Source organism: Diceros bicornis, chromosome 6 (assembly GCF_020826845.1).
Source record: "Diceros bicornis minor isolate mBicDic1 chromosome 6, mDicBic1.mat.cur, whole genome shotgun sequence".
In the NCBI taxonomy this organism is placed as follows: domain Eukaryota; kingdom Metazoa; phylum Chordata; class Mammalia; order Perissodactyla; family Rhinocerotidae; genus Diceros; species Diceros bicornis.
The window spans coordinates 44057594-45211026 of NC_080745.1; the positions used below are offsets into that span (position 1 = coordinate 44057594).

A 1153433-nucleotide genomic window follows, 5' to 3' on the forward strand; every position below is an offset into this window, starting at 1 on the left:
ATTTCAGAAGATTCATGTTCAAATCATGAGTCCTCTTCTCCATGTCAATCACAATTCTGTGTTACTTTTTATTGGCTAAAATGAATATTTCTTATTGCAGGGGAAAAAAAAGAATCTAAGCAAATTCACACATTCACTTTCAAAAACTTAATCCAAACGCATTTTGGCACCAACATAAATAAGCCTTGTCCCATTTTGCGTTGTCTTCTAAGACAACAATATTGCTTATCTTAAAACTTCCTTAACCGTATTATAAATATATCACATATCACAAATCCATATTACATTATTTTGGTTGCAAGAAGCCAGTCCAAATATTTAATGTGGATAGCTCTGAAGAGCAAAATTCTCTGCAGGTAGCTAGATGTTGACCAGAGCTGCTTGCCAGGTAGGATCCCAGCTGTGAAACAAAATCCACCCTCCATGTGGCCTCTGGAGTGATCTTGCTCCTGCCTTGCTTTTAGCCATTCAGTGGCTCTAGTACCTTCAGAAGAAAGTATAGACCAACAAGTGCCTCCATGACCTGAACTCTTCCTTCTTCTTTAGCCTTATATCTCATCACTTTTTCCATATAGAGCCACTTCAAGTTTCCTGCATATGCCTTTTTATTTTATACCTCCAGGGTTTTGCTCAAAATGCAAAATATCCACCCAATTCTCACCCATCCTTTCTCCCTTCTCTGATTCTCCCTGCCTCTTCAGCCTAAAAGCCTTATTATCATTCAAAACAATGCTTAGCCAAGCAATTTCACTTCTAGGTATATACCTAAGAAGAATGAAAACATGACTACACAGAAACGTGTACACAAATGTTAATAGTGGCTTTATTCATAATAGCCAAAAATAGAAATAACCCAATTGTCCATCAACAGATAAATAGATAAATTAGATGTGGTAAATCTATACAATGGAATATTATTTGGTACTAAAAGGGAATGAAGTACTGACACATGCTACAACTTGGATGAGTCTTGAAAACATCATGCTGAGTGAAAGAAGCCAGTCACAAAGGACCGCATATTGTAAAATTCCATTTACATTAAATGGCCAGAACAGCAAACCTATAGAAACAGAATGTCTATGTATTAGTGGTTGCCTAGGACTGGAAGGGTTGGGGGAAATGGGAAGTTACTGTTAATGGGTACAGAGTTACTTTTCAGGGGTAACGAAAATGTTCTAAAATTGATCATGGTGATGGTTGCACAACTCTATGAATATACTAAAAGCCACCAAATTGTATAGTTTACGTGAGTGAATTGTGTGGTCTATGAATTATCCCTCAATAAAGTTGTTACGAAAAACAATGCTCAGGCATCACTATCTCTGGGAAACTCTCTCTGACCTTTCCCTGCAGAATTTATAACTCCATCCTCTGATTACCTCTATCCTTGGCACATGAATTATATTGCCAATTTAGAAAAACAGAGGTCATTTTGCCAAGTATTTTATACCCATATATTAAAATGAAAATATTACGTATTAAAATTTTTAATATTTATTAAATATATTATTTAATATTTTCAATAAACCTGTGAAATATCATACTATTATTATTGTTATTTCAAAATATTTTTTGTGTCCTTATGCTATGGGAATTATTAGACACTATTAAAAATGCTGTTATGTATTTCCTCTTTCAAAGCTGTATTAATATCATATCACTTTGCAATTATGCACATTTTTAAGTGCTTCGTCATTCAATAAGACTGTTTCTCAAGGACAGACGTTGCACATATTGGCCCACAGATCTAATGTGGCCCAGTGGAATTCTTTTGTTTGATTCAAACTGACAGTGCTTTTAAAAATTTTAAATTAGTTGACACCTTTTTTAAAATCAGGAGGTTTTATGCAGAAATCCATTTGGCTAACCTATCTTGAAACTCAGAGGGCCAAATAAGATTTGACCAAAGCCTTTAAATCTGGGAAGTCCTCTCCAACTTGCCAAAGTCCTTACTCCTCCCTATTGTCTCGTATTCATCTCACTTTACTAATTGATGCTCCCTGCATAAGGTAGCAAAATGAATTTGTAAGTAACAACTGCTCCTGGGCAAGGACCATGCCCATGTCCTATTCATCTTTGCCTCTCTATAGCAACCGGCCAGCACCTGATAAGCAGCACAAACACAACAATCCTAAACTGTTACCTCTCCAACATTATAAGTGAGCTGCATTCTGGAGCATGTTCCTGCCCCCTCTCCCTTTTTTTTTCATTTTACCAGCTAATAAATCCCAAGATTACAGCCTTGCATTGAACCCTTGGTTGAAATCAGTTGAACCAAGTTCAAATCCTGACCTTCCAGAGAAACAAGAGGAAGTAAGATCTCACTTACTCACAAAACCATTAGCAAATGGTCCAAACATAATTAACAAAATGTAAGTGAGGTGTATAGATTATAAAGTTGGATCCCCTGTCACTACCCCAAGAAAAGCCTCAATTTTAGTAAGCTGTAGAAAAAGTACATGTATATGAACAATAAAACCTTACTAATTTTGATTATCCAGTCTGGGCTGGGCTGGTCCAGACTGAAACTGACCTATGAGTTTTCTATGAGGGTATATTTTGCCAAGCAAAGTAACAGCATAAATGGAATTTGTAGGAGTTTGTTTAACCTACTTAGCAGGAAAGAAAAAAGTAAGGGCTTTATTGAATTTATTATTGTTAATATGCAAATTATACTGATTAAAATGAATCTTCAATTACTTAAAATATTTCCAATAAGACTCCTTAAAGTATTTTATTGGCACCTGGTACTGACATCCGTGACTAGATACTGAACTCTACGTCAACGTTTCACTAGTTCACTGATGGTGCAGAAAATTTGCCCACTTTTACACACAGAGTTATACTAATCACATATATACAATGAAATACAATTAATCATGTATATACTGTATATACATGTAAGCTAAATCCTTCATCTACTAATAATGTTTTTAGGTAAGTATATCTTTTTAATTTAAAAACATTCATACTCATAAAAAATTAGAAGAAAGAAAAAATATTAAAATTTTCACAATCCCCATCTCCCAAAGACTAACATTTAACATTTTAGTATCTTTCCTCATAGTCTTCTTTCTATGCATATTTTCCCATAATTTTAATCATAAAGTAAATCACTTTTGCATATTGCTTCCCATTTAAAATTATAACAAATCTTTTAACGGCTGCAAAGTATTGCATTGTGTGTATGTACCATAATTCACATAACTAGTTCCCTATTATTGGACGTTTAAGTCATGTCTTATTTTTCAGATTTACTAATAATGCTGCAATTATCGTTTGGTAAACAACTTTTTTCATATTTCAAGTTATGTCCTCAGGGTAAATTCCCAGAAATAGGAATTACATTGTTAGAATCTTCATCTGGGGCCGGCCCCGTGGCTTAGCCGTTAAGTGCACGGGCTCTGCTACAGGCGGCCAGGGTTCGGATCCCAGGCGTGCACCGACGCATCGCTTTTGTGGCCATGCTGAGGCCGTGTCCCACATACAGCAACTAGAAGGATGTGCAGCTATGACATACAACTATCTACTGGGGCTTTGGGGAAAAGAATAAAGGAGGAGGATTGGCAATAGATGTTAGCTCAGAGCTAAAAAAGAATCTTCATCTGTAATGACAAACTGCCATACAGGCTGGATTGATTTCTACTCCCACCAGGTGGCAGTTCACCAACCCATTCTCAACCAAAATTTTCTCTCTGGATTCTTTTCCTTTTTTTTTTTTTTTTTGTGAGGAAGATCAGCCCTGAGCTAACATCTGTGCTAATCCTCCTCTTTTTGCTGAGGAAGACCAGCTCTGAGTTAACATCTATTGCAATCCTCCTCCTTTTTTCTTTTCCCCAAAGCCCCAGTAGATAGTTGTATGTCATAGCTGCACATCCTTCTAGTTGCTGTATGTGGGACTCGGCCTCAGCATGACCGGAGAAGCGGTGCGTCAGTGAGCGCCCGGGATCCAAACCCGGGCCGCCGGTAGCAGAGCCTGCGCACTTAACCACTAAGCCATGGGGCCGGCCTCTCTGGATTCTTTTCAACTGTGATGTGTAGGGCTGGCTGTGGACAATCTGGAGAAGTCAGAGAAGCATATCCTTGTGCCACATCATTTGCTTTTCACTCTTATCCATGCAACCACTTTCACCACCTCTATCCTGCCTCCCCATCCCATCTTCCCTTTCAGCTTGAATAGCCCTGGCTTCTCCACCCGCCCCCAACTGGACCTGCACACTCCAGATTTAGGAAGTAATGCTAAAAGGGGAGGTGTGCTCATCTTACAGAAGATTTGCATCTGCAATATTCCCAGGAGCTACAAGGCTGATGGAAGGCCTTGGGGTTAGCCAGGAACTTCCTGGGACCCTTGAATCTTACCACGTAGAAGGCTGCTGGCCTGTTTTGAAAGCATTGTTTTGGAGGAAAAGAAAAAATTGTTTTGTTTTAATGACCCTTATTTATTTTTCTTAATTGTAAAAGTAATATATGCTCCCTATTAAAAATCTGGAACACATTAGCTCTAAAAGAATTAAGAAAAAAACAAAATCATCCAGGATTGCATCACCCAGCTCAGTGCTTCTGAACACCCTGTACCCTCATCTTGAGCTCCTGTGGAGTCTGCAGCCCACAGGAGAAGCTGGGTTCTGCCTGTTCCTTTTTGATCAGCTCCCAGAAATTTGTCCTCAATCAAGTCACCAGAATGAACCAGAAGAGGCAATTTTATCCCATGTAAGCTCAAAGGGCTTTTGGTAGCCCAGGCCAGCAGTTCTGCCCCCTCGTCACTTAGAAGATAGCACATTTCCTGCGTTCAGAATTCAGTGTCATTTCCTGGAATTCAACTACCTTCCTCTCTCCACAGAGGAAGGGGACAGTTTAGAAACCCAGGCTATCCAGAATGGAAACTCAATTATTGGCATAAATGTCTTTATACTGTTTCCCTGGAGTATAATCATCAAATATCTTCCGTTTCGCTGTTGGTTTGTCATACTTCTGGCCAGACATTTGACTCAGGTCACGTTTCTGACCTTTTCTTATGCAACTTAGTTTTCCCTGGATGTGTACAGCTTTCAAACTAATTTGTTCTTGGGAGACAGTATGGTGCAGTGGTTAAGGGAGCAAGCCTTATGAGAGGACACTGTGTGAGTGTGGCCACCGTGAAACAGGCACTTTGGTCCAAGGCTGGTCGGGATGGAAAAGGGTACAAGTTCCTTGGAAGGCAATTTGGCACTGTCCATCAAAATTACACATGCATGTGGCCTTCGATTCAGTAATCCCACTTCTGGGAATTTATCCCATAGATAGACCTGCACACAAAGGAAATGAACATGTGGTTGATATTTATTGTAACATTTAAATTATTACATTATTTTATTGTAATTATATATTATATTATAATTATATGTTAATTATAATTATGTTATATTATAATTGTATATTATGTAAGTATATATTATTACATTCTATATTTCATTATTCTTATTATTATAGCAAAAGATTTGGAAATAACCAAAATATCCATCAGTAGGAGACTGGTTAAATAAATTACATGGGCATAATGGAATACTATACACATGTTTAAAAAGTAAGAAAGCCCTCTCTGTACTAATATAGTACACATTTAACACTATATACAAAAGATATATAATTCATATTATATAAAAGAGAATATATTTTTTATGATATGTGATCTATATTATATATTCATGATGTATGTTCTTCGTATATAATATGAGAAAGGCGTCTTCGAGTAGAGGGTAAGAGTACGGATTCTGGCACCAGAGCACCTAAGTCTGAACCTGGTGCCACCTCTTCCTAGCTGTGTGATCTTGGGCAAGTCACTTAACCTTTCTGTGACTCAACAGAATCATCTATAAAACGAAGATAATAATAGTATATAGGAATACCTAATTACCCAATAATAATAAGAGATAATAATACCTCATAGGGTCGATGAGAGCATTAAATGAGTTAATATGCCCCAAATGCTTAGAACTGGGTCTGACACACAGCAGAGAAACACCGTATAAGTGTTAGTTACTTTTATATTCCATTAAGTAAAAGAACGAAGTTTGGAGGTGTATAATATCCTTTTGTGTAAGAAATGGGAGAAAATAAGAACTCGTATTCGTATTTGCTTTTCTTTGCATAGAGCAGCACTGGAAAGTCATAGAGATTCGAATGAGAGTGGTACCCGCAGGAGAAGGGGGCATGGTGCCAGACGCGGATAGAAGCCAATGTTTTAACTGCATATCTTTGAATATTCTATTGACTTTTTGAGCCACGTGGATTTAATGCCTGTTCAAAAAAAATGTTGTTAGTTTTTTAAAAAAGGAGTATGGACCTCAGATTCAGGAGAGTCTGAACTCTGGCTCTGCCACTCACTAACCCCAAGGCCTGGCACAAAATTACAAAGTTTGTGACTTCTCCAAGCCTGAGATTCCTTTCTCCATAAAAATCACACCCACGGGTAATTGAGATACACCAGTAACGTGTTTGGCGTAGGGCAGGCCCACGGCAGGTGCTCAGAAAGTGTCAACGGTCACTGGTACTACCTGCTCTTCACTTTCACTTTCTTCCCGGTGCCCCCAAAGATACTGATTCTCCTCCTCCAGCTGCTGGCGTTCCAGAATCTTAGACCAGATCACCTGCGGGTGGAAGAGCAAGGCCAGACTCTGGGGTGAAATCAGAGCAGGATTCAAATTCCAGTTAAGTGCATTACTACCAACAGCATGGACTTGGGCAAGTGGCCTCAGTTTCCTCATTCGTAAAATGGAAACGATGACAATATTAATAACCACCATCCTGTAAAGTTGCTGTAAAGACTAGACATGACGTTTGTGAAGTGCCCAGCACAGCACAGGTGAGGCACTGAGTCATGGAAGTTATTGTGAGGCGGACGACAGGAGGGGCTGGGAGAGATGTGGAACAGCTCTCATTCCCCACTCCTTTTCTTCCAGTCTTGCACGCGGCTTAACTCCTGAAGGCCACTTACTAAGTCTTGTCCTCTCAGCCTCCTGAATGGAGAGCATCTGGGTTAAGTGGACACGTTATCATTCTCAACGATGCCCAATAGAACAATTTCTGGGTAAGTTGCCAGTCAAGAAAGGCACAGCAGGGTCAGCTAAACGACAAGTACAACAGCAACCCCACTTTTTGAGCACCTCCTGTGTGCCAGACATTGTCCTCGGCACTAAGGCTACAGGCACACACGAGGCAGATGAGGCCCCAGTTCTCGCTGCATCTACACTCCAGTGGACCGTAAGCAAGTCAGCACGGAGAATGAGGACTGTGTTTGTGCGGTGCTAAGTGAGATGATTACGAAGGTAAACTGGGGTGCTCAGGTAGTTGGTTTAGGATTTGAATATACTATTTGCACACTGAAGATGTCCTAGTCTCCAGTTTTTTGAAAGATTGAAGACTTCAGACATATTTTTCATGTCAGGAGGAGGGGGGAGAGGTCAATTTAGAGGTCCCACCACCAGTTTAAATCGTGGCTCCACCATTCACCCCAGCCTGTTCTCTTAGTTGACACGGTAGCAATTGAGCTGGAAGATGGCGAATTATCAAGGTCCTGACGCTCAGATCCCACTGCTCGATTCGGCATCAGTCCTAATATTGATGTGATGTCATTGCAGAATTAACCATAATATCATTTTTATGTCTTTGCAGACTTTTATTTTTTACTTTCCCTTTTGATGAGAGCCATGTGCAACTCTATGTATTATGAAGTCAGGTTTTTACTATCCTGGACACGAAAGGTCACATTTTTGGCGAGATGCGGATAAGCAAAACTCCATGTGTGTCTATAAAACTAAATAGCAATTCCAAAGTATCTCTTAGTATGAGTCCGGGATGTTTCCCAGATTTTAAAATATATAATTTTAAATTCATGATTCTTTTGAGAAATGCAGGAAAGTAAAACAAATCTTCTCTTTTATATACAAGTGCCTTAGGGAAAACAGAATTTTATGTAAATAGCTGCAGGTGGTGATGTAACAGAATTACAATAGTCTCTCTAAATTTTGGAGTTCTCCAAGTGGGCTCTGAGCAAAGGCTCTGAGTCTTTGCAAAGTCTGTTCCTTCTCCCTGGAATATCCTTTAACTTCATCCCTACTTGCACCTAATTCATCTGAAAATTTCTAATTTTCCTTTAGTTACAACTGAGACATCTTTTTCTCTGGGAATAGATCTTTCTGTGATCTCCCCAAAACTGAGTTAGTTGCCCCTCCTCTGTGTTCTCTTAGCAACCTGAGTCTTTATCAAATGATTTAAATAATCTTTACTACACTGTTTAAGTACAGTTCTTTTTCGCCCTTGACCTCACATGCACAGAATCGGTTGAAAAATAATCCTTGGTTTGTAATGCATTATCATCACTGGTCTATGCTTTTCCCTGTTTTATAATCAGTGTTTTATTTTATATGTGTATTTATTTATAACAGTATTGCACAGTAGAAATATAATGGAAGCCACATATGTAGCTTTAAATTTTCTAGGAGCTCTATTTTACAAAGTATAAAGTAACAAATGAAATAAATTTTAATAATATATTTCATTTAACCCAATATATCCAAAAGATTATCATTTCAACATATAATCAATGTTAAAATTATTAATGAGATATTTACATTCATTTTTTTCCATATGAAGCCTTCAAAATCTGGTATGTATTTTACATTTAGAGCATATCTTAATTAGTTCTAGTCACATTTCAAGTGATCAATAGTCATACATGGCCAGTAGCTACTGTATCGGACAGCACAGATTTACAATATAACCAACCTCCATGCACTCACGACTAAAAACAAGAAGCAAAATGTTACTAATAACTTCTATCTACCTATAGTCTCTTCCCTCATCCTGCTGGTTCCACTAGATGCTAAGTCCATGGAGGACAAAACATGTATATTATATAGATGCTTATGTTTCATTGTCTTCTCAAAGCGTGGTCCTCAGACCCTCGGAGTCTCTGAGACACTTTTAGGTCAGAGTATTTTTATAATAATATTAAAGTGTTATTTGCCTTTTTCACTGTGTTGACATTTGCATGAATTATGAAAGCAATGGTGTGTAAAACTCCTGGCACCTTAGCACAAATCAAGGTATCAGCCCCATACCATACTAGTAATCCTTGCAATCTTTAATGCTAGGCACCTTTGGTTTAAAAAAAAAAAAAAAGTGCTTTTTACTTTAAAATGTCCTTGATTAAGCAGTAAAATTTATTAATTTTATTAAATCTTGACCCTCGAATACTCATCTTTTTAATATTCTGTCTGATAGGAGCCAGCCGGTTGCAAGCCAGCCGCTTGCTCCGTTGCAGCAGCCCGGGGTTTGCAGGCTCAGATCTGGGGCATGGACACATGCACCGCTTATCAAGCCATGCTGTGGCGGCGTCTAACATAAAGTAGAGGAAGACGGGCACAGATGTTAGCCCAGGGCCAATCTTCCTCAGCAAAAAAGAGGAGGATTGGCAACGGATGTTAGCTCAGGGCTAATCTTCCTCAAAAACAAAAAATCTGTGTGATAAATGGAGAGCATGCTTTCAAATGAAAACTCAAATTTTGGTAAATTTGTATCCACTACTGTGAATTTCACAGCTTCTCAATATCTAAACACTTTTCTGAAGAGGTCAGTGATGATATTAACAAATGTGACTTTTTTTTTTTTTGGTTATTACATAAAGAAATGGCAACATTTGGTAGATATGTATAACTCAGGGAGGCAATATTTCCCAAATGACTAGTGTATGATGTTGACAAAATCATGCATGAGTAAAAGATCCATTCAAAGAGCGTGGTAAACCAGTGGATTTCAACGTAACAGAGAACAAGATGTTCACTGATATGGTTTCAGATTTTACATTGCAACTAACCTTTAAGAAACTATCACTTATTGTGTTTTGGTGTAGTATCAAAGATTATCCATAACCATCGGAAAAGGCTATTCAAGTTCCCCTTCCTTTTCCAATTACATACACATATTTTTCTTCATATACTTCAACCAAAAAATATACTGCAACAGATTGAATCCAGAAGCAGATATGAGAATCCAGCTGCTCTCTATTAAGCCAGACATTAAAGAAGTTTGCAAAAACGTAAAGCAAGGACATTCTACTCACTAATTTTTTTGTTTGGGAAAATATAGTTATTTTTCATAAAATATATATTATTCACATTACTATGTAACAGGTTTATTGTTACTTTTAAATAAATTAGTAAGTCAATATTTTTAATTTCTCGGTTTTAATTTCTAATACAGTAAATATTGATAGATATAACTAAAATAAAAAGCTCTTTGAGACTCTCAGTAATTTTTAAGAGTATAAAGTATTCCCAAAGCAGAGGTTCAAGAACCACTAGGCTAGCACATTTCCTAATATATCTTATATTATATTTAGCTTATATATTATATATGTTAATATATATTATAGCTTTCCTAATATGTTTACTACAGCCTTAACAAGTGATCAAAGTTAACATTACCAAAGTTGCCCCAAAGTTGCCCCAAAGTTGATGGGGGAAATCAACATCACGTGCTTCCCGATGTGATGTCCTGGGAAAGACACAACATCATTTCTGTGGTATTCCTAACAAAATGCACATGCCGAATCTAATCATGAGACAGACAAACCCAAACACTGACATTCTACCAAATACTTCGCTTGCGCTTTTCAAAAATGTCAATACAAAGAAAGACAAAGCAAAACCAAGAAAAGGTTTCAGTTTAAAGTAGACTAAAGAGACATGACAACTGAATGCCACATATAATTCGGGAGCTGCTTCTACTATAAAAAAAAAATTTAATGGCAATTGGAAAAACCTGAATAAGGTCTGTAGATTAGAAAATGATATTGTCTTAATGTTAATTTCTTGGTTTTGATCACCGTACAGCAGTTATGTAAGACAATGTTCTTGTTTTTAGGAAATGTACAGTGAAGAGGGCACAGGTGTCATTTCTGCTATTGACTCTCAAATGGTCCAGAAAACAATATGAGAGAGAGGAGGGAGAGTCAAAGAGAGCAAACGTAAAAATGCTAATTTTTGGAAAAGGAAATTCAGAAATTCTTTGCATTATTTGTGCAACTTTTCTGATAGTCAAAAATCATGTCAAAATAAGGAGTTAAATGGAAAAAAGTTTACTAAATGAATACGTGAATCAATCTCTTTGATACCCTACCTTCTTCAGCTACTGGATTTAGACGTTAGAAGGATTAAAGGAAAAAGTCTCTTAATGGTTATTATTATATCCTTATGTTGTACTAACAATATATGCTAAAAGTGCCTCCAAAATGTATCTCCCCTTGTAATTTTTGTTAAAAGAGTCTTTAGACCCCTAAAATTGAGGTTTTCCTTACACAAACTCCCAATTATTTTGTTTCTACTTTGACGTGAGGGGAAAGGACCGTTTGCCAGCCTCTAACACTGACCGTGAAGCGAAAAGAGTAAATATAAAATTACTCTTGGAAGAATTGAGACAGACATTTGCATCCAATCTTCGTTGTAGTCACCAGCAGCTGGGAGAGTTGGTAGGGAATGTTAACACAAGCTGCTTCTCAGCTCGGGGAGGCTCTTGATGACCGGGGAGGGGGTGGGACACTGTATCAGTGATTCTTCGTTCCACTTCTCTGGTCTGAGAGTGCATCGCTTGTGGCTGGACTGCTTTGGGGGTGAAAAGGGAGCCTGAGCCATCTAGGATTGGCTGAACTGTGTGTGGTTGAGTCTAGCCCTCTGTATAATTAGAAGCAGATCATGGGAGTGAGCGCAGGATTTTTTTTCAGAAAAACAACACGCCCTCAGTCTTAACATTTCAATTCTGCGAAGGTAGCCTCGCCCGCCTCCCTCTAGCGGTCCTGAGTAGGATCGCCATGGCCAGAGGAGCCGCTGGTGTTTCTGACCGTGGCTTCCCTGGTCAGGAAGGGGTTGTGAGCGCTGGCTTTTTGTTTTAAGAGCAAGAGCCTTATAAATTAGTTAATCTAAACTATGTTAAGGACATTAAAATCTAGAGAGGTTAAAGAAATCTCCCGAGGGCACAGCAAATTAAGGGCTAAGCCAGGACAGCAACATCAGTCAACAGACCCCAGTCCAGAGACCCTCCTCGGACAACTTGAAGAGGAACCGTTCCACTGGCTTCCCAAACATACTGAAAATTCCCAGAGCCATACTTAGAAGACAATACAAAGCCCTTACCCTTCACTGTGCACGGTCTGCAGAGCCCTGCATACCCCGCCCAACTCATTTCCTCCCATTCTCCCAGGCTCCATGGGCTTCCAGCACCCCGCTTCATCTTAGTATATAGAGAGCATGACTATCAGACATTAGGTTGTGCATCTATGTATCTGTTCATTGTCTGTCTTCCTCGTTAGACTATAAGCTCCATGAAGGCTGTATTTTCTTCACCGCTATCTCCCCAGCAGCTATACACGGTTAGTGTATTAGATTCCCATGGCTGCTCGAACAAATTATCACAAACTTGGTGGCTTAAAACAACAGAAATTTATTCTTTTACGTTTCTGGAGGCCAGAAGTCTGCAATCGGTTTCATGGAGCCAAAACCAAGGTGTTGGCAGGGCCATACTCCCTCTGCAGGCTCTAGGGGAGAACGAGTTCTGGGCCCCTTGCAGTTTCTGGTGGCTACCGGCATTGCTTAGCTTGTGGCTGTATCACTCCAGTCTTCCAGGCCAGCATCTTCAAATCTCTCTCTGCTCTGTCTTCACATCACAGTCTCCTCCGTGTGTGGGCATCGAGTCTCCCTCTGCCTCCCTCTTATAAGGATACTTGTGATGGCATTCAGGGCCACCCAGATAATCCAGGCTCATCTCCTTGCAAATCAGGAAACTGAGGTCCCTAAAGATTCAGTGAATGTCCATGGTCAGACAGGTGGGAGTCGTAGATGCAGGATTTGGACCCAGGTAGTCTGACTCCAGGGCCCTTCCACCGCCCTGTACAGTGTCTGATGGGCACTTGTGCTTTTATGGTTCACCTTATAGATGCCCAATTAACCATCCTTCACTAAGTCCTATTCTGGACACTGCAGGAATACAAGGAGATCAAGGAGCGATCCCCGTCCTCCAGGATACAGCCATTTGTTTGGAAAGAAAAGGCATAGAGTCAGACAGTAGTTACTCTTGTGTGGGGAAGTGACAAGAAGAGAGCATGAAGGGGCTTCTGGAAGCTTATAGTGTCGTTTCTTGATCTGGTACTGGTTACAGTAGTGTGTGAAACACTGTGTAAAAATTCATTGCTGTGCACTTGTGATTTATGCACTTTGTGTATATTACATTTTGGAAAAGGCGTAAAATGAAAGCATCAAGTCAGGACTCCAGGAAACGTAGAGGCTGCAAGAGAGGCCATAAGGCAGTCTCTTCCCACAGCACTTGGGTGTCTGGGCCATTCCCTAGCCATCTGACTAATTGCCTGACTAATTAAGGGCTATGAGGTAAGAGGGTGAGCAATTGAGATTTTTCCAGGGCCTTTCCTATCAAAATTCCCAAGGTGAGCCCACTCAAACTCAGTTTGGCTGTAAAGCAAATTTAAACAAACATTTTTAAGTAACATTCTAAAATGTTGCCAATAAGGATTAACCCCCCCAAAAAAAGAAATCTATTATTACATAAATTTGGAAAATCCTGGGCTAAACAAATTTAGATCCCTTTCTTTGCTGCAGGACTTGTCAGATCCTTTACTGTATTAACATGAACTGTAACTCTCCGAGAGAGATATATTTTGCATTTTTTCCCATTATCTTACCATGGAATACTTTGTTTTCTTAACACTTTCCAGATTAATGTTCTAAGAAACAAATTTTGGGAAATGCTACTTACAAATCCTAATTTACAGATCCAGTTCACCCAAAGATCCTGGAGACTGAAAGTCATCTTTCAAAGCATTCTTTAAGAGGCCTTTCTAGATTATTCCCACTGTCCCTCAACAAGCCAGGAGACTTGGTTCAAAAGACCAAGTAAAATATTCCATAACCTAAATGTCTGGATAAAAGATGGAAGGCAGAGGACAACTGGGGAGCATAAGAAAGTTAGGATGCAAAGAGAAAAACTTACAGAGACTTGAGCTCCAGATTATGCTGAAAAGTCATAAATTTAGACTCTTTTGGCGACAATGAATTGTAACCACCAGAGTGGTTTGGTTGAACAAAATGATTATTTACTATGAGGATACAGGGCTTTCCCTGAGAAAAGAATGGATGACTCTGAGCGTCAAGGACAAGTTTGAACCGGACGCCTGGGTGCCATCAAGGCTACCTCTCCATCGGTGCTCCTCAGAACCTTCTTCCTCTCACCTCTCCCTGTAGATCTATGTTCCTGCTTCTTGGCTGGCAAGATGAAAAATACGGTGACCAACAGTTCCAGACTTTGCATGTCACTGCTTGGCCATCTAGAGAGAGACTCAACCGACTTAATCCTAAGTTCCTGGGGAAGGGATTTTGGTTAAGCTACTAGCCGCTGTCGAGAACGCTGGGTGGGTTACATGGTATGCCAGTCACAATATGACCACGTGGATGAGGAATGTATTATGGACACCCGCATATGGTGGGGAGCTGGGCAGACCATCCAGTAGACCGCTGTTCACATTCAAGGATCCGCTTGTGTACAGCTGCTTTTTTAAAGCACTTTCTTGCCTTCTACGTAAATAAAGAAATATAATTGTTTTTGATGGCTCAGGAACTTTCAGTTCTTTGGAATCATGATCCAGAACACCAGCTGTCCTCTACCGACCTGTAGATGTGTCACACAGAGGGGAGGGGACACTGCAGACTGTGCTAGCCGTATCTGAAAATCATTTTACCCAAGTAACAAGAGAGGAGCTTGCATTTTAAAAAATGATTTGTTTCTTTTGCCTAAAATTTGAGTCCGTGAACAGAAATTTTGTTAATTAACAATATTTGTTTTTGGAAACTGGTTATTTGAAGCTTCGCTGGGCAGGATTTCAGTTGTTTTCAGCTATTACATCCTCCATATTTAATGCCATCGTTTTAAAAATGGATTGACTTCAGAAGTATTTTTCTCTTGCTTTGGAGATTTTGCACATTGGTCCAAATGGATTTTTATTTTCCATTTTAATTTATACAGTATAAATATGATATTGGACTTTGGAGTTAACAGTTTCACTGTGCAGATGTTTCTTGAAAGCCTTTTCAATCCATAGTGTTGGTTTAAAAAAAATTTTTTTTATTAACCTGGCTGCCTGCCAGACCAAAAGAAAAAAAACTATTCCATTTTGCATAGGACTGTGAGATTTTCTTTCCCTGTTCTTTCCCCACCCCCAGCCAGCTACATTATTATTAGAATTAAAGATGCCATAGTGACATCTTGTGGTCAACCACCAGAGACACAGCAAAAAGTGGTCATTGTGGGATGACAGAAGTGATCTAGTTCATTCTCCCACAAGTATTTCTTGCTTTTCTTTATTTGCTTTTTATTTACCATTTGGCTGAAATTGCTATAAATTTCCGGGTTGTTTTGATTTATGGAAAATATTCAACTTTGCCCCCATAGGAAGGATAAACACACTGTGTTCTGGAAAGGAAAGGAAAGATATAACTCTTGCTTTTGGCTTTTTGTTGGACCCCTTGTAAAAACAGGGTTGCGTAAGTTACTCAGTAATAACTCTGAAAAGTATTCAAATCTTTTCCCTAAAAACAGGACAAGAAACAATGATTCTAAATGGACTTCCATTTGTTGTTCTAATTGTAAGCTTTCAGCAACTGATTTATGGTTTGTTTACTTCACTTGTTTAGTATTTAAATGAAAATGTGTAAATAATAACACTCAATCTTTATTTCCTCTTCCTAACTAGTGTCAATGGAAATAAAATCTGATTGCATCATTCTTGAATTTTAAAAGAGTAATGTACCAAATATTATGCAGCAATGAAAAATTATGCTTACCAGAAATTTTGAAAAACATAGAAAAATATGATGTAATGTTAAAAGAGCAAGACACCAAATTATATATAAGGTATGATCCTATATACTTATCGACACATACCCATACACCTATATGGATGTAGATGTCTACACAGTGTGGATGTTAATGTCAATATCAAGGTTCATGTGGAGGAGAGTGTAGACACAGAAATAAGCCCAGAAGGAAATGTGTATACCAATTAACATTTTCTGTTTCACGGCATTATAACTAATATCAATTTTCTTATGTTTTTCTCGACTTTCTATTTTTTCTTAAATAAGCCTATCTTAAAATCATAATCAGGAAAACTATGCAGCACCTTTTTTTCAAGGATCAAGGTTCTATTTGTTTATATGTAAAATATCTCCATTTCCGGATGACATGGAAACATGGAAAAAGATCCTGCAAAGTGAGATGCCTGGCAATGCATTGAGATGAGGGAGCCGAGTGAATCACAGACCAAGAGCAAAGTCACTCAGGAAGAGTTGAGATGCTTGGGATTCTAGAAACACAGAGGCCTGTCCTGTCTCTTAGGTGCCTTCTCTGTGGAGCTGAGGACATGGGGTCTCTCGCTGGTGTGTGGGGCCACTCTCTCCAGGAGGGTTTTGCCAAGGCCTTCAGAGAAACTTCAGAGTAGTTCAAGTTTGTCCTTGGTGCAAAATATGCATCTCAGTATTTATTCACTACCTAATATATGCCAGCTGCTCTGCTAGAATCTTGACATATATTAATTCTAATACTGACTCTACTGCAAGGTATTTATAAAGGTGAGAAAAGTGAGAGTTGGAGAAATTAAGTGCCACAAAATCACACAACTGGCAGAGCTGGGATTTACACTCAGTCCCATTGGGCTCTAAAGCCCATGCTCTTTATATGACGCCTATGTCTCACCGCCCTCTCCAGCAGATGAAACACTCCACACACACTTTAGTGTCCCAGATCTCCAGAACCATAAGACCAAATTCCTTTAAGAGCCATTTAAATATATCCTGAGAGGAATCCCTGGTAGGTGCCCCTCAAATTTCACTGTTATGGTGAACACCTTTATCCACCTGCTCCTCATGTTTCCATGGAAGGAGAGGTTTTCCGCTTTACTCCCCAGGAAAGAGTGGCAAATACTCTGGTTGCCTCTCTTCCCTGTCGCTCACTAGACCCCATAGGCAGAGTGGTGTTATGTCTGATTGGTGATATTCATGAGAGTCTGACATCCACTGGCTCACACTAACCAAGTGGCAGGACCACTGCACTGTAAAGGTAACACACAGAAAGCCACCAGTCCCCTCTACGTTAATCAGTATATTATACAAAACCAATAAAATATTAACTTTTTAAACTAAATAAGTTGATTCTAAAGTTTAGATGGAAAAATAAACAAGTAAACATGACCAAAAAAATTCTGAAAAAGAATAATTACCAGACTTTTTCCAAACCAGAAATTAAAGCATATTGTAAAGCTGTAGTGACTAAAAATGTGTAGTGCTGATACGTGAATAGACAGAGAGATCAATGAAAGAGAATAGAAAGTCCATAAATAGACCTAAGGACATATGAAAATTTAGTATGTGATAAGTTTAAGATACGTTAAAGAATCATATCTCAAATCAATGGGAAAAAATAGATTGTTCACTTAAAGGTTCTAGGACAACTGGACAGCCATTTAAAAATGAATGAAATTGGATCCCCTACCTCACACATTACACCAGGAATAATTCCAAGTGATACAAAAACTTAAATGTAAAAAAATAATAGCATACTACAAGTGATATAAGAAACTATGGAAGAATTATGTTAGAATCTCAGAGTGCAGAATATCTTTGTATTTATGACGCACATAAAATAGAGGTCATAACATTCGGCAGAAAAAAATCAAAGACAAATGACAGAACTGGAAGGAAAAAATATTTGCAATTTGGGGCCGGCCCGGTGGCGTAGTGGTTAAGTTCACACACTCTGCTTTGGCGGCCCAGGGTTCTCAGGTTTGGACCCCAGGCGCAGACCTACACACCGTTTATCAAGCCATGCTGTGGCAGGTGTCCCACATATAAAGTAGAGCAAGATGGGCACCGATGTTAGCCCAGGGCCAGTCTTCCTCAGCAAAAAGAGGAGGATTGGCAACAGAAGCTAGCTCAGTGCTAATCTTCCTCACCAAAAAAAATATTTGCAATAGACACAATGCTAATTTTCCTAAATATATGAAGAATTCCTAAAAATCAACAAGGAACAAACCAATGACCTACTTGAAAAATAGGCAAATGATATTAACCAACTCTTCCTAGCAAATAAAACCCAAATGAGTCCTAAAACATGAAAAGGGTTCAGTGTGACTCACAATTGGAGAGATGCTCTTTGCAACTATCGGGAAGTATCATTTTGCACCTAGCACGTTGGCGGAAGTCAAACATTGGTAGGGGACTGTATTGGTAAGGGTGTGGAGAGACGTGCATTTTCCTACATTGCTGGTGCAAGTGGAAATTAGAACACCCTCTGTGATAGGCAGTCTGTAAATGCACATATCCTTTGACACAGCTATTCCACTTCCAAGAATTTATAGAACAAAAGACACTCCCACATGCAAAACGACTTACGTACACGGTCATTCATTGCAGCAATGTTTAAACAGCAAAAGGCTGCAAACATCAACAGGATACTGGTTAAATAAATTATAACACATCCACATAAAAGAATACTGTACAGCTATAAAAAAAAAAAAAAGGAGGAATCTCTTTATGGGTTGATATAGATAATCTCCAAGATATATTGTTAAGGTAAAAATCAGGGCTTAAAACTGTGTGTAGAATGTGTACCATTTGTGTGACAAATCTATAAAGGAATATACTGAATGTGTATATATCTGCTTATGTGTGCATAGTCTATCACTGGAAAAAGTGCTAACAGTGATTTAATATCTGGAAAGAATGGCCTCTGAATTTCTCAACTCAGAATGGTAGACCTTCGTGATGCTCAAGGCCTGCTCTCCACCCGAAGGCCAGGGGACCCAAATAGCAGAGATGTGTGAAAGGTACCCTCAAGGAGGCCTGAGCACTCCCCTCCCCAAAAAAGAGTCTTTTCAAAACACGTGAAGTTTCGTCTTTTTTTTTGCAGGGAAGGATTCGCCGTGAGCTAACATCTGTTGCCAGTCTTCCTCTTTCCTTTTCTTCCTTAAAGCCCCAGTGCATGGTCGTATATCCTAGTTGTAAGTCCTTCTAGTTCTTCTCTGTGAGCCACCACCACAGCATGGCAACTGACATATGGGTGGTGTGGTGCCATAGCCGGGAAACGAACCCGGGCCACAGAAGTGGTGAGAGCGCCGAACTTTAACCACTAGACTACCAGGACTGGCCCTGAAGTTTCATTTTTATCTTAATTAATTTATACAAATTTGGTATTCTAGTCAACAACATATTTATATTGGTTTTAAGATAAAAATAAGTATTTCTTTTTCTGGAAGGAAGAAGCACCATATGGAGCTGAGGTCTCAAATACTCACAGATGCATGGTGGCCTTCTCCCAGTGTTGGAGGCAAGAGAGACTTACTTAGAATCTACACTCACTTATTTAACTATCCACCTTTTTATGCTCAATCTTTCCTCCTGAGTTCCAAACAATAACAAAAATAACTGAGGTTTGTTGCACACCAGGCACTTGGATTAAATGCTCACAGCAATCTTAGGTTGTGAAGATTCTTATTATCCTCATTTTTAAAACAAGGAAGCAGAGGCTCCGAGTGTTTAAACGCTTATCCAGCATCACACAAGCTAAAAAGTAGAAAGGCTAAAATTCTAGCACAGATGGCTTGGACACCAAAGTTATTTCTCTTTCTCTATATCAGGCAACTTTCAATTCTCTCTGCACTGTTCTTCAGTACCCACTGAGGATTCCCTCTTTATATGGTTCTCTTTCTAGTCCTCCTCCTTGACATATTAAACCTTATATATTCCTCTGGTTTCAGTGTCTATAATTCTATTGGTTCTCAATCCTAGCTGCACATTGGTCTCTCTTGGGGAGATTTTAAAACATACCTATAACCAGAACTCACTCCCAGATACTTTGTTTTAATTGGTCTGGGATGGGGTCTAGGAATCAGTATTTTCAACCCCTAACCGCCACTCCAGGCATGTTTTATTCAACTTGGTATCCCCAGTGCCTAGTAGGCACTCCCTAAATATTTGTTGAATGAATGAATGAATGAAAGGAAGAGAGAAAAAACGAATGAATGAACTTTAGGGTAAGCGTAGAAGCCAAAATTATTTTTGGCAGTAAAACAAGTGCAATTTTGAAAGACCTAGGCTAGGTAGAGGCTTGAGATAAATGCAGAGTCATTTTGATCTCCTCCTGGGATGCTAGAGAAGAAGGAAGCTGCGTCCCTGTAACCCAGTCCAGAGCCCCACACAATGGACAACTATAAATAGCAGCCCTGAATCACATGAGGGTTATGTAATATAAGGTTCACAGAACACGGCTGCCTTTATCACTCAGGCTTAAGTTGCACTGAAATGGAAACTCAGCTGATGCCCTATGTATTAGTTTCTCCAAAAGATGAAAGCCTCCAGCATTTGCCCAAACCACCTATTGGCCCATGTTTGAGGCAGGTCGCCGGGGCCTCTCCTGCTAAGGAATCCTTGCTGTCTTTCCAGATGACAAGTAGGCAATTTCAGCAGAATTATTTTTATCTGTAAAGATACGACCAGAATTTCCCCTGATCAAGTGAAAAGGCAGCGTATATAAGCTTTTCAGACACTCGGGAACACTGGATCACAGCCTACAGGAAGGAGGTAGATACGCTGCACTCGTGTGTACAGTTCCAGAGAGGTCACTCCTACTTGTTCCTCCAGTAGAGATTAGCTGGTCATCTGAAAACCTTTGGCAAAACACCCAAATCCACTCTGTGCCATTTAATTCTATTAGAAGAGGTTCGTCATCCTCTATAAAATGATAGGGCACCCTCCCTACCTGGGAAAGGATCCCAGAGCTACCTCTGAATACACAATTGCTTCTCACTGGTTGGTAAAGGGAGACTTTGGAATAAATTTTCCATGAGCCAAAGGGTAAGTATGTGGTGGCAGAGACTGTTACCCCTATTATCCTTTTCTTCTTTAATGCACAACTAGTCCTCATTTTCCAGCCTTGCCTGCAGTTAGGCGTGGCCATATGACTGTTCTAGCCAATGGAATGCAAGCAAAAGTGACTGACATGGCACATGTCCAGACCTGGCCATGCACATTTCTCCATGTTTCTGTCTGCCTTTTTGGATGGCTGGAATGGAGATGCCTCCTAGGGCAATTCCGGAAGCCATGGGTTGAAGATGCTAGAGCATCACCAGTCTGGGTCCCTGAATGATTGCCTGTAGGATAGCCATCCTGCCATCCTTTTCATTACCTAGTGCTGTCATCAGAGCAGGAAATAAACTCCTACTGTGTTTGAGCCATTACACGTTGTAGGGTCTGTCTCTTACCGCAGTTCACCTTCCCTAAGTCATTACACTTTAGCAGCAAGGACAGGAATCTCTCATTTGCTCTAGAAGAAAAGATTGCCCAGAATGGCCTACCCAAAAACTATTTTGCCAGCCTGCCTTTGCCCCCTGGAAGTCCTAGGAGTTGATAAACTCAGAATTCTTATCTGAAGCCAGGTGTGGATGTTCACAAGGATCATCTGATTTATCTCTAATGTAGATGAGCAATTTTTCCAAATTCCATCTCAAAACACAAACACTCCATGCAAGAACTTTAGTAAAGGTCCAAACTTGAAGAAAGAGAAACTTTAAGTAAAGTTCACTTTACACTACGGGTGGGTTTCTGGAGCAGTTGAATAAGATCTTTTTGCAATTCAAATAATCACAATCCACATTCCCTACCTGAGTACTTTTTGAGTTATCGTAGACTAGCAATTCTTTTATTGAAACACAACCTATATTTTGTAGAAGCTATCAGTGATTTCAATGATATCACTGAGGTGCAAGCAGAGGCAGAATGGATAAAGAAGAAAATAGAACACTTAGATGAAAGTGAAAAATAATCTTCCTTCCAGAAATCCACTAGGGTACAGCAGAAAGGATTCCTGGGCAAGAAAGTAGGCGAAGAGTGTTCAATGCACAGACACTGGGTTAATGAAAAGAACTTACACTTGTGAGTGAAGTTGGTAGAATGTTCTGGAATTGGCAAATGGGGCACCCTGCTGGACATCTATTTCCAAATGGAAATTTTTAGCAATAGAAGAGTTGGGAACTCTGGACCCCAAATGATGCTCCTCCAACTCCAGCTAGATGAGGAGCAAGGAGTGAAGTAGGTGGATAAAGTAAGGCACTTATTTGGGAAAATAGGTTAAAAGTAACTCTGGAGACGAACTCCAACAACAAATAAACAGAAAGTGGATTCTCCAAGTATGAGCGAAAAAGTAAGCTCTTAAAACTCAAGATCTTGACAGGAAGGAAGGGCTTATTCAGCTAAGAAGAAATCTATCCTTCCTCTGTCTGTGTTAGAGAGATTTGGCACAGTCTATAAGAACTTACTCGAACTTTACCACTCTAGAAACCTTGTATAATTCTCTCCCCAGCCATCAGGGCAAATCTGAACCCAGTGACTTTGGAAAGCTTCCCAAATGAGCCTTTCAGCAGAGTTTTATATGCTGTTGAGAAAGGAGAGGCAGTGTACCTGTGGTTTTAGAGCAGTGAACCCCAAATTCTTGATTTCCTACCCCATCAGTAAAATACTATTGAGTACATATGTGTATTTATTGATTCATAAGGTACATATGTGCACTACTGTGTATAACACTAATGTGTTATACATCATATAAAACATATTCCTGGGGCCAGCGCTGTGGCCTAGTGGTTAAGTTCAGCGTGCTCCGCTTTGGCGGCCTGGGTTCGGTTCCTGGGTGCAGACTTACACATCATTTGTCGGTGGCCGTGCTGTGGCAGCAACCCACATACAAAATAGAGGAAGATTGGCACAGATGTTAGCTCAGGGTGAATCTTCCTGAAGCAAAAAGAGGAAGATTGGCCACAGACATTAGCTCAGGGAGACTCTTCCTCAGCAAAAAAAAACCAATAAAAGAAATGTTATAAGGGTATATCAAAATATTTTCTTCCTGCACCCCAGTTGGGTTGTCTTGTATACCCCATGTTGGACACCACTACCTTCAATCCTGGTCCTAGAGACCTTATCTTCACAAGAGTGATTGTACTATCAAAAAGAGACGAAAAACTCTTGGCCTGTGCTTTAGCTACGTGATATCTTGACAGAGCTGTCCCCCAGTTGTGTCTAGGTTGAAAGTGTGGATTGCCTGTTATCTAATAATGCTGCACTTGAAGACTGTTGCCTGAGTAACAGAAGAATCATGAGGAAATGGAGCCTCTTAAGGGGACAACTCATGTTTTATTTGTCTTGTCCTCCTCCAGGGATAGCAGGGTGCCCTAGGACACTGAGGACATGCTGGGTCCTCACTCATGCCTGTTGAATTCAAACATGGATGAGTAAATGATTGAATGATCAAATGAATATGTGAAAAACTTTTTTAAGCCACAGGAAAAACACAATTAGGGTGTAATCCTCACTTGTCAGTGAAATCTCTATGAATTCCTCCATGGCTGGAGGAATGCTCATCTTCTGCCACGCCTACAATCTGGAACTCCCAGGACCAGAATTCAGCTAAAGTTCTTTCTAACTTCTCATCAGGAGCTCTTCTTCAAAGGCCTTCAAGGTCTAGGCAGGTACCACAGATGCCTGAAGAAGACCAAGTAAGGCAACAGAGAGAGGTAGTGGAAACTGGCTAAACAGAGCGTGCATAGGGTCTGACACGGATGACTATCTTTTCCTTCTGGTAGGCTAAGTGCTTTCTTACCTGGGTGTCTAATGGTTTTGTGACTTCTCTCATCAACTACCTTGTAAAGCTAAAGAGGCCTGGGAACGTAGGGTGTTTTTTCTTTCTTCTGTCCCCACCATGGTCTGGTGGAATGAGAACTAGACTTGGGACCCGAACCTACAACTCTTCTACCTGACAAGCTAGATGGCCTTAGACAAGGCACTCAACCTCTGTGATCCTCAGTCTCTTCATCCAGCCAATGAGAATAGTACTACCTCCTTCAAAGGGATGCTCAGAAGAGCAAACAAGACTTTTGCAAACTGTGGTATTGTATTCAAATGTAATGAATTACTATTGAAATTAAAGTAGAGAATAAATAATTGTTGAAATGTATTGAACTGAATAGAGAGGTGATGTAATTCTTTACATTAGGCACAGAATCAAAATGTGTTTCTATTTAAGACTCCTTTTAAAATAACACATATAGAGAGAATATAGAGAGAAAAAATTAAAACGAGAGAGAGCAAGTTAAGATATTCATCAACACATCACATTGTTGTCATCAACAAGCTTGAAAATTTTGAACATTTGTGATTTTATGGTAAATAAACAAGTATTGATTAATCCTTTTCTAACTTACAGTTTAAAATATATGCTAATTGTATTTGTTGGGACATATAATATATCTATTATAAAATATTGGATTCTAAACACCATAATGGTTATCACTGGAATATTTCTGGGTAGTAGAATTACTCTTAAATTTTATTTCCTTCTTTGTGATTCTCTCTGTTCTCCAAATTTTCTTCAATAAACACATCATACAACCTTTTTTCTGATTATGAAATATTAAAAAAGAAAAAAAACATCTCCCTATTTATACCTGTCTTACTTCTGTCTTGGCCTGGTGGCTAACCACAGTCTTTTGTAAGAAAATTTTTAAATTGTGGTAGGAGATAAGGTAAGGAAAAAATTATCAAAATGACACAATCAATTCATAGGAAATATCCAATGAAATTAAAACTTGACTTAAAAATTCCTGATCAAACATCTCCTTGATCTCCTTTCTAAAAAACAAAATCTGTATAATATGCTATTTTTATGTAAAAACAGTGAAGTATAAGAGCATACCTCCATATTTGATTGAATTTGTACAAAGAAAATGTTGGGGGGAGGGGTGAAGAGGACAGTGAGGGGTAGGAACCCAGATGATGACAAGAAAGAAGCAAAGACTTTGTGTACTTTTGTTATTTTGTTTGAGTTTTTAAAACATCATATGCAAGTAATAACTATTCCAAAATACAGGTGTTATTAGAGCTGCTGACCTTAGTTCTGGGGAGTCAGCCCTCACGGTGGGTTTGCGCTAGAGGCTGCCATTGCCCGTGCAGAGATGGATGGGCAGGCCTGTGTGCCCAGGGAAGCGCCAGGCTGGTCCTGAGCTCCCTTTTCTCAGCCTGCTGAGTGGTCATGCTTGGATTTATCTGCTTCCTGTGGCAGCACAATGCTCCGGCTGCACACTGCCTGTGTGCTCTGCTCCAACCCACCGTGGCTCTCGGTTGCCAGTTGGCCACATGGAACATAGCTGGTTACATTTCAGGGACTTGCCCTCTCCAATAAACTTTCCAAGCCAGGCTCAGCAGAAACTGAAAGAAATACGTTCCCAATATAGGCTTGTGTTCAGCTGAGTCTGAAGTACAGTTGGGCTAGGAAAGCCTGAGAGGTGCCCCAGTGAAGCCATGCACCCGCCCTGCTCCCAGCTGGGATCTGCAGCAAATGGAGTCTCACGCTTCCTCCCTCGAGTCCATCCATCTATTCCAATGGGAAATGCTGACATAGGGCTCCTTGGCTACCCGGCTGCAAGCCACTTCTCGGCACACACCCTGTCCAGGGAATCTGGGTCGCAGAGGTTTGTTAATACAGGTAGTCTGGTCATACAACTTAGCTCACGACTGATGGGTCTTGTCTTATCAGCGACATTCTGTGCAGGTCAGGGCATCATTAAAACTTTGTGAGAACTACATTAAAATTAGAAACTTCCAGCCATGAAAAGACACTATTGAAAATGGCAAAACAAGACAAAGAATGGGAGAAGATATTTGCCACACATATAACACAAAGGATTAGCATGTAGAACATAAGCAACTCCTGTAAATCAACAAGAACCGAACAATCAAGAACCGGGCAAACAAGCAATTCACCAAAAGGAAAACTTGAGTGGTTAGTATATAGAAAGACCCTCAGTCTCAGGAAAAGGAAACTAAAGAACTTCAGTGAAATATTGTTTTAGACCAATTAGATTAGCAAAATTTAAAAAGTCTGACAATACTTAATACTGGTTAAGATTATAACAATGGGAACACATATATTGTTGGTATAAGTATAAATTGGTGTGCCCACTTTGGAGAGCAATTTGGAGTTGAAGATATGCACAACCTATATCTTAGGACGTAATAGGAAAACAAAAACCATTCCATGTATTGAAATGGAAGGAATTTAATCTAAGAAATTGGTTACCTGGGGATTGAAAGAGCTGAGAAGTCAAATAGCAGCCAGTGAGGCAACAAGGGACTAGCGACTTCAGGAACCCACTACCATCCCAGCCTATAGAGACAAAGAGTGGGGCTGCAGGAGACCAGGAGTTAGCTAGAGTCTCTGGGCAGCAGCTAGAATCAGGGTGGACCCGTGCAATGGAGGCTGAAGTGCAGGAGTGACACCATCTGCGCAAGAGGGAGAGAAGCACTCAGACTTCTTTCGTCCCTCTCTCTCCACTCTCTCAGCAGCACCTCTCATTGGCTAAACCCAGAAGCAAGCCAGGTCACACAGGAATCTGGGAAATGCAACCTATGTGGGTCAAGTCCCTGAGGTACAGAGCAGAGCGGGGGAAGGATAAGGAATGGATCTGCCAGAGAAAAAAACCAAAAACCCTTGCACATGGGCAAATGGAGACATATATAATAAATTATATATGTATTATAGCAGCATTGTTCATAAAAGCAAAACATGAGAAGTGTCTATTAATAGAAGAAGAGATGAATAAATTGTAGTAGAGTCATACGATGGAATACAGCAGTGAAAGCAAATGAACTATAGCTACAGTTATCAACAAGGATGAATCTCACAAAGCCAAACAAAACTTCAGAATCTTCAATATTCATATAAAGCATAAAAGCATGCCATATGAGGATGATGTTGATGAAGATAGATGATAGATAGATAGATAGATAGATACATAGATACATAGATAGATAGACAGACACATTGTAAAAGTATAAAGAAAAGTGGAAAAAGTATAAAGAAATACATCTTTTGGGGGAAAACGGAGATGTGAACAGGAAGAGATACACTGAGGGTTTCAAATGTAATAATAATGACACTGCATGATGTATACATGGGGGCAAGGTATATTCCTTTTTATAGTTTATATAAAAAATATTCCATGATACATTAAACAAAGAAGCTTGGAGGATATGGGCCTGATATGGCCCATCCCCATTTAGTGAGTGCTCAGTGCCCTTGATATGGGCCTGACTATTGTAGATGGCAGGAAGAGACTGCATTATCTGTTTTGGAGGCAGGGCTTGATGCCATTTGGCAAGTGCAGACTGGCCCGAAACCACCTTCCAGCTCTCTCTCTTGCTTGGACACAATCCAATTAGGCAAACAATCAACGTTTGCCCCCATGACTCTAGACACGCAGGTGGGGCCCATCACAGTGGCATTCTCCTGACTGTCTTGTAGATAGGGTAGGTGTTAGGCTCCTGATCACAGTCTGCTTTCGTTTTCTCAGGCCTCAAGCAGGCACTGGTTCTTTGTCTCACAATGGCGTGAAACCCATTTCAGAGCTCTTCAAGGGGTCTTTTTCAACCACTCCCCCATTAGATTTGGGTTAGATGGTAGCATTCCCAAAGCTCAGCACGGCTATCAATCACCATCCCAAAAATCTCTCTTCTCCATTCTAAGTCTTTTTTTTTTTTTGTGAGGAAGATCGGCCCTGAGCTAACATCTGCCAATCCTCCTCTTTTTTTGCTGAGGAAGACTGGCCGTGGGCTCACATCCTATGCCCATCTTCCTCTACTTTATATGGGACGCCGCCACAGCATGGCTCGACAAGTGGTGCGTCGGTGCGCGCCTGGGATCCGAACCGGCAAACCCCGGACTGCCGCAGCGGAGTGCACACACTTAACTGCTTGTGCCACCGGGCAGGCCCCTCCATTCTAAGTCTTTTACTTTTCTTTCCTTCTTGGGCTAGAGGATCTAAGCAGGGCCAGCTTCATGGGCACGTGACCTGTGCAGTCACACAGGACTCTGCACTTTGAAGGGCCTTGTGCTTGGTTTAATGCTCTGCTGTTGCTGTCTGAGATTTCTCAACAATTTTGAACAAGAGGTCTTGCATTTTCATTTTGCACTGGGCCCTGGAAATTCTGTAGCTTATCCCGGTCCTAAGAGTACTAGGACAGGTTCTTAGTAAATCTGCATATCAGATATGGAATTCTGATAACTACTCTAATAACTGATAACTATCTTACTGGCCTTAGTCAAAACAGGCAGGCAGAGTCCCAATCTAACGTCCTTACATTTATTTACCTGCTTATAATCTGTCTTCCCTCCAAGGGGATGTAAAGTTCACCAAGGCAAGAACTATTATCCCTGTCCCCTCATGTCCTAGCGCAATCTGGCTCACAATATGTGTTCAATAAATACTCGTCGGATGAAGAAACATTTATAGAATCATTAAACCTGTGCTTGTCCCAGAATTGTTTTCTAATAACTGTTTACATGAAAATCATATAACAGATTTATACAGAGGACATATTCCTGAAGAACTTGCATAACTCAATACTGATTTTTCCACAGGAATAAGTGTAAAGAAGGGAGATGCTTCCTCAAAATCTACAACTATTGTAGACTTTTGCTTTAATGTTGCTTTTTATTTTCTCAAAATTCTCGCTAACGTTTTAAGGAGTACTCGCTCTAAAATCTACCATGGGAGTTGTTTGTTTGGCCTTCTTTGTGACATTAAAGCACATCCACAGTTCATTCCAAAATGCATAATTTTCAGGCCTGTTTTTCGGCACTAGCATTGTTATTCCCATTTAACGAGTGCTCAGTTGAGACTGCTTCAGAATGTAACAATATTTCAAATTATAAAACCGAAAAGTTGGGGCCGGTCCCGTGGCTTGGCAGTTAAGTGCGCGCGCTCTGCCGCTGGCAGCCCGGGTTCGGATCCCGGGCGCGCACCGATGCACCGCTTCTCCGGCCATGCTGAGGCCGTGTCCCACATGCAGCAACTAGAAGGATGTGCAGCTATGACATACAACTATCTACTGCAGCTTTGGGGGGAAAAAAAAATAAGTAAATTAAAAAAAAAAAAAGAACCGAAAAGTTAACATAAGTACAGAGCATCACCACAGGCACTTGCAGGAGTTCGATTTAGGGAAACCACAGCCTGGCGCACACGACACTTAACAAACGATGCAGGTATTTCTGTTTTACCAGCCAACGTGCCGTGCGACCACAGCATAAACCAGTTTTAGAGATTGCCTGGCTTGCCAAACTTAAAATGAATTTTCAAAAATTGGGGGTATCTGCATTACTTCAAATTCTACACATAAGACATTACTCATAAGCTTTATATTATTTGACATTTGCATAATTAAACTCACAAATGCAACCATACTGTATGTCACTATGTTATCTAGGTTTTCATGCGTCCATAAACACACTGCTTTAAACTGAACACAATAGATAGTGGATGGTGAATAAGCAAGGAAGCAATAGCTTTGGGCAGCACCAGACGACCTAAAGGAGTTTGGGCAGCAAAATCAAACACAAAGAATACTTCTTTCTATCCATTCGCTCCACGTGGCAAATGATGGAGGAAGTGAAATATCTGACTAATACCTAATATTTAAATCCTAGACAAAACATTTCAGTGTAAATAGGGAAGTGCTTTATTTACTCTGATCCAAGTCAAAGGTAGCTGGATAATTAGTTTTCTTTAAACAACATTCAGCTTTGCTGACATCTCATTTTCCAAAAGCAGCTGTTAGCCAAATATAGTATTGTTTATTCACTCCATGGAAGGCTGTTTTTAAAAAGCGCTTCTTCTGGTAAAAATGTTGCATCACATAATTGGAGATAACAGGAAAAGTAGGAGTTGCTGTTTGTATTTAAACAAACATTTGCTCAAAAGTCCAGTTTTCTATTTGTGAATAATTCTTTTATTTTTTGCCATTAGGCACACTGAATTATTGTTTATTCCTTGCTTTTTGGCCAAGCTAGGAAATATTCCAAACACAGTAACACATGAGATATTTCTCTTGAAAAAGGATAAGAGAGATGAAGTTGAGCTCTTTGCCTTTTTCCTTTATTATACATGCGTTAGCTATTCCAGTGCCAGACAATTTATGAATACGTAATATTAACTATCACTATCATCTGATACATACTTAATTAAATTGCAGTTGGATAAAGTTTGCTTTTTTTGTATTTTTTTAGAATGTGGCTACTTAAAAATACCTGTAGCATTTGGGCTAAATCCCAGATTACCCTCTGAAAGGAAGCAGAGAATGGAAATCGCTATTGCTCTTGTGAAGAATACACTCAATACCTATCATTTACAATATGCTTGGCTTGCATGTGCTACTTGCATTGTTGGCTATTTCACTTTTAATTTCTAGGAACTGAAAATCTATGCAACTTTCTCTGATCTGACTTCTGTCTTCTTCTCCCTGATTCCTTGGGTTTTCTCCCCTGCCTGAATATTTTATCCTTAAAATGTATAATTTCTTTCTTGGCTCCACTATTGATGCTCAACTTCACTATCAGAGCCAATCTAAAAGAGAGGAGAAATCTCTTTAAACTGGAAGTCAGGAAACCTAGGTTCTATTTCTCACTCTTGCTGAAATCTGCAGGCTCCTCCTTGGGAAAACAAGGATTGAATTGAATGATGTCCAAGATCCCACTCAATTCTAAAATTTTATGATTTCACTAACTAGGAAATGAGATTTATTGCCAAAGGTGGGTGGGTCACACAGTGAATGCGGAAATTTGGGGCGGGGGTGAGGTTTGCTCTTCAGGTTTATCCAAGCTGCTATGACCTGGTAGCATGGGTAATTAAGAGCTCCAAATGTATTAATAACATTGCATTGGTCATCCAGTTCATGGGGCTTCAGATTCATGGTGACTGGTCAAAACTGTTTGGTGCTCACCAGGGAAATTGCAATCTTTTTATGTTCTGAGCCATTTTCCATTAGTGATTGTACACGAGAAGTATTTCATATAAGAAGCCAAAAAGCATTTCTAAAACTATGTTCAAATTCTAGCAAGAAGATTTAAGATAGAGCAAATGCTCTGCTTCCCATTTGGATCCTTGAAGCAGTAACACACTTCTTGAAGTATACATTAATATTTCTTGCACATAAATATGTATGTCATGATACCAAAACCATTGAGACGAATGGCTATGTTCAGTTGGGGAATGTATCTTTCCTCTCTGTATTACAAAGAATGTGTTATGGTATAATTATTCTTTTAGTTTGATATAGTTTAGGGCATTTTTATAGTATAGGAAGCTTCTAGCTATTGAAATAGCATATGCTACTTAATTACTATAAAGCTCTTTACAAGTATAAAGTACTACTAATAGTCATTAGGAAATAAATTCTCCCAATACATTCTGCTTTTGTTATTGCATTATTTCCTCAGCAGAGAAGTATAGCATGGTTTTGAAATTCTATCTCAAGGGAAGGAATGATTGTCTATAGAAAAGCATATTTACAGATGTCTACTCCTGACAAGTAGAGTAGGTACCCATGTATAAACATTCCTCACAAATTTGTAGGTTCTTTGAAATGTCAATAGGCATACATTTATATCACTACCATTCTACACAACCAATACTGGAAGCTGCAGTGAAAACAATGATTATGAGCAATAAAGAGCTTTTAAAGAAGGAAGATGCTTAATTATACAAGAATTTATAACTACAAGGGTGCTTCAATTGAGTTCTTTTAAAATTATTTATCCAATTGTTATCTTGGTATTGACAGCTCTATTAGTCAGGACTCTGAGCTTTAAACAACAGAATCCCAACTCAAACTAGATTAAGCAAAAAAACACAATTCCTACACCTACGAGGGATACTGGGGAAGCTCACAAATTTTAAGGCAGCACTGTAGGAACCAGGGCCTCGTGACCAGAACAAGGGACGTCACATACCCAGAAATCTTTATTCTTCACTTTCTCAGCTCGGCTAGCTCCGGGGTGGGGCAGATGCCTCAGGCCTCCAGTCATGTCATCCCAGTTTAGCAGTATCAGCAGAAAGAGGACTTCGTTCTCTCAAGGTTTCCATAGCAAAAAAGACCCTGATAGGTCTTGTTTAGGTCACTTGCCCATCCCTTGGACCAATTACTGCTGCCGGGTTATGGTATATTCTCCCCGATCTAATCTGGGTCACCCTTATGAACAAGGAGTAGAGAGCCAGAATTAAGAACCCCAGTAGGACCACAGGCAGTAGTGGAGTTTCCCAAATAAAAGGGGACATTGCCACCTAAAATGGGATAGGAAAATAGACTGGACTGAAAACCGCATCTTACTTTGGTGACCTTGGTTCTTTCAACCTTGAGGTAGAGGTTTGTGATAACCTGTCAGGAGCTTCAGCGCTGAGGGGTCTGCAGGCCCGTGGTGTTGGTTTTGACAACCCTGAGCTTGGTGCTCCTTGGCATCTGGGCTGCGCTGGCTTTAGCATTTGCCTGTCTTCTTCAATTCTTTCTTCTTGAGCTTTTGAAACTAAATTAATGTTCTCTTGATGGATTTATCTTGGGAACCAACATGATGCCATGGAAAGAGAACAGTTTGAAATCAAAAAGCTCTGGGGGCAGGCCCGATGGCATAGCGGTTCAGTTCTCACATTCCGTTTCAGTGGCCCGGGGTTCGCCGGTTCAGATCCTGGGTGCGGACCTACTCACTGTTCATCAAGCCATGCTGAGGAGGCAGGCGGGCCTCATAGAAGAACTAGGAGGACCTACAACTATGTAGTGGGGCTTTGGGGAGGAAAAAAGGAGGAAGATTGGCAACAGATGTTAGCTCAGGGCGAATCTTGCTCAAAAAAAAAAAAAAAAAAGGCTCCAGATCCTTGCTCTGGCATTTACTAGGCTTGTGACTTTGGCAAGCTACTTAAGCTTATGAATTTTAGTTTCACCACCTGCAAAATGAAGACGCCCCCTCCCTTACAAGATAGCTGTGAAAAGCAGAGGAAACGTATGTAAAGCAATGGCTGCCCACAGTAGATTCAAGTGTTATTGAAGGTGAGGTGCCACTGCCTTTGGGTAACCTTAAAGGACTGCAACAGTGTCTAATGCTTGAGGTACCAGACCAAGGGCTGTGAGGACAGAAGAACAAGACATGGCCCCTGCCCTCACTGGACTTATAATCTGATAAGGGAGAAAATAGAAATGCGATAAGTGCTAATATGAGGGAAAAGTGCTGAGAGTTCAAAAGAGAACAAAATTACCATGTGCCAGGAACTTGACCTACACCCTCCATCTAGTGTTGCCATTTAATGGATTTAAGCACCAATTACTGTGGCAGAAAAATAGCTCTAACTGCCCAATTTTTGTAATGTATTGAAAAAAGGACATTTAGGGTAATCCTGACAGATAGGACATGTCCTATACATGCAGGATGCCTGGCAACCCTATCTCCAGCCCCCACAACCACCCTACAATCCTATTTATATGAATATATTATTTACATAAATAATAAATCCTATTTATTATCTCCATTGTACAAGTGAGGAAATAGAGATGCTGAGTGACTTATTCAGGCCAGATAAAAATGGCAGAACTTCTAATCTCTCAAACTCTATTCTCTCTGGCTCTAAAGCCTAAAATATCTTTACACTACACCATTCACTTTTCTCAACAATGACAATGGCAGATTTAGGTTGGAATTCCAGTTCAATCTCTAAATGTATGCCTGACTATAGGTCAGTTTTTTCTTCTGCACCTGTGTGCACTTCCTCTGCAAACCCAACAAGTTGATCAAAGAGCCGAGATTCTGTTCAGTTCTCTCAAATTCTGACAACCACCCACGTAGTGATTCTCAGAGTGTGGTCCCTGGACCATCAGCATCACCCTGGAACTTGTTAAGAAAGCATATTCATGGCCACACAGGACCTACTGAATCAACCTCTGGGAATGGACCAGAAATATTTTAACAAGCTCTCCAGAAGATCTTAATGCAAGTTTGAAAACCAGACCTTCAGCATTGGAATGCTGCTATTCTGATACCTTTTTTCTTTCTCAACAACCAAGTGTATGACTCTTAAGACATGTCTTTTGAAGCTTTTAAGGTTATCTTAGAAACTTGATATTTATACACTATGGCATGGGACTGAAGATGTCTACACTTACTTCCAAATACTTCATTAAACTTAACTCCTTTCTCCAAACTGACTAAAGTTACAGTCTCTGTCAATACCATCGCTATCCCACCTTTGCCTTCTCCTAGTTGCCACTTAAGGCAACCTCCCTCTCTCCAGGGTCTTTCACACTCTGTCCCTCCATCCTTCACTTTCCCTTTGTGAATACTCTATCCATCTTGTCCCCAACCTAAACAACACCCACTACTCTTTACTCCACATTCCACAGACATCACTAATTGTCTCTGCTCTGTGTACAACGCAAAATGATCCTACAGAACCTCACAGACCTCAGTGTGAATATGACAACTGTTTAAACAGGGATGGGACTTAAGTTGACCTATTATGAACCACAGTTTGCTAAAGGCACTAATGTAAAAAAGTTTGAGCTTTCAATTCTCTTCAAGGACTTCAAAAATTATTTTACTAATTAAAAATTAGTTTAGTCTGTTAATCCAAGTCCCCAAAGGACCTTCTATTGGGCCATTTTTTAATTTTTTCAATTCCCCCCCCCCCCAAAGCCCCAGTAGATAGTTGTATGTCATAGTTGTACATCCTTCTAGTTGCTGTATGTGGGATACGGCCTCAGCATGGCCAGAGAAGCGGTGCGTCGGTGCGCGCCCGGGATCCGAACCCGGGCCGCCAGCAGCGGAGCACGCGCACTTAACCGCTAAGCCACGGGGCCGGCCCTGGGCCATTTCATTAACTCTAAAATACTATCATTTTTCAAAACATTTAATTCATATATGCCATGTCCACATAGAAATTAGTAAGATTTTATTGTATATTATGTATTAACTTCTCTGCATCATTATTGCTTATATATTTAAACTTGAAAAAATAAACCCTCCTCTAAAGACTAGGGACAGTGTTAATAAAAAACAACTGTCACAGTCCTATATTCAAGAATATGAAAGTCTTATGTTGGTGATGAAATATACAGCTCTCTTCCCTCACTAAAGTATAGACTGAAACAGAAATGGAACAAGTTAAAGGTATCACATGATGCCAATAAGCTTTAAGACAACTAAAACGAAATGAGGTCCAAAGTTGTTAAACACACCACCAACTGGTGATAAGTGGCTGCATCAGAATTAGCTTGGGAACCTTGTGAAAAAATCATTTCCTGGGATACATTTCCCAATTTTCAATTTCAGAATTTTCAGGGTAAGACCAGTTAGCCTCAGGCGTGTCTAGCATACAACCGATTGAGGAACTGCTGGCCCAGGGACCAGCTCCATTTTCAAGTTAATCAGAAGCACCATAGCACAAGCTAATTTAAAAATATGCATGAGATGAGGACCCAGTTAGGTAGCTGTCACCCAGTAACTGAAGCTGATGTACTTTAATAGGACCACACAAATATGCAGAGCAGGACGAAAAGTAGAGGTCACTCATTATAGTGATTGATGATTGTTCTACCATCTCATTTCCCTGGTGCACCAAGTGGGTTCTAAACTGATGAATTATTGACTTTTCAAACAATTAGTCTCCATGGAGCAATAGCAGTGAGGTTGCATGCTGCTTCTACCAACTCCACAGGGCCCCAAACATTTGTAACACCCACGGATCTATATATTACTGAAACAAAAGTACCAAGAAATAACTATATAAGAAACACTGATAGTTTCCATTCTACATTGGGAAGAGGGTGGGGGTGGGGCTTGGTGAACCACTAAAAGGTTGCAATCCACAATTTGAAAAACGGATCCAATTCAACACTTCACAGGTAAGAAAACATAAGTCTGTAGACGGGCCATTTCACCATCTAAATTAAATCTTTCACGTGACCTTTCATTTACCAAATTCCCCCCATGAAATCTTAATAACTGTCCACAATATGACCCAAATGACTTCCATCTCCAGGCTCTGCATTCTCTGACTGCAGGCTGGCTTCTACCAAAAGACCTAGAAAAAGGCCACCAAATCTCTCATCTTACAAGTCCCATTACCCAAGTAAGTGACCCATACTTTCTCCTCCAGACTGCAAAAGTCCCAAGACAACACAGATTAGGTACATCACTCATTACATATCCAATCAATTGGGTGTAAGGATCAACAACACAGGAACGCCTCTTCTAGCCATAGGTAATCAGGAGGAAAAATAGAGGGTCAGACAATGGATAGATGTACACTAAAAATGATAAAACTGTTTTATAGACATTTCTCTTGACTACAACAAATAATTTAAATTAGGCTGTTTATAGGTAAGAATCACAATGAGCAGCATTATTAATTAAACAATTCCCAAAGCTAGTGATTTTAGCTAAATACTTGTATATTAGAATCTTCTAAGAAGGTTGCTAATAAACACTATGTCAAAATTTGCAAATAGAGTATTTAGGTCAGACTTGAAAGCCAAGATAAGCAACTCCTTTGCCTCTGACCAAGGCATAAGAATTCACTTAGAGAAATAGCTTTCATAACCTACTTAAAAATAGGATAGTTCATAAATTTTCTAAACTGTTCTTTCCTGCCGTGGACAGCCCTTGATCTTTGACTGTAAAACTTAGCAAACTTTGGCACACTCTAATGTTAGTTTTATAAGTTACTGAAAATCTCTATAAACTTAGCATCATTTCTCAAATTTAGACAGTTTCCTCATTCTGAATGCTTAAACATTTATGTCACAAATTGAAATACCAATAGAAAATTATTCATCTTTAGGCAGGCTGTATAGTTACCATATGGCAAGAAACTGACAAGAAAATTTAAACATTCAGAGGATAAAAATACTTCAAAGCATTATGAACTTTGAACATAGCATACTTTCCCAAATTTTAGTAGTTCCAATACAAGAAAACTGGACTGTGGAAAGGTTTGAGATAATTTAACTCAATTTTTTCCCCAATTCCTGACATCAATACTAGATTTATAGTTTTATTATAGGAACAAATAGCTGTTACAGTGGGATCTACAAACATATACAGAATTATTATATTTAAATTCATATAGAACAATATTTACATTTTTAAGTTACATTTTTGAAATTAGAAGATGAAGTACAGCTTAAGCTTTACAACAAAGAAAAGAAGAACACAAGACAAAAACGAACAGTTAACAGTAAAAATATAACTATCTGTTCTTGATACAACACGTGGAAACTGTTAGAAACCTACATCTTCTTAATCTGATTGTCCAAATCATTAAAATATGGATGATTCAGGGCCATTTTGCCAGAAATTCGTTTGGCAGGATCATAGACTAACATTTTCTGTGGAGAGAAAAAAGATGAAAAAGGTTTTACTTATTTAAGAAATGAATCATTTAGAAAAAATACCCATAAAGCCTTAACTTTTCTACCAATAAGCTATAAGGTAATAATTTTAATGAAACTACTAAACGAACACTTCCATTAGTCTAACACCAAACCACATCAATGTGTCATCCTCCATACTTCACCTCTGGCTCCAGAATAACCTACTCCTTCAATCATAGCTATCTTAATAACCTCTTTCCGCTATAAATTATGGTTTAAGACACAAGCATTCAGGGCCTAGCCCCGTGGCGTAGCGGTTAAGTGCACGTGCTCCACTGCTGGCAGCCCAGGTTTGGCTCCCGGGCGCACACCGATGCACCACTTGTCAGGCCATGCTGTGACAGTGTCCCATATAAAGTGGAGGAAGATAGGCACAGATGTTAGCTCAGGGCCAGTCTTCCTCAGCAAAAAGAGAAGGACTGGTATGGATGTTAGCTCAGGGCTGATCTTCCTCACAAAAAAAAAAGATACAAGCATTCAGAGATAGCTTTAAAACCAAGACATAAATTTAAGAAAGATACCTAGTTAATTATATTTACTTTGAGAATTAAATGGCCATCTGAGTTATTTACAACATTCTTGAATTAACTATAGTGGTTTCTAATGTAGCTTCCAGCAAGTTCCAAACAAAAACAAAATTGGAGCGCAATGTATCATAAACGTAGTTAAAATGAGTCACTATATGAATTACGGTGAGACAATCTAGTATTAAAGTTAATTTACACATCACCAAAAAAGCTGAATAAAGCCTAATATTGATCTTAAATTTTATCTTGAAATATTAATCTTAAAACCAAATCAATGGGGCCAGCCCCACGGCCTAGTGTGCTCTGCTTTGGCGACCCAGGTTCGATTCCCAGGCGTGGACTTACACCACTTGTCGGGGGCCGTGCTGTGGCAGTGACCCACACACAAAATAGAGGAAGATTGGCACAGATGTTAGCTCAGGGTGAATCTTCCTCAACAACAACAACAAAAAAACCAAATCAATAAGCAGACTGGAGATACTTTTACTACCCAGTTAGCATTTGAGTTCTTATTATGTATCTAGCACCATATTAAGTGCTTTGCACGTTATCATGCTACTTAATCCTCACAACAAATGGTAGGTATTAGTCCCATTTTACAAATGAGGACATTGAGGCTCAAAGAGGTTAAGTAACTTAACTTGCCCAAGTTCAAAGAGCTAAGGAGTGAGAGTGATAAATCTGAAATTTGAAACCAAGTCTAATTCATGATTCACAGCAGTGGTTCTCAACTGGGTGAGACTTTGCCCCTCAGGGGACATTTGGCAATGTCTGGAGACATTTTGTCTTGTCACAACTGGGAGGAATGTGCTACTGGCATCTATAGGGCAGAGTATCGGGACACTGTTAAATATCTTACAATGTACAGAGGACAGCCCCCAGCAACAAAGAACGATCCAGTTTAAGATGCCAACACTGGTCAGACTAAGGAATCATGATTTACAGTATTAGACTTTTGTTTCGTTAACTGAAGTGAAATTCTTTGTGCTCAAGAATTATAGAAGTTAAAAAGACAGATTGGGCTCAGAATATGAAGACCTTTCTTTTTTTTTCGTGAGGAAGATTGGCCCTGGGCTAACATCTGTGCCCATCTTCCTCTACTTTATATGTGGAAGGCCTGCCACAGCATGGCTTGATAAGCGGCACATAGGTCTGAGCCCAGGATCCGAACTTGTGAACCCTGGGCCGCCAAAGCGGAACATGTGAAATTAACCACTACACCACCCGGCCAGCCCCCTGGAAGACCTTTCTTTTAAGTCAAATCAACAATATTGATGTACAAAATATTTGAATGGCAGGTAAAGCACTTTCAACTTCATTGTAAGCGATTGAGAAATCTGAACTGAATTTGGCGGCATGTTTTATAAATTGTGTAAGGGGCCTAAAGAGCAATTAGAAGATGTATATGATCATCTAGCAGTAGATTTTTTTTCGTTTAGTAACCTGCTAAAATGTTATTTTTTTCTCAGTCACATTACCTGAGAGTCATAAAAATTAGTCTCTTCTAAAAACTAAATATATTAAATATTGTTCTAAAACAAATTTCCTAAAGCAGGGCTAGAAATTTATTTTTCACCTGAACAAATTTTTTTGTCTTGTTTTTAAACAAAACAACTGTTAGTTGAGAACAGCAATGTAATAGAGGGGAAAAATTTTTAAGAACTACGTTAGTCCCTCTCCTCCTAACTTTTCTGATATGGAAACAAAGCAGGAAGTGAGAAATGGGAGTTCATGCAGTAAAAAGCTTTTAACTAAAAATATCAAGCAATGTGGAACACACCTATGTTTAGGATAAACTAAAAAGTTGTAAATACTGAGACAAAAAAGCTGGAAAGGAAGCCTACTACAAGTCAGCAACTTAAAAACAATAAAGGTGTATTAACACTGGCCTCTCCTTCACAGAGTATTTATAGCTACCAATCAGACTGAAAAACAAACAAAAAACCAACTAATGCTAAATCCTCAAAACCACTAGTGTTTCTTGTTATCTAAAATAGAGCTAGTAATACAGTAAACATAGCAAACATACTAGGTATGTGCCAAGCTCAATATATGTTGGTTTTCTTCCTATTTCCCAGGTGAAAGAAAGGACTTAGTACATTCAGAATTATCAATAATGTTCAAGTCAGTATAAACAGCACTCCTTACCGAGAGCAGATCCAAGCCGTTTTCATCCAAGTTTTTGACATGGGATGCTAGGCTTCCTGGTTTCCACTTGGGAAATGTATTCTTATAGTCCTGTAAAGATTCCACTTCTGGCCACACTTCATTATTGGGGGTGCCCAAAGCTCTAAAAGGCCATAGCAAAACAAAAAATTATTAAAGCATAAACATAATCTTGTTGTTATATACATGTTGCCTTTATTATTATTAAGCTCAAAAGTTCTTAACAGCTTAATTATAAAACAAAAATACCTGAAAATTCTGAAGAGTTGATCGATTTCTGAATCCCCATGGAAAAGTGGTTTCTTCGTTGCTAATTCCGCAAATATGGTACCTATACTCCAAATGTCAACAGGAGTCGAGTAGCGAGCTGACCCCAGCAGTACTTCTGGAGATCTATACCAGAGTGTGACTACCTATTACAAAGCACATTTTTACACTGAGTAAATGTGGTGCATTAAATTACCTAAATGTAAACATTGATATTTCACTAGGACTGTCCTTTAGAAGGCTGCATGATTGCCTCTGATAATACTGTTTAAAAGTCAATTAACTATACACGAACCACTATATGGAAGATAAATATTTCACTTCTAAATTCTATTCATTAGGGGGAAAAAAACTTGACAAGTAAAAGCATGAATAATCAAATAACACTTTATTAGTGGTCTAGAACTAATCTACTATTTCAGTATATATAATTTATTGCAACAGTAAAAATATCCCCTCTAACTTAAAGTTAATGAGGTCAACAGCATTTGTTTAAGCCAATGGGAACCAAATAATCCTTATTTATGCAGCCATGGGAAAAATGATATATAGCCAAGACATCTAACCGAATGAGCACTGTTATAAGTTTTGATCTGGAGATGGTCTTTGGGCCCAAGGGTAGACAACTCCACAGAAGTCACTGTTTTCCAATAATCTTTTACTCTACAATTCAACACGCCCTTTCCTTCCAGAAATAACAAATGAAATGCCAAGTCATCAATGTAACCCTGACAAAACTAGATCATATTTAGTAGCTTCTAAATATATCTGAAACAGTATCCCCTTGAGCAACAAAATCTGCCTTTAACCAATTTGATTGTGCATCAGAGAGAATCCAATCAGGAAACAGAAACCATACAGTGATTTGAATGGGGACAGTTTACTATAAAGGATTTTTAACTATAACAGGGGATTGGAAAAATGAGAGATTGACTAGTAGGAAATAACAACTCTGGATACTATAGCCAAGAAAATCCCATTCTCCTGAAATGCCTCCCCAGCATCCTCTACTGACAAAGCTTAACACCACATCAGCTGGCAAAGGAAAAGTATTTAAAGGTTCCAGTTACATTTTCACATAGCATGCAGTGAAGGGTGAGTTTGGAGCTGAGAGGCACAACGTGGAAATCTTTTTTATTGAGTATTTCTTTCTGGACTTAAGGAACAAATATAGAAAACAATCCAGCAATCTCACATACTTATAAGCACCAAAAAACACTATTCTACGTACCTCATGTGTATATACTCTAATAGGTATTCCAAAAGCTCTGGCAAGGCCAAAATCAGCCAGTTTAATTGTTCCTTTGTCATCAATCAATAGATTTTGAGGTTTTAAGTCTCTGTGTAGAACTCTTCTAGAGTGACAAAACACAATCCCTTGTAGGATTTGGTACAGGTAACTCTGGAAGAAGAAAATATAAGTTAGAAACTTAACCGTACCAAATAATTTTTTAAGTAATTTTGGTGGGTTTGTTTCAAAGATATAAGAAATTATAATGCAGGAAAATAATTTAACTCCCAAAAAAGCTTTCAGGCCATTTGAGATTAACTAATAAGAAGCATTTGAAGGTGGGAAGCCCATTAATATACAATATCACGTTTGTATACCTAAGATGAAGATGTAAACCTAAGACAAAGACCTTATGAAGACATCTATATCCATATGAACTCATTTAGTCTTCTTTTACTTATTTTTGGTCCCTGATTCTTAAGTCATAAGTTAGTTTTCTGTATAGAAGTTTCTTAAACTTTTGTTCAATATACTTTTGGCAACTCTATTTCTATCTTGAATAAGGGTGGTCTTTTCCATTTCTATCTTTTATCTTTACATATTCATTTCCTCTTTGGAAACATGGATTGCCGATTTCAAAAGAAATGACAAAGAGGATATTATGATTATATATCTAGATAGATACAATTATCATAAAATGTTTAGTAGTTCAAGAAAAGTGTTTTACAAGACACTTGTTGCCAAGACAATGTAATTGATATTTGAAGCAACATGGATATTACAGAAATGTAAAGTATATATAATCACAGTATTGACTTACAAAGTTCAACATGAAATAATAAATAAAATCAACTGGTTGGAATAACTGACTAGCCATTTGGACAAAAAATTAAGAACCCCAGTTCTTACACCAAAATAAACCTTCGATCCATCCAGAATTTAAGACAAACAAAAGGGGGTGGGGGGTAACCTACTAAAACTACTAGAAAAATATTGTCTTATATTGTTCTAATATATATGATCTTTGAGTGAGGAAGACTTAAATAAGACACAAAAGCTGCAAGTCTAAAAATCATATACAAGATTGTTAAATATATTATAAAAGTTATTGGGGCCGGCCTGGTGGCATAGTGATTAAGTTCGTGCACTCCCATTCGGTGGCCCAGGGTTCACGGGTTTGGATCCCAGGCACAGACCTACACACTACTCGTCAAGCCACACATAGCAGGGTCCCACACACAAAAAATAGAGGAAGATTGGCATGGATATTAGCTCAGTGCCAATCTTTATCAAGCAAAAAGAGGAAGATTGGCAACAGGTGTTAGCTCAGGGCCAATCTACCTCACACACACACAAACGTTATTAATGGTATATACCATCAACAAGTCAAAAGACCAAAAATAAAAAAAAAAGGAATAAAAGGAATATTATCAACATGTTACCAGTAAGGGGAGCTTAGGAAGCAGTGAAAAAAGACAATATCCTAACAGAAATATCAGTGAAGAATATGTATAGGCTGTTTATAAATGGCTAAAAATGAAAAAATGTTAAATGAAATGCAAAATGATAATAATATGCCTTTTTCACATAATAAACTGATAAAACATTAAAAAGACTGATAAAATCACATTTTGGCAGTGATGTACTAAAAAAATAACTGTTACACACCATGATGTTTAAGAGTAAATTGCTACCATTTTTTAGAGGGCAACTGGCATTATCTATCAATATTTTAAGTGTAAATCAACATGGTCAACCTATCTATTTCAGTTACAAGAATTTATCCTATAAAGTTGCATACAAAGATAAATATATAAGGATAGTCACTGCAGCATTGTTCATAAAAGCACGAATCACCAAGCTGGAAAACAACTTCAATGTCCACCAGATGAAACTGGTTTAAACAATTACATCAAAAATTTAGACAGACAGCGGCCAGCCCAGTGGCACAGTGGTTAAGTGCGCGTGCTCCACTTTGGCAGCCCAGGGCTCGCAGGTTCAGATCCTGGGCACGCACTGATGCACCACTTGTCAAGCCATGTTGTGGGGGTGTCCCATGTAAAGTAGAGGAAGATGGGCACGGATGTTAGCCCAGGGCCAATCTTCCTCAGCAAAAAAGAGGAAGATTGGCTCGGATGTTAGCTCAGGGCTGGTCTTCCTCACAAAAAAAAAAAAATTTAGACAGACAAGTAGACCCATATGTCAAATAATGTTTTACACACACATAAAAGAAAAATAATGCATATATATATTTTACATATAACACATATATTATATATATAAATAATCCCATTTCTGTAAAACAGTCTATGTGTATACACATACAAAGCTAACTACAACGATCTGTAAGATTACTAATAAAACTAAAAATGGCTACCTCTGAGGTATGATTTGGTAGAGTTGGTGTAAGGATAAGACACTTACTTTATACACTTCAGTACTTTTTTTAAAATTATACATTTATAATTTAACTGAGATAGAACAAATGCCTACAATAAATTAACCATATGAAATTGACATATTCAAAACCAGAATAAAATAAAACCACTTGCCACCACCACCCTGCCTCAGGCTTTCATTACTTTGTTTTTCACATATCTGACTGCCAAATAAGACCAGAATATCCTAGATACTTCTATAATATATATAATATATTAGATACTTATTATTATTATACAACAATAGATACTTATTATTATTAGTTTTATGTTATCTCAGGCACTACTTTTCACTTTACAACTAGAAGTGCTATCTAGTCATAAAATGGGTAACTGTTAACAATCTAAATTATAGACTACATAAGAGGAAAACGAAATATTCTTTTCATCCTCCTTCTACCTTCTAACAGTTTTTCCAAGCATATTCCCACAAAACAGAGACTTCTATAGAGTAGACTCTTTACATTCACAGTGGACAAATACTAATAAAATTAGGTAAGCATCTTACCTTAACAAGTGAAGAATCCATGAACTGACCAGGAGGAATAGAATCCAAGTATTTCTTGAGATCCATGGAAAGGAATTCAAAGATGAGATATAACCTGGAATCCTGCATAAGCACATCTTGAAGACTGAAGAATAAAACAATTGCATGAAAAAAAATAAATCTAACAAACATTTTTGACCTCTCACAAAATAAAACTATTTCTATAAATTTCACAGTAGCTATCACAAAGAGCAGGGCTGTAAGAAATTTCCTATGATAACAAATACATACTGTTTGGGGAAAGAAGAGATGGTAGCTTACCTAGTAGGGAAAACCTTAGTACTAAACTAGAGTCAGAGAAAGGAATCTCAGGGCAGCAACTGAAAATTAAGTCATGTTATACACAGGGTGCTAACTCAAACCACTTGTATTCCAAAAGAACATTTCTAGGTTGACTGCTTGCTGCTCAGAGCTTGTCTTTCCATTGAGGTAAATTATAGCAATAAATTTTAAAGTAGTATCTGACCCTAATAGTTGCTCACTATCTCCAGCCTCAGAAAAATGCAGTTAGATCCTAACTCGAACTGTTAGGAAGACAACCTCGCAAAAAACACCAGTGCAAACACTTAAAAAAAAAAAGAAAGAAAACTTTTTCATCTTATCTAGCTACCTGTCTTAGGAGTACGATTAAGGAGTCTTTAAGGAACAGAGCTCCCAGAGTGGGAGGTGACAAAGCTCTGTGAAAAGTCTTCCTTTTCTCCATTGGCCAGTTTACCTTGATTTTCCAGCCCCCAATCCTAATCTCTATCACCAAGATCCTCTAACTCTGTTCCTGCTTTAACAGCCTATTTTTCCTACGCCCAGCATTCTCAAATAACAAAAATAGTAGGGTTCTATTCTGCTCAGCAAGGTTAGACCAGAAACAATGCAAAATGTAAAAATTTCCACATTGAAATTCACATGTGAAATAGTATGAGGAAAAATGGTCATACCTGACTATATTTGGATGACGAAGTTCTTTTAGTAAAGAAATTTCCCGAATTGCAGTACTAGGAACCCCTTCCTCTTCACTTTCTAGTCTGATTTTCTTCATGGCTACCACTTGACCTGTAGTTTTGTGTCTACCCTTATACACAACTCCATAGGTACCTGAAATAGACAAAGTAAATGCCTGCTATGTGACACCCTCCACGAACTAAGATTTTAAAAAATGATTGAATCCCATAAGGTGTCACGTAATACAAATGTCTGCTGTGCCCAGATAGGAAGTATCTTACTCATATTTACTACAGCCTCATCACTTCCACAAAGAAATTGAGGGTAACTACAACCTATCACACCTGTAGTTTAGAAATAAAATTCATGTAGGCATCACAGGCTTCCCATACATTTAAATTACCAGTAATTTCCCAGCACATTTTTTAGAGAAGAAAATGGACCCTTTGTGAATTGGAATTTATCTCCTCTCAACTATCCCACCCAACAATAAGGCAGGCATAAAATACAGTGTTAAGATTTGGGCTCAGGAAATAATACTTAACAGGAGTCACTGTGACACTTTCAGAAAACTCTGTATAAGAGTGCTTTATGGCATTTCAGATATATAGTCAACAATCCTCATCCAGAAAAGAATGGAGATAAAATATTTTATTAAATATTTATTAAATCTATTAAAGTTCACATTATCTACTATAGAGTAGGAAAGCCTCACACCCATTCAGACTGATTCTGACATACAGGCTTCAGATAAGAAGCAACAGCGTCAACAGAGGGGATCGGGGGGGTAGGGGTGTGTGGATACAGGGACTGGAAATGACAATAATAAGGGAGATGGACTAGTTAGCTAAAACAAGTTCATATTCGTGATACCCATAATCCCCTAGATAAGTGCTCCTTAAACTGGGATTGGACAATTTGTGGAGGTCTTGAACCCCTTACCTGTACATAAAATTTTACTGAATAGCTTTTATTATTTTTGTATGACATCAGTGTAACTTCAAAAGTGATTAGAGTGCATTTTTCTAGAGACAAGATCTATTCTATAGCTTTTATCAGTTTCTCCAAAGGTAGCAATATTTCAAAAAAGGCTAAGAACCACTAACAAATTATTTACTGACTTTATTAGAATATTAAAGATGGTTTGGTCAGCGGCAAACTGATGTTATATAAACTTTGTTCTAATTTTTTTTAAATAGAGAAATTCTATACAATAGTCTGTCTTCCTAGATACTGGTGTCATTTTTAAGACATAATTTGACATAAAATCAATTCTATACTATTTTGATTAAATTTGGATTAGCTGTGACTTTTGGATAATCAAAATTACTCCAGATTAAAGGAGAACTGATTTTATTTAATTTTCACAACCATCCTTAAAAGTAGGTAACCTTCTGTACACATAAAATCTGTTCATTTTGCAAATCAAAACAACACTAAGATACCAACTCACGCCCGTTAGAATGGCTATAATCACCAAGACAAAAAACAACAAATGTTGGAGAGGATGTGGAGAAACAGGAACCCTCATACACAGCTGGTGGGAATGCAAATTGGTGCAGCCTCTATGAAAAACGGTATGGAGATTCCTCAAAGAATTAAAAATAGAGATGCCCTATGATCCAGCCATCCCACTACTGGGAATCTATCCAACGCACCTGAAATCAACAATCCAAAGAGGCTTATGCACCCCTATGTTCTTTGCAGCATTATTCACCATAGCCAAGAAGTGGAAGCAACCTAAGTGTCCCTCGACTGACGATTGGATTAAGAAAATGTGGTATATATATACAATGAAATACTACTCAGCCATAAAAAAAGACAAAATCGTCCCATTTGCAACAACATGGATGGGCCTGGAGCATATTATGTTAAGTGAAATAAGCCAGAAAGAGAAAGACAAACACTGTATGATCTCACTCATATGTGGAATATAAACCAACACATGGACAGAGAAAACTGGACTGTGTTTACCCGGGCAGTGGGGGTGGGGGGTGGGCAAAAGGGGTTAAGGGAGTCATATATGGGGTGATGGACAAACAAAAATGTACAACCCAAAATTTCACAATGTTAGAAACCATTAAAACATCAATTAAAAAAAAAAAAAAAAGGGAAAAAAAAAATCTGTTCATTTTTCAGATGTAAATTATACTTGCATTAAACACAAAAGTGGGTAAGTCAGTAGCACACTCATCTGGCACACAATTAAAGCAGACTCAGGAAGATTAGTTATTTGCATGATATAGTCAAATAAGCAATTCAGAACTAATTTTTTTTCTAGTATCTTACCTCTCCAAGTGTACAACCTCATCGGGTCCTAAAATTTACTCATAACAACTAATTAGCACTTAGCCAACATTTAATATTTATTGAATTGAATTTTAGACATCACAAGTGCTCTATGGGTCTCTTCTTTCTGACTCTTTTTGAACCATTATCATTTCTCATTGAACTACTGGAACAGAACTCTACCTAAACAGGGCAAAATGATTCTACTGGTTAATCATCAAAAATTATTTATGAGGGCCAGCCCCGTGGCTTAGTGGTTAAGTGCGCGCGCTCCGCTACTGGCAGCACGGGTTCAGATCCTGGGCGCGCACTGACGCACCGCTTTTCTGGCCACGCTGAGGCCGCATCCCACATACAGCAACTAGAAGGATGTGCAACTATGACATACGACTATCTACTGGGGCTTTGGGGAAAAAAAAAAGGCGGAGGATTGGCAGTAGATGTTAGCTCAGAGCTGGTCTTCCTCAGCAAAAAGAGGAGGATTAGCATGGATGTTAGCTCAGGGCTGATCTTTCTCACACACAAAAATAAATAAATAAATAAATAACTGTTAAAAAAAAATTATTTATGAGATATATGGTATGTGCTCTGAAATGAACTCAACATTATAAAATAAAAAATGTTAGATATGGTCAGGTTATACAGACTAATGGTAAGCAGAAAACCTTTAATCAACAAATGTTTATAGAATGCCTACTAAATGCCAAGTAAGGTTCCACATCATGGATATACCTACTCTCTATGATCCAAAAAGATATTTTCTTAAGGAATTCAAAGACTAATGTGACAACACTGAGATTTTTGTAATTCAGAAGAAAGCAGAGAACCATTTTGTAATAATTGAAATAAGAAAAGTCTGGATGTATTTAAGAAATGAATTGGGTTGTCAAAAAACTCAATATCGAGGGGGAAAAAGTTAGGGAGACTAATCTAAACTAGAAGCGATTAAGGAGACATTAACCATCAAATGAAATGCATGACCTTGGCTAGATCCTCAGAAGATACATGCAGAAGTATTTAAAAACAAAGCACATCTCTACAGCTTACTTTAAATGGGTCAAAAGAAAAACAAAATGCTAAAACACACATATACAATAAAGTAAATGTGACAAAACACTAACATCTTGGCAAAAGGTATTACAGGTTCATTGTATAAATCTTTCAACTGTGTAGGTTTGGAAATGTTCAAAATGAAAAGCTGAGGGAATAACTATAACTTTTAAAATCATCATTTGAATGTTTGAATTTGACCAGGTACGTGGCAGGAGCTAAAGAAAATACTGTGTGGAAGATATTATCTATGCCTTAAATTATTTCTACAAGTTATTTTTTTCAAAAACAATGTCCAGCACATAATCCAAAACAGCCAGGCACTGGAGTAGTCAAGACAATATAAGCCAGAAAAAGAAGAGACAGATTTCAGAAAAACACACACAAAAAAAACAGATAAAGTTGTTATTAAAAATTTGAGTATCTCCTATTGCTGGACACTATTGCCAGGCACTGGTCAAACAGTTGTGAACAAGAAAAATCTCAACTCTCCTGGAGCTTACAGCGTAACAAAGAAAAAGCATATTAAGGATAATGAAAAGGGAACTACAAAATGCACTTGGGCTAGAGCAAGGAGATGAGAGGTGAAGCCAGTAGAGGGTGCTTCCGGGGTGAAAGAACAGGCATTGCCAAAGACCCAGAGGTCAAAGAACAGGGCATATGTGAGGATGTCCAAGAAATCCAAATTAGCAAGTTGAGTGGAATTGGAAGAGGCTGGCAAGGGGGCTACGACATTGATGGTCGTGGAAACAGTGGTCATAGTAATAATAACAAATAGTTAACATTTGATGGTTTTCTGAGTTAAAGCACTCAAACAAATCCTTTCCATACATTATCTCCTTGTATAATCATAATCTTTTTTGGTAGGGACAATTATCCCCGTTTGCAGAAAGAGAAACTGAGATCCAGAGAAGTTAAAAGGTTTATGGTTGTCCCATTGGTAGAAATGGGATCTTGTGACTCCACTATATGTATGTAATATACTACATTTGAAATTATATTTTTAACTGCTTCTATTTGTAGTAGCAATCAGCCCTGGTGGTCTAGTGGTTAACATTCCACACTCTCACTGTCACAGCCCGGGTTCATTTCGAGGTCTGGGCACCAAACCACCTGTCCGTTGATTGTCCTACTGCAGTGGCTGCGCCTTGCTGTGATGCTAAAAGCTATGCCACCAGTATTTCACATACCAGCAGGGTTACCCATGGTGGACAGGTTTCAGCAAAGCTTCCAGACTAAGACAGACCAGGAAGAAGGGCCTGGCCGCCCTTCTGAAAAAATTGATCAGGAAGACCCCCATAAATAGCAGCAGAGCATTATCTGACATAGAGCCGGAAGGTGAGAGGATGGCCAGAAAGACCAAGCAGGGTTTCACTCTGCTATACACAGGGTCACTAGGAGTCGGAATCGACTTGACAGCACCAACAAATCTGTAGTAGCGATTCAAGTACTTTTCTCAAGAGTCAAATCTGTAGTCTCCTGTATACAGTTTGGAGTTCCAGCGTTTTAAAGAAAAATACATTTACACTTTAAGAATGCTTCTTTTTGTTCCAAACTAAAATCAATACATGAAATTCTCTGAGGATTTAAGAAAAACTACAAAGCAGAAAGACATTAGATGTATCTAATGTCTAATTACTTATTTTTAAGTTATCTTTAAATTAGTAGCAAACTTATTTTTAAATTAGTAGCAAAATTAGCTTAGTTGAGTGGATATAATAAAGTAAATTAATTTTTCAAAAAACGAAATCATAGGGGGCTGTCCCAGTGGCGTACTGGTTAAGTTCGCCTGCTCCCCTTCAAGTGGCCTGGGGTTCACAGGTTCGGATCCCGGGCGCAGACCTATGCACTGCTCATCAAGCCATGCTGTGGCAGTGTCCCACATACAAAATAGAGGAAGATGGGCACAGATGTTAGCTCAGGGCTAATCTTCCTCAGCAAAAAGAGGAGGATTGGCAATGAATGTTAGTTCAGAGTGAGTCTTCCTCACAAAAAATAAAAATCGTGTATTTCTAAGTTTTAAAAAAAGAATTTATCTCCAAGCAAACCACCACCCAAACTTGTCATTACTACCTTACTAAATTCCTTCCAGAATTCCTCCCCTAGCTTTTTTGCAGTATTTCTTGTATAAGTAGGGTTTTGGAGTACACTAAAATATAGTTGGAAATGTTCCTCAAATAGAACCTACATGAATTGGCCTCTAATAGCAAATTATTTTGTATAAGTTGTATCATTTGTTCCTGGACAGTTTAGAATGTTAATATCAAGACTCCTATACAGAAACTTAGATATTCTGAAGGGAAAGACAAAAAAACAGGCAACGGGATATTTTTACCCCTCGTTATGCCAGGATATTTTTACCCCTCGTTATGCCATATAACATTCTTTAAAAACTTTAATGCAAGTACAACAGAAAGGGAATGAGTGATTATATACAAGTTACTGTTTTAGAATAGCTTAAACATGTACACATGACAGATCATTTAAACCTAGGGTAACTAAATAGAAAATTTATTTAAATTAGTTTAATAGTGAATTATTGCAACCAATTTAGAAAGTTTAGGTAAAAGTATTTATTATCTTAAAATAATTGTAGGAGACTAAAAGTACATTATGAAACCTAACCTCTCTCCTACAACACCCATACAAGATATCAATAGTGTTTTCAAAATACAAACATCGCTTTAAGTATTTAGTATTAGAAGAATGTAAGATTAAGGGAGGATAGAGGAGGAGGCTGTCAGGGAGTCGTATCAGAATAATTTCAATTCTCTTGAAATGTAAACATTTTTATGTTTAAGTTATTATGTAAGAACATATATATTAAAGCACATTAGAACTGTAAAATACCTTAAAGTTTGGACTTTAATAAATATTTACGTCTTCATGTCACAGACATTATAGCATCATTAAATCATTTTTTAAAACTTTTATATTATTAAAATCACTCACCTTCTCCAATTTTCTCTATTTTGATATAGTCTTCCATAGTTAATCAATAGGTATGATAGATCCTAAAATGAGAGGAAAAACTGATTTGATTACATGCCACTTACTCAAAGGGTGGTTTTAAGTTATTAATGAGATACTATTTGTAAAGCATTTTCCACAATGCCTAGTGCAGTATTAATTTTCTGTAATATTAGTTATTATATTAAAACAATATTTACAAGGGAAAGGACTCCTACAGTAAGACTTTCCCACCTTTCTTAGCTCTTAAAACATTGGAAATATTTGTATATTTAGCAACATAAATATTTAGCTTCTTCCAATCAAATTAACCCTCAAATTCAGACATCAACTTACATATTCTTCCCAAACAGAAACCAGAAGTATGTTCTCTTTATGTAACACTTCTGAGGAGCACCAGTGCCAGTTATACCCAAATATTTCAAAAAATATGTTATTTGACTGAGTTTGCACTGCTTTATATTTTTACGAAGATAATACAAAAGAAACAATTTTTAAAGACATGAGCTAAAATGTGGTCACACTGCTCATCCATTAGAAAGAGTGTTTAAGGCAGCAAAAGCATATAAGTGTTTAAACTTGTTCAAGTGACAGTTTTAGTCTTTCTCCTGTTTTTAGAAGTCACATACACTAATATGATCAAGACTTTCAAGGTACTTTTTACAAGAGTAGGACTTATCACTAAGCACCCTAAAAGAAAAGGTGCAATTCCACAGATACAATTCTAATTACACCCTACACAATGTCAAGAACAAAGTAAAAAACTATATACTTGAATCACAAAGAATGGTAAAAAAGAGCTGAAATGCTGACAACCAGACACTCAAGACTTCCTCAGCTGATAAGTTGGCCATTGAAACATTAACTTCAGAGGCCCAGAGCATAATTACCTTGATTTTCTGACTCACTCATCACTGATAACATCAGTGATCAAGGTCACTCTGAGTAACCGACCCTTAAGGTCTATCTCTCACATTCATCTTCAAAATCATCCCAGAAATAAGTAGAGATAAATCTTTTTAAATGAACAAAATTGCACTAGACTGGCCATGAGTGCCAATCTTAAAATTTTTAAATTTTACAAAATGGCAATGACGATTAGGATAATTATCTTTCTTCAATATGCAGATTTAATTTGTGGAAAGCACAATAAAATTGTAGAGCTCACTTGGAACAAATAGCTAAAAGCTAAGTCAATTTCAAAGCTGGGTTCAATTACTCACCCTCCGTTTTTCTGTCCTAACAATTTTAAACCAAGGATGCAGCTTTAGAATGACTTCTAGGGCTCTGTACTACTGGCCTCAGGATGTAAAATACCCGTGGCTTAATCTCCTACCCACAGAGACCTCCAGGTCTTTAGAGGAAGCAAGACGTATACGTTAGTAATTTCAGTATTAAATAAACATTGATTGAAGGATATTAACACACACACATATGCATCTATCACTCGGCATGTCTTAGCTTTTCACCTTTTGCCAAACCACCAAGCCTAAAACAAAAAGGGGAAAAATCCAAGTTCCCCCTGGCTCTATGCCTTGGCTAAGCGTTCTTAAAGGCCCTGAGTGGGCAAGGGCCAGGGGCACAGAGGCAAGCCCGCAGAAGCCCACAAGTTAGTTCATCGGATCGGTTTTCCGGGATGGCCTGGGTTTAGGGACTGGAGTGGGTACCTGGCCCAGGTGTGGTCTTGCTTTCCACCCCCGGGGACGAGGGCAGAGCGCACAAGGGGCGGCCGGGAGCCGCAGGGCCTAGGACGGAGCCTGGCACCGCGCAGGCGCTCAGCGTCCTAGAACCACTGCACGGATTTGGCTTCACCTGTGACCCGAAAGCCTCCTCTGCCAGGTCGGCGGCCTCTTCCTGAGAACCGACCGCGACCCCAGACTGCAACTCCGAGGCCAGGGCAGCCCCAGCCCTTCCCGGAGTAACCCCGCCAGGTCTGGGCTCCCCCAAGCCTTTCTCTAAAGCCAGGCCCCGGCGTCCCTCAGACGCCCAGACCCTGGGCCCCAGATGAAGGCCCAGCCCGGCCTGGCCCCACGCAGACCCCTGCTGCCCAGCCCAGCCCAGCCTGCTAAATAGCACCCGGTTCCTCAATATCCCCCTCCGAGGCCCCCGAGCCGGCCCTGCCGAGTCGACGGCCCAAGGCATGACCCTGACCCCAGCAAGTCTACCGGCTCACTATCCCGCGGCGGCTACCACGTCGGCGTCGCTCTCCCCAGAACTTCCAAGAGCCAGCTTTGAAGCGAAGCGCCAGCAGTTTCAAACTCACCGCGCTAAAGGGGCCCGAATCCACCAGTCAGGGAGCGCGTAGACTTTCAAAGGAGCCAATCAGAGCCCAGCTACGCTTGGGCCGGGCTTCCCGGGAGACTAGAGCGCGAAAGAACGAGGAAACGGCGGCTGCAGAAAAAGCAGGAGGGCGGGCGCCAACTGAGTCTGAGCGCAAGCGCTGTCTTTGATCCCAGGGGAGCGTCGTCCTACTGTTTCTAGTCATCAAGAATCTGCTAGGTTCGTTTTTTTCCCTTCCCAATATTGGCACAATTAAAATTTATTGTACTCAAATAGCTCATCACAAAGTGATACTACACTTATAGCAAAATTCCATTACTTTCACGTCTAATATTTAAAGCTAGTGTATATTTGTCTTTTTCTAAATGGATGGTTTTCGAGCTGGGCTGAAGGAGAACATTTCAGTTACCTTAAGAAGGAGGTAGTAAAAATCTCAAAGACATCGTCAACAATGTATATCTTTCTCTCTGGGAGACCTAAGCAAGAAATTCAATTTATGTCATCCAAAAACACCTAGTAATTCATTATATCCATTTTACATTCAACATAAAGAAGACCATAAGCTTCCACAGCTGTGATGCCAGATTTTTCAATTTAGCTCAATTATCTTTCTTTTTAAAGTTTCAGTGGTTATTCAGGCTATGATATTGGCAGATACAGTTTATTACACTTTGGGCCAACTTGCATTCAGTGTCTCTAACGTGTAACATGTAACACTGTGCTTTATAGACACAAAACTGAGTCAGACACAATTCCTGGTCTAGGTGTTGGAGGTGAGAGGACACAAGGATTACTTGGAATTCTCTTCTGGCACTTATGTTGTAGCTTATGCTGTGAGGTGATATGAGAACTAGAGGAGGAAATTAGTAATTCAAACAGAGGAAGCGACATTTGAACAAAGAGTGGAGAAAGAATTGTGGGGTGGGCCTTCCAAGCAGGGGAAATTGCATGAGGAATGCACTGAAAGAGAGATTGCTGTTAACATTTTGGTATCTATACTTTAAATGCACATGTGTCCACCCACCTCAATCTCTTATTGGAATTTCAGGAACTGAGGATGGGATAGGGAGAAGAGATTCATTCATCCACCCAGGGACCAATGAGGATCAAAGACACCAGGTGAACAGATGTGAGTCTTCCCATCTAGGTGGAGAGCCAGTGCTTCAAGTGCAATAAGTAAAGGCTGCTCTGCACAGAGCAGAGAGTTACTAGGAGCAGCATGAGTGTGGTAAAGGGGAGAGGGCTCTGGCCAGGTTTCACAGCAGTGGGGGCATCTGAACTGAGTCTTGAGGAATGAAGTTTGCCAAGCAGACACATGAGCGGGGAGAGCTTTTTGGTCCATTGTGAAGAAATAATAAGCATGCTTGATGGACTGAAATTAATTCAGTATTGCTGGAACATAAATGGAGTTTGGGGGCTGGAAAAGGGGTCAGAGAAACAGTGCTAGGGAGTTAGGCAATATCCATATGTCAAAGGGCCTTTCAGGGTCATGCTAACGGATTTGGACTGCAGGATGGAATTGAAAAAAGATGTGAGTAGGGGAGTGATGTAGATGTGGGAGTTAGGAGGGAACAGTCACTACGAGGAGATGTGAGGAGGGACAGTGAGGTAGCACCAGAGCCAGGAGGACTCTGTCACAATCCCAACAGGTGCTGACCTAGGGGAGCTGGTGGTCAGTTTGGAGAGGAGAAAATGATGATGAGATATTTTGAGGAGCTAGGACCACAAGACTTGGGTGGTGGATTGGGTGGGTGGGGGAAAGAGTCATCAGGCATGACTTGGGTGTGGGCTTAACAAAGGGCCGATGCCAGTACCATTCTGGAGAGAGGCTGAGGGGCAGTTGTGAGGATGAAGTGCCACTCTGGATATTTCATTGTGAGGTACCATGGGGACATCCGTGTGGCCACAGACCGCCAAAGGCAGATGCAAGTTCCATGAGGCCTTAAGTGTACGTCATTTGGGGGCCCTTTCTAAGGAAAAGAATGCAAAATTAAGTGTGATGGGGAATATATACTGAGAATAAGAAATTATAAGATTACAAAATTTTAAAAGTTGAAAAATACCATAAAATCACAAAATCCTTAAAAAATTATATTTTACTAATTGCCTGACACGTCCTTATAATGCCTTTTGTCCTACATTTTTTGTGGGCTACAATTTTTGGAATCTATATTTGTCCACCAAGCCGATGAGCTCTTTATCTCTTTATATGACATAATTTTGTAATATTATCTATGAGAGAAAAAAGATAATTCAGTCTTTCCTTTAACTTCCTTTAATTTGATCTGAATTGGTTTTTTATGACTAGTCATTTCAAAAACGTTTTTGTGGCTTTTTATCTCCTTATTGATTATATCATATATAACAGAATTTCTGTCAAATTCGAGAAAACATCAAGTTTCTTTCCCATCTGAGCTGTTTATACTACTGCTCTAAGTTTATGCCCTACAAACACAGGAATTATTAAAATTTTAAATTTGCATGATTCTAAATATTCCACATTCCAAAAATTGTCTGATGCATTTATAATTGTTCATGCTGTCTTAACAAGTGTATTCCTGACACAAGAGAAGTTCAGTTGAGATGAGGTAATGATGTAATTTTACACATCTGATAATTGGAAGAGTTTTCCACAGATTAGCTTCTCCTCTATTACCCACTACCCACTTAGTTCCAGTTCAGATAAGATCTCTGACCCTGTGCCTTTATTTCCAGATGCCAGGAGAGTCAGCAGAATGGATAGAGGGAGTATTCTCAGAAGCTATTCCTATTTAGGACTGCTGGCAATAACTTGGGAGTGCTGTGGATAAATAACTAGATACCACTAATCTTGAACTAAATGTATCCTCACTTAACTTATCCTGAGCTGAATCCCAGCAATGGTCATGGTCCCGCCAATGCCACTGGGCAGGTGGGGAAATGTGGCTGAGGGGGAGCTGAAGTGGAAAGAAACAGCAGCATCAACAAATTGTGGTTAAGGGCCGGCCCCATGGCTTAGTGGTTAAGTGAGCGCGCTCCACTGCTGGCGACCCGGGTTCGGATCCCGGGCTCGCACCGACGCGCTGCTTCTCTGGCTATGCTGAGGCTGCGTCCCACATACAGCAACTAGAAGGATGTGCAGCTATGACACACAACTATCTACTGGGGCTTTGGGGGGAAAAAATAAATAAATAAAATCTTTAAAAAAAAAATTGTGGTTAAAATATCTTATTTTATACATTTTATGACAACATGACCATGTGAACTCCCCTCTCAGAGCACTGGAAGGGGCCTGTGCAAAGGCAGAACCCAGACACTTAAGCTTCATTAGATTCATGGTGCATTTAACTTGAAACTGCAGACCAGTTTACACGTATTTGGAGCCAGGAGAAATGATCAGGGCTGTTGTTTTAGTTGGATCTCTGAGATATTTTTGGTATTTTTTTATGGATTCCTAACGCCTCTTAAATTTTATCACAATATTGCTTATGCCTAAGTTAGGCCATTCTACCAGAACTAAAAATTTATAGTGAGAAGTAATTCTTTAAATCTTTATCTTTGTGAAGTCAGCCCAATGAAGGAGGGCAATGAATTATGAATACATCCCTAATCAATAAGTTCAGGAATTAGCATAAAAGTTCATTTTCTTTCTTTTTTTTTTTTTTTGGTGAGGAAGATCAGCCCTGAGCTAACATCTGCCAATCCTCCTGTTTTTTGCTGAGGAAGACTGGCCCTGGGCCAACATCCATGCCCATCTTCCTCTACTTTATATGGGACGCCACCACAGCATGACCCACCAAGTGGTGCGTCGAGTGCGCGCCCGAGATCCAAACCTGAGAACCCCGGGCCACCACAGCGGAGCGCGCACACTCAACCGCTTGCGCCACCGGGCTGGCCCCAAAAGTTCATTTTCTAATGGTGTGAAATAGATGAAGTTCTAATTCGACTTAAACTGTCCTCTGGAATGATGCAGGCCTGGGGTTTCACATTATGAAATATTCTGCTTCATTTTAAATGTTTACTGTAATTGACAGATTCCAAAGAGCTAAGCTACAATAATATCCTCTCACTGCTAAAATGATACAGAACATTATTTACTGTTTCCTCAAAAATGAGACAGGCACTTCAGAGTCTGGTAGCGCCCGAGGGCCTCCTTGTGAACATCAGTTATCTGGCTCTTAGCTGTGCATCATTTTATGCTGGTGATATGATACTGAAGTACGACAGAAAATGACACTCTGTCAGTTCCACTCACCAAATATTTGAGCATCTTTGGTTTGCCTGGCATTACTTGGGGGCTACTCAAGATACAAATATGAATTAGACTATCTGTCCCCCTTAAGCTTAAGAGGAGGGGCACAGATAAGAAATATACACCAAATGATTATACTTCTTTTATGCTAATTAATTAAATACCTTCCATCAGCTGGTGTTTTGAACCAAGCACTATGGGAATACAAAGTAAAGTGATGCCACATCCACATAAGACAAAAAGGGAAAGATATCTGCTGTTTCAACACTTGATAACTTTATGAAGCCCTTATTATGTCCCAAGCACTAGCTTAACTAATGGGCATACAAACAAGAATCGAATGTAGGCCTGCTCTCCAAAGCTTCAGAGTCCAGATGGGGAAATATGTAAGAAGAAAAAGATTTCAAAGAGGAAAGTAAACCTTTTTATTCAATATGACAAAAACTTCCTACTACAGGAACCATACTTGATTCTTTCCAAAAATGAAATCCCAAACCACAGGCTCAAACCACAGACTCAAAATGAGATGAGGAGGAAAGACATTCAAGTGGTGCTGTCCTGACAAAGAGCCCTTTTGGAATGAATTACCATCACAGTAGTTAAACGATCCGGGTCCAGAGATCACCTGGCCTCAAATCCTTTTGAATCCTGGCTGCTGCCTTTAAATTATCAATGGCTTTGGGCAAGTCACATCATTTCTCTGTGCTTCGTTTACTCAAATGACGATAATAATAGTACCCAGTTGTGTCATTTTGAGCATAAGATGAGGTAATCCATGTAACGCTCACTTAGATCAGTGCCCAGCCCACTGTAAGAACTTCACATATAGGATTTCTTTTCCCCAATTGTATTGATCACTATCTGTCTCTCACAAAAATACCTCTGGTGGTGAGTACTGGGACAGAGACTTGAATAAATTGCTATGGGGTCACAAAAGAGGGGAAAAAAACTAGAGGAGGTGGATAAGGCTTCATTAATGATGTGATCCTTGGGTTGGGAAGGAAAGCTGATGTTGTCAATGGGAATTGAAGGACAGGAGCTGGGTAGAACGTCCAGGCAAAGAGAACAGACATATGCAACAGACAGCACAGTGTTAGAGAGGTCCCTAGCTTGTGAGGGATTGACCAAGGGAGCTTGGTAAAGCTGAACATAGGATACATTTGAAATAATTCTTGAAATACGAGCACAACTTTGGCAAATAGAAATGGAAGAAGGAAGTCGGTGGAGTAGAGATGACTGGGGGGGGGGGCATGGCATTCTAGGCAGAAAAGGAAATATATGGTATAGGTTTGGAGAACATCCAGCAGTGGGATTTGGCTGGAGGGGAGAGTGGGTGTAGGGAGTAAATGAGAGGAGAGTGGAAAGTGGAGTTGGATTCCAATTGTGAAGAGGTTTGGAAGTCACTGTGGGAAGTTTACCAGCAGCACTTCAAATAGTCCAAGGGCAGCAACGGAAGGTTTTCTCGTTTGATTGAGCATGGGAGTGACAGGATCACATTTTCCCTTTAAACAGATTAATCTGGCAGTGCTTTACAGAAAGGATTAGTGTGGGAAGAGAGAGAAGCCAGAATGCCAGTTAAAAGGTAATTCCCTCCAGGAGTTCATAATATCTCAGACGGAGACTAACTCGACAAAGCTGAAATTTAGAAATCCTGTATGCTTGTGTGTGTATTTTTAATCTGGAGGCAGCGCTGTAAGGATATTGTGACGATGATTCCACTAGAGGGTAGTAGAGACAAATTGGTAAAATAAATGAAGCAGCTCTCATCTTTACCTGCTACAAGCCAACCATTTTCCTTCTTGTCGGTATTTTGTAATGGTTGGAGGCTTAATTCAGTTAGTCCATGGCTAAGAAAAATATGACAAGTACATTTAGTGGGTTGTCACTCTAGGCAAGTTAGTAAATTCAAGGTACACATTTTTAGAAGGCGATAAAGCTGGATTGGTAAGACCAGAAAACTAGTTGGCATTTAGCCATTTCACAATAACCAGTATCTCATTATGGCCTTGATTGGAAACTCTTCTTTTAAATTGAACCCTGTACATTAAATCCAAGTCTATTATTGATTATAGTAAAAAAAAAGAAAGAAAGAAAGAAAGAAAAACAAAGATTGGTAAAAGTTAATTCTGATGTGTACTTTTGGTTAGATAAGTTAAAAAAAGCCTATCTTCAGTATACTCATTTACAGATAATATCCTAAAATATATATTGCTATATTATATATAACTATATTTTATGCACATACATACACACACACCCTTTTGGAAAGTAATACAGCATTAAAGAACTATAATGCCCATATTGTTTTTTTAACTTAGTATTCCCTCTAACATTATTTTATCATAAGGAAATAATTCTGTATGAATAAAAGTCATATACTTGAAAAAGCTTATTACAACATTTTCTACAATAACAAAAATTTAGAGCCAACCTAGATGTCTAATAGGGAAATGGTTAAATAGGTAAATTATGGTATTTCCCTTAATTAAATACCACACACCCAGACATATACACAGCGATTACGAGTTTATAAAAGCATGAACTTATACTAGCAATAAATAGACACAGAGTTGTTCTCTCAGTATGATGGGATGTGTGATTATTTTAAAACATTTCCATCCAACTAGTTTTATGTTGTTTTTACAATGACCACACGTCGAAAGGGAATATACTGCCACTAACATTTTACTTACAATTTCAAGATATTGCCCTTTAACACTTTTAAAGCTTTCACAGTGCAAAGATCACTATATAGTAAACCTTTAATCAGAATAACTCTCTTCAATTACCTTATCTTGTTAAAAAGAAAGAAAGAAAGAAGGAAGAAACAAGGAAGGAAGGAAGGGACTAACTTGAGATTCCTAGAATGCATCTGCTATTGTATCTATAAGCAAAATATCACCGGAGTAAAATATAGTATATTTAAAGATGTATAAATATCTTCCTCAATAACTTAAGAAAAGGAATGCAAAGAGGCCAATGGAGCAAACAGAAATCTAAAATGGAATTTGTCCATATTCCAGCAGTACTGTGTGTTACTAAATATCAAATAGGCAGGTCCTAGTGTAGGAGTAGAAGCTTGTAAACTTATTCAGTCATGAAAATGTCTAAGTTGAACATCCTCTTCCACCTTTAAAAACATAACAAAACTCCAAAACTAAAAATAAACTGATCTTCATTTTAATGGCTTCTAAACACTTGCAAAGGCAATAATCACAGAATTATAGAATAATAAAATGTTAGAGCCAATGGAGTCTTAGAGATCACCTAATGAGAAATGAAGAGTGTTAAGGAGATTGAGTGTTTACATTTCCCCCATTTTCAGAGCTTTGTGTACTTATTCGTTTTGTTATTTAAGCTCCTGATAATAAATAGTGTAACTTTCTCAATATATAGGAAATGATAGATAGACGATAGGTAGCTAGATACATAGACACATAGTTAGACAGATGATAGATAGATACGTAGATACATAGATACGTAGATAGATAGATATAAATAGATAAATTAAATCAGTTTAAATGTTTCAGTATGGTAATAATAGCTGCCTTTTATAACATTCAGAGTTGATACCATTAACTGTGCTAAGCACTTTAAATGAACTATCTTTAAAAATGCAAAAATCCTATTGGTACAGATCCAGCTTTAGATAAGGAAACTGAGATCTAAAGAGATTAAATAATTTGCCCAGTATCAGATAGCTAATAAGAGGCAGAATGGAGACTTGGATCTAGGATTTTCTGACTTCAAAGCCCAGCTTGTCTACCACCATGCAATTTTCCATTTATGTGCAATAAAATAAATATGACGCTCTCAGCTGATAAATTATTGGAAATATTATTAACACTAATTTTTATAAATAGGAATTATATATTTAGTCCTCTTATTCTGTGTATCTTAATGATAATTTCATTCTAACTAGTGTGTCCTTAAAGAACAGTAGAAGTGTATCATTTTCTTTAAATAAGAATGTGATTAAACAAAGCTGAATCATTGGTTAATAGCAGAGTATTTAAAATAGTTGTTCATTATTCTTGGAACACCACAATTGTTAGCTTCAGATGAAAGAGATGAAAAACTTCAGAGCTCATTCTCATATAGCTGTAGGTCTAGCTTTTCTCCCATCACTAGAATTTTCCACTCAAGATACATGGTTATTTTCAGCGGTTTTGTGGTGCCTTAAGAACACAGAAGTGGATTAAGGTAATCCTTGGTTCATGACGCACTCTCATCATTGGTGCATTTATGGCCATTTTTATTCATATAATTATTAATTTATAGTAATAATATGATAAGCACTCATGAAACCATAACCCAACATTAAAACTGGTACCTTAACAATAGCTTACATGTGTGATCCTCTTTGCACCATCTCATTCCAGCACCACCCCAGCCCCAGGTAACTGCCAGCCTGAATCAGCATTCTTTTGCCTACATTTTTATTTAGTTTTGTCTTATCTGTACAGTCTTAAAGAGTGTGTGTGCGTGTATGTGTGTGTGTGTCTATTTCCTCTCAACTTTTTATTTAAAAATTTTAAACCTACAAAAAAGTTGAGAGTAGTAACAATAAAACCCATATACCCTTCACCTAGATTCACCAATTGTTATTATTTTGCCAAATTTATCTTATTATCTCCCTCCCTTCATCCCTCCCTCCTTGCTTCCCCATCGCTCTCTCTTTCTCTCCTGAACCATTCCTAAGTAAACTGCAGACATCATGACTCTACCTCAAATGCTTCACTATGCATCTCTTAAGAATGACATTTCCTACATAACCAAAACACCATTATGACATCTAAGGAAAGTAACACTAATTCCATAATACTCTCTAATATCCTATTCACATTCAGATATCCACGATTTCCTCAAAAATGTCTTTTCTAGATTTAAAAAAAAAAATCTGAGATACAATCAAGATATATGAATTGTATTTGTTATGTCTCTTTAGTCTATTTTAACAGTCCTCTGACTTTTATTTTGTTTTTTCTGATAGTATTTTTAAGCCAGTTTTCCTGAGATAGTTCCCACGTAATACATCTGATTGTTTCTTCATGGTGTGATTTACCTTGTTCCCGTATCCTCTGTGTTGTATACAATACCTTCTGTATTAGCTCTAGAGACTTGACTAAATTCAAGCTTAAACATTTTTGGCAAGGATACTGCATGGTGAGTTTGTACATTTCACATTGCATTCTGTCACAGTGGTTCTTTTCCTGCCCTCCTATAGTTTCCTCACATGCATGTGCTGGTCAGTACTCTCCTGAATCCTTGAGGGAGACCCTCTGTAGATTTCCAGGGTTCTCTGTACATCTCTCTCCTCCCCAGGACTTGGTCCTGTGGATGCTAGCCACATTGGTCTGTCTCCCCGGACTCTCAGCTTTGCCTCTTTAACTCAAGTAGTCCAGTCTAGAAACTGTCTCAAGTTTCAAATGGGTTGTCCCATTTGATTCCCATCTTTCTCGGATCACTGTCCTAAGTCACCTGATATCCAGTGTTTTGAAAACCGTTGTTTCATATATTTTATCAGTTTTATTATTTTTTATGGTTGTTTTAGGTGAGAGGATAAATTCGGTACCTGTTACTCCAAGCTTCCAGACAGGAGCCCCTGCAGTATTCTAGATTTTACTTTTAAATTTCTAGTATGATTTTTTCTTTAACTCAGACTTACTTAGAAGTATGTTTTTAAAGTTTGTAAATATGCAAGGAGTTATCATTTATCTTTTGTTTTTTTTTTTTTGGTGAGGAAGATCAGCCCTGAGCTCAAATCCATGCCAATCCTCCTCTTTTTGCTGAGGAAGACTGGCCCTGGGCGAACATCTGTGCCCATCTTACTCCACTTTATATGGGACGCCGCCACAGCATGGCCTGACAAGCAGTGCATCAGTGCACGCCCGGGATCCTAACCCGGGCCGCCAGCAGCAGCGAAGCGCGCACACTTAACCACTACGCCACGGGGTGGACCCCTATCATTTTTTAAAGTAATTTTTTTAACTTAAAACAGAAAACCTAGTTTTTACGATACTTGCTTGTATTTTACTTTTTATATGTGTTTGTTTGAAGTTTGTTGATGTTTGCTTTATTGGCCTGCTACATGATGAATTTTTGTAAATGTTCCCTATGAGTTAAAGGAGACTGGGTATTCTCTAATCTTAGATGTAGAATTATATATACATTCATTAAATTCAGGCCCATTAATTGTGTTGTTCAGATCTTTTTATCACTGTTGAATTTTGACAGCCTCATCTATCAATAGTTAAGACAACTGTGTTGAAGTCTTTCATTACAATAGTTAGATTTATCAATTTCTACCTATAATTCTATCAAAAGTTTCATCTTTTTTGAGAATATTTTACAATATACCTACATATTTATTATACTATATCTTCTTGGTGAATTGCACCTTCAGTCATTGTATAGTAACCATTCTTTTTTCCTAAGAATGCGTTTTCTCTTAAAGTCTATATCAGAACTGTCTGATGGAAATATTGTGTGAGACACATATGTACTTTCAGATTTTCTAGTAGCCACATTAAAAAAGTAAAAAGAAACAGATGAAATCAATGTTAATAATGCACTTATTTAAAACTCAATATATTAAAATATTATCCATTGAACATGTAATCATATAATAATTATCATTGAGATATTGTACTTTCCTTATTTTTTGTGCTAATTCTTTGAAATCTGCTATATATTGTTCACTTACAGAATATCTCAATTCAGACTAGCCACCAAGTGCTCAGTAGCTATATGTGGCTGGTGCCTCCCATATTGGACAATGCAGGTCTATATAGCTATTCCAGCTTGCATTTGGTTAGTATTTGTTTATAACTTCTTTTTCCATTCTTTTCCTCGGAGACTTTCTGTATTCTTAAGCCCGATGTCCTGGTGAAAGACATGTGCATTATTTTATGGAGCCTAAGATATATATACAATGTGGCATCTGGACAACTTTGAAATTAGGATTCACCTTACTATCAATGAAGTGTAGAAGTCTCTGTCATCCAGGTGGTATTTGCCACAGAGTTGTCATTGCCTGCATGTGCACAAGCATCAAAAGTACCAGTATCAAAACCTGAAAAATGGAAGTCAGTGGCTTGGAATTAAATCCCAAGAGAGCATAGTGAGGCTCTCTTTTAGCCCCTAAGAACCAAAAGCTTGTGGGAAAGGAGTGGGGAAAGTGTGAATTAAACATTTTTGGCAACATTCACAAAAGAAGAGTAAACAAAATAGGCTAGTTCTATGTAATTGCAAAGCTGTCTTAAGAGCCCAGAACCAGTGGCTTTTAGTTCTTTTATGGATTATTTTAGGAAGTGCTGAATCACCAATGCTCTTGATGTCACAAACAGTAACATTGTGTGAATACTGACAAATGAAAAAGTGACTCATGAGAGTTGGGTGGATGTGATGAAATTTTAGAAACACTTTAATCAATTTATTTTGCTTGTATTTTACTTTTTATATGTGTGCATTAGCTATATATGATAAAATATATGTCTAGATAAATCTAAAAAGAGTTCTTTAAACTAGCATAAAATAAAGTCTAAGTGATCTGAAAGCTTTTATTATAATTTAATTGACAGCATTTCTTGGGGCCGGCCCCATGGCGTAGCAGTTAAGTGTGCATGCTCCGCTGCTGGTGGCCCAGGTTCAGATCCTGGGTGTGCACCTACGCACCAGTCGTCAGGCCATGCTGTGGCGGTGTCCCACATAAAGTGGAGGAAGATGGGCACAGATGTTAGCCCAGGGCCAGTCTTCCTCAGCAAAAAGAGGAGGATTGGCATGGATGTTAGCTCTGGGCTTATCTTCCTCATGAGAAAAAAAAAAAGATAGCATTTCTTCTTTTTTCCTTAGATTTACATAATATAATATATATCTTAAAGTTGATGGCATGTTAGATTTGATTAAATAGGGTTTCTAGATTTCTGTTTTGTTTTTATACAATGTGACAATCTCTTTTAATTGGCAAGTTTTGTCCATTTATATTTATTATAATTATTAATATGTGGATCTATTTCTATAATCATAGTCTATTATTTCAATATGTACCAATTTTTCAGTGCTTCTTTTAATCCTCTCTTATTATATATCTTGCCATTTTGGCATGCTCTCACATCCCTTAATATCCAGAATATTAAATTTAGCATATTTATGGATATTCTCTCTCTTTCTCCTATACAGATATTACGGTGGGCAGAGTAATGGCCTCACAAAGATGTCCACATCCTAATCCCTGGAACTCATGAATATGTTACCTTACATGGCAAAAGGGACTTTGCAAATATGATTAAGGTTAAGAACCTTAAAATGGGGAGATTAGCTCAGATTATCCAGGTGCGCTCAATCTAATCAACGGCTCTTATTAAGTGGCCTTAAAAGCAGAAGAAGGAGTCAGAAAGTCAGAATCTGAGGGAAACATGATTATCTGGAAGAATGGTTAGAGAGATGCAGGGTTGCTGGCTTTGAAGATGAAGAAAGAGGGCCAAGGAGTGCAATAGCAGCCTCTAGAACCTGGAAAAGGCAAGGAAATGGGTTCTCTCCTAGAGGCTCCAGAAAGGAATGCAGCCTACCAACACCTTGATTTTATCCCTGTGAGACTTGTATTGGACCTTTAACCTACAGAACTTTAAGATAATATTTGTGTTGTTTTAAGCCACTACATTTGTGCTGATTTGTTACAGCAGCAATGGAAAACCAATACAGATACTTTAAGGTAAACACAAACACCAAGTGTTTGAAGATCTTTATGTATCCTGCATACTTTTTAGACTTGTTTCCTTTTATTTGTACTTTATCTAAAACTGTTCTCAGGAAACAGTTATGTGGTAAATTTTCTGAGGCCTTATATACTCGAGAATATTTTTACCATGTCCTTATATTTCAGCTGTATAAAAAATTCTAGACCCTGAATCTTTCTCCTTTTTTAAAAAATCGTATCTATTCTTTCTGCCAAAATTTTAGAATTTCCTTTTGAATCTATATCTGTATATATATCTATGTATCTCTCTCTATATATAGATTTTGTTGTTGTTGTTGTTGAGGGAGATTGGCCCTGAGATAACACCTGTTGCCAATCCTCCTCTTTTTGCCTGAGGAAGATCTGCCCTGAGCTAACATCTGTGCCAGTCTTCCCCTATTTTGTACGTGGGTTGCCACCACAGCATGGCTTGATGAGTGGTGTAGGTCTGCACCCAGGATCTGAACCCACGAACCCAGGCCGCTACAGCAAGAGCGCGCCAAACTTAACCACCACGCCACTAGGCTGGCCCCCTTAATTGATATTTTTAAATACATTTAATAAATTTAGGGCAAGCATTGTTTTTTCGTATTTTTTATTTTGGGGGCTTTATGTGTCTTTTGATCCTAGGTCTTTCATATTTCTTTAATTTGAGGATTTTGTCTCTATTATTTCTTCAAATATTTACTCCTCCCTATTTCTGTATTTTTCTATTTTTTTTTCCCCCAAAGCCCCAGTAGATAGTTGTCTGTCATAGCTGCACATCCTTCTAGTTGCTGTATGTGGGACGCCGCCTCAGCATGGCCGGAGAAGCGGTGCGTCGGTGCGCGCCCGGGATCCCAACCCGGGCCGCCAGCAGCGGAGCACGCGCACCTAACTGCTAAGCCACGGGGCCGGCTCCATGTATTTTTCTATTTTGATGACTCTTTTTACCCAGATGTAAAAGTATACTTGTTTATATCACCTAGATTTGTTTTTACATTTTCTTTTGCTTTTTTCTCCCCTTCCTTTGTTGAGAATTCCTCAATCCGATCTTCCAATATGCTAATTTCCTCAGCTGGATCATTTTAATATTTATCTCATCTATTGTATGTTATTTATCCTATCTATTGTATTTTCCATAACAAATTTTTCCATTTGTTTTTCTTTTTAAAATAATTTTTTTATGATGTTAATATTTTTTCTTTTTCTCTTTTTGTATATGTTTTAGGTTTATTTTAAATTTTTTGTTGTTCTAACACTGCTTCTTTTTTTTTTTAACTTTTATTTATTTATTTTTTCCCCCAAAGCCCCAGAAGATAGTTGTATGTCATACTTGCACATCCTTCTAGTTGCTGTATGTGGGACACGGCCTCAGTATGGCTGGAGAAGCGGCGTGTTGGTGCGCACCCGGGATCCGAACCCGGGCCGCCAGCAGCAGAGCACGCGCACTTAACCGCTAAGCCACGGGGCCGGCCCTAACACTGCTTCTTCTGAGGAAAGCTGTAATCACTTGTTATTTTTCTTTCTAAATAGGTATCTTGTTATTTTAGGCTGTGAGCTCCTATTCTCCTGGAAGTATTGCCTGCTTCACATGCTGGGAAAAGCCCAAGTCCATCCTGACTGGGTGTTAGGGAAGTGGGATAAGCCCTAGAGCAGACAGCCCCAGGCACCAGAAAAATCACAAGTAATTATTCCTCCCTCCATGAATGGCAGGATGAAGCTGCTTTCAAGGGAAGTACTCCTGAGACTGTGTAATTGAGCCCAAGGGTGTCAAGGAGGAGGAAGCAACTGCCTGAGATATGTCAGGGTCTGCACTTGTTTTCTCTGCTCTTCACCTGCACAGCTCTCCTGTGCTGCCCTCTGGTCCAGCATTTTCCCCCAGACTCCTCCTGACTTCTAGTTGTTTAGTTTAAGATGACAAGAATACAAACTGGTGGGCCTGGAGACAGAGACTGTTTTATCTCTGAATCCACAGGGACAAGACAGGGTCTAGCACATGGTAAGGGTCCAACAAATAATTTTGTGGTGAAATCATGATAAATTACATGAGAGTGTCACAAGAATGGTATTTACATATCAATTACAAACACATTTGGCTATTTAACAAAGATTGAACATAGAAGATAAGGCTATATGGGAAATTTGGAAAAATTTTAAGTTCATTAGGTTATTTTACAGAAATAAAAATTATTTGGTTTGTTATTCATATACATGGAAATGTCAGACAAGAAGTATTCATTTGCTATACATATGCATAATTTTATATGACCTCTATGAGGCATTCGACACTTTTTCTTTTGACACTGTGTTTTGAAAGATGCATCCTTCCCCACACCAGCCTCTCTTGTGATTTTCCATTGGTTTCTGCTTCTCACTCTCCTTCACTAGCTGATTTCTTTTCTCTCCATCATGGTTCCCCGGGTTTAATCCTGGGCACTCTCTTCTCACTCTATTCTCTTTCCTTGTATGGTCTCATTGAACCCCAAGGTTACAGCTATCACCTACGTAATGGTGATGACCAAATGCATATTTCCAATCCTCACCTCTCTTCTGAGCTCCAGGCTTGCTACCTACTGGACATCTCCACCCGGAGTTCCCACTGGTATCTTAACCTCAAATATCTTCCCCAACTAAATACAGTCTTTCCATTTTCACCTACTCCAGAAGTTTCAATGTTGATCTTGACTAACCATTTTCCTCCCCAGCCACACCTAATTCAACATATCCATTCTACTTTTTCCTTTATTTCCATTCTCACTGCTACTCTCTTAGTTTGGGCTCTCATCAATTTTTTCTTTCAATAACTGTCTAACTGGTTGTCCTCCCTCCAGTCTCTCCTCAATCTTCACAGCCAAGTTATTATTTTCCTTGAAATTATTCAGTAGCCCTCCATCACAGAGATAATAAAGTCTAAACCTATTAGCATACTATTCCACTTTCTTCACAATGCAGTCCTAGTCTATCTGATCTATCACATCTGATATCCCCAATGCTCTGCTCTGTGTTCCGATGGGCTCAAACAACTTGTGATTCTTCAAACACATCATATTGTACTCTCTCTATCTGGAATGTCTACCTGCTTTATCTACACTTTGTCGAGTAAAAAGGGTCAGCAATGTTCTGGCTAAGAGGAGGAGAAAGGCATCAAGTTTACCTGGCAGAAATGAAAGCAATAAATTCGGTAATTTCAAGAGAAACTGAAGGTCAGCCAGAACACAAGGGCGAGCAGCCTTACTGAGTGGGAGGCAAAACAAGGAGAGGAAATAGAACTATTAGTTAAAGTCTCATTGTCCATTATCCACTTCTTGTTGACCTGGCAATGATATCATCATTTTATAGTATTTATACCATAATGAGAAAACCTACGCGCAAATGAAATAAACAGTAGTTAGGGATCTTGGACTAGTTAACACCTCCTTGGAAGAAAGTCAGAGGATGATTTTGGGAGGGGTCTGTACTGCAAATAAAGAATGAAGTCATGAATGGAAAGAAAATAGTTTATGTATACACAGGATTAACTTGATCCTGTGCTTGGAGAGCTTTCTGGTATCATACACCTGTGTTTTCCCCACTGTTTTTGGTTCGAGTCAGTGTAAATTAATAAAGCACGTGGTTATAAAGGTCTCTCATAGTCCAGTCACATGTTTCTTTTTTTGTGTATGAGGAAGATCAGCCCTGAGCTAACATCCATGCCAATCCTCCTCTTTTTGCTGAGGAAGACTGGCCCTGAGCTAACATCTGTGCCGATCTTCTTCCGTTTTATGCGAGACGCCACCACAGCACAGCCTGAGAAGCTGTGCGGCAGTGCACGCCCAGGATCCGAACCTAGGCCGCCAGCAGCAGAGCCATGCACTTAACCACTATGCCACAGGGCCGGCCCCTATTCCCATATTTCTGTTTGGAAGGAAAACCCAGAAATCAAGAATGTAGACATGGGAAATGGTAGACGCACACTGTCCACCATGGGTTTGGAACAATCTAGGCAGTTTGCTCATTGACTTCCTCTTTCTGTCCTTGCCATTACTAGGTGAGGAGGGATGGAGGGGTGAAGAGGGCAGGGTCAAATTTATACAAACCTATCCTGGGGATTAGAGCAGGGAACCAATCTATAAGGAACTTGTTAAAGAAACAATATCTCCCCAAAATATAATCCTATGCTACTATTAAAAAAGGAAGGGTGAGAGGGAGGGGGGAAAAGAGAGAGAGTTTTTCATGTACCAAAATGGTATCATCTCCAATATATTGCTAAATGGGAAAAAAGTAAGATGCAAAACATGAGTATAATATATTAAATTTTGTGTAAGAAATGGGAAAAATAAGAATATATAGAATATTTGCTAATATTTGCATAACAATACGAAAAAGTTACATAATAACCTAATTAAAATGGTTTTCTATGATGGGAGAAAATGGCAAACAAGATGAATGGAGACAGGGTGTTAGCAAGATATCTTAATTATGATAATTATGATTTTAATATTGTTTTGATATTTGAAATATGCAAATGTTTTATCTATTGAAAAAATAAAATAAAACTAAGTTTAAATGTTGCTATGTATTTGCTACCTTCTAGAAATAAATCAGAAAGAAATTACCAGACAATTGATTATCAGAGAGAGAGAGAAAAAGAGAGAGGGAGAAATGTTCATTACAGTGTTGTTTCTAACAGAACAAAGAAAAATAACTCTGGGGGCCGGCCCCGTGGCTTAGCGGTTAAGTGTGCGCGCGCTCCGCTACTGGCGGCCTGGGTTGGGATCCCAGGCGCGCACCGACGCACCACTTCTCCGGCCATGCTGAGGCCGCGTCCCACATGCAGCAACTAGAAGGATGTGCAACTATGACATACAACTATCCACTGGGGCTTTGGGGGAGAAAAAAAAAAAAGAAAAATAACTCTGATAGGCAATTAACTAAACACACTATTATGCAATTATATAATGAATACATGGAACTGTTAAGAGTTATGATGTAATACATATTTATTGACAATAGTAGTGGGAAAATATGATACAAAATAGCATGCATAGTATGGTCTCTATATATGCAAATAAAAAATTGTGCAATCATATGTACCAAAATGTTCATTTGAGAATACAGGTGATTTTCATTTAACCTTTGTTTTCTAGCGTGGTTAAGTAATGAGTTAATTTTTTATGCATTAAATAAACAAAAAAGTTTAAAAAAATCACCTCTCACTGTCCCTCCCTCTACTCCATAAGTAGGCGGCCCTTCTATATTTTGTCCTATGTAGTGGCAGTAGCAGAAGCACTGACATTTACTGGATGTTTACCGAGTCCCAGACACTGTTGTAAGTACTTTAAAGGGATTATATAAGTTAATAATCAGAACAACAGTATGAGGCAGGAGTTATTATATTTCCATTCCACAAGTAAGGATCCTGAAGCTCAGTGAGGGTAAGTACCTAGCCTGGGTCACATTGATAATAATCAGTTGTGAGGGTCATAACCTAGACAGTCTGCCTCTAGAACTTTGACCTCATCACTGTGCTAGCACATTTCATACACATCTTTATTGGGCTCTTATCTCACGTTGTTATAACTGTACAATTTTGGCACCCCTTGTGCTCTCTTTAATCTTTGGGTCTCTGCAAACTAACTCAGCACCTGGCTTTTCACAGACAGCTAGATGTTTGTTGGATGAATGAATGAATTTGTTTTAAGCTGGAGAAGCAGCTATCTGGATATTATCTAGTGTGGCAGTTCCTAATCATATTGGTTGGTTCCCTTCGATGTTGCCTATCAGAAATGTCTATCTGTCCAGACACATCACTGTGAATTTCATGTTTTCGATAGTCTTGCTTTCCTGTACTGTGTAGTTGAGGAATAATTTTTCATTCTGTATACTAAGCCTGTCAAGGAAAATTTATAAAACAGGTATTGGGTACCTGGCATGTGGCAGGCTCTGTCCTGGGCACCAGCTGTACAAAGATAATGAAAACTCAGTTGTAAGGAACTCATAGGCCAGGACAGAAGGCAGGGGAGGCAGTGTCCCCAGTCATCACACATTTACAATAGAGATGGAGGAATAGACAATTCACTAGAGAACCTGGGGGAAGTACAGCTCCCTCCAGCTGGGAGTGGAGCACCCTGGAAGACTTTTCGGAGGAGGTGGCAGTGACTGAGCTGAGTTTTAATGGATGAGTAAGAATGAGGTTGACAGTCAGGGTGGACAGAAGGAAGGTAAATCAGGCAATACTTTTACCAACAGGAATTTGATGTCAAGGAAAGCCCTTTTACAGTTTTGAGAAAAGACTTCTTTGATAAGAATCCCAATAATTTATACGTGGATGGGTCAATTAAAGTAGCCAGGACAACGAGGATTTAGAAATTGCGTGCAAAGAGACGTGTGTGTGTGCCTGTGTGTCTGCAAGATCAGAAGATCAGGGAAGAAAAGGAAGAGTTATGTTTAGTGGAAAACTAAACCTTATTTCAGATCACATCTTTGTTTTCTGACATTCCTAACAGTAATTGCAGTAATTGTGACGAGGCCAGGCTCCTTCATGTTAGGCACATGAATTCCTTTCACTGACTCGTAGCCTTGTGCAGAGTCCAACTAACTTCCTCATTATTACTCATTTACTCAGTGACCAGGAAAAAATTAACAAGCTTCAAAATATGTCCATTTTTTATTCAGAGACAATTTTAGCCCTTGCAATTTTCTCAGACCAAACAAATATTCGACCAAGTATATTCGTGGCATTTGTTCTTTCTAATTCTAAAAACTTCTTTAAAAACAAGTGAAGTAGGTGGGCTCATCCTTCATGGTCTCCAGAGGTCCAGAGGCCAAAGCAAAATTTCTCCAAGTGTTCCAGAGGTGACGAGGTGGGGACCCAAGAAAAAATGTCCTGAAAGAGGACTGAGTTTATCTAGTCAAATTACCCAATTTAAAAAAAAACCTACAACTGCTTTAATTTGAAATTACATATTGAAAGCCATACTCCAGATTTCTTTATCTCAACTACTTTGCTTGTGAAGTGGAGGAGTAAGTAGTGGAATTAATTAGAGTTAATTAAATTCCAGCAATTTTAATTAAGGGGTTAAAAAACAATTAAGATAAATCTAGAAATGTTACCCAACTCCAATTAGAAGAGCAGTAAAAATCAACAAAGTAATCCAATAAACTTATTTTTTATCTGCAAATTTTTACATCATCACTACCCAATTAAGACCAAAGAAAGGGGGGGATTATATTTAAGTATGAGCTATTTGGGGAAAACATACCAGAGATGGGTAAAATCAGATTTTTATTTCTTCTGAACTTTTAGTGATTTGTATTCAAAACTCTCTCTCTCTCTTTTTTTTTTTTTTGTGATGAAGATCAGCCCTGAGCTAACGTCCACGCCAATCCTCCTCTTTTTTTTTGCTGAGGAAGACTGGCCCTGAGCTAACATCCATGTCCATCTTCCTCCACTTTATGTGGGACGCCGCCACAGCATGGCCTGACAAGTGGTGCATCCGTGAGCACCCGGGATCCAAACCTGGGCCGCCAGCAGTGGAGTGTGAGCACTTAACTGCTACGCCATGGGGCCGGCCCCTCAAAACTCTCTTAATTGAACATCTGGTAGCCTTGGGCAATTCTGGACAGGAAGTTGATAGATCTTTATGTTTAATACACAGTCATTCTTGGCACACATTAAGTGCAAAATACTAGCCTCTTGGATCTCTCATCACCCAAGGTCATGGAGAAGTTCATTACAGGGCTTCTTTTATAATGAATAGGTTTTATTTTCGCTAGTTAAATGATGAAACAGTACTGGTGATTCAGGATGGGTGTAATTTGTGTTTGATGTTCAGAGTGGTTGGTTAAATAGTACATCTCCCATCCCAAAGCTATATGTATACTGTGGTACCACCCCCTTGCAAGGCTGGAATTGCTGACGTGAAGACAGCCCTTGTTCACACACTGGGAAGGGGCTGGGAGAAGGTGACTGGATTTTAAGGCACCAAGGTTCTCTAGAAGGAGAAGATTGAGGGTTGTCTATCTGACCTGTTTACTTGATTTTCTCTTCTCTGAATCCAGTCATCAGCCTTATTTCCATCTAGGTCACCACCCCCAGGTCTCCCAACCACTTATAATTGTTCTCAGTCACTTTGATTCAGTATGAACACAAAGGTACAACTTTTGCTGCCTGCAAACATGAGGTTCTGGCTAGGAAGACTGATACCTAATATGTGGCTGAGATGGGGGCTGTCAGGGCACCTGACCCTAGAGCAAGGTTTCCTGACCTCAGTGCTATTGAAATCTGGAGCTGGATAATTCTTGTAAGAGGGCTGTCCTGTGCATTACAGGACGTCCAACAGCATCCCTGGCCTCTACTCATTAGATGCCAGTAGCAACCCTGCAGGTTGTGATAATTAAAAATGCCTCCAGACATTGCCAAATGTGCCCTGGGGAACAAATAGCCCCCAGTTGAGAACCAGTGCCCTAGATCCATGGCCCATCAGGTTTAAGGAGGAATTTCTGCTCTCTGGTAAGTTTGACGAGCATTATATCTCATTTCTTTTCATATTTCACACCTTGACCTAAGAGGAGAAAGGAATCCTCTCCCACTGCACTTCACACCCCACCATGACTAAACTGAACTGAAGCTAGCCTCCCAGAGGAGGCTCCTAAATTGCTTCTTCACCAGTTTAACAAATTTCTCCTGGTGTCACCTGGTAAGTTGTCAGTTTCTCTTGTACTGTTTTGCTGCTGGGAATCCATCTTGCTTTCCTTGCTCTTTATTTGAAGATAGAAGTTTTTTTTTTTCAGGTCTCTGGGTTACTGGGAAGCAAGAGCTTTTTTCTATGTATTCCAAGTCTCCCTGTCATACGGGTTGAAATTGCTCTCCTTGTTATCATCCAAAACCACACTCCTGAATCTTCCTGAATCCTTTCGACAGTATTACCCACACTGTTTCATTCTTTGTCAATTCCTTTTGTCCTGTCAGTCATAGTATAGGTCAGAGGTCTCCACCCAACACACCTGAGAAGAAAAGACATCCTTAACCATAATCATTTCCATGGTCATTGTCAACTTGGGAAGCAAGTTTTGCTCTCATTCTTTTCTCCTGCCCACCTACCCCTTCACCCATGCCCAGAAGTCTGGGACTGACTTAAGGAAGTGGTTCTTACACTTTAGCTTACATCAGAATCACCTGGGGGGCCTGTTGAAACACAGATTGCTGGGCCCTGGCCTCAGACTTCTGATCCGGTCTGGGGTACGGCCCCATAATTTGCATTTTAATGAGTTCCAGGTGATGCTGATGTTTCTGCTCCAGACATGGCACATTGAGAACCACTGCCATAAGGTGTGATGGCAAAGGAAAAAGCCCCCAGATAGGTGCCCACTTAGTGCAGAATCACTGATTCATTTTCCCAAAAGATCTCGACAAGTTCCATCCCACCAGCAATGCCAGCTGAGCTTGTAAAGGGCTATGAGAAAGCTTCCAGACCTCAGGGAACAAAGGAGATGGGCTCAAACAAAAATACACAGCCCTACAACTCATATACACTTCAGTTGCTCCTCCCTCAGAGACATGAATTTCCACCTGCACTGGCTTTCAGAGGGGTGTTTTGCCATACTCCTTCCACGAAAGAGATAACATTTGCTGACTTAGAAAGTTATAGATATTTATTAAGTAACTAATGTACATTCAGAGTTCTCTAAAGAAATAGGGGAGAGAACGCGAGGCTTAGAGTGTGAACCTGGGCTCTTGTCTGGTTGAATAACCTGGGCAAGTTACCTCATGGCATTTTGCAAAATACTCAATCTTCTCATCTATAAGATAAAGGACCTACATCTCTTTTCAGAGGGCCCTTGCAGTGCTGTGATTCTAGAAACACTTCCTTAAGAAGGAACCTGATAGGATTCTGGCCCTAGGGTTGGAACATGCTTAACTTGATGTGCCAAGATCTGCCTAGTCTCCCTTGCGAGGCTCAAACGCATCTGCTGCATCACTCCTAAAAATGAGGCCGTTCATGCCATTTTTTAACATACTGATTGCGGTAGGCTGAGTAATGGCCCCCAAAGATATCCAGATCCCAATTCCTAGAACCTGTGAATGTTACCTTACGTAGTAATGCGAACTTTGCAGATGTGATTAAACTAAAGGACTTTGAGATGGGGATTTATTTAATTAATTTAATAATAATTTATTTAATAAATTAATTTATTAATTTATCCTGGATTATCCAGGTGGGCCCTAAATGTAATTACAAGTGTCCTTATAAGAGGGAGGCAGAGAGAGATTTGATGACAGGAGAGGAGAAGGCCATGTGATGACAGAGGCAGGGAAAGGAAAGACAATGTGATGCGAGGACATGAACCAAGGAATAAGGATAGCCTCTAGAAGCTGGAAAAGGCAGGAAACGGATTCTCCCCTGCTGGGTCAGAAGGAACCCACCCTGCTGACATGTTGGTGTCAGCCCCATAAGAATCATTTCAAACATCTACCTGCCAGAACTATAAGAGAAAAAATTTGTGCTGCTTTAAGCCATCGAGTTTGTGGTAATTTGTGGCAGCAGCCATAGAAGACTAATACACCAAGCTTAGATCAGCATGACATCCTCCTCATATCTGAAGTGGAACCTTTCCACTGGCTGGCTGCAAGTGGTAAATTGGATGCAGGACTGATGGGGCCCCTTGTTCCAACGAATCACATTGCTTGTTCTTCAAAATTAGAGCTGCATTTCTTCAGATCTTAGGGTTTCATGATTATTTATTCAAATTGCAATGCCTCTGACAGGCACTCTGCTTTAGTAGCTAATAAGTTTAGCTCAAGGCTTGGCATATTGTGGGTACTTCCTAAATGCTATTGGTTTACTGCCAGCTATGCACAAGCGATCATGAGAACAGGATCTAGAGTTGGGAGAAGGTGGGAGAGAGCTGTCTGGGAGCTTACAGAGTGTCCAACCCTACTTGCTCAGTTCCCTGCATTCCTGCCAAGTCTATCCTAGGACCAGATACACATCATCTCATCAAGGGCCTGGAAGGACATTTTTGTTGCTATTGCAGGGAAGCTCCACAATCATTCATTCTCTTTTATTGTTTTTTTGTGTGTGTGAGGAAGATCAGCCCTGAGCTAACGTCTGCCAATCCTCTTCTTTTTGCTGAGGAAGACTGGCCCTGGGCTAACATCCGTGCCCATCTTCCTTCACTTTATATGGGACACCGCCACAGCATGACTTGACAAGCGTTGTGTCGGTGTGCGCCCGGGATCCGAACCCCAGGCCGCCACAGTGGAGCGTGCGCACTTAACTGCTACGCCACCGGGCCAGCCCCTACAATCATTCATTCCTGACTCCACCATTAGTCCTGTTAGCTACAGTGATCCACCAATACCTCCTGTGAGATAATGGAAAATATATATTGGTCTCTGCCCCCAGTTCCTGGCATGGAGCTCCTGAAACCCTTGTAATTTCCTGGGCGATAGGAGTGTCTTTTGTTCTAATGAGGTGACTCCGGGTGGGCTCCTGAATGGCTCCTGGATGAGGGCTGTTCACCAGAAAGACCAGGCCATGATTAGAAGCTTGGAGTTTTCAGCCCTGCTTCCCATTCTCTTGAGAAGGGAGAAAGGCTGAAAATGGAATTAATGATCAATCATTGCCTTCATGATGAAGCCTCTGTAAAATCCCAAAGTATGGGGTTTGGAGAGCTTCCAGGTTGGCGAACACATCCACACGGGGAGGGTGATGCACCTTAACTAACTTCACAGGGACAGAAGCCCCTGTGCTCAGGACCCTCCCAGACCTCGTATCTCCTCATCTGGCTATTCATCTGTATCTTGCATCATATCATTTAAGAAACTGATAAGTGTAAGTGTTTCCTGGAGTTCTGTGAGCCACTCTAGCAAATTCATTGAACCTGAGGAGGGGGTTGTGGGAAGCTCCAACTTGTAGCCAAATCGGACAAAAGTTGTGGGTAACCTGGGGACCTATTACTTGTGATTGGATCTGAAGTGGGGAGCAGTCTTGTGGGAGGGAGCCCTTAACCTGTGGGATCTGATACTATTTCCAGGCAGATAGTGTTAGAATTGAGTTAAATTGTGGGACACCCAGCTGGTATCATGGAGAATTGCTTGGTCGTGTGGGGAAAAACCCCACACACATTGGAAATTGCTCTCAGAACACCTTTCACCTCCAACTACAGCCTGTGTCCATAACCTTCTTGGACCTTCTTTGGCCTAATTGTTCCTGGCAGCTGACAACTATTTCCCCCAGGCTCTCACCAGGAGTCTATGGTGATAATCATGAAAGCACTAATACCTGTTTATGGAGGGCCTTCTATGTGGCAGGTGCTTTATATACAGTACCTCTAATTACTACAGCAACAATGCAAAGTAGGTATTATTATAATATCTTCTTATATATACAGAAGTTAACTGAGGCTCAGAGAGATGAACTATTTTAACCCAAATCATACAGGTGATCAATAATGGAACCCAGATTCAAAGCAAGTTCTGCCTGATGCCAAAGTCTTTCCATTTTGTTACATGTTTCTGAACACAGGAAAATGTACCCCAAGTACTTAGCACAGAGTTTGATATATGCTAAGGTCTTAATTTATGTTAGCTTTTATTATTGTCATTGTATGTCTATGACTATGGCTGCCAGGCCGAGTGTACATGGAGCACAGTAACCCCACAGGCATGGTGGCCTAGGGCCCAGCAGATGGAGAGGGCCCCTTCGGCCTTTCCATAACCCGTGTCCTTGGAGAGATTCAAAGCCACAGAGATGCTCTTCTGCTTCTTCATCTTCCTCCTTCCACATAACCTATTATTTCTAGAAATGAGAAAATAAAGGAGCTGCAGCCAAACGAGGAATGAGTGGGGAAAATGTATGCTTAGAAAGCTCCTCTTAGGGGCCGGCCAGGTGGTGCAAGCGGTTAAGTGCACGCGCTCCTCTGTGGTGGCCCAGGGTTCACCGGTTCGGATCCCGGGCACGCACAGATGCACTGCTTGTCAAGCCATGCTGTGGTGGCATCCCATATAAAGCGGAGGAAGATGGGCAAGCATGTTAGCCCAGGGCCAGTCTTCCTCAGCAAAAAGAGGAGGATTGGCAGATGTTAGCTCAGGGCTGATCTCCTCACAAAAAAAAAAAAAAAGGAAAGCTCCTCTTAGATTGAGCCCCTCTTCACCTGGCATCCTGCCAAATGGATTCCTTCTCTTCCTCCCTTTATTTTATTTTATTTTTTTTTAAAGATTTTATTTATTTAATTATTTCCCCCCCAAAGCCCCAGTAGATAGTTGTATGTCACAGCTGCACATCCTTCTAGTTGCTGTATGTGGGACACGGCCTCAGCATGGCCGGAGAAGCGGTGCGTCGGTGCCCACCCGGGATCCGAACCGGGCCGCCAGCAGCAAAGCACGCGCACTTAACTGCTAAGCCACGGGCCGGCCCTCTCTTCCTCCCTTTAAAGGCCCCCACATAGGCCTCTATACTTGCATTGACATTATCCCAGAAATCTCCACATCTGCACCTTCAACCACACACATACTGCTGTCTGAGAAACAGAAGAGCTGAAGGGCAGTGGGATTTAGGGAGAAAGTGAGAGAACCCTCACCTGAAAACAAATATCTTATTTTCTTCCTCCATCCTGGTTACTAGAACACCTCAGCATTGGCATAACTTCAGGAGAAGGTATTTCCAAGTGAAGATATGTAAAATTTGAATTGGGACAAAATGTTCTCATTTTTTTTTTTTTATAATTTTATTTATTTATTTATTCCCCCAAAGCCCCAGTAGATAGTCGTATGTCATAGCTGCATATCCTTCTAGTTGCTGTATGTGGGACTTGGCCTCAGCATGGCCGGAGAAGCGGTGCGTCGGTGTGTGCCTGGAACGGAACCCAGGCCGCCAGCAGCAGAGTGTGTGCACTTAACCGCCAAGCCACGGGGCGGGCCCAAAATGTTCTCATTATGATGGTGAAAAACAGGCCCTTGAGAGCTTTGGTCAGGTAAGGCAAGCATGTGGCACACGTGGTCCCTTTGCCCCATCTCTGACCTGTGGCAGGCATCACCAGTTGATAATGGCATTCTTCTCCACTGAACCCAGACCGATCAATTGGAGATGACACTTTAGAGGACAGTCATTTGTCTTGCCTGGAATATGGCATGGCTTTGCAGATGGGGTCTCTGGGAACTCTTCCTAAGTTGTGAATTCACTTAGCAATTTTTGAATTCTATTCATCCGTTAAAGCCCAGGTCCCATCCTACCCACTCTGGGAAGCCTTCCCTAACCATACTAATGTTTGTTTTCCCTAAATTCCTCTCCCTTGATACCAATATATCCTGGAAAAAAATCCAGATTTTGTGGGGACTGAAACTTGACAACAGCTTTGTAATATTTTCTATAAAGAAAATGGAAAGACAATTCAGTTTTTCCTCTAGGTTGATCTGAATTTGTTTAGAAAGGTTTATTTTGGTTTCATAGTAATTGTTAATAATGTCATGTAAATTTTCAGGATGTTCTCTACTTTGGGAAAACCACAGTCAATTTTCTTTCAAATATGAGCTCTAACATTTCAGAGCATTTCAAGTTTTCTGTACTGTGTCTAATCATTGACCAGATTGTCCTCAATGTCCTCACATCATCAAACTTTATTTCTAGGAAGTATGCATCAAAATATCTAAAAGTGTTGTGGCTGACCCGTCATGTTCTGGCAAAGGAAACTGGGCAGATCCCTTGGAGCACCAAGTTAAGAATGTTCCTTCCTGAGTTCTATGGACTAGAGCCAGGTATATTTACTCCAAGCCTTGTGCTAACTCTCCTACCTGTTTACAGAGCTCAGAACACACTGGTTATTTGAAAAATATCCCTAGGATTCATTCCTCTCACTACATCTAGTAAAATATCTGTAAGAATTCAAAAATATATTTTTGAATAAATAAATGAATGAATGAAAAAGCGAGTAAATGAAGAATACAGGTCCAAGCATCTCCAAGTATTCTTGTTGCTCTTTTTTCTATATTTCTTGTACTAATGGTGTTAATGGCAATGTGGCTTATTTAACTGAATTTCAGGCTTATCCTTTCAACTGCTGGGATTGGAGTCTTGGTGAAATCATAGAATGTTAGCATTGGAAGAGATCCTAAAGATCACATGGTTCCAGCCATTTTCATTGTTAATAGATAAGGAAACTGAGCTGAAAAAGGTGAAATTGTTGTCCAGGGCCTCAGAGAAGCTCTTCCAAATCCCTATCCCGACCTCTTGCCACAACTATATTCTTTAGTACATATTGCAAAACAAATGCTTATCACTTCATTTTAACAGGCTCGGAATTCAGAATCCTTTCACCTGCCTTGAAATCAATCACTTCCACAGTTTCCTCCCCTCTCTTATTTTTTATCTAAGACATTGAGTGTTTATTTAATATCTGTGCATTCAACATCATGAGAATGCAAAGAAACATGGTCCCTACTCTTAAAGAACTTATAGTCTGGGTAAGAGGAGAGACACCTATACGACCTTCTTCATGGCAGGACACAATTATGGGAAAATTCCTGTTCATTGCCCCTGAACTCAGCACGAAATAAAAATTATTTCTCTTTTAGACTATAAGTTTTTCATTTTCAATGAAACCTTTGAAGAAAGGCATTCTAAGAGTTAAATCATTTCAGCAAGACTGCTTATCTAAATAATAGAATTTCAGCCACATCAAGATGGGGCTGTAGCATTCAAGGGTATTGTTCTTTAAATGGAGCACATCATTGTCTTTGGTCATTGAACTAACTGCCCAAACATAGTTGGGGTATTTTGTTTTTGTCTGCATATGTTCTTGAGGTCATAAGTTAAGAGACGTGGAGGCAACAACACAAACCAAATGCTTCTTCAACCAACTGCTATGATATGTCTCATGAGAAATAGCCTCAGCCAGTCCTGGGAAGCAGTAAATTATGACGAGAAGCATGGGATTTTTGTGAATAAACATTTGTTCAGCAGATATTTATAAATACTTCTTGAGTCCCTAATATATGCCAAGCACTACTGAATACTCTGATGATACAGTGGTGAATGAAAGAGAAAGAGATTCTTGCTTCTATAGATCTTACATTCTAGCGGGGCAGACAGGCAATGAACAATAGACTAGCAAATGTGCATAGTAATAAGCCTGATGCAGAGAAAAAAATGGTGATAAAGCATAGACTGGAGGATCAGGGAAAGCTTCTGGGGAAAAATGATCTTGAGGCTTGAATGACAAGAAAGAGGCAACTGGGGAAGACGTGGAGCAAAGGCAGGGAAGATGCTCCAGGCAGAAGGAGTATCCTGTGCAGAGGAGATAATGTCAGAAGGGCCTGAGCATGTCTCAGATACAGAACTTAGGCTGGTGTGGCAGGGGCCTGCAGGAGAAGAGAAATAGGGCAGGAGGTAAGGTGAGACAAGCAGGCAGGGGCCAGAACATGTTAGGCTTTGCAGGCAGGATAAGGAGTTCGGTTTTAACTCCAAAAGCAATGGAAGCCACTGGAGGGTTTTAAGCAGGGAAGTCACATGATCTAACTTACATTTTTAAAGAACATTCTTCATTCTGTGAGGAGAGGAATTGTAGGGAGGAGAGCGGGAAGTAAGAAGACCAGCTAGGATGTAATGGAGATATTCCAGATGAGAGATGGTGGCCTCTGAACAAGGGTGGGGCTATCACACAGACAGACCTGGCTACTAGACTCACTAGCTAGGTGAAGCCAGGAAAGTCAGCTAGCTAAGCCCTGATTTCCTCACCCATAAAGAGAGAATAATAGTATCCATCTTAGAGATTTGTTTTGGGAATTAAGTGAGATAAAACAGAGTACCCAGCACACACTAAGTGACATTCTACAGAGCCAAAGGATAGCACACTGGCAATCTAGATCAGGAGTCAGCAAACCATGGCTCATTCGACCCACTGCTTGTTTTGTTAATAAGTTTCCTTGGAACATAGCCGTGCCCTCTTATTAGGTATGGTCGCCTTCACGGTACAACAGTGAAGTTCAGCAGTTGTAACAGAAATCATATGGCCTAAAATATTTACTCTCTGGTCCTTTACAGAAAGTTTGCTGACCTCAATCTAGATTGTAATCAAGAGTAGGAGGGGCCAGCCCGGTGGCGTAGTGGTTAAGTTTGCGCTCCGTTTTGGTGGCCTGGGATGCGCGGGTTCGGATCCCTGGCGAGGACCTACGCGCTGCTCATCAAGCCATTCTGTGGTGGCGTCCCACATACGAAACAGAGGAAGATGGACACAGATGTTAGCTCAGGGCCAATCTTCCTCACCAAAAAGAGGAAGATTGGCAACAGATGTTAGCTCATGGTCTATCTTCCTCATGAAAAAATAAGTAAATAAATACAATTATTAAAAAACAAAAGAGTAGGAGGAATGTAAGAGAGATGTACTATATCTGTACGCCTAGGGGGCAGTGTATTTAGAGAAATATTAGCGGCATGTCATATGTTATATATTTTTCAAGTGCTCTGCAAAAAAGAAGGCCCAGCTGTAAAGAGGGGATTAATAAAAGGAAGCATTTGTCATTGTCACATAAACCAACCAATAATATGATGTAACATTTATATGGTGTCTGTATATTTTCATTCTATCTGTCAATAATTCTATTAAAATAATCCACTATAGATTTATAAATTCAGTGTAAGAGAGGATAAGTAATGGAAAACATATATATCAATAAATTGGAAGAGCCATAAATAAAATTCAGAGTTCAGCCAGAAAGTCAACAAATACTAATTTAGTATTAAGTATGTGCTAGGTCCGGCCCTAGGTGCTGGGATAGACAGTGGTAGACATGACAGTCACCGTCCCTGCTTTCATGAGGCCTTGAGGCTAATGTTTCCTTTTGGGGAAGGTCTGCAGGACTGCATGTGAGTGTCTTTGTGTGAATAAAGAAAAACTCTCTCCTCCTTCAAGACACTTTATCTCCATCTGTGGAAACATTTTTAAAAAAGTGATTTTCTTAGGGCCATCTGCCAAAAAATTTAATAGAAATATTCAACTTTACTGTAACTAGGATGTAAATGGTGCTTTGGTATGGCATCCTTTTGCACTACAAAAACATGATCAATTATATGCGAAAGCACCAGAGGTATATGTTCAGAAGAGAAAGCAAGAATAATATCATAAAGAAGGAACAGCAATGGGCTGAAGATTATTTCTCTAGTTATCAAGTTTTACTAAGTCAGTGAACCCTAATTATAGTTGTATCAGTATCCTAAGAGTATCCACAGGAATTTCATATGGCTCTCCAAAACTTACAATATGAAATTTAAGCAAGCTATGTACTGTACTTGGAAGAGTGGACAAGGGGAAGAGTGTGGCAAAATAAAATGACCAGTTATAGGATGTCCCAGTGACCAGAAATCTTCAGTACTCTCTGAGAGTGCAGCCAGTTTGGGGGTAGTGTTGGGGAGTTTTGTTGGTGTTTGCATTTTCACTGAATCTAATTTATTTATTTACTTTCTGGTTTGAATTTAAAAACTTAGATTTGAAGTTCAAGGTTTTATGTCACACAGTAGTACACAATTAGAATTCCTAGGTGCAGAAGTCCCATATAAAGTCACTAGAAACAGTTTTATAAAGCACAGAGCATTAAACACGCAATTCCACTGCTGCTGGGAGCAAAGCGTGCATGGAGTAGGTCAAGGAGCTTCATGATCATTTTTTCCCTATGTTCAGGACAAAGATGAAAACATATATGAATTGAAAGCTTGGTTCTGGTTTAGCAGAATCAGATGGAGGAGAGGAAAGGGTGAAGCAAGAGGGAACCAAAAGGAGTGCGTGGGAAGGAAGAAAATACTTTAATTGAAAGTCTGTTTCTCTTTATTCTCCCAATCTTGTTCTCAAGGTGTCACTTTCTTTTATTTCTTTTCCCTGTGGCCTAGATGCCATGCCAATGAACAAAGCAAAGTCTCTCTTTCCTAAGCACCCTCAACTAGAATCAACACAGTTCATTTCACTGGGAATTCGGGCAAGGGAAATAAGTAAAGTTTGCTTTTCCTTATTAATACGTGGTTGAAAATTACCAGTTTATTTCCAGTTGCTGATTAGTTAGCTTTGCTTCTTGTTAACTTTTTATATGTATTTTTGAGGATTGATATTACTGTTATTAGTATTACCATCACTTTATATGTTTTTGAAATCTCAGACCAAAGTGAGTAGTGGAATTGATGAAAAGTTATTATAATCAAAATGTGGAGATAAAGTAAACTCAACCACACCGATCTTTTCTCTTCTGTAACTCTACTATAAAGCTTATTAGTATGCAGTTTATTATTACTATGAAGTTTATTATCCTATTTCATAAAGTATCTTGCGGTTGGGTTTTTAAAATCAATAATTAGTTATCTCAAATTTGTTGATTTAGACAGTGTTTCTCATTCCTTGGGAGACATCAGAAAAATCTCTATTTCCTTTCCAATGTTTAAGAAATTTAAGGAACTAAGAAATGGAAGTAGATACTAAAATAAGTTATCTAACCATATTCTACATGGGATTGCAGAACTTACTCTATAAATAAACATTATACTCTCATTCCAGTTGACCTTGATAAAAACACTGCCAAGCCATGATCTTTATTGTGTATTTAGAAGTATGAGTTTCTACCCAGTTGAGACCATAAATGGGGGGAAAAGCCAAAAGCCACAAGAGAGAAAACATTTTGGTCAACTTTGTGCTTGGTGAGTTGTTTTCTCTCATAAAATTTACAAATTAAGGGACGTATTTCTATATATGAACACAGTCTCCATGGGCAGTGGTAATCAAATATATATTTCTTTTATTTAAGAAATGCTTTTCTATTACTTGCTTGTTTTATAAACAAACACACACTCATTAACCACAATCTCCTGAACTTTAAAAAATTTTTCTCACAGGCTAAAACTTTCTGTATTAACTCTTATTTCCCTGTTTACTGGAGATTTCATAGACACTATGTGAGAAATTTGCTTTTCTCTCTTGCTATTGGCCAAGAGGGAAATTCCTACTGTTTAAACCTAATCATGAGTTAGAGTCTGATTATAGTAGAAACTGCTCTGGAAGGAATAGAGGGTCTAACTGAAGTTGTGAAGAAATATAAGTGTAGAAGCAGAGTGAGAGAAAGAGAGGAGAGTTCATACAGTCTTCCTTCTACTGGTGGGTCTTGAGATAACATTGGTGGCTTATGGACAGGGCATCAAATAATATTGAATCATATAAGAAGTTACCTGTTCAGTTCTTTTTCACTCCTTCTGTTAACATGGAGGAGAAAGTTTGCATCTAGTGCCAATTTTCATGCCCTCTTAACACTTGCTAAGTTTCCTTTTCAACAAAGAGAGAGGGCCTCAGGCAGAATACAGAATTAAAAAAAAAATTAACAATATTTTGTTTTCATTGTATCTGATTTTTCATTAAGATGGTAAGATAAAGTTTCTTTTAAAAATAAATTTGCTTAGATGGTAAGTAAGTTAATTGAAATAAAAAAATTAAATAATAAAGGTGATGTACAAATATTGTGAGGTGACTGAGTTTGGAACATACTACTAGAGTCCTCTAAATAGAGATGAAATCATCTTCGCCCAGACTTCCTCCATTCTTCTTTTTTATCTTCCCTTCTTCCCTCCCCCACTCTGTTCTCTTCTACCCTCTATCATTCAACAAGATGTATTGAGCCAGTAGGTAATGTGTTTGACATTGTGCTGGGCACCGCAAACCAGAAATACAAAGATTAATACATCATCATCTTCATTTTCAACCTGTTCAGTCTCACTGGAGACACAGATATGCAAACAAAGATTATACAGTGAGAAATGTGATGTGTGTGCAAGGTATAGAGTAGCCCAGAGGAGGGACAGCCATGTGGGAAGAAAGGGGAGGTATCAGATTTCGACCTTGGGAATCAGTCCTATGAAATATAGTCCAGGTTCATAAATATATCCTTAATTTATTTAGCAAACTTGTAATGAGTCAGACATCGTGTTAGATACTGGGGATTTGGACATGAAAAAGATACAGTTGAAGCTTCAATAAAGCTTTCAGTTACAAGGAGAGATAAGGAAACCAATGGTTATATAGGTCTATATCCCTTATCTGAAACTCTTGGAGGCAGCTGTGTTTCCCAATTCTGAATTTTTAGAACGTTAATGTGGTGCACAAACTGTATATTACATAAAACCCATTAAAGGGTCTGGGGCAGTACCGCGTAATTAAAACATGAATATTCACTAAATGGAATGAAGACTATAGATAGCCGCATATCCATTCAGTGTGGGTTGTTGGTTTTTGTAATTTTTAAGATTTCCAAATTGCAGAAAAGTGTGAACCTATTCTTCAAAATAACTGTATGCTGCAGGGTGTTTTGGAAGAACAAAGAAAGGGCCACGAACCACATTTTAACAGAAAAGGGGGCAGAAAGGCTTCCTTAAAGATGTATTTTCTGAATGGAATCTTGCTGGATGAATAGGAGTTAATCAGACAGAGACGATGGAGGAGGCAGAGGCCTGGAGGATGGGGAGAAGGGTTTACTAGGCAGTAGGGACGGCCTGTAGAAAGACAATGGCCTTGGTGTTAGGAGGAAACTGCAAGTAATTCAGAACGGCTGTGTGTGTGGTGTGCCTGAGACAGAGACGGAGAAGGGCATGGATGGAAATACTGAGGGAGAACAGCTGAGATCAGGTGGAAGTAGTGGACAGGACCCTTGCTAAGTTTAACCTTTATCCTCAAGGATAAAGAGAGCTACTAAAAGATTTTAACAGTGTTTAGTCACGTGAACAGATTTGAAATGATAGGAAAATCATAATATTGGATGATAGAGCTGATGCACTATGCAAAACTAAGAGGCCATTGTAGTTTTCTCGGTGAGAGGTGATGAGAAAATGCAAGCTGGCATGGTTTGGCTCATAATAATTGCTCAACAAATCACAGCAATTAGAAGGTCAAAGGCAGGGATGTAATGGGGCTGGATAAGAGGGGATAATTCATAAATATTTTAAAGAATGATTTAGGACTGGGAGAGAGGAGGGTAGAGTCTCCTCCCCTACAAGACCTCCAAGCCTCACCTCGTTGGCTTTGACGTCTGTGTTCTTGGTGTGCTACTAATAGGCTAGAAAATATAAATAGAAGGATATGGTTCTGTTGTCCTTGGGGTAGAAAAGGAGAAATAATGTGTTCCATTTTGGACATGATGAAATACGGGTTAGGGGCTCATGGAAATTGTCTTAGTTGGATTTGGGAGTCTATATTTGACAGCTGAAGCCTTAAGGTGGATGAGATCACAGAGAGACAGTGCGTGGTATGAGAAGTAAGGAAGACTGACGTCAACATCCTAGAAAATACTTTAGAGGAAGGGAAGATAACTGATGGCCATGTTAAGTGCCCTTGAAAGATCAACTGAGATAAGGTCTGGAAAAATCCTTAATGGACATGGCAAATACGAGGTCAACCACCATTTGAGAAGGGCAGTTTCAGTAGCTGAGGAGGGGCAGAGGCCCAATGTCTACGAATAAAGGAGTGGGCAAGTGGGAAAGTAGGGGCGCTGTGTCAACTACTATCCTGTTAGATACTTGGCTGCTAAAGGGAATGACAGAGAGAAGGACAAAATTAGAGGCAATCATGGGCCGCAGGGAAAGACTTTTGCTTAGTTTTAGTCTTTAATGGCAGGAGAGATGCTGCCAGACTCCCCGTTACTTCTCACAATGAGCTTTTTCAGCAGTGGTGCAGCCTGCCTCTGGAGGAAAAGTGCCTTTAGCCCGAACACAAGTGTTTCTCAGAAACAAACGGCCAGATGAGCGGACTGGACTGGAATAGCTCTGCAGGAAGCAGAGCTATAGCACGTCTTTCTGGGCTCATCTCCCAGGTACTGCTTCTTGGGCTAACTCCCTGGAGAGCTTTTGCACCTTCCTCCCTCTGTTGTCTACCTGATGGGCTGCTTGCCACTCAAGACAGTTCTTACGGCTGTCTTGTAAAATACTTGTGAGTGTGCAGGATTGTAAAATACCTGTGTGTGCGCAATATTTACCAAGGCGATGCTCTTCCCAAGCCACCCCACCACATTCTTGTAGCCTGTATTGCCTGCTTCACACATTTCATTTAGCTATTTGTGGCTAAATTCCTATGAGTGGCTGAGGGGATAAAGCACCAGGCTAGACACAGCGGAGATAGACGACAGCGGAGATAGACGACAGGGCATTTGCCTCCATGGACCATATAATCCAAAGCATAGGAATGTCTTGTTATATAATCATAAGTGGCTCTTAAACTTTTGGGGACATATAGATCTCTCTGAAAAGTTGATGAAAACTACGTACTTCTCCCCATGAAACAGCATACAGAATTTAAGCTAAAATTTCAGAGGGTTTGTGGACTTGTTAAACTCTGGTTTTTAAAACTCAAGAACACCCAAGTGAGAGAGTCATTGGCGCTCGTAGTTTGTGACCTTGGCTAAAACAACGTTCCTGAGACTCAGTTTCCAGATTGTGCTGCCTGTCTTGCAAGGATTTTGTGAGGACTAAATAAGATAATATGAATAAGTTCTTAGCACAGAGCCCAACAGGAGCTCTTGCCAATAAACGTTATTTCATCGTGATGCGTGTTATGGAGGAAGAGGGCTAGGTGTTACAGAGGATGCACAGCTAACTCACTGCTCTCTGGTTCCAGAGTTATTCAGGCATGTAGTTGTCACTAGTTGATGAAAATATTGTTGTCAGTTTCCCATATTTCTGTGGTTTCCTACCTCCCTCTAGAATTTTTGCTTTATCTCAGTGCCACCTGAACTATCACTATCTTTATTTATGGGTTTTTTGTTGATGTTGTTGTTAACTATCATACTTGCTTTAAAAGGAAACTTTGGCTTTTCCTTTTCTTTTTCCTTTCTTTTCATTGGAAACTAAGGCTCCATGGCATAGCAGTTAAGTGCTCACGCTCCGCTGCAGTGGCCCGGGGTTCCCAGGTTCGGATCCCGGGTGCGCACTGACGCATCGCTTGTCAGGCCATGCTGTGGTGGCATCCCATACAAAGTAGAGGAAGATGGGCGCGGATGTTAGCCCAGGGCCAGTCTTCCTCAGCAAAAAAAAAAAGAGGAGGATTGGCGACAGAGGTTAGCTCAGGGCTAGTCTTCCTCACAAAGAAAAAAAAAAGGAAACTTTGAATCCCTACCATAAATAGAAAACTGCTTTCACTTGCCATAAATAGAAGGTAACAGTAACAATAAACGATGAAACTAAACAACCTAAACTTAACAATGCTGTAAATTCTAGTTAGATATCAGTGCCTATCTAGGGCTTTCAGCCTGAGGTCGACTCTCTCTTTGATAAAAAGAGAGTTTAGCCAGTGTTTGAGAAAGAATAATTTCTTCTTCTTGTAAGCAGAAGAACAGAAAGAGAACTGAAAAGGGAATAACTTTCTTGCCAATGTGATTAGCTGTCGTTTAAAGCCAACTCTGCTGGGTGCACCAATTAAACGCATCTCCCCTGACTCCAGTCAGAGGCTCTCCCCTTGTGAGACACTATGTGAGAGGCAGTTGCCTTGCTCCGCACCCGACCTGAATGACAAGTTCGGTGCGGGCAGCATCTTGAAGCCAACTGTCCCCAGCCTTGTTCAGAACAGAAGCTCCGCAAAGCCTTGCCATTTGAGTTTCTAGAAACAAGGACACTCAGAGGTTCTGCCCCCTATTTCCTTGCTGGATCAGGCTGAGGGCCTATTTCACCTGCGGACGGCTTCAGAGTTTTATTTTTTAATTGGACAGGGAGCTGAGGCAATCTAGGTGCTGCTGGGACCTTGGTGGGGTGGAAGGGAGGCTATGGACATGTTTGAAGATGTCTGCCTGGCACACGGCTTCTACATAGATTGTATGCTATCGAGTAATAATAATAAAAAAGCAAAATTAATGATTTTATTTGCTTAAGCTTGAATAAGCATCACTTAAATAATCAGAGAAGACTGTTATTATTATGGAGGTGGCTAATGGAACTCTATTCAGCAGCCCACAGGAAACAGGACTTGTCCTCCTTCCCTTCCAGGAGCTATCTCCGCTGCCCCACTCCCCAGGTAAGGCCAGCCGCCCCTGCCCCTCCGCCCCGCCGCTTCTCAGACCCCCGAGCGCCGGCCGACTGGGCATGCTCGCCGGGGCCGGGCGGCCGCTGGGGAGCGGGCTCGGCCCGCCGCCGTGCCTCTACCTGGCGGGGGCCCGCCCCCAGCGCACCGGCCCGGACGGACACCTGGCGGGCGCAGGGGACGCAGCAGGGGGAGGGAGGAGACACCACGCGGGGCGGGCGCCACGGGGCCGCGCTTGGCGTTCCTGAGCCGCAGCCGAACTTTTCCCAAGTCCCACATTTGGGGGCAGGAGGAGCGGGGCGGGGAGGGGAGAGCGGAGTTCCTGGAAGGAGCAGCTGCTGCAGCCCCACAACATGGCCTCCTCCACCTCCTCCTCTCCAGCTGGCGCCGAGAGCGCCCCTCCTGCGCAGGTGAGCGCCGCGCCGCCCCCCTACCTGTGGCTTCCTTCCCGGCAGGAGCGCGCGGGGATCGGGACGCGCGGGAGGCCCGGGGCTGGGGGTCCCGGGAGCCGCAGGGGCGCTGCCTGGAGCCCGGCCCTCCCGGGGGTGCCGGGCGGCTCCGGGAGGGCGGGCGGAGGGGGCCCCGATCCCTGCGGGTCGTGGGGGTCTGGCTGCGCCGGAGGGCGCGCGAGTGAAGTTGCCGCGCGCGGCAGAGGGGTGAGCTCGCAGTCTGCCCCAGCGCCCGCGCATCCCGAGGAAGGAGGGAGGCCCCAAAGATTTGGGTCTTCTGCTTCGAAACAGTTGCCTAGAAGCAGCAAAGTGCGGCCCAGGTCTCGGGACGCCCTCACCTCTGTTTCCCGTCTTTGGGCTTCTCTGTTCTTGGCTCGCCCCTCCAACTCCGTGCCAGGCTGAACTCTTCCTAAGGACACGACCGCAGTGTCCAGGCTGCACGGTTGGTGGGGAGGAAGAAATCAACCTGGTCCTGAAAGTTACCTTCAGAGTTAGGCTGGTTTTTTTTTTTTTTTTCTTTCTCTTTTTTGAGGGTGAGTCGAGATACTTCATTTAAACCCAGTGAGAATACAAAATATACCTTAAAGATTGGGACATAGGAAAAGTGCAGACCCGTGCGGATATAGTGGCCGTGCCACGGGGTGGCTTGCGGTGGGTTTCCTTCTCTGATCTTCGAGAGCCTTCCATAGACATGCAAGTAAAATACTCGCGAAGTAAAAACCGGTGCTTGATGTGCAAAACCGCAGCTTCAAGATCAGCCTTCCTCCCACCCCACCCCCTCCAGCAGATCGCCACCTTTCCCCCCGAGGGCTTTTAGTAGCAATTTTGCAGCTGCCACGGTGTGTATAACGTAGGATAATTGGTTTAAAGCGCTCGCGTATGTTTTCATGTGCTGAGAATGTCTTCGGAAGGGGACTTAACGAAACAATATTTGTCCTTGGGGAGGGGACCTGGGGGACGGGTGGAAAGGAGAGGAGAGAGACTTAATTTTCACATACCTTTTGGGACTTTTTTTTTTTAAAACCATGTGCGTGCATTATCTATTTTAGAAAAAAGAGAAATACTACCTTTTTAAAAATAAGGCACGTTTGAGTAGCCTTGAAAGCAATAGTTTAAGTAGTTTTAGATGATGTAGAATTGTCCTTGAAACACACAAACCTCCTTACCCGTATAGTGTTTTTCTTTTAGTTGTCATCTCTAAAAATTCTCAGGGAATCAAGAGGAGGTCTTCAGAAGAAGACTCATATCTTGACAGAGTCAATTGGTAGGTTTTCTTGCTACCTTGATTCTGAGTTTTAATTTTGCTTGTTTGAGAATAAGAGTAGCGTGTCTCATTTTGGAAGAGGCCACTTTCTCTTAAAAGCACAATCAGGAGTCATCCTGGGATTACACCAGACCTTATTCCAGGAGGTTACGCCACGGCAGGTAGGCTCTGTAGGAAGACTAGAGGGATACAGTCTCCAAGTGGACACCCGTTGCTGTTTTAGCAGTTTCAGGCTTCCTTATAATCTGCTGTCCTGGGCTCAGATGCGTGCATCTTTAAGGAAGCAAATTTTTCAATATTGAAAGTGAATGTAAAGTTAAAACCATAGCTGTGAAACAAAAACTGAAATAAAGCAGTCCATTGAATATCTTAACCCAGCTACTAATATCTAGAGGACTGATTTCTCAAATCAGTGGAGGATGAGTAAATGAGTTATGAATCTGAACGGTAGTTAGATGGTTATTTATGATGGTTCTCAGTGTTCTTTCTGTTAAAGCATAAGTAAATATCTCTTTCGTAACCTGCACAGCGATGTGTTAAGCTCCATAGCAGAGAATGTGGCTCAATGTCCTTCAGACAATATAAAGACCAGTGGTGTGTTTTGGAATCCAAGGAAATGCTGTGGATTCTGAATTTGTTTGCATTTTTTGTGGTGATGGTTACATTATGACGGTGGTTTTCCTTTATCTGATACTTCAGATTTTTTTTCCCTTTTACAGTGTTAATGGGTTTATAGAGCAAGTGAGTCTGCCTAATTCTAGAATAATATTTTGGTAATTGAAAAGAACTTAATTGTTCTGGACTCTGCAGTTGTTCTTAGGTTGATTTCCAATTAGTAATTTCTTTATTTAAAAGTTATCTGCTTTTTATGCACAAAATGTATATTTTTGTAGAATGTGTTATGTAATTATAGGAAATCTTTATAATCCAAATTGGAGATCATGTGAAATTCTAGCCTATATAAATGGCATTTTTACTTTTTTGAGTAACCTAAATACCTGAAATTGATGAGACCAACTACCTGACACTTTTCCACAAGAACGATTCTGAGTTAATGAATTTTAATTGGAATATTTAGCCTTACTACAATGTCTCCAAACTTATTAAAGTCTACCCTTCTGAAAAGATCAAGGTTACTAATGATCAAATCAGGTCTGAAGTAACCTTTCCCTGTATGTATTGACTGGGCTGTTGTTCACATAATCCTACTCTTGGATCTTGCAAATGTGAATGCCAGTGAGATGTAGGGTTAATGCAAAGGTACTTGGAACAATAGGACCATTTAATTGTGATTTTTCATCTTCATCCCGTGTCAACATGTGAAAACAGCTTAAATTTTAAAAATTGCCTTCTATTCATGATATAATTTTTTTTTAAAGATTTTATTTATTTATTTATTTTCCCCCCAAAGCCCCAGTAGATAGTTGTATGTCATAGTTGCACATCCTTCTAGTTGCTGTATGTGGGACATGGCCTCAGCATGGCCGGAGAAGCGGTGCGTCGGTGCGCGCCCGAGATCCGAACCCCGGGCCGCCAGCAGCGGAGCTCGAGCACCTAACCGCCAAGCGACAGGGCCGGCCCTCATGATATAATTTTTTTTTTGATAATTTTATTTATTTATTTTTCCCCCAAAGCCCCAGTAGATAGTTGTATGTCATAGTTGCACATCCTTCTAGTTGCTGTATGTGGGACGCAGCTTCAACATGGCCGGAGAAGCGGTGCGTCGGTGCACGCCCGGGATCCGAACCCTGGCCGCCAGCAGCGGAGCGCACGCACTTAACCACTAAGCCACGAGGCCGGCCCTCATGATATAATCTTTAAAGTTATTTTGATATTATCTGCTTTCTATTGGATGTGTTTTTTAAATACTAGAAGCCCAGCTGGGTGGTTAGTTATAGATTGAAAGTTCTATCAAAGTTGAGTATCTTTTTCCTGATCAGACTTTAAAGGATGTGATAACATCTTTAAAATTTCTAGTCACAGTTGACATACACCCTGGACACTTGTCCCAGCGTGTTTGAAAGTGGATAAACAATATCTTCCAATGGGTTTATCTATTCAAAGAGACATAGATTTTTCCAGGAACCAATCAGGTTCCTGTTTGACCATAGGAGTGAGATCAGTGGCATCAAGATAGAACCAATTCTTTGATGTTTTATGGAAATGACTCCAGAATTTCCTCTCTTGGGGAGGTCCTGTATGGATTAATTAGCAAGGATCTTATGTTGGGCAAGAAGAAAGCAGTCACCTGAAAGTTACATGTTTTCAGATCTGAATAGGTGGTGGTATTTTTCTCAGAGTAAATGTCTTTAGTACTTGATAATGTATATTAATAACAGAGATTAAGTGAACTAGTGTTTGGAGTTTGTGCTTTAAAATATGAAAGAAATTATTTTGGTGTTTCTTTCATCAGGTGATACTTAGTTACTGCCATTTTCAGATACCATTGGAAAAATGGAAATATTGAAAAATTGGCCCTATTGTACATTTTGTTTTCTGGGCAGAGCATGAATATTTGAAGCTGGCCTGGTAGAAGAAAGAGGCAGAATGGAAGTTAATTTAGATGCCATTGTAGAATAAAGCTGAATTGGAAAGGCTATTTCCCAGTGTTCTAAAGATAACTGCAGTGATTCATTAGCGGCTATTTTGCCCCTCCAGCATGGACCTACAGTTCTGCGCTGTGTAGCTTCTCTGGGTAATGCCAAGGCTTGATGCCAAGGACCTGCCATACAAGTATGGGGCTTCTCTTTTTTCCCTTTTTTTCATGTCGTGACATTTTATGTGGAACTTAGCAAAAAGCAGCTCTGTGACTGCAGCTTTGCTCTTTAACATTAAGCACAGGACTTGACACACAGTAGGCCTTCAGTTAATGTTTGTTGAATGAATGATGGAATGAATGGTGAGAAGAATCTGGCATTCAGATTTAGGAGCAGCTTTAACCATTTGAACAATACTTTTGAGCTCCTTTTATGTGAAAGGCGCTCTCAGATATACAGAGTCTTGGTTTTTACTCGAGAAGTTCATAATCCAAGTGACTTAAAGTTCACATAGTATAAGACTCCCAGAGAGCCAGCACCAGAAATTTTTTCATGCCTAGATCTTTGATATTGTTTAATCATGTGCCTCAAATTTAGTTTGTGCTTTAGTGGATAATCATGAAGGAAAAATGTAGACAAGGCACCCGAGAATTTAAGGAGAAGTGCATCAAAATGACTTATACTTCCTAATTTCTACACTAAAAATGCCACAGAATGGAAACATGTGCAGAGAGGCACAGAGAACTCTCTGGAAAGGTGCTCTAATTCATTCTTGTTAATGGCTGCATAATATTCACAGTGTGGATAGACCATAATGTATTTGCTTATTTCTCTATTAATAAACATTTACTTTGTTTCTAGTTTTTTGGCCCCTACAGACAATGTGGCAAATAAATATCCTTATACATAAAAGAAAAAGTTCGTAATCCAATTGGATAGAGAAGATATATGCATCTTGAATAATAATAGCCAGGATTTCTTGTGCCTCTTATGGTAGATGCTATATACTTCAAAACAAACCATATGGTAAGTATTATTACCCCACTCCATTTTATACACCACGAAACTGAACTTCAGGAAGGCTATGTAAGTTGTAGTTGGGTAAGGGCTGAAAAGGGATTGGAACCCTTGTCTGCTTGAGTGATGCAGAAAGCAGTCATGGCGAAATCAGGAGGCTGAGAATGGAGTCACCATTCTCCAACTAACTAGCACTGTAACCTCAGAAATCTTATCACTTCTTAGGCTTCACTTTCTCTACTGGAAAAAGGAAAGAGTTTTAATAAACTATTTCTAAGGATTGGAAAGAGGAAACCTGGACTTTAGAATAATTTACTGGGGTTTTTGGGCTCTGCCATTTAATTGCTTTGTTGGGCACATCACTTAACTGTGTCTGTTTCCTTATATGAGGAACTAGAGTAATAACATCCACCTTGCAGGATTGTTCTAAGTCTTTGAGGAAATATACATGACATGTTGATATAGTATGTGCTCAGTAAATGGGAGCTGTTAGTCTATGATATCAGAAGCTAATTACATCTAGGAATGAAATTTATGTATAAAATTCAAGGAATAGATGGAGAATTTGCTCATGTACTATGAGCATATTTGCTGTACAAATTTTAATATTATAGTACAAGTAGAGTGCCAGGTACATAGTCCTTAAGAAAATATTTGATTAAATAAATGCATAGATGAGTAAATAAAGAAGAAAAAAATATTTTCCCCATTCTGTTTCAATCACCTTCCAAGTTTAGGTATCCGGGAGAAGGTTTCATTGTCTAAGCTTCAAGTTTATTTACTTATCTCCTCTCATTTGGGAGAGGAGGGAGCAGGATAATTAGAAATTATCATAACAAAAATTACAACAATAATTGTAAATATTGTTTACATTTGTAAAAACTATATTTTTAAAAGTACTTGCAGGTTATTTCTTTAAATTTATTGTCTCACAACAACCATATCAGGCAATTGGACTAAATAGTCTCATTTAAGTGAAAAGAAAAACGAGATTCAGAGGTGAACTTGTTCATGGTCCTTATGGAGCTAATAAGTGGCAAAGCCAAATGAGGGAACAGGGAATAAATAGGAAACCTTGTGTGTTGCTGGTGGGAAAATAGACTGGGGCAGCTGTTCTGGAAAGCAATCTGGCGTTATTTAAGCAAATTAACTAGTTATTCATTCTATGACCCAGCAATTTCATTCCTACAGGTGGACACTGGAATGTGTCCCACAAGTCCCCGGGAGGATGTGAGCAGGTTATTCACTGCTGTGTTATTAGTGGTGGAGGGGAGTAGGGGGTACCTGGAGGACCATTGCTGGGAGAGGGAGAGGTAGAATGGTGGAGGCACATCATGGAGTTGTCTGTAGCCATTAGAAGCAACAGGTTAGATAAACAAAAGCAGCATGAATAGATCTTAAGAATATAGTGCTTGGTGAGAAATGTTAGAGTGTGAGGTATATTTGCCGTTTATGTGAATTAAAAATTCATAAGCATAGTACAGTATATGTCTTGTAAGAACACTTACATAAAATACTCATTAAGCACATTGGAAGGCTGCCTGTGGGGCCCAGTGCATGGGAGTAGGCTATGGAGATAAAAAGGAATAAAGAAAACAATGATAATGTGCCATGAACCAGTCAGTAAGTATGGCTAACTCAACCCGCTGAATGGTGAAGTTAAAAACAAAACAAAACAAAACAACGCAGTGTTACTTGATATAGTTTGAATACCTTTTATATGATTCACTCTGTTACCACTAGGCTTAACCAAAGAAACTCTGATATCATTATATATGGGACAGATGTTCCAAATGAGATAAAATTTGGATTGGTTTCTAAAGTTTCAAGTGAAATTTTGCACAAAGAGCAACATCTTTTTCTTTTTAAAAGGTTTATAATGTGGTACACTTGAGTTGGTATAATTCAGAAATTAAGTTGCTTTTTAATTTTATATTTTGGATAATAAAGACCGATGTGTCATATAGTGCTATAAGTTTTTGCAGAATTAGAGTGTAATATGCTAAATATTTAATTCTAAAGTAATATTCAAAGTATCCTTATCATTCTCCATGGATTCAGAAGGTGCTCAGTATCCTATTAAATTTAGAAATAATTGTCTGCATGTATATTATCCTTTAAGGATCTAAGTGTGTGAATTTTTTTTTTTTTGCAGATATCTCCCCTTCTGTTGTGATATTTGTTTTCCAAGTTAAATTTGAAGTATGATAGGTCACTTTTTTGGCTTAAAACAATACAGGTTTAGTATGTTGCAGTTCTGGGGGTAAGAAGTCCTAAATGGGTTGGCAGGGGTTCGTGCCTTCTGGAAGCTCTAAGGGAGAATCCTTTTCTTTGCCTTTTCCAGCTTCTAGAACCCGCCTGCGTCACTCTGACCTCTGCTTTGATCATCATTTTGGATAGATTGCTTTTTCATATACCTTCCCTTTCTGCTCACTATTTGTGATCCTTCTGAAATGATAGTTATGTAAAATGGTTATAACTATGTTGTGTACATATTGTATATTTTTGCAACGACAACTATCTTGACTGTTTGAAAAAGTCGTCATGGTTAAAAATTCAACTCAAGATTATCAGCCTTCAAAAGCATTCATCCATCACTACTGTGGAACAGTTGCTGGTATTCGGTAGGCAAACTCTGCAGGGACAAGAGGGTCACCCAGTTATTTTATGATAGGTGTAGAAGCTGGAGAGAAATTAATGACACCCTCAGTGATCCCAGAGTCCACCTGTTTGTGAGTGGTGTGCAGACAAGAGTTTCAGGTTTACCTGTAATATGCAGAGGAAGGCCTGGCTCTTGTGTAAGAGTTTCATCTACAGAACCATGCAATAAAATGTTGACAACAAAGAATTGATTTTAATGCTGTGTTTTATCTTTCTCGACAATGTAAATGAAATAGTAAGAAAAGGGAAGCATTGCTCTCTAATAGAAGGAATACAAATTCAGAGTCTGAGGATATGTGAATATGAGGATCCTGAGTCTGATTGTGAACTGTTCTCCAATTCAGTTTTCTCATCTACAAAAAGGGGGTAATGATAACGCCTACTAGATCCATCTCAGAGTTGTCAGGATCAAATTATATCGTTAGGTAATTTATTTAATTCAAATCGCTTGGCGCCAAATGAACATATTGGTGTGGTTGTTTTATATGTTGTTTTTTTAAATGTACTGCTCTTTTCCAGTATAATACCTTTTCCGTGGAACTAATTTAGCATCTTACCAAATATGATAAGTAATAGCAAATAATCTCAGTGATGATTGGACACTTTAAAGTTGATTTCTTGAGATTTGGGATTTTTAGCATCTCTTTGTTTTGGCAATTTTTAATCTTATTAAAGCATTAGGTATACCAGGAAACTGTGCTCTTTTAGTTTACTGGGTCCAACAGAACAGGTACATAAACAATAATTAAAATCTCCTTGTAGCTCCATACTGCATCTTGCAAAATCTGGTTGGGTTGCAAAGCCGTTAGTGGGTATAAAATGGCATGGCTTAGATTGATGTGTATGTTCACTTAAGTCTCCATTGAATCGCTCAATGTATGGAACTGACCAGGCTGAAATTCTCCAGGTGTTTGAAGAATCAGTGTAATGAATTGTTATCTGAGTTGGGAAGTTTGGGTGCAGTCTATTATTCAGAACATGTATGTGCTTGGTCTTCACTTCTACAGACTATCTTCCTAACTGGTAAGATTTCTGCCTGCCTAAAGATTCTCCGTGCTCTGAGATCCAAACTGTGGTAATTCTAAGCTGTAGGTTTGCCCAGAAATTGATGAAGACTCTGGAGAGATAAGTAAATACTTAATGCACATTTATATGGATTCCTAAAGAAGCATTTTATCTGTTCGTGATAATTGCTTAAGTTAGAAATCTGAGTCATTAATGAGCCCTTTCTCCTCCTCTCATATAACGAGATACAAATACTTTCAGTTTTGCCCTACATGTGGCTTTTGAATCCAGCCCTTTCTCCAGCTCTGCACCCCTGCTTTGGTTCTGGCCCTTCTCCTCTTTCACCTGGGCCATTTGAACAGTTGCCTAAATTGTCTCCTTGCTTCCACACTGCCTTCCAGTGGACAGCTGGCCTCCTGCTTTTCTTTGCAAAACAAAGATATAATGTCATTCCCCTGTTTAAAAACCTTTTATGGTTACCTGTTATAAATAGGGTAAAGTCTAAACATCTTAGGGTTGCACAGAAGATCTTTTACCCTCTTGTCCCAATACAACTTACTATTTTTACCCTTTGTTTTTTCTGAAACATCTGACCTTGTGACCATGCTATACTTATTTTTACAACCTCTCCCCAAATGGATTGTGCCTTCACATTCTTCCATGCCTTTGTACAAGGTTTCTCTGCTAGTTTGTGCCGTTCTCATTTTTCTTTCCTTGGAAAATCCCTACTAATGCTTTGATACCTAGCTCAAATGTCCCCTCTTCTAGGCAACCTTCCTAGACTTCTGCAGATGGTGACAGCCACTCTATTTTCTACAGTGTTGTAGCGCTTCGTGTACATTTGGCTGTCATGGCATTTATCAAGTTTTATTGGAATTATTTATTTACTCTCTCTTCCCTAACTAACTGGACAGTGGGCTCCTGGAGGGCATGTTTACGCCGTTTCTCCATTTTTGCATCTTCTTTCCTCCATCTAAGATCCAGCACATCTGATGCTCAGTTTATGGTTGTTGAACAAAAAGATGCTTGGCAATTGGACACTGTTTGCCAACACGGTCTCCCGTAGGACAGTGTTGAGGCTACTTTGACCTTCAAACACCTTCAAAAAATATTTATATTTAAGTCAGATGTATATATATCATAAGATTTTAGAAATGTGTCAGAAATCTGGCAAGGGTATACATATAATGATAGTATTTAATAATATTTTTATCTTTTGGAAGGTTTGACTTTGCAACCATTTTCTGCTAAATAGCATAGTGTGGTGTTTGGATCTTGTAGTAGCTGTGTGCCTTGGGCAAGTGAAAGTCTCTTCTCAGAGACTTATTTCTTCATCTTTAAATGGGGGTGCAGACCTCACAGGATTATTGAGAGCATTAAATGAGATCCTCTGTGGAAGGCAGGCACTTAGCACAGTGCCTGGCACATGGCTCTTATCTTTTGGGCATCTAGTAATAATATTGAGTTTACTGTGTGTTTAATATCCGTGTTAATATGTGTTAATAATATGTATTTCTTCTGTTTATTATCCTAGTAAGAAAGGGGCTGTTTTCATAAATTCTCTTTTGCAAAAGAACATTGCATTCTTTTGCTTCAACTTCCTCCTCTTCTCCCTTTCTCTTACCATAAAATGGTGGGAATTTGTCCAACTTTTTTCTTTCTTTTTTTTTTTTTTTGTGAGGGAGATAGGCCCTGAGCTAACATCTGTCAATCCTCCTCTCTTTGCTGAGGAAGACTAGCCCTGGGCTAACATCTGTGCCCATCTTCCTCCACTTTATATGGGATGCCGCCACAGCATGGCTTGACAAGTGGTGCGTCGGTGCACGCCTGGGATCTGAACTGGCGAACCCAGGGCCGCTGCAGCGGAGTGCGTGACTTAACTGCTTGCGCCACCGGGCCAGCCCCCCAATTTTTTTCTTTAAAATGATTTTTTAAAAGGGATTATTGAGGGCTGACCTGGTCGTTTAGTGGTTGAGTTTGTGCACTCCGCTTCGGCGGCCCAGGGTTTGCAGGTTTGGATCCTGGGCGGGGACCTACGTACTGCCTATCAAGCCATGCTGTGGCAGGCATCCCACATATAAAGTAGAGGAAGATGGGCATGGATGTTAGCCCAGGGCCAATCTTCCTCACCAAAAAAAAAAAAAAGAGAGAGAGAGAGATTATTGATATAATCAGTTGATGATAAAATAAAGCTAATCTCTGTCCTTCATGCTTATGATGGGTAGCAGCTAAAGTCTATGAAGAGTACAGAGATCGCATGTGTAAAGCAAAAAGCACTATTGTCTGCTTTTTTTTTAAACCTATACTTTATTTATTTATTTATTTATTTTGGTGAGGAAGATTGACCTTGAGCTAACACCTGTTGCCAATCTTCCTCTTTTTGCTTGAGGAAGATTGTACCTGAGCTAACGTCTGTGCCCATCTTGCTCTATTTTGTACGTGGGACACTACCACAGCATGGCCTAATGAGTGGTGTGTAGGTCCGAGCCCGGGATCCGAACTTTCAAACCCCAGGCCGCCGAAGTGGAGTGCATGAACTTACCCACTACACCACCGGGCCAGCCCTATTGTCTGCTTCTTACAGCCCCTGATCCAATGGTATATTCTTTTGATTGGTTTGCAAAATTTATAACCAAGTGATATAGCAAATGGCATCATAATTAAAGTCAGAAGAAAGGTTAGAAGAAAATCTTCATGGTAATGTGACAAGATATTATATCTCTAGCATGCAGAGAGCTCTTAGACATCGTGAGGAAAAGGACAAAGTACCAAAAGGAAAAATGGTCAAGGGGTACAAGCAGACATCTTAGAGAAGAGGAAAAGCAACCAGCCAATAAACATGTGAAAAGACATTAAATTCACAAGTCATTAGAGATTAAAATGACTAATTTCTCTTTGATAGCATTTTATCTATTAGATTGGAAAGAAAAAATGCCCTTTGGAGTGTTGAGGATATGGACCCTTCCAAATGTGGCTGACTTGAGTGTCAGTTGTACTACTTTTTTTTGTGGGGTGGGGGGTTGGGGGAACTTAAGCACACTCTTTATCTATTAAAGTAAAATAAAAACATGCTTACTCTTTGCTGCAGCAACCTAGTTTTGGGAACCTCTGCTATAGAAGTTAAAACATCAGTATTTTAGGACATATTTACAGGAATGTTTATTACAACAATGTTTGTAAAGCAAAAAAACTGGAAACAAACTAAATTTACCTTAACGGGAGTGGCTGGATGTATTATGGTTTCTCTGTATTAGGGAATATGATTAATAAGAATTTAACAGTGAGTTAGAGCTACACATAACAACATAGTTAACAGAGTAAACTGGAGGGATGTGCATTATTTATTGTGAGTGTAGCATGATCTAATTTTGAAAACAGAAAGAAAAAGGACAATCAAACGGTTGATTTGTATCTTAGTTTTCTTATCTGGAAAATAGGCATAATCAATAGTACTAACCTACCATAGGGTTGTTGCAAGCACGTAATTGTAGAGCTCAGTGCTTGGTTCATAGTAAGTTCTTTTTATTGCTGTGTTTAAAAGTTTCATATATATTTATTATTGTTTCTATTGCATAAGTAATACATGTTCAATGTAAAGATATCAGCCACTGTGCTTCTGAACGTGTTTTATACATAGCACACCGGGGTCAAAGGACGAGGCTGCTCCCAGATGAAAGTGGTGCTGTGGGGCTGTGGCCGCACTGGGCTCGTTTTCATTGCCCTGGAGACTGAGGGGTCGGTAACTTCCAGGACCCATGTAGGGCTTCTAATATGTTACCGGAAGTGGAACATGCACAAAGGACGTGGACATTTTTATGCCCATTTTATTTTTTGAGTTCAACCAAATCTTCCTTCAGATCACAGGTTTCATTTCTATCTATCCGAATTGTACAAGAGGGCCTGCACCCTGAACTTCCTACAGCACAGCATTATCACTTTTTTTCTTTACCTTTGTCACTGTGATTGGTGAAGAGGGGCTCCACATTGTTTTACTTCGTGATTACAAATTTTTAATCAATGTAAAAGTAAAATATGGAATACTAGCTTTAAAAAAAGGTCCTCAAGGGATCAAGGGCGGAGGCGCTAATACCTGACAGCCTTACACGTCACTCGCTGGATAAGAAGGTGGTGTTGGTCTCGGGTCTTTTTATTTGTCCTGGGAGCTCAGCTACTCACCGTACATTGCCACACCTTGTGCTTCTGGTGACAGTTGTGTAATCTGTTATTAAACTGAGATTCAACATGGAAATCTCCATTCTGAGATTTTTTTCCTTTAATATTGACGAATGTGAAATTGTGAGAGAATATAGAGTGCAATGCGTGACTTGAGTGGAGGGTTGAGACTTATTTTCTTGGCTAGAGATCCAAAGAATTGTCCTTACTATGTCTGAAATTTTCTTCCTAAATAAGCAGTATTTAATCGCATAGTTTACTTTGGCAGTACAAAGTTTGTTTCTCCGAATGCTTGCTTTATTTATGAGACGCTAGACTTAGATTGCAGCAATCATTTTTTTCCACTTTTTAATTTTCCCTTAATCAGTTTTTCTCAAGAGATGGCAAGAAAATTAGTAAAAGAAAAAGTGAATTCAATACATAGAATAGGGCTGGCCCCGTGGCTTCGAGGTTAAGTGTGCGCGCTCTGCTGCTGGCGGCCCGGGTTGGGATCCCGGACGTGCACTGACACGCTGCTTCTCCGGCCATGCTGAGGCCGCGTCCCACGTACAGCAACTAGAAGGATGTGCAGCTGTGACATACAACTATCTACTGGGGCTTTGAGGGAAAAAAAAAAATAAATAAAATTATAAAAAAAAAATACGTAGAATAACATTTTCTAACGTTCTTGGATTTTAGTGTTAGAATTTTTGTGGGATATAGTATTAATGATTGTTGATAGAGATTATCATTGTCAGGTCATATTCATGTTTTATAATAGGTGCACAAAAAGCTTGAATACATGAATATGTATTATATGTAGCAATAGTGTATGATCTTTCAGAGGAGACTATGACATTCCTAACTTACAGTCTGAAGAAAATTTCCTAATGTTGGAGTTATATTTGTGTGTGTGTGTGTGTGTGTGTGTGTGTGTGTTTTCAGAGCTTGCATGCCTTTATGCATTGTACCTTTAATTTTTCTGACACTGACACACCTCTTTGTGCCAGGCAGTCTGCTGGGTACTGGATTTAAAGTGGTAAACGAAATACCATCTTTGCTCTCAAGGACCAAATTAAAAAAAAATTAATAGACTTTATTTTTTAGAGCAGTTTTAGGTTTACAGAAAAATTGAGTAAAAACTAGAAAGACCTCCTATATAGCACCCTCTCCCTCAACCCCACAGTTTCCTGTGTTACTAACATCTTGCATGAACATGGTACATATCTTATAGTTGATGAATGAATATTGGTACGTAATTATTAACTAAAATCCGTAATTTACATTAGTGTTCGCTTTTTGCGTAGTGCAGTTTTATGGGTTTTGACCAATGTATAATGCCTGTATCCTCCATGGCAGTATCATACTAAAAGTCTTCTGTGCGCCACTCATTTATCTCTCTCCCCTCCTCCAACCTCCTGGCAATCATTGGTCTTTTTACTGTCTATAGTTTTGCCTTTTCCAGAATGTCGTATAGTTGAAATCACACAGTGTGTAGCCTTTTCAGACTGGCTTCTTTCACTTGACAATATGCATTTAAGGTTCTTCCATGTCTTTTTGTGGCTTGATAGCTCATTTCTTTTTCCTTCCTTCCTTCCTTCCTTCCTCCCTCCCTCCCTCCCTCCCTCCCTCTCTCCCTCCCTCTGTTTTTTGGTGCTAATGTAAGTGGTGGTGTATTTTTAATTTCAAATTCTAGTTGTTCATTGCTAGTATATAGGAAAGCAATTAACTTTTGTATAATTACTTTGTATCCTGCAATCTTGCTATAATCACTTATTAGTTCTAGGAGATTTTTTGTTTGTTTGTTTTTGGTCAATTCTTTGTTCTTTGGCACTTTCTACATGACAATTCATGTTATCTGTGTATAGAGACAGTAGCTGTGAGTTCCACTACAATGTTGAATAAGAGTGGTGAGAGAGGACATCCTTGCTTTGTTCCTGATCTTAAAGAGAAAGTATCTGATTTCTCACCATTAAGAATGATGTCAGCTATAGGTTTTTTATAGATTTTTAAAATCAAGTCTAAGTTCTCCTATTCTTAATTTTCTGAGACTTATTGGCTACTGTCAAATACTTTTTCTGCATCTGTTGATAAGATCATATGATTTTTTTCTTTAGCCTGTTGGCGTGATGGGTCCCATTAATTGATTTTCAAATGTTGAACTAGCCTTGCATACCTGGAATGAATCTCACTTGGTTGAGATGTGTAATTATTTTTATACATCGTTGGACTTGGTTTGCTAATGTTTTGTTGAGGGCTTTTGTATCTGTGTTCATGAGAGATACTGATTTGTAGTTTTCCTTTCTTGTAATGTCTTTGATTTTGGTATTGGGGTAATGTGGACCCCGTAGAATGAGTTAAGAAATATTCCCTTAGCTTACTTTTTCTGAAAGAGATTGCAGAAAATTGGTATCAATTCTTTCTCAAATGTTTTATAGATGTCACGAGTGAACCATTCTGAAAGATTATTATTTCTGTTTATGAAGGTTATTAATTATTGATTCAATTTCTTTAATAGATATAGGCCTATTCAGATTACCTATTTCTCCTTGTGTGAGTTTTGGTAGATTTCAAGATATCTTTCAAGAAATTGATCCATTTCATCTAGGTTATCAAATTTGTAGGCATAAAACTGTTCATAGTATTCTTTTATTATCCTTTTGATGTCCATGGGACCTGCAGTGATGACTCCTCTTTCATTTATGATATTAGTAATTTATGACTTCTCTTCTTGTTTCTCGGTTAGCCTGGCTAGAGCTTTATCAGTTCTATTGATCTTTTCAAAGACCCACGTTTTGGTTTTGTTGATTTTCTCTATTGAGTTCCTGTTTTCAATTTCATTGATTTCTGCTCTTTTAATATTTCTTTTCTTCTTTTCTAGACTTATTTTGCACTTATTTCTCTAGTTTCCCAAGCTGGAAGCTTAGATTACTGATTTCAGATCTTTCTTCTTTTTTAATATATGTATTCAATGCTATAAATTTTCCTAGAAGCAATGCTTTCACTGCATCGCATAAATTTTGATATGTTGCATTTTGATTTAGTTCAAAATATTTTACATTTCTCTTGAAATTGCTTCTTTGATTTGTGTGTTATTTAGAAGTGTGTTGTTTAATCTCTCGTTATTTTGAGATTTTTCAGCTATCTTTTTGTTATGGGTTTCTAGTTCAATTCCATTGTGATCTGAGAGCATACTTTGTGTGATTTCTATTATCTGTATTTGTTAAGGTGTGTTTTATGGCTCAGAATGTGGTCTATCTTGGTGAATGTTCTATGTGGGCTTAGAAGAATGTGTATTCTGCTGTTGTTGAATGAAGTATTCTATAAATGGCAATTAGATCCACTTGTTTAATAGTGCTGTTTAGTTCAACTGTTTCCTTACTGATTTTTTTCCTGTTAGGTCCATCAAATACTGATAAAAGAGTGTTGAAGTCTCTTCCCCATAATAGTGGATTCGTCTACTTCTCCTTGTAGTTCTAGCAGTTTTTGCTTCACATATTTTGGCGTTTTGTTGTTAGACGCATACACATTAATGATTGTTGTGGCTTTTTGGATTATTAACCTTTTTAATCATTATGTAATTCTCCTCTTTATCTGTGATATTTTTCCTTGCTTTGAAGTTAGCTTTTTCTGAAATTAATATTGTTATACCAGCTTTCTTTTGATTTGTGTTAGCATGATATATCTTACTCCATCCTTTTACTTTTAATCTATGTGTGTTTGTATACGTAAAGTGTAAAGGGATTCTTATAGACAACATATAGTTGGGTCTTCTCTTTTTAAAGCATTTTGACATTTTCTTTTATTTTTTATTTTCCAGTAACTTTATTGAGATCATAATGGTTTATAACATTGTGTAATTTCGGGTGTACATTATTGTTATCAGTTTCTGAGTAGACTTCATCATGGTCACCCCAAGTAGCCTAATTATTGTCGGTCACCATACATATGTGTCCCTTTACCCCTTTCACCCACCCCCCACCTCCCTTCCGCTCTGGTAGTCATTAATCTTTATCTATGTATTTGTTATATCCCAGATATGAGTGAAATCCTGCAGTATTTGTCTTTCTCTGTCTGGCTTATTTCACTTAACATCATACCTTCAAGGTCCATCCACGTCGTTGCAAATGGGATGATTTTGTCTTTTTTTATGGCTGAGTAGTATTTCATTGTATGTATATATATATACACCACATGTTCTTTATCCATTCATCAGTCGGGCACTTGGGTTGCTTCCACGTCTTGGCTGTTGTGAATAATGCTGCAATGAATATAGGGGTGCATAAATCTCTTTGGCTCATTGATTTCAAGTTCTTTGGATAAATGCCCAGTAGTGGGATAGCTGGATTGTATGGTATTTCTGTTTTTAATTTTTTGAGAAATCTCCATACTGTTTTCCATAGTGGCTGCAACACTTTGCATTCCCACCAGCAGTGCATGAGGGTGTCTGTCTTTTAATTTGTGTATTTAGACTATTCATGTTTAAAGTGATTATTATTTATATAGCTAGGTTAATATCTACCATATTTTTAATTGTTTTCTATTTGTTGCTCTGTTCTTTGTTTCTTTTTTGTTTTCCACTGTTTTTTTTGCCTTCTCTGGTTTTAATTTAACAGTTTATGTGATGATTCCATTTTCTCTCCTCTTAGCATATAAATTATGCTCCTTTAAAAAATCTGTTTAGTGGTTGCTGTAGAGTTTGTAATTTAAGTTTACAACTAATCCAAGTTTACTTTCAAATAACACCATCTGCTACACAAGTAATGCAAGTAATTTATAATAGAGTATTCCCAATTCCTCCCTTTCATGTCTTATAACATCGTTGTCATTCATTTCACTTATCCATAAGCTGTAATCACTGAATACATTTTTGCTATTATTATTGAACAAGAGTTGTTATTGAACAAACTCTTAACCTGTTAGATGTTAAGAATAAGTAAAAGATTTTGTTTTACCTTAATTTACTCTTTCTCTAACACTCATCCTTTCTTAATGTAGATCCGAGCTTCTGATCTATATCATTTTCCTTCTCTCTGAAGAACTTCTTTTAATAGTTCTTGCAAGGCAGGTCCACTGGCAACAAATTCCCTTAATTTTTATTTGTCTGAGAAAGTCTTTATTCCTCATTCCTATTGTAGAATAATTTCATTGGATACATTTTAGGTTGATAGGTTTTTTCTTTTAGGGCTTTAAGTATTTCATGCCACTCTCTTCTTGCTTGCATGTTTCTGAAGAAAAAGCAATATTATTTTTATCCTTGTTGCTCTTTAGGTAAGGTGTTTACTTCTTCTAGCTTCTGTCAAGATTTTTCTCTTTGTCTGATATTCTGAAGATTGAATTTTATATATCTAGGTGTAGATTTTTTGGTATTTTTCATGCTTCGTATTCTCTAAGCTTCCTGGATCTGTGGTTTGGTGTCTGTCATTAATTTCTGAAAATTCTCAGCCGTTGTTTCCTCAAATATTTCTTCTATTTTTCTCTTTCTTCTCTTTCTTACTGTTATGCATATGTTACATTTTTGTAATTGTCCCACAGTTTTTGTATATTCTATTCCATTTTTTTCCCATTTTTCTTTTTGCATTTTAATTTGGGAAGTTCGACTGAGATATCTTCAAACTCACTGATTCTTTCCTTGGCCATGTCCAGTCTACCGATGAACGTATCAAAGGCATTCATTGCTACTATAGTGTTTTTGATTTCTAACATTTCTTTTTCAATCTTTCTTAGAGTTTCTATCTTTCTGCTTACATTACCCATCTATTCTTGCATGTTGTTCACTTTTTCCTTTAGAGTCTTTAGTACATTTATCAGTTTGAAATTCCTGTTCTAGTAATTCCATCTCTGTCATTTCTGAGTCTGGTTCCAATGCTTGCTCTGTGTCCTCAAACTGTGTTTTCCTTTGCTTTTTTGCATACTTTGTAATTTTTTTTTTTTGATAGCTGATCATAATGTATCAGGTAAAAGAAACTTATCAATAGGCCTTAATTATGAGGTTTTGTGTTTACCTTGCTGGAAATTAGGCTATGCTTAATGTCTGCTGTAGCTGTGGTGTCGTGGGCTAAAATTTCCTCTAGTTCTTGTATTTGTCTCCCCATTGTCTTTGGGTTTCCTAGAGACTTTCTTAACAAGGGTTAAGGCTTGCAGTTAATCAGTTGTAGTCTCCTGTTATCATACAGGAGGTAGATTGATTAGCTCTCAGTCTTTTAGTGACCCTGTGTCCCTGGGCTGTGACCTTCAAAGTGTTTCTCAGCCTTTCTTTTCCCCCTTAGGTGAGACAGGAAGCCTAGGGCGTGCTGGAGTTGAGTATTTTCTTTCCTCTGGGTAGGTTAGGCTCTGGTAAAAGCCAAGTCAGTTAGCTCTGGCTAATTAGTTTCCCTTGAGGGCAAACTTTTGTTAAGGAGAACAGACTGTGTGTTTTAAAATGACTACTTTTCCCCTCCCTCTGCCAGAAACATGAGGGGATTTTCCTTCAGGGTTTTTCCTTCAGTCTTTACCCTGATAACCTAGTGGGGTTCCTGGAGAAAATGAAAATATGGGGGCCCTCCTAAGACTGAGACCCCTGGAGTTTTAAACTCCCAAGCCTGTCCACTGAGCCTCCAGCAACTGTCAATCATAGTTGAAGTGTTTCTACTGGTACAGTCTCTGGAGTTGGGCTTCTGCTCCCAGGAAGCTGTGATTATCTGTATTTGCCTGTCTCTCCAATTTTAGGGGTGTTGACTTGCCCTGTAACCTCAATTTTCTGATGGATCTAAGAAGAGTGGTTGATTTTCAGTTTTTTCACCTTTTTTCTTGTTGTGAGGACCAGAATGATGACTTCTAAGGTCTTTCCATTTAGGACCATTAACTGAAAGCTCCCACATTGTTTTTGATGATTATTTTACATGTTGGAGCTCATACAAGGTGGAAAAATTTTAAAATAAGTAAGTGGTCCAATAATATGGCAAAATTATGAAAGGTGATAGTTTAGGTCCTCAGCATAGAAGTTAGCACATATTAGCAACTTAAGGGTTTGAATTGAATCAAAACATTGAGACAGTGAATGCCTTTTCTTTAATCATTCTTGGGTAAATGCTATTTAAGCTTATCCCAAGGAACTTCTAGAGTGGTTCCTGATACAAGTAACAGATAATATAGAAAATAAGTTAACTCGCCAATACAGGCTTACTGGGCATAGGAGTCAGATGGGATCTACCTTTGGTTGGGGTAGTGGGTGAGGTCCATACAGACTGCCTCAGAGGGTTGAGAATGGTAGGCTTGACCAGACAAACCCAGCTACCATGTTGATTTGTTCTTAGTCTGATCAGTTTATCAGATGAGGAATTATCATGCAAGACTTTGTTTGACAGAAGAGTGATCTGTGACTCTGTTAAGTATGAAATTGACTCTTTTCAATAGAGTTTATATTATCTATGAATAAAGTCTTTACTCTTAGCAGTTGGATATAACTCAGTAATGACAGATGGATCTTAGGGAACTGTTTAAGTTGTTTGAAGTATTTTATTCTGGTCACATGACCCAGTGCCCTAACTGAGGTGTGCACCTGACTATTCTTTGCCTAAATTAGGAGTACTAGAAGGTGGAAGTAAGCATCTGATTTAGAGCCATTTGATGCAGTTCCCAAGTTCGTGGTTATCTCATTTTGCCCCACCCTTCCTCTCTGTGCAGAATCTGGGCTACTACTTTGCCAAGGGACACTTTTAGTGCAGAGTCCACCAAGTGACTGTCTTTTGTGCATTGTTTTTCTGGCCTCTCTTGGGTTCCTTGAAAGTAGTTTTTCCTATCTTGTGTGCTTTCTAAGGAAAGAAAATAGTTATCTAGATATTTAAATTCCTGACTCCAGTTGACAAGGGTGATTTTTAAAAAAATAGCTCATTGAAGTTTGCTGCATTTCCCTCCCTTTTTTTTTGAACAATAAGAGCTCACATTTATTGAGAGTCTACTATGTGCCAGCTGTGCTTTTAAGATCATTAGTTGTATTAACTCATTTGATTCTTACAACATTGCTATGAGATAGGTGTAATTACTGATTCCATTTTATGGATGAGGGAATTGAAGATTAGAGAGATTAGAGCAATGGATTAAGGTCACAGATATAGGAGGCAGAGCTCAACTTCAATCCAGGCAGTCTGGCTTGGATCCAAGAGCCCCTGATTATTATTGTTTTTTTTTTGCTGAGGAAGATTTGCCCTGAGCTAATAATATCTGTGCCAATCTTCCTCTATTTTGTATGTGAACTACTGCCACAGCATGGCCACTGACTAGTGGTGTAGGTCCACACCCAGGAACAGAACCTGGGCTGCTGAAGCGGAGCACACCAAACTTAATCACTATGCCACCGTGGCTGGCCCAATGATTTTTTTGCTGTATCTGTGTACCACATTATTTAAGTATTATTCTTTAAATCAGCTCACATTTTACAAATATAAATTATATCACTATTATAAATTAAAAATCACTATGGCTTTCCTGAAATAGAAAGTAAACATAAAAATCATGATGAAAATAAAACGGTGTTACGAAATTCCAGATAGACACTGTAGTTTGCTCAAGGCTTTGATCCAAGAACTGCTTTCTCTTTTTTGAAAGGCAAGATTAGCATTTGTTGAAGTGTTAGTCTCCAAACTAAACTGTTTCTCCTTGATGTAGTAAGAGGGATTCAGGGGCCGGCCCCGTGGCATAGTGGTTAAGTGCATGCCCTCCGCTGCTGGCAGCCCCAGTTCGGATCCCGGGCATGCACTGACACACTGCTTGTCAGGCCATGCTGTGGCGGTGTCCCACATAAAGTAGAGGAAGATGGGCACGGGTGTTAGCCCAGGGCCAGTCTTCCTCAGCAAAAAGAGGAGGATTGGCGTGGATGTTAGCTCAGGGCTGATCTTCCTCAGAGAAAAAAAAAAAAAAGAGGGATTCAGAGGTTGTTGAAAAAGGAGTAATTTCCTCCCTAAGTGATTCAGTATTTATAAGCCCCTTTCCTTCTGTTTCACTGACTTGGGTGAAATTACTCACTTGTTGAATCCATTCATAAAATGCAGCAGTGTATCATTCATCACACATAAGAAGCCTCTAGTAAGTGACTGGCACATATGTACACAAAGATTATACAGTGAATCGCAGTTACCATTATTCTTAAAATCCAGACATCCTATTACACATAGGGACTGAATTTTAAAAATAATTTTGTTAGGATTTATTTTTAGATTAACCTAGCTTAGAGGTCTTCCTCCTTTCTCTCTTGGGTGCCACATTCTCTTTCACTTATATAGCACATATTCCTACCTCTCCAGACAAGACAATACCAACAACAAGTCTTAAATGCCTCCCCCGCATTTAAAAACAAACTTGCATGTTCTTAAATTATTTGGCACTACTCTTCACTGCTGACAGTGCACCACCTGGAATCCGCAGGACAAAGGAGAAAGAGAGTGTGTAGATGTATAAGTTGTGGACTCTCAGGAAGGTGACCGATTATGCTGCAGACAAGACTCATAGTGCTGGCGTGTCCTGTACTACACCCTTATCACTCTATTTCTTTCCTTTAGTCCCAAACATTTTAAAAGTGCACATATCTTATTTTTTTTATGATTAAACTAACGTATATTCATTGTGGAACATGTGGAATGTACAGAAAGTATAGGTAAAACAAAAGGAATCCTGTCACTCAGAAGTGACCACGGCTAAATTGACCACAGACTTTCTTGGAGGAGTAGCGTGCACTTGCTTTTTCTATTGTTTTCGTTATTCACTCACTCAGCCACTTTGCTCTCGCAGGCACTTTCCTGTCATTTTGTCTCTTAGTAGCCAAAAGATTGTGAGGAAATCACTAATGTCTCTATACTGCAGCTTCCTCATCTATAAAATTGGGATATAATTTACTTTATAGTGTCATTGTGAGCATTAAATGATCGAATGCATAGACAGCATTATTGTCTGAGACAGAAAGCTCTAAATCAGTGCTGGCTGTCATTATAATTGTGCTCCCATCAAGAAAGATGGAATGTCTGCCCCATGATGCTAGCTCACGTCATTATCTTTAACTGCAACCAGCTCCTGCCCCAACTCTGCCTTTCCGAATTCTGCTCATTCTTCAGGGCTTAACTCAGATGCCTTCTCTCCTGTGAGTTTCTGTTTTGACCAGTCCTTCCCATAGATTTTGTTTTTTCCACCTTTGGTGTTGTACTTTCAGCATTATGAAAACATGGAATGCATAGAATTACAGTCTTCTTTTGTGTTTTGACTTAAAGAGGGGGTTCCTGTGTAGGGAGGCTGGATTGTCAGGTGTAATAGCAGCAAAGAGACTTGGGGCAGATGGAAGATTAAACTGTGGTCAGTTATTGGGATTCTAGACATGACCAAGGTTTGAGTATTTGGCAAGGTTAGATTTAAATATGATACAACTTCTGTGGTGGAGTTTATTATTAGGAAAGGAAATCCCAACAGCAAAATATACAAATTGCTAGCTTTATTTTTTTTTTTAACTGATGCAGGGAAATTATTCTGTAATCACCTTGAATTTTTTTAAATTGGTATTTTAAATTCTATAGTCATGTGTAGTTATTTCTAGGTTTATCAGAATTGTGTTTTTTTAAGTTTCAGGAAAACCTTCTAGGCTGGGCTAAGTCAGGGTATCTGCAGTTCTGTCACATTCTAATAATTATTGTAGTGTTTTTGTTTGGTGATTTTAGACTTAAATCACGTTAACAAGTTTAGAATTGAGGGTTTAATTTTACATACCTGCCCCATACTTGTGTATGTATTAACTCAAGGTAAGCAGTCTCTTAAATCAATTGAAATGTGAAAACCTGGGTTTTACGGTGAATGGATAAAATATCTTCTTTTAAATATAGGGTTTCGTATTGACTTTTGAGGATTCAGATTTCAAAAGTGAAATAATTTAATGTAGCCTGCTAATAATTTCATATTAGAGCCTCTGTAGTCTAAAATTAGTTGTTACATGATACAGATTATTCATAAGAGTGATTCTGACCAGAAGGTTTGTGGTTAGAGTGTTTTGTGTGCGTGTGTGAGGACGATTAGCCCTGAGCTAACATCTGTTGCCAATCCTCCTCTTTTTGCTGAGGAAGATTGGCCCTGGGCTAACATCCATGCCCATCTTCCTCCACTTTATATGTGGGACGCCTGCCACAGCAAGAGTTGATAAGTGGCGTGTAGGTCTGTGCCCGGGATCTGAACCTGTGAACAGGTGGAGTGTTTTTTATTTTGGCAAAAGTGGCATTGCCTTAAATATTAATCGTGAACTCCTAGAACTTATAGTGAAGGAATACTTACATATGTGAACATATTTACATATTATTATTAAGTGTAAAACATGAGTATATATATATGAACGTATGCACATATATGTATGTATACATATACACGTGTGTGTACATATGTGTGTAAGTGTGTGTATGTATTCATACTCAAGAATATTTACTGCTATAGATATTGTCTTTGTTTATGTCTCCACAGTATCACAACAGTTTTTATTTGCTTTGGTTTCAAATATATAGTCCAATTATGTTCGAATGTTACAGATCAAGTACAAATTAGTTTACAGACCTGAGTTTATTGTGCTTTAAGTATTTATTATGTGTTCTACAAGTTGTTTGACTTGATCTTGTTAATCAAGTCTAGTAAACCTGCACAATTTGTCCGCCAGAAACAATGGCAGTAATTGTGGCAATCTTGAGAACAAACAACGCGATGGAGAAAAGTGTATTTACTATCCACGAACACCTAAAGTTTTATTAAACCAATTATATCCAGATTACACTCTAGTCTATGAGGGGGAGTAAAGCAGTGTCCAAACTCCTGCAGAGTCAGGAAATAAGCACTTCTGGTAGAAAACAAAACTGGGAAGGTTCTGACGATACCAGAGATTAAACGTCCTTATGCTCCACGACAGCGCTCGAGACAGCTTTTCCCTGTGATACACGTGCTTGTGCAGTGCTGCTTGCTCCAAGGGACGCACTGGTGTTCTTTGTAAGTCGATATTGTGGGGAAAATGCACATCTAGTGCCTAACTACACACCCTGTAACCACGCCCCCACTTCCCTGAGTTATACTATATTTGAAATCTGAGAGGAACAATAACTGTCCAGTGCATCCGGATTCCTTCCTTCATTCACAGTCGCTTCCTCGAATGACCTTTGTACTTCCTCTTTGTGGGAAAAGGGCAGGAGGACAACATTATTAAAGTTCTTTAGATCTCTCTCACTTCACCACCATAATCTATTGCTTTTTCTGAGGTTATCTTTTCTTTTGAGTTTCAGGATATAGGCCTTTTCCTCTAAAAGCTGTTTTTTTGATACTTGTTTTTTGTGTAATTATACTAAACTTCTGTCAGAGTTTAGGCCTATGTTGATTGCTGCTGTTTATGCGGGCTAAGTAGTCAATCAGCATTGATCAAAATGCATTGTAGAGCTGAGGTTTTTTTTATTCCAACAGGTATTAAATTGAGATGGTGTAAAAAGAGAAGCAAAACTAATATTGGTGTGGAATGAAATGATAAAAATACCATACTTGACATTTACCTAGTATAGTGACTGAAATTTCTTGGAGGCTTAGCAGCATGTTGTTTGGTTTTGGTTCCACCTCCATATTATCAGGCTTATGCTATTTATTTGGCAATTCAGAATTAACTTTTGGAGAGGCCATAAGGTGTAAGGGTTGAGAGCGTAGACCCTGGAGTCCGACTGTCTGAGATTGAAGCCAGGCTCTGCCACGTGTTAGTTCTGTGACTGAGTGGTTACTTAACTTTGCTAATCCTCAATAAAATGGAGATAATAGTATTCCAGTTTTTACCATTGTTGTTAATTCTTGAAACTTTTACAGCATCCTTCACTTCCTTGAGGTTCACTGATCTGTAGATTAAATTCCAAAACCAAAACTGTTTTGGAGCTTTGCTTGAACCTTGCAGGAGCTCATAAGAGAAATGTCAATCTTTAATATTGAACAAATCAGGTATTAACGATAACGTGTGTCCTACCATTATATGGCAATGATGGATATAAGTGTTTGAAAATTATTGGCTTTTAAGAGCTTCTTATTGTTCAGCCCCAGAAGTACCTTATGCATGCTCTCATTTTGTATAACTTAGAAGGTATGTTTAAAATGTGTTTTCCGGATATAACTGATTTCTAGTGTATCTCCTTTTTTTTCCCCTTACTTCTCCATTTCAATTTGAATTTGTTTTACACTGGGAGGAAGCCCTAACTAACATACTCGTTAAGACCTGTTTTAACTGTCATCTTCCCATGAGTGAAAGTGATCTTGAAACCATTGTCTCCTTTTTTCCCATTCTTTCTTTTGATCTTTTGATAAATTTATCTGGTGGCAGGGTAATAATTGATTTTTCTTACCAGACTTTGTTTAAGACGTTATTTTAAAGGCTAGTCTTCACCTTGTTCCTGTGGATCAATTTCAGGGTCTCCTATATATTGTTCTTCATCTACTTTAATGGGTTTCTCTGCTCTGTAGGACGCATTTGGTAAGTAAGTTTATGGCAAAGATCAGCAGTTTTTCTGCAAAGGGCCGGATAGTAAATATTTAGGCTTTGCAGGCTGTAGGGTCTTTGTCATAGCTACTCAACTCTGCTGTTGTGTTTTGAAAACAGCCAAAGATAATACACATAGACAAAACATAAATGAATGACTGTGCCTGTGTTCCAATGAAGTTTTATTATGGGCACTGAAGTTTGAATTTAAAATAACTTTCATGTATCATGAAATAGTCTTCTTTTTCATTTTTTTTCCACTATTTTAAAATGTAAAACCATCCTTGGCTCAATGGGCTGCACAAAGCCAGGTGGATTTGACATGTGTTGTTGTTTGCAGATCTCTGGTCTGGTGTCTCATCTTTATGATGAATATAGTGGTAGAAAGTTATCCATAAATAGTAGTTATGATACTGAACCTCTTAATCTCAAGTTCATGTGCCCAATGCACAGTAAGCCAAACACTGAGACATTGGTGTTTGGAGATGGAGAAAGGTTTATTTGAATTGGCCAAGACAAGAAGGTGGGAACATGGGTTCTCTCAAATCTGCCTTAACAAGAGAAAAAGGCAGAGGTTTTTATAGAGCTAAGAGGTGTGGCAGGAGGAGTTTTGGAGAAACAAAAGGGTAATTAATCTGTGTTTCTTTGACTCCTGATAAGCCCCTGGGCAATCTGACTTCTGGGCGTCAACCGGCAGCTGGGGGCTGCTTATCTGGTGATCCTTGAAGGCATTCTCTTTCTTCTGTAAAACAAGCTCATAAATCCTTGTGACTCTTGAGTTACCCCTCAGGTTAAACAGGAAAACAGCAAACTGACAAGATTAACTTCTTTTCATAACAGCTCAAAAGGTAATCTTATTGAATGTTTACAGTAACCCTCAGGTACCCAGCTTCAGGTATTATTTTTCTGAGTATTTGCTCCTTTAAAGTACTTAGTAGTAAAAATATAAGACCTATGGTGTTCCAGTTAGGTATTGTTGTGTAAAAAATCATTTGAAAACTTAGTGGCTTAAAACATCAGTTTTTTCTTATTTCTTATAGGTTAGTCGGTAGCTTTGGTTCAGCTCACTTGGGATTTCTTATGCAGGCAGTGGCTGGGGCTAGGCTGGAGTCATCCAAAGGCTCAACAGCGCTGATTTCCAAGATGACTGGCTCACTTGGCTGACAATTCATGTTGACAATGGCTTTCAGCCGAGAGCTAAGCCTATGCAAGCCCTCTCCATGAGGTCTGGACTTTTCACAGTGTAGCAGCAGGGCTCCAAAAAGGAATAACCTAAGAGAGAGTCTTCCAAGAGACTCAGGGGAAGTTGTAAGCCTTCTTAGGACCTGTCCTAAGAAGTCACACAGTTTCAGTTTCTTTACATTGTGTTGCTCAAAAGCAAGTGTTAGTGCTAACCCCAATTCAAGGGCCTAAAGAAGGATGTGAACACCTAGAAGTATTGTTCACTGGAACAATGGAAGACTAGCTACCGTATGTGGGGCTGTTCATCACTAAATTCAAAATAGTGATTGCCTTTGGAGAGGGTAGGGAAAATGGACAGAGGGGAAGATATAATTGGGGAAACATTATATTTCTGATATTTTATATTTCATAGTAGGTGGTGGCTATGTAATTGTTGGTTCTATTTTTTCTTATTTTTTTGGTATTGAAATATTTCATAATAAAATCATATACTTTTTATTAAAGATTCTGTAGCATCTTATTTTTGAAGAGCTCATAATTAGAAAATGTTCGTCAAAAATAAATTTGCTATTTAGAGGTAGAAATCAAAAGCTTTGGTTAGCTTTTTATCATGGAAAATTTTAAACATATACAAAATTAGGCAGAATTATAGAATAACCTCCCATCTACCTATTACCCAACCTTAACGGTTACAGACATATGGCTAATCTAGTTTCATCTCTACCCCACCTCCTGTATTATTTTGAAGTAAATTAAAGGTATCATAACATTTTAGCCCTGAATGTTTCACTTGAGAGGTAAGAATTAAAAATAAAAAATTCTAGCCTAACCATAATATCTTTTTTTTTTTTTTGAGGAATATTGCCCCTGAGCTAACATCTGTTGCCAGTCTTCCACCTTTTTTTCTTTTTTCTCCCCAAAGCCTCAGTACATAGTTGTATATCCTAGCTGTAGGTCATTCTAATTCTTCTGTGTGGGTTGCCACCTCAGCACGGCTTGATGAGCGGTGAGTAGGTCTGCGCCCAGGATCTGAACTGGAGAACCCCAGACCACCGAAGCAGAATGCACGAACTTGACTGCTGCACCACCAGGCCAGCCCCCTAACCGTAATATCTAAATCTTAAATAATACCTAAAACTTATATCACACTCAAAACTTCAATAATTCCTTCAGTGTTACCAAATATCCAGTTTTAAGTTCAAATGTCCAATTGTTTCCTAAATATTATAATATTTTTTTAATCGTTTGTTTTTTTGAATCAGAGTCCTAAAAAGATCCCCACATTGTGCTTGGTTGATGTCTTCCAAGTCTCTTAATCTGTTCTTTCTCCTTCTCTGTTTTTTTTTCTTTTTCAATTTATTTATTAAAGAAGCAACGTCCTTTTTTTTGCCGATTGCATCCCTATAGTGTCATCGAATGTGTTCTTTTAGTTTCTGTATTTCTTGTAAATTGGTAGTTGGATTTAGAAGCTCGATCAGATTCAGATCTTTTGTTTTTTTTGTTGGTAGAACTTCATAGATTGTGGCATGTTCTTCCATGTGGAGGAAAAATAATGCCTGGTTATTTCTTTATTGAGGAAAAATTCGGAGATCCAGTAATTTTTAGGAAGTGCAAAGTGGTGATATTCTGATTCTAGAATTCGTTCTTCTTTTCCAAATCTATAATTCATTTTCTTTTATTAGCTGAAATATTACTATAAAGGAAAAAAATCCCTGTCATCCACTATTTGCTCATTTTTTGGTCTAGTTCATAGAGGAAGTTTTCTAAATAACGAATTAGTTCATGGTTGCCTTCTATCTTACATCTGTATCTCTCCTTTTGCTCACCAAGAATTATAGTTTTCTAGGCCCCCAGGAATGATAAGACTAGAATATCAAACAATTACTCTATTGATTTATTCCACAGTATACACTCAACAGTCTCAAAATAACAATACCAATACTACCACCAACAATATGATTATTGTAAAGTGAGTTTTTTTCCCCCAATTCTTTTTGTCTGTGAGTATCCCACTTGGAATATACAAATTACTTGTTTTAAAATCCTTTGGCATAGTCTTTCTCTGTATAGTTAGGCTTCCAACTGGCCACACATTTAAATTCATTTGCTTCTTTTTATTTTTAGGAATTTCTGCTTTAAATTTATTTTATAATTATGTAAATTATTTATCTTCCTTCTAACCTGTTCCTTCCCTTCTCCTTTAATTAACCGTTTTAAAGTTTATGGTTTAACTTTTTCATTGTTTTTAACATAATAGGCCATTTTTGGTATATATTTATATATATATTTGCATTCTTTTTTTTAGATAAATGGTAGCGTATTATACACACTTCTCCCATCTTTCTTTTTTTTATTTAACAAGATATCCCTGAGATATGCTTCAGAACTGCGGAGAACTCCACTGTGTGAATTTACCGTAGTTTTATTTAGCTTGCTACCTCTTGATGGACATTTGGATTAGTTTCAATTTTTTTGCTGCTATAAATAGTCCTGCCATGAATTGCCTTGTCTTTTCATGTGGGTTTTTTTTGTTTTTTGTTTTGCCAATGTGCATTGTTTCATGTTTTGCTAATATGTCTGAAATAAATGTCTAAAATGAGATTATTGGGTGAATTGAGTGAATATGTAATTTTGCTGAATATTGCCAAATTCCCTTTCATAGGGACTGTGCTATTTTGCCTTTCCACTAATGTATGAGAATGCCTGTTTTCTCACAGCCTCACCCATGGGGAATTATCATCAAACTTTATTTTTACCAATTTAGTGGGTACAAAGTCACATAGTTTTAATTTTCATTTCTCTAGGAATGTCGCGCTTTTTTTTCATATGATTGAGTCATTTTCCTTCATTTTTTGCTCAGCTGTTTAAATGATATAGCCCGTTTACTATATCATTACTGATCCTTTTTTCTTCTATTTTTAAGAAAATCTTTATATATAACTGATATTCCCTTCATTTGTGGTAAAAATTTTAAGTACTTTTTTCTATTTTGTCATTTGTCATTTTACTTTTTTTTTTTGTGAGGAAGATCAGCCCTGAGCTAACATCTGCCAATCCTCCTCTTTTTGCTGAGGAAGACTGGCCCTGGGCTAACATCCGTGCCTATCTTCCTCCACTTTATATGGGATGCCACCACAGCATGGCCTGACAAGCGGTGCGTCGGTGCGCGCCTGGGATCCGAACCTAGGCCGCCAGCAGCAGCGCACGCACACTTAACTGCTATGCCATGGGGCCGGCCCCTACTTTTCTTGTAATTTCCTTTTATGTTTGGTTTTTATTTTTATTTTTAATAATTTCTCTCTTTGTCTTATTACTTTTAGGGTTTGGGTCATAATTGGAAGTTTTCTCCATTCCTTGGTTATAGAGGAATTCATGCAGGTTTTCTTCTAGTATTTATATAGTTTCATTGTTTTGCATTTCAATTTCGGATCCGTTTGGAATTTATCGCAGTATATAGTATGAAGAATGGATGTAACTTTATATTTTTTCTATCTAGTTATTAAAACATCACACCCCTCAAGTGAGAATCTGTCTTTATCTAATATTACATTTGCATTTGTAATTGGAATTAATTCTGGGTTTTACATTTTGCATGATTGGTCTGCCTATTCACGTGTCAATAGCAGACTGTTTTAATATTAGAGACTTTATGTTTTAATATCTTGTAAAAGTAGCCACCACAACTCCATCTTCTTTTGCAGGATTTTTCTGACTTTCTTGTATGTTTGTCTTTTCAAATGAACTTCAGAATTGACTTGTCTAACTCTAGGGAAGAAAGAATGGTATTTTTATTGGGATTGTTTTAAATTAATAAATTACCTTACAACTCATGTCTTTGTGATGTTGAGTCTTCCTAACCAGGGTGTGTTTTTCCATTTCCAGTTCAAGTCTACTTTCATGACTTTCAAGTGTGCTTTATTATTTTCTTATTTAAATTTTTTTTTAACAGTTTTATCTATTTGTGAGGAAGATCTTCCCTGAGCTAATATCCGTGCTAATCCTCTTCTTTTTGCTGAGGAAGACCGGCTCTGAGCTAACATCTATTGCCAGTCCTCCTCCTTTTTTTTTCCCCCCCAAAGCCCCATTAGATAGTTGTATGTCATAGTTGCACATCCTTCTAGTTGCTGTATGTGGGACGCGGCCTCAGCATGGCAGGAGAAGTGGTGCGTCGGTGCGGCCCGGGATCCGAACCCCTGGCTGCCAGTAGCGGAGCGCGTGCACTTAACCGCTAAGCCACGGGGCCGGCCCCTTATTTAAGTTTTGAACATTTTAAATTATGTGAAGACTTTTGATTCATGAGACATCTCATGAAACTTACTATATTAAGCAGAAAAACTGAGGATTATTGCTTTAGTGGGTTGCATTTTCTCTATATGGGAATTATTTGTGTCCTTGATATTATCTATAGTAGATCTTTTATCCTTGATATTATCTATAGTAGATCTTTTATATTTGTATTTAGTTTCTTTGTTTCAAGTCATTTTTAACGCATCTGTCTTTAGGAAGCAGAAAGCTCTACACCCTGGTCCAGTAAAAGAAGAAGAACAAAGAAACCCACAAAAAAACAAAGGCTGACTGGGAGAAGGAGGGTAGGGGAAAAAGAGAGAACTGTCCAGAAACCTAGACTGTGGATGGTGTCTACATTTAAATATAACATTTATATGAACTTCTAAGGCTGTAGTCTTTGTATGCCCTAAAAGAATTTGGAAAACTATTTGCCTCTTTGTACATTTTTTAGTTAACATCTAATGTTTTTACTATGAATTTAAACTGTTGCAAATGATGTGATTTCCTGTTTATGGTAAGCCTTGTCACTTAAAAATGATACCATTACATCATTCTTTTAAATGTAGCCAATGAAATTGAAATAACATAGCAATTTTAAGACCTCTGCTCATCCATTAAAGAAATATAAGCAAGATCTTTAACAGCCAAATTTTACATTATTCCTTTTTCTCCTTAAATGTGTATTTTCTTCCCCTTCCTGCACAGAATTACATTGTAATGAAATACACTTTTATGCTAACTTTTTTATTGATCACTGTATCATACTTCTTGGCAATAAAAATATATATAAATTTAAAATAATTATTTAAAAAATTTTTATGACCGTAAGGCTTTAAGTGCTAAGAAATTTTCTACTGTATTAAGTTACCATTATCATTATTAACAGTATAAAATTTATCCAAGTGGCAGAAATGTATTAAAATATTTGAGAATCATTATATGTTTTTGAAAAGCAAAATTTTATTGGAAATGCATTTTTTGAAGAGATGGATGATGCTTTTTTTATTACTTCTTGTTTGAGTATTACTTATCACCAGAATAAAACAGGAATCAGCAACAGTTCCCTTCCTATTTCTGTTTTTATAGCTTGAGAAACCTGGTTCACATGAGTAATAAATGGTAATAAAAAGGAGTTTTATCGTAACAGTGTCATTCAGTTCTTTGACCTGCTTCTACATGATGTGCCAAAAATCACGTAGCAATCTATTATCAGAAATTACTTTTGAGGATCAGCTAACAACTGGATTATGCCCTTCCTCAGCCTTGTTCAAAGCAGAGAATTGGAAATCACCTTAATTGCAAAAGAATTTGTTAATCAGACAATAAGGTCATTGGCTTTCTCAAATTGGCTGCAGTAAAATTTGAGCTGTCCTTAAATTTGGAACCCTAGTGATTATAATACCCTGAGGCCATGCACCCTAGAAAGATTTGGAGTAGGAAAGGGGTTTGCCCTTTTTTTTGTAAATTGGGAGGGGAGGGGAGTTAGGGGAAGAGAAGAGGAAGAGGAAGAGAACTGGTACTCTCACATATTCTTATTCAGATCAATTTTAGGAAAGAGTAGGAATGGAAATTGAGAATCTGGAAAATGATATATAAAGATATCCGTGTTCTGTTTTGTCATCTTGAACATTGTAGAGTACATGTAGTCCCAGTTTGAAGACCCCCATTCTAGGCAGCCCTTGAGAGAAGGGACAATCCCTTGGGCTGCATTGGTCTCATCTAACAAAAAGAACTACAACAGTTGGAGGTCAGTGTATTGATATTGTCTTCATAAGGTGTTTTATACAAGATAATATGTGGCCAGTCAAAACAAAACAAAACAAAAGCCCTTAACATTAACAGATACCTCACCAGATGGCAAGTAAGCACATGAAAGGATGCTCCATATCATGTGTCATCAGAGAAATGAAAAACCAATAATGAGATACCACTACATACCTATGAGTATGGTCAAAATCTGGACCACTGACAGCACCACAAATGCTGGTGAGGATGTGGAGCAGCAGGAACTCTCATACATCGCTAGTGGGAATGCAAAATGGTACAGCCACTTTGGAAGACAGTTTGTTGGTTTCCTACAAGACTAGACATACTGTTAACATATTTGCACTCCTTGGTCTTTACCCAAAGAAGGTGAAAACTTAGGTCCACACAAAAACCTGCGCATGGATATTTATAGCAGTTTTATTCATAATTGCCCAACTTGGAAGCAACCAAGATGTCCTTCAGTAGTGAATGGATAAATGTGATACATCCAGACAACAGAATATTATTCAGGACTAAAAAGAAATGAGCTTTCAAGCTGCCGAAAGACATGGAGGAACTTTAAATGCATATTAGTAAGTGAAATAAGCCAATCTGCAAAGGCTATACAGACCGTATGATTCCAACTATGTGACATTCTGGAAAAGGCAAAACTATGGAGAGAGTGAAAAAAAAACAGTGGTTGCCAGGGGCAAACAATGAACAGGTAGAGCACAGAGGATTTTTAGGGCAGGAAAAATACTCTGTGTGATGCCATAATGATGGATATATGTCATTATACATTTGTTTAAACCCAGAGAACGTACAACACCAAGAGCGAACCCTAATGTAAGCTATAGACTTTGGGTGATTATGATGTGTCTGTGTAGATTCATCAATTGTAACAGATGTTAGGGGATGTTGATAATGGGGGAGGCTATGCATGTGTGGGGGCAGGGGACATATGGGAAATCTTCGTACCTTCCTCTTAATTTTGCTGTGAACTTAAAACTGCTCTAAAAATTAAAGTCTTAAAACAAACAAACGACACATATGGGGTTTTAATTCTGTCGAATAATGTCTATGTCGATCTTAAATAATGTGGTTCACATAACTTGAGTCAGTCTAGTTGAAGACTACTTGAATTTAGCTAATTAGGAGGAATAGAGGGTTCATGAGCATATTCCTTAGAGCTGAGGCTGTTTCTAATAACCCATCTTATTGAGCTTAAGAGAGAGGAGTGAGCTCTTTCCTGGTGGGAATGAATTTATAGTACAGGTATGTGAATGCATTCGTGTGTTTTGTCAGAAGACTTTTCAGAACTGCTGCGTTAAATTATTCATTCTTAAATATTTCAAAAACCTCAGCTGGGCTACTGAGGGAAAGAGGATAACAGATGAAGGCCTTGGGTTAGGGACTGAAATGCAGTGCTATACTTGGTGTTGGTATGTTGGCAAAGCCATCTGTGTTAGACACGCAAGAGACATGATTGACATTTTATATTGAAAGGTCAAAGAGCCTGACCTATATTTTGGTTGGGAAAAATGGTCGTCTCACTTCACCTTTTGTGAACAGCAGAGGCATCCCTCTGTAAGGCGAAACGTTCTTTAAGAATTTGCTTTTGCTCTCCTGGTAATTTAAATAAGTGAGAAGTGGCATGTTCCCTGTCTGCCGGGTACAATTCTAAGTACTTTACATTGGTCCTTTCATTTAGTCCTTGTAATAACTCTATAGAGTTCATACTGGTTTTATCTTCTCCATTTTACAGATAGGGAAACTGAGGCATGGTGTGATTAAGTAATTTGCCCAAGGTCACACACTAGTGAGTGGTAGAGCAAAGGATTCAACATCGACTGTTCAGCTCCCAAGTCTCTGCTCTTAACCATTGTATTATGCTGCCTTGAGGTGTTTGAATAAAACCTCATGGAGCAAAGCTTCCCAATCTGTGTGCCGCAGCATAGTGAATGGGCTTCTGATATACCGATCCTCTCAGTCTCAGAGCTGGCGGGAGGTGCCAGGCCAGTTTGCCCATTGCAGTGAGTGGTGTTTTCTTCTTACCTGGAATACCAGTCTAAATATTATTTTATGTGTCAAGAAATGGAAAAGATTGGGAAACTGCCACAAGGTGTAGGAGAGCTGACTTTGATCTGAAGGATCTGTGGGCAGATGCTATAAATTGACTATACGTCCACTAAGAAGAAAAACACACAAACAAATTGACCTGTTGAATGATGTCATTAATATAGTCTGTCTGAATGGTGAAGCAAATCTGTATGGATTTAATCCAGGACTTACAAAATAGTGCCCTGGGGGCAGATTTAGCCTGGAGATCTCTATAAACAACTTTGTATTATAGCCCAGCACAATATTTAAACAAAAATAGAATTTGTATGCCTTTTCATGGGCCAGGAACACTCAATAACAGTGTCTACGGCTGCGGTACCCAGAAGCTTCACCCTTTGCATTTTCCTGTCTGGCTTCTGATGCCTTCTGAGTGTACAGCTCTTGCTTAATCACTCGAAGGAGGTCGTAGGTCATACGTGGTTGGTAGGCCGTATTAATCATCTTTTGGTTATTTTCACCAGAGGTTTGGTGGGGCTGGGGGTTGGCAGCACTGGACTTATCCAGGCAGATTAAAAACATGTCTTGGCACCAGCCAATTAGGAGCACCAAAACAACAACTACAAAATCCTCATTCCTTTCTTCTTTTTTTGCAAAATTGTTTGGAAAAAATTTATTTCATATTTCATAAAAAATATCAAAATAGTTTTAGAAAACTGTATTGCCTATCGTATAAGTAAGTGCTCAATAAGTTGTATTTTTTTTTTTTTTGTGAGGAGATCAGCCCTGTGCTAACATCCGCCAATCCTCCTCTTTTTTTGCTGAGGAAGACGGCCCTGGGCTAACATCCGTGCCCATCTTCCTCCACTTTATATGGGACGCCGCCCAGCATGGCTTGCCAAGCAGTGCGTCGGTGCGCGCCCGGGATCCGAACCAGCAAACCCCGGGCCGCCGCAGCGGAGCGCGCGCACTTAACCGCTTGCGCCACCGGGCCGGCCCCAATAAGTTGTATTTTTTTGTATTTATTATTGGTAAAATCCAAAGTACTTTGGAGCCAGCCCTGATGGCCTAGTGGTTAAAATGCAGCACTCTCACTGCCTTGGCGGCCTGAGTTCGCTTCCTGCTTGGAACCACACCACCTTTCTGTCGGTAGCCATGCTGTGGCAGCAGCTCACATAGAAGAACTAGAACAACTTAAAACTAGGATATACAACCATGTACTGGGGCTTTGGGGAGCAAAAACAAGAGGAAGATTGGCAACAGAGGTTAGCTCAGGGTGAATCTTTCCCTGCAAAAAAAAAAAAAAAAAAAACTACTTTGGATTTCCTTATACTGATATCTCAGTATTGTTTTTAATTTGAATTGCATATTTTGAGAGGGAAGGAGACTATAAATCTTGCACTGGAGAAGTGACTATCTTCAACCTGTAAAATCGCTCTTTCACAGCTCAAGTCTGTATAATGTACCTGTTATTATGATGGATTGTGGCTCTTTAGTATATCACACTAACTCATCTTCCTTTAAAAAAGGTTTTCTTAAGTTTTTCTAATATATAAAATTATAGTGAATGTATAATGATCACCTGTGAATCCACCAATCAGCTTTATGAAATCCTACCTTTTTTTTGCCACATTTGCTCCAGACAGTTTTTAAAAATAAGTTACATAAATACTGTTTATCCTTGTTTTTTACTCCTTTCTAATCTGATTTCTTTCTCATGGCATGCCCAGAAGTACTATATCTTAAAGTTGATATTTGCTATTCTCAAGCATGTTTTTATACCCCCATGGCATGTTTGCATCTGTAAAGAATGTATAGTATTATTTCAAACTTCATATAAATGGCTTCATACTCTACGTATAATTCTGGACCTTTTTTTTTTTTTGCTCAACATTGTGATTTTGAGATTTATTCATATTTATATATACAGCTCTAGTTCATTTTTAACTGCTATAAGTGATTTCATTTTATAAATACACCTTTATATAGGCATCCATTCTCTGTTGATAATCATTTCATTTGTTTCCCTTTTTTCTACCTATTATGTTAGAAACTGAGAGTCAGCCTTGCGTAGAGGCTAAAAGCAGGGACTCAGGAAGTCTTTTCCGGTTCAGATACTGGTTTCGTATCTTTGTGGCTGCACAGCCTTGGGCAAGTGACTTCACCTCTCTTACCTCAGTTTCCGCATCTGTGTTATGCTGTGTTCACACAATGGAATGTTATATAGCAGCTGAAAAAAATGAAACATAGCAACATGAATCTTAATGAACTATTGAGGGGGGATGGGCTGGCACATATAGGTGGTTAAATGTATGTTATTGTGAAGATTCTTTCTTTTGGATACTGAGTTCATGGCTACTTGTGACAGCATTAATGTAATTAACTACTTAATAAGTAGAAGTAGGCCATTCATGTATCTATGAGGAGATGGTATCATGAACAAAGGCTGCTGATTAATTGAATGTTTAGTACATGAGGTCCAAAAATGAAATAAAAAGTAAACAGGTGATAATAATAGTACCTAACTCATGGAGTTGTTATGAGGATTAAATGAATTAATATTTATGAAGAACTTGGAGTATTGCCTGGCACGTAGTAAGTACGTCCTAAGTATTTGTTATATAAAAATATAGAATAATAAACAGCAATGAAGGGTCTTGAAAAATCTCTCCTTGAGTGCTTGAGATTCAATTTTTCTAGGATATGTAACTAGGAGTAAGTAGAATTGCTGAGTCTAAGGGTATGCACATCTTTTTGTTTTTTAAGCCATTGAGCCGTCCCCCCTCACCTCCCCCGCCTTACTGAGGTATAGTTGACAAATAAAAATTGTATATATTTAAAGGATACAACATGATATTTTGGCTTTACAAGATATTGCCCGATTGCTCTCCAAAGTATTATTACTAATTAAGTTTATAGCCCCTCCGTCACCCAAGTGTTTATAAGAGACAACATTTCTCAATATTCTTTCACCACTTGAAATTGTGAGGTTTTAAACTTTTTGTCAATTTTTGGTTGTTAAATGAATCTCTGTGGTTTTAATTTGCTACATTTCCTTGATTTCAAATGAGGTAACTACTTTTATGTGTTTACTGGCCATCTTAAGTTTCCTTTTTTAAAAATTGCCTAATTATATTCTTGACTCTTTTTCATTAAAGGTTCTTTGTGGTTTTCTCATTGATTTGTTAGCCATCTCTATATATTCAGGGTCTGTATCCTTTCTCTGTTTGGGTTGCACATAAGCATTTAGTCTGTGGCATTTTGTTAAAGATTTTTTTATAGCGTCTTTTGATCAGTAGACTTTTTAACATTTAATATGATTGACTAAAATTTTTTTTCTGATTGGAATTGTTTTCAATTTATAGATTAATTTTGGGGAGAATTGATAATGATATTTGATTTTCTCATCCATGAAAAGATTTTTACTTTGGACATTTCTTGCTCTATTTATATTAGGATTGGTCTATAATTTTCTTCTGTATTTTTAAAGTTCTGTTTATATATTACTTTCCATTTTTATATATTTGGAGCAGATGTGGTTAATTGGCGGGTTTCTGTCTTCACTTTGTTCTTTCTTTCCAGTTCTTCTTCGCAGATCTCATTGGCTTTCAGAGTTCCAACTTTCACCTGTATGGAAACGAACCTTCAGTCTCTCTTCATAGTTTATTTAGTCTTGCTTTTAATTCTCTAGGTCATCATTTTAGGCACTTATTTTCTATTCCTATTTTCAATTACAAATAACATTGTCCTTTCTAAAATATATTATCAATGCTTTTTAGATTAGCTGAAATTTTGCCAAGCTTCTCTTCATTATTATGGGTCATTCCTATATTATTAACATGCAGTAGATCTTTAGCAAATGCTAATAATTTAAGATTGACTATACTTTAAAGCTTCTTAGACTAAAGTTGTTACAGTTAAAAGGTCTTTTATCAAGGGAAATGAAAGCAATTTGACTTCAAATGTTACTGGGTATTTTGCCTTTACGTTGGTTTTTGAAAGGGTGTTGGACTGTTATGCGTCATAAACAGATTAGACTTTTGCCTGAAAAGCATTCATCTCAATTTTTTCATTAAGGAGGAGTACAAACAATATACTTAACATTATTACATGTGTGTCCATTCCTCAAGATGCTAGAACGTCCTTTGGGCTCTGTTTAAGGCAGCTGTGGCCTCTCTAAGTGGATGGAGCAGCTGCATTTTTCCATATGGGCGTTAAGCAGTCTTGCCAAGAAAAATCTAAATGATTTAAAACACTCTCTCAGTCCAGAACGTTAACAAGAATTTTCTAATGATTGAAGGAGGGGCGTTAAAAATCATGTTCACATCTTGTAAGCAATAGTAATCAAAACAGCATGGTACTGGTACAAAAACAGACACACAGATCAATGGAACAGAATTGAAAGCCCAGAAATAAAACCACACATATACGGACAGCTAATTTTCGACAAAGGTGCTAAGGACATGCAATGGAGAAAGGAAAGTCTTTTCAATAAATGGTGTTGGGAAAACTGGACAGCCACATGCAAAAGAATGAAAGTGGACCATGTGCTATCGCCATTCACAAAAATTAACTCAAAATGGATCAAAGACCTGAAGGTGAGACCTGAAACTATAAAACTCATAGAAGAAAATATAGGCAACACACTATTTGACATTGGGTTTAAAGGAATCTTTTCGGATGACATGCCTACCCAGACTAGGGAAACTAAAGAAAAAATAAACAAGTGGGACTTTATCAGACTAAAGAGCTTTTATAAGACAAATGAAACCAGAATCAAGATGAACAAACAACCAACCAGCTGGGAGAGAATATTTGCAAAACATACATCTGACAAGGGGTTGATCTCCATAATATATAAAGAACTCACACAATTGAACAACAAAAAAACAAACAACCCGATCAAAAAATGGGCAGAGGAAATGAACAGACACTTCTCCAAGGAAGATATACAGATGGCCAATAGGCACATGAAAAGATGCTCAACATCACTAATCATCAGGGAAATGCAAATCAAAACAACACTAAGATACCACCTCACGCCCGTTAGAATGGCTATAATCACCAAGACAAAAAACAACAAATGTTGGAGAGGATGTGGAGAAACAGGAACCCTCATACACAGCTGGTGGGAATGCAAATTGGTGCAGCCTCTATGGAAAACGGTATGGAGATTCCTCAAAGAATTAAAAATAGAGATGCCCTATGATCCAGCCATCCCACTACTGGGAATCTATCCAACGCACCTGAAATCAACAATCCAAAGAGGCTTATGCACCCCTATGTTCATTGCAGCATTATTCACCATAGCCAAGAAGTGGAAGCAACCTAAGTGTCCCTCGACTGACGATTGGATTAAGAAAATGTGGTATATATATACAATGGAATACTACTCAGCCATAAAAAAAGACAAAATCGTCCCATTTGCAACAACATGGATGGGCCTGGAGCGTATTATGTTAAGTGAAATAAGCCAGAAAGAGAAAGACAAACACTGTATGATCTCACTCATATGTGGAATATAAACCAACACATGGACAGAGAAAACTGGACTGTGGTTACCCGGGCAGTGGGGGTGGGGGGTGGGCACAAGGGGTGAAGGGAGTCATATATGGGGTGATGGACAAACAAAAATGTACAACCCAAAATTTCACAATGTTAGAAACCATTAAAATATCAATTAAAAAAAAAAAATCATGTTCACATCTTGTAACTGGAGCTTTTTGTTCTGGTAACACCCTGTCCAAGAGAATGACAGGATAATAATGAGGATGAGTATTATCCAACATTAAGGGTTATCGTATTTGTCCAACTGGTTCCCCCTCAATTCCAAGAGAGTGATTGTTAGTTCTCTCTTTATTTCATGTGTTAATACTTTTCTTGCTATATCGAAGACTGAACATTTATTTTAATCCCACATGATGACTTGATATAAACTTCTATTTGTTGGCATTGACGAAATAAACACACAAACAAATTATTGAGGATATGTAACTTAAAAATATTGTTAGAGAGTTAGGGTATTTCCATGAATTTTAAAGAGTACATTTATCCAAAGTAAATATATCTTTTTTTTTTTGTGGTAATAGAAGAAATGACTCTATGTAATTGTAGTGTGCAGAAAGGCACATGGACATGGGAATTGAAGACCTGGTATGTAGTTCTGGCTCGGCCACTTACTTTTTTTTTTTTTTTTTTGTGAGGAAGATCAGCCCTGAGCTAACATCCAATGCTGATCCTCCTCTTTTTTGCTGAGGAAGATAGTCCCTGAGCTAACATCCGTGCCCACCTTCCTCTATTTTATATGGGACGCTGCCACAGTATGGCATGACAAGCGATGCGTCGGTGCGCGCCTGGGATCCGAACCAGCGAACCCCGGGCCGCCCAAGTGGAGCGCACGCACTTAACTGCTTGTGCCACCGGGCCGGCCCCTTGGCCACTTACTTTTATTCTCTGAGCCTCAATATGTTAATTTGGAAAATGAGGCTGATGCTTATGAGAATTAAGTGAAGAAATGACTGTACAGGAGTTTAGAAAAGTATAAAAGGAGAGCAATGTGGTGGATTTTGCCCTTTATAAATTCAAAATAGACTTCTCAGAGCTTTCTGGCTTTTAAGGTAGTCGGGAAAAGGCAAACTCTATGTTTCTGAAAGGAAACCCCACTTGCAAAATATCTTCACAGAGAAATTCGGGAACATGTTTCTAGTTCGTCTTCCCTTTTGGGGATAAAGACAGAGTTCTCTACTATGTCTGATGGTGAAAGTGATATGGCTGTGATTAGCCCCCCATTGATTAGCAAGTTCGATGCTGTTGGCTTGGCTTCTCTTACTACTCTGTCCTTGCCAAAAAGGCTTGCGCTTGGCTCTATGAAGTACATACTACTATTGATTCCCATTTTATAGATGAGGAAACTGCGGCATGGAGAGATTAACAATCGGCCCCAGGACACATGGTCAGAAAGTACTGGAGCCGGAATTTAAACCAGGCAGTCTGGGCCCAGAACTCAGGCTCTTAACCACTGCACCCTGCCACGTCTCATCAATGGGGAAGATGAGTTCAGTTTTGGTCTTGCTGAGTTTGAGGCACCGTTAAGACATCTAAATGTAGAAACCCAGTGGTTTGGAGTTTAGAAAAGAAATTTAGGCCACAGACATAGATCTGGGAAACATGCCTGTACATGATAGTTGAACTGTGAAAGGAAGAGGAAGTAGAGCGAAAAGAGGAGGAGGTCTCTTCAGAAAACCAGTGTTAGAGAGCCATCCCGAGAAGACTGAGATTAGGCAAGAATACAGAGTTAGGAAGAAAACCAGGAATAGTGTATGGGCTAGATATTCAGTGACATCTTCATCGGGGTAACTGGTTTTAAAAGGACCTCAGTTCTCCTTTCCCCACTCCTTCCATGACTTGGAGCCACTGGACCATGTGAGCACTCATTGCCTTCTTCCTGGTCCTCAAGGCACCCACATCTTCTGTGGTGTGTCCCTTTTACTCAGGCCCCAATTATACTTTAGTGGATTATTTAATCTCTCAGACCAAGTTCTTTGTCTGCCCTGTCCCATGTGTCATTTTGGGTTTTTTAGCATGCATGCAGTCTGTGACACTTATTCAGTTCATTGCCCTCCCTGGTTGTATAATCAATCCAAAGACCTGTGTTCTAACTCTGTATCAGTCTGTGGACCCTGCAGTTCCCTACCCTGGACACTCTTCTTACCAACCATCTCTCCTGTTCCCCAAAACCCTTTGCTCTGTGATCTCCACTGTTGCTTTTCAGTTCAACCTGTTTTCTTTGATAAGCTACCCAACTCTTAAAACCCAATCTTAGACTCCTCTCATTAACTGACTTCCATAGCCATGTCCCAACACTGGATTAGGCCTATGGTTGGCTTGTTCTTTTATTTTCTTCTTCTGGACCTCAGAACATTATGGGAAAAAAATTACAGACCTGCATTGATTCAACCTCCAAAACACCTTTTTATATTTCTGAAACTTTCACATCCTAATCATGTCTTTAACTTTGTCTTAATATGCAGTATTCTATAAGTGAATAATTTATATCACTATTGAATAAGGCAGAATAAAATAATAACTGTTTGCTAGCAGCCTGATAGCATTAACCATAATAGCTTTTGTAGATTTTATTTAGTAATGATATCAAATATATGTTCTAGTAAATAAGACATTTTATAAATTAAATATTTTTAAATATATATATTTTTAATTTGAAGGAGGAGAAAGCCATATTCACTATTTAAGCTAGATAAGTAGTCTTGGGCTTTGCTTAAATTTATACTTTTAAATATACTTATGCATTATGGTTCTAAGGCTACTCCAGTCTTTCTTATTTTTATTCTTCTGACTCAGTGTTTTGAAATTTAGCCCACTAAGTTGCTTCTTAAGTAATCTTATGTTTTTCCATTTTTTTCCCATGTTAAAGCCAATATAACTCTCAGCATGAGATATCCTGTTTTACTAAGCTGACAATTTTAATTCTCACAAAAGCCTTATCAATTTATTTTCTTATTGAATTCTGCAACCTTAATATACTTTAAAATACAATTTCTTTACGGTTTTTGAAATTTTAAAACTTAACTCTTAGAGCTCTTATTACTGCCTTCATGTCCATGGAGAATAAGAAAATTATTCTGAAGTTAACATTGCCTTTTTTCTCAGCCTGCGTTTTACATCATTCATTCTCCATCTGTGAGGATAAAACCACCAGCTCACAGACAAACTACCTCATTTCCATTTCTTCCCCAATTTAGTGTGGCAAAGTACTGTCTGTAAGTAGGGCAGTCTGAGTAGATTTGGGCAGCTGGGATGGAACTGAGCTTCTGTGACAAAGGACCAGTAGAAATCTAGCAGAGTCTGGCATTTTGAAGGACTGTTGTGCTTATCATGTAAGGAAAAGCTAGTAGTGTTTGTGTCTTTTTTTTTTTCCTTCTTTTTTTGTAGCTGGGAAAGGATTAGTTTGGGATTCAGCCTCTAGGTGAGATTGTGAGAAATAGCTTGGAATTCAATACTCCCTGGAGACCAAACTTAATGCTTGATTGAAAAGGCTGGTGCTTTTATCATTCATAAATAATTTTAAATCCTCCATAACCGTTTTCAAATCTAAGGCATTCGGAGATTCCAAATACACATTTCTTTGAAAACTGAAATGGTAAGGTTGCCAACTTTGTAAGCTGCTTATTTGAAAAGGAAAACTAAATGAGTAGATTTGGGCAGCTGGGATGGAATTGAGCTTCTGTGACAAAGGACCAGTGGAAGTCTAGCAGAGTCTGGCATTTTGAAGGACTGTTGTGTATCACCACAGCCTCTCAACCAAAGATTTTCTTTCTTCAGTAAATTTTAAACATTTAAATGACACAATGTATACTAATGCCTTTGGATAGTAATATGTACTGATTTAAATCTAGATGTAAAGTGATGTGTTTTTACTGCCGTATACCTACAAATAAATACATTTAGTCCCTCTGTTCTTTTTCTTGTCTTGGCTCATCTTCCACTTGACTGTCTTACTGCATGTGTGTCTTATTATATTGGAGTCAGTCAGTTCTTTGAAGGAAGAAGATAGAATATTGCTGTTTCTTTGATCTAATTTGTTTAGGGGTATTGCTGATTCGTTTTCTCTGGACTATAAGTTTACTGTCACACTCAAGGGCACCTGGTCTCAGCCAGCCTTTGCCCTGGGAGCCTGTCCTCAGCCATGAACAAGCATCATGGCGGCCCCACCTAACCCTCAGACGTGGTTGGATGGATAAGGAGTCCCTGTGGTTATAGGTTTTCATCATTGTGAGGCACCTTTAGTTTTCAACATTTTGTACCCACTCTAGTCATTCCTTTTTCAAAATGACACTGAAGGAATCATGATCATTAATGATCTTATAAGTATATTGCCTGAGATTTGGAATTTACGTATATTAGTGTTTTATAATTGACAGGTATTATTTTTACTATAGAAATGCAGAGGTAGATTTTTCAACAAATACGATGACTTGTTAGTATGTGTCATGAACACAGGTTACTAAAGATGTGTATAATAGAAGTTAGTTTGTAATTCTATTAGCATATACCTATAATGATTTTAAGGAAATGTAGAATAATAAGCTTGTGTATAAAAGTGATCGTCTAACCCATATTTTAAAATTTAATAAGCATATGAACACACACATACTTTTAAACTGGTTTCTATAAGTTTCATTCCATTTTATTGATAAAAGGTAAAATGTTTTCTTTTCTTTTTTTTTTTTTTTGTGAGGGACATCAGCCCAGAGCTAATATCCATGCCAATCCTCGTCTTTTTTAGCTGAGGAAGACTGACCCTGAGCTAACATCTGTGCCCATTTTCCTCCACTTTTTTGGACGCCGCGATAGCATGGCCTGACAAGCGGTGCGTCAGTGCGTGCCTGGGATCCGAACCCAGGCTGCCAGCAGCGGGACGCGCACAATTAACCACTACGCCTTGGGGCCGGCCCCTAAAATGTTTTCAAATGACTTGCAAGAATTATCTGCTGTTAGTTTGGTAATTTAAATTTTTCATTTTAAAATTGCAACACCAACTATTTTGCTTTGTTATAGCATTTTCACTTATTTTATTGACTATATTATGATGTTCTATATCAAAATGAAATAAGCCTTACCTTTTGTGGTGGTCATAATTTTTATAATTTCCAGTGTACAGATGAAATAGAAGAAAATGGAATATTCTTATTTTTGAGATGAACCTGTGTTTAGATATATAAGTGGTGCAATTTAACTTTTAGGTTACTGTTCCAAATGTAGATTATGTCTTTTTTTTTTTCCACCCAAATTATCTTAATACTTTAGCTTCTTTGTTGGCTTCATTCGTGGGGGATGGTGGCCCCAGATGTGTAGAGAAATGTGATAGCTAATTGACCTTCGCATAGCCTTATGATTTCCTACCATCTTTTGGGACTAGCGTTCCATTTGAGATTTGAAGAAAGCTATGGACCCTCTCTTGAGAAAAATACACATGTTTATAAATGCAAAATTTAGTATGCATTTCCAGGCATTTTATGGACTCTGGCTTAAGACCCCTGTTCTATATATAGACACTGTTTCTGTCTAATTAAGAAATTAAGTACCCAAATTTAGTATACATTATGTAGTATATGTTATTGTCCCATTTCTACAGAACTACTTTGCCTTCATTAGAAAAATATTTATTGATTATCAATTTTGTGCATATTATAGAATTTAAGTGTTGAGAAGAAGCCAGGAATTTTCAGGGAAGCAAAAATCTATACTATCTGCTATACAAATTTAGAGAAGGACAAATTGTGTGGGCTGGAATGTTCTTGGGTACATTGGGTTGAATTAGGCTTAAGAAGATTGAGAAGATAGGTAGAAGAAATGGGTCACGCTAGCCTGGCGGCAAAGATTTAGTGATGGCCTCAAACCCTTGAATCCTTGTATGTTTAAAGGGAGATAGCTTGATCCTGTCAGAATGGATGTGTAGACTAAAGCAGTGGTTTTCAAATTTGTGTAATGTAATGACTCCTTTTAAAAGAAAAAATAATTATCATGGACTGTCAGCGTTGACTTAAATTTTTTACATTTAATGTTACTTAAATACATAAAAGCACAAAACTTGGCTTGAACACTTTAGGCTTATAATTCTTGTGCAATTGTAAAACCCAAAACTGTTTTATACATCCCATACAAACAAAATGACACAAACAATGATAATGATATGTTGCTGCAAATAAATCACCACTTCCAACGCAAATGTGGTGCTGACCACTGGCCATTATAGCGTGGGTTCTTTTGAGTTCAACATGCCCATGCTGCCAGGACTCAACTGTATGATTTCTACTTTTGTTCTTTATTTTTAAATCAGATCATAAATATTTGAAATATTACTGCCTGATGTCAACTGGATTGTGAACATAAAATGGGCGTAGTATTCACGTACGAGACAGCTATCCAGGTGATTCAGAGGTATTTGTATTAATTTTTTAAAGATTACTATTGGTATGGTGATATAAATCAAAATAGTGGTTGCCTTTAGGGAGGAGATTGCTTAGAAAGGGGCACAAGAGAAATTTCTGGGGTGATAGAAACTTTTTACATCTTGATTTGGGTATTATTTTCTTGGTTGCACACATTTATCAAAACTCAAATTATATACTTTAATTCACTATTTGTAAATTTTACCTTAATAAAGAAAAAATTTATAATTGGAAGAAAGACAAAATTAGAAAAAATTTTTTTACAAGAATTCTTATATTCTGAGAATAGGTCCATGGATTTCAGTTTGGGACCCACAATCAAGGAGGACATTCCAGGCCACTGAACAACATTTATGACTGTGTGTGGCTTGGCCCAAAACCATGTGCTGTTTCCTACTGAACTGAACCAAACTTGACTGTGCATGAGCAATGAAGACGCTGTGCTCAGAGTAGAGACAGCGTAAGTGGTGTGACTTATGCCACCAAGTCCGTTGGGCCATCTTGATTCCAACTCAACCTTCTAATTCTCTAGTACTCCTCTGTATTCCTTCTTCTACCTTTGTAGCCACATGGGAGAAGAGAGTAGCCATAGTAGCCACATGGGCGAATAGAGAGGAGGGTGAACAATGCAGAAGGAAATGGATTGAAGAGAGAGACAATCAAAAGAAGACTAGAGTTTATTAGATGCTTTTGTCCTCAAAACCTTTATTTTCACAGTGAACATTTCTGGGAGAGGTCAAAATTTTAAAAGTGACAAATGACAATGACAAAAAAAAAATTTATAAAGGCAAAAATGGCTGCAACAGAGACAAACAGGGTACTGAGTTATGGTGTAACCGGGAAGACCTGCTTAGATGAGGATGCCAAGGAAGACCTCAGGAAGTGACCTTTAAGTTGAGACCAGATGGATGAGTAAGAGCCAGTCATGTGAAGGGCTGGGAGGGGAAAGGGAGAAGCCTGTGCAAAGGCCCCAGGGAAGGAAAGCATTTGACCTGTTGGAGGAATCGAGAGGCGGCCAGTGTGACTGAAATGTAGTAGAAGAGAGGATGGTGAGGCACAATTGGAGGCGTAGGCTGGAGCAGAATCTTGCAGGGCCTGGTGGATCATAAGGAGTTGGATTTAAATATAAATGCCATGGTATATTTGCATTTAGGTTCAGCTGCATATAATGAAAACCCCTCAAAAAAGAGTGGTTTATATAAGATAAAAGTTTATCCTTTCTCTCTCTTTCTTATGAAAGGAGTAGGAAATCCAGGGTAATCTGGGACCCAGGATTCTCTTGATTCATTTATTTATTCAACTGTTGTTGGCTCTACTATGCTATTGCATGGCTTCCATCCTGAAGGTTACATCATGACTTAAAATGGCTGCCATAGCTCCAGTCATTACATCCTTGCTGTAGACCAGAAGAAGGAAAGTCGCAGGGCAAAACGGGGGACTCCTTCCAGCTGATCAGTTCCCTTAAGTAGCCTTTCTAGAAGTCCCACACAACATCTCCACTTAGAGCTAATTGGCCAGAACTTATTCACATGGCCTTCTTCAGTTGTAAGGGAGAGTGTAAACTTCTGTTTTGAGTGAAGAACACCCAACTAAATATCATGTCCCTCTTGCTTAGGGTAGGGGAAAGTGGATGTTGGGGCAGGAAACCCGCAGCCTGTGCCACAAATGGAAAGCCACTGAAGGGTGGAAAACCAGGAGCAACATGATGGTTTAAAAAAAGATTACTCTGGCTTCTGATGGAAAATGGCTTATGAGGGGGAAAGAGTAGGAGCAGGGAGGCCACCGAGGAGCCTGTTTTAGTAGTTCAGGGGTTACATAATGGGCCTGGACTAGGAGAGTGGCAGTGGTGATAGAAGTGAGTGGATCTGGGCTAGATGTTAGAATTCAGATCTACAGCCCTTGGTAACAAGGGAGGTGTGAGGGGAAGGGAGGAATCCAGAATGAAATCCAGGTTTCCTGCTTGAGCAACTCTGTGAGTGGCCGTGCAATTTATGAAGATGGGGAAGACCAGTCAGGGAACAAACTTGGAGGGCAAATTAAGACGTTGGTTTTGAGTATGTTAGGGTTGAGATATCTGTGGGAGTTGTCGAGTAAGCAGTTGGCCATATGTTTCAGGAATTCAGCAAGGAGGTCAGAGTGTATCCGTTGTGTTTGTAGCCATAGACATGTTTAAAATCACCCAAGGAAAGAGTATACAGAGGGAAGGGAAGCGGGGGCCATGACCTAGCTCCAAGGGATGCTAACATGTACAGGTTGCATAGGAAAGGGGCTGTGAACAGAAGACAGAGAGAAGGAGTGGCCAAGGAAAACCAGGGGTGTAGTGTCGTGGAAACTTGGAAAGTCAGGGCTTCAAGATGGAGTGTTTCAGTGATCCAAGGGTGCTGAGAGGCTGAATAAGATACAACCAGGAAGGCATCCATCAGACCTGGGAACCTGGAGGTCATTGGTGCCCTTGATAAGAATGTTTCAGTGGGGTGATAGGGATGGAAGCCAGATGGGAATGGGTTCAAGTGTGAATGGGGACTCAACAGCACCTAACTGCCATATATAGAGTGTAAGCCTCTGAAAAACTGAGAGTTCATCACGATAGGAAATTAAAAGCGCTCAGTAGATAATGGAAGAAGCACAATGGAGCCGATAAAATGAGTTTAAGCTGCTGCCTGCTAGAATGCAGCTGAAGAATAGCTTTTGGAACAAAAGCACAGTTCGTCAAGTTATTAAACACTCACCTTCTGTGCTGACAGTTGTCACAAGTGGACATGGTTCTGAGGAACCTGTTCCAGAAAACCTGTTCTCTGCTTGTAGCTCACAAGTACAATCGATTTAAACAGAGCCTGAAAGGAGAAAAACCAGTTTGACATGTATGTGGCAACAACACAAGTCCAATCCTTTAGACCCCTTCTCGAAACCAGGAGATCATTAAGTGAAAAATTGCTGGCCCCCAAAGCTACAGCAACGTCATTTCTTGTGTTTTAAGAGTTTTTTTTAAAGAATCTTGAGCAAAGCTTTCTAGATGGTAACAAGCTGAGCCTGGCTAACGTGCACCTGCTTGAAACCACTTTCTGCAGTGAAAAAGAAGGTCTCCAGCGTTCTCTCTACATTTCTTCTATCCAGCAGGAGTGAGTCATATCCATATGATTAAGAAATTCCTGGTACCTGGCAGCAAGAAGAGCCCACCCCCTGATGTCAATGATGTGAAGATGGTCCACTGATCTGTATGTTGTGAAGCTGGTACTTATTTATGAGTTGGTCGGCCTCTGTGGATTGCTGTGTCCCTTAAGTACTGTAATCAATACCACACTGTAGTGGTCCCCAGTCCTGTGAATAGTTACTTCCTAACTCACATTTCGGGGGCACCTTCTCTACTCAGAATCTTAATTCTGTCATGAGTAATGGGAGAGAAGGCAGGCCAGAGTGCAAGTTAGATCCTTAATCTGATGAGTTATTTCTGGCTCCTCTGCATAGTCTATCCTGCTGTGGAGGAGAGAGAACTTATGTTCCCTGAGCTTCCTTTTCTCTCTCTTTTTAGGAAGTGAAATGCGGTTATTGGGAATAGGCGAAGGAGCAGGATTACATATAGTCCCTAATGTAGTGGTCTTCAAAGTGTGATCCCCAGACCAACAGCATCAAAGCCGCCTGAGAATTTGCTAGAAATGCAGTTTTTTTTCACTGTAACCCAGATACGCTGTATCCAAACCTGGGAGGTGGTTCCCAGCAATCTGTTTTCACAAGCCCTCCAGGTGATTCTGTTGCAAGCTAAAGATTGAGAAACACTGCCCTAACCAAAGAGATAGATTCAGGGCCATTCCAGAATAGGGGAAACGGATACAAATTACTAGAGATAAACTGGACCCGGACTGACTGTGTTGAACAGCAATACAGATCTACAGGCTCTGAGGCCCTGGAGATGTCCTTGGTCTACCTGTGTACTCACTGGAAAGGAAAGAAGGGAAATGGAGAGAGTCTTGGTGGGACTGTGAATTAGATGGAAGAACTGGAGACAGCTGAGTAAGATACGTTAGGTTATAAAGGGGAACAGAAAAATGACAGGGTCGTGAAGTATAAAAATATACATAAAAGATGTTTCCAGAAGATGGTCCACCTTCCTATATCTAAGACTTTGCTAAGTGTTTAGAGATTGAGAGCTTTAATTTTCATGAAATTTTTTCATTTCACTGCTTTGGTTTCCTTTTTTTTAATACTCAAAAAATGGTAAGAATCATTCTATTCAGCAAAAATTGCTTTGAATATGTTAATATTTTGTTTAATTCAGCAACGCCTGTAACACACTTTTGGTTTTTTTTTTTATTTGTAGTTAAGAACATTCTTGTTTGACTATGAAGACTCAGGAGGAGACTTTTCTACATCCTCTTAGTAGGAAATAGAGAATTCCTTTCTCTCGCTGACATCTGGCTAATCCCTGGAGTAGGGTGGCTCTCTTCCTCTCATCTACAATGGCTAATAACCACATGGTGCATGCCCTATTTCCATGAGTGTGACCAGATTTGAACCCCACTCCTGTTGTGCGAGGACACATAACAAATGATGCTACGGCTTTTTTTTTTTTTTGGCGGGGAAGAGGGAGGAATGCATATCCTAACTGCGCTTTCAAAGTGCCTAGATAATGAAATGAGAGCTTTAAAGATCTTAATAACTTATTAAAGAAAAAAGACATTGGCAAATGTAAATTTAAAAAAATTTTTATATGAACTTTGATTTTATATCCAGAAATCCAATCCATAGCTAATAACATAAGTGAAGGATATACGTTCTTTAAAAATATGCATAAGGAAACTTGTTTTATTGTTAAACGAATACAACATTTTCTTTCTCACATCTTACTGTGAGGAGTGTTGCTGTGTTATCACTTTGCTGCCCTTGCGTTGCTGAGTATAACTCGTGTGTTGAGAGCAGTTGCATCACTTTCGTGTGCAGCGTAGATGATTTCATTTCTTTTTGATCTTTTCCTTATTAAAATTTGTATTCCAGGATAAAATTAAAAGGAAATTGAGGTAGGTTTGCCAGATTTAGCAAATAAAAATACAGGATGCCTATTTAAATTCAGACAAACAATGAATAGGGATTTTTTTAGTGTAAGTATGTCCCATGCAATATTTAGGGCATATTTATATTAAAAATTTATTCATTGTTTATCTGAGATTTAAGTTGAACAGAATGTCCTGTATTTTATCTGACAACTCCACATTGGTAGTAACTCTAAAATTATAATGTCTAAGCACTGAAGTCATTCAGAATTGCCCCAGCTATTAACTAAAAGTTTCTTGAAATAGTCTTGGGCTTAGATAATATTGACAGTGGGCCATGTACAGTTTTAGGCATGCTTGAGGGAATCCTACTCTTCACTCCTCAAGAAATCACATTAGAATGCAGTGAATGTGAGTGGTAGACTTATAGGGATAATCTTGACGACATTATACATTTTTTACAAAATAATTTTTGGATAGATAATACATAAACACCCCTTTTTTCCTCTCTTAGGTTTTCTAAGTATATAATAAGTGACCTGTTGGTGTTTTTAAAAATTGTGATGAAATACACGTAACTTAAAGTTTGCCATCTTAACTGTTTTTAAGTGTCCAGTTCTGTGGCATTAAGTAGTTTCACATTGTTGTGCAACTATTACCACCATCCATCTTCAGAACTCTTTTCGTATTGCAAAACTGAAACTCTGTACCCAGTAAAGAATAACTCTCCATTCCCACCTCCATCCAGCCGCTGGCAACCACCATTCTACTTTCTGACTAAGAATTTGACTACTCTAGGTACCTCATATAAGTGGAATCATTCAATATTTGTCCTTCTATGAGCGTCTTATTTCACTTAGCATAATATCCTCAAGGTTCATCCATCTTGTAGCATGTGTTAGAATTTCTTTCCTTTTTAAGGCTGAATAATATTTCATTGTATATATACACCACATTTTGTTTATGTATTTATCCATCAGTGGATGCTTAGGTTGCTTCCATCTTTTGGCTATTGTAAATAATGCCTCTGTGAACGTGGATATACAAGTATCTCTTTGAGACGCTGCTTTCAGTTCTTTTGGGTGTTTACCCAAAGGGAAATTGCTGGATCATATGGTAATTCCGTGTTTACTTTTTTCGAGGAACTACTATATTGTTTTCCATAGCAGCTGCAACATTTTACATTCTCATCAGCAGTGCACAAGGGTTCCAGTTCCTCCATATCCTCAACAACACTTGTGACTTTCTGGGGTTTTTTGGTAGTAGCCATCCTAACGGGTGTATGGATACCTCTTACTTTTAAAAAATAAATTACTGAAAAATTTAGTACTTTGTTATTGGTAACAAATTATTTGGTTCAAGTGCACTAGTTTGTCGTTACCTGGTAGTTGAGAACTGATACTCTTTTCTGTGATTTACTGGGTTGGCAGGAGAAATTATACTGGGATTAGGTTGGAGAAACTGGATGTCTTTTCCAGAATATCCCAAGATACTCCTAATAGAATGGCTTCTTTATTATTAGGAGTAATAGATACTCCCAATAGAACACTAAAATAGAATTTTGCTTCTCATAAATTTCCAGAACTTCAACTGTTTATATTAAAACAAATACTGAAGATAGAATCCACATTCTAGTGCAAATGAGTGTTTTGTCTGAAGTAACCACCCTTCCCATTGTGACAGTGTGATGGCCCCAAGATCAGGATTCATGTCTCAAAGGATTCGTTCAATCAATATTTATTGAGCATCTGCGACCTGCCTGGCACTGTGTTTGGTATTGAGGACACAAGAATCAGCACATTTTGATTTTGTTCAGTGCTCATCAGGCATGATGATGAGCATGTTTGAGGTTCTCAGGAAATGCTTTTTGAATAGAATTGCATTTGGTATTTTTGTTGTTTTGTGCTGTCTCCAGTAGTTAAAAAAAGTGAGAGAAAACAACACTACTTTATTTTTATTTCCTTAAATAGTAATAAACTTAAAAAAGAAATTCTTACAGTGTTTCTTAGCCTCCAGCAGTCCTCAGAGAGCAGGCTTCTTCTCGTTTTGTTGATGAGGAGACAGAGGCTGTTAGGAGACCGTTAGGTCCCTTGCCTGAAGACTGAATCTAAGCACCTGATAGGGCTGGGAAAGCAACTAAGTCATCACAGTCAACATTCTCACTCTTCCCTTCTGGATAGGAAAAACTTCCTGTGTTCCTATTTTATAACATGGTCCCATAAACATTTATCATTGATTCTGTGGTTGTCTTGTTTTTTTTTTTTTTTTTTTTTTTTTTGCTGAGGAAGATTTGCCCTGAGCTAACATCCATGCCAATCTTCCTCTATTTTTTACGTGGATCGCTGCCACAACATGGCTGCTGACGAGTGGTGTAGGTCCGCGCCCAGGAACCAAACCTGTGCCCCCGAAGTGGAGTGCATGGAACTTAACCATGAGGCTACAGGGCCAGCCCCTGTGGTTGTCTGAAGGCTTATTCTTTTTTAAGTAAATTGCATATTGGATATATAAGTAAATTAAAGTCCTCTTATTTTACTCCTCTTACATTCTGTTAAGCAACATTTGGCAGCTGTGGACTTGAAAATATTTCAATTTCATTTCAAAATTAATGATTACTTTGTGATTAAATTGAGCACTATCATATATATGGCATGAAGGAAATATTTTTGCAACACTTTTAAAAAATATTTTATATTTGCCTTATTCAGTGGGGGTCATTGTTGGAATTTTGAGTCTTATGCTTTTAAATGGATCCTGGAGTCAATGACTTTTTAGATTTTAGGTCTGTCTGAATTCATGAGCGTTCTGCTAACCATTTTGGCCTGCAGCAGTTTCTTTTAAGCTAATTTATTCTGTTTTTTCTCAGTGCTTTGAGACTTTAAATGGCTAACTTTGCATGAAACAAGCTTACACTAGGACCATCTGGTGTATCAAGGTTCTCAACTCATTTGATAAAATGTTTCTGGAATGTTCTCAGCTGTGTAAACAAATGTATACCTTTATCTGGATATCTTGGATTGTATCTTAGATTTAAGACAAGGTCATTGCTTCTCAGTTTTTGGCTCCTTGTTTCACAGAACATGATGACAACTGTCATTTCAGACACAATTATAAAACCATGCCACAGTCAAACCTCTTTTGTACTTTGCCCTAACTTGCCAGTGTTATTAATACAAGAAAGTTGACACTCAGCTCTTCTCATTTATTAATCCCAAACGTCGAGGTTAGAAATTCTTGAAAGTGCTAGATTGGATTGTAGGCTGAGTTAGTGTTAGGGTTTGTGCTGCCTCATGTGTCCTGTTTCTGCCTGCCTCCCTGACGTGCCCATGGGAAGCTGTGTGGGTGGGTAGCGTCTGACTGTACTTATGTTCCCAGCACGGCTGCTTGTTTGGCCTTGTGAGACAGGCAGAGTGCAGTGGGGGGAGAGCACTCCGCTAAAAGGCAGATGACCCGAGATGCATTCGATTTTGAGTAAGCCCCTTAATCTCTCTTCATTTCTTTATTTTAAACAGTAGCATCTGCCCTGTTCTAACTACCTCACCGCTGACTGTTGTAAGGATAAATAAGATATGATTTGTGAAGGCTTTGTAAATTCAAACCCCTGTACACAAATAATTTTTATGTATTAATTTAGAGAAATGGGTTAATGTGCCACCTACTTAAGGTGACAGAATTAAAATAATTTATGTTAAATAGTATTTTTGTAATTTCAAAGTGTTTTTACGTAGAGGTCTCCTTTGAGAGTTTTAACACCATTGTGATACGTAGTGCAAAATGCTGATATTTTCAGACCTATTCTGGGAATAAGGCAGCTGAGGAGTTTGGGGCCCTGACTGAGGTCCCAGGTCAGGAGACTCAGGGTTAAGACCCCAGGGCTTCTCTCCAGCCCTGAACCACTGTCACACCGTGCTTTCCCTTCATGCTCCTGAAAAGGTGTAAGAAAGTCATCGCCTGGCGGTTTCACATTATCTCCTTCAGCTCAGCCCTGTAACGCTGGTAAAGGTTGAGCTGCTTGGGTTGAAGAAAGAGACCAGGGGCTCAGGGACCAATAGCTGCAAAAATCTGCCTCTGCCCTCACCCTCTGACCATTTAGGAAAATCAGTAGCCCAGTGTCCTTTCCTCATTTGATGCTTATAGTAGCTTCTTGAATCAAAATTTTAAACTCCTTTTTTTTTTTTAATTATAATTTTATTTATTTATTTATTTTCCCCCCAACGCCCCAGTAGATAGTTGTATGTCATAGTTGCACGTCCTTCTAGTTGCTGTATGTGGGACGCGGCCTCAGCATGGCCAGAGAAGCAGTGAGTCGGTACCTGGTGAGTCCGAACCTGGGCCACCGGCAGCGGAGCGCACGTACTTAACCGCTAAGCCATGGGGCCGGCCCCAAATTTTAAACTTCTTGGTGGCTGAGAATATATACATAGGAAGGAAGGGCTTCATGGCAGCAGTCTGACTAGGGGGAGGGGAGGATGTGTGCTGTTTGCCTAGCAGACACATTATTTTTACATGGATTTCTCATTTATTTGAGGGTAACTTTATGGGAGAAGTTTCTGGAAGGAGGAGGGGAACAGGAAGTATTATCATGGACTCTTATATTGTTTGACTTGACTTCCAAGTAGATTGTTCTTCAGGACTTTTCAAGGACCTTATGTAAGGCTTATTTGTATATCCCACGAGGTCCTACACAGGTGTTCTGCAAATATCGGAATGACCAAATGAATAAAACATAAAGGAAAGTCCTGGAATAGTTTCATAGTTTATCTGAAAGGCCACTTTAGTAGTAGATGGTACTCTAAATATATTCATCCATTCAACAATTTTTTTTTTCTTTGTGAGGAAGATCAGCCCTGTGCTAACATCTGCCAATCCTCCTCTTTTTTTTTTTTGCTGTGGAAGACTGGCCCTGGGCTAACATCCGTGCCCATCTTCCTCCACTTTATATGGGATGCTGCCACAGCATGGCTTGCCAGGCGGTGCATCAGCACGCACCTGGGATCCAAACCAGCGAACCCCAGACCGCTGCAGTGGAGTGTGTGCACTTAATCGCTTGTGCCACTGGGCTGGCCCCTCAACAAATATTTTTTGAGCACCAGCTTATGCTAGACACTGTTCTTGAGACTCAGGATTGTGTAGTGAACAAAACAGGTTCCTATCCTCTTGGAGCTTACATTTATGTTTTAGTTTAGAAAAGATAAATATTGACATTTGGAAGGAATTAATTCGTAGAGTGTTTATTCTAATTACAACTTACTTGAGGAAATTATCAGTACACTTTATATATTTATCTTGATCAATGACTTAGAGTACGTGTTATGAAGTGATGACAATAATGAATGTGTATATATGTATTTACCAGTAAATTAGATTGTTAGAATTTGGTTCTAGTGATCATATAGCTTTTACTTTTTCATCTTTTTTTTCTTTGTTTGCTGAGAAAAATTCACCCTAAGCTAACGTCTGTTGCCACTTCTCCTCTTTTTTTGCTCAAGGAAGATTAGCCCTGAGCTAACATCTGTGCCAGTCTTCATCCACTTTATATGTGGGTTGCTGCCACAGCATGGCTGATGCATGGTGTAGGTCGGCACCTGGGATCTGAACCCACAAACCCGGGCACCGAAGCAGAGCACGCTGAACTTAACCACTATGCCACGGGGCTGGTCCCTACTCTTTCAATTTTCTCTAGAATTTTGTGGCAGAAAGATTGATAAAGGATTTGTTGTGTTCTTTTAGGGTCTCCATGTTCTCTATTGATCTTTTTTTTTTTTATCTTTTAGTGCATAATGAATATATTCATCAGATATGAATTAAGCACACACTAATTTAACTTTATATCTCAGTATATCGGTGGGACAGTTGAAAACATATTGTATTCCTTCTCATTGCAGGACAATCCCACAATTAAAGTTGGCTAGCATGTCGTCAGTTTTCTTAATCCTTTATTTTTTCATTCTTATTCTCAAAATAAACTCAAAAGACCAATAAAAAAGGAGGTGAAAAATATCTTCACAATTTTCCTGATTTGTTTATAATTAATATTCTTTTAGGATGTGTTTTTGTTTCATCCAAAATTTCACTGGATTGATTTAAGATAGTCTCTTGAGCTTTCGTTCCTATTCTTGACAGCCTGTGTGGTATAACAGTTTAGAGCTAAGACTGGGACCAGATGACCTGGTTCAAGTCCCACTCTGGCTTTGTTTGGGAGATAAAAGCACACATTAGTGTTAGAGTCAGCTCAAAAAACTGAACTTAGAAGAGGTAATAATGCTTTTGCAGCTCCAGCTGAGCCAGATGGAAGGTGAGGGTGCCAAGGGGCTCCCAGCAGGTGGCAGGGCGTCATTTGTGTAGACGTTGTTTTGGGATGCCTTTTCTGGCAGCTACACCTGGAGACAGACCATTTGCCATTCATCTGACAAATGGCTACTTGGATCTTTTAATTCTGCAGGGTTGCGTACAGTGAGCTGGTCATTAGTGTGCTGGGAGTTCAGAATCCAAAGTTAAGAGACAATAGGAATAGATAAAATAGGTTATACGTTAGTAGAATCTCCTTGGAATCACTGCTATCCATAAACAAAGATGTGGAATAGACAGGTGAAAACAATGACATTTTTGTAGGCTAAAGGGAAAGAAAGAAACTAGACGGGCAAATGACTGGGTCCTTATAATCTGTATCTCTGGGCATGGTGCCTTTTATAGACTGGAGAGACTCCCTAAAGAGGATTAACTTGGTAGAAGGAAAAAGTAATGCCTAGAAGTTACAGTAGTAGTTTTATTTCTGGCTCTTCTTCTTTCATTTTCTGAGAAACTGTTTCTTTAGTTTTATGAATGAGGATTTAGAAGTTTCAATATACTACTTCGATAATATTTGCTTATATACTTATATGTTATTTTATCAGGCAAACATAAAACTGTCACCTAGACACTGTAACCTACAGTTCCATTGTAGATAGTCTTCCAGATAAAAACAGCTTCCCTCTCTCTCCCGCACCCCCAACCCTATTACCTCTCCCTTCGTAGTCCGTCCTTCACATTGCTGCCAGAGTCATCTTTCTGATTACTTTACTTTTTTGCTCAGAATCTTTTTGTGGTGGTTCCCTATTTTCTACAGAACTAAGTTTGAACTCCTTGGTATACTTTCCAAATTGGTTTGGATGTGGGGTGTGTGTGTAGGGTTTTTAATACTCTGAGGTATTTGCTCCTTTTAGTACTTTTTAGTACTCTGAGATATGTGCTCCTCTTCTCTCAAGATTTTGAGGCAAGATCAACTCCTGATTCCTGAGATAACCCTTAAACATTCACACTGTTCAGCTCATACTGTTTTCTTGGCCTCTAATGGTCTCCACTTCTCTCTCTAGGAGAATCTTACGTCTGCTTTAAGGCCCAGATTAAATGTTACCTTTGCTGTGAAGCATCGCTGGTTCTGCTCTAGGATGAAAATTAATAAAATGTTCCCTTCTTCGTGGCATTTCTGCCATAATCCTCAGAGGAACACAACAGAATCCAGAGTTGCTACCACATATTATCTTATTAGACATACAAAGAAACAAGAACGTTTGCCCTACTCAGGCAGAAGGCAATGGTACCAGAGGCAACTTGGGTGCATAGGAAAGAATAAAGAGCACCAGAAATGGCAAATATGTGGGTAAATACAAATATGATGACTGTTACAATAGTAATCATAATCAGACAGGTGTTTTAGTTAGTTTTAAGTATGACTGTATCGCTCACCAGACTGAGAGGAGAGATGCTGCTAGTTGATGCATCTTTGCATCCTGGAACAGCACCTAGAATAGTACCATCCATGTTTGGTACTCATTTGATATACTTATACAGAGTTATGTGTATTCAAGAAGTGTTTTAGTGCCTGTCTGTGGTAAGAGCTTCAGTGGATAGGAATGTGAATGGAAGAGGGTCCCTGTCCTGAAGCAGCTCAAAGTTTAGTATATAAACTATCATCTAATCAGAAAAATATATACCACAGGAGAGGCATTAACCAAGAGCCCAGGCAGTATAGAAGGAGCAACATACCTACCTACCTACATACTTACCTACTATTCTGTCTATATAACAAAAGTAATCTCCAATATGGCTAAGTTTTAAGAACAGGCAGATCACTGATTAGATAAACAAATCCTAAGAGTTTAGCGGAAAGGAGATTTGGGAATATTTTCTCTTATTTGTTGCAAAGTATTCTGGAAGTAAAAGGTGCCCATTATTAGATTCCTTTATACCCTCTGCTCCCTGTATAAGTGTTAATAGCTCTTAATTTGACTTTGTTTACACTGCATCCAATTGTCTTTCTTGCTCTTAATTCCCCTCCCCCCCAATTTTGCGAATTTTATTCTTATGACAATGTGTCTTAAAGCAAAGGGCAGCCTTTTCCTCATTCACTTTAAAAATTATAATATCTTTTTAAAATTAATGATAAACTAATCATTTTTACTTTTTATTAAAGATACTCTTTTTTATTAAAGATATTTAAGCCATTTGATGTATAGTCATTATGGTGACTTTTTAAAAAGATAAATAACCATTATGTACTTTTGAGTTATAAACTTATACAACTGCCAGCTGCTTCTAACACAGATTGAGGAGTGATGTGCTCACACAGACTCTCATTCAGATAACAATGATAAGAACAGAGTAAAATAATAATTAAAAATAAGAAATTACAATTATTTAAAGATGCTGGAAAGTGACACAGAGCAGACAGACACTGGAGGAAAATTTAATCTCAAAAAACTGATTGAAAGGGGTCAGAATTGTGAGTTTGTAGCTTTCCGGCCCAATAGCCCTTTTCCCTGCCATATCTGCAGTGGCAAACTGCAGGCTTACTGGCTAAAGGTAGCAGAGGTCGGAGATCAGGTCTGGAAAAGCACCTGGAAATTTAAAGGGGAAATCCTGGCAGCAGTAGAACCATAGAAAATGTGTAGCTAAAGATGCACATGTCTGTGGGAGACTCCAGGGAGCCTGGCCAAAAAGACCAGGAAATACATTAGGAAATACTCTCAGTTAAAACAAGCAGGAAGCTCACAGATGTGGCACCACTTTTAAGAGGGAGGTAATTTTCTCTCTAGTCTCTATTTTTGAGGGGTCTTTTTAACTGAGAGTATTTCCTAACAGTGTTGAAGCTTATGGGCTTGAAATATCAGAAGAGAGAGCCCAACGTCAGCAAAGCAGCTGGAAAATTAGAGCAGATTTCATAAAAGCAAGAAAATCACAGAGGTGAGCCCCATCTTTGCCCAAATCTTTGACTTATTGACATATTATACAGCATAGGTGAGATCCTCAATGGTTAACCTAAAAAAGCTTCAGTGGGAAGCCACAAGAACAGAGCAAGCTGTTAGTGGCTACATAGCACATACTGAGTAGGTGACAAAGTTTGCAGGTGTGATTCAGGAAAGTTAACGGCCTACTAGACCCAAAGACCAATAATCCTCAGAGGAACATAACAGAGTCCAGAGTTGCTGCAATATATTATCCCACTAGACATGCAGAGAAACAAGAATATTTGACCTGTATTCAGGAAAAAAACTTCAGGCAGAAGAGAAATGATCTCAGAAGAAATTTGGATCCATAGGAAAGAAGGAAGAGCACCAGAAATGGTAAATATATGGGCAAATACAAAAGAGAATGACTGTTTAAAGCAAAATTATAACTCTGTATTAATGGGTCTATAATGTATGTAAATATATGTGTGACGATAATGACACTAAGCATGGGGGCAGGAGCAGGTAAGTAGAAATATACTGTTGCATGATCGCTGTATTTTACCTGAATAAATTCAATGTTTAATGTAATTAAAGAGGGGTATTTTGAAGATGTGTATTCTAATTCCTAGAGCAACCACAAAAATAATGTGAAGATATAGCTAGAAAGCCAACAGCAAAAATAAAATTGATCTTTAAAAAGCCATTTGATTCATAGAAAAGAAAGCAGGAAAGGAAGAACAAAGGAACAAAAGAAGTAGACAGGATAAATTAACAGACACTAACAAGACAGACCAGAATACAGTCATATCAATAATTACATTAAATGTTAATGGACCAAACACTGCCATCAAAAGGCAGAGATTCTCAGACTAGCGAAAATAAGAAAACAAAGGCTGACTTTTGTTCTCTACAAAAGATGCATTTTTAATAAAAATGACACAATTATATTGGCAGTAAAAGTTTGGAAAAAGATATACCATGCAAATAGTAAGCAAAAGAAAGTTGGAGTGGCTGTCGACTTCAAGACAAGAAGTAATATTAGAAGTAATGAGGAATATCTCCTAATGATAAAATGGTCAGTTCAATAGGAAGATACAACAATTATACATGTATATGTACTGAATAATTGAATTTCCAAATATATGAAGCCCCAAATGACAAAACTGAGGGGAGAAATAGACACAATCATAGTTGGAAACATGTCTTTCATAACTGATGTAACCAGACCAAAAAAATCACTAAGGATATGGAAGATCAGAACAACACTCACAATCATCTTAATATAATTGATACTTATAGAACACTATGTATAACCACTGCAGAATACTCATTATTTTCAAGTGCATATAGACTCTTTTCCAAGATAGACCATATACTGGGCCATAAAACATGTTGCAATATGTTTTAAAAGGTTGAAAACTTACAGAATATGTTCTCTGACCACAATGGAGTTAAATTAAAAATTAACAACAATAAAACATCTAGGAAAGCCCCAAATATCTGGAAATTAATATCTTACTGCTAAACATCCATGTGTCAAGATATCAAAAAGAAAATTGGAAATATTTTTAGCTGAATGATGAAACACAACATTTCAAAATTTAAACAAGTAAATTATGTAGAATGCAGCTACAGTAGTTCTTAGAGGGAAATTTATGGCTTTAAATGTTTATGTTAGAAAAGAAAAGAAATATCTAAAAGCTCACACCTTCAAACCTTAGGAAACTATGAAAGGAAGAACAAATTAAACCCAAAGCATTCAGAGGGAAGAAATAATAATGATAATGTTGGAAATTAGTAAAATTAAAAAAAGACAAACATGAGGAAACCAGAGGCAGATTCTTAGAAAAGATCAGTAACATTGATAAAGCTCTATGTAGACTGATTAAACAAAAAAATAGAGAATAATCTGTAAAAAAGCTACTAGAACTAAGAAATAAATTTAGCAAGGTTAAAAGATACAAGAACAATATACAAAATCAATAGTGTTTCTATATATTATCAATAAACAATTGGAAAATGAAATAAAAGCACAATTCTGTTTACAATGCTGTGGAAAACATGAAATATTAAAATGTGTGCAAGATCTGTCAGTGCAAAGTACAAAAACATTGCTGAAAGAAGTTAAAGAACACCAAATAAATGTAAAGATATATCATGTCGATAAATTGGAAGACTCAGTTTTCTCCTTAAATTGATCTGTAGTTTCAATGCAATCCCCATAAAAATTCCAACCTATGATAGCCAAAGCAATTTTTAAATAGAAGAAAAAAGTTGGAGGGGCTGGCCCCGTGGCTTAGCAGTTAAGTGCACGCACTCCGCTACTGGCGGCCCGGGTTCGGATCCCGGGTGCACACCGACGCACCGCTTGGCTGGCCATGCTGAGGTGGCATCCCACATACAGCAACTAGAAGGATGTGCAACTATGATATATAACTATCTACTGGGGCTTTGGGGAGAAAAAGGGAAAAAAAAGGAGGAGGATTGGCAATAGATGTTAGCTCAGGGCCGATTTTCCTCAGCAAAAAGGAGGATTGGCATGGATGTTAGCTCAGGGCTGATCTTCCTCACACACACACACAAAAAAGTTGGAAGAGTTAACATTACCTGATTATTATAAAACTCTGGTAATCAAGACAGTGGTATTTGAGAAAGAATAGACACATTTGAGAAAGGATAGATCAGGGGAATAGAACAGAAAATCAAGAAAGAGACCTACATATATATTATCAATTTTCATCAAAAATGCCAAGGCAATTTAATAGGGAAAGAAAAGTCTTTTCAAAAAATACTACTGAAACAACAGGAAATCTGTGTGGAGAAAAATGAACAGTTCTTATTTCATATCATACTCGAAAATTAACATAAATTATAGCCCTAAATATATAAGCTAAAGCTATAAAATTTTAGAGTAAAAATAGAAAAATTTTTGTGACGTTGGAGTAGGCAAAGATTTCTTGGGATATAAAAAACATGATCAGGGCCGGCCCCATGGCTTAGCGGTTAAGTGGGTGCGCTCCGCTGCTGGCGGCCCGGGTTCAGATCCCGGGCGCACACCGACGCACTGCTTCTCTGGCCATGCTGAGGCCACGTCCCACATACAGAAACTAGAAGGGTGTGCAGCTATGACATACAACTATCTACTGGGGCTTTGGGGGAAAAAATAAATAAATAAAAGTAAAAAAATAATAATAAATAAAAAGCATGATCATAAGAGAATATAATTTATAAAGAGACTATTATCAAAATAACAACTTTTGCGCTTCAAAAGACATTAAGGAAACAAAAAGATAATTTATAGAATGGAAGAAAGTGTTTTCAATATATATGTCTGACTAAGGACTTGTATCTAGAATATGTAAAGAACTCTTGGAACTCGATAACAAGGCAAATAACAAAAGTGGTAAGAAATTGGAACAGACACGTCACAAATGAAAATGTATGAATGGTCAATAAGGATATGAAAAGACGCTCAACACAGGTGATTTAGGGAAATCCAAATGTGTAAAGGTCTGCATTTCTAGAAGTCATCCAGGTCCTGCTTCTTGTCTGCTCTCTAGAAGCCCCCGCCAGGTCTTTCTGTACTACAGGTTTTGGTATCTGTTTGGTTTTTGCTCCTGTCTGTGCTTTGACTTCTGGATACTTCCTGGCTCCAAGCCCTCTGACTGGGACCTGTCTGGTCCCATTTCTTTGCCCAGCTTAGATTTTTGTAGATTTTTCCTGAAAGAGAATAAACCCCTCAGACAAAAATATGGAAACAAACTGGTGCCTTCCCTCTCCAATGAAAACCTTCCCAAGAATTTCAGTCCTGAGCTAATAATGATCTTAGTGGTTGTGCTTGACACCGTCGTGCTCCCGCTTATGCCTCTGTCTCGAGTTTCTTTTCTCCTTGGCTTTTTATAGTATATACTTTAAATAAAGTATAAAGAGTACAAGTATATTTTATGCTTTATAAAACATAAGGCCAAATCTGTTTGTTCTTTCTCTCAATGACCTTTTTTTCAAGTTCTTTAAACATCTCTCTCTCTTTTAATTCTAGTGTTAAGTCTTAACTCGCTCAATACCAGTTCTTCCAGAAAATTTGTTTTGTTGTTTTTTTACAGGTGGGAATTAAACAGCTCTCAGTAAATTTAATAATGTTTTTCTTAATGGATATTATATAAGGTTTTACCATCTAGTTTTTAGACTGGCATCTTTTAACTGAGTATGGTTCGAGCATTTGTTTTCTTGTGTGCGAGGCCAGAATGCCTGTACCAGAAGGGACTGTGGGTGGCATTTAACAAACACTTACATAGTGCTTACTATATGCCAGGCACCATTCTTAGTACTATTACACATATAACTAATTTAGTCTTTACAAAAACCCAGTAACATAGATGCACTGTTATATCCCCATTTTACCAATGAGGAAATTGAGGCAGAGAGAAATTAGGAAATGTGCCAAGGTCAGACAGGTAATAAATAGCAGAGCTGGGATGTGAAGCCAGAGTCTGGCTCCAGGGTCTATCTAAATTGCTAATCTGTGCGGCATTAAATAGCAAGAAAGCACGTGTTAATTCCCAGTGTTATTGCTGAAATGGATTAGAATAAGAAGTTCATTTGCATTTTACTCAAAAATGTTTCTTGTGTAGGTCCTTAATCTGCCAAATTAAGTGTCTTTGTGACTTTCTTTAAAGTTTTGGGCCTTGTATGATAAGCAGTTCTTGTGCCGACTGAGGCCCTTGCTGAAGCAGTTTGACTGATTTCTTTCCATCAAGTGTGGTGGGCTCATTTATGTCACAAGCTGGAGCCACCACTGGTCTTGATGTCCTCACCCTTTAACATGGACAAAACGTCTGTTTTCTGGCTAAGAACGTTTTCTAAGACTGCATTACATCAGCACTAATAGTTAATTTTATTTCAGGGCTAATTTTATACAAGTAAATACTGTTTTTGACCTTTCATGAGAGTTACTCTGGAAACTTCGCAGCTAAGTGGAGAACAAAGTTGTGATGAGATAAGACTGTTGAGCAGTCTACTAAGTAGGGTCACTTAGTTAGCTTGCTTTCTGTCCCACACAGTGGCTTCTCCACACTATAATCCAAAATCCTACCTTTATAAAATTTCATTTCTTCACAATGTCCTTAGCAGATGCTAGAGAATAGTCACAATTATGAATATTAAAACCATAGAGGCCAATAGTCTGTTATACTTCACTTAGGGAACAAAGTTTGCCTTAAGTTTGTTTTTACAGACCTAGCACCTGCTTTTTAAGAGAATAGATCTTATTCACCTTTTCTTAGCAAGTACCTAGTTAGCTTGGGGCTTTACAGCAGGGGTTGGCCAACTTTTTCTGTAAAGGGCCAGATAGTAAATATTTTAGGCTTTGTGGGCTACGGAGTCCCTGTTATAGCTACTCAGCTCTGCTGTTGTAGCTGAAAGTAGCCTTAGACAACATGTAAGCGAATGGGCGTGGCTGTGTTCCAACAGCCACTTAGAAACTTTGTTAGAAAAACAGGGAGATGGCTGGATTTGGCCCATGTGCCATTGTTTGCTGATCCTTGCCTTAGAGCATTGGTTTTGCAGCTGTAACAGTCAGAAAGATAGGCTGCACCGTGGTAACCAAGTTCTTCAAGATCTCAGTGACTTTATCCATCAAAGTTTATTTTTTGCTCATATTTACTGTCCGATGGGAATTGGCAGGAGGTTTCTGCTCGTTCTAGACACCCAGGGACCCAGGCTGATGGGGACGTCATCTAGACATGTGCTTCCATGCAGCAAAGGAAAGAGAAGGTGACAGATCATGAACTGTCCCTTAAAGCTTCCAACTGGAGGTGACACATTTCATTGGCTAAAACAAGTCGTATGGCCACAGCTAACTTCAGAGGGAACAGGGAGATGCAATCCTATCATAAACCTAGAAAAAACAGAAATGGAATATTTGTGAATAGCTCAAGAAATCTTATGTGGAAGATAAGAGATAAAACATAAAACAGCATGAAAACATAAACGGAGAGCTGCTCAGGCAGAAACTGGGATGGGCTTGCTAGAAACCCTCAGGGGTCTCCTAGAGCTCCGTAGATTATAGTTGAAAGCCTCTGCTTTAAAGAAAACCACCAGCCTAACAACTGGGAGAATTAGTTCTAGATTTCACAGGTGTGTACCAAAAATGTATTGGACTGATTTCACATTAGATATTGTCATTTCTGGAACAATTCACTGACCTTGTTGAATTTTTATATTTTTACCCTTAGTATTTCATCTTAAGAGACTTACCTAGGATGTTATGGAAAATACTATTACTACAAGAATATTGATGTTATCTGTGCTTTAATAGGTTAAATGATTACTATGGTAAAATAATTATACTGTTAAAAGAACCATAGAGGCAGTGCACTTAAACATTTTTTTTTGTTTTAATTTTTTGACAAGGCACTTTTTTTCCAGCTTTATTGAGGTTTAATAGGTATACAAAATGCACACAATTAATGTATACAATTTAGTGAATTTGGACATACCTGAGTATACAACACTCAGGTTACCATCACCACAATCTATGTAATAAACATATCCGTTACCTCCAAAATCTTTGTTTGTTTTGTGGTAAGAAAACTTAACATGAGATCTAGCCTATTAAGAAATTTTTAAATGCTCAGTACCTTATTATTAATTATAGGCAGTATGCTGTACAGCAGGTCTCTGGAACTTAGTCCTTTTGTATAACTGTAACTTGGCACTTTTTGATCTATGCATTAGGGGTTGGTGGTGATACAGGTGGTATGTTGATGGCAGGCTCACCAATGCCCAAATCCTGGCTTGCTCTATGCTCTTCTTTCCCACACAAGTTCCTGGGACAGCATATGCCAGAAAAAATGGCAATCTGAGAAGAAAAGTGCCCTCTCTTAATAACTGGGAGACTGTGTGGAGTAGCTTGAATCAGTGTCTTGGAACCAGCAGAGTTAGGTGGTTCTGCATAGCAAGTTAGCAAGGAGTGTTCAGTTTCCAAGAAGAACGCTCCGTCCCATTACACTCCCTGATGCACAGAACCAGGGAGAGACGTAGGAACATGGCTTTGTACCTTCTTAAGGTACACTGACCCTGCCAGGTTGGTTATGATTGCCCTGGGCTCTGGCCAAGAAGATTAGCCAATTCTCCTGGGTAGGGGGAAGCGGGAGCAGGCAGAGCTTGGAAATAGGTGGATCAGAGGTGTATCTGGAGTGGGAAGAGGGACAGAAGGAGTACCTGCTCCCCACACAATTTTTAAGAAACTTTTCCCTAAAGGCAAACTATTTGTTTCTTTCTTTAAAATTTCTAAAACCTGGGGCTGGCCTGGTGGCGCAAGCGGTTAAGTGCGCGCACTCCGCTGCGGCGGCCTGGGGTTCACCAGTTCAGATCCCGGGCGCGCACCGACGCACCACTTGTCAAGCCATGCTGTGGCGGCGTCCCATATAAAGTGGAGGAAGATGGGCACTGATGTTAGCCCAGGGCCAGTCTTCTTCAGCAAAAAGAGGAAGATTGGCAGATGTTAGCTCAGGGCTGATCTTCCTCACACACACAAAAAATAAAATCTCTAAAACTTGTTTTCAGTTGAAAGGGGGAAAATTTTCCTTTATTCTGTGATATATAATGAACTAGACACATTTTTATCCCATAATTTGTTACTTTGTGCAAGTGATCATTATGAGCAGTAGTAAAGATATAATTTTTCCTCACTTTCCAAAGTCCACACAGTACATGCCATAAAACTTTATCACAGACAGCTTTTTTTACTGTTTGCAGACACTATGAATTTGGAAATTTATTAAAATCGAGCTTCTTTTATAACATATAAGTGTTTTTATTATGTTTAAATTTTGTTATATGGCATTTATCAGATATTTTACTGTCCCAATTAATAGTCAATGGGGTTGTCCGATGATATGACTGAAAAAGCTCTCGGAGAAAATTTAAGGAACAACCAGTAGATGGCAGCGTGGCGTTGTACTTGAAATAAAGCTCCAAAAGGCATTGTGTTGCAGCTGTAATGTCACATTATTAATGCAAAATGACTTCATATTTCATTTAAAAAACTACATTTTAATCAACAACCACATAGCTTTTAAGTGAGTTCTGAGCAAGCAATTTCTTCCTTGCTTATGATCTGTATTACATCATTTTGGGTGTATTAACTTTGCCTACGAGAGCAGCATCCTGAGGTTAGCAATTACACACTGTAAATTTTCTCTCTCCTTTCCACAATGCTCAGCACAACGCTAGGCACATAATTGCTCAACTACTTGGTCACGACTGTTGTGGTTCAAAAATGATTCAAGTGTTTTACTGTTATTATGCTTTCTATTCAAAATATAGTCCTGTAAAGGCCTATATAGTCTGTAAAGACACACACGAATGTACAACACACACAAATACACCCCAGGGACGATGCTGCATAATATAATTTTATGTTGGAAACTTTAGTATGTGAGCCGTCCGTGTTCTGCCTCTACCCCATCTCTCCTCTGCTTTTAGCCAAATGTAATAAAAGTGCTGTCTGCCTGCCCTTGTCTATACTTCTTGCCAACCGTTGACGCAGCCATCCACTTCATTTTGGCTTTGACCCCCATCACGCCACCAAAACTGCACTTGTTGGGTTACCATGGATCTCCATGTTGCTAAATCCAAGGGACACACTTCCTTGCCCTCAGCAAGTTCCCACACTGGATTCCCTGGGCTTTCAATGTACTATTCTACATTTTCCTATTCGCCCTTCCTTTTCCAGCAGCAACTGCTTAGTGTTCATTCAATTCCTCCTCTTAGACAGTCTGAGCTAAATGTTGAAGTTCCTCGGGTCATGGTCATCTCTGACATCTTTCTCTCATGTCCCTCAATCAAACCACCAACTTCTTTCCATTACTGTGGCTCCCACCCAGGACAAGCCACGGGGCCTTTGCCCCTGGATTGGAGCAGTCATCTCTTAATGGGTTTTCTTATGTCCCAACTTGCCTTCCACCACATTTCTGTGCCTTCTCCACATTTCTCCAGTAAGGGCTTTTCAAAAGCAATGTCACTTCTCTTAGTGAGAACACTCCCAAAGCTCTCAATAAAGTCTCAAATCCTCATCCCTGCACTGTGTATTCTGGCCCTGCCTACATTTTCAGCTTAGTTGGGAGCCATTCTGCTTCAGTCAGTGCACTCTGGGCACAGGAGCCATTTTTTTTCATTTTCATGCAAGCCCTGGGCTACCTGCCTGCAGACATTGAAGCCTGTTGTTCTTTCTGCCTGGCTCTTTGAGGGCTCTCAGCCCAGTGTCAGTTTAAATGCCTCTTCCTCCAGAACTCCTTCCCCGTCCCCACAGACCATATTAGGTCCTCCTGCTGTGACAAATTCTTATTTCACACTGCATTTATTTCAGAGCCTTTATCACAACTCTATAAATGAAATTTTACATAATGACGTGTTCCTTCCTAGACTGTAAGCTGTTACTGCCTGGTTCTCTGTTGTATCCTGATTCATAACAAAATTCCTAGAACAGCCCAGGCTCGGATAAACACGTTAAACAGCATTAAATAAATGCTTCAGGAACTTCAGAAACATTTCATTCTCAATTTCTAAAGCTTGACTTTTTTATTGTCATAGATTACCTATCAACTTATTAGATCAATAACTTTGGTAAGAATATTGTTGCTAGAAATTTGTTGAAAATTATTACGTCTGGGGCCCGCCCGGTGGCGCAAGCGGTTAAGTGCACACGCTCCGCTGCGGCAGCCTGGGATTCGCCGGTTCGGATTCCGGGCGCGCACCGCTGCACCGCTTGTCAAGCCATGCTGTGGCGGCGTCCCATATAGAGCGGAGGAAAATGGGCATGGATGTTAGCCCAGGGCCAGTCTTCCTCAGCAAAAAGAGGAGGATTGACAGATGTTAGGTCAGGGCCGATCTTCCTCAAAAAAAAATAATAATAAAATAAAATATAATTATTACCTCTGGCTGGCCCCATGGCTTAGCAGTTAAGTGCGCGTGCTCTGCTGCTGGCAGCCCCGGTTGGAATCCCGGTGCGCGCCGACGCACCGCTTCTCTGGCCATGCTGAGGCCGCCTCCCGCATACAGCAACTAGAAGGATGTGGGACTATGACATGCAGCTATCTACTGGGGCTTTGGGGGAAAAATAAATAAATAAATAAAATTATAAAAATAAATTAAAATTATTACGTCAAAATGAACTTTTTAGAATACCGAGTGTAAAAAGTGACTCTGGGTTTTTTTTTGTTTTGGATTACATATCAGTTTTTTTAATAGAATACATACCACAAATTTTTATTTTGTTTTGTGGTTATTTTTTTATTTGCGTATAACAGTGGACAATATAAATTAGATGATAAAAGAGAATTTCAAATTCTGGGCATCAAAATAAAACCTCATTAGGAAAAGTTGTTTTCTTTTTAATTTAAGGTATATGAGAATTACATACATCCTAGCCTACATTTCCAGATATATTCTAAAATTAAATGAAAAAGGCATTAAGATATTTGTATAAAAGCCCCATCATTTTTAAAGTAAAATTTTAGTCCTAATCAACTTGTGGACCACAATTACTTCTAAAAATATACCTAAGTTTTGTGTTCAGCTTGAACACTACGGAAGAACGGCAATGACTCATCATTATATATTTTTTTAAACTAAAACCAGCAGTAATTCAGGCCTCAGTCGGAGAGCATTTCTTTTCTAAATCAACTTCCTTGGATAGCTTTTCTTATTGATTTTAAAATTGTCTGTTGGCATAATAAGTATTGAATACCTCCCTGCTACGCGACTCACAATTCTACTTTTTTGTAAGATACATGATCTCTTCCATTGTCTAATCTAGGAGTAGAGGGGGAGGATGGGTGAAGAGGATCAGTGTGTGGCTGTAGGAAAATTATTTGCCAAGAGTAGTGTAACCAATCCCATAAACCAAGCTGTAATGTTTAAGAACCCTGTACTCATGATTAGACCTATAAGTCTCTTTGCTGCGTTTTTTTTTTTCTTTTTTCCGCTACATCTCTTTCCACAAAGAGAAATGTGGTACTTTTAAAGATAATTGTTCCTTCTTTTGGTTCAGGGAATAATTTCAAACCTTCTGGTTTTTATTTAGCGGCGTATTTATTTACTTAGAAATCTATATAACATGGAGGAAAAATCTTCTTGGCTCTATAATGGAAATTTAAAAAAAAATCTTGTTTCATGCTGCATGAAAACATTTTAACAAGTGAGTTGAAATATATTTTAAAGGCTGAAATAACATTTAGAAGAATCTACCTTGTATATTTATTGGTTTTGGTAGCTACCCTGTTCTTCTTAAGTTTAATGCCATTGTGTACATCCTAGAGGCGGGTTATTTTCTCTGGAACTTCTTTCAAGAGAATGGCCGTGCCTGATGGTCCAGTGCCAACATGCTGGGCATAGACAAAGCCAAGAAAAGGGAAGTCATCTTATAATTCATTATTCTTTTCTCAAAAGAAAAACACAGGTAAGCAAAACAGAAGTTAGTTGAAGTAACTCTTTTACATTATTTTGTATTAGGGTTCTTTTGATTTCTTCTGGCAGAAACCACACTCAAATTTACCTTAACCAAAATGGAAAATAATTAGCTCATGTAAAGGAAAGGTCTAGGAGGGCATGTTTTAGGCATAGCTAGATACAGGGGCTCAAGTAGTACTGTCACATCTCTATTTCTTTCTCTTTGATATGCAGCACAACTTTTGTCTTGGTAGGCTTTTGTCCCAGGAAGGCATTCTCCATGAAAGACGAAGATAACTCCTGTTGGTCCAGGATTACTAGGCCCTCAGAGAGAGAGAGAGATCTTCCAGCATCCATGTAAATCCCTCAACAAGGAGCCTGATTAGCTCTGCTTGGTTCATTTTCCATTCGTGAATTCGTCAGTGGGTCTGGGGGAATAGGGTTACCCTGGTTACCTCACGTTGTGGCCCTCACGTTGAGAGCACTGCCACTGAGAAGGGTTGGTTCCCAGAAGGAAAAACGGGAGTTCTTTTATCAGATCAAGGAAGGGTTGAGAGACAAAAGCCAGATGGAGCCAGGATACCGTTATTATTAACGTTTAGTCTGTGCTTGTTGAGGAAAATTGTGAAAATACAAAAAATATGTGGAAGAAAAGAAACCTGACCTCTAATCACGCCATCTGGAGAAAATAACACTTAACATTTTAAAATATTACATTTGTAGGTGTTTTCATTATGTAGTTGAATTTTTTATGTCTATTTTCAGTTCTGTCAGGTTTTGCATCATGTGTTTTGAAGCTCTGTTATTGGATTGTAGATTATTATATCTTCTAGGTGAATTGACTCCTTATCATTATAAAATGTCTGTCTTTTTCCATGATAATATTCTCTATCCTGAAGTCTACTTTTCTATTATGAATATAGCACCTCCAACTTTTTTTCCCCCTTGGTTAGTGTTTTTATGGTGTATCTTCACTCATCATTTTACTTTTATCCTGTCTATAAATTTTAAGTGAATTTTTCATAGACAGCATATAGTTGAGTCTTGTATTTTTATCCAACTTGACGATCTCTGCTTTTTAATTGGAATGTTAAATGATTTATGTTAAATATAATTATTGACATGATTTGGTTTACATCTATCATTTTGCTGTCATATATTCTCTGTTATTTTCTTTTTCTTTTTTCTTCCTTTTTTGGGGGAATAATTGAGTATTTTTTAAGATTCTGTTTCATCTTTTAGCTTACAAGAAATACCTCTCTATTCTGTTTTACTTTGTTTTTTTGTTTGTTTATTATAGTCTAAGCAAGGATTATAATACACATATTTAGTATTTTATAGTATATCTCCAAATGATATACTACCAGTGTAAGAACTTATAGCAGTATACTTCCATTTATTCCTCTCATTTTTTTGTCTTGTAGCTGTCACACATTTTAGTTCTACATATGTTATAAACCCCATACTACATCATTATTATTTTTATGTTAAACAGTCACTTATATTTTAAAACAGACTAAAATATTTTAAAAATGATCTCTTATATTTTCACACATATTTCCCACTTTGGGCACTCAATTCCTTTGGTTAGATCAAAATTTCCATCTTTTAGTGGAGATCTGGTGGTGATAACTTCTCTCTCTCTCTCTCTCTCTCTTTTTTTTTGATCTAAAAACATCTTTATTTCTTCTTCATTTTTGAAAGATATTTTTGCTGGATGTAGACTTCTATGTTGACAATTTCCTTGTTTCAGAACTTTGAAGCTAACATTCTACTGTCTTCTGTTCACTTAGTTTCTGACAAGAAGTTTACTGCCAATCTTATTTTTGTGTCTCTTTACGTAATGTGTCTTTTTCCTATGGCTGCTTTTAGAATTTTGTCCTTATCACTTTATCATTCATTATCAGCAGTTTGATTATGACATGTCTTTGTGTGGTTTTCTTTATGTTTATTCTATTTGAGATTCGTTGAGCTTCTAAAATCTATAGACTTACAGTGTTCATCAAATTTGGAAAATTTTCGGCCATTATTTCTTCAAATATTTTTACACTTCTCCCCTTTTCCCTGAGACTCCAGTTACATATATGCTAGACTACCTGATATGGTCCCACTGGTCACTGATGCTCTTTTTAATCTTTTTTCTCTCTGTGCTTCATTTTGGATAGTTTCCATTTCTGTCTTCAAATTCATTGATCTTTTGTTCTGCAATGTCTAATATGCTGTTAATCTCATCTGGCATATTTTTGACTCTAGAATCATCAGCATATTTTATCTGTATAAATTCTATCTGGGCCTTTATAAATTTTTCCATTTCTCTCTTTATTATGGTTATATTGTCCTTTATGTCCTTGAGAATGTTTATATTTATAATAGCTTTGTTAACAGTTTTGTCTGCTTATTCCATAATCTCTGTCATGTCTAGGTCTGTTTCTATTTATGTATTTTTGGTAATCGGTCATATTTTAGTGATTCTTTGCATACCTGGTAATTTTTGATTAGATGCCAGACATCAAGAATTTTACATTGTTAAGGTTTGGGTTTTGTTATATCCTTTTAAAAAGGGTTGGTCTTTTTGTTATGTCATACAATTAAGTAACTTGCAGATCAGTTTAATCTTTGAGGCTGCTGATAAATTTTGTTAGGGTGGGTCCAGAGTAGCCTTTATTTTTGGACTAATTTAGCCCCACCTACTAAGGCATGAGTCTCCTGAGGACTCTACGCAATGCCCCATGTATTACAAAGTCTTTCCCCTCTGGCTGGTAGGAGCATGAACTCTTTCCTGCCTTTTATAAGCTCTAGGCATTTTCTAGCCTGTTGGTTCTCTCCTTCACTTCATGAAATTGCACACCATGCGTGTACAGATCTGTACTCATTAATGATTCAGTGAATCTCTTTTCAGATCTCTGGAGCCTTCTGTGCAGCTCCCTTCTCTTTTATACTCAGCCCCACATATTATAGCTGGCTGTTTCCTCCACTTAGTGAGTCTGCTGTGCTGTGTTTGGGTTCTTTCTTTGTGTACTGTGGCCTGAAACTACCTCCAGATAGTGAGTTGGGGCAATCAGAGGGCTGAACTTACTTTTCCGCCTTTGCTTAGGGATCACTTCTTAGTTTTTAACATCTGAAAAGTGTTATTTCATATCTTTTTGTCCAGTTTACAGCAGAAAATAAATTCCTGTAGTTGTTAATACTTTGAGTGGAAGCAGAAATAAAAATATTATATAATTGGGTTTATTTTATAAATGCGTATTTCATTTAATATTATATCATAAAAGTTTTCCTCAGATCATCAGGTGTAATGCCCTATTATTCCATCCTAAGGATCATCCATAATTTATTGAACTCTTCCCCTAGTTTTAGGATATTGCACTTGTTTTCAATTTTCCAGTATTTCGAAGAAGGTTATGTTAATCATCCTTGGATATGAGTCTCTGTTTTGTACAGCCAGTTATATCTTTGTGATATATTTATTGAAGTGGAATTATTGGGTGGAAGGGTTTGAGAATGTTAACACCCTACAAATGTGTTGCTAAATAGTTTCTGGAAAGGTTATAACAACTTCCCGTTGACGTTGTATGAGAGTGCTCATTTTGCTACACCCTCAACAGCACTTTCTGTTTTATTCTTTGCATGAACATAAATTGAATGCAATTACAGTGTGAGGTCCATTGCCAGGAAGAATTAAGTCAGCTTCTTTCCCCAAAGGGCTCATAGGTGAGTGATAGAGAGAGGCAGTAAATCAATCACCAGGGTATGATAAATTTTGGAAGGGGTGATCAAATTATGCTTAGGAAGATCCCACAAAGGTGAAGTTTTCATTAAATATTTGAGGGTGAGTGGTTTGCAATAAGGTCAAAGAGAGTAAAAAATGTTAGAAGGGTTAATAGGATATTTAAGGTGACTGAAGTTTGAAACAGCATGGCATGTTCACCCACTGGATTGGCTGGTACCAAGGGTATGTTTGGAGTGAGAATGTAGTAGGAAATAAAGCAGGATTGGGAGGCAGAAAGCAGATAGTGAAGGGCTCTGTATGGCCTTGAGCAAGTGAAACACATACTCCAATCTTCTACGTTTCATGGGTGTACTGAATCCTTACATATAGTAAAATTCAACTTCTTACCAATGGCTTTGTTTTTCTTACTCCTCGCAAAGGTTTCCAAAGTCTTTTTATACCATGGATTTAATCTGAGAGTTAACACCCAGCATCTAAATACTGCAGCAACTCTTTTTTGTTGTTTGTTTCGAGAGCAGGTTGAGGCCTTGTCTCTTCTTGTAAATTCAATAGATTTGATTCTTTCTTGTCTCCTAAACAGCGTGCATTGCACTCTGTGCAGGCATAGCCCTGCCTGGAGCAGTTTTCCTTGAGCTGAGCACAAGATCTACTCTTTATCCTGGATGGATGTTCTTTCTGGGCCAGCTCTTACTAACTCAGACTTTCTTGGGGTGAAGGGCTTATCTTGGCTGTGTGCCTCATTAGAACAAAAGCAAACCGTAGGTATTTTGTACAGTAAAACCAAATGTGCGTTAAGCAAAATTTAACCATCACACAAAAAGGAGGAAGTGGAAAAATGTCAAGAACAGAGTTGAACTGGGACTTTGGAGATAGGCCTAGTTTCCAGCCTGCTGAGTGATTAATAGCTTGAATGATCTTGGTCAGGTCACTTAGCTCTTTGGGCCTCTGCTTCTAGATTAATGAAATGATCTTTACATTCTTGACTAGTTCTAAACTTTGAGTATATAAGCAAGGGTTAAAAAAAAAGTTAGAAAAAGGATAAACCAAATTCCTTCATTTTGGGTAGAAAAATTAAGTGTGTGTGTCCTATTAAAAGAACATTTAGCTATATTCTGTAATGATCCAAGTTTCTAGATTATCAAGATCTTTAATAAATACAACTCCAGTTTTTTAACTAATTATCTTCTCACCATGATGTGCCTGTCAACTTAATCTGAGCAAAATATATTGGGTTACTTTTCATTTATCTTAGATGCATAGCAGATATTTAAAATTGAGATGTTTTACTAGGACTATAGTTAAAATTAAGTGCTTAGGGCCGGCCCCGTGGCTTAGCGGTTAAGTGCGCGCGCTCCGCTACTGGCAGCCCGGGTTCGGATCCCGGACGCACACCGACGCACCACTTCCCCAGCCGTGCTAAGGCCACGTCCCACATACAGCAACTAGAAGGATGTGCAACTATGACATACAACTATCTACTGGGGCTTTGGGGAAAAAAGGAGGAGGATTGGCAATAGATGTTAGCTCAGAGCCGGTCTTCCTCAGCAAAGAAAGAGGGGATTAGCATGGATGTTAGCTCAGGGCTGATCTTCCTCACACACACACAAAAAAAATTAAGTGCTTAAATAGGTGTCAAATACTTCCTTGAGAGACCTCAAATTACAAGAGTTAAAATCAGGTTATGTGTCATTGTTGTGCACATCTCTGGCCTCTTTCCATTTCTACTTCTGCCATAATTCTAAGGCTTTTACTTGTCTTGCCATGTGAGATGAGAGAAAAGGCTCTCTGAGGCTGTGTACTATAATTTTTGTGTAAAGTACTATTAATCTAATACTTCAGTTACTTTTGGCTTAAATAGGCTTTTTTGTGTGCTATTTTGGGTATAAACTATAATAATTTATTTTAATGACTAGGAACATTTTGAGTCCTAAATAACAGACTTGTGCTTGAGTTGTGGGCAAATACCTCTTCATAATTTGGAGACTACTTGTATAGAGAGTATATTTAAAATGTCCCATGAATGATTTGGAGCCGCTGGTATGAAATCAGTTATAAACTGATATGGTTTTCAGTAACTATTGATGAGGTTAGGTGTACCAGTCCTTAAAAGGAGTGAATAGCAAGAAGATTGTTATACTTCTTGCTGGTTTATCTCATTTTATAGATTTTTCTGTTAGAAATGTTTGCTGCTCTCATGTTTTTATTGACCGCTTCTAATATGATTTGTGCTGGGACTCTGGTTACAAAAGTTTGCTCAAATTACAAAAAAAGCTGAGGATGTAGAATCTGAGGATGTCGCAGAAAGACTACCCTCTGCAGATAGGAGAACAGAATTTCGGTGTAACCACCATTGTGAATGATGAGAGGTCTTTCCACCAAGACTGTATCTGGAGGTATGGTAGGGTGGAGAGTTGGGGAGACTGGAATATGCCTGAAGTATGACCCCTGGGTTATTTGGTTTTAGAAATACTTGAGTTCCCAAAATTATAATAAAATAATGTTTAATATTCAAATAATCAGGTTTCTTACTAGCTGATTTTTCTACTCAAGGTGTAAATCATAAATTAAAGTTAGTTTGTGAGAGAATTTTGGAATACTTGACAATCTTGTACTATTTCCCTCTTCCTTTTGAATTATCACGTGTCTTTAGAAATTTCAACCCAACCAAACAACACTCAAACAGAAATGGCAGACAAAGAACTTCGAAAGTAATTTCAAAGATTCTACATTATTCTGTGGCTGTAAAGCTTGGCATAGCTTGTATATAGACTGAGTGAAAAAATTGCAGTTAACCACGTCCCACTCAGTTATAATTGAACTCAATGCAGAGTGTATTATAATTCAAATATGTATCTCTTATTTAGATTCAAGCACTAGAATTTATTCAAGTTCCATGAGACTCGTGTTCTATTTCTTTGCCCGTCTTATGTTAAATCATGATCTCCTTTGTGCTTGACTCCGAGGCAGGAAGCATTGGTAACACTTGTTAGGCAAAAACAACAGCCAATATTCAGTGGAAAGCATAGACATTTGGTGGAAAGCCAGAACATCTAAGAGCTAGAACATCATCGCCCATCCCCACTCCAGCTCAATTCCTTTTTCTTTGTTCCATTTCATTGGATTGGTGAGCTAAAATTTAAAGCAACAAGTCTTGACCATGTTTTGGATTGTATCCAAATCTATACATTTGTTTAGATTTGCTTAAATGTTTATACCCATTGTATAAGTTTACATGCTTTGAAATTATCTAGTCGCTAGTGTTTTCTTTGTGTTAATGTGTTTTTCTTTATTTTTAATTTATTGTATAATGATTTATTGTGTTTGCCTAAAACAAAACAAAGCAAAAACAAAACTGCAGCAATCTATCATTAGAAAATAAATTATTCCTAGCCATAGAATAGTACTTAAAAATAACCTTAAAAGAGTCTTTGTGACTTATGTTTTTTTCAGTCTGGGAGAGATTATTTTCACCTTTTGTTTAGTATGCAGTTCTTGCATGAAATAAATAGCTTAAGCTTTACTATATTTTGTTCTTTCACTAGTTGTGCTAATGATCATTTTTAAACGGCATTCTGATGACTGTGCTGTTTTGCATACCTGCTAAAATTGGATTTAATCTAGGTAGAAATCCCGTTCAATTTTTTGTTGTTGTTGAACCTGATGTGAATAATATTAAACTTCTAAATATAATTTTTGTCTGAATTTATTAAATTTCTGCTTAGTGTAGAATCTGTATACACTATTCTGCCTTGAAATAACTAATTGAGATGATAACCCCAAAATAAACTATTAAAAATTCCCATAGCTTTAATTTTATGTAATAAAAATTGACTATCAAAGCAACATTATGCAGTCTTAAACTAAAATATACTGTCTTAAATGTTATACTTTTCTAATCCTTTTCTTTTCTTTTGTTAACAGTAAAGGTTTTTAGTAAGCAAATGTTTTGAACTCTATTGAGCTGTGATATAGAATTTTAAATACTATATGTAAGTGTTGTCTTATAAATAAATTAGAAGAGATTGAAAACATAATGGAAGGGTCAGTGTCTTGCTGGTTGTAGGAACAATTTGTCTTTCATCTAAATGAATATGTAGTGTATGAATTACAAAACAATATAACACTAAGTTTAAATGATGTTTTCAAAAAGAAAGCTCACCTTATTTGAGCTGAACGTCTAATTTTGTAGATAGGATTTGAAGGTGGCAATTGGTGGTGGGGAACTGGTTGTGGGGAAGACTGACCTCACAAAAGGTTGGCCCTCCCCTCCCCCAGGATCTGTTCCATCCTTATCTCTGGAATTAGTTTCATGGCCAAGACTAGACTCTGAAGCACTTGATACGATACTATCTAGGCCTGAAGGTGTATTCCCCTGTTAATTTAAACAGTTTGGAAATGTAAATTTTAATTTTCTATAGCTTTACCAAAACTAATTAAACACACAAAGATAAAAAATTAGACTTACAGTCACCAAAATATTAACAGGATTTATCTCTGGATGATAGGATTAGAGATAATTGTTATTTTCTCTAAACTTTTTCATATTTTCCAAAATTTCTGTGATGAATTTGTATTAGTTTTATCATAGAAAAGATAGTTACTTCAAAATGTATTTGTTTGGATATGTATTCTTCCCTTTGTTCTCTCATTATCACACAGATACTCTTAGTCTAAATCTATTTTTATAATTTTGATATATATGACGATTTTACAATTTTTATGTATATTTTTGATGCATGTTTTGAAAGAAGAGCCTGTGTTTGGATTTTTATAAGTTTTGTGTTAATGGGCAACAATTAATGAAATAGTATTAAGTAGTTAAAGGAAATCTGTGACTGTGGACTGGGAAAATGTTTAATAGGCAAATCAGTACAAAACAGAGCTCCGATTCCTGTCCATCCCTTCCTGCCACCCCAGACCTGTTCACCCCCTCCTGTTTCCCATAGTAGATGATGGTGTCATCAGCTACCCAGGTGTTTGTGTCAGAAACTTGGGAGTCATAACTGATTCCCTGTCACTCTTATCTCCTGTACCTAAATCCATCAGCAAATCCTGTGTTCTCTACCTCCAAAATATATCTCATATATGTCCATTCCTTGCTGCCACCATTGCCACTGCCCTAGTATAAGTCATACCATCATCTCACACATGGACAGTGTTGGCAGCCTCCTGTCTGGTCTCTCTGTCCAATCCATTATCCACACAGTCATAAAAACATGTCCCTCCGTTGGTAAAACCCATTGTACTAGTAACGACATTTACGTTCTTACCAGGACCTCGCTTTGGTCCTGCCTCCCTTTTGGTTTTCATGTCGTTTATCTTGTCTTATCAGCTCTGCTGACCTCTGTGCTGTTTTGTCAACACATTAACTATTTTCCTACTTTAAGGTTTTATGATGACTGTCTCCTCTACTTGACTGTCCTTCTCTTCCCGGGGCTGGATCCTTCTCATCCTGGAAGTCTCGCTTCTTCCTTCCTTCAGGAGGGGCTGACCTACAACCTGACCTAAACCAACACATCTCTTCTCACAGATCCTTGGTAATCGCTTCACTCTGGTTATTTTCTCTGTAGCACTTTCACAATCCTTAGTCACCTTTGTTTACTCGTTTGTTTTCTGATGTTTTCTGCAAGAACATAAGCTTGTTGAATGCAGGGACCTACTTCTCTGTCTCGTTCTGTGCTCTAACACCAACAACTGGCAACATAGTAGGTGCTCAGTGAATAATTGTACATCAAAATAGTTTGTAATGTGCATGGATTTTTGTATGGATCTGTTTTTTTAAAAAAATATAAAGAGGAACATTTTAGTTCTTTTTCTTTAGCTGCGACAATAAATTTAATTTTTTCCCAGAGTGCTCCTGTATATCTAGCACATTTTATAGCAAATTGGTAACAAGGAGGAGGTGGATACCATGCCCTTTGACAGATTAGAAAGTGACACTCAGATTAAACGATTTGTGCACATTCGTATGCTGGAAAATGGTAGAATAAGAATCACAGAGGCTTTACTGTCCTTTCAATACAACATATTTTGCAAAAGAGAACCCAAGGCTTTTAGAGGTTAAATGATCAAGATTACACAGCCGGAAGTTTTGAAAAGAATAGGAACTAGGAAAAGAATAAGCTCTAAACAAAGTGCCCCTGAGTTGCTTCTAGGTTCCGTTTGGATTTTAGCATGTAGGTCTTTTGCAACTGGGAAAATAAATATCTGTTTTTAAAAAAAATTATGATTCTTTTTAAAATATGAATTACATATTTTCACATATAATAGTACATGGATGTGACTTCTTTAAGTACCACAGGCATTAGTTTTTCCAGAAAATATTTCAAATATGCCTTTTATATTTTCTGATTAATGTCTTTGAACAGTGATATTGTTTGTTAAGTATGCAAAGGCGTCCATAACATTTGTAATAAATGTTACATGAGGTTTTTGGTTTCCAGACGTCACCTCTTTAACTCTCTGTTGCTATGGGTTTTCATTAGTATTCCGTGGAGCCTGGTTGCCATAGAAAATGTGTAGTTGTAGAGGAGTTACCATGGCAACAGTCCACCATTATGTATTTTTCAGTATCATCTAGCTGGATATGATCGTGAATCTGAATGATATTTGTTTAGGAGTCCAATGATGAAAAATAAAACAAACAATATTTTAATATCCTAGTTATCTCCAACAGATATTTTAAATATGAAGTCTGTTACCCTTTATTTAAATAAAATAGAAATGAAAGCTGCTTTAAAAGCTAGGTTTTAGCAGCCATTTAACTTGATCTCTGGAGATACTAAAAATTTAAATTGGCTTAAATGTGTGACACGCACATAAACTCCCATGTAATAAAGCTCCTTGTCAAATAAGGATAAGTTTTTGTTTTAATCGGCTCCTTGGAGACCTTGAACAATAGCAGCTCAGGTGAATGTGAGAAGATAAAGAGGAGGAAGTGTAGTTTTTGTCTTTGAAATGGAACTCAGAAATAAAGAAAGGAAATCACCTGGTGACTCATTGCTCTGTGTAGCTTTTCAAAAGAAAGAAAAAAGCAGGGAAACTATCTTCAGTAAAATGGCAAATCCCTTGGTTGAAGAGAAATTTTAAACATACTATTTGAAAACATTTTGATATATCCAACCCTTTAGCAATTTTGAAATTCCTAACTGATTAGGAATGTTAGGCATATTATGTCAATTGTCTACAAATAACCTTCCTTATTTTCCCCTTGATAGAGTGACACCGTTATTTTGTCACAAGGGCAAGAAGAAAAAGTGTTATGATAACAATTCAGCAAATTAGATCTAGATATATTAGAAATTAAAAAAAGTTGAGTGAACTTCAAGTTCTATAATTTAAGTTTTGTGATCTGGCTCAATTTTTTTTTTCTTTCTTTCTTTCTTTTTTTTTGTTGTTGTTAGGAAGATCAGCCCTGAGCTAACATCTGCCAATCTTCCTCTTTTTTGCTGAGGAAGACTGGCCCTGGGCTAACATCTGTGCCCATCTTCCTCTGCTTTATATGGGACGCTGCCACAGCGTGGCTTGACAAACGGTGCATCGGTGCACACCCGGGATCCGGGCCTGCGAACCCTGGGGCCGCCCAGGCGAGCGCACACTTAACCACTACACCACTGGGCCCGCCCCTCAATTTTTTTTTCTGAATTGCTGCTATGGACTGAATGTTTGGGTCCCCTCCAAATTCATATGTTGAAACCTAATGCCCACTGTGATAGTAATAGGAGGTGGGACCTTGAGGAGGTGTTTATGTCCCTTGTAAACGAATGGGATTGGTGTCCTTATAAAAGAGACCCCAGAGAGCCCCTTTGCCCCTTCCACCATGTGAGGACACAGTGAAAAAGACTGCCATCTATGAAACAGGAAGCATTCTCTCACCAGACACCTAATCCGCCAGCACCATGATCTTGACTTCCTAGCCTCCAGAATGGTGAGAGATAAATGTTTGTGGTTTACAAGCAACCCAGTCTGTGATATTCTGTTATAGCAACCTGAATGGACTAAGACAATTGCCAAGCCTTACTCCGGAGTAGTGGAAAAATGTGATGTTGGGACTCCTTGTTTTGTTTTCTTGAAGCCTTGTAATGTGGGAGCTCGCCAGCAATCTTCCCCTGAAGCTTTTTCTTATGGGACATGTAAGGATAGCCCCTTCTACAGCACAGTAGAGGCTCAGCACAGAATCGTGGTGTCATAATTCAGGACTTCGGAGAATTGGCGAGCATGTGACTTGCTCTTGGATAACCATGGGGTACCTGAGAGAAAAGTGTAAAATCAAACAGTGTTTTATCAGGTGCAGCTTACATGGAGGAAGTATGTGGAGTTTGATAGAAAACATTTAAAAAGCTGATCTTCTAATCCATGATGTTACTGTATCAAGTAACCCTCTTGCAAAGAGTAGCTTGCAAGAATTGCCAAGCTGTGTAGTTCTCAAACAATGATGTTCATCTATAAATGGCATTTGACACACAGTCCTTATAGTTTTACAGATGAGGGAATTAGTAACTTAATGAATATTATCAATCTAGGATGGGAGTATTGAGTTTGACAAGAATAAAATGAAATACTTGGCATTTAGTGAATTAAGCGTTTATTTTTGAGAATGTATTCGAAATATGTTTGTGTGCGTTCATTTTCTCTGCCAGAGGATACCTCAGAGCAGTGGGTAACAGAGAGCCATGCTTAACAGTGTGGACTTTGGAGTTGGACGACCTGGGTATGATTCCTGGCTTGATCAGTTACTAGCTCTGTGATATTGGACAAGTTAATTAACCTCGGTGGGCCTCAGTTTTCTCATTCATATAGTGGGGATAATAACAGTAACTATGTTATAGGTTATTGTGATAATTACGTGGATTTACATTTGTAAAGTGCTTCGAACAGGACCTAGTACACTGACAGTGCTGTATAGTGTATGTTAATTAAAGTGGAAAGAATTAGGAATGTTGGGGTTCAGAGTCACCCAGCTGATGACAGCTGATCAGAGGGAACTTGGATAGAATCAAAGATTCATGTCAAAGAAGTCAGATAAATATTACCATAAGTAACGAGCTTGTTTCATTTTTTTCGGATTTAAAATTGCATACAAGACATTAGCTTAACATTAGTAGCCTTTTGAAAACACTGTATACCAAGGTTCCATTTGCTAGCAAGCCCACTCAACAAGGATTATTAACCTTCATCTTTATCATCTTCAGTCCCTGTATAGAGGTTTTTGGTGGCAGAATACAGGTGCCTTTTTTTTTTTTAATGAGGAAGATGAGCCCTGAGCTAACATCTGTTGCCAATCTTCCTCTTTTTGCTGAGGAAGATTGGCCCTGAGCTAACATCTGTGCCCATCTTCCTCTGCTTTGTATGTGGGATACCTGCCACAGCATGGCTGGATAAGTGGTGTGTGAGTCCGTGCCTGGGATCCAAACCTGCGAACCCTGGGCCGCTGAAGTGGAGCATGGGAACTTAACCACTACACCACCGGGCCGGCCCCTGGGTGCTTTTTTTTTTTTTAATGGCAGAAGATAATGAGATCAAATCAAATTTGTTATCATGATATATTACCCTCCCTTGCCAGTCATTTTTTTCCCCTTGATGGATTTTGAGTTGATACTTAACAGAAAAAATAGAACAGAAGATTATAAATACAGTTCTTTCTAGAAGTTGCAGTTTGATTTGCTATAGTTAAATTCCTGTTATGGTAATAGATCAAGGTTGCCTGTTTAAATCAGAAATCATAGCTAATCCACAGCCCTGATCCAGATTCTCTTGTTTCTTGTCTGGTGTGACCCTGGACTGAAGGAACCATTTACTATTTCTGATTCACTGCTTTCAAACGTTTCTGTCTTCAGTCCTTTGCTTTTCCTCCTAAATTTGGTAAATTTCAAGTCTCTGATCTCCTCTGTCCTGTCTTTTCTAGGTTTTTAATTTCCTTCATCCAGTCTCCTGGTTCCCCTTTTACCTCTATGTGGATATCTTGACAACCATCCTGTCATCATCCTGGTCTCTTTCTAGTCGGGCCTCAGTCTGACTGTAGCTGTGTTTACACTGGAGTGCTCTGCTATAACTTCACATAGTCATGTGACCCCAAGCCCTTTGCACTTCTTAACTCTGCACAACTCTACCTCTTAACCCCATTCCCACTGTCTTTTAAAACCAGTGCCGCCGCCTCTTTTTTTTTTTTTTTTTGTGAGGAAGATCAGCCCTGAGCTAACATCTATTGCAATCCTCCTCCTTTTTTTTTTTTTTTTGGTCTCTTTTTCTCCCCAAGGACCCAGTAGATAGTTGTATGTCATAGTTGCACATCCTTCTAGTTGCTGTATGTGGGACGCGGCCTCAGCGTGGCCGGACAAGCGGTGTGGTGGTGTGCTCCTGGGATCCGAACCCGGGCCGCCAGTCGCGCAGCGCGCTCACTTAACCGCTAAGCCACGGGACCAGCCCCCAAAAAACCAGTGTCTCTTCTTACCTTTGTAATTCTCTCAAGGTATTAGCATCTCCCAGACACCAAGGCTTAGTGTTTTGGAAGATCTTTGAATTCAGTATAATTAACGGTAGGCCTGCCCAAGCCTTTACTGCAGGGGATTTTAACCAACTGGCTGTGAGTAGAATTTTCAACACCCCTGAATTTGGATGGAAAAAAAATTACTTCATTTCAGTAATCTCTAAGTCAAAATTTAGCTTTTCCTATAATGGATATAGGTAAGAAACCATGGGTAAGAATATATGGATTAACAGTACCTGTGACTTTGCCACCAATAGTAATTATGAATATTTTCATGTTGTATTCCAGTTGTTGAGGCTATCTTAAAATATCATTTATACTCATAACTTCTTCAAAATTACAGTTGTTATTAGACCTGCCACTAGATTTATACAATTTAATGCATTAATAAAGAAGCACTTATATTATTTTATCATAAATTTGTTTTTAAAAACATTTTGATAACTGTATTTCTCTATGTTTGGTTTTCTTTGCAATCCTATTTTATTTTATACCTTTAAAAGCATTATTTTGAGAAGGGCTCCAGAGGCTTCGTCAGTCTGCCAAAGGGGTCCATGGTCCAAAAGATAGTTAAGAACCCTGTTTTCCTGTAACATGTGGTTATACAAAAATTGACAGCCATATAAGCTTTGAATGGTATTGCTTATTTGTTTATTCATTCAGCATTTAAAAAATACTTACTTATATCTCAGGCATTATTTTAACCAATACTTTATCTCAGTTTTTAGAACCAAAATGCTATAATTTTATAAGAACCATGGGTTGTTTTGAAAGATTTTTAATATAGCAAAATAAAGATTAAGAAAAAGATAAATTTGTGCATGCTCGTGTGTGTGTGTGTGTTACCTTCTAGTGTGATTGCAAATAACAGAGAACTAAGCAAGCTTGCCACCAATTTATCAACCAGGATTAGATTGAAGATATTAATAAACTGGAAGAGTGGAGATAGGAAATGAGGGGGGAGGATGATCCAGGTATAATCAGAGACCTGATTGAGCACATTATCTTTAGCGGCTCCTTACATATAAATTAAGTACTTTGGAAAATAAGCTGATTTGGATTATCTATAGCCATGTAGCAAAATGTTCTCAAGCTCTTTGGGTCATCTGGGGATTTTAATTAGTTATACTTCTTACTCCTGACCTCCATTATCTTGGAGGATCGTATACTTGCTAAATAAAGAAATTAGCTAGGGAAAATGATTTAGTTGAATTATATTTACTGTCTTGCAATTCGGTTATCTATTACTTCATAAAAAACCACCCGTAAGTGTAGTGGCTTAAACGACACTGTATTATTATCTCTCATGACTCTGAGGGGCTCTTGCCTGGGGTCTCTCATGCAGTTTACAGTCATCTAAAGGCCTTACTGCTCTGCGTGCTCAAGGTGGCTTCTCCACTCACGCGCATCTGGTGCCTCAGCACTTCACCTTGTGGCCCCTTCCTCAGCAGAGTGGCCTGGATTGTTTTATGTGGTGGCTCAGGTGCCAAGAGGCAGGAGGCGGGGCCTGCCTGTCCTCTTAAAAGCCAGGACCACCGTGGACACAGCATCACTTACGTTCTATTGGCCAGACAAGACCCAAGGGGTGAAGGAACAGACTCCACCTCTCAATGGGGGCATTGGCACGTGTGCACAGGGGAAGCAGAAATTGAAGGCGCAGAAAGTTCTCGTTTCCACTGCTTCACCTTGCTTTCCTTCTCAGACCAGCTCTTCCTTCTAATTCTCAATTTTCATTTATTAATAATTTAATTGATTACTTTCAGGCTAACTCTTCTTAGTTTCTTATGTCTAATCAGGTCTGTATCCATTTTTGTTTGTTTGTTTTTTTCTCTCTAGGGCTCTAGCATCCATTCCTCTTCAATTTCACCACTGCTTTTTAGGCCACCATAACTTTCTCCTGCACTGTTATGGAGGCTTTTCTTATTTGTTGCTTTAGAGTTTGGAAGTTCCCAAGACCACCCTCACTTCTGAGACCAACTGCAAGTTTGGGTTCCCAAGATCAGCCTCAGGTTTGATAATCCTCTAGAAAGACTCCCAGAGCTCTGAAAGCTGTTATACACACGTTTGTTGTTTACTACAGCAAAAGCACACAGATTCAAATCAGCCAAGGGAAGAGGCGCATAGATTAGGGTCCAGGAGAATTCCAAGTGCTCAGCTTCCATTGTCCTCTCCCAGTGGAGTCATGCAGATAGTCTTACTTACTTCTCCTGGTAATCATGTATGATAACACACATGGAATATTGCCAACCAGAGAACTCACTCGAGCCTTGGTGTCCAGAGTTTTCCCTGAGGCTCAGTCACATGGACTTGGTTGGTCACACAGACATTGTTGACTGCTCATGTGGTTAACTTTAGTTTTCAGTCCCTCCTGAGATTGAGCTGATACCATGTGGCCACAAGCACCTCACCATCAATTACCTTGTTAGTATAGCCTCTGTGGTGTGGCTCAAAGCCCCAAGGTAAACAAAGCCACTTTTATCAGGCATGATATTACAAGGATTTAAAGGTCACTTCCCAGGACCTGAAGGAACAGTCTAGACCTCTCTTCAGGCAAAGTTCATCCTTTACTGGAGAGTTACTCTGTCTCTTTTCCTCTCCATTCCATCTAACGTGCTCTCTTTCTAATAAATAGTCTTAGTCATGTCACTTCCCTGCTCAGCAACTTATGATATCTTCTTCATACACTTTTGTCCCTATCTTCCAGATTTTACAGGTGGTTTTGATTATAAATATTCTCCTTTCTTGGCCCCATAAACCAGTAAAATATCAAAGTGATCTCAAATTTCTTAATCGCCCTATGTTTTCCTAACTGACCTTTGTCTTTGCTGTCTTCTCAACCTGCAGTGCCCTTGTCCATTCAAAATCCTGTGGTCTCATCCACGTGCCCGATTATCATGAAGCCTTAATTGCTTAAAATAGATTTGATTCCTCTTTGGATCCCTTTCCTTGTACGTCTCCGTGACACTTGCTATGATCTGCCTTACATTGAGGTTATTTTTGTGTGTGTCTTATTCTCTTTATTAGACAGCAACCTCCTTAAGACTAAGGATTGTGCCTTATTCCTCTTAATATTCCCTGTAAAGGCCAATAAAATGACTGCAACCTTGCAGGGGCAGAGTATGTGCAGAATTTAATTCCTGTCTTTTGGGGAAGATTCAACAAACATTTAATGTCACAAGAACAGTCTCCTTAAAATGGTGGCTTCTCTATTGTACTCAAGTGCCAAATGAGCATTGTGGCTAATAGGGCCTCTTTAGTTTAGTTAACCTCCAGCTCATTAATTTCCCTGTGAAACAGGGAGCTAAATGGATAATATCCACAGCAGCTAATCAATCTTATTGAGCATTTACTATGTGCTAAGCGCTCTACATCCATCACCTCATTTATCCTAACAACCCTTTAGGTAGCAGCATAGTCATCATTGTATTATAGATGAGGAAACTGAGGCTATGTTTCAGGTTTACTTACTCTAGAACTTATACTTTTCACCATTGTGTGATAGATTACTGCTAGATTGAGTAAGCTTTGCCTCCTTTTGCTGCAGTTGACTTTGATCTTGCATTTATTTTTGCATAGTGATCAAACGTAGCTCTTGCCTGACTGTGTTAAACTTCACACTTTGAGTTGCCACTACATTATCAGTGGAGTGAATGGATCAAATCTGTTATCTGTTAGCAGTAGTACTTATCTTTATTCTTTACTTTACAGAGCCTTGTTATATTGCTTGAGTATCATTTTGGGGAAAAAAAAAGTATAGATCATGTTAGAAACATTTTTTTTTAACTAGCTCCAAGTTGCTAACAGTAATTGTGCCACTTAGAGTGTTCTAGTAGTTCTTTCTAAGTGTATTAGTTGGTCTGAGTTCACCAAGTGAATTATGACTCTTCTCAACAAGTTGGTTGACATTATGCTTCTGGAACCTGCAGCGAATCATGTGACTCCAGGAATGTCTGGGATGTTGGTTTGTCAGTGATAAATTGTTTCACTGCTTGCTAATGCAAGAATATTACAAATGTTGAATGTCTCAGTTTATTTATTCAAGTATATTGGAAATGATAGGAGATCTGTCCTTTCTGAGGTTTATAACAGGCTTATTTCCTGAAGCAAAGAAAAATAAAATGTCAAATTCAGGGCAAAACAACCTAGAATTTTAATTATCTAAATGAGTAAGGGAGGTAGTGTTGCTTTTTAAAAATGTCTTACTGTTCTAGCACCCCTCTTTCATAAAAGTCTTTAGAGTGCTTCATTCCGGTAGGTACTTCTCTTGAACATATTGGCAGGTGCATTTGTGGGTGTAAGTGAACACATTGCATTGTGTTGCCTTGCACAGTTGCAGTGGAGAAATATTTGCCCAAATAGCTTTTCTGTAATTTAACCAGTGTTATTTCAACAGAATAGATTGAGGGCAAGTTAATAGAATGTCTAAGAGTAGGGCTCTGGAGATAGAATTGGGTTTGAATGTTGCCTTTGCTATGAATAAGCTGTGTGACTTTGGGCAATTTAATATAGGTGTCAGATTATTCATCCGTAAAATGGGAACAATAATAATTCCTACCTCATGTTGTTTAAAAGATTAAATATGTTTTGTGCTGGACATATGTTAAATGCCTAATGGCTCCAAGGGGCTAGTAGTTGTTTTATTTATTTTTATTGGAGAAAGTATCAATTTTCATTCTTTTTGTTATTAAATAGGCATTGCAGGGAAGAACAAAAAGCAACGACACAAATAGTGGTCTTTTAACAGGGTTGTTTTCAAGATGTCACACTTGATTCAGCCTTTCTCTTCCAGGTGAGGTCTTAGCCAGACTGTCAGATCTCCTCTGGGGGGAATAAGGAAAAAAGATGGTAGGACCAGATTCTAGTGGTCAACATATAAGAGTTTTGAATGCTTACCTAATTCTTGGTATCAAATGAAAATCTTTTGGAAACTACAAGTTATTGAAATTCTGTGGACTATCGAGCCACACAACCTGGGTTCAGATCTAAGCTCTGTTACTTATTTACTGTGTAACTTTGGGCAAGTTACCTACTCTCTCAGTGCCTCAGTGTCTTTGTATGTAAAATGGAGATAATAAAAGTACCTATCTCATAGGATAATTAGGTGAGGAACAAATGAGATAATACTTGTAAAGCCTTTAGAATACTTACCTGGCATGTAGTAAAGTAAGCACTATACAAAGATTAACTATTATTATCTTATATTGATGGTGCTAACACAGCTAAACTTGGTTTTTCACACAACTATAATGATGGATATGCATTTTGAATCATGGATGGAGTAATTCTTTATTATCATAGACATTGACTAGCTGGATATATATATAAGAAATATGTCAGACATGGAAAAGTCATAAATTCAAGATTTCCTTGGAAATAGTCATTATTTAAAAGAAACTATTCATAAGATTGTATATAGTTGTTATAAATGATATTCAATCTATTTTATTTAGCATTTGAGCACTATAATAACCTCCAGTCCTGCCTTTATAAACTCAGACATGATTTGACCTATGTTTCCCTGTTTGCCACCTTAAGAGATTATTCAGTCAAGGAAGAAACAAGAATTGTGTAGGACAGTCTCAAAGTAATTACCATGGACTTCAGAATAGTCTTGTTGGAGAACAATTGCTGAGAAATAACTCATGATTGCCTCTGTGGCTTTTGTAGGGGAGGAAGAGAATTCCTCTACCCCTTCTAGGTCCTTCTGGCTGGTATACGAATTAAATTGACATGAGGCAGAATAACAGGAGAAAATCAAACAAAGCTTTATAACGTGAATACATGAGAGAAACCCAGGAAAGCTGAGTAACACGCCAAAATGGCCCAGCTGCCAGCTTAAATATCGTCCTCAGCTAAGGACAAAGGAGGATATTGGAGCTAGTGGTTTGGGACTTCAAAGGGGGAAAAGGCAAGTCACATGGAGATGGAAATGCAAATGTTTGGTAGACAGAACTCTGATAAGAATGGGCTTAGCAAGGACGCTCGCAGTCGACCAATACCCAGAGTTATCAATGGTGATGGCCCGTCCTGGGGACAGGCCTTTTTTCTTAAATTCTTTTAGACAGGTAGGGGGGAACGTCCAAGTTTTTTTCAGTCTTTTGTTTTTAAAAATAATCAAGGCAAGGCAACGAGAAGCATTTTGGGGTAGCCAATTCTGATCCCCCACACTCTGATAGAAATTATAAAAGTTTAGTAACCAGGGGTTCTAGAGACAGTGGGAGCCAATTCAGGAAACAGGAAGAATAAGTCTGAGGTTCAAGTCCTGTTGCTGCCACTTACTGAGCATATAACGCCGGGCAATTTGTTTGTTTCTCCACTCATCGGCTTCCTCTTTTTACGATAACAATGAGAATGTCTACCCTGCTGTTCTCACAGGATTGTTTTCCAGGCCTAATAATATAACATGTGAAATCCCTGGCCATGTGATTGTGCTTTACATTTTTATTAATGTCAAGACAAGGTGCACAACTAAGCATTTTTGTTTCTCAGTGGAACCATGGGTACATGACTTGGGCTATGCGAAGAGAAAAGCAGAAAGGATATTTTCTTTTTTTTTATAATTTTATTTTATTTTTTTCCCCCAAAGCCGCAGTAGATAGTTGTATGTCATAGCTGCACATCCTTCTAGTTGCTGTATGTGGGACGCGGCCTCAGTGTGGCCGGAGAAGCGGTGCCTCGGTGCGCGCCCGGGATCCGAACCCGGGCCGCCAGTAGCGGAGCGTGTGCATTTAACCGCTAAGCCGCGGGGCCGGCCCAGGATATTTTCTATTTAAATTCTATTATACTAAATTTAGTTATAATTAATTTAATTCTATTTAATTTGTTCTAATTCTATTTAAACACATCACTTTTCCTCACAGCATGTGATTTTGACCTGTGTGGCAGAATGAGAACAGGGGAAGAGGAGCTTAGATTGGGGGCTGGGTTAAGGGAGAGGAGAGGGTCTTCGTTACCAGAAAAGTGTGGGTGTAGATGAGTTTTGTCAGCCTTTGTCTTCCAGATGAGCTCTTAGCAAGGTCTCCTCTGGGGGGAATAAGGAAAAAAGATGGTAGGACCAGTATGTTTTCCAGTACAGAGAGGTTTGGGAGGGGGAACATCTGGGGTTCCGTTAGGGAGAAGGGAGAAACCTGGCTGATAAAGGAGCTCTCCCAGAAGGGGGCAGACTGACCTGGAGAAAGAGTATGGCCTGGATGATGACCTTCTAGGAAACACTAGGGTCAACTTTGATTGAAGTTTGATTGAAACGTTGATTGAAAACTGCAACTTTCTTCTCATCTGCAGTTTTTATTTCCTGTTGATTTTTCAACAAATGTGAGCATAGAGCAGCACAGAAAGACATGTATTTATTTAGGATCAGGCCAATAGAAGGAAAGCTTGCCCTTCCAAAATACAGTGAGTTGGAGGGAAGGGAAAAATTCTGATCAGAGCTTTGCTGGTGGCCATGAAAAGGAAAGCATGTGGGTAAATGTTATTTATATTTCGTGTTTCCCCTAACAACCCTAATGGGTTCATAGAGAAGGAAGAGATCAGAAGGTGCCACTTAAGCCCTCTACTCTGGCTTTCTCCTTCTACCCTATCTTTTATCATCTCCATCTCATCTGCTGCGCCTCAGTCCTCTTCCTTCAAGAGTTTCTATTTTGCTTCAGAGTCCTACCCTTTTCTACCTCACTATTTGTGCCCTCAATGGCCCAAAGATATGGAAGTTGTTTATTCTCCCTGTGTAGGGGATGACTAGGAAGGAGTCCCAGCCATGTCCCTGATATCTCCTACTAAATTCTCTTTCCTATACAGACATTGATGAATATTGAAATATTTCTGCAGGTAATAATGGATGATCTAAATTCCTTAAGATCAGCTGAGAAATTAGCCATTCTTTACATTACTTTTATAAGATGATATCCTAGTGGGTCTAGATGAATTTATATGGCTAAGTTTGGGACAAAACATATTGCTGGGTTGGAGACTGACTATATTACAGGGTAGTAGCATGGTTGCAATGGAAAATAAAAATGCATTGAAAGCAGACAACTTGGGTGTGAGTTCAAGCCCCACTGCGTACTGGCTGTATGACTTTAGGCAACTCATGTTACCTCTTTAAAATTCAGGTTCCTCTGGGGGATGGAGATAAAGATACTTAATCTCAAAAAACTAAGACTAGAAGGATGCTTCTTCAGTATTATAAAAACTGCTTGCTTTAAACCCATAGCCAATATCAAACTCAATGATAAAATCCTAGAATCTTTAATATTTTAATCAGTTAAAAGACAAGGATATCTGTGTTCATCATTACTTTTAAACATTGTTTTAGAAGTTTTGTTCTATGTAATAAGGCATCCCAAAAAGAGAGAGATAATTGTGGGAAGAAAAGAGCATCCTAAGACTAACTGAAATGAAAAGTGAGTTGGATCTATGTAGAGAACAAACAGGTGAGAATAGCCAAGAAAATTTTGAAAAAGTGGGTGGAGATATTTCTGCTACCAAATATTGTATGTTCTACCAAATTTATACTGTGAGCACAAGTATTGTGCTCAAGAATTGACAAATGGATCAGAGGAAGAGAAATAGAGAGTCCTGAATCTGGTGTCCAACCATTGACTTATTGAGCATGCATGCCGTGCTAGTGCTTTCTGTAAATTACCTAGTTTAATTCTTACAACAGAACTGTAAGATAGGTATTATTATCCCCATTTTATCTTTTCCTTTTTGTTTTTTTTCGTGATAAAGGTCGGCCCTGAGCTAACATCTGCCAATCCTCCTCTTTTTTTTTTTTGCTGAGGAAGACTGGCCCCCGGGCCACTGCAGCGGAGCGTGCACACCTAACCGCTTGCACCACTGGGCCGGCTCCTATTATCCCCATTTTACACATAAGGAAACCAAGGTTTGCAAAGTTAAAAAACTTACTCAGGTGTCAAAACTGACATTAGAGCTCAGAGTGAACCTCAAAGCAACTGTGCTTAAAGAGAATCTTACACAAATGAACCACAAAGGAATGAGTGATTTTACCAGTGGTGCTGGGGAAAAGACTGAGAGATAGAGTTGTCAGAAGTCACATTAAGTACTCACCTCACACCATACCTACAATAAATTCTACACAGAGTGGATAAAAAAGGGGCTAAGAGTAAAAGGTGGTGGCCGGGGTTGGAGGGCCAGTATAAGAAAATTTAAGTAGCTATTAAATTGAAATTGGATTGGGGAAGAACTTTCTAAGCATAGAAACCATGAAAGAAAGGAAACCGTGGAACAAAGTAAATAACCAATAGGTTTGAGTACATAAAATTTAAACTTCTGTGTGTTGAAAACCATTATAAACCAAACCTAAATGCAAATAACAGACTGGGAAAGCAAATGAAAATATTTATACAGTTATGATACACAAATCACTACTATCTTTATTGTATAAAGAGCTCTTACAAATCAATAAGAAAACCACAGATTTCCTAAGTAAAAATGGTCAGAGGCAATAAACAGGAGAATTACCATAAATTTTTAAAATTGTTCAAATTTAACAAGAATAAAATAGCTAAAAAGTAGATACCATTTTCACTATGAAATAAAAAGTATTTTATGAAAATGTTAGGATACATTTGTGAACGTTTTGAGAAATAGGAACTGAGCTACACTGCTAATTGTCCCTTCGGTGGGCAATCTGTAGATTTTTGTCCTTTTGGTGAGTAATGATAGACAAGTGCCAAGGAAAAAGTTTATTCCTTTTCTTCAGAAATTCCATTTTGGTCAATTTCACTCACGGTAACTAGCAGATATAAAGTCATAATTTTTGTATAAGAATGTTATTGCAGTGTTAGATGTACTAGACAAAAAGAAAAAGAAAACGACTTAAATAATAAATATCAGGAAATGTTTAAACAAATTTTGCCAAGTGAATATGAAGATTAGGATGCAGCTATTAAGATGGTGTTTTCAAAGACAATTATATGTAAAAATGATTCGATGTTAAGGGAAAAGGGCAAGATATACTGTATATGTGGTATAATCCTAATCTTTTTAAAAATGCTGTGTGTTTGTGACTGTGTGTATTGAAGGGAACAACAGAAGATATTAATTTTTTTCTAAGTGGGGTGATCATGATTGGTTTTTATTTTCTGTAGTTTGCATATTTTCTGCAGTGAATATATATTGCTTTTCTGATTATAAAGTTACTGTTTTATTTTATTTTTTTTGTGAGGAAGATCAGCCCTGAGCTAACATCCATGCTAATCCTCCTCTTTTTGCTGAGGAAGACCGGCTCTGAGCTAACTTCTATTGCCAATCCTCCCCCATTGTTTTTCCCCAAAGCCCCAGTAGATAGTTATATGTCATAGTTGCACATCCTTCTAGTTGCTGTATGTGGGACGCGGCCTCAGCATGGCCGGAGAAGCGGTGCGTCGGTGCGCGCCCAGGATCCGAACCCGGGCTGCCAGTAGCGGAGCGCGCGTGCACTTAACCGCTAAGCCGCGGGGCCGGCCCTAAAGTTACTGTTTCAGAAGTTGTGAAGGTTGAATAAGAAAATATGGCTGAGATACTAAAAATAAAGTAAGGTTTTAGAAATATTAATTTTCTTCTATTTTCGTTTATTGAAACCTCAAATAGAAACCTCAGATTTCAGATTTAGTTCTTTATGATTTGATAGTGGATTTTTAAAAGCTGATAAGATCAAATAATTTTTGTTGCATCAATTTGTATAGCTTTGGGTAGAGTTGAATTAACTAATGCAACCAGAGAGCTAAAGGCACAAAGTAGAATGTCCCTTTCTTCACTTTCTACATATTTCTTTACATTCCAGTTGGAATAATTTGCATCTTGCACGTATTACTATATCGTAATAGGAAATGAGGTAAATGCATTTTTCTCCTGATGGAATGAAGTTAGCATTTTGTAAAAGCAGAAAGTCAGCCCTGACCTTCATCTTCAAGTGCCTGTACTCAGAGTGGCTCCTTAGTTTTCTGTTTTGAGGTTGTAATAATATTATAGAAATCATGTCATCTCTTGCATAATCAGGCTTTTGGCTTTTACGTGCCTTGTTATTCTGGTCCTTGGTACACAGTATTTGGTGTAATGAAGTTTGAGAGAGAAAATGGGTTTCTCATAATAGCTGTGAAGGAAAATGTTATGGGAAAATGTTATTATGCCAGCATTGTCACACAGAGGAAAATTTTTTTGCATTACCTTTATTATAACTGTTAAAGTTGTATCTCATGGGCGTATTCACTTCAAGCTGAGTGTCATACTTTTTGTGTATTTGATACAACTTCGTTTTTAGAAATTCTGTTCAGATTATTGATGCCATTGATTTGGTGTGTATACTTGAGAGCTTTTCTTTATTGCATAGTTATCCAAGCATTTTCTGCTGACTTCTCTGACTATAACCCATCATTTTCCTCTGTATTCCTTTTTAAGGCACTTCCTATATTTTTAAGTCTATTAATAATAAGCATTTGTAAACTACTGTCATAGTAAATATATGAAACTCTTTCATGTTTGCTAAATGTTTGTTTGTTTTTAGCGTGACTGTGGATCCTACTATTTACGAAGATTTAGAATGTTAAAGAAAATTAAAACTGAACTCAACAAATATATTACTTTTGGTTTTCCTTCTTTGTTATAATTATAAACATGGACTCATATGAATTTCTTAAGTGATATGCTACTTTTTAACCAGTTTATTCTTATTTTTTTAAATTAGAGAACAATTTGAATGCTTTTATAGTTTTGCCAAGTGGGGCGACCTGGTCACTTGAACACGTGCTCATGGTAGGATGGTAGCTTGAGGATTTTCACTGTGTTCACATCTGGTCCCCAGCTGTGCAGTTTGAGGTTTGATTTTATGGCATGTAAGAGTAGCCAGGTCCCCTGAAAATTGGTATAGCATCAATTTCTCCATTTACAATGCCATGAAAACCAAATGCTTGGCTTAGCTCATTAGTACATTCTCTCTCTCCTGTTTGAAAAGCCTACATGGAAGTCCAATTGTGATCAGTTGTTTGCTTCTAGATCTGGAATCTTAGAATAAGGAGAGCCAGTGTGATGATTTTAATAGTGAAAGACTTTAAGCCATGAGAACCTGAAGTGTCTGTCTCACCTTGAGGGGTATTCTACTCAGTGGACTGAGCAGGGACCTTTCCCCTATACAGTGATGAGTAAATGCTGCAGCTCTCCCTCTCAGCTTCCCAGCTTCCTAGAGTCTCCACCGTTCATGTTTCTATATACTCATAACATCCACTGATCTTTCTGCTTTTAGTCTGGAAGGTGTCCATTCTTTTCAAACGGCAGGCTAAGGTAAGGGTTAGGACAGACTGCATTTGAATGTCAACTCTACTTGGCTCCATGCTCTTGGACAAGGTACTGAATCATTCTATGCTTCATTTTTCTCCTTTGAATATAGATTAGTAATAGTACCTACCTCATAGGTTTGCTGTGAGATAAAACATTTAACTTAGTGACATAATAAGCTCAATAAATATCAAATAATATAATTCATACTCTTATGGCTTAGTATTTTTTCTAAGGTGACTTTTACATTCATATTATAGATTTTATTAGGTTGAATTATGTGAAATTGCCATTTTGGTATATCAAAAATAGTCAAACACCTGCTATTTTATATGGCTAAACCCAATAACAATTAACTCATAATTCTATTTCCTATCTATGGAAACTTTAGTTATTTTGATTCTTTAACACACCTGACTACCCTAATCCTTTGAAATACAGGTGCACTTGAATTATTTTCCTTAAATGATGTTATTTTGTTGTTGTTGTTCAATGAAATGGTAGAGTAATACTGATTTTTTGCCATGAGCTGCTCATAAGAATGATAATGTAGTCTATTGAGATTTTTACATTGGTTCAGTAGGCGTTTCTCATCATGTCACCAACAGGGTCCTGATTCTGCAGGATGTTGTAATGTTGCTGGTCAGTGTTATTTGTGTCACTAGTGATAAGCTAAAACCAGATTCTTCTGAGTCCTACACTTAATTTCATCTTACCCATGTATAATATATCTGACCTCTTGAAGAACTTTGGCATTTTTAGGGTATTTTATTTTCCAATAATTTTAAGGGACAAAAGTATAACTATCTTCATTTTCTCAAGTTAAAAAATTGAATCATATGTTAAATAATTGGACCAATAGCATGGATCCTGTTAATGGTTATACAGAGAGTTGAACAGAGAGCTTCATAATTTCAAGGCTAAGGTGGCTTTGATAGGTTTGATTGAAAATTCTCATTTTATATAATTGGATAAATAAAAATCTTAAGAGGTTGTCTGAAATAATAGTGGCAGAGTCAAAACAGGAATGGGTGTCCCCCAGCTTCCCCCATTCCTACTCTATTTCTAGGATTCTCTGGTTGCTCAAAAGCATTCTCTGACCATGTTTTAGAATTTTAAATCTAAACCATTTTTAGAATGAATGAAACATGACTTTCACCAATACTCTGACGAAGAACAAAAATATATGTTGTCACATCTCAAGACTGAAATATTTTTATCTTAAATCTTATATGGGAAGGAAACAACTGTTCATTTGTGGATTTAGGACTTTCTTGTTCTGTTCTGCTCATGTTTTTGTGCACAGACTGACCTCCTTCATCTAGCTTTAGCCATTTAAACAGCTTCTGGAATGAATGTATGGTTATGCTGCCTTCTGTAGCAATCTTTGATACATGGTTTAAATGCTATCTTTACTGAAGTACTGACTTTGTACCTGTGATATCAGAAGACATGAGGCAGCTATTGGGAATGCCGGGCTGAAATGATTTCTCTAGAGGCTCCAACACCACCAGGAATTCAGTTAGGTGAGTGACTGAAACTGACTGGGACAAAAAGAGGCTGGGAGTTGATGCGTTTTATCCCCAAACTGGAGGGTTTCTTCTCTTTACATTTTTTGGTATCTTAGGAGTGTCTCTTCTGGCCTCTGTCTGTTTTGGATATAAAATCAGCATTGGTGCTTTGGACCCCTGACTGGCTTGTCAGCTGAGTTTACCTTCTTTCTTTCTTGTCACAGTTTCAAGGAATATACCAGAAGGCAGAGATCTGAACTCTAAAGAGGTTCACTGCTCGGCACCCACTCCAGCTCCTCCATCTCCAGTCACTTAATGGTCCAACCCACTGTGCCAAGAAAAGGATGTCTGGGGCCTCAGGAGGCAGCAATGAATCCTTTTTCAGAATCCTTGTTATTGAATCCTCTCACTCAGTTAAAATATTCAAGTCCTTCTGGGATTAGAGAATGAGAAGTTATGACTTCATAGGACACAAATTGAAGGGGTGGCTTGGATGAATTTAATGAGATAAGAAAAGTGTCAATAAAAATTAAAGGAAGCTCATTTATTATGTCTGGTATCTGATTCTTTCTTCGTTTTCCCTTACTACTTCTATAATGTGTTTTTATAGAATTTGAATCAAATGGCAGCATTTAAAAAACCGAGGTCACTTTCTAAATCTTGTATGCCAAAGACCTGCCTGAGCAAGCCTTTGATTTAGATGTTTGTAAATGTAACTTGACATCTATAGATAGGTGTGTTACCAGAACATTGGATTTACTTTATAGAAAGGATGAAGGAAAGAGTGAGCTTCTCTGATAGAATTCTTTTGTCTTTGAACTGAGGAATATGAATAATCAGGAACAATGCTGCATCATGTCAGGCGAAGTCTGACTCCTGATGACACAATTCTAAGAACTGTCAGAATTGACTCATGCCCAATTTAAGGGAATGTGTTACAATGAGGCTGACTAAAAATACCTGGATGATTGCTGTTGCTTGCAGAATTTGTTTTCATTCTGTATTCAGAACAAATCAGAGCTACCACAATGCAGACATGATGTTGCCCTGAAGGTCTTGACGTGGAGAGAGTGACTGATACCAGGTTCAGATGTGAGAGAGTGTTGGCCACATCCACTATCATTTCACTTAGCCTCAAGACGATCTGACAGCTGAGATGTGTCTTTCCTCTTTGCTCCTTCAGGTGGGCCTTTCATGAAGGTGTGTTAGTCAGTAGGAAGAAAAGACTCCTATTTTCATTTGGGAATGTCAATCCCTAAACACTTTTTTGTGACATGGAAGGAAGACATGTTTGCTTTGATTTCTGTTCTAAAGAGAATAATGTTATTGTAGGCCCTTTAAAAAATGTGTTAGGGGGGCCGGCCCCGTGGCTTAGCAATTAAGTGTGCGCGGGCTCCGCTACTGGCGGCCCGGGTTCGGATCCTGGGCGTGCACTGACGCACCGCTCGTCTGGCCATGCTGAGGCCGCGTCCCACAGAGGGCAACTGGAAGGATGTGCAACTATGGCATACACCTATCTGCTGGGGCTTTGGGGAGAAAAAGGAGGAGGACTGGCAATAGATGTTAGCTCAGAGGCTCAGAGCTGGTCTTCCTCAGCAAAAAGAGGAGGATTGGCATGGATGTTAGCTCAGGGCTGATTTTCCTCACACACACAAAAAAATTTAGTAAACAAACACATTGTCCAACTATGGTGGTACTGTTAATTCTAGAATTGTTTTAAATTCCTCCTTCCAGAGGGCAGGATAGCCTAGTGGGAGCCTGGCAGACTAGTTATTGGTTAGGAATTGTGAAGGAGTTGCCTGATCACTTTAGTCCTCAATTTTCTCATTTTAAAAGGGGAGTAATAACAGGTAATTACCTTGTAGAGTTGTTATGAAGATGAAATGAGAATGCACCATTCTCAGAAAAGTTCCTGGTATATTATGTGTTTGATAAATGTTAAATAACACCACCATCAACATGCAGATGCCCCTTCCTCTTTCCTTTTCCTTAACTAATGACATTCTAAGCCCATCTTCCATGTAGTAGCCTTTGAGAAAATGGTGCTAAAACTGAGAAAATTATGAGGACTTAAAAATTATAATAGCATAGTAATGACTTAATAGACAAGAAGTTCATGATGGATCCAGAAATGGTGCTTTAAAATTCAGTTTCAAAATGGTCCAAGTTTCTTCCCGTGGATGCTTGTCTGGCCCACATGTTACACACCTCCATATCCATTTGCAATATTGTAAAAGTTGGATCAAAGTAGATGAACAGGATTTGAGGATGTTAATCTTGTTTTGGTCTTTAATGATGTATGTTTATCTATCTATCTGTCTGTCTATCTATCATGTGTGTTATCACTATAGGTATAGATAATATAGATATTACTATATGTAATATATGTTTGTATGTATACACATGTGTTTGTATGATGTATTCTAATGATTTAAGTTAGAACTCTAAAAAAGTCTGCATAATTCCAGATCCTTGCTGAGCCTCTTGATAGGAGTATCTCTGCTAGTTCATCCCAGGGGGAGGAGCTTCAGTGTGATAAATACTGGTTATTCTAAGCTACAGTGATGGGTTTCTTTCTTCACAATAGCGTATAATGCATATCATCCACTGCTTGGTCTGTAACTCTCAACTCAAGAGGTTGTTAGAATAAAAAGTGATTCTGTCTCAGGTCAGAAAGAAAATAGAACACATATGTATTCTTTCTTAGGTTCATGAAAGAGAAAAAGACTTCCTGATGTAGCTGATTGTAGTTTGTCTTTTGAGCCTATAACCAGTCTGCTGATACTTAATTACTTCAAATGGTGCAGTAAAGAAGAGTGAAGGCACTGACATTTCTTGAGTGGCCATTGTGTGCTACATGGTGTTAGTGCATTTGATTCTTCAGTGATTCTGTGAGGCTGGTTCAGTTATCCCCAATTTATGGATGGGGGAACTGAAGCTTGAAGTAGTTGGTAAATAGCAGAGCTCTGATTTGAACCCAGATCCAACTGAACCCCCAAATCATGCTCTTTCCAGGCCTATGCTGTCTGCTGATACATTAGATTCTGAATAAGGAAGACCAGGAAAATTGTTCAGTTTTCCAGATGTGACATTTGAAGTACTGGCCCTGGCTGGCCACAACCAGGGGAGTCAGCCAGTAGCTGCTGCTGCTGCTAAGAACTGTGGGAGGCAGGATCCCCCCCAGCCATAAGTTCCTCTTCTCTCTGTTCTCTCCAACTCTTCTCTGGTTTTGGGAGATTGCCTTGCTCTTCGCTATTCATCTTAGCTCTGTGACTTCTAACTTGCCTCCTACCTCCCACCAGAGTTTTAACATTCCTTAAATTTGCTTAATAACTAGTAAAGCCATCTTGGAGACAGTTATTTACTTCACTTATTTATTTCAACTTTGATCCAGTGTTTTGAATATCCAGCTATAATTTGAGGCATGTATAACCTCTTGAGAAAGGAGTCAGCAATTAAGATGTCAGCCTTGTCAGGATTCTTGAGCTCTGTGCTGATAGGTACTTGGAAATGATATGGATAGAACATATGCTAAAACCTTCTGGTATGTAAATATGTTGCTCTTTAACGGAAAGTTTCTAGATTCAATAGGCAGCCTTTTGCAATGATTTCGGTATTCTGGGTTGGATTCTGCCTTTCTTTGTAAGATTTTTTTTTGTATTAGAAAGGGAGGAAATGTAAGAAGTGGTGTAAGGAAAAGTGGATGGGCTTGACAGTCAGATTGATGTCCCATCCCTCAAATTTGAGTCCCATCCCTCACTAGCTGAGTACCCTTAGGCAAGTCATTTTACTTCTTGGAGCTCTGGTCACCTATCTGTAAAATAGATGTGATACCTACCTCATGGGGTTGTTTATAACACCTGTTATGGTACATCACTGAGCAAATATTAGTTCTTTGCATCTTGACCTGGAAGCTAACGCTTTTTTTAAGTTTTTGCCTTCAATGAATGAATGTGTATGGGGGAAAGACTGATTAAATAAACCCTTCTTCACATAAAGACTGTATTTCCTTTACAGTTCTATATCTGTTCCATTTCAAATAAAGATTTAAGCTCTCTCATTTCCCTGATACCTCTGCGTGAGATAAGATTTGAACTCAATATACAACAGCTTGTTGGGTGTATTCCATACATCTGTTGTGTGCAAGTGTTCTTCCTGCCGGATCTGGGGTGCATTGAGTTGAGAGTCACATTTTGATGATTCCAGCACATTTATCGTGACATAGGTGATGCTTTTGAAATTGTGCAGGAAACTGAAATGACTAATGTGGCGGGTCAAGGCTTACAGCCATAGGAGAAAACACTTCTTGGCTACGTGGGGACTGTGTTCCATCTCAGATTTCTCTTCTCTCGTCTGTAAATTTTGTGCGCTCCCTGATGAAGACTGGCTTTTCCAACTGCCTGCCTTATGAAGTAAACTCAGCAGTTTCTGCGAATGATGTTAAATATACCCAAACAAAGGTTAACAGTTCATGAGTACAAGCTTAGCAAGATTTCACCTTAATCAGCTATTAGACATACTCTCCAGTATCTAAAATTAAAATTGACAACTCTTTTTTTCACTTTTAATTCGACAGATATATGAGTGCCTTTTATATACAAGGCATACTTTTTAATGAAAAAGTAAATATTTTAATCACAAAATGAGGGAAGACTTTTCTCTCTACAGAAATATATGTCTTAGAAAGGATTATGTGTACTTTTCGTAAATCATCTCGAAACCAATTAATTTGATTAATCAAAAGCTTTTAAAGTATTTTTAGTGTTGTACTGTTATTAGTGTTCCAAAAGAAAATGTTCCCTAGCCCAGTTTACAATTATGTTTATTTTTGTCCTAATTCAACCCCTGAAAAATCTAAGAAACGCATTAGTTTTTAAAATCAGGAAATATAGGGAACTGAAGAATGACTACCTTTCATTTTTATATTCCTTTTCTAATTGTCGGTATTGTTGCCCATCAACAGCTAGCACTGAATTTTCTGATGCTCTACAGTTTAATGATAAAGCTGCATTTTTATTTTCCCAAACACTTTTTTATAGACAGAAATATGCTGAAGTATGTTACTCTCTACTAATAATTTGGAGCTCTGGAGTAATCAGTACCAGTATCACACCCCTACAACATGACTTGAGGAAGCAGGAAAAGTTGCATAAAGTCAGAAAGTATTTAGAAGTTTGTATATGCTTTCTGTTACTTTGTTTGGCATTATTTGATTTTTAGACCATCCTTATGAAATGGGTAGAGAAGCTCTTTTTTTATTGCGGTAACGTTGGTTTATAACATTATATAAATTTCAGGTGTACATTATTATATTTTGATTTCTGTGTAGATTACATCATGTTCACCACCCAAAGACTGATTACAGTCCATCACCACATACATGTGCTTAATCACCCCTTTCACCCTCCTCCCTCCCCCCTTCCCCTCTGGTAACCACCAATCCAATCTCTGTTTCTATGTGATTGTTTGTTGTTGTTTATATCTTCTACTTATGAGTGAGATCATACGGTATTTGACTTTCTCCCTCTGACTTATTTTGCTTAGCATAATACCCTCAAGGTCTGTCCATGTTGTCACAAATGGCCAGATTTCATCGTTTCTTATGGCTGAGTAGTATTCCATTGTGTATATATACCACATCTTCCTTATCCATTTGTCCCTTGATGGGCACCTAGGTTGCTTCCAAGTCTTGGCTATTGTGAATAATGCTGCATTGAACTTAAGGGTGAATGTATCTTTACGCATTCGTGTTTTCATGTTCTTTGGATAAATACCCAGCAGTGGAATAGCTGGATCGTATGGTAGTTCTGTTCCTACTTTTTTGAGGGATCTCCATACTGTTTTCCGTAGTGGCTGCACCAGTTTGCACTCCCACTAGCAGTGTATGAGAGTTCCCTTCTCTCCATATCCTCTCCAACGCTTGTTGTTTCCTGTCTTGTTAATTATAGCCATTCTGACGGGAGTGAGGTGATATCTCATTGTAGTTTTGATTTGCATTTCCCTGGTAGTTAATGGTGTTGAACATCTTTTCATGTGCCTGTTGGCCATCTGTATATCTTCTTTGGAGAAAAGTCTGTTCAGATCTTTTGCCCATTTTTTAATTGGGTTGTTGTTGAGATGTGAGAGTTCTTTATATTTTTGATATTAACCCCTTATCAGATATATGGTTTGCAAATCTCTTCTCCCAATTGTTAGGTTGTCTTTTCATTTTGTTGATGGTTTCTTTTGCTGTGCAGAAGCTTTTTAGTTTGATGTAGTCCCATTTGTTTATTTTTTCTATTGTTTCCCTTGCCTGGTCAGACATGGTACTTGAAAATAAGCTGCTAAGACCGATGTCGAAGAGCATACTGCCTATGTTTTCTTCTAGAAGTTTCATGGTTTCTGGTCTTATAGTCAAGTCTTTAATCCATTTTGAGTTAATTTCTGTGTATGGTGTAAGATAATGTCTACTTTCATTCTTTTGCATGTGGCTTTCCAGTTTTCCCAACATCATTTATTGAAGAGGCTTTCCTTTCTCCATTGTATTTTCTTGGCTCCCTTGTCAAAAATTAGCTGTCCATAGATGTCTGGGTTTATTTCTGGGCTCTTGATTCTGTTCCATTGGTCTGTATGTCTGCTTTTGTGCCAGTACCATGCTGTTTTGGTTACTGTAGCTTTGTAGTATATTTTGAAATCAGAGAGTGTGATACCTCCAACTTTGTTCTTTTTTCTCAGGATTCCTTTGGCTATTCAGGGTCTTTTGTTGTTTCATATAAATTTTAGGATTCTTTGTCTATTTCTGGGAAAAATGTTGTTGGAACTTTGATAGGGATTGCATTGAATCTATAGATTGCTTTAGGAAGTATGGACATCTTAACTATGTTAATTCTTCCAATTCAAGAGCACAGAATATCTTTCCATTTCTTTGTGTCTTCTTCAGTTTCTTTCAGCAATGTTTTATAGTTTTCAGTGTACAGATCTTTCACTTCTTTGGTTAAGTTTACTCCTAGGTATTTTCTTCTTTTTGTTGCAATTGTAAATGGGATGGTATTCTTAATTTCTCTTTCTGCTACTTCATTATTAGTGTATAGAAACACAACTGATTTTTGTATGTTGATTTTGTATCCTGTGACATTACCGGATTCATTTATTATTTCTAAAAATTTTTTGATGGATTCTTTAGGGTTTTCTCTATATAAAATCATGTCATCTGCAAATAGTGAGTTTCCCTTCTTCCTTTCCAATTTGGATCCCTTTTTTTTTTCTTGCCTGATTGCTCTGGCTAGGACTTCTATTACTATGTTAAATAGGAGTGGTGAAAGTGGGCATCCTTGTCTGGTTCCTGTTCTTAGAGGGATAGCTTTCAGTTTTTCTCCGTTGAGAACGATATTAGCTGTGGGTTTGTCATATACGGCCTTTATTATGTTGAGGTACTTTCCTTCTATACCCATTTTATTCAGAGTTTTTATCATAAATGGATGCTATATCTTGTCAAATGCTTTCTCTGCATCTATTGAGATGATCGTGTGATTTTTATTCTTCATTTTGTTAATGTGGTGTATCACATTGATTTGTGGATGTTGAACCATCCTTGCATACGTGGAATAAATCCCACTTGATCACAGTGTATGATCTTTTTAGTGCATTGTTGTATTCAATTTGCTAGTATTTTGTTGAGGATTTTTGCATTGATGTTCATCAGTGATATTGGCCTGTAATTTAGAGAAGCTCTTCTTAGTGTAACTTTATAGACAAAGAAACAGAATCTCAGCTTACAGGACTTACACAAAATCCCATAATTGACCTACCTGTGACTAGAGCCTGGACCTTGGTCAAGTGCTTTTTCCACCGTCCCATTATCTGAATCGCTCATTTCAGAGACCACACTTCCCTGCAAGAAGCAGGCAAGCCCTGTTCCTTGGTGGCCTGAACATTAAACATTAATGGATGGAATCTGTAACTAAATATAGAGAAACTAACAGCAGTCCACCAGTGCACAGGAATCATTCTATGTATGTCTCTGATTTTCCTTTCTTTAAGAGCATTTGGGTCTGGACTCATCACACTTGGTAATATGTATTGTTTACTTTTTCTCTGTGGAACCTAGATGGAGTCAGACTGAAAGCTGGCCCATGCCTATCAGTTGTGCTGATGCCCGTAAGTTTACTGATTATGTTTACCAGGCTGAAGCTTTTAAGAGGAATCTATATGGAAATGAATTGCTCATTTTAGGGACTTGTCCAGTGTTGTGATCAGCTATATTCAAGGATGGTAGAAGATACTAAAAGAATAAGTTATAATAATGTGTTTATTGGAAAACTAAGACAGCAAAACCTAAAATAAATCTTGTTCTGTTGCTCGGTAGTAATCTTGGGAACAGCATAGAGATTTGACTACAAATGGTGGTGTGTATGAAGAGAAGGTCCACTGTCTACCTTCTAACTCTTAGTTAATCACTCTTAGTGATTTAGTTTTGTGGAGCTTGATTATTTAGTTTCAGTGATAAGGCATACTTCCTATAGGTGTTGGAGCCTTTCTTTCCCATACTGGAGTTGTCTACTTAGAGCATGGCTGGTGAGGAATTATTGTAGAGGGCCTCAAAGCATTAGAGAACTTTCTTCCAGATCTTTGGTTCTAGAATCCTCAAGGCCATTATTCTGTCTTCCTTTTTTTCTTTTGCAAATATAGGTAATCTTGAAAAATATTCTAAGTAGTTAGCTTCTATTTCCACAGCTCTGGCATGGAAATTTCTTACAGACTAGAAATGCTGCTCAGACTGGTTGCTACGCAACCAGGGGAGGAGTTCACAAGCTTTGTCACAAGGCAGCAATCAAACGAGAGACAATATTTTCTTTTGATTACTTTTTTTTTTTTGTCAGCTCTTGTTTTTGATATTGTGTATTTACATCCTTTGGGGAGTTTTTATTTGTAGAAATGCCTTTTCCTGAGCAATTTTATTTGTTGAAGGCATTTTGGTTTGATCTTGCTAGAAGATTGAAAAAAAGGTGAGCCCCATCTCACAGGCAGTAGGTGTTGAAATTAGGCCTTGAAGCAGAAAAAATAGTTCTTGTAAAAACATGATGGAATCAAATACTGCTTTAGCCACTCTTTTGTTAAGAAAACATACATGTAGCTTTGCATTCTTCTACTTCAAGTCTTTATTTATTGTGCCCTTCTCCGACATAAATCAGTGGCTTTGAACCTGCAGTACCTTCAGCTCTCTTGTCCTTGAAAGTCATCTCTGAATAGAAGACCACTTAAACCTTTATAATCAGGATTCATTCTGACGGAATTCTTTGGTGCCATCTTTTGTGTAAATCCTTCTTGACCTTTACAGATTTTGTCTTTCAAATACTAACAAACCAGCTTTGAAACAAATGCTTGAATAAATGCTTGTAACCAATATTTATATTTTCAATTATCCATTTTTAATTATACCTTGATGTTTATTGAGTGACGCTGAGGGATGTGCCTCAGAACTGTTCATGGTACTCTTATAGGTAGAGAAGAGGAGGTGGGAAGAAAAAATGATACAGATCTTCTGCAAGTGTCCCAAGGGAGGAGAAGATGGATTGTAGAAATTGAATATCAGTGAGCTTGATATTGATATCTGGCAAAATTGCAGCCGGGGTTACTGGATTGATAGCTTGTGATGACTAAGAAGAAGTGATAATTAGGAGCCAACATGATTTCACTGGGAAGAACTCATGTGGAATTAAACCTGCTTTTTTTTTTCTGGTGATTTTACTATGCTAGTGATTCATGTAATTCTCTAGCCACTGGATATGGATTTTAGTAACACATTTCATGAAATTTCTTACGATAATCAACATTTCATTACTGCAGTTCCTAACTTTTATGCTTAAAATAGCATTCAGCATTTTTTTTTCTGCAAATGGCTCTCTGTGCATATTATTTGAAGAAATGAAACAGAACATTAAAACTGATATAAATTTTTTTGAAATTCTGGGATATACCATTCGCATATAAACATTACCATTTGCATTTTCCCCTTGTAATTTGGCCTACTGTGGGAAAAACATTTTGTTTTTTATCTTTTAAAGTCAATATTTAGTGTCTTATTGCATGAGGTCATGCTTGTATTTTATGTCAGAGCGACTCAAAGCATTCAAGATGAGCTTATCTTTACCAGTTGTGCCCTCCCAAAGCAAGTGGGATTCCAGTTCAGACTTTTGCCACTGCTGGGGTTTTGCGTACAGAGTGTCAGTGTGTCAATGACTATTGGAAAAAGGCCTGATACCTTGTCTTAGTTTCCGTACTCCCTTTGAGTTCCGTTTAGAAAAGTGGGGAGTGAACTCTTTTAAATCAAACCATAAAACAGTAGTTAGGAGCGCTGATTTCTTTCGTTTCTTCAATCTACAAACATTTGCTGAGTAGGGTCCTTCATGGGTTTGAAGACGAGTGGGGCAGATGCATCCTTGTCACATACTCACTCTCACACTGACCTTTTCATAGACCCTTTTAGTGAACTGATGAAGCCTATGAACCCCTTCTCAGAAGAAAAATTTTAAATACATAAAATAAAAATAGAAGAGAAGTTAATTATATCGAAACAGTTATCAAAAGATTTAAAAATTGTGACAGGGCCGGCCCGTGGCTTAGTGGTTAAGTGTGCGCGCTCCGCTACTGGCGGCCCGGGTTCGGATCCTGGGTGCGCACCGACGCACCGCTTCTCCGGCCATGCTGAGGCCGCGTCCCACATACAGCAACTAGAAGGATGTGCATCTGTGACATACAACTATCTACTGGGGCTTTGGGGGGAAAAATACTATTAAAAATTGTGACAAAGTGATAGGTAAGTAATAGATAGACTTGGTTAATGCATTAAGTAATAAGATCTAGCAGAGGGTTTAATATCGCAGTATTTTTGAAATCATGATGAATTTAGGCAGTATCACAAGATATCTGCCTGTGATAGGAAAGTAATTTTTATTTCTGTTGGTGACAAGTCACAGGTACTGCTAATACTCTGGCCTATATTGTGCCTATATTTATAATGGAAGAAGATGCTGGATTTTAGTGAGATGTTAGTGAAAATAAAGATAGACTTTCCCCATCTAAGATCTATCCACAGACCCATTGAGGGAATCTATGTATCCAAATTAAAAAACCCTGTTTACATGTTTACCATTGTCACAAAAGTCATTGTCTTACCAACAAAAAGTAAAATATAATATTAATATAAGATTATGATATATCCTTTCCGGATGGTAAACTCTCTGGGATTAGAATCCTTGGGGATATTCCATGTATGTAGTTCAAACTATATTAAGTGTGTATAATAGGAGAGACAAGTGAGTTTCAATCATATCTAAGGTCCATGTGGCCTACTTATCAATAGAATAGAACGGTAAATCTTTACAGAAGATGCCAAATGGCTGGGCGTTTTGCCGGTCTTCCATTATATTGTTGAAGGAACATAAGAAAGAAAGACATAGTTTAAATAGAGAAATTTCATCTAAACAACCTGTAAGAGGCCAAAGGAGAATGCCCAGCTCATTAGTGAATAATGCCAGTAGTCGTGTTGAAAATCTCTGTACAAGTAATAGCACTGATTTCATAGGTATTTGTGAGTTAACACATGTATAATACTTAGGAGTCATGCTTGATACATAGTATTAGTGCTATTATTACTGTTCCAGCATAAGTTATTACTACTTAAGTTTTACAAATTTGTTATGCCGGCCATAAAGCTGCATTTCTTATTTCAAAGAATGATTTTTACGTATAAAACAGTAATGATTTAGGGCCTTATCAGTCCGTGATTATGGGATGACATCAGGGACATATTTAACTTATTTTTTCCATAGGTAGTACATAAACATTACATAAATTCTCAAAGATATAAAAGTGTATATATAGTGAAAAGTAAATCCTTTTTGCTTCCTTTTACCCCAGTGACCCAATTTCCCTCTCCAGAGGCAATGTTTTACACATAAAGTATTAGATTCATCTTTAAAGGGAGATTTTTGCATATACAAGTTTGTGCATACACACGGGTAGCCTTTTTAGTATAGAAATGATTGCATGCTATACACTGTACTTCACCCTGAGCATATCAATAAATACGGTATCTTTGAGATCATTCCAAATAGAGTTGCATTGTTTTTTAAATAAACTTTTTATTTTAGGATAATTTTAAATTCGCTGAAAACTTGCAAAGATAGTACTGAGTTCCCATACACTCCTGTTTTCCCTCCTGTAAGCATCTTACATTACTGTGGTGCATTTGTCAAAACTAAGGAACCAGCATCGGTGCATTGCTTTTTTTTTTTTTTAATTTTATTTTTTCCCCCAAAGCCCCAGTAGATAGTTGTATGTCATAGATGCACATCCTTCTAGTTGCCGTGCGTGGGACGTGGCCTCAGCATGGCTGGAGAAGTGGTGTGTTGGTGTGCGCCCAGGATCCAAACCCGGGCCGCCAGCAGCGCAGCGCACGCACTTCACCGCTAAGCCACGGAGCCGGCCTCGGTGCATTGCTTTTAATTAAACTCCACATTCTGTTCAGATTTCACTAGTTTTTCCCTAATGTCCTGTTTTTTGTTCCAGAATCCATATTACATTTAGTCATCTGTCTCCTATGATCTCCTCTAGTCTGTGATAGTTTCTCAGATTTTCCTTGTTTTTGATGACCTTGACAGTTTGAGGAATGCTGGTCAGGTATTTTGTAGACTGTCTCTCCAATTCAATTTGTCTGACGTTATCCTCCTGGTTAGATTGGCATTGTGGGTTTGGGGGAGCGTGACCACAGAGGTGAAGTGCCCTCTCACCACCAATGTCGAGAGTATGTGCTATTAACCTGGCTTGTCACTGATGATGCTAACCTTCGTCACCTGAATGAGGAAGTGTTTGCCAGGTTTTGCACTATAAAGGTACTTTTTCTTCCCTTTCCATACTCCTTTTTTGGGGAAACAAGTCACTAAGTACAGCCCATACTTAAAGGGTGGGGGCTGAAGTTCCACTTCCTTGAGAGGGGGATGCCTGTGTGTGTGTGTGTGTGTTTAATGACTTTGTAATAGTCCTTTGGACTTTACGTAACATGTGAAAGTCTATTTTTGACTTCTATTCTCTCCACAGTAAAAATCAGATCTAGAGTTCCAAAAGATGCCTCCCCAAATCTAACCTCTCCCTCCATATTTCTTGTTTGGGGAAACCTCTCTTTCGCTGCCCAGAGACCTCTTTTTGTTTGTTTCTAATTTTCTAATTTTTTTAGTCATGCTTGTGCAGAGAGCTGAGTTCAAAATAAACAACGTGCTGCTTCATTGGCTTTGCTGATATTCATAGATGATAATTGCTAAGCTACCCACCTGGCAGTAAATTATTTGCTTCAGGTGACCAAATAAAGCAGTTCTTCATAGAGCCACATTTTTGAAATTAATTTCTAGGGATGCTGTTGTCTTATCTAATGTTATATGTAACTTTGTACCATAAATCTGCAGTATGTGCTCATATTTTGGGGCTCTTTATTAAGTTAACAGATATTTATTGAGCTTCTGCTATGTTCTAGCCGTGGTTTGGTTTTGAGTAAGACACATCAGGTGCCTGATGTGAGGCAGATCATGTTTCTAATGGGAGACATAGACAATAAACACGTTAAAAATTAATGGAAAAGATCATTTTAGAGAGTGCTTTGAAGAAAATAACCAGGCTGAAGTGCTAGCGAGTTACTTGGTCGTGATGGTTACATAGGGGCTGCTTTTGGTTTTGGGGTCAGTGAAGTCTTCAGGAGATGGTGGTTGAACTGAAGCCTGAGTATGCAGGAAGACCAGACATCTGAAAATCTGGGAGAAGAGCATTCCAGCAAAATCTGGAGTTGGGTGTGGGCTTGGTGAGTTCCAGGAACAAAGAGAAGGCCAGAGTGATATAAGTGAGGACAGAGTAATGGGGAAAGGCTGTGGACGTAGCCACGGCCTGGTCCATACCAGGCTTCACAGGCAGAGTTACCTTTAATGGGAAGTCTCTGTATGATGTTAAGCAGGGGAGTTACATGATCTGATATATGTATTTTAAAAGAAATTGCTAGGTACTGTGTGGAAGACAGATTGTAGGGGAGAGTAGAGGAGACAAGAATACCAGTTAGGAGACCATCGTAAGAGTCTATGCGAGAGACGGGTGATGACTTGGACTAGTGGAGTAGCAGTGAGATGGACAAAAGTAGATGGGTTGGGATATATTTTGAGGATAGAACTGCCAGAATTTGTAGATGAATTGAATTAAATTATTACAGCAGAGGGGAATCAACGAGAAAGATAAGGTGGTGATGCCATGTAAACGGCCTCAAATATAGATCATCTTTCCTGTGAGTCTAATGCTAGAAAAATCTGGCATAAGAGAAGTATCATCGGCCTTCTATTTTCAATTAATACTTTAAAAGAAGAGTGGTATCAGATATCCGCATTAACACACCAGGGCTCAGTTAGGGAGCCATGTCTGCTATAACTTAATTCACACATCGGTGATGGAAGAGGAAACTTGCTTATCAGGTTAATGAGCTCTTAATTTTTATTATCTAATAAGTCTGCCATAACTACCAAGCCCACAACAGTAAGAATTTGTCTTTGGGGGTTAATAACAAACTGGGGGAGTTAATCATCCCATTTGTTTGGTCATTACTCCTCAGGAAATTCTCATCTTAATAGTAATGTTTTTGATGTAATGGTCACTGTGAATTGCTTTTATGTCGTAATGATTGTAATATTTGGCAAAGCAGAACAAGTTTCTATCATATATTGATATTTAACTTTGAAATCACTGAGAAAACACTTAATTTTTGTAGCTGTTACCTTCATGCAAAGTGCCTTTTGATAAAGGGTTTTACAAAGGTTTCTTTGGAATGAATAACTAAATGTAGTCATAGTTTTGACATTTTGACTTTTATATAAAATACAACAATTTATTTATTTATTTATTTATTTATTTTAATTTTATTTATTTTATTTTCTTCCCCCAAAGCCCCAGTAGATAGTTGTATGTCATAGCTGCACATCTTTCTAGTTGCTGTATGTGGGACGCGGCCTCAGCATGGCCGGAGAAGCAGTGTGTCGGTGCGCGCCCAGGATCCGAACCTGGGCCGCCAGCAGCGGAGCACGCGCACTTAACCGCTAAGTCATGGGGCCGGCCCACAGCAATTTATTTTATGAGGACTTGGAATTTAATATTATAACAATTGGTTTGTTTTAAATTTTCAAGGTAATATTTTCTGTGCTGTGTGAAGAAATGTTAATATAACGAAAACCTCATTAGTTGGGCTCAATTTAACGTTTTTGGGTAAAGTAGGCAAGATAGGGACAATTTATTTTTGTATTCTAGAAATAAGGGTTTGCTGAGGAACTGATGAGGTAAAGAGAAGGGAAGTATTTGCCTCTTTAATAAACTTTTAAAAAGTACCACATAGGGCCAGCCCCGTGGCTTAGCGGTTAAGTGCACACGCTCCGCTACTGGCGGCCCGGGTTCGGATCCCGGGCGCGCACTGACACACCGCTTCTCTGGCCATGCTGAGGCTGCGTCCCACGTACAGCAACCAGAAGGATGTGCAACTATGACATGCAACTATTTACTGGGGGGCTTTGGGGAAGAAAAAAAAAAAAAGGAGGAGCATTGGCAATGGATGTTAGCTCAGAGCCGGTCTTCCTCAGCAAAAAGAGGAGGATTAGCATGGATGTTAGCTCAGGGCTGATCTCCCTCACAACATACATACATACATACATACATACATACATATACATACATACATAAATAAATAAATAAATAAAAAGGTACCACATAAGTAGATGAATTTCACCAAAATTAAAGTTAAACAAATGGGTATTGTTATGTTAACTATCTATGGTTCTTGTCTGTTTATTAGAGCAGGTGTAGCTGTACTTTAGTTTGATAACGTTTAGTTAACTTGTGTTACAGTGTGCCAGATGTTTCTGCATCACTGAGTGTTGTTTTTGTTTTTTTTTTAAGTATAATATGCTATAAGTTGAAGTGGGTTTCCCTATCAGAATGTAAATTTCAAACAAAGAATTCTACCCACATTTATTATTTGGAATATAATTAACTTTTGTATGTTGGATATTCTATTTTTTTTTTCCCCTTTTTCTCCCCAAAGCCCCAGTAGATAGTTGTAGGTCCTAGTTGCACATCCTTCTAGTTGCTGTATGTGGGACGCGGCCTCAGCATGGCCGGACAAGCAATGCGTCCGTGCACGCCTGGGATCCGAACCCCGGGGCCGTCAGTAGCAGAGCGCGCGCACTTAACCGCTAAGCCACGGGGCCATCCCCAGATATTCTTTAGTGTCATCTCACTGAAAGTTTTAGGAGTGTTTCAGTGAGTGAAGTCCTGAGATAGGAACCAAGCTTCATGAACTGCTTTAAAATATACACTTTAAGAATTATGAAAATAAAGAAGAAATATTAAAATTGCTTCAGTCCTTATGAGGAAAGAATGTTTTGATATTTTATCTTGTTATTCTTGAGAATGAATGGTGGTTCTTACAGCCCAAAGAGATTTTATTCTCAAAGCTGCATGGAGTAAAAAACCAAACCAAAAGTTGCCATTATGAATTATGTTGATCCTTTGATTACACTTACTTGAACAAAGAGGAAAGCTCTGTAGAAAGTGGCATGATAGATATAAAGATGGTAATGAAGCAGTCCTTTCCTAAAGAATTTAAGCCTAGTTGTGGAATGAGAGGCCTGCTCATGTTCTATCTTGGACTCTTTCTGTGCATCTCTCTTCTATCTTGAACACTTTCTCAGAAGAGTGAATACAACATGCTAGGAGAGCATACAGTAGGACAGACTAAGTCCAGCCATGAGAAGTTCCATGGAATTTGACATTTGAACTGATTCTTACGGGATGGGTAGAATTTAAACAGGTGGAAATGATAGGGAGCAAAAGCAATGGAGATGGGAAATGACAGCACCTTTTCTGGCTCTTCTCTTATAGCCAGGGATTGTGCCTGTGTCTTTACTGGTCACTGGGCAGCTCACAGAGTGCCCTGAACAGAGAGGCTGCTGAATAAATACAATCGCATGGATGGACAACGCGTTTGTACGCTGACAGTATACAGGTTACTAATGTGTGTTTAAATCAGTTAAACAAGGTGACATAATCACGTGAAGTATATTCACATTATGATATTTTGGCAGTCTGTTTTATTCACTTCACATCTCATTTGCAATTCCTGATTTGATTGCTGCAAATCAGAAGAAAGAAAATCTTTGGCAGGAGAAAGAATTCATAAGGATTTCTCTGGATAAATGTTGATAGACCTCTCTGAGATGAGTTTTTGGTTTCTAGTCTTCTGGTCTAGGAGTCTGTAAAAGGACAGTTGATTTAATGTTTCTGTTTTCCTACATTTGGGGGCTCACTCAAATGGAGGAGAATGCTAAGAACTTTAAAAGAATACATGTAAATAGCTGTATTTTTTTAATCAGGAAAATTCTATGTTCAGAGTAAATCCGTTTATGTGATATGGAGTCAATTTTTTAATGTAAATAGTCTTTTTTACAATTTACTGGTTTAAAAAACTTGATTTCTAATGTATCTAAGTTTTAGGTTTCTAAGCTTCTGGTCTACCAGGAGTCTGTAAATGAATGGTTGATTTAATGATTCTATTTTCTTATATTTGGGGGTTCACTTTAGTGGTGGGAATCCTAATAAGAGTTTTAAAGAATACATTTAATAGCTTAATTTTTTTAGTCAGAAGAATTCCGTATTCACAGTGAATCCTTTCGTATGATATGGATTCATTTTTTTTTTACTTAAATAGTCTTCCTATAATTTGCTGGTTTCAAAAGTGTACTTTTGTATATTGGATTTGCTTAAAATGAGATGTGTTCAATATCCTGTTGACTTTATATTAAGATGATCAGTGCATCCAGTGGAAAAATCTATGAGTACCACTCATCATTTTATTCTAAAACCCCATCAGGTTTAGAGGTTAGATAATCTGGAAAATTATTTTTGACACAATATAAAGATATGAGTTGTTCAAATGGAGCCCACAATGAGCTAATGACTGAGACGGTATAGGACTGTTTCCATGTTTGATTAGAACAAGCATTTTTTTTTTTTTAAACATTGATTTAAAAAAAATTTTTTTTTTAAATTTTTTCCCCAAAGCCGCAGTAGATAGTTGTATGTCATAGCTGCACATCCTTCCAGTTGCTGTATGTGGGACGCAGCCTCAGCATGGCGGGAGACGCGATGCGTCGGTGCGCGCCCGGGATCCGAACCCGGGCTGCCAGCAGCAGAGTGCGCGCACTTAACCACTAAGCCACGGGGCCGGCCCAGAACAAGCATTTTTGACATATAAAATATTGCTTTTATTAATGATCATTAACAATGGATTTTTGGGGGCAGATTTTAATTTCAGTGTTGGTATTTCATTATGGTTGAGTGTTTAGCCATTTCACAGCTTGTTAAAGATCTATTTCAAGCATTTCTTTTTCCTTCTGAACAGTTTCCCAGTATCTAATTATTAAGAGAATATACAGTATGTAGAACAAATTCACATGTGCAAAACTGGCAATCCCAGAAGTGTTATATTCTTATTTGCATTACAGTCTTATTCATGTTGGGTAAAATCCATGTATTTCTCTCAAATTTCTTTTCTTTTCCTCACTGAGCTTCTTAGCAGAAATGCTGTACGTGATACTGCAGGCATGCTGTTAGGAATATTAAAAAGGCTAAGAACTTCACGCTGAAGAATTATGTGGAAAGAAAAGACTCAGCACAAATTGTCAATCTGTTCTCTCTCACCTTTTAGGTTCTTTGACTTTCTTGTTGGCAATATCTTGAGGAGAATGTGGAGCTCTTTTACCTGCCATTAAAAAAAAAAAAATTGATCTTCCAAGGATTTGTTTGAGTTGACAGGACTATGCTTAATATCAAGGTCTGAACATTTTATTTCTTTCTCTAGAATGTTCCAGGCCCTCAGACACCAGAGATTTCAGTGGGTCCTTACCTTGTTGGAAGTAGTAACAATCTAAAGGATGCCATTAAGCCAGAATCAGCCTGCGGTTGCTAATAATTACCTAAAAGGAGCAATTACCATTCCCCATAAGGTGATTGCAAAGAAACCAGAGAGCATGTATTTCTCAGGCAAAATCAAGGACTAACCCTGTAAGCTTCAAAGACCTCATCATTGTGAGGCTATTGTGATGTCATCCTAGTCTAAACAAAAGTATACCTGGAATAAAAATAGGCTTGCTATGAATATAAATTTTCTGCAGATAAAATACAGGCCAGAAAATGGCAAAGATCTGTAAAAAATTCTCTGTGTTTGCATTTTACTTCTGTAGATGTATATCTGCATCAGAAGAAGAATATATCCTCATCCTTATAGGTAAAATGCAAAAAGCATAATAGTGAATAAGTTAATAACATTGTTTTGCAAAGTGCATGATAATCAATGACTTCGTAACATCTTTTTAAAAGAATGAGACTAAAAAATTGAGGTCCATGTTGTGATCCATTCTCTTAGAAGAAGTTATTAAAGTCTTTAACTGAAAAATGGATTTATTTTTAAAGAAAGCACCTGAAGGACCAAGCAGCATACATTGGATCATTAAATATTGTCTAGTCTGATAGAAGTGAAAGCTGTAGTCCAGGGATTAGCTTTAGATCGTGCGAGTCTTTCCATGGTGATAGCCCCTGCTCTAACTATCTTCAGATAGAAAGACTGAGGGAAAGGTAGGTAGAAAGATTTATATAGGTAGATGGACAGGTTGGGGGGAAGAGGGGGGAGAGAGAGAGAGAGAGAAACAAGAAGCTAATTATTTTAGATTATTCTCATGTTCCATACAAAAATCAAAATAGGTAATTCCTTGATAAGCTTTAGTTATATAAATCTCCTCTATGGATGTTGGTCATTGACCCAATGCCAGGATGTAGAGAAGAAAGCCTCAGCGGGACTATATCAACGTGTGACTTATCCAAGTTTGTGTTTTGGGGCACGTGGAAAATAGTATCGGTTCCACGTCATCTATCTTTAATGTATAATGTAAAGCACTAAGTAAGTGCTTTCACTATAATAGCTTTTGAGTCAAAGGTTACAGGCATTTCACTCACAGAAACCTATGCAGACACTTTCATTTATGTGTTTTCATTTTCTAGGTTTTTTGTCAGCAGAAAAATCGCGATTAAAACTTGAGTGAGGAAAACCTGCAGTTCACCACAGTTCCCTTGAACAAGAGTATTTTTCTTAGAATACTTTCATCAAAATTACCTTTAGTACATACTTAATTTTCTTATAGTAAACCCAAATTTGGCCAGCCAGCCTTAAAGGTCCTAAAGGAAATTAATAAACATTGTTCATACTTGTGAAAATATTGAGAATGCCCAGAAAGCAGTAGGAGCCTGAAAAATCATGATTCTTATATCATTTTCCTTTTCTTTTTCTTTCTTTCTTTTTTTTTTTTTTTGGTGAGGAAGATTGGCCCTGAGCTAACATCTATTACCAATCTTCCTCTTTTTGCTTGAGGAAGATTGTCCCTGAGCTAACATCTGTGCCAGTCTTCCTCTATTTTGTATATGGATGCCGACACAGCGTGGCTTGATGAGTGGTATGGAGGTCCGTGCCTGGGATCTGAACCTGCAAACCCTGGGCCGCCAAAGCAGATCATGTGAACTTAACCACTACACCACCGGACTGGCCCCTCATTTTCCTTTTCTTGATTATGGATTAAAGAGTTTTATTTGCTACATAAAAAAGATTTGGAGCTGTTATTTGCCCTACAGCTACATTTTACATTTCTACTGTACTTTCAAGTACTTGATTCTCTTTATAGTGAGTTCTTAGAGATCAAGGCAAGACATCCTGGGAAAGAAATCCAGGAATAACATTTTACATAAGGCAATAATTCATATGTTTTGATTAAAACATGTTTCTTCACTTCCTGGCTGCAGGACAGGCACAAAATGTTTTAAAAGGATAGGAAAAAAATTCTCATCAATTCCTTAGATTTGAAGGTAACTTTAATGGTGAGAGTTAATTAATAGGTGCATAAAAATCCTTAAGATTAATTGTTCTGTTCACTTAAGTATCAGTTATCTTTCTAGGCACTGCTGTAGCCCTTGACAACTCTAAAGATTTCTATGTGGCATTGATCTTAGCAAAGACATATAGGGGTTATTCATACCACTTGGCTAACAGTAAGACTAAGTAGGTTCCAAAGAGAGGGAAGCAAAGGGAAAAGAGCCCCCCAGTTTCTTTCCACCCATTCTCTCCACCAGGATCTGTGTCTTTGGAAAGAAAGTTGGACAGCATTTTCCCTGGGTTAGTTGTGGGATATAATCACCTATAGCTTCCTGTAGTATTTAGCCAGTCAACAGCCCAGAGAGCCTACCAGAACTGTTGGAAGGAGTGTGTGAGGGGAACACTCTCCAACTCTTGTCTGTCTTAAAGACAGTCAAAAGTTTCGTCCAAATTTTGAGTAACTCAGCTACTCAATTATTCACTTGACTCCTCTCCCATCTCTCTGAGCCTTACTTCACATGTTGACTGAATACGATGTGCACTCAGGCACCATCATGCACAGTAATCTTTGTGCTTATCTTCTAGTTCATATCTCTATAAATTCTGTAATTTAAAGTCATTAAGTATATTGTTCTTGCTTACAAACAACAAACTGATTCTGGCTAACTTAAGCAGAAAAAGAATCTATCAAAGGATATCAGACAGCTTACAGAATTGAATGGAAGTCTGGAGAACAAGGCTTGGAGTTATGGCAGAAACAGAGGAATGTGGGCAAGCAGAGTAATATAGCCGAGGTCATGCGACAGAACATGTCCTGGCTAAGATTTTACTGATGTAGCTTGCCATGATCACTGCTGGACACTAAACCCTATCGCCACTTCTGTGAATAACCTGCTACTGCCCCTATGCTTTGTATCTCTTGCTCTTTGGCACATGTGTGTCCTACAAGGCATCTGGGATATCTGCTGGGTCTTCAGGGACTCTCAGTATGATGTCATCAGTGTCATTAACTGTTGTGATATCCTGTAGCTTGGCAAGATGTTCAAAGTTCTTGCAGACTAAGTGGTGGAACACAGCCAGAGTAGATGTGGCCCTAGGGCAAGACACCGAAGGTGTCACAGCCGTCCTTACTAGGTAAAACAGACTGCCTCTGGTGTTTCTGCTTTTTAGATCCAGCATTTGCACAGTCAGCGGTTGCATAGTGGGTCCCAGGGGCTGAATCAACTTGTTCTGGTGAGCAGACCATGTCTGGAATGGCAGGTAGAAGTCCATTCAACACCTGATTAAGCATATAATCCGCTGCTATTCTTCAAGATCCATTTGTTCTCTGTACAAATTAGGAATCACCATCTCTGCATCTCTCATGTGTTTCCTGCTGTCATTAATCTCTGCTGTCCCTTCTGGGATGTTATATTCTTTAATTACGATTTTGATCACAAGGAGAACTAGCTCAAAGGGCTTCCACTTGGCTGTTCCTAGCAAAATAACCTCTATCTCATAGTTCAGTGGGTTTTTTCTTAGGAATATCTGTATTAACTCTGCCCTTAAGAACTGAGGAAATAACCACAGCATGGGTTTAGGTGCCACTGGGCTTAATGTGAAGTAGATTGGGTCAAAACTTCACTTATAACTTGACCCCCAGAAACCTCCACCCTGACTGTTAGACTGCAGTGTTTTGTGCCCAGAATTAGTTTTGGCTTAGAGCCAGCGCCCCCGAATTCCTAAGAGGCCTGGATATTTTCCTGACCCCAATGTCTATGTCTGCTAAATGGCCACCAAGTCCTTTGAGGAAGGCTAAACAGAAGATTCATGAACTGTATTTATGTTGTTACTGAAGACAGATATATAACGTTTGTTAATGTCGTTCATCACTTTAAAGTTGATCTTAAAAATATAGTAAAATAGAACCATTAAATCTGAAATACTCAGTTCCCAGTTATTTGTGTGACTTGACTGGCATTTCCATTTATCTTGGCCTATCTTCTTTTCAAGTTCTTAACATGGGTTCGTTCTACTTTCACTATAGCCTAGAAGAGGTTGGAAATTATATACTTACTTTTTCCTTCCCTTCTTCCAAATAGGTTGGTGGCCTATCTTCCAGGGAGGTGGTGCTTTCTATTCCTTGCAAATGAATAAGAAACCAGGAGTAAAGGAAATGGAAAACTGCCATGCTGTTCTATGCTTAATTTTTTGAGTGGATCTGCACCGTGTTGATTCATTCTGTCTTTTGACTTACTTATCATCAGCATACTCTAAAGCCTTAGGTTGGAGAGGCAGTATTGCTTGTGGCTAAGAACTCAGCTGGACTGCCTGGCTTGGAACTCCAGTTCTGCTGCTTACTAGTCGTGTGTGTGATCTTAGACAAGTCATTTAATGTCTCTAACCTGTTTCTTCATCTGTAAAATGGAGGAAATAGCACATGTCTTAGAGGCTTGTTATATAGATGTAATAATATAATAATTGTAACATGTAGCATTCAATAACTAGCTAATATATTTTTTTTAATTTATTTTTCATTATAGAAACAAACAGTAAGTAATAATAAATGTAAATGTTTTTAACTTCCATATTGGGTTATCTGTGCTGCTGATTTTCTTAAGAGTTCATTTATCTGGCATATATTTCTTAAATACCTACTATGAGCAAGGCACCCTGATTTTTACAGGACATGCTCACCTTGACCTCAGATTGCTGGTTGGCTGTTGTTCGATGACACAGAGTAGTGGAAAGCTTTGTTGGAAAGCTTTGTTGGTAAAATGCTGGGCGTATAAAAGTTGTTCCTGTTTTTTTTTTCCTGAGCTTCCTCCTATCCTGAATTCCTCAATGCGCTAAAATTTAGCCGTTGTAAAATCTTTAAACACTAAATCCATATTGTTCCATAGAAATATAATGTAAGCCACAAATGTCACATATATAATTTTAAATTTTCTAGTACCTTCATAAAGAAGTAAAGTGAATGAGATGAAATTAATTTTAATAATGTATTTTATTTACTCTAACATATCCAGAGTAATATGATTTCAACGTGTAATTAGTATAGATAATTATTGGTGAGGTATTTTACATTCTTTTTTTTATACTAAGTCTTGGAGTCCAATGTGTATTTTACATTTACAGCACATCTCTATTCACATGCACCACATTTCAAGTGCTCAGTCACCATGTGGCTAGTGGCTACTATAGTGGACAGAGGAGGGCTAAATTAAGTTACCCGATTCCAAGAGTTAGTCATGAATTCTTCGTTAAACAACTTTAGACTATTCTCCGATCCTTACTTGAAGGGAGAAATACAGAAAGAGAAAGTATGAACTGACATTATCTAAAGGGCATTTTCAATATGTGCTTTTGATAAAGCTCATCCAGGGTAAACATATAAAAGGATTGTGGATCAAAGACCATGTTGGGTATTTTCTGAAATCCAAATAGCAGTTAATGATTGTTAGGGAAGAGCTAAACTGTGGAAACTTAAAGGAAGGTTATTTCTTTAGTTATTATTCGCTGGGAAGAAAATTGACAGCTATTTAGTGATGCTGAAAGGAAGCTGGCTGAAATAGTAAATGTTTAAAAATGAGTGTGATAAAGTACCCATAATAGTCAATGAAATCTTTTTCCATCTGAGACCTTTTAGTCAGAACACGATCTTTGTGAAAAGGGAGAAATTACAGGATTTTTTCTTTCTGATTGGGATACCAATGTCTTTTTTCTTTAAACTAGTTATATGGTCTACAATGGAATGAAGTCAGTAGTGTGGAGATTGAGGCACTCTCTTTTTTCATGCCTTCTGTTGACAGAGTTTTATCATGCTTCACACCACTGTCATCTGTGACTTCAGTTGTCATCCATAAGGTTGATCCGAGTCAATGTGCCACCTGAAACTTTAAAAAAAGTCCTTCAATAACTTAATTTATTAGAACAGTCACACAGACCATGCTTATATGATGTCATTATATGATGTCTTCTATATGTAATGACATAGAAGAAGCATAAACATTTAATTTTTAGGCATTCAAATTTTTGGATCAGAATCATTAGGAATTCACATGAGATTAGTATCATTTTTTATTTTGCCTGGACTTTTTATTATAGACAATTTCATATATATGCAAAATTAGAGAGAATAGGATGATGAACCTGGGTAACTTTATTTAGCCCAGCTTCAACAATAATTAACTAATGGCTAATTTCTTTCTCATCTATAGTTCTATCCCCTATTACCTGGAGGCATAATTCTAGAATCATTGATAATCCATCAGTAATTTTAGTATCCTCAATAAAATACCACATCACACCTAAAATTTAATAATTTTAATATCATTAATCACTCAGTCATTGTTCATATTTCCGTAATTGTCTTTTTATATAGTAAGCTTGTTTGAATCAGGATATAGTCAAGATGTACATATTGCGTTTGGTTGATAGGCTCAATCTGTAGGTTTCCTCCTCTCCTTCCTCCCACCGCCTTGCAGTGTATTTGTAATAAAACTAGATAATTTGTTCTGTAGAATTTCTCAGTCTGGATTTTGTTGATTGCATCCCTGTGATGTTGATTATCCTGTGCCTCTATCCCCTGCATTTTTTGTAAAATGGTAGTTAGATCGAATGTTTTGACCAGATTTAGGTTTGATTTTTTTTTTGGTAAGAATATTTTGTAAGTGCTGTTGTGTACTTTCATGTGGAAGCAGGTAATTTCTGGCTCTCTCTATTTTTGTAACATTAACATTGATGAACATGTTCATGTGTGTCATCAACCTGAACCATCCAGCCGTTATAAAGTTCTCCATCTACTTTTCAGCAAATAGTTTTAGCAGCCGTTGATGGGCATTACTTTGATTCATCATTTCATTAGAGACTACAAAATAATGATACTCTAGATCTGTTATTTCTTCTTAATTTATTAGCTGGATTATTCTACATAGAGAAATGTTCCTTTATCAACAATTTGGTTAATTTGAGATGTAGTTTGTACACCAAAGACAGGATTAACGTTTTGATTCTTTTTCTATATTTAATAATTTTCAGAATGAGTTTGTTCCCTAAGGTATCCTCCAAAGGTAAATATTTTTTTTTTGTATCATAATTCATGGATTTAAACATATTTGATGTATTTCAATCCATTCTATTTATTACTCTTTTTGATGCCCCACTTCTCCCCAGTGGAAGCCTTTTCAAGTTGGCTCTGAGTCCTTTTAAAGTGACCCCGGTGGACTTTTATAGCTTCTTTGCTTTCTGAGATGCCAAGATGTTCCAGGCTCATCTTACATTTCTCCGCCTCAGATCTTGAATCAGCCATTTTTCCAGGGAGTCCTGGCTTTTTAAGTGAGTAAATGGTATTTAGAGAACACACTTGGGCACCTCAAGTTTTAAGCTTAAGGAATTTTCAATTTATAGTCTGTATTAGTTAGGAAAACTCTAGTGAAAGTTGCCCCAATCGCGGTGGCTTAGTGCAATCCGAGTTTATCTCTAGCTATTACATTGGCAGACAGTCCTCCACACAATGATTTAGGGACCCAGAATCCTTTTTTCTTGTAGCTCCAACAACCTGTAGCGCCTCAGCATCCTCTTCTTTCAGCTGAGAGATGCAAAAAGGGAAAGTGGAAAAGCACCTGTTTTTTAACCACTTTGGCCAGGAAGTTATACACATCATTTCTACTCTCATTCTATTAGTGAGAAGTAGTCATATGGCCCTGCCTCAAAGCAACATTGTAGTAAAGGTAGTCCCTGGCCAGGGAACTCTACACTGTAGCAGAGCACACATCTTCCTTGAATATCAAGCTGTCTCTGCCGGAGACTAACTCTTTTGCCCTCCAAAATCTTCCCCACTTCCTCCAAAAAGACTGTCTAATCTCAGTCAGTTACTGCATCCGGCTCAAAGTATAGCATCTTCCTCCACCCCAGATCAATATATAGTGGTGGAGCATAGACAGGATAACCTCAATAAACACTCCCATTTGGAAAAGAGAAGAAGGAAGTGGGACACAAATCCATAGAAATTTTGGAATACTGTTTGGTATGTTTTATGAGGTCTTCCTGCTCTGGCATTGGATGAAATTCCTTGATTAGACTTGAATTCTGCTCTCAATTGCTACAAGTGACTCCCTGTCCATTGCTCTCTATGGCTCTTTCCTCCACTCTCTAGAAGATTCATCCTTATCCATTTTCATACCTGTCCATATTTGAAGTGGTTATTGAAGACTGTTCCATCATTGGGAGCTATACATTTTTTACAGTCTGCGTCCTATTCTTGCAAGTTGGAAGGTGACTTTGGAGATTCAAAGTTCTTTTTTTGTAAGGCTGAGAATGTCTAAGTCGTTTTTAGAAGAGGCTCTGATTTCTTTAGCAATACAATTCTTTCAAAACCTTGGTAGGGTCATATCCTATCATCTGTATGTTACAGTTGGTTCCATGTGCCAGTAACCTCATCCAAAGGTCTGTTCAAGGTATAACTGTCAAACATTATTTTTTTGCTTTCTCATTCCTTTGGCTATAGCTCTCATTTAGCAATGGCTGTTGAGAGGCCACCTGAAATAGTAGGGAGAAGGGCATATTCTTAATCTGATCTTTGCCCCAAGGAGGAGTCTCAATGGACCTTTGTCCTCAAGGCCTTTCTCATTTTTCTGTCTTACTGTTTGGGGGCTTGAAGCACTTGGCTTTTCCATCCTGGCAACTCACCAAGTTTCTGGACATCCTGTATCCTATTCTTTTTTTCTCATAATTTTTACCTAAGCTCATCTCTTTTCTTCCAAAACCTTGCTAAATGCTGGTAATAACAACCAACACATGCAAAACGTACAGACACAGCCAGCATGCAGTCTGCCTTTCACGTTACTACAGGCGAGATTTATCAAGTGTTTCACCACTATATACACCAAGGATCTCCAGGTTTCCAGTCTCTAGCATCAGTTTCCTTGCTGCCTGCTCCCTGAATGCTAGGCCAATTTTAGATATTTGTGATGGCAGTGCCTCACTTGAAGGTACTAATTTCTGTATTCGTTAGGGTAATGCTAGCTGCTGTAATAGAGACTGTCACAGAATTAAAGAATTTTAGAACTACAAAAAGGACTTTAGAGATCATGTAGTACATCCAACTGCTCTTCGTTTTAGGAATCAGGAACCAAGATGAGAAACAGTTGAGGCTTGCCCAGAGCCATACTGTGACCTGGGCCTTAGAGGTCTTTGCCCCTTATGCTTCTTGGCTCAACCTGGCACATACTAGAGACTTAATGAATGTCTTGAACTGAATTGAGAATGTATAAATCTAAGTCTATTAGGGCATCACTGAGGATCAGACAAAAAGAGAGGAAGGAAGGAAAATTCAAGAAACAATTGGAACTTCAGTAAAAATGCCTCAAGAAAGATATAGATTACAAGACCTATAGGACTTTGTTATGTATATCTTTTTTACATACATTTGCATGCTTTTAATCTTAATCAAAATGCTAAGGACATTTTGATGACATAGTTTTGAGATAGCTATTTTGATGTCGTCTTAATAGTAAGCCATTTAATATTTAGCCCCCAAACACTACTGAATAATTGACCCAACATGTTCTCTTAGCCCTGGTTCCCAATCGTCCTGTCATCATTTCTGAGCTTCTAGTGAGGAGGGAGGGCGTGGGGGGTGCAGATCATATTTGGGATGAGATGGGCCAAGGTTAAAGAAAGGGATGGTTTGAGGAAATAAAAACCACCATCTTTGTATTTTGATGCTGTGTGGGAAGTAGCCTGCTGAGATTTCTGTGTCAACACCCTCTCCTACACCACATCAAAATGTAAAAAGGAGTGCAAATTTTAGATAGCATAACAATTTTAGCATAGGACAATGTCTGGTATGCCACTGGGCTCTGTAATTCTGTCGTTCATTAATCCAGGTGGTATTTATGAAGCACCTGTTCTGTATAAGGCCCTGTGCTAGCACTTAGAATATACACAAAACATGATACAAGCGTTGTGTCAGGGCATTACAGATGACATAATTTATTGAGTTTCAGAATATTGTACTAGACCATAATATTGAGCATAACATTTTCGAAGGTGATAAAAGTTTGCATGGACGTAGATGTAACTTGAAAACTCTTAAATACTCTCTCTTCTCCCATGTAGGTAGAGAAGACAAGCTTGGAGTCAGTTTCTTTGGGAATTTTTCCCACCCTTCAAACCTGCAGGAAGGCTTGGTCAGATGGGTAGGCCAGATTCCCTGTGAAGGTGTTCTGTTCACTTATTTGGGGACATTTTCAGTTTCTGGGTGAGCACATATTTAGGTTTTAAGTCAAAGGCAGTGTAAAAGTTGAATCTGCTTTTGTGAAAATTTTTTTACAGCTTATGTTACAAGAGTTGAGTAATAATGCCTGCATACTGAGGTTGTTTGGAGTGCTTTCTTAATAACTTTGTAGGAAGTTGTAGTGAATAATGCCAGAAAATAAATACTTACTGAGAATCATACTATAAAGATTAATTATGTCATGATAACCTTAATTTATATGGAAAAATTCTCATTCTTTTAAAAGTCTTTTATAGAGGGGGTTAGGAAGGAGCGGAATTTGGACATGTTTATTACTGCAATGTTGGGTTTGAGTTAATTAAAGATGGCATGCCAAAAAATGGTGTGTGTATGCTGGCTGTCATCTGAATAGGACTTTTTAGAAACTCATTTAGATATCAGTTGTAGTTTCCTAGTGACTTATTCATTTCTCATTTTGATTTAGAGTAGAGGCTATGTGTTTTTCAGTCCTCTGATTCTTAGGCCTAGAAATAAATTCATGTTCACTGATTATCCTGATAGACTTGAGTACAGTCACAAAAATAAAATTCACAAAGTAAGAAATGAAAGTCATTAGTAAACATGAAGAGATTCAACTTTTCTATCAATCAAAGAAATGCAAATTAAAATCCAGCATAATTATTTTTCTCTTGTCGATTTGGCAAATATTACAAAAGACTGATGCTAACTTCTGTTGGTGAAGGTGTAAGTACACACACATCTTTATACACCGTTGAAGAATGTTTAGATTGATAATGAATGATAAACTCCGGAGAAATGTCATTCTTCCTGCTAATCCTGAATTTTCTCAATCATCTTACCATGTCTTAAATATATAAACCATTTAAAATTAGAGGCATATTTTTGTGTCAAAAGCATCAGTATTAAACTTAATCCAAGGATGATTGTGAAAGGATTGACATTGCCTAGAATTCCTCACTTTAAGAGGAATTTGTGTTCTCACTTATTTGGTTTGAGGACTATGGGTCAGGCACCATGACAGATCCAGAGTACCATGTGGCGATTGATACAAACTAATTTTAAAATTAAGAATATAGCCTTAACTTTGTAATTCTTACTTCCAGCTAATCTCAGGATTAATTAAGACATGATGAAAACATCATTCATTGGCTGGAGCCCAGGCTTGGCTTTAATGGCAACATCATCTTTGACCATGGGGCTAAATGACACAACGCCCTGGTTTCACAGGTGTGTGGGTAGAGGCGAGGCAGGAGACTCCTAGAGCAGCTATCATGATCTTCATTCCACCAACTCTCTGCTTCAATAACCAATTCCTCTTTCATTATGGTTTCTCCTTTATTTTTTGATTTTTGCTACTAGAAAAATCTCTCAAGCCCTTTCCTTCTCCTATTCCATGAACAAGTGATTTCAGGCATTTGGGCCAACAATTCTTAAGCAAAAGAAAACAACAGGTAGGAGATATGCAGACATACTCGTCACTGTATCGTGATGTATAGTCAAAGTAGCATTAACATTAGTATAAAATTTTAAGATACTATGAGATATGCCTTAAGTTAAAGTTTTTAAAATATCTATTTTTTTAATCCCGTTTATTTTAGTAGGTGAAAGGATAAGGGTCTCAATATTATTGTGTTGTTGGAATGTGGAGAGTTGAGAAGCTGCTATTTTGGGTGGACATTGATGAAAAAGGATGCCAGTAGAGCTGTATCTGGCCATCTCTTGCATAGCTTTTCCACAGCAGTAAAAGAAAAGCCAGCAGAACTACTGACCTCATTTGGGTATGGACCCAAAAATAAGCATCCATAGTTCTCAATCATTTTAATATTAGCATTGCTGGAGATTATCTTTTACAAAGCAAGGGAATGTCTTTAGACTCTGTCACCATGGTTCTTTTAAAATCATTTAGGATCTCTATTGTTATTGAGTAAAACATGGATTTAGGGAAGATCAAAGGAATGACTCATCAGTCCGTCACTTCACAAAAGGATGTATATCTGGCATGTAAATATCACCAGGCCTCTAAAGAGAATTGTTAGCCTCGTGAAAGAAAATTACCCTGTTCAGAAAATCATGCTGATGAAAATGCAAAGGTTCAGGGAAGAATATAAATAAAAAGCAAACCACCCATTTACAATCTGTATCTCTTTGAACATTCTCTCTCTCCCTGTTTTACTTATCCACTTTGTTTATGTCATTAGATTTTAATGGGCACATGCTGAATAATCAGGAAAGAAAGAATACCCAGAACAAAACAGGAAAATCCTGCTATGGTCCTGCCTGAAGGTTCTGATGCATTGTCAGAAATGGAACTAGCATATCAAAACTGTAATTTCACAGATAATGTTGCTTAAAGCAAATCTAGGTTTAAAAATTTTTATTTTAAAAATGTATTAGTGAGTAGTACAGGTGGCCATTGGATACATAAAAAATCATGTGGGTATTTGAGAATGGGCTGAAAATTGAGACTCAATTCGTAGTCTCATTCTACTTCACCTTATGCTGACACCTACCTGAATTTTCAGTTGCTCTAAGCAGATGTACAACTGTCACTGTGTATCATTTTTCAATATGAAGACTCAAAGAACACTAGAAGCTTGAATATGTGGAACGTGTTTCTTCAGATGTTTTCACTCACATTAGAAATATTAAGACGTTGTATAAAACACGGTGGCTTTGATATGATACTTTTCATGTTGATAAATCATCACTAGGGACGATCCGGAAGTTTAGGGGCTCCGGCACATTGCTTGAGGCAGTGGGCAAGCAAGAGGATGAAGCAGTAGTGGTGATAATAGTGGAAGCAACCAAAGGACGATCCTTAGCCTCAGGCAACCCCAGTCTGTGGGTTATTACCCACGTATTTCCTGTCATACTCTTTCTTCTTTCTCCTCTCCCAGCATTCGCACAAAATAGGGCAAGGTAAATACCAAAACAACACAGTGAAGTTTCCATTAATTGCACCCAATGAACCCTAGTTACGTAGTTTTCTAATTTAAAGTAAATGCATAACTATTGAAGACAAGTTTGCTTACCATTGAATATTATCTCAAACCTCACTGTGAGCTCCCTTTACCCTCTCTGGGAGATACTGGTGTAGTGGAAAGGAAGTCCTTCAGAGGAGGAGTTGGTAGAACTGCTTCTGGTCCGGGTTCTGCTATTAACTGGCTGGGTGACCTCAGGGAAGACCTGTCAGGGCCACAGGTGGAGGAAGAGAGAATAACATCTCAATGTTTCACTCAGTTCTAAAGATTCCAGGGTTTCCTGAAAATAGCTTATTTGCCTGTAGTTTTGTCTTTAACTTTACAAGTATTTTAAACATTGAGGACTAATGAATGGTATCAAGGGAATGCCGTTAGTAAGATTTAGCAACTACTTTCACTTGCCAACCAGCAGTGTAACTTACAGTAAGTACATGACGTCACAGCCTTAAAAATAAAATTAGTCTCTTCATGTAGGTATTTCTGCTGAACTTAAATGGAAAGCTTATTTTTTACCTTTAATTTGATGTACTTTAATTTTAGTCAAGAGATTATATTGTGTTAATGTTTTCAAGTGATTTTTATGCAGAATATAGCTTAAAAATTTTTGCTTCCTAATCATCCGAGCCCCGCTATTTCTCCTATGGTAAGCCACTTTCATTTTAAAAATAGATCTGTTCTACAGCACTTCACTTGGCCCTGCTTGTTGTCCTCTTATGCGAGTTATTTAATTTAAAAATAGAACTGTCTCAGTAGATCTGTATCAACTAGTTATGGTCGTTTCTATCCGGAGTAAACTCTAATTAGGCAGTCAGTTCTGTGGAGTCATGTTTGGGAGCATTATAATCCAGTTATGTTTTCCTCTCTGGTGACCTGACAGAAGAGTTTTGTTTCCATGTTGACAATTTCAGTGTATTTAGCTAGTAAGTTTTTTCTTAGGCTAAATTTAAGTTTCTCAAAGACTGGGGGAATTTTATGATCTGGATGAAAAAGAGATTACCATTGGAAATTAGTTAACATTTAGCATTTTTGGAACAAGTAATCTCCCTTAGACTGTTTTTAGATCAATCAAATTACTCTTTTCCCCAGTGCAATTTCAATTTAAAATGCATTGGTACTTCTTTGGGCATATTAAAAACAATCAGTATTTCTGTGAATGCATATTTCTAGAGTACCAGTATAAGAAATGCCAATAAACAATAATAAGGAATAGTTTTTCTATTTATTGTCTAAATTGTTTTAATTTTCAACCTCTAAATGAAATTTGTCTGATTTTACAAAGTGAAAATATGTTTCATATTTTTAGAAATTTAATTACTATTGATTTTGTGATGTTTTAAGGCCTTAATTCTAACACAGAAACTCTGTTTGCTTTCTTATGGACTTTTAGAGATGTAATTATTTGTTCCTTCTAAAAAGTCTGGAACTTACCAACTTACAGAAAATGAACATAAAACATGTTGTACATCACATTTATTATTAAATTAAAGCTTAATACATTTTGTTGCTTAAGTATACAACCTGACATTTTAAAATTAGTTTTTGAAACTAGACTTTCCATCAGGCCTGATTATACAATGTGACATCTTGAAATATTATTCATCAGATTTGTGAGTTCTTCATCAGTAGGGTTAATTCCTCCCTAAAATGATGTTTCATAGAATTTTGCCATATAATCGTATCTTTAAAAGTCCTGTTTTTTTCCCATCAACCAGCAGAGAGCACTTTAGTTTGTAATATGAGCATTGTATATATAAGTAAAAAAAGTCAAGATCATGTTTATCAAAGAAATGGGCAGACGATTATCTTCAGTCACAAACTCATTCATTTCCTATCAATTCCAGTTCATTTCGTCAATTTCCCAAGTTTTTCATAAATTTAAACACACTTTTATAGTTTTAGAAAGTCATTATAATGACGTTTTCCCCAAACACATTCTTGTGCTATGTACTTGGCCAGACAGTTTCATGTTAGTTGTATTTTGCATATTTTATAATCCTAATTAATTTGTAAATTTTTACATGAATGGACTAAATTTAGTCTCAATTTCTGCACACCTTTGATTTTTTTTTTTTTTTTTTAAAGAGGCTCATCCTCTGTGGATACTCAGTAAATAGGTGTTGACAGAGATTTTTCTAGGGAGGTGATTCAACCCAGTAAGTCTTTAGACACTGGAAATCAAAATGTCAGGATTCTGCTATAGATGGATGCGCTATCTCTGTTGCTTGACCAGTGAGGAATGCGAACATTTAGGCAGTCTGACTGCAGTCCACCTGCTTGCATTCTGTAGCTTATACCGGATTTGTATAAAGCACCTGCCTCGCTCTTGTGCCTCAGAAGTTCCACAAGTAACATACCCAGGCTTATCTGATTAAAGCAAATGAATGATACAGGTGGTGATGGTACTGCCAGTTCCCCAGATTTCCTTGTGTTTTGAAGAGGAGCCAGGGTTGAATCACGGAAAAAGTTGAAAGGTTTATTCTGCCATATTATGATTTTCTACCATTTATTGCCCGACAAGAGGAATGTTGAGAAATAGTAGCAGAAAGTGGGAACTGCGGGTAGGTAGCAGTTCAAAGTCTAAACAGAAACTTATAACATGGGTTTAGATGCCTGACACCATTCAGAATTCTGGCCACCGCAGACATGCTGAGATGTGTATTATTGTAATTAAATAATGTGTGAACCTCATAGTGGAAAGTAGCTCCAGTCGCTAACAGTTTGCAAAATCCATGTAACTCTTGGCAGGGTCATTTGTACCCCTGTCCCTGGCCTGCTCAGCCATGGGGCAGCTATCCGAAGCATCCTTCATACTCAGGTCTTTCTAGGGGACTGGTGGTTCAAGGTGTAGGGGAAGGAATGTTGGTTGTGTGTAGACACGACCTCCCTTTGTATGATAGGTAAAGAATGGGGAATATTTTAGCATAAACATTGGTCCTTTTGGTTCAATATTTCCTCAAACCAGTGCTAAATCCTCCCACACACATCATTGACAATTAGGCCTTGGGACGTGTTTTTCCCTGTAACGCTGTGCTTTATGTTATTTTAATTCAATTTTTCCTGAATAACAATGTTCATATTAATTTTAATCCAATTTCTCCTGAATAAAAATGTTGGAGTGAGGAAGTAATATGATTTATTGCTGGCTTCTGAGCCCCTAAGGGTGGATCTGACCCTACTCTCCATTTTCTTCTGCCCTTTCCACTTGTTCCCCTCTTCCTGCTCCACACCTGTGTCAGTTAACTGCTCGGAGAGAGCTGTTTCCATCTTAGTGTTGCCTGTGGTAGCTCATAGAACCTTGTTCCTTCCTGAATCAGGATGTATCTGGCCCTTTTCGAGAGATACTTACATGACAGCTTCTGCTGGTAATTCAGTTCTGTTTAAATGGATGGAAGAATGGTGAGGGAGTTTCCACCCAGGTGTGAAGCCCCCCCAATACCCAGAAAACATCCCGAAGCCTTGGGATCAGGATGGTGTGCGGTGTGCAGTGTGTAACTTGATCTGAGAGCAGCCCTGCCCTAAACACAGTCAAGAAGCACACAGTGTTTCTGCCACGTAAACAGCAGCTTTGCTCTTAGTATTTCCTGAATATTCTGGAGGGCTTCTTCTTGGTTGGTTGGTTGGTTGGTTGGTTGATATATTCATGGAAGGAAGTCAATGCTTAAATATGAATGATGGCAAATTGGGTATGAGGCCTTCTGTAATTAGCCCTTCATTAGAAATCTTTACTTGAAGATTGGCAATTTGCCCATCTTTCTGCTTATCAGATAAAAAAAGTAACCATGGAGAAAGTGTAACCTTGAGTTTCTCTGGTAGTAGTAGGTCTCTTTTATTGTTTGAATCATTGAGTGTTTTTTACAAGCCAGTAACCTGATCTTTTATCACTCTCGGACTGCCTCTCCTCTGGTATGCCCTGATGCATTCAACACATGTGTTCGTACGGGAGGCTAGCAGCCCTGAGAGCAATTTACATTCGGCTTCCCAGCCTGTGAGAAGCAGCAAATCAGCCTCTGGGAAGGCTTCAGAGACTTGTCAGCAGTCTAGCTTATTTCTGTGTGTGTGAGGGTGTGTATGTGTCTCTCGCTCTTTCTCTCTCTCACCCTTTACAGGCTGGAATCACTGTGGAGGAGCAAGCCACAAAGTCTTGTCAAGATTTTATCTCAGGGTAATGATTAGTTAAAAATGAAAGGCTAAAATATTGATTTTCTTTAGAAGAATAATTGACTGTTTGATGTAGAGAACACCCAGTTTCTTCCTGAGGAAGGCTGAACAGGGCTACATTAGCAGCCGGCAGCTCCCTGACAGCAGCAGGGGCTGGGTTTAAGCAGCGGCTGCCTGCCTGGGGAGCACCCGTAAATGGACTTTGGTCTCAATGATTTGACTCTTTGTCGTGGTTTTGGATGTTGGAATACGGGCAGTGATCTCCTGTCTTTTATAAATTCACCTGATTTAAGGAAAGATGAGTGAAGAACCAAAGGAGAAAAATGCAAAACCTGCTCATCGGAAAAGGAAAGGAAAAAAGGTAAGAAATGAATAAGCAACATGTTCTCTGTATTGTTCTCTGCCTCTGGGAGGAAGTGATCTTCAGGCTGAATTTTTAAGAGATTGGATTTTAAGAAGCTGGTAGAATCAGAATGCTTTTGTTTTTCTGGTCTATTAATGGGTGTGTTCTGTGTTGGAGAAAAACATCACAACTTGGATACATTGCTGAAATATTTAAACAGTTAAATATAGTCATTTAGATTTCACTGAAGTGGTGTGTTTTTCATAGTGATATTCAGGATTATTAAGTAAACACATGTCCTAATTATGTGGGTGGGTGTGTTTTTTTTCCCTTTAAATTTTCCAGAATGCTTGTTAATCAACAGGGTACAATTACTAATAGATATTATTATGGTATAGATGTTTAGCTTTAACACATATTTTAGGCAAACTTAGAGAAACCTATAGTTATACTTTAAAATTACAGCATGGAGGTGAACTCCATTTTAATTATTGATCAGCTTATGGCTGACAAATCTCAGATTTGCAGTCGACTCTGCAGTTGTACAGCTGTATGCCTGATTTGTCCATTATAATTTATAAAATTAATTTTGTTTTCCATGTAAGTTGAAGAGTCTTCAAAATATCAATAGATGATTATTGTAAACCTGTAGATTCATCGTGGTTTTCTTGAATGTGTATATTTTAAAATGTGCTCCTAACTTTTTAATACATTTGAAATGGGGGAGGGGGGGTAATTATCCAGGTCTAGCATTTGCTTTTGATCCATTGTGGTTTGTAAACTGGCTTCCATAGGGCGTGCCACCAATGGAAAAGACAGTTGTGTATCTATAACAAAGAGAAACAAATCCCTAAAATAGGACTACAGCTCATAACTATTCAGGGAAAATGTGTACTATATATTTTTTATCTGCGAGCAAAATCTTCAGATATTATATTTTAATTACTAGGACTGTTATATAGAATTGTGGCTTTTTAAAATGCTTCCCTGACCCAATGTAATAAATGCTCAGCCAATGGACACATAGAGAATGACGGTTATAGTAGAGAAGATTAAAATTTCAACTACTCGTTGAACTGTCAGGCAGTTAAAAAATTTTCATAATCTGTTTATTATTTATGAAAAGATTCATTTGAATACGGTGTTCTTAAAGGAGCTACTATGAGCAGATTACTCTGAGGACACATTTATGAACGTGCCAACGTTCAGGGCAGTGGTTCAACATCCTATAGACGGTGAAGCTGTACAGACTGGCTTTAAGTCAGCCTTGACTTCTCGTACATTGTCTCAGCAGGGGTTGGTGATGTTGTAAAGGTGCTATTCTGATTTCCCAAGGGAGCAGGTCACAGCTGCACAGCACAAATGATTTGTTTAATGCCTGGCGTAGTGGTGCTGGTCTCAAGGAAAGCTGTCAGCTTTGCTTATGTTTATGAGATATGGCCTTAAGTGTCTGACAGGATCCACTATGATTCTGAACACAAGAGTGTCACAGGGAGCCCAGGCGGACATCATGAGCCACGACAGCGCAATCCAGATTAAAGTGAGCAACGCCTGAGTTGCTTATAAATCATTGAGCTTTTATGTGACTCCTTAACTGGGCATTTTTTTCCTTTCTTCCTTGAAATTTTCCCATCTGTGTTCCATTTCTCCTCATATAAGGTAATCCTACTCAGAGCCCAGTATTAAGTCATTGCTTTGAGTCCATCTCTCTTCCATTCTAGACTCTCCCAACTGCTGCCAGGGTACTCTTTATGAAAGCCTTCATCATCACACTCTGCCCCAGTACCTTCCAGACTCCCTACTGCCTGCTTAGTGAAATCCAAATTCCTGACCACGAAGCTTGAGGCCCTTTACAATCTAACCTGCACTCACATCCCAGGCTTTTCTTTTTTTCTTCGCTATTTGCTTCATTCGTATCTGACTCCATCCAAACTGGAGTCTTACCAGTCTGTGAATTAATCCATTTCTTCGGATGCTTGTCCTTTGTCCATGAAGAAAGCATTTCTGTGCCAAGGCGCTTGGTGAAATCCTATCCATCTGTGAAAGTGCAACCCAGATCTTGCCCTCTTCTTGAAATCTGTTGATTCACCCTGGTTAGAAGTCAGTCTTCTAGACTGACACAGCACTTTATACTGTCAGGACACGCGACACATTCTGCTTCTTTTTCAAGTTATCATGTACCTGCTCTGTTCCCTTGAGCACATTGAACCTACCAGTATTCACATCAGGAGGCGCTCAGCATACTCCTTGTATGGAGTTAACACTAAATAAATGTCTCATTGGATTATCTCTACCATTTACTGACCAGAGTTCACCAAGAATTTTCGGTGTTAGAGCAGACATATATCAAGTAGGAGATGTCTTTGAAATGAATAGGTCTTTTCTTCCCATATTTCCTGGTTAAAGGATACAATATATATATATTTTTTTGCCTTTTAAATACATACACACGTGTGCGCGCGTGTGTGTGTGTGTGTGAGATTTCCACATCCCCTGAACCAAATATTTCAGGTCTCTGGGTGTCCCAGATGACCTACACTGCAGCATTGGTGGGTGTGGTTACAGGAAAACATTTCAGGTGGGAAATATATACAACTTGCCGAATTCTATTGCAACGAGCTCCCCGAAGTATTTTAAATATTTCCTAGTTACTTATGGAATTATTTTAATATAAAATTTGGTGTGGAATCCTGTTTGTATGAGAATGTGTATCAAAATGGCCTTAAAAATTATGGGTTGATGTTGAGTGTTTTCAGAACGGATCACATGCTTAGGGCATTTGGGTATAAAGTCTCTTGTGAGACATATTTAATATTGGAGTCAGCAAGATAAATGTGATGGAATCATTATATTATTCCTTTGTTAGCACAGAGTATTTTGTATTTTGCCCAGGGATCTAAGGATTCAAATTGATGTTAGGAAATTTTTTTTTTCCTAATAATTTCTAAATCTTGTTCTGGAATGTGAAGAGGGAGGGTGTGTGTGTATCTATGTGTATCCACATCTCGTAGCTCTTTATCTCTCTTTATGCTGGTTATGAGAGAAGGATTTACTAAATTTCAGGAGCCCTGAGTTCTAGTCCAGTCCTGCTTCTAACTTGATATCTTTCTTTGAAAGAACAGTCAAACTCTTTATCTATAAAATGGGGATCATGTACCTGGTACAGCTGCTACGGATATTATGAGAGTTAAAAAAAAAAAATCATTAAGACCATATTTTTCAAAAGAGGTTTTAAAACAATAACACCTAAACTCAAAGTGGTTGCCATCATGGAATTTCCAACTTGCTATAGAGCAGCTGATTCTATAGTAGAAATGACAAATGAGGACATATTGCTCACCTGATATTATATTGTCAGAAGTGTTTAGTTTAACCAGCCGTGAAAGTTAAGTGTAAAAAGTGATATTTAGTGATTTTTTGTGTGTGTGAGTAAGATCAGTCCTGAGCTAACATCCGATGCTAATCCTCCTCTTTTTGCTGAGGAAGATTGGCCCTGGGCTAACATCCGTGCCCATCTTCCTCTACTTTATATGGGATGCCACCACAGCATGGCTTGACGAGCGGTGCATCGGTACACTGGTGCGCACCCAGGATCCGAACCTGTGAACCCTTGGGCTGCTGAAGCGGAGTGCATGCACTTAACCGCTATGCCACTGGGCTGGCCCCAATGAGATTTTAAATTTATCATCCGTATTAGTTAGCTAGGGCTGCCGTAACAAAATACTATAGACTAGATGGCTTAAACAACAGAAATTTATTTTTTCGTAGTTCTGGAGGCTGGAAGTCTGAGATCAGGGTGCCAAGCATGGTTGGGTTCTGATGAGAGCTCTTCCTGGTTTGTAGGTAGCTGCCTTCTCACTGTATATGCAAGTGGAGAAAGAGATCTCTTTCTCTTCTTATAAGGCCAGCAATCCTGTTGGATTAGGATCTCACCCTGTGACTTCATTTCACCCTAATTACCCTATCTCCAAATATAGTCACAATGGGGGTTAGGGCTTCAACATATGAATTTGGGGTGGGGGGGGACACAATTCAATCCATAGGAGCATCCAAAGAGTGTGTTGTCCAGATTCCCAACTTAAATGTGCTTAATAAAACATGTGATGGTGATTGAAGTTCTTTCAATTAATTTAGTTATTTAGCAGATGCTATGTAGTGGAGAGCCTTCAGTTACTGGACCAGAGCCAGCTATGGTAAACCAATCCGTGTAGGAAGTGTTAAGGGTACCAAATAAAGGTGAATTCAGGTTCCAGTAGTGGCAGAAAGGAGGGTGTGGTAAATTCTATTTGAGGATGACATTAGGATCATCCTAATGCTATCTATCCCAAGATAGATAGAGGAAGGCATGCTTGAATGGCTGTTAAAAAATGTGTTTCCCAAGTGCTCCCCAGAGGGTCAGAGCCTTCCAGATAGAGAGTATGGCATGAGAGAGAGAGAAAGATTTGAAGCAGTCTCGTGTACTTAGGAATCCAAACATTGTTTTATGTGGTTGGAAAGTAGAGTACAAGGATGTGTTATTGCAAGATATGAGAATGGGGAAAAAGGTAAGTATCATCTCAAAGAGTTTAAGCTCAAGATCTCTTTTTTGTCCTGGGTTCACTGGAAGGCTTTGAGCAGATGAGTATCCCAGTCAGATTTGCTTTTTAGAAACACATCCCTAATATTTGGTAGAAATGCTAGGTCTTTATTTTACACTATCATTCCATCTGGTCAGAATGTATGTCATATAGTTTCATCACCAATGATTCTTACGGACTTGGTCCCTTGAGTGTTTCATTCAGTCATTGTTTGTTTTTTTTTTTGCTTTAGTGGCAGATTGGAGAAAAATACTTAGATATTTAGGCCCTTTCAGGGATTGAGTCCCATTGCCTTGAGTTTGCTTATTTTCTAAGGAACTTCAGTAAAGAGATTTTCACCATTTCAGTTCAGTTGCCTTTTCCATCTTAAGAATTCAAAGTAACTTACTTTAAGTTAGTTTTTATAGTTTGTGTTTCTTCTGAGGGTGGAATTCATAACTCGCTCTCTTTCTTCCTTTTCTCCCGTGTGCTTACCGTTTGTGTGAGAGCTGTTTCTTCTCTGATGAAGCTTAGATTATCCAAATGTATGTTCATTTTTTGAGGGAGAGTCAAGAAAATGTCCATTTCTGATTTTCTTTCAATATTCCTAATGCTGCTGGAATTTCATTCTTGAATTCTTTGGTTCCAGAGTCTTCAATTAGGGTGCATTGAATACACAGTGTCCTCTTATATGGTGTTGTGTGCGGGCGCACCTTGAGCACACAGCACTTGTGTTGACCTGTAATTTTCATGTTGTGTTTGGACATTGCTCACATTGTTCATTTTGCTCTACAGGCACATAACCTCTCGAGGTCTTTTGTTGGCAAGTGAGTTAGTTGAGTTATGGTTCACTGAGTAGGATCACGTCTCCAACGCACTGTACCTTCTGAGGCGCTAATGATATACTCCACGTCAAGTAGCTTTTCTATCCTTTTCCATTTCACTGTGTGTATCACTGTCAAATGTTTTTTCTTTTAGTCTTATATAGCTAGAAATTTAAAATGATTTTTATTGTCTTCTTATTATTCCTCTTGGTTGTTAATCTGACTTTCACAAATGCTATCAACTTTATAGTTAATAGGCACCTAAAATGTTTAAGTGTCTTGTGCATCCATATCCATGAAGCAGAAATTTTGACTTCTCCAATAATTAATTTATAATGGTATTTTCTTGAGCTTAGCATTGGAGTTTGCTCATTTTAGTATGCAGATTTCCATGTTGTCTTTGCCCAAGGTATTTGTGTGTTTGGAACTTTCTTTCTGTAGGAAAAGATAGACTGGATTAAGAGAACCTGGGAAATTACTTCTTGATTTCAAAATTTGATAGAGTAATAGACTCTCAATATAATTTAAAAATCAAATTTAATGAGGTAGATTTACCTGGAGATTTTCTTCAAATTTTTTATTAAAAAGAGTGCAGAAGAAACTTGATATAAATTTATTTTATGTAGAGCAGCCTTGAGGCACAGACTCTGAACGTGGCTTTTAAAGTGAGACACTGATATTCCACAGGTTTGTAATCCCTTCTCCATAATTCCAAAATCCAAAACGAAAAACTGAAAATTTTTTCCTAACTTCTTTGGCGGCAAAATCTGACCCAACCTGAACTCATTTGGCAGCAAAACCTGTTCTGACCTTACGTGAAGCTATTTATAGTCTTTATTTACCCTCCTTAGTGTGAATATTCGTACGTTTTGCTGCAGAAGTAAAAATTCTTTGCTTATGGGGTGCTCTCCCAAGATGCTGCTGGGGATGTCCATAATATTGGTATATACCTTCCTAAGATCTGAAAAGGTGTGAATTCCAAAGCTTTTCTGGCTGCAAGAATTTCAGATAATGCATTCTGAATCTGTGCTGAGTTCTGAGCTGGGACTGATGATGAGCCAGTATGAGTAAATGTTAGCTTGGGGTGAGAGGGCTTGTTTTTGTCTTTAACTAATTCCAGATAAGGTGGTACTCTGTAATGCCAGGCGCTATATCAAAGGTCCCTGCTACAGTTTTCAGTCTTGTAGGAAAAAAAAATATTTCCAGGAGCATTCTAACAGATATTGGCTTCGTTGGTAATAAATCGGCACATTTGGACAGGGTGGTTTTGAAGATGATATTTATAAAAGCTGGTTTTCGGGGGTTTTTTTGTTTTTGTTTTTAAAGTAGTGAATTGTGGCTTATCAATAAGAAGAAAGAGAGTCTTAGTATATTGTTTACAAAATTAATTTTCTGTTGTTCATGACCATTTAATGAGGTCATAAAAATAACTCAGGTATATATTTTTTGAAACAAAACATATAGACTTTGGGGAAATTATCATTTGATCGAATCATTGTGCCTACCTGCCAAGAAAATAATATTAATTATATGAAGGATAATTAATTTCCCACAATTAGCACATAAAATGACTTTATCATCCTTCTTAAATAAAAATTTCCATTTATGGGTATATTTTTATATAACTTAATTTTTGAAAGTTTTCATTCTATTTTTTACTCTCTGTTACACAGTTATAAATATAAAGTAATTTATTACTTGGTTATGTTAATAGCTTAACATCTAGAAGTTTCTCTCAACTCCTTATTCCTCTATTAATTTTATAGCTCTAGTCACTGAAATCCATTGGTCCTCCCACCACCAGGGAAGTAATAGGAACAAAGCATATTTAAAACATGCTGTCATAAGATATCTCTTTAATGTTTTTAGAGATACCAATTGATATACTGGCTTTAACAGTGTCTTTAAGAAAAACAAAACTCTCAATCATTTATGAAGTTTCAATGCTTCAATAGAGTTTAGATTGTGAAACTCAGAACATAATTAAGCAGTTTGCTGAATGTGGGCTGTCTGTGTAGATAGCCTCAAAACTTGCATTCCTCACTCCTAACTCACTAGTCTTTTAAATTATGTTCCACAGCACATGAGATTTATTTGTCTGGCATTTCTACCGTGTGTGTGTGTGTTTTAAAATAAAGTATAATTGTGCAAAACTATTTAATAGATCTAGTTCATTATTTTGGTGCTGCCTCAATACCGTACCATTTATTCTTTCAACAAATATTTTTTGAGCACTTAGTATTCCAGGTGCAAGGGATTCATCAGGGAACAAGACAGACACTAAACAAAGTGGACGACTAGCAATAAGTTAATATAAAAATTACACGACAGGCTGCTATAATGGAGAAGTACCCAGAGAAGGGGCAATTCCTAGAGCCAGGGTGGCAAGGAAGGCCTTGCTGAGAAGGTGACCCTTGAGCAGTGAGCTCAGTAACGACAGGGACTTGGTCAGCTCTGAAAAGATGACATTTTAGGCAGAAGGAACTGCTTGGAAAAAGGCCCTGTGGTGTTTGGGTCCTGAGAAAGGAACATTGCTTTAATGGATGCTCCCAGTTGGCCTGAACTTTAAAGATTTCTACACATAGCCCTCAAATGTTTTTTTCCTCCCGGAATGCAGTCAATGTTTTGTAACTTTTAAGGGTAAGGAACAATATTTTAGAGAGTCAGCTGGGGATACATGATACCTGAACAGTGTAGCACCCATTGAACTTGGGAGAATGATGAACTTTTATTCTACTCTTCAATGCTACTCATTGTTAGCCACTGTGACTTAAGTACAGAGATGAATTTAAAAATTTCTTGCAGAAACCCCCATTTCTTAAGCCTTCAATTAACACTTACTTTTACCTTTGGTACATAGTCTACTTGGTAAAATAGAAATACAAATAAAGGCATACATCAAAAACTGAATTTAATAAGCCTTGATATGATGTTTATGCACAATAATTTTTGCAAATGGCATATATGTAGCCAATGAAATGTACATTGCCTTAGAAAACAGGCTCCACAATTCTAAGCACTTGTGTCATATTTAATGTCAGCATTTTGTGGGTACTTAATGAAAAATTAAACAGTAATTATAGCAAGCCAAGCTAATTCCTTGACACTAAGCTTAACCTTTAGATAATTTATTCAGGAACACTGTGTAATTTCCCTTTGTTATTTTCATGATACTGGCTTATTTAGTCTTTATATGCAGTGATTTCATCACTAGATCATTTACCTCGGCATTTTACAAAATTGAAAAATCTCTTTGGAACATTATCATATTATCTGAAGTGAGGATTTCACCATTTTTTAATCTAGTTCATTTGAACATAGAAGGAACAACAAAAATACATACAGAAGTTGAACCACAGTGGTCTGAAAATTAATGAAAAAGATTTTGTGCGTAACTACAAGTAATATAGTGAATCATGTGTTCAAGTAAATATTTATGAATAACTTCAAAGTTTCTTTTTAAAAACAAAAGCAAGTGCAGTTATGATTTTATGGATTTCCACTCCACTGCCCCCACAGAGATGTTTATCAGAAATTTAATGGATTGCCTCCTACTATCCATGTGGGGTTATTTCACTCAATCTGTTGTTTGGACAAATAGAGAAGCACAGGAAACAGCTTGGTTTCAGATATTTGAAGTTCCCTGTTCTGACCCATTGCGCAGGGCTCATCCTCCTCAACTGTTCTTTATGTCTTAAAATTAGAAAAAACACACAGGGCATTTATGAATGTAGAATAGCAATAATAGGTTCCAGGATTCTAGCCTTTCTTTTTAAAAATTTACTAGAGATGGCTTTTGATGAATTCAGTTATGTGAGTGTGCTTGAAATAGGTGCTAGGAACTCACATCAGCACGTTAGTACTTGATAAGTTTTCACCGTCTTTCACAAAATTTTGCTATTTTAGGAGATGTCTAGAAAATGCTCTGAAAATGAAGGAAGGTCCTCTATATTATCAAAGTGTAAAAACTACACAATATTAATTTTAATTGCTTAAATTGATGACAGATTTTCTCTCAGTAGTCCACCTGATGAAGATGCTTTTAACACTAGTCCCTTGTATCTGTATAAAAGGTCTTTTGGGGGGATAAACTTCAGGCGTTATGTTAGAGTACTTTGTGTAGATTATAAATATGCCAGTCAATTATAGTTTTCTCTTTAGAAAATAGATACGCTAATTCAGCTGCATTAAACTAATGTGTCAACATGTGCCTTTTATCTTCTACTTTTAAGGCTTTCTCGTAATCTTTAAAGTGAAAGTTCTCCCAAAAGTATTATGATCATGGGCTTATGGTCAAAGGAAGATGCTCTGCATGGTGAACTGGCAACAGCAGAAAATGGAATCACATACACCAGAGTTCGAATCCTTGTTCCACCATTTAATAGCTATTCAAAGTTACTCAAGTTACTTATATTTCCTAAGCCCTTGTTTTCTAGTCTGTAGAATGTGGGATAGTTTGCTTACCTAGAGGTTTACTGTGAGGGTTAGAAACAGTGTATGTCAAGTACCTAGCACAGCTCTTGGCCAAAAGTAAACATACAGCTAGAGAAGCTGTTGTCATTAGTGTTAAAAGCATTGCTAGTATAGGATTAGTTTGGGTACTACTTATATGAAGAAAAGCAAAATTTAAGGGATATAATTACAGTTCATTGTTTCCTCAAATTAGAATTTTTGTGTATCATTTTAATTTGACTTGCTCTCTTTTCTTCTTTACAAATCAGAAGATCTTGTTTCATGATGGTAAAATTAATTTGTAATGTTGATTTCCTTTTTCTTTAATAGTAAAGTTAGAAATTTGTCTTCTAAATATAGCAATCTGTTAAAAAATTATCTTTTAAATTGTTTTAGAAAATTACATATTTATCTTTAGGGAAATTTTGATTTAGCAGCAGTTTTATGGAACATACTACATTATATAATCATAAAAATTGGTAGAAATAGTTCATTATATTTGTGTAATGTTAACTTCTGCTGGTACATGTCAGATAGGATTTGGATTATTAACATGAGTATATTAGCATAGCAATGTACAGTCACATGTCGATTAACGACAGAAATATGTTCTGAGAAATGCATTGTTAGGTGATTTGGTCCTTGTGTGGATATCGTAGAGTATGCTTACACAAAGCTAGATCTATAGCCTAATACACACCTAGGCTATATGGTACTACTCTTACGCGGTCCGTCATTGACCGAAACATCATGTGGTGCATGATTGTATATTTCACTCTTATATTTGTGCTCTAAAAATCCTTGTGCTCTGTATTTTGTTTAACCATTTAGGATGAGGGAACAGGGTGATATATAAGGAAGAATAATGCATTGTGGGTTTTCTTCTTTCTTTCTTCTGCTCTGGTGTAATGACAGCAGGAGGCAGTGTGGTGGAAGGAAGGTGAGATTGGAAATTAGCTGATATTTACATTGAAGACATTTAAGACAATATATATGGAAATATAAAAATGTTCATTGAGTTCATCTGTGTGATATTGAACTGAAACCTCCTATTTTCTAATCTCTGAAATGTAGTTGAACCAAATGATACCTATGATGATTATGAGTTTTAAGAGACAACTTTCCACCAAAGATATTGAATTCATATTTTCAAAGCAATAGTGTCAGAGGTGAGACTTGGGGGCAGAGCTGTGTGTTTGCTGAAGGGAGGCAGAGGCCTGAGAGAACCTCTTCTTTGTAGTTATCTTCTATTCAACATCTCTAACATTATTGTGTCTCTAACAGTTTAGCCACCTTATTTACCACTTCGCATTCTAGTGTTTGTATTTTTATAGTTGAGGTGTAAAGAAAAGAAGGAATGTTTCCTAATCTTTTCTCCTTTCAAGTAGAATTCCAATTGTCGTTCTGTTGTTATATTTAACAACATGAAACATGAACCACGTAACCACATGAAACATTCTGAACATAAAGCATGGGATCTAAAATAGTTTTAGAAAGAATACCGTATTTAATGGCAAAGTAAGTAGCCAGATTCTTTCATTTTGGGGCCTTTCATAGAAGTCCCCTCAGGGACAATTCGTGCAATGTTTACATCTAAATCACAGACAATTTGCCACTCTGACTTTTTTTTTTTTTGCAGTAAAATACTCATAACGTAAAATGTACCATTGTAACAATTCTAAAGTGTACAATTCATTGGCGTTAGCTACATTCACAATGTTGTGCAACCATCACCACTATCTAGTTCCAGAACTTTTTCATCACCCTAAATGGAAACCATGTACCCATTAAGCATTCACTCCGTATTCCCTCCCTCCCCTTCCCGTGACGATTATTAATCTGCTTGCTTTCTCTATGAATTTGCCTATTCTGGATATTTCATATGAATGGTTTATGGTTTATACAATATGTATCTGTTTGTGTCTGGCTTCTTTCACTTGGCGCATTTTCAATGTTTATCCATGTTGTCACATGTATCAGAACTTTATTCCTTTTTTTAGCTGAATAATATTCCATTGTATGAATATTCCACATTTTGTCTATCCATTCATCTGTTGATGGACATTTGGGTTGTTTCTACCTTTTGGCTATTGTGAATAGAGCTGCAATGAACATTCATGTACGAATTTTTGTTTGAACACCTGTTCCAGTTCTTTTGGTTATATACTTAGGAGTGGTATATTGTTCATATATATAGTAGTTCTATAAACATTGTAAAACTTACTGAGTAACTGCCAGAATGTTTTCCTCTGATAGGTTTTTATAGTTTGACTTCTATTGTATTCATATTTCTATATTTTATTACTTATCTAGTCACATGATATATTATTCTTGTGGAATTTTTTGGGTAAAATATAGTGAAACTGTGTGTGTATTCATCATAGAGAGATGGAAACGGTGGTAAAGCGGTTTGTGGAAAAAGACAGTGACTGATTTAATGCAAATAGAGGAGCCACTCGTGGGCTTTTAGTGAATGGCAGCAGGTATATCCTAAAGCATCAGAGAAAAGTAAAATCATGTGGTAACATTCCTGCTGCAGACTTTTACTTGAAATAGGAACTTTGAACAGTGAAAGAACTGAGAAGAGTTTGTAATTTGTTACATCCCTTAGCACAAGTAATTGACTCTCCCAGAACAAACTGCATGAACTGGACTCTGTTCTTTATAGTAGGTCAGAAAAATAGATGGTGCATTTAGGCACATCTGGCTTAAGCTTTCTCACAGAGAGAAGAAATTTAGAGGCTTAAAATATCAGACATCCTCTGTGTTGCATATGTTTATGGTTAACTTAATTGTGGAGCAAATGGTATATAATTCTCATTTCATAGTGTAGCGTCAATCATTCTCAGTTGTTTTTCTTTTAATATCTAGAGTGAGAGGATGCCCCTGGGCAATGTTACAAAGAGGTTTCTGAACCAGGTGGGCTGTGACTGACAACTGTAGCCATTCTTTTGATCAACTTTTTTGGGCAAAACTAGGTGAGCTGCACCGCTAAGAGTGTCCTTTAAGAGCTACTGAATAAGTGATTGTAATAGGAAGAAGGTTGACATAAAAATAAACAAGAATTAACTGCTTGGCTCTGTGGTAGACACTGCAGGAAAGAGAAAAGTATTGGAAAGCTATTTGCTTATGGGTCACATGATCTTTACTGAAAAAGCAGGAAAATTCTCGAGATATTAGGCTCCTAGAGCTTTTCTTGGTGGGGTAGGTTTTTTGTTTGTTTTCTTTCTTTTTTGATGCTACCTAACCTCATGAAAATATACAGTTAGTCAAGTTATTCCACAGTCCACTGGGCAAAACTGGTGTTACCCCATAGGGTACTTTCTGGTCGTGACATGTGTTACCATATTGAAGATTTAGAATTAACTATTCAAGAAAGCCATTCAAAGTCTGTTTATGGTCTTCAGATACAAAATACAATGCAGCTTTTGTGCCTGAATGCTTTTAAATTTTTTCTTGCCTTAAATTTATAACTAGAAAGTTTCAACAATTTCATTTCTAAGAGGATATATTCCAATAAAATGTGGCCTCCTTATCTAAATGTTTTTTTAAAATTTCTTTCTTTAAATTTATTTATGACTGGAAAATTTTACAATTTCTATTCTTATCGTTTTTCTCTTTATTTCCTCTCCTCTTCTGTAAGAATTTTGGAGTCAGATCCCTTTTAAAAATAAAAGAAATACAAAACTGAAAAGTTGGGCATATTTTATTAATGCTGAGAGAATCAACTTAGAAGCTATTTTGTATTTTCATTCCCAGATAAATTTTTCCCTGAATCTCTCTTAGGGGCTTAGGTGATACAAATATGTTGACTCGTGATATCGATATGATATCATAACATATAAGAGTATTTAGTAATTATATAAACTGTATGTAATTATCAGAATACTATAATAAAAATAAATGGTCAAGTATGGTTGATTTTATCAGGAAAATAAGTTTGCTAATAAACAGATGTAGAAGAAAATCCACATTGGAATACACTTTGATACATATCATTGAAGATGTCAGCATCTACTGGGTTTTGAATTTTTTAATGAAATTCACAGTGGTTCTTGGCTTGTCATGTACTTTAAAATGTCATTTACCCCATTTGATTGAACTATAACACCTCCTGTCATTGCAGTTTCTGGCTTCATGGTCTGGGCGCTGGTCAGCAGTAAGAAAGATATCATTTGTAGAAAGATGCCCCTGGAAAGAAAGGCTTGGGATTTAGCACTTGAGGGCTCTTTCCTTGAGATGCCACCAGTTTGGAGTGGGCGGAATCACCTGTGGTTACCCGCACTCCTGGTGAAACACACTGTTGGGCTCCACGGACGCTGCCCTGTCCCTGCTCTCAGGGACATTGTAAGCTCACAGGACAACTACTTCAGAATTTTACTTAGAGAAAGAGCTCTAGGTGACGTAGTTTGAAGGGTAATACCTGTAAAAAAAATAAAAGAATAACCTGAGACCAGTAAGGACACAGACTTAAGGGTGTATTTTGTGCTGGGGTGTATGACTTGGTGTTTATGTGAAAATGCTTTTCTGGAGAGAGCTTGTTTTGAATCAGGGTGATAAGCTCTTATGATTACAGACGTAGAAGTAATATGAATGAATAAATGGGGGCTAGTGTGGCCAGATTTACTAATTATTTAAGAAAAGCCAGACGTCTGGATTTCTCTGTGAAATCTCTTGATATTGAAATATTGAAACTAATTAATGTTTTTTTTAAAAACAGTACATGGCCCAAAACAATCAAGCAAACAACCCATCAGTACAGTCTCTTGGACTCCAAGTTTGCACCTCTGTTTTTAGCTGTGTTATGAAGAGCTGGCTACTGTCTTCAGTTCTTTCTGAGTAGAACCTTAGAACTGAGTTCCTGTGTAAAGAAGCTCTGTGGTAAATGTTTATCTAATGTATATCTATCGTCCTTTATTTTATTGATTTTTAATAAAATTTTTTTACTCTTTGAATCATTCAAATACTGATACCAGATTTTACCCCACCACCACTGCAGTCAAGGCTCATTACAAAAGTGATTTCAATGAGCACTGTAAACATTACATTCCTCGAGGCACTGAATAGATGATTTCAAGTGGTAGAAGTAATAGAGAGGCTGTGGCTGGAAAAATCTGGATGATGCTTGAGGAGCTCAGGAACTTTAAATGGAGGCTGAAATTTCAGATTTCCAAATTAGTATGTGTCAGGTAGGAATTTATTTTATTAAAAATGTATTGCAAATCAACTATTTCAGAAAAATAGAAGGTGAAATTAACATTCCCTGAATCCCTGCTATGTAGCAGGATTTAGTCTATGAGATTTACGTAATTTATCTCATTTTCTTAAGTCCTACAGCAAACCAATGAAGTGTTTTCTTCTATTTCACTAGTGACTAAGCTCAACCTAAGAGAAGTGTCTGAGTTCACCCAATGGGTATGTGGCAGACCCAAGATTCACAACCTGTCCAAATGCAAAGACTGATTTCTTCTTTCCTGCCCTTGAGTACTTCTCTGTTTTAAGGAAATTTGCCATTTAGGTGGTGTAATTAAATTTCAGTCATTGTAATTTATCAGTTGGTTTTAACATAAAGTAAAGGAAGCAGAAATACCTGCTTTAGTAGATTTAGCGAAATAATTCAGTTCTTTACACTTTATTACTACATACAACAAATTTCTAGGATTCTGTGGCAAACTAGATTCATAAAAACAGCTCCAATCTCACATATTTGGAGTTCATGACTGATACATGAACAGTAGTAGCAAGTAAATCTATTTTCACTGAAGTGCCATATCAAATTCACAAGGTGTCCAAGATCCTTACCAAAAACATATGTTAGTACTGTGTCATTATACATAAAGCTTTAAAGCTGGTGATATTTATATTTATTGTTGTAATAAAAGCATTTTGTTGAAACTTAACATATATGTATATTTTAGTTGGTTGTGAAAGCTCAGACATGGATATTTAAAACGTTCTATGTTTTCAATCTTATTAAATACCTAGTTGAGAGCACAAAAATTAGCTTAGATTTTATAATTATAGGATAGGAGATATAGGAAGACTCTTATTTCTAATTGCAGATTAACAAGAAATGAATATGAATATCGTATTTCCTCAGTTCTAAGAGGCAGAGTATCTTACAAATTTTAATGTCTCTGCAATTGGGGTGCATCTTACAATCCATGAAGTCTTACCCTTGCTGTTGTCCAGATAGCAGCCATGATATACTTGTCAATATATATATATATTTCGTATAATTCTTTTCAAAAAGAATAAATTTGGAAGTTTATGTGATAATGTGTCGTAATTTGATAGTATTTTTTTCTTTATGTTACATTAAAAATGGCACATCTTGTAATCAATGGCATCTTAGATTGATGAAATACAGTAGTGAATAATCAACTTTTCAAATTAAAATTCCAAGCTCAGAAATAGTTTGTACTTTTATGACTAAAGTTAGAAACTTAATGCTGTTAAGTTTCTGCTATAATATGCTATAATACTACTGTCTCTCTAAATTATAATTTTAAAAATGCTATTTAGTTCTGGAAGATAATATTTTTCTTCCATGTTAAACTGAAGTCAAAATAAATATTTGAATTGTACATATCTTCACGTTCTTTCACTTTACTTTGTAAATGGCAGTCCAGGGGCCTTCAGTGTGCACCAACTTAAACTTGTAAAGAAGACCAAATCAAATTAAAAATATAGTAATTGAATGGCCTTGATATTAGTTGGCTCTCACCTTAATTCCTTCTGTAAATGTATTTTCATCAATAATAGCCCTTTCTTTTTCTTTCAATCTGATTCTTATTTTTTTAAACATAGATGTCTTTTAATCTGTTGTTGGATTTATTGGCCATATATTTTTATTTCAAAGCACACTTTAAAAGTATTACAGTGCTAGATGTCCTTGAACAGTTTCTAAATTCATGTATTAAATATTGTTGAGTTGAAAACGCAAGCAAACAAAAAATCCAAACCAGGCATTTTCTTGTGTGGTATATTGAAAAGAGAACCGGTATCATGATATTGGTAAAATATATGATTGAAGAAATAGGAAATATTTAACTTTATGTGTAGAAAATTCTTGATTAGGATACTACTAAACCTTCTCTTAAACTGTAGATATACTGAAGTGATGTGACTTCACTTCTGAAGAGACACTGAACATATTGGTTGGCATATTAATGATATGGTTGGCATATTAATCAGAAGTTCAAAAAGGGCTAATATTCAGTGTGTAAGTAAAAAATAAAAGCACAAATAAAAAACCTTGCCAGTTTATGAAAATGCCGTGCAATTATAGAGTAAAATTCACTTCACTATAGCAATGACTTCTCCAAAGATAGATTAGCTGCCATAACATGCTGTGTTCATGCTTTTCTGCTGGACACATAATGGTGGAGTTAAAAATAATTTCTTTTTAAATCTTTATATTCTTATTTTTCAGTCTGCCATTTTGTTTTATGTTTATCTTTTAGAGAAGATATTTTATTTTATATTACTTGTACTTTTAAGAGTACAAGTAATATAATCTGTCCTAGAAATACCAGAAAATACGAACAAAGTTTCTTTATGAAAGCATAGTAAGTACTCTGGCTTATTTTTTTGAAGGCATTCCCTGTCCTCTACTACTCTCCTTATAGATACCTGTGCAGACGACCCAGAGTAATATGCCACCTAGTGACCCCATTAAGAATTCACAATTTCCAATCAACAACCCAGCAGGCATTAAAGCCATCTCATAGTATAGGTCTTCATCAAAATGCTTTTGAATGACATCTGTATATGTATTGTTTTGGATCTTCTCTTTTATTTATACTCCCAAATGTCGATCATGATGAGAATATTTGGTTTGGATGTAGAAAAAACGTCAACATATAATTTAGTTCCTCCTGACCTAATAAGAAATGTGATAGTCCTCAATAGAATCCAAGTTAAATGGCCAAATTGTCTAGAATTCTGGGAAGGTTAATCTACTTGTGGCTGGAATCAAGTTTAAATGAATTTAAAAGACATTGTAAGCATTAGTTCAACTAACTATGAACCTTAGGGAGAAATATTAGGTCTTTTCCCTGATAGAGAAATGAGAGTCTTAGTCTTTGAACAGCATTTACATTAGTTGTAAGAGAAATGTTGTGTTATTATGGTATTTGTACTCTTGAAGAGCAAAAATAAAATACTAAACTATAGTAAATTAATATTTGAACAATATTTTAATGACGTTCCAAAATGCGATACATTATTGAGTCAGAAGCCATAAGCCAATTATTAATTATTAACGTTTTAAATTATAGTTTTTGAAATCTGTTTAAAAGTTGTTAAATATTTTAGACTCATGGTGTGTAGCATCTCTTGGAAAACTATGGTATTTCTGTGTACATGCCAGTCACCATGGTGGTGTGTGTGCATGTGTGTGTGCATGTGTGTTTGGAACATGCCCTTCTCTCTCCGTCATATGTGTGGCAATGTTTGATTAGCTTGGTTTCCTAGAGAATGGTATTATTCAGAAGGACTGATAAATAAAGACTTGGTTTCCTATTTAATTTCTTTTGGAATTAGAATACCCAGGAAATTGCCATTAGTGAGTTTGACAATTATGCTTCCTGGTATGGGTGTGATTTGACTTTAGGTATGTAGTTGTGGAGTAAATGAGCAGAAGCTATAAAGGCTGATTATAGAATGCCCTGAACTCTCAGCTTCAGTTTCCTCATCCATAAAAATAGGGATGAGATATGTCTTGTCTTCCTCATGAGATTGTTTTAAGAATTAAGTGAGATTTGAATGTGAGTGTGTTCTATGGTTTATAATTGTAGAACAGTAGTAAAGAGGTAAGTTACCATAATAATCCTGTACTATAGTATTTAAGAATTAGCTGTAATATGTGAGAAATGGAGTGATAAAATATTGCAATCAATGGGAACTAGTACAATATGTTTAACTACTTAAGTAGATAAGTTAAGGATGTTAATAAATCAAGGCCTTCGCCCTCATTTTGGACCATGAGAAAAGTTATTTGGGAGATATGTAAAAATGGGTTTGAGACTTGGATTTGAGACTCATTGGTTATATAAGACAGGTGGTTTGATATTTTCTGAACTATCTATTATTATTGGATATTGTGAATGTCCTCTGTGAATGTTTTAAATACTTACATTGGGAAATTTTCCCATTTGGAAGAAAATAATAAGAACCTGTCCATAGGGCAAATGGTGCTCATTATGCCATTCCAAACTTGTTGTGTGTTCCCTTTGCAGTGTCTTGTAATTTTGACTAATAATTTCCTTTTTGTATACTGTTCTTTTTCATAGAAATTTAATAAAACCTAGGGCTGTGATGTCAAGATGGCCCCACCCTTTCCTGTTGCCTGTGGTTTCTAAGATGGAGTTTTATAATATTTTTTAAAGTTTGAATAGACGAGAGCCTACCTTTTGCTCTGGCCTGTTCTTAAACACATTGTTAATTTACTTAATAAGGGCAATTCTCCTCTTCTTTTTTCTCTAAATATATATTTTTTTCTGGTTAGCTGCACAAGTTGTTCAAAAAATTTCATTGAAGGAACTGTTGAAGAAGATGACGAAGAAAAGGGAGCATGTGGGTGAAGGAGGTCAAACGGAGCAAACTTCCGGTTACAAGATAAATAAGTCTTGGGGATGTAATGTGCAGCATGGTGACTATAGTTAACAATACTGTATTGTATAGTTGAAAGTTGCTAAGAGAGTAAATCTTAAAAGTTATCACAAGAAAAAAAATTGTATCTATGTGTGGTGATGAATGTTAACTAAACTTATTCTAGTAATCATTTCGCAATATATACATATATGAAATCATTCTGCTGCACACCTAAAATTAATACAATGTTGTATGTCAATTATATCTCAGTTTTAAAAAACTTGTTTAAAAAAAGGCAGTATATGCATATACGGTGGTTAAAAGTATGCCTGGTTTCAAATCTAAGCTCTGGCATTTACCAGCTGTGTGACCTTGGACAAATTACTTCCCCTCTTTGTGACTCAGTTTTATCTTCTGTAAAATGGGGATAATACTATTTACCTTATATGGTTGTTATGAGGTTTACATGAGTTAAAACATCAGCTGGCACTGGAAAGTACTACTTGAGGGTCTGCCAAATAAAGAGGCCTGATATTGTACCCTTTCTTGATCTTTTCTTTTGATGTGATTGTTTACTCTACATGGCTTCATTTTGTAACTATTGTTTTTCCTTTTGTGTACATTCTGCCTCTTGCGTTGCAGAAATTAAGCTCAGTAGCTTGTTATAGGAGGGGTCATGTGCCTGGAGGAAATGAAGACAGTGCAGGAATAAATAGGCAGTTAAATGGAATAGAATCTTAGTTTTTGCTAAGTTACAGTCAATACAGAATATACTGGAATATGATAGTTTAGTCTGAAGTTTCACAAAGTTCCTTGTGTTTGCCTTACATTTTTTTTTTTAATTTTTTTCCCCCCAAAGCCCCAGTAGATAGTTGTATGTCATAGTTGCACATCCTTCTAGTTGCTGTATGTGGCACGTGGCCTCAGCATGGCCCGAGATGCGGTGCGTTGGTGTGCACCGGGATCCGAACCCTGGCCACCAGCAGCGGAGCGCGAGCACTCAACAGCTAAGCCATGGGGCTGGCCCTGCCTTACATTTTTAAATGGGCAGTCATTTCTGTGAACCCTCTTACATTCAGGGAGAAGCTCTAGAGAAATGCAATTGCTTTCAGAAGGATAGAAATGGAATTAAGGATTGCAATAGTATTGCATGGTAAGTAAAATTATGAATGTACAAATACTTTGTCAATTATAAAAAGACTATCAAGATGTTAGTTATTCTGTCTGTCATATCTTTTCCCTCCTGCAGAGGAGCCTTGCTTTCTGGAAGACATGACAAGGCTTAGCAGGTTGGTTTGCAGAGCCTGGTGTTTCTCAATCCCTCTGGGCTGAGGCCTCCTTTTGAAAATTCATTATAGCATCATCTTATAAGTGGATGATGATGGCACAGACCTAGGATTGTGCCAATTGTATAGTTTAATGATATAAACTGAGGTGATCTTAATCATGCAATGTGCTTAATTTGAGGAAATCCAAATATCATATACCCAGTTCTTAATTTATAATGCCCTCCCTGTGTCTATCCTGATCTCTGACTTTGGATACACAATATCCTTTACTTTGATTGGCTAAATGCATTAGGCTAAATCTAGTGTTTCTTTCAATCCCTTGAAAATCTTACACATTCACGAGAATCATGAGAACATTTCTTGCCATCATATTTGTAGCCTTAGAGGCTTCTTGAATATTTATTTTTCAGGTTTTGTAACCAAGTTCTGTAACACTTGCACAAAACTGGCCAGAAATCCTGGTAACCTAGAACTGTTTTATTCTTCATTTGATGAACCATAGAACTTCAGTTTGGGAAGTACCTCAACACTTAGTTCAATAAAAGATGCCAGCATTCTCTACAGAGACCCGTAGATGGAACGCAAGATAATATTGCTGTCCCTGGACAGATCATTTCCGAGGCTGCTAGTTCTCTCATCTCACTTTTCTGTTCTTCCCTGTGACATTGGTCCCTTCCTTGCCTCACTTAGTTCCCATCTCTTCTCTCCATCTTAGCTCCATCTGACCTTGCTGATCCTCTTTCTAGCACCCGTAGACTTCCTTTACACTCTTGATTGCTCCTCTTCCCACCCTAATACCATCAGTATTCATCATGATACTGATTTTCCTATTTTATGTATCTTTTGTACTTAATGATTAATGATTGTTTAGTTTTTTGTTTTTTTTTAATGCATAGGTCTTTGTAGCTAAATTAAGAGAACCTTCCTGGGACGAGCCAAGCAGGGACAATCTTAGCCAAAATAACACGGCACTTGCTTCCATTTTCAAAAACGTTGTCTACTCCCTATAATGCTGAATTCACTAGAAAATCAGATAACTCTGCACCTACTACTGAATTCCTTTAAAATCCTTTAAATGAAAGGGTTAAAATCCTTGAGGATTTTAAATGGATTTGTGTTACAATATTATTTGTTGAGACCGAGTAATATGGAAATTTTTAAACATCTGTAATGAATATTTAGACTTGTTCAGATGTCCTAGGTTAAGCAGTATTGTAGATTAACACAAATAAAATGATCAAGACATCCTTATAAGAAAAAAATGGTTAGAACGTATTTATTTTACATTATTTTTGTATTTGCATGTCGTTTTAGATTAAAATCTAAGTCTGTCATTTTAAAGTGAGTTGTCTAATAATATTTTCATATTTGTAACTGCCGTTTAGAGATAACTTGAAGTTCAGAGCAAAGTCATTATTTTTTAAAGGAAGAATTTGTTAACCTGTCAGCACTGAAAATTATTAATGGTGATTCAATATGAGAGAAAAATGGAACGCAATGTTTCAACTGAAATCCTGAAGAAAACAGAAACGTGGCAAGGGTGGCAAATGAGAATGTTATATTCTTAGTTTATACATTTAGGATTTAGTGATCATCTTTTCACTACTTTTCTTTACCTCTCAGAAATTGTAATGGTGTCCTAATATTAAATTTTAATATAATGGCATCGGAATCAGATAGTCTATTGAGTTAAAGAGTCATATCTCAAAAAGGGTTGAAATATTATAACACTAATATTCTTTCATACCAGGACACATTCAGTGGGGTCTTAGAATAAAGTGTATGTGGATATTTACTGATGCTTCCCCATTATTTTTGTTACCTTCGGATATTGCCTTTTACCCAATACATTTTGCTTTCTGTATATTTCTGGGCATACAGCTTACACATATCTAGAGCCTGCTGTATCTTTTGTACAGTAGCAAGCCACAGGGAGACGTATAGACAAAGCCCCCTCCCCCACATCGTCCTTCCCCTCAATGAGTTTAACGTTCTTATTGAGAGGAGGGGAAGTTGAGCAACAATAACAACAAACCAAGTAGCATATAAAGCAAAATGGAGGCAGAGACTCTGTCCTATAAAAATTTAGAAGAGAGAAGAATTGAGTCTGGGTAGAGTGGTAGGGAAAGCCCCATGCTGGAGCTGAGATTTGAACTGAACCTTGAAGAATTGGACAGTTTTAATTAAGTAGGTGAGAGAAAATAGACATTGTGAGAAAATGGAATTTGTATTTTAATTAATTAAAAATTACTGAATTAACAATTGGAAATTTAGGTAAAATTTTGTGAGATTTTTAAAAAACATTAAGAATTAAGTAACACATGTACATGATACGAAAATCTGAATGTATAAATAAATAGAGGTACATACACAGTGACAAGGAAATCTCTCTCCCAAGAGACAATCACTATTACCAGTTTCCTTCCAGAGACAGTCTGTATATGCTCAAATGTGTGTCTGTCCATCTATCAATCCTAGACCTGACTTTTTTCACGCAGAGATGCCTTGTTCTTTGCTATAGCTCATCCTGTTATACGGAAGTGCTTACTTTATTTAAGTACTTTAACCACTTACCTACTGGTGGACATTTGGCTTCATCTTGAGCTTTTACAAATACTGCTGCAGTAAATACCTTGTACATTTATCTTTGCACAAATGTGTCGCTGTGTCTATGGAATACATTCCTAGAAATGTAATACTGGGAAGAAAAGATGTGTGCGTTGTCAGTTTATAGATGTTGCCAGATTTCCCTCCACAGAGTATCTTCCATTTTATCCTGTGTCTTCCTATCAATAATCTGTGGGCATTCCTGCTTCCCTACAGTCCTGGGATCATGGAGCGTTGTCAGACTTTTTGATATTTGTCAATATGAATGGTGAAAAATGTATGTCACTGTAGTTAAATTTGCATTTCTTAGTTTCACAAGATTTTAAGTAATATAAATAGTGCAGTTCCTCATGGACTATTTAAAACAGGACATTTAAAAAAATTGTTGTATATTTTTTACTAGAAGGATTACTCATTGGAAAAGTTTCAGTAACAGCTAAAATAGTCATACTAAGGTCAAGCTGAATCTTGTGGGTATGTGGGCTACAAAGTACCTCTACATTTTTCTGGCTTCCACAGTTTTAAATCCCGTTAAAATCAGTAAAAGGGAATGTAGTGTTTCAAACCTCAGCCTGGCGCTGAGTGGGCTCTCAAATGCTGGAATGGATGACCAGTGAAGGAATGGGAATCTTAACCTTTGGAAGGTGAGAACTCAAAGGTTGAAAAGATAAATGTCTTGTTCTAGTTTTATTCTCTAGTCATCTAATTATTTTAATTTTCTCCACCCAAAGACTAGTAAAAGAGAGAATGAAGGAACATGCATTATATTACCCTTGGTGTCCTGAAACCATAAATAATATACTTTATAGATAAAATGGCTCTGGGTTTCTTTGTGTGATTTTTTTCCTCTGTCTTTATATCCACACCTGCTACGAGGCATTTCGTAACTTAATAAAGCTGTAGGGTTTATCTTTTTACTTAAAAAAAATGCTTACAAGGGAGAATACAGCCAATCCAAACATTCTTAGCATTTTTTCATGTTGTGGACGGCTGTACTGATGGGAATGCTATCCCCAGAGTAAGTGAGGATTAAGGTGGGATTTTAGGGTAAATTTCTGCTATTGTAACTGTGATTTGGACCTCAGACACAATAAAAGAACCAGACAATTGCTGGGGGTGGGGACTTCTGTGTTTTTTTCTAAGCACCATCAAATGAGTCTAAAATTCACAGGAAGAGGAGAAAAGAAATTAAAAAAAAATTACAGCCAAACAGTTGGTAACTGGTGTGTGGTGTTCACAAGTATGAGAGGAAGTGAGAGGACGTTTCTTGGCACGACTGTCATATTCCTAAATAAACTACAAATATGTTTACAAATTAGGAGCGCACCAGTCGATGACAGCTCAGTCCCGAGGAAGTGGATGTTGTGTTGGGTGCTCACAGATGGAAAGCTCTCACGAGGAGCTTTGCCTGCTGTGCCAGATAAAAGAATCCTCACAAATACAGCAAAACTCCGGTCACCTGTTTCTGCAGGACAGTCTCTGCTTTATTCTTAACCTGAGTACAGTGATCTCCCAATTTAGCCTTTTGGGGAAAACCTGTCACGGTGCTATGACAACCCTGTTTTTCTTTCCCCAGAGGAGCGCCCTCCTTTGCCAAAGCCACATTCTAGCCTAGAAAGTAGTGCGACTTCCTCTCTAGCCACTTTTAGGAGTACTCTAGAGAGTATGGGTGTTATTCTTCGGGTATTTATAGCAAAGGGAGTTAAATGAAAGCTGGGGGCTGTGGTGGGATGGGGATTATTTTTAGTACTTTTAGCTCTTTGTGCCTTTCTAAAACTGCCAGCTTTTATGAGCAAGATGTGAGATCATTAGGTTTCTTTCTTTACAGGACTGGAGTGCAGTTAAAAAAAGAGAAACAAAGAAAATTTATATTCCCTCACATTTCTAAATCTATGAGTGTGCTTACAGTTTTCATATAGTTGAACGTATCTTTGATTTTCTGCACAGGCAAGGATTGAATGTAATCTCTTGGTTTACTGATGCATCCGTGTGAAAAATGTTAATAATGTAGAAGACAACAAATCAGAAAACAAAAATCCCCTTTAATCCTGATCTGAGGAAATCTCCTCAGTGAAGAGTGTGGAGGAGAGCCTGACAGACATTTCTTTGCATATTCTGATTACATGGATGTATAAGTGTACACACGCATATGCTTATTTTTGAACCTATAATAGTATTATATGTTCTTTCCAGAAGCTTTGCTTTTTTCCATTTGCCAATATATTCTGATCATCATTGCATGCCAGTACATATAGGGTTACCTAAGTACTTTTTAACTATTTGGTGTTCTGTTATGACTGTACCATACTTTAGTAAACCAATGCCTTTTGATGTATATTTATGTTATGCCCAAATTTTCACTAGTAGACTCTGCTGCAGTAAATATCCTTGAGACATGTAAGAATGCTTACTCATGCAAATATTTCTGTAATGTGTTTGGAGTGAAATTTCAATATGCACATTAAAAAAACTGAAGACTTTAAAGTGAGCAAATTGGCACTGTCATGACAGGTTTTTCCAAGGTAGAGTTATTTTAGGAAACCAGGCAGATCCTAAAGCCAGTGGCCACATTAGTGATAGATCCCATCACCTCTCCACTCAAGGTGCCATGAGGCAGAAGTCTGCCCAATCTCATGCATTTTAGAGACATTCTAAGCTGTCCTTTGTGGAGCTCTCCCCATGGTGTCCCTTTGACTCACTGTCATCCCATCTCCATCCCATGTACCTTGCCCACCATACCATGCGTTCTCTTAGCTCACAGTGTTTAGGATTAATTTGATAAATGGATTCCTAATACGCTTCCAGATGGAGCTAGGTTAGCAATTTAACCCAGTTGTAATAACCATGTCTTATAAAGATAAACCCATTTGGATTACTTCGAGCAAAAGAAGGAAATTTATCTAAAAGATCCAAGACCGACCTCATGGACCCCATGGGCTTAAAATACAGCTGTACCTCCAAAGAGACTAGAACCGGGAACTGGAAAGCTGTGTAGAACTGAGGTCACTCCATCTCCACAGGACTATGTGGTTTCTCATCTCTACTTCTCTGTGCTCATCTCCTTCATTCTTTGGATGATCAATGGTCTTGGCTCACCAAGCAGAAACAAGCCACCCCAGGCCATCTTTACATCACTGCCTGGTTCAGACACTTTAAAAGGTAACAGTCTTGGAGTCCTGATTCCGAATTCCTAGGACAGAATATTTTATTGGTTGGCTTAGTCATGTGTCTACCACTGGGATAGGGAATTAAGGTGAAGGAGCATCAACATGCCTGCAGGTTTCTTCTTATCATTCACCTCCTCCTTCTCAGCTGTTACTGACTCAGAGAGCGCTTTCCCACCCACTCAAAATGTGCCTCTTGCCCATGACTTTCCCCCTCATGACTGTGCATTATTATTTCATGGCACTTGATCTTGGACTACTTACTTTTTGTCTTTTTCTCCCATCAGAATGTTAGTTAGGGAACATATTCATTGTATTCATTGCTATAATCCCAAGGCCTAAAGCAATGCCTCATTCACAGTAGGCACCGAATGAACATATGCTGAATGAAGACACAGATGAACAGACCTAGAAGACACATGTGTCTTGCAGAATATCTTGCAGAGGCTGTCCCTTGGGGATTTTTAATAGCTAGTGAAATTGTACATTTCAGCTTTTCTGAGAGCTATTTTCTCCTATACGTGCATTTGACTACTTCTCTTATTTAGAGAACCATGTATTTCACTACCTCCTGTTTTAAAAAGGGTTTATTGGCTTCAAGTTGCTTACAGTTTTATTAATTTAATTTTCACAACAGCCATACTGGATGAGGAAGTCAGATATCATTTTATTTGGTAGAAGCATTAACTGAGATGCTGGAGGATTATACACTTTGTCCTAAAGCCAAACACCTAATAGATAATGGATTTCGTTCTAGAACCCAGGTTTTCTGATTCCTATGCTGGGGTTAATCTCAATAATCCCTAGCTCCTAGGACTAATTATTTGGAGTTGACAAGGAACTTTTAGATCAGACCAAAGGTGCTATTTCTTAATAAGGTAAAGCAAGGGACCGTTTCAAAAAAATCAATGGCATTATAGCGTATACCTTTTTTTAAAAAAAAAGTTCCTGTGAAATCAATTAATACACGTGAAATTTCTAATAGTAAGAGTTGTATTTTCATAAATTTCTGTTTTAATATAGTGTCAATATAATTGTGACATTTCAACTGTAAAATGTTAGTTTCGTATTTATATTGATGGCCTATTTTATACTTCTCTTGGCTATGGATCTCTGAAGATATATTACCAGAGAACAAATGCTGTGAGATTGGTATCCTTCTTCATTTAGCTGTGCCACTACTCATTTGGTTGCTCTTAACAGAGAGATTACTGTGTTGTGTATAAGGAACTTTATGGATACAATTTGGGTTGTTGAAATATAAAAAACCAACGATAAATACCAAATTGAAATGTATATGCCAAATATTTCTATTAGAAATTGTGGTTTCAATGACTATAATACAGAGATTATAATTTTAAACATACTACTTCTTTTGAGAAAATGTAAAAGTGGTTAAAAGGGACACTCTTGGTATGTGTCTCATCCAGCAGTAAACGTATATTTACTATTTTTTATATGGAAGGAGATAGTTCCTGCCTTTGGAAGTTTTAAATGCAAAAGGAAAAGTTACATTCAAAAAATAACTGCAGAACCACACGGCATGTTAAATGTATATGAATGTTCCTTTTTCATATCTGGCCCAGTGTTTGGTGGATTTCATAAAATATAGAATAGACTATGTAGATATTTATTGAATGACTAAATAAATGAACAACTGAATAATTGAACAAACTTCCAAGCAGCGTGTTAAGGCAAAAGGCTTGAGGAAGAGGTAGGTTTTTAAGAGGCAATGCAGGGGCTAGAAGCTAAGTATTCCAGGCAGAGGGAATTAACAGGAGTAATGATTTCCCCTTCTAAGGAAACGAAAAATAATGTACTATAACATAAAACCTCCTGACAAACACGTAACTCTGAGGTGCTGGTCATTAAAAATCTTGTACCCTAGACTATGGGACAAGTCTAGGGTACAAGACTTAAATTCTTAAGTGGTAGATAATAGGTTGTTTTAATTTGGAATTCCATAGAGCAAATTTCCCCTTATTTGTTATTCTTGTTCACCGCTGGTTCCTTTTCTTTGCCTGACTCAATTTCAATCACCATCCTGAAATATCTACTCCACTTCTGAAAACAACTGTCAAAGGACATGTGATCCAACCCAAATATGAGACTGTGGTTAGCAGCCTCATGGTTAAAGAATAACACAAAATTGAAGTATAACCACGTTTTCCCTGCTCAGAGTGAAATGGTGTTTATCTGAAAGTATTTTTGATGTGCTCAGATTCCTTACTGTTATTTTAAAAAACAGTTTAGAATTTATTCATTACGCTAATACATTTTAAATTTATTTTCTTATAAGAATGACTCATCATGAATCACACATTATAGGAGCATCTTAGTCATTGTACACAAATGAAATGGTGATACAAAAGAAAATGAAATGTCACCTTGTTTGTTCCATGATGTTAGGTGTGGCTTACAATTCAGATTTGATTTGAGATTGTATCAGATGGCTAATGCAATTACAATTTCATCTTATTTTTGAAAATCAAGTATGAATTTTTTTATTTCTGTGAAATAAGGCTGATCAATAATAATTATTCCATTTGAGCAGTACTTTATTTTCCTAATATAGAAAGTCATAAGGACACTTTGTTTCCATCACATACATTAATTTCTATTTTCTTCTCTAAACTTCAAAAGCAAACTTCTCATTTAGGTCAGTGACTTGGAATGTTATGAATATAATACAGCAATATATATTAAGAGTGACTGATTAATCTGGTGATTTAGGTGGTAGAAATTTTACTTAATGCCATCCCTTCCTCTATTTTTTGTGCATGAGATGCTCATGTGACAGTTTGAGGTCCTCAATTGAAGATGTTCTCTATTGTTCTCTTTAGAAGTACTTTTATATCATAATCTTAAAATAATTGTTATGTTCAAGAAATACGTGGAAAATCGAAAACTAGATTTGCATCACATTAAATTGCTGAGTTGTTTAACACATCACTTTTTAATTTTTTCCCCAAATCTCATACCAACTGTTTAAAAGCTAAATAGCTATAACAAGGCCATTTCAGAAAATAAGATAACTGTTTTCATTCTACAAAATGACCATTCCCTATTGAAAACAAAAGTCTTGTTTAGTTGAATGTGGAATTTAAAATCTTTTCCCCAGATTTTCATTTCTTACAATTCCTTCCACTGATACGTGATTTTTTTTGTGTGCCATCTTTTTTTCCTGTATAATTTTTCTTGAAGCTGAATGTCAACATTAGCATTTTCTGGCTCTTGCTGAAGCAGACATTTCGGTTAATGCTTCTGCTGGCTTTGTTTCAGCCAACTGAAGAACTTGGATTGTAATTATTGGGATTACTTTAATTTAGAAAAGTGCCAGTCCCTTTTTGTGAGCGTGATTTGTTCTTGCATACATTAAATTAAAAGTTTCTATGGCCAGCAGACCTGTCTTCTTGGCTCTTTAATTCTTGGATGCACCATTATTTCAAGAAGAAGGAACTAGAAGAAAAAAGATATGACTTATCATTAGAGATGAGACAGATTCAGTTGTGGAAATCTTTGTCACCAGTTGACCCCCAGTTAACTGGTTGGAAGCTTCTTGCTTATCCTTCCTTTCATGGCAGAAGTGGCCATGTTTGTTATTTATATAGTTCATCTTTTTTGAGGTGGCACAAGAAGATCCCAGAAAAGGGAATTTTGTACATAAACTTGTTTTGGGTGTGTTTCAGGATATTCAGAAAAGAATGTCCCTCTACTGGAATGTGAAATGTTTTAGAAACTTCCCCTATTATTAATTTTTTTTAACGAAAGAAACATTTTTGTGTTTAGTTTGTAGAATTTTATTTGAAAGAATTTGGGGAGGGGCAGATGCACTGCAGGTGGCATTTGTCTCATTTTTTGCTATTACATCATTGTAACAGTACACGGCTTTTTCATGCATGCTTTTGAAATTTGTGTGTTATTCTGCAAAACAAGTTTTCTGGAGTTTAACAAATGCCTTGAAGATTATTACATCTTTAATATAAGATTGTTAAATTTTTCATCTGCAGTTATAAAATTACCTGTGACTAGGATTTTGACAGGAGATAATTATATATTATGATTGGTTTAATAAGAGAGAGAGAGTTTGTGAATTTCTGAAAAATGATATAATCACCTTGTTAAAAGTAGTTTTTAGTCATTCCTAACAACAACATAAGCATTTTGTAAAAATACTTGTAACCATATAGAATTCTTTTCTGCTTTTTTGCTATTTACAATGGCTATCCTCAAAAAGAAAATAATTTGACTGTTATTGAAAGCTTAAATTTAAACAACAAATTGTTCTTTTCAAAATAATAGTTGTGATTGTTTTGGCTGGAGGTTTCACACTGTTGCTTTACCAATATCTAGAGCAGTGTTTCTCAACCATTATTTCATTCTCTCTCACCTAAGGAGCCTCTTAAACAATTTTTTTTTTTCTAATTGCCACCACCAATGAAATTTTAATGTGATAGATATACTGTATATCTCTTTATATACTGTTTGTATATCTGTGCTTTATATGTAAAAATAATGTCTAATATTTAACATTGTTTCACACTCTCCACCCCCTCACTCCCCGCCAGAGAACCAATATTTTCCCTGTTGGGGGCAATGTGGCCCCATTGAGAATGCATGGTCTAGAGTAGACTCCACTCAGCCGTGAGGTAGGATTAATATGAAACCAAGAAATTGCGGCCCCTTTTCTTTATTGCTAAATAATGTGGAGGATACATAGTTTTCTTACATATAACATTAGCTTCCTTGTTGTGTTATTCCACTACATATAGCTAATCAGTATTTGCAACTTATGATTCAAAGGGAAAATAATAATGGTCTCCTGAGATAAAGGGGCTTTCAGAGCCTTCTGAAGGAAAGGGAGCCTGTACCCAGAGAGGACTAATTTGGCTGAACATCATTAAATTAGAAATTTCAGATGACCTTATTTTCTTCTACTGCTAATAACTAGAGAAGTGAAAATTACGGCATTTCCCAGTCTGGATTTGGCTTACATAGTATATTAATTTAATATCTGGGCAAAATCTAAAAGGCCACTGATAGTGATTGTGAAACTGCCAACATCAGAGCCCAATAAAAGTTTTATTGTTTTTAAAACCACAAATGCTGGGATTTAAGGTCACCAGCCTCTAGTGACCTGTATTCTTGGTGGTAAGACTCAATGGTTTGACAAAAAGAAATATGTGTCTCCAGGTAGCAGTCCCGCAGCCCTAGCTACGGTGAGCACGGCTGGCCTCTGGCAGTTGTGTAGATATTTACCCAGCTGTGATGAAATTGGGTTTGGTTTTGAGGCTCTATGAAGGCTTCACAGTAGAGGCTGATTGACACTGATTGATCCTGCTGGGGTTCTTTTCTTGAGTTTGCTCCTTGCTGAAAGGCTAGGGAAGTATTTTTCCGTTCTATAGCATTGGGACTTTTGTCACAAGCCAGTAGTTTACTAATTGCAGTAATAAGACACATGCATTTTCCCCATACTTGAAGACAGGAAGTTGTCATTTTAACTGTTACGGCTGGTTTATGGCTATGATTTCAGACTAATTACAGTTTTCTCACATATACTAATAGCTCTAACTTAGAATTTTTTAATAATCGCACTCTCAGGTGGAACTGACAAGCTTCTGAGAATGGAAACTTTGTATATACCCTGGAGGAAATTTAGTTGTTGCAAATTTAATGCTCTGACCTACTATAATGAGATGTATTATTTTTTTTGAGTGCTTCTATATTTTATACATAGAACTCTTTGAAACAATTTCAAGTGGCAAAAAATATATACCTTGAAGACTTCTTTGACTTGTTATTTGCAATTTAGAATGCCCGTTTATCTTTTGTATAGTTGACCCTTGACCTTTGCAAATTTAACAGCATAGTCCCAGCATTTCCCAAGTGGTCCAGAATAATCTGTAATTTTGCTGAGACATGGATGTGTTTGGAGTTCTAGAAGGTTGCTGTGCAGAAGCAGGTGACTTGGTGAGCAAGTCCATCCGTCCACTCAGGGCCTACTCTCCATTGCTTCTTAATTGTCCTGTAGTCTTTGTTGCTTGCACACGTGGAGGAAATTATATGCAGGAGGGATTCGTGAATTTGAGGAGCCATAGAAGTTTCTCACTCTTCTAGTTATGCATGTCAGCACTCGACTGTAATTGCTACTAAGTTGGAATATTAGTGATTCTTACCATCCACTGGAGATTCTAATATGGCCCTCCTGAGAGTCACCTCCATAGTGCTGGGTTGTGTCATAAAACCTCAGGTGTGTCAGGGCAGGGAAAAGAAGTTGAGGAAAGAAACCAACTTGAATGAGCCTTGAAATATAACAAAAGAAACAAAACCCCTTAATTTCTTATTAAATATTTTCATATATCCGGTGTTTCCATATTACAAGAAGAAATTTTGTTGATATTTGAATGGATAATAGAATGAGGTTTGTTTTTTTTTTTCTTTGAGGAAGAGTGGCCTGTGCTAACATCTGTTGCCAATCTTCCTCTTTTTTTTTTTTTTTTTGCTTTTTTCTCCCTGAAGCCCCAGTACATAGTTGTGTATCACAGTTGTAGCTCTTCTATGTGGAACGCCGCCTCAGCGTGGCTTGATGAGCAGTGAATAGGTCCATGCCCAGGATCTGAACTGCTGAACCCCGGGCTGCCGAAGCGGAATGTGCAAACTTGATTGCTATACCACCAGGCCGGCCCCAAATGATTTTTTAATTAAGTCTTTCTTGCAAATTTAAATAGAAGTAGAATTGTGTAAAGGGGCTTGAGAACAATCTCTCTCTTCCTCTCCAATTTTCTCCTACACCAGCTAATCTTTTTACATTATAAATTTACCTTTGGAATATAAAACAACCATTTCCTAAACATAATTCAGCCTGTCTCATGACAAAAATAACATGCATTACAAATAATGGGGTCAGAAACGAATTCATTTTTACTCTGTGCTTTGTTTCCCCCTCACCTCCCACTCCCACTTGCTCTTTCCAGTGTCACTGATACTTCCCCTAGAACCCACAGAAATATCTCCTTAACTCCACCTCCTGTGATGCTACTAAGCCATAATGTCCTCTAGCTTTACCTTTTGTTCCTGAGAAGCGCGTGTTAATACGCGTGAGCGTGTTTTAGTGGATTAGATGAGAGTGCCTATGCTGGGCTGCAGAGGAGCCCAGCGTGGGGAGCCTGGAGCCCCCTACCTGGAGGAGAAATGCCTCTCATTGGCCTCTGGGGAGCTAAGCACCTCATGGCTTCCCCAACTGTAAAATGGTGGGATTTTCCTGGATCCCACAGGTCCAGTGCAGCTCTCTACTTGTGAATCTTAGTCAGTTCTATCGATCTGAGTCACACCTTAATTTACACAGCCAAGGAGCCACTCTCTGTCCCGGGGCCTGATGCCATCTCCATTTGGTCTCATAGTCCAGTCCAGATTGGGCAGCAAGGTCATCGGACAGGAGCTGTCTTGATGAGAGCAGTGGTTCTCAACGTTTAGAGTTCAAGGATCAATTTCACATACAAGAAATGTTGGAGGAACATCTTAAGGGATTAAATTGCATTCCTTCATGTTGCACTCTTTATTTTTTACTTTTCTGCTAGAAGAGAACTGTTCGCAGCCCTGATGAGGCTGTCTTACATACTCCTGAGGGTACCTGTTAAACATTTAGCTGCATCTCATATTAATTACCCTCATTAGGTGTACCCTACCCAATATTGCACAGCACAACCTGCTCAGCTCAGAGTTCTGTCTCACACCTATACCCATAAAATTTTGCATCTTCATTTAGAGCAAAAATTATACATAGTGACCGTATTTGTGAACATGCTTGAAAGGGCATGTAGCATCCTGGTTGAGAACCATTGGACTAGAGTGAGGAGTGGTTATCAAAGTGCTCAGGCCAGTAGCAGTCAGCAGCAGTGTCACCTGGAACTTGTTAGAAATGCAGATTATCAGCCCTCTCTCCCCATTCTACTGAATGAGAAACTCTGCAGGTGGGATAATGCAATTTGTGTTTTGAGACAAAAGATGCCCCAGGTCATTCTCAGGCATGCTAAAGTTTGAGATCCGCTGTACAAAGAGAATTATTACCAACATATACTCAACTGAGAAGCCTAACTGTGAGAAGTAGGCATGGAACTGTGTCTCTTTAGACTGCTATATACTAATTAATCTCAGTAAAGCATTTGGATTGATCACAGCAGACTTTGGTTTTAGGAAGTGATTCTTAAACTCTGGCTTGTGTCAGATTCAGCCTTTTAAACAATACACATTCATGTGTTTCCAGGACATTGTAAATCAGTCTAGGATGGGGCCCAAGAACCTGTTGAAATACTCCAGGTGTGTCTACAGCCCGTCTGCCACGTGTTTGTGAATCACCAACCTAGAGCTGTGCTTCTGAGTGAGCATTAGAATCACCTGGAGGCTTCTTGAAACAGATGCCTGGTCCCCCTCCCAGAGATTCCTCTTCATTAGGGATGGGATCAGGAATCTGCTTTTCTAACAGGCTTCCAGGTGATGCTGGTTCTTAGATCTCAGATCACACTGATCTAGAATGCTGCCATGACTTCTGAGCTCCCAAAGAGATGTCACACCTTACTTACATAAGCTCACCGTGAGTTGTGATAATCTCCTCCAAGTCTTCTACTTATTTTTATTTCCCTTATTTTTTGAAATAGCTAATATATTCACATAAATGAAAAATTTTTAAAGTATAAAAGGATATAAAGTGAAGTATCCCTCTCTGGCCCACAGCCACTGATTTTTCCTTGCCAGGCAACTAATATTGCTAGTAAATTGTGTTTCTTTTCAGAAATGTTTATGTTTACATGGGCACACATAGATAAATGTACATATACTGAACCTCCTTTTTAATGAAAATGCTAGTATGCAGTGCTCTGTACCTTGCTTTTTCACATAATAGATTGTGTGACTCCATGTCAGTACGTGGACAGCTCCCTGGTTCTTTGTGTGGCCACGTAGTCCTCATTGTGTGATTGTCCCATAATCTATTTAAATAGCCTCCTACTGATGGATGTCATTGAATTGCCAGTCATGAAGTTCACAAACAACCAAAGAGTAGATACCCAAAGTCCAAAAACCTCATATTTGAGCAAATTGCCTGATACTCTCCATTAGCTCCTGAAGAAATCGCTTTTTGGCGTTGTCCAATAATTATATTCCCATTGATTCTAAGTAAACAAGAACAAAGTTTAGTTTTGATCAATGTAAAATATAATTTTTAAAAATTGCCATTAAAATATTAAGTGAAGAGTTTAATCTTGTTTTTTCACAGAAGTAGCATCTGGCTCAGAGAAATTAAGGTTTACAGCTAGTAAATAGTGGAGCTAAGGTATTAACTCACCTCTTATTATTTGAGTTAGTATTAGAGTTGGTATTAACTAACTCCAGCACCCTGTGCTTTCCCTCATGACTATCCTCAGTGGGCCTAAGACCGTGGGGATTCACATCCCAGGCCTAGTGCTCCCAATCCGTATGGCCTCTGCACCTTCCTCAGCAGGGCTGGTTCTAGGGTGAGATGAATGAGGCACCTTGGGCACAAGATTTAAGGAGGAACTCACTCTCAGAGTCATGCGCTTGTGCGCTACGCACCCCGTTCACCTCACCAAGTCAGACTTTGTGCCTTCGTTTCCTTATCTATAAAATGGGCATAAAAATCGCATCTACCTCATAGGGTTTTTTGTGTGTGTGAGGATTAATGATACTGAGGATTAATGGAACTTATACACCTAGCCTACAGTAAATTCTAGCTCAAGTTAGTTATAATTAATGTTCAGTTTCTTGGTTATTCACTTACATAGAACAGTCATGATCCTGCTTAAATAAGTGGGACTCTGGAAGCTAAAAAGTATTTTTAAAGAGCAAAGGAGTATTTTTATGGCTTTTCGTGAGATTTCTTTCATGACCTAACTTAGATAGGAAGATCGTGACATTGCCTTTTAAGTCATCATCTTCTAAAGATCTACCCCACAGAAGCCACCGTCTGAGCACTGAGGTTGGCTTCTGTCTCGGGGGCAGGGGCAAGATGGCAGGGCTCTGGAAAAGTTGGCCTGCCCCAAGCAGTCAGGCCAGGGCAGGCTTTCTTGTAACTCAAGTTTTGTTTTCTTTCCCCTTCAGAGGCAGGAGGAATGGGGGAATCCCAACTCCTATTTAATGCCAGCTTTTATTCAGTTCCTTTTGAGAATTCCCTCCTTCCCACACTTCCTCCCACTCAATACCCAAAAATATTAATGCCTGAGAAAGAAAGCAAATTCTGAGGCTTTTAAGTATTTCAAAAATGTCTGTCATGTATTTTTGTATATTTGTAAATTGTTTAAAAAATAACAAAGCTGGTGTTTGTGTGTAGATGGTGATGAGGTCTAATTGCTATATTGTCACATCTTATATATGCCAATGCCTGGTGGGAACAAGACAAACTGATTCATGATTAAAAACTGTTTAGCTGATGTTTTTAAGGCATGTTTTTTCTTTTCTTGAAGAATGTGCCTCAGACCACATGAGTAAATGAATATGCGCTTGAACTTGGCCATTTTTGCATTTGATAGGAGGAAAGTGAGCTCAGTTAGCACTGTATGTATATATGTACATACCTAGGAGTGTGCGCACATGAGCCGGTATATCATCAATCTTAATTTTCAAAAATAAATTGTACTGATTCAACCTGTATCACTGTGTGGGAGTGATGCATGGAAGATCAGTGTGCATCTGGGAAGACAATCCTTTGGCTCCTGATTTCGACTCTCATTGTGTTTATGACTCAGCATCTGAGAACATTTTGTGATCTGGTGTTCAGAGCCTTCTGAAAGCCTTTGCTTGGGAAAAGTGTACCCAGGCCTGATGACTGTGTGCTAGGCTGGCGAATCTGTGACTGTTGTTTTGGTGCTTCACAGATGTGTTTTCTCTCACTCTTACTGTCTATCCCCAGTTTAGCTTGGGAGAGTGGCTGCTTCTGCATTCCCTTGTGAATGGGTCTTTGCACGTGCCTTCCGTACATGGCATGGTGCTGTCATGAGTATCCTCAGTGGGTTGGTAGATCACAACATTCATGGTGATGATGAACCTGTTTTAACAGATGGCTCAAATGTGAAACTCATGGAAATGTCCATATTGGGTTAGCGTCTTGGCGTTATTATAAATGTTAATGTCAACCATCTCTGTTCTCTGGGCCAGTGGTGTCCACACTATTTTGATCATTCACTCCGGTAAAATCAGCACATGCACTCAACACATAGCAATGGTTCTCAACAGGGGATGATTTTGTCCCCTGGGGAACAACTAACAATGTCTGGAGACATTTTGTTTGTTACAAGTGGAGGGGCGTGTATTACTGACATCTAGTGGGTAGAGGAAAGGGATGCTGCTAAACGTACTAACTGTATGGAACATCCCCCCCAAACCAGGAATTGTCTGGCTTAAAATGTCGATAGTGCTGAGGTTGAGCAACCGTGATATACAGGGTGAACCGTATGAAATTGCACACAATTTACACATATTATGTTGAACCGTATGAAAATGCTGAGTCTGTCAATTTTTATTTATAAAAATGGCAGTTTCATATGTTTCAACATATGTGTAATTATAAATTGGATGAATGAACTACTCTACCAAGAAATTATTTACATTATAAAATTCACAAAATAGCCTCTTTTAAAAAGGTTATTAAAATAAATATAGAGAGAGTTTTATTATTGTCTTCCTGCATCCCTGTGGATCATTTGGCACAGACCCCGCCTTGGAGAGTTCTGTTCTGTCTAGACTTTGGTTTAATCTGGAGTTTGAAATGACTGCCGTCAATTTACTATGCTAGAGCGTATTGTAATGTGTTCTTTGGTCCAGTTAGAGGTTCTTGGGTGGTATCTGGGGTGACTGGCTGCTTCTTGTAGGGCAAACCTGTAGGAATATGGGCTTTGATCGTGTTTGCCACCGTCAACGCTGCTCAATCAGAGCAGCTTTCCCCAGCAAAGACTTAGACATGGAGCTTGCATTTAGATCGCATCTGAAGAGAGGAGTTAGCAGGCAAAATTGCACTTTGAAAACCGCTGCACTGGACAGTGACCTTCTGAAGTGCAGGGACTGTCTCTTTCTCTGTGTCCTCAGTATGTGCACATAGTAGCTGCTCAATAAATGCTTTTTTGAATGAGTTCCAGAGGACATTCTGCTTGAACTGAGGCGAGGAGAGTCTTTTCTCTTAATAACATCTTCTGAAAAAATCTGGTTTTCCTGTCGTTTTTATTCTTGGGGAGGTTTATATGCTATTTTTGCTTTGTTGGTTTATCAGGTGGTATTTATTAAGAACTCAGGTGGGTGTGGGTGTTTCTGAACCCCCCTCTCTCTTTTGTATTCTTAACTTTTCTGCCATGAATGTGGATTACTAAAAACAAAAGACTTCTACTGCATATGATTGCATGGTGTGCATTGATCCATGAAACATGTTGAAGGGATTCGGTGCTTCTATCTCAGCACTTAAGCGAATGGATAAACGTTAGACTTACCTAGGGAGGTTTTAAAAATGCAGATGCCTGATCTGGGGTAGGTCTCTAACATCACTATATTTTAAATGGCACTTAGGTGATTCTAGCTTTCAGTCAGAGCTGAGAGCACTGATTTAGAAGTTAAATACCATTTGTTTCCTGCATCTTCTTTTTTTAATATAGTTGCTTATCTAGCACTTTATGTAAAAGGTCTTCAATATTTATATATTTAAGTGAAAAAAGCAAGTTGTGGATATATATGTATATGTGTGTGTATACACACACACACATATATATGACACGGACACTCACATATACATGTATTCAGGAAAGAATTTATGGAGAGAACGAAATTTTTAGTACTGATCCCTTGGGTGGGATTCAGAGTTTGATGTGGAAAGGAGACTCACTAATTGTCCAGTTTGCATTTTTTTCCCATGAGCATATTTAAAAAAACAAGAGCAGAAACAACAAATAACCCTGTTACCCACTTACATTCTTTATTTCTTCATGTTACTCTTTTTCTAAATACTCCATTATAGATGTCTCATTCCTTTTCCACTATATTGACATAATTTCTTTGGAAATCTGTTGAAAACAATATTAATTTGTCATTGGGAAAAAGCTAGTTATCTGTCTCCTAACAACCTCTTTACAAAGAGTCTGATGTATTCTTGTAACAAAGACTTTTGTTTCAAATTCTTTATGGGTAAGCATATTATAGTAAAGAGCTGTTTTGTCACAATAGTCTGGAATAATCACTACTGACGTTTTTATGAGTCATCACAAAATTCAAAGAATATCGGTGTGATGGAATGCACAGTAAAAGGGACTCCAATGTATAGAATCAGGGCATCAGGGATAATGTTATATTTTATAGTTGCCTCAGCTGATGGTACTGTCTTTAAACTTGCTACTGATTTCATTGTTCCAGTAACATTGATGCAGTCTTTCCAGAGAACCCACATTACACTACCCTGAGAACAATCCATTTAATACGTCTATTGTGTAGCAAGGAAACTAAGTTTCAAAAGCCCTTCTAATTTTCCTGTCACTCTCTGTGGAAGGATGAGTGTATTTGATTTCCCTGAGAGGACCCCATTAACTCAGGAAGGTTTACAAGTGAAAAAATACCATTAGGACGGGGAATTCTTTCACAGCTGTCTTGTTTCATAAGGTCGTGAGGAGTCAGCTTTTCTGACAGATCCCACATAACCTGGGTTAGCTCACATTATGTTTTATGGCTTTGCTTTTTAAGATTCAAATCTATCCTTTCTCTGCAGTCTCTGAAATGGCTTGATCAGTTTGGCCTGGTTTTCCTTGACCCAGCATCAGACTGTCTTGCCCAGTTCCTCTTTGCACAAATAAATTACAGCCTTCACATGTGTGCAGAATAATTGAGCTTACAGTAACTCGTGTTTGTGAGGTGCTTGATCATTTACAAAAGGCGTTATCACATTCGCTCGTCACAACACTATTGACGTAGGCATTCTGTTCTCTCCACGTTGCACATGGGGCTCAAGGAAGTTAAATGATTGTCCAGATTCACCGAGTTTATACAGCTAGAATCAAAATACATGGTAAAGGTGGAAAAAAAATCTCTTTTTCTTGGCTTTGATAGTTGACAAAATCCAATATGACTCCACCCAAAAAGGATTGCAATTACAAAGGACACCCTCATCTCAACTTTTGGTATCGCTGCAGTTCAGAGCACACAGTAGCCTTTCAGCAAGTACTTAGTATCTTATCTCTTTCCAAAGATGCCTAATGCTGAGTTTTTTTAACAGCATGCTCTCTTTCATTCAAAAGGCACTAATAGTTTTCTTTAACCTTTCTAGCTTTTGTACATTTTTGAAACAGTGTGTAGCGATTCTGCCCGGTGTACTTTGCAGTTATATCAATCAACAGTATTTGCATGGATTTTCTGAGTTGCTGAAGGACAGTTGTGGTTATTAATATTGGGAATCTCATTTGAAATTTTTACATGGTTTCTGAGAGTGAAAATGATAAAATCCTCTCTTTTCAAGGTGGATGTTTTTATTTATAATAGGATCTTTTGAGATTTTTGCTCAAAATGAGAACTTTCTGTTTACATATGTAAGCTGTGCTGTAATTTTAGACATAAAAAATTCTTCCTACAATTGTCCATTAAAGAATTGTTCTTTGGGGATGGGGTTTCTACAAAGAAATTAATGTCAGATAAAATTACTATAGGGAAAATAAAGTGTTTAAATTATATATGTTTTGGTGTTGAATATCACAGTGATTTAAATGAATAAAAACTGACAAAGGACAATGTTTTGTTATTCAGCTTGGGGTGTCCAGTTACATTGCAAAACAGCTCGCTTTATGGGATCAGTTTATCATGTGAACTATAGGATCATGGACTTTTCATGCTTTTGGGGTGATTCTCCCCTTCAACCTTGAGAGTGTACCCTTACAAGAGCTTGAGGTGAATAGAATTTTGCTTGACTGCAATCTCATGTTTTTCTTTTTGCCATGATTTAATGTATGGCTTTATTTAGCCAGGGGCTTCTATGGTATATACTCTTCTATGGACTACCCTCTTCAGTGCCAGGCTCCAGGATGCTGCCTAATACAGTGTTTCTCCAACTTGCCTGATCTTTAAAATTAACTTGGATGCTTGATTAAAATTCCCAAGACCTTCCCTTGGAGTCAGGATTTTAGTTAGTCTAGGAGATTCCTGTTATCAGGAATTTGTAACCCTTTGGTTATACCACTATGCCTAGGTCAGGCAGTTAGTGGACCTAGAGATAGCGAGGATGGTATAGGTGGGAGAAATAAAGGGGAGGCCAGAGGAATTGGATTTCTCACTCCCTTGTGAACATAGGCATTCTATAGCATCCCTCTGACTTAATACAAGAAAAGACCTGGCCACAGCCTTGTATACGTTTTGAATAGCTCAGTGTATGTTTACACATATGTATGCAGATGTTCACATTTGTTGTTTTTAAATAGCTGCCATTTGTTAAGCACCTGGTAGTTCCCACATAGTGTCTCATTTAATGCTACAACTTTTTTTTAATGGTGGTGACTAAAAGAGTACGTGACCATATCTTCATTTATCAGTAGAAAAATATGTCTCTGACAAATTATTTTTAGTAAATAAATGTTTTAATTCACAAAGCTCTTTTGCTACTTATGTATACATCAAAGTTGTAAAAGACTTTGAAATAAGCAAAAAAAGATTACTAGGTGTCTTTTCAGTGGAATATTAGGTGATGTCTATTGTACTCTTCCGAGTTATCTAATTCTGTAGAAGCATGTATCTTTCATTATCTTTAACATAAGTTGGAGAAAACTAATAGTAAGGCAAATAAATTTTGTCTTATGGAGACTCAGTTGACACCACCCATCTTCCTTGTGGAAGAGGCTGGTTTAGTATCTATTAATTCATTTCAGCATTCCCGATTGCTTATATATGTGTTTGTTCTTGGCCTGGTTGTAACATCTTACTGGTTACCTCATTAATTTAATGACTTCTATAAAATCTTTGAAACACGTTCATTTTACATTTGGATAAGATTCATCATTTTAACCTTTAAAAATTTATCCTTTTAGTCATATCATCCTTATAAAGCTTTATGAGGATATATAAAATGGGCATTATTATCTCCATTTAACAGATGAGAAAAATTCAACCATTGGATGACATTAGGAACCTCTAATTATCCAGAAGATCTGGATGAATACCTAGGAGCTTTTGGTTATGCTGGACCAGAGGATCTGGAACTCAGCCGTTTAGAGTGGAAGCTCAGATAGGCTAAAGCCAGACAGTGGGCAAAAATCCAAAACCTGGGTCAAGGATGGAAAGGAAAGTCAAGTGTCAATGATTTAAAGAAACAACAGTTGTGGGATATAAGGCCAATGAGCCAAAAATTTTGGATCTAGCAAAGGGGCTAGAGAGTAAGGAGCCCATGATGAAGCAGAAATCTGGCCGAAAAGCATGCATTGCTTACAAAAATATGTCTTGATATGGAGCCTTAGCAGTGCCAGAGCCATTATGTGGTCCCGTGTCAGCAGGAAACAACCCCAGCGTGGGCATTTAAGCTAAGCATAAAATTGGAAACACCTGGCCAAACGGAGGCGCTTGTGGGTTGAAGCAGGCAGGGACTCCTGATAACTAGATAAGGACAATGGCCTTTGGCTGGGCTCAGCTGCAAAGACTTACATTGATTTTTAGCCATGTGGTTTATTTCAGAAAACTGCACACATTCCCTAAATCCCCATGGACCTGACATTTTCTTACCACTCTGATTAATCGAACTGTGTTCAAAGCGAAAGAAACTTCTCTGGCCAAGCTATTCTTTCTTTCTTGATGGTAGCAATGCTACCAGGTCTTTTTTTTTTTTCCAGTTTAAATTATTCCTGAAGTTATGTTTGCTGCCATGCTAATTTGGAAGCAAGGAAGGTGTTTTGGTAACTTTCATTGTCTGTTGCAGAGAATCAAGAAATGGTGATGTTTTGGAAGTGATTTAGGAAATGTGAGGATTTTGTAATTACTTTTTGGGGTAGGACCATCTTCAGATCAAGGCAACCCTTCTCACAGCTTTGATCAATTACATTACAAAGAAAAAAGTGATTCCAGATTAGGCCCCACATGGCTTGTAAAAAAATCATGCATGATGGTTTAACATGTAAGATGTTCAAGTGACTTAGGTGCTTTATTTCACACCATTATCCAATGATGCAGCCACTGTTGTACATTAATCTCTAATTTTTACTATGAGATCTTGCCAAGGTAACTCATCATGATTACGAATGAACTGTAATCAGACCTGTCATGAACTTGCTTATTATTTTTTGCACTCAGATCTTGCTCTCTCCTCAGAACTCCAGGCTTTATTTAAACTATAAGATACTTAATGCAAGTATTTTTTCCCAGACTACCCACATCAGGAACCTAAGTAGCTAATGGCTTATAAGTAGAATACTTCTTTGCTATAGCTATATTAGGTTTTTGCATTATATAATGTACAATACATTCCTTTATATGATGGAAGTCTCTGTAATAGATAGTTTAACAAGTTATTTGCAGTATGATGTAATTATTCTTAAAATAGTACACTGTGACTTAAGGCAGATTTATTAGAATTCAGGAGATGTCAACATACTGGTGGTCTCCTACAAAGAAGAAAAATAACTCTATTATAGCTGATATACAAAGAAAAGAAAATGATAATGCCATGATTAGTCACAGGCATGATTTATATTACCCCCAAAAATGATGAAACTTGGCTTTATTCACCAAAGGGCTATAACTACTTTAATTTTTGAAATAATGGATTTTGTAGAAAATAATGGCTGGTTTGCTGATGAAACACAGTACTCATGATGCAGTGTTGAGCTACTTTGTGAATAAAATTTTGAAAAACAAAATATTTAAGACAACATTGCAAAATGGAAAAGTGATTAGGACTTTTGGGTCAGGTATAAATTCAGAGAATTTGAAACATGTCACTCTATGTGTAATCAATCTATGGATATCTAAAGACTGGTTTTGATTTTTACTTTTGCCAAGAGGTTGTGTCATACAGGTTTTCAGAAGGACGAATTTTTGGTTTGCCAATCAGTAGGATTTAAGTGGCAGCAGTAAGCAGAAACCTCATAAGTACTCAAGGAGTAATACAAAAAATAGAAAAGTCTGTGCCTTCACTGGAGTAGTTGATGACCTACATGGCAAGGCAGAATATATGGACAAAAATTCACAGAAGAAAAAATATTAAAAGATTGTTGATGTACTGGAAATTGTATACAAATTGGGCAGGCTTTTTAGAAGATGTCTTGGTTGAAAAATTTTTCATCTTCATTTTACTCCTTTGAAACGTCCTTTAATTTCATGATTTCTTTCTATCCCTGTATGTGGTTTGGAATGAGAATGGGATTTAATCAATAGACCTGAGCTTGTATCTTATGCCCACCATTGTCTATTGTTATGTGCTTTTGTATGTATGCTTGTATTAACATTGCTTAAGTTGACCCATAATCAGAACACAACACCTTAACCACTTCATGACAAAGAAATTTCAGTAATCTCATAACTGATTGACCATTTAACCCATCTTGCTGAACACACACACATACACTGGGCTTTGATGTCATCCATATTTCTCAGTGTTATCTTTATGATCTACGCCTTTGTTCTTACTGTGGTGAGGCATAATAAAATTAGCACCAGAATATAAGCTCTTTGAAGGCAGTGATTCAGTCTTTTTTTACCCCATATCCCAGTGCCTAGAATGGTGAGTGGAACATAGTAGATGTTGCATATACATTTGTTGGCTTTGGTAGAATTAGAAAACCTGGGATGAATGCCCAGGCTTGTTCTTAGCTAATTGTCAAGTCTCTTATCTTCTCTGAGAATCCACTTTGAAATATCAGAATTGAGAGAGGTCACTTTCCTATCGGTAAAATGAGTGGCTGGAGTAAGATAAGTTTCTCCAAGATGCTTTGCAGTTCAATTAATGGAGAAAATGATTTCTCCCTCCTCTAAACCTCTGTAACATATTTTCATTTATCCTTTCTTTTTATTAATGTTTCAGCCTTGGTTTGACTGTAAGCTTCTGCAGTACAGGGACTTTGCATGAACATGAATTGTGTTTCCTATAGAGCTCCTGCCTGGAGCCTTAAATATATGACACTCTGGGATTTTTTTGGTGAGTGGATAGACAGCAGAGCTTGTCTGTATTGCAAAAGGTGCCTCGAGGCACAGAAGCAACTTTGTCAGCCTCTATGCTCGAGCTTGTCTTTCTTTAATGTCTCACCCGGGGCATTGGGTTTGGGCCAAGGGCACCTCTCAGCTCCTTGGATATTGCAACCTTGCTTTTCTTTATTCCCCTTATGCTTTAGCCTACAGCAAGGAGGGAAGCAAAGGTAAGATTCTCTCGCTGTGTTCTCCAGCATCTACAGGAAAGGCTTTTATGATGAAGGAAGAAAAAACTTAATTTCCCATGCCTGAAGCAGGAGGCAACCCCGTTGAAAGGAGGCTGGGAAGTGAGCCAAAGATGGGGAAGCCATCCAGTGCTTTCCAGCAACACCAAGGCTGGAGGTCCTTTTATCTTTTTGGATTAGCTATGAATTATCAAAATGCCTACAGGCATTGTAAACCAGATTTGCACATTGGCTTGGATAATTAAAAGCTGTTTCCATCAACAAATTTGTATTCAAGCCATTGGTTGTCTTCAGGTGAAAACAGCCTTCCTGTCATTGAGGTTAATTAGTGTGTGTGTGTGTTTATCTAGGAAGCTGAAGAGAATGGCTTTACAAGCAATGAGACGAGTTGGAAGGGAGGGCAAAGTGGTAACCAAATAATGATTAGTCTTTGGTAGTCAGCTAGGCTGGTGTGTGCAGTGTATCCCAAACAGGTCAGATCATAAGACTCATTTGGGGTACGCATTCTCAGGGCTCTCCCCTGGAGATTCAGATTCATGGATTCTGCAGTGCAGATGGGAATCTGGATTTTTAACAAGTGCCCCAGGTGATTCTTATTATGGGGTAAGTGTGAGAAGCCCTGCTGCGTGCCTGCCTATTCCTAGGAATTTAAAGAAGCCAGTCTGCAGTGGTCACGCCAGAGAGCATGGGCTCAAACGGGGTCCACGCAGCAGCAGTACAGCCCTGTACGTGGTTCGAGTGTCTCATCTTCTGGAAAATAGGAGCTCACTGTTTTTCCCTTTTGACATTTGCTGATATGTTCCATGTTATTTGAAGATAGAAAAAGTAAGTGAATTTTACATAAATTATTTGATGACTACACCAGAAACTTCTGGCAATGTGGGATAAGTTCTTCCATGATTTCTGTCTTGCCGCAGGCCTTAGATTTAGATTTGGCTCAGGTGACCTCTAGGGTGGTGTGATGCTAAGGTATTTTGGCTAGTCTAATTAGTAGCCAACATTTATTAAATTTTGCTATGTTCCAGGACTTTGCTAAGCCAGGGACTCATGCCACGTAAGCTTCACAAACTCCCTGGGACGGAGTGTTGTTCTTATACTTAGGATGGGATGCAAGTGGAAGCACAGAGAGGTTGAGCAACTTGCTTGAGGCTACACAGCCAGCCAGTGTGGTGGTTCTCTGGTTCTAAGCCTTCCTCTCAACCAGTACCCTCTGTTGTATGCTGGGGAGGGAGTCCCCAATGGTTGGTCTGTGTGTACCCTTGGGACTCATCTTAATTGTTGTCTTATACAGAGTGCACTTATTGCTCATTTCTTGTTAAAAACAGATTCTTACGTTGGTCTATATTTTACACTTTACGAAGTACTTTCAAATGTAAAATTTTGTGTAATCCCCACGATAATCCTGAGAGGCAAGTTTTGTAAATGAGAAAACCCAGTCTTAAAAAGATAATGACTTGCCCGGGGTCCCGGTTATTTCTTTTATTTTACTTTTTTTTTTTTTTTTAATTAAGCTTTTGGCGTAGGAAATAAATACACGTGGCACAAAATGCAGTTGGTACAAAGAGTACCTGTAAAAGCCAGCTGCCCTTTTACCCGGATGTACTTCCAGTCGCCATGTTTCCTTCCCCAGATGCAAAACCGGCTCTGCTGATGCCAGTCTTGTGGTTTCCCCACCACTTGGTGGCTCGCTTCTGCAAAGCTTTCAGTCATCTTATGTCTAGTTTTCACTCCCAAGTTGGACTCTGATTGGTTGGGTGCCTAATATTTTGAAAGACTCTAGCAACTTATTCCTATAGATAAAATAATGTGGTTCCTTTTGCTTTGGCAAATCTTTTCTCACCATCTCTACACCCCGCCCCCCACCCCCCCATACCAACACGCCAAACATGTAAGTTTAGTTGTCACTAAAGTTGATCACAAGGGAGAATTTTCCTTACCTAAAAAGGGGAAAGGGGGGTGGGGTGGGGATAATGCCGTTCTTAGACCCCTATGGTAATTGCAGACCTTAGGAAAATGTAGTCAACGGAAAGAGCTTTGGAATAGAGCTTCTCGAGGCTTTGAGTCTACCAGCTGTATGTGATCTACTCTGAACCTCGGTTTCTTCATTTGTGAAACTGGTAGGATTGTGAAGATGAAATGAGATTTACCAGAACAGGTTCTGGCTGTCAATACCTGTTCTCTCAGTCATATGAAATTATATTAGCAGTTGGCTGTCCTCTTCTTTTGGCAAAAGGCGCTTGATATTTTTTTCTCTTTTTCAGAGCCACCCTTATAAACATTTGATAATTTAAGATAAAGCACCGCTCTCTGCATGTGGGTCTTCTTCAGTGTTGTGGAATTGAGTTCTTTGATGACTGTTGTATCGAGGTGACCTAGCACATTAATGTCACTTCCTCCTTGGCCATCCTAAGTAGGTTCCTCCCGAGTTCCCCATTATTATTTTTATTTATTTATTCCCCGTCCCCCCCCAAAGCCCCAGTAGATAGTTGCATGTCATAGCTGCACATCCTTCTAGTTGCTGTATGTGGGACGCGGCCTCAGCATGGCCGGAGGAGCGGTGCGTCAGTGCGCGCCCGGGATCCGAACCCGGGCCGCCAGCAGTGGAGCGCGCGCACTTATCCGCTAAGCCACGGGGCCGGCCCCCCATTATTCTTGACAACGGTTCCCTATTTATTACTATCCCTATTATCCCTATTATTTATTCCCTGCCCCTGTGAATTTCACTCTAAGCACTGACCACAGTTGGTACTGACCAGCACATTTATTGGCTTCTTTGCTTGATGTCATCTATCTCCCTCATTAGATTGCAAGCTCCCTGAAGGCAGAGAATATGTTTAGTCTATTCACTGGTGTTTATTCAGCACTAGCAGAATGCCTGGAACTTGCGTGGTCCCAAAGATACCAGTGGAATGAATCGTTTTTACCAATGTACTGACACATTCAGTGTTTGACAATTGGTTTGCTTCTAGTTGTCTCTGTTTAGCTGCTTTCTTTGACTTCTAACCCTAAGCAAGACAGAATGTGAGGAAAGAGGAGTTTCTCATGTCCCAGTGCTATAGCCATGAATCCTGTAGCGATTTCCTTTGAGAACAGAACTTGGTCTTGATAAGGGACAATGGTGGTTCTAAAATACCCTGCTGGTTGTAAACCACTGGGATACTCACAGCCTCATGTAAATCCCAGACACTGATATTTTGATAATGATTTATAATTACATCAAACACTTTATTAAGATGAACTAATTAAGCATAATTCTGGGCCTTATCTATTACTAATTTATTTTGAAAAATTATTTCCCTTCTGGTGGGCCCAAAAGGTCCTGTGTGAGCATGATGATCCACTTTCTGGATATATCACTTCTTGTAAAATCTTAATTTCACCTCATTCTGAGCCAGACCAGACACTGTTTGATGTGCACAGGCTGGAACCACTGGGGAGTGTTTATGGCTGATGCTTCCTGCAGTCGCACTTTATTCCCTAACTAATAAGAAAACTGGAAAATAGTTGATAAATTGATTTAATCATGTCTGCCCTTGTTTGGCCTATGATGTCAGCTGCTTTCTGAAAGTGTTCATATCTGCATCACCCCAGAATGTCTGGCACAATACATTACCTGTTACAGGCTCCTGGTCAGAACGTCTTGAATGAATGAATAGTATTGGTCTAGTATTCTTGTTTATCATTAAGAGTATTTAGCTTTAAGCTCAACATGTTCACATTTATCTAATGGCAATAGTCTTCTTTTTCTTTTAAAAAAAATTTAGCGGTTTTATTTTAGAGATCTAGTTAGAGTCATCAACCAAGGATACAGCTCTTCAGAATAGATTTTGACATTTTATATGAAATCCCTGAGAAGCAGTTCATTAGATGCACCTTTCATTTATTTGCTATGTATTTGTTAAAGAAAATTTGGGTTCAGTTAGGTTGACGTAGTTATAAGCCACTTGGAAACATATCACTAGACTAGTGATACATCTCATCCTCTAGTGGCTCTGACTGTTTTCGTATTTGGAGAGCTTCTTTATGGGTGATCTCAAAGAAGAAAGGACCCTGAAGAGAAAGACAGTCGCGGTGTGAGGTTGATAGGCAGTGAGGGAGAGTACAGAGGGTCTCACTTTGCTTTGTGTTTCCTCTGTTCATTTTGGACTCAAAGGAAGAGAAACCCACTCAAGAAAGCTCAAATAGGAAGGAACTTATTTTTAAGGCATTAAAGGAATATATATTGGGGAAACCGACTGCAGGAAGCAGAGTTGTTACTCTGAGAATAGGAGGACCATCAGGCAGCTACACTGTCTCCTTTTTTGTCTGAGTGGCACGGTCTCCATCTCAGCTTTCCTCTTTCCATGTGCTTCGTTGCTGTTTTTGTTCACAGACAGGCTTTTCTGCTCATTCATTCACTTCCACATGACCCCACATAGCCTCCCACAATGATTACCTCTGCCTCCGATGGCTGGCTGACTTGGTCTCTGCATTTTTAGTTCAAATTGGGCTAGCATTGATCAGGAATCTATCTTTGTTCCCATTGACTCTGCGTAGGATTTGGGCCTCTAGTACTAGTATGGCTGCCTAGGCCCATTCCTCCAGGAGGGCCTGGGGTGGAGGCAGACTCTCCCTGAAGTATATGAGAACACAGAGGCAATGCTCCACATAGCTATTTAAGTTTTTTCTTTTATATTAGATTGTCCTTGATCATTTTAGTAATTTCTGGTGTTTCAAACATTTGTTTTTGAATAAGGTGCTGCAGATTACATGGAATATTGCCATCCAGTATCTCACTTAATCCCTGAAATATTGCTGTGGGTGGCATATCCTAATCCTGATTTGGTGGGTGAGCAAGTAGGCTCAGGTGTATGAGGTGGATCTCTCAGGGCAGTACCACTGTGGGTGGGCGAGATGGGATTCAAGTTCTCTGATCAGTGTGCAGCTTCACAGATGTCTCTAATCCAGACTTTTATTCATATACATGCAATCAATTAGCTAGATCACTAGATGTTTCTATTTTTTAAAAAAACGATGTTTCTCAAATTGATCTTGCAGCTAATAGTAGATAATTTTGAGCAAAGAAACGTTAGAACTGGGACTGGTAATCAACCAGGTGAACCCCAGACCCCATTTTCCTTGCTTAATGCCTGAACCTTACAGCTTATTAAATTCTGAATATCATTCCTGATTAGAGTTTTTTTTGTTTTTTCTCTTTTGGAAACTTTCATTTTATCAACCTGCTGATTGGTCTATATATACTTTTTAAGGCTGTTCTAATTCTGTAATAACTACTTGTTTCTTACTACTACCTGAGTTTGTGCTATACATAAGAATGTCTGTTAAAAAACAAATGTTTCCCCTTCTGTGAATAATGTACAGTGCTTTAAAAAATGTTATACAGATGGGGTTTCTAATTTTTCACAGTATGTAGAAGGCAAACAATAAAGTACATTTAGGGGAGGTTGGTATGTTGTCCATTGGAAGCCCTTCGACTGTCAAATTTGAACCCATATTTCATTTTCAACCTTTTTTTTTTTTTTTTTTTTCCCTGCTCAACAGTAGCCCCCATTCCAGCCCAACACTCGTTAGCTTCCAGAGACTCATCCCCCTTCACTTTTCACCTCTTTTGAGTTTCACTTCCTCAAGGAAGCCTCACTGGTTCTCTCTGCCAACCTGGAGTGGTCTCTGCCTGGTCTGAACTCCCACAGAGGAGATCATTTACCATCAGAACAAATAGTTACCCACTTACGAAGTAGAATCTTGATTGGTAGTTGGGTTTTTATGTTTAAATATCCCCAGCTAGCTTTTAAGGTCTTTGCGAGCAATGGCCACATCTTATAATCTTTGTGCCCACCACAGCGCCTCACACCCAGATGTGTCTTCATTCATTTATTGAGCCATCCTGTGGATCAAGTACTGTTTTAGATGCTAGAAATACAAAGATAAATGAGCTGCTCTCTCTATTAACAATTTCATGAGGGAGGCAGACACAGTTTAGTGAAAAAACACTAATGGAAGTATGTCCCTCTTGAAACAAATTCAGATTTCTTTATTGGTGTTTCATTCCTTATCCAATGAATTGAGACAAAGCTATTGTTTTTAACATTAAGGTTGTTCGTGATTAGAAAATTCCTTGGTGCATATTTTCAATGAAAATTAGTAAGAATGAATCATTTAAATTATGCAAATAATTGTTCTTCCTTGTTGTTTCTATCTTTAGTTTCCTTTAGTTGAATTCCCCAGATCACCCCCAACACAGCCTGCCATTACTGCTAGTTGCCAGCTATTTCTGCAGTGCTTAACCCTACTTGGTCATATATATATATTCAAAATAATTTTCTCATGCCTAGTATTTCTCTGTTCTGCATCAAAACTGTAGTCAGTCCATAATATTGTTATATAAAATGTTATTCCTTCAAGAACAATTTTTCCAGACTGTCAGAAATCTTTGAAAGGATCATCCTCCCATTAAATTAAGAGACCAAGAATGTCTAAAGCCAGGAAATTATTGATAGCATCCTAGGCCAGCAGCAAAATAGTTCTCCTTGCATTGCAATGAATAATTGATTTTGCTTAAGAATTTTCATTTCTCCTGCAGAAAGATCTTTTTGCTATTTCCTCAGTGTGAAAATAACCTCTGGCATATACACCATGACACTTGCCCACTTGGTGGTAACTTTTAACTTTTAAAACCAGTAGGATTTTTTCCACTAATTGGGTGAATATTTCCTTTCAGAATTCTTTATTCTTTAGTTAAAAAATTTTTCAAGGAATGTAAGCATTGTTGATGCAGAGGGCAAAAAGAGCTCAGAATATGAGTGAGTGTTGGTTTTCAAATATTGCATTAAGATAACTGATGGAAAATGACCCTATTCAATTCTGTTTTTATGTTTGTTGTTTTTGTTTTGTTACTTCCCTATCTCTAGGAAGGTGAAGATGACTTTTTCTGACTGATATCTGCATTGTTATACTTTTTTTAATTGATGGAAAAGGTCAAAGTTCTCTGAAACCAGTGACATCTGTCTCTGTCCACGAAAGGTGATTTCCCTGAGTGTCATTCATAGTGAAGTTGGACATTCTATGCTCTATGGAGAGCTGCTAATGTTTCCAGAACGTAGATAATTCCAGGATGGGTATTTCAGTCTTGACTCAGTGGGCTTATGCCTGAGATTTGTTTATATTCATGGTTGAGATCTTTAAATGTTTCAGAAATTCTGTCACTACCAGGGACATTTGAATCCCTCTTTAGAAGGGAAAATATTTTGTATACTACTCAATTTGCAAAGTCTCCTGCCATTAAAAAAACGTGCTTCACCACTGTCCTGCTGGTGGTTGTGTGAAGGGTTGAGAGGGTGGTAGGTAAAAAGCAGGAGTGCAGTCTGGTACTATCGGGACTGGGTTTATCATCTCAATATTCTGCTGAGAGTTGAGGTCTGGTCTCTCAATGAATGTGCATAATAAGAAGCTGGAGGCCGTGTTTAGTCATCTGAAAATGCTTTGAAAATAATATTCTGAGACACATGAATAGCTATTTGCATAAAGTAACTCCTGTATTAAGGATATTCTCTATAAGATACTTTAAGCATTTATTTTACTATAGCTGCTAAGAGCTTTTATTATGCAATTCTGGAATGGAACTTTATTAGTAGAACAAAGCACAGATGCATTAGTGCTATTCTTCTACCACAACAATTACCTACCATCTTGTGGAATTCACCAAGCTACGATTTTTGGAGCTGCTCTTCTCATTCTTTAGTCTGATTCCTTTTCTTGTCCTATTCCCTCTGCAATTCCCCAACAACTAAAAGTTATAGCCGTAGTAACAAAATGCCCATCCCAGATATAATTTTCAATGACCAGTATTCTCTTGCTAACAAATTTAGGGCAGAAAAGAGAAGAGACAAGAGAAGGTTTGGACAATTTTGATCATTTCTCTTTGAACTAAAATTGGCTTATAAACAAATATACATTCTTAATTTCTCTCCAGAGTTCAGGTGTTATCCAGAACAATCAATGTGTGTGGGACAAAGATCTAAAATATAAATCATAAGAAAGAAGGTTACTAGACTTGAATGTTATTTTCTCCATTTTAAAGAAAAATGTTCCTACTGCATAGACACATATCTCATATTGTCCTTATAGAGGAGACGGTCAGTCATGCAGTTATATGGAAGCAGGTGGTCCAAAGAATGTCTTATGGTCTGGAGACCTGGGCTGGAATCCCAGTGAAGAGCCATGTTGACTTGGGGCTTCTCATACTACATTTCTAAGTCCCTGTTTCCTTATCTGTAAAATAGGAATCATATTATCTTTTTAAGAGGATTTTTACTCAAGTCAATTCAGCTGCGATATGTGAAAATGCTTAGCATTGTACTTGGCACATGTTAGGTAATCATTGACTATTACTTGAATCAGATCCTTTCTATGATTGGCCTCAATGAGAAGGATATTAGTGGGGAAAAAAACCACACACGTACCAGAACAGTCAAAGGAATATTTTGCCCTTCAGAGTTTTAACTCTAGAAAGTACTATGTGTATTCAAGAGATACTTGCCCTGATTTATAGATATGTATATATACCTAAATCTTTTTTTTTTTTAAAGATTTTATTTATTTATTTTTTCCCCCCAAAGCCCCAGTAGATAGTTGTATGTCATAGCTGCACATCCTTCTAGTTGCTGTATGTGGGACTCGGCCTCAGGATGGACGGAGAAGTGGTGCCTCGGTGCGCGCCCGGGATCCGAACCCGGGGCACCAGCATCGGAGTGCGCGCACTTAACCACCAAGCCACGGGGCCGGCCCACCTATATCTAATTATGTGTCTACCTCCCTGTTTATCTATGTGATAACCTTGATGAACGCAAGTATTTTGTAATGGTGAGTTTGATTTTTGAAAATGTTATTTGGCGCTAGGTGAAGGACTACTCCTACCAAGTAATATGGTTTTTAGTGAAAAATAGAATGTCACCATAAAGTAATGCGACCATTGTCTTGTGAAACTCATATATGTCTGAACATACAGTCGTTCCTAAAAAGGGTTCCAAAAATAGTTAGAGAAATAGCTACTGCAGAGGAGTAAGCACGTATCTTCCATGTAGGGGTGCATTGAAAGGAGGTAAGACACCACTGACTGTAAAAGGTTCTGTTATGTATATTTATTATATTATGTAACATTCTGTATATCAGCTATCAATCCTGTGAACAATCCTTGAAGGAACTTTTGTGAGGCCAGTTTCAGAGTACCAGTCTAAGGACAAATAATGATTTGATACTTGCCAACTTTGACCCATTGAAGCATTTTATTTTTATCAAGCATTTATTGTTAATAGTTTATTCTAAGGGAATGATGTTCTCTGTCTTACAGAAATCAGCTATAAAACTGTATTATTGTCATTTTGATGTTTTTTGAAGTGCATAATTATAGACTCTTCCTCAGTCTTTCAGTAACATGTCAAAATGAGTCCCAGGAGGGAAAGAACGTGATGTCTTGACTCGGAATCTGTGAAATCTGAGTTGATAATAATAAAAAAATACATATCTTTATTCTAGTTTTGTCACTCTTGGCCCTATGGCTTAGAGCAAGTTTTTAAATTTCTGTTTCTTAACTTCTCAATATATAGAAAATGAGAATAATACTAGTTCTTGCCTCAAGAGTTAAAACAAAATGAGTTTGCACAAGTAAAATGCTTTGGTACTTGGCACATGAGAAGAGCTCCAAAATATTAGCTGTTACTATGGTTTTAGATAGATAGATATAGATATAGAGATAGTTTGTTTACATTTACTTTTTTTTTTGTTTGTTGTATGTCCCTGGTGTATGAATATTGAGACAAGAGGAATGTTCATGCTAAAACATACCTCTGAGAATGTGCACACTGAAGTGTCTGAGGGCAAAATACTTCAGGGTAGCAAGCAGTGGTGGTGTTTGCTGCTCTATTTATGGCTCTTGTAGCTGTCAGTTGCCTAGGAGATCATTGGCAAAATCCCAGCAATAACTAGCACCATGCTTTCCTATAAAGAAAGAGCTGCAACTGATCTAGTGACAATCGTTAGATACTTCTTAGAGAAACACCCTCAAGATCTTAGGAGATTTCTATTTGCATTTCCTGTTTTATTGTCCCATCTGTTCTTGAGCACACTGTAGAGGAATTGTTTATCAACTCATCATAAAGAAAACACTGACTTCACTTCTGCATCCAATTAACTTGTACCTGTTAAAAAATTCATAGTTATTGATGGGGGAAGGAATCTTCTGTTTCCAAATGGTGTTATTAAAGGCCACAAGGTTGTCTTTTTCTGTATCACATAATCTGCTTTAAGTCAAAGCTAATTAGCAGAGATGTGAGGAGATAATTGTGCCTTCATGATTAGAGAGTTTTAAACCTTTGCTTTTCCTTTTGCAGGTAAGTGAACAGGGCATTGGGCATCGCTCGTTACGATTCGCGTCTGGCTCTTACTCATGTTGCTGTTTTATGGACTAAAACTCAACAAGGCAGTTAAAAAAAACACTGGTATGCAGGTACTGTGGATACTATCGGAGTGTGTGTTCTAAGAGAGATGGTAAGTGTTGTCCGTTTTGACCATTCCTCGTGCTATCAAGCTGGGCAGACCCGCTCCCTTTCCCCTCCTCCCAGCAAAAGGGGCTCTGTCAGTTTAGTGAGCATCTCCGGTTGGCACAGCTGAAAGAATGAAAAATGAGATTCACTTTGCAGGGCTGTTTGATCTGCTTTGTTGGAGGACAGTTTCTACCAAAAGGCTGAAATCATTTGGCATTGTCGGTGTTTTAAATGAATCTGTATCACAGCACATTATATTTCACATCTGGCCAGTTTGGAATGAAATTTAGAATATCATGATACTATAGTGATGTAATCATCACAAAATGGTCTTTGTAACTCTGAGAAAAGAAAAACTCTAGGCCGAAAGAGAAGAGTCTAATGTCCCACCCAAAGTAAAACATTCTAAATTAATAGTTGCCTAAGGACTAGAGTATTATTAGATCCCTTTTTTGAATTCACAGTTCTAAATCAAGCAAGTGTAATTGGAGTTTCCTTTTTAAATATTCGGCGACTGTATTTACTATGTAGATGTTCAAATATTAAATCTATATGTAGAAGAGAATCTAAAAGCATTTTAAGCTAAATAAGAATGTGAATTCCTATTCAGTTCACTGTTGAAAAGATACACTGTCATTAAAGACGTTTTTAAAGTATTAAGTAGCTTTTAATATTATAGGACTGTTATTGCTAAATCCTTTACATATTTCCATTGTAGTTCGTTCTCTAGGAGTTAAAAGTCTAGTGACAGTTTTGCCTTTTTTGAAATTTGGAGTTCAGCTTACTAGGTGGCCATTTCTTTTTGTTGAGAATAATTATTATTTTTTCACTCTGAATGATTAAAAATTAGATCAGAAAGGTTATATTTAAATATAAATTTTTGGTTGTGTGTTGTTTTCATTTATTAATTTGGAAAATACATATTGCATAAAAGTATTTTTTGAAACATGCATAAGTGTATTCAGGTTGACATACTTAGAAAGTACTTGGATTCATTGATTTCTTATTTATTATAGCTTCGTCTGGGATAAATAAATACAAGTATTGTCATTATCTTTAGAAATTTTACTCCAGAGAAGCTCAACATTGAGTATTCCAAATGCTGATATATTTCAGTTTTATTTTTTTCTAAGAGGATATGTTTAGATGGTATGTATTTGAGGATGATTCTTTTAAGTCTTATTGTTATGCTGCTGTGACACATTAATCTTTGGGGCATGATTCCTTTAATAGAAAACAAATTTCCTCTCAAAGCATCAAGTTTCGTACATCTGACACTTTGAAACAGCCAATTTCTAAATGCTGGGTGGATGTGTGAATAAATCTCATTTTATAGTGGTTATTATTTTCTCGGTAAAATGTTTTTCACATTTCACAATTGGGGAGCTATGATTTATAAATAAATGGAATATTATCTTTCTCAATTTATTTGCCATGTAACTACTTTTACAGCTAATGGGAAACATCATTTATAAAAAACACATAGAATATAAAAAAAGGACTTGCAAAATTAGACCTTAAAAGTATTGGGTGTGAACCTCAGACCTATGAAATCTTTAGTTCACCTTCTTCTGGACTCTTAAATCTTTTATGTTGTAAGTTTTATTACTAGTTTACTCACCAGAAATAAAAATCTCAATCACCATTATGCTTTTCCCCAATAAACCTCATATTATCAGTTCTTCAAATAGTGGATTTCACTGAGGCACTCCTAGTCATACAAGTTTTCAATTTGGATTAGAAGCAAAGTCATCTCTACATCACTGAGCTGCTGAAATTCAGAGCCTTTGATCTTGGGGAAATCAGGGCTTCTTTTGAACCCTCCAGGAAGCTTAAAGATAACTTGAAATACTTACTAAACTGTGTTTTATGTTTGAAGTGTATGGTTCACACCATATCATCTTGTTCAGTCCTAGAAGATGCCCTAGCCATGTCTTTCTCTAAACAGAGGTTCAGAAATAGCCAAAACTGTTCATCTTGGGTGAGCTTTCTAGAGCCACTTGATAATTTCCTTGAATGATTTTGTTTGCAATGTGTGCCATTTGCAGTCTTTTAAATGGGGCTGATGGTGACCAAGCTGTTTTCCTTGCAAGAGCTGAATCATTTTGGTGTCCTTAATAGCAGGACAGTGCCTTCCTTTATTATTAAAATAATTCCACTAGATGGGAAGGAAATAATTGTATTTGCATATTTTCCTGTGCCAGTGAGCATTCTCATGAGTTTTATTGTTTACATTTGAAAGCGTGAAATAATCACCCAATTCCTTTTCTGCTCTGTTGTGCTCTTCTGAGGAAGTGCATTTGGGGGGTTTACTATGAATATGAACAGTTTCTTAATTGGATGAGGAAACTTGATCCAGGTGGCTGTAGAAGCAGGTTGTTTTTGAGAGCTGGCTGGACAAGTTTGAAACTACCCCAGGCAGTAATATTCACCTTTTCCCTGTGTGGGGCAGTTTCACCATGATAGATTACTTGATTTATTTGGGATTATAAGATATTTTTTATTGTTGTTGGAAAATACAAAATCGAATTTTTGTAGAAAATCAAAAGAAAGATTTTTTTTTCTAAAATTTCTAACTCATTTCAGAGTTTTCTGATATAGATACTGGAAATTTGGTGGTCTGAAAGAAATTGGAAGATTGTGAATCAGTTGGAGTGGGGAGAAAATTAGGATAGTAATTTTCCAGCTGCACCTCTGGACCCTGCATTAATTGATGGATTTTGCATTATAAGTATCTGTACATGTTGCATATCAAATAGCTACCAGTGAGTTTGGAAATGTCAGTAAATAAGGTTTAACTCATAATCGTGACAAGGAAGAACTTTTAGTTGTATTTTCTTTGTAATTTTCCAAGAAGAATAGCTAATGCTTAATTTGAACAATAATTAGCCCTCATGAGTTAAATATTAAAGATAAACTAATGGAAAATATATCTTGGTGGGCAAAACAGGAAAAGATTAACATTTAACAAACTTAGTCACGTAAGTTTTTTTTAGTGTGCAAGTAAAATGTCAGCTCTTTCAAAAACATAATTTTATATATCTGCTTTTTATGTTATAATTTTCAAAGATAATGCGTTTTATAATTCATGTTGATTCAAAACACTATGTACAATAGTTTTATACATTTAGAGTTCTAGATTGTCTCTTTAAATAAAACTTTTTAAAAATTTCATCATACACAAAAGAGAAAACTATCTAATGAATCCTATCATCCTGGATTCAACAATTATCAACATATTTGCTCTCCTTTTTTTGGAGAGGGGGATACTGAGGTATTTTAAAACAAATTTTAGACGTTATATCATTTGTTCTTAAATACTTCGATGTGCATGTTAGAAAAAAGAAGACATTTTCTCACATAACTGCGATAATATTTTAAAAAGGGACATTTTGGGGCTGGCCTGGTGGCGCAGCGGTTAAGTGCGCGTGCTCCGCTGCGGCGGCCAGGGCTTCGCAGGTTCGGATCCCGACGCACTGCTTGCTAAGCCATGCTGCGGCGGCGTCCCATATAAAGTAGAGGAGGATGAGCACAGATGTTAGCCCAGGGCCAATCTTCCTCAAGAAAAAAGGGGAAGATTGGCGTCGGATGTTAGCTCAGGGCTAGTCCTCCTCACAAAAAAAAAAAAAAAAGAGGAAAAGAGTGCTTCGTTAAAAAAAAAAAAAAAAGGGACATTTTCTTTAATAACCATAGTAATATTATCCCTCCTAGAAAATTCATAATCATCCCTTCATCCCCTCTAGTATCTCATCTATATTCAAACATCCCATATAGGCTCAAAAGTTACTATTAGCTAGTTTGTTTGAATCAGGGTCCAAACCAGTTTCCACGTGTTGTATTTGGTTATGTCACTCAAGGCTTTTTGTGTGTGTGTGTGTGTGTGTGTGTGTGTGAGGAAGATTAGCCCTGAGCTAACATCCAATGCCACTCCTCCTCTTTTTTTTTCTGAGGAAGATTGGCCCTGTGCTAACATCCGTGCCCATCTTGCTCTACTTTATATGGGACGCCGCCACAGCATGGCTCGACAAGCTGTGCATCGGTGCGTGCGCGGGATCCGAACTTGCGAACCCTGGGAAGCCGAAGAGAAGCACGCGCACTTGACTGCTACGCCACCTAGCTGGCCCCACTCAAGGCTTTTAAAATTTAGAACAATTTCTACTCCTCCCTCTCCCCATTTTTTTCTTGCCATTGACTTGTTGATGAAACCTGGTTTGGTGTCCTGTAGAACAATCTACATTCTGCATTTTTCTGATTTCATCTTAGCGGTGTCCTTTAATTTGTTCCTCCATCCCCCATACTTACTGTCTATTAGAAGTTGGATCTAAAGGATTGATTACATTCAGTTTTAATATTTTCAATAAGAATACCTCATAGATGAGGCTTTGCTAGGTCATCTCAGCATCCCAATCACTTTTGTTTAGTAATGAACTTCATTTCGTTCCATTCTTCAAATGGACTTCTTACGGCAATATTCAAAAGTAATTTCTTTCCGCAAAATGCCTTTTCCTGCCCATTAAGTCTTTATTGTAATTAAATGCTTTAGAGTGAGTAGTCAACTTCAGTTAATAAATGCATGAAATACCAGCAGCACAGTGGACCCTTTCATCTCTCTAAATTGGGCCATGCATAAAGAAAGCTGCATTCCCCATATCTGTCATAAACTGGAAATGACCAGCCAGACTGAACCTGCTGCCCACACATTGCCCTGCTGTGAGCAGGTAGCTTCATGCTATGGAGAGTTATTAGTGACAGAGACCTGCCTTTTGGATCTTTTGATGTCCATCAAGGTTTTACTCCCATCATTATATTAAGATGTCTTTAGGTATTGGATAAACATCCAATACATGTCATTTAGGAATAGAATAGATCACAGGAAAACATGATGATAAATGTTTGGTTTGCTTATAGATCTTGCTAGATCCATTTTGTTTCCCTTAGTTTAATATTTAATTCATTATCTCATCTACTTCTACTCTGACTGTGAAATCCTCACTGTTAGGATCATTCTTTATGGGCTTTCTGGAAATGTGAATTAGAATGGAATGAAGATATCACATTACTTGCAAAGGATAACATATAAGACTCGCTGTTCTGCAACCAAGATGATGGTCCCAGTGGGCACCATCCAAGGAATATTTTGACCTTGGATGGCCATCTCGTCTGGGGAATATTGCCTGGGACTCTGGACACTTGGGGAGCAGCTTGTGAAGACCTAGCCCCATTGTAGAAGTGAGGGAACTTCAAAAGGAGAATGTGAAATCTAATGGGATTATTGACTCTGGTGTCTGATAAACTGAGTTATATTGATAGTGCCTATCCCAGGCTTCATGGCATGTGGAAGGAACAATGGATTTAGACGTGAATAGACACTGAGTTCTAGTCCTGGATTTCAGGCCATACAGCTTGGTGGTCAGAAGCTCAAACTCCAGATTCACATTGAGTGGATGGAAATCGCTGCTCTTGCATGTGACCTTAGAAAATTTACTTGACTTTCTGAGAAGCCTCAGTTTCCTGACATGTAAAATGGTGATAATAATAGACCTTGGCCTTACAGGGTTATGAAGATTTAGTGAGACAATCTGAGTAAATGCTTACAAACTTCTGGTACTTAGGAAATGATAAATAAATGTCATCACTGCTGTTTTATTATTGATGGTAACTAATGGTTGTTCCCTTCATTAAGAACTTCATAGCAAATGCTGGCAGAGAGATATATTTATAAGTTGCACTCCCTTAGCTTTCAGGGGTTTTGGCTAATGATAGTTATTTCATTTAAAAGATTGCTCTTTGTATGCCAAAGTCCTCTAACGATAAAAACTAAATTTAAAAAGTTTAAAGACAGCGTGTCAACAGAAGCACAATCAACCTGTTTCCTGATTTTTTTCTTACATCAGTAAAAATGGAAGTAAATTTTCAAATAGATATGTAAAGTCACGTATATAAGGCTACATACTTAAACATGCATATGTAATTGATTTTTCTTTTTTCTAACGAATCCATGTGATGAACCATTAAAGTTGTATTTATAACAGCTAGCCAGAGAGCTTTCAAATATTCTGCCAAGTGTCTTATGTAGATATTTCATTTAATCTTTATAACAATCTTGTAGTTTGTGCCATTATTATCCCATTTCAGAGGTGAGGAAACTGAGGCCCAAGGTCACACTGCTAGAACATGGAAAACCCAGGATATGATTCAGGTCTGTCTGACTCTGGAGCTGTATTTTATCTTCTATATGTACTCTCTGCTTTTTGGAACCTGTCACAGTCGAGGAGCTTCTTGTTGGCTTCTGTTTGCAATTGTGATATATACTTTCATGAGGGAAAGAGTAAGTGTTTGCATCTTGTGGTCTGAGAGTTTCGATTGTGGCTGTGACCATTTGAACCGTCGCTGCAGCTCTAGTACCTTGGTTACTGTCAGCTCATCCTTGAGGCTTCAGACAGCGTTGTCTTTTAGCTAAGGCTTTTCTAGCTAGTCACAAGTTCTAGATAGAGCATTTTCTGTTATTTTGGTTGAATTTAGGATATTCTGTAGTCATTTAGGGAAACATTTGAAACGTGTCCTCTATTAAAGGACTACTTTTCATTTCTAAGCGCTGCCCCTTGTATGAAGAAATAATATTCTCCTTTGGCAGCACTGTGGTCTGTAAAATGGAAAGAATAATGCGCTTCCCCAGAGAAAGTTAGTTCCTGTAATGTAGTTTGCATTCTGCTACAGTGCAGTTTAGAATGAGTGTTCAGTGCTGGTATGTTAACTCTGCCCTCTCCCCTCGCCTCCTCTTGAGTGTTCAGTGATGATATTTTAACTCTGCCCTCTCCCCTCACCTCCTGTCTACTCTCAGCTCCCTGTTGTCCCCACCTCCTTCCTGCTTGGCTTATCTTAAAGTGAAAAGCTCTTAGAAATGTGTTGATTTGGGCTTGCAGAGAGTTTCCTTATTGGCAAAGAATACTTTTGAATATAGAAGTTTCTTTGTTTTTTGATGATGTCCTTTTTAAAAATTTTTTAATGATCGAATATAATGATTACATAATTAAGTTGAGCCTGTAAAGTCCTGGAAGGCAGAATATTTATATGGTTTATTTGCATCTCTCAAGGTAGATAGTATTTTCAAATAGTAGTATTTGTTTAATAAAGGAATAAAATCACCACAATCAATCGTGTAATTGAGAAGTGCTATATTATGTATGTATGTGACAGAGAGATTTCAAGGTGAGAACTTTAGTCTTTCAAGGAAAGGTGTTAAAACCCTCTAGAGCAGTGATTCTCAAACTTTGGCACTGTAGGAATCACCTGAGGGACTTGTTATCAAGTGTAGATTCCTAGAGCTCACCAGTAGAAATTCTGATTGGGTAGGTATGGGGCAGGGCCCAGGAATCTGTATTTAAAACAATATTCCAGATGTTTCTGTGCTGCTGATCCTCTTACAACACTTTGGGAATCACTACTTTGGGGTTCTTTGTTGTATCACTCTGTTTTCAGAGCGTCTGCAGTTACTGTTAAGATAGGGCCTGTAAAAAACACTGTAGGAACACTGTAAGAAATTAAATAGCTTCTGGAACCCCCCCACCTTTCCTTTCTTCGGCACCCTCCTCCCCCTGCCTTTTTGTGCGCAAGGTATCTGCTATACTCAGGTTATCTGTGTTTCAAATATATTCCCAATTCCTTCCACAAATCAAAACTCTTGTTTCTTCATCATGCTTAGCTAGCTATCTCCAATAAAAACCGAAAGGCTATTTGTTACCCCTTCCCAAAGTGCGATTTACAAAACCCGGATGAGTCACTCTCATGCTGAAAATTTGTAAGAAGACAGATGTGGAGGATGGGCATGGGGGCAGAAATGATTGGAGTCAAGGATCAGTCTTCTTGGAACTTCTCCAATCACGCAGCACACATCAGACTGATCTGTAATGCTGTATTGCTAGTAAGTAAACCCAACCAGGATTATAGCTTTTTCTGGTCAATAACATATGCAGCGATATATACAAATATTGAATCAGTATGTTGTATACCTGAAACTAATAAAATGTTATATGTCAATTGTATCTCAATTAAAAAAAATAATAGCACACGCAGCAGCATTACCTGAGGGTAATTGATTCGAGCCCTCTGGTTTTTGAAAAGGGCCATAGTTGTCTGTTTTATAATGAATGGCATTTAGTTAACCTAGATGTTTCTGAAAGTTGTTTCTGATTTCTTTAAAATAATTCAGGAGGCGTGTGGGTGGGAGGGATTGCAAGCAGTCTGGCTGAAACAAGATTGTCCTTACGTTCATCATCAGTGAAGCTGAGGAATGGGTACATGGTGGTTAATTATACAGCTGTCCATAGGTTGGGTGTGTTTGAGATTTCTTATAATAAGACAGTAAATTAAAAAGAGCTTAAAATGTTCCACTAAACTTGGCCAAGCTCTCCTTTTTGCTGTCTTTGAACGCGTGCCTCAGACATGCAGTGTTCTGATGCTCTCAGATTCCGGCTCCTCTGCAAGCCATGCGTGTACACGGCAGAGCTGAGCATAGGAGGGGAAGATGTACCAGCATCACGGGAACATTTGGTTTTAAGTAACCTTTATTCAGGTGGTGGTTTCCCTCCACTTCTCTCACATTTTAATTTGGACAGAAAAGGTCAAACCAAATTGATGTTCTTTTGATGAGATGGATGATGAGATTTCATAATGTTTCATGAATTGTGTATAGTTTTTAAAAGAGTTGAGCTTTTGGTTTTCCTTTATTGACTAGTTATGAATACATGTATTGTATATATGACTAACCCTATAAATCATACACTTGATGGAAGACTGATCATTGCTATTCTCAGGTACCCAAATGCAACTGAATATGAGCTATCTAAATTTCTTTTTGCATGATATAAGTAAGATTCTGTAAATTTTCAGAAATGATTGGAATGGCTTTATACATGACCTTTTTGAGAGATACTGCATATTTTTGTCAAGTAACCAGAATACTGACTAATTAATTTTTCTGAACATGTCTGGGCTGCTAGACCCTGTGAGGGCAGGAACATGTCTTAATCTGTCTTTTCTCCCCTGCACCATCCTGGAGGACCATATAACAGGGACCTTGACTAGAACAAATAGATGAGGAGTGGTTAAAAGAACTGCCACTCTACCATACTGTGATTAAGAAGATAATGTGACTGGATTGTTTTAATTAATCTCTTGATGTGACAAGCATATATTCATTGTAATCAATCATTTTCATTGGGTTAGTGTGAAGTGCTTCTAATATCTTTATTCTTAACATGGGTATATTGATCTTCCTACAAATATATTTTATTGGCTGCATTGAAATTTGGTATTTTAATGACATACAATAATGATTTTTTTGAATGGCAGTCTGCCTGGCCAAATCAGTCAAGTCATCCACTATTAAAGATAGTGGAATGGGGTAGAATGTTGAATAAAAGAGTCAATTCACACATTGCAAAACTTATTGTAAAATTAAATGTAAAAATGAGCTAACTTCAAATTTGCAATTTCCTTCCAGAATATTTACTTCTAAACCGTAATATACCCAAATTCAACATATTTGAAGAACTGCACATCACAAAGAAACAGTGCTTTGTAAATGGAGTTTATTTTCTTATGAAATTCTATTTGAGCTATAAAAGCTCAAGAGTATGTGAAGAGCAATTGTTCTACTCCCACATAGAAGGTGAAATACACCCTGCGGTTCAAGGATAAAGAAAGGAGGAAAAGGTCTGGGGGTAGACGTGTGGAAGTGGAAAGAGGCTTAGGAAAAAACTAGAGGAGAAAAGAGGATGAGAGGCAATTTGGAGGTAGGGACTGTGGGTAGGTTGTCAGGAGTCTGACAGTGCTAATGGATGCTCCCACAAGGAGAACACACACTGCAGATTAAACCTCTGAAAACATCTGCTTTTACTGAGAGATTTTGAAAGTTCTGTTGTCTGAGATAGAGGGGTGAAATTTTACTGGTGATTTGTAGCAGCCATATTTTGTCTTGCTGAGTTTATTGTGCTTTGCATGGTATGTCTAATCCCTGTATTATGGTTCAGGACTCTGTGCTTTTCCAGCTTTGATGTGCATCAGAATCACCTAGGTGGTTTGATAAAGCTGTGAAGGGGACCTGAGCATCTGGTTTAAGGTAAATGTCTGCAGCACTAATCAACTGAACATTTTTTATAGGTGAATATTATTACACAAAATCCCAAGCAAAGGAGCCTTCTCATTGTTCTTTATAAGCCCCTCGAGAACCATGTATGGGAATACCAAAACGAAATAAGAACAAAAGCTTAATAAATTGATCATGCATATATTGAGTTCCCCTCTAGAACTTTGCTTTGTACAGTTTTATGCTCACTTATATCACAAAGTGAAAGAGCAAAATCTGCACACATGGCTTCCTGGGACTTCAGTTTCTGTGTTATCTGTTGTTGGCTTTGGGATTGAGCCTTTTTAGATGTAATTAAGTGAGTACTAGGGCAACCACAATCACTCTGAGTGTGCTATTGAGAGAATTGATATCAGGCATACATTTATTACAAATCACTTGGGCCATGTCTTTTGTTTTTTTCCCCAAAGCCTGTGTTGTATTCAAAAAGAAAAATAAATGCTTCCTGCAACAAGTCTTTTCTCAGGGAGAACAAAACGTCGGTGATAGTCTAAGTGTTGGTAAATTGTAAGGCTGTGAAGATGTTTTACAAACAGGTGAGAAATAGGAGACCCAGGCCCTCTTCCTCCATCTGCCTCTGAGGTACCCTCCAGCCAAGCGTTTCAACCTTACCATGCCTTGTATCTTTCTCCTTTGTGAATTAGAATGATCTATTTTGTGTGTGCCTCAAAAGATTGTGCAAGGAATACCAAATGGGAGTGCAACATGTCTCTTATCTTGGAAGCAAGGCTCTGTTGCCTTTAAAGTAATTAAAGTTGAATAAATTGAGTCATAATAATAAGAAGGAAAGCTAATGTTCGTATGGAAGATTTCCTTCTTCAAGTCATTTTGGAGAAAAGTAAGCAGATTAGATTTCCCCTGAGATGGAATACTGTACAAGTTTCTAATTATGAAGAAATAATAATTATAAAGAAATAGGAAGCAGAATACATTAATTTTGCCTTGCTTGTTTTAACAATGTTTTATTCTGAGGTTATCTTCAATTATTTGGTAGCAACCAAATTGCTGAAAACATAGGAAAGGGCTTCATTCGTGATTCTGCCATCATGAGCGTGATGGAGTCTGCCGAGAACATGTGGCTTTAATACCTGGAGAGGTGGAAGGAAGTGTTTCCTATGTCCCAGTACTTGTATGAATTGGTGGGCACTGCTTAGTATGTGGTTACTCAGGGAAACTCTTGGGCTCAATGGATGACAAGAGAGTACAACAAGAAGAGTTCTATGTTGAACCTTGGTGGTATCACTAATGGTCCCCCCCCCAAATAATCAGTCATTCATCAGGAGAAGCAAAGAATCATTCTTACTTGCATGCATTCATTCAATATTAGCTCCTTTATGTGCCAGTCACTATGCTGACCCTGGGCATATCAATTAGGAGCAGGCAGTTTTGCTATTCTTGAAATCTGGGGGTGGGGTGGCGGGCACAAAGAAAAGAAAAAGAAAATGAAACGTGCACATCAGGGATCTGTCCTTAATTTAGATGACATCAACCTATTAAATGCCTTTTGGAATAGGGATTTGCAAAGACAAGTTAATTATTAAAGACAAGCCTCTGGGAGTCTTCTAAAGAATTCGTAACTAACGGTTGCCTCTCTGCTTGAGGTGTGATGTCTTTTAACTCTCTTTGCCCCACGTCATGTTATAATTATATAATTGCAATTTATTTTTTTTCTTCTCCTCCCTCTACCCCTTATACTGGAACTTGCTGTAAGATTATAGAAATTTCCTCTGATCTAAGTATTAAAACTTACATCCATTGCTTTTCACAGTGCTTCATAAAAAGGCAGCTGTCATGTCATTGTTTGGTCTTCAATCAGACTGTTGGTCTTTTGCTTTTTGCTGGAGACCTAGGTGCACAGTGAACAACTGAGCACTGCACTAGAATTACGAGACTAGCTATCATGAGTCATGGGCTCTGTATTATTTCAATGAGGACTTAAGCAAGAGGTCAAATGGAGAATATTCTAGAAGTGTTCTTCTCAAACTAGTGTGTCTATCAAGCACCTAAGGATCTTGTCCACATGCAGATTCTGATTCAGTAGGTCTGGGTGGAGCCCACGAATCTGCTTTCAACACACTCCCAGGTGATGTCAATGGTGCTGGTCCATGGACCCTACTCGAATAGTAAGGTTCTACAACTATGGCCTAAGCCTTAACCTTAGTATAGTAGTTTTATGGGATATTGACCTTGAAGTGTTAGTCTTGGTTTATAATGCTTTGGATGGAGCTTCTTAAAATTGCCCCATCAGTCTACACTGCAAGACATTGCCATTTGTCATTGATCCGAACTTTTTTGCTACTTTGTGGACATTTCTTGTAGGAGGTAGTGGTTTCAATCTTTTATAAAAGAATGAGGAGTGAGGATTTACATGGTTCTTCTTGCTTTCTGCTGTTATTCTGATCCTTTGGTGAAGGCATTATTAGATTTCTCAGTTCCTTTTAAAGCTAGAGTTATCCAGGCTTGTAAATGTCTTCACTAATCCCTGTAGAATTTGTCTTATTCTCTGGCAATGTTGTAGAATGATAGTCACTGTTTGCATTAGGCTATATCTAGATCTATATTTATGCCATCAAATCTGTTATGTCATCCATAATATCAACTTAGTAATACTTAAAAATATCAAATCATGTTCCCACAAAAATGTCGATTCCTATATCTTAAAGTATATACTTATTGAATGTAACTGAGACCATCTCCTATGGTAACTAATTCAAAAATTGATCACTCAAATTTTTAAAAGGAAATCTAAAAGAAAAACACTAACTTATTGGAACCAGTTTTCATTCACTCTATGAACATTTAGTTACCGCAAACTATATGCTAGGCATCAGGTTAGACTTTGGAGAGAGAACAGATAAATATTTCATCTTTTTATTATTTTTAATCATGCGTTTTTTAGTTCAGTGATCAAGAAAGATGGAGAGTGCCTATGTCAAGGTATATAGAAATACATATCAATATAAGAATGTTTTTATACGTATGTACATACACATGATTCATAGATCAGACAATATTTCTATTATGCTTTTCTTTCCATATTGAAATTTTCTTTTCTCTTGGTTTCAGTAATAGCACTGTCTCGCCATTTACAGTCTAATGATTTCCTTCCATCTCCAGCATGGATACCTTTTATCAGTCAGGGTGTTTTCTACTTCAAGTAATAGAAACCCTGACTCAATCTGGCTCACACATTAAAGACAGTTATTTTTTCACATAACTGAAAGTCCAGAAGTAGGACAGCCTTCAGATCTGCTTGATACATTAGTTCAGCAATTTCATTAAAGGTCTATTTCTTTTCTCTCATATAAACAAGGAAAAATTTCCTAGAATTTCTCTCACCGTACTTCTCTTTGGCCTTAATTGGGTCCATGTCTATCCTAGTTACTAGCAGGGGAAATTAAATGATCATGATTGACATATTGTGATCATTTATGTTAAGATAGAATTGATATTGGGCAACCAACCACAGTGTCCACCATCGTCTTTCTCTGCCAACATTAAAATGTTATATTCCCAACGACTGTGTTCTAGAATCTCTTAAATTCTCATTGTATACTCTCCCTGTGTAACTCTGTCCACTCACATGGCTTAACTACCACCTTTATGTGTGATGATGGTTCCCACATCTATGTATTCACTCCAAAATATTTTTAGAATTTCATATCTACATAGCCAGTTTCTTCCTGGAAAACGCAACTTGAAACTGTGAACAAAGTCTCAAAAGTCTCAAATTCGGTATAGTCCAAACTTGAACTTATTTGCCTTTACCTAAAACTCCCAACTCCTCTACTTCCAACTTGACAAGTCATTTAACCTAAAACCCCAGGAGTCATCTTTGACCACTTAATCAGTCAGTAACCAAATTCTGTTGATTCTTCTTTCTTATCTTCTCTTGGTCTGTCCTCCTCCTCCTTTCCATGTTGCTCCTGCCTCACTTTGGGGTCTTGTCATTTCTGGTCATGAGAGTTGTCTTTTAACTGATCTCTCCATCTCCACCCCGTGCTGCTTCCTCTTGCAATTTCTTCTTCACATCTACTAAGTCAACTTCCCAAAGTTATATCTGATCGTGATATTTCCTACTTACAGTCAGCAGCTCCCCTTTGTCATGTGAAATTCCTTACCATGCCATCTCAGAATCTTCCATATCTACCTCTTTCACCTCATCTCATGCCCTGCCTTTCCCGGTACCCTCGTCTTCAAAACTTGCATTTCGGTTAGCTTTTCTTATTATTTTTCCCCAAACATATGGTGCTATTTCTGATAGTGGCTGTGTTCATGCTGTTTCATTTACTTATTTTTTATGCCTCAGCTCAATCATTATCCCCTTTTAAAGACCTCAGAACTCTTCTACTCCCTTCACATCCCCAAGAGAACTGAGGAGGATGATGTGGTGGTGGTGGTGATGATGATGATAGCTAGCATATAGTGTGGGCTTACTATGTGCCGGCCAAGCACTGTTCTAAGTGCTTTATATATATTAAGCCACACAAAAATACTATGAAGTAGGCACTATTATATCTCTATCTTATAGGTGAGGATACTGAGGCACAGAGAGATGAAGCAACCTGCCCAAGGACTCAGACAGTAAGCAGTCACATTGGGATTTGACCTTAGACAGTCTGCCTCTTGGGTCTATGCTCTTAGTCACTATACCTTACTGTATCTCAACCATTGGATCAGTCTTTTCTTAGGCAGCATTGTACCTTGGACATATTTTTATTCTTGCACTTAAAATATTTCACTGCACTGTCTTTCCTGTCTAATTTCCCCAAATATACCAAAAGTTCCTTGAAGGCTAGAGCACTTCTTTTTAGATCTAGTCCTAAACACTGTAGGCATAAAGTGTTATTAGGGTGAGGATGGAAAGGAATAGAAAGAATGTTTGGTATAGTATTTATGTATAAAGAAATGAGTCATACATTTCTCTCAAACATTTTAAAACAGTTACTTAGCTTTGCATTCATAGTGGCTGGGTCTTTGAACAGTTTAGTGTCTTTAGCAAAGAGATCTTTCTGCATTTTGCTGAGTTTGAAACTTATGAACAGATGATTTATTCAGGACACATAACCCACATTCCCTCACTATTTATGTTTCTTTATCAAACACAAATCAGTCTCTAAAAAGACTTATACATGAATGTTCATTGCAGCTCTAGTCATAATATTAAGAAACTTGAACCAGTCCAAATATCCACCAACAGGCAAATGGATAAACAGTGTAGTGTATTCATATAATGGAATTCTGCTCAGTAATAAAAAATAAAAAGAAATGAACAGGATACCATGCAACAACATGGATGAATATCAAATGCATTATACTGAGCACAAGAAGCCAGACACAAAAGAGTACATACTGTATGATTGCATTTCTATGAGGTTGTAGAACAGGCAAAATTATTCTTAGTTGTATAAATCAGATCATTTGTGGCCTGAGTGAGTGAAGTGGAATTTATTGAAAAGGGGCAGGAAGGAACTTTCTTGAGTGATGGAGATGCTTTATAATTTGTTTCGGGTGTTGTTTACATGGGTTTAGATACTTATCAAAATTTATTAACCTGAACACTTAGAGTCTAGGCATTTTATGTTAATCATATGTCAATTTTAAAAAATGGTGCCAGTAGCTAATAAGGGGTGTGGAGGTCAAGAGGGATTTCTTTTAAGATGGGAAAGATAACAGCAAGTTAATATGCTAATAAAATGATCAAGTTGAAGAAAATATAGTGAAGTGATATACTTGAGTAGGAGAGAGGATAGGATCAAGTGCACAAGTGGAGGGACTAGCTTTAGAAAGGTCATGGATAAGGCAGGGTATGTAGCTGCAAATGACGGTAGGTGGTTGGTTGTGTTGTTCCAAGTCTACACAGGTCTTCTTTGCTTGACTTTTCTGAGACAAGTAGGAAGCCAGGACAACAGTTCATAGTGAGGGTGGAGGAGGAGGTGCAGGAGGTCTGAGACAGTATAGAGCAGTGGTTGTTAAACTTTCTCATGCATCAGAGAAGCATGATGCATGTTAAAACAAACTTGCTGGGCCCCACCCATTTCTGGTTCAGTAGGACTGGGGAAGACCCTGGGAATGTGCCAAAGAGTTTTTAAATGATGCTTATCTGGACAAGACTCTGAGAACCACTGGTGTAGAGCTTTCATTTTGATAGCTGAGACAATTGTGCTTTAGATGAGTTTATTTTATTATTCAAAGTGCTAGAACTGTGACTAGTAAGTAGGCCAGGCTGCTGCCTCCAGCCTGGACTCATCCTATGTACCCTTTCTGATTTCAGTAAGGAAGGTGAGTGGAAAGCAGTGGGGGCCAGAGGTGAAGGTAGGGGAGGACACAAGGAGGGAGAGGTCAGAGAATGGGGAAGCTGGGACTACTAAAGCAAATCTTACTAAGGTCCCCTTGGTTTACTGTGCCCTGTGCCCTGATAGATAAATGTGGGCAAGAAGGTTTTGCCCTGTTTAGTATACATGAGCATAGGTTTGGATTATAGGAAGGCTTTGTTTTGTTTTCTACATATGGAGAAAGTTTATTCTTAGGAAGTTCAGTAATGAAGATATGATTACATTTTTTTGAAAGGCTGATATTTATTTCATTTGCAAGAACGTGCTTTCCTTTGGACCCAGTGTATATACTCTATATCATGTATATTGTAAATAACATCATATGAAGGTGATAGCAAAAATATTGTCCATAAAGTTAATATTTAAAGGCCTTTTTAATTATATATATAAATTTTATTGAAAAGCAATGGTGAAATGTGACTTGAACTACGTACACAGTACACCAGTTAATATATCTGTTTATTTGCTGAAAAGGCTACATGGAAATGTGTTAAATATTAGCTGTGGCTTTTCTCTGGGTTGTGTGACCACAGATGATTTTTGATCTAATTTTTCTGTTTTTTAATGCTTCTAAAATGAGTATAATTTATTTTCATAAGAATATTATTTAAAAAATAAGCTACATTCATAACTAATATAATAACATATAACATAATATAATAACTAATAACAAAAACTAATATTTTAGTGCACTGGCTTTGAGTCCTGGGTGCCTGAGATATTATCTATGAACAAGTAAAATGTGCCTGTCCTTTCAGAATGTATATTTTGGGACATCAATGACTAAACTCACTGGATCTCAGTGAAGCTATTGATCGTACCCCATATTTCAGCATGGGGTAACTGCACATTTATATTTAGATTTGAAGTAGTAGTATTCACGTTTATGTTGTATGCCCCTTTTGGAATATAAATTTCTTTGGATTGACTATTGTCAATATATTCTACTATGCCATTGTAGAAATTGTCATTTGTTTCAAAGGTAAACACTTATAACGAAAGTGCTGTAATTTTGACTGGATAAATTATTAAGTGCATTTTGTCAGTATAATAATATAGTATATAGTATCCATTTCTGTTTGGAGTCTATTCATAGATATGAGCAAAAATTGCCAAGAATATGTTTGGTAATGTCAAATCATATCAGATAAGATCAACTCTTGATGTAAACAACTTAGCCTCTAACATATGGTGTGATAGTCTGATACATGAATAAATAAAGGCTTTCATAAGAATTCTTCTTGTCTAAACATTTGGTTTAAAATTACATTTTTCAGCAATAGAAAGGAATGAAGTACATGCTATATGCTACGAGATGGATGAACCTTGAAAACTTATGCTAAATGAAAGAAGCCAGACACAGAAGGCCAACATATTGTATTCTTCCGTTCATATGAAATATCCAGAAAAGAGAAATCTGTCGAGACAGAAAGTAGATTCATGGTTACCCAGGGCTGGGGAGGGGGAGATTGGGGGTATTTACTAATGGGTATGGCGTTTCTTTTGTGGTGATGAAATGTTCTAAAATTGTGGTGATAGTTGCACAATTCTGTGACTACACTAAAACTATTGAATTGTATGTTTTAAATGGGTGAATTATATGTCAATGAACTGTAACAAAAAATTTTTAAACAATTCTCAACATCTTTTTGGGTGCATCTTATTCTTACTTTGTTGATGGATGTATGGCACTACAGACTTTCACTGAAGTGTCCTTTGCCTCTCACCTTCCCACTCCTCTTCCACAGCGTGTGTAAACTTGACTGAGCATTTATACTTGAAGTGGAAAAAAAAGACTTTGCCTAAGGGAGTTTCTTAAATGAGTTACTTTTGGCGAACACCTTAATTAGCTGATACACAAAGAAAATCCAGATAGTATCTGTCTCATATAATCAAACACGTTAAAACTTGTTTCTAATTGTCTACCCTCTCCCACACCTCTCTTTCCTGTCCCTTACTTTCTTTTGGTGTAGTAGAAAAAGCGCTCAACCTGGATTCTGTTCCTAGGTATAATTTTTCTCATCTCATAAGAACAAAGTTTGATTAGATGCTCAAGATTTCCAAAGAATAACTCATGAACCAACAACATCAGAATTATCTGGGGAATTTATTCAAAATGCAGATCCTAAGTCCAATATCCAGAGATTCGTGGGGTTCACCAAATGTACTTTTCAAGTCACAATTTCTCGGCTGGCACTTGGAGATATGCATTTTACCAAGTATTCCTCCCTCTGACCCCCAATGATTCTTCTGTGCACTAAAATTTGAAAATCACTATTAATTGTTTTGTTCCCCCCAAAGCCCCAGTAGATAGTTGTATGTCATGGTTGCACATCCTTCTAGTTGCTGTGTGTGGGACGCGGCCTCAGCATGGCCGGAGAAGCGGTGCGTTGGTGCGCGCCCTGATCTGAGCCCTGGCTGCCAGTAGTGGAGCGCACGCACTTAACCCCTAAGCCGCCAGGCCGGCCCAATTATTAATTTATTAAAGGTCCTGTCCATCTATGATGCTCAACCATTGTTCATGTCTTCTCTGTTTTTGTTTGGTTTAGTCTTTCTGGGTATTAGGAAACTCCTTTGCTTTAGTCTTTGCTTAATGAAGAGTTGGGCCAAAATGGTTATCTGAGATATTTGATTTATTTTTGAAGACTGCTTCTAAAATATCTTACTTTTTTCTTTGATTAATTTACCTCCTTGTTTCTCTTCTATTGATACAACATATTGGGAGATTCTAGGTGATGTGCTAAATACTAGATATTCTTTGGTATTCCAGGATGAATAAAATATACTAATGTCTTCAAAAAACTTACAGTATAGATTTCTCACTATGTAGTTTAGTTTTTTTCCCTCTCTAAAGAATTGGGGGGGCTGGCCTGGTGTAGTAGTGGTTAAGTTCATGTGTTCCGCTTTGGGGGAGGGGTTCACTGGTTCATATCTTGGGCATGGACCTACTCACCACTCATCAAGCCATGCTGAGGCGGCATATGACATAGAAGAACTAGAAGGACCTACAGCTAGGATATACAACTATGTGCTGGGGCTTTGGGGAGACAAAAAAAAGAAAAAGAGGAAGATTGGCAACAGATGTTAGCTCAGGGCCAATTTTCCTCAAACAAAATAAAAGTAAAGAACTAGGTCTTTTTTTCCCTCCAACTGCTCACGGCTCTAACTTTTAGAACAAATAGTGTGTTTGCATTATTAACTTTGGGAAGGAAGCCATGTGGCTCCTCAGCTTAAAAATTTATTATTGAGCATAAATGGCATGGAATTTTAGTCAAAAAATATTTTATTTATGAAACTATAAATAATAGTACAGACTAACGTTTACCATGTAACTATTTTGTTCTACTTTGAAAAATATCTTTTTTTTTTTTTTTGTGAGGAAGATCAGCCCTGAGCTAACATCCGTGCTAATCCTCTTCTTTTTTTTTTGCTGAGGAAGACCGGCTCTGAGCTAACATCTATTGCCAATCCTTCTCCTTATTTTTAACCCCAAAGCCCCAGCAGATAGCTGCGTGCCATAGCTGCACATCCTTCCAGTTGCTGTATGTGGGACGCGGCCCTAGCATGGCCGGAGAAGCTGTGCGTGGGTGCGCACCGGGATCCGAGCCGGGGTGCCAGCAGCGGAGCACGTGCACTCAACCGCCAAGCCATGGCCCCTGAAAAATATCTTTTAAATGTTGTATTACTGTGTGTGCTACCGACAGTTGGGGAGACACATCTCTTTGTGTTTGCATGACTAGATCAATAAGAGAAGTTATTTATCTAGTATCTTTTATTATATATTGTTAAAGAATTTTTTCTTAACATTCCATGGCTTGGAGTATTTTAAGAATAAAGTGTTGGGGGCTGGCCCGTTGGCTCAAGTAGTTAAGTGCTCATGCTCCACTTTGGCGGCCCGGGGTTCACGGGTTCAGATCCCGGGCGTGCACCGACGCACCGCTTGTCATACCATGCTGTGGCGGCGTCCCATGTAAAGTAGAGGAAGATTGGCACAGATATTAGCTCAGGGCCAGTCTTCCTCAGCAAAAAAATAGGAGGATCGGCATTGGATGTTAGCTCAGGGCTGATCTTCTTCACAAAAAAAAAAAAGACTAAAGTATTGACTGAAGATGGATTCCAGAATAAAATCAAAGTTTGAAATTCAAATATGCTTGTAAAATTTGATCATACTTTTATTACTAATAACCATAATTTTTTTTTTTGCATTTGTGGAATTGCATGATTATTGTTTTTTTTGTTTTTTATTTTTTTTTATTGATGTTTTAATAGTGTTTAACATTGTGAAATTTTGGGTTGTACATTTTTGTTTGTCCATCACCATATATATATCTCCCTTCACCCCTTGTGCCCACCCCCCACTGCCATTGCCCCTGGTAATCACAATACAGTTTTCTCTGTCCATGTGTTGGTTTATATTCCACATATGAGTGAGATCATACAGTGTTTGTCTTTCTCTTTCTGGCTTACTTCACTTAACATAATACCCTCCAGGCCCATCCATGTTGTTGCAAATGGGACGATTTTGTCTTTTTGTATGGCTGAGTAGTATTCCATTGTATATATATACCACATTTTCTTGATCCAGTCGTCAGTCGAGGGACACTTAGGTTGCTTCCACTTTTTGGCTATAGTGAATGATGCTGCAGTGAACATAGGGGTGCATAAACCTCTTTGGATTATTGATTTCAGAATAACCATAAATTTTAATAGAGGCTTTAATCTTTTCTTTAAAACTGATAAGCAACTTGTTTGCTATTCTTTTTCTTAGCGTGTAGGTGAGAATTGAGTGATTATTCTTCCCGTTGCGTGTATTTACATCACTGCCAGGGAATTCCTGTTCAGAGAGACTGTGTCTAGTGTGTGGGTACAGCTCTTGCCAGTTTGCACAACTGGCACCTGGAGCATCAGCCTACAAGATATGACGTTCCATTCTTTTTGAATTAGGTTTTACTTTTTAGTCTCTGACTAGGCCCTCTTTCGTCAAGAGTCCCCGCTACTCTTCCTGCGGCATTGGTTTCCTCTTCTTTTTTCTTCTTCATTTTGCCAACTCATTCTTCTTCCTTTATTCTCTCTTAATTATAACTTTCCCAATCCCCTCCCTTTTTAGTATCTAAAAGCCAATTTTTAAATGTACTACTTAAAATTTACAGCTGCTTTAGAAAGAATGTTCTCAACGTGCCAGTCATGTTCATATTTTCCATGCCTCCTACGTTATCATCACTCTCCCAGCAAACACCAGGTCGAGAATACCAGACACTGTTCAGAATGTTGGAGATACACCATGAATCGGAAATCCACAGGCTCTGCCCCAGCAGCTCGCACAGCTAATTATAAATCAGTACCGATAAAAAAGTACAGAGATTTGTTCACGGACTGTGGGAGCACTAGGTGGGGACTCCGAACCAACCCAGGAGAGCTGTGCTCTGAGGTCATTTATCAGCAGCATCTTCCCCACCTGCCTGCCTCCCTCCATCTTCCCCAGAGGTCTTGTGTCCTTTGTTGGTGTCCCTAGAACCCTCTTATGCTAATCTTAGTCACAGAACTGAGCACATTGTTAAACTCTTCCCCGAAGATAATCCCTTCCACATGACTGGGACGTGACTCGAAGATTCCCTGCCTGTTTGCATGGCTTCATTCACATCCGACGAGAGAGGCCAGAAATAGACTTCTCTTTGCCATTCCATCAGTCAGACTTTTTGAGACCTAGAGCCTTCCTAAAATTGGAAGTGTCATAATCTATGGTGAGCACTGGATTCCTGAACAGGTGTAGGCATGGGGAGAAACAGATTTTAGCCTGTAGCATGTTAGAACCAAGGAGACCTTGGATGGCATGTAATAGAATCCAGTCATAGTACAGATGATGAAACTGGGACTCGAGTTGAGTGACTTGCCTGAATTTACACAGTAAGAGTTATATCCAGCACAATTACCTGCGTCTCCTAACTCTTCATTTATTCCGGTGCTCTTTCTACCATTCTACTTGTTGAAATTAGTGGCTTTTTATTATTTTTCTTTGGTGATTCTCATGGATTATAACACCAAATTTAACTATACTGATGATATAGTTAAGTAAATGTCATTTTTACAAGTGCAAAAATATACACATATATATGTGTATGTGTATAGTTTCAAAAATCATTAATTTACTTGATATAAACATAAAGGGGAAAGTAACATTGGGGTCATCTTAAATTAATTGTTAAATATAACCATGTAGTAATTTCTGGAAAGTTTAACTTAGAATTAGAAATTCGAAAGTCTCAGTTCTGTGGCTCATTATGTGGTAGCTGGATGTTGCTTGGATTTTGTGTTTTTATTTGCACAATAGTAATACTGAATCTATCATCAGGGTAAAAGAAGTTAATACTTTCAACTAGTTAAACATTCCTGTTTCTCTTTTTTGTGTGTTACCTAAGCTCTCTACTTAATTCTCTCTGATAATGAACAACCTAGAGTTTTTTTAAGGAAAATAATATAATGAACCACTGTTAACCCATCATCCAACATATCAGTTATCAATTCATTGCCACTCTTTGTTCATTTGTCTCTCCCATCACAATGCTATCTACTTCTTTATTTGTTTGTTTGTTTATTTTTTGCTGGAGTACTTTAAAGCAAACCCCAAACATGTTATATCATCCATAAATACTTTTGTGTGTGTGTGTGTGTGAGGAAGATTAGCCCTGAGCTAACATCCAATGCCAATCCTCCTCTTTTTCCTGAGGAAGATTGGCGCTGGGCTAACATCTGTGCCCATCTTACTCTATATGGAATGCCGCCACAGCATGGCTTGAGAAGCGGTACGTCAGTGCGTGCCCGGGATCGGAACCTGCAAACCCTGGGCCACCGAAGCGGAGCGAGCACACTTAACCACTGTGCCACTGGGCCGGCCCCCGTAAATACTTTTGTATGTATCACTATTAGATAAGGACTTTAAATATTTTTTAAAAACCATTATTTTGTGTAAAATAATTCCTTGATATCGTCTAATACCCATCCATTCAGATTTCCCCAATTGAGTTTGAAGATTTGGATAGTGACTCCCTTAGACTGGCTTTCTACTTTTATTAATTAACTTGATAATCTTCACTCTCATTGTGTCCTTTGCTTTGTAAGCCCGGCCGTCACAGATGTCACCTACAGTTGTTTCTCATTATTCTCTATTCTCACTGACTTTTAGTTTTCCTTGTGATCTCTTTTCTGAATGTGCCCATCTTACATCTCTGCTGAATGCCTTGTACATTTTTAATAATTCCTCTTTAGCACCATTGGTGGTGAATTTTAGCTATACTTGATTATTGTTTATTTAGTCTCTTAGTCGCTTTGAGACTCTGTCTGTAAAACGTGGCCAGTACTTGGACATGGTTTTGTTCTATATGTATCTTTTGCAAGTCTGTACTTGCAAATTCTTCGTCAGGGGTATAGACAAACACGCAGAGTGTGCAGTTGACCTGGGTCCAGGGTTAGAAGGTAGCCATAACAGTTCCTGGGGTCTGGAGGGAGAAATCATTAGAAAAGCATTTCGACTTGAAAAACTGTTACATCCTTAAAAGCAGAGACATAACAAAAATTTATTCTGTATTATTTTCAAATTGCTATGACATATGATACAAAAATGAGGAAAAAAGAGAAAAAATGCCGGTTATCTTTTGTAAGCATACAAAAAGAGCTATGAATGGAGCCCATTGAATCAAAGCCCTGTTTTATTCTATTTCTCACCATGCAGAAAGTTATCTTTGCAGGAACATCAGCACGAAGAAAGGAGAAAATGGGCATGGAGTGGAAAAGGACACATTGTCGTTTACAAGCTTATCCTTGGGATGCCGTAGCTATATATTTGGTGAAGATTATATAGGATCCCACATGTAAAAATATTTTGGAAATGTTATTTAGATATTTTCATTTTCAGGATTAATTTTTTGTGATAGAGAGATTACAGGTAGAAGTCACTTTGCGTACTGTGAATCATGATTTTTCATTCTTTTCCCAGGAAAAATGGTGTCTTAGGGTGATTCAAAGACTGGGCCCTGGAGTCAAACAGACTTTGTTTCAAATCTCAGCTCTGCCATTTACTGACATTTCTTGTGGCTAATAAGATACACAACTTTGCCAAGTTTCAGTTTTTTCATCTACAAAATAGAGAAAAAAATACTTATTATAAATTGTTAACAAGGATTAAACAAGATAATGTACCTAACAGAGCTTAGCACTGACACATCCATGTTAAGCACTGGAAATATGTGGTTATCATGTGTCCTTTCTTAATACTCAAAATTTAGGTTAATCCTGTGATTCATTCTTCGATTTTTCTCGATGAGCCTGTTTCTGTTACATAATCCGTTGTATTGTATTTCTTTTTTCTTTTCCTTGGAATCAGAGTCTCTTCTCTTGGATAAAATCATAAATATTTTTTATTTTACTTTCATAGAAGGTATCTTAGATGTTGGTAGAGGGTAGTTGTGGTTGTTTTGATTAAGTTTCTGAGACTTGCAAATCTGATGAAGAAGGTTTTATTTTAAGATGGTTGGGGATTAGATGAAGGAAAGACTGGGCGTACCTCTACCTTGGAAATTAAGAGATCTGAGTTCTGCCAGGAACTAGTTCGTTAACCTCAGACAATTTGCTTAATCTTTCTGTACACCAGTCTTCTCTATTATAAAGGAGGGGTTTGGAATAGGTGGTGGGGCAGATGCTTCGGGTGCCAGCACCCTATGATTATCACTGGGCAGGTAGAGATACACCATTTGAGTCAGAGAGAGCAAATGAGAGCAAGGCTTACGGGTGGGAGTTGGGAATTAAGGAACAACAGGAAATGCCATAAGGCATTACTTTTCAGAATGAAGGGAGCAATATGGGGAGTAGGAGGAAATGAGAGAATTGAAGAACAGAAAAGGAGAGCAGTGCCAGGACTTTAATCTGACTTTTATATTTTGAGCAATGCCAGGATTTCATAGCAGTGTCCAGTATTGCTCCTGGTAAATGCTTTTTTGAGGGGAATATTATTCAGTGAGTGTGTAGTAAAAACCCAAGATCTGGGGAAGCGCTAGGTCTTTGAAACTCATTGGTGATGAAACTCATTGGTGATGTTTTGGTGTCGGTGCTAGGATGCAAATGGAGGTATAGTGTGATGGCTTTTGCTCTCAGGTTTAATAGGAGCTTCAGATATGTGGCTTGTGTTTGTAGCCAATAGGAACTATGGAATTTCCCTCAATAGCCAGGCAGCAGAATGTAAGACATGGCTTTGGCTAGAGGCCTTGACGTTAGTCGTGCTGAAAGATATGAGGATATCACTTTTAAAATGTGCTAATTTGCCTTGTGCCGGTCTTTCTATAGAATTTCCAAAAATTCTCATCATGATAACTTGGGATTGAACATAGGCAGGTAGAAGGATCAGCATTTAGCAGTAAAGTACTCCTAGCTGGTCTTTGGCAAGTAATATCTTCTGTTGTTCAGGCTTATTAAGGTCAGTTTAGGCAAACTTGAAAGGAAAATTTCATAGGGATGAATAACCAGGGAGATTGGATGGTTACTTCCGCAAAGCTTCACAAAACAGCAGGGTCTAAGTGAGATCATTAGCTTCTAAAATCTGTTGCTTAGCTTGGGAGTCCACAAGCATCATTTGTCAGAGTATTCATTGACAGTCCAATTCAGGAAAACTGCTCCTAACAAACCAGATCTACAGGATGCCAATGATGTATAAACCAACATGATAATTTATGATGAGACATATGAATAGAACCAAAACTTTTGTCAACTGTTTTCCATTCAAAGGAAAATTTACCTGGAAAGGCCATTATTATCAGAGTTTGCACAGAATTTGGGGAAATGGTTGAATGACCTTCTTGACCAATATCATCAAATTGTAGTTATCATCTGTAGTTCAGGGACAGATCTACCAAAAGCACTGACCGTCCAAGCTGACTGACCAGGGAGCTCCCTGTGATCACCTTTCCCCTGCGTTATTTTCATGTTCCTCATCTTATATTAACTCTGTCTTGTTTATCCCTGTATTTCTGATTTATAGCAATATACTTATCACATATTTGCTGAATTATTGAATGAATGGTAGGTGCTCAAGTACATTGATTTGAATTTTGTTGAAACTGAATAACAATCAGTTTGTTTTTTGTAAGGAAAATTGTCCCTGAGCTAACATCTATACCATTCTTCCTCTGGAACATTGTGGGATGCCTCCACAGCATGGCTTGATGAGCGATGTGTAGGTCCGCGTGCGAGATCCAAACCCATGAACCTGGGGACTCCAAAGCGGAGCGCACAAACTTAATCACTATGCCGCTGGGCCGGCCCCAATAATCAGTTTTTTTCAGCTTTCACATCATCCTTTCTTTCACGTCTTCTAATTGGAGTTGAATGTTGCCAGATATCTGAGCAACAAGATGGGTTACTTTGTAATCTTGCCCATTAGATGTTAATTCGTCTAAGTTGCATTCTCTTTTCTCCCTTCTAAACATTTTCCCTATGTGAATTCATATGTTCCTGTGGTTTTAAATACCTTTAAAATGCCAATGATTCCTATTTGTAAACCTAATAGATCTTGAGCTTTCATGGCCATTTCATACTGAACATGACCAAACTAAACTCATCATAGTCCCCCAGATCTGCTCTTCTCTAGAATTCTTCTGCAGTAATGACTCAGGTGTTCATGTTGGAACCCTAGGAGTAATCCTTGACCCCTCTTTGTCTCTGCTCCTCTACCCATTACTGGTGCATCAGTGCTCAAAAGTAGCCACATTTCCTAAACAATAGTTTTATTTCACCTAGGCTGTGCCTACCATCTTTTCTTATTTATGGGTAACCTCCAGATATACTCAATAGTTGCCATATATAATGTCGTGGAAGAAATCAAAGATAAACAAGACCAAGTCCCTCCCCTTAAGAAATTTACAAGGGAAAAAGACTTGTTAGACAAAAGTTGAAAACAAGTCAATGTGTAGTAAGTAATTAAGTGTTAAGAAATCCTGGAGGTTTATTGGCTGTATATTAGAAGGCTTCAGGGTGATTTATGTAAACTGGGCCTTGAAGGGCATGATTTTGATGAACATAGTTGGCAAGGTCCCCATATATGTCACCGATCTATTAAAAAAGATCTTTAAATAGGAGTGTCCCCACCTCTTTAGGGCTGTTCAGTTCCACTGTTGCCTTGTAGTAAGGAAATATATTTCACTTGATGACTTAGAAAAATATTTAGCTGATATATAATTCTGTAATTTGGTCCTATGATTTCTAAAACCCTCAAAACCCAGAAATGAGGCAGTCAGCATATCTTTTCAATATACACTTTTGTTTTTTAAGAGGAAAAGTTATTCAGTTGCCGTGATCTGTTTTTTTTTCTTTTATTTGAATTTCAACCAATTCCTAGTACAACCAATCACAATTTTAGTTCAACTTGTTAAAGATTGGTGAATAAAATAAATCTTGGAAATGGCCTTAGTTGCATATATCTAGAGATATTTGGTTAATACAGCTAATTAGAAATAGCTGCCTTTTCTAAAAAAATCAACAATATTGATAATAATAAAAACAACAACCATTTTCATGTGCCAAGAACAGTATTATCTACTTTCCATGTGCTACCCTGTTCAGACTTCATAACAACCCTGCAAGGCAGGTATGGTAATCCTTATTTTATAGATAAGGAAATTGTCAGGCAGGTTGTCACCCAGGTCTTCTGACCCTAACGCCTGTACTCTTAACCAGTAACATTTGGTTGTCCATGCCTTGTATTAATGAAATATATTGTTTTGCTTCTTTTAACAAGAGTGGTTCCATTAATGACAATGATTAGCTCAAAACCATCATTTTCTCTTCTCACCTTTCTTATACTTATCAGACTAACAATTATTTGTCAAGGTGTTTTAAAGTATCAGAAACTTATATCCTTCTTGTACTACTTTTTATTGTTCTCAGAAATAATTTGCTCATATTAAAAATGATCTATATATACTTGAAAGAACTGCCATTTATTCTATCAATTGTCTTTAAATCTTGATGTCAGGTTTGAAACATAGAGCTATAATGGTAATTTCACCAAGTCCCATTAGTCACTCTTCATGCCCTTCAGTTTTTGTTTTTACCATTGTATAAATCCTCTATCATATAACCTACTAATATAGCTACAGAATTTTTTTAGCATTGCTAAAAATTTTTTAGCATTGCTGAAAATGTGTGACTCTTATGAACAGAATTAGAAAATAAGAGAAATGGCAACTCTCTAATGTTTTGAATTTGAACTTTTAATAGGACCATGAAAAGGACCCCATTGGATCAGACTAATGACCTACCCAGCTTCATTTGCTAAAAATGTTGAGTGTTGGTTGTTTCACAGATGGACTCATAGGAAAATCTCCTGTCCTAAATGTCGTATCACAGGAGAGAAACTCATCTCTTGGGAGAAGAATAAATTCATTATTAATCCCCAATCTCTTTCCCCAAATGAAGCCTTGTATTTCTTTTCTCTTTAAAAGAAAATCTTATTTAGTGGGTAACGATAGTTGATTTCTTACATAATTATCAAGTATGAATTTTAAACTTTACTTTACCTGCCTTCATATTATCCTGGAATGTTCTTCCTGTGGGATAATTATAGATTGCATGAAACTGCTTCAACTTGTCCGTTTTCAATCTCTTTCTTAATCTTGTTTTTGTACTATGGAAAGATTGGGGACATACACTTAGATTTCCCTAAATGGTTTTTAAAGTGATTCTATCATCATTTTTGCTTACCTGGTCTCTCATTTTGATACTTTTTATGTGGGAGTTTCTTGGACTTTCTAAGAGCTTTCTACATTTATGCCTTTTGCTTTTAGATTCAAGTAACCAAACTGGAGCCAGCATTTAATGTCTTACTGCTCTTGTTGGTTGTAACAGCCCTGTAACAGGTCATATTTTCTGTTCTTCTTCATGTGCCTGGTGTGTGCGCACGTGCATGCGTGTACTTAAATGATTGCTTTGCATTCACCTGTACTTTGTGTCCCAAGATCTTTTCTTCTTTAGAAGTTAGAACATAATTCAGGACCTAATAGTACAGGAAAATGGTTTCTGTGATTCTTTTATATATTTTCCTTGTTGAATTTTGTTGCTCATTGTATTTAATTTGGGTATTTGGCCTTGTAAGGTCTTGTTCCAGTTCCAATTGAGCATTATGATCTCTCCTTTTTTCAAACAGAAATTGGCCATTCCCCTTATGTTTCTCATTTGTTGCCATATTTATTCCTTGCAAATTAAATCCCATAATTACGAAGTCTCCAGGGGGAAAAGTTTATTTTTATCAAAGGTCCTCTGTTGCCCATCCACCCTACCCCCCACTCTTGAAATTAAAATGTGTATTTTAAGTGGTAATTTTCTGTGACATGCAGAATTGTGGAATTGCGTATGCTTTATAAAGGGGGTTCATTTGAAGAATAGAAGTGACCTTCTTGGTGGGTGTTCTAAAAAATTGTTTGCAGGCCTAATTTCCTTTTGTGCTTTAGCAATCTTGAAGCTGAAAGATGCTCATAAACAACCTTTCATATTAATTTAGAAGAAAAAAAAATCCTCTCCATTCATGGTAGTATTATTTCCAACTAGAGTTGGAAAATGCATGGTTATTTTTTCATTTTGCATCCATAATCTAATTTAATTTTTAAGTGAGGACCTCATTTTACAGATGAAAGAACTGAATCTCCAGATGTTCCTTGACTGATTCAGGTTGATATAGCCTATAAATAACAGAGCCGGGATTCAAATCCAACTTTTTGAGTATAAATCTAGTATTCTCATCACTAGAGCAGAGCTACAATTTTGGAAATTGCCCCCTTAAACTTCATCAAAAGCATATGGTGAGTGTCTACATATAATTTTTGGCATTGCATAAGATAGTTTAAAATAGAGAAACTACCCTTAGGAGCTTATAGTTTTATAGCAAGTTTTTTGTTAGTTGGGACAAAACAGTTTCTGCCTACTTTTCATTGTTTCTTGAACAAGTTAAAATCATTTAAAGAGGGTTGTCATAATCAGCAATGCTTGGAGAAATTATATTACTGTTTATCCCCAAATATACAATTTACATTATCAAATCACTTGTGGGCTGTCACACATTTTGAATTTTGGTGGGTCTTGAGGTTACTCCTTTTGTTCCTTCAACTGTAATACCTCCTTCCCTCTTCATTATAAAAACTATTCTGGAGAGCAAATGTAGAACTCCATTGTTCTTTTTTCCTTTATTCAATCCTTTTAAAAATGTTTTATTTATTCTTTCATTCTGAGATTTTCGCTACCAAGTTCATGACAAATGTCTAGGTATCATGTTATTTCTCTTAGCTTTTGGTCTCACAGCTGAGGACAAAATATTATTAACGCAACAACAACAAACCACCAAGATGCGATTTCTGTCAAGTCCTATTGTTTGGATTTAATGAAAAATTTCCTTTTAGTTGTTTTCCTCTCTGCACATTGGTCAGAGATGATACATTGGAATTATAAACACTTATTTTTAAAGCTACTGCTTTTAGGTTGAGCTGTCGTATCTATTGGCTTGCTGTATCGTCAGTGCTTCTTGGCTACTATGAAACCAGATTTTTTAAAAAGCAATTGTGTGCCATGAGACCAAAATAAATGTGGTGGCAAGAAGGACAGACGTGCTGGTGGGATATGGCCAGAGTCTTTGAGATGGGCTCTCTGATTAGAGAAAAATGTATCCGTGCATAATTGGGAGTGATGATCTTTACTAAAATTTTCTCTTCTTAGAGGAGAAAAACGGTTATTCTAAACTTCATAACTGGGTTTTGTTTACAGAGCTGATAAACTATTTCAAAATTAAACTCCGTGGCCTCCTTTTTTTAAAACAGTTTCTCGGATGCATTTGTTTGAGCTAGGAAAAATGTGTATAATATAGAAATGGAGAAACTTTCTCACTTAAATAGGTAAAATCTGAGTTCTGTTGTTAGTTCTGAAATAGGACTAAAACATGACCGTGCAGCTGATGTGACAGACAGAAGCCAAAATTTATGGGCACGGCTAACAGTAGTAAACAGGAAATGCAGCTCTTATCGACAATTGGTAACCATAGTTACAGCGTGATTATTATTTTCAACTTGGATTTATATAAAATGGAGACATGGTAAAGCATGTCTTGTCATGGTTTATCCCATGTGTGTTTTTCCGATGAGGAGTATAGTCAGTAGTTATAATTATCAGTGGAATCCATTTGCTTTTTTAAAACAGAAGGTAAGATTTACGTCCAAGGTTTCATTTTCATTCAGCATTAGTATATAGTGGTATATGTGCTTCAGTGCTTTTGAATGAGTCAATGCTGCCACCAAGTTTTATGAATTTTTTATTTGAATTTCTGATTGGATTTGAATGGTAGCTCCTGAATTGAACGTATTTCAGTAGATAAGACAACGAAGATTTGAGGCTATTTACAAAATAACATTTAGATTATATATGTGCATGTGTATATATGTATATATATGTGTATATGTATATGCTATATAGATATATGATGATATATATATATATATGATAATTTCTTTTTTAGATATAAAAACTTTGTAGAGGGCCAGCCCTGGCAGCCTAGTGGGTAAGTTTGGCATATTCTGCTTCAGTGCCCTGGGTTTGGTTCCTGGGCATGGACCTGCACCACTCGTCTGTTGGCGGCCATGCTGTGGTGGAGGCTCACATACAAAAAGAGGAAGATTGGCAGTGGATGTTAGCTCAGGGCAAATTGTCCTCAGCAAAAAAAAAACCTTGTAGAAAAAAATTTAAATGCAGAAAAATATAAAGAAGAAAATAAAAATCTCCTATATTCTCCTGTTTAGAAATAACTGCTGATCATGTAGTAGTATATATGTGCTAAAAAATCTATATATACTTTTTTCTATGAATAGACACACACGTATTTCTTTCAAAATGAACATGGAATATTTTAAAACAGTATTATTCCCTACATAATAATTAGGTTTTAAATTTATACTGGAAAAAAAACCCTAAATCCTACAGAACCTCTTATCAAGTCATTTTCTTTCTTAACCAAAAGAAAAATTTTAAGAGACTAGAAAAAATGAAAAAAGGAAAAGGTCTAAGTCCTTTGAAAGCCCAGAATTGCTAGAGGCCCAAGTATCAACTCACAGATTCTGAAATCATCAATCTTACTGTTCTGTTGCACATCCTGGAAATTTCTAATATAAACCTGGGAAATGTGTGTTTCGTTTGATTTCACCCCCTGCTCCTGCCGCTGACACTCCTGCTTTCGGAGAGAAGCAAAGCCATCCTGAGCCCACGCTCTTGTTGGCTGCCTTCTCTTCAGAGTGATGTCAGCAGTCTAAAGGAATTTGGCCCTCCTCTCTGGCAGTAGAGTGCCTGAAAGATCTCTAACTCTGCCTGTGCATGGTGGGGGCGGGGGGAGCACTGTCTCCATAAAAAAATTCGCGCATCACCATCCTCCCTGGGTATGTATTTATCTCCCTTTCCTACACTCCTCAGACTTTTTGAAAAACTCCTAATGGACGGTGAGCTTACATCTCTCCCAAACTGGAAGAAGCTTGAAATTCCTTTGGAAATTTTGGAAAATTTTCTCTTACTTTAGCAGTTCATGTGAACTTGGCATTCTAGTCTACCGTAAGTCAGCATTTGTTTTGGTAGAAGGATAATATGTCAAGCCGTTACCACCCACTCCTCCCTAGGTTAAACAAACACCCCAAGAAGATGTCCATGTTTATCCTTGGGTTTTTTTTTTTTTTTTTTTTTTTGGTGAGGAGGACTAGCCCTGAGCTAACATCCGATGCCAATCCTCCCCTTTTTTTCTTGAGGAAGATCAGCCCTGAGCTAACATCTGTTGCCAATCCTCCTCTTTTTGCTGAGGAAGACTGGCCCTGGGCTAACATCCAGGCTCCTCTTCCTCTACTTTATATGGGATGTCGCCACAGCATGGCTTAACAAGTGGTGTATCGGTGCGCACCTGGGATCCGAACCTGTGAACCCCAGGCTGCCAAAGCGGAGCTCGCGCACTTAACTGCTGCGCCATTGGGGCGGCCCTTATCCTTGGGTTTTTATACTCCAATCTCCTCATCTCCCGCATGTGTCCTTGAGGTTAAACCCAAGTCATTCATTCGGTGCAGTCCATCACCTAGTGTCCTGTGTGAACACTGTCCCTACGATGGGAAAGTGGTGCCCTTTCTTAAGGCGACTTTCATGCTCACCTTTTTGTTATTTTTGTAGTAGGGTCACATTTGAGACGAGCATTATTGCCTCTGTTTTTTTTCTGAGTCGTGTTAGTAAACACAAAACCCCGAAGTTACATTTTTGCATTTGAATATAGAATTAATATGTAGACAAAGAATGCTTAGGCATCTGGAAATTTTAAAGCATTGGAAAGTAGATTTGTATCCTGGTTTTTCTTTATAAAGTGAATAAGTGTAGGCTCTTCATGTATTTATTTGTAAAAATAAAGGTGTAAAGAAAATCAGTGGCAATCCTATCACTCAGACAAAAATCACTTTTTTAGGCATTTCCTTACAGAAATTTTTTTCATTCAAATATGAGTGTGAATGTCTATGGGTGTGTAGAGACATGTCTGTGGGTAGTACAAAATTGGAATGGTGCTTTAGATTCAGTTTTGTATCCTGTTCTTTTTATTTGATATTATATTGTGAGCATTCGTTGTGAGCATTCATATATTGTGAGAATTCACATATTCATGTGTTGTGAGGATTTGGTGTCATTAAATATTCTTCGGTTGTGCTAAAAATATTCTCAATTGTGTACTCTATTACTTACACATTAAATAATACCTACTTTACAGCTGTGTGTGGAGGGGATGGGAGACTCACAGACGGCATGGTGTAGGCTTGGTAAATGGTTGTTGCTCCTGTTATCAGGGTTTTCAACTTGTTTTCCAGAAGCTTTATGTGCACAATTGAAAAGAGAGAATGCCCTCACAACAGCAGTGAATGCCATGATTTTACAAATATGGGATAATTTGAAAATCTCAGCTTTTCTTACTTTATAATGATGAGTTATTCATTCACCTAATATTTAGTGAGTTTCTACCATGTGCCAGGTATTGTGTGAGCAGTCCCATCCTCAAAGAATGTGTAGTTAGTTGCATGACCCAATTCTGTTGAAAGTAGCAGTGCTTAAGACATGAATGAGTATTTTAGGGGGAGAAATATTCATTGATCTGATAAGTTTGCAAAATACTGTAACTGTATCTCACTCTTAGAGACTCACAGAACTTAAGTCTCTAAGAAGTCTTGTAGGAAAAAAACCCACAAAACAACCTACTGTTTAGCTTCATTTAATCAAGCATTTCCTAAACTTGTCTACTCACAGAAATCTTCATCCCAACACGCTAGGATTCTCTCGAATTCTCCTAATGAATACAGTAAATTATTTAGCATCACAGTATTTTGTGATTGTTTCTATGTATTTATGAAATCATTTATTTTAGGTCTGGGTTGAAGGTTGGTTGTTACTGGAAAAATCAATATGGTGGTATACATTACCAGTGGATGTTTTTCCTTGTTTTGAGTTAGTCTCAAGTAATAGCATAAGGACTATCAATACCAAAGTGCTATCATGAGATTTCAGCACTGCTCCGTAATTGCAATGGTGCTTAACCATGTACATCTGCTTGAAGACAGTTCAATTAGTCTCTGCCTTGAACCTCTGAAGACCTCTTTCCAAGTCTGTTATTTGATCTGTCATAAGCATGACTTGAAATGCTGAATTAGAAGCGACTTGATCTGATACGATCGTCTTCTCTAATACTTTTTCTAAGTTTCTCTGAAATTCTGAGAGTGCGAGGGCTCTCACTGATAATGACTCCTTATTAAATATTAATATTATTAATCTGCTATTGACTACTTTTTGTAACTCTTCTCTCAAGAGCCTTTATTAGCAGCACCGGTAAGCTCCAATATGGATAGGGTGGTACCATTAATGAAAGCAACATTAACAGATATTTATAAGTCACATTTCCATCTCGGCTGACTTATTTATTTGGTGTTGATATATGTTTTCTGGTACAGTATTTCAGAAATGTATCCTGTTGTCAGGCCATGGGTAAAAAAATCTGTTTTGATGTATACAAAGTATGGGAAAATTGGTAGATTCTTATACTATTGATTCTTATACTATTAAGTTATTTTAACGTTGTTAGAAGACAATTTGCCAATTTTTTTGATAGTTAAAATGTATATAGTCTTTGAACAATTTAACTGTTGGAAATTTATCCAGTGAACATCTTCATAAAAAGAAGCTCCCAAGATAGTGTACAAGGATAGTCATTTCAGCTTTGTCTTCCTATAAGGTATTAAATAAATGTCATTATGTCCCTGCAATTGATTACCAACCAGCCATTAAAAAGTATAAATGTATCTTCGTGGGAAGATCTCCAGCATATAATACTAAGTGGATAAAAGAAAGATGCCAAGTAGCTTATACAGAATGATACATTTTATTTAAAATTAATAACACTAACAAAAAGGTTATATGTACACACACATACATATGTGTGTGTATATAGGGGCTTTTCTTTCACTGTGCACAATTATATACAAGAACTATACACAAGAACTGTTGGCTATGTCTCCTTTGGGAATAGGGACTGAGTGGCTTGTATTTTGCTTTTTGTATTTTTCTGTATTTGAAATTCCTAACTAATTGCATTTATTTATTTATTTTTTGCTGGTGGGGGTTATCTGTATGTGTAATTTGGGGTCTTTTTTGGTAAGTATTAGATGAGATAACATATGTAAATAAGCATAGAGCAGTGATATGTTGGTATTATTTCAGTATGATTTTTAAAAAATCCATGTTGTTCAGAAATAAGGGCCAGAGAAGATGAAAAAGAATATGCCATGGAAAGTCAGAGGAGTGGAAATCAGGGAAAAGATATGAAAAGAAAGATTTGTTTAAGAAGTGTGGGGAAGAGTGGCCCCACTCTTTTTAACTTCACTCACTGCATTTTTTTCACTTTTAAGTTTAATTCTGTCAGTCTTACTCTTGGGTAGTTGTGTTTCTACCTTATTCTTTGACTTCTTTATTATTGAATACATCTCTACTCTGTGTTGGTACATTTTCTCCTGCTCCCGATTACTGGTCCGTGTGGCTCTTAGTTGTTCTCATGTCGGGTTAGGATGGCTTTGAGGAGGAATTTGAGTGTGGTTACCAGGTTGCCATCAGCATTTATCACGTGCTTGCCACTGTTTGGCCGCATAGTTGATGCCTTCCAGCAGCCTAACTTCTGAACTTCCTAACATGTGTACTTCTCCTTATTAAGTCAACTAATTCTGACATTGTCTAGCCTTGTATTAGGAGACAGTGAACTGCTGGACTTTTTTTTTCAAAAAATCATCATGAAATTGCTCAACCATGATACTTCATTGACATAATTGGAAAATGTGTAGTATTGCATGGTAGAAGAAAATATTGACTTGCACGATAAACTTGTGGTTTATTTATTGTCATGATTATCTAACTTAATTTACTAAACACAGCTCCCCTACTGTGCAATTGCATAATTGAACAGCTGAGACCTACACAGTTATCCAAACTGACTACTCCCTATCCAATTAAACAACATTGAGCTATAACATTGAGCTATAAAATGCACATTTGCCCTGTGATATTATATGTTTCTTGAAGCTCAAATGGTTGATATCCCACCATTTCTGTGATTGTTTCTGATTTGACTGGTTAGTAAACCAAAGAAAATCCAAAGTACTTTGCACACCAGTAAGGAGGATAATTATAAATATTTCCTTATCTACACAAGGAAAACAGTGTTCAACTCTTATTCTGGTCTCTGTTGGTTTCTGTTGGCTTTTCTCAAGTTAAGAGCTTGGGGAAAGAAATTACACACAAATAGCTTCTCGTAGAATTTATCTGTGACTATTCAATCTAGTTTCTAAAGCTCAATGCTGTGATGCCTCAGTTCCGTGTATGTATCACAGTTGATTAGGGGAGAGAATTGGTTACATTGGCACAGATTCATTTTCCAATCTGGTAAGTGAAAGGATGTGACTCATTGGTAATGTGTTGATAGCCAGTTTTTAAATATTAATAAAAGTACACAATTGTAAAAGAAATACTATGTTCAGCTCATGTTCAATGTGAGTTAAAAGTGGTATATAAGATGATGACCACATATTAAATATTAAATATTTAAAAGAATATTGATCAAGATTAGGCTGCCTTAGTATTTCATTTTAGCATTATCTTTTATTTAATTAATGTACGGCACATATTATTACTAACCAGTGTTTACTAAGTCATGTAAGGTATCATGTTGAAGTGCTTTAGTTGTGGTATCTCATTTATTCTCACCTTAATATTGGCTTCATCATTAGCTCCATTTTAAAGAAAAGTAAATCTGCCAAGTTCACCCAGCTAGTAAGTGGCAGGGCTAGGATTTGAAACCAGGCTAGAATATGTTTGTGGATGAATTGATAACCATAGTAAACAAGAGATTGGTTAGGGGGCCATTGGGAATGAAATAGGAAGAGAGAGAGTCTGATCTTAATAATGTAAGATCTTTATAATGTAGTTTTGCTCTTTGAGTTGAAATGTAGATTTGTAGAATATCAGGTAGCCATACTTAAATATGAGTGCAGCCAAATTATTGCTATTTCAGAACTACAATGTACAAAAATCTGTTTTGCTTAATTTACAAATGAGAGTTTTCCCACAACGTTTTGGGCATTATGTATTTTAAGTATGTATGGTGTTAGATCACATAAATATGTAAAATTTTTAATATTTTTTTCCATTTTAGCTAAAAATATGTGTTTTAAGTTTAATTTTGTCTTAGTTACTAATGTCAACATTGTGTATATGTGAATTCAATTTATCTTTCATTGGTTTGTGACTCTGTATTTATGAGTTTTTCCCAAATTATGTATTCATAAAGTCTGTAAAAATTCCAAGGAATAAAATTATTTTTTATTTTTATTATTTATTTATTTATTTTTATTTTTTTGTGAGGAAGATCGGCCCTGAGCCAGCATCTGCCAATCCTCCTCTTTTTTTTTCCTGAAGAAGACTGGCCCTGGGCTAACATCCATGCTTATCTTCCTCCACTTTATATGGGACGCCAGCACAGCATGGCTTGAACAAGCGGTGCGTTGGTTTGCGCCGGGGATCTGAACTGGCGAACCCTGGGCCGCCGCAGCATAGTGCGCGCACCTAACTGCTTGCGCCACTGGGCCGGCCCCCCAAAATTATTTTTTTGTTTTTGCTTTTAAACTGGTTTCCTTTTACTTTAATAACATGTTCTCCTCTGCCATGAGGAAACAATATGAGTAGATATTTTACCTGATTTACTTGGAAATATTTTTGGGTTAAAAAAATAATATAATGCATCTATAACATAAGGACTCAGAGGAGATGATCTCTAGGGTTGCTTCCAGCTCTACTTAATATTTGGATTCTAATATAGCCAGAAAAATAGCTTAACTTTACAAATATCTTGAAATACCCTAACCCTTTCTCCTAAGTCTTCTTTTTTTCTTCTTTTCTATTGAAAACTGTGTTCCCATTAGGAGTTCTTCCATTGCTGTAAAGCATTTTGTCATGTTTTACTATTGAATTCCAGATTTTCAGAAATTTTGAGAATGGATATCTCTGCCTTCTAATACAGAGCAGAACCCTGAAATGTTGCCTCCGTGGCAGAAGCAGGCTAGCTTCTCCCTCTCCCTCTGATCCCACTCCTGTGCTTATTTGACTTTGGTTTAATTACGGCCCAAAATTCTTCCAGAGGAATGGCTTTCCTTTCTTCTGCACTCAACAGTTTCTTGCCTTATGGACACGATAAATGATGACTGACCAGGAATATATTAATTTTTGCTGGACATTGAATGGGTAGACATGGATTTATTTTATTCCAGGTAGCTTGGAAACCATAAATATTGTTCTGCAATTTTGTGCAAGGTACATGGGAATTTTCATGGCCCACATAGGGTCCAGAAATCCTGAGTTTCTTCCCTGTTAGACCTGAGGGGAATATTCCTTCAAATGCTTCCTGGAATTTTGTAACTGACTGGTAAAACTCCTACCCAGGTCTCAATAGTAAATGAAGAACTTCTCGTGAGAATCTAGTTTACCATAGAAACATGGCAAGAAAATAAAATAGAGCTCTGCAACATTTGCTCTGGAGAGCCTAACAGATGTAGGATGTGACTCATTGATTTCTAGATAGAGAATGAGCTGCAGCAGGTGAAAGAAATGTTCTTATAAGCATTATTTTTTTTCATATTTTAGGGTGTAAATTTGCATTTTTATGTAGCATGGGTATAAAATTCTACACATTACAACCAAATTATGAGTGACATTTGTGTTATAATTTTATTGTTGAATATTTGCCATGAGGCAGTTTGACACTGGGGATACCAAGTAGAGTTAAGCATATTATACTAAGTTTTTAAAGAGAAGAAATAGAGCAAAAATGTTCCATCTTCATATGCTAAAGAGAAACAATCAAAGACACTTTGGCAAACAGTAGTTCCTCAGTACATTATGTCGGGGTGTTCTGTGCATGTGGATCACTTTTAGTTAGATAATGTTTAAGATGCTTTAGTCAGAGAATACTCTTGTAAAGACTTTATATCTCCCTGCCCTCATAAAACAAGACTTTATGAATCTTTGACCAATTATGGCCAAATCTTGGAATAATTAGCAGGTTCTTTGTCCACTATTATTACCTGGTTTCCAGAAAATTATCTGTTAAGCAAAAAGTATTTGTTAATTTGAAGCACCACATTTTAAAGCAAGAAGTGAACAAAAATGTTTATAGTTGAAAATGTAAAAACAGAAGCAAAAAACCCCTAGTAATCTCATACATAGAATTTTTCTTTCCTGAATAAGTAATTCATATTGTGCTCACTTCTTCATTAGCTCCACGATACAAGTTGTTCCAATAAATGGTGACAAAATCACCATTAGCACATTCAACATCTAGCATTATCTCCCAGTAGACTTTTAGCTGTTTCTTCTTCATGTGTCTGCCTAGAGTCCCCACAAGGGAGGTGCAGAGTTTACTATAGCGTGGAGATAAATTCTCCATATTAAACAACGCTGATCTTCCTTGTGTTTCTGGACCATTTCAAAGTTTAAGTGGAGTGCATTTCTTGGCACAGAAGAAAGAATTTTTAGTTCCTCAGCAAAGAATTAAAATGTCTTCTTGATGGAATGAAGCCGTCACTCCCTGTGGAGCACTATATACAAGTGGAGCTCCTCTCCTCCAAACAAATATAACATTTTTCTAAAGGAGGAAAAGTCGATTCTATTTTATTATGTTTGTTTATTAAATTTAGGCTCAGAAAAAAATGGAAACGGGAAGTTGCAAAGAGTATCAACTGTTTCAAAGAAATCTGGAAAATTCTTGGGTATTTGGTTTTTTTAAAGCAAGATTATTAAACTATGACAGCTGAGAATGAAATGGAGCAGTTCTGTCCTGTCAGACTTTCCTCAGCTTCTGCTTTGACAGGATTGCTAGCCTGGTTGATCAGGGAATTTCAGTGTATGTTCGATAAGATCACTCTTTGTTTTCTTATGGAAAAGACGGAGAAATGCTAGGAAGAGAGAGAATGGTAAATAGTTGAATGATCCTATCTAAAGATGACAGAGAGGTTTATAAAAACATGCCACAAGATTCTGTTTTGGGCCTTGATCTAGCCACCATTTTTGTCAGTGGCCAAGATAAAGTGTAGACAAAATGCTTCTGAATTGCACATCCTCCTGAATCTGGGACACCAGGAAATATATTGACTAACAAAAAATGTTGTAACAAGACCTAGAAAAGTGGATGAAGGAGATGAATCTTAAATGGGGGTAAATGGAACCTATGGAACAAGTCCAAAAGAAGAGAGAAATTTCCTAGCTATTGAACCTAAAGAGAAAGAATATAGGGCAGAAGTTCTCAGCTTTGGTTATGCATTAGGATCACATGGGTAGGTACCTGGGGAGCTTTTAAAAAATGCCAATACAGGGCCCCACTCCAGCCAATTAAGTCAGAATCGCAGGGGGTGAGGCCCATGTATTGGTATGTTTAAAAATCTCCCCAGGTGATTTTATTGTACATCAAAGGTAGAAAACCACTGATTTTGTTTATTTTGTGGATAAATTAGAAACCCAACAAGGAAGTAACAGTAAGATGTCACTGTCCACTACATTTGTCTTGATTGTTAGACCACAGTTAGACCACAGAAAAAAAGGAAAGTGTGTACAGGAAGAACAAGATGAAAATGGTGAAACAATTTAAGTTCTTCTTAAGAAATTATAAATGCTTAGATGGTTAATGTAAACATATATAAGGCAGTAAACATTTTTAAAGAAGAGATCTCAGCATGCATTTTTTTAAAAAATTTTTTTATTTATTTATTTTTCGCCAAAAGCCCCAGTAGATAGTTGTATGTCATAGCTGCACATCCTTCTAGTTGCTGTATGTGGGACGCGGCCTCAGCATGGTCGGAGAAGCAGTGCGTCGGTGCGCGCCTGGGACCCGAACCCGGGCCGCCAGTAGCGGAGCGCGCGCACTTAACCGCTAAGCCACGGGGCTGGCCCAACATGCATATTTTTATACCCAGGTATATCAAGGAAAAGTCTTCTGGATTACTATTCTGAGGATGTTACAAAAAAATATTAGGCTATATCATCTATAGAGAATCAAAATATTACAGACTTTCTTGCAAGAAATAGGGGCCTCATTAAAACAAGTCTTCTTTTGACAGTTTGGGGTTGTGCGTGTGTATCAACCCTTTTTGCTATTTTTTTTTTTTTACTTTGTCAACAGACTAGTCTAGAATGTAGAACCCTGGCCATCTACTCATGGAAAAGCTCTGATTTCTACTAGTCCTTGACCAAATCTTCCAATTTTGCCCCTCGTTAAATAGTGTAGTAAATCTCTTCTTTCTTTGAGTTTCTTTTTCGGAGTACAATCAAATTGCACATTCCTAAACTTGTCCTTCCACTGTTATTCCTCTGGTTCCTGTGGGCACCCAAACCACTGAGTGCTTCTTTCCCATCTGAGCAATGTTCTAAAGAACCTCCCCTTTCTCCTCCATCTTGAGATAGACGGGCAGCTGAGGCTGGCTTGGTGATGACAGAACAGGGAATAATGTGAGAAGAGGCTATTTTCACTTCAATCTCTTTACTCTGTCAGAACTGAAATGTGTGAATTTATATTCGATTGCATGATTCTTGACCTTGCCCAATTTGAGCTTGCAAGGGAGTCATTTCAAATATTTGTGCTGATACTGAGCCGTTTGAATAATAGTTATACTTGCCCAATTATTAACTGGTCCTCAAGTCACTGATGGCCTTTTCCTGATGACTGTGTTGCTGTGATTTTTGCTTGGATACTGGAGCCCGGGGCATACACCTAGACTAAGAAGTCTACCCAAGTATGTCTTACGTACATAGAATTCTCTTGAAGCAAATGTGTTATTGGCCCCATCCTGGCTGATAATCTTTCTTCTCCCTGCTTTGTTGATGAATCTATAACATCAGGAGATGAAATTCTCCATAATGGATGTTTGGACATTCCTGTTAGCAATCAATCTATGCATTGAAATTATCATTTTGGTCCAGTTATTTTATGGTGACTCTATTTTAGTAAAGCATTATTTATTAACATGTGTTAGTTATTTTAATTCTAATTATTATTTGGCAGTGTAATAAAGTAGCATGGGAAGTATAATATCCAATAATTGTTGTATAGTTTGAGAAAAGAGTTTTTCGCTTCAGACTTAATATCAGAGAAAGAATGCTCGCTGCATGAGGGAGTGGGTCAGAAACCAGAGCCTTCATTTTCATGAATTGTTAGCAGCCTGTGATAGGATGTAACACTATGGAGAGGCCATACAATAAAGGCCAATGGGACTATTCAGGGCTGATTTGTGCAGTTCAAAATGGGCATGCAGTGAGAGTTCTGTGACCTGTGCTCAGATATGTCCTTGCTTCCAACCAGTCATTGACTAGGAGAAGTCACGACTTTTCTGGGCTTCAGTGTCTTTCTCTGTAAAGAGGGAGTATTTGACCTAAATAATTCCAAAAATCTCTTCTTACTCGAAAACTATGGTATTATAATTATAAAGCCATATCCCACTTATATATGGTATTATGCCCTAGAATTGTATTGTAATAAGATTTAGAAGTAATTTCAATTTTCTTCCATACTTAGAAACTTGCAGGTCTGCTTGCTTTGTGTTGTTGGCATTTTTACATAGAAAATATGAGAATAAAAAGAATTCTTAGGATTATGGGCGATAAGGATTCTGAAGTACAGTTTTTGGGGGGTAATACTTTCAAAATCAGGAGAACTAAGACATTTTCCCTCTCAAGTCTTAGAAACTTCAATGTATTAATGAGAATATAAATTCAACATAAATACAGATATAAAGTGATGCAAAACAGATAAGCCAGTGGTGTGACATCTGAATAGTGCCCTTCAGAAAGCCCTGGAATCGCCAGCAGAGGAGACAACATGTTGGTTTTTTAAGATATATTCGAGAGACATAGGAAAAATGAAATGATGTTATCTGTTGAAACTGCATGATTTCTGTTATGTTGTGAACAATAGAACTGCCCCCCCGACCCTGCTTGTGGATACCAATTTAAATTCTGGGAAAATTAGTTAAGAGTTTGCATTGATTGTTTCCAACTAGAACAAGGAGCATAATAACGCAGATGTTGTTTTTTTTTTCGGTGGCGGTTGTTATTGCTGTTGTTTTAACGTAATTCTCGAAGACCATACCTTTTCTAAATTGGATGTGTTTGTTTCTGTGTTCTAACAGTACTTTCTGGCAATTATCTTTTGTGCCTTTAAATTGCTTAGGTAAGTACCACGCAAAGTTGTATTTCCTCCATGAGTTTCTAATGATTCTTGCTTTCTTAAATATTGCCTTTCTGGCTTCTTTAGTTTGCTGAATCATTGCGTATGCCTCTGGGAGACATGTAGTTACTTCCCAAAGGGTTCATTCCTGGCAAGAAGTGATTACCTACATGTTAGCAGCTGAGGTGTTTCTGCTGTTCGGCTTCTTTTTAGATAAATCACAGTTGTTGCAGAGCAAGTGTACAGCTAAGCTCAGGAACAGGAGATTTCATGGTGGATGCGCTCAAAGGAATTGGTGACGTGTTCTGTGCTGGCTTTTATCTTGAGACCTTGTTGCAGATGTCACAGGGCGAGAGTGATAAAACCATTTTGCTCTTTTGAGCTGAGGCGTTGGTTCCATTTCCCTCAGTCTTGTATCTCATACACTGGACTCTACTTCTGAAGCTCCTGCCTCCAAAGCTGTTGTATGTTTCAGAGACACAAGTGCAGGGCATTTGTCAAAGACCAACTGGAAACACGTCTAAGAAAGTCTGTGTAGGTTTCTAAAAGCAGTAAATTACTGGGGATGTCCTCATCTGTACAGTCTGTTGAAGAAATTCAGGGTGATTGATCTGAGGTCACTTTGGTTAATTAAGCTCATATTCTATAAAGTGGCTGCATTTTACTTTCTGGGTGATAAAGACTGGGAGAGCTTTATGGAAACAGTTTTAAACGCCATCATGCATCATTAATTAGAGCTGACAAAAGAAGCAATCAGTCAAAAAGAGAAAAGACCTAGAACACTGCTTCAGCATTGAAAGCAGATGATTATAGTAAGGTACAGGAGGGTCTCAGGCAAGTGCAAAAACAGCTAAGGCTGCAGGATCTGGAAAAGTCCACGGTGCCTCACTCATCTCATCCAGGTATGTGATTGTCAGATGGAAGTTTCTAGTTAGTACAGGACCCAGTGGTGGTTTCTCAGACCTGCCAGATCTTACGGGGTTTTGAAGTGAGGAATATGGCAAAAGACAGGCGCACGAGCTATTTATTACAGATGTGGACAGCTTTTAGATAAAGGAAACACTGAAAATATTGGCAAAGGCTTGTGACTCTCAGACCAAGACACTTAAAAGTCTATTAAACCTCACAGGAACAGAATCCCATATTGTTGTTTATATAACACATCTGCCCTTTGAAAAGCGGATATATTTGTTCCCTATAAACCAATTGTCCTCAGGTAACGTTGAGTACTTCTCAGTTTGGGCTCTCTAGGACATATGCACCATCACTCATTTTGATGTACTATGTTTTGTGGTACTTTTTAGTTTGCTTTTTATCTCATATAAAAAATCCCACCCATATTTTAAGTAGAATAAGTGACATCATTTACATTTTTTTGCCAGTAACATTAAGGCAAATTCAATTCTCTTTGATAAAGGAGATGACGCATATCCATAAACTCCTTGTGTTTTTTGGGTATGAATAACAGGCTTTTTACTTTCACTGTATTATTTATAGACCCTAAAACATGAGCCCAATTTTTTCATCTTCTTGCGGGCAAAACTCTAGTGAAATGATTGGGAGCTTCAGGTAACTCTGGCTCAAGTTACTAACTTTCTTTGGCTTCCATTCCTTTAGATTACCTATTGGTACGTGGTGGATATTTTTACTTAAACTTATTTTTTCTGTTTCTCTTTCATCTATTTATTCAAAGTAATATTGCAAGTTCATGAGAAGAAGTAACCTTTCTCCTTTAATCTCCTCTGCTCCCAAAGGGCAGAACCAATCTCCTTCTCCTGCACATTCTTGCTGAATTCTCTCAGTACAGCTGTTGTAACGTACAACCATTGTACATGATATCATAATCAGCTGGCATTTGTCTGTTTCTTCTCTAGATTGTGAACTCCTTTTCTGAGGAGGTGAGTACCTTATCATTATTCATCACAGCGACCTAAGCTGTACCACACACATAGTAGGATTCCAGGAAATGTTAAATTGTATGTTCCTTTAAGGGGAATGATGGAACTTACTATCAAATATGGACCACCTAGGCTGCTAGCGGATCTCATTTCCTCAGCTTACTTTGGCAATAGGAGATTGCTGGAAGAAGCTAGTATCAGATGGAAGAACATGACAGAAGGGAGTACACTTCCATTTCCCAGCAATTTCCTTCCTTACTCGTAGGATGCCAATTCGGAGAAGATGCTTTTTGCACAGAATAGCACAACTTGCCTGGAAAATTTTTACCTATAGGAAATAATAATAGCAACCAACACTTTTTCTTGATGCTATGTGCTAGATAATTTCAAAGGTACTTTCCATCCCTTTCTTTGTTGAATACTTGCAATAACCCTATGAAAAAGATTGTATATTCTTCTAGGTATGAGACTATAGAGAGACAGGTTAAGTAACTTACCCAAGACCACGTTAGAAATCTCACAGCAGACCCATGATTGAGCCTTTCTGATCCAGATCACATCTTCTCTTAACTGTATTACACTGCCTCCCACCACACTTCACCACGAATTTGCTCTCAGGCTCAACTGGTTGTTGGCAAGGTGCACCAGACTAAGAACAGTGAGGACCCAGGGATTAGGCAGATGTGAAGGGAGAGCTGCTTACTTTAATAATAAAACAGAACCCAGAACCTTCAAAGAGAGTCTCTTGAAGGAAACCTTGAGGCCGTAACTCTTTTACTCCCAGTTTCATCTTCCCCATGAGGCTACATCCCTCCATGATGCTCAGCCACCACCTTGCCCCAAGGAGACGCTAGTGATCTTTTTATGCTGTGACTTAAGGGGTAATATGAGGTAATCCCCTCCTTTGATTCCATTAACATAGCAGAGACCACTGGAACTTGCTAAATGCCAAGGGAAAACAAAACTGATTATAAACACAATTTGCAAACATATTAGCAATCTAGTCTACAAATTCCAGGCTTCTGTTTTACCTGACTTCACCTTCTGTCCATTTCCTTCAGGACTGGCAGATCCTTTTACCTCTGTCCGTTTCCTTTAATATCCATATATTAGCACCCTGAGTCCTGATGTTTTTTCCCATTATGAAGACAACTTTTATTTACTTAGTATATAGACAGTGTTTGCACATGTGAATTTGTAGGCCTTCTGTAATTGCTATCCTCATCATTTCCACCCCTTTCTGGTATCCACAGTTTAATTCTAACTTTGCACATGTTTAGCTTCTTTCTTTGCAGAGGATATTGTTTTATCACCCTCTGCTCAGGAGCTCCTTCTGAGTATTTGTGACAAACCGTGGTTAAGGCCGAGGTAAAGAGGCTCTCTTTGTCTCTCATTTAACGCTAGCTTACAGGTCCAGCTTCTTAAGAGATATGCCCCTTCCTCAAGTGATTGCCTCCAGGAGTGGAAACCCACCAATGTGTGGCCCGTTGGCTAGAATAGAAAAGTCCCAAGTAGAGTTGATAGTTGAAGACCCAGGCAGGAAAATGAGCACAAGGCCCAGGCTCGGGATAGAGAGGAGCAGGAAGAGGAATCCTGTTCAGTGGTAGAGGGTGGTCAGACAATAGCTAAGCTCGATTAGCACTGGGAATCTGACACCAGGAAGCAGAGACCTAGTTTTGGAGATTGGGATTTGGGAGTCAGACGCCAGCCCCTGAGTTGAGTTTCACAAGGCAAGTCTCGAGTTTTGGAGGAACTTGGGTAGAGGATCAAAGCAGGGCCAGCAGCTAAGACTGAGTTGATGTTGGCTGATGAGGGCCAAGGCTGGTGCCAGAGCATGCTACAGAGTCATCCTGTTGATAATCACAGGTCCTCAAATGTAGGGAGTCAGAAGAATACATGGTATGCATACAGATGTGTAATCAAATTACAATGATCAGTTTCAGTCTTACTCATTATCATATTACAGTTTGATCACTGGTTAGTTCATTTAGGGAGAAATGTTGGAAGGCAGCAGGAAGATGAGAGAGTGCTGGAACAGGTGTATTTTCTCTCTCTATCGGATCAGGCTAGGAGGTAGGTAATTTGAAAAAAAATATTGATCAGTGTATAATTTTCTTACTCACGGGAAAAACAGCCCTGTTGTTTTTGTAATATAAAGCCTAGAAACTAAAGGTCCATGGGATCTTTTTGGCTAGTGATAGGAAATACGGTGATTCACTCTGAGGAAGTGAATCAGAATCTCCTGAGGAAGGTGAGCTATTTTTGTTTATCCAAAGGGGGCACTGGTGGCTTGGCTGCTAACTGGATTTTGTGCCACCTCTCACAGGCATTTTACTTTCCTGGTTAGATGCAGGAAAAAAGAGTGTGCTTTCAGAAGGAACCCCTGGCAGGTATTCTCCACTAATTGGAGGGCTGTTGATTCAGGCTTTTTAATATAGACAGACCTCCAAATTACGTTGCGTGCATGACATTTGAAAAAGATGACACGCTGAGCCAAACGAGCTGTGAAGACCTGGCATTCCCTGCCTATGCTGCTCGTAAGATAGACTCACCTTTGGCCAAAAAAGACTCGGGTGGATAGATTGAGGAGGGAACTGCTTAAAAATCTCATTGCTGATGCTCTCACCCATATCATCATGGTGTCCCCTAAGAGGAGTAACTCTTAAAGGAAGTTAGAGTGGAAAAAGGATTGACACCGTTAAAGCCTAAGAGAGATTCATTCTTAGATGAGCAGCCAAGACTGAGTTGACATTTCCTGATGAGGGCCAAGAGAAATGCCAGAGCCTGTGACAGGGTCAACCTGTTGGTAGAATCATGGTGCCTCAATTGTAGTTAATTAGAAGGATATATAATGAGACAGGCACGTAATTAAAATTACAGGGAGTTAACTATTTTATTAAAGTGAAAGTAATTTATGAGTGTGATGTGGACTAATGATTTACATTTATAAGCAAAGGAAATTTTAAACTGTGTTTAAATAATAAACGTAATAGTTTTAAAGTGACAAAGTATAAACTATTTAAAAGCTATAATTAAATACAAAATGTTAGACTGTTGAAGCCCCTAGTGCATTAATTTTTGTTGCCTGTTTGAATAATTTTTTATATACTTTGAATAAAACTTGTATCATCATCTATGTTTAACTGAAGAATATCTTGACATAGCAGGTGAAAAATTAAAAACTATTACTCTTTGAAATTACTTGTCTGTAATAGGCATTTTTCAGTACTGTCCAACCAAAAGGCAAGTACAGACATAATTTGAATGCTGAAACAGTATTATTATCTACAATGTTCAGTCTGAAATTTGGGGGTAAGTCAAAGCAACCTCATTATTCTCATTAACACTATAAGTGAGTAAATTTGGTAGTAAAATTAGATTTTGTACAATTTTAAAAAATATTTTATATTTATTTCATTTCATTCTTGTATTCATTTTATTTCATTCCTAGTTACAGGTTTTTTTTTTTTAATGAGAATCAGCCATGAGCTGACATCCATTGCCAATCTGCCTCTTTTTGCTGAGGAAGATTAGCCCTGAGCTAACATCTGTGCCCATCTTCCTCTGTTTTTTATATGGGATGCCACCACAGCATGGCTTGATGAGGGACACATAGGTCTGCACCTGGGATCCAAACCCGCGAACTCCGGGCCGCCAAAGTGGAGCACGCAAACTTGCGGTGGGTGGCGCAAACTACGCCACCAGGCCACCCCCTGTAAAATTTTTAATACTTAAAAACCTCTTATTTGTTCTGTACATTGAGAGTTTCTTATTAAGATTTTGTTTGAAAATGGTTACATTGCTTTAAAATCATTTTAACAACAACAACAAAACAAACGTTTGGGCATACCACACCAAAGACTGCTACTTGTGGCTACATATTATAATACAGAAATGTAGTTTTCACAATAATTTACAACTTTTTCAAATTTAAGAATGTGACCTTGCTTTTCCCACTTGTTCAATTTGTTTTTGAGTGCTCTGACAAAAAATTATTTGAGAACCTGGTCACAGTGCTGTATAATTTTTTATTATCTTAACATTAGATTCTTTTGTGCCTGAATTTTCTTGGTAATAACTCATTCCATTTGTTCTTCAGGCCAGAAAGCTTATTTGTGAACTTCAACACTGTCAAGTAGGGAGAGAGATTATTTTGTCTTTGATTATCAGGTAGAGTCAAGTGGAAGTGAGGAACCTTTTTGTGTATGTACTAAAAACATCATCCCAGGATGTCCTACTTTGGGCAGAGCCAAAGGGTGGCCTATTTTCAACCTAGCGCATTGAATGGGGCTTCTCTTTGGCGGGGGGCATCCTGTAAACCGACCTCCCTGGCTTCTTCCCTCTTATAAAGGAAGTGCTCTTCCTGTCCTTATCAATGTGGGGGTTACAATTTCATGGGGCTCTGAAGCCACGAGACACATGAGAGATCCTGAGAGGCTGGGCTGGCATTAATAGAAACTGAAGGAAAAAGCCGGAGGGCAGTCTGTGGATAGGAAAAGAGAAGGAGAGAAGTGTCATTCTAGATTGTACATTACTTTGACTGACTTTCCATGGATTGTGCTTTTTCTCCCCCTCTTATTTTCCATCATATATAACTCAGTAGCTATAATGTCAGAGAAGTCCAAAAATAATGTTATCAAAAGATGTAGTCCTTGAGAGGTTCCTACTCGGAGTCAACGTGACAGTTCAGTAGTTATAATTCCAACTGCTATTATGATTTTGCAGATGGAACAGAAATACAAAAGAAGCATCCAATTCCCTGTGAATTTAAATTCACACTTGCAAAAGAGAAGGGAAGAGAGTGGTGGATAAAAATGGTTTTAAAAAGACCTAATTTGCATATAAGAAGGAAAACAAGCCAGCTGTTTGATTCATTATCCTTAAATGATGAGAAACCTATAAACCCGTCATGTTTGATCTGACTATAAATTTATATTTCATTTGTTTTCAGTGTTTGGTTACCAACAGTAACCAGATTCTCATAAATCAGTGCTAATGGGAATATGCCAGATGACTGATAATATTTAGGCATAAAATTTGAAAAACTATGTTATAACTACTTCAGAAACAGTCACAATCTGAGAAGTTCCTATTTAACTATATTTTCTTTGGTTATTTCCTGTTGGTTGGGTCTGGTGTCACAAAAGGTCCATCTTCAGTCAGAGTAAAGAGGAAAACAAGGAAAAATGTAAAGGAGGGTTAACTTTCTTGAGTATTTATTTAGCCATTTGTTCTTGTAGTCTTCTAGATCCTGTCCAAATCCCAAGATCTTTTACTGTTTCGCATTGAAGTCTCTAAGACATGGAGAATTTGGTAGCAGGACACAGAGAGATAAACCTGAGACATATTTTTAATTCCTTTAAGGACAGAACACCATGAGAACAATTTAAATGGCTGGAAAGTTTATTTAAATTAAACAAAAATTCTTAACCTGAAGGAGTAGGAATATATTATGAATATAGGTCATAGGATTTTATTCTCCAGAAAGTATCTGTGACAGTGTAGTGAAAAGAGGAGAAGAGCGCCTACTGTGTGCTGGCATCTTGCCAGGGTTGTGCACAGTCAGTCCTCACCTCCAGGGTCGCACATTATTATCGATACTTTATGCGGGAGTAAGTGGACTCAAAGGTTAAGCAGTTTGCCCTGGTTTTCACAGCTAGTAAATACTAGAGCCAAGATTCAAATTCAAGTCTTCCTGTTTCTAAAAGTCATGCTCTTGAACCACTCCACCATGTTGGTTCCCCTAGAGATAATTTTTGTGAGTTTGGTTCTTTGAAGCAAACAACAAATTTGACTCACAGAGTTTCTTTCAGCCTCCCACTGCTGTGTGAGACAGAACAGACATCTCACTGACAGGTCAGCAGTTCCCTGGGTACCACAGGAAATGTATCCAGGATGATTCGAGTCGAGGTGTAGGTGATGGCATCCTTCACTAAAGCTGTAAACACTTGGATTACTTGAATTCAGGTTATGTGAAACTTTCCAATAGTCACAAAACAAACAACCTTTCCCAACAAAACTTATAAAAGGAGAAATTAGAAGAGACATCAAAATTCTACAGGTGACCTGTATACAATTTAGATCAAGAGTATAATTTTTGAAAACCCATTTAAAAAATATAAAATCTATGGGGCTGGCCTGGTGGCATAGCGGTTAAGTTCGCACACTCCATTTCTGCGGCCTGGGATTCATAGGTTCGGATCCCGGGCGCGGACTGACGTACCGCTCATCTGCTGTGGCAGCGTCCCCTAAAAACTAGAGGAAGATGTTAGCCCAGGACGCATCATCCTCAGCAAAAAGAGGAGGATTGGCAACAGATGTTAGCTCAGGACTAATCTTCCTCACACACACACAAAATAATAATAAAAAAATGTAAAAAATAAAATCTTGTGGTTGAATTGCGCTTGAATTTCTAGGTATCTTTATAAAGTTCTGAAAGAGTTAAGCTGAGAAGACTCACTTTGTGAACTGCATTTGGCATTCATTACTCTTCAGTGATATTAAACGGGCTCGTTACAAGGGCTCTCCCTCCTTTAAAAATTTTTAAGACATTGCAGGCAAAAAGAATATTCTCTAAGGTTCCTCTTCATTCACCGGGTATAGTGTATCAAGAATACTAAAAGAGTGTAATGGGTGATTCTTCAGTGATGTTTCCTTTTGAAAGATCCAGCAGAGAGTACTGGCTGGGACTTAGGCCATTGCTTCATTCTTCTGGTGTGGCTTTGCCATTCATTCCTGCATTTCTGTGAGCTGTGGGTTGCCATTCTTGTTGGCGCCTCTGTAGAATATAGACGTCTGTAAGAGGGTCCTGTCCACGGTGAGAGGAAATGCTGGGCTTCCTGATGTTATTTCCAATGCTCACCAACAATCTCTCTGGAAGAACAAGATCACCGTTGCTCTTGGTGGTGAGCAGCCACTCTTGTATCCTGCCAGACCTTCCTCCCAAAGGAACAACACTGGTTGCTATGAGGAAACCACAATAGAAGAACTGTTGGTTCTGAGGGTGCCTGTAGCTGCAGTGGTTACACTGAGATCAATAAGGGCACATTCCTGGCAGCGTGAATGGCAGAGAAACAGTTCCTTGAAGTTTGTCCTTGGGGAAAAGGGCAGTTAAGAGTGTTCCAGAGCTGATCGGTCACTCTGCTGGTTTACACTGTGCTTTCTGCCGGGGGATGGATCTCACTATCCCCAGGATTATCAAGACTTTTATAAGTTTAAAGATAACATTTTCAATGAATTTGCAGGAATGTGTTATTCTGTCGTCCCCCCCCCCGCCCCCCCCGAAGGCAAAGTACTTCAGCAGAGTTTATGGAGCGAGATGTAGAACGCGCCTGACACCTAAGTGCTGGTGAGACTCCACTCTGTAGATGTGACCTTGCCAGAGGGCCTCCACTGTATGTTCAGTGTCCTAGAAGATGGTAGAAACCCTTGGGATATACTTGTCAAATCCTTCAGTGATGGCAAGAACCACTCAATTCCTTAAGTGACTTTTGTGTCTCGAGCAAGGTTGAAGGATGGCTACGCACACACCAGCAGAGTGTGAGTGGTGAGAGAGCCCAGAGACGACTGCACTTGGAGCTGCCCCAAGGCCCGACATTACCATAAGGCCACTAGTCCTGCTTGGGAACCAGCAGATTGCCCTGGTCTGGGTGCTCATAAACACATTTATGGGTACAGGCAATTGGGAATGTAAAGAAAAAACAGAAAAAAAGGATGATTCCATATTCTGGGCGGGAGATGAAGTTTACATTTTGCTTTCCCCCTCACGAGGCAGCCTTGTGCAGCTTTCCATGTTTCCTGGACCCCCATGCGTTCTTTGAAAGGCAAGTCCATGTGAAATAATAGCACCAGCTGGCACCAGACCAGCTGCCAAGAGACTTGGGTCCTAGTTCCAGCCTCACCAAGTTCTAGATCAACGGTCTTGAACAAATAACTTCACCTCTCTAAAGCCTTAATTTAACGCTCATGTCTTTTTGGAAGTTTTATGAGTTTCCTAAGGCTGTTGCAACAAATTACCACAAACTAGGTGGCTTAAACAGGAGAAATTTATTCTCTCCCAGATCTGGAGGCAAGGAGTTGGAAATAAAGGTGTCAGCAAGGTTGGTTCCTTATGGAGGCTCTGAGGGGAGTCCGTGACACACCTCTCTCCCACCTCTTGGTGGTCTCGGCAGTCCTTGGTGTTCCTTGGCTTATAGCCGCTTCCCTCCAGTCTCTGCCTCCCTCTTCATGTGGCCCTTCCCTCTGTGTGTCTCTGTGTCTCTCCTTTCTGTCCCTTATAAGGACACTGTTCGTTGGATTCAGGGCCCACCCTATCTCATCTCAAGATCCTTACCTTAATTACATCTGCAAAGGCCCTTATTCCAAATAAGGTCACATTCTGAAGGTCTGAGTGGACATATCTTTTTTGCATTCAACCCACTCCAGGAGTGGTAATCTCTGCTCTGCCTACTGCACAGATCTGTGTTAGGAAAAAGTGAGATAACACACAGGTAAGTGTTTTGTGAAAGGTGAAGTGCTACATCTTAACTCTTGTTATTCTCCAACTCAGAGCCTTTGTCAATGCCCTGTTTTATACAAGAAAGTCCCTCTCCTATTCTTGTATTCCGTTTCCGTTATGATTGGATCCTAAGCTATCTTCCTAGATTCGTTTCCTATCATATTCCCTAAAGTATCTTATACTCCAGCCCCAAGAGATTACTTATTTGTTGAATCATCGTGTACTTTTATCCCTCTTAATTTTTCCCACTTATTTTTCCACCTTACTCTGAGCTCTTGCCTCTCCTACTCATCTTTTAAGGCTGGGCTGATATCCCACTTCTTTGGCTAACTGTTCTTCTTTCCTTAAGTTGAAATTTTTCTAGGAATGTGCTGGAACTAGCTCACACTGACTAGAGAGAACTGAATGCTGACTGTTAAATATTCACTAATACTCTGGCAGCTTGAAATCAGCCGTGGTGGCAGTATTTACATCATGGAAGTTGGCAAATGCTGCAAATAAGAGCCCTTCTTTCCTTCCTTCCTCTCTCCCTCCGTCCTGTCCTTCCTTCCTTCCTTCCTTCCTCCCTCCCTTCCTCCCTTCCTTCCTTCTCTTTTCCTCTCCTTCCTTCCTTCTTCCCTCTTCCTTCCTTCCTCCTCTCTTCCTCTCCTTCCTTCCTTCCTTCTTCCTTCCCTCTTCCTTCCTTCCTTCTTTCCTTCCTTTCTTCCCTCCTTTCTTCTTTCTTTCTTTCTTTTCTTCTTTCCTTCCTACTTGCCTCCCTTCCTTCCTCCCATCTTTCCTTTCTTCCTTTCTAGTACACCACTAAATTTTTCCCTCCTCTGCACCCCAAAGTACTTTGTTTTTACATCTATTTTAGCATTTTAAACATTATTGTATCTAGTTATTCAAAGAGCTGTCAGTTCTGCTAGATTTTGAGTTCCTTGAGGCCAAAGGAATATTCTGTGTTTTATAGAGTTGTCTTACATCTCATAGCACCTGCTATGGACTGAATGGTGTCCCCCACCAAATCCATATATTGAAGCATTAACCCCCAATGTGACTGTATTTGGAGATAGGGCCTAGAAGGAGATAAGTAAGGCTAAATGAAGTCATATGGATGGGGCCCTGATGCAATAGTATTAGTATCCTTCTAAGAAGAGACACCAGAGACTGGGCTTGGTCTCTCTCTCTTCTATGTGAGAACATAGCTGTTTGTAAGCCAGGAAGAGAGCTCTTACCAGAAACCTAATTGGCTAACACCTTGATCTTGAACTTACCAGCCTCCAGAACTGTGAGAAATAAATGTCTGTTGTTTAAGCCATCCTATGGTATTTTGTTATAGCAGTACGATCAGACTAATACAGCACCTGATACATACAGGACGCTCAATAAATGTTTGTTAAATTCAGTTGGATAAAAGAATGAAGAGTAATGACAACCAACATTTATTGAGCCCTCTGTGCCAGCAACTTTGTAAAGCAAGTACTGTTATTAGACCCATATTATAGATGGTAACTGAGGCTTAGAAAGGTGAGTAGTTTGTTCAGTCACACAGCTAGTAGGTGAGCCCAGAGTCTGATTTAATAGCCTAAATTCTTAAACACTATGTTAAAATTTTCTAGAATAAGATGAAATTTCCTATCCCAAAACTCTGCCAGCCAGTAGAGTAGCCACTAGGTAACTATTGAGCAGTATAAATGTGGCTAGTCTGAATTGAGAGGTACAGAGCACATACCAGGTTTCAAAGACATAGTATGAAAAATTAATGTTAAATATTGAAATAGTAGTATTTTAAATATATTGGGCTAAATAAAATATATTAATTTTTACCTTTTTAATGTGGCTACTAGAAAATTTTAAATTATACATGTGCCTCATTATATTTCTATAGACATGAAGACTGTTGTTTCCTAGGACCTGGGAACTCGACTCCAGCTGCTGTATTGTGCCAGCATTCATGTCGCCAAAGAGATTGACACTTACCTTAGTATAGGGCTAACGTGTGCTAATTCAGAGACTATGCCACATGTCTCTAACTTCCTCCGAAGTTTGCTTTGTGGTCATTTCACTGACCCTTTGATACTAGGCATTTGTAGTGGATAAGGGGAGAAAGGCCAGTGCTTCAGTCAAATTGGCATCTTGTGAAAAGGTCAGGCATCTAAGGAGTCATGGAACAAGGTTGGAGCCTTTGGCCAGAATATTCTCTCTGAATAATCTGTGAATATCAGTTACAATAAATCTTGTGTCTCCTCAGTTGGAGGGGAGCCACAGCTCAAAGAAGATATTTCAAAGGAATTAGTAATCAATTCCTCTCTTCCTTTAGGGCAGGAAGCTACTTCCAGTAAACACAAAATAGGCCATGCTGGCATCCTACAGCTCTCCCGACTAGAAGGTAGAGGTCATGGGGATGGGGAGTCACTTCCAAACAGATGAGGAGAGAAAATATGTGAAGCAGGTAACTAAGACTTAGCCGTTCTATCCCCACCAGGTTATCACAGGAGGCAAGTAGCAGGGGAAGATGATGTATGATTTGTGTAAATAGGTCACATCTTTTGGAAAACAGAAAAAACAACACCATTGAATGTCAGTAAATGAATCCACCAGTCTCTCTGTTTTTCTGTTTCTATGTCAGGGGAGTTTTCATACATTCCAGCCTGAGTCAGAAGGAAAGACAAGATGTGAGAGCCCTAATGTCCGGCCTTTCTAATGAGGAAATAAATTCTGAAAATGTTATGATGGCATTTCATGTTTCTCCAGAGTGCTATAGTTTCATATAGTTATTTTGAATTTTCTTCTGTGCTCTAAGTTTTCTGATTGTCAATTCCCAAAACATCATGAATCTCCCTGATTTTGCAGGCATAAAGCCCAGACATTTGTGCCCAAGCTGTGGTGTTTATGGCTGTCTCTGGTGAGCAGTTGCAGAATGCTGCAGGAGGTGCTTCCTGCCGTTTCTTCTCTGGATTTGCCGGGTGCGTGGAACTGAGTCCTGTCTAAACTCCTGTGTTGTGAATGAATGGGCTCTGACAGGGGGTCCCGTCTGCTCCTCCTTCATTTGTAGAGCACAATGTTAATTTCAAGCGTCCCCATATACAAATATCATTCTTCTAAAGAGAGCAAAACCATAGAGCTTTAGAGATGATGAAGATTCTTAAAATCATCTAGGATCACCCCCTAATTTTTAAAGTTAAGTGACCCAGCAAGGTTCAGTCGCTCAAGCAGAGTCACATGTCTAGGTCTTTCTCCTCTAGCCTAGCCCCTCCCCACTGTACCCGGCCCTCACGTTTCACTACACAACCTCTAAGTCCTCATTTCATTCATAGGAATAAGCTGGATGGCAAGATCCTGATTTTAAATCAAGGTCAGGAATAAGTGACTGTCATTTTTTGGCACTAAGTGTGAAAATCTGTGCATGACACGCTTGGCCCAGTGAACACCTAGTCTCACAATGACTTCGGAATTCCCAGCTGTGCCCTTTGCCTGCACAGACATCATTTGTTTTAGTTCATACAGATGACAAAACTAAGACACTGTTACTGGAGGACCACAGGTGCTTCTCCTTTTTGTTGAACAGGAAAAAAGGTGAACTTCAGTATCCTTCAAAAGGTGTGTTTCCTTAGGGAGAATTATTATCCTCTCTAGCAGCAATAGAAATGCTTCTATTTTTGCCTTTCCTGAACCATCACCATCCTTCTCAACACACACAGGGCTGATGCTTTATCTCTACTCTGCCTTTGTTCAGATATCACCCGTGTCACAGGCTGTGACATTTTTAGAATGATTTAAAATGTAATGCCTCATTTTCTTGGTGGTTTTCTCTACCTGGGGGAGCCCCCTACTCTTTGAACACACACGTCTCCCTTTCCCTCAACTTGGACAGACGCCTGTGATGTGGTCGTGTGGCATTTGGCAGAGCGGTTGGCACTGGGAGAGTGCCCAGTCTCACAGTCCACTGGTATTTCCTGTCACTTGTGGAATCTGTTTCCTATTACCTTTGGTAACCCATGGAGGTTTGTATTTTAAGCAGATACTTCCTGCTTCCGCAGCACTTCTCATATACAAGACAGAGTAATCTGAGGATCAAACAGAATGAGTAAATGGCTAAATAAATTAATCTTAAGTGGCACTTTACTCTCAGGTGCCTCTTGGGTGCCATGTTATGATTTTTTTCAAAGGTTTTCATTGGTGATAGTAGTTTGGGGTAAGACTTAATTTGTCTTAATAATATAAAACCTTGCTGTATCCTAGTCTCTTCCATGGATAATCACCCAAATTTACCTTTGAGGTTGGAGCTGCTTTTCAAAACCTTGACTTTGCTTTTTGAAAAAAAACAGTATCAGGCTCAAAGCCTGTACATGTTATCCTCCCTTGGCTGTATAGAAAAGATCAAAAGAACATACAAGGCGGGAGAGAAAGGGGAGTAAAATATTTTGTTTTGCTAAAGCTGTGTCACTGAATGTCATTCTGAACCCAAAGAAGTCACCAGAAAGTCTCTAAACCTATAATTCATCTATAAACTGGGAACTCATATTAATTCATGCTAATTGTAGGAATTAAGAGATGAAGAGGATAGGGAAGCATGCTGAGAATATCAGATGCTACCCAGAATTAATACTAATTGATCCCAAGTCAAGCTGCTTAAGCCTTGCAGATGAACGAGTTCCTGGGGCATAATGGAGCACGCCCTGAGATGCAGTTTTCTCAAGCTCACTTGGCCCTGGATGGGTGCATTCCATTCTGATGGATGAGATATTTGCTTCCTGAGAGTGTTTTCCTTCACTGCAAGAAAAATTCCTCTTTAAAATATACCTTTTTATGGTTGAGAAACACAAAACCCTCCATGGTTTAAAATTCCAAATGGCTAGCCACTGTCAAAAGTACCAAGTCATCAAAGCGCCCAGGCACCAGCTCTGTGGTCCTTTGAGGATGGGTATTTATAGCATGCTGCAGAGAGCCTCTGCTTTCTCTTCCTCCTCTTTCCTCGGAACAAACGGGTTGTAATTTTAAGAACAGCGCTAATGGAGAAAAATGTCGATAATAAATGTCAGTGGTTGCATTGGGCAGGTATAAAACACATTAGCTCTCTGGATTTGCATGCCCTCCTTCATGTTCTGTGATCATAGGAGAGAGCCTTCGTCCACACTCAAATGTCTACGTTTTCATCATTGATTAATGTGCTGATGACAGGCCTGGAAAACGAGATGGAACCCTGCATCAGCCCCTTCAAACATTGCCCTGATAACCCGATGGGCCAAAAAGCCTGAGAACCAAGGTGCATTGTTGAGGTTACTATTCTGATTGGGAGTTATCCAGAAATTCTTGTTTGAAGCTGTTATGCCATAATTTAGGAAATTTTGTTTGCTGATGATGTGTGAAACCTGCATTTGCTAGTGAGACTTGTAAAACCAAGAATGGTGTTTACGTCTGAATTTCAGTTCTCATTTTGCAATAAGGTGGAAGGTGGGGGGGACAGACTAGAGGTGAGCTAACCCTGGACTCCTGAGTTTTTTTTTTAAATCAGTGTTGTCAGCTTAATAGGTATTTATTGTGATCCTAGTATGTGCCCATCACCAAGTTTTATCTTTTTACTAAACATGAAATTTCAAATGAATTTTTTCTTGTAATCTAGAACATTGTATTGATAGGTGCCTCAGAATTGCTTCAAAATCAAGTTTATTAAAGGATAAAACTAGCTCTCAGAACACTGACTGTTTCTTATTTTACTGTCACATCTATATAATTGTGATGCTAGCAGAAGGAATTTATCTTCAAAACAGTGAAAATAAAAAAAATGTCATTAGAGTTTTAATTGATCAGTATCAAGATTGTACTGGATTCAATTGGAGGAGCTACAAAGTTGTAACAAAACAACGCAGAAAATTAGAAGATCCTCCAGACACCACGTGGACATCCACGACCTTGACTGACAAATTCACGTTTTAAAACTTAAATGTATGTTAACCGTATTCAAGAAAAAAAGTAGGAATGTTTTTCTTAGCAATTTAAAAACTTGCTTAAAAGGAACAAAGAACAACCACTCCCTCTAGTGACAAATTATAGATTAGCAACAAAATGAAATTTGGTTAAAATTCTGAACACTGAAGAGGGAAAGCCCTGTGTTTCAGATGAAACGTGATTGATGGCTGAAATAATAGAGATTAAAATATGGAAAAGTGGGTGAGTGGAAAACATTTACATGGTGTTTTTAAGTGTTAATAGCCACTTCTTGTCCAGTCTCTCTCTCCTTTCCTTTATTCATAATATTAGCTTTTTTTTTTTTTTAAAGAAGCATCATGTCATGTGAATGGGTTCAAATATGAAAGCTTGGAGATTGATTTGGAATTATTTCACATTTTTAAACTTCACTAATAGTTTTGCTCTTTAGCGAGGGTTACATATGTTAGTTCTGATACTATGTCACTTGCCAGTTTCAGTTATAGTGGTGCACAATAAGTGGATGTAAGGTAGAAGTCAAAAAAATAAACCCAAAGAAGAAAATAAACACATATAATGTCACTACTCAGAAATATCAATGTTAACATTTGAAATATATGAGTATCTTTTCTCGTTTTTAATGAAAAATTCTGATATTTTCATGCTAAATGTCAGTGCATAAGCAGCATTGGGGTGGCCCCCTAGTTAGATGAAGGTGAGTTCGAGGACCTAATATACCTCGGAAAAGTGTAGGGTTGAGTATATTCTGATATAAGTACACTTGATATGGATGTGGGCTTCAAAATAAGCAGTGGCTGCCATCTTGCCTAACACATGCCAGTGGGTCAGAAAGTGTTTGCTGAGAGAATGAATGGGATAGCCTCCTATTTAAACAGAGCTTTGAAGAGTAGAAAGAATCTCAGGTTGAGCACGGCTTTTATGATTGCCTAAACCAAGAGAGACATCATTTTCTGATTGCCCCCAAGCATTTGTTGGTATCACAGTAGGGCTCTCTCCTTGAAATTTCAAAGGCTTTGGTATTTAGTCTACTCTTTAGTGCAATTTCCCCCAGAAGGGATGATGTTTTAACTTGAAGTAAATTGAGCGCAAGGTAATGGGGATTCTGAAATCAAGTTTAGTTGGGAGTGAGCATTGAAAGACGTGATAGGGCAATTTTGGAAATTTATGGTTTATTTTTGAAAGGCTTGTGCAAAATCACTTTTTTCACTTTCATCGTCTCAGGGACCTGGCAAGGAATCAGATGCAGGGCAGAAATAGCTAAACATTTCGTCTAGGTCATCAGACAGCAGTCCTCACCTCCTCAACTCCATCCTCACCCCCGCCCTACTCCAACACACACACACATACACACACACACACACACACACACACACACACACTCTCTCTCTCTCTCTCTCTCTCTCTCTCTCTCTCTCTCTCTCTCGCTCGCTCTCTCTTTTATTCTAACCGGCATCCTTTGTTTCCCCACCGCTATGCCTTTCCTTCACTTGGCCACTAGGGGGAAGTGTTGTGAATAGCAAATGAACACGCGTAGGACTTAATAGAGATTTATTGTACTTACTAGAAATATAAAATTATATGTGTTATATTTTATTTACTTAGGTTGGATATAAACATTTTATAAACCTAAGTAAGTTATTGAACACTAAACAGATTTTTATAGGAATTCTTCTCATGTAATTGTTATGTATGTGTATAGAAATCTGCATACAGCATTTCTGAGAGAAAAATGCTAAATTCAGGAAGTAGAGATTAAGCTGCAGAAACTTCACTTATTAGCAAAATATCCAGAGGACAAAATATAGCTTTTGATAACATGAATTAGAGTTTTCACTGTATATAATACTAACTCATTATATAGTACTAAAAGTAATGCTTTCATTTAGAAAGATTTTTAAAAGTATATTAGGATTGGGCTGGCCCCATGGCTTAGCGGTTAAGTGCGTGCGCTCCGCTACTGGCGGCCGGGGTTCGGATCCCGGGCGCGCACCGACGCACCGCTTCTCCGGCCATGCTGAGGCCGCGTCCCACATGCAGCAACTAGAAGGATGTGCAACTATGACATACAACTATCTACTGGGGCTTTGGGGAGAAAAAGGAGGAGGATTGGCAATAGATGTTAGCTCAGAGCCGGTCTTCCTCAACAGAAAAAAAGAGGAGGATTAGCACGGATGTTAGCTCAGGGCTGACCTTCCTCACACACACACACAAAAAGTATATTAGGATTGTAATCCTGGATTTTTGATTACCAAGAAATTATTTGTTCTCCAGCTCTTTTTAGCAACTTTTCTCACCTGTTATGTCAGTCATGGAATGATATTTTGATTAATGATTATAAAAATAGTAATGTCATTGAAAACCAAGTCTGAACAACGCATGAGGAATGGTATTGTAAAGAAAGGAGAAATCACCCACAGTCCATGTCACCACCCAGATGTGACCACTGTTACTTTTGGTGAATATCTTTCTAATCTTTTTCCTACCTTCTGTTTCTTCCCTCATCCCTTTGTTCCCCATCTTCCTGCCTGTAGGCATTAACCCTTAAATTGACAGTGCCTGCTCAGATCTGTCTCCTGAGTGCCATTCGAATGTCCCACAAGCTCCTCCAACTCAATACCATTTTAAAACCGGTTTGTGGAGAGCCACCCCTTTTTAGTTTTCCGTATATACTGCCTCTAATATCAGTTCCAGTTGTCAAGGCAATCTGCTGACTCATACACTGTACTTCCCACATGAATTTAGGCTGTTGGATGAAATGTACGTACTTTTTGCCACATATGTCTGTCAACGTTGAGAACTCTCAAATTGTGCAAAGGAATCACCCAGGGAGCAAATCTCTGTTCCCCACTCCTGGAGATCCTGAGTCAGTGGGTCTTTGGTGGGCATCTCAGGAATCTGCATTGTTTCCCAGACTGCCCCCACTCCCAGGTAATTTGGTACAGCTGGTCTCAATCCTGCAGTTCGAAAAGTTCCACATAATGCCGAGGGCAAGCAGGTGAACATTATTTAAGTTGTTATTCTCTTTCTCTATCTTCCTCCTACTCTCCCTCGTTTTTTTTTTTTTTTGCATAAATTGTTGAAGCAGCCAAGCTTGTGAATACCCGCTGACAGCTTGAGTGTTCTGTGTAACATGGAAGGTTCCTGGGGGCGCTCAGCAGGGAAGGACATATTGAAATGTACTTTGTACAGATTGAAAAACTCAGTATGCGGGATGTGTTAATTGTGTTTTTTTTCCATGAAGTAAAATTTGCTACAATTGGTTTCAGTTTTCACACAGGTTTTTTAGCTGCTGGAAGTAAGATGTCCAGATAAGTGGGAATTGAGGAAAAAAATAAAGTATAGTCGTGAATTGTCAGAGCTGCAAGGACTTGAGAGGTCATTGGAACCAATGTTCTTATTTTATGGAGAAGGAAACGAAAGCCCAGAGAAGTGAAATGTCCTGCCCAAGGCCACACAGCAAGTTATGGTCAGAATCAGATCTAGAACTTAGTTCTTCATGTCAAGTACCACCTCTGTCTAGTGTTCTTACCCTAGATGGGATGGCATCCCTGAGGCTCACAAGGGTTAAACATTTAATAACTACCCCCCATGGTCCCTGGTTCCAGTGTTTCACAACCCCAAATAAAAGTTCTGAAACACGGTCTGTGTTACTTAAATAACAATTTTTATGCCAATCTATACCATAGGACTCTGTTTAATGTAGCCTTTTTGATAAATAAGATGTTTCCTTCCCTAGCAATATGTAGGAGTAGCTCCACTAAGCCACCACATTGAATCATATATTCAATGGAGTCAGATCCTACTAAGTGGCTAAGGTCTAAAAGTCAAGGCATATCAAAATTAGCCTTGAAGAGCTCTGAGTAATGTATCATCTCTCAATAATTTCAGCAACACCAGCTTTTCTTCCAGCTTGGGGATAGAGCTTTGTTTCTTTGGTCGAATTAGTTGCTTTGTGTTTCAGGATCGTGTTAGAAGAAAAAATACTGTTTTTAACACTAGAATCACAGAGGCTCCCACATCCTGCAAGTCATGAGACTTTCTGAGGGCACGATAGACTCTGCTCGCTTGATTTGAGGGGACTTGGGGAGCATATGCTTATATGTGGAATGGCTAAAGGAATTTTCCACGCTTTTACAAGTGTGTCCCACTCACTTCCAGTAGCAAAGGATCAACTCATTTGCTCTTGGGAGAATCAGAAGTGAAGTGTTGCAGGGGAAAGACCCCATAGCTCCGATGTGCTTTTCCTTATGGTGAATTATAGAGAGCACAGTCGTTATCTTTACCCATTCCTTCCTTGAGTAATTACTGCTGGCTGCTCAGGACTCTACAGAGGTGTTGTACTGTCTGTTTGGTTCCTCTCTTAAAATGTACTTTTTCCCCCCTTAATCTGACAACCAGCCAGACGGATCATTGTGAGGTCATTAATGGCTAAAAATAGCTTACACATTCACATTTGCCATCTTTCTCCCCCTACTTTGCATTTTAAACTAGGCTCTAACTAGTTTTAACTTGCTTTAACTCAAGAAATAGAGCACCAGACGTTGGAATGTCAGGAACTAGGGTAGGGGACACAGTAGAGGAGGAGGAAATTGGGGGAATCAACTTCAGTAGGAGCCTCATATCTTGTCCTTTAAACGTAGGCCTAACGTCAGGCAGGGTTGGGGCCCCGTTATTTCCGAAAGTAGAGTCCTGGGGTTTTTTATGTCTGTCCTTCTGCTCATCCCAGCCTTGCTCCCACGTACAGGCGTATAACTCTGGAGGAGAACAACCTGGTGTATCAAAAGTTATTTTGAGGCTATGTATCCAGACAGTACTGATTAATCTAGGAATTAGATCGTGTAAAGTACATGCAATAATCACATGTAGGGGTCCTTGTGAATTTCTGGCTAAGGTAGGTTTCAGTCTCCTCTCAGCTTGAGTAGACAATTCAGATTCTCCGTTTTGAAAAAGTAGTAAATAGAGCCTTGCTGTTATAATTGTCAGACATTTAACGGAAGCACGGAATCTTGGAGTTTATGAGAACTTCAGCGCTAACTCATGACAGTGTGATGAATGGAAAGATATGCATTCTGGAGGCAAACTTCAATTCAAATCTCACTTTCTGTGTGGTCCCAGATAAGATACATAATCCTTCTAAGTCTGTTTCTCATCTGACGGGACGATTAGGACGAAGAGATCTGACATGTAAGCTTGTTATGAGTGCTTGTTCTAGGTCAAGAGATTACTAAATTCATATCTCTGCTCCCCCTGCCCCTTATGCCTGATCTGGGAATCCTTTCCACCATTTCCGTGTGCTTGAGTATTTCCAGAGACCAGGAACTCATTAATTCTTTGGACAGCCATTTGCATAGTCTTGGAGCTTGAGTGTGTTCATTCATTCTTTTATTCAATAATAGTTATTGAGCCCCTCCTTGGTGCCAAGCATTGTGCTAGAAAGACTTTCTTTATATTGAATTCAGAGTTGATATCCCTGTAACTTCTCCACTTGGCCCCTTCTTCTGGTCCTTGCAACAGTGCAAGCTTCCCACATCTTAGCCCTTGGGCTAAGTAAGGACAATCCTCATGTCTTCATGCCTCTTTTCTTCGAGGAAGTGTCTTCTGCTCTGCTCTCCAGTCCCCTCACTATTCTGTCCACCAGCATCTGGTTACATTTCAATTTTTTATTTTCCTTAAAATGTGGCACCCAGAAATCCTGCCCCATCTGCAGTTCGGCTAATGCTGAGTCCTCTGGGACTCTAACTTCCTCCAGTTAGGGCTGTCTGCCTGGCATGATGCATTTGAAGACTGCATTTGCTTTCACCCATTTTTAGATAGTAATTGTGACTTTTTGATGCCTAAACAAGTGTCTAACCACACTCTGAAGTCAGTTGTAGCTCTGTGAGACAGGTGCTCTGAAGAAGGAACAGTGTTCCAGGTAAAGGGAAGGAGCAGCATGTGGGCCTCTGAGCGTGTAGGGTGCTGATGAGGATTGTGCACTGTGACCTCAGTCTACACCTGACTGAATAAATTAGACATTGTGTGCAATACCGTGAGTATGTCTGTTGTTGTTCTCCTTCTAAATCCAAGACAATATTTGTGGATTAAGATACATTATATTGATATGACACCAAAAACACAAGCAACCAAAGAAAAAATAGATTGGACTTATCAAAATGAACTTTTGTGCTTCAAGAGACACCATCAAGAAATGGAAAAGACAGTCACTCTCCATTTCTCCCTTCTTGCAGCCCTTGTCAACTACTAATCTGCTTTCTGTCCCCCTGGATTTGCCTCTTCTGGACTTTTCATAGAAATGGAACCATACAATATTTGTCATTTTGTGAATGGCTTCTTTCGCTTAGTACAGTATTTCCAGGTTCATCCATGTTGTAGCATGTATCAGTACTCTATTCTTTTTAATGGCCAAATAATGTTCCATTATATGGATATATCATTCTGTTTATTCACTAGTTGATGGACATTTGCATTGTTTCTACTTTTTGGCTATTATGAATAATGCTGCTATGAACATTTGTGTACAAGTTTTTTTTGGAAGTATGTTTTTAATTCTCTTGGGAATATGCCTGGGCGTGAAACTGTGGGGTCATCTAGTAACTCTGTCACATTTTTTGAGGAACTGCTGAACTGTTTTCCAAAGTGGCTGCACCATTTTACATTTACATTACAGCCATGTATGAGGGTTCCAGTTTCTCCATATCCTTGTCAACTCTTGTTTTGTGTATCATCTTGATTATAACTATCCTGGTGGGTGTGAAGTGGTATCTCATTGTGGTTTTGGTTACATTTCCCTGATAGCTAATGATGTTGAGCATCTTTCATGTCCTTGTTGGCTATTTGTATATATTCTCTGGAGAACTTTCTATTCAGATCCTTTGCTCATTTTTCAACTGGGTTATTTCTTTTTGTTATTGAATTGTAAGAATTCTTTTTATGTATTGTAGAATTTTTACCTGAGGAAGAGTTTTGAGAAAGGCCTTTATGCTGATTGGAGCTTATCTAGAGAAAATATTTTATAAGGAAAGAAAATGTGCTTTTGAGGTAAGAAAAATTAATAGGGAGACAGAACTACCCTTGTTGCTCAAGGCATCAGTTATCTATCTTTTTGAGAGGTGGGTCATTATTTCCAATGTAAGACATCATTTATATAATATCAGCAGGAAAATAAAATTTATTTACAAACTTTCAAAAATAAACATTCGAACAACCAATACAAAAACAGATATCAACCCATAATCCTCTATGTCTTGTAATACCAGAAAACAATATATTAGAAAAAAAAATCTTGAGCAAAGCCTTATGACCTTCTCTGAAAAGGCTCTTGTTTCTTGTGTTATTCCAATTATCACTGTTAACATAATACAGTTCTCAGGAATGAGGTTGGACCAACGGACTAGGTACAGGATTGAGGTGATCACAAGCCTCTTTTCTGGAAGGTTTAACTATAGCTCATTGCCTCATGCACTCTCTTGGTTACTTCTGGTGGCCATTCTCACAGAGCCTTACATAAAATCGTGTTTGGAGAAAAAGTAAACATGCTTAAAAGGAACCCAAGTTCACATGAAACAGAAATTTTTATGTTAATCGAAAATGGAACATCAGTGAGTATTCAGTTATTTGGAGAGTGCTCAGTGAGAAATTCTAATGTGTAAAGTCATTGCAGAAATGCAAATTCTGAAACCATTTGATTTGAGCTTCTGCAAAAATGCATGTACTGGACTAAAGAATGAAAAATTGAGTACTCTAGAGTGATGGTGGTGGTGGTGTTCCTATCAAGTTATCCTTTTTCAAGTCTGACTGTCTTCTCTGAATATTCCACAGGGTGGCAGTGCAGGAAAGCCATATACTGTTAAATTCTCTTCAGGGTGAACATTCTGGTACACATTTTTAATAGGGCCTGCCAAAGAAAGTCAGGCTCCCTACCTACAAGACTGTTTTTTGAACTAGGAGTTGATGATAAACTGGGTTAGATTTTTAAAGTAAAACATAAAATGGAAATTGACTAACATTACACATTTTTTCGCTTTATTTTGGGTGTGTTTTTTTTAAACTCATAAATATTCTTTACACAGTAAGTTCATGTACGTTATTCATGTGATTTGATTTATTTTCTTTGCCATATTCTGGTAACCCCATAGCCAGTAATTAGATGATATTGCTTCCTAATATTGCAAATGTGGGCTGTGACAGTCACATATATAAGAATAAATTTTTGAAAACCAAAGTTAAGAGCTCTTACACATTTTTATATATTGTGTTGAAATTAGGATGAATATTCATGAGTAAAGGTAAAACTATATTATTTAATCAAGAAATATGAGAAAGCATAGAAGTGTTTTTGATATTCCACAGAGATTTTGGATCTTTAACCAAGACCTACCTTATTATACATAGCTTTAAAGGTATTTTTAGATTACTTTTTCTTGTATACTCTATTTGCTTCACTTTTGTGAAACATTTGACTTTTTTTAAGTTAATAAATGTAGCTGATACTTGCTGTGAATTTCTATAAAACCTATTTGATACATGTCAGGTCTAGAAAGTTTTACCAGCTGGGACAATGCATAGTAAGAGAGATTCAAAATTATTCTGCAGCCCATGCAAATCCTGCTGGCGTATCTGACAAGGAAAGCAATACTCACCTGACCTGCATTTGATGTGTACTCAGGATTTGGAAACAGATTAAGAACCTGGATAGTGTCTGAACGATTATATCAGTGATGTAGTAAGAATGTTTTTCTAAAACTGTAAGCATCATCAAGTAATTTCAAGCCTTTTTCCTGTTTCCTGGTCCCATCTCTGCCCTTCACTCCCCTCACCACCCATTCATTTCCACTGTTTACATTTTCCTCTTCAGTGTTCTTCACTTGCCTTTTTTATGTTTCTTTTTTATCTACAATTTCTGGCCATTTAGGCTGTGATTAGTACTTGAAATGAGGTACTTTTTAAAAAAATTAAGATAGACTTTATTTTTTAGAGCAGTTTTAGGTTCATAGCAAAATTGAATGGAATGTACAGATTGCCCATATACTATCTGCCCCCACATACAGCCTTCTGAGTCGGGTAGTTGTTTAAAGAGCATTGGGGTTAGGTGCTTGTCATTATCACATGTCTCAAAGGAAGCTCCGTCTTCATGGCCATCCACTGGCTGAGGGTGGAAGAAAGAAGGGAATTGTTGATGGTGGAATGTCCTGTTGCAAGATGAAAGGCCCGGGGCAAATTTTCAACTCGTTCCTAAGGCTATAATAGTTCATTCTGTAAATGACTATCTCAGAATGTGGTGGAGCCACACTGGGATAATTTCTCTTGGCAAGAACTTGCCCCGCTCTCATTATTACTGTAAGATCTTAGAATAATGCCGATAAACATTTCATTCCTGGACCCATGTAGGGTCTCCTCCCAGGCTTCAGCCTTAATGTACAAGAGTTGTAATATTTGGTCTCAAGCTTTTTTGGCTTTTTCAAATGCAACTCAGATGTTTTAAAAGTTGTCCATTTTTATTGTTTTGTTATCATTATTTGAGAAGGGAAGTACCATATTCCTCCATGTCTAGTCAATTCCTGGAGTTAATAAGGAATAAAATAGACGTCTTCGAATGAAGAGTACAATGAAGATGATTAACTTTATAAGTGTTAGCAGGTATTGTCTCAGTGCCACCCTGAATCAAAGGAGGGCCTAGGAAGTAAGTATTGGTTACAGTGCATTGAATCTTAGCTTGTCAGAGCACCTTCAGGTCAACTCTCTGCAAGTTTATCCTCAAGAAAATACAAAATACCTTATAGACCAGCTCTCTCCTGGGCATTTAGGACACATAACTCTCAAGGCTCTCATATAAAGCAAGAGAAAAGCTTGTTTGAAGAAAAATAAGCATTTGTATTTTAACTGCAGTTGTTAAGCTATTTCACCATTTGTGAAGATGGCAGCCCAGGAGCCTTGCACAGAGGAATAGTCGTTCTGCTTCCTATGAACATTAGGCCTACCTGCTGTGAAGCTGTCAATATCCACTTTGCAAATAGCTACCAGAACAGTGCTTATTGATCACCTCTTTAGACATATTTTAGGCTTCGTTGAACGTTCTGAATTTTTACTTCAATCCGTGAGATAGGTAGGGTAGAGTATCACATAGAGACAGTTTGTGGTCCAGGTGGCTTGGAAACAGGCTAACAAGCAGATGGATAGGAATGAGTCAGAAGGGCAGAGACACACAGAGAATCGTTGAGAAGTATATGGTTGGACATGGGACATTTTTGTGTCAGATATTGTTCTAGAATTTACATTTTAATGATAATAATAAATCCACAACTTAACATTAGTTATATGCTAGGCCCTATGATAAATCCTTTATGTGCATTAACTCATTTAATTCTCAAAACACATCTATAAGGCACACGTTTTTTTCCCTGTGTTTATAGATGAGGAAACTAAGGCTGAGAGAGGTTAAATTTCTTTAGCGTGGGGTCACACAGTTAGGCTATAGTAGAGTTAGAATTCAAATCCAAGTCTGATTCCAAACTTAAGATTTTTGAGTTAAAGATGTTTTTGAAACTCTGTGAAACTGATTCTTTCAGGAAATGGGGGAACCAAGAGTTCATTATTTTTCTCTCATTTCCCTCAATTTAATTGACTACATTCTATTCTAACAAGTAAATTCTCTGGAAAAATCATGTGTTAGTTCAGGCAATTATAATGAAGTACCATAGACTGGGTGGCTTATGAACAACAAAAATTTATTTCTCATACTTCTGGAGGCTGGAAGTCCAAGATCAGGGTGCCAGCCTGGTCGCATTTTGGTGAGGGCTCTCTTCCAGGTTTTAGACTGCTGACTTCTCATTGTATCCTCACGTGGCAGAATGAGAGCTAGCTAGGTCTCTGGCCTCTTATTAGGGCACTAATCCCAATCATGAGGGCTCCACCTGCATGACTTAATTACTTCTCAAAGACCCTACCTCCAAATACCATCACAGTAGGGATTAGATTTCAGCATATGAATTTAGGGGGGACAAAAACATTCAGTCTATAACAAAACAATAATAATATGTGTAACTAGGATGACTATACCCATGGATTGCCTGGGGAGAACTCTGTTCACATCTGTTGCCCTGGTGTCATTATTAGTAGCACTCCCTTTCACTCTCAATAGTGTCCCAATTTGGATCACAAATTATATGGTCACCATACATATAACCTCCTCATTTCTTCCAGAGTAGATCTGAGAAGAGAAAAGACCTGTCAGTTTGGAACCTATGAGCAGATGGCTGGCCATCTCTCTTGCTTCCCTGTGGACCACCTATCCCACCCCACTTCAGGCATCTTTAGAGAAATGACAACTTTTGGTCTTTGGACTGTCATGAGTCTAGATGTTATGCACTGCAGATCAATGAATTCTGGACTGATATTCCCTCACAATCCTGTATCTAAACACCTTAGTTCTCTCTCCTTGATTTTCTTGACAGTCAGCCTTCTGGCAGTGTCAAAACTTTCTGTCCAGACTTCTAAGCGCATGAACCATTGACCACTCCACATCCAATCAAGGATGCTAGTCAAATGTGTGGGTCAGAAAAACTTTAAATAATGGCTCTTCTAATGAACATAACATTCTTTTTAAAGATTTTATTTATTTATTTTTTTCCCCCCAAAGCCCCAGTAGATAGTTGTATGTCATAGCTGCACATCCTTCTAGTTGCTGTATGTGGGACTCGGCCTCAGGATGGACGGAGAAGTGGTGCCTCGGTGCACGCACCGGGATCCGAACCCGGGCCACCAGCATCAGAGCGCGCGCACTTAACCACCAAGCCACGGGGCCGGCCCATGAACATAACATTCTTATGGACCAAATAAGACACTCAAGTAAAATTTCCAAAAATACAACTTTATACGATTGTTTATGACTTGTACCTATAAGCACATCTGGAGCCACAAAGGATAAACAGATACTCTTACCAGTCGTCAGTCAAGTAGGATGAGCAGTTTCCAAACTTTTGTTTTGCCTTTGAGAAAAAGAATATGAGGATAAAAGTAGTAGACTTTTTTTTTTAGTTTCACTTCATTCTATATTTTAACTCAAAAGTGATGAAATATTAAATAATGTATACTATTAATAACATATTTGCATATGGTACTCTGGTTTTTCAAAGAAATTTTGCATCTGTTACCTTATTTGATCTTCCAACTCTCCATTGATTAAAGTAGGGCAGGAAATTTTATCTGTTTTTATAGAGGAAGCACCGGAGCTGGGGAGAGACTGACTTTCTGCCACTTGGAGGTAAAGCCAAGGCCAAAACCAGGAACTGTCCCCCCAGACCAAGGCCCTTCCACCAAACCAAAGGAAGCCTTGACCGCTCATTTCCATTTCAACAGCACATTGACCCAAAAGCTTAAAAATCGTGCTTACTTTGATTACACGCATTTCTTGGTTTTTGCCCAAAAATACTAATCTGTAAAGAATTCTCTAGAGAAAATTATATCCACTCTATTTGGAGTGAGGACATCCTTTTCTGGTTGGAATGGTTACTCATTTTTTTCCTCCTTGTCTTTCCCTCCTAGTCAACATCTCAATGCCTAAGTCTCTTTTACCTCTTCTCTTACTTTCTCCTAACTTTTTAGAGAAGCAGGTAGGAATATAGGCTGCCGCGAAGAAGAACAAGAAAAAAAGCACCTCCAGTTTTCTTGTTGACAAGAGACTCAACGATTGTCAGTTAGTTGGGTCTGGCAGACTACAGAGATTCCGGATCATAACTTCAAAACCATATGACTTCATATCTGAAGATGGGGACCCTGGGGCCTGTCATCACATTAAATTTTGGCAGTAGAATTACAGCCAGATTTTAATACTGACCTTTTGGGCTGCCAAATGCATTAGTCTTTAATATTATCCAATAAAACATGTAGAAGTCTCAACATAAAGAGCCGTCCTCATTCCTGGAGATTGGATAGGAATTGATATTGAATTGCCTTTCTCACAACACAGAAGGCAAATTCAGACATGTCTTCCTCTTACCAAACGGGGAAAACCTCCATGTCGAAGTTTCTCCCTTGCTTGTGCATATTTAGTGCAAGTAGAGGCGGTTTCCAAAATGTCGTAGCCCATTCTATACCCATGGAAACTAGGTTGGAAACCACCCAGCTCTTTCTGTTATGCTTACACGTGAGAGGATAGTATTGATTTATTCAGGGAAACTCAGCATGTCTCATATCCAGGTCTTTCTTAAGTCTTAGGATGTGATTTCAACACCAATGGAGTTTCTGGAAATGAGTGCCACGTGACACTACCAGTAAGTCCGTGTTCTCAGGGTTGGGGTGTCATTCTTACAACTCTGGCACCACTGGGACTGATGTCACCATATAGTGATGAAACAATCAAGTCACTTAAATGGTGACTGTGAGGAGCAGTGAAACCGTGGGAAGCAGCTTGTTTTGGGAATGTTTTAGATAAATGACTTCTTTTGGCTTTTCTGTCTCAGTATTGAGCCACTAAAGCAAGTCACAGCACCCTGAAAAATTATGACTTCTGTTTACAGAGGCTAACTATATTTCAAAGGAATGCTGAGCATGGAATCTAGGAATGGCTCTACACGCTTAGAATTTGATAGAACTGTACTCCTCATGCTTGGTTGTGTTTCAGTCAGCCTCATTGTTTGAACTTCATTTTTCGATATGCCTGTTTAATTCAGTGATGGTCCAAACAGGTTTTTGAGGGACTTTACAAACAGCTATGAAGAGTTCATGCCTCGACTCACTACATGAAAACGCAGTTCAATTAGCCATTCAGAATTGGGTATTAGAAGAAATGAAGCCCTTGGAAAAAGAGATGTAGGTGGTTACTCCTGATGTGGCCTCTGAGGCAGTGCTGATGGCCTTCTGAGCTGAGCGCTGGCCGCTGCCTCAAGGAACGAACACAAGGGTGCCTGGAAGAGTTGAGGCCTGAGATGCTCACTAGTAAGTGTATTGTCTGACTGCTTATGCAAATATGTTCTTCCCAGAAGGAACTTGGGTGGTGCTCACCTATTTCATGCACTTGCATAAAATCTGGATTCTAGTTTGGATCTACATCTAAGTCACCAACTCACCTGGTGACCTTGGGCAAGTCACTTTGCTTCTCTGGGCATGAAGATTGGATACCATCAGTATTTTTCCACTTTATTTCTTTTATTAACCCATGATCCCTGTGAAAACATAAAAATTTCAGCCTGGCCCCATGGCCGAGTGGTTCAAGTTTGGCGCCCTCCTCTTCAGCAGCCTGACTCCCTGGGTTGAGATCCCTGGTGTGGACCTACTCCACTCACCAGCCATGCTGTGGTGGTGACCCACATATATAGTAGAGGAAGATGGCACAGATGTTAGCTCAGGGCTAATCTCCCTCAAGCAAAAAAAAAAAGAGGAAGATTGGCAATGGATGTTAGCTCAGGGCAAATCTTCTTCAGGACAAAACATAAAAATTTCATGCCCTTGCTGTTTGTAAAAATCACAAAATGCCCATGGTGACTACAATCAAAACAGTATCCTATTGAATGTTATTTTTGAAAGATATGTGCCAGACTCGATTCTCATAGGCCATTTCTTTCACTTCCCAAGTTTGAACTCCAGATGTTTCGGAGGGCTCTAAAAACCCTACATTCTCCGTCATGAGACCTATTGATACAAAAGTGCTTTTAAAAGAAACCACTGTTTGGTTTTCTCTTATCTTAATGGTTCATTAACAAGAATGTCAGGAAAGCTCACTTTACTGTTTACTCTGATTGGGTGTGAACTGACCTGGACTTTCCCATCAGATGCCCACACATGTACAGCTCAGAGTCAGGATGTGTCTGCTTGCTCTCTCTCTCTCTCTCTTTCTCAATACCTTTCAGTAGTTAATTTGTAACAGAAAGAAAGGTTTACTGCCATCTTCTTTGATAATCTCTGGTTACTTACTTGATTTGGATGTCGCATTTTGTTGACTCGGTTACCTGCATTGGAATTTGGGTATAAATGTTGCCCTGAGTCTGTGGATTCTTCTCAGAATGACCTTCGTCAAATGCTCTGTTAGTTTTCCATGTGGTAACACATTCTTTATCACTTATTTTGCTGGCTTGATTGCATAAAATGTTAGAGCTGGAAAGAAACTGGGAGTCAGATTCAACCCTCTCCTTTTTACAGGTGACAAACCGAGGCTCCAAGTTCACTACAATTGAGCCTTTCTGGGCATCAGTCATTATGATTTGCTTAAACTGCAGCCTCTCTCTTGATCTGGTTATACGATGCCTACAGGTTTTCGTAGGCACTATTCCCATCAGCTGTTCTTTACATATTGGCTTCCTTCATAAATGTAGAACTTGAGTGACCTAATTGAAGACGCTGATTTTTGTTTTGCTGAAAGCTTCTAAAGCTATAAATAAGTAATTGTTGGATGATGCTTGATGGCCTTTCAGCTGAAACAATAATCTGGATTGATAGAGTTTCTTTCTTATAAGAGCTAAAAGTACCTCTTACGTATTAGCACATTTATCTTCAGCATCCTTGTGGAACCACAGGGACAGATTTGATCGTCTGGAGGATTCAACGAAACTTGGAACAAGGTGTTCCAAGTTATGTATCCTGCCCGTATGCTTAAATCTAAATTATTGGAATTAAAGAAAGTATAAGGCAAAGTCCTGACTTTTGACTAGTTGTCTTGATAAGATATACCATTACAAGATAAGAAAGAGAACATCAGGAGGATTTGTACAGGTCACTGAATTATGAAAGGTGGGCGGTGGTAATGTCACAAATGGAGGTAGCAGCTACATATAGGGACACAAAAGCTACAAGAGCAAGTGGGATAGAATATAGATTTCCGTTAAAGCAAGGAGATGGGAGAGAGGAGAACTAGGTTTATGATAGATAGCAAGGCATCAGTGAGATGAGAGTTTTATTGGCCACACTCAAAGCAGGAAGTAAGGGGAGACCAAGGGAGAAGGTTAGAGAATGCGGTGGGCTGCAAAAGTTAAAATACAATCATCTGAAGAAGAGGAAAATTAGTTTAAAATTGGTATACATTTGCATACCTCTTCAAGCTTTTTCAAAGTATTTTTACCTCCCTATGTAATCTCTAAGATTTGTTCTTAGTCCAGCAAAAGAGTCCGTTCTTTTTCTTCTTTATAGACCTGAAAGATAGATAGGATGATTAGGATTGTACCCATTTTAACAGATGAGAAGACTGAGACTCAGAGACAATAGGGGGCTTTCTTAAGGTCACGTGGTAAGTCGTAAAGACTAAACAAACCTAATATTGCTTGATCCTCTGGTAACTCACACTCATCATTCTATTTCCTCTTCTTCCCCTGTTGTTATCTCAAAGCCTATTTGAACTGAAGCCCCAGACCCAGTCCTTAAAGTGGCTCTTGCTGACTTACCTCAGTCATTTCCTTGCATGCCAAGAAGCCCCACCTAACATCATTAATCTTTCATGGCCTACTTGCTATGTATGTTTTAACCAAGGCAACAGCCTGCCTAAGGAACAAAAACTTAAATTTACAGAATATGAATCTATTGTTAGGGTTGTTTATTTAAGCAAGGGCTTTAGCAAGCATTAAAGGCATCTGATAAAGAGCACACTGTTAAATGAGCGTGGTTCCCAGAAGTGGAAGGAAAGGCAGAACCTTTCCTACTTATAGGAACCATATATAACTGCTACAAGGAATCTATTATTTAAACGCATTGGACTTGAAAATACATGTGGAAGGGGAAGCAGAATTACTACATATTCTATTACTTCCCAATGCTTATTTTATAGTATTATCAATGTAGTAGACTCCAAACTCTTTTTCCTGCCTCTCTCATTGTCCTCTGAACTCAAATACGTCTTGTCTGTACTGCGAGAGGTGTTGGTCTAAACATGAGTCTCACACGTCATATACCTACTAAAACCCTTCTGTAGCTCCCTATTTGCCTAAAGCAACAATTCACTGTTCTTAGCTGGATGTACAAAGACACCCCATCACTTAGCCTACACCCAGCCCTCCAGTGTCTCTTCTTGTCCATTGCCTACTTTGCAATGTATGACCACCTTGCTTGTATTTCCACAGCCCCCTCTGAAACGTCTCCTTTTCACATCTACTTCTGTTCTCTCTGCCGAGGTATCTTTCCTCTCTATTATTAACATGACCAGCTGTCACTCATCCTTCGAGATTCAGCTCAGGCCTTGTCTGGTCCAAGAAGTCAGCCCTAAACTGTACCTCTTTGCCATCTCCAGCTGACCTAAGGGCCCCTCTTTGGGGGTCATTTACCCCTTTGTGTGTACTGTTCTGTAATTGAAATGATTCATGGAATACATTGAAATAATAATCAATATCTTTAAACTTCATTGTTTACCATGCATCATCACTGTGTTAATATCTCTTTAATCCCTGTAACCACCTAATACTTGGCATGTAGGAATTAATCAGGAAAGGCTTGTTGAATAGAGTCAATGAACCTATGAGGGAGGGATTATCTAGATTTCGCGTATGGTAAAATTCAGTTTCAAAGTGATTTTGCCCAAGGTTCACAACTGGGAAATGGGGGAGCTAACTCTATACCCCACTGCATACAGAAGTTCTGCTTTAATTTCTATCTGCTCCACCAGACTGTACGGACAGAATTTAAGGTGCCAAGTACAGAAATGATAGCTTTTTTTCTCATTGTCTAAAGGCAAGTATATTAATATAGTAGATGCTCAAAAATGTTCAATGGAATTGACCTGAATTCTCCTCTTATACCTCTTTTGATTATTTTTATTTTGGAGATAGGGCCCATCTCTACCTTTGAAATATACAAAAGATCATTATTTAAACTATGTTATAGCCGATAGACGTTCAAAAAAGACTTGATTGTTTTTTCCCCTAAAATTAGTTTCCTAGATCCTCTTATTTGTGACCATGTCATCCAGCTCCCAGTAACTCTGAATATAATGAGATTGACCATATAATTGATCACACTTTTGAGAATGAAAGGGAGTGCTATTAATAATTACATCAAGGGCCCGGCCTTGTGGACGAGTGGTTAGAGTTACACACGCTCCACTTCAGTAGCCTGGGTTTGCAGGTTCGGATCCTGGGTGCGGACCTACTCCCCTCACAAGCCATGCTATGGCAGTGTCCCACATATACAATAGAGGAAGATTGGCACAGATGTTAGCTCAGGGCAAATCTTCCTCAGCAAAATAAAATAAAATAATAATTACATCAAGAGAATAGATGGGACCAGCACTATCCTGGGCAAACCAGGATGTGTGGTCACCCTAAGTATATGAATCACAGATAGGAGAGACTAAATCTGATGCTTTTGACCAAGCCCTTCAATTAGACTTGTGTTGTCTTCTGAGTTTCCCATAGTGTAGAAAAGCTCCAGCTGTCTAGCACGCCTTTTCAAAATGTAAAATTCCTAGAAGAAATCTGGAATGGCCAAAGAAGTAATATGTACTTGCTAATATTAATATGCTTACATGAACCTCAAAGGTTATTTTTCTTTAAGACCAACATGAGAGGTAATTTTTATGAAAGGGTGGTAAGAGAGTTGTTTGAAACCAGTGCTTTAGAACTCTAGTATATAAGCCTTTCACAAGAATACTGTCAAATTTGGATCATTGTGTAAATTGTGTATTCTGAGTCTTCATACCATTACTAGAATGCCTTTCTAGTGACCTCCTGACTTATGTAATGGGTCATAAAATGCCATGGAGAATAGGGACCAGCTATCTTATGGGTAAGAGATAAAATGTTTGGCAACGTGGAGCCACTGGCAAAGGTCAAGTGTTTTTCCTGGAATACACAAGAACTTTGCTTTGTTGGTATGTAAGAGATCAAGGCAGTTGTCCTCAAATAGTCACTCTGGCCTGAAGAGTATCCATATGAAGATTGGGCCAACCACAGACGTTATTGTTGACACTGGGAAGCAGTGTATCGCTATAGTCTGATTACTAAAAGTTCTAGTAGTAAAACACTAGAGTGTGTTGTGAAAATAAAAAGACTGAGAAGCACTGTTACAGAGTAGGAATTCCATACTGCTCTATCCCACCTTATATTAAGATTTTTTTTTTGACTCAGAGGCAGCTGTGGATTTTTTTTCTCTTTCCCTCCTACTTTGTCAGTAATCCAGGAAAGGTCATCTAGAGATACTTAAGATGGAAAGAGACCACAAACAAGTTTTTCATTCTCAGTTAAGTTTATCTTCTTTGGTTCTCTTTTTGTGCTACAAATATATTTAGGACATATACCTGGGCGAATTTCACTAGATTGGTTTTCAGCTGGACTAATACCACCTCCCTAGAGATCTCTGGGAATCATTTGGAGGTGTTTTGATTGTCCCAGTGACTGGAGGGGCACCATTGACGTTAGTGGGCAGAGGTAGGGATAGTAATCACCATTCACACTTCAGTGCACAGAATTGTTTTGCTCAATAAAGAGTTGTCTTCTCCCAAATGTCAGTAGTGCCCCATTGTGCAATGCCTTGGAGAGCATGTATTCTGGTTTGAATAGCATATATTCTGTTTTCTCCATATGTATGAAAGGTGAAACAAAGTCTTCAGGTTTCAAAGTCACTGAAAATCACTCTTGGGTGAGCTTTTTATTCTGTTAGTGTGATTATTTGACTAAGAACTTTTTTTTTAACATTTGGCAGAGCTCTCTTTATTAGCTTGTCCAATCTACCTACTGCCTCTTTGCATTTTTAAAATTTCCCTTATTGCAACAGTTGTAGAAAAGCCATTACAGATTAGGAGGAAAAAAAGAAACAGACCACATTTATGAACTAAATTAATGAAAGGCAAAAAGAAAATGTTTTGCCCAAGCTTTGTGACCTAGAAATGAATAAAATAATGTGTTGCTGAATCCAAATAGAACTGAAATACGAAAGATAAAAGTCTTATGAAAAGATGTTCTTAAAAAGATGTTCCACCTCTTGCCCCTAGAAGCTTAGATTTTAGGCAGGTAATTATGATTATTTCAACTAACTTGGATAGCAACATAGGGTCTGGATCTCTTGGCAAGTCACCCAAAGTTTAGAACAGTCTTTCTCAGTTAAAATTTACATTGATAATCACATGTGAAAGCAGAATAATTTTGAAGGTAGAAGATGTTCAACACCTATTTGCTGGCAGTTGTGTGAATGAATAAGTAAATGTATGTATGTATGTATATATGTGTGTTCCTTGTGGCTTTTTTAGTAGCCAGAATTCTGTGGCTCTAAGCCATAGCCAAGAGCAATTAAAGGTAGAATTGTTCTGGGGAAGACTTTGGTGGAAGTTATTCAAAATTAAAGGCAAGACCAAGTCAACATTTTAAAAATACTCCAAGCATAGATCAGAACCTGAAAATAGATGACTTCTTCATCCCTGAATCTCAACCCATTTCAAAGCCCTGCTATATAATGTCCGCATTGGACTTTTGTCTAATCCTTTCTATATTTTTATACTACCTAGTTCTGACAATCCACTTTGGGGTCTGGGCCTCCAAACAAAGCCACATTTCAACGAATTTTCTCTTTTTGGTCATCAGCATATTCTCTAAATTAATTGAAGCCTGTGGGTTTTAAAGATAGACCTGATTGATGCAGCTTGATTACAATGACTCAGTTTGAATTTCGGCCCAAATGCTATGTTTACAGTGTAAGAGTATGGTTGGATTTTAACAATATATTTTTAAAGGTCTATTGGAATTACTTGTATTCGTTAGCACACTCCTAGAGTGCCTGTCTGCTCAACATAAGAGCTAGAGTTTCCCTTAGCTCTCCCCTTAGAGAGAGGGCCTGAGGGGAGCTACTGAGGAGAAAGGTGATGTCGCAGGACCATGCTGCTCTTGTATCTACAGAGACCCCCTTGGTAGCAGTGCACTTCCTCTGCTCGTTGCCCCTTGCTTGATTTCCCCTTGAGAAATCAGGATCTGATTTCTCCATTCCCACAGGCCAGTAGGTGGCGCAAATGCCCCCTCCTCACTCTCCATCAGTCACTGCAGTTCGCGTGGAGTGCTCAGAGGTTGTAACCTACCACCACCCCATCCCCTGAGTCCATGTTATTAAAGAAGACCTTTTCTTTCCCTCCACTTTTTTATTGTGGCAAAATATATATAATATAAAATTTGCCATTGTAACCATTTTAAGTGTACAATTCAGTGGCATTAATTATATTAACAATGTTGTATAGCTATCTTCACTATCTATATCTAAAACTCGTGCATCATCCCAAACAGAAACTCTGCACCTGTTAAGCAATAACTCCCCATTTCCTCTCCCTCCAGTCCCTGGTAACCTCTAATCTGCTTTCTGTCTTTATGATTCTGTCTGTTTTAGATGTTTCATGTAAGTGAAATGACACCATGTTTGTCATTTTGTGTCTGGCTTATTTCAGTGATCACAATGTTTTCAAGGTTCATCCATGTTGTAGCATGAATCAGAATTTCTTTCCTTTTTATGGCAGAATAGTATTCCGTTGCATGTCTGTCCATTCATCTGTTGTTGGACACGGGTTGTTTCCACCTTTTGGCTATTGTAAATAGTGCTGCAATGAACATTTCACATACGAGTATCTGTTTGAATACCGGTTTTCAGTTCTTTTGGGTGTATACCTAGTAGTAGAATTGCTAGGTCATATGGTAATTCTCTTTAACTTTTTGAGGAACCACCAAACTATATTATTCCCTTTTGGGAAAGGGGTCATCTCCTCTCCCCAAGTCTGGGGATGGCAAGATGTATTATTAGCGCTTGCTAGAGTTTATTTATACCTCAGAATCTGTGTCTTATGTGTAAACACTGCTCATTTAGAGGGAATAAAAGGATGTCAGACCTAGATAACAGCTCATTTTGATCCAGACTAATACAAGGCACAATATTGTCCTGGAGACATTTTCTTCATATTTGCTTACTTTATGGAACATCTACTTTCTCTGTTCGGGGTGGACTTTCACTGTATTCATGTAGTAAACTGACCAGTGCCTGTACCCCTAGCTGTACAATTTACATTCTGAAGAGGAAAGATGGTAGTAACAAGGCTGGGGTCATTTTCTCTCTTTTGATGCTTATTCCTAAAGCTCCTTCTCTCTTCAACTCTCTTCTTCCTAAGGGCAGATGTTTCTGTATCCCAGGCTGTTAATGTGGGTTGTACCTTGAACAACGTGTTTGCACAGTAAAGAGCTGGTAAATTTGTATAGCATTTTGTTCTGTCTTTAAATAGGCTCGTGTGGACATTTAATAAATTGTGTGGTAAAATATGCCTCTGTGGGTGCTGGCCCGGTGGCGTAGTGGTTAAGTTAGCGTGCTCTGCTTTGGCAGCCCGGGGTTTGTGGGTTTGGATCCCAGGTGCAGACCGACGCAGTGCTTGTCAACCCATGCTGTGGCGGCATCTCATATAAAGTAGAGGAAGATGGGCACGGATGTTAGCCCAGGGCCAATCTTCCCCAGCAAAAAGAGGAGGATTGGCAATGGATGTTAGCAATGGATGTGTGTGTAATCTTCCTCACACACACACAAAAATTAGATGCCTCTGTGGTATTCAGACAAAGAGAATCAACCCACTTTGGGTGACTATTCGAGCTACTCTTCAGGTCTTCCCTATGGTGTGTGAATGGAGCTGCTCCGGTGCGTGGAGCTCCCACCATCAGGAGCACCAGTACAACATTTGCTTAATGGTATCAAGGTGAACATGTTAATCAGAGATTGTCCACGTAAGATGTTTGGTTTTTGTTAGTTAGTGAGAGATCGTTGACTGATTTACTACATCTGAGACTGAAACCCTAATGGAAAAGCAGAGATAATGGCTGTTAGAAGATATACACTAAGACTGTAGAGGAAAAAAAGAAAAACAAGGCTCGGAGAGAGTAGATATAAGAAAACGACTTTCACAGATGAACATTGGGGTTATTATGTTGCGTTCTGATGTTGTGATTTTACTGAGGTCTACGTGCCTGTGAAAGTGTGGTCTTCTAGGAGTTCTTTCTAGGGTCTGTTTTCTTTTTTAAAAAAGGCAGGTACCTGAACCAAAAGTTGGAAATCAGAAGGCAGGCTTTGGTAGGCAGGAGAAGGGACTCTGTTTCCCCTGCATGGCACAGGCCCAGAGGGCCCCAACATGCCAATGCAGACACTCTCTGCTTTTGACATTCCCTTGTCTTTAGTGATGTCTTATTTTAGCAAAAGGGAGATGAGCCCAAGGGGGAATGTGAAGCTCAGTGGCATAAAGACTGGGGTGCATGGAGATTTTCTGCCAGCCCTGGAGGGGCAGGCGGACTTGATATATGCAAGTTTCCCAGCAGACTCGGGAGATGGCCCCGGTCGGTTGACTCACAGCCCAAGTTTGTAGCTTCCTACCAGGTCCTGTGGCTTTGGCTTCCTGCAGTTATAGGCTGTTAGAGTTGGAGAAGGGGGCCTTTGAGATCATTTAAAAATCAATCATCATTTTATAAATGAGAAAAATGAGTTATGTGCCATGTCCAAGTTCACATTTCCAGCTAATGACCAAGGTGAGGCTGAACTGAGGCTTCAAACTGCTGGCCCGGGACTTTTCTATTAAATTCATCTCTTTTCAAAGGATGTGTTTTAGAGCTTGTGGGACATTTATAAATGTTTCCAAAACTGTAAAATTTCATTTGAGAACACAGATGTTTACATGCAGTAGAAGATTGAATTCACACATTAGCTCTCTGAAGCCATCAAGTAGAGAATTTTTGTTTTAATCTAAAACTTGCGCTTAATTTTTCAGATTAAAAACACTTAGGAGGGAATTCTTTTCTCCTGATATAGATTGTAAATAAAACTATAACATTTTTACTTTTAAAAGTAATTTATTTTACTTATAAAAATATAGATTTAGAACCTGGGTTTTGATCAGTTTAAGAAAATGGAACTTGATGAAACTCAGGATACTGCATACCTCTGAAAAGGTCACCCTAAATAAAGAGGACTAAAATAATTTAAGTTCTCTGAAAATTTATATTTAGAGTTGCCAGTAAAATACAGAACATTCAGTTAAATTTGAATTTCAGATAAACAGTAAATAATTTTCTCTAGTATCAGTATGTCCATGCAATATTTGGGACATAGTTATACTAAAAAAACTTATTTGTTGTTCATCTGATAGTCAAATTGAACTGGACTCCTGTATGTTATGTGCTAAATCTGGCAACCTTTTCCTATTATATTTATAATTTTTGACAATTTTATTATATTTTTAGATTTTCTTGTTATATTTAGATCATCAACAGTTTAGGTACTTGGTGTTACAAAATGAATAGAACATCTTTCCTTCAAGGAATTTTGAGCAGACCTGAACAGATAACGTTAATATTGCGCTAAGTGCAGCTGTGAGAGCAAAGAAAAAGGGTTCTGGCCAACCTAGTGGTTCAGGGAAGGCTTCCATAGGAAATGATAGCTGGTCTCAGGTTTAACAGATGAAGGAACGTTAGGTGATGAGACATTACTTCCAGGCAGAAGCAATGGAAACGGTGAGAGCTAAGAGGCATGAATCAGCACGGTATGTGTTTGTTGAGGATCTAGTGAGAGTCAAAGAGTGGAGAGAGCTTTAAGCATGGTTAGAATTATGCTTCCGACAGACCATTCTGGTGTGACCTCGAGGGTGCATTTCAGGAGGACGGGATTGGAGGTAAGAAGGTCAGCTGGGAGGCCACTGCAATAGTCCACCTCAGAAATGACGCGTCAGAATGAGTGCTGTGATAATTGAAAGAGATGAACAGACCAAACAAATATTCCAGACACAAAGTCACCAGTCCTTGCTTGTGAGTTAGATGTGGGCCTCACAAATAGCAGGTGATAACTAGATAGGTGTTTTCACTTCAGGACAACAGAAGTGTATTTGTGGTTAAATCCTGTACAATTTTTAAGAGACCCTTTCCATTCTAATTATTTAATGTGTTAGTTTTTTTTTTCCAGGTGATTATCTTGATAGTGTATATACGTGAATACCTATTTAACCAGGCAGGTGAGAATGGTCTAAGGGTAGTCAAGAAAAAGACACCGGTACTCACTTTCTTAATGTTCCTTCTCCAAAGTTCTCTACAGGGAGTAGGATCTAATTTATTTCTCTTGGCCTTTGTCGTGGCATCATCCACCTGCCATTCTGTCCTCCTCCAGTAGTGCCAACAAGCTTTCCAGGAAAATCACAGAAGTTCGTGTAGATTTTCACCCGCTCTTTCTGCGGGATACTGACCACTTCAGAGGAGGCACATCAACCTTTCATTTATATCTTTTGCTGGTTCCATTGTTCGGCTACAACCTCCTCCAAACAATGCATGCTCAGACGTCTGTTTTTGAGTTCAAAACTATTACATGAAACACCAAGGCTATGCAGAATTCCCGTGTTCCCAGGAAATGGGTTTGCACTATTCAACTAGCTTCACAAGCAGATCAGCTTCTCTATTGTGTTTATTTCAGGTGTCAGACCCTGGCCAGGTTTATGACTTTTTCTCTAACCCTTGAGGCACTCAGTTTTCTCTGCTGGCCCAGTGAAGTTCCTCTTTCTCAAACCATCTGAATCTTAGCTTAGTGAGTCATTTTTCATCGAGACACCTTCCAGAACCTTCATGTCTAACATCTCTCCTTTAGGACCCACTTTCCCCCTTTCTGTACATGTTTCTTAGAGATCTCTTATAGGTCTCAAACTTTTTCTTGCCCACTCACCTCTGCTCAATTAATGCAGTTCTTTTCAGTCTGCTGGATGCTGCAAAATGTCCTACATCAAATCTCCCTGCCTTCTCTAGAGGTCTGCCCTACCTTCCTGCTTCTCTCAGACATCCTTTCTTTACCACTAACTCCTTTCCTTCATAGTTACTCTGTTAATCTCAGACAACAGTCTACTGTCAGGGCCATTTTTCTCGAAAACAATTTAAAGCAAACTTTATTATGGTATAATTTATATATATAAATATATATATATGTTAAAATACCCAGTTTTAAATGTTCGGTTTGGTGAGTTGTAACAAATGAGAACCACATGACCACCAGTGAAATCAAGATATAGCACATTACTGCCCAATGAAACTTTCAGTGGCAATAAAAATGTTCTCTTCTGTGCTGTCCAATACAGTAGCCAGTAGCCACATGTTGTTATTGAACATTTGAAATGTGGATAATGTGGCTGAGGAAATGAACTTTTAATTTGTTGAATTTAAAAAATTTTAATGAATTTAAATAGCCCCATATGGCTACTATATTGCACAGCCTGGATATAGAACTTTTCCATCACCCCCAAATCTCCCTAATGCCCCTTCCCAGTCAATCCGCCCATCCCTACTCACCAAAAGATACCGAATTTTCTTACTTTAGAACTTTATATAAATTGAGTCATATTGCTTGTGCTCTTTTATATCTGGCTTTTGAAAACAGTTTTATTGAGATATGATTCACATACTACACAGTGCACCCATTGAAAATGTACAATTCAATGATTTTTAGTATATTCACAGATGTGCGTGCATCTAGCTCCTTTGACTCAATATGTTTTTAAGATTCATCCATGTAATTGCATGTAACAGTAGTTGTTCATTTTTATCTATTTTCTACCTTAATAGAAACCAAAATGTAAATTATGATTACTGTATCCCAAGCTGTGTTTGTGTCCACTATTTGAGCAGGATTCGTGAAGCAGGAACAGCTATCCAGCCCCTATTGCCTGTTGAAATCCTTTCTGAGATGCTATTTTCTTTGCAGCTTGGCTGAAATGTTAGGAAAACTCCGTGAGTTTTTTTATTCACTCTCACATAACAAAAGGCCTTTAGTCACTCTCTGTCACAAGAATGCTTCCTAAATGTTTTAGGAAATTAACAGATTCATTCAAGTATAATGATAATTTAAAATCTGGGAACTTCATTGGAAGTTAAAGCCTTTTCCCTCCTTCTAGCTGGAGCCTGCTTGGAAGCCTGTTGCAGGGGACAGGAGTGTGGCGGTTTTGTCCCCTTTTTCTCACTGTGCATCTGTCATCTCTCGCCAGCTAGCTAACCAGGTCATGGCCACCCTGGCACTGGAGCTGGTGGAGGGAGAAGACGAAGGGACTACCTTTGTCTGGGCAATGGGTCCCTCTTAAAGGAGGAGTTTAAAGGTTCTTCTCTTTGTGCTTTGCAGATGATCAAAGGTGCCTCTTTGTAATTTTCAGGGAGTCCCCTTTGAAAACATTCAACTGCACTTCCCATAACACAGGCTGGTCACTCATTTTCCCTTCCTCTGCCTCTGGGAATACTGGAGGCATGCTGCTCCTTCCAGAGGTCCTCTTGGGCTGGATCTCCAGTAGCTCCGGACTGTTTTCAACCCCGTGGCCCACGGCTGAGCACAAGAAACACCTGGGCACTCTGGCCTTGCTGCAGGTGCAACAGGGAATTGTGGGCAGCCGCCTGTGCAACCTGGTTCCTTCTTTCTCCTGTCTGTTGCCTCCTGTCAGGAGCCACAGCCTCTTGCATGGGGATTTACTCAGCCCCTGGGACTCCAGAAGACCTCCAAGGAAATTCCTTGACTTTGCTCTCCCAGGGTGGGGATTACTCAGAGCATATTGACATCTCGAATGATTCCTCCCTATTCTTCAACTGTCTGCTCTCAGCCTCTCTAACGTCTCTTATGGTCTGGAGGTTAGGAGTAAATTAAGGTCACAAAACAGGCTCTCAGATACTCCCTTTGCAAGTGCTGCTTTGGCGTCTCATGCCTCACTCTGAAAGGTGCAGGTGGTTGCCACCAACTTTTTATGCCCTCAGCCACAAGGGAGATTGAGGCAATCTTATGTTAACATCCTGTTAAAATATACAATGTTGATGCATATGATTTTGCCAGCATTACGCCATCGAGCTTTCTCCGGTAGTCCATGGCATATAGGGGACAAGGCACATTAATATAAGCCTTCGCCCTCCAAAGCCCATTTCTTCCCAGTGGCCTCTTTCCCTGCTCTCCAAAGGAGATCTCCCCAGAAATTGTACAGCTCCTTGTTTGTACTACTTTTTATTTTTGTAATTTTAAGATCTTGTCTTTTCCTGTAGTTATTTGTGAATATACCTTGTGTTTGTTGAATTGCACTGAAGATCGATCTTTATTATATAAAGAACCTTGTACACTTCTGAGAAATACTCATGGATTTGTGTATTCCTGTTATCTTCTGGAGACAACTCCACGTGAGAATGGGGAGTGTGTTCAATAGCTGAGCACAAAGAGGCTACAGTTGAGTACCTCCCTGACTAGTGGGAGGTAGGTTTAGGGACTTGCTGAGAACAGGGTTGAATCTATGTACCGGAGCAGACCTCTTGTAGGCATGTTTTACATAATAAATATAAATGTTGCTAAATTAAAATGCCGTTGTTTGTGTTCTGTGAGAATAATAGAAACTGTCTTTTTCAAATTACAAATGTTTTAAAAAATGGGCACAAAATAATAGTGCCTATATTACAATGTCCATATTTTTGTGCTCAATTTTCATTATGAATTACATAGCACTTAAAAGTATATTTTATTTATTAAATATTCATTAAATATTCTGCATCATTCTGAATAAAACATTTCCAACTCCTTTTTTTCTGAAATAAAATTGCTTTTCGTCCATACTTTTGCAGGATTATATACTTATTTCATTTTGCAGAGCTTCCTAGATTTCCTAAAAGTTAATGGTATTTGTTGGTGAACGATGTGGTTTTGCAATTCAAGTGATAGGTCTTATGGATTTTTATATTGTCTCCAAAGAGAAGAGAAATTACTTAGTAACTATCCTGGGGGCTAGATGAGAAGCTTGTCAGTATAATAAAAATTTTATCTATCATCTTTTCAAAACTTGTTCTGTAGAGCTTAACCAGAGTTACTTGGCATGGAAGTATTTCAGGTACTAACGTAAAGCAACATGGTGGGCACTGCTTTCACATATCATGAATTCTTCACTTGTGTATTATGTGGCATAACATCAGAAGAGGAAATAGACTTCTTTTATGAACTCAATATCCTTTCTAGAAAGTTGGCCAAAATAAAGTCTTCATTCAAGGTCATAAAACTTTAGTGAGAAAAAAGTGGCTGGAATTGCTACAATCCCCTTTTATAAAAGGGCTCAAGATTAGTATCATAGAAATGTGATGATTATTTTGTACTTCGCAGTTCCATTTTGTAAACTCAGACTTTACTATTTCACAACTTGGGGAGAAAGATTATTAGCAGACTTAATGGATGATCTGTCCTTTTATTGATTCATTAATTCTTTCAATTTATTATTGAGTCTCTTATGTATAAAACATTGTGCGAGGTGGGAATAAAAAGATAAATGAGGTATGGAATCTGCTCTCAAGTGACTTTAGAGAGAGATAAGGTGTGCATATTAAAATAATCATAATCCTAAATAGGAAATCTTGATTGTCATTAGAGAAGTAAAACTGATCAGTTAAATATTGCATATTTTCTCTGTGCTGGGTATAATAATTAGCAATGGGGATACCGCAGTGAAAATGATAGACAGTGTCAGTTCTCAGGGAGCTGTTATGGCTCAACCTTCCAGTAGCTGGGTAGTAATTAACAGATTTTTTTTTAACATTTGCATAGTTAGTTTATCTACTGGTGGCTACCAACATTTCCCCCATTGCTTCCTAACTAGCAGCCAATGAGGAATGCCTCTCCCCACATACCTCGCACCAGTATCGCTTTTAGGGCTCTTTTCTCTCTTGGTTCTTCTGTGGTGCTCAGAAGCCTTGTAGAGATTCAAAAGTAGTTTCTCTTCAAGAAAAATTGTAGGACTCGTTATATGTAGACAGTACACAGCCGAGATGAATTGCCCTGGCTTTTCTTAGTCTGTTTTTTTAACCACACACTTTTTATAGCACTTACTAGGATAAACACTTTACAAATATTAACTCACTTTATCCCCATAAAAACACTATGAGTGCTTTCTTCTATATCCTCATTTCCACATTTTATAAGTGTGGAAACTGAGGCACAGAGAGGTTAGGTTGCTTGTTTAAGGCCTTTCTTCTAGTAAGTGGCAGCACTGGGGTTTAAGCTCAGTGGTCTGGTTCTGGAGTCTGGGCTCATCTCTACTGCCCTCCGGCACTTCTTCCCCCTCAACCCCAAGTTTTACTGAGACATAATTGACTTATAACCTTGTATCAGCTTAAGGTGTACAGCATAATGATTTGATATATGTATATATTGCAAAATGATTGCCACGGTAAGTTTAGTTAATATCCATCACCTCATACATTACATTTTTTTTTCTTGTGATGAGAACTTTTACAATCTATTCTTTTAACAACTTTTGCTTCTTAATTTGTGTTCAGATGTCCCCAGCTTGGTAAGGTTGGCACACAGGTGCCCTACACCTGATTGGGGTCTGGCTCTCTTCCATTGTTCCCTGTGTCCACCCTTCCTGAGTGTTAGAAGGAGACTACCTTCAAACTGGTCCTTTCTCCCCACGACTGCTCTACTAGAAATCCTGCTTTCTTGGTTGTTGTTGTTATCTCATACACACAAAAGAACCAGCAAGAAAACAGAACGTATTTATCGTTAATGGCAAAACAACTTTATCTGGCATAGAGAAGTTGAACATTTCTCTGTTCAGGTTGCCCTGACCAGAAAGTACAGTTATTGCTAATGTGTTGTATATTTCAGATTGAAACATATTTTTCTTCTGAACCCTAAACATAGTTAGTTTAACTTTTGTCTTTTCCAAGTAACGAAAACAAAATATTTTATATAAAAAAATTCACAGACAGAAGATAAGAACTGCTTTATCTCGTCTCTTCCCAACTCTGTAAGTCAGTGTAGCCTGACTGCTAAAACAAACAGCCCCCAAGTCTGATACACAGGTGTATTTCTGGTTCACAGCACAGTCCACTGTGGCTTGTGGAGGGGCTGTGCAGTCACTTGGAGTCTAGGTCCCTTCTAGTTTGTGGCTCCATATCCACCAGGCCCTTGGAGCCCCTCATGGATCCTTGGTAGCTGGTTAACAGCCACCAGAAGAGAGGGAGGGAGGGAGATGAAGATCGTGTGAAAAGTTTTTGAGGGCCGGGCCTGGAGGTGCCATTTATCACATCAATCTGCATCCCCTTCCATTCTCTGTCACATGGTTCACGCAGCTGCAAGGAGGCTGTGAACGGTGGTCATCATATGTGCCCAGAAGAAAAATGGAAATTGTATGGAGACTGTCTAGCCAGTCTCTGCTATACTAACCAAAGTTTCCTAAGCACAACTATTCTTGGTTGTTTTTCTATTTCCTTTCTCCCTCCCTCCCTCCCAGCATTCCTTCCAACACATATTTAATGAGAACCTCCTATTAAGTATCAAGCACTCTGAGCTCTATGGAATACTATTGTGAACAAAAATAGACATTGCTGTGGAACTTATAACCTGGTGTAAGGAAGTTAGACACTAATCAAATAATCACACACAGAAAAATGGCAAGTTGCAACCAAGACTAGTGCTATGAAGGGAGGTGTGTGATACCATGAAACCTACAGTGGAAGTGGTTTATTTTGTCAGGATATCAAGCATATAGTACTTGAGCTGATACCTGAGGGATGAGGTGAAGAGTGGAGGCCGGGGGGGTGGAGGAGGGATCTGCAGAAGACCAGAGTGGCCGGAACATGTGGAGTGAGGAGAACATGTGCAAGATGAAGCTGAAAGGGAGGTGGGGGTCAGACCACATGGTCCGAGACATAAGGGAGGTGGCAGAAGCTTCTGTCATGTGGATGACAGTGCCATTCACTGAGCTAAGGAACAGTGGTAGACCTGTGGAAGGCACATGATGTGTTTACTTTTGGGTGTTGTTGAGGTTGATACATCCAAGGGAAGATGTCAAATAGGCAGTTGAATTTTGGGGTTGGGAGCTCAGAGGAGGGGTCTGGACTGTGAGTCACCTAATGTAGGTGATGATTAAAGCTGTGGCTGTGGATGAGGTGGCCTAGGCAGAGAGTATAGTGTGGGAAGAGGCGAAGGCCCAGGATGGAGACTTGAAGGATTCTGATGTTCAATGGGAAGGCAGGCTGGGTCTGCAAAGGCACGGAGGAGGAGCCAAACTCCTTTACAAAAGCTACTTCTAAGCTTCAGTTTCTTAAAAAATAATAAATAACTAACCAATGGAAAGCAAATCAGCCAAAGTCTTTACACATTCATCTTTTTTTTTTTGTGAGGAGGACTAGCCCTGAGCTAACATCCGATGCCATTCCTCACCTTTTTTCCTTGAGGAAGATTGGCCCTGGGCTAACATCTGTGCCCATCTTCCTCTACTTTTTATGGGATGCCACCACAGCATGGCTTAACAAGCGGTGCGTCGGTGCACGCCCAGGATCCGAACCTGCGAACCCTGGGCTTCCAAAGTGGAGTGCGCACACTTAACCGCTGCACCACCAGGCCGGCCCCTACATATTCGTCTTTTATCTAACTCAGGTTTTTTTTTTTTTTTTAACAAGTAACATACAAGTAGACTGATATTCTCTACCATGTGACATGTGCAGAGATGTTTGCGGTAAGTTCATTTCAGAAAGGATCCACTAATACCCATTGATGAGAAAGTTTAAAATGATACTATCATTTTCTCTTGGTCGTTCTAGAACTGGAGAAGTTGCTGTTTGGGTTGAGTGAGAAGCTTCATGAACCAAACTTTCAAGTAATGCAAAATGAGACTGCATGGCTAGAGTAGTGAAGGGAGACTTTTTTTTAAATTTTTATTTTTATTGAGGTATAATTGACATATAACATTATAGTAGTTTCAGGTGTATGACATAATGATTTGATATTTGTATACATTGTGAAATGATGACCACAATCAGTCTAGCTAACATCCAAGACTTGTTAAAAATCAAACTAAAAAAAAGGGAGAAATCAGCTAGAACCCCACTGCAGCAGTAGCTCTGTCTATAATTTTAGGAAAAAGGAATTTGAACCCAGCTGGCAACTTGCAGTTAGGATTTTACTTTTCCTTTCTTCCTAGGTATATTGACATTGCTGCCTGCTTAATGAGGACAACAGTGTCAGGCAGAAGCCACATAATAATAGCATTGCTCCGTGCCTGTTTGTTTTCTGAGCTCCTTACTGTTGTTAATTAGTTAATGCACCCAGTGTTATTAGCTGATCGCAGAAGCACATCTGAGAAGGTGGAGTCTTTACTCAGAAGGATCTGAGTTAGAGTAAAGGCTTGGCTGGGGAAAAGAAAAGGGAGAAAGAAAGAGAAGAAACCCCAGCTATAGCGGAATGTTTGCCATCAGGCCCTGGTGGCTGATGTGTTTTCTACGTGTACATTGGGAGGAAGTATCTTTTCAGATTGCACATTATTCTCTAAAGGAGTCCGTAGACTGGTGCCTTCTCTCCTTTTTAGTCACCCCTCCAGAATCCTTCTTTCCAGTTATAATGACAGAGAAATCTTAAGCAGCGTGGCTGGTAGTTAAAGTATAATGGCAAAGTTCAAAGTTGAAAGAGTATTTCGTAGGAGAGAGAGTCCCTAGCTCTTTCCACAGATTAATTCTAAAGAAGCTAGGAATAAAATGTGAAAACATCATGTGGGTGTGCTGGAAAATGAGCTGTCTTGACAGATGGTGGGTGGGGGTTGAGGGTGAGAATCAGCAAAAGTTGTTGATCCTCCACTGCATGCAGGGCAGTGTGGAAAGTGTGGGGGTCGGTCATAGGCAGTGAGCCCCCTCGGCCAGTTCTTCACAGAGATAATAATGAAGTGGCAGAGACAGGAAAGGGTACTGGAAAAGGGCAAAGTAATACAGAAACACATTAAACAATTGTCATCAAATATACATTCACAATATTTATTAAAAGACTCCAAAATGCTAGGTCTGTGCTAGATAGTGGCTCTGCCACTCCACAGCCATGGGACTTTCGGAAACTAATATAATTACTCTTTAGCCTCAATTTACATAATTTGTAAAACAGGAATTGAAATACCTACCTTACAGGGTTTTGGTACAGATTCATTGGTTAATTTATGTAAATCCTGGCAAATAGTAGGTATTTCATATATATTGAATGTGTGAATGAATGAAATGGTCAACAAAGTGCCTGGCACGTGATAAATGCTCATTGAATGGCTCTGTTATTGTTATTATGGTATTATTTCATAAGCCATTAGAGGGGGTGGAAGACTTATCCCTTGTAACCTAATGTTTGGCTATACCTGCAACTTTGCCCATTGATATATTAATTAATTAAGAGATGGTGGAATAATGTGCATCCGCACGATTCTGTAGAGGGGAATAAGTTAGAATTATCAGCAGCATTTTGCTGCCTCAGTTGCTTCAAGGTGTTGGAGAGAGGCCAAGGATTAAAGCACGCAGAGGCACCACACGCTTAAGGTAAAGCTTGATTTTTAGTGGGATTTTGGATACAAATAACACACAGCTTGGCAACAAGAAGTAAATGAAATCCTGCAGGTTGGAGAAATGGCCTGAGAGAAACTCAAAAGCAGGAGTTTGTTTACTTAGGTATGCAGTGAGGCAGAGTAACTGGGACCTCCACGTGATATAACAGAGTGGAAAACCTGGAGGGCTCTCAATGAATTTCTATCTGAAAGCCTAGAAAATGCAGGAAAAAAATGATGCAGTTCCATTTACGATACAACGGTTACAGATATACTGAACAAAAGGTCCACTATGCTTGATTAATTTGGTCCAGCAACATTAAGCAGCTTGTTTTCTTGTTATAATTCATCCAGGCCACTACATGAGATGTAGTGGCAAAAATAGTGAATGAGAGAAAGGCAAGGTAATGAAAAAAACCAACATTTATTGAATATCTGCTATAAAACAGGTACTATGCTGGTGACATCATAAGAATTATCTAATTTTCATAGTAACCTCATGTAGTAGGTAAAACACAGGTTGGTCTGATTCTAAAATCAATTATCTATAACTTCTGTAATGAGAGAACCTGAATTATCATCTAGGGATCAGCAAACTATTAACTCATGGGCCAAATGTGGCCCCTGCCTGTTTTTGTAAATAAAGTTTTATTGGAACACAGCCATGTCCATTTATTTGCAAATGTCTATGGCTGCTTTTGTGCTACAAAAGCACAGTTCAATAGTTGTGACAGTGGCTGTATTGGCCTCAGATATTTACTATCTGGCCCTTTATGAAAAAGTTTGAGGTCCCCCAAACTGCTAGTTTACTATTTACTGCCTTAACACTTTGGTCAGGTCCTTTATGAAATCGGTGCCCTATGTTAAACAGAGTTGATGATACCAGCCTTGTCTAGTTTACAGGATTGTGAGAAAGTAACCTCTTGTATATGAAAATAGCGTGGAAACAAAAGTGGTCTAGCATGTAGTATCAGTTACTTTTTCTCCCAACATGCTATTAAGAAAATTTCAAATACACAAAAAAGTTGAAAGAATTGTACAATTGTACAATGAAGAATTGTGTATTTGTTTTATTACCTATATATCCATCTAGCAATCTCTCTATTCACCCATCAATTCATCTAATTTTTTATACATTTCAAAGTAAAGCGTAGACCTCAGTGCAATTAACTGCAGATCAGTATATGTTTACTTTTTTTTAGGCAAAATGTACATACAGTGGAATGCACGAAACTTAAGTGTACTATTTGATAAATTTTTACAAGTGCATATACTTGGTAATACAGACCCTTGTCGAGATATAAAACATTACCATCACCCCCAAAAGTTCCCTCATGCTCCTTCCCAGTCAGTTGCCCCCCCACCCCACTCCCAGAGGCAACCACTATTCCGATCTTTTTCACTCATATGGGTATGCAGTTGTTCTGCACAATTTGTTCAAAGGACTTTCTTTTCCCTATTGGATTGCTTTGTGCCTTTATTATAAATAAATCAAAGATATAACCGTAGGTCTATTTCTGTTCCATTGATCTATTTGTCTATCTTAACACCAGTACCATACTCTCTTGATTATTGTGGTTTAAATTCAGATAGTGTAAGTCCTCCAACTTTTTTATTTTTCAAGATTGCTTTGGATATTCTAGGTCCTTTACATTCTCATACAAATTTCAGAAAAAGCTTTTCTATTAAAAAATAAAAAGCTGGTGGAGCTATGATTGGGATTTCATTGAATCTATAGATCTGAGGAAAATTGACAATTTAACAATATTGGGACTTCTAATGCATGAATGTGGTATATCTCTACATGTATTTAGTTCTTTAATTTCTCTCAGCAGTGATTTGTAGTTTGCAATGTGGAGGTCTTGCATGTCTTTCATTAAATTTATTCCTAAGTATTTTAGGGGTTTTGGTGCTTTCAAAAGCAGAGTTTTTTCTTTTTTTGAATTTTATTTTCTAATTGTTTTCAGCCAGAATATAAAATACAGCTGATTTTTTGTATATGGAAACCAAGCTAAAGTTACTTATTTGTTCTAGGAGTTGTTTTGTAAATTCATTAGTTTACATCCTAATGAATTTACACAATCATGTCATCTGTGAAAAGAATCAGTTTTACTCTTCCTTTCCAGTCTTTATGACTTTTATTTCTTTTCTTTGCCTTATTAAACTGGCTAAGATCTCCTATATAATGTTGAACGGAAATTTTAAGAGTGAACATTCTTACCTTGTTCTTACTCTTAGTAAGAAAGTGTTCAATATTTCATCGTTATGTATAACAATAGTTTTTGTAGGTCTTATACGGACCTTTTTTATCGGATTGAGGAAATTTCCTTCTATTCCTAATTTGGTAATTTTTTTTTTTTTAATTTCATAAGTAGGTTGAATTTTGTCAAATGAATTTTCTGCATCTGTTGAAATGATCATGGAATGGAATTTTTTTCTATTATTGGTTATTGTGGAGCATTGTCTTGACTGATTTTTTCAAATGTTAAACCAAGTTTGCATTCTTGGGATAAACCCCACTCTATTACTAAATTTGATTTTGCTAATATTTTCTAAAGCATTTTTGCATCTATCTTGATGAGAAAGATCATTCTGCATTATTTTTGTTGTTGTTAATTTCTTTGTTAAGTTTTGTTAGGTTTTGGTATAAAGGTTATGCTGGCCTCATAAAATGGGTTAAAGTGTCCCCATTTCTTCTATTTTCTGATACAGATGGTGTAACATTGATATATTTCTTCCCTAAACAACTGATAGAACTCACCAGTGAAACCATATGGATGTGGAGTCTCCCTTGTGGGATAGTTTTATATGATTTCAGTTTCTTAAAAAAACAAACAAAAACCCCATAGGCTCTTAAGATTTTCGTTTTCGTCTTGTGCCAGTTTTGATCAGTTGCATTTTTCGAGGAATTGTCTGTTTCATCTAAATTTTCAACTTATTGGCACAAATTCATAATATTCACTTATCTTTTTAATATCTGTAGGCTTCATAGTGATAGTCCCTCTTTTATTCCTGGTATTTACAGTTTGCATTCTCTGACTTTTTTGGTATCAGTTACTTTTACTGTGTAACAAGCCACCCCAAACTTAGTGACTTAGAATAATAACCATTTATTTAGCTGTGGAGGAGTCTTTGGTCAGCCGGTCTGCTAGGTAGCTCTGCTTCTGGGGCTTAGGTGGCTGTTGGCTGGGGCAGTGGGGTGATGGACCACGTGTCTCTCATCATCTGCCAGGCTAACCCAGAAATGTTCACCTGCTGGCTCAGCAGTGTTCCTAGAGAGAATGGAAGTGTGCACATCCTCTTGAGGCTAAGGCTTGGGACTAGCACAGAATTGCTTTTTGTCCACATTCTTTTGGCGCAAGCAAGTCACAAAAACAACCCAGACATACAGGATGGAAAAAGAGACTCCACCACCAGTTCCAGACACGTGTGAATGCAGAACAGGGAAGAATTAGCACCATTTTTGCAATCTACCACATATTAAGTCATACTGTTATAGATGAATTGTTATGAATTTAACAGTTTTGTGTAAGTAGTCTGGTCTTATCAGTATTGTGTTTATAGCAGTCTTTGTGCATCTTTCTGGACTTTACAGAACATTAAGTTCTTTGATATCTCATCAAAAGCAACATAATTTCTCCCATTAATACTTTGGGAGATTTTGATTGTTTATATGTTTTTGTTTTATGTCATTATATATTTTGGTTATATACACAACCCAAACCAGTAAAGATTCAAGCTATTTTTTGGTCTGTAATACTTTAAGAATTCAAAATGTGACACTGGCAAATGGTATCATGGATATATTGACTTGTGGCTTAAAAAACAGATTGGGTCCTAAATGATTCTCAGCTGTGGCTAAATTGTAGGTAAAATAAAGGTAAGCAAATTTACCTTAGCATAGGTAATATATTTCTATAGGTTTCTTGTCCTGCCTGTCAACAAAGCAATTCTTGGATGCAGAAAATATAAGTAGAGTTGGGAACGGGATGAAAGAAATGCAGTTTAATTCTACCAATCCCTAAGTATGTATTTAAGCCTAGCCAGTAAGTGAAATTGGTTTCACCTTTCTAGAAATTGACCTCTCGAAATTAACCCTAAGTTACTTATGGGTGTGCAAACTCATCTGGTGATAAGAGTAGTCATTTATAGCATTGTTTCTCTCATGGAAAAATTGGAGACAATTTAAATGTCTAATAGAAGGGGATTGATTTTTTTTTTTTTAAATGGCATGTTTACCACATGGAATATTATACAACCATTTAAAAGTTATAAAAGCATATTTAGTGACTTGCATGGATGTTCATTATATATAATTAATATATAATATATATTTAAAGGCAGATTATGAAGCTATTTGTATGATTATATTTTTGGCAAAATAGTTACATGTAAATACATGTATACATAAAGAAAGGCTTGGAAGAATATACAACAAAAATGTTAATGGTGGTTATTTCTGAATGGTGGCAATGTGATATTTTTCCAGCTTTATTGAGATTTAACTGACATATAACATTGTATTAGTTTTAAGTATACAACATGATGATTTGACATATGTATATACTGCAAAATGATTAACATAATAAGTTTAGTTAACATCCATTACCTCACATAGTTGTAATTTTTTTCTTGTGATGAGAAATTTTTTTTCTTGTCATAATAGTTTATAACATTGTGAGATTCCAGTTGAACATTATTATTTGTCAGTCACCATATAAATGCGCCCCTTCACCCCTTGTGCCCGCCCCCCAACTCCCTTCCCCCTGGTAACCACCAAACTGTTCTCTCTATCCATGTGTTAGTTTATATTCCACATATGAGTGAAGTCATAACAGTGTTTGTCTTCTCTGTCTGGCTTATTTCACTTAACATGATACCCTCTAGGTCCATCCATGTTGTTGCAAATGGGACGATTTTGTCTTTTTTATGGCTAAGTAGTATTCCATTGTATATATGTACCACATCTTCTTTATCCAATCATCTGTCGATGGACACTTGGGTTGCTTCCACTTCTTGGCTATAGCAAATAATGCTGCAATGAACATAGGGGTGCATAAGCCTCTTTGGATTGTTGATTTCGACTTCTTTGGATAAATACATAGTGGGATAGCTGGATCATAAGGTATTTCTGTTTTTAATTTTTTGAGGAATCTCCATACTGTTTTCCATAGAGGCTCCACCAGTTTGCATTCCCACCAGTGGTGATTGAGGGTTCCCTTTTCTCCACATCCTCTCCAACATTTGTTATTTTTTGTCTTGGTGATTATAGACATTCGCATGGGTGTAAGGTGGTATCTTAGTGTTGTTTTGATTTGCATTTCCCTGATGATTAGTGGTGTTGAACATCTTTTCATATGCCTATTGGCCATCTGTATATCTTCCTTCGAAAAATGTCTGTTCATATCCTCTGCCCATTTTTTGATTGGGTTATTTGTTTTTTTGTTGTTCAGTTGTGTGAGTTCTTTGTATATTATAGAGATTAACCCCTTGGCAGATATATGATTTGCAACTCCATTCTCTTCTTGGCTCCTTTGTCAAAGATTAGCTGTACATGTGCGGTTTTATTTCTGGACTTTCAATTCTGTTCCATTGATCTGTATGTCTGTTTTTGAACCAGTACCATGCTTGTTTTGATTATTATAGCTTTGTAGTATATTTTGAAGTCAGGGATTGTGATGCCTCCAGCTTTGTTCTTTTTTCTCAGGATTGCTTTAGCTGTTCCGGGCCTTTTGTTGTCCCGTATGAATTTTAGGATTTTTTGTTCTATTTCCATGAAGAATGTCATTGGGATTCTGATTGGGATTGCATTGAATCTGTAGATTGCTTTAGGTAGTATGGATATTTTAACTATGTTTATTCTTCCAATCCCTGTGCATGGGATATCTTTGCATTTCTTTTTGTCATCTTGTGATGAGAAATTTTAAGATGATCTACTCTGTTAGCAACTTTCAAATGCATAACATAGTATTAACTGTAGTCACCATGCCGTACATTACATCCCCAAAACTTATCTATCTTATAACTGGAAGTTTGTACCTTTTGACCACCTTCACCCATTTTAGCCACCCTCACCCCCTGCCTCTGGCAACCACCAATCTGTTCTCTGTATCTGTGAGTTTGTTTTTTTTATTGCTTTTTTTTGGATTCCACATATAAGTGAGATCATATAGTATTTGTCTTTATTTGTCTGACTTATTTCACTTAGCATAATGCCCTCAAGGTCCATCCATGTTGTTGCAAGTGGCAGAATTTCCTTCCTTTTTCTGGCTAAATAATATTCCATTGTGTATATATTCCACATTTTCTTTATCCATGCATATGTTGATGGACACTTAGGTTATTTCCATGTCTTGGCTATTGTGAGTAATGCTGCACTGAACGTGGGAGTGCAGATATCTTTTTGAGATAGTGATTTTGTTTCTTTTGGATATATACCCAGAAGTGGAATTGCTGAGTTATATGGTAGTTCTATTTTTAATTTTTTTGAGAAACTTCCATAATGTTTTCCGTAGTGGCTACACCAACTTACTTTCCCACCAACAGCACACAAGGGTGCCCTTTTCTCCACATGCTTACCATCACTTGTTATTTTTTGTCTTTTCAATAGTAGCCATTCTAACAGGTGTGAGGTGATAGCGATATGATTTTTATTTTCTTGTTTTCCATCCATGATGTGAAATTTTTAGAATAAGTATATTTTGAAGACATAGGAAAAATAAATAAAAATCACTTAAAAATCAGAATTATTTGTATTTTTTACTGCCAGTCTATATTTAAGTAGAGCAATTACGCTTTATATAACCTATGGATTCACCTAAAACTCGAGATGTGCTTATGCAAAAGACTGGTTTTATTGCCACCCTAATAGAACATGGCATCATGAAATGCAATAATTACTTTAGGATTTTTTTTCTGTTATCATTTGCAAGTACTCATAAAAACTAGGAAAATTCTTTTCTAATACACATGATATTTTTATTAAAAAAAATCGTTGTTTTGTGAAAAATACTTGTAAAAGTTTTGGTTGGAAGCAGAATCAGCATTCTGACTCCTTTCTTAGAACTTGAATATTCAGAGGGTCCAGAGTCTTTAAAAAAAGTCAGTTGGCTGGAAAATTATTGTTAAACGTAGACACAAGTATTCCATCTGTGTTAAACTGCTACCCATAATTCTGTACTTTTCTTGACAGTCTGATGAGTTCACTGGCAGGGTGGCATACATTACATGTCTGTAGCAAGTGGTGTTTCTGTTTAGCACATCTCACCGTTATCACTATTATCCTGGTGGAGTATAGACTTGGGCCAACTTTTACCAGATTTTAGTACCACGGCTACAAAATAAAAAAACCTGTACTGAAGATTTTGATATATATTTTATTCTCATTGAATAGACGGTTTAGGCCAGTTTCTGTCGAGGAAAGGGTTAATGTAGTGTGCAATCTGTAATGCACAAACACGTCTACAAGAGGGCATTGAAACTTTCTGGGACTCAAATTAAATTTGATTAAAAATTCTCTCCAGTGTATATTTAATTTCAAGTGGGGCATAGTGTTGTGAAATCACTACTCTGCAGAATAGACCACAATTTTAAAATTTTTATTGATTGATTTTATTTGGTTTGCTTCAGGAAGGAACAAAACGTGGCTGGGTGTGCAGAGTCGAGTGCACGGTTTCTTGGGGTGGGAGGAAGTCCTGGGGAAAATTCAGCACAGTGCGGTCACCGCGGCAGGTCTGTGCCTGCAGTACATTGTATAGGCAGCTTTTTCCATGTCAACACCTGCTCATTAGGAACCGGACCAAGACTCCCAAAGAGCTCTCAGATGGCCCGAATTTTGTATCCCTGCCAATCCACGCTAGAATTTAATAACAACCTTGAGGTGAAACTTGGGCCTTTCCTCATTGCTAATCCCCAAAACCATCTGGCCTTTCCCTTTCTCTGCATAACAGTTCAGTATATGGGGGGGGGGAGGTGGGAGAAGGGGAGCAAACCAATCTTACATTTCTTAAAGGACAATCCACTCTCCTTCAAAGCAGCTAGAGTTTCTTTTAGGTCATAAACCTAAGCTTGTTCTTTCCATAGCTTCCACATCTTTAATTGCCAGATAATTGTTTGAAATTTACTCCATTCATTCACTATTGACAAACCTCCAAGTTTAGTTCTTTTAATGAAATAAAGCCCAAGAGAAGCTTTATAAGTCTGTAATCATGATTCAGATATTTTAAAAAAAGGGTCATGCATTTTCTCTTTAATTTTTCATTATGTTTAATACAGTATTAGAAATATGGGAGATACTCCATAAATATTTATTCCTGTGCCTTTCTCTACACAGGAACTGATGTAATTTAGCAGGAAATATATAGGATATAATAGGAAATTACAAATAAAATATAAAGCATGAGAACTTCCTCTGCCCTGCCCCCACCCCAGGGGAGGAAATAGAACATAGATGGTGAACCAGATGTCCTGTGCACTGCACAGAGAATATCACATTTGTGGTCCTGTTGGAGGCTTACTCCAGGGCAGAAGCCCATCAAATGGAATGCCATACGGAATCAGCTGTACTACTTAAAATTGTTCTCACTCTTGCTCCGCTGAGCACTTGTCGCATTTGGGTGTCTTAAACGCATGTATTGGATTTTGCTACTTCAATAAAGGAAGTGCCTAGTAAATATTTGTAAATGAGTGAATTAATAAAGAAATTTTATTTCTGTGTACATAGTATAGAAAACGCCCATAGCAACATGTCTTTCTATCATTTAGATGACAATTATGTTCAAATACAAAGGATAGATTTCCATACTTACATGTATGCACACCTATATGTATATATGCATTTGTGTATGCACATGTATATTCAAATAAATATCCCAAGCATCAGGTTTTGACCCTACTGTCCATTCACTCTCTTTCTCAGAGACCCTCAGAGTGGTACGTCACTAACAACCTGATGCCTGAGAAGAGAGGTCAGCAAATTATGGCCCTCAGGCCAAATCCAGCCTTGTTTTTGTTATCGCTTGCAAGCTAAGAATGGTATTTGCATTTTTTTTTTTTTTTATAATTTTATTTATTTTTCCCCCAAAGCCCCAGTAGATAGTTGTATGTCACAGTTGCACATCCTTCTAGTTGCTGTATGTGGGACGCGGCCTCAGCATGGCCAGAGAAGCGGTGCGTCAGTGTGCGCCCGGGATCTGAACCCGGGCCGCCAGCAGCAGAGCGCGCGCACTTAACCACTAAGCCACGGGGCCGGCCCGGTATTTACATTTTTAAATGATAGAAAACAAATAAAAAGAAGAATAATATTTGATGACATGTGAAAATTATATGAAATTGCAATTTCAGTATCCATAAATAAAGTTTTATTGGATCATAGCCACATTCGTTTGTTTACATGCTGTCTCTGGGAGCTTTTGCACTACAATAGCAAAGTTGAGTAGGTGGGGCAGAGACCATCTGGCCTGCAGAGCCCAAAATATTTACTATCTGGCCCTTTACAAAAATGTTTGCTGACCCCTCATACGACAAATGAGCAGGATGAAATCTGCCTGAATCAAGCCACACCTCACAGGATTTGAAAAGATAATCCCCCCACCCTGCCCTTTTTCTAAGAGTAATTGGAAAAGAATAAGAAAATTGTTCTCAACTTTTGTGTTATTTTAAAGGGCTCATAATTTTTTCCCCCCAAATATGTAACCTTATGTCCCAAACAGGATTTCTTTTTTTCTTTTTTTTTTTTTTTTTTTGTGAGGAAGACCAGCCCTGAACTAACATCCATGCTAATCCTCCTCTTTTTGCTGAGGAAGACTGGCCTTGAGCTAACATCTGAGCCCATCTTCCTCCACTTTATATGGGACGCCACCACAGCATGGCTTGACAAGCGGTGCCCCGGTGTGTGCCTGGGATCTGAACCCGGGCCACCAGCAGTGGAGTGCACACACTTAACCGCTACCCCACGGGGCCGGCCCCCCAAACGGGATTTCTTGAATATTCGAACTTAACTCTTGTGATTATATCCGGACATGATATAATGGAAGGGCAAGTAAAATGGTGTAAAGTTGTAGAGCATAGAAAAGGAAGCTGAGTTAGTCTGATTTACAATTTGTCTTCTGAAGCAACATGGAAGAGAAAACCTACCAAGACTTACCAAGTTGTAGGTCAGGTAGAGAGAGGGGGAATCGATCCCAAACACGCTGAGGGACCCTCGGTCGCCATCTGGGTGACAGTCAACCCCAACTCGATGATGCCTTGTGCTTACATGCACTGTTTTTGTCCTCTGTGGTGGTCATGTTGCTTCATAAACATTAGCTGTTGAAACATATTGGTAAGAAGCAGGTGTTAGTTCCATGTTACAGAAGGAAGAGGCTGTAAACTCTGCACGTAGCTCTTTCTGTGGCAGTAAGTCAGTGCCAAAGCCAAGACAATAGAAGATTTTTTTCTTTTTGTCAGACGTAAACCTCTACATGGCTGATATGGTCCACAATATGATAAAGATTTATTACTTGAGCTTTAGTGTGAATATTTGACAGATTTCCTCTACAGCATCTGGCAGTGTTTCGTTGCTGTTAACCTACCCTTGGCCACTGTAGTGTGACCTCATGAGTCAACTAATTAGTTACTTCACTCTTGAAAAATACGAACCTTTGCTTTCTTTTGTGCACCACTCTATCCCTCATATACAAGGTCAGCAAATGATCACTGAGCAGGCCAGCAGTTTCCTGAATCTTCTGATCCTATCTCCTTCTTCATACCTTTGCCTTTTAGTTGCCTCTTAAAAGAAAGTGAACTTACTTTCCTTATATCTTGAGCAGAACACACCAGCAGAAGACACACACATGAATCAGTCATTGCAGGGGCGGGCCCCGTGGCGTAGCGGTTAAGTGCGCTCGCTCTGCTGGCGGCGGCCCGGGTTCGGATCCCGGGCGCGTACCGATGCACCACTTGTCAGGCCATGCTGTGGCTGCCTCCCACATAAAGTGGAGGAAGATGGGCAGAGGTGTTAGCCCAGGGCCAGTCTTCCTCGGCAAAAAAAGAAAAAAAGGAGGAGGATTGGCATGGATGTTAGTTTAGGGCTGATCTTCCTCACAAACAAACAAACAAACAAACAAATAAATAAATAAATCAGTTATTGCATCCTCACCGTAATTGTATTTCAGTGTTACAGAGTTTGTATCCTGGGGGAGAGACTGGAGAATTCCTTTCCTTTCACGGATATTGAACCAGGGACTCAGGAATGCTGAGGGACTTCTCATAGCTGCTTGTAGCAAAGTTGGCGTAAGAGCTTTCTGCTTTTCTTGCTTGTTTACATTAGCTTTCCTTTGGGCCAGCTTAGGTATGATTATTATATAAACACTAAATAACAAGGGTTTAGTGAAATAGGAAAAGAACATCATTTCATAGAATATGTTACGTTTGGCTGTGAAACAGACTTGTTTCCACAAGACACACACATTTATTCCATTACTCAGTGGCCATGCCATCAATCTTTTTGGAATAATTATTAAACTATTAGTTAATAAAAGGTGATGGGAGCTACAATTATCCAGAAAATTTAGGAGATAAATGATACAAAAGCATATCTATTGTTTATCTTCAGTAATAAATATATTTGAACTGAGCACGTTACTTGAGAAACCATTCACATTCACTATCAGCCGCTGCAATCAGTTTCTTGGTTTAGAGAGCTATTTGGGGGGAATTACTACCCTAATAGAGTGGAAGACTCAACTCAATTGGCTTCTCACTATCTTGATTTATTTTTCCTGGAGAATCTAAAAATGGAAAGAAGTAGAGTCCGTGAACAATTGTTCCCTGTCCAGTCACTTTCAGTTTAGTCGTACTGCTTTGCAGTAGTCTCCGCTTATCCACAGGGGATACGTTCCAAGACCCCAGTGCATGCCTGAAATGCAGATAGTATGGAACCCTATTTATACTATTGTTTTTTCCTATACATACATACTTAAAGTTTAATTTATAGATTAGGCATGGTAAGAGATTAGCAACAATAACTAATAACAAAGTTGGCTTTGGGGTCGTTATTAAGTAAAATAAGCGTTACTTACACACAAGCACTACGATACTGTGACAGTGGATCTGATAAGCAAGGCAGCTACTAAGTGACTAATGGGCGGGAGCGTGTACAGCGTGGATACACTGGACAAAGGGATGATTCATGTCCTGGAAAGGGTAGAGTAGGATGGCGCAAGATTTCATCATGCTACTCGGAATGGCACATAATTTAAAACTTATGAATTTTTTATTTCTGGAATTTTCCATTTAATATTTTCACATTGTGGTTGACTGTGGGTAACTGAAACCATGGAAAATGAAACCATGGATAAGGGGAGACTACTATATTTTCTTTGAAACATTTGTAACTATATGAAATTATGTTCTTCATTTATTTGTTTACTTGTATATTCCCTCGTCCCATACTCACAAGAATAGAAGCTGCACTATTGTATCACTAGCACCTATCACAGTGCCTGGGCCATAAACAGAATTCCATTTGATCTGTTCCATGCGTGAGCAGTTGGCCAGTTTGACTAGAGTTTGAGCGCTCGAACTGTGAAATTGTAAATTCTGTGGATAGGAAAGAAAGACTTCATACCTGACCTAGAAAGCATTGTTCTAAGTGCTCTTCATTGTATTTTATACACCCCTAGCGTATAAAATACACTATACAGCCATAGTACCTGTATATGTGTGGTATTGTCAGGTTACTTGTCTCTCTCTCCCATTGATTACTTGAGGGCAGGGACCAAGTTTTATTCACCTGTATGTCCCAGGTGCTGAACACGGTGACCCTCAGAGTGAGTGAGCGATTCCATGAGTGCATGAATGCTTGTTTTCACACAGGTGCCTGAGAACATACTGGATTTTTATGCTTCACCTGTTCAAATAGAAAGCATGATGACTGATTGCTAAGTGTCTTCTAATGCTTGTTTGGAGAAATATCTGCCCTCAGGAAAATAATTTCTGGCAAATTGGGCTCTCTTTTTGTTACTATAAGCTCTTTATATAGACTAGCACTGTCTAATAGAAATAGAGTGTGAGCCACACATATAATTTCAGTAGCCTCATTTAAAAAGCTTTTAAAAAGTGAAAATTATAATATATTTTAACTGAATGTAACCAAAATATTTTCATTTCATCGTGAATCAATATATAAAATTATTAGAGGTGTTTTACATTGCTTTTTTTCATACTAAGTCTTAACATTGTGTGTATTTTATTTCAGTTGGGGTCCTAAATTATCCTCAGAAATACTTGATCTGTATTTTCTTTCATAAAATTTAAAGTTTGAATAGTAGATTCATATATCCAGATTGTTCCAAACACACTTAGATGTGTTGCAAAATCTGAATTATGTTTTTAAATTTAAATTTTTAAATTAAATAAAATTAAAAACTCAGTTCTCCAGCCACACTAGTCACATTTCAGTGCCCAATAGCTAAATATGGCTAGTGGCTTCTGTACTGGCCCTCACAGATTATAAACTCTTCTTAAACAAACCTTTCCTGTATATCTTCCTTGATTTCCAAACGCCGGCAGGCACACTACTGTCATCTCAAATCACAGCACTTTGGATTTGTGAGAGGATAGCTTTGAAGTCATCTGGTCCAGCTGCCTCCTATGGGATCAGGGGCCCAGAGAGGAGGTGACTTATCCAATACATTTTGTCTGCCCACCACTCTTGGTTCCAGCTTTGCACTCAGCGCTCTGCCAGGCTCTACCAGTCTATTCCTTTGGATCGGACAGAGACCAGCGATGTGCCTGTGGGGGTCTTTCATGCTCGGAGAGGGATCCCCTCCTCTCTGCCGGCCAACGTGGGTGTGGTGGAGAGACCTTGGGGAAGCCATCCCTCTGTGCCTGTGTCTGGCTGCTCTTGTGAGGTGGCAGAAGCAGCTGGCAGCTTGGGGTCAGCTGGCTGTCCGGTGCTGAGGTCAGTCCAGTTAGTTGGACAGACAGGCTGCTCCAGGGACAGAGGGCAGACCGAGTGCTAAGACAGATGGAACTGAGGCCAGTGCTCATTTATCCAAAGGTGCTGCCCCCTGTGAGGAGTATGGAAAGGACCACCAGGCCCTCAGTATTATCCAGTCATAGGCTTTTTTTGGGAGGGGGGGACTTCATGTGTCTCATCTGAAAATGAAGAATAATATGTGACTATGAGTTGAGAATTTCCCAGGGTGCCTTTTTGTCATTTATAATCATTGACAGGTTTAGTGCTTGTTTTCTTTCTTGTTCTCCACATTGTTCAGAACCTACTCAAAGTCTCTTGACATCATCTTTATCTAGGATGCCAAAATTAATGAAATGACGATGGATCCATTTTTCTTTGTGAAGGAAAAATATTTTGACTCTCTCTTAGGTGAGGCTGCTCTGCTTCTGAGAAAACTGATGTGGGTGAGCATGAAATAGTTTTCATTCCATCAAAACATGCACTTTCCTCATTACCAAGAGCTGGGGATAGGGTTGGGAAGGTACAGCCTCCCTGGCAGACTGGAACCGTTTCTCTCTTTCTTTTCTTTCCTGCTCCCCATCCCCTATTCTTCTTATGTACTCCCCATCCTCTACTTGTCTACATCACTACATAATATTTTTCCAATGTGTACAGCTATTGTAACTTCAAAATTACCAAGTGATAGTATCATCTCTATAGAAATCACATACATTGTTGTTTGTGTCAACTCAGCTTAATGATGTGGAGACACAATATAAAATGACAACCGAGTGGTCAAGTTATTAATTGGCTGATGTAATGGTCCAAGTTTGTCTTGAAATCCTGGCAAGGTGTATGCCAAAATTGAGGAGAAAAAGTTTCCTGGCTGTGGTATCTAACGTTTATAAAACATCCCAATGAATTGATTTAGTTTTAGTTTCAGTGGAATATTTAGTCCTTGGATTAGATTTTTTATGATTCCAGGATTAGAAATTATTTGGAGTGTAAACATGACTCCAGACGCCAAACTGGAAAGTGATTTTTACTCTTTGGTACTAGTTTTATGCTGTAATAATGCACGGACAGGAAATACTGTGAATGAAACTTGTTGCTTCTGGTAAGAAATCAGGAATTATTTTGGACAAAGTCACGAGGAAACTTTTAACAGGAGGAGTCACTTTTTAACACAACTTCTGGTAACAAAGGTACAAGCAAGGAAAAGACCAGAACTCCTCCTTGCTGCAGTGGGCTGGTTTTCAAACTGTGCTCACCCAAGCTGCCTTCCGGAGGAAGGGTCGGGGAGCCAAAAAGCTGGGGCTCGGACACCATGCCTTCAATTCAGCCGAGCAGCTCCACTGTTATATTTATTGTAACTGCCTTTCCTAGAGGGCCTATTCAAAGAGTTCTGTTTGAAAGATCACTCTTTTCCTTTATTTTGAAAGGGTGGTTTAGGAATTCTTATACCTGGGACTTTTACAAAACCAGAACAGATTTTTTTTTCTTAAGGGAAGTGGCTTAAGAATTGTTTTTCCTGGGCCGGCCCTGTGGCTTAGCGGTTAAGTGCTTGCGCTCTGCTGCTGGCGGCCCTGCTGCTGGTTCGGATCCCGGGCACACACTGACGCACCGCTTCTCTGGCTATGCTGAGGCCGCGTCCCACATACAGCAACTAGAAGGATGTGCAGCTATGACACACAACTGTCTACTGGGGCTTTGGGGGAAATAAATAAATAAATAAATAAATAATTAAAAAAAAAAAAAGAATTATTTTTCCTGAACTTGCAATACCTTCGACATTCCATGCACAGGCCTTCTCTATCCTGTACAACTTCTGTCTGTTACCCTCATGGCCCGTATCAGGGAGTAGGACTGGGGAAGTTACCCTCTCTGGGGGTGACCATTGGACCAACTGACCCTGCATGATTGTTTCCGATGGGGTGCTTGCTATGATGCTATTTCTGCATCTCATTCTCCTTGCAGCCAGAGACCGGCCACTCTGCTCAGAGACATATGCTTGTATCGGCTGCACAATCAGTTTTACTTTGAAGATTCATACGAATTTTGTAATCTCCCAGGAGAGAACAAACGCTCGAGACTTAAGTGGAAAAGTTTTATAAATCTTCAACCAAAGAATACAGTTTTTAAACGTTCTTTTCGTGTTTCAGTTCCAGCTATGATAAGGGCTTGCTTTCTACAATTATTGGCAGAACTGTCAATTCAGTTTGGGAGGAAAAAACTAGTCTGGGAGGAAAAAACTAGTATTTGTGGCTGTCTTGGGTAAATGCCTTTATGTTGAGAATAAGTACACAGGGAGCTTGAGTGTTACCTGTCGAGGTGTCTGCTGGGTAGGGAGAAAGGGACTCAGACTTTAGTAAGAAAGCAATCAAAATCTCCGACCCACAGGGCTGCCTTCCTTGGCGGTCACTCTTAAAAGTTCTAGTTTAGAAACAGAGGACAAAAGCCCACATTTTCTGTAAGAAAGAAAATCTAAACAAGCTATGCCTTAGAATTAATTTTTGATAAGTTAACCGCTTACTGAGGTACTGCAAAATCCAACATAACAAAATATTCATATTATTTCAGCATAAAAGTCATGACGAATTCTCAACTTCTTAACATTTTGAGGAAGCAAAGAATTGTTCTAGAGAGAAATGTGTTGAAAAATACCTGTGGCCTGTTTTCCTAATTTCCAACTGTGCTTCTGCTAGTAGAGATCAACGAGAAAGTATAGCTTTGCCAGTCTCAGATGGAGAAGTTACCTTGATCCGGGTACTTACTTATAAATATATTTTAAAGTATCATTAATGTCTGTAAAGGAAGAAAAAAAGAAGGTTCAGGAGCCAGTGGGGAAACCAGCCAGTTATTTAGCTGGCTGTCCTCTTCAACTTGCTGAAAATAAGGAAAGGAAATTGTATGAATGTTCCTCCAAAGTACAGGATGATTTACATAAGGAGAGAGCATACAAAAGTTTTAATTTTTGTTCTTTTCTCCACCCCACCTATTATTATTATGAAAAAAAATTCTTCTGGTAGAAAAACACTTATTTTTCTTATGAAGATCTAAATATGGTTTATCACTGTTGCATCTGAGTCACATTTAATTCCCTACCTTCATTTTCCCTTCCTTTCCGCCAGACGATGGGTTCATAGGCAATGGAGAACCTTTCTGGAACTCTTTCTTCATAAAGATACTTTCTGTGAGAGAGCGAGCACGTGAGCATCAATGCATGCAGTAGGCCCTTGGGAACTGTTGGACCAGAGTGGTTTTCACACTGTTCGCAGTGGGGCCTGAGAGGAGTATGCAGTCCGCTTGTAGTAGGAATGGAAAGCCGTGGTCCCGCATCTTTCCCTTCCCATTGTCTGTCACTACCTGGCAGAGATTGTAAAGCCGCCTATAAAGGGAGGAGGAGGAAGATCTTTGCTCTCCAAATCAGAGATATAGTGGGTAGGCATGGTTTGCAGGAGCTCACACGTGGGGCTCTTTATGAAGCCTGGGAGCAACAGCTCCAGAGAACCCCCACCAGATCCTCGCACGGTGCCTTTGAACTTCTTGCTTTGACCATCACATGCTTCAGCAGTCAGTCCTGCAAAGCCAAAAGCACTGATCTCCAAACTTCTAGACTTCTGGTATTGGAAGCACACCTGCTAAGTCTTTTCAACAGAGCATCATCTTTTTTTTCTTGCTCATTTTCTTGGTGAATTTTGGGTTTCTTACCAGGGCCCAAATGTTTTAGGCTCCATCTAACATTTCAGCCGTTACTTGCTAAAGCTGTGTGAACACCGTTTGTGTATAAATGATTCCTGACTTATTAAGTTTCTTCCAGTGCGTGCATCCTAGCAGAAGATACCCCAGCAGGCCTTGAGCACTGCTGCTGCTTCACTTCCCATCATGAATATTCAGAGGCTGCAGTCATCGAGGACTCAGGTGGCAAAAATAGTAAGGTGATTGAAGCAAACCCCAACATGAAAGCCAAATGTACATTTCAGCGACTCAGAAACCCTGATTACAGCACAGATTCCCCATTCTCTGACCCTCGGACCACATGAGAGGAGAGTCCTGGGGAACTCCCCTGAATCAGACATCTGTTCCATACACCAACATGCTCACGTCTTTCTGTTGATGTGTTGTAATCAGCATTTCGTTTTTAAAAGACAACAGGCCCTTCTGTAGTCCTCTCCCACAAAATGCATTTAGGCTGACAGTCCAGCATAAAGGACAGACTGTTGAGACCAGCAATGCATGCATTGTTTTCCCCATAATGAGGTCAGGATCTCCATAGCAAAATTTAGTGTATTTTGTGAAACCTTATTTTATATATTTTGTCCCGATCAGCAGTTAAACTAAAGTAGGAACTGCTCCATTCTGTTACGGGTTAAATTATGCTCTCTGCAGATCTAGTGGTGATGTATAAATTGCAACCCCTTCTTTTTTCTGAAGGATTCTAAAATAGGTTTTCAGAATTAGTGCTGGATTTTTGCTCCTGCATGTGTGGTGACTCTTGATTTTTTCTCTTCAGAGGAGCATCCTTTGCAGCATTCCCCCTTCCGAGGAATCACTTAGACACTTCCAGCTGGTGGCAGGGGATACAGCCATAATACAGCTTCCTCTGTCCCAGCTGTCTTTTTCACTACGGTAAATGCATTACGATGGCTGCACTCTCGGGTAGAGGTTCAAGTAGAGGAAGGTGTAGGATGAAGTCTGGAAACCATCGTTTGGGTTTTTAAAAGCCTCAGCATCTACAGCATCTTTGCATTTTGAATGTCTTCCTGCTTCTAGTCGGAGGGTTCTCTCCAGTGATTGGAATGCCGCTGTAAGCCTGATCAAAGGTGCCTGAGGATATCACCTTTTACAAGGAAGCCCTGCGTGCTTGAGAGGATCTTTTTAAATGCATTATGGCTCATGCAGCCTCACAATTAAAGAAGAACAGGGATTTAGAAATCAATGCCGAAGAAGAGCCTGAGAAAAAGAGGAAACACCGCAAACGGTCCCGGGATCGGAAGAGAAAGGTAGCTATGTATGCCAGAGCAGAGATCTTGCCTGGAGTCTTTTTGTTTTAATCTCCTCCTGGCATCTGTTAAAAGCGTTAAGAGCTATTTTTACATGCTGTGTAGGGTGTGAATTGAGTGTGTAGATTGGGAACAGATGATAAAACCCTATGGCAGACCATGGCCATAGGATGGGCAAGGCACGGGGAGGTTTTATCCAGTGTGGGGGTGATTGCAGTGCTGATGCGGAAGGTGTGCTTTCCCTTTACATGGGCTTGGGCAGGTTTCCATGACTCAGAGAGCTGTTGCAGGGAGTTAAAAGTAGTTTCTTCCCAGCCCAGTCAAGGTTACATGGACTGCGGTGACTTAGGTCTGAGGGAGAGGCCAGAGAGCCCGCCTTTGTACTTCTTAGAGGTCTGTCTCGTGGAAAAGGAGCTTTTGTGCCAGAATTGTGTCACATGTGTGTGTTTCTCAGGGAGATCTGTGACCTTAAATATGGAGCAGAAAAGTCATTTCCTGCTTTGCTTTTTCTTTCTCTTTCTTTTTGCTTCTTATTTCTATAAGGTGCTTTTCATTAGGTTGTACAAGGGAAATAAACTGCTAGAAATCACTTTTTTTTGTTAACTAAAGCTTAAATCATAGAGGTTTTTTTTTTCTCCCTGCTGGAGGAGAGTGATTATCCTGAAGGCAGGAATTCCTGTGCCAGGGCAGGGACCTGCAACCTTCAACACTGATGGTTTCAGATCAGAGCATGGGCATTGATCATCCTCCACTGATATTCTAATGCAGGAGAATAAATAGGAGGAATATTCTAGGTCAGTGGTGTTTTATTACAGCTTGAGAGTACTTACTGAGTGTTTGGTGGCTGTGCCCTTATGTATGACTCTTAGGTACCGGCCAGCCCCAAAACGCTTTTCCTCCATGACAATTAATTAAAATTGACTAAAACTCTGTGATCTGAATGCAGAAGTCAGGTCGTAAAGCATTTTTATGTTTCTTTGTGAGAATTCCCAAGGGAAAGGTAATCTTAATTTGCTCTGAGCAGTGATGCCTGTGCTTTTCTAAATGACACGCATATTTCATCCACCACATGTACCCCTCTTCAGGAGGGATCATGGCTATTTTTGGTGCCTTTGCCATTTTCTTCAGTCGGGATCTATAGGAGCAGCCTCTCAGCCTTTTGTTACATGGCAGACTTTATGAGGCTGAGTTTGGAGGGCTGTAGTCGTTTTGCTACAAGATGTTAAATATAGATAGTTCCTACTTCAATATTTTGTAAATAAACTTCTTGGATCTTTTTTTCACAAAAGTACAAACTTAGGTTAGGAAATTCTGTGCAGGTATATTTCAGAGACTTGCCCAGCAGAGTTGTTGTGAAATGGCCATATTTTGCCGGGTTCTGGTCTCATTTTATTTTATCAGGTTTGTCTGTGGGTAGGTCACTATCGATTGCCCCCTCTTCACATATCTCTACCCGCCTGCACTGTGATGAACTGGCTTCTAAGCAACATGGGGAAAGGTCCATATGTTTGTATCAAGTACGGTGTCATCGTTGCCATCGACACTCTATATAAGAGTTGTTAGCTGAGCCAGGCTTATGTGCAGCAGTTTCTTGTGGTAGCGATAACAGGCCCGCTGCCTTCATGCCTGGGCCCCAGTTTGACTCGGAAGCAAAATAGGCAAGGGGTGAGGCGAAGGGAGCCTCTGGACTCACTGAGCTGAATCAAATGCTTTGTGGACCAAAATGCTTTGTTATGAGTACAACAGAGTCTGTCTAATGTAAATCTCTTAGCAACCAGAAGGGAACATGGAGAAATATCAATATCCCTATTGTCACTGTGCAAGCAGATTTAAATGTTTTGTTCTCAGGACACTCAGAGAGTAGATCCGGAAAGTGGCTTGTGGATAACACTTTCATGCTGTTGTATTTGGTAATTCACAGCCCAGTGTAATAGGTATCTTCCCTATCAAAGGTACATGTATTACAGAAGATTTGATATTCATAGTCAAATAATTTCATGGACTACTTTTAATGCACCAAGTTACAATTACTTGGAAGACACACTCTAGATTTCTTTTAGTGGTCTAGACTATATTTCACTTATTCTCTACAAAGTGAATTCAACTTTGAGTTCCTTTTTCCTGCCTTTTCCTGAGGTTCTGAGTAAGGCTTTGGGGCTACTTTGCCCCATATTGTAGGCCCCATGCCAATTGGAAAAGCTGCTTTTAAATATTTGGTGGGTTATTATGGAGATTGTTGCTTTTGCTCATATGCAGAAATATCCTCTAGGATCTTTTAATTACACAAAAGTAATAGTGAGTGCTCTCATAAAATCACAAAATAGGAAGGCTTAAGAAAAACGTAAAAGAGTATCTAATTTATAGAATAAGGAATTTGGTTCATGGTACCCCTGCAATTCAGATTTGAGCAAGCCCAAGATGAACCTTTCTTGATTATATCTATATGACACAGCATCACACAGTATGGGATATTACTAAGTATTCTAATCAAGTCATAATACATATGTAAAATTAACATTGAATTCACATTTCATCAGTTTCTAAAACCCAAGGAGTTAAACATTTGGTCTATTATGAATATTGATAACCATGAATAAGTGATTACCAGTCACCAAAAAAGTAGGAAGCTTCTAGGAATTTATAGTTAGTTGAATTTTAATAATGATGTATTGTATTCTTGGCACAACAACTTTAGTGTCAGGAAAAAGGAAATCTTCGTATTCGTTAAAAGGAAATGCGTCTAGGTGGATGAACTGTTTATCTTTTTATCATTAAATTTTCTGGCTTGATGCCAAAAAAAAAATAGTTTCAATGAATGTCTATTTTAAAAGTTTCTTACCCACACCTTCCCATTGCTCTTCCCTGATATGTTTTTCCCCTTCACTGTCCTCTCCTGATGGGCTGCTTAGTGGGGGAGGCATGCCAAAGGTAGACAGAGTGCCTTTGGGCAGGTTAGTATTGGATCCATGCCCTCGCTAAGCAGCTTGCAGAGAGGAACTCTTTCTATCGCCTGCACGCAGCAGGGTCCCTGCCCACAGGAGGTGGTCAGTAGATGGCCCAAGCTACCATGAACCCATGAGGGTTACAAGTCACAAATGCTCTTCAGTCCTGTACTTCCCTTGTTGCCACTGGCTTCTGGTGCCATTTTACCTACACGTTTTGCCCTTTCTCCATGTAACTAGAAAATACATTTCAATAGTGAGGAGTATTAGGAGAATTGACCTTAATTTATTCAATAAATGTTTTTTATGTATGCTTGTATATATTTACTACACCCTGTTAAAAAATACTTTGAGGTGACCTAAAGAAATTTAAACTAAAAAAGGAAACATTTGTGGAGTTCCCGTCTCTATATATATGACTGATACAGGGATGTACTGGGATAAATTGACAATTAATTCTATGATTAATATCCTTTCTGATTATTAATGTCAAACTCATACAGCTATTCAGTGGCAGAGCGGGAGTGAATATTCATTGCTTCATTTTTGCACTGGGTTCAGTAAATACTTATTCATTCAGCACACATTTATTGAGTGACTTCTGTGGATCAGGCATTGTATTCAGTGTTGGAGACAAAGCTAAACAAGGCATAGTGGCAATAGTACAGTAGCCCCCTGCAAGGGGGAAGAAAGATAAGAGCACCATTAATAACCCTACATAAACTATGAAAAGAGAGCCACAAGAACCCACAGGAAGACCCCCAATTCAACTCGAATGAGCTCAGAAGATTCTCAGTGAAGCTGAGCCTTGAAGGGAGGAGTGAGTGAGATAGACACGCAGACGGATGGGAATCCACGCCCAAAGTGATGGAGGTAGGAGGGAACATTGGGATGTGTGAGAAACAAACCTTATTTTGGAGCAAAGTGGACATGAGTGTATGGCGGGAAAAATGGCTGGAAAAGTAGTCAGGGGCCAGATCGTGAAGACCTTTGTATGCCATCTTACGGGGTTGGAAATTATCCTGCTCAAAGGAGAGAGGGACTTGAGTAGACTTTAGTGGTGGTGATAGGGAGAGGAGCTTGAAGAGCTCTATGGTTTAGAAACATCACTCAGGCATCAGTGTTTTAGACAGCAGCTGGGAGACCAGTCAGGAAGCACTGATGGTGATCCAGGCACAAGAGGTGCTGAGGGTCTGAACTATGGCGGAGACTATGCCGGGGAAGAAGGGGTGTTGCTTACAAGAGATATTTAGGGGAAGACTCAATAGAACTTGGCAATGGACTGTATGTAGGATGTGAGAGGGAGAGATCTGATTCTAGGGTAACTGCCAAGTTCCTGGCTTGAAGCGGAAGATGAAAAATTAAATTTCCTGGATTCATGTCTTTTCTCCCAGGACATTTATTGACCACTTAAAATGTACCAGGTAGGGTTTTAAATTGCTTTATAGGTGGAGGCTCGTGTAAGCTTCACAACAACCCTACAAAGAAAGTATTTTTATTATCCCCATTTTACAGATGAGGAAACTGAGGCATGAGCCTTTAAGCTGTTCCCTCAAAGCTCCCACACTCGTTAGTGGTAGAGCTGAGATTCCAATTTGGATAGTCTAACTCTCTGGCTTGTACTCTTAACTACTACACTATACAGCCTATGTACTTAATATTTTCATAGCTATACATCAAAGTGTGGTTGATTCAGAGAATCTTCTAAATGATAAGCTATTTCCTAGACATCTGGAACATTAAATACCAGGCTTTACATCTCTAACCCAGTTTTGTAGTATGTCTGTTTTTCTTCCCCTTTGCAATAGATTTTAATGTTTCATCTTAAGAATTTCCTTTTTTTTTTGTTTTTTTTTTAATTTTGGAAAATGAAATGAAAAATGACCAACACCCAGACTTCAAATCCTCAAAGACGTGTTGCTGTAATAACAACACAATGGTGTCTTAGATGCTTGCTGCATATCAGGCAATGTGGAAAGGGGTTCCCATGTATTGTTGTGGTTTTTTTCTCACAACTTCTTTATGAGGCAGGTATTATTTTCATCCCCATTTTTCTTAGCTAAAACCAAGACTTAAAGAGAACAAATAACTTGCCTGAGGTCTTACAGCCAGTAAGTGGTGGGCCTAGACTTAAACTTGGGTCATAGGACTTTGGACTCTGTAATTAACCACTGGTTTTATTGTAATGAAAGCGTAGCAGTCTCTTTAAGGGTTAAAGCAATTTAAGGATTTGAGAGTAGATTTCAGGACACATGAACTGTTGAGTGTTATCTCTTGCTGTAGAAGCTTGGTGCTTCCTGTCATTTTACAGGCTTTCCCCCTGCCTAGTTACCTCGGTATCTATAGCACCCATTGGGTCAAATACTAGACAGGGTGAGGTTTTGTACTGCAGCAGCTGGACTTTCAGGGAGAGGATTTTGTGGACCCTTATGAGATAAAGGGAGCCTACTCTGTTTTCTGCTGTGCTGAGTACATAGACTCCAAATCTCGAGGGAACCTGGTTTCTCTATCAGCATACTTGATATTCTAAACTGTAATTATCTGTTTACATGTGTGTCTCACCCAGGAGGCTATGAGCTTCTCAATTGAGGGCAGAGGTGGTATCATAATCACCTACTATCAAATTGTGGCTTATAGAGTAGGTAAGTGGGTGAGAGGGTGGGTAGAAGGGAAGGGAGAAAGAAATGGAGGGAGGGAGATGGATGGATGGATGGATGGATGGATGGATGGATGGATGGATGAGAGGTAGTATCATGTAATGATTAGGAACATGAACTATTGAGTAAGACTGAGTTCAGGTGCTGTCATTATCTCTTACCTGGTGTGACCTTGGGGAAGTCATTTAACTTCTGGGTGCCTCAGCTTTTCACCTGCAACATGAATATAATAATAGTATGTGCTTAGCCACAGGTTCCTAAATGACATTCCAATGAATTAATATTAGAACAGTGCTTGGCACAAAGTAAGAGCCATATAGTGGTAGTTGTTGCTAATGTTTTTGGTATTCTAAATGAATAGAAGAGTGAATGGGCTATTTCTAACCTGAGCCTTCAGGGATTGTGCCAACAAGTCAACTCACTGAAGCTGGGCAGGTAAGCTCCCTGGAGCACATCCGGCTGCTGCCCTGTCTTCACTCTTCCACCATTTGGAAGAGGGTGGATGGAAGGAGGCTTAGCTCACTCATAGGAAAGATTGTAAACCTTTGTCCTTTGATGTTTCATGATATTTAGGAGTAGGCGAGCAGTTAACTAAAACTTGTCAGCTGATTGGTTCCCTATGCTCTCTCTCACTATCATGGTACATTTTCTTCTCAATAAAGTCATCTGTTCATTTAAAAAAATCTTAACACTTTCTTGCTCTTGATCAATTACCATCATAACCAGCACAAGATCATGTTAGGTAGAAATTATACATTTATTAATGGCCCAATATGTTGTTTTAAAATTTTTTGGTAGTTTTATCACCAGCATATTATGGCTTTTGAACTGTTTCTTCATTACTCTTCAAGCCCATGATCTTTTCTGTCTCTTAATTTTCTTTTGGCAAGACGGTATATTAGTGTCTGTGTGTATGTGTTACTGAATCTCAATATGGAAAAATGTTAGCTTTTCATAGGTATACTTGAGGATTTGGCAATGCTTCATTTTCTTTCTAGTTATATTGCTAGAAAAGTTTACATTAATCATATCACATTTTACCTGCATCTTTTCATTTAATAAAAATGTGTTGTTCACCTACATCATGTCTGTCACTGTGCTGGGGACTGGTGATATAAAGGATGGGACCTGTAGGCCCATCCACCTGCTCTCTTTCAGATTCTGCTTGTACTGCTGCACACAGGTAGGGGTGAGGGACTAAAGAAAAGAGGAATATTTGGGGGGGGCCCTCCTGTGTGCTGGGTGCTTTGTGCATTCCTCATCTTATTTGAAGGTATGTTAACACTGCGTCATAGTGTTATCCACGTGTACCGAGGCATTAGCCTAAGCTTAAGTTTGTTATGTAACTGGCCTCAGTCACAGAAATAGCTGGGCTTGGAGCAAGGCCTGTGTGGTCCTAAGTCCCTTGCTTGGACCATCAGAACCTCTCACAGGAAAGGTTTTTTAAGGGAGGTTCTTATTAATAGACATCTATGGTGAATTCTTATGTAAAGAGAATTATTACTTTTGGAATGCTAAAGGTTAAATTATTTAGTACTTGGAATTTTTACAAATTAATCATTTAAATTTAACTGCAAAATCTAAATATTGTATAAATCATTACACTTAAGTTAGTATATTTCTACATTTAAAATAATTTTTAAGAGGAATTCAGTCACTGAGGAAAGAAGCATCATTAGCTTATATCTATCAATTGATATGTAAGCTAAATACTGAAGGAGAATATCTAAATACAATGTTACACTGTCAGTTACATAATCCAAATATTGTAAAGAAATATTTGTATAGAAAGGTAACATTTGAAAACAAGCAATCTGCTATAGGTTTACCCAAATTGGTGTTTCTAGTTTGTATAAATTAAAGGTAGAAGAGTTGAAGGTAAAGCAATGGAAAGTAAGCTTGAATCTTTTACCTATAATTCAGATTTTTCTGGCACTTATCCCATTCACTCAAGATTATGCTGTCCTGCACTCAAAGTGGCATCATGAAATAGAATCATTGCCAAATATAGGAGTTGCCTATAAAATGTATAGATTTTGATTTAGATTTAATTGGTTCCAGTAAATTATTTCTCAGTCATAGGTGACCTTCTACTAATTAGGATCATATCTTCAGTTCTGTTTGAATTTAGATGAAGGCCATTAGAATGAGTAGAACAGAGATAATGTCCATATCTGCCAGGTCTATAGCTTGCCTTTTGACAGAACAAAAGCTAATTAGTGCCATCACCATCTGAGAAGAAGGATATATGGACAGCATGGAAAAAAACGGGAGAGAGAACTTGGCCTGAGAGGGTTGGAAGGAAGGAAATACAAGATTTTCTAGTGACTGGGAGCCAGTGACATTGAAACATTTATGATCTATGTGTACTACCTAAAAATGATGTAACTTAACAATATGAACAGCATTATTTTATCCTAATGAAATACGGTTTTTTAAGAAGTCAGTACAGTTGAATAGGGCAAGAAAACATGGTAAATTTTGTTTAGCAGAGGACTCAAAACATTAATAAAGCAGACAAGCAATAAGAAGAAAGTTATGAGGATGTGGGCTAAGTATTACAACCCATGGTAATGGGAAGAATGGCTTTGGGCCTAGATGTTAGTTCATGTTGCAGTTGCTACTGATGAGCTGTGTGGCCTTGAACTAAATTTCTTTGGGCCACAGTTTCCACATTGGTCAAATGGAGATATTAATCCTTTACTTGCATGCATATTGTAAGGAGCAGAAATACTATAAGGCGTTTTGCCAGGTGCCTGGCATAAAGGGAGTACTTAGCAAGGGCTTCCAGCTTCCCATCCTTATAGTATGGGCTCTCAGATGTAATCAAGTCACTATAGCCAAGAAGGAGGTGGAGGAAATGAGAAAATGAGGGAATGCTTTCAAGAACTTCTACACCTAGTGAGCACTCAAAAAATTATTTGATGAATGAAATTTTACTAGTAGACTGGCATCCTCAAACAGCCGTTTGAGTCCTGCAGTCCAGCTCCTTGCAAACTTTTCCCCAGCCCTCAGGGAATTAACTCTGTCATTTTGAGAAATACTCCCAAAGACTCATATGTTAAATACATTTTCCATTCATTAATACTATTATTAATTAGCTTCTCTTGGTAGTTGAAAGACAGCCTAGGTAGACATAAAGAAAGTTTAAGAACAGATAGAGGAAGTATCAAATAATTCTTTTAACAAACAAACTTTATTTTGCAGATTTAGGCATAAATGTTGAAATATTTATAGAGGAAAAAGTACTTACTTGGGCTGAATGAAACAATCTTCGCTAGATAGTTTGTATATTATAATTATTGAAAAGAAACAAAATGTTGCCTATACAGTATGTCTACAAGATATATATATTTCATTACCAACCAATTTATCATCCCCTCTAGGTAACATGGCCACTAAAGAGGTATTGTTACAGTTGCAAGATAGTTGGGGACTGGGGACGAGTGAATAACCTGACCAATAATGAGTTATCCCGTTTTATACCTGGTTTCAGAACCCACAGCAGCCTGTTGACTGTCTTCCTTTCCCAGCACATTCCCTTCTCCCGCTTTCTCAGACTGGCACTTGCAAACGCCTCTACAGCTTTCAAACCGACACAGCAAGTCACCCTGCCCTGGACCAAATTGGCCGACTTCAATAATTGCCACTTATAATTATCGGTGTGTTTAAACACTGTCATTCACCCTAAACCAAATGGAAAAACTGAACCTGAAACCTGGACATCTCTCCTTAGACATTTTCATTGTAGACTCTCTGTGATTTTTCACTTTTTGAAGAAAGACAGTACCATGAGATACCCAATAGCAAAAATATACGGAGTGCACTTTGCCCTTTCTTTCATTTATTGAGCTATAATTCATTCAGGAACTACAGTGGGCCAGGCACTCTATGGAGTGCTTTAGGGAGATGATTGTATTGAATCCTCATGCATGGGTGGTATCATCCAAGTTCTCTGTGTTAGGAAAGTTATACTCTCAAAGTTTCAGCAAGCCCAGGGTTGCACACTTAGTAAGTGTAAGGCTGAAATTCAAACCAGGTTGATCTGATTCCACCATTCCTCACCCCTCATTCCCTACCAGACCTGGGTCACTTCCGGGTCACACTGAGAGCAAAAAGCACCATTTTCACAGGGTACTGACCTCCATGAGACGAACCTTTCCTAGATCATGGAATGCCATTCTAGGGTTTCTGCCCCTAGAAAATTCCTAATTCTTGTGATTTATTTCTTCCCTCCAAAAGGAAAACACACTTTCCTTTTTGGCATGGAGGGTAGGAGGGTGATAATACTGGATGTACTAAATAACTTGACTGAACTTCAAGTCACTTTCACTTCACACATTTACTTGACATAGATTCTACCTTTACAGGATCATAATCATATTAATGGTAAAATAAAGAAATGTGAATATAATTAATTCCCAAAATGGTTGTATTTTTGAAGAGAAGCAGTGAAATCGTTTTGTGTTGGCTGATTTCTTGGTTTTTGAAATGAGGATATTCCCACATGTTTGCTGATGCCTTCTGTTTCATGCTCATCATTTTTATAAGAAAACTGTGGAAGAAGCTGGTTTTAAATAACTCACTCAGGGCCTCAAAACAGACTAATTTTCAGAGCCTAGATTAAAAATTAAAATACAATTTGTAGAATGGTAAGAAATTAACACCAACACTGAAAAGCTTCCTCAGCTGATGACATAGACAGAATGTGAGAATTGAGTCACCACAGGCTTTGCCAGATTCTTTTGTCATCACCAAGATAGAAAAGATCTCTTAAGCCTTATGAAGTGATAGTCCTGTTTTTCCTTGACTATAAGAATACTGAGTATGGGCCAGCCTGGTGGCGTAGGGTTTAAGTTCGCGCACTCCGCTTCGGCAGCCCGGGGTTCTCAGGTTCGGGTCCCAGTGCAGACTGACGCACCGCTTGTCAAGCCATGCTGTGGCGGCGTCCCACATAAAGTAGAGGAAGATGGGCATGGATGTTAGCCCAGGGCCCATCTTCCTCAGCAAAAAGAGGAGGATTGGCAACGGATGTTAGCTCAGGGCTAATCTTCCTCATATACAGAAAAAAATAACAATGAGTAAAATCTTTGGGGAGAGGAGTGGAAAAATTGGAGTTTCCAAAAAATTTGTTATTCAGAATAGATGGTTTTAGGCTTTACTAGCAACCCTCAATGTGAATCAATAGGAAACCTACTAGCAAAAATTAGGTTCCATTTACAATAAAATAATTGGTAGATGGCAAAGGCTGTTATCTTAGTTAATACTTCCATGAACCTCTGAGTGAAGTGGCTTTATTCTCATTTTGCAAATGAGGAGATTGAGGCTTAGAAAGTGAATTTATCAGTAACGGTGAGCAAAAAGCAGAGGCAGAACTTGAACCCATTGCTATTAGACTCTCAGGCTCCCCCACCCCCCACCGCATGTCACTATTCTGCTCACAGATTATTCACTGGTCATATAAGATTCTTGCATTTGAAGAAGGCTTTTATTTTTATTTTTCATTATTTTATTTTCTAATCAGTTTTTAAATCATTTTTATGCCTCTTCATTAGTAATGTTGTTTTTCATTTGTTTTGTGTGATAAATACTAAGGTGAGAAGTGCTTTTTGTTTTTGTGAGGAAGATAAGCCCTGAGCTAACATCCATGCTAATCCTCCTCTTTTTTTGCTGAGGAAGACTGGCTCTAAGCTAACATCTATTGCCAATCCTCCTCTTTTTTGCCCCGCCAAAACCCCAGTAGATAGTTGTATGTCATAGTTGCACATCCTTCTAGTTGCTGTATGTGGGATGCGGCCTCAGCATGACCGGCGGTGCGTTGGTGTGCGCTGGGGATCCGAACTCCAGGGCACCAGTAGCGGAGCATGCATTTAACCGCTAAGCCACAGGGCCGGCCCGAGAAGTGCTTTTTAAATAATGACTTATGACTTAAGCTCTACGTTTTTATCTTCAATATTACATGGGGATGCTAAGTAATATTGCAAAGCACAGCAATTTTGAATCAGGTACAAAAAGGTCATAATTGACTTTTGCACTGTGGATTTACAATAGTCTAGGGAAGCAACATTTGTCAAAGCCATAACCTTGAATAGTGCATTTGTTTTCTATTAGTAAATCCCCCAAATGTTCAGTCTCATAATTTCCAGGAACCTTCCTGCTACCTAGCTGGTTAGAGGTGAAGGAGAGAGGACGTGCTGGAAGGTTCTGAGGTCACTAAATCCCCACACTGACCGCTGCTCCCTCCCTCTTCTGTAAGGACCTGCTGTCCCTCTGTGCTTGGCCACTGCAACCTGATTCAGTAACATAATGAGTATATTTACTTTACTTCTGTCAACGCTCAAAATACGTTTGTCTGCCCTTAAGTAACAGGCAGATAATCATATTGATGTTTAAAAACACTGAATGCAATTAATTTCTTTCCTTTGAAGAATGCCATTGTTAACGATCCCTGCTTTAATATACTTCTTCAGCTGCAGTCATTCTTTGCCGTGTCAAAATAAATGGTCTCATTAAGCGCATTTATTCCATCCACATTTATTCCAAATATATTAATACTGGTAATTCAGGCATATGAAATTCGCACATTCACTTGTCTTCATTAGTGTAGAATTAGTGATCCTGATAATCCTCCTCAATTCCAGTTTGTGATTGGTTTCAAAAGGTTTTGACTGAGCCTCCTCTTAGCTGAAATTGGATCTTTGAGGATGACCGTGAATACATTTGAAATATGTGTTTTCCTGGTGACTGTGTTGTGACCTGGCTAACGTGAGTCCTCGTCTTGATTCTCCACAGACGTTCAGCGTGGCTAAGGCAGCCTGGCTTTCTCTTGCTGCACTGTGTGTGGGTCCAGATACTGGTCTGTCTTCGAGCTCTCCGTAGAAGAGTCTGGTCTTTACTTGCTGGTTGTAGTTTGATTTTACATAACCTGTTTCAGTGGATTTTCGATGGGATGAGATTAAAATAATTATATAGCCATCCATTTGGCATCTGCTAAGTGTTATCTTTTTGTTTTCTGGTGGATTAGTTGGGATTTTGTTTGCAGTGTCAGGAAGGGGGAGTGTTCATAGGTGCATTTGGCGTTCTTGGCTTTGACACGCTTTCCTAGAGCTTCATTTCAGCTTTAGAGGAACTTAAATTATTAATATGATCTGTGCTGTATCTGCACATAGAGTTTAATCCAGCCTTTTTTTTTAAGTGCTGCTGGGGATCTTTGAAATAATAGAAAAGTTGATTTTTGGAGGCTCTGTGGAATGCGCCAATGGGCCTGGCCGTGAGCTGAGGAGTCACATCGGCTTGGGTTTCAGTCTCATCACTGTCACTTCTTTGCTGCCTAGTTTCAAGTCGCTCACTTAACCTCTCTGAGCCTCTATGCCCTCATCCGTAATAACACGTACTGCAAAGAGATGTTATGAAGACAAAATTAAATTGAACGTGAAGTGTCCAGCACAGTGCAGTGATTCAACAAGCGTTAATTCCTCCCACTTCCTCATGCCTTGCCTTTCCCTTGTCCACTTGGAAGAAATGAGAGTTTGTTTTGTGCTAAGAGTATTTAGTGAGAGTTGTCAGTTAAAATGGGGAAAGTAAATTTGCTGAAATTAATTACAAGCAGGGGGTAAAAAATAAATTAAAAGAATACATATGTGGAGAAAAAATATATATATTTACATAAAATGTACTAATTATATATACATATATGTGTGTATATATAATATATACTCCAAATATGTATTTTATATATATAATATATATATTGATTTTCCACATAGGACAGTTAAACCCTGAGCCCAGTTTCTATTAGTTTCTGTTAGGAAGAAATGTGGTTTCTGGAGACAGCATTGAACGTGGCGTGGGTGTAGGGACACTTGGGTCCTATGGAGGTGCAATGGCTTTCCCAGGATCACTCCGTATAACTCTAGCCTGTCCGCAGCAGCGCCCCACCTCCAGTGCAGGTGTCTCGGTCTGCTGGTAGATTTTCTAAGCTGAGTGCAAGCCAGTCCTTCTCTCCCTGGGTAGGCCTTAATGGATTTACCTTTGCGTTCTCATTAAAGGTCTCCCACTGGCAGCTGCTCCTTGACTCCCAGAGTGAAATCCACTTGGAGGAAACCTGTCAGCAAAAGTTCAGTTTTAGTGACTCTCCTAAGAGTGCTTTGGAAGCGGCTCTGATCCGTGTTTCCTGGGGGCAATTAAAGAGAAGTGGGCAAACCATGGGCAGACAGGTTTTCTTGCTAAATATTACTGTCCAATCAGAGAAGACTTCTTTCAGAGCTTTGACAGCATTTCATACCTGTTGTGCCACTTTTACTTCCTGCTTGATGACTAGTAACATACGAGGGCATTCTGTGAGCTCTCTGACCTTAGTCTTTCTCACCACGTAAGTCATTGATGTCCATTGTAGACACAACGTTCAGCACGGGGCGGTTAAGGTCACCCAGAGAGAGCATTACTGTTATCATTTTGAACTAGGTTTTTTCCAGTCTTTTCCTATGCATGTATGTACTTAGTTTCTTCTTTCCTCTCTTTCTCTTCCTTTCCTTCTTTTCCCTTTTCTTTCCTTTTTTCCTTGAAATTCATGGAGATGAGATAATAGTAGTACCTCCTGTTTTGTAACCTCGTTTTTTCCCTCTGAACAGTATAACGTGAACATATGTCCGTGTCAGTAATCATATTTCTGTAAGGTTTTTAATGGATCTATAGTGTTCTCCTTTATGTATGTACCAAAAGGTATTCAACTAATCTCTTATTTTTGTATATTTAGTTCATTTCACTTTTTGTTATTAGGAAAATGGCACAAAGGACAGTGTGGCTTCATCTTTTTCCAAAACCACAGTGTTCTTGTTTTCTACTCTCCTTATTTCTGGTGATTCCTTAGCATAGCATTCAGGGTCCTCCAATCTCAGTTCAGAGCAGAGTTTACAACCTCATTGTCCACAAATCCGCTAGTTGGCACTAGTTCTGGTCGGGATGACTCTACCTTTCACCCTTCCCAGAGCGTACCCCTCCTTTCCCAGCATTGGTCTGTGTGTTGCTCTGCCTGCTGTACCTCCTTCCCCCATCCTTCTTCCAACTGTCAGTGCTCATCTCCCATCCCACCTTCTTCCTGAGACACTGCATTACCCAGCTGGAAGCAATTTCTTTCCTCTTAACCATTACAACTATTCTTGGGAAACTTGAGATACTCTACATGGAATTATAGTCCTTTGTATATGAAGACCTCTAGATAAAAAAAGTCACAGATCTTGATTTTGAATTTTGGCAAGTCCCCTAAGTTTGCAACTTCAGCGGCTTTTTCCTTGTCTTGTTTCATATTGAGAACCCTGACACAGTGGCATGGAGAGTCCTTCCCAGCTCCAGTAGCTCCCTCATGCTCCTAGTGGACTACAGATTCCTTGGAGCAGGATCACTACTGATTCTTGGTGTGTCCTCTTCTAGGAGCCTAGGCCCCCTTGGCCCTGTCCTGTTAAATGAGTAAATGACAGTGGCTGCCCAGCCTTTTCCTCCAGCCTTCATTACCTCATCGGAGATTCTTTTAGGCCTGTGGCTCTCAACTGGCAACAGAAGAGGCTGTGTCATATTCACCTGGGGATAGTGTGACCAACCAGCCTGCTTTGTCCAGGACTGAGGGGTTTCCCAGGATGCAGAACTTTTAGTGCTAAAATTGGGACAGCCCTGCCCTGCGCTCCAAGGGCATATTAGAATTGGTGGAATGTGGTGAGGGGGCAAATTCTAGAGCAAGGGGGAGGTCCTCTATGCCACCTATCTCTAAAATTCTCTCAGCTTTGCTTCCTTTGAGGGTCTTGCCTTCCATCTGTGATTATGATATCACTCTTCTCTAGGAGTCCATTTCCTACTTATTAACTTCCAGTGTCATCAGTGGGCATGATTTCTTCCTAACTTTTCTGCCATCTCTTGATCATTTTAAGCACAGTGGACCCTTCCACATGCCATGCCATAGCACACTTAGGAAAGTACGTAAAATTTAGCTTTGCGCAACAACTCCTGCTTTCATTATATAGGGTCTCGTCTAGGACCCAACTGCTTTTGCTTTGCTTTTCTCTCTCTGGCTTTTTAACTCCCTGGATCGTGTGTTACACCAGCTTCTTGTTTTGAGTATTTCCGACTTTGACTTGCCAGAGCTGTCTCCTCCTCTCACCCACCCCACCTGAGCCTGACACCTGAGAAGGAAAATTCAACCTTCCAACAGTCTCACCCCTGGAGAGACCCCCTGGCCTGGTTGCCACCTTCCGCCAGGCAATGGGGGACTGGACACAGACATAAAGAACTTCACTACTTTCCAGTTTAATTCTAGTTTAGACTCTCATGTCCTAGGCAGAGGGAATCTACGATTGTTTTATTAGGAAATGTTTTGATGGAGGCCACTACAGACCTATGTAACTAAAATGTTGCATGTGCAAAAGAATCACATTTTACTCAAATTTACATGATTAAGGCAACAAACATGATTTCAAATTGTTTTACAATAAATACTGGGTTAAAAGTTCATTTAGTATGCCTCCATTTTCATATCAGTTACTCAAATCATATTTAATGATTAGTAATGACTTTTATGGACTGCAGGTTAAAATATACAATTCAGTCGCTTCATTAGAATGAGTAAATGAATGATTTCATTTAAATGAAAAGAAGAGCTACTGTAGAAATCTGAATCCGAACGTGTAGGACTTATATAAAGGACAAATACATCAGTTTTGAAGGGCAGAGTTGTGTGGAAAATTCCCAAAGAGTGTCTAGAGTCATGGAATCTTAGAGGTGAGAGGGACCTTCGAGGTCACTGAGCCGGGCCCTCTGCAGAGCCTGCCTCTCCTTGACAAGAGCTCTATGAATTGCTTGTCAGTTTCTGCTTATGAATTGTCTGTGACTGGAAGTGTTCTACCTCTAAACATAGCCCATACCGTTTCTGGACGGTTCTGATTGTTAGGATATACTCTCATTTTGAGACTAAATCTAGCACCCTGTTATGTCCACCCATATGCCAGCTATTTATATAGATGAAGATGGTGATGTGTTGGTACTGCATCTTCTCTCCAAGCTGAATGCTGTCTGTTTCTTTAGCCAGTCCTCATAAGATGTAATTGCAAGACCCCTTAATTCCCCCTTTAGCCGTCATGTAGTACCCCACACTGACATAGTATTTTGCATGTGGATTGTCCAGCTCATAATATATTGATACAGCACAGCCTAAGTGTTGCCACTGTTTTTAAAAGGGGCCAAGGTCACAGTCATTTTAGGGAGAAGACAATTCAGAGCCAGTTCAGTCCCTTTTCATGGGAACTTTGTTTCTGTTTTGCACGTGGATTTTATCCTTTCTCTTTAACTTTTAGCTTTGTGTCTTAGTTGGCATTGAAATATATACATTTGTTTGTTTTGTGAATACACTGAATATTTGTAAACAGCACCTAAGTATAGATTGATCAAGATGCAAAAGCTTTGTCGCCTTTAATACTTTATCTTCTGTATTTTCCATTGTAATATCCCCAATTACTTTATCCCTCATACTTAGAAATTATTTTCTAAGTAATTATTAACTATCAACCATATGTCCTGCATTGTTCTTTCTCTCTTTTTCTACGTGGCTTCTGCCCTTCATTTTTGTTTCTACTTTCATTTCTTATCTTCTTTACTATAAAAAAGTATTCACTAGAATTGACTACAACAGATGGAAATACTTCAATATCAGTTGGATACCAGAGAGGAACAAGTCATGTAATGTGTTAAACTTTATGAAAGGTTGGTTTTTCATGTATTTCAGATTAACCAATTTAATAGTAAACCGTTGGCTTCTTAACTTTTCTGGACTGAATCCTTAGAAACTGAAGTATGTGGAACTATTTTGACAGGAAAATTAGCCAATAATAAGGACATAAAATGAACAAAATTCTGAAATATTTGTTGAAGTGCAGTGAATGTGAAACACACATATTGTTTTGATTCAACAACAGTTCAGTTCAACAAATATTTATATGCTTTGGGGGTACAAAGAGAAATAAGACATGTTTCTAGTCCTTTGGGAACTGGTGGTTTAGTAAGAGAGACAGACAAGTTTAAAAGAATTAAAATAGTCTTATAATTGATAGAGAAAATATATAAAGTGAAATGGAGGCCATATGAAGGGGTGTGTCTACCAGGGCAGAGGGTAGAGAGATGTATTGAAGCTGACCCTGAAGACCAAGAAGTGTGGGAAGATGGTGTAGAGAGCACAGTTAGAGAACCTTTCAGAAGGAGGATTGATCGGACACGGTGGCTTAATGTGGGGTGGACGAGAAAAGAAGCAGCCAAGAAGGATGTGTCAGAGACGTCAAATGTGAGATCTGAAAGGCTCGTTATACTTCGTATTAAGAAACAAATACAGAGGGATTGGCTTACGTTTGTATGAAATGCGCCCCCAACCTTCCTCCTGTTTTCTCTTATTCCTGTCAACTGTTAATAATATTTTTGCGAAGTAAAGAATGTTATCTTACGTTGACTTTTAACTTGGATTTTCAGTACTAGCTCAGAAATGCCAAACTTCTGTACTTGGAGCACCCAAGAGAACAGAAATCCACTGAGCTAATAAGTTAGAAACCTGGAGAATAATTACTGAATTAGTTTGAGAAGTGTTGAAGTCATTGCTTTTTGCGTCGACTGTCATTCATTGGGCATGATGAATTTAGAAATGCTAGTTAAAAGGTTCTCAGGTTTAGATTCTGACAGTCTTCATGATAAAAACTGTGATGCTATATTCATGCTCTCCCATATACTATAAGTATTTGTTATACTCACAATAAACCCTTTAAAACAGTGACTTGTTTTAATGTATTCTTCATTTTGTGAGCAATGTATTTACAGTGATTTAAAAAAAGAGAGAAGCAGAAAAATAGAAGAAAATCATCCACAATAAACTGTATGATCAATTTAATACAATCCATTTCTTTCACATAACATCTTTAAATGTTTAATTTTCAGAAGTTTAGAGAAATGGAAAAGAAAGAAAATATCTTGAAAAACAATAGGAGAATAGTTTTTTCTTACAAATATGTTCATTATCAAAAATGGGCTTGATTACACTTGAGATTTAAGAACGCTCTGGAAGTTTGCCAAATTGATTTTAATAACATGCACTAGATTTAACTTTTCTGAAATGTGCTACTTTATTGAAAGAATAGTTCAAGTTTGAAGCTGCATTTTACAGACTTCTGCAAAAATATTAAAATGAACTCAGTTGACCTTTTATAAAACACTTCTCGGAAAGCCTACACAGTATTTTGAGGGAAAATGTTGCTTTAATATTAAAGCCCAAATTACCGGTAAGGAATGTCATTACCCCCAAATTTATGAGATTAATTTTTTTTCCTAATTTTTCTTGTATGTGTGTTTGTATGTATGTCTGTATTTTTAATTTCATTAGCCTGACAACTGTATATAAGTATTTGCAGATATTAGTTGTAGCAGAAATAAACAGACATCTAATCTAATAGAAGAGTTTGGTTTAGTTGAGAGCCGAAGGAGACAAAATGAGAGGAAACAGTCCACAGTTTGGTGATTTTTTTTAAAAGATAAAACATATCTATTGCTCAATGCAATAGATAGCTATGTTAAACAGGAAATTCTCTAGACAGAATGATGTAAAATACATGCTGGCACTTGACAATTTAAAGGAATCCTTTTATATTAGAATAATTGTGTCTTGATGTATCTGTCTCTGAGGTTTGCTACCCAATTATCATAAAATGAGGCACACACATATTCTATGGAGAGAGGCCTTCCTAGGCTGCGTGTTTTGTTCTGTAGACCACAGCTGGGACATTTACTTCAGATATGGCTGGGAAGTCCCAAGGTCCCTTGTGTCATCATGGGGAGTGTGGCAGGAATGCCTAGCCCAGATTTTTAGCTTGAACTTGCAATTTAATGTAGAGCTTTTAATTGAATTCTCAGCGATATTTACTTTCATCTCATAACAATAAACTGTTCACGGTAATGTCTTAGTGAAGTGTGGCACTGAAATGGAGATGGGCGGCACCAGGAATCCCTCGGCTTCCGGGTAAACCTTCAGCAAAAGGCGTTCTTTTTGTTTATTTGCCTTACAATTTTATGTCCAGAAAATTCTGAAAGGAACTCTGTGCTTAGAATCTTATTGTTTATTAATGTTTACAGGGGAGATTTTTTTTTTTGAGTTATAATTTACTTGAGTCAATTGTAATGATCCTAAGTATGTATTTAATTAGTTTTGACAGATGCATGGTTGTTTAACCCATTCCTCCAACAAGATACATTACATTTCATCACTCCTGAAAGTTTCTTTGTGCCATTTCCCAGGCAGTCTCCCTCCTCCACTTGAAGCAGCCAGTGTTAGGATTTCCAGCACCATTGTTGAACCTTTATGTTAATTCTTAATTCTTAGAGGCCTCTTTGTCAAAGAAGGATCTTTAAAACTATGTTTTCCTTTTAAGGAGTTATTCCCCCTTAGGGAATCATTCAGAAGTACATGCACAGGCCAAGAAGGAGGATCTAAAACTCCGCCATATAGAATTTCAGTGTATTGCTTCTAAAACACACGAGACCATTCTAAGTGTCAAATTGTTATTGAAAGAGGAGCAGGTCCGTTTCCAGCCTGTCAAAAAGATTTCAAGTAATTTTATTTCTTGTTGTATTTTAATTTGGCACTATTTTAATTTCCACTTCTGGTAAAAATTGCCAGCAATACTTTGTGATCAGACCTTTGTGTAGTGTGTACACCCTTGTACAGGGTGGAATAAATGATCAATTAATGGAAATGTAGTAAGAATGATCAATGAATGTCATGGATGAAGCCGAAAAGCTCAGTATACCCCTCTAAATGTAGAGAAGCAGTGTTTGCGTTGGTATCCTACCAGCTTCTCTGGAGTGATAGGAGAATAAGTAAAATATTCTTCACGTCTATTTCCTCTCCGTGACTATGTCCCGTTGCCTCAAAGCTGAGGTTCTATCGTTTGGTTCTCATAGTAACCAGACAAAGAGTACTTCTGTCCTCTCCCTTGGAGAGTGTGTATATTTGTGTGTGTGTGTGTGTATGTCGCACATTCTAGATCACCACTAGAGATTTTCACTTCTCTCCTTTTAGCTAATGTGCTCTCCTTGATAAATAAATTTCAGAGGCAGGGTTGAATTAACTGATCAATGCAGAGAAATGAAAGATTCTGGGTAGAGGGCTACTTTTATTTCAGTATTGCAATACATGGAGTATAGAATGAAATCGTGTGGCTGTTGTAATTTATTCTCTTTATTAAAACAGACAAGCATTAGACAAGCCATAAAATTTCCATCTGCATGCACAGCAGGCTCCTACCACCCGAAATACAGATTTTCCCCCCCTTCTCTCTAAAACACCCAGGACTGAAACATTTTAATATTGGAGACCAACAGATTCGTAATGTTTAATGTCTAAAAGTGATAGATCTCCTCATCTGTTCTTTGGGTCGCTGCATCCATTTTAAAGGAAAAGCTCTGCCTTCTGTACTTAAATGTCACTGAGGACACGGGAGTTGGGTCAGAAGGAATCTGCAGTGCGGCAGAGGGAAGTGAATGGGCTCCCGGGTTGGTAATTCTGCTGTAGTTCTGCTTTCAGCCTACTCACCTTGAGAAGGAAAACAAAAGGCACTTTAGACAGTGTGCTGATGATCAGTCCAGAAGTGAGGCACCCATTGTCATTTTAGCACATTTTTCTCCAGTGCTTGAAGGACAGAGGCTTTTAAGAATGGGAAATTGCCATTCCAAGGTGGTGAAAGTGAAAACCTCCTTCTCGAGCTGGAGGAAGGGTTCATCTTTTCTTGCCATAATTTCAAAGCCAATACTTGCTTGACATTTTAGGCATAGAAAGCATAGAGTCCTAAAAAGATGGTTCAAAAGGTAATTGTAAATTTTAATCTTCTTTTTAGCAAACTGTTTCCCCACTTGGAGAATATTATGTTTCAATTTTTTATAAAGGCAGTCTAATGAAAAATTAAAACACACCATTTTAGGAGCAAGTCTCTGTCAGATGTCACGCCAGGCTCCCCTTTGGTAGGAACGGTTATGTAAGGCGGTCTCTGCCATCTATCTCAATACTAGACATCTATCGTGAATTCAGGGTTCTAATGCTTGCTCATCTCTCCCTGAAGACTTCATGTTTATGGTATTTCTGCCTTAGTTAACTTAAGTGTAATAGAAAATTTTAATAATGTTACTCTGTTGGAACACATTGGCCGGCAGAGGTGGGGTGAAGGTGTCCTTACCTTGGAGGGTAAAATACAATGTCCATACAGTGGTATAATTATGTAAATTTGGTGAGAATAAAAATGATGATAGAGCAAGTTGGTCTACTAGATGAAGTGATAGGATACTACACTGCTTTGAGAGGGACATCTAAGGAGACTGAAGAGGGAAAGTGAAAAAATAAAAGTTTTAAGACCTCAAAACATGTGTATCGATTTATTATTTGCAAAGGACTTTCATATATATTATCACATTTAATCCTTATAACTATGAAAATGATATTCTCATTTTCAAGAAGTTATGTTACTTGCTCAAGGTCAGCTAGCTACCAGGTTACTTTGAATCCTAAGTGATGGTCTCCTTCCCTGGCTCCCTCCTTCGCTCCCTCCCTCCTTCCTTTCTTCTGCATGTTAGAGCTTAGAATGTCCTCATCTGAACATGGGCGTCCTGGAGCCAGCAAACTGGCATTCTTAGATTCCAGTGTTTCTCTAGAAAGCAGTTTAAGCCTTGAGTCGAAGGAGTAGTATTTGGGCCCAAATTTAAAATATAAATATTGTGTGTGTGTGTGTGTGTGTGTGTGTGTGTGTGTGTGTGTAACTCCTATATGGAACTAAAACTGGAGATTAAAGAAAATTTGCATGCCTTGATGATAAAGCATGCTGTCAAGTTGTTTTCTATACCAGTTGAACCAGTTCACGTTTCTGCGTTGTGACACCCTCTCCAGCAATGAGTACTAACGTTTTCTTTTCTTTGCCAATTTTATAGTTGACAGTGTTCATGTCATTATTGTTTCCATTTGCAATACTTTCTTATGATTAGTGCAAATGAGTATTTTTCACATGTTTGCTAGCCATTTGCATTTTTCATTTATGGATTGCCTGCTCACATATCTCATGTGTCTGCTGCAGTTGTATTTTTTAATTTTTTTATTTTTAATAATTCCTGTCTTTCAGTTTAGAACCAAATAGGAAGACCAGTTCATGTGGTTCTAATATTACTGTAACATGCCATAAACATGTAGAGATTGAGTTGGTACCAACATAAAACATGAAAGCTAAGATCTATTTCTAAATAGCCAATTCCCTCATCGATGAAGAAGATTTATAAAACCCAGAAGGTACTAATTTTTAATATTTCAATTAGGATTAACAAGACCAAGTTAGGACCGCAGCATAACCTGCTATGGATAATAGTTCCCAGAATTTGTTTAAGCCAAGTGAACGAACACATCTGTTTTGTTGTTTTCATATAATTTATGTTAGAAAACCAAGATGATATGTCTTAAGTATGTACTCAGAATACAGAGTAGCTATTCATTTTCTCTCTGGCACCAAACAACTGAAAAACCTAATACCTACTCTTTTATTCTGCCAGAGTAACTTCAGGCATATAACCACAGTGAAAGCAGTGCAGAAAGTTCCAACCCTATCTAGAAAGTATCCCAGAGGCCTGGAGAAGATGCCCAAGTGTTTCCCCTCCTGGCAAGATCATTAGCAGCAAGGTGAAAAGGGAGAGAAAACAGTTAGTTTTTGATAAAGAATTTCCAAGTACAGTGATTTAGTACTTTGGTCCTAAAACATATGCATTTTGTACTAGGCGGGAGAGGGACAACTGAGGTTTGGTATAACTTGCAAAGATTAAATATAGATGAAGTTGTTCCAGCAGCTGTGTGTATGATAATTTATTAGTATTATTAGCAATTATTGTTATCACCATCACTACCACTGACATAGTTATGGTTTATCATGGTGATTAGGAGTCTGCTCTGCAGTTGGATTCCCAGATTCCCTGTGTGTTTGTCTTGCCTCCATTACTTACTAACTGTGTGGCCTTGGGTTTGCTAATTAACCTCACGAAGTCTACTCATCTACAAAATAGAGACAGCAATAATTTCTGTCTCAAGGTGATTGTTGGGAAAATATCCTGAAATGGTCAACATAAAGTGTTTTGGAAGTGCTAAGTAAATCTCTGATGCTTTCTTGTTGTTTCATTAAAGAACACATTTCAGATTAAATCTTGGTTGCGAGTTTCACGGTTAAGTTTCTCATCATTAGGCAACAGAAGGTATTTCTTAAACCTTAGGCAAGCAACAGAGAAATGCTCCCAACAAGTGGTAGATGCTCGTAACCTCATTCACTATAATATAATTCAGTCTTCCCTTCTAAGAGCAGATTGACCTTTGTTGTTTTAGAGATTTGTTCTACAACAAATATTTGAAAATTGCTCCGTGAAAATGATGATAGTTATTATCAGGTTTTGATTAGTAGAACCAAGAATGGAATTTGAGAGTGATCTTCAATACACGTTCATTCATAAACTGCTTCATAAGAATGTATCCTCTGTTGTTTTTGATTTCTTTAATAGCATTTTGCGACTTACATGTATTTTATATTGAATGATATCTCTGTGACTTCAAAAAGCTAAGTCCTTTATAAAGAGTATCTTGTTCATTGTAGGATGTTTTTCATTTTCTTCTTCTCTCTTTTCCTTCTATTCTTGCCTTTTTTTCCAACAAATATCTTAGCACCTGTTTGTCAGGCACTGTGCAAGATGCTGAGAAATAGTGGTAGATAACAGTTGATGCCTTGTCCTCTTAGATTTTAAAGTCTGTTTTTCATACCTTTAAATTTATTATACATCTTTTATTTGACACTCAAATGTGTGGTGATTTTTGCTTATTTGCTCTCAGAGAAATAGATCTACAAATAACATCTGTTAGGAGATTGTCCCTCACCTTTGGAATATATATTTATGTTTCATTGTTTTTGTTGTTATTGTTATTTTCTTCACAACACATGGTTCCTCCCCATTTACTTATTATTATTTTTTTATTTTTTTTGTGAGGAAGATCGTCCCTGAGCTAACATCTGCTGCCAATCCTCCTTTTTTTGCTGAGGAAGACTGGCCCTGGGATAACATCTGTGCCTCATCTTCCTCCACTTTATATGGGACGCGTCCACAGCATGGCTTGCCTAGCGGTGCATCAGTGCACGCCCGGGATCCGAACCGGTGAACCCCGGGCAGCCACAGTGGAACGCGCGCACTTAACTGCTTGTGCCACCAGGCCAGCCCCCTGCCTTCCTAGAATTTTTATGCACAGTTTTACTTATAGTCATTTGGTCTCTTGATGGTGTAAATCTTAGTTCAGCATATCAATCAGTACAGTTCTCTGAAATGAGAAAATGTGCAAAATATCTATTCGTAGGAAATAGTCTTGGTTGTGCCTAAATGGGCATCTAATTTAAAATGTAGTTTACACTTCCTGGAATTTATCCTAAGAAGATAATTAAACAAGCATGCAAAGATGTAAGTGCAAAGTATTTGGGTTTTTTTTTTTTTTTTCATTTTAAAGAACATATAATTGCCTGGGAAAGGCCTTATAATACATTATTAAGTGAACAAACAGAATACAATCATAGGTATAATATTCTCATTTTCGAATTGTTGTACGTACAAAACACAAAAGAAGAATTTTAGCCGGGTACTCTCAATTTGTCCCATTTCTAAAAACTTTGAACATGTATGACTTACATAATCAGAAGAAAGCAATAAATGTTATTATAAAATAAACAGTTTTCAGAAGACCGCACTGTAAATTGAGTAACATGAGTGATATTTACCAATATGCTTTTTGAAAAAGAATAATTCTCGTTTAACAAATAAACTTAATTGGTATATTCTCAAAAAGAGGATGGATAGATGTATACAATACTATTTCTGAATCAAAAAGAATATTATAATTTCTCCAGGAAATTGCGTTCGTATATTATCATAAACGTTCCTACTTATTAGAAGCTAAAATTTCCCAAGAAATGATTTTTTAAAAACTTTTATATATGAATTACATATTGTTATATGGTTATAATTAGAAAGAGTTAGACTAGAAATTTTGCCCTTGATATCAAAATGTATAAAATGTGACTTATAACATTAAAGATTCATATTATTTGAGCCAAAAAAAAAAGCATAAGTTGTGTTAGATTTATTGCATTATTCTGAATGCTGATTTTGAAAATACATAGCCTTTGTCTAGTTCTGAAATTTTTAGATTAGAGTAACCTATATCTTTAGATCAACTAGATTAGAGAATTTATTGTATCCCCCAAAGTGTCTTTTTGTAATTGTAATGGTTATTTGATTGAAGGGTTCATACATGGCATGGATTACTACAGGGCTAGCCTGCAAGGGAGAAGCAGCAAGGGGAGGGGCTATTCCAGGAAACCTAATCTTCATAAAGGGCATTCAGAACAGAGTGAATGGGTGATAGATTATATGTGCTTGGTTCCAGGTGACAGTGTTAGAATATGGCAGCTCTTGAGGTAGCCTTGTGGGTGAGAGGTAGGAGGAGAAATCCAGGAGAGAGAAAGGCTGAGTGGATAAACCGACAGATATCTAGTATAACAGAATAGGCAGTGCCAGAGAAGGGATCTGAGGCTGACGATGGAGGCCTGACCTTCACCTGCGATTATAGTGCTAAATGTGCGCTGCAGGTAGAATTGTTGAATATCCCAAATATTCATTAGTATAAAGACACATTTATTAATCTAGCACTTAATCTTGATTGATAATTAATGGTCTTAATATTATTAAGCGTTGCTCAATGGAAACCTCTTTCATTAGGATTTTTTTTTACAGCGGTATTTTATAATAAAATTTGGAAACATTCCAATTCATCACTAGAAGTTGGGTTAAATAGATATGGAACTCTATGGAAGCTTTAAAAATGATCACATAGGACATCCTAATAGCATAGAAATGATGCTGGGTATATCAAGTAGGCTATGTGGATGTGAGACATAATCCCCTCTCTGTTTACAAAGTTGCGATTATGCACGTATGGATGGATATCTTTTCACCAAAATGGTAGACCATGGTTATCTTTAGGTGGTGATGTTTTTACTTTCCTTAAATTTTTCTGCATTGTTTGGTTTTTTAAACAATATGTATGTATTTGTCTTACAATCAGGAAATGTAATTTTCACAAAAATGTGCCTTAGGTTAATGGAAAAATAGTATGAGGTATCATACATGAAACTTCTACTGACTAGAACCAAACTAAGAATAAACCTGAACTGAGAAACCTTTTTCTCTTTGCTTTATGTTCACAAGAATGGGAAATCAGGACAAAATGAACTATAACCAACAATATATTGTAAATAACGGTTTTCAGAACATGTCTTGGACTATATCTCTTCCATTTCCCCTTGTACCTGTTGTCCTACAATGAATAATGTCCATGACTACGAGCTCCTGCCACTTCCTTTCTTACTGAATAAAGTGGCTGAACTAGATGAAACTCAAGTGGACTAATGCATTTATGAAATCTTTTCAACATCAAGGGCTAAAGAAAAAGTATTCTCTGACAAGTCTTGAGTTAATCCAAAAATTAAATTCACCATTTCATTCCTTGAATGTTCCAATTAATAAAGCATTCACCATAGAAACTTTGAAGAAGTGATTTAAAGATTCCTCCTTGAAATTCCAGTATATCAAATTACTATTACTAAAGACCACAGGTATAGGTGAAAACTTCCAAGAGCCGTTCACCAATATTATTCTATTGTCCTGGTTTTTTTCTGTGTAGCATAATTGTTAGTAGCAAAATTCTAATTGACTCAAGTGGAAAATGCATTAGAGAAGATAAGGGCATACATCAGTTCTATGGAATACTGAATAACTTTTTTAGGTAATTGAGAAAGAAAAGAAGGCCCAGAAGAAAGATTTCAAAAAACAGAATTGATCTAATGTCTTGATCCTAGAATATGTCAAGTATCACTCATCTTATTGATATAAGTCTACATGTAGAGTTTTCAGGCTAAAGACTAAAGATTTAAAATTGTATTACTTAATAAAATAGATCTATCTAGATTTTGTTTTTAATTAATAGTTTAAGCAGATGTGGTGTTTTTCATTTTCATCAATCTTCCTTAGAAAGAACCACGTAGAAAGAATCCCTCTCTGTAAATGTCAACTTTTTTTTTTATGGATAGATCATAGGTAGAAACCAAGAAAAATATTTCTGAGTTTCTCATTTTAGATAAAGATTTTGCCATATTAAATTTAAAGGTTAAAAGTGATTTTTCATCCAAAAGATTTCTTTTAGGTTCAATAAATCCAGTTCCCTGTCTCCCTGGATCTCCTGTCACTAAAAAGGAAAACGTATTTTAGATGGTACCCTCCATTTGCTCCTTACATAGTAAGAAATATTTCACATCTACTCTTATTAAAAGCAAAATGAAACAAATATCACACTCCAAGTTTCTTGACCTTTAGCTGAGAACTCTTGTTCATTCAGCTCCCTGAAATAAAATGATTGTTTCTGATAAAATTAAATCTGCACATAATTCCTTAAGGTCTTGCTCAAAACAGGTGAATACAGTAAGCCTAAAGTTACAGTTTTCTCTTGCCCTACCCCCCCCACACACGCGCACACACACACGCATGCGTGCACTGCGTGCACTCACAGACTGCAATGAGATTTGAACCTGTGATTTAAAAACTCTGTAACTCTCAGAACTGTTTCTTGGATTCTGAAAAAATGTAGGTATTTCGGACTTTTTTCAGAGTCAGTTAATTTATATCTCTTTGTTACAGTTCAGGAATATGGAGAGAATTACTGATAGCAAATAGAAATTTTGGAAATAAATAATAGAGCTGTGCTTAATCTTCTAGATTTGATCTAATTAGATTTCTTGGCATCGTGGTCAGGCATTTTAAAATTTCAGGTAGCATGGCTGAACTCGTGATTCAAGCTGGCTTGTGACTTAAATTAGCTTTATTTTTAAAGGAATCTAAAAAAGACCAATTGATAAGGACTTAGATCAAATTATTCTAAGGAAAGCATAAATCACTAACAAAATAAATTTGGAGGATAAGAATACATGTGACAAATGCTTTAAAGAACCTCGAATTGATCTATATATATTAGGGTGCTTTAATAAATAGTAATAGTTCATTTAGGTGTGATTTGAAGAGATGCTAATAGCTCTTCACCACATCAAGGCTTGGTATATATTTGTGGAGAGAAATTGTTCTGAAGGGAACTATTCTGACCAACACTTTCAATCAAAGTGGTACATATGCTCCAGCTATAGAAGAGTGCTGTTGAAGCCATTGAATTCACTGGGCCTCAACCAAATTGTGAACGTGAGGACACCGGGTGCTTATAAAAGAGTATGTAGTCAGAACTCTTTACTGACTGATGTTATGCTCATGACGGTTTATGTAAACATTGCAAGTAGTCAAATATCACATATTGCTTGAGCACTTCCCTTGTGTCAGACACCTTTCTAAGTACCAGGTAAATTTGGCTAAGGTGGATAGGTGGTGACTATGGGAGCTGCTTTATTTAGGGTGGTCAGAGGAGGCCTCTCAGAGGAGATGTTATTTGAGTTGTGATCTGAATTATTAAAAGGAGGAGGTTTTTTCCAAGAAGAGTTTATCAGGAAGAAGGAACAGCAAGTGCAAAGGCCCTGGGGATGAGTCTAAGCTGGAGTGCCCTAGGCTCCACAAGGTGGCCAAAGTTCCAAGAGTAAACAAAAGAAGAGTGGTAGAAGGTGGAGTTAAATTGAGCCTTGCTATGCCTGCTCTACAGCCAACTGTAGCTACATCAGCAAGACAGTCAGCTATGCAAATACAGATAACAGTCAGGAGTCCAAACCTGAGACATGAGACAGTCATCTATGAGTGTATTGAATGGTTTTAAACCAATGGAACTCAATTAGGGGTAACTAAAGAACAGAGGATGACCAAGCACAGAGCTCTGGGGCACCCCAGTATTTAGAGAGCTGGAAGAGGAGTAGGAGGAACCAAAACAGAGATTGAGAGGTAGCACACAGTGAAATAGGAAGACTAGGTAAGCCTGCATGATAGTCTACAGAGGGAAGTGATTTATGAAGGAGGATGTGGCCGCCTGTGCTGGATGCTCTATAGTTGGCAACCGACTTTGTAAGTTGTAACTGCTGTATAGCTAGCAACTGACTTTGTAAGATGTAGCTTACGGGTGGTCTTGCTAAGTGGGTTAAAGAGAGAAGAGAGATAAAGAAGTGAAAGGACATTATATTGAGGCATTTCATGGTGAAGGAGATTAGAGAAATGACTTGGTAGCTGGAGAAGGGGGGCCAAGGGAGAGGGTGTTTTTTCTTTGGGTTAAGCATGGGAAGGATGGGGAAGGTGTCTCGTGGAAGAGGAGGTTGTAGAGATGAAGGAAGCGACAGTGCAGAAAGGAGAGGAGATAATGACAGGAGCTAAGTTCTTAAGGAGTCAAGAGAACACCTGAATGATATGAGGGAGCCAGTGCCCACATGGAAGGGTTGGTCTTAGATAAAAGCAGCGATACTTCTCTTGCAGAAAGAGAGAAAGCTGAGTACCTGGAACAGATTCAGGAAGGTCTGTGGGAGTGGTGCTCAGCAGATGACGTAGTATTCATCCCATTGTCTGTTTTCTCCGTGAAGTGTGAGCAGCTAAAAGTGAGGGATGAAGGGGGTTTTGGAGAATGAAGAGAAAGGATTGGAATGAAATCATTGTTTTATTTGGAATGGAAAGCAGATTTGCTAGGGAAGTTTCATAAGACTATCTGGCACTATGGAGTGCCTAGTCAAGATTTATGGCAACAAATTTGAAGTGAATCCAGTCTGCGAGGTCAGATGATTTTCTCTGGGATTGTTCAACGGGTCAGATCCAAGCACAACTGGATTTGCTTAACCATGTTCAGGAGGTTTTCCAGGAGGATATGGTTGAAATGCCGAGGGCATAGTACATAAAGGGGGTAGTTGGAATGCTAGGGCATAAGATAGAAGCTAGTAAGGAGGAAATTGAAGACCAGATGGGGGTGATGGATAGAGAAAAAGTGGAAGGGTCTGTGGATTTGGGGGTCGATATGGAGTGAAGTACTAGAACCAGGAGAGACAAAGTGGTTATTGACGATTGAGAGGCTTACAATGTATATTTTGGAAGTGATGCAGCTGTTGGCCGTAAGGTATAGCATATGACCATGCGAGTGTATGGCTGAAGTGGATTGGAGGGAAGGAGGTCAAGGACTTGAGAGGCCAGAGCCTTGGAAATATCAGCTGCGTGAGTGTTGAAGCTGCTAAGAAATCTGCCAGGAGCCCTGATGGAGAAAAAGTTGTTGGGCCATAGGATGCTGTCATCAGTGACAAAGGTGGTATAACATGGATGTCAGTGGATGAACACAAGGAGGACTAATGGGTGATAGTCTGATGCTTCAGAGAATCGGATTTTTGAAGGAGGAGAAATGGTTTGGAAGCTGTGAAAGGGATCGAGAATCACATATCTTCCCACTGCCAGGCCCTGAGTTATGTGAGATATAAAAGTAAAACAGACTCCGCACGAAAGGCTTACTGAAGTATCTAAGGGAGACAGTCCAATTCTGTTAGAATAATAGGGCAAGTAGAAAATGCAGTGAGTGTCTGGGACACTCAGACTTCAAATGGTGACCAAGGTGATTGTGGACATTAGGTGGGGTGTGACCACACCTGGAAGTCTCTCAAAGGATGGTTGGTAATACGATGGAGTCTGGAGTATTTAGCTGGGGACACTGCTCAGATGTTCTTTCCTCCAGCCACTGGACATGGGGAGTGGACAGGGAGGTTTTCAGGGGACTGCTCTTTTAGGCAGCTTCCTAAGTTGAGGGTACCCACGAGAAGACCTGGAATAGCCCTTCTCCTCAAGCCAGTAGATGCCATGCCCGCTGGGAACATACAGCCAGGGGAAATCTCTGGACGTCTGATCTTTCTGGTGGCAGTACCACTGAATATATGTGTAGACTGGATCTAGTATACAAATACAAGCTCGGAAGCGTTAGTATTCAAGTCCCAAATGATTTCACAGATTTATAAATTTAAAAAAGAAATAAATAAGTACTTCTATGTAATTCGTATGAAAATTGTGTTATAACCATGGAGGGCATCAAATTCTCAGGGGAGTCCATCAAGACATTTCACACACAAGATGGATAAACCCGAGTTCTAAGGAGACTACAGTGCTCACCATCCTTTAGACCATTTTTATTGGAAAAGTGCATTCTACTCACTGCTACTTCCCTAGGCTCCCACATAAGCAGCCCAGCACATATTTCATTATTCCTTGTGAACTTTTTTTTTTTTTTGTAAGGAAAATTAGTCCTGAGCTAACATCCGTTGCCAATCCTCCTCTTTTTGCTGAGGAAGATTGGCCCTGGGCTAACATCCGTGCCCGTCTTCCTCTACTTTATACGTGGGACGCCTGCCACAGCATGGCTTGATAAGCGGTGTATAGGTCTGTGCTCGGGATCCGAACCCACGAACTGCAGGCCGCTGAAGCGGAGTGCACAAACTTAACCACCACACCACCGGGCCGGCCCCTATTGTGAACGTTTTATGTGTATGTTGCTCTTTCTGGACTGTAAGATCTTTGAAGGCAAGGCTATGCCTGAGTCGTATCGTCGTCTCCACCTTACGTTGCCTGACAGGCACTCTGAAATGTCTCGTTTTTGTTTCTCCCTTGTCCTTTCTGGGAGGGCAAGAAAGGCATCGTGAGGAGACGGGAAGGAGAAACAAAAGATGTAAGAGGACCCTTACTAGTCTTATTTTTCCACTTCTGTCTGAAATGTAGAACTTTGTTTAAAGTTATCAGAGGGCAAGATGGGGTACTGACTAACTTCAGGCCTATGAAGAAAAGGAGCCTAGAAGGAGAAGTTGGAAATGGTCTTAAAATGCAGCTATGATCTGTGAGGAGAGAAAGATGTACTGTTACTGTGGAGGCGCATAGGTACTTTGTCTTCTGTGAGCACGTAGAACATGAGCCTCCGGGGAGTTGCTCAGCCAGCTTGTCCTTTCCCTCAATTAGAGAGAGCACTGTTTTCTGAACTATCTTTGGCCTCAGATGCTTCACAGAGACTGAAAGTGATCAAGTCGTAAGAAAAGACCTTGCTCAGTTCCTCGCTCCATTTGACAATGTCGTATTCCCTGAGAGCATGGGCAATAATAGTCCAGATAAGAACTCGTTATGCCAGGAAAGGCCCCGGAGGGAACAGGCTGTTCAGGACAGTGGCTCAAAAGCCAGACTTGGGTTAAAATAAATTTGATTATTGATTTCCTCCCCTTTATGTCTTTGAGGGGAAAAGAAAGATGTTGACTTCTTGGCAAGGTTTGTTTTCAGTTAAACTTTTTGGGGGAGAGTCGTTGTTTTTTGTTTATTTGTAAAATCTTGAAAATTACAATTCTTAAATTATGAAAAATACAGATTATGAAAAGAGAAAATCATAAATAGTCTCAACACTCAGGATTAACCATTATTAACAATGTAGGATATTTCCTTCTAGTCTTTTTTTCTATGTCCCAAATTTTTTTTGTGTGTGTGAGGAAGACCAGCCCTGAGATAACATGCAATGCCAATCCTCCTCTTTTTTGCTGAGGAAGACTGGCCCTGGGCTAAGATCTGTGCCCATCTTCCTCTACTTTATATGGGACGCCGCCACAGCGTGGCCCAACAAGCAGTGCGTCGGTGCGTGCCCGGGATCCAAACTGGCGAACCCCAGGCCGCCGCAGCAGAGTGCACGCACTTAACTGCTTGCGCCACCGGGCCGGCCCCTATGTCCCCATTTTTTAAGTAGCTAAATTATATTCTATAAACAGTCTTGATAAAATAAATTTCAAATCTGTTCTTAGATTAAGCCACAAAATACAAGATCTTATAGTTCTAAAATTATTTATGAAGATTAGCAGATGCAGGGCTATTTCTTTAGCGCAAATATTGAATGTGGAATTCTCTTTTTAGAGAACACAAAACCATCAATATCTAAAAATTAATGCAAAAGGAACGGTATCTTTTTTAATTTAAAAATCCATAAGCATAAAATAAACTTGAATGACAATAAAAGTTTCCGCGTTTTATAACCACATTTTAGGAGGAGAACTCCTTTAAAATAGGATAAAAGCAGAGAATTAACATCAACACCCAACTTGCATCACAGTCCTTTCTCTTAATCAGTATGTAAGCAAGAGCCAAGAAGAACTAGGACAAGGAGCTATTTTTATGTTATATGTTCTTTATTTCTGGGATTTGCAGGAGAAATGGTGGCAGAGTTTCCTGACTGCTGTTCTTAACTCCAGTTTATTTGGAAAGTGTTCTGAAAAAATAACATTGGTTCTAGTTATTTTTCATTATGGATTTACCAAACAATGTCAAATTCAGTCTTCTGTTGTTTGAAGATAGCATCTGCCTTTTTTTCTGGTAATGAAAGCAATTTACTCCTGAGAATAGTTTTTCAAGCAAGTGAAGACGTATTCTCTCATCTTTAAAGACACCTGTGATTTCTGAAGAACCACTTAGTTATCTGAAAGGCTTGAAGGCACTCTCTCTTAAAGGTTTCTCAAATCTTCTCTCACATTTATTCTAACAAATATGTCATCTTTCTTGAGGGAGGGAGAGAATGGCTTAAATCCTGATGCTTTATTTTCACAATCATTGAACAATTCAGCAACTATTCAGTGGTCGAGTCTAGCTGACTGCAGAAGGTGGGATGGAACTGAAAACTGACTGTTTATGAGATTTCGATGGATGGTATACAATACTCTGTGGAGACAACACAGTCTCCATGACATCATGGGCTGCACGTGGGCATGGAGATGCATACGCCAAGCACCGCCACTTCGTGCCTGCTGACAGGCCGAGCTGATGATGACAACACTGCACATGGCTCTGCTGGCCCTGCCTGCTGACATCTACTGGGAAAAATTAACAGGCTGGGATCTCCCTGGAAAATCCTGAGAGACCACAGGTGCACAGGTTCGTGGGTGAGACAGTAGATTTCTGAGGCTGTGTTTATTTTAGAATTGGTCTTCATTCTAAAATTCGCCCCTCCGATCTTTGTATTCTTTCAGTGGTTGTTGAATATCCCTGCCCTCCCGTTTCCCCAGAACAAGCAAGGGCACATGCAGAGAACAGAATGAGGGGTGGGCATGTTCTGCCTGGGCTGCTCAGCTTGGGGAAGTGGGCCAAAGGTCTCAGTCACACACAGCGTCTTCAAAACACACAACTCCCTCACACAAGGGTAGTCTCATTTTGTATTAATCAGTCAACAAAATTAATGATAAAAGAAAGAGTGTATGGCAAGAAATCCTGTAGATAGTAAATAGTATGAGAATCCAAAGAGATATGTTGGGCAAGGGTAATTAAGGAAATTTTCACAAAGGAGCTTATATTAAAATAAATGGAAATAAATAATTAGATGATATTCCAATCCCGGCTTATTACAGTTCGTATTATGATAGTTATGGGGAACTCATATGGATAAAGGAATTTAAGGATTTAAGATTCAGTTCCTATTTTTCATTCATTTATTCATGTTCTCTTTTTCTCTCTCTCTCTCTCCATCCCTTTCTCCCTCTTTTCCTTCCTCCCTCTACCAAGAAAATCCAGTTCGATTTACTCAAGCAAAATATGAGCTTTATTCAACTGCGCTGTGCGCTTAAACATACAACAACGCAGCGCTTACCATCCCAGAGTCTTAGAAATTTTAGTTGAATAGAAAAGTAAATGGTTTAAACGCTTATATTTTCTACTTGCTGATAATCCTACCCCCTCTTCTTTTGGAAAGAGAAGGAAAGAGGGGAGAAACCAGTGTTGCAAGAGTTGAAGGAGCAGTCCAAAGGGAGTGAGGCCCTTCCTGTGTAAGAACATCGCAGGAAGAAGGCTCTCACCTGTGCTCTCGGAGGCCATTGTTTTATCAATATATGTCAGACACCGAAGTTTCCTGGGACCTGGTGCCATACTTGCACAGCTGCTCACTAACTTGAACTTCTAAGTCCTGCAGTTACTGGCGAATTAAACTAGCTGCATTTGTCTAATGTGAACTCTTCCTTTAGCCAGTTCAGCACTAGCGTCTGTGTGTGTAGGTGTGTGAATGAAGTCCAAAGGCAAACCTTTAGCAAGGGCTGTATGATCAGAAGTGGGACAGTTTTGACTCAGGCTGTTTTCAATTTGCTACTTATTTTAATTCATAATTCAAATGGACGTGAGAGATAAATTGCCATCGTGCACCTATACTTTAAATTTGAAGTGGTATTGTTTTTCATTTTAAATGCATTTCTGGATGATTTTAATGCATTGGCATCTGAGCTTTTTATTTTATAATCCTTGTTAGAAAGCAATTTTTAAAGTAATAGGGATGTACCTTTTTATTCTGGATGCTTGCTAAGCTGTTCTGGGGGACCCTGCTGGCCTGAGCAGCTGTCCCCTGCCCATCTGTGACTGCCTGGTGACTCACCTTGGTCCTTCCAGAGCCGGAACTGTAGTTAGCTTATCTACTCTTTACCTTAATCTGCCATACAGTTTTCCCCTAAAGTCTCAAGGCAACAAGATTCAGAATAGAAATCAACACCTTGTCCTGGTCTGTAGTTTCTGCATGTTTTAGTAAGACAACCTGGACTGAAACATGCAAATGAGTGGTCTTTTATTTCCCGTCTTCAAATAGAGAACTTCCCAAATCCTCCTGCCCTTGGACGGAGCAGTCTGTGATAGCACTGAAGTGAATAATTCTATATTTGGCAGTTATATGTCAAAGCAAGTCTCATAAATGCAGCAGATGTACGTCCTGGGTGGCTGCCATTTGCGTGCATCTGGGGACTGATTTACTGGTTATTGGCAGATTTGGGGGTGGGGGATGGTGAAGGGGGGAACAGAGGACTTGCCCCCTCATTGTTTTATTTTCTGAGTGATTGTCCCCAAAGAAAAACCTTCTGAGTCTGAATCCTTAAATAGATCTTTTATATTTAAATATCTGTGGTCCTATTAACTGTGGGAAGCTTTTGGATTGGAGCTTTTCCAATCCAAAAGGAGAAGGAAGAAAAGGAAGACTGACCCCTTTCGTTGCTTAAATTCTCATTGTTTCTAAAAGACAAGCATTTGAGGAAATATGTTTGTGCTCTCTGAGTGTCATTGTCTGGTTTTGTGAAAGTCAACTTAGGGGATTTTCTCTGTGAAACCAGTAAAGCAGCTTAAGTAATTGGAGCTAAATTACTCTCCCTGGAACACAGCCAGGTCAATGGCCCTGGGAAGTATGGAAGGGCACAGGGAACTCAAGAGCGGGGCAGTAGCAGCCTGGCTATCTTTCCCCAGCTAGTGAGTGAGGGGCTGCTGCAACCATAAAGACCCCATGGAACCCAGCTCAGGTTTTCCAGCTCTTCCGTTCAGGAGACCCTTCTTCATCTCGCCCTAAATTGCTCACGTTGTAATGTTTCTCCTCTCCCTGTCCTCCAACCTTCTCTCCCTTTTATGGTGGTAACAGTTACATTTGTAGCTTTCCACAGCTGCCTGTCCTTTAGAGATTTGAGCTGGGGCTTATGAGAGTCCATGGGTTAGATTTCTAAAGTCTCTTTCCTGGAGAAGGGGGACTGAAAGGATTGGCCTGAGCAACCTAAGGGACCTGCTTCGTCTACTCGCAGACAAACTTGGAATAACTTCTACAAGTTACTTAATATCTTCCTGTCTCCCCTCATTTGTAGCACACCAAAAATTAGAAGACCTCAGATTGCTTGCTCAGGGTGTGGTAAAGATCTTTTTATCTTCTAAAGTTTTTTGACCACATTCATTTAAGGCCATCGCTCTTTCTTTGCCTCTGTTCCTTTAGGCTGCTCCCTCCCTAATTAATTCCCCCTCTCTCCTACCCATTCAGTCTCTTCTTAAAGCTAGCACCTTTAGCTACCATCTAAGCTCCATAATTAATTATCCTACTTTTATTGGATGTGTACTACTTAACCTACTATGCATATTATATTATAGATATTTTTGTACATTTCTCATCTATTCTACTAGATTATAAATTCCTTACAATCAAGGATAAGGCATTTTCCATCTTTGACTCTCCATAGTATAGCACCTTGCACATAGTAAGTGCTGAATAGATGTGGCCAGCACTATGGTTGTGAATCGATTTGAAATATGTAAATAACAGATATGTTAGTCATTGGGCACATGGTTCTCAGCACCATTGTGTCCTATTCTGTTTGTTTCCAGGAAAATGCTTTTTAACTGACTAGGGTCCTTGCTTTTTTTTTTTTTTTTTTCTTCTTCTGCTATTTTCTTGTCTTATCACTTGTTCCCTAAGTCTCCACTTACCTCTGGGAGATGTGACTTGTCCAGAGACCCATGTTGCTCAGAAGCTTCTTATTCTTCCATGAATATTTGTGCCTCTTAGAAGGGAGAACAGAGAGGCTAAGAATCTCTACTTCTACCCCTGTTTTAAAGCTGACACTATTTTTATATTTTTTCCTCTTTTTCTTTATATTTAGAAAGATTTCGAGTTCATGTGGGCTGTTAGCAGATAAAGTGAGTTATTTGTATCCAAAGAACCTGAGTTATTTTGATTCCATCTTTATGTGAAGCACTGATTGTGAGTGAAGAGGAAGGATTAAGATTTTCATATATTTTGGAGGGTTTTTTTTTGTGTTAAAAAAAAGTGGGGGGGGGGAGGTTGGATTTTAGATGCACTGAATATTACATGAATTTGTTTATTGAGCAATTATCTTCCTTAGCATCAAACAATTATCCCTAACCAATCTTTGCTTACTATTTTCATGAGAACTGAATGATATTTCCTTCAGTTTAGAATTGCCTGCCAGAGGCATAACACACAAGGTCTTTGTACTTCTTTCTCCAGTAGTTGATAGAATCCAGCCTTCAGACTGTCTACGTAGACATCTTGCAGAAAGAGATCTTTTTCTGATTTCTCTGGTTGAATTCATGAGATCACAAGTTAAACGAAAGGTTGAAGTTCAAGTAGCAAATAAAAGGTCAAGTGTAACTCCAAACAATTGGCACCAAAAACGCTCTCTATCTCTTTCCTTAAAGCAACTGTTGCTCAGCTAAGTTGTTTTCCTTTCCTGTGTTTCTCTCATGAGCCCATATTGTCACCACTTACTCAGTCCTGGAGCAGAGCTTCTTCAGAAACCAGTTCATGCTGGGGAGACCGAAATGGCAGTAGAAAGCTGGAAACATATGTGGAAGATGTGCACGTCGCTTCAGCATGCTTTCTGTCTTTAGAAGTTGAAGTCTAAGATCTTTTAGCAGATAAAGGATAAGTTCCTTTTCACTCTCCATACAATTACTGAGAACCTGTCATGTTCATGTCACAATGTACCAGGCATTGTGGGCCTATATAGTCTGTATGAAACTACTATAAGTTAATTCCTTGTATGGCTTATGAAATCAGTACGTTTTCCTTTAGAGGCATCCCTATAAAATAGAAATATAGTACCATGAGTGTTAACACTACTACTACTAGTAATAACACCTGCTAGATACAGGGGGCTTTACTCTATGCCAGGTGCTATTATAAACCAGTGAAGTATAATATCCCATTTAAACTTTTTGGCCCTCTGAAATGGGTAATTTATCTTTGATTATCAATTGGGAAGTCTGAGGCTCATAGAGGTTGAATTACTTATCCTGGGTCACATAGCTATTATATTTCAGAGCTGAAGTTCAAACACAAGTCTGTTTTACCCCTAAGTCTGTGTCCTTAATCACTACCTTCTACTTTTCCTGGAGGTTGTCAAAAACCAATACTTCCCGAAACAGCTAGTTACTTTTTTGGCTAGTTCTGGGGTTTTCTTTCATACAACAGAGAAGAGAGTTACATGAATAATAAAAATCTAAGGACCTAGGTTTTTGCACCACTCAGACTCTGAATGGGCTAGCTGGGGTGTCAAAAACTTAATACTCAACATGAGTTAGCTTGGGGAATAGCAGCAAGCAAGGTGGAGGAGTCCCCTTTTGCCATTCAAAGAATTTGTAATCCATCCTTGTCCTATTGTGAATTAGGCCAGAAAGATTGTAGAACCCTAAATCAGTCTAGGAAACAATGCCATTTCCTGCCTGACCTCTTGTGCAAGGGAAGCGAGCAAAGCAAAGCGTGGTGGTGAGGAAACAGGGCTTACAAGTTCAAGGTCACACCTGAAACCTTGGAGCCCATTTTTCACCTAGGCTAAAAAGAAGCTGTGTTTCAAAGTAGTCACTCACACATCAATGAATGTTTAAGGCGTGGTTCTCAAACTTGTTCCCCGGGCCAGCAGGATCAGCATCACCTGGGAACTTGATGAAAAGACATATTCTCAGGCCCCACCCCACATCCACCAAATCAGAAATTCAAGGGGTGGATCCCAGCAGTCTGTGTTTTAACAAGGAAATTCTGATGCACAGTAAAGTGTGACAACCACTGGTTTAAGATCTACCTTTATTCATCATTGCAAATAGGTCTAGTGGAGCAAGCAAAAGGAACTGATTTATAATAGTATCAATTTGCCTATCTGGAACTTAACTGTTCGGTTATTCATTCACCTTTATTGTCAAGCACTTTGACAGATGTCAGTTTATTTCATCCTTATAGTAATCCTGTGGGATGTTCTTATCCCTGTTTTACAGATAAGGAAACAGATTCAGAGATGTTAAGTGACTTGTCCAACAGCACACAGCTGTCTTGGGATTTGACCCAAGTTCTGGACACATGCTCTGAGAATTAGACAAGATATCCCATCACAAGGAGGCCAGGGTGAAGCAGGAAGACAGATACACAAGCCAAAATTAGAAAACCCTACTATATCTCTCTGCTTTCATGGTAGTGAAATTAGCCTTTTCAGCATACAGAGAGTTAACCAAGCTAATGTTCTCTTGTTGTCTTAAAAATATCCACATAAACCCTTCTCCACAAGAGGTAAGGTAAAGAGATTAAACACGCAATCTTTTTGTCTACGATCTATAATCATGGAACACAATGTAAATAGTTATATTTTAAATCCATGAGGTTTTGAACACCTGCTAGTGTGCAAATTCATTCAGTAAACATGTATCTAGTGTGTACAGTACTGCATTAGGTACTGGGTAGAAACAACAAAAAAAAGAATAATAATGGTGGTCTCAAGTAGCTAAAAAGATTCTTTGTATGAAATCATTTGAAAACAATAAAAGATAGAACATCAGGGCCTAAGTGAGATGATGTAATAGTGGTTGAGTAAAGGGTGAGATCAGTGAGGATCAGAACATCCATTCTCTCTAAGTAATTCAACCCACCAGTGTTTTCTGGGAGAATAAGTCTATATAATCAGTAAATTGAAGTTTGTTACTCTGGGCCTAGGGCAAAAGAGGCATGAGGCAGAGCTTACTCTGAGTGTGAGAGTGTGTGTGTGTGTGTGTGTGTGTGTGTGTGTGTGTACGTACGTATATTGACATCTACATTTCTAATTTGTGAGAGTAGTTATGTATATGTAAAATCTCAACAATAATTGTGAAATTGTACCCTAAATAGATGTTATATGTTTATACATTTTCTAACAATGTACGATAATCTTTCCTTCTCCTTATCTTCCTCAACACTGAATATTTATCATTGATATTTTAATCTCTACCAATTTAGGCAAAGTAATATTTTATTATTTTGTTTGTATTTATTTAAAGCTTTATAAGTTTGAGTAATTTTTCATATGCTTATTTTGTCTTTATGTCCTTTATCTATTATCTTTCATTGGCGGGTTTTCTTATTTGTAAGAATTCTTTATACTCTGTGGATGGCAGCCTTTTGTTGTATGGGTTGCATATATTTCTTCCTGTTTACCCTTTTTTTAACCTTCCTCTTTTGGTGTGCCATACAGAAGTGTTGCATTTTTATGTACGCAGATGTATAAACAGTATTCTCTATGACTTTTAGATTTTGTCTCCTACTTAGAATTCCCTTCTTCAAGACTATTAAAATATTCACCTATGTTTTCAACTAGTTGTTTTATGGTTTTATTTTATGCACATGTATTTATTTATTTTTTGTGTGTGAGGAAGATCAGCCCTGAGCTAACATTCATGCTAATCCCCCTCTTTTTTTGCTGAGGAAGACTGGCTCTGAGCTAACATCTATTGCCAATCCTCCTCCTTTTTTTCCCCCCCATCAAAGCCCCAGTAGATAGTTGTATGTCATAGTTGCACATCCTTCTAGTTGCTGTATGTGGGACGCGGCCTTAGCATGGCGAGAGAAGAGGTGCGTCAGTGTGCGCCCAGGATCCGAACCCCGGGCCGCCAGTAGCGGAGCGCGTGCACTTAACTGCTAAGCCACAGGGCCGGCCCCAGAGATTACCTTTATAACTTTAAATGATATACGTCACTTTTGAAGTCTTCACTCATTGGACTTAGTACTGTGTAAAGTGAAGAAATTGACATCCGCTTCCCCACCCCCTCCTTTCTCCTTCCCTCTTTCAGATAATTTTAGATGTCAGTGTTTGTATTTTACCGTGATAAATTACTTAATGATTAGTTTATATGTTGTTTCTGAATATTAGAAACAGTGCTTGCAATAGAATGGTTGTATAAATGTTATTGACTGCAGAATGAGGGGTGTGATTGGTCTTGGACTTACTACCTGGCCCACCAGTGGGTGTCCTCCTGCCCTTGATTGCTTGCCTGGGTTTGGTCCACAGCCTTACATTATCCGTGACAACATTTCCCGAAGTCTTTTCTATAGGTGTTAAGCAAAAATGTGGCAAAATGAGTTTGGGAAACACTCAAGTAAACTTAAACACACTGCTGTAGGACTCTTCAAAGCCTTTAATTTCTAATGATAATCTTCAAGAGACGGATGGGCATATGGCATTTCTCAAATGGAACTCCTTTTTCATAAGGCATCTCAAGGAATTAGTCTGATGTAGAACATACTGTGGAAAGTGCTGCCCTATGGGATATGTCGGTCCCCTGATCCAGATGACCTCCTTTCTGCCTGGATTCTGCATCCAGCCAATTACCTAACTTGTCTGGTTCTATGCTCAGACTTAGTAAACCATTGTTCACTGAGATCCTAGCCCCAACTTGGACCCAAGAAAGTGCTTTTCCCCTCAGCTACCATGCTTGCTTCTAAGAGCCATAGGTGTATGATCTATGATGTAGTCAAGTACTGCCAGCGCCATTTTGCCTCCATCAGAGTGCTTTTTCCCTGATTTTCTTGTATCAGATAATATGACTGTGATTTGCATGCTTCCTAAATGCTTGATTTCTCTTGTTTTTCTCCAGCTTATCTTGGAGATAGTGGCCTTAACCAACCTACTCCTCTGAAGATATTTTCTTTCTGAAAAGCAGAGACATCACTAATAAATTGACTCATTTAATAATGAGAAAATCCCTGAGGTACATTTTCAGTCCTTAAGATTTCATGATTCAATATCTGAATTCTTATCTACTTAAATAAAAAGGTCCTTTATTTTGGAAAAGACTGTTTTGGAATATGGCAATGTAGGAGAGCATTTTACTTCAGTCTGATTCATGCTTTAAGAATAAATTATACCATTCTTGAGGACAAAGGCCTCGTCATATTATGACATATTGCAGAATCTAGGCAAGCACGGTAAATGGACACAGAGTAGATGTCTAATAAAAATATTTGTTAATCAACTTTGCCTGAATGAAACCTTCCTTCCTTTGCTTCTACAAATTCAGTTCCCTTTTTTTTTTTTCCTCTCCTTTTTCATGAATGTGTCATTTGTCCGTTAGAAGGAAGCAGTTTATATTTATCTTTCTGGACGATATCCCCAACTGAACTACCTTAGAAGACACTTTGTTTTGTAAAATTGACCACCATACCCTAGAACCTGACATTCTCAAATGAAATCTATACCTAAGGTGGATTAATCCAGTCATGGGATACTTAAAAACCAATCTAGATATTTTTAACCTAAGATTAGCACTTCCTGACTCCTTTGACTAAACTGAGTATTTTGTGTAACCATTCATTCAAAAACCAGTCACTTGGTGCCTACTCTGTGTAAAGCACTATGCCAAGCGCAGAGCAGAACACAAGGATGCGTACAGCATTATCCTGAGCCTTACATGTTCACTCTTTAATTGGGAAATGGACATGGACATAGGTACGTAAAATGCAAAGCAGAGGCATGGCCTGTAACAAGACCATGCATACAGTTATTTTGGAGTTGGGGAGTTCTGTGAATAAAAATAATCATATTTAGGTTATTTTAGTGGGGCCGGCCCTGTGGCTTAGCGGTTAAGTGCGTGCTCTCTGATGCTGGCAGCCCGGGTTCGGATCCCGGGCGCGCACCGACGCACCACTTCTCCGGCCACGCTGAGGCCGCGTCCCACATACGACAACTAGAAGGCTGTGCAACTATGACATACAACTATCTACTGGGGCTTTGGGGGGAAAATAAATAAATAAATCTTTAGGTTATTTTAGTGAAACCTCTGATATTATCCAATCATATCAACTGATGATGCATACTACCTGGTAGATGCTAAGAGGAATATAAAGCAACTTAAAACCTGGTTCGTGCCCTTGAAAAATTTGACCATGAGACAAGCCACGAATGCAAAAATTTCGGTAATAATGGAAGCGGTAACCAACGTAAGCCAAAAGATATATGAGCTGTCGTAAAGCAGAACATGATTAATCACCAGATGAATGGATTTGCTTTTCCAAAACCCTCTCTACTGGCTTTCATCGGTCTTTTACACTTTCTCAAGAAATCTGAATGTCCCAGATGCTTAGTAATAAAAGTATAAAGCTGAGCAGCCCATGTCAAGGCTGGAGAGAAAAGAAGGGTCCAAATGCTCAGGAGCAGCATCACTAAGGAAGTGGTCAGCTCTTGAGTGGTTGTAAGCAGATGCTGGAATGGATAAGAAGCAGACAGCTTAGAATAAGGATTTGGAGTTTCTGTTCTAAATAATCTTGGGTTTGAGTCCCAGGTCTGTTACTTTGCTCATTTTGAAGACTTGGGCAAGTTTCCTTCCTAAGCCTCAGTTTTCTTATCAGTAAAATGGAAGTAACAGAATTTACTGGATCGTTGTAAGGATAAAATTAAATACTGCACATGAAGGGCGTAGAACAGGGTTTGCACAGACCAATGCTTAGTCAATGCTGGCTGCTCAGTGTTGCTTCCATTTTTACATTGACTCTACCGTCTCCTCCCTGATCCGTAAGAAGGATAATAATAGTACTTCCAAGTAGACTTTTTTTGGTGAGAATTAAATGAGATAAGAATGCAAAATGCTTAGCGAGGGCTGCCCCTTTCTATGCTGTCACTTATGCATTGCACATTTCCAGAAGGACTCAATCCCCTCGTTGTCATCATAGACATGTGTGGTTATTAACACATTTTCTTGTGCAAGGAGCAAATCTTTCCAATTTGCACAGTCATCATATTTGTTAGTGGGCTGGCAAACAGTAAGTGCATAATAAATCCTAGCTAGTACTACTACTGTTACTACTATTTCCACTTGTAGAGCCCCCAGTATCTTTACCTCTACTACTGCTCTTGTTACCTGCTCCCAAAAGCCTCAACCCTGCCCTGGAAGGGGAAAGTTGTCTTGACAAATCAGAAGAGCTACTCTGGTTTTATTATTTTATTTAATATTTTTAAAAACCATATAGGATAAATATTGTGTTTTGCATGTTATAGAAGCAGAAAGTGTTCTGTTTCTTGATGAAAGGCCCATGGCCCCTGAGTGAAAGGATAATAAAGCTGAAATGTAAGCCCAGGTCTGTCTCAATTTTTTCCATTAACACATACAGCCTGTGCAGATGAAATGTCCATCCTTGTTTTAAATGACAAGGAGAACCGACTCAAAGACCACGTGAGAGGATTATGGTGAAATAAGTTTGCAAATGTGAAACGGTGACATATTTATAATCTAAGTGCAGCTGCTGGGGAATTCCTATTAACATGTGCAGGTAGAGGGCATAAGGTAGAGTCTTTCCTAAGAGAGAACTCGTGTGATTCAAAGAAGTCTCACTGATGTTTTATCTCTCTGCTAATGTTTTCATTTTATTCCACAGCCCAGGAATATTCTTGGCCTCTGACTAGATTACATTTTCATAGCAATGTGGAGGATTTAACTCCCACAGATGTTAATGGAAGCCATATAGCTATGCAGCACTTTGAAAATGTACCACTTAATGTCTGAACCTTTTAATCATGCTAGAAAAATTTTTCCTACCAAATAAACACAAGTCTATTTTTGTACTAACAAAAGAAACAAGCACACATTCTCTTCTACTCGCTGTTGGGGTGTATACCGATTCTCTCTTTGGAAATTCACCGAACATCTGTGAGGCTTCCCCCCTAACTTGATGGCTTCCAGACTCAAATCCGACTCCCATTTATTTGAAGACAAACAACCAACCAAACAAAACCTTCAAATAACTAAAATCTTTCTGCATTAAACTTCTACGAGGAAAATTTTTCTAGAAAGAGTCAGAGAGCAGCCCTGATAAATATATCAGGGATTTATTTAGAAAAGCGACATAAAAATTTGACTAAAGGATAGAGAACTTTGAGCCAGTCTCCTCTACCTTATAAATTCACCACAGTAGATGATGAAAATTGGAAAGTCAGTAGACCCCACAAGGGTTGGGAACACACAATCTTATACACACCATTGTATTCCCGTTCCTTGGCACGTGTTGACATATCATGGATGTGCCCTGAAGCCATTGACATTACAGAACAACCACAGCAAAAAGATTCTATATGCTATTCAATTTGAGAAATGAGTTTATTTATTGCATATTTTTCTTTCAGTATCAATTCTCTAAATGTGGTCCCTGGACCAACAGCATAGCATCATCTAGGAACTTGTTAGAAGTGTACACTCTTAAGCTCCAATCCAAACTTACTGAATCAGAACCTCTGAGACAGGGGCCCTCCAGGTGATTCTGATGCACATGGACTTTTGAGAACCACTGGTCTAAGTATTGAATTAACCTGAGTACTATTTGTGTGCCTCCCAAGTGGGTGGAGGTTTATTATAGCCTATTGCCCATTCTTTATACTAGTTACCTACGTTTGGTTATACTTAGTCAGTCAGTGCTCTGTTTCACGCTGTTATGGACCCCAGTGTGCAGAGAAGTGGAACCCAAGACTCAGGAAGAAATCAGAAGTTGAGAGAGAAACTAGGAAATAGGTCCATGGATCTTAGTACACAGATGAAAGAGGTCAGGTATCCATCCTCTTCTGAATAGTTCACAGCAGCAGTTCAAGCATTTTTGGACAGTGGGACTGAGGTTAAGAAATGGGGCTAGACAAAATATCATATGGAAAGTCAAATATAAAAGCAGGTAATGGGTTAAATTCAGTGTTACTTTATTACCAGTTATATACAATCTGTTTTTTTAGCTACTACACCACTCCAGGAATATATGTTTCTACTATAGCCCTTACCATGGTACGTGGGAGTTACTCGTTAACCTCTGTCCATAACTCTGTGAAGGCAGAGAATACCATGCTTTATTGATTTTTGGTATCCCTTCGTACCTGCCTAATATATATTAGGTGCTCCATGGATAACTGTTGCACTGAGGCAAGCACTTCTGGTTGGGGGGAGCTGCATGCTTGCCAAGTATGACGTCACTGAGAGTGAAAGGAAAACAGACAAAAAACACAAACTAGGCAAAAGCTTAAGAGGTTGTGAGGTCAGAGGAAAGCATGGAACTTAACAGGGAAAATATTCAGTGGGAGCCTGATAAGAGGAAATGCTGTGATTGGAAGTACGAATCTGGGATTGAAAAAGGGAAGGAAATGGTGGGAAAATGTGATGTTTGGAGGAAAACAGAAAGGGTTGTGTGTGAAGAGGAGAACTTAGATGGTAGCATTTGACAAGAATAAAGCGTTCAGAAAACAGAATGGCGCAAGTTGGGGGCGGCAAAGACTGGATGGAAGATATGAAATACCATGAGCAGTAGGAGAGAATATAAAAAGCATGGGGGAGGGGGTGGGAATGGGGATTTTATATTTTATTTGATCAGCTAGACTTAAGGAGTTTACAGTTCATTGTTGTCATTGTTTCATCATCAAAGGAAAGTCTAACTCACACAATTAAGCCATCTGTCAATGTCCCCACAACTGCCCAACCTTCTACCCTGAGGGCCCCTGCTGGATACTTTGGTCCTTGGCAACACAAATTGTTTCTCTTCAACTGGTTTTAGAGACTTTCTCTTGATGAGAAGCCACTGAGCAGCAATCCCTTTCTTCAGCCTTCTTAAGTACATCCCTGAAAACCGAGAGGGAGGGGTCCAGTGGGCTCGTGGGTGAGCACTTCACTCAGCTGCCATCGCCCATCTACCTGACTGACTGACGAGACTGTGGGTGACGGCAAACTGGTCCAAGAAAGGATTCCTTCTCCTTGCCTCGACATTTGGTACTTTTCTCATTAAATATAGGTCGTGTGCTTTGGAGAGTGCCCGCAGCCAATTCCCAGGGCTGCTGCAGGGTCAGAAGCATCAGCTGGTATCAATAGATAGGCAAGCCATTTATTTACAGTGGTCTTAAGCAAAATGCATTTTTAATTTATTTTAGAAAATGTAGGTAAGCAAAAAGAACATAAAAATTTCTGTAAATTGCACCACACCAGAAGTAACTATCACCATCTCGGCATTGTGCTTTCTTGTATGTATTTGTGTGTTTACCTAGCAAAAGTAAACACATTCTCCAGGAAAATGCATTGGTGGGCATAGTATATTGGTCTTATAGCTCATGTTCTCTATTGTGAGCTATCAGCTACTGTGATTTATGGAATCGAGAGCTACGTTATAAGACAGTGAGGTGCCAGGTTTTCATGTTCCCTTTCACTCTTGTATTTTAAACTTTTCTCCTTCTCAAGGTGTTTCACATCCCCCTGCAAATATGCCTAATTCTCTTCCCATCTAAATCAAGCCTGGGTTGCCCCAGGCCCCCTGGCCAATGCCTCCCTCTCACTTTTTGCAAGAGTACTCTAGACACAGCCTTCACCTCCATCCTTCCCAATGTGACGTTTTCCTGGTCCCTGCTCCCAGTTCGCCTTCCCCTGAAATTGTGTTAAAAATACTCTCAGTAATGCACCAATGATCATCAAACTTCAAAATCCAAAGAATGTTTTCTGGTCCTCTTCTGACTGGGCTTCTCTGCTACAGTTGGCACTTAGGATTATTGCTCCTTAAAATTCTAGTCTCTTGGCCTCTCTCACTGAGCCTGAGTTTGCATTCCATCTCTGCCATCTAATGGTAGCTGTGCAACTTTGGGCAAGTGTCTCAACCTCTCTGTGCTTTGTTTGCCTCACTTCTAAATTAGGGATATTAATAGAACCTACTGCATAGGATTTTTATAAGGATTAAATGAACTAAAACTTACAAATTACATAGAATACTACCAAGAAACAATGATAGTGATCATGTGGATAAAGTCCTCCCTTACCTGCTCATTTCATACAGGTTAGTTTTTGAATCAAGACTGATGGGTTCATTAAAATTCTGCTCACTCCATCCATAATTGCTCAAAATTCTGAGTTCCAAGAACTATTTTCCTTGCCTGTATTTCTATAGCCCTGACTCTTTGCCCTTACTTGCTATTCTAGAGCTGTTTGTAAGGCTGGAATGTAGGTGCACCAACTTTCGTCATTCTCTCTGCCAAACAGCAGGAATGGTCCACGTCTGACTTTTCTCACTTGCAGGGGACAGAATTTAGTAGATAATCTGGACAAGAACAAGTTTCAGGTTAAGTGCTGCCAAAAAAATATTCCCTCCTCTATGAGGAATTGTTTGTTCTATGTATATATATTAGAACATTAATATGTGTGTGTATTTTATGTCTCACAGTAGCATTATTCCTTCAAGAAAACAAAAACTCTTTTTCTTTTGAGCTGGTTAGATGTTGGATGTCAAGTAGACAAATTTGTCTTTAAGACTCTGATTTGTAGCCCTCACTTCCTCCGATACCCACAACCTCGTGCTTGTTCCTGGCTGCCCAGGGTCCCCTACTGCCATCTTGGGAGACATCTGGTACCCTGGAATGTGCTTCTTTTCCTTAACAACCCTCAGACGCACACACACGCACACCTTTTCTCAAGTCCCATTTTCTGAAAGGGGAATAAGTTTTAATAAATGACCAATCCCCAGGACCTTATCTTTAATAAAAACAAGTGCTCCCTGGAAAGTGACGTTAATAATAGGAACTTAAGGCCATGTAAGGAAGGCCCCTTCCACCCTCTGAGAATCTGCTGAGAGCAATCCACTCCATCCTCACCCTCAGATGTATATTAACTCCTAATAGGCACCTTCTTTTGGGGGGTTCATGAATCTTCTGATGTTGGCCCATGGAGTCCAAGTTAAATAAAAAACCTTGAGTTTAGATGATTATTTCAGTACCCATATAATGCTACCTGGTACACGTCTTTATCACTAGAAGTGGGTGGTCCTTGTCCCTGTTCTCAATTTTAGGATAAAGCAGTTCCCATTTTCCCTAGTTAAGTTAGATAAGAAAAATTTTACTGGATCACAAAAGTCTTCTGAAATCCATCATCTAACATTAAAAACCTGTCACAAAGTTATGCGAGGCCATTGCTTTCCTTTGCACCTCCTGGAGCGAGGGGAGTCCCTAGCCTAACAACTTGTGGACCAATTAGAGAACTTGCCGAGGAAAGGAATCAGGTTCTTTCCAGTTCCGCCATCCATTGTTGGATGCTCAAATTGTATTACTTTAATAAAGCAGGGGGTTGCCAGATTGCTAAGAATGAAAATTTTAACTACACTAGTAAATATTTTGTGAAGTACAGGGAGAGCGGAGGATTATAGCGGCTGTTGGATGCTATTTAATATAGACCATTTTTATCAGGGGAAATATTTTTCACCGAAGTACACTTTCAGATTTAAGAAATTATAAAGATTATTTAATGTGGTCAACCTGTAAATATGTGAAGCCATGTTAATTGTGTTAAGTGTTGGTAAAATTCTTTATTAGGTAACGAAGTATAAGATAATTGGTACCCAACACACCTCAGACTGCAAACATTGTGTAAGAGCTGTGAATACTAATAGAAATTAACCTAATTGCTGTCGCTTGGTTTTTTAAACCTTTTATAGTTTAGCATTAATTTCTGCTCTCTCTTGAAATTCTAGGGAGTACTTAGCTAGGAAATGAAACAAAACACAGCTCAACAATATGTATTACACATCATTAGTGGACAATTGATGGAAATAAAGAAAAGAATAATATAATTAGAAATTAAACACTATCCAAGATTCAGAATAGTAGAACATTACATGTCTTGTTTGGCCCTTTCTGTGAAAAAGAAAAGAAAATTTAAATATACTACAGAGATTGGGGGACTTCAGATGTATATCCACATGACCCATTTTAGAGTTCTTTATCGGAATTAAAAGATTAAAGAGCCTTTAAAAAATCTGTAGTGGTATATTTTTTATACTTCAACTCCTAGAAAGGATTTATGTATATATGTATTTACACACTTTAAATAGACCCTGCCAAATAAGCCTAAAATTTGCTCCAAGTTATAATACTAGAATGGTATGGTTGATTCTTATTTCTATTTATCCTCCCAACAGATCCACTCTCTTTGTGTTGTAATCACTTTTCACAGTTCAGTGATTTCTGGGATACTGTCTTAAAGCGCTGATCCTCGGAATGGTTGAAATTAAACGGCCTCACAGAAACCCCAGAGGCAGCTCACAGCCAACAGCCTCCAACTCATTGTTGCAGAAGGCAGTTATCAAAATAGAACAATGCATTTATTTAATGTGGTTTAGAATTTAGACTAGGATGCTTTTATTTATATATTTGCTTTTCGTCTCTCCTGAGTGTCTCTGCCTGTGTTCCTATTTTCCCCGTTAGTAGCTCCTGCCAAGCAAATGTGGCAATACTGACAGTTGCCTCTTTAAGCAGCGTTGCCATTCCCTTCTGTTCCCCATCGTGTGTCCTTCTCGCTGGGCCAACTGTGAGGTGTCTACAAAGAGGTACAAATGGCAGAAATAAGTAAATATCATTCTAAAAGTTAGGAAAAAATCCTATATCTACTGGGTGCTTACATCAGAGCAGCAGAGCCAACATCTGCAGACACAGCCTTTGCAAGATTCATACTTGCATTAGGTGCACACATACTCGATTTAAGGTAAGCTTCTAAAGGAAAAGCACTGTGTATCATTTTCTCTCCACATTGTATTAAAATGTTTTGCATATAATTAAGCTGCATACATCTCCAACAGGAAATCTCTAGTCATTCTGAATAAAGCCCTGAGTTGCTTTTTTATACTTTTCTCAATTTAGGAGCAGAACATTAAGGAAACATGCCCATTTGCATGCGTTTAAAATGGCAGAGATAGAGGAGGGTCTTAATTAGTTTTATATGAGGAGAGTAATGATGTTCATTTATGCTGAGCTTAGCACAATAAGAAATGGGCTTAGGGGCCGGCCAGGTGGTGCAAGCGCTTAAGTGCGTGCGCTCCGCTGCAGCGGCCCGGGGTTTGCCGGTTCAGATCCCGGGCCCGCACCGACACACCACTTGTTGAGCCATGCTGTGGCGGCGTCCCATATAAAGTAGAGGAAGATGGGCACGGATGTTAGCCCAGGGCCAGTCTTCCTCAGCAAAAAAGAGGAGGATTGGCATTGGATGTTATCTCAGGGCCGGTCCTCCTCATGAAAAAAAAAAAAAGGGCTTAGACTATAACAAAAAGAAATTGAGTTACCTACATGGATGAATTTTCTGATGCTGTGAGTTGTTCAAATGAGTTATTAGGAGACTAGATCTATAGTTTACAAAAACAGAAGGTAGTGACCCTATCTGAGATGAAGAGACAGATGAGCCAGTTTCTTTTTTTAATTTACTATCTTTAGAATGGTTTTCTTGCAGAAGTAAGCTGCATTTAATATTCATATCTGAATGAAGTCAAGTCACTCTTTAGTTTTAATTGATTGCTACTTGTGATAAAATAGTTTATGTTAATTTAGGATATGAACCTCTTATTTTTTTTATTTTTATTTTTTTGTAAGGAAGATCAGCCCTGAGCTAACATCCATGCTAATCCTCCTCTTTTTGCTGAGGAAGACCGGCCCTGAGCTAACATCTATTGCCAATCCTCCTCCTTTTTTTTCTTCCCCAAAGCCCCAGTAGATAGTTGTATGTCATAGTTGCACATCCTTCTAGTTGCTGTATGTGGGACATGGTCTCAGCATGGCCGGAGAAGCGGTGCGTCGGTGCGCACCCAGGATCCGAACCCGGGCTGCCAGTAGCGGAGCGCGCACACTTAACCGCTAAGCCACGAGGCTGGCCCCTGAACCTCTTATTTTTTAAATCTCCTGGAAAAATAAATTTGGTTTATTTAGTAGCCTGTGCTCACTCAAGGACAGGCTAATGCGTTTATCGAAAAGAATGACCTGTGTGGCTTCACAGTGGAAGACAGATGAGCAGAAAGCAGATTCTGAGTCACAAGCAAAGTCGATGAATAACTTATATGGTAGCTGCAGGGACCATCTCTTTTTTTATGAGCCTGCTTTAACTTCATGGTAGGGTTTTCCTCTACTTTACTGATATCTTAACTTTTACAAAACTTCTAAAAGTAATCATTCTCATTTTCATAAATATGGATTTAATGCCTGCAATGTATTCTACCACAGGATATATTCCTTTTATTTAACCACTACTCTGTTATTAGACATTGCTTCTAATTATCCTTATTATAAATAAGGTTGCAATGCACATTTACAGGTAAATCTTTGTCCACATTTAGTATTATTTCTTTAGCAGTAACACTTTTAACTCCATCTTTGTCCCATGATCTAAAAGTGACACCACCTTATAACTGATTTACTAAACGTACGTAAGTCTATAGAAGAGATATATGGTGTTAAAAATATCATTGGGACTTTTATTTCTTGTTGTATTCACTTAACATTGTTTCATCAACTGTTCTCTCTCAGAAGCATCATAGCTGCATAGACTTCAGTTTCTTATCTTGGAAACATCTACTTTAAATGTATCAGGCCTAAGTTTGAATAGACAAAAAAGACAAAGATTGAAGATGATTGCACACCTTTTTGAAGGGATTCTTTTTAAAGAAAAGATTCACCAAAGAGTTAATTTAATTGGTGTCAACCCCAGTGTGTTTAAAATATAACTGAATTCGCCAAACTTCAGCGTATGCACACCTTTCTGAAAATAAATCCTTTGGACTCTAAGGTGGTTGTTTGCAAACCTGGTTGAGGACCAGGTTACCTGAAGAATGCTTTAACAATACACTTTACTAGACCCACTAAATCAGAATACCCAAGGGGTCGTCCTGGAGAAATGGTGTTTTTAAAATCTGACCAGTTGATTCTGACGATCAGCCAGGTTGGAGAGCTGTCGAGCCAAGGATGTCTTTCAGCCTTTATCCTATGATGCTCTTTAGACTTAAAAAGACATCAAAGAAAGGAAAGAGGTGTGGAAGAGGCAGAAGACTCTGAGTTAAGGCAATACAGCCTTGACTCTCTTTTACTTCCAAGAAATCCCACAGCATTCTCCCATCTCCTCACCCCTAGTCTTTTCTGGACCATTAAGGGGACAATGAGGGGCTCTGGATCTAGAGGACTGTGTAACTCTTATGGACTGTTTTGCTTCACTACAAGGAGAAAAAAAAGATTAGTAGAATGTGGGAGTCAGCACCAAAAAAAAAAAAAAAAAAAGTTTTATGTCAGGCAGCATTTACCAACCATCCTGCTGTTCTAAATTTATACACTAATGTGTATTGTATCTATCTGCTTATAAAGAAAAAAAACAAAAAACAGAGCTTGCTATCCTACCTAAGACAAAATTATTTTCCCCTTCTCTGTCTCAAAAGAGAGAAGACAATCTCCTTAAATATTTATTTGCTGAATCCATTATGTGCACTGAATATCAGCAGCCCTGAACGCCGTTTAAAGATTAGGCATAGAAGTGAGACCGATCATGACTTGACATGTTACACTCCATTAATCCCACAATTAAATAATCGATATGGCTCTTCTCTTTCTCTATCCCCATTCCATGAATATTTGTATGAAAGCTACATGCTCAGATAAAAATAAATATATCCAGTCCCTGCCGTGAGGAAGCTTACCCTTTAATAAAGGGGAGAAGACAATCACGTCCACATGTACCTGTTCATATAAACGACTGAATAGCATCAGCAGGAGGGTCAGGGAGAGGGGAGGGGGTTCTGTGATTGGGCTGATCCTCAGAGAACAGGCGGCGATGGTGGGAGAACCCTTCTGGGGAGCCCTGCCTGTGATTGAAAGGAGGAGAGAGGTGTGATATTAGAAACCAGAGGGGAAAAATGCTTTCTCGAGTCCAAATACTTAGACATGGTAGGGGGGAAACAAAAAAGCAAGGATAGATACCCATATCAGGATAGAGAAAGATCTGGAAATAAAAGTAGGTAAGTAAAGGACAGGCTTCTGGTGGAAACTTGTCAAGGCAATAGTCAGAAGTTTACCCTTGATCTTGAGTGAAATGACTTGGAAGCTTTTGTGATGCAACAAACTGACACCAACTTGGGCTTTCTTAAGGAAAGGCAATTAACTGAACGATATCCGTAGCTCTCTTCTAGGAGAGGACTGAAGGACCAGGCTTGGAAAACAGTGGAGAGTCAGTAAAAATTTATTGCTCATGTTACATGTCAGGGGTGGAGAGTGTGAAAATCTGCTCCTCAGAGTTATTCCAAACCATCTTAACCAATGCTTATGGTTCCTTGCAGCAGGGAAAGAAAACCCTGGAGGGTCTCATACCGGCAAGTAAGTGCTCCAGCCAGAAAAGGAGGTGTATAATTTCCACCCACAATCCATTGGCCAAAATTAGTCATTTGTCTCCTCCCAACTGCAAGATGATATCCTCCCACAAGCACAGAAAGAGAAGAAAACCGAATATAGGTGCGAATTTGACAGAAACCTGTCTTGAGTGGTCTGATCTGGGCGCTTTCTGCTGGAATGGATGTAGTCACCCAGTACTCAAGACTCTCTGTCTCTGTCTTTAAGATTCAGATATCAGGGAGGAAGTGCCTGATTGTCTGGCTTGGTTCAAGTGCTTACCATTTTACCTGGGTCAGCAGGACACATGAGCAATCACAATGGATAAAAGTTAAACCAAAAGGGAATCAAGGTGCTACTAGGAAGCAGCCTAGGGTATGAGTACAAGGTTTTCATTGAACAGTAAAAATATCCACCTCAATTGAGAGGCGGCCAGGAAGCTTCTCATTTTGTGTTTCACCAAATATTTATGGAGCACCTACTGTGTGCTCTTCTAAGAACTATGGATATAGCAGTGGGCACAACAAAGTCTTCCCTCTCACTGAGCTTACAGTTTTAATGGTCCACTAATCATGGTTGATGAATTGTTTGGTGGTGTGGAGAATATTCTGGAATTATGGAGACAGGAAAAGATTATATGATCTAGGCAGCCAAAGGAAGAGCTCAAAAAAGGTTTTAGAAGGCTTAAGGGTCTTTATGTTCCTCATTCCTGGAAGATTTCAAACTAAAGATGACTGGCCATTTGTTGCCATCGTTATAGAGGGATTGCATAAATTACGTAACAACCTTGCTTAGGTTCCCTGCAGCTCAAAAGTTCGGTGAATTTATGAGAGCCCAATAAAGTAAAGTTGTCACTGGGAAACAGAGACATGGAATGAGAGACTTTGAGCGACATCAGCAGGGAGGAAACATTTCATCTTGGCAACAGAGGACTCCGTAGGTTACCTTGAGTAGAATGCTAAACTGGTGAGCCAGATGAGCACTGACAGTTTGTGACCGTACTTAGGAGTCCTTACCACATTTCCTCATCTACTTGGTCTTCTGTCCTGGCACAAACTGTCCGTACTCCTATCTAAGGCCATCCTCTTGACATGTACACTAGATCCTTCTGCTCTTGCCAGCTCTAGGTCATCACTTCAGTATTTCTCCCTTCTCTTTTTGTTATAATTTGTCTTTCCTTTGTGGACAGTTCTAATTAGCATTCTCATGTATAATTTCTCCTTTCTTAAAAAAAAAACTCTCTTTGTCCCCTGTCTTCCTTTAGCTACTGCCCCATTTCTCTGTCCCCCTTTATGGTTAAACTCGCCTAAGGAGTTGTTCATCCTCATTGTCCCCAAGCCTTTCCTCCCCCTCCCTCGTGAGCCCTCTCTAAACAGGCATCCTCCCTTACCGCTCCACCAATGCTGCTCTTGCAAGGACACACGAGACCTCTGCCTCACTAAATCCTATAGTCAAGTCTCAGTCCTTGTCTTATTTGACCTGACATTTGATCACTTCCTTCTCTTTGAAACACTTTCTTCACTTCACTTCTAGGACATCTCTCTCCTGATTTTATTTCCACCTTGCTAGCTACTTTTTCTCATTCTCTTGGCTGATCCTTCCCCATCTCTCCAACTTCTAAATGTTGGTATACCCCTAAGCTCAGGCTTTAGATGGCATCCCTTTTCTATTTACCCTTTTCCCTTGGTCATCTCATCCAGTCTCATGGCTTTAAAAACTTGTCAATATTTTGATAACTCCCAAATTTATATTTCCATTCAGACATCTCCCTGAAACTCCAGGCATATAAATCCAACAGCCTACTCAAAATCTCCATGTGCATATTAGGATAGATAATGTTGTTGCTCCATCCATATTCCCTTGGAAATCAGGATTTTCATGCATTTTGGCCTGACTTCCAATTGCAAACACTAATGACTTTGCTGGAAGACTTTCTCTGTCTACTAGAGTCTACTTGGCCTATGTGTGGGGCTGAGTTAACTCCCTTTAGGAGCGCCCTTCAACCTAGTGACTAATGGAGGTTGATGGACACATGCCCCAGCTCTCTCACCCTTAGGGACATCTTTGCCCTCGCATAGAGGTGTATTCTGTTTCCCAGAGTTCCCGGGAGAGAGTGAGCTCCATTTACCCATGGTGCCAACTGGCTTGGTAATATACTTGATATGGAGTCCTCTCTGTACCTGTCTCATTTCTCCAATCCCCAACAGTGTTTCATGGGATTATCTCCCAAATAAACTATTTGCACTCAAATACTTATCTCAGGGTCTGCTTCTGGGGAAACCCAAACTAAGACAGATGTCAAATAGGCATCTCAACTCTAACATGTCCCCAACTACCAAGATCTTCACTCCAAACCTGCTCTTCCCATCATCTTGCCTGTCTCAGTAAATGAGTAATTCTTCCAGTTATTGGTCAAAAACCTTGATACTTGTCTTTCTCTCACACCTCGTACCCAATTAGTCAGCAGATCTACCTGTAAAATTCAACCATTTGTTTTTCTCCATAGGATTTCATTTTCTGGCATAGTACAATATTCAACATTTTAAAATTTTTTGTCTCCAGACAATTAAATGTAATTCCATAAGGAAAGAAATGTTCGTTTGTTTTGTTGGCTGTTGTACCCTTAGTGCCTAGAAGAGAGCCTGGAACACAGTCAACCCTCCAAAAATATTTGCTGAATGAGTTGCATGGACGCTGAAAATAAACCAGTTAATGAGAAAAGACTTTTGGGATGAAAGAGTGAAAGGACACTGCATAGAATGCTTGAAGATGATGAATGCAGTTTTTTCCCAAACCAAGCATCTTTGTTATTAAAATATTGGTACAATTAGAAAAAATCCTCAGAGGATCTCAGATACCCATGGTCTACACTATAGGACACCACAGCAAGTTACACTATGTTACAAAGGTGGGGAGATCGAATGACTAATGAGTCATTTTTAATAATGAAGTCTGCCTCCTCCCAACTGCATCACCGTAAGTTGTACACACTCAGCTTTACAGGAACATACCTATTCGTGTGGGTGTTTTGAGAAAATTTTGCAATTTCCAGGATCACTTTGAATAAGTGAATTACTCCCAAGGCCAATAAATGAACTATCGTCATGACCCTGATGATCAACAGGAGGCAACCAAGAAGGCAGGGTGGCATAGAGGTTAGCGCCATGGGCTCAGAAGGCAGCTTGCTGATTTCAGTCCCAGCTTTGTAGCTCACTGGCGGCATGATCATGGGCAAGGTTACGTGACCTCTTCATCTTAGGCTTCTGCACTTGTAAAATGGGATTAATTGCAGTGCCTATCTAGTGAGGTCATTGTGAGGATTAAGTGAGCTAATACAGCCATCCCTAGGTATCCCCAGTGGGTTGGTTCCAGGACCACCTGCAGATACCAAAATCCATGGATACTCAAGACCCTCAGTCAACCCTCCGTATCCCCAGGTTCCACATCTGCGAGTTCAACCAATCATGTTAATAGTACACGATCCGTGGTTGGTTGAATCCGTGGATCCCGAAGCCGAGGATACAGAGGGTCGACTGTATATGCAGAGTTCAGAGCAGAGTGCCTGGCACAGAGTAAGCCCTGAGTAGGTGTGAGATATCCTTCTCTGGTTGGTTTATATATTTACCTGTCATATGTCCCAGACTACACTGTAAGTTCCAAGACATAAGCTGTGCTTTTTCATAACGTCATTATGTTTGTATAATGCTTTCCACATTTAATGTCCCAAATAGCACCTCTGTAATTGGAAGAGTATGTATGTATTATCCTGATTTTACTAAGGAAGCACAGAAAGTTTCCCTATAATATTTTCAGCAAGGCTGGGGTCATTGCAGAGGAGCTTGTTGGGAGGATTTTGTCACTCTCCACGTACCCACTGGAGATTCTGAATTGCTCCCACAAGAAGCCGCTCTTACAAATGGAGTGGGGGGAGAAGAGGGGAGGGATTGTGTCCCACAGATTGAATATACCCTGTTCAGTGGTATTTCATAGTTGTGTGCAACAAATAAACCTGTTCTCTCAACTCACACTGCCCTTCCAAAATAGACACGGAATGCCACCTCTACAAGTTTTGCCACATCCTGTCTGTTCCCTTCAGATCTTTGTAACTGCTGAGGCTCTCCAGTGCTCTGCACACAGCAGCCTTCAGACGAGTTGGTGCTTTAAATACAAGCCCAGGGTGGACTGGAGTGTGAGCTTCTTTTGCTTTATCTAGCCTTGTGTTTCTCTGCTTAACGATACCCAAAGTGGGCAAAATGTGGGGCAGAGTCAGGATAAAGTCACGCCAGTGGTTCTAGGCCACTCCACAGGGAAATTGTAGATGGTAGTTGGGCTGCTGCCATCAGGGCAGGCACAGGGCCCAGCTCTTCTGCTATTCCAGGAAAAAAAGAGGCTTGAACCAGGGAGAAACTCACTTTAAGGCAATTAAGGAAGGAGAGCCTTGCTTAGATAGGCATAATTGATATGAAGAGGAAGCATCGAAGGCTCTGGGAAAATGATGTCCCTTTTCTCCAGAATCTCTCTAGAGTACCAGTTTGAGAAACACTGGTCTAGAGTTGTGGGGGAAGTAGGAGTGAACAGGAGAAGAGTACTGAGGTTACAAATTATCTTCGTCATTAATGAATAGGCATGATTTATAGACAAGATAGAGGGAGAACTCTCAGGCTACTCAATATACTATAATTTTTTTTTTTTAATCTGAGGATCATAGCTTTTTGTAGCTGAGCAGAGAAATTTCTTCATAGCATAGCTATGTCTCCAAAGGCTTTGCCAATTAACTGTGGGTGGAATATGTCCCCCAAGAATGTAAGCTCCTGGGAAGCAAGGCTTCCTTCACTGTATAGCCCAGCATGGAGCACAGTGCCTGACACCTAGTAAGTCATCGTTGTTTACTTGTTGAATCAATAAGTTAATGTGCTTTAGAGCAAGCTGGAGGCTTAAGCAAAATATATATTAATATGCAAAGTATGGGGTACAGAGTAGAAGACATATTTCAGTATAACAAATTCTACCGTGCCATCCATGTGTTTTTCCCCAATCTGGCATTTGTTGTACTGTTTTGTTTCCATTGTAATGATGGGAGACTATGTTAATAGACAGAGATTAGAAACTAAAAGACCTAGTTCTAGTCCACCCAGATCCAATCCAGCTACGTGATTTGGGGAAAGGTTTTTAGTGCCTCTGAATATTGGTTTCCTAGTCTATTAAGAAGGATATTAGCATCTGCACAGAGTACCTCCTATCTCAGGTACTAGTGATGATCAAATTAGTGATGATCACGTGGAATAATAAATGTAACAAAGCCTTGGAAACTATAATCATCCCTTTGCAAATGTATAACTATTAGAACGGTCTGCATAGTGGGTTATTTTTTCAAAGGCAGAAATTTACTGTACGGTCAGGTAATATTTTGAAGGAATTGGTAATCATTTGTATTAAGAACAAGGCTCACCAGTCTTCCGTAGAGAACCAGCGAGACCACAGGCCCTGATTACAAGTATGCCTAAGGCTCTGCGACGCCACGTTTTGCTGATTAGTGAAGTGTTCTTCAGAGCTTGGTAGCATTAAATGGCTTCCTACTTAGATCACACTGACCTTGAAAGCCTCAGGCACTTGGGGGTAATTGTCAGTGTTTCTTAGGCTGAGGAAAGTTTTCCTCCATAAATTTTCACAGTGTTTGGTAATTTTCTAAAACAGATATTTAAGCATCAAATCATTATTAGCATGAAGAGATAGTGTTTGAAAGGGGGCAGTGCAGGAAGAGGGGCAACCTTTTCTTCCTGGCATTCTGGAGTGTGGTTCTTAATTTTTTGAGTTATGAACCCCTCCCAATGCCCATATGCACAAACACAACAACAGTTTGCATTCTATTTTCCAGCATTCAGAGACCCAGTAAAGCCCATGAAGTTAAGACTCCTCAGTCTGGTATATTACCACAGAGTTTCTCTTTCAGCCAATTTGTATATTGTCGTAAAGGATGTACAGTAACTCGGCTGTGTTGGCTTAGGCTTGTGAGACAAAGTGGATCCTATTATCTGTTGTCACTGATTTGAGACTCTGGTCTCGGAAATTCAAATTTTAACCTGTTAAATTTTTAGAAGGATATAATGCAATGTAAATTGTAAAGAAAGGTATGTTAGAAAAATATTTATAGAATTGGATGTTTAGTAGATAACTTGAAAACTGGGATTTAAAAATATGAAATAGGTTCAGATAATCTAAGGTAAATTATTTGTATAAACTTCACATAGTAAATGATATTTCTTTGAAGTTTTTGTGAATTGTTTTTATGACCTTATGACTATGTCAAAATTCTTTCATGAGTTAGTGTTTGGGGCTGTAACTGTAACTGATGACGATGTTATTTCAGGTAACCTTTCTGACCTCAGTTTACTTATTTATCAAACAGGGATAATAATACCTATTTTATAGAAATGCTGTATTAAGTTAAACTTTATTCAGTGAATGGTTTTTTGAGTAGGCCTAAAAAAGTAAATTATATAATATGGTAGAAAGTGATAAGTGCTATGGAAAAACTTAAGCAGGCTAAGGAGGAATGGGGGATGCTGAGGACAGGGGTGGTGATTAAAGAATGTTGTCTGGGTAGGACTCTCAGAGTATGCAAAGCACTTGGGACATATCAGGTGTTCAGTAAAGACTGGAATCCACATATATGGATGAAATTTGCCCCTGTCACATACCAGTCTAAGTCCATATAATACATGGAGATGGGTGAATGGTTAGATGGATGGATGAGCTACATCTATGATATAGATATATTTGAGACTGTGTTGTATTGCTTTTAATAGGATAGTTATAAAAGCATTTTCTCTTCCTTTTTATAAACGGCAATAAATATAACAACAACTAATATTTTGTTGAATACCTATTGTACATATATTAATTAACCTCTTTATATATGTTCCATATATTTACATACACTAGCTTATTTGTTCCTCGTAAAAGCTCTATGAAGTAAAACTATTAGTATCCTCGTTTTAAAGATAAGGAAACTGAGAAATAAGAAGCTGAGTAACTTGCTCAAGGTTAGTAGCTAGGAAGGGACAGAGCACATTTTGACTGCAGGTAGTCAGCCCCTAGAGCCTAAACACTGAACCTTGACACTTGCTGCCATAATGTTTTTATGAGGACATCTAGTTTGCTAAGGGATCGTAAATTTACTAGCTTTTCTTGTCTGTTTCTGCTTCCTCATGGTTAATAGTTTTCACAAGGTAAATTACCAGGCTGCCCCAGAGCCTGCCTGGATGGCAGCTTAGAAGAATGCAAGGGTTCATAAGTGTGTCCTCGTGGCTCAGCAAGCTCAGGAAATTCTCCAGTCTTCCCTGTCTCTCCACAGAAGCTGTGGCATGGGGACTTCGGTTTAGCAGTCTTTTCATGCTGAGGGAGCCCTGGGGCTCTGGAAACCCTGTCTGCTGTCCTGACTTGAGTAAATGAGAAAATCAAAAGCTTTTCTTCAATATTTCCATCAGAATTAACCTCTCTCAGCACATAGAGTGAAAGCTGGGGAGATTTCAAACACTCCTGAAATACAAGCATTGGAATATTCTGAATTATCACCTTCTTGCTCATAATATCCATTGGTGGAAGGGTAAAATATATCCCTTCACATGCTAGTTAGGGAGAGAATGGTGGTAAATGGGGCCAGCTCACTCCTAGCTCAGTAAAACCACCATGGATTACTGAGATTAGAATGGGGCTAGGGAGAGGCAGTAGTATATTATTTTTATTTCGGAACTTTCCCAAACCCCGTGGAACAAACTTAAACAAGTGAAACTAAATCTCCAAATTAAATTGTACCCAACAGTCTCTCCACAGTGATAGAGAGATTAGACAACTTCCCAGGTCATTTCCATTTTAATTATTAGTATTTTTTAAATGACTTATTTCTAACAGTGATTTTGGAACCTGTTTTTATTTTTTAATCAATATGTATTTGAATTATTGCAATCTTAGTGGACTCGAACAGGGGTTCAGTGCCAAAATTCTTGGATTCTTGAAAGAGTCCTTGAATTTACTGGGTCAAAGAAGCAATCTGTGTATTTCTTTTGCACACCCTAGGAAAATTTTATAGATTTTAAAGCACCATAATATACAAATACTTTCATGACGTATTTAAATAAAAACATAATGTAATATTCTAGGAAATATTATAGAAACAATGCCAAGTTGGGAGTACACTCTGTTTATCAGACGAAGAACTCAGAGATACTACTTAACTTCTTCAGGTACCAATGTCTTATCTCCCTTCTTCCTCTGGCCCAATGGCTGTGGCTGTTTTAAACTCTTCTGCGTTATCCCCCAGCCCCCACCATCTTATATAGTGCTAGGCCATGCAAAGAAACAAAAGGATGGATATTGGGCTTTGTAAGCTGGAAAATTCTGCATTAATGTAAGTTACATAGGTAAATTAATCATATGATCATTTCCTCTACATTTCTATAATTGTGTGGTTTCGAGAGTCAGAGCTAGCAGAAGAGCTACCTTTACACTTAAAATCCTTTAGCTTTTTGACCCTCGGATCTGGAATGCAAGTGCTTTCCTTTCATACCTGTCCTTCATCATATGCTTCCTATTTTTAAATTAGTTGCCAACATAAAAAAAATGAAGAGTTGCACTTAAAAACACCCAGATTCACAGCCTTTCTTGAAATATCGGAAGACCTGCCTATCAGCTTGAGCCAGGTGGGCCTGCCCCGCTCAGATGCAGCTGTACCTTCTGTCAGCGAGGCTTGTGCTTCCTGCATGAAATGTTACTCACCCAGGGAAAGTGAGGCTCGGCTTTTCAGTCCTGATTATGCTTTTACAGTTTTATATTTATGTGATTGTTCCACAAAAATGTGCTTATTCCTTTTCCGGTGAGTCACATATTACTCAGATGACACATATTCCCAGGACTGTGCCCTCATTTACGTTTCTTGCCTGGCCCAGACCTGGCTCTTTTTACATAACACAATTGAAAAATTGCTGTTCTAAGGGTTAATTTGGTTAACTCCTGTTGGAATTAGTGCTCTGCAGATTCTCTCCAGAATAACACAGTAGTTAAGAGACTTTTCACAATTCACTTATAGAATGAATAACAGCGACTTGTTACAGTGTTAAGAAAATTAATTGGAAAAATGAATACACAGTGCTTAGCATAATACCTGGAATATATTGTAAGTGTTCAATTAATATCACAGGCATTACAGATTTCTGCCTATATTGAACACATTAACCGGATATCATTTGCTGAAAGCTATATAATTTGAAAATTTTGGCTTTGTATCCTCCTAATCAGAATCCCCACTGAAGTAATTGTTCTTTATTCAATCCTTCAAAAATTATTTACTGACTATCAGGCACTGTTCTAGAGATGAGGAATAGCGCAGTAACCAATACGCAGCTTCTTGTCCTGGAGAAGCTTCCACTCCAGCAGGCAGACAGACAATAAACTCATAGAGACACATATTAATTCACACAGAGATAAGAGCCAGTAAGACAAGTAAACAGAGTCAGAGGCTAGAGTAATGAATGGGGCGGGCTGGAGGTGCTATTGTTTAGCTAAAGTGTTTAGGGTTGACATTTCTAACAAGGTAACATCTGAGATGCTGTGATCCATTAGCGATGGTTTATAAACTTGGTTCAGTGTCATCTGTTGAAGTATTTATTCTTGGGTTTATTTGAGACTCTTTCTTTTTTGCAGAAACATTTCTGTAAATATGGAACATGTTATCATAGCTGAGTTTTTAATGAGCATGATTTGAAACTAGAGGAAGGAATATTTTATGGAGGTGCTGAGTTGCAGGGGGGAGAGCCAAGGTCAAAGAAAGACCAAGTGTAAATTCAAGAAAATCAAGTGATTGATGGTTAAAGAAGTTCAGGAGGAAATGAATGGCCCCAGGGGGACGGGTGAAGCGCTAAGCTTTGGCAGCAGGAGAAAACCTACCTACCCCAGCTTACCCTTTCCTGCGGTGAAGATAACTAATGATAAAGTGAAGTCAGCGCATTCTCTATTCTCTGCGTAAAATGTTACCCACCTCAGTCAAGTGAGGCTCATGTTTTTCAATCCTGACTCTGTTTTAGGGTATTATATTCATGTGGTTACACAGAAATATGCTTATTCCTTTTCCTATGACTCACATGTTACTCAAAAGTCACTTGCTTCCTGTAACTTTGAAACTTCAAAATCTCTTGAGGATATTTCTCCAACAGTAAGGTTGACTCTGACAAAGTCACAATTCACGTCACCTCCAGGTTCCTGGCAGTGAGTGCCATTTCCAGACTGGGCACGATCAGTTCTGTTCTGGTCAGTTCAGCAGAGAGGTCTCAGGTATCGTGCTAAGTGAAAGAGGTGCAAAGCGGGATAGGCCACTTGTCCCTGGAGATTAACCACTACCGAGACTGGTCTGCCCGGCAGGAGCCCCGCCATGTCTGTTCTGCGCCCTGGGGAGGGTCCAGGCGCTCTCAGTTGGGTCTTGTTGATCGCTGTCAATCATGGAGCCGCCATGTCCACTGTCTCCCAAGGTCAGGCTGGGGGACTAGAGCACCCTGCAGAGGAAATGCCCAGCTAAAGGTCACAGCTTTGGCTCAGCTACAGCTAGTTGTTGCCACATGGAAATGAGGGGCTGGTTTTGCCAAAGCATCTGATTTTTTAGGAAGAGGCAGATATTGGCTTTTTATGTGAAATCTCTTTATTTGTGAATGTTGGCAATAAATTAGAATTAAAAAAAATTTTTTTAAGCCTCAATGTGGGTTTTAATGAAGGAAGATGTAGAACCATCTAACGAACAGTGTGACTTTGGACAAATGACTTTGGTCATTTTTCCTGTATGGGTTCGTTATTGGGAAAATTGGGTCCCATTGTCTGTGAGGCTCCTTCCAGGCCTAAGATTCAGTGTTTGCCATTTGGAGACCATGACTGAACTGCTATGACACGACAAGGACAGTAGGTAATGGGACTGTGCCCACTTTGCCTACGCAAGCCCCCTTTAGTGCAGGAACAGAGCATCTAACACTCCTGCCTTTCTGGACTATTACTAAATATATCAGTAGGGAGTAGATGCTTCCAACATTGAACAGATATTTGTTGAGGGCTTGCTCTGTGCCAAGGCCTGTGCCATTCTTTCCAGCTCTGAAATGCAGGACACTCAGCCGAGTGCTAGGCTCAGAATAAGGGCTCAATAATTGTTAACTTCCTCTCCCCCTTTGCTGAGGCTGTCTCCATGGAGGATCCTTCCAGAACTCACTTGCCTTGACTTTTTCCCTAAGCCTAGGATATGCTCATCTTTTTGGCCATTTTAAGTACCCTCAAAGGCCAGCTTAAGCCTGTCCTCTTTCATTCCTGCACACAATCTCTGAACTCTGATTGTTCTCATTCATTTAAAAATATTTGTTGAGCATCTACTATATTCCTGATCTTGTTCTGTCTGTGAACAAGACAGATAACACTGTGTTTTCACAAACTGAACTTCTGTGGGAGTTGGGAGGGAAGGAAGGAACAAACTGTGAACTAATAAATGAGAAATTTACCAAATAGTGCTACATAGAAAATAATGGTGATGTGTTAGTTATTTGGGCCTACTTGAGATTGACTGGCCAGGAAGGGCTCATCTGAGAAGGTGCTATATAGTCTTTGGCCTCATTGATAAGAAGGAACCAACCATAGAAGATCTAGGGGAAGGGAGCATTTTAGCAGAGGAAATAGCAAGTGCAAAGGTCCTGGGGCAGGAATAAAATTAGCATAGGGAAGGATATTAAAGAAACCTATGTAGGAGGGGCATAAATTGGGATGAGGAAGGAGAGGTAATAGGTGATATCAGAGAATTTGTTTAGGTATACATTTTTTAAATTACTTTATGCAAATAAGTTTTCTTGCCCCCGAATCAGAGTAGTACTTTCTTAAAGAAAGGAATAGAATAATCTGTCTTTTTTGTCCTCTGTAGCACCTAGTTGCTTAGTTAACATTTAACTAACTGACTGAATATGAAGAACTCACATATCATTTAGTGTGGCAGAGTTACACTTCAGTGTGGTTTGATTTAAAAATATTCAGAATGGGCTGCATCTAAGAGCCTCAGAAGTTTGAAGGGGTGCATTCTTGTCCAGCTGCTGTTTGAGCAGTACCCATATGAGGACAGATGATCTTCCCTTTCTTCCCAGTTCATCCATGTGCAGTTTTGAAGGCATGTTGCTTTTGAGCCAGTAGCCAGCAGACCTCCATTTGGTTTAGGAAATAAAGAATCAGGGACGTTTCCACAAGTCTTTGTAATTAAACAGCCACCATCACAAGATGGCCTTTCTCCACCACGTCTGGCACTTGGATGAGAGGAGTTCTTTTTCCCGTCTCTGATAAGTGACTGCTGCTTCCCAGCCCCCTTCCTCCTCTGCTGCCTGAGAGAGATTCAGGATGGTTGGAACGCGGGCTGGAGTCATTCAGTGTTCTCACCCCTTAGAACAAAACACATGACATGTGCCAGTGTTTTCTGCGGAGCAGCGGACCATCACGCGCTGTGACGTGCTCCGTTGACCGTTTCAGTTCCGGAGTCGAGGAAAAGGACGTTGCAGATAGGAATGATGAGTGAAGACACTTAGTTCTACTCTCTTATAGAATTTCTGGGAAAAAAAATACTTTCAGTAGAAAGGAGATAGCTTCAATAACTCTATCATTTCTACACGTTTTAGACTTGGGGAGTTACTTGCGTTAGAATGTGGGGCTCAACGTGATAGCAATCAGATTGCGGTCTGTCTGGAGTAGGCATCCGGGCTCCTGAGTCTAGAGTTGCTTCTTAATAACTGATTGTCATGTTGATTTATTAAATTGTTCTCGTCATCTCCTGAACTGTTGTTGATAAATGCATTTTTAGTTCCTCATATTAAACTATTATTTACTCTTGTCCCTAATGTATCCAAATCATGCATAATTTATTCCAAAGAATAGTTTTCTGGATTAATAGTGTTTTCCATTCATAAGACAACCAGTTTTCTTTAAAGAACTATCCACATTTAACATGTCTCATATAATATATAAGTGTGTGTGTGTTTATTACAAAAGCAATGTGCCTGGAAAAAGAATCTTAATTTCTTCTTTTCACTTGTAGATGAAAATCTGTCATCCACAAGTCAGACCCAGAAGGAGACTATTGCAGTTAGAGTTGAATAACCATTAGAAGGTTCCTGGAAACCTAGATTGTTGTGTGTACGTGTGTGTGTGTGTGTGTGTACATGCATGCATTTTAACTCTATGCCATAAGATTTTTATGGAAATTGGGTACACTGATTTCTGCCTGATAAAACATAATTTAGGAAACTGCTAAATGCTGAATTGTAGGGTGACAGATTTTGCAGACCTAAGTCCTATTCCTCTATTTCTTACCTTTGGTTTCTTCTTTTCTGATGGTTTGAACAGAATTTTTAAAGGGTTGGTATATTTCTGCAAGTGTTTTTCCTTTACTCACAAGTGTTAAACAGAGTATGTTAGTGTTCAAAATGCAGAGAAAACTACCTATGCAGGTTATTCCAGGCTTCTAATTCATCTTCAGAAATGTGTATGGGCGTCACATTTTCCGTATACGCACCTAGAGTACCGTGTCTGTGTTGAGAATGCACAACTATAGGCTCATCATCTTTAAAGATGTTGTTCTTAGACTAGTCAGACGCCCCCAGAGCTCATTATATTTTTAAAATCTCAAGCCCTTATTGTGCACAACAGCCCAAACATAGTCCATTTCATCTAGCTAAGAATTTTTCCTTCAATGGGGCTTCTTGGAGAATGGGGAAAGGAGTGATCATTTCATAATCAGGTCTGAATTTTGCATGCTTCATGTTTATATATTCAAGAGCATATGAAATAATGAAGAAATACCTTGCCATTCTGTTTCTTCAGGCTACACTGAACACAGCTTTGGTAGTTCAGAAATAACCTAGCTTTCTTAACGTAATTTGGGCTCATAAAAACCAGTGCGCCTTCGTCATCGATGGACAGTACCTGTTATAATCTGTTAGCTGTCAAGTGTGCAGGTGTTCAGAATGCATATATATGAGGTGTTGATGACAATATGGTACCACACTTTGTTTGTTCTTTTATATCTTTGCTGAAGGGGCCCCTTTCTTTAGTCTACTGACCTCATTTGCATATAGAGCCATTTACAAAAGGAAAGAAGGAGGGAGGGTACGTTGAATCCCTCTATTTCGTTTCTCCTGGAATACAAGATTTTGAGGGAGTGTGGTAGTGGGGCTTGGGGAGCAGAGGCATGCATGGATGAGGGTAGGAGACTGTGAACTCAGTGGGAGGAGCAGCCCCTGAAGGAAAAGATCTCCCAGACGTCCATCTCAGGAGGAATTTGTAGCTACTTTCTGTTGGGGGAAAAGCAAGCCTCCTGAGGGTTCAATGAATTGGTCATTCCCACCGTAAAATGAGTTGTTTTAGCAAAAGTAACCCCAAGGTAGCTGTTGTGTGTCCTTGCCTGGATAGGATGTCACTGGATTTTGGATGGTGGGGGCTTGAGGCTCTGGGAATGGAGAGAAGGGAGAGGTGGAATGACCTCCCTGACCGCTTTGCCTCCTCTCCACCCTCAGGACGATGAGTCCTCACCCCGTGGTCCCCACAGGGGCCGTCCACAGCCAGGCTCCCTCCAAAATCAAGGGTCTCCTGTCCAATTCAAGTCTCTAAACTTTTCTTTTATGCTTTATCTTGTTTGTTTCTCTGCTGATTAAGGAGGGTAGAGTATGCCCTGATGAAGATATGGAAAATACTGAGTACAGCCAATCCAGATTCCTTAGCTGCTTAAAGGCTCCCTTGTAGATTAGATCGTTTGCCCTCTGAGAAGCTCAATGAGCTACTTTTTCCATGTGTTCCTGTGAATAATGCCTGTGTCGTGGTCTCAGCTTGAAAGAAGGAGGGAAACAAGGAAAAGAGAGAGCACACTTTGTTACTACAAGTTTCAGGAGTCACATCAGTGACGTAAATGCTATCATTTTTTTTTTTCCTTCTTAAAAACATTTTATGTTTTTGCCTATTTTTTTTCCCCCTAGGAAAGATTCGCCCTGAGCTAACATCTGTTGCCAATCGCCCTCTCTCTCTCTCTCTCTCTCTCTCTCTCTCTCTCTTTTTTCCCCCCCTCCCCAAAGCCCTAGTACATAGTTGTATGTTCTAGTTGAAAGTCTTTCTATGTGAGCCGCCAGCACAGCATGGCTACTGACAGGCAAGTGGTGTGGTTCCGCACCCAGGAACCAAACCCAGGCCAGTGAAGTGGAGCGCACCAAACATTAACCACTAGGCCATCAGGGCTGGCTCTGTTTTTGCTCAGTCCTGAACAGAGAAAATTACACAGAATCTAGGTCCTAGCTCTCAATATTTTGCCTGTGACACACAAAGAGAGGATAGAGAATGTATTAATACTTTAAATTATTATGTGAAAAGACAGTGATATTTTCTGTCATATAGAGCTAATGGGTGAATGCATTCTACTGGGGTTTTCTGAGGTTTCTGCCATTTTTCCATCTGAAAGATCAGATAGCATGCTAGGTACACGGGATCCTCCACTGCCTTTCAAAAATGCATCACAGGGACACAACCTCCAAACCCCTGGCTCTACATCAGGGGTTAGCAAACTTTCTCTGAAAAGGGCCAGATTGTAACTATTTTAGGTTTTGTTGGCCATACAATCTCCCACATATTCCAGTGAAACTTTGTGAACACTGAATTTTAATTGTATATTATTTCCATGTGTCACAGAATACTATTATTCTTTTGATTTATTTCAACCATTTAAAAATGTAAAAGCCAGTTTTACAGGCCATACAGAAACAGGTAGCGGGTCAGATTTGGCCCTCAGGTCGTGGTTTGAAGCCTCCTGATTTAGGTATTAACGACATCTCGAGACAAACCGACCTTCACAATTAAGAAGTTGGTATATGGGGGGCCCATTTTCAGGAAGGACATGATGGGAGAGAGGCAGCTCTCTAGGCATTTGTCTGCTGGGTCTTGAGAGGATTTGTGAAGAAGAGGGATTTCAGGAACTATTTCAGCATAGGCACAAAAACTCTCTTCCTCTTAGTTGAAATGGTTTCTGACATTGGCGATTATCCCTAAAATCCATTGACTATGCAGATGCTGCCAACCTTTCCTTGATTCTTCTCTGCCTCCTCCCACCTTCCTGAAACATCTGTTGGGCACACACTGTGTGGAGACCTTAGTTAGATGGTGGGGACGCGTAGACACAGACAGCATGTGAGCACTCACAGCCTGCTGGCAGAGCCAGAGAAGTGTGTGAAGGATCTCACAGGGCAAGCAGCCTGCTGGAAGGGAGGTACAGCACACCGCATCCTCAGTACCAGCCCTCTGCACCATCCAGACCTCACCTGCTCCCAGAGATAACTTCATCATCCAATTCCAGCTGGATGACTCATAATTCAGGGTGGCTTGACAGAAGCGGACACTGGATCCTTGCTTCCTAGTCAGGAACCTGCATGAATGGGAAAGGCCATAACTTCTAAGCTGCTCAGTGTTTTAAAGATCCATCCAGAAAAGTATTACCAGGCTTTGCTTTGAGCCAGTGGCTCTTCCTTACACAGCCTGATGCAAGTTTCTGTCCCTTAGTCCAAGCCCCCAAGTGATAAATACCTGAAGCTATGCTCATACTTTCATTGTTCATGAACACTGCTCTCCTTCATTGAGCAATATTGGTGCACCTTGAAAACCACAAGTTGAATCTCATTTTGTAAATTAAATCGCTGTGTAAATACCCTAAGTCTTTATGCTTGTTAAAGGAATCCCGTTATGAATTCCAGGCACAGCAATACCATTGATTCACAATGCACCGTCGTAGAACCACCCTAGGCTTCCATTTCTTCATCTTTCAAATGAAGGGGTTCAATTAAACGATCTCTAAGATTACGTGATTTACTCTACTGTTTATTTTCTGCATAAAAATGTATTTTTAAATATTGGATTTCTTTGAGGTAGGGCACACTTGTTCTCATAACATGAGGTAGAATTGTTAACATCGTATCCCCCTATGGAAGGTTTAGTTTTTCAGTAGACCCTCCCGACTCCCAGTTCAGGCTCCACCAGCCTCCCACGCCGGTTTGGGGGTGTCAGCTTCTGTCCATGCTTCTCCTTTTGCAGCTGCAGTGTCTGTGAGGTGAGCAAGTATAGTTTGGGAAACAAAATGCCCTGGCCAGGGGGTGGGTTGAAAGACACAATTATGGAAATTATTACTCTTCTTATTTAATGTAATTACAGCGTGTGTTTCTCTGAAGAGTGCCACAGAAAGGTTGAATGAGTTGGGATCATTTATCCTAGGGAAGAAAAGACTGGAGAGGAGGGAGATAACTCAGTAACAGTTTTGAATATTTGGAAGACGATAACCAGCAGTTCTGTCTTCTGACTGAAGAAAAGAGATTAAGAAACGGGTAGGAAAGGTCTAAATTAGATGTGAGGAGTAATGCCGTGCTGGTAAGCGTGAGTAAACACCGACGTGAGTTCTTTAGGGGAGGTCTGGGGGGTGGGGGCTTTGATGACCTGCCTAGAGCTGGGCGTCTTGCTCTCTGATTTCCACTGTGGACGCTAGGGACTGCCCATAGGATCCGAGGGGCAGATCCACGGGCCTGGACTCCTAAACCCCCAGCATTCTCGTAAACCAGATGTGGTTAACACAGACGTAAAGGACAGCCTTGAGGATAAGCAACGCAGCAAATGTCGTAGAAAGGAAGTCTGCAGCTTCAGAGGAAAGAGCTGGGCTTGAGGATGCAGCCCGGGGTGTGAGGAAAGAAGAGTTCACCCTCAACTGGGCAACACCCAGCCTGGGGATAGTGAGGATTTCTTATGCCAGCCTCACCTCCAGAGCATCAGCCGACTCTGTCCTCCACCCATCTCGTGTCTGCAGCAGGCAGATCAGACTTGCTGTGTTCCAGAGATGACTCTGGCTCCACCTCACTGTATGTCAGTCAGGAAACAGGCACAGAGCCGGCAGGGTGATGGTTTTCCAGGTTTTCTCTGCCAAACCATAGTTTCCAGCACATACTAGGTGCTCACCCCGTGTGTAGTGACTGTATAAATGAATGCATGCAGGAGGGAGGGAGAAGGAGGTGTTCAGTCATCAGTGAACAAACTCCCCCAGGCATTTCAGACCCATGTCTGACCCCTCCTCGAGTGTCACACTATTGGGAATCACTAGCACTGTGGTCAGAAGCACAGGCTTTAGGGCAGAGACCCAAATTCAAATCCGTCTTGGCAGCCAGGCACACAATGGCAAGTAGTGAAGCAGATCAGGGTAAGTTGGTAGGGAATGCTGGGGGCTGAGGTGGAAACCATCACTCAATCCCTGGAGACTGGGCCCAACAGAAACATGAACCCAGAGTTGCCAGATCCTTGCTTTAAAAAAACAAACAAAAAAAACCAAAGCTCTAGATTTTGTTATGAAATCTCTCGGTTTTTAAGTGTTGGCAGCTAAAAATATTTTTTAAAACACAGTGAGGGTCAAGAAACTGTTTGCTGCCAGTGTGTGATCTTCCCTCTAGAATCACACAGATTTAGATTCAAATCCTGGCTACTTACTAGGTGGTGACCTTGGTAAATGACTTAACCTCTTTGAACTCTAGTTTCTCTCTCACAAATAGTAGAGAGAGATTGCCTCACAGCCTAGCTATGAGGACTAAAAGAACACATGTAAGAGGTTAATATAGTGCCTTGCATGCAGAGTGTTTACTAACCTTTAAATAATAATCATAATGGCTATACTTATATTATTATTGAATCAAACCGAATGAAATTGCTAGTACACACATAGATTTGACCTGTAAGAATGGCAGTTACATATGGTTCAACATAATATTATCAATATAAAATCCTATACTGTATACATTATTACTGTTTTACCATTATTATCAATATTAAGTCTTACCGACCTACTCCCTGAATACACACTTATGATCCTCCTTTCCTGCTCTCTCTTCCCCCCAGCACTTATTCTGTTGATTGTACTCAATAACTTATTTATGATGTTTATGGCTTGTCTGTCTGCCCCACCCCTACTGGTATATAAGCTTCATCAAGTCGAGGATTTTTTCTCTTTTGTTCATTGTCCTTCTCTGCCCACTCCACCCCAGCCCCTAGAGGAGCAGGCACTCAGTAGGCTCTCTATGAAGGTGTGTTGAATTCATAGACTTACACGCTGGCATTCCCAAAGCTGAAGTCACTCCACCACGGACACTTCCCTTCAAACCTTGTGGACTTTAGGGAGCTATTGATTCAAACTGTTCTAAATAAAGCGTAAATGCAAGTTGTTGTGATGATGGTTTTTTTAGAGCTTTGACTCTTGAGCTCAAGAATGAGATGAGTAAAAGTTGCCTAAGTATTATGTGCCTCAAATCTGAAAAACTGAATTCAATTAGTGGGGAAAAAAAAAAAAATACCAAAATTGAAAAAAACTGACCAAAAATGTTCAGTGAGTTTTTTTTCTGGTTATACGCATGAGCTGTGTGTAGTGCTGTATTTTTAAAAAGATCATGCATTTTATTTGCTCTCGAATAGAAGGAAATTAGGTTTGTAAGAGAACTCTCCTTATCAGCACAGTATGCTTTCATTGTGTGTGTGTGTGTGTGTGTATGTGTACATATGTTCAATAGTAAAGCTAATGTAGCGAAAGAAAGAAGTTTAAAAAGCCCAATAGTAAAGGGCAGGCCTGACTGGATTCCAGAGACAGAGGAGAAAATGGTGGTATTGTCTTCAGAAGGAATGTCAGAGTAGCCTGCTTACAGAGGAAAGTGCTGATAAGCAGAATGACAAAAGCTGGTTTCATGAGTGATTCCCAGCAGCCAGAGGACACTCGCCAGCTGATTGCCCTGCTATTTTCGGTATTCCACATATCATGACTAAATACACAGAGCTTGACCGGAGGCCACAAATATGGTAAGTCAGTGGGGAATTCTGGGAGGTTCTACACTATTTGTAAGGACCGAGGCACCTTCCACACTCTTGTCTGCCCCCACCTAGCCCCCATTTCAAAAGTGAAGGAAGTTCTGACCAGCTCCTACCTCCTTAATAGGAGGTGGGGGAAACCTTTACATTCCCCAAGGCAGATATTTTTAGATGCGATGCTCTGTCCAAAGTGTTAACTAATTGAGTTATCAGATTTCATACTTGGCCACAGAGAATGGCAGTGGAAGAGGGAGAGAGCTTCTCAGAACAAGTAAGCATTTACAGTTTCCGAATGAAATGCATTTTCCTTATAGATGTACTGCTTTGGCCTGGACAATTGTACCTTTTAAAAAATGTTTGTTGCTGGATAGGAAGGAAGCTAGCCTATCTGCACCATGGATCGCTTGAGTTCAATGTGTGTAGGACAATGGACTGTCCTTTCTTTCTGTTTTGCTCAGATCCCACCTCTAGGTACGTGTTGCCTGTGATGTAATTTGGTGTGTGCTTGGCTCAGGCCTATCTTAAGAGGATGCTTAATGAAATGCAAACAGATGGTGGGTGATTCGGGGTGCAGGAAGGGCCTAGAGGCCCCAAGAATGTAAGAAGGTTTAAGTGTTCCCACTTTTCTCAAGAGAAATCTGAGGGCTTTAAAACTGAGCTTTTTCTGATATTTTAATTGCAAGGAGGACAATGGAGTTTTACAATTGGGGGAGAAAACATCTTGAGTTAAAATTTGTTTTTGAAATTCATATATATGGTAGATGGAGGATGTAATTGGAGGTCGGAAAGTGCAATTTTATTTCTGTTTCAATAGAATTGCAGATAGATATAACTAGTCATCTTGTTTAATAATTTTAAATAATTAGCACAGTAAGCCTTTTTCCCCTTAAGGGTTATTATGTGGGAAAAGGGGGTAAATATTTGCGTTATGTTTATAAAATTTTGAAGTATTTGATTCTGAAGGATTCAAAAAATGCCGTTTAGATTATGGCATAGTTTAAGATTTCATGAAATCTCTTGTTTCTGCCTTTGTCTTTTCAGTTAGCACCACTTTGTCTAGCTATGAGAACACAGATGTACTATGAATAGAAGGGAGTGGTATTTGCTATTAATACAATATTAAATCCTGAGCATAAGATGAACATTTTATAAGCAAAATTTAGTGACATGGTCATAATGACTAGAAGAAGACATCATAAAAATGAGGATGTTGATTCCGGTTCTAACATCAGGTAGACAGACTGGTTGATGGTTTTGAGGAAAGAAGAACTGTCATTTCAGTGTTACAAAAAGCAATTCAGAGAACTCGCTCACAATTTTGAACCTTACTTTAAATAAATTCAGTTTAATCTTTGTATTCTTAGAGATATGGAATGTTGCTGTATTCTAGAGTAGACGTTTATGAGATTTTAATCTGAGTGAGACTTTGAAAACATTCTGTGTGCCTCAGAGAAAGGCCTTTTCAAATTAAACTTTGAGATTCATAATGTAGCAATGAATATTGTTCATGAATTCTAGGCATTAATGACAGTTGTAATTTACTAGTAATATAAGCATATTAGGCATAATATAAATGCATAGTATAGGCAGGTAAGTCCTAAAAATCATTTTATGTCACTCTAAAAATAATTGACTCACCCATCAAAAATTATGAGCTGTGCTGAAGGTTGAATTTTGGATGTGCATTCTGTTCCATTGGTTGTGGAACTGTAAATTTTACATATAACCATAATGACATTTGCTAATTACCTAGTGAGACTTGGCTTTGAAAAATACTAATTGCTAGGAACTTTTGAGCCAAGGACAAATATAACAAATCTTTAAGACTGTACCTGGAAAGCTTTGGCATTTTATGAATAATGAGTTAATTTTTTAAAAAGAGATCTGAGATCCGAAAGGAAAACTCAAAAGCAGACCATCTTGTTTCTGCCTCGTGTCAGAATATATCAACTAAATGGTGAAAGCATTTGATCTCAACCCATATGTGCAGCGTTTTCTGTTTTGGTGGGCATGCTGTTTAAAAAATGTGTAATAAAATGACAGACTGAATTTGAAATTATCCTGCCCTAAGCTGTGACTCTGGAAGGGTACTGACCCGATACAGATCACAGAGAAGTCCCATCACAATAGAGTAGCATATACTATTGCTGCGCTGAGTTTAGTTGGACAGTGAATAAGAATTATTCATCTCCTGGTTTCATCTCTGACTTGAATGGAAGATTGAACAGTTTATCTGCATGAGCTGAACTATGGATAAAATCCTTGCCAAGAGGGTATAGTAGATAATTACATTTTCACAAATGATCGTTAATACCTCGTGCTACTTCTGTTTGTCTTGTGGTTTCTATAATATTGTTTAGAGATTTTTTATAGGATTGCTTAGTCTGTGTTTTGGGAGAAACCTCAGTGATTTTACAAGTTGTTATTGTGAAACATTTGCAGCACAAACCTTCTAGAAAGGGAGATGTGTGTGTACCTTTGCCAGTGTTGCTAATAATCAAGTCTTTATAGAAGAACAAATTTTGCCATAAATAACTGGATGAAAAATTAATTCTTAAATAATGCTCATGGAAAAAAAAAAAGCAGACTCTAATATTGAGCAAAGCTCAAATATAATACAATTTTAATGTGCATTTTTGAGGCAGCTAATGATAAGATCTTTCAATAGCTGTGAATTATTTTTAAACACTATAAAGGTACTCTATAATACCAAATAGAAATTCTTGGTATTATTTAACATTCTATCTTCTAACTCAGATGTGTTCTGTTTTTTATATCTGATTTTCAATAATTGACCCATTATTAAATGCATATTTCACTATTGGGAGAATCCCTAATTTTATTGTTAATGATTTTCACGTTAGGAAGTTGGGGGCTAGTAGGATAATTTATATAATCAAACTCAAAAACGGAATCACAAAACCTGACTTTCTGCTGCTTAGACTATCTATACAGTTTCTTGTTTTGACATGGAAAGTTTTAGTTATGTAATAGGTGTAATATTTACTTATCAACTAAATTTATTTTCTTCTATGTGACAATACAAAGATATTACCACATCTCAGTTATAAATTTGAGCAATAATCAAGTTTAAGCACTATTTATAAGACGAAAGAGAATTTAAAATCTAAGTGTCATGTTTTTTTGAACCACCATTCTCTATATAATGTTACGGCATTTTTAGTGACAAAGTAAAAATATATTTGACAACTCTTTATCCTAATGCAAATATTTATTTGTTATATTTTCTTTTTACTGCAGTCCTCAGAATATATTGAAAAAGCTAGTAATAAAAATTAAACTGTGTCTTCTAATTAGACTATTGATAAATACATTATTAGATTTTATAACAAATTTCAAAGTATATCAGGCAGATAACTATACTTACTAATTAATCACTTATTAAGCATAAAAAATCTATAAAGAATTTAATTCTTTTGTTTTAGGAGCCACTTTTTACTCATATGAAATAAAGATCCATGTAGACATTTATAATAGATAACTCATTTCCAGAGAATAATGTTGGAAAGTTAATGCCATTTTTCTTTGGTCAAGGAACAAGTGAATGATGTCACCAATTTAAAAAGCAGAAAAAGTCAATAATGTTACTCAATCTGAGTATGCTTCAATTTTATTTAGTCTCAAATTCTTGATGATATTGTGTTCTAACTCAGCATCATTCTGATATATTATTGATTTACATGTTTTTGTAATCCAATGATTATTCTGTTTTATTTTGAAAACACTTGTATCAATAACATAAATTATACTTTGAATACTATAGCTCTTTAAACACAAACTCAGTCTTACTTATATTTTGATCCCCAGAGTCTGACACATATTAAGCACTCAATAAATAATTGTTAGAATTTTTAGACATATCCTTGTCTTGGAAAAGTATAGCCTCTCATAATTTTAAGCTTCACCTCAAAAGAGCATTTGACTTAAATTGAAAGTAAACTTGTTATTACTTATATAGCTGAAAAAGAGCCAAAAATATTTAATAAATCAGATTTAAAATAATGTTTGGCCTTCTAGCTGCTATTTGGTCTTATAATAAGAGACAATATTGTTAAATATTTTAAAATATTTTAAACAGGAAAATGTACTAGTTAACTTTCCATTTCAGTGACCAAAATGAGGCTATTATTTCCAGTCTAGAAGTTTCCCAGAATACAGGATTCGTATCTGTAGTTGTGTTTACACAACAATGACAAGTTGTCTGTAAAGAATTTTCATCTTATCTGTTTGATATGCAGCACCACTTGCAACGGGGTGTGTTGTTTATTTCTCACATGTCATTTCCAAGAACTTTAAGTTGACATTCTGAGGACAGTATTATCCACTGGGAAAGTGTAGTAGTGTCAAAGTATTTGGAGTGTGTGGACATGGCCACTTGGAAAGGCCCTATCTAGGAAGAGGGCTGAAGCAAGGTAGAGAAAGGCAATAAACAGGTGGCGATTACAGTGATCCTGGTCTGTACTTTGCAAAAATAGCAGCGCTGCGTTTATTTAGACTTTATCTTCCTGCTCAGTCTGGGCTCTTGTCTAAATTATTCTGTTAGAATGTTGTAGGCCTTGGTACCATGAGGTAAGTCTTTGAAAATTTTGCTATAGACCAGCCCCTCTCAAAGTACCCTTTCAGAGTACCTCTGAGGTCCCCCCCTTCTGTTTGAGGCCAGATTTCCTTCACGTGCTTCAACCAAAAACACACAAGGAAAAAGACTGAATGCAGAAGTAGATATGAGTTAACAGTCTCCTATTGTCAGACATTAAAAAGATTTGCAAAGCTGGAAAACAATACCAATCTTCTTATCTTTTTTGTTTATCTTGGAAAATGTAGTCATTTTTCAGAAGATATGTATTTTATATTATCATCTAATTAGTGTGTTGTTAATTTAAAATAAATTAATAAATATTTAATTCTCAGTTTTATTTTCTGATGTGGTAAATATGAATAGTTATAACCCTCACAGTCAAAAGCTCTTTGAGGATCCTCATAATGTTTAAGAGTGTAAAGGGATCTTGAGACAAACAGGTTTGAGAACCCCTGCTCTAGACAGATTGCGCTGTGAACATTCTCTGGCCTTGTTTGTATGCTTAGCTTAGTTGCTGAAAGCATTGTGCAAATAAGGTCAAATTCATGAGTTCAGTCCCTGTGTGACCAGTTATTTCACTTGACTCTCATGGTCATAACCATAGTCAAGCAAGCTAAAAAATTAACTTCAAAATTTTTTTAAGTGATAATAATGGATAAGACTAATTGAGGACCAACTGTGTGCCAGGCCATTTCTAACTGCTTTGCATATATTATTTCCCTTAATGTTGTCAACAGTCCTATAAGTTAAATTTTACTTCTATTCTCATTTTACAGATGAGGAAACTGAGCTACAGTGTGTTTACGTATCTTGTCCAAGATGACACAGTTTATAAATTGCAGAGCCAGGTATGAACCAAGGCATTCTGGATCCAGAGTCTGAACTCTGAGATCATCAAACTGTATAGACTTGCTGATAGAAAGTGATGAATTCATTTAGAGCTGTCTCCAAACACTTAAAAAACTCATATGACATGCTAACCTTGATCTAGCCCCTTCGTCTTCGTACATGCAAGTCAGTTCCTCAGATGTGAATCTTCACTCCCGGGATCCTTGTGGTATGTCTTAGCTGTTAGACTATAATATAGCTGGACATTTCAAAATCACCTACCATGTTCTGACTACCTATAACTACACATTCCAATGGTGACCTTGACTTTGGGATAAAGTCTACTCTTATATCTTTCACTTTATGAAATAAAAAAGAATATCTTTATTATCTTTACCACAAGTTTTCATTGTACTTTTTTACTCATTCAAATAAGCACTTATTTAGCTATATTTTTCACTGAGAGTTCCTAAGATTCCTTTATTGATCATAGACTCAAGTGGAAATGAAAAGTTAAAATGAAAAGAACAGTAGCATTTTGGTATATTGGTTTTAAAAAGAATCAGTATGAAACCATCCTCCCCGCAAGCCCCCAAAAAAGGCAGATAGTTTCATTTACCAGCAAGACTCCAGCTGCACCAGCTGGCACACAACATTTTAGGATGAGAAATTCAAGAACCCTTCCTTTCACTAGCTAACGCCTCCTCTCCCTCTGGTGCTGTGGGCCTCACCCTTTAATTCCTCTGGGCTTTCAACCCCAAGCCTCTAATTATCTGACCAGGAAGCTAAGTCCAGTGTATTGTGATTTCCTGGCTGATTCCCACTGTATAAAGTGTATTTATGCATTGGAAGAAAATAGTTATGTTCTCAGTATTAAGTATATCCACACTAAAAACCAAGCTATTTATTTCCTGATCTGGAAAAAAAAAAAAAAAACTGTTGGGAAAATGTTCATCTACTCAAGTAAATACTTTGTTTTCTCCTTATACCTAGGCCAATTTTAGTTTATCATTGTTTTCAGTTGCTATATTTAAAATGTGAATAGTTCCCTGGATTAAATATTTTAGGATTCATGCCAATACCTCCTACATAATAAGGATCCTTAGGCATGATGCCCTGACGTCCTTGTTCTGATTCATAACATACCAAATAAATGGAAAAATCCCATACAGTTGACGTGTTTTATATAATCCACCATGTATAATGCCGGAAGTAAGTGCTGTGTATTTCCTGAGTGATAAATAGCAGTCTCTTTGTAGTACAAGGTACATTTCTGAGAGACTCTGAGGTTTGTTGTTGTTGAGCCATGCCATGCAACCACCTGGTATTTGTTTTATAAACAAAGGTGCCCATAGACTCCCAAATTTTAACTGCATAATACTATCCCACTGGGAGCTCAGAGTAGCTTCATTTGATGTCACAGAGACAAAGCTGTCGGTTGTTTTTAGCCCTCTTCATGTATGAGGTGTAGGTCACGATACTTAGACGCTTTACAGGAAGGGTGGGATAACGGTGTAGGGAGAGTTACGACATGGATGGTAGTTTGGGGAAAGAGTAGTTTGGGGATGGTAGTTTGGGGACCAGTTAACCTTGGAGGTTGCATTTAGCTTAGAAGTCTAGCAGGAAAATCTTCAGCCAAGTTCTTTTACTAGTTCAAATCATAAAGTTATGGACTAATTCATTCTTGTTCTTATACCATGAAGGGGGAAGACCATTAAATCCAGGAATCCCCAATTTTATTTTCAGCAGTTTCCTAACTAGTTAAGCAAAGTGTACCTCTCTTTGCTTCAGTTTCCTATTTATACAATAGAGATAATGTGGTGATTTCTACCTACCTCAAAAAACAAGATATGTTCAAAAAAAAAGAACTAGAAATGGACATTTTTTTTGTTAATACACAGCAAGCTCTGTATTAAGACTAAGATTTAATCATTACTATATCGAATCTTTGCTTACCAGTTTACTAGTTCAGGGCTATGTATCCTGAGATTATTTAGTAAGTATTGTTGAGATGAGGCGAGGACAGGTACATAAATGACTCTCATGCTGTAATAGAATTGTAAATGAAGGCATGATAAGGTACATATCAACTGATCCTTCCAGGATTGGGAGAGCCTGATCCTTTGAGACAGCCACTTACTCAGGCGAACAATGGAGTACGGATTATTCATAAAGTATTTTATAGGCAGCCTCGCTCAGGAGAAAGCAAGAGAGAATTTCTTAGAAGACATGTTCATGTGGAAAATAATTGAGACAGATGAACTAGATGAAGCATAGCAAGAAAAGAGAAAGGGATGGCTGATAATGAGAAAGTGTAAGACCCTACGTTTTTTGTTTAGCACTTGCCTTCTGCCTAACAAATGGAAAAGGCTTTCAGTCATATGTTTTAAAGAGCCTGTCACCCACAAAATTGACACATTACAAACCAAGATTAACTGCTAACTCTGCAACCTTCAATTGCATTCTTGTTTTAACTCAATGGGGAAAATAATTCCTTGAAATAAAGATGGTTAAAATTTCAAAATCATCTAAATTGTCCTTATTAATATTCCATCTTTGTGGATTAAGATAGGAAAAAATAGAAAATTCTCCAGGGCTGTTATATGTTCTGAATTGCTGAGCACTGTGAGAGCTACAGATAGACTTGTTTTTTCCAAAGTAACGTGTATTACTATGTCTCTTGTGCTTCTTTGTCCCAAGTGATAACCAGAAACGTGTCCAAACACAGCAGAGGTTTCAAGCAAGCCTGGTGATGAATATACCTGCAAAACATATCAGAAACCAGAAATGGTTTCTCCATCTGTGGCTATTTTCCAGGCTTGCTAATTTACCTAGATCTTTACGTTTCGGAATAACCAAAGATAAATATTTTACAAATTTTAAGGTTAATGTGTCCCTGTTGTATAACTTCGCTCTTATGCAAGTAAAGACAAACTCTGTCCTAAAATGTCATTGAATGGAATAAAGTGAAGAGTCATTTTGTTTTCATTTTAAATTTCAAAAGTATTTTGGATAAAGAGCTACACCTCTTTCCACATCTTGTGTTAGGTACCCTGGCTACAATAGAACTTTTAATACTTTCCGATTTTTGCTCATTTGAGAAATAAAACTTTTACCATGAGCTGTAAGAGTACTTTGGCGTTGCAGAAGACTATGGAGCTTCTAGGGGAGGAGGGAACTCCCCTGTCATTTAGTGAAATCATTCTGCTCTTTCAATTCCTAACATCATTTATAGCATTCTACCTAACACATCGTAGTGTTGGGACATAATCTTTATCCACAGCACACTAAGATTCCTTGCAACTTCTGTAGTGTGAGGAAAGTTTTTAAAAATGAAAATTTTAAGTCAAAATGGTTTGGAATTCTGCCCCAGGCTACTATAAATCAGGTCAAAAGATTACTATATTGACCTCATGGTATTAAGACATAGAAAACTCTCCTCCCCTAATACATATGGTTTTATATCCCTTGAGAGGTAGCTGAAACTGGCTCTTTAAAATCTTTCTTTATCTTCTCAGAAAATTTAAGAGAAACTCAAATAAATCCTGTTTTTGCAACCGAACAGAATCAACTTTACATCGAGGAATAATGAAAATATCCACCCACCCACCGCCAACACCCGACATGCGCTTCCTTTTTTTTTTCCTGGGAAACATCTTTCTTCTCTGTATTTATTTTTACTTCTAATCAGTCTCCAGGAGAATTCTTAGGGTTCTGAATTGTGGGTGAGAAAAGACATCGCAAGGGGCCTGGATTCAGGATCTTTCTTTTGATGTAAACCAGATCATAGTAGACAGACTTGATGAGAGTGGGTTTTATCGGCATGGCAAGGTAAATCTCTTAAAAACACTACCTTTATAAAAACAAAAGCCTGCCAGCACTGTATTTATTTTTTTTAACTGATTCCCACTGCCCTCTACTCAAAGATAAAGATGGGAATGTTGTTTTGCTTTTTGGTTTCAGAGGAGCCACTGTGCACAGACACCCTTGGCAGGTTTGAAATGTGCAACAGCAGGGGGCTTGCTGGCAAAGATCCCAGTGTAAAGATGCTAACCATACCTAACATGTGTTCGGGGACAGTGACCTCATTTTCAGGGATGAACTGAGGTTACTTCCAAGCAAAATCCTTACAAACAAAGGCAGCCTTGTTGCCATCGGAAGAAATCTGTAGAGGCAGACCCTTAGACTTTGGGTGGTTTTGATAGCGATGATTACAAATGCAGATAGCCTTTAGAAGCATGTTCCTTACTGGTTAACCCCCCACCCCACTGTACTCCTCCTCTTACTACTTTATGGATGGAAAATACTGGTTTATTTCCAATAACTGGATAGCAATTAAATACAAAAGAATAAAATCCTAATAACCCAAGGTCTTCCCTAACTAAAAGGCTTCAGGTTTTTTCAAACACTTGCCATGCAAAAGACACACACACACACACACACACAATTCCCCTTTATTTTAAATCTCTGCACCCCACGCCCAAACACACACCTAAAAAGGATTTATTTGCTAACATAAAGACTTAATACCCCTTTGGGGGAGGAAAAAAGAGAGAAAAACCAGTCTCCTAAAGATCTGAGGTTATTATTGACAGGAGGCAGATTGCTGCATGAATGTCACAGTTGTTTTAGGTTGCGCAATTGGTCGCATTCTTTTGAAATTGGTCAGAAATTAGATCACTGTTCAAGATATCTATAAAATATTAGCACATAATATCTTACTCTAAAATATCTGGGAACTTTGTGTGGGTACTCTCTGAATGGCCATGTCCCAAGATATAAGCAGTGATTCTGCTCTAGTCTAGTGGGAAAAAAAAATCCATCCTTTGTTACTGGTCCCCCATGATATGCTTGGGCAGCACCACGGCCCCATGTCCAATCTCAAAGCCTTAAACTCAGAAGAATCTGACTCTCAAGTCACTTGACTTTTTTTTGTTGAAAGTTGTTTTATTCCAAATAAACACACCAGCCTTGGATTTTGAGAAGTTCTGCAAAGCAGCTCCATTTCTATTTCAAAACTGTAATTGGCATTGAAACCACTAATTAAGGAGCAATGCCAGAGAGGATTTGGGGTTTTGGTAAGCAGGCACCCGTATGGTCTAAGTCCCCTTCCTGATTGAAAATAATTTACAAATCTGTATTACTGTAGCCGCCAAAAATAATGGCTTGATGCTCCTGAGAAAAGCCTCACGTCTTTAATTTCTGGCTGTAAACGTTTGCTTTAAAAAGGTGGCCATAGAAGAGTAAGAGAAAGAGAGGAGAGACAAATATGAAAACCAAAATATAAAAATCTAGCATTGAGAATTTATCATTCTCTTATATGAAGTGAAAAGCAGACCTTCAAAATGCCTCTCACAACACTCCTCTCTTTTCCATTCTACCTGCTATCCCCTCAAATCTTCATATTGCATAGAGCCATATTTTTACAGTAACCTGATTCAGTGGCTCTCGGCTCTGGTTGCACGTTAGAATCACTTGAGCTGCATTTATGAAAATGTCCCGTCTCGGACCAGTTGAATCTCTGGGGGTGGAGCCTGAGGGTCTGCTTTTTTTTTTCGTCTTGCGCTGGAGACCCTTGAGTCGTGGTGGCTTGGCAATCATTGACCTACAGATCTTTTTGTTTCCCTCTTCTCCCACACTCTAATCTGCCATTAGTTAATTGGGCTAAAATATAGATTTAATGATTTCTTTCTACTCCTCAAAACCCTTCAATCTCTCCTGGTATCTTTGTGGTGAAGTTAAATCAGAATTACCTGCCATTCCAAACCTTCTGTGAACCTCTCCTTTACTATCCCCCAGGGGACTCTGCTTTTTGGTAGAGATTGTCTGTCTATTCACATTCCTCAAACCTTTCCATTTCTGTAACTCTGCCCAGTTTTCCTTCCTTTTTCTCTCCACTGACCAAGTCCCCTCTTGAAGTCCTACCTCCTCCTCTTAGCTGTTTTCCAGCTATGTCCAGGATGCAGAAGTGGCTTTTCCCAATGAGCCCCTATGGACTCTATCAACTTCCATAGGTTCCTCTGCTATGAATTCTCATTCCCCGTGCTCGCTCCAGTCTACACAGCTAGATTATAGGATTATTGAAAGCAATAACTGCATCTTCCCAGTAGAGGCCAAGTAGACATTACTGCTTAACTGCTAGATATTGAACCCTTTATTGAATATAAACCCTTAATCCTGGTGATGGAATAAACAACATAACATTCACTTTGAAGGTTTGTTTTAATTTAATAGTAGAAAAGGTATGTTATTTATTACTCCAAGAACCAGACTCATTTCACTTTCCATACAACCTGACAGTGGAGTTAAGAATGTGGATTTAAGAAAACAGATTTATGTACTTTTGGATATGTCTGCATAAATATACTGGTACTGCCGTTCACATTAAATTAGCATGTCCAATGTAGAAGTCAGAAAATCGGTGTTCTTCCTGGACTGTGTTTTCTGATGTGTGACCAGAAACCAGGGCAAAGTGGTCTGTTGGATCTGGGCACCTAGATAATGCCTCTTGAAATTCTTATTAGAAGAAGCTTTGTTAGAGGTGTCTTAGAATCTTCTTGAGAAGTAGAAAGCATAGTTAATAGAAGAACTTTTATGCAGCAAAATTTATATCAGTAGTTCTTTGGTTAGTTTTTTTTAAATGGTTAGCAGCCAGGAATCACATATTCGTTAACATTTGATTTTTACTTTAACCCACATAAATGTACGTCCATTTGCCAAATGTGGGATGTGAAGATGAGGCCTTTTCTCTGAGCATGGGTTCACTGACTGGAGTTCATGTCTTCCCATAAAATCAGCACATTTTCTGAGAGTCCCAGTTTCAGTATCTTTAAAGGAAAGCTAAATATTAAAGTAATCTGAGTATAGAATCTTTCTGGATTTTCCTGATTTTTATTTTCATCCCTACAGTCATCTCATCCATATCTGATTCAACAGCAATGTTTTTAGGAATTTCTTTCTAATAAGTGTTTACAAAGCATTTAATTTCATTATCATAAAAAAATCTGTCTCTGTGTACTATTTCCTAGTTTAAATAATGCCTAAATAAGTGCAGAATTACAACAACCAGAACAACTGGCATAAACATGTTAGAGAAAAAACAAAATTGGCTACTAGGAGGAGCAGTTGGGTGTGGGAATCCTGGAGGAAGGTCTGTCTTTCTGTTTTTGCGCATCGATCCTGTTAGACAGAAGGAACGATGAGCGAGGAAGGTTGGTTAAAAGAACAATTACCATAACCCAGCAATATATCCCTGGGATGTGCCAGCACACAGACCTAAATTCAAATTCTAGTTCTTTTTTTTCTTTTTTTTGTGAGGAAGATCAGCCCTGAGCTATCATCCGTGCTAACCCTCCTCTTTTTGCTGAGGAAGACCGGCTCTGAGCTAACATCTATTGTCAATCCTCCTCCTTTTTCTCCCCAAGGCCCCAGTAGATAGTTCTATGTCATAGTTGCACATCCTTCTAGTTGCTGTATGTGGGACGCGGCCTCAGCATGGCCGGACAAGCGGTGTGTTGGTGCGCGCCCGGGATCCGAACCCGGGCCGCTAGTAGTGGAGCGTGCGCACTTAACCGCTGAGCCACGGGGCCGGCCCATCAAATTCTAGTTCTAACACATAGGAGCTTATGCAGCTTATTGAGCTGTCATTTTCTCATTTAAAACACACAAATATCAAACATCGAGGACTGTTGAATAAGTTCACATATGTAAAGTACCTAGCAGAGTTCCTGCCTCTCCGATGACGCTAAATAAATGTTGCTGCTATTCCTTTCCTTCTTTACTCAACGACTGTAAGTTCCTTTTTCCCCTTTTATATCACTCTAGGACATTTAGCGAAGGAAGGCATTAGATAGTAGGGGTTAAGGGCAGAGCTCTAAACCCAGGTAGACGTGAGTTCTCATCCTGGCCCTGCCAGTTTCTAAAGGAATGCCCTTGGGCAAATTACCTAACCTGTAAAATGTAGTTGATAATGGCACAGACTTCACAAAATTGTGAGAATGAATATGTGGCAGTCTATGGAAAATGCCTAATGGTTCATTACACAACACAATGCAGACTTTACCTGCATATTCTTTCTGACAGTTACTGTTGAAACAAATACGTTGCTCCATAGGTGATCCAGGCACATTAAAAATCAGGCTGTGTGCTCAAAGTGAATTAAGAAACGAGAATCAACTCAGACCCACTGAGCACTTCCTTTATATTCTCTTGAAATTTAGAGGAAGAACCCCTAAGTCTGTCACTAGACTCTTATCTTTCTTTGTCTAGTGAAATGGAGGGACAGCAAGAGACTGGAAAAGAGAGAAAGCAGACGTTTTTGTTCCGAATTAAGTTGGTATATGTTTTTGCTTCTCAAGGAACAGTTAGAGCATTGGATTATGCATTGGAGATCAGCATTTCTTCGTTCAGCATTTACCAAGAGTCTATTACGTAGAACTTAGCCCTGAACAGGACAAGGACCTACCCTAAAGGAGATTATAGTTCCTCTTGATGGGATAGCTGGCACCTAAGCTGAACAGACCAAGTGCTATAGGAGTCCCAAGAGAGAAAGGGTCATGTCTAGTGTTAATCAGGGAAAATAGCAAAGATTTGAGCTGGACCTAGGATTTAGTAGGTGAATCTATTGATGGGGGAGGGGGAGCAAGGAGTGATGGTGAGCCTGACTGGCAAAGGGTTGTCGTGGGTGCAGTCACGGTGCCAGGAAATTATGGGGCCCATCGAGAAATATAAGCCTTTAGGGAATAATAAGCTGTCTAGATTGCCTTCAAGATTAGTATTCGTGTTTTAGTTCAGGCTGGAAGTGTTTGAGACTGGTTTTATTTTATTTTATGTTTTTAAATTTTTTTATTTTTTTAATAAATATTTATTTGTTTGTTTGATTATTTATTTATTTATTTTTGTGAGGAAGATCAGCTCTGAGCTAACATCCATGCCAGTCCTCCTCTTTTTGCTGAGGAAGACCGGTCCTGAGCTAACATCTATTGCCAATCCTCCTCCTTTTTTTCCCCTTTTTCTCTCCAAAGCCCCAGTAGATAGTTGTATGTCATAGCTGCACATCCTTCTAGTTGCTGTATGTGGGACACGGCCTCAGCATGGCCGGACAAGCGGTGCGTCGGTGCACGCCCAGGATCCGAACCCGGGTTGCCAGTAGCGGAGCGCGTGCACTTAACCGCTAAGTGGCGGGGCCGGCCCCTCGAGACTGGTTTTAAAGGGTCATGCCATAGAAATTGAATACTATGGTTTAAAAGCAGAAACATTTTTACAAATGAAGTATGTCATCAAACATCATATAAAACAAACAAAAGTAGATCTACATGGGATGAAACCGAAAATAAGTCCTTGAAACTTGCTCCCTCAGCCTGACTCTTGATCTCAGTATTCTTGAACTCTAGGGCTCCATGGAACCCCTGGTGTTGAGGACAAAGAGCCTGGGCTTGTCCTGAGTTTCCATCCTTGCCGCTTACTTATTAGCTGTGTGAACTTGGGAAAGCCACTTTTCATAAAAGTTTCAGAACTTTTATGAAACTCAGTTTTCCACATCTGTAATGAAGGTTCCTATCTTGATTGAATTTTAAAGAAATAAATAACAATAATGCATGTATAATAATACATAATAATAACATAAATAAAATACTTAGAGAGGTCCCTGACCTGTGTTAGGTACTCACTAAATTGTAGCTATCATCCTTGTCGTAATTTTCTCAGAACCCTCAGTGGCTCCTCATGAGTTCCTAAATAGTGTTCATGCTTCTGGAATATTCAACCACGGCAGTGTGCTAACTACAACCTCCTACAGGTTTTTAGAATGATCTGGACATCACATGGTAAGGACCCAAACTTGGAAAGTAGCAGGGTGAATGGAAAAAAAAGATTAAGTATAGGGGCCAGCCCGGTGGCTTAGTGGTTAAGTTCATGTGCTACACTTCGGCAGCCCAGGGTTCACAGGTTTGGATCCCAGGGGTGGACCTACACACGGCTCGTCAAGCCATGCTGTGGTGGTGTCCCACATACAAAATAGAGGAAGATTGGCACAGATGTTAGCTCAGGGCCAATCTTCCTCACCAAAATAAAACAAAGGTTAAGTATATTTTCAGCTGTTAGTGAAGCTAAGATGTTAGAAAATGATAAAAAATAAGTCTTGTGAACTGGCACAAAAGAAAATGATCTACAGAGGTAAAAAATGACGTGAATGCAAGAACCAGCTTTACTTGGCTGCATAGACACAGGGCACAAGGAGATAAAGCCTAAAACAGGCCCAAAGTATACAGTCTAATAAGAGACACTCCGTTAAGCTGGGCCCCAAAAGAGTGTAGCTCCCAATATAAGGGTAGACAGGAAATAAACCCACCACGTAGACGAGCAGAGCAAAAGCTTGCCCGTCTCAGTTTGTTACCAAATGGAAAGAAAAAAAAAATTTCCCCTGAGAATTTGTAACCACAAGGAATCCGTCATATCCATACCAGTTTGAGATCTAAATTTATCTGTGTAGTCTTTAAAACAAAAACAAGAAACCCTCAAGGCAAACATTTATTTTAAAAATAAGCTTGGGTTGATAGTGCCTCCAGGCAACTGGCAGAAGCAATCTTAAATTCCTCTTTGGAATACAGCAGCGTTAACCCAGGCCCAAAAGAATTTCCAAAGATTAATTTTTAAGGGACCCGAGCTCACAGTCAATAATCACAAACTACAGAAAATGTAAATTGGTACAATCACTTTGAAAAACAATTTGTCACTGAATAGTAAAGTTGAATAAGCACATAACCAATGACCCAGCATTTCTGATCCTAGGTATATACCTTAAAAAAGTCTTGCCTTTATGCACCAGGACTAGTGCCGCAATGTTCATGGCAGCACCGTTCATAGTAGACCCAAACTGGAAACAACACAAACATCCATCAACTCTGCAGTGGATACATTGTGTTATAATCACATAATGGAATCTTCTTCAAGCAGCAATGATAAATTGACTACAGTTACACATGTCAGCATGGATGACTCTGAGAAACACAACGTTAGACTAAAGAAGCATGTCGTAGAAGGATCCATAATGTATGATTTCATTTATATAGAGTGCTAAGACAGTCAACTACATAATATTTAGCTTAGGGAGGCATATATAGATGTTAAAACTATAAAGAAAGGCATGAGGATGATTAACTAGAACAGGGGGTGCCTTTGGAGAGCCAGTCAAGGCAGGGCTTGTTGGAAGTTTGCAAAGCTACTTGTAACTTGCATTCTTGAGCTGAGAGGTGAGTATGTGGGTGTTTTTTTTTAATGATTTTTCTTTAAACTGTTCATATATATTTTAGATACTCTTTTGTATATATGATACACATTATGATAAATAGTTTTTTAAAGGATGATAGAAACTATAAAAGCCCCAGAGGCAGAATATTTGATAGGATGCATACATGAAACTTTCTGGAAGAAAGTTTAAGGGAAAGAAGGAAGAAGAAACAAGTAATCAAAGATTCACAGCCAAGGTGTATGCCTGTGTGGCTAGGATAATCTTGGGACCTTTAAATCAAAATAAGGGAATTTATTATTCACATCTCTATCATTAGTACCTAGTTGCAGTAGCAGAAACGTTATATGTTCTCAGTAAATGTCTGTTGTTGCTGTCAAGGTGAGTGAATTGTGGGACGTGGAAGTGGAAATGTTTTGGGATACAGATGGGCACGATACAGACGTAGAGTGTTGGGCTCAGAGAGAATGGCAGAAGCCGTGGTAGTGATGAGGTTGCTTTGGGAATGAGCACAGGAAGGAAAGAAACTGTGAGTTCTGAAAATGGAAAAAGCTCATTTTTTTCAGTGATGTGTTGAGGCAGTGAGAAACAAAAACGAGTGGACAAAGAAATGAGAGAAGCTAAAGGGAAAGTTTTCAAGAAAGAGAAGGTGATCAGTACTGTCAAATGGCTCAATGTTAAGAGAGGACAGAATTAAAAGTAAGTAATGGGATTTGATGATTGGCAGGTCATCAGTGATTTTGTACAGAAAGACTTTATTAATTAGCTAGAGAAGCCATATTCCCAGGGACTCAGATATGAATTAGTATTAAGGGTATAGAAGCAGTGAGCCTAGACCAATCCTTCAAAACATTTGATGTTTATAAGATAATTTAAAAATAAAATAATAATCATTTGAGTGCTTGCCATGCATTCACACTGTTACCTTACATGAATTATCTAATTGCATTCTAACAGGAGATGATTTTATCCCCATTTGATAGCTGAGAAAACTGAGGCACATGTATGTTAAGAAACTTGCCAAAAGTAACACTGTTAGTAAATGGAGTACCTGGGATACAGACCAATTAACCAGTCCACTATAGTGAGAAATAGAGGAGATCATCATTTGCAAGGGGTGCTAGGTAGAAAAGTAGAAGGGAAGATTATTTTGGGGGGTTTAAGAAACACCTAAGTATATTGGTAGGCAGAGGGCAGGACAATAGAGAAAAGGAACCAGAAGCTTACAGGAAGGATCTTACCGTTCACATGGTTCCCAGATAGTTGGGAAGATGGGATAAAGGGGAAAGATTAAAGAATTGGTGGATCAGGTATTAATGGGCCCCAGAGATTGCCCTCTGAGGTTTAGAAGCAATGGAGCAGAGCTCTGTTATATACTCACTGAGTCTCTGATCTGCTTTTCTTCTGGCAATCCACTGTCAGCTTGATCTTGAGCCTTGAAATGAACTCAATGAAGGAATTATGTCTAGAGAAGATGTACCTGAAAGTAGCTACATAGTTAATTTGATGGTTAGATGGATTGATAGATGGATGGACAGATGGATAGAAGATGAATGAACCAAGAGTTACTGAGCATAAACTATAGTCCAAACATCCCTTCTTAGAGTAGTGATTGACAGTCTAGGCTCTGGAGTCATATCGTCTGGGTTAATATCCCTGCCACTCACAAGCTGTGTGTCCCTGGGAAAGTCATTCATCCTTTCTAAAGCTCAGTTTCCTCATCTTTCAGATGGAGCTTGTAATAGTATCTCCTTGTATTAGTTTCCTAGGGCTCCATCACAAACCACCACAAACTAAGTGGCTTAAAACATCAGAAATGTATTCTTTCACAGTTCTGGAGGCCAGAAGTCCAAAATCGAGGTGTCAGCAGTGCCACACTCCCTCCAAAGGCTCTAGGGGACAATTCTTCTGTGCCTCTTCCAACTTCTGGTGACTCCTGGTGTTACTTGTCTTGCTGCAACATAACTCCAGTTCGTGCCTCCAACATAACATGGCCCTCTTCTCCATTATGTGTCTGTGTGTCTTCTCTTCTTATGAGGACCTCAGTCACTGGATTTAGGGCTCATTCGAATCTGGTATCACCTCATCTTAACTAATTATATCTGCAGAGATCCTATTTCCAAATAAGATCACGTTCTGAGGTTCCAAGTGGACATGAATTTGGGGGGACAATATTCAACCAGCTAAACTACTTCATGGAAATAAGGACAAAGTAAGTTAGTATTAGGACTTATACAATTAATATAAATTGTATTGAGTGACTGATAATATAAAGTTAACATAAGCACTTGTGATAGTGTCTAGCATTTAGTCAGAGGTATGAAGTATTAGTTATTACTGAGGTTGGCACTCAGGAAATGCTTATTTTTTCTAATCACTGCTTTTTCTCAATAATATCAATATTCCAGTACAGGTGGAAATGCTGAGTTACTAGATTAATTCATATTGATGTTTGACTCTATCCTTGAAGCTATTTCCTTGAAAAACATGCATGGCTCATATTTCTTTCCTGTCTAGTAAAATGACTAAGTAGATAAGATATTAAATGGTGACGAAAGATGTTTTCATTTTCCAAATTCTTCCCTCAGATTTTGATCATCCAGGGGAAAAAAATGCTAAGCAACTTGGTTATACTCATTTTGTACTGACTAAGTCCTTAGGCAGTGACCTTCTCTGTATGACTTTCCATGTGGCAGAGCTCAGCTTCTCATGGGACCTAATTTCCTTCCATAGTAATTTGTCTACAACTGGCTTTAAAGAGACATTGTTTTGATAGAATGCTCAAGATTAAAAAACAGGCTGTAGCCTGTGTTAAGAGTAACCCCTGGTTATTTGATGAAATGACAGCTAAGAGCTGCAACACATTGCTGTTGAGCCTAATGCAAAATATTACTTTTTAACAGTAAGGAAACAAGCAACAGTATATATAGGCATTAGAAGCAGAATTTGAAAAAAATAAATAGCAAAGGATCCATTATTTACCCTGCCACTTAAGCAACGTGATTTGGAAAAGTATAAGAGGCAGTAAGATAAAGGCAAGTAAGTCTTAATTTGTGCCACATCTGTCTTGTTCACCACCATACAGCCAGATATTGGCACGGCTAGCACATCGTTGATACTCAACAAATATTTGTGGAAGGAAGATGTGGCTGCATTGCTTGTAGGTGGTTGGGAGTAAAAGGAGGAACTTCTTGGTTCTTTTCTGTGAGCATTAACAACTTCATTTCCTAAGATGCCAATTTTCTTCAAGGCAGTCTTCATTCTCCTCTTCTTGCTTTTTCTTTATCTTTTCCTCCCTCTTTTTCCTTCTATACTTTTTCTTTAAAATACAGAGTGGCTGATTGTTATGTGTTCTTATGTTGAGCCTGTCGGTATGTAATAGAGAGTTGAGAAGAGTGAACGTGAAGGAAATAAATTTTTGTCCCTTCTCTTCCTCCTAAAGTTTTCAGGCGATAAATTAGCTACCTCTGGGAATTATTTGATACCAGGGTTGTTGGGTGAAATAGATATCGTGAAGGTATCCACCAGAGAACTCTTTATCATTAGAGCAGGTGTTATTAAACATGAATTCATGAACAGGCTTAGCAATCCTGAGCCACATGAAACAGTGTGCAAATTATGTATGCATATGCATATTTGATGTGTGCATGCAGATTTGGTGTGTGTTTGCATATACGTGCAATTGTTGAAGGAAAATAATTTATTTATAATGTTTGTTAATCTTAAAAGAATCCGAACTCCAAATGGGTAGAGAACCACTGAATTAGAAGGTTGGGTTTATATCTTTTGTATTTTGTTTTGCTTTAGAATTTCAGGTAGGAAATTCTGAGAAAATTTGAGAGGAAAATGGAGAGTGTATAGAATTGCCAAACATTTTCAGATGTGGAATCAATTCAGAGGCTTTCCTTGAATTGTAACACTTCTTTTTGAACTTCTGTAGCTGCTGTTTTTAAGTACTGAAAGTCAGAGTTTAGGATGCTTAACTCATTTGTTATCTCTGGCAGTTCAAATATCCAGGCAGACTGATGTCATGTGTTCCCAGAACAGCATCAGAGCCCTTCTGGGCAAATTCACTGATAAGTCATTGAGCAGGCACAGAGAAGATGATATTTTATGGTACAATGAGCCATTTTGCATAGCTAATTTATTTCTAACTGAACTCACAAACCAAACATAGAAACTAACCTTCTCAAAGCAGTGAACCTTTTTAGACTGCATTTTATTTTTCTTTAAATTCCTGGAAACTTGGGTTTGTCCTTTGTCGCATTTAAACCTATGTCTCTTGTCTTCCTCTTACTTAACCCTCTGCTCCAATTAAATGATTTGCATGCTTGACTCAAATCCCAGTTTTATTTTGGCGGTACCTACGTGTGTTCCCAGATACCCAACTCAATAGCTTAGTTTATGATCTCTGGTATTCAGCTTTGTGTCGTAGCTGATTCTCAACTTAAATAGCTGTTGTCGTTCTTAATAAAGCCTCCTGTATTGTTCCAGGCAATATTTTAATTAATACAGTTATTTTCACACAATTTACTTATTTATTGATTCATTCATTCACAAAACATTTATAGGTACCTGCTATGTGCCAGGAATGCTTCTAGTTGCAGAGGAAACAGAAAGATGAATATTTCACATATAGTCACTGCCTTGTGCTAGGTCAAGGCATGTGGCAATCCAGGCAGGCCAAAGATTTAAGCCTACTGAAGCCTACAATCTTTTTTTTTTTTTTAAGTTTATTTTATTTTATTTTATTTTATTTTATTTTATTTTATTTTATTTTATTTTATTTTATTTTATTTTTTTATGAGGAAGATCAGCCCTGAGCTGACATCCATGCCAATCCTCCTCTTTTTGCTGAGGAAGACTGGCCCTGAGCTAACATCTATTGCCAATCCTCCTCCTTTTTTTTTTTTTTCCCTTTTTCTCTCCAAGGCCCCAGTAGATAGTTGTATGTCATAGTTGCACATCCTTCTAGTTGCTGTCTGTGGGATGCCGCCTGAGCACAGCCAGACAAGCGGTGGGTCGATGCGTGCCGGGGATCCGAACCCGGGCCACCAGTAGCAGAGCGCGCACACTTAACCGCTAAGCCACAGGGCGGGCTCCTACAATCTTTAAATAAATTGGTTTACTGTTTACCTTAGAGCTGTGGTTCTCAAATGGGGAGATTTTGCCCCACCCCCTCCAGGGAAATTGGGCAGTTCTGGAGATACACTTGGTTGTCACAAATAGAGGATAATACTTTTACCTGGTTGGTAGAGGCCAGGGATGCTGGTAAACATTGACACTGAACAGGACTGTTCCCCATATCAAAGAAATATCTGGATTGAAATGCCAATAGTGCTGAGGTTGAGAAGCCCCGATTTAGAGGAAGCAGTATTCTTTCAGAGAGAGGCATACTGCTGTAAATGGGAAGGATAGAGGCCCTGGAGGCAGTGCCCTCTCCGCTGAGGTCCTGAGCAAGTCAACTCTTAACTGAGTTGACCCACACGAGAAGCAAAGACTCTTCTGAGGAGTCGAATTTCCTTCATCTCAATTACATTTCCAGGGATGAATTAGTGTTCCTCAAAGATTGGCATTTTGGCAGCTTTCCAGTTGCCTACCCCTTAATCTGCCTCTGCTTGTTCTTAAGGGGCTTACAATTTAGGGAGAAAGAAGGACAGGTATACCAAAAACTATGATGCTGTGATAAATACCAAGAGAGTTCAATGAAATTAATGCTTTGGGAGCACCCAGCAATTAAGCTCTGCCTGGGAGGTCTGGGAAGGCTTTACAGATGAGGTGGTATGTGAGCAGGGGCTTTGAAGGAAGCATTCACCAAACTGCTGAAGGAAGACACTTTGCTCTTTAAAGCCATACCCTGCATGATTGCGTTTACAACTGGTGACGAGATGTTTTTGGCTGCACTTTCAAGAAAACTTGCTTCTGTATTGTTCTACTCTGAGCAAGACTCCTTTACAAATTGTGCAGGGCCCACTTTGCAGTCCTTCCTCTCACAGTCTTCCTTCTATTAAAGATTTCAGTAGTAGGTGGTTTCAACTGTGCAATTGTACGTGTTAGAGTTTAACAGTAGTTCAGAGTTGTAAGCTTTTGGTGAATGAATTACAGGTTTGGTTTTTGTCGTTTTTAAATTTGATATGTATTTATTTGCTCCTGCTAATATTCCTAATAGAGTTTTCTCCAGACTGTGGCCTTAGCTTGAAAATATATGGAATATATGCTTCACAATCTGTGTAGACATTTATAAATGCTTTTCAAATACAATCTATGTTCTAACACATGGCTATCTCCTGTAGGAAAATCCAAGAGAACATCATTACCCACAGATTCCTGGTAAACAACTGTAACAGTATTAAATGTATTTTTGAAGCTATTAATTGAAAAATTGGTTGTGATAGTTAGATACAAAAGAGTGGAATAGATGTTAAATTTCTGATATGGTCGAATAGTGAGGTTTTCCTAATGTAATCACCAGGAAGGTATAGGATTTCTCTATACCCTCCAGAAATTATATGTTGATTTAGGTGCCTACACATTATGGGAAATTTTCTCTTTCACTTCAGACGATCACACAAGGGGTAATTTCGTATACTTGAAACTAACTTGTAAAGAATTTGTTGTTTTCCTGGTGACTTTACAAAGACTTTTTACTAGTATTTTCATGTTAGAAATACAACAGTTCAATTTAAAAATCTCAATTTTACTTTCTTTTTAGTTTGGACTATAAACTGAGTAGTTAGAAACATGCACATTAGTTTTATTTTTCACCGAAATGTTTCTCTTTTTTCTTTTAGTCTGACGCCAATGCAAGTTACTTAAGAGCAGCTCGAGCTGGACATTTAGAAAAGGCCCTTGACTACATAAAAAACGGAGTGGACATCAACATTTGCAATCAGGTTATTTGTGGTTATTGTCATTGTTGCTATTTAATTTTTCAGTTAAAATTTTAAAAATCCAGACTTTAAACTCCTTAAATCTTTCGTTACATATTACTAAGACTTTCTCTTTTTTGCCAGTTTTTTCTGTTAAATTTTACCATCCTGAATTATAAATTATTCTCTGCTTTGTTAAAGGAGCATTCAGAAATGTAGGTATGCGTCCTCTAATAATTAATTCCTAAAATTTAGTAAGTAACGATATCAGAACAACCCACCTAATTTTCGAGTACTTTCATCCCTAATTCAAGTTGCTACACTGCACACATACAAGTGATTGTTGGTGGGGTGTTACCTTCAGAGTTCTTGGTAGACTGTTGATTGCTTTATTTTCAGCCTGCTGAGTAATGCTTTCCCCTCACTTTTAATCAGAATGGGTTGAACGCTCTCCATCTTGCTTCCAAAGAAGGCCATGTAGAAGTTGTTTCTGAACTGCTGCAGAGAGAAGCCAATGTGGATGCAGCTACAAAGGTCCGTAATCACACATTTCATGCTTTTCTTATCACTTACCTTCTTCAATGAAGATTCAGCCCTTGATAGGAATCAGGGCACGCTTCTCATGAGATACTTGCCAACTTTGTTCTCTTTGGGGAACTTATATAAACAGAGAGGGATTTGATATTTTGTAAAGTGTTGAAACAGAGAGAGAGGGATGGGAGAGTTGACGTGTCTTGCTTTTCATTTTACAGAAAGGAAACACAGCGTTGCATATAGCATCTTTAGCTGGGCAAGCAGAGGTGGTAAAGGTCTTGGTTACAAATGGAGCCAATGTCAATGCACAATCTCAGGTAAACCTACCACTCTATTGCAAAGAAATTTTGTTGTTATAATTTACAAATAATGGTCTTTGGGTCAGGTGCTTGCTTGGTTCATATAACCTCTAAGAATGTAATACTTAAGAGTTATATTCAATGAATAGTTGTATTATTGCAGATTATTTAAATTCATATATATCCTTATTTGCAACACGTATATGAGAGGTAGAGATTTTTAAGTCATTCATCTATGAAACTGTATGACTGGTAGTCATAGACACAAATGTTTAGGCGATGTCTGTAATGCAGAGTCTTATACTATTTTATGATGCTAGCTGAGATCCAGTCTCAGTATTTATTAACCCGCAAAGGACGCGGGGATGCCTATAAATGAGGAAATGCTATTAGAAGTTCAGAATGTATCAATGCTTTATCTAGTTGAAAAAAGAAAGACACTGCTTAATTCCTGTTTACTAACTAAGGCATCGTTGTTGTACCCTAAAACAGATTAAAAAGGAAAAAAACAAGCGGAATGAACTTTAAAAGTCTCCAAACTTTAAAATTTCCAGATTCTTTGTAATGGCTGTACACTAATAATTCATTCAGTAGCTCCTCCTATAAGCTCTCAGAGTCTTGCATGTAGTTCTAACAAGAATACCAAGAGATTATCATTTGGTAGACTTTGAGTCTGAAAGAATTAACTTCACTTTATTGGTTTAAAAATGTAATTCCTCATTATCCAAGTTATACTTGAGTCGCCAGAGACAAGAGGTTGTCCAGGAAAGCAAACATCATCATAACACACAAATATCCTCTAAGGACCTGACAGTTTTTAAAACTGGTCCCTACTCAAACCTTCCTTCCAGTTGAATGCTTTTGTCCACCTCTGTTTGTCAGTATCTACTCCAGGGTGTTGAATATTGAACAAATTGATTACAGAACAAAACTGCAAGTTTTGCAAAAGGCACGGGATTTCATGAAGTCAGGGAAAGTGATGTTGGAGAACTGCTGGGTGCCCAGCTAAGCTGAGAGGATGTGGCTTTCTGGCAGCATTAGACCAGACAGTGTGTGAAGAATTAGGATGATTTCCTGATAGGTGTTTCAGATGAGAATGATTTGAAAATCAAAAGATTAAATGAAAACAATTAGGTGAGGCCTTTGGTCTCAAACAGTTTTTGCAAAAAGACTGTCTTTTTTGCTTCTGCTATGAAAATAAAAAGTGAAGTAAAGGATGTCAAGCTATCATATAATTTTGTTGGAAAAATTATACTTTTTCTCCACAAAAAATCATATTTGATTCAGTCTTGGTTCATTCTCAGAACTCGTACATGAATGCAGTTATAATCTGGTTTTGTTGAATCATATAAACTTGCTTTTACCATTTCCAGTTTTATCTTTCTAGACGAAGTCTCAATATAACTTTTTTCATTATTTACTATGGCCTTTTCATGTGGATTTTAAGTGCACTTGATTTCAGCTTTTTTCAGTACTGATTATCTGCGGATAAGAGGAGCCTCCTATATTTTATGGGTGCACAGAATTGCACAACTTCCTCCCTCATTCCTAGAGCCATAGCAGTGATAGCTCTGATGCCATTAAATATCAGTGTCATAGAAAAGAAACTGCATGGTGCTTCCAACCACGTGATTTCTTTTATATTTGGTCTAATTTATATCTACTTCCCTGTGGTTGGACCTTAGTTAGGTGGTCTATGCCGCTTATTCTGATTCCTTATGAGAGTTCAGTTGGAATAATAATGCTTTTCCAGAAAGAAGTGTTGCAAAGTAGAATATTGACAAGTGTAGTACTTGAAGAGAGATATAGACAGGCTCACTACACGAATGCTTTTAAACCATTTTTTTTTTAATGCCCCTATAACTTTTTACTAGAAAATAACTAGTGTCAAGCTCTGAGATAGTGGGAAAATTCTTTAATCCATTTTCATTTCCTTTTTCTTCCCCCAAGGGAGGAAAAATAAACCTCCTTCTTTTAAACATTGCGCACATTCTTGACTAGTGTTCAGAGCAGCCATAGTTTTAAACCTTCTCTGTAATGTGTGGGCAAAGCTGCAGTTGAAATAAAATCCTAACCAGATTTGATTTCAATTTCTACACATTCCCTACTGATGATGAAGTGAGGGAAAAGAACACAGGCTGTGAAATTCCCTGTTCCTTGCAGCTGTGCCTGACATACCCTGCCACACAGTTCACAGTGAAGTATGTCCCCCTTCATCTGGACACCTGCCCCCATATGCCTTCTGAAGTGTATCGTTCCATGGACAGAATAAATAATGACAAGAACGTGCTGCAGAATGAAGTTTCCGTGGTAATTCCTGGTAGCAGCTTTTCAACTGCTTTCCTTTATTACGAACTCTAATAAAGAACAACAAGCAATAATGCCATGAAATGAGATTAAATTCCATTTCAGCACATAAAGCATCACAGGAATATTAATATTCAAGAAAGCATCCTAAGTGAAATTTTAACCTATAAGCAATATTTAATCGCTGATGAGAAACAGTGTAAGGAGAGTCCCACATCCTCCTTAAATAAAAAAATTCTCCTTATCGTGAAATAAAAATGACATTGGGCAATATCAAGTTCAGAACTTACAAACTGAGGCTCTATAAACTATGAACGTGTAGATATTGTTTTAAACTAATTTTTGTCATTGCCTCGATCTTAGATCTTAATAAGTTAGTTAACTCTTTCTTATATTACTTAACATTCCAGGAATCATTTAGGCCTACACTGAAAAAGAATTGGGTTGAATAATTAAATTGTGATTATAAAGAACTCTACTATGGGGGCCGGCCCGGTGGCGCAAGCGGTTAAGTGCGCGCGCTCCGCTGCGGCGGCCCGGGGTTCGCTGGTTCGGATCCCGGGCGCGCACCGACGCGCTGCTTGGTAAGCCATGCTGTGGCGGCGTCCCATATAAAGTGGAGGAAGATAGGCACCGATGTTAGCCCAGGGCCGTCTTCCTCAGCAAAAAAAAAAGAGGAGGATTGGCGGATGTTAGCTCAGGGCTGATCTCCTCACAAAAAAAAAAAAAAAAAAAAAAAAAAAAAAAAGAACTCTACTATGATTAAGTCCTTAATACTTTTTACTGAATAGAGCACCAGTGATTAACAGTGTTTGCTATTGAAAAATATCAAACTGCCACATCAAATGACATCCCTTACTCTTTTCTCCTTCACTGTCTCTATTCTGTAATATGAGGCACCAACGGTGTTTATAAAGACACGAAGTCTGTTTCAAATAATATCTTATCTTAACTATTAAAGTATTCTAAATGGACACGTTTTTTGGGCCAGCCCCGTGGCTTAGCGGTTAAGTGCACGCACTCCACTACTGGCAGCCCGGGTTCGGATCCTGGGCACGCACCGATGCACCGCTTGTCCGGCGGTGCTGAGACCGCGTCCCACGTACAGCAACTAGAAGGATGTGCAGCCATGACATACAACTATCTACTGGGGCTTTGGGGGAAAAAAAGGAGGAAGATTGGCAATAGATGTTAGCTCAGAGCCGGTGTTCCTCAGCAAAAAGAGGAGGATTAGCACAGATGTTAGCTCAGGGCTGATCTTCCTCACCAAAAAATAAAAATAAAAAAAAATAAATAAATGGACACGTTTTCATAGCAAGGTTAACACAGGCAAGACTCTTTAATATTTTCTATGATGACTAGGAGGTCAGGTCTTGATAAAGTCAGACAATGGGTGTGGGCCAGATAGAGCCTCTCTGACTTTTGACTTTATAGCACACTTCTAATCTAACCAACCTCCACAAAAATTATCATATAAATCAGTGCAAATCTATCACCATGCCCTTAACATTTCAATTAAAAGGAGCACTTTATGGTGTACAAAGGCTGGCCATAGGAAACTAGGATGGATAAGAAAATTTCGTGGATAAAATTTAAGCCCTCACTTAAATGAAATAACAAGAGGACTTTTCTTGTCTTTTATTTTGGTGGGTATTAGGCAGCATGCATCAGTACTATCTAGAAAATTATAAGTCTGCAGATTTGCATGCGTATAATAACACCACAGTAAACGTTCAGAGCAGAATGTGTTGAAGGTATTAGATAAAATCAGATATCAAACAGCATGCTCGCTCAACCTTGAGCTGCTCTGCCTTTTGAGAATTGAGTCTATTGTTGCTACAGAAAAGAAAATGTAAATTGGGCGCTCATATGTTCCCTTCTGGCCAGCTCTTTGTTTTGGAAATTTCCTAAGCTAGGAAATTAATATAGAAACAGTGGTGTACTTTTTTCACTTGAGAGAAAAGTAACATCCTTTCTGAAATCTGGCCATTCTCCCTATCCAGGTGCTATTTCACAGAAAATCATTTCAGCCATAGGTTGTCCAATGACAGCATATTCAGTTACTTATGCCTTAAGCCTCTTTGCACTAGAGAGTAATGGTGATAACTTTATTCTCTTTTTTCAAAGGATACTTAGAATTCTTTCCTTCAAACTATAACTAAATAGTATATATGTGTTATCACATCTTGTTGATCCTTTCTTGATAGATGAAATTTGTATTAATTGGTGTATTTGGATTAAAGCAACAGAAAGTAACTTGAGCAAAATAGGGAATTTATTGGAATTAATTGGGGAACACATAGCATAGAAGACTAAAGAAGCTTTCAGAAAGCTCTTGAAACCAGATAGTTGGGGTGGGGAGTGGGAGAACCTAACCAGAAGCTGAAGGGTAAGGTTGCCCTTTGATATAGTCCCTACATGTCATTTGAGGGTGGGGAAGGGAGATTTGGCAGAAAACAGAATTGAGAAGGATAGAGAGTAGACCTGGAAGGGCAAACAGAAGATATCCTGCACATGTGCCTGCCCCATGGTTGAAAAAGGGCAGGCCAATTTGTCTCAAAGTCCAACCAAGACACGTCCCACCTACATATCAGGGAAGAGACAGTTCCTCTAAAGAAAATAGAGATGATATCGCCAAATAAAGAGGAAACAGATACTAGCTGACCAAAACTAAAGCAAAACAAAATAAACACATACACGCTGAAATGCCCACTCTAAAATTGAAATTTCCATTATGGAGGCCTCACCAGAAATGTTTTTATCAATATGGACAGCAGAAGTAAAGTGAAACCATTCAACGCCATATATTATATGATTTTATTTATATGAAATGTCCAGAACAGGCAAATCCATAGAGACAGAAAGCAGATGAGTGGTTGCCAGAGGGCATGGTAAAGGGTGAATGGGAGTGAATACTAAGAGTACAGAGTTCCTTTGTGGGATGATGAAAATGTTCTGGAATTAGATAGTGGAGATAGTTACCCAACTTTGTCAATATACTAAAAAAAAACCCACTAAATTGCACACTTTAAAATGGTTGGTTTTATGGGTGAGTGAATTACATATCAATAAAAATGAAAAAATATGAAATAATGTGACCGTTCAGAAAATGACCAACTTTCAGGTAATGGACATAGGATGGTAGGCACCCAAAAAAGAAGAGGAAGAGCTATTGTGGAAAAAGATTTATTATAGTGCTCCATCTTGCTATATCTCTTGTCTACATATTGTTTCTGAGTAATTCCAATTCTACACGTTTCACTCTCTGCCATTGTGAAAAGGGCATGCAAAATGATTTAAAAGCTGTGCTTCTCAAGAATCACTCTTTGGAAGCTCCAGGTCTATAAGAACAGCATCCTCTAAACCCCAGTGCCTGGTTTTAGATTTTCTTCATTGGTCATGAAAGGTTTGGTTCTGGAAAGTAAACTCAAGATCAGTGGATGTACGTTGGGCTAGAAGCCAGATATTTGTAGCTAGACCAGTGTTTCTTAGGTAGTGTTGAACTACAGCATACCTCTGCTCTGAAGTTGAGAATCCACTGATATAAATTTTCTAGTTGATATTTATGTCTGAGAGAATAACATCCATTTTGGAATTTTTCCTTAAGGACTTCACTCCTAAAATCTGAACGTTCCAGTTTTTCTTTTGTTATTGATTTTTAGTTTCTCTGCCATTGTGGTCAGAGAATATACTTGGTATGATTTTAAGCTTTTTGAATTTGCTAAGACTTGTTTTGTGGCGTAATATATGGTCTATCCTAGAAAATGTTCCATGTGCACTTGAGAAGAATGTGTATTTTGCTCTTCTTGGATAGAATGTTCTGTATATGTCTGTTAGGTCCATTTGATCTATAGTGTTCTTCAAATTCACTGTTTCCTTATTGATTCACTGTCTGGATGATCTATCTCTTGTTGAGAGTGGGGTATTAAAGTCTCCAACTGTTATTTTATTGCTGTTTATTTCTCCTTCTAGCTCTGTGAGTTTTTGCTTTGTATATTTAGGTGCTCCAATGTTGGGCACATAAATATTTACAACTGTTATATCTTCTTGATGTAGTGACTCCTTTATCTTTATATAACGACCTTCTCTGTCTCTGTTTACAATTTTAGTTTAAAGTTTATTTTGACTGCTATAAGTATAGCCACCCTTGCTTTATTTTTTGGTTACCCTTTGCTTGAAATGTCTTTTTCCATCCCTTCACTCTCAGTCTATGTGTGTCTTTAAGGCTAAAGTTAGTCTCTTGTAGGCAGCATATTGTTGGATCTTGTTTTTTTAATCTATTCAGCCATTCTGTGTCTTTTAATTGGATAATTTAATCCATTTACGTTTAAAGTAATTATTGATATGTAAGGACTTACTATTGCCATTTTGTTAACTGTTTTCTGGTTGTTTTGTAAATCTGTTCTTCCTTCTGTCTCATTCTGCTGTCTTTTTTTTTTGCTTTTTTATATCTTTTGGGATCAGTATGCTTTGACTTCTTTATCATGTTCTTTTATGTAATTACTATGAACACATGGAAATTAAACAACACTCTCCTGAACAACCAATAGATCAAAGAAGAAATTAAAGGGGAAATAAAATAGTTTCTTGAGACAAATGACAATGGATACACAGCATACCAGAACTTGTGGGATGCTGCAAAAGCAGTTCTAAGAGTTCATAGCAATAAACATACGTTAAGAAGCAAGAAAGATCTCAAATAAACAGTTAGAGCTCTAATTCTATATCTTAAAAAACCAGAAAAAAGAAGAAAAAAAACTGTGCCCAAAGTTAGCAGAAGAAAGCAAATAATATATATCAGAGCAGAAATAAATGAAATAGAGAACAGGAAAATAATACGAAAAATTTACCAAACTAAGGGATGGTTCTTTGAAAAGATAAACAAAATTGACAAAACCTTAGTTAGACTAACCAAGGAAAAAAAAGAAAGGACCCAAATCAACAAAATTATAAGTGAAAAAGGAGACATTACAACTGATACCACAGAAATTCAAAGGATCATAAGAGGCTACTATGAACAACTATACACCAACAAACTGGATCACCTCGATGAAATGGAAAAATTCTTAGAAACATACAACTTACCAAGACTGAATCAGGAATAAATAGAAAATCTGAAGAGACCAATTACAAGTAAGGAGATTGAATCAGTAATCAAAAATCTCCCAACAAAGAAAAGCCCAGGACCAGATGGCTTCACTGGTGAATTTTACTGAACATTCAAAGAAGAATTAACACTAGTCCTTCTCAAACTCCTCCAAAAAATTGAAGAGGATGGAACACTCCTAAACTCATTTTATGAGGCCAGCGTTGTCCTGATACCAAAACCAGGAAAGGACACTACTAGAAAAGAAAACTACAAGCCAATATCCCTGATGAATATGCAGAAATTCTCAATAAAATAATAGCAAACCAACTTCAGCAACACATTAAAAGGATCATACACCACGTTCAAATGGGATTTATCCCTGTGATGCAAGGATGGTCCAACATACACAAATCAATCAATGTGATGCATCACATTAATAGAGTGAAAGAAAAGAATCATATTATCATCTCAATAGACATAGAAAAAGCATTTGACAAAATTCAACATCCATTCATGATAAAAACTCTTAACAAATTAGGCGTAGAAGGAACATATCTCAACATAAATAAATGACAAGTCCGCAGCTAACATCATACTCAATAGTGAAAGGTTGAAAGCTTTTCCTCTAAGATCAGGAACAAGACAAGGGTGCCCACTTACACTACTCTTACTCAACATAGTACTGGAAGTCTTAACTAGAGCAATCGGGCAAGAAAAAGAAGTAAAGGCATCAGAATTGGAAAGAAAGAAGTAAAATTGTCTCTATTTGCAGATGACATATTGTATATAGAAAATCCTAAAGACTCGATCAAAAAACTGTTAGATCTAATCAACAACTTCAGTAAAGTTGCAGCATACAAAATTAACATACAAAAATCAGTAGCATTTCTATACACTGACAACAAATTTTCTGAAAAAGAAATTGATCTCATTTACAACATTAACAAAAACAATAAAATCCTTAGAAGTAAATTTAACCAAGGAGGTGAAAGATCTGTACTCTGAAAACTACAAGACATTGATGAAAGAAATCAAAGACGCAAATAAATGGAAACATATACCATATTAATAGACTGGAAGAATTAATATTGTTAAAATGTCCATACTACCAAAAGCCATCTATAGAGTCAATGCAATTCCTCTCAAAATTCCAATGGCATTTTTACCGAAGTAGAAAAAACACTATTAAAATTTATATGGAATCGCAAAAGACCCTAAATAGCCAAAGAAATCCTGAGACAGAAGACCAAAGCAGGAGACTTCACACTTGCTGATTTCAAACTATACTATGAAGCTATAGTAATCAAAACAGTATGGTACTGGCGTAAAAACAAGTAGACCAATGGAACAGACTCAAAAGCCCAGAAATAAGCCCAAGCATGTATAGTCAACTAATATTTGACAAAGGAACATAGGAAATAAAGCTCCTTGACATGGGTCTTGGTAATGAATTTTTTGGATATGATACTTAAGGCGCAAGCAACAAAATCAAAAATAAACAAGTAGGGGGCCAGCCCGGTGGCATAGTGGTTAAGTTCACATGCTCTGCTTTGGCGGCCCAGGGTTCGCAGGCTCAGATCCCAGGCACTGACCTATGCACCACTTTTCAAGCCATGCTGTGGCAGGCATCTCACATATAAAGTAGAGGAAGATGGGCATGGATGTTAACCCAGGGCCAATCTTCCTCAGCAAAAAGAGGAGGATTGGCAATAAATGTTAGTTTAGGGCTAATCTTCCTCACCAAAAAAATAAATAAATAAAAATAAACAAGTGGGACTACATCAAACTAAAAAGCTTCTGCTCAACAAGAGAAACCATCAACAAAATGAAAAAACAACCTATGGAATAGGAAAGAATATTTGCAAACCGTATATCTGATAAGCAGTTAATACCCAAAATATATAAAGAACTCATACAACTTAAGAGCAAAAAAACAAATAACTCAATTAAAAAATGGGCATAGGACCTGAATAGACAGCTCTCCAAAGAAGATACACAAAAGGCCAACAAGTACATGAAAAGATGCTTAATATCACTAACCAATAGGGAAATGCAAATTAAAACCACAATGAGATATCACCTCACGCCTGTTAGAATGGCCATCATCAAAAAGAGAAGAGATAACAAATGCTGGCATGGATGTGGAGAAAAGGGAACCCTTGTGAGCTATTGATGGGATTGTAAATTGGTACAGCCATTATGAAAAGCAGTGTGGAGGATCTTCAGAATATTAAAAGGAGAACTACAATAAGATCCAACAATTCCACTTCTGGGAGTATATTCAAGAATAATGAAAACACTAACTCAAAAAGATTTATGCACCCCCATGTTCATAGCAACATTATTTACAATAGCCAAGACATAGAAGCAACCTAAGGGTCCACTGATGGATGAATGGATAAAGTTGTGGTATATATACACAATGGAATATTATTCACCCATAAAAAAATGAGGAAATCCTACCATTTGCCAAGGATGGACTTTGAAGGCATTATGCTAAGTGAAATAAGTCAGACAGAAAAAGACAAATATGTATGATCTCGCTTATATGTGAAATCTAAAAAAAAAAAACCCAAAAATAAAAACCCAAACTCATAGAAAAAGAGATGAGGCCTGTGGTTAGCAGAGGTGGAGAGTGAGGGGAGGAGGAAATGGAAGAAGGGGGTCAAAAGGTACAGACTTCCAGTTATAACATAAATAAGTACTAGGGATATAATGTACAACATGATGACTATAGCTAACACTGCTCCATAATAAATAGGAAAGTTCTTAAGAGAGTAAATCCTATGAGTTCTCATCACAAGGAGAAAATTTTTTTCCTTTTTCTTTCTTTTCTTTTTATTGTATCAATATGTGAAGATGAATGTTAGCTGAACCTATTGTGGTAATTATTTAACAATATATGTAAATTAAACCATCATGCTGTACACCTTAAACTTATACAGTAATGTTTGTCAGTTACTTCTCAATACAACTGGAAAAACAAATAAGTAAAAGGAAAAAAAATCTGAACCTGGAAATTTCTGCTGATGAGGAAAGATAGATCCTCAGTCATTCACTGAGTTATAAGAAAAATCCACACTGGTTTTCACCTTTTCTTTCTTAATATTTTTGATTGTTGGGGTTTTTTTTTGTTGTTTGTTTTGTTTGATTTAAATCCACCAAAGCTTAAATAATCTTTCATTTTGGCCAAATGAGAAAATAGTCAGCAATATGATAGGGGCAATCCTAAACTACCTTTCGGTTTTCCTCATAGCTCTGGGAAGAGTGACAAAGATGAAACATACACAAGCATATGCGTGCACGTGCGCACACACACACACACACATTGTGTTGCAATTATTCCATGTTTCATGTTTAATGTTGATAAAACCTTTCATGATAGGACAGACTAACAATGAAATTCAGTGCTGTTACCAGGTAGATAATTTAAAAGGCAGAAGCTTGAACACTGTGTCATATTGTGTCTCTAATCTTGAGTTTGGCAATCAAATAACCTGGCTTATTACAGTTATGTGTAAAATAGAGTAAGTAGAATAGGGGAAGTCCCTGATGAATAAAATATATAAGCTATTGTAGGTTTGTTATGTGACAACACTGTTATCTGCTCAAGGATCTTTTTAACTTAATTCCTAATTCTCAGCTATGAGCCAATTAAGTGAGGTCACCAGAGGCTGAATTATGGATAAGTAAGGTAATCATACAGTAATTGATATTTGTAATGATGAACCTAAACCTTTTGAATCACAAAAGTTTGAGTAATAGTTGGTAACATTTTGTTTAGAATATATTTACTTTTATTCTTTGAAATTGTATAATGTATACAATAAAATTTCCAAAACATTCAGTTAAATAGAACTGCATTCTGAAAAATTTAACAAGAATTTATTATAGTTTGAAAAATATCTGTTTAGATGTATATATCTTGCAATAAGATTATTAAATATTACAGTATTTTGTAGTTGTGAAATACATTGTTCTAGAGAACAAATATACATGTGCAATATATTTTTAATAAGCTTAAGATGTAATATATGCCTTCATTTACTTGAATCCAAGTTCTTTGGCAGTTGGGCACATTTCAGACAGACATACGCACACAAGTATGGACTGTGTGTGTATGTATGCATGTATATGTATGTATGAATATATATGTGTGTGTATATATATTCTAAACATAAAAACTATCTTGTCTTTACAAAAAATGCAAGGAAGGAAGCTTAAAAAAGTAGACTATAATTGAATTCTACTTTGCAATTAAAATATACCCTTTTGCAAATTGGTATTTTTTCCTTTGCTCTAAGTCACCCCATCTGTGGTAAGTTTGAAGCTATTTGAAATTAATATAAATTACTTCCAAAGCAGAAACTATTTCAGATGTTTAATTTTATGTGAAAGTATTACATCTTTTATTTAAAATAGATAATTATTGCTTGGAATAAAAAACTCTTTGCGGCAATGACTAAATATCTTTTTCTTCATATCCTGATATCATCTAGTAGAATCCTCTACTTCTGGTAGGCACTCAATAAGTGGTTGATAAGTAAATGAATGTACTTATTTTTCTGAAGTGGATATATTGGTATGAATTATACTTAGACTATTAACTATGAATTATACTCAAACAATTATGAAGTATAATTGTGCATTACACTTAAATTCTGCTTAAACTATCCTGCTTAGGTTTTCTAATAAATATGAATGTCTGCATTAAAGTATTATTAAAATTATTATATGTGAGCATTTCCTGGAACATGTAATATCATCAGTACAGTGGAAAAAGTAGATTGGTTCTAGAAAGCCACAGACAAACATTATATTTTTTATTTTGCAGAATGGTTTCACACCACTGTATATGGCAGCCCAGGAAAACCACCTGGAAGTTGTCAAGTTTCTTCTTGACAATGGTGCAAGCCAGAGCCTAGCCACAGAGGTAAGACACTTTGGTTCTTTCTATGGGTAAGTTCACATATTTATGGGGCATTTTGTAAACCTGGAGTGGTAACATTCAGAATTTTTCCCATTAGTATTTCAATTGCAGTTGTATATTAATGTGTGAGTTTATAAGTTTTTATGAAATAAATTAGAAAATCTATTTTTAGTCTTTAAAAACTTTTCCATTGCATAGATATGCTTTCTGTGCTTAAATGCCTGGCTCTACCGTGTAATTGAGCTATTTATTTAATATTAATATATTTGCTTGAGAACACTTTTCTGTTTCTTATAATTTTGCCTGAAAGGCAACCACTGTTTTGAAATATTTTTGTGATAAAACATGTTTTAATTCTGTATTTTCCAAATTTGTTATCATAATTATAATGATTGAATTTGTTTCTAAAGTTAACTAATTAGATTTATTTCACACTTCTAAACAAAACTAGTATACATTTTTAAGTATTACGTAAGAGTGGTATTTGAAAAAAACCTTTGCAGTCTTGAATAGAAGAGTTATTTAAAAATAAAAAGTTGTTTAAGTCATTGGTACTATCTTAGGTAATACAGTTTATTTTTTAAACTAGTCTGGATGGAAGATTGTGATCCTTTGTGAAGTGTATCACTAGAGATCTGTTGCTAATAATAAAGGACCAATGTTTGAGTATTCTTTATTTTTAACAAAATAATAAATTAGAATAGGTGCAGGATTATCCCTGTCATAATACTACTCCTCTCACTTGCATTCTGATGTGTTTCCTGAACAGCACAGGAATGAGGGCAAAAGAGGAATCATGTGTAACCTCACCCAGCTTTTGAGATCATGTCTTCCAGGGAAACCACTAAATACCTGAGGAGGCAGTTCGCACAAGAAGACATATAGGTGACCATAAATGTATGAAAATTCTCACCCTCCCTCATAGTCAAAGAAATACTAATTTATTAATCAGATAAAGAATGAGATCCAGTCTTTTGCCCATGAGATGGGGATAAAATTTGAGGGGAAATCAAGAAATCAGAACTTTCTTGCAATATTGGTGAAGTTAATAATTGGTTGCAACACTTTTGCAGAACATTTAACAGTAGCTATCAAGAATTAATATTTACACACCTTTGTACTTAGCAATTCTGCCTCTAAGAATTTATATAACAGATATATTAGAGGAGAATGCAGAAACAGTATATAAGTTCATCAACATAATTAGTAATAACAATTTTTTAAAAACTGGAAAGAACCTAAGTATGCACCAACAGGGAACCTTTTTAATAAATATTGCTATACTTACACAATAAAATGCTATTCCGCATTATTAAAAATGAGGCAAGACTATACATACTGATGCAGGAAAATGTCCATAGTATATTATTATCAGTGGTTTATTCTGAAAATTTGGAGGGAGACTTACTTTTCACTTTACACCCTTCAGTACTGTTAGGGATTTTTATCATGAGAATGTATTATTTTCATAATAATATTCTTAAAACTAGTTGAGAAGTAACTCCTGGTTGATAACAAAAGAACAAACCTCTGGCAGGCATCGAGCAGAGCCTCTCTTCACACCTGGAGAAGAGCTGCCTGAGCACGGTGCCTCAAACATGACGCACGGGTTCATCGCAGGGTGCAGGGAGAATGGGGACGGGGATGGGGGTGGGGCATCGTTGCTGGATAAGAGAAAATCCATTCTCAAGGGGCCGGCCCTGTGGCTTAGCAGTTAAGTGCGCGCGCTCTGCTGCTGGCGCCCCGGGTTCGGATCCCGGGCTTGCTGAGGCCGCGTCCCACATACAGCAACTAGAAGGATGTGCACCTATGACATACAACTATCTACTGGGGCTTTGGGGGGAAATAAATAAATAAAATCTTAAAAAAAAAAAATCTATTCTCATTTTTGGATGGAAGTACTAAATAATATAAATATCCTAATGAAAGCGATGCCGTAGTACTTTGTCTGTGAAGGACAGGTAGTATTCTTTTTTATACTGTGAGGTACAGATCACTAAGCATTTCTCCTTTAAAAACAAACATAAGCCCAACTTACTGATTATGAATCTGAATTACCTGGTAAACTAATCATCAGTAACTCACTGAGTTGCTGGTATTTCTTTAAGCTTTCAAGGTCCAAAAAGAGGCACTAGAACTAACTTAAAGAAAAATAGTATATGAGATCCTCAAACCACTAATTCAGTCTTTTCCTAAAGAAAATATTAAAAAAATTTTTACTCCTTTATATTAAAGTTCTTTTTTTCTGTAACTTTAAAGAAAAAAACAATAAACAAACATTCTGTCTAAGAACAGAACTAAGTTCTATTAACTAATCTAAGTTCCATCCGTGTCTTCATGAGAGTCGCTGGTGTATGACTGTATAAACAACAGCTGTGATTGTCTAGAGATGTTTGAACCTTTGACTGAACTTTTGTCTCTTCTTCTGAGTCATTGGTATTAGAGAATAAGAAGAACAGCAAAAAATAAGATGTTTTATTCATACACTGTTGTAAGTATGATATTCTCTTTTTAGCAATGACAGTGGTGTCATTTATACAGAAGTCTGTATATTCAGAACAAACAGTAGGGGGCAATTAAAGTATCATTTAGATGGAAAATTTTTAATAGATTTTTTAAATTTATTAAATGATGTGATATTGCCCAGTTCCTTCAAGACATTTTTTTCATATGTACCTTGTATATATGCATCAACTCTTTGGAATGACTGTGGCTTTTAAAACCTTTTCTGCATTGCTGTGTACTTCATATCATATCTTTTCTGTATATCTCGTTCTTTTGCTAATTAAGATTCTGAAGCATGAGGTTCATTTATTCCACAGGTAATTGTTAAGCACTTATTATGTGCCACACTCTGCACAAGGCAGTCAAGGTTTTCATGGAGCTTCTAGCACATTTCCTTTGGGCTTGTATTTTTCTCTTAAGAGTAACTGCACAGAGCAAACCAAACTACTTAAACTTGGTTTGGAAACAAAATCTGGAGCTGCTCATTTCAGCTATTAACACCTTAGAGCTGGTATCTTTGTATCTTTAATTGGCTTCTGCAGGAAGCACATTCTTATGGGTGCTAATCATCTCCTTGCAGTTTATTTTCTCGTGCAAAGTAGTTTCCTTTATGTATAGGCCCTGTGGGTTTGAAAATTCTTATCAGCAGAAATGTAGCCATTTAGTTTGGATTCAGAACAGAAGTGGGCTGTCATTTTTACGCCTTAGATTTTGTTCAGGTTTTGAAAGTGAGATGCAGCGTTAACTCTAAATACACAATTTTTCTTGTTACCACTCTATCCTTTAAAAATGTACTTTTGTTTTTTTTGGAAAAGTGACACAATATGGAAATGGAAAGTACAATAAAAAGCAAAAGGAAGAAAAAGCCACTGTTAATTTCCTCTAGAGATAACATTTTGTTTATTCATCCAGATTTTTTGTACATGTACATAATACACACATATTTATCTTTATGAAAATGAGATCATATATTTACACAGTGATATAGATTACTTTTCTCATAACATTAAATTATATTCTAAACATTATGTCCTTAAGTGTAAACCTGTGATATCGTTTTGGTGATGTCTTGGTTGTATCCAGCCTTTCTCTGTTATTTTATGGCTGCAGGGAATGTCCTTCTGGTTACATTAATGCTCATCATTTTTCTCTTTCGGGTCTTCTTGGACCAGTTGAAAGGAGCAGGTAGAACTTCAGCCAGATCTTGAGGCAAGGAGAATGGATAGAATTTGTGTGTGTGGAGTGAGGAGGAGAATTTTTCAGGCTGGGGGAAATAGCATGGGTATAAATGCCAGGGTGGGGCTAGTCTGCATGTCCGCAATTAGTAAGGAGACTGGAGGAAAGGATTTATATGAGAAGAGCCTGAGCAGTATTGTCCGTCAAGAGCTTTGGGCCAATATTTTGCACATCCTTGAATATAAATATGCTGATTTACATTCAGTCAAATAAGTGGGAGGAGCTCTTATCTGTTTTCCAGCAAGGAAAAGGATGATGAAAGTGGTCTTTTAAGAAGACCAACAAGACATTAGTGTACAAGTAACCAGGTTTTCTCTTTCTCCCTTACAAACGTTCTTCTCTTGGAGTGGTCCTCTATGTGTTCCACAGGACTACGGGTGCGAGATATCATGACCCAAATAAATAACTTACTTGCCAGTTCTCTAGTAAAAATAATTTTTAAGTGTTCTTGTGAGTGTATGAGATGAACACATTGCAGAATTAAAATTTGTGAGCCAGTCTTAGGATTTTCTACTCTGTACTATTTATTGTACAGTTTACAACAGTAGATCATCCACAAATTAATTAACCGTAGTGAAATCGGCAACTATCTTCTCTTTGTCAGGTTTCAGGGCAATACAATGGGAAGACTCAAAATGTACAGATATGTGTGTATGTCTGAATTTATTCTAGTCATATTTTGCATGATCCTGTGGCTTCTTCCTTCATTGGTCAGAGAAGCCAAGAGGCTTTCATACAGACCTTTCTTAAAACCACAATGACTACGGTTCATTAATTCACATACACTGGTTGAGCAGCAGATATGTGGTGGGCAACAAGATACAGTGATGAACCAGACAGGTATATTCCCCAGTTTTAAAATATCAGTGCAAATTTTTACAGCTTATTTAATGAGCTCCTTGGAAAAATTTGCCTGGATTTAACTTGAAATGTTATTTTCGCTGAGATTCTTTGTAGATATCGAAATTATGGCATTTTTTCCTTTATGGAGTACTTTTATGTATTTTTAAAATTTACCGAATTAATGTATATCACTTTTTAACAGAAAAAAACCCATAAACTTATTAAAATTTCTTATTATTTTCTGCTTTGGTGTATGTGTGTGTGTGTGTGTATTTTTTTTTTGAAAATATCTTTTCACATGTATGTGTACTTATGTTAGCTTTAATAACCCTAACCAAAAATTGACACCTGGTCACTTGATCAGCATCTTATTTGTTAATTAAAAAGAAGATATCCTTGGGGCCGGCCCGGTGGCGCAAGTGGTTAAGTGCGCGCGCTCCGCTGCGGCGGCCCGGGGTTCGCTGGTTCGGATCCCGGGCGCGCACCGACGCACTGCTTGGCAAGCCATACTGTGGCGGCGTCCCATATAAAGTGGAGGAAGATAGGCACAGATGTTAGCCCAGGGCTGTCTTCCTCAGCAAAAAAAAAAAGAGGAGGATTGGCGGATGTTAGCACAGGGCTGATCTCCTCACAAAAAAAAAAAAAAAAAAAAAAGAAGATATCCATTGGGGCAAGTCTTGACCCATCCATTTATTTGCAGGATGGCTTCACACCACTGGCAGTGGCTTTGCAACAAGGTCATGATCAAGTAGTTTCACTCCTGCTAGAAAATGACACTAAAGGAAAAGTGCGTCTTCCAGCTCTTCATATCGCTGCCCGAAAAGATGACACCAAAGCTGCCGCCCTGCTGCTGCAGAATGACAACAATGCAGACGTGGAATCAAAGGTGAGGCACGAGGGAAACGAGCCTGTCATGCAGCTCTCCTACATTAGGCACCCCAACTTTAAGAATGATGGTCTCCCTTTTGGCAAGCTTATGCCAAACATTCAACTTCACTGAAGGGAATAAAAACGCATGTCCACGTCAGCCAACTGAAGGCACATCCCCCTTAGCATATAAAGCTAAGAGGTCACTGTGGATGCTGCTCTATGCATGCCGAAAGGGAGGCCACCCCAAAAGAACCCTGTCTATATGCACCTGATAGTTTCCTTCCTTTTAACATATATTTTTAATATATTTAACACTTTAGCTCAAACATCAGGGTGAAAAAATTACAAAATGCTAACAACGGTGTGCGTAAATAAGCCTTTGGTTGATATCTCAGATGATAGGCACTGCACTGAGTATTGATCCGCTGCGGAAAGCATGCCAGCAGCCAAAGAGTCCGATCCAGAAATTCCCATTGTCTTGACATGTATCCCATGAAAGCCTCTGTGAAGGAGACGTGGCATTTGGAATAGGCCATTGTGCAGCCCCTCATTCAGTCTAGCTTTCTTTCTGTGCCTATTGTGCTTCCATCATAGCTTTCATCTTCACTACTTAGCTGTCATGAGCTTTCTGCAATCCATATCACCAATAGCGAACTAACCGTTCATTTTTTCCTCCTCTTTGCTTCCAAATGTGTTAACCTAGATGGTGGTGAATAGAACAACAGAGGTATATATATATATATACATATACATAGAGTCTATATCTGCATCATCATTTTCCCATTACTTAGTGCTGCTGCCTCATTTCTTTCCCTTCTTCTTTGCATTGCCTTCTGTAGGCTAGATACCTGCTTTATACCCCCACCTCCAAAGTAGCATGTGCCAGAGAAGATAGTAGTTTGATTACCAGGGCTTTCTGCAGCTGAACCTGGTATTGGAACAGAAGAAGGAGGAATCCTTGAAACTTAAGGGTATTACAATAGAGTTGTGTGAGATGAAGAGTTTTGGCACTTTAGATACTTATCAGCTCTACCTAAAGCTGCAGACAACCCTGTCATTCTACTCATCTAGGACTGATTCTTTAGGGTTCTGCATGACACTTAGCCTCAGTGTCAGCAAGATGAAAGTTCCCTCGGAACGGTACCAATATGACCCATTGTTCCTCAAGAGTCAATAAGATAGCTAGCATGGCTAAGAAGCTTGCTAACAATTTAGAAATGCATCTAGTTCCTATAAGGTTTTAATCTTTGGGGACTAAGTGAATCACTGCATGTTTTAGCATTTTTTTAAGGAAGTAAAATGACCTTGGTATGAATAATCCAGAAAAATGTATTATTGAATAGGCATTTGCTAATAAAGAGACCAACTTGTGCATTCTTTATGGAATGCAATCAACCATTACACAAGACCAATGGTAGTAGTACCTCTTTCCCCAAAATTGCTTGTACTATTAAAATTGGCATTTACTATTAGTTAATTTGCCTTGATACTGAATATATAGAATGAACTGAATTTTGACAAAGAGTTTCAGTGGGCAATTCTATCATGAATAACAAAACAGTGGTAGTAATCAAGCTTTCTATGAGCTATAAAGATTTTTCCTGTGATCCTTTTGTGAAACGTTTGCTTCTATATAGTTCTAGTGGATTACTAAAATTGCTTAATCTCCACCCTTGGTTCCTCCCTGGCTATCCCTCTGCCTATGAGTTCGGCGTTTATTTGAAACCCTCTGAGCAATTGGCACTAATCGAAAGAAACCTAGGACAGAATGGAAAGTGGACCTCAGCATATTTTGCTTCCTCATTTTTATTTGGGCAGGGTTATGGTATGAACGCGTCAGACAAGGGCCTGGCAGGAATCGATTCAACGTCTGCTGTGTTTTCTTTACAGAGTGGCTTCACTCCGCTCCACATAGCTGCTCACTATGGAAATATCAATGTCGCCACGTTGCTGTTAAACCGAGCGGCTGCTGTGGACTTCACGGCAAGGGTAAGAAGGCTGCAGTATGACATGCCCGTAAAGCATCTGACACGATTCTTAACTCTCCTTTCCCATCATGAGAAGAAGGTTGGGACAGATGACCTCCAAGGGTCCTTCCAGTCAGAGAAAGCTGTGACTTGCTGCTTATCCTAGTGCATGGTCTTGCTTTCACACAGGTGTGCCTGCTTCCTAGCAGGAAAAGTAAACCAAAATCAGGGGTGGGGGGTGGGGGAGTGATAAATATATAAGTGAATATATAAAAGATGTGATGCAAATAATCGTGACTAGAAATGGAAAACTGTTCCCTGAGTAGAAATTTCTGAGCCTGTTGTCAGTTGGTCAAATGGCATCAATAGTGCTCTAGATATCAGGGCCTGGACCTTACAGATGGAAATGTGCTGGAGTATCTGGATGAGGCCCAAACTTCAGATTCCAAATAATAGAGACCATCTTTTGCTTTATCTTCTGTCCACTACAAACTTTTGTAATGAGTAACAGGAATCTGTAACCTGAGTAAGTTTATATTCATGGAGAAAGGAATTACAGCATGACGTGTACCACTGGACAGCAACTAGGACATCCAAACAAAATAATACTGCTCTGTGAAAACTGGTCTGGTGCTAGGCTTAATCATCAGAAACGTCATCATCAGAAGTAGAGATGAAGTAGGAAGCAGGCTGGAGTGGTGGCTAACAGTGTGGACTCAGGATTCAGACTCTCTGGGTACAATTTTGGCTTTAGGCCGGCACGGTGGTACAAGTGGTTAAGTGCGTGTGCTCCACTGCCGGGGCCCAGGGTTCGCCGGTTCGGATCCCGGGCGCAGACCGATGCACTGCTTGTTGAGCCATGCTATGGTGGTGTCCCATACAAAGTAGAGGAAGATGGGCACAGATGTTAGCTCAGGGCCAGTCTTCCTCAGAAAAAAGAGGAGGATTGGCATCAGATGTTAGCTCAGGACTGATCTCCCTCACCAAAAAAAAAAAAAAAAAAAAATTTGGCTTTAACTTTTCTCTCTGGGTCCATCAGTTTCCCCATTTATAAGATGAGTAATATGAATTATGAATTTAAAAGCTAATAATAATAATAAAATAATATCACCACTCGTTCATTGGGTCACTGTAAGAATTAAAAGAGAGAGTGAATATAAAGCACTTAGCACAGTGTCTGACGTGTCACCATCATCAACATATATCATCATAGCAGCAGCACTATGATTTTGAACGTTTTTGCTAAACCCTCACTTAGAGGAAAAATGGGACTGGATCAGAGAGGGAGATAGGATAGGGCATAACACCAGGACTAGCAGTAACAGTAGTAGTTGCAGCAGTAAACGTAATACCATCTTTGAAGTAGTTACTGAGTGGTAGATGCCAGGCTAAGCATCTTTATCTCATTTATTTTTATTTCAGGAAAAGTGTTATTTATCCCTGTTTTACAGAAGAGGAAGCCGAGGATTAGAGATGAGAAGGAGCTGGTGCAGGATCACAAAGCTAGCAAATTAGAAAAGGCAGGATTTCATCCAGCCATTTGTGACAACATGGATGGACATTGAGGGTATAATGCAAAGTGAAATAAGTCAGAGGTAGAAGGTCAAACACCGTATGATTTCCTTCATTAAGTAGTAGATAATAACAACAATAAACAAACACATAGGGACAGAGATTGGATTGGTGGTTACCAGAGGGGAAGGGGGGAGGGAGGAGGGTGAAAGGGATAATTCGGCACATGTGTGTGGTGATGGGTTGTAATTAGTATTTGGGTGGTGAACATGATGTAATCTTTGCAGAAATAGAAGTACAATGATGTACACCTGAAATTTTTACAATGTCATAAACCAATGTTACTGCAATAAACAAAAAATTAAAAAAAAAAAAAAGAAAAGGCAGGATTTCAGCCCCAAAGCTCTTAAACACTCCAGTATTCTGTCTCCCATAGGTAACTTTAGGGGTTCATTTTTCTTTTCCTCCTTATAATTCATTAGTTCTATAAAAATTAATGAGCTCAGATTGTACTAATATAAAGGCTATTTCCTACCCTATTGTCTTGAGCTTGCTAAAAGCTTTATCGGCTGAAATGACTTGAGAGTGCCAGGCAGCTCTCGTCACCCCAGAGCTTTGTTCTTACTGCATTCACTGTATCCTTAGGATTCGGCGACATGGCAGACCAAGGCCTAGTTTGACATTTTTGAAGGACAAAGTTAAGCACTTGTTTAAGTCATGCATAAACAGGACGTGTCAATGTTAAAACTGAAGTTTGTGTCTTTAAGATGCATTCTTCTGGTTTTATTTCTGTAATTTACAGTATATAATGAAAACCTCATTAAGTCGCATCTTCTAATTAGGACATTGGGGAAATTCATGTCAGGATAGTGTTTGAAGTTTGTGTCATTGTTCAGAAATTTCCTGATGGTGCTGAAAATAAGATAGGGGCAAAGTTTAAGCAATTTAAGAGGACAAAAGACAGTATTTTTAGACTCCTTCAGGCAATTCCAAACATCCATTTACATTAAAACAATGACTGGTAATTACAAATGATACTAATTTATTGATTAAGGATCAATGGAGACCTCAGACCCATGTTGTTAAATTTGCCTGAGTTGCCATATGTGATTTAAAATAATCACATTGTGCTTTTATTTAAAATATGTTAAAATTCAGGCATTTTAGTGATTTAGAAAAGCATTTTCTAGAGTCCTTCCTACTTGATGAGGCCTAATAGCATTCTGAGCTGAAGGCTGTGGTGGAATTTGATTATACTATATGAGATCTGCACTGTTGCTTACACTCCCATAACCTATGCTTCCCTCTGCAGTTGGCAATTGATGACTTGCTTTAGAGCGTCTCCGAAGAACTGGTCTAAAGAGCTTAGACTGAGGTTGCCTCAAGAAACCCATTTTAGGTTGCAAATTTCCAGTAATTCTTTTTTTTTTTTTTTTTTTTTTTATTTTTTTATTTTTTTTCCCCCAAAGCCCCAGTAGATAGTTGTATGTCATAGCTACACATCCTTCTAGTTGTTGTACGTGGGATGCGGCCTCAGCATGGCCGGAGAAGCAGTGCTTTGGTGCACGCCCGGGATCGAACCCGGGCCGCCAGCAGCGGAGCGCACGCACCCAACCGCTAAGCCACGGGGCCGGCCCCCTTCTAGTAATTCTATTACATAATATTTCAGCATCTATTCTTTTGTACTACAGAGGCCTCTCCCCTCCCACCTTTATTGTGGTCTTTCTAGGTCACAGTTCTCTCAGGAACGTAGCAGAAATAGCAGGTGAAAGTAAGATGCCCTGGAACACAGATGGGATCAGATTCTACCTGATCAGAACAATAAAGGGAGGATCGTTAAGCTACATTTGCTAAGAACTGGTTGCAAATCCAAACCATAAATCATATGTTCAGGACCGGGTTTTGATAGCGGTATTGATTAAATGGTTAGAGGTAAATTAAACAACAGCAGCAACTTTTATCTTGGGGGCCTGTGACAGACCATTGAAGAAAGACAGATGCAGTCTTGTAGTTCTTTGTGGGATGAGTGCATGACCTAGAGAATGGCTACCTACTAGCAATGAGAGCTAGAGAATAGCACAAGGACAACACTTCTGGAAACATTTCCTTCATGCAGTAGATGTTCATTTCCAAAGCAGATGCTAGGCAGAAACAAACACGGTGTGACTAAAGCGAGTACACAATAGAACGGATTGCTTTCTATGCTTCTTTGTAGTGCTAGCTAATTTACGCAGCAATAAAGCAGATCCTAGCCAGTGGCAAATGTATACCCCCAAGTAGCAATTATGGTAACCAATTTATAGTATGCTTACCTGTTTTATTAACACCTTTCATTAGATTTTTATCACAATGTGAATTTTGATTTTTGTATTGTGATTTTGCTATGTGTATGTAAGATTCCCGATCTGACATCTTAAATATTTCATTTCGGATTATCCCTGAAGACTTGTTCAGCCTCATAGGTCCGCTGCAAGGAGTTAATGGAGTAGGTGCTGAAGGCTGCAGTGCAGCATCAGCATTCTTCGTTCTTTGAACTGAGTCTGCTGAGATGGCATTGACACGGTCTGAATTTGTGTGTGGCCTTTGCTCTCTTAGCAAATCATTCTAACTCTCTTGGGGAAGAGAATGTAACTAAGACACACCAGAGCTGCTACTGATTGTCATTCCACTTAAGGAGCATTTATGCACTGGAGTAACTAAAGGCCAAATTATATTATGTGGATGACTGCAAAATCCCATTTATTGATTGAAGAAGATAGATTAATCCTTTGCTGGCTAAGAGTTTTTTCATCAAATAAAGTAGACCACCTAACTTAATCTTCACTCTTGTCATTGACCTTTCTCTTGTAAATTATTATTCAATTTCCCATTTGGGGAAGATAATTGAATAAAATATCCTTCTATTGGACTTGTTATTTAGTACTTCTTTGTTTTGATCTCTGAGAGGATTAGGGATTTATGTGTTATTCCTCATTTGTTTCCAAAAGGGTTTTAGGTGGTTTACAGATTAGAATATACGAAGTAAGACATGTAAAGATGAAACAGAAAAAGTAAATGTTACCAAGCAGCTGGGATGAACCAGTGAATGCAACCAAAGAATAAATTTAGGCCTTAAGGGCTTTGATATATGTAGTGGAAAGGGAAGCATGGATTATATAATTTATATTTTTTGACAAAGGAAATCTTACAGTTATCTATAGAGATAATTTTGTGTGTGTGTGAAATACTCAAATATGATTTTTATCATGTGAATCCTTCTGTTAAGAACAGTGAGTTTCCTAGTTGAAAACATCTTTTTTTTTTCCTCCCCAAAGCCCCAGTACATAGTTGTATATTCTGGTTGTAAGTCCTTGAAGTTCTTCTATATGAGCCACCGCCACAGCGTAGCTAGACAGACAGGTGGTGTGATTCTGCACCCGGAAACTGAACCCAGGCCACCAAAGCAGAGTGCACCAAACTTTAACCACTAGGCCATCAAGCCTGGCCCGACAATATCTTTAATTGCTATACTTCAAAAGGCTCAGTCCCTACTGCCCCATACTGCCTATTGATGCTGACTCGCCATCTGTGTAGGCACCTGCCCAGGGAGGCTGAGAGCCTGTGGCCCAGATACTTAGCTTTATGATGTTCTAATTGTGTGTGATGGAACTTGGCCGTGAGTCACAGATCAATGACTAGTTAATGTGTCCACTGGACTGCCTTTCTCAAAGATCAGATGTTTTGAACAAGGTTTTGGCAGGTACTGGGCCACATTTGGAACTCAATAAAGTCACGCGAGAGGTTACTTTATTTAAGATATTTTAATTTTTGGTTAAAGTGAGAGCAAAGTTGTTAGATAGTTGAAGTACTAAACCTGTTGGTGGAAAAATAAGTCTGACCTGTTGGTCAGACTTATGTTCTGCCTAAATAAGAGGCAACATGGTGTAACACATGCATCAACAAACAGCGTCGTAGATGAACATTATCTGGAGATCCCCTTTCTAAGTTAAATTCAATCCAGCAAATATTAAAGAGCTTCTTCTATGAGCTGGACCTCGAGGTTCAGGCTCGAGTAACCTGCTGTCCTTACTCTACTAATTTGTTTAGGTCCCAGAGTGCTAAACCATACAATGCAGTCTCTCCCTTAATTCCCCAAAGCACAACTGAGTCTAGGCTATAATGCCAAACAGGACTTTACTAAAAACTTAGGGAGTGACGAAGAGAGTTCAAAGCAGAAAGGCAAAGCTGAAGGACTGGTTCTGGACAACACTGTCCCCAAAGTCCATAGGCTATGACCCCTTCCTCAGGGTACCTCTGCGTATCACTCTCCTGAGCCCCCAGAGGCCACTGTGTTGCACAGTCTCTCTTAGTTCTCACCAGTGGGAACCCCTTTTACTATGTCTCTCCCAGCCAGAGTCTAATGCCGTTAACCTTGTATCTGGCCCAGTGAGAGGAGGAACCCTGTTTCCTCTACACCTAGGCTATCAATTCAGTAGCCACTAACTAGGGGGTACTAACTTTAAATTAACTTTTAAATTCTGTTTCTCATTCTTAAGAACCATTTTTCAGGTGCTCAATAGCCAAATGTGACTAGTGGCTACTGTGTTAACATAGTATATGTAACATTTCCATCATCACAGAAAGTTCTTTTGAACAAAGCTGAAACACCATCCATCTCAGGCCTTCCTTCCCTGAAATGTCATAATTATCTCTAAATGTAACCTTACCCCCAAGGAAAATGATTCTTTAAATAGTTATGCAGAGCAATTTTATTCCTAATAGACTTGCCCCTTTTGGCTCCAAAAGAAGATTTTGCCTTTCCCATTATGTAACCAGAAACCATGACCACCGTCACCGCTACCACCACCAATAAAACGGAAATCTTCTTCCAAAGAGGAATAAAAAAATGACTGGAAACTTTAAAATAGTAATTTCTCTCCAATTCATGCTGTGGGGAGTTCAGAAATATTGGAAATCGAGATAAATCTCAAGAGAGGTCTCCAGCTGCCAGAGATTATGCCACGTGGTTACTTAACTTTCTTGAGCCTCCATTTTTTAATCTGTGTAAAGGGTGCTTGTATCCTATTCCTCAAAGACGCTTTCTCTGACCCCGTGAAATAGATTGCTGCCCTCCTCGCCCCACTATATGTGTTCATTGCACCCTGTACTTCCTGTCTCACAGTAGGAATTGAATAGTATTTTATTGATGTGGTGTTGCATGCTCGGTTATCAGAGCCCCTTGAAGGTGAGATGCCTTATTCACCCTCTATCTTCAGCTCCTCACCTGGAACGTATTCTTCTCACCTGGTAAATATCCTCTTCCTAAGTGCTCACCATGTGCCTGGCTCCGTGATAATGACTTTAACATGAGCTTAATCTTTTCACTCTTCCAGTGAAGGACTCAGCAACAGAGAACGTATTTCTTGCCATTTAGATTTTTTTAGGAGAGGTAGGCATTTTCTTTCAGAGAACCATTTCTTACTGTACTATAAGAAGGCAAGGCCTTTGTTTTTGCTGCCTGGCAGCCCTTTATCTGCCTTTCATGAAATGGTACCTTTAACATACTAATGGAGCCACTGGAATGTTCTGTTGCACTCCATTCAGCCAGAGGGCTACAACGTGAAAACATCCAGGACCCTGCGTGTTACAGAGTAAGTGCTCAGTAGATGTTCATTTCTTGCCTTTCTTTTGCAGATGGAATGTATAGTAATAATCATTTTAAAAATAGTTGTAATTTATTGAATATTTACTAAGTTCCAGCTTCTTTCTTAGGCATTTGACATGCATTATCTCAACAATCCTGTGCAGGCTGAAGTACAGGTGTAATGAAGTACATCTCCCACATCCTGTTCTTCACCTCACTTGCAAGACTTTGAATTCCTCAAGGACAGGCCTGTGTATTATTACACAATTTAGAATCCATAGGGTATAACCCAGCACCTAGTGCTGGGAGGGACTCAATATATATTTATTGAATTCAAGAATGAATCGACAACTAACTTCCAGGCCTCCTTATCCACTACTCCTGGGTACCCAGAACCTTTTTAATCCTGCTTTCTTCAAGTCCTGTTCCTCTCCCTAGTCTATCAGAATTTCAGGCTGAACATCACCTGGTGTTAGGGAACTGCTTTCCAAACTGACATCAGCTGCATTAAGGGAGATGGGAAATCCATAGGATCCTGATAGTGGGGTTTTAGGCAAGTGCACCAAACCCAAGTATTGAGTGTCAGATGCCTCTCTCCAAGGAGCAGGTTTATTTGAGCAGCGGGGAGACTTGTTATTCAGCATTGTAGATGACCTTGGAAGCCAAGCCTAGAACAGAGGGCTCATGTCCAAGAGCTGCAGCCAAGCTTTGTTCAATTAAGGGTGTTTTAAGCAGGGCCTCAGGTTCTGGGCTATCAAGGCCACCACCAGAGGATGCTAAAAAGGACATCAGCTACTCAAACATGGAGAAGAGGCAAGCATCGCCTTCAATAAGAGTGTGACTTTGTAATGGTCTATAAGGGTGCAGGGCTCCTGGAGACTCTGGTTTGTGTGGTGGTGCCATTGCAAACATATTTCTTAAATATACTTTTCCTGCGTTATACGATTCATTTGTAAAATAAAATACAATAAAGCAAAAGCAAGAAAAAAACCACCCATAACAGTCCTATTTTTGTTAACATTTAGATATCTACCTTTACAAAGACCAAACACACACACGTAAACATTCATTTTTATTGTTACATATTCTTAAATATAGAATAAATTAGGTTTATCTCCTAGTATAGGCTCAATAGCATTAAAGACAAAGACTTTTTTTTAATGGTTTATATAAACGTCCTTCAGAATGAAAACAGGGATTTGGGAGCATTAGCAAAGGAATGTGAGTTACGGGGAAAAGTAGGCATGTGATTACTGCATCAACCATATTCTTGTTGCTGTGGTGATATTAACATCTCAGGAGGAACAGAACCAGTAAGTAAGCGGAGGGCAGAGTGGTGGGGGATATACCTTTTATAGAGAATTGCTGTAAGCATGCCATGCAGTCTCCTTCCTAACTTTTCCGTTTAATTCCCTGAATGCCTCATTAAAAGAGAATCTCCTATATAATTTTAAAAGAATATGTTTATCTTAAACCCAATAGTTCATTTGAACGTAGTAATGTTTTACTGTGTGGCGTGGGATCTGTGTTGTTCTCTTCTGCAGAGGTGAGGTTTCTAAGTTGTAGCAGCATGGAGTGAGGAGAAGATCCTCAGGTAGATGCTGGACCCTGACTCTATCATCAGTCACTGAAGTGGTCCAGGGCAAGGCTCTTCCTCAGGTGGCCTGCAGTTTTCTTAACAGCCAGATGAGAGAGATACCAGTCACCTCAAGCCCTTCCCCTCTGCCCGACCACCTTGTCTGACAGTGATGGAGGAGGCCTCTGGTTTCCGTCTCCTTTCGCAAGAGAGAGTAGGTATAGTACAGTGTCAAAGTCAACAGCATCGCAGTCAGACTGCAGGAATCCCGCATCGGCCCTGTGGCTTCCTTTGTGTGCTCTTAGGCAAGCTATTTATGCTTCAGCTTTGTGATCCATAAAATGAGTCCGATAATAGTGCCTAATGGATAATCATTGTGATCACTGAATGAAATCATCCATATACATTGCTTAGCACAGTGCTTGACCCACAACACATGAGCAAAGGCCTGAGCCCCGTTTGTGGTGGTTGTCATTGTTGCTATTGGCTTTCATCTGGGAGGAGACCCATCACTGTAAGACACATTCACCTGTAAAGCATGAAACGATATGTCAAGCAGGTGGCATCCTGGCAGCTCTCTAGAGCACTTCTGGAGGTAGTCAGAGGTGTTGTTTCCCAGAAGGTTGGAGTTACATTGTTAGCGGTGGTGTTTGTCAGATGAGAAAGTCAGCATTTAAGGAATTATGAATATGACATTGTTTGAGACAGAACTCGAATTAAAAAAATCATAGAAATTGAAAGATACACATTTCTTTTTGTTTCACTTTTCCTTTTTGAATACGTTCCCTGCTTCCTGCAGTGCTGCTCTAGAATTGTTGCTCTAAGAACATTTTTAAATGAGCCGAATGAATCCTATTTTGAAATTCTGTGAAATAAAGTTTTAATAAGTTAGGAGTTGACAGAGCTTGCTTTATTCATTTGCACTTGAAAAGAGAATTATTCATTAGCTGTAGAATTTCATTTCCTCCAGTGAGTGCAAATAGCAGCAAAGGCCTACTGTGCCCCTCTGCTGAACATTCTGGAACATTGTCCACACTCGCTGTCATCAGACAGTGCATTTGGATCAGTTCAGATACACCTTGATCCCCTCCTGAGCACTGCAGGTCCTTCTATGAGAAAATCTTGCTCTTCTTCCTCTGGTGGTTTGAAAAATATACAGGAAGGGCAAAGGGGCACCTGGAGGGAAGAGATTAGGACTTGGCAGAACCAAAAGATTGCAAAGAAGTGAACTTGGGACACATGCACGGTCATTTACTGGCTCTCTCCCAAATCAAAACAAGAGGTTCCAAGAACCAGGTAGGAGATCAGCATGGACTAGCATAGTTGAAAAAAAAATTGAAAAGCTAAGCTGTAATGGAAATATAGGGATTAGAACCTACTCCAAGAAATAGAGGCTGAAGCCTGCTTGCACATGTGAAATGAGATTGGAGATGAATGGTCAGTCCAACCCAGGGACAAGGGACTCCCTGAATCCCAGGCTGGGCTAAGGGCACTGGCCTTGAGCCTGCAGGTGGAAGGGAGTCAATGAAGGTATTTTGCTTTTTTTTTTTTTTTTTTAGATATAATTGACATATACCATTGTGTAAGTTTGAGGCGTATGACATGTTGGTTTGATACATTTATATATTGCAGTATGGTTCTACAGTAGTGTTAGCTAGCACCTCTATCATGTCACATAATTATCCTTTCTTTTTTGTGTTGAGAACAGTTAAGATCTAGTCTCTTAGCAACTTGTACTTTATAATACAGTGTTGTTGACTATAATCACTATGCTGTGCGTTAGATCTCCAGAATTTATCTACTAGTTGCAAGTTTGTACCCTTAAACAACATCTTCCCAATTCCCCCACCCCCAGCCCCTGGTAACCACCATACCACTCTCTGTCTGTACAAGTCATCGCAGGTCTTTAAATGGAGCAGTGAGATGATGGCAGTAGTGCTTAAGATGCATTGTGACATGCACATGGAGGGGAAACGAGGAGACGTGGCTGTGAGCTGTGGCAGACTCCAGTCACATAGTTGAAAGTACTGTGGACGAGGAGGAGCATGTCTGACACTTTGTGTGATGATCCTCTCCTCAGAGATGACTTCTCTAGAGTCCTACTGGATCTACTGGTTGTCAATAGAAGAAGGGAGAGCATTGCTCTCCTTAGAAGATTTGGAAATTTGCAAAGGCATTTTTGGTTGTCATAGTAGCTGGCATATCATGAGAAAGGGCCAGGATGGCTAAACCTCCTTCAGTGTGTGGGACAGTCCCATGAAAATAACAATGTCCCTACCAAAATGCCACCGATACCCCCACTGAGACATGCTGGATTGAACATCCCTTTACAGCCAAGAGGTGAAGAGGTTAGGTGTCTCAGGTTGGAAGAAGGGCCGGGAAGTACATGCTCAGTCTGGGATTGCTCCTCAGAGGGCATCGAGCTTCCCCCAGTGATGTGCCCCTGGGAGTGGTTGGTCTAGAAGACCCTGAGCTTCCTTTCAGCTCTTATTACTGAGACCTTGAAATATGAGGTGGAAAAAACTTGCACCAAATTCAATTTAGGTAATACCTTTCATTTACGTAATTTAGGTAATACCTCTCCTTTATTACTAGGTACTGTGGTAAGTTTCCTGTACATTATTTCATTTATTCTTCACAGTAATCCTGTGAGGTGTGGGTATGATTTTCATTTTATACGGAAGCAAGAAGTTAAATAACTTGTGCAAAGCCACATAGTTTTAAGGTGGTAGAGCTTGAGCTAAGAAACAGTAAATAAAGTAAAATAAGACAATAAAAAACAATGAAGTAAAACAAATTACACTCAGACTGTGCAGTTCATAATATTCTAACATCGGAGGCAATGCGTACTGAGCTTTGGACTTAATCCAGGGTCACCTCAGGAAAACGGAACTGACAGCAGCCTCTCTCGTACCAGCTGGCGATTCGTTCTCTGCCTGCACCAGAGCTGGAAAATGAATTAGACTTTTTTTTAAAGATTTTTAAAGTTTATTTTTTTATTTACTAAGAAAGCCTATTACACATTTAAGAACATTTTGATTGAAAGATTAGCAAACCTAAAAACTGCCAAATTATCAAATTCATTCTAAAATATAATGGATTCACGTTTCCACTATGTTTTCTTTATTATCTCTGTCAGTTCTACATTTGTGACTCCCTAATGATCATGCTTTGAAACGGACTTGATATTTAGAAACGTAATGACCTTATGACAAAAATGCATAATATACATTTTCTGGTAAGAAATACAAAGCAGGCTTGTCCCTACAAGAAGTGAGTCCTTCTGAGTTTGAAGATTAAAAACTATTTTTTCATAGCCTGCAAGTCGGAGCCTCGCAGCCAGTTTTCCCCAGCTGGCCAACAGCCTCCCGCTCCCCTAGATTCAGACCTGGTACACCTCGGGTGGGACCTTGCAATTTGTGTTTTTAACAAGCTCTTCGGGGTATTCTTCTGATCAGGCACGATTAGAAAACATTGACTGAGGCCATGCTGTGAAAATCTTTCTCTCTGTAAATTGTCCACAGTTGAACCCTAGACAAATTCAATAACTCATTTGCTTGTAACAAGTATCTTTATGTTTATAACCCTTTAATAATATAACCTTGAATTAACATCATATTTACAGCTTACAAAATACTTTTGTGTACAGTGCATCATTTGAGACCCACAGGAATAGACATTTTTACAGATGAGCAACCTGAGGTCCCAAAAAGTTATTTGTCCCGGATCCTACTGAGAGTAAAATGGAAGAAAAGGGATTTGAATCCAGACCTTCTCACTCATTTTTTTTATGCCTCTGTGTGTGACCATCAGCCCGTGGCCTCAGTGCACTGCACACAGATAAGGCGATTTGCACCAGACTGGCTTTGTGTTTTAACAAACTGTGTTTCTTGACAAACTTCTGAGACACTGTTTTCATTTCTTGGCGTGTTTGAAACTTCAACAAGAATCTAATTTATCCAAAGACCAAATGAGGGCAGGACACCTGAGAAACTACCAGTTTCAAATTAACTGACATCTCAAAAGCCTGCAAGAGTGACTTACTTTCTGGAGGGGAAAGAAAAATATTCAACACAGAAATTAATTTAGTTCCACATTCATCAGAAATGATGTAGGGTGTGGAAAATTTACAATTGTAAAGCCGCTTAATATTTTTGTTTTTAAGAATTTCTGGTGGTAGAGTGGTAGAAAAAGGAGTGGACTTTTTCGTTAAAGTTAGAGCATTCATTAAAAACATTATAGGAAATCTAATATCATTGGATTAACTCATTTTAAATAAGTACTTTAAAAACAACTTTCTTCAATATGTAGAAAGTAACTGATTACTTTATAATTGAATTTTTAATGCCCCTTTTAGTTCAATCACTTTATGTCTCTCTACTCAGATATTTCTAGCTGGGAGGGGCTTTTTTTTTTACTGTAACACAGAAAGCACGCTCCTTTTGAAGCAGCACTAACAGTGACACCTTTAAAGACATATGAAAGCCATGAGTTCTTCTTATTTAAAATGACGGAGTTGAACTAGCCACTCTTAGATATTGAATATTTTTATTAGTTTTGAGATGTGCTGTTTCCTTTTGGTTGAAAATTATATGTCAGCAGCATTTTCAGTGTAGAGATTATGCTACTTGGATTCAGAGCTGGAGCTAAAGTTTGCCCAAGTTAAGAAGAGACTCACTATCTGGATATATTTTATCCCCTGTATGACCCGCTAGAAAGAGCCAGCACAGCTTTTGAAATCAGACAACTTAGGTTCAAATCCCAGCTCAGGCATTTTCTGGCCATCTGACCTGTAGCCCTTTCCCAATTCACTTGGCTCACCTGTAAATTTGAGTTAGTAGCATCTGTCGCACGGGTTGTTGTGGAGATTAAATGAGATGATGTGTCTCATAAGGTTTGCACAAAGTAAGAGCCTAATAATTGGAAGTTTTTTTTTCATTTTAATTACATCTATTCTCATGTAAAATGAAGAATTTCTTGGTCTAAATCAGTAGATATCAGGGTTTTGTTTAGCAGAACTTTTTTTTCCCTAAAATATTCTTACAGGATAAAAAGGTATTTACTGTTTCAATCTTCAGTGGCCAAAAATTTCTCGTTGTTTGTGGAATTATGGAAACCCTGAAATGTATCCTGAAAAAATACATAATTAAAAAGCCTGTATTAAAAACCTATTAAGATGGCCACTATCAAAAAAAGAGAAAGGAACAAGTGTTGCTCAGGATTTAGAGAAACTGGAACCCTTGTGCCGTCTTTGTGGGAATGTAAAATGGCATAGCCACTATGGAAAAGAGTGTGGTGATTACTCAAAAGGTTAAATATAGAGTTACCATATGATCTAGCAATTCCACTTCTGAGTATATACACAAAAGAATTAAAAGCAGGGTCTTGAAGAGATATTTGTATAGCAGCATTATTCACAATAGCCAAAAGGTGGAAGCAACCCAGGTGTCCATTGACAGATGAATGAGTAAAGAAAATGTTATATATACATACAATGGAATATTATTCGGCCTTAAAAACGTAGGAGATTCTGACACATGCTACAACATGCATGAACCTTGAGGAAATTATGCTAAGTGAAATAAACTAGTCACAAAAAATAAATACTGTATGATTCCATTTATATGAGGTACCTAGAGTAGTCAAATTCATAGAGATAGGAAGTAGAACGGTGGTTGCCATGGTCTGGGGAAGAGGGGAAGGGGAGTTGTTTAATGAGTATAGAGTTTCAGTGTTGGAAGATGAAAAGAATTCTGGAGGTTGGTTACACAACAATATGACTGTACTTAACACTGCTGAACTACACACTTAAAAATCGTTAAGATGGAAATTTTATATTGTATTTTATCACAATTAAATCTATTTTTTTAAATTTAAACCATATATTGAAAACCACTGGACAAGGTATCTCCAAAAACCCAGTGAGCTGTAACATCCAATGATTCAAAGGTAGAAGAGGAGTTTGTAATTGAGGGGAGAGGCCCAAGGGCAGCTTCAGTCCCAGTTTTCCTGGCCCTCGAGAGACAGCTGGGATTGTCTGTACAGCTGAGGGTGGGTGTGGGGAGAAGGAGGTGTGGAATATTTACTCTGAATATGCTCTGTCTTACCCCACTGCTAACTCGCTGCGGAACTGGAGGGAGACCTGGCAGTGCCTTCTCTGAATTGTTGACGAGCCATCCTCTATTAATCCAAGTGAAAGCTCTGACAGTATTAACAATAAACAGCCTCATATTAGCAGAAAATAACTAAATCACTTGAGATTTTTAGAGCAGAACAGATCCAAACACTCAGAGCCTGATTTCACAACAAACATGAAATATCCAGGCATTTGCTGCTGCTTCTTGGGCAGTGCCGCACTATCAGGTGTCTAATCCATGAGATGGGGTGGGTCTCTGCAGGATAGGAGTGAGATTGAGGACATGTCAGGACATCAGTGTCCTCAGTGTCAGTCTCGGCAAGACCTGTGTGGACTTAATCTCCTTATCTTCCTATCCAGAAAGCACAGAGAGAAAAAAGTTGGTATAGAATAAGCCAGCAGTTAGTACAACTGGAGAAGAGAAACAGACTTTGTCTAAAAAGACCTATTTCATTTAATGAAAGCCTTATGAAGTAAAAGGAAAATGGACTTTTACTAACAATGGTGGTCATCTTAATAATGATTGCTGTAGTATAAGGGAAGTTGCTGAGTTTATTTTATACTTATATTATTAATAATAGGCCATCTAAGGTTGAAGAGTTTTTTTGTTTTGTTTTTTAGAAAATTCCTCCTAATGTGTCAGTCTGTGAAGGCTGGGGTGTTTTTTTATATTCCATTGTTTGACATTTTCTTGGGTATATCCTTGAAATTTCAAATCTTTATTATTGAAAGCATCATTTGTTTGCATATGTGTTATGGATTTCTTAAGGCATTAAAAAATTAGGTATCCTCATGAACAGAAATGAGGTATTGATTAATGCTACAATATAGATGAACCCTGAAAACATTATGTTAAGTGAAAGAAGCCAGACATAAAAGGCTACATATTGTATGATTCCATTTATATGAAATGTCCAGAATAGGCAAATCCATACAGACAGAAAGTAGATTAGTGGTTGCTGGAGGCTTGAGGGACAGCAGAATGGGGAAGTGACTGCTTAATGGTATGGAATTTCTTTGGGGGATGATGAAAATGTTGTAAATAGATAATGATGATGGTTGCACAACTTTGCGAATATACTAAAAACCACTGAATTGTATACTTTAAAATTGTCAATTTTATGGTATGTGAATTATATCTCAATAAACTTATTATAAAAATAAACTATCAGAGAAGACTTGCAGTAGAAAACAATAAAAATTTACAAAAAAAATGTTTTTATACTCAAGGAAATTAAAGGGAACAGGAATTCAATTCTGTATTTTTCTACATTGTATCAAAATCTATGTGACTGTTAAATATTATTTATCAAACATTTTTTGAGTCCCTGCTCTGTGCCTGGAGTTTAGCAGATATGACCTTATAGGTGAAGAAAAAAACTTTTTTCCTCTACTCTCATAGGTTTAGTTCCTGGGGTACTGCAAATTAAGCTGACAAAAGACAGATTAACAGGAGAAAGGTTTATGTATGTGTACAGAGGCCTTCATAGAAAAGAAGTGAAGATCCAAAGAGGCAGTTAGACCCCAGGGTCTTATATACCATTTTAACAGTGGGTGATAAATTTGTGGAGAAGTGACAAGACAAAGGAAAGGGAGTTGGGGCTTCTAGGGGTGGTAAATTGTGGGAAGGTAAATATATGGAGTGAGGGGGGGGTGCTAATGGAAGATAAGGGTTGGTTAGCAAGGTTTGTTATGCAGATTCAAGTCCAAGTCTTTTCCATTGATCAGTGATTAAGAGGCGTCCTCCTCTTCTCAGCAAGGGAGAGGGAGACACATTGACAAAGGGAAATTTATAGCCTGCTTTTAGACAGGGAGGAGGAGGATGGGGAGCTCAAAACAATCCTTATACCAAAGTGGCGTATTTTGGGGTGGCATACTCGGATCTCCTTCAACCGCTTCTCTCAGAGGCTAAAAGACTTTTCAAAAGATAAATATCTATGGAGTGAATGAGGATGCTGGTAAGTCTTGCTTAAATGTCTTTCCTGGGCTTTCTCTGTGAACCACTTACAAATCGTTTTTCCATTTCTATTGTGGGAGATCAGGATTTGGCTACCCTGAAATATATCTCTTTACCTTGATTATTTTCTCTGATGGACATTTGCCCTCCCTCAAACTGCCTAAAGGAATTTAACTCTGGGTGTAGACAGACTGGCAGCATCCATGCTAAGCCCACTCTTAACAAAGTTCTGTTTACCAAATATTTACATTTGTAAAGGTATCTCCCTCTGTGTAGTGGGAAGAGGGGGGATGACCTTATGTGTGAAAACTCTTATCAGGACGGAAGAAGAAGACTTAAATCTACATACTCTTGATTACTATAATTCCTGTCTCTCCGGCCACGTTCTCTATAGATGGCCCTGTAAAGGAGTGCCAGACAAACATTTACACTGATAAGGGAAATCTCCATTTGTAAAGGTATCTCCATCTCTGTATTGAGAAGGGGGGGTGGCCTTCTCTGTGCAGTATAGAAGGAAAAGATTTAAACGTACATACTCTTGATTACTGTAATTCCTGTCTCTCCAGCCACATTCTCTACAGGTGGCCCTGCAAAGCATTGTCTGACAAACATTTACATTTCCCTCTTCATGTAAATTGTCTTCTTCCTCTCTGAAATCCCAAAACACCACCCACCCCCAACATCCTCCTTTGTCTTTAGCTGAAGACAAAGAATCTCTGCCATTTTGTTGAGAAACTCAGTTTCCGTGGTTTCTCCCGTGTATACATGTTATTAAACTTGGTATTATTTTCTCCTGCTAACCTGTCTTGTTAATTATTTGGCCAGCCATAAGAACCTTAAGGGAAAGGGTGGAGAGGGATTCTCCCTCTCCCCTGACACTGTTTACACTAGAGATAGTGATAAGGTATAAGAGAATAGAATGAGAAAACATACAAATCTTAAAATGTGTATGTTTTAAATGCAAATCATTAACACATTGAACTCTTCATCTTCGGACATCTTGTTTTGCCACTTTGACTAACTTTTTTTTAAATTATAGTAGTAACTTAAAGGCAGAAATTATTACAAGTGGTATGTTCTTGTAATAATCAGAAGATACCAGATTCCCTCTCAACTTAACATTTAATTATTTTAGAATTGTATTCAACTGAGACCATATCAAGGGACTAAACTAAAATAGTCATAGTCTTTCATTGTCTAGAAGACTTGGAATGATGTCATCCACTTACTCTTTCACTTAGTGATAACCTCCCCAGACATTTTTAAAGAAAAGGAGAGAGATGAGGAGGTGGAAGAGATCAGTAATCACCTGCCCTTTATATATTTAAGTGGAATGAAAATTCTGCCATTTATCACAGTAAGGTGGAAAATGGCCCTGATTTCACTTTGGGAAGTTGCAGAAATGATCTTGCTTTGGTGACTACTTTATAATGTGGGCTACTACCTCAGCTAGGTTTTTCAGAAACAGCTAAGAGGAAAGAAATAGGCAAGCAATTCCACCATTTCCCAGCAAAGGTAGTTGTTTCTTTCACATCCCTGTTTTTAAAAGTATGGCACTCGCATATGTCATTTTATATACTGCATGTATATATCACGTTGTATCAGCCGCAGCTCTGCCCCCCTTCCCTTCCTCTCTGCTGCTGCTTACCCCAGCCATGGGCCTTCTGAAGGTTCCACAGACTTGGTTGTGCTAAGCTGACTCTTCTCAAACACCTTTTGCATCCATCCCAGGAACTGCCCGGTTAGCGCCTTCCTCGAGTTCACCAGTTACCTCAGGTCTGCATGTCTTTTCTACCCAAACTATTTCATAATGTCTTTGTGAAATGTAAAAATGTCTTACATTTTTAAATGTCCATATGATAAGTAATAAAGAGAAATAGTAATAGCTAACACTTTTGTAGTGTTTACTAAATGCCAAGCACCATTCTTAAGACTCTACGCTTATTAACTCATTTAGTCTGCATGACAGTTCTATAATATATAGACTGTTATTAGCCTAATTTTAGAAGAAATCTGTGATACAGAGAAGTTAAATAAACTTATCTAAGGTTATGCAGCTAATGTGGGACAGACCTAGGATTTGAACCTAAGCAGTCTGGCTCCAGAGTATGAGCTCTTACCTACTGCCCTCCCTGACCACTGTACTCTCTTTATCTCTTATAAGGCACACAGTTAGGTGCTCCAAAACTGCTCTGGTACTAAGAATTGGTTATACGTTTGTACTGCTCTGAAATGCAGGGACAGATAATCTAGTCTACTGAGAGAAGCATGAACCTTAGGGGCAGACAAATTGTGGCAGCATTGTGACCTTTGACAAGTCATTTTGGTTTTTCGAGTTTTAGTTTCCTCATCTGTAATATAAGGAAAAACATAGATAGTACCTCTTTCTAGGGTTGTTGTGTGGCTTAAATGAGATAAGAGATACAGAATACCCGTGAGTTCCCTTCCTCCTTTTGACGTGAATTATCTCCTATCTCCTTTTGGCAGTACTGTGATGGCGGCACCGGAGGTATTACCTCTGTTATACAGGTGAAAATGTAAGTTTATAGAGGATAAGGCACATTCCCAATATCATCTATCAGGACAGTGGGTGTGGAAGAGTAAGAATTAGGGCCTGGGCTTCTCATTACCAGTGAAATGTGCTTTCTACTAGACTATGCTGAGAAATGGAATTGAGATAAAGTTAGAACCAGGATAGAATTCCCCACCCCCTTAAACTCATTATTAAAAACCTCCTTTGCATTTCTAAGACAGTTTTATAGTTTAGGAAGCACAGTAAAAATGAATCTTTATTTTTGGAGTTATAGGATTTTACTCTAAAGAGTGATCATTATATAATATAACATAATCTAATATAATATAACATAATACGATGTGTCACTGTGGCAGAGTATTATGGATTATACTGAATTTGTAGAAATCCCGTCAAATCTTATCTTGTTCAGGGTGATTTGCAAAACTTATTCTTCTGAATCGAGATTTTTGCTCCCTTCAGTGGTTGGTGCCTTCAAGACGTGTAGGTTATAGATGAAAAGTCTTATTGGAAAATCAAGATAGAAGGAGATTAGCATAGAAGAACATGAATAAACTGAAAAAGAGAAAAGGGCCAGAAGTCGCACTCTAGTGAGACCACAGATCCACACATTAGAGGATAAAGCAGTGATCCATGTTGTTTTGTTAAGTACTTGATTAGGTTATCAGCCCAGAAATTTGAGAAAATTAAACCTGCTGACTACTGTGATTTTGTTCAGTGAAAATTGTGAATATCTATGCAAATCTTGTTAGTGTTTTATATAAATATTTCTACAGCCAATTTCCTTCATTGTTGTTTTTAAATGTATGTATGTATATGTGTGATTGCTTTTTTGTCTTTATCTACCATCTTCCAAAAAGGATTGAGGGAAGTAAATGCTAGAGAAAGAAAGGCATTGGTTAATCAGATTTACACATTAAGTTTTTTAGAGTGAATAATTATTACATTGAATAGTTTAAGGAAAAGTTAAGTAAGATGCCATTGTGCCAGAGATAAAAATAGTGATTTTTAAATAAGCCCAGAGAATTTAGTGAAATGGAAGCAGCAATGCCTAGGAATTGGGAAACCTGGGGTTTTGGCCAAGCCTCAAGCTCTGTGACTCCAGGCAAATCACTAACCTCCCTGGTCTCTTCCTTATCTATAAAATAGGTGATTAGACTGAATGAACTCAGAGGTCCTCCTCAGTTCAAAAACAAAAACTTCTGAAATGCTAATGAATTCCATTACATTGAATGTTATATCTTTGGTACAAGAAAGAGTATTCTATTAATAAGATAATTTATACAAAATTAGAGTGTTATTTACTTTTGTTTGCGCTAAATGCAGATCAGCTTCAAAACTCTAGGTTGAATTTGTTTTTATCCAAGTTTTAATTCAGGTTTCTTCTTAGAAGGAACATATAGCTCTTTAACTCTAGCCATACTTAATTTTCTACATTAATGAGAAAAAGTTAGTAATATATATAGTTACCTTCAGGATATCTCCAGACTTAAAAGTTTCCTTCAAAACTCAAATATCAGGAAGGTTATTGAATAGGTAAAGCCCCTCCATGACTGTCAGAGTGAAGAATGCAAATGGTGGGAGCTGAGACAGAGATGGTGGTGATGGGCTGTAATTAGATAATGATAAAAAAGAAATACAGCCATTTTTCACTGTGCATTGTACAAATGTACACAGTAGAAATTTCTTAGAAAAGTGGATAAAGAGAACCGATTAGTGGTTACCAGAGAGGACAGGGGGAGGGGGAGGGCGAAAGGGGTAAAGGGGCACATGTGTATGGTGACAGATAAAAACTAGCCTATTGGTGGTGAACACGATGCAGTCTATAAAGAAACTGATATATAATAATGTACACCTGAAATTACACACTGTTGTAAACCAATATGATCTCAATAAAATAATTTTAAAAAAAGAAAAGAAAAGCACGAAGAAGCAAAAAATCATCTGTAATCTTCACTGAGAGAGAAATTGTTAACATTTGGGTCAGTATCTCTACAGCCTTTTTAGAATGTATATATACGTATAGTTACATATAAAAATGAGAGCATATTTTATATTTAATAATATATCATATTTCCTATGTTATTAATATATCACAGTCTACCTTCAAATGTTACATCACTTTTCATGTAGTGTGAGAGCCTGACAACGGGATAATTCTAATTCTTCTCTCCCATTTGTGTGCGGTTGGTGTCTTGCATTTTACTTTTGCATGTATTGTAAACCCCACAATTCATTGTTACTATTTTTGCTTTAGGTAATCAATTATCTTTTATAGATACCTTCATTTTTGCCATTTCTGTATTTCTTTGTGTTGGGCTACGTTTCTGTCTAGTATCATATTCCTACTACCTGAAGAATTCCTTTAATATTTTTTGCATTGCTGGTCTGCTAGTAATGAATTCTCTCAGCTTCTGTTTATCTTTAAAAGTTTTTACTTCTCCTTGATTTTTTAAAGATATTTTCACCGGGTATAGAATTCTCATTTGACAGGTGTTTATTTTCAATGTTTAAAGACGCCACTTTGTTCTCTGCATTACATGGTTTCTGATGCTGTAATCATTGTCTTTGTTCCTCTGGCTACCTTCAAGATTTTTCCTTTATCTTTCATTTTCAGCATTTGGATTGATGTGTCTAATTGTGGAGTTTGCTTGTTTATTGTTTATCTTTCTTGGTGTCCTCCACCTTCTTGGATATGTGGTTTAATATATTTCATTTTTTTGAGATAATTCGTGACCATGATCTCTTCACATATTTCATCTGCCCCATTTTCTCTCTTCCTTATGCAACTCCAATCAGCTGTTGTATATTATCCCACAGCTCTTGGATGCTCTTTTCTTTCTTTTCCACTCTTCTTTTCTCTTATGTTTAGGTTTGGATCATTTATATTGACATATCTTTAAGCTCTCTGATTCTTTCCTCAGCTGTGTAAAGTCTACTCATGAGCCCATCAAAGGAATTCTTCATTTCTAATGTTGTGGTTTTTCTTATCAAGTGTTTCTATTTGACTGAATTTCCATCTCTTTGCTGAAATTCCCTAACTTTTGATGCATGTAGTTCACCTGTTCCACTAGACAGAATGCTGAACATTGTGTGCAGAACAAGAGAGACTGAGGTAAAGAGTATCTTTGGAAATGGACATACCTCTTCTGTCAGGCTATAAATTGGAAAGTTGGGCCATTGTAGTCAAGAGTTGAGCTGAGTTTACATTTTGTTTGAGTGCACTACAGGCTTCAAATTCCTCTAGAGGAGGGCTGCATTGCTTTATGCTGAGGGTGGGGGCTGGGAGTCAGTGCTCCATCCTCAGCTCTGGCGGCACATCTGTAGCACGGAGGGTGTCTCTTGCCCAGCTCCTGCCTGACCTCAGCATTGACTGCTGTTGCTGGAGCTGGGGCTGAGGGATCTTTGATTCTGGCTCATCTTCAGTCTTAGGGAGTGTGCCTAGCTCAGGGCTGGGTCCTACTTAACATTCCTGCCCTTTCCACCATAGCAGCCACCCTCTGCCTTATATCTGTGGTTGTAGATTTGAAGGCTCTTCATATATACTGACAAATTGCATTCCAGAAAGCACATATACATTTACATTTCACAAGCAACATATAAAGATTTTCTTAAACAAGGCTTTTTGTCTCTAACATCATTGGGCTTTTTTGATATGTTGGGATTCCATAATTTTGTTGCTCACTCATGCAATGGAAATGCAGCACCAGGCCTTGTGCATAACAGGGCATAAAACATTTTTATTGGTTAACTGAGGAATCAAAATATAAATTTCCCACTGAGTGATTCAAAGGTACCACTTTCATTTTGATTTGTTCCTAGGTGACAGAAGCAGTCACTACCTGATTCAGGAATGCAAGAGTATGTATTTCATTCAGAAGCTCCATTTGACAGAGAAGCAATAGTCTTTAGATAGAGGCATTATGATCCCTGACTGAAAATACCACTGCCCGAGGATCTAGAAAACTGAGTTCTGATCCTGATTCTGCCTCTAATTAGCTGTCTCTTAATGTATGAATTACTGATCAGTTCTCTTCCTCAGTTAATTACTGATCAGTTCTCTTCCTCAGTTTATCTGTCAAATGGGGTTAATGATATTTATCTTACTTCAGCAGATTGTTGTGAAAATAAAATGAAATTACGTAAGTGTAAGCCCTTTACAACACTTTTTAAGTGCTATAGAAATATAAAGTATTTCTTTAGAAAGGTTCAGAGAGGTGTAGAAAAATGTGGGAGTTAGAATTTCAAGGCACCCTTTTGACATCTACACATCAGCGTATGAGAAAGTACATGAATATGGAAGAGAGCAAAGTTAGAACTAGAGTTCTTCCTCTCACTAAAATTAGCCTACTTGTGATAAAGGTTAATTAAGTCCCTCTCAACCGGGCAAAGGCACATTTTTAAAAGGAAATAGCATGTAAGCCCCGACTCATGCTGGGAAGTAATGAGGTCTTCGTGTCACATCCCACTCTAGGCTCGGTAGGCTGTCCTGTTAGACTGTGTTTCCTGTAGACCTAACCTGATAACTCCACCTGCTGTCTTAGGTCTAGAATTCATTTACTGTGCTGCTTGCGTCATTAGAGTGACACATAACTTGCACTCGGACAACAGAGACAAGCAAGACAATTAAAAAGTCATCAGGAAGTTTATTTCCTTGTGCCAGCTTTCATTCACACCAAAAAATAGTCTACACCAAAGAGGACCAAAGGATTCACAATGCACAGCATATAGTTTTACTTCCTCTTTTATAACCTGTTGCACACAGTTGAAACCTCAGTCATAAGCTGGTAGGTCTCGAGCAGGGGTCAGCAAACTTCTGCCCACAGGCCAAATCTGGCCCACTGTCTGTTTTTATAAATAAAGTTTTATTGGAACACAATCACTCTCATTTCTTTACATGTTGGGTATGGCTGCTTTAGTGCTACAATGGCAGGGTTGAGTCATTGCAATAGTGATTGTATGGCCAACAAAGCCAAAAATATTTACTATCTGCCCCTTTGCAGAAAAAGTTTGCATAGGTATAGAACAATGATGTTAGTCCTATCCACTCCCCACCGACATTACTAAAACAAATTTTTTTACTCAGGTCCCTTTCTTCTTACTTCATTTAATAAATTAATTTTATTATTTTATACTATTTTATACTATTTATATAGTATGATTTATACTTTAGCATCTAAGAATAATGAGATATAAAGAATTCTTCAGATAGGAGAATGTTTCTCAGCTAAAAGCATTTAACTAGAAAAATTTATAGAAAATACAGGGCAAAAAGAACATGCTAAACAACACTTCGTGAGGATGTGATCAGCCAATTCCAGAATGTAGAAAATTCTACACAATAACTTATCCAGTTTTTTCCATAAATATATGGATATGGAAAAAAGAAGGTGGAGTAGGGCACCTATGGAGATAAAAAGAGACTTAAGAGACATTTCAACATAATGCTAGATGTAGATCTTCTAACTTGAACAACCCAACTGAGATATTTGGAGACAATGGGAGAATTTGGACATCGACAGGGTCCTGGTATAAAGACGTGATTATTTTTACTTTGGTAGTTAGGATAATTGTATTGTGATTATTTGTTTAAAACATCCTTATCTGTTAGAAATAATTAAATTGCAGTATTTATGGGTGAAACAATATGATGCCTAGGATTTTCTTTCTCCTCTTTAACTCCTTGAGCAAGCAAAAAGAGTAGGGAGTATAGAAGAAATAATATTGGCAAAAGGTTGATAATTATCGAAACAGGGTGATGAATACATGAAGCTCATTATGCTTTTCTCTCAAACTTTGTGTCTGTTTGAAAATTTTCATTATAAAGTGTTTTTTAAAAGCATGAGTTTAAGAGTCAGATTTTAATTTGAATCCTGGTTTTGCTAGCTGTTTCTATATCTGTAAAGTAGGCATTGTAATTCAGATTATATATGACATTGTAAGGATTATGAGAATTAAATGAGATAGTAAAGAGTTTAGCACAGTGCCTAACACAGAAAATTTATCAATACCTGGTAGCTATTATATCTGCCATCAAATACCAAAATATAACCCCTTATGAGCCTAGTTCATTTATCTTGTAATTGACTTTGGTGAACAAACCTTAAACCCATATTGCTGCTACACGGGAATAAGGAACCAAAATAGAGAATATTTTTCACTATATACACATATTTCCCTGGCAGTCTGGAAGCAATTACAGCACTTGTAAAGATGCATAGAGGAAGAACTGTGATATAAAGGGGATTGTGATTGGAATTTCAGATTGTCCTAACACAGCTGTTCCTCGACAGCAGTCTCAAAAAAACCAGTCAGTTTTCTGTGAAATTGCTACCAAATGCCTGTGAAACATTTTAGCCCAACGTGCATGGGAAGTCCTGCGACTGTGTATGGTACTGACAGATTTCCCAGTTTGAGTTACTGCTGTTTCCCTTTGACATCTTGTGCTCACATGAACCCAAGGAAGGCTCTGGGTAACAAGATGCTGCTTTAGCTCAGACTGGGCTGACTTAATGAGCTACTTCTTAGTCAACCACTCATTAGCCAATATATATCACACGAATTTGTAGGAAAACACATTGACTTAAAGGTGCAGGATCTTAGAGCAAAAAAATCACCATCTCATCCATCAATCACCTCAAGCAAATGAAATAAATAAACTTGGACTCTGCCTCACAAAGTGTCTCCCTTAAAATTCATGCCTTTTGGGGATCTCATTCTGAAGAAAATTATGGTGAGAGAGAAATGTTGGGAAGCACACTGTTCACAATAGATGTTAAAAAAAAGAAAAAGAAGGAAAAGAATGGGGATAAGTTGGGGGAAGTTTAGGAAACGATGTTTTGGTTGAACTGAGGATACCAAAACTGTTCTTTTTTTTCTTTTCTTCTGCAGAACGACATCACTCCTTTACATGTTGCATCAAAAAGAGGAAATGCCAATATGGTAAAACTATTGCTTGATCGAGGAGCTAAAATAGATGCCAAAACAAGGGTAAGAGTACAATTTATGTACATGCCTATACTTACTTTCAGGAAGTAGGAATACTTCTTCTAATACCTTTGCACTGGTTCAACGCTGGCCTTATCTTTATTTCATTTGTGTGGTCTCTTAGAAAATGACTGCTAGGTTTCTTCTTCTTAAAATGAGATGATAATCCATATTTATAAATCTTTAATGCGTGTTTAAATAGTGCATGGCTTTAATTATAGAAACTAAGACTTAAGGTGTAGAGTTTTTGTTGAGTTAAATTTTTAAGAGTTTAATCACTACTTGACACTATAGGCTGAACTATTTGGTCAGTTTGATACTAAAACTGACAGTTATTCTATTTAAAAACCAATCTGTCTACCTTTGCACACTGCTGGTGGAAATGTAAAACGGTGCAGCTGCAATGGAAAACAGTATGGAGGTTCCTCAAAAACCTAAAAATATAATTACCATGTGATTTAGTAATTCCACTTCTGGGTGTATACCCAAAAGAATTGAAAGCAGTATCTTGAAGAAGTATTTGCACACCCATGTTCACTGCAGTATTATTCACAATAGCCAAGAGATGGAAGCAACCCAAATGTCCATCAACAGATGAATGGATAAAGAAAATGTGTATATATGCAATGGAATATTATTCAGCCTTAAAAAAGAAAGAAATCCTGTCACATTCTACAATATGAATGAATCTTGAGGATATTATGCTGAGTGAAAGAAGCCAGTCACAAAAGTATGAATCCTGTGTGATTCCACTTATATGAGCTATCTAGAGTAATCAAAAGCATAGAAAGAAATAGAATGTTGGTTGCCTGGGGCTTGGAGGGGAAATGGGAGTTGTTGTTCAATGGGTATAGAGTTTCAATTTTGGGAAACAAAAAAGTTCTAGAGATGTTACAGAACAATGTAAATATAGTTAATACTGAACTGTGTACTTAAAAATGGTTAGGAGGGGGCCGGCCCCATGGCGTAGTGGTTAAGTTCGGTGTGTTCTGCTTCGGCGACCTGGGTTCACGGGTTCGGATCCTGGACACAGACCTGCACCACTCGTCAGCCATGCTGTGGCAGCAACCCACATATAAAGTGGAGGAAGATTGGCACAAATGTTAGCTCAGGGCTGATCTTCCTCAGCAAAAAAAAAAAAAAAAAAAAATTGGTTAAGAGAGTCAATTTTATATTATGTGTTTTTTACCACAATTAGAAAATTTTTTAAAAAACACAATCTGGCCAGCTAGGTTTTGGCATGTTACTTGCTTGGTGTGATGCATTGTGGGTAGGGGAAAGAACTGAGACTTATGATCAAGTTTGAATCCCAGATGCTGAGCTTAGCTAGTTGACTTAGGCAGGCTGTTTAACTTCTGCATGCTATTTCTGTGTCTGAAAATAAAGAAAATTAATGGCCACCTTGAAGGGTTATTATAATGATCAAGCTAACGTTTGTAAACTGTGTTGGCATAAAGTAGGCCAGAAATAAATCCCAGCCATTAGTAGTATAACTCAGAGCTCCAATTAGCATTAAACTTCTAACCAAGGGATTTTCTTCTTCAGTGTTTCGTGTGTGTGTTGTGAGGTGTAAGCAAGAGTGAAGCTAAGAAAAAGGTGGTCTCACCATAAACATCCACCCATCTAAGGGTTTTGGATAGGTTTCCCTGTCTTGTAATTATACCTCCCGCAATCCTGTGCCTCCTCCTTCCAAGAATCTTGATCTCCGTGTTTCTGAAACTGGCGTGGTAACGTGAACTTGATTCCTGTAGCTCCTTGATTTTCTACTTCATTTATTATTCCCTGCATTTATTCACTCAACCAATAAAGGATTATTGAGGGCCAGACACAGCTAGGCGACAGAGCAAGACTATAAGACACTTTCCCTGCCCTCATGAAGCTGATAGGTAGTTTGTCCCCTGTACTCTGACCCAAAGACAGCTCAGCCACAGGTGTTTGGCAGGAGACCCAGACTTCTTTTTCCTGATAGCAATTGAACCTGAAAACCATGTGCATACCTTAAAAGAGACAAGCTTTCTAGAGAGGAGTACAAGAAGATGAAGGTTGACCCCTAAGGACTGTCTGACTGGGAAAGTAAATTGAATAGAGGTCTCATTGAATTGACTTGGCATTATTTAATAAGAAACCATTATCAGTATGCTTGAACTGTTGCTTCAAATGGCAGGGGTCTTCTGCTAAGAATAGACTATTTAAGGAGATTGTAAGGAATAAAAGAGAGAATCGTCGCTTATGCCACTTGATTACCATGTAGAGCTAAAGGACTATTTGTGAATAGGGAGAATTTTCGTGAAGGGCAGTGAGGGATACTGGAGCCAAGCAGAAAAGAGAAGCTTGAAGAGATATACCTGGATATCCAGCTGGGGTTTTAGTGGGTGTATGGATTTGAAATTACCTTATTTCTCCTCTCTTGATAGAATCATCAATTACCAGAACAGCAAAAGTAACTGTCAGTCATTTCGCATCATTTATCAAACACTTCCTTGCTGTATTTGGTACAATGGGAGAAGACGGTACATAGGAACTTCAGGCCCCATCTTTATGGGGCATATAATGTCACAGGGGAGGGCCAGGATAAAAACATAGAAACTCTTCTGGATAAAAGTATCAGAGATGTGGAATAATGCACACAGGCAAATTGAATGTGCAGTTTGGTTTCTATGCCACTTTGCCTCCCTGTTCTGAAAGGCTATCTTATTTTAAACAAGATGTAGGCTCCTTTTTGCCATCCATTCAGTTTAACTTGGATTTATTTTTCTCCTGTGTTGTGTGAGTGACGTGTGAATGTGAAGGAGACTTGGAGAAACAGAGAACAGCCAAGGCCCCTGCAGCTGCCAATGCACCCATTTGCCCCCACCACTACATGAATGTCTGAAACTAGCCCCTGCCACTACACAGGCACCTGCAACTGGCCCCAGCAGCTGAGTGTGTGCACACCACCAGCTCCAGCCACCACCACTGCCTGCCCAAGTCCCTCTCCACTGCACCTGGAGGTGCCACTGAGGATTCTAACAGCCTTTGCAGCCACTGTGGACCTCTGCAGTTGTCAATGCCAGCAGCCTGGGTGGATAAGATATCACACCCCCACCCCCATATCCAGAACTACCACATGTCCCGGCATTTGGCACCCTGCACACTAGACCTGGGGTTACAACATGCTACAGTGTGCTTCCGCCTGCAGATGAAGGTCTTCCCACACCGCAGTCAGCCTGTGAAGTTTGAAAGATGTGAGTGCTTCTTTAAATGCACAGACATCTTTGCAAGGCTACGGGGATCATGAAGGATCAGGGAAACAAGACACCACTAAAGGAACATAGTAAATTTCTAATAACTGACCCCAAAGTAATGGAGATATAGGAATTGCCCAAGAAAAGATTTGAGATAGTTGTCCTGAAGATGCTCAGAGAGCTAGAAGAAAACACAGATAAATAATTTAACAAAATCAAGGAAAAAATGTAAGAACAAAATGAGAAATTCAACAAAGAAAGAGAAAATACAAAAAGAGAACCAAACGGGGGCCAGCCTGGTGGTGTAGTGGTTAAGTACACGCGCTCCACTTCAGCAGCCCGGGGTTTGTGGGTTTGGATCCTGGGCACGGACCTATGCACTGCTTATCAAGCCATGCTGTGGTGGCCTCCCATATAAAGTAGAGGAAGATGGGCACACATGTTAGCCCAGGACCAATCTTCCTCAGCAAAAGAGAGGAGGATTGACAGCATATGTTAGCTCAGGGATAATCTTCCTCAAAAAAACAAACAAAAAAAAAGAGAACCAAATAAATTTTGGGAGCTGAAGAATATAACGACTGAACTGAAGAATTCAATAGAGAGCTTCAACAGCGGACTGGACCAAGCAGAAGAAAGAGCATTTGAAATTATCCAGTCAGAGGAACAAAAGAAAAAAGAGTGAAAAGGAATGAAGAAAACCTACAGGACTTACGTGCCACCATTAAATGAAAACAATCTACCTCTCATTGGAGTCCCAGAAGAAGAAGAGAGAGACTCACTCATGATTTAATCAATAAATTAGATTGATGGCACCATCCCCAAATCTGGAGAGCTGTAGGGGTCAGCGGGGGAGGATACTGGACAAAGAAGCAGACGCCTTCGGGAACAGGAATTGGAGTTTTTAAGAAAAATTATTAAAGAAAAAGCACTCAGTGGTTTCATGCAAAAAAAAAAAAGAGGGTCACTAGAGCTCTATTGATTAATTGATAAAACTTTAATACAGCATTTAAACTGCGTTTCCAAAAGTAGTTTTGGAATGTTTCAATAAAGGCCAGCAATCCTATTTCTGCGTATATATCCAAAGGAAATGAAATCACTGTTTCAAAGAGATATCTCACCCCATATTCATTGCAACATTATTCATAATAGCCAAAACATAGAAACAACCTAAGTATCCATCGATGAATGAATGGATAAAGAAAATGTGAGCTATACATAGATATTTATCTATGTATATATTATTCAGCCATAAAAATAAAAGGAAATCTTGCCATTTATGACAACATGGATGAACCTTGAGGGCATTATGCTAAGTGAAATAAGCCAGACAGAGAAAGACAAATACTGTATGATCTCACTTATATGTGGAATCTAAAAACATTGAATTCATAGAAACAGAGACTAGAATGGTGGTTGCCAGGGGCTGAGAGGTGGGAGAAATGGGGAGGTGTTGGTCACAGGGTACAGACTATCAGTTATAAGCTAAGTTCAGGGATCTAAGGTACATCATGGTGACTGTAGTTAACAATACTGTGTTGTATACCCGAAAGTTGCTGTGAGAGTAGAGCTTTAATGTTCTTACCATAACAACAACAACAAATTTATGTGAGATGAAGAATGTGTTAACTAATATTGTAGTAAACATTTCACAATATATACATGTATCAAATCATCACATTGCACATCTTAAACTTATATAACGTTATATGTCAGTTATATCTCAATAAAGCTGGAGGGAAAAAAGGATGATTATACATGAAACTTCCTGAAGGAGTTTAGCTAGGATCTGATGAACCACAGAGCCTTGTGGTTCTGTTTCAGTATAGCTCATTTCAAGAAAGTTTTTCCTGTTTTCCCAGCCCCATAATGCTAACTAATATCAACTGGCTTGTTACCTTATTCTGCAGAATAGACAAGAGTAAGTATGTAGAGTATCCCTGTAATAATGGGGGCAAATGTGCTGAAATATAAACACGTATCAAGGCAAATTTTTCAATCTGGTCTATATTCAGCATCCTAATTTTAAAATGATTTATGAAATTTATTTATTTTTTCAATAAGATCTTAATGGCCTTATCTGTTTCTTTATAAACTAAAATGCTTTGCTAAGAATAGCTACTTATAGTAGCTTGCTATTTCTTTCCATTTAACTCTCGCTCTCTGCAAAGCTAGCATGTATATTTGTATACTTGTTGAAGGAAGATACTTTGCATCTTCCTGGTCTCTTGTCATTTTCCTTTTCCTTTACATCAGTTCCGATTTCCTTTGCAGCCAAATCAGAGCCTCAGTATGGACCCTGAATCAGAACCATTTTAAGACTTTGTGGCATTTTCTGAGTTCTCCATCTCTTTTCATTGACTCTCTTCCATCCAATAATAAAGGCAGCTGTGCTTGTATTTAGTGCTTCAGAGAAGATACAGTAGTTCCAAGTAGAGTTCCATCAGTAATAACAATACTCTGATTCCCTGAATACTGCTCTAACCATGCTTTTCCCAACTTCCAGCATCCTAGCAAGGTGCCACTGCCCATATCCTCATGTAATCATTACTACGTCACAGTCAAAGCTACACCTTGACACTCAGATGCACACATTCCTCTTAGTATCTGTAGCACTTAGCACACTTCCTGACACACACCAGATGTTTAATAAGTATTTGCTGAATATAATGAAGTAAGATACACTCCTTAATGTTACATTTGTCAAAAGGCCTTCATTTACTTGATTTTATACTGGTTCTGTGGCAATGTAATTTTTCTCCCTGAAGTTAATGGCATCCAATTGATTTATTAATTGATTTATAAGAATGAAGAGATATTTGTGCACAGATAAGGGGTTTTCAGAGTACCTCGAATCTATCGGTTGTTAAATTCTTACTATTTTGGGAAGGTGTCAGGGGCACTTGGATGTCTTGTAATTTTAGCCAATCCTTTCCCAGAGATGCAACTGGTTATATTTCTCAGATTAAATACGAAGGAAAAGGAAATATTGGTATTGACTTTTGCTTTCTATTATATTTCCAGAAATGTGATTGCCTTGGTTAAAAATAAATCCTTGAAGAAAATATTAAATATTTCATAATCATAAAATAGTCTTAAGTCTATATAATGTTATAAACCAATGTACCCTCAATATTAAAAATAGTCTCTATCAAAGAGAAAATTCTAATATAATATTTCTCCTTAGAGTTCTAATGGAGACATGTTGACAAGACCATTTGAAATAGTTCAGAAGACTCTGGATTTCCACATTAATCAAGACTAATGTGAAAATATTTCTTTACATCATTTGAAAATATACTCATTTTTTATTTTTATATCACAACTATTAAAAGTTAATTGAAAGTGTTTACTTGGATTGAAAGAGGGACAAGGGTACCTATCCCTCAATTTTGCTGTGAACCTTAAACTGTGCTATAAAAATAGTCTTAATTTTTTTTTTCCCCTGGGAAAGATTTGCCCTGAGCTTAGTTGCCAATCTTCCTCTCTCTCTCTTTTTTTTTTTTTTTTCCTGCCCAAAGCCCCAATACATAGTTGTATGTTCTAGTTGTAAGTGCTTCTAGTTCTTCTATGTGAACCGCCACCACAGCATGGCTACTGACAGACGAGTCGTGTAGTTCCATGTCCAGGAACAGAACCCGGGCCGCTGAAGTGGGGCATGCTGAACTTTAACCACTAGGCCATCAGGGCTGGCTCAAAAATAGTCTGAATTTTTAAAAAATGGACAGGTAATCATGAAATGCCATTAGTTTTCCAAACATGAAAATCTCTTTGAAGAAAAGAATGTTTTTGAGAGTTGCAAAGAGTTCTGAGAACATAACAGGAACATCTTTCTCTCTCTCTGTCTGTGTGTCTGTCTCTCTCTCCCGTAATGATTTTAGGCCATATTAGAAACTTCATTTCTCTTACCAAATTAGAGATTTAAAAGTACTGGGTAAATTTCGTATGTCACTTAAGCCTGGTTCTCTTGAAGAACCTACAAAGAAGGTTCAGGACAGTTATTATTTTAGTTAATTGCTATTTGGTTCCTAGTACTGGTGCTCAGAAAGTAATCTATTTTTCTCCTATTTTCCTTTGATGTGTGTTGGTAATACTCATATCCTGTTTCTCTTAAATAACTCTACATCCGTTAGGCACACAAGTACTCTATAGTTATCAACTATAAACGTCTTTAATTATCCTCATTCCCCAGAGGAAAGATACAATAAATAAATAAATGTCACTATTGGTTTTTAAATTGTGAACCTTAATTTGAATTTTTTTTTTCCATGTAACATCTTATAAGAACTATATAAAAAGCACCTTTATATATTTAAAATGGTATTTTATAGTAGGTTACTCAATTTCTACCTACTGAAAATTCAAGAACTCTCTTATGTATTCATAGAAGGAATACTCCTAAAGGAGTATATGACAGAAACAAACACAAACTATGATAGTATAGTGTGTGGAAGCCACATATTCATGTTTTTACTTAAATTTATGGGAGTTCTGGCTTCAAGTAATGGTAGAATAGTTTGTACTGAACCAAGCCTCCTGCTGATAAAAATCATAAACTCTGGAAAAATATTTTTTAAAAAATTGCTTGGAGGCACTGAAAAGCAATCAAAAGCAGGCATAAATTGGAGTGAATTCAACTATTGAAAGAACTGAATAACACAGGCTGAGATCTGTATTTTTATGGCAGGCACTCCCCAATCAGCACAGCATACTGTGATAGAACTCATGCAGACAGTCACTGTAGTATTGGCTTGAGGACAGAGAATCAAGTTTGGGGCTATAAGAGTGCCCAGGTATTTACAGGGGAAATCTCTGAAAGAGGGAACCACAAGGGGAGTGCTGAAATCAATGTATGAACTCCCTGCAGTCCTTGGCTGACCCCTGAACTATGCATATGCGGAGTGAGACTCCCAGGAGGCCAGAGAGCAATAACAGCTAGAAGATGGAAAAGAAAGTTCAGCAGCTACCACTACAAGGGGCAGGGGTGGAAATTACCACATCAGAGAGGCTTGGTCAACATCTTTGGTTTTTTATTGAAACTCTAGAAGGACTGCATCTTAGGAGTTATGACTATGCCCCAGGACCAAAGTAATCACTGTAGGAATAAAGACAAAACTGAAATAGACCTGCTGTTTAAAGCCTAAAACCAGGCCCCCACAAGTTCAGAGTCTTTCTAACATATTGTTCACAATATCCAGTATACAATGTAAAAGTTAATACACATGGGAGGAATTAAGAAAGTGTGACTTACAGTCAAAGAAAAGTTAGGTAATAGAAACAGACCCACAGATGACTGAGATATTGGAATTAGCAGACTTTAGAATAAGTATGATAAATATGTTAAATAATCTGAAGGAAAAGACAGATGTAATGAGTGAAGAAAAGAAGAATTTCAAGATAAATACCTGGTTCTTTTAAAAAAAAGAATCAGATAGAAATTGTAGAATTGAAAAACAGCAGTGTCTAAAATTTTTTAAAAATTCATTAGATGGGATAAAAAGTAGATTGAACACAAAGGAAGAAAGAATTGGTGAACTTGAAGACAAGTCATAAGAATCATCCAAACTGAAGCTCAGAAAGCAAAAAGATTAAAAATCAAATGAACACCATGTCAGCAACCTGTGGAATGATAGCAAGCTGACTAAATACATATGGTGGAGTCCAAGAGGCAAAGGAGAAAGAGAATGGGGTAGAAAAGATGTATCTATTTATTTCCAAATTCAATCATAAAGTGCAACTCCCAGATCCAGGAAACTTAGCACACCCCAAGGAGGATAAATACAAAGAAAACCACACAGAGGCACATCATACTGAAACTGCTGAAAATCAAAGATAGAGAAAAGAAATTCAAGCAGCCAGAGAAAAAGACACTTTATTAATGGAAAAACAATGACAAGTATGTGATTTGACTTCTCATCAAAAACACTGGAGGCCAAAAGACAGTAGAACATCTGTAAAGTGGTGAATGAAAAATATTCGTCAGTCTGGAATTTATATCCAGTAAAAATATATTTCCGTAATAAATGCAAAATAAAGACAGTTTCAGATAAGCAAAAGCTGAGATAACTTGTTACCACCAGGCACACACTGAAAGAAATTCTAAGGAAAGTTCTTCAGTCTGAGGGAAAATGATACCAGATGGAAATGTGGATCTAAATATAGGAGAGAAGAGCTAGAAATAATAAATAAGCAGATAAATGTAAAAGACTACTTTTCTTGTCTTAATTCTTTAAAAGTTAATTACTTAAATAAAAATATCAATCTGTTATGAGGTTTATAATACATGTGGAAGTAAAACATGATATGTATAGTACAAAAGATGACACTAATAGTGTAAATGGAATTATAATATTCTAGAATTCTCATATACATGAAGTGGTATAATATTATTTCAATATAAGATATATCATATTATTATTATATAATAATATAATAAATAATATAGTATTATTTAGCCTGTAATAAGGATACATATTGTAATCCCTAGGGCAACCACTAAAAAGAGATTTAGTTAAAAAGCCAAAGGAGGAGATAGCCAATGATATACCTGATCATTCAATGATTAGAATACTAAATAATACTCAACTCAACAGAAGACAAGAAAGGAGGGACAAAAATCACAAAGAACAGAGTGGGAAAAGACACAACAAATAGCATAAGTGTGTGTTTTAGGCTCAGAGAGAAAGTCGTAGTTTTCCAAGCAGCGAGAACAACAGAAGGATTTTATGTTATTTGAGCTTAATTTTAAACATATAGAATGTATGGCAGGACAACAAGGAAGGGAATGAGAAAGATATTTCTTTTTTCTATATATAAATGGCAGAAATGAATCCTTGATCTTGAGAGGAGGTGGCTTGGTAGAGTAGAAGGAATCCAGCCCATCTGTCCGAGGCAGGCCTGAGTGTAGATTCTAATTCCAAGCCTTTGCTTACATGTGACCTTGGGTCCGTACATTAATCCTGAGCGCTTTCTCGTATATAAATGGCATTTCTGATGCCTTTCTCATGAGTTACTGTAAAAATTCAGTAAGATCGCAAATATAAAGTACCTGTGACAATAGATGAGTTTCAAAAAACGTTATTTCACTTCCTCTTAGGCCAAATCTACAACTGCCTAACACACACAGAATAAGGATACGGTCAGAATTTTTAGTGAAAAATAGAGATATGAGAATAGCGTTGCTATTAGACTGTAACTGATGCCCTTATTTATCTTGGGCTCTCATTACAACTCTTCTCTCCTGTGCTCTCCCTGCTTTTCTCTTTCATTGTTTTCAGTTTTCAATTAATATCACATCCTGTTTTATATCTACAATATAGACAAAAATTATATATCCACAGAGTTCTCTCTGCTTGATTCCTTCATCTCTAGAGTGAGTTTGTTTGCTTAGGAGGAAGAAAAGAAAGGTATCAAAAGGATACAAATCAAAATAAATATGTCTATTTTTGAAAGTATTTCCCAAGTCATGAATTTGTGTCATTTCAGTACTGACTCTGAGCAAAGGCAACCTGTTAAGGACGTGTGCTGGACCCAGTATTCCTAGGTATGATGCCTTAATGTCCTGCTTCATGCTTTTCAGAAAAACCAGACCTGAAAGAAAGTCTTTTTGACCATTGAGTGTGCAGGGTTTTGCTTTTAGGCTAACACAAGAGAGCCTTTTGCCCAGCCAGTCAAGTGCAGTTGCCCGCCTTACTAATAAGATTACTGTCACTGAAATGAAATATGAGATCTGGACTAGCCAGTTGCGTTGCTTCAGAATACTGCCCAAGGGAATACTTGTTCATTATGGTAGTGCTTTAAAAATCAGGGGAATTGGAAAAAAATTACTAACCCCGTGCAATTTCATTTCCCTCCCATAATGTTACTATGGCAACTCAGCATCCCTCTCTCCTTCTCTCCTGTCCAACTGCATATGCTGCCTTTCTTGAGACAGCCTCCCTTGAGCCCCAAGAATTACCTTTGCCAAGCCTTTTTCAACTGGAGGTCGACACTGTTGTGTGCAGATGAAGAACACAGTGGGTCCTAGACACATTCTAAGTGACACTTTATATTAATTGTAAATTTCTAGGGGTTGGGAGCAGGTAAGAGTCCTTATTTTTGTATTGGAAAAATCACTGCTCTAATTGTAGGGAAAGAAATACACCAGTTCACTACTGTGTTGTAAGCACAATATCCACAATAGCTCTTTTTTTAAGCTTATAGTATTTTGAATTAGAAAGAGAAAAAAATCTTATTTAGAGCAAATATGCTGATATTTCCCTTATTCTCTTATTCAGAGAGCTAAAAAGACTGAATTATATTCTTTAGTCTAATTCTGATTTACAAGTCACTTATCTCTTAAGAATTTTATTTTTCTGGAAGGAAAGATAGGAAGATATTTTAATAACACTTCTGAAGTACAAAATGAGTCTAGTCTTAAACAAAAAAGATAACAAGGAAAGGAATTTTTAACCAACTAACTAGAAGACATTTTTAAAAGACTAGCCCCAAAATTCATTCATTCACTTACTCCATTTGTTTACTCGGTCATTTTTATTAAGCAACTTTCATAGACTTTGTACTGAGTTACCTTCTCTGTGAGATTCAGATATCCTTTGAACTAGTAACCTGGTCCTCAGAAGCAGACTAGTTGCAATGATAATGCATACCCACAAATAACTGAAATACCAAGTAAAAAGTGATAGATTCCTCAAAAGAGATACAGGTAAAATAAGACAGGAGTCCTAAAGGTAGAATGGTTACGTCTAGTGTTGGAAAAGCCTTCAGAGAAACACTGTACTTTGAAATAGTACGTGAACCTTCGAGAAAGTGGAAAGAGAACTTCCAGACACATGAAGTAGTGAGAACAAAGCAGAGAAACAAGAAAATGAGAAGCTTTTGCCAGGAGCTGCAAAGAGCTTGTTAATTGGAACAGAATTGAAAGGAGTAGGAGAAGGCCAAGTTGAACGAAGTGTAGCAGCAACTAATGTTAGAAGACTTTCCATGCTAACCTGAGGAATTTAGACTGGGCTGAGGCATGAATGCGTTATTGATCTTTTTGAACACGGGGTATCATAATCAGAACAGTGCTTCAGGAAAAGCGAATGATAAAAACTACACCTATTTCAAAGCCAAATAAATTAGTTCAAAAAATTTTTTGAATTTAAAATTTTTAAATGTTTATTTTTTTGCCCAAAAAATAAGTATTAAGTCAATACCGGCCAATTTTCCTCTTTTTTTCCTAACTGAATTAAGTGTGAACCACTAAATGGCAGATATTTTTCAGTTTTACTGTGGATCCGCTGGTCTTGTCTCAGTCCTCGTGACTGTGAAAACTGTGATGCTAATTAAAGATCTTACATTAACTCTAGACACTAGTTTTCAACTTACCCATGAATGTCCCAACAGCCAGGTCGGCACTGCCTGTGCAGCCAGGCAGTCATGACATCTTGTACAGCTTCCTGATGAGGCATCTCTCCTGCTGGGGTTCTGGCTATTTGAAAAGCCATGTACCTTTGAAAAGTGCCAGAGCACATTTGCAGAAGATCCAGAGGAGTCAGCCACTTGCAATCAATGTCAAGAATACTACAAGTCAAACTACGGTTGAAAGAGCTGTGCTTTGGGTAGCCCTGTGCAGTTTGTGGAGGAACTGATGAGTCTCAACTTGAGGAACCAGCCGACTTGATCATTGAAACACGGTGATAAAAGGAACAGTGTCTAGAACAATAGCACTTCACAGCTCTAGCACCGAAGAAAAAAGTCACCTTTCCTGAGTCTATAGATTCTGTAAGTTTTTAGTAAATTAACTCTAGAGGTCAGAGGTAGCAGCTTCAAAATGTAGATAAAAGAAGGCTGTAGTAGCTGAAAGTTTGAGGAGAGGGGCTTTGTCTTAATAACTCTTCCCGAGACATCCCGCGATTGTCTTGCACAATCTGCATTGGCCTAAAGTCTGAATTCAGCCTGCATGGCCTTGGATGAATAATTTAACCTCTTTGAACCTTAGAGTCTTCATTTATAAAATGGTGTAAAATATACACCTTCCATGTAGAGGTAATTGTGAAGACAAAATGATATAATATCAGCGATTTGCTTCAGAATAATACAAGAAAGAAAAGGTCCAGAATATAGATGAATCCAGATTGACCATGAAGCAACAATTGTTGACACTGAGCACCAGGTACCTAGAGGCTCATTACGCTATTCTGACCACTATAGTCTGAAATTTTCCATAATTAAAACTTTTTTAAAAAGGTTAAATCAGCAAAAATGTATGTCTGTAAGGAACAGTATACTTCAAAGGATTAACGAGTCGAGGTAGATTTTGCTCTTAGATACCCGAACACTTTGTATTCAGTAGGTAGCATTTTGCTTTGAGGAAGGTCATTCTGAAGAATAAAAGAGTTGGACTAAAATAATTATTTTTTCTTTGTGACCATAGTTTGAAAATGTCTACACATATTCTGTCACCTCTTAAGTCTTAGAGTCTACTTATGAGAGAATGAAAGAAACAAAGTTGACATTTTAGCTCATAAAAGACAATCACTGTGTAGGGTCTATGTGAAATGTTTTTTGTGTTGGAAGGTAGATGTGACCATTATATTATTTCTCCTTCAGATATTTTTAGGTTTTACATTACTGGGAAGACATTTGGATTTCATGGTATTTTTTATTTGTTCTCAGATTTTATTTTATTTTATTCTATTTTATTAGCAAAATGTTGTTTCCAACTTGAAGGACTGTTATATTACTTTGGTTTATAAGAGCAAATGTTTTAAGTCAGCATAAAAGGCAGAATAGTTAAATATGCTCAAAGAATGTTCAAATCAGCTTATGTAATGTTTGTGATTCAAATTTCATTTTTTAAGGAATTTTCAGTTTGAGATTTGGCTAGTAGTTTAGAAATAAAATTATAGCTTATTGATTATATGTTAGGATAATTAGGCTTACTTTCAAGATCTGCTCACACAATCTAGAAAGTGATTTGAATACACTGAATCACATTTCTGTGTGTCTTAAAATGTTACTATCCTTAGGGTAGGTATTAAGTGCCAATACAGAAATCTTCAACACATAAGCTGGGGTGTGTGAAAACTTCATAGGGTTTGGGGCCACTTAGATAGTTTTAAGTGAATAACTTTACACTTCCTTAACTCCCTGCTAATTCTCATTTCCCACCTATCCTTTTTTTTTTTTTTTTTTTTTTGAGGTAACATTGGTTTATAACGTTATATAAATTTCAGGTGTATGTATTTCAATTTCTGTGAAGACTACATCGTGTTCACCACCCACAGTCTGATTGCCAAATGGCCATCTGTCACCGTGCACATGTGCCCTTTTACTCCTTTTGCCTTCCGCTCTGGTACCTACCAATCTATTCTCTGTGTCTGTGTGTCTGTTTGTTGTTGTCATTTTATCTTCCACATATGAATGAAATCATACGGTATTTGACTTGCTCCGTCTGACTAACTTTGCTTAGCATAATGCCCACAAGGTCCATCCATGTTGTTGGCCCACCTATCCTTTAATACAATAGTCTTTCTCCTCTAGTACTAAAGAAAGGCCTGACTCTCACTCTCACCCCCGTGGCCCCAGGATGCAAAAACCTCTGAGGGGGAAGGAAGGACGGAGAGGGGGCAAAGGGAAGAGTTCAAAATGATGGTGTCATGTTAAGAACTGCATGATTAATGATTAGATAACAAATTCTTCTGCATATTGGATGGTTAGAAATCCTATTGCTGCCAACAAAAATGAAAGACCTAATAGAGTTGTCTTATGATGGATCATTAAAAAAAATCTTTGGTGAAAGATTGTTAAGTGATTTTTGGCGTGTAATTCAGAAGGCATTCAGAGAATTAGTGACACTGCTATAACAAAAGTCCATCTGCTTATTTATGCAGACAAGATGTCTTGGCACTAACATTTATAAAAACAAAAATTAGGAGAGTATTGACGGTGAACTCTTGTCTCATTCTAGCAATAAGTAATATTCATTAGCAGATACTGGTGAACTAGTAAAAACATGTATCTTATTAAGAGGAATTTTTAATAAATTGTTCTTGTTTAATCAAAGAATTAGTGATATATTTTTGCTGTTTTGATCAATTGTGTTTGAATTATTATACTGATAATTCCAATCAGGAGATTTATTTTTGATACTTAAAGGCTTATGTTCTCAGGAAATCTTTAAACCTTTCTTAAATTTAAATTTATATATTTTCATGGCAGAAAAATATATGGTAATCAATAAAAACCACTCAAGCATAAAATTATACTGCATTAAGATAGAATTATGTGGACGAAGAATTATGTGGACGCAGTGGAATGGAAATAGAAATGCAAGAGGAAAAAGGACCAATGTAAAATTCCTATTACAAATTCCTATTTTAAAAGTTTGTGTATTTTTTTAGATGGTGGATATCAATTTCCTTATAGTATTTAGATTCAATTGGATGTTCAAAAGAGTAGTGGAACAGTTATTTTTTTTCTTTTAGTTTTATTGAGGTATAATTGACATAAGGCACTATAGAATTTTAAGGTATACAGCACGATGATTTGACTTACGTATATTGTGAAATGATTACGACAGTAAGTTAACATCCATTCTCTCATAGGTAATGAAAGAATAAAATAAATCTCAAAAAAAATAAAAAGGAAAAAAAGTGTTTTTTTCCACGTGATGAGAACTTTTTGGATTTACTCTCTAAGCAACTTTCAAAATACACCGTATAGCAGTGTTAACTATAATCATCAGGTTGTATGTTACATGTCCAGGACTTACTTATCTTACAACTGGAAGTTTGTCCCTTTTGGCCACCTTCCTCCAGTTCCTCCACCCCTGGCTTCTGGTAGTCACAAATCTGATCTCTTTTTTCTGTGAGTTTGGGGCAGGTTTTTGTTTGCATTTTTTTTTAGATTCCGTATCTGAGTGAGATATTATACGATATTTGTTTTTCTCTGTCTGACTTATTTCACTAAGCATAATGCCCTCAAGGTCCATGTTGTTGCAAATGGCAGGATTGCCTTCTTCTTATGGCTGAATATATTCCGTTGTATATATATGCCACATTTTCTTTTCTTTTTTTTTTCTTTTTTTTTATTTTTTCCCCCAAAGCCCCAGTAGATAGTTGTATGTTATAGCTGCACATCCTTCTAGTTGCTGTATGTGGGACGCGGCCTCAGCATGGCCGGAGAAGCAGTGCATCGGTGCGCGCCCAGGATCCAAACCAGGGCCGCCAGCAGCGGAGTGCACGCACTTAACTGCTAAGCCAGGGGCCGGCCCTGCCACATTTTCTTTATCCATTAATCTGATGATGGACACTTACGATGTTCATCCACTATTATGAATAAAGCTGCTATGAACTTAGGGGTGCAGATACCTCTTCAACATACTGTTTTTTTTGTTTTCTTTGCCTGTATACCCAGAAGTGGAATTGCTGGATCATATGGTAGTTCTATTTTTAATTTTTTGAGGAAGTTCCATGCTGTTTTCCATAGTGGCTGCACCAAAGTACAGTCCTACCAATAGTGCACAGCGGTTTCTTTTTCCTCACATCTTCAAAAGCATTTATCTCTTGTCTTTTTGATGATAGCCATTCTAACAGTGGAGAGGTGATATCTTATAGTGGTTTTGATTTGCATTTCCCTAATAATTAGCAGGGTTGAGCAGCTTTTTTTTTTTTTCCTGAGGAAGATTGGCCCTGAGCTAACATCTGTGCCAGTTTCCTCTACTTTGTATGTGGGTGGCCACCACAGCGTGGCCGCCACTGAGTGGTGTAGGTCCGCGCCTGGGAACCGAGCCCAAGCCACCAAAGCAGAGCGCACCAAACTTAACCACTAGGCCATGAGGCCAGCCCCAACAATGTTGAGCACATTTTTATGTGCCTGTTGGCTATTTGTATGTCTTTGGGAAAATGTCTATTCTGTTCCTCTGCCCATTTTTCAATTGGATTATTTGATTTTTTTTCTATTGAGTTGTGTGAGTTGTTTATATATTTTGGATATTAACCTCTTATTAGATATATGATTTGGAAATATTTTCTCCCATTCCACAGGTTCCCTCGTCATTTTGTTTATTGTTTCTTTTGCTCTGCAGAAGCTTTTTAGTTTGGTGTAGTTCCACTTGTTTATTCTTGATTTTGTTGCTTGTGCTTTTGGTGTCATATCCAAAAATCCATTGCTAAGACCCATGTCAAGGAGCTTTTTTCCTACATTTTCTCCTAGGAGTTTTGTGATTTCTGGTCTTACGTTTAAGTCTTTAACCAATTTTGAGTTAATTTTTATGTTTGGTGTAAGATAGGGGTCTAGTTTCATTCTTTTATTTGTGAAATCCAATTTTCCCAGCACCATTTATTGAAGAGACTATCTTTTCTCCATTGAGTATTCTTGGCAACCTTGTCAAATGTTAGTTGACTGTATATGTGTGGGTTTGTTTCTGGCCTCTCAGTTCTGTTCCGTTGGTCTATGTGTCAGTTTTTATGCCAGTACCATGCTGTTTTGATTACTATAGCTTTATAGTATAGCTTGAAATCAGGAAGTGTGATGCCTCTTGCTTTGTTCTTCTTTCTCAGGATGGCTTTGGCTATTCAGAGTCTTTTATGGTTCCATGTAAATTTTAGAATTGTTTTTTCTACTTCTTTAAAAAAATGTCATTGGAATCTTGATAGAGATTGCATTGAATCTATAGGTGGGTTTGGGTAGTATGGATATTTTAACAATATTCTTCCAATCCATGCACATGGGATACCTTTCCATTCATTTGTCTTCTTCAGTTTCTTTCATCAGTGTTTTGAACAGTTATATTTTTAAATGTCAGTATTCTAATATGTGGGAAATTATACACTTTGCAACTACCTAAAACTATGAAAAATTTAGTTCCATTTTAAAATATGAAATTATTTTATGAGATATGTGAGTAAATGCATGAAGCTCATTGGTCCACAGCACGTTGGATGCCACACTGAATCTTGAAGAAATACACTGCATTTATCAAATTTCCCATTGAATCTAATTGAAGATGTTGCCCTTTGTTTAATAGGACGGTCTGACGCCGCTGCACTGTGGAGCAAGGAGTGGCCATGAGCAGGTGGTGGAAATGCTGCTTGATCGAGCTGCCCCCATTCTTTCAAAAACCAAGGTAATTTCTTCCCAAGTTTTTGGACATTAGACTGTATTTAGCTTTGAATCCCTTAACTGTTTATCTAACCCAGCCTTTTGAATCAGGTAGAAAATGCCATAGTTTCAATTTAGCAATTAGAGTGGCTATGTTTACCAAATCTTTGGAGAACCTCAAAATAAGTTTGGGTTTATGAAGCCTTTGGATGGAAGGCACACTATCACAAAGTCATTTTTGTGTGTGTTGCTTTTGTTTTTGTTTTGTTTCAGGAACACTTACTGCTTGATTTTATTCTATGAAATTTTGATAGCTCAGAAATAAATGCTCGTTGGGGAAAGAATAACTACGAGATCTATAGTCTCTAAAGCTTAGGTGTGGGCTTTCTTTCTCCAGCTCCTCAGCGTATTTCTTGAGAGGTCACAGACCATTAAAGAGGCCATGGATATCATTTAACTGATAAAGACTGGAAATTTTGGAAAGATTGCACCTTGCTTAGGCCTGTGGGGAAGTTGACATATTTGAAAAAAACATGATTGTTTGCCTGATGATTGCCTGAAAAAAATTATTTTACACGGTGTCTTTTGGATTTTTTAATGGTAAAACTATTTGACATTATTTGAAAAAGAGAATATTTGTAAATAAGTTTTGGGACATACGAGCTACCTCAGAGTCACTACTATTTTTATTAATCAAACCAGTGATTTTGAAGCTATATTAATCTTTATATATTTCTTAATTTCTAAACTTTATCAAAACAAAAAAAGCATGTCTTACTCCTGTTTGCACTCTGGTCAGTGTTTCCTCAACAACTCTAGTGAAGATGGACAGAGTTGCAGTGGTCTGAATAATTCCATCACTCATTTGAAATGTAGGGATTAGATTAGTGAGCCCTGAGAGGTATTAGCCAACAGAATTCACCAGCCACAATTTCTCATTGTATGTGATCACATCTTGGCCTTGCAAATACTTCTCATCTAAGCCATTATATTTGTTCTTTTTTCCTTTCACGTGGTCCATATCTATCTACTTTCTACCCCACTGCTGTCGTCTGAGCCACATCATCTCTCGCTGAACCATTATGATAGCTTCCTTACTGTTTCCTGCCTTGCTCCTTTACCATCCGGTTCCCATTTTGCAGTCAGAGTGGCCATATGAACTGTCAACCACATTGTGTCAACCTCCTGCCTAAAAACCCTCCAATTAATTCCCATTGTTCTCTTTAAAATTAATTTTCATTTTATCAAAGCAATACAGGTACAGTTAAAGATCAAATTGTCTCATCATTTTTCTCCTATTGTTCATCTCATTATCTATTTGGTTTTTTTCTGAGAAATCTCCTTGATTTTTTTCTTCTATGAGTTTAATATTCAGGAACATTTTCTTATTCTCTGGTAGCTTCTTTTCTTAAAGCATCCAGTTCTTGAATGCAATATTTTCTATTACCTTTCTGAGAACATTCAAGATAACTTTTCTTTAATTTTTTTCTGCCTCTCATCTGTCCCTAAGTCCACAGATTTCCTTTTTTCTCTTTGTTGGCTTTGGCTCTTGCTGTCATTTTGGAGCTTTCCCACAAATGTCCATACCAACCGTAAGGGTCAGGCACTAACATTTGAGTGGAGGCTCTGAGAGTGTAGACAGGGCTCTGCTCAGGTGTATCAGGTGGTGGTGGGTCATCTAATGTCAGGATTAGTTACCTTTTCTCTGAGAAGTTCAGTTTTTTGGGAGACGAATCCTCCTACCTTTTGCAGTGTACACCTGTGTGAATACATTCAGAGTAAGGAAAAGGAAAAGGGGCTATCAGTCTCCCTGTCCTCTATGCATACTTTAATCATAATGATGATAACTGATATTTTACATAGTGATTACTACATACCAGGCTCTAAGCATTTTGCCCATTTAATCTTCATATATTAACCCATTTAATCTTCACAATAACTCCACGAGGTACTACAATTACTATTAATTTTTTTTTATAGATGAGGAAACTGAGACCGAAAGAGATAAAGTAACTTTCTCAAGATATCTCAGCTAGTGGCAGAACAAGGATTTGAACCCAAGCAGCCTAACTCTGGAGATCACACCCCTAACATCTATACTGTCCTTCCTTTTTTTAGGGGCACCTCTTCTTAGTCCAGAGCCTCAGCCTTAGTCCAAAACCTTGGGCCCCTGCGTCCAGAATCTCTCTGGTTCACTTTCTCCAGAGACTAAACTCCTGGTTTCCTACAGGATATAAGGGGCAGTTATCTGGCTTTGCTGGGTTGGGAAGGGCTTGGAGACCTGACAGCTCTATATGCAGGTGAAGCAATCCTGCTGTCAGCCCCAAGCCTCATCTTTATCTTTCAAGATACTGTGTTTCCATAGCCCCTGCCTTGGGGGGATTTGAGAGGTAAATCAGCTTGTCTTTGTTACAGCCAGTGATGTATTGGAGCCAGATCTTTGAGCCTCTCTCAAGGTGTGTACATTTCTTCCCAATTCCACATTCAGTAATGTCCTGTTGGGGAGTCTTTACACCATGGAAATTGGCAGATGCTACATACTGGGGCTTTTCTTTTTTGAAGAGATGTTGTTAAACATTTATCAGCGTACCACTGATTATACTCCTCCACAGCCACTTAGGTTTCAGCCTTCTCTCTTCTGCTAAATGTTACCACACTTAAATCCTCTTTTCGTATTTCAAAATTTGTAGACATCATGCATCCGTTTTTGCTTCCTTTCCCACGTGTGTGGGTGTACACATGTACGCACTTATGTGCCCTTGCAGATTTTACCTTTTAAATTTTTTTGTTGCTTTTTAGTGGCATTTTGGGAAAGGATGGATAAACACACATGTTAACATTTACCGTGTTTACCTGGAAGTTTCCCCCTGCACTGAGAAAAAACTCCTTACCAGAATCTGACCGCCTCATCTCCTCCCATTCTGCTCCTTACTCACCATCTTACAGCCAACCAGCCTTCTTTCACTTCCTCCAAGAAGTTTATTCTCATTTCCTAGTCCCTCAGACTGAGTTCCCTCAGCTTGTTCCATGTCTCTGCAGTCTCCACACATTTATCAACTCAAATGTCATCTCCTCAGAGAGGCCTTCTTCTTAGTCTGTTTACTTGTTTGCTGTCTGGCTGTTTTCAGTAAAATGAGAGCAAGAGCCTTGCCTTATGCGATGCAGTACCCCAAGCATAAGGCAATAAGTGTTTGTTGAATGAATATTAAAGGAATGAATGCATTCCTGACTTTAAGACCATCTGTCCAGTTCTTCAAGACTTTCATCTTTCTGAGCTAAGAAAACCCATCACATTGGATCCATATTTTCAGCTTGATGAGGGTGTCATATGTAATAAGACCCCTCTCCATAAGGCAGATGATCATTACTTTCTTCTTGTCCTTCTCCAATGACCTATAATTTTCCCACTCATATATCGTTGTTTTATATATTGTTAGAGAATTGCCTTCTTTTTTTTTTCTTTTATTGAGGTATAAGTGACGTACAGTATTATATTAGTTTCAGGTGTACAACAGTGATTCGACATTTGTATACATTGCAAAATGGTCACCACAATAAGTCTGGTTACCCTCTGTCACCTTACAAAGCTGATACAATATTATTGACTATATTCCCTATGCTGTACATTACATCCCCATGACTTATTTATTTTATAACCTGAAGTTTGTACTTCTTAATCCTCTTCTTTTATTGACACTGCCTCCTATTTCTACTCTCCACTAAGTCATTTGTTTTCTCAGATTTTTTTTCTTTGTTTACTTCATGTTTTTCTCTGAAACTGTGTCAAAACATAAAGCAAAGGAATGTTTTGGCAGGAAACACACGAGTGCATATGCTCGTGGGTGGCAGTATCTCAAATGAGAAACAGTCCCATCCTTTGTTGCACCTTAGTTTCTACTTTGGCTCAAAATGTTTGAGTGGAATTTTTTAGACAGAAATATTCTGATTGACTAACAGTATATGACGTCTTTAAATTTATATAAATATACTGGGGCCAGCCCCGTGGCTTAGCGGTTAAGTGTGCGCGCGCCGCTGCCGGTGGCCCAGGTTCGGATCCTGGGCGCACACCGACGCACCGTTTCTCCAGCCACGCTGAGGCCGTGTCCCACATACAGCAACTAGAAGGATGTGCAACCATGACATACAACTATCTACCGGGGCTTTGGGGGAAAAAGGGAGGAAGATTGGCAATAGATGTTAGCTTAGAGCCAGTCTTCCTCAGCACAAAAAAAAAAAAAGAGGAGGATTAGCATGGATGTTAGCTCAGGGCTGATCTTCCTCACACACACACAAAAATTTATATAAATATTTATTGAGCTCTTTCTATATATGCAAGGCTCTCTGCTGGGCAACATGGGGAAATTATAACCATGAACCTCTTACTTTCAAGGAACACAAATAATTGAAATATATGACAGTATGTGAATGATGCCATGAGAGTGCCTAAAGGAAGGCTCACATTTTATTTTCTTACCTCAAACTCCTCTTTTATGTCGTTGATAGATAAATTAGGGGAAATAACTCGGCCCGGAGGATTCAGAAGTACCTGGTTCATCAGTGCATATTTAATATATCATTATTTTCAAAGTTCACTGATGACAACTCTTTTGGAAACTTAATGTGCTGTCGCCCCCCTCCGTATGTTAAACTATGTTACAGTAATTAATAGAGTTTTTCTCGATAATTGGATTCTCTAGGAATTTCCCAGGCTCCTCCACTTTGCCTCCGTGTTTAAAGGAACATGCTTTAAAAGACTGACACCTTAATATTTTGTTTTTGCCTCCGTTAGGAAACATGTATTGAATGCTAAGTGTCACTCTAACCATTTTGAAGGTTTTGTTTACCTTTGACTGCATTCATTTCTTCCCTCAGCTCTATAAATGAATTTTTGACTCATTCCTACTGCACGTGATTAACTGTCATTGAACCCAGTTGATTTAAGCTAACTGAGGCAAGCGTTAGTTAATGAGCAGGTCAGTGCCTTGCCTTTCCTCATCAAAGACACACGGGGGCAGCAGACTAATGGAAAAAGGGAAGGTTTTCCTTTCTACACATTGATGTGAGAAGATGAAGTGTGGTTGTCGTCAGAACTTTTTTAATAATCAAATCAATATTCAATATCAAGTATTAGTAACTCATAAGGACAAAATAAAAACCAATCTAATAAATACCAGTCTATTCCTGCTTTTTTTTTGTCCTTTTTAGTCTTAAATATTGAGAATTCCAATTCATTAGAAATGTAGTAAATAATGGACCTTACTGCAATTCACTCTATTTTTAAATCAGAAAAAGAAATTATCTTTGAAAATTTGTTTTCGATTGATACAAGAAGTGGGAAGACGAGTTTTAGAAGTAGCAGTACTTCAAAACAGTTGTCAAAACCTTTTAAAAGTAGAAGGTATTTCCGTGTGAAAAACAGTTGTCATCTGTTCCTGTTTGTACTGTATTTTGCATTTGAAAGGTAAAACAATAAGCCCTGCTTATCCTCTGTGTTCCAGAATGGACTGTCTCCATTGCACATGGCCACACAAGGGGATCACTTAAACTGCGTCCAACTTCTCCTCCAGCATAACGTGCCCGTGGACGACGTCACCAATGACTACCTGACCGCCCTGCATGTGGCTGCCCACTGTGGCCATTACAAAGTCGCCAAAGTTCTCTTGGACAAGAAAGCTAACCCCAATGCCAAAGCCCTGGTGAGTGGCTCAGCCAACAAGCCCAGCCTTCGTTGTCTTGCTGACAACATGCTACCTCTGCATGTGAAGGGATTATTTTTGAGGAGGTAAAAATGGAAGGTCTAGTTAAATACTTCTTGTCAACTTTTTCAAATTTCCTTCTGGGAAATCTATAAAACCTTCTATTTCTGACATGAACAAGGCTGATGGGGCTAAATCATTAACCTCTTCATGATTGCACTAGTGACTCTCTTATATAAATGAAAACCCAAGACTAAACAAGTATAAAAACTGAGGTGGTCAACCTTATGCTATTGTAGGTAAAGTTATAATTCCGTGAGTTAAAAGCTTTTTCCGAGATCTAAAAACGTGAGGCAAAATAATAAAAAAAACTTTACCTTAAATATGAGAGGTCTAGGACTTTGTGAGCTGAAATTTTATGTTACGTTAACTGTGTAATATAATGAAATACTGCCTGTCATCTACTTTTCCTCCTGATACAAATCAAAATTTTGGTCTAGTGTGTAGTCTTAGCTCCTAAAATAATTTGCTATTTTAACCCTTACCTCTGTACTATAGTTTGGTTTTCTCAGCAAGGTGGTGTTTGTTGTCTTGGGAAAATAAATGGTCCTAATTTAGTAAGCTGTTTAAATTTAGTTCAAAATAAGCACCTATGTTTAGGAAAAAATGTCACCAAATGTTAGGGAGAACATATGAGTTTACCAGTAATTTTGAAGTAAAGGCTGCCATCTGATCAACCGATTTAGGAAGAGTCTCTGCTCGTTTCCAACTGGTGTGATCACCCTGTGCCTCTAGTGCTCTGCAGGCTCTGAAATTCAAAGTGAGCAGGAAAGAATGAAGAGAGAGGAGCTCTCCAGATCCCAGGCAGCTCCATTGCCACTGTAATTCTAAAAGCTTTTACCAGAGCAGCATTTCAAGAGCTGTTGGCCTGCCCAGTATACCAAACATATCTTAGAATTCAGAGAAGGGAGGAAAAGAAATTAGCAATCATGACTCATTTTTCCATACAATAAAAAAAAGCCTTAAAATAGGGTGTAGGCTCTCACTCTCATTTTCCTCTGACTCTGAAGATTTCACAACATGTGAAGGTTGTAGCCAGTCATCATGGGATGGACTATGGCCAGCTAAATAGTCTCAGAAGGTCCATGGGAGCACCTGCAGTGACTTTGACCTAAGCTTTTATAGTGGACCTTGGTATTTTATAGCTCCCCACGGTGGCTGAAATATGTTCCATGGTCTCAATTATCAGGCAGTACGATTTGGTAGGTAATTTGTTAAAATTCTTTTGTTAGATTAAATATTAAACCAAATGATCCAAATTATGTTGGGTTAACTTTCTGCTTCCTTGAAGTAAGCGCCTACTTGAATCTTAAAGCTGGAAGGAAGGAAAGCATTCTAGAACTGGTCTTCTAGTTGCCCTAAAATGCAGCAGAGAAGTTGGAACAGCATTGGTGAAGTTTTGGCTATGAGGACAAGTGTTGGGGCCCACCTGCTTTTAGTCTGTGTTTGAAAAGAGGTAGAAGAGGGACATGGTTTTTGGGAGAGTGAATTCCAAAATAAAAGAATCTAAGGAAATGCATGACCTTTTTGCCTTAGCTGCGAGGAGATGATGACAAAGTTTCCTTCCTGTTCGTGATTGCCAGGGCACCTTGGGTTCCTAGGAAGAGCTAGACTGCCTGTGCTTCCCAAAAAGAATCTACATTCTGTTTTACCCCTTGTTGTCTCTGCTGATTTCCAAATCTTGACAGAACATCACTTAGCAAAAATATTTTACCACACACAGCGGAATTGGATTTTAGTGGAACGTAGTCCAGTAGATCTGTGTCTTTGTGCCTTGCAGAATGGCTTTACCCCTCTTCATATTGCCTGTAAGAAGAATCGAATTAAAGTAATGGAACTCCTCCTGAAACATGGTGCATCCATCCAAGCCGTTACCGAGGTGAGAGGAGGAGGAATTCTGGGGTTCCGCAGATGCTGAAAGAACAGCCTCAGCAGTGCCATCCCCGAGGTCCAGCTAGTTTTGCTGTGTGTGACTGCCACAGATTACTTTCTGAACACTTCACCCAGGGGGCTGCCAGTCCTGAGGAGAAGAGACAAGAGTGTGGGTGGGTTGTGTAAATACATCACCGTGACCAGAAGCATAGCCCAAAACACATGTGTCGTGTTCAAGGGTGAGTGGCACCATCAGTGAAAGCGTAATCTATATGAAATCCTATAATGCAGCGCTTCTCAACTGGGGGCAAATTTGCCCCCCAAGGGCCATTTGGCAATGTCTGGAGGTATTTTTAGTTGTCACAACCGGATGGTGCTTCTGGCACCTAGTGGAGAGAGGCCAGAGATGCTGCACAAGAATTATCTGGCTCAAAAAGTCAAACGTGCCAAGGTTGAGAAACCCTGCATAACACAACCTCTGTGTGTTTGTAACCTGAGAATTACTCTCTATAGAAACTCAGAATTAATGAAACACAGTGTTGCTGAAGTTAGCAAAGGACTAGCTCTATATTTCTTTTGTGCAAACCAACACAGAACTCAGAGAACCTGTCCATCAGGATCAGGGCTGAGCCTTTAACACAGCAGACCCCTCCAGACTCATCCCATCCCCACCCCACCCCATCCCTCTCATCTCCATGGATTCTAGCCATCAGCACTTCCCTGGACTGGACACCCTTTCATTCCCCTCCATATGTCTGCACCCTACACATGTCCCCTCTTTGCCAGGCTAATCCTGCACATCCTTCAAGACCAGATCTGGGGCCACCATCTCCAGGGAACTTCCACTCACCTCCTGGCCTGGACTAGGTGCTCCTCCTCGGGACTGTCACATTTTCCTGTGCATATTTCCATCAAAGCACTTATCCAGCTAGCTTACTTATGACCCAGCTGCTCCCCTAGCTCCCCAGAAACTGCAGGCTCCATCGAGGCAGGCCTGAGTCATACTGGTCTTTATATACCACAACATAGTAGATCCCATAGTAGATCATTTAGTAAAGGTTGGTTGAATGCGTCGATAAAGACTATGACGTTTGAAGCAAACATAGAAACTAAGATCTAGACTAGTGATTATTGCTTTGCCTCAGTTTCTTATCTGCAAATGAAATATTTTCCTTGATTTCTAAAACTTATAATTTTAAAACATTAAATGGTTAAAAACGTTAAGACTGATTTGCTCTTTTATGAGTCTATGGCTTCATGGTAGGCACCCTGTTATTTTAATTATAAAATAATAAGTTTATTTTCAAAGCATGGCAACTCTTTTTAAAGATCAGAATGGGCTCTGAAATAAAAGCAGATTTTTGACTGATGTTTGAATAAGTGTCCAGAGATGCCAGCCGGTGATGACAAGGTTCCACTGCCAGCCCTGTGCTCCCTTAGAGCTTTAAAAGGCAGTGCAGACCACGATGAAGGCTTTGCCTTGCACACGTTCTAATGACTCCCCCTGCTGATGGAAAAAGGTGCCAAATTATAACAAAATTCTCCTTTTCCCCATTTTCCACAGTTCTCCCTATTTGAAGTCTGGGCAACCAGAATTCTTCCTCTTCTGTCTTTTACCTCACTTTTATTGTATAGAATTCCTTTCACATATTTGACATTTCTCAAATTTCTGTTGATATTTTTCTCCTTCTCTCTTTTTAAAAAACAAGTTATCTTTTTCTGACCATATTAAATATTTTTTCCCAATTATGTTGTTCAAGGTGTAAGCAGAATTAAAATCTGAAAATTTAAAAATGAGATCACTTCATATAAAAAGCATAAGTATTTTGGGGTGGAGAGGGTGTGAGTAGAATTTGAAGCAAACTTAAAATTAAGGTCTAGTTTAGTGACTATTATAATATTTGCCTTAATTATATCACCTTAATTTATAATACTCATAAAGTTAAAAAATTAAATGACTGAAACTATTAATGCTGATTTGTTCATTTATTAAAGAGATGGCTTTGTGTTTGGTACTCCGCTCTTTTACGTGTAATATAATCAGTTATTCTGAGTGCATGGAAATCCTTTTTAAAGGCCAAAATAGGATCTGAAATAAAAGTTGACTTTTTACTGTTGCGTATGTAATCACATCCCCCCACATATGTACACATACACATAGTCATATGGATAAGGAAGGTTAATAGCAAAGGAAAAAAAATCTTCAAGTTATTTCTCTCTAATTCTTTTCATAGATCTATATAAAATATATGAAACATCTTCTTTCTTCTTTAATGGCTATGACATAGGCCTTTCGTAATCATGGAACTTGCTTTAGGGAGATGATGATTATGTATTGATATATTTGCCTTATAGAATCTGTGACATAGTGGTGAATGTCTTGATATCTTCTGATCTGATCACTCAACTGGTTATGTTAAAATAGATGGATGGATGGATGGATGCCAGGCAGGGGGGCAGATAGGCAGGTGGGGAGACAGACAAACCCTTTTTATGATAAGCCAACAAACCAACATTTCCCTCTTTTCCCCCTAGTCGGGCCTTACCCCAATCCATGTTGCTGCCTTCATGGGTCATGTAAATATCGTATCACAACTAATGCATCATGGAGCCTCACCAAACACCACCAATGTGGTAAGTATCCTTTTAATAAAGAAAGTCCAATTGTGAGTATTTAAGAAATTGGCAAAGGTAGCTTTTATCTACTTATTTTTTATTATAATTAAATTAATTACTATTTAATTTGCTTAAAAGGACAGAATTTAAGAATAACTCTGGGGGCCAGCCCTGTGGCCGAGTGGTTAAAGTTCTGCACACTCCACTTCGGTGGCCTGGGTTCAAATCCTGGGTGCGGACCTGCTCCACTCATCAGCCATGGTGTGGAGGTGTCTGACATACAAAGTGGAGGAAGAATGGCACAGATGTAGTAGGGCTAATCTTCCTCAAGCGAAAAAAAAAAATACTTCTGGTTTCCTTTACTTCAAAAGCAAGATCCATTCAATAGCTAGCTGGTCAAAATTGTTAGGATTTATAAACTGTGTCCATTAACCTTACAGATACATTACTAATAGACATTATGCTTTAAAAGATAAAGTTTTTGGGACTGGCCTGGTGGTGTAGTGGTTAAGTTTGCATGTTCCGCTTCAGCAGCCCAGGGTTCGTAGGTTCAGATCCTGGGTGCAGACCTATGCATCGCCTATCAAGCCATGCTGTGGCAGGCGTCCCACATATAAAAGTGGAGGAAGATGGGCACAGATGTTAGCCCAGGGCCAATCTTCCTCAGCAAAAAGAGGAGGATTGGCAACAGATGTTAGCTCAGAGCTAATCTTCCTCACCAAAAAAATTAAAAAAAAATAAAGTTTTTGTGGTAGAGGCCTTTTTGATAATAGAAACATTAAGAAGTGTTGCATGTTGATGGGGCCATCCCGGTGGAGCAAGCGGTGAAGTGCGCATGCTCTGCTGCGGCAGCCCGGGGTTTGCCGGTTCGGATCCTGGGCGTGCACCGATGCACTGCTTGGCAAGCCATGCTGTGGTGGCGTCCCATATAAAATGGAGGAAGATGGGCATGGATGTTAGCCCAGGGCCAGTCTTCCTCAGCAAAAAAAAAAGAAGAGGATTGGCAGATGTTAACACAGGGCTGATCTCCTCACACACACACACACACAAAAAAGAAGTGTTGGATGTTGAGAAGGTGGTTCAGATGTTATCATTATTGTGATTTTAAGTAACTTCAGAGTAATTTCTTTTTAGTGTGTTTGACTGTTATACCAAACCCACGGAACTCAGTTCATAAATTACGGGATGATGTTGTGTTCCTACACTAAGCATCACCCTGTAGAACCCTGAAACTCCCTTCAGAGTAAATATCAGAGAAGTAACTTGTCGCCCAGATCTGTTACTGTAAACCCAGTAACAAGTTTTGTGTGAAATGCTTCTTTGTATATCCTTCCATGGAGGTAGATGTCCTATAAAGCAAAGCTCGATTTAAAAAAACAATTTAAAGGTGGTCATCACTGGTGTGAGAGAATATATTTGATTTTTATTGCTTTTTCCATTTCAATCCATGTTTTCTATATTGTTTTCATTTTTTTAATTAAATACACGAATAGATAATCTGAATTAAAGTCTTTGTGGTGAAAAAGGGCTGGGAGATTGGAGGAGTTCAGTGGCGAAGAAAATGACCCTGTGGGATAGTGCCAAAGCCTAGGGTACTGACCTGTTGAGATAAAGCAGGGAATGCAGACCGACAGGCACCGAGCCACATCCTGCCCTTGGGTGCGCTTATGTTGTCAATGCAGCATTTTGGCTTTTGTTTTGTTTTGTTTTTAATTGTGATTTTGTGGGTAACATTGAAGAAATGTACACAAATATCCAGACTGCCACTGCTTTTGAAAAATAGGAAGGTGTAGCCTGAGACGGCTGGCATCCTGCACAGTTACCGCAGCCGTCTGCAGATGCGGGGTAGTGCTGCCTCCCTTGGGCAGAGCGTGGGCTCTCCTCTTGGTACGCCCCACCTGCCCGCCTTCACTCGTTTACCCTCCTGCCTCACCCCTGTGAGTGTTCTCCTTTCAACCCCCGAGGAGGCCACAGTAGATTATTGAGCAATGCTTCTGATACTGCTGGTGACTAGGCTCCCTAGAGTTACACCAAAGTCTTTCCATCGTGGACCAGGTTCCTGTGAAATTCTTGTGTATTTAATTTCCTATCTTTCGTAGTTTTCAATAAGGAAGTGCTTGGGACCATTTTTTATTTAAAAAAAAAAAAAAGAAAAAAGAAAAAAGCCCTACATCATAAGCTTTATGCAAATAAAACATGCCACTCTTCTTCAGAGCTGCAGTTAATTTGCTTTGGCTCCTTTCCCCAGAGAGGAGAAACAGCGCTGCACATGGCAGCTCGGTCTGGCCAAGCAGAAGTCGTGCGGTATCTGGTGCAAGACGGAGCTCAGGTAGAAGCTAAAGCCAAGGTATGTGCAATACTTGGAAGCGTTTGCCACTGAGGAAAAAAACCTTGATTTTAATAAAACCTTTAAACGTATGCATTCTCTCTTCCAAGAACACTTTTTTCAAGTAGTGAACAACTTCCAGTGACAAAAGTCTCTACCAAGTGATGTAAAAAATTCCTTCCCTGCACATTTGTCCATTCAATTATTTAACAAAATATTTAAATATAATCAGAACTTTGTGCCAGAAAGAACTTTGTGTCCTTGGCACATGGCTAGTCCCGAACAGATTAGGAACTGAACCTAGACTTGCGTCCAGAGTTGTTCACACTCTGTGGAGAAGGGCTTGTGCACAAAGCTTCTAGAAAAAGCACAGCTTGGAAACATAATTGAGGTCTTTTGGTTGACTTATATGTCAGCTGTCACAGCCATAAAAGGAAAAATTTTTTTTCACAAGCTGTGAAAGCATAAACCCTGAGACTCGATCAGAGTTGCTTCACAGATCTGGCTTTGCATAGACAAAGAACGTCAGGGTTGAGTTTGAATGCTTCATTCTCTGCCTAGTGTTCAGCTTCCAGAAGAAACCCACTGACATCTATCACTGTCAGAATGGGCAGTTGGTCTCGTTATCAAAATTGCAGTTCAGGTCAGGAATCATAAAGAAATGCATAAATGCCTTAACCATTTAATTTTAATCTACAATATATAAATGTACATTTGCCATTTATTTACATAGTCTATAGTTTCTAGTTTCGGATTAAGTGGAGAGACAACTGAGGCATTCGTGAAGCAGTTTGAGTACAGAATATTTTTAGACTTTTAGAATTTACCCCAGTGTATTCAGCTGTCTCACCCATGTCTGATTTGACCATAATTGTTTTTTATCAACTTCTGTCAAGGCTCTCCAAGCCTCCAATTTAGTATTCTTAGGGAAAAATAAAGCCTTTCCTTTCATACTCATATTTTACCAGTTAACGTAATTGTTTAATTGTGTAATTAATTGGTACAAATATAGTATAAACTAATGAAGTACCTAGTGCAAACATACTACTGTGGGAACAAACACAGCTAGGTCTTTGTAAGTATAAAATCCGCAAGTGAGTGCAAAGATTGTGACATTCTAGGCCACAGACCACAAGCCTTGAGGGTCCAGTGTACTGTGGGGCCAGTTGGTGGATTTTACAGAGGAGCTAGAAACAGAGGTCGGCAAACTTTTTCTGTAAAGGGCTTAAAAGTAAATATTTTAGGCTTTGCAGGATGCACTGTCTTTGTCACGGCTGCTCAACTCTGCCGTTATAGAGCGAAAGCAGCAATACACAATGCATAAGCAAATGGACATCAGTGTGTCCCAATAAAACTTTATTTACAAACACAGGTGGCAGCTGGATTTGGCCCCTGGATTGTATTTTTCTGACCCCTGATCTAGAGGGTGTTGGTTAATCTGCTGAATCAGTGAAGTGGAATGGTTAAGAGAGGCTGTACTCTACCATGGATTACGAGAAACCTCACATTTAAGAATGTTGTTAGTTATATATCAAGCCTTGTGTCTAGGGAATGGTTTCACCCACAAGTTGAAATCAACCATAACATTTACAGTTATCATTTTGTTAAGGAGTCAGTATGTATCATGGTTAAGAACCCGACTTCCTCAGCCAGACTGCCTGGGTTTGAACCTTGGTCCACCATTCGCTAGCTGTGTAATGTTGGGCGAGTTAATTAACATCTCTGTGCCACATTTCCTTTTCTAGTTTCCTCATATAGAAAATGGGAATAATGACAGTTGCAATTCGTAGGATTGTTGTGATGAGTAATGAATTGATACAGGTGGAGTACTTAGAGCAGAGCCTGGGACATGTCGGTGCTCAGTAAATGTTTGGTGGCCGTGGTGGTGGCAGCAGTAGAGTTACGTGAGATTTTTCTTTAGCAACAATTTTTTTCTATTTTAATTATTTCTTCTTCTTCTTCTTGTGACATATCCCCTAATTCCTCATATGCTTCCTTCTAGTTACATAGACCTTCTTGCTTTGACCTTGACTCTTATCCTACTTAGCTTTCTAAAGCAGTATACTGTATTCTAGCCTCTTCTCTCTACCTTCCCTACATAAAATATATACCTGAACTTTTCACATTCCGGTAGGGGATTGATGTCTTTCTAGGAGACAACTATAGGGCATCTTTGGGCAAATTAGGAAAAGATGCCCCTCCCACTTGGAGATAAGGCCCTAAGGGTAGAGGACTTAGTGAGTGCCTCATGCCTTTGGGTGAATTATAATAAGGTCCCCTCAATTCTACGCAGATGCAGCCCGTTGCCAGGACGCACAACTTGGCAAGCAGAGGGTAGGCTGGCTTTCGGCCGTCTTGGTTGGGAGCCTTGGTGCAGGTATACCTGCCGCCCTCTTCCTCTGCTTTTGACTATGGGAAGGCAGCGTCAATAAAATACTTCATTCCATATAAATACATAATAACTGATGGGAGTATAATATCCCTCCCAGGTATTTTGTTTTATCAGGATCCATTCCCTTATCTCCCAAGAAAGGAGTCATTACAGGTTAAAAATTGATAAAGTATGGCAGGTGGTAGTGGGGATAATTTATAGACAGAACTGCCTTTTCACACTTTTCATACTAATAGGTTACTAGAAGGGTATTTTAGGAGCTTAGATCCACCATCTCCACCTTTTTGAACCTTGAAGAAAAAGATAAATGAGATTCTTTTTAGCATTGAATCGCAGAGTTGAATGTAGCCTCTGATACCAAGCAAAGTTCACAGAATGTTTCACAATGCCACCGTTGTTTTCTCAGCTCATCAGCCTTGCTTTTCTACCTTGTCATTTAGGATGACCAAACCCCACTCCACATTTCTGCCCGACTGGGGAAGGCAGATATAGTTCAACAGCTCTTGCAGCAAGGAGCATCTCCAAATGCAGCCACAACTTCTGGCTACACCCCACTCCACCTTTCAGCCCGAGAGGGGCATGAGGATGTAGCCGCATTCCTTTTGGATCATGGAGCATCTTTATCTATAACAACAAAGGTATGAAAGCAAGTCTTGAAATACTACTATATCCGCAAAATACATCCTCCTTACAATTCCCAAAATGGTAATAGGTACAAAAGCTACAATAGAATCTATACTTGGGATCCCAGGGTAGTCATTAATATGGCCAGCAAAGCCCCAAGGTGGGGCAGGGTAGTTTAGTGTGTGTGTATGTGTGTATCTTAAGTTTCTCAGTACATTATCTTCTAATGAAAGCTTGTTATTATTGAGAGTCAGGTATTTCTTGCAAGTTATTGGATAGATTTAAATGGTGGTTTAAAAACATAGCCACAGATTTCTCTTGCTGAGGCCGAGTATACATTATCAAAGCTCAGTTGGTTGATGCTTTTATACTACTTTCAAATCAGGAGATGAATTTTTCTTGGGTTATTTTCATTTGTTGTTGTTGTCTTTTCTGATTTATGGTTTGACGTTTTTTATCTCAACTCCGATGCCATAGAGTGATAGCCTACCACACAGTTGTTCTGCCGGTGCAGAATGCAAAATTTAGAGCTCATTTTTCTTTGTGATACTATATAAACATAGCAAGTATGACAGCAAGATGAATTGGCCTATGGTATGTCTTAGAAAGCTAGAAATTGGTGTTACATTCTCTCATTTGGATGCAGAGAAGAAGCATTTAATGTGTAATCAATGCACAAGATAATTACAATAATTACCAATACTTGGGAAACTATCTGAATAGATGATGACTACCTCAAACTTCACACCCTGTGATTCTTTAGCCTCTTCAGTGGAGTTGAGATTCAAGGTCCAGGATCTCATTTAATATGTGCAACAGAATAATGGATGATGGAGTTTTGAGTGCCCCCATCTTTCCACCATGCCAGCTGCCCATTGGCTCTATTTGGGTATAGTCTCATGAGGTCAAATGTGTCAAACCCTCTAGTTCCTGACTCATGCTTGAGACTCTCCCTAACAGTGCTCGCTGACTGACTGGTTGATAAGTAGATCCTTGTAGGAGTTGAAACAAGGGAGAGCTACTCAACTCTTGGTATCCAACTCTCTCATACTTATTGGGCTAGAATGTGTTGTTATTCAGTTCACCTGTGATGGCTAAGGTGCAAGAGTCTCTGAATCCTACTCCTGAAGACTGGGGCATCCGTAAGGATACATGTATACATGGGGAAAGAGGGGAAGGAGAAGATAAAGGATCCAGTCTGTGATGTGAGATTACAGGAGGTCCAGACTTGCCCTGAATCTTCCCAAACCTTCCAAATCCAAATTGAGCCTTGGACCCTCTAACCTATTCTTCTTACAGTGTGAAATCCCAGAATGACCCTGGAATAAGCCCCAGATCCAGCTTCATCCTGGTCAGATGCCTGATGAGTCCCAGAATTAGTTGCATGTTGTGGCTCACTTAGCAGACAGAGAAAGATCAGATATCCTGCTCATCCTTGTCGATGAGGGGACTCTTTAACTGTTATTTACCAGTCTTGGTCCTAAATTCAGGCTTAACTGCTCTTCATCATTAGAATAATTCATCGGTTCCAGAAAAGCAATGCCTTTGTGTCATTTTCTATTGTTCATTATTTTTATGTTTCTTTTTTCAGAAAGGATTTACTCCCCTTCATGTGGCAGCAAAATATGGGAAGCTTGAAGTAGCCAATCTCCTGTTGCAGAAAAGTGCATCTCCAGATGCTGCTGGGAAGGTATGAGGTCATCGGCCACCCTGTGACAGGCCACTTCCATGATAACAAAACAAACACTGGCTAATATTCACCAACAGCCACTTAATTTATAACTAAACCATATTTAAGTCTCACAGGATGAAGAACACTTCAGAAATAGGAGGTGAATGCTGGGGTCCAAGTATTGTGGAAACTGGAATGTAAATTACACTCTATGTTGTATCCAATCTAATCCCATCTGCTAAATCTAGCCTCTGATATTAAGAGAGTTTTGACACTGGTTGTTGTTTCTGCGCGTGTTTTCAGAGCGGACTAACTCCACTGCATGTGGCTGCACATTACGATAATCAGAAAGTGGCCCTTCTGCTTTTGGACCAAGGAGCCTCACCTCATGCGGCTGCAAAGGTACCTGTAACTCATCAGCATGAAGAGACTGACGGGCAGTGTCCATCGGTCTCTATATGTACATCCACTTTTGCTTCATCCGTTTCCTAGTTTAGGCACCACTTAAAAATCACAGAAATATAAGCTCCTTAGGAAATCAGTGCCTTCAGTGATTTAGTCAACTAATGTGGTAGATGCTCAATAAATATTTACTGTCAGTTGATTTTTCCTTGAAAATGCAGAACATCCTAGAGCCTGGAAAGAAAACAAAGTTGAAGTACTCTTTAGCCTGATTAACAACATAAGCACAGCCTGAGGGAGTAACAAGGTTCTGATTTCTCAAAGTTATAAAATATGTGTTACATTTTCTTGGCCTTAAAACGTTGCCTTCGAGTTGTTTATTTGTATTTAATAAAATTGCTTGTGTGTTTTTATTATTGCTCAGGAGAATCTTTATTCTTATTGTTAGGGCATTTTTGACAAGTAGACAACCTACATTTCTCAGAAAACAGATGTTTGGAGTATACAGCTTTCTTATTATTCTGGTATTCTGATTTGAGAGGCAAAAAATAAAGAGAAATTTATTTAAAGATGGGTTAATAGAGTGCTGTTGGTTTACTAAGTTCTCTATTGTTGAGCAGGTGGCTGTGATCAGAGAACTCTGGAAGGATACAAACCGCAATTTAAATACTGTCCAAGTCTTTTACTATATACTATTGGTTGAAGGAACTTTTAGCACCCCTAATGCTTCTTATATCTTTGTTTTACTCTTCTATTTAGGGGCAGCTGCAGTGCACTCCTTTAAACTTAGTGTTTAGATCCCATCTCTTGTACACACAGATCAATGAAGTTGGGCTATTCTAAATTACTTTGGATACTTTAAGAGGAAAAGTTTCCATGTACTATCTCCAGTTAGAGAGAGTGTGATCTTTGATGGGTATTTCTCCTCTGAACCTCTTTTCCTATATTTCTCAATCATCTCCTGCCCCATTCTCTCCGGAATTGTACCCAGTGAAATCTACAATTCAAAATCAAGCCCCTAAACTTACTTTGCAGCTTTTCCCCCATGATTTCTGACTCTGACAAACATTCATTCTATTATAAAGCCATGCCTTGGCTTTTGATAAAACTTTATCTACGAAAAAAAAAAAAAAGAATAACATTATTCAGAATAGCCAAAAGGTGGAAGCAACCCATGTGTCCATTCATCCTTCAATGGACACATGGGTTGCTTCCACCTTTTGGCTATTCCACCAAATGTGGAATATACATACAATGGAATATTATTCAGCCTTAAGAAGGAAGGGAATTCTGACACATGCTACAAGATGGATGAAATTCGAAGACATTATGCTAAGTGAAATAAGCCAGTCACACAAAAGTACAAATATGGAATGATATCTCTTACAGAGAGACAGAAAGTAGAATGCTGGTTGCCAGGGGCTGAGAGGAGGAGGAAATGAGGAGTTAATGTTTAATGGGTAGAGTTTGGAGATGGATGATGGTGATGGTTGGAGAACAATGAGAAAGTACTTAATACCATTTACTGTAAACTTAAAAATACCATTACTGTAAACTTAAAAATAGTTAAAATGGTAAGTTTTATGTTATGTATATTTTACCACAATTTTAAATATGAGAAAAATTTATAATGTAATTTAATGGTTGTCCATTTCATTTCAGTTTATTTTAATATCCCTTTGAGCCTGGGCTACTTTTCTTATATTATAAATAACCTCGGGTTCTTTGTAGGCAACCAGTAAATAATTAATAAGTGAACTATTTATTCCTCACATGAGAGTAATAATTTTCGTACAACTAGTGGCAGGCAGTTTAGAACTGACAAGAGTTATAAAATAATAAATGCAACAAAATGAGTCCAATCCACCTTTCCATCCACAAATAACTCTTAAACAGGTCAATAGTTGGTATATTTGTAGTTGATTTCCAGCTTTGTATTTGTCAAACAAGACTTCATGGTTCTGTATCTGCAAAACCTCTTTGACAAAGAGTTGAAAAGCAATTCTTTAATTCCTTGCCACAGCCCTTTAGCCCTGGGCACATCTTTTACAGTCAGGCGAACACAGGCTTTTCTGATGGGACATTGATTCTCATTCTCATAGCACAGTTGCCTTCATAAGAGCCTCTGTAATGCCATCTCTGCCACTTGTCCAACCAGCCCCACTTTCTGGGGCAGTGATCCTGGTCAGGAGCTTTTTCTAGACTTTGATCCTGAGCAAAGCCAGTTCTGTCAGTTAGGGATTAGCTTTATGTGCTAGAAAAAAGACCTAGCTACAGTGGTTCAAACTGATGAGGCTCTATTTTTCTCATGTCATAATCGCTCAGGAGGTAAGTGGTTGTTGATTTTGGTTCAGTGTTTCCAGAGTGTTGAGGAAAATTCCCTGTGATTTTTTTTTTTTTTGGTCTTTCCCTCCAGAGATTGTTGTTGCTCAGACTGCCAGGTCCCCTTTTCAAGCAATAGGGAGGAAAGGAAGTCAAACAAGAGGGCATTCCCAGAAGCTCCACCCAACTATTTCTCCTCACATCTCATTGGCCACTTTTATCTGCAAAGCAAGCTGGGAAATGTAGTTTTTCAGCTGGGCACAATGCCAAAGGTTCTTTTATTAAGAAAGAAGGAAGAATAGATACAGGGTAGGCAAATAGCCTCCCTTACTCCAGGGAAGCTCAGGCGTTTCTGAATTCTGGCAGTGGTGAGAAATGAGGGACAAAGGCTCAACAGGGCATGATTAGCATATGGTTATGACAGCAGTGACTTCAATTCTTCCTTACTTCACATCCTTGGTTCTTAGAGTATGTGATGCCTTCTTCTTGCCCTGTCTTCTCTTGTAGAATTTCCGACATATTTTCTTACTCATACATATCTTAGAAATACAGTGTGATTTGGGCAGGAGCAGGAGTACACTGAAAAAGTAGATGCACTTCTGTAATCCATTTTAGCCAGATCTATTTTCGAGTAGATACTGTGCTGGAAAGAGTATTGGCTTGAGTTCTGGCATAACCTGGGCACTAATTGTGGAAAGGACAGTGAGCCTTAACTTATTATTTGTCAGATTTCTCTTCCATAAAATGTGCAGTTTTGATATGGATCAGTAGAGATTGTGAAAGTTCTTAGAAAAAATATAAAATATGATTTAAATATATTACATTTGATAATTTAAAATCACATTTGCTTTTGTTTTCATCTTGAAATAAAAAAGCTCACATGGGAAGCACTTTGTCCTCTACATGGAGAGGAAAAATATATTGATTAAGATTATTCTTCAGTTGAATTTCTACTACTTTATTTCTCTTCTGATAAATGCATCTGTCTCCTTTTGTGTAGCAAGTAAGAAAAATTTTACTTTCCAGAAACTAAAAACAACTTAGGAAATTTAGAACATTCCACTATAGCTCTCAAGATGAACTATTTATTATTTGAAATGTTTCTTAAGACTTTCTGAGATTAATTTTCCATTCTAAAATAATACCATGAATTGTTTTTCCCTTGCTTTATACTTTCCTTTGTATCTCAGGTAAGGGGATCAGAATAAACCCCTCAGTAATAATGAGTAACTCGTCTGGAATGGACATGCAGTACAGAGGTGCCAGAGCTTCTCTTGATTAGTGTTTTTTAGGACCTAGGATTTTTTAGTAGAATTAGAAGTAATCAAGAGGATTGTCACTTCTCAGAGGATACTGATCTGCCTTTAGAGGATAACTTGAAGGTTATGTCAGTATCAAAAGCAAAAAAAGATAAGATGCATGATAAGAAGCTAAATTCTGACTTTATCTTGCCGTTACCACTCTAATTAACTTGTGTTAGGCATATTGACTAATTAGACCTCCCTTCTGAGCACTGCTTTGTGAATTTTCTCTTTTATGCAGGGCTGGGGGTGATAGTGAAACAGCTCACCCTCTCCTGTCACTCAGTGTAGTGGTGGGCTGTCTGAAGCTCTGCATTCGGCTCTGAAGGCAGTCTCTTTCGGGTGTGTCTGAGCAGAGGGCCAAATGCTTCCCAGGTCAGCTGGGGTTTCCAGATGGCAATAGGTCAAAACTAAAAATAGAGATAGAAAATCTTCTACCCTGGCCCATCCAGTTTGGCAGAAGCTGGTTTCAGAAGAGTCTGGAAGTGGCATTTTCCACTTTCATGGGTTGATATCTAACAGCCTAAATCCTCTACAATCAATTACAGAAAGAGAGTTTCTCAAGTGAGAAATGCTGTCATACTAGGACATGCCAGGGACTTAAATATGAGGGTTTATTTCGGTAGGCTGCCAATCAGTGGTGCAGTGCCCTGTGTGTTGTTTCTGACCCATCCATATGGCTTAGAAAGATTGTGACTGATCATTGTCTAGATTTAGGTGGTAATCCCAAATATAAATCCTCAGATTCTAATTTCTTTCTCTAAATCCTCTTGTCTCTAAAGAAAAATCATTGTAATTTTTCATTGGCATATTTTATATAGTCAGATTCATGCCCATGTCAAAATGTAATGTTTTATTTCTCTTAAATGACTGTGAGCCAGGACAATATCCCCCAAAACAGGGGACCTTTCTTTCTCAGGGCTCAGGACTCGGAAGGCTTCTGAGGCACAACTAATTAACAATTTGTCAAAGGGATTTTTATTGCCTCTACCTCTAAGCATCAAAGGTCAGCCAAGAGAAGGATCCCAGAATATTCTGAAAGCTCTAGTAAGCTTAACTGAAATTCTACAGTTTCGCCAGTCATTATGAGGCGCTAGAGATACCAAGACAAATACGACACGATACCTGCCTTCAACACATTTGTATTTTAGTAGGAGGAGACAGATGTATAAAGAAAAGAGTGCCACCAAATATCTCCGGGACTTTGATTGGAGTCAGTCAGGTAGCGGAGGGGTCGGGGGTGGGGATAAAAAGCTTCAGAGCGTGTGACCCGTGAGCCAAATCTTCAACTGAAAGATGCTGGCCCCAAGGGCGTGTTGGGGGAAAGCATTCTTGGTAGAGTAAGGCAAGACAGAAACATGAGCTGTATGTTGTTTTGGGGACTAGTTCCGCTGAAGCATAGTATAGAAACTGGAGTTGCATAAAAGAGGCAATTGGAGTGGCAAATGGGAGTCGATTCTAGCATCTTAAAATTTCAACTTGTAAGCAATAGATGCTCATTAAAGGGATTTTAAAGCCGGAATAATGGTTCCGAATGGCCATTATTAGATGAAAGGTGGGAAAATGACTCTGAACATATTGTTGGTTGTTTCCTAGTTGGGTTTCCTCTCATCCCCAATTTAAATAAGGCAAGTAATTATTGAGCATCTACTAACATAACTATCCGTTAGAGGGAGCTCTATATTCCTTTTGTAAAACCAGTGGTACTCTGACTCTCTTGCATTGACCTGTCTATAGTATGTTTTGCCTATTTAGGAATGTGGGAGACATGAGGGCACCACATTAATGACACTACTTGATTTATCAGTGTTTGCGTACTTAATCACAATTTTTTAAACCATCAAAGAAAATTACTAGAAAGAGAAGCATAGCACTTGCATATACAATGCACACATTTTTATCTCATTACTGGGCATGTGACCAAGTGATTCGTGTTGACAGAATGGTTATACGCCGCTGCACATCGCTGCCAAAAAGAACCAGATGGACATAGCGACAACTCTGCTGGAATATGGTGCTGATGCAAATGCAGTTACCCGGCAAGGAATTGCTTCTGTCCATCTTGCAGCTCAGGAAGGACATGTGGACATGGTGTCACTGCTCCTCAGCAGAAATGCTAATGTGAACCTGAGCAATAAGGTAACCTTTTTCTTTCTCTACAAAGCTTACAACACAACAAAATCTCATCCCTCCGAAAGGTCACTAAGAAGTCCTAAAAAATCCGGGTCAAATAGAATGTGTCACGTGTAATATTGCATGAAGATGTTTACCGAAATGTTATTTATCATAGCAAAAATTTGGAAAAATCTGTTTAAACAGAGAATGGTAAGTCAATAATTGCAAAGTGACCCAGTTGAGTAACATATAGCCATAAAAATGAAGTCCACAAAGTTTTTCTAATAACATGAAGTTTTGTTATAATGTTAATTCAAAGAGCAACATTGTTACCTCACCAGAACACTTCTTAGAGCAAGTAAGTTGTCAATTATAGCCTGTTGATTCATTCCACAAACATTTTTTGGGCACCTACTCCTTGCCTGTCCCAGTTTTAAGTCCTAGGTTACAAAGAGAAATTGGAAACAGTGCTGCCTTCAGAGACTTAATTTTAATAACAGAAATGTAGAGCAGCTATTTTATTCAATAGATTGGCAAGGTTGTTAGTCTTTGTTGTAAATTGGCAGTTCCAAGGAACTTCTAAAGTCTCTGGTCCCAAAATTCTTCAGACTCTCCTGCTCTCATATGTGACATCTCCATTATTAGTGAAGAGTTTTGTGAAGCAAAGTGAAAGTCCATCCCACAGTTGACCAGAGACATTTTAATGATGTTACTGCCTCTCATTGCATGTATCAGAGAATTTGGGTTTGCTGAACTGCTTATTAATACCTGATCTGAGATCTGCCGAACACACAGGACAGATGTTTCTAAGACCAGATAACACAAAAGCCTGCAATAGTGGCTCCAAATTCTTGATAATCCAAACTCCCCAGCATTTAGCTTCTCCTTTACCAGTTGGTGATGGAATAGCCATGGCATTTCTCAGCCATAGCTCAGATATTGGAGTAGAGTTTCAAGATAGCAGTAGTTTTATGGTGACACATAACAAGTAATTTAATATTTTTAATGTGTGTGGCCTGTATTTTGGAATCACAGACGCTTTGAACCTCCTGGGTGTGAATCTTAAGTCTCACTCTTAACTTAACGTGTAACTTGATTGGACAAGTTACGGGACCTCTCTGAGCCTCACTTACATCCTCTAGTAAAATGAAGACAGCAATGTTTACTTCGCAGAGATGTCATGAAGATTAACTGAGATGACATTCGGCACCTTCTAAGTAGAAAAACATAGTTGTTTTAATTTTGGACTTTTCACAATTTTGGGAAAAGATTACTCTGCACTAATCTGACTTCCCAAGGTTAGAATTGAACAAATTCTGTAGACCAAAAGACATGCATAAGAGACCAGGGAAACCTTTTTTCAGTTTTCGTATTTTGAAAATCCTTTGCAATTATTGCAGAGCACATACATTTTTCATTTTTTCCTGGTGTACCAATTTGATTTCTCACATTTTTCTTTTTAAGCATTTCTTTTAGGAATGTGTGTCTTTGCCTTAATGAGAATCACACAGCAATTTCAAATAGTCATTATAATCAGAATTTGTTTGAGCTTTTGAATTTCTAAGGTTCGTATACTAATATACAGACCAGGCTTTGCTGCAAAATTCAACCTGTCTTAACGAGGTAGAGGATCTTGCCTTCTTCTCAAATTGAAGGACATTCTGGCATCCATTAGAGTATATTTCCTCTTATGAGCCTGGAACATTGTATTTCATTAATTCTTCCAGAGACAAAATAGATCTTAACAATCAGTTAACAGGTGAACCTTTTCAGTAGGTTTGATACCAAAGTACAGTGTGACTGACTTGTTTTTTTTTTTTCTCTAAAATCCTCTAGTCAACTGATGGCAATATATCCAGCCTTAAATTTGCCTTAGAAGCACAGAATTTTTTTAGGCTGCAGCCACCTTCTGAATAAACTATATATAAGCAGAGCTACCTCCAAGGAGGTTTTATAAAGCAGATCAGCTGGCTTCCCATTAGCACATTGTACCAGAGAACTTCCAAGAACTTCGCAGTACCTAGAAACGGTCTGATACAAAGGCATTTGCTTTCATAAATCTTTGCTTCCTTTCTCAGTTGTCATTTTCTATATAAAGTATTAAATAAGCCCTGATGTGAAAACAGAAAGTCAATAGAACTTTCTTACTTGATAGGAACTCTGGCAGTTTTTCTGGCAGTTTTTCCTGAACTGCCCGAGTTTTGAACATGGGTTACTGTCCCTCTCCTCCCACCTCCCCGTTCCACCTCCCTAGCTAACACTAGACTTTATTTTCTTGCTAAAAAATAAATATTAAAAGAAAGATTTAGCTTTCATGAAAATTTATGTTGAACTAAACACTTTGTTGTTTTCATTTATTTCTTTCTTTGCTAGTCACCAGCAGTTCCCAGTAGCTTTAAGGAAAAGACCATGAACCTGAGTTACTGCTGAAGTGCTAGTGTTGGATTTGATTCGATTTTGCTTTTGGTGTTCCTGTTTCCCCACCCGAATTTTGCAGACCACAAGTAGCTATATTTCTTTATCCAGCTGATAGAATATTAGACAGAGCTATTGCTATTCTGAGTTGGTGATATTCTCTCTGTTCCAAATAAACGCCATTTTTAAAATGAGCAGGGGTTGAAACCCCGTAAAAGATGAACTGATAACTTCTGAACTCAAACAGGGCCGTTTTAACTATCATGTTATCTTTTTAACCTTTTTAATCAAAATCATGAATATAAAAATCAATTTTTCTTTATTTATCCTACTTTACCTAAAGACGTTTGCTTTTTCCTCTGATTTAATCAATCAGTAGATGGATTAAATGCTAGATAATAGACACTGGTTATATCAAGATTAAAGATAGAATATTTGCCTCAACAAGCTCACAGCAGTTTGAGGAAGACAGACGAGAAAAGCGAGTTTAAATGCAGGATTATGATGCTCTTAATAGAGGTGAGCACATAGAAGATGTGCACATAAATCTAACAATGAAGCCCTTTGTGAGACGAAGAAAGAGAGAGAAGCTAGAAGTGACTCCGTGCCAAAGGTAGAGTGGGTACACAGGGGCAGCACGAACGTAGACAGGGTGCACAGGAGAGTAGGGCACGTGCCAGAATGCATTTCCCAAACTTTGCTGAGAACCACTCAGTAAAGTATCTTTAGATTCTGTTTTGAAAACTCTCAAACTTAGAATAGGTGACCATGACGCTTTTACAAAACGTTATGGCTGAAAATATTTGTTTCCTCCAAAGTAGAACATGGAACATTGTTCTATGATTATGTCAGTGTTTGGGTGGTGCCAATTTTGGCCCTGGCTTATTTTTCTTGGATTTCAAGTGAGTGCATCAGTCTTCTTTTTCATATTTCCTCTTTATTCAGTGTGAGTGAGCTTCCTCCAAAATTCTGTAAACATTATTAAAAAGTCAAGAGTGAATGACTCTTTCTGAGTCCTATGATTTGTTTGACAGAATAGCAACCCCTAAATAAATAATGTTTGGCGTCTAGAAGGCTCTGTGTCCCTTCTGATGCTGCTTTTGATTCACTTCTTTCCTCTGACAAATAGGACAGGCTGAGGTTCTCATGGCACAGGTGCTAGAGGAGGAGAAAGAAAACGCCCGGGACTCAAGATATTAACTTCTGTGCTCATAATGGGTGAAAGAAAAGAATCTGGAATCACTTACACCAACTTATTTTCTCTTAAATATTATTTATGAATACTTTGCCAACTACAGAGGATTTTTTTTTTTTTTTTTTTTTTTTTTTTTGGTGAGGAGATCAACTCTGTCCTAACATCTGCCAATCCTCCTCTTTTTTTGCTGAGGAAGACTGGCCCTGGGCTAACATCCGTGCCCATCTTCCTCCACTTTATATGGGACGCCGCCACAGTATGGCTTGCCAAGCAGCACATCGGTGCGCGTGCCCGGGATCCAAACCGGCGAACCCCCGGCCGCCGCAGTGGAGCACGCGCACTTAACCGCTTGTGCCACCGGGTGGGCCCCAACAGAGGATTTTTAAACCAGAGTACAGTCTTAGTGATTTTTTTCTTGGCCGCTAGAACAACCATGTAGCCTGCATGTTCTGTGGTAGAATCAGTTTCAAATATTGTCTCATTAAACTCATGCACCATCTAAATGACCTGGAAATTCTCACAATATAGCATTCATATTATATTTCACAGGCCATCTTTCCTACCCAGAAGCAACATACAGAAAATATTTGTCAGCCTTGAGTATTAATATTTAATGGAGAAAATATTATCAGCATATGTCAATATTCAATTTATAAACAATTTGTACTTTAAAAATTTTTGCTAAAGCTAGTGCTATTAGTAATGTATTAAAACTTCTGCATAATTTTGTTTTTAAAAAGTCTCTACTTATTAAAAATGAACAATGAAGTATATAGGGGGAAAATGGTAGAATGTCTGGAATTTGCTTTAAAATATTTCCACAAAGAAAAGAATGACCGGGAAGTAGGGCTGGTTGAAGCAAATGTAGGAGAACCTTGATAATTGTGAGTCTGTTATGAGTACACAAGGTACAGTCTATTCCCTCCACTTTTGAGGATGTTTGAAATTTTTCATTAAGCCTGCAGATAACAGTGTTGCCACAGTGCTAGTATATAATCCATAGGTTTTTTTAACAGAAATTCTGGCCTTACTCTCCTAGAATTCGTAATTGTTTCTCAAGCATGCCTGTGTGTACTGCATTCCCTCCCATAAGATGACTGTACTTTGACTCTTTTGCAGAGTGGCCTGACCCCACTCCATTTGGCTGCTCAAGAAGACAGAGTGAATGTGGCCGAGGTCCTCGTAAACCAAGGGGCACATGTGGATGCCCAAACAAAGGTATACAAAAAGAATGTGCCCATACCGAGTGTCATTTGGTGACTCCTATATGGAAGCAAGTACAGTTTTATAGGGGGAAGAACAAATCTTCCATCATATCTTTTATACACAGTATTTCAAATGTATATCTGTGCAAGGGACACCAAAGTCTCTGATTGTGCTGTCCCAGATGCTTTTCCCTTTAATGGCCTGGGTACTTTATCCTAGCTGCATATAGGTGTCCTCCTGTGTTGACACTTGATCCTTGTTACAACAGATCTGTCCTTTAGGGGCAGAGTGTGAAAGCTTGTACCTTTCTTAGTTTTTGTGATTGACTAAAAATATGCATATAGAAAAATTTGTCAGTAATTTGTGACATCTAACTTTATTCAGGCATGGTCTATGAAAAAGGATAAATTAAGTTTTATTTAATTATTACTCACTTGCTAAATTCCTTATGGTGTGTGTGGTTATTAGTGTCTCTGTCTCTCTCTGTATGTGTGTGTCTGTCTCTCTCTCTGAGCCAAAATATAGCTCTCTTTTCAAAAAGAAAAAAAAATTGCTGATTAGTCTCATATAATGCCACAATTACAAATTCTGATAAGAAAAATGGATGTTTTGTGTCGACACCAAAGATATGACTTCTTATTAATCTCATTTCTCTGAACATTTTCTTTCGCTGCTTAATTTTGTTCCCTCTTTGTATCAAACTTGTTTTATCTACTCTAAAATATTATTCTTCTTTCTTTCTAAGTGTCACATTTTGACACAAAAATGAATGCTTATTACATGTTGTGAATACAAACATTTTTATGTATAATATAGATAGATTCTGAGGTGTATGGACAGATATTGAAGATATTAATACTATAGAAGTATCACCAGGAATTAGCCAGGTAAAAAGGTATTGCAGACACCAAAGTCAGACTTGATTTACAAGCACAGAGGGAGCAGCCCTGAGTAGACTACACCCTTTGGACATTGTCCACTCTCTATGGCTCTGGCTACTCCACCCATACTGTGCTCTATTAGAAAGAAGCTGCCCAAAACGGACCTCACCAGGCAAGATCCTTTATGCTTTTTAAACTCTATGTTAAAATAGTAAAGCAAACATGTTGGTCCCTGGCCGGGGTAGCCGTAGGTGGAACTGTGATGTAGGCAAGCTTCCCTCCACTTCCTGTTCTGAAATGCCTGTGCCCTTGAAGTCTTCATGGCCTCATTTGGTAGCGTGGTTACCCAGCTCTCCCTTCACTCTATTTCTCTCCCAAACTTTTCATTCTAAAAAATCTCATTGTCCTTAGCCTTGAATGCCTTCCTAGGTTGCTGAGTATTTAACAGAGAAACCAATAATGGCAACAGTAGTGGCTGAATGGTTTCTTGTTACTTTTTATTTTGAAAATAAAAGCATTTTTAATTCTGAAAAAAACATCAGACTGGATTTAGCTTATATTCTTTATTTTGCTTGAATATTTTCATCAAAAAAGAAATCTCTACTTTAGAAATTTGCAATTTCATGGTAAATATATTTGACCTGTGTTGTTACATTTACATACACACACACACAGACTTAAACACTTTTTTTGGTTACCTCTTTCTTTATAGATCACAAATTTTAGAAGGCATGAACAGGGTTAAGTTTCTCAATATTTTTTGGCCCAGCACATCTAAGGAATGTGATGGGATGGCAGTGATTCTCAAGGGCAGGTTAGGAGGAGAGGAAACAGTGCTGTAAACCTTCTCCCAATTTGTACACATGACCCTCAGTTTAAGAATCTCAGGTTTCTACCAGGGTTTCCCCCTAACCCAGCCCAACTCAGCTCACAGTCAGTAATCATTACTGTACTCAGTATAATATTTTTGAAGCATGTACGTTTTCCTGCTCTTTACAAGTGATGCACTTCAGAAAGCACCTCTCTGCCTCTTAAAAATTCTTTTCCCTTCCTTTTTCTTCTCAGCAAAGATCATAGCACCAAAAGAAAGTGAGGCTGTGATCATCCCGTAGTTGAGTAGAGCAGAAGTACAAAGAGATGGGTTGCTTAGACTTGCTCCTTAATCTTGTGAACAAGGAGTTTATTATATCCCATGAACTTCCAAATTCTTACTGGTAAAGATGTCATCCCCAAGCAGCATACAGGTGGAATATATTTGATTCATTGGCTTAAATTTAAAAATAGTAATAATGGGGGCTGGCCTGGTGGCTTAGTGGTTAAGTTCACTTGCTCCACTGTGGTGGCCCAGGGTTTGCAGGTTTGGATCCCAGGCGCGGACCTATGCACTCCTTATCAAGCCATGTTGTGGCAGGCGTTCCACATATAAAGTAGAGGAAGATGGGCATGGATGTTAGCTCAGGGCCAATCTTCCTCAGCAAAAAGAGGAGGATTGGCAACGGATGTTAGCTCAGGGCTAATCTTCCTCACCAAAAAAAAACAAAATTGTAATGAAAATATCAAGAGCTCTTTTCTCTTGTAGGGAAAACACTAGAAAATCCTGGTAATAGTTTTTGCAGCCTTCCCACTGGCTTGCTAACTCTCTATATCTCCTCCTCACTTCGTATTTGAAGTTTACCCAATCAGCTCAGACTAAATTGTGCTGCTGGCCACAGGGTCTAATACTCAGTGTTCTTCAGCTGAAATGAAGCCTCTTCTTTTGCTTTTTAAAAGGATGATCTCCTGAAGCATTTTATTTAGACGATCCTGAAACATACCAAAGCACTGATTCTCAGCAGTACTGGTCAGCGGTTTAGTAGTTAAATTAGATTTATTTAAATATGTGTAAAAACATTAAAAAATTTTTATTTGATACTTACTCATTTCACGTTCATTTCTAGAGCTCCTACTAGTTGCCAAATTCTTACCTGGGTTATATATTCCTTGCCCTCATAGAATTCATAGTTGAGAGGGAGAGAGAGACACATAATAATAAAAATAGAGAATTTGTTACCCATTTTCTCTGTATCAGGTACTGTTCTAAGCGCTTTACCTTTACTGATTTGTTTAATCCTTACAACCACCCTATGAGGTTGGTAAAATTAGTATTCCTATTATACAGATGAAGAACCTGAGTCACAGAAAAATCATTACTTATATAAGGTCACATAGCTAATTAGTACAAAGCCTGATTTTGACCCCATATATAAATAAATAATTTTAGAGATACTGGCATTAACTGAATTTTTTACAAAGGTGGGGAGTGTAGAAGAAAGCTATAGCTGGTTCATTATTGTAGTAACATGAGACAAAATTGGGGGCATGTCCCAAGATACTGCTAGAAAATTAAGATCTCAGAGGGCCTTAATGTGCCAGGCTAAGCAAGTTCAGCTTTTTATCCTGTTTGCACTGGGAAGCCTTGGAAGGTTTTAAACAGAAGAGTGATAAGATCAGACATCTGGTTTAGAAAGATCCTGGGAGACTATGCAAAGAATGAGTTGGTAGAAGAGCTTGGAGCAGGGGCCGTTCGAAGGCTATTGCTGAGATCCAGATGAAGAATAAAGAAGGACTCAAGTAAGTGGCAGGTGGGAAACTGATGAACAAGAGAGAAACTTAAGAAATACTTAAAGAAGTATGAACAATAAGACTTGAAGACTATGTGTATATGGGGCCTGAGGAAACGTGAGAAATTCGGGATGAACTGAAGGATGTGACCTCTGTAACTGAGTGATCATAAGTACCAATCAGTGACACAGGAAACAAAGGAGAAGAAGCTGCCTGGGGAAAGGGGACACTGAGTGTTACGCATTGGGTATGTTGAAGTTTAGATCACCTAGGGGCCCTCCAGGTAGAAGAATCCAGCAGATGGCTAAAGTTTTGGTCTGGGTTATGAGAGGGAAGTCTGGACTAAAGATCCAGATTTGGGAGTGGTCAGAATACATGGGTTAGTTGAAGTTGTGCATGTGGATGTGATAGTTGAGGAACAGTGTAGAGGAAATCAGAGACAAAGCCCGTTGCATGGATGGTAGTTTAAAGTAGTTGGAGGAGATGGAAGAATGCCTGACAGAGGAGAGGAGGGAGATCGGGAAGAAATATGACATGGATGCCAAGTTACAGAAGACTGTCAAGGAGGGTGTGTCAGGTAAAGACACACTCAGACACGTGCACTGGGTCGGCACTTGGGTTCTTAGCAGTTTCCCTGGAGTAGTGGAGACCGTGAGATGTGGGGAGAATGTGAGGAAACAGTGAATGAAGAGGACTTTTCTCAAAAACCTTTAGGAGGATATAGGCCTAGAAAAAGAGAAATATTTGAAGGAGGTGCTTTTTGTTTCCAAGATTGAAAATGTGAATATGTTTGTAGGCTGCCAGGAAGGTGCCAACAGAAAGTGAAAAGGTTGAAGAATTATAAGGGGTATCAGAAATGGGATAGGCTGGGCTGGGCATAGAGATGACAATTATTGTTCTTCTATTATTATGAAAAGATTCTTTCATGATCTTTGACTTTTTTATAATACCTGAGAAGTATTTTTTTTCCTAGTTTATCCCCACACTGGTTTTGGAGGTGAACAATAAATAAAATAAAATAAAACTTTCAACTTTTTTCTTCTTTTTCGTGTGTTGAGACTTTCAACTGTACTACCTTCAGAAAGTGAAATACTGAGAGTTTATCTTCAGAGAATTTATTTTCTAGAGGAAAAATTCCTGTTTGTTACTAAATGTACCTTTTCAACCTCAATTAGTTATACTGAATCTAAAATTATGAAAAAGCTATTTATAAAAATACCTTACAGTCTTCCATGGATGTTTACCTGCCATATTATCGAGTCATATTTAGTATAACATGTGACAACAGAAAGATGTTCCTTAAAACAATAACATGAACACATAAAAATTGAAAAAAAAATTTTTAACTGAAATAAACAAAATCGGAGTAGTTGTAGTTGAGTGGGTGTGTTCACTGAGGAAGACAAAGCCAAATGGGATGGCCAAGACAGACCCCTAGAGAGCCGCCGATGTTAGGAGGTGGGGGAGTAAGCATGGATTTCCTACTCCTTCTCTCTCAAACCATATTACGTGGGGAGGCACCCAACTAATGCTCAATAAGATGTCATGCTCAGGCACCACAGATCAGAAAAACCACCCAGAATATTCCATCTGCGCCTGTTTGCTCTTCCTACACAAATACAACCTTTCAGTATTGCCTAGAGGAGGAAGAGTTAATCTCAGCTTGTAAGGATGATATAAGTTCACAACGGTGAAAAAAGAGGCCAAGACTTCTCAGTGATCTGAACTATGACTGTTTCTTAGCTATGCAAGAAAGAATAGTTGGTCTTCCCAAAATTTATTGCTGCTAGTTGGAAGGAATTTCTCAAATCACATCTCTCGACTTATTTGTGCAAGTTGCCATTTAATGTGAGAATTTGTGACCTTCAGTGAATGGAGCAGCCCTGATTTCGTTTTTCCGAATGCAAGTTGAATCTTCTTGGCCATGCACATGTATTTTTAGTTTTTTTGTGTGTGTGTGTGAGGAAGATCAGCCCTGAGGTAACATCCGTGCTAATCCTCCTCTTTTTGCTGAGGAAGACTGGCTCTGAGCTAACATCTCTTGCCGATCCTCCTCCTTTTTTTTTCCCCAAAGCCCCAGTAGATAGTTGTATGTCATAGTTGCACATCCTTCTAGTTGCTGCATGTGGGATGCAGCCTCAGCATGGCCAGAGAAGCGGTGCGTCGGTGCACGCCCGGGATCCGAACCCGGGCCACCAGTAGTGGAGCGTGCGCACTTAACCGCTAAGCCACGGGGCAGGCCCCATGCACATGTATTATTAGTAAAAAAAAAAAACTTTACTATTTTTGGAACAGCAAAAAGACCAGTGTCCTAGAGCATAGCAAATGAAGGAGAGACTAGTAAGAGATGAGCTCAGAGACGTAATGGATGGGGTGGGGAGGTATGGGGGACACCAGATCAGATAGGTCCTAATAGTCCATTATAATAACATAGGGTTTTACTACGAGTGAGATGGGAAGCTATGAGGATGAGTAGAAACTGTACATTAAAACACTTTAAATGATTCAATACCTAAGAAAATCTAATTAATACATTTATCACAACAGCCATTGGAAACTAGTGCATCATTGCTTAGGCAAGTTGACTAAAAACTTGAAGAGTTCCTTAATATTTAGATTTTTAAAAATATTTTCTATATTTTTTTGGCTTGAGACGAATTCTCTACCACTAATTTTGGGAATAATGTTACTTCAATCAATTAAGCTAATTTACTAAGGACTGATTGGAGAAAACTATTTTCATGCCTCCCTCACTAAGCAGCGTTCTGATTCCTAATGGAGTATCCTGAGTTCTTCAGTACCAAGAAAGAACCCTGCAAAGTGGGCAAGTAGATTCTGGTCACAAAAGGCATATCCTTCATTGTACGTGAAGTGGCTTTAGGGGTTGTAAGTCAGGCTCATGTGCATGTGGTTATGGTGAGCTTCTCAGCAGGAGTCTGCTCAGTGGGGGTACACTGACGGTTCAGTTTGTGGAACAGAACCTGACCAGAGTCAGCTCTTTAGGGCAGGACATCTCTGGTGAGGTGTCTTCACCTTCCACAGTCGGCTGTGGTCTAGGCATCCTCTTTTCAAATTCAAATATACCCATTTGCAGGAGTATCTGTTTTGGGGGCCTGCTATAAAAAGAATACCATCGACTGGACAAACCTGTATTTCTCACAGTAATGGAGGTTAGGAAGTCCAAGATCAAGGTGCCAGCAGATCTGGTGTCTGGGGAGGGCCCTCTTCCTGGTTCGAAGATGGTCATCTTCTCTTTGTATCCTCACATGGCAGAGAGCAGAGAGAAGAGGCAAGCTCTCTCCTGTCTCTTCTTATAAGGGCACTAATCCCATTCATGAGGGCTCCACCCTCATGTCCTAATTACCCCCAAAGGCCACATCTCCAAATACCATCACACTGGGAATTAGGGTTTTAGCATACAAATTTGGGGGGAACACAAACATTCAGTCTATAGCACACAGTCACCATACAGACACATTAGTGCCATCACATATGAGATACAGACCCTTGAAAACATGGGACACCCTCCCCCCTCATGCCCATTTAGAAATGTTATAAAAAGTCAGTGTTCTCCCTTTCGGTGATCTGGTGCTGCCAGTGTCATCATAAACAGAGACTGAATATGGATGGGCCTGAAATTGCATGGTGGTGTCTGTTACAATGTGGCTATCCAGAAAAGTGTTTGTAATATCCTTAGTTTAAAAAAGTTAATTATCAGGGGTTGGCCTCATGGCTTAGCGGTTGGGTGCGCGCGCTCCGCTGCTGGCGGCCCGGGTTCAGATCCCAGGCGCGCAGCGATGCACCACTTCTCCGGCCATGCTGAGGCCACGTCCCACATGCAGCAACTGGAAGGCTGTGCAACTTTGACATACAACTATCTACTGGTGCTTTGGGGGGAAAAAATAAATAAATAAAAATTTATTAAAAAGAAAAAATAATAATAAAGTAATTATCTAGAATACACACATATGCGTCATATACATAATATATTTTATAATAGATAGAACTTGTAGCCCCTCAGGGGTCAGTGGATATTAATTTGAGAAACAATCTATTGCTTTGTCTAAATCAGTAGTTTTCAAACCGTGGGACTCTAGCTAGGTAGGCAGGAGTCTTTAACTAGAGCATGTGTACCTAGATCAAGTTCATACTTCTCAGACCTCCTGAACTACACCAGACTCTTTGGCTTTAGTGTTTCTATGCTTCCTGTCTCTGTCAAGTATTCTGATAATCATTGACTGCCTTGCATTATCCTTTAGCTCCTTCATATTTTTTAATCTTGATTTTATGCTTTTAGAGAGTAGCATGTTCAATAAATTCTAGCCCAGGTCTGTCCATAGAACAATCCTTGGACCCTCAACAAGAAACCAATGAGTCAGTCTGTCTAGGCTGTCGATTGCTCCATCTTTCCTTCCTATCATGAAAAATTTTTATGAGAATAAAATGAGCTGATGCGAGAGAGCACTTTGGGAAGTTAAATAACTGTTTACATGTGAGATGGTATTGTTATTTATACCTACAACTAGCTCTGAGAATTATCAAAGGAGTTTTTTTTTGATATAGGGAAAAAAACTATTTTTGCCAGCTTAAAAAGAAAGGTAAAATAACAATTTTGCTTCTATTTAGGGTAGCTGTTACTAAAAGTATACTTATGATGTTTCCTTTTTAAAAAAATATAATTACAGATGGGATACACACCACTGCATGTGGGCTGCCACTATGGAAACATCAAGATTGTTAATTTCCTGCTCCAGCACTCTGCAAAAGTTAACGCCAAAACAAAGGTAAACTCCTTTCTCCTTTGTATCCACCAAGATCGGTGATTTTGTGTCCCAGGAAGTAAGAGTCATTTCCTCCATCTTCCTTCTACAGAATGGGTATACGCCATTACATCAAGCAGCCCAGCAGGGACATACGCATATAATCAATGTCTTGCTTCAGAACAATGCCTCCCCCAACGAACTCACTGTGGTAAGAGGGAAGGGCCAGCTAAGGGAAGAGGGAGGAGATGGGCCTGGGCGCTAGTGTCTTACATTTTTCATTGTGCGCCAATGTTGCTTTTTTACTTTCATTAATAGGCATAAAGAAAGCATTCAGTAGAATGAAGGGAAAAGGACAATAACTATATTGTTGGGAGCTGTCTAGAGAAAGAGAGATGCGATTAGTGTTTCATACTTAAAAACCACTAATCCCTTGCCACCTGGTAGGAAGTACATATATAAGAAGAAATATGCATTTGTTTTCTTGATTACTTAGAACATGAAAAAGCTTCTTGGGTTCGGTGTGTAGCAGCGCAGAGTCTGCTGCGTGAGTAGGAACGGGTTAGGTGGGTTTTGTGCAAGGCGTGTCTCTAATGAAACCGCGTTTTGTGTATGACACCGGGATGGGACTGGTGAGACACGCGCCTTACGTTTTGTAGACGAAACGTGTGGAAACATACAGGCTCTGAGACATGTGGAATGACTTGGTAATGCCTTGTCCACGTTTCCCTCCTGCCAGAATGGGAACACTGCCCTAGCCATTGCCCGGCGGCTCGGCTACATCTCGGTGGTCGACACTCTGAAGGTAGTGACTGAAGAGACTGTGACCACGACTGTAAGTAGTGGGTGCTGGACACTGCTACCCTGACAGCCAGTTCGCAGACAGTAGACTTTTCCAGGGCTTTTCAGAGATAAACCTTCTTTCCTCCATTCATAGACTAAGTGCCATGTTTCCAAATGCGGTCACCTCATTGTTGGCAGTCAGCATAGCAAAACTCTCATTTCTGATATTAAGAAAAATTCAACACATGAAAAATTCCTTTAGTTCCGTATAAAGCTAGCTGTATTTCTTTGTTTTAATATAAATTATTTTAATGAAATGAAGGCAGAAATGTTTTAACATCCTTTGGCAATGTAAGAAAGTTGAAAACTCTAAGTTGGTTCTTTAAAATGTTTTAACTCACAAATGATAATGGATACATTGGTATTATTGTAGAAAAAATGTACTTTGTTATAAAAATAAAACATTAGAGATAGGATCAAAATTGATTTTACTACCACTCTCACTCCTCTTCCATTCACCAATTGGAGTTTTCATAGGAAAAACAATAGGATGTTTTATTAAAATTTAAAGTAAATCTTTACCAGGAGGTCTTATTGCATCACATACATTTTTACAAGCTGCAGCCTCTAGGATAAGTCACTTCTTCTTAACCCAACCTGGTGCCTTTGAACCGCATCAGGATTTGGTAACTTTGGAATCAAGAGCAGATATTGCACCATAGCACAGGCTTATTTGAGTTATTCCTGACTCCCTGACTCAACACACAGGCCTGAGATTGACTCCGTACAATGTAAATTTAGGACGCTGGAATGTTTGGAATTATCAGCTCTGCCTCTTTTTGTCATCCACCACCTTCCAACATGAAGGAAGTCCTGGTTAGCATCTGCAAACAGTTTGTATACACAGTGCTTCATATAAAAAACATGGGTTGAGGGGCTCTGTAGCTACTTCCAGGCTTTAGAAGCCTGCTGATCACTAGAGAGAAGTTTTGTAATACGTAAAAGAGAAAACATTAGCTTTAAAGGACTAGTGCAATAGTTATCAACCAGAGCACATCTCTAACTTCAAAATACAGTTTGTGTAAGAGATAAATTCCCATATAGTGCTTTCATATACCTCTTGAGTATTTCATTATCTTAAAATCTATTATTAAACTCTTGATAAAAGAATTTAAACAAATAATGTTTATTAACCTTAATTTTAAAGATATTTCATATAGCTCTCTAGAGTGGAGAAGAGGGAGGAGGCCAAGGTATTAAACACTGGCCAAGTATCACAATGCTATAAAAGATTTGAAATCATGGCAATAAATATAGAAAACTGCTGTTTCAATGTTAGAGTATTGAAATGTATAATAATTCAAAATACAAATATTATTTGATTGAATGTAAATGACTTTCTCACCCATTAGGAAAATTCAAAATGTTTCTTTGTATCAAAAAAGCTTTAGGAGAAAATAAAATTAGAGACAGAGAAAGTAAAGTTACAGCCTCAGAAAATCTATTGAAAGAGAAGGTTTTCAAGGCTCCAGTTCCTAGTGAAAGACAGAACATATATGGGAGCCGGGCCATTTCACTCTCAATGTCGTCAGCTGACTTGGTTGGTGTCTTTTTCAAGAGAGAAAAGATAGGACTCATGCTAACAGGAAAGGTCCAGTTTGCCTAGTGAAGTAAATGAGGCTTCCACCAAGTGAAGTGCTCGCATTGACTAGAAAAGAGTCCATCAGAGTCTTTAAGACCTAGTCCAGCATTGCGGTATTTGAGACTTTATTTCAAGCTGAGACTTCACCTTGTCAGCCGTGCTTTAGCAGTTTTATGTAATCTAGCTTAGACCAGGACTGATGCAATTCAGGGTGGAGTCTGTGATCTTAAGCTAGCTAAACACCGTGCAGCCTCCACCACGCGTGGATCTTTGCGCAGCCAGTTACTGAAGCCCCAGCAGCCATTGTCTCCATAAGCAGACTTCAGTTTCTCAAAAACTTTAAAAACAAGATTGCATCTTCCATACGAGTACAGTGTATGATGTGGCAGTTCCGAGAAAGATGCTTTAGTTAATGACATTACAATCATGGCAGCATAGGAAACTGAGGCTGGAAGCTGATATTCAAAAGATATGAAGTACGCTGTTTAAATTTTACTGAGTAAAATATTCGGTTCCCCCAGTAGCAATGAGCAGAACACATCTATCACTCAGTTGTTGGTTTCTAATACCATTCTCTAGTAAAGGTCAGGGCTCATTGGAGAAATGGCTGAATCTAGAACCGGGGTAGGAAATATGCAAGATGAGCCTGGAACGTCTTGTAGTGCCAAAAAGTTAACAGCTCCTCTGCCATAAATAAGTAAGTAAATAAACACACACACACAAAATGATGGCCATATGTCAAAGGGACACAGGAATTAACTGAAAGAGTTCCCAATGGCCAAAGCTGGAACAATTTGAGCAAAAATAAGTAAAATAGTATTGGAGTATACCTCAAAGTATAAAATAAATATCCATGAGTCTATACGGATATAAATAAATGAATAAAGAAGAGACAAATTTCTCAGGCAAAATCATTCCAAATGATTTATGAAAATACTTCACCCTCAAGGAGGTAGAACATAATTCCCCACTGCTTACATGTGGGTTGAGCATAGTGACTTCCCTCCAAAGAAAACAATGTGGAAAGGGTGGGAAGTAGAGTAACTTTACAGTGGAGAAACCTGACAAACACTGTCTCAGAGAGGTGACCAAGGTCAACATCCACACTGATAAATCATGTTGATGGTGTGCACCCTTGAGGTGATGGGATGAAAATGGCACTGTACCTCTGCGGTTTTCCCCCTGAAACATGTAACCCCAGTCTATTGATGAGAAAAACATGAGACAAATCCCAATTGAGCAACATTCTACAAAATAACTGACCAGTTCACCTCAAAACTGTCAAGGTCATTAAAAACAAGGAAAGTCTGAGAAACTGTCACAGCCATAGGAGCCTAAGGAAGCATGACAACTAAAAATAATATGGTATCCTAGATGGGATCCTGGAACAGAAAACGGACATTCGGTAAAAACTAAGGAAATCTGAATAAAATATAGACTTTAATTAATAACGATATATCAATATTGGTTCCTTAATTGTGACAAATATACCATACTAATGTAAGATGTTAATAATAGGGGAAACTTGATGAACTCTTTGTACTATCTTCACAATTTTTGTGTAAATCTAAAACTGTTCTAAAATTAAGAAGTTTATTTTTAAAAACTGTTCAGTTGCAGTATTACATGCTGGAAGAGGCACCAACTAATGCTTTGTTTCAACACAATACTTGAGGACAGGGAGTGTAAATCACATTTACCAAGTATTGTCCATAAGAAACAATGAATTTGTACCCTTTCTTAGTTTTAACAGCCTGGCTTTTTTTCAGTTGCTGTATTTAAATATGTATCTTGCCTTGTACTATTAGTCTTTCATATGCTCAGAATTAAAAGAGGACTCATTTTGAAATGAAAACGTGGTCATTAAGATTTGCTAACAGTAGTGCTGACAGTGTCTTGTGGGTGGATATAATCTCTATAAGTAAAAAGTTATCAAAGAGCAAGTAAAAGATTCAGTAAGGTCTATGCTCTGTAATATACTATTCTTTACAATTTTGTGCAGATGAAAATGATCTTGCAAATGCATTACCTCTAAGACATTTTTTTTCATACGCAGAGTTGTAAAACTTATGTAACTTAGGCAATTTTAATATTTTGATTTATTCAAGAAATTGAAATATACACATAGGAGGAGAAGACAAAATAAGTGGCTGGCTTGGCACAAGCAATAAAGACATTTTGCTTGCCATTCATTGGGCTTACCTTCAGCCAAGACCTTTAGCGGAGTGGATGACAGGTTCATCACACCATGAAAAAGTACAGCAATGGAGTGGAAGAGGCAATCTCTCTCTTCTCTTTTCCTTTGAAAAGCCTTATTAGGGACCTAAATCTTTTAAGCTAGTGTGCTTTGCCACTAGAATTCTTTCACCTTGTATTCTTTCTCTGCTGTGTATATGGTGAGGACCTTAGTGCTCCTGAGGGACAATTTTGATGTCATTTTATATATGGGGGCTTCAAGATATTCAACATGAAAGTCCCACAATAAACCAACTCATTAATCTAGAAAGAAATGAAAAGTCTCATTAAAACATGCAGTCTGCTCACACTAAAGTGACTGCTTTTTTTGTTACTAGACTGTCACAGAGAAGCACAAAATGAATGTTCCAGAAACGATGAATGAAGTTCTTGACATGTCTGACGACGAAGGTATGAAAATGTCCTTTGAGTTCATAATAATTAAGATTGATTGTGGAATTGTTTCCTGAAGAAAGTTCATTGTAAAAATATTTTTAGAAACGTTAAAATGTCTTGTTGTAGTAGCAAGAATGTGCATTTTTCACACACTTACGTTGTTCACTTAAATCATGCAGTTCGTAAAGCCAACGCCCCTGAAATGCTCAGTGATGGCGAATATATCTCAGATGTTGAAGAAGGTATTTGTGAATATTTATCGTGATGAAACTTAACTACCAGCTTTATCTTCTATTTCTTATCTTTGAAATGTAACACTTCCTTGAGTTACTAACTTTTCATTTTACCTTGAGATTGCTAATTTATGTATCATTTAAACAGTGCATATTTATATTACTGATTGTCTTCTTTTAGTCTCTGAATCCCCTCTCCTTGAACCCATTTTCCAACTTGAAACTGCAAGTGTCACTACTTATCTGGATTACTTTCTTTCTATTTGTTTCTATTAAGCAGAAAATTGATGTTTTTATTGTTTACATTGGAAAATCTAGAAAGGGAAAACTGATTAAATGTTTATAGCTAAAATACTTTTTTAAATAAGAGAAGGTATCCTTACAGGTAGGGAATTAAATGTCCATTCGAAGATTTACTCCAAGCTTTGTAATAAAAGCAACTTTTGGTCTTGAAGTAATCATGAAACTCAACCTGAACAAAACTCTTTCAAAATACAAATTTTTAATATTGATTTCATGAAAGAGATCAAAATATAAATGATAGTAGCTATACTTCATGTGCTTAAAAGAAACTATTTGTTTTCTGCCTTACTTAAAAATCAATACATTTGACCAGGTCGTGATATAAAGATATTTTAATGAATGACATCTTTAAAAGGTTCATTGGAAAACTAGCATTTTTATAGTGAATGAGTGTTATAAAGATGGCAAATGTTGGAGTTTTGCTCAAATAATGAAACGTTTACTTATAGAATTTATTTTATATTTATGTTACTTTCTTGAATTATTTGACTCTCCAAAACTGCCTTCTATCCTATTGCTTCCTCCATTTGCCATCTCTCATGTAGTAGTTTTCTCTTGGATCAGTCTTAGTGTTGCTAGTCTTTCTCTGCCTTTAGGTAATCTTCCCTATTTTAATTATTGGTTCCTTTTTTGATTTGAACAAATTTTATTGGAAACCTAAATAGTGGGAAAGCCTACCTGGTCCGGTCACTTCAGCTTTTTCAGTGTCCAGTGACTGCCTGCTCTAAGTGCGTTGTGGCCGGGGACTGCACATCTTTGAAAAAGCTGATGCCTGGTGGTCTTTTCAGGACCTGGGAGGACCTGTCTGATTGTTTGTAAATGTTCTTTTGATAAACGTTAAAGGCTTTTTTCTTTCTTTTTCTCTAAAATATCAACTATATGTTTATCTCTGTTTATCCCCAAATGGATAATATTTGTATCGTCTCTAGGAATTTGAGTAATGTGCCTTACTGTCATATTATATTTCAATGCCTTCTTACACAACATTTTTAGAGTAATTTCTTATGTGCAGAAGATAAAAGAAAAATGACGTTCTCACCTAGGTGTGTACACATACAAAACATGATGTCAAAAGTACGTTTTTCAAATGAAATTATTATGAAATATAATATGACAATCACAGACCTAAAAATTTGTTAGTTTTTAACAAAATATCCTAAAATAGCCACACTGATGAGAGGCTAAGTTTGAATGGACTATATAACAGGCTTATACATGTGGATAACTAACAAAATGATTTGAAAAAAGGAGAAATTTTGAATCTCTTAAAGATAATTCATTTTGCTGTTTAACTAGAAATGACAATCATTTCCCTTAGATTTATCTCAATATGGGGATTTGAAATTAATAAGCAAATTTTAGTTCTCATTTAGCAATCTTTATTTAAACTTGGCCCTTGCTTTTTGGGTGTGTACATGGGCTGTTGGGATCAAATAGCTTTTGATTTTGTAGTGTTGTAGAATTTAATGTTGAAAGAGGTTGCTTAAAGGTCATTCAATCTGAGCGACAACCATCTAGTGCTGGAATCACCTCTGTAGAATCCTCTGCTTAGGAGGTCCTTTGCCCAAATGCCTCAATGATGAGAATTCCCTAATTCCCAGACTGCCTATTCCATTGTGAACAACTCTAACTTTAAAAATGGTTCATTTTATTGAGCATCCTTCTCATTGATTCAGGCTTCTACTCATTGATTCAGGCTGTGATATATTTGGCACTATTTAAAACAAAATCTGTCTCTTCTCTGTAACAATCCTTCCGGTATTTAAAAACACTTTTCGTATTTCTTCTTAGTCTTTTTTCCTCCAGCCATATTATCGCCCCTTCCTTCCACTGGTCCCTCCCGTCATGGTCAATCTCCTATGTACATTTCAGTGTGTCTATATCCATCTCAAATTGAGGTGTATTCTAGGTGTAGTCTCATCAAAGCAGAGTATAGCAGAGTTATTGGTTTGTCCATGGAGTATATTAAAAATGTATTATTGAAGTTTAAGATATTTTTGAGGTTATAATATACACTTAATTTGATGTATTAATACTGCTATCAGCTAATGTGCCTAAATTTTGCTTATATGTGCTCTGGTGAGCCACATTTGCCCTATCATGTATTTACATCATTCTCTGCATAAACTAGCATTTCTGTATTACTTTAAATCCCAAAACAAATCATTTTGAAATTTTAATTCTAAAAGCACCCCTGCAACTTTAATGATAGTTTTTACTTCTGACTCATTTGCCTGATAGTCTTGCTGGAGTTTTGCCACTATAATTGGATTTCATGCTGCCTGTTTCAGTACGCCCTTATGGATGGGAGCAAATGTTTATTTCCATGAAACCACAAACATGTTGTAAATATCTCTCTCTATAAGAACTAGTAAGAGATCATCACACCAGTATCTGAGGGTTCTGAGGATATCAACAGCTTTTAAAAGCAAATAAAAATAATAAGCAATATATACTGCTAGTTTTTCTCAAGAAAGAAAAGAAGAATGTTTTCTTAATTAATATGGGAAAATATAATTTTAATCCTAAATTATAAAAATCAAGTATATACTAAGGGAACAGTGGCAAGGGTAGTCTTTCTTTTCCTTCTCCTTCTTTCTCTTTTCCTTTTTCTTCTTTGCTATCTCCTCTTTCTTTGGTCCACTATGAGAAATTAGTATAAGTGAAAGAATGTTTGGATTAATTTCACACACACAAAAAAAATTCAGGAAAATTCATTATCAATTAATGACCTAGGGGAACAATGGAGCCAAGTTACAGAGTAGAGCAAATGTTGAAGTACCAGCAAAGCAGAGCAAAGGAAGAAAAAGCGATAAAGCAACCTTCTCTAAGGCGGGTGTTTAAGCCCACACGTTATGCAGGTGGGGGGTAAGCAGAGCTCCTCAGGGGGCCAGACAGATTCACAGATGTCTTAATGCTCTACTGTCTTCTTTCCCAGAAAAAAATGTTACATACATATAAAATTAATACACATACAAATTAGTATCTTGATTCTACTGCCAGTTAGATTCTTAGGTTTTGCAACGCTGTTTGTAATTAAAAAGAAAGAAATGATGAGAGAGAGAGAGAGAGAGAGAGAGAGGAGAGGATGGGAAGAAGGAAAGAAGGATAAAAGAAGAGGAGAGAGGATGGGAGGAAAAGAGGGAAGGAGGAAAGAAAGAAGAAAACTGAGGTTAAGGTTCAAGTTGTCTTCTAGTTTGGGTCCCCCTCCCAAGAGATTTCACAGTTGGCTTTGGTTCATTGCTGATTTTAAATTGTAAATTCCTATAAAATATATTTGGGAAGTGAAAAATATGCATAAAATGTTATTTTAGCTTGCTGAATTCTAGTGGGTTGGGTTATAGTAACAGATTTAAAGAACTATAGATATAGATGGGACATAATGAGAAATGGAATTAAGCCATGGAAAATAAAAACCAAAAAGACAGCTCTGTGAAATATGATTCTACCGAACAGGTTTATGAGACAACTGGGTGGGACAAACCCTTGCTGGGAAGAATTCTTTAATTCTTAGCTACTCACAATTTTGACAGGGCTGTAAAATCTCTCTCAGGATTGAATGCAGACACTAAGTATTAAAAGACAAAAGTAAGAGGCTAAGTAGAAGTGTGGTAGAAATAATTATCAGATAGGTATAGGTCTGAGATAATAAAGCAATAAAATTTCATCAGATGCCATATGCAAAAAAATGAAAGTAGACCCTTACCTTACACCATACACAAAAATTAACTCCAAATGGATTCAAGACTTGAATGTAAGACCTGAAACCATGAAACTTCTAGAAGAAAACATAGGCAGTACGCTCTTCGACATCGGTCTTAGCAACATCTTTTCAAACACCCTGTCTGACCGGGCAAGAGAAACAATAGAAAAAATAAACAAATGGGACTACATCAAACTAAAAAGCTTCTGCACAGCAAAGGAAACCATCAACAAAACGAAAAGACAACCTAACAATTGGGAGAAGATATTTGCAAACCATACTTCTGATAAGGGCTTAATCTCCAAAATATATAAAGAACTCATGCATCTCACCAACAAAAAAACTACCAACCCAATTAAAAAATGGGCAAAAGACCTGAACAGACATTTCTCCAAAGAAGATATACAGATGGCCAACAGACACATGAAAATATGTTCAAAATCACTATCAGGGAAATGCAAATCAAAACTACAATGAGATATCACCTCACGCCCGTCAGAATGGCTATAATTAACAAGACAGGAAACAACATGTGTTGGAGAGCATGTGGAGAGAAGGGAACTCTCACACACTGCTGGTGGGAGTGCAAACTGGTACAGCCACTATGGAAAACAGTATGGAGATTCCTCAAAAAATCAAGGATAGAACTACCATATGATCCAGCTATTCCACTGTTGGGTATTTATCCAAAGAACTTGAAAACACCAATTTGTAACGGTACATGCACCCCTGTGTTCATTGCAGCGTTATTCACAATAGCCAAGACTTGGAAGCAACCTAAGGCCCATCAAGGGACGAATGGATAAAGAAGATGTGGTATATATACACAATGGAATATTACTCAGCCATAAGAAACGATGAAATCCAGCCATTTGTGACAACATGGATGGACATTGAGGGTATAATGCAAAGTGAAATAAGTCAGAGGGAGAAGGTCAAATACCGTATGATTTCCTTCATTAAGTAGTAGATAATAACAACAATAAACAAACACATAGGGACCGAGATTGGATTGGTGGTTACCAGAGGGGAAGGGGGGAGGGAGGAAGGTGAAAGGGATAATTCGGTACCTGTGTGTGGTGATGGGTTGTAATTAGTATTTTGGTGGTGAACATGATGTAATCTATGCAGAAATAGAAGTACAATGATGTACACCTGAAATTTTTACAATGTTATAAACCAATGTTACTGCAATAAACAAAAAATTAAAAAAAAATTTTATCAGATGGTAGAGTGATGTGAGGGTTGAGGAGTAATGCTCAGCGCACCTTTGCACCAAATTCAGTGCCCAGTGGAAGCCACAGCAAATTAAAATCCACAGATTTCAAAGAACTGAAAGTAGATCAATATCATATAGCACATACTCACCATTATACTGATGAGGAAGCGAAGCTGAAATAAATGTTGAGTGGCTTGCCCAACCAAGATTAGTGGCAGAGCTGGACAAAAGACAGATTTGACAGTCTGTGGTTTTATATCATCTCTTTCATAACTACTCTAACACGATCTGTTTTCTTAAATATAGAACCCAAGAATGTATTTTTTTAAACTTCTAAAAATACGTGCTTAGGAAAAGGAACAAATCATGCATTTGGAAAATATCACAAGGTGATAATTATTTTTTTAAAGACCTCCAGTGGCCTTGTGGTTAAGTTCAGTGCACTCCACTTCAGCAGCCCAGATTCGGTGCCCAGGCATGGACCTACACCACTTGTCTGTCAGTGGCAATGCTCTGGTGGCAGCTCACATGAAAAAAAAAGAGGAAGATAGACAGTGGACGTTTGCTCAGGGCCAATCTTTCTCAGCAAAAAAAAAAAAAAAAGAAAAGAAAAAAAGACCTTGATGAGACTATAATAGAAGTAGTATACCTTCCTCTGACCATCTTGGCAAAAGAATATGCAGACTGAGATGCAGATTCAAGTAAAATAAAGATAAACATAATTTAGAGTAGTTTTTAAGAACTCAAAGCAAGTAGTTTTAGTAAACATATCCAAGTATTCTCAATTAGGAGAGAATAGGTAGTATTTGACTTGGCACAATCTGAAACTCAAAGAAAGAGGAGAAATTACTTTGGGAAACATGAAGCTGGATATCAAGAAAACCACTAGGAGAATGGCCTTTAGGATCTGTTCTCACCAAACGCCTTGGACTATCCTGCTATCCTAATAAATCAGATTATTATGTTTTTAGCTTTATAGATCTGGAAAGAAGCCTTGGAGATTAGCTTGCTTCCAGGTGGTCCGAACAGTGGTGGTGGTTATGTGGAAATTGTTCTTCACCTGAAATTTTAACATTTTACAAGTGCTTATTAAATCATAACATCTAGCCTTTTGCCTGATAGTTCTTTGCTTACAATTGTCCTTTCAAATAGACATTACATAATTGCATGCTAGTCTCAGCAATGAGGTCAAAATGAAATACCAGAAGCAGAGAACAAATCTTATTCTCTGTTGTATCCGCAGAACCTAGTCCAGTGCCTGGCACACAGCAGATCTTCAGTACGTATTTGGACAGTTGCATCAAAGTGGGGGAAGACTCAAGGAAAGGATAGTTTTCCAAGTTTCTAAACAGGCAGGATGGAGAAAATTTGCCTGCTCTGCTCCCTTTTCCTTGCGTTAAATCTCTTCTCACTGAGACTGTCCTAGCTATGTATGGAATCAATAAACAGCTTTATACTGGTTCTCCAAAGGAGTATCTGCATCTCAAAGAATAGTTAATGAATTTAAAAGAATTTCCAGCTAAAGAAAAAGATCTGTGAACTGGGACAGAGGCCTTTATTCTAAAACAGAGTCCATCCTATTTTTGATATCCTATCTTTGGAATTGGAATTGTTTAGTGATTTTCATCCACACCATCCACTTACCCAGCTATGTACTTGACGTCTCCATTTAGATTCTCAGATATCTTAGATTCTCAGGTATGCCCTAAACACACCCCTCCAAAGTAGCGTCTCTTCCCACCCTTCTCCATCTCAGTAAATGGCTCCACCACCCAAGCCAAAACCTGTGGTTACGTGTAATCTCCCTTTTCTTACCACTCGTATCCAGTCCATTAGCAAGTCATTTCAGTTCTACTTCCCAAATACATCTCACATCCCTCTTCTCTGCATCCCCACAGCCACCACCCTAATCCCACCCACCGACATTTCTCCCATGCAATACTGCAGGAGCCTCTTTACACATCTCCACTTCTACTCTTTCACCATAGACTCAGCTTTCTGTGCGGCATCCTCAGCAATCTTTTAAAAATATAAATTGGATCATGTTATTCCATTCCCCAGTTTAAATGCTTCCAAGGCTTAGAATTATGTTTTTAAGATTTGTTCATGTTGTTGCATATAATGATAGTTCATTCATTTTCATTTCTATATAATATTCCATTGTATGCCTACACTATAATTAAGTTATCCATTCTACTCTTGGTGGAGATGTGGGCTGTTTCCAGTTTGGGGCTGTTGGAAACAAAAGTGCTATGAACCTCCTTCTCTCTGTCTCCTGGTGCACATATGCATACATTCTGTAGGGCATAGACCTAGGATTGTAATTGCTGGGTTGTAGGTTATGCAAAGACAATAGAATTCATTAAAACCAGGTAATGATAAACTAGGATTGTAAAATTAGATAGTGAGGCTGGTAAAAAAAAAACAAAAAAAGCAAGGAAAAGAATACCATAAAGAAAGTGATTACCATCCAGAGGGAGGAGGAGGCTGTGATTGGAACCGGGATGTAGGAGGCTTCTGAGGTGCTGATGTTCTGTTTCTTAACCTGGATGGTGTTTATTTTGTAACAATTTGTTAACATGTACCTTTACATTTTATGTATTCATCTGTGTGATCCTTGTATTTCGTGACAAAGTAGCCACCTCCTCTAAATAATACAAATACACCCCCAAAAAAGTATAAATACAAAACTAAAATAAAAACCTCCCGAGGCTTTACATTGCCCTTGGAATAAAACTCAGGCCCTTTCTGTGGTTGCTAAGTCTTTTCATTCTCCTCTCAATCACACTTTTTGATTTCTTCCTGATATTCATCTCAATTTACTAGTCATTAATTTCAGAGGGCAGCAAACTTTTTCTGTAAAGGGCCAATGGTAGATATTTTCGAATTTTCAGGCCATATGGTCTCTGTCCCAACTACTCAACTCTGCCTTTGTAGCAGAGACAATACAGAAGCAGCCGGAGACAATGCCTAAACAAATGGGCATGGCCGTGAGACAATAAAACTTGATTTACAGAAATAGGCAGAAGGCTGGATTTGGCCCCAGACTGTAGTTTCCCAACTTGTGATTAATTTTGTTTATTTTCTTTCAAACTAGATTGTTAGCTCCATGGAAGAAGAGCTGTCTTTAACACTGTCAAGGTACCTAGGACATATACATACAGGCCCTCCCTCATGGATGAGTGTGTCCACTTGGTTCATGCCACACATTTACTTGTGTCTCTGTCCCCCAACAAGATTCCATATAAATGAACACTCTCAACATCATAAACAAGGTACTTCCCGTTTATTGAGCCCTTCCTATGTGCTAGGCATTAAGCTGTATGCATTTCATGCATTATGTCATTTAACCCTCACAGTGACCCTCCAAGTTAGAGCCGTTGGTATTTCCATTTTATAGATGTGGAAAATCAGCTCCAGCAGGGTTAAGGATCTTGATCAGGATCACACAAGTCAGTGCAGGGGCTTATACTCAAATCCCTGTCCTTAACCTCCAACATCTAACATCTACTCTAACATCAGTGGTGCCTGGTAATTTAAATAGGAGTCCCACAGCTGTTGGATTATTGCAAGTTTTAAGTGAGATAATGTATAAAGAGTTTAGCCCAGAGATCTTAGTAAATGTTAGTTACAAGTTACCTTATCTTAATTTTCTCAAAGTAGTTGAGAGCGTTATTAGTGCTATTATTACTCCTAATTTACATTTAGTCCTAATTTAAGGCCCTAATTTAAAGGATTACTAGTCCTAATTTACCTTAAGGGATCTGAGGCTCAAAGAGTATAAGACATTTGTTCAGGTTCACATAGCCAAGGAAACTGGAATTTGAATTTAGGTTTTTTGCTTCAACTCAATGAGATGCCATAAGAGAAGAACAGATAAAGCGACAAGGAAATTCAAAAGAAGGGGAGATTACTGAACGGCTGAAGAAAGAAGCATTTTAAGGAATAGAAAGAATGTGGACAAGCAGAAATTTGGGGGGAGTAGAAGGGTGGAGATTAGAAAGAAGTGTTCCAAGTTCAGAAAACTTTGGTCAAAGTATCAGACGTGGGAAAGCAGAGGACTTCACAGGAGAGCTCAGCACACAGGGGTGGGGAAGCTGGGCGCCAGCCTGGAGGAGGACCCCACGAAAGGCACAGGGAAGAAGGGAAATGGTTCTAGAAAACTCCAGGCACACTGACATTTAAGAGGAAGAAGGATGCCAAAGGATATGGAGAGGGAGTGATGAGCAATGGAGGGAGAAACCCAGAAGAGTAGGTTCTAGTGGAAGCCGTGGGAGAAACTTCCCTGGGAAAGTCCAACATGGGAAACCCTGGTGACCTCCGCAGCTGCCATGTCCATAACATTGTAGATATAAACAGAATAGAGTAGTTCTAATGTAGTGTGAGTTGTTTTTTTCCAAGAAGCTGTGGCAGAATGAGTAGCTGGAGCAGCCTGTGGAATGAATGGGTCCAGGGATTGTTTTAAGAGATGGCAGAGAATTAAGCGTGCTTATTGACTAAGGACAATAGGTTTTTTTATTTGCCCAAAACAAGTTGTAGTAATTTTGAATATGATCCCTCCCCAAATTATTTTTATTTTAGTCCCTGCCCATCTACCTGGAAAGTCTGCCTTGCTTCATGTGGAAGTGGGTCCTAATCTGGCACCCCTAGCCCTGTCCCCCTCACATTGGGATCCTCACTACAGAGACAAGCAAGTGGAACATCAGCATTGAGAATGCATGGGCAAGGAGGAGGTATGGTGAGGGGCAGAGAGCCGGGAACAAGAAGGGTTGGAGAATCAAGGGAAGATGTTACAAATGAGAAGGGGTGGTCTGACCACCTGGGTCAGAACCACAATGAGGATGAGAACTGACAACAGATGCCGCCTGTCTTTACCTTGTATGTGCACAGCTTTTAGGTAGAGGTAGGAAATAGAAAAGGAGCCAATAAACAGGTATTTGTTGCCTGCACAATGAAAGGCAGTTGGCATAAGAGAAGGAAGAGGCCAAATCCTTGCCCGCAAAGTGTGCACGATCCTGGTACTCCTTTATACCTGGGGACAGCAAACATGTTCCTGCTTTGCACACACGGTCCTTATACACCTAAGTAATGAAGAGCCGAGACTAATTAGTTCCGGATTTGGAGTTGAGGCTAGGTGAAAAGACTAAGGAAGACTTAACAGAAGAAAGAACCAATTGGCACAACACTGCCATCTTGAATTTAGCTACCTAATTTCTCTGTAGTTCAGAACCAACATTTTTGTGTCTGATTTCACAGGGCTAGTTTGTGGCTAGTAATTTATTCATTGTCTAGTCTTCTTTAAAAGAGGCATAAGTTTTAGATAATGAGAACAGTGTACGTCACCTTGTGCCCCTTTCTACCTGCGTTCTGTCTTTAGTCCCAGGTGTTCAGTTGACTGAGTCAGTGTAATGTCTAATTTTACTTAGATGACTGAGGGTAATTTCTGGATTAGGGTTAAGGAGTACTGATAAGAATATGGAAAAATTATAGTGTCTGTCCCAATATTGTCTACCTCTTCACAGGAAAGACATGGAATCCTTTTTTCTTCCTGGGATGGGTTTGTTTATTAACCCAACCAAGATCACAGGGGACGTTTTTCATTGCTACATCTGGAAAAGTTCCAACACTGAGTCATGCATGCTTACTTTAGAAACTATATCTAGCCTGGATTAAGGAGCAGTAAACTGCTATACACTTTTTAAAAAGAAGCACATCTAGCCACAAAGAACAGAATAATGTTTAAAAGTAAAGAATCAAATTGACTTTGTACTCTTAAAAAAAAAAAATCAGCCTGAACAGAGAGTCATTTGTTCTGTGGGATAACAGAAACTTGTTCTTGTTGTTGGTTAAGAGATGTGCAGACCTTGCCATTTAAGCCTGATTCCTTTTTGGCCACCTATGAAGCCAGGATCTTATGAGCACCTGGAGCTAGGGAAGGGAAAGAAAGAATGCAGCCAATGGCCCTCCCATGAGAAGTACATGAATCCCTTAAAATGACACACACTTCTTTAGCCTTCTTAAGAGCACCTGTTTCACCTGGTGCTCGTTGCTCAGCTAAGCGTTTTCTCAACTTACCTCATTGTTCTCACATATATTGAGAAGAAAAGCAAGAAAATATTATATTCCAGAACTTAATATTTATGTTTTGAAAGACATAAGCATCTCCTGCTGCCAGGAGATGCTGGAAAATAAAGGATTAAAGTAAAGGACCACACCTGCTCATTCCTGACTGAGGAGGCAGGTAGAGAGCGAAGGGGGCAGGAGAGAGAGCTCACTCCATTCTCTACCTTGGGCTTGGGGCTGTTAGCCTCTCTCTGAGCCTCCCAGAAGATAATGGAGTCATGAGCACTGCTCCTCCAGCCTGACACAGAAGTGCCTGTGCTACACACAGGAACCTCTTGAAGTACAGTCATGTGTCTCTCTACCCATCTTTACTCACACACCCTCCATTCAACATCTACCAGATCTACTCAATCCACTGTGATGCCCTCTTCCTTTGAGCTCTTATAATATTTTGTACGTTCTTTTGTGCATCTTCTGTTCTATGGTATGGTGGTTAAGAGCTTGGGTTCTGCAACCTGATTGCATGGGTTCTAATCCAGACTCTACCACTAACTAGACATGTGAGTTCTGAAAAATAACCGAACCTCTCTGAATCTGTTTCTAAATCTATGAAAGAGAAATAATAATACCTGCTTCGTAGGGCTGAGGATTAAATGAAACGTGCATATAAAGTGCTCGGTGAGCATGGTGTCTAGCACATACAAAGCACTAACTAAATTGGAGACAGCAGGAGAAGGAGTACAGTATTTGTATTATTGCTTGTGTCCTGGTGTCAACTTCTTTACTAGAGATTAAATGCCTCAAAGATGATGGTTGGCTTTACTCATAACATACGTCCTAGCCCAGTGGTCTGTTGTCTCGCTACTCAAAGTATGGTTTGCAGTCACCTGGGAGCTTGTTTACCTGCAGAATCTCTCGGCCTACCTAGGCCTGTGGAATCAGTATCTGCAGTTTACCAAGGTCCGGAGGTGACACAAATATACACATCGACATTTGAGAAACACTGCACTGGATTCACTGAATTCAGTTGCCGAAGCTGATATTTTAATTCTAGTAATTCCCACCAGGAAAATAGAGACTTAATTCTGTAGAATCAACACTGCCATTAGATACTGTCATTTATTTGTAAGGATCCTCTATACCAGTGGTTATCAAAGTGTGGTCCCTGGACCAGCAGCATCAGATTCAACTGGGAACTTATTAGAAATGCAAATTTTCAGGTGATTCTATTGCATCCTACAGATTGAGAACTACTGCTTTAGAACATTGGGAAGCTACCAGTAGTACCACATTAATAACGTCCATCTCCTTTTTCATGCCTTATTTCATTTCCTCTGCTCCATCTCTTAAAGAGGCAAGTATAAAGTACTGAGTTTCCTCTCCATGTTTGCCGGATATTTTCTGGTATATGGAACACACAGCCTATTTGAATTATCTGCCGTACTTGTATTTTGTTTTGTTTTTGTTAATTTTATTCATTTTTTGAATAGGTGATAAATGCACATGGTATAAAATTCCCAAGGTACAAGAGTTTACGGTGAAAAGTAAGTCTCCCTCCTTGTCCTTCCTCCAGTAATCTAGTTGCCGTCTCCAAAGGCAATCACTGAACTTTCATTTCACACATTTATTGAGCACCTACTATGTGCCAGGCACTGTTCTGGGCACTGGATATGGAACAAACAGACAAAACCCCTGCCTTCATGGAGCTTACATTTTGATTGCCAATTTCTTGCAGTATTTGTTCAATTGCATAGTATATTGCAGTGGTTAAAAGTAGGGCCCTGCAGTCAAACCAACTGATTTTGAATGCCATTTTCCCCATTTTCTAAATGATCTTGGGTTATTTACTCTACCACTGTGAACTGGATTTTCTTTATCTTGAAATGGAGATAACAATTCTATTTTATAAGGTTGTTATGAGAATAACATGAGACAATACTTATAAAGCACCAAACAGTGCCGAGAACAGAGTAAATGATCAATAAATGTTAGTGTTGATTATAATGATGTGATCTCATTCTACTGTTCTCTAATGTAGACTAGAAATGGTTAAAGGATTTATTTTCCCAATAGTTTTCATTTCTTCTCTTTGCTATGTGATGATCAAAAAAATCACTTTTTTCAGAAGAAGCACAGTAAATTTAAGTCTTCAAAATTCTGATCATTAATTGCTTGTCTGTAAGACTATTCACTGAGTTCTATTCAGAAACCAACTAATAAATCACTAGAGTATAGAGACTGTGTTCCTCTTTATTTTTTGTAATCTACCATTTTTTAATCCCATGTCATTTGAAGGTTTTTCTACTATTCATTTTTGTACTATTGTTCATAGTTTTGTACTATTAACTTCAACTTTATAAAGTTACAGAATACATACCTTGGGGAGATTCTGTATTTCGTAGCAGAGGAATTAAGCACTTTGGGCAAAGTTTCTGACAATATAATTTGGTATAGTTACCTTAAGGAACTTTCTTATGATTCTGTTCTCCAGCCAGATGGGAAAACAACTTTCAATCCTGGAAAAGCAACAAAAATATTCCTTGGTGATGATCTTAAGGTGGAAAAGATGAGAAGAAAATTACATGCAAAAAAGAGAGAGAGAAGAAAAGAACTCCTAGTGCATGGAAACACTTTTAAATATTAGGCCAAGAACTGTTTCCTTTATTTAGCATGAAAAGGATCATTAGAGGGCAAAGATTGCAAGGAATGTGGGTTAGGTATATTCCACCATGTGCTGGCACTGGACCATTGACTTGGAATCTAACAAGGAATGAGGGCTCACCTATGTGACCAACCACAGTCCTGATAATCATTTAATATATTCTCTTTCTTTGTCTTCTTTGTTCCTGATTCTATGTTGTATTATTTCCTAGTAGACAAAGTGTATGGATCTTTGAAAGTTGATTGTGGTACAGGAAATCTCTTTTCTTAACCTAGTCGTGATAGGAGGACTAGGAAGAGAGATAAGCTGGGAAATTGGAGTGAAATGCATCTGAACAGCTTTTATTATTTGGTTAATGGTGAGATCAAGGTAGATTTGGGGTGTTTCGTGTTCTTCTTTAAACATTTTCCAGCCTCTGGTATTTTATTTTCAGAAATGGATTAACAACAAGACTAGCAGTGCTCGTAATTTTGAAAGGCATAAAGTCAATACTAAATTGATGAGGCTCCTCTAGTGGCATTTGCTACTACACTTCTCCTGGACTTTGTCTACACTAATCATATCACACACTATGGAGCTAACTAATTTATTAGGGATGCATTAGGCAACCAGTGTGTGACCTCTTTGGCTTACCTTTGGACCTTGTCATTTCTCATTCTTCTGTTTCCACTACTTATTACAATGTAACAACCCACATCTAAACTCAGTGGTTTAATTTATCTTATCTCCTATGGTTGTGTGAGTTAACTGGGCTCAGCTGGGTTCTTGCATCTTTCATGAGATTGCAGTCAGATAGCAGCTGAGGCGGGAGTAACATGGTGGGATGTTCAGTGTGGTGTCTTCATTCAGAGGTCTGTCACCTCAGCTAAGATGGCTGGAACAGCTGAGGGCTGACTGGGCATCTCTGTCTCTCCATGCTGCCTTTCCATGTGACTACCTCGAGCTTCTTTATAGTATGGCGGTCTCATGGTAGTCAAATTTCTTACATTGGGGTTGGCTTTCCCCTAAGAAGTTTTCCAAGAGACTGAGGCAGAAACTGCAAGGTTTCTTTGAACTCAAACTCAGAAGTCATGCCAAATCACTTCCCTTGCATTTTAGTGTTCAAAAATCAAGCCAGCCCAGATTCGAGGGTAGTACACCAGAGCATGAATACAAGAAGACATCGTTCATGGGAGAGAGTGGAGACGGCATCTTTAAACACTCACTACCACATCCTCTTTGCCAGAAAATAGTCAAATTATACAGCTATTATTATACTGTTATACTGCTGTGCCAAACACTTCTAGGAAACATAAATCCACACAAGTACTTCTTAGTAAGTGAAAATTTGTGGTTCTTGGTTATATATGTATATACTAAATATATCTGATATTGTGTGAGTATTGTCCACTAATAAAATTAACTTTGTTGGCTTATACACACATGTATCTGTTGATCAGAAGCTGCAATTAATCAAAATATTGGATTATATAATGAATTAGAAGCAGTTAATAAGTCACTCAATATAATTCATCTCATTCCTTTCTAATCTTCGGCAGGGTGGTGTGTTGTACTATACAATAATTATAGAATATTTTGTTTATTGAAAGGAGAGTGAGTTAGTTTTGTTATTATTCATTTATTCATTCAATCAACAGATATTTGTTGAGTACCCATTATGAGCCAGGCCCTGTGTTAGGCAATGGAAAGCAGGGGCAATTTGCTGCTCTGGTTGGATTTTGCCTTTACTAGTATCAATAGTAGCAATTTAAATGTTAACTATATGGGTTCATGTATTCAGATGCTTGGGTACTAGAGAAAGCTGTGTTAGGAATAATACTAACAGTTAGTGCTGATTAAGTCCTTACTTGGAGCATTACTTAATTTAATCCCCCCAGGAGGTCTTAGGATAGAGGCAGAGTTATTATCCTGGTTCTGTGGAGGTTGAAGCTGTGACTCAGAGTAAACAGCAGTCCAAAGGTCACCTAAGCAGTAAATGGTGGAGCTTGGATTTGAATCCAGAGCACCTATGATGCAAACTGCATTAAAATAATACCTTTGCCTCTATTTCTAAATTCCATGCCTTTTAAAAAATGTTTTCACCATTCTAAAATGTAAATGCGTAATTACTTAATTTCATAAGGCTATTTTAATTAATCTTTGGCCAAATGTGTTGACAGCTCCCCCCCCCACCCCAAAGCCTGGCTTCTTTTGGTTTCATGGTGACCATTTCTAAAGTCTAAGAAGTATGGGTAAAGAATAGCAACTTAATTTTATCAAAATTTTACTATATACCAGTTATCAAGCTTGATGTGACAAAAGAGTGCTAAGTTGCTATGGCACGTAGATGGGAAAAAAGCAAAACCACCAAGCTCTTTAATAAAAGCGATCATGCATTCCAAAAATATTTATGGAGCACTTATAATTTGCCAGGCCCAGGAGAAATTTGGTTCCTAATCTAGAGGATCTCAACATCCAGTTTAAGACACTAAGCAGATGTTTTTACTGGCAATACACTCTGATAAGGGAAGCCCACGTGAGGGACACCTAACTTAAGATGGTGAGTAGAAGGAAAGGGAGGAGTTCTAGAAAGAGTCAAAGATTGGAGAAATATCTCAGGTGAAGAAGAGGAGTAAAGGTCCATCAAGAGAATGCACCCTTTGTAATGGTTCAAAGTCTAAAGAGTGTCAGGAATTCTAGGGACTGAACTAATTCTGTACAACGGAAGGGCGGAATGGGTGTGGAGGAGTGGCAGGAGAGAGGCTGGACAAGAAGTCAAGGGGAAGCAACATTTCATTGCAGCCTCTGTTAGGAAGTTTGAATGAGCAACAGTCATTGAAGAAGACTTTGCTAAGTATTTTGGATTTTAAGTGCAGACGTGGAAAACAGATTAAGGTTCAGACATTTTCTCCACTTTAACCATAACTTACCCTTCCATTCTTTACAGAATTGGAAGTTATTCTTTCACTTGGGAATATTTTTCAATATGTGCCAGCCATTGTAAATGGCTTCCCTTCCATTTCTGCATATTCACAATGTTGATTACAGCCAGGTTGATCAAATTAAAGCACTAGGTGTCATTTCGTCTTAATATTAGATGAGTCGTTTATTTATTCATTTATTTATGCATTTATCCAAGAAAAACACATCTGTTCCCCACTTCATCAGTTCTACAGATTCAGATTTCTGTTTGTTTAGGTAACAATCCAAGAGAGATGCAGTATCATGAAAAAAGTGCTGCAAACCACTGGCTTCGGCCAGCCAGTTTCAAACCCTTTTCTTTCTAGCTTAATTCTCTAGCTATTCTGAGAAAAAGCAATTAAAATTGCCTCTCCAGTGTACCCAGATGGAGGATGCAGAAGTCCCACTAGTTTTTTCCTCCACTGCCAACATCAACAGGGTGGAGCAGCTGAGAAGGGAGGCCAGGGCTCCCGGGGAAGCGAAACTATGGAACAGCAAAGTGACAGAAGCATCTCCTCCCTGCGCTGCCTCCTACCCACTACAGCACAGCCCTCTCCAGCCAACCCCAACTCCCCCCTCTGCTTTACTCTCTCCAGGGACCTCTCAAGGAGGGAGAACCAGTTAGTTCCTTTGAGTGTATGAAAGAGTTGAAAGAACTTGTGCCAAAAATAAAGCGGAATATCCACTGCTTTTTCCAGCTTGTCTCGCTTCTGCCCCTTTCCTCAAACTCTTGCCACAAAGCCGCGGTGATTAGTGTATTCTCAGGCGCTTCTTGGAGAGCTATGGGAATCACGGCTGCTTCCCTCTGCCCTACAGTTTCACAACCTCAACTCAAGGGCAGGCCCTCCCTCTTTCTCTTTTTCTCCCCCCCTCCTTCCACCTGACAGGGACCATAAATAACCGAGGCTCCTGTGTTCCCAGCTGAGAACAAAGTTAAAGTTTGCCCGGAGCTCCCTGCCACTCCCTGCTGGGGCTACTTCTTTGTTTTCTTCTCCTGTTTTTCCTCTACCTGGGTTGGCCGTTTCTTCATTCATGTTGGAGAGGAGTCGCCTCCTAATTAAATGCAGCGCCTCGCTCGCTGGATCTCCCTAGATTTAAGGCTGTCTCGGTTACCCGGTTAGGCACCGAACATTGGTATCAAATTACCGAAAGTCTACACCGGAGCAGTCCTCATATTTACATACAAATAACTCAAGGGTTTGCATTTATGTCACCATTCGGTCGTGCTAGAGGCTTGCCAGAGGAGTTTGTAATCCAATCAGAAGGAGCTTTAAAAGGATGTCTGCGGAGTGATCAAAAGGATCTTAACCTCAATTAAATGTAGCCAGGTTTTGTTCTTTTTTTGGTCTGAAATATTGAAAATCTTTGAACTCTGGTGAGTAGGAAAGGACGTATAATTCCTCAGTTGCCTGCGAGGAGATGAAGATGCTAAGAGGAGCTCTGCGGTGGTGGTGAAGACGGTGGATACAAGCCAGGGAGTGGTTTGTTTGAGCTGAATTGGAGGTAGATTCTAAATCACTGCTTAAGGAATTCCTGGAAACATCAGGAACACAGTTGATCAGCCCAGCCTGGTGGAAATGGCTTTACCACAGAGTAAGATCTTTCTTTAAGTTGTACTTGGTGTGTGCTGTTTTTGTCTCATATCCAGTGAATGTGCAAATCGCCCAGCTGTACATAGTTACTTAAAATAATCTCTTGGTCCTGGGTAGCAGTAGAAAGTTGATCTGTTTAGTTTTTACGTTTGCAAAAACAGTAGTTGACAGTGTATTTTTAGACTTGATTGGTAGTTTAAAAGCTGAGCTCTTGTGGTTTCCTGAGTTTAAATGAATGGAAATTATAAGCAGTGGTGAATGAAAGAATTGGAAGATATAACTGGAGTGGCTGAATCACTTACCTTTGAGAAAACATAACGTACACACTTTTGAAATCTCTCAGCCAGCCAAGCTCTTGTCCAGAAAGAGAATGAGAGTAGTAAAAAGGAGACAGAGTTTGCCTGTTTGTGGAAGGAACTTTTCCGCAGCCTGTGCTACATTTTGGGAAGGATGGGAAACGTCCCAGAGGGCAGAAGGCATCTGAAAAACCTGTCCTGTTACTCTTGGAATGTGGTTTTTCTGTGTGAGGTCATGTTGTGCACACATAGCTAGTAAAAGCATTTTACGTAATTAACTCTTTGTATTGATGGTCAAACAGCAATTTCTATCGTCCTTCTTTCAAACTGCTGAGGCCCCCATTTGATCTCTAGAGAAGGAAGAGCTGCTTTCCACGCAGGGTTCAAGCCCTGGGACAGCTGGACTGAGTTGTGAATTTGATAGGTGCAGAAATAGTTCAAAATTGATGTATTTCAAGATTCCCCAATTGAGCAGTTATAGTTCAGATTAAATAATTTGTTAGTTTCTTACATTAAGCCCCAAACTGAAATCTTGTGTGTGAGAAGACCATTTAAAAAAGAGGTCTGTTCCCTTCCTACGTATAGTTTCCAGAACAGTAAGGAAGAGGTGGCTCTTATTTTGCAATGCATGTCCATTCAAACAAGCTGCCTCATCGAGGCGAGGAACACTCTGACATAAAAGATGCGCCTTACTAGTCAGCCAGGACTTGAGGGGGAGAAAGGAGATGGGAGAAATGTTTTAAAATTGGTGCTTAACACCAAGAGCTCTTTCTGCTACTTAAATTCACTCTTGAAATTCTGAACTAACCTCTACCTGTACTCGTTCCTTCTAAACAGCAGTTACAGATATTATCCAGGGGATCGGGGAAGATGAATATGAGAAACTGGGTGATTTGCTGATGACCGAAGGAGCGGTTTTCTCCACAATGGACACATTTTCAAAAGGGAATCTTCTGACTTGGGCTTGCTTTGTACATTCACAGGTGAAGATGCAATGACAGGGGACACTGACAAATATCTTGGGCCACAAGACCTTAAGGAACTGGGCGATGATTCTCTGCCCGCAGAGGGCTACATGGGCTTCAGTCTTGGGGCCCGTTCTGCCAGGTATTTTATTGTTGCTATTTTTTTCAGAGTTAATTTAAAAAAACCATGATTTGTCATGAACCAAAATCATTTTCATTTTTCACATTATCCCGGAATGTGCTGTTTGGATGAGGACATGAATTTGGTGAAATATTCTGAACTCCAGTATACACGCTCTGCTGTTTTCTGTCGTGGTTCTCAGTCCTTAATTTTATGTGATTGAACATGTTAATCATTTGTCATTTTTTTTCCCACCTTGCAGTCATGCTTCAAGCGTAGTAACAAAAGAGCTCACTGACAAAACTGGGAGAACCAATCTGGGTTACCTGTTTCAAAATTAAATTTTGTTCTATATCGAAAGAAAAATATTATTTTCCGATAAGTAAGAAATATTTGTGTTGATGGTTCACTCTTCTCTCTTTGTTACTGAAAGAACAGTTCATGATTGAGACTTAAAAGTAAGCATTCTTGGAAAAAAATCACATAATGTTTATTAGAACTGTCTACTAAGTGAGTATCTCTTCTAAAACTATGCTGTTAGTTTGTGTCCAAGAGACATGTTAGAAGTGTAACAGTGACTTACCAAAAGTCACAGACAGGTATGGTGGCAAATTCAGTCCTTAGAACAGAAGCATAAAATTTGTGTACGTGGAAAACCTTAGCTCGAACTTACCTTACACTGGTTGAAGGAAACAGGACCTTGTCCAGAATTTGGGGACTTCTTTTCCCTAGTTAGAGTAATAACATGTTTGTTGACAGTCAAGTTATTTTAAAGCTAATAATTAAACCTTCTCAGCCAGAGCCCTGGGGACATTTTCCTATAGTTTAAGGATCTGTTGTAAAAAGTTTCATTGTCTAATAGTAAATGGCACTTCCCACAAAGTAAACCTCGGAGTTTATTCCCATGTCGATGGTATGGCCAGTTTAGATACTGGATTGATTTTTCTTCAAGTTAGTCTTTTTTTTTAATAGAATTTGGAACCTCATGTAACTTAATAGAATTTTTGCTTTATAAATATCTTTATAAAAGGTCTTAAAATCTTATTGTAGCAGGTGTCATTAATAAGAAGGGGAAAAATAACTTTTTAAAAATATGCAATATTTCAGGTACTCACAGATAGTAACACGTTACAACTGAAAATATGCAGAATCTTAAAAGATCTCAAGGGAAAATTCTATTTAGAGATTTAATAGCTTTTGTAATCCAATAACTAGCAGCCTTTTCTTCCTTGGATGACATATAAAAGACACATTTTGTAAATCAATCATTTGTATATAGAAAATTGTAGCAGCTGCCATCCAGTGAAATATGAAACTAGAATATTGTCTCATAATTTTTTCTCAAGACAGTTCTAAGGCTTTCACACTTCTAATTTTGATTGCACCATTATCATTTGTTGCTATATATGTAACTCATTTTTTTTACATTGGCAATGCATGTTATGCTCAGAGGCAAGTATAGAAAAATATAAAGCGAATATATTTTTAAAATACGGTAAGAGTATTACCAAGTATAATATTCTGAGTGTAACATTTAAAAAGGAATACATTAAATGTGTAACTCATTCAACCATAACATTTTTTTTTCTTTTTTCCCTGTCTGATTTTTTTGCTTTCTACTTCTCCTGTTTTTTTCTAAAAATGCTTTAAATAGTCCCAAGATCAGGTAAGAGGATATGGCGCTTTTACGGTGTTTCTCCGCCCTTCCCTCTTCATTGTCTCATTTTTGTTTTCTTCAGCATTGTGATGTGATGTGCTGTGATGTGCTGCGATGTGCTTTTCTTTCTTGTTTTCTGCTCAGCTTTAGAATATCAGTTTTGTGATTCTGAGGGAATTAGCAAGTAACTAAATGTATGGTAAGAAATGTTACTTATGCAAAATTTGACTGAATACTTGAGGAATTTCTTTCCCTTAACAGTTTGTATAGTGCATGAAATGAAGTAACTGAAGAAATTTCACTGCGTTTAAAGAAAAAGTCTTGATTTGAAGGGTTACTTGTTTGCTGGTTGTTGTTTTATTTGAGTTGTGCTAGGGACATTAGTATACTTCTAGAATTCTGAGGCATGTGTTTTTCTAACACTTCCTGTGTTTAACACTTAGGATATACTGATGGCTACAAATAATGTAGTTGACCTTAGTTAAAAACAATTTAATGCTTTCTAGACCCCCATGCAAATAATCTCCAATTTTAGTAGCTGAAAGTACTTCAATGTATAGAATTCAGAGTGAAGCTTGGTGGATTTAATGGGTTCCATCTGTCTAATGTAAGTTGTTCTAGAACAATAAGAAGCAGGAACTTTAGACATTGTGTAAAATGAAGACATCTTTAGGTTTTTCCATTGATAGCTCCCAATTCTAGGCTCTGTTCTTTAGTTGGCACTCATATCTAAGTGAAAAGAAAGAGAGGAAGTTTAAGAAGTATCAACAAATCTTAGATATATTTAAGAACTAAAGTTAAAATTAATATGTAATAATTTTTTTTAAACTTTTAAGTGTTTGTTAACATAAACAATAAAACTGTTCTCACATACCACCAATATTAACATATGCCATGGGAACCATAATTTAAAGAAACGAATGTCTGATACAGAGAATGGAGCTTCCCAGTGCCTCTCAAACCACGTCACTGGGGCAAAATGGAATCTTGCATTGAGTACTTAGAAGTTGCACTGTCTAATAGTATAGCCCCTGGCCACATAAGTCTATTTACATTAGAATTAGTTAAAATTAAATAAAATTCAATTCAGTTCATCAGTCACACTAGCCACACTTCAGGTGCTCAGCCATAGGTAGCCAGTGGCCACTGTATTGGACAATACAGATTTAGAACACGTCCATCTTTGTAGGAAGTTCTGTTGGATGGTGTTGAGTTGGAAAGTAGAAGAGAATTTCTGCTTTTAGGGAGCTTGTATTGTATTTGAGAGAAGGTAAGGGGCTAGAAACAGGAGTAACAGAAAAAAATGTTTGCAACTGAAACAGAAACAAAAAGGAAGAGTTTTGGGTCATATGATTGGGTGCAGAAGGCCCAACTGTGCAAGTGGTCAGAGTCACGTGGCTTACTAGGGACGCTCCTCTGTGCACAGATAATGCTTACTTTTTTTTTTTGCTTCTATATCCAGTTTCTAATATTGTGCCTTGCTCATAATAGCCACTTAGTAAATATTTGCTGAATACACTAAATAGTGACTCTGTAGAGTGATGGTTCTTTTGGGGTCACAGATCCCTCTGGGATTCTGGTGAAAGCAGAGGCTCTAATCCTAAAAGGATGGACCTACGCATTTGTGTAGACACTTAGAATAATGCCTGTAATTCAGGGACCTCTGTATCTTGATATAAAAATACCTGCTTTTGGGTAATCTTTAATATAGCAGGCAATGGGGCAAAGAAATCATTTTGTGCCAAGCAAGGAATCATTCCTTATTTACCTCTTCTTTGCTCTTTTCTCTGTCGAGCACACACAAGGCAAGGCCAAGGCCAAAGTCTGACTGATTCTGCTGGTAAAGAATCAAGCAGCCACGTTTAAATTCAGAAGCTTATTGCTTACATAGGCAATGACAGATGCCAACTCCCCACAGTCCTTGTCCCCAACATCAAAAAGGACAACACCAAAACAAGAGGGGCTGTATGTCTACCATGCTAGTTGTGGGACGCCCCATTGCTGAGGAGCCTATTCTAGACTGCAGCTAGGTGGTTTCATATTCTGCAGCTCTATTCCAAGGAGGGCGGGGCAGGAAGCCTCCGACCTCATTCGAAAGAGAAAGTAATGAAAAGCTAGCTCATGACAGTCTACTGTGACAGGTGAGATAGGGAGGCAAGTGGCAGATGGCTTCAAAGCAGCTCCTCACAAGCCTCCATCCTCTGTGTTCCTGGAGGATCACAAGGTGTTCTGCCAAGGCTCAGATTGGCTGCAATCTCAGTCTACCTGCATGTCCTATGTGGATATGAGCAGGGTTACCAGGGTTCCTTACTCTACTGAGTTTTTTTTGTAGTTGAGATATAATTGACATATAACATTATATTAGTTTCATGTATACAACATAATGATTCGATATTTGTGTAAATTGGGAAATGATCACCACAATAAGTCTAGTTAACATCCATCACCACACAGTTAAAATTTTTTTTTCTTGTGATGAGAACTTTTAGGATCTACTCTCTTAGCAACTTTCAAATATACATAAAGTATTATTAACTATAGTCACCATGCTGTACATTATATCCCCAGGACTTATTTATTTTATAACTGGAAGTTTGTACCTTTTGACCCCCTTCACCCATTTCACCCACCCCTTACACCCTATTGGTGTTTAGTTTAGAGGTCAACGTGGTGAGTGGCACTTTAGGACGTCAGGGGGCTTGCACTCTGGGAAGTTCAGAGGCCGTGCAGAGGCGTTGGAGAGGCTAGAAGGAGAACAGTAGAAGGAACAAGGAAGAAAAGAGTAGAGCAAGAAAAGACAAAATAACCAGACATGGAATTTGAATTTTTCAAGGTTAGAAAGATGGCAAAGGTGATCTTGTGAGGTGTATTCATAACACTACTTGCTTCTTGATGTTTTCCATGAGTAGCAACTATAAACCAAAGTTCTCAATAGGTTAAACCCATATCTAGTTCCCAAAGACTTATAAACAGATCCGTTTACAGCAGACATAATTCCATTTAGTAGTGCAAGCTAGACAGATATGGACCAGAAAGAGAAGAGACTACCATAAGGTCCTATGGTAGAAAAATCTCTCCAGTTATCAGATTATCTATAGTCATCTGGTTCTTCTCAATTGTCATGTTGGTTCGACTATCATAGTTAAACATCCAAAGTTTTCATGCATTTCATCTTCTCACCAATTGGCCTAATTTTAAACAAAACCCAATCATGAGATTGTCTAAGCTTGAGAGATTTCCTCAAATGTAAGGGATTTTATTTTTGACGATGTCTTTTCAAGAACAACTTTTGTTGATATTTTTAGCCATCTTGCCTGTTCTTAAAGCTGCATGCATTAATTTTCTTTTATTCATCTCATCGTCATCTACCACTCTTGAATGGTTAACTGTAAATACAACAGCCTCCGCTCCTTCAGTTCGGATAGGTCTTACACCTTGAACAGAAGCTCCTATGCACGGGACAGCATGATGATTGAAGAACTCCTTGTGCCATCTAAAGAGCAGGTATGCATTTTTAAAAAAATATTCTTTGATTGCTAAACTTTCATTTGTATGACTGAATCAAGCTCTTTGTCTTGTGATAAAAACTATATTTCTGTATGTTTGATTTTGCATTTGTAAATCTTCTTGTACTGCCAGTTAAAGAAAAAATCAGTTGTACCATAAACAGAAATATCCCTCTCGTCTGCAGGTGAATCCCTAAAATCCCACAGAGAGGAACTCAGAAAGTCCTAGGAAAGGCATGGATACCTTTCTCATTTCTAGGTCAAATCTATTTCAATTTTTTAAAAAGAGAGTTAATAATAATTGGTAGCTAAAGCTGCTGACATTATCCACATGAATGTTTGATTTTGCTAAACAAACTATGTTTGCATGTTGGAATTTGCTAGAATTGTTTTTAGCAAGTAGTTAAAGATTAGATTGGTCATGTTTTTGATCCCTTAGCTTCAAAGCTGTCTGTGATGGGCCTTCTCAAGATGAGATAGTATTTTGCTTTCTACCAGAATCTCTGCTAGGTTCTTTTGATGTTTGTGCAATTTCTTATTTCCAATAATTGTGGTTAAATAGATATTGGTTTAATACAAGAAGTCCTGACAACACGGTCATGCTGCCTACGGGCTCAGGATAGTTCATTAGTCTAGATATACACAGTATCTAGTTTTAAATGTGCACGGTCATGAGTTGATGATGGGTAAAACTGTTTGGACCATAAAACTAATTTTGAAGTCAGCTTATAATATTTAAACAGTGTAAATAATTGGTGAAATCATGATGGACTTATTTATTCACTGCACAATGAAGGTAAATTGGAGCAGATGAATAAGTGATAGTCAAGTTAGAAGTCTAACAGCGGATAGTCAGACCTTTGGGACTCCCACATGTCTGTAGATGCTGACTTCCAGATATACAGATGTACATTGTACTTCAGAAGGACCTACAATAAATATTTTATAACTTTACACTCTCTAGAACATTCTTAGCAAGCAGGCCTTACAGAGGTGAATACAGTGGCTATTCAGTGTTTAGTCAGACAAAAACACCCTTTGTAGAAAGGTTATAGGTGTGATAGCATGTCAGGGTTTAAGTGGGTGTGAGCACTAGAGAAAGCACTTGTCTTAAATAGCGAAGCTGAGCTCTTGAGTGTAAGGTGTTGCCTACGTATTGGTTGAGATTTTCTGAAGAACTCTCTGCTTGGTTGCTTGTGGTCCTTTTCCTAGTTGGGTAATCTTGACCTCTTCATGTTCCCGATTGAAATGTTAGTGGACATATTGATAGCACTTACAAGTGTAGAAATGCCTGTTATACTCTATGCCCTAAGGAAACCCCAGAAAACTTATGAAATTGCAGGTGAAAGGAGATTTGTTGAGTATCAGTGACGTTTTGCTCTTGTATAAAACACGTGCCTACTTCTATAATGGAATAGCACATCCTTTATTGAACCTAATTTTGGTTTATATTTCTGAATATATGCTTGCTTTGGGGCAAGGGCCTGAAATTGGGACCACTACTACCACCCACCACCATCATCATAACCATGATCTCACTATCACTGCCACCATCACCTCCACTACCACCATCACTATGACCCCCCCCACCATCATCGTAACCATGACCTCACCATCACCACCACTACCACCACACTGTGACCCCCACTCCAACCCCCACCATGATGCCATCACTGCCGCCATCACCTCCACCACCATCACCACTACTATTACCGCCATAGTTACACTACCTCTCAATTTCTGCGCGTGAACTTTCAAGTAAAATATAAAAGTCTGTGATGCTGCGAGGCTACAAACAGGCTCCTGAGGGTTCTCACACTGTTACCTGTTAGCTACTACGAAGACCTGCTTACTCAGGTAGAATGGAGGGACAGCATTTACTCAGAATGAAGGATTTGTGAAAACAAATAAAAGATGAAGCGAACTTTTGAGGTGAAACTGTTGTTCTTTTGTTCAGTTTGTTGCCGCTTCAATTTCAAAAGCACCTCTGTGACGGGCCGGCCCAGTGGCTTAGCGGTTGAGTGTGCGTGCTCCGCTACTGGCGGCCCGGGGTTCAGATCCCAGGCGCGCACTGACACACCGCTTCTCCAGCCATGCTGAGGCCACATCCCACATACAGCAACTAGAAGGATATGCAACTATGACGTACAACTATCTACTGGGGCTTTGGGGGGAAAAAAAAGCACCTCTATGGACGTCACAAAGACTTCCATAGACCAGTCAGAGGAAGGGAGAGCTTAGAACATCTTGAACCCTTAACAAATAAATCTCAAGTTGATAACTGCAGAAGCAGGAAGATGCTTTCTTTAATGATCACAGACAATCCCATGGTCTGACAGGCATTCCTTGTGGAACTAGTATGTTTAATGAGCACATAACATTACTCATGGCCACATAACTTCATGATAAATTCACCAGAGATTTGAAAAAAGATATGAAAGGCATAAAGACATTTTAGGGACAATTGGGGGCATCTGAAAATATGCTGGCTATACTGTTAGGAAATTGTTAATTTTCTGAGCAGTGATAACAGTACTGAAGCTATACAGGGGAATCTCTCTATTCTAGGGGTATGCATGTTGAAGTTTTCAGTAATGAAGTAATCATTAAGTCAGATGTTTATTTTCAAACGGTTCAGCCCAAGAAAGTGTGTATGTGTGGAGAGAGAGAGCAAGAAAGCAAATACGACACAATGTTAATTGTTGAATCTAGGTGGAGTGTATATGGGTATTCCTTACAGAGGTTTTTCAGCTACTTTATTTGTCTGAACACCTTCAAAATAAAAACTTGGAGAAAAGGGGAAAACATTCTGAAAGAGGTGTATTAACTTTTTTAGTCCCTAGCATCTCATTTATTATAGAAGAGTGAGAAAAGGCTGATTCCTCAGAAGGGAGGCTTTAAAGGGAAGAGTCTAGTTATACCGTGCAACACTAATGAGCAGCATTTACTTCAGAAAACATATAAACATTTTATAGTAGAATGAAGTGACAAAAAGTTATTAGTTTATTTGTATCATGCTTCCAAATCTCTATATCTAAAACTCAAAACAGAGTTTTTGCACAGTATTGATTTTGTCTGAAAACATGCAAGCAGTCTTAAATATTTAGAATTCCTAAAGCAATGATACATGACTTACTGTCAGATTTAAAACTGCCGTCATTGCCCAGTTCCAGTTGCTTTGACAAGTAAAGGTGGAAAATGAATAAAAATTAACTCTCCGTGCACTTCTGTTTTTCAACAAGAGTAGACTTCCCCCATACAAAGCATAGTTGCCTCTTTGTTAGCCTGCTGCTGATTAATCAGTTAGAGTATAGTTGAGACCCAGGATAACTAGCACAGGCCTGTCACCCCCATGTCCCGAAGAACCTGCACTGGGTGAAAGCAGGTGTGGAGGCCAGAGCTAGGAAAGGGTGTTGGAGAAGTCAGCCCATCCTCATTCCCACGGTGCCTTAATCATGATTAGTCTGTTCACCACTTATTAGCTCCCCCCTGGACAATCAAGAGGGGACTCTTTTTTACTGTGACATTGAGTTATCCATGAACGCCCTCTTCTTTTACCCTCCCTTTACCTTGTAATCAAGAGTCACCTGTAGATAGGCTTCTGAAAATGTATATGTACATAAATCATGTCTTGCATGTCTGAAGATCTTATTATTTAAAGCAGTGACTCTCAGCCCTGACTGCCCATGAGATTCCCCTGGAGAACTTTTAAAAAGATGATTGCTCAGTTCCTGATTCAGTGTCCTGAGTGGGGCCTGAAAGTGGGATTTTTAAATGCACCCAGATTGAAAGCCACTGATTCCTACTAGTTAGAGTTCTTAATTAGGAACACACGTTGGAATCACCAGTGGCTCTTTGGAAGACAAGATGCCCACAGAATCAGAATCTTTCTGGCTGGGTTCCTGGGCGCGTATTTTTTAAAGCTCCATTGGGTGATCTGGGATGTGCCTCTAGTTAGGAACCACTGATTTAAAGCAGGTCTGACTGGGATCTTTTTGTCTACGGGTCAGTCAACATCTAATGGACTTGTTTTATAAGCTCAGATTTGTGTGTGTCAAGTTGTCTTAGAGCAACATCTGTGCTTGGAAACATTCCTTTACCAATAGGAGATAATAAAGAAAAGGGATGACTCTAAACCGAAGCCCAGTTGTCCAGGATGAGTATAATAGACTGGTTCTTGTATGTCTTCTGATGTAATTATCGAAAGCAAGTGTCTGGTATGTCTTATGTAATTGCTGTGGATGATCCAGATCAGCCAGTCCTCCTTAGATAAATGGAATACTATTCATCAGATGCCATAAGTATCAGGAGATATAATGGTAGTGATGCTTATGGTGTTGGTGGTGAAAACAGCTAATTTTGAGCTCCTACTACATGCCAGGCACTATTCTAAATGTTTTACCAGTATTAGCTCATTTGCATTTCACAACAACCCTATGAGATAATTTCTTAGCTCCATTAAGAATATGAAGAAACTGAGGCACAGACAGCTTAAGTACTCACCCCAGGGGACACAGCTGGTAAATGGCAGAGTCACTGGCCATCTGGCTCCAGGTTGCCTTCTTTTTTTGTGTGTGTGTGAGGAAGATCAGCCCTGAGCTAACATCCGATGCCAATCCTCCTCTTTTTTGTTTTTCTTTTTGCTGAGGAAGATTGGCCCTGAGCTAACATCCATGCCCATCTTCCTCCACTTTATACGGGACACTGCCACAGCATGGCTTGACAAGCGGTGCATCAGTGCATGCCCGGGATCCGAACCTGCGAACCCCGAGCCACCAAAGTGGAGCACGTGCGCTTAACCGCTTGCACCACAGGGCCAGCCCCCAGGTTGCTTCCTTATAACACTATTGCAGTGTACATCTGCGTCGCTCAGTGGCAGAAAGCATCCAGCAAAGAGCCCCAGGACTTTAGAGTCTGTCCTCTAGGATCTCATACTTGTTAGTATTTATAATATGGGTGTGGTATCATCATGTTTATCCATTTTTTGGCATGAAAGATGATCTTTAGACATGTGTTCTTCGTTATGCTTATTTCTGATTCTAATAATACATTCTTATGTGCTTTAAAAGAAACAACTTATATTCAGCAACAAGTTATGAAAATTATGAAGAAAATTATTATGCTAAAAATTATGGCATATAAGGCATCATTAAAGGAATGGAAATATTTGATCTTTACATAGATATGAGGTCAAAGGCATGACAGTGGTCTAAAAATATTTTGCAGGCTAACCAATTAATTACACCCCCTTTGAATGACCCTAGAAGTAGTTGTAAGACCTACTGCAGGGATGTCTACTGCAGGCAGAAACGTTTAATTCAGTGTGGTTTATGGTAGTGATTCAAAGATGGGAGAAGAGCAGAAATCCCTCAGAGACGGGCTGGTTTTGCTTGCGTACACCCATTCCACTTTCTTTACGTGACAGTGACAGGATCTGATGCTCAAACTTCTACCCCTTTCCATTTCTCAGTCAATGTAGTTTAGAAGGGGCTGACATCCCTCCCTCTCCTCCAAGGATGGGCCCCAAAGGGTGGCCATTAGGAGCATTCCTTTTCCTGGACTAGTGATTACTTTAGGAGAAACGTAAAATCTACATCTGATATGTAAAATGTACGTCTAGTGAGGCTCAAATTGGAGACTTCGTCCAGCGTTTGGGGGTTGCTACGCTGTAAACATGATGTAAACCCAAACTGCAGGAGGTGGAACGTGAAGACAAACGATTCCTGCCTCCTGTGAGGCGTGGCTGGATTCAGCCGTGTCTGAAGTTAGTACCACTCAGACCTTAAATAAACCTATATAAACCAGTAAGTTAATCTCAGTCTCCCCCTCCCCTGGGGGAGGGAGTGTCTTCAGCCAGTTTAATTTGGACCCGGTGTGAACAACCACAGATCAAGGGCAACATAGAAAGTCTTCTAGCCTCTTAAAGTGCCATTCGACCTTGAGATTCTATTATTTTATGCGTTCTCTCTAGAAATAAATCTAATTTTAATAAAATGAAAAGAAAATTAGCTATGATTTAAGAGTGTTTCCAAGCAGAAACTTTTAGAAAGATGTTCTTTGCCAGTTGCTAAGGAATGAGCACCTTCCATTTCCTTTCAATTCTGTTGATATAGGGGCAGTGCAATGCATCTATGAAAAGAGAAATGGGGCAGCTGAATGGCCCTGTCCCTCTCTGATAGATTGCTTTCATTTTGCAGACTTCCCCTTTCAGACCAGATTTGCCCACATGGTTTATGCCTAAGGGGACGAGTGGCAGGGCTTCAAGTAGTGACCAGCTTAGAAAGTTTGACTAAAGTAGTGTGTAAACAGTTGCACTGGCTGTTTGAATGGTAACTGTGGAGATAATTCTGCGGTTATTGGAGGCCCCATTATAGCCTCTGTGCACCTTGAGGCAGCTGTCACATCTTCTACCCTGTAACTCTTCTCATTTATCTCACAGCCTAGGATTCCTGATCCTTTGGGTTAGCCTTGGTCTTTTTTCTTTTTTTTTGGTGAGGAAGATTGGCCCTGAGCTAACATCCATTGCCAATCTTCCTCTTTTTGCATGAGGAAGATTGTCACTGAGCTAACATCTGTGCCAGTCCTCTATGTTGAATGTGGGACGCCACCACAGCGTGGCTTGATGAGCCGTGTGTAGGTCCGTGCCTGGGGTCTGAACCCACGAACCCTGGGCTACTGAAGCGGAGCGTGCAAACTTAACCACCACGCCACTTGGCCAACCCCGGCCTCTTTTTTGAGGCTAAGAATGATCTCATGTATATTTAGTCATATGTTGTACTATGTACTACTTGATGTACTAGCAAGTAGTGTACAAATTAGAGGGTTCTTCAGGAGAAATTGCACATTTATTTTTCCAAGACCTAGGCAATTTTCAATTATCTCAGTAATAGAAAAAGAATATCTAATCCAAAAGGCTGGTTATGCTAATAGTCAGTCTTTCCACTTCTACCTCTCAACCGCATTCCACCCTCTCCCCTCTTTCCCCACACCAGCAGGGTAACCTTCCTATTTCTTTCATTTAAGCGAAGTTCTAAGGGGCTCTCAGAAATGTGCATGGTGGCAGAAGGTAGCCAGCCTGGGATTAAAGATTTGCGAGAGATAGTCCCCTGGAAGATAAGCACCTTTGACTGGTGACATTTAATCTGCTGCTTTTTCTCCTCAAAGTGCTTTGCCAGCATTACTCAGGTGATCCACTCAACACCTCTCGCAGATTGGTCAGCCAGATTACAGATGTTTTTCAAGGCCGAGAGGTTGGTGTTGTGACTTACGGTAGACGGTTCGTTTAGACAGCTGGGGCTGGGTGTTGATGTGTTGACACCCTCAGCTTTCGCCCTGACCTTGGTTCTCGTTCTTCGGTTGAAGTTGGGAGCTAAACTATCTTCAATCAGTAAGATGTGGAAATTTCAAAGAACCCTGCTTCCTTATTGTTTATATTCTAGTCTCAGATAAGTCTTAGCGGTAATGATAGTTGACCTCAAGGAAAGAAATACTTGAGAAAAAAGAAAAAGACCTGCGTTAGTAAGCCTTTGATTTTTATTTTGCTGCTTGAGTCAGATTTTCTTTTATAGAATCCTTTTTTTAAGGTATACAACATGATGTTTTGATATATATATACCCTGTGAAATGATTTCCACAATCAAGCTACGTAACATATCCATCACCTCCCATAGTACCTGTTGTGTGTGTGTGTGTGTGTGTGTGTGTGTGTGTGTGGTGAGAACACTTGAGATCTACTCTTTTAGCAAATTTCAAGTATGTAATACATTATTATTAACTACAGTCACCATGCTGTACATTAGGTTTCCAGAATTTATTCATTTTATTTCTATTTGTTTATTTATTTTTTTTGTGAGGAAGATGGGCTAACATCTGTCGCCAATCCTCCTCTTTTTGCTGAGGAAGGTTGGCCCTGAGCTAACCTCTGTGCCCATCTTCCTCTGTTTTGTGTGTGGGATGCCACCACAGCATGGCTTCATGTGCGGTGCCCTGGTCCGCACCCGGGATTCGAACCTGTGAACCCCGGTCCACCAAAGCAGAGCACGTAAACTTAACCACTACGCCACCAGGCCGGCCCCGAATTTATTCATTTTGTAACTGAAAGTTTGTACCCTTTGATCATCATCTCCCTTTTTCCTCCACCCCCCAGTCTCTGGTAACCACCATTCTGTTCTCTATTTTTCAGATTAGATGCACTGGGCTTTGCATGTGACCTGTTACTGTGAGGTCTACCTGGTGCCGTTAACATTAGCATGTCAAGGCCACCAGTTAATCTTCAGGACCACCTCATGCTGGCTCCCAGGGGCAGCAGAGCTGACAGACAAGGACCTTAACTGGTCTCATCCAACACTGGGGTTGACACTCAGCAGCCTAGAGAATTGTCTATTATTGGAGTTAACTGGATTTCCCTTTCTTTTCTTTCCAAATACTTTCTTGCCTCCTGCCTCTTTTCTTCCATGCCTGGACATTTATTTCCAGACCTGGGCGTTTACGTGTGTCCTCATTTGTGAGGCCAGTGTGAACTTGCTCTCCTCTTTCCTCTGATGAGTAGGGCTCGTGAAAAACTATTTTTGCAAAGTATTATGCTCTAGGAGACAGTGACATCATCATTAGTCAGGCTTTGCACTCTATTGAATAATGTGCATTTTGATTTTAATAGTATCCTTGGCATCACTTCCAAGATGAAAAATGATGTGCGGATTCATATTTTTTTTGACGTGGGAGTAAAAGGTCTTATTAAGTCAGTGTGAATTTTTCCTCAACATAGTGTTCTACTAAAGCCACCCAGTGCTGGGTATTGACTTTGTGTTGTCAAATTTTTGAAGTCTCTCTTTGAGCTTCAGTTTCCTCATCTGTAAAGTGGATATAATATTACCTCCTAGGGCTACTAGGTTCTGAGGATTCAAAGAACAAATGAATGTAAAGGCCTAGGACAGTCCTTAAGATTGAGTTGATACACAGAAAGTTGTGGTATTGTTGTTAACACGGGAATTTAAATGTTTTTGAGTCAGTGAATAACCCCTGGGCATTTCTAAGGTGCATTCTTCTAACTGAATAGGCTCCATCGATTTGATAGACGCGTCCTGTGCATATAACTGTGAAGGACCAGTGCTGGCACTGGAATGTTTTTGTTTTTGCTGTGTTTTTGCCATAAATTATCAGATTTTTAAAAATGAGCTACTATAAATAAAAATCCTTTGAAAAGTAGAAGAGACTTTACACATGTAAGGAGGCATTATTATAATTCCATGCCAACACTGTCATTGGCACCAGATTTTTGATGTCTGTTTTCGTTTAATCTCCATCTCAACCAATTCTCAACTTTAAAATAAAGAAACAGACTGGGAAAAGTTAAGAAACACGCTAAGGATAGTAAAAGCAGCAAGCAAAGTTGGGGCATTTCCAAAGGGGCTTTCAGTGAATAAAGATAAGAAAAGGTCAAAAGCAAAATATCTCCTCTACTCCTGATGGAGGCCAGATTGAGGGCTGGCTTAGTGTCTGAGCCAAGTGGGCCTGCTAACTGAACCCCTGAAATAGGCAGAGCCCCTACCCAGTGGCCAGCATCGCCGGCCCAGGGCAGGCATGCCCCTCACAGAGGTAGGCTTAGGGGAGCTGAGGAGGATGTCTGCTCCCTGTGACCAACCTCAGGCCCAAGAGAATGAACACTGGATCTGAGCAAAGCCTTCCCAGCTACCTTTCCCAAAGCTAGCACTCAGATAAATCACCCTGCATTTCCAGGGCCAAAGTGAATTTTATAAAGGGACAGGGAGAGGCCTTCAGTTACACAATGGAGTTGCCTTTCCAAAACGGAAAACTTAGGAGTGGGAAAGAAGCGTTCTCCGTTAACAAGTGGCAAAGGCAATTTTCGAATCCAAGTCTGTGACTCAACTTCAAAGGCAAGCTTTTCCATAAAACCCTGGGAACACCCCTGCTTGCTGTGGGAGACTTAAGAGCCAACTCCAGTTCGTCTTGTTTTCCCATCATCAAATGTAGTGTCCTAGTCATCATCTTAGATGTCTATTTGTTCAGTGACCAAACGGAAGAAAAGCTTTTTGGTGGTACCACGGTTCCATACACAGTAACATGTCAGAACATTTTAAAATTCATATTGTTTATTAAAATAAGTCAACAGGTCAGTTTTCACATTTCAGTTTTAAGTAAACACTAGTCTGTAGAAATAAGTATTCAGAGACAGGTAGCTTAGAACTGAAGCTACCAATTCAGTCTCTTTCTATAAAAACCATAGGTTCAGTTGAATTGCCTTATTTTGTATTTAGATGGATGCGCCGTAAGAAGAGCGTTGTTTGTCTGTATTCAGGTTATTAAAATTGCTAGGTCTGCCCATAAACCTATGTAAACCTCTATGGAACAAAAGACCTGGGACACATATTGGGACATATGGCTCATTGTTTTGAACAAGCATGTTTGCTCACTTGTGTTAATGACAGAGTTTCAGTGAGTGGCAAGGACTTGCAAGAGTAAAGGGGTTAGGAAGGCCCCAGAGGGAAGTATCGCCAGGTGCTGGCACACTCCAGCCTCCGTACATATTACATGATGGCGGTGATACCTTTTTGTGTGATGTAATTCATTGTTTCAATAATTAATGTCTCCAGTGCATGTCTCTAAGAGCACAAAGGTAAATAGTTTACTGTAATTACCAAAGAGGAATGATATTATTTATTTATTAGAACCTTTAAAAAAATGGGTTCTTTGTGAAAAGTAACCTCGGGGCTCCAAATGTGGGAATTGTAGTTTGCTAAAAAATAAATAAAGTGAGCAGCACCACCCACTTTATATTACATGTTTGCCCTACTCTGATGGTTGATTGGTTGGGGTCTCCAAATTCGGTATAATGGGTAAATAAGGCCCGACTAAAACCAACATCTAATCTTTGGTTAACCCATATAGAATTTGAGAACTTTCTAAAGTGATGTATTGCTCTTTTGGGGTTCTGCGGCCTCTTTTTAACACCATTGATCACACAACCATCCACTGAATGTGTCCGTTCTTGTATGCAGAGAAAGCTGTTCCTCATTCATTTTTGCATTTTCCTAGGATCTAGGTAGGATAGTGACTTGCACATATCTGCTCTACAAATTACTTCTCAATTTGATTTCAGGGCTATTTTTTTTTATCTTTGTAATTCATGGTAATTTTTTAAATTTAAGTTTTATTATTATCAAAGTTTTACAGACAAAAAGTCATGTCATTTTATAAGACGTACTAATCAGGAAAAAAAAAAATCCTCAAATACACCTTCAGACCCCAATTTCTCTCCAGAGACAACTGCTTAGCATACCTTCTGATGACTCTTATTATGTGTTTTCATGTCTCTAAACGATACATATATGTTGTTTCTTGTTGGCTTTTCCCCATTTCAGGAATTATTTATTGACTTCCAGAAATGGAAGATGAAGCTTTAATTTTTTTAAATACCTCTTCTGTACCACCATGCATGCTTCCCATCCCCCCATTTTCACAAAACAGTTGTATTTTATTTTGGTTATACCATGTTTAGTGCTTGTATTATGCCTATGTAAATGTTAGTCAGAGATGTGAAGTATATTATGATTGCATTTTCTTTTGGGCACAATATTTTGCTTTCCCTAGAGTTTTTGCATTTGCTTGGTGTACATATCACTAGGTCAACCCACAAACTCCTCCCTACTTGTGCAAATCTCCTGTCAATATATTCACACTGATCAGGTGTTCTATAAATTTCATCTACTTAATTCATCTCTCTTAGAGCTTTCTTACTTGTCAAGTTCCTTGTAGGCCCACTGCACGGATGTCCTCCTGGGTCTTGCTTCATCGTTACCACAAAAATTCCCCATGTTCTTGCATTAGACCTTGTGTCTTCCTTCTTCCTGGTTTAGCCTGCATTTTTGTGGAGTACCTCTTCCAATAGTTTCCTTACAGAGTGCGTGATAAATATATTTTTTGAGGTTTTATATGTCTGAAAATATCTTGTCTGTTTTCACACTTTTTTTTTATTTGGCTGGTTATAGAATTCTTGGTTGAAAACCATTTCATCTCAGAACATTGAAGAAATTGCTCCATTGCCTTTAACGTCAGTTTTTGCTGCTAAAAGTCTGCCATCTGTGACCATTTTTCCTCTCTAAATTTGTAGAATCTTTCTTTGTCTCCAAGTTCTGAAATTTCACGATGATGTGCTGTAGTGGGGTTTATATTCATCTATAGTGGCTATTTTTACTCTGAGAACTCAGGTCTTCAGCTCTGGGAAAGTTTCTTGAATTGTTTCTTTGATTTCTTCTCTTCTGTTTCACTATTTTCTCTCTGTAGAACTTCTTTTTTTTCGGGAACTTCTTTTTTTTCGGAGAAGGGAGGAGGATTTGAAATTCCTGAGCTGATATTCTGCTTTCTTGTATATTCTCTCCTATTTTCTGTTTGGAAAAATCTCCCCTTAATTTCTAGGCATTTTTTTCAACTTTAATGCTATCATATTTGTTACTTTTTATGACTTTTTTCTCTGTTCTTTTTTTTCTAGCATTTTATTGTTTCATAAGTGTAAAAAGGTCTCGTTTCTCTCTGAATATTAATGAAAAATTCTAAGCTTTCTTCTCCCTGAAAAGCCTGTTTCTTCCAGTTTGCTTTTGTTCTGTTTGCTTGTTTATTTTATCTTCGTATTAGATTCTTTTCTCAGCTGTCTAGTGACACTGGGCTGTCTGCCACTACTAAGCACATTGGAAGCTCTCTGCATGGTGGAGGGCTTACCATCCATGATGTCCACTAAAGTAATAAGCCTGGGACATTTCACTGGGAAATCCCAGAGACTTCCCATTTTCTTCCTGGAGGCTCCGCCTCTGTCCAGTAAGGGAAGGAGGCTGGGAGTCAACATTCTGTATAAACTTTCAATTAATCTCCATGTTCATTATGGCACCTCTAACATCTTCTATATCTGGTCTCTATGCCTCTAGTCTTCTGCCAAGGTTGCTAGTGTAGACATGAGGGGCACTTTTTGGCAACTGATAAATTAGTGAGGAGATTATGGGGATCAGATCACTTTTTAAACAGACTTTCAAACAATCCTTATTTTTCTGTTGATGTCACCTCTTATACTCTTTGCCTGTGTGTGTGTGTGTGTGTGTGTGTGTGTGTGTATTTTTAAATACTAGATTGTCATTTTACTGGGGTCTCAGTAGGAAGCAAATCTTTAGCAGGGCAAAAATTGAGATTGATTTTATTTTTGGTCTGTGGGATATCTTTCATCAGATTTAGAACATTCTTGGCCATTCTCTCTTCAAATATAGCTTCTGCCTTATTCCTGTCTTCTACTTCTGAGAGTCAGTCCAATTACACATACGTTAAAACCTTTCACTGTGTTCCACGTTGCATACTTTTTTCTGTATTTTCTATTTGTTTTTTAAATCTGTCCTTCATTTTGTATATTTTTTTCATTTACACTTCTGGTTTACTAGCCCTGTTTTCTATTGTGTCAAGTCGACAACTGACATTGTATTTAGAACTGTACAAATGTCCATTTGATTCTTTCTTACACATATTCCAGTGCTCTGTTGAATTATCCACCTTCTAATTTCTTTTCTCTATCTTTTCCCCTATTTTCTTAAACATTACTAATCATAGTTATTGTAAAGTTCTTATTAGCGTACTTGAAAATGTAGGGTGAGTCTGGGAGTCTATTTATAGTTTTTTGGGTTTTTATAGTTTTTTTGGGTTTTTATGGTTTTTTTATTTTTCTGGTTTTGTTCATGTTTTCTGGCCACGCTTGGCAATTTTTCATTGCATGCTGGACGTGATGTATAAAAGAGTTGTAAACACAATACACACGATGATATATTCCTCTGTAGAGGATCACCCTCCCTCTGCTAGGCAAATAGAGTGGTGGCTGATTATTTTAATCTAATCCAGATTTGCTGAAATGTGGCTGGTTTGCCCCCCTGGTGAAGCTCAGACTACCTCTGGTTTGTCCCTGGCCCTTCAGGGACCTTATTTGAAATTCTGATGTGATCTTTGAGTCCTCTGCCCTTACAAGTCTACAAGTCCCAAACTCTAAATCTTTTTCTCACGAAACTACCAAAAAGCTCTGTTGTCTCTTTCAGAGCTTTTCTAGTTAGGTTTTTAGCTTCCTGTTCTGCCCAGTGCCAGAATTCAGCAAATGTTCTTAACAGAAATCTGTAGCATGTTTGAGGCCACTCAACTTTCCACCAAAACTCTCTTGGTTTTTCTATTCCCCAGCAGTGGCCCCTGTAGGTACAAAGCCCAAATTCTGTCTGCACTGGTAGTTGACAAATGCCCCCAAGGTTAAAATGACAACGAAGAGTCAGCTCAACTCTTTGAGATCGTCCCCTCTCCAGAGTATACCTCCTCTAGTTCATGCCTCAGCTGTTGCCTGCCGCATTCAGAGATGATCTCCATGTTTATCTGGAGTACGTGGCAGCAGCACTAGGCTCCTGCTAGCTACTCTGCTCCACTTGGAAACAGAAGTCATCAAGATTGAATTTTTTATTTTTATTTTGAGATTTGGGAGAGAATTTTACAGTTGTTAGAGGATTAATTTAGAGATGTGTTGAAGTGCTTAAAATCGTGGTTATAATTGCTTCTGTGATATTCCTTTTGCCATGCCAATTACTCAAGGTGCTTTCTTAAAAGATTGAAATAATACAGCATATCAATAAACTTTATTTTTTAATTCTTGAAACTTCAACGTAGACCTATAGAGGAGTATATAAAAGTTGTTTAGTTTGAATGTGAGACTAATCTGGACTTATAGAGAGATACGGGTATATTTTGTAGGTGCAGAGAAACCAGTGTCTTGTGTTGGTTGTTGATGCAATATATCATTTTATTTTTCAGCATCTAACTTTCACAAGAGAATTTGATTCAGATTCTCTTAGACATTATAGCTGGGCTGCAGACACTTTGGACAATGTCAATCTTGTCTCAAGTCCTGTTCATTCTGGGTAAGTAAACTAAAAGTCAATTTTCTTTATTCTATTAAATTACCATTGCATTTATTATTTGCAGTAATAAATTCATATTGACACTCTTCATATGTATGAAATATTGATCTTCTAAAGGATTTCATTAGTAAGTATATGTGACATATATTTGTAAATCATTAGTAAATATTTTTTCTAAGCAAATTTGTGTATCTGTTTTTATTGATGAAAGCACAGTGTTGGAAAGGAAATTAAATAAAGCATTGGTGCATAAAAATTTCCTGGCTATTCTGGCAGTACTTTTAGGTCTTTAATTTTCCTTTTCAATAAAAAAAATACTTAAATATAGTCATTTCTCTTAATTATACTTTATTCAAATGAAGTTTTTTTCTGAGTTTCTGATTTTTTTGAATAAAAAATTAAATATGTAGGTATTTCTGTTAATTTACCTCACTGTTTGACTGCTTTTGTGCTTTGCTTCGAGGGATAGAAAATTTTCATTCAAACATTTAGTTTTTAAATAAGCAGTAAGCTTTGGTGTTCTTATTTTTTTTCTCATAAGATATAGGCCTTTGAGTTGACAAATGATTTGTTTTGTGTGATTTTCCTTTAAAAAGAAAATATAAATTTGAAACCTCCAGATCAAATTTGGTACCTTCTGCATTCCTGAAAAAATATTATAATTAACTTGTAGTAGATTACCATTAGAAAAAAAGAAAGGAACTAAAAAAAGAAAAGAAATTCACTTTTAAAAAGTGAATGTACCAAGGTATGTACACCAGAAGTGCTATGGTAAAAACCACATCAGACAGGCTTCTCACTGCCGCCTGCCCTGGTCAGCACAGTTTGGGGTGAGCTGCCAAAAGATGACCCGCTTCAATTGCTGACTTCATAATCCATGTATTTTTAGATATTGGATTCTTCACCTGTGGGTAATTAAAACTTGGGATAATTGATGTCCCTAGAAATGGAATAGAAATAATTCATTAAGATGATGAAAAATTCAAGGTATTTTCACCTCTGAAATTGGCATCTAGGCCATAAATTAGTTGTGATCCAGGACAAGGACAGATTAATTTGGAATTAAATAAATTAACAATGATTAACATTTGTGAAGTGCCTTATGTATTACATGAAGTATTTTCCGCTGCTTTTAATTAAAATAAATAGTGATAGCTAACATTTACCTAGTGCTTTTCGTGTACCTGGGTTTGTGCTGAATCTTTTACATGTATTATCTTACTTAATATTTATTTGAACCTTACAATGACACTGTGAGATAGATTTTACTCATTATCCCCATTTTATAGATGAAAAGTCCAATACTCAGAGTAATGCTTCAGGTTACTTCAAGTATTCTTAAAGAATTGTGGCTTGTAACGATACAATTCTGAAAAATAAATCACTGCAGTGTCATTCAAATGGAAATAATTTACATGAAAGTGCTTTATAAACTATAAATTACATGGTGGTCTTTGAGTCATTAACCTTGCATTTCTTTAACTCAACTAAAAAAACCTTTAATTATAGTAATATTAATTTTTTAAACTGCTTAAAATATTTACACAATTATATTAGATATATATGGGTCTAAAATTGCCAAAAAAAAAAAAAAATCACAGTTGAGAAGGAAAATATAAAATCCTTGGGATACATTCAGTGGGCAGACATGTTGAAGAGTTCTTTGAATCAAGCCTATATTGCCACCATGTTTCAAAGGCCTAGAACCAGCACTTGTTCTCTACATAGGAAAGAAAAGTACCAGGGTTTAATTTAGTAAACTGAGAAGTTGAGGGAGCATAGAATAATAAAATCAGAAATGAACTTTCCCATACATTGGAAACAGTGAAGTATTTGAACATGCAAATTATCTCTCCTTCCCCTTGAACTTATTGAAGACAATAGATGTGTGTGTAGGAAAGCAAAAGTAATGGCAGCTAGTGTGGGTTTATTTGAAAAGGAAAATACAGACTTGGTATACACTTGGAAATAGTTCACTAATGCCAGGTCTATGGAGTAGCTTATATAGCCATTTAAGGCAAATATTTTTCCAGGTTGTCCCACAAATGCCAAATGCCTTGGTTTCATTTTCTGATGGTTTTTATTTTTCCTTTGCTTATCATTGACATTTTCTGTTGCTTGCTTCTAATTATCTTACATTAATTTTTCCCATTTGCTTTCTAAATTATTTTGCAGCTATTCTTCTCCACTTCCTCAGTATGATTCAAGGTGATAACTGTGTCCTTTATGTGAACCATCCTTTTTTGTATTTTTAATTTATGTGAGTTTTTCCCACAGTCAGATGTGTCAATGTCTGTAGTGTATCAGCATTTGTCATCCCGCTGTTGCTAAAACTAGAAACATTCATGTGTTGGTTTTAGGATCATTTGTAGAATTCCTGCCGTAGTTTAAATATTAGTAAGATACAAATATGATTAAATGTCACCTTTTAATTTGTTTCTATAAGTTATGTTGCATGACATTTTATTTTGCACAGAATATGTAAGGAATGAGTTTGAAAACAAATCACTGTATTTCATGTTATTGAATAATAGGACCCATATCCTGCTTAACATATATATTTGCATCTCTCCTAAGTCTGTTGACTCTGTTAAATTGAAAACCTTAGAACAATAAATGATCGTTAATGAGCACCAGCTATGCACTGAGTGTTATGTAGAACACAGAGAAAGAGCTTCTTCCAATTTGTCATTAAAATCATCTAAGCCATGTTTTTTCCATTTGGTTCTGCTATTCTTTGTAGCTGAGATATTTTTCTATTGACACTGATAACCTTCGTATACTACCTTTGGGCTGCTCAGCTACAAGTTTTATATATATATATATAAATATATAAATATTTTAGGATTAGTAACCAAGTCTGACCTAAGCGTTTCTGAGCACGCTTAACAAACAGTTTTGTTCATTGGTTTATTCAGTAAACATTTATTGTGTGCGGGAACTGTGCTCAGCCCTGCAGGTCAAGCGATGAACAAGACAGACCTGATCTGAGTTACTGTCTATATTATTGAGACTCAGCTGTTTGTTGCCAAGGCAAATAATGCCTTCTCACTGTAAACACTCCAGTGTTTATTTGTACTAATACAACTGAATTTTCAAAACTAGAGTTTATCTTGAATCATTTTTAATCTGTTCTGTTACTATTATTTCCAATCATGAGTTGATTTTAAATACTAAATGCTGGGAATGATCAGATTTTGTCTTAGGCTTCTTTATAATATTGCCATGTTGCCTTCACTACTGAGTAAAAGTAGTTGTTAAACATGTGTATGTCTGAGAAAATGTTGCCCCCACAGAGCAGTTTCAAGTGAGTGCTGTATCATCAGCACTGGAGACAATTCCTGTGGACACTTGTACAAGTGAACCAGTATCTTTGTCTGCCTAGGGAGGAGTGTTTTTTCTTGTTTTCTTTTTGCTTTTGTTTTTGAGGGGGTCAGTCTTCCCCTCTTACTTGGAATCGTAGTGGTCCCATAGTCTCTCAAAGTAGGTAGAATGTTAGCAAAAACAAATTAGTCCAGAGGAAAATGGCTAAATCCAAAATGAGCAAAAGCGTGTGAAGTTGATTCCATCTCACTGATGACCAGAGTTGGTTCTGAAAATCTGATTGGCTGAAAAACGATCCCCATGCCATTGCCTCTCTCTGTGGGGATGGCAGGTCAGTTTGCTTTGTTGAAGAGGTTCCTCTTCCAAGGTCAAGAGGCATCGTTCTTTAGGAGAGGGTCCCCGGCTTGGACCTCCATGCAAAGTCCTAAAATCTATTTGCAGGATGTTAGAAGTGTTTTTAGATGAATAAGTAGTAGATGATTTTGATGGATGGGATTATTTCCACCCTAAAATACTGTAGGTATTCAAACAATTTTCTTTCTTTCTTTCTTTCTTTTTTTTTTGTGAGGAAGATCAGCCCTGAGCTAACATCCAGGCCAATCCTCCTCTTTTTGCTGAGGAAGACCGGCCCTGAGCTAACACCTATTGCCAATCTTCCTCCTTTTTTTCCCTTTTTCTCCTCAAAGCCCCAGTAGATAGTTGTACGTCATAGTTGCTCATCCTTCTAGTTGCTGTATGTGGGACGTGGTCTCAGCATGGCCAGAGAAGCGGTGCGTCGGAGCGCGCCCAGGATCCGAACCCGGGCCACCAGTAGCGGAACGCGTGCACTTAACCACTAAGCCACGGGGCTGGCCCCCCAAACAATTTTCTAATCATCAACATTTTGTGCTGTTCAGTACACGTGAAAATTAGAATGCGAAGATAACGTGTTTCTGTTGCCAGCTGACTTGCACTCTTCCACACGTCGGGCTCATTGGTTTCTGTTCACCAGCGTGCTTTATGACATCATGACAATGGTGGGAGAACTTGTGGAGGACTTTTTTTCCATGAGCACATGACAAGAACCAAGAATTCCAATAGGCTATTATCCAGATATGACACAATTAATTTCTTCCCATTTTCATATCTACATGCAGACAAATGTTTTTTCCTCACTAGCTTTAATATAAAGGCCAATGAGAGAATTCTATAATTTAGAGACACTTTCTAAAAAGTCTGTTATCATTTTTGTATTGCTGTACAGATACTCAAATGTAGGTTATTTTAAGCAGTTTTAAAGCCAAATTTATACTGAAAAGATTAAATCCCTTTCCATCAAAATTGCCTTAGCAAAACTAGTCTTCTTCTGCTTTTATTCTTATATTCTGCTTTATGATAATAAAAATTAGTGTTGGTATGATTAAATACACATTCATTTTATGAGTTGTACATGTGCAGACATACAGTGGAGTTGCATCTTACTTGTCAGGGGAGAGAGCTTCCATAGTCAGCATTTGGCTAAAACCATTTATATTTAAAATGACCCTTGAATATAGCTCAAACTACCCACAGAAACCACGTACCAGTGGTTTCGCTTTTTGTTTTTAAAAGTATGACAGTCCTTTAATAGCCAACTTTTATTCCAACTTTGAATCATTCACTATTCCTTCAATTTGAGCATCTGGCATAGTGGTTGGCTTCCGTTAGGAGGCCATGTTGCACAAAAAATAAGTTGTCATGTTTCACTTTTGGCCCAGTTCACAAGTTGAATGCATGTTTGATGTGATTCCACCGTATTGACTTCCAATTTATTTGTGAAGAGAGGAAATGATAGCTACATTGTCTATCGCTTGAAACTTGAACATTTAATTTCGAAACCTCCTGTGAAGATGGTTTATTTCTGTCCTTGATTTGGCCTTTGACCTTCTCCCTGCAGGTTTCTGGTTAGCTTTATGGTGGATGCCAGAGGTGGCTCCATGAGAGGAAGCCGTCACCACGGGATGAGAATCATCATTCCTCCACGCAAGTGTACGGCCCCCACCCGAATCACCTGCCGTTTGGTAAAGAGACATAAACTGGCCAACCCACCCCCCATGGTGGAAGGAGAGGGATTAGCCAGTAGGCTGGTAGAAATGGGTCCTGCAGGGGCACAATTTTTAGGGTAAGTTATTTTGTCAGTTTTAATCTTGGCCCTCATACCGCGTCTTTGATTTTCTTTACCCTTGTTAACTCAAGTAGTTAACTATTAAAATTACTTAGTTGAATCATTTTGATTGAGTACACTTTTCATACAGTGTCAAAGGTCACAAAGCTGTGTAACTCTATGAAAAGCTAATAGGCTGATGATACTTCCTTAACTCAGTTTGCTGGTCAAAGCTTTTACTAACCAGGAAGCATGTTCTCTGCTCAGTGAGTGCACGGAACCCCAGCGGCCCCTGTGGAAGTCAAGACACCATTCTTAGGAAAAAATATAGATGCTGGAATTATATCACCACATTGAATAAATGGCTACTTTGGGTACATGTCTTTTTAAAGATAATTTTTAAGGAAACAGTCCATTGTGAGATGGTATTTTACAAAAAAAGGAAAAATATATTTAATTTGTTTCTGAGGTGGCACTTGGGTGCAAATCAGGCAGGCTCTGTCGTGACTGACAGTTTATTCACAATCTCCCCTTCTTGTTTCTCTTCCTGCTGCATGGATGTTATTCAGTAAACTGCATCTTCCTACCAATCCTCCCCCTGTAAATGAGGGTGAGAGCTTGGTTAGCCGAATCCTGCAGCTTGGGCCTCAAGGAACAAAATTTATTGGGTAGGATCTTTATAGACAAGATACAGAATGTCTACAGTTCTTTTTCCATTTCCAATTTTTTTCTGTCACACCATGGTCTTATTCTTGTCTTAATTTTATTTTAATTTTTTCAGTTTTTAATGCTTTCAGTTGATGTGTGTCACTGAAAGAAGAAAAAAATCATAGTGGCTTGACTTAATGTAGCACCGCTACGTATCTTGTGCTTTTCAAGCATGTGGAATTCACTGCAAGCGTTATGCTTTCATAAATTTGTGCTTTTGTAAACCTTTCTTTAATTTGAAATGTTTCGACTGAATATGATAGTTTTTAAGACAGACTGACAATCCAATTTCAACCCAGTATAAGAAAAGGTAATTTGCAGGCTTTGAATCAACATTTGCTATAAATGATATATTTGTGTGTGTGTATATATATATATGTGTGTGTATATATATATATATGTGTGTGGAGTTACTTTTTTTTTTAAAAAGTACTTAAGTAATCTTTATGGGCTTTGAGAAGGAAAAGTCATCAGTAAGTAAATTGATTTTGAAAAATGTTGGGAATACAAGATATTTAAAGAAAACCAAAGAGGCAGCAGATAGAATATTCTACTAAAGTTAAATTGTTTTGTTTTGTTTAAGCTGAAATGTGTTCTATTTGTTGTTCGTTTGCTTGTCTGTTTGGTTGGTATATTTGCCATGGCAGTCTGCATGAACCTGTTATGAAGTTATGCTTGGCTTTCACCTTGGTCAAAGACTCTTGTTCATACCTTCTCTCCAGTATCATTGAATGTCATACACAAAGCCACATTCCTTAAATATTTACAGAGACAGTATCTGATCCATTAACCTGCAAAGATTGTATCTAGTTCTCAAAAAAAAGAAAATGTTTAATCATCAGGTGTGGTTAAAAACTATGGTAAATATCTTAATAACGAATCTATTAACACTGTTAGGAATAGTTAATTTGTTTCTACCTATCAAAAACTAAAGGAATTATAAAAAATGTTTAAATCCTTAATTTGAATTAATTATAATTATTTTGCCAAAAGTAAAATTATATTTATCATCTCATTTTAAGTGAATATTTTTGTAATAAATCAAATATTCACATTTTTATTTATGTTATTTGATCATTACAACTATTATCCCTCTTTATGATCCTACCTATTTAAGATTTTATCTTATGTTATCACATGTACATAAACATATAGGTTAAGGGGTGAGGTTACATACAACCTCTGTAGGAGAATAATGATACTGTCTACTTCAATGTCATAAAATAAAGCTGCACAATCCAACTACATAAACTGTGTGTGATTGTGGTCTGCTTACTTTCATTCATCTTTTTGAGTATTTATCCTATTTTAAAATTTAACGAAATTATTCCCATGGCTTGATTGGCTGTCTTCAATTTGCAGCCAGTCTCTCACATTCTTTTGCAAAAGGACACTGTCAAAAATTAATATATCATTATATGACAATTTCGAACCAACAAGTGCTTTTTCAGAAAGTTTAAATATTCCTATGCAGGCTATACTAGAGCTAGGAAATTAAGCTGCCCACTACCATTTCACAAATTGAAAATCAGAGAAACTGTCTTAACTATACAGGCCATGAAAATCATGGAAACTGTTGGATGGAATGGATTTTTATATTGCTTGTTTTCTTGCTAAGGGGAAAAAAATCAGTAATCTTTCAAAATAGGAAATTTACAGAATTTCTTTTATAAGGAAATGACTGTGTCCTTTTAAATCATTAGCATTTTGTATAATATAATATACCTATTGTGTTTTTAAAAATGGACCAACTTTCTCTCTTATGGTCTATTTTAATAACTTCTAATTCCTTAATTCAAAATTCTTGTTTATATGTGCTGAATATTTCCCCCCATTAAATCCAATGCCTAACATACGATAGGCCCTCAAGAATTGTTTGTGAGTGAATGAATGATAGCATGTTTTCAGGCTTCTAATATATTATTTAATTAGCAAATGATTCTGCAGCTTTGAAATCATTCCCAACCTTAGTGGCACCTCTGATTTTCAAATGAATACTGTTAATGAAACATTTTTTAAAGTATCATACTATAAATAATTTGATACCAAAATAATGTGGATTTTTTTTTCCAGCCCTGTCATAGTGGAAATCCCTCACTTTGGGTCTATGAGAGGAAAAGAGAGAGAACTCATTGTTCTTCGAAGTGAAAATGGTGAAACATGGAAGGAGCATCAATTTGACAGTAAAAATGAAGATTTAACTGAATTACTTAATGGCATGGATGAAGGTAATTACGACAGCTCCTTGTTTCTGTAAATGCCTGCAGGCAGAAATCAAAGGAATGACTAAAGGAAGCAGTACTTGGATTTCACACGTTTGTATTTTAAGCTGGGCATCAGGTTCCTCAGCCTTTATTGCTGTTTTCTGTATCTAAGGCATGAAGTTCCATGTAATCTAACAAACTTTTTTCCTCACAATACTAATTACAAATATTCTGGTGATTCTTTTAGTCTTTAATCCAATATATCAATCTTTCCAAAACCCAAGAAAGTTTTCTAAGTCAATAATGTGTAAGGAGGGGGTGAAATAATAATGGAAGGTATGCAAAGCATGCAGAGCATTTTTAAGAAAATATATTCACATTTTATTTTTGGAATTATTATTTCTGGACCTTTGCTTTTATCTCAGTTTTCTCCCTGATTATTTCATTATTCTTCAAGAATTTTTATGTTCTCTTGGGCTATCAGTTTTTTAAAAATATAAGTTTCAGGCTAATTATTAGAGTCTGTGGTGCTTCGTGTCTTATTCTTTGATCTAGCTGAGCATGTCACTTTCTCATCCATACCTTCTTCAGGCTTTCTGACCCTAGAGTCATAGCAGTTTTTCTTAGTAGATATTAGGAATAGATTTGTTTTGAGAATAGGTATTTGATGTGGAGTTTTCCTTAAAAAAGAGTAAAAATCAATCAGAGACCAAGCTTACCACAAAATACAGCCAATCTTTACTTTATACTGGCTTCTAATCACTACAAATTCAGCAATTGTTTTAAATAACAGCTTTATTGGAGATGAAATTCACATACCATAAAATTCACTCTCTCAGCATTTAATTCACTGGTTTTTGGAATGCATCCAGCATAGTCCTCCTGGTTTCCAAGTATGGGCAAAGAAGCTAGACAGACTTGAGGGTTTTGAGGGATAACCATGGGCAAGTTCTTTGATCCCTGTGAGCCTCTCTTACTTCTGTAAAATGGAGATTACCTTCCTTACTTCATAGGATTGTTGTTGAGAAAAAATAATGTGAAGCATTTATGAAATACAGCCCTTGTCACATAGTAAGCCCTTCATAAATATCAGCTATTGTCACTATTATATTTATTCTATTAAAAAAATTGTTGGGGCCTTCACGGTGGCGCAGCTGTGAAGTTCGTGCGCTCCGCTTCGTCAGCCTGGGGTTCGCAGGTTCAGACCCTGAGTACAACCTACACACCACTACTTGTCAAGCCATGCTGTGGCATAAAGTAGAGGAAGATGGGCACGGATGTTAGCCCAGGGCCAATTTTCCTAAAAAAACATATTGTCAAGCCGAAGGTCTTGTATAAGACATAGTTAATCACAGCCAACCAAAAATTTAAAGATGTCTTTACGGCAAGGTAGGAGGAAACTAATAATGGCTGAGTGTCTGACATTCATGAGGCACTGATAATTGCCTGTATATATGAAAATTTTAAATGAAAGCATAGTACTGCAAAGTAGGTAGTTTTAATCTCACTTTAAAGATGAGGAAACTGAGGTTCAGACAAGTCAAGTAACTTTTATCTAAGGTTACCCCAACTAAGTATAGCTCCAGGGTTGAAATCGAGTTCTACTTGTTTTCAAAGCCTTTTAACTACATCCCACTTATTTTAGAAATGGGTGTCCTAGGCAGAAGAAAATAAACCTAAAGAGGAAAATTCCTACAAAGCTCTAGATTTAAAGGTCCAGAAAATTGGTCATTTTAAATGTTAGACATTTAATGAGTATACATTTAATGAGGTAAATGTTTATACCTGATACTGATATTTATATCACATGCCATCTAAAACTTCAAATGATTTCTGATGGATAGGAACATGCAATGGTAATTAAAAGTTCTAATTTTTGTTAACTTATTTTAAAGCATGAAATACAGTCATTCTCTTATAAGGAAATTTATAAGAAAACACTATCAAAAGTTTTAAAAATAAATCCTAGGAGAATGAATTGGATTTGCATTTTGAAAACAGTAAAAGAATACAGATGATTTAGGATAAAAAATGGAGAGAATAAGAGAAATGGGTTTTCCATAGAGGATAGTTTTTTTGTTGTTTTAGGGACAATAAAGTATAAAAATATTTTCATGTATCCAGTATTTCTTTGTTTTTTTTGTGTGTGTGTGAGGAAGATTTGGCCCTAAGCTAACATCTGTTGCAAATCTTCCTTTTTTTTGCTGGAGGAAGATTGTCCCTGAGCTAACATCTGTGCCAATCTTGCTCTATTTTGTACGTGGGACACCACCACGGCATGGCTTGACGAGCAGTGTGTAGGTCTGCACGCAGGATCCAAACCTGCAAACCCTGGGCTGCCAAAGCAGAGCACGTGAACTTAACCACTATGCCATTGGGCCAGCCCTTTGAGTATTTCTTAAATGCTAACATAGATTACTAATTTTTAAAATGTAGGATCTACTGCAGAAGGATTTTATTTTTTTTAAATGGATAGCTACCTTGATACTATAAGCTTCTGAGGGCAGGCACGTGTCTTAATCTCCTCTGAATCACCTGTATCGGGCACAGTGCTGATTTAGGCACTCATCCTATCCTGGTGAGTGGGCAGAATGAGGAACCTCATTATAATATGTAGGTGTCTGGAGGAAGGTTCTCAGTAGTCTATTTCCTCTACCCCAAACTTCATTAATGTTAACCTCCAGGAGAAAAAAATTAAAGAGGAGCATTTAGAAAGTAACTATTCTAGGATGAATATTGAATATTCTAAGACAGTGCTGTCCAATAAAACTTTCTATGATGATGGAAATATTCTATACCTGTGCTGTCCCATAGTAATCACTAGTCACATGTGACTCTTGAGTACTTGGAATGTGACGAGTGCAACTGAGGAAGGTAATTTTTAATTTTGTTTAATTTTAATTAATTTCAGATAGTCACATGTGGCCAGTGACTACCTCATTGGACACTGCAGTTCTAGCAAAAACGCTGAATATTCTAATAATATATTCTCCTTTGTTTTTGAGTATACAGTATGTCCTCTGAGGCCAAGTTGAACTTTAAAAATATTTTTTAAGGTTTATCTGTGGAATGGACTTCCATGATTTCATGCTGACATGTCTTCATTTTGTTTCTAGTAAACCAATTTTCAAATAGGAATTAGTCATGTCTTTGCTTAGACAGATGATGCCCCAAACATTACCATTGTAAGGGCGTCTGTCAGATATTTTAAAGAAACTATGGGGCCGGCCCCGTGGCTTAGTGGTTAAGTGTGAGCGCTCCGCTACTGGCGGCCTGGGTTCGGATCCCAGGCGCACACCGAGGCACCGCTTCTCCGGCCATGCTGAGGCCGCGTCCCACATGTAGCAACTAGAAGGATGTGCAACTATGACATACAGCTATCTACTGGGGCTTTGGGGAAAAAGAAAAAAAGGAGGAGGATTGGCAATAGATGTTAGCTCAGAGCCGGTCTTCCTCAGCAAAAAGAGGAGGATTAGCATGGATGTTAGCTCAGGGCTGATCTTCCTCACAAAAAAAAAAATTAAAAAAAAAAAAAGAAACGATGATATAGCCCTCTGTCCTGGATTCTGTGTGTTATCTTGGAAATAGTAGATAGAGTTTCTTTGCTACATTTTTAAAAACCAGATAAAATGTACCAGATTTGGTTCTATTTTAGACAGTTAAAAAGAAATGTGTAAATACTTCCAGATTTGAAGAATCAAGCACTGGAGGCCACTGCAGCAAACATGAGGACTAAAATTTCAAGGCACAGTGGTTTTCTTCATGTATTAAATTTAAAAATAATAATAATGAAGGAACCACTGTGCACACTTTTTTTAACTGAAGCTCAATTAATCAGATTTCATACCAAGCTCAAGCTCTACTCGCCACCACTCTTCTCCTGTTCCCAAAGACACTTGATTCTTATTGGAACATCCCCCCTCCAGAAACAGACAGGCAAAAGTAAAAACCAATCTACCTCTAAAAAAACCAACCCTTCTTTTTCCTTCAAGGTCCAACTTGTCCAAGTTCTCGTGGGGAGAGAAGTGTAAGCACAGTTTCGGAGGTTTCATGTTGTGTTCTACCCTCTCCACTTGGTTCCTCTCTGCCGTTTTTTGTTCCTGGATAGTTGTTAATTAACAAGATTATATAGTACATAAAATAAACTAGTGTCCAGATCACTCAAGACTTCCTTAAAGAAGAGAAATAAATCATTCTACTGTTATTTTATTTAACCTATTAATCTCCCTAGTTCATGGCAATTAAGCCTTATCTGTCATCTATGGCAAATGACCTTTGATAATATTAGTGTTATTATAAATGTCTCCTTTTTAACCCTCTTTTCCATAAATGAATTCTATGTGCTACTTTATACTAATTTATGTGCTACTTTTATAACCAGTCCTGTTGTAGTCTCGTCTCTGAAAATCTTAAAACCCAAGTATTTAAAAATCATCTTAGCCAATATTTTAATCACTCATTTTCACTAAACAAAAAAAAAGATTAGATTATGATTCGATAGTATTTTAAAACTTGCAAAGTCTTTCCATGTGCACAATCAAATTTAGTGGTTAGAATAACTCCAGGGAAAGACAAGTTCAAGAAGGAGGGTAGCTTGCCCAGTGTAATGTGGTGGCTGGGATCATGAACTATGGACATCACATAGACCAGAATTCACATCCTGGCTCCACCATTTACTAGCTGTATGACCCTACTCAAGCACTCAATCTTTCTGAACTTTAGTTTAAATCTATAAAGTGAGGATATCTCATAGGGAACTAACAGGGAACAGATGAGCTAATATATGTAAAGTTCTTAGCATGATGTTTTGATACAGGAGAACCACTCAATCAGTGTTAGTCACAGTCACAGCTGCCATGTACAGTTGTGCAGGAGAGCAAGTAGGGGCTGAAATCTTGCCTCTTCTACTTGCCAAGCCATCTGCTCTGACACTGGCCTGCAGGACAAAGGGGCACTCCTATCTAATTTTCTCAAAGCTACTGTCTAATTACTAAGCCATATATTGGCAGGGCTGTGCGCACCCCAAGTGGGCACCCTTTTCCAAATCACGCAGAGACACCACTAGGGCTACTGGAAGCCCTGGTCACAGTTGATAATGGTGACACTCACCCCATCACCACCACCCAATCAGGAAATAGTAAATGGATAGATCTAGACTTCCAAAATCTGGACTTCTGACTCCAAATCTAGTTGTTTGTCTACAATACTCCTTTGCCTCTGTCTGTTCTCAAATGAACGATGCCTATGACAGTGCTTTGTGTGGAGTCAAAATGTTACATAAACATAACAGCTGTGATTTAAATTTTCTGTAACTAATCAAGGTACCCTCTTACTTCTTGTATGACTCAAAAGGATATGGTATGTGTTCAGGAAAAACTGTCGTTGTAAAACAAGGTGGAGTTAAGAGTTATTTTTGTCACTGGCAAGCCCAGAGACAAAAGTATCAATGGTTATGCTAATGAAGCAGTTGTGTTAGCAAAGCTCTATTGAAGTAAGAGTCTAGAGCGACACAGAGGATAGTTGGTCTGGGTGTGACAAACATGCTGTTACCATTAAGGTATCATGTGGCAGGAGCAACTTTTCTCTTTGGCAGCAGACGTAGATCTCGTTCTGGCACTTGTCAATTCGTGTTTTCTCACCGCAGAGAAAAAGATATGGCAAAACAGAAAAGAATCATTCTGCTCCTTCCAAAAACATCATCTTTAAAGTGCACCAAATTGAATCCATTTTGTAAGTTTAATTAAAACTTTACTTTAATTAAACTCACAAAGTTCAATTAAACATGTTTAAAATTGTGGCTCTAAAGTCAGACCCAAGGGGTGTTTTGTAGTTTGCGTTTATGCGGGACCTGGGAGTATTTATCAGTAGAAGAATCCTTCCGCCTTCGAGGTCTTAAGTTAAAAATTGAAGAGCTTAAGAAATGCTGTGGTCCTGCACTGTCCAATACAGTAGCCACTAGCTACATGTGGCTATAGAGCACCTGAAATGAGGCTGGTGAAAATTGAGAAGCGCTGCAAATGTAAAATACACCAGATATATGAAGATTTAGTACTCCCAAATATATATATCATTAATTATTTTTACATTGGTTACATGTTGAAATGGTAATATTTTGGATATACTGGGCTAAATAAAACATCGTTAAAATTAATTTTAGGGGCTGGCCCCATGGCCTAGTGGTTAAGTTTGGCGCGCTGCACTTCAGTGGCCTGGATTGGTGGCCATGCTGTGGCAGCGACCCACATACAAAATAGAGGAAGATTGGCACAGATGTTACCTCAGGGCCAATCTTCCTCAGAAAAAAAAATTTTTAAATTTTAATTTCACTTGTTCCTTTTTATATTGTAGTGTGGCTATAAGAAAATCTAAAATTACAGATGTGGCTTACATTATATTTCTTTTAGATAGCACTGCTCTAGACAGTGTATAGACTTTGTTTTATACATCTATTAGGTTTTAAAATCAAAATCATTGCTACTTGAATATCACAAGAATGCTTTGAGGATATATGAATTATGCTATTATTTTAAAATCCCAATCACTGTGTTAGAACAGAATATTGCTTCAGTTCTCTAAACAGTGTTATAATGCTAGCAAAATATTTTCTTACTTGTCCTTGCTTAACTTGCAGATGCGAACAAATGAGATTTTAAGATAATACAAGTTAGATTAGATAACTATACTATTTTATTAGTAATCTGAAGCAGCAAAGGAAAAGTGATACTTACAATGTTAGGTAACAGAAAATAAATTTTCCATAATTTATTATCTAACTATATCAACAATATTTTAGAAACAGACTTCTCAGTTAAAAATTGCTACTTTGGTTCGTTTCAGTTGAACTGACTTGTTTTTAATTTATCAGCCATGTGACAAAGAGTAATCTTAAAGTGTCAAGTGAGCTTGTAGAAGCAGTTGAGCACTGACAAGTGAAATACGGAGCTTTATGTTGTACATAGCACCATCTGTTGGAGAAATCTATTAACAATTTTGAAAAATTCTGGAGGAAAAAGTAAAACTTGAACTTAACCAAATCAGGAATGTGATACAAAAAAAAAAAAAAAAAGCATACCGAAAACTATTAATTAAACTATAACAAAATACTAACTTGCTTTCAGTCCATTGCCATAAAACTGTCGTTTTAAATCAATTGAACGATGCCCACCACATTGCAAAGGAAAGGAAACTGTACCGGAACAGTTCCCCCACACCTCCTAGTCAGGAAATGAAATCAGGACCAAAGCAAAGGAACATTAATTAATAATGCCAAGTTGTAAATGTGTCTGTGTATATGGACTTGCCAGCAATTACATGTCTTTATGAAATATTACTGAGTCAAAATAATGACACCAGACACCGTGCCCCACATGTCAGAGTGGGGCTCTTCGCCCTCTGAGGACAGTAATGTGGGTCTGAGAGATTGGGTAGGAGCCTCCGGTTCCTTTAGTATGGATGTGAATAGAGGCCAGTGTGCCAGACACAGCAGGTCTGGGCCCCTCATAGTTCAGTGCACTTCCGTATCTGCTGCACATGCTGGGTTACTGATTTATGGGGTTTAGCTTTAAGACATTATATATTATCCTGATTTTGAAGATAGGACTACATTAATTGTTTTTTGCTTGGATGTAGTAGTAATGGTTTAAACACAGGGTTGAAGAAAGTGGCAGAATGGGGCTAATTGCCCAAAAGCCATGCCTTTTTTTCTTGTTGTTGTTTATTGCAGTAACGTTGGTTTATAACATTGTATAAATTTCAGGTGTACATCATTATACTTCTATTTCTGCATAGATTACATCATGTTCACCACCCAAATACTAATTACAACCCATCACCACACACATGTGCCAAATTATCCCTTTCGCCCTCCTCCCTCCCCCCTTCCCCTCTGGTAACCACCAATCCAATCTCTGTCTCTATGTGTTTGTTTATTGTTGTTATTATCTACTATTTAATGAAGGAAATCATACGGTATTTGACCTTCTCCCTCTGACTTATTTCACTTTGCATAATACCCTCAATGTCCATCCATGTTGTCACAAATGGCTGGATTTCATCGTTTCTTATGGCTGAGTAGTAGTCCATTGTGTATATATACCACAGCTTCTTTATCCATTCGTCCCTTGATGGGCACTTAGGTTGCTTCCAAGTCTTGGCTATTGTGAATAACGCTGCAATGAACACAGGGGTGCATGTATCTTTACGCATTGGTGTTTTCAAGTTCTTTGGATAAATACCCAGCAGTGGAATAGCTGGATCATAAGGTAGGTCTATCCTTGATTTTTTGAGGAATCTCCATACTGTTTTCCATAGTGGCTGCACCAGTTTGCACTCCCACCAGCAGTGTGTGAGAGTTCCCTTCTCTCCACATTCTCTCCAACACATGTTGTTTCCTGTCTTGTTAATTATAGCCATTCTGACGGGCGTGAGGTGATATCTCACTGTAGTTTTGATTTGCATTTCCCTGATAGTTAATGCCTTTTTATTTGCACAAGGGGAAAAGTAAGCAAATGTGGAAAAACATGTTTCTGAAAAAAACATGGAGAAGCAGATCCTTCTGCAATCATGGAGGAGAGCCTTAGGATGATTATTCCAACATGGCCAAACATCCCCTCCCTCACTCTCTCCTTCCAGGAAGCCTTCCCTAAACTCCAGACTAAGTTGGAGCCACCTGGTAAATACGTCCACAACACCTGGCTTGCCTTCTTCCATAACAAGCAACTTTGACCTTTGCTTCTTCCTTGGTGGACTATAAAGTCCACGAGGCAGGGACTGGCTCTGCCTTGCTGACAGCCATTATGCCCAGCACATATAACAGCTCTTGGCACAGTGTTGTCACCTCATCGTAATTTGTTGAATGAGTGGAGAAATGAATGATTTTTAGCCAAGCATATGCCCCCACTTTGGTGATACATTTCCTCAATAATTCAGTGACCCATACCCAAGAGAGAAAGCAGCTTTCTCAAGGGATGCCACAACCAAATCATGGTGCGGGGGTTGGGGGAGGGATAGAAAGGGCACATAATGATTAGAAATTAGTTTGCAAAAAATAACTTTGATATATGATTGTCAGAAATTATATGGGTTGCTAAGACTGGTGGGAAAAACAAAGGAATATCCTTGTTTCCAGACATTCTGCATCATTAGCACTCAATGCATTGTGCAAATTTGAATAATAAGGAAAGTCCCTACCTTGGGTAGTCAAAGATGTAAAATAATGCTGATCCAGACAGACATAAAGCAGATACCAGAACTGGATAAGAGTGTGGGTTAAATTACTAAAACTGTAGAGGCACATGGGACCTCTCTGTACTGTCTTTTCAACTTTCCATGAATATAATTCTTTCAAAATAGAAGTTGAAAAACATTGAAGTTTCCTATTATGTTTATGTTGAAGAAGAAGGGTTATATCATTTGAGGGTTTCTTTTCCTATAACATCTTGGATGGGCTTGTTAAAAAAGTTGCATATTCAGATGGAGCTGAACTTTAATTCCAAAGAGATGAATGTCTATAATTTTCTGAAATATTTCAGTGAGTACATTACAATTCTTCCCACATATTCTACAATCAGAGTTGAATATTATGGACTTATTTCCTTCATTTTTTATTTCCTTCATTTCCCCCAATTTATCTGATATTTAATTTCTGTAATTGGTGAAATTTTGTTTTAAAAAACAGAATGAAATTTAAATGACAGCAATTCAGATTTATACACTGTAGAGATACAAAAGAGAGAGAGTGTGATGTTTAAAAAAAATCCAGTCTTAGATCTACCACACACTGGCTCTCTGGCTCTCCTCTATTCCAAAACTGTGTGACCCTGGAGAGAATATGTAACCTAAGTTATTACGTGAACACAACTGTGCTGGTGGTTTTCTACCATTTATTTGTGACATCCAACCCAGAGGAAACTTTTCTTATCCTGATCTTACAGATGAGAAGCATAGGGCTCAGAGTTCAGGAACTTGTCCAAGGGCCAAGCTCACTGGTTGAAGAGCTGGATTTGAACCCAAGGCACCTATCTCCAATGACTTTCCACAGACCCATACTAGCTAGCTTTTTGAATTCTAACATTCTAAGACTCCATTTTTTCCCACGATTCAATATCGAATACTCCATTCTTGGAGGAGCAAGCTGAACATAACATTCACCTGACCAGAAATTAAACCTTAGATATAGAAATCTTCCTTTGTGAAACCTTGAGGTTGTATTCCTTCTATAGACATTCACACTCAAACCTGACCAGGTCACAAACAGCCTTCAGAAAACAAATTTGATATAGGAACGACAGTCATGGCCCCATCTGACCAAGGTATCAAGACATTTAATCATGTGCATGTAAGAGAGGCAAGACTAATCAGGATGATCATTTGAAAGCTTTAAGAGTAACTCATTTAGTGGGAACATGATTTTAATCCTGTTATTTATGCTTCATTGTATTATGACCTTCATAACCATTTGTATTTGCAAAGCATTTTATGATCCTTATTGCTCTGTTGCAAAATCTCAGTTGCAGAGAATGGTGTCCCACCTTTTACAAATAAAGCAACTAAATAAGTTACAAGGTACTTAAGACATTTATCCTTAATCAGTGAGGCAAGAAAGCTGTAGAACATTAGTTTCCATTTCTTGCTCAGCAGAAAGTGCCCAGTAATCAGGGCTTTCAGCTTATAGAGTGGGCCAGTAAGAAGTCATGTCACCTTTTGGACCAGGGAATTTGCAAATCTATCCATTACTCATCCATTTATCAACCACCACCCACGTGCTAGGCAGTCTGCAAAGACACTGTGTTACATAGTGGTTGAAGTCCCTGTCTGTGGCTTCATCCCTTCTCCTCCACCCTGTTCTTAGACGGAGGTTCTCATTTCAGCCCTAAAGCAGACCAGCTAATTCAGCTTGGGCAGGTCAGTTAACCTCTCTGAACTTCAGACACCTGCTTTACCGAAGTGCTATGTAGGCTGAATAGTAACTGACCCGCAACAAAGTAGACATTCAGTAAATGTAGATTTTAACCTTCTCCCTGGCCAAAACTACCTATTTCAGAACTCACTTCTCTCTTTTCCCTTTAGTCTTTTTGTGTGTGTGTGAAAACTTGACTAGTAACAGATTAAAAAGAGAGAAAGAAAGAGGGATTCCAGGGTCCTTTCATAGACTATGGCATTCTGAATCACCCTGAAAGGTAAGAACCTCTTAATTTTTATGCCCTTTTCTCCTTTAATTCTATAGCTATGGATGTATATCCTTTTAAAAAACAAAACCATTTAAAAGTAATAGATATTTATTATTGCCCCATAGGCTCCTCTTCTCATATTGAACCATCCTTGTGTTGTTTTCCATAGAATCCTGTTGTCATTTTTTAATAATTTGAGTTCTGAATTTTTAAGAACAGGTACAGGGTGAGAATCTACTAAGACTTTGCTTCCCAAATGTGTCAAGTCATAAACTCACCTGAATTGAGTGTGAAAAGCAGATTTGCACGTTCCACCCCTGGCCTACCAAGTCAGAATCTCTGAGAGAAACCTATGAATCTGTGCTTTTAATATGTAGCATTGGTATTGCCCATGATCTGGCCAGTTTAGGGTACACTGCACTGGGAACTCAGTTCTCTGTAGGTACAATTGTGGTACAGGCATCACATTTGTGCTGCAGATTATTTTGTTGAGTTTTTCTCTGTATGTAAAGGGTGGGAGCAAAGTACAGATTCTTGGTAATATACTCCTGCTTCTCTGGCCTAAGTAATAGATCATTTTAAAATCTGAATACTTGCTAATTCAATCCTAGAAAGAACACTGGTGTTGTTCAGTTTTACATTATCAGACTATTGCTATTTGCCTGGAAATCTGACCTTTCTGATATATACCTTTTTAGTTTGCAACACAGAACTTTCAGAAGTGTTTCATAGCCAGATGAGTTTTTAATTCAGTTTGACTAAACATCCATTAAGTAAACAGTAAGTTCTGAGTTATAAACACGTGGACATAATAGATTTTACTGTGGATTAAAAAGTAGGAAGACTAGAGCCACTTTTTCACATACAAATTTTTTATTAAAAAAAAACTATTGGGCCAGCGTGATGGCCTAGCGGTTAGGTTCACGCACTCTGCTTCAGTGGCCCAGAGTTTGGGTCACAGGTTCGAATCCCAGGTGCAGAGCAGTGCACCACTCATCAAGCCATGCTGTGGCAGCGTCCTATATACAAAATAGAGGAAGGTGGGCACAGATGTTAGCTCAGAGCCACTCTTCCTCACACACACACAAAAAACTATTAAAAGAATAAACAATAACCAGTCTCTTACTCCTACATATATTTTAGAGCAAGATTTAAAGAATTATGCAGTTACTTGGTATGAAAAATGTGGGTCTCATTAATTCCCAATTGGTTTCTTTGTTCATAGATCCTGGTTGAACATCTACAATATACCAGACCTCAATATCAAACAGCATTTAAATTAATATAATTTACCTGTGGGTACTTCACATTTTCTGAAAAGAAAATCTAATTTTAATACACATTAATAATTTATCAAAATTGTAAATAGAATAAAAAGCCTTGCGGTCAGGTGCTCACGATGCCACGTAATGTGGCCACAAGGCAGGGCTTCACAGCAGCCGAGTGTCAGGAGCCCTCTCTTCTCTCTCCTGTAGCTTCTCTTCAGCTGGGTATTTAGTTACCAGTTTTCAAACATTCAGCTAAGATCATTTCATTATTGTATTTTAGTTTCCTTTTTTTAAAGCAAGAAACAGAAGAAAACATATGCTTGAGCTGAATCTACATTAAACACTGATAGTCTGTTGTATTATTTATTATATTTATATATTATTATTTAATACTAGTATTTGTATTATTATTAACCCATGTAATAACACATGAGTATACATTCATTATAATGTGTGTCATGATTTTCTTCTTCTCTCTCCCCTTCCCTTCATTTTTATGTAAATTATATGAATTTACACATAGACATGTAAAGATGTGATTAGTCAATCGTTTTCATTTTTTTGTGACTTTTTCATTTAATATGCCTTGGAGATTTACATATTACAATATAAACTTCTACCCCATTCTTTTTAATACTGCACACTGTTCCACAGTATGAATACGTCATAATCTATTTAACCTCTGTCCTGTTGATGGCCAGTAAGATCTTGTGATAGATTTTCAGGTCATAAGAACTGTGTAGTGACTTTACTAACTGGTTCTCACCTCCTCCTCTTGCCTACTCATATTTACCTACTATCTACAGCATTTATTTTCTCACTTACGCAGCTATCCTAGGGTGTAATAGCCTAGCCTTCAGCTGTAGCTCTTGAAGTGTTATGTTTCTTTTTATAAACCAATATTTAAATTATATATATTTTTTGTATTTTTTATATTTCTATTGACTTTTATTCTCAAGAAAAAGTTAAGAATATTTTAAGTATACATAAATAATAACCTGGATAAGGGAAGATATCTTTTCTTCATTTCATCATGTGGAGGCCTGGGAATCTGAGTAATTCAAGAAAGCAATATGTATATGATTCTATTTAAAGAATGGTGCATGGGGACTCTAATGCCTAAAATTGCCACATTAGTTTTCCTTTGAGTTGAAGCTTATGTTTAAAATACCTGTTAAAATACACATTGAAAGGGCCGGCCTGGTGGCCCAAGCGGTTAAGTGCGCGTGCTCCGCCGCGCGGCACCAGGTTCGCTGGTTCAGATCCCGGGCGTGCACCGACGGACCGCTTGTCAAGCCATGCTGTGGCGGCGTCCCATATAAAGTGGAGGAGGATGGGTATGGATGTTAGCCCAGGGCCAGTCTTCATCAGCAAAAAGAGGAGGATTGGCAGATGTTAGCTCAGGGCCGATCTTCCTCACAAAAAAATAAAAATAAATTTAAAAAAATACACATTGAAGATCAATAATTATGCAAGTTTTACTGGTGACAGAGGAATTGCTAAAAGCTTTAAAATACAGTGGGTACAACAAAGAGCATCCCTGAACCACTGGCTAATCCTAAAAGATGTCAGAAATTGAATGTGGGGTTAGAAATCTGAGCTGCTCTATTTACCACTCATCTGCTGCATCTGAGATGTACACGCTCACTTTATGTTTGGGGTGGCTTTAATGCTTTATCAAAGGTAATATAGCATGAGTGCGGCCAGATTGCCTCCGCTACACAAAGTGGCAGTTCCTCCCAGTCCATTGCTATTCCAGTTTCCTGGGGTGATGCAGCTGTCTCTACCTTAATTCCTCACAAATGGACGTGCACGTATCCACAACACTGACACACACAAATGGGTAAGAAGCGCCCATTACCATGAGTCCCCTGAAAGATGCCTCACTCCCTCTGGTAGTTCCAGACTGATCTTGAGTAAACTTGCTACTCACAGGATACCCAGCTCATTACCTGCAGAGGTAGGAAATCGGTCTTGTTTGAAGGATGTAATTTCATGGCAGCATCTTGTTAAATTGCTTGCACTATATGGAGTCCTGAGCTATTTCTAAAGGAGAACGTAATCACAAGTTTGAGGCTGAGGTAAAAAAATATCTACTTAGCTGCTGCTGATGTGCTGCACAGTAATTTAAACAAATTATCAGAACTGTCTCAGTTGCAGCATGAGTTGTGAACTCTGGAAATTCAGACTTTTTAACATTAGCCAAATCGTGGGAAGGGAAATAGATCTGCTTTGTTATGGAAAACTTTTATTTTCTGTTGATTGCTGAATAGGTGAAAACTTCCCCAGAATATTTCCCTAAGCAAACTCTTAGATCCTTCCTATTTTTCTATACTAACCTTTTCCTATTCTTTACCTTTGTTTTCTTTCACTGGGGACTCATTATTTAGGTTTGGACAGAGCAGAGGGGAAGGAGATGGTTAGGAAACAGAAAGGACCAAAGTCCCAGTTCCATTTTTCATCCAGAGTGAACCCTGTTTCTCTCCTAGTTGACGATTAAGTTGGTGCTCCCACCTACGAGTTCAGTGGCTGGTCTGTAAAATGAGAAGATGCCACTGATCCGGTTACCTAACCATCCACTTTAGCATTCTACAGATTTCTATTTAGATAAGCCATGATCTCAGCCTTGTGCATCCAATAAAGGAGGCAGAGGTGTTCATCGTTAAGGGATGTATCAAAGGGATGTATGTATCAGAGGTGTGAAGAGAGGCTTATGTGAGTAGCAAGCAACGAAAACAAAACCACCACCCCTCCCTGAAGTTTGGAGATTTTCCCTTTATCTTGTAACAAGTAAAACTGCCCAAGCTAGATAAACCCACAGGCAATACTATCTTATTCCCCAGCCTCCTCTCAGCTCCTCAGCTCCAGCTCCATTTCCCATCCCTCTGAAGTAACCAGTGCTAACAGCCTAGAATGTTTCTTCTACAAATTTCTCCTATAAACATGTACAAATGTGCAGATTATATTTTTCCCCTAAAAAAGGATCATGCTATGCATATTGCTCTGCATCTTGCTTCTTTCTTCACTTTATACTGGTCAATGACTACCTGCCTGGCTTCCACTTCCCTCAGCTCTCTCCTCTAATGTCACCTCCTCAGAGAGGTGCTTCCTGATCATCCCATTTAAATAAGAACCTCTCCTCCCCATCGCCCCCTCCCTGGTCACATTCTAGTTCCTCCCCTCAGTTTATTTTTTTCTTCATATTTGCTTAGTGATATGTGGCCCCCTCCCATTAGAATGTAGTCCCCAAATGAGCAGTGACTTAGTTTGCTCTCTACTGCATCCCCAGTGACTATATCCGTGCCTGCACATAGTGCTCCTCAGTAAATACTTGGTAAATGAATGAATCTGCATCATCCTACTTACTAGCTGCAGGAGTCTCTAGAGTATGGGTGAACCATGACTTATCTAACCATTCCCTTGTGATGGGCCTGCAGGCTCCGTCAAGCTTTAGTCATTACAAGCAATGCTGCTTTGCATGGGCTCGTAAGAAAGATGTCAGAAAATAGGACTGCTGGGTCCAAGGATAAGTGCATTTTCTTTTTCTTTTTCTTTTTTTTTTTTTGTTTATTGCAGTAACATTGGTTTATAACATTGTATAAATTTCAGGTGTACATCATTATACTTCTATTTCTGCATAGATTACATCATGTTCACCACCCAAATACTAATTACAACCCATCACCACACACATGTGTTGAATTATCCCTTTCGCCCTCCTCCCTACCCCCTTCCCCTCTGGTAACCACCAATCCAATCTCTGTCCCTATGTGTTTGTTTATTGTTGTTATTATCTACTACTTAATGAAGGAAATCATACGGTATTTGACCTCCCTCTGACTTATTTCACTTTGCATAATACCCTCAATGTCCATCCATGTTGTCACAAATGGCTGGATTTCATCGTTTCTTATGGCTGAGTAGTAGTCCATTGTGTATATATACCACAGCTTCTTTATCCATTCGTCCCTTGATGGGCACTTAGGTTGCTTCCAAGTCTTGGCTATTGTGAATAACGCTGCAATGAACACAGGGGTGCATGTATCTTTACGCATTGGCGTTTTCAAGTTCTTTGGATAAATACCCAGCAGTGGAATAGCTGGATCATAAGGTAGGTCTATCCTTGATATTTTAAGGAATCTCCATACTGTTTTCCATAGTGGCTGCACCAGTTTGCACTCCCACCAGCAGTGTGTGAGAGTTCCCTTCTCTCCACATCCTCTCCAACACATGTTGTTTCCTGTCTTGTTAATTATAGCCATTCTGACGGGCATGAGGTGATATCTCATTGTAGTTTTGATTTGCATTTCCCTGATAGTTAATGATTTTGAACATCTTTTCATGTGTCTGTTGGCCATCTGTATATTTTCTTTGGAGAAATGTTTGTTCAGGTCTTTTGCCCATTTTTTAATTGGCTTGGTAGTTTTTTTGTTGGTGAGATGCATGAGTTCTTTATATATTTTGGAGGTTAAGCCCTTTACAGATGTATGGTTTGCAAATATCTTCTCCCAATTGTTAGGTTGTCTTTTCGTTTTGTTGATGGTTTCCTTTGCTGTGCAGAAGCTTTTTAGTTTGATGTAGTCCCATTTGTTTATTTTTTCTATCGTTTCTCTTGCCCGGTCAGACATGGTGCTTGAAAATATGTTGCTAAGACCGATGTCAAAGAGCATACTGCTTATGTTTTCTTCTAGAAGTTTCATAGTTTCAGGTCTTACATTCAAGTCTTTAATCCATTTGGAGTCAATTTTTGTGTATGGTGTAAGGTAAGGGTCTACTTTCATTTTTTTGCATGTGGCTATCCAGTTTTCCCAACACCATTTGTTGAAGAGACTTTCTTTTCTCCATTGTATGTTCTTGGCTCCTTTGTCAAAGATTAGCTGTCCATAGATGCGTGGGTTTATTTCTGGGCTTTCGATTCTATTCCATTGATCTGTGTGTCTGTTTTTGTGCCAGTACCATGCTGTTTTGGTTACTATAGCTTTGTAGTATATTTTGAAATCAGGGAGTGTGATACCTCCAGCTTTGTTCTTTTTTCTCAGGATTCCTGTAGCTATTCGGGGTCTTTTGTTGTTCCATATAAATTTTAGGATTCTTTGTTCTATTTCTGTGAAAAATGTTGTTGGAACTTTGATAGGGATTTCATTGAATCTATAGATTGCTTTAGGAAGTATGGACATCTTAACTATGTTAATTCTTGCAATCCAAGAGCACAGAATATCTTTCCATTTCTTTGGGTCTTCTTCAATTTCTTTCAGCAATGTTTTATAGTTTTCCGTGTACAGCTCTTTCACCTCTTTGGTTAAGTTTATTCCTAGGTATTTTATTCTTTTTGTTGCAATTGTCAATGGGATGGTATTCTTAATTTCTCTTTCTGCTACTTCGTTGTTAGTGTATAGAAATGCAACTGATTTTTGTATGTTGATTTTGTATCCTGCAACCTTACCGTATTCGTTTATTACTTCTAAAAGTTTTCTGGTGGATTCTTTAGGGTTTTCTATATATAAAATCATGTCATCTGCAAATAGTGACAGTTTCACTTCTTCCTTTCCAATTTGGATCCCTTTTATTTCTTTCTCTTGCCTGATTGCTCTGGCTAGGACTTCCAGTACTATGTTAAATAGGAGTGGTGACAGTGGGCATCCTTGTCTGGTTCCTGTTCTTAGAGGGATAGGTTTCAGTTTTTCACCATTAAGGATGATATTAGCTGTGGGTTTCTCATATATGGCCTTTATTATGTTGAGGTACTTTCCTTCTATCCCCATTTTATTCAGAATTTTTATCATAAATGGAAGCTGTATCTTGTCAAATGCTTTCTCTGCATCTATTGAGATGATCGTGTGATTTTTATTCTTCATTTTATTAATGTGGTGTATTACGTTGATTTGCGAATGTTGAACCCTCCCTACATACCTGGAATAAATCCCACTTGATCATGGTGTATAATCTTTTTAACATATTGTTGTATGCGATTTGCTAGTATTTTGTTGAGGATTTTTGCATCGATGTTCATCAGTCATATTGGCCTGTAATTTTCTTTTTTTGCGTTGTCCTTGTCTGGTTTTGGTATCAGGGTAATGTCGGCTTCGTAGAATGAGTTAGGGAGCTTCCCCCCCTCCTCAACTTTTTGGAAGAGTTTGAGAAGGATAGGTATTAAGTCTTCTTTGAATGTTTGGTAGAATTCACCAGGGAAGCTGTCTGGTCCTGGACTTTTATTTTTGGGAAGGTTTTTGATTACTGTTTCAATCTCCTTACTGGTGATTGGTCTATTCAAATTCTCTACTTCTTGATCCAGTTTTGGAAGGTTGTATGATTCTAAGAATTTATCCATTTCTTCCAGATTGTCGAATTGGTTAGCGTATAGCTTTTCATAGTATTCTCTATAATCTTTTGTATTTCTCTCTTATAATCTTTTGTATTTCTGAGGTGTCTATTGTAATTTCTCCTCTTTCATTTCTGATTTTACTTATTTGTGCCTTCTCTCTTTTTTTCTTAAAGGTTTGTCAATTTTGTTGATCTTTTCAAAGAACCAGCTCTTGGTTTTATTAATTTTTTCTAATGTTTTTTTGGTCTCTATTTCATTTATTTCTGCAATGATTTTTATTATTTCCCTTCTTCTACTGATTTTGGGCTTTGTTTGTTCTTCTTTTTCCAGTTCCTTTAGGTGCATTGTTTGATTGTTTATTTGAGGTTTTTCTTGTTTGTTGATATAGGCCTGTATTGCTATAAACTTCCCTCTTAGAACTGCTTTTGCTGTATCCCATAAATTCTGGCATGTCGTATTTTCATTTTCATTTGTCTCCAGGTATTTTTTGATTTCCTCTTTGATTTCTTCGTTGACCCAGTCGTTGTTCAGTAGCATTTTGTTTAATCTCCACGTATTTGTGGCTTTTCTGATTTTCTTTCTATAGTTGATTTCTAGTTTCATACCGTTGTGGTCAGAAAAGATGCTTGGTATTATTTCAATCCTCTTAAATTTATGGAGACTTGGGGGCCGGCCCAGTGGCGCAAGCGGTTAAGTGCGCGCGCTCCGCTGCGGCGGCCCGGGGTTCGCTGGTTCGGATCCCGGGCGCGCACCGACGCACTGCTTGGTAAGCCATGCTGTGGCGGCGTCCCATATAAAGTGGAGGAAGATGGGCACCGATGTTAGCCCAGGGCTGTCTTCCTCAGCAAAAAAAAGAGGAGGATTGGCGGATGTTAGCTCAGGGCTGATCTCCTCACAAAAAAAAAAAAAAAAAAAAATTTATGGAGACTTGTTTTGTGGCCTAATATGTGATCAATCCTGGAGAATGTTCCATGTGCATTTGAAAAGAACGTGTATTCTTCGGTTTTTGGATGGAATGCTCTGTATATATCTACTAGGTCCATCTGTTGTAGTGTGTCGTTTAAGGCCAATGTTTCCTTATTGATCTTCTGTTTGGATGATCTATCCATTGGTGTAAGTGGAGTGTTAAAGTCCCCTACTATTATTGCGTTACTGTCTATTTCTGTTTTTATGTCTGTTAATAATTGCTTTATATATTTAGGTGCACCTACATTGGGCGCGTAGATATTTACAAGTGTTATATCCTCTTGTTGGATTGTTCCCTTGATCATTATGTAATGCCCTTCTTTGTCTCTTTTTACAGTTTTTGTTTTAAAGTCTATTTTGTCTGATATGAGTACTGCAACCCCAGCTTTCTTTTCATTGCCATTTGCATGGAGTATCTTTTTCCATCCCTTCACTTTCAGTTTGTGAGTGTCTTTAGGTCTGAAGTGTGTCTCTTGTATGCAGCATATATATGGGTCTTGTTTTTTTATCCAGTCAGCCACCCTGTGCCTTTTAATTGAAGCATTTAGTCCATTGACGTTTAAAGTAGCTATTGATAAGTATGTACTTACTGCCATTTTTTAACTTTGTTTTTTTCCCTCGGTGTTTTAGTAGTCCTTCTCTGTTCCTTCCTTCTTCTATACAGAATTGATGGTCTCTTTAGTTTGACCTCTGTCTGAAAGCTCTACTCTTTAACTCCCCTCCTCCCTCCTTTTATGTTTTTGATATCATATCTAACCTCTTTTTTGTGCATTTGTATCCATTACCCTCTTATCATGGAAATAGATAATTTTGACTATTTGTGGTCTTCTCTTTTCCCCTTAAATCAGTCCCTTTAACATTTCTTGTAGCACTGGTTTCTTGTTAACAAGCTCCTTTAATTTTTGCTTGTCTGGGAAATTTTTGATCTCTCCTTCCATTTCGAATGACAACCTTGCTGGGTAGAGTATTCCTGGCTGTAAGTTTTTTCCTTTTAGCACTTTAAATATATCATGCTACTCTCTTCTAGCCTGTAAGGTTTCTGCTGAGAAGTCAGCTGATAGCCTTATGGGGTTTCCTTTGTATGTAACTTGACATTCTCTTGCGGCTTTTAGGATTCTCTCTTTATCTTTAATTCTGGACATTTTGATTATGATGTGTCTTGGCGTGGCCCTCTTTGGGTTTATCCTGTTTGGGGCTCTCTGTGCTTCCTGTACCTGGATGTCTGTTTCCTTCCTTAGGTTAGGGAAGTTTTCATCTATTATTTCTTGAAATAGATTCTCTGCCCTCTTGTCTCGCTCTTCTCCTTCTGGGACACCTATAACACAGATGTTAGTGCGCTTGATGTTGTCCCAGAGGTCCCTTAGACTGTCCTCGCTCTTTTTAATTCTTTTCTCTTTTACCTGTTCACCTTGGGTAATTTCTTCTAGTCTTTCGTCCAGCTCACAGATCCGTTCTTCTGTATCCTCTACTCTGCTTTTGAGTCCCTTTAATGACTTTTTCATTTCCAGTATTGTATTCTTCATTTCTGATTGGTTCTTTTTTATATCTTCCATTTCTTTGTTGACATTCTCACTGAGTTCATCTATTCTTCTCCCCAGATCAGTGAGCATCCTTAACACTCTTAGTTTGAACTCCCTGTCGGGTAGCTTGCTCATTTCTGTTTCACTTAGTTCCTTTTCTGGGGTTTTGTCCTGTTCCCTTACTTGGAATGTATTCTTTTGCCTCCTCATTTTGTCTCTTTCCCTGTGCTTGTGTCTACGTATTAGGTAGGTCAGCTACGTCTCCTGCTCTTGGATAGGTGACCTTATGTAAGTGACATCTTAGGAGGCCTGTTGTGTGCTTCCCTCAGTTCTCAATGTTCCAGGGGTGACCCCTATGTGGGCTACGTGTGTCCTTCTGTTGTGGCCTGTTTGCTCTCCCTGTAGGCGCCCAGGGAGGCCGAGTTATGCTCCTGGCCAGCTGTTGTAATGCTCAGCTGCTTGTAGTTGTTGTGGGCCCTTCAGTCTCTTTATCAGGTGTGGGGAGCCCCAGCACAGTTGGCTGCAAGTTCTAATAGCACATTTGTGTTGCAGTATTTCTTTTAAGTGAGTAGGCCCCCAGCGTGGCCGGTTGTTAGGCTCAGGGCCTTACAATTGCTATAAGCCTCCAGCCTTTAGGTCTCTTGTCAGCTCTCTGAGGATTGCAGCTGAGTGGGACTGGCCTCAAGCATGGGAGCACCCAATTGTTTCAGGCTTTGGAAGGTGGGTCAAACCCCCTATGTGGGTCTTTGAGAAGCACAAGTCTTCTGCAGCTGACAAGCCTTGCCACCCACAGGTCCACACACACAGTCAACACAGTCCTGCCCTGTGTGCACGCCCCGACCTCCTGAAGCGGACCCAGTCTCTCCACGGCGGGAGCCCCACACTCTCCACCCGCTCCTCATGCACGCCCTGCCCCACTGAAGTGGGCTCAGTTGCCAGGCTGCAGAGAATCCAGTCACCAATCTATGCAGGCCCACACGTTGCCTGAAGGCTTGTTGTTGGGTGGGACCAGTCTCTAGGGTGGGCTGCCTGCCCTGGCTGAGCTGGATTAAATCGGTGCTCTAGTGGATGGGGCAGACCCTGGGCTAGCAGGCCTCAGGGAGAACTCCAATGGCGTCTGTTACAGCACGCCCACACCAGGCCATAACAAGGGCCGCCGCCAATGTCCCAGTCCCTGCAGAGGTCTCACCTCTCACGAGATGCACTCAGGGCCTATCAGGTGAGTCTCTTTTCACCAAAGCACTGTGCACCTTTCTTTCTGGTCATTTTAGGTTGCTTTCTGAAACGGGTGAGTTTGCGCGTGGGCCCTTTAAGAGCCGGTTTTAATCTCTTTGTGAACCAGCTTTTCTGGGGGTACTCCCCAATGTTTTAGTAGCAGGCAAAGTCAGATATTATGACACTCCTCTCAGTTTTGCTGGGTCCACAAAATGCCCACAGCGGGGGCGCTCCCCGGCTCAGGGCCCCGCTCATCCAGGGAGGCTGCATAACTGTGGGCTGCTCCCGGCGGCCGTGAGGCTGCGGCTTGTGAAGGCGGCGTTTTTCCTCTCCAGAAGGGAGTCTCTGCCTCTTCCACCTCAATTAGGATTGTCCATTGTTGCAGGAGTTCCTCTCATCCAGTTTTCAGTTCTGTCTCAGGGGTAATTTTTCCACGAGTAGTTGTAAATTGGCTGTGTCCACGTGAGGAGGTGAGTTCAGAGTCTGCCTACGCCGCCATCTTGACTTCGTCCCCCTGCATTTTCATTTTGAATAGATGATGCCCAATTACACTGTCAAAAGATTACTGCCATTCACACCCCACCTGCAATGAATGAAAGCACCTGTTTTTCCAAAATTTTCTCTGGACTGATGTTATCAGTCTTTAATCTTGCCAAGAGGTATAGAGAGAGATCGTATCTTGTTTTAATTGGTATTTCCATGTAAATTATTGAGTTTGAACATTTTAGTATATGTTTATTGACCATTTTTCAGCCTCTGTGAATTGCCTGTCTATAACATTTTGCCATTTTCTATTGGCTTGTCTGTCATCTTATCAACTTGTAGCTGCTGTGGGTATTGTGCATATTAATCCTTTATTTGTCATGTGTGGCTGTTATCTTTCCCAATCTGCCTTTTGTCTTTCAAGTTTACTATTTTTGTCATAGAAAGCTTTACATTTTTATATAGTCAGAACTGCCATTTAGGATTCTAGGTTTCCAGTTTTCAGTGGGAAAGTTTCTCCTAACCAAGGCTAAACCCTATTCTCTTGATTTCTTTTCTTTTTTTTTTTTTGGTAATACTTTAATTTTTTTAAGTAGTTAAAAAATTATTATCCAGCTGGAATTTTTATTTATATTTGATAAGATGCAGTGATTTAGCTTTGTTCTTACAAATAGATTTTCAATTATGTCAACATTGTGTTTTAAATAAACCATCTTTCCCCCACTGATTTGAAGTTTAAATATATGAATTTGATTTAAATATATTCATTTAAATACATAATACATATATAAAAGTAGACTTAGATATATATTATTTATGTGTGTATGTATATATGTGTGTGTGTATACCTATGTAAATTTGAATCTATTTCTTGATTCTCTATTCTTCTCTCCCAACCTATTCATCTATTCTTATACATATTTCCTATATTCTTATATGTCTGTCTATATAACTGTTTTATTATGATATTTCTAGGTCAGTTTTAAAATATTATAAGATAAATTCTCTCACAAATCTACTTTTCCAAAATATTCTTAGCTAGTCTCAAATATTTATTGTTTCCTATGATTTTTTAAATCATATATCTCAATTAAACCTACCAGAATTCTGCATAAAATCTGGCTTTTGAAAGAAGATCCATCTGGCTGCACTATAGGGGATGGAGTGGAATAAGGGGAGGCAAGTGGCAGGGAGATGGTTAGGAGGTGATCTCAGTGATCCAGGCAAAGCATAACAGGGCCTGAACAAGGAGGTGGCAGGAGAGGAAGCTATTTCCAAAATATGGAATCGATGGGACTTTGACCTTTAGATGTGAAGTACAAAGGAAAGTGAGTCAAAGCTATTAGACTGGAGGCCTGGGCAAACCGTAAACCCTTTGCCAGAGTTAGGACTACAGGGGAAGGAGTAGGTTTGGAGGTGGGCAGAAAGGAAGATGTGTCCATTTGTAGATAGGTTGAGTTTGATGTATGAGGGCCATTAGTGGGCAGATAGAAATTGGTGATGATGATACTAATCATTTGGGTAACTTAAAAATATTTTAAAGAGGTTTTCAAATAAAGTTCTAGAGCCTTTCAGACATACTTAAGTCCTTATTCACTTTCTTGTAAGGCCCTACTTTTTCTGACTCATTGCTACTTTTGGCAGCTTGAGAGCAAATTATTGTAAATAATCACAGAATGAGGTATCCCTTCGTGAATAGTAGAAATTTGTTCATATGTGGTCAAATGCCAGTTTTTGCAGATGTTTGTTCCTCTTTAGTAGAAATATTTTTCTACAAATACCATATATGAATAGCTTTATTATATTTTTGCAAAACTTAATATTGTTTTTAAGGTCACTGTAGTTTTCTCTTTGTCATAAAAACTCTGTTTAGACTACCAAATAGAAATAATTTTAACGATCAAAATGACACATCAGTTTGTCTCAGGGTATTGTGTAGATAGGCTTATTCTCATGGCCTTTTCATTCATTTGTCTTTTCAGAACTTGACAGCCCAGAAGAGTTGGGGAAGAAGCGTATCTGCAGGATTATCACTAAGGATTTCCCCCAGTATTTTGCAGTGGTTTCACGGATTAAGCAGGAAAGCAACCAGATTGGTCCTGAAGGTGGAATTCTGAGCAGCACCACTGTGCCCCTCGTCCAAGCTTCTTTCCCAGAGGGTGCTTTAACAAAAAGAATTCGAGTGGGCCTCCAGGTAATGTGCACAAAAAGTTGTTTTCGTTAGTACATGTAGAAAGCACGTGAGCACGTTCTGCCCTGGAAACAGTTGTCATAACTCATCCTAATGATATTGCTAATCAAAGCATTAGGCCATTTTGGGAATCATTTACCTATTTCAAATGAAAAGCATTAAGTAAAAAGTTAGCTTAGTGGCTTGTTAAATAAGGTACATATTTTATGGTTTTTGTTTCAAAGTATTACTTGGTTTCTAATGAAAGATGTTTTTTTTAACCATAGGTTATTGGTCTCAGGATATGGAGCAACAAAAGCACCAAAGAGCAAATATACCATTAAAGAAACAAACCATATTTGATTTGGTTTAGAATATGCCACATCATAAAAATCAGTAATAGTGAAACTTGCAAGCTTTTAAATTTTGGTTGGATTTAAGTAAATCATAAATGCTGGGTTTTATCCAAACCAGTTGGAACTTGTTTTGGTTTGGAAATTTGACTGAAAATCTTGGCAAGAATGGTCTTTCTTGTATTTATTCATTTCAGTTAGACCTTGACCAGTACTTTTTTTCTTATCGAGTAAGAAAAATAACCTGAAATAACTTAATTTGTGTTGTTAATTAATATAGTAATTAATAGTTTAACTTAAAGTTCATGTTCTTTTTGTGAGGCTGACCTCTCATGCCTAAAGAGTTGGGTTTTTTTAGAGTTTAGTGCTCTTAAGTACTGGGAAGGCCTTCAGTAAACACTTGGTTATCTGTTTTTGTTTATTCCTCCTCACTTAAAATGTCAACTTTCCAAAGAAAGAAAAATGTCCACTTCATTTAAGATCCTTTCTCTGTCTCTAGGCCCAGCCTGTTCCCGATGAAATTGTGAAAAAGATCCTTGGAAACAAAGCAACGTTTAGCCCAATTGTCACTGTGGAACCAAGAAGAAGGAAATTCCATAAACCTATCACAATGACCATTCCGGTGCCCCCACCCTCAGGAGAAGGTGTATCCAACGGGTACAAAGGGGACACCACACCCAATCTGCGCCTTCTCTGTAGCATTACAGGTTTGGTTATGTTGTTGCTATACTTGCTATTAATGCCGGCATTTGCAATGATTCTGTACAAAGATATAAAACCTTTGAAACATCCATGCCAACGTTATAAGAATAGGGGAAAAAAAAATAAAACATTTTACTTGTCCATCACCTCATCTGTATTATCCTTGTAATCATTTCTTTAAGATGGTGATATCATGACATTTAAAATTCAGTGATATCATTTTTCCTGCTATTAAGTTTTGTATTAATAGTGCCCTTTTATTGAGGTTTTATTGAATCTACTGGAACATCTAGGTAATCTCTCAATGACCTAGACAGAGGTGGCGGACCTAGCAACACCCTTTAGACTACAGTAAATTGGATGGACTTTGGGGAACACAGAGCTCCCACAGAGTGCCAGGAGTAGGGAGGAGCAGAGAACCTGATTCTTCTCACTACTCTGTTCACCAGTGTAACCCAGTAGACTAGATATGCAGGGCTTAGGAGAACACGTTTTGTGGTAAGCACCTAAAATCCAGAGTTTAATTCATCATTTGATTAACTTAATATGATTTTTAACTGAAAGTCTAAGATTAAGACAGGTTGTTTGTTTGTTTTTGAAGAGCAATTTTAATGGCTGATTCTCCCTTTTACCCTAGAAAATTAAATGATTCAAGCAGTACAAAATGAGATGCTTCTTAACTTTCTCGATTGTTCTTTGTTTAAAAAAAAAATAAAAGAATTATATCGTCTATCTGAAACAACAAATCTTTGCACTTATAAAATGCACTTATAAATTGTGGTTGCCCAAGTTTAAGCATTCATTTGTACCCAAACAGAAAAGTAATTTTTTAAAAATCTAATAATATCTTACAAGGAGATCACTATAAGCCGGTAAAAGTATAAAAGAAGAGTAGAGAGGAAAACTACCTTTTGTACGTGTCATTAATCGAAAGTGTTGGATTTGGCAAGTTGCTGGCTATGCAGGAAGAACAGGATGATGATGAAAATTTTACAAGGACCATCTCCCATAATAAAGTCAACATATCTGCTGCTGTTCTCTCAGGGGGGACCTCGCCTGCTCAGTGGGAAGATATCACAGGAACTACTCCTTTGACATTTATAAAGGACTGCGTCTCTTTTACAACCAATGTTTCAGCCAGGTATGGAAATATAGGATTCCAAAAAGCACTAAGGAATTAGTTTTATTACCTTTTGGAAAGTAAAAATTGTTGTGTTCAATACCAGTATGATTCTTTTCTTAAATTTTGATGGTGAAGTTGGGCCTGGGAAATTTAAAATACAGTAGGATAAGTCATTTTATCCAGTTCTTACAGGAAGCCATGAGGTGCTAGACTTGCTTCTTCCAGTAGAAGTTCTCAGCAATTCATAAAAACTGATAGGATTTTCCTTTCTCTCCTATTTTCTCCCATAAAATTCTTGCCCCTTCCAATGGTAGAGTAATAGATTAAACTTTTCAGCAGGAGTAGAAAGGAAGGCGGGTAAGAGATAACCAAGAGTTTTATGGGAAAGAAAAAGGAGAAAAAAATCCTTAGCATTTTCTTAGCAAAATTATAACAATAAACGTAGGGTTTCTATGTTTGATAAACAGAGTAAACACCTTTGCTTTTTCTTTAAATGAACAAGTTAATGTTTTGGTTTAGCTCCTTTATATAGTCTCATTTTTTTTAGTGGTGAATTTTTTTAAGATTTGTCTTTTAAATCACCTCATTTTCATTTTTCTGTTTTGCTTTTGTTTTGTTTTGTTTTTGTTTTTCTCAGATTTTGGCTTGCAGACTGCCATCAAGTTTTAGAAACTGTGGGGTTAGCTACACAACTGTACAGAGAATTAATATGTGTTCCATATATGGCCAAGTTTGTTGTTTTTGCCAAAATGAATGATCCTGTAGAATCCTCCCTGCGATGTTTCTGCATGACAGATGACAAAGTGGACAAAACTTTAGAGCAGCAAGAGAATTTTGAGGAAGTTGCAAGAAGCAAAGATATTGAGGTACCTTGTTCACAAACAAGTTCATTCAATTACATTCCCCAGATATGGGGCTTTATTTTGAGGCCATAATAGCAGTCACTATAAATTTATATCAAGTACATTATTGACTTGAGTTTTTGTTTAAAAAATTTGATACAGATTCATTCTCAAATTATTTTAAGTGTCTTTGAGCTTATCTTAGTTGGTTAAAATGTAGTACTAATGAATCTAAGTCATGATCTCCATTTTCCTGTGGCTACTTGAGTTATCTTATTTTCATGGTCACTGTCTACACACATTACCATGATTTTCCTTTTTCAAATCTAGTGATCAGATAAGTATCAAAGGGTCAAAAAAAACTTTCAAAGTCTATATGAATAAGTGATTGATGTTAGGCACTTTCTCCAACATGTTTCAAGTTGCTAGAATAGAAACAAATATATAATTCTGTCTTGTACATGCCCATGATACGGTTTCCAATCACAATTATTGAATTATGAGACAATAGAGTTATTTTTGTGGCAAATAGCACCATAGTAGTAATTTCCTATTAAGGAGACAAATGCGACACAGAAATATGTCAGTCTTTTAATGTTGTGTGACTAAAATCTCAAAATTCTTTCAATTTAAATTATGTATTTCTTTTACTCTAAAAGGTTCTAGAAGGAAAACCTATTTATGTTGATTGTTATGGAAATCTGGCCCCACTTACCAAAGGAGGACAGCAACTTGTTTTTAACTTTTATGCTTTCAAAGAAAATAGACTGCCATTTTCCATCAAGGTAACTCATCTTCAACAGAGACTCCGTGAATTTAAAAAAAATAAAAAAACCTCTTAGAGAATAAAAAGAAAAGATTCTCATGATTTATTCAGTTTGAAATATCCAACCAAACCTCAATTCATAGGAACAGGGTCAGATTTTGTCCTAGTTCTTCCCGAGTGTTCTTTCGAGCCAGGAAAGCTTTATAGTTGGTACAAAGAGTCTTTAACTTTTGAACAGCTAAATAATCGTTTATGTTTAAGCAAATGTTTGTAAGACCAAACAGTCGAGAATAATAAAATGCATCATATCTGGTTAATGCTCAGTAATCAAATAGTGGATGAAATCCAAATTCAGTATTCAAGTTTCACCTTCATTTCTGGTGGAGCCCAGGGAGGTTCTGGAGAGACCATCTTCCTCCTCAGAGAACAGAAGGACATAGGACAGTTGTTTTATTGTTATTATTATTTGCTGTTACTATTGTTGCTAAACCTGTGGCTTTGAGCAAAAGAAATTATTAGACAGGAAGGAAATGCATATAACCCAGACTATACAATGGGTTGTCAGGATAAGACAAGCAGATACAACTGTGTTTAGACTAGGACTTGGGCATTCTAAATCTTGCTGAGTTTAAATGTGACCACCTTGGTTGACGTGTAATTGTTATCATCTTTTCCCTTTGCTTTTCCTGCCTCTTGAAAGGCTCCATAAAACAAACATGCTTAACTCATGTACAGACAGAAATCCTCAGAAAAGTCTCTTTCTATAACTGTCAACTGCCTGAATTCTTCTAGATCAGAGACACCAGCCAAGAGCCCTGTGGTCGTCTATCTTTTCTGAAAGAACCAAAGACAACAAAAGGACTGCCTCAAACAGCTGTCTGCAACTTAAATATCACTCTGCCAGCACATAAAAAGGTATCTTTTATTACTGGTTTATTTTAACTTTTTTTCCCTGGTCTTGAAGAAGTGGGCCCTTTGGTATGCAATTAAGGAATGCTTTGTAACATGATTAAAGCTCTTGAAACTCAAGTTTTATTAGTTTCTTTGTGTAGATTGACTAAGTCTTGTTACTGTGGTGTCAAATTCTTATGGTTTGTTTGATGGAGTCCTGTTTACTGCTTCTGCTGGTAGTTCATAGATTTTTCAAATGTCACACATTAATTTGCCATGGATGTACAGTTCTTGATATTTTTTGTTGGCTTCTTTTGATTTGCTTTGCTTTCTAAATCAGCTTGCATTTTGTGCTCCCTACTCAGTCCTTTTCATATCCTGATATTCTTTTCCCTGCTGTCCATTATAATATTCCTTGTCTCTGCAATGCATCTTTGGACCAAAAGGAGACAGAGTCAGATCAAGATGAAGAGGTAATATGAACACTTCTGCTTTTACTCTATCAGAGATAGAATAGAAATTGAATCTGTATAAAAGAAGTTTTGGAGGGCTGAAGTATGGGAAACTTACATTTTTGCAGATCTTAGCTCAAGTGAGGTAAAGTGGTGTATGTTTTTCTTAAAGAATGGTCACTCTTCCTCCACATGAGAGTACTTGAGTACTTCAGTCCATTCAATAAAATTATAGTTCAGCTAATGACTTAAAAAGAGGAACTAAACTTCTTTAAACATTTTTAAATGTGATAGATTGACATGTATAAATATACATTTGTGCATATTTTCACCTAGTATCCACTGTGTTATAACTTTTAAATCAAGATCATGAGTAATATATGAAATTTATTGTACAAATCAACTTCTTTTATGTAATATAAAATATGTGTTCAATGGCTATTGATAAGTATTTGATATTCTATTTAAAGAAATTTATCTTGGCCATTTTTTTAAGGGCATAGCTGTTCAATTAAGTTTTGAATGAATTTTTCCTTATAAGTTGTCTCTTAATATTTTGCCAAGCTAAATGATAATTGAATTTTTAAAACTCAAACCTCAGTAATAATAGAGTCAGCAGCTTTAAGACTCAGTAACATTATTTCTAATAAAACTATTAACCTGTTTTTAATCTCCTCACCTACACTTTATGCCTACTAACTTAGAGAAACCACAGTACTAATCAGAATAATAAACTTTGTGTGCCTTTTTTCTTGAAGGTACTCACATAGGGTGAGTGTACTTTGTGATATATGTGCTTTCAATATGAGTGAATTTGGGAAAATTGACTGCTCTGCAGCAGAAGCCTCTGTAACGCTTGTCTTTTATTTGTAGTTCCCTGTAGTCTGCTGTGTTGGTGCTCTCACATTTGCTAAATGATGGTTATTTGTTGAGATGTAGGGTGGGACTATAGACTCTCAGTAGGACATTAACGTTTTCATGAGGAAAATCCATAAGAAGGAAAATAAGGATAAACAGGATATCAACATGCCATCCTACAAAATGTTTCGAAACTATGAAAATGTGACAAGGAAGCTGGACACAGTCGGAATTCCTCTTTTTTTCTTTTTCAGGCCGAGAAAACAGACAGACGACAGAGTTTTGCCTCTTTAGCTTTACGTAAGCGCTACAGCTACTTGACCGAGCCTGGGATGAGTGAGTTTTCTAACACATTTACTAATCTATGTGGATGTTTATAAGAAGAGACATTTTTTCTATACAAACTGAATTTGGGGGTCATTTGAAAACCCAATGGCAAAAGAAAAACTGCCTGCAGGAAAACTTGATCATGAAATCTAAGTAATATATTATACATCGTTGAAGATATGAGGTACAAACACCCCTAGATCATAGGTTCAAAATGTTTTTTTTTTAAAAGCCATTAACTATTTTTAAATTAGCAACATCTATTACTTATCTTTAAAACCTTTGATTTCACTTTGATTGTTAACTCTGCTAGGAGAAAATGTACCAATGTTGCTTTAGATCTATGCTCAAAAGAGAAAATATTTACTGTTAGATATTTGGGATGGTAGAAAGGATGATAAAGTAACTTTGGTTGTCATCTCATTTTTCTTAATATAGGTAGGTCATTATACCTTAATCCTGATTCTTTTTCTTCCCACTTTGCAAGAATTATATTTTCCTACTTTCTTGAGGTAGTGCTGGTTTCCCGACTTCTTATCTCCTCCTTCCTTCTGTCTCTCCCTCCCTCTGCCCACTCCACATGCCTTTTATTAAATATCAGTTCTAAAGCTGGTCTTCACTAGACTGGTTAAACCCTTTTCTTCTGTCTTGGTTTGCTGTTAACTAGCTTGCAAGCATCCAGGTATAGATTCCTTCAGTCATATTCATTCATTTTCTCTCTGTCTCCCCCTCCCTCTCCTTCCCATTGTCACCTCTGGTGATCACTACAGCCCTCAGGATAAGCCCCTCCACCAACAGGAACTGAGAACAGCATTGTGTCTGATTGGTACAGAGTGGTGCCACTTTAATCAGCAGCGGATTTATACAAAAATTATTTTTAAATTAGTGAATCATTTCTAGCTGTTTCCCATTACTCACAGTTACTTGAGTTCAGGGAGGACTGGAAATTTACCAGTAAGAGCCACACTTTGGTTTTTCCCACCTTTTCTGAATTCCTGTTTCTGGGGGCCCACATAGCATAATTAAATGTGCAGCTGGAAACTACTCCACCGCTTAGCTCAGATGATCTTAGTATAATCTGAGGTCTAGCCTCTGGACTACTAGGGAAGCTTTTATATTCAGACATTAAATGAGGAGCATAAGAGAAATGAAACCCTACCACACGTAGGAATGTTCTTCCAGATCTCAGTTTTTTCCTTGAACATAAATGTCTAAATCCTTCTAAAACCGTAAGGGCTGAAATTAACTCCCATTTTACTACAAAGCAGGGAAGGTATGTGTGCGTGTACCTAGATGGTCTTTCAATACAACTAAATCTTCTGGGTAGAAGTTTTCCTTCAATATTCTTTTGCCGCCGAGCTAAGGCTCTCATGGGATAGTTGGTTAGGACTCCCAGGCAACGTCCTTAACCTTTGGACTGGCTCCATGGACCAGCTACTTCAGGTCAGAGGCACTTCTGGGCAGGCAAGCTCCCATCTCATTCTGGTTCCTAAGGTATTTGTTTGAAGGATATATGAGTTGTAAGGTCAGGTGTGTGCTAAGTCAATTGAATTCTTCCCACTTATGAAAGTGTTGCTACTTTTTGGCTAGCTTCAGTCATAGTATGTGTAGCTTGTCCTCCTTGACTTTTGATAGAAGGAAGAGGGTACTTTTCTCTGTTTTATGAAAGGGAGCATAATGGTGGTGAACAGAGAAATGGAAAGGACTAAGAAGCGACTGAAGGAAAATTAAGGAAATGTAATAGTCCCTGAATTAGTGTTAGAACTCCAAGTGAATGCAACTTTTCCCTCACTACCCTGACCTTTCCAAACCTCTCCACTGCCCACTCCCCCCACCCCCCCACAAAAAAAAAGATTCTGGTGTGATTCAGTGCCTGAACCGACATCCAGAGAAATTCCCTTTGTTATAAATATAAAGGGTATCACAAAATATGTGTCATTAAAGCATAAAATGTGTAACTGATCAGTAAATTGGCCTCTTCATGCAAAGTATAAAACCATAGACATGGTTCAGAAGACTTCTTTGCTTGATGGAGCCAGCCTTCAGTGGTAAAGGAGAGATGCTTTGCCAGTTTCTGGTAGTTATAAAAATAAATTCTCTGAGACATTGGACTGAGCCCAAATCACTGAATTGAAGGAATCCCCAAACCTTCCATTTGCAGTGTGGTGTTTCCAAAAGAGTTAAGCAATATAATACTGAGAATTATGGCGAGGAGGGGTAATGAATGGGTGAGTTTTTCCTTAGTTTTTCCACTTTTCTTTAGAATAATATGTAAGCCTAGAAAAGGATATGTTCTGAATGTTTGAATTTAAATGTACACCAGGAATGAAAATCTTCACCCTTGTGGGAGTAGCTGCTAATCCAAGGACTGGATTGTAGCAATGGCACGAGCACAGCATGAAGAGGAGCGTAAAAGATGAAGCAGATTCTCATTTCCTCTTCGCGTTTCACTATTATTCTGAACCAGTGCTTTCTGGGAGCGAGACTGTATTAGCCCTTGGCAGGCATTCCAAATCTCTGTGACCAGCTCGGTTTGTTTGTTCGAGTTGTAGAAGTAGAGAGGACTAAGTGTGTGCTTGCTCTCCCCAGCGAGTGTGCTTACCTCATTTCTGTGTTTCTTGTCCTGTTGCCAGAAGAATGCTGGTATTAAATCCATCTTTCCTAGTAATAGGTCTACCTCATGGCTGTTCCAGTGTCTGGGGTATCCATGAGTCCCATGAATATTCTGGGAAGGCACCAGAACTGGTACCTTTGCCACTGATAAATATATATACAGATATATACTGTATCCCACTGTAGATACTTAAATATGGGGTATTAAAAATATAATGTGCTTTTTAGCTTTTCCTCATGATACCTTTTGAGAATTAAAAGTATAATAGATTATGAAAAAAATATCTGAGATAAACTATGTGTTTTTATCCATAATGAAGACAACTACAGACATGGATATATTTAGTTGCAGATGTATTTTTAATATGAATAATTAAATATTTTCCTAAAATCTCAAAAGGTACCAAGACTTCACATCTCATGGAAAAAGTGTACTCTTCTTTCTAAATGCTCTTGTGAAAGTATTTTTAAAGTTTATATATTGTGCATAATATGGCATAAAAACTGTATTACTTCATTGGCTTGTTTGCCATGATATATTGTGCATGATAAAATGTTTTCAGTTGCTTTGCTTGCTTATGGTAACCATGAACCATCTTTTCTGTTTTTTTTTCCCTTCGTGTGTGTGTACATATGCATTTTTAAATCATTTCATATTACATTTTCTTTTTTCCTCATCAAAAGGAATATACTGCATGGAAAAGATCAATGCAAACATTCCTTTTCTGTGTTTTTTCTTTTAAAATTCTGACTCAGAAAATTTCTTGCTCTTATTGGCTTTTTATGGGTGTCAAGCATAACCGAATTGTGCATGGAAGATACAGATTTAAAATCCAGTGGCTTCACAGTTTGCACATCAGTTGCCTGTCACTTAAAAGTTATTTTGGATTCTGCATGAAATAGGCTTGAGTGGTTTTCTAAAAAAGAGTTTTAGATATTTAATGTTTAGCTATACACATTGATATGGTTCTAATTAGGTGAAATCTGTATCACCAAAAGGTTCGAGGAGAGGGAACGTTAGAAATGACTAAAATGAGAGTTATATGGTTGCACAAAACAAACATGTACCTATACAGGCAAAACAGAATGGCTACTGATATTTCAAAACCAGCACATAAGAAAGTCAATAGGAAGTAAGGGAACAGTTTTCCATTGTGGTTATTTTTCTCATCATTAATTCTTTCCTCATGTTCTCTATTTTTCATTGTTGGCCTATTTGGTTGCAACGTGCTTTTTCTGCCTTTCATTTCACATTGCTCCGTTTTTTATTTATTTAGGTTTTTTTTTTAACTTTGGATTAGTTATGTCTGTAGAACTTTTTTTTCTCTCTTTTACTTAATTGTTCCTTTTGCCTCTTTCATTCTAAATCATGCAAACAATTGTACTTGCTTTTGTAATATTTCAAAGTTTACTGACCAATTTTTTTCTCTGGTCTCTCTGTTTCTCAACCATTTTTGTTGATTTTTGTGTTTGATTTCATTTTAAAATTTAAGAAACAGTTGAACGGAGTGCAGGAGCAACAAGATCCCTCCCCACCACTTACTCATACAAGCCATTCTTTTCTACAAGACCACACCAGTCCTGGACAACAGCTCCGATTACAGTGCCTGGGCCGGCAAAGTCAGGCTTCACTTCCTTATCAAGTTCTTCCTCTAATACGCCATCAGCTTCTCCGTTAAAATCAATATGGTCTGTTTCGACTCCTTCTCCAATCAAATCCACCTTAGGCGCGTCAACTACATCTTCAGTTAAATCCATTAGTGACGTGGCATCTCCAATTAGATCCTTTCGGACAATTTCTTCTCCAATAAAAACAGTGGTGTCACAATCTCCGTACAATATCCAAGTTTCCTCTGGTACCCTGGTTAGAGCTCCCACAGTCACAGAGGCCTCGCCTTTAAAAGGGCTGGCATCCAATTCCACGTTTTCCTCTCGAACCTCTCCAGTGACTACAGCAGGGACACTTTTGGAGAGGTCATCAATTACCATGACACCCCCTGCCTCCCCCAAATCAAACATTAATATGTATTCCTCGAGTCTGCCATTTAAGTCAATTATTACATCAGCAGCACCGCTAATATCTTCGCCTTTAAAGTCGGTAGTGTCTCCAGCTAAATCAGCAGTTGATGTCATTTCATCAGCTAAAGTTACGATGACCTCTTCTCTCTCATCACCTGTGAAACAGATGCCTGGACAAGTAGAGGTAGCACTAGTCAACGGATCTATTTCCCCTCTGAAATATCCATCATCTTCAACTTTAATTAACGGATGCAAAACCACTGCCCCGTTACAGGAAAAAATTTCTACAGCTACAAACTCTGTGAGCTCTGTGGTTAATGCAGCCACTGACACAGTTGAGAAAGTGTTTTCTACCACGACAGCAATGCCATTTTCCCCACTCAGGTCATATGTTTCTTCAGCACCGTCAGCTTTTCAGTCTCTAAGAACTCCTTCCGCAAGTGCACTCTATACATCCCTTGGGTCGTCAATATCTGCAACTACCTCATCTGTAACATCATCAATAATAACAGTGCCAGTATACTCTGTAGTCAATGTTTTGCCAGAACCAGCATTAAAGAAACTTCCAGACTCTAATTTACTTACAAAATCAGCAGCAGCCTTGCTGTCACCCATTAAAACATTGACTACGGAGACACGTCCTCAGCCCCATTTCACTCGAACTTCATCTCCAGTTAAGTCATCTTTGTTCCTTGCACCCTCTGCCCTTAAGCTGTCTACACCATCTTCTTTATCTTCCAGTCAGGAGATATTAAAAGATGTGGCTGAAATGAAAGAGGACCTAATGCGGATGACTGCAATACTACAAACAGATGTGCCTGAGGAGAAGCCATTCCAACCTGAACTCCCAAAAGAAGGGAGAATTGATGATGAAGAACCTTTTAAAATTGTTGAGAAAGTAAAGGAAGACTTAGTGAAAGTTAGTGAAATTCTTAAAAAAGATGTGTGTGTGGATGACAAAGGACCACCCAAATCACCAAAGAGTGACAGTGGACACTCTCCCGAAGACGACTGGATAGAATTTAGTTCAGAAGAAATAAGAGAAGCAAGACAACACGCCGCTGCAAGCCATTCTCCATCCCCGCCAGAGAGAGCACAAGTAAGATCAAACGCCGCCTCTGAAAAGGATTATAACTTGACCAAAGTTATTGATTACCTAACAAATGATATTGGGAGTAGTTCATTGACAAACTTAAAGTGCAAGTTTGAGGATGCAAAGAAGGATGGTGAAGAGAAACAGAAAAGAATTTTAAAACCAGCAATTGCTTTGCAGGAACACAAACTCAAAATGCCTCCAGCCTCTATGAGGCCTTCCACCTCTGAGAAAGAGTTATGTAAAATGGCTGATTCTTTTTTTGGAACAGATACTATTTTGGAGTCTCCCGATGACTTTTCTCAGCATGACCAAGATAAAAGTCCCTTGTCTGACAGTGGCTTTGAAACAAGAAGTGAAAAAACACCTTCGGCCCCACAAAGTGCTGAAAGCACAGGTCCTAAACCACTTTTTCATGAAGTCCCCATCCCTCCTGTCATTACAGAAACAAGAACTGAGGTGGTTCATGTTATCAGGAGCTATGAGCCTTCAGCCGGAGATGCTCCCCAGTCCCAACCAGAGGAGCCTGTGTCACCCAAACCTTCCCCTACGTTTATGGAATTGGAACCAAAGCCCACCACTTCTAGTATTAAAGAAAAAGTCAAAGCATTTCAAATGAGAGCCAGTAGTGAAGAAGATGACCAAAATCGAGTTTTGAGCAAAGGCATGCGTGTTAAAGAAGAGACTCACATAACCACGACCACCAGAATGGTTTATCATTCTCCACCAGGCAGTGAAGGTACCTCTGAAAGAATTGAAGAAACCATGTCAGTCCATGACATCATGAAGGCCTTTCAGTCCGGGCGGGACCCTTCCAAAGAACTGGCAGGTCTGTTTGAACATAAGTCGGCAGTTTCTCCAGATGTTCACAAGTCTGCTGCTGAAACCTCAGCCCAGCATGCAGAGAAGGACAACCAAATGAAACCCAAACTGGAGCGTATAATAGAAGTCCACATCGAAAAAGGTAACCAAGCTGAGCCCACTGAAGTCATTATTAGAGAAACCAAAAAGCATCCAGAAAAGGAAATGTATGTGTATCAGAAAGACTTATCCCGGGGAGATATTAACCTAAAAGATTTTCTGCCAGAAAAACACGATGCTTTTCCTTGTTCAGAGGAACAGGGTCAGCAAGAAGAAGAAGAACTTACTGCTGAAGAGTCATTGCCTTCTTATCTGGAGTCTTCCAGAGTAAACACTCCTGTGTCCCAAGAAGAAGATAGTCGCCCTAGTTCTGCTCAACTCATATCTGATGACTCTTATAAAACATTGAAGCTTTTGAGTCAACACTCAATAGAATACCATGACGATGAGTTGTCAGAACTAAGAGGGGAATCTTACAGGTTTGCTGAGAAAATGCTTCTGTCAGAAAAGCTAGATGTGTCTCATTCTGATACAGAGGAATCGGTTACAGACCATACAGGACCCCCTAGCTCAGAGTTACAGGGGTCTGATAAGCGGTCCAGAGAAAAAGTAGTCACTGCCCCCAAAAAAGAAATTATCTCCAAAATCTATAAAGATGTGTCTGAAAATGGTGTAGGTAAAGTGTCTAAAGATGAGCATTTTGATAAAGTGACAGTGTTGCACTATTCTGGCGATGTTAGTAGTCCAAAACATGCCATGTGGATGCGCTTTACTGAGGACAGATTAGACAGAGGTAGAGACAAGTTGATATATGAAGATAGGGTGGACAGGACTGTGAAGGAAGCTGAAGAAAAACTGACTGAAGTGTCACAGTTTTTTCGCGACAAAACCGAAAAGCTAAATGATGAACTGCAGTCCCCAGAGAAAAAGCCACGCCCTAGAAATGGCAAAGAATACTCTTCTCAAAGCTCTACCAGTAGCAGCCCTGAGAAAGTACTGCTGACAGAACTGTTGGCATCCAATGATGAGTGGGTTAAGGCAAGGCAGCATGGCCGTGACGGACAAGTCTTCCCCCAAGCCGATGAGAGGAAAGCATCCAGTGTGCCCAGCAGCCCGGAGAAGAGGGTTCTTTCCCAAGAGACTGAGGACAGCAAGTCCAAGGAGGAAGACAAAGGAAGTATTTCACAGAGCAAGGCACCAGAAGGGCCCCAGTCTGGGTTTCAGCTCAAACAATCCAAACTCAGTTCCATTAGATTAAAATTTGAACAAGGCACACAGGCAAAAAGTAAGGACTTGTCTCAAGAAGACAAAAAGCCAGATGGCCAATCCAGAATCCCAGTTAAAAAAATCCAGGAGAGCAAGCTACCTGTCTACCACGTTTTTGCTAGAGAAAAACAGCAGAAGGCCATAGACCTCTCAGATGAAGGTGTATCTGTGCAAAAAGATTTTATGGTATTAAAAGCTAAAGATGAGCATGCCCAAAGCAACGAAATTGTTGTAAATGATTCTGTCTCTGATGATGTGAGCAAACAGAGAACTGAAATGTCAAGTAGTAAAGCAATGCCTGACTATTTTTCTGAGCAACAGGCTAAAGACTTGGCATGTCATGTAACAGATTTAGCAACTAAGGGACCATGGGACAAAAAGGTCTTTAGAACATGGGAAAGTTCTGGAGCCACTAACAATAAGCCTCAGAAAGAAAAACTTTCACATGTACTTGTGCATGATGTAAGAGAGAATCACATTGGTCACCCTGAGAGTAAAATTGTTGATCAAAGGAATGAATTTATGTCTGTGACTGAGAGAGAACACAAATTGTTAACAAATGGCTCTCTCTCAGAAATTAAGGAAATGACTGTAAAATCTCCCTCCAAAAAAGTCTTATATAGGGAATATGTTGTTAAAGAAGGGGAACGTCCAGGTGGCTCTCTCGATCAACCTTCCAGGAGAAGCGAGAGCGCGGCAGTGTCACACATCCCAGTCAGAGTTGCGGAGGAAAGAAGAATGCTGTCTTCCAATATTCCTGATGTTTTTTGTGAGCCGTCGACATTCCCAAAACATGAACTATCACAAATGTTACCCCAATCAAGTATGAGCAAAGAGACAGTTGAGACGCAGCACTTTAATTCTATAGAAGATGAAAAAATTACCTATTCAGAAATCAGCAAAGTTTCCAAACATCAGAGTTATATAGGCTTATGCCCGCCTCTTGATGAAACCGAAACCTCTCCCACCAAATCTCCTGATTCTTTAGACTTTAGCCCAGGAAAGGAATCTCCCTCTAGTGATGTATTCGACCACAGTCCCATTGATGGATTGGAAAAAGTTGCACCACTAGCCCAGACAGAGGGAGGGAAAGAGATAAAAACTTTGCCTGTTTATGTCAGTTTTGTACAGGTTGGGAAGCAATATGAAAAGGAGATACAACAAGGAAGTGTAAAAAAAATCATAAGTCAGGAATGTAAGACAGTGCAAGAGACCAGGGGGACCTTTTATACAACTAGACAGCAAAAGCAACCTCCTTCTCCCCAAGGTAGTCCAGAAGATGATACTCTAGAGCAAGTATCCTTTCTAGATAGCTCTGGGAAAAGCCCTTTAACCCCAGAAACACCCAGTTCAGAGGAAGTGAGTTATGAATTTACGTCTAAGACACCAGACTCGCTCATAGCTTATATACCAGGCAAACCCAGCCCAATTCCCGAGGTTTCTGAGGAATCTGAGGAGGAGGAGCAGGCCAAGTCAGCCTCCTTAAAGCAGACTATAGTGGAAGAAACAGCAGTCGATCACGAAATGCCTAACAACCTGAGCAAAGACTCGAGCCAAAGACCCAAAAGTAACAGAGTTGCCTATATTGAATTTCCCCCTCCTCCACCACTGGATGCAGACCAGATGGAGTCAGATAAGAAACATCATTATCTCCCTGAAAGAGAGGTGGACATGATTGAAGTCAATCTGCAAGATGAACATGACAAGTACCAGCTGGCTGAACCAGTCATCAGAGTGCAGCCACCTTCACCAGTTCCTCCTGGGGCAGACGTCAGTGATTCAAGCGATGACGAATCTATTTATCAACCCGTCCCAGTTAAAAAATATACTTTCAAGTTAAAGGAAGTGGATGATGAACAAAAAGAAGTGACAAAATCCAAAGCTTCTGCTGAAAAGGCTTCCAACCAGAAAGAATTGGAAACTAATGGATCTGGAAGAGATAATGAATTTGGCCTTGTCCTCGATTCGCCTCAGAATGAAGCTGCCCAGAATGGGAACAATGACCAGTCCATCACAGAGTGTTCCATTGCTACCACGGCAGAGTTTTCTCATGATACAGATGCCACAGAGATCGACTCTCTAGATGGCTACGACCTGCAAGATGAAGATGACGGCTTGACAGAGAGTGATTCTAAACTCCCAGGTCAAACCATGGAAATTAAGAAAGATATATGGAACACAGAGGGCATTCTGAAGCCAGCTGATCGCTCCTTTAGCCAAAGTAAACTTGAAGTTATCGAGGAGGAGGAGGGAAGGGTGGGACCAGATGAAGATAAGCCACCTTCTAAAAGTTCATCTGAAAAGACTCCTGATAAGACTGACCAGAAGTCAGGGGCTCAGTTTTTCACACTAGAAGGCAGACATCCTGACAGATCAGTGTTTCCTGATACTTATTTCAGTTACAAAGTAGATGAAGAATTTGCCACTCCTTTTAAAACAGTAGCTACCAAAGGTCTAGATTTTGACCCTTGGTCTAATAACAGAGGGGATGACGAAGTTTTTGACAGTAAATCACGGGAAGATGAAACTAAGCCATTTGGTCTGGCTGTGGAAGACCGCTCTCCAGCAACAACCCCTGATACAACGCCAGCCAGAACGCCAACTGATGAAAGTACCCCAACTAGTGAGCCTAACCCCTTCCCATTTCATGAAGGAAAAATGTTTGAGATGACTCGCAGTGGTGCAATTGACATGAGCAAGAGGGATTTTGTTGAAGAGAGGCTCCAATTTTTCCAGATTGGTGAGCATACTTCTGAAGGGAAGTCAGGGGACCAGGGGGAAGGGGATAAAAGTATGGTCACTGCCACACCACAGCCACAGTCAGGGGACACCACTGTAGAAACCAATCTAGAGAGAAATGTAGAGGCACCTACAGTCGAACCTAACCCCAGCATCCCGACCAGCGGAGAGTGTCAGGAAGGCACATCCAGTAGTGGCTCCCTGGAGAAAGCAGCAGCAGCCACTAACACCTCTAAAGTTGACCCCAAGTTGCGCACGCCTATAAAAATGGGAATCTCTGCATCCACCATGACCATGAAGAAAGAAGGCCCTGGAGAAGTCACAGATAAGATAGAAGCTGTGATGACCAGTTGTCAGGGATTAGAGAATGAAACTATAACAGTGATTTCAAATACAGCCAATAGCCACATGGGCATTAGGCCCCAAGGAAAATATGATTTTCAAAAAGATAACTTTAATAACAACAACAATTTGGATTCTTCCACTATACAGTCAGATAACATTACAAGTAATGTAGTTCTGACAGAACATTCTGCACCCACTTGTACCACAGAGAAAGTTAATCCAGTGAAAAGCTCATCAGGAAAAAAGACAGGGGTACTGCAAGGACACTGTGTAAGAGATAAGCAGAAAGTTCTTGGAGAGCAGCAAAAGACAAAGGAATCGATAGGGACTAGGCGAAAATCCAAACTTCCCATAAAGGCCACTTCACCAAAAGATATCTTCCCACCAAATCATATGCCAAACACTAAAGTGAGTAAAATGAAGCAGGTTAGTCAATCTGAGACAACCAAAACCCTCACTGCTTCTTCATGTGTAGATGTAAAGTCCAGAATTCCAGTAAAAGACACACACAGGGATAACACAGCTTCAGTTAGAAAAGCATGTGCCACTCAAAAGCAAGGGCAGCCAGAGAAAGGCAAGGCCAAACAACTTCCATCCAAGTTGCCAGTAAAGGTAAGATCCACCTGTGTTACCACCACCACCACCACCACCACCACTACCACCACCACCACCACAGTTAAAGTTAGGAAAAGTCAGCTTAAGGAAGTATGTAAACATTCCATTGAATATTTTAAGGGAATTAGTGGTGAGACCTTAAAGCTTGTGGACCGCCTCTCTGAAGAAGACAGAAAGATGCAGTCCGAGTTGTCCGATGAGGAAGACAGTACCTCAAGAAACACGTCGTTGTCCGAGACTTCCCGGGGTGGCCAGCCTTCAATTACAACGAAGTCTGCTAGAGATAAGAAAACAGAGGCAGCACCTTTAAAATCAAAGAGTGAAAAGGCCGGCAGTGAGAAAAGGAGCAGTAGGAGGACTGGTGAGAATGAAGGCAGTCAGGTTTCTCGAGCACTCTGCTCACATCCTGGAGAACCAGCATAGTTTGTAAACACTTTCCAACTCGTAGACCCTAGTGCATGAACTGTTGTGATTGCCTGTGGAGTGACTTAACAGTAGTTTCTCATTCTGTCATTGTCATCTGTATGTGCTGTCTATATACTCTTCTTTCTTCCTTTTAACTGAACTACACCCTAGATAGCTAGGGAAGCATGCTGAAGATATTGGTGTCATTCAAGATGAGCAACTTTTTTTTTTTTAAATGTGCTAATGGATATGATTCTGTCAAAGTAAAAGCACAGATGTTGCAATCCCATCATGGTGTTTCACCAACACAACAATTCTGTACCTGTCGTCAAGTAGCGAGCTTGTCAGCATGTTCAGTTCCATTACATTAAGCATTCATGTAGTCTGACATTTGGCCTGATGCAGGTGAAATCAAGTGAGCCATGTGAAAAGAGAAGTGTTCATGTAGGTGATTAGGACACATTTAAGTGTACAGTGTTAGCATTAGTCTCTCTGTAAAAGCTGAGTACTGCTAAAAGCAATTTTCCAGTATTGTATCTTTCTTGATGATTATTTTAATTAAGAAATTGTAAATCGTAGGTCCACAGAGTCCATGTGAACGGACAGATATCAGGATGGCAATAGTAGCCGATCACCTGGGACTTAGTTGGACAGGTAAGTGTGTACACTCCTGAATAAAACAAATACAGTTTCTTAATTTCTTTGTCTTATTCACAAGCGGTTCATTACTAAAAAACAAAAATGTTTTTTACTTGCTGCTTCTTTCTATCACCCATAATTCTATCTACCCAGAGATAATTACTGATAAAACCCTAGATGCTGTGTTTTTCAAAGCTTTTTCTATGCATATACACTAAAGAATAGAAATTTAAATCTTAATTTTACCTTAAATTGAAGCATTTTCTTCATTGGTAATATAGGATAAACTTTTACCTAATAGCAAATATATTTTGTGGCATAAAGGAAAAGATGGCTAAGGCCTATGATTTTTAAATAACCTAAAATTTTAAAATATGGTTTATGCCCTTAGAACAGCTCTTTTAGGCAACAGTTCATTTAATCCATGCCTAGGTTTCACACATTTTAATCATTCATGAGTCATTGTCACAGTTTTTATGATATACACATATTATCTGTATATTTATTTACCTGGTACTTTTCTTTAAGTGGACTCACTTTTATGCTCAAAGATTTATTTAAAAGGAAATCCTATATCACTTTGATAATGGAAGACAAGAATCATTTTCAATAACATATAAACAAGAAAACAAAGGATGACAGTAAGTTTAAATTTTTAATTAAAATTTTCAAAAATAGGATACACATAAATAAATCTATTCCATTTACAAAAGTAGTTGAGTTCTGTGAAATGAATCAAACTTTATGATCAGTGTGTAGAAAAGGAATATTTGGCTTGATTTCACTTCATTACAGATGAAGATAAGGTTCTATGTCAATTGGACAATTCTGCTCTGTAGTTTTGATGTTAACTGGGCCCCCAAAATCCTACTTCCTATGAATCATAGAAATTTCAAGTTTTATAGGTTGAATGTATTATTTAATGCACAGCCAAAAAACATAACAGTTAAAAAATAAATGTTAATTATTGTCATATCTAAAGTCATCTTGCATACCATCAGCGACATACATTCTGTACTGAGAGAAATAATTATCTATGCTATTAAAAGGGAGAATATGAAACTAGATAATAGCAAACAAGGTCATGTAAATTTTTTTCCTTTGAATGCCCTAAGTCTCCCCACCACATATTAAACCCTCCTCTCTCCTTCCACCCAGTCCCTGCTCTCAGGCATACTGCTAATGACCGGGGGGGGGGGAGCCTAGTAGAGCTCTGAAAAGACAGGTGGTCTGAGTAATCTTTTGCAGATTGTTCAGCGTTAATAGCAATTCACTATGTATAAATATTTGCTAACATAAAATTAATAGTAATATTTATATTATAACATTGGACATTGTAATCTGAAAATATACTGGAGCAAATATTGAGTTTGTGGTATTATATGCCCATAACTATTAGATTATTTTCCTGAAGCAAATTCAGTCCTTAGTTTGTCAGTAAATTTTTGGAGAAGATGTGACATAAGAATAACCAGATATAAAGTCATAAAACTGTAAAATTATTAGAGACAGTGTATCTTTGCTCTTCATTGGGTTTCCAGACAAAGGATACAGTTTGGTCATGAGGGTTTGTTGGGCAGTAAGCAGTATTGTCTGTTAAAACACAGAGATGAAGAACTTTAAAAAATTAAAAATTGACTTTTCGAATTTGAATTACTATATGCTCAGTGAAAATTATTGGGAAAATTAGCATTTAGAACAAAATTTAAATCTGATCCTCAGAACCACTGTTAACATCTTAATGTACTTTGATTTTTTATTTAAAGCTTTTAAAATGTTATATACACAATGTAATTTTCTGCTTTTTTATTTGTAATTACATAGTTTATACAAAACTTAATATTCTCTGATCTTGGTTTTAATGGATAAATAACATCCAATAGATGTACTCTACAATGGTGTTTTTCTAACTGTGGGTCACAGTGCACTAGTGAGTCATGAAATCAATTCATGCTTTGCTTTTGTTTTTAAATGGAATAGAATGGAAAAGAAAATGTCTATGTATTACAGGTATTAAGTCTAAGTTTTGCTCCGTGAAGATCTGGTTTCATTTATATAAACACCATGATATACAATGTATTTCTACCTGTAGGCCTGATCAGAACAGTTTACAAGCCATTGCGTTACATTAATTAACTCTTTTCCTTTTCTTCAACACATGAATTGTTTTCAATTTTTCAGCAGTACAAGCCTACAGTGAACATTCATCTATGTAAATCATTGTATACAACGTTGTGTGTCTTCACGATAGATTTCTGCAGGTGAAATCACTTGGTCAAGCACATGGACTTTTTTGAACTTGCTGGAAATATTTCTTAAGCTGGATAGAATCTTGACCAATTCCTTTTCCACAGGGGAATTTTTTCCTATTTCTTACTTTTTATAATCATTTAGGATAATATACACCGGATAGATATTTTTAATTGTACAAAAAATATACAGTGAAAAGTAAGTCTCCTTCTCATCTTTGACTCCTAAGTTTCCCTCTCCCAAGGCAGCCACTAATACTCATATGATATGTATCTTTCTAAAGACACTCTCTGCATTTACAAGATCCAGTGGATGGGTATATACATTTAGCTGGACAGAAAGCTATCTCCCTTTTATTTTTCACAAAAGTGGCAGCATATCATAGACTATGATCTGGCCTAGAGTCATCATTTAACCTCCTAAGTGGAATTCATGAAACTGGAAGGCATATAGAGTAGAATATTATGTGAGGAAAAGATGTACTTCACGAAGATTGCCTAGGGAAAACCCTACCAGCATCTCCTGTGCTATATTTATGAATCCTATATCCCTACCTCTGTTGTATGAAGTTTTCTTAATTGCAGAGAATATTTTGGCTGAATTAAAAGAATCCAGCAACATCCTCTTTGTACAGATCAAGAATCTTTATAAAATAATCTCTAAAGGGAATCTGATTGTAACTAAGTAATTACCTCAGGAGAGTTATGTCACAGCCTGTGTATGATCACCACATTCCTGTGAAATCAAGTGTATAAAGATTAGTACCCCAAGGCTGTACTTGGGTTTTACTATAAAATTCCTTCCCTTTTTCGTGTGTGTGGCAGTTGAGCATTACTTTTATGATATATATGTGATAAAATAGAATATGAAATCTTAGTAACTCTTTTTCTTTTCTACAGAACTGGCAAGGGAACTGAATTTTTCAGTGGATGAAATCAATCAAATACGTGTGGAAAATCCAAATTCTTTAATTTCTCAAAGCTTCATGTTATTAAAAAAATGGGTTACCAGAGACGGAAAAAATGCTACAAGTATGCTGAAATTATATTACTTTAACTTTCAAAACTGCATATATCCAATATTTTAGATAAGCCTACTGTTAATAAAATCAGAGTGATCATAAAGTAATCACAAGTCTTTTAAAGTTATACTTGTTTAATTTATCCTAAACTGTCTTTAGGGAGCTTTTAGGAAGGCAAGTAGTAGGGGAGTTTTTGTATTTCGTCCATAGTTCTCTCTGTAACCATCAAAAATGAAAATATAATTCTAGCTGTTAAATCATGGGGTGGTGGTCAGAAAGACTCTGAAGTTACTGCTAGGGCCAGAGATGGATGTGCAGGGAGATATAGACAGAAGGATAGTATCAAATTAGGGGATCAAATCATTTTATTCAGCTTGGTCTGTAGTGGCAGAGAATTCTCTAATATTGTTGGGTTTTGTTTTGTTTAGTTTTGTTGGGGTGGGGAGAGGGGAGTGGTGCTATACTGTGACAAGTACCAACCCACAACAATGTGGAATAAGTTACTGTGGGTTTGCCTGTGTCAGCCTGACCTCAGTAAGTCATTAAAATGCTAAGCATCAAATATGAGGGTGACCTAGTTGGACAGTCTAAAAGGACAGGAACATTTTAAAATTTTATTAGATCCCCTTATACTTAAAAGGAGTCTAGCTATTTTGAAGCCCGTCTGCTCTGCATCTTACAGTGGAATGAACGTTGCTGTCATCATACACAGCCTCGCAAAGTGATTCTTAAGACCCTAACTTGTCATCCCTGTAGCAGCGAGCTTTCTGAGCACTCTGGATAGCGATATTGCAGAACTGGAATAAGGAGAAGCTAAAATGCCAGGAGGGTCAAGAAACCATGCCTTTGTGTGAATACTGTGATGACTGGAAGAAAATAATTTAATTGGATTTTCAACCTTTTTTTCTCCTTTTTCAGCTGATGCCTTAACTTCGGTCTTGACAAAAATTAATCGAATAGATATAGTGACTCTGCTAGAAGGACCAATATTTGATTATGGAAATATTTCAGGCACCAGAAGTTTTGCAGATGAGAACAATGTTTTCCATGACTCTGTTGATGGTAATTGAATTTAGCGTTCATATTTACTCAATCATTTGATGAAATTTGAAAGTGCAGTAGGACAAGGCAGTCACTTAAAACCAACTAAATTGTGATTTGCTTGACTTAATTTCTCATTTCCACAACATTCTCTCTGCCAGAGTCTGCAAATAAACACTCTAATAGAACAAACTTGATAAACTCTAGACAAACTGTTATATAAAATACAAATAATGAGGTATAAAAGCATAAGTTAACTAAAAGAGTTTGTATTTCAAATAGTTTATATGACCAAATGGAAGAAAACAATATCTAGAGATGCACTCCTTTTGTCATCTTCATATTAACCTAAAACACTAATGAACTCTTTTATTCATATAGAGATAAAAATAAATTGTGAGCTGTTTTTACCAATAAGCAAGGTATTGGGTCAAGTTTAAGCATATAGTATACAAATTATCAGGTAAAATGGTGAATTACTGTTTTGGGACCAAGTATTTAAGCGTGTACTGAAAAAGTCTATTGAAAAAGTATATGTTATTTAGCATTATTTTAACTTCATATGCTGCCATTGTTTGGAAAAACTCTACTTGATCTATTGTATATAAAAGGCAGCATAATTTCTAATTCAATGATCATAGGGGCTGGCCTGGTGGCATAACAGTTAAGTGCGCGCGCTCTACTTCAGTGGCCCGAGAGTTCCCACGTTCGGATCCCGGGCGCGCATCAATGCACCGCTTGTCCAGCCATGCTGTGGCAGCATCCCATATAAAGTAGAGGAGGGTGGGCACGGATGTTAGCCCAGGGCCAGTCTTCCTCAGTAAAAAGAGGATTGGCAACGGATGTTAGCTCAGGGCTGATCTTCCTCACACACACAAAAAATAAGATCCCTTGGGGCTGGCCCCATGTTGTAGTGGTTAAGTCTGCGTGCTCCACTTCTGTGGCCCATGGTTCATGGGTTTGGATCCTGGGCATGCACCGACACACCGCATGTCAAGCCATGCTTTGGCGGCGTCCCATATAAAGTAGAGGAGGATGGGCATGATGTTAGCCCAGGGCCAATCTTCCTCAGGAAAAAGAGGAGGATTGGCATTGGATGTTAGCTCAGGGCTGATCTTTCTCACACACACAAAAAAAATAATCATAGATGTCACTAATAACATAATTCCTCTGTTACATTAGCTTAATTTATATAATTGTCATCTTTTCTTCATTATGTAAATTGGGGCTTTTTTCCATCAAAATATTAAGAAAAGTATAACGAATATCTTACTATATTTTTTAAGATGCTCGTCTTCCTTCACAAATGGAAATTTATTCCTATAATGAATTTTGAGTAAAAAAATGTTGACGATGGTATGAAGGCAGGAAGAGGAGCTAGAGATATTTTTCTACTTCAAGTTTTGGAAAATGTAGTGATTTTTTTTCCATTTCTAAACTGGCAAAGTTAGAATAACAAGATTCAATAACTTCTAATTATGCATATGTTATTTGACAAAAGATCTCAAATTCTTAGAAAGTTTCTGCTTACTAAAGTTAAAGTCAACAGAAAATTTAAAGCATACCTTGTTATCCACATAACATAAACATGATGGGTAATAATGTCAAAAGTGGTTTCTTTTTAAGTTTATAAATACCATAGAACCTTGGTTCTATGAAGAAAAAAAGTCTCTTCAAGGCCTGTCTTATATGTGAGACCATATATTGGTAACCAAACTCTTTTTGCACTGGAGAAAGATAGATCAGTATTATATCAAATTATGAATTATTGCCAAGTTATAGTTTATAGAATCTTTTAATATTCTTTATTGGGAAAAATTTTTAAGAAAAGTACCTCTAATAAACAAGATCACTAGAAAACAATGGAAGTATTCAATGGAATTGAAAGCTTCATTTAAGTTTAACTTTCACAAATCAGAATATCATTAAATAAATTCACAAGGGCTTTTTGTTACTACATCTTAATATTTTGTATTCCTTATTTTAAACATTCTTAGGGAAATTAAGGAATGTGTGTATGAAATAAATTTCACTTGTGCAGATTATGAACCTCAGCTAATCTTAGCCAAGTTTTCAACAAGATTCTGGTTTATAGGTGACCATAACAGAAAAATGTTCATTTACCTATAGCGATTTGAATTTACAACAAAAGTGAAGTTAGTATTTACCTTAGACTGATAGAAAAATTAGGCTTTAGCTTTGTAGACCAATAATTCAGAAAATGTGCTTAGTTGCCTTTCTTTTCCTGTCTCTCCTCTTCGTTGAACTTGTGTGAAACTTCCTTTCCTCACCATGACCAGACCATTGTTGACTTTTCTCTCTGCTGAAAGAGAAAAATACTCCCTTAGTCCGTGCAGCCAAGTTTAAAACAAGGGAATTGCTCCCTCCTTCCCCTTTGTGTAGGCTGGTTAATAAACCTCCGTGTTTCATAGCATTGTCATGAATATTCAGAGAGCTGTTTGCAAATGGTTTTCTTCCTGTGTCTGGTGTGTATCTTTCTTTTTTCTCTTTATTTGATTCGTGGTTCTGAGTGGACCCCATCACCAAGTTTACTAATACCTCCATATACACCACAACCCTTTCATCTCTGTCACATTATGATACCTGAAAATTTACATGGAGTCTTTTATACTTTATCTGCTTTTTAAATCCTTTCCTAACATCTTTTTAGATTTTTTTCCCAGTGCTACTGCTCCAAAATCTAATAATGGTTTCTTTCCAAAGATTAAATTCATTTTTCTTTGCTGTAAATTTCTTGTGAAATAAGTAAGAATTAGAGTTGGGTAGCATTGCTCATATATACCATTATTAAAATAAGTTATAAGTAATTAATTATAAAAATTGGTTTCTTGTGGCTTGCTGTATTCAGTCCACCACAGTATGGATTTTGCATGCTAAAAGTAGAAAGATAATAAATTTGGCCATGGAATAAATGTATCTTATATAATGACAACTAACTTTATATTGAATTAAATTAGTCTGTGTATTTAAGTTACTATATTCTTACCAAAATTGATAGAAACAATCTATATCTTAATTAATTAGTATTCTATTTTATTATAGTTTGCACTAGTCTTTTATTTCATTGTATTACATTTAATTGAACTAAACCAATAAATTTATCTGCATTATTCTGTAATTCATCATTACATTTTCATACCTGATATAATTTAAGTCATTCCATGTGTTTTTGTTTGATGTACTCTAATTCATTCCAGTCAGTCCAAATGTACTGTCTTCCATAGGTTATCCTTCCCTTCAAGTGGAACTGGAAACTCCCACAGGGTTGCACTACACACCACCCACCCCTTTCCAGCAAGATGATTATTTTAGTGATATCTCTAGTGTAGAATCTCCCCTTAGAACCCCCAATAGACTCAGTGATGGGCTAGTGCCTTCCCAGGGAAACATAGGACATTCAGCAGATGGACCTCCAGTCGTAACTGCAGAAGACACTTCCTTAGAAGACAGCAAACTTGAAGACTCAATGCCTTTAACAGAAATGCCTGAAGCAGTGGATGTAGATGAGAGCCAGTTGGAGAATGTTTGTCTGAGTGAGTATCCTCAATACCTCGGAAGTATGGCTGGGGTCCCAAAAGATGCTAAACCAGCAGAACCATTGAAACAGACTAGAAAAGTAGGAATAAGCTCTGAGCAGCAAGAGAAAGGAAAATCTGGTCCTGATGAGGAGATGACGGAAGAAAAACTCAAATCTCTATTTGAGGACATTCAACTTGAAGAAGGAGTAGAGTCTGAGGAGATGACAGAAGAAAAAGTACAGGCTATTCTTAAACATGTTCAGCAAGCAGAACTGGAAATGTCTTCAATTACAGGTTGGCAGGACGAGACACCAAGTGGAAACATAGAGTCCTCCACTCAAGCTCGAAGAATAATTGGTGGGTTACTAGATCGAATGGATGACAGGTATGGCTCTGTTTCAGAAAAAGGAAAGTGAAACACAGGTTACATGTTAATAGTTTTAAATGTACGCTTTTTAGCAATTACTCTTTTTCTAAATTACCGTTCTAGTTTTGGGATAATACCTGTCTTAAAGGTTAGTTCATTCTGCTAATCTGGAGAGGGAAAGTTACCCTAAGCTCAAATATAATTCTTAAAAGTACTGATAGGGCCAGCCCAGTGGTGTAGTGGTTAAGTTTGCACGCTCTGCTTCAGGGACCGGGATTCGCAGGTTCAGGTCCCCGGTGCAGACCTACGCACCACTCATCATGCCATGCTGCGGCAGCGTCCCATGTACAAAATAGAGGAAGATGGGCACAGATGTTAGCTCAGCGAAAATCTGCCTCAAGCAAAAAGGAAGACTAGCAACAGATGTTAGCTCAGGGCTAGTCTTCCTCACCAAAAAGAAAAAAAAAAAACTATCAATAACCTGAAGTAAAATGCAAAAAGTTTTACATACATGGCAAAGATTTATACATTCATTTATATGTTCTCTTTACTTTAGAAGACTACTCTTTTCTAGTTTATTACTTGTTGTATTATTCTTTTCACATAGCCAGTAATTAATGTTCATTCAAAATAATGTGATATATAAAATTCTGTCTTTTAGAAATATAAACATTTCTATTGTTTTCTGACTGCAAACATACATATACTTATTATACAAAATTTTAAAATACAGATTAAAAAAATCAGTATAACTTCATCTAGCAATAACCACCATTAAAATTTTGGTGTATTTCTTTTACTTACTTTTTTTTTAAATGTCTTAATGTACAAAATGCAGAGAAGCAAAAAGAAAAGTCATCTGTCTTCCTACTATACTAAAAGAAAAACACAACATTTTATATACCCTTCATTTTTTTCTATATGAATATTTTACGTAATTTGCACCATAGCATATGTAATTCTTTACTCCAAGTAATATTGCCAGGATAGAAATTTGTTATAACCAAAATAATTCCCTAATCTGGTCCTTTTTTTACTGGCCTTACTCTAGAAAAGTGAGAGTCTAGTGTCCTCCAGACATTGGTTCAAATCCCACCACCATTAGGTTTGCACTTTGTGACTTTGGGTGAATTTCTAAGCTCTAAGAACGTCACTTTAATCAGCTTTAAAAATAAGAATACTACTACTTTCCTCAAACAGGTTTATAAATTGAAAAAGAAAGACTATAGCATTCCTATCAAATAACTGGTGCAAATAGTCTCTCAGTAATAGTTGGTGTTATTTTTATTTATGCATACATCAGACTAAAATATATTTTACTTCAGTGGCAAGTAATAATAAACTTAAGTTGGATGCAAAAAAACTGAGGTTATTTCATAACCATATTTGATATTTTCATATTGCTGATAAGCTTCTTGTTCAATAAAAATTCCCAAAGAGGAGTTTACAAACCTTTTGAAGAATGGTAGCATCAATGTATTCTATAGTCAACCTACCAAAGAGATAACTGCAAAGACAACAGATAGTACTAATTTTGATGTCTATGTTCAGATATAGTCACAATTTTCATTGCACAGCAGGAAGTGGATATAGTTATAGGATCTTCACAGTATGCTAGGACTATTTGTCCTTACACATACAGAACAGGGTGTTGCTATTGATTTCTTTTTAATAAATTTGTTTAGATAATCAGAATTTGATTTATAAGAATACACACATACATACATATGCATATACATAATATATATATTATACATGTAAAACATTGTACTAGTTATTGCCTTCAGAATTCTGCAGCTAATAAGCAAAGACACTAAAAACAATACACAAGCTACAAAATAAAATAAAAGCTATCTTGAAACTAGTAAAAATTGGAAATAAATTTAAAGAAAGTGTTGGAAGAGAAGGATTTTTAATAGTTGAAAGGAACACAGTTCTCACAGGAAGTAGAAGCAACGGGTGAGCACCAACATCCTGATCACCAATGAGAGTCAGCAGAGGTCAGGACTGGAGAAAGAAGAGACCCAAGTAAGGGGATTACGGTTGGAAAAGCATGATGGCAGGATTCACAATTGGAAACATATACAGAGACTGGAATTTGGGGTTCTTGGGGATGCCAGAGCTCTCATCACAGGAATTCATTTTGTACTTTGTCAGCAGTTTTTTCACTGGCAATATAGAAGCATTTTGAGATAGCCTCCTTTTAGATTGGTGGATCTGGAACTCTGGGTATGTCCATGCACCTCTCAGGATTACTTTTTAAGATAGAGAATCCAAGTAGCTATACAAGTGGATTAAACAAAACACGACGACAGCGTAGCTAGCCAGGCTGGGAGTTGCAATGCAGGGGACGCTTGGAGCCTGGAGCACCTCCTCACCCCCATAGTCACACCCATGAGAGCCCCCCCCCAGTTTGGAATCCAGGGACCAGATTTTTCATGCCTTTCTATTTTATGCCCTCAAAAGTAGTTAAAAACATGTTTGCTAAAAATTGAGAGCTTCTGAAGCCCATTTTCAGCCATATGATACCATTGTAAATTTCCACATTTTATCTTTTGCAGCCCTGACCAGTATAGAGATTCTATTACCTCATATCTCAAAGGAGAACCTGGAAAATTTGAAGCAAATGGAAGCCATGTAGAAGTCACTCCAGAAGCAAAGACAAAATCTTACTTTCCGGAATCCCAAAATGATGTAGGGAAACAGAGTGCTAAGGAAACTCTGAAACCAAAAATACCTGGATCTGGTCGTGTTGAGGAACCAGCATCATCACTAGCAGCATATCAGAAATCTCTAGAAGAAACCAGCAAGTTTCTAATAGAAGAGCCTAAACCCTGTGTGCCTGTCAGTATGAAAAAGATGAGTAGGACTTCTCCTGCAGATGGCAAGCCAAGGCTTAACCTACACGAAGAAGAGGGGTCCAGCGGGTCTGAGCAAAAGGTACGTCATCTAGTTATCCAGTATGCAGTCATTTAAACTGAAAATACTGATGCTTCACTTCTTTTGATTAATCTGGTAGCATGGGCCCAAGGTTCTTTACTGTTTCCAAATTATAAATGCATAATCGAAAATTGTAACACTAATGGTGGGGATAAAGAAATAAGAGTAAACATATGCTATTTGGACATACCTTCATTCATTGGGTAGGAAAAAGAAATATGCATGTCTTTAGCCATTTTTAAGAAGGGAAAAGAACTACAGAGATGTTAAATAACTAGCTTATAAGGTCCAGTATTAATTTTGTCTGGGATTCAGGTTTCCTAACTCCCAACCCAGTCTTCTTGCTTATGGAAGGAGGAGGATTATTCTGACCCTTTCTGGTTCTTTTGTATAATTTAAAAAGTTTATAGCATGTGACTCATATGAGAGTTCTACTCTATAAGGTCTGTTGTCTGAAAGTGTGCTTTAAAAATTGAAAGGGGCCCGCCTGGTGGCGCAAGCGGTTAAGTGCGCGCGCTCCCCTGCGGCGGCCTTGGGTTCGCCGGTTCGGATCCCAGGCATGCACCAATGCACCACTTGTCAGGCCATGCTGTGGCAGGCATCCCATGTAAAGTGGAGGAAGATGGGCATGGATGTTAGCCCAGGGCCAGTCTTCCTCAGCAAAAAGAAGAGGATTGGCAGATGTTAGCTCAGGGCTGATCTTCCTCACAAAAAAAAAAAAAAATTGAAGAAACACAGTTCCCAAGCCTAAAATGAGGTGGGTATATAGCACTGTTGTTTAACAGCATTGAGAAATTTAAATTTTAATAATTTTTATATCTAAGTTGATAATTATCTTGATGTTTGTTTTTAATAATTTTAAAGCCTTACAGTCATAGAATTATTTGTTTGCTCTTTGTACTTACATGTTTTTTTTTGGTACCATCTAATAGATTTTTTTTTTATTCTCTGAGGTTTACCATTTTTAGATATTAAAAAAATTTTTTTAACTGAAATTATGACTTACAGATTGATATGAGAAAATAAAAATCAGCTCTGTTTCCTACATTTTGACTGCTTTTTGCTTTCTCAATTTGTGTGTCTTCTCATGAACTATACAATAGACCTGGATCACAGTAAGCACTTCTGTGTATGTACATGGGCATACATATTGGCCATTGGGGAACCAGGGAGAAGGCATAAAGAGGGTTTGAAAATGAAAATCTTAACCCTGAATGGAAACCCAGCTGAGTTCATCAGTAATGGAAAATAATTACTATTAGAAAATGTTTTCAAGATTTCTTATAAATGAGTTTGTGCCTTTTGTATTGGTCACTGGTCCTACTCCAATGCATAAAGGCTTCATGAGCATGAAAATTCACAATGGAGCTAAAGCTTCTGGGAGATATGAACCTGACCTCACAAGAAATCCAAAGATCTTCAGGATGTGTCTTTTGTGGCTAGACCATTGTACAATAGCAACCAACTAGGTCATCTGATGTATGATCTCAGAAAACAGCCCCCTTTTTGTCCCCTAAAAAATCAGGTCAAAAGTCCGGGTGCGGCTCTTACACGGATGGCTGCCTGCTGTTACAAGGTAAAGTTCTGCTATTTCCCACCTCTTTCCGTGCAGCGACCCATGGCAAGGAGTACTGAGAAAATTCCATTTGGTCTCCTAGTTACCCTCTTTGCCATTTCCTAGAGAATTCTGTAAAAGGAATCCTGATCAAGATTCTACCACCATCTTCTCTCTACCCTTCACCTTAAGATTAGCACAGACCCCAGGGAGAAAATGGAAACTGAAACACTGGCCAAATGGCTACTTTTTCTTTATGTAAGGGGCTGGTCTCAGATGATTTTTGATAGGATTATGGTATAACTGACATCTTGGTTTGTTGTTAGTGTTTGCATTAACATACGTTCTTTTGCTTTTAAATTTACCCAAGTGAAAACTTTTCCCCAGTTTAAGATTCTGTGTATGGATGATTCAGATGAATTTTCCCTTCTGCCTCATCTAATCTATTAATCCCTGAATGCTGATTAGTACTTCTTTTCTTTCACAATATGAACTACTCTTACCTTTTTCTGCCTTTTTGAGCCATTGCAGGGCCTCCTTTCACAATACTTAGATCATTCTAAGCATCTTGATTTACAGTCCTTTTCTAAAAAATTTTAAAAGTAATAGCGAATTTAGCAGCCAATATCTTTGCAAAGAGTGAGAAACTTGAAAACTATTTCCTTTTGACCATATTATTCAGTAGGGTATTTTGTTCAGATGAAATTTCCTACAAAGTTAAGGTTGATGTTACTATAACATTTAAAAATATTTATGGAGTTTACCTTTGGTGAAAAATGGCCTACTTTCTTGTCTATTTGACTAACATTTCATAAATCATTTTAGCTAACACTTATACATCTCATAACTATTTTACTTGTTTTTTTCCTATTTTTACTAATACTGCCATTGATTTTTCCAATGGATATTAACTACAACTTCTGTCTCCAGGACTATCAAATTTGGGATAATTAGTAAACTTAGAAAATAAAGTACCAGAATTATTTTCAGAATTCTACCATTAAAATTTAGAAATGAAAAATGAAATCATTCAGTAAATACTCTTCACCATGATATTTAAGTAAAAGCCAAAGATATATTTCCCCTAGAATTATGAACTGTTTGCTGCTTGGTAGTTTTTCCTTATTCCTATCCTTATTGCCTAAAAATTAATATTTTGTGCAATTACTTTATTCTTGTCTGTACCATATTCTTGTCTGTGAAATGTTTTTTTCTATTAATTTCTATTAACTTCATAACAGTTCTTTAAAATAAGACCTCAAGCTTTAACTTGTTTCACGTTATTCTTTTATTCGTTTGAATAAAATCTTAGTACCAATTATGTGTTAGGTGCAAATTATGCTGATAAAAATCTTCTGATATAAATATATGTGGCAAATTATGCTGACATAAATTTTTTACTTTTCATAAAGTTTAAAATAGCTTCTGATAAAATTGTCAAATATGACCAAAATTTCATAAAAATCAGAAATACTATGCCTCTTTCTATAGATCAAGTGAAACGTGGCCTGAACTATAAGGATATACATTCAAGTCAAATGTATATACATTTAAAACTAGTTTGAAAAGAATATTAATGTTTCTTCAAACTAATAATTAGTAGCATGTAGTTTCTGATGCCAAAAATTCTCCATAATTGTTATTTTTTAATATATAACTTAATTACCTTGGTCTTTATCTGCATATACATACTGTATATATAATTAATATATACACACATATATACATACACAGAGTAATTTCATTTAGAATCCTGCTCAAAATTTTCTTACACTTTAATTTTTTTTTAAATATTTTCACAAATATACATCATGATTTTCCTTAGGGGGGAAAACCAGCAAGTGAAAGTAATCCTTTCTTGATTTCCCTTCTCAGAATGTATTTTATTTTAAATGTAATGGTAAAATTATGCTAAAAATGCATTTATCAGGACTTGAAAGACAGTGAGAGTGATTCAAACTCAGAGGAAGAACGGAGAGTCACTACCCGAGTTATTCGCCGGCGTTTGATTATAAAGGTATCCTGTAGCTGGATCGTTACAGGGCATTGCTGTATTATTAGAAAGTCCTTTCTTATAGTTTTGAAAATTCAGCATGCTTGATAACTAAACGGCTCTGTATATGTTTCTTTGCATATTTGAAAGCTTATAAAAACAACAACCAAAAGGAAAAAGTCATGTTGCATGGTAGTGAGCATTCTGTCTAGGCCTGTGTTTGACGTGTGGCCGTTGTAATTTTATCTGAGAATTCTTGGCATTTGTATCCAGCTTTCCCTGGAGAAGTGTTATATGTGTGAACAAAGAGTCTGTCTTGGTGAGAGAAATGTTCAGTTGAAACCTCAGAGGCTGTAATGACGTGTGAGATAAGATAAAGAAGAGAATGGAGGAAGAAAAAGGCTCCCTTCTCAGTCTCAAATTCCTACTGCCTTAACAGTTTTTAAGTGAAAACCAGTCTTTCATTATCCATCAATGACTAAGAATTTGGAGTTATAACCTGGCATGGGTGTATGTCACATAATGCAAATCAGGCAAAAACTTCTGAAATAGCTTTTTAACTTGACCAACATACAAAAAATCAGGCTGTATTTTTAAGTATAGGAAGCAATTTTTACTGGAAGTGAAAAATATAATTCTACCCTGTTACAGCACAGTTGAACACCATGAATAAGTCTTGATTTCCCCCACAAAGGCCTTTTGAAGCACTAACCTTATGCATGGTGAAGTCTAGCAGAATGCTTCTCACAATCTGCTTCTTGTCTTTAGAGAAGTCTTTCTTAATGTTAGAGTAATTGAGTGCAGAGAACTAGGAAGCCATTTTCAATACAGAGGCCTTTGAATGTGCTCCAAATAACTTGAGGCTCCTTGGTTGGCAGCTCTGGAGAGAAAGAAAGGAAGGGAAATATCTATTGAAAAGCATTTATCAAACTTATCATCCATTTCCAAAGTATTGGGAGACCCAACAGAGAGCAGAGAAGTATCCAAAACTTCTTAATCCTGCTGCTTGTACTTTTCATGTAGATCAGATGAAAGAAGAGAAGAAAATCTGCCAAATCTGCTCTAGTAAAGTTTTTCTAAGACTCTGGAAACATTAGAGAAGAAAATAAGTCCTTGTCTAAATCTTAAATTAACCCCACATCAACCTTGAGCTCAATAGGGAGCTATCAAAAAAAGCATGAATCGCTTCTTTGAAAATTTCACATGGGCAAGCCAAATAACTTACTGGCATCTAGCATATTTGCAAGTACTCAACCCACTATCTATAAAATCCTCATACTCAGTTACCTCCCACAAATTCCCTGGGATTAGGGGGAAGAATACGTAATTTGTTTTTTCTGAAGGTGTTAAAGCCATACTCATATTTTAAAGTGACACATCTAGAAAAAGCATACCACTGTACTGTCTTGTAACTTGCTTTTTATTCCTAACATATGATATACTCATAATCCAAATCCACCTCATTCCTTTATAGTATCTGCCCATTAGAGAAGGTGACTCTTCTATACAGGACAGAAGAAAATAAACATAATTCTGCAAAAAAAAAAGTGGGAGGCAGACCGTAAAGAAGTTTTACTCTGGAGACTACAAAACCAAAACAAAACATCAAAACCTCCAAGTCAATGAGGATTATTTCTTTTGGTCTCCTAAAATTCTAGACATGCATTAGCAAGTTAGCTTTTAAGTACTTCTATTAGAGTGGGTTACTTATATATTTGATCTTAATATATTAATTATATATATTAACATTTTTATTAAGAGCTTAAGTTTAAAAGACCAAAATATGCTATGATGTTATAGGCTTCATAAAACAGAGGAGTCTGTGTTCTCCCAAATCTCCACTTCTTGAAGTCATTGTAATTTTTGGGATGTTGAGTGGAATCATCAGAGAATGGCTTTTGTAACTGGGGAGGGCGTTGTATAAATAATAGAATCATTCAAATAAGATTTGAGAAATGTCTTTTATATGTGATGGAGAAACCAAAAGCTAAAGAATCACTATAATTATAATTGGAAGCTATGGGTATAACAAAAAATCTTCATAAATTACATATATAGGCATCTTTGTCTTTCTGGCTCATATTTTTCTGTTCAGATTTTTGGGGCAGTTGAAAAGGATCACACTTCTGTTGCTTTTCTCTTTACTCCCTATCTTGGTATCTTTCTGATGTAAAAGCACTTGAAACTGCAGTAGTATATGGTAAATGTGACATGGGAACCATCTCTGTCAAAAACATGAAATGAGAATGTTAGGCTCTAAAGGGGTCATCGAGACTCAAATCAGTTCTTTTCCTAGACGACAAAACCAAGGCTTGGAGACAAGTCAATTTACCCAAAATCACCTAGCAGGGCAGTAGCCCGTCTGGGACCAGAATCTAATCCCTACCCCTCTAGTGAAGTGCCTGCTACCTGCTTTTCCTGCAATACTATATTCTTTCTCTTCCAAAACAAATTAAAAATGAATAACTTTTCCTAGATTAAATTAGGCACCTGGCCATTTAGACCTTTCCAGTGGCATAGAAGAGGGCAGCATTGGGCTCTTTCCTGGAAACTATTTGATGGGGCCGGAATGCTGGGAATTTGACCTGCTTCATGGAGGCTGTGAACCTTGGACTGAACCAGCATGTTTATACTGTTTGCCATAGTAATCCCCCTAGCACTTAGAATCTGAAGAGCTAAAAACTATTTGGGGATGTTCCATCCCTCCCAGAGCCAGCTTTGGCTGGGAAGTGTCAACGGAAGCAGTAGGTGTGCTCAGGATTCCATTACCACAAGTCTAGGCAAATCCGTCTCCTGAGCCATTCAATTTGTATAATAAATGGAGTGAAAGTGTGATTTTTCTCTTTAATTTCATATGTGAATTCATTCATTTTTCTATTTTTATTTTTTTACATTTAATATTTTCAAGTCCCTAAGCAATGAGGCAGGTTAATAAACTCTCCCATTTGTTTGGGGATTTTTATAAGCATATTCATTTATTTCTATATAAGTCGTACTATCACAGTGGTTTCAAATGCTTGGAAGCAGTTTAATTGAAGTAAAGTAACAAGTCCTGTAAGTTTGTTTACATTATTTGCTTAGCAAATTCAGTAATTACAAAGGTAAAAATTTTAAACTAACTCACAGCCAAACTATTGTGAAGTTTGGTAAGATTCCAATAACTGTACTTTTATTTCTACTTCTAAACTTTTTTACTGACTTTCCAAATAAGAGTTTATTATATGTTTTCCTCAAATCAAGCAATTCAAAATATATAAAGTTCTATTTACCCATTCCATTTCCCAGAGGTAACCACTGTTTACAAGCTTCAGATTGTTTTTATATACATATATCAATATGTGTATGTATATAAAATGTACATGTACATTATGTACACGTACACACATATCCCCAGCAAGTGGGTGTGCCAGAATACAGAAATGAGTTATACTATACATACTGCTTAGTAACTTGCTAATTTATATACGTGTCATATATATATGATATCCATCCCATTTTTGGAAAGTTCAAATTTTAACGTTTTGTATATCAAAACACATTGGTACATTTCATATTGTTATTCTTTCATTTTATTCAAAAATTCAAGGAGAGAGGAATAAAAATTATAAAATGCAATGCTTCAGCAGGGGTCCAAAGGGAAGTACAGTTAGTCTTCATTAAGGTGGCCACCAGGCATGATACTTTGATACCATATGTGCTGTAATTTTCCTTTGAAATAGGCAAGGAAAAAAGGGGGGGTGGGTATTGCCAAAAACAATGCTGTCAGCAAGACTGGGGGAAAATTTTGTTTACTTAAAAGTATAAACTATTTTCAAAAACTTTAGAAAATAATTAGAAATTGTCTTCTTTCATTAAAGAGAGGCCCAAAAGACCTCTCCTTGGTATTACTTGGTCTCTAATATATTTGACAGAATTAAAAATGGATGAAGTTTTTAAAAACATATTTCATGACTCCTTACTGTCTTTCCTATCTAATCTGCTCCCCAATTTAGTGAGTTTCTACATAATCAGACAACTGATTTTGACTTTATTAAAAGCACTAATTGGGGCTGGCTGATGGCGCAAGTGGTTAAGTGCGTGCGCTCTGCTGCAGCGGCCCAGGGTTCGCCGGTTTGGATCCTGGGCACGCACCCGACACACCGCTTGGCAAGCCGTGCCGTGGTGGCGTCCCATATAAAGTGGAGGAAGATGGGCACGGATGTTAGCCCAGGGCCAGTCTTCTTCAGCAAAAAAAGAGGAGGATTGACAGATGTTAGCACAGGGCTGATCTTCCTCACCAAAAAAAAAAAAAAACAACACTAATTGACTACATTTAATGGCTGTTTAAGATGAAGACATTTTAGGTAAAGATTAAGATCTTTACCTTTAATTATACACAAACACTATGAATTTTCAATAGGAACAATGAAAATGCCTACATACCAGAGTAGATCTCAACCTATATGGCTTTTTATTTATAAGTAGGGCTTTGCTTTTTTCTAAGGCTATTAATGTAAATCAGTATACTTCTATGTATTCACTAAGCTTATAAATATACCTACTTCACATTCCTTTCAGAGACTGTCCAAACAATTTAAAAATTGGCATCTTTCTCCACAAAAGGGTCCATTCGTAACCTATCCAATAGGACTCAATTTTACTGGATTTTCCTGGGATCCTCGAATTGTCTAACACTCAAAGAGCTGGACGTTTCCAAGAGTTAGCTCAAAAATATTTCATTTACTATCATGTTTAAACTATAGTGAAGCCTTTCATGACCTTTTATTGGCTTTTCTACTATCTTAATGCCTTTTAAAATAAAATGAAATTGGTTTTTTTCCAAATATATATCAACCATAGGAAATATAAATAACACTCCCATAAAAACTTGTTGCAGATTTTAGTGCATTTTAAGCATGAGACTTCGTCATTTTCCCCATTTCCTTCCCTCTCTTAATTGTGCTAATTGAAACTAATCCTAAGCAAGATTCAAGGTGAACTAAACATAAACAGCAAGAAACATCTTTTTAAATTTTCATCCCACCTCTATACCACAGTGAGGTAAAATGAGTCATAGGTCCCCTCATTGTCATGACCTATTAGCCCACAGTCTATAAGAATAAAAAGTCACTTTGCAAAAAGAGAAAAGAATGAAAACAGAATTCTGTTAGCAAAATAAGATACTGTTTTAGTCTTTACCATTTTAAACCAGAACTGCCTTTCTACTGGTTGTGACATAAAGCAATCACAGAATTTTCTCCCCATTGGCTGGCATGGAAAAAATTATCAGAGCTGCTACCTCTTCCAAGATAATAACACTGAAAGAGTTAGAATCCTGGCTTTCCCAGAAATGTAGCTGTCTTCTTTTTGATTTGCCATTTTTCCTTAAAAAAAAAAAAAAAACAAAAAAAAAACACAGATGTACGCTGCATTGTAGCATTATCCAGGTCACCTTTTCAACAAGAAGATTGACTTACAGGTCAATAGGTCTGTAGAATAGGTCTGCACTTAAGATGTTTGTCCTTCTTCCCCAAAACTGTAAGTGTAACCTAAAGTTGAACACCAGTGAAGAAGGTAGTGTATTGCAAATACAGTCCTATTTTTGCTCTCTGAGTGGTTTTCTTTTTTTCTGTGTGTGAGGGAGATCAGCCCTGAGCTAACATCTGTGCTAATCCTCCTCTTTTTGCTGAGGAAGACCGGCTCTGAGCTAACATCTATTGCCAATCCTCCTCCTTTTTTTCTTCCCCAAAGCCCCAGTAGATAGTTGTATGTCATAGTTGCACATCCTTCTAGTTGCTGTATGTGGGACGCGGCCTCAGCATGGCCAGAGAAGCAGTGCGTCGGCGCGCGCCGGGGATCCGAACCCGGGCCGCCAGTAGCAGAGCGCGCGCACCTAACTGCTAAGCCACTGGGCCAGCCCTGAGTGGTTTTCTTTTTATATAATCATAGAGCTAACAGACAGATATTAAGGAGCCATGTAAATCTACCAAGCTGCCTATGAGAAGAAAAATATGGGCCCACTTTGGAGAGTTAAGAATTTATTCCATTTTTTTAAACTCATTAGAGGAAGATCTTTGACAGTTTCTCCTTCTAAATCAGATAACAGTCACTAACTGAAAGATACTATTAAATTCTTTTAGTACTGTTTTTGGTTTTTGGTTTTTTTTTGGTCTGTGGCAGTGGAGATTAGATAATCAGTCATCCCATAAGACATCTTCACTTGAAGATAGTATTCTGAAACTATGTTCTTCAGACATAGTTATTCTCATTTATTTTAAGACCTATGAAAGGCTCAGTCTTAAAAAGAAAAGGTAAGATTTTCTCAGTACCCTGAACTTTTCTCATAGTGCTTCAAAAAATATATACATTACCCTTAGTAAATGAATTTTTAAATGAAACTAACAAAGGGTGATAAATATCATGCCCCAACTAAGGTACTCTCTTAATTCAAAGTAGACAAAATGTAATCTAAAAATGAGAGATTTGGTAGGACTAATGAAGAAACACTGCACTCAAAGTGAGATGATCTAATTAGATCTCTAATTGTTGGCTAGATTTTTTTTCAACAAATGAAACCTTTTGGCTTGTCTGTCAATGTGTAACTGCATTATATAATTATATATTTTCAAATTCTTCCTTCTTGGAGTTTGTTGCTAACCATCATTCTTGTACATACTTGAGATTTAATGCTTTGAATGTTTTTGACTGCTAAATAACCATCAGTGGAGTTAGCCTTTTCCTCTTGCAATGGAGTAGCAAGTAAAATTTATACCTTCTTTTTCTAAAATTCCAGTGCATGTGTGTGGTATATGGAGTGCTGTGGAGATCTGCCCATCTAGTATGTTGCTAATCTCTATGCCACATCCTTTAGGGAGAGGAAGCAAAAAACATTCCTGGTGAATCTGTCACAGAAGAACAATTTACTGATGAAGAAGGCAACCTCATCACCAGAAAAGTAATCATCATTGGGATTTCATGCTTCTCTTAGAATTTAGATTTTCTACTATTTTTTTCTGTAGTGTCACCTCTTGTAACAGAAAACAGGAAAATCTCTACCTTTCACTATTGCTTCCTACAGATCACTCGGAAAGTAATAAGACGAATTCTTATCCCACAAGAGAGAAAACATGATGACGTGGTAATGAAAAGGGACTGTCAAAGAGAAAGTAGAGGATAAAAGCTTTATGAACTCTCTAGAAAATGCTGCTAACGGGCTGATATCTGCGGTGTGGCAGCTTGAAGCGTTTGCTGCTTTTGACAACATCTGATGTGCATCTGATCAGAATCAAAGAAAAAGACTTTTCTTCCTAACATTCTTTAATATTCTATATTTGTACTGTCTTCAGAGTTTTCACAGAGATAAATTCATTTATGGAGGTTAGAACGTGCCAGTTAGAGTGCACGAAAGAAAATAAAAACCCTCTACCACCACCAAAGCCCTGGGCAGTGCCTCCACCCCCCGCCTAGTGCCTTACCTTCAGCCAAGTCCTGCCTGGGACACAGATGGAGAGCACCAGGTTCCAGCAAATGCTCGGGGGTTTTTTTTGTTTTTTGTTTTTTTAATAATTTTATTTATTTTTTTTCCCCCCAAAGCCCCAGTAGATAGCTGTACGTCATAGTTGCACACCCTTCTAGTTGCTGTATGTGGGACACGGCCTCAGCATGGCCAGAGAAGCGGTGCGTCAGTGCACGCCCAGGATCCGAACCTGGAGCAGCGGAGCATGCGCACTTAACCGCTAAGCCATGGCGCCGGCCCAATACTCGGGGTTTAAACGTTAGAATGGCACAAAGCTCAGTTCAAGATCCATACCTCAAATCTATACATTTTCCCTTTCCAGTGTATTCCACAGGGAAACCTGAACTCCCCCATCTTACCCTGAGAAGGGTTCTCCTCTTTGGGTTTATAACAGCTTGTTTCCAATGTGCCAGTTAAAGAACCAAACTCATCACCGAGCAGCATAACTCAGCAAATGGATCTCCATCTCCCAGAGAGAACATCTCTGGTTATTTTTTATTTCTTCCCTTTTCTCAGATCTTTACCCTTTTCAATTTAAAAATAGAAACTTCCATAGCTTGTGTTTACATAAGAAAAAAATAAACCGAAAATTTCTCAGAAGGACTAAATCAGAAAATTGGAAGGGATACTGTGTTTTCCATTATAAATAGAGTAAAAGCTGAGTGTTTGTGCAACAATTTTGCTCTCAGAGAAGTGTGTCCCTGATGCTCAGTGAAGAGAGGTCTTGTTTTATGGAAAATTGATGCCTGCTTGGTCCGGAGTAAGAGGAGGGGGTTGGTAATTCTACAAATTAAAAAAAAAAAAAAAAAAAAAGTCCCTCAGATCAACAGCATTTCCACGGTGTTTAGTTCGTGTTTAGCGCTTTACTGAGAAATTTCAGTCTCATTACAACAGATCACTTAAAATTCTGCTGGCTTAAAAAGGCATAATTTATAATTGACTAATACTTTTTATAATTGGGGTTTGAGTGCCTTGAGAGCTTTAATGAGGATTTCTTCTAGCTTACTGCAGGAAATGGATAGGCTGCTCATTTTTTTTGTTTATCACTAACCTACTGAATTATTGGGAAGTACAGTTGTGTTGTTGTATTCATTCCAACGGTGCTCTCTAGCTTGCCTTGATGACACTAAACTGTATAGTTACGCCAAATAGATTGTGTGTTTTTGGATGTGAAGTGACAAAGTGCTTTAAACTGTGTTTCACTTATCCTAATCCAGCCTCAAGGGACCAGAATGGAAACTGCTTTATAACTAAAACTCTTTAGCCATGAAATCTTAATGTGTACATTCCTTTTAAAGCAGGGAGAAGGTTATAAGGTGAAGACGAAGAAAGAAATCCGGCAGGTGGAAAAGAAGAGCCACTCATAACAGTAAACGGTCAGTCAAGGTGATAAGTATGCTCTTATCAACAACAGTAGGACTTAACTTTCTGTGAAACTTATAATTTCACCTAATAAGTGATTCAGATCTTCCCCCTTCCTCGCTTTTTCACTGAATTCCAGCTTTGAATATCCAATATGAAGTTCTCGGAGTATTTTTATGTTTATGTATCCATACATACACACACTAAAACTTGACTCCAGTTCACAGTCCATAAGCTTTCTCTTCACAAATTAGTTAGAATTTAAATGTAAATGATGTTTGTAGAAGCAAATGTAAATAGTGACTTTTGAGTCTCTAAGAGCGAAGGCTTGGTATGAAATGCAGTAGCATTATATAATCTAACAGAAAGACTAGTTGGCAACAAATAATTCTTATAAATGTACTCTGAGATTTCTATGGATCCAACCTTTTGCCATTTTAGCAGAACAGAATCTGAGAATATAATTTCAGATGAAATATAGTAGTTGCCACGTTTAAATTAAATGACTGAAATCTCTATATACTACTACATTTTATATAAACCAAAGCAAATTAAATAGGAAGTTAATGGTTAACTTTGCAGTTAATGGTACTCCTATTTGTTTATTAAGTTAAATATTGAGTGAGCTTTGTTTAAATTTGTCTGAACTTTTCTTCATAGATAATGATATTTTCCTTTAACATTGTTTTCTAAATTTTACTTTTTCCTATTTCTTTCTACATAGCTATAATTAGAAAGTCCATTTGGGGTGAAAAAGCAGATAGAGCTTTGAAAAGTTCTCCCTAAGTCTATACCGTGAAGCAGGATGATTTCTTTAGGGCTGTTCATCAACAGTTCTCTTAGCCCTGTCGGTCAAAGTAACAAAGAGTAAACAGGTTCCAGTTTTCACTTTCATATATCTGTTGTTCCCCAATTACCAAAATTCCGGTATTTGGAGTGCTGAGGTAAGAAACTGAAAAATCATCTAGTCTCATTACCTCATTGTATGTGAGGTAATTAATGCCCAGTAAATTCTTAATCCATCTCCCCTAGCCACCTCCCACAAAAAAAAACCTTATCATTTGTTTTATTCACTCAAAGATTTATTTCACTTCTCTATGAGGCTTTCTACATAAGCACTGAGAAATCATTGGTAAACAACACAAGCATGGTACTTGCCATCTCTGAGCTTACGTTTTAGAGATTGAATGGTAACCAGCCATAACTAACTAATTGCATCAGCATTTAAGAGCATTGAGAAAACTACTAAGAACTGCAGAGCACTCTGGAAATGATAATATTTGCTATACATACTCTTCCAAGTGTGTCACATGTGCTCTTCATTTCATTCTCACAGCCAACCCTCTTGGATAGGCGCCCTTATCATCCCCACTTAACAGGCCCAAAGTTGCCCAAGGTGACCTAAATAAAAAGTGGCAGAAGTAGGATACAAACCCAAACAGACAGCCCCCAGAGCCCACACACTCAACCGTTAACTGGAGACTTGACCTGGGTCTGAGGTGACAGGGAAGGTTTCATTGAGAAAGTGATGTTTGAGCTGAGTTTTAAAGGCTGAATAGGACCCAACTGGGGGAGGGGTGGGAAATTTGAAGGTGTTGGGGGTAGCCTTCTAGGCACAGGCAGTAGCATTCTGCAAAGGCAAGAAGAGGGAAAAAACAGGAAAGGAGGAACTGTGAGAGCAGGTCACTGTAGCTGGCAGAAGAGTTTTGCCATTGTGTCTGGAGAGATAGGAAAGGTCTGAATATTCACGCGTCATGAGCCTCCCTCTAAGGATTCTGGTCTTTACACTAAAAGCAGTGGGAAACCATTGAAGGTTTTTAGGCAAGGAAAGGATATGATTCCATTTATGTTCTGCATCACTCACTCTAGCTGCAGGGCAGAGAATGAATCGGAGGTGGCAATAATGGATGAGCAAAAAACCTGTTAAACTATTGCAGATGCTGGCTTGGGCAGTGAGGATGGTAAGAGGTAAGCTGAATCAAGAGAGATCAACGTGACTTGCTTTTTATTAGATGACAAGGGTGGAGATGAGAAAATTAGGGATGACATCAGTGTAGCTATATCTAGAATGTACCCACCTGTTATGCGTGTCTTACAGCTGAAGCTGGTGAAAGATATGTATATAGCAGATTAATAAAACATTAAGCCTGAGTTTGCTGTCTTGAATTAGTCTCTTGAAGCAATTCTAAGTGATAAATGAAATGAAACTAGAAGAGAGTTCAGTCAGCTTTAGTATGCTCCTAAAAGTTAACAACTTGTTCAGTCATAGACTCAGACTCCGAGTGAGAAAGAACCAAGAAGGTCACTCACATCAGCTGAGTTATTTTTCTAGAGTAACATATACCTAATATCTATGAATAAATGACATCAAAAAATATATGACAGCACTATGCTTCCAGGAGCCTTTACTGTGAATTAATATAGAAATGATTTGGTCACTAAATGTACAAGAGGCTTTAAAACTATAAATAATCCACCCTGTAAAGAAGTTCTCAGGGCCTTGGCTCACTTGCTGCACCACTCAAAGGAGAGAGAAATGCGGGTAGGTAATTCATATCAACGTGAAAATAACTTCAGCATAAAGCAAACTTAATGTGTCAGAAGGAAAGAACAGTGATTTGACTGCAAGCCTCATTTTACTCTCCAGGGTGGTATTTACCTTCCATAAGTGAACTTCGGAAATGAGTGCAAGAATACTGCCTGGAATTCCAGGACACTGAATGTGTGCTCTGGAAAAGTCAATTTGCAAATATATTGAGAGTTTTTATAGCCCTGCTGGCTGCCTTTTTTTTTTTTTTTTTTAATAGAACAATTAAGCAAGTGGAATGCTGCCAAAATGCACTGAGTCTCAGATGGTGACATCAAAATTTTTATTCCCCACTTCAGAGGCAGTTGAATTTTGAGCTGTCTGAACCCTGCACCTGCTTTTCTTTATTACTGAGTCACAGCCATCCTATTTTTAATGTAAAGGAAAAGTCAATCTCTTAAAATAACTGTAAAGATTTGCACATAGTATATAGTGATTTATAGTATATAAAGTGCTGTTACATTTTTGTCTTGTTTATTCCTTCAGATAAGCCTCCAGCAGGTCAGGCCAGTTTTCTTTGCCATCTCTTACAGATGAGGATACTAAGGCTCAGGGAGGTCACATGCCGTTTCTACTGTCACACAGCTGTGATCGGTAGACCCAGGACTTGAACGCAAGACTATTGATACTCTCCCTAGTGCCCTTTCTGTTACACTAGGCTGTCTTTCTAAAATTATTTATGAATAATAAGAATAGTCATAGTTTGTCAAATCATTACTATATGCCAGGTAAAGGTATGAGCATTACATACATTACCTAATATAATCCCCAAAACAATGCTCTAAAGTAAGTAGTACTATTCCTTTCTTATAAATGAGGAAACTGAAGTTTAGGAAAGTTAAATGACTTACCCAAGGTCCTACAGCTAATGAACAAAAGAATGAAATTTGAACTTATCCAGAATCTAGCTCAACTATTACTCATATTAATAGTTCATTAGTATTTGATGATTATTAGAGACCTAAAAGCAAATTTTGAATCAAATACATGTACAAAGACAATCTGTAGTAAATTTGTTGATATAATACACAGTAAAAATACTCATAGTTTTTTTAGTTTTTTAAAAATAAAGCAAAACATCATTTTTAAGGTGGCCATAATCTCCAAATGTTGACTTCAAAAATACCACTAGAGAGCTGATTAGTGAGGTTGTGGTAAGGAATGGCCCCAACTATGGAACAACTGTATTTCAAACCTCTTTTGGGGAAATGCTCAGGATCTCACAGCCATAGGGAAGCCAAGTATGGCAACAGTACCTATGCTTGCCAGGGGCAACATTTTTATCGGCGGCCAAAAAGTTGGCTCATTTCATTCATTCTTTCAAAAAACATTTGACCTTCCACTTGGCTTGGAGTGAAAAGGCTAGATATACAATGGTGAATAAAACCTCCATGGTCCCTTCCCTTCTGGATCTCTCAGCCTGCAGGGGGGAAAGAGATAGGACAAATGTTATTTAAGGGCTAACAATACAAAGTCTAAGATCCAGTGACAGAATAATGTGGGAACATATTTAAACTTGGAGGCTGGGGAAAGTCTCTATGAAGTCATGACATTTAGGTGGCACCAACCATAAAAAGAATGGAGAAGAGAAGGACTCCAAGCAAAGGGTACAGCATATGCAAGGGCCTTGAGATGGGAAAAGACCTAACATATTAGAGGAAATGAAAGAAGACTGGCACACCAGACCACAGTGAGCTGGTCATGGTGAGGCAGGCACACGGTGAAGTGAGAGATGCATCATCATAGGCCAGAGTACAGGAGTGAGATTTCATTCTAAAAGAATTTGAAGCCTTTGAAGGATTTGAAGCAAGATCCTGACCTGATTTTTTGTTTTGTTTTGTTTTTAAGCACAGTGGCTATGTGGAGAATGGATTGGAGGGAAACAAGAATAAACTGAAGGTGATCAGGAGGTTATTGTTGTAGTCCAACTAAGCCAAAATGGTCGCTTGGTGGCTGGGCTAGGACCTGGGCAGTAGTTTTAGGAAAATCAACAGTATTTGATGAGTTAGCTTGTAGGTAGGATGGAGAAGAAGGGCTGAGTCAAGAATGACTCCCAGGTTTCTGGCTTAAGCAGTTGGATGGTAGAGAAAGGAACAGAAGTGGAATGGGTTTTATGAAGAATATCAGGCATTCAGGCTTGGACTTGTTGAGTTTAAGGTGCTTACGAGACTTCTAAGTATTTTGTTAGATACATGAGTTTGAAGATCTGAGGAAAGGCTGGGGCTGGACATATAAAAATGTGCGAGTTATCACTAAATAGATGAGTACTAAATACCAGAGAAAGGGAACAACAGAGAATAGATGTTAGTACCTAGAGAGAAAGTCAAAGTGAGCAAAGAAGGGGCTCAGGATTGAGCCCCAAGGAACAATGTTTTGAAGAAAAATAGGGCTTAAAAGGTTGCCTCTGACCTCTTCCTTTCTAGGGGTCTCCAAGCTGTTCTACATCCTCTAATCTAAAATTGCCTGCGTGGTCAACCTCAGCCCTCTAACATATTTGTTTGGTTTTACCTCAAAATATTTTAATCCATGCAGTTTAATATCAGTGGATCAGAGAAATCTCCCTATAATAGAGTGTAGATGAGCTTATAAGCTTTTGTAAATAAGTGACCGTGCCCATTTAGACCCCTTTACTTCTTAGCTACTATGTGCAAAGGTTTGTGACACACAATGTAGGTGGTGGGGGGAGTACAATGTTTAAGACATTATCCTAAGTGTCTGCCACTCATTTGAGGAAACTCCTACCCACCATAACTTTACAGTCCAGTCCAAGAGGCAAACATGATCATAACTAACACAAATCAAAATATGTAACTGTAATAAAAGATAAAATGCTAGGAGAATCCACTGGAAGATGTAATAAACTCCAACAGAGTAGATCTTACAAAGCTTCTTAGAAGTGCATATTTGAACTGGCCTTTGAAGAAACAGTAGGATTTGAGACAGGGCAGTATGGAGGGTCATATGTGGTATGCTCAGGATTTGGCCTTTATCCTGGAAACAGTGGGGTACCACTGGAAGTTTTGTGGCAGGAGAATAACATGATCAGATGTGATTTAGGTAACCCTAATAATAGTAGAGGGAGCTAGTGGAGCAGAGTTTGAACATGAGGACCTTGGTTATGAGACACAGATGAGGGCCTGAACTGGGGCAGAGAGAATGGAAAGGAGAGGGCAGATCTGAGGAACATTTTAGAAGTATAACAACCAGATTAATTCTATATAGGGAGCAAGGGAAGAGTGCGAGTTAAAGACAACATCAGGGTTGCTAGCTTGTATGTAATCATTAACAAAAACATAGAGCTTAAGACCACAGAAACAAAATTAGGGATTGAGGTAGTCTGGGTGGTGAAGTAGGCTTTGTAGATGGTAATTGGCAATGCCCTCAATATCTGTCGATGATTAGGAAGAGAAGTCTGGGCTAGAGATCTTAGTGTGCTCATCTTTGGTATATGGGTGAGAAGTGAAGTGGCCTGAGGGAAGGGAATAGCCAGGAAGTTTACTAGCTGTATGAGCTTAAGCAAGTTCTGTGCCTTAATTTCCTTGCCTCTATTGCGATAAGAGTACTGTATCTCATATAGCTGTTGTTAGAATTAAATGAGTTTATACATGTAAACTGCTTAGGGCCAGCCCCGTGGCTTAGCGATTAAGTGCGCGGGCTCCGCTACTGGCGGCCCAGGTTCGGATCCCGGGCGCACACCATCGCACCACTTCTCCGGCCATGCTGAGGCCACGTCCCACATACAGCAACTAGAAGGATGTGCAACTATGACATGCAACTATCTACTCGCGCTTTGGGGTGGGGGAAAAAAAGGAGAAGGATTGGCAATAGATGTTAGCTCCGAGCCGGTCTTCCTCAGCAAAAAAAGAGGAGGATTGGCTGATCTTCCTCAAAAAAAAAAAGAAAAAAAAACTGCTTAAAATACTGGCAAGCCAATAGGAAGCACTTAGTTCAGCTACTACTACTAATGTTAAGAGAGGCAAGAAGAGAGCCACGAATAGCACTTTGAAGATCCTGGATGAGAGATGGAGCAAACAGCAGCAGCCAGGGATGCTAGAATACAACAGTGGAGGAAGTTAGAACAGCAGTGTCGCCAAGCCCTCTGCAGGTGATGTTGGTTTACACTTTAGAACACTTTCAATTATTTCATATCACTTGTTTCTCATAGTAGCCTTGGGAAATTAGTCAAAGGGGTATTCTCATTCCTCTTCACTAAGGAGTGAACAGAGATAGATAGCAATACCCCTGAGGCTGTGGTTAGTGACAGGTCTGGATTTAACCTAGATCTCCTGACTCTGCTTCCAGGAATTGAGAGCTAGGGCCTGAATTGCTTCACTCCAAATTCAGGACCCTGCCCACCAGAATATTTTCCAGAATTCATTTGGAGTACATATGTTTTTATGTAGTATTTTTCTTATTTTTTTATTTTTCTTACCCTTTAAAAAAATCCCTCATTAGCCAAAAGCCTTGGCTTCAAGGTACAGAACAAGGGTTCTAGAGTCAGGTGGCCTGACTTTGAATTCTGGCTCTACAATGTAGTAAGTAAGTACCCCAGGCTTGTTTTATAGTTCTGGGGCTCTATTTCCTTATCTGTAAAATGGAAGAAATAATAGTACCTCATTTTGATTAGGATTAAGTGAGCTAATCCACTTTAGAACAGTGCCTGGCACATAAGAAACATTTAATAATAATAATAGCTATACAATTTTATTATTTTAGTGTGTTATAATTTTCTTTCACTGCCAAGATATAAATCAGTATTTTCTTTTTTGTTTAAACTGGCCCCGTGACCTCAGGTATTTTTTTAATCACAAGTCACGAGAAATGAACAAACTCAACAAAGCCCCACTCATTGGTATTAGTTAAGAGCAAATCTACATGAACTGGGAGTTATTTTCAGATTGCACTGTAGTTTATTATGATTACATAAAGTAATTAGAATTCATGCTTAGGAAAAAATGTTCTTAGCCCCATGACTTCTGTAACCGAGAGAGAAAAAGGCAAGGGAAGGGAAGAGAGAGGTAGGTAGGAAGAGAAAAGAAGAACTAGAGTAATGAATTCTCTTGTTCTCAGTGCGCTGTAGAGAAGGCATATCAGAAAAGGCTCTCCTCAAGCCAGAACAGAGCTAAGTCTTTAAAAGATGAGTAAGAGTTGAGCTGCAAAGATGGATCTCATTAGGAGAGCAGAACCCAGACTTTCACAGAGATGGTATTTGAAACAAATTTGAAGGGTAGAGAGGAGTTCGATATACATGAAGATTAGGGAAAGAAGTATAGGTAGATACAAAGTCATGAGCAAAGAAAAGGAAGTTGGAAACCAGTGTGTTGATGACTGGCATGTAGTCCACATCCTCTGGATCCTTCACATGTGGTCTGTGGACCAGCAGTATCAGTATCACCTGGAAGTCTTATTAGCCATGCAGAATCTCTGGGCTTACCCCGATCTACTGAATCAGAATCCACATGTGAAGATCCCTAGGTGATATATGTGGCACATTAAACTTTGAGAAGCACTGCTCCAGAACATATCACTGGGTCTTAAACTTGGTTGAACATTGGAATCATCTTAGGAGTTTTTAAAAAGTTTTTTGATGCTGGGCTCCACCCCCAAGAAATTCTAAATGAACTGGTATGGGATGTGGCCTGGATATTGGGATTTTTTAAGTCTCCCCAAATAATTCTTTTTTTTTTTTTTAATTTATTTATTTTTTCCCCCAAAGCCCCAGTAGATGGTTGTATGTCATAGCTGCACATCCTTCTAGTTGCTGTATGTGGGACGCGGCCTCAGCATGGCCAGAGAAGCAGTGCGTCGGTGCGCGCCCGGGATCTGAACCCGGGCTGCCAGTAGCGGAGCGCACGCACTTAACCGCTAAGCCACGGGGCCGGCCCTCCCCAAATAATTCTAATGTACACCCAAGTTTGAGAACCACTGGAGATTATAAAACAAAGCTTTTCGGTAGAGAGTAGTGGGCATTAAGCCTGAAAAGGTTCATTGGGCTGAACTGCAGAGAGCTTCAGATACAAAGCTAAAGATGTGTGATTTTTTTTCTTGTTGTTTAGCTAGGCACTGGGGGCTAAAAGCTACTGGTATGTGGACCTATAAAGGAAAGGTTGGTTCTAACCCAAGCATACTCCTGACTTGAAAATGTGATGTGGAAAGTACAACATTCATCTATGAAATATAAACTGCTGTTGAAAAATCCATTGAATAGCTGTTTTTCTATATTTTAAAATGTTTCTTAAAATTAAAAAAGAAAATTATAGTGAAATGACTAAAAGGAATGATAAGTTTTCTGAGTTTGGTTTCTACTACCTTTGCGTTTGAAAGGCATGCAAAACCCAAAGACAGATTCCTAAATGCAGATGCTTCTATCTCAGATCCATTATCTAAACCCAGAAAGGGAAGATGACTCAAATTCTATTTCTGAAATGTCATCGTGATGGCTCCTACCCTCACACCTTTCCATCAGATGGTGCTCTCATCGCACTTTATACAGAGTGTCAATATTTTATAACAGGCATACAGTCACTCAGCCAAGGCTTTCATGCTTTTTGTAGAACACTGTACTTGGTATAAAGTCTTTTGTCCAATGACTGACCTTCCTGCAATCCGTGTGGCTGGGGCCCACACACTCTGATTGCATGTCAGAGAAGAAGAGAGATTTATAAGGGGATCTAACTCCCAACTTTTCTTTAAACTATCACCTGAAATCATACCTGAATATAAATGGTATAAGTTACAGCATTTTAAAAAATTATAGAAACATATCCATTATTTCTAGAAAGATACATTCACTTGCACTGAGGTGATAAACGAAAGACCTTGCTACTTCATTGCAAGATTAATCTAAGAAATTGGATTGGTTTTTGGAAGATAGATATGACACAAAACAAAAAAATTTCAACTTGGTTATAGTGATGATTGCACATCTTATATAAATTTACTAAAAATTATCAAATAGATGAATAGTATGGTATGAAAATTATCTATCAGTTAAGCTGTACAAAGGGGGAGGGTTCAACTAGAGAAAACTGCTAAGGATTCTCCCTAAGGAAACAGAGGGAGAGTGCTGATAAATAGGGCCATCCAAGAAGCCTGGTGCCTGGAAGATTAGGAGTAAAGGGTGAAAACAGAGGTGAGAAAATCCTGATCTTCTTACTCTGATTTGCCCACTTCTGGGCCATGGCCTGCCCAAATGAGTCACTTTCCTACTCTGGAATCTCTGCAGTGTCATGGGTGAGGGGCAGGTGTTGAAATCACCCCAGAAGGAATTGATACTTTCATGTTCCTGGCTGCAATCATTAGTGATCTGGGGTGTGGAGGTCAGTAGCACTTTTAATACAAAAAAGGAAGCCAGAACCATAGTGGGTCAGACAGAGGAAGTGCTGTACTAACATGTTTACATAAGCCAAGATATGCTGGGTGACCTACGTAAAGGGAAAGAAACTTGGCTGGGGTAAGCAAACAACTTCAAGGTCACTGAGACCATGCTTGGGCCCCAACAAAAGCAGAATTCTAAAGGTTCTCCTAGGCCTGCAAAAATAGTCTGTTGCTTACATGTGAGTGAACAGGGTTGTTCCTAACTTACTCAGGTTTTCTTTATGAGCTATGTCTTGTTCTTGGGTAGGCATTCAAGTTTCTCACCTTTTCACACTGAACAAGGAGGAAGGACTATATATAGGAAGGACTTTGTTTTATGGAAGAGCTCATACCAAGAACAATACTGCACAAAAGTATGAAAACCTCTGCTGAAGAATGTTGATTTATTTTGTCATGTTAACATGGCTATAAAACGCTGATGCTTTATGCAGGTATTATCTAGCAAGACAAGATGTTCTTAGTGGAGCCTCCATAAAGAAGCTCAAATAAAATTAATTTATCCTGTTATGACTGATGTAGGATAGGAGAAGGGAAAGTATTCTTTGCCATGGTAGAAGTTAGTCTTTAATTTTAATTTGCATATGGAAAAGCAATTTCATAGTAATGAAGTAATGACCCTGTTCTCCTTTTTTGAAAGATTAGTTGCCTCTTGGAGGGTGAGAGACATTATAAAACATACAGATATGACTGAGATGCTCTATTCTGATTTCATACCCTTGGCCCTTTGTGCCCGTGAAAACGCCAGACCCCTGATATTTCGATGTTGATGGAAATCTCAGAGAGCACCTCTGTTGGCCTCCTCATTTTGCAGATAAAACTGAAACCCAAAAGGGCTGTAAATGGCTTTTCCCAAGTGCCTGAGTGACCTGAGCATTAGAGACAGAACTAGAAGAGGGTCTTTCTGACTCAATCTCTAAAACCAAAATACAGTAAGCAAGCAGTGTTCTGTGGAGGTCATAGGGTCACCTAGAGAAGGTCACAGGTACACCTCAGGGCCTGTCCTCTGAGACATCTAGCAGATAGCCTCGGTCAAAACCACTCCATTAGGACGTAGAAGGCCCCCATTCTCTGAGGCAAGGTAGGCTTAGGCAAGTTCTCTTAAAAAAAAAAAGAGAGAAAGAAAGCTCAACTCACTACCTGCTGTCTCTCTTTCCACAGGATCGTGTGTTTTTACTGCCAGTATTGAGAATTCATGGAAGATGTCAGCAGGAAGTAAAAATTCACGGAGAAGGGTGTGTGTGTTTGCTGCTTCCACACATTAATGGCATGATTTTTTTAATGCAAAAAGACAAAAAAAAAGAAAACCACCTACATTTTAATTTAGCATGAGCCAATTTACAGAGCATGGAAATTCACTTTCATTCCCAGGATTGGCGCGTGTGCAATTAGCAATGCAGTGTATATACAAGAAGCCATGCTGTTAACAGTTTCTCTCAAGTAATTTGGTGTCATTTATGAAAGGAAGAAATTCCTGCCTCCAGAAGGGACAGAAGGAGATGGAATGATCAAATCATGGAGAAACACTAAAATTACTAAATCCACAACAGCTCGCCTTATTTTTCTTGGACCCAAACTGTCAGGGTATAAACACTATTTGTTTCTTTTTTAAAACATCTATAGTTTTGCTGTAAATAATAACACTGTATAAATTCTAACAGAAAAAATAGAATAAATGTGGATAAGGCACTGCCTCTTAGAACACAAACAGAATATTGCAAATGCATTTAACATAATAGGGGTCTCAAGTGACTTCACCCTAGAAGAGGCGGGAGGGGCTCTGGGTGGGGGGGGATCTTCACTGATTCTTGTATATTAGCAATTATAATGTTTGTATATGCAAAACTGCTAGCTTGATTTTAAAAAAAAAAAATCTTTAAAATCTGCTGCAAATTTAAATAATTCCCAAAATGAGGAATTCTGTAGTTCTGTGAAAAAACTTTTTCTTCAGAATACTAATATTTTGATGCATGTGTATCACCTTATTTTGATTAAATCTTTTCCAATTTTGCAAACACTACAGTATATTGCAACACAGAAGATTTTATCTGTAAACACAAAGCCCTTCATCTAATATTTGTTGCTATTGCCCATTTTTCAATGAAATGACCTAAAAATGAAAAAAAATAACCTATACAGTAGTTGCTTTCGGGGGCAGGGGGGTGCTGTTAGTGCTTAAAAGGGGGTAATGCTTGCGCTTTAGAGGTGGATGGTGCTCATAAGAGGCCCCAGTGGGGGGCATTTAAAATGGACTGAACAGAAATTCTTAGCTAGTAGAATGGCAGCACGCTGTAAAATTATTACTGTATCGTGTACTGGCTATAAGATGTAGACACCTTTCAGTAAGCCAATCATTTGTAACCATTCTAGCAGTGTCATATTAGGTTAATAAGGCTGCTGTGTTTTAGAGGGCATTTTTATTTGGATTTTGGTGAAATTCTTTAATTTGTTGATTATATTCATATAAAATCAGCATTCATTGACACATAGCTCTAATGACATATGTATGAAAAACCATACACTGGATGACCTAGTCGATTATTTAAGCGTAAAATAAATTGTGTTAAACTCTTCACCTATATGTGCTCTAGAGTGTCCTTGTGTTCTCTGGGAAAAGGTCATTGTCTAACCCCTCATCATAGAAGCCCCAGCGGCATCAGTCCCCTCCCCACTCCTATTTGTGCCCCTGGCTCTGAGGGCACTAAAGAGATAGTCCTTAACATTCAGTTCTGCCCTGCAAACTCCCAACTTAAATTGTTTTGTGCATTTCGTGGAGGAGCCAAGAATTAGAGGTTAATGAACAAGTTTTATCTTTGCACACATCTGGTTTGGGCTGCCCCCAGAAAGTGGAGAACTGGGGCTATTATAACCGGCATGTCCAGAATTATAAACTGGCACCTCCTGGAACCATCCAGCCGGTAGTTGTTTAGCCCATAAAGCATTTGTTTTTTCATTGACGTTCATTGTCAGTGCTTATAAGTAAGTTAGTTGGGAGATTTCACATAATACCCCAAATTTCTAACTAACTTCTCTTGAAAAGCAAGATGTGGCAACAACCTGCTGGGGCCTGTTGTCCCTGCCCTCTGCAGCCAGGTGTGTGGGCTCCAGGCACCACAGTCCCAGCCCCACTTCTTACATTTGTGTGCATGAATGTCCTAGACATTCTAGTGCCTAGTAGGCACTAGAGTTTGCAATCTGCACACTACATGATAAGTTAAGTTCAGTAGAGGCAGAGACCATGGCTGTTTTAATTTTTATTCTAGCCCAGAGCCTTGCATAGAGTAGTGGTGGTAGTAGCAATTGTCATCATCATCACTAAAATTGGAATGCTCACTATGTGCCAGACTCTAAGTACGTTACATTTATTAACAGTCCTCATAACCACTTTATCAGGTAGGTACTGTTTTTGATAGTAACAGACTCAGTATAAATATTAAATGGGTGCTTAGAGCCATTCAGCAATGTCATGTGTTGCCTGTCCATTAAAGAAGATTATTGCCAAATGGGATGAGTTGTTCCCAATGAGGATTCAATATCAATGAAGAACGCATGCATAGAGAATCTACTTTACATAAAGAATGGAGCTAGACTGCATTTGCATGGTATCCCAAATAAATGGAACATGCCCCTACTGCTGCACCAAAGTCATCTTTTATGATGAGCAAACTGTGACCCTTGAAAGGTTTAAAAAAACTTGCCCAAAAAGCCTCTCGTTGTAAAACCAGAATCAGAATCCAGGTATCCTAACTTCCCACCTAAGAGTTATGAATTTCTGACTCACAATCCTTGACAGGTGTTTATGCTGAACTAGAAACTCAACGAAGTATACTTGCATGGGTAGTAAATGGTTGTTATGTTACATTTATATATCCAAAAATTTGACTTTAGGGATACGTGATGGGCTAAACTTCAGGTCAAGCAAAAGTGCATAAATTTACTCAGAGAAGTATCCAAAATAGGATAATGAAGATTTTATTTGCATATATATGTGTATATGTATATATTTATATATGTATGCATGGGTTGAATGGAGGCATAGTTATATATTCCTAATACAGTCTTCAGCCTGTTGGCTTATAAAATGTATTTAAGCTTTTCCTTCATTGACATTGCTATAAAAAAAAAAACTGATTGACAGATTCTTGATATTTGCTCTGTTTTTCCAATTTTATATTCCTACCAAATTCCTGAATTTGTTAAATTAGAATGTATTATCACTGTTGTATTGCTAAGTTACGGCAATATACTATGCAAGATTATTTCACCATTTCTAAAAGGGATCTACTTCACTGAACACATAAGCAGCCAGCGTTCTTTCCTCTATTAATTCTGCCTTGGCATCCTGATGTTCCACCGTGTTCATTTTGGAATCATCCTGGGGTTCCATCAAGACTGAGGTTTTTCTCCAAGGCAAATAAACAAAGTTGTTTGCTTGCCTTTATTATCATGAGCATCAGGTCACATTTGGCTGTACAACGGGGGTACGTGAGAAGCCCAGAAATATAAATCACAGGAATGGTAACTCATCCCTTGAGTCTCTAAAGAAGCCAGTGATCCAAAAGCTACCTTCATCTGAGTGAGTCTTGGTATTCTTGATTTGTTCAAGAGGCCCTGCCATATTAAAAGGTGTGTAATTTCCTAGTCATATGGCAGTGCTTCTCTTTCATGAATTGATGATCAAATAGTCCAGAATTAAACATTTCTAACATTGAGATTTGAGCCAAACTTTACAAGAGTGCTTTTCAATAATAGGGACAAAAGGCAGTGGTATGATCTATTTACACAATTACCTAGCTAACCACATACCAATACAAAATAAATAACAGAGTGGACTCTGACGAGCATCCTTAGTAATAGGCCCAAAAGCTTTCAATTCTTTAATAGAATTAAATGCAGACAGTTCAAAATAGAGCAAAGTAAAATTTACCATTATATCTGCTGTACTCAATGACTGATAGCTGCGAATAATATGTATAACTAGGTGAACTTGCAGTGAAGAAATTTTATTCTTTATCCCTCGGTGCTTCCAGAGTTAAGGAATAAACACCCCGAGGGTTGCATTTCCAACAGGACATCCTGGGACTCCACCAATTCCAAAGAAGTTCCAAAGCAGAGATGAATAAATATGCTCAGAGGATTCTAAAGGCAGTGAGATGGGCCACTAGGCCATGGGAAGTACACCAGAAGCAAGAACTGGCAGGACTTTTTCTCAGGGCCACCTTGGAACGACCTGTTGATATCCCAGAAATATAGGTGATCTCCCTGCCTAATTTCCCCTAACATCCTCAATTGCCACTTCCCTCCTGACATCTAACTCAAGCAATGGCATAGTTCTGAAAGCTGAGAAGGAATGATGATTTGCCGGCTTCTCAAAAAAGTTCCAGCATGTGAGGCACACCACCAGGCCCTCATACTAGACTGCACAGTCCCTGAGGGCAGGGACTTTGTTTTGTTCTCTGCTATATCCACAGTACCTAGAAAACTGCCTGACACCTCATATGTAGGTGCTCAATAAATATTTGTGAATGAATGAATCAACAAACTTCAGAGTGCAAGGAGCAGTAAATGGGAAATGTTACTCTGTGCACCATTTTCTTTACAGACTCAAGCAAGTTGGAAATCAAAGGAAAGCACAGCTTTTGATTCTAAAGACTTGATTCACCAAAGACTAACTTGTGTCATCACACAAGCCCTTTCCAGTTGCACAATCCCTTTGTTAGCCACAAAGTCTTAAATAATTGGGTTTAAGTGTACCACTACCTCATGAGCAAACAGCACATCAATCACGCTGCTGAATTAGGCATCTTTCCCATGGATGTGGGCTGTAGTCCTCATCCTCTCACTGACAGGCCACTGAGAAAACAGGCAAGAGTATGAAGAACCCATCATGAACCCTCTCTATGAAAAAAGTCAGCTTTATCTCCTCTCTTTCAAACATGATATCCAAATTTTTAAAAAGTCTGGCTACCTCAAGATTTCCACCTCTGTTGCTAAGTGGTTGCTGGATTGGTAAAGTACCAGAAGGTCCAGAAATTATACCCTAGAAGCCCTTGGGCCACATCCAGCCTGCAAAGATGTTTTGTTTGGACCACCTAGAGTTTGAAAAAAGGTGACCAACATTTGTTAAAAATCAGGAAATTTTAGATGAAAAACGGATTTTTAGTTCTCTTTAAAATCTGAAAAAGTGACAACGCTGTTTCTGAAATTCCGTATGACAACATCCACCTGAAGCAAAACTGCACCTACCACCTTTAGAGGAGTATGTGTTTTACTGTTCACCATGTGTTTTACTGTTCACCCTCCTTTACCTATTGCCTCTAAAACTCAGTCTGCTTTTTTCACTTTCTGTTCTGAGTCTCTGTTTGATCTGATTGGAGGAAGGAGAAGAAGGCAAATTGATGAAATCCTGCTTAAATTTTTCCTTCTTTATGGCAAGCCAAACATCTACCTCATTTTCATCCTATCTCTCTCAGTGCCAATAGGAAGATGGAACAAAAGAGTGAGTAACTGAGAAGAGAAAGATGGATCATGTAGTTCTCCAAACCCATCCATCCATCCATCTCATTCAACAACATATATTCAGTGCCTGCCACTTTTCAGGTGCTCTCCTAGGTACAGGATACATCAATTTCCTGCCCACTGCCTTCAAAATGAGAACATAAACAACCTCTGTATAAAATCTAAATCTAGGGCTCCTCAGAAAAGGAAACCCTAGAATGACTTGTGGAAACAAAACTACTGCAGCTCATCATAGGTAGTGCATGCTGGAGAACAAGTGGAGACCACGTAGGATGGAGGGTAACAGCCCTGTGGTTGCTGAGTGTAGCCAGTGCACTTTCATCTCACACCTGCTATTCACAACTAAGTGAGACTCAAGGCCTGACAATATCAATTTGAATAGAAATCTTTAAAAACATTTCAAAGGTTTTTAAACAACTCTATAAGAGAATACAAGCCCATTGCACTTCCAAAGATCATAGATTTAGGTGAAACCAGCTCAAACTTTGAATTCATGCTCAGTGTTCTTTACCTTCCATACGTCAAGTCCCTCATAATTCTCACCTCTTCACAAAGCCTCTCCTGCTGATGCCCATCTACACTGGCAACTCAGGTAAACCAAATGAGTACCCCCATGATTCAGCACTTGAGTCTACATCCTTGATGGTTTCTCTGGACATCTTGCTCAAGAATAAGGACTGTGTTTTCCACAGTCCCAAGAGCAGAGCTGCGTGCACAGAGGGTGTAATAAATACTCAGCTTCGCGTGCCTAATCATGTACTTCATGTTCTCTATGGTTAAGTCTCGCCAAACTTCAGCTATGCTGCAATACACATTGATGCCTCAGTCTGGGTGCAGTAAAGAGTAGAGCCAGAGCTGCCTCATGTCCTGGCTTGCTTAACACTGCTTGGGGTAGAGCCTTGCCTATCTTGCCTGGATAGAGCCTAAAGCAAGCAAATAAAGGGTATCTAAGGAAAAGCCTGTGAAACTCTAACCCATTCAAGGCCACATGGCTGGCTGGCTAGCTAGCTAGATAGATAGATAGATAGACAGACAGACAGATAGATACATAGATACATAGATAGATACATAGATAGATACATAGATAGATGACAGATAGATAGATGTATATATGTAGTGGTGACAGCTGTAGCATGGTAAGCTTTAGAATAACTCTCATGCTTCTAGCTATGATTGAATTCTCAAGTTCCATAGGCAAAAGTGGTCATACTCTCAAATGTCTGTGGAGACTAGGCAGGTCATCTAAATTAGACAAAAGGGTTGTTGTAGACTGTAGTGTACATAAATTATCAGCTGCCTCTCCCTAGGGGTGGATTACACTTTCCAGCCTCATTGCCATCACCTTAGCTATGTGACTTGCTTTGGCCAATGAAAGAAGAGCAGATGCTCTAAGAGCTAGTGCATTTTTCTTCATGCTCCCTTTCCTCCTACTTCAACACCAGTGATGCTCCAGAGAAACTGACTTGTAAGTCACTTTCTTACTTACATTTTATTACATTTTAGCAAAGAGTTGATCTTCGCTTGTGCATTTGGGCTAGATATGGCTCCCGCCTACTTCTGTAACCACATCAGGCCAGCTTATCCTTTCCCTCACTACACTCCAGACCAGTGATAAAGTGTAGTCCATGGACTGGACTTAGTCTGAGAATTTTTTGTTGCCTGTCTGCAATGAGATAAAAACCTGATCCAGAATGTAAATCAACTATGTTACTAAGCATATTCTTTAGTTCAGTTGACTTTTTTTTTAATATAGTAAAGTTTTCTTGAGAAAGAAATGATGCACAGATTTACAATCTGGTACAAGTTCCTTATCTTGTCACAGATTGGTGCTCTGCATAGCACACTTCTAGCCATGCTAGCTTCCTTTCCGTTCCTCAAAAATACCAAATTCCTCCTCATCTCATTCCCATCCCATTTGTACTTACCCTCTGCCAGGGCAACTCTGATCTCAATCTCCAAATGTTACTTCCTTGGGCCTTTCCTGCACAACCTTTCTAAAGAAGCCTCACCCCCCCCCCAATTATTCTCTGTCATGCCACCATATTTATTCCCTTCATAGCATTTATCACTATAATCATCCTTTTTGTTTATTTGTACACTTGTTTACTATCCTCCTTATTCATTGCTGTATCCAAAGCATCTAGCACAAGGCCAGGTACTAGTAGGCACTTAAATGTTTGTTGAATAAATCCATGAGGAGTGGAAGGAAGCACAGACAAGTGTGGCTTAGGATACATATCTGTGAATGCTCTGAATGTCAAGGAAAAACAGCAACATCTTCAGTGACTCATTGTGAAGTATCAAAAAGACTTCAGTTTGCCTTTGAGGGTTGCTGTGCTTCCACCCCCAGTGAAGAATCGCTGAGAAGAGCTTTGTAACTCAACTCCCCCTCCACAGCATTTTATGAGAGCTTTGTTACTGACTGTCAGGTATCATCATGGTGTTTTTCCATCTTGTGCTGAAGACATGTGATGGGAAGGTTGTTCAAGTCATCGGGTATGTGTCACAGCATCAGATTTTCAAATAACTCTTTGAATCACCCAAACACAGCACAGCCCCTGCTGAACTAGTGCTTGAAAAATGAGCCATCTTTCTGGCTGAAACAAAAATCTTGCTGGTGGAACAATAACAGAAAAGAGCTGCTCAGACAACCTGAGCAGCTTACATTGTATAACTGCTACAACTCTTCCTACCCTGGTGGGCCCAACCTGTAGCTAGAATCTAAATTCTCCTTTGGCTTCACAAGAGTAAAAAATCAGACGCTACAGGGCCTGGTGCAAGGCACTATAGAGTAGTAGCGACTGTGGAAAACTTGAGAGCACATGCCTCACCTAAAACCACAGTGGTTAGTTAGCTCTAACAAAACATTATGAGGTAAGAATGCAGGCCCAGAATGGTCAGCTCTTCTAATTTTTCAAGAGACACTGGAAATCTGTATGAGGGGATGGAAATGGGGTATGGATGTATGTGAGTATGGGTATACATCAAATTCAACTCAAATGCTATTTATTTAGTTCATACTATGGCCAAGTCACTGGCCTAGATATCTATATATGTCCTACATATAGCTATCAAAAATAAAAAGGAACAAGAACAGGGACCTATGGACTCCAAAAGCTTTAATCTTGTCAGAAAACCAAGATAAGTTCCCAAATAAACAGAATATAAGACAATGTGGGGAGTGCTAAGTATTAAAAACGTAAATGTGTATAAAGCACAAAACTGTCCTGACACATAGTGAATGCTACGTGTGTTGGCTACTGTTGTTGTGATTGTTAATAGTATTATTACATTATCAATACTACCATGATCTCAGGATTACTCCTGACAAAGTAAACTGGAGAAGGCCTAGCAGAGAGTCTTGCACATATTAGGCACTCAATAAACACTAGCTGGATGAATGAATGCTTGGTGAAACAGCCTGGGACTTGAGATCTGAGCAGGATTTTAACGTGTGACGAAAGGAGGTCTAGGCAAAAGGAACAAAGAAGCTAGAAGGGTAAAGGCATCCCAGAAGCATCAACAAAGTTTGTTTTGGTCAGAACTTGAGGAGAACGATTAGGAAGCAAGGATGGAAAGAGAAACTCACCACAGAGAGCCTTGAATGCCACTCAAGCCTCCACGTGGATCACAATAGGCACCTGAACTAATGTAAAGCCTGCTCTGCACAGCCTTCCAGATTGCATAAATGACGACTCAGCCAAAGGTGGGATTAGTTGTCAAAAGCAGTCCCAAATTGCAGATATTTAGGACATGGAGAACAGAGATTCGTGGGGTATACGTGCTTTTATGTGGTTTATGTCATGCTGTACCAGTTGTATGACCTCAGGCGATAGACTTAACCTTTGTATTTCTTCATCTGGTAAATGGGGGTGACAGTTTTATCAACCACAAGTGGTGGAAATGAGATCATCCACATAAAGCACTTCAAAAAGTATCTTGCACAGAGTAGATACTTTATAAATGTTACCAGCTTTTTATTATTTGTGGTGGTGTGTTATACTGAGGAGTAAAACAGGAAAATGCCTTACTTGGGCCTCTGTGGTTTGTGAGTAGTAGTGTAGGTGGGAGGCCTGTGACAATCTTTCATGTTCTGGGATGCTCCAGGCTGCTCCAGAGGCCAGGGGACATCCACTGTGGGACTCTACAGTCCAGGCCCACCCCCATTGCCCTCTAAGAGCTCAAGGGTCCAGCAGTCCCCTCTCTCCCACCCTTGTGCCTGGATGAATGGGTCTCCATTCCCAGCCCAGAGACAGAAAGTGAGCATCCTGCTAGAAAACCCTCCTCTCTCTCCACCACGCAGCCCCACCCTTCTCTAAAGTTTTTCACTAACTCTTTCTCTGAAGAAGGAAGGTTCCCTCTTGACACAGTATCCAATCTCATTCTTGTTTCTCCAAATCGACTTCCTCTGCTCCACAAGAAAAGAGAAGTGGTTTTTTCTTGTTGTTCATAGAGGCATAAAATGTGTATCGGAGGTGAGGAGTGGAAGTTGAGTCATGGGAAACTTGTATCCAGAACCAATTTTAGTGAGTTGGGCCCACAATTATACTAACAGATTAAAATTAAAAATATTTGATTCTTGGATGATTTATCTACCTCTTCACCATCCAAAATAATATTAAAGTTCAAAGATTACCAAGTCATAAATGAAAGTGAATTCCCTGCAAAAATCAAATAGGATATTAGAAGAGGAGCGCTGCCTCTTCCGTGTACAGGCTGGGTAGGGAGCATGCTGAGTTAGAGGTCCGTATGAGAGACCGTGCCCACTGAGGATCTATGATCACAGGCAGCAAAGTCAGGGCCACAGTCAGGACTGGCAATGTGTGTTCTCATAAGGACACTGGCAGGCTTTTGAAAGCAATAACCTAGAGGCAAAGCTGAGTTTGGCAACCAAGCAGTTGGGAGAAGAGACAAGTCAGGAAACTGGTTTCAGGATTGTTGTCAAATGCTTTCCCTGTTGCTTGAGCCTATTTCTATTACACCTCCTTCAAATGTGGCAGCTTTCACTCCAGGGGCAACTTAAAGGCACCACTTGCCTCATACACAAGTCCTTTGCAAAGAACAAGGCACCTCAACAACACAGGTTGTTTTTACCGGTATTGCTACGAACAGTGAATGGTGGCTCTGATTCAGCAGAAATCATTCAAAGCTTATTGGCTTTTCACAAGTGTCTACTCTATCATCTTGGCCAAAGGACTAGGCATTCTTAATTTCAGGGCTTTGTTGCTTTTATTTGCTACTGTGTAACCAATAGGAACAAGAAGGGGTAATAGGCTCTAAAGACTTATTTTCTCCTGATCTCTCTAGCTTTGCAGATGCTGTAAATTTGCCTTGTTTTTTGTTTTAAGTCTGTTTAAAAACAATAGAGTGATAAAATGTAAATACTGATTAAAGGTGACTTGTCCTGTTGTCATAAAATTCTCTTGCACAGCAAAGGAAACCATCAACAAATGAAAAGGCAACCCAAGGAACGGGAGAAAATATTTACAAATCATATATCTGATAAGGGGTTAATATACAAAATATATAAAGAACTCATACTACTCAATAGCAAAAAAATCAAACAATCTGATTAAAAAACGGGCAGAGGATCTGAATAGACATTTTTCCAAAAAAGACATACAGATGGCCAACAGGTAAGTGAAAATGTTCTCAACATCACTAATGAGCAGGGAATGCAAATCAAAACCACAATGATGTATCACCTCACACCTGTTAGAACGGCTACTATCAAAAACACAAAAGATAACAATGGTTGGCAAGGATGTGGAGAAAAGGGAACCCTTGTGCTCTGTTGGTAGGAATATAAATTGATGCAACCATTATGGAAAACAGTATGGAGATTCCTCAAAAAATTAAAAACAGAACTACCATGTAATCCAGCAATTCCACTTCTGGGTATTTATCTGAAGGAAAAGAAAATATTAATTTGAAAGGATATCTGCACTCCCATGTTCATTGCAGCATTATTTACAATAGCTATGACACAGAAGCAACCTAAGTGTCCATTGATGGATGAATGGATTAAAAAAATGTGGTATATACTCACGATGGAATATTATTCAGCCAAAGAAAAGAAGGAAATCCTGCCATTTTTGACAACAAGGATGGACCCGAGGGCATTATGCTAAGTGAAATAAGTCAGGTAGAGAAAAACAAATTCTGTATGATCTCACTTATATGTGGAATATGAAAAAAAAACAACAGTAAACTCATAGATACATAGAACAGATTGCAGATTGGTGGTTGCCGGAGGCAGAAGGTGGGCAAAATGGGTGAAGGGGGTCAAAGGTACAAACTTCCAGTTTTAAAATAAATAAGTCCTGGGGATGTATTGTACGGATGGAGACTATAGTTAATTATACTGTATTGTATATTTGAAAGTTGCTAAGAGAGCAGATTTTAAAAGTTCTTAACACAAGAAAAAAAAATTTTCTATGTGTGGTGATGGATGTTAACTAGACTTATTGTGGTGATCATTTTCCAATATACACAAATATTGAATCATTATGTTGTATACCTGAAATTAATGTAATATATCAATTATGACTCCAAAAAAAAAAAATTCTCCTAAAGACATCAGTCAAACCGAGGCAATATGGAGAAGTAGAATGGGCACAGGCTTCTCAGGGTGACAAACCTGGGTTCAAATACTGACTCTCTGTGATCGTGGGCAAATTATCTTTCCTCACGTAGATGGAATACTAACCCCACCCTGCAAGGGTGTTTGAGGATTCAAGATAATCTATCTAAAAGTCCTTGTCCAGTAATGGTAGCTATTATTATTTTAATCACAGACAGAATTTTGAGCAGGAGTAAATTACCATGGCCCTAACAGAATCAGGTTGAAAACTGGGCAGACACAGCAAATGAGTCATTTTAAAGGTTCCCTGTGCTGTGGCAGGAATGCAGCATGGCTGGGTGGGAACAAAAGGAAGGGATATGTGAAGGTAGGGAGCAAATGGATTGTGAGTCAAAAACATGCTTTATTTTTAATGCTTCCCATTATAATTACTCTGAAAACTATTTGTACTAAGGACATGTGTTTCACATTGTTTATGGAGAAATTAAATTGTTAAAAAAAAAAAAATAGGTCTTTCCATTCTTGACAGATGGAACTGAAAATGTCTACCTTTACCTCCTCCCCCAAGGAAGGGGAGAAGAAAGAGAGAAATTTGCTCTTGTCTTATAAAATGTACAATGCTTAAACTATCTAGTTATTAAATACATTTTCTTGACTTCTAAAAATGAGTTCTGTGGGCCGGTATTAAATCAGAGGTATGCTTATTGCCTGTACCATATAAAAAATGGTTTTAAATACAATTTGTATCCCTTTATTTGTCTAAAATCCTAAACGTCTTGTTGTCATGGAAATACATTCCCTGAGCATCAAATATTAGTGTGTTTGTATTCTGTGTAAAGAGATTTCCAGTATTTGTCACACTTGCCAATTCCATAGAGAAGAAAGCTGATTATTCAGGATTCGGATATAATACAGGCATCTGACACAATTAATCCACTAGCTTGAACTGAAATGGAGTTGAAAGGAAGTACTGATAGCTACAGAATGACAAGAAGGAGGAGGAGGAGGAAAAAGATAAGAATAAAATCAAAGAGTGAGGGAGACTTAGGTAAGAAATGCCACAAGATAAGACTGCATATTTCTTCTCTGTACTTTTCTAAGGCTGATAGGGAAGGGTTACCTACCAGTCAGGTTATTGGTTGAAAACAAACAAAATCCACCTGGCTAACTTGAGCAAAAAGGAGTTTATTAAAGGCATGTCAAACAGCTCACAGAATCATGGGAAAGGTTGGAGCTTTGGACAACAGGCACAAACCAAGAGAAGCTAGGAGGCTGGAACAGCCAGGTCATGTCACAAGAGAAGCCTAGTTAGGGCGACCCTGCAAATGCCAGGGACACTCAATACCACCACTGTTGGCAGTGGTGTGAATCCAAAATTGTCCTTGCTTCTTTGTGACACTCACTCTAGACAAGAAGTTCTGGGTGGGATGTCTGACAGGCTGAGCTCAGGTTGTGTCCTAGTGGCCAGGGGTCAAATGATTTGGCCTTTCCAACTCCCACAGTTGGAGCGGGAACCCTCACCTCCTATGAGACCCACCAAACAGAAGGAACTTAGATGTTGTGCAGCCCGCCCCTAAAATATAACGGTTCCCCCACGGAAGGTGTTCTTTTGTGTTTATGGTTTAGATACTCTCTCTACCTTCAGAGAATACTTAAAGAGCCTAACAGTAAAAGGCACAGATTAAATGGATGTGTGAAAAAAAGAGAAAGGAATTTAGAAGCCACGGAACAAGGCCAGAAAGGCCTTGGGAGATTGGGGTAGTGGGGGGCTAGAAGGAGAAAGAAAAAAAATGTTTCCTACTATTTCTGTTACTCTTTTTCCTTCACATTCTTCTTTCTATGTAGAATGCTATGCCATCTGCTATGTCAGATGCTTCTTCGCCCTCCCTCCCGCTATGCATTTTCTTTCATTTTCAGTAGTCTGAAAAGGTATAAAAAGGCTCTCCCAGCCCATTGGGTTTCTAGAACTTGTGCTACAGTCTTCCTGGGTCAGTTTTCTTAAAGTTTAGATGTAAAGGACTATAGTACACAATGTTGAAATCCTGACATGTTACTGGCCAAGGCACTAAAAGAAAAATCCTCCAAATCTCTCCAAGAAACGATGAGTGATTGAGTTCAAGCACTGTGATGAGATGAGCCTTAGCCTAAGTCATCAAAAAAACCATTTTGCGTCTTAGCAGTGAGATGACCACAAGAAACCCACGATCTCGGAGCTCAAAGTGGCTGGAGACTATATATGAAAGTTGAGGTGCTTCTGGACAACCTTATGAATTTCTTCATCCATTCATTCATCTATTTATTCATTGAAAACTTACTATGTGATAAGAATAGTGAATAAGACACAATGGTTACTACCCTGAAGCTTACATACTAATAGTTTACTTAAGGTTTGGACAGAAACTCAAATGCCTTCAGTGGCCAGGAAGGTAAGACAAACCGTGAAGCTGAAGCAGCTATTTTTGTGTCAGTAGTGAGTGGTGGAGACTGGCTCAATGCAAGTCCTACCCAAAGGCATTCAGTCTGGTTTAAAAAAAAAAAAAAAAGAAAAGGCATGTATGCAAACAAATAATTAAAATACAAGACACTGAATGCAATAAAGTACGTACAAATTAAAACAGAAAAGAAAGTGATTTGTTCTGCTAAGAGTGGGGTGGTAAGGGTATTAGAGAAAGTTTCCAAGAGAGCATGATGCCTGAAGACATGTCTTTCAAAAGTCCAAAAGGCAGATAAGTGGGAGACGAGCATCTCAGGCAAAGTTAATATCACATGCAAAGGCATGTAGGATTGAAACATTCACTGTATGATGGGATCTACAAGATGTTTGAAGTGATGGAAATCTAGAGGGAAGCAAGGAAGAAATGAGACTAGAGAGAGGGATTAGGGACAATTAATGGAGGACCTATTAATACCATTGATAGGTAAGTGGGGAACAACAGAGGGGATTCAAACAGGGAAGTGAGAGGATCTGGAAGCAGTTGGGTGGATAGATTTGAGAAGCATAAAACTGCAAGCAAAAAGAGCTATTAGAAGGGATGGCAGCATCACAGATAAGAAATGATGAGGCCCTAAGTAAAGGGGCTATGAAGACAGAGATGCTAGATCTAAGGACAATCAAGGAAGTAAGGCTGAGAAAATTTAGTGGTGTAATAAATCTGTGCGTTAACCTAGTGTGCTGCCATTGAAAGAGAGCTATGAGGAACAGGGAGGTAGAAAAAGAACAAGGAGACCACAGTGTCGTAAAAGTCAACAGAAGAGACGATTTTAAATGGAGATGGATGTCAACAGTATGAAATGTTATGGAAAGGTCAAGTAAGTTAGGGACAGAAACATGTTTATTTGGGTTTGATATTTGCAAAGTTTTTAGACATTTTGGTAGAAGCAGGGTTAAGCAGTTTTAATGAATGGTAGGGGTTACCCCAAAACAGGGAAATATATCTCAGAAAAGGCACAGGTAAGTAGAGGCCATGGTGAAGAGCCCAACCCACTGGCCCTTTATGGTAGACACAGGAAGGGAAAGATAAAAAGGCCTGATCTGATGACTCTTGTTTTCCCACCCAGACATACATCCCTCTCTCTTCTACTGACAGCATCTTGATTTTTCTTTAGAGAACTAATCTTCCATCCCTCAGAATCTACTTAGTTGGAGATGGACATTCCTAACTACCACATGGACACATAACCCAGGACTGGTCAATCAGAGGATTCCATTCCCTTGGCTACAGCAATTGATTCAGGGATGAGCCCATAACCCAAACCAGACCATGAAGACACAATCTTTTGTGGGTTTTTTTTTTACATTTTTGGTTTGGTGTGAGCTGGGGTTTATTTGGGGATTTTTTGTTGGTCTGTTTGTTTAGAGCTTTTGGGTTCCTTTCCTCTGGAATTACCAAGCTTGTAGGATACACACCTGGAGATGCTGGAGATCGCCATATGCAGAAGATCTGCCCGGGAATAAGGCTAACACTGAGGAAAGCAGAACTGAGTGATGGAGAGGAGAGCAGAGGAGCAGAGAAGAGAGAAAGAGACTAGGTTCTAATGACATCATCAAGCACCTGAAGCCAGTCATACTCATATACTTTTCAGTCAAATGAGCCAATTGATCCTCTTTATTTTTATTTAATCCATTTTAAATAGTTTTCTGTCTCTTCTAACCTAAAGAGACCTGTTTGAAACAGCAGGTGGAGAGGTGTTGGAAGCAAGCTAGTTCCAGTGCAGCCTTGCCTGGGCCAGTTCTGATCACAGATCTCCAAGTTTGTCTCATCCCCTACTCCCACTCAGTCAACTAGTAGGTTAGGGGCCTTAGCATCCAATTCCCCCAGGGGACTGATGCATTGAGAAGTTGTGAGGAACCTTGCAGAATCTCAGCAGCTTGGCCCTGAGCTGGGACCACACTGTTGCTGACAGATCAAGGTTTCTGGGAAGCAGCAGTGAAGAACAGAGATATAGTACAATTTCTAGAATTCTTAGCTCAAGGACCCCTGACTGCTGCTGTTCTGCAGGAACTCAAGGACAAAACCACCCTTTTCTGCCAAAATAAACCAACATCTGAAGTGCAATTAGAGATATTAGATATTAGAGCTTCTATGCATAGTTGTGCAAGCCACGCAGTGCTCAACTCCAGGGGCATCAAACACATTGTAGTTATGTGAACAGCACCCCCTGGAGTTGTGCTGTATTCAACCTGCACAGCCATATGCAAAGATCCTGGCAGATACTCACTAATTAGCTAATTAACGTTAGCATCCCCGGACTCTAGAGTACAGAAAGACTTCACATCTATGTAAACTACAGAGCAGAGTGAGAAGAATGAAAAGAAGCCCTTTGCAACAGCTCAGACAGCAAGAACCTTTAGCATTCAGTTCTTCAGAAATGAGCCAGCTGAGTTGCCTATGTAAAACCACCTTGTCCCAGTCCTCTGAGCTGAGTGTGGGGCAGGGTTCACAGCCAAGGTTAACTTAACATTGCGTCTCAGTCTGAGTCCCTGTACATTCTCTTTCCCACGAGGACTACGGTAAGTAAACACCAAATAAAAACAGCTGTTCCTCAGGACAGTACCTAGATTTCTGGCAACAGTGTTACTGAGCCCATTTACGTTAAATAAAAACCAGGTAGACCTAATCTAAATGTGGGCAGAGTCAGAGTCAGAGTTTGGGGCCTTATTTAAACCCTCAGGATTCCATGGTGCTCCTTTCTCTTCCAGATATGGGACACAGCGAAGACAGATTCACACAGCCTGATCGTATGCAAGTTCAGATGAGACCTGCCCAAAATCTTCCCAAGGCCTGATATTAAGTCCACCTTTCATGACGTGAGCAGTGTGTCCAATGAGGCCTAGATATAGGTTTTTGCTCATCGTCAAATCCATGTGGGAAGTACAGAGGGACTGTCTCTAGCTCCCCAAAGCAGAGCAGGGTCTCAAAGACCAAGCAATCAACCCTAAACTTCAATGAAAGCAGCAAGCTGATGAGAGTGCTATGCTTTTTTTTTGCTCAGAAAAACTAAAAATCCATTTCTCTTATGTCTTCTGTAAGGCTGAAAAATATTAAGAAATCATTTCTCCCTAACTGTAACCACGATAAGCAGTCTATTTGCACTCATGGTTACAATCTGATTGGAGCTTTTTTGTTTTGTCTTGTTTTATTTATACTGGTGAGAACTTCTACTTGTAGCTAAGGACCTCCTCACCTCACTTGCATTTTTCCAAAGCAACAAAAACCTTCACCTTGGATGATCTAGCCTTTAAAGTCTGTACTGTGTGTTTCCAAGGAGGCACTGTTCCAAAATGAGAACTGCATTTACAATTGGCAGAGGCCCTTGTCTTCTTTCTGTCTCACTTACCATGATGGGCTCTCCCAGCCGACCATCAAATATTGTGCTTGTTTACATCTGTGCAAATTAAACAGAAAAAAATTTGGTTCCCTTCAGTATTTCACAGGTAGGGATTATGTCTAAAAGATCATAGTAAGAATAGCTACCATTTATTAAGTATCTAACATGTGCTTTACAGATACTATCTCTAATCCTAGAACAACCCAGCAAGAGAGGTAGCATGAGCCTCATACAGAATTATTTGGTGTTACAGCTGAGATTTAAACTAGCATCTACCTAAGCCAAAAGCCTGGGATCTTAGGCCATGGTCTTACTCACTAGGTCAGCTTAACCACAGAAAAGACAGGCATCCTTAGCTCATGGAAAATTGGAATTTTAACAACTTGACATCACACAAGGCACAGTTCTTGTGGTGACTGGTTTGGAGATCCTGCTTGTGCCATAGGAATGGCGACCATTAGATTTACGATGATTATGCACTAGAGATGAGGCCTCAATGGCTTGGTCAATAAGCCCTGGTGACATTGTTCTTAGCAAGGACAGAGAGGGAGGTGATGGCCTATAACAGATCACAGCAACAGCAAAAAGCAGATGCCAATCTTCATGATGGAATTCAGAGTCTGAAGGCAGCCAAGCATACGATACTCGGACATAAAACATTAAGTCGAAGAATGAAGCACCTAAGTAGAACACTTATGAGGCTAAATATTTCCTGCCTGGTAATAAGAAGAAAGATTTAGATAGCCATAACTGCCTGCCAATGACAAAACATCTTCTAGAAACCATACTGACGATTCTATCAACGTCACCATAAGCATGTAGAAGATAATGGGTAGTAAGAAATCTTTCATACCTCCAGTTCAAACAAGTTAGCAGCAGTTCACCAAAAATACCTGAACAGTTATGGTTCTCAAAAAACTTTTAAAAGATAATTGGGTGGACAGAATAATTGGCATTATATTATACTGCAGGCAGATTAGTTCATGTTTATTCAAATTTAAGTTGGAGAAAAACTAATCTTGGAATTTCCTAGATTTTAGTAAAAAAAAAAATCATAGATTTTGGAATATGAAACACCCAGGTCTGATTCTAAAGCTGAGTTTTAAAATATTAAGAATCCAGAAAGACATGTGTCATAAAATAAAATTAAATCTTATTTTTAAAAAAACCTCAGCTGAGGGGCCGGCCCCGTGGTGTAGCAGTTAAGTGCTCGTGCTCTGCTGCTGGAGGCCCGGGTTCGGATCCCGGGCGTGCACCAAGACACCACTCGTCAGGCCATGCTGTGGTGGCATCCCATATAAAGTGGAGGACGATGGGCACAGATGTTAGCCCAGGGCCAGTCTTCCTCAGCAAAAAGAGGAAGATTGGCATGGATGTTAGCTCAGGGCTGATCTTCCTCACACACACAAAAAAAAACCTTAGCTGACTTTACCATCACATGAGACAAGGTCACAGTGAAATAATGAATCTTCTATTTTTGGAAGAGGGAGAAATAAATTATAATATTATCAAACATATGCTTTTAAAAACCGCAGAGAAAACATGATCTAATAAGAGAGATCCATGGATCTGTAAGGAGTTGAGCAGTTGGGTGGTCAGGGGCTTTATAAACACTCTGAAGTCTTTTGTGTGTGTGCATAAGTGCAGTTGGTGGGAGGAGAGGGAAGGGAGTTCATAACATCAGATTCTCAAAAGGGTATGTGACCCAAACAAGGGTTAGGATCGATTGTAGTAAAGTATGAGAAAAATTTAAAACCTTGTCAATTATTGGAAGCTCTGACTATCTCTGATTGGAGCCCAAAACAAGAACTAGCTAAAATATAGGTACAAAATCGCTGAACTCTAGCACTTGGAACAAAGGATCCTTCTCGGGCAATCAAAGAGCTGACTCTGTCTGTAGCCCTCAGTAGCATCCAGAGAGCCATTAGTCCATCAGGTCATTGTTCCTCTCTATCCCCTTACAAAGGATCGAAGCCCAAAATGTGTAAGAGATTTGCTTTGTTTTTATGACTGCAGGGCCCTAGTCGTTCACAGCAGCTGGAACCAGTCCAAGCAGCATGCTGGAAGGGGATGGGCTGTGCATTTTTTTATAGACCAAATGGCTTCTCAATAATTTATCATCTGTGTGATGGAGAAAAGTACCAATAGAACGTGACTGTAAATCTCCACCTTCTTCCAGGATCAAGGAAAGAACTAAAGAAAGGTAAAAGGGAAATGACAACACAGTTTTGTGAGCTAAAAATGTGTGTTTTCCAAAATCAAATGCTGCCTCTGTTTCTTGAACTAAATGTCCTTGAAGACGCTCAATTTGAAAAGTAGGGAAAATTGGGGGAGGAGAGTATAGAAGAATTGAGCATATCTGGGCAGCCTATTGAGTGAAACCTTCCTGAGACAGAGTCTTTGATAAGAGTACCCTGTGAAAATCTCTTTGAGATTTATTAATAGAAGTTATAGTAGTAGTATATATTCTGAAAAATGATGAAGTTAGAAGTTGTCATTTTATCTGCTATTTCCTGTTAACTGCAGAGTTGCGTCACTATAACATGGTTTTTCAGCCCCTCATCCTAGGAAGGGTTCTTCACAGATGAAGAAAAATAAATCATGCACATGAGGAGGAGGATGGGCTCACATTACTAAGGGCTAGAAGAAATAAAACTAAAAAAAATAATAATTAAAGAGCGTAAAAAAAGAAATAAAACTTATCACTGTGTGGATTTTACCGGAATCTATTTCTGGGATTGCTCCCATTTACATATTTGTGGCATTTTGCCCGTAAGAAGATATTTTCATTATAAGATTTTTTTTTTCCTTTTTCATGAAAACTTTGTGGCACTATGTTCTCTTGGATGCACCCTCAGCAGTTACCTTAAAAGTTTGGTGTAGCTCTGGCCTCTGAGCAGCCTCCCTACTGCACCCTACAAATGCAGGAGCCCATAAGAATTCCAGTCTGCACTGAACATCCAGTCTAGAGACTGATGCCCTTTCCTATCTTGTCAATATCCCAACCAAGCCCAATGCACACAGGTGGCTACCACACATTCATAGAACAGCAACAACAGCCAACATTTATATAGAGCTTACTGTGTGCCAGGCACTGCTCTAAGCACTTTCTCTCTCAAAAACCCTGTAGAGTAGGTACTATTATTACCCCAGCCAGCCCTGGTGGTCTAGTGGTTAAGATGCAGTGCTCTCACCACCATGGCCTGGGTCCATTTCCAGTCAGGGAATTACACCACCTGTCTGTTGGTTGTCAAACTGTGACTATGGCATGTTGCTGTGATGCTGAAAGCTATGCCACCAGTATTTCAAATACCAGCAGGGTCACCCATGGTGGACAGGTTTCAGTGGAGCTTCGAGACTAAAACAGACCAGGAAGAAAGACTAGGCCACCCATTTCCGAAAAAAGTCGGCCTGAAAACCCTGTGAATAGCTATGGAGCATTGTCTGACATTGTGCCAGAAGATGAGAAGACAGCGCAAAAAAACCAGGCAGGGTTCCCCTCTGCTGGACGCAGGGTCACTAGGAGTCAGAATCCACTCAATGGCTCTAATAACAAATTATTATCTCATTTTACAGATGAGGAAATTGAGGCATGAGAAGCTTTAGCAACTTGACTAAGGCCACACAGTTAGTAAGTAATGTAACTGTGATTTAATTCTAATAGCAACCCAGTGTATGGATAATTCTTCCCACTTTTTGGACAGGGAATATGAGCCTCAAAGAGGTCAAGTGACTAACCCAAATTCACATAATTAGTAAGCAGCAAAGCAGCAAAGTCAGAAGTCAGTCAGTGCTCTTTCCCCATGCCTTTTTGCAGGCCAAGAACACAGCTTTAGTAGTATTTACATCCTTTACAAAACTTGTTATTTTACTTCTTTTCGACTTAGATGAAATTGAAGACCATTCTTTCAGACAGGAAATAAAGAATGTAGAAATAAAGCTCCCAGGAAATAAAAATGTTCTCTAAGTTTCTTGCTCTCCCCATATGCAAAAGATTAATACAGAAGACTAATGTGCCTGATTGCTTCAAGCTTCACTGGCAAGAGCTAACAAGTCTGAAGAGTCATACATGCTCAACATACCAAGAGCCCAGAAAAGCAGTTGAAAATACATATCAATGTCCTGGTAAGAACAAAGGAATTTCAGCCTACTTCACTTAAATTCAGTTAAGGGTGAGATATATTGGCTCCTTATTTCTAATAAATGAACTATTTACCTTGGCAAACAGTAGAATAGAAGAACTCGCTTTCCGAAGCACAATGTCATTTGTAAAAAATGCACTTATCCCAGCATAACAAGGACATTTGCACTGACTTCAAGTATTTATAATCTTAGAAAACAAAATATTTCTTGGCAGAAGGGTTTTAAGGCTTGAAGTTAGAATTATACCACGGTTTAGACACAGAACTTACTCTTGGCAGTTCTTTTTGAAGCAGCCAAATTTTACTGTCAGCACCTCTCCAGCTTACCGATCTCCCCTGCCTCCAGGTGTGTCCCAAGACTTACGTACTGCTCCAAGGATGTTCACCATCAGACCTGCCCCACAACTGTTAACACTGCCTCCCTGCAAAGTTCCATGTGGCTCTCTCTTTTTGTACAACAAAGACCACTTTTCTCCCTTAAGTGGAGAGAACGCTAGGGCATGTTTTTAAGAGAGGACAGGTGTGAATTGGAAGAATGGAAGATATTGCTAAATATCTCCCCAAAATCCATTTGCCCTTCCTATATTTTTGTAATATAACTATCCTGCCCAGCTAGAGATTACATAGCACAGCATTCCTTCCACCTAGCCATGGCCATGTGACTGACTAAGTACAGGCCGATAGGATGTGAGGTGTGATGCATGCAACTTCTTAAAACTTCTTCACTTCTTAAAAGCAAGGCACTTTGGCCTCCACTCCCTTTTTTCCCTTCCATGGGTGCTTCTCAGCTAGCTTCAAATATGCAGATGAGGGTAGAACCCCAGGTGGAACAACAAAATAGAAGGAACCTGGATGTCCTCAAGGAACAAAACTGCCTTACAAACCCAGGACCAACTGCCTACCATTGTATCGCTGTGAAAAGAAACAAACTTTAATTCTGATTGAGCCTTTGTTATTCTGACTCTGTAAAGTGGTCAAACGAATATCCTAAGTAATATGGGCAAGAAGGGAAAGAAAAGCAGAAGAAGAGCTCCCCAGAAATGACATACACACACACAGCTCCTCTGTACCTCAATTTCTTCATCTATAAAAGGGAATAATAATACCTCTCTTTCAATGTTATTGCGAGGATTAAATTAAATAATATATAGAATACATTAAGTAGACATCATAAAGTTTCAAGCAACGATAGCTTAAAAACAATATTAGAATATTCTCACTTGAAACATCAAATGCTCTTTCCTTCCCACACATCCAAGTGCAAAATATCTTTATCAGAGGATTCTGGGAAGTTGGCAGAGTAGGAAGCATCAGGAATCTGTCTTCACCTAGACAACAATTACACTGACAGAATTTGTCTGATGTAACAATTTTGGAACTCTGGAGTCTACTGAAGGCTTGCAACTTCCAGGGGAAAGCTTGGTCTGTAAATTGTGGTTAATTTTGGTCAATTTCAGCTGTTAGCACAGTAGCAGCTACCCATCTCCCACCCCTATAGCAGGCAGCTGTGCATGCGTTCCTGGAGCAGCTTGCACACAGCTTGCAGGAGCCAGGGTGGGCAAAAAGGACCCTGTTCTTCAAACATCAGGGATTTGTGCTCTGATCACTGATTGCTGCTTCTGATTACAGAGGAGCAGACAAAGAGGCAGGCAACTATTTTTGCTGCATGTCCTTCCATTGCTGCAAGTCTCTCCCCCTCTGGCTGAAGTGACTTCCAGGGGATTTAAAGGGCCAGCACACTTCCCCCACTCCTTTATTTTTTTCTTTTTCCTCTTTTGGGAGGCAAACATTAAAGATGAGGACATTCAAAAGCAACTGCATATACAGGGAAAATTAGAAAGTGACTGTGCATGCCCAGTGAAAGGCACAGGCTCAGAAAAGACCTGAGAAGACCCTAAGTTTGCATCTCAGTCTAATCCTTGGCAAAGAGACAGCTGACAACAATCAAAACAAAAACAAAAAAACAGCAAGCCCTGGGAAAGAGGGAGAACCTGATTTCCAGAGTTACCACATTATTAGATTCAAACATCACTTTTCAACAAAAAATCACAAGGCAGGGGCTGGCCCGGTGGCACAAGTGGCTAAGTGCGCGTGCTCTGTTTTGGTGGCCCGGGGTTCACAGCTCCGGATCCTGGGCGCGCACTGACGCACCGCTTGTCAAGCCATGCTGTGGCAGCATCCCATATAAAGTGGAGGAAGACGGGCACGGATGTTAGCTCAGGGTCACTCTTCCTCAAGAAAAAAGAAAAGGGGGAGGATTGGCATCGGATGTTAGCTCAGGGCTAGTCCTCACCACACACACACACACACACAAAAAATCACAAGGCATACAAAAAAACAGGGAAGTATGGCCCATTCAAAAGAAAAATATAAATCAACAGAAACTGTCCCTGAAAAAGACCTGATGGCTGATCTACTAGACAAAGACTTTAAAACAACTGTCTTAAAAGATGCTCAAACAACTAAAGGAAGACGGGAAGAAAGTCAAAGAAAACGATGTATGAACAAAATGGAAATATGAATGAAGAGAAAACCTAAAAAGAAACAAAAAAGAAATTCTCGAGCTGAAAAGTACAATAACTGAATTAAAGAAAATCACTAGAGGGATTCAAAGGCAGATTTAAGTAGGAAGAAGAAAGAATCAGTGACTTTGAAGATAGAGCAATGGAAATTATCAAGTCTGAGGAATAGAAAGGAAAATAGTTGAAGAAAAATGAATGAGACTAAGAGACTTTTGGACACCATTAATAGACCAACATATGCATTGTGGAGTGCCAGAAGGATAAAAGAGAAAGAAAGGGGCAGAGAGAATATTTGAAAAAAAATGGCTGAAAACTTCCCAAATTTGATGAAATACATGAATATAAACATCCAAGAAGCTTAACAAACTCTAAGTCAGATGAACTCAAAGAGACTCACACTGAGAAACATTATAATCAAACTTTCAAAAGATAAAGACAGAGAATTGTGAAATCAGTAAGAGAGAAGCTAGTTGTCACATATGAGGGATCCTCCCTAAGATTATCAGTAGATTCTCATCACAAACTTTGGAGGCCAGAAAGCAGTGGGCCAATATATTCAAAGTGCTATAAGAAAAAAAATTATCAACCAAGAATCTTGTATCTGGCAAAACTGTGCTTCAAAAGTGAAGGAGAAATTAAGATATTCCCAGATAAACAAAAGCTGAGGGTGTTTGTGACCATTAGACCTGCCCTGCAAGAAATGCTCAAGGGAGTCCTGAAAGGTGAAATGAAATGACACTAGACAGTAAATGGAAGCTGAAGAAATAAAGATCTCAATAAAGTAAATACATGGGCAATTATAAAAGCTGGCATTATTGTAACTTTGGTTTGTAACTCCAAATTTTGTTTTCTATATATAATTTAAGAGAGTAACACATTTAAAAGAATTACTAGTTTATGTTTTGGGGCACACATGTATAAAGATGTAATTTTGTGATATCAACAACCAAACGAGGGGAAGGGAGCTGTAAAGGAGCAGAGATTTTGTATGTTATTGAAGTCAGCTGGTACAAATTCAAATTAAAGTGTTATAACTTTATCATGTTAAATGGAATCCCCATGGTAACCACAAAGAAAATAGCTATAGAAATGGGAAAGGAATTTAAACATTTCACAGCAAAAATCAACTAAACACAAAAGAAGGAGATAATGCAGGAAATGAGGGACCAAAAAAACTATAAGAAATATAGAAAACAAATAACAAAATAACAGAAGTAAGTCCTTCCTTATTGGTAAGTACTTTAAATGTAAATGGATTAAACTCTCCAATCAAAAGACAGAGATTGGCAGAATGGATAAACACACATGATCCAACTATATACTGTCTACAAGAGACTCACTTTAGATCTAAAGACACAAATATATTGAAAGTGAAAGGATAGAAAAAGATAATTCCATGCAAATAGTAAAGAGAGCAAGAGTGGCTACACTAATATCAGACAAAATAGACTTTAAATCAAAAAAGGTTATAAGAGACACAGAAGGACACTATATATTACTAAAAGATTCAATACAGCAAGAAGATATAACAATTATGAACATTTACACACCTAATAACAGACCATCAAAATATATGAAGCAAAAACTGACAGAATTGAGGGGAGAAATAGACAGTTCTACAATAATAGTTAGAGACTTCAATCCCCAATCTCAATAATGAATAGAACAACCAGACAGAAGGTAAGTAAGGAAATAGAGGACTTAAACAACATAATAAACTAACTCCATCTAACAGACATAGACAGAACACTCTACCCAACAACAATAATAGCATACATATTCTTCTCAAGTGCACATGGGACATTTTCCAGGGTACACTATATGTTAGCCACAAATTAAGTCTCAATAGATTTAAAAAGATAGATATCATACAAAGTATCTTGTCTGACTAAAATGGGTGAAATTGGAAATTAGAAACAGATGTAAAATTGGAAAGTTCACAAATTTGTAGAAATTAAACAACACATTCTTACACAGCTAATGAATCAAAGAAGAAATAACAAAGGAAATCAGAATATACCTAGAGATGAATGCGAACAAAAACACAACATACCAAAATGTAGGATGTAGCAAAAGCAGTGCTAAGGGGGAAATTTATAGCTATAAATGCTTTCATTAAAAAACTTTCTTGTTCGAATTAACAATGTAACTTAAGGAACTAGAAAAAGAACAAACTAAACCCAAAGGTAGAAGAAGGAAGAGAACAAAGATTAGAGCAGAGATAACTGAAATACAGAATAGAAAAACAGAGAAAAATCAATGAAACCAAAAGTAGGTTCTTTGAAAAGATCAACAAAATTGACAAACCTTTAGTTAGATGGACTAAGAAAAAGAGAAGACTCAAATTACTACAATCAGAAATGAAAGTAGTTGGGCCGGCCCCGTGGCTTAGCGGTTAAGTGCGCACACTCCGCTGCTGGCGGCCCGGGTTCATGTCCCGGCTGCACACCAACGCACCGCTTCTCCGGCTGTGCTGGGGCCACGTCCCACGTGCAGCAACTAGAAGGATGTGCAGCTATAACATACAACTATCTACTGGGGCTTTGGGGGAAAAAATAAATAAATTAAAAAAAAAAAAGAAATGAAAGCAGTGACATTACTACTGATTCTACAGAAATAAAAAGGATTATAAGAGAGTGCTATGAATAACTGTATGCCAACAAATTGGATAACCCAAATGAAATGGACAAATTCCTAGAAACACAAAACCTACCAAGACTAAATCACAAAGAAATAGGAAATCTGAATTGACCTCTAACTAGTAAGGAGATTGAATCAGTAATCAAAAATCTCCCAACAGCAACAACAAAATAGCCCTGAACCTATTTTGAACCTATAGTGAAGCCCTGAAGGCGTCACTAGTGAATTCTACCAAATATGTAAAGAAGAACTTAGACCAATCCTTCCCAAACTTTTCCAAAAAATGGAAAAGGAAGGAAAATTTCCTAATTCATTCTATGAGACCAGCATTACTTTGATACCAAAGCTAGACCAAGACACTACAAAAAAAAAAAAGTAAATAAAATACAGACTAATATGCCTTAAGAACACTGATACAAAAATCCTCAACAAAATACTGGCAAATAAAATTCAGCAGTATATTAAAAAGATTATACACCATAACCAAGTGAGATTTATTCTTGGAATACAAGGATGGTTCTACCTACGAAAGCCAATCAATGTAATATACTACATAAACAGAATAAAGGGAAATACCCCATGATCATCTCTATTGATGCAGAAAAAGCACTTGACAAAATTCAATACCATTTTATAATAAAAAAACACTTAATAAACTGTAAATTGAAGGAAACTACCTCAACATAATAAAAGCCATATTTGAAAAACCAATAGCAAACATCATACTTAATGGTGAAAGAATGAAAGCTTTTCTTCTAAGACCAGGAACAATGCAAGGATTCCCACTTTTGCCACTTCTGCTCAAGATAGTACTGGAAGTTGCAGGAAGAGCAATTAGTCAAGAAAAAGAAATAACAGGTATCCAAATTGGAAATGAAGAAGTAAAACCATCTCTGGTCACAGATGATACGATCTTATAGGTAGAAGACCCTAAAGATTCCACAAAAAACTCTTAGAACTAATAAATGAATTCAGCAAAGTAGCAGGATACAAAGCCCACACACAAAATCGGTTGTATTTCTATACACCAACAATGAACAATCTGAAAAGGAATTTACAAAAATAATTCCACTTACAATAGCATCAAAAAGAATAAAATACTTAGGAATTAATTTAACCAATGACACGAAAGACTTGTGTAATGAAAACTACACAACATTACTGAAAGAAATTAAGACATAAAGAAATGGAAACACATCAGCTGTTCATGGATTGGAAGACTTAATATTGTTAAGACATCAAGACTACTCAAAGCAATCTACAGATTCAGTGCAATCCCTGTCAAAATCTCAATCACATTTTTTTTTTTTTTACACAAATAGAAAAATGCATCCTAAAGTTCATATGGAATCTCAAAGGACCCTGTGGGAGATCAAAACTGACCACCCTAAAATATGTCTCTTTACCTTGATTATTTTCTCTGATGGACATTTGATCTCCCCCAAACTGCCTAAACAATTTAACACAGAAGGCCTGTTTCAGGAAGGAGCCACTACCATATGATGGCTGTAATACAACGTAAAATAGATGTTACAATACGAAAGGCACCAAGCCCATCTTGTCAAAAATTCTGTCTCTCCCCGGCCACATTCTCCAGGTGAAAGAGTTGCCAGACAAACATTTACATTTATAACAGAAATCTCCATTCGTAAAGGTATCTCCCTCTCTGTACTGGGAAGAGGGAGGATGACCTTATCTCTAGAAACTTATCAATGTGGAAGGTGAGGCCTTAAACCTGCATAATAACCTTACTCTTGTTTACTGTGCTTTTCTGATAATCTGCCATAACTGACTCCCCCCACCCCCAATATCCTCCTTTGTCTTTAGCTGAAGATAGTATTTATGATGAGAACCTCTGCCATTTTGTTGAGAAACTCAGTTTCCCTGGTTTCTCTCGTGTATACATGTTATTAAACTTGGTATTATTTTCTCCTGCTAACCCGCCTTTTAATTATTTGGCCAGCCATAAGAACCTTACAGGAAAGGGCGCAAGGGGATTCTCCCTCTTCCCCAACAACCCCTAAAAGACAAAACAATCTTGAAAAAGAAGAATGATGCTGGAGGACTCACACTTCCTGATTTCAAAACTTACTACAAAGCTACAGTAATCAAAACAGTGTGGTACTAGCATAAAGACAGATAACTGGACTAGAATAGAGACCTCAAAAATAAATCCTTGCATATAAGGTCAAATGATTTTTGACAAGGACGCAAAGACCATTCAAAGGGGAAAGGATAGTCTTTTCAATAAATCGTGCTGGGAAAAGTGGTTATCCACATGGCAAAGAATGAAGTTAGTCCCTGACCTAACACTATATACAAAATTAACCCCAAATGAATCAAAGACTAAATATAAGACCTAAAACTATAAAACTTTTAGAATAAAACATAGGGCAAAATCTTCAAGACATTGGATTTGGCAATGATTTCTTGCATATGACACCAAAGACACAAACAACAAAGGAAAAACAGATAAATTACACTGAATGAAAATTTAAAAATTTTGTGCATCAAAAGACAATATGAACAGAATAAAAAGGCAACCCGCAGAATAGGATAAAATATTTGCAAATCATATATCTTCCAAGAAATTAATATCCAAAATATATAGAGAAGTCCTAAAACTCAACAACAGAAAACAAACAACCAGACTGAAAAACGAGCAAAGGCCTTGAAAAGACATTTCATAAAACTGGCTAATAAGCACATGAAAAGATGCTCAACATCACTAATCATCAGGGAAATGCAAATCAAAACCACAATGAGATACCACCTCACACCCATTACTACTCTCTGGCTACTATAAAAAAAAACTACAAAAAAACAACAACAAAAAACCAGGGGCCAGCCCAGTGGCATAGCGGTTAAGTTCTTGCGCTCCACCTCAGCAGCCCGGAGTTTGCAGGTTCGGATCCCGGGCACGCACCGATGCACTGCTTGGCAAGCCATGCTGTGGTGGTGTCCCATATAAAGTAGAGGAAGATGGTCACGGATGTTAGCCCAGGGCCAATCTTCCTCAGCAAAAGAGAGGAGGATTGGCACTGGATGTTAGCTCGGGGCTAATCTTCCTCACAAAAAAAAAAAAAGAAAAAAAAACCCACACACAGAAAATAACAAATGTTGTTAAGGATGTGGAGAAATTAGAAGCCTTTCGCATTCTTGGTAAGAACATAAAATGGTACAGCCACTGTGGGAAATAGTACAGAGGTTCCCAAAAAATTAAAAAAAGAATTACCATATGACCCAGCAATTCCATTTCTGGGTATAAACCAAAAATAATTGAAAGCAAGATCTCGAAGAGATATTGGTACACTCATGTTCATGGCAGCATCATTCACAATAGTTAAAACATGGAAACAACCCAAGTGTCCATTGAAGGATGCATGGATAAGCAAAATGTGATATAATATATACACACAATGGAACATTATTCAGCCTTAAAAAGGAAGGAAATTCTGACATATGCTACAACATGGATGAACCTTGAGAACATTATGCTAAGTGAAATAAACCAGTAACAAAAAGACAAATATTGCATGATTCCATTTATATGAGGTACTTAGATTAATCAAAATCATAGAGGCAGAGAGCAGAACAGTGGTTGTCAGGGGCTAGGGGAAGGACGGAATGTGGAGTTATTGTTTAATGGGTACAGAGTTTCAGTTTTACAAGATGAAAGAGTCGCAGAGATGGATGGTGCCAATGGTTGCACAACACTATGAATGTATTTAATACCACTTAATTGTACACTTAAAAATACTTGATGGTAGTGCTCGCTTCGGCAGCACATATACTAAAATTGGAACGATACAGAGAAGATTAGCATGGCCCCTGCGCAAGGATGACGTGCAAATTCGTGAAGCGTTCCATATTTTTTGGTCAACATGATGTAATCTATGCAGAAATAGAAGTATAATGATGTACACCTGAAATTTTTACAATGTTATAAACCAATGTTACTGCAATAAACAAAAAATTAAAAAAAAATACTTGGTAAATTTTATGTTAAGTGTATTTTACCACAATAAAAAAATAATTAGAAAAAAAATCTTTATCATCCATCTTTTTTTCTTAATTCTCACTGCTATTGCTTAAGTCTGGCCAGAGGTCACCAAAAGACTACCCACAGGCTGAATCCAGGCAGGAGATGTGTTTTCTTTTTTTTTTGCTTCATCTAGTTACCAATATAAAAACCATATATCATTTTCCACTTAGCAGAACCAGCATTCCTTGGAGAAATAGACAATTCCAAGTTGGGGCAAGAAATTTTAAAAGATAAGCTGGGAAACTTTGTCACACGAGATAGTAAAGAAGCTATCAAAGATTACTTAGGATCGTGTCGAGTGACTCAGGAGCAAACTTGAAGAAGCTCAGACAGATCAAAAGTGAGATGATTTTATCATCAAGAAGAAGAACTGGGGCCGGCCGGTGGCGCAAGCAGTTAAGTGCGCGCACTCCACTGCAGAGGCCCAGGGTTCGCAGGTTCGGATCCCGGGCGCACACTGATGCACTGCTTGGCAAGCCATGCTGTGGCGGCGTCCCATATAAAGTGGAGGAGGATGGGCACGGATGTTAGCCCAGGGCCAGTCTTCCTCAGCAAAAAAAGAGGAGGATTGGCAGATGTTAGCACAGGGCTGATCTCCTCACAAAAAAAAAATTAAATTAAATTAAAAAATAAATAAATAAAAAGAAGAACCACAATGGATTAAAAACCATCACATATTTTTGTATCTATGAGTTCATAATTGTAATAAAAACAATTAATTGATAACCACAGAAGATGCTTAGGAACCAACTCATTATTTTGAAAATGTATGTATAAGTAAAGGGAAAGAATCAAGCATTTATCCTGCCTTTCTAAACAAAGTATACTGCTAAGTAACCAAATAATGGATGACGGGAAGTTTCTCTTTATAGAAGTATTCCAGTTAATAAGTAAAGAGGTTTACACACACACACACACACACTACATATATACAATCAATATAATAGAAAATCACTGTTCTGCAACCTCTAAAAAACTAGTTGAACTGGATATTCAATACGAATAGCTGCTAATATTATAGAAAAGAGAGACGATCGTATTATATGTCTCCAGGCAAATGGAAGAACACAATACCACTTATTCAGTAGGTGTGCCAAAAAAATTGAACTGAAATCTGATCAAGCTTTTATATCTGACTACTACCAATTTACAGAAAATACTAAGGTGAAAATATTCAATGATACTTCAGGGGTGCAATCAGCAAAATCCAGACTCTGGAAATTTTACAGGACAAATATTCCAGTTTCTATAACAAATAAATTACAAGAAAAAAAATGCAAGATAACCATGGAGAATTAGCTCCTAACACTCAACAGCATTGGGATTTTATTCAGGTACTGCATCTACCATTTATCACACATTTGATAAGGGAGAAATTAATTTAACCTCTTTTAGCTTAGGTTTCTTCACCTGTAAAATGGTAATACTAATAGTACCTATCTCATAGTGTTGTGAGGACTGAGATATTGTTCATAAAATACTTAGCTCATTTCCTAACTTATGGTACATGCACAATGAAAGTTATTTTTATTATCTTCATCATTAGAAAATATATGCTGAATGAAAGATTAAATGAATGAACTAGAATTAATCTGCTAAAAATATTGGATGTGAACTATTCTTAGCTGATAATGTTTGCTACGTCATTTACTAAATATTTATTGACCACTGGAGCTGGTGCAGGAGGTAAAAAAATGAATAAGATGTGACCGTACCCTTGTACTTTTGCCTTTCTAAAAAGAAATTGTCCATGTCTTAACCCCAAGGAATACCAAACAATGAGGGTGTCAAGACCCACGGACAGTCTGCTGGGAAGAACTTAGTAAGGAGAGCCACCAAGTGCTTGTTCTTTCACACAGAACCGGACTGAGGTTGGATAATGCTCATTGTCGTCGCAGTTTACTCTGCATTATTGAATCATTTCAGAATTACTAACATTCTTACAGACATAGGCTACTCTTGCCTGGCTCTCTTCTACTCTTGCTACTCCCACCTGTTCCTCTTTTCCACCCACAAGGTTTCCTTTCACTCCATACACCTCTTGAGGATCAAAAGCCTAGGACATTCTCATCCGATGACATGGATGAGGAAGAGAATAGACAAGCTTGCCAGAATGTTAAGAGAACAAATACTCCCTCATTAGAGAAGAGACAACTGACCTACTTAAAAGCTGAGATACAAATGACTAATGCAGTACAGACAGTTCCCACCTTATAAACACTCAATTTACAAATAACCCAGACGCACACTACTGCCCTACCTCAGCTCCAACCCAGGAAGCTACTGTTGCCATGGGAACCACTAGGGGCGGAAGGGAGGAAAAGGTGAAGGTTTTAGAGAATCTGAGGGTTCAAAATAAAAGGGAAGAAATTGAGACAAGAACAGCTTGTCTTCGCAAACATATCTCAAGTTTATTCACTGAACTCTGTTTTATTGCCTGAAATTCCATAATTATAGAGGGCCAGGGTTAAAAACCAGAACTTTTTAACAAGACAACTACTCTAATGGGAGTTTTTACAATAATACTCTGTTACTTTCAGGCTAACTTTTCACTAATGACATGAAAGATTCTTAATATCAGTATTTTTATGTGAGACAGAAAGGTTGCCCTGACTTCATCAATCACCATAGGTAGTCACCATCCTAGGCACAGCATCCTCAGCAAGGGACTTGTAACTCCCTTGCAAGTACAATTCACAGCCACCATTAGCACCCATAATAGAACAAGAAAGGAGCCTTCTGGAGTTCCTATTCTTGGGGTCTCTAAGATGGATGATGTAAACCTGAGACAATTCATAGCAAAGTCTGTCCCCTGGAGGAAGGCCAACTGAAGTAGGAAAGAGAGAGGCCAACACACAGAGAAGATGATCTGAAACATGGATTAAGAAACAGAGAAGAAGGAAAAAAATCCTGATGAAGTCATTTGACCTCCTAGAAGTTATGTACTTTGTAGTTACATAAGCCAATATAGACTCTCTGTGCTTAATATACTCTAAATTGTATTTTTGTTCCTCATAAACAAGACCCGCAACTAAAATAGCTTCAATCTCAGACTCACTGGTTTTTTTCCTGGCTTGTCTCCTCCCTGATCACTCAGCGTGCCTCCACTTGGTTTCCCAGAGTTTTGACCTCTGTGCCTCAGGGCCTTGTCTCCCAAGGGCAGCTCCAGTAGTAATACTCCAGTGTTCCCCATATCAGCTTCTCTCCCTGGAGTTGTCCTATGACGGGTAAATGGTATATTTCCAGGTGTGGCCCCCCTTACTAGTTGTATGATTTGGGCCCTCATTTTCCTCACCGTGTTGTTGGATACACCTTGAACAGTACTAAATATAATTCCAAATATTTCTAAACAGCTTTTAAAAACAGTGGAGATACAGCGTGAGGGTCACAAAAGCTGGGTTGCAAATACTTGCACTGGTAGATTAAGTGAAGTTGAACAGTGAAATATTTTGTGTAACAAATGGGCATTTGTTTGCTTATTTCATTTCCAATTTTTAGTTAAGGTTTTTGCCAATTTTATTTCAATGTAGTTTGTGTAGTCATTTCCTAGAAATTACATGACCCTCCAGGATCTTTTAAGATTTTTTTTCCATTTTATTACAAGGGAAAAAGAAACATTTAAAAAAACACACTTAATTCTACCTTCCTAAAACAAACATTTCCTTCCAGGTTGCATCTAATATATTCATATTTTTCCACAGGTGGAATCACAGTGACATAACTTTGTCTTTTTGTTTTTTCACTTATATTAAAAAATAAAAAGCTTTTTTCCATGCCTGATCTTTAGAAATGTAATTTAATAGCTATAAATATAATATAATTAGCTATATACATAAGCATAATTTAATAATTCTACCTATTCTTTCCAATACATATACAATTTACATCATCTACATAATTTATATTCTCTAGTTGTTGGACATTTTAATTTTTTTGCCCAATATTATGAATAGTGCTACAGTGAAAAGTGAGGTTATTGGGTCAAAAATCTGTGAAAAGCTCTTGCTGTGTCTTGTGTAAAATTCGGTCTCAAAAGAATTTTCCTGAGTCACCCCCCCACCAGCCAAATGTGGGTGTATGTGTATGGATGTTTCACTCATAACACAGCAGATCTTGTCTTTGGTACTATCTTCTTATTTTTCTTTTTCAAATATGATAGGTATAACATATTACCTCTTAGTGGACACCATATAATTTCTGAATTTCAGAAAGAGAATAATTAAGACCTAAGAAAGGAAATAAAAATAAAAGCTTGCAAGTATGTAAATTTTCTATTTCTAAATATCTTGAAAAATGAACATTATTAACATACACTATTTATAATTCCTTTCCCTCTTTTAGACACTGTAACTTACAGAGGAGAACGACATCTTGCATGGACATGCTATCCTACCAATAAGAAGTTTGGTTTCACAGAGCATTAAAACAAGGATGCAGATTTGTCATTTTATATTCCACCAAAAAGGGGGTTTACTCATAAAAGACAAAACTGTAAGTAACAGAGGAGAAAAGTCAGACAGGGCAAAACCTAGAGATTTCCTTTGAGAGGTTTTACAGAGTCACCGAGAAGAGGGATTAAAATTTATGAACCAATATCATCCAAAAATAGCCCATATTTTTCTGACGCTTGATGCATTTACCTTCCCTGTTCCAAGGTCTGAACCTTTCTTTAAGATAAGTATTCAACTGTAAAGCTCCAGGATGCTGTATGCAGGAAACAGTAACAGGGTAAGGTGGGCTATGCGGCCCTTGATGTGGACTTTGGAACAATTTTTAACTTTGGAATTCTGCCAAGAAGGAGAAGCAGTCCTGGGCTAGACTTAGGACAATGAAGACTGAAATGACAGACACATTTAAACAGTTGTGGTCAGATTGCAGAGACTAGCAGTCCTAAAATAGATTGGATGCAAACTTGATAGACTATTTCAACTCCTTGCTTGTGTAGGGGAGGAAGAAATTTTCCTTCACTCTTCTAAGTACTTCTGGCTGGTCTAAGAATTAAATTGACATGAGAGATTAATAGGAGAAAATCAAAGTTGAATAACATGTATACAGGAGAGACCCAGGAAAGCGTAACTCGCCAGAATGGCTGAAGCCACCACCTTAAATACCATCTTCAGCTAAAGACAAAATAAAATGTTGGGGTTGGGGATAGCCAGGGACTTCAAAGGGAAGGAAGGCAATTCACAGGTAGATGAAAAAGAGCAAACATTTGGAAAACAAGTGTTTGGCCACACAGAAACAGAACACAGAGGGAGCCCAACAAACAGGCTTTTCTATGTTCTTCCCTGTTTAATGCTAAGGTGATAGCTTGCTTCCTGAGGCAGGTTTTTTTATCTGAATTCTTTTAGGCAATTAAGGGGGAGGTAACAAGAAAAAACTTTCCGAGTCTTTTCTTTCTTAAAAATAATTAGACTTAAATAACCCTCATGTTAAAGAGACATATTTTGGGGTGGCAAATTTTGTTCCCCTTCACTTGTTTATCAGAGAAACGTATGTAGTCTTCATAAAAGTAATGGAATGCTGCCACATATCTAGTGATATGGTGATCATATTCCAAATGCCATACCCTAAACTCTTGGATTTAAATTATTCACCCATAGGTTTTTGTTGTTAAGTATGTATAACAGCAAAAAAAGCTGGTTAAAAAAGACTGTTTCTAGTCCAAATTTTTCTAGAACGTAGATTATTGAGAGATAAGCATGTGAAGTGCTTAGTGCATTCAACGCTTCATTCATTCAACAAATTTTTATTGAGCACCTATTAGGCATTAGAAATTTAGTGGTGAATAAAGACAAGTAAGGTTCTTGCCCTCCGAGAACATACATTTTCAGAGGTGGAACAAGAGGGGCAAATGAATAAACAAAATAAATATAATGAATGTAATTAATTAATTAAACTATAAATGCAATTAATGTAATAATAGATACATAATTAATGTAATAATAGAAAATTGTGTTAAGTCCCCATAGGAACACACAAGGAACTGTGATGGAGAATGACAAAGCTGAGGAGGTGGGGAGATCTTAAACAAGAGATGGCTCTTTGCACTTTATAGCATCTATCATTTTAAAGATCTTTGCCAGTCCCTCCCTTCTTCCTCTGGTCTCTACCAGTCTAGAGCTAACGCAACGTCCCCACGCTGCATGCACATACATAGTCCCACATACGCACTCCCCTTTTCTGATGACCCCAAGACTTGGCTTAGTATCACGAGATTAGAAACTCCTATTTTAAAGAAACTGCATGCCAAAGGTATTCCCAGCAGCCCAATAAGCTAGACACTTTTTTTCCAGTCACCATTTTAATCTTTCATATCACAGTAACCAAAAAACTGCAGAGCAAACAGGATTTGAAAGAATAGCTGACGTTAACCAAAGAGAGACAAAAACATACAGGTAAGAAAGGAACGTCAATACTCACATGTTTTTGAACCGAAGCACTTTTCTACAGCACTGGTATTTACGTTCGTTTCCCTCCATTGAAAGTCAATATCAATGTTCCCCATCAACTCAGACAGTGTGGAATTGACTCCCCTGAGGTTAGAAATAGCCTAACTCTAGTTCTCAATACAGTCCTCACCAATTCAAAAGAAATTCAAAAGAAATGAGATAAATCCTATCTGGCTGTTTTCTGCAAGTCTCTCAGAAAATGTTCAGCCATCCCAGCAATGGGGGGGCGAGAAGGGGGGACCAGCAAAATACATCTCACCTGGGAGAGGAGGGCGAGGAGAAGGGGCAAGTTCCAGGCTTTGACTCCCTCACACTCCTATCTGTGTGCTTAATAAATGAGTGAGGGCAGGCACATACTGATTTCCAGAATGACCTCCTAGTCTTAAATGAAAACCAAGAGTCATGCTGTAGTTCTGTAGCTCTGCCCCAAGACACAGGTCTTACAAAACTTCAGATAAAATGAAGTCAGGGAAAAGAGCTCAAAAATGCCATAGAACCTTGTTGGATCTTTATGGCCACAGCTTAAAGAGATACACATAAAGTCTCCTTAATTGGACTCACTTGGGATAATTTAACCTTAAAGAGGAAGCAAATGAAGAACAGGTTTTGTTTTTGTTTTTAGATAATATGCAGTCACCAAGAAAGAATTGTAGTTGAAGTTAATCATATTAATTACCTGGAGTGCTTGTTAAAAGTAAGATTCATCCAGACCCCTTGGGATCGTACATGGTCTGGTAAATCCATATAAAGGTACAAAGACCGTGTCTTAATTCAAAGAAATAAATGCCAAAGTGTGATATTCAGGGCTTTAGTACACAGTTAGGAGAGGTCTGAGTGGCAGCCCCTGACCTCACATCTAAACAGGTTTTTTATTCAATCTATATATGGTTAACATTGCTGATTGAGAATGTTATTGAGGCAGCTGCTGCTGATATAAACATTTATTGTTCCTTTGTAGGCTATGTGTAGAATGGACCATCAGAGAGAGAGGGAGAGAGATCGTGGGTCAGTTTATAGACAATAGAAAGACCAAAAATTAATTTTGTATCACTGGGATAAAAGTATAATTATGAAGATTTTTTAAATGTGTCATTCTCAAACGAAGCAGCCACCCCAGCGGTGCTTGGCTCACAGTTACCAGAAGATCTGCTGTGTGTGTCTCGGGCCATGCGGGCGGGTGTTAAAGAGCCCATATGGTATGATGCTTATTTCCTGCATTCTAGGCAAACGGCAGGTGGACTGCCTTCCGAATGTCTTCTAACAGGCAAAGCCGCTACAAATTCCAGAACTTGGTGGGCAATGTAAGTCCATGAGAAAGGTGGAAGACACTGAGGGAGAAAGCAGCCCTTCCTACATAACGATAATGATGATGATATTATAATAGGGCAATATTTGAGAGTATTAAATAAATATATTTGTATTCATAGTTAACTCTAGTTCCTAACTGACTTGTAGCTCTCATATCAAGAGCCATATAATATCTTTATCACATAGAGATCTTACCTCTCTGTCATTGAAGTTGAGTGATGAGGCTTAGTGGTGTAAGCAAAGTCCCTGTAGACAAGAAGATGAAAGAGAAAGCCCGTCCCAATCAGCACCTGGAAATCATGGACAAGGGGTGGGGGGTAGTAAGCTGTCTGACATGTGAACTGACTTTGGCCTGGAGGGCAGGGGATTGTCACATAGGTTTGAATAAAAAGCCAAAATCAGAGAAGTTTTTGACTCACTCCCCGTTTGGAAAGCTGGAATGAGACCTCTATGCAAGGGACTCTGCCAATCTCTGGCAAAGGGTTAAGGTGGATGGGTTGAGCAAAAGTAGGAGAGGCAGTGCTCTTTGCTCCCTATGGTCTGTGCATGGTGTGCAAAGAATCTAGAAAGTTCCTGTGTGCCCTGGTAAGGGTCTAGGGAGAGGCTGGAAGGACCACTGGACTTGCAGAGTTCTGGAGTAGGGAAAAGGAGGCCTGCAAGGTCAAGACCTTCAATGGCTGGAGGCAATGTCAACTCACCAACCGACAGCAGTGGATAACACTGTTCACCAAAAGAGCAAAGGAAACTAGTTTTCCTGCATTGGATGCCAATGCAAACTAAACCATCCATCCCATGGCAAGACAAGTTAAGAGAAATAACATGTAAACTTCCTCTGTCCCCAGGAGACCTTTTTCCCCATACAGAGAAACCATCTGTGAGATAATAGAAAACACATATATTGGTCTCTGTCCCTGGTTCCTGACACAGTGCTCCTAAATCCGTTGGAATTTCCTGGGTGATAGCAGTGTTTTTTGTTCTAATGAGGTGACTCTTGGTGGCTCCTGGATGGGGGCTGATCACCAGAAAGACTAAGCCATGATTAGAAGCTTGGAATTTTCAGCCCCATCCCCCATTCTCCAGAGAGGGGAGAAGAGCTGAAAATGGAGTTAATGATCCATCATGCCTACTTGATGAAGCCTCCATAAAAATCCCAAAGTATGGGGTTCAGAGAGCTTCAAGTTGGTGAACACATGGAGGGCTGCAGAGGGCATGAAGCCCATGCCCCTTCCCACATACCTTGCCCTATACATACATCTCTTCCATCTGGATGTTCATCTGTATCCTTTCTCATATTCTTTTATAATAAACTGGCAAACAGTAAGTAAACTGTTTTCCTCGGTTCTGTGTGCCACTCTAGCAAATTAATCAAACCTCAAGGAGGGGGCTATGGGAACCTCTGATATATAGCCGATGATGAGTCAGGAGCACAGGTGACAACCTGGACTTTCAACTGGCATCTGAAGTAGGGTGGGGACAGTCTTCTGGGACTGCGCCCTTAACCTGTGGGATCTAACGCTGTCTCCAAGCAAATAGTGTCAGAAATGAGTTACATTGTAGGACACCCAGCTGGTGCTGCATAGAATTGCTTGGTGGGGGAAAACCCCCACACATCTGTTGTCAGAAATGTTGTGAGTGTGGTAGTAGCGTGAGAGCAGAACAGATGCACAGGAGGAAGACAGATTTTCTTTAGACCATCCTTGGGAAAAAATTATAAGGGAAGAGGGCAGTAGCCCCATTATGAAGATGGACTTTTGACTGACTAAATATTTCCTTGGAAGTCTTTTAAAACCAGAAGGTAACGTGGTTTCTTCCACCTCCTGTCTAGCAGGGCGTTATGAGAAAGATCTCTCATAGGAAGTAAAGAAGCTACATTTTCTTTGCATATCCAGGTGGAATGTGTAAATTTGTTACCCTGGTATCATAGCTAACATTTATTGAGTGTTTATTACATGCCAGGTACTGTGCAAAGTGTTTTACAAACCTTATTTTATTTAATCCTCACTGTGAAGTAAGTACTATTATTATCCTCCTTTCACAGTTGAAGAAATTGAGGCACTGACAGATCATCTAACTTTCTCCAAGTCAGTGACAGGGTGAGGATTTGAACTCCGGCACTCGGATGTAGAACCTATAGTCTTAACCCCTATACTGCATGTTCTCAAAAACCTTCCTTTTGTATATGGTATATTTCAAAGAGCTTCCGATATAGGCTTCTATTCCTTAACCAAGAACAATTTTGAAACTATATTGTTTGATAACAAAAGGACGCTACCAGGAAATTTGGAGAGTGTGAACCTATTTATATAAATTGCGTATTTTTATACAAAGAGAATTATCTAGACTCATATTCACCAAAGGATTAAGAATTGTTGACCCTGGGTAGTAGTTATTTGGAGTGATTTTTAAATTTTTCTTTCCTGTTTAATTAAAATTTTTAGAAGATTATAGATTCACTTTATAAGTAGAAAAATACAGTGAGGTTTGTATTAGTCAGGAGAGAATTGGCTTCACTGCAATAACAAACCCCAAAATCTCAGTGGCTTAACACATGTAATTTTCTTTCTTTTCTGCTGTAGGTCTGGCAGCTCTACAAGGCAGCTTCCTTTTGAACGGTAACTTAGCACTCGAATCTACTTCTATCTTATAGTTCCACCATTTCAACCCTTGGTTTCTAGGGTCACAGAGGTAAGGGATGAAAGAAATGAAGAATTTACACCTGCTGTTAAATGCTTCCACTGGCCCAGAACTAGTTACACGACCCCACTTAAACTACAAGGGATAGGAATTGTAGTCTATCATGTGTCCCAGAAAGAGAGAACTGGACACAGGCAAACACAAGTAATCTATCATAATGTGATTTCCATTTTGAAGACCATAAAAAAAGAGCATGATCTCTGACTCTGAGCAAGTTATTCAACCTCGTGGTGCCTCAGGTTCCTCATCTGTCAAATGAGGATAATAAGGTTGCTATGCAGATTAGATGAGATTGTATGTTGACAAGTATGGTAGATTGTTCGCAAAGATAACTACGTTAACTCCTCCTAACCTTGCATGCCTGCCCATTTGCAATGTGATTTTTCCACTCCTCCCATAAACGGGTAGAGTTTATCTCCCTACCCTTGGATCTGGATTGTGCCTGTGATTCACTTTGACCAACAGAATGTGGTGGAAGTGATATGTGGGACTTCCAAGCCTAGAATTCGATCAGCCTTGTAGCTTCTGCTCTCATCTCTTGGAATTCTGCCCTGAAACTCCCATGTAAAGAAGCCTGGTCTAGCCTACTAGAGGATGAGAGGTCAATGGAGGAGACACAAGCTGTCCCAGCTGAGGCCCCTTAGACCAATCAGTTAACAGCTACCACCGACTGCCAAACATTTGAGAGGGGACAAGTTAGGCCATCAGAGCTGCCAGATAATTTGCAGCCATATGCACAACCACAGGCAAGAAAAGCAGAAAAACCATCCAGCTGAGTCCAGCCCAAATTGCTGACTCAGAGAATTGTGAGTAAATAAAATAGTTGTTGGTTTTTGTTTGTTTGTTTGTTTTAGGTTTTTTTTCGACTTTTTTTTTGAGGAAGATTGGCCCTGTGCTAACATCTGTTGCCAATCTTCCTCTTTTTCTTTTTTCTCCCCAAAGCCCCAGTACATAGTTGTGTATCACAGTTGTAGAGCCGTAGCTCTTCTATGAGGGATGCTGCCTCAGCATGGCTTGATGAGCGGTGAATAGGTCCACGCCCAGGATCTGAACTGGCGGACCCTGGGCTGCCAAAGCAGAGTGCGTGAACTTAACCACTACGCCACCGGGCCAGCCCCAAAACAGTTGTTGTGTTAAGCCACTAAGTTTAGCACAGTGTCTATCTTAGCTTCATCACACTGCTTAGAACCGTGCCTGGCACATAATAAGTACTTAATAATGTCAAGTGGTGTTATCATGATTATCTCCACCTAATTTAAAGCTCATAATATTTATATAAAGCAGACAGAGCAAGCATTTCTAATCTCATTTCATAGGTGAGGAAATGAAGGACCAGAGATGGTAAATGGCTTGTCTATCACAGAGTCCTTAAGGAGTCAACTGAGCATTCACAAGGTCAAGTCACAAGAAGGATTCACAAGACTTGACCTTGTGAATCCTTCTCCAGTGCAGACCTATTCTCTGAAAACAAATCTCTTAACGAACAGGAACAAGGAACCACACTAGAATATTTGCTCCTACAGTTTTCAAATTACTGATTTCCCATCAAAGTGCATAATCAGCCTCCCAGTGCCCAAGTCTTTCCTGTCAATGACCTTCAGTACCTGCAGTGTGAGGTTGAACTTGTCATCTTGAGAAAAAGTAAACAAAATAATTTCTTTTTAAATTTTTGTGAGGAAGATCAGCCATGAGCTAACATCCATGCCAATCCTCCTATTTTTGCTGAGGAAGACTGGCCCTGGGATTAACATCTGTGCCCATCTTCCTCCACTTTATATGGGATGCTGCCACAGCATGGCCTGACAAGTGGTGCAGTGGTGCGCGCCCGGGATCCGAACCCAAGCCACCAGCAGCAGAGTGCGTGCACTTAACCACTACGCCGCCGGGCCAGCTCAACAAAATAATTTTTTTAATGGCAAAGAAAATAGTTTCCTTGGAGGAGACTTGAAAAAGATGATCTTCTCTTTGAAATCAGAAATGAGATTTGCAGGATACCCATGCACCTGAGTCAGCAGTGACCAAAATTCCCTGAGAATGATTTCCACTACTTTAGTGATAGACCCCGCTGACCTGTCAATCACAGGTATTTACAACTGCCCAAATTCAGCAGTTCCCCCACCAACTCCTGCAGGCTTTTTTTTGGTCATGTATGTATCTCAGTGATTTTTAAAGATTCTTGCTGTCTTACAGGTGAAGGATGAGTTCCATCTCATTGAGAGAAAAGAGATCTATTTCTCCTGCATGTAAACATTTCTAATCCTACCTCTCCCAAAGTAGACCTGCAAACATAACTAATTCATCTCTTTCTTTCATTGTCTCATAAACAATTCACCAGCAAATCCTGTTTGACTTTGTCTTCAAACACTACACTAAGTACGACCACTTTTCACCATCTCTACTGTTACAGCCCCTAATCTAAGCTATCAATGTCTTTCACTTGAACTAGAACAGTAGCCTCCTAACTGGTCTCCCTGCTTCCACTCTCTCTAGAACAATACTGCCCACCAGAACTTTCTGCAATGATGGAAGTGTTCCTTATCTACACTGTCCAATATGATTGCCACTAGCCACGTGTATAGCTATTTGAAATGTGTCTGGTGCAATTGAAGAACTAAATTTTAGTTAATTTTACTTAATTTAAATTTGAATAGCCACATGAGGCTAGCAGCTACCATATTGGACAACCCAGATAAAGAACATGAGTCTAATCACACAATTTACCTATTTAAAATCCTCCCCTGCAGGGGCCGGCCCGGTGGCGCAGGCGGTTGAGTGCGCGCGCTCCGCTGTGGCGGCCCGGGGTTCGCTGGTTCGGATACTGGGCGCGCACCAACGCACTGCTTGGCAAGCCATGCTGTGGCGGCGTCCCATATAAAGTGGAGGAAGATGGGCACAGATGTTAGCCCAGGGCCGTCTTCCTCAGCAAAAAAAGAGGAGGATTGGCGGGTGTTAGCACAGGGCTGATCTCCTCACAAAAAAAAAAAAAATCCTCCCCTGCAATTAAAATAAAATATAAAGTCCCTGCCTGGCCCACAAGGTCCCTCTTGGTCTGGCCCCTGCCCACCTTCTCCCCCTAGCTTCAGTCCACTCCAGCCAGAAGGACCTTATTCACCTCTCTTGAACATATCAAGTTCACTCTCTCTGGCATTTGCTCTTGCTTCTTCCATGGATCCTGACATAATCAGCTCCTTCTCTTTCAGGTTTCTGCTCAAATGTTACTCTTCAGAGGGTCTTCTCTAGTCATCACCCCTAAAGTTTGCCCTAAATCCTACCACATTTAACACATTATAAATCACATTTATAGCATTTATCATAAACTGAAACTATCTCATGTGTGTACTTATTTCCATGTATTTGTTTGTAAGTATGATTCTGTCCTCCACCAGAAAAAAAAAGGCCACTAAATGTAGGGATTTGGTTTATTTATCACCATCCTAGTGTCTTGAATGAATCAGGGATCCTTGGGGTGAGAGCCCCACAGTAATACCAGTGGTACAGTGTTTCTTTCAATAGGCGGGTATTACATGTTATTTTTTCTGTGACTTAGTATTTACTGAGCACAGGCAACATGCCCTAAAAGAAAATGAACCAGGCCTTGGCTGATGGGCTTAGAATTACTCTGGGAAGCTATAAAACTGCAGAAATCATTTAGCCTTTTCTTTCTCTCTCTCCATAAGATTCTGGCTGTTTCTTCTTACTAGTGACAAAAGAAATACCCTCTGGTGAGAATGAAATCTGGGAGGGTCTTGAAAATTCTCTCATCTCTCTGAACACATTGAATGTGAATAAAAGATCTTGGGAAGAATTTTCAAAAAGCTTTTTGCTCAATGACCAGCCTTTGGCAGGAGTTGTGGATCGACTGCTGCCAGCGATAAGGCTGCTGGAAACGGCCGTAGCTTTCAAGGCAAGCACGTGCTGCTGGTGATAATGAGCTGCTGGGGCTCAAAGCTGCACAGCAGTGCCAACCCCAACACTGACTCACCTTGAAGCTCTCTGATTTCCTGAGGGATCTTCCATAGAGACACACCACACTTACTCAACCTTTATTGCCCTAATAAACACAGACTGAAAATGGAACCAAATAGAGCCTACGGATTCAGTACTTTACTCATGTTCCTTCATGACTTGGTATCTTTAAGGTAGGCTCACACAGAGTGGCCAGGAAGTGGTTAAACAGCAAAATCCCCGACTTCTGCAGCCATTGAGAAATGTCTGAGAGACTGAGCCAGGCCTGATGGCCTAGCGGTTAAAGTTCCGCACTCTCTGCTTCAGCGGCCCAGGTTTGGTTCCCAGGCATAGAACAACATCACTCGTCCGCCAGTAGCCATGTTGTGGCGATGGCTCACGTAGAAGACCTAGAAGAACTTACAACTATACACAGCTATGTACTGGAGCTTTAGGGGGGGAGGAAAAAAAAAAAAGAAAAGGAGGAAGATTGGCAATAGATGTTAGTGAAGGGTGAATCTTCCCCTGCAAAAAAAAACAAAAACAAAAACAGAAATGTCTGAGAGTCATAGTCATAGAGTCAGAGAGGGGGACTTTTCAAGTCAAAGATTCATTCATTCATTCATTTCCTTCAATAAACATTTAGGAAACTCCTGCTATGTGTTAATAACTCCACAGAAGACTGGGGAAACAGAGACAAATGCAATGTACACTATGGTTTTTGACCTGGGACGATTCCCCACCACCTTTCTGAGACAGGCAAGCCTTTCCCGAGCACCACAGTGTTGGCCAACCACAGTGCTCCATCTCCCTGGCCTCAATCAGAGCATTTCCTGCCGGGAATTTTCATCTAGGACTAACAGGAAAGACTGCCATTTGCCTCTGGGGGCACCATTCCAGAAACCTAGCGTCATCATGGCCAAACCATCCATCAGGTGAGGAACAATGTCTGCAGTAGGAGGAAAGGAAGCCGCCACACAGACTGAAGCAGAGGGAGAGAGGAAAGGAGAGGAGAGGAAAGATGAGAGAGAGGAAAGAGAAGAGGGAAGGGAAAGGGTGTGTAAGGAGGGTAAGAACGAGATCATTTAGCATTGGTTGCTGCCTGGATCCAGTTATGCCAGATACCATTACCACTGCCCCCCTTTTTAAAATCAATTTGATGATCCTGAGACAAAAAATCTTGCCACCCTCCCAGGCATACTTTTTCTTTTTGCTTACACTGATTTCAGCTACCCAAAACTTAGAGAATGTGGATGAAATCAGAGAATCTGAGGAGGTCCATTTAGTGGCAGAGCAATCATATACATAAATAATTGCCCCAAAATGTGATTAGGCATAAATGTAATATACAGTGATGGCACAAAAGAGAGAAGGATCAACTCTGCTTGAACGGTTCCTAGCCCATCAGCCAGGGCTTGGTTTATTCGTTTTGGGGGCATGTTGCCTTGTACTCAATAAATGCTAAGTCATAGAAAAAACAACATGCAAGTGCCCTCTTATTCAAGAAAGGCTTTGTGACACCAGGGTTAAGCCTGAAAGAGCATGAATCTGCCAAGCTGAGGAATTGAGGAAGATGCAAATGGAACGGTATTACAAAAAAATAGACCTATGGTTCAACAGATGTGGTATACCTGATATGGCAGATGAGAGACATCCCCAAATTCTTTGCTGCTATTCCTAGTGAGAGCTGGGGTCTAATTCCTCTCCCCTGGACTGGTCTTAGTCACTTGCCTGATCAATAAAAAGCAGTAGAAATGATCTTCTGGGACTCCTAGGTCATAAATGGTTGTTTTATGCCACTAAGTTTTGGGATGATTTGTGATGTAGCAATAGATAACGAAAACACTTGGCATAGGGGGAGGGTGAGTTTCATGTTGGAGACAAGGCTAGAAAAATTGGAAGATCCTAGAAGGCTATGTAAAGAGCTTGGATTTTATCTTATAAGTCATGAGGGGCCATTAAATACTAGCATTCTATAACAATCATTCTGATGGTATTGAGAAGACTGGATTGGAAGGGAACCAATCTAGAACTAGTGATACCAGTTATAGATAACTGCAATAATCTAGGCAAGAGATGATGAAGACCCCTCCTAAGACAATAGCAACGGGGGTTGAGAGGAAAGTAGTTACAGGATATGATGTGTAGGCAGAAATGGCATACCTAGTTACTGATCGGATGAGAAACATAAAGGAGAGAGGCAAATGTGAAGGCTTAGATGACTGAAATGGCCATTAACCAGGTTAGAAACTACAGGAGGATGAAATGATTTAGGAGTGATTAAGAGTTCAGTTTTTGAGACAATGAACTTGAGGAAATCTGAATGGAGAGATCTACTAGACACCAAGCTCACAACTGCAATTAAATGATTTATTTATATAATGTTTTGTTTAGCATCTGTCTTTCCCAGCTACATTTTGAGCAGAGACTATTTTTGTCTTATTGACCACTAAATATCCAGCACCTGACAATTTGTCTAGACCACAGCTGACTTTCAATAAATATTTGTTGAATTAATGAAGCAACAAAGTCCAGCAGGGACTCTACCATCACAGTTCTCAGCTTTAGCTAAATATTGGAATTATCTGGATAGCTTTCAAAGCCACTGATGCCTGGATCCTCCCCTCCCCCCAGAGAGTCTGATTAAATTGGTCTTGGCTGCAGCCTGGGCATTAGGACTTTTTAGAATCCCAGCTGATTTTGATGAACAGTAAGTATTGGACATGTAGATCTGGGCATGATCTGCATATAAACAGCTATGACGTTAAAGTTGTTCCTGTCCCAACAGAAAGCTAAGGCGGACTATAAAACTCTTCCCAACATAAAATTACTTCCCACAGGCTCTGTCCACAAAACACAGAGCAGAGGAGCAAGAAGAGGAGCCCTTACCAGGGATCCAGGAGGCAGCTGCAGGCATTCTGCCATGGGGCCATTAAGGGAACTAAACATCCTTAAGTTTCAGAACTACACAGATTTATGCAGTAGATAACAGAAACAGCATTAGCTAGAACCATAGAAATATGGTGTTGGACTTAGCATCAAGAAAGTAAAAGAAAACCCACAGACTGGGAGAAAATATTTGCAAAACTATATCTGGTATGGGACTTGTATCCAGAATACATAAAGAAATCTTATAACTCAATATTAAGGACACAAATAACCTAATTAAAAAATAGGCAAGGTTTTTTTTTGGTGAGGAAGATTGGCCCCAAACTAACATCTGTTGCCAATCTTCCTCTTTTTTTGCTTGAGGAAGATTATTGCTGAGCTAACATCTGTGCCAATCTTCCCCTATTTTTTGTATGTGGAATGCCGCTACAGCATGGCTTGATGAACAGCGTGCAGGTCTGCACCGGCAAACCCCAGGCCTCCAAAGCAAAGCATGCGAACTTAACCACTACGGCACTGGGCCGGCCCTAAAATATAGGCAAAGTTTTAACTATCATCTGTACTGTGATGACTCCTTCATCTTTATCTGCAGCCCAGATCTCTCTCTTGAACCCTAGCCTCCTGTGTCCAACCCTTGCAGGACATCTCCAGTAGGATGGACTGTGGCACAATAAACCCTACAGATCCAAAACTGAATTAATTATGGGTTCCCACTAAATTGTACAACCCATAATCTTGAGAGTTATCTGCTGTCCCTTCTCTTCTCTCGTCTCCTATATCCAACCAATCACTGAGTCTTACTCAATTACTCTTAAAATGATGCAATTCTATCAAACACCACTGCCTCTATCTGCCTCTATGCAAAAGTCCATCTTTTGTTCTCTCTTTTCACCTAGTTAACTTTTATTGGTTGATCTTTAAGGTTCAGTTCAGTCACCATATCATCACCGAAGCTCTCCTTAATGCCCCCATCCCTACCCCACAAGGCTCAGGAAGTGTCCCCTCTCTGTGTTTCTAGATACTACTACTTGTTATCCTTTATAGCACTACCCTCATAATAGCTTTTTTTTTTTTTATCAGTCTCCCTCACTAGACTGACAATTCCCTAAAGCCAGACAATTTGTTTTATTCATTGTGAGCCTCCATTGCACGTAGTACCAGAGGCCTGGCACATGGTCCTTGTCGAACTCAATTCCAAGGAAGACCAGAAATAAAGCCCACGTTAGTAAATATGACAGCTTATGTCTTCCCCAAGTATAGTCCATAAAATACTAATTCCTTGGAGGAGAGGAGGGATAAGGTTCTATGGGCAAACACGTTTGGGAAACAGAACATACTATATCTTCCTCTTGAAGATTCTTGAAGATTCACAATGTTTTCTAGCGTATACTAAGAAAAGTCTTGTATGGAATAAGAAAAGTCTTATTCTCGCGTATACTAAGAGAAGTCTGGCAATACAGAAGTCTTTTTAAATTTTGCTATCTGGTTTCCCAAGCATACTGAGCGTGGGATCATTTGTTAATATCCTGTGGTCCGCAGATTTCTATTAGTGTGGCAAACCACTTCATCTCACCCTTCTTTTGGAGAAACTGCTCCCCTTCCCCTAGATTGAGATCAGCAAACTTTTTCTGTAAATGGTCGGATAATAAATATTTTAGACTTTTCTAGCCACATAAATCCCTGTCACATATTTTCCTTTGTTTTCTAGCTTTTTTTCCAACTCTTAAAAATGCAAAAAGCATTCTTTGCTCATTGGCTGTACAAAAACAGGTCGTGGGCCAGAGGCCATAGTTGCCGACCTCTGCCCCGGATCCACGTGGTTATCATATGGGTAACCACCCTCTTGGCCACAGTTGTTTGGTCTACGGGTGGGTACATAAACAAGTTGGGAGAATTAGAATCTTCTCCCTGGGAAATTAGAACATGACTAAGAGATATCTGTCTGATTGCTCTTTTAAAATGAAGAGAGGGAAATCTAAAAATAATTAGTAATAACCACTTTCTGCCATGTGGCCTGAAAATGGAAAGCCAGAACTTCATGAGAGATAAGAACAAAGCAACTGAGAAAGAGAGATCAACAGTGGATAGGGGATTTCCTGGGTATTCTAAGTACCCAGTGTTGGTGTCCAATCTTTCCTACGTTTCTGCCGTATTGCTGCCCTTGGATACCATGAATATCTCTGTCCCATACCATCCTCAAAATAAATTCTGTTCTTTCATTTAAGAGGTAGAGGAGGTTTCTGTCACATGCAGCCAAAAGAGATCTAATAAATACATTTTGAGAAGTTAAAAAAGAAAATAGGCAACCGATTTCAACGGACATTTCTCCCAAGAAAACATGCAAAGAGTCAATAAACACAAAAAGATGCTCAACATCATTAGTCTTTAGGGAAATGCAAATCAAAACCACAATGAGATACCTAGTGTTCACAAACACTAGGATGGTTATAATCAACAAAAGAGCAAATAACAAGTGCAGGCAAAAATGTTGAGAAATTAGAATCCTCATACACTGCTGGCTGCAATGTAAAATGGTGCAAGCCACTTTTGAAAACAGTTTCACAAAATGTTAAACATAGTTTCCATATGACTCAACAATTCCATTCCTAGGTACCTACACAAGAGAAAAGAACGTACATACAAAGACTTGTACTTAAATTTGTTCATAGCAGCATTATGCATAAAAGCAAAAACTTGGAAACAACCCAAATGTCTAACAACTGATCAATGGATAAAAAAAATGTAGCATATATCTATACAATGGAACAACATTCAGCAATAAAAAAGAATGAAGTATATTTTTAAGGCAGTGAAAATACTCTGTATGATATTATAATGATGGATATATGTCATTAAATATTTGTCCAAATTTTTAGAATATACAACACCAAAAGTGAACCTTAAGGTAACCTATGCACTTTGGGTGATTATGTGTCAATGTAGTTTCAGCTTTAGTAACAAACGTACCATTCTAGTGAGTGATGTTGACAATGGGGGAGGCTAGGCATGTGTGGGGACAGGAGGTATATGGGAAATCTCTGTCTCTTCCTCTCAATTATGTTGCGAACTTAAAATTGCTCTACAAGAATAAAGTCCTGGGTGTCGGCCCGGTGGTGCAAGCGGTTAAGTGCACACGCGCTCCACTGTGGCGGCCCAGGGCTCACTGGTTCAGATCCCAGGCGTGCACTGACGCACCGCTTTGGCAAGCCATGCTGTGGTGGCATCCTATATAAAGTGGAGGAAGAGATGAGCATGGATGTTAGCCCAGGGCCAGTCTTCCTCAGCAAAAAAAAAAAAAAAAAAAAAGAGGAGGATTGGCAGATGTTAGCTCAGGGCCGATCTTCCTCACACACACAAAAAAATAATAAAAGAATAAAGTCCTAGGGTAGCCTGGTGGTGTAGTGGTCTGGTGGTGTAGTGGTTATAGCCCAGTGGTGTACCCGGTGGTGTAGTGGTTAAGTTCACTTTGGCGGCCCAGGGTTCGCGGGTTCGGATCCCAGGCACAGACCTACACACTGCTTATCAAGCCGTGTTGTGGCAGGCGCCCCACATATAAAGTAGAGAAAGATGGGCACGGATGTTAGCCCAGGGCCAATCTCCCTCAGCGAAAAGAGGAGGATTGGCAACAGATGTTAGCTCAGGGCTGATCTCCCTCACACACACAAAAATTTTTTTTTTAGTTTAAAAAAACATCCAATGGTGTACCTAGGGCAGAGGAGTGGGAAAGTCTGCCCTGGGTGCAGACAATAAAAGGGTGTATTGTCTGTAAAGAATGTCAAAGCAATAATAAAACTGACTAAAAGTCGGTCTGTACTTTATTACCATGTGCTGGAAATTCTAAACAACATCATAATAAAATACTCATCTAGAAAAAACATCTTTTGTTGGTGTAAGTTCTAAACTTCAAGTACAATCCACAGATTGCAACCTGGAGTAACCCGAGATCCTTTCAGGGAGTCTATGGGATAAAAAATATTTTCATAATAATACAAAACATTATTTGCTTTCTCACTGTGTTGACTATGTGCATTGATGGTCCAGAAACAACGGTGAGTAAAACTGCTTACTTGTCAGCACAAGTCAAGGCAGTGGTACAAACTGTACTAGTACACATTGTATTCTGCACCACTACACACTCACAGTCAACAATAACAAAAACCTAGTTTTACGTAAAACTATCTCTAATGAAACAACAAATGTTTCATTGAATCTCGACCCTTGAGCACCCATCTTTTCTTTTTTTTTTTTGTGAGGAAGATCAGCCCTGAGCTAACATCCATGCCAATCCTCCTCTTTTTGCTGAGGAAGACCGGCCCTGAGCTAACATCTATTGCCAATCCTCCTCCTTTTTTTCCCCTTTTCTCCTCAAAGCCCCACTAGATAGTTGATATGCCACAGTTGCACATCCTTCTAGTTGCTGTATGTGGGATGCGGCCTCAGCATGGCCGGAGAAGCGGTGCGTCGGTGCGCACCCGAATCGGAACCCGGGCCGCCAGCAGCGGAGCGCGCGCGCTTAACCGCTAAGCCACGGAGCCGGCCCCATACCCATCTTTTGTGTGTGATGAAATGAAAAATAACGCATTTCTGCTGTCTCAAGGAAAAGCACTTTAGTGATTATCTGAATTGTGAGCTGATCTAGCTACGTTTTTTGTGGAACACCATTTTGACCTGAAAAAAACAACTGATAGACTATAGTTATTCAGACTTGGTGATTTAGCAAGCATTTTCTCGAAAATGAATCAAGTGAGCCTGGCACTTCAAGGAAAACAACTTAAATATTTGCTACCTAAAATGTGAACTTTCAAACCAAAATTGAATGTTGGAAATATAGTATATCTGTTACTGTGAGCTGGAAAGCTTCTGTGGGCTTATAGACTCTTCTGATGAGATAGGTGGTGATATCAACAAATATGATGTTTTGCTATTATAAAATGAAATGTGTCACCATTTAGAAAAGCTGCATTAACTCAGGGAAGTAGTATTTTCCAAATCACCAACGCATAACACTACAGAGTCATGCATGAGTAAAAAGTTTCATTTAGAATGTAAAATAGGCCAACGGATTTTAATGTAACAGAGTATGAAATATCCATTTATGTGGTTTCAAAACACATTATAACTAACCTGTAAGAAACTACTTCTTGTCAAGTTCTGGTGTAGTATCAAAGAAGAATATCTACAATAATTTAAAGAGGCTATTAAAATACCCTCTCTTCTCCAACTACATATTTGTGTGAGGGCAGATTTTTTTTCATATACTTTAAGTAGAACAACATACCGCAACAGATTGGATGCAGAAGCACCTCTGAGACTCCTGCGGCATAAATGTAAAATGTCACTCTTATTAAATTTTCTTTTGTTTTGTTTTGGAAAATTAATTATTTTTTATAAATGTATATTATGTATGCTAATATGCAATGGATTTATTATGTATTTTTAAGATGGAAATTTAAAAATAAATATTTGGGGTCCAGCCCCGTGGTGTGGCGGTTAAGTGCACACGCTCTGCTGCTGGCAGCCTGGGTTCAGATCCCGGGCATGCACCAACGCACAGCTTGTCAGGCCATGCTGTGGCGGCATCCCATATAAAGTGGAGGAAGATGGGCATGGATTTTAGCTCAGGGCCAGTCTTCTCCAGCAAAAAGAGGAGGATTGGCAGATGTTAGCTCAGGGCTGATCTTTCTCACCAAAAAAAAAAAGAAAAGAAAAGAAACCGTGTGAACTGTAAAGTGTAATTTCTTTGGTAAGGGTGAATGTTAGTTCATACATGAAATATTTTGCTAAATTTTAGTAATATCTATAAAACTGAAATGTATCCTTTTAAAATTGTTTATTGTTTTTAAGCCAAAGAACAAATCAAGAAAATGATTATTTTTACTAATTATTATATTTGTTGAAAAATAGTTTTCTCATATAGAGGAGGGGGATGTTAACAAATGATCCTCTTGAGGTGTCATATGCACTAGGTAATCACTGCTAACATCACACTGAATGATGAGATATTGGGCACCTTCCTCCCAAGTTCAATATAAAGGGCTTGTTTTTTAAGGATGTCCATAGCAACTTTATTCATAGATGTCTGATTTTGTGTCTGATTTTTATTCCACTCAAAATTATGACTGTGAGATTCATCCATGTTGTTGGATGTACCAGTAGTTCAATTTCTTCAATATTCTCAATCTGGTATCATTTTTCACAACGCTGCTCATGTCAACTCTTAAGTGACGCCCTCTCAACTCCATACGCAATTAGGTACTCCCTCCTTGGTCTCATAGCATTTTGTAGGTATGTAACTCTACCAGAAGAATTATCATATTGAAGTTAATCTATCATCTCTTTTAAGCTAGAGAGCTAGGGAATCCAACTCCTAGCCCAGGGCCTGACACATAATAGGATCTTATTTATTGTATTAGTCAAGAGTTCTCCAGAGAAACAGAACCAATAGGATTATATATAGAGCTGGAGACATAGGGGAGCTATAGCTGGAGACACAGGAGAGCTGATGGTGTAGTTCCAGTCTGAATCCAAAAGCCTAAGGAGCAGGAGAGTCAATGGCGTAGCTCTGATCCAAATGCCAGCAGGCTTAAAGCCCAGGAAGAGCTGATGTTTCAATTTAAGTCCAGAGGCAGGAAAAAACTGATGTCCCAGGTTGAAAGCAGTCAGGCAGGAGGAGTTCCCTCTGACTCAGCCTTTTTGTTCTATTCAGGCCATCTACTGACTGGATGAGGTCCACCCATATTAAAGAAAGTAATCAGCTTTACTCAGTCTACAGATTCAAATGGTGAACTCATTCAAAAACATCCTCACAGAAACACCCAGAATAATGTTTAACCAAATATCTGGGCACCCTTTGGCCCAGTCAAGTTGACACATAAAATTAACTATTGCATTAATTAATGTTTGTTGAATGCATTGGTCTTTGCCATCAATATCTCAGGAGACGAATAGACACATAGGATCATATTTATAAAGCAGAATGAAATAGGGCTAATGAGAGGTACATAGGATTCAACTTTCACTTCATCTGAGTTAACTTCTGATCTGAGGAGCAAAGGATGGGTAAGATTCTGATAGGAGGAGACTTGCATAGCAGAGGCAGGATCTTACAGAGAGAAACCAGCTTCAACACAGAAGGCTCTTCCCCAGTTTGGATTCAGATCACATTTGGAAAGCAAAGTCTTTGGCTAAAGAAGGTTCCTGAGACTGGTACTCAGATAACTGAACACACAGGGTGCTCCCCAACCTGGGGAAAATCCAACAAGTTTTCCAGTGCTGGAATATCCACTGTTGTTAACCTCAAGGATCAGTCTTGGCTCTGAGCTAGTTACCATGAAGACCATCTAAATGTTATGCTTTTCCTTAGTGATGTCCAAGAAAACCCAGACAGATATCTATTCAGAAAACATTCTAATATATGGCTTTACACCAAAATAGAAGACTAGGTTCTTTGTTGCAAACAAAGCAATGGTGTTTATGCAAGAACGTGGTGGCCAGGGTTCTCTGAAAATCTACATCTTGATAAGTAACTATAATCACTGTTTGCATTTTATTTCACTTTTCTGATTTCTAAGTAAAACGAGTTTATTTTAGAAAATTTGGAAAATACATAAAAATACAAAAAGGAAACTTAAAATCACCTGTAATCATTTTTCTCCTTTTATGGTGGGAAAGAATACAAAGTAAAACATACAAGCCTTTTCCTCCTCCCCTCCAATCTTACCAGCTCCATCCCTGAGATAACTACCATTATCGATTTGGTCCGTATCAGCCCAGCCAATTTCTCTCTTGCTTATTCATTTATTGATTCAGCAAATACTCATTAAGTAGGTACCTTGGGCCAAGCACTATTCTAAACATAGCTGTTTCATTGGTAAATGAATCTGATAAGATCCCTGTTCCCATAGGTTACATTGTAGTGAGAAAAGATCCACAATAAACAAGTAAACAAATGAATAAACACAAAAATACTAGCTAGTAATAAATGTTATACAGAAAATAAGATGGCGATATTATATCTGAGAATAAACTGTGCAGATAAAATCAGCCCAGTGAAGACTGACGGAAGATACTGTAAGTACAGAGAAGAGTAGAAGAAAAGGCCTTAAGGCAAACACAGAAAGGTCAATGTGGCTCTATAGCATGGTGGGAGTGCAGGGAGAGAGCTATGAGATGAGGTTAGAGAGGCGAGCCGGGGACACACCACGGAGGGCTTTTGGGGAGGAAAGTGTCAAAAGAGTCTAGCCTTTAAGTGCAAGAGAAAGCCACTGAAGAGTTGTAACAAGGGAGTAATATGCTCTGATCTATATTTGAAAAATATTCACTCTGGCTTCACTGTGGAGAATAGATTTAGAGCAGAGATTCCCAACATGAGGTCCACAGACACATCCAAGAAGTCCATAGATGGAATGCATGGAGTCCATTACCTTGAATGGGAGAAAATTACCTGGCCCAGCGCCTTAAAAAAATAAAAATCTCAAAATTGTTCTATTTTGTCTACCCTCTGATTCCTTTTCCCAAAATATCAAAATGATCCTGTCTGGTTCCCAGAGTGCCATAGGGGCAGGATTCTCAACTTGACAGGAAGGCTCTTCCTTTTACTGTTTTTTCTCTTAAGATAGTATTTGAATCTAAACCCTGTTGGAGGCCTACTCACTTAAAAGGCTTAGATCCAAAGACAAACCTAGCCTCATGTAGCAGCGGATGGAGAGCGACTTTGGGGTCAGGGTGCAAGAGTTCCCACGACTTGAACCCAGTACTTCCATAGCCCAACCCAACTCATGTCAGATTCTGGTTCCCTGCTGCCAACTGCAAAAGGGAAACAGATGTAAAAAATACCCTGTAATAGGGCAGGAAAGGGGGGCCTGGGAGGCAGACCCGCAGAGAAAGAAGAAATCAAATGCTTCTTGAAACTGTTTGCTTATCCGTATTTCCCAAACATGAGCACTGGTTAAAAATACAGATTCCTGTGCTCCACCCCAGACGTTATTGACTCAGAGTTTCTCAAGGTGGGGCCCAAAAATCACCTGTGGCAATTATAATGATCAGGGAGCTTGGAAAACACTATAAATATCTGTGGAGGACAATCTAGAAGATCCCATGGAGCACGATGCTTGGCAGGCTCAGACTGAAAAAGCACAATCTTACTCCTTTAGCCCTCACCCGTTGTTTTTGGCTTAAATAATTGTGGGCATTTTCATTGGCAGATTATTAGAAGGGTGACTAGCATATTAATAAACTAAACAATTTATATTCAACAAAACCGCTGAGATTACTGACATTGAAAAATAGAATGACTTAATTTATCTTCCACTGTACCCTTCAAGATGTAAAATTATTTCTTTTCATGCTGCCAGAACAAGTGGACCCCATTTAGTGTGGCCGAGGACCATACAATTTATTAAATGACACTTGGAAGCCCTCATAAAAGTGATTAATATGTGTGCACTCAGAGCTCTGAGTACAGTCATTTTTCAGATAGTCTATTGTTTCTACATTCAGAGAACCAACTTGTGTGTGTGTGTGAGCTTTGTAGGAGGAAGGTCTGGTTTTCAAAAGAATCACAGAATATTAGAGAATTAGAGTTGGTGACCTCATCCAGTCTCATGGCTTTAAATGCTGTCTATACACTGCCAGCTCCAAACTCATATCTCTAGCTGGGACCTCTCCCGTGAACCTCAGATTCTTACAGCTGTTTACTTGAAGTCTACAATTTAATGTGCATCTAAAACTTTACAAGACTAAAACTGAAGTTGATTTTCCCCTGCATGCCTTATTCTTTCCCATTTCAGTTGATAACTCCCTCTTACCAGTTGCTCGGTCATCCTTGATTCTTGTCAAGGTCCCACCTGCACCTCAGGGATCCAGGTCTGGGCAGTCAGTTGCCTGAGGCCAGCCAGGTCCCCCTCCGCACCTGTGCTTCAGAGGATGCGCCTGGACTTTGAGTATCAGCCCTGCATGTTTATTCACTCGTAGGTACATTTATTCATATATTGACTCACCACTGTCTGACCCCAGCACCCAGCGGAAAGCAGCTGCAGGTTGGCTACGAGGCGCCCGAATCTGCAGGAGCGAAGTCGTCTTTCCTGGCGTCCTCAAGGTCCCAGTGCCTTCTGGGAGTAGTCTTCTGTCTGGGACTGCGCCTGCGCTGCTGTCTGTCTTGCCTCGCTGTGGGACCCCTGCCCCAGATGCGGGGTCAGCGGAACACCAAGACCCAGCTCTGACTCTGACACCTCTCCTAATCTTGCCCTTGCATGGGGCTCTGACTCGTTTCTTATCTTGCCCAAGCCTTCCCTAGGCGGTAGGGCACTGAGGCCAGCCCCTTCTCTCTACATCTTCCAAGCCCCATCCCTTGACAACGTCCCTTCCCCTATAGCCCCTTAGCTACTCCTTGGACTCCCTGGCTGCTTTCCTAAAGATTTCTTAACCCAAGCAATTCCCTCAACTAGTAAACTCGGGCTGGCATTTTGACCACCTCCTCCAAAAAGGAGTCTTGGTATCCTTCATATCAATGATTGAGAAATCATTGTGACCAAATGTGATCTTTAAAAAATAAACTATGAATTATGTTTTTAATAACAATAAGAGTTCATATTTTTGAGAGCATTGCATGTGGCAAGCATGGTGATAAGTGATTTACATGCATTGTCTCAATTAAATTTTTAACGGAATTGTAACTAATAAATTAGAAAGCATCTACAGTCATTTCAAAAGGAGGATTTAAGGAGCTCAGATTCTGGAGTCCCAACGGTGGTCTTAGCCAAGGGAAAAAAAAAAGAAAGAAATGTCATTAGAGTTAATATTTTTAATAAAATGTGTATGATGATGAGAGGATTTCAACAAAGCATATGGCATGTGGTATCATAACATTATTTTGACAAAATGCTGAAGTGTGGTTTGGATTGGGTTACAGAACAGAGAAGATATAACTTCTTGAACAAGTACGCTTAAGGAATACTCAGGGGATGGTGATTGCTTAACACTGAACACTTCCTGTGGGCTGGTCACCAAACTAAATACTTTGCCTGCTTTAATCCTATTTAATCCTCACTGCAACTTTATGGGAATGTAATTATTCTTTCTGTTTTACAAATGAGGAAACTGAGGCACATATTAGTTAAATAATTTCCACGGTCAGACAGCTGGTAATCGATAGACTTGGCACTTCAGCTCTAGGAAATTCTTATCGGTGCGCTCATAGTTAACCACCATGCATACTGCCTCAAGAGTAACCTGACTGGAGTACTCCATCCTTATAAACTATCAATTTTTATTAATAATTTGGATGAAGATGTAGGTGGTATGCTGATCAAATTTAAGCATAATCTAAAAGCAGGGAGGAGGAGTTCAAGTCAGAGGTCAGAGTAGAGGTCAGAGTCAGAATTCAAAATTATTTCAAGAGGTTTGTTTGGTACTAGAACATGTCAACAGAAAGTAACCTATAACCATTCAATAGATAAGAGAGATAAGGTGAGTTTTACTTGAGCCATGGTGAAGATTATAACCCGGGAAGGCATTGTCCAGAAAGGAAGAATGTGTTCCGGAGAAGTATGGTTTTCAGTATGGTCTTATACCTTTCTAGAACAAAGAACATACGTTAAACACGCCCAGGATACATATTCATCAGAGTTTCAAAGAGGTATTCAGTTGCGAATTAGAAGGTCCACATGACCCTGATGTCGGGGAAAAGAACTAACACCAGTTTTACCAATAGGGCGTAGGAGGGGAAGTATGCATTCTTATCTTAGGAGAGCGCATTCTTTACTTTAATGGTTAAAACAGATATAAGATGTATGTTTGATAGGCCATACGTCAGGCTTCTTGGGTTCAAGCCAAATCAGTTTCGAACCCAAATAGTTACCCCATATACCTCAATATGTGAAAATCTCTTGTCAAACAGATAACTGACATTTGCAATTTTAATGCAGGGTTTCAACCTCAGTGCTATTAACATTTTGGCCTGATAATTTTTTGCTGTGAGGAGCTGTCCTGTGCATTGTAAGATGTTTAGCAGCATCCCTAGCCTCTACCCACTAGATGCTAGTAACAGCCTCCAGTTGTGACAATCAAAAATATCTCCAAACATTGCCAAAGTTCACCTAGGAAGCACAATCGCCCCCAATTGAGAACCACTCATTTAGTCTTTTGCCACATATTGTTTTTATTTAATTCTCATGATTCTGGTAAGAGGTAGGTAGAGCTGAAATTGAAACCAAAGTTATCTGATTCTGGGTACCATGCTCTCATCAAGATGAAATTAGGAGGGCCAGCCTGGTGATGTAGTGGTTAAATACATGTACTCTGCTTCAGCGGCCCGGGTTCGTGGGTTCGGATCCTGGTGTGGACCTACACACCGCTCATCAAGCCATGCTGTGGCAGCGGCCCACATGCAAAATAGAGGAAGATAGGCACAGATGTTAGGTCAGGGATGACCTTCTTCAAGAAAAAAGAGGAAGATTGGCAATGGATGTTAGCTCAGGGCCAATCTTCCTCACCAAAAAAAAAAAAAAAAGATGAAATTAGGGAGAGAGGAATGTAAATTATTGCACTTAGAGCCAAACAACAACAACAAAAACATAAGACCATGATGAGAGAATTATGAGAGTTAGTACATGTAGAAGAAAACACATTTTTAGATGATTAAGGACTAAATAATTGTAGTATCAGGGTGGGGGAAAACCCCCTTTCTTCCCCTCTTGTGTTCTTATGGCCGTGTCACTGACTAGTGCCCCGAGGAACTCAAGGGTGGGTCTGAAGCATTTAACTGTTTTTCCAAGTTGGTTTTTTTTTTTTTTTTTCCTTTGGTGAGGAAGATTAGCCCTGAGCTAACATCTGTGCCCATCTTCCTCTACTTTATATGGGACGCCACCACAGCATGGCTTGACAAGCGGTGCATCAGTCTGCATCTAGGATCCGAACCTGGGAACCCTGGGCCACTGAAGCGAAGTGCACGAATTTAACCACTATGCCACTGGGCCGGCCCCCCAGGTTGTTGTTTTGTGTTAAGGAGACACAACCAGCAACCACCCTGAAGGTAACCGAGCCTCCCTACAAGAGCTACACCAATGACCTTGCCTTATTTTTAATGTGAAGATCTCTTCAGGAGGAGATTAAGCCTCATTACCATAATCTGTAGTGTACCCACCTCTCCCTTTTGAATATTCATCCCCCAACCAAAATAAAAGTTCCTGCCTCCCTTTGTTCGGAGACGCCATGACTTTGGAAATGATTCCTCATGGCCTCCTATTTGCTACAAATACACTTTACTTTGTGAGACAACTTCCACTGGCATAGAGTCTTATTTAACCCACCAGGAGGCGAGCCCACTTGGTTCGGTATCAGCTGGACTAATAACAAAATTGACACAAGACCAGATTAACAGGAGGAAAACCCAGTTTAATACATACATATTGCAGATCATAGAGAAACAATGCTCAGGGTGTGAACAAAGCAGGCGGTATATATATCTTTTACACAAAGAAATAATAAATTTTTGAGGAATTGACAGGACAAAGAAACTTAGGTTTAGAGTATGTAATTAGTGAGGAATTTAAACAGAGTTTAGGTCTGAGATAATAAATTAAGATTTGTTTATGCATTTGTTTATTCTCCACCCAGAATTCCCTCCCTCTGGTGATAAGGATGCAGGAGGAGCATCTTTCATATGGGAGATTAATTTCTTTCTTTCAGGGAGAACAGATACAGGAGGGTCAAAATGAGGCTGTTTTTTGCTTCTGAAGTAACTTTAATTCAAACTAATCAGTATGCCATTGTGGGATATTTTGGGGTGGCCTACCTTGGGCCCCAACAGTAGAAAACATTTGTTGAGGACTTACGCTTTTTCAGATTCTGCTATTTGCTATGTACACAAACTCATTTAATCCTCACAGGTAGCCCCATGAGACAGATATATTATTATCCGTACTTTAGAGTATGAGGATGTGGACATTTAAAGAAGTAAAGTAGCATAGCATAGTAGCAGAAGTAAAATGACAATGCCGTGATTCGAATTCAAGCAGTCTAACTCTAGAGTCAGTGCTTTTAACTATTAAATAATACTTCACACACACACACACACACACACACACACACACACACAGAGGAAGGAATCATCACTGTAGAATGGATGGGAGAAAAATACTAGAGTATATTAATGGATTTCCAAAGCAAGAGATGTTACAGTCCTTTCTTGCTCTGATGGTTAGGAAGCACATAATACACAGATGTTAGTTGGGATTGCACAGGCTTTTAAGAACCTGATCAGATTGGTGTGAATCTATAGTCCACATCTCAAGGAAAGTCAAAGCCCTCCAGAGAGTTCTGTAAATTCCACTGTCTCCGGGCTCCTATTGTGCATAAGCTGTTTGTATCTTGTACCACATCAACCCAGATGAGGAAGTGAGTCCCCCCCCTTTTCTTTTGGTGAGGAAGATTAGCCCTGAGCTAACATCTGTTGCCAATCCTCCTCTTTTTGCTGAGGAAGATTGGCCCTGGGTTAACATCCATGCCCTTCTTCCTCCACTTTATATGCGATGCCGCCACAGCATGGCTTGACAAGCGGTGTGTCACTGTGCGCCTGGGATCCGAACCCCAGGCCACTGCAGCAGAGTGCACACACTTAACTGCTAGGCCACCAGGCTGGCCCCTTGAGTCCCCTTTTTAAAGTTCACAAATCATACAACCTGATCCAAAGCTTTTCAGGATATAATAAACTTCATTGAAGTCTGTTACAGAGTAAAAATATGGCAGCAGATTCTAAAATCACTTATCAGACTTTTCTGTATTGAAATTTCTTCAGGGAGGAAAACATCAGCACTCTCCCGAGGGGTATGCTTCCTCTCCCTGCTCTCACCCTCATCCTCCCCCTTCAGAACTACAAATAATCCTTCTTTTTTTTATGGAGAGCAATCAGTGCTTCCCAAGTGCAAGGGTCTTTTGTTTTGCAAATAGAAAATTTAAGTCTTCATTACATTTGGAATTTCTTCTTTGTTCCTTTTTGGTGGCTAGACCAGAAGTTTTCAACCAAGGTCAATTTTGCCCCCAGGGACATTTGTTGACAATTTTGTTTGTCACTAATGGGTGATGAGGGTGGGGTTATGTTACTGGCATCTAGTTCATAAAGGGCAGGAATGCTGCAAAACTACCTACAATGCACAGCACAGTCCCCCAGGACAAGGAATTATCTGATGCAAAATGTCAATAGTTCCAAGTTTGAGGAACTCTGGGCCATTGAAGAACAGAAGCTTCTCCAAAGGAAATGAAAGAACTTGAAATTGTACCAAATGAGGACTAGCTGAAGGAGCCATAACTGTTTACTGTGGAGAAGAGGAAACGAGAGAGAGCATGAGATCTGCTTTTGAAAATTCAAAGAGAGTCAAGGGCCAAACCAGGCCATGGAGAGAAGGTGGTACTTACAGAGTGGCAAATTTGATCTGGAGAAAAGAAAGACTACAGAAATGTCGATGTAAATAATCCATAATCAATCTATAAGTCAAAATTTGGGGTGAGTTTATTATGAGCCAGGTCTGAGGACTATAGCCCAGGGACTTCCTTCCCCAAGGAAGGAAGCACACCAAAGAAGTGGGGTGTACAGTGTGGTTATATACCACCTTGGAACAAAGAGCATACATCACATGCAACAAGACTATCTCTTCTACTACTGTCATGAGATGCTTAGCTAGCACAGCATGTCAGTGGTCACAAGGTGAGCACAGCAGGTGGGTAATTAATTCTTAGTTTCCAAGAAGAGATGCTTATCCTTAAGGAAGTGCCAATATGGGAGGAAACCACATCCCTATATTACGGGGATCATTCTTGTCTTTGGGACATTGTAAATGTCTATAGCAGATGTACAATGCGTGCTCAACAGGCCATGTCAGGCCTTTTTGGAAAAACAGGGTCAGGCCAAAATAGTTTTAAAACAAATAGCTTCCTCATATACTCCAATATATACTATTGCTTGTCATTTATTCATCACTAAAAAGGCTGTCTGAAAATGAAATGGGTTTCTGTAATCTTTCCATTGTGTATGAAGAGACTGGGTCACCCTTTGTCAAGTAATAAGTTGAACTACATCAAATTTCTGCTTTTGATGGTCAGAAATGGTCACATATCAGCAATTTCATAGGACTCAACCTAATGTTATTTAAGACCTCTTCACTCTGGGATTCAATAAACTGCAATGATGTTTACGGGTTCTCTCAACTCAAAACTGGCCAGGATTCTCAGTATTTATCAAGCTGAGCAAGGGTCCATGCCAATAGGATCATTTGAGGGTGGCACCTCAGAGTCTTGAGCATGTCTTTTCTTCATGTCTATTTATACTTTTGGATAATTTCAGTATCTTGGAGAATTATTTTCCTCCCATGGGCACCTGCCCTGAGATAGCACTCCAGAAACTACCTCAGTTCAGATAAGGCTTCTGGTTCAATGCAGGGAGCTTAGTCCATAGTGAGTGAGATGATAAGAGACTAAATCTTTTACTTCCCTTCCACTTTTTCTCTGGACTGCTGAGATCCTACATATTCTTAAGTCTCTGATATGGTTATACGAGTTGTAAAAAAATAACGTCTGGCTAACTAAAATAAGAATTGGAGCTTTCTGCACCTCACCCATGTTTTCATTATGAAAAATTTTAAATATGTAGAGAGGTTGGAAGAATAGTACAATAATCACCCATATACCTACCATTTATATTCAGCCTTTTTTTTTTTTACATTTATCCCTTTAAAAATATTTTATATGTACATTTGTATATATATAGTTATATATTTTTTGCTAAACTTGAGCAGAAGGTGGGACAACATATCAATTTACCTCTAAATACTTCAGCATGCATCTCCTAAAAATAAGAAAGTGATCCTACACAATCACAATGCCATTATCATATGTAAAAAATTAACATCAATTCTCTAATCTCACCCAACACTCAGTCAAAATTCAATTTCTCTAACAATCCTGAAAAGTCTTCTATAGCTGGTTTTTTTCAAACTAAGATCCAATCAAGTTTATCCATTGCGTTTGGCTGTTATGTCTCTTACATATCTTTTAATCTAGAATATTGTTCCAACTCTTCTTTGATGATGTTGAATATTTTATGAGATTAGGCAGTTGTGTTGTAGAGTGTTCTATCTTCTGGATTCGATTTATTGTTTTCTTACAGTGTGTTCAACTTGATCCTCTATCACCTGTATTTATTAGAAAGCAGAAATTAGATCTAAAGATCTAGTTCAATTTGGGTTAAACATTTGTGGCATATGTATTTCATAGATGGTGCTGTATATATCATATTGCATCCTGTTAATAGACACACCATGTCTGCCGATCCCACTGTTTGTATTTCTAAATTTGACGACTTGGTTAAGGTGGTGACTGTCAGGTTGCTTCATAAGGATACTTTTTCCCTTGGGGGAAATGCTCTGGCATCATGAGAGTATCCTCTTTTTCAACAATCTTCTGCGCAATTATTTAGCACCTATTGATGGCCTTTGCCTCCATTAATTATTTCATCAGGAGGTGGGGGTGGTGCAGAATTCTGATTTTCTACTTATACCATTTCTTCTACATTTATTAGCTGATATTCTTTTGTAAAGGGGCATTTATATTCATTAACTGGGGCTGAACTACATTTCCTCCTAAAAAGGCACAGTAAATGCTTAATTCTTTCCCTTTAATTAAAAAAATGAGGCTTTTTAATAGTTTTTATTAAAAAGACAGTTTCTACTCTTTGAAATAAAGTAAAAATTCCCAAAGCCAAAAGCAAGAAACTGTTTCTAATCTTCCCAGTAAAAGAAGAGGAAAAAAGAATTTTAATTACCATCTACAAAATGCAATTTATTTCTGTAATTATTATGTCTTTATATAAGAATTAAACTGAAAATTCACTATCTTCAACAATAGAGTTTTAAAAAGTAGTAATTAAGTGGCTAATAATTCAAATTATCATATATTACCACTGCAAACATTACTTTAAGAATCATATTAGAATATCCTTCATTAAAAGAATGAATAACCAATTGGAACAAGTGGAGGTTTGTTTGCAAAAATGTGAAATTATTACCCATAAAATTATATTATATTTATTGTCTTTTTATAGTCCAATAAAGTCAGCTTACTTAAAAAGCCAAATCACAAAGAGTTGTGGGAGAAAATAATATACATACATGAAGGTTAAAAAGAGAACTATTTTAATAATTGATTGATCACTTCACATAGTTTAAAAAAATCAAAATTTCAGTAGAGAAGAATATATAGTCTCTAAAATTTATTTTGGAGTAGGCTCCAATAAATATTCATTCTAGGGAATGTTATGGGACCTAAAATTATAAATATATCACAACAAAATAAAAACAAAACCTACATAACCCGATCTCCTATGTCCATTTGGCACATTTTCCTGTACTGCTCCATTCCTTCCCAAATTATAGAAATATAAAGAAACTTTCTTCATAAGTTTTCTACTCTGAGTAAATACTGTACTGATATTGTCAACATTATATGTGTTTTATTATTTTTTTTTCCTGTGGGGAATAGGAAACTCAAGGCCTTTAAAAATTTTGATTAGTCGTTTCCTGGGCAAAAGAAATGTATTCCTAAGGGGTGAGCCACTCCTGAGAACCTTAGTAAAATTTCTTTTAAAATTGTTGACCTTTGAGAAAAAGAGAAAGAAAAGAAAAAATAAAGTGCTCACAGTGAACAACCTGAAAAATCAAAAAATAAAGGCAATTCTCCAGGTGATACAAACTTCTCTAGAGAATTCCCTTTCAATTTCGACCACATAAGCTTAATATCGAAGGCATGTTTGATTCTATCTTATTCTTTCTGACAGACATGTAGAAATGATCAATGCATGCACATCAAGGAAATGAGATTGAACCCCAGCCCAGGAACATCTATGGCACATAATCTTCCCTGGAGTGGGTGGTGAGTCAAGTGACCCATCAGGCTCCCATAGTTTTCCAAGGTATCTTTTCAGTGCTGCTACTCAAAGGGGAGGTGGAGATATCCTTTGCTATTCCGTCAGTTCTGCTATAACGCTTGTTTCGAAAATGAGAATTTATTCCAATGCAATTGATTTGTCAGAGAATGATTTGAGCATAATGCAAATTTTGTTTGCTTATGTGCAATATTGTCTGTGAAAACACTGAGTGAGTGTAGAAAACTGCACCCAGCTGAACTGAGCTCTGAAATTGATTCATCACCAGTTTACACTGAGGCCATGCTTCCCGTGGACTATTCCCAGCCAATGACTGAATGCAGCAGAGATCTAAGGCAGGCCCACTCCTAGGAGATGGGGGACTCATTTGACATGTCACCTTGGTGCAAGAATTCCCCATCAGCTTTGCTGAAAGTTTCTTAAAACTGAACTGAGATCTAAGACTTTTCCTACCCAACCTTCCTTCCTTCTCTTCTCCACAGAGATTAGAGATGTGTTGCAGTCTGATAGCTCTCCTAGCCATCTCTGGCTCCCGTCCTCTTTTCCCTCAGAGGTATTTTCCCCCATAAATCTCATGTCTATCTTATCCTGTCTTTGCATTTACTTCTTAGAGTACCAAAACTAACATAGAGGTCAATGGGGCTATAGATAAAAAAAATTGGCCATGTATTGATGATAATTGTTAAAGGTAGATGATGAGTATGTCTGACCATCCACTATACTCTCAAAATAAAGAGAAAGTCCATTATACAGTCTGTTTTGAATCTGTTTTAAAACTTTCATAGTGAAAAGTTCAAAATAAAGGGAAGGAGGGAAGGAAGGGAGGGAGGGAGGAAGGAAGGAAAAGAGACAGTAATAAACTGGGATGAGATGGTCACTTAGGCCCAACAGACTCCGCTTTGTAATCATTGGTTCATCATACGAGAACATGCATTTAAAAACCAAATAAACAAACTGTGAAGCCTTCCTTTTTGTATATGTGGCCTTGAACAATACCCATTATCAGTCATTCCTCATTTCTCACTCTACCGAGTCCTTGGAAATCACCAATCTACTTTCTGTCTCTATGGATCCCCCTATTCTGGACATTTCATGGAAATGGAATCATATAACATATGCCTTTTATGTCTGGCTTCTTTCACTTAGCATGATGTTTTCAAGGTTCATCCATGTTGTAGCATGTCTCAGTGCTTCATTCCTTTTAATGGCTGAATAATATTCATTGTATGGATATATCACATTTATTTATCCATTCATCAGTTCATTGACATTTGGGTTGTTCCAACTTTTTTTTTTTTAATCTTTTTTTTTTATAATTTTTTATTTATTTATTTTTTTCCCCCAAAGCCCCAGTAGATAGTTGTATGTCATAGTTGCACATTCTTCTGGTTGCTATATGTGGGACACGGCCTCAGCATGGCCAGAGAAGTGGTGCGTCGGTGCCAACCCCGGATCCGAACTGGGGCCACCAGCAGTGGAGCGCGCGCACGTAACCGCTAAGCCACGGGGCCGGCCCCCAACTTTTTGACACTATGAATAATGCTACTATGAACATTGGCACCCAGGTTTCTATATGGACGTATGTTTTCATCTCTCTTGGGTATATACCTAGGAATGGAATTGCTGGGTATTATAGTAACTCCATGTTTAACATTTTGTGAAACTTCCTATCTGTTTTCCAAAGTGGCTGCCAATTTTACAATCCAACCAGCGATACATGAAGGTTCCAATTTCTCAACCCCTCAGCAACATCTGATAATGTCTGTTTTTGTTTGTTTCTTTCTTACTGGTATGAAATAGTATCGCATGATTTTGATTTGAAATTCCCTTATGGCTAATGATATTGAGCATCTTTTCATCTGCTATTAGTGATTTGTATATCTTCTTTGGAGAAATGTCTGTTCAAATCCTTTGCTCACTTTTTTTTTTTTTTCCAATGAGGAAGACTGGCCCTGAGATAACATCCATTGCCAATCCTCCTCTTTTCGCTTGAGGAAGATTGTCCCTGAGCTAATATCTGTGCCAATCTTCTGCTATTCTGTATGCGGGATGCCGCCATAGCATGGCTTGATGAGCGGTGTGTAAGTCCTCATCCAGGATTTGAACCTGCGAACCCTGGGCCACTGAAGCGGAGCGCAAGAACTTAACCCCTAAGCCATCGAGTTGGCCCTTTGTCTCACTTTTTAATTGGGTAATTTCCTTTTTATTGTTGAGTAGTAAGATTCTAGATATATTCCATTATCAGATATATGATTTGCAAATATTTTCTCTCATTATGTGGGATATCATTCATTTTCTTGATGGCATCCTTTGAAACATGAAAGTTTTTAATTTTAATGAATTCCAATTTTTCTGTTTTTTCTTATGTCACTTGTGCTTTTGCTGTCATGTCTAAGAAACCAATGCCTAAGCCAAATTCATGAAGATGTTTTCTTCAAGGAGTATTGTAGTTTTAGCCGTTTCATTTAGGTCTATGATCCATTTTGTGTTAGTTTTTCTGTATGTTGTGAAGTAGGGGTCCAGCTTCATTCTTTTACATAGGGATATCCAGTTATCTCAGGACCATTTGTAGAAAAGACAGTTCTTTCCATATTGAATTGTCTTGGCAACTAACCATAAATGTAAGGGTTTATTTCTTAATTCTATTCTATTAAGCTATAAGTCTGTCTTTATGCCAGTACCACCTTGTCTTGATTACTGTAGTTTTGTAGTAAGAAATCAGGAAGTGTGAAGCCTCCAAATTTGTTCAAGACTGCTTTGGTATTCTGGATCTCTTGCATTTCCATATTCATTTTATGATCACCTTGATCATTTCTGTGGAAGAGACAGCTGAGATTTTGCTAGGCATTGCACTGAACACGTAGATCAATTTGGGAAGTAGTGCTGTCTTAACAACATTGTCTTCCAATTCAATGCATGTCTGTACATTTATTTAGGTCTTCTTTAAGTTCTTTCAATAATGTTTTATAGTTTTTAGTGTACAAGTGTTGCATTTCTTTTTGAAATTTATTTCTATGTATGTATTCTTTTTTTTTTTTATTTTTGAGGAAGATCAGCCCTGAGCTAACATCCGATGCCAATCCTCCTCTTTTTGCTGAGGAAGATTGGCCCTGGGCTACCATCCGTGCCCATCCTCCTCTACTCTATATGGGATGCCGCCACAGCATGGCTTGACAAGCGGTGTATCAGTGCGCGCCTGGGATCCCAATCTGCCAGCCCCGGGCTGCCGCAGCGGAGCACGCGCACTTAACCACTATGCCACCGGGCCGCCCCCCTAAGTATGTATTCTTTTTGATGCTGTTGTGAACGCAGTTATTTTATTAGTTTCATTTTGATTGTTCATTACTGGTGTATAGAAATACAACTGATTTTTGTACATTGGTCTAGAATTCTGCAAAGTTACTGGACATAGTTCTAATAACTTATTCATGAATATTGTAAAGTTTTTTATATAAAAGACCATGTCATCTGTGAATGGATATGTTTTTGTTTCTTCCTTTCCAATCCAGATGCCTTTTATTGCTTGTTCTTGCCTACTTGCTCCAACTAGAAGCTCCAGTACAATGTTTCTGAGTCAATGTCAGTGAGCCTGTGAGTTGGCTGGGAGGCTGGGCTTCAGGCTTTAGTTTGGCTGTGTGTGTCCGGGTTCAGCTAGATTCAGCTGGGCGTGGCTGTCTCCCAGCTCTGGATGGAGGCTCCAAACTGTAGGATGTAGATGGGGTTTAGGTCCACTGCACATGTCTCCACATTCTCTTTGAACCTGTAGCTACCAATGGTTAGTGGATCACAGGAGAGCAAGAGACTAATCCCAAACCATGAAAATACCTTTGAAGCCTCTGTTCATGTCAGTGGGACAGAAAGTACATTCTGCTCACAGAGAGAGGACATTGCAAAGGGAAGTGGAAAAGGTGTGGATGTATATTTTTATTAGAGGGGAATGAGTGACTGAGACCAATAGGCCCAATTTAAAGAAAAAATCTGGACATAAAGATGGCATCGGGGACAGGTTAGAGAAAGCACATTAGATCCTTAGAGCTCCTTTTTTCTGCTTATGTATTTTGCATGGGCAGTTTTTTTCAGATCTGCTATTTAATTAAATTAGTTCATTCAATTCATTAGTTCATTCATTCGTTCATTCAATAAATATTTACTGTTTTTATTGGGTAGCTGCCTTCACATAGCTCTCTCCTTACAGGTTCCAGGAATGACTCCCCTGCCTCTTTAGGTCTAGGGGTGGTAGGTTCCTGCACTACTCCTTGTGTGCTTCCTTACACTCTGCCCACACTTCTAAGTGCCAAAGAAATTACTAAAAATAAAACTACTTAGTATGAAATTTCACATCTATTGTACTTCTTTTTGTCCTAACAATACATCGCTCCAAGAATATACAGCCAAAATATTGTGCTTTATAGTGCATTACTTTTCTACTGCTGCCATAACATATTACCACAAATTTAGCAGCTTAAGACAACACAGATTTTTCATCTCACAGTTCAGTAGGCCAGAAGTCCATGCTGTCTTGGCTGGTTTCTCTGCTTCAGGTTTCACAGGTTTCACAAGGCCAAAATCAAGATGTTGGCCGCCCTGGACTCTTATCTGGAAGCTCTGGGGCAGAATCCTCTTCCAATCACATTCAGGTTGTTGCACAAATCAGTTCCTTACAAATGTAGGATTGAGGTCCCCATTTCTTTACTGGCAGTCAGAGTGGGGCAACTGTTAGCTTCTAGAAGCCTCTCTCCAGTTCTTACACATTGGCCTCTCTATCTTAATGCCAGCAACAGTATGTTGAACCCTTTTCATGCTTGGAATCTCTCTGACTTCTTTTCTGCCACATCTCCTCTGTTTCTAGTCAGAGAAAATTCTCTGCTTTTAAGGGTTTGTGTGATTAGATTGGACCCACCCAGATAAGCCACGATAATTTCCCTATTATAAGGTCCATAATCTTCATTACATCTGCAAAATCCCTTTTGCCATTTTATTTTTTTTCACTCTTTTTTTTAATAAATTATTTTTTAGAGCGGTTTTAGGCTCACAGCAAAATTGAGCAAAAGGTACAGAGTTCCCATGTACCCTCTTCCCCCACACATGCACAGACTCCCTCACTATCAACATTTCCCACCAGAGTGGTGCATTTGTAACAACTGATGAACCTACATTGACACATCATTTTCATCCAAAGTACACAGCTTACATCAGGATTCACTTTTGGTGTTAGACATTCTATACGTTTGGAAAAATGTATAATGACATGTATCCACCATTGTAGTATCATACAGAATACCCTTCTGCCATTTTAATGTAAGATATTCGTGGGTTCCAGGGATTAGAGTGAGGATATCTTTGAGGAGCTATTGTTCTGCCTAACACATATAGATATTTAAAAATATTTTCTCTCCCTAGTTGTGCCACCAACTTGATGTATAATTAAGATTATTTATTTCAGTTAGTTTTTTTTTTAAATTTCTTTCAAAATAATTTTAGACTTATAGCAGAGTTGCAAAGACAATACAGAGGATTCCTGTATTCCTTTGTTTGAGTTAGTTTTTGATTTTTAGGAATTCACTTTTTTTTTTTTTAATTTAAAACATTTTGTTGGGCCGGCCCCGTGGCTTAGCGGTCAAGTGCACGTGCTCCGCTACTGGCGCCCTGGGTTTGGATCCCTGGCGCGCACCGATGCACCGCTTCTCCGGCCATGCTGAGGCCGCGTCCCATATACAGCAACTAGAAGGATGTGCAACTATGACATACAACTATCTACTCGGGCTTTGGGGGGGAAAAAAATGAGGAGGATTGGCAATAGATGTTAGCTCAGAGCCGGTCTTCCTCAGCAAAAAGAGGAGGATTAGCACGGATGTTAGCTCAGGGCTGATCTTCCTCACACACACACAAAAAAACATTTTGTTTTGTTTTTTAATTGTGTGAAATATTTACATGGTTCCAAAATCAAAAATCTTATAACCAGCTACCTTCTGAGGTTTAGCTTTCATACCATCTTACCTTCCTGTTCTTTTTCTTCTCCTTAAGAAACTACTGTCCCCCTCCCTTTAATCTGCTAGTGCCCCCTCAGCTTTTCTTACCTGAGACAATTAATCTTCAGAGTTTGTTCCCTCTTTCCTCCTATGTCTTCCATCAGGAGAGGGAGAAAATACTATTATGAGGCTTAATGGTATCTACTGCCCAAGTAGGGCAGAGGCTGGAAGAGGCTTCAGATGGAACGTTCAAAGTGCATCCCTAATCAACCACCAAACACCTACCTCTCCTTTGAGGGGAATAAGAAGAACATTTCCAGATCAAACAAACACATAGATTATAGGGTACATCCAAGTGTCAAAACTACAATACAAAAACACGTCTTAGAATAAGGAAATCTGGTCCAAATCATACTGTAGTTAGATTAGATCTATCCTGAAAACTGCGTTCTTTCTTATATTTACATTCTTTTCATTTTTTTCAAATTTATCAGGGAGATACCACAGCCTACACTTTTCTTAGAAGTATGTGTTATAATATTTTTATTTTATTATTTTTATTTTTTTTGTTTTGTGAGGAAGATCAGCCTTGAGCTAACATCCATGCCAATTCTCCTCTTTTTGCCAAAGAAGACTGGCCCTGAGCTAACATCCGTGCTGATCTTCCTCCACTTTATGTGGGACGCCGCCACAGCATGGCCCGACAAGCAGTATGCGCCCAGGATCCAAACCAGGCTGCCAGCAGCGGAGCACGAGCATTCAACTGCTACGCCACGGGACCAGCCCTATATAATATTTTTAATTAAATACAGTTGATTCTTGCTATTCACAGTTGTTATGGTGGTATACTATCTCTGCAAATACTGAATTAGTGAATTAGCACATACTGAATTGGGAGCCATTGCTTCTAGGGGAAATATAGAGTTAGGTTCCTGCGAGCTTCTGGTCACAGTGTTTTCACCAACCCATCAATACATCACCCTGTTTTATGTGTGTTTCTCTTTAAAGACACTTTATTTAATATATATTGTTCATTTGTTAACATTGAACTCATGGACAACAGCGCTGTAACTCATGCCTGAAGACAGCTTATCTAACACGTGTTATTTTCTCCTTCAGGCATGTCACAGCCTTCTTGTGCTTAGGAAGAGTAGACAGCATTGCAGCATTATACTTGAGGGCCATTTTAAAAAGTGAAACCATCAACAAAAAGCACAAAAATGTGAAATATGAGGCACTAAACAGCCCATAAAAAAGAAACTTTTTACAGTAGAAGAGCTGAAACAAAAAGCGAGAGTGTTGCCTTGTCACTTAGCTGGGAACATGCGTAGCAGGTGACTCAAGTTTTTCGACATTGTGCGTATCTGTGAATGACCACAACAGCACCACGTGAATTGATTTGGGAGTTACAAATAAGTTTTAAGAAGTAGGCAAATTCACAAATGATGGAATCCACGAGTAATGAGGATCAATTGTATTTCAAACATATGAAAAGTATTGAACAGGCTAGCATACACAATCCAGCCTTGTCAAATCTTAACATTTTGTTACGTTTACGTCCAATCTTGTATATACAACGTGGTTGAAGCTCTTTGTTATCTTCTCTCCCTTCCTACAGGCAAATACTATCCTGAATTTGGTGTTCATCATTATACATGCTTTTATATATTTACTGCATATGTAAGTATTCACAAATGATCATTGTTTTGTCTACTTTTGAACTTTTAAATTGTATCATGTGTACTATGTTTCTGCTACTTGTTTTGTTTCCTCTTAACATGTTTTTGAAAATTATCCATGTTGATACATATGCTCTAGAGAATTTATTTCTCTTGGTATATAGAATGAGTTTATTTATCCACTTTCCTGGGGATGAACACTGATTTGTTCCTATGTTTTGCTTTTCACACAATTCTGCAAAGATTCTTGTTAATGTCTCCTTGTGTACATGTGTAATTGTTTTCTAGAATGTATACTAAGGAATGGAATTGCTGGATTATAAGAAAAGTGCATTTTCAACTTTATGAGATATTACTAAATCATTCTCTAGTTTACACTTCTATCAGCAATGAATGGGAGAAGACAGTTCTGATTGCTTCGTGTTCTCACCAACAATTGAATTAAATTTTGTTGCCAGTTTGAAAGCTTTGCAAGGGTATCTCACTGTAGTATTATTTTGGATTTCGCTTATTACTAGTGAGATTGAATATTTTGTCATTTGTTTATTGGCCATTTGGTTTTCTGCTTCTGTTGAATTGTCTGATCAATATCCTTTGCTTTTTTTTTTCTTAGTAGATTGTTCATCTTGTTTCTTATTCACTTGTAGGAGTTGTTTATATATCTTGGATACTAATTCTTTGTCAGTTATATGAGATGCAAATATCTTATCTGCTACATGTAGTCTTTCAGAGATGCAGGCTTACAGAGGCTCTGCCATCTTGACTTTGTGTCTTCTATGGTAGTCTTGGGGGTTACCACTACAGTTAGTTATAAAGGAAAAGAGCATGGAGGACTGTGCTTGAAATCTTTTATCCTCCATGTGTCGCAGTGGCATACATCACTTCCATTTATGTTCCACTCTGGGGAACATTGTCATATGCCCGTGCCTAACTGCAAGGGAGATTGGGTTAAACATTTGTGGTGGTTTTGTGCCTAAAAAGGGAGAGAACAGCTTTGGTGAATAACTAGCAGTCTAATAGTTTTTAACTTTCTTTCTTTTCTTTTCCTTTTTTTTTCACTGCCCTTGTCTAGTTTTAGTATCAGATTTATATAAGCCTCATAAAATAGTTGTGAGTTATTTCTTTTCTATTTTCTGGAACAGTTTGTTTAAGACAGGGATTATTTGTTCTTTGATTGTTTGGTAGTACTTTCTTATAAATATTTCAGACCTCAGGGGAGAGTTGTTTTTTGAGAGGAACATTTTAAACTTTTGATTCAAGTTGTTCAACAGTTAGATTCAGGTTTTCTTTTTGTTCTTGGCAAACTAATTTTTTTCTACAAAAATTGTACATTGTGTCTACATTTTTTATTTTTTGCCATAAAATTGCTCAAGGTGTTTGCCCCTTGTTTTTTTTCCTTGCTGAATCTTACTATCTGTTTAAGTAATCTAACTGTCTGGTATTTTGCTACTTTAGCAGCATCTCATATGTTTGATAAGTAGATTTTAAATTGTCGTTGTTATAAATTTCTGTTAATTTTTGTATTTAAATCACTTCTGATCCACAATTTATTTAGAAACGATTTTAAATTTCCAAATATATATGTTATTTTAGTTATTGTTTATTAATAATTTCTTATTTAATTGCATTATAATTCAGAAAGCTTGATACTGATTCTTTGGAGAGGTAATAGATCATGGTTGTTAATAGTGTATGCCCTATAATTAAACATTTATCCTACCTTTCGGGTAGAAATTGTGTGTCAGTATAAATAAATAATCTCAGCTAGTGCGAACAACTCTTTACAAAAGAATGAGGGCTAATAGATGTAGAAGAAATGACAGAACTAGACATTTACCATTTTGCAACCATTAAAGAAATTGCTTATTGAAACTAAGATCATCCATGGATGCTGAAACCATTAGGTTAAGTGATGATGGGAGACAGGATGACAATGTATCCAATACCAAGATATCACCCTACCAATTATTTGCTGGGAGAAAAAGGTAAACCATAGCATTCCAATGGAGAAACTTGGATGTCACCACTTGAGCTCAGTGATTAATCTTAGCATCCATTTTTAGTCAACAACCAGACATTGTGTGCCTCCTGATGTGTTGCAATGTGAAGCACACAGCATCAACCATGAAGCATTCCTATTAAGAATGCTTAACCTGAATCTAAATTAGCTTTAGACATAAATTCTGGTTTACAGGAAATACAAAGGGCAGAGGAAAAAGTTAAAACAATATTAAAAGGAAAAATTGGGCAAATCTAGAAGGCGGATATTCTACAAGTGTCTTCAGTGTTTTAATGACATGAAAAAAGTTATGGGAGGGATTAATTAAAATTAAAGAGACTGAAGAGACTAAAGAACCAAATGAAATGCAATGTATGGTCTTTGATTAGATCTCGGTTTGAATAAGAGCTGTAAAAGACATATTGGAGACAATTGGGAAAATTTTGATTTTAAAAGGGTATTACATGATATTAAGTGAATTGTTGTCAATTTTATTAGGGATAATAATTATATTATAAGTATGTAAGAAAATTATTTGGGGTGAAACATTATGATGTTTCCATTTTACTTTAAAATATCTATACATTCCACTCTCCTCCTTGGAAAGAAAAAATAACAACTGTTGTGGTTTATTTCCTACAGATAAAATCCAAACCCCTTCCTGGGCCATAAAAAATGCTTTGAATCTGGTGTAATCTACATCTCTAGTCACTTGTTCTCCTATAGCTTATGCTCTGGCCTCACTAAATTTCTCACTGTTTTTTGGCCTATAGCATAAGCTATTTTTTTCCTGCTCAAAAAATGCCCTTTTCCTTCTTTTTTTTTTTTGGTGAAGAAGATTGGCCCTGAGCTAACATCTGTTCCCAATCTTCCTCTTTTTGCTTGAGGAAGATTGTCACTAAGCTAACATCTATGCCAATCTTCCTCTATTTTTTTTTTTTTGTATGCAGGATGCTACCACAGCATGGCTTGATGAGCGGTGTGTAGGTCTTCACCTGGGATCCGAACCTGTGAACCCTGGGCCACCGAAGTGGAGCATGGGAACTTAACCACTACACCACCAGGCTGGTCCTCAAAATGCCCTCTTCTACCTGCTCCATATAACTGTAAAAATTAATGCCCATGTATATGCATACACTTGCATATGCATACTCACCCAAACCAATATTACACAGGTTTTAATGGTGGCAAGTATTAGCCATTATAAATGTATAAAATATAAACAGGAAGGATACATATCTATCATGGAGAGAAGGGGTTGGGAATCAAACTGTGAGGGATTGATAAAGAGGACATAACTATAAGTGTTTAACTTCTTTTAGACAAAAGGAAAAGACTAGAAGAAATATGACCAAATGGCGAAACTGATTAATTCAGGGTGTTGAGAATGTGTGCTTGTGTGTATCTTTTAAATTTTTCTCTCTAAGAAAAGTGCATGTCTGTAGACTGCATTAATTTGAACCCTGGGCTTCCAATTTATCAGTTGATGAGCTTGGGCAATTTTCTTAATTGCTTTTCGCCTGAGCTTCCTCATGCTTAAGACAGGGATAATAATAGCACCTACTCAAGTAGGGTTGCTGTGAGGATTCAACAAGTTAATACATGTGAAGCACAAAAGCATTTAGCCAGTGCCTGGCACAAAGTAAGCACCTAATAGATATGAGATTATGTGTTGAGACCTGCTTTGTGGCCTAGTTCATTGTCAGTTTTGGTAAATTGCCCAAATAGAATGATTGTTCTATAATTATCGGGTGCAGGGTTCTCTCTCTTTCTTTGTATACATACATTCAATCAAGCTTGTTAATTCTGTTCAAATCTTCAACATTCTTATTCATTTTTCATTTGCTTAACATTTCAACAGAGAGATGTGCTACGACCTATGAGATTGTGGATTTGTCAATGTATCCTTATGATTATGTTAATTTTTGATATATATATATTTAGGCTATATTACTAGATGCATAAAATTTTAAATTATTATTATTATTATTTTTTGGTGAGGAAGATTTGCCCTGAGCTAACATCTGTTGCCAAACTTCCTCTTTTTTTTGCTTGAGAAAGATTAGCCCTGAGCTAACATCTGTGCCCATCTTCCTCTATTTTGGAAGGTCGCTGCCTCAGCATGGCTGATGAGTGGTATATGTCTGTGCCTGGGATCTGAACCTGCAAACCTGGGCTGCCAAAGCGGAGCACACCAAACTGAACCACTATGCCACGGGCCCAGTCCCAAATTATTATAGTTTCCTGGTTATTTGTTCCTTTAATTATTGGGTATCTACCTCCTTTTATATCTTATAGCATTCTTTGAGGGGCTTATTTTAATATGGTTTCTCCAGTTTTCTTTTGGTTGATATTTGTGTAATATATCTTTTTTTATTCTTTTACTTTCAAATTTTTTAAGTTCTTACTTTTAATGTCTTATAGTCTTGTAAAAAATATGGCTGGATTTTTTTTTTTTCTTTTTGGCCAATCTGATTATCTCTGTATTTAATAGGTTCAATTACAGTTACTATGCTTCCTGGTATATTTGCATAAATTTCTATAATCTTTGTGTGTTTGATTTCTATTTATTCTGATTTCCTCTGATTCTTTTTTTTTTACACCTCCTAGTGCATTAAGCAAGTATTTGCTGTTCTCTTTTATTTCCCTTGATTGATTTTGAAGTTAAATATTCCATTTCTATTGCTTCAGAGGTTTACTCTAAAATTTTCATGTGTGTTACTCAAATTAACAAAAACGTAAGTGAATCATTATCTCTACTCTCCTTTTGAAGGTAACAAAGTCTTTAGAATGCCTTACCTCCAGTTCCTCTCTACCCATTTGTTGTTATTTTCCAGTATTTTAGTTCTCCTTAATTAGTAATTATTATTATTGCTGGTTTTTAAACTCCATTTCTCATCATTATTATTATTTTATATTTATATAGTCAGTGTTGGTTTAAATGTATCCACTTCCTTCCAAATTTCTTTGCTCTTTGTGCTTTCTTGTATCTTGCTCCTTCTAGAGGATGGTCTAGACATTCTTTCAGCTGGACTCTGTTAGTGGTAACATATTTGTCTTAAAATGTCTTTATTTTAGTCTTATTTTTTAATAGTAGTATAGTGGTACATAGAATCCTTGTAAGTTATTTTCACTTAGCACTTTGATGTTATTAGTGTATTGTCTTCTGGATTTTATTGTTGCTATTAAGAAATCTGATGACACTTTAATTGTAGGTAATTGTCCTTTTTAGGTGACCCCTATTTTCTCTTTTCTGTCTGGTCTTATATAAGATTGTTTTTATTGTTTTGCACTTGTTCTTCAGAATTTTTACCAGTATATGTTTGAATTTCTCTTGATACAGCTTTATTTTTATTGATCCTATACCATTCTCATTTTACCTCCTGAATATGACCATTCATATCTTCTATCAATTCTGGAAAGTTCTCAGCCATTATCACTTTAAATATTGCCTCTCCATGCTTCTCTTTGTTCTGCAATTCCTGAATAACTATTAGATATACGTTGGACCATGTTATTCTATTCTCTAAGCCTCTTCTTTGCTCTTATATCTCTGTATGTCTTTGTGCTGCATTCTAATTTCTTTGTGCTGCATTCTAATTTCCTCAGATCTATCTTCTACTTTGCTAATTCTCTCTGCAGCTGTGTCCAATTTGCTAATGAATCTACTCCTTGTGGGTTTTAAAATTGAATCACTTAATAAAGTGAAAAACTGCTCAAGTGGCAGTTCAGGTGTTTCTAACTGAAAGAAAATGATGCTAACAGGATGAAAACAATGATCAGATAAGGCCCCTTCATGTCAGTGGTTGGAACAAGACACAAGTGGTTGGAAAGAAGGAGACTCTGCAGCCACAAAAATAACTAAACATTAGTGACTAACGTGAGTGACTACTGCTTCTTTGCCAGTGATAAAGTTTAGCCCTACTTTAATACTCCTGCTTCTTAAATAAAAATTATCAAGATATTCAATCACCAAATTTCTCCACTTCTTGACAATATCTGCTCCAGAACTGACCCCTGCTTTCTTAAACCCTGCTTAAATTCATGCAGTTCAAGCACAAATCCTGTGATAAATCCCTCCCACAAGTCCTCTGCAGTGCATTCTCCTTTGTTGCAGCAAGCTAAATAACATTAGCTTTTTTTTTTTTTTGAGGAAGATTGGCCCTGAGCTAACGTATGTTGCCAATCTTCCTCTTTTTTTTTTTTCCTTTTCTCCCCAAAGCCCCAGTACATAGTGGTATATCCTAGTTGTAGGTCCTTCTAGTTCTTCTATGTGGGATGCTACCTCAGCATGGCTTGATGAGCAGTGAGTAGGTCCACTCCCAGGATCTGAACCGGTGATCCCCGGGAAGCTGAAGTAGAATGTGCAAACTGAACTGCAGCACCAGCCCAGCCCCTAAAACTAGCTTTTTTGTCTATAAGTGTGTCCCTGGTCTTTGGTTAATGGGCTTCAACCTACTATATTTTTAAGCTGTAGACGTTCTGTTCGGTTTTTTTTGTAATTCTATCTTTTCTGTCTTCAATTTTGACTGTGTTTTTCTCTCTTATGCTTTGTATTCCTTCTTTTATGGCTCTAGTTATTTCAAACATACTTGATTTTATCCAGTCCAACTGTATCCAACACTTATCTTAACTGAAGTTCTAGGGATACCGTCCTGCTCCTTATTGTCTGCTAATTTTCATTCAAAATGGATTATTTCTCTGTGTGTTTTATAATTTTCAATTGTAATCCCATCTTCACTTTGAGACTGCTTCCAGAGTGAATTTGTGCTTGCCTCTGCCAGGTGCACTAGGGATATTTCCATGCCAACCTCAACTATTTTTTGTTAGTTTATTTTTTCGGTTGGATTTTACACAGCGTACAATTACCCTTTTAAAGTATGTTTGATGAGATTTGACAAATGTATACATGTGTATAACCACCACCATAGTCAAGACACAGAACATTTCTATCACCCAAAGAGTCCCCATGCCGGCCCAAGTTTTAAGATACTATGTCATTTTGGGGTTTCTGGACCACAAAGGTAGCATGAAGTATACATGTGAAGCTCCTAACTCCATGAGGCTTAGGTCTAGATTACGATTTTTTCAAAGAGACTTTTAAAAAAAAATTCAGAATAAAGTTTAAGGCAAACAGACTTCCTTGTTGTTTTCCTGTTTGCTGGGAGGAAGACTTTTCCAGCCTTTCAGTGTGGATGTAGCTCTTTGATGGTCTGGAATTTTGTAGGTGTCTTAGTTATACCTTCTGGCCTTGTATGGCCCCAAGACCTCAAGTCCTATCCCTGTTGGGTGCTAAACTCAAATGTCACGGTTAACAAGACCCACAATGTGGCTGCCCCAATTCCAGCTACCAGATTACTACTCTGGTTTATAGTGCCCCACCCCTCCCATTTTGAGTCATACATTTTATTGAAGCATAGCATACACATACAAAAGCACACTGATCATAAATATGTAGCTCATCTTTTCACAAGTGAATATACCTATGTAACAAGTACCCAAATAAAGAGAAAGAACATTACTAGAAATCTCCTAGTATCCTTTCCAAACACTATCTCCTCCCAAGGAGAATCATTATTCTGACTTTTAATGTTATGGATTAATTTTGCCTATTTTTAAAAAAAATTTTTTATTTATTTATTTTTTGCCCCCAAAGCCCCAGTAGATAGTTGTATGTCATAGCTGCACATCATTCTAGTTGCTGCACGTGGGACATGGCCTCAGCATGGCCGGAGAAGCGGTGTGTCGGTGCGCGCCCGGGAACCGAACCCAGGCTGCCAGCAGCGGAGCGCGCGCACCCAACCGCTAAGCCACGGGGCCGGCCCATAATTTTGCCTATTTTTGAACTTTATATAAATATAATCATGCAACATGCACTCTTTTGTGTCTGGCATTGTTTGTTTATCATTATGTTTGTGAGGCTTACTCCTGTTGCCTCATGTAGTTGTAGTTTGTTCATTTTCATTGCTGTATAGTATTCTATTGCATGAATATGACAGGATTTACATGGTAGGTGGACATTCGGGTCATTTTCAGTTTTCCTCTTTGCTTTTGGAGCCAGGGGTTTCCCTTTATTCTTTCATGCTCTGTTGTGTATTTAGTAGGATTTAAAGAGCATTTCCTGGTCAACAATTCTATATGACCCGTGTCAAGACAAGTTTTAGGTTTTGTAGGCTGCCATATCTACAGATTAACATAAGTCATATGTTTCATTTTTTGTTGAAATTCTGACTTGATTCTCATCTGATTTACTTTAGCTGATGACTTGTTTCTTTAGACTGCAGTTTGTAAAAATGCTTTTGATTCTGGTGAACCAATAATGAATGAACGCAAACAAGAGGATGGAGATGACATACGTAATTAATCTTGCAATCAAGGTCTCTTGCTTGGGTGGAATGCTGCATACGCAAGGCTAGTTGACATTGATAGTATAAAATATTGAAAAAGTATGTTAAAGAAATGGGATGGTTGAAGAAAAGCAATAGTAGGAAGTGTGGATGTGGTTGTTTGGGTCCAGGATCTCCTGAATGGTTGGCACTGGGAATGTGAAATGAGAGGGAGACTCTCTTGATGGTTCAGTGGTATGTAATCTATGTGTTGCGAGGAGAGCCACTCCAAAGTAGGCCTGCTTTTGCCCTGCAAAAGCAATTGTTCTAGTAGACCAGTAGCTCTCAACTGGGGTAAATTTTGCCCCCCAGGGAATATTTGGCAATATTTAGAGACATTTTTGATTGACAGGCTATTGGCATTAGTGGGTAGAGGCTAGGGATGCTGCTAAACATCTCATAATGCACAGGATAACCCCCCTCCCCACCAGGGCAATGAAGAATTTTCCAGCTCCAAGTGTCAATAATGCCAAGGCTGAGAAACCCTGTACTAGACCTAGGGACTAGACATAGCCTCTAAATCAAAAGTATATTTAAATAAACACTATCAACTACCTTTCAAGAAATGATAGCACCACCATGGCACATTCTTCTATGATTCTACCCAAATTCTGACACTCTGTGATAGCCATCTCATACTTGGCTCACTTGTTTTTTTCAAAACTGTAATAGTAGGTCCTGTAACCACCAAATCCATTCAGAGTTTGAATAAAATCACTTGTATCTGACATTAATGTAACTAGATATGTACATTTGATATTTTTTTGATTATTTGATAGCCATTAAAAATTAAACAACAAAATTTCTGTATGATTTATGCTATTATTTTAATTTTACTATTGAAAGTTCTAAGGCCATAGAGTAAATCAGCTGCACAAATGGCATTAGACAAAGATTTTGATGCTATGCCTTGCAATTAGACTGTAGATTTTTTTTTCCTTTGCGGTTATAATTTTGCATCTTGAATTTAGGGCAAAGGTAAATTTCATTATTTCTCCAGTGGAAGTGATTATCTAAATTTGTCTCTTCTTCCTCCAGGCAGCACACACTACCATTTATTCTTCTGATTCATTTCCCCTAGAAAGCTAAGAAGGAGTTTTATAATGACATTATCGGTTTTGTACCTAGTGTTTCCATTGTAATGCTATTACCGAACCAGTGTTGTGATAAATGGTCTGTTTATAAGGAGAATCACTTTTACAAGAAGTAGAAAATTAGACATGCTTCTGCTTTGCAATAACAATAAAAACCACAGTGAAAAAATATTCTCCAGTTTATTCCCATCTGTATCAGCAGGGAAGCTGTAGAAGATGGCTTTCCCCCTAAAGTCTCCTAAATACGATTACTGCCTACAAGTGCCATGTCAAAGTGCAGTTTTCCTCCAGATCCTATGCAAGACCAAGCTTACCATAACGTGGGCCCTTTAAGAAAGCCAGGCGCTTGAAACCCCACCCCTCTGCTGTCTTGAAGCAGAAAGCCGGCCTTTTCGACGCAGTTAGTGGGTGATAAAGCTAAGAGAGAGCCAACCTTCCCCCCTGCTTTGCTTGAGAGGAATGTTTCTGTTGCAATAAGTTCTAAAAGTGGAGTCTTTAAGATACTATGGCATGGGGGACAATAGAAACTTGTGAAGTATGGAAGCCAGGCTCGCTCTTAAGATTCTAGCACAGCGCTGAATAAAGTGGAAAGAATGCTGTTAAATCTGAGTTTCCCCCTGTGGTGCTACTCCCTGCTAACTTTCCTCTTCCATTTCACCCAGCAAGTGAGTTTTCCAGAAGCCGTTTCCAATTTAACAAGCTGCTTGTCTCATGTACCAGATCCCCAAAAGGAAAAGTCAGGGAGAGATATAAGTTTCAGTGAAAATTAAACCGGATCACTTCTAACAGAATTATTTACATTGGCTATATGTTTCTGAAGAGCAAAGCCAACTTTTTTTCCCCCTCCCACGCCAACAGTGACTAAGTTCAGAAGTCCTCTAGCACTAAACTAAAAAATAACTAGGAGAAATTAGATTAGTTGCAGTTGGCATTTCTGAGCTGTCTCCTGTAAGCAGCCATCTTGGTAAAAGATGATGTCATTTGGAACATTTGGAGTTTAGTTTATTCTGAGTTACCAGTTTCCATTAGCCATTGAATAACAGTTTAATCATTGGATCAAATTTAGCTTTAAAGATAATGGAGGAGCAGGAATAAAAACCATTCCTTTCCGCACCTCCCTATTCTTCCTAACATCTTGTAAACTTTTCCAAAAGTTCAAAGCAGTTGAAAATTTTTTACACTTGTTTTTTCTATTTTCTGTTTCCCTGTGTTTGTTCTTCCCTTAACTAACCCTAGATAATAAAACTAGTCTGGTCAGTTTCACTTTCCAATTTTTATACATAAACGAAAGCTGTTTTGTGTCAACAGTGTAAAGTGTTTAGAATCATCTCACCTGCTGAGCCAATTTCCTGCAAGCCTTTCTTTGGAGGGGAGAGGGGGGATAGATGTTTTGAGTTTGAATTTCTTATGTTTCAAAACTAGAACCCTGTATTAGATCACATTAGAGTAATTAATTTGTTTTATTTTTGACCTGTTCAAGTTTTCTAGGAGTGGGCAAGATGGTAGTAAGGAAAGGTGATGGTTATGTTGTATTCCCACTTATTTGTACAGCGTAACGCTATGTCTACCGATATTTCAGAAAATTGGCACTTAAAAGAGATGTGTTTCAATCCACAAAAAGTGTTTATCTTTTTTTATTTTTGGGTTACATAAATGTTAATGTCTTAATCCTATTGCGTGACATATCCCGGCACTGTTTGCAAGACGCAAAGAGAAAAAGAAAAAAAAAAAGCTGCACCTTGTTTAAACAATTGAGCGCAGTGTGGGTTGTGAGATTATCAGGAGTAGTAGAGAGGGCGGTGTATCTCTTCTGCAAATTCTTTCTTAACCAGGTTAACCTGTGGCTGTTGTACCCCCCCGCCCCCGCCCCCGCCCCGTTCCTTGCAGCGGAACTTTCTGTTCTCTTAGCGCTATCCAAAGCTTCCCAGCGAAGCTCACTGAGAATATAAAATTGAAAGGGTTGCGTGTATGTTTGAAACAGACAGAGGGAGACACGAGCGCACACAGCCTGCGGAAGATGAGGCCACGACTCGGCCGGGGCTGGCTGCCGGAGCCGGGCTGACCTTTCCACGTGTCCCCCGCACCTGCGAGGCTAGGGGGCCATTGGGTTTCCTTTTCCCAGGAGCGGGCGCGAGCCCGGAAGAGGCTGGACGGCCGTGGGCTTAGGTCAGGGGGCTCGGAGGCCCTCCCTCGGAACACGTGCGGCCGGCGAGCAGCTGGTGCGGGGGTTGGCCTGATTTTCCCGCACCGGCCATGCCCGCGCGTCCGTAGCCGGCCGGCGGACGCCAGGAGGCGGGCCGCGGCGGCGGCGGGCGGGTCCCGGAGCTTTCGGCCAGCTTTGCAGGATGGCCTAGCGAGCGCGCCAGGCCCGGCTGGAGCTAGCCCTAGTGCAATACTGCCCGAGCCCGGGCGGGGTCTCTGTTCTCTGGCAGAGGAGGTCCCTTGGCAGCGGGAAGCTCCCTCTCTTTCTCTCGCCGCCGCTCCGAGTCTGCGCCCTGGTGCCAGGCGCCCAGCTCGGCGCTCCCCTGTGCTCGCCCGGCGCCCACTCATTCGCAGCCCAGCCTTCGCCGCCGCCGCCTCCCTGCTCCTCCTTCTCCTCCTCCTCTCCCCAGCCCGCCGCGGCCATGGCGGACAGCGCCAGCGAGAGCGACACGGACGGGGCGGGGGGCAACAGCAGTAGCTCGGCCGCCATGCAGTCGTCCTGCTCGTCGACCTCGGGCGGCGGCGGCGGTGGCGGTGGCGGCGGCGGGGGAAGCGGCGGCGGTGGGAAGTCGGGGGGCATTGTCATCTCGCCGTTCCGCCTGGAGGAGCTCACCAACCGCCTGGCCTCGCTGCAGCAGGAGAACAAGGTGCTGAAGATCGAGCTGGAGACCTACAAACTCAAGTGCAAGGCTCTGCAGGAGGAGAACCGCGACCTGCGCAAAGCCAGCGTGACCATCGTGAGTGCCCCCCGGGGGCGCGCAGCAGCGCCGACCTCCGCCCGCCTCTGGGAGAGGCTGCATCCCGACCCGGGCAGCCCCCGGGTTCCCCGAGGCTCCCGGGGATCCTCAGCGAGCACACTCCCTGCCGAGACCCGCGGGCTCCCGGGGGTGGGGGAGAGGGTGGTGTCTCTTCTGGGCCACGCGGGTCTGTCCTCCCCGGGGGTCTGGGCCCCTCTCGGGGTGCGGGAGAAGGCTGCTGGGACAACCACGCATATTCCCTTTTCGCCTCTGGGGAGGAGGCCGCTCCCGGGCAGAGCTGGAGGCTGGCGGCGTGGCTGGGGGGCGGGGTGGGACTTTTTTCAGTCCTAGCATGCCTGAGGGGTGCGTCCAGAATCTGGGGAGCCCTAGATTGAGGGAGAGTGAGGAAGCTGGGGCCGGTTCCGGGGGCATAGCTTGGGGTACTGGGGGTGCGCAGCTGGGCTGGGCACTTCGTTGGCATCAGGACGGCGCTAGCTGGATCGCCGGGGGAGGGGGCGGGAGAGAGTGGCCGGGAATCCGGGAAGTGGAGTTTTCTGGCCAGGACCGAGAGGGAAGGGCGGGTACCGTAGCCGATGCTCCCACCTCTGTTGGAAGTCCTTTCCTTGGTTAGGGGTGGGGGGTGTTGGCGGCGGCGGCAGTATATAGCCAGGAGAAGGCAGCATCGTATAGTGGCCTGCACAGAGTGAAGGGTAGCGACTGACTCCCTTGCTAAGCAAGATGTACGTGTTTGCTTCATTGGTGGTGGAGTGTCGAGGGGTATTTTGCCTCTGAGCCCAAATACTTGACGAGAGAAGAGGCCGTATATTTTGTGTCCTCCTGGTCCCTGGAGGCTTCCCCCAAGAGGGTAAGATTAGGTGCGCAGGTTTTCTTCCTAGTGTAGCAGGCATTTAGAAGGGCCACTATAGCTTGATGAGGCGAAACATAACTGGAAAAAGTACAGTGTGTGCTATCACCTAACTTCCCTGCCAGCTAGCCACATCATTAACATGCAGAATCCCCATACAGACAGATCTGTTCAGATCAAAACAGTTTCCCAGCCCGGAGCAGAGAAGAAAATGTCAAGAAATCAAGGGGATAAATTGCCATAGCTGCTGCACAATTGCTGGTTAGACTGAACTGTCAGGTGGAGAAAAATGCATGAACTTGGGGATAGATCCAAGATCACACTCTAGAAGTGGAATGGGGCAAGTTTAGGATGCACCTGTCCCAAGAAAAAATCCTTAGTGGAGGAGTGAGTATGTATGTGTGAGTGGATGTGGATGCTCCCTCAATGCTAGTTCATACATGAGAACTGGATGACATTGTGAATTTGCTTAGAAAGCAGGTTTCCACCAAGGTTTCAGTGTGTTTGGCACCCTAAACAGAAATTGATTATAGATGGACACTTTGAATGCTAAAATTTTGTCATGGTGAATGGAATTGGAGCAACATTCACATGTCTCCAGACTGTAAAGTTCTTGAAATGTCCTTTTGGTAGGAAGGGGGAGGAATTTGCAGAGGCAGCCACTTCCAAGCCTCCTCTATAGCTTTCTTGGCCGGGAGAGATCTCTCTACTGAGTGGGGGTTTGAGAAGAGGGCGAAGTTGGTGGAAGCAGTTTATTTAATGTTTGAGTTATTTAAATGAGAGGGTTAGTCTCTTGGAGAATGTGAACTATGGAAAGTAGTGAAACTTATATGAAACAGAATCTCTAGCCTCTTGCATACACTGAGCAATTCAGGCTGTTTTTGTTTATTTGGGAAGGAGGATGGGGGTGGAGATACTAAGGGTTATCTGTTTGACACTTTGACCATAATAAAAGTAGGTCCGGGGGCCGGCCCGGTGGCGCAAGCGGTTGGGTGCGCGCGCTCCGCTGCGGCGGCCCGGGGTTCGCTGGTTCGGATCCCGGGCGCGCACCGACGCACTGCTTTGGCAGGCCATGCTGTGGCGACGTCCCATATAACGTGGAGGAGGATGGGCACGGATGTTAGCCCAGGGCCGTCTTCCTCGGCAAAAAAAGAGGAGGATTGGCGGATGTTAGCACAGGGCTGATCTCCTCACAAAAAAAAAAAAAAAAAAAGTAGGTCCGTAAATTGTACACAAACACATGGGGTTTGGACAAACACATTCATTGCTGGTGTAGAAGATCAGAGGCCTTCTGAACACTTGGTTTGAAGAGTATGTGAGGTCGTGGCTTTATTTCTTAGCACTGAACCCTCAACTAAAACTGACATCCAATCAAATATACTTTGTAAATATTCTGTGGCCTTACTGATTCAAGTTTTAAAATTGTTCTGGATGACAGCTTACAAGTACCAGAAGCCTTTCAGTTCTCTTTAATCTCTGATTAATATATTCAGGGAGACAAATAAAAGTGCTTGTGGTTTACCTGATTCCTAGTACTTGGCAGGTGTTACTAAGGAGCCATTTGACAAATGCAGAGGAGAAATGCCTTTAAGCTTTTGAGGGTTTTAACTGACCTGGGACCTGGATTGTGTTGGGGTGGGTTTGACATCTCAGGTATGTAATTTGGGAGGAGAAATGTGTGTGACTCCATGGAATGGGTCTGTGGATGTAAGGAGTCCATTCAACAACACGGTGTGGTAGTTTATGTTAACGTTAAGCTGCATAGCCCCTGACGACTCTGACTTAAACATAGCCCTTGCTGGTAGCTGCATAAGAAGTTTGTGACAAGGCCTAGATACTCAATTAAGTGAAGGCTTTCCTAGATTTTTCACTATTTTTGTTAATTTGAAGGGAAGATGGTACCATAATCCTAATACTTGCCTTCCTGGCTCTTATTAGTTCCTCTATTATAATATTAACTTGCATGTTTTTGAACACTAAAGATGATTATGGATGCCTTTGGTTTTCTCGGAACATGTTCAGGAAGGTATATTGCTAATCAGCCACACCCTGGAGAAGAGAGAGGTGCCCTCTTTTTTTTTTTTTACAGACTTGATTTTTTAGATTTGCAGTAAAATTGATCTGAAGGTACAGAGATTTCCCATCTACTCCCTGCCCTCCCCCATTATCAGATCCCCCACCAGAGTGGTGCATTTGTTACAACTGGTGAACTAGCATTGACACATCGTAATCAGTCATAATCACGCAAAGTCCATAGTTTACGTTAGGGTTCACTCTTGGTGTTGTACATTCTGTGGGTCTGGATAAATGTATAATAACATGTATCCACCATTATAGTATCACACAGAGTAGATCCAGTGCCCTAAAAATCCTCTGTGCTCTGCCTTTTCATCCCTCCCTAACCCTTGGCTCTTTTTACTGTCTCCATAGTTTTGCCTTTTCCAGACTGTCATGTAGTTGGAATCATACAGTATGTAGCCTTTTCAGATTGGCTTCTTTCACTTAGTAATATGTATTCAAGTTTCCTCCATGTCTTTTCATGGCGTGATAGCTCATTTCCTTTTAGCATTGAATAATATTCCATTGTTTGGGTGTACCAGTTTATTTATCCATTTACCTACTGAAGGACTTGGTTGCTTCCAAGTTTTGGCAGTTATGAATAAAGCTGCAGTAAACATCCGTGTGCAGGTTTTTGTGTGTACAGAAGATTCAACTCATTTGGGTAAATACCAAGGAGCACAATTGCTGGATTCTATGGTAAGAGTATTTTTAGTTTTGTTAAGAAACTGCCAAACTGTCTTCTAAAGCGGCTGTACCATTTTGCATTCCCACCAGCAATGAATGAGAGTTCCTGTTGCTCCATGTGCTTATCAGCATTTGGTGTGTCAGTGTTCTGGATTTTGGCCATTCTAGTAGGTGTGTAGTGGTATCTCATTGTTGTGCTGTCTTTTTTTTTTTTTTTTTTTTTTAAATTTTTATTTATTTATTTTTCCCCCCAAAGCCCCAGTAGATAGTTGTATGTCATAGTTGCACAGCCTTCTAGTTGCTGTATGTGGGACACAGCCTCAGCATGGCCGGAGAAGCGGTGCATCAGTGCGCACCCGGGATCGAACCCCGGGCCGCCAGCAGCGGAGCGCGCGCACCCAACCGCTAAGCCACAGGGCCGGCCCTGTGCTGTCTTTTTTTAAGCCAAGTCCAAAGGCCAATAGAAGCTGTTAACCAATGGTCATTTCTGTGTCCTTTGGTTTATAAGTGCTTTTTCTGGTCAAGCTACCCATTTACTAAAGGACTGGTTTCATGGTCTGTGTTCTCACCATCTGTATGGTAGAGGTAAACATTGGCGATGGGAAGAATCAGCTGTACAAGGCCCTTCATCCATGTCTATAGGTGCCCAGTGCCTTTGGGAGTCATAGCTTGTCCCTAGCGTACTTTACTTGGGACTTAGAGGTAGAATGGAATGTTTTGAGTGATTATCCAGTTTCTCCCAGTAAATCAGCAGTGGAACCAGGGTGATGATTATAGATCATAGTTTCTACTTTGGTGTGGAGAAAATAAACAAAAACCAAATGCCCAGTCACCCTGTTTGTGTAGCTTTTAGATGTTAGCCTAAATGTTAACTTAGATCTATCTGGCTTGTACTATCTCTCTGGCTTCTGGGTGAAAATGTAGTTGGAGGTTATCTGATTCAATGTAGTGAGAGGAGACCAGAGCTGGTGGTCTCTGAGAAGGTGAGAAATGCAACTGTGGGCAGTAATTGGACGGCTTCAAAGTTGTGGACTGGTTGCTGGTATTCTCAGAGTATAAGCAGGGCTTCACACCTGGTGTGGCTGGTTCTCTAAGGTGTATGCCTTTTCTAGACCAGTTCACACCTTCAGCATGTGTTTGGTTCGAAAATAAAGGCCTGTAATAAATTACTAGTATTTAAGTGTCTTTTTCTAACTACAAAATTATTCCTTCATTGTAGAAGTTTAGGGAAATACAGAAATACAAAGGCGTTTTGAAGTTATAGTAGAAAAACATGTTGGTATGGCATGATTAGAAAACCTTGCTATTTTAAACATCAACAGGGTAATGGTTTCATTAACCAATAAAAGCCACCATATAGTTAATGTTGTGGATGTTGGATGATTTACTCTGGAAGCCTAATACACTATTTTCCATTTTTAAGACTTCATTTTGGCAGACTCTCTGAAGCTATCAGATCAACATTGCCCTTGTAAAGAGGTGTAGTGTGTCTCTTTTTTTTCCCCGGTTAAAAAAAAAATCTTAGATTCTTATGGAAACTTCACCCAACTTTGGACACAACTTTGAGAAAAGTATGACCTCACGGTTAGGACTAACTGTACGTAAGTCCAGTCTTCTTAAAGAGGCTAATCTTAGATTTCTTCTGCAGTTCAAGTTCTTCACATTTGTAGGTTCCTTCTGTGTGTTTCATATAATTTATTTGTATTTGATTAAAAAACCCACAAAACCATAGAGGAGGTTGTGACAGTCTTTTACAGTGTTCTCCTTATTTATTTTGCTGGGGATGGGGAATAGTTCAGAGAATCACCAGTATCTGGTTTGTGGTGACTCTTGTTAAAGGCCAGAGAGACTGGTCTAAAGCAAAAAGCTGAAGTAGTCATTGCTTGCTTAAAAACCTTCACTGGCTCCGCATTGCCCTCTGGATCCAGGCAAACTTTCTGGTGGTTTACCAGGCTTTGCATGATTTGGCCCCTGCTTGCTTCACAGACACATTCTCCAAGCTCGCAGTCTGCTGAACTGCTAGTTCCTGGAATTTCAGTAGCTTTCTCTGGCTCCTCTAGCATGTACCTTCTGCCCTTAAATGTTCTTCCCTACTTCTCCTCTCCTTTCTGCCTTGTACATCCAAGTAGACTGTACTCACTCCCCCACCCCCACCCCAGTGTGCACTGGCACTGCTTCTTTGCCAGCCACATACTGGGTTATGTGCCCATTCATGTGGTCCCACAGGACCCATCTGTCACTCCCCTCCCCTCCCCCCATCACATAGGTCTCCTCCAGTAGATGTGTAAATTCCTTTGGGGACATAATTTGCCTTGTTCACTCCCATTCCTCAGTGCTTGGCGTGTGGTAGACACTCAAGGGTATGTTGGGTTGACTCCAGAGGCATTGGATGATGAAGTATTGTTGGTTTTTTACTGGTTTGAGGGTTCTGATACTATCTCCTGACCTTGTGCTGGTAGAGCCACTCTCCTGCCTGTGTCCTGAACAGCCAACACCATCTTCCCCAGAGTTGGTTAAACAGACTGGATGGATGAATGGATACACTGTATACTTGCGGGGACCACTGCGATCAATGTGTGCCCCAAGCCCTTGCCTTCTAACCATGGGTGATGTTGTAGGTTACCTAGTAGCATATACCTAGATGATTGTGATACATTTCACCTCTGAAAGGGGACAAAGTGTCCTCAGGTTCACCTCTCTGGGAGTTTTTGAGCAAGGCTTAGGGGAAAAAGTGGCTCTGTTGGAAGTGTTCCGTTTGCCAGGTCAGGTTTAGTGATGGTGACGGATCACTGCAGGAGTTTCCTATGACTTTCTTTATTTTTGAAGTGCCCCACAGCCGCCTCTGGGAAACAAGTGTGGACTTTCATAGGGGATGCATCAAAGCTAGTACCAGAGGCCTGAAGCGCAGACTAGGGAAGTATCTGCAAAAAGGGTCGTGAGACTTGCTAAATCCTCATACATGTCCATGTATAGCTTGCAGAGTGGAGTTTGGGAGTTTGATGTAGTGTCACACACAGTGTACTTGTGTCCTTTTTTTTTCCTTCCTTAAATCATGCCTTGCAGAGGTAATTGCATTTACACACAGAAATGCTAATCTGAGCTTTTAAACTACAGCCAGGCTGAGCAAGGGTAACAGTTGTCTTCCCTGTTCCCTCTGCATGCTTTTTCCCTCAGTGGGTAGGTGTTGCTTTTTGTTTTCAATCACAATGCAGTTGCTTTTAGATAGAGTGAATTATTGTCAAAGCTGGTGAAGTAAATGTTCACAGGTTCAGTGTGTTCTGCTTGGTGGTGGTTGAAATTTTCTTGACAGGGAAACTAATGCTCTGGAAAATATTTCTAATCGTCAGGATCTTGGAGTGGTGTTAACTTGCAGACTCTGCCTAATTCTCCAAGACTGTCAAATTTTCTTATCTTTTATGGCTGTCAGGCCCACAGCTGTGAATTTTATCCCACTGCTCATAGCAGTAAATTGCAAACGTCACTTTTTTGTAGGCATTCTGTTTTAGGGAGAAGAATGCTAAAAGAAGAGTTAATAGTTTGATTGATGGTTATTTAGAGTTAACTCACCCCCTTGCTTATTATTGGTTTCTAGATCTGATGTATGGGGTGCAGTTTAGTGATGAAAATTCATTATAATACTCATTTGTTTAACGCTGGGAAATTTTCTGTGATTTCCCCCCCCCCCCCGCCCCCACCTTTGCTTCCTCAGTAAAGCACAAAATGGCATGTGATAAATACAGCCTGAAATGGGCAGGATTCAACCTACAAGTGCTTATGAACGGCCCACTGTGTGCCAGATACCCCGAAATATCTGGAAGGAATGTACGGGCTTCTCCAGCAGCCGACCAAGGATTGCACTTGACTTTCATTCAGCTTGGCCTTGGCTGCGTGTGGTAGGGAATTCAGAGCAGAGGGACGGGCTTTCCTCTCCAGTACTTTCCAGCTCAGAGAGATGTGCAGTGCAGAAATAACAAATGGGCAAGTGGAAGCAAAAAAGGAAGCTTAGGCCGACTCCTACAGGGGTTCCCAGGGAGGGCTGTATTACCTTCCACCTTCCAAAATGAAGTCCATCTGTCCCAGTGAATACCTCGAAGGGAAACAATGTGTCATAGTCACTCAGTTTAATTAGCCTGCAGTTTATTTTGTAAGGCAGAGATGGGGGGAGAGCTGTTGCTCAATTTGTCTATGCCCAGGTGGCACAGAGAGGTCTTTGTTTTTAATTTTCTTTTTTATGTGGTGATGATTGAAAAGAAATGTCATTGATGTTTTAATTTCATAATTTGCATCTCCCAGTAGATGGAAATCATCTAGGTGGTTTTTCCTCTATTCCTATTACACTCTGGGGCCCGCCCACGTTCCTTTCATGGAATATTGTTGGGTGGACCGAATTTCCTAAGTTTATAGTCCCAAACTATGTGAAAGCAAAGACTTCTTACATTAAAATTAATTAGAGATACTATTTCATGGGCAATTTCAAATTCCAGTTTTTTAGAAAAGCAGTGTTGATTGACGGGATAATCTTCCACGCATCTGTTCCAGATCAAACCAGCCTGTGTGGGTGCCAGGTGTGTGTCCAGAGTGATCTGGTTAATACCCTCCAGGGCATCTCTGGGCGCTGCGGGTCAAGTGAGGCCACTTGGTGCTGAGGAGCAGAGTTGGGATATTCAGCCAGCCAGGGGTCATAATTCAAACAAGTTTTCCATAGAAGGAAGGAGGAAGGTGAAAGAATGAAAACAACATGGAGTATGGGTGGGCAAAAGAAAGTTCTTAGAAATCTAGTACCTGCATGAAACCCTTTGTCTGTCGCTTTTATAAGTGAATATCTTGAGTCCTTTGTGCTGTCAGCTTTTTGAGCTTGACTTAGAAGGGCTGATATAGACCTGACAGAAAAATAATTTTATTTGGTGTTTAATTATAGAAAGAGTTTCTCCACTGACGAAATTATTTGCATATAAGCAGTGATTTTTTTTTCAATTATCCTAATATACCAACTCAAATAATAACTTTTATTCTATTTAGATTTTAGGGTTTTTTTTTGTTCTTCACTAGACAGCCCTTAATTTATCTAAACAAACACATTTGCTAAGAGTCAAAACATTGTGTCTCTGCTTCATTTAGTAGCTCCTGATTATAGGAACACTAAAATTTGAGGGAAAAAAGTCAACTAGATGATTTTAACGTCTTTTTTGACCAAAGAGTACAATTTTAAGTGTATATATATCCCATAAAGTAGAAGTTCAGACTTCTTCAGGTTCATATCACTAGCCGATAAGGTGCCATGTCTTTTGGAAAGTATATTAACTACTTCACATCATTTTGAACTTTGAATGCATGTAGTTTGTTATTAAGAAATACCTTAGGTGCCCAGAGAGGAGGTCCAGTGACTTTTTCTTGTGATTTTTTTTTATTGTGGTAAAATATATACAACATAAAAGTAAGTAACCGTTTTAACCATTTTTAAGTGTACAATTCAGTGGCATTAAGTACATTCACAATGTTGTGCAACCATCACCAACTATCCGTTTCCAGAATTTTTTTATCATCCTGAACAGAAGCTCTGTCTCCATTAAACAATAACTCTCCATTTCCCCCTACCTCTAGCCCCCGGTAATATTCCTAGTGACTTAAAATTTTTATTTTTTAGAAGAAAAACTTAGATCTGTAAAAGCAGATAGCTGCTTTTTATTGTTCTAACATTGAAGTTATGAATTTGGGCCTAAACCATTTTAATTGAAGTGCCGTGGATATTTTGCTCCAACTTAAATTTTTATTGCCTGTTGGCTATCCCACATCTGGTTCTTTTCTGTCATTCAACAAACATGGATGGCGCCCCAGCCCTATGCCCTGCCCTGAGGTTGGTGCCATTTCTCCTAATTTGCATTTAGAGTAAGCGCCAGGATGTGGAGAACCTTGGGAGGGAATAACCCTCAGTGAGGGCTTGTCCTCCAGGAAAGAGAAAGGACTTTGCTCTAACACCTCATAGGTGATGATGATTGCTTTTTTTTTCCCAATGAAATGTGTTGTGAGCATTTAATTTTCTTGACAGCATTTCAAAGAAACCATAATTTAAGAAAGTTTGAAGGAAAAAAAGCTTGAGGAAATGAATAACAATTCTTATTTACCAGCGTTGCCCCACTTCCAAATCATTTGTGTGGCTATGGTAACAGCTAATATTCACCCAGTGATTACTGTGGGATAGGTACTATGGGGAGGGGGTGGTTTGCATATATCCTCTTATTTAATCCTCGCCCCCATCCTGTATGATCAGTACTACTGTTATCCATAAATACAGACTTGCAAATTTAGGTCCAGAGAGGTTATGTAACTTGCCTAAGGTCTCATGGGTATCGGGTGGGGCTGGAATTCGAACCTAGGTCTGGCCTCCCAGCTTATGCAGAAGGCTACACAGCTTGTGGGAGGATGGGATATAAGTTAATTTATGAGCAGTTTCATCTTCATCTTGTTGTGGGCATTTTCCTCGGAGTTGTTTCTGTGCTGTTCTATTCCTTCAGTTAGAGCAGACAGGGCTGCTCCATTACCATAGCAAATTCCCAGGATGCCAGGCCGATGGGAGTGTTTCCAGGGTAGCAAACTCCCTGCCTTGGAAAAGCAATAGCAATGGAGAGGGTGCCTTCGGTGTGTGGGGGCGGTCTGTGCACCCCTTTCTGGCTCTGTCGCCCTCCAGTATTGGGCCTTGGTCTGTTTCCCCTGGTACCCTGTCTCATGTACCCAGATAGGTTGCCACCTCTGCTTACGGCACAGCCATCTGGGCTCCTCCTCTCCCCGACCCCTCGCCCCCATTCCAGTCTGGAATCAGTCTCTTTGTATTTGTGTTATAACCTCTGCTTAAAAATAGTCTGACTAGCACAGTCATGGTGGAGTTTTTTCAACAAATGTATTATTACCTGCCATATGCCAGGCAGTGTGCCATACATAACGACCGGGATGAGACTGCACATGGGGAGTTGGTGGAGGGCCCCTGACTACATCTGGGAGTGGGGACTGGAGTCAAGGAGGGCCCTCCCTCTCCTGAGGTGACGTTTAAGCTAAGACCTGAAGGATAAATTGAAGTTAATCTAGGGAAAGGTGGGGGTAGGGTGGTGGCAGGAGGAGGCATTCCTGCTGGTCGGGGTAGGACCTGAGTGTCAAGAAAGAAATGAAACTGGGGCTGAGAGCAAGCCCCGGGTGGGCAAGTCTGGTGGTCTCTGTTCCTCGTTCCATCCAGGGGCTAACTACAGAAGAGGGGAGGGAGGGGCAGGGGACACCAGGAGCTTTTCTGCATTTTAATAATCCGCTCTGGCTGCTTAGTGCAGACATTTATTTGTGTTTTCCTTCTATATATTTGAAAACAGGTACTTTGTCTCTTGTCATCTATAAGATGATCTGTCTTAGTCCTTGATAATAGTAAATACATAGCACAGTCTTCTTACTGTGTGTCCGGGACAGTTCTCAACACTTTATGTTTAGGGACTCATGTCATTCTCCCAGCAACCTTTGCTATCTCCATGTCACAGATGAAGAGATGATGTGGCAGAGTCTCAGCAGGCTCTTGAAGGTCACGGAAAGTGGTAGAACAGGGATGGAACACAGGCAGTCTGATGGTACCTTGCGTGGTGACTGGCACATAAAGGCCCTGCCATTTGAAGGCTTATTTGCATTTTTCCACAGCCTTAACACAGTAGCTGCTCACTAAAGTCTGTGGAATTTATTTTAGGGGGTGCCCAGGTTTACTTTTTATAAACTCTCTAATGGAGTACAATATACAGTCAAATGCACAAGCTTTGAATAACACAAATTTATTGAAAAGTGCTCAATGAGTTTACAAATGAATTCACCAGTGTTATAATCACCCCTCTCAAGATACTTGCTGTTATCAGCACTCACCCTCCCAAAGCTCCCTTGCACTCTGTTCCAGTCATTCTGCTCCAAAAAGTAGCCTTGTTCTGACTTCTATCACTATAGATTTAGTTATTTTTGAACTTCATGTAAGTGGCTTTATACAGAATGTATTTTTTGTGTGTCTAGATTCTTTGACTTGTTGTCCTAGTTCATACATTTACTAATACATATTAAACAGTATCCATGTTGTTGCACAGAGCAGTAGTTCTTTTTTGTTGCTGTGCAGTATTCCACTGCATGAGTATCTGTGGAATTGTTTTCCATTTGAGTGTCTGCCTCCTGAGTAGCCCCCCGCCTTCCCTCAGTGTTGATCACTGGGCACTGGGACAGTGTGAAAGGACTGTGGCACAGCAGAGGACACAAGACCCTATAGAACATGGGTTCCAGTTAATTGAGATTCTAGCTACCTTCCTAGCTAAGTTACATTCAGAGCCCTTGAGCCTCGGTGGACTCACCCATTAAACGTGCAGTCTTTAGGGTTAATACCAGTCTTTCTTCCATCCCACTGTTGTTATGAGGATCAAATGAGACAATACACATCAAAGTATTTTGGTAATTTTTGTAAATTATTATTCCTGTAGAAAATCATATTAAAGATTATTAGTAACCCCCTTCCCCCACTTTCTATTGTTCTCCAAAACATATTTCAAAATCAGAACTGTTCTTGACAGTCCTATAAGATGATGGCAGCAAAATAGTGTCTGGAAAGCTGAGAGGGGGCGGTCGAGGCAACAAGCACCAGACTCTCCGGAGACCTCAGGCTGGGGAGCTCTGCAGCCCGGCTTCTCAGGGCCTGTGTTTCTCTGGCACTTGGGAATGCCTGGGAACTCAGCCGATTTCCTAGGGTTTGGTGAGTCAGGATTAAACCAGCCTGGGTGGCCATGTAAAAGTAACAGGACAGCAGAAGGCAAACACATTTCCTAAAAGATCCATTTTTTCCTTGTAGGTCTGTTGTAGGGCTCTTGCCATTATTTCTTGAAAACAGCCAGCGTGGGCCTTTTCCTAGTTTTCTGTCTTTAGCGCTGTGGGCAGCTGACAGTCAAAGCTGTGTGACTTTTGACCCTGTTTCGTCGGGGTATGGATTCCAGAGGGTGGACTTTGATGGCCGGGACAGGAGTGCCACTCCTACTTAGCTGCTGGTCTAAAGAACAGACACCAAAACGTGAATATCTTTGAAATTGACTGACTTTGGAGGCTCGCGGTACCCAAAGGATGGAAGGACAACCCTGCGTGTGAGCCAGGGCTGGTCTGTGGGAGGCCAGTAGTGTTCTCTGTTTGCAAGGGACTCCTCAAGCGACCTGTTTTCTTTCTGTTGCCTCTGGATCTCTCTCTCTCTAGCGATAGAAATGGTAGCCTGGGGACTTTTTGAAGGTTGAAGGAACATGCTGTTCACCTGGGCAATAAATGTTGTGGTTTTGTGAAGGCTTTTGGTATGATGCGAGGGGGCAAGGAGGACAGTTTGTGTAATTCAGGGACTCAGCTGGCATTGTAAATAAACAAGTTACAGTAAGTTATCTTGAACTCTTACCTCTGTCGCTGTCATCTGTCCACCAGGGAGGTGGGGCTCTAGCCGGGACTATTGGAGTCTTTCTGGTTTCTCTCTGCCTCCCTCCCATGCCACTTTGAATGCCTTCCCATTGAACTCTGTCAGGTAAGGGAGATTAGCACTAATGACTTGAATCCCTTATTTGGTTGGTTCTTACTTGGTCCAGAGCCTTGCAGCTCTGGGTCATTGGCACCTGATGGATGATGTCAAAAGGCAATTGGAATTCACTTGTTAGCCCAGAAATGAAAACCAGTAGGCTTTGCTGCTTTTCATAATTGCACAGTGTGTTCTTTCTCTAGTTCTCTGGTTAATTCCTGTGGGTTCTGCTGCTCACCTTTTTTCTTTTTATGCTTTTAATGTTATGTGTTGCTGATTAGCATTCTCCATTAGGCCATCTGTGTGAATTATCCCTCCTTCCAGTTTTTTTCATTAACTCCTTTCTGTTTTTCATTCCAGGGTTCTTTGTGAGAACTTAGTATAATGGAGAGAGACTTGGAAGCCAGATAGGGTTGCCAGATTTAGCAAATAAAAACACAGAATGAGGAGTGTAAATTTCAGATAAACAGTAATTTTTGAGTATATGAATGTCCCCAATGTTGCATGCAACACACATATACTAAAAATTTATTTGTTGTTTATTGGAAATGCAAATTTAACTGAGCATCCTGTATTTTATCAGGCAATCCTAAAACCCATAGGACTTTTTGCAAAATCTCAGTTCTGCTCCTTCCTGGCTCTGTGATCATATGATGACTTGCCTGACCCCTAAGCCACCATGCCTTCTTCCCTAAAAGGGAATCATGATATCTTAGGTCTCAGGCTTTGGGGATAAAAGATGTGACTTATGAAAGCTCTCAGGATGCATTCAGCACATATCTTCTTTTTCCATCTTGATCCAAAGATTATGGATTAGCTTCTTGTACATCTTCCTTTTCCTCTTCTCCTTAGTGAGAACATCCTCTCCTTAGTGCGGCTCTTCAGGATCTTCTCAGGATGTCACCTCCTCTCCTTCCTCAAGCTGCTCTCAGTTTGCTTTCACTTTTTCTGTCCTTCCACCACTAACTTCCTTATTTCTTCCTCGCTGGAAGCCATCTTGACCGTATGTCTCAGGTGTCTCCCTTTATTTGGCCACATGTTACCAGCCCTCTTGTTTCGTTTCTCCTTTCCTTGGGCCTGAAATGGCACAGGGAGAACGGGGCCTCTTGGCCTCTCACTGTTGGTAGGGCCAGGCGACAATCACATATCCTTTTGGGGCCTCTGTTTTCTCCTCCGTTTGCTGAGAAAGCTTGTTTAGAATTCAGGGATTGCAAACTGGCAGCCTGTGTTTGGCCCACGGGTGAGTGATTTGGCTGCAGAGTTTTGAAAGACCTTTGAAAGAGAATGTCTTAGGAAAGGCACGGACGCTCTTGTTTGTCTGGGGCATCACCTCTCTCTGTTGCTTCTCGTGCTTATTACTTCGCGTGCTAATGGCACTTGATTCGAGACCCCTGGAGCTATGCTGCAGATAATAACTAAAGAAGCCCATGTGCACTGTTTGATTTAGCTCTTGAAACAAAACCATGGGGCACAATTATTGCAACGTTACCAGATTGAGAGAGCTGAGGTAGAGAAGTGAACTTGCCAGGGTCATTCAGCTGGTAGTTGGTGGGGCCAGGATTTGGCAGCCCGGCTCAAGAGCCCCTGTTCGTAACCCCTGTGTTGTATTTCTGTGACAACTTGCAGCTGTGAGGTTCTATGAAATTCTTTGTAGGAGTTCAGAATAGAGCACAGGTTTGTTTCTTTTTTTAAATTTGTAGTTGAAGTCCTTGCCCTGTCTTCTGGGCAGTTGCTCTAATTCTTAAGTAGTGAAACCTTATAATCAGTTTCCTCTCAAAAGGATCCTTCTTCTGTCCCTTAAAGATGGTTCCAAGAGTTTTCTCCTGTGGACTTTCTCTAACTTTTGTCGATTATGAGGTATTCTTGGCGTCCATTTAACTCAACAGTTTTTGGACGTCTCCTAAGTGCCAGCTATAAGCTTGAGCTGTCCTTTTAGGAGCAAGGCAGGGTATGGATAATAACTGAGTGCCCTGCCCTGGGCTAAGGGCATCCAAATCCCAAGAAGACCCTGGGCCTGCTGTGAAGGAGCTCAGAGGCTGGTAGGAGAGACAGGTGGGAAAGCAGTGACCACACCATGGTTGAAGGAAGATGGTAAGTTGACCATTCAGGGTTCGCATGGGAAGACAGAAGCATGCGGAGTGAGAGGAAGAGAATTTAATCCAGGGAATTGGTTATCCCAGTGGTAGAGTTGCTGAGCAGACAACTCACTGGAGGGTGCAGTGAGACAGCGTTGGGGTTTGAAAAAGCAAGATGTCACTCCCACACCTCCTCTGGAGGACAAAGGGAGAAGGTGCTGTTATCAGAGGCAGGGGTAGAGGTCACCCAGAGAAAGCTGGAAACATGGGCCTTGAGACATGAATGCTGCCCAAGGTGGGGAAGAAAGAGGGGAAACACCCTGATTCTCCCTTCTTCCCACCCTCTAGTCTCCTGCCAGTGGCTCTCATTGGTTCAATCCAGGTGGATTGAATCCAAGTCAGCTGAAGTCCAATGACTGAATCCAGCTGATTTCGGGGAACTGGGAGATGCAGGCTGTGGAGGTCACCCCTACCTTGCAGAGCAGGAGAAGGGCAATGGAGGGATCTTAGGCCAGACAGAGCTGGGACTAGCTCAGGAAGAAATGAGCATGGAATGACTCTGTTTTGGCCTGTCAGTCGTTGAACACTTCACAGATGACAGACAGAATGTTGGAGGACTTCAGGTTTTTATTTCCCCAAAAGGATGTGAGTGAAGGGATTCTAGGGAGAAGGAGGTGCACGGACAAAGGCATGGCAGCTTGAAACAGCAGGTGCCACTTCTGGCATCACGTGCAGCTCCGAATGGCTGAATGGATACTTGAGCTCTTTCCCATCCCTCTTTCTTCTGCCTCAGAAGCCCCTTTGATAGAGAGTTTTCTCATGTGTCCACGTTGTTCTTTATGGCTGACGTGACTTCTCTCACAGGAGAGAGCCAGGTGGGGAGCTCTGTACCCTGAATATCCTCAAAACCAGCTGCTCTGACACAGAGCGTGTGTTAGTTAACAGTAGTGAACAGCTTGGGATGCTGTGCCAGCACCAGGAAGGAGTTCATGGCCACTGCCAGTTACAGTTGGTGCCTGGGTCCCATCACGCCCCAGGGCTCTGATGAGGATGCTAATGCCTCAGGAGGAGAAATAGCTGCTCAAGTTAGTGACTTAGTGGCCTTGTCTCCTAGCCGCAAATGTCTGGCACTTGATCATGCTGTTAGAATACATTTCTCACATTCCCCTGCTGTGAAATTTGATTTTATGATGATGGAGGATTTTGTTTAAACTTTTTTTATTATGGAAATTTTCAAGCATACACAAAAGTACTGTGAATGTACAAACCACCCAGCTTCACCAATGCTCAACACACAGTCAGTCCTGAAATTGTCTCGTCCATAAATAGTTCAGTTTGCATCTCAGATAAAAAGTTTATAACCACCATACCATTCTCATGTCTAAAAAAAAAATATTTCGCCTAGTAAATTTATGTTTGAAAGGTAAACAGCTGAGGCTTGTCTGGAGTCAGATGTGTTATCCTTGCTTCCCCTCTGCTGTAAGCCTTTACCGCCGTGCCCTGAGGCCGCTGGCCCCAGATCTGAATCTCGTCTTTCTTCCTAGTGTGCTGACAGCAGGCTTGGGGACCTTTTACCCGCTGCCCTGTTTCTTGGTACTAGTCCCCCAAGCATCCCAGTCATGCTGGTTCTGCCCTTAGGAAGGTATGCAGACTGGCTTCCCAACCCCCATGGCACATAGCCGGATGAAGCTCAGGTCACCACCTCGTGCGTGTGGGGCAAGAATCTTGGCTCCTGCAGCTCCACTGCAGGGAACTCTGAAGCGAGGCATCCTTTGCATTCTTCCCTGAAGCTTTTAGCTGGGAAATGGCTGATGAGCATCCTGGAGGAATCACGCCATAGGAAGATGGGCTGGCATCTAGGGCTTCTAGAAAGTCTGGTGCAGTGTTGTGTGTGAAGCCACGCCGGGCTGGAGAGCACCAGACAGGAAGCTATGGGCAGTGTGTGCAGACAGATGTCTTCTGGACAGGTAGAAAAATGAGCATCTTTGCTCAGAGTCTCTAGCTCTGAAATCTGCTGCTTGTGCAGCATCTGTAGAATGCATTCAACTCCATGATTTCATTTGAGTCTTGAAACAAGCCTGTGGGGTAGGTAGTGGGAGTGTCACCTTGAGAACAAAGAAAGCGTCTGGGGCACAGGTGAAATGTTAGTAAATTATTGGCCAGGGAACAATGCTGGTAAATGGGACAGGTGGGATTGCAAGGTAGATGGCCTGACTCCCAGGCCAGATTCTTTCCACTCTGTCAGCTCCTTGGCGGAGAAAAGAAAAAGGGGGTTTAATAGTTCAACACTTAGAAACAAAGGAGACTGAACATAGCTTTGACGTTAATTCATGAAGGAGAATAAAGTGACTGGTAGCAAGTCTCCTTTTACCGGAAGTTATCCAAATACTTGCTGGACCTCTGTGAACTGGGGCCAGTGCATGTGGGTAATGAGGCCTCAAGGGGGCTGGGGCAGGAAGGCCAAACCCTCCACTTATATGAGTCTAGGAAAAGAAATGTGGACAGTCCTCGCTGTTAAAATTAACCTCTCAGGGACAGTCCAGATTATTTTACTTTGCTCTCATTTGCGTATGTCAACTAGTGTTTAAAGTGGGCCACTGACTTGGGGGCTTGGGACTTTGGTTATTTTCAAAGCTGTTGCTCTTTGTAGGAATAATTTGACCTCTGTAGCCAGTAGCCTTTCACTTTCCAGTATGTGGTTCCCAGACTTGCTGTCCGTCAGAATCACCTGGACAACTTCAAAAGTCATGATACCTGGGGTCGCATCCTTCAGTGTCTGGGGATAGGAGCCAGCCATTAGTGTTTTTTAAAAATTCCCAGGTAATTCCAAAATTGCTTTTGACCCAGCAACCAAGTTTGGAACCACTGGTTTGTATATTTGTGAGTATGTATTAATTTCACCTGAGGCTTGGAAGAAATGCTACTCTTTTAAAATATTCTCTTTTTTTCCCAATTATTTTTTTCCAGCTTTATTGAGATATAATTGATATACACCATTGTGTAAGTTTAAGGTGTACATGTTGATTTGATAGACTTATATATTGCAAAATGATTACCACCATAGCGTTAGCTGACACCTGCATCATGTCACATAATTAATTAAAATGTTCTTTTATTTTTTAATTGCATTTTTTGAATAGGAAAGACATCTCATGACATGCTGTCCCCTTGCCTTTTACACGAAAGGTGGTGTAGATGATTCTTTGTTCTATGCCTTTGTTCTCTCCCACTTAATTATATTTTGGAGATTTTTCTGTAATAGTACATTGATTACTTCCTCAATCTTTTTTACAGTTGCGTAGTAATCCATTATATGGCTGTCTCTTACCATTGGGCGTCTAATTTGTTTTCAGTCTTTGGTCTCACAAACAATGTTACAGTAACCTTGAACATGGATTATTTTGTATGTGGTTGAGTATATCTAAGGGGATATATTATATTTGCTAATGCTTACCTAGTGCGTGTTATGTACCGGCCACTCTCTTAAACCATTTCCTTATATTGATTCAATCCTCACATCAGTCCTGTCAGGTGGCCAGTATTATTATCTCCATTTTACAGATGGGGAAACTGAGGCTCAGAGAGGATTGAGTGATTTGCCCAAAGTCACACCCCAGAGAGTGGCAGAGCCAGGATTCACACCTAGGCAAGTTGCCTCCAGAGGAATTCCTTCACTTCAGTTTACTGCCTTTCTGGGGAAATTCCCAGAAGTGACATTGCTGGGTTGGATACACTATATGTGTGTAATTTGAATAGATGTTGCCAAATTGCTCTCAACAGGACTTGTGCTAATTTGCACTTTCATTAGCAGAATATGAGGGAGAGTACATGTGACCCCATGCCATGCTTTTATCAAACTTGGATTTTGCCAATCTGGTAGATGAAAAATGGCATCTTAGTGTAGACTTTGCATTTCTCTCAAGGGGATGGGTAAGCATGTTTTCATATGTTTGTAAGAGTGTTTGTATTTCCTTTTTTGTAAATGCCTAGTTCATAATCTTTCTCATTTGTCTATTGGGTCGTTGGTCTTTCTCTTATCCATTTTTCTCAGTACTCTATATATTACAGAGACTTGCCCCTTTTTCTAATTTTGAGTTGCAAAAAAATTTCCCACTTGTCATTTTTCTTTTGACTTGGCTTTTGGTGTTTTTTTTTAGCCACATGAAGTTTCTTTATGCTTTCTTAATGTCATTTATAATCTACAGGAAATATTGTTACCATGTTATGGTAAGACTTTACTGTATTTAGTCTTTTGAAAAAAAAATGTATGACAGAAGAGAGATTCAGAAGAAACCATAGAAGTAATGATGCTAGATATTCTTTTAAATTGAATTAAACAACTTGAATTCATAGCTGCATATTAGAGGCACATCTGGTAACTTTTTTCCCCCTCATTTTTCTCTACAGTATCACATTATGTTTCATATAAGATCCTGAATTAGGATAAATCTCCTGTGACGAACTGATCAATTACTGAATTGTTTGCATTTTGGATGCTGTTATAGCCTCTTCCTCTCTCCAGAACCTTCTTAAATGGACTCAAGTTTAATTGGCATTACTTCTCTCTCTGGTCTATTTTAGACTCTGTTTATCTGGTGGTTTTATTTTACTTGCATTTTCCATTTCCATTATTTTCCATTTCCCCTGCTTAAAGGTAGATTTAAAGCTCTGAACCTTAAATTTAATCTTCTTCCATATTGACCAGTTAGCCAGTCATCTTTGTTCATCTCACAAATATTTCTGAGGGTATTCTGTGTGCCAGGTACTGTGCTAGGGTCTGGGGGACAGTCTCTGCCTCTTAGACCTTATATTCTGGTGGGGGGAAGTAGACATCAGACAATGAATTTCAAGTTACAGAATTAAAATTGTGATAGATGCTTAAGAAGATAAGCGTGTGGTTCTCAGAGGTTATGATAAGGGGAACTGAACTAGCTTGGGGCAGCGAGGGAGAGCTTCCCTGAGGTGACATGTAGGCTGCCATTGTCTGAATGGTGAATAAAAGTTAACCGTGCAGAAGATTGGTAAAATCATGTTCTGGGCCAAGGGAGCAGGCCATGCAAAAATCCTGAAAGCAAAAGAAGCATAGCAAGCTTGAGGAACTGAAAGAGAGTGTGGTCAGAGTAGATCTGGATGTGGCCTGAGGAAGGATCTGGGAGTAGGTGGGGCTGTTTATAGTCTATCCTCTGACGCTACTGAGTTTAACTGTGAATAAGCCTTGAACCATTAGTAAAATATGTAAGACATTCATCTGAAGCTAAGAGAACTACTCTTTAGCTTTTTCTCTTGTTGTCTTCATATTGCTGAGCTGAGAATACTTTAAATGTCACTTATTGCTAGTCTAATGCTCATTTTTACAAATGACAGCCTAGGGAAATCAAATGGCTTACCCAAGTCCATGCTGATAGCTGGTAATAGTGTTAGAACTTGAACCCAGGTCTCCTGGTTTGTAGACTGTATTCTTTGTACTCTGCACTTTCTCTTCCCTCAGAAAACGTGTGTTCTGAGTAAAAATTGAAATGTGTTCTGATGCATGTTTTTCCGTGATTTGCATGAGAAATCTTATGAAGGTATAAAAAATTAAGAATTCTGTTCAGTAACGTTTATTAAAAATATCACACAAAAGGAGATACTGTCTTCTAGAATGTGGGATCTGCTGAGACCACATCCATACTTCTAATTTCACAGCTTCTGTATACCCTTTAGTATCTAGAGCAAGGAGCAACGCTGGCATATGTGCCTTTTAAATTAGGAATAGGTTTTCATTCCAGTGACTATGCCAATCTAGAACTTTCTTCAGATGAATAAATTTGGCCTGCAAAAATGGCATTTTAATCCATTCTTTTTTAGTTTTTCATTAGGATGTGTTTTTGCCAATAGTCTTCATGTTTTAAAATCCAAATGTGGTGAAAAGATTTACTGCTTGTTAAGCTAACTTCCTGACTTGGCTGGGGGATTGAAGAAGGAATGAAGATAGAAGGACTGTAGATATATAGTAAATGTATCCAAAATAGGTTTCTCCCTTCCTTCCCCTGGTTCACACTTTATTCTATGCCCATTCTAAGTTGAAAGGTAAGTAGACCATTCTGTGCTTTCTTTGAACAAGGGAAGAAAAAAAGGGGGAGTGGTAAAGCATATGTTCTTCTCACATCTGTTAGAGTCTTAGATCCTTAGATGGTAGACTGTTACCTGTCCTCCGTGGGATTTCTTGGCCTCTTACTAATGTGTTGAGGAGTCCTTTAACCTGCACCTTGAGTGAGTCAAAGACTCGAGACCTTCCCTTCCTGGAGCCTGTGCATTTTTGTGGTGTAGTTATCTCTGAACTGTCTCATGTGCCCATTTCAGGTCTTGGCTGCTTATATTGGGGATGGAAAGGGAGCCTGGAAGAAAAGGTAGATTCGCTGGTACTACCAGTGAGGTGGGCCAGAGGGGAGGTTAAGATGAGTATGGAGGAACAATTAATACTAGAATCTTAGATAGGCAAGCATCAGATGTAGGAACCTTCCCTCCTGCATGGATCAGCTGCTTGGAGAGGTGAATGGAGGAGAATCAGGTTATGCAGGGTGTGGTCTGGGTCTGCAGAGGGCACCAGGAGCCCAAACAGGGCTTGCTTATGTAGCAAGTTTCTAAGGTAGTGTTTTTCTGGATATATTTCATGCAGATACAAATGTGGGCCTATATTGTCCTCTTTAAAAAATACACAGAAATGGGAGCACATTATACATGCTGTTCTGTATGGTGCTTTTTTCACGTAACGTATCTCATGAGTTTGTCCCTATGAGGGGTCATAAAACTCCCTCATTCTTTTGAAGGACTCCCTGTAAAGTAGTCCCCAAAACGGGAGCATTGTATTTATTTAACTCCTCCTCTATTGATTGTTTCCAGTCTCTTGCTTACTACAAATAAAGTCACAGCACACATTCTTTAAAAAAATTTTTATTCCATTGTGTATATATACCACATCTTCTTTATCTGCTCAGCCATCAGAAATGATGAAATCCAGCCATTTGTGACAACATGGATGGACATTGAGGGTATAATGCAAAGTGAAATAAGTCAGAGGGAGAAGGTCAAATACCGTATGATTTCCTTCATTTAGTAGTAGATAATAACAACAATAAACAAACACATAGGGACCGAGATTGGATTGGTGGTTACCAGAGGGGAAGGGGGGAGGGAGGAGGGTGAAAGGGATAATTCGGTACATGTGTGTGGTGATGGGTTGTAATTAGTATTTTGGTGGTGAACATGATGTAATCTATGCAGAAATAGAAGTATAATGATGTACACCTGAAATTTTTACAATGTTATAAACCAATGTTACTGCAATAAACAAAAAATAAAAAAAAATTTTTAGCATAAATCTTAGCAATAGTTTGTATTGTCAGTAGGATAAATATCTAGGAGTGGAATTACTGGTTCAAAGAGTATGTGTTTTAGAGTGTTCTTGTTTATATTCATTTGGGCGGTATTAAGTCATTTTTTGCTTACTGTCATCCCTCTCTTCACTTGTAATCCTTTCTCCTTTGTACCCTCTTGTCTGTTTTGGCCTTTTCTTTGTCCTTAGGTGGAAACATCTTTTATTCTTTATTGAGTTTTGAAGGGGTTGGTTATCCTTAGAAATAACTGCCATATTGCTTACATTTTTTTTCTGGAACTTAGTCAACTTTCTTAGCATTGAAAACTTTTCTTTTGCCTAAATAGCGTAGAAGTCAGTGAGAGAGCCAAGGTATATGGCTTTTACCAAACTCTCCTTTTAATAAGAATTTGCAAATTGGTAGATATTAGGGATTCAAAACTTTTTGGAGTACCACTAAAGACCTGTTTTTTGCTAGCGTGAATCACTCCCTCAAGTCACGTAAGAAGGTAAAATGCTAGGAAATGTTAGGACATCTGTTCAAAGTTTGGGGCTCTCGGTTGAGGGTTTTGAACTCTGACAACAACACATTAAACTTTATCTGGTGTTTATTGTGTACAAAGTCTGTAGATTCAGTTTCTTAAAACAGGCTCTACCCTGATCACCATCAGTTCACATGACAAGAATCTTAGCCCCATGTTCTCAAATATATTTTAGGGAGTTTTAGAGTAAAGTGGATTTCCTCATTAAGTACATCATCAATTGAGTTCACTCCTGTTTATGTAAGTTGGACCAGTAAAGGGAACACAAGCTTTTAATGTTATGGTCCAGTTGGACAGGACTTATAATTTGAGCAAACTTGCAATAAAACTTACTAATTAGTTAGGTTTTTTCCCTATCATTAACCCGTGCTTACATGGGTTCAGTTGATAGACTAGGAAAGAGCAAAGAGAAGAAGGAAAGCCTGGATTTCTAAATACAGAGCCTCAGGAGGGAGGTGATAGCTCCCATGAAAGATTCAAGTGCTGCTTCTAGTATCACTCATGATAGTTGGGTTTCTGCTACATCTGAGTACATTTTGTTTTTGACCCTTTCATCCTTTGCAAGGTATTGATGCCATCGTCTCACTTGGAAGTCACAAAAGTGAGAGTTTATTTCCCCTTCCTGGTTCCCTGCCCCCCATCTTCCAGTATCATATTTCATTCATCGCTCTACTTTATTTTATATTTTATTATTTATTTATGTTCATTGCTCTACTTTAGTTTTTTGCAGAACTGATATGTTGTGTGGTTGTTACAAAGACACATGGTGTTTAACTCAAAGACTGGGATTCTGAGAGCCACTGCTAGTACAGAGAAATGGAGACAAGAGATCACAGTGGGCAGTGGACCCAGCCGATTACTTAACTTGATAGGGCCCTTCAGAATCCCTGTTAGTCCCTGTGCTTTGGGCGTAACAATATCTTTCTCTTTTTTTTTCTTTTTCCTACTGAATTAAATTTTTTTTCAGTTAAAATGTACACAGATCAGTACAGTGAACACCCTTATACTTATACTCTTCACCTAAATTGACCAGTTTTTAACATCATACCACTCCCACATCACACACATCCCTCCCTCTCTCCCTTCCTTTCTGTCTCTGTCTCTCTCTCTTCCCTTTTGCCCAACCATCTGCAAGTAGGTTTCAGATAACAGGTCACTTCGATCCTCAGTATTCAGTGTGCATCTCCCAAGGGGCATGGGAGTGAGAATATTTTTGAGGCTGCCGTTCCCCATGTCATACAGTGTCCCCTTTATGGGGGCTCAAAGAAGAAATTGTTTTCTTACTTCTTAATACCAAGTAAAGCTCCTCAGTTTTGGGGCAACAAAAACTGCCAGGCTGCTAGGACACTCAGAACTGAATTTCAAAATGTGTAGGACCTAGTCATTGGCATCTGTGTAGCTTCTAGCTTTATTTGCCTATTAGACTTCTTTTCTTTCCTCTGACCATCTACGCCTCCTCCCCTTTTAAAATCTTATAGATTTATGCAAAGAACCCCAATGAATTTTAGAATGAATTGGTGTCTAAAAATTAGCTCAAAGTGAATCTGAAATTGCAGTTGGCCCTCAGCTGACCCCTAAGAGAGGAAGGGGTCATAATTGTCTCACCTCATTATGCCTCTTCTGGGACACCAAGACAAAGCAAGTGGAATTTCCCCCACCTCAAGCCCCAGTGCTTTCTTTTTTCTTTTGAATACGCTGCCTTGATATTCATCTTAAATGCATTTTCCTCTTAGATCTTACGGGATGTGTCACACTCCAGCGCATGCCCACTTCTCAGGGAGGGCCCCTGCCTCACTTTCTCTTAGGGGTAGCTCTGCCTACTCTGACCTGGTGTGACTTTTCAGTACCAGAGGCCCGTGACATTGGTGGGAAGTGAGCACCCCTTAAATGGTTATGTCTGTGAGCACAAAGTGAAGACAGTAGAAAGGGTATTGATGGAATGGTACAGAGAGTACTATTGGAGTTTAGAGAACGGAGATGGGTATTATCTGAAATAGTAGATGTTATGGAGATGGTCAGAAGGCATGTGAGGCTGGAGGAGCCTGGTGAGACCTGCTGAACAGGACTAGAGGGCCCAGGTTGGGGAAGGAGGAGATCCAGGGAGTGTGAAAGCGGTCAGATGTTGGTCTGCTCTCTGCCATCTCGGATCATGTCAGAGATGACCACCCCTCCCTGAGTTGTATAGAGGAGACACTGGGCTGGTTGAATCACCATGTTCTGCAGACCAGGCTCCAGGCTGTGGACAAGATTATCTCCTATAACCCTCAAAAGAACCCTATGAGGTGTAAAAGCAGTCCTTCAAAAGAACCCTATGAGGTATGAAAGCAGTTATTGTCATTTACGGATGTAAAGGTGGCTCAAAGAGGTTAAGAAACTGGCCTAAATGGTGGACATGTGCTACGTCCAGAGTCTCAGTTAAGTGGAGGCTGCTCTGTGATATGTACTACCTGATCCTTCCCTTTCTTTTTTTTAAAAACTTTTTGTGAAGTATAACTTACATAACATACACGTATGCTAAGTGTACAGCTTGATGAATTTTTGCAGATTGAAGGCACTTGTATAACTTGCACCAGATCAGGAAACAGAACCTTACTAGTGACCCGGACCCTGCTTTGCCCGTGCCAGTCATGATCCCTCTAAGAGGAACCACTGTCCTGAGTTTGAACTCTATTTAACTGGAATCATACAGTATGTACTCTTTAGTGTGTTTGACTTCTTTCTCCTAACATTATGACTGTGAGATTCATCTGTGTTGTTGATCTCTTCTTTTTTGAGATTGGGTTTCAGGACCTAGAGTGTCTAGAAAAATCATGTATACTATTGGGCTATAAAATTCCCTTAGGGTACAGTTGATATTTTCAAAACTTGTAAATTGGAAAATATAGTCTATTAGGTGTCATTACAGTCTGCCATGCTTTGAACTTTAGAAGAAAAAGCTATCTGGATTTTCAGAGTCCTTGGTATAAGGGATTCTTCAACAGAGAAATGCCTTTTGGTATTTTTAAAAGAATGGAGTAAAAATCTTGATGCACTCAGTCTCTGCCAGAGATGTTTTGTCTTACAGATGTAATGTGCTTTTATGCAATAGCTAAGATCCTGAAAAGTTGGTTTGTATATAAAGTTAAATTTGGTTTTATCAAAATGTATGCATATGTGGGATCTTGATGAGGAAAGAAGTTGGAAATTTGCAAAATAAAATGTGTGCCTTTTAGCCAAAGACCACCAGGAACACACCTGTCATTGAACAAGTTGAGTATTATTACTCACTGCAGCAAGGGAGAACACTCCCTGGAGAGTAAGAGGGTGTTAGAAGGAACCTACTCTAGGGTTTGGGTTTTGGTTGGGCAATCTTGGGAGGGTCTACAAGAGCACACGTTCTCTCTAGATTGGGTGTTTTCCAAAAAGGGGTGGCAGTTCCATGGTTGGATATCTCAATAAATCTTATATCTATAGAGAGGGCAGGTAAGAGTCAGACAAAGCTGTAATTGGTAAAGAAGTAACAGTCACTCCTTTTAGCCAAGAGAGGGGGATGTTGGATGTTTTGTGGGTTTTGCAGTGATCCTGTTTTGTCTCACTTTGTCATGGTCGTAGAGTGACCTTGTTTGATGTGGATGTTCTGTGAGGTTGTTTATGTCCTACAGGAGAACAACACGACCTAGCTGTAAATGTCATGTCACTTTGTAATAATATTGAGGTTTAGCTGTGAGCATCAGATCAGCTCCAGAATTTCAGGGGCTGCTGGTTTTTTTTTTTTTTTTTCCTTTCTCAAGGAAAATTTCTAGGCTTTTGTTTTTCATAAATCTCTACTTTATAATATGAGTGTTCTTAAAATAGGATTGACCTTTAAGTAGATACTTAAACCTTAAGATACTAAGTAAGAATTCTGAACAGAAAGTATATTTAGAGCATTACCCTTTAGATCCTCGTGTTGAGGCTTCTTAAGTGACTGGGGTTGCCCTGGGTGGACTGGTGTTTTAGAGGTTTTAGGTAATCCTTGTGAAGTCACATGGTCCTTTGGCAATTGCTTAATCACACTTGACCCTTCTCTCCTTACCTGTTGAGTGAGGGTAATTATAACAGTGACCTAAATTTCTTAATGGCCCCTTGTGATGTAATGGTTTGATCTCACAATGAGATGATATCTACTAATTTATACCACATCTGCTTCCGAAAAGGATTCGAGGTGGCCAAGATGACGCCTTCCCTCTGAGCACTCCAGCCACATCTTTTCCTTCCCTCTGCCTCGGGACTTGGCCTAAATGAGCAGGCACAGTTGTGAAACAACTTCTTGCCCACAAAGAAAACAATTTTCTGAAAGGGAGGGTCTAGGGTGCCCCAGGGAGGTACTGAAATATCTCATGGTGATTGCTTTTTAAAGCAGGGTTTGAGGAGAAGACTTGTACTTGGGCGACCCCAGCGTTCGGGTTGGGCATGAAGAGTTAGGGGCTTGTGTGTCACGTTCTGAGTCACCTTAGACTCCTGACCCTTTTCCACGGGCTAGGAATGGGACTGGACCAGCTCATGCTTTTCTAATTTTCTTGTCTCGCAGAGCATTTAACCTTCTGATTTCTGGCACCTCCTTTTTGCTACATGAATGCTTGTAAACGTAGCCTTATCTGTGAGCTGCAGCTGTGTATGAGTTCTTATCCGGTTTCATGGAACAGAATGTGAAACTGGCTGATGAGAATGGTGAGTTTTACCTTGCAACATCCAGCCTGACAATATTCAAGAAAAGGAAGGGGAAAAAGATGAAGAGGACTGTTTAAATCAATTGAATAAGAACTTCAAACCAATGCAAGTGGTGGAAAAAAAACAAGAGTGGAAAGTAGATATTTTTGCTGTCAAGTGTAGTACTTCTTGTGCATGTTTTGAGGAACTAATTTTTTTTTTGTCTAAATAATAGCCATTTATCCCATTGAAATGCTTTGAAATGGCATCTAAATTCGGTAAATACCCAGATTTAGTTATGTACACTCTTGTCGGATTCCTTAATCTCTGTATTCCTGTGTTAACAACTCTATTTTAATTATTATAACTTTATATAGTAGGTTTTACTATGTCATATGGCAAGTTCTGACACATTGTTTTCAATATTGCCACGACTATTCCACTTGCCGCCCCTCCCCGCCCGCCATGTCGTGTCCTTAAATCCTATGGGGATTTTAGTTGTGGAGAATTTATATCTTAAAAATCTCCTGTTTAGCCGTTTGTTAAGGATCATATTTCTTTATTTTAACTCTCTAGTGAGGCTTCTAAAAATACTTTCCTTCTTATAGAATTTTCAGGCTCTCAATTTTTTATTTTTTTATGCAGTAATTTATCCTTGTTCTTATTATTATGAGTAGGATTTTTTTCTATTTTACTTTCTCATATTTAGGAATGATTTTGTTTTGTGTTTTTAATATGTTGCTTGGCTTCTGGTTATCTTGCTGAACAATTATTGGTTGGTTCTTTTGCACTTTCTAGGTGGATGACATCTGGAATGACAGATTTGTGTCTTCTCCTTTCTAGCATCTTCTCATCTCTTACCATAGAATCAGATCATATTCACATTTAACTTAACATGTTCAGCTAGTAAACAGAAGAAAGCACTAATTTAAACAGTGTTGGCTTCTCTACTCACTTACTCCATGGGCGTTTGTAGATTCTGGGTCTGTCTCTTCTTCCCTCCGTTGGCTACTGATATTTCCTTGTACGTTTCCATAAGTGCATGTTTTTTTAATAGAAGAGGATTCCCTAACCCTACCCCAACCATATCATAATCAAAGGAAAACTGACATTATGCCATTGCCCACTTACATGCTGATCTTGGAAGCTAACTCCAACATTAGCAGCACCTCCACCGTATTTCCTTTCTGTTTATTGCATTACTCAGGACATTCTGTACAGTGTTGAATAATATTGATGATAGCAGGTGTCCTTCTCTGGTTCCCATCTTTAATGGGAGTGTTTCTAGTGCTTTTATTCTTAAACATGTCGCCTGACGACAGCTTTTGGTAGAAGCTTGGATGTAGGGCGTTTGCTTTATTTTGTTGGCTGTCATGAGTGAGCAGAGTTTTGTCAAATGTTTTGCATCTGTTGAGATGATATTTAAAAAATCTTGATGTAAGGAAATACAATAATACATCATCTAATGTTGAACTATCCACTTATTCCTGAGACACACCCTGCTAAGTAATATTTTTTATTTTATTTTAGTGCATTATTGTATTCGTATTCATTCTGCTAACATTTTATTCAAGATTTCTGTACATCTGTTACATAAAATTGGCTTTTGGCTTTTTTTGTTGTACAGTTTTGGAAGCAGGGTCACTTTTGGGTAGCTTTCCTTGATTTTTTTTTTTTTAAATTAACAGGTATAGTTTATATAACATGGCAGTTGTCTTTAACTTAAAAGTTGGGTGGAACTTGCCTGGAAAAAAAAAAAAAAAAAAAGTCACCTGAGGCTATCCTTTCTAAGTAGAGGAGGCTTTAAAAAATGTCAGAAGTGTTCATGGAGGGAGAACATTGGTGGCAAGTAACCTATTTAGTGAGGCAGCTGGGCATGTCACACCTCAGTGATGATGCTTTAAAAAAAATGACAGGAGTGTACACACGTTCGTGTCTGTGTGTGTGCATGTTGCTCACACATGTGCTTGGGATTGTGAAATTGCTCCTCAAGATTTTTTAACAACTAGTGTTTTTTCAGGATTGCTGAATTTACTTGAATATCTTGGTAGGAGTATGTAGTACCAAATTATGTCCAAATATCAATGTTCTTTGTATAATATCCTCAAACACATTCAGAATGCCATGTGGCAGGCTTGGAACCAAGCTTTTGGCTTGGTCAGGTTAAGCCAGTTTGGTGCCTATGTAGGTCTTAAAACATCAAACTGAGTTACAGGGATTTTTGCCCTCATATGATATATGTATTCCCGAGAAACTTTGCATTCTACAAAATCACACATAATATGTTAGGGCTTGGGGACCAGTAGTGTTGGGGCAGACCACTCACTCAAACTATGCGATGTTGTAACTGGAGCACTAACCAAACAGTTTTCGGTACCTTGGGAGATGCAACTTGGACTTGCAAAGTAGTTTTCAACAGAGCAGCAACTTTCAAATGAACTGTCAGTGCTTAAAGTGCCCACTGTGTGCCCGGGATTCAGCCTTTGGAGATAGAAAGATGAAAAAAGATCGTTGTCCTTGCAGTTCACCTGGGCAAGAATCTTTGAACTTGAGTGCTCTGCTAACCTCTTTTTTTGCTCTGCATCTTCTTCCTCATCCCTCAAGAGTGTGTTCATCCTGGGCCTTCCTTGGCTCAGTCACTGAGGAGCCTGTCACAGCCGCCCTAGATGAGCAGATGTCTTGCAGACTTTAAATATTTTTTTTCTGATGATAAACAACTATTTATTTTAGAAACTTTGAAAAACAGGTTCACTATACAAAGACTGTGTGTCATCAGTGCCATTCCTCAGAATCACCTCTTTTGCTCTGGTTTATGTGCTTCTAGTCTTTTCTGATACATCTGAGGGTTGGTGTGAATCTTTTAAGCAAGCAAAATTGGGGTCATGTTGTGGCTCTCAGCCTGTTCCTTCCTATTGAACACATATCGTGACAATTGTCACTTGTTCTGAATTATGGCAGCATAATTATTCCATTGTTAGGATAGACTAACATTTATCAGTGCCTGTGCTTCCTCTTTTTGCTGTAACAAATTACCATACATATAGTGGCTTGAAACAACACAAATTTATTATCTTATAGTTCTGTAGGTTAGAAGTCCAACACAGGTCTCATTGGGCTAAAATCAAGGTGTGGCAGGGCTGCCTTCCATTCTGGAGGCTCTAGAGGAGAATCCGTTTCCTTGCCTTGTCCAACTTCTAGAGGCCACCAGTGTTCCTTGGCTGGTGGTCCCTTCCTCCATCTTCAAAGCCTTCTCATATGGCATCACTTTGACCTCCTCTCTGCCTCCATTTTCCATTGTAAAGCACCTCTGCTGATTACATTGAGCCCACCCAGATAGCCCGGGATAATCTCCTTATTTTAAGGTCAGTTGATTAACAACCTGAATTCGATCTCTTCCCTTAATTCTCTTTTGCCATGTAAGCAATATATTCACAGGTTCTTGGATTTAGGACGTGGCTATCTTTTGGGAGGGGGCCATTATTCTGCTCACGCTGGTCTCTTATTGTTGATGAATTGCTTGTTTGCATTTGTATGGGTGACAATTCAGTGAACACCTTCATACGTCGGTCTCTGTGTATCTCTGGTTAATCCATGGACCACCTTTCTGTAAATGGAATATTTCAAAGTGATAAATTTTGTCAAGCATATTACAATGATCAGATCACTGAAACTCTAGTCTTGGTTGGGTCAGAGAACAGAAGGCAAGTTTAGTGGCAAAGAGAAGCTCTCCAAACTGAGAAGAGACCAGTTTGTCCCTTTGTTGCATTCCCGTTAGGGTCTGAGGTTCTGTCTCTCATTATTCTGTTTTATATTCCCTGTGCTTTCTGGCATATGTAATACACGTTCCTTGGTATGTATTTGCTGGATAAATGCATAAGGAAATGAGTATATACACTTATCACACACACACACACTTCACCATTAAACTCTTTCACTTTGTTTCCCTTCCAATATTAAATATCAATAGCTACTCTGTCTGAATTACTAACCATGGTTGATTTTGCAGCGTGTTGGATGTTGAAGCTGTTTTGTGTTTAATTGTAATACTGCCTCAACATCATTGAAGTGGAGGACATTTATTCTTGTATAAAGCCTTTAGGATGTACTTGGATGGTTTTAACTGTTCTGTCTTGCTAATTTTCAAGGCTAAATGTGTGTCCTGAGTTCTCTCTTTCTTTCTCCTTCCCTTTTTTAAAACACAAAAGCAGTTTATTACAAAATCTTCACAAATTTATATAAATACGAGTTGCCAGAAACAGTGAATGATTTAGAGTTACGTTGAAATGGGCGGAATAAAATGATGCATTAAATTAAAATATAGTTCCACAGTCCCTTATCCATGGGGCCAGATGTGTTTTAGAATTAAGGTTTTTGGTGGTGAGGTTGGGGGTGTATTAGTTTCCAAGGGCTACCATAACAAAGTACCACAAACTTGTTGGCTTAAAACAACAGAAATTTATTTTCTCACAGTTCTCGAGGCTAAAAGTCTGAAATGAAGGTGTCAGCAGAGCTCTGCTTCCTCAGAAGCCTAGGAGAGGAGCCTGCCTTGCCTCTGCCAGCTTCTGGTAGTTCCAGGCGTTCCTTGGCTTGCAGCTGCAGCACTGCAGCCTCTGCCTCTGCGGTCGCATGGCCCTCTTCTCCCTGGTGTCTCCTTGTTTTCCCTCCTTATAAGGACACCAGTTACTGGGTTAGTGATGACCTAATGACCTCATCTTAATTTGATTGCATCTCCAAAGACTAGACTTCCAAATAAGGTTACATTCACAGGTACTTGGGGTTAGGACTTCCATATCTTCTGGGGGGACACAATTCAACCCATAACAGGGTGGGGTATGGAAAGGTAATAGCGAGCACACGCCACACATAACGTAACACCTCCAGTGGGTTGGAACAGCAGTCCATCATCAAACACATCAGCAAAACATGTGAACAGTCGCGCTGAGCCTGGTAATAAAGCTGCAGACAGCCTCCTGTCATTTCAGATCAGGCTTGGCCACCAAGTGAGGCGGGTCAGGCTCGTTGGCTTCCTGCCAAGTGGTTGCAGCTTTTGGTTTTCAGTCTTTTGGATTTGGAGTTGTGTTTAAAGGATTGAGGACCTGTGCTAGTTTTTCACCTTAATTCCTAACAGCAGATTAGTGAGCTTTCTTGGAAGTTCTATCAGGGGAGAGTCACTACTCATGCACTATCGAATGTTGTTACATCTTCTTTTTCTTTTTTTCCGTATCTGGGAAGTTATCCTCTTTACTAGATGCACAGACTCAGCCCCGGGTATCAAGGAGGTGATGTAGTTTGACCAGTATATCCTCATGTCGAACCAGAATAGAAACTTTATGCTGAAAGTTAAACCCTTGCTAGAAGTTAAACCTCTCCCTCCTCCCTCACAGAAAAATGGAGAATCTCCATATATCTCCAGCCCTCAAATCACAAAGCCAGTCTTCCAGTTTAACCAAAGCATCCTGCCTGAAGAGGGGTTGGCTTCCGTAGAAAGTCAGTGTAGAAGCCAAACCCCTGGACGCCTTTGAATGAGCAAGCAGCTGATGAATGTGAGGTAAATTGGCTACCACTTTTTCACCTGCAGCTGCCTGGGAAACAGACCCAGCTTTGTGGCTGTGAATGTAGGAAGCAGTTTGCTTAAATCCCCATATCTTAACTGCACACTGAAACCCAAGGTTGGGGAATCTGCTGGAAGGAGCATCCAGCTAGTACAGTATCAGACATTATTCAAGTGTGTTCATTGTAACAATTCTTACAGCAGAAGTATTGGAAACATCTGGAACATCAGGGAGATGATTTGGGCACCTCAGTGAGATAGGATATTTGTGACATCAAAAATCATTAGAGGAACATTTAATCACAGAGAACACTCACAGTGTAATAAGTGGGGTGAAGGGATACAGTGTGCCTGTAATGTGAACCAGTTTATAAAATGCATGAGCATAGAGTCTAGAAGGGATGGATAACGGTGTTAGCAGTGCATTTCATAATAGACTACTTATTTTCCTTATACTTGAGAGTTTTGTACTTTTCTGTAATAGATCTATTCTTTTTCTTTTTTCCTCCCATCCTCCCTTCCTCCCTTCTAAGTCCCTTGATCCAGAGGCTATTTGGGGAAGAATTGTATTCCCTTCTATTTAATCAGAGTACTATCCTCTTTTGCTGCCAGTTATCAACTGAGTTTGGGGGATACTTCATAGGAGTTGCTGTTCAAAGCAGGGTAAGATCCCTCGTGCCTCCCAGGGCAGGAGGATGCTGTAGGAAGTGCACTGCATGGGACATAGGGATATTTTCCCTATGTTCTAGTTCCCACTTCCTACCGACCAGCCATTTTCCTTGGCCCCAGTGTCCTCTGACAATAACACGTTTTCCCTAGAGCTCCTCTTGAGTATGTGACTGATTTTTCTTAGCTGCTGTGTCATAAAGAACTTAAGATTATCGCACATTTTGCAGTGAGAGAAGTGCAGGTTTAGGGAAGAAGGAAGCTTGCCGAGGTTAATTAGGAGTTAACAGCAAAGCCAGGACCAGAGCCGCGGCCTCTTGATGGCGAGTGCAGTGGCCTTTCGTCTGCTTCTGGTTCACCACCTGGACTGCTCGTCAGAACTTCTGGGCCCCCTCCCTCAGAGCTGGCCCACTGTCTTGGGGCAGGGGAGGCTCAGTAGTTTATCTTTTTTTTCTTTTTAAAATGAATATTAAGTGATGCTAATGCAATCTTGATACTGGGCTTTGGGAATCTTTGCCTACAAGGCAGTCCCTCCCAGATGTGTGTGTGTGTGTGAACACACATACAAATGTGAGGTGAATATTCATTTTGCAGTACTTGAGTGCTTAGTGTGTACAAGGCAATGTTCTCAGCCCTGTGGATGTTATATGACAGATTAGTCGCTTAACAACTCCAGAGGCTCTGTTAACTTTTCTTGGGCGCAGTTCTAGTCGTTTTTAAAATATTTACAATGATTTATATACGTGATGTTTATATCTATTTATATAATATAAATTTTTGTAATTTGTATTGATTATTAAATGAATGCATTTTATATGTTCTTGTTAAATAAAACTTTACTCCTGGGATCATACTACACATACTCTAGCCTTTTGCCTTTTTAATTTACTATATCTTGCAGGAGCTTTTAATTTCTAAACTTAGATCTGTCTCTCCTCTCATACTGATGAGTTTTCCTTTTAGAAATTGTATTAGTTAGGGTAGAAGCTAAACTGCTGAAAGGGAGACCCCAGAATACGGTGACTCGGGTTTCTTTTGCTCTCCCTTAACAGCTCCATGAGGTTGTTGACTGGCCTAGGGTCCTCCTGTGCTTCCCTTGCTCTGCCATCTCACAGGGGGTAAGCTTGCCTGTGTGGTAGGACCCGGCTTATAATTGTCCGGTCTGATTCCAGCCTGTGGGAAAGAAGAATGAGCATGGATGACAACTGCTTCTTTTTTAAAGATGTGACCCCAAAGGTACATGCCACTTCCATGCACCTCCTGTTGACCAGAAATTAGTCTCATGGTCTCACCTAGGTGACAGGGAGGCTGGGGAATATAGTCTAGCTGGTCACGTGTCCAACTAGAACGTGAGAGGGTCCTGTCATCAAAAGGAGGAAGAAGAACGTTAACGCTGGGGGTCGGTCACTTACCGTCTGCTACAGCTCCAACGTTATCCAGCAGTGGTGATAGGACGGAAGGGTGGAAGTTAGAGCTGCCAAGTACAGGGCTATGTTTTGGTATCAGCAGCATCTTTGAACTGCTGTAGGGGTGTGAAAGTCTGTGAAGGATCCGGAATTAGTAGACTGTGAGTTCCTCCAAGAGCAGTGATAGTACCTTCGTCATTTTTCTGTCATGAGAACCTGACGCAGTGCTTTGACAGTCAGCTAACCAGCAGAGGAGGGGAGGGAGAAAAGGTTCAGAGATAGGGAAGGCTTTGCCTGCATCTTGATAAGTGCCTATTGATCCAACATTTGAGTACTTGCCAGGCACTAGGTGCAGTTCTAGGCTGTGAAGCTACAGTAGTCACCAGCAGACCTGGCTCTGCTTCATAAGCCCACATTCTGGTGACGAGTGACAGAGACAAACAAAGAAGTACACAGAAATAAATAAAGATAAATTCCAGTGGCAGTGGATATTCTGATGGAAAGAAAGTGATGTAATGGGATGGCAAGTGACTGAAGGGTAACTTGAGGTTTGGTGGCAGGGATGTGAAATGACAGGTAGCCAGCCTGCCATGTGGCAGAGGGTCTAGCTAGTGCCCAAGTCCCATGGCAGGACTCATGAGCTTGGTACATGTGGGAATTGACATGCTGTTGTGGCCGGAGTGTCACGAGCATGGGTGGGAGAGGCAGGCAGGGGCTCGATCATGGGAGGGCTGGTGGATTATGGGAGGGAGTTGCTATTTCTGAATATGATGGGAAGCCGTTGGAGGGCTTGAAGCAGGGCAATGAAGTGCTCGGTTTTCTGCCTCCGAAAATACATTGGATGCAGAATGGAGCATAGATTGTATGAGAGCAAGAGTGGAAGAATCAGCAGGGCCAATTAGGTGGCTCTTGTAAGCCTGAAGAGAGATGATGGTGGCTGGAGCAAAGGCAATGAGAAGAATAGAAAGAAACATTTTGGATCTTTTTCAGTTAGAAATGGGGCTTTCTGATGGATTGAATGGGCACAAGGCAGAGAGGGAAAGGAAAACCAAGTTTTACTTAAGAGATGTGTTTGGGCTTGGTTACGTTTGAGGTGCTTTTATGATCTCCAGTTGGAACTGGTAAGTAGGCTGTTGGTTAAGAGTCTGGAGATCTGGGGAGATTTTTCTGGCTAAGTCGTCTCATGTCCCTCTAAGTCAGGTTGCACTTAAATTCAAGACTTTGGGTTACAGCTTGTACTGTTCCACCGAGGTCATTAGGGCAAAATAGTTGTGAAGTGTGCTCTTTTTTATGACTCCCCGTGGCTTTTGAAAAATAGATGAAAGGGCATTCTTTTTAGATATAGGGTGTGTCGAAGGTCCCCAAGACCACTCCCAGGTTTGATGATTTGCTAGGAGGACTCACAGGATTTGGTATCTAGTCATATTCATGGCTATGATTTATTACAGCAAAAGGCTGTAATAAACGCTTTGCTTTGTGCTACAAAGCGAAATCAGCATGGATAAAAGGTGCATGGAGCGAAGTCCAGAGGATACCAGGCACAAGCTTCCAAGAGTTCTCTCCCAGTTGAGTCAGACAGGATGTACTTAATTCCCTTAGCAACAAGTTGTGATAACACATGTGCAATGTTGTCTACCAGAGAAGCTCCTTAGAGACTTGGCACCCAAGGTTTTCATTGGGGACTGGTCATGTAGGCACCCTCTGTTTAGCATGTACCAAAATTCTAGACTTCCAAAGGAAAGCAGGTCTTCATCACAAACCATATGGTTTGTCAGGTTTCGACGTGGTGAGCCTCTTTATCAGGGTGGTGGGAACCCTCCCCACATCCAAGTTCCTGGTCACCAGCCAAGGGCTAACCTTGTAAGCAGCCCTTCAAAGGAGTCAGTTAGGTCTGCCATGTTAACTCTCTTCTACACAGAGAGAGTGTGACTTTTCTTATCCTGCAGTTTCTTTATAGACTTGAATCCATGTCTTCACTGGCCTGCTTATGGCAGACCTGCCCCCTGGTCTCTTGGACATGTCTTCCCTTACCCCCGACAGACACACCTTTGTTCACTGTCTGAGCAAGGAGGGGAGAAGAACATGTGGAGTAAAGCTAAATTATCAGAGCTTGCTGTCAACATACAGCGTGGATGCCATCAGGAAGTATAGTCTCCTACTTGTAGCAGCAGAAAGTGGCTGTTTGGCAGTTCTGAAAGATTACCTGTCAGTCACCCAACATTTAGTTACCTTTGTTTGGGAAAGGAAATTACAGGGTGTCTCCTCCCCAAAATGAGCTGCTTTGTGATGCTCAGGTGTTGTGTGACAGCACAGATAATGTTGGCTCTGGTAGCAAGTTAGTGGGTTTGACTTCTGGAGCATGATGGTACATCCTTTGAACCAGTGGAAGGTATTGTTATTGGAATGGGGAGGCAGACCATCGAAGGACTAGGAGCCAGTCTAGGATTTAAGTTTGAATTGTAGCCCTGATACTGAGTGGCTTGGGTCATTGGGCAAGTTGCTTGACCTCTCTCAGCCCCTGTTTCCCCATGTATGATGTGGGGCTGAAATGTGTGAAGCCAATGTGTGAATTAAATGAGATAATGTATGGAAGAGCCTACTACAGTGCCAGAAATATAAACAATACTTAAACATTGACTGTCATTATCGTTTATTATAGGAATGGAGTCCATAGAGTTAAATATTCACTTATTAATATATATGTACACACATATATACATGTATATCTATATACACATATGTATATGTATATATACACACATGCATGTAATATAAAGTTTGCATATTTGTGTACATTTATTCTCCTTATTCAGCAAGTGTTTGAGTGCTTGTGTGCTGGACCATTTCTGTTACTATAGTGGATAAAATACTTAGCTTTTTCTTCTGTGCAGCTTAATCTCATTTTAAATCCCTTGATTCTTCAGGCTATTTTATGCAGCCAAGATCATTTCAAGGCCAATTGCTAAATGTATGGATTAATGATGTTACTTTCCTTTAATTGCTAGGAGGATTATATACCCCTTCAGTGCAGAGACAATGTGGTATTCACTGCCATATCCACATGCTGCTTGCTCTGTAGGAGATGCTCTATCATGTGTGTTGAATTAAATTTTAAAAATCTAATGACAGTAGTTGCTGCTGCTACTTGTCAGCTATTCTGATTGGGAGCTTATTATTGAGGGGGAAGCTGATGGGGGTTGTCTCTTGGGAGTAGTGTTGAGGCTCACCTCTGCCCATGTCAGAAATAGTGGGGACAGATTTAGAAATGCCAGGTTCTTGGTATAGGGAAGCTTTGAGTTAGGCGCATGGCGAATGGTGCGTGGCCAATATTCAATCTGGAATACTTCATTTGTAGTCAACTTCACCCACAGTGTGAAATTGACTGCCACTGAGTTTATTCTTGAATTTTTGTTTCGTCTTTTTTAATTCTCTCACGATTCCTCCGTCTTTGGGAATGTATATTGTCAGGAAGAGCGGGAGGAGACAGGGATTCCTCTGTCTTTTTGTCTATAATTGGCCTGCCTCGCTATTCTGAAGAGGTCAGTTGACCACAGCTCCCCCTGTTGATTCTTTGGAGTAGGACGTGCTTGCCTGACTTCCTTTTCTCCGCACAGGTGGGAATGGAATAGTAATGCTCAGTTTCCAGGCGTGTAGAGCTGTAGACATTTCATATCCCTATTCTCCAGGCCTCAGGCACTGCCCTAGCACCAAGTTTGGAAACCTCTGGGTTTTTAGGGATAGGTAGAGGTATAGAGGGTGTGGCATTGGTCATTTTCTTGTGAAAAAATGGTAGAGACCTCAGTTTTAAGAGCACATGTTCCAAGAGCAATGGGTAACTTCCCCCACGGCTTCTGAGCCAAGACCGTGGAGGTAGTAATTTCACCAGCATGAATGAAGATCATGGATTGAAGTTAGTCAGTGATGTGAATCACACACACAGCACTGGTGTGGTCATTTCTCCCTTTGTGTTTCTATTTATGTATCTCCATTGCTATCTCTCTGGTTTGTGACACTTGTTCTTACAAACGTGTGTGGCTTGAGACTGTGTGAGGCACAGACTTTTTTTGTCTGATCTTTTTATATATTGCTTATAGATCTGAGATTACCCATCATGACACTGCAGGAGCAGTTCCTGTGTTTATAATTGGGGAAATGGGTTGTTACTCCACTGTGAGACTCTACATTCTCTGTTGCTGTCCACAAGGGAGGAAATAAGTGTTAGCAGTGCGAATATATCATGTAAGATTAAAAAGAAAAAGGCTGCTGTCTTTGCTTAATATTTGGTCCTTTACCATGCAGGTGGTCCTCCTGTTTATACCTGACCTAAAGCGCTAACCAAATTCTAGAGTTGCTCCTCACCCATTCTGATCAGTTACAGAAAAACCTTGAGAGATTTTAGGAAATCTGTGCCTTCAAGAGAAGGGAGGAGACTTTGCAAAAGGAAAGTGTCCTGGTTGAGTGTGGTCGATTGAAAGTCACAGGCCCCAGTATTTTACTGCTCCTCCCATTAAGAGATGGAGTCTGTTTGAATCTATTTCCTGCCCTCTTGATCTTGGATCGTCTAGCTCAGCTGAACCTCCAGCTGAATGTAGCCGCATGAGTGAGCTCAGTGAAACCAGCCAAGGAGCCACCCATCAACCCAGAGAATGATGACAAATCATAAATTATTGTTGTTTGTAAGCCTTACATTTTGGGATGGTTTGTTACATAGCAATAGATAACTGATAGAATGAACTTCTGGATGAAAATACTCAGGCAGGGATCCTATTACGCCCTCCTATCCTCTTAAAAAAAAAATCATTAGGGTTAGGAAAAAAGTCTTGCACATTTTAGTATAATTTAGATCAATCTGATTGCTTTCTTCTCACTTGCTAGCTGAAAGGGCTGCTAGGTGCTCACAACTTGGTTGTGTAAGGGAAGGAAGGTCGCTGATTTGGGGGCATGATTCATTTTGGGGAAAGGATTGTTTGGGAGTTATGCTATACTGGGGTAGGGACTTAGAGCAGTTTGAGTGCATTGTCAGTCTAGTAAGTGTAGCAATGGGAGATAAAGAATTCTGAGAGGAAAAATGAGAAAATACCAAAGAAACTTTTGAAAACTGTGCCTTGAATTGGCTCCATACTTAAAGAGGGGAAAAACAAAATCTTCCTTTATCCTACTTTTGTTGTATAGGATCTCTTGGCTTTTAGAACCCAGATTCAGGCTACTTCTTTTCAGTTACATCATGGCATGAATGAGTTTTTGAAAGCTGGCTTTGGGAATTTAACCACAATTTATGTTCTTGCAATAGAAAATGTTATCCTAACAACCAACTTGTAAATTAGAACATTTATAGCTTTAGAGCGTTGATAAGTTGGGACCTGCCTATAACCAGAGTAGAGCTGATATTTGAAGAATGGGCTAGCTATTTTTCTAAATTTATCAAAATGATAAATATTAGACCTGCCTAATAATTATTTTTCAAGTTAGTGAATTGTTACAGTGATGTAAAGTTAGGGCTTTTTCATATTTTATTTATGTTGTAGGTTTGTTTCTAAGTCTGTTTCTCTTTTGTTTCTACCTTTCTAAGGCCATTTAGCATTTTTATATTTCATTGATATTTCTGCTATAAACAAAAAACATGCTTGTTAGAGAGAATGCTTTTTTTAAAAACAGCTTTGTTGGTATATAATTTATATCCCATAAAGTCCATCCAGCTAAAGTGTACAATTCAGTGGTTTTAGTATATTTTCAGTTGTACGATCATTACTATAATCTCATTGTAGAACCTTTTCACCAGCCCCAAAAGAAACTATGTACCCATTGTCATCACTCCTCCTGCCCCCCTAACCACACCCCCTCCCCAAGGCCTTATGCAGCCACAAATCTTTCTGTCTCTATAAATTTGCCTGTTCTGGATATTTCATGTAAATGGGATCATATAATATGTGATCTTTTGCATGGGACTTCTATCACTTAGCATAATGTGTTGGAGGTTTATTACCCATGTTGTAGCATGTATCAGTATTAAGAAAGAAGATGGTTTATCCGCCATGGATATATAACCATTGTTTAACATTTTTGGGGTGGTAAGGAGGGGGGATGAGGAAGATTGGCCCTGAGCCAACATCTGTTGCCAATCTTCCTCCTTTTGCTTGAGGAAGCTTGTCCTTGAGCTAACATCTGTGCCAGTCTTCCTCTATTTTGTATTTGGTATGCAGCCACAGCATTGTCTAATGAGCAGTGTGTAGGTCCACGCCCGGGATCCGAACCCACAAGCCCCGGGACGCCAAAGTGGAGTGTGCGAACCCAACCACCATGCCACCGGGCCGGCCCCTATCGTTTAGTATTCTTATTGTATAATATTTTATTCAAACAAAAATAATAAACTGACCATATAACACATGTAAGTTATAAAACATAACAAAATGAACACCTGGATTCTCACCACTTGACTTAAGAAGAAGGATGGTACCGATGCCATTGCATCTACCCAGGAATTTCATTCCTATCCTGTTCCTCCACCTCTTATCTTACAAATGTATCCCTATCCAATATATCATTTATTCTGCTTGTTTTTTTAGTTTAATAAAAAAATATATATTTTTCTGCAGCTTTTTTTCCCCACTCATAATTTGTTTTCTTAGATTCTTTCATGTTGTGTTTAGCTGCGCTTCTTCTGATTTCACTGCTTTTTAGTTTTCTGTGTGAATGTATTTCTTTTCTGAATAGATATTTGGGGTGTTTCCAGTATTTTACTTATTAAGAACAAGAATGCAGTGAATATATTTGAACTGCCTCCTGTACACGTGGAAGGGTTTCTCTAGGGCATATACCCTAGCAGAATAAGTGGTACATAGCAGAGTGTAAGAATATTTTAATTTTTCAAAATACTGTACCAATTTACACTTCCATCTGCATTGTATAAGAATTCTCACTGATCCACATTCTCATCAACACTTGATATTAGTAGACTTCAATTTTTGCCAATCTAGGGTGTAGAAAATGGTGATCTTAATTTGCACCTTCTTGATTACCTGTGAGGTTGGTTGTGAAATTTTTTTTAATTTTAGAAAAATCTTCGTTTTTCTAAAATTCCTGTTTAGGTCATTTTTCTATTAAAGATTATATTTCATTATAGTAGTTGTTTATATATTCTGGATGCTATTCATTTGTTACATGTGTTGCAAGTATCCTTCCATTTGGGGGCTGCCTTTTCATTCTTTTTATAAAGTCCTTTTCTCTGGCTGCCTTTAAGATTTTCTTTTTCTCTTTGATTTTTCAGCAGTTCGATTATAATTATTAGGGGTATGTATCTGTTTTCTGTTGTTTTGTATTTATACTAATTGGGGTTCTCTGAGCTTCTTGCATTTATGGTTTGTTGTCTTTTGTTAATTTTGGAAAATTCTTTGCCATTATCTTTTCAAATAATTCTTTTGTCTTGTTCTCTTTCTTTTCTTCTGGGAATCCAGTTACATGATGAGATCATTTGATATTGTTCCATGGATGTTCTGTCTGTCTGTCTCTCCCTTTCTTTTCTTTTTTTCAATTTTTGTTTCAGTTTGGATAATTTCTATTGATTTATCTTTCAATTTAATGAGTCTTCCCTAAGCCACGCCAAGTCTACTGATTATCCCATTGAAGGGGTTTTTCATCTCTGATATCGTGTTTTTTTAATTCCCAAAATTTCCATTTAACTCATCTAGTTTCCATCTCCAATGAAATTCCCCAAATATTCATGCATGTTGTCCATCTTTTCCATCAAATCCTTTAACCTTTTAATCATAGTTATTTTAAAATAATTGAATGATAATTCCCATATTTAGGTCATCTCTGAATCTGTTCTGTTGATTACTTTGTTTCTTGGATACCAGATTTTTCTGTTCATACATTTTTATGATTTTTGTAGTTTCTCATTGACTACAGACATTGTATGTGGAAGACTGAGATAAATAGTATTTATGCCCAGAAATGAGCATGTCTCTTCTTCTGTTAGGCCATTAGTGTGGATTGAGTCAATCTAATCAGTAATTGAGCTGGGTTTGAGTTTTGTTGTTGGTATTATTTCTGTCTTTGTACCACAAGCTTTAAATTCCTCCCATGGTGGGCTGCTATTACCTTATTCTTAGAGTGGGGCCCGTGGTACCCCACTTTCCTCAGTGTTCTTGCCCTACCATCTCAGATTTTAGCACTGCCTAAATGCTTGGGCTATAGTATGATCTTCATACCCTTGCGCCTTCTTCAGCAATAGACCACTTCTGGCTGTTTCTCATGGTTAGGCTCATTGTAGAGGAAGAGGGTACTTCTCAGTTCCTCTGGTCTAATCTTAGGTGGGTTTGTTTGCCTGGGCCGTGGAGATGTGGTCTTCTCAGCATTCCTCCTCTGTAGCCAAACTCTAACTTGAATCTGCTGTGGATGTTGGGCAGGAAAGAGTTTCCTGCCCTTCCCCTGGAGGCAGTGGATCTTAGCCTGGGTGTCCGGGAGGAGAGTTTCTACCCCTGCTCCACACATAGACTGGTTTCGCTTCTACCCCTCCTCCTGAAGCAAGGGCTCTTTGTCTGGGCCCTGGGGACTGGAGGGTTTGCTGTCTCCCCCAGAGTGGGCTTAAGGCCTCCTTTTCTTTTTCACTTGAGATCTGATTTACATACCATAATATTCACCATTTTAAAATGTACAGTTTAGTAGTTTTTAGTCAAGTTATGCAACCATCACCACTATTTAATTGCAGAACATTTTCATCACCCCAAAAAGAAACCCTATATCCTTTAGTGGTCAGTTCTCATTTCCTCCTGTCTTCATCCCTAGTCAACCACTTATCTACCTTATGTCCCTTTGGATTTGCCTATTCTGGACATTTCACATAAATGGAATCATACCATATGTGGCCTTTTTTGTCTAGTTTCTTTTACTTAGCATCAAGTTTTCAAGGTTCTTCCATGTTATAGTATCAGTACTTCATTCTTTTTTATGGTCGTAACACGTTTTGCCTATCCGTTCATCAATTGATGGACGTTTGGGTTGTTTGCGTTTTTGGGCTATTGTGAATAATGCTCTGTGAACTTGTATATAAGTTTTTGCATGAAAATAGGTTTTCAGTGTTCTTGGATATATACCTAGGAGTGGAATTGAGTCATAAGGTAGCTCTAGGTTTAACTTTGAGAAACTGCCAGACTGTTTTGCAGCGTGGTTGCAGCATTTTACATTCTCATCAGCAATGTCTGAAGTGATAGCTATAGTTGTCTGATAAGTCTTGATCTGTGGTAGGGCAAGTTTCTTCCTGATACTTGTTCTCAGGAGTTTTGCCTCTCTCTGGCCCTTGTGCTTTAACATGAATTTTAGGATCAGCTTGTCAGGTTTCTCCAAAAACCGTGTTGATATTTTGATTAAATTGCATTGAATTCATAGACTGGGGAAGAATTGACATCTTTACAGTAGTAAGTTCATGTTCATGTATTTTCTTTCATTAAGTGTATTTCAGTCAAGACTTATTTTCTTCATATAGATCTTTGACATCTTTTGATTAATTTATTCTTAGGTGCCTTAAAGTTTTTGTGGCTAGTATGTGCAAAATGCCATGGTCTTTGTTTTTTTCCTAATCATTTGAATTTTCAATATAAGTTTACAGTTTTCAAATAATGCTGCCAATAATGATAGTTTCTTCCCTGCCAATTTTTATACTCTTTATTTGGTTTTCTTTCTTCGCTGGCCAGAACTTCCTAAAAATGTGTTATATTAATATAACTACCCCCGCAGAGGGTGGGGTTGTTTGTGTGGTGTATCTTTTTTTTTTTTACTTTCAACTCATATCCATATGTTTTAGGTGTTGCTTTTTTTCCTTCAATTTACAATCTGGCAAGGTTAGTCTACTTGTGTTTATTGATATATTTTTCTTGTTTCTGCCATTTTTTTTCTTTTTGTATCTTTTTAAGTTAAATTTTCTTTTACTGGTTTAGAAGTTCTCCATTTATATTCTTTTACTAGTTATCCTTGAAATTTTACCATGCATATTTAAAAATAATATGTTAGATCTTTTCTTTAGATAATGTAGGACCTGAAAATATTTTAATTTTCATTATTCTCTTTGATTTACACTATTATTGTTCAGTATTTTAGTTCTAACTTCACAAATTAGGTGTTATCTTTGTTAGATTTTCCTACATCTTTGCCATTTTATTTGCTCACCATTTCTTGTGCATTGTAGACATATCTTCTGGGTTAGGTCCATCCTGCAGAAGCCCTCTTAGTGTAGGTCTGTTGGTGATACGCTCTCTGTTTTGGTTTATATTGGAAATGTGGGTTTTGCCTCTTTCTTGAAAGACAGTTTTTCTTGATATCCTAGTATAGTTTGCCTGTTGTTTTCTCTCAGCATTTTGAGAATATTCTGCTGTCTCCTTTCCCTGTTGATGTTGAGAAGTGATTGTCAATCTGCTTGGTTCTTTGTGGATCATCTGTCTTTTCTTTTAGGATGTTTTTAAGATTTTGTCTTAATGCTGTACAGTTTGATTAAAATATGTCTAGGCATGGACACCCCCCCGCCGTGCCTCCCCCTTCTTTGTACTTCCTGTATTTATAGATTCATGTCTTTCATTAATTCGGGGATATTCTCAGACTGTATATGTTTGTAGAGATGAAGGTTGGATATTTTCAGCCATCATGTCAGATGTTCTCCTCCTCTTATTCTCTTTACTATCCTTCTTAGTCTTTAGTTAGATGTGTGTTAAATCTTTTTCATTTTCCTTCCCTATTGATATCTTTTACATTTTCCATCTTATTGTTTCCTTGTGTTACATTTTGGATTAATTCTTAGGTCTTTCTTTCAGTCTTTGCTATTCAGCTGTGTCGAACTTGCTGTTGAAATACGAAATGCAAGGTGAATTTAAATGTTTATTTCAAGAAGTTCTGTTTTCTTTTTCAACCCTGCCTGATCTGTTTGTTAGTCTCTTGTCACTCATTTACCATATTTTATTTCTTTGTAATGTTTTAGATACAATTATTTTATAATTTATGAGAATTTGAATATCTGAAGCCTCTGCCGATTGTGATGATAGGGTAGTTAGTGTATATGTGTGGAATCCTAAATAGATTGTTTCTGCTAACTTACTTTCATGGTGGTTTTGTGTCGTTGATGTGATTTTTGTTTGGGAGCTCAACGTGGGATCCTTCCACCTTCTATATGTGTGTACATTCAACTCTGGTACTTCACTTAACCATTTGTTGCTGGACTTCTTTTCATGACAGTACATACAAACCAGATATTTTTTAATGGTTCTACTATATTTTTTTCTATAGATTTACCATAATTCTGTCCATTTCCCCTTTTAGTTAAAGGGAAACTCCAGAAGCATTTACTGTTTTCTCATTAATCCACCTGTATATGCCCCCTCCCCAAGCCTTTCTGTAAGTATGTTTTGAGTGCTTACTCATGCAGGGTACTATGATAAGCTCTTTATGTGAATTATTTGAATTTATTTTCACAACCAACCCAGAGGGAGGTACCATTACTTTCACTTTACAGAGGAGAAAGCAGTGGCCCAGAGAGGTCATATGACTCCCCTCGGGTCACACAGCTGGAGTGGGGCACAGCCACCCTGTAACCAGGCAGTCGGATGGTGTATAAGAACCTCCCCCAAAGCCAGTGCTATTCAAAGCTTGGCCTATGGACCAGTACTCTCTTTGTCACTGGCCCAGCAGGAGATAAGTTCATAATCCAGCGTAAACATTTAGCAGCTTCTCTAGCAATTTCTCATTGCTCTGCATCCAAGCAAGTCACCGGTGGACTCATCTTCTTGAACTGAGTGTGGGCCAGTTTGGGTGGTGTTGAATTCACGTGGTGAGACGTTTATGTGGAGCTGTGTTCTAGTCATGGGTAATAGGACATGTGCAGAGTGATATGTGTTGGTCCACTGTAGAGTGTTGGTGAGGGCCAACTGGTCTTTCACTAAAGCTGGTTTGAGAGGCTCCATTACGGTCCTTTTTTTTTTTTTTTTTTGTGAGGACGATCAACCCTGTGCTAACATCTGCCAATCCTCCTCTTTTTTTTTTTTTTTTTTTGCTGAGGAAGACTGGCCCTGGGCCAACATCCGTGCCCATCTTCCTCCACCTTACATGGGATGCTGCCACAGCATGGCTTGCCAAGCAGTGCGTCGGTGCATGCCCGGGATCCAAACCGGCGAACCCCGGGCTGCGGCAGTGGAGCATGCACACTTAACCGCTTGTGGCACCGGGCTGGCCCCGACAGTCCTTTTTAACATGAAGATTCTCTGAGTTCTTGTCCTGAAAATCAGCCTTTGGTGCTGTTTTATTTCTTGCCCTGCAGTCCTGTAACAATGGCCCAGCCATAGTATCTGGGGCAGAATAGCACAGTCTCGAGGCCTAATAATGACTCTGCTCTGATCCCTGTGTACTTAGTGATTTGTAGGCAATACTACTTTGGAATAAATAATATAAGTGCTTTCATTTATTGACTATTAATTGCTTTTACTATAAGCTAGTGTGCAATACGTGGAGGAAGCACAGTATAACTTAGTGCTTCTGCAGACTAAACAGTTCTTCTAAGAGAAGAAATGAAGGTATGGACTTTGGGCTGTTGCATGCATCACCTGCCACCCGCCCCTGCAGTGCTAGCACTTAAATGTTAGACAGTGCAGGACTACTGCAGGACAGTGGTTTGTGTCGATAAACCCGTTGGTATGACGGATATTTGAGCTAATCCTATAAGAGGCGCCAGCCTTCAGTCCTGAGTTCTGCTGAACTCTGAACCTCTCCCAGAACAATTGATATGTGCAGTGGTGCACCTAGTAAATGCCAGTGGAGAAAGAATAGGGTTTATTCAGTTGCCTGGCTTTGTGTTGGGTGGTTCCTGTTATCATAACAATTTGGTTTCAGATGCTATTTCAAACTGAGATGTTAAGATCATTAAAATTTGGATTGTAAGTACTAGGCAACAGAATAATAAATTTAAATAATTAGAATAATACATTTAAATAGATCCCTAAATTTAAATAATTAAAATAATAAATACAGCCTGCTTGGATTCTTAAGCATTAGAGCTTCAAGGTATTTTAGTTTTATGATTTTTTTTTGTTATTAAAACAAATCAGCTATCAACTTAAAAAGCAATTTTTTAAAACAAATGCAAATGTGTTACCTTGGTAGTCACTAAAACTCTCCCTTGATTATATCCTTTACCTACAGCTGCTATCAAATAGATATTGCCTGAATTTCTTGCTTTGGAAACCTGTCCTTTTTCTTAGGCTTGTTAGGTCATGAACTACATCATCCTAACCGTGATTTTGGTTTTGGCACCTGGATTTTCTCATAAGCAGTGAGTGCTGTCGTTGAGAGTTTTTGAATTCTCCTTTCTGTACTCTCCCTTGATCTCCAAAATGCCTCTACAAGAGCAGAAACACTAAATAATCACATTGGAATCACCTATCAAATTTGTGCCCTGGTCATAGTAGCAGTGGGTCAGAACGATCTTGTTTTCCTTATCCGCAGAAAATTGCTCTCACTTACAGTAAGCTTGCCTAAATACGTGGTGACTCAGGAGAAAATGATTTTTTCTAAGAATTTTTTTTGGTGTTTATTTTTCCCAGAGGACTTGGTAAATTCCTCCCCCACCCCGCAACCCCATTTCTTTTTTGTTGCCCTTTTTTTTTGTATTTGACTTTTGGTAGCACAGAATGATGGAGAGTTGCTTTATATCCTAGTCCTCATGTTAGCAGACATCGAGTGATTGCGGCTGGGTGCGGGCCAAAATAGCAGACACTAATAAGTGAATATGGTTGTACCAAATTCACTCTGTTTTTAAATGTAGCAACTAGAACCATACTGAACAGGAAAATATGATCACAGATTTTTTATTTCCCTGAGATTTTCCCAGTCTTCAACTCTGCAAACATACGCAAAACACTAAGAAAAGGTTTCCTCCTTCAAAGAGTTTCTAATTTTCCTGTTCACATTTTCTTTTGACAGTTTGCGGAGTTATAGGTAAACCTTGATTTATTTATTTAGCTTTTGAAATACAGTTTTATTTTGAATTTGAATGTGTTTAGGTTCTGTTGAGATTTTTCAAGCATTTCAGATAAAAAGGGAAATGTGTTGATAAAACCGATGAGATTTCATAAGGTACCCTGTCTTTTTATCTCTGCTGTGTTCATCTTTGTCTGTCTGACTCCTACTACCTTGCAAATGGTGCCTGGGGCTGGAGTCATTCTCCTAGGCTGCTGTCTACCTGGCTCCTGGCTCCTGGCTCCTGGCTCCTTTGGGGGGAATAAATTGGAAAGGTAATTTGTTTTATAGCTTAAAAACAAGGCCTGTTTTGGAGTTAGGGGAAGAAAAAGCCAGGACTGACTGAGACTAAGACTGAGATGACAATGCACGTAGAGTGGGGAGAAAGCTGCAGGGAGGAATCAAAATGGATCCTTACTGATTTTCTGTGATGCAAGGTTCACATCTGATAATCCAATTTACCTGTGGTTGTCAGTACACTATATCTGATCTTTTTAAACAATTTTCTCTGAGGCTATATTGGATACAGCATCTTGCCTTTTGTCCTCATTTATGCGTTAATTCCTGAAATGATCTGTGACCAATTGGAAAAAGGGTGACCTAGGGTTTTAGGGACCTGGAATCTTGTCCTCCCAATGGATGGTTTTTCTCTGGATGTTCAGGTGCTGTGGGAGGAAGAATAACAGGCTTCAGAACTAAGAAGTGGCAAAAATTTGGCTAAAGGAGGCCTTTTAATAAAATCTGTGTTGGGCCCTGTTAACCCCTTGTTAAGTGAGACAGGCTTTGACAAGCTTCCGCAGAACAATTCCTCATATTGTTCAGAGATCCTGAGAATGTTTTTTTTTTTTTTAGTGGACTTTGCCTAGAAATAAGTGGCTATTCTAAAATCGTAAATAACTTTGTTTGCTAAGGCCTCTGCCTCTCACAACTGGTGACATGTCAGTTACTTTGGAAGGCACTTTTAGAGCAAGTCTAGCTGACTTCAACATCTCCCTCCCCCCATCCTTTTGAAATTTTGCTACATTCCCTGGGATGAATTGCAAAGGAAACCAGGTGCTCTCTGAAATACAGACCCTGCTGATTATCAGAGTTCTTTTTCTTTTTCTTTCTTTTTTTTTTTTTTTGGGTGAGGAAGATCAGCCCTGAGCTAACATCCGTGCTAATCCTCCTCTTTTTTTTTTTTGCTGAGGAATACTGGTTCTGAGCTAACATCTTATTGCCAATCCTCCTCCTTTTTTTCCCCCCAAAGCCCTAGTAGATAGTTGTGTGTCATAGTTGCACATCCTTCTAGTTGCTGTATGTGGGACGCGGCCTCAGCATGGCCGGAGAAGCGGTGCGTCGGTGCGTGCCCGGAATATGAACCTGGGCTGCCAGTAGCGGAGCGTGCACACTTAACTGCTAAGCCACGGGGCCAGCCCCAGAGTTCTTTTTCTTAATTGAGATATAATTCACGTACTATAAAATTCGCCCTTTAAAAGTATACAGGTCAGTGGTTTTTGGTATATTCATAAGGTTCTGTAAACTGTTAGTACTATCTAATTCGTCACGCCAAAAAGAAACCCTGAACTTATTAGCAGTCATTCCCCGTTCTCCCCACCCCACCAGCCCCTGGAAACCACTAATCTACTTTCTATCTCAAAGTTCTGTTTTATATTACACTGGAACCTGTTGTCCCTGTAACTTAATGGCTAGATGAAATATGTGTGTGTTGCGGGGAGCGAGGCGGGTGCAGAAGCTGCATGTATAAACTCTTAGGGCCTAGCCTCTTATTTTCAACTCCTCACTTCTAGGCCCCTGTGCAAAAGGGAAGGTGGTCTGCTGAGCTTCTAAGTCTGCTTCTCTTTAACTGCTTGTGCTTAAATTTACCAGTCGTCTAAAGTATTGACTGTGTGATAACTTGCAAGAAGTTGAGTCTGACCTGATAATGAAATTAATTTATGGCCAACACTCTTTTGAATCCTAAGTGCAGAATTACCAGCAAAAGCATTGTAGTTCTTCTCCACCTTTTTGTTCTGTAACTTTTAAAATAATCAGAATTTAAATCATATAGGACTTTGTCAGTCAAAACCAGAAAAACAGGTAGCTTAAACAGATTGAGGGCTTGGATATATGTGTAAAATATGCCTTAAATAAATACTTTGTATTTCTGCCCATTGCAGTAGTATGAGATCTTGAAGTATGTGAGGTTTGAAGATGAGTGGGGATTACTTGGAAGAGGGAGGGCAAGTACCAATCCTCAGTATCTTTCCTTGACCATAGTGCAAAGAGTAAGACATTGAGAAGTGCTAACGAAGTGTGTAAGGAAACCACTGGAGACTTGGGCCTGCTCACTGGGTGCTCTTGGCTGGTAATAAAAATTTATTAGCTCAGTGATCTGTTCTTTGTCGCTCAACTCTCCTGGCCAATCCCAACTGATGTCTTAAAGAACTTGAGTGCTGGACCTTCTCCCAAAGTTTCCACTTTTTATGTAGCTCTTTTTTTCTGTCTGAGTCCTCCATGTGGCTCTCTTTTGCAGAATTACTTGGCAAGCAGTTGCAGGGACTGGCGTTCTTCCTCTGGGCCACTGTGATGGAGAGCAGGGAAGATGGACTCCCCAGAAACCATCGCTGTTAGGGTGTGGGTGTTGGGGAAGCTAGTGAGTATGTACAGAAATCTAAACCACCGGAGTCGGGAGTGGTGATTGGACCTTTTACAATGAAAAGTGGTAATTGTTGAATGCAGGAGCCCTTTTGTCTCCTGCCCTTCTGGCTGTCTTGTTCTATTAGAAGTGACAGGTGCAGGAGGCTTGGAGTTGATGCAGCTCTCCCTCCTGTGACTTGGCAGATGAAACAGGAATGCGGTATTTGGAATTAATGCATCAAAATATTGCGGTTTAAAAAGTGTGCTTTGAATGGAGTTGAGTCCGTTTGAAACAAGTACCCTCTCTCTGCAAAGATTCATTTCCTTCAAGGAGGGTTAGGTTTTTCTGTTTGTTCTGTTAAAACATAGGTGGGGGAGGGATCTACAGAAGAATATTTTCATCTCCATTGAATTATGCTTGGCTTCCTGTTCTTCTGTTTTTAAAATTCAGTAATGCCTGTCCTTGCCCTCACCTCCAAAAAATTCCCAGTAGGGAAATAAAGTAAAAAATGAAACTCCTTTCATCTACCCTTGCCCCTTACCTCCTGGATCCCCTCTAGTTTGTAATAACTAGTTTTTAGCCATTTGGTATATATCCTTCCACTCACTATTCAATGAACATGTAAATGAATCCATGTGTATCTGTATTGCTTTTTAAATTGTATAGCCAAACCCTTTCAGTAATATCCTAAAGAGGTGACATGGTTTTACTTTTAAGTGAGTTGAACTTCTCTGCTCTAGTAAAAAGTGTTGCTTAGATATTTTAAGTATAAACCTTTGAGATGTAGCGACTTGCAGAGAATTATCATGAATGGATGCACATATCCTAGGATTGGACCTGCCTGCCATAGGGCAAGGTGTTTTCTGTATTCTGGAGATTGACATGGGATTGGGAAACAATCCTTGTTAATTTCTTTGACATATCACTTTAAGAAGAAGGGCCATAGATAGTACAGGAGGCCCTTTGGAGTGATAGTCAGATTCGCTTTTATGGTGGCTACTGAGTTCCTCTGTTTTGTGCTTCTTGGAGTCTGTTGGTTCACAGTTAAAAATAGACTTCTAATTAAAATGGGCACCCTCTCTGCAAATAAGAACTGTATTTCAATTAGTAAATTTCCTGTTTCCTTAACATGGTTTTTTTTTTTTATTTTTATTTTTTAAAACAGCAAGCCAGGGCTGAGCAGGAAGAAGAATTCATCAGTAACACCTTATTCAAGAAAATTCAGGCTTTGCAGAAGGAGAAAGAAACCCTTGCCGTAAATTACGAGAAAGAAGAAGAGTTCCTCACTAATGAGCTCTCCAGAAAATTGATGCAGGTAAATGATCTTTTCTACCCTCTCATCTTCCCTGCCTGCTTTCCTCTCTGGGAAAAAATGACTTTGAGAGAGCACTTTGCATGCAACATTTACTGATGAGGTTGTAGCTAAAGTTCTTTGGAGATTTAAAAATACCAGGTAAAGATGGCGACAGTGTGATGCTCAAGACTGTGGTTTGTAGCTCATCTGCTTAGGTAAGATAAGACAAAAAATACCCTAAGCCTTCCGGAACATTGCTGCTGAGCCTGAGGCCTTAGCGTGGGAGTAAATGCTGGATGTAGTATTTTGGAAATATGAGGATTAACACCAAATGTGGGATTTTTTTCCTCCTTTTATGTTGAATCTGTAATGAAAACATGAACATTTTTGGCAGCTGGAAGTGGGTCTTCTGCACTAAAATATGAAGAGTCAATTTGGGGGGAAAAAAATAAAAGGTATCCGTGACAATTAAAATTACACACAATCAGCTGTGTTCAGATGGGTGAGTGATATGTTATTGAACAAATACCAGACTGCTATTAAAACTTAACATTAATCACTAATAATCTTTAGAAGACACCACACAAAACCTATAGGAAGGTTCGATCCCTCTAGTTCCGAGGTTCTTCCCCTCCTTTTTTTTCTCAAATCTTACTAGTAAAGTACAAAAGTAAAATTTGTTTAGGGCAAATGTTTTGTGGGTTACTTAACGTGAACTTAAGAATAAGTAGAATATTGAGTTTTCATTATTTAACACAGCTTGTCCAAAATACTGAGCAGGTGTGAAATCATCCCAGGAGGACTATTTTGTCGGATGGCTGTGAAAGGTAGAAACACTCCTTTGTATTTTTTGTTCTCTGGCATCACCAACAATTTCATCCATTAATTTGATTAAAGTATGTATTTTCATGAGGTTATAATAAAAAGAGTATTTGAGGCTTTTAAAAAACTTCCTAAATTCTTTTCTTATCGTCCAACGTAGATAATGTAAGAGAAGACTGGAAGCTTTGGTATAGAAACGTTACTTTTAAGACCATAGAATAGTCCAGGTAGCTTTTGCCCCATATGTCTTTTATTCTCATTTTTCTACCTAATTACTAAATAAAGACACTGTTACAGTCTTGCACAAAATTTGATTTATATAGTAGTTCTTGAGATGTGAAGACTAGAGGTACCTAGGCATTATTGTCTAGCAGAGATTTATGGCAGAATTTCTGCACTGAAAGTTTTTGTTTATTCACGCGTTCTGATTCAGAGAAAGAGTGAGGGAGAAGGTTAGTTTGACCTTTGACTATATCTACCTTGGCAGTGTTAGACAGCTTATTCTGTACGTTGCTTCTCGAATTATAGGGATGCAATTATGGTTTGTTTTCTGTTTAGTGTATAATCAGGTGCCCTAATTTTTAAAACTGCAAGAAACATTTTTTGTTTTCAACTTACATGGCTGTTAGTATTTGGAGTCTTTGACCAAAGTACATTATATAGCAGTGAAAACCTAGCCAGATCATGTTCCTTTTCTCTATAAAGACTCATCTTCTTTGTGAGTGGTTCTATAGTGTATAGTTTATAACCAGCCTCTCATTCACTTATTATCAAACCCACCTTCTTTCCAGGGACATTGATGTCCCTTAAAATAAGATACTAAATAAGAGTGAAAACATAAGAGCCGTGTGCAACAGAAAAGGAAGTTATAGTAATACACTTGGCATAAGAAGGTTTGAACTTAAAATTTAAGCTCTGAGCCATCCTATAAATAAGCCATCCTATAAATAAAGCTATGACCTGGAGGAATATAGTGATTCTTTTTTCATAATTTAAAATAATTTTAAATATTAAAAAATTTTTTTTAAATTTTAAATATTTAAAAAAATAGTTTTACTTCATCAGGAGAAAAACGTTTTTCATATATTAAAAACTTAAGATTTTTGAGGGCCGTGGATCTTTCTAAAGAGACCAAATAATATACAAACTGAAAAACAGAATAAACTGTTTTTGCCGGAAGTAGTGTATGATGTGTAGCACTAGTCTTCATGTGGCCAAGTCTTATGTTTACCCTCAGTCAAAATAAAGCATAGAGTGTGAAGGTGTAATTTCATTGCTCGGGGAGCTCTAGGTGGGTCTGTAGCTCATTAGAGATCTGACTTGTAGAATCTGGACAAATGGACGGTCAGCATGCCTCTGAAACAATCTCTCATGTATCCCAGCTGGGTTCTTAGGCTTTTTAAATATATTTTGTAGTAAAATATACCTAACATAAAATTTGCCATTTCAACCATTTTTGAATGTATAATTCAGTGGCATTAAGGACATTCACATTGTTGTGCAACCATTACCACTATCCATCCCCAGAATTTTTTCAAACTGAAACTCTGTACCCATTAAACAATAACTCCTCATTCTTCCATCCTAGTTCTTAGGCTTTTGAAAGGAGATGGATGGCAGATAGTTTGAAGTTGAGGTCTCTGGCAAGTTCTAGAGCTATGTCTATTCTGTGGCGGGATAGGTGATCTCTCACTTTAGATATCAGGTATCACAATATGCCATTTTGTGGTAAATACCCAGGAAGCCCTCTACTGTTAGCCATTTGGAGAGATCTGGTATAGCTACAGGGAACAAGGGTTGTAGGCCCATGTTACCCATCCCCCAGGCTTTCCTGAAGGATTTAAACCGGTCCTTTGTTGAAGGCTCACATTTTCTGCCACCCAGTGTGGAAGAACTGATCTCCATCTGGAAGATTTTTAGAGTAATTGGTACCAATAGACTTTTCCAACTGTGTAATTACTTTAATATGACTCTCTAGGATGTTTGCTTCTGGATAGGACCTTGTTATGAGAAACCTGCTCAGGGAAACCGAACTGCGGGAGTCACCAATAGACAGATGAGTGAATTGACCTGTTCACCGTGAAGGCGTTTAGCATTTTTCACCCAAAGGCCACTGAGAGGCTATTTATAGAACAGTTTTGGTTCTGTCACTGTGCTTTGGCTGTTGTCTCCGATATAGTGATTGAACAATGCTTTTATGTGCATTTCAAAGGAATTCTTTGGTCCGAAGAACAAAATGAGATTATTGCTATGGAGGAGACACCTTCCTTCCCATCTGCTCTGGCAGAGGTGGTATTTAATAGCCTTAAAAACTGAATCAAGTTCATTTAAGTATAGATGAGAGGAAATCCCTTTGCCTTTTTAGAAGATCGAGTTTGGGCGATAGCTTCAACACCTGCAAATACGTTAATCCTCACTGAAACAAACAAAAACACACCCAAAAAAGAGCATGCAGCTTTTCTCCCTTGCTTTTGTATATATCCACTGGATAGACAGAAAATTATGTCTTCATTCTGTGAAAACTCATGTCTGAAAAATCTGCATCCTTCTGAGCCCAGACCATGGGATTGATTACTGACTGGTGAAAACTGTCCTAAAAAGAACCCTCTAGTACTTTTGCTGAGTCCAGCACAAGCCTGCATCAGAACCAAATTCAGCTCTGGAATGCCTTGAAGAGAGGTGGTAGTTCAATCATAATTTGTAATTAAAATTTATAAGAAATGTTTTGTGAGCAGACTTTATCAGAATTTGATATATAACATGCACGTTAGAAAAAAAAGTCTAAAAGACTATTCTCTAAAACGTTAGCTGTAATTAGACTTGGGTGCTGAGCTTTTAGGTTATGTTAATTTTCTTGTGCCCCTTTTCTTCTCCTTTTGTAAAAGCAACATGCATTACTTTTGTAATTAGAAAATATCTTATTTCCTAAAAAGGAAATTTAAACATTCTGATGCCTGTTTGGTTCTTACCTTTTGAAACTTCCTTCTGTGTCACTGACTTGAGAGCCCCGAGTCCTGCTGTCATAGTTGCATCTGTTTGTCATGGACAGCAATGCACTGAAGCCCCCTGCAGAGTCGGGCTCATCTGCAGGTAATGGAAGCTTCTGGACTGCCCAAACCATTAAGAACTAGTATGATCAGAGTGCTCTCATGATTAGCTTAACTGTCTTGTCAGTCTTGATATGATTCATTCCACTGGCCCTCAGTCTTAACACTTTTTTTTTTAAATCCCTAATTCCGCTGGCTAACCGTTAACTACCAATCACCAGTGCCAACTGGAAGACCTGTCCTCCCTGAGCCTGATAATGGTTTTAGCAGTTGTTGATTTTCTCACTTGCTTTTATGTAAGCCCGATGCATCCTGCTCTTTGGGAAGACCTGTTCAATTGTTGTCTGTACTCTTCTAACCAATACCACTGCCAAAACTTAGTGGATCCTTTTTTCTTTTTTTTAAAACCCTGGAAGAGGACTGAGATAAGAAGAATAGCAGGTATTACATATATCTCTCAATCTTTTCAACCTAATCCAACTTTCAAATTTTAGATCTAACATAATAAATAGGTTTGTAGTTTTGTACTTTCGATTCACATTTGAAATTGGATCTGGTCCTCAGAAAATATTGCCACTGTAGCTATAGTAGAAATTATTATACTTATGTCCTTATTGTAGGGGGCACATTCTTATTGATGATTGAAAGTACTTAAGAATAAAAGTTTTCTGGATCTCTTGTTAAGTGGCCTGGTTTATTTTTATTATTGTTGACTTGGTCCCTGAGATTAGAATGCCTTCTGGAATTAAAGTAGTTGAAGTTTCCTAGCATCTATGGAAAGATAATATATAGAGGAAAGGAAGGAAGTTGTGGGCAAAAACCACAGCTGAGGCTGCCACTACCAAATGATTTATAGCTGAGCAGTGAGAAGGATATCACGCAGCAGCATTATTCTTCCATCTCGCTGGCACAGGAATAAAACCGAGAAGAAGAATTTCAATAAGTCCTCGAATCTGCCTATTCATCTAGACGAAGGCTTATCACTTCATTTACCTTCTCCCTCTCCTCCCCTCAATTCTGGAGAAGTAGTTTCTTCTTCTAATACTATCTTGATGGATTCGGTTTTCTAGAGTGTATGCTTCCCTAACCCCAGAAAGGTTGCGTCTCTGGGTAGCAGGCATTAGAAGTGAGTATAGACTCCCAGTTCCCTTCTTAAGCGTGTACACCAAGATTTGAGGCTGCCTTTTTTACCCCAAGTTTTCCATGTCACTGAGATGGCTATGAAGTGATTTCATTTGCGCAGGCAGCAGAATCACATGTCAGGGTGATAAATATGTATGAAGCTCAGTTTGGTTAATTTTAAAGGCACCTCGGCTAAGACTGCCATTGCATCCATTCGGACGAAAACTTGTTTCTCTCCACGGCGGGGGAGAAGAGACCTTGAAATATGTTCTTTATTAAGGTGGCTAGACCAGCGGCCCTCTTGGCTTTTATTTTCTCAGCGCTATTAATGCTGGTCAGAAAAATTGGCTATCACCTAACAGTTTACAGAACAGTTGGAACAGAGGGGTGTTTTTATTTTTTAATGTTGTTTTTCATTCCAAATTATCTAAACCTCAGCTTTGTCTGTTCTTTGTTTCTTTTCATGGAGCAAGAGGCTTACACATTGTGTTCACGATAACATCTGCAAAGGGCTCCCGGGATGTTTTTAATGCATTTTAAATGCTGCAACCACCAGGGGCCAAATTATAAGCCAGAATTTTCCTGTTAGTAGAATGCCAAAAATCTCTCAGTCCAACATAATTTGCATTATGATTAGAAAATACAATAAACTTGATGCAGTTCTTTAGTCTTAAGAAATCACTGAGTTTCTTTCAAAGTGTGTGTGTGTGCGCGCGCGCGCGTGTGTTGATTATGTAGATTTGATGTACCAGCATGGATTCCCAAAAATGTAAGGGCCTAGAAGGTTCCCATGCTGACTTCTTTGACAAAATGTGGGAAAATGTAGGTAGAGAGAAAATAAAAGTAGAAGGAACATGAAACTGAAAATAATTAGATAAAGCTGGAGTGAGATGTTGCTTTAGTCAGAGTAGGGGTAAGCATTATTTCTGGGTGAAGAGGTGAATCTTGGTTATTGAAGGATACTTGGCTCCGCTGTAGATGGACTTGAGCCATCCCTGGAAACGCTTTTCAAAGGATTTCAAAACCTTGCAGTTATAAATGTTGCAATGTTTTGTATTTCTTGGGTAGGTTTTTTTCATTTTCAAGACAGTTTACAGTCAGCCCAGTCAGTAATGACGTTGAAATGCAGAGGTATCTCTTGTTGCTGTCTTCACCTCCCTTTTTTTCCCCCTTGATTCATAAACTAGATAAGAAAGATAAGGCTTTTTATTTTAATTTACAGTAATGACTCAGCTTAGAATGAATTATTTCTTTGGGCTAAACACTATTCCTTAGAAGAAGAAACTGCTAGTGTTTACAAAATGGATTTTCAATGCATAAGGCTGACTCCAGAGCCTAAAGGACTTCTTTTTTTTTTTTTTTTTTTTTGTGAGGAAGACCAGCCCTGAGCTAACATCTGATACCAGTCCTCCTCTTTTTTGTTTTGGAAGACTGGCCCTGGGCTAACATTCGTGCCCATCTTCCTCTCCTTTATATGGGACGCCACCATAGCATGGCTTAACAAGCGGTGCGTCGGTGCACGCCCGGGATCCGAACCGGCGAACCCCGGGCCGCCGCAGTGGAGCGTGGGCACTTAACTGCTTGTGCCACCGGGCCGGCCCCAAGGACTTCTTTTTTTTATTTGTGGAGCATCTTTCTTTAACCTTTCTCCTAACCAGACTTCTTTAAAGGTGTTAATTCTTTCAGCTGCATCATGCTATTGGAAATCTAGTAAACTCAAACTTAGCCCTTTAGGTATTCTGAGTGGATAGGAAGCCTGATGTTGTTCTGGAGCCATCTGCTCAGAAGTGAGGGCCTGACTCGAGTCCTTGGTATTGAGAATGCTGACAAGAAAATAAAATCTTAAAAATAATTAACTCTCTAGAAGGATCTAGCTATTTTTTTCCTTTGTAAAAGTTACATGGCCTTCCCCTCTAGAAAATGACAGGCTCAATAATTCAGGCAAACCTCACTGAGGGTAAATAAAAGGTAGACAAAATGCTTTTAAATTTTTATTAAAAGCATTAAAGAACAAACAAGGTAGTGAAGAACCGTCGGGCTGAGATCTGGGGAAGGATGGGGATCGAGAGAAGACCCCAGCACCCAAGGCTTCTTTTGTCCTGAGAGCATTTGCTCTTCATTAAGAAACAGCTGAGAAAGTGAGTTGTGCTTTTGGTAGTTGTGTGGAGCTGGGGTTACAGAAGTCAAAGCTCGGGACTGGCCAAAGGTGAGGACAGTGATAAATCACCTCCACTTTAAGTTGGAATCATGAAGAGCTGTACCCTCAGGATAAGAATGAACCTGATTTGCATCGTCTGGGTGTGCCAGAGAACATAAAGCTTTGGTTTTGGATTAAGATGGACCCAGACATATGGCGACTGGAAGAAGAAGATGAAATTTTCTGGAGGAAGATACCATCACTCACCTTAGGCCATAAGTTTCTCCTACAAATAAAAGTTCAAATGCATTGTCCATCATACAAGGAGAACCAGAGACGTGGAGATATGAGATTTCATGAATATAAACCAGTAGAAAGAACAGGACAGAAAGAGACTTCACAGATACTTCAGATATTAGAATTATAAGACGTGAACTACGAAGCAACGATGCTTACTACGTTCAAAGAAATAAAGGCAAGTTTCAAATCTTCGTTAGGAAACGGGAACACATCACAGCTTTTCTTGCAGACATTCAAAAGATAAGTAACTTTGGCAATACATTTGAAATTTTAGATGAAACAGACAGATTCTTAGAAAAATATAATTTTCTACAATCAAATGAAGAAATAGAAAACATGAGCTTTCTAACCGTTAGAGATATTGAATCAGTGATCAACAGCCTTCCTAGAAAAAGAATTCCAGGCTCAAATGGTTTCACCAAGAGATGAGATTGGGAAGTTGTACCAAACATTCAAGGATGAAATAGTTCCAATCTTCTATTAAGTCTCAAGTTAAGAAAAAAATATGCTGCTCAACTTATTTTAAGGCTAACGTAACCTTAATGCTCAAACTTAAGTATAGTTCAAGAAAGGTAAATCATAGTGAAATATCAATTATGAACAAAGATCTTAAATAAAATATAAGGAAAATGAATCCAAAAATATATTAAAAGGAGAATGCTTCATGACTATGTTGGATTTATACAAGGAATGCAAAGTTAATTTAACAATAGAAAATCAGTAAGTATAATTTGCCACATTCACAGAATAAAAAGAAAAAACCGTGATTGTATTAATAGATGGAGAAAAAGGACTTGACAAAATGTAGCAATTTATTATTAAATCATAGTGAACCTAGAATAGAACTTAAACCTGACAGTGTCTACCAAAAGCCTACCCAAACATTATGTTTAATTATGACAAGTTAACAACTTTCCCTTTCAAATCAAGAACAAGAAAAAATGCCTGCTGTGTTTTCTTCTTTTCTTCGTTGTTGTAGATTCCTAGCCAGTACAGAAAGGCAAGAAAAAGAGAAAAGATATAAGGATTGGAAAGGGGAACTAAGATTGCCGCTTTTTTGTGGGCTTATAATTGGAAAAATCTTAAAGAACTTACAGGTAAATAATTAGAATTAAGAGTTTTTTCATGTAAGAAATGTATTTCTGTATACCAGCAACAACCAGTTAAGTGTGAAAATGTAAAACATAGCATCAAAAACCATGAGAATGTATTAAGTGCTACAGAAAAAGATAGAACACTGTAAAGGGTATGGGGGCTGTTGAAATATTAAATGAGTCAGTCATTGAGATAATATCAGAACACATCTTGGAGAAGAGAAAGCTAGCCATGTGGATCTCTGAGAGAAGAGCATTGAAGCCAGAGAGAACAAGGAAGTACTAAGGCCTTGAGGTGGGATTGTGCCTGCCGTGTTGGAGGAGCAGCAGAGAGGCCAGTGTGGTTGGAGTGGAGTCTTGTGGGGAGAGGAAGAAGAGATGAGATTGGGAAAGTAGTTGGTCTGGGGGTTTGATGGCCAGTATGCAGATCATGTAGAGCCTTTTGAGCCACAGTCAGGACTTGGGCTTTCTCTCTGAGATGGACACCACCAGGGTTTTGAGGAAAGTGGTGAAATGATCTGGTTTTGATTGCTATGTTGAGAAGAGATTATGGAGTAGGGGCCAAGGTGAGAGCAAGAAGATCTATTAGAAGGATGTTCTATAATCCACACCAAGAGATGGGGTGGACTGTTCTAGGATAGTGGTAGTGAAGATGGTGACCATTGGGTTCTGGATGCATTTTGAAGGAATATCCTATAGGATTTGAGGATGGATTAGAAGTGAGTGTGAGCAAAAGACAGAGTCAAGGAAGACTTAGAGGTTTTGGCTTCAATGACTAGAAAAAATGAAGTTACCATCATGTAAGATAGGAAAGACAGCAAGTGGAGTAGACTTAGAGTGAGAAGATCAGAAGTTCAGAAGTTCACTTAAAATATCTAGACGTCCAAATGGAGAAAACAAATAAGCAGTTGGACTGAGCCTCTCCCAACAGAGAAGTTTGGGCTAGAATGTAAATTTGGGAGTGTTGTCATTAGTTAATGCCTAGAGAAGAGAACCAAAGACGTATCATAAGAAATCATGTAAAGAGAATGCAAGGACAAGCCGCAGAGTGGGAGGAGATATTTGCGACATGTATAACCAACACAAAACTGCAAATCCATAAGAAAGACAGACAACCCAGAAGAAGAATGACGAGACTTTAATAGACTCTTCACACAAGCAGATAGCCAAATGGCCAGTAAACAAATGAAAAAGTATACAACCCCAGTAGTAATCAGGAAAGGAGAAATAAACCACCAGATATTACTAGAGAATTCTCACACACTGCTGTCAGAGAATGGAAGGGGTTACAACCATTTTGAAAACAATTTGACATTACGTAATGAAGTTGGATATGTTCATTGTCTATGACCCAGCAGTTCCATTCCTGGATATATTTCATAATGTGTGCACATACGTGCTAGATGTGTAGAAGAATGCTCTTTATGGTGCTGTTCATAATAGTAAAAAGCTAGAAATAACCCAGATACCCATCATCTGTAGAATGGATAAATGGTGATATACTCATCCAGTGGGATATTATAAGGCAATAAGAATACAAACCACAATTAGACTCAATAATACAGATGAATGGAATCACAAGTTCGTTGAGCAGAAGCGGCTAGACAAAAAAGAATACAAAACCAAGCAAAAGTAATGTTTAGAAATAAATACATAGTAAATTTTTATTTTTTAAGAAAAAAGTTGCAAAGAAGTGAATACCATAAGAATCAGGAGAGCAGTTACTTCAAGCAGATGGGGAACTATGATCAGGAACGGACACAAGGGGCTTTGGGGGAGCTGGCAGTTAGTATTTCTTGATTTGGGTGATGGTCACCTGAGAGCACTATATATATACACACTAATGGTATCTTTTGTATTTACCTAGTTGTTTTGCTTATCTTGAGGGTTAATCTAGGGGGGAGCCAGTTCATAGGAGGTGAGGTATTATCATTTATCCAATCAATATTTGCATAGATAAGGCTTTTCTAGGTGCTCTAGGGTGGAATTGAATAAGTTGTGGTCACTGCTCTTCATAGAGCTTGCAGTCCTGTAAGGGTGATTGAGAATGTCCCCAGGTGCTCAAGGGTGGCAGCACACATCAGGGATAAGGGCAAAAGCTTTGAATCCAGAGACCTGGGCTTTAACCCTGGATCTTTCCCTCACCAGCTGTGTGACTTTGGGCAGGTTACCTTACCTCCCTAAGCTGTGGTTTCATCCTTTGTAAAATGTGGACAATAGTATCAACCATAGAGTTATGGCGATTAAGTGCATTGATGTCCATAAAGTGCTTGGTAAGTGCCTTGATGTGTTAGCTGCTTTTAGAAGTAACTAATAGTAGAAAGGATATGGAAAACACCATGAACTAGACATTAAAGTGCACATGAAGTACAGTGTGCTCATCACAGCTTCAAGGAGGGGGTGTATACATCATGCTGAGGGTGTGTGGGAGGGCACTGCGGAAGATGTCTTTTGAGCCATCTCCCAGTTTTAGTAAGTTGGAGGGAGAGATTCAGGCACTTGAGGCAGGGGGCACAGCGTGTCCAGGGGTTTGGGGGCAGGAAGTGTGCAGCAGCTGTGTTTGAGTCGTCCAGTATAACTGGGAGGCCTCACAGTCTCTAAGACCCTGGATCAGAGTGGTCTCCGGAAGTGTTTAGCCAGCATGGTGAGTTTGATTTTTTTTAATTTATTATTTTTTTAAGAAAAGACATGAGCTTTGCCTTAAACTGCAGTTGCCACCATTCCCTGTGCTTAGAGTCATCCGTTCTTTGTTTGCTAGAAGCCTAGACCCTGAAGGCATTCATGTTTGCAAACCTGAGACTGTTACTTGGGCTGAGTGTGAAAATAGCACAAGGAAAGCATGGGAAGCTTGCATAGGGACTGGGTTGTGGATTTGCACAAATGTTGTGCAAATGAGTTTGGACTTAACCTGCAGGTAGTAGGGAGCCATTGAAGAGGTTTGAGCAGGGCATTGAAGGAATAGGGTTTGTCTGCTAGGATGACCTACAGTGGATCTGGGGAGATCCCTTGGGAGCTTTGGCAATGTCCCAGTGAAGAGGAGTAAAAGACCTGAACTAGAATGGGGCCGTGAGCACAGAAGGAGGGTGTGTTTGACAGCTGATATGGAGGCTGACTTATGCCATTTGGAAACTGATGAGATGTGAGGTGTTGACTGAGAATAATGGTACCAGTAACAGAAGAGGGGAAGGAGGTGGGAATAAGTGTGGGCCCAAGAGGCATTTAGTGGTGTTCTGAGTTGGAGGTGGGAGGCTGACTTTGTGCTCAGGCTGCTCAGCAGAGCAGTCTTGAGAAACTCAATGTTCTGAGAGAGAGTTTTAAACTTTTTTTCAAAGCTCATGTTAATAACATGATAATTGCTTTTGACAGTCCAATGACTTAAGGAAGTTATTGTCCTGTCGTGGCCCCTACTTGGTCCAATGCAGATAGCTCTAGTCCTTGGTAATTGTCAATAAACTAAGGATGTTGGTTGTGGGACTGTGAGTACAGAGAAATATTAGTGTTAACTAGTGAAAACAGGTGGGGCCACCTTGGGTTTATTCTCAAGTTGCATTGAGAAAGCTGGGTCCTGGGACTAGTGGCCAGAAGGCTTGCCTCCCTTGGCATGGCCTGGATTGACAACAAGCCAAGACTTGTAAACACACTTCACTCAGCCTGGGATTTGGCACACCTGCTGCATGCTAGGTGGGCAGACTGGCTCAACAGCCAAGCCACACGTGCACCTATTGTGGTTCTCTCAGGTGAATGATTTCTAGTGCCTCTACCTGCTAGAGAGAGTTTTGCCCAGAATAAAAAGTCATTCAGTGAAGAATTCTTGATTCTCTTATATAAGAGGCCCGGTTCACTGAAGTGGCTCCAGAAAGCCTTTGTAAATTGTAAGAAAGACAGTAATTATTGGTAATTGAATGATGCTTAAGGCTAGCCTGTTTTAGATCAGATTAATGCTACACTTGTATTTTTTAGTGGGTTGGAATTTTGCTTTGGGACTCCATATATAATGAGTGGATACAATAAGAAAACACTCAACTTTTAGTACTTAGAATTTTACAAGTTTATAGTTATATCGTTGCTTATGGCTTTTTCAGTTATGTTAATATATTTTTCATGCTAAATCCTAAGGGAACAAACATTTATATAACCCTAATTCCATTGAAAATGTGCTGCTGGTGGATCATCTGTTATATAATGTGATTTCAGTTCTACAGTGTTTTTTTTTGTTAATGTTAACAGTATATTACACAAATAACAGTTATAAGACTATTCCATAACCTTTGAGATTGACTTTATAAAAAGTGTATTTACAGAAAATTCTGATTTTGAAAAAAACTTTTAATCAACTTAAGTATTTTGCTTTAAATATATTTAAGATGCACAGGAGTTTTTCAAACACATTAATAGAATTTGCTTGACTATTTACTACTTCGTTTGAATTTTTTTGGTTCTAGTTCAGGATCTCTGACCTTATTGGAAGATTTAAAATTCTCATAAAGCATTAAGACCTGTGATTATTAAAATCATGCCTTGCATGTTATACCCATGTTGAAGCTGCTCCTCAGAGATGAAATTGGAGTTTATTTCTGGTAGCTAATCTTGGGTCAGCCTGCCCTAGGCTTCGTTTTAGGGTTTTTGTTTGTGGTGTCATGAGTTACAGCTTTAAAATAGGCAGGTGGGTTCAGGGTGTTGGTTCAAGCCTTTTGGGGCCAAATGGCTTGAATTCATAGGGTATCTGTTTAAAATAGAAACAATTTCTGAATTTTTCTCAGGCAAGCTGTTATGAGGCAAACTCGATGGTTATTCATTTCTCAAGATCCTTTCCCTTGCTCTGCCTCCTTCTCCTTTCTCATCTTAACTCTCATCTCATGATTTTTAGGGGAGAGTGTTTCTGGATTTCTCTCTGGGTTTCTCTTTTTATTGCTGGTTTCTTTGTTCCAAGGAAGAACCATATTTTCTGTTTCTAGTGTTCTGTTCAGAAACTCCGTGCCCTGCTCCTAAATTGTATGTCACCTGAGAGATGCCTGAACAAAGCAGGCTGCAGAGCTGTGTGTTTCAGCTCTGTCTTTTGGGGATGATGAAAACTGTGCCTCTTTGGCCAACAGAGTTACATCTGACTTGATATTTTCCAAATCGTGGGTTAGTGTAACCCAGGGATCTTCCTTGAGTTCTGGTAGGGAGAGCGTTACCATCAAATTTTCCTTAGGGCATAGCTCTTGAAAGGAAACCCCTCTTAAAATTGAGAGTTTTTATAGATTTTATTACTAGTTTAATCTGTATTCTTAAAGGAAATACCTCATCAGATATTGACAATGTTAGCCCATCTGTCTAAATATGACTGTTTTCCTGTAAGCCAATGAGAACCTTACCTTTTCTCAGATTAGCATTCTGTGACAAATGCTGCCTGAAGGGCAAGAGATTTTTCGACGTTAGATTGCATCCTTTGTTGTTTTAATTTACATCAAGGCAGAAGCAGAATGCTAAAAAAAAAAAAAAAGAGGGGGAGGGTCTTTCAAATAAAAATGGCAGTAATTGAAAACATATTGGCGGAAAACACAGCTACTATAAAAAAAAACTTCATGCAAATGGCTTGAAGGTTTTAAGACTAAAGTTCGTTTTTCTAAAACCAGTAGCTATCATTTAAGCTTAGTGTTCATAAACTATTTTAGGGCGAGGGTAATAACTATAGATTTCACCCACCATTAACATAGTACCTGCGAATGGAAGATATACAGCAAACATTTATGGAATAAAAGTGTTAGGTAAATATGTACATGTTTTGCTATATTTTCCTCATAGGTGATATTTGCCCCATGGGGGTCTTTTGTGTCTGAAATGCCAGGAACTCGTCTTCTCTGTCCATTTCTCTTAGTGCTTTTAATTACTGCTTGGTCTTGCAGAACCTGAGTTTTAAAGAGCTAGCTAAAAATAGATTTGTCAATGTAAGCGCCTCCTCACATCTGCTTTTTTTCTGGGTCCCTGCAAGGTTGATCAACTTTTTTTTTTTGGAGCTGCACATCAAAAACAGTTGGAGAAAAAACAGCATCTGTTTAGTCAACGTTTCCAAGTGTTAGAAGACTATGTCAGATTTTAAACTTTTTTTTTTTTTTTTTTTTTTAACCAAGTATGTGCTTTCAGAGCAGTGGCAATTGTGTCAAATGTGGAGTAGCCATTTTGAGGTTGATCAGGCCCAGCTGAGCTTTCTCCGTTGTCCGTCACACCCTGTGCCGGGTTTACAGAGACGTAGCATCCCCTGGGTGAGCATGCGTGGTTTAGTGTTGTCTGCGTTTAATCGTTTCACTTTCCAAACATCAAGGCTGCATTAGCTGGTGAGTGGAGGAGTCTGAAGTTGACCCCTCCAGGGTTTGATCAGGATCCAGTGGGAGAACACTGGTTTGCGGTTTAGGGTGTGGGTCCCAAGTTCTGCCACTTTCCAGCTGAATTACCTTGGTAATTCAGTAACCTGTTTTGTCACATATAAAATAGGAGTTATCATGCCTGCCTAACACATGTGAAGAACCTGGTGTACAGTGTCTGCCCAAAGAAAGGGTTTTGAAGGTAAAATTAGGGGGCGGTGTCATCTTAGACCCTAAAATAAAACCATGTGCTTCATTGTTTTTAATAGCTTTTACTTAATTTCTCCTTGGTTCTGAAAGCATCAGGCCCTGTGGCTGTCATTCCCTCCAACCCCTACTATGGATCAACAAAACTCCCCAGCTGAGAATGTTAGAAATAATGCATAGTTATTAATGGGATCCCTGGTTGTCATGTATCCACTGGATTTCTTTTATTCCCTGTTGGTTTTAAAAGTTGGAGTAAATTTTTAAAATTTTCTCTTGCAATGGCAACACAACTTTATCTTTTTTTTTTGTGAGGAAGATCTGCTCTGAGCTAACATCTGCCAATCCTCCTCTTTTTTGCTGAGGAAGACTGGCCCCAGGCTAACATCCGTGCCCATCTTCCTCTACTTTATATGGGACACCGCCACAGCATGGCTTGACAAGTGGTGTGTTGGCGCGTGCCCGGGATCTGAACCGGCGAACCCTGGGCCGCCGCAGTGGAGCGTCTGCACTTAACCACTTGTGCCACCGGGCCGGCCCCACAACTTTATCTTTTAACTGCATAAATCATAGGCTTTCCCTTTGTTTTTAGGAAAGAGACGGGAGATGTGATGTACAATCTCATTTTAGAAAGATAATTGTACTGATTTTTGCCAAAGCATGCTTACTAAGTACGTTGGGAAATAGCATTTGGAATAATTTACTAAGTATGTTTTGTGTTTGTAACATCTCATCCCTCTCTACATACATTATATAAATCTGAGTAATTCATTTAATAAAAACTGTCAGTGTGAGATTTCTATTTTTTAATTTATTAATTTTTATGCCCATGGTATAAAACTTAAAAAGTGCTGAAGGGTATATTTATGGTGAAAAGTAAGTTTCCTTCCTTTCCTCATTCCTTAGGCTCCCCATTCCTCCCTACAGAAGCAACCACATATATATTTTTAAAAATTGAAATCTGTGTTTAATCATAGTTTGATGCTCATATGTATTTGGCCTATGATTTCTCGGCCTTTTGGCTAAGATCAAGTGCCTATGTATTTGCACTATAATTTTTTTTTTTTAATTTTATTTATTTATTTATTTCCCCAAAGCCCCAGTAGATAGTTGTACGTCATAGCTGCACGTCCTTCTAGTTGCTGTATGTGGGACGCGGCCTCAGCATGACCGGAGAAGCGGTGCGTCGGTGCGCGCCCGGGATCCGAACCCGGGCCGCCAGCAGCGGAGCGCGTGCACTTAACCGCTAAGCCACGGAGCCGGCCCTGCACTATAATTTTTGGTTATAAGTTAGAGGAACCAGTTAGGAACAGGTTACCAGGTATACATTTGGATATAGGAGCAGAAATGAGTAATGTAACTTTTGTGATGGTGTCTCTTACTCAGTGTAACCAGCTGTTGGAGCCATTGTTTCTGTGGCTTTTGAGCGTCTCAATTTCCACATCTGTGTTTTTTTTTATTTTCTAGCTGCAGCATGAGAAAGCCGAACTAGAACAGCATCTCGAACAGGAACAGGAATTCCAGGTCAACAAACTGATGAAGAAAATTAAAAAACTGGAGAACGATACCATTTCTAAGCAGCTTACATTAGAGCAAGTAAGAATCTCTAGCTCTCTCTGTACCTTTTTTTCTGATCAACTATTGTTTCAAGCTTTAAGATGCCTGGAGGAATATAAGTGAAAAATATTTTTCAGCTTTTTCTTCCCACAGTGGAGACTTCATTTCTGAAGTAAGCATTGACAGGTCTGCATAGCACCTGCTCACTCTCTCACACACTTTCTCTTTTTTTAACCACAATTAATAAAGTTTCAGGAGATATGTTGTGATGTACTGATTTATAGGCAGGAAATGTTAGGTTCCTTTTGCAAAGGGAGAAGAATGTGTTTTTAACCACAGGATAGTTTCTGTGAAAGTTCCTGAGTTGGTGTTGCTGTGGAACTCAACTTTTCTTTAAGGGTTTTTCAGAACAAACAATTAGCATTTTCTTCTTTGAATTATTGGCAGCCTTATATGTACCTTATCTTCTCCCAACTAAGTTTTTTGAAGCAGATATGGAGTCTTGACTTGGTTGTGCATTCTGTTTCAGCCCTAACTGGTTCGTATGACCTTGAATTAACTTCATTAACTTCTCTGGGCGTGAGTTTTGCATTTATGAAAAGTAGAGGACAAACTAAAATCAGGAATGGCACACATAACGAGGTACAAAAGGTGGAAAGTAATAGAGCACAATCTCCCTGTCCGTTGCCCTTGGCAGGCGTTGGTATTTGATCCAAGTCCTTGCTTTGGGAGTCCAGACTGATCCTTGTACTCTTTCGACACACAGGACTGTGAACAGCTATTATCAGTCCGTCCAGGTTGGTGTGCCAAGACAAAAGTACCTGTTGTCCCTCGCCTAGATACTTGCTAATGCTTTTTTCTCACTCTAGTGTTCTGTAATTTTATTTTCCCTAAGATAAGTTATAAGAGGCTGAGCCCATCATAGTGCACTGTTATCTAGTTTCCATGTAAAATTCAATACATTGATTAAGATCTTCCAGCTGTTTGTGGCCTGGATCCTGATTGCCATTTTGATGATTTGGCTAAGTCTTTCGTGCAAAGTTACCTGATTTATCCCAACTTTAGGATCTTTCTGTGTATCCTAGTCCATACTGACTAGTTCATGACACCCCCTCACGACTGCTCTAGTTTTATCATTGTACATGAGAAGGAAACGGTGATGGGAATGTGAGGTTTGAGAGGAAGTCAGGGTTTGTTTTAAACTAATCTAACTGACTTGTTTTTCATGTTGTTCTTGTATCTACCCATATCAAAGGGAAGAATGTCACTGGGTTTTCCAAGACTATGAATAATAGCTCTACAAAATTTTCTCCATTCCTTCCAGGTAAAAGAAAAAGAAAGTTTCCATTTCTAAGGGTCGGCCTTTTTATACGTATCCAGAATAATCTGTTCTTACCATTCATCTTCAGAATTCAGATGCACCATTTAAATTTAGAAGACTTCTCCACCCCCCACAGTTTAAAAACATTTTGTTCCGAAGTTCACCTGTTTAATTCCCAGGATAGGCAATAGCCAGTTCCGTCCAGGTTGAAGCTTTGAAGATTCTTGCTTAAGTCCCTGACACACCAAGTATTTGCTGTTGGTACTTGCTAATCAAGAATTAACCAAGTGACCAAGTGAAATTCTCACAGTGGTTGGTGTTGTGAGAACTTCACTCGGTTGCGGGCTTCACGGTGATGGCAGTCAGGAATTTAAACAAGTTCTGTCTTGTATTTGTTCATAGGCTCCTAAGGAGACTTTCTAACTGGGGCTGTGACCTCCAGGGTTTAGCTGTGGCCACAAGGTGGAGTGGTGGCCTAGCATCAGAAAGAGAAGGGGAGCCTGAACGTACAGTCCCTGAGAGAGAGGATGGATTGCTGCACCGTCTGAACTTAAGACTCTGGAGACTTTAGTAACGGAACCCTTTAAAGTGAGGTCCAAGACGTACATTCTCTCCAACTTAATGACTTATTGCACTTCTAGGCTTATTTCAGACCTCAGGAACAAGGAACTGGATTTCCACAGTGGAATATGTGCATTGCAAATGCACTGTACTAGAAAGAAACCTCAGATCCGATATCAAATCCCTATTTTAATTAACATGGAGAAATTTAACATCATCGTAAAACTTGCCCCCCTTTGTTTTGGGTATGTCCAGGATGATTAAATCCTGGGGATTTTACTCTGTATTTTGTTTAGCTACAAATGATTTTAGTCAGTGTTTAGGGGGAATGTTTGTTTTTTTCCTCCAGTAGAAATAAATCTCTTCTGTGTTGCCATGGATGTGATGTGATCCTCTCTTGTGGTTATCTCTTGGGACTATCATCTGTATTATATACTATGTGTTGTAGTCTATATAATAGAACATATCATATACTGTAGCTTATCAGAAGAGCAAAGGCAGGTACTACACTCTGCATTATAATGATATAGATGGAGTACTTGCCTATACTCTTCTGTCTGACAATAAACGTATTTTTTAAACTATAAGCTATTTGAAGGCAGTTATCCTGTGTGTCTCGTGCCCTACCCCTGCTTTGTTCAAAGAGTTTGTGTGGTTTTGAACCACTGACTGGAGAGCAATCTTCTGTGTTTTGGAAGGCAGTACAGTGAAGTGTTCAGGCCTGGGCACAGGATTTGAAAGGAACCAGATGTGAACCTGTTTCCTCTGCTTAATATTTTAGTTCACTTTTTCTTTTTGGTAGCAACTTTATTGAAATATAATTCACATAATTCACATATAAAAATCGCCCATTTAAAATATACAATTCAGTGGTTTTTAGTATGTTTCAGAGTTGTATAACCATGACCACAATCACTTTTAGAACATTTTCATCACCTCAAAAAGAAACTCTGTACCCTTCAGTTATCACTCAATCCCCTGATCCCCTTAACCACTACTCTACTTTCTATCTCTGTATATTTGCCCACTCTGGACACTTCATATAGATGGAATCATATAGTATGTGGTCTTTTGTGACTGGCTTCTTTCACTTAGCATAATATTTTTATCCATGTTGTAGCATGTATCAGTACCTCATTCTTTTTCTTGGCCAAATAATAATCCATTGTATGGATATACCATTTTGTTTATCCATTCATCATTTGGTGGACGTTTAGGTTGTTTCAGCCTTTTGGTTGTTATGAATAATGCTGTTATGAACATTTATGTACAATTTTGTACGTGGACATGTGTTTTAATTTTTCTTGGATATATACCTAGGAGTGGAATTGCTTGGTCTCATGCTAACTCTGTGTTTACCTTTTGGAGGAACTGCCACACTGATTTCCGGAGTGGCTGCACTGTATTGATTATAGCCATCCTGGTGGATGTTGAAGTGGTATCCTGTTGTGGTTTATATTTCCCTGATGGCTAGTGATGTCGAGCATCTTTTCAGGTGCTTATTGTCTGCTTACATATCTTCTTTGGAGAATGTCTGTTCAAGGTCTTTTTCTTATTGAATTGTAAGAGTTCCTTATGTCGTCTAGATACAAGTCCTTTATCAGATATATCATTTGCAAATATTTTCTCCTGTTCTGTGGGTGTTCTTTTCACTTTCTCGATAATGTCCTTTGAAGCATAGACATTTTTAATTCTGGTGAAGTCCAATTTATTTTTTCTTTTGTTGCTTATACTTTGGTGTCATATCTTAGAATTCATTGCCAAATCCAAGGTCAGGAAAATTTACCCCTGTTTTCATCTAAGAGTTTTTATACTTTTGGCTCTTAACATTTAGGTCTTTGATCCACTTTGAGTTAATTTTGTATATATAGTGTGAGATAGGGGTCTAAATTCATTCTTTCACATGTGGCTGTCCAGTTATCTCAGCCAGTTCACTTTTGAGCCTCAGTTGCCTTATCGGTAAAATGGCAATAATAGCAAACTTATGTTAGGTACAATGAATGAGAGGAAGTATAAGGTGATCCGCATAATACCTGCTACATAATCACTCAACATGAGGTAACTGCTGCTATTAATTTAAAAATAATTCATATTTTGAACCTAATAGATTGAACCTGTAGAAGGGATATTGGAAGGCCTTCTGTCAGGGGTTTGTGTTAGCCATAACATATTTGTTTTGAAGATATAGCTTGGGTTGTAATGGTTTTTAAGAAGACACCTGCCTATTCTCAGTAAACCCGTGTCTGAGACCAAGTCTTGGGCTCTTTTCAAAGTGAGCCCCAGTTAACTCACATGCCAGAGGCCCTCACTGTACGTTTTCCTCACCAGCAGTCGGGCCTTCAGCGTGGACACTTCAGTTAATCAGATAATGTTCGTTCTTCTCTTAGACCCAGAATGTGGGATCCTTTCATTCTTCAAGTGGGAAATGTTAACAGCTTGATCATCAAGGTCTCTGGGCTATAAATGGTTCTATTGGTGTCTTACAGTGTGTGAATTCATAGAATTTTAGAGCTAGAAGGGCGTGTTGTGGGGAAGACTGCCTTTGTCCTCAGACCCTAGTGGGAACATGAGACAGAGGGGGAAACCATCAGGAAATCCAGGGGCAGGGGCATCGCCTCTGCTCCTAGGATTTGGGACAACAGCCTCCTCCTCTCATTTCCTCTCCCTCCAGAACTTGCTGCCAAGGGTGGGGGCTTAGTGAGACTTGCTGCTAGACAATAGACCAATTTGGCCTGTAGGTGGCCCAACCTCACACTGCTTTTTCAGAAATGGAAACCCAGAGAGAGAGAGATCAAGAGGCTTTTCTCAAGTCACACAGCTAATGAGTTCTTAATCATTTATTTTAGTTACCCTTTTGGCATTTATTTAGCATTCTGAATGCTTAACTCCAAAAGACACTTTATAAGCAGATGTAAAAAAGCATGTTCAGGATAATGTAAAATTGTGAGGTCTTTGCAGCACTAGTAATTAGTATTAGTCTAATAAACTGGATTAGTCTAGTCAACAGGACTTGAGTGCTATTAGGGCCTCTTTTTAACAAACACTGTGGGTGCTGCCTATAAACCCTTATTTGAAGATTTTTGTTCAAACTTGTGGTCACTGTTAGTCTCTTATTTGGTATTCACATTTTCTTAGGTGATGGTAAGAACATTTAAAACTTGGAATGTTCTCTTAGTGTCAAGCTCTCTTGATCTGAGTGTTTTCTACCAACTAGGAAAGATTTTCCCTACTTCTCTGGAGGAGTAAAACTAGCATTAAAAGGCACACATTAGCTTCTTTATTAAGTGAAGTTCAGCTCAGCGGATATGAGGACCTTCTGTGTAATTGGCTCAGAAGATTATCTTATGGGAAGGAAGAAAACAGCAGCCATAAACAGGTGGATTAGATACTTAACCATAATTAGGTAGTACAATAGGCAAATACTGGAATAAATTAGTGGAGAATTAGTCATGTAATTCAGCTCACACTTACATGATGAACAGGATTGCCTGCCACGGACCAGACACCTTACTCTTTTCTCCTGTAGTTGGATCAATGTAGTTTTCTAAGTTATTCCTGAAATTTGGGGTATATTTTCTTGCCTGAGATGTCCTTTTCTCCCAAAGCACAGACACCCATATCTAAAGGTTGGATATAGGATTGGAATGGTAATTTCATTCATTAGCATCCATTTATAATGACAATATCTTAACTGTGTAGCTTAATTATCCTCTGGGTTCAAATCTCCCTTCCATCTGAGTCAGCTGTGTGACTTCAGGCACGCAATTTGACCTCTTCTGTGAAACAGACATAATATCTAACTTGTAGGTTTGTTGGGAAGATTAATCTTTCAGTCTGCCTCTCTTCACACTCCATCCATACTGAAGAATTCTTTCATCCCTCTGATAAAGAATTGTTCCAGTGTGGACTGCACAGCAAGAAGTAACCCAGTACACTGATGTTTTTCTAACTGTATTTATGACTGGGATATGTTTCATAAAACAATGCTTACATGCTTTGCACTAATTTTCTATTCAATCCTATTTCGTTTTTAGCAAAATGTAGGTTACAACTGACTAAACTAATTTCACAATCCAGTAATGAGTTGTGACCTGCAGTTTGAAAAACATGCTCTGATGTGCCCGATGCTTTCCTGCCCCCAGATCTCTATGAATCTGTTTCCTCTGCCTGGACCACTTTCTCCCTCCCCTGTCCCATCCCTGTTCAAGTGTTACTGACTTCTCTCCTCCACTCGGTTAGCGGTCTGCGGTATAAAGTATTTCCATAATGCTCAGTCCTTCTTTTGTAACACTTGGTACACAAACAGCAATTAAACAAATTGTTTCTTCCCTGTAAGTTCCCTATAAGGTAAAGGGGGGCAGGGGCAATGTTGACCTTACCTCTGTATCCCCGGTGACTGACATCTAGTAAGCTCTCCAAAAATTGTAGCTGCTGCCATTATAGTCAAAGTTTCCATCTAATTTCTATGGTACTTTACCTTACCTATTTTCCAGCAAAATGAGCATACATATTATTTAGGCCTCAAATGTCTCACCACCTTCCTTGACCTTGTTATCTGTCTCTTCGGTTTATGAATTTGTATGTGCTCTATGTCATTTGTGACCCTGCCCCTTTGACTTTCTTTTTTGCCCATGCTGCAGTCGATGTACTTGTATGGCACAACATCCTACAGTAATTAAACACAGCTTTATTACATGCTTGCCACCTGCCGCAGTCTCTCCTAAGAAAGATGGTGTTAGGTTTCTGGCCTCATGAAGCCTGGTCCAGGGAGGCAGTGGACCTGTGGACAGTGATGAGGGGTGCTCTGTGCAGTGCTGGGATGCAGGGAAGCAGCGTGACTACTGCAGCTGGCACCCCTTACCCTGTAACCAACTGAGAAGGACTTGAAGCTCCTTGGCACTTGGTTCAGTTGTTTGTTAATTGACACATGTGGGCTGGACGGATCTAAGTCCAGCCTTGTTGCAGGGCAGCAGGGATGTGAGAGGAGACAGAAATGGGAGAGAAGATACGTGGTAGAAAGTGATGCAGAGTATTGCCTGGAGGAGAGATGCTGAGAACAGAGAAAAGAACTCGTGAAGAAGACGTGAAGTCAAATCCTTCCTCTTTGTTACCAGGCAAGGAAAGAGAAGGGGTTGTGGCAGTCTGCATGTGGTGTCTTTGAGGGCGTAAGCTTGTCTTTTACAGTAAGTGTCTTGCAGAAGGTAGCCACGTAGCTGTACCAGGGCTCATGCAGGCCTTGGTGCTGACAGGTGCCCAGTGGTTGCTTTCAGCCACTAGACAACATCAGGTGACTACAGAGGCTTGATAAGACGCCAGCTTCCAGGGGCACTGCAGGGTGACACCCACTTATCCCAGTGTTGCTCACCATCTATAACTGTAGCAAATCACAGAGTTTGGGGTTTAGAATGAATTTCCATCCTCAGGACAAGGTGGACAAGGTTTAATTTTTGTTCTTTTTTTTTTTTTAAGTGAAACAAGGAAATATTTAGTATATTTTAAGTTCTAGCAAGAAGAAAGGAAAGTTTTAGGTTTCCAGCTCTTAGAACAGTGGTTCTTAGTTAGGGATTCAAGATGGCCTTTCTGCCTTACTTGTCTAGAAAGTAATTCATTCGAGATATAATCAGTCCACATAAATTCTGATGCTACTTATTTTAGTAGCTACAAGGAGTAACTCTAGTGAGTTACGCAGATAATCTGTGTGTCCTTGTGGCTTAGACAGCAGTGAATTGAGTAGCTAGTGGCTCATGTTCAGGTTTGCGTCCTTGGTTGGTGTTTTTATTGCTGTGGAACAAGGTATTTCTTAAATCCTGGGGTAGTGTGGCCATACTGGGTTTTGTTAGCATTCCATTCATGCTAACAGCTGCTCTTGCAGATTCTGGCAGTGGGAGGAATCTGTTGTAGTAGCTCTAGGCAGCACCTGCTGTTTGCTGTGTGCCATTTTTTTTTTTCAAAGACCAACCATGTTCCTTGAGGGTTCACTTGCATTAAGGAGATGAAATTTAGTGACCTCTATGCATACTTTGAAGTTAGATTTCTAATCTAATGAGTTTGATACTCATCTCAAATTATGGCAGTCTTGGAACCTTATTCATTAAACGTTCGTATTATAAAAGTAACCCATTGCTCTTTCAAGATAAGTTGGAATGCATAGAAGTACAAAAATGGGAAAACATTACCTAGACTACAATCCCCATCCAAACAATTGCTATTCATATTTTTCTTCATCTTACTTTTCCTTTTTTTTTTTTTTGTTAACAATGGTGTATTATAATTTGCTGTCCTGCTTTAAATTTTTTTTATAAAATATCATAATGTATGTCTGCACATTTAGACAAGCTGCTTGGGGCACAGCCAGACATAATTATAGGAAACCCTGAAGTCAGCTCAGTGGGAATTTGATTGTAGCAAATCCTTGAGGATGTTTGGGTCACTTGAGAAGCTTGGGGACAAGCATCCTACCTACTGCTTATTTGGGAGAGGTCGGTAAAATCCTGAGAGCATAACTAAAAAATAAATGGGATTTTGTGCCTTGGAATTAAGCAAACTAGGGGCAATATGCAGTACTCAAAAGAAGCTTCAGCAGGCTCTCTTTTTAGTTGATGTGTTTTGTAATCCAGGAGCTTCGGGACGTCAGGAAGCGAATTGAGAGGTCCCAACTCCAGACCTGTGAGAGGAGACTCTGAGCTCTGTCAGGGACACAGATAAGTCTCTGCAGGGTGTGAAAAAGAAAAAAAAAAAAAAACCCCAGAACTCCTTCCCTAGACCCCATTTCAGTTAAGTACAAAAACTCACTGTGTTCCATCTTGTCAGACTTTATTTTGAAGGATCAGATAACACTTACATGTGGCTCAGTTTGTACAGATGATGTTACATGATGGCAGGGAAAAAATTCAAGATGTTTCCTGTGTAAATTATGATCCAACTGTGCGTTTCTGACATGCACTGGGGGTTAAAGACTTTGCCTGTTAAATTTGAAGGGCAATAAAATCCAGAGACACCATACTGAGACTTTTTAGATGCTTGTAATTTTGAAATGCATGGAGTGTATTTCTTTATGACCAGAAGAAGAATTTGGTTGATGACTTAGAAAAGGTGTTCTTGAACATACATGGCAAATGAATGAATGGCTAAGTAAATCCAGCATCTCTATGTACGGAAGTGGATTGGTGTGGTAATGACCAGAAACAAAGGATTTCTTTTTATCAAGGAGACTTCCATTTTGGTTAAAGCACATCAAGAGAAGTATCCCTAGGGGCCGGCCCGATGGCGCAAGCGGTTAAGTGCGCGCGCTCCACTGTGGTGGCCTGGGGTTGGCCAGTTCGGATCCCGGGCACGCACAGACGCACTGCTTGTCGAGACATGCTGTGGCGGTGTCCCATATAAAGTAGAGGAAGATGGGCACGGATGTTAGCTCAGGGCCAGTCTTCCTCAGGAAAAAAAAAAAAAGGGATTGTCATCAGATGTTAGCTCAGGGCTGATATTCCTCACAAAAAAACGAGAGAGAGAGAAGTATCCCTAATGTTATTTTCTTAAAGAAGCTTATTTTGTAATGGACTGTGATAGTGTATTTGCAACATATACCATGATATGACTTCTTTCCCAAGGACTTCTCCACTGCACTCTTGATGGAGCAAAAGAATGTGCAACTGGTACTTTCAAACCTGCTTTCCATCAGTGATAATTATTTGATAAAAGAGTCCCCTAGAATTAAGAACCCGCTATACAAATTTGTATAATATTGTGCTGATGTCAAAGTGATGGAAACTTAAGTGCAAAAACTATATACATCTGAGTAATTATATGTGTGTCTATTTCATAAAAGGCATTCATTTCTCAATTCATTTCTCATTGAACAAAAGCAAAATTTGTTGAGCTGGTATGCTATAAAATAGTGTCATTTTCACATATTAATATTAATAGGATATTAATATTGTCCTGAGGTTATATCCATTTCCAAGTACAAATTTAATTTTTGTAGAAACAGAATTTTTGAGATGAAAAAATTGTAAGCTATGGTAAAAAAGGTTAACTCTGGATTATCTGGAAAATTCTGTGTTCCAGATAGCTAAGCCTTTACTATCTATCCTCTAAGAGTTTATTGGCTCATTCTGTATTTTATATACGTAAATTAACACCCTAAATTAATGGATATACTATTAAATTATATGAGAAAATTGTCAGGTTTTTTTTAGTGAGGAAGATTGGCCCTGAGCTAACATCTGTTGCCAGTCTTCCTCTTTTTGCTGAGGAAAATTAGCCCTGAGCTAACATCTGTGCCCATCTGCCTCTATTTTATATGTAGGACACTGCCACAGCATGGCTTGATGAGTGGTGCACGGGATCTGAACCCATGAACCCCGGGCCGCTGAAGCAGAGCGCACCAACTTAACCACCATGCCACTAGGCCGACCCCCCAAAAGTGTCCGTTTTTAAGATTAGATGTCTTTAAATTTTTTCTATTATAAAAATAGTAAGTGTTTATTAAAAAATTGAGTGGGGGCAGGAAGAAGAAGGAAGATAAATTTTCACCAATATTACTTGCACCCAAAGGACAGCCCTTTTTATCTTATATAGTTCTTTACGATTTTTTTGGCGTCTTTTTCTTTTTTTCTCTATCGGCATGTTTCTGATTTTCATAGATAAATTTCTTTTCAGCTATAATTTGTGACCTCCTAGACTTGAGTGACCCTGCTTTCTCCCCTTTTCTCTTGCTGTTCCCTGACATACTTCCATTGGCTCTCTCTGCTCAGCATTGCACAAGCCGTGGTGATGACCTAGAACTTGTTTTTAATTCTGAAACCAGCTGCAGCTTGATTAATCACATGGGTACCTCGGGGGCTCTGTGGTCTATGAACACCTGTCTTAACTCATCTGTAACACAAATTGGCTGCTTGATTTCTTAAAAAAAATTTTTTTCCAGAAGGCAAGGGTTAGATATCTTCCAGCCTAGGGGGAGAGTTGCCAGGCTGAGCAAAATTCCACTGATTTTCTGAACAGACACCAACAGAGGCAGTGTTTAAGTTTTACTTTACTTGTCTCTGCTCCTTTAATTTGTGAAGGCTTTGCCATGGAACGAGGACCATTGTGCATTTTTCTCAGCTCTTTTCATGTCAGCTGCACATGATATATTTTAATAGCCCCCTCATGAATCCTGTTAGTCACTTCTTTCCCATGTATATGTAACACCTTGATTAGCTCAGATGTGTTGGCAAAGTAGGATGGAATGAAGTAAGATCTTTTATTGTCTCTACCCTTGCAGTAGAAACAAAACTATCTAGGCACATTTGGGTTTCTATAACAAATAGCATAGACTGGCTTATGAACAACAGAAATATATTTCTCATAGTTCTGGAGGGTAGAAGTCCAAGAAGTCCAAGATCAGGGTGCCAGCTTGATGGAGTTCTAGTGAGTGCCCTCTTCTGGGTTGTCCACTGCTGATTTCTTGTATCCTGACAGCAGAGAGCAGCAAGCTGCAAGGTCTCTCATGACTCTTAGAGAGGACACTAATCCCATCATGGGGTCCCCACCCTCATGACATCAGCTGAACCTAATTACCTCCCTAAGGCCCCACTTCCAAATACCATCACGTTGGAGATTTATGCTTCAGCCAATATGAATTTGGGGGAAGACATATTCAGTCCATTGCAAAAACTGTGTTCATTTTTCTGACTTTGATGTGGTCATTTTCTGAATATTGTACTTTTTATTTTCCCAGTTGATTCTGCTATACCTCCAGAATCACCACTTTGAACGTCTATAGGATTTTGTAACAAATTTATAGGAAATTGAGCTGAACTGTTAACAGCCTTCAGATACTATCTAACTTGGAAGGTTTTGAGGGATTATGTTAATCTCCAGTGCCCACTTGTTTTCTTAGGATTTGCCTCTTTCTCTTTAAAAAAAAAAAAAAAATCAAGCCACTAAGAGTTTGGTTAATGTAGGTCTTACAGTACTCTGCTATTTCTTATCTTAAACATCAGGTACACTCCTTATATCATCATTATTCTAAGTGCTTTTTACTATATGTTGTAACAAACTTTGTGTTCTGTTTATATGGTAGCCTTTATTTCATGGGCTTTCTCTCTCTTTATTATCTTGGATTAGTTGAAATGGGCTGCATTCCAAAATTTATTTTTTAGGTCAAATGTTTGAGGTTCAAAATATATTTTCCCATAGAAATGATGATAAGATGATGGTTAGACTAAAACTTTTCAAAGTAGATTGAAAAGATCCACTAAAACATTTCAGAATTCTCTAGTTGAGCACAATGGTTAGGCTCAAGTTCTCATCAGGCTTTTTTGCCAAGCATTCCTTTTCCCCTCCTCTACCTCCACCCCAGCGTGATAGTTTTCCTTAAATGGGAGAATGCTACAGTGAGAAAGAAATGTGGTAGTGGTGGGAGCCATCTCTCAGCTGCCCCCCGCTGTCTCTGCTGTTTTGGTGGTGGGTCAGTATCTGCCCACTGAGAAGACACAGCTAGGATGGGCTGTGAATTCAAATGAGCCAGCTGTATTTTTATACACTAAGTTTATCCATTAAAGAAGTTCTTTATTTATTTTGGGAACGTAATAAGAACTCTTGGTCTGATGTTAATTAACCTGCATTGAGAAGGAGAGCTACTGAAGAGAAGTAAAGAATTTGGTAGTCCATTGAACTGACTTAATTACAAAGCAGCCTTTCAAATGAATTCTACAAATCGGCTGTATCCGTTGGTGCTGGGTGCTCACAGAATAAGCAGTCGGGGGGCTTGGGTTAGCCTGAGAATTTGACGTTTGGCGATGGATGAGTGGGTGCCTGTTGCATACGAACACTGAATAAAAAAAGGGATCACGTGTTAGAAGGAGGTAGGGGAGAGTATTACAGATAGAGACCAGCATAATGAAAGCAATGCATTACTGGGCTGTTTCCATTCAAGCAAGAATTTCTGATTTACTACCCTGTAAACTTAACATAGACTGTCAGATTTGAGGATTGTTCGATATCAGGGCAGTGCAAGCACTGAAAGTCTACCTCTGTCTGAATTGGCAGAACTGGTATGTACGCTTTGGCTCTAAATATACAGGTTGTGGAATTAGGTGGGCAGGAGGTAGAGGGGCAACTCTGATAAAGAACTTAAGGGAGAATTAATCATAATCATAATTAATTGTAATCATAATTAATACGATTTCCTCCAACTTCTCTGCCCTTTAATGTTTGTGAGAGCTCCTAAGCAATAATGAAAAGTTGAGATTTTTAAAACTGAAAAAACAAGATGGGAAGCCCTCCTCTTTCTAAGGCTAAAGATAGTAGGACTCCTATAGCACTGCCAGCCTGTGCAATGAAACATCCAAATCTAAACTGCTGAGCTGGGCCTCCTGTGTTGTCTGCTTCATGGAAATAAATTAGTAGAGCAGATTGGCACAGGAAACCCAAGTTTCACCCCAGGAAGCCTGTGTTCGCTGAAGTGGGCAGTAAATTGATAGCTGGTAGCTCTACCAGCAGGTGCCAAAAATAAGCTGAGATACATGTACGTTTTCAACCCCCTTTTTTCCTGCTCTCTTGTCTGTATCCACATACTCTCAGACTCACTAAGCTGCCCTCTACCATGCTACTCCCAAGAATTGTTGGCAAAGGAGACAGGCTCACAAACCACAGCATCATTTACCCCAATCCTACTTTCCCCTCAAGATCCTCTGTGCTTGCTGGTTGGACAGGACTCAGCTCTTTTGGCCACCATAGTGACTGATATCTATTCTTGTCCTAGCATTATCGCTTTGCCTGAGTCACATCATCTCCCAGGCTAATGATTTCTTTAGGTCTAAAAAGAAAGGACAGATTTAGATAATTTCTCTTGCCGCTTCTAGCTCTAAAAATCTGTTGACTGAACTAGTTCAGACTGAAGACTGCTGCCATCCTGAGATTGACAGAGAATGATAGAATGGGTAGCCCGTGAAGGGACCTCAGAAGTCATCTAGGTCAACTTGGTCATTTCACAAATGAGGATGTTGAGGCTCACAGCAGGTGAGTACCTGCTCAAAGCCATATGCCCAGTAAGTCATACATGGGTAAAGACAGCTTTGTCTTGATTTTGCTTTTCAGAGTTATTGATTAGCATTATGCATAATTACTCTAAAATGAAAAGTCGTTGGGCTTAAGTTTCTCTCTAGGTATCTCTACCACAAAATGATGCCTTGCTTGATTTTTTTTTTCTTGCCTAACAAGTACCCCCTTTAATGCTTTTATTTTATTTTTTATTGTGAAATTTTTGTTGTACATTATGGTTTATCAGTCATCATATAAGTACATCCCTCCACCCCTTGTGCCCACCCCCACCCCCCCTAGCCCCTGGTAACCACCAAACAGTTCTATCTGTCTATGTGTTGGTTTATCTTCCACATATGAGTGAAATCATGCACTGTTTGTCTTTCTGGCTTATTTCACTTAACATAATACCCTCCAGGTCCATCCATGTTGTTGCAAATGGGATGATTTTGTCTTTTTTTATGGCTGAGTAGTATTCCATGGTATATACATACCACATCTTCTTTATCCAATCATCAGTGGAGGGAACTTGGGTTGCTTCCATGTCTTGGCTATAGTGAATAATGCTGTGATAGCATAGGGGTGCATAAGCTTCTTTGGATTGTTGATTTCAGGTTCGTTGAGTAGATACCCAATAGTGGGATAGCTGGATCATAAGGTATTTCTATTTTTAATTTTTTGAGGAATCTCCATACTGTTTTCCATAGAGGCTGCACCAGTTTGCATTCCCATCAGCAGTGGATTAGGGTTCCCATTTCTCCACAGCCTCTCCAGCATTTGTTGCTTTGTGTCTTGGTGATTATAGCCATTCTAACGGGTGTAGGATGATATCTTAGTGTGGTTTTGATTTGCATTTCCCTGATGATTAGTGATGTTGAGCATCTTTTCATGTGCCTATTGGCCATCTATATATCTTCTTTGGAGAAATGTCTTTTCACTTCCTCTGCCCATTTTTTGATTGGGTTGTTTGTTTTTTTTGTTATTCAGTTGTGTGAGTTCTTTATATATTATGGAGATTAATCCCTTGTCAGGTATATGGTTTGCAAATATTTTTTCCCAGCTGGTGGGTTCCCTGTTCATTTTGATCCTGGTTTCATTTGCCTTGTAGAAGCTCTTTAATCTGATGAAGTGCCACTTGTTTATTTTTTCTTTTGTTTCCCTTGTCTGAGTAGACATGGAATTCAAAAAGATCTCTTTATGGCTGATGACGAGTAGTGTACTACCTATGTTTTCCTCCAGGAGTTTTATAGTTTCGGGTCTCACCTTCAGGTCTTTGATCCATTATGAGTTAATTTTTGTGTATGGTGAAAGAAGATGGTCTACTTGCATTCTTTTGCAAGTGGCTGTACAGTTTTCCCAGCACCATTTATTGAAGAGACTTTCCTTTCTCCACTGTATGTCCTTAGCTCCTTTGTCAAAGATTAGCTCCCCATAGATATGAGGTTTTATTTCTGGACTTTCAGTTCTGTTTCATTGATCTGTGTGTCTGTTTTTGTACCAGTACCATGCTGTTTTAATTACTATTGCTTTGTAGTATGTTTTGAAGTCAGGGATTGTGATGCCTCCAACCTTGTTCTTCTTTTTCAAGATTGCTTTAGCTATACGGGGTCTTTTGTTGCCCTATATGAATGTTAGTATTCTTTGTTCTATTTCTGTGAAGAATGTCCTTGGGATTCTGATTGAGATTGCATTGAATCTGTAGATTGCTTTAGGTAGTATGGACATTTTAACTGTGTTTATTCTTCCAATCCAAGTGCGTGGAATATTTTTCCATTTCTTTATGTCATCATTGATTTCACTCAATAATGTCTTATAGTTTTCATTGTATAGGTCTTTCACTTCCTTGGTTAAATTTACTCCTAGATGTTTTATTCTTTTTGTTGCAATTGTAAATGGGATTGTCTTCTTGAGTTCTCTTTCTCTTAGTTCGTTGTTGGTATATAGAAATGCAACTGATTTCTGCAAGTCGATTTTGTACCCTGCCGCTTGGCTGTGGTTATTGATTATTTCTAATAGTTTTCCAATGGATTCTTTAGGGTTTTCTATATTCTTTAGGGTTTTCATGTCATTTGCAAACAGCGAGAGTTTCACTTCTTCGTTGCCTATTTGGATTCCTTTTATTCCTTTTTCTTGCCTAATTGCTCTGGCCAGAACCTCCAGTACTGTATTGAATAAGAGTGCCGAGAGTGGGCACCCTTGTCTTGTCCCTGTTTTCAGAGGGATAGCTTTCAGTTTTTCCCCATTGAGTGTGATGTTGGCTGTGGGTTTGTCATATGTGGCCTTTATTATTTTAAGGTACTTTCCTTCTTATACCCATTTTATTGAGAGTTATCATAAATGGATGTTGGATCTTGTCAAAAGCCTTCTCTGCATCTATTGAGATGATCATATGGTTTTTATTCCTCGTTTTGTTAATGTGGTGTATCACATTGATTGATTGGCGGATGTTGAACCATCCCTGTGTCCCTGGTATAAATCCCACTTGATCATGGTGTATGATCTTTTTAATGTATTGCTGTATTCGGTTTGCCAGTATTTTGTTGAGGATTTTTGCATTTATGTTCATCAGGGATATTGGTCTGTAGTTTTCCTTCTTAGTATTGTCTTTGCCTGGCTTTGGTATCAGGGTGATGTTGGCCTCGTAGAATGTGTTGGGAATGTAATGCTTTTACTTAAACACAGGAATAGGGTCCTGAAAGGGTAAATGCCTTGGAAGTTTGTTTCTTTAAAATAATTGCTGTGAATTGTACTTCAAAGCTTGGCCAAAAATGTGGTCAGCACAGAGAATCACCAAGTTTAGTAGGAATTCCAAGAGGTGTTCCGGATCTCTCCTCATTGTGGCAGGTAGGAGCTGTTTGACATTCTGAGGAACATTTGTGCATTAGCCTGCTCCCAACTTCACAGCACAAAATACTTCTGACTTATTCTGACTCTCTTCCCCCCTAACATGCCCTCCCCTTTCCCCCATGCAAAGAAAATATTTCAAAGCTGTATTTTCAGCTGACTGTGATTTTGGCTCATTCACTTGTTGAATAAGGTCTGCTTTGGCTGCTTTAAAAGACTACATTTCATACATGGTATTGGTCTCACTTGACTGTATACACAGGAATCTTTGATCAAAGATCAGAGATCTGCTAAGGAAAGTAAAATCTGCTGCTTTGACATCTTTGCAGCTGTGCAATCAAAAATAACCTGTTGACTCAGTGATTGAAAAGGTGAATTGATATTGGTTGCAGAGATAGCATAGGGGCAGTAACATAGCCTTTCTCTCCTTTTAAAAAAAATCCTGATAAAATTATTTCATATCTCAAGCATATGGACGAATACAAAGAGTGACGTAACACATTCCCTCTGCCCATCACTGTGAAATCTGTTTATCATTGCACTTTATATCCCTTCTCACCAGCCCTCTTTTTCTTCATATCTGTTTCACTCTGTACCAAAGTATATAATTTATCTGTTTCATTTACTGTCTTGACCCCACTAAAATGTAAGTTCCACGAGGGCAGAAATTTCTGACTCTTTGGTTCCCTGCTACAGCCCTATTATCTAGTTTCTGGCATTGTTCTCAGTATTTATTGCATATTGCTGAGTATTGATTGATTAAATGAATTTTTGCTTCTTTTTATGAAATAGAATGCAGTTTGGGGTTCCCTCCACAATGGCGTACCTTCCCCGAAATCAAATTGCCCTTCTTCCCTACTCCCCAGAGGTAACCAGTATGGTGAATTAGGTGTTTATCATTTTGGTGCATGTTTTTATATCTTAGGACATATTTATGTGCATCCATTAACCAGTATGTAGAATTGTCTTCAGGTGTTTGAGTTATTGATATAAATGGTAACATAATCTTTCTGGTTTAACGTTGAACTTCTGGGGACTGGGGGGGACAAACCCAGAGAAATTCTGGTACAACTAGTAAAAAGAACTCCCTCAAACGCTCTTTAAGGAAGACTTTCCATGTGTCTTGACTAAATGCCGAAACAATGTGATTCATGCACAGACAACAATTAAGCTTTAACATCAAAGAATGAACCTGTCTTGGTTTTTTCAATTAAAGTTTAAGAACTAGATGCACTTAATGTGTCTGTACCAGAAAACTGGCCATTTCTTTGCAGTTTTCTCCAAGTAAGGGGGTCCTAATGGTGCAGTCAAAAAACCTAATTAACAAAGTTTAAGCCGCCTACTATGCTCAGTAAAACTTGTTTCCTTTCTTTAGTTGAGACGAGAGAAGATCGACCTTGAAAATACTTTGGAACAAGAACAAGAAGCGCTAGTTAATCGTCTCTGGAAAAGGATGGATAAACTTGAAGCTGAAAAGCGGTTCGTTTAGTCTTGCTGTTTAGTATGGTGGTGTGTCTAGGGTACTCTTCTGGGGGTGGCTGAGGAGTAACAATGGGACATTTGAATTCCTTGATTGATGCAGGTCATTTTAAGTTGCCAAACAAAAAAAATGTTGAAAGCCTTCTGAACTAGTCTCGTGTTGGTCACCTCTTTCTTCTTCTCTATCTGATTGTCCTGGTTAAATATCTTTTCGTTTGGAGTTACAAGGCTCTGGTAAAATTAGTTAAGATGCTATTGTTCACCTTTAAATTGTTCTGAAGGATGGTTGCAGTTTGGACTTTTACCTTATTGAACTGGCTTCCCCAGTTGTTTTCTAAAGTGCTTAGGATATGGACTATGTACTGTTAATTATTACATATCTCTGGAATGTACTTCATTATGAAGGCTGAGATTTTAATAGAAAAATTATTATTTGTTTTAAAACTTGCTGTAAAGAAATACTTGTACATATTTAAGGTTAGGATTCTTTGTGTTAAATGAACGTACGTGGATGTGAAATGTCATTCAACAGCAAACATTTCTTGAACCCCTCTGTGCAAGATACTGCCAGGCCCTTATTTTTTAAGTCCTGCGTACTTTGGGCTGGGTGGAGCAGGGCTTGGAAGGTGACAGGGAGTTCTGTGTTCAGGGCGTGTGTATGGGTGTAGAAAGAGAGTTTCTTGAAAATGTTCATTAACATTTTGGTTAAGTAGTTTCTGGTGAAGTAGTTCACCGGGATCTTTTGTTTGCTAACCAATCCTTTTGCCGTAAGTATTTGGTTTGGATGAACATCTGTAAATTATTTTGAGTTTGTCTCAAGACTTGCAAAATATAGTCATACCACAGGCTTTAAGAAAAGGGGAAATCAGAGGTTTATCTATAGGGAAATATTCGAGCTGTAGTTGAATCAGCTATGTTTTGCATTATGGTAAAGGTACTAATAAATTGAATTACGAAAAATTAGTTAATATCATAAATGTAGAGCCCATTACAATATTTAACATGCCAGTTTTCTCAACAAGGGCAGGCCTGAAGGTAACTCAGTTTGCACTTGAGTAGACTCAAAGGTAAAAACGTTAAAAACTAAACCAAACTGAAAACCCCAGCCACTTATAAAAGGGGTTATAGAGATCTGTTGCCGGTCTGTCTTCCTTTGCAGAATGCAGCTGGAGGTTTTATATATATCTGTACCAAATTATTGCATTGAACAATATGAAATTATCATTTTGTAGGTCAGAAGCTGTTGAATGTTAGCATTTGATGTGCTTTGAACTAATGATAATTGGTAGAGAAGGTGGCCACCACCAATTATTAACCCCCAAATTTTGTTTTGTTTTTTTGTCTTTTTACCTTTGCTATGGCCAGAAGTAAAGGGCCTTCAGTCCAGTTTGCCAGGCCCTCAAGATTGGTTTTTCAGGAGGGAATTTTACAAGTCGAGTCTCTTTATGTGATGCTACCCTCCAGGTTCATAGTTCCTAAGTTCCTACTGAAAGCATTGAGAGAGTGAAATTCCTTTAGTTATCTCCATGCCCTCAAACCAACATGTTGAACATTTAGTCAGCAGATAATTCTGATTGCCTACCATATGCCAGGCACAGTCAACAGAAGCAAATGTCAGAGATATTTTGAGTAATGCTTAATTACCAGTGGTCATTTAAAAGAAAAAAGGGTGGGGGCCGGCCCGGTGGCGCAAGCGGTTAAGTGCGCGCGCTCCGCTGCGGCGGCCCGGGGTTCGCTGGTTCGGATCCCGGGCGCGCACCGACGCACTGCTTGGTAAGCCATGCTGTGGCGGCGTCCCATATAAAGTGGAGGAAGATAGGCACCGATGTTAGCCCAGGGCCGTCTTCCTCAGCAAAAAAGGAGGAGGATTGGCGGATGTTAGCTCAGGGCTGATCTCCTCACAAAAAAAAAAAAAAAAAAAAAAAAAAAAAAAAAAAAAAAAAAAAAGAAAAAAGGGTGATTGGATCCTTCAGCTCTGCCTTTTGACCCGAATACCAGCTAAGGACGACCAGAAGTTGATGTAAAATGAACAGAGGAGTTAAGCAACCCCGTGAATTCTGGCGATTAATAAGAGCTTACTTTTAAAACAAACCCTCCAGCTAGAATGTTGTTCTGTCTTTTAAAGGCAAACTGTTTTTCATTGTTGGAATTTTTCTTTTCAATGAAGAATCCTGCAGGAGAAATTAGACCAGCCGGTCTCTGCTCCCCCATCGCCTAGAGACATCTCCATGGAGATCGACTCTCCAGAAAACATGATGCGCCACATCAGATTTTTAAAGAATGAAGTGGAGAGGCTGAAGAAGCAACTGAGAGCTGCTCAGTTACAGCGTATGTAGCCTCTGGTTTCACTGGTCTTTTGTCCATAGAATTAATACATTTACTAAATACAGGGCTTTACCAGTATTTACCACTAAATTTGCATAAATCAAATTCATATTGTATGTCAATGCCAATACATAAGTCTGTCATTCTGGAATAGATTATTTTTTTAAAAAAATACTATGGTAGGGCAGGGCAAATAGTTTAGAATACTTCTGGAAAATAATTCAAATAATTTCAGAAGAGTCCAGAATCACAGGTAATATTTTAAATCTTCTCCCCGTGTTCATCTCTAGGATGGTGCTAACAAAATTATTGCAGGAGACCTCAATGTACTTTTGGGGCACGAAAGCAGAGAACAGAGTGTTTAACTTCCTTACTCCTAAATTTTAGCTACAGCTAACATTCGTTCGTGGTACTTAAAGAATAAATGCTTTTTGTTGAGTTGGAAATCAAAGGAACTAGATGTCTGAACACTCGATTAGGTCACTGTGCATTTGCTTGGGTCTCTTTGATTTTAGGCTGCTCAAATTTATTTGAATAGATAATATAGTGAAAGATAGGCAAGGAAAAAGTAAGTCTCCCTCTCACTCCTGATTCCCAGCCACCGAGTTCTCACAGTTATGCATTTTTTATATATTCTTCCAGATATATATATGTATGTGTGTGTGTAAACTTCTTTTATACAAGTAGTGGAAAAATGAATATATACTCTTTTGCATTTTTCTGCTTTCACTTAGTATATCTTGTAATTTTTTCCTTGCCAGTACGTGTAGAGCTGCCTTGCTCCCCTTTTTAAAGGCTGTGTAGTATTCAGTTATAGGAAATGCCATAGTTTATTTAAATAGTCCCATACCAATAGACCCTTTTTGGTTGTGATGCTGCAACCAAAATGAACATCTCTGTACACACATTTGACACCTGTGCAAAGACATCTTCAGGATAAATTCCAGGAACTGGATTTGCTGAGTCAGATGGAATGTGCGTTTAAAATTTCAGTGATTCTTATCTTGATGTTTTCTTCTCTAAAGTTCATTGCAATTTCTAGTCCAGTGCTGCATCTGGGATGGTGCATCAAGATCATCCTTGGAACCTTTAAAAAATACAGTGTGTTAGTTTCCTATGACTGCTGTAACAAATGACCACAAACTTAGTAGCTTAAAACGACACACATTTGTTTATTTATTTATTAACACAAATTTGTTATATTATAGTTCTGGAGGATTGAAGTCCAAAATAGGTCTCATTGGGCTAAAATCAAGATGTCAGCAGGGCTGGTTACTTTTACAAGGCTCTGAGCAAGAATCTGTTTCCTGGCTTTTTCCAGCTTTTAGAGGCTGCCTGCATTCTTTGGCTCATGGCCCCTTCCTTGCGTTGGCATCACTCCCACCTCTGCTTCCATTGTCACATCTCCTTTTCTCTCTGACTCTCCTGCCTTTTAAGGATCCTGTGATTACAGTGAGTCCAGCCAGATAATCCAGGAGAAATTCCCTTCTCAAGGTCCTTAATCACATTTGCAAAGTCCCTTCTGCCATGTAAGGTAACATATTCACAGGCCCCAGGGATTAGGATGTGAACATCTTTGGGAGGCCATTATTCTATCTAACCCCACACAGGTTTCTGGGCTTATTCTAGGAGTAGACCCTGGTCTTCTGTTTTTTTTTTTCTTTTTCTTTTCTTTTTTTAAATACAGTTAGTTCCGATGTGTCCCCCAGGTTGAGAATCACTGCATATATTCCGTGAAAACAAATCAAGGAGTTCTCAAATATTAGTTATTTTAGGATGTTTTTTTCAGTTTTTGCTGTGTTGGGCAGACGAATGTCTTTTAGCACCTTTCTGAACTCTTTGCAGTACTGTTAGTTCACAGTTTTCTTTCTCATGTGTATTTGTCTTCTGCCCCAGACAAAATTTTTAGAAGAAATTTGGAAAGAATTTTTCATTCCCACTAGTTTCTCCCAACTATTCTATTTTGGTCCTTGAAGAGCCAGCAGATACCTGCAGATACCAACAGAGGCATCCATGATTGCCATTTTGATTTTAGGAGGACAGACAAATCTGAAGTAAAGCAGCAACTGGCACTCAGCTGCTCACAGTTGGTTTGGGTAGGGTTTAGAGGATGAGTTAATGACTGTTCCTCATCCATCTGCCTCATCCTCACCCTCCCAGTCCAACTGTATCTGAACTTGGACACTCTCTCCCAAGAGTTTTCACCTCTGGTTGAACACTGGAACCCCCTGGGGGGTTTTAATATAGGTAGCCCTCATCCTCTGGGATTCTGATTTAATTAGGTAGGTATGGAGTCTGCGCATTGGTATTTTCTAACCATAAACTCAAAAGGGAATGCAAAATGTCCAGGCCACCTTTGGATGATGTGGCACTCACCTCTTTGCAGTCTGTCTGGAAGTTACCCTCAGTTGACACTGTCTTTGACTAAATATTGCGAGATGGCCGAAGATGGGGGAAACATAAGCTGTGACCCCTAAATCCTAGGGAGCTCTGTGAGAAAAGGTAAGAGAATGATTCATGGGAGTAAATCCAGTCTCTTGAGACCAGTGTGGCGGTGTGCCAGCAGAGGGCACCCAAGGAATGCCATGGTGTCGGCCGTCTGGGTCTGTAACACCAGAGGTGTTGGGCCTGGTGCCTTCTCTGTGCCCCTGGCTTCTGGGTTAATTTAATTGCTGAACTGCCAGGAAGTCTTCCAGCCATCACTCGTGGTGACTGACATTCTTGTTTATAGATTATTATTTAAGGATCCCCCTGCTGGTTTCCTCAGATGCTAAAGGATTGCCCTTTTCTTTGAAAGACAATGTTTCCTTTTAAATGATTATTCTTGAAGCCTCATGAATCCTCAATTCTGTGAAGTTTTCCTATTTATGGAAAAGAATGGCAACTTGCTCTGACAGCCGCCCTTCTAGTTCTAGAAACAGTAAGTACTCCAAGGGACTAATCTAGTGTTTCCTGTAGAGCTAGTGGAAAATTCTGCACGCTTGCATATTTGGGATGAAATAATTTAAATCATTTATATTAAAAGTGTGCTTTGTAAATATTTTCCCAGCATGCCTTCAATTAAAGAGATTTTTGCATCTGGATTAGACAGCAGGGTTTCTGGTTATATTGAAAACAACCAAGGGGATTTAGTGTTTAGTGCACATAATAGTGTTTAATAATTTGGGTATTTTTATTTGAATTTCTAAAATAAGGATATTCAAGAGCTTTTATATTTCCCTGTAATGACACTGTCCAGGAAATCATTGAGTACTTATCAGCAAAAGTCGTTATTTGCTAAAATGTCATCAGATCTTCCTAGAGTTGCTTAAAACTGAAACTAATCTGATGAATTTGGGAGTTGAAGTAGGGTCAGTTTGCAGGAGGGAAACGGTCAGTGTGGCTCTCAGCTCCTTCCTTCTTTCTTAAATTTGGACTGGGCTAATAATATGGAGCAGTAACCTATAGGACTCTCTTAGATGTGATCATGGCCACTCTGAATTTGTAGCTATTTTTTAGAAAAAAGAAGTAGGTAGAGATTTTACTTTTCCCAAGTTCATTGGCTGAGATGGGAAAAAAGAAGGAAGCAGGAAGATGGGTAGACACTGAGTTTTGTATTAAGGTTACTTTGGTTACTTAGTAACAACAGATTCTGTCTAAGGTAAACCAGAAAAGGGGAAGGGTGTCGTGCTTTGCCATTTATTGGAATAGTGCCGGACTGTGCCGTAGAGTAACTTGGGACGGTAGTTCTGATAGTTCCAGGGAACTCAGCAAAAGGAGATTCTAGAGCCTCATAAAGAAGTCAGTTCCTCACTTTGGATTCTTGGGAGAGATGGCTCAGCCTGGGTCCAGCATCTAGCCCTGGGCTAATCAGCTCTGGCCTAGGAGACTGGTGCTGTAGCGGTGACTATGATATAAGGGATGGCTCCTGAGGAAGGGTAGGGTTTGTCATAAGCGGGACGCCATCCCAAGAGCCTAGCTGCACATAGCTCTTTACCTGCTGTCTGACTCAGAAAGGCTGTGTGTGAGACAGGCAAGCAGTCACATACACGCACCAAAAATTAGACTTATTTGAAATATTCATCTAAAGTTGTTTACTGTGTTAATTTCTGTTTTTATGCAAAGAATTATAACTGTTACCAAGCGTGGTCTGGTTCGCCATGTGCCTTTACCACAGTGCGCTGTGAGTGTGTTAACAAGTGTGACAGGCTTCCATGGGTGACTTGCCACACAGTGTCTGGAGTTGAGGGGCAGCAGAATTGGTACCTAGAGGGCAGCCCGTGGATGAATCTATTTCCCAACTGGGCCCCCTCCCCTCTTGGCTCCACCATGGTAGAGAGAGCTCCGGTAGCTCTTAAGTCCAGTCTTAGCTACAAGTCCACCATTTCCTCCTCCACATAAAGCACTTTGGAAAGAAGGAAGTGGGAGTGAAGATGCTTAACTTCTCAACACTGCTTTTTAATTTTATTTTTTTCTAAATGCAAATCGTTGGTAAACTTTGGTAATGGGGTAAGCTTTAAATTCAGATCTCATCTGTGTGTGGGAGCGTGAGGACTCCTGTCTTGCAAGAGTTCCCTTTGTCTATGGCATAGGAGCTGGACTGGGGTCTTCTTTTTTAAAATTTGAGTATGAAACATCGTTTAATTGAGAACTCGGGTTTTTCAGATTCAGAGAAAATGGCGCAGTATCTAGAGGAGGAACGTCACATGAGGGAAGAGAACTTGAGGCTGCAGAGGAAGCTGCAGAGGGAGATGGAGAGAAGAGAAGCCCTGTGCCGACAGCTCTCGGAGAGCGAGTCCAGCTTGGAAATGGATGATGAAAGGTGTGTGCGTGTGTTAGGAGCCTCAGAAAAACAACAACAACAGAAACAGGCTCTAGAGGCCTCTCTTCACATCCTGTTAGATGTGGAAGAGCCTGTTAGATGGCTTAAACGTTTATTTATTGTGATGATAAGTACCACCACATCAAAGTAGATGCTGAGAATGGGATAGATGAAGAAGATTGACTGTTTTCCTGCAACATGAAAAAAATTGTCTATGCCAAATTATTTGGTGGGGAGAGAAATGGAGGTGGGGCTATGTGTAAAGAGGCGGAGTTTGCATTTGTTTTTGAATTAGTCTAATCCTGTGTTATGTCTGTTTAAAGCATGGGAGCATATTAATTCACAGATATGGATCAGCAAGCCATAGTACAGCCTAAGGAAACAAATGTATATAGAGGTTGAAAGAATCAGCAGGAGACAGGTGGCAGTTGTTGAAAGCCAGAGGCCTTGCCTTAACACACTTGGTAACTTTTGAGCCTTTTTACAGGTACTTTTTAAAAAATAAAATGAATGCGAGGCATTTGTCTGCACAAGCCTCGACATCAAACCCCCTCGTTGTCCCACAGAGCAATGGGCTGAAAAAGGACGGTCATCCTTTGGTTAACTAGAGGAAATGGTCTCAGAATTTATCTCTCATCAAGATTTTCCTCCCCCTCCCCCTCTTCCTCTCCTCCTCCCCCTTCTCCCTCCGGCTCCCCATACTTGGGAGTAAGGTGGTTGTTAAGATAAGCAACAAATCCAAATTGAAAAGATTGTAGAGAAACCCAGCAGTTAAGGAATTAGCCTTTCTCTGAAGCAGATCATTTCTGCAAGGAAATTCGCTGTTCTGGATCAAGGTTGCCCTGGTCTTACGTGGTCGGTATCTCAGTGTGAGAGGTGAGACCGAGCTTCCTCAGGAGCCCCTCTAATAGGACTGGGCAGCCAGTGCCTGAGACCAGGGTCTGCTAATGGCTGTGATGGCTCGGTAGTACTGGCTCTTGATGCTGAAACGTGTTATGGGGAAAACATGTGGGCGATTTTAGCAGATGAGCACTCTGTTACTGAATAGATCCAGAAAGCTAACAAGGCTTTTGATCAATTTGCTGTGGAAAGTAGTAGTATCGTTTCAAGAAAAGTGTGAGGTTTTCTATAATGAAGATCTGTTTTTATAATTAAAAGAACATTTATAAAAATAGAACAGTGTGTCATCCTATTTAAAATATCTGTATGTATGCTCCCTCATTTGAAAGGAATAAAGATTACTCTTTCTCAAAAGTTTGTATTATGAAACTATCATCCCTAACTCTGAATTTCACTGATTTATTTCTGACAGTGTCCCATTGTCTTTGAAATCTTTATCCTCTGAAAAGCCATTTGACTAAAAACATCAGCTAGAATACTAAATAACTTATTAACTACTTTATTAACTACCTCAAGACATGGAGAAGATGATGTGTTAACAACACAGTGCCCTGTATTTGGTTTTGAGTAAGACACGCTCTGAGGGACAATTTCTTCTGACCACGGTGACAGTACTGAAGCTACTTCAGGCTTTGAGATAAACATTTTTTAACAGAGTTGATATTCACTCCAGAAGGTAGGCCTTACCTTTTGTAGGTCAGATTATCTCAGTAGAGTACCGTCACCCAATAAAGACTTCTCTCCCTACTGGGAATGATGTCACAGTTGGGAGAAAGAAAATAGTTGGACACTTGAGATGTCTGTAAGTGTGTTTATTTATTAAAGACCAACAGGCGGTTTTACCTGCCTAGCTGGATGTAGAATACAAGAAGTTCAAGCTGGTGCCACCATGATGGGCTGCTCTAAAGACAGTAGGAAGAATTAGTGGAGGATATCTAGTTGAGAGATGCACGTCAAATTTGGGAGCCTGGTTTCCTTTGAGTCGAATAAACCAGTGTAGAAATGGCTGTGTTATGTCAACTGATTGAATATCAGGGCTGAGATCTTCCCTGGGATAAAGATGCCTGCACACGTGGCCGTTCCTTTCTTTAGCCATAAGGCCTGTGAAGGATAGCTTATTAGGAAGTCTCTCAAGCAGAAGTTTCTCCTCGTCAGCGCTCTGTGCTTGTCCCCAAGTGAAAGCCGATGTTCCTGATGATCACACTTGAGCATTCTCAGGTCTGGTGTGACTTCTGAATCCAGGAAGCAGTCTGACCGAGCATGGTGTGGTTAAGTGTGACCTGCAGCAGATGCTCAGTGCTCGTGTCTTTTGTTATTTTCCAACGTGTGACTATTTATTAAGCAAAGCTTGTCTTGTAAACGAGTGACATCCAGTTTATAGCAATACATATTGTTAAGCTTTAATTTGATGACATAAATCTCAGAGAGCTTGTTTGGGTGTGAGTTTCAAATAACAATTTAAATGGAGCCATTAAAACGTGGCTGTGTCTGTAGTTCTTGGGACAGTGGAAGTGAATTTCTACATAGCTGTTGTGTAATGGAGAAAGCTCGGACCTCTCTACTGTATGGCACAGCTCTGTCACCAGGCCTCCCACCTGAGCTAGAACATCCCAGATTCCCTAATCTGTACCCGTGGGGAGAGAGGTTTGCCAAGCAGTGGAACAGCATGACTCCAGAGTCCATGTTATACGCATCTGCTAGCTACGGCATCATTCTAAACAGGCGGGAGTTTGACCTTAAGATGTGAACTCCAAACGTTTTCTCATAGGAGCTCTCTTAAGAACTGTTGAAATGCAGGCGGTTCTGATCATTACCCCCTCTCGTCTTAGGTATTTTAACGAGATGTCTGCACAAGGATTAAGACCTCGCACTGTGTCCAGCCCGATCCCTTACACACCTTCTCCGAGTTCAAGCAGGCCTATATCACCTGGTGAGTACATGCTCTCCGCTACTTTCGTGGCTGGTTTCTGCTACATTTAATAGGCATCCCCAAATATGTTCCCTTCTAGCATGTAAAAATCTTGTAAACAGAGAGAGGACGGTCATATGTTTTTCAGAAACATCAAAAACAAATCATTATCAAGACTGAGTCTTAGCTTGAAAATTTTAAGCATAAATGTTACAGTGCCAGCTGGTGTTTTTCATGAATTTTTTTTTTTTTTTTTTTTTTTTTTTTTTTTTTTTTTGTGAGGAGATCAGCCCTGTGCTAACATCCGCCAATCCTCCTCTTTTTTTGCTGAGGAAGACGGCCCTGGGCTAACATCTGTGCCCATCTTCCTCCACTTTATATGGGACGCCGCCACAGCATGGCTTGCCAAGCAGTGCGTCGGTGCGCGCCCGGGATCCGAACCAGCGAACCCCGGGCCGCCGCAGCGGAGCGCGCGCACTTAACCGCCTGCGCCACCGGGCCGGCCCCTCATGAATTTTTTTTTTAACCTGAAAGAAATTTAACTCTGAAAAACCTTTTTAAGAAGACTGTCTTTGACTGATTTTAAGTGCCACTTGATTGACAAAAGCCTTGGGTAGATTTCTAAGATGCATCACAACACATCTTTTATGGTTCTCTTATTATGTTCTACATATATTATCTCATTTTTATCCTCATAATAGTTAACGTATTATTACATTATAACATATATAATAATTAATAATTTTCCCATGTTAAAATTGAGGAAGCAGTGATTCAGAGGTTCAGTAGCTACTGGTCACATGGCCAGGAAGTGGCAGGGGAGGGAGGGCGTGTCCTATTTCCAAAACCTGTGTGCTTTTGAGCACGAGCTGCCTCCTGATACTTCCAGTGATTTGTGAGTGGGTCTCGGCCCCAGTAGGCAGGCCGTGTAAGAAGGAGCTGGCTTTGCTTCTGCTTCTGGCTTCCCTTCTTAGAAACCATTCCCTCAAAGGCGTGCTTGTCTTCATTTGACCCCAAAAACTCTCTCCCTGGGGTCTCTGGCTCAGTAGCGGCACAGTGTGGGGCTCTCAGGCCAGGAGGGCAAGTAAGTGATCCAGCAAGGAAGAAAGAGGAAGGCAGGGGGAGGGGGTTGGCAAGTGAAGTGGAGGGAGGAGAGAAGAGGTAGCAGGCCAAAGGATCGCGTCTTGTGACCGAAGTGATGAGACTGATTTTCTTGTGCTTGCTGGTAAACAGATTTTAAACAGAGTTGGGGAAAGAAGTGTGTGTGGGGGAGGGGAGTGGAGAAGGAGTTCCACAGCAGAATAAAGTGAAGTGACTGCTTGGAAGGGTGGCAGCAATAAAGGTTTTGTGGTTTTGGAAAGTAAAATAGCTTCATGTTAGGGACATCTCATTTTGTCTGTTATAATAATTAAAAACGAGGAATCCGCTTCAGGTTGATTAAGGGAAATGCTGCAGTAATGCAGGCTGCCATAGATGACGTGTGAGGTAGAAGTGGCTTGGGTTTGTGAGTTTAGGATCCAGCCTAGGACTATGCTGCTGTGACTTTTTTTTTTGTTTTTTTTTAAGAGGCAAAATCAAAAGAAGTTCAACACAAAGCGTGGCAGCTTTGTCCACTTTGGGCCAGCTTAAGGGAAAACAAAAATTAGTAAGACATGGTCTCTGGCCTTCTAAGAGCGGATCAAAAACAGGGCCTGGGGAAGTGGGGAAAAAAATACAAGAAACTCTTAATACAAGGCCAAGGATAATGAATTTTATGTATGTTATATGCCTTAAAAAGTTAAGTAGTTAAAAGTAGTGGATGAGTAATACATCCACTCATCCACTGCTGGAATACTACTCAGCAATAAAAAGGAATTAACTTGATACGTGCAACAACTTGGATGGATTGCCAGAGCATTATGATGAATGAGAAAAGCTATCTCAAAGGGTTATATACTGTATGGTTTCATTTCTAGAACATTCTCAAAGTGACAAAATTTACAGTGATGGAGAACAAATCAGTCATTGCCAGGGGTTAAGATTAGAGGGAAGGTGTGACTATTAAAGGGACTAACATGAGGGAGTTTCTTTGTGGTACTGGTTTGAGGTGCAGTCCTGATTGTGGTGATAGTTACTCAAATCTTCACATGTGTTAAAATTACACTGAGCTGTACACACTCATACACATATGAAGAGTGCAGTAAAAACTGATGAAATCCACATCAAGTCTGTACCTCAGTCACTAGTATGGGACCACTGTCAGTTTCTTAGTTTGACAATGTGCTATGGTTGTATAAGATATCATGGGGGAAAGTTGGGTGAAGGGTACAGGGGAACCCTGTAGTATTTTTGTAACTTCTTATGAATCATAAACTGTTTTAAAATACAAAGTTATAATTAAAAAAAAGCTAAATAGTTTAAAAAGAGATTCAAAGAAGAGAGCCACGAGCAAAAGAGATTCCAAGAAGAGAGAGGTGGCAGCTTAGAGAGTTTTGAGAAGGGCCTTGAAGGAGGAATTAATGAGCTGAAACTTCCTGAGCCCTTACCTTGTGCCAGGCACTCTCGGAGCACTTGGTGATATGAACTCATTTCATCCTCACAACAATCTTGTGAGGTCACTATGGTAATCCCATTTTACAGTTGAGGGATCTAAAGTCCACTGTCACCCAGTGCCAAGTGGCAGAACTAGAGTCTGAGATAAGATGGCAGTCGGCTCGACAGTCTGGGCTGTTTGCCTCTTCAAAGGCTGAGTGAGGTCCTGACTGACATGGGGGGAAGGAAGAAGCAAGTCCTGTGGTAAAGAGACGACATCCCAGGCAAAGGGCACGGAGTGAACTGGGATGTGGAAGTCAGAATCAAGAGTGATAAGGTCACTGTGGTTCTTACCACCGGCTGCCCTGGGGCCCTGCTCCCCATGGATTCTGATGCATTTCATTTGGGGTCGGGTAAAGGCTTTAATACTCAGTGTTGAGAACCACTGACCTAGGACATCAGAAGACAGTTTGGAGCCCAATGCAGAAGGCCTTTATAATAGGCAGGGAAAAGATTTTTTTTTTTAATGTAGGCAATAAAGAGTCTTTGAACATTCTTGATTAGCAGTTTAACGTACTAATAATTAGCCTTGTAATGCTAGAAAGTAGGCTAGATCTTATTTTTTTTTATTATGAATTGAACCCCCTGAGCTTCTCTATCTGGGGATAAGGATCCACTTTCATAGTCTTTCTCTTAAATTTCATCACAAAGAAATAGGATTAGGGTTGTATTCCCCAAAGCTCTTGGAAGAAAACCTTTTCTTCCCTCCCCAGGGGAATGAAGTCCTGTCCTTGTGATACAGATAAACATCAAGTAAATGACCACTTAGCTCCCAAAGACTTGTACTTTACCCCAGACCTCCATTTTGTAAATGTGAACTGAAAATCCGCAATTGGAAATGGAAATACGTCAAATGGGAAAGCAGCACTAACAGCTGATCTTAGATAAAAAGTGATTGACAATAGATAGTTTCATCCAAACTCTCCAAATTGCTCCTTTGTTTCCCTTTTCATTCTATCCATTCGTGTGAACTTGCCCTGTGCTAGATACCCTGGTAGATGCTGGGAATTCAAAGATGTAAAGATAGCTACATTTACGCAGTGATAAATAAGCGATGCCCCAGACCACTGGACCATCAGCACTTAACTCGCGAAGACCAAGGCTGCTTAGGCTGCCCGTAGGTGATGACTACCTTTAGAATGTTTGAAAAATACAGCTGTTTGGACCCCAACCCAGACCTATGTAATAGTCAGGAGAGCCTAGACATGTGTACTTTTAAAATACTTTGGAGATGATTCTAGGGTCTTAGAACATTATAGTGGGTGGGGGTTGTTTCTTCCTTAACTATCAGTTTCTTTTGGGGAACATTGGCATATATAGGGCTTTTATTTTCTCCATTGAATATCTTGAAGTTGCAAAAGTCTCAGTGGTGATTTTTGTCTTTAGGGCTACACACACACACACACACACACACACACACACACACATACATACACACACAATGGCTTTGTCTCATTATTGTTGGTGTACCTTTTGATACTTCCCTTTTTTTTGTTTCTGATTTTTTACCCCTTTGATCTGTTTTTTCCACTTGATTCTCATTTCTTCTCATGTCTAGCTGCTACGTTACTACATCTCAGTTTTACTTCTTTTTAAAGGCTGAAGAAATTCCATTATATGTATATACCGTGTTTTCTTTACTCATCTGTTGATGGACATTTAGGTTGTTTCTACATCTTGGCTACTGTGAATAATGTTGCGATGAATATGGGAGTGTAAATTTCTTTTCAAGATCTTGATTTCAATTCTTTTGATAAATACCCAGAAGTGGGATTGCTGGATCATATGGTAGTTTTATTTTTAATTTTTTGAGGAACCTCCATGCTGTTTTCCATAGGGGCTGTACCAGTATACATTCCTACCAACAGTGCACAAGGGTTCCAATTTCTCCACATCCTTGCCGATGCTTATCTTTTTTTTTTTCTTTATAATAGCCATCCTAGTAGCTGTGAGGTGATATCTCATTGTGGTTTTGATTTGCATTTCCCTGATGATTAGTGATGTTGAGCATCTTTACATGTACCTATTGGCCATCTGTATGTCTTCTTTAGAAAAATGACTATTCAGGTCCTTTGCCTATTTTTTAATCAGGTTATTTATTTGCTATCAAGTTGTAGGAGTTCCTTATATATTTTGGATACTAATCTTTTATCTGATATACGGTTTGTAAATAATTTTTCCCATTCCTTAGGTTATTTTTCTGTTGATTGTTTCCTTTGTTGAGCAGAAGCTTTTTAGTTTGATGTCCCACTTGTCTAGTTTTGCTTTTGTGGCTGTGCTTTTGGTGTCATATCTAAGAAATCATTGCAAGAGAAATGTCTTGAAGCTTTTCCCCTGTGTTTTCTTCTACAGTTTCTTTTATGGTTTCAGGTCTTATGTTTAAGTCTTTAATCCATTTCGAGTTGATTTTTGTGAATGGCATAAGAAAGAGGTCCAGTTTCATTCTTTTACATGTGGATATTCAGTTGTCTCAACACTGTTGAGGAGACTACCCTTTCCCCATTGTGTATTCTTAGCACCTTTGTTGAAGATCATTTGACCATTTATGCATGGACGTATTTCTGGGCTCTCTTTTCTGTTTCAGGGCTTAACTTTTCTATCCCTTGTTATCCAGCAGGCCAGTTGGTGAGACCACCACGCTTCTCATCTATTTTCATTTTTGTGGGTGACTGAGAACTTCTTCATTTTAAAGCCTCCTAGATGGTTGAAGACACCAGATAAATGAGTTTGAAATAATACTTACAAGTTGTTATATTTCAGGTCTGTCATATGCAAGTCACACAGTTGGTTTCACACCACCAACTTCACTGACTAGAGCCGGAATGTCTTATTACAATTCCCCGGGTCTTCATGTGCAGCATATGGGAGCATCTCATGGTATCACAGTAAGTATCCATGGTGCAGGAAGCAGCACTTGACTCCTGATGGTGGTAGCAACTGGTCCTTCTTGGGAGACTAGGATTGATGCCCTTAGACATTTACCTTTCCCTTCTTCCCTCCCTTCCTCTATCAGTTCACCTTAAAACTATAGAGAGTTCCCAATAGTTTGGCATTGAATTCTGGAGTTGAAACTAAAATCCCTTCCCAGGAGGCAAAACTTCAACTTCACTTTCTGAGAAAAATTGCCCTTTGTGAAATGTAATTTTGAACCCTGGCCAATGCCCCGATTGAACTGTGGCCAGCTCCTTGCCATAATGAATTATTGTTGGTTGCCATAATGTCTGAAGTATTTATTGTCTGCACCTTCACAGTTCACTGACCCTCAGTATTCTTCCTGAGATTAGCCTTGTTTCTAGTTCTACTCAGAATTTTCTCTCCTGGAATCGGAAGGAAGCTTAAGTGCATCTCTGGTTCAAACTCCACTTGGGAGTTTTTTCTTTAGAGCTAGTTATTTAGTTGACTAACAGAGCGATTGGAAATGTGGCAGATACGGGTTTGAGAATAGGAGAGTGGAGAGTATTCCCAATAAGGGAGTCTTGGAAAGAAGAACTCTATTCTACAAAAGCCCGTTAAGATGTTTCTGAAGCTGTTTTGCTGGTTTGATGGGGTTTATGTAAAAGAAATATTTTTAGGTGAGCTGTAGCTTCCAGGATATTGAAAACTTGGAGTGATAGAAGGAACTGGGGACGTACAATGGACAGAAGAGATTTCAGGGGAGAGTGTGACAGCTGTTTTTTCATTTTAGGACTATCTCATTGAAGGGCCCAAGTCCAGTAGTTTGGTCAGTGCAAATTTCATAGTAATGTTGCCTGGCTTTTTCATAGGTGAAGGTGTAAACTCTACCTTGTTTAAGTTTTCATTACTAGTTCAGAAACCAGTAGGAATAGACGAGGAAACACTTGCTTCTTGTCTTTGTTGGTCCGCTTTCCACTGGCCTCAGCTCCAAGTTCGGGTGTGTTAGAAATGTGCTATCCATACCCAGACTGACCTGCTGTTTCTCTCTCTACAGAGGCCTTCACCACGGAGAAGCAACAGTCCTGACAAATTCAAACGGCCCACGCCACCACCGTCTCCCAACACACAGACCCCCGTCCAGCCACCTCCACCTCCACCTCCGCCACCCATGCAGCCCGCAGTCCCCTCAGCAGCCACCTCGCAGCCCGCCCCCTTGCAACATTCAGTGCACCCCTCCTCCCAGCCTTAATGCATGTGCTTAGTCTGAATCTCACGTTGGGACTTGTACAGTGGAGCCGTCTACTCAACGCCAAAGGCTTCTTTCCCTGGCATATTTGGATCTGACTTATTTGCACTGAGGTTATCTAGGCTTCACTATTAATTGTGTTGTAAATGTTTGTTGGAAACGCAGCCAGTGTTGTGGGTCTACAACACTAAACAGACAACTTTTTCCATCAGTGTTTTACTTGAATCTACACGTACGTCCATTCCCTGGCTGGAACATTCGCTATTCAATATTTGGTAATTCAGCAGCAGTGTGCAATTTTTGCTTGGCCCAGAGCTTCATTTTCCTGGCTTTTAGGTTTGTAAAATAAAAAGAGATATCTTTTTTATATTTTTTTCCATGAATTTGCAGAAAATTACTGAGCTGTTATTATCCCCCCCATTATAATGGTGTTTACCAAACATACCAATAATTTAGCACTACATTCAGACCTTTGAAAATCTAGCTTTCAATGTAGAGTGGAAAGTTAGACGGATCAGTGCCCAAGACAGTACACTGTTTAATAGAGCTTTCTACAGATACACTTTTTATAGGTTATTTTCAGTATATATCAACATCCGTGTCTCTTGTAAAACAGATAGTCTAAAGTAATAGATCACGTGGCTGTACCTACTCCACATGCATAAGATGGATAATTATTGTATATTAAAGTGTGATTCTTTCTTTATCCTTAATGTTAATCTACCCAAACTGACACCTTCTAACATGAGTCGATAAATGTTGTCCTACCCACCAGTGGTTGCGATGGCTGATTAGAACGTGCTATTTGATTTCTGCTGCAGAAGGCAACGTGACTGTAACAAAAACAGCTATTTTTCCCTTTGCATTCTTTATTTGTGTTCTCCTAAAATAGAGTTCGAACAAATATTTTAAAGGTGCAAAATACTATTTGAAATGAGCATTATAGGAATATCTTGGCATAATGACCACAAAATACTTTATTGCTTGGCAGAAAAGAAAAGAGGTATAGAGGAAAGTAGCACATTAGCATTGATGACTGCTTATTTCGCCCAGTATAAGCAAGTGCAGTGTACAAAGTATATCCTGAATACGTTATTTCCATTCATTTAGCACAAATAAATTGTTTGGTTTCACTTTGAAGTGGAACACTGTGAGTCACTCTTTTCTTAATACTTGCAACATCTTTATTTTTGCTTTTTAGCAGTCCCTGTTTTGTACTTGGGTAGTAAAGTGATTTTTACCACCTGTGTTTGCATATTTATATATGCTGTGGACGAAAATAACTTACTAGAGAATGTATATTTTATGATGAGAATGTGTGTCTGTTGGATATAATCAGAGAACTGAAAATTAATTTATCAGTAATTTTTAAGAGACCATGTTTTGTGACAACCATCTATCTCTACTAGCTAGCTCTTTATTGAACACACTCCTAAAAATAAGGAACCACGATATGTAGATATTTAATGTTGTACAGTATAGAAACCTCCATTTTTGCCTTCGAATGCATATTTAAGAATGATAAAAGTCTTGTTGGATAATAGTGTTTGAGTAGCATTTTAAGAACTTGAGAGTAAAAGCAACAATAGGATTTTTCACCTCTTCCTGCTTCCACCCCCAAACTGAGAACGTCACTCCTCCATTGTTGGGAAGAAATCGTACGTCTATATAAATTTTATTTATAATGTGTGTGTAATATACATAATCACAGTACAGTTCTCAAATATGGGGAAGAATTTCGGCATCTAATTATTGAGGCTTTAGGTTTTTAACTCAATCAGACAGGGTCGTATCAAACCCGGGGATTTCACCAACAGCTCACTGTCCCTCCTGGTCCATTGCCCTTCCAAGTAACGCTGAGAGTAAGCAAACGCATTCTGCCTTCATGGTACAGTTCTCGATTTTTCTAATAGAAATATAGTATGTGTTTACAAGACTCTTACAAGATTATAGATTTCAGTGCCGTTAGATAGTGTCTTGCATTCAAACAAGCAAGTCCGTATTGTAGTGAACTTCCCTCCACTTCCTGTCAATTTAGTTACCTCCTGAAAGCACAAAAGTCGAGACATCGCCACATGGTGAATAAAAAAGCACTTGCAGTGAGCAAACACTTCCTGATAAATGCCTTTGCGAGACAGGTTCTTGACATTCAGACTTCTGCAGAAACGTAGTGCTGGTTCCCCTAGACTAGTCATTTTATTTCAAAATAAAACAGCTCCTACAAACAGCACTTTTTCAACATAAATGCCTTCCCTGTGGACATTCAGAATCGATAGACCAAACACTACTATTTTGAATTTGTGCTGTTTCATGTCCTTTTAAAGTGTTTTATGACCCCATCACATTTGGGCAGTACCTGCTAGGGCAATTCTTTAGCCACTGGGGACCCATAAGAATCAGACCCTGAGCCCATAGAGGCAAGAGCCCCCTCACCCATGGGAAGTGGACTTAGCTCAGGCATTTCTCATGGGGGCTGAACACGGTTACTGCCATTCCTTTTGCCCACTCGCCCAGGGTAACCCTGGACTGACTCCCAGAAGGCCTTTGTAAAATCAGTAGCCATCCCGAAGGCGGGCGGGAGCAACAGTAGCTTCAGTACCTTCCTTTTCCTGTCTTGCTGACAGAGACCCTTGGCTACCACTGTGCTGCTAATAGGATAAGTACTCCATTGCCAGATTACCATGCCTTTTGTACAAAACCAAATTATCTTACCTAATACCTGACACCTCTCTGGGCTTTGAACTGCTTTCTCTCATCAAGCATGCTGGCATTCTAGACAGAATTCTAGAAATTTGGCAGATGGTGGAAGTATTTAAGATTGAATTGAACTTACTCCTTTGTGAATTGAAAGGAGTTTTAAATTCTGAGCTCCTGAGATGCCACAACCATGGAATGAATGTGTGACCAGAATGTGGCTTTGACACCAAGTGCTGCTTTCCCTTTGCAGTTGGCTTCTGATTTGACCAGAAATAATTGATAATGTGAATTTTTAACTGTTCAATTGTAGGAAATTAGAATATGTATTACCCCTTGTTAGGTAGACACGAACTTTTCCTGCACGAAGCCTTGCTTGTAGAGGATGCCCAATAAGGCAAGAAAAAGCATACTAACTTGTGCTTCGAGAGCTCGATATTTTTATCTTATCAGTACAGAAGAAATATTTCTATGTAGCTTGATCTTCTGTCTAGTACTTGTCTTATAGGTAACCAACACTGAAACTTTGTAGTGATGACTACCAAAGAAATACATAGTAAAACAACCTTTTATTTCCAAATTATTGAAGAGCCAGCCATTGACGCTGCTACGTGAGTTCCATGCTCAAGAGCCATTGTAAGAGATTAAGGGGTTTTTAGGTTTTTGTTTTTTTCTAGTTTTTCTTTTTTCTCTGTAATTTTTTTTTTTTTTTGATAAAACACATACACAGCTGTTAGCATAAGATTTTAGGGAGCATTTTCCAGAATGCTCAGCAGTTGTGGTTAACTGCCAAGCCCTGGTTGCCTTTTGTTAGGCAATGGAAGGAATCCTATGTTCATGATAGCGTGGGTGCTGTGTGTGTGCACGTGTGTGTGTGCATTCATGCCTTAACTCGGGTTACTGCTCAACTTTAGTTCTTAGTCTGCACCGTCATCTAGATTGTATTGTACATCTCGATCTGAACTTCATCCGCAAAAACAAAGTTGCAGGCACAACAGTTTAAGAATGCATTCCTCCGGAAGAGCGTATGATCAGGTTGACCCTGAGCCTTTGGACTTTCTTTGGAACTTAGCATGGAAAGCAAAAGTGGACTGTCAGATGGAAAGACGTCAACAAGGAAGAGAGGAGAGCCAAGTGCGAGCATGTCTCTTGCCTCTGCATATCCGTGCACACTGTGTGTTGTTCATGATAGCTTGTCTACAACTTGACTAGGTTGGAGTTCTGGTAATAGTGGCAATCTTGACATTCTTGGTCAGAGTTTAGAGAGATGTAAGACTTCCAATTAATGTCTTATTTACTTTATGTTGATTAGTCTTTGATACATGTGCTGAATCAGAAAACTAAATAAAGATAATTTTTTAAAATGTACCACTTGAGTCTTAAACCCTGTCTCTTTCTTTCTGGTCTTTGAGTCGGAAAATGAACATTGTTTTCTGGTTGCTTCTGATAGACATCGACTTAGACTCTGAATACTAAAGGCTGCCTTAGAAAGGAAACTTAAGGACACAAAAGGGACTGGTACTGTTCTGTTTCTTAATCAGGGTCTTGGTTATCTGGGATTTTTTGAAAATTCATTGAACTGTATGCTTATAATTTGTGCACCATTTCATATATGTGTTGTATTTCAATTTGAAATCCTAAACCTAGGAGATAATGAAAAGGAAAGGAAAGCCACACTCATTCCCAAAGTGTTATGTAAAAGCAAATATATGTGTATATACACACATGTACACACATATATATATTCAGGCTTTGGATTTTATAGTTGGTATATTACTGAGCTTATTAAAGTTTTAAATCTCTCTGTATGGTTTTCTCTTCCTACCTTGTAGGAAGCATGGCTTTAGAATCAGTTCTAGGTTTGAGTACCAGTTCTTTCACTGGGCCACTGTTTTAACCTCTCTGGAACTCAAGTTCCTTATCTGTAAGATAACAATATTACATGCCTTGCTAAAATGAGACAATTAAGATGAAAGCCTCTAGTACAGTCCTTCACACAATAAGACACAGACTAGTGCCTTCCACATCCATTCATTTAGGAAGAAACTTAGAATGAATGTTTGGGGTGATGTTTTATACATGTTTGGGGAGTGTATTGTTCATCAGTTGCATTGTAGTAAGCCCCTAGCAGAGTCCACATTCCACGGGGGAGAATCACAGTACTCACAGGATCCTGTGTTAGGGCATAGTCTTAGGAGTATAGTCTTCAAGAATGCAGTTGTGACACCGTCTTGTGAGTGCAAACTTAATCTAGGCCCTCGTCTCTATAAAAGTGCTAAATAAACCTAGAGTTTTGACTCACTGGCTTAAGCAAGATTCCATGTTAACTGTTAGTTAATGAAAAGAGTTTTTAATTTCTTTAGTCATTTGGTGAATGGACCAAAATCTCAAAATGCCTCTCTACTCGTGGCAAGGAGGTTTCGGTTGTAACTTGATGAAAATGTTGACTAAGAAATTACCCAGGCCCTCTGAATTCAAGTCTTGGCTTCATCTGCCAGCTTCAGTTTTCTAATCTGTATAATGGGGATAGCCATTTTTATTTCAGGTAGAGTTTAAAGAAAACAGGATTTAAACAAAGTGCTTTAACAAGTAAAAGTTTAAGCTGCATGTGTATTTCTTTTTTTCTTTTAATAATTTTTAGAGTCTCTATGTCCACATGGTGCTTCTAAAATTGGGACGGTTGGTTTAGAAAATTTTTTGTGTTTACATAAAATTCTACACGTAAATCTGGGTCCTTCTTTTATTGCATAGGCTATTTAAATAAAAAAATACTTGTGGGGGCCGGCCTGGTGGTGTAGCGTTAAGTTCACGTACTCCAGTTCGGCGGCTGGGGGTTCGCAGATTCGGATCCTGGATGTGGACCTACACACTGCTTACCAAGCCATGCTGTGGCAGCGTCCCATATAAAGTAGAGGAAGATGGGCACGGATGTTAGCCCAGGGCCAATCTTCCTCAGCAAAAAGAGGAGGATTGGCAACAGATGTTAGCTCAGGGCTAATCTTCAAAAAATAAATAAATAAAAATACTCATGAAAATGCAATAGTATTCAATCACTAATGTCTAATCCAAGCCTAGACTTTTTAACGTTCTCTTTAGAAATGGAGAAAGAAGTCAGTGTGAGGTAAATTATGGTTTGTGTCTGATGTTTATGTTGACACGAGAGATGAATCCCTGTCCCTTCAAGTTTTCTGTTCTGTCTTACATATCACCCCTAATTCCATATTACATTGAATGTTATCGAACTAAATATCTTTAGATGTTTTTCTAAAGATCTTATTTTCTGATACCCCACTAATGATTTAGTGCAGCTTTCAAGATTACTAATTATCCCCCAAAAAGATCTTAGTAATTAATCTTAAAATTTTTCATCTTAAAAGCAAAAAACAAAAAGCCAAACTCAGAAGTGAAACAGATGATAGAATTAATAGATGAGGATGTGAAAACAGCTATTATAAACATTCTCTGTGTGTTCACGAAGCCAGAAGGAAGCGTGAGCATGATGAGAAAAATGGAAACTATAAAAAAGACCCAAATTGAACTTCTAGAGATAAAAAATACAATATCTAAAATTTAAAACAACAAAAAACTTGCTTTAAGTGTTTTGTGGATTTACATTTGTGCTTTTTAAATGTTCCTTTAAAAGGCAGCTCTTGAAATTCAAGTGAAGCCTATTTGATCTACTTCTCTCCCTCCCCCGCTCTCCCAGGGGCAGCTCTGCCTGGGTTCTGGGGAACCACTGTTGGGAAATTATGATACTTGGGAATTGACTGACTACCCCTATTAGTCACTTTAGTGTTGGCACAAAGCCTCAGGTTTAAGGCAGCCAGGTACAGTAGGAAATGTCCTGTGAATTCGAGTCTGGTCTAAGGCCAGTTTTCTGGGCTTTGGTTTCCTCACCTATAAGATAGGAATGAGAATAGGGTCATTAGGGTTCAATGAATGTATTGTTAAACTTTAGAGAGTATAAGTTCTTCATATTGTAGCTTCTTAACTATTTCTAACATTTAATTCTATGAATATTTTTTTTTTATAATTTTTATTTATTTATTTTTTCCCCCAAAGCCCCAGTAGATAGTTGTATGTCATAGTTGCACAGCCTTCTAGTTGCTGTATGTGGGACGCGGCCTCAGCATGGCCAGAGAAGCAGTTCGTCGGTGCGCGCCCGGGATCCGAACCCGGGCCGCCAGCAGCGGAGCACGCACACTTAACCACTAAGCCACGGGGCCGGCCCCTATGAATATTTTTAAAATACGAATTGCGCCAGCCGCTGTGTATGGTACTGAGAACGCTGTGGGGGCAAGAATACTGCAGTTCCTTCCCTTTCGGTGCTGCTAGTTTACAAGGGCGCTAAGTGTTATGACTGGAGAAACAGTGCAGGGGGCCTCACAGTATTAGAAGAGAAAAAGGGGCAGAGATTTCCAGAGGCATTGATCTTTAAGCAGATTCTTGACGAACAGATAGGAATTAGGTGAAGAGTGTTTGGGACAGAGGGAAGAGCACTGGGGAAAAACTGGAGGTAAGGGCATGGATCCTAGAGGTGACTGGGTTCCCTGAAGGCAAACTGAGACAAGGGCTTGAGTGCAAGAAGCTTACTTGGGAGGTGATTCCAGGAAGTAGAACGAGGATGTGGAGAAAGTGAGACCAGGGAAGGATGTGTTGATGAGCCTGTTAGCATTGTGGGCAACTGAAGCTCAATCCTATGGGATCCCCAAGGAATAATCTAGAATGTGCCTCCGATTGTCCCAGTGGAGGATGGGAATGCTGGGACTTGGATTCACCAACTCCTTTCACCTACTGATTGAAGGTGCCCCTGGGGAGAATGACTCCCACATTCGGATTTTCTGGGTTAGTGCATGAGGCTTCCTCGAAGGCCTGGGGCGGCAAAACCAAGAGTGGCTGTCCCGTGTTTGATGAGGGATGCTGGCTCGTGCGTGAACGTTCATAGAGAAATCAGGTGGGCCAATTTCATGGTGTGATGCATTGTATCAGGTCGGCTACAGGTGGCCTGGGGGCTAAATACCTTACACCATCATTTGGTTTCCCCTGAAAAATTGTTTTCCCAAGGGTGGAAAGATGTAACGTGTTTTATGTTTCCTTTTTTCTTTTTCCCCCAGCTTTATTGAGAAATAAAAAAATTTCTAAGTTTAAGGTGTACAACGTAATGATTTGATATATGTATATATTGTGAAATGATTACCACACTAAGGTTAGTTAACATATCTGTCACCTCACATAGTTACAAGTTATGAAAATTTGAAATACTTTTTAATTGAAAATGAAGGAGATTTTTATTTTAAAAAATCCAGATTCCTAATTTCTCTTGAAAGAGAAGATCGCAGCAGGGCCTCGTCCCTCCGTTTCACCTTCAGCCGAGGCTGAGCAGTAGCTGTGCCCAGAGAGCAGAAAACACCTGCCCCTCTTCAGAGCCCCGCTGGTGCCTCCGCCCACCACACACGTTATTGCAGTGTGGTCCCTGCAGGCTTTTGAGTTTGTGAAGCCCTGCCAGAGGGTATTTGAGGAATGAAGATCTAAGCTTGTGTGTATGCGTGAGAAAGAGAAGAGGGAAGGAGTAGGAGGGTGAGAGATGAATACTGAAGCCCTGTTTGGAGAGAGGCCTGCGCTGGAAGTTCCTAGCACAAGTCCAGCTAATAATAAGAAAGTGGTATGTTGACCATGCAAGGGACTGTGGTAAATCTTTCTTCTGAGCCTCATAGGGAAGGTTGGCCAAAATATGAGATAGGATTAAAGTGTCCCTGAATTCTCGTAGTTCTATTACCATCTAATTTGCTCCTGGCTCTCCCCAGATTCAACATACAGCATGGTTTCGGCAGGCTGAGATGAGGATGTGTCCACAGGTCTAGAATTATAGAGGAGATGAGTCAGAGAGGCGTGTATTGATAAGTGTTTATCAATCTGCTTTCTGGGAGAATAAGCCCTGATTTGTACTGTTTGCCAATTTTCGTGATATAAATACTCCCCACCATGGCTGATTTCAAGCCACCAATGGGAAGTCACTCGACGAGAGATGTGCAATAGCACAGCGTTATATAGTATTTCCACATACAGATATATTCGATGTAAGTAACCTTGAAAGCATAATAATAGTAAAATCATTGGGAGGTGGGGTGGTTTGAGTATTTCTTACCTTTGTTTTTAATATAATCTTTTAAATTATAAGTTTATATAATTTAATTTTTAATAGTGTCTGTGTTTAACAACCAGCTCACAAAATTCCTGGAAATTGAACAATCAGCTCTCGTGAGCCTTTTGACCCAGTTCTCGGGCACTTCTGGGCCAGGGGTCAGTGGAGGCTCCTATATTAGAAAGCCTCTGGTGTTTATATCTCCCACTGCAGGGGCAGTGGCGACAGTGAGGAAACCGATTTATTTTGGGGCCTTCAAACCCCAAGCATAGCTGCATGCTCAGAGCAAGATTGGATCTGGATTTGGCAGAGGGCAAGAGGTCAGGTGAAACTCCCTCAGGAATCTCAAGGCAGCTGAGGAAGCTGCTCTTGTGGGAAGGATCCCACGTGTCGAGCGCAAGACTGCTGCTTGGACCTGGGCCCGCTCGCCTCAGGAGCCCGAGCATGCAGTTTCTCAGGCACACTCAGGTGGCACAGTTTTTGCAACCACGGTGTTTCCACCCCACTCTGCCTTTACCTTCCTTCTCCATCTTCCTGGTTTTCAGCCAGCACAGGAGGCCAGAACTTCATTCCGCAAAAGCAGGGGCAGTGCAAGGAGGGACTGAGGAGCTCTGCGGGAGATTGTTTTTCTCTCCTCTGTACTTGCTGAGAGGCAGTCTAGACTAGACTGGCTGCCCCTCATCCTGTTCCTCTTTGTCTTTTTAGACTACAAACTGAGTGAGGCACATAACGGTTAACTAACTTGCCCAGAACCACGCCATAAGTGGCAAGGCCAGCTCATCTGGCTCTAGAACATGTGATCTTCAACCCCTTGATGAGAAAGAAATGTGGTAACAAGGTGGATGTATCACTGTCAGGCAGGCCTCACAGACTTAAGGAGTTCCAAAGCAGTGGTCATTGGCAGCTGCCACAAAATCCTTGGGAAGCAGTTGGGGATTTAGGAACAAAGAAGTGCAGGAGGGTTACTTCAGAATGGAGGGAAGGGAAGCCTGTGAATTTTGTTTGGAGAGGATATGCTGTGTTGGGGGATGGTGCTGTCAGAAGCAGAGAGGTCTGCCTCTCACCATGCTCAGTCCAGCCCCTGAGAGACCAAGGACACCTCGATCAAAGGGGAAGTGGACTGAACACTCCCTGGAGAGCTGGTATTAAAGAATTATTGTTAATTTATTTTCCAGCTGTGATAATGGTATTGTAGCTATTTCCCCCCCCCCCTTTTTTTTAAGGTTTTTATCCTAGCCAATGGCTATTTCCCTGAGAACCTGGGCCCCAGATCCATGAGAATGTCAGGACCCTGGAATGAAGGTGCTGGGGAAGGCCACAGAGACAGAAATTCATCAAGGAAGACTCCAGGTTTACATGAGACCTTTCTCCAGGGCTTTAAGCAGACTTTGCATCTGGGGAAGCTTTCTCCTTAAACATGAGCTCAAAGTCTTACTCAGCAGAGCCATCAGGGAGATGATAGGGCTGCCTGAGAGGTCACAGAGTGGCTGGAAGAGGGAAGAACTCCAAGCAGCAGAAGATGCGGGTTTGAGGTGGAGTAACTCTTGCCTGACTCATGACTTTAAAGGAGTTTCCAAATCTCTCTAATATTCGTTAGCTACTTTTTATTGATGTATAGGGCGCATTCAGCCTACTTCTTATCTGTAAATAAGAATATTTCTAAAAGATCTGGACCTTTTAGAAGTTTATAAATAAGTTATTTACAGATGCAGTGATACGATATTTTGGGTTAGCTTTGAAATACTTCATGGGGTGATGGGGAAGTGGTTGTAGGTATAGAGAAAACAAGATGGGCAGTATGTCGAGTGCCTAAATTAGGTGATGGATACCTGAGGGTTTGTTATACCGTTCTCTACTTTGTATGTTTGAGATCTTCAAAGTAAAATTTTCAGTAATCAAGGGGAGGGGATCAAGAGATTTTAAGAAAGAGGGTTGTCTTGGGAAAGATAGTGTTAGAGATGCCACCATAGAAAACTCTAATTTTTGCAAGAAGGCAGGAGTATTTTATATGCCACCCTTCAAAATGAGAAACATGGGGAGAAGTTGCTCTGAACTTAGCATAAGTTTATGGGTTTGCGAGTTGTAGATTCTGGGCAACTGGATTGGAGTGATTGATATCCTGGCAAAGTTAAACATAGGAGAATGTTCTCTCCTTTTTGTTTCCATACACACATTTCCACAGATAACAGGGCTGGCATGGTGAGTGTTTCCCTTTTGCTTGGGAAAGGCCCCTGCTTACAGTTGTCCCATGGGGGTCTCATTTTTTGTTGAGATGTGATGTTGCTGTCATTATGTTTTGGGATGACCTTATGGAAGTTTGGGATCATAAGAAGGCTTGAGAGTCCTGAAGAAGGTACAAGTAATGATGCTTCTATAGAAACAGTTTATCCTTAACCAAGTATCGAGTGAGACCTCCAGCGGTAGGCCTGAGTTTAAGAATGGGATAAGGGAGAGGAAATTTTTTTTTTTTTTTTAATTTTTTGTTTATTGCAGTAACATTGGTTTATAACATTGTAAAAGTTTCAGGTGTACATCATTGTACTTCTATTTCTGCATAGATTACATCATGTTCACCACCAAAATACTAATTACAACCCATCACCACACACATGTACCGAATTATCCCTTTCACCCTCCTCCCTCCCCCCTTCCCCTCTGGTAACCACCAATCCAATCTCTGTCCCTATGTGTTTGTTTATTGTTGCTATTATCTACTACTTAATGAAGGAAATCATACGATATTTGACCTTCTCCCTCTGACTTATTTCACTTTGCATTATACCCTCAATGTCCATCCATGTTGTCACAAATGGCTGGATTTCATCGTTTCTTATGGCTGAGTAGTATTCCATTGTGTATATATACCACAGCTTCTTTATCCATTCGTCCCTTGATGGGCACTTAGGTTGCTTCCAAGTCTTGGCTATTGTGAATAACGCTGCAATGAACACAGGAGTGCATGTACCTTTGCAAATTGGTGTTTTCAAGTTCTTTGGATAAATACCCAGCAGTGGAATAGCTGGATCATATGGTAGTTCTATCCTTGATTTTTTGAGGAATCTCCGTACTGTTTTCCATACTGGCTGGACCAGTTTGCACTCCCACCAGCAGTGTATGAGAGTTCCCTTCTCTCCACATCCATGGAGAGGAAATTACTGGGTTTTATTTTACTTTGGCTTTTCAATCTCTTGGTGGAAATATAAGGTTCAACTTTTGGGTTCTTTTTAAATTGCTGGCCTGTCTCTGTGGTGGCTGTTTATGACTCGTTGTATAAGCCTTTCAGCTTATACAGTGTATAACCCCAGGTTGGGTAGCACAACAGGCCTAAATCAAGGTGAGATGCAGGATAAGGGGTCAGTCCTCTGAAGGTCCAGCTCTGAGGTGTGCTTAATGTCCCGTTGACCAATTTCACACCTTTGGAGCAGCTTCTAACTTGCTTCTCTCACTAGCCCTAGGTCAGTACTTAAGAAGAGTAATTAATTTTTTTTAAATGGTCACATGGGTATGGGCAGCACATTTCAGATACTCTGAGCTCCTTCTTCAAGGGGATCATCAAATCTTTAGTTAATCCAAATGGTTTAATAGAGCTAAATGTAAAGAAAGGTAAGGTGGAGGAAACTTCCAACGTTTTCCGTTTCCCTCCTAACTTCCCCATGAGGGTAGAATTTGTTAATCCGATTGAGTTAGAGTCTAGGACATAACAACTGAGCCAGCAGAGGTTTGATTAGATTCTATTGGTACCCAGGTTTCCAGCCACTTTCCTAATCTGAGGAACTCTGTCTTCAAATTTTATCCTTCATCTGAAAAGAGGTCCTTGGTTTCTTTGGTCCTAAAGAAAACACTTCAGAGACTTGTTTGGCTCAGCAATCTTGGAGGGAGAAAGGAGTGATTTCATTTGTAAAGCAATTAAAACCCAAATGTTTTTCAATGTTACTTGCTGTGTGCTTCAGGAAAACAAGTGCCTTAAATTGACATTAAGATCCTCAGTTGTTAAATCAGTTTTATCACCATTCAGATCAAGTGCAGGTTATTCACGTTATTGGCCTTTTTTATACATTGAGAGTCCCTCCAAAAGTGATGGGGAAAATACCCGCTTTTCAAACTCTGAAATGTCTATGAACCCATACCCCGAGCTGCATTTTTGTTTGTTTGTTTTTGCATGATAAATGGAATTATCCATAAGCTTGGATCAGCCCCTTTATGTCTCTAAAAGAAAGTTAGCCTATACACAAAGAGGGCGCTAGCTCTTATCCATCTTGATGTCCCCAGGTTAATCAGTTTCTGAGACTCTTACTTCTCCGGGATTTACTCTCTTGTCAAATCTGGCCACAGAGACCAGAGTAAACAGTTCAGTTGATATCAGGTGTGCCTCCTTTTTTGTTTATTTTTTGCATCAAAACGTGCTTTTGTTGTAGCTGCTCGTGTATATTTTGAGAGTGTGGTGAGAGGATGTGCACTGGGACCTGAGGGCCCGATTTCAGGTATGGGCTCTGACACTCAGATCCCTGGATAAACTGGATAACCACTCAGAGTCCATTTTCTCATCTTCCTCACAGAGTTCTGTGGAATAAACGTGTTACTATATATGAACCTCTTAGAACAGGGACTTAGAACTTAGGACAAGTTAAGCTCTCAATATATGAGAACTGTTATTACATATTCCTGCGTTCCATGGCTTTACCGCACCAGGATTGTTATACTACTAAGTTCTGATGAGAGACGTCAACTTAGCTTGTCATATCTCTGAGTTTTTATTTTTCAATATTCACTGTCTAAAAATGCAATTAAAACAAAGACAATTGCATTCTTCAAAACTGAGTTATTTTACTTTTCTTGGCACTGGTGTGTGAATGCCGTATCTAAAATATGTAAGATTATCTTTCATGTTTCTGAGTTTTATATAATCTCCTTTGGAGCGCTGTGATTTCCTAAGAATTACTTATGTGCTTGATTCTTATCAAATTCCCACCTTGAAAATGTGATGACATATCTGTTAGTACTGAAAACTGAGCACACTCGCTGCCTCTTGCCTCTATCAGCCACACATCTTTCCCCCAACTTGCCCAGACATTGAAACTGGGCCAAAATTGAGCCGGATGGGGCAGAGACACTGAGCAACAGCTTTGGATTACTGTTCTTTGTCACTTCCTCCCTACTGTCCCCCACGATGCCCAAGTCATTCCCATCTCTTTAAAAAATACTGGGCAGATTAAGGACAGGAAGTTAATCTCCTAATAAATATTATCAAGGACTGAGGGGCAGGCTTTTAGGCGCATGTTGCCAGTTACTTTCACTCTGGATGAACCTTCCTGCGAGAAGGCAGTCTCCTTTCCTTAAACCAAGCTGCACTCACATGGGACCCTGTGCATTCTGCTAAGTAAAAACAAGAACAGGCTCTGACTCGAAGAGTATCGTCGGATGTTTGGAGCCCGGAGTTGGATGAACACTTCCTTCCGCTGCTCTGAGGGCGCTTGGGCGGCGGTGTACTTGTGAGAAAGGAATGTGTTGGTTCTTGAAGTTTACTGGTTGAGGATCTGCTTAGTTTTCTTACTAGCTTCACTGACTCCTTCATTTAACACACATTTATCAAGCCAGGTTCTACTTAATGACAAAACCCCAAACCAGTTTCTTGAAATGAAATTGGGGAAAAACTACATGAAAACCGGCTTGAATACACAATTCCATAGGATGTTTTTTCATTTCTTACACTCAATGGCAGTTTTTAACTACAATCCTTTTTGAAATTTAAGAAATAAACATGAGAGATCTGCCTCCAGCAATAAAAATGGGTGTTAGACGCAAAGTATTTAAGTTTGCATAATACGGATTACATCAAAATGAATGGAAGAGGAATTTGCCAATGGGAGGTGGCTTGAGGTAAGATACTTTTTGTGTGTGTGTGTGTGAGGAAGATCAGCCCTGAGCTAACATCTGCCAATCCTCCTCTTTTTGCTGAGGAAGACTGGCCCTGGGCTAATATCCGTGCCCATCTTCCTCCACTTTATATGAGACGCCGCCACAGCATAGCCTGACAAGTGGTACATTGGTGTGCGCCGGGGGTTCCGAATCCGGGCAGCCAGCAGCGGAGCGTGCACACTTAACGCCTATGCCACAGGGTCACCCTGAGGTAAGATACTTTTATTCGATTATTTTTGGTGTGGAATGCCCTAGCAGTTTAAAAGTCCCCCCTCCCTCCTCCCTCAGTGACTGAATTTTCCTTGTTGGTTCTCTTTAAGGGTTAAAAGCTGTGACGTGTGAGGCAGACATCTTCTCCCTGGGAAGGACCCAATTCTCGGATTGCAGTGGTATGTGTTGGAAAGGGAATCAACTGGGCATCGGGAGACAGAGTTTCAGGTCTCCTTTTGTCACTCGCTTGCTATGTGTGGCCCTGGACCAGTTCCCCAGCATTTCTTGGCATCAAGAGTCTAACTCTGTGCCTGGCACGTAGGAAGCGCTCACAAACCCCTTGCCTTTCTATATCTAAACCAGGAATCCAGGTGGTGTCCTGGACTTGCTGCAGTCTCTCTTCACCCAATTCTAGCCAGGCACTAAATCCTGCCAATTTTACCTGCTCAATGCTGCTTAATCCTACTCGTCCTCTGCACTCCTGCTCAGGGTCAGTTCCGTCTTGATCGCTCACGGGACTGCCGTTGGAAATGGTTTGCCAGCTGCTTTCGTGGCCTCAGGGCCTGCTCCACCAATCCTTCCTGCACAAATCTCTCTAAACAAAAGCTGACCTTATCTGGCCCCTGCTTGGAATAAAAGCATCAGCCCCCTCTTGCCTATAGAATGAAGCCTTGAACATAAAAATCGCAAGCACTTCATAGTTCTTACTCTGTGCTCTTCTAAATGTTACATGCATGTTAACTCACTTAATCGTTACAACAACTTTAAGTGAGGATTACTGTTATGATCTTCAGTTTACAGGTAAGGAAACTGAGGCATAGAGAAGTTAAATAACTCACTTGGAGTTAAACTTCTAAGTGATGAAGCAGAATATGCAAGTTTTTCCGTGTGCCTGCTTAGTCTCAGTTTTATCTCTGGCCACTTCTGCCATGTTCTTTACCCTGCAGCAATGCCGGATACCTACTGTTCGCTCCCAACCCATACTCACCCCTGCCCCCCATACTTTGGCTCCTGTTAATAGTTCTGCCTAGAATGCCTTTCCCCGTTGACTCCTTGGCAAATTCCTACTTCTCCTTTCAGACTTGGTCCTGGCATCACCTTCTCCATCAGTCAGTCTTCCCATGCACGCCTCCAAATATCTGAGGGGCTACTTTGTGTTAGGAATGAGACAGACAATGGAAACCAAGACCTAGAGGTGGTACTCAGGATCTTATGGTCATTTGGGGAAAAGAGGCAAAAAATCCTGGAGTAGAAGAGCATCAGCAGTCCAGGAAAGTAAACGCAGGGCACTCTGGGAGGACAGCCTCTGTCAGGAATCCTGGCCTAGTGGTAGGAAAGCCGTCCTAGATGAGGTGATGTTGAACCAGGAACTCACAGAGGAAAGAAAGTCCCAGTGAGGAACTAGGGAAAGGAAAGGTTTTCTAGACAGAAGGAATGGCATTTGCAAGCTCAGAGCCAAGACAGCCTATGGCAAGTTTGGGGAAATTGTTGAGTGTGTTCATCTATTTACGGATGGTCCCCGACTTACGATGGTTCAACTCAAGATTTTTCAACTTTAAGATGGTGCGAAAGCGATACTCATTCAGTAGAAATTGTACTTTGAATTTTGAATTTTGATCTTTTCTCTGGCTTGCGATACGCGGTACCATACTGTCTTGTGATGCCAGGCAGCGGCAGCTGCAGCTCCCAGTCAGCCGCTCCATCACGAGGGTAAACAACCGATACACTTAGAACCATTCTGTACCCATCCAACCATTCTGCTTTTCACTTTCAGTAGAGTATTCAATAAATTACAGGAAATATTCAACACTTTATTATAAAATAGGCTTTGTGTTGGATGATTTTGCGTGACTGTAGGCTAATGTAAGTGTTCTGAGCACGTATGAGGTAGGCTAGGCTAAGCCATAATGTTCAGTAGGTTAGGTAAAAATGTATTAAATACAAAATGTATTAAATACATTTTTGACTTACAATATTTTCAACTTATGATAGGTTTATCAGGATCTAACCAATTGTAAGTCAAGGGAGATCTGGACTTGTCTCTCCCACTTGGCTGAGCTCCTTAAGGATGTCAATCTACTCTGCCTGGCTCACAGAGGTCTCAGTGGACATTAGACTAGAACCCGAACACTGGACTCTCTGGGCCCCTGTCTCCCCATCTGTTAATGTAAGGGCCAAGTGAGGAGACTGCTCAAGTCCTTTGGATTTTCTGAGATTCTAGGAACCACATAAGGAAAAGAAGGCAAGCAAGAGGCCTCAGTCTCAGAATTTCTGAGTCCTGGGAAGCTGTAAATGATGCTCAGGCCCTGATTTTTATCTATTGGTAAACAAAAGAGGGTGATGGGAGGATGGTAGTTGAGGTAAACTTAGCCACCACACACTTTCTCTCTTACAGACGGGAAGTGGAAAGCCTCTTGCCATCATCCTTGGCCTGAGTGTGAGATCATCTGCAGGGCTGATCGGATGTGTGAAAGCCTCTTCTAAGTGCAAGGTCCCTGTAGTGACCTGAGAGACTGAATATACAATGGCCAGACTATATACAAAAATAGAACCCTGACCCACAACCTGCTGTAACCGGCCCAGGAAGCCAACCTGTTAGCAACAGTAACCAGCCCAGGAAGCCAAATCATACCCCCTGAGGCAATCTGCCCAAAACAGCCAGGACTTGATTAATAAATGACAGCTTCCCTAATTTTTGCATCCATTTCTAATTTAGGACCAATAGGAGAAAGCCAACATGCACCCCACTTCTAGTTAGCCTGCCTACAGCTTCCCCACGCCAACAGCCTCCAATCAGAGCATACCTGAAGCCTTCCCTTTTTTCCACTAGAAAGCTTTCCCAGTCTTCTCCCTGCCTTCGAGTGTCTGCCAAGTGTAATGTAATGATGGTGGCCAATTCCCTTGCTAGAGCAAGCTCTGAATAAATAGCCTTTGCTTGTTCTTATTTGGATGGTCTTTATTCATTTCCACAGCTTAGAAGAGGTTCCCTGAAGCTCTGGGTATTCCATTTATTTTTTTCATTCTTGGATCCAATTTCCTTTCCTTAGAACATTGGAGAATGTTTTTCAAGAATTTTCCCAAAACTACCCCAAACATTGACCAGGATTGGGCATGTTTGTCTTGGAAAGAGCACTGTTGTCTATGAGATCAGAGATAGCACCTGGCTTCCCCACTCTGCCATTTGTGCTGTGATGGTCAGCAAGTCCTTTAGCCTTCTTGTATCTCCACCTCTTTACCTATAAAATGGGACTAAGAAATTCTTGTCTAAGTGCTAGGACCACAGCCCATGGTCCTCAAGGTTTGCATAGAGTGGTGCACCTCTCAGCACTTTCTCATTAACCCCAAATCTAGACCAAGGTCTGGAGAGACTTCTTTTTTGACAAGATTATTGCAATAGGGGGAGGGGGGCTATTCCAATAAGGAGAACACTCTGAACACAAGACCTGCAAGAGTCTCAAAACCTTTCCACAGACAAGTATAGGCAGGAAAGGCTGTTCTGTATTCTGATACTGGGGTGAAGGTGGGTCAAAGTTCAGGGGTCTGTGGGGAGTGGAGAAGCCTGACTAAAGTTTAGTCAAGTCATGGCGTCAGGTATTTTGTCCAGATTGGTCACTGGGGACAAACAATTCAGTTAATCATTGATGAGACAAAGAAGGGGAACTTGGAGAGTCTGCGTCTGGGCCTGTCCTAGGTAAACAAAGGAGCATCCACAAGTCTTATCTAAGTCACATGAAGGGGGGTTCTTTGCAGTAAGCCATTTTGAAGCTCAAAAGGGTAGGGGGATTTCTTGGCTGCTGTTTTCTAGGAAAGTCGGGCTCAGGTAAAATTCAACATTGTTGTCCATCTGTGGGTGAATGGATAAACCACATGTGGGAATGCAGTCAATAGAACATTATTCAGCCTTAAAAAGAAAGGAAATTCTGACATGCCATGAAATCAATAAATCTTGAAGATAATATGCTAAGTGAAATAAGATAGTCACAAAAAGACAAATACTGTATAATCCCACTTATATGAGGTATCTAAAGTAGTCATATTCATAGAAACAGAAAGTAGAATGGTGGTTACCAGGGGTTGGGAGGAAAGGGGAGTGAGGAGTTATTCTTTAATGGGTACAGAGTTTCAATTTTGCAAGATGAAAAGAGTTCTGAAGATTGGTTGCACAACAATGTAAATGTACTTAACACTCCTGAGCCATACACTTAAAAATGATTAAGGTGGTAAAAATAATGTTATGTGTATTTTACCACAATTAAAAATGTTTAGAAATTCAACATTGTTAGTCCACCCTTTGTTCAAGATGAATAGATATTATTCATCACTGAACAACTCAGAGGTGATCACAAATCTCCTGAGTGGGAAAGGGTATCTAAGAAATAGTCTCCTGAGGACCCTTGCTGGTGTTGTTCCTGCAAAATCAGTTGAACCATCTATTGAGAGGTGGTGGCCAAGATCAATTGTTTTAGAGTCCTACAGATTAGGCATCTTATGCGAGGGATGACTAGAATGAAAAAGAGAAATATTAATACAAATGGTTGTGTTAAAGTAAAGAGCCAGGAGTTGGACCCTGGGAGTATCCAGTCTAGCGGATTTTAAGAAGTAGATGGATGATAATCTTTTAGTAATGCAGCACTGCTCATTGAATTTGTTGACATTAAGATAATGCTCTTGGCAATGCTGTCCATAGTCTTGGTTACCTTTCATATGGTAGCCCAGACAATGCCTTTTCCAGGGAGAAATCTGGCCCCTGCCTGGGCTACTGCAAGGAGGAGTCTTTCGAGGCATATATCAAGTCACTGGGGCTTTAGAATGCAGTTTCCTTAGATGCTATGGGAAGAAGACAGCTACAAATCAACCTAGAGTCCTGATAAGGATCTGGGCAGTCACATTTTAGTTCTTGTTGAAGCCAAGGCAAGAGAGAGGGAGAAAAATTGGAAATGTTACTTTGGGTGGCTGTAGGAAGATAGTGAAGGAAAATAAAAGAATTGAAAATGTAATAAGGTTTGACAACGTGTGCAAGATGATAGTACCTAGTCCAATATATTGACGTTCATATCATCAGTTACCTGCAACTTACAAAGAGGCTCAAACTAGCTCAAAAACGATGAACAGGGCCAGAATACGATAACTCACAAGGGTGTGCTATAGTTTGCCACTGAAACACAAAAATTCTCTCTACAATTATCCCTCTTTTGATCAAAAATAATCACAAAGAAAGATTATTCTTGATCATAAAATAAAGCTGCTCTAATTAGATACGGCTTGATTATTTACACAGGTACAGCAAGAATGGTGATTTAACATATAGGCCTTTTTAAGTTTGTTTTGTTGGAAGTTTTCATAAGGAATCTCAGAATGGATCTATAAAAGCCTCTTGAGGCTGGGAAGCCAAGCCAAGAACTCATCATCGTATTTCACCTGTATTACATAGATTTGGGTGAATTCCTTTCTTCTTAAGGTCCCTCAAATAACCCAAGTTTCCTGAGCCTTCCAGGAAGAGAACATCTTACTCACCTGTAAGGCTGGGAACCCTGTAAGCCAGGTAACACACCAGTTTTCCCAAAGGGCTTTGTAAGCATTGGCTCCATAAAGTCAATCTTATTTCCTTAAAACTGACTGGTCATATCTAATTCATTCTCAAATACAACATTCTGGACAAAGCCTTTGTTGTATAACCAATGTTTTCTATTATATCTTGTTAATAAGGAGGTCAGATTCTTATTGAACCTATGCAAATAATTATATTGCCATGAAAATAAGAATACTCAATAAGAGTTTCCAAATTCTGGAGGAATCAGGGAAAGAAAGATAAATGTTTCATTTTTATTTTTTGAAAGCATAGTCATAGAAATTGTTATAGGTAGCTTAAGAGAAAAGAGAAAGGAGTTTCTTATATCCAGAAAATAGAATATTAAAGTATCAGCAACATTCCAAACAAAACCCAAATCACCCCTCATCAGTTCGTTCAGTTTTATGTAATTCTTGTTTGGCTCCACGTGGGTTAGCTGTGTCATGAATCCATGAGCTGCTTCATTAGATTGCTGGAAATCCTGACTCGGTCCAGTGGTATCTCAAAGTTGTTTAGGCAATGCCCTCAGAATCCTGTGCTCAAGAGTACTTGGCATAGCCCTTTCCCGTGGGGCTCTGAGACCATCTTTTGTTAAAGTCAAATCACTCTGGCCTGTTGCTGATTTGCAAATGTGTTCAGGGAAGCATCAGAGTAAAACAAAAAATTGTCTGTAGATGACAAAATGGCTGTGGTTAGCTTATTAATGATAATTTTCTTTTCTTTTTTTTTTTGGTGAGGAAGATCGGCCCTGAGCTAACATCTGCTGCCAATCTTACTCTTTTTGCTGAGGAAGATCAGCCCTGAGCTAACATCTGTGCCCATCTTCCTCTGATTTTGTATATGGGATGTCGCCACAGCATGGCCTGATGAGCAGTGCGCACGTCCGTGCCTGGGATCTGAACCTGCGAACCCCGGGCCGCGGAAGTGGAGCAGGCAAACTTAACCACTACGCCACTGAGCCGGCCCCATTGATGATAATTTTCAAAAGGGAAAGATCTGATAAAAGTGCATTACAAAAGTAATGCAATTGATAAGGAAATTTTGTTGTTTCTGTGGCATGCAAAATGAAATAAAATCAATCTAAAATCAAAGTGACAAAAAAAGATAAAAAAAGAAAAAGGGAGGTAACATGATTGTAAAGAACCTTTAGTTCTTCCAAAAGTAAGAAGAGTTTGTTTCTTTAAGTAATCAAGGACGTGATAAAGTTAACAAAAAGCACAGAAAAGTATCCTGATAAAACACAGAATCTTTGCCTTTTAGGCAGATTTCTCAGAAGGTAAAGAAAAACCTTTTACAACCTCTTAAGAAGCAGATCAATAATCTAAAAATATTTTGTTATTTAGTAAAGAGAAAATAAAATTTCAGTTTTGCAACAGTATAACATTTGATACTAAAGATATTTTAAAGAAAACCTTATAATAAGCCCATCAAACTTTAGCCAACATCGACAAAGACAATTAAAGTTCCCTTTCTGTGAACCTTCTACAACTTCCTATATCCGTTCAGATTTTATCCTACACATTCCTCTTCCTCATTCTGGAACAACCAGTCATTTTACTTTAGGACAAAGCTACTCTTCTTTCCCTTAACAAAAGCACACCCTGAATACCTTGCATGCAGTTATTTTTCTCTGCAATTATTTCTCCCAGAAAGTTTCATTCACGTATATTGATCATAACTCTTAATCACAGTAACTTCTATCTCACAGAGATAATTATGAGGTGGATAATGTGAACTGTCTGTAATACACCAACATTTTGTAGCAGCACTTATGAACATACATCTGACAACTTTTTATAGCCATATATGTCCTTACAGTACAACTTCTCAACATGGCAAAAATTAACAAATTCATTAACAGACCAAAATATATACAGCCTTAAAATTATGCTTAATGATGAATATTTCAGTATTTTATCTTATTAAAAATGATCTAGGTAATCTAGCATAAGTTTGTTACCAAAAGATCTTGGAGACTATCTTCAAGCTGACACATACTAGAAAATATAACTACTGTTGAAATAAAGTTTGTCTGAATAATGACTTAATTTGGTTAAACATAAATTTACAGTTTTCATAATCTTAAACATCTAGTCGATATAATGCTAATTTATTCGATTAATAAACCTATATAAGTTTAGGAAGAACACGCCCAAATAGAATAAAAATGTATGCTTGTATTATACTTTAACTCAGAAAACAATTATTTTTATTAAACCAACAATATTAAACTAGTCTTACTTGCCAAAGATTTATCTAAGTTTTGAGAACTTAAATTCTTAATACATTTGGGTTAGTTTTTATAAGAATACTTTTGAAAGCATTAGAAGTTCAATTTTCTTAGCTTCTGGAAATTTTAGGAATATTTGATTTGTATAAGGGCTTATTTAACTTTGAACCAATCAAAATAAAGCTCCTTAAGAAGATTTTATAATCCAATTTGGTAATATCATCTGGAAGTAGAAATATACTACACATACATAACATACACACATGTATACAGACAGACAGACACAAATAGAGGGGTTATAACTGCAATTCTAAAATTTCAGCTCACTGGTTCATATAAAAGAATGGGATCCTGTCTTTATCCCACTGTTATACTTTTACCAGGATTGTGTTTCTGGCAGAGAGGGCAAGTTGAGGTAATCTGCTCAACATGAGAGGTGAAGTGTCCTCACCAGTATTTGTGGAGGAGATCCTTTAAGAGTTCCTTTGCCCTGATGTGTGATCTGACGGAAGCCATGGACTAAATTTTGGGCTAGGAGCCGAGGAGGACCAAGCGGCTATCCAGGTGTCTCCAAAGACCATCTAAGTGGATAAAATATCCATCCTGTTTCCAATTAGTTTTCCAGCCTCAGGTGATTGCTCTTCAGGTCCTTGAGACCCTTGAAAACCACTGATGAGGAGAGAACCACCTAGAGCCCAAGTGATTCTAGGGAGTTGAGGGGCCAGAGCGGGAAGGGAAAGGTACGGCAGGAGTGGACAGAGGTGTGGAAGAGGTAAAGGGTTTGAAGGGAAACAGATCAAACAATTCAAGGAAGTTTAAGGGAAGTTCAGATTCAGTAAAAATGAGGAAGAAGGAGCAGCGAGGGGCAGGGAGTGATGGGCAGGGAGAGATTCTAGATGAGAACCTGATTGGGGAGTTTCCTAGTTTCCCAAAGAAGTCACTGAAGTTTCAAGTGGTCTTTAGTAAACTTTGTCCATTACTAAAGATATTGTACTGAATTGTGCCATCGTGGCAAAGTATGTAGTGAGTGGGAGAAGAAGCAGAAGGGTACCAAATAGAGAGAGAATTACTGTTATGAACTGAATTGTGTCCCTCCCAAAAGATATGTTGATGTCCTAACCCTGGTACCTGTGAATGTGGCCTTATTTGGAAATAGAGTCTTTGTGGGTGTAATCAAGTTCAGATGAAGTGATTAGAGTGGGCCCTAATCCAGTATGACTGGTGTCCTTATAAGAAGAGTAGACAGAGACACACAGGGAGGAGATGGCCGTGTACGACAGATGCAGAGATTGAAGCACTGCAGCTGCAAGCCAGGGAATGCCAAGACTTGCCAGCAAACACCAAATGCGAGGATGAGGTAAGGAAGTGTCTCCCCCAGAATCATCAGAGGAAGATGGCCCTGCCGACACCTTTATTTCAGACTTCTAGCCTCCAGAACTGCGGGACAACAAGTTTCTATTGTTTAAAGCCACCCAGTTGTACTATTTTGTTATGATCGCCCTAGGAAACTAATACAGTTAGTTACCCATGGGATTAGATAATTAAATCAGACGTAAAACCTTAAAGAAGACAGGAAAGATGATACTCCTTGTATTACTGCTTTAATGCTCCTTGCATAATCCAATCCAAAGAATCCTCCTTTGTTCAACCTTTATTTGAGGAGCCAAGGGAATTTCCTCACAAAATCTCTGCTAGAGGAAGCCTTGCAGAAGAGCCAGAGAAAAGTCTGCCTGAAAGAATCAGAGTAACTCCTTAGCGTGTTACGACAGACAAACGTCCAGAGCACTGGATTCAGGAGTTATGACTCACCACCGTGGATCCCATATCCCCAGGACACAAAGGGCATAAATACCTGGGGGAAGACAGCGGAGTCCAAGGGATGGTCCGCACTGCATCTGAGACACGGCACCAGAAAACTGTCAAAGAAAAACAAATCCAGATTTAGGTACAGGGAGACTTTATTTGAAAACACTATTGTAGGTGGTTGTCAGGGACTGAGGGAGGGGAAGGGAAGTGGAGAGTTACTGTTCAATGGGTACAGAGTTTCAGTTTTGCAAGATGAAAAAGTTTTGGCGATCTGTTGCACATCAATGTGAATATACCTAACACCACTGAACTGTACACTTAAAAATGGTTAAGACGGTAAACTTTATGATATATGTTTTTTACCACAATTAAAATAATTATTATAAAAAACAGAAAAGACTTACTTATAAGATGAAGAGGGGGCCTACTGCAATACAGAGAACACTGACCACAAGATCTGTAAGCATCTCAAAAATCAGGCAGAAAATGGCTTTTTCTTTTATATAAAGGAGTAACTCAGGCTAGAAGGAACTGAGTGTTGGGAGTGGGGTGAGCAGGTGTGTGACTGGACAATCGATCAGGGAAAGTCTTTGTGGTCAGCTTATTTTTGGAGAGGTCGTTAAGGATGGGCTGGTCTGTATTCTGATGCTGGCTCAGGGTGAAGGCGGGTCAAAGTTCAGGGGCATGTCTGGAGAGGAGAAGCCTGAGTAGAGTTTAGACAAGACGCATTAGTGGGTATTTTGTCCATATCGGTCAGTGGGGACAAACAGTTCAGCTGCTCATTTATAAGACACAGAACGGGCGCTTAGTGATTCTGTGTCTGGCCTCATCCTAGGTAAACAGAGGAATTATCCACATTTGAGGAAGGGTGGTTCTTTGCCGTAAGCCTTTCCCTGGAACACAAGGGGTAGGAGATTTCATATACAGTGCTGTTTTCCAGGAGCACAGGATTCAGGTAAAGTTCAACATTGTCACCCCCCACTGCAACTGCTCTCCCTCCCTCCCCCAATCCTCACCCTGACAACAAGTTTCTGAATTGTGAGGTTTTTTTTTTGGTGAGGAAGATTAGCCCTGAACTCAGATCCAATGCCAATCCTCCTCTTTTTGCTGAGGAAGATTGGCCCTGGGCTAACATCCGTGCCCATCTTCCTCCACTTTCTATGGGACGCCGCCATAGCATGGCTTGACAAGCAGTGCATCGGTGGGCGCCCCGGATCTGAACCTGCAAACCCTGGGCCGCCAGCTTGCTAACTTAACTGCTGTGCCACCATCGGAGTTGTGGTTTTGAAGGAGTGCTCTGCTGAAGTTGGTTAGCCTCATCCTCACTCATAAGGGCTCAATAAGTGTGAGCTATTGTTTGTATGTTCCTGGCACCATGCTGAGGATGTGGCATGCCTTATGTCACTTATTTCTTGAAATAACCTGATTAGGTGGGTAGAGGTTTTAATTGCCATTTTACAGATGAAGAAACTGAGACACAAGGAGAGTAAATAACATGACTAATGTCACATTGCTAACGTCACATAGCTAATATATTCGTTTCCTAGGGTTGCTGTACAAATGACCATAAACTTGGTGGCTTAAAACAATAGAAATTTATTGTCTCATTTCTGGAGACTAGAAGTCCAAAATCCAGGTGTCAACAGGCCATCTTCTCTCTGAAGTCCCTAGGGCAGGATCCTTCCTTGCCGTTTCCTAGCTTCTAGTGGTTGTTAGCAATCCTTGGCGTTCCTTGGCTTGTAGACACATCACTCCAGTGTCTGTTTCCTTTGTCACATAGTGTTCCCAAATAAGGCCACATTCACAGGTTAGGAAAGGAGGTTAAGACTTGAATATATCTTTTTGAGGGACGCAATTCAGTCTACAACAGCTGATAAGTGGTGGAGCTATGGTTCTGGATCACTCCCTAGTCATGTGCAGAGTGGGGTGTTCATGCCCCAGGGACCAGTAAAAATGAGCCATTAGGAGTGTTAAGAGAATATGAGAATGTCTATTTATTTTTAAATTATATCTTTTAAAAATTTCTATTTGTGTTTTATGATGCCCATAATATATTTACAATAGTACATGAATATATTCTACAAAGATACACATATTTAGTGGATACTCAAAAATGTTAAACTGATCTGATAAGGAAAAAAAAAATTAAAGCCCTGTACCTACTCTACTGACTCTCACCTATCTGTTAAACTGGTGGTCACTGGTGTATTACATTCTCTTCTAACCAATTGCCTCAGCAGAATAACACTCCACTGTGTGAGGTTTGTAGTGAGGTGTTCTAGCTTCCCCACTTCCAGTATTTAAACCCTCGAGAAACGGTTTGGAAAAAGAACAGTTACCAGGCCTGAGCCAGGGAGACACAGCTGGAACGTTAAGAATGAGGCAATTTGACAAGCATTTATTCCCTTCAATTTGTATCTTTATACATTTCAATAACTTTTGTCTCATTGTCAGTTTTCTTTTAACACTTCAGGCAGAGCTAGTGCTTAATATAATTTAGGTCTGAAGACACGCTGTTAATGGTCTGAACCATTCGATATCAATTCTTGGGGGAGGGGAAACGTAGACTTGGACTTTTTTGAAATATAGCTCTTCAAAAGAGGAAAGCCACTACACCCCAGGATCCAGGTCGTCATCACACTTCCGTTCTTTGGACTTCGATTCTACAGGTTCCCTTTTGTGTTTGATAAATCCCAATATCCACACACACATACACTTCCAGGACTTATTTTGGGATGCTTAAGGGAGAGAGACTGATATGCTCACAGATAAACAAATCTCATAAAATTGATAATGTACATTTGAAAATCCATTTGTTTATATATTTTTATTTTATTATTATTATTTTTTAAGATTGGCCCCAAGCTAACATCTGTTGCCAATCTTCCTTTTTTTTTTTTCTTTTTCTTTTTTTCTCCCCAAAGCCCCAGTACATAGTTGTATAACCTAATTATAGGTCCTTCTAGTTCTTCAATGTGGGACGCCACCTCAGCATGGCTTGATGAGTTGTGTGTAGGTCCACGCCCAGGATCCGAGCCGGTGAACCCCGGGCCGCTGAAGCTGAGTGCGCGAACTTAGCTGCTAGGCCACTGGGCCGGCCTCTGTTTATATATTTTAAAACTGAGGAAGTCAAAGCAAACAAGACAAAAATGTATAAATTTGAGAAGATATTCAGATATCCGTGGAAAAGAATTACTCAGAAGAACGAAGGATGGTATATAACATTAAATGAGACGTGGCCTTTTCCAAGAAAGTAAAAGTAAGCATATTTTTATGAGTTGATTGTTTAACTCTTAGAACATTTGACATAGGGCCTATTAATTGTGGAGGGGCTGATCCCCTCCTCATGGGTTATTTGAGCTCCTTTGTGGGCCAAAGTATATTTTTTGTCATAATTTATCCCACCTGTGTCTGTCAATTCCTTTCTGCTTGTCTCCTCCCGTGATAGTCTGGCTCATGTTTCTTCATAAAGCTCTAAGCCAGTTATTAATAACAGCCCAGTGAGTCTCCTGATCCAGCTAGGAGCATATGGTGTTTTTCACAAAAGAGAGAGATCATCTCCTTGACTTTGGACTTCGCTTTTTGAACGCTTGAACAGTAAGTTTTTTAAAAATGTGGGATTTAAAAATGTTGATGTAGGAGAAAGTTTGGTGTGATTCTTGTTTGCTTCTGGTAGAGGGAGAATACAGTAAGACAAAACTTAGACTCCTAAATCCTATTTCCCCTCTCTGCATTTCAACATCTCTCCAATTTTTACAAAGCTTATTATAAGATAGATTAATTAATTAGAATTCTATTCCTTTCATTTCCTTCTGGCTAAATAAAGGCAGGAGGAGAAGCAAGGGATTCATAATATCTAAATTACTTGACCAAGCCTTGTGGCTGTGCCTGCTATTCCTGTCTCCCGGTGTTTCTTCTCCAAATAGAGGATTTCAGTGATTTCAAAGAGAAATTTCACATATGGAAAGTATCTGCAGGGGAGTGTTGGAGAGGAGACTTGGGCCTTGTCATTTTTCTGTGCTTGAGATTTGGATCAGAGACGGCGCCTGTCTTGTTCCATGGATTCATTGCCTTCTGTTTTTTTTTAGCCAAAGGCTTTGTCTTAGCAGCCTTTTAAAAAATAATGGTTGCTTTTGAGAGTCCTGCAAAGTAGGTCACTGTGTTTGCTGTCTGGAAAAGGAGGACCCTGAAGCCCAGAAATACGGATGCCCTGCTTGGTCCTTGTGAGCAAAGATGCAACCTGACGCTCTGGCCCTTCTTCAGGACTATGGGCTAGCATAGTTTTCTGCTATGGCTACATATGTTCAATTCTCTTGAACATGTGCATTAGGTTTCTAAATAAAATGTGTAAGGGAGGCATTACAGTGAATTGGAAGGAGGCAGATGCCAGCCTGGTATTGAGCCCTGGCTTGGACCACTAACAAGTTGTATGACCTTAAACAAGTATTCAACCTCTCTGAGCCTCAGTTTCCTTGTTTGTGAAATGAGAGCCATAACCTGTTATGTAGGGTGGTGGGGTTTACTTATAACGTGTATAAGTGGTCAAGTATGGTAGCATTACTTATGAAATCCTTCATTTCGATTTTTCCTAAATCTCCTTAATGATCTCTCATTTGTTTCAAATTCAAACCTAGAGCCTCCAATGTGGTCTTTGATGGGAAACATTAATCTAAACTGTAGAGACAATGATTGGCTTTTACTACTTTTAATAACTTCATCTTTAGGATGGTGTCTGTGCGAATGCTAAGAGTAGGAGCATTGGAGGATGGTATATGGTTAGCAGTTCAGGACATTAGGCTACAGGTGAGATCCACAGTGATGGGAAATTTTCCAAAACAATTTCAAAGCATAAGCTATTATTAATAAATTTGCCTGCTCTACTATAATCAGCATTCTAAAACTTTTCTTTTCCTTATGTGCTTCTATGGTTCCAAAAGACTGGTAGATTTGACTCTGTCTGGATGAAACAGAAAGGAGGGTTATCTCAGAGAATACCTGCTTCCCAAAGTGCTACCCTGTAACTCGGGAGATAGGATGAGATTTTTGTTTTCCTTTACAAGCTTTCATTCTGCAAACGTTTATTTAATTCCTACTGTGGGCAAGTGTGACCCTTAGGATAGCAAGGGGTCAATGAACTAAATATAGTAGGAGAGAGAAGTCATTTCATGAAGAACTCTGATTGAGAGTCAGAAAGGGCTTGTTCCATGGTACATGAGAAGTACAGCCAGGATACTATAGGTATTCCACAGGGCCTTCACACCCAAAACTTACTCACCAAAAATAGGCATTGTTGGTCAGACTTTCCCTTGGAAGGCTGTACTTTTTTGGAAAATGATTTAGTGATTTTCAGCATTCCGCCTTGGGTTCACTGTCTAAGTAACAAGCTTATGAGGCATAGAAGAACAGCACCTTAAAGTCACATCTCATCCTCCCCCCCAGCCCTCCAATGTTTTTTGTTGAGTGTCTATTTTGTTCCAAGTCCTGTGCTAAATGCTGGAAATACAATTCTGCCTTAAAAGAGGTCACAGTCATTCATTTAACTTGAAATTCTGTTCTCCAATCTACCTTCTCAGCTAAACTTGACTCCAAATAACATTCAGCTGGTTTCAGAAATCAAATCTGCACTTTAACGGATAAAAAATCATCACCAATGAATTTATGCGGGGAAATGTGTGTTGCAAAACAAAAAGATAGTTTAAAAGGTCTTGCTAAATGATTTTTAGAACTCAAATGGGTCCAGAGATTCTCCATGCTCCTTTACTCACCAACCCCAAACCTGGGATGACACTTGTTTGGATATATGAGTCCTGTAGACAAAAAACAAAAACCTAATAAACAAACACTCTCAGTCCCACTCCTGCTTCCTCATAGCATGAAAGGACAAGTGTTAGATGACACTGCTGTGTTGTGGCTTCTGGTTGAAGCCTTGCAGGTCTGGTCCCCAGCCAGGGCTCTGGGCAGTTCGTCTGGCCTTGTAAGAGTGCACTACAACTGTGATTCATGGAGAGGGTTGGGGAACTTGGCAGCGGGGAGGTGGAAAACATTTTCATTATTTTGGTTCCAGAATATTTCTTAATGTTAAGTGCCGGTAACTGAGTAATTGATGTCTTCTTAGGGGCAATGCGCAATCTCCTATTTGGGGCAGGTATGTGGTAGCGGGAAATCTCAGCCTTCAGGAGTCTTGTTAGTGGATGATTAAGAGATGTTTGTTCATGTGTGGAAAAATAGTTCATTTTAGTGCCAGAATATTTACCGAAAGCGTTTGAGGCATGGTCATAGACGGCTTAGGAAGGCCCAAACTGGACAGGCATTGACATGAAAAGGAAGCGTGAGAGGTACAGAGAAGAGAAGAGAAATAGAGTGTTCCGCATAAGGTGATCGGTGGACCCTCATGAGTGTTGCCAGGCAAGCCAGTGCCCTGCTGTCCACACATCTGTGTGGCTGCCTCAGCTTCTCAGGCCTTTCCATCTCTTAAGTCCGTTTGTTTCCTCTCATCCATCTGAGTCACTCGTCTCTCTTCGAGGTAGTTGAGCTGCAGGGAAGTGGCCATATTTCTGATTCTGCCGCTTCATCATACCAACCACTATTTTCTCGAGTGCCAAGCAGCATGCTGGGCTTTTGACTTACCTTTTTACCAATCCTGAGATACTGCAGTGGCTAAGGCTTTGGAGCCGAACAGACCTCCATTTAAGTCCCTGGTTAGTCCTTACTTAACCTCTTTGGTCTTCAGTGTCTGCAACTAAGGAAATAGGAGTGTCAATGACTCACCTCATAAGGTTTTATGAGATTAAAATCAAAGCAAGTGTAGGCCCTTCTTAACTGTAGTTACGAATAAAATCCTTTCGAATTGCTGCAAGACAGATATTATATCTGTTCTCCAGAAATGAGGGAGGGCCTGGTCCAAGGCTACAGAGCTAAGATCAGCCAGAACCAGGATCTAAAGCCAGTTCCATTTGGCTCCAAAACCTATACTCTCTCCCCACTCCACCTTGCTGACCAACCATCTGTGACAAAGCTCATGTTTTTGTTTTCAACTGAAGTCCACTTTGTCAAGTTCTGTGCCTCATGAGTCTGACCTGCCAAGTTTTTCAGTTTTCACTTGTAACTTTCTTTATTCTAGGCTCTCTGGTCTTACTTTGGCCTGAATCAAAGATATTTGGAGGTGATGAAGGTAGAATATCTCCAAACAGCCAAGTCTGGTGAAATGCAGAATCCAACTTATTACAAATGTCAAAAAATTGCTGAGGCAATTATGATAGTAGCTCTGAAGAAAAGTAACTGTGTGACCTCAGACAAGTTGCTGTACTTCTCTGGACTTCATTTGTCAAACGAGAAGTGTACAAAATCTCAAATATCTTTTCCAGCACAAATGTTTCTATAATATTTCAGACCTTTCACTGCTGTTGTTTTTCTTAGATAGAAAGAGAAAACTCTCCTTGAAATCATATCATAATCAGGAAACAGGGTACAAAAATCATTCTTGCAATCATTTAAGTGTAAAGTCCTATGCCATTTAATATGATTCTTATTGAAGCTTTATCTCATACAAGGCTCATATCATTGATGAGTTAATTTCTCAGAAGTGTGTTAAATTCCCTTTCTCATATAATTCAGCATTGGGCAGAGTCAAATGGAGTCTTAATTAGTTCAAAAAATGCAACTTGAACTCAAATTTTAGAAACTTACAGAACACACAAAATCCATTTACCATTGAATATGCCCAAATTTGCAGTTAACTTCTGAATGACTCAAATTTGAGGAGTTTACACTTCCTGCTGCCGCACCAGCATCCATTTCTGGAGTTTTAAGGGGATAAATTTCCATTATGCCGTAGTAATGGTAGCCATCCCAACAAGACACTTCTATCCTAAAACCCTGTAAGGCCGGTGCCAAATTTTTGTTGTCTTCCAACAACTTGACTTGGTTCCCTAATTACAAGCAAAAAACAAACAAAAGCAAAAACATCAACAAGACATAATTACCATATGATTTATCAAGTTTCTAAAAGATAATTTTATTCAATATAAATTTTATAGGAAAGAGACATTTTCCATATGGAGATAAATTGAAAGCACCCAACTTTGGGATTTAATTTTTAATATATTTGCTGGGAAAAGTAGACTTAATATATGTGTTTTTCTTGTTGTGATTGTCATTTACACAAAATGAACTCTCAGTCTTCCAAGAAAACTTCTACTTTATGTGCAGTTGTTAAATCATTATTTGTTGAAAACGAATTAGCTTTGGAACATGAGGCACTGGGATCCGAGATGGGTAAGGCTGTACCCACTTTCTAGAAAGATAGCAACTGCCTATGGAATGGTGCATGCAAACAAATAACCGTAACACAGTATAGTGAGTTGCAATATATTACAGACAAGTGGGCAATAAATTCTGCCTGAGGAAGTCAGGATGGGTCACAGAGGAGGTAACAAAGATTTCAAAGGATGAGTAGGCATGTGACAGTTTTGTGTGTTTAGGTGCTTAAAGAGAACCTGAGGGGAATGAATCACTCAAGGGGTACCATCCAAGAGGTAATATGCTAGACTATAATTAATAATAATAGTCCCGATCGCTTATTAAATGTTTACTTGCTAAGCACAAATATTTCTCTTTTAATTTTTACACTACCCTAAGAAGTAGGTACTATTATTCTCATCCCCATTTTGTAGGAGTGCTAACTGAGGCACAGAGAGTTCATGTAACTTGTCTAAGGTCTCAAGGTAAGTGGCGGATCTGAGTCAAACCCCATCAGTCTATTCCAGACCCATCTCTCAACCACCACGTCCTAGAAGCATTCTCGTTATATCTCTGTCCAGCTAATGTTAAGGAGGTCAAGGGGAGAAACTTGTTAGTCATAAGTTGATCAGTGGGTAGATAACAAACAAGAATAAAATTGCAGATAGTAAAAGCTAATAAAAAATAGATAAAAAACTGTACTTTGAGCTAACCTGGTTACTAGACTGTAATCACGTAGTGGCTGTTTGTGAATATTCCATCTAAAAAGAGCAGATTGTTTTGATGTGAATAAACTAACAACTGGCTGTTGAAAAGATATTCTGGCAAATTCAGGTTATCAGGCCCAGAGGGGTAACTGCAAGACTATCCATCCCATTCTTCAACATATTCAGTTCTCATATACAGAAATGAGCCAGGACCGAAGAGGAAGAGTAGCCATTAATAATTATATGTGGATATTTTCATTTCAGTATAGTCAGTTTCCATTGTAATATAGATCTTTTCAAAAGTAACTTTTCCTTTAAAAACATTAAAAAATCCATGTAGTTGAAAGAGGTGGTATCTGGGGCCTGGAGTCCTGGGTTAGGAGTATGTAGGCTCCAACATAGAATACTGAGTAGCCTTGGGCAGTTCTCCATCTCCCAAGAGTGCATAATCACAGCCTGGCATATACTAGACCCTCAATAAATGGTAATTATTCTACTTTACTTAAGTGTCCTATTTCAGCAAAAATGAACAGATTTCAATTATGTCTCATTTTTCAACATGTGTCTCTAGGGCACTTCCATCAATATTATCTTGACCATTAGATATTGATGGAAACAAAGAGTAGGATTAGCAAATTCTTGTCAAAAAAGAAAATATTTTTGAAATGTGACTCATGTGTTTAAGACTATAAACTTGAATCCAATGAAAAGTGTTTTTCTTTCTATTGAAAAAGAGACTTTGCAAACTATGTTCTGTTCTTTGTCTTGACCAAGAATCCACGCCTAATAAGGCGAAATAGTAGAGGTTGAGAGAAATCAAGAAAAGGGTCAAGTCTTAGTACTAGTAATAATTTTATATAATAGAGGGTTTTTTGTTTGATTGATTTTCATTATTTTGTTTTTGCTTAGGGACCAAGACATTTAGCACATGCACTCTTCTTATAGTCCCAGGAGTCTGAGTTGATTTGAGAAAACTTGTTTTATATAAAAACAAAATTTTAAAGATTTTAAAGGCAAGAGCATACAAGGTGACACCAGAGTGAAGAAAGAGAATACGATGAAGTTCAACACCCAGAGACCAAAGATTACTGCTACTCTCCATTTGTCTAAGTTACATTCAACTAGTCAATAAACAATGAACAAGTCAATTTGAATTAGATTGTTTGGACTCTTGATGGAATTACAAGAAAAAATAAAGACAAATTTTAAAAACTAGTTGAGAGAGTATTCATTCTATTTTCAGTACAACATTCTACAAAATAGTAAATTGATTCCCAGTGCCTTCCGGAAATAGGGAAAAGAGAGGTAGGTAGAGGCATTCAAATGGGAGGGGCAATTATTTGCAGTCATCTGAAATTTCAACATGAAATATATTTGGCCCAAAATAACCTAGGATATCTTATATCAGAAATTGGAGGTGATGTTATTTTAGCTACGATTTTTAAACACTGCGTTCAAAATAAGAACATGGTCTTGAGATAGTCACACTCAATACAGTCTAGCATACTATTTTAGAAGTGTCCTAAGTTGTTTGAAATTTATTTATATTTTTAGTGCATAAACAACACTAAAAATCATGTTTTTTCCTGAAAATTGCTTTTGTTAAATAGTTTTTCCTCCAAAAGAATGTCCCGCAATCCCAAAGAAAAAACACTTGATTACCAAGTTTCTAGGGAAGTAAGTAAGAACAAATTAGGTAAAATGTAAATCAAAGTACTGTGACATACATAATTTTAATCCACAGTAAAATGAGTGTGTTAGTAAACTTACGATGATATAAATTTGTGTCCTTCCAGTGACTTAGGTCTAGAAACAGATTTAACATCAAGAAGAGCCGAACAGGAACTACCCACATTCCTGTTTCTCATGAGCATTTTGAATGAGACAAGAACATGCTCTTTAGCAAAAGACACTTAATATGAACTCAAGGAAAATTAAATTTATCAATGAAACATTTGAATGAAAATATTCGTTAACATGATTGGTTTGACAAAATTAAAATCAGTACACATTACTTTTCAAGAGGCAGAGAAGGAAGAGGACTAGCAGTTACGGGACTACTTTCTTTAGTTTTCTGAAGTTATATAAGCATCAGCCAGTTAAATGAAAATGTGAGAAATGGAAAAAGCAAGGGAAAAGAAAAATCACACAAAGTTCTTTCACACAAACCGGACCACCCTGACCCCTATTGACATTTGTAGATATTTCTGTTTTCCTTTTTTAATATTTCAATTGTGAAGTCTAACGTACATACAGAAAAGCACATAAAACTTCTATGTGCGGTTTAACAAGCAGTTAAAAAGTAATTGTCAATGTAACTACCACCCAGGACAAGAAATGGAGCTCCCGACCTATCCCTTCCCTTCCCCTCACTGAAGTCACCACTCCTCTGATTTTATGGTAGCCAATCCCTTGTTTCTCTTTATAAATTTACCACCTACACCATTGCCACCCATATATGCACCCCTAAACCATGCACTTTAACTCTGTTTTTCTACTTTACATAAATATTCTTGCATGATGTGTTTTCTTTTGTGTCTTGCTTTTAAAAAATTCAATATTATGTTTGTAAAATTCACCCCTGTTTTCATATTTAGCTGTAGCTTACTTTTCATTATTGTATAATATTCCATTGTATAAATTTATCTATCTACCTACTAATGGACACTTGGGTTGTTTCTAAGTTGAGGATATTATGAGTAGTGTTTGGATAGGTGTACTGGTGTGGATATCCATCCATTTCTTTAGAGTATATACCTAGAGCATAATGAGTGGTCATAAGGTATGGGTTTTAATCATATTTAAATATTTTATTTATTTATTTATTTACTTTTTGTGAGGAAGATCAGCCCTGAGCTAACATCTGATGCCAATCCTCCTCTTTTTTCTGAGGAAGACTGGCCCTGAGCTAACATCCGTGTCCATCTTCCTCTACTTTATATGGGACGCCGCCACAGCATGGCTCAACAAGCAGTGCATAGGTGTGCGCCCGGGATCCCAACCAGCAAACCCCGGCCGCCGCAGCAGAGCGCGCACACTTAACCACTTGCCCCACTGGGCAGGCCCCCATATTTAAATATTTTAACCTAATTTTCTAAGTAGTGTTTCTATTATTTCATAGTTGTAATAACTATCATTTTACTGGATAAATAATCTTCCATTTGTGGTTGGATTTTATAGCCTGATGTATTGTAATAAATTCACTCCTCCATTTTCTAATTTGTTCATAAAAGTGACAAAAAAATCTTAAAACTTATAGAATTTACAGCAGATATACAATCTCATGAGTTATGGTCTCCTACGTAGACAGAGAAATTTTGCTTGTTTTTTGTCATGGAAGATAATGAAGCCAATATATTTAAAATAATTTTTACGGAATTGTTTTGTATTGAGTTATAGTTGACATACAACATTGTGTAAGTTTAAGGTGTACAAAATATTGATCTGATACATTTATGTTGCAATATAATTGGCATAGTAGTGTTAGCTAACACCTCTATTGCATCACATAATTCTCATTTCTTCTAATGTTGAGAACAATTAAAATCTAATCTCTTAGCAAGTTCAATGTTTATAATGCAGTTTTATTGTCTATATTCACTGTACTGTGTATTAGGTCTTCAGGACTGATCCATTAGTTGCAAGTATGTACCCTTAAACAACATCTCCCCCATCCCCCCATCCCCCCAAACTTGTTGTTTTGAAAGCATGGTGATGGTTTGCCCTGGCAGGAAAATTCTAGAATTCAGCTTAACCTTTCTGTTAAAGGTTCAATTTTTAGCTGTATAATTCTGTAATAAGTTGAAATTAAAGTGTTATATCTTCTAAAGTCCACTCTTTGACATCTCCTTCCTGACTTGGAGAGTAATTTTCGAGTTTCTCCATGCAGGCTTCCTGCCCCTCCACTTCATACACTACCTCACTATCGAATAACACCTTCTGATGTGCTTTGACACAGGAACCAAGGTTGCTAAGAGACCACCTGTGCTGAATGCACTTTGTTCTAGCAAGAGCGGACGGAAGGAACACGAAGCAAGTGTTATCTATCACTACCTGGGATTAAGTCAGGTGAGACATGGGTTTCTACTCACTCTTCAATCCCCACCAGTTGTCTGGTCTTTCCTTCACTTTCTGCTTCATTCTCTCTCTGACTATTTTTGGAGAAAATTGAAGGTACCCCTCAGAGTACAGACTGAAGACTCCTCTATAAGCTGGAGGCTGAGGCTATACGAGGGAAGGAAAGTCACTTTGCAAACCCATGTATTATTCTTACCCCTTGTTGCTGAAACATAGGCAAAAGGAATTGTTGAATGTAGGGGAGATTCTAGACGTTTACTTTGTCAGTGATTGCTGTGTAATTTGGGACATGTCATTCCCTCCTCTAGGAATGGGGCTAGTTATTACAGAAATTAACTAAGATTGCTACAAGTGGGAGGAGAAAACACTTGTAAAAATCTCATCTGTCTCCTCCTTTCTCATTCTCCTTCTCTCTTCAAACTCAACCTGCCTTTTTGGTTTTTGAGTGAAACTAGCGGAAAATATTTCCCTACCCCAGTCTTGCCACTTTTTAAAAGTATTGATGTTCATTTTAAATTGGGCGTATATTAGGGACTTTGATGTAAGGCTTTGAAAATTACTTGACTTATTTGACCTTGCATTCCTGAAAAAGGCTTTAAGAATGGTTCTCAACTCCCTACCTGACAGGCATTTGGTAAAATGTTCCAACAGTGTGCTAAACACCACAAATTAATACCTTTTAAAATTCCATAATACTTTTTAAATTTCCATCTGTTTTTTTAAACTGTTTGATTAACACAGAAATGTGGAGGAAATTAAATGTTTGATATCTTATTAAGTGACCAAAATATGAGAGAGAGGATCTTGAGGAAAGATCAAGGAAATGCAAAAGACCTTTTGTTGTTTAATTTTTAAAAATTTTATCACCTGACTTTTTCCATGTCTTCAAATTCTCATTTCCTGGTAATGTTCACTGTATAGATTGGAAGAATGGCAATTTCACTGATGCCAATAAAAACCGTTATAAACACTGTGCAGATAAGACTTCATAAATAAACTACTGATAACATGAAAAGAGAATGGTCATTTGGATTGTGCCTTGACCCATTTCTTTAAGAAAGAAAGGCAAGTTTGGCATATAGAAAAATCTATGATTATGACAAAAAGTAGTCAAAATGAGTGGGTGAAAAATATTTTAATTCATTAGGGAGAAAAATATTTTAGTTCATTGGTTGGTTACAAATATGTACACAGTCCTGCCTGAAAGATGTTCTTCATCATTATTTTTTTACTGTGCAAATATTAGATTGATTTTAAAGAACCAGGATTATAAATGTGTTCCTTTGAGGCTACTTTTCTTTTTATTTTCCCTAGGGAGCTGGAGCATTCTGGATATGACATGTAAAAACTGGATATTAATTTCTACTACTACCCCCACAAGTCTGGAAGATGAAATTGTGGGAAGACTTCTAAAAATTTTATTTGTTATCTTTGTTGACTTAATGTCTATTATATATGTTGTTATTACTTCTTAGAAAGCTGAACTCCCTTACTTTACATGTAAATTCCATATTGAATTCCAGTGAATAAAAATTGGTAGTTTAATGTTTTGAGTGAATTTAATTTGATGACATCTCTAATTATTCTCAAAGCCAACAGGGCATTACAATAAAAACAGTATTGTGTATTGTTTAGTACTTCATGGTTTATAAAACATTTACATAAATTGAAGCGGAATTTTTTCCCAAAGATCCACTCTACTGAGTCATAAAATTTCTTGATTTTTAGCATGATTATTATTTGGAAGGTTGACTAAACTTTGCAGGTGTAATTATAAGTGAAGTTGATTTTTTAAGGATGCACACCTATGTTAAATGTTATATGGTTCTATTTTTAACACAACAAGCTTTACATATGATAATTTTTCCATCTGATATACTAATAGTTTATATTCATTTTCTTATATACACATTTCATCTGTGTTGGTAGATTGCTTTACTTAACCCTGAACAATTTTGTTTCTACCAAAAAAACTTAGAGTTAGGAATAGAAATACTTAAAAGAGATTCTTTTAGGAAAACAGAACTTAGAGAAGAGAAAACAGGAAGCAATCTGTGTTGATTTTGCATTTGATACTAAATGCTCACAGTATGTCATTTAACGTAAGGCTCGCAATAGCCCTGGGAGGCAGGCGTTTGTTGTCCCCATTTTACAGATGAAGAAACTGAATCTTGGAAGAATTATGTTAGCTTGATGCCATAACCAGGAAGCGGCAGAACCAGGTCTTGGGCCTTTACAATCTATAATATCATGTTGCCTCCAAAGGTTGATAATAAGAAGACAAGTGTGGTTAAAAAACAATCTGTAGAGCTCAACTTCTTTTCAAAGTAATGTTTCATTCAAGATCCTATGGCTGTATTTTAGTGTACCCCCATTTATTGCTATTTCATATTTAAAAATCTTTTATAAAGAAGAGAGATTAAGTTTACCCTTTTCTCATATTCAGCTTGACAATGCATTTTCTTCCCCTGTTTTCTTGATTCCCTCATGTTCGACAGAGTTAAAACATAACTGTTGAACTTCTGCTTTTTTTTTGTAACTAGTAATATATTTGTTTACTTTATTGAGGTAACATTGGTTTATAACATTATATAGATTTCAAGTATACATCATTATAATTTTAAGCTTTGGAAAAACCAGGGTCTCTCAGTGCTTTAGACTTCTTCACTTTTTACGTTGGACACATATACTTCACAAAACTCTGATTTCTTCCATGTGATGATCATCTTCTCAGACTTGCCCCAATCATTAATGTAAGGTTTCATAAGAGATGTAATGATGTGTGAAAAGAATCTGGGAACTTTGAGACTTAATACTTAACTGACGCTTACTTAACCTTTCAGTGGCATTGTATATTTAACCATAAGCCAAATAGAGTCAAACTATTTGAGCATTTGCTGTAACAGAAAGTCCTATTTCTTTTTCTACACTGTATTGTCGGACCTGGACACTTCCTTTTGGATATAAAGGTCATCTCCTGTTAATGTGATCTATTTCTCCACAATTCCTTCTATTTGGGATTTGTTGGAGCCTATTATCAGGTGACAAGGGAGTAAAGTCACTCCCATCTTCAGGCAACTGTTTCTTTTCCCTATGTGCTTCTAGTAGACAACATGGTTAGAAGTATCGACTCGGAAGTCGGACTGCCTGAGCCCAAATCTTGGTTTCACCTCTTACAGTTTAATAACCCTCTGTCTCCACTTCTTTACCTATAAAATAAGTGCCTGTGACATAGGTTTGTAGAGAGGATGAAATGAGATGACTGGTGCAAAGTGCTTAGCACAGTGCTTGACATATGGAAAACTGACAATCCATAGTGGATTGGTGTTATCAGCATCCTCAGGTGGCAGCAGAGGTGATGTGGCTCCCTTCGAGCTAAGTGTCAGCAAGCCTCAATCAGCTTACCTGTTCTCCTCTTCCCCCTTGCCCTATAACCTCGCATTAACCCATCCCATTGGCCCAAGGAGGTGATTGTGTTCCATTGGACTCTGGCATAGTTCTGCTGGAGGTGTAGGTCTAAACTGGTTGACACTGCAGGGCTTCTTGAGGTTATGTTATTTTGGGACCTGGCAATTACAACTAGACATCATAATGTGGATACTTGATAAATACGCTTTTTCCATAAGTAATCGGAGTCTTAATAGGCAAGTGTTGTGGCTTTGTAATTGGAAATAGGTCACTTTTCCTTCACTTTTCAAAAATACGTGTTTAGTTCTGTTTAGTTCCTTTTTGCCAGGCATGGTGCTGGCCAGCAAGATCAAAGCAGTGAGCAAAGCATAGTTCCTGCTCTCCTGGAGTTCATGAGACTGACTACCCAAACGATGCAATTGCAATTGGGGAAGTATTAGGAAGGACCTGCCCAGGGTGTTATGAAGGGTATGGTGATGGATGTTCTAAAGACTATAGTAGCAGCAACTCCTGTGAGTCTGTTGAACACACAGAATCCTACTTCACCCCAGACCTACTGCAGAATTTGCGCTGTAATCAGATTCCCAGTGATTCACATGCATGCTACAGTTTGAGAAACACTGATGTGGAGAGAAGCTCATTGGACTATGTGTTTCTACTGTCTGGCTACTGAACAACTATGTGACGTCTGGGCAAGTTTCTTAGCCTCTCTGGGTCTCATACTCCTCCTGTGCTAAAACAAAACAGAATGAAGAAAAAACCAAAAACAGCATTAATACTACCTGCTTTGCATATCACTTAGAAATACTGTGAATATTAAACGTATTGGACTGAAACTTACATGAAAATGTATAACAGAAAGGAGTTATGTAAATCTAAGATGTAAATATCAAGAAGACAAGTGTAGCTCTGTGAACTAAGAGACCTGTGACTACCTTCAGGAGAATTGGAAAAGGATTGCTTGCATATATAGCAACCATATCCACAGCATGTCTGTGGATGTGGGTGAGGTACATTTTTCCTCAGGTGGATTTCCGTGGAGTTTCATAGAACACAATGTCCACATGCGCAGTTATAATCAACCCTCCAGCTGAACTGGATGGTGTTTCTTAACTTGCCACTAGCAGATATGTATTGTCTGGCCATGCCTGAGCTCAGGTATCTACATTCAGTTAATTTCATAATCTCTCTTGGTATCAAGTGGCCTTACATCCTTCCGCATTTTGTGGTCCCTTGAAGAAATTATTCTGAATTTGAGAAGAGAGGTCAGAAAATGTCTACTAGAATCCTTATTTATAAATGGCACTACCTGGAATTGAAGTGCACTGTGCTAAGGGTTTTACGTACATTACATAATTTAATCTGTACTCACAAATCTATGAGGTATTTCCATTTTGCAGATGAGGAGATGCTGGCTCAGAGGAATTAAGTAAAATGCCCAGGTTCACCCAGGGCATCCTGACTGTGGTGACACAGCTTGGAAGTGAGAGAAGCAAGACCCTTACCCAAAACCATCTGCCTCTAGAATTCTGTTCTTAACCATTCAGTTATTTTGTCTCATACCAAGCAGAAGTCAATTACCTTACTGGCTCCTCACTTGGAAGGCAAGAAGTCTGCACTACAATGAAGCATCACAATCCTACATTCATGGATTCAATGAGTAAAATGCAACCTGTTGCATATACCCTAAATGTGTCATGAAACCTTGCAATGTGCTGACTACCCATCTTACAGGTAACCCTTTCTCTTTTCTAAGGCTTCAGTCTGTGATAAAATGACATAAGTATCTCCAGTCATTGAGTTCCATTGTTTTGTGTTATCAAATATGAAGTCAGGCTTTATAAAAGGGAGTCTTGGCTCACTGTTCTGCATTCAATATATGAAGAAATTTAAATTGTGTCCATAAAATCATTTAATGTGAATTTTTTGGTAGTTGAAATATCTCAAATACCATTTTTAGCAAATTGTTTCCAAAGAACTCACAAGTAACATCCTGGTAAATGTGCCAATTGCTTGGGCTTAATAAAAACACCTTTTGAGTGTCAAGCACTCTACAGTTTATGAAGCATTTAGTGATTCTTTAAGTGTTCACTTGATGAAATGACTTACAATAAAAATAAGACAGATAGCCATTCTGAGTTAGGATGGAAAGTTCCTAACTCTGGGGCATGATTAGGATAAACCGCTCCTACAGCGACTGGGGTCAGGGTTTGAGAGAGGATTTTATTTTTTTTAATTTTTTTATTTTTTTTAATTTTATTTTCCCCCCAAAGCCCCAGTAGATAGTTGTATGTCATAGTTGCACATCCCTCTAGTTGCTGTATGTGGGACGTGGCCTCAACATGGCCGGAGAAGCGGTGCGTCCGTGCACGCCCGGGATCCGAACCCGGGCCACCGGCAGCGGAGTGTGCGCACTTAACCACTAAGCCATGGTGCCGGCCCGTGAGAGAGGATTTTAAACGTGTGGTGTTTGTGTGACCATATAGACCAGGTGTTTGTTCTGGGTTGCTCTCTGCATAACAGCTATTTGCTGACCTTACTGGAAGCAGTCCTAACTGAGCAAGCTGAGGGCGAGTTGCCATGTAGGCCAGTCTGGGATCAGCAATAAGCCCAGACTTATTTATAACCCACGGGAAAGGTCCCTGAGTGTGCTCTGCCATCTCACCTGGGACCATGGTGAGGGAAGATTAGTGTGAGAGCACAGAAAGTCCTTGGTGGCCAACAGGGTTTCCAGTTTGAGCCATTTGCCCTTTGTCCAGGAGGTGGCTACAGACTGTTCTCTGGGTGATCTGTGTCCCCGGAATTCTGTACAAGGTGTGATCTCAAGGTACAGAGACTGACCTTTTGAGTGTTGCTTACGAAGTTGATTATGACTTGCATCACGGAGATCATTTACTCAATAAACATTTATCAAGCACTCACTGTCAATCTGGTAGCGTTGTAGGTACAGGGAAATACTGTGGTTCCTGTCCTCAGGGAGCTTGCCTTCTGGTGGGGGAAGCAGACAAACTGATAAACACATGAGAATTTCAGATAGTGCTAAGTGCTGTGGAGAAAATAAAACAGAGCAATGAGAGAGAGAGAGAGTTTATGTGGGGGAAGAATATTGTATCTAGGAGCATCTAAGAAATCTTTCCTGAGAAGGTGACATGGGAGCAGGGGCTTGATTGATGAGGAGCCAACTAGGTGGAGAGCTGGAGGAGGAATGAGGACCTCAGATGTAGAGAGCAGCTACAAAGGCTTGGGGGTAGGTAGAGCTCAGCAAAACATTAGGAAGGCCAGTGTGATGACAGCTCACTGAACAGTGGAGAGTTAATTTCTCAGAACTGATAAAAATCAGCTTTTTCCTCTGATTTCTATTTCTCATTTGTCCCACAACCTGGGTGGTGAGGGAAACTTTCTCATGGCAGAATATAGAAAGAACATGAGAACATCTGGTGATCTGCATCCTTTGTACTGGCATACGTTCACAACTTATGTTAAACAATGAACTCTCTCTCCGGGGATTGCAATTTTTCCATGATTATTCCAGGCTGATCATGTCTAGCCCCTAACTTGTCACAATGTTAGGAAGCTCCATCACTCTATTAGTTGAATTAAAAAGCTGTGTTTTTAAGACCCCATGCAATTCATCTCTTTAAAGTGTGCAATTCAATGATTTTTCATATATTTACGGAGTTGTACATCCATTACCACAACCAGTTTTAGAACATTTTCATCACCCTAAAAAGAAACCCCTTACCCATTAGTACCCATTAGCAGTTATGCCTCATTTTCTCCCAACCTACCCTCCCCCTAACACCTGATGCCCACCAGCCGTAGGTAACTACTAATCTACTGTCTGTTTTTATAGATTTTCCTATTCTGGGCATTTCATATAAATAGAATCATACAATACGTAGCCTTTTGTATTTAGCTTCTTTATGGCCAAATAATATTCCATTGTATGGATACACCATATTTTATTTGTCCACTCATCAGTTGATGGACATTGGGATTGTTTCCACTTTTTGGCAATTATGAATAATGCTGCTATGAATACTTATGTACACATTTTTTGAGAGGGCATATGTTTTCATTTATCTTGGATATATACCTGTTAGTGGAATTATTGGGTCATACGTATCTCTACAGTTAACCTTTTGAGGAACTGCCAGACGATTTTACAAAGAAACTACCCCAAACCTATAGTTTTTGAAAAGAGTTTCACTTGATCTCTAGGGGAAAAAGAACGTTTTTGTCACCCTGATAATCCTTGGAATTTTAAATGCTAAAAAGGTAGATTATGAAATAAAGGCTAAAGATGAAGGCATTTGCCCTTTTCCTCTTAATTTGAATTGAGTTTTAAAACCTTCATCTATTTTCTTTAAATCTCTATTTTATGATTATCTAGCAATCACAGCTTATAATTTGGATTCTTTATCACCCACTTCATGTCAAAAGTTAATTATATAAGAAATTCTTCACATTTTCTTTAAGTACCTTAGGTCAGATAACAAAGATCCAAGTTAACATGAGATACTTTTTCATTGATGGAAATTAGATTTATTCAATTAATATTTTTTGGATACCTACCCTAAGCTAGGCATGTTTGAGGTGTTGAATATTTTCCTGGCTGTTTTCTACTTTAGGAGGTGCGCTTTATTTGTTGTGGGTTGGAGGAACACTGTGCAGTGCAAATTATTCTTATAGCTCATTTGCTATAAGCAGTCCCTTTGCAGATTGAGTTTTTGGCTTTTGACATTCATTAGCTGCATACTTCTCCTTATAAAACATACTATTTGGGCCATACATAGTGAGTCAAACTCCTGTCAGCGTGACAGGAGTTCCCTTAGCTATTTCTTTTTCCACCTCACAGCAATGTTCATTTCTTGATTTATTTGGTGGTGTATTGTAACACTATTAGCTAAGGAACCTGCTGAAAAATAATCCTGACCAGCCAAAGAAAAGTTGAAGTAACAGCCTTTCCAAGAATTACATCTAAATCAGAATCCAACTCTTTAGTTCATTAAGACCATAGTTTATAGAAGGTGGACCCAAGTTGACACCCAAGGAATGACTCAAGTCTTCTCGGTTAAAAGGCTAATTTGCAGACTGTGTTAGTCACTGGGCCTTGTTGATTTCCTGGACTGGTTATCAGACCTGCCTGTCACTACAGAAACTCTTCTTGAATGAATTTCAAGAATTCAGATGCAGGTTTTGATGAGACACCTTTAAAAGATATTATATATGACAACCATTCATAATCATTGTAAACTTGTCAATGGATAGAATTTTCCTCTTCTAACTATGTATAGGAGAGGTAGGATCAGAATCCTAGTTGAGATTCATTGTATACTCATGAAAACAAGCACTCTCATAGCACTTACTATGTGTTAGGCTATTCTAAGCATTTTATCTGGTTCAATTCACTGAATCTTCACAACTATCATATGAGATGAGTATTATTCTCCCTATTTTAAAGATGAGGAAACAGGCAGAGAGGACAAGGAACCTCGTCAAGGTTACCAAGCTAATAGGTGTAGTCTTGGCTTCAGAGTGTGTGCTCTTATCCTCTATTCCATCTGCCTTTTATCATTCAACCTCTTAGAGTTTCTGTTTCTTCATCTGAAAAATTAGAAGATCAAATGCTACAACGAGTGTGAGGTGGTACCTGCTAATCTCCAAGGCCTATTTCAGTTATAAGACTCTGATATAAATTCAGCAGTCTCAAAAGAAGCATTCATGACTATGTGTGGTTAAGAGAAATAATCAAGGCATGAAGTATCCTGGGAGTGTTAAAATACCCAGAAACAGCCTCTTCAAATCTCCAAGGATGTCTAGAGGACCAGATTCCATGGAAGGAAATGCCCATAACTGTCACTGTACATGATGTTGAGAGTTAATTCAGCTTTCACTTGATGGATGCCAGAGTCTGTGTGATCAATCCAAGTATTTGTACTGTGGGTCATACCGCTCTAGATTTAGAAATGTAATGATTTTTCTCTAAGTGCAGAGTGATGGATTTGGTTATGGATAATAGGACTGTTGGCATGCCTCTGTCTGAGCCAGCTGTACATCTGGGATTTGATTGATGTTTGCTTGTTGCTGCCAAACGATCTGGCCCCTTCCTTCTAAAGTCTCTTTAGCCTAATAATCAACTCTGATTCTTCTTGGTTAGGAGAGGCCTATTTCCAGTGAAACTTTAGCACTTACTTTACAGGCACCACTACTCACTATACTGGTATTGGATAGGTTTCCCACTTTTTGTTTCTGCTGCATATGTTCACCATCTATGATCATATTATCCAAACCACAAATCGGGAAACTTGAGTCTGACAAAAGAATTTTGAATCACTTCCAATTGCAAAAGAAACCTTGGAGATATATTTTAGATTTGAAGTTTCTTGGAAATTTTTACACTTTACTGGAACAATGAGATACAATGTTTGATATTTGGACTATTCTAGAGGATCCGGCAATTTTCCAGCAATTTTTTATAAGCTCTTACGGAAAACCTGAAAGTCCTCCCAAACCTTTCATTTTATTAATCCCCATATTCATCAGTTCCATGGTATTTTTCAATCTCTCAAATTGGTCCCCCTATATTTTCATAATTTTATAGGTTTTACATTTTCAGTTTTTTTGCCTCAACTATTAAATCAGCCTCCTATCTAGTCTCTTTCCCAGTCTATCCTCCAATGAGGTTTCTAAGACTGATCATTTTGAAACAACAATCCAACCGTGTCATCCCACTGTTTAGAATCCTTCAATGGTTCCTCTTTGCTTCCTGGATAAAGCCTTCATACGGAGACAAGAACTCACACAGCCTAACCCATTGTAGAGCACACTTATTGTGTTTTGACTAGTCAGCATCTCAATGTGCTTTTGGAGAATTATCTCTCGCCCAATGAGTACTCTCAAAGTGCCCCCTCTTCCCCTAACTGAGAGATGATTATATTGCCTAAGCCAGGCCAGTCACACTCTTTCTTCTGGGACTTTGAATCTTGAACAAAATCCTGCAAGGATAGAGAAAACAGTCAGAGCCCATTCATTTCCTGAGGAGGCTCTGTAGTCCTTGCCAACTAGATCTCCAAGTGGACCTGTGTCCTCCCCAGTTCTCCATTTATGCTCTCTTGCCAAGAGATGAGAACTGTTGCTTGCAATCAAACGCCCTATTTCAGTTTACCTTCCACTTCCCGCAAATACTCTTACCTTTAATCATTTGTAATTATTCATTATAGTTCCCTAGCAATTTTAGTTCCCTAGCATACCATGGGAGTCTTTCATACCATTAAGACTTTGGAAATGCTCTTGCCTCTGTCTTAGAATACCTGCCTTTCAACCCAAGCAGAACCCATCTCTGGGTTCCCTTAATACAGCACGGGTACCTTGACTGAGGTACTTAGCGCATTCTAGTAATAATTTACCTGTCAGTCTTCTCTCCTAGATTGCAAGACCCTTTGTTTTCATACAATGGTTGGCACAAAATAAGTGATTAAGAATTATTTGATGAATGAATAAATGGAATTGACAGTATATTTTGTAGTTCATGCATAGTGATTTATGTTATAGGCAGCAAGTGGGGATAATTTCCAGAATTCAAGAAATGGGTTGCCAGTTGTAGTTCATAGAATCAATATAAAATGCATGAGACTCACCATAAGGTAAATTGGTGATAAGATTAAGGAAAATTTATTAAAGTAGGGGAGATGATGATCACAAAGTAATGTGACAAACACAGAGCATTTATTTTACCAGTGAAGTTTTTTTTTTTAAGTAAGTAATTTTAGAACATTATTTTTAATACAGCTTGGTTAAATAGTGTAGTGGTTAAGAGCACAGAATCCAGAGTCAGACAGCCTAGATTTAAATTCCATACCTCTGTTTTTTCATCTGTAAAATGGGGGAAATTGTAGCTACATCTATGTATGTAAAGCGCTTGGCCCAGTGTCTGGTGGTTCTGATCATTCTCCGTTTGCCACTCTCCCCAACCCAATCCAATTTCTGCCCTTCTTTGCCTTGCTCTGTGCCTAGGAGGCTGACCCTTTGTGGGGAGCATTTCCTGGGCTCCCTCAGTGCCTGGCTTCTGCTTGGTTTTGGTCAATGGTAGGCACCACTAAGAGGTTGGAGAGCAGAGAGAGAGGTGGAGGTATTCGCTCCACGCTCCTTTTGGCACTTTGTCTCTGGCAATAAAACTACATCTCTTCCCAATTCCAGCTCACTTCAGGGGGTCCCTCCTTTGCAGATTTGCTCTCCCAGGAGCTGGTAACACTAGGTCTTCCTTTGTCACTTAAGGCCCAGGAAGAGTAATCACTTCCCACTGTCCCTTGTCTTTAGGGGTCTCGTGTTTATTCCTTTAACCCTACCCATTTAGCTATAAATAATTTTTCCCTTAAGATTCCTTCACTTGACTATCTGGCATAATTTTGTTTCCTGCCTGGACCTTGACTAATACACTGCATATATTAATTGCTTAAAAATGTGAACTATTATTAAGTTATTAATATTAAATATTATTAATATCAAATATTTAAATAAATTTAACAGATAATTATTAATGTTAACTATTATTATGGTATTAAAACACACATGGCTATTGAGTAGAAGGCAGGATTCACATGCATCTTTAAAATAAAGCAGATGACCTCAAACACATTTCACTTCTACAGCTGGTTGTTTTGCCTATGGTTTGGAATAACTCCCAAGAACTTTGATGGAAAAGCTTAAGAAGCTCTACAATGTGGTGGCTCATGGGATAGAGATGAGCATATCTTTCTATGTGAGCACAGCCTGGGGTGGAGTGGATGGGGGAAAATTCACTCATTCTGTTAGATTTGTTCTACCTGCATCGATTTCAGCCTATGTTCAAACTCTTATGGAAATGCTGGACTTTACATTTTTTCCCTCAAGAGTGTATTTTTTCTTTATAATTTTTAGTTTCATGGGTTAATAACAGTCTTCTAAATCAGACCCAATAAACCAAAGTTGCAGCATGTTGAATAGATCTAAGGTGACCATATTTTCCAAATAGAAAATGTTTACTTGCTGAAACCGTGGGACAAAGTGTTTGGACTGTCCACAAAGTTTGGATTGTATAGACCCAGTACGTAGAGTAAAGGTCATGCTTTTTCTCCTACATCATGTAATAAAGAAGAGAAAAAGGCTAAAACAACATTTTGACTGAAATATTGTTTGGAGCTGTCTGAAACTTTGATGTAATACACATAAATCAGACACAGGTACATTAAAAAAATTGGCACTGTTTCATAGAAAGATTCAATTCAATGGTCTTATATTTTAAAATAATATTCATCAATTCCACCTGTATTTTCACAAGAAGAAATTGGATCCATTGGTACATTTGAACTTGACAGCCTACCTTTGGGAGTAAACCCTTCTCAGATAATTTATTATCTAATAGGATTACATCCGAGATCACACAAGCTGAATTTGTAACACACACAATTCCACGAGTGAATTAAAATGCAGGAAATGACCTTAAACTATTCTGGACACATGAGATAATTTTCTCCTTTTCTCCTTCAATACGCTTACGGAGAATCTACGTGGGCCAAGTGCTGTGCTGGATCCCAGGATAAAGCCGTGAACAAGCACAGCGAGAGGCCATATAGCCTAATCTTACAAGTGTAGACCCTGTACTCACACTGCCTGTTTTCCTTCCGTCTCTGCAGCTTTGGTGCCCTCTGATTTGGGGCAGCTCACTTAACCCCATGAGGCCTTAGTTTCTCATCCATAAAATGGGTAAAAAGTAGTATTTTCCCTATGGGATTAAATGAGACAATTCTTATAATTACTTGGAATAGAACAGAGCTTGGCAGAGTAAGGCAACTGAAGAATTTCAATGATCTGTTGCAGCAAAACAATTACTGACAGTTTGAGCATGCATTCATTCATTCATTCCACAAATGTTCACTGCACAAAGTTCTAATCTGTTGCCACCACAGTGCTCAAGGGAACAGTGACGAATAGGACACAACTGGTACCTGCTCTCAGGACTTTATAGTTTTGCTATGTAAACAGACAATGAGCACATTACAGATGTCATAATTCCTATCTATGGAGATATACTGGGTGCTTTGGAAACCAATGCACCTGAAGGTGTAGGTTGTTTTTGGTTATGGCCTTGAAACCATGTGATGCCAGGCAAAAGGATGTGAGGTGGAAAGTGTATATGCCTATACACACACACACACACACACACACACACACACACACAGGAGGACATGCACATTCTATGTAATTTACGTTTCTGACTTCCGCTCTTGTGAGACTATCCAGTGATGGTTCAGAGCAAGGTTCTCTGTAGACTGGAGGCCTGGATTCGAACCCCAGCCCACCCATCATCAACCATAGGCAAATTATTTACCTTCTCTCTAGTTCATTTTCATCACTGGCACAACACAGAAGATAATAATAGCACCTACTTCTTAGGTTTATTGTGAGCCTTAGATGAGCTAACACATGCGAGACGTCAGTCCTCAGTATTAGCTAGTTCCTACCAGCCCTGAATCATTTTTCTTAGGTAGAGTGGGAAGAGCACAGGCTTAGCAATTAGCCAGACCAGGGGCTGAATCCCTCTAACAGTTAAGGATTGAGTGACTCAGCAAGTAATCTAACCCCTGTGAACTTTGGTTTCCTCATCTGTAAAGTGGAGACAACAATACTTAACCACGTGAGATTGCTTTGAGGGGTAAACAAGATAGCACAGTTCTTGGCAATTCCCAGGCACTCCAAGAACTGCATTTAACCCTCTTCCCCCTTCCCCTAAGATTAAAAAATCATTTGAGCCAGACAGCATGACGAAAATAAAGGCAAGAAAAAGATGAAACAACATTCTGAAGAATTGCAAGTAAAAATATGACATAGTATGTCTTGAAGGTCATTTTTAACACTTGAAAATTTGTCCTTTTAAACAAAAGCTCTACAAGCGTAAGAGGGAATGATTTAGCCACTTCTCTTATTTTCTGATCTTTTTATCTGTTAGAGTGTGAGCGAATGAAATGGAATTAATAGAATGATCTTTAGATCTCTGAGCTCACTGCTATAAAAACTCTAAATTCTATTTTTTTTTTGGTTATTTTTATTTCAAGGTGTAGTGTCTTTGTAGCTATGTTATCATTCATAAACAGGGGAAGAACAATGTGAACAGAAGGAAAAAAGCCTGCCCTGGTGTAATAAGTCAGGAAGGAAAGTCTCGTCAGCTGGGCAAGCGCTGGACCAGTGACTCAGGTGCTGTGCAAATGTCCCACCCTCCCCTGACCAACTGCTGCCTTCCTCTGTCTCAGTGTTTCTGGCTTCCTTGATGGGATGAAGACTGCAGAGCAATTTTAGGTTAATTTCTCCATCTTATTCTTTAAAAGATTGAGGCAGCAAATGATCTAAGCAGGGAGAACCTTAGAATATTTCACAAATCACAAAATTCTTAATAAATGCTCCATAATAATAATACAAGGCAAAGAACGAACTCCTTTGTTCAAGGGCATCGTCTCTGTATCAATTTTTCTTTAAATGCTTTCCCTCAGGTTTCTTTCTTCCCAAAGGAGGTTCATTTAAATCCAGCTTATTTAATGACCTGCCTTTTTTTTCTCACTCCATCCTGTCAAAAGTGCATCGACTTCCGGGCCCAGGAGAGACCCGAAGGGCAAAGGCTGCACAGAGCCATAAAGGCAGCAATATGCCAGCAATATTGAACATATCTGATCCTCACCTCACAAGCAGATCACGTCACTGGGGATGAAAACTCTGGATGGTAGGGAGGTGGCTTTAGTCTTATCTCTGCCAACCTGCTGCTCCCCATGCCCCTCTGCCCTAGCACATCAGGAGCACAACCCTAGCTTCTCTGGGTCAAATTCCATTCATAGGTAAAGCATCAGGGCTGGATTAGATTTCTGACTTCTCTTGCAGGTCTAAATGCTCTGCTGAGGTGTGACTGAACGATGAACCTTTCTGAGGGTGTGGGGCAATTTTCACATTCCAGCCTGCCAACAATTCCCTAAGCCAAGTTGCCACTACTGCCCGCAGAGCCAGCTTCCATGTTCCCTAAGTTCTCCAGGCTGCCTTCTGCCCACTTTATTCATTACATTATGAGTCTGGACCTCCAGCCATTTGAATTTTTGACCCCCTGCAATCCACTTTTATGCTAAAGTTGGGACCATACTGTGTGTAAGGATGAGCTCATTTCAGTTCTTAGCTGACAGAACTGGCCTTAGCAGACATGGGAGTGCTGGTCATATATTCTCTTTTAAAAAAACCTGGTAAAACTTGGTGGAGATGAAAATAGGGACACACAACTTCCCTATAACCTAAAAGTCAGTAAACTGGGTAGAAAGGAATGGTGTAGGGCAAAAGGGATGAACCACTGTTTTCATATCTGTAAGAAAACTTGACATGTGGGGCCAGGGTCCATAGGTTTTTTGAACTCTCATCTCACATGGACTCCATAATGCAGGCAAGATGAGAAAACCAAGGCACAGGACGGTTAGGTAGCTTAATCTGGACTTCAGAAAACCGCCCTTTGCAAGGGGTAGGGTCTTTGTCTAGGTCAGAACCAGAGGCGGTCAGTGTATAAAGGAAAGTCTCATCCTGGTGGGTGGATGGCTCTAGCCCCCTTTGAGAAGCTGAAGGTATGGTGCCCCCATTCAGAAATATGTATACACACAGGAACACAAAAGGTGCATATCTCTTTAGGACGTTCCCACACCCAGTGAGCCCCTGGTACCTACGGATTGTCCCCAGTCTGCTGCAGTGATTCTCCGTGGGGATACAGCACACATCCATCTCAGCGCCCATGCCCATTACCCGTCAGCCAAAGACAGGAGTGTATTTTAGTGCAGTCCACCCGCTGGACAGATTGAACGTCCTTAGATGCCGCCTCTCTCCCTCAGCACTCTGTGTGCACTGCGGGGGCGCCCTCATTTTCCATGGAGCTGTCACAAAGAACAGCACTTGGCATCCTCACTCCTCACTGCCTAGGAGCACCAACTCCACAAAGTTCTGGTGCCCGTTTCTCTGGGATCACTGCCAGCTGGGTATACAGCTCTGGCCAGAAGGGCGCCCGGCGGCCCCCGGAGCCTGGGAGACCAGGGGCGACTCGCTCTCTTCTCTAGACTTCGGCTCCCCCCAAATGCGCACGGTTCTTGGCTGGCCCGCGCGAGCACGCGGTGGGCAGCGGGGCGCAGCGGCGCCGGGGGACGCGCGCGTGTGCGCACCGAGAGGGCGCCTGGCCGACGGTGCCCACCTCTCCAGCGGCCTTGGCGGCTCCGGGCCGGCCGGGAACCGCGGCCCCAGCAGTGTCCTCCCTCTGCCTGGGCGGCCTGCCCCGGCCCGGCCCGGAGGAGCCGCGAGAGCATAAGCAGCGCCCCTACCGCCCGCTTTTCCGCCTCCATCTCCTCCTCCTTCCCCCAGCAAACCGCGCAGTCACAGCCGGTTCAGACTGGCCAGGGTGCCCCGCGAAGAAGGCGGGGGGGGGGGGGGCGAATAACTTTCCGGGGAGGAGGAGGAGAAAGAGAAGGTGGAGCCCAGAGGAGGGGGCCGGCTCCCTCCCTCCAGGTGGCTGCCGCCGCCGCCGCCGCTGGGCTCCGCGAGGGCAGAGGGCGGCGGCTCCCGGGGCCACGCGCGTAGCGGGACCAATTGCCTAATACCCCGGCAGGAGCCGGGCCGGGGCCGGGGCCGGGCCCCGGGATAAATAGCCGCCCGGCAGGCCCGGAGCAGCAGGGGAGAGCGGCGGCCGCGGTCCTCACCGCACCACCCGCCCGGCCTGCCCGGGGCACCGGCCGGTGCTGCGCCCCGGAGCCCCCGCCGAGGCCGGTACCCAGGTAAAGGGCTGGAGCTCGCGGGGAGAGTCCCCAGGGTCGGCGGCTGCCCGCGCTATCTAGCTTCCCGGAGGCAAGAAGTGACTCCTCCGACTCTGAGCGGTAGGAGGAGGCAGCGGCGACGCTGTCACCAACAGCCGAGCAGCTTGGGATCGGTTTCTTGTCTGGGGTGTGTGAGAGGGTCCTCGCGCCCACCCCTTGATAGCCTATTTTTGATGGGGTGCGTCTTCGCGGTGGGCGAGTTTTCCCAGGAATCTGAGGGCGGCATTTTGCGCGGAGTTGGGAGAGAAAGAGAGGGGGAGGGAGGGAGAGAAAGGCGGTCCTGGAGGAGGACGGTGCCCTCGGGTTGGGCTCAGGGTGGAGATCTGCCCAGGGACTCGGGAGACAGCTTCTGGGGCTGCTGGTGGTACAGCGATGAGTGGAGGTGATGCGACCCAGGTGGGCCCCTGCTTTCCAGAGGGCAGCGAGGCCTCCAAGTGCTCTGGTTGGGAGCTGGTGCACGCAGGTGCCTCCGGGAGTGTCGGGGTGGTGGTGCTCCTGGGCTGGGAGGAAAGCAGCGCGCGGGGCGGGCGGATTCTGCACGCACGCCTGGTTCAGCACCACCTGGTCAGCCTCCGGCGAGCGCAGGAGCCCAGCCTCCGCGACCGCCGCGGGAGGCACGGGCATCTCGACCGCCGGGACAGTGGAGCCGGAACTTCGGAAAACTTGGTGCTTAACGCTCCATCTGTGGCTCGCCCTAGGTAACCTGCTCTGGCTTTAGCAGCGCTCAGGGGCTTTGGAGAGAGCTGAAAACCGTTTAAAAACGTAGTCATCAAAAACAGATCAATGCTTCTTGGCATACCAGCTCTAATCCGGCACAGGTCAATCCATCCGGGAGGATTAGGCAGGATTTACTTATATAGTAAATTATTTAATATAACAACTTTTTGAAGAATTTCCTGGGTCACGGTTAGTTTAAGTATATTTTTTTTAAATCTTATTACCCGGATGATAGTTCAGATTGCAGGTGAAATACTCCCCTCCCCGCCCCCTGCCCCCAGTAGGATTTTTCAGTTGTTCCATCAAATTCTGTTAATTTGGATTGTCCTAACAGTTTCTTAGATTTGGGTTGGCTTCAGCTCTGAGAAATTGTTCTGGCTGGTTCAGGCAGAGGACTGAGGTAGGTAGAGAAGATTCTAAAGTGAAAGCACCGATTATTCGTTATATGATTACAGCTTCTTTTAAATAACATGTGAATCTAGATAACAGAGTTAGTACCCGTATCATTGCCAGAAATAAATATGTTTTCTTTTTAAGGTTCTGGGAAGTGGAAATTACATAATAAAATCGTTTAACCTGCAATTTTCCAATAAAATACTTTTAGCACTATTGACTGCCTAAGAACATCCTTCCTTGTTTCTTCCCTTTTGTGTGTAGGTGGGTAGAGTAACAAGGACTCTTCATATCTATAGGATGAATATAAGGAGGGACAAAAGATATGGGGAGGTAGATCAGGACACTAGGAAATCTTTTCCCACTTCTGACTTTGACCCTGAAAAGGTAGTGGGGATGGTATGCATTGGTTGGTGTCTGAAGCTGTATCAGGGCAGATCATGGTGCTTCGGGGGTGGATCTGGTCATGCAGCTAGAGCTAGAGGATGACAATTAGACAGATGTGGTCAGATCTTCAAGCTTTCCTTCTTCCCAGTCTTTTGAACACCCAACTTTTGTAGTCTTTTTCTCAAGTGAGATATCTCTTGAACTTAATTCATAGAATGTGATTGGGTATAGAATGCCAGTAGGAAGGTGCAAAAGAAATAACGTTTTGCTTGTATAACTACAGCTTTCCAAGAAAGTATCACTGAGTGACTTTAATTTTAATTAAAGATTGCAAGAATGTATATATTTTGATCTAGTTGGCCCTTTCTTTGAGCGGTTTTTTGTAGACACCAAAGTATCTCCTGTAGATAAGCAATTGAACTGTAACTTAAAATTGAGTTCAAGGAAAGGTGGTCCCCACCTTCAGAGACTTTAGTCTAGTGGGAAAGCTAGGCATGTTTACAAATATCTACAACACAAAATAGTATAAATGGAGTCATGGCAGGAACATCAATAGTGTGTTATTGAGTGGCAGAGAAAAGGAAGGTTCATTTGAGGTGAAGAACTTGTGGTGGGTGTAGCATTTGAACTTGAAGAAGGAAGAGGATTTCCTTGATGGACAGGAGGCCTGCTGAAACTAGCACAGAGGTATGGAAGTCTGGTGTGTTCAAAGAAAGCAGAGCAGTTTGGAGTTTGGAATTGAAGATAATTAAGATAATTCCAGGCTGGAGCCTGGAATTTAAGATAGATAAGGTTGGGAGATAGGATGTGGCTAGATTATGGAGAGTATGACAAGCTATGCTAAGAATTAAAATGTGATTGGACATCATTATTGTATTTATAACAACAATGTTAGCATCTTTAACTATAGTTTATGCCTTGAAGTTCAATTTTGTGAGCTTCCCCCTAAAATAAATAAATGAATAAAATGTCAATGGTATTTGCTTCCTATAAATGTTACTGTAAAAGAATAATGTGTTCCAAATAGCCTTCAATGCTTCATTTAAATCCAATAGTTCCCCCCCCCTAAATCTGCAATCTTATGGTATAACAACTCTTAGTTTGATTAAAACTTTGCATAGGAAAACACCTCCACTTTCCTGGGCCAATAGCAGAGTAAAGCCATGTTCTATTCTCAGTTTCAGTTGTCAATAATAATAATAATTATTATTAATCTTTACTAACGTGATATGTCAAGTGAGCCACATACCTTATCTATTAGCTAGGGAGGCATAATGTTTGTCTTCGACTGTGAATTTTTATAAAGTCGCTCAGCTAAGTAAATGATGGGACCAGAATTTGAACCCAAGAAGTATGTCTCAAGAGCCTATCCTTTGAACAGTTGTGCTATCACATAACAGGAGCATAATACATGATAACTAGTATTAATAGTAGTTAGAAATTTGGCCTACTACCTGTAAGAGAAGTGTTTCTCTATTTTTTCTTTGCATCCTCATTCCATCATTCTGATTTTATTTTATTTTTTAAATTGAGATATAATTGACATGTAACATTGTATTACTTTTAGGTGTACAACATAATGATTTGATATATGTGTATATGGTGAAATGATTACCATAATAAGTTTAGTTAACATCCATCACCACACATAATTACAATTTTTTTTGTGAAAACTTTTAAGATCTACTTGCTTAGCAACTTTTAAATGTACAATACAATGTGTTAACTATAGTCATCATGCTGTACATTACCCATCGTAGTGATTAATTGTACTTTACAGATTCAATGATGGGATATATTTCAATGCTTTAACACATCTTCAAACTATTGTATGACCTTTTACTTTTATGACCCACTCAAAAGAAACTCTTAAGCTCTTTGAGAAGTGATGGGATGTGGGATGAGAAAAACATTAGTGAATGTGATAGTATTAAACACAAAGACCAGACCTGTCAGATTCTCTGAAAGAGTGTCAATTTTGAATATTCTTCTCATTATTCCCAATAAACCACCCAAAGGCACCAGATCTTTTCATATTTTGGAATCCCATATATGTTGCCTTGTGTCTTGATTTTTCTATTCTGAAAGTGATATAGCAAATATACTAGTTTATATACAACATACTAAAGTGTGTATTCAGATAACAGATTGGACTCTATATAATCATGTACAAATTATGCAAAACATATACTAAGCAAAAGAGCACACCAGTGTAGACAGCATCGTCATAGATTTCTTCACCCGGAACACCACTACTTGGGCCAAGCTTTGTGGGATATGGGTTGTGTGGGATAGAGAGAAACTGAAACAAGAGCCTGGCAGCATGAGGATGATAAGAGTGTGGGATACAGGAAGATGATTATACTAACTTGTATCTAAGTGTCAGGCCCTCATTTTGCCCACATTTAACTGTTAAATCTCTAGATCTTTTCATCTTTTCTTAGACTCTGAATGGTTTACAAATTCTGCTATTTTCTCTTCTGAGCCTGAGAGCATGACTTGAAAGAGGTGGCCATTCACTGGATTGGTCGGTAAGGAAGCTTGATACTGGTCTCTCTAAAACTCAGTTTTCTCATACAGATGAGGAAATTGAGGAGTTGATAAAATTGCTGGTGGTAAGTTTACAAGATTCACCCCAGAGGGCAGGCATCATAAATGAGCAGAGCAGACCAGAATTGGAGGGTGGGGAGATCGCAGGTGAAACTCTAAAGGCAAGTCAACCTTGGTCCTGTGTCAGGGAGACATTAGGAAGTGGAAGGATCTGAAGAGAACATGCCCATGCAGTGAGGGGCAAAGTTAGTTCCAGCCAATTGTTACATAAGAAAGAGAGCACACTGTTGCCAGATCTTCTGATTTTTCAATAGAATCTGGAAATTCAGATTTTTATGTGAAACCTTCCATTTTTAAAACATTGGCAATTCACTCAAAATTGCCAAAAATAAAATAAAATAAAATTCAATTAAAATTTGGGCGGGCCAAACAAAACACCTCTAGAGATCTGGAGATCAGATTTGGCCTGAGTGCTGCCAATTTCCTAGATGATTTCCAAAATTCCTTCTGGCTTCGAGACTTCTATGATCTTATACTCAATCCATTTTTTCTCTCACCCATTTCTTCCCCTTTGCTAAAACATGTTCCATTACTCGCCATATCTAAATTATGATAGCTTTGGAGGAGCTCTTTGGCAAGTGCTGGACTATTATAGATCTATAAGGCCTTAAGGTTAAAGGATGTCCTTTTTCGATGAATGTGCTGTTGACATAATTGAGAGGCCCCAGCAGTTAACTACTGGTATTAATTATCTCTTTCAGGGACAATTAGTGTGGTTTAATTTCCAGGACCCAGAGTTGTGTCTCTAAACATTTTCCTTCCTGTTCTTCCTTCTCACCCCAAAGTGAGGTAATAACCAGAAGGGAAATTGATCCTGGTTTCCACTTGGACAAGGTATATTTATAGACTTGACTTCTGGTGCTCAGACCAAGAAATATTCATCATCTTTACCCTGGCAAGATTTCACCATGTAGTCTGTCTCTCTTCTTAAACATACAGCTCTCTGGAGATGTCCTTGAATTGCAACTAGGTGAATAAGTTAAGGGTTAGGCTTTTATGAGTTGTGTTAATACAGCAGTTTAGTTTTTTTTTAAAAGTATATTTATATGGATCCAAAAAATAAAAATGAAAACAAAAGTAATGGACTTGCATATGAATCCAATTCCAAATTATTTTTAATAACTCTGGCTCCTAGGAGAACTATGCAGTAAAATTCTTTAATATGACTTTTTTTGTGTGTGTGTGAGGAAGATCAGCCCTGAGCAAACCTCTGCCAATCCTCCTCTTTTTTTTGCTGAGGAAGACTGGCCCTGGGCTAACATCCATGCTCATCTTCCTCTACTTTATACGGGATACCGCCACAGCATGGCTTGATAAGCGGTGCGTCAGTGCACGCCCGGGATCTGAACCTGCGAACCCCGGGCTACCGCAGCAGTGTGCGGTTAAGTGCCGCACACTTAACCACTTGCGCCATCGGGCCGGCCCCATGATTTTTTTTTTAAACTAGGATTCTTGGATTTGACTGGCTAGGATGTGTTCTTTGTTTTATGTCAATGAGCTATTCTACAAACAAGTGGACTGACTCTGTCTGAAAAGCTCAGAGCAGATATTGACAATGGGAAGGAAGCATCTGAGTAAATAAAACAAGAATGGCACGTTCAGAGAAACCACATACCTTATTGTGACTGAGCTGACTGTGAGAGGACAGACAGAAGCCTCTGAGCTATACAATTTGTCCTTGTCCTGGCTCCAGTGGTGAGTCAACCCTCCCTTGCACTTCAGAGAGTATGTTAACCATGTCTGGGTGTTTAACATTTAAAACCAAATCTGAAAGAATCAGGTAATTATCTGATCATTAAAGACATACCATCTGATGTTATGTTGGTAAAAAATTTGGATTTAAAAAATCAATTTCTTTATTTTTACCCATGTATTTGGCTAGTCCTTCAGATTCAATAACGGAAGCAGGCTCTAAGTTCATGGAGGCAGGGACCACATCGCCTTCACGCCACAATACCTTCTAGATGCACTCAATTCATTTTGTTGAATGAAAGATATTTGGTTAGTCTTTTTTTTAATAAACACACCTCTTATGCATTTTTTTTTTGAGGAAGATTGGCCCTGAGCTAACATCTGTTGCCAATCTTCCTCATTTTCTTTTTTTCTCCCCAAAGCCCGCAGTACATAGTTGTTTATCCTAGTTGTAGGTCCTTCTAGTTTTCCTATGTGGGATGCCGCCTCAGCATGGCCTGATCAGCAGTGAGTAGGTCCCAGCCCAGGATCCGAACTGGTGAACCCCAGGCCGCGAAAGCGGAATGCACAAACTTAACTGCTGTGCCACTGGGCTGGACCCTGATTAATCATTTTAATATACAGGAGATTTAGGTAAGAATGATTTCTATGCACTCATTCATTCATTCATTTCATAAAGATTTGTTGAGTTTTTACTATGTGCCAAGAACAATTCTTAGTGCTGGGGATATGGGAGAGGCTTGTGGGTTGTGTACCTTAACAAATAATAACAATATATTGTGATAAATGTTGTAATAGCGAGGTTGCCCAAATTGGTGTGAGCCCTGCAAGGAGGAACAACTAACTGTTGGAGAGTCAGGATGGCATCGAATAGGAGGAGATATTTGGGCTAAGTCTTGAAGGAAAAGCAGGAGTTTGTCAGTAGGCCTGTTGGAGAAAGTGTTACAGCCCCTCTAGCCGCTGGTGGGGACTAAAGGGTCAAAGGCATAGAGGGGGGAAAGAGCATGGCTTAAGTGCTGAATTGTGACAGTGGCTTGGGGAGCACAGGTTTGTGGGACATCCTAGAGAAGTGTGGGGTGGGAGGCTTGATTGTTGCAAATCTTTACAGGAAAAGCAAAAGAATCAGGTAGCCAGCTGAGTATTTAAAGATCTAAATACCTAATAGCATATGGACAAAACATGGATTTGGAAAACCAACTTTTTCTTTTTTTTTTTTTTGCTCCCCGTTTTTTTTGAGGAAGATTGGCCCTGAGCTAACATTTGTTGCCAGTCTTCCTTTTTTTTTTCCCCCCCCGAAAGCCCCCAGTACATAGTTGTATATCCTAGTTGTAGATGTTTCTAGTTCTTCTATGTGGGACGCCGCCTCAGCATGGCTTGATGAGTGGTGAGTAGGTCCGCACCCAGGATCCGAACCAGTGAACCCCGGGCCACTACAGCGGAACACGCAAACTTAACCGCTGCGCCACCTGGCCGGCCCCTCATTTTTATTTATAAGTTTTGAATAACGTTATTCATTGATGGAAGGCTATAAGCTCTGTGAGGGCAGGAACAATCATCTTTGATTTTCTTGTGCATTTATAATAATAAACAAAAACTTGTGCTCTGCTAATGGATAAACTGTGAATGGAGGGAAATCACTAAAAGATTTGAAAGGTTAGAAGCAGAAGTTGAGATGTTCAGAAGCATGGTTTGAAAGGTGCCTCTGGTGGCCACCTGACACATGAATTGCAGCAGGGAGAGAGTGTGGCTGTGACAGTCTGAGGGTTTGCAGAGAAGATGGACAGCAAGAGTCTGATTGCAGAGCTCTTTGTCTGCAGGACCCTGTTCCTGATTGACATGAGACACTGGAGAGGAGCAGGGAGGGGATGTAGAAAGAGCTTGCTGCTTTTGGGCAAAGGGGAAGTATGGTGATGTTCGTTTTCCCGGTGAAATTCAGGAGGAAGAATTATGGATTTGTTGAGTGTGAGGGGCCTGAGTGCATCTAGGTGAAATCTTGACATAGAAAATGGTTAGAAACGTGGATCTGGAGTTCTGAAGAGATTTCAGACCTGGGGATGGAGACTTCAGACTCTGTCCTCTGTATATCTGTGATCATCTGATGAGGCTAGAGAGAGCTGGTAGTGGGTCGTTTGCGAGTAGGCTCAGGAAAGCTAAGGGGGCAGTGGTTTGCAAAGAAGAGAGAGGTAAACAGTGTCAAGACTGAGGGGGGGTGCACTGACTCAGTGATGAGGAGATGGGGGCACCACAGTGAGAATGCTTTTCTTGTTTGGAGGCACGGAAGCCAGAAAACACTGAATTAAGGAATAATTAGGAGGTAAGAAAGGAGAGGCAGGTAGAGTGCTCTTTGAAGTTTTTCTAAGAAAACCTTTAAAAGATGCAACAAGAGTAATGATATCTATAGACATTTACTCTATGCCAAGCACCGTGCCTAGTGCTTCATAGAGATTATTTCCTGTATTCCTCATAAAAATTCTAACAGGAAAGAGTTCCCACTCTTCTCGTTTTATAGATGAAGAAACTTAGAGGGTTGTTAACTTGCTTAAAGTCACACAGCTAAAGGCAGAGCCTCAACTGTGAACCCAGAAGAAATGACTCCAGGGTCCGTGTTCTAGACCAGAGACTTTCAGTGTTTTCAACTGTGACCCACAGTAAGATGTATTTTACAGCTTGACCCTGCACGCATTTGCAGGCGTATGTATAAACACTGAAACAGAACTCAAATTTTGAGTACTGAACTCAAAATTATACTGAACCCTTACCACCATGCAGAAGGTGCTCTGATATTGTCTATTCTCATTTATTTTATTCTATTCTAAATTCCAATTTTACAAATTGCTGCTCACCATCCACAATTGATTTCACAATCAATGCAGAGTTTGAACACACTGCTCTAGACTACCACTTTGCATTGCTTCCCAAACCATGACTTAATACTTTTTTCTATTAAACTCAACAAACATTTATTGAGTGCCTACTATATGCATAGATGTGGAAAGAACATAAAGAATATAAGATGTTCCCTGATCCCAGGAAATTCTCAGAATGAAAAAAGAAGAAAAGAGAGGTATAAGCAACGTATGGTGGAAGCATAGAGGGAAGAGTGATTGATATTGGCTCTAAATATATATTGATTTAACTAGTAGTGTTTAGTGTCTTTTGTGCTACAAGAATATTAAAAAACTTGTATGAAATGAATAGAAATGTCTTTGGTAAAGACTTTTAAGAATAATGGCCAAAGGAGATTTGAAGATCATAATATTCCGTGTATTATATTTAAAGGTCCTGCAGTGGTCAAAGTATAATAAATATTATTTAGACATCAGTTTGTTCAGTATAAACCCCTGAATGATGTCAGCAAGTTCAGTCATGTTAAAAAGTATCCATTAGGGGCCGGCCCCATGGCGTAGCTGTTAAGTGCGTGCACTCTGCTTCAGCGGCCCTGGGTTCGCAGGTTCGGATCCCGGGTACACATGGATGCACCACTTGTCAAGCCATGCTGTGGCGGCATCCCATATAAAGCAGAGGAAGATGGGCCTGGATATTAGCCCAGGGCCAATCTTCCTCAGCAAAAAGAGGAGGATTGGCATCAGATGTTAGCTCAGGGCTAATTTTCCTCACACACACACACACAAAAGTATCCATTAAAAAAAGTTTTAAAATCAAGGTGTATTTGTTAAAAAAAAGTTTATAATCAACTTCCCAAAGTAAAAGACTGCAGCCATATAAACCATTTATGAACCTCCATTAGGTGATAACTCCTAGAGTTAAATGGAGAGAGCCGTAAATAGAGTGGAGTAACAAGCCTGTGGACACTAGGGTAGAATGAGGATTATTAATACCTACCTAATAGAGTTTTATGTAGATTAAAAAGATAACATTTGAAAGTCCTTGGCACTGTGTCTGATACATAGACAGTGTTAATAGAAAGTGGTAATTAAAAGTTATTCCATGGTATGTTTAAGTAATAGTTTATTTAATCCTTAGAAAATTTTCTTTATTCCACTGTTTAGGGAATTCCTAAGAAAGGATGGTATCATTATAGGGATTTAAGGACATTTGAAATATTTTTCCATAGCCGTGATTGAAGTGGGTTAAAATAAAAAGATCAATTTAAGTAATCGAGTCAAGTCTTGCGTTTTATGCTTGTACATTAGGACTTGCATTTATTTAAGACAGCCTGTAGTCCACTCCTTTTGCTGATTAACCACACACTGAAATCACCTGGGGCCCTTTAGCAACCTGGCCTCAACTGCAGGGATCCTGGGTTAATGGGTCCAGGCTGGGCCCAGGCATTGGTCATTTATAAGCTCCCAAGTGATTCTACTGTGCAGCTGGGTTTGAAATCCCCTGCAAGTCTTGTCATATGCTCTGATTACTGGAAACACGCTCATGTGGAGATACAGCCCTAGAATGGGGTCCTTTCTTTTGCTTTTTTGATGCACACAGGTTTACTGCCTTTTCTTGAGAACTGGTTTAGAAAGGAGGACCTTAGGAGACTTTGGAATAAGGATGAGGTCTGTTTGAACGGGGGAAAGAGTAGAAAGTGGGGGTATGAAGAATGAAAGACAGACTCGACTTCAGGCAGTGCTTCAGAGACAAAGGAGCTGATTTTAAAAAGTCACATTTAACCCTTGTCCACGTTGATGATTAATTCTCACCTCTGCTCTACCAACAAGTGCCCTAATAACTGCACAGCAGCGTCTGGGAAAGGGGTGCTCGTAGGCTCTGTAGCTTCCTGAGCAGAGAAGAAAAGAAAGGAAGGAAATGAAAGTAAGAAAGAGAATGAAAGAAAGGAAGCGAAGGAAAACCTTGTTGGACTTTGGTGCCTCTTTGTTTCCTCTTCTCTTGGCTGTTGGTGATCGTAAGAGCAGACTGTTGCTGTCCTTATGGTCGTTCCTCACTGAGACTTCCCTCTTCCCATTTGTTGACCTTTTCTTACTGTCAAGAAATTATTCAAGATATTGAAAATACCATTTCCATGTCCTACTTTTTTTTTGGAGGGAGGAATTCGGTAATAATGGTGTGTGTGTGTGTGTGTGTGTGTGTGTGTGTGTGTCGTGCACGTGCTATTGTGGCAGGGAAGTGGGGGAGTCATGGATGTTCTGGCCAGCTGTATTTGTAGGAATAGTGCTTTCAGATTTTGAGGAAATCTATTTCAAGATGAAAAGGAATATATTTTTTTTTTTGCTGAGGAAGATTGGCCCTGAGCTAACATCCGTGCCCACTTTCCTCTATTTTATATGTGGGATGCCTGCCACAACATGGCTTGATAAGTGGTATGTAGGGCGGCGCCCAGGATCCAAACCTGCAAACCTTGGGCCGCCCAAGTGGAGTGTGCGAACCTAACCACTATGCCACCGGGCGGGCCCCCTAGGAATATTTTTATAACAATCCATTATGTTTAAAAAGGATAAAAAATAATGATAATTTATATTGAGATTACTGTGTGCCAGGCACTGTGCTAAGTGCTTTACATAAACTCACTCACTTAATCATCACAATAATCATTGCCCCACTTCACAGATGAAAAAAGTGAGGCAAACAGATACTTAAGTAACTTACAAAGATCACACTCTAGGCTGGTATCAGAGCTGAGATGTGCACTTGGGTTATTTAGGACCCAAGCCCATGCTTTTATTCCTTATGCTAAATTTTCTAGAATATATGTTTTCACATATTTATAGATGTAAATGTCTGTGTGTGTACTTGTATGAAACTGTAGCTATTGCCATAACAGAAAGGTGGAAATTCTGCTAACCATTCTTTGGGACCACATAATACAATTACCCAAAGGTCTCGGCTTCTCCTCCACTACCTTCTCCAAAGTGAGAGCTTGTTTTGCTAATTTGAACAAATTAAAGATGACTCCATCATCATGTTGACAGCTTTATTATAATTATCACCATCATCATCAACATTATCATCATCATTAGAATCTTCTCGGAGTTTTATCTGCCGACCCCATGCCTGCTCTGTTGGGGACTGCAGAGGCTGGCTGGGGCGTGTGGCTTGGACCAAGAGAGGTGGGGTGGCCATTTTGGCACTGGCTGCCTGGAGATTCTTGGAGCTGCTTCTCCCCAGGTCTTTTCCTGCGCTGCTGTACAACAGAAGGATGGCATTATGGGTGGTTGAATGATTCTTTAGAGGCTGTGCGCCCAGCTTGGCCATTTGGGACAATGGGAAAGGGACAGGAAAAGACTTTCCTCTCTTCTGCAGAGCTGGCAGTGGTGTGTGCTTGCTCTCTCTGGAGCCATAAGGGTGAAACTGTGCTCGTTCTCTAGCCGGAAACTGGCCAACAGATTTTAGGCATTTGCCACGTCGAAGTATGGGGATTAATAGCATTGCCACCACCAGTGAGGACAGAGCCAAATGTCACAGTGAAGAGGGAGTAGGCAACTATCCATTCCTTTGTTCTCCTTTTGCGCTCCAGGGTGCTTAGCAAAATAAAAATTGTGCTCTCCTGAGAAGGTCCAATTATTCTGCTCTCTTGTTTTGTAAAGTTTGATTCTTCAGAGAGAGATGCTTACTTTTCTATAACCTTCCAATTCACTTAGGTGCATTAGCATGTTAGAGTTATTTTTTTGAATTGTTTGAAACTTTTGCATATCTATACATATATGGATGTAGTCATCTTTTAAATTTTGTTTCATAGACAATGATTCCCTTTTGCATTTTCCCAAACATATTATAGAAAATCAAGAAAATAACTTTTGCCATGGTCATCACTCCTATAAAATTTTTTGCTTTTGTTCCTATTTGAATCCTAGGTATGCTGATCAATAGATATTTTGGGGGCTAAATAAGCTTTGTTCTTGACAGTATAGATGACAGGGTAGAGCTAAAAGAACAGCCAAGTGCTGGCTGTTGCACTGGGGTGGGTGGGCTCAGGGCAGAAGAATTTCCACTTGCTCCAGTCCCCCTCTTTACCCCTAATTGCCTCTTAGCCTCTTCCCTGTCTCGCCTGTGTCCTTCCTCCACTGGGACAGAAGATGAGACAGTTGGTTAGAAGTTGTTCTTCTGCCCTATAGGGCAGAGATTCTCAGCCCTGGCTGCACATGAGAACGACACGAAGGGTCAGGCTCACCCCAGAGCAGTTTGGTGGTGGGACTTGGCATCAGGGATGTTCAAAAGCTTCCCAGATGATTCCAGTGCAGAGTCAAGAACCACTGAGGCTGGTATTTTTCGGAGTGCGTCTGTGGATGGCCTCGGTCAGAATCATAGGATGACTTTTTAAAAATGCAAATTCTGAGATTCCTAATGCACTAAAAATGCTTAGGCCTTGAACTTGAAACTTGAAAGGAAACCAAATCCTAGTAGTGAACACCACTTTTGAATTATTCCAAATCGCAATCTGCCAATATCCAGATCTTGGTTTAAATATGCTAAGTATTAAGAAATAAGTGAAGATTAAAAAGTCTTAGAAGCCCGATTTATAAATGATTCAGTAACTTGTTGCTGAAGAACTCTGGTGTAGCTAGGAACTACTCGTTAGAAAGTGGCTATCATATTACCAGAAATCCATTGTGGTTGTTCGAGTAATAGCTAACATTTATTGACACTTTTACTGTGTGCTAGGCACTGAGCTTTGCACTTTAAATTCACTATTATCCCACTTTACAGATGAGAAAACTGAAGCTCAGAGACATAAAGTAATTGGCTAAAAAACATAGTAAGTAGCGTAGACTGGCTCGGATCCCCAGTAAACGTGTAACAATAGAGTTCATGATCTTAACCATTACTCAATTCTTACTATTCTGGAACCAGATACTAGAAAAATTTGCCTTCTTCCTCTCTACCCCATCTTTATGGTGAGACTAAGAGGAATAAAGGGAAGCTATCAAGTGATTGAAAATATTATTAACTTGCTCCATATCATTTTCTTTTCTTTTTTTTTTTTTTGAGGAAGATCAACCCTGAGCTAACATCCGTGCTAACCCTCCTCTTTTTGCTGAAGAAGACGGGCTCTGAGCTAACATCTACTGCCAATCTTCCTCCTTTTTTTCCCCCAAAGCCCCAGTAGATAGTTGTATGTCATAGTTGCACATCCTTCTAGTTGCTGCATGTGGGACGCGGCCTCAGCGTGGCCGGAGAAGCGGTGTGTCCGTGCAGGCCTGGGATCCGAACCTGGGCTGCCAGCAGCAGAGCGCATGCACTTAACCGCTAAGCCACGGGCTGGCCCATATCATTTTCTTTACATCCTTCTTACGTATGTACATAAAGCAGCCAAAGATCACTGATGTTTACTTCAGAAATTCTGAGTTTATGTGTTGTTTTTAGTCTATAAACTCTTCTTTTATTATGTGTAGTCATTCCTGCCCCTGAGGGGAAGCTTTTATGCTCCCTTACTCCTTTGTTTGAGGAGCGATGCTACAAATGAAGCAAGCATCACATAATATCCTGATTGTATTGCCTAATATAAACCTGTTTCTATCTTAAAAATCTGGGGGTGTCTGTTGGGGGGGAGGTGGACATGGATGGGGAGGAGGACTATTGGTCTGGGGGAGGGGCCTCATACAGATATTGTTGATTTTATCTCCAAATCAGGCCATATGTATGGTCATTGTAACCATGTATGTGTTTATAGCATTAATTTTTTTCTTTATCAAATCAGCTTTATTGAGATATACTTTACATACAATAAAATGCAATAATTATAAGTGGACAATATGATGAATTTTGACAATATAGTTGGGGTTTGCATTAATTTTTTTAATAACAGCTTTATTAAAATATAATTCACATACCCTATAATTCATCTGTTTAAAGTGTACAGTTTGATGGTTTTTAGTACATTCCCAGACTGATGCAACCATCACCACAATCAATTCTAAAACATTTTCATCACCCCCAAAAGAAACCTTATCCACATCAGTGGTCACTTCCCATTTTCCCCCAAACCTCCTAGCCCTAGGCAACCACTAATCTACTTTCTGTCTTTATAGATTTGCCTATTCTGGAAGTTTCATATAAATGAAATCATATAATATGTGGTCTTTTGTGATAGCATGTATCAGTGCTTCATTCATTTTTATTGCTGAATAATATTGCATTGTGTAGATATACCACATTTTATTTATCCATTCATCAGTTGATGGGCATTTGGGTTGTTTCCACTTTTTTGGCCGATAGCATTAATTTTTAAAGTGTAAACTTTTAACAGATATCTTGATTTTTATATAATCATTTTGGCTTTTTTTCCTTCAACATTTAATATACCTGTAATCTGAAGTAATTTAGTCCTCTCTTGACTTCTAAGACAATCTGATTAACACCACCACAATTGGATTCACAGTTATAGTAAAATTATTATTTGGAGTTCACTTTCTTTTATAGCCATTTCATATTTTAAAAAATTCTTATAGAATTATAAATATAGAAATATATATGTGTGTACATATATAATAAGGATGACTCAATGTGATTTTACAAAGAGTTTTAATAGTTTCTTCACAAGGACAACAGAGTGGATTCTTTTTCTTCTCCTTTAAAAAATGATATTGATATATAACTAAATTTATTTTACTTTAGAAGAGAAATCATAAACTGTGCTGATTATGAAATGTCATTGGAAAGTGACAAAACTGCTTCAGTGACTATCGCTTTCAAAGGACTGACATTAGTGTTAATATGAGGATGTTCATAATATATGAATCAACAAATAGAGTAGATTAGCTTGAAAGTTTATATCTTTGACCAAGAGGAACTTATGTTATTTTAAAGCTTTATGCTTTATAAATTATCAAAAATCGGTCATAACTGTGTTGACATTTTTGCAACTGATGACTGCGGATGTTGTGCTCATTACTCCTCAAACAGTGTAGAATGAAACTACTTAAGAAATAGAAGAGTGAAAGTGGAAGTGGAATAATAGCTGTGGGAGGAGGGGGACTCAAGAACCAGAAAATGTAAATTACTTCTACATTTTAACCACCTCTCTGATGCTTGTCTCCCATTCAATGAAATTTAATTAATTTATATTTGAATTATGAGCTTCAGTGTGTAGTAAAGTATATTTGTTTACCTATATTTTATTAGAATTCCCAAAGAATTATTTGCTCATATTCATTTTTATTAGAACACTCAAAGAATGATTTGTTTACCTGCATTTTTATGAGAATTCTCAAAGAGTTTTTTCTCAATTCCCAGAATGTCTTTACCTAAACTGTGGTGGTGGAGAATAAATGGTAGATGTTTCGGGGGCAGCAAAAGTCGCAGCAGGGAAAGAGCAATATCAATACTGGAAGCGCTCTGAAAGGACAGGTCTGCTCTTCAGTGAATGAAGCTTGTGACCTTTATTGGAGTCAGAACCAAAACATAATTTCCAGTAGCTTTTCAATGTATTTTATTTTAACAGTTTTATTGAGATATTCACGCATGATAAAATTCAGCCATTTCATATGTACAATTAAGAGGGTTTTTATTCATGGAGTTGTGCAACTTGCACCACAGTCTACTTTTAAAACATTTAAAAATAATTTTGAAACATTTTCATCACCCCCAAGAGAAACTTTGTACCCTTTAACAGTCATTCCCTATTCTCACCCCTCAAATTGTTTTCCAAAGTGGCTGCAGCCTTTTTGTCCCCACCAGCAATGTATGAGGATTTCAATTCTCCACATCCTGGCGGTGGTTCATAGCCCTCCATGTAATAAGAGTGGCATAAATGGAACTGAAGGAAGGCCATGAAGCCCAGTATGACTTAGACTTTTGACTCACCTCACGGATGACTAGATCAAGACAAAATCAACCAGGAATCAACCATTTTTTCCCCAGGATGTAGTCACAGGATCCTGGACTCCTAATTAAAATAAAGTGCTTCAGCACCACGTAATTTGGTAGTGATTGAGATTCAAACAAAGATTTGCTGTTTTTACCTCCTCCTATAATTCAAGTGAAAAATATGTCTAGGAATCTTTCATGAGATATTTATAGATAATATTCAAAAAGAAGTTATTAGAGAATGATTATTGTCTGGGGAACAAAGGCAAAAGGGAACTGTCAGCTGAAAATAAGATCAGACAATTGAATCACTCTGAATTTGGCAAAAAATAGTATGCGTATGTACAGTTCAGGGACAGAAAGCTTGTGTGTCAACATTAAATGTTCATAAATGTCAAATATGTAATTCTGACATCCTATATCCTGGAGAATAGACGTTTTCAGCCAGTGCCGAGTTGAGGAAATAACAAAGGACTGGCATTATTCAAGCAGAACTAAAGGCTCTCGAAGGCATTGGAGCTTCCAAGCTTTACCGTGAGTGAAACGTGGACTTCCATCAACACTCCTCGTTTTCTGAAGGAAGTGTCTTGGAACTTGCTGAACTCTCCTTTCCCTTTAACAAAACAAATTCTGGCTTTAGGAGACATGCTATCCTTCATACTAATGATAATCTAAATTGGTTGAATAATGATAGTATATTATGGTTAGTTTTATTTCATGCTCTCTTCTCCTCTCCAGGGGAGATTTATAATATGTTGAATATATTTAATTTTTAATTTAAAGTTAGGAAATATGCTTAAATTATAAGTTAATTTTATACTTTTAATTATAAGTTTTATTAAATTAAAATTTGTAGTTTTAATTTTAAGTTCAAGTTAATTTTGTGATATCCCATCAGACCCTGTAATGTGATAAAACTGCCTCTAAATTACTGTAGTTTTCAAATAGTCTCCCAAAACGGCTTCTAATTTTGAGTTGTGTAAGATGTCTTGTCATGCAGAGTCCAAGTGTTTTAACACTCTGGTTAAAAGAGATTCCAAATTCTGAAAGAATATACTAGAGTGTGCTACAGTGTGTGTGTTTTCTAGAAGCATATATTTTCATACAGTTATATGAATAAGAGCCCAAAACTTTGAATATACTCATGGAACGCTAGTCTCCAATAAAACAACACCTTCTGGTACTTACAGATCTTGTTATTTTTTAGGGAAAAAATCTACCACTTAGATAAGATACATGGATTGTTAATGCCAAGATTTATTATGTAAATTGTGAAAAGAATCCTCCCTTGGGGTTATCAACACAAGCTTTTTGAGACACTTTCTTATTCTTAAATTTCAACTGAGGGTGCCATGTTCCATTTCTAATCTTGTTTTCCTCTGTGAGCCCTTAAGACCTGCCCTCCTTACTTTCCACTAAACCTGTTGGGCCTATCCTGATTCCACACCTGCGTTCTCGGCGTTCTTGTTGCTGGAGTCACGTTTTTGTGAATCTCTCCATTCTTCTTTAGAACCAACCTACTTCATGAGGCCTTCCACTCCTGCTCTCACCTTGCTTGCTTTCATTTCCCTCCAGTTCCTAAACATTTAATATCTATCCACCTCTTGGGTACTCAATCATATACTCTCTTGTGCAGATATCTTACCTTCCTAACTGGATTATAAGCTTCTAGAGGGCAAGGTCCATGCCTTATATTTCTTCTGACTTCCTTTGGTATCTAGTGCAATATAATTTGAATTGACAGTGATCAAAAAAACTTTTTGAATAAAGATCACTTTTATAATGCTCTGTTTCTGTAAATATTAGGGTAAGTGGGCTTAGTGGAAATTTCGGTTAATTTAGTTAAAAGAATACCAGAGAAGAGATTTTATCATATTGGATCACAAGATATGAAGAAGAAGGGTTAATAAGATACTATATTCAGAAAAAAAAGGTATGGCATATTTGTATTTCCTATATTTTGTGGTCATAGACTATACTCCTAAGCTTAACCTTTGACCCAAATGGGACCAAGTAGGGTATTGATGGTTAAAATAATCAACTTGAAATTACTGCATACTCACAATATGTTTATTCTGTTCCACAAAAAGTAAACGAATACCAGCTAACTTAACAAGTTTACTAGGTTAGCTCAAAGAATGAAATGGAAGGCTGGAGAAACCAGACTTGGGTATTCCCAGGGAGTCAAAGTAGTAGGAACTGAAAGAGAGTCTCTACAATGCACTACCATTGGGATCAATAAACTCAAAATATTTTTCTTTTATTATAGCATTTCAAGATTCAGGGTCCTGGGAGAGAGGTCCTGATGGCCTTGCTTGGGTCAGGTACCACTATATGGGTCAAGATCAAGGAACCAAAATTAACAGTCCCACCAACTGTCTACCCATAAGGAAGATCCAAGTTCCCCAAAGGAGATTGGGTACCATTACAAAGAGGGGGAAGTGAAGACCAGACTATTTGTGAAATCACATTACAGAATACAGAATATCAGAGAAATAGCAGGTGAGAGACATCTAAGGAATAGATGAAACGACAGGAGAAAGGTGTTTCCCTGACAGAAAACAAGAAATCACTAAATGGTATTTTTCACCAGGTTCTACTGAGACTACATGTATCTCAAACTATGAGACAATTAAAGGTCAGAAGCTGTTAGCCAACTCTTTATAAAAATTTGTCTTTCTAGTCAGAGTTGCTATATAGGGGAGCTTTGTAGTTCAAAGTTTTGCTCTCCCAAATATTTACTGTGAGAATAATTTCTCTGGCTCCTGTCCTATGTGTTGAAATGTCACCCAAGGCAAAGCAAGGCAAGGCAGGCATTTCTGTCTACTTAGGTCTGAAAACTGGCAAGGGAGATACTCCACACCCTTTCGCTCACCTTGCCCTGTCCAGAAAATGCTGGCTTTATTCGTGATTCTGGTGCATTACCTATGTAAAAGTGTACTTTTCCTGAAGTGCTGTAACTTGAAGATTTAAATGAAGGACAATCTCATATGCATTTGTTTTTACACAACGTTTTAGTCTCATTAGATGTTTGGCTGTATTATATAGTTTAGGGAATTAAGACTATATTTTCTTTAAAAGAGATTCTGAACAGGAATTGTAAAGTACTAAATTGTCATTAGAAAGACCAGAATTATGTTGTTTACTTTTACAATAGTGTAGGTACTGGAGAGAGTAAACTTCTGATGAAGGGACATAATGATTACTGCAAAGGATTTCGATATTTGGAAATTTGGAGTATTCTGTCTGCTAACATAATCATGGTCTGAGAGACTGGATTTTGGACTCTACAGTTTTGCACCAATTGTAGCATCTTTCAGTATTAAATATGAAATATGAAATATTGAAATATTGAATATTCAGTTATGAAATATTGAAGTTATTAATTTTTATGAAGGCCTGTGGCAGGAGATGATTTTATTTTTGCCCAGTGCTCTGAATGTCAAAGTGAAGAAATTTATTGAAGCCCAGGTAAATTGATGGGTGTAACTATGACTCTCTTAAGGCAGCCAAATGCCTCACCATCTAATTAGGGACGTGCATGAATGGATGAATGATATTCCTACTGTCTTTACCCGTTATTTGATGAAACCACAGCCAAGGGAATGGCTTGGCAAAATCGATGGGCCAAGAAGGCTCTGTTGAACTTGATTGTAAACCTGGCATGGTGAAGAGGCATAGAAGGTATAGGTTAAGTAGGAAGCCCTGTTGGGGCCAGGGAGTTCAGGCCTTGGGTCTCCAAATCCATTGCCATGTAAACTGTTTCAGAACTTACAAAAGGAGGAACATTTTCAAATTCTCTTTAAATGTTATTTTGATGCCAAAACCTAGTAAAAATTAAAAACAAAAATAGACAAATCTCTCTTATGAATTTAAAAATTTTCCCCCCAAATAGACTGACATAATCAAAATAGGGCATTAACCAAGCAAGATTTAATCCAATAATTCAAGGATGGTTCAATAGTAGAAAATACAGATTTTATTACATTAAAATTTATAAGGAGAAAATCATAATCATCTCCCTATGGACTAGAAACGCATTTGATGAAATGTAATAAGCATTCTTTATAATAATACTCAAAAATAGAAAAATATGAATGTTTTGTTAACTTTCTGAAATAAATCTATCTAAGCCTCGCAGGCAGCACCATGGCATTTGAAGGCATTCCCACTAAAGTTAGGAACTAGACAAAGATGTATACTCTTAACATTTAACATTTATTTTGGCTGCCCTCTTCAAGGCAAAGACAAAAAGAAGTATACAAATTCAAAATAAGGAGGTAAAACTATCACTTTGTAGATGATTTTATTACTGTATTGTATTGTTTATACTCAAGAGAATCATCCAAAAATCTGCAAACTAGAGAATTTAGTAAGGTAGTGGGATACAAAATTAACATGTAGACATCAATAGCTTTTACACATACAAACAAAAGAGAAATCAAAGAAATAACCTCAATTATAGTATTGGCAAAAAGGATAAAATACCTAAAGATAAAATAAAAAGAAATGTTAGGGAAAACTTTAAACATTAAGAACACAATAATAGACTTGAGGACGAAAGGAATAATTAGGCACATGTGTGTGGTGATGGATTATAATTAGTATTTGGGTGATGAACATGAGAACATGATGTAATCCATGCAGAAATAGAAGTATAATGATGTACACCTGAAATTTATACAATGTTATAAACCAATGTTACCTCAATAAACAAACAAACAAAAAAACAATAATAGTCTTGAACAAATGGAAAGACACACCATGTTCTTGGATAGAAAGTCTCAACATCATAAAAGAATCGATTTTCCTTAAATCGATTTATAAATTTAATTCAATCCTAATGAAGACACCATCAGACTTCTTTTAAGACTGGACAAATTGATTCTGAAGTACATTTTTAAAAGTAAACAAGAAGAGCCAAGAAAATTGAAAAAGCTGTGCAATGATGGAGAGAGATGGAAGAAATGTAGCCCCACTAGAATTTAAAATATATTAAAAAGACTGAGTAATTAAACTAATGTGGTAATGGTGAGTGAATAGACAGATCAATGGAACAGAACAGAAAATCCAGAAATACACTCGTATATACCCAAGAATTAGATAGGAATTACAAATGGCTTTTCACCTATGAAACCATACACAGCATTCAGAGAATGCTGAGAAATGCAAGTTAAAACTATGATGAAATACTGTTTTGAAGTCAACATATTGGCAAAAATCCAGAAGTTTCACAACACACCCCAAATTACTGGGGATGATATAAATTGCTTCAATCCCTTGAAGCCAATTTGGTAATACTAATTATAATTACAATGTACATATCTTTTTTGTGTGTGCGTGTGAGGAAGATCAGCCCTGATCTAACATCCATGCTAATCCTCCTCTTTTTGCTGAGGAAGACCGGCTCTGAGCTAACATCTATTGCCAATCCTCCTCCTTTTTTTTTTCCCCAAAGCCCCAGTAGATAGTTGTATGTCATAGTTGCACATCTTTCTAGTTGCTGTATGTGGGACGCAGCCTCAGCATGGCCGGACAAGCGGTGTGTCTGTGCGCGCCCGGGATCCGAACCCAGGGCGCCCGTAGCAGAGCGCGCACACTTAACCGCTAAGCACAGGGCCGGCCCACAATGTACATACCTTTTGACTCAGCAATTCCTCTTTTGGATTTCTCCTAAAAGATATGCATATATGCAAAAAGATATATGTATATATAAAGTTATTCACTGCAGCATTATTGTTCATTGGAAGCCATAGTGACTGGTTAAAGAATTAAAAGAAAGCCCTATGCTGGGACACAATGCAGCAGAAAGAAAAGAATGAGGAAGTTCACTGTGCGTTGATGAGAAAGATCTGCAAGAGATTTGTCAAGTGAAAAAAAGCAAGACACGTGGCAATGTATATAACATGCTATTTTTTTGTGTAAAAATTTAGAGGAAGTCTATATTTGAGTTAGCTTATGTATGCATAAACAACCTCTAGAAGGATATAAAAGAAACCAGAAGCATTGATCACCTGCGGAGGATATGGGAGTTACGTGGGAAATAGGTAGATATAGACTGTATACCTTTTTTCCTTTTTTGAACTGTATGAATGTTTTGCCTGTTCAGTAAGTAAATAAATAAGCAAGTTTACAGCTATATGGTGAGATGCTTTGTGCTTATTGAGAAGAAAGACCAAGGATGTTCTCATTGCATTGAGAACATAGGGAAAAATCTGATAGGGAAAAATCTCCAAGGATGTTAAGTGAATAAAACAAGGTTTGGAATAGAATGTATAATACACTACTTTTTGTTGAAAAAGAGGGAAATCTAAGATTTTTTGCTTTGTTTTGCTTATGTATGCATAAAGAAACTCTGGGAGAATGTTCAAGTTGGTGAACATTGTGATGGGCTGCCAGTTCCCCTGCAGACCCCCCTCAGAAATGAAAGATTCCTTGCCTCAGCAGCTGAGAGCACTGCTGGCAGATGGCCTTCAGCTGACAGCCCTTATGGGGAATGATCGCCTCTTTCTAGGAAAGCCACCTCACCTAAGGTCATGCCCTCTTCCTGGGTGGCCAGCATCCAGTGAATGATCAACATGGAGGTGTCAAGGGCCAGCTCCCTACACCCAACTCAGGGCAACTCTGAAGGGTCATCCCAGCTTTAGAAATCCGCTTCCTTAACACTGCGGGAGCTTACCCTCTCCCTCCCTGTCTATTCCCTTCCATGGGAAGAGATCACTACGAATGAACCTTTTTCTTGCTAAGATTCTGCTTCCTGGGGAATTCAACCTGTGACAAGAAGCCCAAAACAGTGATTTCCTCTGATTGGGTATGGGTGGGAACCTGGTGCGTGGGGACAATATTGGGAAGGAGACTTTTACTCTATGCCTTTTTATAATTAAAACATTTTTTTGAATCCCGTGGATATATTACTTATTCAAATCATAAATAAAAATTTTAAAGTTAACTTGATGTCAGTTATATCTTATGCTTTTCCATGTGTATTTTTAGAGAACCTCTTTTCTGTTTTAATTTAGGAGGAGGTATTTTTAATCCAAAATGCTGCGCCCTACCGCACTCAAAATGTGCTTTTCTTTTCTTTTGTTTAGGACCTACAGAGAAACACTGCCTTGGTTTCACCTTACAATGGAATTTAAAAAGTCTCCTGATGGTGGATGGGGCTGGGTGATCGTGCTTGTCTCCTTCATTACTCAGTTTTTGTGTTATGGATCCCCATTAGCTGTTGGAGTCTTGTACATAGAGTGGCTCGACGCCTTTGGTGAAGGGAAAGGAAAAACAGCCTGGGTCGGATCCCTTGCAAGTGGAGTTGGCTTGCTTGCAAGTAAGTGGATAAATATATGCTTCTCTTTACTCATTAATTGTTTAATTACATTTGCTGCATCATTAACACTGTGTAAAGCATAGGAGGCTATTTTTTTTTAATGTATTAACACATATTTTCCTGCCTTCAATGAGGTTATAGAACCACTCTTTCACTGTAATAAATCTGTGTATTCTATAAGCTAGTAATCATTCATTCATTCATTTCTTTATTCATTTCTTTGCTATTATGTGTCAGGCAGTGTGCTAGATGCTGGATCTGAAAAGATGCAGCAAACACATTGTTCTTGCCCTTAAGAGGCTCATGGTCTAGAGAGAGACACACATACTTCCATGAGTAAGAAGGATGCAAGGAGATGAGGGCAGTGATCCAGGTATGTCCAATGAATGCTGATGGCCAGAGGACAAAATGATGTTCAGCAGTCCTGGAAGCAGTTCCTATATGATTCATAATTACTCCTCTCCGATTCAGTTACACTGTGATCAAATCACATGTCCTACATTTATGTCACCTTCATAAGAACAATTTGACATGGCAAGTGTAGTCTCATCTCACAAGGATGATACTATTAAGGATTTTAATATAGTGATATGTATGTGATATATGTGACATATCTTGTGTGAACTTCATATGATGTCTCCAAAAGTAATATTCCTGATAAGTGTTTACATATGATGTAATAGTGATTCCTATCATCTTTAGAGAAAACTGTAGAGGAGTTTTTATTTTCCTTTTAAGGATTAAAATCATATCACACTTGAATTTCTGAAGTCATAGTTTGAGCTTTGCAGTAATATTTAGTGATCATCAGTTTAACTTACTTGAAACTATTTAAGCACAAATGTAGTAAGATGGTGACCTAAATGGGGTCGGTAGCCCTGGGGTCTCTTCCTTTGTGCTATGAACTTGACATGATTCTTTGAGCAAATTACAGTCTCGATTCTTATGGAGAAAATAAGGACATTGAATGTGGTGATTTATAAGGTATTTTTCAGCTCTAAAATGATTTCATGAAAACAAAACGCATTAGCTATTCTTTCTTTTAAATGTGTTGTCTCTCCTGATCACTAAAGAGGACTTCTTAGAAGAAAACAAAACAAAAACAGTTGCTTCCAATTGATGTATTACCTTGTTAAATTAAAAACAAGACTTGAAAAACAATGCTGGATCATCTGGCCATGTCAGATATGATAACTAAACATAACTAAACAAATGAAAATAATACTGTCATTATGAGCTCAAGAGAAACAGGAAACGTTTGCCCAATATTTATTTAAAAGAGTTTTTCAAAATGTGGGTTGTTTGTAAAACTGTCAAAGTTCAAGTGGATGACAACTGATATGTTAATAAAGGGATCTGAAATTACTGATTTCTAGAAAATGATCTGGTATGAAAAGGAAAGTTTTTTGTGTGTGCGTGAGGAAGAGTGGCCCTGAGCTCACATCTGTTGCCAATCTTTCTCCTGTTGCTGAGGAAGATTGGCCCTGAGCTAACATTTGTACCCATCTTCCTCTATTTTGTATGTGGGATGCCACCACAGCATGGCTTGATGAGTGGTGCATAGGTCCGCACCCAGGATCTGGGCCTGGAAACCCCGGGCCGTCAAAGCGGAGCACACGAACTTAACCACTACGCCACTAGGCTGGCCCTGAACAGGAGAGAATTTTTTAATGTTTTTCAATTAGTCACCATTTCTATTAGCAAATACTAAGTTAAACAGAAAGTAATTATCTCACCTTCCAGCAAGGGTTAAAGGATAATTGAAATGATATCTCAATTAGCACAAACTCGGAGAACAAATCTTGTTTTCATGAAGTCTGTCCAGGTAGGACTTGAGGGTTCAGGGAAGCTGAGATCTTCTTAAGGATGGATGGGCAATGGTGGTCAGAGCTGAGGCTGAGACTCTGAAAACTGAGCTTGCAGCTCTACACTTTCTCCAGGTTCCTGGGGAGATGATCACTCTGTCTCAAGGACCATGAGCTGCCCCCTTCACTTGTAGGCAGGACTGGCTACATAATTTGTAGGCTCAGGTGCAAAATGAAAATGCAGGGCTCCTTGTTAAAAAAATTAAGAATTTCAAGGGAGCAACAGCAGAGCAGTAAACAAAGTACGGGCCCTTCTAAGAGCTGAGCCCTGTACAACTGCATGGGTGTCAAGCCCGTGAGGCCAGCTCTGCCTGTAGGGGCTGGAGAGATACAACATTCCGTGGAAGTCCAGGGGAGAGAACAAGGACTGGGAGGAGCACTGGGCTGAAGCTGGAGGCTAATTCAAGTCCTGGCTCTACCACTATTTAGCTGAGTGACCTTAAACAGGTCACTTAACTTCAGTGTCATCAGCCATGATGAGGAGATACTTGGAGCAGTTAATCAAAGTTTTTGAAGGTTAAGATAGAATAAGGAGACTGAAGAGTTCAAGAATGAGGAAGTGGTGGGAAAAAAACGATGGCTAAAGAGCTACCACTTATGGATGTGTGTGTGCACATTAGTTAGAGTCCACTGAACATATGTGATATTGGCCTCCCTTGGCTCTTCATAGCATAAATTAAGAGACAGATCCTGAAAGCTATGGTAATATAGTATTAGCAAGAGGTGTCTAGCAGTATGTGAGCCACATTAATTCTCTATTTTGTGGACACCTTTGTTCCACAAAGAAACAAGCAGATCAATATTACCTTGGAAATGGAAAAAATATATCTCATGTTGGTAACCCAAATGGTTATCAGTGGTTCTTAACCAGGGAGATAATTGGAATCATCTGTAGAAAATTTCAGCATATAATTGCCTGGATTTGACCCTCAGACTTTCTAATGCAGTTGGTCTATGATGGGGCCCAGATATGTGAATTTTTTTAAATCCCTAAAAGTGATTTTCAGTTGGGAACTACCATTAGCTTAAACCCTCTGTACTTAGATTTCAATCTAGCACTTTTTGATAATTCTCTGATATATAGTTTGCTTTGACTTATTTACAAAGGGAACTACTGCAGGTTTCTGCTTAGGTGTGGCACTGCTTACGCCGTGTAAATCATGAAAAATAAATTGTGTCCAATGACCCTGATTCTGGTGAAAAAACCTGTAAATGGACATTTTTGATAAAAGATAATTTATACATATGTGTCTACATATTTATATACATACATCTTTTTGATAAAACATGGTGTATATATATATATACAATTGCTCTTAAATTTAGGATTATATATGAATTACATGAGCTTGTCCAAAAAGCCAATTTCCTACCCATCAGTGGGTGGGGTTGGGATGGAGTGGTTCCAGGAATCTGTATTTTTAACTAGCTCCTCAGATGATTCTGATACAGGCAGGCCATATCATATCTGAGAAACATGAGTTATTTTCTTTACCCAGTTTTGTCCAGAGAAGGCCTGGTCGGGGTCCTCCTTGACCAATTCTGTGATCCCACCTCTGGAGCTTTATAATTGAGCAAGGCAGAGCAGAATAGGTACATTTACTAAGCAGCATACAAATTCTACTTTTCGTGTACTTGTCCCTTAAGTTCAATACTAGCCACTTTCACTTACTTGACCTTAGTTGATCCTCATAACAACCCACTGAGGTACGTGTTATTGTCCTCAAGGTTTAGTGACCTACCCAAGATGAAGCACATTCTCGAAGAGGAAGAGTGGCACCCGAGCTCCGGTGTTTCTAACCCGTTAAGCCTGTTTCTTCATCTTTAAATTGGAAACAACCAAAGTACCTTATATGATCGTTGTGTAGAATAATAGAGATGGTGTTTGGCATATGGTAAGTGCTCAACAAATATTAGTTATTAGAGAACTAGAATCACCCACAAATAAAATTACTCTCCCAAGCAGTTCCAACCAAACTGTGGAACCCGCGAAAGAAAAGGACCCTTCGGGATGAAAGGCAAAGACATTTCTAAGGGGATGGGCAGGAGGGAGAGCTGGAACTTTGTCACGATTGTGCCTAAGCAGCTGGAGTTTAAATGCCCACGCTTTGTCTCTGACAAACCTAGATTTGGACAGTAGGTCAACGTAGCATATTAGAACCATGCAAGACATGCAATTATGAACTTCACACTGTTCATAATCTTAATTCTTAATTTCTTCTCTTTGAAACTTGAATCATTGAGGAGGAAATACTTCTTCCTCTTGTCTGAATTATTTGTTTGTCCAGATGGTCCTTGGGATGAATAAAGCTGAGTATCAAGGATCCTGCCTCCCTGGGTTATACGTTGTGAACAAACTCACCATCAATACATACATCTTTAAAGTCTCCTCTCCTCTATGCTAGAGATGCCAAGATAGAAGACATCATCTGTGCTTATAAGGGATTTGTAGTCTCAGGGAAGAGACAGAAAAAAAAATGTTACCGATCATTTGAGACTTCACAAACCCAAGGAGAATAGAAGGGCAAGACAATCTCTGGAGTGTTACAGAGGTAGGCTGTGAAATGGGCCAGAAGAGAGGAGGGGCTGTGCAAGGAGGATGAGCAGGGAGAGGGCAGTCTGTGCAGAGTCCTTGTATGCAAAGGCCTGGAGTCTGCACTGCAGATGACACGTTATGGTAGAGTACATTTGGCTGGAGAAGGAGGGATTGTGTTGGGAGGTGTGGTGGTCAGTGTGAACTTGGCTAGGCTCTATTCCCCAGTTAGTCAAATACTAGTGGAGGTGTTGCTGTGAAGGTATTTTACAGATGTGCTGAAAGTCCATAGTCAGTTGACTTGAAGTAAGGGAGATTACCCTGGATGATCTGGGTACACTTGATTCAATCTGTTGAAAGGCTTTAAGAGCAGAAATGAACTTTCCCAGAAGAAATTCCGCCTGCGGGCTATAGCTTAAGCCTGTGCCAGAGAGTTCCAACCTGCCCTTCCTGATGGCCTGCGCTATGGATATTGTACTTGTCTAGCCAGGCCCCACAATTACGTAAGCCAATTCCTTGCAATAAATCTCTTAATATATATCTTTTTCTGGTTCTGTTACTCTGGTTGAAACCTGATTTATACAGAAGGAATGGAAGTAACTGAACTAGAGGCCGGTCATGGCCTTGTGTTGTTTTAAGATGAGCTAAAGCACTCTTTGGTTAGATGTCATTCATCAAATTCAAGGAGAAGGGTAGGGCCACTTTTCAAACAACAGAGTTGCTGAAACAGCGGGGAGATCTTTTGTTCTGTAGTTTTGTACTCAAAGCAGATTTAACAGTCCCGTGTTGCTCACTGCCCCCCCCCCCCCCCGCTTTTTTGTCCTTAATTCTGCAAAGGTCTTCAAACTGATCATGAGTCAGTAACTCTATCCTCAGGTTAATAGAGTGAGTCAGTATAGCCAACCCAGCCTTCTGAGTGAGTTGTGAGTGCTAGCAGAGCTGGGTTTGAGCATATCTGTGCAATTTTACCCCCAAGCACTGTTAACTCCTTTAAGCAGGACTGAATTTCTGCCTCCCACAGAGATTCTGTTACATTGGCCAGTTCTCAGTGTGTTAGGCAGTTCCAGAATTGGTAAGAATAACTAGGGATTTTGATTAACCTTTCCACTATCTCTATGTATCACCAAACCAAACCAACCACCAAGCAAGACAGTCAATATATATGAGATCAAGGATTTGAGTGGGTGCAGCTCCTTAGTGCCTTTCTCTTCCTTGGGGAGATGAACTTGAAATTCCAGGTCTCAGCAGGAGCAGGGAGTGAGGAACCTGCTGGTTTGTTGGGCTCCCTGCATTGTTAAGGTGGAGGGGTGGGACTCTCATGGCCCCAGTTGGTCTACTGTTAGGAAATCCTTGCTGCTGTGCAGGCACACAACCTGGTTCCTGTACATTTTATTTCTGCTGGACCATCAGCCTACTTACATGGCTTCAATGCTGCAGGCCTGGCCATCCTACCACTTTCGGGACTCTCTGAAACATTCTGGGAGAGGGACCTGCATGGAAGCTGATTTATTTCCCAAAGGGAATAATTTGTTTCCCAAAGCTATCCTATAATAATTACAAACTGGAAAACCACATTATGTTTCTGTTGCATCCACTCAGAATGTGTTTTCATCCCTTTTGTTGACATAACCACGCTCGTGGCCCGGTTCAAAGCCCAGTTCCTTGGCCCATGGTGCTGTCCCTTTTCTGAAATCCCCAACACACCATCGGAACCTTTCTTTTGATGCTTATTGCCTGTGGCCTTGGGTTTTGATGTGTGTTTGTTTTGCCTTCTGGTGTCCTGTATTGTGTGTGGTCTTCTCTGTGTCCTCTTCCGCCACGATATGAGACTCAGTGCCATGCTGTCCGATACAGTAGACACTAGCCACAGGTGGCTGTTGAGCACTCGAAATGTGCCTGGTTCGAGTTGAGATGTGCCATAAGTGTAGCAAATACACACTGGGTTTCAGAGATAGTACAAAACAAAGGAATGTAAAATATCCCATTAATGCTATTGAAATGTTGAAATAATAATGTTTTTGATGTATTAGGTTATATTATGGTTAAATTTATTTGTTAGTATTAAATAATATTTAATGCATTATTAAAATTAATTTTACCTCTTTTTATTTTCTGAATGTAGCTACTAGAAAGTTTAAAATTTAAATACGTGACTCCTTATATTTCTGTCATGCAGCATTGCTCCAATAGATGCTTAGCAAATAGTGAAGGAAGGACAATGATCAAATATGTACTATTTTGTCTGATTAATGCAGACTTAAATATAATGTTAACTAACATACTTGTTAATTTCAAGAAGTGCGTTCTTCCTCCATGCTAATTTTAACATCCAGCAAAAATTTAACTGTTGTTTCTTCCCAAATTACCCTGAAGGATGAAGGAAACAATTTCATCACTTGTAGATCTTTCTGACTTCCTTATAACAATTCATTCTTCTCATTTTCTAATTCACCCATGATCATAACAAAACATTTTTTCAGCTGGAGTTTTCATTACTCTCATTGGCTGAAAATTACATCCAGTCAGTCTGATGTGCAGATGGCTAGTAAATTATTTTATATTGTTTGTTTTGTTTTGCATTTAAGAGGTTGAAATGCTCAAAATACCATCCTTATCCTCCTTTTTCTTCACTCCTCACTTTGGTTTATAGGGTTACTCCCTAATATATAGATTCTTACCTTTTTTGAGTGAATGTGTCAGCATTGTGCCAAAAATGTTGCCAGGCCACTGTGCAGGAGGGTAGAATATCTTCTAAGAGCCCTGCACACCACCTGGAAAAGATAGAGCTGCTCACCTCTTAGCTCCCCACACCGCCATCTGTCATCCTTAGACCATTCTTCCATGCTGACTGCCAGCTCTGGTACTTAACAATTCAGCCCATGATTTTCAGTTCAACCGAATGGTCAAGATTAATCTCCCACACAGAAGGTAGTAAAAGTAATAATGGCTCCTAAACACCAATACACATACAGCTGTAAGTTCAAGAAAAATTTTCACTGAAGGTGACATGAATATAGAGGCAATGCTATGTGGGGTGTGTGTGTGTGTGTGTGTGTGTGTGTGTGTGTGTGTTTGTGTGTGTGTGTGTGTGTGTAAGGTTCCCACTATCTTCTTACAGTCTTGCATTTTATTCTGAAATTACATCCTTCTTGCTATTTCCTTGTTAAAATATTCCTTCTTCTTTTTTAATGAAATGACAGCAATAATAGATGGTTATTACATTTAAAAAAAGGTCTTTACTTGCTAAAGTAAAAAATTGGGAAGCAGATGATGAAGCCTCTTCCCCACTTTTTTTCTAAAATTTTCAGGTCCCAGGGCGTGAAATCACTGGTTCACATTGTGTTAACTCACTTTTGTTCCAAAAGTCCCTTCTGCAAAGTAAAAGACCTGAAGCATCATAAGAGATCTCCCCTGAGAGGAGTCCTTTGATTTAATTAATCTCTTGAATTAAAACTAGTTGAGGGGCTGGCCCCGTGGCTTAGCGGTTAAGTGCACGCGCTCCGCTACTAGTGACCCCGGGGTTTGGATCCTGGGCGCGCACCGATGCACTGCTTGTCCAGCCATGCTGAGGCCGTGTGCCACATACAGCAACTAGCAGGATGTGCAACTATGACATACAACTATCTACTGGGGCTTTGGGGAGAAAAGGGGAAAAAAAAAAACGGAGGAGGATTGGCAATAAATGTTAGCTCAAGGCCGGTCTCCCTCAGCTAAAAAAGAGGAGGATTGGCATGGATGTTAGCTCAAGGCTGATCTTCCTCAAAAAAAAAAAAAGAAAAAAAAATAGTTGAGCACTGAGGAGTGATTTGTGATCTATCATTTTAGAGACCTTGCTTGTTATTACAAAGAGCTAAACATAGAAATGTGTCATGTTTTCAGATGTGACTTAATGGTCACTTCCAGTTAGACTTTGCCTTAATTGTTATTGATGAAATGTGGGGCAATTGTGGTTTAAATCTATGTAAATAGAATCTAGAAATACCCTGGTTCTGAGGATGGGAATAAAATAATCTGCTCTAAACTTTTAAATTCCAAAATGAGCATGTGTTATGTTTTCATCTGCCATAAATTCGTAGAACTACTTAAGCTGTAAGATATTGACAAAAGTACATTGATGTTCTTTACTAATATTTTGATTTCTAGAAAAAGATTAAGGTATTGAGTGAAATACTTCTTTTTTTTTTTTTTTTTGTGAGGAAGATCAGCCCTGAGCTAACATCCGTGCTAATCCTCCTCTTTTTGCTGAGGAAGACCGGCTCTGAGCTAACATCTATTGCCAGTCCTCCTCCTTTTTTTTTTTCCCCAAAGCCCCAGTAGATAGTTGTATGTCATAGCTGCACATCCTTCTAGTTGCTGTGAAATAATTCTTAATTGGGGAGAATGCTGGGCTGACTCTGGCCTTAGCCCTGCCATTGATTAGCTATGGATTCTTGGTCAAATCACGTAATCTGTCTGAGTTGCAGTTTCATCATTTTAAAAATGAGGGTTTGGACCATTTCCGAGGCCTCTTTCAGCTCTAAAATTCTTTGTCTTTAACCTTTGACATTGAGATATTTTTTCCCTATGTAAGCAGCAGATGGCAGTGTGAAAGTAGAGAATTTTTAAAAACAGTTTTCGTTTTGCTGTTTTCATCTGTCAAAGAATTTCTGCTCATTTCTTCCTTAAGCTTAATTTTTTTTCAAAGAATCACGTATTAGGCAAAAATGATTTAAGAATTTATCACATAATTGATGATATTATACATTTTATAAAATATTTTTTTTAGTACACGCTATGAGAATTATTACCCTTCATACCACCCCCAGCTTCCCAAACTCTGGGTTGCCTTGTAGAGTTAACGTGCATTAAGAAGCATAGATTTAAAGTCCTACTTTGAGGATGAAACTTGAAACTTTTCAAGTATGCCAGTAATAATCTGTGTGTTTCAATTCCACTGTGATGGTTAAATTTGTAAACACTGACTCGCAATGTCAATGCAATTTGGTAAACAACAGAGAAAGGTCATGCCTTTATGATGTCAGACATCTGTTTATGAAATTTGGCTCTTAAAATCATTTCTACTTTTGAAGTGTCTTAGTATTTCTCATTGAGTATACAGACAGCTCAACTATTAGATGATAAGTTTGGGCTTTCAAATGGATTTTCCTTTTAAAACACTGACACAGAATATTCCCCTCTGTTGTATACCTATATCAGTCTGCTCTTCTGTACTAGCCCACAGTGTAGGACTTGGAATGGCAAGGGCCAGTTCATGACCAGGGAGGAATGTGGGATGGCCATCATAACCTAGTCTTAAATATGCGCATAAGAGATTCTCTAGTGTTGGCAAGAATGTTGGGTTTGGGGTCATCAGATCCTGGCACTACCACTTACTAACAATGAGACTGTGGATGGATTACATCATTTCTCTGTTTGAGGTTATTTAAAAATTTTTTTATTGGAGTAAAAGATGTATACAGAAAAGTGTACATATCATGAGAGTATAGCTCGATGAATTTTTTACAAACTGAACACACCCATGTAATGAGCACATTCACATCAAGAAACAGAACATTAGCAGTAGCCTGGAAGTTGGGCTGTGCTCCCTTCTGGTTATAATTTCCTACCCCCCTACCACAGATAATCACTATCCTGACTTCTAACTGTTGATTAATTTTGCCTGTTTTTGTACTTTTTATAATTGGAATTGTGCAATGTGTACTTTTTTGTGTTGGTTGTCTTTAACTCCACGTATGTTTGTGAGATACATCTGCATTGCTGTGTGTAGTTGTAGATCATTCATTCTCATTGCCCTACAATAGCCCATTGTATGAATATACCAGAATTTACTTATACTTTCTACTGCTGATGAACATCTGGGTTTCTAGGTTTTGGCTACTATGAATAGTTCTGCTATGAACATTTATGTATATGACTTTTGCTGTAGGTATTTGTATTGTGTGTACATAGAAGTGGGATTTCCAGATTATACAGTGTGCTATGCTCAGTTTTAGGAGATAATGTCAGCAGTTTATGAGAGTTCTGATTGCTCCACATTCTTGCTAACACTTATTATTGTCTGTCTTAACCATCTTGGTGAGTGTGCTTTTTAAAAATTGGGAATAATAATATGTGCCTCGAAAAGTTGTTGTCAACTCAATTAAGGTGTGTTTCTCTTTGCTTTCAAATGTTGGGCTCTTTCTTCTACCGTGGGCATGGACAACCTCTCTGAGCCTCAGTTGCCTTCCATGTAAATGAGACTATTGGGCTTACCCTTAATATCCTTTTATTTCTAATATACTAAGCTCTGTAGTCATAGATGCTTTCCAGGTACAGTGCTAGTGGGAAAGAATTTCACTATCACTTAAACCCTATTACATGAGCAGTTACCCACTTGTGCATAGAACAGGTCCAGGTAACAGTCACTTTCGCCTGTCAGTCAATGGTGCACTTCTTCCTCAAAATTCCAGGTTAACCGTGGAATGTAGGACAGTGGTACTGACTGACAGACTCATGCTTGGGTGGATAGAGTGGAGACATTGGCCTCACCTGCCAGAATATTCGCTAGGCGAGGAGTAACCACCTCATCCTCCACCTCCCATGCCTCTATAGGATTGCTATTGGTTGTATTCAGTCAATCATCAAGTGTTGGAAAGGAGCTCTGGGTAGGAAAGATGCATGGAATATGCAGGAAACAAAACTCCTCAGAATAGTAGGATGGATAAGAAGGTGGGCTTAGGAGTCAGACTACCTGGGTTTTTACTTCTTCCTCTGTTACTGTGCTAGTGGCAGCTGCCGCCGCCACTGTCATTACTGAAGAGCAATCAAGCCTTGATTGGGCACTTACTTGTGCCAGGCCTTGTGGTCAGCTTTACATCTGTGCTGTCATTTGTCCTCACAGTTACACTATGAGGTGGGTACTGTTACTATTCCAATTTTCAGATGAGGAAACGAAAGCACAGAGAGATCAAATAAGTTGCCTGAGATCCAACAGCTAGCAAGGAAGGAATAGAGCTTGAATTTGAATAAAGTGTGACTCCAGAACCCCGTTTTCTTAACTGTGTGTTCTTAGTGTCCTGAAGCTTTAATTTCCTTATCAAAAAAATGAGGATAAGAATAGTATCTACCTTCCAGGAATGCAGTGAGATTAAAATGAAAAGAGATTGTTTATGTGAATATCTCACTTAGTGTCTGGCACATAGTAAATACACAGTAGATGTTTGTTATTATCGTTTTTTTATGATGAAAAGAATCATTTTAAACTTGTGATGGGATGGATAGATAATATGATTATGGAAAGGAGGTTACTGTTAAATAAGTGAAAGTTTCATTTATTATTTTAGGTCCCGTCTGCAGCCTCTGTGTCTCATCTTTTGGAGCAAGACCTGTGACGATCTTCAGTGGCTTCATGGTGGCTGGAGGCCTAATGTTGAGCAGTTTTGCCCCCAATATCTACTTTCTGCTTTTTTCCTATGGCATTGTTGTAGGTAAGAAACCTGATCACCATAACTTTTTTAAGCTTTGCGAGTTAAACATTGTTTTGCCAGTGTTATATTTATTATTCAGTTAATATAAGGAGTGAAAATGCTCAGTCATAGTTTATTTTCAGTGACCACTTCACCAAAAATTATTGCTTTAGTAAAATGTCCACCCATTGAATCAAAATATTTGAAAGGATAAACGTGTTTTAACAATGCACATTATGTTTTCTTGCAAGACGCAGGGAGGTTTTTCATTTCAGCACTTGCTCTGTAGCATAGAAAAGGAAGAGAGGCAGGAGCGTGCAAGTTACATATCCCTGACATCTGTCACTTCTCACTGACTTAGGAAGTGGTCCCTTTCATATGGGGCGGTAAGCAGGGCTCTGTTGAGCTGTTTGTGTTCAAAACATCCTGTTGTTCCACAGCATCTGTAGCCAGGGCCCCAATCACAAAGTCACAGCAGAAGTAAAGGGTAGATTTTAAAGCCTGTAATGATTATTATTTTTTTAAAAATAAGGCATGAGTGAGGAAAACTGAGTGGAGGCATGATTGATGGTGATCTTGGTTACAGGAGAGGAAAGAGTAGAGGGTTCAGGGCCTGAGGGCACTGCCAGTTTGGGGAGAATGCTTTCGTGATGTATTGTAGTAAAGGTAGTCAATGTTAAATGTCGCCAGACTCAGTATTCCTAGGAGCTGTTGGGAGGGAATTTGAAAACGATGACTCCAGCTTTCAAAGTTTCTTGTCAGTGTCTGAAAGAACTTAATTTTGTTGACTACCAATACTCCTCTTTTTTACTTGGGAATATTTCCCCAATAATAAATAATAGAAATAATAGAAGCTAATATTCATTGAGTATTTACTATGTGCTAGGCTCTGTGCTTTATATGATCTTGTTTAATCTTCGCATGAACCCGTTTTGCAGAGAGAGAAAGTGAAGCCCAGTGAAGGGAAATGACTAACTAAAGCCACATAGCTGGCAGACTTGGGGTTAAACCCGCTCAATCTGGCACTGGATCTTGACTTCTTTTACATTCTTGTAATTATTTTTAGTGCTTTTAGAACTCTTGAAGTTTATTTTATATTTAACTGCATACCCAAATACTACTCAGATCTTAATCTAAATAAACAGGTCACTTGTTAGTGCTTTGAGAACAGGTAGTCTGTGTTTGATATTTTATGTTCCCTATAGTGCTTAATACAGTTTGAACCTGTGTGTGCAAATATATTAATCTCTGGTGTAAAATTTGATTGTCTTCCTTGAATAATCACTTTGCATTCTTTTCTAAAATCATAAAAATAAAAATGTAGATATCTGCGATTATGCATGAACATTGGATTATTCCTTTTAGGACAAACCCCTTTTTAATAGAAAATTGAATCATTATGCCATTGGTATGATTTGGGCATTTTCCCTAAAACTCTGGACTACCCATTTAAAATTTCATGGGGTTTTCCTCCTACACATGTTTTCAAGGTTAAGGTATATAGCTTTTGTGAGTACCTATCCAAACTTGTCACTGACTTAATAATTGGTGAAAAGTGAATGATACCATAGCATTTGTATTACCTGTAGATAAAAATGAATTTTTTAAAAGAAAAAAATTATCTTACATTGTCTAAGATTTATATACATTTGATTGTTTTGGAAGAATATCTAATGGTATATAGAAAGAAAAAGACAAAATTAACTAACTTCCATAATTAAATTTCACAATTTCTGTCGCAGTGGAGAGCTTTACCAACCTGTGAAACTGATTTTGTTTTGGCTCATGTTGTTGGAAACTTTCAATAGCTAACCCTGTTCCCCCTCCCCCATGAACCCATGATATTCAATTAATTAGATAGGATTTGATATCAGTTTTGTTGTACTCTTTTGTCTACTGCTAGTAGCGGTGGGGTTGCAGGGCTTCCACTTGTCTTTCCCCACTATGGTAACTCTTACTCCACTGGCCGAAGAACAACGTAGGGGGTTATCCCAACTACCATGTACATATGCTCTGAATAAATATCAGGAACTGGGGAAATGACTGTAGGATGAGTCCGTGGTCTCAGTGGACCCACTGTGAGCCAGACCTGGGCCATGATCGCATATATTACCTGGCCCCCATATGACCCCACTCTAAGGGGAGGCCATGTAAACACTTCAGGCCCCTAGTTAATAATGCCATCTCATACCCTGTGTCCAACAATGTTCAAAAGGTATCCCACTTTCTCTAGTGTACAATTACCTAAATAAGTGACCATAATTCTCTTTGGGGAAAGATTCAGGGTATCATTATCTATATATTTATCATAGTGTTTGTTGCAATGTTCTTCTTTCTGGAATCCCGGTCTCTCTTTCAGTTAGTGATTCTGGGTCAGAAAACAGGCTCAAGTCTGAAGACAACTCTGATTTGGCAATAGGTTCTGAATCCCTGGGGCTAGGAGGAAATTGTTAGCTCATGGAGAGAGCACTGGGCTTTGGGTCAGGAGACATAGGTTCTCCTCGATCTCCATGAATAACTGTCCCCTCATCTGTGAAGGCAGACTAAGAAACCTACCTCACATAGGTCTTGAGAGGACTAAATAAAGTCAAGCAAAATATAAATAAATATAAAATAAATAAAAGAGTTGAGTTGGATTTCAATAATACAAAGTCAATAGTTTAATTTTAATTTCAATAATTCTAAAATAATTTTTTAAAAGTTTCAATAATTTTAGATAATTTTTTAAATTTTAATTTCAATCATTAAAAAAAATTTAATAAAAAATTGCTCACTCTGGTAATTATTGGGGCTCTGTGAGCAGATTACTGCTAGCAGATTATTAACACTCATTACCATGGTTGACTTCTTTGTGGTTTTATTTCATCAGTAGGCTCATAGTATAGGGATAAATAAATGGGACAAAAATGAACAATGACACTTTCATTCTGTCCCCATTTGAAGTAGAATATCCAGTTGAAAAGGAAGTACAGGAAATTATTACACAGTTTAAACTCATTCTCCTTTCTGTATTATGAGTTCTCTAGAAAAAAAAAGATTCCGTCTAATGATAACATTCATTGAGCACCAGTTCTGTGCAGAATTGTATTCTAAGTACTTTCATTTGTCTGGAATGAACCCGATGTTTTCTTAAGATAGACAGTATGACACAGGAAGGAGCAAGCACTAACAGGCAGGCTCTGGGGTCGGACCATGTGGGTTAACCTTATCTTATCCACTTGCCAGCTATGTGACTCTAGACAAGTTATTAACTTCCGTTTTTTCATTTTTTAAATTGAGCATAATAATAACATCTACATTATAGAGTTTTGTGGATTGATGAGATAATGCAATAAATATTAGCTAGCATAACCATTATTATTAGTTTTGTGACCTTGGAATATTATTCAACCTCTCTGAGCTTCTATTTTTATTGTTTATGAAATGGGTCTAATATAACTTCACAGAGATATTGTGACTATTCATGAGATAATGTATATAGAAAGACACACAGAAGTGTTTAATACATATTTGTTCCCTTCCCCTTAAATTCCTTTCTGACCTCTTAGTTCAGGACCACAGCAGCAGTTTTTTGCTACTGAAGAAGGTCTGTTGAATCAGAAATATTTGTATAATATAGTAAAAGATTAAATAATATAGTAAAAGAAATTAATGTTATATAGTATGTTTAATTATAATATAAAATACCAAAGGAATCCTAAAGTATATTAACTGGCATACTTGTTTTACCATTTAATCAATATTTTTAAAAATATCATCTTGAAAATATGATGTTATCTTGTTTGGTTTTTGTAGTTAGAATAAAATGGCAGCTTGCTAGTTTTCAAGTGATTATAAGCCATACTGCCAAATCTGGTAATATGGGCTTCTATTTTCTCAATAACTTTCTTAAATCAGGAAAAAGAAGGTGTGGCGGGGATGGAGTGGGAAAAGGGGGTGCAAGAAATATGCCCTTAATGAATTGCTCAAGCTTCTTCCCAGTAATTTCTCTTAGCTCTTCTGAAAAGTACAACTCAAAGTCAGTTTCTGGTATTCTCTTTTCTTCAGGATATATTGTTATTTAGCTACCTGATTATTGTTTTCTTAATATTCTCTTCTCGATTTTTGGGAAAATTCAGTTTTCTCTTCCTTCATTTTCTTGGTAATATCTGCATAGGCCATTGAGCTTGGGGAGGAGGTAAACCACGTCCGCAGATAATCTGATTCTCCTATTCTAATTATAGCAAATGAGATAAAGGTCATTTCCTGTATATTTACTTGAGCAGTTAGAGTTTTATAAGTTTTTTTTTTAATGGTTATACCATTAAAGATAGTCTTTTGTCTCTCATGGATGTTCAAGTATAATAAGGAACTATGATTTTCTAATTAGTCGGAGGCTATATCTACATAATGCCGTTAATACTCAGGTAAAAAGTGAAAAATATATCAATATAATGGGTATGTTTTTGAGTACTTTATTATATTCCAGGCACAGGTACTAAATTTTCTACATTTTTTTGTCTCTTAATCTTTACAACTATCTTGTGAAATTGTTTTAAAGATAAAGAAACTAAGAATTAGAGAGTTTAAGTAAAGTTGCAAATTCCCAAAGTCACATAGCCAGTAAGTGATAGATTTAGGATTTGAATCCACTCCTGCCTGATCCCAGGCCTGTGCTCTTAACCAGTTGATGTCATGTTCAGGGTACTCATGGTAAGTATTTGAAGTTTAGAGCTATGTCAATCAAAAAACTAGCCAATTGCCAAAACTTGTTAACTTTCCATATAGATGTTTTAGGCTAGAAACATATACAGTACCTATATTTGGATGCTCTAAACTTATTTATCTTTTTCAGAATCCTAAGTTATAGTCTCACAATTTCATTTCTAGAAGTAGATATTTCTGGAATACTATATGCAATTGCCTATCTTAACTTTTGGTCAAGATGATAAATCATATTGGCTCAGCTATTCTAAGAGGTCGCTCAAATGCTTGTTTCAAAACATACAGAAGGGGAATTCTCCTAAATGAACAAGAGACAGGTTCCCCCTCACAGTGGCCAACTGTCTGGTTTACCCAGGACTAAGGAGTTTTCCAGGATATGAGGCATCTAGTGGCCAAACCAGGAAAGTCCCGGTCACTCCCATAACCCCTACCCCACACATGGAGTCTGGATTCTGTACTTTGCCTTTATCACTTTTTAAGACGGACACATTAGAATGCACCATTACTAAAATGTTTCCTTCTCATGAAAATAATACTGTAGGGAGAAAGTTTCATATATAAATATAGGGGCTTGATAGATGTCTGTTCAGTTACACACAAAAATATGTATATAATGAAAGGATATTTAAAAATAATTCATAGACGTTTTTCAAAATATGTACATGATTTCAAATGTTTTATTGCTTATGCCTCTTAAAAAATCAAAATTCCATTTTGCATGATTTTATTCATATGCTAGTTTCTTAGAGATGCTTGCTTTATGTATTCTAAATTAGAAGCATTTTAAAATATTAGAGCATTTTACTTCAGTTATATTTTCTCCTTATAACTCTCTTATCAGTTTAATTGCTCTAGGTGTTTTTTAGTTTATAGATAACGATTGAGAAAAATGAGGAAATGAGGCAGTTTAGCATGATTTGCCCAAAGCATCATCCTATAATGCATAAAAGTTGTAAATTAGTTGTATCTTTTTTAAAACCATATAATTTTAATTCTGTATTTCTAATGATACTATCCTATTACATAAATTATTATGAAATAAAAAAATGTTTAGTATTTTTTAAGCTAAGATAAAATTTCTAGCCTAAGTAAAAAAATCGGCATCACTTAATTGGAAATCAGACATAAAGATATTTTTAAAAAATATGTATACACTCAGACATATATACATAGATATAGTGTATGCGTGTTTGTTGTATGTATAGAGAAAACGTGACAGAGAGAGGAAGAGAAAAATGCAAGAAAGTGTGACAGCCAGAGTAAAAATAGATGGGAATCGTTGACATTAGCCAGTGTGACTTAAAATTGGGGAACTCAAATGAGATTTATGGGGAAAGGTGGTAGAATAACTTCTGTGGGGAGGTTCATTCAACAGACTTTTTAAAAACACACCCGCCTTGCTAGGCACAGACCTGGAACCAGGATACTCACGAATAAACAGAGCCTGCCTTCAAGTAGCTCATTGTCTAGCTGGGGAAATAGACTTGTAAATATGTAACTTGTAACACAACAAAATAAGTGCAATAATAAAATGAAACTAAGGTTCAGTGTTAATGTAGTATGTACGCGTGTGGGAGAGGGGTGTTGAAGGAGGCTTCATGCAGGTATTTATGCTTGAGCTGAGTCTTGAAGGACAGGTAGGATGTGGTCAGGTAGGCACAGGTTGGAAGAGGAGTAAGGGTCATAGGAGGAGGATATTCCAGGAAATCAAATGCTCAGAAGCGTGAGATACAATGGATAATAGCAGTCTTTTCGTAGATATTTGTTTAAGGAATGCACAAGTCATGTGGGCAGTTGCAAATATGTCAAAGCATGGTATGTAAGAGAGGCTGGATGATAAAAGGTTTTATATGAACTTTCTTGCAGGAGTATGACGTGATGAGAATTGTATGAGAGTAGCTTAGAAGATAGATTGGTGGAAAAAGTACTCGAGGCTGAGATAGCAATTAGGAGGCCATAGTTCAGATCAGAAAAGATGAGAAAGTGAAATGAGGCAGTGGCAGTTCAGAGAGAGAGAGGGAGGTTGATAATTTAGGCAGTGGATGTGATAAGAGCTTGATGTCTGATTTGATGTGAGGAGATGAGGGAAAAGAGGCCTCTTAAGTTATGGTCTCACCCAGAAGTGTGTGAAATGGAACATAAGGTGTGGAAATTAAATGTTAGAACAAGTAAATATATTTATTTTTTGCTTATTTAAATAAAGGGAAACAATTATATTTTACTAATGTTTATGCTTTGAATTGTTAGTAGTACAGGTATTTAGTTTAAAAATTATTATGCTTATAATGGAATTTGATGCTCAGAATTTTTTCACTGGTAGGAGTCTTATCAAAAATGATTGGAAACCAAGGAATGTTTTAAGGCAGTGGTTTCCAAGCAACACAAAAAAAGAAAATTACAGGCCAATATCACTGATGGACATAGATGCCAAAATCCCCATATTAGCAAATTGAATACAGCAATACATTACAAGGATCCTACTCCATCATCAAATGGGATGTCTTCCATGGATGGAAGGATGATTCAACATCTGCAAATCAGTCAACACGATACACCATATTAACAAAATGAAGAATAAAAATCACACGATCGTCTCAATGGATGCAGAGAAAGCATTTGACGAGATACAGCATCCATTTATGATAAAAACTCTGAATAAAATGGGGATAGAAGGAAACTACCTCAACGTAATAAAGGCCGTATTTGACAAACCCACAGCTAATATCATTCTCAGTGGTGAAAAAGTGAAAGCTATCCCTCTAAGAACCAGACAAAGATGCCCACTCTCACCACTCCTATTTAACATAGTATTGGAAGTCCTAGCCAGAGCAGTCAGGCAAGAAAAAGAAATAAAAAGGATCCAAATTGGAAAGGAAGAAGTGAAACTGTCACTATTTGCAGATAGCATGATTTTGTGTATAGAAAATCATAAAGAATCCACCAAAAAACTTTTAGAAATAATAAATGAATATGGTAAAGTTGCAGGATACAAAATCAACATACAGAAATCAGTTATGTTTCTATACACTACAACGAAGTAGCAGAAAGAGAAATTAAGAATACAATCCCATTTACAATTGCAACGAAAAGAATAAAATACCTAGGAATAAACTTAACCAAAAAGGTGAAAGATCTGTACACTGAAAACTATAAAACATTGTTGAAAGAAATTGAAGAAGACACAAAGAAATGGAAAGATATTGCATGTTCTTGGATTGGGAGAATTAACATAGTTAAAATGTCCATACTTCCTAAAGCAATCTACAGATTCAATGCAATCCCTATCAAAGTTCCAACAACAGTTTTCACAGAAATAGAACAAAGAATCCTAAAATTTATATGGAACAACAAAAGACCTTGAATAGCCAAAGGAATCATGAGAAAAAAGAACAAAGCTGGAGGTATCACACTCCCTGATTTCAAAATATACTACAAAGCTATAGTAACCAAAACAGCATGGTACTGGCACAAAAACAGGCACACAGATCAGTGGAACAGAATTGAGAGCCCACACATCCATGGACAGCTAATTTTTGACAAGGGAGCCAAGAACACATAATGGAGAAAGGAAAGTCTCTTCAATAAATGGTTTTGGGGAAACTGGACTGCCGTATGCAAAAGAATGATAGTAGACCATTATCTTACACCATACACAAAAATTAACTCAAAATGGATTAAAGACTTGAATGTAAGACCTGAAATCATGAAACTTCTAAAAGCAAACTTAGACAGTATGCTCTTCAACATCAGTCTTAGCAGTATATTTTCAAGCACCATGTCTGACCACGCAAGAGAAACAATAGAAAAAATAAACAAATGGGACTACATCAAACTAAAAAGCTTCTGCACAGCAGAGGAAACCATCAACAAAACAAAAAGACCAACCTAACAATTGGCAGAAGATATTTGCAAACCATACATCTGATAAGGGGTTAATCTCCAAAATATATAAAGAACTCATACATCTCAACAACAAAAAAAGGAACAACCCAATTAAAAAATTGGCAAAAGATCTGAACAGACATTTCTCCAAAGAAGATATACAGATGGCCAACAGGCACATGAAAAGATGTTCAAAATCATTAACTATCAGGGAAATGCAAATCAAAACTACAGTGAGATATCACCTCATGCCCATCAGAATAGCTATGATTAACAAGACAGGAAATAACAAGTGTTGAAGAGGATGTGGGGAGAAGGGAACTCTCATACACTGCTGGTGGGAGTGCAAACTGGTGAAGCCACTATGGAAAACAGTATGGAGATTCCTCAAAAAATTAAGACTAGAACTACCATACAATCCAGCTATTCTACTGCTGGGTATTTATCCAAAGAACATGAAAACACGAATGCATAAAGATACATGCACCCCTATGTTCATTGCAGCATTATTCACAATAGCCAAGACTTGGAAGCAACCTAGGTACCCATCAAGGAATGAATAGATAAAGAAGATGTGGTATATATACACAATGGAATACTACTCAGCCATAAGAAATGATGAAATCCAGCCATTTGTGACAACGTGGATGGACTTTGAGGGTATTATGCTAAGTGAAATAAGTCAGAGGGAGAAAGTCAAATCCCATATGATCTCACTAATAAGTAGAAGATAAAAACAACAACAAACAATCACATAGAGACAGAGATTGGTTTGGTGGTTACCAGAGGGGAAGAGGGGAGGGAGGAGGGTGAAAGGGATGATTAGGCACATGTGTGTGGTGATGGATTGTAGTTAGTCTTTGGGTAGTGAACATGATGTAATCTATACATAAATCAAAATATAATGATGTATGCCTGAAATTTATATAATCTTATAAACCAATGTTACCACGATATAAAAAAAAAGAAAAACAGCAACAAACAAACACATAGATACAGAGAACACATTGGTGGTTACCAGAGGGGAAGGAGAGGGGGGAGAGGGTGAAAGGGGTATAAGGGCACATGCATATGGTGACAGACGGAAACTAGACTTCTGGTAGTGAACACAACGTAGTCGATACAGAAGTCGAAATATAATGATGTACACTTGAAATTTATATAATGGTATAAACCAGTGTTACCTCAATAAAAAAATAAATTAAAACAAACAAACGAGCAAAGAAAAAAGTGATTGGAGAACAGGGATTGTTTTAAGGGAGTGGTTTCCAAACTTTATAGTCTTGGGACTGTTTACACTCTCTTGTTTTGGACCCCAAGGAACTTTTAATTACATGGATTATACTTATTGATATTTATTCTGTTAAAAATTACTGAATTAAAAGCTGAGAAGTTTAAAAATATTTGTTTAGTAATTAATTTAACGATAATAATAACAAACCCAGTTCATGTTGATGTAAATAACATACTTATTATGAAAAAAACTCTGTTTTCCAAAACAAACAAAATTTAGTGAGAAGAGCAGCATCCTTTTGCATTTTTGTAAGTCTCTTTAATGTCAGGCTTCATAGAAGACATCTGGATTCTCATATCTGCCCTGTACTCAATGTGTTGCAATATGTTTTTTTGATTGAAATGTATGAAGAAAATCTGGTCTCACACAGAGATGTAGTTAGGAAAGGGAGGAGTTTTTAATAGCCTTTTCAGGTAATTGTAGATATTCTTCTTTGATACTATGCCAAAACTCAGTTAAGTGACAGTTTTCCAAAGGTTAATTGCAGTATGGAACCTAAAACCACATCAATCCACTTTTCATACTTTGTTATATTAAATCTGTTTGTTTATTCTGTACTTTGAATAGATCTGCATTCAAGCCTGCTTTTGTAACATCATGAATTGGTTATTTCAAAAATAGTGGTTTGCTGAGTTATGTAAGAACTTAAAAATGTTGACACATTTCATTATATACCTAAAAAATCACTTTTGTTAGTATCACCAACAGGCTTATCAGAAAATCTTTATATATTGGGAAGTTATCAAGTTCAGGGTGATGGATACAAGTTTCCAAAATACTGGTTTTTGCTAGGAAGCTCAAATTGTATCATTGGAAAAAAATTACTGTCAGTTATTTCCCTTAGTTCATTTTCAAGAAAATGTCTGCCACATACCCAAGTCTGAGTAACCACAGTTTGTCTGTCAGACATTCTTTCAAACACAAGCAGGATTACATGACAAAAGGGGCTATTTTAGCTGGCTACTAAAACAAACACAAGTGCTTTTCTTTTCAATCAACAGTTGTTGTAATTCAGATGAAGCATTTTAAAAAATGTGTCTGTTTTTACTGTGAGTGAGTCGTGTTGAAGCATGTAAGGTGTCAAGTTTGGGATCAATACTTTGAATTGTGTTAAGACTCTTGCACTTTGACTCACTATCTCTTTTGCATCATCAGCATAAATGTGAACACAGTGCAAAAGTAGAGAACATGTTAGTATTACTATGAGAATAGTTTTGTCTTCACAAACTCCGTGAGAAATCTTGAGAACCCTCTTTTTAATAACTGCTGGTTTAAGGTCATCGTGATACAGATGTGGGAGGGCATCGTGCCACCTTCTGCTTTTTGAAAAGTTTAAAGAAAAGGCATTTCAGATTTCTACTACATGAAAAAAAAGTGAGATCATCTTATGTGAAACTCTTAGCCTTGAAATAATTTTAAAAACATCTTTTGTCTAAGGTTAAAAGTTTAAAACTTTCTGTTTTCTGCTGTTTCAACTTTCTGGCATTGGCATTTAGTAGTCAGAAATGTCTTTTTTTTCTTGTCTCTAGTGCCTAACATTTGACAGAGCCCTGACAACCAAATCACAGTAAAGTAAATTCATTCCTCCTCTGAAGACTTTCTGAAGTATACTCTTAGTTACGGGTGACATTTTTTGGCTTCACAAAATTGATTGTTCAGAAACAAGTCTTATTTCAGTGAAGTATTCTATAGTATGTAATCATGACAACCATATAAATCAACCCAACTCATATTTTAGTTGAGATAGCATTTTTTCCCTTAAATCATACAAAAGAGTGCTTTATTTTAAAAGGTTTGTTTAAAGTGTAACTGTTTTAATTGATCTCATTTCTTTAGGAAGACTTTTTATGCAATCACAGATGATCTTCTGAGTCCTGGGTTGTTTTCAGTGCTAATTTCCCAAAATGTTTATGCAGTATATTTGTTAAGTCATGTATTCTTTCTAATCATAGTCCAGGTAGCAATTGAAAGTAATGAAAATGATCTTGATAACTCACCTAATGAGCCATGGTTAAAATTCAGTTTTTAGATTATGGCTTATGTGTTGCTTACAGAGTGATCCTCAAGAACAGACGATGTTGCAGAAGAAAGGCAGAAAGTTATGACTTTGAAGACAGAGGAGAATTTTATGAAAAATAAACTGGGGTTATCAGGTACTTAATAGGGAGGGAAAGATTAAGCTTACAAACAAGAGCCTTGGAGATGATCTGGAGATAAATATTGCCCTTGGGTCTCAAGAAAGGGAAATTTAGTTATAAGGTATTTTTTTTAACTATAAAAAAATTTCAAATTTATAGTAGAGACTAGTGTTGGCCAACAACTATATCTCACCACCTAAATTTAACAACTGTTAATATTTTATTGTATTTACTTCTTTTTTTTGTGAAGATATTTTAAGCTAAATTAAATACATCATGACATTTTACTCCTAAATAAGCTAGTTTGCATCTCTAAAAGATAAAAACTTACAAACATACATTTGACTATTATGGGATGATTTGAGAACCCCAGAGGACCTGCCCATGGGCCATTGCTTTGCTGACTAGTGTGCAGGCTACGAGCTCTAGTGAAATAGCTTGGGATGGTGAAGGGGATTTTATAGAAGTGTTGAGAAGACTTAGAGAAGATGAACGCTGAGAGGTGGGCAAGAAATGGAAGAGAGGCAGAGAGATCTAGTGGGCAAGTTTGATTAAACTTTGCTATTTTGTGTGTGATTTAATCATTTTCTCTATCTCCTCATAATGTCGTAATTTACATTTGCCTTATTCATTCATGCTTTAGAAATTGGATTATTTTTTTTTTGACTTGACCCTGACCTTAGGGTGGGTGTGGAGTGAAAACCGAGGCTGCCCAAATGTGTCCATGGGAGCTGTACAACTAACATGGAAGGAGTCTAGGAATCTACACTCTGAAGAGCGTTAGCCAGTCAGTAACAGAACGTCCGATTGGAGATAATTATTCCACCCTCCCTTTTTTTGCACTGAAGTAATATAGTCTGTCTTAATTTATGCAATGTCTTCTTATGTTTAGGTCTCGGATGTGGTTTATTATACACTGCAACAGTGACCATTACGTGCCAGTATTTTGACAGCCGCCGAGGCCTTGCGCTTGGCCTGATTTCAACAGGTACATTTTCAAAATAAGTACAGCATTGCCGTTATTCAGCCTTCTAATCAAAGTTAAAAGTTAGCAAGCACAGATTTGTTTAACCAACCACTCCCCAGCTACCACTCAGGTAGCAAATTTTTTTCCTCTAGTCCTAGAAGGAAATTTTATTTTCCACCATAAATATGGGTGTAGCTTTCAAAAATCTTGGGCATTGGATATCCAATATAATACAGGAAAACAAAGCTATGGGCCCAGTAAATTGAGAGTCACCTGCTGGTGAGATCCTTGCTGAGAGAAGCAGAGAGAGCTTAAGTAAAGCACGTTATCCCTGAGAAAGATAGGAGAAATGGGAGGAAAATGGAGACCCTTAAGGCCACTGTCGGAAAGACTGATGCTGACATCACTCCATCTCCATTTATTGTGGAACTTACAGTTTTTCTCAAGTACTGCTTTATGAATACATCTCACTGACCCGTGCATATCCAAACAACCGGATGTTTACTCTTGTTATCCCTTTACTAATCAAGGGATGACCACTGAGTGGGGAAATGTAAATGTAGTCCAGCCTTCTGGACTCCCTCTGATATTTTAAAGTGGTGCTTCACTTTTCAGATGGATTTTTTTCTAAGCTGTTTAGGGAATTTATCAAAATTTTCTGTGGCCAATATTTTGAGTTTGCTCAGGAGATGAAGCAGCCAAGTTTACTAAAAGTTGTAAGTTTCCATATGCTACTTATTAATCAGTGGGTATGCCTGGGAGGTCAGACTTTCAGATAAGCTGAATAAATTCAATAGCATATCTGGCAAGAGGATCCAAACTATGTTATGTTCATGAGGCCAACCCGGTGGCAAGAAAGTAATTCCAGATCAAATTAAATTGAGCTGAATATTTACCCAAGGTGGTTTAAGGACGCATTACCAGGTGAGAAATGTGAATCATGGTCTAGGAGGAGACAGAGCTAGAGTCTGAGGACATGACTAAGGCAGAACTGGGAGAAAAAATAGAAAAAGCAGAAGATGAGGAATCTAGAGCAGTTGGTACCTATACTCTATTTTCTGTAGAGGTGCTATAATGCAGTGATGAGCACAGACCCTGGAGCCAGACCACCTGGTTTTGAAGCCTGCCTGTCACTCACTAGCTGTCTGGTGATGGACAAGTTACTTAACTGTTCTGTTAACTGTTAAGCCTCAGTTTTCTGAACTGTAAAATGGTATATAATAGCACTCATCACATTGGGTTATTGGGAATATTAAAGGAGCATATGTATAAGGCACATGGCAAGGGCTCTAAAAGTATTAGCATTATAATTATGACCTAGATTTCCCTTCATGTCCAAATTTATTTGTGCTGAAGATATCAGACATTGTATGCTGAGAGAGCTGTTCTTGCTTTTCACTCAGTCTGGAGAGAGGGCAGAAGGGCTTGGGCTGAATCAGAAATGGAGTGACTGTGGACAGGCAAGATTTGGCAGAATTAAGGAATTTTCAGTTTCAACTCACAGGGAGTGAGGTGAGGCAAAATTAAGGAGAGTCACTAATCTACTGTCTCAGTCAGCTCAGGCTACTATAACAAAGTACCATAGCCTGGGTGGCTTATAAATAACAGAAATTTATTTCCCACCGTTCTGGAGGCTGGAAGTCTGAGATCAGAGTGCCAGCATGGTCAGATTCTTGTGAGAGCCCTCTTCCAGGTTGCAGACTGCTATCTTCTGTCCTCACATGGCAGAAGGGGAGAGGAAACTCTCTGGGGTCTCTTTTATAAGGGCACTAATCCCACTCATGAGGGCTCCATCCTCATGACCTTACCTCCCAAAGGCCACACCTCCTAATACCATCACCTGGGAGGTTAGGTTTCAGCATATGAATTTTGGGAGGACACAAACATCTAATCTATAGCATCCACTTTCAGTGAAAGAGACGACAAGCAAAACAAAACTCACAGAATTTTTTTAAAAACTGAAAAGAAACCAAAAGTCAGAATACTTGAAATATTGTGAATTAGTTGAAAGAAAGGAACGTGGGCATGAAACAAATGTTTTGGGGAAGCGATCTGGCTCCCTGGTGAACAGGGGTTAGTAAACTAATGCCCAGGGGCCAAATCTAGTGTACTGTCTGTTTTTGAACAGCTCATGAGCTAAGAATAATTTTTACATTTTTGTATAGTTAAAAAAAAATCTAAATAATAATATTTCATGGCATGTGAAAATTATGTGAAATTCAAATTTCAGTGTCCATAAATAAAATATAGGAATACAACCATGCTCATTCCTTTATGATTTTTCTCTGTCTGCTTTCATGCTTCAAGGGCAGAGTTGAGCATTTTTTTCTTTTGGTGAGGGGGATTGGCCCTGAGCTAACATTTGTTGCCAGTCTTCCTCTTTTTGCTTGAGGAAGATTGGCCCTGAGGTAACATCTGTGCCAATCTTCCTCTATTTTATATGTGGATCCCTACTACAGCATGGCTTGACGAGCAGTGTGTAGGTCCACACCTGGGATCCAAACCCATGAACCCTGGGCTGCCGAAGTGGAGCGCACGAGTTTAACCACTATGCCACCAGGCTGGCCCCCAAAGTTGAGCATTTTTGACAGAGATTGTCTGGCCCCCTATTCCTTAAACATTTACTCTCTGGCCCTTTATGGAAAAAGTTTATTGACCTCCGGTATTAATGACTCAATCAAAGCATGAGTGTGTCTCTCACTGTTTCAGGTTCCCTGAACATCAATTAATATTTTTCCTCTTTGTGATAATGTATAATTTAGGCATGCATGGAAGCATAATTAGTGCTTTATTTCACTGTTCCCTTTACATTGATGATTTTTAAATTGGAATTTTCTTTTCAAAGATTAAAAATTATAGTTTTATGGTTTACACAGTTCCACCAGAAAGCTCTAAATGACTTTCCATTGCCTGAAAGAATCCTTGCATCTTTCTAAGACGTGGCTGCGTTTTTGTGGGCTGTAGGCTGAGGAAAGTGCTATTCAATGCGCAATTTGATTTTGCTGCCCTGTCATATACTTAGCACATTATAGGTGTTCAGTGAATTTCTTTTAAATCGATTTGATATGTTTCCCTTATATTTCATGATGTTGACAGCTAAACTTGGTTGGTGAGCAATGGGGATGTTATTCATTTTCTTAACTTAAGGTCAAAATATAGAACTTGCAAGCACAAAGAGTATTTTTAAGTATCTAGTGGTATGGCACTTTGTTAGAATCTGTACAAAGAAATGGTCTTAGACAAAAATATGAATTAACAGTGAATGGATGCTAATGCAGTACGGAAGCACATGAAATAGTCCTATTTTCAAGTCTTTCGGTTTGTTTTCTGAAGTGCTTTTAACTCTTGAATTATGTGCCACTTTTAAAAAGATAAGGGAAGGATTACATTTGTCTACTATTATTACTTCTCAAAAGTCAGCACAGAGATACTCTCTTAGTAGCCACAGAAAGATACTATTTTAGCTGCCATTATATTAACATGAACTATTAATTAACATTTGCATGCAAAGATTTTTCTTCTTTGGAGTTGAAGGAGTTAACTTTAAAAATGTTAGGAAGGGACAACCGTGGTCCCAAAGAAAAATGTTTTCTTACAACTCTAAGACGGAGCCATTTGGTTATTTGTAAGAATGTGTGATAAGATGGATTTTTACTGCAAGCATGACATCCTGTTAGAGTTATCATGTAATTTGGTATAGACCATCTATCAACCTATTTGGATTATTTTTTTTTACAGATCTATTTATTTCTTTCCTGCTGTTTCACATGATGTTTCTCAATGATATTTAAATTTTTAAACACTCAATTTTTAAAAAATTGAAGCCAGAACCATATAAGAACACTGCAAATTAGTTGGGCTGATGTAACTTGCCATTCCAGCATGTTTAATGTGATCTATGCTAAAAAACTGGAGTATTTACAGTGTTGCACAGATGTGCAAACCAGGCATGCTTTGTAATTTAAATACCCTATCAAATTCCACTTTACTCTTCTCATCGTTTATTAATATGAATCATTCATTCTGGTGATTCAGCAATGGATTTGAACTATCAGACCATTATAAATATCTGAAAACTAAAATATATTCTTCATCTCAAAAAGTAAAATATGAAAATTTGCTTTTCCAAAGGGAATAAAGGGAGTAAATATATAAGCATGGAGCCTGGCACATCATAAGTGCACAAAAAAGTGATTGCACAAAGTATTTGTAAGAATATGGGCTCCTGGAGTCAGACTGATTGTGAATCCTACTTCTGCCATTTACAGCTTTGTGACCTGTGGTAAATTTCTCAACCTTTCTAGCCCTGGGTCACTTCATGTGTAGGTTGGGAATAATAATAGGACCTACTCAACAGGATCATTATAAGGATTAAACAAGTTTGGGCAATGTAAAGTGCTTACTCAGTGGTTGAACTATAAATGCTAATTCTTAAAATAAATATTCTGTCAGTATTACTATTATTATCATTATCTTGAATATTCTTGCTGTGATTTTAATATGAAGGCACGCATGAATGCCAGTGTAAAAAAGAAATTGAATTGTGATACTAATAATGCCTGTCCTGAAGGCTTCAAACTATAAGAGATCAAGATTGAACAGCTCTCATTTCCTTTTCAGGTTCAAGTGTTGGGCTTTTTATATATGCTGCTCTGCAGAGGCTGCTGATTGAGTTCTATGGACTGGATGGATGCCTGCTGATTGTGGGGGCTTTAGCTTTAAATATATTAGCCTGTGGCAGTCTGATGAGACCTCTCCAGACCTCTGATTGTCCTTTGCCTGAAAAAACAGCTCTGGAAAATGTACCAGATAGATACTCCATTTACAATGAAAAAGAAAAGAATCTGGAAGAAAACATAAACATTCTTGAAAAGAATTACACTAGAGAGGAAATCTGCAAGAGCACCTTAGCCAATGGTGACTGGAAACAGGAGAGTTTACTTCATAAGAACCCAACAACGGCACACACAAAAGAGACTGAAACCTACAAAAAGAAAGTGGCAGAACAGACATATTTTTGCACACAGCTTGCCAAGAGGAAGTGGCAATTATATAAAAACTACTGTGGAGAAACTGTGGCTCTTTTTAAAAACAAAGTATTTTTAGCGCTCTTCGTTGCTATCTTTCTTTTTGACATCGGAGGGTTTCCACCTTCATTACTTATGGAAGATGTAGCAAGAAGTTCAAACATAAAAGAAGAAGAGTGTATTATGCCTCTTATTTCCATTATTGGCATTATGACAGCAGTTGGTAAACTCCTTTTAGGGATCCTGGCTGACTTCAAGTGGATTAATACCTTATATCTTTACGTAGCTACCTTAATCATCATGGGCCTGGCCTTGTGTGCAATTCCATTTGCCAAAAGTTATGTCACGTTGGCAATACTTTCTGGGATCGTGGGGTTTCTTACTGGTAATTGGTCCATCTTCCCATATGTGACCACAAAAACTGTGGGAATTGAAAAATTAGCCCATGCCTATGGGATATTAATGTTCTTTGCTGGACTTGGAAGTAGCCTTGGACCACCTATTGTTGGTAAGATATTTATTTTAAAGTCAACCTATTGTACTGTTCTTCTTTGTAACACTCCAGATATAGAAATTCAAATTGTAATAATAGCACAGATTTGCACAAAATAAATCTGCATGGAATATCTCATGGGAATGATTTATTCAAAATCACTTTGCTATGGTTGAAAAAGCCAATATACTTGCTCAGGGATTTGTATTCATTCTTTATTTGGGAAAAAATCAAAACGCCTGTTTATTCTTGTCCAAATATTTGAGAGATTCTCCTCTTCTAACTTCCAATGGGCCACTTTAGAAGTAGATGGGGTAATATATATCCTAATCCTAACTGTATATAAAATTGATGAAATTAGAGTATGGGCTTCATATTCATGTGATTTCTATCAAATTCATTTTTTTCTTACTCTCTTTTCAGGTTGGTTTTTCGACTGGACCCAGACCTATGACATTGCATTTTATTTTAGTGGCTTCTGCGTCCTGCTGGGAGGTTTTATTCTGCTGCTGGCAGCCTTGCCCCTCTGGGATAGATGCAACAAGCAACTCCCTAAGCCAGCTTCAGCGACCTTTTTGTACAAAGTTGCCTCTAATGTTTAGAGGAATATCGGAAGGCACTACAAGACTGTTTTCTCATAGCAAAATTTTGCTGTGGCTGACTCTGAACGCATTTTTTTTTACGCATCCTATGCTCTATGTACTGTATACATAGTTTCTATCTCCTGTATTTTTTTTTCTCTTTTTTCTTTTTCCAAGAACTGGGAGTATTCTGTTTTAATAGTATTCATGAGTTCTTGACATTGTAAAAATTTTGGCCAGCCTCAGAAGGCTTTCTCTGTGTCAAGAAGTATAATTTCTCTGCAGACTCCATTTGTTCCATTGCAAGGCGCCCAGGGGGGACTCTTCTGTTTTAAAACTGATGCAAGCAGCCTGATGAGTTATGTGTGAAGGCCGCTGGGGACTAACTCACTCTCTTCTCTGTTAGACTAGCTAGTAAATAGAAGACTTTGAGACAGTCAGGAAATGAACATGATTACTAAAACAGCCTTAAGAATTGCAGTGGAGCAAACTGATCCTTTTAAAAAAAATATTTTAAATTGTAGTTAACTAGTTTTCATTATTCTATTGTATTTACCTTGTTTAAGCACCCACATGTTTGCTGTCCATTGAGCATGAATTGTTTCAATTCCTAAGGTGTTTGCTGAGATGCAGGCAGTCTCCAAACAGAAGAGCGGTCACTGCTGCCCTTCGTCATAGTGGGCTGCTATAACCTTGCTCATTTTTCTTTGTCAGCATCTGCTCAGCTGATGTTTCCCAGAAAGTGCTGATTTTACCTGTTTCCAAATTGGAAATGCATATTTAAACCATTCCATTCTTGCAAATGGAAAACATCCATTTGCTTTGGGCACAGTGGGGATGCATATCTTGCATATCTTCTCAGTGAAGGGTTTATTTGCTACTATCAGATTTTACCAGTATCAAACCTTAATTCTCCGGCAGAACTAAAAAGTGTTTGTGTTGTGTGTGTGTGTGTGTGTGTGTGTGTGTGTGTGTGGATGGATGTGTTGTGCTCTGAGTCTGTAGGGTATGAGAAGGGAAAAAGGCAATAAGAAATTGATACCCTGATCCAACTTCATTCAATCTTAAGAAAAATGTTCTAGGAAGAAAATCAATGTTTAATAAATTGACATTTTTCTAAAGAAATGTTTTTAAAACTTTGCTATGCATCAGAATCCTCTAGATCCTTTAAAAAATATAGTTGCCTGAGTATCACTCTTGGAGATTTTAATTCTGTGGGTCTAGACTGTGGGCCAAGCATCTATATTTTTAATGAACTTCTCAAGTGATTCTGATAACACAGCCTGGGTTGAGAATGACTGTTATAAGACTGGCAATAGAGAAACATTTATTCTCTTAAATAAAAAACAAAAAAACAATAAACCATTGAGGTTAGGGGTTTTAAAAAATAGCCAAGTGTGGTTCTTTAAATAGGAGGCACTCTTCCCATTGTGCCAAAATTGTCTTTCATTTCTTTTGAAATATGTAAGATTATTTTATACTTCTATGTTGCCTTTCTTCAAAGGCGCCTGAAGCACTTTATAAGCATGAATCCCCACAACACCTCAGTGAGGTAGGTAACTAGTGCTTTTCTATGCAGTAAACCTGGAGTATGGGGAACTTTGTAACTGAGTTAATCCTACTCAATAATGTAATAGTGGGGCTCCAAAGCGCCTTGGACTTCTGCTCCATACTCAGACTTCTGGAAAGTTTTCTGTACCTCATTCTTTAGTCACTATCAAGGTTAGTAAGTACAATAAGTGACATTAAAAAAAATTAAACTAAATGTTTTTGTGTTGAAAGTTCTTTTTTGCCAATATTATGTTCAGGAAATCCAGTGACCTGAAAAATTTAACTTTTATGACATCCCCACATTCACCAATGTTGACAATTGTCCAAGTGCATCTTCACTATGTCTACTAATGTAATCCAATGTGTACACTGTCCATTGTCTAGGGAATGAATTTTAAGTTACAATAAAATATTTTTTGTTTGTTTTGCATTGGTTTGTTTGCTTTATCTCTTCTTAGCCAGTCCCCCTCCTCCCAAATTACAGTGACACTTCACTTGAATGTAAAAATATAAATTACTTGATGTTCACTTCAGACCCTAGAATTTGGTGATTGGACATCAGCATATTCAACAGTCACTTTGCAAAACTATTTTGACCATTGCCTTCCAAAAAGCTAATCAGTCCTACAGAATCCTTTTGAGGCAAAGGAGACAGATTTCTCTTTGAGATTCTTAATAATGATCTCACCAATCATTAATGGAATCCTTAATATGTTCCAAGCATATTATATTATTTATCTCTCATGATAGCCCTATGAGATGGGGATTATGATTCTCATTGTATGGTACAAAACATAATTGCCATGATATGGACAACACACACACACACACACACACACACGTAATTTCCAAAAGCAAAATGAGACAGGTTTCTAGTAAACCCTTTGATTTCTAGCATGGCTGGGAAATGGGGCCTAGCTGGGAGGGTTGCTATAAAGCCAATCCTTTAATGAATAGAGAAGTTATGTTTATGTAAATAGTTATTCATGACTTTCCCATTTCCCAAGAATTAGCATTTTAAAAACACACTTAATAATGAAATTATATTGATTAGAATATAATCTTCCTTTTGTGACTCAAAAGATACTTCTTGACATTCCAAGTGCCAAGGGGCTGAGTTGGGAAAGGGTGTGAAGTAAGAAAGTTAGTTGGGGACCCTCTTCTCTGACTTTGTTTAATACCTCCCACCCCTCCTTTCAGTCTCCTGCCTCTCTCTCTGATGAGCCTCCTAGGAGCCAGCTGGTGATCTAATTTTCTCTAGGGTGACCATGTCATCAGGGGAGAAGGTTCAGCCACCAACTTTTAAAGGCCCCATGAGGAACAACTCCCAAGAACCAGAAGTTCCAGCACTGGGAGGTCATGACCCAATGGTATGTCAGTCATGTTGTGCTGGCTGGAAAGTCCCGTTACCTCGATAGCCTCAACTTCTAGCATCAATGTAGGATTATCTTAACTCAGGACGTTCCGGGAAACAAAGGAGAGCTCTATTTTGAAGGAAAGAATTTATCATTTTTTTCTTTTACTTAGAAAGAGTATTATATTAAACATACAAAAGACACAGTTTACATTATCAGGGCCATACCATTTCTCCTTCATTAATAATAATCTTGGGACTTTTGGCTCTATAGTCAATTGTGTCTGAAGGATGCCAGTTAATAAGATGCCTGTTTGAGTAAGGAGTTTAATCCCGATGAGTTAAAATGATCGGAGATCTAGGAATACATGGATGATATTTGGAGATACAGTATACATACATGTTAAAATTGTGATTCCTGAGTTCAAATCCTAGCCCAGTTCCTGGGGCTGGGTGATTATGAGCAAATTATTTAGCCTCTCAAAGCCTAAGTTTCCTCATTTGGCAAACACGTCATAAGCCTATTGTGGGAATTAAACAAGATAACTTATATATATACGCCTGGCACATATTTGGTAAACATTAGCTCTTATTTTTCTTGTCATTATTCTTTAGTGTGTGGCTTCTCAATACCTGAGGGAGCTATCAATGTTCCTGGGCACAGGTGTGGGGGAAATGTTTGCATTGAAGGGCCTCATTTAGAAGAAGAATAATGAGCCTTCTGTTATCTCTAACTTGTACAATTGTCACAGCTCTTGCCCTCCCCCAAGCATGTTCTTGTCAAAATCTTTTATCCTTAGGGATTCATGATTCAGCACATTTTTCCGGAATTGCCATTCAGAAGCTCTGGCACAAAACAAAACAGAACACATGCTGTTCCTCCACAAATCAAATAGAATCCACTTTGTAAGTTGAACTGCTATGGGAATTTGAACTTTTATTTTTTTCCTTAAGAACTTTCTTCTGAGCTGCTTGGAAGGCTGGCTTGAAATTGGGCAGAAAGCAAAATGCCCTGATTTGTTTATTGAGAACTAATTGGCTTCAGCTCAGGGCCCTTACTTCACTGCCTTCCCAGTACTCCTTTGAGATTTACTCCTGAGGGAGTGTAATTCCTTGCCAAGTCTTCTGGGATTCTATTCCTAGCAGGTCTCAGTCACATTAGGTGCTTTTTACTACGTGCATTCCTTGGCCTAAAAAGTCACTTACTTTTATTCTTTCTCCTTGAAAAAAATAAAAAATATACATATTTAACAATTAAATTTAATCAGTTTTTTTCTAAGTGATTTTCTAAAACTTTGGTAATCAGCGTGTTTTCAATAAAGAATAATTAACTGTGAGCAAGGTGCTGTTCTGCTGTAGGTCACCTTAAAACTACATAACCACAGAGATATGCCTGTTTTTTCTTCCTGGAAAAGTTCCTAATGTGCTAAGTTGTTATTCCTCCAGCATAGATCTGAAAACTCCTGAATATCTATAGCTTTAAGAGGGCATTTCTAAGAGTAGCCCAAAAGACATTAGGACCATAACAACAAAGGCAACCAGGTGGGACTGGCTATAGCAACCTCTTAAAGATGATGGGCCAGGCTGAGCAGCTCCTGTGCGTATGGTCTCGCAGGCTTCTGGCAGGGTGCCGTTATGAGAACTCCTGGGCAGAATTCCCTCCTGAGACAAATGCATCTCCCTGAAGGTCAAGTGCGAACAAGGGCTCGGTGGAGGAATTATCTGAGGCCAATGAGAGTGCCACGCTACACACAGGGTCAGGATGGTCTCAGGTCTCTGGACAGAACTGTAGAGGGTTGGTTTGTCCAGTAAAATGGGATAATATATGGGACCTTCATCTGCACAAGACTGAAAACAACTGTAACTTCCAAGGGACATTTTAGCAGTCACTAGCTGAGAGGCATAAGAGGGACAAGAGCTATGTCTGTGCCTTGTTCTCAAAGACCGGGGAAGTGGTGTGAATCAAGGAAAGGCAACAACAGAAGGATCAAGGAGCCCCAGCAGCCAGCTCTGATGGAACTAGGAATGGATGTCCCAAAGAAACTTGAGAGAAAGCATGTGTGTTCTCTCCTCTGATATGTTGACACCTTTAATCAGGTGACAGCCAAGTGTTGCTGGCAAGAACCACTGTGCAGATATGTGCTTGGAGGCATTATGTTTGTGTATTATATTGCTTAGAAGGCAGTCTACTTGGGCAGTACTTAACTTTTGCTGAGGGAGTCACCATCATCGTGGGACAGATGAAGAGACCAGGAATCAGGTGAGTCAAGCAATGAACTCAAGGTCACCCTGCCAGTGTTTCAGGCCCAGGCCCAGATCCTATCTATTTATGGAGATGGAGCAGTTAATGTGCATATGAATCTTATCTGATCCAATCCCATGACCTTGCAGAAGATAATATTGTGGGCCAGAAAGAGACAGGGTCCAGAACAGAACTCTCCTGCCTCACTCTTTACACCTAGAAATTCATGACATCACTCCTGCCCCTTGAAAACAACAAGTTCTTGTAAACAGAACTTTAATATTAGTAAGAACTTTCTTCTCTGTTGTTCAATATGGTAGCCACTAGAAACATGTGGCTATTGAGCACTTGAACTGTGACTTATCTGAATTGAGATGTGTTGTAAGTATAAAATACACACTGGATTTCAAAGATTTAAATACAAAAAAAAGTAAAATACCTGTTAATAATTTTAAATATTAATGACACATTTAATGATTATTTTATGGATGAATGATAATATTTTGGGTATATCATGTTAAAAATATTATCAAAATTAATTTCATCTGTTTCTTTTTACTTTTTTTTTTTGTGTGTGTGAGGAGATCAGCCCTGAGCTAACATCCGCCAATCCTCCTCTTTTTTTGCTGAGGAAGACGGCCCTGGGCTAACATCGGTGCCCATCTTCCTCCACTTTATATGGGACGCCGCCACAGCATGGCTTACCAAGCAGTACTTCGGTGCGCGCCCGGGATCCGAACCAGCGAACCCCGGGCCGCCGCAGCGGAGCGCGCGCACTCAACCGCTTGCGCCACCGGGCCGGCCCTCTTTTTACTTTTTTAATGTGGCTATGAGAAAATTTAAGATTACACATATAGCTCATATTATATATTTTTGGGCAGTGCTATTCTAGATATTTCCATCCAAAAGCATATTTAAAAATTCTTACCACATATTATATTTGGTTGATATGAATCTTAAGTCTCTTTTAATTTAAAGAATTCCCTTCAATTTATTTGTTGAAGAAATCAGATTTGTCCTGTGGGGTTTCCTGCATTCTGGATTTTGCTAATTGCCACCACCTCGCCACCCCACCCCCACCCCCCCCACCCCCCACCCCCCCGCCACCACGGTGTCATTTAATATATTCCTTTGTACATTGTATTACCTTGAAACTGGCAATTATATCTAGAGACTTGATCACATTGTTTGATTATTTTGGTAAGGAAAATTCATTGGCAGATGTATACTTCTGTCAAGATGCACTAAATGTCTGGTCATCTCATTTTTTTTGGTGTCAAGATTGAGCAGTGGGTTCAGTATATCCGTCATAAATTTCCCCATAATATTTTTTTTCACCTAATGGATTTTACAGCTATTTATGAGCATTGCCCTTGCTCATTATTTCACGAGAGGTTGCAAAATGGTGATATTCTAATTCTATCATTCCTTTATTTGTTAGCTGACATACTTCTGTGAAGAGAAGATTCCCCTAGTCAACTATCAATTTCCCCAAGGAACAGTGGATATAAGAAAAGCAAGATACATCGTTGCTTCTTTCTCTTTAGTTATTTATCAGTTTCAGAAAAATAAGTTGGCATCCTTGTGTAACCATAAGGATGATTCTGGCATCCTCCACCTGCCACCACCTCAGAGAAAGACATCATTATGAACTCATGGATTTTAAATTTGCGGATAAGGGAGGTTTCCAGCAATTGTAGTTTTTTCTTTTTTGATGCTCAGATATTCCCATCAGGTTGCCTCCTGAGTCCTAATGACACAAGCTCTGTAGTCTTTGCTAGTTTCTTTACTTCCTGATGTGACGAAATGTTTTCAGCTCATCTTGTACATTTTCTGTCCCAGATGTGGAATTAGCCATTCCTCCAAGGAGCCTGTGGGGATGGTTTTTAGACCACAATCTGAGCACTTGGGATGCTCATCTCTAGTAGGTTGGAGATTGTTTCCACAAAATAGATATTTTTGGTTTTTCCACAGAAAACACATCGTGAATTAATACCGATAATTCTAATTTAAATTGAGGATCTCATATTTTTACCTAACTTCATTGACTTTATATTTAAACTCTTTTCTTTGATGTTGAAAATCCTGATTTTCTAGGGGTCGGGCCCGTGGCTTAGCGGTTAAGTGCGTGCGCTCCGCTACTGGCGCCCCGGGTTCAGATCCTGGGCGTGCACATATGCACCGCTTCTCCGGCCATGCTGAGGCCGCATCCCACATACAGCAACTAGAAGGATGTGCGACTATGACATACACCTATCTACTGGGGCTTTGGGGGAAAAAATAAATCAATAAAAATTAAAAAAAAAAAAGAAAAAGAAAATCCTGATTTTCTAATGACAATATTTACTCTATCCTACCATGTCTGTAACATTTTCAAAATAATGATATCACTATTCTTGCTAATAACGTAATTACTGAAAACACTTTGATTACTTTGAGTTTTTTTTGTCCTTAGGGTAACCTATTCAGGGTGTGCACTCAGATGATTATGTTTTAGCCCCTTGAAATAGTTCCTCTCTGTGTGATTAAGTCACCAGCTTCAGACTCACTTGAGTTTGTGCAGTTTTAACTTGCATTTCTCTTATAATGAGTGAGGTTGAGCATGTTTTCACTTATGTAAGGGACATTTCAATTTCTTTCTTTGTAAACTCTATTTCTCTAGAGGTTCATTGGCCTTTTTGTTCTCTACTTTTAGAAATCCTTTGTACATTAGGGATATTTGCCCTTTGTACTATAAATTGAAAGTGATTTTTCCTAGCTTGTCATTTGTCTTTTTACTTTGTGATAACTTTTGCCACATTGAAGCTTTTTTTATGTTTACATTTGACACATTTTTTCTTGGATGTTTTCAAATTTATTTTAAATAAGAATTTGTATATTTTAGATATTAGCTATGTGCATGTTTTTAAACTTTATTTTTGTGATTATAATATAAAGTTTATGTGTTATGGAGTGAACTTTGTGAATACTTCCATTTATAAGTTTTGGGTCATGCTTAGGAAGGCCTTCTCAACTCTAAGATGATTAAAAAAAAATACATCAGGGGGCTGGCCCCGTGGCCAAGTGGTTAAAGTTCTGCGTGCTCGGCTTGGCGGCCCGGGTTCATGGGTTCCAATCCTAGGCGCGGACCCACTCCACTCATCAGCCATGCTTGAAGGCATCCCACATACAAAAGAGGAAGATTGGCACAGATGTTAGCTCAGGGTGAATCTTCCTCACACACACACACACACACACACACACACACACACACACACAAATCATGATACTTTTGGCTACAAGCTATAGAATACCAAATCAAAAGTTGTAAGTATATTAAGAACGTTTATTATGTTTCATAGCAAAAAATCTGGAGCTAGTAAAATCCTAGCATTTGTTAATTTTGTGGCAATGTCATCAAGGACCCAGGCTCTTTTCATCTTTTTGTTTTTCAATCACCAGCATAGTAGTTTATCCTCTTAGGCTGGGATTCCTCCTGGCCTTAGAGGGCCACCACTATTCCAGGTATCACAGGCAAACAACTACAGACATAGACAGCGGAGGTACATCCTCAGACTTCAGGTTTTGAGAATATGGAAAATCATTCTCAGCAGTCCCATGGCAAGTCTCAAGTCCAAATTGTGTCCTGTGCTCGTTTCCAAGACAATCATTGACATTGGAGATAAAATTGACAAGAATGACTAACGGAAGATTTAACCCTGGGACTTGGGAAGGGCCTGAAGCAAATGATCACCACGTATCTGAGCATAATCCAGATTTTTGTAAACAAAGAAGATGGAAGAAATCACTATTGGGTAGTTTTGCAGTTCCATTTTTTACATATAAATCTTTGATTCATCTAAAATTTATGTTGGTATAAGCAGTGAGCTAGGGATCAAGCATATTATTTTTTTCCTAAACAGCTAGCTACATGTCCTATTTGTTAAATAACTTATCTTTTTAACGTGCTTTCTTATGACAGTTTCTAAAAGGAAACATTGAGGAAACTCTGCTGAATACCATGGGAATTTTTGGTCAGTCTTTTAAGTTTGCTCTCTCATATAAAACTCCAGTGAGACAGCACCTTCAAATCACATTGCTCACACATACCAAATCTACAGTGTAAGAACCTGATAGATGATGTTCTCTCTCCATCTAAAATGTAGACGAACAATATGGAATATAACTTAAAAATCTTGAATCCTATGCTGAGAAGTCACATGATAGGTTAGCTTTTATTTTTTTTGAAAATTGAATGCTTACATATACCTATATCTTATTTATTATAAAAATAACTAAATGCCAACTATGTGCCAGCCACATAGTGTCCTTAAGAAGCTGAGATTTTAGGTAAGGACAAGAGACAAAAGCTAATATACTCTCTGTGTGTGTGTGAGTGTGTGTATGTGAGTATGTACACGTATACATACAATGGGAGAAAAGCAGAGTTAGAGGGATGAGAATGCCAGGGTATGGGGAGTGTTTTAAAATATGACTGTTAGGGAAGGTTTCACTGAGGAGGTGACATTTGAGTAGAGGCATGATGGAAATGAAAGAGCAAGCGATATGGCTATCTAGCGAGAAACGAGTCTAGGTAGAGGAACCAAGTGGCAAGGCCCTTAGGAGCATGCGTAGCGCTGGGGGTGGAGTGGAGTCAATGAGGAGGAGATAAGATCAGAGAAGTGAAGAAGCTAATAGGCTTTCATATGGGGAACCTTATAGGCCATTGCAAGGATGTTGGCTGTTCCTTATAAATGAGGTTGAGAGCACTCTAGCGATGAAGGGGAGAGAGATAGAGAGGCTGAGAGAGGAAGAGAGGGAAGGAGGGAGAGAGGAAAGAGGGAAGGAGGAAGGAAGGAAAAAGAAAGGACGGAAGGTAGGAACGAAGGAAGGAGGGAGAGAGGGAGGAAGAAAGGAAAGAAGGAAGAAAAAGAAAGATCTGATTAATGTTTTAAGAGGATCATCTTGTTTTTGTGTTGAGAATGGACTATAGGAAGACTAGGGGAAAAGCAAAGAGATGAGGTAGGAACCTATTGTAGTAATTCACTGGGAAATGACTTGAACAGATTAGAGGTGGTGAGATGTAACCAGATTCTGGACACACTTTGAAGGTAGAGCCAAGAATATCTGTTGACGGGCTTGATGTGGGGTATGAGAGAGAGAGGCAAGGATGATTCCAAGGCTTTTGGCTTCAGCAATGAAAGGATGGAGTTGCCATTTGCTGAGATGGGAGCGATTTTGCAGGTTGTAAAATAAGAGTTCTGCTATGGATATATTAAGATTGAGACATCTATTATATATCCAGGTGGAGATGTTGAGCAGGTAATTAGATGCACAGGCATGAAGTTCAGGATTGCTGTCTGTGCTTTTGGGAGTTATCAGTCATATAGAAAGTATTTAAAGCCATGAGTCTGGATGAGATCACTAGGAAGTGAGTGTATATAGAGAAGAGAAGAGAGGCATTCCATCATCTAGAGATTTGGAAGATAAGATGGAACCCACAAAGGAGACTGAAAAGGAGCAAGTTGATAAACAGGAGGAAAAAGAAAGAATAGTGTTCTTGAAGCCAAGTGAAGAAAGTGATTCAAGAAGGAGGGAGTGATTAACTGTGTTAAATGATGCCAATGGGTCAAGTAAGGTGAGGACTGCAAATGTGGTGTTGGCTTTAGCAGTCTGGAAATGATTTGATGGTCTTGATAAGTAGTTTGGAGAAGCAGTCAGCACACAAGTGTCTTATCAGAATCGATTCAAGAGAGAATGGGGAAAAGTGATGGGAGACCATGAATATAAGCAACTCTTAAGGAGTTTTATTCTTATGTATGATGAAAATATTGTTAACTCTATTGACTGCCTTGGACCTGGTGCTAATTAACCCAAAATTACTGTTTTTGGCCCTGTGTGAGGTTTAAATACAGGGCCAATTAGTTTTTTTTTTTTTTTTAGGGCCAATTAGTTTTGCTTTGACTCATGGCCAAAAATGACTTCCCGACTTTCATCATCTATGATAATCACCTCTGGGGACCTGAGAGAGTGTGGACAGATCGCCATAAACTCATCCACAGTCCTGGAAAAACAACTTGAAATGTCTATCTGATTAACGGGTGATCCCTGGCCTTATTTCCCGTGCAAGTTATCTCTACGGTGTGGAGTAAACGAGGACAAGCCATTCCGGTTGGGCCTGTGGGGTGACAGGTGTTCTGGATGAGGCTGGAAAGTAATAACCCCTTTGATTCTACAACACTGCCTGGTTTACAAAGTGCTTTCTTACCCAGTATCTCATTTGATCCTCATAACAGCCATGTGATGTACACTAGGGAGATGATGATATCACGATTTTACAGAGGAGGAAACTGAAGATTCCAGCGATCGGGGAATTGCTTTCGGATATAGAGCTGGGATGAACACCTAGAACTTCTGACCACCTATCTTCTATTCAGTCAGATTCTACTGGCTAACTCGGTGCTATTGCACTTAGCTGGAGTGAGCAGCAGCTCAGATTTGCTTTCCTGGGTCATGTCGTCCTGGTAACCGGAAGGGAAAGAAGGATGGCATTTAGCCCTCACCATGATACTTCAACAGCCTGAGGCTGCCTGCTCTACCTCAGTGTCTGGAAGTCATCAACTCTGGCCTGAGCTCTGCTCTCTTTCTTTTGGGCCCTTTCAGATTGTCTGTTTTTCACAGGTTGTGTCTCAAAGTTTGATGTGAGGTGACAAGCCTATCAGATTGTGCTGGATGACATCCACTTCTATTAAAATCAAGTGTAGCTCCTTTTAAAACCAAGAGATTAAAGCGTTAGCATCTAATATGAAATGACATATTAGATGAAATGACAGGTGGCCCTTCATTTTGTGTTCCTAAAATTATATAACTTCTCTTCCATTTACAAGAATGTTCTAGAACTAATTTTTGAGGGTATAATTCACATGTTAATGTTCCTAGTCAAAACAAATGAAATACATCTTATATGTTATGCGTGGATGGGAGGGCATAAAGGGAAAATTTGGAACTGAGGTGGAGGAATTGATGAAGCTGATTTTTTTCTGAAAGCTGATCATTTCTCCTTTGAGATGTTATAATGGCTTTAAAAAGGCATCAAGGTGAGACTGCTAGTATTCTCAAGCAGCAAACACATATTGAGTGTCTGAGAGTCTGCAGATTGCGGGGCACTGGTCTGATTATTGATTACACAGTAAAGTGCATTTACGTATGACAGGTTTCATTATTCCAGGTTAACTTCCAGTTTTCTAGCTTTAGACACTTAATGAAATTACTAAGGACGTCCTGAACTCAGAAGAGAGAGAGGACAGATGGAAATTCCTCTACTAATCATACCTGACATTGTAGCCCTGAGGGCCAAGTATCATAAGATGGTCTGCATGAAGGAAAGGCAAAGAGATTGCAGGAAAAATGAGTGGTGAAGCCACACATAGTCTAAGAGTGGTCTTCCTCCAGTCTAGCAGTAAGTATGTATCCAAAGAGGCACGTGGTGGGGGTGGAAGAGAAGAGTAGGAAGACTGCATGCCCCTGGGAGCCCTCAACTCAAACACGCTGCCTTAAAAGGAGTGAACACACACTTGGTGAATGCATGCCGATGCAGGTACTCTCATATCCTCATGATAACAGATATTGCAGTAAACTCTTCAGAGTCAATCTGGCAATATCTATCAAAATTAAAATGTGTGTACGCTTTGATCCAGTAATTTCACTATTAAGAATTTATACTAGTCTTGTTGATGTGCGCAAAGATGTACACAAATGCCCGTAGCAGCATTGTTTGTAACAGCAAAGCTGTAAACAACCTTAATATTGAAGAAGGAGACTTGGTAAATGCGTTATATTATATTGATACAGTGAATTACAGTGCAGCCACTTAAGACAATAATAGACTGAGATGGTATGTGTTTCAAGACATATTAAGTGAAAGTGTAGGTGTATGCGCATGTGTGTGTGGTATGTGTGTATTGTATGTGTCAGTCAGGATCTCATCACGAAATACAATTTGCCTCAAATGATTCAAATGTTGAGCTTTAGTGAACGGACTGTGTACAGATGTGTACAGCGGCACTTAGACACTAGCACCAGTGGGAGGCCACTACCACCCTGTAGCAGAAACTGAAGTTCTCCAGCTTGGTCTCCTTTTCAGGGCTGATGTACTCATTCACGGTGGGTTGGGAATATCAACTGGTGTTGGCTGACTGGGTTGACCCTTCACTGGGTTGTCCTCAGCCATTATAGGGGACTATTTCCTTCAGATTACATTCCCTCCTGGAGTGGCCATGGCCAATGACTATCTGATACAGGGATACAAAAGCCCAGCCCCCTTTTCTCAATTTGGGACAATTCTGAAGGGCCGTCCAGCTCCAGAGTTCCCTGTAACATCACCTGAGGCTTCATTGAACTGTATTTCATGTTAGCTTCTCTTTCTGGTCAATTCTGCTTTCCTTATACGTGTGTCTCCCAAAAGCATTCCTCAATACGCCATCTGTATGCACCTCTCCATCTCAGTCTGTTTCCAGGAATCCTAGTCTAAGGTACATCCCTGGAGCTGAAGGGCATCAAGGTGCTGGAGCTTGGAGTAGGGACAGCATGCAGGAGCTATAGGTGTGGAGGAGTGCAGCTACCACCAGAAATGTGGGGCCAAAGCAGAGGAGGAAGAGAGACTCACATTTCTCTCTCCTCCCACCCTCCAACCCCCTTCCATTGTCTCTCACTGGACAAACCCAATTGCAAACCAGCCAGCAAGGGAGTCTGGGTAATGAGGTATGCAGGGGCCATCTCTTGGGGGCAAAGAAAAGAACATAAAATGGATTGGGAATGGGAGTGGTAAATGGAGAATAAGTAGCACAGTATCTTCCACTTATATAAACAGGAGGAATATATAAATATATACATATATGCACACATGAAGTACACTTGCTTATACACAGAATATTGGAATGATCTAGAATAAAATATAGCAGTTGCTTCCAGTTAGGGCCACTTGCAACTAGGGTGTGAAGGAGACTTGGCCTTCATTCATTCTCTTTTGATCATTTGAATATCTTTTATATATGTACATATGTGTTTAGTATTATATTTGAAAAAAATGTTAAAATGAAAGTATTGAGTTTCTAGGTAGGGAATTAAGGAGAGAGGTAGGAGTATTCACCTTACATTGTGCTGCATGAATACAAAGAGGAAAGGTCCCTGCCCTCCAGGAATTTATGGTTTAGGGTGGTGAAGATGGTGATAATAATGCAATAGGACTGTGCTACAGTGGAGGTGGATTGCAAGGTACAATAGACCAGAGAAGGAAGTGGGTCTAAATCTCTCTTAGCAAGTCTTCAGCTTACAGGAGATAGAGCCAAAGATGAGGCTGAAATGAAAAGACCCTGCATGGTTCAGCTCTGCTGTACACAGGGTCGCTATGTCAGAATCGACTTGATGGCTCTAACAACAAAAAATTAAGCATACAAGTTGATGAGTTTTGCTAAATGTATACATGTATACACCTGTGTAATTACCATCCCAATCAACATTTCCATCACCCTAGAAATTTCCCTTAGGCTTCTCTCCACTCAATCCACACTCCGCAGAGTCAACCACTGTTCTAATTTCTATCACCAAATATTAATTTTGCCTGCTCATGAACTTCATAGAAAAGGAATCATTTAGGATCTACTCTTTGTGTCTGACTTCATTTGCTTAACATGATGTTTTTGAGATTAAGCCATGTTAAGTTTATCAAATAAAGTATAGGATGCCCATTTAAATTTGAATTTCAGATAAAGGACAAATAATTTTTAGTAAAATTATGTCCCATACAATATTTGTATTTTTGTTTGATAAATCTGGCAACCCTAATCCGTATTGTTGTATTTTTAGTAGTTCATTTAAAACAATTGCTGAGTAGTACTCTATAGTATGAAGGTACCACAATTAGGTAATTTTTTATCCTGTTAATGGATATTCAGGTTGTTTTTCGTTATCATGAATAAACCTGCCATGAAAATTCTTGTACAAGTCTTTTTGTGGGTATATGTTTTTATTCCTCTTGGGAGAAATACCTAGAAATAAAATTGCTGGGTTGTGAGGTAGAAATGCATTTTTTGTTATAAGAAAATCCCAGTTTTTCATTTAACACTCCATGGAAGAATTTTGAGCAGAAGAGTGACCTGGTCAAAATTTGCAGTTTAGAAAAATCCATCTGGCAGCAATCTTAAGAAGGTGGTAGAAGGCAGGGGCAAGACTGGAGGCAGGGAGGCCGTAGGAGGCCATTTCAAAAGTCCAGGTGAGGATGGTGGATGATTGAATTGCGGTGGAGGAGAGGATGATAGAGTTATTTAGGTTGACTCACTAGGCTTCTTGATGAGTTATCAAGAAGTTAGTGAGAGAGGTTAAGGGAAAAAGAGAAGTCGGGGTGTCTGGCTTCCCTGACAGGTCATGTCTGAGAATTGGTGGGGACGATGTCTGCTTTATTCACTAATCTATATTTAGTATGGTGTCTGAACACAGTAGGCTACAAATCAATATTTTTTGCCTGACTCTCATGGCCCATGCCTCTAAAGAGAAAAAACTCCAGATACTTTAGATGATTGTATTTCCATCAATATTTTTAATTTGTATAAATGTGATAAATTCTATACACAAAGAGCTATCATAATACAGAGGAAAGGGAATATGACATTTAATTAATGAGGATTACCTTTTGCCAGACACTGTAATTTCAAATTCTTTTTAGTATATGAATTTCTCTAAAGTCACATGATCATAAGATTTGGAAGGACCTTGAGAAGGTATCCACTCCCAGGAGGTGCAGTCTATTACTTTGGAGATTGAGTCCTGGGTTAAATTCTTTCTTTGCTTCTTACTACCTCTGTGATAATTGCAAAGTCATTTAACCTCTCTGAGCCTCCAGCCCCTCTTCTACATGTTATGAAAGTTAAATGAAGTGATGCATATATGTACCTCAATAGGCTTTCTCTCTTTCCCTCTCTTCTATACCTTCCAACTGTAGGTGATCACAGCTGTGTCCTTCTCACTCACAATTGGTTGACAGTTATTATGCTCATCAAACAGCCCCCAAATCAGCCGCTTGAGTTCAAAGAAAAGTCATCAGGTGTTAACTGTGACCATATGCATGCAAGGTGGTACCATTCCCCTCCTTCAATGCCTAGTCTCTTCCCCTCCACACTGGGTACAGAGAGCGGTTGGTGAGACTGACCTTTCTGCTAGGCCAATGTTTTGCATAGTCTCTTCTTGAGTAATCAATATCTCCTATGTATGAGGAGTTGCATTTTGTGGTTATTAAGAACATGGACTTTGAATTTATATAGACCACAGCCCCTATTTGCTGTGTGATATTAAACAAGTTGCTTAACCCCTCTGAGTGTCAGTTTCCTCTTCTGTAAAGTAAGGATCAATAATAGTACTTATCTCTCTGTTTAGAATGATGATCAACGTGAAATTTGGAAACCCCTTAGCATGGAGCTTGGGACCTTGTGAGCACTTGATACAGCATAGCTGCTAGGCTCGCCATAGCTGGGGACTCTACTCTTAGGAAGGCACTGTCGGGGATCCGAATTGGCCACCCCAAAATGTGTCTCTTTGGCCTGAGGATTATTTTGGGCTAATGAGGATTATTACTTTTAAAAACTGCAGACATGGGAGAAGGTCTGAAAAGTAGAATTTACCCTTTGTAAGAGACATTTACATTTGTAAGGGAAATCTCCATCTGTAAAGGTATCTCCCTCTCTGTACCAGGAAGAAGAGGGGGGATGACCTTATCTCTAGAAACTCTTATCAGTGCAGAAGGCAAGGACTTAAGTCTGCATAGTAACCTTACTCTTGTTTATTGTGCTTTTCTGGTAATCTCCCACAGCTGACTCCCCCCACCCCCAACATGCTGCTTTGTCTTTAGCTGAAGATAGTATTTAAGATGAGAGCCTCTGCCATTTTGTTGAGTTACTCAGTTTTCCTGGGTCTCTCTGATGTGTACATGTTATAAAGCTTTGTTTGATTTTCTCCTGTTATTCTGTCTCATGTCAATTTAATTTGTACCCCAGCCAGAAGGACCCAGAGGGTAGAGGATTTGTCTTCCTCCCCTGCAGCACTATGTTCCTTTTTAGTCAAGGCCACCCTGCTTTGGTCACTATGGGCTTATATCTGCTGCTCCTGCCTCCTTGCCTAGTGGAAGTACCTACAAGTCCAGGAAATCTCATGGAAGCACTATGCATTTAGATGGGCAAGCCATTTCCTCCACACCCTCTGTTAGCTACACAGCAGTTGTGATTAGAGAGCTGAGAAAAAGTGCTGGGGGGAGATCCTTATTGTCCACATCAACGAAAGCCTAGCTGCGGTTGCACAGGTGTGGGACCACAGGTTTAATTCCTTTAGGTCGGCTGACATGTTTACATCTCCCTCAGGGTACAAAGAAATTCAGTGCCTTGCCCTTTCAAGCTGACAAGGGATTCATCACCGGTGCACCAGGGCAGCAATATCAGCTCTTCTTCCAACAATCTAGGTGAAAACAGCTTCATTTCCAAGGCCTATTGTTATAAGGATTAAGTAAGGCTACAATTTGAGAGGAGAGAACTTGCCTATCCTGTATCCTGGGATGTTTGATTAAGTGAGAGCTTGGAGAGACGTAGACATCTATAGATAAGAAACAGAATTAATGGGGATTGGAAGAACCAAATCAGATTGAGACTTTGAAGCAGAGTGAAAGCGACTTGGTCATTTTATGCCATGAGGATTTCCAACAAAATAGTTAAACTCTAGATTTGAGCTTTCTTCACTGTGTAAACCATTCAGAGATTTCCTGCTCCTTGTTCTTCCCAAGTAGCTTAACACTAAGGAGGAAACTGACCTCAGAATCTCTTTGAGAGAAGTCAGCCTCCTTTCTGGATATGAGAGGCTGGTCTGCAGGGCCACTGTGTGGCCTTCTGACACTGCTCAGGAGTCTTTCCATTTCTCACCCTCAACCAACGTATGTACAAAGGACATATGTGCAATACATATGTGCATAAATTCACAGTACTGGAAGCAGGAAGTAAAGGCTGGTTAAGATTTGTCCTGACATCTACGAGCTCATATTCTACTTGGGGAAACTGACATACGATTAGAACACAAATTGATAAATGTCATGATAGAGATAAATGTCATGCAAGCTTTATAGGTGTGGGTGAGATGCAAAATATTTGACAACTGGTAGAGTCATTGCAAAGGCTGCATTTCTCACCAACAACCATGGCAGGGTGACTAAGTGGGTGCCAGATGGGCATGGAGCGTTTGTCTGTGGGGGGCCAGCACCACCACCAAGAAGGCCAACTCCCCTGTGGGTCCAGGCACATTCTGGGGGTGATGGGATGGACACAAGGGAATGAGGGTGAGTTGGCTGGGTGGCGGGCACTGCAGGGCTGAGGAACTCAACAGCCAAGGCAGTAGGCAGCGGAGACACAGAGAAGGGTTGAGGGACTCGGGCAGTGTTATCATCCCACTGGTATGGAAGTATTTCAGTATTTTACAAACGATGTGGTTGTGCCAGGGCCTTGCTCCTGGAGCAGCAATATCCAATAGAAATACAATGTGAGCCACAGACGTAATTAAAAAAATTTTAGGAACCAAATAAAAGGGTAAAAAGAAATTAATTTTAATATTTGATTTCACTCAATAGATCCAAAATGTTATTATTTCAATATGTAAACAACATGATTAATGAGACAGTTTACATTTTTTTTGAAATCTAGTGTGTATTTTAAACTTATCGCCTATCTCAATTCGGAAAGTACCCAACAGCCACATATGGGTACTCTATTGGACAGCACAGGTCTAGAAAGATGGTGGGGAAGGCTGCCCTCTTTCTCTGCTCTCTGGCTTTTGGGAAGGTGACCTTCCAGCTGTCTAGAATTTCCTGCAGGATCTTCCCAGAGTTTCCTTCACTGCTGAGCCCACCTGTAGACGCACACATCCATTAACAGGTGTAGAATTTACAATGGAGACACAGTGGCTTTTTCAGCTCTGAGCTCAATTACATTAATTACTTGGCCCATTGCTTAGTGGTGGCTTCATTACCAAACCAAAGCATGACTTAACTGCTGTTTAAGCTCCTTTGAATTTTCAAACCTAATTTACCTGCAGCCTGGAGCTCCTGAAACTCAGGCACCTGTGGGTTTACTAGGATAAGTGGGAAATCGCTATGTGCTGAGGCCTGCCTTGGGAGGCCCTTCCTAGGCCTATATATTGCTTTTTTATTAAGCCACCTGAGATAATGGATCTTTGCCTTCCCTTTTTCCCTCCTGGCAGCAGGTGACGCCCACAAGCTTAAGAAGCATTTCCTGTGCTCCAGCACCACCTTGTGGTTTAGGAGAAGAAGTCCAGAAGTAGGCTGCATCCATCTTGGGATCATTGAGTATAATTAACAACCTTGAAGGGCCATCTGGCTTTTGTTGTCTCCTTCGGTCTGAGAGGAAATGAGATTTGTTCCTGAATATGGAACGTCTCCTACAGGCTAAACTGCCTGCTGAGAAATCAGTCGGTGTAGCGGGTCCAATTTGAACTAAGCAGAGAGTCCAGCAGAAACGTAAATCCAGGCTGCTACTGTTCTATTATTTAAATTGAAGTGTGTCCACATTTCACAGATGACTTGGCTCAGCCAGAGAACTTGGCATCTGCGTCTGCTGTTACTGTAAAATGTTGAACTAATGTTTTCAGTTGCTTCAAGTTAGAAATTAGCTCCTGGCTGTCGATGATACACCCTGGAAACCGCGCTCACTTCATGGATCTGCAACCCAACCTACAGCTGAATTTCATCAACAGACATGTTGGTTTGGTGAGCATAGGTTGAAAGTAAATGGCATTAGAAAATCAAGAGACGGGGCAGAAGCTTTACCGATATCCATAACCTCACATACTTCCCTATTATCCAGCACCCATACTCCTTAATCCCTTTATCTTTTGCTTCTGCCAGGAAGGTGCATGAGTTTGCAATTTCTTTACTGGTCCAGAGAGGCTGATTGATTGCTTGTGGTCACACTGTTAGTCACTGGCAGAACCTTATTGATTCGCTTACCACTCTTAACGATTGACTGCTTCATCCCACAGATTTCCTATTAAAAATCATCAGATTTTTGGCAGAGATGTGCTTGTACTCAGAGTGATGAATAGACTTAATATCCTGAGGCCCCCAGTCTCCAAACATTAGAACCTTACCGGACGTGATTAACTGTTGTCACCAGTTTAAACCTAAGATCTCCCCTTCACTAGCTGTGTAAGTTGGACAGAGTGTCTATTGGTGAGATTTCTGTGCCTCAGTTTCCTCTTCTCATTAAATGAGTTAATAGCATATAAAGGCCTTACAACAGGGCCTGGGACCTGCTAGAGATTCATTGATGATGATAACCAGGACTACAATTAAGATGAGGCCAGTGAAGGTGCAAGGGAGTGCCTCACTTTAGTCCTGACCCTGATGCTAGTGATGATGATGATGAAGCTAATACTTATATGGCATTTGCCTTCATCAGTTTGGGCTGTTATATCAAAGTACCATAGAGTGGGTGGCTTATAAACAACAGAAATTTATTTCTTATGGTTCTGGAAGCTGCAAGTCCGAGATTAGGGTGCCAACATGGTGGGGTTCCAGTGAGGGCCGCCTGGTTTGTGGATGGCCGTCTTCTCATTGTTTCCTCTCATGGCAGAGAGCAGAGAGGGAGACCTGGCTCTCTTCCTCTTCTTATAAGGACACTAATTCCAACATGGCGACTCCACTTTCATGACCTAACCATTTCTCAAAGGCCCCACCTTCTAGTACCATCACATTGGCGGTTAGGATTTAACATGAATTTTGGGGGGGTCACAAATATTTGGTCCATAAGAGCATTATTTAGAGTGTTAATGTCATTGTGAACGAAGTGGGCTGAGGAGACATTCTGAGGGGCAGCTGGACAGCCCTGATCTCGTCATCTCTGTCTCTCCTTCTGTGATTTTACTACAAGGACTTAATTCGTAGGGTAAGGCATGAGAAGACCTCAGGAGAACAACACATTAAGCTCTTATCCTGTCCATCACATGTTCCCAAGATGTAGCTGAGAGGAATTTTTAACAGGGACTATTGGGGAGAAAAACATCAGAGTGTGAGAGACTTGTGCAGATAGATAGGCTCAGAATTAAGCGGAGAGAGAGGAAAGAACACAAAAAGGGGGAGTAGCTGCAACGTTCTCTAATTTCTCGACACACACTTCTCTAACTTCATGATATTTTGCTGAGCACAGCCTTGTTGACCCTTCCTTGTCTGACAAGTGGGCTGGGGGTCCCGTGACCCCGAGTGGAGATCCTTCCATGTCAAGAAATGCACATCTGCCTACGGGATTTTAACTACATATTCCAAAGGTAAGGAACAATTATGGTAATTAACAAGGCCAAACAATTTATGCCCCCTGCCCCAGTGGCCAAAGTTAATAGTTTCCTGTGTTGTAGCATGCCTCCCCCCGACAAACAGGATCAGAAGGCACCTGCAATTCCAGATACTAAATGAAAACAGACACAGTTCCCAACTTAGAAGGCTCCTGCATCGGAGGCAACACCGTGGAGTCCTATCTACTCTTGGTCTCACTGTTTAAATTTTTGCTAAGCTCGTGGGCTGCCATGCCAGTCACATCTGTGTCTGTGGGAGGGATGCAGGTGGCACAAGAAAAGAACCTCAGAACTATAAATTCCTTCCCGCCAGGTGGCCTCAGTACCTATAGTTCCTGTGTGAATCTCTCCTTTGGGTTAAGGCATTGCAAGTCCTTAAAAGCACAATTCTGCTAAGAGAGCAATTTAAGCTTTTATCTGCCACCTTAACCTTAGTATACAAGTACATATTTCATGGAGTTTGTGGAAGGCGAGTTTTGATGGCGGTAGGTAGTATGCACCCAGAAGGAAAATGTCAAAATGTAATATTGCAGAGGGTAGGAACATTCCTTCTCATCTGATATATATATATATATGTGACTATAGACATATATACTGTAGACATAGAACAGATGATGAGTCTACGAGCAGAAAGCATTGTTCCATGGGCAGCGTACTCTGAAGACTGAGAGTATTTGCCCAGCAATCATTTGGCTTGGGCTACCAGACAGCAGCAGGCTCTTTTGTGGGCCCTTGCCAACAGGCAGGAAGAGGACGTTTAGTGCTTGAGATGCCTTTCCCAGAGCCGAATCCTAAGGGCATCTTCAAACCTCAATGGAGGGGCAGATTTGGGGCCAATGTTGGCCAGTAATTCATAGACCAAACTATTGGAAAAGAAGACCTAGTTCAGGAAAAGATGAAATGTATGTGAAGAGCTGAGTACCAGGCCACATGTTTGCAGGCAGCTGTGTGGAATTGACAGGGGTAGCAGTCTCTCTGAGTCTTCTTTGAATTCTAGGGTCTAGAAACAAACCAGGAGAACCAGGGAGTGGAAACTCCTGTCTTCATAGGAGACAGAGTAGGCTTCAAACTCTTATTCCTTGCTTTCCTAGGTGTATTAATTAGGATATGTGGATGATATTTACTACCTCATATCACAGGAGGTTGGGATACAGCACAGTTCCAAGGCTAGTAAAGCAGCTTAACTGATTCCGTCAGGTACTCAATTCTGTCTTTCTGTTCTGCCATCATCAGTATGCCGGCTTTTGTCCTCAGAAGTATTCTCTTACTGTTGCCGTAGCTCCAGGCATCACATTCTCACACAATTACAGCTAAAAGCAAAATAAACAAATAAATAAAAAGTGGAGATAGGCAGTTTCTTCTCGTGCACTCCTTTTTATGAGGAAAGGAAACCTATCTCAAAAGTCCCTTGAAGACTTCTCCTTGAGGACCACTGGCCTGGATGGGTCACAAGTCCATGCCCTAGCTGTTGACATTTTTAGCCTCTAGGGTGGGAGGTGGACTCTGGCAGCAAGGAAGGGGTGGGGTAATGTGGTCAGATAGGCAGGTAAGTGTCTGAAACACAGGTCAAGAACCTTAATATCGCCATCCTCAGTTTCTTCACCCATAAATTGGTGTTTCAGAATTGTGTTCTGCTATAGACTGAATATTTGTGTCTCCTCAAAATACGTACGTTGAAATCTCAACCCCCGGTGTGATGGTATTAGGAAGTGGGGCCTTTGGGAGGTGATTAGGTCATGAGGGCAGAGCCGTCATGAATGGGATTAATGTCCTTATAAAGAGACTCCAGAGAGCTCCCTTGCCCTTTCTACCCTGTGAGGACACAGTGAGAAGACAGCCATCTGTAAACTAGGAAGCGAGTCCTCATCAGACACTGAATCTGCTGGCACTTTGCTCTTGGAATTCCCAGCTTCCGGAACTGTGAGAAATCAATTTCTGTTGTTGATGAGCCACTCAGCCTATGGTTTTCTGTTATGGCAGCCTGAGCTAAGGCATGCTCCTAGTGGAATGCCTGATACACAAGGTGAGCTCATAACACTGTGTTCTTTCACTTCCAGCATCCACAGCTCAAGAATTTCAAGAGTCTGTTGTCCCCATAGTGATGTGTTCTTGGGTCATGACGGCCAGACAGGACAAATGATGGGGGCAAGTGAACTTAACTTAGATAAGGTCTGCCCCTTCCTACTAGACCTCACAGAAAGGCATGATGGGGCAGTGATGAGGAAGAGGGAGTGGGAGAGGGTAAACTCCACAAGGAAAAAAAAGCAGGTTTGAATGCTTCATATTAATATGTGCAAAGCACTTCAGAATGTGCCTATTTCCAAGACTTAGGAAGTTGATGACCCCATCCCAGCTGCCCTTACATGGGTGCCATTTCAAGAAATTTTGTTGTAGAATAGAGAGGCATCGGGTACCATTTCATGAAGATGTGACCAGGCTGACTTCTCCCGTGTTTAATAGCACAAGGAACGTGTGGATGCTTGTATGTTCTTATGTGGCCATCCTGGCAGGAACATTAAAGGGACCATTGACATGGCGAGAATCCACAAGTGGCTAGGGCAGTTGTGATGCCCAAAGAGGGATGGACACTAAATATGCAATGAAAGAAAGAAATATGACAATATCATTTTGGAAACTCTAATGAAAGTATTGATCCAGGCAGGCACGATCAATTTGTGTAAAAAAATCACTAGATGGATGGTTGGAGGACAACTGAACATTCCTATAGTGCCAGTGTAATACCACCCAGATACAAAGTGAAAACTTTACAGTACAAGGTGATATCAGACCATCATCACACTAATCCAGGGGTCAGGTGTGCTAAGACAGTGTGTCTTCTGATGTGATGCAACTAGAACCCATCAAGTCTTTAGATTAAACTTCTATTGTATAAGAACAGCTAAACAACACTGCAAGAGAGCAACAAAGACAAATCCAAGTGCAGAAGGTGGAACATTCTCTAGGACATTTGGAGCCATCTATTTCACAAGTCAGAACTAGATTAAAAGAGACTGAAGGAAAAATAAAAACATGCAATGCCATCATTGTCCTGGATTAGATATTGGTTTGAACAAACCAGCTAAAGGAAATTTTGGGGTCAATTGGGCAAGTCTGAATATTGTCTAGATATTAGTTGAAATAATAGTGTAGAGATCATTGATTGAAAAAATAGATAATAAAATAGTATGTAGTCTCGTATCAAACACACACACACGTACATAATATACATAGAAAATGACCCAGAATGACATGCACTAAGGTGTTAACAGTGGCAATCTCTGCATGGTAAAAATGCGATGTTTTTACTTTTTAAGTTTTATTTATTTGCATTTTATTATTTTCTACAATGCATACGTCCTGCTTTTGTAATAACAGATTATTTTAAAAGGTTGTTTGAAATTATTAAACCAAATGACAAGGAGGGGAGAGAATGGAAAAGCCTTAGCTGTTTAATTCTCAATGTTGCTGAAGTCTGGCTCGATCTAGAAAAAGAGCTATGAAGAATAGCCGTATTGTTTATTCTCACTCCCCGTTTCATTTCAGGAGCAATTGTTGAAGCTGTTGGAAGTGGCCGCCTTAAGTATTTTCTGACTGTCATGCAATTGTGATCAATCTGGCTACTTCCATGTTTTCTCAGTAGGCTTCCTGGAACGTATTTTAAAGCTTAAGAACTTCCAGTACAAAGTATATCAAATGTTTTTGCTTTTTAATAGTTGGAATGAACAGCCTGTCAGGAAGTGATTCCTCAAAGACAGACAGCTAGTTAGAGGACAGGAATACAGGTCTCCCGAAGCATGATCCTGGGTTTCTTTCTCCTTATTAATTAATTCATTCATCATATATTTATTTATCATCTATTCTGTGAGTACTGGGGGGATGCAGTGAGTCTGGCGCTGTTCCTCTCCACAATCCTGACTCCCTCTTAGAGGAGGAGAGCTTTGTTTCTTGGGAATGCCCTCCCCCGGATTAAAGAGACACTTGTCTTTTTGGTAATGAACTAAAGATCCAAATGTGCTTATATGAATTTTCATATGAGAGATTCTTAGTTCAACATTGAGGTTCAATTACAGGAGTAAAAATGTGCCTTCCTCCTTTTTTGCTGGGAAAGTCAATAATCCAACGGTTACATGTGGGAAAATAAAAGAGAAAGAGTTTTATGCAAAATCAGGGCTTCTGTCTGAGCTACAGTACATATTAGGGAACATGTTCTTTACTGCATTCTCTGACACTCAGACAGCCCTCTTCAGAGATTTAGGGACTCTCTTTTCCATTGATTGATCATTTTGCAATTATTTCTTAAATGAGTATTGCTGGCAGAAGCCACAAGTCTGGTGTGGCTGGAGTGAGAAAGGCTGGACTCAGCATTTAACTTTTAATCCTTTCTATTTTCCATAGCGGGAGAACCATCCCCAGAGGGACAGAGCTGGACGTGGAAACAGATTGTTCTAATAAACAGCATCGATTGTTTCAGTAGCACAGGCAGGCCCTGAATCCTCTCTCCTGTCTTCCTCTGGAACACTGTGTTTTATAGCTCTGTACAAGTGCATTCTCATATAGCCCAAAATATAAGATAAATATCCATGAGCCCATACTGATATGAGTAAGTGATTGAATAAATTAATAACTGGGGGAGAAGAGGCAAATCTCCTATGCAGAAGGATTCCAAGCAATTTATGTAGATACTCCCCCCTCAAGGAGGTGGAGCATAACCCCCCACACCTTAACTGCAGGCTGAGCATAGTGACTTCCTTTCAAAGAGTACAGTATAGAGAGGAAGATGAATAAAAAGAATGACTTTATGATCGAGAAACCCGGCAAATACTACTTTAGCCAGTTGATCAAGGTTAACATCAAGTGTTCCATATCATGTTAGTAACATATACCCTTAATATGAGGTGATGAAAATGTTACTTTACCTCTGTGATCATCCTCCCCAAAAACCCATAACCCTAGTTGAATCATGAGGAAAACATCAGACAAATCCCAATGGTGGGACATCCTACAATATACCTGACCGGTACTCCTCAAAACTGTCAAGGTCTTCAAAAACACGGAAAGTCTGAAAAACTGTTGCAGCCAACAGGAGCCTAAGGAGATATAATGATGAAATGTACTGTGGTATTCTGGATGGGAGCCTGGAACAGAAAAAGGACATTAGGTAAAAACTAAGGAAGTCTGAATATACTATTGACTTTAGTTAACAATGTATTGACACTGGTTTATTAATTGTAACAAATGTAACTGTCCTAACGTAAGATGTTAATAATAGAGGAAACTGTGTGGGTGGGTATACATGGGAATTCTCTTCTCAAATTTTTTTTCTGTCAATTTAAATTTATTCTAAAAAATAAATTGTATTTTTAAAAAATACTTTCGCTACCAAGCAGGTTGGGGACCTCTTGTGTGAGATATTATAGCTGAGTCCTGCAGATGTCTGTTCTGAGACAGACACTATTTAAGTGGCCATAGAAGGCTGTCTATGGCAACCCATTCACTTTTTAATGGCTGTTTCTTTAGAAGATTGGCTTTGTGGGGTGATATACACATAATCTAAATGTATATATGAAAACAATGGACTTTTGTATAATTTGTTTTTATTTATTTATTTTGTGTGTGTATGTGAGGAAGATCAGCCCTGAGCTAACATCCGATGCCAATCCTCCTCTTTTTGCTGAGGAAGATTGGCCCTGGGCTAACATCGGTGCCCATCTTCCTCTACTTTATATGGGACGCCACTACATCATGGCTTGACAAGCGGTGCATTGGTGCAGGCCCAGGATCCAAACCTGAGAACGCTCAGGCCACTGAAGCAGAGCGTGTGCACTTAACTGCTATGCCACTGGGCCAGCCTCTATAATTTATTTTTAAATGACTTCTTTTTTCTGATTACAAAGGTAACATATACTTATCTTAGAAAATCTGAAAAATATAAAAAAGCTCAAAGAAGAAAAATTTAAAGCCATCTCAACAAAAGAAGTCTCAATGCACAAGACATCAAAGATATTTGACAGGAAGCTGCATCTCTTGCCATGGGCGATCTCCATCTGAAGTTGCTGCTGCACGTGTCTTTTCTCAAAGGTCCAGGCTCACAGGACGGCCTGCAGCTGCCAGTGTGTGAGAAGGTCCCAGTTCCCCTGACCTCCTGCTCTCATTGTCACATCCCTAACATCAGGGGGAGAATTGCTAGTTAAATCACTTGCAGTTAATTTTATTACAGACTTGAGAAGGCCAAGAATTTTTAATAACATGATTGGCATTTGCCTTTCCTAGGAAGTAGAATGTGTGACAATTACAGTAAATAGATTATTATCACATATTGTACTGAGGCCCTGTGCTTATTTGGATATTTTTTTCAAAAAGTATTTTTTTCTGGGGCCAGACCAGTGGCATGGTGGTTAAGTTGGCATGCTCCACTTTGGCGGCCCGGGGTTCGCAGGTTCGGATCCTGGGCGCGGACCTACACATTGCTCATCAAGCCATGATGGCGTCCCACATACAATTTGTCTATACACACAAATATCTCTCCCATTAACACCACCATGTCTGCTCTTTACCCCATAGAGTCCTAGTCCTGAGAGCCTCAGGAAGCCTGGGCCAAGGAAGTAATGATCCCAAATGGGCCTTGACTTACTTGGGGGGTTCAGTGGCATAGAAACACCTGTGTATTTATTTATTTGCTCATTTATTTTTAGAGGCAAATAACCTTTTAATATGGTGATATAAATTGCTACTTATAGTCTAAGTGAGTTCTTGTTTTTTGTTTTTTTTGCTGAGGAAGATTCACCCTGAGCTGACATCTGTGGCCAATCTTCCTCTATTTTGTATGTGAGCTGCTGCCACAGCATGGCCACTGATGAGTGGTATAGGTCCACACCTGAGAACCGAACTTGGGCCACCAAAGTGGAATGTGCCGAACTTAACCACTGGCCTGAGTTCTTTTTCATTGTACTGGCTGCTTCAAAATTTTAGGCCTTTAGACCCTATATAGTGATTCACAGGTTTGATTCTCTTTATGATGGTAGCTTTAAAATGTTGCCTATTCATATAGTCCTGCACAACCCTACTTTGTTCTCTTTTGATCCTCAGTATTTATTTTAAAGATCACTTGTATCTACCCATCCCTTATCTTATGAGTTTCAAATGGTATTTGCCCAAATTTAAAGCTTTTCTTACCTTGCAGAATATTTGCTACAAACTGTTTTCATTAAAACTTTCTCTTGGAACAATAACCCAAAGAGATTTCTACCCGGTACATTTTCCATTGCCCGTATTTGCTAGGGATGGCCAACCCTTCTTCCAAAGTTCCTTTAGAGTTTATTTGACTTAAAGTCATAAACACAATGTATTGGGGATGGGGGTCCCACATGGTATAATGTGTTCCCCCCACATTCCAACATTGTAACTCAACATTCAAAAGAGAAAAAAATCGTATCAGTCAGATATGTATTAGAACATGAACACAGCAACATTCATTGCAAGATAAAGTCACAGTTTGGCATTTTTAAAGCTCATAACCTTTTCATCCAGATATAAACCAAAGATGAAGAAAGAAAGACTCTGAGACTATGTCAGCATGTGCCTCCTTGGCTATTTTAATCATGCTACGTTCTTGTTGAAAGATAACAGTCAGATCAATGCACACAGCTAGCGAATGTTCCTCTAATGACACAGTCATTTGGAATAAATTCAAATTTTATTTTGGCCGAAGAAGGAGTGAGTTATCGGGAAAAGTCTGCTCTGTTGGGATATCAGCAGTGTTTGTAAGAGCTGAAGCCTGCTAGGAGATCTGAGAGGTTCTGGCTTGGAGACATTTTGATATTTGAACAGATGTCTCAAGTTTTATGAATATGATTGAGGTCCTTCACCCATTTGTTATAAAAAGGTTGGATTATAGTATATGAATTCAGTAGGAGAAATATGACAAAAATTTTTCTTGCCTGCCGTAAGTTAAATAAGATACTTTAAGAATATTCAGTAAGGAGGGAAATTTCAAGGACTGACGTTTTAAAGGAAATTATATTTGTGTTGTATTATTACTAAAGGACAAACCTGGTCTAGGCTAGAAAGAAGCAAAACCAGAATTAAAACCTACAACTTCTATCTATCAGGAGAGTATCCTTTCCACTACACTCTGTTGATATGTGAGGTATGAAAAACTGAGAGATCTTGTTGGAGATCCAAATATGCTTTAATTTACTGCTGAATCTCATTGCTCTATTTACTTAAAAGAAAAAAATGATCAACCTTGGCATTAAAAATATAAATAATTTATCACTTATAATTTTGTGAAAGTAAAACTACATTTTAATCAACATGAGCAAAGAAAAATTGCTATATTACATGATCCAATTCCACTGTATTTTTAAAAACTTTAAACTTTTTATTTTGAGATCATTTACTTAGATTTACATGTGCTTGTAAGAAATATTACAGAGAGATTCCATATACCCATCACCCAGCTTCCCCCAATGGTAACATCTTGCATAATTATAGTACAATATCACAACCAAGAAATTAACATTGATAAATCCATTGACCTTATTCAGATTTCAACTGTTTCACATGCACTCATTTGTGTGTGTGTGTGTGTGTGTGTGTATGTATTTAGCTCTATGCAATTTTATGACATGTGTAGAGTAGTGGGACTACCACCACATTTAAGATACAGAACGGTTCCATCACAAGGAACCCTCATGCTACCCTTTTACAGCCACAGTCACTTCTCTCCCTGCCCTACTCCCTAACTCAGGGCAATCACAACTCTGCTCTTCATCTCTATAATTTTGTCATTTCAAGAATGCTATATAAATGGACTCATCAAGTACATAAACTTTTGAGATTTTTTTTTCACCCAGCATAATTCCCTTGGGATCCATTCAGGTTGTTATGTGTATCAATAGTTTGTTCCTTTTTATTGTGGAGTATTATTCCATCATATGAATGTACCATTGCTTGTCTAACCATTTACTGATTGAAAGGCATTTGGATTGCTTCCAGTTTTTGGATGTTATGAATAAAGTTACTGTGGACATTTGTGTACAGATTTTTGTATGACCATAATTTTTTATTACTCTGTGATAAATGCCCAAGAGATTTGTAAGAAATTGCCGTAGTCTTTTCCAGATCCGCTGTACCAATTTTACATTCCCACCAGTAACATATGAATGATCCAGTTTCTTCACATTCTTGCCAGCATTTGGTATTGTCACTACTTTTTTTTAATCCATTTTGATAGGTACATAATGATAGCTCATTGGGGTTTTAATTTGCATTTCCCTAGTGGCTAATGATGTTGAACATTTTTTCATGTGCTTGTTTTCCATCTGTGTATCATCTTCAGTGGAATGTCTGTTCACGTCTTTTGCCCATTTTCTAACTGTTTTTTTTTTCTGTTGAGTTTTGAGTGTTCTTTATATATTCCAGATACAATCCTTTGTTGGATATATGGTTTTCAAATATTTTCTCCCAGTCTGTAGCTTGTCTTTTCATCCTCTTCACAGGATATTTCACAGAGCAAAAGTTTTTTTGTTTTGGGTTTTTTTTTTTGCTTTTGATGAAGTCCACTTTTAAATTTTTTATCAATCTTTCCTTTTATGGATCATGTTTTTGGTGTCCCACTTTATTTTTATTCCTATCCATTTTCTTGAGGTATGCACGTTTGCAGCTAGAAGGAAAGCTTTGAGCGGAACAGTGTCATAAGTTCCCTATGTTTCCACACTTGCAGCAAGTCACTCCTGCTAGGTGAACTTGGATGGTTTGCTTTATAGCCAGCTGAGTAGTGCAAGCGATAGAGTCCTGGTAAGTACTAACTGCATTTATTACGATATTTTCCTCCATGTTCTCACAAGTAATTATTTTTCAGGCTTTTTAATGGTTCTGGTTTTGGGGATTGCACTAGTTGCCATGTGCTCCAAGCTACAAGCCTAGGAGATGGACAAAGGTTGTTTTATGTCATTGCAGGGAGTCTCTGTAGCATGGGCAAAGACCGTGCGTGGAATTTCAAGGCAGCCATGCCCAAACGTGAATCTTCCAAGCTGTGTGAACTCTCCATGTTTCCATTTTCTCATAAAATTGAGACAATCCTATTTCATAAAGTTGCTGTGAAAATAAAATGGAATAATGCATGCAAGGGGCTGGTATACAGATGCACTGAATAAGTATTACCTGTTATGGTCATAACCTTTCCTTTCTGAATGCATTCACTATCAGATTATTTCCACCTAAAGTGAAGAGTTTCCAAGTTCCATAGCTGCTCTCACCTCCTTATCAAGGAGAACAGGGAGGTCTAAAGGAAAAAGACTGGCTGTCTTTGGTCCCCTAAGGGGGGATGAATTCAACGGGTTTGTGCATGGGAGAGAAGCAATCTTCTCTTATTTATGGAAGAGATGTTATCCAGTAAATACCTATTCGTTTGCAATTGTATAACAGAAAATACATCCTTAACAAGTTGTGTCCCCTCAAAAACAAATCCAAGACAAGGATGCAAGTTTATTTGGAATATGATTAAAGAAAACACTGTTGAGGAGTAGGCAAATGAAATAGGGAAGGAAAGGCAGCCAAAAAAAAGATGTGTATCAACAAGATAGCTGTATAGGCAACAGGCGTTTCATTCCTCTGAGAAGTCTGGGAGACAGTGTAGAGGATGTGACTCAGAGTTATCCCATTGGAGAAGTGAGGGATCTGGGTATTTATCCACCAGTTCCCCTTGGCATTGGTGGATGGTTGCTCCAGAGTGGGGTGGATTAATTCTCTGGCACTTCCCATCAGCTCCAGGACAGAGAGAGCCCGTGGGCAAGCAGTTAAAGGTGCTGACAGTTACAAACTGAGCCAAGAAAATGGTTTAAGTGTCAAGGGCCTGGAGGCAAGGCTCTGATGGTTTCTCCTACAGTCTGTTCCTTGCCCCTCACACATCCACTTGTGCCCCATGTTAGCTTTACTCTATCTCATACTATTTCTTCAAGTTTGTGGCTTGTCCAAACTAAGCTACAAGCTGTAGTGGACAAGCTATGTCTCCACTGCTGCAATTAGTTTCAAAGACATAATTGATATTTACCATCTCCCTCCTCCACCATCCTTTCTAGATTCCCTTCACTCTCAGCCAGCACTTCAGCACGTGGAGGTTGCTTACACGGTGGGATAACCCACACCTTCATCTCTAAGGGGCCTGGGCCCCTGGTTACGTGCCTTAGTGATGCTGTTACAATTGTCCATTTACAGTTACCGGAGGGCATGGAAGCATCAAGAGGGGCTCCAAGGAATTCTCTGGGTTCCAGACCTACTCCTCCTTGCCCTGTTATATAGCAACAACCCTGTTTACCTATAATTTTCAGAGACAATGATCTCTGGGGCATGTAGAAACTCCTTTCTTTACCTGTCCATGATGAGAGATTTTCGTGGAATCCCTTCTGTTTCCCTGGTAGAAGTAGTCCCCTCACCATAAGCCCATCCACAGTCTTATCCCCCAGACCTAAACTAATGTGGGAGTTTTCCTTGGGACATCATCTCAATTATACATCTAGGAACTGAGAAAATGACCCACTGAGAGATAGACTTGGGCCAGGACTCCATTTATCACCTAGTCTCCATTCCCTCCACTCTAATAGGGGGCCCCATGGCAATTTGCTCAGACCCCACATGAAACAATCCTCAAGAGATCTGGTCATTCCCTTCTCCTCATATACAATTACAGGGGTAAATGGCTAGGTTATTTTGGGGTAGGACTAGGGTAACTCCCCTGTATGTACTTGCTCTGGTATCCAGGTAAAATGCCGTCAGTGGCTTCAATTGATTAGCTCTGGATCTTCAGCTCCTGTCAGTCATTGGTTGAAGACTGTCCTGGGGAACATTAATTCCTTGGCGTTTCTGGTCTGCCCGGCAGGAGCAGAGTGAGTTCTTCTGGTCAGAAAAAGCCCTTAGAAGGAGTTGCAGGTATTGGCGGTGGGAATTTGGGCAGGCATACACAAAAATGGTAAGCACTGAGGGATCATGAGGTGCGGGGCACCAACCATATTGTCAACAAACCCACTAGTTTGGGACAATTTGGGCATGGTATTACCCACTGATATCAGAGAGTCAGTGGATTTCTGCATCAGCGAACTCCAGGATTTATTTTTCCCTACAATCCTAGCTTCAAAACTGACTGTGGCTAGGATCTATTTTTCCCCCTCTAAATTAAAAAACAAAGCTCATTAATAAATATCATTATCAAAGCAACACATATGATAATTGAGAAAATGCTGTAATACAAGGCATGAATTAGGAGCCATAGGAGCACTGAAGAGAAATTTATTATTCTGATGGATGAGTTAAGGGAATGAAATAGGCAGAGACCTTGAGAATCTCTGCTGGGTCCCTTGTCTCCGGTCTCATCTCCTACAACATCAGAACATCCCCTGACATAGACAAGATTTGAATATCGTTCTAACTTTATCAAAAAGGAAGATGAATAATAGAAAAATTAACATGTCAAGGTTACATCATAAATTTTAGGAGTACAACTGTGCCTCTTGATTCCCAGTTTAGTATTCTGATACTCACTAAACTGTTCTTTATCTCCTCTCAATTGCTAACTCAAATTATGTTGGTAAACTCATACTCCACAATCTGTTTTCTCTGGGGGAATGGAGAATGACAGCCTATCTATCATCCACCTTTGCTTTAGAATGAAATGTGACTTCTGTGTAACTACAGTTATATCTGTATGCTGTGAAAATGCCTTGCAGTCTGAAAATGCTACAAATAAATTGGGAAATGAAGACTAATGTGCTGCTGAAAGGTTATAATTTTCAACTCTCAGCATGAGTCAGACTCCATGTGCCAATGCTGCCTTGAAAGGGGGTTGACAGCTCTCCAGCATTAAGCAGAAACACAATAGGATTCATCTCATACATTATAAGTGTCTTGCCCCCCGCCACCACCACCACAAATAGCACATGGAACTTAGGGCTCTTGTTGGAGGAGAGAACCTAAAAGCCATGTAGCCTGACTGTAATATTTTCCTGTTAATTTCGTTCATATCCAGTTTGTTATTACTGAAATTTCCCTTTCAGGAATATTTTACATCAAATGGCCCTTTAACATACTTTTGTGTGTGTGTGTGTGTGAGGAAGATTATCTTTGAGCTAACATCTGTTGCCAATCCTCCACTTTTTGCTGAGGAAGATTGGCTCTGGGCTAACATCCATGCCCATCTTCCTCTACTTTATATGGGTTGCCGCCAAAGCATGGCTTGATAAGGGGTGCACAGGTCCGTGCCCAGGATCCGAACCCACGAACCCTGGGCTGCGGAAGCGGAGCATGTGAAGTTAACCACTACACCACCAGGCCGGCCCCTTAACACACTTTCTGTTATATTCCCTTGGAGAATGTTGGGAGATTTGTGTATTGGAAATGTCAAACCTTTATTCTCAGTATCCAAAGTAGTTTTAGCAAAAGGGAATATATATATAAATAAAAAACTGATTTTTCAAGCGCTTCATCTACTCTGTACTTTACTTATAGATGAAAGATTGGGACTAAATGATTGTAATCATTCAACTCCCAGAGAGCATCAGGTGCTTAACCCAGACCATTTTATGGACTTTTGCTCCAAATCCCTGCTCTTTGTTCAAACAGCGAGTGAACATCCAGTCCTTTTACTTTTTACCTTCGTAAAGCGCAAAGGTGAAGTTAATTGGAGGAAAAGGAATGGGTTCGATTTCGTCACCTCCCAGCCAGTCACACATCCAATAGCACCGTTGGTAGGTTGCATTAAGCTTTCTATTCCTCTTTGGATATTTAAACTACTTGGAGCTTGTATAATCCACTTCTTTTATTTTGTGATAATGCAGATTATAATTTTGCTTTTCCTTCTCTCTGATTCCTCAAAGATTACCAACTGCAATTCTCTCTGCCATCCCCGCACTTGTTCTTTATCCAGCTCAAAATTCATTTAGAGCATCTAGGTTCCTATTTACAGCTTCCTTATCCATCAGTGGCTTCAATTTCTTCTTAACAATATTAGTTTCACCTTTCCCAGTGTGACGACAATGCTTTTAGACAGAGCAGGTGGAAATAAAATAGAGGCTGAATGAACACATTTGTTCTTGTTGTTTGTTAGTGTTAAATCTTTGTCCCTAACGCAGATAAAATAGAGCTTATATTATAACCTAAAAGAAACAAAAAGTTAAATAATTGAAATAAAAAGATTATCACCAGCATTGTCTCCCTCTCCACTCCCAATACTTCGATTAAAACAAGTCATCATTAGCTAATTTAAATATTAGCTTCATTTTGGGTCTTAACTGTTCTGATTTATTAGTTACAGATCTTAATAAGCCACTCCCAAATTATACATTTTTTAGTCTTCCCATTTTACTGAAGAATACTATATCATCTTTATTTTTAAGTATTTTCAAGTCCTGCTGGCAACCCATTTATTTTGAATGATGATTAGTGAATTGAAATTGCAGAATGATGAGGACTTTATTATTTCAAGTGTGGGCTTTGGAATCTAAAAGGCTTCATCTCTCTCATGTAAATGCTCAGATGACCTTCAGCAAGCAGATCAATACCTTTGAACTTTAGTTTCCTCCTCTGTAAATGAGCTGTTAAGATTAAATGAAATAATATGTGTGAAAGCCCTGAGTAGGGTACCTGACACATGACAGGAAATCTGTAAAGTTGCACCTTCCCCCTCCTTCTTTGAATAAATTGTGATGGGATTGAATCAATCAGTTTTGAAGCATTACGGAAATTTAACTTTTACAGATCTTTATTTGTAAAATTAAGGCAAAAAAATAAGGCAAATTCATTAATCAGGGTTCTGAATGATACCGGCCCTGATATCAGTTCCCCCACATTAAACCCAGCATAAACGAGGTTAAAACCAAAAGCACCCATCCCCTTTCCCTGCTTCTTTAAGTTACATTCATATGTAAATATCAGTTTCTTTAACCTTTGTATCTCTGAGCTTCACAAGGCAAATAGAAGTTACAAATTGTTAAAAGCCCAGGTGACCTCATGCTGGGCTCACACCAAAGTTTTGGCTAATTACGGATCCTTGAAGTTTGTTACAGGGAAACTGATGTCCAGAGAATATCAAGAAAGTGAAGCTTCCTGGGCCCCAACGCCTCAGCTTCCAGGCACCAGAATCCACCACCCATCATGGAGGCAGACAACCAAGGACACCCATTTGTGGATTCCCTTATCACCCCCCTTCCCCTCCCTGCAAGCAGCCTCACAAGGCCAAATGCAGGCTGGTGGGAAGGCACATGCTCCCCCCCTCCCCCACATAAAACCCCAATAAAAACTCCAACCCTTTTCCCTTTGAAGAGATGGATTTGAGTGTTAGCTCCCATCTCCTTGTCCTTTCGATAATGAAAAAGCCCCTTTCCTTGCCATAAGCCTGGCATTCCAGTTTTTATTTTTGGCCCCTCTCAGGTGGTGGGGAAAAGAACCTGTGTTTGTGTCCAGTAACATGAATACTTAAAAAAAAAAAACAAAAAAAACTTGTTAGGACTTCAAGCTCTCAAGATCCAATCTTTTCCCAACAAGATTCATTTTTCAAAGTTTACAATTGATGATGACTGATATCAATACTGTACAATTTTTCAGACAGCCTTTTAATCAATATGCACTCTTTCTCATAACCAGTTCATACATCAAAGAACCAGATAATTAAGGAAATAGATTTCATTGCCAGCTCTGCACAAACTAACATGCTTCACCCTAGGAAATTTTCTCAAGGAATGAGGAGTAGAGATTGTTTCTGATCTCTATTATTTTTGTAAGTCAGTCTGGAGGGAAAATTCCTTCTATTGTCTATTATTTTATTTCCATTATTGAACAAGAAGTTCCATGACAACACAAAATGAGACTTCTTTTGAAATGGAGAACTGAGTGGAAAAACTAGATTTAAAAATACTCAAATCCGTTTTTTTTTAAATTGTTATTTGTTTTTAAGGCCCCTGTTGATTGCTGATAAAAACCCTATTCAAACCAGGTTAAGTAAAAGGAGAAATTTATTGGAAGGATACTGGGGTACACATGGAAAAAGCAAGCCATGTGGATGAGAGGTGCCACTGAGTCTTAGTAAATAACAGCTCAAAACAGGGACTAGAACACAATCAGAACTCGATTTCTGTATCCCATCACTGATTCTGAGTTCTCATCCTTTTCTCTTGCCATAGACTGGCTTTCTCCACATGGCATGACACATGAGTTGGTGGCTTCTGAGTTTACATCTTACTGCTCCAGCTAGCAGAGAAAGAATAACACTACTCTCATTACCTTGAAGACCAACAATCCTAGGGAAGGTGGTCATTGGCCCAGCTTAGGTCAGGTGCCTACTCCTGGACCAATCAACTGTAGAGAGGGGGTAGAGTCCGGTGAAAATATGGCAGTTCCTATGAAAATCATTTAGGTAGAGTGGGAGGCAGGTGGGTGGTTACTGGTGTAGGGGAGAAAGAACTATCCCTCCACCCTCTCGGTTCTCTGGCTGGTCTAAGAACTAAATTGACATGAGATAGAATAACAGGAGAAAATAAAACTAAATTTAATAACATGCATACATGGGAGAAACTCAGGAAAACTGAGTAACTTGCCAAAATGGCTGAAGCCACCCCCCTAAATATCAACTTTAGCTAAAGACAAAGGAGGATGTTGGGGTAGTGGTTTGGGACTTCAAAGGGGAGGAAGGCAATTCACATGGAGATGGAAAAGTAAATGTTTGGTAAACAAATGTTTGCCATGCCTTGCAAAAAACAATGCAGCATGGGGAGGACTTAGAATAAATGGGCCTGGCTAGGTTTCTCCCTGTCTACCACACCTAGCTAATATTAATCTATAATTATCTATGGTGATAGCTCCTTCCTGGAACAGGCCTTCTATCTTAAACTCTTTTAGGCAGTTAGGGGGAAGTTCAAAGTTTCTTCCTGAGTCTTTAGTTCTTAAAAATAATCAAGGCAAAAAGACACATTTTGGAGTGGCAAATTCTGATCCCCCCACACTGGGTGGAAAAATCAATAGGTATCCTTACGCTTGGGCTCTGCTGTTTATGCAGAGCCATCTCCCGTGTCCTTGTTATACTTTCACCACTGTGAATGCTGCACCAACGTCCTTCCTCCATGGGCTTTTGTTTATGTTGATTTTTCCATCTGAAATACTATTCTTCTTCCATTCTCCCTGTTACTCCTGCTTCCCCTTTTACTTGCAACTTAGATATACTGTCCACAAGAAAGCTTTCCCTGACGCTCCGGTCCAGCTTTCAATCTAACCTGTGCTAGGGGATCCAATTATAGCCTAAATTTCTCACACCAAGGCAAATATCATATTATGTTTTCTCCAGTCCTAAGTGGGCTATAAAACCACTGTAGGTACATAGAGTAGATTGGTTTAAAACTCAATATCTGACTCCAATTCCTGTGTTCTTAACCATTACCCTGCATTGATTCCTTTGTTAGCACCTCTCAGATGAGAAGAAAATGAATTACCTAGATCTTCCAGCCCTAGGAGTCTATATGACACTCATTTTTCAGGAAGGAAGGAAATCTTCCAGATATCATTAATACATTGGCCTGTAGGTTCTTTGGCAATTGAACAAGTTGATAAATTCTCGTTATTCCTGGTAGTCAATGAAAACATGAAAAATAAAATTAACAATCAGGTGGTTTAACCATGAGGGAGAGAAAGGTTATTAACTGATTAATCATTTGCTGAAACTTGTTGAGATTCAATAGGTATAAATTATGTAGAATAAAAAATGTGCTGAATTTGATAATTATTTTCATTCTCTGGTTTTATTATGGGCATAACTAAAATTTTCCAGAATCTAATGAATTATCAGTACTGGATGGTTCTTAGTTTAGAAACAATTCATAATTACCTAAATTTTTTCATTTGCTCTCTTCTCAGAGTTCATGTTTACATACAACTAGCTTGCAGGTGACACTTAATTATCAGAAATTCTTCCAGTTGTATCTTTGGTTTATTTTGATGGCAAATTTGTCTTCAGTAGCTTCTCTAGAAGGCAAGTTTCTTGTATTTCCCTCTGTGCTATCTATACTACAGAATTCAAAACACATGTGTGACAAGTGAAAATTTAGCCCATCATTCAGATAGCCTTTAATTGTTCGTGCGGGATAAATCCAGCTCTAGAATAGAACAGACTGATGATCCTGTCATTCAAAGTGACATGCCATTATATAAATCGAAAGCTAAAGATGGGCCTGTGAAACTGACTTCCATTTGTGCATTAATATTTTTAACTGTGATCATTTCCTGATCTTGTAGTTATAGACCACAGAGTTGGATTTTGAATGCAATTTACTAGAGCTATAATTCTTGGTGAAATTGCAATAAGCATATCAGCCTCTGATTAATCAGTGTTTGTTCACCTCAATGCTCAAGCCTGTGAAAAAGTCGCATTTATGTCTTTGTTCTTGTCCTGCCTTACCTATGAGTTCATAAACTTCAAGAGAAAAAGATCCATCCCTTCCATTTCTTTTACACTATGTTGCACAGTGGCCCCCCCAGCAGTGCTTTAGCACCAATGGACATCTGACAACTTCTCTCCTTGGGGTGTAGCTGTCTTTGGAGAAGTAGTGTGGGAGTTCCAATGTCATGCTCTAAGAGTAACGCTAATCCATTTGCCTCCAGAAGCTGTTGGTGGCTTAGGACAGATCCCATGTGACTTGGCAGTAATTTCCTTCATTTCTGTTTTTTATTTCACCTCCCACAACCAATCCATTAGCAAGTCTGGTTATCTCTGCCTTTAACATATATCCCAACTTTTTCCACTTCTCTCCGTCTCTATTATTATTAACCCAGACCAAGTCCTCTTTTTAGGTTTATGTACAGCCTTTTAAACTGCATTCCATGCTTCCACTTTTGCCTCTCTCCAACCCCCCACCCTGCCCTGTTCATTTTTCACACAGCAGAAAGAGAATGTAAATTAGATTGTATGAGCTCACTGAGCATCAAACACTTCAAGTGTATTCCACCTTGGAGCCTGTACACTTGTTTCTTCTGCCTGGAAAATTTGGGAAATTCTTCCTCCTTCTATGGCTGGCTCATATTGTCATTCAGGTTTAGCTCTAAAGTCACTTCTTGAAGAGGTCCTGAAATCTGCTTTTTTCTCTTGCAACTCTTCTCCTATCTTTGCTTATTTATACATATGTATGGCATTCACTGAAGAGTCATGTTTCATACAGAGAATAGTGACTGTCCAGAGGACTTTAGCTTTCAGTACTTTAGAAATCAAAAGCAACTTTAAAAATGCTTTTTTCTAGTTGTAAAGTTAGTTCATGTTTATTAAGGAAGTTTGAAAAATATATAAAAGTTAAGGAAGATAACTAAAATCATCCATAACTTCACCTACCAGAGGTAACTATTATTACTATTCTGCTGGTTTCTCTCTCTTTTTGTGTACAGTCATATATATCATACACTATTCTTTCTGTTTAGGATGTATATCTTTCGATAATCTTCCCCGATAATCTCTATGGTTTTTATCTCAATATATCTCATTAGAGCTTTCTTTTAAACCCAACCATTTCCAACTGTGTATTAATGTAAACTTTCTACCACATTCTAGGCATGTTTTATCCCATCTGTTCCCCATATCACGCACAGTCCCGTCCTGTGAATTTTGCTTAGGCTGGAACCCTCCCTGCAAATCTTTGCCCTCTTTTCCACCAATATGAATCATATGGTCATTCTTTATTAATTTATTTATACATATATTTAGTGGGGACCTACAATGTGCCAGGCACTGTTCTTGGGGCTGGGGACACAGCAGTGAATATAACAATGTTCCTACTCTCATGGGTTTGTATTCTGTGGCTAAATACATAAAATGTTACATGGTGAAAGCTGGGTAAATGGGTAGAGAGTCATGGCAGTGAGTGAGGTGTTATTTTTAAATAGCGTGGTCAGGGAGATTTAAGCAAAGACTTGGACGAGGTGAAAGAGTGAGCTGTGGGGCTATCTGGAGGAATCTCCCTGGCAGACAGAATAGCAACTTCCAAGACCCTGAGACTGGAGTGTGCTTGGAGGATCTAAGGAATAACAAAGAGGCCAGTGTGACTTGAGGTCATCCAGTGACTGGGGGATAGAAGGAGACAAATCAGCGAGATCAGGTGGCATCATGGGAAGAACTATCCGTTTTCCCCTGTTCTGAGTGAGATGAGATACCAGTGGGGACTTTTGGATGGAAGAATTCCATGATCCTACGGCTATTTAATGAGTTCTCCTGGTTGCTGTGTGGAGAAAGGGCTAGAGAAAGCCAGGAGTAGGAACAGGTAGCTGGTCAGGAAGCTGTAGAAGAAAGGGAAAGAGATGATTGTGTTAGTGAGACGTGGTCAGATTATGGGTATGTTATGAATAGAGAGCCAACAAGACCTGCTTTTGGAAGCGGGGACTGAGAGAAGGAGAGGAGTCAAGGATGACTCCAGGGTTTTTGGCTTAAGCAACTTGAAGAATATATTTACCAAAATGGGGAAGATTGGGAAGGGGCAGGGTTGGTGGGGTGGTGGGTGCTGGAGTGTAAGAACTCCAAATAGAAATGTCATGTATGTAACAGGATATATGAGTCTGGATTTCTGGAGAGAATTGAGGCCTGGAAATATGAATTTGGGAATTACTGTCCTCTAGGTGGTATTTGAAGTCATGGGACTGGATGAGGTTACCAAGGAGTGGTTGTAGATAAAGGAGAGAAGAGAAAGGGAGGAACTAGAATAGGAGGGGAGGGAAGAGAAGCTGTCTATGGGCTTAAAAATCCTTCATATCTCAGGTTAAGTCTCACATCCTTTTCAAAACTTTATGGGCCAGGTGCAGTGCTAGGCACTGGCAACACAAAGGTGAGCCAGAGAGACATAGAGCTTCTCTAGAGGAACTTTTGTCCCAGGGGTGTAACTAGGTATTGATATAGTATAATCTATGTATAGACATATAGTGATATGCTACATGCATATAGCACATAGTGATGTAGTATTATGGACTACTAAATATTAAGTCCATATCCTTTCCCTCTCTTTTCTTGGTATTTCCTCAGTGGTGTTAACTCTGAAGAATGGGAAAGAGTTAAACGTTGATAAATATATCATTTCTTTGATTGCTTAAGGAAATATTAAAATATATATAAATAAATATGTTTTGAAATTTGATCTGAACATTGCATATTTAATCAGTGCATAGTATGTGTTTTGTTGTAATGGCAAGTAACATGTTAAAAATGATTCTTCATAATGCCATTCCAGCCTGGCTAATTCTGAACCGCTTTCCAGCATATTTCTCTATACAAATAGTGCTGCCCTTCACTATGGAAAGAGCCGACTTGGTCATGCCACCTAAAAGCAGCCTGTCCTTGATTTCTTGTCCCTCCTCTCTCCCTCTCTGCTCTACTGTTGAGTAACTGTGCTCTCAGGCTGACCTTCCCTCTTCTCATTCCCAGTCCAAGTCTCGACTCTCCACCTCGGGTGAGTAGCCAGCCAGAGGGGTCAATGCCAGCTGCAGAGGTCAGAGTAACAAGACCATCCTAAGCCTACTGAATCCTAATTTCTTGGGGTGGGGCCAGGGAATATGAATTTAACAAGGACCTCTAGGTGATTCTGATACAAACTAATGTTTGAGAACTACTGATGAGTTTGGCAAGATGGATGTACTGCATAGCCCAGGCTGGCCAAGCACTATAACATGAAGACTCTGTTAGGTCAGCTTCACCATAGATTAGATAAGATTCTTGGGGCTGGCCTACTGAGTTTTTTGTGGCTCCTTCAGTTTTGTGCCCCAGGCGAGTACCTCACCTGTCTCACCCTAGTCCTGGCCCTCCAGAGAAGACAGATCAAACACTGGCTAAGAACATGGAATCAGGACTGGCCCAGGCTTAGCGGTTGAGTGCGCGCACTCCGCTGCTGGCGGCCCGGGTTCGGATCCCGGGCGTGCACCGATGCACCGCTTCTGCCATGCTGAGGCGGCGTCCCACATACAGCAACTAGAAGGATGTGCAACTATGACATACAACTATCTACTGGGGCTTTGGGGGAAAAAAAAAAGAACATGGAATCATTGGCACTGCCACTTCTCAGCTGTATAATCTTAGGCAAGTTATTTACACACTTTGAACCCCAGTTTCTTCCTCAGGAAAACACAAACAATAGTCACACCAACTTTACAGAATTTGCTATGAGAAATACATGGAATAATCCACATGAAGGGCATAGAACAGTGCCCTGTTCTAAGCAGAGCAGGAGCACAGTAACCGTTGGCTATCATACGGCTTGTCCTATGGACTGTTTTTTTTTCCTCTGTGGGAAAGCTTGGCCCGACTCTCAAATGACAAACTCCCATGTCTCCACAACATAACCCATTCATAACTTGGGGATGTCCAACCTGAATGGTTTTGGTTTTGCCATTGTTTGGAGGAGTTAATCAGCCCTCAGAGGCCGCAGTTATTCCAATGCCGATTAAAAGAATAAAGCCCCGGCCAGCAAACCAGCTCCAGGGGACTGTGGTTGCTTTTACAGTAGCCAGCATCTTTCTTTAAAGGCACGCTGAACACTTGATTGATAATGTCAACTTAATAAACAACCTTCACAAAGTCTCTTTGAGGAAGATATTAAATGTTATTAAAATAGGATTGTTTAAAACAAAGTCTCTTTTCAAATAGGGTAAAACATAAAAAATTTTAAAAGATATGCCAAGGGAGGAAAGCAAAATCAAAGGAAATTGAGAGTGTTGGATCAGTGGGAGAAAAATGAAGTGTTGCAACATAGTTTCTCTGTTATTTTATTGTCAGGAGTAGAAAGGTCAGTGGGAATTTGCAGATAATTTTAGAGGCACATAGAGGGGAATTGTGGGTTTCTCATTTCTCTTTGTTGTCATCTACAGTGGTCCTTTATTTTATATTCTCACAGGCCACCCCTCGAGTTTATGTTTGTCTTACTTAACCGAGGACGATTTCCTACTGAGTCTCTCTTTCCCCAAACTCTCCCTGTCCCCTATTGCACAAGCCCACTGGACCTCTTCCTGAACACACAGCGTATAAATCCCACTCCCACTCCAGAATCTTACCTTAAGGGCATCCTCTCTGAATTCTGACCTCCGTGCCTTTGCCCATGCTGCCTCCTCTTTTTCCCAGCCTATCTCTTGTAATACCTTTTATTTTGAGTGAATTCTACTACATGTCGTTATTTTTCTCTCTATGAAGCCCCTTCAGAGCAGGAAGAGAAGCTCAGCCTTCTTTGTATTCCCAGCATCCAGTGTCCTGGATGCTCAATAAACATTTGTTGATGGTGATGATAATGATGTTGACTAAAAATTGGATTGATTCTCAAGGCTTTTTTTGTGATTAGGTTCTGAATTAATTTCAGGTCTATTACAGCAATGAATAATACCTAAATTGCTCCCTACTTCGGAGAGCAGAGCTGTGATTAGGAAGAGTAACTCCCATAGAAGTTCTAAGTAAGAAGTTTTTCTCTTTCTCTGATGCTAGTTGGTACCATTGCCAGGATTTTGAGAAGAGGCATGGACTGTACCAGGAACCCGCTAACAAGTTACTATTTACTATTACATGCTTCCAGCAGATGATTAAACATTAGAGATATTTTTAAAGTTCTCTCAAGAATTTCAAATTCTTTGCTTTCCCTCAGCTGCAGAAGGACAGTAGGTTTAATTTGCTGCTTTTCCCACTGCTCCCTGATTCATGATGATAAATTTAAGAAGGGAGCTGGCAGGGACCGATTTCTACAAGTCATCAAATGCATGTTATTAGAAGTTAATGTATTTCCCTAACTAGGTTTGGAACTAATGTAGCAATAAATTGAAAGAAGATGACTCAGACTCTTTATGTAATGAGAAACCAGCTAATGTGAAACTAGAGAACCTTCTGTTTTTCTAGGGGGGAAGGGCAGGAGCTGAGCAGTGTTCAACACTTGTTTCCAGAGCATCCACAGTAGCACAAGAAGCCAAGAGATGAGGGCATGTTGCCTTTTTAGTCGAGCAATCCCAAATTAAATCTCTCCTGCTTACATCTCACTGCTGTTTCTGGGTTTTGGGCCCAGTATGGTCCAATGTTAAAGCTGACGTTCTTGGGCACCTATGGAAGCTTGTGGTGAAGGGAGAGAAAGTTCTTGTTGCATCCGGGGTGAAGAGTGCAGGCTTTAGGCCAGGGTTTGAATCTCAGTCCCACCACTTTCTGACTTTGGTAAGTAGTCCAACCACTAGGTCTCACTTTCCTCCTTTTGGGGCTGATAATAGCCCCCCATTAGGATTAGATAAAGTCACAGCTGGAGAATGCTTAAGAGTGCCTAACACATAGTATATTCACAATAAATGCTAGCTATTTTTACTATTACTATTGAAGAATTTTAATTAACTCCACTCCTTCTGAACTGGTGAAAATGGATTCAAGATTCGTTCTGTTTTTCCTCCTTCCTTCGTTTCATCCTTCTTTCTGTTTCTCTCTCTTCCACTTCATCCCCTCTTTAAGACTTTATAGTTCTATTGGGCTTCCTAGAGATATAGGACATGTGGCAGGGTTTTGTTGTTGTTGTTATTGTTGTTGAATGTAAATAATAAATAAATAACGATAATGTTGCAGGATATATATAGGATGGGCTAAAATTTCATTTCAAGAGACTTAGGGCAACCATTATGCAAATCTTCTGACCATGAGAAAAAAGAAAATGAACTTCTCCTTTCTGGATCTCACACTGCCCCCACTAGAAAATGAAAGGCTAAGCTAGATGACATGTGACGGGGCTTCAAATGTGTCAGCATTTCCCCCTCACTAGGAATGGGTCAGATGTAGTAATAAATTGTACTGAGCTAGCTCTGACTGTCTATCTTAATGAGAAACTACTTTTTGAGTGCCCTAGTTCTAAAAAAGGATGGGAAAGGGCAACCACTTTCCCAGGGAGTTTTCAAGTGAGGTTGGGTCTTGACCTGCAGAGGAACAGGTGTGACCAGTAATCAGTGCTGAGCTGGTCGTGGTGAAACATTCCAGAGAGCATGTGGTGGGTCAGCTAAACAGCAGGCTGCTGATCCAAGGTCTGAAGAGCCTGGGGCCTCACAGGGGTGGACAAATGGGATGCACTGAGACAGGTGAGGAGCTGAGCAAGAACAAGGGATTCTTCGGAGCTGACTGGAGGGGGGTCATGGCACTCTGTTGGTAATATGTCCATAGAGTAAGCAACTGAGTCAAGCCGGTTGTTGACTAAGAATCTAATGATCCCTGACATCATCTGAGAGAGGCAACATGGTGGAGAGGAGAGGCCTTGGTCTCCTGATTTGTAAAGGGGAGTCTGAACACCAGCCTTTCAGGGCTGTTGTGAGGGTTAGAGGCAATGTGTGCGTGGCAATGTGCTCAAAAAGTGGAAGCGATTATTAGTAACTCCTTCATTTTTTCAGGTAAGAAAACCAATACTAAGGAAGGTAGATGATTGAGCTCTAAGTTTGTGAACTACATCAGTGTTTCTCCAATTGTAATGTGCACAAAAATCACCCCAGGAGCTTGTTAAAAATGCAGAATCTGGTTTAGTAGGTCTGGGTGGGGCCGAGACTCTGCATCTCTAACAAGCTCCCAGGTGAGGCCTATGCTGCTAGTTCATGGACCAAATTTTGGGTAGCAAGAACCTCCTAAAGTTGTGGTGAGATTTAAATGAAGTGGTGTAGATAAAGTGCTTAGCCAATAGCCTGACACATGATAGGCCTCCAATAAATTGTAGCTGCTGGCATTATTGATATATTCCAACTTCCAGACCAGTGCTCTCTCCATTTAATCCCGGGAAGCAGCCCTAAAGGCCATCAGACTGATAGCTTTTCGGGAGAGGCAAAAGCCTTTTGACCAAGTGTTTGTGGAGCTGTGTCCCTTTAAGTCTGAGCAGAGCAGGGAGGGAGGGAGCGGGGAGACTCTCACAGGCAGGGTCCCCAGGTTCTTTCGAGTTTTTAGTTATCTGGGGAGTGGTTATGCAGCGGGGCTGGTCTTGAGCAGCTCCAGCTGCTCTGGAACAAGCCAGGTATGGGCATCCAGTGCTGTTGGAGAATCTTTCCTGAATGTGGCCTCGGAGAGGCTGAGGAAGAGGAAGGCCAGCCAAAGGAAAGCCGGCCCTTCTTACTGGCACTCCACAGAGGCAAGTATATAGCCCAGAAAAGTGCAGACTGTTCTCTGTGGGCCCAGCAAGTACAGATTTTCAAGTTTTATGAGGACATTCCAGCAGTTACAATGATATTAAAATTTAATACCTGTGCCCTGCTCAGCTAACAGTATTCTTTAACTAGACACCAGTCAAAGCTTCTCAGACATCAGCCTGTCTGGAACCCTGTTTCGGCCTTTGCACCGAGCTATCATCAACTGCTTGGAGCAGACACTTATTTGCTCTCTCTGTTATAAGACTTAATATGGCTTTCACTCTCTGCAGACATGTCAGAGCACTTGGAAGCTCCTTTCAAGGGCGAGATTATGGAATAATTTCCTATCACTAATCTTTTATCCCAATATCTTAATGAAATTCTTACTCTGCTGTGCTGGTTTCCTGTTAGATTCATAGCAGGATTAAGGAAAGATTCTGTATGTACTTCGCATTAATAAGATCCGGCACCAAAGAAACCTATGACATAAGTAGGGAGAATCATTGCTTATCAAGACAACTGACAAACATTTAGGCAAAGGTACTGATTATGTAAAAACAGATTAATCCCTGTCCCAAATCCAAGGCAAAATTTTGCAGCCAGTGAAACTCAGGTTCTATGTCATGATGACTCTTGCGCTTCTACTTTCCATAAAATCAGCCTTGAGAATTAAATTATTTTACATTTATTGGAATATCCTATATCCATGTTTCTCAGAGGGGTCTAAGGACCCGCTGAGTCAGAATCAGCTGGGTAGCTTGTAAAGAATGTACCTCACTTGGCACCACCCCAAGCCACCTGAAGCAGAGGTTATGGAAGTAGGGACCTCCAGATCTGCATTTCTAACAAACCCACATGGTTTGAGAACCACTGACTTATTCAAGGGCAGTAGCCGGGATGGTTAAGAGGAGACCGTATGAATGGGCTGCTAGCTGCAATTTATCTCCTGGGGTCTACGTGAAATTTTATTTGCAAAAAGTGTTTCAAGACTAAAAGAAGAATTAGAAAAATCTTTGGTATAGTGGAAAGAGAATGTGTTTTCTTGGGTTCAAATCCTCACTGCCAATTGTCTGCCATGTGACCTTAGGCCGGGGGTTGGCAAACAACTGCCAACTGCCAAGGGCCGGCGAGCCTGTTTTTGTAAATAAAGTTTTATTGAAACACAGACACATCCATGTATTTACTATTGTCAATGGCTATTTTCAGCTATCATAGCAGTGTTGAGTAGTTGTTACAGAGACTGTATGGCCTGCCAAACCTAAAATGTTTACTAACTGGCCCTTTAAGAAAAAGTTTATGGACACTTAGGTGAATTAAAATATCCCTATCGGCTTCAGTTTTTCTCATCCATATTATGGAATTAATAGCACCTATCTTGTATGATTGTCGAAATAATTAAATGATATAATTAATGGAAATTTCCTGGTATGGTTTCCAATAATAATATTGGCTAATATTTATTGATTGCTTACCATGGGCCAGACATTGATTTAAACACTTTATATGGATTTTCTTATTATTTACAACAAACCTGTGAAGTCTTATTATTATTCCCATTTTACAGATGAGAAAATGGAGGCAGAGAGACTGTGAGCAATCTGTGCAAAGATATATGTCACAATCGGTTGAGTCAGGATTTGATCCCAGAGCCTATGTTCCTCATTGCTGTGCTAAATTTCTTCAAATAAGGTTAATTTCCTGCCTTTCCTTCCCTTGTGAAGTTGGCACTGCCTGTACCTTTGCTCACAAATCTTAAAATAATCCCTCCAAACATGGAAGGATTCTGAAGTGGGAAAGAGATTGCAGAGTTTACCTAATACAAACTCATCATTTAAAGCTGAGGAAACTAAGACCTTGTGTCCAAAGCCTCATAGTCAGATGTGTGTAAAGCCAGGACCAGTACCCAGGGGAGCCCTCCCTCACCAGTCAGCTGACAGCACTGAATGACTGACTAGTTCTCCTCTGTGTAGGGGAGTGTGAGTAGTTCTTTCGGGAGTAGAATAAGTTCTACTGCCCTCAAGGTTCATAACTCCCTCATATATATCCATAGGTATTGGACAGGCTGAGCCTCAAATGCCTGTTAAACCCAGACCACCTTCTAAGGTTGCCATATTGTGTGTCATATCTCTGTCCCTTCCCACCCCCAGAGATTCAGAGTTTTCAGCAGTTTTGTACCAGTACTGCCATACTGGTTATTAAAATACTGAAATATTTCTATATCCATTGGAAGTCATGGCTTCCCTGAGTCTGCCTAGTTCTCTCCCACTGACCTACTGTCTGAACACTCTCTCCCCTCAACTCCCCACAATCCAGCAACTAAAGAGCTAACTCTTGGCAGGTCTAAGGGGTTTAGAGGACCCTGCTACAGGCCTCTGATGGTTCAGTGCAAGTACAGAGCTAATTGCTAAATTCACTAATTTGAATGTCACCCCAGCCTGGCATTCACTCTTTTGGTAAAATAGGGTGAGCTGGGCCAATCATATCTTCTTTCTCAAGAATTTGTAGCTAGAAGACAAGATAGTGAGGCCTTTAACTGGGAGTTGGAACTTCAAGAGGATTGTGGCCTGGGTGGGCTCTGAGCTGCACTGGGATGTGAGGAAGCTGAAAGGCAGTGGGCTGCAAGGCTGGAGGGGAGAGAGTGGAGGTAGAGCATGTATATGGAGGGAAACAGTGACACCATGACAGAGAGCTGGTGGCCCAGGAGAGGGACAGCCGGAACAGGTGTTCCTAAGATCCACTTCAATCATTGAATATTTTCTAGTTCCATTAGATTCCTTACAGATGCCTAAAGCAAACCCCTTTTTCCAGAATGATTCTGTTCTTGAAATGAAAGAGCCAGACAAATCAGCATGGTTTCAGGCCAATAGTCATTCATTCCATTTAAATTAAACTACAACAAGAGACCCATTTATATCATAAAATCTACTGTAAGCAGCACCATACCATGGACATCTTTGATAGCATCTGCGTGACTGGCTCAGGCACTATGAGAAGACAGACCCCCACTGTGGCGAGGTTAGAAGAGGTTAGCAGCTGAGGGCTAGCAGCCTGAAGAACGCTCTCCTCTCTCATTATTGGCCTTGATTCAGGGCTGCTGCCCATGAGCATGAATTATCACTTTTAATAACCAAATGGACATTGAAATGGTAATGAGAATATTATGGTTTTCCAAATGAAAAGCCTCTATCTAATACATTTTCCTCTGAGAACACTAATTTGAAAATAAAATCATAGTTAATTTAAGCTGAGTTAAATAAAAGGAACAATGGAAAATAACTAGCAAATACCATTTATACCACTGCTTTTATATGGATGTACATATACCTATATAGTCTATCTATAATTTCTCACTTCCTGGGAAACCGAAGATAGTTGGCGGGAGATCTGTCAACAATGAAATCTTTTCAAATGATTGTAAAATGTACCGGAAGTACCAAAGACTGAAAGAGATAAGATTTTAAGTAGGAATATTGATAATAGAAAGACAATATTTTCCAAATATTAATAAATAAATATTGATAAAAGTATTCCAAGGACTAGAACAGAAATGGAGTTTCAAGGTGATGTAACACTCAGGGGAGAAAAAATCCCTTAGCCTGACATTCGAAGCCCAAAATGCTTCTTCACCCTCTGCCCCCTTTCCTTCACACCCTCTGTGCCTCCAATCTCCTGGGCAGTCCTGAGGTTCCCCGTCTCCCTATCTCTGCTCGTCCCTTTCCTTCTACTCAGAAAGCCCGAGTATCCCACGGAAATTCTTTGAGTCTTTCAACACCCACACCTCCACTCTTTCCCAATCCCTATTCTGACTGTGAATTTGTATAGCATTTTGTGTGGCCTCTTGCCCCATGACACTTAATACGTAGTCCCTTGTTTTCTAATGTTTGAGGCACATGTTCTACTTTTACTATTAGACTATAAGCTCCTTAATGTTTTTATACATTTTTTTCCATATACTTGAAATATATATGTCCTACCCTCCCCCTGCACATACCCTACCTAACAAACTCTTACTCATCTCTAGATGACTGTTCAAAAGACAATTTTTCTGGGTAGTCTTCCTGACTCCTCAGCTAAATTAGGTGCCCACATAGCAACTTGTTTTCTTTTTGTCATAGCACTAAATATTTATGTGATTATCTAGTAAATGTCTACTCTCACTCTAGACCAGGGGCTATGTGGGGCAATGTGAAACATACAAACTCCCAGGCCCTGGAGATTCTGCTTCAGTGGGTCTGGGGAGGCCCTAGGAGGCCTGGGAATTTCTACATCTAACAAGGACCCAGGTGATTGTTATTGTCAAGAAAACTTGGCAGCTGCTGCTGTAGGTTGCCAGAGACTCAGGCTCAATTGGTCTGGGGCAGGCCCTTGGCAGAGTGTGAGAAGGGATAATATTTTCCAGGTCTGCTTTCTGTTTTAGTGTCATGTCTTCTGTAGGAAACTGTGCCCTTTTTTCATATGTTGCTTTTTTGATCTAGACTGATGAGAATATCTAACTTCTGAGCGAGAAGGCGAGTTCATAGCAGCGACCTTTTCTCATTAAGGTCCTTGATCATGCCTTGTCTACTCTATAGTCCCTTCCTGTCTCTGCAAACGATGCTGTAGGTGTCTTCTTCATTTGTAGAGTCTGTTATGGCTGAGGACACTCCCTGCCTCCGTATTGTGGACTCAAGGAGCCCTGGGGTAACAAATCACACGGGGCTTTTTGTCTCAAAAGAATTTTTGGAGAGTTTATTGGCCATAGAGTATTTCCCAAGAAATGGGCACCAAGCAATAGGCTAGGCTGAATCTGAGGCAGAGATACAGCCTTTCAGGGTAATTTTAAAAGCTTATACAATCACTTTCCAAGTCTCCCACCATTTCCACCCTCCTTAACACACTCAGAGGAGTGAACACGTTTGGGTGACAGACGAAGGAGATGGATGAGCACGCTGAGACAGGCCTGCAGCTTTCAACATTCGCCTCAGGAGCACACAATCCTCTCATCTTAGAGCATTTGTATTTTCTGCTCTTCAGCATCTACACACAAACGCTGAACCCAGAAAGGAGTTTTAAAATTTTGAGAAGCCAAATTACAAAACTCTTTTTAAAACATTTTGGTAAAAAATTACTTTATTTTCATTTAAAGCATATTATTGAGAGTTTCCCCAGAATTTGCTTTTGTTTTTTAGAAAAAAATTCAGACTGTAACCTAAACTAAAGATTATTGGTCTTACCCTTATGCATTGATAGTTGGAAATTTATTTATGTGCGCGATGACCTGGTAGGACACTTACCCGGAAGTAAATATTCCCTCATGAATTACCATTGTATTTTATATCAAAATTTATTACAGATAAAGAAATCAACACATTTGTTTCTTCCAAGTATCTTTAAAGCTGAACAGCTTTGTCCTGAATGTGGTATTTCATTTCCATCAGAACTTGTGGCTCTCACCTCTGCAAGGACATTAAAGCGCCATTTAAGTTTCATTCCACTTGGGGTCAGTATCGTGCTCCTGATCGCTGCCATGTTCTCGTTTTTGCAACTTAAAAATGTTAATTTGGGAATCTCAGTGGAAATATCCATACAGTAACAAAATGGGAAGATGCCAGGGCAATGCAGCCCTGGCTGCTGCCACCCCCTTGATTGCCAGCTGCAAACTCACTTTGTAGCAAACCTGGTGGCCAACTCATTATAACTCCTTTGTCTTGGTGTCTTCTTTTAATATTAATATCTCCTGAACCCTTTCATCCTTATGAATGCTTTAGGGACATGACTTGCAGTGACAGCTTAGCATCACACAATAGTGACAACGGCTGAGCAAAAAGGATGCCTGGAAGGCAATATTTTACCTCCAATTGTTTCTCCTTGTTGCTATTAGCAAAAAGCAACAAGAGTTTTTCTTTAAAGGAGAGCGATTACAATTGTCTGAGGTAGAAGAACACATAAAAGCAGTGCTTCTCACCCTGGGCTGCACATTAGGATCACCTACAGAGATTAAATAAAATCCTGACACCCAGGCCATAACCTAGAATGGAGACAGGAATCTCTGGGGAGGAAGGAATTCAGGAATAAGCATTTTTTTATAGCTCTTCAGATAATTTCAATGTATAGTCAGGTTGCGAACAGCTGACCTAAAGGAAAATTTGGAGTGCTGGAGCTAACTGTAAATACACAAGAATTCCAGAGTTAAAAAAGGCTAAAAATGAGCCAGAAATCAGAAACACTGGTTTCTGGTTCTATTTTGTTGATCATTGATATGACTTTGGACAAGTCACATCATTACTATGGGTTCTTCTGTAAATGATGTAAGGACCAAAGGTTGTGGCGTGTGACGATCATTTGAAAACAGACTGTGCTTCACAGATTTTTATTATTATGGTCATTTATATAACCATATCATTCAGTTTTGCTGTATTTATGGAGCCTAAACAGTGTTCTCTTCCCTCTTTCTGGATTTGACTTCATTGTGTCCTGGGCTTCGTGCTGATGTAATGGAAACAGAATTTCCTAGATGGGTGCTGGGCAGGAATCTGCATTTTTAAAAACAAACTATAGGACTTCCAGTTGCAGACAAATGGAGTAAATCCATTTCTCCCTAACCTTCCCACTAAGTATGGCTAAAAACTCTGGACATTATATATAAAACCTAAAAAGTCTCTGAAAGGTGGAGAGAAGGTGGATTGGTTGGGGACCCCAGGGTTCAAGGAGTAACCCAACAGTTTTCTGGGTTTTCTTTTTGCCTCCTGTATATCCCAGACTGGTTGCCGGAAAAGCCACAAACCAGAAACTTCAATGGGCACAAACAAAGTCCCAAGGAAAGCCTGCTGTCTTGTCTTAAGACTGGGAAAGATGCAGCCTAGCAAGACAGAAACTTTTTGATAATAAATGCCATACTCCAGCAAAACACCAGGGAAGAAACCATGTTACGCTCTTACCTGTCGAAAAGGCTGAGAAGTCTAGGTGGAGGACCTAGACTTCTACTCTGGCCTAGGGGTAATGAGGTGTTCTCCCCACTCCATGCTGAAGTGGTGTCCAAGGAAGCCAAGTAGGGAGTCTGGATTTCTACCTCCATCCTGTGTTTACTAGGCACCCCTTCCTGTATACCCCCACCCCTGTATTCAGTGGAGGCCTCACAAGGAGCTTGAACTTCCACCTCCATCTGGTGGTAATGAGTATCTCCTCACCTCCCCGTCATGGTGGTATCAGTGGAGGCTGAGTGGGGAGTCTGGATTTCCACCACTGGCCCAGTTTCAGCAAAGCCCAGCTAAAACAGAAGATTTAAACAAGATCTAGAGGCTTATAACATAATACCCAAAATGTCCAGAATACAATTAAAAACTTACCCATTATACCAAGAAGCAGGGAAATCTCAACTTGAATGAGAGAAGAAAATCAACAGATGCCAACAAGGAGATGACACAGATGTTGGAATTATCTGATAAGTATTTTAAATCAAACATCTGAAAATTGCTTTAATAAGCATTTATGAGCATGCCTGAAACAAGTGAAAACAAATGTTCAGGGGATATTTGTGCACCCCAATGTTTGAAAATCACCAGTTCAGGGAATTTAGACTTCTTTGAAGACACGAGGCAGCTGGCCAACTAGGTCTTTGTTTCTTAATCTCTAAACATTTCTGTGAGGGCCTAAGCCTGCTTAGTCTTAAATATCTCTTGAATGCTTCCAATTTATTTCTTGGCAGTATCATGTAAACGTGGATAGACTGAATAGGGGCACATATAATATTCAACCTCGTTGGTCTTTATGGCTAAAGATTAAGGAACGATGAAGGAACGTCTCTCATAGGCCCAGAATCCAATTATAGCAGTCTCTGACTAGCTCATGTCAGACTGAAGCTACATCTCTTAATAGGGATCACCACTTCTCTTCTCTTTCATGTTGGCTGCAGTTCCCATATCCCCTCTACTGTCTGCTTACTTCTTCACCCCAGTGTCAGTTTAGGGGAATCTGGTGTGTGATTTAACGGCAGTCATTGCCATGGCAGTTGGTGGAAAATGGGAGAAAAATAAGAGGGAGACTGGGTATCCCTTTTTTCTCTTCCTCTGCTACCACTTTTAGTCAGAGCTCCTCCCACATGACACTCCTTAGCAGCTTTCCCAGCTTCACTTCTGCCAAAATTCTCCACCCACCCCCACCCCAGGCCCCATCCAACTACTTTTTTCAAAGGTCCAAAACTCCCACAACAAAATGCCAAGAAAGCTTGAGGCTGGGTTTTCTTTTGAAACATAGATCAATACTATTAACCCACTTAAGCATAAGTCCCATTAATAAAACACGTGTGTCATCTGGCCTCCTTCCTCTTTAGGATCTGTAAGAAAAGAAAGAAGGGGGTGAGTTCCACTTTAGTTTCCCAGCATTGAGAGCATTAAAATTGAAGTTTAGAAAACCATGAAAGGGCTCTGTTCTTGGGGAGAAAGAGAAAAGCACAATGCTTCATAACCTCCCCCCTTCCAGTTAGTACCAAAGTCATTATTCAGTTGTCTTCTCAGAAACCCACAGTACCTGTGAATGAAAATGTTCCTTCCAGCCCTTCTAAGGGAAAAGTGGGAGGTCACTGAGAAGCACTAACATTTGCTGATGTACTCAGGCCAAGTTGCTACCTAGGTACCTCATATTCTCAACCTTCCAGATGTCCTGCCTGATCAGACTCATGTGGCCCCCTGGGGATGGCATAGGAGCATTGCTTGCTATCAAGTGTTCAGTTTCAGGCTGTAAAATGTTCCTCAAACAAAAGCAGAATTGTTCTTAGTCTTGTCAAGCCCCATGATGATTCCTAAGGCCATTGTTTTATTGTCCAAAATTCTCTGGACAATCAGCTGTTCTCTAAAAGACTGGTGATCTTCCAGAGAGGAAGATGGGGGTCAGGTCAGTCCCATATTCATAATGTTCCTCCACCAGACTCTACTTGGCAAGTTAAGTACAGCTGGTTGATTACTGACCTGGCTTATTCATATAGATGTCTTTTTTGGCAAAAGCCTATTTAATCTGCTAACAGGAGCAGTTAGGGTTTAGGAAGGAAAAGAAGTAAGCAATGGAGTTGAGGACTTTGGTCTATTTTTTCCTGGTTTCTCTCTGTTTGCTTATGCAGGGATGAATGACTGTGGTGATTCTCCTGCTTTCATAACAAAGTGCTTCATGTCTTGCTGAGCCAGTGGCAGCAGTAACTGTGATTCCCAACTCAGTGTCTTCCCTGACACCATCAGGTGGATCTTCAAAAAATCAATAGACTGGAGGAGTTTTGTGGTGGGATTTTGAAATATCAGCTGTGGCTTCAAAGATGAGGTAGTAATAAATTAGGGAATGTAATGATCCAGGACTTAATGGGAGATGAGATAACCAGTGAGAGAAGGGAGGATATTGTTGGCTAATGTGATCACACAGGAGATGAGGGCATGGATGATGAGCCACGTGAATAAAACGTAACTTCCGTGCAGTGATAGATTGTTTCAGAAAAAAATCTAAGACCTTTGTAGTAGACAGTTTTGAGGTACATTCTAGAGAGCTGAACATGAATGCTGAGTACAAGTCTTATTTTGTAGGTTGCAACAGGAACCCCTAGAAAGTGTGGCTGAAATCTCCAGAGTCCCCACATCTTCCATCCCACCCCCACTAACCAGTGGGAAAGTGGTGCCATAGCCATCCAGTCTGCTACACCCGCCCACTCCACCCCCTAGCCCAGGAAATTGTTTTTGGTCGGAAAGTGTGATGACAACAACCAACAAAAGGATTGGGGTTTAGCCTGAGTGATTTTCTAGGTGAGCGTTAACCAGGGGTTGAGTTGTCTGTCTTGGCAAATAGAAATTCTAAATAAAAAGCCAGCGTACTCAGGTTGAGTTTCTTGGCTAATAGGAAAAGATGTAGTAAAGCCATGCACTTGCAGTCCATGGTTATAAAAGATGTAAGAAGTAAGATCCAGAGCCTGGAAGGAAACATATGAGTCAGATTGTCCATTCTCTGCTCTCCATCAGGACCATGTGTTGCACGCCTGTGAATAAATTGCTCTCATGGGCACCCACCCCAGCACACAAAACCATCACTTTAATGCAATTTTTTCTTTGTACTTCACTTTTGTGAAGACTGGTCTCTTTTCCTTTGAGAGGATAAAGAACAGACAATCATTCCCCTCTGACTAAATAACACTCCATACACAACATTCGTAACAAAACAATGCTAAGATTCTGCTTCTTCAGTCCAAATAATCCCCTTTTCTTTGTCCTTACTTTAATTATCTCTGTTGCTGTTATTTGATTTCCTTTAAGATCAAGAAACCAGACTGAACATAGAAATGGAATAAGGAGAGAAATGTGCAGAAAAGAAAAATAACCTTGTGGTTTTTACTTTCTATATTTCCAGATCTGAGGAGCATCCTGACTCAATTTTTAGTAGAACCATATGGAACTTTACTAATTTCCACACGTAGTCAATCTGAGTTAGTGGTATATCCTGAATTGATTATTTTTTAAATAGCTTTACTGCAGTATAGCTGACATACAATGAGCTGCACATAATTAAAGTATAAAATTTGACAAGTGTTAACAAATGTTATACCTGTGAAACCATCACAACCTCAAGATAATGATATGAGCATTATCTCCAAAAGTTTCCTTTTGCCCTTTGGTAATTCCTCTCTCCCACTTCTACCTACCTCCCACCACCCTCCCTCCCCTGCCACTGACATGTTTTTTGTCACTATAGATTGGTATATCTCTCCATTTATTTACGTTGCTTTTAATTGATTTCAGCAATGTTTTGTAGTTTTCAGGATAAGATCTTGCACATAGTTTGTCAGATTTATTCCTAAGTATTGTATATTTTTTGATGCTATTGTAAATGGTAATTTTTAAATTTCAATTTTAGATTGTTGCTGGTATACAGGAATACAACTGATATTTGTACACTGCCTGAATCTTGCTAAATTCACTTGTTAATACTAGCAGGTTTTTTGTGGATTCCACCAGATTTTTCTACATAAACAATCAGACGTCAGTGAATAAAGAGAATTTCATTTCTTCATTTTCAATTTTGATACCTTGTATTGCTTTTTCTTGCTTTATTGTACTGGCTGGAATCTCCAGTACAATCTTGAATAAAAGCAGTGAGAGTGGACATTTTTGCCTTATTTTGGATTCTAGAATGAAAACATCCAGTCTTGCACCATTAAGTGTGATGTTAGCGGTAGGATTTTCATAAATGCCTTTTTTCAGGTGAAGGAAGTTCTTTTCTATTCCTAGTTTGCCAGAAGTTTTAATGAAGAACGGGTGTTGGATTTTTGTTAAATTCTTTTGTGCTTCTATTGAAGTGATCATGCGATTTTTCTCTTTTTAGACAATGTGGTGATTTTCATAAGTTATACCGACTAATCCCACTTAATTATGATGTATTATCCTTTTAATATACTGTTGGATTCAATTTGCTAGCATTTTATTAAGAATTTTTGCAATCTATGCTCATGAGAGATATTGGTCTGTAGTTTTTTTCCTTCTTGTAATGTCTTTGTCTGGTTTTGGCATCAGAATAATAGTGTCCTCATAGAATGAGTTGAGAAGTGTTCCTCCTCTGCAATTTTCTGGAAAAGCTTGTGTAAAATTGGTATTATCTCTTTTTTAGACGGAATTTACCAGTGAAGCCATCTGGGCCTATAGTTTTCTTAGTGGAATGATTTTTAACTGCAAATTCAATTTATTTAATGGATATAGGGTAATTGAGGTAATCTAACTCTTCTTGAGTCACCTTTGGTAACTTGTGTCTTTTAAAAAGCCTGTCAATTTCATCTAAGTTGTTGGATTTACTGGTATAAAACTATTCATATTATTTCCTTATATCTGTATCTTTATATCTATGTCTTATATCTATATCTATAAAATCTGAAGTGATGCCACTCTCCCATTTCTGATACTGGTAATTTGTATCTTCTGTGCTTTTTTCCTGATCACTTTGGCTAGATATTTATCAGTTTGATTGATCTTTTCGGAGACCAGGCTTTTGGTTTCTTTCAGTTTCTCTACTGTGATTGTTTTCTATGTTGTTGATTTCTGTTCTTTATTATTTCCTTTCTTCTGTTTAATTTGAGTTTTATTTCCTCTTCTATTACTAATTTTTTAAGATGGAAGCTGAGGTCATTGATTTGAAACCTTTCTTCTTTTCTAATATAGGCATTTAGTGCTATAAATTTCCTTCTAAGTCCTGTTTTATCTGCATCCCATAAATTTCAATATGTTGTATTTTCATTTTAATTCTCTTCAAAATAGTTCATAATCTCTCTTTTATTTCTTCTTTGACCCACGGGTTATTTAGAAGTGTGGGTTTTAGTGTCCAATTGTTACAGTTTTAAATAATTTGATTATGATGTGCCTGGGAGTTTCCTTCATGTTTCTTTTGCTTGAGCTTCATTGAGCTTCTTCAATCTGTAGGTTTATAGTTTTCAACAAATTTGGAAAAAAATTTCAGCCCATTTTTTCTTCAAAATTTTTTTTTCTGTTCCCTTTCTTCTTCTGGGGACTCTAATTATGTGAATATTAAGCGGCTTGAAGCTCTCCCACAGGTCACTGATCTTCTGTTTATTTTTTTAGTCTTTTTTTGGTATATGTTTCGTTTTGGATAGTTTATATTGCTGTGTCTTTAAGTTTTTGAACCTTTTTTTCTGCAATGTCTAATTTGTCCCTAATCCTATCCGATGTATTTTTCATCTCAGACATTGTAGTTTTCATTACTGGAAGTTCAATTTGGATCTTTTGTTATATCTTCTGTATCTCCTCTTAACTTGCTCAGTTTTTCCTCTAGCTTCTTAAATGTATGGTATAGAGTTCTAATAACAGTTTTAATGTTGCTGTCTGCTAATTCTATTGTCTGCATCATTTCTGGGTCCATTTTGATGGATCGATTTTTCTCCTCATTATGGGTCATATTTTCCTTCCTCTTTGCATGCCTGGTAATTTGTTATTGGATACAGATACTGTGAATTTTACCTTTACTAGGGTATAGTTAAGTTAGTTGGAGATGGTTTGATACTTTTAGGTATTACTTCTTAAGACTTTTAGGTGGAACTAGAGCAGCATTTATTCTAGGGTTAACTTTTTTTTTTTTTCCTACTGAAGTAACATGCTTTTGAGTACAATGCCCAATGCCCCATGGATTATGAAGTTTTCTACTCTGGTTGGTAGGAACAGCTACTCTTCCTGGCCAGAGATTCTTCCCTCTCATCCATTTGAGTGGTTTTTTCTCTGGCCTCAGATAATTTTCCACATGTATACACTGATCAGTACTCTCTTCAAGTATGCAGAGTTCTCCCTCTGTGTCTCTCTCTTCTATCTTGTACCGTGACTTGCAAACTGTAGCTGCCTTAGTCTTCTCAGACGCAGTTCGGTTTTCCCAACTCATAGATATCACTGGGCTCTACCTGAGTCTCTCCTCCCTGCTCTGTGGCCTGAAAACTTTTTCCAGGTAGTAAACTAGGACAATTGAGATCACTGCTTTTGTTGCCTAATATTGAGTGTCCTGAGAACCATTGTTTCTTGTCTTTCGTACATTTTCTTAGTTGTTTCATATGGGAGGGTGAATCCTATCCCTGTTGCACCATAAATTTACAAAATACTGATCCCTTTCAAAAGTTACAAGCATATGTGTCTTAGTCTATTCGGGCTGCTCTAACAAAATACCATAGACCAGGTGGCTTATAAACAACAGACATTCATTTCTCACAGTTCTGGCATCTGCAAAATCCAAGGTCAAGGCACCAGCAGATTTGGTGTCTAATTTGGTCCCTCTTTCTGATTCATAGATGGCACCTTTTAGCTGTAACTCTATATGGCAGAAGGGGCAAGGGAATCTCTGTGGTGTCTCTTTTATAAGGGCACTAATCCCATTCATGAGGGCTTCACCTTCATGACCTAATCACCTCCCAAAGGCTCCACCTTCAAACACTGTCACACTGGTGGTTAGAGTTTCAACATATGAATTTGGCGGGGGGGTGTGTGTGTGCGACACACAGACATTCAGACCATAGCAATATGCAATTAAAATGAATTTTTCATATACTTCAAAACCCTTTCCTTATTGAAGGCAATTGATTCATTATTGATATGTAAATTGTTCATAGGCAGGGTGTAGGGGCCCTTTTATCATAACCTAAACTAAAGCAAAGCAAACAAAACAAAACAAACAAAAGGAATCACTATATCATGCTGCTCAATCAGGTGAAGCAAACTCCACATTCTCCAGGTCTGATTCTCAGTTCTAGGCCCTCACATAAGCTTGCACGGGATCACCTACCTATCTGGTGAGTTTGCTTTTTGAGTATCTGAGACAGTCCAAACACATACCAATGACCTTAAGGTGGATAGGAAGTTGAGAAATGATAAAGGGTTTCCTCTCTAATACAGAATTTCCTAGCTTGTGTATCATGAAATCTCAGTGTTTTACAAGATGTTAATAAGTATTCAGGAAAAATATCAACCACAAAACACAATTTCATGGTCAAATAAGATTGGGAAATTTATAAATAATATTGTCCTTATTAAGGATTCACAATGCACTTGAACTCGGAGAATGTCTGCAGTTAACTTTGATTACGTCAGATAACCAAGGACTTTTAGATAATTTCTCTGTTTTGCTTGAAATCATTATAGTCTTTTTTTTTCATTTGTAAACAAGATATCTGCTACTCCAGTCAGAACCAAATCCCTATATGTACTAAAGTTATGGAAGTCAAATTTGTATACATCCACAAAGTCATTGAACTGATTTTGCTTTTGGCTTAAGTCCTCAGTGAGAAAATTGTATCCTGAAGCAAGATGGAAATATTGTTTACAAACCAACTGAACTCTCAGAAAATACTATATGTAAAAAATGCAAGATTTCAAATTTCCCAGGGATCATGAATACATCACCCATCATTATGCCTAGTACAGGGTACATACTAAGCATTCAATAAATAGGTGTTTATTAGTTTATTCATGCAATAAATATTCATTGAGCACCTATCATGTGTCAGGGCATGTGCTAAGCACTAGATATATGAAATCAAATTAAAAAAATCATCTCTGAATCACAAGGAGTTTCCAATTCATGGGAAATGACAATAAATAAATAATCATTGCTCAATAATCTAGAAGGACCTTTTTGTTCCCTCATGCACAGATGTTATTTGAGGACCTACCATGTACCAAGCACTGCTCTAGGATCTGGGAGATATAGGGACAAACACAAACAATGGAGTATCTGTCCTAAGGAACTCATGATTTGATGGTGAAGACAACTTAGAAGGGGATCGCATACTTTAGTGAGCAGAAGAGGAAATCAAAACCTGAGCAGTAAGTAGAGGTTTGCTAAGAGAAAGAAGGCGGGTACCAAGGATAGATTCGTGCCTACGCAGAGAGACTTGCACAGACAATTCCTGAAGGTGGGAAGGACCAAGGCTCTTCATGCAAAGGACTGGAGCAAAAAGCAAACGGCAAGTGGCAAAAGCTGGAAAAAGAGGCGGGCTGGGGTCATGCCCATCTTGCAGGCCAGGTTAAGGATTTTGGTGTTTATCTTAAGAGAAGAAGGTAGGAAGAGAGTGACAAGAGCAGATTTGCCTTTTTCAATGATCACTCTATAATTGTACTGTGGTTATGTGAGAGAATCTCTGTATCTTCGGAAACACACTGAAGAGTTTAGAATAGTGGGGCATGATACATGCAATTTACTTTTAAATGATTTTGAAAAAACTGTACCCACGTATGTGCATGTGTGTGTGTGTCGGAGAGAGAGAATGAGCAAAAGGGGCAAAATGCAAACAATTGGTGCATCTGATAAAGGATATATGTAAGTTCTTTCTACTATTCTTGCAACTTTGAGTTTGATATTATATCAAAATAAAATTGCAAAATATTATTCTGGTTGTGGTATGGAGAATAGATTGCCAGATCTAAGGATTCCCAGTGGAGACATGATTTAGGAGACTGTTTCTTTCAGTAACAGGCAAGAGAAGCCGGTGGTCTAGGATGGCAGCTGTGCTAGAGAGATCATTGGACTGGTCAGTGCTGGGTGTGAGGGGAGGCCAGGGAGGTCTGTGAAGCTGGACGAGTTAGTCTGGCTTCGAGGAACAGGGCCAGGAGGCAGGGAGGAGGGTAAGTTGGGAGCATTTAAGGGCAGTCTTTGGTGTCTTGGACCTTTGAATTTGCTATAGATTTTCAGTCCCTCGAGGTGGGCGATGAGAGTTGACACTAGGCCCGGGTCACTGAGGAAAGCAGTAGCGTTGTTTACTCCACATATTTTGGAATGTGTTAGTGTGAGTACATCTTTTTATGTGAGAAGAAGGGATGCCAGTGGTTTTTCATAACTGGCCTTGGTTTTTCACGTTGCTCTCTCTGCACCCTTTCTCCCTCCCCATTAACATCACCCATTTCAGCTGCTGCAGGAGATGGTGTGGGTTTTTTTGTTTTTCTTTCTGAGTGATCTGAGAACTTTGGCTGACCATTGAGAACTAGTTCCTTGAGACGATCACTCCCGAGTGGCCTTGATATTTCTGAGGTGATCTATATTCGACAACACATTGTGAGGAATAATGACCATCTGTGATGAGTACCAGACGAGAGTCTTATTCACTGGTAGCACAGGACTCTGATCTGTGCACTTTTAGCCATGCAGAGTCACATTCCTTACTTTTGCATGGCCCTTTCTGTAAATCATCTTTCTCTTTAACCATACTCTTTATTGAAGGTAAGGAAAACGAGGTTAAAAAATACCATTTTATTGCTATAAATTTCATGTTCCTCTTTCTTGTCAATTTCCTTATTTTGAATTAATGTGTAGTAGTTAGTAATTTTTTGTTTGCTAGTGACAGAAAGCTAATTAAAACTAATTTAACCAAAAGAAGAAATATTTTTGGCTCACATAACTGAGAAGTTAAGGGTACATCTTGCTTAAGGTATAGCAAGATCCTGGAGTTTAATTGAAGACATTAAAAGACTCCATTTCTTGTCATGATTCTCAGATTTTGAGGCAGACTCTCTCCTACTGGTAGCAAAATGGCCCATAAAATCTTTAGTTTTTTTTTTTTTAATTTCCTTTCATTCATTTATTTTTTTCATCTTTGAAACTCTAGTCTTTTTTCAGTTCCACAATAAGGGATCTGAGAGAAATAAGTGTATCCTTTCTGATGACAGAAGAGTTGCAGGTCTACCCTGGAGCATGACCCAACCTCATATGGATTAAAAGTGGAGGAGGGATATTTCCCCAAACAGTTCATGAACAGTCCCACTCCTCCTCTCCCCCATAAACACATGTCCACGGCTTGATGTAATCAATAACTGATGGAAAGGAAGAGCCAAATTAATTATGTGGATTAAAAATGGAAACAGAATAGATTTTGTAGTCTAATTCTCTGAAAGAAAGAAAAAGTAAGTCAAATGTTCCATGAAGAATATTTGTGAATCTGATAAAGTTATCAAGAACTTTTAGATCAGCTATAGGAACAACAACAATGACAGTTCCAGGGACCACAGAACATTATGGGTGCATGGATTCTCTTCTTTCTTCCCTCCAACAGAATTTCTGGAGTGGGCTATAAGAACAGTAAGGATGCTCTCTTTTTTTGTCTTAATTTTATTATACTTTGTTTAACCCAACGTATACAAAATAATAATATTATTTCCACATATAATCAATAAAAAATTACTAATGAACTATTTTACACACCCTTTTCATAATAAATCTTTGCAATCCAGTGTATATTTCTTTCTTACAGCACATCTCAATTTGTACCAGTAAGACTTCAAGTCCTCAATGACCACATGTGGCTCATGGGTACCATATTGGACTGCAGAGCTATAGATTGAATACAATTCCAATCAAAATCCCAGCAGACTTTTTTTTGGTAGCATTTAACAGCTGACCCTGAAATTAATGGAGATGTAAAGGCTCCAGAATCCAGAGCAATCTTGGAAAAGTAGAGCAAAGTTGGAAGACTCATATTACCTGACTTTAAGATATTATAAAGCTGTAGTAATCAAGAGAGTGGAATGTTGACATAAGGATGGACTTATAGATCAATGGAAGAAAATAGAACCTACAAGTAAACCTACACATTTATATATAATTCGTTTTCAACAAAGGTGCCAGGGTAATTCTATGAGAGAAGGATAGTCTTCAATAAATGGTGCTGGAAAAACTGAATATCATTAGGCCAAAAAAAAAAAAAAAAAAGAACTTAGACTCTTCCTTCACACCACACTAAAATTTATTCAAAATAGAGCACAGACCTAAGTGTAAAACCTAAAACTATAAAACTTCTAGAAGAAAATCTTTGTGACCTTGGCTTAGGTAAAGATTTCTTAGGATACCAAACGTACAATTTTTAATAGAAAAAACTGATAAATTAGACTTCACTAAAATTAAACTTTTGCTATTCAAAAGAAATCATTTAAAAAAAATGAAGAGACAAGCCACAAACTGGGTGAAAATATTTGAAAATCATATATCCAATAAAAGATTTCAATGTAGAATATATAAAGAACTCTTAAAACTCAATAATGAGAAGAAAAGCAAGCCAAGTAAATTAAAGATATTTGAACAGACATTTCAACAAAAAAAAATATATGAACAGCACATGGAAAGATCTTCAGCATCATTAGTCGTTAGGCAAACACAAATGAGATCCACTTCATGCCCACTAGAATGGCTATAATGAAAAAGATTGACAACACCGAGTACTGGCAAGGAAGTGTAGAAACTGGAACCTTTTCACATTGCCTGGTAGGACTATAAAAACAGTACAGTTGCTTTGTAAAAGAGTTTGACTGTTTCTTAAAGTATTAAACATACACTTACCATATGACCCAGCAATCATACTCCTAGGTATCTACCCAAGAGAAACAAAAAATATGTTCACATAAAGATTTGGACTTGAATGTTCATAACAACATTATTCTTAATGGAAAAAACCCAAATATCCATCATCTAATGAAAGAATAAACATAAGGTGGTATATCCATACAATGGAATATTATTCAGCAATAAAAAGGAATGAAGTACCGATACATACTACAACATAATGAACCTCAAAAGCATTATGCTAAGTGAAAAAAAAACCCAAACACCAAAAATTACATATTGTATGATTCCATTTATTTGAAATTTCTAGAACAGACAAAACCATAGAGATATAAACATCAGTAGCTGCCTAGGGCTGGGAGTGGGAGGGGGGAATGATTGCAAATGAGCACAGGGAACTTTTTAGGGTGATGGGGATATTCTAAAATTGGAATTATGGGGATGATTGCACAATTGTATAATTTTCCTAAAATCCACCAGGTGGTACACTTAGAATGGGTAAACTTTAGGGTATATAAATTATACCTTATAAAGCTTTAAAAAATAAAACGGATTAATGGATAAATAGGTGAATGAAGCAAATGTAGCAAAAGATTGGGAATTGTAGAATTTAGATGGTAGGTTTATTGATGTCCACCATAAAAAAATTTAAACTTTTCTGTATGTTTTACAATTTTCATAATAAAATATTAGAGGAAAAAAAATTTGCCAAATCCAATTCAATGACAATCACTTCCATGAACAAATGTCACAATAGACAAAGGGTTGACTTTTATACCACTGCATCAAGGAGTTCACTTTGACCTTTTGCCTATAATCCCTAAATGAAAAATTCCCTTTTAGAGTTTTAACATAGTTTTGACAAAGGTTAACTGATTATGTAATATGAGTTTCAGTTTTAAGTCCTATAGAGTCACCAGGTCCCACTTTCCATGTGGGGCTCTGTGGCACCTAATGCTGATGACTGAGTATCTGCTCCCTCTTCACAACACTCCCACTGGCTGTCTCTGAACCTCCCTGGTCTTCTTGTTGCATTGGATACTCTGCTCCTAGTCTGCCGGCTCCTTAAATGTTGTTGGTCCACAGGGCACAGCTCTCTCTGCCCTTTTCTCACTCCCCAGCCAGTCTCTGAGCAATTGCATTCATGCCTGAGTCTCCATCAGTGGGAACACAAGCCCTGAGGATAGGAGCTCCTCTTATTTCTCTAGGGAGCTGGGGAAGTGGGTATGCCTGAGCAAGGTGGGGAAGGGAGGGCAAATGGTGAGATCAAGTTCATCAAAGACTGGAGGTGCCCTCAAGTCTCTAGCTGTTCAGGGAGGGCTTTCACAGAGCCAAAGATGGAGTCAGAGTCAAGTACAGCCTATCTTCCAGACTTTCCCCCTCTTTCCCTATGCCTTCTAACCCTTGTCCTGTATTGGAGAAAAGCTAATGGGAGCCCTTATTCCAACTCACAGGACCTGTGAGGTCACTTCTGACTGTTTCCCCTCACTCTGGACACAGTCCCTCATGAGCCCTAGGCCTCAATCCTATCTGGTATTGTTTTGCCACTTCAGATGGTTTCCAAATCTTTAAAAAAAATTTTTTTGAGGTAACATTGGTTTAAAACATATAAATTTCAGGAGTACATCATTATATTTTGATTTCTATATAGACTACATCATATTCAACCCCCAAAGTCTAATTGCCATCCGTCACTGTACCCATGTGCCCTTTTACCCCTTTCACTCTTCCCCCTCCCCCTTCCCCTCTGGTAACCACCAGCATATTCTCTGTGTCTACGTATTTGTTTGTTGTTGTTGTTTCATCTTCCACATATGAGTGAAATCATATGGTATTTGACTTTCTCCATCTGACTTATTTTGCTTAGCATAATGCCCTTGAGGTCTATCTATGTCGTCACAAATGGCAAGATTTCATCTTTTTCATGGCTGAGTAATATTCCATTGCATATATATAGACCATATCTTCTTTATCCATTCATCCATTGACAGGCACTTAGGTTGTTTCCAAGTCTTGCCTCCTGTGAACAATAGGGGTGCATATATCTTTTCAAATTAGTGTTTTTGTGTTCGTTGGATTAATATCCAGCAGTGGTATAGCTGGATCATATGGTAGTTCTATCCTTGATTTTTTGAGGAATCTCCATACTGTTTTCCATAGTGGCTGCACCAGTTTGCACTCCCACCAGCAGTGTATGAGGGTTCTGTTTTCTCCACATCCTCTCCAGCACTTGTTATTTCTTGTCTTTTTAATAAGAGCCATTCTGACAGGTGTGAGGTGATATCTTATTGTCTTTTTTGTTGTTTGAGGAAGATTGTCCCTGAGCCAACATCAAATCCTCCTCCATCCCATATATGGGACGCCACCACAGCATGTCCCGACAAACAGTGTGTTAAGTCTGCGCAAGGGATCTGAACCCACAAACCCTGGGCTGCTGAAGTGAAGCGCATAAACCCAACCACTATGCCACCAGGCTGGCCCTTCATTGTCATTTTGATTTGAATTTCCCTAATAATTAGTGATGTTGGACATCTTTTCATGTGCCTGTTGCCCATCTGGATATTTTCTTTGGAAAATTGTCTGTTCATATCCTCTGCCCATTTTTTTTTTTTTTTTGGGTGAGGAAGATCAGCCCTGAGCTAACATCTGCCAATCCTCCTCTTTTTTCTGAGGAAGACTGGCCCTGGGCTAACATCCATGCCCATCTTCCTCCACTTTACATGGGACGCCACCACAGCATGGCTTGCCAAGCGGTGCGTCGGTGCACGCCTGGGATCCAAACCGGCGAACCCCAGGCCGCCGCAGCAGAGCGCGCGCACCTAACCGCTTGCGCCACCGGGCTAGCCCCTCCTCTGCCCATTTTTTAATTGGGTTGTTTGTTTTTTTCTTGTTGAGTTGTGTGAGTTCTTTATATATTTTGGATATTAACCCTTATTGAATATGAGATTTGCAAACATCCGCTCCAAATTGTTAGGTTGTCTTTTCGTTTTGTTGATGGTTTCCTTTGCTGTTCAGAAGCTTTTTAGTTTGATGTAGTCCCATTTGTTTATTTTTTTCTTTTGTTTCCCTTGAGAGGGTTTCCAGATCTTTATTTCAGGAGTCACTTAGCTACATGCATGTCTAAAAGGACTTTGCTGCTGTTCATCAGTGATTCCCAAGAAAGACACTGCCAAAGGTCTTGGCTGTCCTCCATAGTCTGTGTTCATCACAGAAACTCACAGGCATCTGCCAAACACAGGCGCTCAGCAGTTACCACTTACGAATATATTATCTCCCCAAAGCTTCTGCAGAGTCCAATTCTCCATTTTTCATACAGGAACATAGTAAATGTGTTACATAATTCTATCCCAGATTCACAAGTAGGGATGGGGGGGGCGGTCAGGGATCAGGGAGAAAGCCGAGATGCAGTCCAGTGATGCGAAGATTTTCTCACCGAGATGTAATGAGGTTTAAGTGTAGATGAATACTTTAGCTATTGTTGCCAGCAAGTGGTTCCTGACCCTGTAAACAGCACACAAATCCACAGCCACAGCATTTCGTAAGATATTCGATGGCGCTTTCTTTGCTGATCAAATGGCTTCAGAGACTGGAGAATGGAGGTAGTGTTAACATCAATCTGTTGGCTTGGAAAGGAGGTCACCTTGGAAAGATAAAACCTCTGGACTTGTCCGGCCCCTGACCCTCTCTCTCCAAAGAGATAGCTCCAGGGTTTCCCAGGAGTTTCGACAAGGCAGCTCCAGCAGTGATTTGGTTGTGACTTTATCCTTCAGCAATTTTGTGACCTACTGCCCAGCTCTATTCTTTGACTTTATTCAGTGTGTATTTCCTCCTCCTTTTGTCAGGATGCATCACTGCAATCAGCTGTCCAGTGCCACAGGGAGGATGCATCTGATGGCAGTGAGTATCAATGGCCTTTAGCATAGAAACTAAGCTGGTGATATGTTCATTGAAGGCACCTTTGGACTCCTTATAGGCATCAGGATCAAAGACATCAGCTCCCTGTTGCTGCAAATCACTGGTTACCCCTACATAATAGCCCTTGATGTCCCTCCAGGTTGATGCCTTCTTCCTCCTCCTCCTCCTCTTCTGCTCAATTTGAGTCATAGTCCTCTTCATTGCTGTCAGATCCCTGGCTATTCATGTTCCTGGACAACTTAGGAACCAGCTAAGTTGCAGATCAGGAAAGTAGTTTCTTCTCTCTGCCCCTCCCCCCAATTTTACTGAGTTCTCAAATGCATTAATCATTGTCTTCTGCAATCCTTGAACATCTGTCAAGAAGACATCACTCTATGTCACTCTGTGCCATATGATTTCCAACCAGTCTCAATCCCTTGGCTCCTGAGCCCACGTGGGCCAGACCAAGGGGTCAGGTTGGGGCACAACGCAGAGGCATCAGGCTGACACTGACAGGGCCAGCGCTCCTTTGTCATGATGCTCTTTTGAGTGGGGACACAAAGCATTATGGCTGATGATTTCTACACCATCCTCCTCTCCACTAGATGGAGGAAATCTGCAGGGCAGAGCTCATGTCCTGCCTTGCCCTTTGTTCTCTCATAGTTTCTTTTCTAATTATCTGCCTTAGAAGGTCCTCAGTAAACATTTATTGAATTGAATTATGATGATTCTCATATATTATATGATCCTAAAGTCCTTTCTGAGTCTCGGTATGGTAGAATTATAGAGCTGGAAGGAATTTTAGAGACTTTTAAAGTTCCCCATGATTTGAAAAATGACAAAATTGAGACCGAGCGCAGTTAAATATCTTGCCCCAGGTCACAAAGCTAGTTGGTTGCCAAAGCTGGCACTGGAATCCAAGTCTCCAGGCTCTTGATTTGGTGCTTTTCACAAAGACTGAACATTTTAGTTAACTGAGAATTTGCATCCCATCAGGTACCAACTTCCACAAAAATAGACTGCAGTAAAGCACACGCAACACAAATTTACCAAATGCATTGCAGTTAGCCAAAATACCTTCCAATATTTACATGATTTCTGGATAGTTATTGCATAACTGTGCAAAGTCGACTAAAGTTTTTCAGGAGAATTGAGAAATATTGTTGAATGATATTAAGGACTCATGAAGGGATTTGCCTTGGAAATTTTGCAGTTTATCCATCCTGATTGTCATGATGCTGTTATAACTCAGAGTTTGGAGGATTATTCTTTCTTTTTTTTTTTTTTTAAAGATTTTATTTATTTATTTTTCCCCCCAAAGCCCCAGTAGATAGTTGTGTGTCATAGCTGCACATCCTTCTAGTTGCTGTATGTGGGACACGGCCTCAGCATGGCCGGAGAAGCAGCACGTAGGTGCGAGCCCGGGATCCGAACCCGGGTCGCCAGCAGTGGAGCGCGCTCACTTAACCACTAAGCCACGGGGCCGGCCCTGGAGGATTATTCTTAAAAATTCTTTTTGTAAAGACGCTTGGAACGATGAAAAATGTTAAACAGTTAATAGTACGAATCACACAGAGTCATCTGCAAAGTATCCTGAAATACTCAGAAAACTTTCTTCCAATTGCTAGAAAACCTATGATTGCAGAGGAAAGTGAGAGTGTCTGTTTGTGTGTTGTGTGAGTGAGATAGAGAAGGCAGGAAAACGGCAGCAATTGTGGGAGAGAGTCACCATCCTGTGAGTAATGAAAGGAGAAAGAATGAAAGCAGAGAAAAAGCCAAAAAGCCAAGAACTACGAGTGTACCAACAGAGACTGAGTAGGAGATTCAAATCAGAAAACCAGGAAGCTGACAGTCATTATCTCCTTTGCTCTCAAACTAAAAGTAGGATATGATAGGAGCAGCTTTCCTCAGAGCTAGGGAAGTGGAAACTCTGGAAAATAAATTACTGAATTTGTTCACTATCATTTATCTAAATGTAAACTTAAGTCAACCCCCACAGATAACCCTGGATGGTGTCTCTAGTTGTGAAAGGTCAGGCTGGGAAACGTGGAATTACAGAAGCTCTGTGAGTCTTGATAAGTCTCTCAAGCAACACACTTCTACTTTGGAAATACCACCATGCTCACGCAGATGAGACACTCACAGTTATTTCAGCAAGCCTGATTTCTAAAATGTTTGTCATTGGGATCTTGATAAAACTTTGTCAAGGGCCAAATGAGACGGTAAAATGGAGCTGAGTTTTGACAAGGGTTGTGTGGTGCAGTGGGGAGGGTCTCAGCCAGGGAAGCAAGTGGACCTGAGTTCTGCTTATGAGGCTTCTTGCAATGGGGTGGCTTGGACAAGTCACGTGACCTGCCTGTCGTGCCCATTTTCTGACCATGGCATGGGGTGGAATAGATGACCTCAGAGGTCTCTTCTGGTTCTAACATTCTAGGATGCTTTCTTTTGTGCCTTTTCTGTGGACTGTGGGAATATCTGATCCACAAATAAAAACCAGGCTCCTGCTGTTTTGGACCTTTATTTGGTTTGGCAATTCAGCTGGTCTCAAAGCTTCCTTTAACCTCACTGAGCCACTCCCACACCCCTAAGTTCCTATTCTGTGTACTCTTTTTGTTTTAACAGACAGGAAAAGGTCTGATCATATAAGCAAATCTCTTCCAATGGATCAGCCAATTAGTGTGTTACCTTCCTAAATGGGGAAAAAACATGTCTTATCCAGCATAAGACATATTAATCCTGGAAAACTCCAGGCAATAGGTATAGGCGTGTGTGTGTGTGTATGTTGCTTGTAAAGGAGAATTAACTTACACAAGTCTGGGAAGTCAAATCAGGTGTTACTGCAACACTTGAGTAAGGTCCTTTTTCTAAGCTAAAGGTGAAGTTTAACCAACAAGCATTTGTAAGACTCTGGTTGCAGAGACCCACTCAAATTAGCTCATGTAAAGTTGGTCTAAGAATTTATGTTGAGGAGTGCTCCTAAACACTTTTGGTTTGGTGTTGCTCGATTTGAATAGAGTTTTGCTGAAATAAATTCTTAAAATTTTTAATATGCCTCACTTTATCTTTTAATAGTTCTGGTGTCAGAATAGGGAACTGAAGGAGACCCCTGATGGCCCTCAGGAACAATGAGCAACAGGTGTAGGTACCTGAGGAGCCCCTTGAATTTGCTGCTTTCTCCACACCTCTGGAGGGCATGGATAAGTCCCTCTCAGATCTTGGATCATAGCTCTGCAGCTTTTGTGTTACGGGCTTTTGGACTAGTGAGCATTTCTTTTTCTGGGCTGGGTTCGGAAACAGGCTGAAGTCAGACTGGTTCTGACTTAGTAACTGAACTGGGTCCGACTTAGAAACCAGACTGGATCCAAGATCAGACTGGGTCCAGTGTGAGGCCTCAGGTGAATAAAATGTTGCTTTAAGGATGAACAAATAGGTTAACCTTACTAAAGATAATCTTGAATTACAGTAGCCACAGTGGAGGACTTTTAACCTAGGTAAGCTTACCCATTTACAAGGTTTCCTAGAGAAAAAGGAGTCTCAGCCAAACACACCATAAAGAGTAGAGAGAAAACTATTTTTCCTCCTCTACGGTTTCTGGTGACCAGGATCAGACCTGCTGGAATACTCCACTTGCTCTGGAGCCTGCAGCCAGCATCCTAGGAAAACTGGCAGAAGCTGGCAAAGAGTAAGAATTTTAACCCAAGTCAGCTCTCCCCGATCTCTATATGTAGTGCCTGCTCTAGAGAGGAAAGTAAAATTTCACCTTGTCCCTTCCTTTCCATATTCAGATTGGTAGAAAAAAACATTGGTTATGGATCCTTTCTCTCCTAGGGACAGCTATTGCTTTCTTGTATGTCTCATTTTGTGTCCCGAGAACTTGGCTTGGCAGCTGTTGGGTTGGGGGCCCCCAAACTATGGGTAGACAGAAAAGTGGGTTGCAATCCATTTGCAGCTAGGGTCCTACTGACTGTTGCCAGCTCTCAGGGGAATTGTCTAAGTCTTTTTTTTTTTTTTCTTTTGGTTATCTTTGGGAGGGGCTTTGGATCTTGGGAGAGTGGTGTCTTTTTCATCCTCTTTGAGACGCCTCTGGCATCCAAGGGGTGGTTCAATACTGCCAGTAATATTTACTGTTTGTCCTGGCTGAAACCTGACAAGATATTTGAAAGGATTTTTTTTTTTATAAGTAGCTCGACAGTCAGAAGTTGGCCGAATTGGAAGCTGATATTCAGAGCCTGAAAGGGACGTTTTAAAGGCCTTCTCCCGTAAGCTAAAGTGAAACTATGTACACAGAGGGAAAGAAAAACATTCTGAAGCTTTTGTGGAAAGATTTACTAAAACATTCCAAAGACACACAGCTCTAAATCTAGCACATAGGAATCTTTGGATTTCCATCTTAGATGAAGCTCTTTTCCCTGATATAAAGAAGCAAATTGAGGATAATGTAGTTGGATGGGTGGGGCAGTCTCTTAATATATTCAGGTTGCAACCCAATTCTCTGAGGAATTAAAAACAACTGTACTGTCTTATGAATCTAGTCTTTATAAGAACAGAAATTAGTTAATAATTTAATTGGTTAACCCCCTCTTTCATTCAACATAAACTATTTTTTTAAGAGTTTATTTGAGCAAAAATAGATTCAAATCAGGCAGTGCAGCACAGGAGTGGTTAGGAGCGCTCCACCAAAAGGAGCTTGGGGAGAGACTTTTATAGAGAAAAGGAAGAAGCAAAGTAAGGCTTGAATTGAATGGCTATAGCTTAGTTGGCTGTTTGTAATTGGTTGTCCTTAGCATTTTGATTTCATAACCTTGAGGCATTTCAGGTTTAGATTTTGGTTTGCTTACATAGGCTGCCGTGGCATAGAGCCACATCAGTCTAACGGCCTCCTTGTTGAATTAATGCAACAATTCCCCACTTTTGTTCATCCTCTCACATGTGAGAGAGTGACCAAAAATTTGGTATTAGAGCCATTCTCAGTTACCATCAGAGTTAAGTTGCTCTTGTCTCATTGTGAAACTCATAAGTTATGATGTCAGTTCCGTGGAAGAATTGTTTTTGCTGTTTATCTCATTGTTCATCTTGTTTCTCTTTCTCCAAGTGATGCCGGCCCTGATATCAGTTCCCTTACATTAAACCCAGAATATAGAGAGTTAAAACCAAAAGCACTCATCCTCTTTCCCTGTTTCTCTAAGTTACATTCACATGTAGATATTGGTTGTTTTACAAATTGTTAAAAGCCCAGATGGCCTCAAGCTGGGCTCACAGTGATGTTTTGGCTAATTATCAGTTCTTGAGGTTTGTTACAGGGAAACTGATATCAAGAAGCTAAAGCTTCTCAGACCTCAACTCCTTGGCTTCCTGGCGCCAGAATCCACCGTCCGGCTAAGGAGACAGAGACAGTTGAAGGATACCCACCTGCAATTCCCTTATTTGCCATCCTCTTCCCTGCAAACAGCCTCACAAGGCCAAAGGCAGGCTGGTGGGAAAGCGCCGACCAGCAAGGTCACAGGCTCCCCCTCCCTACAAACAGCTACATTCCTCATAACCTTTAAAACCTCTTGCCTCCCATCTCTCCGGGGCATGGGACAAATTTGAGAGCTCGCCTCTCCCGGCTGACGTCACCCGAAATAAAAACTCTTTCCTTGCCCTAAGCCTGGCATTCTAGTTTTATTTGGCCCCTCTTGTGTGGCAGGTAAAGAACCTGAGTATGTATCCGGTAACACAAGCACAGTGAGACCATCTGATGTACTGCTGATGGCCGTGACCATGCATTTAAGACATTTGAGAGAACATAGTGCACCAGGGAGGCTACAGTGATAACCGTTAGGAGGATAATACCAAGAGACTGAAGTATACTCCTTACCCAGGGTCTCCATGAACCAAGCCAATTGGTATCAAATAAATCAAAGAATATACCTGAAGAGGCATCAACCTATTTTAGCCAGGCGGCTTGTTTGTTAATTCCTTATACTTTCTGCTTCTTGTAACTTAATATTGCTCAGTCCATTTGGATCTTTTAGCTACAGTTCACATTACTCACAATTTTTTCCACATGCCTTGGTTCAAATTTCTGGGAAAGTTAGTCTTATTGATTCAGTTAACCATTTTAAGCAAGGCCATACAGGTCCTTGGCCAGGCATTGGAGTGATGGTCGTTTGCATCAACGGGGGCTGGGTGGGCATGTGAAAGTTGATATGGTTACATGAAAAAATATGGCCGCCTATTGAGTAGAGGCTATAGGTGGGAAGTCTCCCTTAGAAGAACATAGAGGCAAGGCAAACACAGTGGCTGCTACATCCAGGGTAAGTTTCCAATAAATCAAAACCTCCAGTTATGATCTCATTTTATCCACATAATAACATTGCGAAGTAGGTTGGCTGAGATTATCTCCATTTTATGAATGAGAGTACAGAAGTTCAGAGAGAATGTGGTTTGTAGAGATAAATCCAGCATCTGATCTGTACTTTTGATACTCTTTCTCAGTCTCAGAATATTAGAGATGGAGAATTAGATTCTAGTCTAGCCACCTCTCCCCTCACTTGCACCAAATACCCTTTTTATACATTTGTAGAGACTCAGAGAGGTCACTATGAGTTGTCCACTATTGAATCTATCTATTATATTTATTTGAAACAAAGTTAGAAACTTCAGATTTTATTTAATGTAAACCTTGGGAGAGTAGCAGAGTTCACTGTTTTAACAATGCTGGCTGAATTATAACGCTGTTCTGTTTTTCCTTCTTATCTCATTTTCTCTTCCCTTTACAAAGGAATAACTTAAGGTCACAGAATGAAAATTTGAGACTATGCAATAGGATTTTTCTGAATTTCTCAAGAGCCTATAGCTATTCTATGTTCCTGACTCTCAATTTAACTAGGGCAAGGCTTGGTTCATCCCAACGAAGTTCCCATAGCAATCTCAAACATTCTGGATGTTGGTGCTAATGAAAACCCCCTGTTTTTGCAGAGAGCAGAAGATTTTCAAGCCAGCCCAGCCTCACCAGAGCCGATCAACCACTAGACAATGGGGAGAGATTCCCAAGAAGGGATCCAGCCAAATGAGCCTGGAATTTTCACTCTGACCACTATCACCACAGATACTTCTGTGTTTCTGCAACTCATTCTCCTTTACTATATCAGTCTTGAGATTCTCATGCCACAACAAATGCAGCCCAAACACAATTTTAAAAGCATAGGGAAGATTTCCACCTGGAAGATTTCCCGTTAGAGACTTGGATTTGGAACAGCCATGATGTCTACTTTTTATTAATATCTTGTGAATTTCTCCGGCCTCTTCTGTCTTTCAGACTCTCCTTAACAGGCTACGTGGGACACATACAGGTGCACGTTGCAGCCAATGATCACGGAGCTGCTGGACTGTTAGCAGAAAACAGATGAGTAATTGCAGAGCTTCTATAAAGCAGTGTTCATGGCAAATCGGAAGTTGCTTGTCAAACGTGAACCAAATTAAGAGCTTAGGTGGAGTGTATCAAAGTAAGATTCATCTGGTTTTACAAAACGAATCAGACCATCTGCAATAATCTAGAGATCAGGGAATTCAACAGTTGGAAACTACTTGGGAAGCAAAATGTATAAGGATGTTCCTAAATTTTGCATATAAGAAAGAAGTGAACAAGAAAGTGGTGTATAGAATGCAGAGTGAGCTGTAGTCAGGGGTCTCAGATTCCAGCCATGGCTGTGCTGGTAGCTATTAGGGAGCTAAGTTAGTTTCTCAAGCTAAGTGTTTTTGGTGATAAATTTAAGGTTTTCGACTAGGTGATCACTAAAGTCTCCTTTAATTCAATGCTGTGAAATTCGTGACAGGAAAATCAATTCTGCTTGTGACCACATTTTCTCCCTTTGGCTTGATTGCAACTTCTGAGCTCATAAGTAAAACCTAATTAGCTGGTGTTGAGAAGGTTGTTCACAGCATACTCTAATCATCCCGGCCATCTTGTTCTGTTCTTTTAATCTCTCCTATTTTTTTCCCAGGGAATTTGAGACTCATACCTGACACTCTTCATAAACTGGATATCCAGAGAAATGATACATTTTTAAAAACTGGAGTCACCTTTAAACATTTTGCAAAAATGTATTTAATTCTAGGAAATGAAAAACCAATCTGATTTGTATTTTCCTTTGCATAATAATTTAAATGCAGCAAGGATTGCTTATTGGAGCTCAGAAGAAAAGGTAGACAAGAGCTATATTTATGTGCTTATCTTGCCTTTAAATTAACTCCCCTTCCCCCCACTTTTTGCCTGAGCCCTTCCGTTGCCATAGAAACTGGCATGGCCTCCAACTGAGATTCCTGTGAGACAATTGCATTCCGAATTTCATAAACTCTCTATTAACCTTTGCTTGACAGATATGGGTATGATGCAAAATGAGTTAGATTAATAGTTTGTAGTGATGTATACATTCAGGTTTCATGTGCCCATAGCTCTCTTTCAGTCAATTAAACATAATGTGATAATGTTACTGTTGATGTGTTTCTTCCTTTTCAGAAAATGCCAGATTTAATATATACATATCTAACAGATGAGGATATTTGTAAGGGAAGGTTCAGAGTGGAAACTGAATATATCTGTATGTTTGAATCTGTTTTGATATGCTATATCTCTCTCAATAATATATGTTTGTGTTTGGCAATGTACCGAGTATTTAACATGTGTTATCTCATTTAATCCTCATAATAACTCTCCATAGCAGGTACAGTTGAGGGAACTGAGACTTAGGAATTAGAGGTCCAACAGCTAGTAAGTGGTAGAGCTGGGATTAGAATCCAATCCTGTTTGACCCCAGAGTTCTCAAGCCTTCCATATGTATCCATTTAAATGCCTCTAGAATCTGCCTGGGGACTGTGTATTCCAGAGAAATTCTCCTTTTCTAGGTAAATCGTTCATTCATAGGGGCAGGAGAAATGAATGTATAAGGCACAGTTCTTGCTCTCAGGGAGAGTCTGGAGGCAGGGGTGGGAGCTGAGTGAGAGGAGAAACTAGACGTGAAAATATAATTACAAGTTGTTAAAAATTACAAGACAGATGTCACTAGCATAAAGCCCCAGCCTCACTACACAGTCATGTTCAAAGACACAATAACTTGGACGTAGAATGACCGAAAAACTATTTAAACTCTATAGAAGGTGCTTTAAGAACGCCAAAGGCAATCTCATTTATACAGCATAACAAAACATCTGCTTCCTCCTCTCCCCATATATCTCACACCGGCAATGTCTGCAATGGCACAGAGGTACCATTTTTGCCTTATTTCAGCACCATTTGTTGAAAGCTCTGTCCTCTTGCGCTTCAAGCACCCCCAGACTCTCTCAGGAATTTGTCCCGTGCAGTTTTTCTTGTTGCTTTCCAGACTGTTCTTGGGCTCTTTATCATATAGATTGGCTTAGCCTTTCTGATTGCTTTCGCTTTTCTTGTTCTTCCATTACCCTAGTTTTGTACGAAGAACACTGGCTTGGGAACTGGCCAGAAGCTGGGTTTTCTTCTTAAAGGAGAGAAGGGTTAGGGAGAGGACAGCAGACACAGCTCATTATCTCTTTGTTCTTTTTTTTTTAATCTTTACCATGAAGGAATAAACTGAGTACAGGGAGAGTCAGAGGAGGGCAGGCAGTCATTCTCACCTGGGAAGTGGGAGAGGGAGAGTCACAGAAGCTGATCTTGAAGGATGAGGAGGTGTTTTCTAGGTGGTAAGTGGGAAAAAGGCATTCCAGGTGGAGGGAGCAACATATGCGGAAGTTCATAGGCACCCACAGGCATGGTGTATTTGAGGAGTAGATAGATGATTCTTTTTGAGATGAATCCCAAATATTTAGAAGCAAGAGGAAAATATGAATTGGTCATTTTGGAAAAGCAAAGAAAGCGGAGCCTTGAGGATCAGAGGGAATTTAGTCCAGTATTTTTCACATCTCATCAAGGAGATGGAGGCCCAGGAAATGCATTTTAGATGGACGTTCTCATTCTGTAAGACCACTCGTTTTGAGAGCTTGCAGGTACTTCATCTCATCCAGTTCAAAGAGTTCCAGGTCAAATAGGAAGTTCCAGGTCAAATAGAATCAAATAGGAAGGTCTTTCTAACAAGTTTTATCTAGACAAATTCACTATTGGTATTCAATTAGCTAATTTAATAGAGAGACATCTTTAAACCAGATGTATATGGTTTATTGACCTATCTCAATTTTCTTTTGTCACATCCCCCATTGACTCATGTTAAATCTCCCTTCCCTCCTAAATAGCAGATTCCTTAATGGCATCTTAGGAAAAAATCATAATTTCCTGGTTGCTTGTTATAAGAAGTTTGATTTGTTTGAAATTCCAATCTCATATCTGATTCAAAAATGTTCTCATCATAGGGAATGTAGTGTGTATGTGTACATGTGTAGGGGGTATGACCTGATATTTTATTCCACATCTCCCACCCTCACATTGGGAGAGAGACTGAACTCCTTTAGCCTCCTCCTCTCTTTCTACTGGGCTCTAACTTTTCATTGTGTTGGAACAGGGTGGAGGGAGAAAGAGGGCAAGAGTCTCTTATTTAACTGACGGGTTATATTCTCTTGGTTGTTGATGCTTTTCTGGCCAACACTGACTGCCTAGCCACTGAGACCGGCTCTGTGGCAAGTGTCTAAATGCTGGGTCTCGTGGGAGAAGAGGCCTCAAGGGGGGAAGCCTCCCCAGTGCTGGTTCCTTGGTGTGGGAGGTCTGGCTCTGATTCAACTTCTTCTCATCTCTCTGCTCCCAGCTCCTGCTCTAGGCCATGCGCCTTCACCTCATAGCCTGTGGCTACTGTGATTCCCTTCTGTAGTTGAGACTCCAAGGTGGTTGCTTGCAAGATGATGCAAGCCTAGCTACCTTGAGTGATGTCTACTTGACTCACAATACCTCATACATTTTTTTCAATTCAAACAGAGCAAAACTGATTGGAAAGTAAAAAAATTGAAAGCAAACACGTTAGAAAAGAAGTAAAACTGTTTTATACTTGCAGATGACATGATCCTCTATGTAGAAAATTCTATGGAATCTACCAAAAAGCTGCCATAATAAGTGAGTTAGTTTATCCAGGTTGCAAGATATAAGGTCAATATACAAAAGTCAATCATATTTCTTTAAGCTAGCAATGAACAATACAAAATTGAAATATCATTTATAGTAATATCAAAAAACAAGAAATACTTAGGAATAAACTTGACAAAAGGTGTACAAGACCTTGCACACTAAACACTACAAAACACTGCTGAGAGAAGTTAAAGAAGACTTAGTTAATTGGGGAAAATATATCATGCATATGTAATGAAAGACTCAGTATTATTAAAATGTCAATTCTTTCTAAAATGATCTATAGATCCAACACAGTCAAGTTGAAATCCAAGAAAGCTTTTTTGTAGACACTGACAGACTGATTTTAAAATTTATATGGAGATGCAAAAGACCTCAAATATTCAAAACAAATTAGAAAAGTAAGAACAACGTTAAATGGCCAACACTACCTGATTTCAAGACTTAGTATACAGCTACCACAATCAAGACAGTGTGGTATTGGAGTTAAGATAAAAAAATATATTGATGGAACAAAAAAGAGAGTACAGAAATAATAAATAACATAGAAACTGATTTTTGATAATGGTGCCATGACAATCAAATTGGGAAAGGATGATTCAAGAAGTGGTGCTGGCGTAATTCAATATTCATATGCCAAAAAAAAGAACTTTTATCCATATATAAAAATGAACTCAAAATGGATCATAGACCCAAATGTCAAATCCAAAACTGCAAAGCTTATAGAAGAAAACATACGAGAAAATCTTAGTGGCCTTTGGTTTAAATAGGATACAAAACATACATACAAAGATTTAAATATGATACAAAAACATGAACTCTAATAGAAAAATCTATAAATTAGACTTCATCAAAATTAAAACTTCTCTTCAAAAAACACTGTTAAGAAAATGAAAAGACAAGCCACCGGCTGGGAGAAAATATTTGTAAAACATATATATAACAAAGGTTGTGTACTTAGAATATGTAGAGATGTCTTACAACTCAATAATAAAAAGAGAAACAACCCAATTAAAAACGGTCAAGATTTAAACAGACTTTTCATCAAAGAAGATATAAGAATGACAAGTAAGCACATGTAAAGAGGCTTACTAATTTTAGTCTTTAGGGAAATACAAATTAAATCCACAATGAGATGCCCCTGTACTCCCACTGGAATGGCTAAAATTAAAGTGGCTGACCATACCAATTGTTTTTGAGGATGTGAAGCAACTGGAAGTCTCATACGCAGCTTATGGGAATGTAAAATGTTATAATCATTTTAGAAAACAGCTAAAAAGTTAAGCATACACCTACCATATGACTCAGCCGTTCCACTCTTAGGTATTTACCCAAGAGAGAAGAAAGCATACGTCCAAACAAAGACTTGTACTTGAATGTTCATAGCAGATCTCATCTTAATAGCCCCAAAGCAAAAACAACCTGAATGTCCATCAACAGGCAAATGGATGAGCAAATTTTGTAACAGCCACGCAATGAAATACTACTCAGCAATAACAAGGAAGGAACTCTTGATACACATAACAATATGGATGGATCTCAAAATACTTATGCTGAGTGAAAGAAACCAGACAAAAGAAGTACATAATTTACGTTTCCATTTATGTAAAATTTTGGAAAATGCAAAGGAATCAATAGTAATAGGAAGTGGATCAGTGGTTGCCTCAGAAAGGAGTAGAGAGATGGGCAAAAGGACCCATTGAGGGTCAGTAGGGAGGAACTACAAAGAGATACAAGGAAACTCTTTGGGGTGATGGATATGTTCATTGCATTGATTGTGGTTATGGTTTCACTGGTGTATAAATATGTCAGAACTCATCAAACTGTATACTATAAATATGTAAAGTTTATTATACGTCAATTGTATTTCTGTAAAGCTAGGGGAAAGTTTTTAAAAGCAGGAAAATATTATGTAAGCTGTGATTCCATTTGCATAAAAATTATACCACATACACATGCCTGCATTTATAAAGAATTGGAAGAATATATTCCAAAATAATTGCAGTAATTTGATTTCCTGAATTTTCCAAATTCTCTATAATGGTCATATATTTCTTTGTAACAAGAATCAATTATTACCTAGTGGGTAGAGCATAGGCAACATTCTCACACTCTAAAACAACAAACAAGACTTGGAATTAATTGTAGGATCTTAAGACTACGAGTCTCCTTTACTCATTTTAGGAGAGGAAATCGAAACCAAAGGAAGAGAAGTAACTTGTCAAAAGGTACACAATAAAATAATGACACTACTCAGACTAGAATGCAAGTTTGGGAACATCTTTTATAAAGTTTGTTCCACTGTATTATGTATTTTTTGTTTATTTTAAATTGCATTTTAACTATTAATTTTGACATAATTTTTGACTTATTTGAAAATATAGTACAGAGTTCTCATAGGCCTTTCATTCAGCTTTCTCTAATGTTAATATCTTGTATAACAATGATCAAAACTAAGAAATTAACGTTGATATAATCCTATTGACAAAATTTTAGACTTTATTTGGATTTAATCAATTTTTTCACTAATGTGCTTTTTTTCTGTTCTTGGATCTTACTCAACATCCACACTGCTTTTAATTGTCTGTCCTCCCATCTGGGACCGTTTCTCAATTTTTCTTTGTCTTTCATGACCTTGACCAGAAGAATTCTGGTCAGATGTTTTGTGGAAAGTCCCTCAATTTTGGTTTATCTGATGTTTTCTCATGACTAGATGGAAGTTGCATTATTGGGAAGGATACCACACTGGGATTATGCCCTTCTCAGTGTATCATATCGCAAGAGGGTACAAGGTGTCAGTAAATCTTGTCCTTAGTGATGGTAACCTTGACTGCCGGCTTAGGTGGCATCTGCCAGGTTTCTCCACTGTAGAGTTACTATTTTCTCTTTTGTAATTAATAAATATTTATTTCGAAGGAGATACATTGCACTATGCAAATACCGTGTTTCTTTTTAAACTTTTGCCCACTAATGTTAGTATCTGCTGGTGGATTGAGCCTGCAGGAATTATTACTGTGATATCTAATGGTGTTATCCTATTTTCCACATTTATCAATTGGAATTCTTCTATAAGGAGCATGGTTCCTTCTTCCCCAATTTATTTATTTATTTATGTAGTTACTTATTAATATTAGTATGGAATCATGAATATTTAGTTTATTATTTGTTTTCTAATCCACTATTATCATTATTCGTTTTGTTCAAATTATTCAAGCTTTGGCTGTTGGGAGCTCTTTTGGGTTCGCTCCCATGCCTTTTGTTATGCCTCATGCTTTTTTGTGAGCACTTTCTTACTTTCTGGTAACACAAAATGTTCCAGACTCATTTTTATATTGTCCCTGATGCAGCCCTGGAATCAGCTATTTCTCCAAAGATCCCTGGTTCTTTTTATTGGATAATGACATTTAGAAACCAAGATCTAGGCACTAAATGAGCTCATTACTACGGGGATATTACTGTTTCTAGGCCCTCTCAGTGGGCAGAGCTAGGAAATAGATTTGCTATTATATGTATGGATGTATACAACCCATGTTGCATTAATTTTTATTGTGTGATCCTATGTTTTCTATTGGTTAAATTTAATTATTTAACACATTTTAAGGACAAGGTAGAATTTTATTGTGACTGAATAGATTTTCAAAAGCCTTTCTGTGCTTTCTTCAAATTCTATACCATCAAGAAGTTATTGCTATTTTACACACTAGACCCTTCCTCATTTATTTATGAATAGCTGTCTTGTGTTTGTTTAGAGAGATTCAAGCTAGTGCTTGGGTATTTGGAGAGGGGGTATGAGAAAAGAATGATCTTTATTTAGAAAATACATCCTCAAATCTTGAATCACAGGTAAGGAACTAACTGGCTTTTTCAAGTTACAAATTAAGCAGAAAATTGCAAGTGAAAAGAAGTCCAAATAATAAAACCTAAGTGTCTCCTGAAGTTTCCTTGAAAAATAGAAGTTTTAGGTTGAATCCTATAAGGTTACAAGCAGTCAAATATTGGCAATTTCATAGGGTGCAAACCGATAGAAGTAGAGGGGGAAGCCCCTGGGTAGCTGACCAGTGTGTCCTGCCTCTAGGCTTTCACCATCCTGGAGGAACCCTGGGTTGAGAGATGTGACTTTCCCTGATGGACGCCAAGAGGAACCAAGCTGACCAACAGGAGAAAGAGAGCTTGATGGGAAGATATCAAAACTACTTCCAGAATGGGAAGCACACTGCGAGAATGTGGACTAGCACAGTGGTCTCGCCTCTGTGTGTTCACAGTATAGGTTCAATACTGCCATCCATGGCAGAAGATTTGTTGAGACTAGTATTAAAGAAATCAACAATAACAATAATAAATTTATTTATATAATTATAATATTATATTTATTATATGTAATTAAACATACACAATTATTATATATAATACATATACTATTTCACTAAAGGGCTGCACTAGGTGAATTCTAACTCTTAAAAATACACTTTAGGGGCCAGCCCAGTGGCATAGTGGTTAAGTGCACCTGCACCAGTTTGGCGGTCCAGGGTTCACAGGTTTGGATCCCGGGTGTGGACCTACGCACCACTTATCAAGCCATGCTGTGGCAGCGTCCCACATGTAAAAAAAAAAGTAGAGGAAGGTGGACGTGGATGTTAGCCCTGGGCCAATCTTCCTCAGCAGCAAAAAGAGGTGGATTGGCAGCGGATGTTAGCTCAGGGCTAATTTTCCTCACCAAAAAAAAAAAAAACAACACTTTAAAATATTTACACAACAAGAAAAGATCCTTGATGATTTTTAACAATCAGGAGCACATATTTATTACCTGGCTATCCTTGCATAATGCTACCATAAATGCTTAGGACATCATATAGGTTTCTACAGAGGCATTGCAGCTTTGGAACATGGGCTGAGAAGCAAAAACATTCTATGCTCAACATCATTAGTCATTAGGGAAATGTAAATAAAAACTGCAATGAGATACCACTTCACATCCATGAGAGTGGCTACGATAAAAAACAAAAAATACAAAGTAACAAGTTTTGGGGAAGATGTGGTAAAATTGGCATCCTTATACATGTTGGAGGGAGTGTAGAATGGTTCAACTGCTGTGAAAAACAGTTTGGTGGTTATTCAAAGTTAAACATAGAATTACCATGTGAATCAGCAATTCCACTCCTAGATGTACACCCAAAAGAATTGAAGACAGGTGCTCAAACAAATACTTGCACAGGCATGTTTATAGCAGCACTCTTCACGATAGCCAAAAGGTGGAAATAAGCCCAAATGTCCATCAACAGATGAATGGATGAACAAAATGTGGCATATCCATATAATGGAATATTAATTCAGTCATAAAAAGTAGTGAAGTACTGATAAACGCTACAACAAGGATGAACCTCAAAAACATCACGCTAAGTGAAAAAAGCCAAACACAAAAAGGCCACACATTGTATGATTCCACTTATATGAAATATCTGGAATAGGGAAATCTACAGAGACAGAAAGCAGATTGGTGGTTGCCAGGGCTGGAGGGAGCGGGGAATGGGCAGTATCTGCTTAAAGGGTATGGGGTTTTATTTTGGAGTGATGAAAATGCTTTGGAACTAGATTGCGGTGGTAGTTGCACAATACCATGAATGTACTAAATGCACTGAATTGTATACTTTAAAATGGTTAATTTTATGTTATGTGAATTTAACCTTGATTAAAAAAATTTTCTATTGGATTGTTGTGAAGATATAGAAAATAAGAAAGATGTGCCCTGTGACCCAGGAGTGTTGCAAATATAGTTTTATACTTGTATAAATGTATCTGTGCAGGCTCCCCTGCCCTCAGGTCCCTATCCAGATGTAATCTGATATTGTACATTTCACTGGGCAACTGTATTTTTTTAACTTTCTCTCTCAGCAAAGGTTTACGTTTTAACCCAAGCAAACCTTCGGGAACTTGAAATGAAACTAGATTATCATGGAGGAAATTCAGGAAAGCTGGAAGAGCCCGCATGGGTCTTAATTGGGGTGCAGGCAGCCTCTTCGGGGCTCTATTCCTCCTTGTGTAAGCAGCTGCTGTTTGGTTATCTGTACGGTTGTTCCTGCTGTTGTCTTTTACGGGGTATGGGAATTGGTTTGGATAGCTGGGCAAAATTTCAAGCAATAATTTCAGCGAGGTGAAGGGAAACTGCTTTAGAACTGCAGTGAGCTCAGAAAAAATAAAAACGACGTTTTGTTTTATCTTGCTTACATTCAAAATGAAAGCACCTTTAATGAGTCCTTTGGAAAAAAATGTGTATTCCTACAACCGGGTTGCTTGCAGAACTAAATAGAAGGCTGCCGATGAGAAAATAGTCATTATTTTTTGAGCCGCTGAAATCTTAATATTTTAGCATCTTTGAGATATAGCACCATTGGGGAGCTTTTGTATCTTTGCATCCTAAAAAGTGATTGAGGACCATAAGAAGAAACCAGGTGGGCTTCATATATCCCACCCTTTGGATATTGTAAATAATAACACTGAAACTTTATTATCTAACATATCTAATTGTGATTCTGATGCTTGACAAACTCTATTCCTATGGAATTTGAGACCATCAAAGCAAAGTTACATAAACAACAGAGAAGGTACAGAGGAAATTAGAGTAGGCGTGGTCCCTATTAATATCTATCCTTGTGTAAACAAGGAATTTGAACTTGATTTTTTTTTTCCTTCTTAGCTAAAGAACTGAGAAGTTAATGATTCTGTGGGGAAACGTTTGCATATTGCAGCAGTCTCTGCCTCTTAGGAGGAATTTGCCAGGTCTAGTAGAATGTCATAGTGCTCTCGTATCTGAGAACAAATATTAAAGAAATGTGCTACTATAGCTGGGATAAAATCTGAAAATCATTTTCAATCTTTTTCTAATTTCATTTTAATCAATGCTAGATGGAACAACATGAGTCTCTGATTAGCTATATGAAAATGCTAATTTCTTGTGGAAGTGATTAGTTTCTTGACATTAAAGCTTCCAAAAAGATACAGCAAAACCTACGGAAAATGAGGCTAAAAATCTATGCTATATTTTGCCGTTGGATCTTTTCTTCTTACCTATCCTCAGAGCACAGCTTAAATCCATCATCATTATCAATATCTGCTTCATCAAACAATTATTGACCACTGAATGTGTGCAAGGAATGCAGAGCAATATTGTATACGACAAAATCCTTCAAATAAATGATTTTACAATTTAGTCGAGGATGTGGGTTGGATAGTGTCTGCCCCTCCCCAAATTCATGTCCCTCCTGGAACCTCGGAACGTGACTTTATTTGGAAATAGGGTTGTTGCAGATGTAATTAGTTAAGATGAGCTCATCCTGGAGTAGGGTGGCCCTTAGTCCAATATAACTGGTGTCCTTATAAGAAAAGGAGAAGAGACACAGAGACATAAGACACAGGGGACGAATGCCATGTGAAGATGGAGGTAGAAACTGGAGTGACACATCAGTAAGCCAAGGAACTCCAGAGTTTGCTGGTAACACCAGAAGCTAAAAGAAAGGCCTGGAATACATTCTGTTCTAGAGCCTTCAGAGAGAGCATGGCCCTTCTGACCCCTTGATTTCAGACTTCTAGCCTCCAGAACTGTGAGAAAATACGTTTCTGTTGTTTCAAGTCGCCAAGTTTGTGGTACTTTGTGATAGCAGCCTTAGGAAACTAATACAATCATCATAAAAAATAAAGCTCTTATTATTAAGCACTAGCTGTGTTCCAGATCCTGCTCTTAGAGCTGTTTTCTGCTCTAAGGTATTACCACTATTACCCCTCAGGGAGCAAACTGAGACTCAGAGAGGCTGAACAACTTGCTCAATGTCACTCAGCAAACAGCTCTAACCATTGTCAATTTGACGCCAGCGACCATTCTCTTAACCATGAGAGGAAGCCCATAAGGGCAAGCAGAAGGCAATGGCAGCAGCCCAGGTGTCCATGAAGAGCAGAACGCAGAAACAAACTGTGGTACATCCAGACGACGGAATACAACTCAGCAACATGAAGGAGCAAACTCCTACAGCATGCAACGATGTGGACGAATCTCAAACGCATTATGCTGAGTTAAAAAGCTGCACACAAGAGAGCACGTACTACATGATTTCATTTATTCAAAGTTCTAGAATAGGGAAAAATAATCTGTGGTGGGAAAAATCAAAACAGTGTTGTCAACCATGTGGCAGATGCTCTCTTGGGAACTAGACACTGAGGTGGTTCAGGGTGGTGGCTGATCCACCACCTGGATCATCATATGGGTCTAAGACCTGCTCCTGGCACACTGAGTGACCATCCACGTGTACACTGCTGGGAGTGGAAGAGCCTGTAAATGCCATGAGGACAGGGACCATGCCAGTTTTGCCCACCATCATTTTCTAGCCACTGCCACTGTCTCTGGCTCATAAATATTTGTCCCTCAATAAATATTTGTAGGATAAGGGAATCTACTCACAAACTGGGTATATCTACATGTTGATGTTCCTTATCCCTGAATTCTCACAATTTGTGCCACATAAGCTAGCACTTGGTAATGTTCTCTAATGTGTGTTTTTTATTACCCTAATCATCTATACTAACGTAGAGAAAGAGTAAGAGACAGAAAGGATGTGTGAATTAAGAGGTGCCGAGGCAATTACAGAGATTGTGTAGCAAAGTTATATGATGGCCCTGAACACTGCCCCAGTGCTTCTATAACTGCTGAAAGTTTGTGATGATAGTTCAAGCTAAGCAAATAAATGTATCTAACTCTATGCTGGGCACTGGGGGAGAATTCAGGAGAAGCTGAATACATGGTCTTTGGCCTGAAGGACTTCATCCCCACAATGAGAAGGGGAAGTAAATGAGAATGTAAGCAGTGCACTGATGGGAAACATGGTAGAAATACTGCTCTTGCTTCCTGGGCTCAGGGCAGACATCACCACTCAGCCATGGCACTCTTCCCTACTAAGCCCCATGCGGGCTCAGGATGTTCTCCCACTCAGTCCCTCAGAGAGCAACACTAAACTGGAATCGGTAGGTGAGATGAAGACCCCAAGTCTCAGAAGTTGAAGGAAGACAATCACGTTGAGATTGATGTGGGCTTCAGAGGCCGGGGAAGGCTTCATGAGGAGCTGAGTTGATCTGAACACAAAGCATGGTTCACACACTGGGATTGGTACCAGTGACAGATCTTGCTGCCTCATATTGAAAGCTTGGAGCGTCTGCAGGGACTTCAGCCTTGGCACCTCTGAGGAGGGGCTGTGCCGTCAATTGGCTCCATTCCCTCCAGTCTCTGGTGCTGACTTCTCCAAACCAAAGCTGCCCCTTGGTGAGGTACCCAGTGGTCCTGCAGGGGAGTGGGAGAGGGGGCAACCATTGACCCCGTAGGGATGGGTCTGGGTTGCAATGGTTTACAACACAGCTAAGGTTTTCTGTCAGCCTGCTTAATGTGCTCGAGCAATGACTTTCCCAAGTGAAGCATCCCTGAAAGGGGAGAAAACCAGGGTGCAGCTGCTACTCTTCACACCACAGAATCCCCAGGGCAACTGGAGCGTCTCTGTGCCCAGAACAGGGCCTCACGCCGGGAGGTGCTGACAAGGTATCCTACCATTGAAGGACTGAGCCCCTGACACTCTGCTTACAGTCTAGGTCTTCCTGAGGCGGAATCTAGACAGATGGCACCTCTCCTTAAAAAGACCTGCTGTGTTGGCTTGTTGAGAGGCACATCTGCTAGGAAAGGTGGAGAAGAAATTCTCTTCAAAGTTTGGACCTTAATAGCCTTTTGTAGCTACAGAATCTTGTCAAATAAGGAAGGATGAAGACTTTTCCTTTCAACTTGAAAAAAGAGCAGCAATCTTTCTGCTTCAGCCAGCACTGTTATGTGGGTGCTGCTTCCCACAAGTAGAGAAGATGACTTGAAATAAAAGACAAATGTCAAGATGATTGAGAAAGAAACGAAAGCCAAAATGCGGAGAAGTTTGCCTCGGGAGTTATTTTCTTTCCTGTTCTTTGGTGTCCTTGGGGGATTTTTCCAGATAGTCAGCACCACAATGTCACCACTCCCCGCAACACCCTGAGCTCCCCACCTGCTCTCATTTTCCTCTCTGACATCCTAAGAGAAAATCCACATTTTAAAATAGGATGCTTGCTGATCTAAAGGAGATGTTTCCTACTGTTCTCTGAGGGTAGGTGAGGGTCAGGGAGAGCGAGATTTTATTGGGAGAGTCTTCACTAGACCAATACACAACTCACTCTGCTAATGATTAAGATGACCTTGACTTTGATTTCTGAAACTGCTACATTCCAACTTTGCCAGTAGGGTCAGTGCTTGTGTTGAAAAAGACTCATTCTCTGCAGTAAAACCTCCCACAACTTCTTTTTACTGACTTAATGGCTTTTTCTAGAACAGATGATAGATAAAGCCAGAGGACACAATGTAGCCATAAAAGACATATTGATTCAATCAGATTTGCCAGAACACAACTGCAGGGTAAAATCTGAAAAGCGGCTCGAGAACTCAAGATGCTGCTGAGGCAATTTCTGGGCCAGGAATCTTTTGGCTGCTTCTTGTTTTAAATTCTTTCATTTTGCATTTCGGGAAGTGACTCTCAAATTAAAGCCAAAATCCTAAATGCAAGAAGATAAATCAAATGCTATTTTCTACGAATTCTGATTATTTCCCTTGAATGAGTAACCAAGAGCGAATTTCTCATATAATAATAATTTTGCCTCTTAATGAGAAACAGAATTAATTGGGTTCCATAGGGGACAATTTTAGCTGAGTCAAAGGAAAAATACTTTAGAGTCAGAAAGGACCTTAGAGAACATCTAGTTTAAACCCTTCATTTTATGAGACCAGAGAGGGTGAAAGCCTTGCCTGAGAACACACATCGGATTGGTGTGTGTTCTCAGGGGTGCACAGGGAGGGCTGTGATCCACATCTCTCCCAGTGCTCACTCAGGTGAGTCAATTCTCTGACCTTCCTGGATTTTACCAACAGGGCTCTCTGCCATTATTTACACAGGAATGTCTCAAGAGTGAGATTTTACTACTTAGAACTAGCGATGAATATGAAGAAATCATGCCACATGTGCAGCATCAGCACTCAAAGGACCTCTTTGTTTAAATAAAGTGGGAAAGCCGGTGTGCTGTTGGAAAGAATTCACCTGATGGCCTAGGAGGCCTTGTTTTTGAAAAGAGATTTTTGTGATCTTTGCAATGGTGTGGAAGTCTAAATCAACAGACACAGACACTGGACCCAGAGGAAGGCCTTGTCACAATGAAACAAGGAAAGGGTACTGAGATCATATCAATGAAACTAACAAGTAAACATACCACGCTTGCTGCAATAGGATAGCAGGTGTGGTGATGGAACACAGTGTTCCTCAGCCTGGAACGCCCCTCAGAGCCGGCTAGAAAGCTGCAGCCATGCCAGGGACTGAACTGAGCCCCCTTGAGGCCACAGGCCACAGTTCCTTTCTCTCCTGTCATTTGGGGATTGCATGTGGTCAGGATGCAAATCATGGGCAGCCTTTCAGGCTGGTCTGACCTTCAGCGTAATAATTCAGCTAATGGATTAATTTTAGATTGCTGCAAAGGATCAAACTAATGTTTTCACTTGCATTTTTATAATAGAGACCAATTTGCTCCAGATACTGTTCTGTAATAATCATATTGCAATATCCAGTAAGGATTTTTTGATTATTTTACTTTAAGGCTTATATTGAAAGAAGTCTAACATTATTGCTCTTCTTGTTTATTATTCAGTGAGTGTATTCCAGCTGGACAGAAAAACAGATCTATCTGTTTTCTGTCTGACTCATTGTCGCTAACAGTTGTCAAGGAAGCAGAAACCTTGTCAGTCGATTGATGTGTTCCAGCTGTGCAACTCTGGAAATCATATTTCCACTGAAAAAACGGTTGGTGACTTTTTCTAATGCCCCTTCTGTTAAAAAAATAAAGATAGTTTGTTGTCATGGGATGCCAATTTTCAATTTTTCAGAAAGATTTAAAGTTGATGATGAATCACTCTCTTGCAAATACAACTGAGTTGTATTGAAAGGAGCTCAGATCCTCAAAATAATTGCCAGGCTTCATGCAGAACCTTTCATGGTGGCTCCAAATACCCAGCCTTCAAACCCAGCTGATGATTTATGCATTGAAAGCAGCAGCTGCTTCTCCCTCTCCTCTGCCTCTTCCTTTTACTTATACTTCTTTTTACCTTTTAAAACAGCTTTACTGAGATAAAATTCACATACCATACAACTTACTCATTTAAAGTGTACAACTCAATGGTTTTTTTTAGTATATTTACAAGAGTTGTGTAACCACAACTGTAATCAATTTTAGAACATTTTCATTACCCCAAAAGGAAACTCTGCTCTCCTTAACTACCAGCCCCTTTCAGTCCCCCAACTCACCCCCAACCCCAGGCAACCATTAATCGATGTTTTGTCTCTATAGATTTGCCTATTCTGGGCATTTCATATCAGTGGAATCATACAATATGTGGTCCCTTGTGACTAGCTTCTTTCATTTAACATAATGTTTTCAGGGTTCATTCATGTCATAGCTTGTATCAGTACTCATTTGCCTTAACGGCTATATAATATTCCATTGTATGGATGTTCCACAATTTGTTTATCCATTCATCTATTGATTTACATTTGAATTGTTTCCATTTTGGCTCTTAGGACTAAAGCTGCTAGGAACATTTGTGTACAAGTCTTTGCGTGGACAAGTTTTAATTTGGACAAGTTTTAATTTCTCTTGGGTATATACCTAGGAGTGGAATGGCTGCAACATATGGTAATTCTGTGTTTAACCTTTTGAGAAACTGCAAGACTGTTTTCCAAAGTGGCTGCACCGTTTTACATTCCCACCAGCAGTGTGTGAGGTTCCAATTTTTCTGCATTCTCTCCAATACTTGTTATTATCCGTCTTTTTTGATTATAGCTATAGTGTGTAGGGAGTGAGCAGTGGTAAAGGCTCCTTAAAGCTATTTTAAAAGTATTTTAGTGATGTCTTTAAGCCTAGATGGATTCTGTGTCAGTGAGAAAGGAAAGCAGGTAGCACCAATCCAACACATGTTTCCAAACATGAGCTGCAGGAGGGCAGCGACTTTGTTCACTGCTCTGTCCCCAATGCCTAGAAAAAGCTCTCACATATAGTAGGCATGTAAACATTTGTAGAATAAGTGGCTGAGTTCATGGAGAGCCTACTGTGCGCTGGCATTGGTATGGATGCAGAGGTACATAAGACATGGCTTTGCTCCCAAGGAGCTTCTCTTCTTGAGGGAAAGAGAATGGCATTATTCTTGAAAGGAAATTACTGATGGGGAAAGGTACATGTTAAGGAAAAGTGTATTCATTTCTGAACCACTGAAGTGTAGATGGTGAAACCCTGAACTCCTTTAGTCTTAGCCTGATTTGTAAAGTCTGACTTCCGGGAAATGGTAGGGAAAAATATACCAGTCACTCAAACTGCAGTGAGGGAGGCAGACTTCCACATAATAGCTAAAACCTTCCAGGCAGTATAACATTGCTGTCTTGCTAGTTTGCGCTCTCTCTCTCTCTGGCTATGGGCTCAAAATATGAATCTTCTCCTTAAGTTCATGTTTTTAGTCATTTGGGCCATTTTCTTTCTTCCTTTCCTCCCCCTATCTCTCTTTTGTCTATCTATCTATCTATCTATCTATCTATCTATCTATCTATCTATCTATCTGTCTATCTTCACAGCTTCTCCAACAACAATCTCATCTCATCAGCTCCAAGGTATACTTTATATAACTTTCTGCAGATTTAATACTTAATAACCAATCTAAGAAAATGCACCATAATTTACTTAACAATTCTCCTGCTATTAAGGTTTATATCCATTTTTGTTATAAGTAATGCAGCAAAGGAACCTATTCATGACTTTTGTTTTCCAAATTTGAATTCTTAAGAAAGATAACAGCCCAAATGTGTTCCCAGTCTTTAGGCTTTCCACTCATGGTGACTCATGAACCCAGGACCCTCCCATCTGTGGCTGCCCATGCCCTAGGGCCTCTGAGTCCGCTTCCAGGTAGCAGAAGGGGCAAGAGTAGGGAAGGTAATTGCTTCCTAACCATGTGGCCCAGAAGTGGCACCAATCCTTTCTATTTCCCTTCCATTGATGACATCTTGCCACACGGCACCACCTAGATGCAGAAAGAGCTGGCAATATAGTCCTTGGATGGGCAGACACTTTCCAGTAACAACTAAATACTCTCAAAGGAGGACCATCAATTTTGGGTGGACAGTTAGTCTTCTCTGCATTATAGATTTTTAGTGGTATGATCACTGTTCACTTTGATGACTTGGTACATTTTGCCCAATAGTTTCCTTATCACCACTGAAACATTTTCATTTTCTTTATTTCTTTTTTTGTGTGTGTGAGGAAGATCAGCCCTGAGCTAACATCCATGCTAATCCTCCTCTTTTTGCTGAGGAAGACCGGCTCTGAGCTAACATCTATTGCCAATCCTCCTCCTTTTTTTTTTTCCCCCAAAGCCCCAGTAGATAGTTGTATGTCATAGTTGCACATCCTTCTAGTTGCTGTACCTGGGACGCGGCCTCAGCATGGCCAGAGAAGCGGTGCGTTAGTGCGTGCCTGGGATCCGAACCCGGACCACCAATAGCGGAGCGTGCACACTTAACCCCTAAGCCACGGGGCCGGCCCTATTTATTTCTGATTATGAAAGAAAACATACATTTGGGCTTAGTCAATTCCAATAATCTATTTATGACTTGTTATCATATGCAGAGCCAATGTGGCTACTACTACAATTTTATTTTTCTTGGACTAATTCTACCTGTCACTTTTTGTTTTAGTGCTTATACCACTCTGGTTAATTATTTTGACTCCTGTTACTATGTGGAGTAATTGGTTGAGACTTTATCAATGATGACCTGTGAAATAGCAGGGAGAGATTGGCTCAATCTATTTTGAAAAGATTAAAAGGGAGCCAATAACCAAAGAAATTGGTTTTCCTCCAAGGAGACTCGAAACTGCAAAAATACCTCAGCTTAACTATAGGGTTTTATTCAAAATAAAAAATAACTTAATATTATCTGGAAATATTTTCATTTCTCATTTTTCCTTTTTTCTGAGCTAGTTATTTTGTATATATTTGCTCTTGCTTTCAAAAATGACTATAATTATGAAGTCACTCTTTCTAGATGAATTCTTTTGGGGTTTCTTTTTCAAAATCTCTAAGACTTAAGCTTTGGTTTAAAATAATTGCTCCCACCTCTTCCAGCCAACCACCGCCCCCCCCCCAAAAACTGAAAATAACAACAAAAGGAAACAAGTATTTTAAATGTTAAAAATAGCAAAATTTTTGCTTAGCCAAAGTGAATCTCAATTTTCATCCAATCCTTATTTTTCCTTTGGGAAATTAATGAGGTATAATAAAGCCTAATGAAGAACAAGAAATTTTGACATCAGCTATAGATACTTAATTGGAATATCTCCTAAGTGACAGACCAGGCAAACTTCACAATGTTAGGTAGGGAAACTGATGAAGCAGAGTAAGGGAATTATGCAAGATTCGTTCATTCATTCAATTTATTCATTCAACAGATATTGAATTACCTATCATGTGCCCAATACTGTTCTAGTTGGAGTCTAACTGGATGTGTCTAGGGGTCTAGATGCCTCTAGATGCATCGAGAATAAAACAGACAAAGATTCCTGCCTTTGAGCAGCTTACATTTTAGCAGGGTGTGACTATAGAATAATAAGTAAGTAAATTACATAGTAAGTTGAAATGCAATGTGTCCTACTCTGCTTCATGAGGAGGATGTTATTAATAATTTGTGGTTACATTATAAATGTGTATCACAGAGTAAGAATTAGCATAAGGTAAGGAGCTGAAATTTTAAATGAGGTGGCCAAGGTAGACCTCATTAAGAAGGTAAATTTAAGACCCAAAGGACAAGAGCGAGCCAGACACCTAACTAAGGGAATAGGTTTCCAAGCAAAAGGAACCAGTGCAAAGGCCCTGAAGCTGGGGTGTACCTACGATTTGAAGAACAGCAAGAAGTTCAGTGTAGTGGTTTGGAGTTGGATGTGGGGGAGATAGATCAGGGGATGAAGTCAGGAAAGAAATGGGAGATGTTGGACAGATAATGAAAGTCTTGTAGACCATTGCTCATTATGAGGACTTTAACTTTATTTTGAGAGAAATGGAGACCTATCAAACGGTTTCAAGCACAAGGGTGACATGATCTAAATTACTTTTTGTGCAGAATTATCTAGGGTGTTGTGTTAAGAAGAGGCAGTAAGGAGACAAGAACAGAAGCACAAAGATCAGCTGGGGGCTACTGCAATATTCCAGGCACAAGATGGTTGTATGCTGGATCAGGGAGGTGGCAGCGAAGGTATGAGAAATGGTTGCATTCTGAATATGTTTTGAAGATAGGACCTACAGGATTTTCTGATGGATTGGATATGAGGTCTAAAAGAAAGAGAGGAGTCAAAGATTCTTGTATTATTGCCAAAATATTTGTTGACCCTTCCTACTGGGCCCATCCTTCTGGGAGAATTATCCTTGCACCCCACTAACATCAGGTTTGGATGAGTGACTTTCTCTGGCTAGTGAATTAGGAGTGGAAGTAATGTGCCCCTTTTTAGAAGAATCTTTAAATGCCACTATGTGGAGCCTCTTCTGTTCTTTGCCAAGAGAAACTTAATGTGGTGGATGGGGCAGCTCTTTCCCCCTGGATCCTGGAGCAAAGAAGACATGAAACAGAGCCATAACCCACCCTCCACTGATATGTAACATGAACAAACAATAAACATTGTTTTGTAAACTGCTGAGATTTTGCTTTTTTTGTTATAGTAACATAATTCAGTGAAAGCTCATGGATATAGATGCCTTCAAGGATTTTATCCCAAGCAACTGAAAGGATAGACTTTTCATCGACAAGATGGCAAGATTATTAGAGGAGCAAGTTTTAAAGGGAAGATTGGAAGTTTAGTTTTGAACATGTTAAGTTTGAGGTATCTGCCATAACATCCAGGTACGGATATTGAGTAAGCAATTGAATAGAAGAACCTAAAGTTCAGGGAAAAGGACCAAGATAGAGATAAAACTTTGGGGGTCATCAGCATAGAGTTGGTTGTTTCTAAGGCCAAAGGATTGGTTGAGATCATCAAGGGAGGGACTCTACAGAGAAGGGAGGATGCCACAAGCGGTCGTGACTGACCTCATCAAGAGTGTTTTCTCTTAGTGGGGGAGCTCATTACAGTCAACTTGAGAAGAAATGTGAGGAAAGAAATTGGCTACATCAAGGATAATTAATTCTTTTGGGTTTTTCTCTAAGGCGGAGCCAAGAAATGGGCAATAACTAGAGTCAGAAGTTGGATCAACTAAGAGCTATTCCTATAGGATAAAAACATCAGGGCTGGTGCTTTTCTTGAACATTTGAGCACAATCATTATATTTCCTGTGGTCTGTTTCTCAGTTTTAAGGAGAGGCAAGACGCTAGCATTTATTGTGCATTTAAAATATGCTGTACATGGTACTAAGTACATTCAGATATTCATTTACTCTTCATAACCACATTGTGAAGTAACTATGATTACCTTTCCAGATCTCTGAAAGGTGAAGTGACCTAATTAACATCACACAATGAGTACATGGCAGAGCTGAGATTCAGTCCTTCATCTTGCTTTTAGCAAAAAGCCTGTGCTCTTTTCTCCATGGTAATTGCCTTCCAAAAAGTTAAAATGTTCTCTGAGGAACAAATTTCATGAACATTTCCTGTATTCTTCTTAACTAGCAAAGTATGCTATAAGATAAAATTGCCGATAGCGAGTGACTTGTGTTCCCCACACCATTGTCCAATGTTTACCATTGAGCTATGATCTGGTACTGTTGGCTCTAAATTAAAAGTTCTTACCCAACCTGAAATGTGAATTTAAACTCACCACTGGTGCCATCTAGAAAGCTCCAAACCCACCAAATGTCAGGTGAAAATGCCAGTCTTTCCTTTGTTCAGGGCCAGGCAACCAGTTATGAAACTAACAGGTTGCTTTAAAGTTTAGTAGAAATTTCATAAATTCATAATGATAATTAAATACGTGTGATGTAGAGCTTAAAAGTGGTGTCCTAGCGCAAAAGCCACTTCTGCCTCTGTCGGTTTGTTTAATTCCCACCACCCGCAATACGCAGATGGATCAAGTGGCAATGACTGGGCTCTCACAATATTAGTGTCTGTGATAAAAATCTTTAAAAAAAAAAATGTCTGTCGGGGCCGGCCGGTGGCACAGTGGTTAAATGTGCAAGCTCCGCTTCAGCAGCCCAAGCGTTCGCAGGTTCAGATCCCAGGCGCGCACCAACGCACTACTTGTCAAGCCATGCTGTGGTGGCGTCCCGTATAAAGTAGAGGAAGATGGGCACGGATGTTAGCCCAGGGCCAATCTTCCTCAGCAAAAAAGAGGAGTATTGGCATCGGATGTTAGCTCAGGGCTGATCTTCCTTACCAAAAAAAAAAAAAAAAAGAAATGTCTCTCAATGACTTGTGTAGCTGGAGGCCTGAACACTCATAATGCATTGTCTTATTTAAAAAGATATAGCAATATCCAGTTTTTGTTGAAATACAAAGGAATATGTAAGGATATAAATTAGTACATTTTTGAAGGTTACAGTAACTTCTGCCATTTTAATATAAACAATGATTTCTAGTGGCCTGTGGCATTTAGTGCATGGAAAGCTGTCCAGGATCTGTTAAAGTGGTGTGGCTTATTGCAAAGCTTGAATTTGTGATAAGGACGTTTGTATAAAAGCTGGTGAGTTATCAGAAAATGTGTGGATTTACTTAAGGTTCTTCACATCCTAAAATTACGTAATATACTTAGCCACCATCGGGGGAATAAAATGAGCCTTACGTTTGTAATGGACTGTGATGGCTAATTGGATCTGTGCATCAAGCCTCCAATCCCACTTCTGGGAAAGATTCTGGCCACAGAGATGGCCATGTGACCTAAGCAAGGCCAATCAGAGGCCTTCCTTGGGACTACATTGATTTTTGATGGGCAGAAAAAACACATTGTTTCTTTCTGGTAGGATTGCCAAATTCTCAGTGGCTATGTTTCTGCCACTCAGGGAAGGCCTGTCTGTGGTAGGAGGTAATGAGATTGGTCAACATGTAAAAACAAGCTGAGATGAGATGAGATAAGAGACAAAAATTGAGTTCAGTTCCCAGTTCTAATTCCTGAGGCCCAGGCTTCTGAAGCTCATCCTTGAATTCTGTAAGCATTAACTTTTCAAAACTTGCTCTGCTGTATTAAATCTGCTAATTTTCATACATAGCTAAAGCTATGATCCAGTGAAAATATCAACTGCTCAAATTACTACTATAAAGAAATCTGGTTTAGTTTGTTGACTTAGTCAGCTCAGGCTGCTGTAACAAAATACCATAGACTGGGTGGCTTAAGCCACAGACATTTGTTACTCACAGTTCTGGAGCCTGGGAAGTCCAACATCAAAGTGCCAGCAGGGTTGGTGTCTGATGAGGTCTCTCTCCTTGGGTTGCAGATGGCCACCCTCTCACCATGTCCTCACACGGTGGAGAGAGACAGAGTCCTGGTCTCTCTTCCTCTTCTTATAAGGACACAAATCCCATGATGGGGGTGCCACCCTCACTGTCTCATCTAAACCTAATCACCTCCCAAAGGCCTCATCTCCAAATATCGTCATATTTTGGGTTAGGGTTTCAACATATGAGCTTTGGGGGGACACAAACATTCCTTAACACTTGGGAAGAGACTTATAGTAAAATAGAGGAAGAGGGAGGAAGGAAAGAAGGAAGGAACAAAGAGAAGAAGGAAGTGAAAATATAAAAATTTCTATTCTCAGAAATTTCCTTCCCAATTCCATGGGTCAGTAAATTCTCTCTCTCTCTTTCTCTTTTGTTTCGCTTATGTTAAATTGGGTTTCTGTGGCTTGCGACTAGTTAATTCACCATTCCTTTGAAGTGTTACAAAGATTATTCCATTGTATGAAATTACATAATTAAAGAATTAGGGATAGATTTCTAACGCAGATTTCTCCAACTCAATTGTTAAATAGTGTCCTCATCCAGCAATTGCCTCTCATCAAGTGTCATAAACCCCAGCTGTAATTTCTGCCCTTCCTTGGATAAACATGAGGAAGACATCATATGGTAAATTCCCCAAAAAGAGCTGATGAAAATTCAAAGTGAAATAAAAGGAAATATTAAAACTTCATCACTAAATAAAACCATGGGCCAATAGAGGTTCTAGCAGATGCTAACTAAAGATGAAAGTAATATAAATGTGGAAAGATGTAAACTTTTAGGAAAAATTCTGCATTTTCTAACAAGTAAAGTTAATTTTACATTCCATTTCAGTACAACTGGACTCTTTCTCCTATATTTCTTTCATTAATTTTTTTTCATTTTAATGTCCTACTCTCCTTCATGAAGAGGATGTTATTAATAATTTGTGGTTACATTATAAATGTATCATCTTAAAGTTTGGGGTTTGATCAATGTTCTCTCTCATGGTTGAGATCTTGCCAACTGATTTCTTGTTTAGGTAAAAAGGGAAGCAACTAAGAAAGTGATGAGTGAAGCAACGCAATTTTAAAAATGACCGAATCTTTCTGACTTTAATTTGAGTTAAAAAAGAGAAAGAAAACTGGAAATGTTAGAATGTCTAGAAAAAAATAAGCAATAGATGAAATCAAATTCCAAACAAAATTAAAATGTATAATCTAAGTTGATGGAGGCAATTATAGAAAAAATTTAAAGATTATTGCTAGTTTGGAGAACACTTAGTAGAGTATATACTGATTTTTCAAAGCATTACATTTTCCTGATCCTATAAAGATGACAGGATGTCCTACTTGCTTATCATTTCTTATAGAGATGAAGTTGGCTGTCCTTTGGTTGTAAATAAGTCCCAATGTGCCCCCCACCCCACCCTAAAGGAAGGATGAATCAAAAAACCGATTGTGTTGCATAGATGGAGAAAGGGGAGTGCCAGAGGAAAATTCTGTTTGACAGGGGGTTCTTTTCCTTCGCAAATATTACCAAGTCTCAAATTGTAGATTGCATGCCCTAGCCTCCTAAGGCTAGGATGGTATGGTGGGAAAAGATAGAGTTTGTTTTTTCACCCCACCTTGTATGTGAATTCCAGCTTTTCCCTCTGCTAGTTATGCAAGCTTTGCAAATTCGTTACCCTCTCTGAACCCCTATTACCTGTTCGTAAAAACAAGGATGACAACATTTTTTTCTCCAAGCTATGGAGATGTAAACAGGTGTCGGGCTGCTTCATGATGCTCAAGGTGCAAGATGACTTCTTTATTTCGTAAATTGAATCTAACTTTGAGCTCCACTTCCCAAGGTCTCTCAAAGGTCAATGTTAAAATAACGAGGGTAGAGGCCACAGATTATCAATCCCTTATGTCGATTCTGGAGTTTATGCAGGTGGGCGGCTCTAATCATAGTAGAGATCATCCCTCTGTGCCAGGGTGGCCAGAGAGACCCTCACTAACGCTTCCCAGGGATCCTTGCAGCTCCCACTCAAGAGGCTATGCCCCTCCGTAGGACTTGCAACCCTCTAATTCCTGTCCCCCAAAGTCTTGGGGGAACGACATTCAACGATTAGGCTCCTTTTCCTTCAGCCCATGAATATCATAGCCTCCTTCCTCTGTACCCAGGCTAATCTTTTCAAGGACCTTTAAAAACAGAAAAGGCCTGGTAATTCTCTGCAGGGGGTAAGAGAAACACCTACCCGCAAGGCGCCATCCCTCTGTTTTATTTATGATTGCAGCAGAGAGAACAATGTAGCTAATTTTTCAAGCAGGTCATTCAGTCACATTAACTTTTAAGAAAAATTGCCATGCTGTGTAAGCTATCTAAAAATTTCCATACTTTTCCAGCTATAGTCCAGTGAGAATTGGAGTTGTTTATATCATACTTAAATTTAGTTTAGGAAGAGATTTTGTAGTAAGACAGAGGAAGGGAGGAAGAAAGGGATGGAGGGAAGGAAGAAGAGAGAGAAAGAGAAAGAACGGAAAGGAAGGAAAGAAAGAAAAAAGAAAAAGATGACATTTCTATTCCCCTTAGAAATGTTCCATAACCTAAGAAAAATTAGATCCTAAAAGTAAAGGAATGTGGTGAGAAGGTGGAGAAATCAGAACCCTCGTATACTGCTAGTGGGAACGTAAAATTGTACAGCTGTTGTGGAAAACAGTTTGGCATTTCCTCAAAAGTTAAACGTAGTTACCATATAATCCAGCAATTCCACTCCTAGGTATATTTCCAAGAGAAATGGAAACACATGTCCACACAAAACTTGTACATGAATATTCTTGGCAACATTATTCATAATAGCTGAAAAGTGGAAACAACAAAATTTCCATCAATTGATGAATGGATAAACAAAATGTGGTATGTTCATACAATGGAATATTATTCATCCATAAAAAGGAATGGAGTACAGATGCATGCTACAACACAGACGAACCTTGCAAACTTTATGCTAAGTGAAAGAAACCATACACAAAAAGCCAAATAGTATGACTCCATTTATATGAAATGTCCAGAATAGGCAAATTCATACAGACAGAAAGTAGATTATTGGTTGCCTAAGGTTGAGGGGATGGAGGGAAGGAGAAATGACTGCTAATGGGTATGAGGTTTCTTTTTAGATGTACTATAATTAAATAGTATAAAATGTACTGGAATTAAATAGTGGTAATGGTTGCACAACCTTGTAAATATACTAAAAACCGTTGCATCGGACACTCTAAAATGGTGATTTTTACGGTATGTGAATTATAGCTCAATAAAAAAAATGAACTATATAGAAGAGAGTGAGCATTATTTCCTGAGCTCCTGCAAAATTTACAGATGCACTGATGGATAATAACAATTATCCATTACTAAACTTCATGTTCTGTTCTGATTCTCATAACAAAAGTGTAAGGTTGTGTTTTATTATCTCCGTTTTATAGATGAGGAATAAAGGTGGCTCAGAGAGGTAAGTGACTTGCCTGAGATTTCAAGGCTGGAGACTAACTCTAGACCTAAGATTGATGAACTATCTTTAGGAACACAAGTCATGTAAATTCCACCCAGGGCTTCCACCACTGCCTGTGGTCCCAGCCCTGAGCTCAGTAGGATCCCAATCACCATCTCAGGAGATTTGCTCTATTTGTGAATCCAAGCACTATGATCAGGGTCATTCAGGGTTATAGGAGAGAGAAACATGGGAAATGAGAATGGTGCCACCTATACCGACCTACACCAAACCCACACCCTGACCGTTTTGTTGGATGAGAGAATGGTAAGTGGGTTTGGGACAAAAAGTTGGAAGGGCATGAAAGAACAGAGTTTCTGGAGCACCCTCTCCAAAATGGCGTGAAGGGCTGGGAACTAACCGAGCCAAAAACAGAGCTTAGAAAGCTGCTTATGCACCCCGTCCCCATCTCATGTACTGAGGCCACCTGCCTTTCAAGGTCACCCTTCTGCATATCTTAAGCCCAATTGCCTGCCAGAATTTCTGCTTTCAGGAAATGATCTATAGGAGAATTCTCAAGTTGTGTCACTATTTGCTCTTTGGAAAGTGAAATGCTGAGCAGACTAATTGTCATGATGGATTTGCTAGCCAGAAAGAAATTAGCATCAAGGTTTTGTTTAAGGAAATGTTGAGCCAATATAATTCCTGCCAAAATTGCCTTTCTCTAGTGAAAAGCAATATATGCTTCTGGGTAGCTCTGAAGAACTGCAAATTATTTCCTTCCCTTTGAGGTGCCTGACAAGTTAAAATATTCTTCTTGGTTTGCTACATGTTAATAAAGTGCATTAGTTGGATGATGGGTCACTAAGTAATGAAGGATAATCTGAGCTGTGAGAAAAGCCACAGAAATGGAAACAAGTATCAATGGGACACTAATGAGGTAGAGACGAGTATATCTGAGGTCAGGAAAGCTAAACGCATACTTCTCCAGTAGCTTTTCCCGACCTCTCAGATCCCTGATAATGGTACTGAACTTTGCATTTCTATAATAACCATCAGCTTCCAAGTATTACCTGTCATCTGTCTGCACAATGCTAAGATTCCTGAGACTTCCTCAAAGGGAGGAGGGGGCACAGTAGGAAGCAGAAGGGTAGGTCAGGCACAACATCCACGGTGATGGCTTAGAAAAAAGGAAATATAAAATGTGATCTTTTTATAACCCTTTAAAGGGCAAAACAGGGTATAGTAAAGCAACAGGATGGAGTAAGGCGTGAGTCCTAAATCATTCATTCATTTATGCATTCATCAAACACAATGAACTACGCATTGGATGCCTTTCCAGGCACTGGAGATACAATTAACAAGACAGGACAAGACCCTACCCGCAAGATCTCATAATCTCCAAGCTTCATTTTTAGAATTGGTTTGTTTTTAGAATTTTTCTAAAATTGGGCCTACATTTGAGTCTTCAATTAAGTGGATTTTTTAAAAATGAGAATTTGGCTTTTATCAGAAAAATCTGGGCAGAGACAGAAGTACCTATAAAGTGCTCTGGGAGAACCAAGAAGGGAGAGTTTGTATAGACAGATGGAGCAAATGGAACATTCTGCACAAAGACACAGAGGACTGGTATGTCAATGAGAAACGTTAAGCAGGTCCTTTTGGCTGACAAACAACGGGTGGTGGGAGGTCATGGGTGATATGGCTGGAAAGGTAAGACTTGCGGTTAAAGTCAACTAAAAACAAATAAACTCTCCTTTGGGGAAAAGGACAGAAGTGATGACTTTGCCTCCCATGGGAGGGGAATTTTCTGTTCAAAGTACATCTGAAGACATTATTGAAATTTATTTCCAAATTCACATTTATCCGCCCACTTTTGGTTTTCGTTGACTGCAAGCTGGCTGTGAAATAGGTTTTGGCAGGAATAAAAGAGCTGTGATTATAGAAATTCATCACTATAATAGAGCAAAGGAATCGCTTATGGTGACAAGGATTTATATATATGTATACATATATTTTCTTTTTCAATACAACTTGTGGCTTTTATGCTACAGTCTTTTACTTAAAAAAAGACTGCAGTGGAGCTCAGGATAAAGTACAAGTTACAAAGAGAAGTTAAGGTGAAGGACATGCTCAGAGTGCCTAGCAGTATCCTCTTGGAGCATCTGTTGGGTATTGGAAACTCTATTCCTGATATTCCACTGGGCCTCATGCTGAGTATCAGTGAGCCGCTGCCAGTCTGGGGGTGTCTGAATTACTTACTTGCTTTTCTTCTGCTCTTGCTTACCTCCGATGGGGAGGCACTGGTCTTCTGCATCCTAATCATACACTTATTTATAATTAGTCTCCTTCTTGACTCAGTTCTGTCTCTTGTGTTGTGAGTATGACTCTCAGTCCCCACACCCAACTTTGAATAAAATTTTAAACCAAGATGGTATTAACTCTGAGCCCATAGGCCTGTAGTCATGGGGAAATTGGACTTCAGTCCCTGCTGGGGATCTCTCGTCAAGGAATTGCCCACTGATCCAGGGCCCTCCCCTGCTGCTTACTGGCCACATTTGGGGGAAGATAACCATTCCCTGCTGAGAGTCCCAGGGCACTGCCAGGGGGGGGGCCCCACTCTTCCCCAGACCCAGAAATCTTTCTCCACTTTGCCCTCCTCATCCCTAGAAACAGAATTACCCTCCTCTCTCTTGTGCTTCCCTCAGAGACTCTTCCTTCTTTCCCTCTAGGACACATGCATACCTAATAAATACGTGTAGGCTTTTGAAAGCAACAGCCAGGAAGGGAATGTATCTTAAAGGACATTTCTGCTTTTCTCTCTGCCACAAACCTCCTCAGGGCAGACAGCACACAGAGCCTGCCTGTTTGTGGTGACTCCTTTCCCCTAATCTGGTGGCTCAAAGCAGCAGTGACGGCAAATGGGGAGGGAGCAGTGTGGAGCCATGGACACTGGCTCCATTTCCAGAAGGTGGAAATAACTCACGTCCATCAACTGATGAATGGATAAACAAAATTTGGTGCATCCATACAATGTGAATGGTATATGCCCCATGAAAAGGAATGAAATACTCATACATGCTACAACCTGGATGACCTTGAAAGCATTATGCCAAGTGAAAGAAGCCAGTCACAGAGGATCTTATATTGCATGGTTACATTTAAATGAAACGTCCAGAATAGGCTGATGTATACAGACAGAAAGTAGATTAGTGGTTGCCTAGGGCTGAGGGGACAGAGGGTGACTGCTAAAAGGTAAGAGGTTTCTTTTTGGGGTGATGAAAATATTCTGAAATGGCTTATGTGATGGTTTCACAACTCTTTAAACATACTAAAAAATCATTGAATTGTGTACTTTAAATAAGTGAATTATATGTGAATTATATCTCAATAAAGCTGTTACCAAAAAAAAGGCATCGGGCTGTAATTTGCTGACTCCTGCTCTGTGCGCTATCATCAAAGAAGTGACCGTTATCTTTTGGTCACATGTTTCATTAATGTTAATGCTTCTTTCAGGAATTCCTGATAACTGCTCTTCCAAGCAAATCACTTTCATAGGTTGCAAAACAGTTTTTCCCAAGTATTTCTCAGAACAAATTGAGCTACTAGCTTTCTCCTCAGGCTCTTGGAAGAAGGGAGGGAGTGACCTTTCCAACTTACACCCATACAGCTTACTCTGAATGCCGAAGAGCCAACTTTAATTTGCTAAAGTTGTGTGACTTTGATAATATCTAGGTCATGGATCTATAAATCTTGCATTTGGAAGAGATCTTAGAAACAATCCAGCCCAGCAGTTTTCAAATGTATTCAGTAGAATCTAGAGCTGCAGAGCAGGGGCCTCAGGGACAACTATGGGAGGGAACTGGGGGCTTCTAAATTGGGCAGAGTGGGCTCCCACCTCTGCTTCAATCAGGGCAGCCCCAATTTCATCTGATGTATACACTGGGCTTCAGCGATATTTTGTTTGAAGAATTCAGCAGCTAACAAATGTTGAAGACTCCTCTGATTTCTAGTTCTATAGGAAATAGAAACAAGACCCAAGGAAAAAACTCAAAGTCGACACATCATTTTGGCGGCAGAGCAGGGTCTAGAATCATAGACTCCTAAGGATGGACAGGGTGGTTAGGATCACTTAGTCAAGCATGTGAAGCTTGATTTCTCATGAGTGTACTACTCCTGCCCAGTGAAAGCAAGAGAGCATGATGGACAAGCGTGTGGGCTCCAGAGCCAAGCGGCCTGTATTTGAACCCGGCCCCAGCACATACCAGCTGTGTGATCCTGAGCAAGAAACTCATCCCTGCCCAACCTTCACTTCCTCACGTGTAAAATGGGGCTCATGGCAGTACCTACCCCGAGGAATAAATGAGATGATGTCAAGTATCTGGCACATAATTGGGGCCCAATAAGAGTAGCCATTATTATGAAGTGTCAAAACCGACTCCATGTACTTTGGTCTCCACGAGTTCACTGGCTAACATGCAGCACCCCTGTGAAGTTTTCGTCCACTATCTGCCTTGACTGAAAATCAAAGTTGGTTTCACATGGCCTGCTGTTTCACATGGCCTGTCTCTCCCATTCTGTATTCCTGTTTGACCTAACTGTAAGATTTTTCGTTTGTTTCAGCTCAATTTCACCTACCTTTTTGGGTCATTTATCTCAGATTGTTGTTATTTTCCAACCCCAAATGAAAAGGCTGTGGCCAAGTCTGACTGACAGCTTGATCCAATTAGGAATCCACACCTACGTTACTGAACCAAGTGGGCTCACCTCCTCGTGAGTTAAATAAGACTCTACACCAGTGGAAGTTGTCTCACAAAGTAAAGTGTATTTGCAGCAAGTAGGAGGCCATGAGGAATCATTTCCAAAGTCATGGCGTCCCCGAACAAAGGAAAGCAGGAACTTTTATTTGGTTGGGGAATGAATATTCAAAAGGGAGAGGCGGGTATTTGCTGCACAGGCTCAGTTGGAGAACATGCTTCCACATAATGAGGCGTAAGCTCCTCCAGGAGAGATCTTTGCATTCAAGATAAGGCAAAGGTTAGGGGCATTTGCTCTTGTGGTGAGGCGTGGTCAGTTTCAGGATGGCTTCTGGTTACATCTCCCTTGAGTGCCTTGCTTGGTCAGTTTCAGGATGGCTGGTGGTTACAACTCCTTAACACACAACAGGAAAAGAAACAACCTGGTAAAACAGTTAATTGCTTCCAAACCCACCTTTGAGTTTCTGGAGGCACCTAGTTGGTGACAATCCCTCCCTTCCTTCACTTTTCCTTTTTCTTGCCAATTCTTTCGGGTGAATTGAGCCCCAAAGCAGAGTGAGTGCTCTGTTATTGCCTGATCTTAGATCTTGATGACAGGCCTGGTTCAGACCACATTTACCCGGAATACAGCTTAGACACCATAAATCACGTTACAAACACTGGGTGGCATTATGTTTCACTGTCATCCATCTAATTTTTGACCAGGGTCAAATATTGTCAGTTGCTACCTTTGCAAATTATCACCATCAGTCCTGCAGAGCATAGTATCTTAAAATGTAGAGGAAATTGGAAGGTATTGGTTGAAAGGGGTGATCCTTGAAACATTGAAAAGGTAATTAGATCATTCCACTATCTTTACCAGAGTCTTTAAAAGAGAAATGGAAGAACTTGTGAAGGGAATTTGGGAGTTGTCTTAGTTCGCTTGGGCTGCTGTAACAAATTACCATAGACTGGGTGGCTTAGCAACAACAGAAATTTATTTCTCACACTCTGGAGTCTGGGAAGTCCAAGATCAAATGCAGTAGATTTGCTGTCTGGTGAGGGCCCTCTTCCTGGTTCACAGATGGCCGTCTTTTTGCTGTGTCCTTACATGGCAGAATTGGAAGGGAGCTTCCTGTGGCCTCTTTTAAAAGGGCCCTAATCCCGCTTGTGAGGGCTCTACCCTTATGATCTACTCACCTCTCAAAGGCCCCCACCTCTAAATACCAACACATTGGAGATTAGGTTTCAACATATGAATTTTGGAGGCACACAAACATTCACTCTATAGCAGGAGTGTTCACTGTTTTTTTAAATATTCACTAGATTAAACCCCAAATAGTGAGAGGATTGGTGGGAAAACTTCAATGCCTTTACATTTCTGCCTCTTAAATGTAATTACCAGTAACATGTGACTATCTGTGCAACAGAAAAGTGAATACATGTCACAGTGAAATTCTGCACGTATTGGTAATAAAACATTTTTTCCAATGGTTAAAAACTTTACTTTTTGTTCCTTTATTATTAAAGCTGGAAATAACTTCCAAAAATTTAACCACTTCCTAATTTTATAATTCAAGAAAAGAAAGTTAGCTCCTGAGAAGTTAAGTGTCTCGCCCAAGGAATATGAATTTCTGGCTTACTGACTCATAATTGAACCTTTGTTGTCTCCTACTAACAAAGTCTCTGTAGGAAAAAGAAAAGAACTTAAAGTTTTGAAATTCCATCAAATGTTTGTTTACAAGACAGGGAGTAATATTTTTTGATAGCACCTGAAGTTATTTATTTTTCTAATTTTTTAAAAGTAATATTTTACATTTCTTTATTTTGCAACTGGGTCAGCTAATGGTTACAATAAGCAGATGTTTAACAGTCTTTGCATATTATAGTATAGTCCCTAACCAGCTTTGAAGGGGAGACTCTTTTGGCTTCACTGTTTTCTCTTCATGAAAGTATTAAAATGACGTATTATGAATGATTTGAAATTGGTGTAGATTGAGTGCTGTTAATAGAGACTTAGAGTATACCATTCACAGTGACTACCTATTGTTCCCTCTGAAGAAAATTACATGTGCCCCAAGTGAAAACCAAGGTCATTTGAGCTTTGATATGCATTTATACACAAGGGAATGGTGGTGTTGAGGGACGAGGCCTGATCCATCCAAAAGGACTCAACGTATCAATTCTATCCATTTCAAGTATGTCTCTCTGGGGAGAGAGTGTTGGTATTTGGGACCACATTTAATTGTAAGGTTCTGCGTTGGTCAAATGACATATTGTGCAGCTTTGGCTGGGTATGAGATCGAATGCAGTGTGGTTGTTGGGTCATGTTATCAAAGGCTTTTAGTTGTGGTCCCTTCCTCAACTTTGCCTCATACAGTAGTAGGTGTTTATTGGATTCTTAAGGCCTCTGGGGAAAAAAATTTATATTTTCTTCCTGTAAGTGGCTCTACAGTCCGATCATTTCTCTTCAGAGAGTTCTTTCGGGATTTTTTTTCTTCAGCTTTATTGAGGTTTAGTTGACAAATAAAATTACAAGATATTTACAGTGTACAACATGATTTGACATATGTATACATTGTGAAAAGATTCTCACCATTGGGTTAATTAACACATCTATCATCTCACATATTTAAATTTTTTTTTTCAGTCAGAACCTTTAAGTTCTACTCTCTTAGCAAATTTTGGTTATACAATACAGTGTTAACTACAGTCATGTTATACATTCGGTCCTCAGACCTGATTCATCTTACAACTGAAGTTTGTACCCTTTTACCAACCTGTCCCTATTTCCTCTACTTCCCAGACCCTGGCAACCACTTTTCTACTCTGTTTCTATGAGTTTGACCTTGTTTTTTCCTTAAGATTCACATATAAGTGATACCGTGCAGTATTTGTCTTGTGCTGTTTGGCTTGCTTCAGTTAGCTCAATGGCCTCCAGGTTCACCCACAGTGTTGCAAATAGCAGGATTTTTCTTCTTTTGTAAGGCTAAAAAACTTTCCATTTTGTGTATATATATATATATATACATCTCATATATTCTTTTTTTATTGTGAGATTTTTGTTGTACATTATTGTTTATCAGTTACCGTATAAGTGTATCCCTCCACCCCTTGTGCCCACTCCCACCCCCCTAGCACCTGGTAACCACCAAATATATCACATATTCTTTATCCATTCATCCAACAATGAACACTTAGGTTGTTTCCACATCTTGGCTATTGGAAATAATGCTGCAATGTACATGAGTATACAGATAGCTCTTTGATATCCTGTTTCTATTTCCTTTGAATATATACCCAAAAGTAGGATTGCTAGATCATATGGTAATTCTATTCTTAATTTCTTGAGGAACCTCCATATTGTTTTTCCACAGCAGCTGCACTAATTTACCTTCCCACCAACAGTGCACAAAGGTTCCCTTTTCTCCACATCCCTGCCAACACTTATTATCTCTAGTCTTCTTGATGCTAGCCGTTCTAACAGGTGTGAGGTGATATCTCATTGTGGTTTTGATTTGCATTTCCCTGATGATTAGTGATGTTGAGCACCTTTTCATGTACCTATTGGCCATTTGTATGTCTTCTTTGGAAAAAAAAGTCTCTTCAGGTCCTCTATCCATTTTTAATCAGGTTATTCATTTACTTTTGCTATTGAGTAATATAAGTTCCTTGTATATTTTGGATATTAACCCTTTATCAGATAGGTGGTTTGCAAATATTTTCTCCCATTCCATAGGTTGCCTTTTCATTTTGTTGATGGTTTTCTTTGCTGTGCAGAAGCTTTTCAATTTGATATAGTCCTGCTTGTTTATTTTTGCTTTTTTCCCTTGGCTTTCGATATCAAATACAAAAACATCATTGCCAAGACCAGTGTCAAGCAGCTTACCTCCTATGATTTCTTCTAGAAGTTTTACAGTTTCAGGTCTTATGTTCAAGTCTTTAATCCATTTTGAGTTGATTTTGCATATGGTGTAAGATAGGAGGCCAGTTTCATTCATTTGCGTGTGGATATCCAGTTTTCCCAACACCATTTGTCGAAGAGACAATTCTTTACTCATTGTATATTCTTGGCTCCTTTGTTGTAAATTAATTGACCATATATGCATGGGTTTATTTCTGGGCTCTCTGTTCTGTTCCATTGATCTACGTGTGTGTTTTTAACCCAATGCCATATTGTTTTGATTACTATAGATTTGTGCTGTAGTTTGAAACCAGGCACTATGATGCCTCTATCATTGTTCTTCTTCCTCAGGATTTCTTTGGCTATTTGGGGTCATTTGTAGTTCCATACAAATTTTAGGATTGTTTTTTCTATTTCTGTGAAAAATGCCATTGAAATTTTGATAGGGATTGTACTGAATCTATAGATTACTTTGAGTAGTACAGACATTTTAACAGTATTAATTCTTCTAATCCATGAGCACGGAATATCTTTCTATTTATTTGTGTCTTCTTCAATTTCTTTCATCAATGTCTTATAGTTTTCAGTATGTAGATCTTTTACCTCCTTGGTTAAATCTATTCATAAGTATTTTCTTCTTTTTGAGGCTGTTGTAAATGGCATTGTTTTCTTAATTTCTCTTTCTTTTAGTTCCTTATTAGTGGGTAGAAATGAAACTAATTTTTGTATACCGATTTTGTATCTTGCAACTGTACCGAATTCATGCATTAGTTCTAACAGTTTTTTGGTGGAGGCTTTAGAATTTTGGCAGGTGATAGGTTAAGTCATGATTAAGGCATGTAACCTGCTGCCACCTTCACCAGAGTGTACCTGTGAGTTGTGGGAACCACTGTAAGACTTGGCATCTGGCACCCAAAGACAGTCCCAGCTGGGAGAAACCATGTGCAATGAGGGTGCCTGTGCTGCCCCAGAGGGAAAGTGATCCTCCCACATTTTAAGGGCTGCATATGATCACCTGTACCACAATCACATATATTCAATACACTCACAAGTGAAGTGTGGTGATAGAACCCAGGCATTTCGTGATGCTTTAAGTTCTTTGGTAACACTTGTAGAATCTTGGGCAGTTTAGGTAGGACAACAAGCCCATGACCTACCTACCTCATGCTTTCATAGTTTCCAATGGAAAAGGAATTTGATGATAATAAGAATCAAAAAGACACACATATGAGTTGCTTTATAAGAGAAATTTAACAGAATTTTATATTTAAAAATACTGCCATTCAATTTTGCAGTATCTACTATAATTTGAAATGTGTTTAATTTAAGACGTGAAAATTCTACTTCTCTTTCATACTCAGACACCAGGAAGCACCTACAAACACACTCACTGCAACTTTGTTCATAGCAGTTAAAAATGGCAAACAATAGAATTGTCCATAAGTAGAAGGATGACTATATAAACTATGGCGTAGCAATACAATGCATAAAAGAAGGGAAGTAGATCTGTATGTATTGACACAAAAATTTCCTGAAGGTTTACCATTGAGTGGAAATAGCAAACTATAAAACTATATAATAACTATAAAACAGTATAATAGTTTTCTTTAACACAAACCATGTTTTACACACACATATATATGTATATAAGTCCACAGTAAAAGATTTAGAAGGATAAATGTCAAACTGATAAAGTAAATATCTCTGGTAGCTGTGGCTAGCAGTCAGTTAAAACTTTTGTCCTTTTGTAATTTAAAAAAAAATTATTTTATTGAGGTCATGTTGACCTACAACATTGTGTAAATTTCAGGTGTACATCACTATATTTCAGTTTCTGTATAGACTGCATCGTGTTCACCACCAACAGTCCAGTTTTTATCCATTACCATATATATGTGCCCCTTTACCCCTTTCACCCACCCCCAGCCCCCTTCCCCTCTGGTAACCACTAGTCTGTTCTCCGTATCTATGTGTGTGTTTGTTTATCTTCCACATATGGGTGAAGTCATACAGTGTTTGTCTTTCTTTGTCTGACTTATTTCTCTCAGCATAATACCCTCAAGGTCCACCCATCTTGCCGCAAATGGCACAATTTTGTCTTGTTTTATGGCTGAGTAGTATTCCGTGTATATATATGCACCATATCTTCTTTATCCATTCATCCATTGATGGGCACTTAGGTTACTTCCACATCTTGGATATTGTGAATAATGCTGCAATGAACATAAGGGTGCACATATATTTTTGAATTATTGATTTCATGTTCTTTGGATAAATACCCAGTAGTGGAATAGCTGGATCAGATAGTCTTTCTATTTTTAATTTTTTGAGAAATCTCCATAGTGTTTTCCACAGTGCCTGCACCAGTTTGCATGCCTACCAGCAGTGCATGAGGGTTCCTTTTTCTCCACATCCTCTCCAACACTTGTTATTTCTTGTCTTGTTAATTATAGGCATTCTGACAGGTGTGATGTGATATCTCATTGTGTTTTTTTAAAATTATTGGTTTTATAAAATTATTGGTCATATTGGTTTATAACATTGTGTAATTTCAGGTGTTCATTATTATATATCAGTTTCTGTATAGACTGCATCATGCTCGCCACTAATAGTCTAGTTTTTATCCGTCACTGTACATATGTGCCCCTTTACCCCTTTTGGCCACCCCCCATGCCCTTCCCCTCTGGTAACCACTAATCTGTTCTCTTTACCTATGTGTTTGTTTATCTTCCACATATGAATGAAATCATATGGCGTCTGTCTTTGTCTGGTTTATTTCGCTTAACATCATACCCTCAAGGTCCATCCATGTTGTCGCAAATGTAACAATTTTGTCATTTTTTATGGCTGAGTAGTATTCCACTGTATATACATACTACATCTTCTTTATCCATGCATCAGTTGATGGGCACTTGTGTTGCTTCCATGTCTTGGCTATTGTGAATAATACTGCAATGAACATGGGGTGCATAAATTTCTTTGTATTGTTGCTTTCATGTTCTTTGGATAAATACCCAATACTGGGATAGCTGGATCATATGGCATTTCTATTTTTAATTATTTGAGAAATCTCCATACTGTTTTCCACAGTAGCCGCACCAGTTTGCATGCCCACCACAGTGTATGAGGATTCCCTTTTTTCCATATCCTTTCAACATTTGCTGATTTTTGTCTTATTAATTACAGCCATTCTGACAGGTGTAAGGTGGTACCTCATTGTTGTTTTGATTTGCATTTCCCTAATAATTAATGATGTTGAACATCTTTTTATGTGCCTGTTGGCCATCTGTATATCTTCTTTGGAAAAATGTCTCTTCATATCTTCTGCCCATTTTTTGATGGGGTTGTTCACTTTTTTGTTTTGAGTTGTATGAGTTCTTTACATATTTTGGAAATTAACCCCTTGTCAGATACATGATTTGAACATATTTTCTCCCAGTTAGAGAGTTATTGTTTCATTTTGTTGATGGTTTTCTTTGCCTTGCAGAAGCTTTTTAGTTTGAAGTAGTCCCATTTGTTTATTTTTTCCTTTGTTTCCTTTGCCTGAGTAGAGGTGGTGTTCAAAAAGATGCTGCTAAGACCAAAGTCAAAGAGGGTACTACCTATATTTTCTTTGATGAATTTTATGGTTTCAGGTCTTACATTCAAGTCTTTAATCCATTTTGAGTTAATTTTTGTGTACGGTGTAAGATAATGGTCTACTTTCATTCTTTTGCATGTGGCTGTCCAGTTTTCCCAACACTATTTATTGAAGAGACTTTCCTTTCTTTATATATTCTTGGCTCCTTTGTTGAAGATTAGCTGTCCATAGATGTGTGGTTTTATTTTTGGCTTTCAATTCTGTTCCATTGTTCTGTGTGTCTGTTTTTGTGCAGTCAGGGATTGTGATGCCTCCAGCTTTGTTCTTTTTTCTCAGGATTGCTTTGGCTATTCAGAGTCTTTTCTTGTTCAATATAAATTTTAGGATTCTTTATTCTATTTCCATGCAGCATGTCATTGGGATTCTGAATGGGATTGCCTTGAATCTGTAGATTGCTTTAGGTAATATGGACAATTTAACTATGTTTATTCTTCCAATCTAGGAGCAAGGAATATCTTTCCATTTCTATATGTCCTCTTCACTTACTTTCCATAATGTCTTATATTTTTCAGTGTATATGTCTTTCGCCTCCTTGGTGAAATTTATTCCTAGATATTTTATTCTTTTTGTTGCGATTGTGAATGGGATGGTGTTCTTGACTTCGCTCTCTGCTAGTTTGTTATTAGTATATAGAAATGCAACTGATTTTTGTCAGTTGACTTTGTATCCTGCAACTTTGCTGTAGTTGTTGATTATTTCTAATAGTTTCTGGTAGATTCTTTAGAGTTTTCTATATATAGGGTCATGTCATCCACAAACAGTGAGAGTTTCACTTCTTCCTTTCCAATTTGGATACCTTATATTTCTTTTTCTTGCCTAATTGCTCTAGCCAAAACGCCCAGTACTGTGTTGAATAGGAGTGGTGAGAGTGTGTACCCTTGTCTTGTTCCTGTTCTCAGAGGGATGGCTTTCGGTTTTTCACCATTAAGTATGACATTGGCTGTGGGTTTGTCATATATGGCCTTTATTATGTTACGGTATTTTCCTTCTAAACCCATTTTATTGAAGAGTTTTTATCATAAAGGATGTTGGATCTTGTCAAATGCTTTTTCTGCATCTATTGAGATGATCATGTGATTTTTATTCCTCATTTTGTTAATGTGGTGTATCACATTGATTGATTTGCAGATGTTGAACCATCCCTGTGTCCCTGGTATAAATCCCACTTCATCATGGTGTACAATCCTTTTAATGTGTTGCTGTATTTGGTTTGCCAATATTTTGTTGAGGATTTTTGCATCTGTGTTCATCAGTGATATTGGCCTGTAATTTTCCTTGTTTGTGTTGTCCTTGTCTGGTTTTGGTATCAGGGTAATATTGGCTTTGTAGAATGAGTTAGGGAGCTTCCCCTCCTCTTCAGTTTTTTGGAAGAGTTTGAGAAGGATAGATATTAAATCTTCTTTGAGTGTTTGGTGGAATTCTCCAGAGAAGCCGTCTCGTCCTAGACGTTTGTTTTTTGGGAGGTTTTTGATTACTGTTTTAATCTCTTTACTTGTGATTAGTCTATTCAGATTCTCTATTTCTTCTTGATTCAGTTTTGGGAGGTTGTATGAGTCTAAGAATTTATCCATTTCTTTTAGGTTATCCAATTTGTGGGCATATAGTTTTTCATAGTATTCTCTTATAATCCTTTGTATTTCTGTGGTATCTGTTGTAATTTCTTCTCTTTCATTTCCAATTTTATTTATTTGAGACTT

At 38.9% G+C, this 1153433-nt stretch overlaps 5 protein-coding genes and 1 non-coding gene across 23 annotated transcripts; 5 read left to right on the plus strand and 1 right to left on the minus strand.

The window, feature by feature from the left end:
* Positions 1 to 34877: 34877 nt before the first annotated feature.
* Positions 34878 to 54056, minus strand: CDK1 (cyclin dependent kinase 1). 2 transcript variants are annotated; one of them, XM_058543381.1, is made up of 8 exons: positions 53969 to 54056; positions 51786 to 51847; positions 45491 to 45647; positions 44520 to 44643; positions 41574 to 41744; positions 40325 to 40488; positions 40058 to 40199; positions 34878 to 37337 (listed from the first exon to the last, which is right to left on the minus strand). In XM_058543381.1, the coding sequence occupies exons 2-8, from the start codon at positions 51820 to 51822 to the stop codon at positions 37239 to 37241; spliced, it is 894 nt and encodes a 297-aa protein (XP_058399364.1). In that variant the 5' UTR covers positions 51823 to 51847; positions 53969 to 54056; the 3' UTR covers positions 34878 to 37238. The 2 variants fall into 2 exon arrangements, with proteins under 2 accessions (XP_058399364.1, XP_058399365.1); XM_058543382.1 differs by having other exon boundaries at positions 53955 to 54010.
* A 38182-nt stretch (positions 54057 to 92238) lies between these two features.
* ANK3 (ankyrin 3) lies at positions 92239 to 733362 on the plus strand. 17 transcript variants are annotated; one of them, XM_058543396.1, is made up of 46 exons: positions 400142 to 400407; positions 499169 to 499270; positions 499682 to 499780; positions 499999 to 500097; positions 512310 to 512408; positions 517690 to 517875; positions 519750 to 519848; positions 546055 to 546153; positions 564385 to 564483; positions 569957 to 570154; positions 571995 to 572093; positions 574622 to 574720; positions 576951 to 577049; positions 579861 to 580058; positions 581636 to 581734; positions 582020 to 582118; positions 587683 to 587880; positions 592586 to 592684; positions 600840 to 600938; positions 601027 to 601125; positions 601654 to 601749; positions 605913 to 605985; positions 606150 to 606212; positions 618982 to 619035; positions 625965 to 626088; positions 631126 to 631228; positions 646063 to 646169; positions 651409 to 651633; positions 654397 to 654551; positions 679452 to 679663; positions 680492 to 680699; positions 681739 to 681835; positions 682455 to 682683; positions 683319 to 683444; positions 684218 to 684340; positions 684763 to 684789; positions 685881 to 685962; positions 698489 to 698563; positions 701698 to 701829; positions 702738 to 702881; positions 706106 to 706414; positions 706694 to 706784; positions 709328 to 709706; positions 711232 to 711282; positions 722048 to 722125; positions 733234 to 733362. In XM_058543396.1, exons 1-45 carry the CDS (start codon positions 400294 to 400296, stop codon positions 722114 to 722116), a joined length of 5736 nt encoding a protein of 1911 aa, XP_058399379.1. In that variant the 5' UTR covers positions 400142 to 400293; the 3' UTR covers positions 722117 to 722125; positions 733234 to 733362. The 17 variants fall into 17 exon arrangements, with proteins under 17 accessions (XP_058399373.1, XP_058399371.1, XP_058399383.1 ...); XM_058543390.1 differs by lacking the exon at positions 400142 to 400407 and adding an exon at positions 92239 to 92445 and having other exon boundaries at positions 706106 to 706784; XM_058543388.1 differs by lacking the exon at positions 400142 to 400407 and adding an exon at positions 230025 to 230203 and having other exon boundaries at positions 706106 to 706784.
* A 30714-nt stretch (positions 733363 to 764076) lies between these two features.
* On the plus strand, positions 764077 to 764183 carry LOC131407743 (U6 spliceosomal RNA). The gene has a single exon (XR_009220611.1). It is a non-coding gene; the product is annotated as a U6 spliceosomal RNA (small nuclear RNA).
* Positions 764184 to 820239: 56056 nt separating this feature from the next.
* On the plus strand, positions 820240 to 929515 carry CCDC6 (coiled-coil domain containing 6). Its single transcript, XM_058543402.1, has 9 exons — positions 820240 to 820637; positions 873825 to 873974; positions 890491 to 890619; positions 908703 to 908806; positions 910974 to 911134; positions 915776 to 915932; positions 918662 to 918762; positions 924073 to 924197; positions 925262 to 929515. Exons 1-9 carry the CDS (start codon positions 820323 to 820325, stop codon positions 925454 to 925456), a joined length of 1437 nt encoding a protein of 478 aa, XP_058399385.1. The 5' UTR covers positions 820240 to 820322; the 3' UTR covers positions 925457 to 929515.
* A 34861-nt stretch (positions 929516 to 964376) lies between these two features.
* On the plus strand, positions 964377 to 964517 carry MRLN (myoregulin). Its single transcript, XM_058543403.1, has one exon. It carries the CDS (start codon positions 964377 to 964379, stop codon positions 964515 to 964517), a length of 141 nt encoding a protein of 46 aa, XP_058399386.1.
* Positions 964518 to 980072: 15555 nt separating this feature from the next.
* On the plus strand, positions 980073 to 1036011 carry SLC16A9 (solute carrier family 16 member 9). The gene is made up of 6 exons (XM_058543401.1): positions 980073 to 980267; positions 1003916 to 1004148; positions 1015869 to 1016012; positions 1028902 to 1028997; positions 1033597 to 1034511; positions 1034920 to 1036011. The coding sequence occupies exons 2-6, from the start codon at positions 1003953 to 1003955 to the stop codon at positions 1035096 to 1035098; spliced, it is 1530 nt and encodes a 509-aa protein (XP_058399384.1). The 5' UTR covers positions 980073 to 980267; positions 1003916 to 1003952; the 3' UTR covers positions 1035099 to 1036011.
* Positions 1036012 to 1153433: the final 117422 nt, after the last annotated feature.

Excerpts from the sequence above, each read along its gene's own strand:
- CCDC6 (XM_058543402.1), top strand. The coding sequence starts at position 820,323 with ATGGCGGACAGCGCCAGCGAGAGCGACACGGACGGGGCGGGGGGCAAC. Across the intron at positions 820,638-873,824 it reads GCAAAGCCAGCGTGACCATC|CAAGCCAGGGCTGAGCAGGA; the intron begins GTGAGTGCCCCC and ends TTTTTAAAACAG. Across the intron at positions 890,620-908,702 it reads AGCAGCTTACATTAGAGCAA|TTGAGACGAGAGAAGATCGA; the intron begins GTAAGAATCTCT and ends TCCTTTCTTTAG.
- SLC16A9 (XM_058543401.1), top strand. The coding sequence starts at position 1,003,953 with ATGGAATTTAAAAAGTCTCCTGATGGTGGATGGGGCTGGGTGATCGTG. Across the intron at positions 1,016,013-1,028,901 it reads TTCCTATGGCATTGTTGTAG|GTCTCGGATGTGGTTTATTA; the intron begins GTAAGAAACCTG and ends TCTTATGTTTAG. Across the intron at positions 1,028,998-1,033,596 it reads GCTTGGCCTGATTTCAACAG|GTTCAAGTGTTGGGCTTTTT; the intron begins GTACATTTTCAA and ends TTTCCTTTTCAG.
- MRLN (XM_058543403.1), top strand. The coding sequence starts at position 964,377 with ATGACATGTAAAAACTGGATATTAATTTCTACTACTACCCCCACAAGT.
- ANK3 (XM_058543400.1), top strand. The coding sequence starts at position 400,294 with ATGGCTCATGCAGCCTCACAATTAAAGAAGAACAGGGATTTAGAAATC. Across the intron at positions 580,059-581,635 it reads CTTTATCTATAACAACAAAG|AAAGGATTTACTCCCCTTCA; the intron begins GTATGAAAGCAA and ends TTCTTTTTTCAG. Across the intron at positions 592,685-600,839 it reads ATGTGGATGCCCAAACAAAG|ATGGGATACACACCACTGCA; the intron begins GTATACAAAAAG and ends ATATAATTACAG.
- CDK1 (XM_058543381.1), bottom strand. The coding sequence starts at position 51,822 with ATGGAAGACTATATCAAAATAGAGAAAATTGGAGAAG. Across the intron at positions 41,745-44,519 it reads TGGATTCTTCACTTGTTAAG|AGTTACCTGTACCAAATCCT; the intron begins GTAAGATGCTTA and ends TTCTTCTTCCAG. Across the intron at positions 37,338-40,057 it reads ACGGCTTGGATCTGCTCTCG|AAAATGTTAGTCTATGATCC; the intron begins GTAAGGAGTGCT and ends TTCTCTCCACAG.